The sequence below is a fragment of the Rhinoraja longicauda genome, chromosome 1, assembly GCF_053455715.1.
Source record: "Rhinoraja longicauda isolate Sanriku21f chromosome 1, sRhiLon1.1, whole genome shotgun sequence".
Lineage (NCBI taxonomy): Eukaryota > Metazoa > Chordata > Chondrichthyes > Rajiformes > Arhynchobatidae > Rhinoraja > Rhinoraja longicauda.
In genome coordinates, this window is record NC_135953.1 from 77,880,506 (window position 1) to 78,798,912 (window position 918,407).

Here is a 918,407-nt window from a genome sequence, read left to right on the forward strand (position 1 = left end):
TGTTTGCTGCAAGTATTGAACCGTTAGCAGAGTCAATAAGACAAAATAAAAACATTAAAGGAATAAAAGATGAAGGGGGCATAGAACACAAGACGTCATTATTTGCGGACGATTTATTAACATACATAGTGGAGCCCTCCACGTCTATACCAGCTCTACTAGATAACCTAAAAGAATATGGTGAAATATCAGGATATTTGACAAATGAAGCCAAATCAATAGCAATGATGCTCTCAGGAGATTGTCCAGTGGAACTTAAAGAAAAAGTCCATTTTAAATGGACCAAAAAAGGGTTTAGATACCTTGGTATAATTATCACTTCGAATACAGCACAGCTATTTGAAGCTAATTATGGGAAACTGATATCTGAGATAAAGGATGATTTGGCTGGATGGGAGATTTTACCGTTGACTCTGGTGGGAAGAGTAGAAACAGTCAGAATGAATATATTGCCAAGACTGTTGTTTTTGTTCCAATCGTTGCCTATTATGATCTCGGGAGCTTTTCTAAAAAAACTGGATAAAATTATATCGAAATTCTTATGGCAAAGTAAAAAAGCAAGAATTAAATACAAGACGCTTCTTAGCAAAAAAGAAAAGGGAGGGTTGAACTTGCCTAATTTAAGAAATTATTATTGGGCAACGCAACTCAGAGCCTTAATCATGTGGACCACTAAAGAGAAAGATTCAATGTGGGTGGAGATGGAGCAAAACGCTTGTAAAAATTTGCCTTTAGAATCACTCCCATTTTTAAACGAGAAGGCCCTGAAGAGGCTCAGGATGGGCAACGAGTGGATTAGGGTAACAATGAAAATCTGGTCAGCAGTAAGAAAGAAGCTGAAGCTGTCAAATTCTGTAAGCAGGGCTACTAGAATAGCAAAAAACCCAGACTTTGTACCATCTACCATGGACTCAGGATTTGACAGATGGGCTGACAAAGGGCTAATATACATAGATCAAATGTTTCAGGGACAAACAATGAAAATATTCACACAACTTCAAAAAGAATTCAATTTACCTGCTCATGACTCTTACAAATTCTTACAGCTAAGAGATTACCTACAGAAACATCAGGAATGGGAGAACATCTGCAAGACTCCATCTAAATTAGAGGAAGTGTTGTGGGGGTTCTCGGAAGACAAGTCAAAAAAAGGGATTATATCAAAAATTTATGAAGCACTACAACATGAATCCAAAGAGAACAACTTACATATCAAAGAAAAATGGGAACTGGAAGCGAATATCATAATATCAGAAGAAGGGTGGGAGGAATCATTTAAAGAGGGACATAAACTAACTAAGAGCCCAACATGGAGGGAATTTGACTGGAAAGTTAAAATGCGTTACTTTTATACTCCATTCATTACATCGAAATATAGTAATACAACTGATTTATGTTGGAGGGAGTGTGGAGAAGTTGGGGACTCCACTCATATATTCTGGGATTGCCCAAAAATACAGGATTTCTGGAAGAATATTCAAAAGGAAATTAAACAGATTATGGGCATTAACTTCCCTCTGGAACCAGCACTTTACATTTTGGGTATAATTCCTGACAGTATGACAGATAAGAGTTCGAAACATTTACTGACAATCCTGCTGCTGATAGCAAAGAAGACGATAACAACTTCGTGGTTGAAACCACAGCCTCCAAGCATAATGCAATGGAGAGATAGGGTAAAAAATGTGTATATAATGGAAAAAATCACAGCAAGGTTACAGTTGACAACAGACATGTTTGATAAAAGATGGTCATTATTAATACAGGCAATGCCGGGACTCGAGTCTCTTCCGTTTTTGGGAACTTAAAGTAAGGGTATTTACATTCAATATGCATCTCCTATGTTTGTTTAGTTTGTGTTTGTATGTATGTAAAAAAAAAAATAATAAAAATAAAGTAAAAAAAAAAAAAAACTGCATCTGCCATGCATCCGCCCACTCACACAACCTGTCCAAGTCACCCTGCAACCTCATAGCATCTTCCTCACAGTTCACACTGCCACCTAGCTTTGTATCATCGGCAAATTTGCTAATGGTACTTTTAATCCCTTCATCCAAGTCATTGATGTATATTGTAAATAACTGCAGTCCCAACACCGAGCCTTGCGGTACCCCACTAGTCACTGCCTGCCATTCTGAAAGGGACCCATTTATCCCCACTCTTTGCTTTCTGTCTGTCAACCAACTTTCTATCCATGTCAGTACCCTACCTCCAATACCATGTGCTCTAATTTTGCCCACCAATCTTCTATGTGGGACCTTGTCAAAGGCTTTCTGAAAGCCAAGGTACACCACATCCACCGGCTCTCCCCTGTCAATTTTCCTAGTTACATCCTCAAAAAATTCCAGTAGATTAATCAAGCACGATTTCCCCTTCGTAAATCCATGCTGACTCGGAACGATCCTGTTACTGCGATCCAAATGCTCCTACAATTTCGTCTTTTATAATTGACTCCAGCATCTTCCCCACCACTGATGTCAGACTAACTGGTCTATAATTTCCCATTTTCTCTCTCCCTCCTTTCTTGAAAAGTGGGATAACATTAGCTACCCTCCAATCCACAGGAACTGACCTGGAATCTATAGAACATTGGAAAATAATTACTAATGCGTCCACAATTTCTAGAGCCACCTCCTTAATACAGTGTGGAAACGGGCCCTTCGGCCCACCGAGTCCATGCTGACCAATGATCCCCGCACACTAATACTATCCTACACACACTAGGGACAATTTACATTTATACCAAGCCAATTAACCTACAAACCTGTACGTCTTTGGAGTGTGGGAGGAAACCGAAGATCTCGGAGAAAACCCACGCAGGTCACGTGGAGAACGTACAAACTCCTTACAGAGCACCCATAGTCAGGATCGAACCTGGGTTTCTGGTGCTGCAAGTGCTCTAAGGTAGTAACTCTACCGCTGCGCCACCATTCTATCACCGTGTACCATCTTTAAAGCAACACTCCGCGGACAATGTTTATGTCCTGAGATCTTTTCCAAGCAGAAAGTGCAATCATCTCTTTCAGTCAAAGACAAAGATTCAAAGAAGAACTATCAGTGCTCGAAGCTGGTAGAAATGGTGTCAAAAGAAGGTTTGCTCCAGCTGACATTGTTGTGATGGCTGATTCCACTGCACCATGAGGCTCCTGGCTAATGGGCAGAATATTGGAGATCATACCAGATGCACAAGGTCTTGTGCGCACAGTTCGACTTCAGACTAAGAGCAACACCTTGGAAAGACCGATAACGAAGATATGTCTGCTCCAAGAAGCTGAAACCTAGGTACAGCAAAGACTGGTGGCCCTAAGGATTGAAGAATCACTAAAATAGATTAGATGCCAACACATAGTACATAACTTTTTTTTTTTTTGATTATGTGTAAAGTTTTTATAGCTCTTTTGAATGTTTATTGGTAATTCTTTTGTTATATACGTAGAACAATAAGAGGCCAGTGTGTAGGAGCCAATTATGTTTAGGCTAGCTACTGTTGCCATATTATATTATTTTGCCTAGATATATCTTGCCATATTAATTTGGACACTTGGGGGCTGTCGTTAGATAAACAGGGTGGTGTATATATGTATGGGCATAAGGGACTGGGAGGAACCAGGTACAGGGAGGGAGAGTATACATTTCTTACCAGACCTGTGAACAGACTGGGGAACAAACCTGGAAAAGACCTGGAGACCTGGGACCAGACCAGGGTCAGAGCAACCAGCTACGACGCGTATGCGAAATAAGTACAGCCTGGTATGTTCATCTCCTTGTTTGTACAATTAGTTGTTTCAATAAACAACTAATTAAACTGGATAAACAACTGGAAGATCTGTTTTGTTGGGGTTTGCATAAGATCACTCCGACTCCTTGTGTAGTAATGGCAATTGGAAAAGAATTTATTGGAAAAGTCTGGAAGTTGCCATTACATGAAGAAATAATCATCTTTTAACACCAAAGATATTCTTCTTCATTTACTTGGAGAATTTAAAAACTCCTTAAAATATTTTTTAAAAGCTGTAATTTGTATAGGCTTGTGCTTTACATATTATTAATCTATAGACTCACAAAATATTCATATATTTTCTCTCTGCCTTTCCATGTGTACAATACCGACTTTCAAAATACCAATTTTGGCTTGCAGCCCACAGTAAAAACAAATGAGGGCTTATAACAAGCTTTTGGAATAAGATTTCCAAAGAAATACGGACAGAACTTCTATCCAGAAAAATGAAATTCTCATTTAACTTTGACAATAAAAGCTGATTGGTTATAAGGAGAAATTTGTAGCAGAGAGCCATAGAGAATTTTGGATATTGACACAGAAAATACACTGGTCAATAAGCATTCTTATGGTGGTGTTTATACAGCTACGTTTCATGTTTGTAGATGGTGCACAATGCAGTAAACTATTTTCCATTTTACCTTGCTTCTCCACATGCTTTGCTAATGCTCTAAATCATGAAGGGCTTCAGCTTTCAAACACATGAAGGACGAGATCATCTTGTGCATCATAAGAAGTGGAGGCAAAAGAAGGCAATGCAGTCTCTATCAACTATTGTGGCTCGACCATTTAATAACCCCAAGACTTTCTGAGCACAGGTATCTCAATGGAGATTTTACAATTGAGCGGTTAAAAAGGCTGTTGTTTGCTCTGTTTTAGAAATATAGAAAAATAGGTGCAGGAATAGGCCATTCAATATGATCATGGCTGATCATCTAAAATCATTACCCCATTTCTGCTTTTTTCCCCATATCCCTTGATCAGCCTGAAGAAGGGTCTCTACCCAAAACGTTACCCATTCCCTCTCTCCAGAAACCCTGCCTGTACCGTTGAGTTACTCCAGTATTTTGGGTCTCCCTTGATTCCTTTAGCCCTAAGAGCTAAATCGAACTCTCTCTTGAAAATATCCAGTGAATTGGCCTCCATTGTCTTCTATGGCAGAGAATTCTAGTTTCACAACTCTGGGTGAAGAAGTTTTTCTCATTTCAGTCCTAAATGGCCTACCCCTTATTCTTAAACTATGACCCCTGGTTCTGGACTCCTCCAACGAGGGGAACATTTTTCCTGCATCTAGCCTGTCCAATCCTTTAAGAATTTTATATGTTTCTATAAGATCCCCTTTCATCCTTCTAAATTCCAGTGAATACAAGCCCAGTCGAACCATTCTTTCATCATATGTCAGTCCCGCTATCTCGGGAATTAACCTGGTGAACCTATCCTGCACTCTCTCAATAGCAATAATGTCCTTCCTCAAATTAGGAGACCAAAATTGCACACAATACTCCAGGTCTGGTCTCACCAGGGCCCTGTACAATTGCTGTGGGCCGTTGTAGAGTACGGTAGAATCTACAATACTGACCTTACTCTCTTATCCCTTCAAGAACTTCCCTTCCCATTTATTCGAGAGTCCTTTGCAATTTCTCCTATATTCGCTTCCCCTTTAACTCCATCTTCATATTCCCAATTTGTCAACCCTTCCCCCCCACTACTTAGTTTAAAGCCACACTTGTAGCACTAGCAAACCTGCCTGCCAGAATGTTGGTCCCCCGGCTGTTAAGGTGTAAAAGACTTTTTCTGACAGACTCTTCCTTCTGTTTCTGATAATTCTTCCACACCTGCTTCTCGTGTGGTACTTGCTAGGTGTGCTAGTCTTCGGACAATTGGGCCTAGATCTCTAGCTGAATATGGTGGTTGTACTGCAATAGTTAAATGGGGGACTGCCATACCTTCCAGCGCACATACCCTCTGTTGTGTTGGCGTTAGGCCGACCGCTAGGGCTATGCCTTCTTTTCCAAAATATAGATGCGGGCATACAGTCAGACTATCTTCTTGCCCTAACAATTCTTTTATTTGTTCTTCATATTCTGGGTCAAGATTCCTCAGATACTTTGCAGTACAATGCAAGCGGGTTTTCCAGGGGAGGACTTCCAGCATTAAGTAAAGTGTTTGGGCTGCTGGAGACAACGGTTAATAATAATAATAATATATTCCTTTATTCGTCCTGCACCGGGGAAATTTATAGTGTAACAGCATCAAAGTGGACAGCAAGAGAGCAAGAGATCATTCATTATAATAAAAGATACATAGATTGTCATTTGTTTCCATGCATTCTTAGCTGTTATTGTTGACTCATCTGCTGGGAGTAGCGCTGGTTGTGCAGTCTCACAGCAGCGGGAAGGAAGGACCTCCGATATCTCTCCTTCACACACTTGGGGTGAGGGAGTCTGTCACTGAAGGAGCTACTCAGTGCAGTGACAGTGTCCTGCATGGGGTGGGAGTCGTTGTCCAGCAGCGATGTTAGCTTTGCCATCATCCTCCTCTCTCCCACCACCTGCACTGAGTCGAGGGTGCAACCCAGGACAGAGATGGCCTTCCTGACCAGCTTGTCGAGTCTCTTCCCTTCCGCCGCTGAGATGCTGCTGCTCCAGCAGACCACTCCTTAGAAGATGGCCGATGCAACCACCGTGTTGCAGAAGGTCCTTAGGAGTGCCCCGGCACTCCAAAGGACCTGAGTCTCCTTAGCACATAAAGTCTGCTCTGGCCCTTTCTGTATAGCGCATCGGTGTTTTCAGTCCAGTTCAGTTTATTGTTGAGTTAGACACCCAGGTACCAAGGGCGGCACGGTAGCGCAGCGGTAGAGTTGCTGCTTTACAGCGAATGCAGCGCCGGAGACTCAGGTTCGATCCTGACTACGGGTACTGCACTGTAAGGAGTTTGTACGTTCTCCCCGTGACCTGCGTGGGTTTTCTCCGAGATCTTCGGTTTCCTCCCACACTCCAAAGACGTGCAGGTATGTAGGTTAATTGGCTGGGTAAATGTAAAAATTGTCCCTAGTGGGTGTAGGATTGTGTTAATGTACGGGGATCGCTGGGCGGCACGGACTTGGTGGGCCGAAAAGGCCTGTTTCCGGCTGTATATATATGATATGATATGGTATGATGATACCGATTCTACAGCATCCAAGCTATTGTCTCTCCTTGCGATTGAATTAATCTCCTCTTTAACCACCAATGCCACCCCACCTCCTTTTCCTTTCTATCTATCCTTCCTGAATATCCTGCATGTTTAGCTCCCAGCCTTGGTCACCCTGGAGCCATATCTCTATAATTCCAACTATATCATATTCCTTAACTACTAACTGCACATTCAATTCATCCACCTTATTACGAATGCTCCTTGCATTAAGACACAAAGCTTTCAGGTTTGTTTTTCTTATCTCCCTTCTCCTTTTGTCCTCGTTTTATGCCCCTCTGTCTCCTTGTATTCGTTCCCTGTTAGTTTAAACAGGACCTTTCCTACACTCTCTTTCCCGTTAACTGCACGCATATGCTTCTATGTTGTTGACTGTTTAATTTAAACCCACCCGTGTAGCACTAGCAAACCTGCCTGCCAGTATGTCAGTCCCCCTTCAATTAAGGTGCAACCCATCCCATTTGTACAGGTTACCCCTGCCCCAGAAGAGATCCCAGTGATCTAGAAATCTAAATCCTTGCCCCCTGCACCAACTCCTCAGCCACACATTCAGATCCCCTATCTCCCTGTTCATACCCTAACTAGCACGAGGTACTGGAAGCAACCCAGAGATAACCACCCTAGAAGTCCTACTTTTCAGCCTCCTACCTAGTTCTCCATACTCACATTGCAGAACCTCCTTCCTCTTCTAACCCACGTCATTTGTGCCGACATGCACGACGTCCGGCTGTTCACCTGCCCTCTTGAGGGTGTTCTTTAGTCGGTCTGAGACATCTTGGGCCCTGGCACCAGGGATGTAACACACCTTCCTCGAGTCTCGCCTGTCGCCACAGAATCTCCTGTCCACACCTCGGATAATGGAGTCACCCACCACTATGGCTCTGCCTGACGTCAGTCTCGCCGGTCAAACCTCAGCGCTAGGATTCAAGTCACAGACCTGTCCATTGCTCAGACGGGAAGCATCGTCTGCCCCGACAGCTCCCAAGAGGGTGCACCTGTTTTCAAGAGGTACTTCCACCGAGGTCTCCTGCACTAGTTTCATCCCCTTCCTTACCGTCTCTAACCTTCGCACCTTTTGATCCCTTGGAGTGATGACCTGACTGTAGGTCCTGAAACAGGAAGCTTTCGTCATCCCAGATGGGCTGCAGGTGATCCAGTTGCTGCTCCAGTTCTCTAACTCGGTCCTTGAGGAGCTGCATCTGGACACAGTCCCACAGGCGTAGTGGTCAGTGACACCAGCAGTGCCCCTGACTTCCCACATCCTGCAGCAAACACACTACAGTAATATTCCTGCCATCACGTCAATAAGTTCAAATATTTAAAATAAATTAAACACACAGCCAAATAAATGTTGCCTCCTCGCCGAAGACTTACACTTTACCTCTCCAAGGCACTTCGCCCCAACAAGGCCGCTCTGCTACACCTGTACTTAATTTTATCTAATCAAGACAACTATCCACTCAACTAATTAGGATGTCTCAACCAATCCACTCACTCGCTGGTCTGGCTGCCGCTCCTCTTCGACCTTAAAGGTAATTCTCAGATGTCCACGATTCCTGTCACAATTTGAAATTAACCTTATAAGTATGAACCTTATAAGTTGTATGAATGGCTATAGAAAGAAGCACCATTCAGTTGCCACAGATGTATTAGATAAGTTCATGGACAAAAGATATGAACACAAAAGCATGCAACGGTACATAAAGTCATTGTGCCCAAATTCAGTAGAATTGGTTTGAGTTTGTCAATATTTTGTACTTTGTTTAAAACATTTAGGTATATTAAAGTTGGCACGCATGGGAGAGAAATATTTCTGTCACAGAGAAAGTTCTTATTAGCGTCTGTATTCCAATGAATTGTGCAAGTTCAATGTTAGCTCAAACAACATTGAATTGAATGCAGTTTTAAGATAAAACTAGACCAACTGGACCCGTTGAGCCCAAACCTCTCCTGCATTGGTGCAGCACCCTCTCCCCCCCCCCCTCCCTCCCTAGGAGATAGATTTAAACTTTAAAATGTGAATAACTAAAAATATAACACCGATTTCAATGAAATTTCTTCCATTAGCACCAACGCAAGGGACGACGGTGAGTAAGGTGGGCCTAAAACTGTCGCGCTATCATGTACCGTTTTGGCTGTAGTTCAGGAACAATCAAGGATTATAGGAGGTTAATTAAAACGAGGGACATAACAACAGAAGGGATATGAGCAGACGAATGAAAACAACTAAAAGCAGCTTTTTTTTTTCTGAGAATGTTTGTCGTTAGTTGTGAGTGAAAAAAGCATTTACTTCAGAAATAGGCTCAATAAGATAATAAGAAATGCTATCCAGCAATATTCTAAAACAGGCACGAATGCATAGTACGTTTCTGACGTACTGACACATAGACGTACAGTAAACTGGTTAAAAGGCATTATTAAAACTGTGGTATTTAAAGTGACTGAAATAATAATACTTTTAAGGCTAATAAAGAATGATGGTTATGAAGTGAAGTGGTGAAGGTTGCAAACCATCTCTTTTTTTTCCAGACTGTTTTTTTAAAAGTTCAAAATACAAAACCAAAGCCTGAATTTTAAAAAGTAACTTTTCCTCTATCCATCTCATTACATTGTGTATATGGTTGTGCACAAATACGCACTTGCAATTCTGTAGGGAAGTGGATTGACATCTCTATTAAATTATTCAGGTTATCAATTTCAAAAGGAAATTAAAGTAACAATTGGAACAAAAGCAATATTTTGCTTTTCTACCTAGTTTTTCTTGATCTTTTTACATTTTGATAATTGTAAAATGTATGGAACCTGAATGATTATTCATAAATGTTTAATTACAGTATCACATGGCTTGTCTTCTGCAAATGTAGAATAGATATGAATAGATATAAATTCGATTTTGGATTTTCAAATTTTACGCAAAATGATGAATGAACTAATTGTGTAGGAAAATAACTGCAGATGCTGGTACAAATCAAAGGTATCACAAAGTGCTGGAGTAACTCAGCGAGTCAGGCAGCATCTCTGGAGAGAAGGAATGGGTGACGTTTCGGGTCAAGACCCTTCTTCAATTAACTAATTGTGATCTTTTCAAACAATATATTCATTTCATGTGTTTATTATTTCTAATCCTATTTGGACAAAAGGTACATTGAAAATATTACGTTGTATTCCATTAAGATTTTGTAATTTGATGATTAGTACTTTGCTTTATTAAAAAAAGTAAAATGGAATGTAATATTTAAATAGGTTATTTTAAAATTACAACTTTTTAATCAGAATTGTCCTTTAAATTACCAGTTTTATGTTTCAGAATTAGTGGAAATGATTATTGTGATTTCATTGCACCAAGTCTTGCTATTGAGGGAGTGCAGCATGGGTTCTGGAGTAATTAATTCCCGGGATGGTGGGACTGACATATGATGAAAGGATGGATCAACATGGCGTATATTCACTGGACGTGAGAAAGATGAAAGGGGATCTTATAGAAACATATAAAATTCTTAAGGGATTAGACAGGCTAGATGCAGGAAAAATGTTCCCGATGTTGGAGGAGTCCAGAACCAGGGGTCATATTTTAAGAATAAGGGGTAGGCCATTTAGGACTGAGATGAGGAAAAACCTTTTCACCCAGAGAGTTGTTAATCTGTGGCATTCTCTGCCACAGAAGGCAGTGGAGGCTGATTCACTGGATGTTCTCAAGAGAGATTTAGGTATAGCTCTTAGGGCCGATGGAAACAAGGGATATGGGCAGAAAGCAGGAACGGGGTACTGATTTTGGATGATCAGCAATGATCACATTGAATGGCTCGAAGGGCCGAATGGCCTACTCCTGCACCTATTTTCTATGTTTCTATGTTAAGTCATCCTGAAAGATCACTCTTGCATACTGATTTTATGATATGTTGTTTAGAAATAAATGCTGAAACTGAATGCTCTTAGGAAAATCATAGAATGATTTCAGATTTGTGGAGCAGAAAAATGCATTAATTTCCAGGTTTTGCAGTTATTTCCTGAACTATATCTGTTGAACAATGAATAGGTTTTGGATTTTGCTTATACTTACCTGCATAATTGTGGAAGTGAGAAAGGGATGCAGGGAAGGGGACTTCGAAGTATCTTACAAAATCAATAAGATATGGCAATGCATAGATATATTGATCATATAGGATGACTGATTATGGATGCATTGTCCATTTTCCTGTTCAGAAAAAGCAGGCGAAAAACAAGCTAGCCAATTATCCAAAAATGGAAAGATGATAGAGGAAAGACCATGACAATAAGACATTTTGACCAAATGATGTCCATTATTTCAAATAAAAATTAAAACCAAAGAGATTCAAGAGAAATAATTCCACTGACTGGGATATCTAGCACAAATGAAAATGTTGATTGTTTGAGACCAATTATTTCATCCCAAGAAAGAGCTGCAGGGAAGGACACAAAGTGCTGGAGTAATTCAGCATGTCAGTCAGCATCCCTGGAGAACATGGATAGGTGATGTTTCAGGTCTAGATCCTTCTTTAGTCGATGAGTCAGACCACAGGAGGGAGTTCGATCGACTGACTGAATGGTGCCCGAACAAAACCTTGTCTCAATCTCAGTAAAACCAAGGAACCGATTGCTGACTTTGGAAGAGAAAAGTAGAGGATCCACAAATCTATCTTCATCAATGGGACAATGGTGGAGAGAGTCAAAAGCTTCAAATTCCTGGACGTGCACATCTCTGAAGATCTGTCCTGGACTCAGCACATTGATACAATCATAAAGAAAGCCCATCACTGCCTCTACTTCCTTAGAAGACTAAGGAGATTTGGTATATCAACAAATATTCTCTTGAACATCTGCAGGTGTACAATAGAAAACATATTGACTGGTTGCATCATAGCCTGGATCAGCAACCCAAATGCCCAGGGATAAAGTAAATTGCAAAAAGTAGTGAACACTGCTTAGTCCATCATGGGTTACTAACCCATTCACCATTGAAGGGATCTACAGGAGTCACTGCCTCAAAAAGGCAGCCAGCATCATCAGATACCCACCACATCATCACCACAATCTCATTTCATTCCTGTCATCTGGAAGAACGTATAGGATTCAATTTTTACTCATGACTTGACTTGACTCTTGACTTGGTGTCCCTTTATGTAATAACCAACATCTGCAGTTCCTTGACTCTACAATGAATTGTAGAAATTCCTTTTAGCAGTGTCCAAGCCAAACATCTGCAAATAATTTATTAATGGCATTCTTTCTATCATAAAGTCGGAAATTAGGATTTTTGCTGGTGTTTACTTCTATTTACAACTTTTCAATTAATGGAACAATCAATGTTCAACCAAGCTTCATAAATGCATGGGCTAGAAATTATTGAAGTTACATTTGTGCCTGATAAATATTGTCAAATGACCATATCCACTCTTAAATCTAACTACTTTTCCATGAAGTTCAATGGCAATTCCATTGCCAAATTTCCACACCAACAATATTCTGGAGATCATAAAGTCATAGAGTTACAGAGTCATGGAGCATGGAAACAGGCCCTTCACCCCAACTTGCCCATGCCAACCAACATGCCCCATCTACACTAGTCCCACCTGCTTGCATTTGGCCCACATCCCTCTAAACCTATTCTGTCCATGCACTTGTCTTAAATGCTTTTTAAACGCTGCAATAGTACCTGGCTCAACTATCTGATCTGGCAGCATGCTCCATACACCCACCACTCTTTGTGTAAAACCCTTACCCCTCAGGTTTCTATTAAATCTTTCCCCCTCACCTTAAACCTATATCCTCTGGTTCTCAATTCCCCTACTCTGGGCAAGAGACTGTGAATTTACCTGATCTTTTCCTCACATGATTCTGTGCACCTCTATAAGATCCCCCATCCCCTCATCCTCCTGCACTCCAAGGGGTAAAGTCCTTGCCTGCTCAACCTCTCCCTCAGACCCTCAAGTCCTGGCAACATCTTCATAAAACTTCCCTGACCATTTCCAGCTTGACAACATCCTTCCTATAACATGGTGACCAAATCTGACCACAATACTCTAAATGCGGCTTCGCCAACGTTTGCATAACCGCAGCATAATCTCCCAACTTCTATGCTCAATACCCTGACTGATGAAAGCCAATGTAGGATTGCAGTAGGATTGAAAGCCTTTTTAAACACCCTATCTACCTGCAACACCACCTTCAAGGAACTATATACCTGCACTCCTAGATCCCTCTGCTCAATAACAAGTGCTGTTCAGGGATATTGTGCAATTTGTGATTACCCACAACCTTTCTGGTCATCTACAAGGCACAAGTCAGAAGTGTGATGAAATGCTTTCTCTATACATCTAGATGATTACAGCTTCAAAAACACAAGAAGTTTAAGGCAACAAAGCAACCTACTTGATTTATATGCCATCTGATCTAATGTGTCTACATTACTAGACAAATTTATTCACTACAGTGTGTTCCATCCATAAAGTACCACAAAAACCCTAGTCAAGGCTTTTTCACCAGGACCCACCAAATCAGCAACGTCTGCTACCTCGAAAGTCAAGGGCAAGTGCTGAATAGGATCAAGCCCTCCGACAAATTTCCATTCAATTTCACACATCATTCTGGCTTGCAAATATGTTGCAATGTTTTCATCCACACTGAGGAAATGTTGGAACTCAGTCCTTGGAACACTTTGTTTTCATAGCAGGGACTGCAACAATTCAGAAAGATCACTGACTTCCACCACCTTGATAACAAATAGCTGTTGAAGACCATGCCAGCAATGCCCACTTTTCTGGTTGGTCAATACTTGTGTCTGCCTTCCACATTAGATAAAGCAAGAACAGACTAAAAATAGAAACTTGACATTTTTCCTTTGTAATTCACATAACGTGAGACACACAGCATATTGGATTTTACATAAAAACGAAAATATTACGCAATATATTGACAATCAAATCCCTTGCACGATTTATTAAATTCGGTCAAGTAGCCTGATCCTTAAAAATGATTTCATAGAATGAATTGTTGCGTTATAAATCTTTTAAATAACTTGTAAAGCGTGTGCACCAATTGTATATTGAACTATTGTTCAAAAAAACATTATTTAGCTGAACATTGTAATTTTGTATCTCCTCCGGTTCTTGGATTTTCAGAACACTTTCCCCTTTATATTGCACTTTACACGAACTGCATTTTTCTCCAGTGACAATATTGATCATATCATCCATCTACTCCTCCGCTTCAGTCACCAACACATTATTTCCTAACGTTTTATTAATATTGAAAAGGAAAGTCAACACAGCACCGGTTTTATTTTACTTAAATGGTCGTAAAATACCAATAAGGTTCCCAAACTGACAAGGGTCAGGCAAAAGACACCCGGAAACGAATGAGTTATTAAGTTGAAGCCAAAATTGAAATGTTGGGGTGCCAGTGAGTGATAAAGAGTTTCTTCCAGTACACGAAACAGGTTGTGCAATTTCAGGATAAAAAAAAAAAAAAAGTACAAGCCTGAAAATGCTGTAATGTTATAAAGACTCCAAAAACAAAACACGTAGCCCTATTTATTGAGGGAATAAACATAAATAGGGAATAAAAAGCGGAAACAACTTTTATCACCGATATCAAGCACGAACCACGAAACAACAAAGATTAACAATCAAAAGTTGTCCTTTTTGGAGGAAAAGGTGGGGGAATTGTATGGATTTAATTACACTTAAGTTTGGATTTATCCGTGCGTCCGACAGAAGCACTCAGCTCTGCTGTGCAACGCGATGCAGCGAATTACAGACAGCAAACGTTACATACCTGGCAGAAAGCCGAGGATTTTTTAAAAAAGTGATTGCATCAATCATAGTCCGCGTTAAGTGAATCAATCGTGTTTGTTCTCCGGGTTGGGCGTGCGTGCGTCCGAGTTCGCATAACTTGAAGATGCGAGTGAAGCGGCTGCCCGGGCACGCGCTCCCATCCATCGTGCACGCGCTCCCATCCATCGTGCACGCGCTCCCATCCATCGCGCACGCGCTCCCATCCATCGGGCACGCGCCTTCCGATACTCGTGCACGCACCCCACTCCCCACTCCCCGCCCAACGTGCACGCGGCTCAACATCCCCGGGCACGCGCCCCATTCCCCTTGTGCACGCGCCCCATTCCCCTCGGACACGCGCTGTCAGCCCGGGCACGCGCGCCGTGGCCGTGCACAGGTGTTCCCCATTGGCGCCGTTCACGCAACTCCCATCCACAATTCCTCCTCCCATGCAATTTGCTTTGAATTAAAACATACGTCTTAGTTACTTATTTTTCCTCCTCTCCTCCCCTCCCTGTCTGTCTGTTGCCATTATTCTCCTCCTGGATTTGTGCAGCGGATAAACCAGAAATTATAAAAATATATCATGGACATCAAGAAAGTGGGAAGCGTTTCGGCCAAACTGGAAGGCGGCTCGAGTGGCAGTGGCGGTAGGAGAGAGAGAGAGAGAGAGAGCATGTTGTTGTGAGTGCCACAGACTCATGGCCGGGCAATGAACCCCCATCTCTCTGATGGTTGCTTTTGCATGAAATTGTTTGAAAGAATTTGGCGAGTATGATTTCCAAAGCATGTTATGTTTCCTGCCCAAAATATTTTGATGGGTGTACTGCGCGCTTCGTGTACTTTTGCCTTCCCTGTTAAACAGATACAGTAGGGTTGAAGTGGGATTTTCAGTGTTCTTGATTATGTGTCTTGATTGTTGTTCCTGACTTGTTCGACAGAACATTTTTTAGTTAAGAATGTAAAACCACATTTAAAGTACTTACCTCAACGTTGAACATTCTCCTGAATCAAAATGTGAAATGTCATAGTTCAACAAAAATGCTAATTTACTCCGCCGGCTTGGTCACTAATTGCGGTTGTCTTAGGTTGTGGGCTTGACATTTCTTCTTCCATTTGTTTCAATTATTTTAAATATTTATGCGTTCTTATAAGTTTTTGGATTATTTTAATCGTTCCCATTTGAAATAATCAAATGTGTTATAACTGCGAAGATTCTGCTACTTCACCAAACATTAGTCACGAACTTTTACTATGTGCCTCGATACTCACGAAGTAATATGTATTATTTTAAGTACGGGGTCTAATAACAACGAAAGGTGAATGAAAACATTTTACAAATGAAATCCAAAGGGAACATCTCCTCTGCCCGTTATATCGGCTATAAAACTGAATTGAATGTTGCCCTCCTTTGTCGGTAGTCTGTTGATGGAAAGAGGAGTTAACTCATTCAGGATCACAGTTGTATGAAGTTAACTGCACACAACATACTGTGGGTGGGTGAGCCACGGGGTTTTGTTCTAAGAATGTATTCCAGAGTTTATTTTCTCCCTCCAAGCCAAGGAGCCAATTGACTCTTGTATTTCGTATTGTTCCTCAACATTATCCTGAACACTTGAGAGCAGTGTAATCCTAGCTGTCTGTTTATTAAGATATTATGTTGTTGATTATCAGTTCACTTTCTGGAATCATCAGAACGTTCCCGACAGGTATTGCCCTTGATGGTACAGTTTACTAAGCAATGGTGTAAATAATAGACTCAAGATAAAAGATTAAGTATCTTGATTATGTTTTATTGGTTTCTGTTTCAACAAAACATAATTTAGTGTGTACATATTAAAGATTTTCTATTATTGGTCCAGTTAAAATTAAAGTTTGGCGATATGAATTCAGGTCCTCTGGTGAGTTGTATTTTCAGTAAATATCTTCAGCACAGCTGCATTGTGCCTATTGTAGCCGTATATTTGGCTTAATGATCGCAGAGCAAACCCCTGCCTTAGCCCTTCACACTGATCGTTTTCTTGTGATAGCTAATCCAATTAACTGCCTGATTATCTATACCAAATACAGTAGCACCAGCTTGGCCAGGCTTGACAGCCCTCACTGTCAATTTTGGTGGAATAATAGATGTAGATGCCACATGTGCTGTAGGAAAATTTGTATGTACTTAGTATGAATCTGAATACTTTTTTTAAAAAAATCACTGCAAAGAGGAAAATGTTGTTTTTGATAAGCCGTTATTGCAATATCATATCATATCATATCATATATATACAGCCGGAAACAGGCCTTTTCAGCCCACCAAGTCCGTGCCGCCCAGCGATCCCCGTACATTAACACTATCCTACACCCACTAGGGACAATTTTTACATTTTACCCAGCCAATTAACCTACATACCTGTACGTCTTTGGAGTGGCACAAATATTTAACATCAACATAAAACATCAGTTAAATGAACATTTGGAAGGATTTTCAATTTGGAAAATTATTTGGTATTGGATCTGTGATGCTTTGGAACAACTTGGGGATGTTGAGAACCAGCAGAAGGTATCATAATTTAAAATCTTGAATATCTCCTGTATGCCCTGCCAAAGTATAGTCTGCACTCGTGCATTATGGAATCTGTTAAGCATTTCTTTGATCAATCAACATGCAAGTTCAAAAATCATATGGTAGTATTATTGCTGGTTCTAACATTCATTGCTTCTAACAAAATCTTATTCTCCAGAACTGCTTACATCAAAGATGTATGATTCCATCACTTTGAATTCGTTAAAAATGGTGACGATCAGTTTCTATTAATTTATTTTTGCTCCAATAAGCACATCAAGTCTAAATAGTGCTATTGATGTCTCCTGTTATTGTTGTAGTTGATAGCTGACTATCAACTAATATTTTTCTTCAAAAGTAATTTTTTCATGTTGTCTTTGTGCCGTTTTTATTTTTCAGTTAGTTTTTCCCCATTGTAATTTCACTCTGCTACTGTAACATAGAAGATTATAATTAGTAGGAAGGAACTGCAGATATTGGTTTAATCCGAAGATATACGCAAAATGCTGGTGTAACTCAGCGGGACAGGCAGCATCTCTGGAGAGAAGGAATGGGTGACGTTTCGGGTCGAAAAGGGTCTCGACCCGAAATGTCAACAATTCCTTCTCTCCAAAGATGCTGCCTGTCCCGCTGAGTTACTCCAGCATTTTGTATCTATCTTCAGTTATAATTAGTCTCATCCATGGTGCATTTCTGCTTCAGCGGCTTCTGGTTTCCTTCCATCTGTGTGAAACCATATGGTATCCTTTGGTCAGAAAAGAAGCCAGTGAATTTAATTGATTATGACAGGAAGACCAGTTGTTGGTCGGTCTAGTGAGATGGCTATTTTCCTGATTCTAGATAGTCATGTCACTGAACTGAAAAAGCTCTGCAGTAACTTAGACAGTCAGGTATTAGTGCTGAAAATATGTCAAAACATGCAAATAGACAGCTTTTATCAGCATCATGTTAAAGCAGTCCACCTCCACCCAAATAACCATTGTTCTCTGGTAACATTTTTGCCATTCGACATTTCTTCCTTTTTATGTATAAAAAAAAAAAGGAAATACTCCGCAGTAACATTTGGATGAATCTATTATTTATATCCATTTCAGCATTCCAAAGATATCTTGAAGTGCTGAGCTGTTGCTCAGAAACCACTTCTTTCACCTTATCTGTGAAAGCTTTAATCCTTTGTTGGCAAAAACATCCAGCACTGGTTGGAGTCATATTTTGATACTGCAAATATTTGCTTATGACAGTATATTTCCTTGAGTTGTAGCTGAAAAAGTAAGTAACGTATATTTTCATTAGGTATGAAGCGACAGTATTACAAAAAAAGTCTGAAAGCTCCACTTTCTGTTTATTATTACAACTGGTAATATTTTGTGATACAAATTGATGCCATTAAAATTTTGTCCATATATTTTTACATTTAGTAATGTGATTAAAATATGGATTAATAAGACAATAAATCAGTTTGGAACAGGAGAAAAGAGCATTTATTGAATTCAATCCATTCACTGTGTATCTGTATTATTTCCTCTGTCTCAACTGGAAGGATTTGTTGGGTTCCCTGGATGGACTCTAAGGAGGAGGTATAAGAGGTGTTACATGTCCTGTGGTTGCAGGGGAAGTACCTGGGGAGGGAATACATTGTATATTCTTTATTTGTACATTGGTGTAACACAGCGTGGGCTCGGTGATCATTTTAGTGAGCACTTATGCTTGATCCGCCAAGGTCTACTGGATCTTCCGGTTGCTAACCACCATCTCTCCTTTCCATACCGATCTCTTTGGTTCTGAGCCTCCTCCATTGCCAGTGAGGCCACACAATTGTTTTTTTTTAAAGTTAGCATTTGTTTTTTAAACTTATTAGTCAGAAATATCAGCAAAGCAAGATTGAATAGGCTGTTTTGGGAGTAAAGCATGTTCATATCCAGTAAGCTACACCGGCCAACATATCCCAGCTACACTTGTCCCTCCTGTCTGCATTTGGTCCATATCCCTCCAAATCTGTCCTATCCATGTACCTGTCTAATTGTTTCTTAAATGTTGGGATAGTCTCTGCCTCAACTACCTCCTCTGGCAGCTTGTTCCATACACCCACCACCCTTTGTGTGAAAAGTTACCCCTCAGATTCTCATTAAATCTTTTCCCCTGCACCTTAAACCTATGTCCTCTGGTTCTTGATTCACCTGCTCTGGGCAAGAGATTCTGTGCTACCTGATCTATTCCACTCGTGATCTTGTACACCTCTATAAGATCACCCCTCATCGTCCTGCGCTCCAAGGAATAGAGTCCCAGCCTACTCAACCTCTGCCTATAGCTCAGACCCTATAGTCCTGGCAACATCCTCGTAAATTTTCTCTGCACTCTTTCCAGTTTGACAACATCTTTCCTATAGCTTTTTATGAATTAAAATGGGTGTCAGGGGTAAAAGGAGGAAGGCAGGAGAATGGGGTTAGGAGGGAGAGATAGCTCAGCCATGATTAAATGGCAGAGTACACTTGATGGCCGAATGGCCTAATTCTGCTCCTATTACTTATGACCTTATGACCTTGTTTGATGTCCATTTTGTGACTTGCTTGCCTATTTCTTCTCAAATTATGATAAATCACTGGAAATAAATACCCGGAGAATGAAAAATGACAAGAAGATTCTTTTTAAGAGATTTATGGGGTTTATGGAAAAAATTATGAACATATGGTGGACATGGAAACATCATTTTTTAGATTTAAAGATACAGCGCGGAAACAGGCCCTTCGGCCCACCGAGTCCGCGCAGCCCAGCGATCCCTGCACATTTACACGATCCTACACACACTAGGGACAATTTTTACATTTACCCAGTCAATTAACCTACAAACCTGTACGTCTTTGGAGTGTAGGAGGAAACCGAAAATCTCGGAGAAAACCCACGCAGGTCAAGGGGAGGACGTACAAACTCCGTACAGACGGCGCCCGTAGTCAGGATCGAACCCGAGTCTCCGGCGCTGCATTCGCTGTAAGGCAGCAACTCTACCGCTGCGCCACCGTGCCGCACTATGATGAAAGGGTAAAATGAAGCCATGATTCAAAGAAATTGCACAAGGATATTTGTTTGTGAGCATTCGTGGATGGTTCCTAACTCCGCTGGAAAATGTAACAATATGCATTTGTTGGTAATGGGGGAAAAACCAAGCCTAGAGTAAAAATGCCCATTGGAAGTTGCTTATTTCGTTCAGGCCAAATTGCATTGACCAGGATCCATCTTCTGATTGAAGAGCCTGCAATGAGAGAAGGTTTTGCTTGGTAACTTGTATTCTAAATAAATTTGTTTCTATGTTGCATTTAATGGTCTTCATGGTACATTATCTTTCAATTGTATGCTTCATTTATAACTCATTTCGTGCACATCATATCGAAAATAAAACAATTATACTGGTATGGTGAGAAACTTATCTGCTGCAGGAAATAGTGTTAGAAATAATTATAGCCCAAGCTGTGTGCACATTGTTTTACAATCAAAAGAAATAGTGCTGTTTCTTGAAGACCAACAGACAACGCTAGCGCAGCGGTAGAGTTGCTGCTTTACAGCGAATGCAGCGCCGGAGACTCAGGTTCGATCCTGACTACGGGTGCTGCACTGTAAGGAGTTTGTACGTTCTCCCCGTGACCTGCGTGGGTTTTCTCCGAGATCTTCGGTTTCCTCCCACACTCCAAAGACGTACAGGTATGTAGATTAATTGGCTGGGTAAATGTAAAAATTGTCCCTAGTGGGTGTAGGATAGTGTTAATGTACGGGGATCGCTGGGCGGCACGGACTTGGTGGGCCGAAAAGGCCTGTTTCCGGCTGTAGATATATGACATATGACATGACATATGACATATATGACATATGACATAACGCTTTCAATATTGCTTTGCTAGCTGGTTAACAACTCTTATTTATGTAGCACTGTTAACCTATCAAAACATCTGTGTTTCACAGGAGCATTGTTCAACTAATTTTGATATTGGGCAACATGAGATATTATAGCAGATTAGTAATACCAATATTTTGGGTGAGGAGGTTTAATTCCTGAAGGCTCCCCAATGGTGAATATTACTCAATATCAGATAATACAGATACGAGAATAGGGGTGCTGCTAGAGACTGCTAGAGATGCCATGAGGCACAAGGGCCGTAGTGTGAACCGGGTTAATGCCTCCAGCGCCTTCAAGGTCGGCTGCAGGAGGCACCCTCGGGACACAAAGATGACCAGGAGAGGAATGTTGGTTCATGGGCTAATTCGATTGAAGGCGATGGAGGAAAGCCCATTAGGAACCTGGGGCTTGCGTGGATCGGGAACTGCTTCAGGAGACAGAGCATGTGGGCGTACTGGACTTTGGAAACAGCACCAAGACATGGTGGCACCTGCATGTGTAAATATGCAAAAATAATTTTGCTGTACAGTTGCACGTGGTAAATAAAGCATCAGTGAAACTAGAGAAAGTGCAGAAAAGGTTCCTAAGGGTGTTATCTGGATGAGGGAGGGAAGCGTGAGTGGTCCTGAGAAATTGGATAGGCTGGAGCAAATGGGATGAGTACAGATAGGCATTTTGGGTGGCATTGGCATGGTAGGCTGAGGGGCCTGTTTCTACAATATATATCTCTATGCTGGAGAGAGGTGCAGGATTGTAATGTGGTGTGTCATACTAATCATGATGCAGGAGACGTCAGAATGAAAAGTAACAGTAGATCAGTCTTATCAGCATCTTATTGGACACAAGAATATAAGTGCTCCATATCAAACATATTGTGTGACCTTGCCTTCCATAGTTCTTGCCACTATGATGGCATTCCTCCATTCATTTCATCGTGTAAACGTTCCTCAAGGCTGACACCTTTGTCTTAGTATTTTTCTCCAGTATTTAGGTGCAATGCTGTTTACCTATTCATCCCGAAGTGACAGAAATTGGTACATTAATGCCGGAAATTAGAGAATACAAATGAAGTGTTAGTGTGAGGTGCTATAGCACAAGAAGGGACTGGTGAATGGAACAGTAGAAGGCCATTTAGTTCCTCTTGCCTTCATTACCATTCATTGAGATATCGTCTTTCTCCAGCACCACTTTGTCTGTGTACAGGTATGCCAAATATTATTTGATTCCCTTAATATTCAAAAGTCTATTGATCTTGAATATACCTAGAGATGCCCCTATGTCTCCACAGTTCCTTTGGATAGAGATGTCCAATGTTTCATTAATTTTGGTGTAAAGAAGATTCTTCTCGTCTCTGTCCTGAATGTCTGAATCCTTATTTTGGGACTGTGAGCTGTTTCTGGACACCTCGTTCATGGGAACCATCAGTGCTGCATCCACCCTGTTAAAATAGGTAAGAATTTTCTGCTTCAATGAGATGATCTCTGTTTAAATCATCTAGGGTGAGGCTTTTCCAAAGTTCAGAGACAAACCACTGCTGAAGGAAATGTGTAGGAAAGAACTGCAGATGCTGCTTTAAATCGAAGGTAGACACAAAATGCTGGAGTAACTCAGTGGGACAGGCAGCATCTCTGGAGAGAAGGAATGGGTGACAGAGGGGGAGCAGTGAGAGAGGATGTTGCTGACAGGGGGAGCTAAGTCTGATCAGTCTGATCTTGATCGGTCTGAAGAAGGGTCTCGACCCGAAACGTCACCCATTCTTCTCTCCAGAGATACCGCCTGTCCCGCTGAGTTACTCCAACATTTTGTGTCTACCACTGCTGAAGGAAGTCGGGTTACTTGCTCCAGTTTACAGTCAGGATTAATGTAAGGAAATGAAGTGTTACAAATATCTTTTGAGATCGAAGAAAATGCTAACATTATGATTTAAATCATATGTTCGGATTTAATTATGTACCGGAGGATCATTTAAATTTACTGTTGATTAAATGATATTAATTCATAATTCATAACCCAAGTCATTTTATAGGGCGTTTATACTTCTATAACCTGAAATTGGCAGGGCAAATGCAATGCACTATCCAAGACTGGATCTGCACAGATTGTGCTTTTCTTTTCATTACATTTTTCTTATAAATGTAACAGTCCATAAAAATTTACAGTGGATCACAAATACATAAATCATATAACCAGACACAACCTCACATCATGGTCTCTTTAATTGTCTTCGTCACATTCAAGACAATTGTGACACTCAAACTCTTTAGAAAATTAGTTCCAATCTTTCAGATGATTTTCCACGGAAGACTAAATTTCTTTAAAAAAATAAATCTATAAAAGCTATTAATAAAAACAAATGTCAGCAAATGCATTACAAAAAATACTTCTTTAAAGTAGATTTTGAAGACAGCTTTACAATTATTGATCAGAGCTAAGAATTAATTGACTAAGATCTCCCAAATTGAAGGACCATTTCTTAATGGATGTTTATCTTGTCCATTTTGAGGCATGGAGATGTAAATTATTTGGTGTGAATATCAAAATCCCTGTGTGCCAACATTCCCCTGATTTTATGCGCAATTCATTAATGTTTAAATTAAATATTTGCTTTTCTGCTAATATATCATATTAGTTAGCTGTAAATTCAAATCTTAGCATAGAAACTTGTGAAATTGAATTCAATAAACCTGGGACTACATGAGCCAATACCAGAAAATGATCTTGAAAATTGCTAAACCATCACATCAACTTGGCCATCAAGCACCGTAATTATACAGCAGAAAATAAATTACTGGAGGAACTCACCAAGTCGGGCAGCATTTATGGAGGGAAATTCACACATAATGTTTAAGGCCGAGAAGGGTTAAATGCTGCTTGAGCTATGAAGTTCCTTTAGCAGTTTTTTTTAACTCCAGATTTCAGCATATGCAGGTTTTTTCCATCTCCGATATGCAATTGGCTCTCCATGGCACCTAAACTTCTGTAAAGGAATGCAACAGTTTAAAAACGTAACTCAATACCACCTTTAGCAAAGCAACATAGATGTAACAGCTTTTAATCAAATCAAGCTTCAGTGATCCTAGCCTCTGGTGCTATTTATGTGGAGTTTGCACATTCTGCCTGTGCCTGAATGAGGTTCCCTGGGTGTTCTAATTTCTTCTTGCACCCTCAAGATGTGCTGGTTGATAGCATTAACTCCCCACAGTCGTCAATTAATCTATGTGAGAGAATAGGTGGAAATATATGGAGCAATGGGAATGATGTGATTGCTCTTTGAGCAGGTGTGGATGCAATAGACCAAATGATATTGTATGTCAGAAAGAAATACAAAACTCCTCTTTGATCTGGTACTGGTTTATCATTGGTCACATATACATTATTTTTAAAAAAAATCATTTTGGGTAAGCTCATTATGATGGAGGCAAGATGAGCAAGGCTAAGATGGAGAAGGACTGCAGAAGGGAAGGACAGTGGTGCAGCTCGTAGAATGGCTGCTTTGCAGTGAGTAATGTAGGATTAGTATAAACAGTTGGTTAATGCTTGGCATGAACTCAGTAGGACAAAGATCTATGCTGCATATCTCTGTGACTCGGACCAGGGTTGTCTCTTCTTTTAACCGTGTCCCAGCTGACATGCTTGGTGTGTTTATTATATTTCCCCAGAAGGAATGTGGCCTGACTCGGCATGGTGCCTATGACACATACTATTGATTTTAGAGTTCAGCTAAAATCTGGCTGTTGAAGCTTTTAAGTTAATGAATGCCATCTCAGCATCTTTCTTTCCTTAAATGCTTTCCTCCCTTATTGCCTCACAGCAGCAGGAGTTCGGATTCAATCCTGCCTTCCACTGCTGTCTTGTGTTGAATTTGCACATTCACCCTGTGACTGCATGGGGTTTCCTCTGGGTGATCTGGTTTCCTCCCAAAATCCCACAGCTATACAGGTAACTTCACTGGTAAGTTGCCCCTATGGCACCTAGTTAGCACTAGGTTGCCCCTATGGCACCTAGTTGCCCCTATGGCACCTATTAGCTCCTGGGGGAGTTAATAGGAATGAGAGAATATGGGGAGGTGTGTGTGGGGGGGGGGGGGGGGGGGTGCTGGTGATTGGGGAATGGGATTGCTGTGAAAGCTGACATAAACTGTGTCAACTTTTCTTTGTGGTAAGAAAATATAAAACAATAGCTTTATCTGTGCTGTAAAAATATACAGTTCCTATTTTCCTGCAATGAAATCGTATAATTCTCTGTATTTTTTTTAAACAAATGCTTGCCTATATTTCTACATAACATTGTGTCCAGAACTCTGCTTTGTGCATTGTGCTCTATATCTTGGCACCTTTGCTTCGGCCTGGTGAAAATCATTCATGAAAATCTTCCTGTCGCAACGGAAAACCCAAATTCTGTTCTTCAAGTCAAATCAAGTCAAGTCAAGTTTATTTGTCACATACACGTATACGATGTGCAAAAAAAGAATTACAGCATATAAATTAAAGTTAATACAGAGAAGACAAAATTTAGTCCCTGGAATTATAATAGTTAACAGTCTCGATGGCCTGTGGGAAGAAACTCCGTCTCATCCTCTCCGTTTTCACAGCAAGACAGCGGAGGTGCTTGCCTGACCGTAGCAGCTGGAACAGTCCGTTGCTGGGGTGGCAGGGGTCCCTCATAATCTTGCTTGCTCTCGATCTATACCTCCTGATGTATAGGTCCTGCAGGGGGGCGAGTGTAGTTCCCATGGTGCGTTCTGCCGAACGCACTACTCTCTGCAGGGCCTTCCTGTCCTGGGCAGAGCTGTTCCCAAACCAGACTGTGATGTTGCCAGACAGGATGCTCTCTACAGCCCCAGAGTAGAAGCATTGAAGGATCCTCAGAGACACTCTGAATTCCCTTAGCTGTCTAAGGTGGTAAAGGCGCTGCTTTGCCTTACCCACCAGTGCGGCAAAGTGCGTTGTCCATGTCAGATCCTCTTTGATGTGGACTCCCAGGTATTTAAAACTGCTCACCCTATCCACAGTAGACCCATTTATTTCCAGTGGCGTGTAAGTCCTTGGATGTTGAGCCCTTCTAAAGTCCACTATCAGCTCTTTAGTTTTTTTGATGTTCAAGAGGAGGCTATTGTCCTGACACCAGAGTGCCAGATCCACCACCTCCTCCCAATAGGCCTTCTCATCGTTGTCAGAGATCCGGCCCACCACCACAGTGTCATCAGCAAACTTGATGATGGAGTTTGAGCTCCATCTTGCTCTGTGTGTTGAGTCAATGCATGCAATCTTAGTCCACTAGGTTGGGGACAGAGAGTGGACTTGCTGTCCATTCATTTCTTTTTAAATGGTATGGCTCTGAAAGCCATATCAGTGGGAAATTTGCACTCTTTGCCCATTTGAGCCATTAATGGTGCTTCATAGTTCCAGTGAACTAGATTCATTCCTGATCTCCAGTGGTATCCATTTGGACATCCAGTTTGCACATTTTCCATAGATCTATATGTGCTTCCACCGGGGCTTTGGATTCCATTTATTGCAAGGACGTATTGGTGCGTAAGTCAATTGAGGTGGGGTTGGCAGGTTTGCGAGAGAGAATAGATTTGGAAATAAGTACGGAATGGAATTAATTTAATGCTTTGAAAGCTGGTAGGCTAAATAACCAGAGTAATGAGGAAAAAAAATGAAGTGCCTGCTGTGTTTTTTTAAAATTCAACTATCAAAATTGCATTGTTGGATATCTCGGACCTGGACTTGGTTTATTGAGATTTATTGGTGATGTGCTGGTAAATGAGTCATAGCTGCGTATCTTGAAGGAACTGTCAATTCAGAGGTAAAAGTGGGTAATTACTGCACTTAAAATAACTGAAAGATATTTGTATCACAAAATGCTGGAGTAACTCAGCAGGTCAGGCAGCATCTAGGAGAGAGGGAATGGGTGATGTTTCGGGTCGAGACCCTTCAGACTGATGACAAAGAGGCTTTTGTTTTGAAAGATATATGTGATCATTATGTTAAAGCTTGCGTGTCAGTGTTTGTGGAAATAATCAAATATTGAATCTTCAAATAAACAATTTAAAACTTTTTTACTGCAACGATCAGCCCTGAATCAAAGGGACATGCTCTCCACATGACTGCACAAACAGTTTTGGTTCTTGCATTGTATCTCGCCTCTTTCAGTTATGTAAAACGATATGTTGATTCTCTGATAGTGGACAGTCGTTTTAGAAGGGAGATTGAGTGGAGCATCCATCAAGTCGGTCGTCCAAAAATAAACACTTAAAATTTGTACTACTTTACATGCTGTTCATACGGCCATCACTACATTGAGGGGAGCAAGGGCAAATTGAGAGATATCTATGTGGATTACCTCTACTAATTTAACAAGTGGGAATTGATATTCCAGTTGTCAGTTATTTAATTTTCCATTTTGTTTCTAATCTGACTTCCCTGGTCTTGGCCTCCTGCATCTTTCTAGTGAAAACAAGCCGGAAAAACAATATTCCCATCTCTTTCAACTGTATATACCACAGACTTACAGACTCTGTGAATTCAACATTTTTGAGTAATAATTCTGCCACTCCCACTTGCATCTTCTTGTGCACTAATTTGTCCCATGATTATGTCCTTCTACCATTCAATTTTTGCATTTCATGCCACTTAAAATATTTCTTTCTTTTTTTCTCTGGCCTCAACCCTTGCACTTTAAAAAAAATTACTTTTTTTGTCCTTGTCTCTTCCATTGATATGAAGGTTTACATTTTTTTTCTCTGTCCAGAAATACTGCCTGATTGTTGTGTTTCCAGCTTTTTTTAATGTCAGAATTTCAGTATCTGTGGAATATAAATTACAAATGGTGAATGCTGGAAATGCTCAGCATGTCAACCAGTATTCGTCAAGGACCTGTTATTTGAATTGGGGAATGTTATAACATTGAAGTTTGTGATAAAAGGGCTACATTATAAAACAGTTTTAATGCAATGTAGGCTGCTTCTTTAAATATCTGGTTCTCTGATTGCACTGTGGGAGCCAGTTTTGAGGTATTTACTTAAAATTGTTTTATTAAAATATGTACAATAATGATGTGGATTCTCAGAGTTGGAGACACTTCTGAGCCATGGAAATGATGTGTGTTGTTCAGTGTTGAACAAATTTTACTTTCTTGTTAAGCCCAGTGATTCTACCCAATGCAATATGACGATAGAAGCATTGAATGTTAATTTTTATTTTCTGCCTCTTCTTTTCTTCAAAGGCTGCCTTCTGCATGTGAAAGAGCAGTTGTACTTGCAGATTGCCACTGTACATAACTGAAATTATAAGCATCCATTCACCACTGGACTCTGCCTCGTGCCAGTGAGTTGGCTAGTAAAATTGTCTAGTGAAAGCCCATTTTCCCTTGAGATCCATGGTTTTATTAGACGATCAAAGTTCAGAAATGATGTTTTGAAGGAAGCATTATATAAGGTAAATATCCACTGCTTTGACCTTTTTTATTAACTCATCAAACAATTCAATCATGTTAGTTGGAACTATTTGCTTTCAGTAAGTTCCTGCTCTCTTTTTTAATCCAGGACTTCGAAATATATATTTTTTATTTGACCCAGTTTCAGTCGGACAAGCTGAATGCTGTTGCCGAAGAGTGGTCCTTTTGAAAGAGACCAGCCAAATACTGAGGCCCCACTGTTAATGAGCTCGGGTGAGTTTCAGTTGGACAAACTGAAAGTAGTTAGCATCCTGCATTAACTGCTCCTTCGTGGGGGTATAAAAGGAAGGTAGATACAAGTGAAGGGGCCATGAGAAGGCTGAGTGTGGTGTGGAGAGTAAGTGCAAGGCTTTGGATCAAAAAGCTGCAACGTATGAGGTATATCTTTTTTTCTCTTCCCTATATTCCATTATCCAGTGAAGATGATATTTAGGGCAGTGCTCCTCATGCAGGATATGGGAAGTTGGGGATATTTGCAGTAGACTCGTGGGAGAAGCATCCAGCTGCAGCTCCTTACAGACAGTTTTCAAGAGAGAGTTAGATTTAGCTCTTGGGGCTAAGGAAATCAAGGGATTTCCAGCACGGGGTATGGATGATTAGCCATGATCATATTATCATCATCATCATATCATATATATACAGCCGGAAACAGGCCTTTTCGGCCCACCAAGTCCGTGCCGCCCAGCGATCCCCGTACATTAACACTATCCTACACCCACTAGGGACAATTTTTACATTTACATTTACATATTGAATGGTGGTGCTGGCTTGAAGAGCCAAATGGCCCACTTCTGCACCTATTTTCTATGTTTCTAATAGGGAACTGGAGCAGCAGCTAGCTGACCAAAGCCTTTTTGTGGCCCCTTTTGGCCCCTCTATTGCCTGTTTGAGTTTTTTCTTTCTTTCTTTATATTCCTCAAAGGCTCTCTCTGATTCCATCCTCTTGAGCCTTGCATGTGCTTCCTTTTTCCTTTTGATCAAATTTACAGCCTCTTTGGTCATCTGAGGTTCTGTAACTTTGCCATCGTTATCCCTATTTACTGGAACATGTCAGTTCTGAACATCGATCAATTAGCCTTTAAACAACATCTACATGTCAGAAGTGGACTTGCTCAATCACAATTTATCCATACTGGCCAGGCTCATTTCCCAACACATGGTCCAATATGTTACCTTCTCATCTTGAAATATCCAGGTGCTACTTCAAGAAACCCTCCTGTAAATACCGCTCAAATTCTGCCCAGATTTTTTGGAACTGAACAAGACTCAGTCAATACTTGGGGAAGTTAAAGTTGCCTACGAAGACAAACCTGTTGCATTGGCATCTTTCAGTAATTTGTCTGTTCCTCTACTTCCCGCTTGCTGTTGGGGAGGCCTTTACTACCATCCCATCAAATTGCTTTCACCTTTTTTATTTCTAAGCTCCATCCATACTGTCTCTGTGGACAAACTCTCCAGTATGTCTTCTCTGAATGCTGCCATGGCGGTCTCTCTGATCAGTAGTGCAACTCCTCCACCTCTTACATCCTTGCGATCATGTCTGAAACATCAAAACTACAGAACTTTGTCAAGAACAGATGAATGCAGAGGACAGATGAATGCATGGCTCAGGAGGTGGTTGTTGGATTTGGATTTATAGACTGTAGTTTCTGTGTGGGAGCTGTCAAACTGGATTCACCACAAAGTCAAGTATTTCATATCCAGACTAAGCACCCTTTCAGAAATGTGATGAAGACTTACAATGTGGAGTTTTGTCTTCAAATTGTGATGGAGGTTTAAGCTTTTTTCTTTTTTGCTTTTTCCCTTTTCATATTTTAATCCAATAGTTTGTTCCCTTTATTAATGTTATAAGTTTTGAATCTGATTGATTAAAGATAAACATAACTGCCAACCCTGTTTGGTCAGATTGCAAATCCTGGCTTTCCTGAAGGATCAGACTTCCATCATTTCAACACACAGAAAACAGCAAGTGTAACAATGAATATGCTGTTGGATGTCCTTTGCACAGTTTGGCCTATAGCTTGACAGCTAAATGTAGATAATTATTATTTCCTGCTTCAGATTGAATCATTTTTAACTGTTCCAATCTAAAACTGCTAATACAGTTCTATCATTTTCTATGTTCAACGTCTGTTGGTAAATACAATGAATTGATCTTGACTAATTTTTGGCCATATTTGCTGGGAAAAGCAAATATATGGAGTTGGATTGAAGATTAAATAGCAAGACCCCAAGGAGAGTAATCTCTGGATTATTCTCACTGCCATGTGCTTGTGAGGGTAGAAATAGGATGATAGGACAGAGGAATGTGTCTCTGGACTTGGTGCAGTGATTCAGATTTTATGGACCACTGGGATTTCTTCTGTGGAAGAGGTGACCTGTACAAGAAGGACCGGCTACACTTGAACTGAAGGGTGACTAACATCCTTGTGGGGAGCTTCACTGGTTAGCATGCAACAAAAAACTTTTCACCGTAACTCGGTACATGTGACAATAAATTAAACTGTAACTAGTGCTACTCAGGAGGGTTAAACTAGAGAGGCAAAGGGGTGGGAAACACGGTAGTAGGTCAGAAATTGTAAGGAATGATGGGAAGATGGAGGTTAGGACCAGTAAGTCTCAAAGGGAGGACGGACAGGGAGAAGTGAAGGCATATGGTGATGCTGATGAATTGAGGTGTGTTTTATTTCAATTTCAGGAGTATTGTGGAGATAGCAGATGAAATTAGAGCCTGGATTGGTGCTTGGGACGATGATATAGCCATTGTGGAAATGTGATTGCACGGGGGCCATGATGAGTAAAGTTCAATGTTCTGGGATTTTGATGTTTCAAACGTGATCTGCAAGGCCAGCAGCATAATCAAGGATGAGTCACACCCTGGCCACTCCCTCTTCTCCCCTCTCCCAACAGGCAAAAGGTATAGAAGTGTGCAAACTCACACCTCCAGATTTGGGACAATTTCTTCCCAGCTATTATCAGGCAACTGAATCATCATACGACAACCAGAGAGTAGTGCTGAATTACTGTCTACCTCTTTGATGACCCTCGGACCTCCCTTGATCGGACTTTGCTGACTTTACCTTGCACTAAACATTATTCCTTTATCATGTATCGATACATTGTAAATGGCTCGATTGTAATCACGTATTGTCTTTCTGCTGACTGCATTGCATGCAACAAAAGCTTTTCACTGTACCTCGGTACACATGTGACAACTAAACCGAACTAAACTGATCTGTTCAAGTGGAGGCAAAAAGGGAGGAGTTGTCCAATAATTAGGGAGGCTGTCCGCCATAATATACTGGAAGGTTCATCCGCTGTAGCGTTTTGGGTAGAGCTTAGAAACAAGAAAGGCGCAATCATTAATGGCCACGGGGCCTTCCATCAACTGGCGCGGCTCGGCCGCGGGATTTTCCATCGCCCGGTGCGGCTCGACCGCGGGACTTAACAGCGCCCGGTGCGGCTCGGCCGCGGAGCCTTCCATCGTCCGGTGCGGCTCGGCTGCGGGACTTACCATCGCCCAGTACGGTTCGTCCACGAGGCCTTCCATCGCCCGGTACGGCTCGGCCACGGGGCTTTCCATCGCCCAGTACGGCTTGGCCACGGGGCCTTCCATCGCCCGGTATGGCTCGGCCACGGGGCCTTCCATCGCCCGGTACGGCTCGGCCACGGGGCCTTCCATCGCCCGGTATGGCTCGGCCACGGTGCCTTCCATTGCCCGGTACGACCACGGGACTTTCCAGTGCCCGGTGCGGCTCGGCCGCGGGACTTTCCATCTCCTTGCAGGGGCTGTGTGGGTCGGTCGCCTCGGTAGCTGTCTGTCCGTGGGAGGGGCATGGGGGAAGAGAGAGGAAGTTTTTTTTGCCTCCATCACAGTGAGGGGGTGTTTGGAGTCACTGTGATGGATGTTTGTGTTGGGGTTGTGTGTCTTGTGTTTTTTGTTTTTTTGCTCTGTGACTGCTGGCAAATTAATTTTGTTCGGTAAAACGAATGACAATAAAGCTATTCTGTATTCTGTATTGCACTATCGGCTTCTAATAGGAGCTCCAGCAACCAGAAGATTGAAGGACAGATACGTAGACAGATTACTGCAAGACGGGACCTGCTCAGTGCCAAAGTCTTAGACGGGGCACAATTTGCGAAGTGTGTCCAAGAATTTCTTGAAACAGTATGTAGATAGTCCAATCCGAGAAGGGAACACACTGGACCTTGTGTTGGGAAATGAGCCTGGCCAGGTGACTGATGTTACAGTGGAAGAACATTTTGGGGATATAGTGATTACAACTCGTAAGCTTTAAGGTTGTTTTGAATAGGGTGAAGGCTGAACCTTGCAAGATACTAAATTGGAGAAAGGCCAATTACAAAGTTATTAGGCAGGAGCTCAGGTTAGTGCACTGGGAGCTGTTCTGAGCACATCTGAGGTGTAGGAGTCATTTAAAGATCATTCAATGAAGTGCAGAAGTGGCATGTCCTAGAAAGGATGGGGGATCGGGATGGCAAAGAAAGGGATCCTTGAATGACCAACGAGATTGTAAATTTGGTCAAAAAATGAAGTGCATGCAAGGTTTAAGAGGGTAAAATCAGAAGGGCCTTTAAGGGCGGCACGGTAGCGCAGCGGTAGAGTTGCTGCTTTACAGCGAATGCAGCGCCGGAGACACAGGTTCGATCCTGACTACGGGTGCTGCACTGTAAGGAGTTTGTACGTTCTCCCCGTGACCTGCGTGGGTTTTCTCCGAGATCTTCGGTTTCCTCCCACACTCCAAAGACGTACAGGTATGTAGGTTAATTGGCTGGGTAAATGTAAAAATTGTCCCTAGTGGGTGTAGGATAGTGTTAATGTACGGGGATCACTGGGCGGCACGGACTTGGAGGGCCGAAAAGGCCTGTTTCCGGCTGTAGATATATGATATGATATGATATGAATATAAAGAAAGGAGGAAAGAACTCGTGAGCAATTAAAAGGGCCAAAAGAGGCCAGGAAATGGCTTGGACAAATCAAATAAAGGAAAATCTAAAAGATTTTTATACCTACATCAGTGTGCAGAGGTGGATTACCAAAAATATGCCTGGGTATTAGCTACAGGGAGTGGTTTGACAGACTTGGATTGTTTTCTCTAGAATGATGGAGGTTACGGGGAGACTGGATAAAAGTATATGAAATTAAGTGAGGCCAAGATAAGATAGATGGCCAGATCCTTTTTTTCCAGGATGGCAAAATCAAAAACTAGAAGGCATAGGTTTAAGGTGAGAAGAGCAATGTTTAATGGAAATCTGCGGGGCAATTTTTTATTTGTGCACAGAGGCAAATAATTGCCTGGGGTAGTGTTGGAAGCAAATATGAAAGTGGCATTTATGAGTCTTTTGAAAAGGCATATGGAACTGCAGGGAATGTATGGATATGGATTGTGTGCAGGCTATTAAGAATTGGGCTAGGCATTATGTTCAACGCAGACATTGGGCGGCACGGTAGCGCAGCGGTAGAGTTGCTGCTTTACAGCGAATGCAGCGCCGGAGACTCAGGTTCGATCCTGACTACGGGTGCTGCACTGTAAGGAGTTTGTACGTTCTCCCCGTGACCTGCGTGGGTTTTCTCCGAGATCTTCGGTTTCCTCCCACACTCCAAAGACGTACAGGTATGTAGGTTAATTGGCTGGGTAAATGTAAAAATTGTCCCTAGTGGGTGTAGGATAGTGTTAATGTACGGGGATCGCTGGGCGGCACGGACTTGGAGGGCCGAAAAGGCCTGTTTCCGGCTGTATATATATGATATGATATGATATGACATTGAGGGCTGAAAGATCCCAGTGATCTAAGAATCTAAATCCCTGCCCCCTGCACCATTTCCTCAGCCACACATTCAGGTCGTGTTTCTCCCTGTTCCTGCACGAGGAACTGGAAGCAAACCGGAGATAACCACCCTGGAGGTCCTGCTTTTCAGCATTTTTCCGAGCTCTCTAAAGTCACGTTGCAGAATATTCATCCCCTTCTTTGCGACATCGTTTGTGCCAACATGCACTACCACTTGCGGCTGTTCACCTTCGCCCTTGAGGATTTCCTGCACTCTGCCAGATCTGCCAGGAAGGCATCTCTGCACCTTTCATTCTTAGCTCACCCATCGGATGGATAACTCTTCTGAATTTACTTTTGTTCACGAGACACAAAACTGGCAGTTTGGATTACTTCTCCATTATATGATTGCTTATCAAGTGGAAAATGCTGGAGTGAAAGTAAGAATTTTGGTACTGTTTTTAGAACTCTGATAAAATGAGTGTTGTTTAAAGTTCATGTTCCCATATGCAGTCAATTCCATGTTACCTGGACTGGTAGAGTGAAGCAAATAGGAAAGACAGTTTAGAACTAAAACTTAAATGATAAAATCTAACTCGAGTGGCTAATATATTACAAGTCGCATCAATTCACTCAAATTATTCAGTGATTTTTCATGGAATTTTGCACACCGCAGGCAGAATCTAATCTTGCTCTTAATTATGAACTAGACGGGCGTGGTCCTGTTGGGTCCAAATCTCTCCTGCGGGCGCCCCTGCAGATGCGACAACCCCCGTTGGGTGCAAACCTCTCCTGCACGCCCAGCAGCCCTCCCCAACTGATCCAAAGGTCACCTGCGGGCCTGGCAACCCTCCGTGCGAACCTCTCCGGTGGGTGGACAACCCCCATTGGGTGCAAGCTTCTCCTGCGGGCAAGGCAACCCTCCCCCAACTCTCCGTGGACCCTTTGGCGGCTGGGGAGTGTACCCCGGGGCCGTGAGCAGGTGAGGGAGGACAGGAAAGGGGAGATGGAGCCACACACCTTGGCCCCGGGTGGCCATCATGTCGGCCAGAGCGAGCCGTGGACCCTTCGGGTGGAAACCTCCTGCAGTGGCAGCTCGGTGGCCGCGGCCATCTTGTTTGACCCTCTGCTGCTGAAAAGTGAATTTTAAAAAAACTATAAAAACCATTTGTAACAAGCCAATGGTGAGTAAGGTGGGCCTAAAATTGTTGCGCTATCGTTTAGCTTTTTGGCTGTACTTCGGGAACAAATATATATTAACAAGATGTGCGTTTTAGTAATATATATATACTAGACTGTGATGGACCCGTTGGGTCCAAATCTCTTCTGCGGGTCCCTCCTGGGGCAACCCTCCCCCCAACTGATGATCCTGCGGGCCTGGCAACCCTCTCCAACTGCCAAAGCCTGTTGCCGAGTGGGGAATGTCCCCCGGGGCTGTGGGCGGGTGAGGGGGGACAGGGAAAGGGAGTGGGAGCCACTCATCATGGCCCCTTGCCGCCAGCACTGCAGCCAGAGCGAGCCGTGGACCCGAAGCCTCACCGGCGGCGAAGGATGATGATGGCCATCTTGTTGGACCCTCTGCCACCTCGCTGCACCATGGGAAGAAGGTCAGGCGCAAGGCATGCCGGGACGGACACCGGTCCTCACGGGGGGAGGGGGGGGGAGCGCATCTATTAAAGTTAGTGGCAGCTTGTGGGCTCGGCCCCAAACCTCTCCTGCAGAGGACCAGCACCCTCTCCTCCCCCCTCCTTCTCACCCCCCCCCACCTTCTCACCCCCCCCACTCACCCACTCCATCCCCCCTCAACCCCCCTGATCCCCCCTCAACCCCCTGATCCCCCCCCTTATCCCACCTCCTCCTCTTCCCCCCTCCCCACTCACTCACTCGATCCCCCTGACCCCCCATTTGGCACGTATTATAGTTTTTCTCCATTTACTTTTATCAAAAACACACGTCATCTAAAACCACCAATAGGTCACTTTTGGTCTCTTTTATTTCAGGGAGAATAGGTTAACTTCTCCAGCCTCTCCTCTTGTAAGCCTTTGCATCTTTCTTGAAGTGTACAATATTCAGATGAGACCAAAACAGTTATTGATAAATTACAGCATAATACCCTTGGTTTTATACTTTATGCCTCTGCACAAACCCTGGAAAATGTTTTAATTGTAGCTTAAAATTAAGAGTGTAGTCAAATCCTATAACATGGGTAACTTATTTTCTACACATTGACTTTTATAAGCTGTGTTAAATATTAAAAAAGCTTTTGTAAATTTCTAAATTTAATTGCCGTAATTTAATTATTGAAATCTTTTATAAAGTGTTATTCAGAGAGTGGCTGTCTGGAACTTGGGCTATGAACTAATATATATTCTGGACAAAAGAGTCATCACCCAAGGGGAGTCAGTGACATTTGGTTTTGTAAGTGCATTTTAATTAAGTAACTGAAAATAAATTAAGGATACTGATTCAAAAGCAAGATACTGGAAATCTGAATCAAGATATAGAACGCTGGTTGTACAGGAAAGACAGCATTGGGGAGAGGAGGATAAATGTTTCAGGTTGAAAACCTTCCATAACAACAGACTGCTTCCTAGGCTATACGATTCTGTCAACTCCCATCATCTTCATTAGGTTTGGGATAGATTTGAAACATTTTGAAATTCTCTCTTGGAATATTGGATGCCATCAAAAATGCTGCCATTTAATACCCAACAATAATTGCTCTTGGTTCAGATGCTGGTCAGCAGCCATTTTGAATCATGCTGTTCTTTTAGTGAAGATTCCCCAGTAATGAAAGAACAAAAATAAGATGGTGGAGAACATGGAGATTGCTCTGTTTCCATTCATCAGCTGCCCCTTTTCTTCCAGTGATGTAGATTGTGGGTTTGAGAGATGCTGCTGAAGTAACTTCAATGAGTTGATACAGAATATGTTGTTGATGGTGCACACGATAGCTACAGTGCACTGGTAAAATGAGTGAATAACCATGGGTTGGTTGACAGGGTGCAAATCAAGTGGGCTGACTAGTCATGAATGATCTTGAGCTGATTTTGTGGGCAAATCCAATATTTTTCATGGACATCCACTTGCACCTCCTGGACGATGGAAAGGCTTGGACCAGGCATGATTTGAGCTTCTCTCCATCGGATGCTCCGTATCGAGACTATGGGTAAAAATCCTGTAACTTGTATGTTTAGCAGCAATGTGGAATTATAATCCTATGTCTGGCTTTTTGTTCTGGCTACAGAGTTTGGGTGGGGGCCAGCGGATGATTCCATTATGTTTTGGTAAATGAGACTTTACGAGTTTATTGACAGGAACATATATCGAGTAATACGATGGGGACAAGCCACTCTGTCTGCCAAGTCTGTGCTGACCATTAGGCTTCCACTGACACTAATCCTACCTTAATCCTATCTTTTTATTCCAGATCAACCATTCAGCTACACATTACTGTGGCCAAATTAGTACCAATCCTGCATGTCCTTGGGATGTAGGAGAAAACCAAAGCAAAGACATGGAAAATGTGTAAACTGCTTTCAGACAGCATCCAATGCCAAGAATGAATTTAATTCTCAGGCACTTGGGCCCCAGCTCTACTTGCTGTTTAAAGCAGAAAGGAAGATAGTTTGTTTCTCCTGTTGAAGGTGATTATTGCAAGGCAATTGCATGACATGAATGTTATCTGTCATGTTAGCTCATGATCGAATGCAGTTCACTTCTTGCTGAACATGTGAAGAGATTGCATTGGATTTGATTGAATTGCACATAGAATGAGAAAACATTCCTGATTTGGGCTTATGGAGGGAAGGTGATTGATCAAATAGCTAAGGATGGTTGAGTTTGAATTTCTGACCTAAGAAATTCCAGAAGTGATGTCCGAAGGATGAAATGATTTGACCATCTGCAGCAGTGATCTACCTTTGTGCTAGGTGTACATCCAGCCAATGATTGATTAGTAGGACTGGCTGTTATAATCCCTGAAGTTTTGCACTACAATTATTTATTACCTTGAATTCAAGAGCCAATTTTACTAATGTTATAAAATTGATCAGAAGTGATAAAAGGCTGTCATTCTTCCCTCTCATCAGGAGCTCTGCTATTGCATCCATGCCTGGAAGCTGAATGGTCTAACCCGAACCCTGACCCCCCCCCCCCCACCTTCCATCACCTTATAGCTATATCCTCTGGTTCTCTACTTCCCCATCTCTGGATAAAAGACTGTGTATATAATCTATTTATTCCTAACATCTTATACACTATAATATCACCTCACATCCTCCTGCGCTCCAAGGAATAAAGTTCTAGCCTGTGCAAACTCTCCCTGTAGCTCAGGCCCTGGAATCCTGGCGACATCCTTGTAAATCTTGTCTGCACCCTTTCCAGCTTAACAACATATTTCCTATAACGGTGATCAAAACTGAACACAATCTCTAATTGTTACCTCACTGATGTTTTGTGCAACTGTAACATGACTTCACAACTTCTAAATGGAATACTGTGACGAATGAAGGCCAATATGTTGAAATCTGCCTTGACCAACCTATCTACCTGTGACACCACTTTCAGGGAGCAATGTAACTGCATTTTTAAATCCCTCTGCTCTACAACACTCCCCAGAGCTCTGCCAATCACTGTGCAGTTCCTGCCCTGGTTTCACTTCCCAAAATGCAACATTTCTCACTTATCTGCAGTAAACTCTGTTAACCAATTCTCAGCCCACCTGCTCAACAGATCATGATTCTGCTGCAATTTTTGACAGCCATCTTCAGTACCATCCACCTTAGTGTCATCTGCAAGCTGACTAATCATGTCTTGTACATTCTCATCCAAATCATCGATATAGATGACACAGAAATGGGTCCTGGACCCATGAGGCACACTACTAGTCACAGGCTTCCAGTCTGAAAAACAACCTTTCACTATCGCCCTCTGCTTCTTTCCATGAAGCCATTTTTCTATCCAGTTGACTCATTCTCTTTGGGTCCCATGCGATCTAACCTTCCACAGCAGCCCATCATTTAGAACCTTGTCAAATGCCTTGCTGAAATCTGTGTGTACAAGTCTTTAGCTCTGCCCTCATCAACCTTTTTGGTCATGAGATTTTTGAAGATTGTGGAAATGAGGCATATATGGATCGTACCAGATAGTAGTAGACTATAAATCTTAGCTATGCTCTTATTAAAATGACATTGTAGCCACAAGGGGTTAAATGGCTTTGTCCTGTTTCAATTTCTTTGCAGGAGGTCACTGTTGAGTAAACGTTTGATTGTTAATGGTCTTTCCATCATTTTACAAGTGGATTGGTAAGGAGTCATTTGGGCAGAGAGCATTTGCCTTTTGTAAACCTGACATTGCTCAGCAATTTTCAGTATTGTTGTGTAAATAACTGCAGGAACACGCTGGCTAGCTGATGCAGGAGTTCAAATCAACATTTCAATGAGATTTTGTGTGACCTATGGATTTTGCCACACCAGAGCACTATTAATTGAATATTGAATGGCCAAAGCCTAATTTCTGATGATAAGATGGATAAAATAGATCGTCTATTCAGCACTTTTGCCCGATGTTGGTTGCCAAAATTTAATCCTGTTTTGTACGTTCACAAGCAATGGCTGTTGCATATGGCTATTTGAGTAGTGGAAATTCACCCATATTTCCACCCAAAAATCTGATATAATGAATAAAATACAGTACTTCAGAAATTGTGAAAAAAGTAAACAAATTTTGTTTTGGTTTACTTCTGCAGATCATGTGGTTTTTGCATTATGGAAAATCCTAATGCAGACTGTAATTTTGGTGTACAATTTTCCGTTACTCGAGGATCATTTGTATAATTGTGCCATTTAATTCAAGATCCAGAAAATTCCAGAAAACATACAGGGGAAAATTGCATTTTACAAATTTCCAAAGAAATGGAGCAAAATAGTTGGTGACCTGAAGAGGGGTCCAATTTCTAAATGTGGGGTTCCACTGAGTTTTTGGGGAAAATACTTCCCAATGCACTTTATTCACTGGCACCTTACTTGGGTTTAACAATGTGCTTCCCTTTCAAAGGTTTTGGGGCAATTTCCTCAGTCATCCTAAATTTGCAAACTGATTTTATAAAATAAATACAGGAAAGGTGTGGAAGGAGTTTGACCTCCCGGCTAATATTTGTTCCTCATTGATAATCAAATTACCTAATTGTTTTCACATTTCTGTTTGTGTTTGCTGTGTTCAAAATGTGTACTGCCTTTCCATTACAACAGAGTTTTGAGGTTGCGACAGCTGGTTTATCTGCACCACGTCCCTCGACTCTAAACAGCAACTATTGCTTTTTGAGAGAATAGGAAACTGGCAGCTGGAGCTGTCAAGCATCCTGCAATCTAATGAACAAATTCAATTAGCAGGCAAATGACCTGATTGACGTCTGCTTCAATTCTGCAATGGTGTGCATGATTGACATCTGTTTCTGCTTTGCACATATCCTGATGTGCCTATTTTAAATGATAATTAAAGTCAACTGCAGCTATTCTCAGGTCAGCCCATCGGGTCTACTCTGATATTCAATCATGACTGATCTATCTTTCCCTCTCAACTCCATTCTCCTGCCTTCTCCCTGTAATATTTGACTCCCTTATTATTCAAGTACCTGTCAATCTCCGCTTTAAAAATACCTAAAGATTTCACCTCCACAGCTCCCTGTGACAAAAAAATCCACAGATCACCACTCTCTGGCTGAAGAAATTCCTCATTTCCTTTTGGATCATTTTATTTTCTCCTCACCCCCCTTCCCTGGGTCCTATTCCTCCATCTCCTTATTTTTAAAAATAAATGTTGGATCGACTATCTTGTTCACTTGTTCAATTTTCGACAGGCAGTCCATGTAACCTGTGTTTGAAAGCAGCATGATACAAATAAAATGATGAAAACTGGGCGACGTGGTGCAGCGAAGGCGGTAGAATTGCTATCTTACAGCACCAGAGACCTGGGTTCAATCCTGACTACGGGTGCTGTCTGCATGGAGTTTGTACATTCTCCTGGTGACCTGCATGGGTTTTCTCCTGGATCTTTGGTTTTCTCCCACACTCTAAAAGCATACAGGTTTGTAGGCTAATTGGCTTTGGTTTAGTTTAGTTTAGAGATACAGCGCAGAAACACTCCCTTCAGCCCATTGGGTCAGCGCCGACCAGCGATCCCTGCATTTTAACACTATCCTACACCCACTAGGGACAATTTCTTTTTACATTTACCAAGCCAATTAACCTACAAACCTGTACGTCTTTGGAGTGTGGGAGGAAACCAAAGGTCTCGGAGAAAACCCACGCAGGTCACGGGGAGAATGTACAAACTTTGTACAGACAGCACCCGTAGTTGGGATGGAACCCAGGTCTCCGGCGCTGCTTTCGGTGTAAGGTAGCAACTCTACTGCTGCACCACTGTGACCGCCAATTGTAAATTATCCCCAGTACGTGTAGGATGGTGTTAATGTGCGGGGATCGCTGGTTGGCGCGGACTCGGTGGGCCGAAGGGCCCATTTCTGCGCTGTATTTCTAAATTAAAAAAATAAACAACCTTGATGGCTTTGATAGAAAGCAACGATGAGGCGTGGCTATGTCGTAAAGTCATCCATAGTATTCCATAGTATTTTTGTGGGCAGAGTTTATTTGGACCCTAATCTGCTGATTACATCTTCAGTGACTGACACTTTATTGGAAAAGGTATCTAGGTCAAAAGTTGGGACATATGTTGCAGATGTACAAGTCAATGGGAAGACCACCCTTGAGTATTGTGCAAGTTGGTTGTCGAGTTACAGGAAGGAGTTGGAAAGGTTGCAAAAGGGATGTACCTTGATTACTTGGGCTGTGAACCTGAGTTATGTGAAGAGGCTGGGACATTTTTATTTGAACCATAGGAGGCTGAGAGGTGACCTTATTGAGGTGTATCGTTCATAGGAGGCATGGATGAAATGAACACAAAGTAATTCTCTTTGGGTAGATGATTCAAAAACTAGAGAGTGTAGGCTCAAGGTGAGAGGATAGAGATTTAAAAGCCAACCCTTTCACTCAGTGCATATCTGGAATGAGCTGCCAGAGGAAGCTAAAGAAGGAAATACAATTAGGACATGAAAGTACATTTGGGCATATGGGTAGGAGGGTTTAGAGGAATATGAGGCAAATGTTGACAAATGGTATGACCACAATATGCCAACTTGGTCAACAAGAAGGGTTGAAGGACCTGTTTCCATGCTTTGCAACTCTGACTCAATGGCAGGAGATAAGCAACGTCCTCACCATAGGACATGGGAAAGGACCTCAAAAAAATATTTCTTCTGCTTTACCACTGAGAAAGACATGAAGACTCGGGAACTTGGAAAGGTTAATTGCAATTAAGTTTTGGAATATGGACTGTACGTATTACAGTCGAGGAGGCACTGAATGTCTGATGACTTATAGAGATAGATCTTCCAAGAGTGATCAGCTATATACAAGGATAACGTGGAAAGCTGGACAAGAAATTGTAAGACCCCTGGCTGAAATAAATGAACCATCGTTAGAAGGAATGAGGTGCCAGAAGAGTGAATGGTGGCCAATGTTACATCCTTATTTAATGAGAGTTACAAAGAATAAAACTGAGAACTATCAAACAGTAAGCCAGATATCTGTGAAAGAGAGGATACTGGAGAAGATTCTGAGGGGTTAAATATACATGCCTTTGGAAAGATGGGTTTATTAGGGACAATCGGTGTGGTTTTGTGAATACGAGATCATGTCTTACTAATTTGAGGGTTTTTTAAAGTAGAGGTCAGGGGCAGGCTGACTTTATTTGCTGGAGTGCAGGAGGCTGAAGGATGATCTCATAGCAGCGTTTAAAATCATGAGGAGAATCGATAATGTAAGAAAATAACTGCAGATTCTGGTACAAATTGAAGGTATTTATTCACAAAATGCTGGAGTAACTCAGCAGGTCAGGCAGCATCTCGGGAGAGAAGGAATGGGTGACGTTTCGGGTCAAGACCCTTCAGACTGATGTCGGGGGCGGGACAAAGGAAGGATATAGGTGGAGACAGGAAGATAGAGGGAGAACTGGGAAGGGGAGGGGAAGAGAGGGACAGAGGAACTATCTAAAGTGGGAGAAGTCGCATGAACAGCAAAGGTTTAGTGGGCTATGGGCCAGGCACGGGCAAATTGGATTAGCTTGGATGGGGCTTCTTGGTGGGCATGGAAGAGTTTGGATGAAGGGCCTGTTTCCATGCTGTATTATTCCGTGACACTATGCTGGAGTGCTGATCCTGAGGTACAGCCATTGAAAAGAGATGTAATTTAGTTCTTCTTGGACTACTGACCTTTGCTTTAACTCTTGTGCTTTTTATGTCCTCCTTTTAGACCTTTAACTGGGTTTAGGGTAATATCTAATGATAGTTTAAGTGCGGGTCTTGGATAAGCAAAGACTGGTGCGTTTGTACTATTGTATTTTATGTAATGCACGGAGTCATACAAATATCAGGGCATAACGCCTATCAACAAACTGCAATGCAGAAGTAAACTTGGAACTAGAGCTTAGCCCAAATGATTTTGATGAACTTTTCTTTAAATGGTTGTGATGAGCCTGTTCTTGAGTATTGTTTTGTATATGTGTTTTCTGATATTTTAGTGCATTGTAATCTAATCATTATTAAATTATTTAGATTCCTTCGTATTCAATTGTTGCCCAAAACAATCTTCATGCATGTAAGACATTTGCTACCATTTATTCTAGAAATTTCAGGGCATCTTGATTTTTGTTAAGTTCCAAACTGAAAATTAATTATCGTTAAATCAAACTTTGCTGTTGGAGAAACCAACTCATTAAAATGTACAACATTTCTCAAGGATCTTCCTTCCATTGAATTCTATTTTCAATTTTCTAATTCATTAATTCTGACCGATTTTCCAATTGTTAGTCATAAATCACGGAGATGGAATCCTGAGCCCTCCAAATCCGCATCGAATATTCAACATTCATTTAAACTAAACCTACACTAATCATGGTTTATTCGTCCACATTTCTATCATCTCTGATTCTAGCCCTCATCTACATATATATATGTTTTTTCTTACATTATATGTATGTTCCTGAAATACAGCCAAAACGGTACACGACAGCGCAACAATTTGAACAAAACTTGATGCTGCACACTGGGTGAGTGCAGGAGAGTGGGTGAGTGCAGGAGAGTGGGGGTGAGAGGGGTACCCCTAAGATTGTTGTGCTATTGTGTGCCATTTTGGCTGTATTTCGGGAACATACATACATATTATAGATATAGATGTGACCTGGGAAAATTGTGTTTTTTCTATAAAATAAATTGCTTTAAAAAAACAAACAAATCTCAATGAAATAAAGATCCTGTATAAAATAAAGAGGCCGAGATGGATCCGAGGTCTTTTCCGAAGATGGGCGGCTTGGTGGGGAGTGTCTCCTGGGGCCGCGGGCAAGGGGGGGGGGACGGGGAACGGTAAACGGTATCGGGCGTGGAGCCTGATATGTGGCGTCGGCCACTTGGATATCGGGCAGGAATTCGTAGCTAATCAATGGACCCCACATGGAGGTGAGCGGCAGGAACAAATCAGGATGCGCTGGCGACCAATCAGAGCAGGGTGTGCCAGGGCTCCCCCCTCGTGGGACCCGGACCAAATGGGCGTCGAGCCTGTGGTCGGAGCAGAACTCAAAATGGCAACCCACCCCCAACCGCACACACACCGGAGCTGAAGACAACATGGCAACCTTCCCCCAACTGAGCATGTGCCGGAGTCCACCCACTCCATCTCCCTCCCTCCCTTCCCCTCTCCCTCCTCACCTTCCCCCCTGACATTTTCGTCATCACCTCCCCCCTCGCACCCATTTCATCCATCTCCCCCACTCCATCCCCCTCCACCCCGCTCACCCCCTCCTACCCTCTCACCCCCTCCTCCCCCCTCCCCCCACTCTCCTGCACTCACCCACTCTCCTGCACTCACCCAAACCATCCCCCAGTCCATGCTCCCTCCCCTCCCCTCCCTCCCCCCCACTCACCTACATCCCCCCTCCTTCCCCCTCATCTACTCCACTCCCCTCCTCCTCCACCCCACCCCCCCTTCACGCACTCCGTCTCTTTAAAATGATTTGCTTTAAAAAAGAATCTAAATGAAATAAAGATCCTATGTAAAATAAAGAGGCCGCGATGGATCAGTGGTCTTTTCCAAAGTTGGGTGGCCATCTCCCGGGGCCGTGGGTGGGTGAGAGGGAAGGGGATCGGGCGTAAAACGGGAGGTCGGAGCCAATAATTCGACCCAACATGAGGATGTGGGCCAATTGGGCATCGAGCGGGAGGTCATAGCCAATCAATGAACCCTACATGGGGGTGAGCGGCAGGAGCAAATCAGGACATGCCGGTGACCAATCAGAGCAGGGAGTGCTGGCGCTGCTTCCACTTGCGACCCGGACCAAATGGACGTCGAGCGTGTGGTTGAAGCAGAAGACAAAATGTCAACCCTCCCCTAACCGCGCATGGTTTTTCTTCGGGTTTGTTAACTTTTTGTAACGTTTTTAAAAAATTTTCCCCCACTCACCCACCCCATCCCCTCTCAACAACTGTGGAGGCGCGGACCCATTGACGATCTGCTGGCTTGCGGGCTCGGGCCCATCAATCCTACTGATGCGTGCACCCGTTTGCGGGCGGTGAGCATCCTCCGGGTCCTGGCCCGTGCGTTGGGCGCTGTTCATTGGCGAGCTGCGGGCAGCGACAGAGAGCAGAGAGGTAGCGCTGTTTGGTGGCGGGCTACGGACATCTTGTTAGACCTTCTGCCGCCTCCTCTGGCCCTGCGCTGCACCACGGGAAGAAGGTCAGGCGCGAGGCATGCCAGGACGGGTTTGAGGTGTTGCTAAATTTGTGGCACTATCGTATACCGTTTTGGCTGTAGTTCCACAACCAAATCTCCGACATATATAGATACATATATATAAGTATGTAAATAAATAATGGTGATCCTTGATGTTCCACATTTTTCAGTAATTACTGCAGCAATATTGTCCAATTTGTGATCATTAGTTACTTTAACCTGTTAATTACACCAATTTATAATTGTAGCCTCTTATTTATTATTTTAATTATTGATGAGAAAACAGATTGAATGTGTGCTGTATGCAATAGCTATGCATTCATTTTGCTATTGCCACGTCTTTTGGTTTCAATCAGTACAAATATTTAGCCACTCTTTGAAGTCAAAGTGTAACACTCCAGAATTTTGCTAGATTTATCTAGCATTGTTACAAATGTCATTGTAACGGACTGTTCAAGATGCAGAAATACACAATGATTTAATGAAAGTGATTTGAACAGATAGCAAGCGTTTTTAATAGTGTACATAAATATCATTTGCAGCATATTTAGTGCCTTGAGTAAGTAAACGGCTGTGCATTTCTGAACAAACACTAATTTGTTTTTTAACGACTTGGAATTGATAAATTACCATTTAAAATGAGTGTGCTTTAATTGTGGTTGATTGTTTTGTTTATGTAGAATACCATGTGAAATAATATAATACTATTAAGAATCAGCATCATCAGTTGCAACTTAGCATTTCTTTCAACATAGCAGTCTCTAGTGGCTAATTTATCTTACTGCAGTTTGTATTCTGAGCATTGCACTAAATGGCTATGAATTTCCAAGGTTTCAATGAACCGCAGACATGGTCTTTATCATCTAGTAGACCTCTGGCATTCCATTATTTTTGCCATTATACAAGATTATCTCTGCAAAGTCAGAAACAATAAATGAGGCAGAACTGTGGATGAGGATCCTTGAAGAGTTATTAAGAGTTACCATTTCACCAGCTTGTCTGAAATCTCATGCATGATTGGAGGCTGACAATGTGAATGATGATAGCATCTACCACATATGGACAAATGGATTAAATGAAGACGATTGTCCAGGAATGGCCTGGATTCCGAAGATCTAGAAATAAATGTATTCTACTCATTTTACATTACGTTAGGCTATGGATAGAGGGACTGTTTCATAGGTCAACTAATATAAGTAGGTTGTAATTGATTAGTCTTTGTGTTCAAGACTGATGATGAGCTATTGGTTGAGTTGAACATGATTGGGCTTTGACACACAGACTACCACAGACTTATTTGACTTCAATACAATGTACAATATTGGTGAAAATCCAGTATGTGTATCAATGAAAGAGGCAATTGCTACTCATCAATAATCCATGTGAAAGTTTCAAGATTAACTGTTGCCATAGATGAAAATCAAAAATATAAATTCAAAAAAGATTTGGCCATGGCGACGAGTTTCGGTTCAATACCTTCATCAGAGACGAGAACTGAAAGAGAAACCACCGAGGGGAAATGGGGCAAAAGAGACGGACGTCCAGATGGAGAGCAGAGGTGAACCTTTTAATAGTTGGAATCCTGGAAGAGGGGCAGTGAATTAAATAAAAATCCAAGAAACCACAGATCTTCAATAAAGACCTGCCCTGCTTTTTAAGCAGGTTAAGTATGATCTGGAAGAGCCTTATGGGTAGACCAATAGTTAGGATGAAATTCATTGTATATTTATTCTTGTTAATGTTGTGCGTCAATGGCCATGGTCACGTGTTGTAGAGTAGAGGCATCTAGGAGTGCAGGTACATAGTTCCTTGAAGGTGGCATCATAGGTAGTTAGGGTGGTCAAAAAGATTTTTGGCACATTGACCTACATTAGTCAGAGTATTGAGTATAGAATTTGGGAGGTCATGTTGCAGTTATATAAGATGTTGGTGAGGCCACATTTAGAATATTGTGTTCAGTTCTTGGCCTCTTGTTACAGGAAAGATGTCAATTGGAAAGGGTACAGAGAAGATTTATGAGGATGTTGCCAAGACTTGAGGGTCTGAACTATATGGAGAGGTTGAGCAGACTGAGACACTATTCCTTGGAGCGCAGTAGAGGGGTGATTTTATAGATGCGTATAAAATCATGAGGAATAGATCGGGGAGACGCAAAGAGTCTCTTGCCCAGAGTAGGGAAATCGAGAACCAGAGGACATAGGTTTAAGGCAAAGGGGAAAAGATTGAATAGGAATTTAAATGGGTAACTTTTTCACACAAAGGGTGGTGGGTGTATGGAACGAGCTGCAAGAGGAGGTAGTTAAGACAAGGACAATTGCAATATTTAAACATTTATGGGCCAAACACAGGCAGGTGGCACTTGTGTAGATGGGACATGTTGGTCGGTGTGGGCAAGTTGGGCCAAAGGTCCTCTTTCCGCACTCTATGACTCCCTAGGTACAGTGAAAAGCATTTTGTTGCGTGCTATCCAGTCAGTGAAAAGACTATACATGATACAATCAAGCCATCCAGCAGTGTGCAGATAGCATAGTGGTTAGCAATCAGCTTGCTATTTTAACATTGCTATATCTGCTATTTATATGCAAGTCATTATCCAAACAAGCAGTAATGATATAAAAGCACAATGAAAAGTATTATTAATCACTATTAAATTTATTTTAAGCTATTTTTCATTTGCCTATGATTTTCATGTTTTGGTAACCTAGAAGATGCTTACAATTTGGTTTAATATTCATTAGTCTCTGAATTGTCTTTGAAATTTCTTTGGAATTATCCTAAGCAGATACAGTATGTTCATTGTAAAATCTGTTTAAGTGCCTATTTGGGATTTCACCTTGGGATTTTAACTTCCACCAATTTACAGTGATTGCTCAGGAAAGCTCTCAAGAGATAACATTTTATGATATTGTCTTATTTTCTTTTTTCATCAGCCAGGAATTAAATGGACCATCCATATTATATATCTTGTAGGAAAATAACTGCAGATGCTGGTACAAATCGAAAGTATTTATTTCACAAAATGCTGGAGTAACTCAGCAGGTCAGGCAGCATTTCAGGAGAGAAGGAATGGGTGACGATTCAGGCCCGAAACGTCACCCATTCCTTCTCTCCTGAGATGTTGCCTGACCTGCTGAGTTACTCCAGCATTTTGTGAAACAAATACCTTCAATATTATATATCTTGTTGAGTGCAATGCTTCTTTAGTTTTGTATTGTCTAATAAATGTAACTCTTTAGGCATTTCTAATATAGTTGATTAGTGGTTCATTACCTATAAAAAATATCATGACTCATTAATGTTGATTAAAATAGAATTTGTGCATAATTTAATTTGGTTTTGGATGGTTTATCCTCCCACTGGCTGTAATTGCAAGCTGCATTCAAGAGTGGAGACAGCAGCGCACTTGTATCTCGGTGGTAATTATCAACAGCAGTTGCACAAACTAACTTTGAAAATTGTGAAGGTTACTCCCCGGTAGCTTAAGCTACTCCCCGGTAAGTTGTCTCCACTTCACTAATGAATGGAAGATATTTTGCATTTCAATGTAATTCCTCACACACAACGGGCATGTTCTCACAAATTATTGCTGTTGTTTCTGATGGGATCTAATAGAATTTAAGAGGTCGCTGGCAGTGATCTGCTCCAGCTTTTAAATGTTACCCATGGGGCAGCCAAGAACAGCTGCAAGAAAAAGCCTTGGAACTATAGACCAGTGAGCCTAACATCTGTGGTAGGCAAGTTACTGAAGAGGATTGTGAGAGATAAGATGTATGCATTTGGGCTGATTAGTGATAGTCAGCATAGTTTTGTATGTGGGAAATGGTATATTACAAATTTGAATGAGTTTTTTGAAGAAGTAATGAGAGCAAGACCATAGACAATGAACCATTGTGGGCTACACATTTCATTGATTATCATTGCTTTCTGCATATCTTCCATTCATTTGTCCCAAGTACTATCTACATCTCTCTGACTGTCATTCTGAAGAAGGATCTTGACCCAAAACATCACATATTCCTTTTCTCCAGAGATACTGCCTGGCCCGCTGAGTTACTCCAGGTTTTTGCCTGTCTTCGGTATATACCAGTATCTGCATTTCCTCACTGCACAGACATTGTCTAATTACACTTCAACCAAGCCTTTAAGTTTCTGTATGATAAGACAATAGACAATAGGTGCAGGAGGAGGCCATTCGGCCCTTCGAGCCAGCACCGCCATTCAATGTGATCATGGCTGATCATTCTCAATCAGTACCCCGTTCCTGCCTTCTCCCCATACCCCCTGACTCCACTATCCTTAAGAGCTCTATCTAGCGCTCTCTTGAATGCATTCAGAGAATTGGCCTTCACTGCCTTCTGAGGCAGAGAATTCCACAGATTCACAACTCTCTGACTGAAAAAGTTTTTCCTCATCTCAGTTCTAAATGGCCTACCCCTTATTCTTAAACTGTGGCTCCTTGTTCTGGACTCCCCCAACATTGGTAACATGTTTCCTGCCTCTAACGTGTCCAACCCCTTAATAATCTTATACGTTTCGATAAGATCTCCTCTCATCCTTCTAAATTCCAGTGTATGCTGCTCAGGAAGGTTAAATTGCATGGGAGTCAGAGTGAGCAAGCTCACGGAATAGGGAATTGGTTATGGTAGGAAGGAGGGTGTGGTGGAGGGGTGTTTTTCAGACGGTGGGGGGGTTGGGGGGGGGGGAGAAGAAGGGAGAATGATTGGGACATGAGCAATCCTTGATTATGTTGCTTGCTCTCCTGAAGCAATGTGAAGTGTAGGTGAACTAATTGGAGAAGGGGGACGGGAAAGAGGCTGCTGTGCTTGATCAGAGGTAGACACAAAATGCTGGAGTAACTAAGCGGGTCAGGCAGCATCTCGGGAGAGAAGGAATGGGTGACGTTTTGGGTCGAGATTCTTCAGACTCAAGGTGCAAGCAAGTCCCGAGAAAACAAACGTGGCTGTGGTAGCGAGTCTGGGTTAAAACGAGGTCATGGACTCGGAGGGCAGGAGGGATCACAGAGGGGAGCAGTGAGAGAGGATGTTGCTAAACTCTCGTCAGAAGGAAGAGGAGAACTTCTTAATTGACATACCTTGAGGAGAATTCGCAGTGGAACAGCAAAATGTGTAGGAAAAAACTGCAGATGCTGGTCAAAATCGAAGGTAGACAAAAAATGCTGGAGTAACTCAGCGGGTCAGGCAGCATCTCGGGAGAGAAGGAATTGGTGACGTTTTGGGTTGAGGCCCTTCTTCAGACTTGATCAATTGGGCTGAGCTCTCAACCAAATCAATTTCAGTGGTGTTGATGCAAACTCCATTCCTCTCAGAGCAGTTTCCATACCAAGCTATAATGCATCTATGTGCTTTCTAGTGCATCTGTTGAAATTGGTAAGAGGCAATGGAGACATGCTGAATGTTCTTGTTCTTCTGAGGAAGTAGAGACATTAGTGTGCTTTCTTGACCATATCATCAATGTGGTTGGACTAGGCCACATTTTTGATGATATTTACTCCTGGCAACGTAGCTTTCAACCAAATCCACTTCAGCACTGTTGATGCAGACTCCACAATGCTGCCTGAAATTGATAACAAGTTCCTTCATTTGCTGACATTGAGGGAAAGATTGTATCTTGACACCTTGCTCCTAAGCTTTCTCTATCCTTCCTGTACTCTATAACACCATTGTTTGATATCCAGTCCACTACAGATTTGTCATCTGCAAACTTGTAATTTAAGTTATGGCATCTTTATAGGGCACCGGTGTTGAGAATTATTGTGGAGGGTGCTTAGTTGCCTATCCTTATTGATTGCGGATTATGGGTCAGGAAGTACTAGGATCCTGTATCAGATGGGGGTGATGAGTTCTAGATCCACGTGTTTGGAGATGTTTGGTTGGGATAATGGTGGTGAAGGAAGAATTATAGTCAATAAACAAGAATATGACCTAGCTGGCTTTGTTAATCAGATGGTCCAAGGATGAGTGTATGGCTAGGGGGATCATGTCTGCTATGGACCTGGTAGGGGGTGAATTGTAGTGGATCACGGCTATGTGGGGGACTGGAGTTGGTGCATGCCATGACCAGCCCCATAAAGAACTTCTTAATGGTGTTTGTCAAACCATCTGACAGTAGTCATTAATGCATTTACACTAATCCTCTGATATTTAGTGACAATTAATGTAACAACCTGCCCTGTCTTTGGGATGTGAGAGGAAACTGGAACACTGGAGGAGGGAGGGGGAGAGCGGTAAACCCATAGGATCGCAGGAAGGATGTCCACACTCTATGCAGACAGCATCAAAGTTCAGGATAGAGCCCTGTCACAGAAACTGTGAGACAGCAGCTCTACTAGTAACACAGCTGTGTCCCCATAATTTATGACACCTGTAACATTTGGGAAAGGCAGAAGTCACGAGTGTGATTAAGCTGCACATTCCGGGTATGCAGCTTCCCAAGGCAGTGCCATACCGCATCCTCTACTTCACTTTCCAAAAGGACTGCATGATCTGCCCACATTGATGAGGGTCTGTGATTGTTTATTTAAATTGCCTAATCCCAGAAACTCTGCAGATGTTTAAGCCCATTGCTGCACAGACAAAACATGCTTCTCTTGCCAGCAGTGCCCGTATCCCATTCATGACTAAAAACAAAAAAAGCTTAATTCAACATAAAATGCTGTATGTACCTTTTTAGAAACATAGACAATAGGTGCAGGAGTAGGCCTTTCAGCCCTTCGAGCCAGCACCACCATTCAATATGATCATGGCTGATCATCCAAAATCAGTACCCCATTCTGGCTTTTTCCCCATATTCCTTGATTCCCTTAGCCCTAAAAGCTAAATCTAACTCTCTCTTGAAAACATCCAGTGAATTGGTCTCCACTGCCTTCTGTGGCAGAGAATTCCACAGATGCACAACTCTCTGGGTGAAAAAGTTTTTCCTCATCTCAGTCCTAAATGGCCTACCCCTTATTCTTAAACTGTGACCCCTGGTTCTGGACTCTCCCAACATTGGGAACATTTTTCCTGCATCTACCCTGTCTGATCCTTTAAGAATTTTATATGTTTCTATGAGATTCCCTCTCGTCCTAAATTCCAGCGAATACAAGCCCTGTCGACCCATTCTTTCATCATACGCCTGTCCCGCCATCCCGGGAATTAACCTGGTGAATCAACGCTGAACTCCCTCAATAGCAATAATGTTCTTCCTCCAATTAGGAGACCAAAATTGCACACAATACTCCAGGTGTGGTCTCACCAGAGCCCTTGTACAACTGCAGTAGTATTTCCTTGCTCCTCAACTCAAATCCACTCGCAATGAAGGCCAACATGCCATTGGCTTTCTTCACTGCCTGCTGTACCTGCATGCTTATTTTCAGTGACTGATGTACAAACACACCCAGGTCTCGTTGTACCTTCCCTTCTCCTAATCTGACACCATTCAGATAATAATCTGCCTTGCTGTTCTTGCCATCAAAGTGGATAACCTCACATTTATCCATATCAGTACTGCATCTGCCATGCTTCTGCCCACTCACCCAACCTATCTAAGTCACCCTGCAGCCTCACAGCATCCTCCTCGCAGCTCACACTGCCACCTTGCATTGAGTCATCCGTAAACTTAGATGTTACATTTAATTCCCTCATCTAAATCGTTAATATAGATTGTAAATAACTGGGGTCCCAGCACCGAGCCTTGCGGCACCCCACTAGCCACTGCCTGCCATTCTGAAAAAGACCCGTTAATTCCTACTCTTCGCTTCCTGTCTGCCAACCAGTTCTCTACCATGTCAATACCCTACTCCCAATACCATGTGCTCTAATTTTGCACACTGATCTCTTGTGTGGGACCTTGTCAAAGGCTTTTTGAAAGTCCAGAAAATCTACTCGCTCTCCCTTATTGCATTAATCTCCTCTTTAACCAATGCCACCCCACCCCCTCTTCCTTTCTGTCTCTCCTTCCTGAATATCGAAAACCCCTGCATGTTTAGCTCCCAGCCATGTCTCTGTAATTCCAACTATATCATATCCCTTAACTACTCATCATATCCCTTAACTACTATTCATATCCCTTAATTACTAATCATATCCCTTAACTACTAATCATATCCCTTAACTGATGCTTTAATTTCAAGTATTTAATGCCGCAGTGGTTCAAAAATTCTCTACTGATGGGGCATTCATCTCTTAATGTTGACTTTATGGGATTTCCTGTTAGTTGATTGCAGAACAATCCACTTGCTCAAACTGTTAGTAAGGTTTACACCAACCTATTAGCAACTGATGTTCCCATTCTGAATAAAATGACAGAAAAGTTCAACCTGTCTCCATTTGACAAATTATTGCTTGTGGCAAAAATGCAGCCTTGCTGGGCAATGGAGAACTGCAGTACAACATTGCCCTGGATAATATTAATAGCATTTCTCTGGATGTGAGCCAAATGCTTTTTTTCTGACTTGTCAGTTTCTCTCTGACAAGACCATCCTGTGCACTTTTATTGTTTGTTTCCAAGGTGATTGCAGGATTGGAAGGAGCCCACAAATTCTGCTGTCATTTATTTGTGGATAATAGTCTTGATGTACTATATTCCTAAACTAGTTTCAGGAGAAGACTAATCTAAAGCAGCAGAGATAAAAAAATTGGTGTTGAGCACTATGCCTTGGCTTTTTGATTTTTTTTCTGGTTGTGAAGGGAAGTTACAGTACAATTGCTTAAATCCATTTCTCTTTTACCTCTAGCAGCCCATATGCTACATTTAAATTGATGTTGTCTGCATTTTGGAGGAAATGAGACATCCAGCAATTGTATATTTTGTTCAGCCAGTGATGTGAAAGTCTATATATTAACAACATTGCTTTATTGGATTGTACGTTGTCCTCGGAGTAATGTTTAAGCATCAGTTAATGCAAGTGTGATTGATTGCCAATTTCACTTGGTCACAGCATGCTACTTTTGGGACAATTGCATCCGCTATTTTCATGTCTCCCAAATTCAGCAAAATATCACCTAAGATTTTAGAAGGCTCATTATCAAGCAAAATTTAGCATTAAGCTACATGGGGGGGAATTCATAAGGTCACCAATAACGTAGTCAAAAGTTTTGAAGAGTATCTTTAAAGGAGCAAAGCTGCAAGAAGCTAAGGAAGGATTTAAAGAAGGATCCTCACAGCCAAGCTTATGAAGTTATGGAAAATCAAGAATGCTTGATGTTAAATTAATGGAGCATTCCTTGGATTACTAAAGGAATGAAGGGGATTTCAAACTTTGAGATATTTAAGACAATGTAAAACAGTGAGCAGAGGACTGATGTGAGAACTGGGCGCGGCCAGACATGGGGAGCACAGATTTTGATGACTTTAAATTTATGGAAGTTAGGAAATAATTGGTTGGCTGCAATTAGTCTAAATTGCCAAGTCTATAAGGAACATTGGATTTAATGTTTCAGCAGCAGATGAGACAGGAGAGGAGTTGGGGCACCATTGCAGATGGAAATAGATGATGCAGATTTGTGGTTGGAAACTCCATTCTGGGAACTGGTTTTAAGAATTTCAGAACTTACCAGGGAAATGGTGTAGTGAGTTTGTGGTGGGACTGCACATAATGAGGTTGGTCTTGGTAATAATTAGCTGGGGGAAAGTTATTGGCCATTATCATTATTGGATGTCAATGCAATAGTCTGACAATTTAAAGACACTGCAGAGACCCAAAGCATGGGTTTGGTGGTCTCAGCAGATATTCAAATTCTGACATTTTTGGATGATGTTGCCAAGGGTAGCATTTGGATGTGGAATAGGAAGGCTCAAAGGAAATTTTAGTGGTGCAAAACTGAGGCAAAAATAATCAAAAGAAATCCCACCTTTTTGTAGGTCTGATTGAGTGAAGCGGCTGATTCTATTTTACGAGGGGACATGATATAAATGCTATCACCAGTACTTTTAATGCAGGAATAAGAGCACATGCAGTTGCTAGGTTAGTCAAATAATATTTTGGCAGTCACCTTCCTGAATCTCTTTGTGATCCAGGAAGGTGATTACCTAAATATTGTGAGATGACTCAGTCAGGCAGACTATGCAGCAATGGAGCTGCTGTTTGTTAATGAACATGCAAGCTCTGCCACTGAGTATCAGTCACCTTCATTATTTTAACACTAGTGCAATTGGCTGAGGATGACTGATCAGCATGCTCTTGCCTGATAATGCAGATGCCAAAATGTTTGAAAGATCTGCGGAAGCTCCACTAAGTTGTCACATTTTATCTTGTAACCTGGAGCTGTACTGCACTTGCACAGCCTTGTCAAGGAGAGAGGCTTGCATTTGAGAGACTGAAGCTCAAATCAGATGAGAAATATCAGCTGACATATCAAGAAAGCAGCATAACAATGAGGATCAACTCCATAACACATGTCTCGGATCCATCCAAATTTCCAGGCCTGCAAACTACAACATAGGGCATGTTGTTTTTATTGTGTATTTATTTTTGTCAAGAACTTTGCAGCTACGCTGATATTTACAGACTATTATTGTTATGGCAAAGCATCTGCTAATGACCCTCAAGTAAGGTACATAGTTTCAATCCCTTGAATTTTGGCAGCTTTGCAGCATATGTCACCAGTGGATGAGATCCTTGTTTCAAAGCTGCAGCTGGTTTAAGAGTTGCACTTTTTTAATAATTATAATATTTCAGGCTAGCAAAATGGAGACTATTCAGAATCCTGATAACAGATGGGGATCTGCCCAAAAAGAGCAGGGAGAAGAAGGAATGACCAGGGTGAGACATGTCTCTGATTACGTTGGCTGCTTTTCCGAGGTTGCGTGAAGTGCACATGGAGTCAGAGGCGGAAAGCCTGGTTTGCGTGACGAACTGGGCTATATCCCCACCTCACTGCAATTTCTTGCAGACTTGGATAGTTCCCAAACCAGTAAAACCTTTTAATGACATTGCGAACATTAAATAGTGTAATAACAAGTAACTGCAGATGCTGATTTACCAAAGAAAGATTTTTTTTAAATGCTGAAGTAACCCAGTGAGTCAAGCATCTCAAGAGAATATGGATAGGTGACTTTTCAGATCAACACCCTCATGCAGTAAATAGTGTAGATAGAAACAGAAAATTGAGAAATGGCATTTGGGAGTGATGAAAACGATGACAATGGAGTTCAGCATTGAATGTGGAGTCATCCATTTTGGATTCTAATTACACCACAGATTTTTTTTTCCAAGAAGAAAAGAACTATGGACGAGCAAGAATCTAACTGAAGAACCCTTTGTGGAAAGGCAAAATATATAAAAAGGTCAAATGGATTTTTGCCATAACATCAAGGATACAACTCTAAAGTTAATGCGTGCACTCTCTTCTAGATTATTCTGTTCAGTGCTGGTAAATAAACCAGGAAGGAAATATGACCTTGGAGTGGCATTAAATGCTAATTAGCAACGATGATTTGGGACTATAGTGGGTAGTTGTTTCGGCTAGGCCTGTATTCCTGAAACTGTAGATATTATATATATTCAGCATTAAAACTGATTGAAGAACTAACAAAGAGAAGCTATCTGCTCTGTCATGGAAGAGCAAAGAATATTGGACGTATCTTTTGATAGCGTTTTATCTGTCTGTGGATGATGTCAGTAAGCACTTATTTCTCTTTATGACAGTGGAAATGTGTAGTTGTCTGCCTTGAGAACAACAGAGGTTTTGTCAGTTGTTTAGTCAGTGAAATTAAGATTTTTGTTAAAAGTAATGAATTTAAGAAATATAGAAAAGAGTTAAAGCACAAGGATAGGTGATAACAAGGGAAGGGGTAGAATGAAAAAAAGGAAATGCATAAAACCAGAAACATTTGAACAGACATTTATACTGAAAGTTAAAATTTGGTTTGCGTTTAATTTTGATTTTTAAAAAATATATTTAAATTATATTTTTTGCTAACTATTGAACTTTGAATAACTGAAAAGGTTTTTTAAAAGAATACCACTCTTATAAGATTACACTTATTATTGTTTATACTTTTAGTATTGTTATAAAGGTTTAATCTAATACCACCAAACCCTCCCAAAGCGTGGCAATTATCAGGTGGTGTCTCAAGGGAGCATTTTCATCAGTTTGTATCAGTTCTTTTTTAAACAAACCAAATCTCAGAACATTGCTCAATCCCAACAGAAATAATTTTGAAAAATTGCTCAATGTTACAAATGTATAGATGAACAGGTGCCCAAGAATGCAAATACATAATTTCTGCAAAGAACACATGTAGCACAAAAAAAACTAGCCAATCAGTCCTGATGAGGTGCCACGGATGCTGAATTCCTACAATAGTCTGTTTTTTTCTCTCTAAATTACATCACCCACAGTCTCTTGTGACTCCAACTGGCCACTACATTTTAAGTTTGTGAACAGAATTCAGCACTTGCAAAATTTTAACTTGGAGCAAATGAAACGATATAGGGTTAGTGAGGGCGAGTTGTAAAGAGATAATATCATGGCTGATCTATCATTGAATTGTAGAGTAGGCAGGAGATGCCAAATTATTATTTTTTAATTGCTCTGTACATACAAGAAGTGTTAGGGCCTCCAATGAGAACAAGATGCAATTTATCTTACATCCTCCGCACTCTCCTGCCTAAGTACAGCCAAGGTTAAAAGAAAAACAAAGAGAGAGACAAACACAGGGAACTGCAGATGTTGGAAATTTTGAGTTGAGCTTAAAAGTGCTGGACGAACTATGTGGTTTAGGCAGCATCTTTGGAGGGAATTCCTTCCCAACTTCCCACTGAGTTGCCCCAGCACTTTTGTGTTGTATTCAAGGTAAAACAAACGTCACCCTACCTTGAACTGGAATATGGCGTTTGCCCATGGAGAGGAGAGGAGAGGAGAGGAGAGGGCAAAGACGTCCCTGCTCACGCCATGCACTTAAACGTGAATGTCCCACTTTCCCCACCCACCCACAGCAAGGTCTCTACTCACCAACCCGCCATCAGTAAAGGAGTTCCGGTGGGGGGAAGGAAAGCAAGAGAGAGAGAGAGAGATATTGAGAAACGAAGGGGAGGAGGAAAAAGGCACCAAAGGCGTTACAAATGCGTGATGGAAACTTCGCTTTATTTTGTGTAGGAGGTTTTGGGGGGGGGGGGATTTATTATTTTTAAAGATAATGCCGACCAGTTGCATGGCCTATGGATGCATGGCCATGTACAACAAGTACACCAGCTTCCACAGGGAGGGGAGGGGATGGAGAGAGGGGAGGGGCGGGACGGCCTCAGGGGATGGGATCGGAAAGGGAGATGAGAGGAAAACTCCTCGGGTGAGTTAGTGTAAACCCGGAGCCTGCGGCTTACTGCGCCGTTGCCATGGGTGCCGCTGCGGCCTACAGCGCCGTTGCCATGGGTGTCGCTGCGGCCTACTGCGCTGTTGCCATGGGTGCCGCTGCGGCCTACAGCGCTGCTGCCATAGGTGCCACTGAGGCCGACGGCGCCGTTGCCATGGGTGCCGCTGCGGCCTACAGCGCCGTTGCCATGGGTGCCGTTGCGGCCCACAACGCCGTTGCCATGGATGCCGCTGCGGCCTACAGTGCCGTTGCCATGGGTGCCGCTGTTGCCGGCGGGTCCCTCCCCTCCCCTCCCCTCCCCTGTAAAAAGATGGTGATGATGTTCAATGGGGCAAAAAAAAAAGGGGCGGTGTAAGAAAAGAAGGCGAGGGAGTGTTATTTTGTGGATTGGAGGGATCAGGCTCCTCCCTCTCGGCGTGGGCGGTGGAGAGACGCCTACCTGCGGGCGAGTAATGGATGAAGAGAAGAACACCTGTGTGTGGGGAGAAGGGAGTGTTTTGAGGGCGGGGAGCATTTCGACTGGGGACTGGGAGCAGCAGCGGCAGCAGCAGCGGCAGCAGCAGCGGCAGCAAGTTGTTGGCGCCAACAACCCGCTGCTGCGTCAATTTTTGCTGCTGCGCAAAATTTTTCATTCTTTCCTAGTTTTCCATAGCCGTGGCACTCTCTATTTCTATAATCACCCCAGCTCCATTAAGCACCCAAGTTCTGGTGTGCATAGGGTTGATGAGTAAGGTAAATCAAGACACAAAATGAGTTAGTAACTCATCGGGTTAGACAGCATCTCTGGATAACATGGATAGATGATGTTTTGGATCAGGACCTTCAGACATATTGTTGGGGGGGAGGGTGACAAAAGCTGAAGAGAAAAGGGGCATTACAAAGTTTGACAGTTAATAGGTTGATACCAGCTTTGTTCACTGTCTGCCTATCACCCCCCCGCCCCCCACATCAACCTATAACTTAGCAGCTTTGTCATGCGCCTTCCCTCTTTCAGATTTCTCCCACAGCCCCCTCCTCCCATCAGTCTGAAGAAGTCTTGTGACCCAAAATGTTACCTATCTTTGTTCTCCAGAGAGGCTGCCTTAAGAGGCTTCCCCAACATCGGGAACAATCTTCCTGCATCTAGCCTGTCCAACCCCTTAAGAATTTTCTTATAGAAACTTACAAAATTCTTAAGGGGTTGGACCGGCTAGATGCAGGAAGATTGTTCCCGATGTTGGGGAAGTCCAGAACAAGGGGTCACAGTTTAAGGATAAGGGGGAAGTCTTGTAGGACCGAGATGAGAAAGTTTTTTTTCACACAGAGAGTGGTGAATCTGTGGAATTCTCTGCCACAGAAGGTAGTTGAGGCCAGTTCATTGGTTATATTTAAGAGGGAGTTAGATGTGGCCCTTGTGGCTAAAGGGATCAGGGGGTATGGAGGGAAGGCAGGTACGGGATACTGAGTTGGATGATCAGCCATGATCATATTGAATGGCGGTGTTAGCTCGAGGGGCCGAATGGCCTACTCCTGCACCTATTTTCTATGTTTCTATGTTTCTATCTGCTGAGTTACTCCAGCACTTTGTCTTTATTTGTAAACCACAATCTGCAGTTCCTTGTATCCACTTGATAAGTAAGGTGGTGGGAGTATGTCATGTGCATCACAATGCATCAATGATATTGCCTTTCCACACTGAATCCTGGAAAATTCCATGACACTCTGATCATCTTTTCCATCACAAATAATGTCTTTGTTTCATTGGTAACCACTTTCTTCCCTTGCTTTGGAAGAATGTCCTTCTCTTAGCAAATCACAGAACCAAATTGTCTGCATCTGGATTCCATGTGAGATTTCTTCTTCCAATCCATCTCCACTTTAGATTGTCCCTTTACATGGTTGAGTCAAGATTGTATCACCTGACCCACATCAAGCTTGCTACTGATAATCAGTTGGGAACCCCAGAAGTAAAATATTTAAGGTGCTCACATTATACTGTCACTTGCCATTTGGGTGAAAATAAGACAAGAAATACTGGAAGATTTCCAGATTAGGCAACTGAGGTAGCATTTCAGGTCAACCCCTGACGTCAGAATATAAAACTTTAATGTAATTCCTCACTGCACATTCTGCCCAATCTGTGTATTTCCAACATTCTTATTTTGTATTTCAGATGTAGAGCAACTACAGTATTTTAGTTTTTTTTAATTACTTTCAGCTTTCTCACATGAGTGTGAATCCTTTCTGCTCCATTGACCCTTTTAGTTAATTTCTAATGGTAAATGATTAAATTGTTTTTTTTTGCAATGTGTCATTTTCATTTCGAAGGTTTCATTCTGGCACATACATTTTAAGACTGACAGTATGCAAGTCGTGCGATGTTACATTTTAGTGCCAATTTGTACATAATTGATTCCCACTCATTTCCACAGTTCTGTCTCATCATCACAAGGTGCAGTTAAAAATGCTGGATATCAATATGAAACAGTATAAAGTAACCACCTGTAGACTGTTGAGGACTATTTTTACTTCACTTTTCAGGATCTGGGCCAGCATTTATTGCCTCCTCTAATTGCCCATGAAAAGATTGTGCTGAGCTATTGACTTGAATGCTGTGGTTCATCTAATGAGGGTACTCTTGTGCTTTTCAAGAGTGAATTTAAGGGTTTAGACATGAGATAATGAAGGACGAATGATATATTTTAAATTGAGATGAATTAAAGGGAAACCTATTGATGTGATGTTCCCATGCATGTGCAGCCCATATCCACGGTGATCGAGGCCATGGATTTGGGGGATGCTATCAGAAAATTTAAATCGAAGGGGATTTTCTTTTAGAAAAAAATGAAGTGCTTTGCAAAATGCTGCTCAGTGGCGATGATTCAAAGAAGAATTTATATTTATTATACAAATGAGTTGCACAGAAACTTGAATCAGAATTTCACTCTGGGGAAATTAGCACAATGTTGTGATTACACCCAAAGCTTGACCTTCTATAAATCAGCTTCTTTCAGTTTTTAAATATTTGTATCTTTCTATTTTTCTCCTGAGTGAACTTCTTTATTAAAGTAACTGAGGGGAATAGATCATCGAGGGCAGAGGAAATTATTTGATTCTATAAAGTATATCTTCTCATTCATCATGTAAGGGGAGTTCCTAGAGATCATGGGAGGCTGTTTGACAATTTACCTGCTGCTTTGCTGCTGTGTTTCTTTAGTTCTTTCTCTTTACCTTTTGGAAAATATGACAACTAAGTGGGTGTTTGCTATGTTCCAAGAACATGACAGAGTAAAATCTTGTGCATCTTTATAATATATTTCACACTAGCAATTCTGAAGTAATTACTGGGAAAAACAAAAATCATAGCAATCTAAAATGTTCAAATTACCATGTGAAATATGAGTCAGGCATCTGCTCACTTATGTCAAACAAGTTAGTAACTGGTACTCAGCCCCCTGCTCTTCTCTCTTCACACCAGTGACAGTGTGGCAAGGCAATGCTATCAACAAATCCTCCAACATCAACAGTGTTTTTGACTGATCTGTAGCTGGTGATGAGGCTTTGTTTATGAGAGAGTTAGAGAGCTGGTGATTTTTAAAAAAAACCCACCTGATTGAGTAGTTGTGCAACAACAACATATTGCTCTACAACAACAAAGCCAAGGAATTAATAATTTTCTGTAGAAAGGAAAAACCTGGAGACTACGTGCGGTTTCAGATTATTATCTGAATGGTGTCAAGTTAAGAGGAGGGGGAGTTCAACGAGATCTGGGTGTCCTAGTGCATCAGTCAATGAAAGGAAGCATGCAGGTTCAGCAGGCAGTGAAGAAAGCCAATGGAATGTTGGCCTTCGTAACAAGAGGAGTTGAGTATAGGAGCAAAGAGGTCCTTCTACAGTTGTACCGGGCCCTGGTGAGACCGCACCTGGAGTACTGTGTGCAGTTTTGGTCTCCAAATTTGAGGAAGGATATTCTTGCTATGGAGGGCGTGCAGCGTAGGTTCACTAGATTAATTCCCGGAATGGCGGGACTGTCGTATGTTGAAAGGCTGGAGCGATTGGGCTTGTATACACTGGAATTTAGAAGGATGAGGGGGGATCTTATTGAAACATATAAGATAATTAGGGGATTGGACACATTAGAGGCAGATAACATGTTCCCAATGTTGGGGGAGTCCAGAACAAGGGGCCACAGTTTGAGAATAAGGGGTAGGCCATTTAGAACGGAGATGAGGAAGAACTTTTTCAGTCAGAGGGTGGTGAAGGTGTGGAATTCTCTGCCTCAGAAGGCAGTGGAGGCCAGTTCGTTGGATGCTTTCAAGAGAGAGCTGGATAGAGCTCTTAAGGATAGCGGAGTGAGGGGGTATGGGGAGAAGGCAGGAACGGGGTACTGATTGATAGTGATCAGCCATGATCGCATTGAATGGCGGTGCTGGCTCGAAGGGCTGAATGGCCTACTCCTGCACCTATTGTCTATTGTCTATTGTCTATTGTTTTCATTGGTGGGCCGCCGATGGAAAGAGGTAGCAGCTTCAAGTTCCTGTGCAATAACATCTCTCACCTCTTCTGGTCCCAGCACATAGATGTAATCACAGAGAAGGCTGTACTTTCTTAGATGTTTAGAAAGATTTGGCATGCCACTGAATACTCCATCAAACTTCTTCAGATGCATTATCCTGACTGGTTGTAATATGGTGCAAGAGGCTGGAGAGAATGGTGGACTCGGCCTAGTCCATCATGGGCACAGTCCTGCCCACCATCACAGATGGTGCTTCTTGAAGGTGGCATCCATCATCACAGATCCTCGCCATTCAGCCATGCCCTCTTCTTGGTGCTACCATTGGGAAGGAGGTATAGAAGCGTTAAATACCACACTACTTTCCTACAACCATCAGGTTCTTGACTGCCCTGCACCACCTTCCTCAGCTAAGGAATACCACTGACCACCTCTTGCTCCACAATTTACTTGTTTTCTACTTGTGTATTTTGCATTGTCTTATTATTTAAGATTGTTTTTGTTGGAGATGGCAATTGTCCAGTTTAAGTGTGACATGTCTTGTTCTTTCACAGTCCTTCTTTTGCACTGCCTGGCATAATTTGTGTATAATTTATACATAAATTTATGTATTATATAAAAAATATTATGTATTATCTGAATCGATGTCATTATGATGCCCCTGCAGTCAACATTTTCATTGCTCCTGCACCTCACCTTAAACGTGCAAGATAATAAATTCAATTTAATGCTGGAAAATAGTGAAGTAAGGAATGGCAGACAAAGTTTTTTTCTGATTGTTTATTGTCTACTGCAAACAAAAGCACAGGCTGTGTACTGCATTGGATTGACAGGTTGAAAGGTTTATGGCCATCCTGACATTGATCTACTCTAATGTGACATTTGAACTCGAGTCATGGCCTTCATAGGGGGTCTGTAGCCGAAAATATAACAGTGGGTCCCATCAATTGGTCAAATTGTTGGACCTTAAATAAATGTACAGATTCTAAATAAGAAGTACAATGCAAGAAATAGGTTTCATTTGCATCCAGAAAGCAAAAGAAAATATTAAAGGATAGAACCCTCACTTTTTCCATTACATTTTCAAGGTTAATAGTTATTATTGCTTCTCATGCCATTCAGTGTTTACTCTGTTCTGAATGTGCCAGTTCTAGCTTTCTGGTGACTTTTGTGATGAACCAATGGGCAGCTTTTCAAAGTACAAACCATTTCATTGATTGCACTTCTGGGGATTGTTAAAACAGTATGGCAGGAAATTAACCTTGGTTCAAGGAGGAATGCAGAAGGGCATCCCAGAAGCAAACTGAATGTACGTAGAATGGGGCTCCAGCCTAAATAAACTGCAACACTGTACTGGATATGTGTTAAACAGCATGTTATGGCGAGTCTGAAGGCTTGTAACTTTGTCAAAGAAGTTTATTGCGGTAGCAATATTCAGTTACAAAGATAACAACCGAGATCGCAGACGACCATTAAACTCAAACTATTCACATCGAAGTTCTCTTCCCACTGACTGGTTTTGGGCGCCAAAACCACACGTGACCTTGCTGGCCCATCCGAGGGTTCGACTCTCAGGACCAATCCCTATGGTCGCTACAATGTAAAAGACGGAGCAAAATGATCTCTCAACCAACATATTAGAATTCCTCAGTCCCACCACATCTTGTCATGAATGATGATGGGCATTTAAACTGACCAGGATGAGGAGGCTTCAAGCATTTATCATCCTTAATTATGAAGTCCACAAGCGACATGGCAAGGAGTGAAAATCTTTGGGACCTTCAATTGTCATGGTTTATTTGGATTGTTAGAATCATAGTCACACAGCACGGAAATTGGCTCATCAGCCCATCAAATCTGCATTTACCATTATGCCTCCATTTTTACTCGAGCACTAGATAGATCTCATTGGATTCTCTTCACATTGGCATCATCTCCGCCTGGATTGCATCATTCACTCCAGACTAGGAATTGTTTACAATTAATTAACTACCGACAACATATCTTTGGGGTGTGAGAAGAACCCACAACACCCTAAGGAAACCTGCAAGATGTGCAAACGCTGCGCACGCTCACGAGCAGAGGTCAGGAATGAATGAGGGTCACGAGTTCTGTGAAGCAGCCACTATTAGTTGTGCATCTGTGCTGGTTCTGCTGCACAGTCACTCCAGGATGCTGTTAGACTTGCTAGTATTAAGATGAGTGATAGTCTGTTTTTTCTATTCTGGAATGTGGGATAATTGTAGTTTTGAGATGTTGTAGTCTCATTATTGTAACAAGGTGAGTTGTATTTAAATGGATGGCTCAGAGTAAAAGTCACATTCCAGAACTTTTAATGCTAATTCATCAGAAAATCATGACAGTAAACAACATGATCTGCTCTGTGGAGACTGTAAATGCTGGAATATTTAATAAAAGAGCAACAACTTACTGGAGGAATTCGGTGAGGCAGGCAGCATGTTGCATTTTGGGAAGTTAAACTAGAGCAGCACTTCACACAAGGGCCTGAGGGAGTGTTGGGGAGCAGAGGGATCTCAGAATACAAGTACAAGTACATATTCGCTTGACAGTGGTGTTGTATGTAGAGAGGCTGATAAAGAAGGCTTTTGGCACACTGGCCTTTCTTAGTCTGTGAATTGAGTACAGAAATTGGGATGTTATGTTATAGCTTTATAAGATGTTAGTGATACTGCATTTGGAGTAATATGTTCAGTTTTGATCAGCTTGCTATAGAAAAGATGCAGTTAAGCTGGAAAGAGTACAAAGAGAATTTACAAGGATATTGCTGGGACATGTGGGCTTGAGCTAGAGGGAGCGGTTGGGCAGGCTAGGACTTTATTCCTTGGAGGGCATGCTTCTGAGAGGTGATATTTTAAAGGTGTAAAAAATCATGAGAATAAGAGATCGGGTGAATGCAGTCTTTTTCCTAGGGTGGGGGAATGAAAAACTAGAGGACATGGGATTAAATTGAGAGGGGATAGATTTAATAAGAACTGGGGTGTCAACTTATTCATTCATATAGTGGTGAGTATATGGAACGAGCTGCCAGATGAAATGTTTGAGCAGAGACAATAACATTTAAAAGACATTTGGCCATGTGCATGGATAGGAAAAGTTGAGCGATCTGGGTCAAATGCAGGCAAATGAGACTAACTTAAATGGGGCATTCTGTTTCCGTGCTGTGTGACTCCATGCCTCTGAGTCGATAAATATAGAACCGGAGGGATAATGGGTGAAAAGGAACAAGTCAAGTCAAGTCAAGTCAACAGGTGGGAGTGAGTGGGTGGAGGTGTGGTGCTGGTGGAGGGTGATAGACATGTGGGGGGACCCAGAATAAGGTGGGATGAGATGTCCGTAGGGAAGAGAGAAAAGGAATGGGATGGACGGTGGTGATCAGAGTGGAAAGAAAGGTGTGCGCAGGTGACGGGGGAACAGATATATGGTAAGGGGGAAAGGATTCCTGGAATTCAATGTTCATGTAGGCTACCCAAATGAATTATTAGGAGCTTTCCTTCCTATTTGTGTTGGCCCTCTCTCTAACAGTGGAGAGAGCCATGGGTAATTAGGTCTGTATGGGAATGTGAAGGGGAATTAAAATAGCGAGCAATCGAGAACTCCAGCAGGCTTTGATGGACAGAAGCGAGTATTCGGCAAAGTGGTCATGGAAGGCTTGATGATATCGTAATCTGTTGAGTAGCTCATCAAACAGCTAATGGTCGGCATTTTCTTCAAATGTCCCAGTTGAGCATATTGTGGGGATTTGAGGAAGTTATTGCTGTGTGTTAAGGCATTAAGTGTCTCAACATTTAGAAAATCCACTTCACTTTTGTAAATGAAACGAAGCAGCCTGAACCATCAGGTGGCATTCAAGCAGCTTGAGGACATTGGAAAATGTGCTTTTGTTTTTTTTTGTCTCTCCCAAAATAGAAGGAGCAATGCCTCTTCGGGAGAGGTCAGCAATGACGTCAGAGATGACTTTGCTGATTGACTGACAGCACATGAATATTAATCGTGCCAGTTTAAATATTCTGTTGACACGGGAGATGATTATGAGATTCATTTTCATTTCTATTGAGAAAATTCTGGGACATTTGAATCATTTATTTTCTTGCAGTAACTACACAGCATTTAAAATTAAATGTATATCCAGGGCAAAGTATTTGCCTTATCAAACTATTAACCATATGCTGATTGTAGACCTTTTGGCCATGTGCTTATCACTGACACGTGCATCTTGCAATTGGGAGTGGCTGGGGAAATTTGTGAAATGACACCTAGCTGTAAATCCAGCTGTTTTCCTTTAACAATAGTTAAAGTTTAATGGTCAATCATAGTCAACCACCTGATTGCCAGCAAACTGTCCTCCTTCTTCTGCTGATGAATCAGTGCCCCTCCATATTGAACTTTTCCCTTGGAAAAGACACTGAAAGTAACCAGCACACAAAATATATTCTGGATGAGGAATTTCATTATCAATCACCAGAGAGCGATGGTAACGCCAACACCAACACTGACTGGTCCCGAAAAGTGAGGTCTGTTGCGAGTGAACCAGTAGATGGGATAAATCCATTTGACCTTGATGTCACTAATCTACCTGTGACTAATGCATCTATCTATGGCAGATTTAGAAGTGACCACTTGTGGAGTTAAAACAACCACCACACTCTTGCTTAGCACTACAAACATGCCAAAGGGGATAGATGCAGAACTCTGGCATTTCCAAACTGGACATTCATGGGTTGCTGTGGACCATCAATGGCAAGAGAAATGTACACTGTAAGTTGTAACCTTATTTCCTATATATTCCTCATCTACTATTATTACTTAGCCAGTAAATTAATCTGAGTCCAAGGAGGAATATGGAAGAGCATGTGAGAAACAAAACTGAATTTACTTAAAGCAGGTGCCAGCCTAAAGAAACTGCAATACAGGACTGGGTATGTGCTGAACAACATGTAATAGACTGAGTGAGGTAAGTGATCTCGCAACTAACTGGTCAGTCCTGCCTTCAATCCTGCTGCACGTGCTCATGAATGATGATGGACAATCAGATCAGCATTTGTGTAAAGCCGCCCTTAATGATGGTGAAGTTGGTGAAGTTCACTAGAGATCAGGCTAAAGTGTTCACAATCAGCTTCACCAGATGGGCTGAATAGATGATCCATCTTGGTTTCCTCTTGAGATTGTTACCATCACAAAAGGTATTTACCATTCAGCCATATTGACTCACCATGTAATATAATGAAATGGCTGAGGGAACTGGAAAGTGCAAAGGCTCTGGGGCCAGTCAAGAACCCAAGCAGCAGTACTGAGCCAAGCTGTTCCAGTGAAGTTAAAATAGCGGAATCTACCCAAACATATGGAAAATGGATCATGTCTTATTAATAAAAATGCAAGCAAAATTCAATATGACCAATTACCATACAATTAGTCTACCCTCCATAATGGGAAATCATTTTCGATACCACCAATACTCGGCAAATATTTTGCTTACTGATGCCCAGTTTATTTTTGTCCGGATCACTTGAATCTAGATTTCATCATAGCTTTATTGAAGAAGGATCAAATATGTGAATCACAAGAACAATGTGAGAGTGACTGCCCTGAATATCGAAGGATCACTGGTAAAATTGAAGATCATGGGCAGCAGGAGGAAAGCACGTCAAGGGTTGGAACCGGACCTCGTGCAAAGGGAGGTGGCAATGGGGTTGTTGGAGGTCAATCATCCCAATCATAGGAAGTTACTACAGACATTGACTTTGGCTCTGTCATTTTCAACTGCTTTATAAACCTTACTTCCTTCAAGGCATCAGAAATGGCAATGATATTGTCATTCGTGAATATTATCAATTCCCTTCATAACTCATCAGCAAATGAATAGTTTATGCCTGCATACATCAGAACCTAAACAATATTCAGGCACGGTCTTTTAGTGCCACGCAACTCTTGCTCCCCCAAGTACAAATAAACTTCCATTTGAATTTTAACCTTTCAGTCCTCCTAGTCAAATTCCTATCTACTGATGTGTTAATTGTGTAGATAGGATGTGGAAAAAGGAATATTCAGCAGCACAATGTGTTGGAAAACTCTTTAGCCATATGCAAAACCGCCGTTTGCAATCTCATTAGTCATTACGGAATCAGTCTGCCTTCTCTGGTGGAGCACAAACACTCCTTATCCTTGTTCAGGCATAACCTCTGAATTCTTACCCGATTAACATGCAATGCATGAAAGTTGTCTTTCTTGTAAGGAGGAGATGTTGATGTTCTTACAATCCACACTAATCACAGCAGTCATTTGGAAATTGTTGACCATTTGCAGGTTGTTAGTCCCTTTTTTGGTAGTCCTTGTCTTCCAACATTTCAATCAAAGAGAAGGAATCTTTTTTACTTGCCTTGTGCAATGATTTCAAAATATGTTCGGCAAAAACATCCAATTTGAAGAAGGGTCTTGACCTGAAAGGTCACCCATTCCTTCTCTCCGGAGACGCTGCCTGTCCCTCTGAGTTACTCCAGCTTTTTGTGTCTATCTTCAGTTTAAACCAACATCTGCAGTTCCTTCCTACACAAATAAAATTCTAGGATCCCATTGAGCAGGGGGTCCACATCTGGGACCATTAAACACCTTGCCAGTTGAAGGCTGTTGTCCGTTGAAAGTGATGCTTTCTTCTATGTCTTTTGAGTTGGGTTTATCAGTCCTAATTGTTATTTGCTGTTGACTGTTCATGCTCCACAGCAAGACTGCAAGTCTTCTCCAAGGAGTATGCTCGGGAACAATTTGTAGAGGATTTGTAGAGGTTGCAAAACAAGTCAGTTTCCCTCTTTCCCCAGCTTGAGGTCCCTTTGTAACATTCATGTAAACCATGACTCTGATCATTTTTAAAAATTTGTTGTATAACTAAATCAATACATCTGGAATATGAAACACAATAAACATACCAAATAACTCAATGTAATTGTGTTTTGCATGAAGAATGTTATAATTCCAAGCATAGTAAAGCATGTGGTAAAAGGAGTGGATTAAAATGTTATAACTTTGAAAATCTCCAATATTCCACTATCCAACTATTGAGAAATCCAGGCTCAGCAGGACAGATTATATGCTCCTCTTCATACACTGGGACCTCAGTTTCCACACTCCCTTTAAATATACTGGGGTTTTTTCTGTAAAAAAATTATTATTCTACCATTTAGCATCTTTTTTTACAAAAATGATTTCAGTGTGTTGAAGTTTTGTTTTGAATAATTGAATAGTTCAGAAAATCTGCTAGTGCTAGATCATCACAATTTAACAATACTGTGTGGAGATGCAATAATTGTTGAGCATCCTCCTGTACTGCTCTGTTATAGGCAGCTTGGGATTTCTGTACTTCAAATCCTCATCACTTCATTGAACATAGGCATTTAAATATGTTGGCTATTCACTAGCACTATTTTCGTCAACTGTAACGTGGGGAACGAGGAGGAAACTTGCTGTAGCAACTTATTGTGGTACATTTGACAAGTTAATAAAACTACTAAAGTTACAATATTGCAAATTTCTTGTATTCAATTTGTCAATATCCTTACTTTGACTGCATTTACTGCACTCCCTCATTCTTTTCAAGATAAGATCCCACACATACAAAAATGGCACGGTGGCGCAGTGGTAGAGTTGCTGCCTTGCAGTGCTTACAGCGAAAGAGACCCGGATTCGATTCTAGCTACCGGTGCTTGTCTGTACAGAGTTTGCATGTTCTCTCTGTGGGTTTTCTCCGGTTTCCTCCCACACTCCAAAGACATACAAATTTGCATGTTATTTAGCTTGGTATAAAATTGTAAAAATTGTCTCTAGTGTAGGATAGTGTTAATGTGCGGGGGTCGTTGGTCGGTGTGGGCTTGGTGGGCCGAAGGGCCTGTTACCATGCTGTAATCCCTGAACTAAACTAAATTAATGCATCTCCTTTCATCATTGAGTAATAAGTCATATTCACCAATGAAACAATGTTATTCATATGAATTTCTTGTGATTACAGTATAGTTGGCTGTAATTTTGATTTTCGTAGATATTTGTGAGTGATTTCATGTACAATATTGAACATAGTGTCGCTGTCTCCCTGCTCTACCCCCACACCCATCTGGACCACAGCCGTTGGCCCCTATTTGTAATTGGTTGTTGCTAAAAGATTGTCGGTTGCTGTGAAATAGCAGTCATTGTGATAAATGTGATCATAGAGTAATTTACCGGTTTGCGTGAGCAAATAGAAAGTGCAGTATTGGAATGATCCTGTTTTTTAAAACAAACTAACTAGCTCTGGTCTCATCTGTTCACTGGAACTACTGTAAAGCTCAAATAATCTATGATTCCTTCTCTTACTTTGGCAGCCTGGTTTTTCAATAACAACCACAGGGGTGAGCCCCTTTCTGTACAGCATAGAAAGCTTGAGTAGGCAGGATAATTGCTGCAGTCGCAGGAAGATTAATTTGTAGCTTTTCCTTGCTACAGATTAAGGTAAGAGAAATTTCCTTTGTGATGGCAACAAAGTTATTTCAATTTTAGTGGAAACTGTTTTAAATTTGAGTCAAATTATACAGTGTAATTTGTAATTTTATGGATTCTTCATTAATATTAGTGAAGTTGTGTTCTATTTAGTGCTTCCATATATGGTTAATTTCTGGCACATGAAATAAAGATGCTGTAACGGACTTAACTAATTGCATTTTGGAAACCATTCTACTTTTGGATAAAATGGTGATTCTGTCTTAACCAAATGTACATGAAAATATCTGTTATTTTTGTGTTAAAGGAAAAAATTATTAATATTAAAGATTACTCTTTATTCCTCTATTTCAGACCTACCATTTAAACAAATGACATAAATAACTGCAATACTCAGATTAAATACACAAGGAATATATTAGTAGAAATTGCAAGAAACAGTGGTAATTAACAACACTGATTTCCGATACTGGGTGAAATGTTGTATTTGCATTTGTTTAAATATTCCATTATTTTTGATTTATTTAATATTGTTCTAAAAGGTAAATTTGTCTGTCTTTAACCAGCTAAATTTTGAAAGGTGAATATAAAAAAATATTTGACATTACTATCAGTATTGTTAAGTACATGTTGTGTACTCCTGCAATATATATATATATATATTTTTGCTGGGTATTAGATACTTCAATATTAAATATGTATTAACAAATGAAGTTTACATCTCTGTATAAGGATTTTGGATCATTCACACGTTTTGGGGAACCTACACCTTAGTATTGCTTAACATGTTTAGTATTACTGATTGACCTTTGTCGGCAGTAGAAACATTCGAGTCATCTGAAATGTTACTCAAGTCTTGTTGCCTAATGACACTCTCTACTTACTAACTTTCTGAAGACTCCTCAGTACATGCAAAATCTATCAATTGAGTTTAGTACAACAGGTCAATTAAAATGCTGAAAATGCAATCACAGAGATAAGCCTCAATTGTTCACTGGCTTTTTCACAGGACAACAGTGCACACACAATGCATGAGACTGCCCATATCCCCTCGCCACCTTGACCAACCCCTCCAAGTAAAGACTCAAATCACTCAGATCATACCATACCTTGTGTAGGTTGATTTTCCTAGTGCTAATACCTTAAAAATTTTATTACATCATTGACAACATTACTTTTCTTCAAGTAACTAAAATAGAAACATATCCCCCACAAAAGGAAATATGGTATTGATCAGATTGTCTATGTGTGAAGCCATCCACAATCACAACATGATAATTCAGTACTTTGTGTTCAGTATTGGTGTGTTTGAATACAATGCCGCTTTCATAATTACCTAATTGAATTTGTCTTGAAGGCCTAGCAATGTCTCTTGTAAGTGATTCAGAACTAGCACCTTCAGAATAACTGTTCAAACATGCTTGAGTTGCTAGTTATTGCTGTGGTGTTTCTATTAATTCTTCTTGAAGTAGAAGTCCTAGATTAAACTAAACTAGAGATTATAAGGCTTTACTCCAGCAACCCGGTTTGTTAAAATTATCTGCAGGAAAGGAACTGCAGTGTGTATTTCTATCTCTGCCAATGTTTCATCCAGTGAGTTATTTTCTCCCCAAACTTCAGTTAAAATACAAGCATAATTTTCTTAATTTTACTAGGAAATATTTTACAATCAAATACTTTACAAATGGGGAAAAAAACACATTCCCTTTCAGAATAGAATAATGTTTTGCTCACACCAAGCAGATATAACTTGTCAAAATAATCAGTATAATCTTTATATCAAAGTCACTTTAACTCTTCTGTTGAATGGGGGGAATGGAAGGAAATCAAGCTCTCTACTCATCTTTGCAATGTCCCATGGTAAATAAGTATGCACATTTTAATGGCTTGAATTTCTCACTGGTTTACCAGCTCATTTATGTTTCCTACTAAATTGACGTTCATTTTATTCAAGTTGACTCACTGTTTTATTTCCACAACCTACTCAAGCTCTTGAATTCGAAACTCATTTTGTTCTGACTGTTCAGTTGGTGATCATAGAATAAAAGAACTGGTCCAACTTGAAGTCTCAATAAATAAATCTGTACCGGGTTTGTTGGAAGGTAAATTCAGTTAGTTCCACTTTCTAATTATTTCCCTACATCCCTGTCATTTTGCTCCAAATAATTTTGTTTAGTATCCTCTCATCTTCAACCTATTAAAAATTGGAAAAAGATAGTAAGTCACTGAACATCCCAAGGTTTATAGACTTTATGTGGCCCGGATTAGGCTATTTATTTGCGTATCTGCAATCCTGTCCTGCGAAATGTACCTGTTCTTCTGTACCTGTTCAATGTTTTAATGTCTTCCCTTGAATGTTACGCAGAGAATTGTTTCTATGTCTGATTATAAGCATTTTCATTGTAGAATCCAGGATAATATCCTAAATCTATTATTTTTTGTGCTTCCAGACTCAGGTCCAAAAAATTATGAACTTTTCCTGGAACTTTCAGACATTTGTTTAAAAAAAAGTCTGTCTTTATTTTGCAGCTCCCACTGTGTATTGTGATTGACTCTCAGTATTTTCTTACCAAAATGCACCTGCCTTTTCATCTGCTGGTTTCTATTGCCCACTATCTTGGCTGCACGCTCTTAAAGTCTATGACTATCTTCCTTACTGTTTATTTCACTTTTAATTTTCATGTTATCAGCACATTTTGTTTCACAGATTGTGAATTTGATTGTTAGCTTTTCTGTGCATGTAGAGCCTTTTTATTCTTAAAGTATGGCATTGATTCCAGTCCAATAATTGTATTTGAGATTAATTATCTCAATCCCACCAACCAGCCCTTTGGCAAATGATGGTGGACTTTAAGGTAGTCCAGATACCAGGGCCATTCTGCAAGTGCTGTTATTTGGGGCTCACAGGGTAATCCGTGAACTGCTGTTGAAGAAGCGCCACCTGTGTGGTGGCCTTGAACTTAAACACTGATATTCTTATTGTAGCACTCCTGTTGCTTTGGGGCCACACTGAGAAGAATTGTCAGAGATTAGGCCAATGGTCATCAATTGGTCACGCTGTGGCTTCTACTTGCTTATCTTTCTGATGAAATAACAAGTAATCAACAAATTCTGAGATTTAGTCTATAGTATATATAGTGTGTTATATATGTATTATATATAATGTTATGTGTATTATATGTATTGTGTTATATGTGTATTATATATATTGTGTGTTATGTTCGTATTCTATAATATTTATATTGGTGAGATAACAGAATGGATGTGTGAAAGTTTTTTTTTCTGGCAAATTGTCGTTTCTAAACTTGTGGACATGGACATTGCACTGCCAGGTTTGTTGTTTGGCCCTATTTTGAATGAGTAATGTTTTTGTTTCTGTATCCTTGGGTATGACTCCTGAATCCAAAAGGATTAAAACTTCCTGGTTAACATCTCCATAATGTTTTCCCAATTGAGAATGCATAATTTCCTGACTGGGTGACTTTTCCTACTGTAACCATTTATCATTCCTCCTCTTTGTTTTAATCTCATCCATTATTCCAGCAGACTCTTTGTTTACCATAGCTTTGGCAATGTTCCCTTTCTGAGTTATAGGTACAAATTATTCATAGAGTATCTCAGTCATATTCTTGCCTAGATCTTCATTTAACTTAATTGCTTTTCATCACCTTGACAACCCTATTTTCTTTATGAATATCTCTGCAGAAGACCTTTGCATCCCCCTTTCTATTTGCTGCCTGCACTCTTTGCCTCTGTTATTTTTTTTAATGGTACTTGTTAATCTTTATTTATGGTTCAGTTTTCTCTTTTTATTCCTGGATGTTATTAAGCTGGAAAGAATGCAAAGAAGGTTTAGAAGATTTTGCCAGGCCATAAGGGCCTGAATATAGGGAGAGATTGGGCAGGCTAGGACCTTATTTCTTGAAACACAAAAGGTTGAGGGATGATCTTATAGAGATGTCTATATTCATGTGGGGAATTGAAAGGGTGAATCGCAGTGTCTTTTGGCCAAGGTCGGAGAATCAAGAACCAGTGGAGGTTGGGGCAAAATTTATTAGGAACCTGAGGGGCAATTTTATCATTCAGAGGGTGGTGAGTATATGTAACAAGCTGTCAGATGAGTTAGTTGAGGCAGATACTATAACTGCATTTAAAAAAACACTTGGACGGGTACATGGATTGGAAAGGTTTAGAGCAGCGGTTCTTAACCTGGGGGTCATGACCCCAGGGGGGTCATTTGGGGTTTGGGGTTTTTCCAGGGGTCATGAACAGGTCATAAATGAAATTATCCCATCCCATTGACTGAGTATTGGCAGACATGTTTTCATAAATCGGGCTTTAAAAAAAAAAATTGTTTCGGGGGTCATGGTACTGACCAAGAATGTCTGATGGGGATGTGGGGTCAAAAAGGTTAAGAACCGCTAGTTTAGAGGGATATGGCCCAAACATAAGATAAATGGACTAGCTTGGATGAGTCTGCATGGATGAATCGGTTTGTCAGCATGGATGAGTTGGGCCAAAAGACCTGTTTCAATGATGCTTTTCTTTTTCTTGTCTTAATTATCTAGAGTGCTCTGACTTTGGTTGCCCTCCTTTGGCCCTAGTGGCTATGTATCTACACTGGTGAAGCAATCACCTTTGTAATTACTGGTCAATTACGTTGCTATTTGTTTCTCTCCAGCTTCAATTTATCCAGGACAGATCCCTCATTAAATTGCTGAAAATAAGTAACATCCAGTTGATTTGTTTCCTCTTGGATGTTCTTTGACCTTCTCCACAACTAACTTAAATTCACAAATCTTTAATTCCCAAAATTAACTTGTGTACTTTTACATTTCAAAGTGAAACTTTATTTCAGAGTTAATAGTTATGGTGTTGAAATTGTACATATTAAATTTTATTTACTTTTATTTGTTTTCAACTACCGACCAACATAATACAATAATTGGAGCATGTGTTTTTCAACACAGTCTTTGACATGCCATTAATTTTGCTATTAAGAATGAAAGCAGAAAATCTCACTACATTTTTAAGCTGTGATCTCCAGAGATGAAGCCACAGAAAAATATTGTACCTGAAATTTCAGTGAGCTCTTTACGCATGAAAATATAATCAATTCATTTAAAGTTTTGCTTTTCAATGGGAGTTTTTTAAATGTTGATTTATGTGAAAGCAGATATCAGGGACCATCCTGAATTAAATTGAATTGGAATATTTATCCCTTGATTTTCCTGCAGTTCCTAAATTAAGATCCTTCATCTTTCAAAGTTTTTCCACATCATTCCATTTGTAAAATGCTGCATAGTCAAAAAGAGAGGGAGAACATAAAACATAAGCCATTTTAAAAACTGTATTATTTTCCTATAAACACATGATATTCAGCATCTTTGAGCTGAGACAGACCTTTTGTTCCTTTATCCATAGCAAGATTAAGCTGGTTGGATAGTGCCACCTCAAGTTAATTTTCCTACACTAAGGATAACAGTGGGGTGCAAAATGACTAAGCCCTCTGAGAAAAGGACCAAGAAATGGAGAGAAGATATCTATGAGTTCCGAAAGAAGCATGGCCTCTCCAAAAGGGTACTACTCAATTGCTGTCTTGTGAAACGACTCATTGCCTGGGCAACACCAGCTCTGAAAGGTATCATCCACATTTTTGTTATGTTTCAGTTTTATAGTGATTGTTTGCAACAAGTGGCTTTGGAAATTGTGTTGTGTGATATTTTTATGACAAACACACCAACGTCAAACTTCTTTGTCCATAGTTTTAAACATCCAAGGACATTTGGGGAATTTAATGCAGCAATATGTGATTATCAAAAACAGTTCCTGGTTTATATTTTGTCTCAACTATATTAGAGATGTCATAAATGTTTGGAGAGCTAATTATTTTGTAAGTATGAAAAGTTACATTTGTAAAATATTCAATTGCAGATATTTATTTTGAATTATAATATTCAGAATGATCTATTATGCTATTGTGCTAATGTACAACCATTAAAGTTGTCGCTTAACTAAGTGTAATTGAAAATATGCAAGCTGAGGCTTTCTATTGCACAGAACTTGAGTTCACATCTTGCACAAAAAAAAGTAGATATATTTGTCTACAGGTCCCCATTTCATGAAAATACCCATTATCTGATGAATTGCATTTTGAGTTGGGTAGATGTCTTAACTATTTGAGTAATAAATATATTTTAACGCTTGCTAAAATGCATTATTCTGGCTTTGGCGGTAGACAGTAAAATGTCTTATCAAATGAAGTTTATTATTTTAAAAACTTTTTAAAAATTGCACATGCCCAGAGTGTTCAATTTTTACAACTTTTATGGTAAGTTGATAAAATGACTAAGCCCTCAAAGCAAAAATACAAAGCAAATGGGACAAATTGACTGACGCATTCTCGATTGCAATGCTTTCTTGGAGCTTTTCTTCATTGATAATTTTGAACTTAACATAGGAATAAATATCATATGATCAAGTTGTTTGTCAAGTATAAAGGACCAGGTTGTATAATCACCAATCTCATGAATTTAAATTGAAACCGAATTGTTCCAATCAAAGATTAAACTGTCCAGTGTTAGAAAAATGAAAGTACTACAGTTTAATTGGTCTATCTTTCCAAAGATTTGACAGCAAACTAATTTCCATAGAATACTTTATTTAACAATTGGTCAGTCATAGTAAACAAGTTGCATTGAGATAACACAATCTGAAACAAATATGCAATTACCTCCACAAGATCAGACCATAGCTGGCTAGCTAGTTGACAGTTCCAGATCGGTGTCTTGTTTGGCCCTACCTTGTTTTATGGTAAATTTTGACAGTAGTACTGGGCAGACATTCGTTCTCTTTGTGCTATCGTAACAATCTCAGAACCATTTACTTTCTCTGACAGATGCCATAAATTAAAGGTGTTCTGGGAAAGGAAGTTCCTTTATGCCCTCCATAAGTTTAAACAAATGTTGCCTTTGTATTCCAACAGCTCAGAAATAATTATCACAAAACCATCTTGAAACAGCAATTTACGAAGGAATTTCTTGAGTGTCTAAACAAACTCTCTTGATATATTTCATTGGTAGAAATCTACTCTTGATAGCAGTTTCCAGGTGACGTAACATATTTGACATAATTATAGCTCCATATCGATAATTTCTCAAAGTCTTCCTTTGTCCATGCCACTCAAGATAGGAGACATAATTCACAGGTTTTGGGTCATGGTATATCTTGTGAACATACAATTATATTCTTCCGACTGGTGATATGTATAGAATCTTTAAACTAAGACATGAACTTTGAAGCTTCCTGTTTTTGTCTAGTGAAACATGGATTTGGACAAACTCTTCACTTTCTATGATCTAAATGCAGATTTTTCAACCAACTGTTTGCTTTACTATTTTCCAGGCATTGTAACTTTTCTAACTCTCTATAGAAAGGCAATTCTAAATTTGGTGTTGTGTAGCGAACTGGATTTGATTAGGGAAAGGAAACCCGAGGAGGAAATGAACATAGCAGGTAAAATCCAACCTGCAGTTTCACAGAGGGAGGATCTGTATTACTATTGAGTAAAGGTAATTACAGAGGCTTGGGAGAAGAGCTAGCTAAAGTTGACTGGCAGGAATGACGCGGGTTTCAGCAAATGATTTGGAAGGCATAGGATCTTTTCATCCCAAAGAGGAAGAACGATTCTAAGGGGAGAACGAGGTGACCTTGGCTGACAATCAATGTCAAAGGCAGCAGAAAAGTAAAAGAGAAGTAATATAATATTTCAAAGATTAGCAGGAAGCTAGAGAATGGCAACTAAAAAAGGCAACAAGGGGAGAAAAGGTGAAATATGAAGTTACGTTAACCAATAATATATAGGAGGACAGCAAAGTTTCCTCAGATATATAAAGAGGCAAGAGTGGACATTAGACTGCTGGAAAATGACACTAGAGAAGTAGTAATGGGGAACAAAGAAATGGCGGATGAACTGAATACGTTTTTTTATCAGTCTTCACAGTGGAATACACCAACAATATGCCAGAAATTCAAAAGAGTCATGGCAGAAGTTAGTGGAGATGCTATTATTAAGGAGAAGGTACTTGGGAATCTGAAAGGGCTGAAGGTGGATATCACCTTGACCAGATGGATTACTGCCCAGCACTTTGAAAAAGGTAGCTTTAGAGATTGTGAAGGCATTCGTAGTGATTTTTCAAGAATCGCTAGTCAGGAGTGGTCCCAGAGGACTGGAACATTGCTTAGGTACTCTACTATTCAACAAGGGAGGGAGGCAAAAGAGGGGAAACTATAAGCGTGTTAGCCTGACTGCAATGGTTGGTAAGATTTTAGAATCCATTATTAAGGATGAGGTTTCTGACTACTTAGAAACGCATAATAAAATAGGCAGAAGTTCACATGGTTTTGTTAAAGGGAGATCTTGCCAGACTAATCTGTTGGAATTCATTGAGGAACAATGTAGCGGGATAAATAAAGGAGAATCAATGGACATTGTTTACTTGGATTTTCAGTAGGCCTTTGATATGACATCACATTAGGCTGCTAAACAGGGTGCGAACCCATGGTAGTAGAGGCAAGATACAAGCATCGTTAGAAGGTTGGCTGAATGGCAGAGGGCAAAGCGTGGGAATAAAGGGGACTTTCGCTGGTTGGGTGCCGGTGACGAGTGGTAATCTGCATGGGCTGGTGTTGGCTGCGCAAGTTTTTACTTTATATATTAATGTTTTGGAAGTTGGAATTGATGGGTTTATGGCCAGGTTTGTGGATGATACAAAGATAGGTGAAGTGGCAGGTGGTGTAGCGGAAGCAGGAAGTCTGCAGAAGGACTTGGGAGAGTGGGCAAAGACCTAATTCTGCTGCTATGACCTATGAACTTCATGGGCTAAGGCCCAAATGCAGGCAGGTTGGACCAACCCAGAGCGCCATCTTTGTTGGCACAGACAACATGGGCTGAAAGACCTGTTTTGCATGCTGTATAGCTCTATGACTCTCTATCTTCAGTAGAATGAATGTAAAATGAGATACATATCACTGTAATGGGCATGTATCATGCTACACGGTACAGTTCTGATGGTCACACGTAATTTGGTGGCATAGAATCCCTTCATGTCCATGCACACCATTAAAGCCTTGCATTTCGGAATCCAGACACGCAGAATTATATTGGTTTCTATTTGGTTTTTCTATTGGTTTCTCTAATCTTTTTTTAAAAAGTGGGAATATACTTAAGAAAGAAATGGGTACATTTCTGGATACAAAAGATATCACGGAGTTATGGGGGGAGATTGGGAATGTTGTATTGAGATGGATAATCTGCCATGAAAGTATTGAATTGCAGAGCAGTTCAAAGGACCAGATTGTCTTCTATTTTTCAATACACTTTTTCTATGAATCTGTATGCTCTGAGCAAGATCTGAGCTGAATTTTATTGTATGACTTTCTTAATGAAACCAAGAGTGTACAATTTCTTTCCACTCCAAGTAAAAAAGATTCTAAAATGAGGCGTTTAAAAAATGTTAGTTCAGGATTATTTTCGAGCTGGGAGTGTGAATGATTTGTTAGTTTTTTGTACTGCTGGATAACTTTTTCAAGCCACTTTTTCCAGATACCTTAAGTCATTGCATCATTATTTTAAATGGATTTATGATAGTATCAAAACTTCAAAATGTTCATACTTAGAGTCATAGAGTCAGAGAGTGATACAGTGTGGAAACAGCCTTCGGCCCAACTTGCCCATACCGGCTAACAATGTCCCAGCTACTCTAGTCCTAATTTCCTGCGCTTGGTCCATATCCCTCTAAACCTGTCCTATACATGTACCTGTCTAACTGTTTCTTAAACAATGGGATAGTCCCAGCCTCAACTACCTCCTCTGGCAGCTTGTTCCATACACCCACCACCCTTAGTGTGGAAAAAGTTACCCCTCGGATTCCCATTAAATGTTTTCCCTTTCACCTTGAACCTATGTCTTCTGGTCCTCGATTCCTCTGTTCTGGGCAAGGGACGATACATCTAGCTGATCTATTACTTTCATGGTAGATTATCCATCTCAATTTTGTACACCTCTATAAGATCCCCCCTCATCCTCCTGCGCTCCATGGAATAGTGACCCAACATACTCAACCTCTTCCTATAGCTCACAACCTCTAGTCCTGGCAACATCCTCGTAAATCTTTTCTGAACCCTTTCAAGATTGACAATATCTTTCCTATAACATGGTGCCCAAAACTGAACACATTATTCTAAATTCGGACTCACCAACATCTTATATAACTGGAACATGACCTCCCTACTTCTATACTCAATACTTAGACTGATGAAGGCCAAAGTGCCAAAAGCCTTTTTGACCACCTTATCCTGCGAGTCGACCTTCAAGGAAACTGCACCTGTACTCCTAGATCACTCCTCTACAACACTACCCAGAGACCTACCATTTACTGTATAGGTCCTGCCCTTGCTCGACTTCCTAAAATGCACCACGTCACACCTCTCTGTATTAAATTCCATCAACCATTCCCCCGCCCACCTGGCCAATCGATCCAGATCCTGCTACAATCTTTCACAACCATCTTCACTTTCTGCAAAACCACTCACTTTTGTACAGTGGCATAGAATGCAGCTGAATATTCATTCATAACAGTCACTTAATTATTTTGCTAATTTTGATACATTGCAACATTTTAAAAGGTAATGAAGCCTCTTTCTCTAAATAATTGATTCTGAATAACCTAATGGAATACAAATCCCCTTTGTAGTTCCTCTCCATAATAACATATGCTGAAATATAAAATTGGAAATGGAAATGCAGCACACAGGGCATTTTTTCAGTGGTTACCATGCCCAAATATTATAGTTGATGAGTGGTATACCATCAATCGTTATGCATGTACTCCAAATTTCAGTTTTGTTTGTATAGTGCCAACTTAACTCTTTGTGTCTATGCCAATACTTGCATAAAGTAATCAGTTATGATATGTATATGTTTATGATGTATATAAATGACTTGGACGTAAATGTAGATAGGTTAGTTAGTAAGTTTGCAGACAGCACCAAGATTGCATGAGTTGTGGACAGTGACGAAGACTATCAGTATTCAATGGGTGTAGATCAGCTACAGAAATGAGCAGAGATATGTCATACCGAGTTAATCCAAGCAAGTGTAAAGTGTTGCACTTTGGGAGGTCGAATGTAAGGGAAAGGAAGCCAGTTGATAGCAAGACTAAAAAAACCCACAAAACAACAATGATGTGCAGATGGATCTTGGGTCCAGGTCCATAGCTCCCTGAGAGTGACAACGCAAGTTGGTCAGGCATTAAGTATGAGTCGGAGTTCTGACGCAGCGCTATTAGACTTTGGTTATGCCGCATTTGGAATATTGCACGCAGTTCTCGTTGCCCCGTTACGGAAAGGATATGAAGGGTTTGTAGAGGGTGCATAAAGGTTTTGCCAGAATTATGTCTGGATTAGGGGGTATTTGCTTCAAGGAGAGGCTGGACAAACTTGAATTGTTTTCTCTAGAATGCCAAGACCTGATTAGAAATATATAAAATTATAAATGGAAGGGAGGTTTGACAGTCAACTTTTTTCCCAAGGTGGAAATGGCAAAGACTAGAAGCCATAGCTTTAATTTGAGAGGGGCAAAGTTTTAATCAGATGTGTGGGCGTATTTTTACACAGAGGGTGGTGGATGCCTGGAATGCGCTGCGGAGTTGGTGGTAGAAGCATACAATGGTGGATTTAAGAAGCTATTAGATAGGCATATGAATATGCAGGAAATGGAAGGTTGGGGTTATGTGCAGGCTGATAAGATTAGTTTCATTTGGCATTATGGTCAGCATAAGGGCGGCACGGTGGCGCAATGGTAGAGTTGCTGCCTTACAGCGCCAGAGACCCGGATTTGATCCTGACTATGGGTGCTGTCTGTACAGAGTTTGTACGTTCTCCCTGCATTGGTTTTCTCTAGGATCACCGGCTTCCTCCCACGACAGTGACGTACAAGTTTGTAGGTTAATTGGCTAAGGTATAGTTGTAAATTGTCTCAATTGTGTATAGGATAGTGTAGAGTGTGCAGAGATTGTTGGGCGGCGTGGACTTGATAGGCCGGAGGGTCTGTTTCTGCACTGTATCTGTATCTTTAAACTAAACGTAGACATTACGTGCTCCAGGGCCTGGTCCTCTGCTGTAGTTTCGTATGTTCTATGATTTGTATATTTTAAACAATGTAATTTGCAATGTTGGTGAAGAATATCTGTGTTTAATTTACAGTGCATGAAAGCAGAACCAATGAAAATGTAGTATCTGGCAGATCACAATTTGAGGAAGGACATTCAGTCTGAAGAAGGGTCTTGACCCGAAACATCACCCATTCCTTCTCCAGAGATGCTGCCTGACCCGCTGAGTTACTCCAGCATTTTGTGTCTACCTTCGATTTAAACCAACATCTGCAGTTTTCTTTCCTACACTTCTTGCTATTGAGGGAGTGCAGCATAGGTTCACCAGGTTAATTTCCGGGATGGTGGGACTGTCATATGATGAAAGAATGGAGCGACTGGGCTGATATTCACTGGAATTTAGAAGGATGAGAGGGGATCTTATAGAAACATATAAAATTATTAAGGGATTGGTCAGGCCAGATGCAGGAAACATGTTCCCGATGTTGGAGGAGTCCAGAACCAGGGGCCACAGTTTAAGAATAAGAGGTAGGCCATTTAGAACTGAGGTGAGGAAAAACTTTTTCACCTAGAGAGTTGTGAATTTGAGGAATTCTCTGCCTCAGAAGGCATTGGAGGCCGATTCACTGGATGCATTCAAAAGAGAGTTAGATAGAGCTCTTAGGGCTATCAGTATCAAGGGGTATGGGGAGAAGGCAGGAACAGGGTACTGATTATGGATGATCAGCCATGATCACATTGAATGGCGGTGCTGGCTCGAAGGGCCGAATGGCCTACTCCTGCAATTACTTTCTATGTATCTATGTAAAAGATATTTATACTAATCTTTTAAAATCTACTTATTTTAGTTGCTTAAAAACGCCAATATCATTTATTCAGAAAAATGGAAAACTAGACTATACAGCCTTGCTTTTTGATCAATTACTGTACGGCTGCTTGATCTGCTGAGTATTTCTAGCAGTTACTCAGCTTATGTTAGTGCCTGAGCAATTGTGAATTATATATAAACCAAGATGGTTAAAAACCTTGTGAAGATTTAATGCATGTATGAATTTTGATTCTCCATGACAGTTATTCCTTATTATGCTTGATGAATATTATATTTAGTTTTAATTTTAATAAATGCTTGAAGATGACATGCCACCCGATGTGAAATTATAATCAATGTCTGAGGATTTAATAAATGCCTTTGCAAAGTAAAACTCAACATTTTCTACTGCACATTTGACATGGTGAAACTGGTGAAAAACTGAACTCCACCTTTTTCAGTAGAGTAAATCAGCTGGAATCCTCATTAATTTGAAGTGTATTAACATCAGAGTATAACCCAACGATACTTTATTATTTATCATGATCCCACCACCAGCCAGATCTTCCCATCCCCACCTCTTTGCGCTTACTGTTGAAACCATCCCTCCCCAACTTCTTGGTTCAGTCATCACTTCCCACCCAAACCGTTCCTTCCCCAGGAACGTCCCCTGCAACTGCAGGAGATATCACCACTGTCCCTTCACATCTCTCTCACCCATTCACATGCACCACCTGGTTTTACGAAGGGGAAATCATGTTTGACTAATTTGCTTGAATTCTTTGAGGAAGTAACATCTCGTGTGGATTTAAGAAAGGATGTACTTGCTCTGGAGGCAGTGCAGAGAAGGTTTACACGGTTAATCTCAGGGATGAGGGGGTTGACATATGAGGAAAGGTTAAGTAGGTTGGGACTTTTCTCGTTGGAGTTCAGAAGAATGAGAGGCGATCTTATTGAAACGTATAAGATCGTGAGGGGCCTTGATCTGGTGGATGCGCTAAAGATGTTTCCGATGATCCGGGAGACCAGAACTAGGGGGCTTAGTCTTAGAATAAGAGGGGGCTCTTTTAAAACTGAGATGAGGAGAAACTTCTTCACTCAGAGGGTGGTTAGTCTGTGGAATTCGCTGCCTCAGGGAGCTGTGGAAGCAGGAACGTTAAATAAATTTAAAAAGGAAATAGATTGTTTTTTAATAGACAAGGGAATTAGGGGTTACGGGGAGCGGGCAGGGAAGTGGACATGAGCTATTGTTAGTATAGTAAGACCTGTGTAATCTCCTGGACAAGTTTCGATCGCCTAGCTTGGGGTCGGAGAGGAATTTCCCGGATTTTCTTCCCAAATTGGCCTGGGTTTTTATCCGGTTTTTCGCCTCTCCCAGGTGATCACACGGTTCTTTTGGGTGGGAAGAAGGGCGATAGTGGGAAGGGGGTTGGGGTGGAATCAGCCATGATCATATTGAATGGCGGAGCGGGCTCGAGGGGCCGGTTGGCCTACTCCTGCTCCTATTTTCTTGTGTTCTTGTGTTTTTCTTGTGTAACCGATCTTCTGTATTCAATGTGTAGGAAGGAACTGTAGATGCTGGTTTAAACTGAAGATAGACACAAAAAGCTGGAGTAACTCAGCGGGCCAGACAGCATCTCTGGAGAAAAGGAATAGGTGACGTTTCGAGTTGAGATACTTCTTCAAACTGAGTTAGTGGAAAGGGAAATGTGAGATATAGATGGTGATGTAGAGAGATATAGATGAATGAATGAAAGATATGCAAAAAAGTAACGATGATAAAGGAAACGGACCATTGTTCGCTGTTTGCTGGGTGAGAACGAGTACAGACAAATCGACTTTGAAGCTGGTACGACTTGGGTGGGGGAGGGATGGAGAGAGAGGCAATGCAGGAGTTACTTGAAGTTTGAGAAATCATGAATCATACCACAGGGTTGTAAGTCCCCAAGCAAAATATGAGATGCTGTTCCTCCAATTTGCATTTAGCCTCACTCTGACAATGAAGGAGGCCTAGGACAGAAAGGTCAGTATGGGAAGGGGAACTAAAGTATTTGGAAACCGGAAGATCGGATAGGTCCAGGCGGACTGAGTGAGGATGTTCAGTGAAACCTTCCTCCACCAGGAAGGTCCTAAAGCCCTCCATTTCTTCCTCGACTGCAGAACCAGCCAATTTCCCTCTACTAACACTCTATTCCGCCTAGCCGAGTTGATCATGGACCTTTATTCTTAATTGTTAATTGTATGTTTGTGTTGTCATTTGTGAATGGAGCACCAAGGCACATTCCTTGTATATGCACATACTTGGCCAATACACTTATTCATTCATTCATCCTCGCCCTTGACAACTTCTTCGACTCTTCCCACTTCCTCCAAATCAAAGGCATAGCTGTGGGCAGTCGCGTTGGCCCCGGCTATGCCTGCCTCTTCGTAGGGCACATTGAATAATCCCTGTTCCAGGCGTACACTGGCCCTATCCCCAAACTCTATCTCCATTAGATTGATGACTGTATCGGAGCTACCTCCTGCACCCATGCAGAACTCATGGACTTCATTAACTTAGTCACCAATTTCAATCCTGCAATCCGGCTGTGTGTTGAGCCCCATCCTTTACTCCCTCTACACTCACGACTGCGCCCCCACCCATCCCACCAACACCATCATCAAGTTCGCGGATGACACGACTGTGGTTGGACTCATCTCAGAAGGAGATGAGACAGCCTATAGGGATGAAATCCAAAGGCTGGCAGCATGGTGTTCAGTGAACAATCTGGTCCTGAACTCCTCCAAAACAAAGGAACTTATAATTGACTTTAGAAAAACCAGTGGAGATTACGACCCACTCTACATCAATGGGGTCTGTGTGGAAAGGGTACCAGCTTTCAGGTTCCTGGGTACGCACATCGCAGAGGATCTTACCTGGTCTACCAACACCATCACCACAGTAAAGAAGGCACAGCAGAGACTCCACTTCCTGAGGATCCTCAGGAAAACCAACCTGCAGGAGAAGCTCATGTTGTCCTTCTATCGCTGCTCCATCGAGAGTGTGCTGGCATACTGTATAACCACATGGTATGCCAGCTGCTCAGAAAAGGACAGGAAGGCCCTTCAGAGGGTCATCACGATGGCCCAGAAGATCATCGGCTGCTCACTGCCCTCCCTGGAGCACCTGTTCAGCCTACGCTGCCTCAGTAGAGCAGGCAAAATAATAAAAGATCCATCCCACCCCGGCCACCGTCTGTTTGTTCATCTGCCCTCTGGTCGACGTTTCAGGTCGATCAAATCCCGAACAAACAGACTTAAGAACAGTTTTTACCCCAGGGCCATACGAGAACTGAACACTACCTTTGCACTAGGCAACACCGTTAAAAAATCTTGTACTTAATATAATTGTATTTAATTGTATTTATGTATTTATTTGTTTTTGCATTTATTGCATATATGTTTGTACGCACCGTCAGGATTGGCTATTTTTTTAATTTCGTTGTACTCGTTGCAATGACAATAAATGAATATTATTATTATTATTATTATTATTAAATTCAATTGGACCATTTCCGACACCTCCCTCCCCTTTCTTGATCTCACTGTCTCCATCACAGGAGATAGACTATTGGCTGACATCTACGATAAACCAACTGACTCCCACAACTATCTAGATTACATTTCTTCCCACCCTGTTTCCTGCAAAGACTCAATCCCACTATTCCCTATTCCTCCTCCTTCGCCGCATCTGCACCCAAGATGAGGTGTTCCCTACCAGGACATCTGAGATGGCCTCATTATTTAGGGAAAGAGGGTTCCCCTCTTCCATTACAGATTAGGCCTTCACACATGTCTCCTCAGTACCCCGCAGCACCTCCCTTGCTCCCCCTTCCCCTAGTCGCAACAGGGACAGAGTCCCCCGAGTCCTTGCCTATCACGCCATCAGCCGTCGCATACAACACAATCATCCAACATTTTTGCCACCTCCAATGGGATCCCACCACTAGTCATATCTTCTCTTCTCCACCTCTTTTCTCCTTCCATAGAGACCATTCCCTCCACATCTCCCTGGTTAACTCATCCCTTCACACCCAAACCACCCCCTCCCCAGGTGCCTTCCTCTGCTACTGCAATACCTGTCCCTTTACCTCCTCCCTCGACTTTGTTCAGGAACCCTGACAGTCCTTTCAGGATAGGCAGAGGTTCATTTCCACCTCTCTTCTCCAACCTCATCTACTGTATCAGTTCTTCAAGATGGGGACTCTTATAGATCAGCGAGACCAAACGAAGACTTGCTGATCATTTCGCTGAACACCTTCACTCAGTCCACCTAAGCCTATCTGATCTTCCGATACTTTAATTCCCTTTCCCATTCTCACACTGACCTTTCTGTCTTTGGCCTCCTCCATTGTCAGAGTGAGGCTAAACGCAAATTGGAGGAACAGCATCTCATATTTTGCTTGGGCAGCTTATAACCAGCGGTATAAATATTGACTTCTCTAACTTCAAGTAACCCTGGCTTTCCCTTTCTCTCCATTTCTCCCCCTTCCCAGTTCTCTGACCAGTCTGACTGTCCCCCTGATTACATTGTATCTCCAGACTATGGCCAGTCCTGACTCGAACAGATCGAGCAAGTTCTCTGAAGTTGAAGAATTCGATATTGAGTGCTGTTGGTTGCAATGTGAAACAATTTTGGGGTGTTTTAATGATAATTTGCTCTTTAACATTACTGTATTGAAAACATTTTTAAAAATGTTAAACGCCAATCATTGCGACATCCCATTAAATGTATGCACTGAGGGCGGAAAAATATCCAAATGTTGGGTATGTTTCTTCCTCCAAATCAAATTGAAAGAAATATATATTTTACTGATTTCTGTTTTGGAACTTTATACTTATGATGGCATTTGATATAGAGAATTAAATAATGAAAATGAATGCTAACATGTACATATTAGTAAACTATAAAATAAAAGTGGTGGTTAAATGCTACTGCTTCCGCGTGACTAATAATTTTTAATATTTAATTTCAAATCGTTATTCTGATCTGTGTAAATATGACATTTCTAACAAATTAATTGAGGCTGCTCCCTTTAAGAATGAGAAGTTAATCGACTGTTCTCTTTTCTGAATGATAATTTAGCAAGACAAACCATAGGGAGGCAAATCTCTCTTCTCTGTTTCTCTTGAAATCAGCTTAGATTTTTATGCATGACGCTGAAATGCTACCAAAAGTAATCATATTCTCAATGGAAAAAAAAATCTATTGGAAAAAGAATTGCTAAAAATGGCTTCATAATAAATAGATTTGCAGCTGCAATTATTTGTGCTGATTTTTTATATTATTTTATTCAGGAGTAAAATTCAAATAGTTTAGCTAAATTACTATGTATGAGCTGACGCATGTTCATCTTCAAATGTCAGGCATTTTAAATTTAGAAAGGCTTGACATAAACGATTTTGCACAATTCTATCAATTCTGGCTGCATCCTGTTTTTATGTCAACTTGCAAATAAGAGAGCAAAATCTGCTGTCAGAGTTCTCTAGCTCAAAGTTTATTTTTAAACAAACATTACAAATTTACAAAAAGGCCATCTTGAAGGCAGAGGAGAGCAGATATTTGACTTGCAGGTATGCAAATTCCATGAGCCTGTGCAATTCAATGAAGCTTGAAGTACACTTTTCTCAGTCAATTAATGCAGATGGCAGATCTTTGATCTGGTTTAAGGAATGTATTAGGGTATACATATCCAACAATAGCTAGATTTCCAAAGTTAAGATTTAGTTAACCATGCATTATCTGTGCATATATCTGAATTGCTAACAAGCCAGATACCTGATTGTAAATTGGCCCGTGTAATTATAGTGTACCCCATGTTAAGGACGGTCACTTTTTCAGAAAACTGCCCACATCACAAATGTCTGTAATGTGAGCCTTTTTTTACATTGTACCCCGTGTTAAAAATAGAGCTGTGTTCCTGCGGAAAATCTTTCTCTCAACTGTGATGCTTTCGCAGTGCATGTAATATAGGCAAGATAATTCTGATTGTGTTGCAGCTAGCAGTGAAAGGGTTCCTTTAATTAAGTTGAAATAGATGCTGCATTGTTTGATAAAGTATTGTTGTACAAGTATCAATAGAAGAGATTTTTTTTACATTCTCATTTTTTTGTCTTTCATTTTTATTCGCCAATGGGCTGCCATTTCAATTCCTTTACCTGCTAGAAAAGGAGAATGATGCAATTGCACAACTGATAGAGACACAATCCAGGTTAAATCCAGACCTCGAGTGCTCTCTGTGTGAAGTTTGCACGTTCTTCCCGTGACTGTGTGGATTTTCTCTGGATGCTCTAGTTTCTTCCCATAACCTAAGGACGTGAGAGTCATTCGGTTAATTGGCCACTGTAAAATGTCCTTTGATCATGGTTTTCAATGGAAAAAAAATGGTGTCCCTTAAAGCAATGCCTGCAGATACAATAACTTAAATCAAGTGCAGCACAACCCACAATTTCCATTTCTCATAAAATCTTCATCTTCATCCCTTACCTTCAATAATGTTAGATTGAGGACTATGTCCTGCATTATCGTACATATCAATTTAAGCAATTTAAGAACATACAAAAAAGTGTTTCCATTTAAAGAAGTAACTTATCTTCAAGTTTATCTCCGAATTCAATGCCCTACAATCATCATTCAAAGTCATTAAGTTTCAGAGGCTCAGTCAGGCCTAACTCTGGAAAATCCAACGGCGGAATGAACTAATGCATTCTGCCACCATCCTACAAATTCAAGACTAGCTGTGCATCCACTAGAATCCAAAACTTACTTCAGGAGCACCAAGGCACATTCCTTGTATATGCACATACTTGGCCAATATACTTATTCATTCATTCATTCAATATTTTATTAAATGAGTGAGCACCCTTAAACCCTTTGTTGTACTTTCGGGAGAAATGGTAATCTCTAATAATGATGATGTAGATTGAGGTTATTTCACATGTTATCAAATTTGCAGGTTCTTAATCCTTAAAGTTTGATTTGATTTTGGATCTCACAAGGTGACAACAGTGATCAATGCATGAAGGAATAGCTAGGGATGAAATTGTTGGGTTTTGTAAACTCAAATGAACTTTGAATTAGTTTTGCGTTTTGGCTAACTTTGTATTGGTGGCTTTTAAGCTGTCTTGAATCATTCATGCACAATCAATCACATATGGTTTATTACATTTCCAGTTCCTTAATTCATAATTTAGAACCTTTTCTAAAGATTCTTCCGTGTAAGGGGAGCCTTTAGTGTCCTCCAAGACTAACTAGTAGCTCATTTACAGGCGAGAGAATGAGCAGGAACAGTGCAATGCCCTTCCGCAAGTGTCCTCGTTATCCAGCCATCGTGCTATGCTTGTCACATGAATATTGTGTTGTGACATAATAGCCATCAATGTTTAATTTTAAGGCCAATTATTCATGCAAAGCAGAACAGCGCAGGGTCGTTAATTTGCTAAAAAGTAAAGTGATCGTAGCAGCTCTTTCTTGATCTAAATGTATGCTTCTCTCACCTCATTGTGTGAAACCCTTAGCAACTGATACAAATAAATGTTTTTAACTAATTGAATAGCAAATCCATTAGAATTACAGTATGACACAGCAAAGGCTGGTGATCATTGGTTACACTACATCTGTGCTGGCTCTTTGGAAAAAGCTGTAAATCTAATTCCATTATTTTTCTCTCCCATGGCAATATCCTGAAAATATTTCACATCCACATTAAATGTCATTTTATTTATTTGCATTTGTTTTTATCAGTTCATTAAGTCACTTCATCTTTGTCTTATTCTTTTTTTTGACAATTAACAAATTTCTACCAACAGGATCATTCCCACGGTAAATAAGTTGTTTTTAATTATGCTGTCATAATTCCTCCAACAAATTTTCCCTTCGCCAACCCTTTTTCTTTAGTCACTCCACAAAACAATCACACATAGAATCCTTCCATGTGTGAAAGACATTAACCCCACCCCTTCTTCATTCATCTTTAATTACCTGATTTACCTGACCTCCCCCCTTCAAAGATTTGTAGACAGGGACCCACTATTCCTCTACATTTCTTAGTGTTCAACCATTAATAATATCATCTCTTGCTGCATTTGCCCTCCACAATTTCATTAGTTCACGTCGTTAGAATAAATACCATTTGCTAATTTGTGCCCATCTAACCAATTCAGTACCCTACAAAGAGGCAGGCATAGCTGAGACCCATGCAAGTGCCCAGGGCTATGCCTTGAATTTGGAAGAAGTGGGAGGAGTCAAAGGAGAAGTTAAGAGTAAGGAACCGCTCTGCTAGGCTGTGGAAAGTGTTAGCAGACGGGAAACTGGCTGGTCCTGCATTGAGGAAGAAACAGAAGGTTTTAAGATCTTCCTGGTGGGGGATGGAGGTGTCGAGTGACTGAACATCCACAGTAAAGATGAAGGAGTAAGGGCCTGGAAAACGGAAGTCATTGAAGAGATGAGGGCGTGTGAGGTGTCTAGGACATAGATAGGGAGGGATTGGACCAAGGGGATAGAATGGAATCAAGATATGTGGAAATTAATTCAGTGGGACAGGAGCAAACAGAAACAATGGGTCTGTTCTGTTTATGGATTTTAGGGAGAAGACAAAACCGGGCCGTGCGGGGCTGTGTCACGATAAGGTTAGAGGCTGTGGAGGGCAGACCGCCGGAAGTGATAAATCAGAAATGGTCTGTGAGATTATGGCCTGGTGCACATGCGTGGGGTCGTGGTCCTTAAATAAGTAGGAGGAGGTGTCTGAGATTTGGAGCCTGGCCTCGCCTCTCAGCTTGCCAGACTACCACGGCATCTCCCTTGTCAGTGGGTTTGATGATAATGTCGGGGTTGCTGCAGAGTGAGCGGAGGGCTGTATGTTCAGAGGGGAAGAGGTTGGAGTAGGTAAGGAAAGTGGAAAAGTTGAGACGGTTGATGTCACACCAGCAGTTAAAAATAAAAAGAGTCAATAGAAGGTAGAAGGCTGTCCTGGGGAGTCCAAGAGGAGGGGGACCGGTGGAGACGGGGGAAGGGGTTATCACTGGGTGGTGAGGACTCCACCCTGTAGAAAAGGGCGAGGAGGTGACAGAAGAAAGCTCTGCGTCATAGCGGACCCGGAGCTCGTTGAGGTGGAGGTCAGGGGTGATGGTGAAGTCATGACAAGGGTGAAGATTGCTGCCAGAGGGGGGCAGGTGAGTGGACTGGTTGGGGGAAAGGTGGGAGTTCAGAGTGGAGGGGGGCGTTCTGGTTGATTCCTGCGCAAACACCTCATAAGTGGTTATCTCGCACAGGTTGGAGTGTGGAGAGTAGTGATTAAATTTTGAAGTGGGCCTTTTTGACCAAGTTGAGGAGATCTAATTGCTCAATCACCTTTTTAAATGATAACATCGGGAGCAGCAATTGTGTTGGGTGGTAACATATTCCATTCCCTTATCATCCTTGGGTAAAGGGGATATTGGTAGCAAAGTTTATTGAAATTTAGCGAGTTGCTGATGTAGGGACCAGTATTTTGTCTTGTTTCATGGCAGTTGGTGCTCTGGGATGACGGAAGATTTGATGGCTTGATTTTGTGAATTTCCTTGTAAATTGCAATAAGTCTTAGCCTGATTTTGCTGAGCTCCAGGGTATCCCATCCGAGAGAAGTCAGCATATTATTCACGCTTGATTTGCGCATGTATCTAAATATTTAATTGATTTAGTGCGAGATGAACTTCTTAAATTTTGCTGATTGCCTTTGATAATCTTTTTAAGTGCTGGTTTAAACTGCGCTTTATAGCTAGTTTCAACAAATTGCATATTGCCGATATCAGAATAACAGCCCCATGGTAAATCGGTCCATCCTTTTCTCTTGCTTTAAACAACAGTGCTGCATGAACCAGTCTTCTGGCACAACATCTGCAGCAAATGTGCATTGGGAAATGTTCAAAGCCTGGACTATATACCAGAAAATATACCAGAAAAATTTGCAGATCATTTAACAACTTATTATTTTCAGAGGCTCATAATCTTCCTCCTACGCAACTTTATTTTGCAAATTTTACCATTTAGTGTATTATCTCTCAATTTTTCCGAACAAAATCAATCAATTCACACCTAACTACGAACTTTCATCTGGATGTGTAGGAAGGAACTGCAGAGACTGGTTTAGTATCAGTAATTCAGCAGGACAGGCAGCATCTCTGGAAAGAAGGAATGGGTGACGTTTTGGGTCAGGGGAGAGGGAGACACAGATGTGCATCTGCATGTGTTGACCATTTCATCAGTGTGTAACTGCCTGGAGTCTTTAACCATGGCTTTAATGCTGTGAAGAAGAGTCTGTATCCAAAGCGTCACCTGTCGAGTGTGAAGAAGGGTCCCTTGTCTTACAGCCACAAAGTTGTTCAGATTTGCTTGTCGTCATAAGAATCACTAATAATTGAACAAAAACAGTCATGTGGAGGAAGGAACTGCAGATGCTGATTCACACCAAAGATAGACACAAAATGCTGGAGTAACTGAGGGGGACAGGCAGCATCTCTGGAGACAAGGAATGGGAAATGTTTCAGGTCAAGACCCTTCTTCAGGTGGTTGAGTCAGGGGAGAGGGAAACTAAAGATATGGAAGGGTACAAAGAGAATGTAAGTTGGGAAAACGACAGATTGAAGCAGACGATGATCAAGGAATATAGACTGGTTCGTTGTTGGCTGAGGGGAAGGTGACAACGAGGCATACAAACAATAAAATTAATCAGAAGGACAGAGAAACTAGTCAGAAAAGTAGGGGGGGGGGTGAGAGGGAAAGCAAAGGAACCTCAGCAGAGGTTCACTTGCACCTCCGCCAACCTCACCTACTGTATCCTCTGTTTCAAGTGTGGACTCAGATATATTGGCGAGACCAACCACAGACTGGGCGATTGATTTGCTGAACATCTTCACTCGGTCTGCCTTGGCCTATGTGATCTCCTGGTTGCCAAACACTTTAACTCCCCCTCCCATTCCCGTACTGACGTTTCCATCCTGGACCTCCACTGTCAGAGTGAAGCCAAATGCAAATTGAAGGAACAGCACCTCATATATTGCTTGGGCAGCTTTTAATCCAGTGGTATGAATATTGATTTCTCTAAAGTAACCCTTGCTTTCCTGCTCTCTCCATCCCTCCCCCACTATAGTTCTTCAACTCATTTCACTGTCCTCCTGATTAAATTTTACTGAATGTATGCCTCGTTGTCATTTTCCCCTCTGCATTTTCCATTACTTCGTTGATCTCTTGTTTTCACACCTTACCTTTCCATATCTCTGTCTCCCTCTCCCCTGACTCTCAGTCTGAAGAAGGGTCTCGACCCGAAACAGCTCTCATTCCTTCTCTCTGGAGATGCTGCCTGTCCTGCAGAGTTACTCTAGCATTTTATGTCTATCTTTGCTGGAAACACTCTGTTAGTGAAGCAGTATCTGTGGAGGGAATAACAGGTAATATTTCAGGTCTGAGATCCTGTCAGTGTTAATTGCAACTTTTTTAGTTTTAGATTTCCACCATTTGCAAATTTTTGATATTCATTGACATGGAACATCCCATAAATATTGAATAAAGTTGGGGAAGAAACTTTGTAATGTAGTAATATCAACGTTACTAGAGAAATAAAATTAAACAAATTTCTGGAGCTATAGGCTAAAAAGTCCGCTAGACCTTAATAGAGATGCCAACGTCATTCTTTTGTCCATTCAATTATGTCCCCTCCCCAAAAATGGTCAGATAACATATAAGCTCCACTAATTAACAAGAATTGCATTCTTTTTCAACCTTGGTGGTATTAAGTAGTTTATTCACAAAATGCTGGAGTAACTCAGCAAGTCAGGCAGCATCTCAGGAGAGAAGGAATGGGTGACGTTTTGGGTCGAGACCCTTCTTCAGACTGATGTCGGGGGGGCGTGACAAAGGAAGGATATAGGTGGAGACAGGAAGATAGAGGGAGAACTGGGAAGGGGGAGGGGAAGAGAGGGACAGAGGAACTATCTAAAGTTGGAGAAGTCAATGTTCATACCGCTGGGCTGCAAGCTGCCCAAGCGGAATATGAGGTGCTGTTCCTCCAATTTCCGGTAGGCCTCACTATGGCACTGGAGGAGGCCCATGACAGAAAGGTCTGACTGGGAGTGGGAGGGGGAGTTGAAGTGCTCAGCCACTGGGAGATCAGGTTGGTTAAGGCGGACTGAGCGAAGCGATTGCCGAGCCTGTGTTTGGTTTCGCCGATGTAAAGAAGTTGACATCTAGAGCAGGGTTGTGCGTTACAATTTGAGCTAAGATAACTGCAACTGAAATAATAGAAGGAAAATTCTTAATTGTTCATTGTTTATTTCTGTAACATTGTTTATAAGTGATCTGGACATATAGCTGCAGGGTGACATCAATTAGATATTCAGAAAATTTAATGACTTCAACATCCAATACAACTAAATGCTGATGAAAGCATTTGACAGAGAATATTCACATTAACACAGGTAGGTCTTGGATTTATTTTTTGGTCCATTATTCTTCCCTAGTTTCATTTAAAATGCATATCTTAAAAATTGCATTCACTCAAAGATGTAATGAAATTACATATTTCATAATACCCAAATACATATGATGGGTAAAGGCTCGTTGCCTGTTGCTAGGGGATTTCTGATGTTTTTCCGTTATGGGGAAAGAGCAGAGTACCTACTGTATGGTGTCTTTACGCAAGCTATTCTATCCAAATGTGAGGAGAATTGACAACACTTTCAATATTTATTTAACCATTGTTGTGAGGTGCCCTTGAGTTCAGACCAAGCACATCTGGCTTGGGATTGAAGTAAACCTCCTTATTAGCAGTCGACCAGCCTGATAAGATCCCAGCTCACCAACTAGCATCTGTGGAGGAAAATGGACAGATGACATTTCTGACCCAAAATGTCTGCTTATTTTTCTCCACAGATGCTGCTAATCTGTTGAGATCCTTCAGCACTTTGTTTCCTGCTCAAGATTGTGGCATCTGTGGTTTCTTGCATTTCTCAGCTGAGTGGACAGTTTGCTGGGAACCTGCCTTGAGCAGGAATCTGCTGCTCTCTAGGAGGCCTCAACTCATCTTTCTGGCCCATTTGCAACTCCACCTCAGCTCATTTTATGATCCTTGCTATCTGCAACCATTCTACTCCTTCACCCCACATCACCTTCTTCCCAATACCAGCTATGAATTCAACCCCCCTTCTTCTACTTGTCATGCTCCTCAGTGGCCATCAATCTCACCCTGAAGACACTATCATTCATCATCCCCCCCCCCCCACCTCACATAATCACATCCACTAGTAACGTAGATCCAGACTTAATTGGTGTATGTGCCCAGAAGTAGCAACGGCTAGGAACGAAAGAACATTGCTTGTGTCAGGTTAGCTCGGTGTCACATGGCACCTTAGCTGCTCCGCATTGCTGAACTTTGCGATGGTAATGCAATACATCGGTCTGCCACACACCAGCTGTTTAGCACTATTTTAAAGCGGCAATCAAACTAATTGACTGCTATCTTTAAATCAAGAAGCCTTTGGATTTCCAATTTTGGAAAGTAGACAGAGGCATCACAGCCATTGACAATTACATTTACATGAGATTAAAAACAAACTGCAGTTCTGACTGTAGTGAAATGCCTCGGTGGAAGATGAGGTGATCTTTCCTTGAGTTTGCACTGGGCTTCATTGGGACAGTGTCAGAGGCCAAAGACACAGATTAGAGTTGCAGTGGGATGAAGAATTAAAGTGATGGTAAAGTGAGTCCACATTGCAACCTACATTCATAGTGGTCTGCAAAAAGTCCCCAATCTGGATAGGGCCACGTTGTGATGTTAATTCGTTAAATTGGAATAAAATTAAAATAATTTCTGTTGTTTCTTGATAAACTCTTTAGATCTGTGGATGGTGGAAAGGGAAGTGGCAAAAGGAAAGGTGATATATCTCCTGCATTTGGAAAAGTGTGGTGAAGGTCAGAATGCTTGATGGGGAAGAAAGTACACCAGGGATTCAGAGTGGAGGTTTGATAATTCAGAAGGTGGAGTAATGGGCAAAAAAAATCTGTTGGCAGCATCTCGTAAATTATAGAGGATAATACCAGAGCAAGGAATGGGATTCTCTTGTCCACACCTTCCACTGGGCTCGCATCTAAATTCAACAGATCATCCGCCATAATCCCTGTTGAGTTCAACAAGATATCACAGTTGAAATCCAGATTTTTTTAGTAAATGCAGGTCGATAATCTAAGTGCACTGTGAAAACTGACTCAATTCCGAGGTTTATGTTAGCAAAACTCGAGGTAGGATTTATTATATATGGTGGCACCATATGATTTAATTATCAAGATTTTCTCTGGTTGATATTTAAAGTAAAACTAAACGCATTAAAGGAAAGTTTAATAAATGAAAGCAGAAACCATTGGAAGTACTCAGCAGGTCAGGCACCATCTGTGGAAAGAGGATCTGTGTCCAGGGAAGAGGGAATGTGAACAAATGTGTGGGGATGGACCATTTGAAAATGAGAACAGAGTGGAAATTAGCAAAATAAATTTAATTTTGTGGTTCTGTAAAACGCAAGGTCAGGCATTCTGACCTTCACCGCAGTTTCCAAGGCGGTTGGCAATGTATAAAAAATTAGTTTCGGAAAGAAGTCAGATCAGGAATAAAGCAAAGATAGTTTCATATAGCCCACAAAAGCTCGGGCTAATTTAGGTCCATTCGACTCCCATAGGTTCTTCAGCTCCATAAACTTTAACCAAGTCAATGTAAGAATGAGTTGAGCCAAGTGAATGATTGTGTTGATAATGGGGAACTGGTAAAGAAAATTTGTATTTTGTAGCACATTGTATGTCAAACTTAAAGTACCTTTATTAATATATGATATTGCTGTGGTTAGTGATGAGAACCATTCTCCTTCCAATACAGTCGCAGGTTTATTGGTGTAATATATATCCGTCACGGGAGGTTTCCTATTTAGTGATGTGGAAAAATAAGGGCATTATCTTGCACCTTGCTCCAAATATGCCTCCAAAAATCAGGAACAAGACACCAGTTATCTTACATTACACATCGATACCTGCATGGATATCAAATTAGCTGGGTGGCAGAAGGCAAAGAGTGACAATAAAGGGAGCTTTTTTTTGCTTGTCTGCCAGTGACTAGTGGAGTTCCGTAGGGCACGATGCTGGGGCCACTGTTCTTCACGTTGTATATTAATGATTTGGATGAGGGGATTGAAGGCTTTGTAGCCAAGTTTGCAGATGATATGGAAATAAGTGGAGCGGCAGGTAGTATAGAGAAAGCTGGGACTCTGCAGAAGGACTTGGATAGGTTGGGAGAGTGAGCACAGAACTGGCAGGTGGAAGTGTGGAGTCATGAATATTGATAGTCGGAATAAAGGCATAGATTATTTTCAAATGGTGAGAGAATCCACAAATCAGAGGTGCAAAGGGACTTGGGAGTGCTGGTGTAGGATTCCCAAAAATTAATCTGCAAGTCAAATTGGTAGAAAGAAAGCTAGCATTTATTTTGAGAGGGCTTGCTTACAAAAACAGGGATGTAATGCTGAGGCTCTGCAAGTTGCTGGTCAGGTCATATTGGGAATATTGTGAGCATTTTTGGGCACCATATCTGAGGAAGGATGTGCTGGCTCTGGAGAGGGTCCAGTGGAGGTTTACAAGAATGATCTCGGGAATGAGTAGGTTAACATATGATGAGTGTTTGGTGGCACTGGGCCTGTACTCGCTGGAGTTTAGAAGAATGAGGGCAGACTTTATTAAAACATACAGAATAGTGAAAGGCTTGGATAGAGTGGATGTGGAGAGGATGTTTCCACGAATGGGCGAGTCTAGGACTAGAGATCATAGCCTCAGAAGTAAAGGATGTTCTTTTAGGAAGGAGATGAGGAGGAATTTCTTTAGTCAGAGGGTGGTGAATCTGTGGAATTCTTTGCCACAGAAGGTTTTGGAGGCAAAGTCAGTGGATATATTTAAGGCAGAGATAGATAGATTCTTGATTAGTACGGGTTATGGGGAGAAGGCAGGAGAATAGGTTAGAATGGAGAGATGTATCAGCCATGATGAATGGCGGAGTAGACTGGGCCAAATGGCCTAATTCTGCTCTTATCACTTATGATCTTATGATCTAACAGTATTTCATACAACCATATTGAAATAGTGGACTAGCAAGATTGAGCATTGCTTCAAGACCAAATTTATTCCTATGTCGACTGTGAGTTTATATCTTTTAGGTCTCTGTTTGTATGAGTGAGGAACAATGCCAGTGCCAGGGAACCGGATTTGATCCTGACTGCGGTTGCTGTCTGTACGGAGTTTGCACGTTCTCCACGTGACCGCATGGGTTTCCTTTGGGTGCTGCGGTTTCTTCACACGTTCCAAAGACTTGCGGGTTTGTGGTTTAATTGGCCTCTAAATTGTCCCTAGTGTGTAGGATAGAACGAGTATATGGGTGATCTTTGGTCATCATGGTCTCGGTGGGCAGAAGTGACTGTTTCCATGCTGTATCTGTTGTAATATATAAGACAAGGGGGATGTTGTGATATTGCTGGGACTACTTTGTGTATCCAAGGACTACTTTGTATGCCTGTGTATATAAGTGATTGCTGTGATTAGGTGGTCACTCTGGATCCAGGCGGCCTTGGAATAAACAGCCTGGAGTTAAGCTCCACCATGATAACATCTTAAACATGTGTACTCGTGGTCCTTCCAGAGTCACAACAAAGGTACAACAAGTACCGGACCACGAAGTACAACATGGTGGCAGCGGTTTGGTGTTTCGCCTAGGGAGGGAATGAAGCATGCCCGAGCAGAAAAGGTTACATTGCTGGAGCTCAACTGCAGGCTGTTTATTCCGTGGCCACCTGCATCCAGAGTGACCGCCTAATCACAGCAATCACTTATATACACAGGCATACAAAGTAGTCCTTGGATACACAAAGTAGTCCCAGCAATATCACAACATCCCCCTTGTCTTATATATTACAACAGTATCTCTTAACTAAATGAAACTAAACAAACACTGGGAATAGCCAAGCATCACGTGCATTATCTTCAGCTGAACCTGACAGCAGGGCCCAGTGCTGTGTTTGAGAAGCAAGGCATATTTGACTTGTCTACTCTCTTAACAATACTTAAGTCTGCATTATTAATTTTTTCCTCTACAATGTGTTTTGCTGTGAATAAGTGTACCATGTATATAACATATAACATATAACAACTACAGCATGGAAACAGGCCTGTCCGGCCCTGCCAGTCCACGCCGACCATTCTCCCTGACCTAGTCTCATCTACCTGCACTCAGACCATAACCCTCCAATCCCCTCCTATCCATATACCTATCCAATTTACTCTTAAATAATAAAATCGAGCCAGCCTCCACCACTTCCACCGGAAGCCCATTCCATACAGCCACAACCCTCTGAGTAAAGAAGTTCCCCCTCATGTTACCCCTAAACCTTTGTCCCTCAATTCTGAAGCTATGTCCCCTTGTTGGAATCTTCCCCACTCTCAAAGGGAAAAGCCTACCCACGTCAACTCTGTCCGTCCCTCTCAAAATTTAAAAAACCTCTATCAAGTCCCCCCTCAACCTTCTACGCTCCAAAGAATAAAGACCCAACCTGTTCAACCTCTCTCTGTAGCCTAAGTGCTGAAACCCAGGCAACATTCTAGTAAATCTCCTCTGTACCCTCTCCATTTTGTCGACATCCTTCCTATAATTTGGCGACCAGAACTGCACACCATACTCCAGATTCGGCCTCACCAATGCCCTGTACAATTTCAACATTACATCCCAACTTCTATACTCGATGCTCTGATTTATAAAGGCAAGCATACCAAACGCCTTCTTCACCACCCTATCCACATGAGATTCCACCTTCAGGGAACAATGCACAGTTATTCCCAGATCCCTCTGTTCCACTGCATTCCTCAATTCCCTACCATTTACCCTGTACGTCCTATTTTGATTTGTCCTGCCAAAATGCAGCACCTCACACTTGTCAGCATTAAACTCCATCTGCCATCTTTCAGCCCACCCTTCCAAAAGGCCCAAGTCTCTCTGTAGACTTTGAAAATCTACCTCACTATCAACTACTCCACCTATCTTAGTATCATCTGCATATTTACTAATCCAATTTGCCACACCATCATCCAGATCATTAATGTAAATGACAAACAACAGTGGACCCAACACAGATCCTTGGGGCACTCCACTAGACACTGGCCTCCAACCTGACATACAATTGTCAACCGTTACCCTCTGGTATCTCCCATTCAGCCATTGTTGAATCCATCTTGCAACCTCACTATTAATACCCAACGATTTAACCTTCTTAATCAACCTTCCATGTGGAACCTTGTCAAATGCCTTACTGAAGTCCATATAGACAACATCCACAGCCTTGCCCTTATCAATTTCCCTAGTAACCTCTTCAAAAAATTCAAGAAGATTAGTCAAACATGACCTTCCAGGCACAAATCCATGTTGACTGTTTCTAATCAGGCCTTGATTATCCAAATAATTATATATATTGTCCCTAAGTATCTTTTCCATTAATTTTCCCACCACAGACGTCAAACTAATAGGTCTATAATTGCTAGGTTTACTAGATATCATTATCTGTTTGAAATCTCTAGTTGCCATTTCTATGAAAGAACATCAATATTTCTGAGTTGTATGGCAGTCTTGAAGTGTTTTTTTTGTGACGGACTGCATTTAACTGTCATCACCTCAACTGGAGCTTAAAAACAAAATAATCGGGGTATCGTGATATTAGACAATTGTGTGCACTCCATTGATTTCAGACCGATTGTGCTTGTACCTGTCATATAAACTGCTTAATTTGGAATACTTCTCAGCTTCCTAGGCGTTATGCCATAAGTACTAAATAATATTAACCCTTTGCATATTAAACTTTCCCTTTAACATAAAAATCGAAGGCAGTTTTTATCATTTGACACAAAATAAACGACATGAAATCAGTTTAAATTAAAAATACAAAATGCTCAAGATAAGGTAGCCTGTGAAACCACTGCATCAAAACTGAGAGAAGCAAAAAAGAAGGTAGATGAAAGGAAGAGTCAGAGATGGATCATAAGAAGGTGAAATCAGAAGGGAGAAAAACAGCAGAAGTCATGACATTTTCATGATCTGTGTGACAATGTGGTCATTAATGTAGTGAAAAAATAGTGGAAGAGTGAGCCTGAGTGGAGCTGAAACAAAGGCCACTTGTCCTGAAGCTAGAGACAGTAGAAAGCCTGGGATTTAAGTTGTGGCCCCCAATGGCTGCAATAATTGTCTCAATTGACATGTAAATTATTAATGTGGAATGACTAATCTGCACATATATATAAGAGTGTTTCAGGTCCATGGTTCTATTGAGACCTTATGATAGCTGTGAACTTGATTTAAATTTTTTTACAGCTAAATAAAGACACTATATTTAACTTTTTTTTAGCCTCCTTCAATGATTGCCAGGAATCTGAATTGCCAGCCAGGTTTCCACATCGATGAAGTTGACTATTTTTTTGAGAAAAGAGGGTTTGAGCATATAGATCCAATGTTAATATTTGTTGATTTAGCCAATGATCGCATTTTCAAACATACCTGTTCAATTAGGGTTGACACTTGTCAATCAGAAGAGAACAGAGGCAGAATCGATGCAGAGTCTAAGTATTACCAGTTGCAATCTGTTCATTTTTGTTTGCCAGATATTCCTCCCCTACAGAACTAGCAATCTGAGAGAAATATTTTATTCTGCTCTCCGAGGTCATATTCTCCTTTGAGATCAGCAATTCTAGGAAACCGGCATGAAAGCACACAAATTAATTCAAATCATCTTATTGGTTGGCAACGACTTAATGTCAAAGTGGTCTTGCCACTGAATAATGTGTTGGTGTGTCAGCATCTCCTTCAGTTGTCTATATTTCAATGCAGTAATCTATTCTAGGATTAAATTTGTCCTATTGATTCTAGACGACAATATGTATTAATTTTACTAAAAAGCCCTGCTAAAGTGGTCTCTGGGGGAGGCTAATGGAGTACATGAAGTCTCAGAATCTCTGCTCCAGGGCCTTGTTTCAATAACCTCACACTAAATTGAGCCTGAGGCGAGTGGGAATGAAGTTGCGTTGTTCAGGTCAAAGAAACATAGTTGATTGATGAGATAATTGGTCGATTTGTTGTTGGAAATCCATGCATTTTTTATAACTGTTTAGTGAGGGGAAGGTCGTGCTGGAGTTGCATGTATTACAGTTGTTAAGCATGGAGTTTGCCAGAGACCATCTCCTGCCTCTGCTCCTGACTACCAATACATAATGATTACACACCTCTGGATCCATCGACTTGAATATCCGTGCCTTCACCTTGAATGTTCATTCACATATAAATTGATTCCAAGGATCCTTTTGATAAGAAATTTTAACCCCCGTTTCTTAATATTTTTACAATGTTTTAAGTACCACTGACCCGTTCGTCCCAAGGAGTAGCAATGAGTACTTGGAAGTGGTGACCAGATTGTTGCTGAGCAAATGGAAGCTAGTGATGGGAGAAACTGCTTGCTTGCGTGATTAATCCATTAGGTTTATAATTTTTCACTCATGCCATTTAACTCTACCCAAGTATTTTCTTTTCAATCCGATAACATCCTGCTCGTAGAAAACATTGAAACACTTGTTATTTCTGTGGACAAATATATATCTGAGCACCTTCCAGTAAGATGGAGTGAAATATGGCTGATAAGAAGGAGATATAAATGTGATCTGAAGAATCCTCTAAATTTTGAGGATCTTTTTGAAAGCAGCGGTGGCAATGATAGGATTGGGGAAATTGATTGTGGATGTTAAGAGAGCAGAATTCAGTGGGTAACAAGCAGACAGGCTGTAGTGGAAAAGCAAATGGTGTATGTGAGAATGTGCTATAAGAGCCTTTTTTTTTCTTTGTGACCTGGGAATAACATCTGTCACCATTATACTGTGATGCTTGAGATGGCTAATCTTGTTCATGCTGCAGTCAATCATCACAGATATAGTGAGTTAAAATACAGCAAAATAATGCCATGCTATACTTAATTTTCAGCCTGTATTTCAACGTTGAAATATAAAATCAAAGCACTGGAAATAATCATTTTCAGGTCAGTGACTATTTTGCTGCAATGGATTACAAAAAGTGGAGTCCTGACCCCCCCCCCCCCCCCCCCTCCCCCCCCCCCCTCCCCCCCAAAGGGATTTACAGCAGGAATTGTCTCAAAAAGGCAGCCAGATTCATTAAGGACCAACACCACCCTAGCCATGCTCTCATTTCACTCTCGCCATCAGAAGAAGGTCCATGAGTCAAAAACTGTAACATCCAGGTTCAGGAACAGCTTCTTCCCAACAACCATCAGGCTATTGAGCACCACATACTCCAACTAAACGGTAAACTGCCTAGGTTCCACTAGGGACTTGGGCTTTGTTTTGATTTTGTGTTATATTGGGTTTTTATTTATTGAACTTTGTTTGTTTATGATAGAATCTATTGAGTACTGTGTTTGCAAACTTGTGCTACTGCAAGGAAGTATTTCATTGTTGTGTTTTAGTACAGATGACAATAAAACACTCTTGAAACTTGGCTCTTTTATACTATCCAAAGGTGTGTAGGGATTTGACAGAAAAAGGTAACAGTTAGAACTCAGCGTCATCCAGAGGTCAGAGGTTGGATTCAAGGGGAGAAAGTTGAGTCATTGGCAGAGGACTGGGTTAATGGGTCAGTGAGTGGGAAGCTCTTGGATAATGTTGAAAATGCAGAAAAGAGCGAGTCTTAGAGAGTTGCAGTACAGAAATGGGTTCATCGTCCCACCGAGTCAGCTCTGACTGTCAAACATGTATTTTACACTAATCCTAACCTAAGCCATTTTATTCCCCCCTCATTCTCATGAATTTCCAACCCACTCTCCGTGCCTCCTCATATCCTACAACGTATGTACAGATTGCAGGAATTCTACAGTGGCAAACTAATGTCCCAACCTGCATGTTTGTCAGATGTGGGAGGAAAACTAGAGTATCCAGAGGAAACCCACATGGTTGCAGGGAGTACTTGCAAGCTGCATACAGGCAGTATTACAGATCAGGATTGAGCACTGATCACTGGAACAACGAGGTGCTCATTAGATTAGAATTGAGGTGACATAAAGGAGGAGGTGCATCTGCATCTACATCCAGGAGCTGCTGAATCTTGTCAATCTTGATACCTGAAATAAATAATTTTCAGTAACAGCATTCAAAACCATGCTAAAGGAAAGGGAATCGAGGTAGAGTTTCAAGCATGGGCTTTTTAATGATGGGATGGATGATAACATGCAAGCTGACGTGCCCCAAATGATGGTTGCATATTATGACCAGTAACGATATCTCATGAGTCACATTTATTCTTAATTTATTCTGTTTCCTTCCTTCTCAAACAATTTGCAATCCATGCCAGTACATGACCCATAGGATATTTACTGGTTCTTCAATGTCTATTCTACTAGATACATCCTAAGAAGACTCCAGGTCAAACATGACATCCCTTTCAGTGCTCTGCAGGTTCCTTGTTTAACATATTTTCTTGGTGTCCTCGTATCACATCCGTTATAGTAGATTGCATTTGTTTTTACCTAATATGCGTCAATGATTACTGGAAACGTGTTACATCTCATGAAAATATGTAATTAAAGGTAAGGTAAACAAGTGAATTAGAAGTAGGTTCAAGACATTAAGACTGTCGAGCTGCTCCCCATTCAATAAAACCTTTTAACTTAGAGGCACTTTTTTTGCACAAACCTCACGATTCCCTTAATATCTAAAACCCTCTCATGGCCTGTCTTAAATATCTCCAGTGATCCCCTGCAGCCATCTTGTATAGAACATTTCAAAATTTCACCATGTTCTGCAGAAAAACATTTTATTTTCATCTCTAATTTTGTGACTGTGATGCTAATTTCACGCACCCCAGTGAGGGGAAACATGAACTTTGCAACTTCTCTTCAAAAATGTTATGTTTCCAAGAGATCACCCGTCATTCTTCTAAACATGAGGTCATCGGCCCAGTCTCTTCTTGTCTGACATCCTCGCCTACCCAGTTAATCCGGTGAAGCTCCCCTGCACTACTTTTGGAAGTGCATATTTCCTGGGTCACAGAGATGAGAGGTGCGCATAATGTTCCAGATTTAGACTCTTGAGGGTCTGTATAATTACATTAAGATGTCTCTGATTTGTATTAAATTCCTCCTGCAGTAAACAGCAATGTACAGTCTGAGGAAGGGTCTCAACCTGAAACATCACTTGTCCATGTTTTCCTGGGATGCTGCCCGACCTGCTGAGTTACTCCAGCATTTTGTGTCCTTTACCGTTTACATCCCTGGTTGCTTATTACACCATTGTGTTAATTTTAATAGATTCCTGTAAAGGATGCCCAGGAGGTGCTGAACATCAGCAGTTTTCAAGCTCTTATTTTAAAACAAAACATAATTTATGTTATTTTTTTCTACAAAAGTAGATAACTTAATTTAACTAAATTAAAATTTCAGGTTAAATCGCACCTGATATTTCCTTGCACATCCTCTTGATATCCATCTGCATCCTCCTCACAACCCGCATTTCCACCTATCTTTGCATTATCAAAAAGTGCAAGTATATTACATTTGATTCTATTATCTAAATCGGCGATAAAGATTGTAGATCCATTACACATTCCATTATAGATGAGGCTCTCACTAGGGTCTCTTCTACATCCCGCAGCTCCGCTCTTGCTCCCCCTCCCCCCACTCGCAACAAGGACAGAATCCCCCTCGTTCTCACCTTCCACCCCACCAGCCAGCGGATCCAACATATCATCCACCAACATTTCCGTCACCTACTACGGGACCCCACCACTGGCCTTATCTTCCCATCCCCTCCCCTCTCTGCGTTCCGCAGAGACCGTTCCCTCCGTAACTCCCTGGTCCACTCGTCCCTTCCTACCCAAACCACCCCAACCCCGGGCACTTTCCCCTGCAACCGCACGAGATGCAACACCTGTCCCTTTACCTCCCCCCTCAACTCCATCCAAGGACCCAAACAGTCTTTCCAGGTGAGACAAAGGTTCACCTGCACCTCCTCCAACCTCATCTATTGCATCCGCTGCTCTAGATATCAACTTATTTACATCGGCGAAACCAAGTGCAGGCTCGGCGATCGCTTCGCTGAACACCTGCGCTCGGTCCGCATTAACAAAACTGATCTCCCGGTGGCCGAGCACTTTAACTCCCCCTCCCATTCGCAGTCTGACCTTTCTGTCATGGGCCTCCTGCAGTGCCATAGTGAGGCCCGCCGGAAATTGGAGGAGCAGCACCTCATATTTCGCCTGGGCAGTTTGCAGTCTGGTGGTATGAACGTCGACTTCTCCAACTTCAGATAGCTCCTCTGTCCCTCCCTTCCCCTCCTCCTTCCCAGATCTCCCTCTATCTTCCTGTCTCCACCTATATCCTTCCTTTGTCCCGCCCCCCTGACATCAGTCTGAAGAAGGGTCTCGACCCGAAACGTCACCCATTCCTTCTCTCCCGAGATGCTGCCTGACCTGCTGAGTTACTCCAGCACTTTGTGAATAAATATTGTAAATATCTACTACCCATCACCATTCCATTTACCCATCTACTAGCCTGCTAACCCTAACCCTATTTACCCATCTACTAACCCCAAGTGCGTGAAGGAGAGATATAGGAGGTCCTTCCTTCCCGCTGCTGTGAGACTGCACAACCAGCACTGCTCCCAGCAGACGAGTCAACAATAACAGCCAAGAACACATAGATGTATGTATCTTTTATTTATAATGAATGATCTCTTGCTCTCTTGCTATCCACTTTGCTGCTGTAACACTGTAAATTTCCCCGGTGTGGGACGAATAAAGGAATATATATATATATATATATATATATATATATATATATATATATAATTGTAGCCTTGCAATGAGAAAGTATCTGCTTATTTCTGCCTTTGTGTCTTTGTTAACAGATAGTAGAAGACGAATGTCAATCCACAGAAGTATATTACCTCCAACATTGTGCATTAAACTTTATTTAATATCTCTTCTTTTGTGCTTAAAGGCAGACCTTGTGAAAGTCCAAATACCAATCCACCTTGCTTGCCCTCATTTATTTTTCTAGTTATAACCTTTAAAGGATTATTAAACATGATATCCCTGTCATAAATCCACTTTGTCTTTGCCCTATCCTATTATTATTTTCTATGCAACATTCACACTTCCTTTATAATAGGTTCAATTTATTTCCCAACATTTGATGATATACTTCATATTGTGCTAGTGAGCTAAACAATGACAATGAGGTTACTGGCTATTTGGCTAAATGCATCATAGTTCTAGTTATTATCACCAGAAAGCAGTACATGCAACTCTTATGCTTAAGTTTGAGATTTTACCAAAGAAGTTAAAAATAGTGATGCAGTAATTTGCTCTCAATGCCAAATATGTCTGAGATGCTGCTTATGATTATCTAGGGAGATTGACGAACAAGACATAATTTGCTTTAAACTGAAAATTGTTATCTCAAGTCCCTGAAACATAATGGCCCAGATTATGCTACCAAAATAATGATGTGTTTAATGGTGCTCATAATTATTAATGTGTAGTTCATTCAACATCTTGTGCCAAACTGATTTATGACCTTATGAATCGGGAATCACTGCAAGTTATTCCCATGAGTTTTATACTGCTCTATTTGCACATTAGCCAATAAAGGCCTTAAGATTTTATCAGCTTTAGTAAATTTTTAATGAAAAGATGTACGTCATTGCAGTGCCAATCAAGCATAGCAGCCTAGAAAGGAAAGGATTTACATTTTTATAATTTAACTGTATAGGTTGAAACAGAAATGAGGAAACTAAATGACCACATAGCACTAATCTCAGTACTCAATTTTAGCATGGCATCATTTCTCTCAAATCAGTGACCCATGCGAAGTGCTCCTCAAACATCTAGGAATCTATTGTATATATATTGGAAAAGATGTCCCGCAGTGTGCCACACAATATCCTGAGTTGCCCTCACAGGTTTGTATCTTGTGACAACATATTAGACGACTCTAACACAAACCCTAAGCATATCCTGTAACCCCCCCCCCCCCCCCCGGGAGGTCAGACTGACCAAAGGGATGACACAATGGTTTACATTGGGGAGGAAGTAGCCAGGCATCCTCAATATTGATGTCACATTCGATGAAGCCTCCTGGCATCACCAAATATATGCAAGTAAACCTTCTCCTGATTACCTCCTACGGTCTTTCATCAGTAATTAATAAGAGCTCTTCCATATTCAACAACGTCTGGAATAAGTGTTGAAAGCATTCAAGATTCTCTTTATTGCCCATCACCAAGTGGCTAGCACTGACTAAACTCCCCAATCCCAACTGATATACTGCCTGCTACAAATCTAATCTGGCAATTGACTGAATCAACATTAGTAATGACCTTGAATCACTCTTTCCTTGCCAATCCACCTTGTCAGATGGATCTGTTGATAACTTTGGTAGAAATGGTCATCAGAGTCCTTGTGGAAAAAAAGTGTCATCTTCACATTGAAGACACTGTTCATCACACAAGCATGCTAAATGAGGTAGATACCAGAACAGATTTGTAGTTCACAACTAGCGTGCTGGGCTATCACCAACAAAAATGCATGGCATTGCTATTTTTAATGTAACATGATAGAATATTCCCTCACTGTACGGTTACAATTAAGCCAGCATATCAACCCTGGTTGAATGTCGAATGCCTAATGCCTGAGAACATGCTCGGCAAACATAAAACAGATGCCAACACGGGAACCTGCAACATAGAACAACATGCATGCTAAGTTTCAAAAAGGAGCATGCAATAGAAAAACCCTAAACGATCAATAGAAACACAAAGTGCTGGAGTAACACGGTGAGTCAGGCAGCATCTCTGAAGAGCAAGGATAGGTGACATTTTGGGTCAGGACCCACCTTCAGACTGATTTTAGGAGGAGAGAAAGCTGGAAGAGAGGAAGGGCAAGACAAAGCCTGGCAGGTAGGCTGATACCATAGGCTGATACAGGTGAGGATGTTTGACTGCTACATATCTGACAATCAATGGAATGGTCCAAAGCTTTACAGCCTTATGGCATTGAGTTATAGATGCTGGTGGGCAGTTAACCAGCCAATAAGAGGAGGATGTTCCAAGAATATCTCAATCCTCAATGATAGCGTGACCTTGCATGTAATTGCCAAGTGTAATGTGAGTCATCTGCATTTACATTCAGATAACACGTCAACAATCATGTAGGCTTCCTGCTGAGATCACCATCATCACAAAGCCAGTGCTGTTAAGAATGGCTGAGAATGTCTGATGCAGCAAGGGCATGGGAGAAGACAACATACCACATGTAGCAATGAAGATTGATACTCCAGAATCAGTTCTGCCTTTAGCTAGAGCGTTGCAAAATAATTGCAATGCTGGCATGAACTGAACGCCATGGACAAATGTGTGGGCAGGGATGAGGGATGTTGAGCCAATGTCAAGAGAGTATGGTTGGTCCAAGACTTTGGTATTAACTTCAACATTAAAATAATATTAATTGTATAAAAGTGAAGATTCCCTAAAGCTGTGTGGCGAATACATTGTAAAGACGATTAAATAAACAGATTGTTAATTGACCGCTTGGTAAATACTGATACACTAGGTACAATTTACAAATTTACCAAAGTCAATTAACCTACAAACCTGTACGTCTTTGGAGTGTGGGAGGAAGCAGGAGCACCCAGAAAAACCCACACATTCACGAGAAAAACGTACAAACTCCTCACAGACAGCACCTGTAGTCAGCATCGAACCCTGGTCTCTGGTGCTGTAAGACTGCTGCGCCCTGGTGTCATCAAATTTATAGATGGCATTGGAGCTGTGATTGGCCACACAGCAGTGGGTGTAAAGGGAGAAGAGCAGGGGCCTAAGCAGACAGTTGTGAGGTCCACCTGTGCTGATGATCAGTGAGGAAGAAATGTCCGTTGCTGATCCACACTGAGTGAGATCTGCTGATGAGAAAGACATGGATCCAATTGCAAAGGGAGGTACAGAAGCCCAGGTCTTGAAGGTTGGTGATGGGTTTGGAAGGGATGATGGTGTTGAGTGCTGAGCTGCGTCAATGAACCACAATGTGAGGTATGTGTCTTCTGTTATCTTGTTGGTTCAGACTTTAACAGAGAGCCAGTGAGATAGCATCCGCTATTGATTGGTTGTGGCAGTAGGTTATTTGAAGCCGATCTAGTTCATTACTGAGGCAGGAAATTAAATGTGCCATAACCAACATCTCTGGCTACTTCATTACGTGGATGTATTTGCCACTGGGTGGTAGTCCTGGGGGCAGATCACCATGTTCTTCTTGATGTCCTCTTGAACCAGGTGTGATCCTCAGACCGCAAAAGCAAAGGGTTGAGTTTTCCTTGAACACTCCAGCTAGTTGATCCACACAAATCATTAGCACTCGGCCAGTACAATATGTGGATTCACCTTCTTGAAGCTTGCTCTGACGTTGGCCTTAGAGACTGAGATAATGGGGTTGTTGGGGATTGTGGGGGCTTATGTTGGTATGTCCGTTCTCCCTTTCAAAATATGCATAAAAAGCATTGATCTCATCCAAAAGTGATGCTACTTATACTATGCAGTTCTGCCATGTAGGAGGCAACAGCATGCAAGCCCTGTCATAGCTTTAGACTTTACTTTAAACATGAGAGAGAGAGAGAGAGAGAGTGTGGAAACAAGCCCTTCGGCCCAACGAGTCTGTGCCGCCCAGCGATCACCTGTGCACTAGCACTATCCTACACACTAGGGGCAATTTACAATTTTACCAAAGCCAATTAACCTACAAATCTGTACATCTTTGGAGTGTGGGAGAAAACTGGAGCACCGGGAGAAAATCCACACGGTCACATGGAGAATATACGAACTCTGTAGACAGCACTCATGGTCAGGATCAAACCCTGGTCTCTAGCGCTGTAAGCGAGAAACTCTACCGCTGCACCACTGTGCTGCCTCCATATTGAGCATTCATCTGTAATTCTCGGTTAGCTTGAAATCATCTCTTGGTGGTCTTCATGACTTGTGTAATACTGGATCACTTGTCTTAAATCCCACAGATCAAGGCCTCAGCAGTTTATGTCTCCTGGTAAGTGGCTTAATGTGAGAGTAAATCATCCCATAAGAAACCATCTCTGCTAATAACATGGGATTCCATGGGGAAAAGGTGGTGTGTTACGGAAAATCATGATATGGGCGGTTTTCTAGAAATGTAACACATTCATTATGCAGGTGTCCCCTGTACTTTCCACTGGTCGGATATCCTGAAGAATTGAAAGGTGCAATGTAATGTGTTTTCTTCACCATATGTTGGGTCAGTTTCACCATTATTACATTATTAGTTTCCTTTCAGATCTTCTGATTTGGGGATAAGTATCAAATTTTGATTATATTTTTCTGAGAATCAATGTAAAACTCTTTTTCATGAGGAATAATGGTTTAAATATAATTATATTTAAGTTCCTGATCCATTCATATCAATTTGCACACATTGGATCCATACTTAAACAATTCAAATTCCATATATGATCAATTTAATCAAATTATGCTTGCAAATGTACCATCATAACAAAGGGTTTTAAGTTGCATTGTTTCTTGTTCCACAAATGTGCTGGACCTGCAGAGTGGTTCCAGTATTTCCTTCTTTCATTTCCTTCTGTGTATTCATCTTTTTTGTATCTCCATAATCTGGAAATTATGGAAATTAATCACAACAATGTCTAACCTAGAGAGTCTTTTTTTTTTTGCTGGTATTTTATATTTAAAATGTAGTACTTGGTATTTTCGGGTCCATGTACTTGCAATGAATTATTGTTTGAACTACACAAGTTTTGTTATTCTACAGTCAAGCCCTGCATATAAAACAATGGAAAGTGGAATTTCAAAAAATTGAATTGGGTAATTTGAATTGTGCAACGTAGAGTTAAGAGAAATAGATATTTAAATACTTAAGCAAAGTACTTGTTGTTCGAAGAGGCCTGCACCCATGATAAATGAATTAAGTCTGTCAAACGCATAATGTAATGTTACTACAGGCAAATACGCTAGCTAAGTCTGAATAACAGTGCGAGTTAGCCATACAGTGATTTCATCGACTAAAAATTGCATGTGTGTATTTGTTTTGGTAAATTTAAACAATATATAATCTATTCATAGCATTGAGGTAAATCATCAGATTCAATTAGCGTTCTTAGCTCTGAAATAAGTACTTTAATAATGAATGATGAACAATAGAGTTTGTGTGTCAATCAAACCTCTCGGGAAGATGGTAGTGCTTGAATTAATTTTTATGATGACATTTTGAACTTCAATGAAGATAATTTTTGCTATTAATTTAAAGGGTTTTTTTCTACTCTTTAACTGGCCTGAAGCTGGTAGAATGTGAGAGTGCAGCTTACAAGCAGTGATTTCTCCACAAAGCTAACTCAAGTCAATTTTCAAGTCTAGACACTGTGCCTAATATTTAACCACAGGGCATAGCTCATTCATTCTATTTTTGTGTGTGTTTGGTAGTAATTATGTTAAACTCCTCTTCATGGTTGACATCGTATTGGATCAAAATCACTTTTAGTAAATGTCAAGTTTAGGCTTGGTAACATGCAATACATTTTAAATGTAATTGCTCATTCAATAAATATTTATTAAACGAAACAAAGGGTTATTGTAACGTCAAAAGCTGACAGTGTTTTTCATTGTCACTACATGTCACACATCTATTGAAAATTGATTCCACCAAAGCCGTTACAGTGACTGCTTCCCTTATTCATGAAAAATACCTTGGTTGTGAGCGAAAAGATGCTGTCATGTACCTGCTTTTTAACCACTAAATAGCATTTTCAAAATTGCAAAAGAAAATCAGGGAAGTAACTTTAAAATTGATATCCTCGTTATAGCTGGCCAAGGTACGGGGAATGGTGTCCATCATTGTTGATTGTCTACTTTAAATGAGTAACGGGGGTAAATATTAACTAGTTTAAAGTTCAGCCCAAGGCTGGGTGGGAAGAAGCACTGAGCTGGGGGATGAGGGGGAAGGTGGGGGGGGGGAATGGGTGGGGGCAGGGAAACCAGAAGGATTTCACAAACTAGGGAGTTGAGTAGTACGCCAGGGACAGGCCCGGTACCCACGCTGCCTTCATGCTACCCACTCTCTCTGCTCACTCAAATGGAAGCACCCCACGTGGTGCCAGCTCATTGCATGACCTGGCGGATGTGGTGGGGGCGTCAGCACAACGGGAGCCTCGTGCCATTACCAGGCGACCGAGGCTCGCACTGCCAAGGAGTCGCAGATGCAGTGACGCGCGCTGCATCTGCATCCAATACCCCAGGACCTCGCTTTGTTGCAGCTGCTGCAAACCTGTGCCCCATGGAATGCTCTTCAAGAGTGTTTTACTGTCTGCTCTCTCCCTGTTGCCACTTTTGTGCTGCACAACACTACGCTGTGCTCCACCCGCCAACCACCACCACACATGGACGCCTAAGTCATTTACAAAGAGGTCCGTGATAATGAGAGTAGACTGTACTACTTTTTGTATAATCATCATTAAACTTTTAGTTTCATCACAAGTTGTCCATTGTGCAATTGTGATTAGGATCTCTAATGGCTCTTGTGGAATTTTGCAACAATCTACAACCTGCACTTCATATTGTTTTATAATTTGCTCGCCAAAGGGACTGGAAATAGTTTTGCCTTGTATGGTCCTTTCCACGCTGCTTTTAACTTTTAGTACTAACTAGACTGAGTGGACCCATTGGGCCCAAACCTCTCCTGCATTGGTGCAGCATGGAAAGAACCATACAGGTTTCTGCTGACAAGACTAATTACCGTTATGGTGCCTGTTTCTCACCTTAGCACTAATCAATTTAATTTTGTGCAATACATTAAGCAATGTAATGTATGACACTGGCTAGATAATCCAGTCTTACTCAATAGTTTACATTACCCCTTTGACCTCAATGGGATACATATTCATTTCATGCTGGAGTGTAAAATGGTTAACAACGAATCATGTTAAATGCAAACGATTGAAATTTATTTCCGTTAACATCAGTGGAAGAAAAAATTGAATAATGTAAACTAGGCTGTAATTTGCAATAACTTGCTAAATGCTATCTCAGAGTGAAAATCAGATTTGTGGCAAAACTGATTTACTTTTTTTGTTGCAGAGCCCCTTTAGTCAATCCTGATGAGAAACTGGATTAAGTTACAAATAATATTAAGAATACCTTATTTTGATTATTATTATGTGCCAAAATGGAAATGTATGGGGATCACTTGCATTACTTTGGGCTCCATGATAGAGGGGTCTACTGTGGTATCGATGCCAAGTAAGTTACATCTCGCTTGACATCCTCCTGCAATCCTCCAGGCACAGAACAATAGTCCTCAGAAATCCTTAGACGTTCAGAAGTTTACAAGATGCACTCAGGCAATAATTCTGAGTGTTATTTTAAATTGATATTTACAAAAGTCTTTAACTCCTATTGAAGGTAGGTAAGGAATATATTTACTTGCCCTCTATGGCAGGGACTATGACAGGATGGTATACACAGAATTTTCTGAGTTCTAAGCAGATGGAATCTAATAAATGCATTTAGAAGAGATGATTAATTCCTAATAAGCAGTTGCAAAAATTGCAGTTAAGTGAACAGATGAATTAACTATGTTTATTTATAAAATGGGTTAAAATAATTTCTGGGAAATAGCTTAACCCTTTGCCAAATACATACGGGTAGATTTTTCTTGCTCTATAATAATAATAGTCTTGAATTACTTCAAATATTAAGCAGAATTTTAATTGTTGATATCACAAAATACTTGTGGATTATTCATTTGTTCAGCTGTCTGATAATCCACTTGTTGGCATGGATATGTGTGGGGAGGTATGCTAACAGTGAATCTGCAAGATGTAATTTAGTTGCAGTCAAAGTAATGTTGACAATTAAAATGAAGTAGGAAAATATAAATTGCAGGGGCTCAAGATCAAGATCACTGACGGTCTTTGCCAAGTCTAACCTTAAATATGATAAACAAAAGAAATAAGTGTAAATTTATCCACACCAGAGGATATGGGCAAATTGTGGACATTGCCACCATCTGATACCTTATTTTAAGTGCTGTGTAAAATTGTTGCAACTCCATTTGTCAACTTTACTCTTAAAGAAAAGCATTCCAGCCTACATTAATTTATTTTAGTTTATTGTCACGTGTAGCGAGGAACAGTGAAAAGCTTTTGTTGTAAAGATACATGATAAGGGAATAACGTTTAGTGCAAGATAAAGCCAGTAAACCCCTATCAAAGATAGTCCGGGGGTCACCAATGAGGCAGATAGTTGTTCAGGACTGCTCTCTGGTTGTGGTAGGGTGATTCAGCTGCCTGATAACAGCTGAGAAGAAACTGTCCCTGAATCTGGATGTTTGTGTTTTCGCAATTCTATACCTTATACCTGATGGAAGAGGGGTGAAGAGGGAGTGGCCAGGGTGTGACTTGTTTTTGATTGTACTGCTGTTCTTGCTGAGACAGCGTGAGATATAAATGGAGTCAATGGATGGGAGGTTGGTTTGTGTGATGGTCTGGGCTGCGTCCACAATTCGCTGCAATTTCTTGCCATCTTGGGTGGAGCTGTTCCCAAATCAATCTGTAAAAATTCCCAAGAAAATGCTTTCTATGGTGTATCTGTAGATGTTGGTAAGAATTGTAGGGGACATGTCAAACTTCCTAAGCCTTCCAAGGAAGTAGAGGCATCGGTGTGCTTTCTTGGTTGCTGCTTCAATATGGGTGGTCCAGGAGAAATTGTTGGTGATATTGACTTCTAGGAATTTGAACTTGTCGACCATCTCTACTTCGGCGCCGTCGAAGCTAACTTGGGTATGTATAACGCTTCTCTTCCTGAAGTCGATCACTATCTCCTTTGTCTTGCTGATATTGAGAGAAAGGTTGTTGTCACAACACAAAGACACGAGATAAAGGCAATATCTCAGCTTTTTTTATTGCAGCCACTGGCTGTACTATTGTATGAAGCATACTACACACATATAGACTTGCAAGCCATGTCCTGGAACTGACTGAAAACATTTGACTACATGAATAGGTATGTAATCATGTTTGTACATTTTTTCTTAATAAACAGTACAATTTAAAATGAAATATAAATATTTAGCTCTTGTGAAGATCCATGTTCCATTGATTATTCACTCATATATATATCATATATTTGCACTGTTCGATCTGTATTTCTTTGCTGTGTATGAACATCTGTCTAAAGCTGAGAACTGATGATTTATGATATTAGTAATTTGTTGATGGAATCATTCATGTGAACCATTTTGCAACTTCCTCTAATTAAATTCATTTGTTCAATAAGGGGACCAAAGTGATTCAGAGTACTTTTGATGTGGTCTCACAAATGCAGTAAGAATTACCAACTTTTATCCATCCTAATAAATATTTTAAGTTCCCTGTGTTTACTGGGAATTAATCCTAAAATTGAATACGACTGTATCAAATATGACAAATAATATAACACCTCTTATCAAGTTGTCATCAAAAATGCAACATTTGTAAAAGGAGACAATTACATTGATTGAAAGATGTTATTGTTTTTATTATCCCTAAAGTAGCATTAGTAAGAAATTCACATTAATAACTTCTGAACTTTTATTTGTTTCATATTGTCCATTGAATATAAGGTAAATTATTCCTTATTTACCACATGCAAAGAAAATAAAACATGTTTGATGTATGAAATGTCAGAGACTAGTGAGTAATCAATCAAATTCTATGCATTGTATTTAAGTATAGTTGTAGTTCAACTGTAAATTTTCCATTGCTGGTGAATGTATTCTGCTTTGTAGTGATGTGACAGTGACCACAGGTCCATGATAGAACCATCAGAGAACAAGTCTGCAGTCTGACTCCATAATACATGAAGACTGGAAGACTGCAATTCCTCACTCTTTGGTTTTCAAATCCAAGTTCCAGTCATTCAGCTTGTATAACTCTTGCCATCTGGAGTTCCACTTGGAGTGTTTCAGGTGAATGTGCAATAAACACCTCAGAACCTTAGCAAAGCAAGCTAATTTATACTTATTGAACAGATTTTCATTTTCAACCTTTCATGTTATTTTGTAAAACTATCTTTTGTTCTGGTGCATGCATGTGTACGAGGTTTGTGTATGCAAAATCATTGTGCCTTATCATGCACAAATTTTGCGGTGCAACTGTTTTGGGAAATGGTGGACATTCCCTATAATGGCAGCTCTCGTCTAAATGGCTCTTGTGAATGCAACGGTGAACTTTTCTTCAAGTCTCTGCAATTTGCATTATTCATTTTAAAACCATTGTTAACAAAATAAGTTCATACTTGATTCTTATTTTAAATTTATGCACCACATTTATTTTCTTTTTATGCTGCTCTAAATTTATAGTGTCTCTCGCAATCCTCTAAGACAATTATTTTCTTTCAAAACAATTATTTTGTGAGGAAAATTAAAACCTATTATTTTGTGTAATTGATCATTCAGTATCGCGCGATGACTTTAGGCATCATGATAGTTCATTGTATTTTATTGTTTCTTTTTAAGACCCACTATGCTGCAGTAAATTATAATGCTGAAACCACTCATTTGCTCAGCAGCAGGCTTTTCTCATGCAGGTAAAATAAATCCAGTCTTTATCAGTAATTATCTCCACAACAGTTGGAATGAACACAGCCCAACTAAACAACAGAATAAATTTGTAGCTATTACCAATAAGTAATATTTTAAAATCTAAGTTTCAGTTCACGTATCAATATTTGAGCCTCAATATACTCTTCTCCTATTAATTGGGGGAAGAAAATTAAAAATAAATTAAAAGTTAGCTGTTTACATTATTCAGGATGCTGGTACAACTCTCAGCCTGAATTCAAAATAATAACTAGGAATTCCACTTAACTCTATCTTAACCATGCACACATAATTAGCTCCTATGCAGATGCTTACAATTGACTTGTCACTGGATAGGATGGTATCAACCCACTGCTTTTACCCATAGATAGGCACAAAAAGCTGGAGTAAATCCGGGTCAGGTCGCATCACTGGAGAAAAGTAATTGGTGGCATGTCACAGTGTTCAATTGCTCGATGGTTGTTGGGGAGTTCTTACTTGCAGCAGCACAACAGATATGGAAACATTGTACATGGTAGACACCATAATAACAACAAAAGGCACGGTGGCGCAGCGGTAGAGTTGCTGCCTTACAGCGAATGCAGCGCCGGAGACTCAGGTTCGATCCTGACGACGGGCGCCGTCTGTATGGAGTTTGTACGTTCTCCCCGTGACCTGCGTGGGTTTTCTCCGAGATCTTCGGTTTCCTCCCACACTCCAAAGACGTGCAGGTTTGTAGGTTAATTGACTGGGTAAATGTAAAAAAAATTAAAAATTGTCCCCGGTGTGTGTAGGATAGTGTTAATGTGCGGGCATCGCTGGGCGGCGCGGACTTGGTGGGCCGAAAGGGCCTGTTTCCGCGCTGTAGAATCTAAATCTAAAAAAAAAAAATTTTAAATCTAAAAAAATATTTATGAAAACAAACTAACAATATAGTGCCAGGCCAAAAACAATGCCTCCACGTCTCTAAGCAGTTCATAGTTCAGGGTTTAGTTGCAGTTCATAGTGTTTAATAGCTTGATGGTTGTTGGAAAGAAGCTGCTCCTGAATGTGGACATTAGTTTTCTGCCAGGAAATCCCGTGGCTGGGCCAGTTACATTTATTTCATCATGTGCTCTTTCAATTTAATCCAAAAGTTACATCAACTGGGAAAGATCATGCTCATCATCCAGCATTCAGTAGTCTTTCTCTTACAGATTGTTATATATATCGATGGCCTTTGTTTTTATCTTCCATAGGTGGTACTCATACCACTTATTGAGGTAGAGCCAGGTGCAGCTGAAAGGCCCAACATGTAGAAGGTTAATGGTCTGAGGGCATTAAGATGAGAATGAAGTTGAAATGTTGCTAATCTTCCCATCCCCTCCCCTTTCTGCGTTCCACAGAGACCGTTCCCTCCGTAACTCCCTGGTCCACTTGTCCCTTCCTACCCAAACCACCCCATCCCCGGGCACTTTCCCCTGCAACCGCAGGAGATGTAACACCTGTCCCTTTACCTCCCCCCTCAACTCCATCCAAGGACCCAAACAGTCTTTCCAGATGAGACAGAGGTTCACCTGCACCTCCTCCAACCTCATCTATTGTATCCACTGCTCTAGATGTCAACTCACAGGATTCTGTTTCTGAAGACCTTTGAAAGACGTGCTAGCCCAGCTGAAAAACATCACAAACCACCTGCTGGACCCCCTGCAGTTTGCATACAGGGCCAATAGATCGGTGGATGATGCAGTCAACCTGGGCCTGCACTTCATCCTCCAGCACCTAGACCGCAAGGGGACCTATGCCAGGATTCTGTTTGTGGACTTTAGCTCTGCTTTTAACATCATTGTGCCAGAGCTACTACACTCCAAACTCTCCCAGCTGACTGTGCCTGAACCTCTCTGTCAGTGGATCATCAACTTCCTGACAGACAGGAAGCAATTTGTGAGGCTGGGAAAGCACATCTCGGACCCGCAGACCCTCAGCATAGGAGCACCGCAAGGCTGCGTACTCTCCCCTCTCCTTTACTCTCTCTACACCAACGACTGCACCTCCACAGACTCCTCTGTCAAGCTCCTCAAGTTTGCGGATGACACTACCTGATTGGACTGATCCAGGATGGGGAGGAATCTGCCTACAGATGGGAAATGACACAGCTAGCATCCTGGTGCCATCGCAACAACCTGGAGCTCAATGCTCTCAAGACAGTGGAACTAATTGTAGACTTTTGTAGAGATCCCCCTCCCCTCCCCCCACTCACGATCAACAACACCATAGTCACACCATAGTCACATCCTTCCACACTCCAAAGACACATGTTTGTAGGTTAATTGATAGGTAAAAATTGTAAATTGTCCCAAGTGTGTAGCAGAGTGCTAGTGTCTGGGTTGACCACTGGTCAGTGTGGACTCAGTGTATCTCTAAAGTCCAAAGAGTCTGGCCTGTGGGAATAGCTATGATTTGGAACAAAGAAAACTGATATAGATAATCAAACTGCAGAGGTGTCCAAAAACCAGGCTTGAAATGTCAGGTGACTGTCAGAAAGAAGTGCTTGCATTTAAACAAAGCATTTCAGACGAAAGGCAGTGAGGGAAAAATAAGGTCGAAGTTGCCTCAAAATTATGAAAGTTACGGAAAGCAGTGCGAACAGCAGCTGAAAATGGCGACTCACTTCTATTTTACTTTGGTAAAAAGGAATAGTGATCACAGTGTAAACAGTTATATTGTACACTTTTTGGGAGTTAGGTGTTCGAGAGAATGCCCAATCACAAGTTCAGATAACATTTTCCCAAATTCACCATCTCAGAGATGCTGATCACAAATAATGGGCAATTATAAAATTCATAGCAAACAACTTTGTGAAGGCTGCCCAGAAACTACTGAAGAAGACTCAAACTCCTACTTTGGCATTGCTGTCTTCCACAGAATGACGAGCAGTCCTCCTCAGGAGATCAGCATGTACTTTACTCCTAACAATGGAAAGGCTATTAGAATCATATGTGTAAAAAGGCATAGGAAGCCAACTGAACAGAGCCAAAAGTACAGTAAGGTGTCCAAGATCTATCATGACTCAGGATGAAGCCTACAGCAGACGAGAACCAGTTGAGCCAGAAGGCAATAGTGCCTCAGCGTTCCTGTCCTGATTACACATGATGACAGAGTGCCACATATCAGAGCAGCTAATATCTTCAGGAGGTCACCAAGAGGATTGCTTGATGGAAGCGTTTGTGGAAATAGTGGAAGATGCACAACTAACCTTTCGGAAGGAGAACTGCAGTTCCCGGGAGAATCACAACTAAGTGAAACCAGATCTAGAGTGCCAGTGCCTTCCAAAGTCTCTGGAAAACTTTGAGCCCACGAAGCACAAGTAGACTGGATGTCATTTTGAATATTTCTTTGTCATCATTAGAGGAGGGTTATTGTGATGATATTGATTGTACGCCTTCTGGAGTCGTAAGCTTAATTCAAGACATTAAGCCCAATCTGTTTCACGTACCCTCACTTTAAGGAGATTATACCGTATCAACCTATGTTCCAAAAACTAATTTACTTCACTACATTAATCACTTAAGCGGCACAGTGGCGCAGCGGTAGATTTGCTTCCTTACAGCACTTACAGCGCCAGAGACCAGGGATCGTTCCTGACTACAGGTGCTTGTCTCTACAGAGTGTGTATGTTCTCCCTGTGACCATACATGAAAATCCCCGTGACCTGCGGGGATTTTCTCCGAGAACTTTGGTTTCCTCCCACACTCCAAAAGGCGTACATGTTTGTAGGTTAATTGGCTTGGCATAAAAGTAAAAATTAAAAAATGTAAAAATTGTCCCTAGTGTAGGATAGTGTCAATGTGCGGGGATCGTTGGTCGGTGCGGACTCGGTGGGCCACAGGGCCTGTTTCCGCACTGTATCTCTAAACTAAACTTTTCCAAAGGGGTTTGGCTGTCATTAATCTCTATTTAAAGTCATGGATCCTCCTATCAGCTGAGGAGGAGATAGTTTCAGCTGACGAAGCAGTTTAAACACAGTTATAATTTTTTTAAATTCTGAGAACTAACTTCTACACGGATTATAATTTACAATGGATTTCCAAATTTAAGTGCAATTCATATAATGCTCAAAAAAACATATCAATGACTAGATTCTTCTTGGACCTAGGTTAAGGAGAGGATTCTGATTTTTTCTCCATAACTCCTGACCACCCTTCCTGTCTTCTAACATCAATACTGTTTTTCTATGAGGGGATATCATCTGCAAATGCTCCTACCTAGTAAGTGAATAGTCTTTTTGGGTCAAGATAGTGAATATCTTTCACAATATAATGACTATCATATATTTGTTGTGGATAATAATAGATGTTTTGAGGATGTGCTACTTAAAGGCATATCATTTGATCAACTAATTTCTGTTGCACCAATGTTTAATGTGCAAAGTTCCTGACACTGTCTGCATCTGTGAAAGAAAGTCACAGTTAGCAATGCTGTTCCAGCATGCTAATTTTCTTTTTGATAATTTTACTGAATACTTTCCAATATCATACAATACGATAGAACTTTATTTATCCCAGGAGGGAAATTGGTCTGCCAACAGTCATAAAAACACAACAAGATACATGAAACATTAAATTAAAGTGACGAGTGGGAAGCTCAGGATTGGGGATGTGCAAAGGGGGAAGGGGAGTCAGGCTACCCCACAACAGAAGGGGGAGGTGTTGTACAGTTTGATAGTCACAGGGAAAAAGGATATCCTGTGGCGTTCTGTGCTGCATCTTGGTGGAACTAGTCCGTTGTTGAAGGTGCACCTCAGGTTGACCAATGTGTCAAGGAGGGGGTGAGCTGCATTGTTCAAGATACTCTGCAGTTTAAGAAGCAGCTTCCCCTCCAAGACTACCTCCAGTGAATCCAACTCCACCCCCAGGACGGTGCCGGCCTTCCTGATGAGCTTGTTGATTCTGTTGGTGTCCGCGGCCTTCGCCCTGCTACCTAGCACACAACAGCGAAGAAGATGGCACTGTCTACCACCCATTGGTAGATCATCCACAGCATCTTACTGCAGATGTTGAAAGAGCAGAGCCTCCTCAGACAGTACAGATGTCTCTGTCCCTTCTTGTATAGTGTGGGCCAGTTCAGTTTATGATCCAGGTAAACTCCAAGGTACTTGTACTCCTTGGTAAACTGCACATCCACACCCTTGATGGGGACAGGGGTGTTCCTCTCCTAAAGTCCACCACTAGCTTCTTAGTCTTGTCGGTGTTGAACTGCAGGTGATTCAGCCCACATCACTCAACAAAATTGTTGACTGCACCTCTGCATTCAGCTTCCCTCCCCTCACTGATGCAGCCCACAATTGTAAAGTCATCCGAAAATTCTGTAGGTGGCAGGAGGCATGTATATACTAAGATAGGTGTACCTTGTTTACTTTTCAAAACATTTCAGAATTTCAACTAATTTTTTGAGCTTTCTCTCTTCAAGGAAAAAATAAACACAATTTCTGTTCATCTTTTCTTGGTAGGTAAAGCCTCAGCGTTTGGCAGCGTCTCTTGAGCAGTGTTGCACAGGTAGCTTTGGCTCCATCTACTGGTACTCATTGCAATCGTTTCTATAAACTCATCTGGAAAATGTCTTGAATTTATCTCTGAAATTAATTTAAAATTTACTCGGATTAAATTAATCTGATAATTTAATTCTCAGTTATAATTAATAATTCCCCTCATCACGTAATTGGCTCATGCGCCTGTTTCTGCGAATCACCTGACAGATGCTTCTAACCACGTGAGTTTTCAAGCATTTGCTGGCTATTACTCCAGTTCTTGCTGGTTTCAAATGAGAATTGGTATGGCTCAAAATGCGATATTCTGTCCTGACCTACCAAGCCATATGGAAAATATACCACCAGACTCCTGGCTATAAGTGATGGAAAGAAGAACAAAATTACTTTGAGTTAGGAATTTGGAGATGAGAACAAGCGGTCAATTAAACAGTCAGCAAAAAATCCTGAAGATTTTGGAAAACTAAAATAAAAAACTGAAAATGTTGAAAATACTTGGCATCAGTTGAAAGAAAAAGGTTAACATTTCAGGACAATCTGTATTTCATCTGTATTTAAAAACGGAGAAAACAAGTGTGTTTTAGGTTGCAGAGAGGAATAGTGGTGGAGAGTGGTATGAAAGTGTGGAGACCAAGATTATCTGATGACAGAATTGGTGATTATCTGGTGACAGTTGCTAAGAGTTGTGCCTGTGCAGTGAAATTTTGGCCAACATCGCATCAATGTTGCATTAAACAACAAAAAAAACTATTGAAAGTGAGCAAGGTGAAAGAGACAGATAAAATTCCTGTTGGAGAGAGAAGCAGAGCTGTTTCAAGATGGGGCATTCCTGGAAGAGAAATAGCAGTGGATTAAAAAGCAATTAAAATGCAAAATATTGCAGAAGATGATGGAATCCTGAAACAAAAACGCCTGCGGACATTGGAAATTGACCCCATTTAATGGACAACAATATAAGGGTTGTCACATGGTTGTGGAAAAGGAGGCAGTAGATATTTAAGCTTGTACATTTTTTAAAAATATATTTAAATTACATCTTTAAGTTCAGATGCAATATCCTGATGTAATAATAGTTCCTGAAATAATTGCCAAATAATAATATAGTTTAGATTCTCCTTTGGCTGTTTTGGTATTTGACAGATTCTTCTGTTGTGTTTTTGAGAAATGTCAGTTATGAATAAGTTCATTGATAATAGGAAGCACATTCAACATCCATATATTTAGTTTTAGCTTTTAGCTTTTCCTTAAGGTGTCTCTGCACTATTCCACTGCTTAACATATTTCAGTCCGAGCTGGTTCAGTTTGTTGTCCCAACTCTTTCTTTGTTTTTTTTTTCTCTCTTGGCAATGGTGGAAATTAGTGGTTAATGGATTTTGGGAGACGTGTTGAACAGGTGGCCATTCCTCAGTTTCCAGTTATCCATTATGGTAAATTAAAAACGTATCATTACTCTGTTTTTTCTTTATTTGATTTTTCTAGATGTGGGCATCATTAACAAGGCCAGCTTTGGTTGTCCACCCTGATTCCCTCAAGAAAGTGGAAGTGTGCCATGGTCTTAAACTGCTTCAGTCATTCTGGTGAAGGTACTGTTGGGGAGGGAGTTGCACAATTCAAACTCAGCTATGATGAAGGAATGGTGATGGGTTTCCAAGTTAGGATGGTGTGCAACTAGAGAGGAAAAGTATATGTGGTGGTATCCCCTCGTGCAAGAATTGTTGTCCTTCAAGAGTCAAATGTGCTTTATTGTCTTATGTCCCAGATAGAACAATGAAATTCTTACTTGCTGCAGCACAACAGAATATGTAAACATAGTACACTGTAAATAATAATAGTAATAGTCTTAAGGGCCTGTCTCACTTCCGTGATTTTTAAGGCGATTGCCGGCATCTGTCAAAGTCGTAGCAGATCGCCAAAAAACCTTTGATTTTTTTTAACCCTACGACAATGTCTACGGCACCCCTACGACAATGCCTACGACAAGCTACGACAACCTACCATCTAGGCGACGGCAAGCTACTGACGACTGGCGACCCACTCGTCGCGACCTAGGATCTCCACCTAAGACAAGCTACGACAACCAAAGTCAACCTACCTCCACCCTCGACAAGCTACTAACCTGTCAGGTCACAACTGATGACAACGGTAGCCATTTCATGTAATTTTAATGCAAAAATGGGTTTGGGTAGGATCTCCGATCATTCAGCATCATGACTGCCAGGAAGCAACATATGATGGCATTGCTCTGACATCAAATGCAAGCCCTGCTGTTTGCAGCAGCCCTCATGCTTAAAATTCTGCAAGACAGAAGGACAAGAAGAATGGGGAAGAAGAAGCCCAAGAAGAGGTCTGTGTGGTTGAAGCCCTTGTCCCTGAAGAGACCCAATGCAGTGCAATGTCAAAATAAATGAAAAGAGTTCGCTCTTCAATGCAGTGCAATGTTTGTGTTTGTTTTATTGGTCAAAATAAATAAAATTAAAATGTTTGAAAGAGATGCCATGAGAAACTACTCTGAAATACAATAACTTCAAACATCAATCTTTGGTCAAAATGTCCAAAATTTACTTTATTCAAACAAACAAAATTCTTATAAAAGGTGGATCAGCACCGGCGACAACCTAAGTCACCTGGCGACAACCCGGCGACAACCTATGACAGCACCCACGACAGGATACAACAAGCTACGATCATTGGCGTCAAGCCAGCTGTCGCCGAACATTTTTGAGCAGGGAGAAATTTCCGCGGCGACCCAAAAAAAGCTACGACTCATTGGAGACCACTCACGACCATGCCCGCGACACCCCGCGACACACCGGCGACCTTGCGGCGACAGCCTAGTCGCCGGCAGTCACCTTAAAAATCGCCGAGTGGGACAGGCCCTTTAGTGGTTTGGACAGAGTTGTTGAACTAGTCTAAGTGAGCAACAACAGTGCAATTTTAATATGGTACAGCTACAGCCATTGAGTATAAGTGATGGAGATAATTGTTTAAGATGGTGGATATAATGTTAGCTAAACAGACTGCTTAATCCTAATTGGTATCAAGGGTTATTGAAGCTACAGTCATCCATGCAAATGGTGAATATTTTATCATGCTGGTGACCACTCTTGGTGGAAGGCCTCGGGATGTCAGTAGGTGTCAAAGGAAGGCACAGACTGAATTGCTGCCCCAATTTCTTAATCATGCCAGGAAACCTATTTATGCACAGATGTTCCTAAAAGGTTGGGGACCTGAGGCAGTGGAGTGTTGTAAATTAAAATGAAAATAGATTAAAGAGACTCAGCAGGGTAAAAAAAATACTCAAATGGGTTGTCATGCTGGCAATTGCTAATTGTGTCTCCCTTTCACTGTGGAAATACTACACACTGATTAGGTGACTTTTTGGTATAGCATTTCAATTAATTCAGTCTTCATGGTTAATTCTAACCTCCTCCCTAATCCCATTCTAACCTCTGTCCTTGGCTTCCAACACAATTCCCGTATAATGAAGCTCATCGTTGAAGATCAAGAGACACAATTGACTCCTTGTATACTTCTGAATCTTTTAGCAATTTCCAATCATAATGACTGATCCTGTGATTACAACTAGCAGCTCTTTGTTGTGATACTGCTGCTCCAATTTATACCCCACTTAGACGTACCTCGTGTTTCTTTACATTTACAGCCACATTCTTATTAAATGACAGAGGATGAGAAGCATATTTGTGTTACTTTGGATAGTCATTGTCATTCCCTTTTCATCATGCACTACGTCTGTCATGTTCATCCATTATTTTCCTGTCCCTGCCTCTGAACTTGCATAAAACTATAAATCTCTTTATGGACCCCATATCTGACATTGCAGAGGGTCCAGAGGAGGTTTACGAGAATGATCCTGGGGATGATGTATGAGGAGCATTTGAAAGCTCTGGGAGTGTACTCTTTGGGGTTTAAAAGGATAAGGGGGGGGAGGGGGGGGGGGATTTCATTGAAATCTATCGAACAAAGAAAGGCCTAGATAAAGTGGATGTGGAGAGGATGATTCCAGTAGTGGGAGAGTCTAGGACCAGAAGACACTGACTCAGAATAAAAGGGTGTACCTTTATAATGAAGATGAGGATTTTTTTTAGCCAGTGGGTGGTGAATATGTGGAATTCATTGCCACAGAAGGCTGTGGAGGCTAAGTATTTGGATATTTTTAAAATGGAAATTGATAGATTATTGATTAGAATGGGCTGCAAAGGTTATGGGGAGAAAGCAGGACAATAGGATTGAGAGCAAAAAAATAGATCAGCTTTAGTTGAATGGCGGAGCAGACTCGATGGGCCAAATGGCCTAGTTTTGTTCCTATGTCTTATGGTCTTTCCTTTTCAAAGTGGGAGCACTGGAACAGGCCATCGACATGGAAAAAATAGATTTTTCTTCTTTTTCCAATTATGATGCTTGTTCTATCATTTTTTGTTTGCAGTCTATGAACAACTACAATTTCATCTTTCAAGAGATGGGGAATGTGATTTTTGGCAGTATTGATTTAGCGCCTAACTTAAAGGATTTGTGAATGGTAAGGTGAAAGAAAACTGATGCAGCATTTCAATGTATTATTGGGATATGCAAGATGATATTTTTGAAATATCACAGAGAAGTATCAAACAGCGGAGGCAAACACAAAGTGTGTCGTTAGTTTTAATAGTTTGATCCTGGGATCAGATGAAATGGTGCTGAAATACCTACTGGGGTTTTTGGTATTTATCAAATACTCAATGCTTGTTGAGAGGTCGGATGATTTCCCTCTGTTAATCTCTCGGAGAAAAATAACTAAAATTTCTTTTATCACATCAAACATATTCTTTAAACTGCCAGATGTATGCTGTGTTCAGATTTTCTACAGTATCTGGAGATAGACAGAGATAATTTACTTAAATATTAGAAAACAGCGTTATCTAAACCATTGTAAACTACTTCAAATGTGTACATTTTGTCATGTTTGAAGTGTTTTGAGGACCTCTTGAGCTGAAACAAAATCCTCCTCCTTGATCAGTTGCATAAAAGCATCTTGTCCTGACTGTTGGTCAGGTGCTGTTTCTCCTACTATATAAACTGAATGACATGAGTGTGAAATTGGCTACAAATGGCAAATTTCAAGGCAAACCTTGAGTGGAGCTGCACTGTGAAGAATTTTGGATGGTTATTGCAGCCAATAATCATTCTAAATGAATTAGCCATAAATGATATTTTGCCCAATGGGTGTTCTCATTCAGTTGTGCTACCTGGTAGAGCCTGGGGAAGAATAAGAATGATGAGTAAGTGGTCTTCGATGTGAAAAACAAACCAGAGCAGAGTTGAATTCACACTAATTATCAAAAGCACATCTATAGATTGGGGGGGGGGGGAGGAGGGGGGATAAAGCTGGTGGAATGAGGGGAAGGAGGTGGGGACAAGGCAGATGATATTACAAAAGGCAGAAGTGAAAAGACAAAAGGTGTGAGATAGAAGAGTGGTGAATTATCAAGCCAGAGGAAGAAATATAGGTGGAAAGGGAGGGAGAAGGGGAGACCAGATGGGACATAGGGAAGAAAGGGGGAAGGGTGCTTGTTTGTACGTTAGTTACCTAAAATTGGAGAATTCAATGCTCATACCATTTGGGTTGTCAGCTACCCAAGCCAAATGCAAGGTGCTGTTCTTCCAATTTTTGTGTGGCCTCACTCTGCCAATGGAGGAGGGCCAGGACAGAAAGGTCAAAATGCAAAGAGGAGTTGAAATGGTTAGAAACTAGTAGACCCAGTAGGTCTTAGTGGACCGAGTGCAAGTGTTTGGTGAAAAGGTCGCTGAGTCTACGCTTGGTTTCGCTGATGTAATCAATATTTCTCTTCCTGAGCTCAAGTCTCGAGGTTCTGTTTCAAGTTGATATTGAGCTTTTTGGTTTCCATTCGCCATCAGCTCTCAGCTGGTGAATGTTGTCCTCGGACCCTATAAGACTAAATTAGGTGAATTTGCCTATAGGGTATATGAACAGCTCTGATCATTTTGAATGGCAGAACAGACTTGAAGTTGTATTTATACATTTCTCACCTTACTGCAAACATAGAATTCCAATGGACAAAATGAAACCTTGTGGTGATGGACATATGAAGTGCAAATGGAAAACAATGGAAATGTTAAGCAGGTCAGGTGGCATATGTGTAAAGTAGAATAGAGTTAATCAGTAATCTTTCATCAGAACCCTGATTTATTCTATTAGTTTGATATATAGATATAAACTTGGTTAGCTTTGATCAACAGCACGTTAAAATAAGCATAATGTCACACCTATCAACCTAGCTCATTTCCCGAGAACTGCAGATACTGGTTTAAATCGAAGATAGACACAAAATGCTGGAATAACTCAGTGGGATAGGCAGCATCTCTGGAGAGAAGGAATGGGTGACATTTCAGTTCGAGACCATTCTTCAGACTTCTTGTCTGAGTTACTCCAGCATTTTGTGTCTCTCTTCGGTTTAAACCAGCATCTGCAGTTTCTTCCTACGCATCCCTAGAACTAAAACTTGTTACACCCAAACACACAGATGGTTATTCATCAGGCTTGTATGCTCAGATGTCCTCTTTATGCTGTGATAGATAGGTCACCTCGTAGAAGCAGACAATAAACAACTTCCACCTGTGTTGCCTCAAAGTTATTGGTGCTGATGGAGACCATAGTTCCATCAATTGGATGATCTGTATGAGAGATCCAGCCCACAATTAATGCAGATTATAATGACCAGATGCAATTTCTTCTCATATAAATTTAGTCCCATGGATAAAGCATGGTTGAAAAAGAAGCAAAACATGCTTGAGCCTCTGTCTGGCCAGTGACCTTCAGCTATTGTAGATAGACTTGCAATTGCAGGAGCTCTTCTCACAACACTACCAAGCACTGTTGACTGACTGACTTTGTTATGTTCCCTTTCATCCGTCAAGATATCAGATCAAGATGTCTGAAGAGAGAACAGGAAATGTGACTTCTTAACATTTCTTTATTTTAAACAGATGGCAAATTGTGCCAGTAATTCCAGAACCATAAGCATTTAATAGAAAATGTTGGATAATTTGGTTTCTTGATTGAGATTGATAATGATAATGGTAAATATGTATGGCAATAATTGTCCTGCACCATTATCAACATAGATGTAGAGTCTCTGCTACATATTCATTCAATATTAAATGGAGTGGGTTGCATGGTCAGAGAAATATCTCTGAATAGTCTTAAAAGTTGGATATGGGAACGGATCTGCCAGCTCTGGCTGCAGGGGGCAAATTCGATCCACCGATCAGCCTCGGAAATCCCAATGAAGTCAAAATTTGGCGCCTCAGGCACCACATTTTCGGGAGACTTCCAGGGAGAGTTCCAAGGGGAATTTCAATTGTTAAAGGATACAGCAATATCTGGATCAGTTGGAAATTTAGGTGAAGAAATGTCAAATGGAGTGTAGTCCAAATAAATGTGGTGCATTTTGGGAATTAAATGCAGGAGGAAAGTATTCAGTAAACTGCAGGAACCCTAAATCCTAGGAGTATTGATGTACAGAGGTACCTTGGGTTGCAATTTCATTGCTCCTTGAAAGTGGTAGCATGTGGATACACCAGTGAATAAGATGTATAAATGCTTGCCTTCATATTGAAGCTGTATAAAACTTTCTTTAGGACATTTTTAGAGTATTACATCTAGTTCTTGTCTCAGATTACAGAAAGGATCTGAAGGCTTTGGAGAGGCTGCAGGATAGTTTCACCAGTATGTTGCCTGATTAGAAGAGTATAAGGTACAAGGAAAGGTTGGAAAACATGGATTGATTTTATTGGACCATAGAAGACTGAGGGGGCAACCTGATTGTACTCAGTAAAATAATGAGAGGCATAGATATGATAGACAATGTATTTTACCTTAGATGAAAATGTCAAATACTGGAGGGCATAGGTTTAAGAGGGAAAGTTTAAAGGAGATCGATGAGAAATTATTTTTACACAGACAGTGGTAAGTGCCAAGAACGCTCTACCAGATGAAGTAGAAACAGGTACAATAATAACTTTTAAGTATTTAGCTGGACACTTAAAGTTGCAAGGAATGGGGGGATATGGATTCTTTGCATGCAGATGGGATTAGTTTAGATTGGCATGATGATTGACACAGACATCGTGGGTCAAAGGGCCTGTTCTTGTGCAGTATGGTTCTATGTTCTATGTTGAGCTGCTATTTTGTCTTAACTGAAGTATTCAAAGACTGGTCCTTCATTATTTTTCTCCAAACATATTGAAATATAATTATTTTCCCCAGCCTACGGTGCTTTGCATTGAATTTTGGCAAGATAACTTCAGATTGTAAATCTCTGATTACAGAACACCAGTTGTGCTTCTCAATTTGAGCAATGAATGAAGAGCCCTGGACCTATTGCTCTGACAGAAAGAAAAAGTTGTACACATCTATAATTTATAAAGGGAAATATTTGGACCATTGATGCATATTTAGTTTGTATGTAAAATTCCAATTTTATTTGATATTATTCTGGGATTTGAACATATCTTTGTGGATTAAATTTCATGTCTGAATTGTTTATAGAACTGTGAGTAATAATGTATCTGTGACTAATATTTAGCAATGCTGAATTGGTAAAGATTAAAGTTCTACTTAATTCAAAGGAATCTAGAACCAAACCTAGAATATTAATGTGCTTAAGGAATTGATTTGCTAACAATGTATTCGGAAGCTTTGGTAAAATTACAGAAATTCTTTTCCCTAACATTGCTGTCAAAGGCAGCACTGGGGTTTGTCACGGTTGCAGATTTTAGCCTTTAGCTTGACTGTAGGGATGGAATATGGTTCAATGATAGATTACTCATGTCATCTGTGAGGATAGGTTATGGGTCTAACATCATTGAAAGTAAGGTATTCTATATCAGCAACGCTTGAGATTTGTCTAAATTTCTGTACTTGTGATTGATTCTCTTTCATTTCTTTAACTTAATGGTCATGCCCAGATATGGGATTACATTCATCATTCTGCAGCTACTTTGTCCAATTCACTTAAGGCAATTTCTACTCAATGCCATACAATGTAAAGAGGTTCTGTGGAACACTTGCCTAATTATATTTTGATTGTCTAATTAATAGGATCCTTGCAGCTCACAAAATAAATCACAAGTAACACTCGTTCTTTGCATTTGCTTCCCTACATATAAACACAATAGGCAACTGTCTTGAACTTTGTTTCTGACAGTGACCTTTCTGTCGTTTTTATCCTAATGTATGCCTTTGAACCCTGCACCCTCCATTCATCCTATGCTGTTGTCTTTCATTCTGGATTCCTTTATTGGATGTTACATAATTGTCTTTCAATGGAGTTGCCTGTTGCTTGAATGGTTCTATTACAAATTGTTTGCCCCAGTTACTTCAAGTCTGGTCTCTTTCAAGCTGGTTTCTCCAACATTTCATGCCAAATATTTCTTCAATATAAAGCTATATTATCCATTTATTTAATTTAAAGACAAGCTTTCCAAAGCACCATGGCAATGTAATAAAATAGATTTCATGAGTGCTAATGAATAAATTGTCAAAGAGAAGGTCATTAAAGTGAAGAGGAAGGTGGTAAAGTAGAGCTTGAAGCAAGGTGTCTTAAGGCTTTTGTATCAAATGCTGTGGAGAAAGGAGGAACATTTGTTTGTTCTGCGCTTGTCTGGCAATCTCAAAATTTAGCATATTTCTACTTGCTGTTAGAATAAGATTTGGAACACTACCTCGAACTACCATAATCCTTGTGAAAAAACTACTTCCTCACGTACATAACTAAAAGCAAGTGTAGGTTATATGTCACCTCATAGCTTCAATGCTAATCCATTACCTCATGGTCACTGTCCTGTAGTAACACAAAATCATTTCATATCAAAGAACTTGCTTGATTTTGGTCTTCAATATACTCTGCGAATGAGCCTCCACAGCCTCTTCACAAAGAATTCCAAAGGTTTACAGGGAGAATGGACAAACTCTGCACAGACAGTAACCAAGGTCAGGATCAAACCCGGGTCTCGGGCAGCTCTACCAGCTGTGCCACCATGCTGTCCAATAGTGTTATTGAGGTGTTTGTAGCGAGAAGTTAGAGAATGTTGTGGTCATTCAAGATGATCTTTAAAACATTTTGCAAAACAAGAAGATTCATACTTACATGACAAACATAATAGTAATCTGCTATGCCAGCAGTTATAGGTATGTTTGGATTGAACTGACAGCATGAGTACTGAACAGTAACAAAGAAATGCCAAAGATGGGAGTAAACGAGTTACTGTAAGGAGGAGGAAACTGAGCATGTGCAATGGAAGTAGAGTGGGTTCATGAGGAGGGAATAACATAATGATCAGGAGTTCATGCTCAACGCTTCTCACTTTCAGATAGTGGAGTTTCAGGAACCAGACACTGCCTACAGTGACACATGGTGGACAGAGCATGGCAGCACAGAGCATTGAATTAATTTGGAGAATCTTACTGGAATGTGATGAAAGAGAAAACAGCACATACAATCAAAACTAACTGAAAAATTAAAGAACTTTTGAAGTATGCAGCTTGTAACTTTAATGAACTGCATTATGGAATTGAAAATTATGTGGAGAAAATATACTTAGTGAAAGAAAATGAATGTTTATGCTGTGAATGATCTCACTTGCCCCATTCCCCCCCCCCCCCCACCTTTCAATTACAGATCACAAATTTAATGAGTAAATTTGCTATTGAACTGCTTCATCCATCAACTTTAAAGCAGCTTACCAAACCCATCCATTCCTTAAGGATAAATAAAACTCCTGGAAGCAGCAGTTTACCAGTTGAGTTCTACTGGTTGTGTAGCTGGCAGTATGACAGTGAGGTTATCATCAAAATCATCAGTAAACTGAAGTAGGAAAGGGAAGAGATCTGAAATTGCTGACACATCTCATCACTAAACATGAATTACAAAATCCTATCCAAGGTCATTGTCAATCGTGTCCAGTCTGTTTTAGAGCTGGTGATCCACCAGGATCAGAATTAGGTTTAAGTTTATTATTGTCATGTGTTCTGAGACACAGATAAAAGCTTTGGTTGACATGCTATCTAATCAAATCAGATAATATTACATATGAATACAAGCAAGTACTACATGTAGAGCGAAGAAAAAGGGAGTACAGAATCTAGTCCCTCAGCATTGTAGCATTACAGTTCCAGAAGAAAAAGTCCAATGTCTGAAATGAGGTAAGTTAGAAAATTGAAACTGTACCCTAGCTTATGAAAGGATCATATTTAGAAATTTGATAATAGAGTGGGACAACTGAGTCTGGTTTTATGTGTTTTCAAGCTTCTGTATCTCTGCCCAATGGGAGCGGGACAAGTTAAAATGATGTCCATGTAAGCCTTGCAGTACTCAGGGACACAATTACCCACAGATAAGAAAAGAGGGAGGAAATTTGTTTAATTCATGAAACGGATTCGTGAATCAAGAAAAGGTCTTTGACGGAATATTGGACATACAATTAAGTTTCCATGGAGAAATCAGTAAATTGCTGCATCTCTGCATGTAAACATTGGTGAGCAATAAAAATCATCGCTGCCTTCTCTGTATCTATAGGGAGTACAGAGAAGGTTCACCAGATTGATTCCTGGGATGGCAGGACTTTCATATGAAGAAAGACTGGATAGACTCGGCATGTACTCGCTGGAATTTAGAAGATTGAGGGGGGATCTTATAGAAACTTACAAAATTCTTAAGTGGTTGGACAGGCTAGATGCAGGAAGATTGTTCCATTGTTGGGGATGTCCAGAACAAGGGGTCACAGTTTAAGGATAAGGGGGAAGTCTTTTAGGACCGAGATGAGAAAGTTTTTTTTCACACAGAGAGTGGTGAATCTGTGGAATTCTCTGCCACAGAAGGTAGTTGAGGCCAATTCATTGGCTATATTTAAGAGGGAGTTAGATGTGGCCCTTGTGGCTAAAGGGATCAGGGGGTATGGAGAGAAGGCAGGTATGGGATACTGAGTTGGATGATCAGCCATGATCATATTGAATGGCGGTGCAGGCTCGAAGGGCCGAATGGCCTACTCCTGCACCTATTTTCTATGTTTCTATGTTTCTATCTAATTAGTTATACAATTGATGATTCTCTACCTCATCAACTTTAGTTTAGTTTATTGTCATGTGGAGTGAGGTACAGTGAAAAGCTTTTGTTGCCTGCTAGTCAGCAGAAAGACAAAACATGACTACAATCGAGCCATTTACAGTGTATAGACACATGATAAGGGAATAACGTTTAGTGCAAGGCAAAACCAGCAAAGTCCAATCAAGGGTAGTCTGAGGATCACCAATCATAATCATAATTGTAATTTAATAGCCAAGTATATTTTGCAACATACGAGGAATTTGATTTGCCATACAGTCATACCAAAAAAGCAACAAGACACACAACTACATATAATTTGACAAACATCCACCACAGCGGCTCCTCCACATTCCTCACTGTGATGGAAGGCAATAAAGTCTTATCTTCTTCCTCCTTTTTCTCCCATGGTCGGGGGAGTAGAACCATCCTCAGTCGGGACGATCGAAGCTCTCGTGTCCGGGTGATCAAAGCTCTCGCGTCGGGACGATTGATGCTCCTGCGGCTTGCAGCTCCCAAAGTCGGTCCCTAACCAAGAGACCGTGAGCTCCATGATGTTAAAGTCCGCAGGCTCCCGCAGTTGAAACTCCCGAAGTCGATCCCTGACAAAGGGAACACAAGCTCCACGATGGTAAGTCCGCAGGCTCCCACGTTTGGAGATCCCAAAGTCGGTCCCCAGCAAGAGGCCGGCAGCTCCTCGATGTTAGGCCGCAGTGTGGACGGAGATACGACATGGAAAAAGTCACATCTCTGTAGAGGAAAGAGATTAAAAAAGCTTCCCCCGCCACCCCCCACATAATACAAAACTAAATGTACACTAAAACATACATTTTACAACAAATGAAAACAACAAGAAGGAGAAAGACGAGACAGACCTTTGGCAAGGCAGCCATCGTTGGTGCCACCTGGTGGTCATAGTAGTACACTACTGAGGTAGATAGTAGTTCAGTAATGTTCTCCGATTGTGGTTGGATGATTCAGTTGCCTGTGAACAGCTGGGAAGTGGAGGTGTACATTTTCACAATTCTATACCTATTGCCTGATGAGAGAGGGAAGGAGGGAGTGGTCAGGCTGCAACTTGGCTTTGATTATGCTGCTGGATTGACCTCCAACAAGCCTCAGCTCAGTTGTTTTTATCCCTCTCACTTGACAGTAAACCACTTGTACGGTGACTGACTTTTGGACGCACCTCACACGTGTCCTCTGCCCTTGTAGTGCCTGAGCTAAAACATGCCTGTCTGAGGAACAGTATTACTGTGTGCAAATCTTCATCCTCTTCTTTCTCAGCATCCTTGTCTTTCTGATGCTGCTTTCATCTTGCTAGTTGGGTCGATGGGTGGCAGGCAGTGCAGTGATAAATAACAAAATAAAGAAATGGCTGAGCTGTGTGTATGTGTTGGGCAATGCACATGTAGATGCAGGTTGACAGGAAACAATACTTCAGTAAGGACCAGATTAATGCTGAAAGGACATAAAATATGTGCTTACCACTACTTCCTTGTATGTGTCCTCAGCATGAAATACAAAGAGTGATTATCAGAATTAGTGTTGATTCTCTTCAGAAAAACTGTCAAAGAAAAATGCAATCCTTGTACATTCAGCTAAATTGAGATAGATGCTCTGTGCTTCAAAATGCAGCCCAGAAATTTCGAGTTGATAATGTAACAATATATCGCAGCTGAAGTCGAGCAATTACCTGGAATTTTGAATACATTCTGATGCAGAATGCATTGCGATTCTATTTCATTTTTATCAAAAAGAAAAAAAAACCTCAAATAAAACTAGCAAAATTTAGACCACTTAAACCTTTTGTAGTTCAGCACATGGCCTTGGTACTAAATACATAATATACACACTTTGTTTCCTCCTCCTCCTTGGCCAATATTTATTTCATTGTCTTTATTTCTCTTTCTGTACTGAATCAATTTCACACATTTTAATTGACATAACTGCTTAGTTCTTCTGTTTATTTCACAATTCCTTAAACCGATAGGTGAAGGGACATGCAACTGTTCAAGTGCCAAATGCCTCATTTCCCACATTGCAAATTTTCATTGACAGTTTTCTTTCACAGGAAATTATGGTCCACCCAGATAGATGCTAGCTTTTAAAACTGGTGTGATTCTTTGATGAAAAGGAATACATGAAATCAACGAACATGAATAAACATGGAGATGCAAGGAACTGCAGATGCTGGTTTACAAAACAAAGACACTAATGCTCTCTCTCTGGAGAATGCTGCCTGATCCTCTGAGTTACTCCAGCACTTTATGTCTTTGTCAATAAACATGGATTAAGTGTAATCTGACTATATTTAATTGTGACTTTACTTTGCAAAATTTTGGATTGACATGGAAACAGAAAATTACTTTGGCAAAAAAAAGTTTTCAATAATTTTAATTGGTTTACCATCACTTTACCTGGATAATTATTCAGGTCTACTTGTCATAAATGAATCCTTCTGCAAATTTTCCTTGCATCGACTTTCAGTTTTTTGCTGTTTTACTTTGATCAAATGAAGCAGGTTGAGGAAATATGTCGGCAGCATAACTGTGGCTAACAGCAATGGATGAAATTAGTCTTAGTTGTATAGCAAATATATGTAAGTATTATAATTGGAAATGTACTGAGTAGGGAAATTGCATCATTCATTTTTTCATAGAAACATCACAATCAATGTTATAATCGATATGACGTTATTAATGAAAGACATGGGTACTGCTTACATTGAACCAGATGCAAAGCTAATCGTGTTAGTATGTAGTTATCCCAAAATAATGCAATCCAAATCTTAGATACCAAGTATTATTTAAATGTAGCAAAAGGACCACAATATTTCCAATATTTTGATTTGATGATTTATCTTAACCAGGGTAGATGTCAAGAGTGTGCATAAGGTTGCAACATATGGTTTTGGTGCAGTAGAAATGGAAAATCAATAGGATTCTCATTCCTGATCTCTGAGCTGAAATTCCTGTTAAAAAATAGTCTGTAGATGGAAAAATCTGCCATCACTCATTTAGCTGATTTTAATATCAGATGGGTTAAAGCCTCCCAATTCTCAATGTAGTCCATTTTACTGATCACTGTTGTGAAGTCATTGATGTGAGATTGAATAAAAAATAATTTTCTCTGGATAGATTTTTTCAATTCAACAGGTTCTGATATTCAATCATAGCAGAAATGTAATAAAGTTTAAAACAAAATGTAAAACCCAATTACAAATTAAGTGGCCTGCGGAAATCTCTTTAAGAATCATTGATTGGCCTATTTAATATCTTATTTTAATGAGAAGAGACAGGTTGTCATAACAGAATATTAATATGGAAGGGTAATTTGAGATTAAGGAGGTGGTGTTGGGTTCTTGAACAGCGTGGGGTGGATAAATCCCCAGGCCCTGATGGGATTTATCCCAGGTTATTAAGAGAGGAGATTGCAGGAGCATTGACAGGAGATCTTTGCATTTTCTTTAGCCACAGGCGTGGTCCTGGAGGACTGGTGAGTAACTAATGTTATTCCTTCTGTTTAAGAAAAGAGGTAGAGAAAATCCAGGGAATTATAGGTTGGATAGCCCCACGTCAGTGGGAGGGAACCTATTGAAGATAATGTTTTGGGATACTCCCATTTGGAAGAGAATGGGTTGATTAGGGATGGTCAGCATGGTTTTTGTATACGACAGGTCATTTCTTACTAACTTGAACGTTTTTTTGAGGGGGTGACAAAGGTCGTCGATAAGGATAGGATGGTGGATGTTGTCTGCATGATTTTTAGTAAGGCATTTGATAAAATCCCGATGGTAGGGTTATCCAACAGATTAAGATGCACAGGATTAACAGTAACTTGGTCAGATGAATTCACAACTGTCTTACTGAAGACAGAGGCTGTAGTGGAAGGACAATATTCAGGCTGGGACCAGTGGAGTTCCGCAGGGATTTATGCAGAGGCCTCCGTTTTATGTACATAAATGACCTGGTCATAAATGTAGATAGGTTGGTTAATGAGTTTGCAGATGACACCAGGATTGCTGGAGTCATACACTGTGAAGAATGCTATCAAAAGTATACAGTGGAACATAGATCAGAATGGCCAGAGGAGTTTAATTAGACCAAGTATGAGGTGCTTCACTCTGGGATGTCAATTGTAAGGGGAAAATGTGCAATTAATGGCAAGAACTTTAAGAGCATTGATGTACAGAAGGATCTTGTGTTCCAAATTCATAACTCTCTGAAAGTGGCAACACAAGTAAATGGAGTGGTAATGAAGGCATGTGGTATACTTAGTTTCAATAGACAATAGACAATAGGTGCAGGAGGAGGCCATTCAGCCCTTTGAGCCAGCACTGCCATTCAATATGATCATGGCTGATCATTCTCAATCAGTACCCCGTTCCTGCCTTCTCCCCATACCCCCTGACTCCGCTATCCTTAAGAGCTCTATCTAGCTCTCAGCTTTCATTGTTCGGGGAAATGAGTGTAAGAGTCAAGAAGTCATGATGCAACTTTACAGGACTTTAGTTAGGGCACATTTGCAATATGTCCTGGTCCCTCAATACTGGAAGGATATGGAGGTTTTAGAAAGGGTGCAGAAGAGGTTTACCAAAACGATGCCTTGATTAAACAGTAGTAGGTGTAAGGAGAGGTTGGACAGACTTAGATTGGTGTCACTGGAATGCTGGAGGTTGAGAGGAGACCTAAGCAGCTTTTAGATAGGCACATGAATAAGCAGGGAATGGATATGGATTATGTGTAGGAACATGAGATTAGTTTATCCTGACATCATGCTCAGCACAGACATTGTGGTCTGAAGGTGCTGTTCCAGTGCTGTATTGTTCCATGACTCACCAACCTGAAATAAGCAGGTGCCAAGCCTTTCATGAGGGCCACAGGACAATGGGCATGTGCATTAACAGGGTTGCAATGAGAACGTTGAGTTCAAACTGCTTGTGCCCTGTTTGCATCAGGTCTATTTCATTGATTGGATTCATATGAGGCATTTTATTAGGAGGTTCCTGTAATTTGTAAAATCCTTACATAACATTGATACCAACAGGAAGCACAATATTTTGAATACACACTTTCGTTTACCTGAATAAATATCTGTTAACATCCCAATTTAATTACTAGATCTGTTAATGAACACTGAAGATAAATATACTAAAACTATTTTTTTAAAGGTGCAGATGCTGGAATTCTGAAATAAATCAGAAAATACTGTGGCACGGTAGCACAGCAGTAGAGTTGCTGCCTTACAGCACCAGAGACCCGGGTTCAATACAGACTATGGGTACTTGTTTGTCCGGAATTTATATGTCCTTCTCGTGACCTGCGTGGCTTTTCACCTGTATCTCTGGTTTCTTCCGACACTCGAAAGATGTACGGGTTTGTTGGTTAATTTGTTTGCTAAAATTGTAAATCGTTCCTAGTGTGCAGGATAGTGTAAGTGTGTGGGGATCACTGGTCGGCACGGCACGGTGAGCTGAAGGGCCGATTGTTGCACTGCATCTCTAAACTAAACTAAACTGGAAACACTCAGGCAACATCTGTGGAAAAAGAGATGGTTTGCCAAAATACTGAAAAAGAGAAAATAAGAGGGTATTAAGCAGCAGAGCGAGCCAGGGAATGGATATGACGAAGGTACTATCTATAGTACACCAAGGCCTGGGTCCCTCTGTATCCTGTTTTTGCTCCAATGATGAGCCTTTTCACACCGGTATAATATTTCCTAAACCATGGCTTTCCCATTACTATAGTGGACAGAGCTCTTCACTACACCCCTCTCGCTTGTTCTTGACAGAAAGGGGCAGTGTTTCCCTGGTCTTCACCTTCCACCCCACCAGCTTCCACTGTTGTTTCCACTAGTGGGAGAGTCTAGCCTCAGAATTAAAGGACATTCCTTTAAGAAGATGAGGCGGAATTTCCTTCGTCAGAGGGTGGTGAATCTGTGGAATTTATTGCCACAGACGGCTGTGGAGGCCAAGTCAATGGATATTTTTAAGGCAGATATAGATTCTTGATTAGTACGGGTGCCAGCGGATATGGGGATAAGGCAGGAGAATGGGGTAAAGATGGAAAGATAGATCAACCATGATTGAATGGTATAGACTAGATGGGCCGAATGTCCTAATTCTGCTCCTATCACTTATGAACTTCCACATTCAATGAATCATCTTTCACAATTTCTGCCAGCTGACATAAGATTTCACCACCAGCAAAATTCCCCTCTCCTCCCTTATCAGCATTTCGAAGGGTCTGTTCCTGTCATGACTCCCTGGTCCACTGATCTGTCCGCACCAAACAGTCCCCATCCAACAGTCCAATTAGGAGGCGCAATAACTGTCCTTTCACCTTTTCTTTCCAACAAGTTGTCAGAGGAGGTAATTGAGGCTGGGACTATCCCAATGTTTAAGAAACAGCGAGACAGATTCATGGACGGGACAAGTTTGGAGGGATATGGACCAAATGCAGGCAGGTGGGACTCGTGTAGCTGGGACATGTTGGCCGGTGTGGGCAAGTTGGGCCGAAAGGCCTGTTTCCACATTATATCAATCTATGACCTCTATTCTTCGAATCTGGTGTCAACCATTCATTGCTTACAATGTCGCCTCCTCTACCACTAAATAAAAACAGATGCGTGACTGTTAGGCAGTTTCACGCATAATACAGGTGTGATTCCAATTTCTTATTGCTTGCCATTTTTATGTCTATCCCATTCTTATTGAAATTTCTGTTTGCAGCTTACTGCACTGTTACATAGCAGGAAACCCGGCATTTGGTCGAGGAAAATCACATCGTCTTCCAATGAGGATGTTGCAGTCTTCCGTGCTGAATGGTGAATCCCACCCTCTCTCTAGTTACCCTTACGCCCCTTATCTATATATATATAGATATGCATGTTCCCAAAATACAGCCAAAACGGTACACGATAGCGCAACAATTTTTGGGGCACCTTACCATTCGCCTGCGGTGTGCAGTATCAAGTTTTGTTATATTTTAAAAGTAATTCACTTTATAAACTTTAATAAACTTTATACTGTGAATGGGACAAGTTTCAACGGCCCGGTAGCTGCACCTGCGCAGTTGGGGGAGGGTTGTCGGGCCCGGTATCCGCGTGTGCGCAGTTGGGGGAGGGTTGCTGGGCCCGGCGGCAGCACGTCTGAGCAGCAGCGCCGGGAGGATCGGTGCCCGTCCCAGCGTGCCCCACGCCTGACCTTCCTCCTGTGGTGCAGGGCGGCGGCAGAGAGGAGGTCAAAGAAGATGGCCGCCGGCAGGATAAACATGGGGCAGCGCCATGCGGCTGCTCTCCTGCTGCTGGCTGCCGCGATGGCCACCCAGGGCCCGGGTGAGTGGCTGGCTCCCTCTCCCCTTTCCTCTCCCCCCTCGCCCGCCCCCGGGGGAGACTCCCAGGCCGCCACAACCTCGAATATACCCTGGGATATTGCTGTGTACTATTGGAGTGGGGTCCACTGTCACAACAGGAACCCAACGGGTCCACGGGTCATGTTTTGTTCAAATTGTTGCACTGTCATGTACCGACCGTTTTGGCTGTTTTCTGCCCAACCAATTGTTCAAGTGCTTTTGATTGCAACATGTGCCTTAATTTAGTTCAACAAAGAAACTGACAAGATACTAAAGAACCTTTAGTAACAATGGGAACCCAATGGGTCATCTAGTGTATTTATAAAATCTTTGGGGATTGTCCTTAATGCTACCTGCCAGAGATCTCCTGGAACTCTCCTTGCTTTTCTGCTCTCCTTTTTTCAGTTTACTTCTTAGATCCTGAAATTTCTCCAGGGATGCACTTGATCTCAGCTGCCTATACCTGTCCCATGCATCCTTCATGTTTTTGACCAATACCTCCATTTCCCTCGTCAGCCAAGCTTCCTTGTGTTTGCCTGCTTTGCCCTTCACTCGAATGGGGATGTACATATCCTGAGCTTTCATCAGCACACTTTAAAAAACACTAATTAAAAACATCTCACTTGGCCGATGTTCCTTTCCCCTTAAATAACCTGCTCCAGTGAACTTGAGCGAGGCCTCCTCTCATAACCTCAAAGTTGGCCTTACCCCAGTTGAGCATTTTAACACGTGGACCCTCTCCGTCCCTATCCATAACTATCTTAAACCTAATCGAACTGTGGTAACTGGTCCCAAAAGGCTCCTCCACAAACACTTCATAAACTTGTCCTTCCCAATTTCCCAATACTAGATTCAGTGTTGCTCTCTCACGCGTGGGGGCCTCTACATACTGCTTAAGAAAACGCTTCTGAACACTTTTGAGAAATTACACCCCATTTAAACCCTTTGCATTATGATTTTCCCAGTCTATATTGGGAAAGTTAAAATTCCCTACTACAACAACCTTATTTGACCTGCAGCTGTCTACAATCTCCTGGCACATTTGCTCTTCTAATTCCCGTTGACTATGCAGGGGTCTGTAGTACACCCCCACAAGGTGATCATCCCTTTTTTCTTCCTCAGCTCCAACCATATCGCCTCACTAGACCAACTGGCCGTAATGTCATCTCTGAACACTGCCGTGACATCCTCCTTAATTTGTTGAATGAAATAACATACAAAAGTTTATTTATTTAAGTTATTTCTTGCTGCAATTCCAGAAATATATAGACACTGATTCCAAAATATGTTTCTTTGGTATTTGAATAAAGTCATGTTTTAGGCATAACAGACAGCAGATGGCACTACAGTGACATATAAGAATGCTTTGAACTTTTGCACATTTAGGGAGATAAGGATTTGATTATAGAACTAAGCTAACTGGTCTGTCAAGAACAAGGCATTGTTATCCCACAATAAAGAGTCAGCTAATCAGAACTGAGATAAGAGCCATTTTCGTCTTTTACCCAAGAGGTTTGTCACTGGGGATATTCTAGACAAATATCAATCGGATTTTGGATATTCAAAGACTCAAAGGGCATGAGATCAGCACAGGAAGGTATTAATGAAGGAAATGGTCACCGGTGAGTTTATCAAATGGCAGAGCAGGTGTGAGTGGCTAACTGACCTATTTTTTCTTTTGTTCTTAACCGCCATTGGTTTCTATTGGGCATGCAATGTTTTGTTAAAATCATAAATCTTGGATGCACCCGAGCATAATTCTAATCCACTAGATCGGAAGATGCTGGAAGTTTCAACGAAACACAGAGCTAGAGGAACTCAGCAGGTCAGGCAGTATCTGGGGAGGGAATGGAGTATTTCGAAGAGTCCTGACCTGAAACATTCCCCCCCCCCCAGATGCTATACTCCCTGAGGAGTTCCTCCAGCTTTTTGTGCTTTGCTCATCTGGTCCATGGTCAGAGTGTTGTATTAATTCACAATGCAGTCTTGGTTTTTCAACAATCTACTGAAATTTACCATGATGAAAGTACTACTGGAGTTTTGCAAAGACCCCTGAACACCGAGATCCATTAGTGAGTATTTATCAGGGTTGTAAAATTGCTACAGACGTTCCTGGAGGTTTAACCAAATGACATTCTGACTACAAGATACCTGCAACGTGTATTACCTTTTGCCCACAAAGGTCTGGGCCTAGTACTGTGTTCCTTTAGTCTTCTACTGTGTTTTGATTTTGCTAGTTTCTGAGGACACAGAAGCCATTGTGTGCAGATAAAGAAGGAAAGTAGTCTGAAGCAAAGTAGGGAGAAATAGGGAGGTGGGAGTTTCCAACTGTTATAGTTGTACACTGAAACGGAACTATTAAATAATCATGTTGCCAATAATGTTCAAGTTACCTCAAAATTAACAACAATTAAATGATTTATTAATATGTAACTGACAAAGAATATGTATACAGATTTTCAGACTTCAGAACAGCTTTTCCCACTGCTATCAGACTTCTGAACATTTATTTCACACCCACTTCCCAAAGGTGCCACCACATACTTTTACTCAATTCTACCTCATACAGTTATTCCATAATTGGACTTTAAATTTATTTGCACGACCTATGATTGCACCAAAATCTGGCGCCATTCTGTTATTTTGCGCTTACCTTTGCATTTATAGCTGCATGTATACTAACTTTGTAAGGTTCATGAGAACAAGGAATTTCAATGTATCCTGGTCTATATGAAAGTAAACTAATCTGAATCTGAACGAGGAGTAATAGATGTAATAAACTTGATATCCTGCTGAGTAGCAGTGCCGTAATCTGTAGATATTGCCACTAAAATCAAAACATAATTAATTGCACATGCCGCCAATCTTCCCAATTATTGTCATGTTACCCATCATTACCCACGATGGATAAGCTGTACCCATCTCCTTTGGCTAGTTCTGTGTGAACAATGTAACTTTGTGTTGTGACCTTTAGTTACCTCAATTTTGCACATCCAATTGGCTGGCAGAGAATGATCTGAACTAAACTAGTGGGGCAGTGGGCTTTTAATACACACCAATTTAAAGCACCTTTATTTATTTCCACTTTTTTCTTCAGTCTGTAAAAGAAACAAATGCTGAAAACACTTAGCAGGTTGATCAGCAACTGTGGAGGCACAAAGAGGCTCGAGAGAGGAGAGGAAAGAGTGTTTGCCATACACTGACAATTTTTCCTTTTCAATCCCAATGCAAGATTTCGACCCTGTAGTGCCGATTTACACTTTTTTCCTCCACCGATGGTTATTGACCTGCTGAGTTCTTAATGTTCTGTTTATCTTCCAGATTTCAGTTTTTGGTGTTCTTTTTATGTTCTGGATTTCAGCATCTGAAGTTTCTTTCGTCTTGTTCTTCAGTCCATTGCCTTTGTTCGCCTCTTCTCTATCCTTCTCTATCCTTCTCTATCCTTCCCATGCTCCCCTTTCCCTAAACATCTGACACATATTCCCCACTATTCTCTTTTGAATTATTCTAAGATACGTAGCTGTTTAAAAAGCTATTTGCACCATTTAATTTGAGAAGCTTAAGGCACTTAAGCCACTCGTTCAAGTATAACATCTAAAATATTTTAAAACCAGGAGAGTTTCATTAATTCTGAAAAGGTAACAATATGATTATTTTGGATTCACAATTGTCAATTGAAAAGTTGGAAAATAGACAAAATATTGGTTAAGCTCCAAACAAGTTGCTCTCTAAGATCAATTTTTGTTTTAAAGTCACGCCTCTTTTGTGATCCAGTTTCTTGAATATGATGTTCTAATTATGGTTTGAGGGAAAGAACATGGAAGTTATATTGTTTGTTGCTAGAATATAGAAGCATAGATCTTAGGCTGAGATGTTAAAGGGAACAAAGATGTCCCTGGAGCTCTGTGTGAAAACATGGAGTCATAGAGGTGTGGACCCCAAAATTGTCCTTTGGCCCAACTAGTCCATGCTGACCATGATGCCCATCTACGTTAATCACATTTGCCTGCATTCGGCCATTATTCCTTTACTTCTTTCTTATCTAAGAACGTCTACAAATTCTTTTTAAATGCAATAATTGTATCTGCCTCTACACGTTCCTCTGACAGCGTGTTCCATACAATCACGTCCCTCTGGGTGGAAAAAAACTGCCCCTCAGATCTCTTGTATATTTCTCCCCTCACACCTTAGACCTATGCTCTCTATTTTTTTCTACTACCACACTTCAGGAAAATGACAGACTCTATCCTCTCTATAATAATAATAATAATAATAATAATAATACATTTATTTTATATAGCGCTTTTCAAGATACTCAAAGACACTTTACAGAGCAAACAAGACATAAAAACAAACAAACAAACAAAAGATTTGTCCTGATAATGCCCCTCATAATTTAATAAACCTTAATACGGTCACCCCTCAGCCTCATACATTCCAGTGAGAATATACAGTACCCAACTACCCGATCTCCCCATATAAGTAAAGACCTCCATTCCATGCAACAAATGATGAATACTTTTTCTCATGTGAACAAGGAATTGCATTGCACCCTACTGTAAATGATAAGAATCTAATGTGAATCATATGGTAGCTGTTTCCAAAGGATTTCTCCAAAGATGTTTCCACCACTTACCATCCTTGTCCCTTAAGATAAGGTCAAGTACAGTTCCTTCTCCAATAAGAATCTCTACCAAATGCTTTAAAAAAAAATTAGACCCCATCTAAGCCCGTTGCACTCAGGCAATCCCAGTCAAGTTAAACCCTCCATTACTACAACCCTATTGTTGTTACATCCTCCTGTACATTGCCCACATATCTGATCTTAGAATACCCGTGATTATACCCGTGATTATAGGAAAACCAATCCACACCATTGGAATAGGGATATAACTTGGTGCTTCTGAAAGAAAGCCATGCAGGAGTTATTTTAAGTAACTGCAAAGCTTGATTTCAAGACTATTAATTTAAACAGATGGTAAATCATGTGATACTGGCCTGAAAAGGTTTGATGTGCCTCAGCACCTGGCGAGTTCCTCAGTAAATTATCCACAGCTCTAACATAAACTATTAATCAGAAATTGATTTTGCTAAATTGTGGTCGAATCCTCTCCTAACACAGGCTAAAATAAATAGATTAATGATGCCATTATAGAGGTTTTCAACTTACAATACTGGCTCATACATGTAGACTTGAAATATTTGCATCGTTTAAGTCATTACATTGCCGTTCACCACGTTATTTAAAATATATTGAATACCTGTTTAAAAATATATTATGGTGACGGTAATACTCATTTAGTTCTATCCTGTGAAAATCAAAATGTGTGAATGAAAGTAAAGTTATTATGATACATTTTGTCGAAAGTAAAATGTTAAAGGCAGAGAGATGTTCAGGATAATATAGGGCATAGAGACCTACATATGCAGGAATCTTGCGTAAAACAAGACGTTACAAAGGCTGGGAATATATGCCTTTGGATTTTGACACCTGAAAGCACAGAAAATAAAACAGTCACAGATATCTTCCAAACCTCCAATCATTACCTCAAAGTTGAGAACTTGCCAAGCTTAAACATCTTTCTTCTTTCAGATATCTTCAGATATATTTCTTACAACTGGACAATAATTTAAATGAGTTATCTTGAAGGAAATGCATTAAAAATATACCATGTGCTAGAGTGTACTAAGTTTGAACATCATTTGACCAATATGCCACAAATGTTTACATCAATAACAATTGGCTTTCATTGTGCAATTTTCAGTGAAGGATTCCAAGGATCACTATCAAAGGGAATTTTACACCAAATCTCTTAAGATGATGCTGGGACAGATGACCAAAGACTTCGTCAAAAAGATAATTTTTAATAACACTGTTGGAGGAAAAAAAACTTTGAGACGAAGTAGTTTGGGGGAGGGAATCCTGCAGGGGGGGGGGCATTGACAGGTACAAGGTGGCATTGATGGTGGTGTGAGACTAGAGCTGGAGGAATGCAGTTACGTTGGGCTGCAAAATTCAAGAAAAATTAGAAAATTAGATAGAAAGATTAGACAATAGACAATAGGTGCAGGAGTAGGCCATTCGGCCCTTCGAGCCAGCACCGCCATTCAATGTGATCATCGCTGATCATTCTCAATCAGTACCCCGTTCCTGCTTTCTCCCCATACCCCCTCACTCCGCTATCCTTAAGAGCTCTATCTAGCTCTCTCTTGAATGTATTCAGAGAATTGGCCTCCACTGCCCTCTGAGGCAGAGAATTCCACAGATTCACACCTCTCTGACTAAAAAAGTTTTTCCTCATCTCTGTTCTAAATGGCCTACCCCTTATTCTTAAACTGTGGCCCCTGGTTCTGGACTCCCCCAACATTGGGAACATGTTTCCTGCCTCTAACATGTCCAACCCCTTAATAATGTTATACGTTTCGATAAGATCCCCTCTCATCCTTCTAAATTCCAGTGTATACAAACCTAGTCGCTCCTGCCTTTCAACATATGACAGTCCCGCCATTCCGGGAATTAACCTAGTAAACCTACGCTGCACGCCCTCAATAGCAAGAATATCCTTCCTCAAATTTGGAGACCAAAACTGCACACAGTACTCCAGGTGCAGTCTCACTAGGGCCCTGTACAACTGCAGAAGGACCTCTTTGCTCCTATACTCAACTCCTCTTGTTATGAAGGCCAACATTGCATTGGCTTTCCTCACTGCCTGCTGTACCTGCATGCTTCCTTTCAGTGACTGATGCACTAAGACACCCAGATCACGTTGTACGTCCCCTTTTCCTAACGACATCATTCAAATAATAATCTGCCTTCCTATTCTTACCACCAAAGTGGATAACTTCACACTTATCCACATTAAACTGCATCTGCCATGCATCCGCCCACTCACACAACCTGTCCAAGTCACCCTGCAACCTCATAGCATCTTCCTCACAGTTCACACTGCCACCTAGCTTTGTATCATCGGCAAATTTGCTAATGGTACTTTTAATCCCTTCATCCAAGTCATTGATGTATATTGTAAAAAGCTGCGGTCCCAACACCGAGCCTTGGGGTACCCCACTAGTCACTGCCTGCCATTCTGAAAGGGACCCATTTATCCCCACTCTTTGCTTTCTGTCTGTCAACCAACTTTCTATCCATGTCAGTACCCTACCTCCAATACCATGTGCTCTAATTTTGCCCACCAATCTCCTATGTGGGACCTTGTCGAAGGCTTTCTGAAAGTCGAGGTACACCACATCCACCGGCTCTCCCCTGTCAATTTTCCTAGTTACATCCTCAAAAAATTCCAGTAGATTAGTCAAGCACGATTTCCCCTTCGTAAATCCATGCTGACTCGGAACGATCCTGTTACTGCGATCCAAATGCTCCGCAATTTCGTCTTTTATAATTGACTCCAGCATCTTCCCCACCACTGATGTCAGACTAACTGGTCTATAATTTCCCGTTTTCTCTCTCCCTCCTTTCTTGAAAAGTGGGATAACATTAGCTACCCTCCAATCCACAGGAACTGACCCGGAATCTATAGAACATTGGAAAATAATTACTAATGCGTCCACAATTTCTAGAGCCACCTCCTTAAGCACCCTGGGATGCAGACCATCAGGCCCTGGAGATTTATCAGCCTTGAGTCCCATTAGTCTACCCAAAACTTTTTCCTGCCTAATGTGGATTTCCTCCAGTTCCTCTGTCACCCTAGGATCTCTGGCCACTAAAACATCTGGGAGATTGTTTGTATCCTCCTCAGTGAAGGCGGATCCAAAGTACCGGTTCAACTCTTCTGCCATTTCCTTGTTCCCCATAATAAATTCCCCTGCTTCTGTCTTCAAGGGACCCACATTTGCCTTGACTATTTTTTTCCTCTTCACATACCTAAAAAAGCTTATACTATCCTCCTTTATATTATTGGCTAGTTTACTCTCGTACCTCATCTTTTCTCCCCGTATTGCCTTTTTAGTTATCTTCTGTTGCTCTTTAAAAGAGTCCCAATCCTCTGGCTTCCCACTCTTCTTTGCTATGTTATACTTCTTCTCTTTTATTTTTATGCTGTCCTTAACTTCCCTTGTCAGCCACGGGTGCCTCTTACTCCCCTTAGAATCTTTCCTCCTCTTTGGGATAAATTGATCCTGCAACTTCTGCATTATTCCCAGGAATACCTGCCATTGCTGTTCCACAGTCTTCCCTGCTAGGGCCTCCTTCCAGTCAATTTTGGCCAACTCCTGCCTCATGCCTCCGTAATCCTCTTTGCTATACTGTAATACTGACACCTCCGATTTTCCCTTCTCCCTCTCCATTTGTAGAGTAAAACTTATCATATTGTGGTCACAGCCTCCTAATGGCTCATTTATCTCGAGTCCCCTTATCAGGTCAGGTTCATTACATAACACTAAATCCAGAATTGCCTTCTCCCTGGTAGGCTCCAGTACAAGCTGTTCTAAGAATCCATCTCAGAGGCACTCCACAAACTCTCTTTCCTGGGGTCCATTACCAACCTGATTTTCCCAGTCTACCTGCATGTTGAAATCTCCCATGATCACCGTAGCATTACATTTGTGACATGCCAATTTTAGCTCCTGATTCAACTTGCACCCTATGTCGAGGCTACTGTTTGGGGGCCTGTAGATGACTCCCATTAGGGTCTTTTTACCCTTACAATTCCTCATCTCTATCCATACTGATTCTAAAAGGGATATTAAAACAGAAATAATATTGTAGGTGGAAAACCCATTGTCAAACTGAAGAAGAAAAGTAGCGCTGAGGGTGTTGGAGAGATGTTGACAACAAAAGCTAGGAAAATAACTGCAGATGCTGGTACAAATCGAAGGTATCACAAAATGCTGGAGTAACTTGTATAGGCTTGTATACACTGGAATTTACAAGGATGAGAGGGGATCTTATCGAAACGTATAAGATTATTAAGGGGTTGGACACGTTAGAGGTAGGAAACATGTTCCCAATGTTGGGGGAGTCCAGAACAAGGGGCCACTGTTTAAGAATAAGGGGTAGGCCATTTAGAACGGAGATGAGGAAAAACTTTTTCAGTCAAAGAGTTGCGAATCTGTGGAATTTACTGCCTCAGAAGGCAGTGGGAGGCTAATTCTCTGAATGCATTCAAGAGAGAGCTAGATAGAGCTCTTAAGGATAGCGGAGTCAGGGGGTATGGGGAGAAGGCAGGAACGGGGTACTGATTGAGAATGATCAGCCATGATCACATTGCATGGCGGTGCTGGCTCGAAGGGCTGAATGGCCTACACTACACCTATTGTCTATTGTCTGTTGTCTAACTCAGAAGGTCAGGCAGCATCTAGGAGAGATGGAATGGGTGACCTTTCGGGTCGAGACCCTTCTTCAGATTGTGATACCCTGACAACAAAAGGAATATTTCTGGCAGAGTGGGGCTAGGTTTGCCATGGTTATTAATTGTTGATGAAGCCATCTGCTTAATTAGTTAATGAAGCAGTTAAAGAGAGAAAAAAATGGTGTGAAATGCAGACTAGAGATGTTAGAGAAGGCCTGCAAAGAGATTCCACCACCAGACTTACATTCCTGTCCCCTTTCAGCTCTGAAGGGATCATTCTTTTCATGACATGTGTAGAAAAGAACTGCAGATGTGTGTTTAATTCGAATGTAGACACAAAATGCTGGAATAACTCAACGGGTCAGGCAGCATCTATGGAGAGAAGGAACGGGTGATGTTTCAGGTCGAGTTCTTCAGACTAATGTCAGGGGAGGGTGCGGGACAGAGATAGAATATAGTCGGAGACAGTAAGACTAGTGGGAGAACTGGGAAGGGGGAGGGGATGGAGAGAGAATGCAAGGACTATCTGAAGTTAGAGAAATCAATGTTCATACCACTGGGTTGTAAACTACCCAAGCAAAATACGAGGTGCTGTTCCTTCGATTTGCTCTGGGCCTCACTCTGACAATGGAGGAGGCCCAGGACAGAAAGGTCAGATTGGGAATGGGAGGGGAAGTTGAAGTGCTCAGCCACCGGGAGATCAGGTAGGTGAAGACTGACTGAGCAGAGGTGTTCAGCGAAACGATCGCTGAGCCTGCGCTTGGTCTCGCCGATGTAGAGAAGTTGACCTAAATTCCCATAATCTTTTCCAGTACGTAAAGCTCTAGGGTTAACCATGTTACAAACTTGCCAAATTTTCTTACAATTTCCAGAAATTCCTACATCACAATCCACTTAGTTAATCAGCCGCCTTACTGAAGAAGGTTCTGCTGGAAAACTGAATAATTGCAACAGTTTGCAGTCAATAACACCTATATATTTCAAAATAATTTAGCAAATCACTTAAGCAATATACCCAATTCATATTTCTCAATCTATTGGTTTTGTTTTAAGGATTATTTTATGGGAATTAACTGATTGGTTTCACAGTCCTGATCAAATTACGATTAAACTTTTGCCTTTTAACCACTATTTAATTGTTGCTGAAATTAATTTAATCTCTTCACTGTTGTTTTAGTTCAATACTAGAACAAGTGGACCCGTTGGGCCCAAACCTTTCCTGCATTGGTGCAGCATCCTCTCCTCCCACACTCCCCCCTCCCTCCCTCCCCCTCCCCTCTCCCCCCTCCCTCCCTCCCCCTCCCCTCTCCCCCCTCCCTCCTCCTCCCCGTCCCTCCCCCTCCCCTTCCACCCCCCCTCCCTCCGCCCCCTCCCTCCCTTCCCCCCTCCTCCTCCTCCCCCTCCCTCCGTCCTCCCCCCTCCTCTCCTTCGCCTCCCCCTCCCCCCACTCCATCCCCTCAACCCCCCTTATCCTCACTCCTCCCCCCTTCCTCCCTGGGAAATAGATTTAAACGTTAAAATGAATAACTTGAAAAATATAACACCGATTTCAATAAAACTACTTGCATTATCACTAAAGTGACAATGCTGAGTAAGGTGGGCCTAAAATTGTTGCGCTATCGTGTACCGTTTTGGCTGTAGTTTGATCACAAACAAGCAAACAAACAAGAGTTTTAGGGTATGTAGGTTAATTGGCTGGGTAAATGTAAAAATTGTCCCTAGTGGGTGTAGGATAGTGTTAATGTACGGGGATCACTGGGCGGCACGGACTTGGAGGGCCGAAAAGGCCTGTTTCCAGCTGTATATATATGATATGATATGATATATAGATTTGATATGTCAGTCAAATTTAATCTTTTAGAACATGCCACTTTTTCAGACAACATTCACTTCTATTTCAACATACCTGAATTTGTCTAATTGTTTTAACAATTTCTATCAAATATGTTTAATTTTCCGAAATAATAATTTTTATATGTCATCACATATTGAACATTGTATTGAAATCCATACTATTCTGTTTTGGTTACACAAAGATCAAATTGTTTCTTTATACGAATGGCTGGGTGGACGTATCTGTGAGTTGATTTGAAATATACTCCCAGTGGATGGAATAAAAATCTACTGACTTGCAATTACCTACTGTATTTCTGGCAGGAGGCTTTGCTCACATTGTTATTGTGACAATGCCAAAAATGCTGCGTGCTTGTCCTAGCTTGCTTACTATCGATTTAAGTGTGATTTCCTCTGAGAGATCAAGTTGCATCTATTTTCCTTCTCATTAGCTCCATTATTAATCCCATCAGCTCTTTTCAATCAGCAAAAAAAAAATCACTGGCAGTCGCAGAAAGTGATGCTTAGTGTGTCTTTGAAATGCCTATCCCTCTGTAGTTTTGTGTGAATCCAGTAGAACTGTCTACTCCCAGTCATCACTGCTACACAAATGGTGCCTCTGCTCTCCTGCCAAATAAATGCATTATGGTGACAGCTTCTGGCAGCTGAAAGTGAAATGAGTTTGGGAAGGCTAAATTCAGTTATTAATGAATGCAAAAATACAGTTGAAACTGCCTGGAACTTGATACTCACCTGCTATGAATTGGCAGTTTGATGCAAAGTGGAAAACCTCTATAATCGGAAATAAAGACAAAGTGCTGGAGTAACTCAGCGGGTCAGGCAATAACTGGAGAATATGAATAGGCGATGTTTTGAGTCGGATATTCTTCAGACCGATTGCAGTGATGGGAGGTGGGGTGGTGGGGGGGGGGGGGGGGGGGATGGGGACGGGAGAAAACCTTTTTTTGTAAACCAGCATCTGCTTTGTGTCTCCACTCTACAAAAGGAATCTGCATAGAAGTTGAGTTTAGTGTAGACGTACAATATGGAACCAGGCCCTTCGGCCCATTGAGTCCATTGATCATCTGCTCATATTAATTCTATGTTATTCCACTTTTGCATCCACTCCCTACACGGGAAATTTACAGAGGCCAATTAACCTACAAACCTGCACATCTTTGGGAGGAAACCGATGCACCTGAAGGAAACCCACACAGTCACAGGGAGAACATGCAACTCCACACAGACAACGTCAAGTTCTGAATCAACCACGGTCTCTGGTGCTGTGATGCAGCAGTTTTACCAGCGGTACCACAGTGCCACGCAGAAGATAAAACGTGTGATCAGTTAGTATCTATCTCTTGGTGTACCTAGCCCTAAATTTATCAAATAAAAATAGGATATGGTATGTCATTAGGAGCAAAAATAATTCCGTAGCACAATCATATTTAACATAGAATCAGATGTAGTATATCAATATTTATCTAAAGCACTGACACAAAAACTGATCAAAAGCATTGAAACACAAAATATGCAGCATAAATGAATGGTTTTGATTCCTATTTTCACTCCTGCTGCACAAGGCTTTGATATGTCAATACTATAAATGTCCCTATTTGGTGCCTGAAATCACTGAGTAATTGAATTAAAAAATAATTTGAGAAATAATTCTTCAGCTGGATTATAGAATAATAAGTGTCAATCAGCAATAAAATGTATAATGCGATAAAAAATCCAATTACTGCTTTTTTCTGTGATTGAAAGTTTATCTGGCTAATTTTCACTCTGGCTCCTACCACTATTATGCCAAATGAATCTCTTTAACAAAATATCACATTCCATTCATGTGATATTCATCTTTGTGAAATTCTTCTAATGGAACATTTCTGATATGAAATTACCAGATCCTGACCCAACCAAACATTGTCACTTTGTTGGTATTCGGGAGTTGGCATTTGGGAAAACTGCCTTACACAGGAAGTTAACAGTTCTTCTAATGGAGCTGGTGTATTCTGGTTGATACCAGTTAGATAACTACAGAAAGACTAATCTCCAATTGCAGACTAATTTTCAATTGCAGCACTTCCTCCTCAATAAGCATCGGCACAGGAGCACTTCAAGGCTGTGCAGTCAGCCCCTGCTGTACTCGCTCCACACCCATGACTTTGTAGTTCCAACTCCATCTTTAAATTCACCGATGACACCAATGTTGTTGGGTGAATTACGGATAATGATGGCTCAGAGTGTAGAATGGAGATTGATCATCTCACTGAATGATGCCCGAAGCTCTCAATGTAAGTAAAACCAAAAAACTAATTGTTGACTTTTGAAGAGGAAGGCTGAAGATCCACAACTTGATTTTATTGATGGGTCAATGATGGAGGGAGTCAACAAATTCAAGTTTCTGGTCCTGCATGTCACTGAAGATCAGTCCTAGACCCAGCACATTGATGTAATTTTAAAGAAAGCACATCAATGCCTCTACTTCCTTGGAAGATTGATGAGTTTTGGTATATTGATTAGTACTCACTTGAACAGGTATACGGTGGAGAGCATTTGACTGGTTGCATCTCGGCCTGTTTCAACAGGTCGAATGCACAGGAACAAAGGAGATTACAAAAAGCAGTGGAAACTGCCCAGTTCATCACATATACTGACCTCCTCACCAATCTATAAGAGGTGCTTACATGGCAACCACCATCATCAAGAACTCGCATCTCCCTCACCACGCTCCCATTTCACTCCTGCTATCAGAAAGAAGGCATAGGAGTCCGAAATTATTAGCCTCCAGGCTCAGGAACAGCGTCTCAAGAACCATTAGGCTATTGAATAGCACAATCTCCAACAAAGCTCTGAACTGCAAATGGCCTTGTTCTGCACTGTAGGGCTTTTTTTGTGTTTTGTATTATATTGGGTTTTTTATTTATTGAACCTTTTGTTGATTATTATGTTATAATAATGCTGCAAGTAAGCATTTCATTGTTCCATTTTGGGACATATGATAATACAAATATAGAAACATGGAAACATAGAAAATAGGTGCAGGAGTAGGCCATTCGATCCTTTGAGCCAGCAGTGCCATTCAATATGATCATGGCTGATCATCCAAAATCAGTACCCCATTCCTGCTTTTTCCCCACATCCCTCAATTCCTTTAGCCCTAAGAGCTAAATCTCTTGAAAATATCCAGTGAATTGGCCTCCTGTGGCAGAGAATTCAACAGATTCACAACTCTCTGGGTGAAGACGTTTTACCTCATCTCAGTCCTAAATGGCCTACCTCTTATTCTTAAACTGTGATACATGGTTCTGGACACCCCCAACATCAGGAACATTTTTCCTGCATCTAGCCTGTCCAATCCCTTAAGAATTTTATATGTTTCTATAAGATCCCCTCTCATCCTTCTAAATTCCAGTGAATATAAGCCCAGTCGATCCATTCTTTCATCATATGTCAGTCCCGCCATCCCAGGAACTAACCTGGTGAACCACGCTGCACTCCCTCAATAGCAAGAATGCCCTTCCTCAAATTAGGAGACCAAAACTGCACACAATACTCCAGGTGCGGTCTCACCGGTGCCTTGTACAACTGCAGTAGGACCTCCTTGCTCCTAAACTCAAATCCTCTCGCTCTGAAGGCCAACATACCATTTGATTCAACTCCCTCAACTCCCTCGACAATAAACTCCCTCGATTCTCTCTAGACTCTGGAGCATTTTCGGGGACAGAGGAGCAAACTTAATAAGGAAATTGGGAAATGCCTCTGACAAATAAAATTAAGGAAAATTCAAAGATATTTTTTGTACATTAGGGAAAAGAAGAATAGGGCCTCTCAGAAACCAAAGCTGTCATCTATGTGGAGAGCTTCAAGAGATGGGCAAGGTCCTTTGATTATTTCTTCTGTTCAAAAACATGAAGGCTGGAAACTATTAATGGAGATGACTTCCGGACAGTCCATGTTATGGTCCAGGAGGTACTGGGCGTCCTAGGATGTACAAAAGTAAATAGATCTCCCAGGCCTGATCAGATATATCTGAAGATGCTGTGCGAAGCTAGAGAAGAAATTGTGGGAGCGCTGGTGAGGTATATGAATCTTTGTTAGAAATGGATGAGGTGCCGGGTGACTGGAGGGTGGCTAATGTTGTGCCTCTGTTTAAAAAGAGCTGCAAGAAAATCCCTGGGAACTATGGATCAGCGAGCCTAACATCTGTGGTCGCTAAGTTACTGGGCAGGGTTCTGAGGGAGCATTATTTCTGTGGAGCGAAAAAAATATAGAAAGGGATAGGGGTTTTAAATCCTATAGGTAGATTTTTAACCTTTGATATATGGAATGGAACTTTTGATGCCGAGTTCATTGTCAGTGTTGAGCCCTACGGCAATTTTAAAATCAGCTTAACCAAGAGGATAAATAGTTGCACTTAGAGCAGAGACAAGTATGAAAATGTCATTAAAATGGGACAATTTCCAACTCGCTTCCATTCCCATTAAGAAATCTTTGCAGAAGAATTCATCCATGGATCTTCTGCCCGTCCACCTCTCAGATGATGATCTAGGTTGCAGTTGATGGTCAAGAGATTCATGGACCGTGAACTGAAACCTCTAATAGCTTCTGTAAGACCCTCTAACCAGCGCCCATTATCACTAAAGAACATAAAGTGCTGAAATAACCTGGCAGGTCAGGCAACATCCCCAGAGAACATGGATGGATAATGTTTCGGGTGGAGACTTCTTCAGTCTAAAGAAGAAACGTCACCTATTCATGTTCTCCAGGGATGTTGCCTGACCTGTTGAGTTATTCCAGAACTTTGAGTCTTTCTGTGGATTAGCCAGCATCTGTAGTTCTTTGTTTTTACCAATTATCACTATTTCAAATCCAAAGAAACACCTTGGACTTTGCTTCCTGCTTCCATTTTCTATCACAAACATAAACCTTTGTTACAATTGCACGCCTAGACCTTTAGAGCAAGCTGAACAAAGATTTATTAATAGGCTCTGACCATGTCAAGAACATTTGGGAGTGCTATATCTGCCTTGATAGTGGTGAATGATGACCAATTATGACATGAGGATGTTCCTACTTATCAATTTTTTGAAGCAAAGTAGAGCATGCAAAATTTGTAACAAATGTTGAATATCAAATAATATTTTACTCTTGTGACTTGAAATTGGCATCCAATGTGTTCCGATCAGAACAATTGTATGATTTAGTTATTTCCTTGTTTTTTATCATAATTTTTAAAGTGAGTAAAGGCACATTTAAACAAAATGGATGATGAGTAAAAGGGAAGGGGAGATACTATGTAACAGAGGATAGGATGTGAATGGTGGAGTGGCTCCACCCTTGCAATGGAATGAGGGAGAGTAGTGTCGAGCTGAAGGTGAAATGAGTAACAATCAATCAATCGACCATGATGTTAGATTTGATGCATCTCCCTTTCGAATAGATGAAAATAATATCAGGAATGAGAAGATTAATGATAGAATGGTGAATATTTAATAGCCAGGATGGTTGTTCGAAAGCTGTGGAGCATCAATTGTTTAAAGCGCAGTGAAATGATTATTGAGAAGCAAATTTCCATTTTAAGTTTAACCTGATACCGAATGCAACCGTTGGTATCTCTCTTCTCGTTCCAACAATCTACTCCCAATTGAGAACAAAGAGAGAAATGAATGAAAGAGAAGCTGGCAAGGACAGAAAAAAAGGAGAGAGAAGAGACTGCTTAGAAGGGAACAAGATTAATAAAAGGCCAAACACATTTTTGAAATGATAGACACAAAATGCTGGAGTAACTCATCGGGTCAGGCAGCGTCTCAGGAAAGAAGGAATGGGTGACTTTCGGGTCGAGACCCTTCTTCAGACTGATGTCAGGGGAGGGGGCGGGACAAAGATAGGATGTAGTAGGAGACAGGAAGACAGTGGGAGAACTGGGAAGGGGGAGGGGATAGAGAGGGACAGTGGAACTATCTGAGGTTAGAGAAGTCAATGTTCATACTGCTGGGGTGTAAACTGCCCAAGCGAAATATGAGATGCTCTTCCTCTAATTTGCGCTGGGCCTCACTATGACAATGGAGGAGGCCCATGACAGAAAGGTCAGACTGGGAGTGGGAAGGGGAGTTGAAGTGCTGAGCCACCGGGAGATCAGGTTGTTTGAGTTGGACTGAGCAGAAGTTTTTGAAATGGAATGTTTTCGGTTACCAATTAGTAGCCATACCTTGTGTTGTGGAAGACGGGATATCCTTGGTGGTCAACATACTTGTCAAATTCAGCTGGTGAAAGCTGAGTAAAATATTATTTTAATTCAAACGTTATGTTTTCTAAGAAGTCCTTACAGCATGAAAGGCTGGATTGACTGGGCATGAAGAAAATCTCTATGTGAAATTTGTATGTAACGTTGGAAAATAAAGCACGAACCATTAATTTAAACTTCTAATTCTCAAGACTATACACAATAATGAGATAGGTGAAATAGGTAATAAAATAATAAGGTAGTAAAGGAGAAATATGCTGATTCCATACAAAATCATAATTTATATTATGTGTATTTCCATGGCAATGATATTTGGGGTCATTAGTCAAGTTAACCAACTCACTATGTCTTTTTGGAATATTTTCCCCTGCTGTTCATCCATAAATATTTAAAAAATTAGAATCCACAGTTGGATTGGATTTTTTTGTTGTATTTGTTCTGATTTAAGTAGCTCATAAAAACAAAGCAATATTTTCTTTTCCGATAGGTTGCTATTTTTGTTCCAGAGTCTGTGTCAAAATTGCATTAATCTCCAGTTAATGTTTCAAACTTACATGTTCACATGGTTTAATTAGCAGATAATTAAGTATGCAATAAAATGAGCACGACCCATGTTCATTTTTAAAAGGAAAATGAAACAGTTAATGCACAATGTTGCTGATCAAAATAACTGTACGTTGGCCCAGATTTCCACTATATTTGCTACTTTTTATGGTAATGCCTAATAAGGAAAATAAATATATTTTTGCAGCACAGTAGTGGGCATTATGTAAAAGTCAGGATTTTAGCACACTAGCAGTGCAGAGCAAACAAGGTTTGCGTCTCATATTTACGTCTACTCTACCTAATCTGTCAGTGTTTGAAGCCAGTAGCCTAGTTTTCTGGAGACATTCCAATGGGAAATCTGCATAACCTCCAAACTGTTGGCTGGATTTGCTGGAATGTGCCTTTTGGTGTCATGTATCATAGCAGACTTTTATCTGCATCCTTCAACTTCAAAATGTTTGTGTTGCTGTAAATTGCTAGAACAACCAGCTTAATTTTTAATGGTTTGTCAAGGACAATAGAGCTTGCTAGACCTCAGAGGATGATTGGACCTATAATACATCCCTTTCATGAATGTGGTATGAGGGCTGTGAGAAAAACAGAAATTATTATGATTTAGAGCCAAATGGTGAACAATAATAAAAGAGTGGAAATGAGAAGGAATTATATGAATATTTTTATTTTTAAGTTGCAACAATTGTTGGAATTATCAACTTGAGGTTTTAAAGCTGTTCCTCTCCATATAATGGTTGAGCAACTGAGAAATTTCTGACGTCATAATAATCATAGCAACAAAGGATCAAGAATAGATTATCCCCTCAAAACCCAACCACCATCCATTGCGATCATGGTTGATTGGTGATTTACTACCACACTACCTTTCTTCTCGCCTAGCAATAACTATTGTTTCCAAAAACATTTGTTTTGTATTTAAAATTAACAATTGACCGATCCTCAATTGCACTTTGCTGAAGAGTGTCCCAAATTCCTACATCTGCACGTAAAAGTATTTTTCCTCACTTCACTCCTGAAAGATCAGGCTCTAATTTTTGAAGGATAGCCTCAAGACTTTAACACTCCAACTCGTAGAAACTGCCTGTCAGTTTTTCTTTAACTCTTTGAATTAAGTCATCCCTTTACCTCTTTAATACAAGGGCTCTTATTTGTTGTCTTTTCTTCATTATCCAACATTTGGAGTCAAGCTCTCAGCAATTTGCTGCCTCACAGCGGCAGAGACCTGGGTTCGATTCTGAGTGCTGTCTGCATGGACTTTGCACATTGTTCCTTTGAGCAAATTATTCCTCTGGGTGCTCTGGTTTCCTCCCACGTCCCAAAGATGTGTGGGTTAATTGGCTTCTGTAAATTGCCCCCAATGTGTAAGGAGATAATGTGAAAGTGGAATAACATAGAACTAGTATGAAAGGGTGATCAGTGGTGGTTTCCATGCTGTAATTTCAATGTGCCAAGTGAATGGCGCAAAATCAAAAAATGACCAACAGTTTTTTTACATATCAATAATTTATGATTTAATCTGCTGATCTTGTTTGCTATTTGTGCATTAATGGGTATTGCTCTTTTTCGAACAAAACCCAATGATAACACAAAGCATGAAGACAGATTTTAGCAAAGTGAAACTGGAATGTGCCATTGATTTTCCAATAGAGAACTGTGATCTTCAATGCCAGGGTACTGAAATTGGGGATAGAGAACAACTCACTGCACTTGTATACTGCACTTAAAAGTGTGAATTTAAGATGACAAAATCTTTATTCATTTTTCTTTGTTACTACATTTCTTGGAGTTGGGTATTTGCAGACTGAAGAGGCATTCAGTTGAATTAGAAATGAGGCTGAAAATAAATCTTATTACAACACTTAGTTATAACTGATTTTGATTATAGAATTTTTGAAACTGGATTTTTTTAATGATTTCTAATTTTTCAAATTCCTTACTAATTTAAAAAATGGTCATGTATTATGATTGTATTAGGGTGTGCTATCATGTTCATGACTCTGGCTTTGAATTTGTTACCTACTGCTGAACCCTATACAATAAAAGACCTGCATCTTTCAAGACAAAAGATACATGCAGAGCAAAAGATTCATGAGAAATTGATGATGCTCAGCTTGAATGACCATTTTCCAGACAGCAGAATTACCTTTAGTATTTATTTTGAAGCATAATTGAATCTAAACTAAAACTTGCTATACATTTTGGCAAATTTCTTTGGCTGAAATATTAAATGTGCTCTTCTGATTTATGTCATCTTTTGTTATGTTATTCCAAAGGGTGACTTTTCACTCTTTACAAATTTGGTTCATTAGGTTATTGATAATAGAGGCATTGAAGAAGCAAGATACATTGACCATTTCAACAAAATTTGAACCTACTTGGGAAATAATTTTTCATGCTCCCAATTTGTCATCTCTATTATTTATTTAGATATTTGTTATTAAGGTCTAATTAAAGGTATTGTATTATACCTTTATGATTGTCAGTATTGAAGACTAATTCTATATTAACTTGTGCTTTTTGGAGCAGGGTTGGTGAGATAGACATGGAAAGTGTAGAGACACAAATAATGCCGTTTCTGCTGTATCACACTAATCCCCCGCTTGACTCTCCACTACATTTGATTTGTCTTGCCTGTCCAGTACTAGTGCATATTGCATCATTTAGCCTCTGAGTCATTTCTACTCCTTGGTTTCACCAGGAAGATCCCAGGTTGGGAAAAGGGGATCTAACAACCTGGGATCTAGCAATCTAACTTGGAGCAGCAAATCTAGTTCTCATGCTGAAAATTATCCCAAGATGATGAAAAGCATTGGTTCCACCAAAGTGTAGCGATGATCATCTAGAAAGGCAGTACAGTAATAAATGGTTGGCAATCCAATGGGCTGGACCATAGATTCAGAGATTGGTTCAACACAAATCCTTGCACATGGAGAATTTGAATTGAGTTGATTATACAGGCTCAAATTAAAAACCTAGTGTGGGTAATGATGACCACGGAACTGCCAGATTTTCATAAGGATCCACTTTGTGGAAGGACCTCTGTCCTGTTAAATCTGGTTAATGTGTGACTGCAAAGCCACAAAAAAACCTAGTTGATTTTCTACAACTTTCTATGATGGTCTAACCAGGCATTCTGTTAAAGGGCAGCTAGGAATGAGCATTAAATATTTGCCTTACTACTTCCTACTATTTAAATTATATGTTACATGTTGAGAAAAGTTAAGTAAATAACTTAGTTGAATTTTGTAACCATAAATGAGGCCAAAAAATATTTGAGTAAAAATTGTTGGCCTGAATTAAGATCAAAAAGCATAATTTTCCAGTCTGGGATAAGTTTATCAGAAAGTACAATGAACCGATACAAAATTTGAAACTTTTCCAATATTCCTTTGATGCAGAACATGTCTTCAGAGTGTGGCAGTTAAACTTATTCACTGACAGAAACTGACAAGCCATGAAAACGCCAACACAATTAGAATATCAAATTTCACATTATACAAGTTGTTATTTTATATTCAAATTAATTTAAAACATTTTCTTACTTTAAAAAAACGCAGTTCCACTGTCAAAATAAATTAAAGCTGTGGAACATGTGTTCTGTCAATGAGTTACTTGTTACCTGAAAGTACTCTAACAGCAATTAGAGTCCTCTAAATTATCTACAAAAGTGGTTAGAAGGTGCTGATGATAATGCCATTATGTTATACTTGCTCTTTGGTAATCTGTTAACCAGTGCCCAGTTTGGGTTTCACCAAAATCATTCACCTCAGGACCTCATCACCACCTTGGTCTAAATATTGACAAATTAACTGAATTCTAAAGGTGAAGTGAGCGTGTGCCTCACATCAAATCACAGTTTAATGGACGTGGCATCAAGGACCCCTGGTAAAACAAGTTAATGGTCAGTAAAGGGAAAATAATCCATTGGTTGGAACCATAAAAGCTTTTCACTGTACCTTGATACACATGCCAATAAACTAAACTAAACCTTGCACAAAAGGAGATGACTGTGAGTGTTGGAAGTGAATATTCTCAGACACGGACGATTATTGTGAGAATTTCTCACAGCAGGGTCCTGGCCAAACTATCTGTGGCTGTTTCATTGACCTTCTTACAACTGTAAGGTGAGAAGTAAAGATGTTGCTGTTTTATAAGTTCTCAGCAAATGAATGCTGAGAACTCCATATCTGCACGCAGCAAGGCCAAAGACTAAATTTGCTAATGGCCTGTTTAAAAAAAACATGCAGCATTCATTAGTAATAACCATCTCTAACAAGCAATAATCTAACCATCAAACTTTGATATTCTTTACCATTGCTTGCTCTGAATCCTGGGATTTCCTACGCAAGAGCTTTGTGGAAATGGCTTCCCAGAAACACTACAGCAGCTCAAGAAGGTGGCACAACACTACTTCCTCATGGCAGCTAGAATAGACATTCAATGCTTGCCTTCCCAGCAAGGCTCAATGAATGAAGAAGTCAAATAAAAAGAAAGTCAAATAAAAATTGAAATCGTTGCTTCTGTTATACTTAAATGGAAACCAACAAAGATTGCAACAAACTGTGGAAGTTTTAAACTCTTTCTTCAGTTTTAGAGAGGCATAATATTTGTAAATCATTTTGAAAAGTAGCCAACAACAACCATTGTCTTTTCTTCACTTTTTTTGTATCAATATTCTTGGCATTTGATATCTCTCTTGACCTTGTGCACTGCTCATATTAATAAATCTGCCTTGAAGAAGAATGACTTCTTATATTTACCTCTTAGTCATTCTTGACATTAATATAGGTTTCATGTCTGTAATATGAATGGCTGCATTATTTTTGATGCCAGGCCAAGCTCTGCCCACCACCACCACTCTTGGATATTATGAAAGAAATCCAATCAGTCATTCACATCATTTTCATTTATCCATCAACTTTCCTTTTAATTTCTTGTCTTTTTTATTGATTATGATTAGTTTCCAAAACAAAAAACAACATTCTCGTTGTAATTCTTTGTTTATTTTTTCTAAGGTTATGTTTTGCAGTCAGTCTGTTTCAGTTTCTGTAAAGTACTGTCATCCATCATAAAAAGCATGTTCTAAATCAACCTTGAATGACATCTTAAATAACAATATAAAATGCTCACAACACCCAATAAGTCAGGAAGTGTCTGTGGTGACCACAAAGTTACTGTTTTAAGTCAATGACCTTCCTTCAGTTCTGTTGAGGATTCATTGATCAGAACTGTTAAATCTGTTTCTTTCAAGGGATCAAGTGATATGGGGAGAAAGCAGGAATGGGGTACTGATTTTGGATGATCAGCCATGATCATATTGAATGGCGATGCTGGCTCAAAGGGCCGAATGGCCTTCTCCTGCACCAAATGTCTAAGCTTGTTTCTGTGTTTCTTCACAGAAGGTGTCTGATCTACTGAACATCTGCGATATTTTCTGTTTTCATTTCACTGGTCATCAAAACCATTTTGTTGTGAATATCGTCCAGTTGAACCCATAGACTTCTAATTTAGATGCACCAACTAAGGCATAGCAATCAGACCTATGCAAGCTTCTAAGAAAGTCCAAATAATATTTGCAAGGATAGCAGCAGTTCTAAATCATTAGCTTCCTTTAAAAAAAATAGATTTACAGTTCTTCAATAGTTTAAACCTGAAATATTTATCCTTAAAAAAACAATTTACTTTCAAATATTCCTTCTGAAGAACAAACTAATTTGAAATCTATGCATTAGTACTATGTATTTATTGTTCAAATATAAATTGCCTGAATGAAAAGTTTAACCACATTGATTTAATTATTTATGCAAAAAAATGCTTACTGTTATAAAGTGAGAGTAGGTGGAGAAAACGAAGAAACCATCATAGATTTATAATTTTAGCAGACTGAGCATGATCAGTGATCTATATCGGCACTTTATGTTGGGAGCTTTTCAAATCTCAAATGTGAACAATTCGTTCCAAGTTAAGCATGAATACTCGGAGGGCAATGCAATTAAACTATAGTTATGTCTGTATGTATAACAATTGCACAATTTAAACAAAAGTGCATGATTTTACTAATGCCCAGACAGATCAAGAAAAAGGAAGCACCATTTTTTGCCAATTCTGTGGCAGAATGATTGGAAATAATCATTGTGGGGTTGCATTCTGATTCCATAAATTGATTGTTATGGGAGCAGCTTTTCATTGATAAGATTGGGAGACAGGCACCTTTGATGTATTAAAGAAGACGAGAAAGACTATTGTCATCTATGACAATGATGATTGTTGTGAGCTCAGCATTTGGTTTTGATGGAAGATGAAGGAGCTGTATTACTGATCATTAGATAAGAATAACTTTGAGGACATGAATTAGGATGGAGAAGAGGCATGATCCATTAGATCAACTGCTATCAAGAATGATTAAAAACAAAAAATGTTCTCATCAGTCAGCAGGCCAGGTGACATCTGTGAAACAGAAAACAGGATTAACATTTCAGTAGAAAACCCTTCATCAAATAACTAAAATTGTTGCTTTGAATGTAAAATATGTTTTGTATACCGAAAGGGCAATCAACCCACCATCAACCCACATTTAAATAAGTACACATGTTCCTATCTAGATGTGTATTGATTGGATACCTTCAATTAAAATTGTCCACTGCTTCTATTCTATCTATGGCTGCTCATGCTATCTTTTGTGATATGAATAGATGATGAAAACCTATTTAACAGAACATCAAATTTTTACATTAGTTTTGTCTGTAGGTTCTGCCTTGCTACTTTATCAGAAAGATGGACACCCTATGAGGACTGCACAATGGCACAGCTGGTAGAGTTGCCACCTCACAGTTCTAGTGACTGGATTCAGCCGTCATCTTCAGTGCTGTCTGTGTGAAGTGTGCACGTTCTCCCTGTGACCATATGGGTTTCCTCCCATATTCCAAAGACGTGGACATTTGGAAGGCTGATTGGCCTTTATTATTTGCTGCTCATGTGTAAGTGAGTGTTAGATGTGGGAATGTGGAAAAAATAAGAAAATTGATTAGTGTAAATATGCACTTGATGATTGGTGCAGACTTGTTGGGTGAAAACGTTCTAAATCATCCTATTTGATGTCATAGAATACTCATTGTTCCTCTGGAAGAGATGATTTATTTGAGACAATATCATGGCCTCATCAAATATGATGCGCTATTTTAGTCACTGATGTAATTAAGTCAGCAGGTCTGCGCCAGAGAAATCTGTAAACTTGCCATTAACTATCTTCAATCTCTGATTTAAAAAAATATTCAAATACTAGCTGTGAGTGTCATTGCTGAGGCTCTACTTGCCTTGAAAAACCTTAAGGAAGCCTTCAGCCATTGTCTTGAACTCCTGCTGTCCATCTGGTTGTGGTGCTGCCGTTACGATGTGGCGCAGTGAATTCCAATATCTTGAACCAAGGATTGTGCATGATTTGGAGGAAGACGCATGATCCTGTTTGATCTTCTAAAGTTTTCTTCCCCAAAGGAGGGTGGCATGGTGGCGCAGAGTTAGAGTTGCCTGACAGCGGCTTGCAGCGCTGGAGACCCGGGTTTGATCCCGACTACGGGTGCTGTCTGTACAGAGTTAGTATGTTCTCTCCGTGAAGTGCCTGTTTCCGCGCTTGATCTCTAAACTAAAATGAAACTATAAAAAGACATGGGTGAACCGATAGATTTTCTAGCAGCAGGTTGGTGTCTGACCATCATTGTGACCAGGTCGTTTTTCTCACATTTCAAAGTTAGCTATTTGAATTTCCCTGAGTGCTGTAGGTTTTCTGATGTGACGTCTGCCATTCATCTCCAGGATGGTCCTATATAAACTGGATTACATGTGGTATTTCCCCTTTAGACCAGTCACTCCCCACTATATTTCATACATTCTCTTCATACGAGAGAAATTGGAGTGACTCTGGCAGAATTCTGGTTCCTCTTCTTGTACCTCCATGTTACATAAAGTTTAAAAAGAAGCAGTGCTCTGCTGTCTAACTTGATGCAGCATTTGTATTAGCTCAGTGGGTCAGAGTATTCCCTATGTACACACAAGGGACATATAAGCACAAAGAAGGTAATCAGTATATTCAACTGTTTTTATTGCACAGTTGCTTGCCATCCGCTTTCCGTCTCAGAGTCGCTCTTGGCACAACAGAGCAGACCCAGCAGAGAACTAATGTGACTGTTGCTTCGATTTTTGCATGTTTTCATGTGAGCTAAAAGAAGTAATAATTTAGTTCTGCAGGGGTATCCACCTCTTTAATCACAATCATTCACCGACTATCTCCTCCAGGTGCAATAACCTAAGTATTCGGCTATTATCTGCATGCATGATTTCCTAAATGTCCCCACTGGGCCTCATGTCATTCCTACTGGGTTTTGTACGTCAGATTTGGAAAGAAAGTCATGCGGATGAAATGGGCATACCAGCTCTTGCTCTTTGGCTCAACAGCTTTCTGTTCACTTCTTGAGCAGGTTAAGATCCAGTTTTGGACTGGGTTTGTAATGTCTGACCATGAAAGAATTCAGAATGTGGGAAAAAAATCAGTTAGCTTGTTTCATTTAGTTTAGAGGTGCAGCATGGCCCACCGAGTCCATGCCGACCATCGATCACCCGTTCATTCTAGTTCTAAGTTATCTCACCTTTTCATCCACTCCTTATAAATTAGGGACAATTTACAGAAGCCAATTAACCTACAAACCTGCAAGTCTTTAGGATGTGGGAGGAAACTGGAGCCACCCAGAGGACACCCACATGGTCACAGGGAGAGCGTGCAAACTCCACATCTACAGCACCCGAGGTCAGGATCCAACTCGGTTCTTTGATGCTGTGAGGCAGCAGATCTATGAGCTCCCCCACTGTGTCTCCATTAATTAGATAATCACTACAAACCTGGGTTCCAGTGTAACCCAATCCATTGGACATTCCAATACTTTTTTAAATCAGTTGGCTGTGGGGAAAATAACGTTTAGTTTAACTTGATTCTTGTTGGGCATGAGTCCACAGAATATAGTTGGCCCCAAACAGATGATGAGTTAGAATTTACTCAGAAGGACTTTGATAGTGAAAGATATGCATTGGAAGGATCTGAAATAATTATTTTGATATTGGTTGACAGAAATGGGGGAGACAAAGTTGCATTTCTTTGCTACTCTCATCTAGATAAACTCTCAAAAGGAAAATGGAGCTTGACTTTAAAGTGTAATATTAGAAATCATTTGGAAAATGGAATTTTAAAAGTTTTGTGCACATATTTGTCCTGCATTCATTCTGATAGTAATACAATGAATTGCAATTAAATAAAGACACACCTCGACTTACACAACAGGTGACTTGTGTAAACGTGCACTTACATAAACAATTCTGTACTCAATCCAGAGTGCAATTAAGGCAATTTGTAATTTCCACAACACTGTGCTATCACTCAAATCTACATCAGAAACAAGCTGGTGGTGCTTACCCAGAAGGCCGCACGCTGCAGAAAGTGCCCCGTACGTTGCTGAGACAATTAATAATCTCAGTGAGTTGTTACGGGCAGGGGGTGGTGATTCCGATTTACGTACAATCTGACGTACAAAAGGGTTCACGAAACATAACCCTTAAATAAATCGGGGAGCACCTGTACTCCAAGATAATTGAGCTTTTTAACATGTCAGAAAACATGGAGAATTGTTGATGCTTTTACTATTTAGTTTGATGGGGACAACTAATGAAATGAAAGCACATGTCATTCCCTACTGCCATGGGATTCTTAGATCTAAAACTTTATAAAATTACGACAAGTGAACAAATTTCTTGAAATTCTCTATCACTTATCATTTTTATTTGATAATTTATTGAGTTTTCTACCTGTAATAGGACTCTCCCATTACGTCTACATATCAGGTGATTTCTGCACAATTAGAGTTATAACAACATAGGAAGTAAGAGCAGAAAAAGACCATACAATCCCTCCAGCGTTCAGTAAGATCATGGCTGATCTGGACTTTGACCTTATCTCATATTTCCTGATCAGTTCCTGCACTCTAGATTTCCCTGTTCTCCAAACTTCTGATTCAGACTTGTACATGTGCAAGGATGTGCAGGGCATCAAGGTAGCGCAGCGGAAGAGTTATTGCCTTTTAGTGCCAGAGACCTGGCTTCAATCCTGACTATGGGTGCTGTCTGTACGGAGTTTGTACGTTCTCCCCGAGACCTGCAAGGGTTTTCTCCGGGATCTCTAGTTTCCCCCTACATTCCAAAGACATACAGGTTTGTAGGCTAATTGGCTTGCTAAAATTGTAAATTATTCCTAGTGTGTTTAGAGTTAGATAGAGCTCTGGGGGCTAGTGGAATCAAGGGATATAGGGAGAAGTTGGGCACAGGTTACTGATTGTGGATGAGCAGCCATGATCATAATGAATGGCGGTGCTGGCTCGAAGGGCCGAATGGCCTCCTCCTGCACCTATTTTCTATGTTTCTATGTGTGTTGGATAGTGTTAGTATGTGAGGATCACTAGTCTGCATGGACTCGGTGGGCCAAAGGGCCTGTTTCCGCGCTGTATCTCTAAAATAAACTAAAGTAACACGCGGCCATTAATGGTGAATAGTATTGGCTTTGTTTGAGCCCTTAGTCTGTTGTCTTCTGTTTCCCATTGCTTTCTTCAGTTTAAGGTCTGCAAGGTTCCACTTCTTTTTACAATTTGTTTCTTCTGATGTATTACTACATTTTCCTATTTTTCTTGTTCTTTGACTGAAATTAATTATATTGCGGCCAACTCTTCCAAAACATTACCCTATTTTCAGCTAATCTACTTGTTCTAGCTCATTACCCATAATCATGCCAAATGATGCTTCTAAAGTAGCTTGCAAAACAGGAAAAAATCATTTGGATCATTGTATACTTGCACGAGCAGTCCAAGACCAATACACTTTGTCTTAATTTGTCTCCATAGTCTTCCAACTTTGTCTTAAAATGTTTTGCCCTTTTCTTTACAAATGCACTGTTATTCATTCATTTATTTGAAATGGAATATTTATTCTTTCTGGGTGACATATTGAAGTGTGGAAGTGAAGTTTAAAGATTTAACCTTTTTCAGTACTATACGTTTCCCACAGGCCCTCAATTTAAGATACATTTTCACTCCTGCTATTCCCGCTATTCCCACAAGCACAGCACAAGGCTTTGAAGTCGCCTCCTTCACCCCCGCAGGTACTACCAACATGTTTGCTAGCATTTTGCTAGTGCCTATTAGCATGCCCTTTTGGATGCACTAGAATATCTAGGACTGAACTTTGTCTTCTGAGGCTATAATGTCTGTAAAAACCATAGCATGTTATTGTATTTGCACAGAGTCATAGTCATACAGCATGGTAACTGGCCCTTTGGCCCAACTTCCCCATGCCAACCAACATGCCCCAACTACACCAGTCCCACCTGCCTGCATTTGGCCCATATACCTGTCCTAGCCATGTAGCCACTAAATACTGTATTTCTTAAATGTTCTGATGGCACCTGCAAGTCATTCCATTTAAATTCTACTTTTATGATGGAGACTATACTGATGAAATGATGCATATGATTCTGAAAGCTGAAAACATATGAATGAACATGGGTGGATACAAATACCTGACATTTAGGATGGAGTTTTTATTAATTGAAAGATGCAGCATAGAAATAGAGCATCTATCCCATTGAGTCAATGCTGACCATTGATCACCTGCTCACACTAGTTCAATCCCACTTTTCCATCTACTCTCTGCACACTAGGAGCAATTTTCAGAAGTCAACAAATGCACGCATTTTTGGGAAGTGGGGGAAAACCAGAACACCCGGAGAACACAAGGAGAATGTGCAAACTCTACTCTGACAGCACCTGAGATTAGGATCGAACCCAGGCCTCTGGTGCCGAGAGGCAGTAACTCTACCACATGCACCACGGTGCTGCAAGTGTAATGTAAAATTCTGTGGAGAGCTATGGGTCTGTTGCCTCCTTTTGAACTGATGTCAGCTAAAGGAGCAAGATGGATAGAATGTTTCTCCCACTGGAAATCACAGCAGTTCCATCTTTACTACATTCTTTGTAAAATATGCCTGCATGGACAAGATATATTTACTGCATCAGTGTTGCAGTGAGAGTTAATGGCAGTTATCCAGCAACACTGTGATCCGCAGTTGTTTTAAGAACTCTAACAGAGCATTTTGAAGAGCATTGAAACAAAAACCTTCAGCTTCAATAACTAAATTCTGGCAAGGTCCTGATCTGACTCTCCTCGTTGACTTTGGACAAGAGCTCTTTGGTTCTTAGATCTTTTGTTTTTATGCATTTTTCATCAGCAATCTAACATTTTGCAACTTTCCTCGGTTGATGCACAAAGATTATAAAGCATTTCTTCCTATATTATTGCGCATTTTGAATTTTTCAATGTGTTTTTACTGGGACTGTAAATTTACACATACCTCTATTTCTATTTGATATCCTGGTTGCATGTGGAAAACTACTGAAAGCTGATGCTTTATGAAGCAGGTAATTCCCATGCGCTGATTTTTTCAAGCTAATAGGTCTTGTGTCATTTTGCTTGTCTGCTTGAGCAATTTACCTGAGCTCTGAAATAGCAGTGAGCATTGCAAGCTGTCAAGGTATATAGTGAGATCAGATACAGAAATGGTAGAGAAATGGAAGATGGAGTTTAATCTGATCAAGTGTGAGGTGTTGCTCTTTGGGAGGTCAAATTTAAGGGGAAAATATACAATTGATAGACAATAGACAATAGATAGACAATAGACAGGAGTAGGCCATTCGGCCCTTCGAGCCAGCACCGCCAATCACCATGATCATGGCTGATCATGCACAATCAGTACCCCGTTCCTGCCTTCTCCCCATATCCCCTGACTCCGCTATCATTAAGAGCTCTATCTAACTCTCTCTTAAAAACATCCAGAGAATTGGCCTCCACTGCCTTCTGAGGCAGAGCATTCCACAGCTTCACAACTCTCAGTGAAAAAGTTCTTCCTCATCTCCGTTTTATATGGCCTACCCCTTATTCCTAAACTGTGGCCCCTGGTTCGGGACTCCCCCACCATCGAGAACATGTCTCCTGCCTCTAGCGTGTCCAATCCCTTAATGATCTTATATGTTTCAATAAGATCCCCTCTCATCCTTCTAAATTCCAGAGTATACAAGCCCAGTCGCTCCAGTCTTTCAATGCAGGAAATGGAGGGATGTGGATCATGTGCAGGAAGATAAGAGATGGTCTTGGCATCATGTTCAGCACGGAAAGGCCTGTTCTTGTGCTGTCCTGTTCTATGTTCTAAATATAAAATTATGATCAATATAGCATTTGGTACAAGTTATTACCTTTGTGTTAGATTTTATGTGAACAATTTGGTGTTTTTGGGTGACACTGGAAAGGCACTATTTAAAGATATTCAATGGGAAGTACAAATTACAGAACCAGATGAGGAAACAGTGAAATGATCCATTTGAAATTATCAGTATCGAGCATGCATCCATCAGAGATGTTTGTGCAGTGATAGTGAAATGTCGCATATAAAAGATAAAAAGGAGACTCAGTAAACGTAATTGGTTGAATTATACTTAGTTGTATTATTTCATTTCTGTAAATAGCTAATTATAATATATAAAATAGAATGTATTTATCATTATAAATGGAATAGTGTATTTTTAGGTAATAGTTCTCATGCATGTTGTACCAAATACTGCCATCAGTAAAAAGATTTGAGTAAAGCGTGTTCTGCTGATGGCTCTATTTTTGTATTTTCCAACACAGGCAATAAAATCAAAGAGCCATCAGATATTACGTGAGTTTTGTTCATAATTGTTTAGAATTATGACAAATGATCCCTCAAATGAAAGACAACAGTAATTTATGCATTTTCAATGTAATTTCATTATTTAAATTTTGTGGTAAACATCAAAGTAGATGGCATCTGCTATTTTTATCGCAAGTTCAAGGACAACAAACAATAGTGAATAGTTATGGCATCATAAAGATAATCAAGTTGAATGACATAGGGAAAATTCTGGTTCTCTCTTTAAATATATGAGGCCCTCATCTAAAATTTAAAAAAATCAAAGTGCTGGAAACGGTTGGCAGATCAGAAAACATTTGTGGAAAGATATTGCCGTATTGTACTGACAGAACAGTTGATATGTGTTAGCAGTCCTGTGTTAAGTTTTATGAGAACACTTTGGTGACAGTTCTCTTTCCATAGAGACTGCATAGCCTGCATTTTCTGTTTTTATTTCTGTTTTCTAGAAACTGCTGTTCCTCGATTTTCATTCCTTTAACTCTTATTCTTTGTGGTGTGTACTTTAGTACTACTTTATGTTGACCCCCAGTTGAAGTTTCATTTCATTACCTTAGGTTGGAAAATATAATGGGTAGCAGGAATGGAAAAACTACAATAAACAATAACCTAGACATTTATTTCCTAATTTGTGAAGGCACAATAAGAAAATGCATATGAGTTACCGTCATTGGAATGACTTACACAGAATTAAAGAGAGGCACTATTTATGTCTACAGTTGAATATGCACGTTATTGCTCAAAGGATAGAAAAGGGTCCAGAATTTAAATTAGCTGTGACAAACAGATGAAACCTCCTTAATATTATTCTGACCATCCTTCGGTTATAACAGCCCAAAATATTTTCACAAGTAGGAGAGAGTGGGAGGATGGTGCTGAATCATTCAGGTGCATGAAAAAAATGACCCAATATAATCGTGCAGCAGCCCACATACAATAACACTCTGAGTAGAAAGACAATATAATTTTTCTCTTAGTTTTTGTGAGGACTTAAAAAAAATAGATGTAATATTCTTTTATTCCCAGATCATTCCCTGTCATTTTCCAGCCTATTTAAACTCCATGTGGGGTTTGTTGGTATAGCCAGCATTTATTTTCCCATCCAAAATTGCCCTTTGGAAAGAGCCGATGATTTGCCTTCTTAAATTGCTATAATACTGGGACGTCTCTCTAACAATGCATTAAGTTGATTAACTCTTCTGACTCAATAACCAAGCATTGAGTGTAAGATTTAGGACATTATGTTGCAGCTGAATAAAACATTGGTTAGGTTGCACTTGGAGTCTTGTGTACAGTTCTACTTGGCACTCTACAGGAAATATTATAAAGAACTAGACCAAGTGGACCCGTTGGGTCCAAATCTCTCCTGCGGGCTTCTCCTGGGGCAACCCTCCCCCAACTGACGATCCTGTGGGCCCGGCAACCGTCTACAACTGACAAAGCCCATTGCCGGGCGGGGAGTGTTCCCCGGGGCCGTGGACGGCGAGGGGGGGCAGGGAAGGGGAGAGGGAGCCACTCACCTCGGCCCCATGCCACCAGCGCTGCAGCCAGAGCGAGCCGTGGACCCAAAGCCTCTCGTGCATCAGTCGTGCACACTCCCCAACCCCACTCTCCCATTCACCCACTCCATCTCCCCTCAACCCCCCTTATCCCCCCCTCCTTAACCACTCACCCACTCCATCCCCTTTAGCCCCTCCTTATCCCCCCTCCCCTTCCCCTTCTGAACAAAATAGACAGGGTTGTTGGTCAGAGTCTATTTCCCAGGTTGGGGAGTCTAAAATAAGTGGGCATAAGCTTATGATGAGACGGGAGATGTGAGGGGTAGGTTTTTCACGTAGCAGATGATGGTTATATCAAAATGCTGTCAGAGGAGATGGTATACAGAGTTAGGTACAAAGCGTTTGACAGGTACTTGGATAGGAATAGAGTATATGGATGTGGGGTTAATGCAGCAGTGATTGGCGTCTTGGTCACTATGAAGTTGGGCTGAAGGACTGTTTTTTTTTGTGCATTCTTACTCAATGACTGACTTGAAGGGAATCTTGCAAGTGAAGATGTTCCCATGCATGCAGTGTTCTTGTCCCTCTGCCACGGGTATTTGGTAGTTGACACATGCTGCCATCCTGGTATTGTCCCTAATGATGCCAAACTTAAATATTATTGGAGACAAACATGAAATACTAGAGTAATTCAGCCGGTCAGGCAGCATCTCTGGAAAAAATGGATAGGTAATGTTCTAGGTTGGGACCATTCTTCAGACTGATTATCAGGGGCGGGAAACTGGAAGCAAGAAAAGGCCAGGACAAATCAGAGCCAGATAACCTCACCTTCCTGACCTTCCAGACCTTCCTCCCATGGTGCAGCGCGGCAGCAGAGAATTGGTCAAAGAAGATGGCCGCTGGCAGGATGAGCATGGGGCAGCGCCTTACGGCTGCTCTACTGCTGCTGGCTGCCGCGATGGCCGCCCGGGGCCGGTGTGAGTGGCTCCTCCCCTTTCCTCTCACCCCTCGCCCGCCCCTGGCCCCGGGACTGTCACAATGGGAACCCAACGGGTCCACGAGTTGTGTTTCATTTAAATTGTTGCACTATCGTGTACCATTTTGGCTGCTTTATGCCTAACCAATTGTTCAAGCGCTTTTCATTGTAACATGCTTCTTAATTTAAGGTATCACAAAGTGCTGGAGTAACTCAGCGGGTCAGGCAGCATCTCCGGAGAGAAGGAATGGGTGACGTTTTGGGTCGAGACCCTTCTTCAAAGAAACTGACAAGTTACTAAAGAACCTTTAGTAATAACGGGAACCCAACGGGTCCATGGGTTGTCTAGTATTAAATATTATTGGAGTTGCTCCACTGACGCAAGTCACAGCTCTCACTCCAAGTCAAACGTGTAGCCATGGGCATTCACATGGGCCCCAGCTATGCCTGCCGTTTTGTTAGTTACGCCGAACAGTCCTTCTTCCAGGTGTACCCTGGCCCTATCCCCCAACTCTTTCTCCATTACATCGATGACTGCACCGGGTCTATCTCCTGCACACGTGCAGAACTCATAGACGTCACAGGAGGACTTCCATCACAGGAGTCAGATGACCAACTAATGTCTACTACAAATCTACCGACTCCCACAGATATCTGGATAACACTTCTTCCAACCCTGCCTCTTGCAAAGATGCTATCCCTTAGTCTTGATTCCTCCGACTCCACCGCATCTGCTCTCAAGATGAGGTTTTCCATACTCCTCATAGCAGTCCTCATTCTTTAGGGAATATGGTTTCCCTCACATGTGGCTCCTCTGTGTCCTGTAGTTCTGCACATGCTCCCCCCACCCCCAGATGCAACAAGGACAGAGTTCCTCTGGTTCTCGCCTTTCACCCTACCACCTTTGCATTCAATACATCATCTTCCAACATCTTTGTCGCCTTCAACATAATCCCACCACTATTCACATCTTCCCATCTCCACCTCTGTCCACTTCCACACAGACCTCTCCCTCTGCAACTTGTTTCACTCATCTCTTCCCATTCTTTACCCAGGACATTCTCCTACAACTGCAGGGGATGCAATATCTGTCCTATACCACCTCCCTCGATTCCATCCAGGGACCCTAACAGTCCTTTCCGTTGAGACAGAGGTTAACATGCACCTCCTCTCACCTCATCCACTGCATCTGGTGTTCCTGATGTGGGCTCTTATACATTGACCGGTCCACTGAGGCCTATGGGATCTCCCAGTTGCCAGCCATTTTAACTCCCCTTTCCATTCAAGAGTGTTTTATTGTCATATGTCCCAGATAGAACAATGAAACTCTTACTTGCTGCAACACAACGGAATATGTAAACATAGTACACTGTAAACAATATAATAAACGAGAAAGAAAAAAAAGTTCAGTGTGTATATATACACATACACATACACACACACACACACACACACACACACACACACACACACACACACACACACAGATGCACACACACACACACACACACACAGATGCACACACACACATGTACACGCAAAAAACAAACAATAGTAGTGCAATAACAACAATAATAGCCTATTGTAGTTTCGAGCTTATTTGAGGTTGTAGTGTTTAATAGCCAAATGGCCGTTGGGAAGAAGATGTTACTGAACCTGGACGTTGCAGTTTTCAGGCTCCTGTACATTCTTCCCAGTGGCAGGAGTGAAATGAGTGTGCGGCCAGGGTGGTGTGGGTCTCTGATAATGCTGGCTGCCTTTTTGAGGCAGCGACTCCGTGAAATGCCTTTGATGGTGGGGAGGACTGGGCAGTGTTCACAACTTGTTGCAGTCTAGTAACCTTTCTACCTTGGGCCTCCTCCATTGCCAGAGTGAGACCAGATGCACATTGAAGGAACAGCACCTGATATTTTGCTTGGTAGCTTCCAACCTTGCTTCCCTTCCTCCCCTATAATGGTTTAACCAGTTCACACCTTCTCCCTGGCTATTAATTGGCCTACCAGAGAACCACCCTGCCTGAGATCATTTGTTGCCTGCTCTGTTTATACTAGTCTTTTCTTGCCTCCAATTCTCCCCCTATCCTCCCCTCAACTTTCAGTCTGAATAAGGATCCCGACCCGAAATGTCACCTTTCCATGTTCTCCAGAAATGTTGCCTGACCCACTAAGGTACTCCAGCACTCTGTGTCTATCTTAGCTGTACTAGGTTTGTATGGTTAAGTTTCTGGTCAATGCATCCTTACCAAACCATCAATCATCCTACCCCCCTCATTCCACTCCGATATTAATGCAAAGCCCATTCATGCAGGATAATGCTGTTGAATGCCATGAGTAAATGCTGAGTCACTGGCTGACACATACCCAGTTTAAATGTTATATACACTCTGGATCAGTTCCTGTGGACTGGAGGGTAGTTAATGTAACTCCACTTTTTAAGAAAAATGAAGGAGAGAGAAAACAGGGAATTATAGACCCGTTCGCCTGACATCGGTAGTGGGAAAGATGCTTGAGTCGATTATTAAGGATGTTATAGCAGCGCATTTGGAAGTCAGTGACTGGATTGATCAAACTAAGCATGGATTTATAAAGGGGAAATCATGCTTGACTAATATACCGGAATGTTTTGAGGATGGAACAAGTAGAATGGATAAGGGAGAGCCAGTGGATGTGGTGTATCTGGACTTTCAAAAACCCTTTGACAAGGTCCCACACAAGCGATTAGTGTGCAAAATTAGAGCACATGGTATTGGTGGTAGGGTATTGACATGGATAGAGAACTGGTTGGCAGACAGGAAGCAAAGAGTAGGAATTAACGAGTCCTTTTCAGAATGGCAGGCAGTGACAAGTGGGGTGCCGCAAGGCTCAGTGCTGGAACCGCAGTTATTTACAATACATATTAACAATTTAGACAAAGGAATTAAATGTAACATCTCAAAGTTTGCAGATGACACAAAGCTGGGGCGCAGAGTGAGCTGCGAGGAGGATGCTATGAGGCTGCAGGGTGACTTGGATAGGTTGGGTGAGTGGGCAGATGCATGGCAGGTGCAGTATAATGTGGATAAATGTGAGGTTATCTACTTTGGCGACAAGAACAAGGAAGCAGGTTATTACCTGAATGGTGTTAGATTAGGAAACGGGGAGGTGCAACGAGACCTGGGTGTCCTCGTACATCAGTCACCGAAAGTAAGCAGGCAGGTACAGCAGGCAGTGAAGAAAACAAATGGCATGTTGGCCTTCATAGCGAGAGGATTTGAATATAGAAGCAAGGAGATCCTACTGCAGTTGTACAGGGCGCACCTGGAGTATTGTGTGCAGTTTTGCTCTCCTAATTTGAGGAAGGGCATTCTTGTTATTGAGGAAGTGCAGCGTAGGTTCACTAGGTTAATTCCCGGGATGGCGGGACTGACATACGATGAAAGAATGGATCGACTGGGCTTACTGCATATTCACTGTAATTTAGAAGAATGAGAAGGGATCTTATATAAAAATTTTAAGGGACTGGACACGCTAGATGCAGGAAAACTGTTCCCGATGTTAGGGGCGTCCAGAACCAGGGGTCACAGTTTAAGAATAAGGGGTAGGCCATTTAGGACTGTGATGAGGAAAAACCTTTTCACCCAGAGAGTTGTGAATCTATGGAATTCTCTGCCACAAAAGGCAGTGGAGGCCAATTCACTGGATGTATTCAAGAGAGTTGGATATAGCTCTTAGGGCTAATGGAATCAAGGGATATGGGGAGAAAGCAGGAACGGGGTACTGATTCTGCTGATGTTGGCTAAAAGGGCCGAATGGCCTACTCCTGCACCTATTTTCTATATTATTTGCCACTCATGTTGGATGTTCCCCAGGTCTTCCTCTATCTGAACCAATGCTGATTTCTTTTTCATGAGGAGTTGCCAACATGGTCTAATCATCAGCAAATATACCTAACGTCTGGTTTTATGACGGAGTGGATGAGGATAGTTGGGACGGACTTTACTATGAGGAACAGTCGCAGTGAAATCCTGGTGTGGAGTTGCTTGGTTTCTAAAGTTACCTTTTCTTTATTTGCATAAGCATGCAGCATAAAGAGATTTTCCTCAGTTTTCCATTGATTTTAATTTTACCCATGTTCCTTGAGGCATCATTGGAGCAGAACCTGGCCTCCGATTATGGAAATGTACCAATCGGTCAATCTTGATAATATCAGCTAATCATTGAGGTTATCAGGATTGACAACACTGGGCCAAGGTAGATGATAATTTCCCTTGTTTAACCCTATTAAATCAGCAAATCTCATGATTTTACTTGCCTACTCCAGCACACAGTTCCCTTTCATATATCTTATATTCTTCTGTATGTTATTCTGTGCGACAGCGCTGAATCCACTTCTTCGTAAATGACATTCTCCAACTGTAAAATTACAGAAGGGTTCTGATCTGAAACATCACCTGTCCTTTTCCTTCCATAGATGTCACCTGACCTGCTGAGTTTCCCCAAAATTGCTTCTTTTTTTTCAGTTTAGGCATGTGTGACATTCATGACAGTCTAATTCGCTCTTGGGTTGCTTCATTTATCTTTATGTTGCTCCTTCAGCAATATCATTCACACACTTAATCAGCTTCCAAATGTGCACTGATGCCATCCTGCTTCTTTTGGTTTATTATTTTTCTCAACCCATCTCCATCATTACGCTGTCTGACTACTAGTGTAATATCAAGACACGAATAGAAAAGTTAGAGAAACACCCAAGGCTTGTTTTCTCACCCCTGCATGAAACTTAAATGTGAACCACTCAGTGAAGTATTGTCCCAGAATTTACAGTTGCTCACTCAATGATGCTACAAAAGAGATTGGACTTGCTTTGCTCTAATCGCTGAGTCAGAGCTTGCTGAAAGAGACTTGGTCCATCAGACCACTTGCATCAGTAGGATGTTTCTGAAACATAATTTTGAATGCATGTGTGTGTCAAGAGTGTTTAATTGTCATATGTACTGAAAACAGAACACGCAGCAGCATAATAGGTCTCTGGATACAGTACTTGTAGTTAACACAATAACTGCAGTTCAATATATTTTTTTTAAATGGCATATTAGTATAAAACAAAAGCCCAGCATCCTCAGTGCAACCAAGACAGATCCTAGTTCAGTTAGTTGTTTTGTTTTTTGTGGGTGTGGCGAGGCCAAGACACAGCAGGATTCGTGGTCGGCAGCTAAAACAAGCCATGCTCTTGGAACAGTGAAATAAATTGTTATCGCTATCCAAGCTATGTTTTGTTACTTTGCTGGCTGTCAGATCTCTCAAAAATTATGGATGCTTCTGTATGTCAGAAATATTTAAAGATTATTTAACACTGTTGAAACAATAATAAATAATTTACAATTTAAGGAAATAGTAACAGCAATGAAGGTAAAAATGTTTAAATGGATTTAATTAAATAATGTTTCAAAAGTTGATTGATTGATACTTTATTATTTATTACATGTGACACGTCACAGCAAAATTCACTATTTTGCATACCATGCACAAAGTACGCCAAGAGTTTATAAGGTCATAAGTGATAGGAGTAGAATTGGGTCATTCGGCCCATCAAATCTACTCCACCATTCAATCATGGCTGATCGACCCCTCCTAACCCCATTCTCCTGCCTTCTCCCCAAAACCTCTGACACCTGTTTTAATCAAAAGTCTTTCTATCTCTGTCTTAAAAATATTTGCTGACTTGGTCTCTACAGCCTTCCGTGGCAAAGAATTCCACAGATTCACCACCCTATGACTAAAGAAATTTCTCCTCATCTAGTTCCTAAAAGAACGTCCTTTAATTCTGAGACTATGACCTCTAGTCCTAGACTCTCCCACTAGTGGAAACGTCCTCTCCACATCCATTGTGTCAAAGCCTTTCACTATTCTATATGTTTCAATGAGGTCCCCCCTCATTCTTCTAAACTCCAGCAAGTACAGGCTCAATGCCGACAAATGCTCATCATAGGTTAACCTACTCATTCCTGGGATCATTCTTGTAAACCTCCTCTGGATTCTCTCCAGAGCCAGCACATTGTTCCTCAGATATGGTGCCCCAAATTGCTCACAATATTCCAAATGCGGCCTTACCAGCACCTTATAGAGCCTCAGCATTACATCCCTGTTTTGTATGCAAGCCCTCTTGAAATAAATGCAAGCATTGGGTTTGCTTTGAGTTGCCAAGTATAGGGCGCTGACAAAGTTGCAAAGTAGTCCCCAATGATCCCTCATTGTTCAGCGACAATGCTTCACAACTCCAGTGACACAGGTTTGATGCTGACCTCTTATCGGTGTGTTCACCATTTAACCTACATAGGTTTCCTTTGGATGTTCTGAATTACCTCCCACATTCAAAGACATACTGACAGGTTCCTCTTCGGATCATTCACCTTGTCGTGGTGAAAAGGCTTGCGTGCCCCCATGACTCCGAGAGCGATGCCTTCGGAAGCACTAGCTTCTGGTAGGGCCACCCATGGCGGTAAGGTCGAGGATGAGGGTCCAGACTAAGAACGATCCAACCTAATTCTACTCTATTTTTTATGATCTTACGATCTATGTTGTAAGAACATATGAATTCAAAATATCTCTTGCAATATGAAGATGAAACTCATTGAATGGAGAAATTGCCTCAGGGCATTTGTTGTTCTTGCAGATCCCTCACCTTAATTGATGGGAATTGGCTGCAACTTTGCTCTCCCACATTGGCCTGCGCACGGTTATGAAAACGTTTCAACAAATTGTCATAGCTTTACAATATCTGAGTTTACACGATAACCTGTTGTTGCTGTTAGCATGTGGGAACATGTGGGTAGCTAATTTCCTCAAAAGTATGCACGTGTTTCCTGTATCCCAGATGAATTTGTCATACGTTGCTCTATTACACCTTCTCACACCAATACAGCCAGTCCTGTGCAATCTCTTTCATCTAATGACTACTAATTTGAATTACTCAGTCATGTTGTATAGCAGTTCTTCCATTTTTATGGATGAAAATTCCATATATCTGTGTCTCATCCCATTATGTCCAATTGGCCAATTTCTGTGGAATTCTCTCTGGAATTCTGTGGAATCTGTAGCATTCTCTGCCTCAGAAGGCAGTGGAGCCAATTCTCTGGATGCTTTCAAGAGAGAGCTAGATAGAACTCTCAAAGATAGCAGAGTGAGGGGGTATGTGGTGCTGGGTCGAAGGGCCGAATGGCCTACTTCTGCACCTATTGTCTATTGTCTATTCTGTACTTAGCTCCTCTTTTGACTTGGATACCTTTTTTTTAATGTAATGTGGACTTTAAAATTGCACAGCTGTGGCAGGAACAAAAGTCAGTTTATTTTGGATTTGTTCCTATAAAGTATTCTTGGTTCTTTTTTTTTGTTTATGAATATCGTTCTCCCAATTGTTTATCTTCAGAGCTTCCAGATATTGACTTACTTAATATCTTAAAGAATCAATCTGTCTTAATTCCAGATCCCTTATCTGATCTATCTTTGACAATCTCACAATCAACTCATCATTCCCTCCCTGGCCATTTTACATGCAGCTTGCTTTTAAAGACCATTGAAGTAAAATTTAGCAGAATGTCAATTTTGTTCAACGCAGACATTGTGGGCCATCGACCATGTCCCCTTGCGATACTTTTCTAATGTAATAAAGCCACTGACCAAAAATCCCTTCTCTCACCAAGTGGATTTAGTTAAAATTACCCTCTTAATTTTGCAGTGGCAGCAGAAACTGTAGCTGTATCTTGAGGCACTTTGGCTAAGAGTGCCAGCTAATCCTTGCCAATTCTCTCACAGCCCAAGTTAGTCTGTGTTTCCTCTTCTCCATCCCTGGGTTTTGTTTTTACATTTGCTTTGGTGACACTATTGCACTTGCTCGCTTTTCCCTCTTTGATCTTTCAGCTATAATGGATTTGCAGACGCTGTTCCTGGAACCAGCTGCCACAGTAGTGTTTTAGAATATTTTTTTTCTGGCCATTTTTCAGTTACTATCTCATCCTCTGATATTCTGTGTTAATTTATTTTTGCCTGGTTTCCAACAATTGCAAATAAACAATGTTTATATAAAATGCTTAAAATTTGAATAAAATGAAACTTTCAAGTTTACTTACTGGGATGTAAGAATGTTAATCCCAACATCTGTGAATAGTTGAATTCTCTTTCATCTTGTCTTTATCCTCATTTTTAAATACTCCTCAAAAGCCACTTGTTCAAATACATCTTTGCTTGCTGCTTCAAGTATTTTCCAAACTCACTTTGCATCCAATCCCTTTCAAAGCTCAGTTTTGTTATTAAACATTTCAATATACATACAAGCCAAAATTATATCTAGGTCATATTGGTTCCCCACAGTATACTTTAGTGACCCAGATTTGGCATTCACGCCAAATTAAATAATTATTCAGATGGATAGAATTTCCTGATGAAGAAATAGACACTTTTAATAGGCACTTTTTTAATGTAGGCTCGTGTGCCTCATGATATTGTACGAGCACAGATATTTTCCAACAGATCATTTCACCACAATTCCCTCTCACCACGTGAGTTCACTCAGAGTATTCTGCACATTCTGTTTACAGAAAGACTTTACAACATCACCCTGTGGGAGAACATGCAGTTTTGCTGCTACTTTAGCTCACTGTGCAAGTCTACGCTACTTTTTCTAGAAAGCTGCAATTTTAATTTTGCCTTTCAATTTTCATTGAGGAGACTTTTAGAATTGTAAATTTAAAATTTCCTTTCGTGTGATCTTTACACATCTTGGTGTTTTGATTACAGTGAATATCTTAACTGTTTCGAACAAAAGCTATTGAAACACACTTGCCTGATTCAAGTCGTGTCGTTGTAAACCTAGCATCTGCAGTTCCTTCTCACACATCATTCTTGTTGTGTTTGTCTGTGTTTTGCTACATCATTCTGTACTAGAATTACATGTAAGGTCAGATGCTAATGTCACTTACTCTTGACGTCATGAGGCTCCTGGGTTTTGAATTTTTAATAGAGAGATAAGAGACTGGCCAGCAGGTTAGAATCCACTGAGCTCGCTGCAGCACACTCTTTTTTTTGGGCTGCTCTGTGAAAATGAATCCTTGGAGCTTGCTCAAGGACACTGACAGCAGATTACTGTCATAATTGTGACTCGATGCAAAATACAATCAGTTTTCATTTTGTGGAACAAATTGGCTTTATTATACAAGGTGACAATTCCTCATAAATCTTCATTATTAACATTCAGCCAGTAATGCCCGGAGGTATTGTGAATAAAAGGCTCCTTTTCACTTAGTCACAATCATGTTGTTTTATGAACTGCTGCAGCAAGCCAGCAATTGATGTTTTATTGGTAATGTGGCTCATTTAGGTGCTATGGGCAAAAATATTCCATTAAAATCACATTATGGGACGTTGTCATCCAAACTGCGTGTAATGCCAGTTTCACCCCTTTATTGCAGCAACCTGAAAGAATATGACTTTTGAAATATGTGATGTTTGCTTGTTTAATTTCCATCATCTTAGACTTTATTTTATTTGTAATCTTCCAGGTCATCTCCCTTTATATACATAGCAGTACTTCTAATCTGTGCACTTCTTAAATCATGACACACAGTGATCTGTTTGCTCTGCTGTGCAGTGTGTTAATTACCCACTCTTTTTATATAACGCGGTATGTTGCTTGACTGTCTCATCACCTGCTGCCTTGCCTATTCTTTGATAAGGACAGATTTCAGTAGCTCCACAGGAGAAACAGGCCCCACCCCCTTTTCAATGGTCTGTGAGGATAGAATATCTACAGACGCTGTGTGAGTCAGTAATATGTGAACTGCTACACTGGCAGCTCTTATCTACTTTGGACATTCAGCCTCAACTGGTCAATGCCTGCTTCCACAGCTGACCTAAGAAAAAGGGCCAATTGGACAGAGCAATTAATGTTTGCTACACTGGCTGAAAATTTATTTGACAGATATCTGAGGTGAATCAAAAGGATTTTATTTTCAAGACAAGTGGGACAGCAGCCTGCAGTCTGAACTGTGGAACAAGTTTTCTGTTGCAGACACCACTCCTAATCTCTTTATTTTTGCCAGAAGAATTTAATCCAGTCTAGCATGAGTGGCTGTAGGAAAAGGTGTAAGCGTGAAATTATGAAATTTGCTCAGTACCTGTTCAGGTTTATTACCGGCTCACTAAGCACAGGTAATTGTGTGTTTTTTTTCTTCATAAATCAGTCTTTCTTGTGAAATGCTATTTTAGCAGGATTGTGTGTGTGTGTGTGTGTGTGTGGTGGGAAAGGAGGGGGAGGGGGAGGGGGGGGGGAGTAATGATTTGGGGATTGTTTTACTTGTGTTTTGTTTTGGTGTGATGTTTATAAACCCCTGAAGGCTGACACATGGTTTTTGTTGATTGTATTCAAATGAAGTTTCTAAATGTAATAGTCAATGTCCAGGATTAATAGGCATTGTGTATTCCATGTCAATAGATGTAGGATGTGAAATGACTACATCACAGAGATGTAGTTACATTAGATAACTGTAGGCTTGTATTCGCCCATATGTTCATTGTGGATAAGGAGGCAGAATGCTTAAAAAGCTGCTGGAGACTTGGATCATACTTGTTGCATTAAGTGTCGGTTTAAGTATGTTATCAATAATTGCTATGCTGTGTGAATGATCCTGTTTGTTTAATCCAAACTCCATTGTTATTGAACTGGTCGTTTCTATTCTACTTGCTGCATTAATCAAACAGAGCAGACATGCTATACGTACAAGTTTTATATTGCAACCATAAGAAAACATTGGGATGTTTCTGTGATAACTTAATTCTCAGGAATAAATTGTTCAGAAAGCTCCCCCCATACTAAATATTTAATTAAAATGTATTCTCCTCTGTGGCCAGACAGCTCAAGCCAATGGGGTGCCACTCAACATTTAAAAAAATATATAACAAATCTGAAATAGTTTGCTTACATTCTCAGTTTGCATTAAGATTGTTATTGTTCATGATGTGCTGTTGTAGAGATTCTTAACATGTCAAAGCTTAGATGCTAGAAAACAGAAAGTAGTTCTGTTCACTGCATAACAGTTTTATATTTAGAATCTTATCAGAGGAGGAAAACTAATATAGATTGTTTGACGATTCATGATTTCAATGCATAACATTTTAACTGATTGTTCATTAAGGCACGTGCTTGGAAATCTTTTTAACAACCGCAAAATATTTCTTAGTACTTAAAAACATTGTTTTGAAGTTTGATAGTTGAACCTGTACTTGGTAATAATTCATTAGATGGATAATTTTATTCCTTTTTATTTTTTTGTTTTGTTTCCCCCTTAGAAATAACTGCTGTTGCAGTATAATCATATGACACAATTTCTAAATTGTGCTCAGGTATACAATGATATCACAGTTATGTTATAATGCAGTAAGGCAATAATTCTTATGTTGTGAAATAGTAATAGGGCATTTACGTAAATCTACAAACATATTTATACTAATGACTTCTCAGAAAACACCAATCTTTATTCATGTCTCGTCCAGTATACCAAGGAGTATAATTTAAAATGACATAAATCATTATCTATAACATCTGTCTGTCTTTCTATTTATTGCACATTATTTTGGGATAAAAGTTTTATATTTAAATCTAGATCATGCAAATAATAAGATAGGATTGGCTTTGTAAATGCACGAGGACACTATCTTTTCACATCTTCCGGAGTGCATATATTTTTCTCAGTAATCAAGACCCCAAGAGATGTTGATCTCTTCATTTTAATGGTCAAATTGTATAATGCAAATAAATAAACTCTGCATTGACTTGTTCAGTAAACAGAACATACCTTAAAACAAAACACCAACCATAAACTCTGCAACATTTTGAGCTTTGAGTATTATTACATCAGCTCTATTCACTGATGGGGTAGGAGTTAGACCTGCTCATTTTGCATGCACTACTTTATGTTGCCTAAGTTGTGGCCTGTTCAAGAATACTAATATCTTTATAATCCATTTCTGGAGGTGAGCTGTTATTTACATACTTTGTTTTGAATATTGTTGCACTTTTTAATTTATTCTGGTATCTTCTGGTATCTTTAATGTATTATTAGTCAGAACCTGGTTACGTAATTAAATCAAAGTACCCAAATTGCTGATGAAGAAGCGTGAAATGAGTTCCCCAGTTAACTATGGTAGTTTAGTGTTAAACCATTTATGGGAAATGCTTGCTTGGAAACTAAAACTCTACCATTCTCTATCTCATTACCCTGACAATCAGGATGATTTTTGTATCCGCTCTTTGCTATCTTGTAAAACAAAAATATCACAGTTTTGTATTTATAGTTGTGTGTAACCATAGCAACTCAATGAACTATTAACCCTTTGAGCCATCATCAGTCTTGCATGCATAGCTTTCATAAAATGGTACATTGCATGACTGTTATCATACCATCCTAGTACTCTTTAGTACAGGCTGCATCTGAGTAATTTAAAGATGTATTTAGAAAAGTTTCAGAGTTAACTCTCCATGATATATCTCTTCTTAGTTTCCTGGTGTTCTTCAAACTTTTGTATGTGGTAATATCTTTAAGCAATAGGTACAAGTTATGGTATTCTTGTTTTAATGGACTCTGGTGTATAGGAGTGGTCAACCTGATAAATGGTTGCCCACTTGAGATGTTAAATCTGTTTCCCACTCCATGGATGCTGCCCGGTCTGCTGAAGATTTTATTTTTGCTTTTATATTAGGATGAAAATGGCTTGGCATAACTGCAAATTTGTAGCCTCCATATGGTATTGCTTCATGGTAAATATTTACCAAATCTGCATAGATTTAAATAAGGGGTATTAATGTTAAAACAAAGCAAAAGTTAACTATAGTGAAAAACCCCAGAAAATACTCAGATTTATTAGAAGGCCAGGAAGCATACACAGAGAAAGCGACTGAGTTCAACATTTCAGGTTGATAGCTTTTCATCTCAACCGTTCAAAAGAATTAATCTGATATAAAATCATTGATCAAAATGTTAACTCAGTTTCTCCCTCCACAGTTGGGTATACCTGTAGGGTATTTCCAGCATTTCCTGGTGTTTCAGATTTTTATTTTTTTTAAGCTCTTTGAATATAGCTGATATAGAAACATAGAAACATAGAAACTAGGTGCAGGAGTAGGCCATTCGGCCCTTCGAGCCTGCACCGCCATTCAATATGATCATGGCTGATCATCCAGCTCAGTAACCTGTACCTGCCTTCTCTCCATACCCCCTGATCCCTTTAGCCACAAGAGCCACATCTAACTCCCTCTTAAATATAGCCAATGAACTGGCCTCAACTACCTTCTGTGGCAGAGAATTCCACAGATTCACCACTCTCTGTGTGAAGAAATGTTTTCTCATCTCGGTCCTAAAAGACTTCCCCCTTATCCTTAAGCTGTGACCCCTGGTTCTGGACTTCCCCAACTTCGGGAACAATCTTCCCGCATCTAGCCTCTCCAACCCCTTAAGAATTTTATATGTTTCAATAAAATCCCCCTTCAGTCTTCTAAATTCCAGCGAGTATAAGCCTAGTCTATCCAGTCTTTCTTTATATGAAAGTCCTGCCATCCCAGGGATCAATCTGGTGAACCTTCTCTGTACTCCCTCTAAGGCTAGAATGTCTTTCCTCAGATTAGGAGACCAAAACTGTACACAATACTCCAGGTGTGGTCTCACCAAGGCCCTGTACAACTGCAGCAGAACCTCCCTGCTCCTATACTCAAATCCTCTTGCTATGAATGCTAACATACCATTCGCTTTCTTCACTGCCTGCTGCACCTGCATGCCTACTTTCAATGACTGGTGCACCATGACACCCAGGTCACGTTGCATCTCCCCTTTTCCTAATTGGCCACCATTCAGGTAATACTCTGCTTTCCTGTTCTTGCCGCCAAAGATGGTTTACCTTCATGCTATCCATAACATTAGCCAAATGTGGGTTAATTGGGAATCAATGTGTAAATTGTATTTTTGAAAGTAAATAATATGCACAATTGTACATGTTTTTAATGAGTAAAATGATAAGATAAAATCAGAGTATTCAGGTATTTTGATCAGCAGTTAATTACTTAAATCTTTGTTCAATATGAATAAAAGTACAGAAACTTGGCCATGTAGAAACATTAGCAGCTTTATAAAGGGAGAAATAAAAACATCAGGATCAAATAATTGCTTGATGGAAGAAAGATCGATTGACAATGGACTGATAACCCTGAAAGCTTAGCAGAGGGTTATGAAGAAGTTTGAAGAAGGGTCTTGACCCGAAATGTCACCCTTTCCTTCTCTCCAGAGATGCTGCCTATCCAGCTGCGTTACTCCAGCTTTTTGTGTCTACGGTTTAAACCAGCATCTGAAGTTCCTTCCTGCACCCAATTATGTTTTGTTTGGAGACCAAGGAAAACATGCATTTATAGTATCCTATGGAATTCTTTGCCACAGAAGGCTGTGGAGGCAAAATCAATGGTTATTTTTAAGGCAGAGATCGATAGATTCTTGATTAGTATGGGTGCCAGGGTTATGGGGAAAAGGCAGGAGAATGGGGTTAGACATATCGGCCAAGGTTGAATGGCAGCATAGACTTGATGGGCCGAATGGCCTAATTCTGCTCCTGTCAGTTATGAACATGAATTTATCAATATTCTCAGAAATCATGTGCAAGAAGTAGAACTTCTCGTTGAAGTTATAGGACAGGAATCCTAGAAGCTTCCTTAGGAAATTCATGCAAGAAGTGTTGTTGAAAAAAGATTTACAGCAAATAAGTGGATATTTGTAAAGTAAGTATACACACAAAGTATAATTATCTGAATTTTGTACACATGGCAAGCATAGTATCACCAAGCTGAGCCTTTTTATGGCTAGATCAGCAAATTTACTTCCACTACTTGTTTGCACAATGCGAGTTTTAATTAGAATTTGTGGATGTGAGCAGCTTAACCCAGTTTTGAACAAAGACCCTCGAGAAATAGGTGAAGTTGCAAAACTATCAGCTGCGAGAATCTTTGTTTACTTTGAATCATAACAACTTTTGATTTGAGGATTCCAAGGCAACTTCAGTTGTAGTGTTACAGAACTAATGAGATGCAACAGACAACCTAATATTATGTGATAGCCCCCATCTTATCTCTCAGCAGTTTAATGGTAACTTTTCCTTCAGTTTACGTGATAATAATACGTGCACAGTAAAGAGGCTTCCCCTCTTCCATTATAGAGGAGGCTCTCACTAGGGTCTCTTCTACATCCCGCAGCTCCGCTCTTGCTCCCCCTCCCCCCATTCGTAACAAGGACAGAATCCCCCTCACCTTCCACCCCACCAGCCAGCGTATCACAACAAATTATCCGCCAACATTTTTGTCACCTGCAACGGGACCCCACCACTGGCCACATTTTCCCATCCCCTCCCCTTTCTGCGTTCTGCAGAGACCACTCCCTCCGTAACTCCCTGGTCCACTCGTCCCTTCCTACCCAAACCACACCATCCTCGGACACTTTCCCCTGCAACCGCAGGAGATGCAACATCTGTCCCTTTACCTCCCTCCTCAACTCCATCCAAGGACCCAAACAGTCTTTCCAGGTGAGACAGAGGTTCACCTGCGCCTCCTCCAACCTCATCTATTGCATCCGCTGCTCTAGATGTCAACTTCTTTACATCGGCGAAACCAAACGCAGGCTCGGCGATCGTTTCGCTCAACACCTTCGCTCAGTCCACCTTAACCAACCTGATCTCCCGGTGGCTGAGCACTTCAACTCCTCCTCCCACTCCCAATCTGACCTTTCTGTCATGGGCCTCCTCCAGTGCCATAGTGAGGCCCACCGGAAATTGGAGGAACAGCACCTCATATTTCGCTTGGGCCGCCTGCAGCCCAACGGTATGAACATTGACTTCTTCAACTTTAGATAGTTCCTCTGTCCCTCTCTTCCCCTCCCCCTTTCCAGTTCTCCCTCTATCTTCCTGTCTCCACCTATATCCTTCCTTTGTCCCGCCCCTCTGACATCAGTCTGAAGAAGGGTCTCGACCCGAAACGTCACCCATTACTTCTCTCCTGAGATGCTGCCTGACCTGCTGAGTTACTCCAGCATTTTGTGAGTAAATTGCACACTGTTGCCGCAAGAAATGGGATGTATTTGCACAAAACAGTGAGACATAGCAAATGCTATTAAATAGTTTCTACATGAATCAAGTAAGTACAAAAAATAGGTTGTTAGGCTCCCAAAATGCCACATCAGCTCTCTAATTAGCAACAGTGAATGCTCAATGTGCTTTTTTAATCCACAGTTAGTTAGTAGGCTCTTCCCCCTGGCTCTTCACTGAGAGGAAAGTGAGAAGTCCTGTTTTGCAGACCCTCTAAGGATCCATGTGCCTGACAAACAAGACATTTTTGGGGACAACATGGGACATAATTGGACATGGATATACTCATACCTATACCCGTCAATGAGCATAGAATTTCTATCGTTCATCTCCTTGAGTATTTATGGTATTTGTAATAATTTTCCATTTTACCCAACTGACTTTCATTACTTCCTATTATTCCTGCAAAATGGCGGCGCTGCCCTAGCAGCTGCGGCTACACCTGCGGTCCATTTGTCTTGTGTTTTTGTTGTTTTTTTTGTCTTAATTGTAGTTGTGATGTGGTGTTTTTGTGTTGTGTACTATGTGTGTATGTGGGGGGGAAGGGGGGGGAACTGTAACATTGTAAATATGTATCCCTTCCGAACGGAGACCCGACCTTTGTTTTCTGGGTGTTGTCTCCGTTCCTGCTGCGGCCTACCATCGGCCCAACTCCTGGAGCTGGCGGCCTCCAGGGCTCTGGTTCGCAGAGCCCGCGGATCGGACTTACCACCACCGGAGCCGGCCGTCTTCGGAGGCTGCGGGAGCGGCTGCGACTCGCCTTAGGCTCGGGCCGCGTGGATGCCGACATCGGGAGCTCCAGCAGCGGCAGCGGGTTCGCCCGCCCCGGATCGCGGGGCTTGGGTCGCGGACATTTCACCGTCCGGCGCGGCCTAAGATATGCCGCGGGATATTTCTCTGCTGGGCGGGGGCTTCAATGTCGGGAGCCACGACCGCTCCGACGTGCAGCAACAGCGGCAGCAGCGTGTTCGCCCGCCCCGGATCGGACTTATCATCGGCGGAGCCGGCCGTTTTCGGAGGCTGCGGGAGCGGCTGCGACGCGACGCGCCTTGGGCTTGGCCCGCTGTGGACCGTCCGGTGCGGCCTGCAACCACAACAACCTGACTGCGGGCGAGGACAGCAGGAGAAGGGAAAGACATTGTGGCCTTCCATCACAGTGAGGAGAGAGAGGACTGGAGGAGACTCACTGTGATGGATGTTTCTTTTTTTGTGTGTTTTTGGGGTTGGGTAATTTTAATGCCTATTTAATGCTTTTATTGTTGGACTGTGTTTTGGGGGTTTTGGGGTTGTGTAATTTGAATGCCTATTTAATGCTTTTATTGTTGGACTGTGGGTGACCGAATTTCGTCCAATATTGGATGACAAATAAAGCGATCTTGATCTTGATCTTGATCTTGATCTTGAGTAAAAAACTTAACCACATTCCCCTTGTCGCATTTATCAGGTGAAACCCTCCCACCCATCATAGAGAAAATGCTGGAGTAACTCAGCGAGCCAGGCAGCATCTCTGGAGACATTTCGGGTCGAGACCCTTCTTCAGACTGATGTCAGGGGAGTGGGCAGGACAGAGATAGAATGTAAGACTGGTGGGAGAACTGGGAAGTGGGAGGGGATGGAGAGAGAGGGAAAGCAAGGGCTATCTGAAGTTAGAGTAGTCAATGTTCATACCGCTGGGGTGTAAGCTACCCAAGCTAAATATGAGGTGCTGTTCCTCCAATTTGCGCTGGGCCCCACTCTGACAATGGAGGAGGCCCAGGACAGAAAGGTCAGATTGGGAATGGGAGGGGGTGTTGAAATGCTGAGCAACCGAGAGATCAGGTAGGTTAAGGTGGACTGAGCGGAGGTGTTCAGCCAAATGATCGCCAAGCCTTCACTTGATCTCGCCGATGTGAAGACACTGCCTCAGAAGGCAGTGGAGGCCAATTCTCCGCATGCTTTCAAGAGAGAGCTAGATAGAGCTCTTAAAGATAGCAGTCAGGGGGTATGAGGCGAAAGCAGGAACGGGGTACTGATTGTGAATGATCAGCTATGATCACATTGAATGGTGGTGCTGGCTCAAAGGGCCGAATGGCCTACTCCTGCACCTATTGTCTATTGTCTATTGATACAATAGATGACATTGGAGGAAGTGCAAGTGAACCTCTGCCACACCTGGAAAGGCTGCTGGGTCCTTGGATGGAGTCGAGGAGGGAGGTAAAGGGACAGGTGTTCCATCTCCTGTGGTTGCAGGGGAAAGTACCTGGGGAGGGGGTTGTTTGGGTGGGAAGGGACAAGTTGACCAGGGAGATGCGGAGGGAACGGTCTCTGCGGAAAGCAGAAAGGAGTGGAGATGGGAAGAGGTGGCCAGTAGTAGGATCCCATTGGAGGTGGCAAAAGTGTTGGAGGATTATATGTTGTATGCGACGGCTGATGGGGTGGAAGGTGAGGACAAGGAGGACTGTGCCCTTGTTGCGAATAGGGGTAGGGGAGCAAGAGCGGAGCTGCGGGATATAGAGGAGATCCCAGTGAGAGCCTCATCTATATATCCAAGATCAATGAATAAGATGCATTCTTTCCCAATGTACTCTTTGCTTTTCATACACTTTTCACATATGCGCCTCGATGAGCTAATTAGTGATAACGAAGGATTGCTTTTGGGGGCACTTCCATTTGTGTGAGTTCATTGTCGGTTGAGCAGAAGACTGTCTTCAGTCTTTACCAACTACATTTCAGATGTAAGGAAATGTTCAATTTAGTTTATTGTCACTTGTACAGTGAAAGAGAGAGGGGGAATGGGGTGTTAGTTAAAATCGAACAATTCAGTGTTCATACCATTGGGTTGCTAGCTACCCAAGCAGAATATGAGGTGCTGTTCCTCCAGTTTGCAAGTACCCTCACTCTGGCAATGGAAGAGGCCCAGGACAGATAGGTCAGTGTGAATGGGGAGTTAAAATGGTTGGCAACCAGGGGATCCAGCAGATCTTGAGAATTTTAAATGTTTGGCGAAACAAGTGCCCCCTCTCTGCTTGGCCTCAACGATATAAAGGAGGCCATATAGGGAACATCAAATGCAGTAGATGAGGTTTGGAGGTGCATGTGAACCACTCTTTCACCTGGAAGAACTGCTGGGGCCTCTAGATGGAGGTGAGGAGTGAGATGTAGGAACAGTTGCTACATCTCGTGCAGTTGGAGGGGAAAGTACCTTGGAGGGGGTAGTTTGTGAGGGAAGGTATTTGAACCGAGTTGTGGAGGGAGTGGTCTCTTCAGAAGGCACAAAGGAATGGGGATGGGAAGTTGTAACTGATGGCGGAATCACGTTGAAGGTGGCAGAAATGTTGGAGAATGATATGTTTGGTGCAGAGGATGGTGCGGTGAAAGATGAGGACCAGGGGAACTCTATCTTTATTTCATCTTGGTGGTAGGGGGGGAGAGAAATTAGATCAGAAGAAGACTCAGGTGAGGACTACATCTGCAACAGCAGGGTGGAAACCAATGAAAGATAAATTTCATTCCCAACCATTTGTCATATTTTGCATTCAAAATACACTATGGCCAAGCAAGTCTTTTTACTGTTAGTTTATATCCTGTCAAAATGACAACTTTCTTCAGATTATTGAGATTGCAGTAGATCCAATTGTTATCTGTTAATTTGTCACCATCACTTAGGGCTCTGTGCCTCATTGTCACGCTTTGTACCTATTTTTATTTGTTTTAGGATTTATTTTACGATTTTCCTCCATGGATGTCCTCAAAGATTCTGTGCTTTTCTCACTGTCAGCACTGTAAAGCTAGGGGTATGAAAAGATATTTGCACATGATTATTTTTATTCAAATAAGTGAATATTTTTGTTTGGAAGTTGTAAACTTGTGTTCATTGATTTGAGGTTTGTAAGGTTTGTAAGGAAGCCCAATTTACCGTGAATTAAGATAGAATGCAAATTACATAATTAATGACCTGTTTCAGTCCCACAAACAGTGCTTTAGAGTCACTTGAATTCTGTTCCTATTTTGTCTGATGCTTTCATTTGCCAAGGGCATATTATTGTTAAGTTGTACTTTATCTCCATTGTCAAGTTCCTGACTGAACAAGCGTTTTACAACCACCATCTCAATGTGTAATTTAATCATTGCATCCACGGAACAGCCGACAGTGATTGCTGAAAAGTGATCAACTGCCTACGGGTTATAAAATTTGTGGCGAATGTGTTGTCTTGAAAGTAGTGATAGTCCCATATTATTGGCTTCAGTTGCTGACTAATTGATCCCAATGGAATAAACAAGTACCAAATACTTGTAATCTTCACTCGAAGATAACTGCTCAGATGATGAGAGTGCGTCAATTTACTATGGATGAAGAGATTCATCAGATACTTAACTGCATGTGCTGGAGAATAATTAGTTGACTTCTTCCATGTTATCAATTTAAACAGAATTGCAAAGATAGACGGAGCAGTAGTTTATTTTGTTGAAGTTGCCAAATGAAAATGATTACTGGATAAAAGGAGAGGAGGGAAGCAAATTTTCTTTATCGAAGTTTGTTGCAATATGAAACAATTTTTGACAGAGATTAGTTGCAATGATTAGAGGCAAAGATTACTGGACATTTTAAAGCTGACTGGATAAATCTTTGACATAAAAGGAGATACAGTATCTGGAGAAAGTGTTGAGTTTTTGAAATTTCATATTTCGTCAGAGCATTGCTGAATATTTGAATTGGACATTAGACATACAGCACATATGCTTTGGCCCATTATGTTTATGCTGATTTTTTATTTTGCCCATGTACATTTGTCCACATCAAATCCATGCACTTTGATACATTGTCTATTGAAGTCTCTGTTTAAAAGTCTCTTAAACATAGTAATTGTATCTGCATCCACCATCTTCCCTGGCAGTGTTATCCATTGATCAACCACTCTTCTGAACTGCTTTAATACACCTTCCACTCACCATAAATCCATGTGCTTTTGATTTTGATGCTCCTGCAATGGGGGAAGAAAAGATATTGACTATCTGCCCCATCTTTGCCTCTCATAATCTTATGCACTTTTAACAATTCACCCAACATCGTCCTTTGTTCACGGGAATACTAAAGCTATGAGAGATTGAATGAGCCTCAAGGCTTCATTCAGTGGTGTAATCTTCTATGGTTCTACCCAAAACATAGCATCGCCAAAGTTAAAAGTATTATAACAATTTTGCCCATTGAAGCAAATGATCTGCTTCTGCAGTAGTGTGGAGAAACTAATTTAATGAGTGTATTTATTAACAATGCTGGCTGTTGGTTGTGCTGCAGGTCATAAGATTCACAGTAGTCTATCATGTGGACTACAAGAACAGAATTAGGTCATTCGGCCCCACGAGTCTGCTCCACCATTCAATCAAGGCTGGTCTATTTATCCCTCTCAACCTCATTCTCCTGCCTTCTCCCTGTAACCTTTGACATCCTTACTAATCAAGAACCTGTGATTCTCTGCTTTAAAAATACCCAATGACTTGACTTGGCAACAAATTCCACAGATTCACCACCCTCTGACTAAAGAAATTCCTCCTCATGTCCATTCTAAAAATAATCCTTTTATATTCTGAAGCTACGCCGTCTGGTCCGGGACTCTCCCACTACTGGAAATATCCTCTCCATATCATATCATATCATATATATACAGCCGGAAACAGGCCTTTTTCGGCCCACCAAGTCCGTGCCGCCCAGTGATCCCCGTACATTCACACTATCCTACACCCACTAGGGACAATTTTTACATTTACCCAGCCAATTAACCTACATACCTGTACGTCTTTGGAGTGTGGCAGGAAACCGAAGATCTCGGAGAAAACCCACGCAGGTCACGGGGAGAACGTACAAACTCCTTACAGTGCAGCACCCGTAGTCAGGATCGAACCTGAGTCTCCGGCGCTGCATTCGCTGTAAAGCAGCAACTCTACCGCTGCGCTATCCACTCTATCTAGGCATTTTATTATTTGATAAGTTGCAATGTGATTCCAATTGTCCTTCTAAACTCCGACGAGTGCAGTCCCAGGGCCATCAAACTCTCCTCACATGTTAACTAATCATCCCTGGGTCTGAAGAAGGGTCTCTACCTGAAACGTCACCCATTCCTTCTCTCCCGAGATGTTGCCTGATCTGCCGAGTTACTCCAGCATTTTGTGTCTACCTTCGAGTTAAACCAGCATCTGCAGTTTTTTTCCTACACATCCCTGGGATCATTCTCATATACCTCCTCTGGACCTTATAAAGCCTCAGCATTACATCATTACTTTTATTATCTAGTCCTCTTGTGTGGCAAACTAATTTCACGGATTAGTTTGCTACATGTGTGGACTTTTCACTATCTATTTATAGAGTGAAAAGCAAATAGAAGCTGCAGCAACTCATTACAATAAATGTAGGATAATCCACCCCCCCAAAAAATGTGTTGAAGGATAGTTACATGTAAATTGTATGTGTAATAAAATAATGAAACTAATCTGTGTCACTCACAGTCGTGGCTGTCATCAAGTTTAATTGATAAAAGACTGACCCAATTGTTTCCTTTTTAAATGAATGTAGTTGCCATTATATACTCCATCTGCTACCAGTGACATCTGTTTTGAGGTGAAAGTAAGTCAGTGTAAGCTGTTATGGTATACTGGTAAGAAAATGGCTAAAACAATCAATACAGATGGATAAAATCAACAATGTGAAAGGCAGAATAACCATTCACAAAGAAAATGTGGTTAAATTCACCTCTGCATCTTTCACTTTGAAGAGTACAGGGTACAAAATAGGTAGATTAATTTATTGCAGTGCAAGGCATTGAATTAGGATCGAGAATTGTTTTCACCAATTCAAGATAAATAGAAGATAATTCTTCAATGATAGCATGTTGACGATACTGGAAAAAAACACAAATAGGCATCTATTCAGGATAAAATTCCATGTGCAAGGTTCAAAGTTGTTTTTAATAGCCAATATTTGCACAGTTTACCATTACAATGGACGGACTTTTGATGATTGTACTAAGTTGGTGCTTTTGTTATAACAATGCAAATTGAATAACCCTGTGTGGTCTCCCTTCTTTACCTTGTATCTTGGTCAGATTCAAATGTTTATTCTGCCTGGGTCAGTCAACCTAGAGCGAGAATCAAGAGTGATCAATTGTCATGTGCACCAAGACCTGAACAATGAAATTCTTATTTGTGCAGCTTTACAGGTACATTAAATGCAACAACAAAACAAAGATTGGTGCATTGAACAATAATACAATAAATGATCAATTATACCAGTTAACCGGATCGTACTAGTGCAAGCTGAAGTATGCAGCGCAACCTTATACAAAGTCCAGAATGGTTCGGTGCTGACACAGGGCTGTGGTTAGGATCGCGCAGTGTGCTTCAGGATCTTGATGGTTAATGGGAATAAGCTATTCTTGACCTTGGAGGTAATGGTTCTCAGATGCCTGTACCACCTTCCTGATGGTGGCAGCACGATGAGCGAAGTAAGGGTAGTGTGGGTCTTTGATAGTTAGTGTGGGTCTGCCTTCATGAAGCAATACACGGTGGGGGGGGGATGAATACCAATGATGGAATGGACAATGTCCACCAGTTTCTGCAGCCACCTTTCTTCCTGGGCATTTGAGTTACTGAACCAGGCCCTGATGCAACCAGTTAGTATGCACTCCACTGTATACCTGTAGAGGTTTGATAGAGTATTTTCCCAAGACTTCTGCAGAAGTAGAGATGTTGCTGAGCTTTCTTTGTGATTGCAGCCTTGTGTTAGGCCCAGGATAGATCTTCAGAGACGTGTGTGCACAGGAACCTGAAGCTGTTGACTCTGTCCACCGCTAGGCTGCTGATGAAGACAGGAACATGAATCTTAGACTTTCATTAATTGTTCTCTGTTTCTTAATAAGTATATTAAATTCATGACCAATAGTTACTGGCTTATGATTCATTCTGTTAAATTCCTTTAAAAACACTGAATCGCCTAAATGTTTCTGCTGTAATGAAAATAGTTTTGGGGTGGGAATGTTAATCCAGTGCCTTAGCTCAGCAGTTTGTGCTTGACTGCCTGATCCAAATGCAAACTTGCCTAGTCTTTTTGCATCCTTGGTACATCCTTGTGAATCTTGTTTAGCAAAGCCAGCATTTATTGCCCTTAAGAAGTAAATGGTGATCCGTCTTTCCAAACCACTGTCGTACTGGTGATGAAGTTAAAGAAATATTATTCTGCTGATGTAATATTGCCCCATGGATACCCATTTGACTTGCCTGATCTGTTCTGAATACATCCCAGTTGGTATAATGGTACTAACAAAATATAATCAAGGGTATCCTGAGAGTAAAGACTGGAATGAATTACAGAGGTAGATTATAATGCATCGAACCATACAGCACCGCTGAGAGGGATGAATTTCTTGGCAGATATTTCTATTTAACCAATAATAATATGCAGACTTGATTTGATTGTTTAGCTTATGTATATTCTTTTATGAATGCTAACAAACAATACATTTGAAAAGATAAGGGGTTTTCAAAATTAATACCAATTAATTTCCATCCCACCAGCTATTTCTTAATGATTTTTAAACATTAGGTGACATGAGTTTACAAAACCATTGATGGTTGAATGCATCATTTTGTCCTTGATTAAATATTAATCATCTGATATAAGTATATCTGCATTGGTCCTTTGAATTTCCAGCCAGGAAAAGTTTAGCTTTGGGATATCAAATGAATGGGAGGAATTGTTGCAACTTAGTTTCCAACTTCCATGTGGTGATTTTTCCTTCTATTCGGAAATAGAAAAAATAATTCAGAGTGAAAAATAAAAAGCCAATGGTCCATATAATACTTGTAAGGTTGAATATTAGCCCAGTAATGTGCAACAGCCAGTTCACAAATATGGAGATTGTTTTTATTGCTATAATCAAATGTAATGAGGCGGAATAGATTGTTGTTAATCGAGCAAAATGAAGGATGATGACTTGGCATTTTTAGGGCAGTCCTGTTTATTCCCCAATATGTATCGGTTCGACTATTGAATGGCTCAGTGGCCCAATGAGGTGTACATTTTGGTTCCACTTTAATGTCACCTGAATCTTCCACATTATTTCACAGAATTAATCACCACGTCCTCCTTCATCGTTTCTCTGTGCAGTACCATCTCCTTACTTTGTTCCACTACTGCACATGCCAAGGAATGCAACAAATCCTGTATAATAATCTATTTTCTCGCCTTGCATAACCATATTGAGTGTGCAACGTTTTTCTTATTTGGTCATGACTATTCATGATATCTGTTTCTAACATATTTGTAAGTTACAAGGTTTTAAGTCAATACTAGACCATGGACCCATTCGGCCCAAACCTCTCCTGCATTGGTGCAGCACCCTCTCCCCCCCTCCCCCCTTCCCCCTCCCAACCTCCCCCCACCTCCTCCCCCTCCCAACCTCCCCCTCCTCCTCCCTCTGCCTCATTCTCGCTCCTTCACCCCCTCCCCCCTCCCTCCTACCCTCCCCCTCCACCACTTCCTCCACCCCCCTCCCCGTCCCCTCCCCCTTCCCCTCCCCTGACTCCATCCCCCACAACCCCCCTTATCCTCCATCCTCCCCCTTCCTCCCTCCCCCCTCCCTCCCTTCCCCCTCCCTCCCTAGGAGATAGATTTAAACTTTAAAATGTGAATAACTTAAAAAATATAACACCGATTTCAATGAAACTTCTTCCATTAGCACCAAAGGGACAACGGTGAGTAAGGTGGGCCTAAAATTGTCGCACTAACGTTTACCATTTTTGCTGTAGTTCAGGAACAAACAAACAAACAAACAAAGTATTCACTGGAGTTTAGAAGGATGAGAGGGAATCTTATAGAGACATATAAAATTATAAAAGGACTGGACAAGCTAGGTGCAGGAAAAATGTTCCCAATGTTGGGCGAGTCCAGAACCAGGGGCCACAGTCTTAGAATAAAGGGGAGACCATTTAAAAGTGAGGTGAGAATGAACTTTTTCATCCAGAGTTGTGAATTTGTGGAATTCTCTGCCACAGAGGGCAATGGAGGCCAAATCACTGGATGGATTTAAGAGAGAGTTAGATAGAGCTCTAGGGGCTAGAGGAATCAAGGGATATGGGGAGAAGGCAGGCACGGGTTATTGATTGTGGATGGTCAATGAATGGTGGTGCTGGCTCAAAGGGCCAAATGGTCTCCTCCTGCACCTATTTTCTATGTTTCTATGTTTTTAAACGAGAGTTTTAGTATACAGATGTTAGATTAATTAGATGAATAGGAATATTGTTCAAATGAACAATCGTGAAATTAAGATGAACTTCTTGTGTTCTGTTGCAACAAAAAAAGGCTGTAAGATAAAGAGAGAAGAGGAGTGAAATTTGAAGCCAGAGGAAGTGATATAGGTGGCAGGAGACAAGGGGGAGGGAAGGGGAAAGGGGGATAGGTTCATATGAGAAATGGGTGTGCATCTCGGCGGGGCTTAGGGAAGGGGGGCGGGAAGAAAGGGTTGGGGGGGGGGTGGGTCTTGCCTAAAATTATCTAAAATTGGAGAATCCATTATTCATACCATTGGGATGTAAGATGCCTAAACAGAATTTAAGGTGCTGTTTTTCTGGTTTGTATGTGGCCTAGCTCTGGCTATGGAGGTGGCCCAGGACAGAAAGGTCAGTATGGGAATGGAAAGTGGAGTTAATATGGTTGGCAGCCAGGAGATCTAGCAGGCTTAGGTGGACTGAGTGTTCGACAAAATGATCGCTTGGTCTCGGTGGTGTGAAGGAGGCCAATTTTGGAACACCAATGCAATAGATGACGTACAGGTATGTAGGTTGATTGGCTGGGTAAATGTAAAAATAGTCCCTAGTGGGTGTAGGATAGTGTTAATGTACGGGGATCGCTGGGCGGCACGGACTTGGAGGGCCGAAAAGGCCTGTTTCCGGCTGTATATATATGATATGATATGATATGAGGTTAGAGAATGTGCATGTGAACCTCCGCCTCACCTGGAAGGGCTGCTGGGGACCCTGGATAGATGCAAGGGAGGGTGTATGGACAGGTGTTACATCTCCTGCAGTTGCAGGGGAAAGTACCCAGACAAGGGGTTGTTTGGATGGGAAGGGAGGAGTGAATCAAAGAGTTATAGAGGGAGTGGTCTCTCCAGAGAGCAAAAAGGTGTGGGAATAGAAAGATGTGGCTGGTGGTGGCAGAAACGTGTTGGATACAGATTTTCTTGTGCAGGTATAGAGGACACTTCAAAAGGCAAATTAAATACTGAATTGGAATAGAAGAGGATAGAGGTTATGCTGAAGGTTGCAGATTAAGAATGATTTAATTGAATGGTTGAATAAATTCAATAGGTTAAATTGCCTGCTCCTTTTCATTTATTTGTCTTTACTGTACTGAATCCTTTATGGTTTTTCATGTCCATAGTTGAATGCTGACACTTTTTCACTCCTGGTTATTATGTGATCAATGTGGATGTGTCAATGCAGATTGAGATTCATTCAGACGGATTGGTTACTAGATGATTTACTGCATTTGATTTTTCAGGGATAATCACTGTAAGAGTAAGGTTTAAAATTAATGTTCTGTGGTATGTACTCTAGTATCAGGTAAGTAATTACTCAAGTGTACACTGAAACTAACATCAATACTTACATTTCCAAAATAAAATATACTATTCAATGCTACTGACTGAAAATATTTGTCTTGAATATATTCTCTTTGTGCTACCCATCAGTACCCAACCATTTAGCTTCCAAAAATTTACTTCAGTTGCAATGGTTAACAGCACTTTTTAGATAGATGCTTTATCTTCTTTAAATTTGTTATCATTAACCCGCATTTAAAAAAAAAATCTTTTGACCTCTCTGTCCTTGTAAACTACTGCTCCATCTATATGCTCACTCCCCTTCCGTCCTTGAAAGTGCTGTTGCCTTCTAAATTTGTGCTAATTATATCTGCAATTCCTTGCTTGAATCCCAATTAGGTTTCCATCACAATTCTGATCAGCACAATATCAATACAATTCTGATCGTGATTACTATTCACATTCGATGCCATTGTTAGTAAGTAATCAATCTCTTGTGATGCTTCCCAGCCCAGCTTCTTTTTTGACTTGGCTGACCAAACCACAGTTTGTCCAATCATCATCCATTGTTGACCGGTTGGGAAAAATCACATTCACATGCTATCGATCTTATCTATCCAACCTTAGCCAAAGGTTCAGCAGCAGTGAGGTTCCCAACCACTCCTGCATAGTTGCATTCAAGGATCTACACTTCAATACCTGAACTATTTGCTGCTCCCAAACAGCAAAGTACATGAAAAGAGAAAAGGTTAAAATTTCAGGTCTGGATCTCTTCATCAGAATTGAGTAAGTGGAAAAAAACAAATTTGTTTTCAGTCGGGGTGGAGGGGGGGGGGGGGGGGGAATGATTAGTACAAAGAAAACATCTCTGATACGGTGAATACAATTGGGATAATTGGGGCAGCTACATGAACATTAAGTTCATTTGTATGCATAATCAGTCTGAAGAATGATCCTAAACTGAAACGCTGTCCGTCTATTCCCACTGCAGACGCTGAGTAGTCCATCTGGTCCAGGTGACTTATGCACCTTCAGACCTTGCAGCTTCCCAATCACCTTCTCTTTAGTAATAACAACTCCACTAACTTCTGCCCCTGACTTTCTTGAATTTCTGGCACATTGCTGGTGTCTTTCAGTGTGAAGACCGGTAAAAAAGCATATTCAATTCATCCACCATTTCTTAATTCGCCATTACTACTTTTGTAAACCAGCATCTGCAGTTCCCTGTTTCAAGTTAATTCTTTGTCCTAATTTAAAATGTATCCTTAATCCACACTGCTTTCAATATTATCCAAATGAGAAGAATGTAGAAAAACTGAGATGTCCAAATTATTTTAGTGAATTTGTTTCAATTGGATTTCCAAACTACTTGGTCTCATTAAAAGCTGACAGGAAGCTTGCCCATCAGGGAAAGGACAAGGCAAATTAAAAGGCAAATTAAATACTGAATTGGAATAGAAGAGGATAGAGGTTATGCTGAAGGTTGCAGTTAAGAATGATTTAATTGAATGGTTGAATAAATTCAATAGAGGATATGCTCCTCCACTGCACCAATCACAAGCTGTGTGGACATGTGGCGAGGAGATGACATTTCAAGGATAGCAATATGAAGCAAACAACAGCAAACGTGAATATTTATTGCAGAGGTAGACTGAGCATTCTTGTGTGCAGTCCCATAAAAATCACTCACATGTCTCGATCTCCTGGACCATGAAGGCGAGGGCTTTTAAATCAGGCCATGTTCTCCAGATGCTCCTTCTAATCATACTTAAAAAATACATTCAGATCCTACAACCAGGAAAAAATCCGGGATTTAAATGTTCAGATAAAACGTTTTTTTTAAACCAGAAATAAGTGTTTATCTTGAGACCCACTTGGGTACGATATCGGCAGTTCTCCAAAATAGTTATTGGATGAGATACTGATATTCAGAAATTAGAGTGAGCGAAGCTAAATTTGCTGCCGTGTTTATCGAAAAATGCCTAAGAACAACATACTGTTAGGCTCATCACTACTTGGGCGTTTATTCAGGGAAGCTTTGCCATCAACTTTGCGTGACTTCAATCTATGTTTGTTTCTATTTTAAGACTTCTAGTCAGCAGGGTTGTGCGCTAATTAAATAAAAAAAATCTTTAATGCACTATATTCACAAGTTAACAAGTTGACTTCACTTTGATATTATGTTATCAAGTTTTCCTGAATGACTAAAAAAAAAATTGCCCAGATTTTGGCTCCATCGGTTTAAAAGTTAAACATAGAAACATAGAAAATAGGTGCAGGAGGAGGCCATTTCGCCCTTCTAGCCAACACCGCCATTCATTGTGATCATGGCTGATCATCCACAATTAGTAACCCGTGCCTGCCTTCTCCCCATATCCCTTGATTCCACTAGCCCCATAAGCTCTATCTAACTCTCTTAAATTCTTCCAGTGAATTAGCCTCTACTGCCTTCTGTGGCAGAGAATTCCACAAATTCACAACTCCCTGGGTGAAAAAGGTTTTTCTCATCTCAGTTTTAAATGGCCTCCCCTGTTCTTGGACTGGTGCCCCTGGTTCTGGACTCCCCCAACATTGGGAACATTTTTCCTTCATTTAGCTTGTCCAGTCCTTTAATAATTTAATACGTTTCTATAAGATCCCCTCTCATCCTTCTAAATTCCAGTGAATACAAGCCCAGTCTTTCCAATTTTTCCTCTTATGACAGTCCCGCCGTTCCTGGGATTAACCTCATGAACCTACACTGCACTTCCTCAATAGGAAGGATGTCTTTCCTCAAATTAGGAGACCAAAACTGCACACAATACTCCCGATGTGGTCCCACCAGGGCCTTGTACAACTGCAGAAGGACCTTTTTACTCCGATACTCAAATCCTCTCGTTATGAAGGTCAACATGCCATTTGTTTTCTTCACTGCCTGCTGTACCTGCATGTTTACTTTCAGTGACTGGTGTACACGGACACCCGGGTCTCGTTGCACTTCCCTTTTTCCTAATCTGACACCATTGAGATAATAATCTGCCTCCTTGTTTTTGCTGCCAAAGTGAATAACCTCACATGTATCTACATTATACTGCATCTGCAATGCATCTGCCCACTCACTCAACCTGTCCAAGTCACCCTGCAACCTCCTAACATCCTCTTCGCAGTTCGCACTGCCACCCAGCTTTGTGTTACTTCTAATTCCATCATCTAAATCATTAATATATATAGTAAATAGTTGCGGCCCCAGCACCGAGCCTTGCGGCACTCCACCCGCCACTGCCTGCCATTCTGAAGAGGACCCATTTATTCCTACTCTTTGCTTCCTGCCTGCCAACCAATTCTCTTATCTATGTCAATACCCTACTCCTAACACCATGTGCTCTAATTCTGTCCACTAATCTCCTGTGTGGGACCTTAATCAAAGGATTTCTGAAAGTCCAGGTACACTACATCCACTGGCTCTCCTTCATCCATTTTACTTGTCACATCATCAAAAAATTCCAGAAGATTAGTCAAGCATGATTTCTCTTTCATAAATCCATGCTGACTTGGACCAATCCTTTTACTGCCATCCAAATGTGCTAATGTGCTATTATTACTTCTTTAATAATTGACTCCAGCATCTTCCCCACCACCGATGTCAAGTTAACTGGTGTATAATTCCCCATTTTCTCTCTCTTTCCTTTCTTGAAAAGTGGGATAACATTAGCTACCCTCCAATCCACAGGAACTGATCCTGAATCTATCGAACATTGGAAAATGATCACCTGGAATGGAGGGGATTACAAAAAGTTATAGGCTTTGTCCACTGCATCATGGACACTGACCTTTCCAGCATTGAAAGGATGTATGCAGGTAATGCCTCAAAAAGGCAGCTAACATCATTAAAGACCCACACCACTAGCCACACTCTCAACCTGCAACTACTATTGAGAAGAAGGTTACAAGCACATAAGAACAGCTTCTAACCAGCAACCATCAGGCTCTTGAACCACACTGCACAACACTAACCACAACTCTCCCTCGGCAACTATGATCCACTATGGACGATGTTATGGTTGCACAATGTTGTTTGGTTTTGCATTATTACGGTCTACTTACTTAATATTACTGATTATTAATTTATTTTAGTATTAATGACTGTATGTTGAGTATTATCGCGTTAACGGATCTGTAAGGCTGCAGTAGGATTTCATTGTTCCTTCACTGATAAGTCGGACAATTAAACACTCTTGGCTCTTTACTCTCCCCTCTCAGCCTCCTATAATTCTTGGGACAATTCTTCAATTTCTTGCCCAAGTTGCAGCCAGGGATTTGGGAAGTTTCTGCATTGATTCATGATCTTTATTTCAGTCTGTTTGTAATGATATGGAATTCATTAAAAGCCACATATTAATAAAGTTAGGTCAGTACATACATCTTAAGATCTTCATAGAAACATATTCCTTATTTGCCTAGAATTCTGGCACACTTGGAGGTGGGAAATTCCATTAAATATTTCCAATAATCGTCTGTCAGAAAACTTATTGTAAACACAAATGTGAACTTAGTCTTAAAATTTGCAATGATGTTTCCAGATCCTGGGCCTGATGGTCTGCATCCCAGGGTCCTCAGGGAGGTGGCTCTAGAAATAGTGGACGCATTGGTGATCATTTTCCAATGTTCAATAGATTCAGGATCAGTTCCTGTGGATTGGAGGATCGTAATGTTATCCTACTTTTCAAGAAAGGAGTGAGAGAGAAAATGGGGAATTACAGACCAGTTAGCCTGACTTTGGTGGTGGGAAAGATGCTGGAGTCAATTATTAAAGAGGTAATAACAGTGCATTTGGATAGTGGTAAAAGGTTTGGTCCAAGTCAGCATGGATTTATGAAAGGGAAATCATGCTTGACTAATCTTTTATTGAATTTTTTGAGGACGTGACAAGTAAAATGGATGAAGGGGAGCCAGTGGATGTAGTGTATCTAGACTTTCAGAAAGTCTTTGATAAGGTCCCGCACGGGAGATTGGTGACTAAAATTAGAGCACATGGTATTGGGGGTAGGGTGTTGACATGGATAGAAAATTGGTTGACAGACAGGAAGCAAAGAGTAGGAGTAAATGGGTCCTTTTCAGAATGGCAGGCAATGGCGAGTGGAGTGCCGCAAGGCTCGATGTTGGGGCCGCAACTGTTTACCATGTAAATTAATGATATGGAAGGAGGAATTAGAAGCAACACTAGCAAGTTTGCAGATGACACAAAGCTGGGTGGCAGTGTAAACTGTGAAGAGGATGTTAGGAGGTTGCAGGGTGACCTGGACAGGTTGAGTGAGTGGGCAGATCCGCGGCAGATGCAGTATAATATAGATAAATGTAAGGTTATCCACTTTGGCGGCAGAAACAAGGAGGCAGATTACTATCTCAATGGAGTTAGGTTAGGTAAGGGGGAGGTGCAGCGAGACCTGGGTGTCCTTGTACACCAGTCACTGAAAGTTGGCGTGCAGGTACAGCAGGCAGTGAAGAAAGCTAATGGAATGTTGGCCTTCATAACAAGAGGATGTCAGTGTAGGAGTAAAGAGGTTCTTCTGCAGTTATATAGGGCCCTGGTAAGACCACATCTGGAGTATTGTGTACAGTTTTGGTCTCCTAATTTGAGGAAGGACATCCTTGTAATTGAGGCAGTGCAGCGTAGGTTCACGAGATTGATCCCTGGGATGGCGGGACTGACATATGAGGAAAGATTGAAAAGACTAGGCGTGTATTCACTGTAGTTTAGAAGGATGAGGGGGATCCTATAGAAACATATAAAATTATAAAAGGACTGGACAAGCTAGATGCAGGAAAAATGTTCCCAATGTTGGCCAAGTCCAGAACCAGGGGCCACAGTCTAAGAATAAAGGGGAGACCATTTAAAACTGAGGTGAGAAGAAACCTTTTCACCCAGAGAGTTGTGAATTTGTGGAATTCTCTGCCACAGAGGGCAGTGGAAGCCAAATCACTGGATGGATTTAAGAGAGAGTTAGATAGAGCTCTAGAGGCTAGTAGAATCAAGGGATATGGGGAGAAGGCAGGCACGGGGTATTGATTGGGGACGATCAGCCATGATCACAATGAATGGCGGTGCTGGCTCGAAGGGCCGAATGGCCTCCTCCTGCACCTATTTTCTATGTTTCTATGTTTATCCTCCTCACGCATGGAGATGCCTGGATTTCTGAATGCCACTTCAAGAAAATCCACTTGTGTACTCAAGGCCTGTAGATGCTATTCACACCAAAAACAGGTTTCTGCAATGAATGTTAGACCTTCTTTCATGAGACTTGACCAACCAGGAATCAACTCACGAGATCCAGGGCTGGGACAGCCTACAATTGGCTATTCCTCAAGATGGGTGGCACAGTGGTAGAGCTGGTACAGCTGCTGCCTCACAGTGCCAGAGACTCAGGTTTGATCCTGACCTCAGGATCTGTTTCTGTACAATTTGCATGTTCTCCCTGTGACTGTGTGGGTTTACTCCGGATGCTTTGATTTCTTCTCACATCCCAAAGACACGCAAGTCTGTAAATTGTCCCAGGTGACCACAATGACAGAGTGAATGAGGAAAAGCCTCTAGGAGTGCTAACTGTGTTAAATGGTTTCTGCTGCACAGAGTGCCTCAAGCATAGCCTGCCGAGGTAGTTTACATTTAACACTCCTTTCCTAGTGTTTAAAAAAAGCATCCAGGCCAAGATCTTTGAAAGCACCTTGGGCAATGTGTCTTTTAAAACACTTTTTTTTAAACTTCCGTTCTTCATGCATATGACAGATATCAGAATTTACCTTAGTAATTGCATTGCAAGCATTGAGGGATTATTTTTTTCACAGAAGCAGCTGCATCAATTTTCAGATCAGTTTTTTTTGCATATAAGGATAAAGATCAAAGAAAGGATATTCTGCTTTCCCAGAAATCTATGCAGCAGTAATGAGTGCAGGTAAATAATAATTCAGATTAGACGCCAAGGCTTTGTTCAAGAATTTATCTGCCAAGTTTTATACCACTGGCAGAGGATATTGCTCTAGTGCTTTGCATTTCTCCAGGTTGTTCAATTACTGCAAACACTTCATAATTGATATATTTGCTGCACACTTCTATAAACCCTATTAAATTGTACTGCATTTTAAATTGGAGCAGGCAAGCATATGTTAATAAGTTGGAACAAAACACTTGAAATGCTAGAAATGTGGAAAACAAAACAAAATGTTGGCAGTTCTCAGCACTGTCTGTGGGAAGAGCAACGTGACATTTTTGGATCAGGCACCCTTGATCAGATTTGGAGGAGATAAACATGTTTTAAGTTGCATAGAGCAGGAGGTGAAGGGACAAAGAGAAAGTGTGACGGGCTGCAGATCAAAGGCGTCAAGCTAGCAATTATTTCAAAAAACAGATATTGAGACAAAATAAGGCAAAGGTTAATAGAAGCAAAGGTACACCCACATCCTGAGAGTTGTGATGTTAGTAGTTTGCCTACGAGGTGCTATTGCTCAGACTTAGTCGAGTCTTCAGCTACCTATATTGCTCCAATGATGCCCAGTGTAAGTTTGGGATTCAGCACTTTTGCTGCCAGTTTTGAAGTGAATTGTGCCTTCGGCCTGCAGTCTTACACAGACTTTCCCTCTGCTCTTCCCACCCCTCCCCCTCACTGCAGCTAAAAATGTGCCTATCTTCTTACTTCCCTGCTACTGTTAAATGGCCCTTGAGCCAAGGCATCCATTCTATTTCTCTCCCCACTGATGACTCCTTTAATTGGTGCTGATAATAGCTGCCTGCCAATCTGCACCATTGGTAATTGGTAATCAGGTCAATGGAGTGATGGCAGTATTGACGTGAAAATTATTTCAAGGTCTAGACTACATTATTTAACTTAATTTCAATATTTTAATTAGACCCCATCTAATGGAGTGGAAGTGAAACTAAACATCATCCCATTTAAACAGAAAGTATTTATTAACTACCCTCACTAGAACTTTTCATCTCCAACTGCCGGCGTGACATTAACCGCCTCGAATTCTCCACTCCCCTGACTAACTCTAACCTCTCCCCTCCTGAACGTGCAGCCCTCCACTCACTTTGCAACAACCCGGACTTAATCATCAAACCCGCTGACAAGGGAGGTGCTGTCGTAGTCTGGCGTGCTGACTTCTACAGGACCGAGGCCAGAAGACAACTCAGACACCTCTTCCTACTTATCCCTGGACCATGACCCCACCGACAAACACCAGACCTTTATCATCAGCACCATCACGGACCTCACCATTTCCGGCGATCTGCCCTCCAATGCCTCCAAACTTATAGTTCCCCAGCCCTGCAAGGCCCGATTCTACCTCCTACCTAAAATCCATAAACAGAACTGTCCCGGCAGACCCATTGTCTCTGCCTGCTCATGTCCCACCGAACTTATTTCCACCTACCTCGACTCCATCCTATCCCCTCTGGTTAAATCCCTCCCCACCTACGTCCAAGACACCTCACACGCTCTCCATCTCCTAGATAACTTCCGGTTCCCAGGCCCCCACTCCCTCATCTTTACCATGGATGTCCAGTCACTCTACACTTCCATCCCCCACAAGGATGGTCTCGAAGCCCTCTTTTTCTTCCTCGTCTGTAGAACCAGCCAATCCCCATCTACTAACCCTCTCCTCCGCCGAGCAGAGCTGATTCTTACCCTTAACAACTTCTCCTTTGACTCCTCCCATTTCCTCCAAACCAGAGGCGTAGCTATGGGCACTCGCATGGGCCCTAGCTATGCCTGCCTCTTTGTCGGGTACGTCGAACAATCCCTTGAGCACTTCAACTCCCCCTCCCACTCCCAGTCTGACCTTTCTGTCATGGGCCTCCTCCAGTGCCATAGTGAGGCCCACCGGAAATTGGAGGAACAGCACCTCATATTTCGCCTGGGCATAGATAGTTCCTCTGTCCCTCTCTTCCCCTCCCCTTTCCCAGATCTCCCTCTGTCTTCCTGTCTCCACCTATATCCTTCCTTTGTCCCGCCTCCCGACATCAGTCCGAAGGGTCTCGACCCGAAACGTCACCCATTCCTTCTCTCCCGAGATGCTGCCTGACCTGCTGAGTTACTCCAGCATTTTGTGAATAAATACCTTCGATTTGTACCAGCATCTGCAGTTATTTCCTTATATTAATTATAGGAAATAGTCTCAGTACTGGTAAAGGTAACAAGACCTCCATCAAAGGGTCTGTAATTAACTCTCATTCTTATTTGGGATCTGTCCGTACTAATTGGATTTAACAAGTGTATCGCTTATCTTTTTTTAATATATTTTTTTATATCAAAAAATACTTTATTCAAGTAATAAATATCATTTACAAAACATCTTTTTTAAACAAACCCATCCGACATTTCCGGAGGTTACATATTCAATACAGGCATTTACTTAGACATTTACATACATTTACATACATTTACCCAGTATCCCTTATTTGGAGGGGCGTCTCTCTCCACCACACCCTGCCCCCCCCCCCCATGTCCAGCAGCGGAAGGACCCTAGACTGTGGTCCTCCCCCACAGGGCCTTGGCGTTGGCTGCACCAAGCTTCAGTGCATCCCTCAGCACGTACTCCTGCAGTCTGCAGTGGGCCAGTCGGCAACATTCCTTGACGGACAGCTCGCTCCGCTGGGAGGTCAACAAGCATCGGGCAGACCAAAGAGCGTCTTTCACCGAGTTGATGACCTTCCAGCAGCACTCGATGTCAGTCTCGGAATGCGTCCCTGGGAACAGTCCGTAGAGCACAGAGTCCTCTGTGACGGAGCTGCTCGGAATGAATCGTGACAGGGACCCCTGCAGACCTCTCCAGACTCTCCTGGCAAATCCACACTCTTTGAAGAGGTGGGCCACCGTTTCCTCTCCGTAGCAGCCGTCCCGAGGGCAGCGTGCGCTGGTAGTGAGGTTCCGGCGGTGCAGGAAGGATCTGACTGGGAGGGCTCCCCTCACCGCCAGCCAAGCCAGGTCTTGGTGCTTGTTGGTGAGTACTGGCGATGAGGCATTTTGCCAGACAAGCTGGGCTGTCTGTTCTGGGAACCACGCCACAGGATCCATGGAGTCATTCCCCTGCAGTGCCTGCAGGACGTTCCGTGCTGACCACTGCCCGATGGACTTGTGGTCAAAGGTGTTGGTCCGGAGGAACCTGTCCACAAACGACAGATGGTTCGGCAATGTCCAGCTGACTGGCACATTGCGTGGCATCTGCGCCAGGCCCATCCTTCGCAACACCGGGGCAGGTAGAACCTCAGCAGGTAGTGGCATTTGGTGCCCACGTGCCTTGGCTCTATGCTCCGCCTGATGCAGCCACACACGAAGGTGGCCATCAGAATGAGGGCGACGTTGGGCACGCTTTTACCCCCGTTGTCTGCCGACTTGTGCATTGTGGCTCGTCGCACCCGGTCCATCGCCGACCCCCAGACGAAACGGAAGACGGCCCGGGTGATCCCCTTGGCGTGGGAGGGAGGGACGGGCCACACTTGCGCCAAGTACAGCAGCCCCGAGAGCACCTCACACCTGATGACCAGGTTTTTCCCCGTGATGGAGAGGGAGCGCTGCTTCCACAGCTCCAGCTTCTTCCCCACCCTGACTATCCGCTCCAGCCAATTTTTGTTACATGCCTCAGCCTTCCCGAACCAGATCCCCAGCACCTTCAGGAAGTCAGGCTTGATGGTGAAGGGGATGGAAGATCGGTCGGGCCAGTTGCCAAAGAGCATGGCCTCGCTCTTCCTGCGGTTTACCCTGGCCCCCGTGGCCAACTCAAACTGGTCGCAGACACTGATCAGTCTGCGGACCGACCCTGGATCCGAGCAGAAGACGGCGACATCGTCCATGTACAGGGAGCCCTTGACCTGAGTGCCCCCACTGCCTGGCAATGTCACTCCTCTTATGCTCGCATCCTTCCTGATGGATTCGGCAAAGGGTTCAATGCAACAGACGAACAAGACAGGGGAAAGAGGGCAACCCTGCCTGACTCCAGACCTGACAGGGAAGCTGTCTGATTCCCACCCATTAATTTGGACTGCACTACAGATATCGGAGTAGAGCAGTTGTATCCACTTCCTGATTCCCTCCCCAAAGCCCATTTTGGAGAGCACGTCCCTCATGTACGTGTGCGATATCCTGTCGAAGGCCTTCTCCTGGTCCAAGCTGACCAGGCAGGCATCCACCCGTCTGTCCTGCACGTAGGCAATGGTATCTCTCAGCAGCACCAGGCTGTTTGAGATTTTCCTGCCAGGTACAGCACAGGTTTGGTCCGGGTGGATCACCTGTCCCAGAGCAGACTTGACCCGGTTGGCGATGGCCTTAGACAGGATCTTGTAGTCTACATTCAACAATGTGATGGGTCTTCAATTCCTTAAGTCATTCATCTCCCCCTTCTGCTTGTAGATCAGGGTGATGCTGCCCTTCCTCATTGAGTCTGACATGCTGCCGGCTAGAAGTATATCGTTGTACACTTCCAGCAGGTCCGGGCCCACCCAGTCCCACAGAGCCGAGTACAACTCTGCCGGTAAGCCATCGCCTCCGGGAGTTTTACTCGAGTCAAAGGAACGGATGGAGCCAGTCAGCTCCTCCAGGGTCAGTGGTTGGTCCAGACTCCCGCTTACTGTCGTCCAAGACCTCCGTGATGGAGGACAGGAAGTTCTGGGAGGCGGTGCTGTCTGTGGTCTTTACATCGTACAGATCCTTATAAAAGGATCTGCAGATCTTGAGCATGTCTGTCTGCGAGGATGTTACCGAGCCGTCCTCCTCCCTAAGGCTTTTGATCACAGAGCTCCCCCTGTGAACCTTATGGAAGAAGTAACGTGAGCACGTCTCATCCTGCTCAACATGGCGGACCCTGGACCGGAAGATGATCTTGGAGGATTCAGAGGTAAAGAGCCGAGCTTGCCGGCCCTTCAAATCTCTCAGTTCCTCCCTCACATCCACCCCTCTCCTCTGCAGAAGGAGTAGCTGCTGCAAATCTGTCTGGAGTTGACACAGTTCCCTCTTACCCTGTCTTGCTCTCTGAACACCTTTGGAGACGAAGAACTTCTTGATGTTCTCCTTTGTTGCCTCCCACCAGAGTGTCGGGGAGTCAAAGAGGGGCCTCACAGTTCTCCAACATGCGTAGTCCCTCTTTAGCTCCTCAACGTTCTCCGGGGTCAACAGCTCCACGTTTAGCTTCCACGTTCCTCTGCCCGCCTTCTGGTCCTCCTGTAGGTGACAGGTGGCCTGAAGGAGGCAGTGGTCAGAGAAGAACACTGGCGCGAGGTCGGTGTGTCTGACCGTGACGGCCCTCGATGTGAAGAGGAAGTCTATCCGGGACTGGGCTGAACCGTTCGGTCCTGACCAGGTGAACCGCGGCTGGACTCCGCCTGCAGGGTCGCTGAAGGCGTCGCGCAATTTTGCATCTTTGACCGTCTCCACCAGGAGTTTGGAGGTGCCGTCCAGTCTGTGGTTGGCACTGCCGGATCGTCCAGCCGCATCGATGATGCAGTTGAAGTCACCGGCCAGAACGAGCGGTCTAGACGTGGCCAGCAGCGGTGGGAGCTGCTGGAGGACGGCCAACCGCTCGCTCCGCCTGGGTGAGGCATACACATTAATCAGCCGGAGTGGAGAACCACGGTACATTACATCCACCACCAAGAGACGCCCCCCCACCACCTCCCTTACCTCAGTGATGGTGAAGCCCCCTCCCCGCAGCAAGATCCCCAGACCGGACGCACGACAATCATTTCCCCCCGACCATACCGACAGTCCGTGGGGCCACCATCGCGACCACCTCCGATAGCAGCGAAGGTGTGGCAGCCCGCACTCCTGTAAAAAAGTCACATCCGCCTTTACCTTGGCCAGGTACTGCAAGGCGGTTACACATCGCGCAGTGCTCTTCACACTGCGCACGTTTAAGGATGCCAGTTTCAGCTCCATTGTCCTTTAGTGTCCCAGGCGATCCTCCGGCATGCCAATCATCTGGCTGAGTTCCTGCACATTTTTGTCGCACAGGTAGTGGTACAGGTTGGTGGCTTCCTCAGCACAGGGTGTATTTTCTGGCGAGGCCACTGCGCTGCTCCCAGTTTCCTGGGGCTGGGGCCCATTGGCCACTGCACTGCTCCCGGTCTCCCGGAGCTGGGGCCCATTGGCCACTGCACTGCTCCCGGTCTCCCGGAGCTGGGGTCCATTGGCCGTTGTGCCGCTCCCGGTCTCCCGGAGCAGGGGCCCATTGGCCGTTGTGCCGCTCACGGTCTCCCGGAGCAGGGGCCCATTGGCCGTTGTGCCGCTCACGGTCTCCCGGAGCAGGGGCCCATTGGCCGTTGTGCCGCTCACGGTCTCCTGGGGCTGGGGCCCATTGGCACTGTTCCCCGTCTCCTGGGGCTGGGGGGCAACAGACACGTTCTTTCTCTTACCTTCCTCCTCCGCCGTTTTCTTCCTCTGCCTCTGCTTCCGTTGTCGGCTCCTCCCGGTCGCCTCATCCTCCGACGCGGAGAGGTTGCTGGCCTCGTCCTGGGAGAGGACTCTTTTTTGGGACTTGCTTGCCCCCACCGCCTTTTTCTCCGTGCGCACAGCCTTCAACGTTTTCCTCGATTTTACCAACTGCCATTCCTCCTCTTCCTGTTCCCCCTCTTCCATCGACTCACCCTCGTGGGCAGCGGCCTGGGGGGCTCTGTCCTGCGGTTGGGGGCTCCTGGTGGTCGCGTTGTCATCGCCCCTGCTCTCCTTTCCTTTTTGGGCTTTTGCCGTGGTAGGGGGCGTCTCGTCCTCCCTGGGTGTGCTGGCAGCGGCCCCTCTTATCGCCTGTGCGTACGTGCTTGCTCTTTTAGGGCAGGCCCTGTAAAGGTGGCCTGCCTCCCCACACAGGTTGCAGCTCTTGCTCTCTTTACATTCCCTTGTCTCGTGGCCTTCTAGTTTGCAGTTTCTGCAGACGACTGTCCTGCATTCTGCCACCACGTGCCCAGGTTTGTTGCATTTCCTGCACACCCTGGGCTGCCCCGCGTACGTCATGTAACCCCGGTTCCCTCCGATAGCGAACACCGAGGGAGGGTGGATGATGAATCCCTTCCCGTCCACCCTCAGCTTCACCTTCACTTGCCTCTTGCTTGTCCAGATCCCGAACAAGTCCTTTATGTCCACGCAGTTCCCGGCCCCTTCGACGTAGCGCGCAAGGAAGGTGAGGACATCCACGACGGGCACATGTGGGTTAAACATGTGCACCGTGATCATTCGTTCCCTCTGGGTGGGGAGGGTGAAGAGCGGCTGCACCTTCAGGAGCGACAGCGGTGCTTCATCCCCCTTCTCCCGGAAGTCCTGCAGCAACTTCTGCCATCCCGCCGGGTTTTGGAAGGTAACGTCGAAATATCCGTTACCTGGGAAGTCCTGGAGGCAGAAGATGTCCCCGGCCTTGAATCCACAGGCCTCCAGCAGCACCTTCTTGATGAAGAGATCCCTTGAGAAAGGGTTCCCCTCCCTGAGGTCCTTCACCGATACTCGCAGGGTATTCCGGATACCCTGCCCTCCAGCTCCACTTGCTGCTGCCATCCCACCTGGATAAGGGTGTTAGGTTGGTTACCCAACCAGCATGGATCCATCCCTAAACCAGACACGTGCTCCTGACCTCCGCTACTCGTCGATGATCCAATGCAAATACTGCTCTTATACTGTTCTTATAAGAACATTAGATTGTGCCAGAACAGATACTACACTTGATCTTAGCCAAAAGGCCGAGGGAAAACCTCCTGAGTGATCAAGGTATCACCCCTGCCAGGTAAGTATCGCTTATCTGTCACGCTCATTCAAAGATGATCCATGGGGCATTATTACTGATGCTGTGTTTTGCCGTCTTTATTCTCCGCTACACCTCCCAGGGCTGAGCTTATTTGAGATTCAGCATTAATAACTTATATGTCAATTGTGATTAGGGTGATTTGAAAATGTTACTCTGGTTCTGGCCAGATTGACTCTACACTCTGGACTGAAGATTGAAGTATCGTCTAACTTGTAATATGTTTTATGCAAAGTTGCAATTAACTTTCATTCGTTGCACAAATGAGGAACTTAGCTCAAATTGCAAGTGTAGACAATCTCCACACTGAATAACAATTGAAAACTAAACCACTCACATGTGATCCGAACAGAGAGTGACTGATTCTTAGCTGAAGAATCTTACTTTGTGAGTGAGAGGGAAAATGTCTAAAACCTGCCAGTTGTACAGTAAAAAAAGGTTTAAATCTTATTCCAAGACTCCCGCACAAGCAAAGTATAAGAAAATCTGAAGAAGGGTCTGAAGAAGGGTCTCGACCCGAAACATCACCCATTCCTTCTCTCCCGAGATGCTGCCTGACCTGCTGAGTTACTCCAGCATTTTGTGAAGAAAATCTAGCATTCTCCAGAATGATTCACATTGCTGGCATATATTTTAAAAAGGCCAAGGAATGTGTTACTAATTATATGGAATAAATTGTGACAAAAAGTCTCCAAGTGATAAATGACATGTGTTTGTAGATATTATTTGATCTGTAAAGAAACAAAATTCAGTCGAGTCATATTTTAATATATCATTTTAATTAAACGTCAAATTATAGCAAAAAAGGTACTTTGCACCTGAGATCCTACAAATGTGATTCATAAAATTGCAACCAAACCAAAATATTAAAATCAAAAGTCATCGTGAATGAGTATTAAATATGACAAAAGAAAAGGATTTAGGATGAAAACTACAGTCAATCCACTTGTTTGAGGTTGTTTGGATTGTTGAAAAAGAACAAAATTGTGAAATTTGGCTCTTCAGCAACCCTCGATTGGCTACTAGGTGTGTCTCAATACTATCTGACATTTACATATTTGAAGTACAATTCACATCATCCACCGCTTTGGTAATGAGAGTAGAATGTGTGAAGTTTGTGTATACTGAAAGGAAGCAGAATGGGGAGACTGATTGAAACCCAAAGCATTACATTGGACTTCAATAATGCCGGTGATGGAAAGCCAGTATTTAGCAGGGAAAAGGAACCCAACCCATACAATCCTCATCCTATGCTATTAAAGACGCTCAGGTTGATAATATATTTTGGAAGTTTACAGGCTTGGCACATGTGATCATCTATCCAGCTGCTCCCCATGCCATGATGGGATGTGCAAGAGTAGTTCTTGATATGACTGAGGAGGAAAGGCCAGTTAAGTTAGGTAGGGTGCCAGTATTATAGGCAGGTCATTGTCTGGGTACCTCTATCTTAAAACTCAGGACTAAGTTTGGATAATTTGGTCAGATTAGCCCTTCACCAAGCCTCGAGTTCCTCTACAACTCTATTACAAAAGCAAGGAAGGATATTCTTGCTATTGAGGGCGTGCAGCGTAGGTTCACTAGGTTAATTCCCGGAATGGCGGGACTGTCGTATGTTGAAAGGCTGGAGCAATTAGGCTTGTATACACTGGAATTTAGAAGGATGAGGGGGGATCTTATTGAAACATATAAGATAATTAGGGGATTGGACACATTAGAGGCAGGAAACATGTTCCCAATGTTGGGGGAGTCCAGAACAAGGGGCCACAGTTTAAGAATAAGGGGTAGGCCATTTAGAACGGAGATGAGGAAGAACTTTTTCAGTCAGAGAGTGGTGAAGGTGTGGAATTCTCTGCCTCAGAAGGCAGTGGAGGCCAGTTCGTTGGATGCTTTCAAGAGAGAGCTGGATAGAGCTCTTAAGGATAGCGGAGTGAGGGGGTATGGGGAGAAGGCAGGAACGGGGTACTGATTGAGAGTGATCAGCCATGATCGCATTGAATGGCGGTGCTGGCTCGAAGGGCTGAATGGCCTACTCCTGCACCTATTGTCTATTGTCTATTGACATGACAGGTACTGTCTCTTGGGTTGTTGCCATGTTACACCTTTTGTTGCTTTACTAACAGTGCTTTCATGCAGGAGATGGTTGTGTGTTATTTCAGTAGGGTCCTTTTCCCCAAAACTACCGCTCCACATATAGTTAAAATATCAGTGATTAGGCAGGTTGTGAAACTTGAAACTTATTTGGCGAATATCCTCTATCGGTTGATTTTCAGGAACTCCATCAGGATGCAGTCTTCCTTTGCCCTTTTCCCTCTGGCTCCAACACTGAACAACTTAAGGAAAACATTGGAGCAGCACAGGTTCTTCCAAAGTTATCCTCATCAGTTGTTCACAAGATCAATAGTATCCTGGGAAACAAGCCATTCAGCAAAAAGGATTATTGATCCTAATAAGGAATTTCAATTATTCTGGACTGTTATCATTTCAAAAGCAATCTTCTTTGCCTGCTCAAGCTATAACTGAATTTAATATCAGTATGCTTCTGATGAAGAAATAAACTTCAGATTCTTGATGCAACAGAAAAGGAACAAAAAGGACCACAAATCAATGCTGGCAAGGCACAGCTGGTTCCGTGGACCGCCTGTTACCTTGACTAATTTTTACAAAGCAATTGTATTGCACATTCTGTCCTCCCGTCAATTCCTTGATCTTCACCATAAGATGCTTGTATATCTCGCTCTTCTCCCTCCATGTTTTTTGGGTGATTGAGTGGAGTGGGTCCAGAGGAGGTTTACAAGAATGATCCCAGGAATGAGTAAGTTAACCTGTGATGAGCATTTGTCGGCACTGGGCCTATACTCGCTGGAGTTTAGAAGAATGAGGGGGGACCTCATTGAAATGTACAGAATAGTGAAAGGCATGTATAGAGTGGATGTGGAGATGATGTTTCCATTAGTGGGAGCGTTTAGGACTAGAGTTCATAGCCTCAGTATTAAAGGGCGTTCTTTTAGGAAGGAGATGAGGGGGAATTTCTTTAGTCAGACGGTGATGAATCTGTGGAATTATTTGCCACAGAAGGCTGTGGAGGCAAAGTTAGTGGATATATTTAAGGCAGATAGATAAATTCTTGATTAGTACAGGTGTCAGAGATTATGGGGAGAAGGCAGGGGAATGGGTTTAGGAAGGAGAGATAGATCAGCCATGATTGAATGGCGGAGCAGACTTGATGGACCGAATGGCCTAATTCTACTCCTATCACTTGTGATCTTATGATTGTTAGTTTCAATTCAGATCATGACATTCACCATTTGTACCTCTACCCTTGAAAAATATCAGGTTGGGTTTCCATAGAACTCCATCATCTGATCTCAGGTGTGGGTCGACTATTTTCTCCTATTAATATATGGTCACCACCTCCTTTAGGTTCTCTGTGATGATATTGTGCCTCTTGATTCTGCCATTCTAAACGTTCGGGCATTATCCTGAGATATGTGCCAGGGTTTCATGGGACACTTAATACCTTCTTCACATGTATGTATTTGTGTGATGATCTTTCATAAGGTCAATAAATCTTAGGAATCGCATAATTTTGAGTAATTCCATCAGTAATTTGTGTCCCAATGGCACTGAAGGCTTTGGCCTGGTCGACAAAGACTATTGCTGGTTCTTTTATTTCTTTTGGATACTTTCATGATTTTGTGGAGGTTCAGAATGTTCTTGTAATGTACTATTTAGTGAGAGGATCAATTACTTTCAAGGACATTGAAGCAGGTCCTTTGGCTCATCATGTCTGTGCCCGTCGTTAATTATCCATCTGCATTAATCCCATTTACCTGCACATGGTCTGCAGCCTTCAATTGTGTGGCAATTCAAGTGCTCATCATGATACTTCTCAACAGGTCTGAGGGTATCTGCTTCCATCATACACTCACGCAGGGCGTTCCAGATTCCAAACATACCCCAGGTGACATTTTTTTCCTCAGATCATCTCCAAACCTTTTTACCTTAACTGAAATCAATGTTCTATAATTAGTGACACAGCTGACATGGGGAAGTTTCCTACTACAAACACTGTCCTATGCCCCTCACCATTTTAAGGAAAACAAACCCATCCTATCTGGTCTCTTATCAGAACTAGAATGACTAGTATCCCTCCTTCGGGATAGCAGATGTGTGGGATATATGAACGATGTGAATATCAGATCGGAGTGGTGACTGACATTGATTTTTGAAAGTTAGGGAACAGGTTGCTCAATGCTGTAAGTCAAGTGCTGCAATTGGTGGGATACGGCATTTGAAGAAATTGGTTCATGAAAGGTTATTAAACTTCTTACTATCTTACCACTTTAGCATTCTGGTCTCCTGTGCACAGAGGATCTCTCTCTGCATTTTGTCTGCCAAGATTCCAATGGTGCATTAAAAAACCTGGATGGTTCCCTTTTTGACTCTATTCAATCATAGGCTTTTTACAAGCAGTAAAACTCAGAACTAACACTGATTGCTATTTAAATTAGGCCGGTACTAATGAGTTAAAACAAGCAGAAATACAATCCATCAGGCAGCATCTGTGGAGGGAAATTGATGGGCAACATTTTGGGTCAGGATCTTTGGAAGGGTCCCGAATTGAAATGTCATTTATCCATTTCCTCTGCCTGACCCACTGAGTTACTCCAGCACTTTGCATTTTGCTTAAGATTCTAGCATCTGCAGTGCCTTGTGTCCCTCGAAATACAATCACATTGCTTGATGATGATTAGTAATGATCATCATTAAATAATGATCAGGCAAAAATTTGAGTTGAATGGATGCAGGGTAATCACAATACTCGTACCCATTTTCTTGCAGTATCCAATTTAGCCTCCTCTTGTCTTCCACTCGAAAACACAGAACGTTATAATGGTAAAAGGTCATATTTTTTTATTGCACATAAATACAAACCCATTCGCACAAGGGAGATAACACATCACCTTTGATTTATTGAAGTTTCTTTTCACTTTCGAAGGAAGCCAATTTATGTTTCACTTTATAAGTACTAGCAGATGTACTAAGAGTGAGTTTATTAAGGTAATTAGGTCAAGGATATATTTGAGAAATGGGTTGCACATTGAAAGTGGCATCTTACTGAAAGTGACATCTGACTGAAAGTTGAAAGACGTATACATTTGGAATGCACGCAAGTTGCTTTATGCAGGGCGTCAAGCTGCACTAAGCATTTGGAAAAACATTGTAATACAGAGTGATCATTTTATCAAGGCCACCCTCAGAGAGCTATTATAAAATGTAAATCTTATTTAAATTTTAACAAAAACAAATGCCCATTTTAAAATCCCTCGCATCCCACTTTTCATAACACCTTCAAAACACCAAAAACCTGGCCTGTGGGTTGCGAGTTTGAAATCCATGAACTGTAAATCTGTTGATGGCCATAGGCAGGAGAGAGCTGTACCATAAGTAGCACAGTTATAGCTTGATTTGTGCAGCCTCGCATAATTGAGAAAGAGTCAGGATATCCAGTGTAAATCTCCAGCAAACGCAGAAGAGGTTTGCCATTCACTGGATGTTTTCAAGAGAGAGTTAGATTTCACTCTTGGGGCCAAAGGAATCAAAGGATATGGGGAAAAAGCCGGAACGGGGTATTGATTTTAGATGATCAGCCATGATCATACTGAATGGCTCAAAGAGTCGAATGGCCTACTCCTGCACCTATTTTTCGATGTTTCTATGTTTTTATGTTCAATGTCATGATGTTTCAGATTGATAACCTTTCATTAGAACTGTTCTGATGACAGGTCATAGTCCCGAAGCATTAACTCTTTCTTGATGCTGACATGATGGGTATTTTCAGTAGCTTTTGTTTATATCTAATGTCAAAGGTTGATATCATCTTGTGTAAACTCTCAGCTTTCAAGTAACCATAAAGATGATAGATGTAAATATTACGTGAACTAATGAAAGAAGCTTGCTTTATGGCTTCATAAATATATGTACTTAAAAAATTTGATTTCACCTTTTATTGGCACGTTAAACTGAGTTGGCATTTAGTGCTAATGCAAATTTAGGCCCCCAGTGTACAGGGCCCTGGAGCTGGAGTATTGTGTGCAATTTTGGTCTCCTACTTTGAGGAAGGACATTCTTGCTACTGAGGGAGTGCAATGTAGGTTCACCAGGCTAATTCCCGGGAGGACGGGACTGACATATGATGAAAGAATGGGTCAACTGGGCTTGTATTCACTGGAATTTAGAAGGTTGAGAGGGGATCTTGCAGAAACATATAAAATTCTTAAAGGTTTGGACAGGCTCGATGCAGGAAACATGTTCCCGATGTTGGGGGAGTCCAGAACCAGGGGTCACAGTTTAAGAATAAGGGGTTGGCCATTTAGGACTGAGATGAGGAAATACGCCTTCACCCAGAGATTTGTGAATCTGTGGAATTCTCTGCCACAGAAGGCAGTGGAGGCCAATTCACTGGATGTTTTCAAGAGCGTGTAAGATTTAGCTCTTAGGGCTTAAGGAATCAAGGGATATGGGGAAAAAGCAGTAACGGGGGGGGGGGGGGTACTGATTTTAGATGATCAGCCATGATTATATTGAATGGCGGTACTGACTCGAAGGGCCGAATAGCCTACTCCCACACCTAATTTTCAATGTTCTATGTTTGTATGGTGAGGAAGCTGAGAATCAACATGGCTTTCATCCCCTTTCTTTAAGCCCAATGCTTTATATCTGAGTTGTGCATCTCGGTAGGAGTGAGCTACTGGGCATGCAGCCGTTTCTGCAAGCCAGCTGTTCCCATGGAGGCTCCCATGTGGTCTCCATGTCGGAGCTCCCACGTGGTCTCCACATTGGAATTACCATGTTGTCTCTATGTTGGAGTTCCCACGTGGTCTCTGCTGCACAGCTCCCATGTAGTCTCCGCATTGAATAGTGAATTTGTGCGTATGTTGTAGCACCAACATTTCCGACTTCCTTAACATCTAACTTACGCAAGAATCCGCGGGATGTAAATCTTATGTAGGTCGGGGACATTGGTATCCTTTACCTTCTCTGAATACTGTGCATGGCCATGACAACATTTCTAGTTAGATTGCTGCCAGCAATATTACCCCTACGGCACACAAGGTTGAATAGAAACACCCCCTGATGATTTAGGTATGCTGTGATCAATGGAAAGTGTTAAGGTGGACTGCAGTTATTTCTGCAGTTATTTCAGATGTCTAGATGTCAGCAGGTTGTGGATAGAAAAGCAGCAGACTGGTGTGATGGGCTGCTAGTTCTATGGAGACTGTCCCAGGGCAATCATGGATTGCACTTTTAACCTCCAAATTATGTCAGGAAGGCCAACAATGAGTGCTGCACAAATGGTGGCATCATTACATGCACATCTGATGCCGAAAAAAATGCGGGATGCTATAGCGCAGGATTTGCACTGAAATGCCTGGTTCATGGGTGGCACAGTTGGAAGAGCTGCTGCCTCACAACGCCAGAGACCAAGGTTCAATTCAGAACTCGGGCTGTTTGTGTGAAGGTTGCATGTTCTCCCCATGGCTGCATAGGTTTCCTCCAGATGCTTCAGTTTCCTCCCACATCTCAAAGATGTGCAGGTCTGTATGCTAATTAGCCGATGTAAACATGCTCCTGTGTTGTAGGGAGTGAATGCGAGAGTGGGATAACAGAACTAATGTGAACAGTAGTTGTGAACTAATGTGGTCAGTGTGGACTCTGTTGGCTGAAGGGCCTGTTTCCAAGCTCTAAACTAAACATAACAAATCTTTATGTTGAGTACAATTTCATCCATAAATTCTTGCCAGATTTTTGGATGATTGGTGCTTAAAAAAATTGTGCCACTCATTAATTTCTAGGCTATAATATTATTAGTAACATGGTCTCATCTACAAAGCTAGCTTCTTGCTTGATACAATTTTTGGTAATGTAAGTATGAAAACAATCTGGGAAAACATCCAGTGTACCATGGTAACACATTATGAAAAATAGATTTATCCACAAAAATAGATTTTGAACAGGGAAATAAAGGTATAATTCTCTTTAAGGGGAAAATGTTGCACCAATCATAGTTTAGTTTAGATTATTGTCACATGTACTTTTTGTAGAGTGAAAAGCTTTTTTGTTGCATTCTACCCGATCAGCGGAAAGACTAGAAATGATTACAATCAAGCCACAGGATAGAGGGAATAATGTTTAGTGCAATGGAAAGTCCAGTAAAGTCCGGTTAAAGATAGTCCCAGGTTCTTCACTGCGGTAAATGATAGATAATAGAAATGTTGTCAATAGTGAAGCAGACCCAGCAGATTAACTGGAAGTGCTAACAGAGTATTTTGCATAGATGATAATTTTATGCAAACAAATCAGTTTCTGTTGCTAAATTTAGCAATTGGCCCACTGTTAATTTGTGATGACAGAAGAAACTGCAGATGCTGGAACTCTGAGCAAAAACTGATTCAGTCTGAAGATGTGGCCCGACCGAAACGTCATCTGTCCATGAGTTCCTCCAACAGTTTGTTTCTTGCTATTATTTTTTAAAATTATAGTTTATCTCACAAAGTTTAGTACAAAAACAGAACAAGCTGCAAAATGTCAGCAGATCAGGCAATCTCAGAGGAAGGAGAATCCACCTGCATTTCAGGTTTGCAACCCTTCATCAGGAGTAGGAAAGGGAGAAATGCAACATCATATTAGGTCAGTTTACTTTCCTTATACTACTCACATAAGTCTAGACTGCTAGGCAAGGCAAGGCCTACCACTCACCAGTCACAATTCATTACACAGTCAAAGAAATTGCCGTCGTTAAGGCGCTTTGACTCCCATTGTTATCTCAATTCCTCCTCCATCTTTTCTCCTCGTGAAAATTAACTGGCATTTCACATTTAGACAATAGACAATAGATAATAGATGCAGTAGTAGGCCATTTGGCCCTTCGTGCCAACACCGCTATTCACTGTGATCATGGCTGATCATCCACAATTAGTACCCCGTTCCTGCCTTCTCCCCGTATCCCTTGACTCCGCTATCTTTAAGAGCTCTATCTAACTCTCTCTTGAAAGCATCCAGAGAATTGACCTCCACTGCTTTCTGAGGTAGAGAATTCCAGATTCACAACTCTCTGGGTGAAAAAGTTCTTCCTCATCTCCATTCTAAATGGCCTATCCCTTATTCTTAAACTGTGGCCCTTGGTTCTGGACTCTCCCAACATCGGGAACATGTTTCCTGCCTGTACCGTGTCCAGTCCCTTAATAATCGTATATGTTTCAATAAGATTCCCTCTCATCCTTCTAAATTCCAGTGTATACAAGCCCAGCCGCTCCATTCTTTCAACATATGACAGTCCCGCCATCCCAGGAGTTAACCTTGTGAACCTACACTCGCTCAATAGCAAGAATATCCTTCCTCAAATTTGGAGACAAAAACTGCACACGGTACTCCAGGTGTGGTCTCACTAGGGCCCTGTACAACTGTAGGAGGACCTCTTTGCTCCTATACTCAACTCCTCTTGTTATGAAGGCCAACATTCCATTGGCTTTCTTCACTGCCTGCTGTACCTGCATGCTTCCTTTCAGTGACTGATGAACAAGGACACCCAGATCTCATTGAACTTCCCCTTTTCCTAACTTGACACCATTCAGATAATAATCTGCCTTCTTGTTCTTGCCACCAAAGTGGATAATCTCCTCACATTTATCCACATTAAACTGCATCTGCCAGGCATCTGCCCACTCACCCGACATGTCCAAGTCACCCTGCATCCTCATAGCAACTTCCTCACAGTTCACACTGCTACCCAGCTTTGTGTCATCTGCAAATTTGCTAATGTTACTTTTAATCCCTTCATCCAAGTCATTAATGTATATTGTAAATAGCTGCAGTCCCAGCACCGAGCCTTGCGGTATCACTGCCTGCCATACTGAAAGGGACCCATTAATCCCTATTCTTTGTTTCCTGTCTGCGAACCAATTTTCTATCCTTGTCGGTACCCTACCCCCAATACCATGTGCTCTAATTTTTCCCACTAATCTTCTATGTGGGACCTTATCAAAGGCTTTCTGAAAGTCCAGATACACTACATCCACTGGCTCTCCCTTGTCCATTTTCGTAGTTATATCCTCAAAAAATTCCAAAAGATTAGTCAAGCATGATTTCCCCTTCATAAATCCATGCTGACTCGAATCGATCCTGTTACTGCTATCCAAATGTGCTGCTATTTCATCCTTTACAATTGACTCCAGCATCTTCCCAACCACCAATATCAGGTTAACTTGTCTATAATTCCCCGTTTTCTCTCTCCCTCCTTTCTTAAAAAGTGGGATAACATTAGCTGCCCTCTAATCCACAGGAACTGATCCTGAATTTGTAGAACATTGGAAAATGGTCACCAATGCGTCCACAATTGCTAGAGCCATTTCCTTAAGTACCCTGGGATGCAGACCATCAGGCCCTGGGGATTTATCAGCCTTCAGTCCCATCAGTCTACCCAACACCATTTCCTGCCTAATGTGAATTTCCTTCAGTTCCTCCATCACCCTAGGTCCTCTGGCCACGAGTACATCTGAGAGATTGTTTGGGTCTTCCCTAGTGAAGACAGAACCAAAGTACCTGTTCAATTCATCTGTCATTTCCTTGTTCCCCATAATAAATTCACCTGTTTCTGTCTTCAAGGGACCCACATTTGTCTTAACTATTTTTTTTCCTCTTCACATACCTAAAGAAGCCTTTACTATCCTCCTTTATATTCTTCCTTTCATACCTCATCTTTTCTCCACGTGTTGCCTTTTTAGTTATCTTCTGTTGCTCTTTAAAAGTTTCCCAATTCTCTGGCTTCCCGCTCGTCTTTGCTATGTTATACTTCCCTTTTATTTTTATACTGTCCTTGACTTCCCTTGCCAGCCGCAGTTGCCTCTTACTCCCCTTAGAATATTTCTTCCTCTTTGGAACGAACTGATCCAGCACCTTCTGTATTATTCCCAGAAATACCTGCCATTGTTGTTCCATTGTCATCCCTGCTCGGGTCTCTTTCCAGTCAACTTTGGACAACTTTCATGCCTCCATAGTCCCCTTTGCTCAACTGTAATACTGCCACTTCCGATTTTCCCTTCTCCCTCTCAAGTTGTAGATTAAAATATCATATTATGTTCACTACCTCCTAATGGCTCCTTTACCTTGAGTTCCCATATCAAATCCAGTTCATTACACAACACTAAATCCAGAATTGCCTTCACGCTGGTAGGCTCCAGTGCAAGCTGCTCTAAAAATCCATCTCGGAGGCACTCCACAAACTCCCTTTCTTGGGGTCCAGTACCAACCTGATTTTCCCAATCTACCTGCATGTTGAAATCTCCCATAACCACCGTAGCATTACATTTGCGACATGACAATTTTAACTCTTGATTCAACTTGCACCCTATATCCAGGCTACTGTTTGGGGGCCAGTAGATAACTCCCATTAGGGTCTTTTTACCCTTACAATTCCTCAGTTCCTCAGGATTCTATGTCACCCCTCGCAAGGGACTGAATGTCATTCCTTACCAACAGAGCGACCCCACCCCCTCTGCCCACCTGTCTGTCTTTTCGTTAGGACGTATATCCCTGAATATTCAGTTCCTAGCCCTGGTCCTCTTGCAGCCCTGCCTCTGTAATTCCCACGACATCATACTTGCCAATATCTAACTGAGCCTCAGCTCATCCACTTTATTTTTTATACTTCGTGCATTCAAATACACCACTTTAACTAGTATTCACCTCCCCTCTCACACCATTGGCCCTGACCTGACTCTCTTATCCCTTCTCGAACCATTCTTCCCATTAATTCGGGAGACTTTTGCAACTTTTCCTGTACTCACTTCCCCTTTAACTTCATCTTTATACTCCCAATTTGTCAACCCCTCCCTCCCACTAATTAGTTTAAACCCACATGTGTGGCACTAGCAAACCTGCCTGCCAGAACATTGGTCCCCCTCCAGTTAAGGTGTTACCCGTCCCTTTTGTACAGGTCACCCCTACCTCAAAAGAGATCCCAGTGGTCTATAAATCTAAATCCCTACTCCCTGCACCAGCCTCCCAGCCACACAGTCAGGTCCCCTATCTCCGTGTTCCTGCCCTCACCAGCACGAGGTACAGGAAGCAATCCAGAGATAACCACCCTAGAAGTCCTGCTTTTCACCCTTCTTCCTAACTCTCTAAACTCACATTGCAGAACCTCCTTCCTCTTCTTCCCGACATCATTTGTGCCCTTTCCCTTTCCCTATTCCGATGAAGAGTTATAGGCCCAAAATATTGACTCTTTCTCTTTCCACAGATGCTCTCTGACCTACTGATTTTTTTCCAGCAGCTGCAGATCATTACTTTTTTTAATTTTCAGACATAGTACAATGGATGTTGGTTTTGCTCTGAATCCATGGAATATTTGCAATGAATTGGACAACACAATTGTGGGGGTTTCATTCAATTAAAGTGGTGGATGCTTCTTTAATAAAATTGTTGAATAATCATGTCACTTTCAAAGATGCACCTGCAAAGAATAAAGCTTGACATAAAATACGAAGAGCAAATGCTATTTATTATGATGACTTTAATTACATTTCTTTGGCATGAGATTTTCTTTCGTCCTTTCGTCTGTCTCTCCAAACTTTGCAGGATTAACAAGAAGAATAAGAGGCAGGAGTTTAAAATAATGGTGAACTCGATCTGAATGCTCCTCTTTGCATTCTCTTTACAGTGTGGCTGTAAGAGTGCCTGTTTCCTTCTTTGCTGGACTTTGAGTTTGGGTAAGCTGAAGAAGGATCTCCTCCCGAAACGTCACCCATTCCTTCTCTCCAGCGATGCTGCCTGTCCCGCTGAGTTACTCCAGTATTTTGTGTCTATCTTCTGTGTAAACCCAGCATCTGCAGTTCCTTCCGATACATTGATTACAGGATTGGTAGAAGTAATCAGTATATTATGGCGAGTCGTAGGCGAAGTAGGTTGAGGTAGACGTTTATTGTAATATTAACAACCGTGACAATCAACGCACCAAACGACAGACAACCATAAATCTTACTGTCTCTCTCGGAGGACTAAACCAGACTGCCCAGTTCCTTTACCTGCGCACCACCTCACCTCTTCTACCAATCAGAGGGTTCGATGGTCTGGACCAATCCCTGTGTCCCTACATGACCCCCCCCCCCCCCCCAGAACCCTCTGTGCGGAGAGGAGAGGGGGGCCCTGCCGGGGGTGGGGACGGGGAAACCGGCACCGCAGGAGGAGGGGAAACTGCCGGAGCCGGAGGCGGCAGTGGCAAGGAGACCGGGGGAAGCGGGGTCCCGAACGGGGGCAGCGAGGGGGAAAACTGCTGTACGGGAGCCGCGGCCGGAGGACGACCCCGGCGAGGAGGTTGAGCCGCTGTGACGGGCTGGTCTGGGTCCCAGTAGGCAGGCTTGAGGCGGGACACCGAGACGACCTCTTGTCGTGTACCCACTTCTAACGTGAAGGTGACTGTGCCTCTCTTCACTACCCTGAACGGACCCTGGTAAACTGGCCGGAACGGGGGGCGGTGGGCATCGATGCGCCGGAAAACGAACTCGCAGTCGCCCAAAGCCGGTGGGACGTGTGAAGGGGGATCCCCGTGACGAGAAGCAGGGACCGGGGCCAGGGACCCCACCCGCGCTCGGAGTGAAGCTAAGAGTGCTGGAATGGAGGGATGGGGGGTGGAACATTGGGGGAGAACGTCGCCTGGTACCCGCAGGGGCGAGCTATAGACCAGGTCTGCCGAGGAAGCTCCGAGATCGTGCTTCGGAGCCGTGCGGATACCCAGGAGAACCCATGGGAGCTGGTCGGCCCAGTAAATCTACTGCGGATAGTCCGAATTGGCATTTGGATGGGTGTAGGATCAGACCGTGGTCCTGCAACCTTTAGAATATGGAGCGTAAGTGGGACCAGTGTTCGTGAGCCGACCGACTTGCCACGAGAATATCGTCCAGATATATGAACACAAAAGGCATACCCCGACCCACATGATCCATGAGGCGTTGGAACGCTTGGGCGGCGTTTTTGAGGCCGAAAGGCATCCGCAGCCACTCAAAAAGCCCGAACGGGTTGATCATGGCGGTCTTAAGGATGTCTGCGGGGCGAACCGGGATCTGGTGATACCCTCGGACTAAGTCCAGTTTTGAGAAAACCGTGGCACCCTCTAGGCTGGCAGAAAAATCCTGAATATGCGGGATTGGGTATCGGTCAGCCGTGGTGATGGCGTTCAGACGTCGGTAATCGCCACATGGTCTCCACCCCCCAGATGCTTTTGGGACCATGTGTAACGGTGAGGCCCACGGGCTGTCTGACGGGCGTATGATCCCCAGCCGTTCCAAAGTGAGGAACTCTTCGCGAGCGACTGCCAGCTTATCAGGGGGTAGGCGTCGGGCTCGGGCGAAAACAGACGGTCCCTCCGTAGGGATGAAGTGCACGACTCCGTGCTTGGCGGCAGGTGTGTCGAAACGCTGGACTAGGAGCTCTGGGAATTCAGCGAGTATCGCAGCAAACGGGTCGGAGGTCGTGGTGACGGCCTGGACTGTCGGGCTGGATGACACGGAAACCGAAGGAGCGGGGGGGTCAACGCTACTGGACGACGGCTGCAGGCTCTTCCCGCGGACGTCAGGGATCAATGAAAAAGCCCAAAGGAAATCCGCTCCCAGGATTGCCTGGCCTACATCCGCGATGATGAAAGTCCAGTTGTAGGTCCTGGAACCAAAGGACAGGGACATGTCCCGTGTTCCGTAGGTACGGACAGGGCTGCCGTTGACCGCAATGAGTGGGGGGCCGGTCTTACCTGATCGCGCTTCCTGGCAGGATGGAGGCACAATGCTGACGATCGCCCCGGTGTCCACGAGGAAAACGGTACCCGTATGTTGCTCCGCAAGGTAGAGGCGATGGTTCTGGCCGATCGAGATTGCCTCTACATTTGATCGGCCGAGTCATTTCCCGAGAATGTGCAGGGGCTTCTACAGTTGCGTGCCGCTGCTCCCCACCGTCTATGAAAGAAACACCAGCCGCGCTGGTGTGTTTCTATGTCGCGGGCCTGTTTCAAAATGGCCGCCGTCGACGTAGCAGCTTGGCGGGTTTTTTGAAAAGTGGCGGGCGGATGGGCGCCATCTTGGCCGCGCGGTCGGTCACTCACCTGTGTCGAAATCCGATTTACTGAGCCATGGCTCCTCTCCTTTGCCGCGACCAGTGCGTCCGCCTTTTCTGTGAAATCCATCGGGTCCCCGAAAGTAACGTCTGCTAGGACTATGCGGACGTCCTCTGGCATCTTCTCGCGGAATGCCTCCTCGAACATGAGACATTTGGTGTGTTCTCCCGCTAGAGTCATCATCTCCGTCATGAGGACCGACGGCGGTCGGTCCCCGAGCTCAGGTAAGTGCAGGAGTGTGCTGGCCCGCTGTTGTTGGCTGCGCCCGAAGGTTTTCAGCAGCAGCGCCTTGAGGCCTGCATACTTGTCGGTTTCTGGCGGGTCGGTGACGTACTGTGCGACCCGTGCGGACGTCTCCGATGGCAGGACGCTCAGTAGATGGTAGAACCTGGTCGCGTCCTCCTGTATTCTCCGGAGGTGGAACTGTGCCTCCGCTTGGGCGAACCACAGGCGTGGTTGGTGGGCCCAGAACGGGGGCAGATGAACGCCGACTGCGTTTGGCGTCGATGCCTCCCGAAGGGACATCTTGGTGATCTGTGATCACGTCGGGGTCACCACTATGGCGAGTCGTAGGCGAAGTACATTGAGGTAGACGTTTATTGTAATATTAACAACCGTGACAATCAACGCACCAAACGACAGACAACCATAAATCTTACTGTCTCTCTCGGAGGACTAAACCAGACTGCCCAGTTCCTTTACCTGCGCACCACCTCACCTCTTCTACCAATCAGAGGGTTCGATGGTCTGGACCAATCCCTGTGTCCCTACAATATCATATTTATAGTGTGTGTCCCGTCTCCAAACTGAGGCCACTTTGTTGAATTGTATGGCACCACTGCCGTGCTAAATGGGAGAGAGTCAAAGCACTTTTCTCAGCTCAGAGCTCAGCATCCAGCTGTGCTTTGAACCGTCAGCAGCAGAAATGATTTCCACTGCAAAGGGTAATCTTACATCTCAAGAATATTTTCCACTCTGTCATTACTATCAGGTCAAGATGAGAGTGCGGCAGGATCACCATCTAGAAATCGACTGCAACTGGTTGGCATCAACATTTGTAAACTTACAGGCGATAACAGTCAGGTGCACGGGATACTTGACTTTATTTACGAATCCCTAAATGGTTGTGGCTCTAATCTCTCTTCAGGAAATAGCAGCTACGCTGGCACAGAGTAAGACCTCCCTGGTCTGTAGGATTTAGTTATCCGCTCAACAAACTCGTTGAAGCATGGGAGAAGTGAAGCTACTTTTCAATTGAACATAACTAAAGAAAGTTGCATTGAAACGTTAGCATGTATGCGTCATTGTGAAGCATATGGGAAGTATAAAAACCCTTTGATGGTTTCCAACAATTCACCAGGCTGAAGCAAATGCAACTAAATGAAACGACACCGGACAGTGACATCCAGTCTTCTAAATTTGGAAATCTTGTGCTCCGGGCAGGGTTGATAAATAAGCTGACATTAACTGGAGGAGCGGTGCTTTAATTTTGAATGATTAGTGTCATAAAATGAGACAACACAAATCACAGGATGCTATTCCCCACAAGCCAATTTATTATGATATTTTTTCCTGCAACTGTTGAGATGACATGTCAGGCAAGGTGTTTGTCACAAAAGGAATGAGCATTAACCTTGGATCTGTCCTGCCTGTTTTCAAGGTTGCAGGCACAGTATCAGCACTAAAAGGGGCCTAGGAATACTGGTTGAAAACCTTGAAATTAAACATTTGAAACACAGCAGGTGCTGGAAATGTGAATCCAAAAAAAAGCATATGCTGCATCTGGAGGGATAGAGAAAACAAGTAGGCTAATTTTAAGGTAATTACCATCTATATATGAAATGTTAGGGCAAAAAAAGTTATCCCCAGACAGCAAAGTGTTTACATGGCTCACTCCAACAGTCTGAAATACATTCAGGATGAGTAAGAAGGCTGAAATCTCATTTCACCAATGGTCATTTCATAAATTTCTAGTGGGGAATAGAAGAAGTTAGTCATTGTCACAGAGCTAAAAGTACAGAACAGGCCCTTTGGCCCAACTTGGCCACGGTGATCATATTGGCATTCTGGGCTAGTTCCATTTGGTCCATTGCCCTCTAAAACCTGCCTATCCATCTATCAATTCAAAACATTTTTTGTTGTTGTTATTATTGTATCTGTTTCTTCAACTTCCTCTGGCAGCTCATTATCGCTCCTTCTTAAATTCCTTACCTTAAACCTCTGCCCTCCCGATTTAGAATCCTTTGCCTTGAAGAAGAGACTCACCCCACAGCCTCCTACACTCCAAAGAAAAAAGTCCCACCCTTTCCAACCTCTCCCTTTTACTCAACCCTACAAGTTCCTGGTGAATCCCTGATCAAAAAGAGCACACCTCGTCTCTTACTATCATGCCTATAGCATCTATGCCCAGGAAAATTCAGCTGCTAGTCCTGATTTATCAGCCACTTTTCTGTTAGCGCTATAATATCCCTGTTTTCTGATCCAATCCACACCCTGAGATCAGCCACCTTACCTACCAAGTCTCTTGCACAGAAGTAAATACAGTTTAAACCACTGATCTTTCCTCTCTCTTTGCTGTGTACCTGCCTGACCTCCCTGCTAATCTTGCTCTCTTGGACTACAGTATTTGCCCCCAACTTCTCCTTTCTGCTCTGGGAGCCCCCTCAGCTATCCACAACATTTGGCCTTCAGGGGAGGTGTGGATGCTGTGCAGGTGAACCCCTCTATTGCAGGAAGATTTTTGTTTTAAATCGCCTTTTATGCCGCTTTTGCTGCTGAAGTGGACTGTGAAGCTCTCCGCAGTGTTGTGGCATGATTGCTATGCTCGAATATGAATTCTCTTATCTCTGAGCTGCATTTTTCTGTTCTGCATAACTGTGTTAGCTCTTGTCTTGCATTTGCAGCAACTCCACTTGCAATGCTCTCCAGCATGCATACGTTAACATTTTGATAATGTGGTATTGAGTTGTTTTGAAATCTTCAAGATTTGGCATTTGGCCAACTCAGTAGTGTGTAGTGCGAGCTGCAGGTCCAGAGTGTGAGCATGGAGTGAAACCAGAGCCGAGAGTCAGGAAGTGTGGCTGGCATTTTGATGCGGACGGTGACCTGAGTGTGTGGTTGAGGTTAGTGCCCATGCGTGGGTTTGAAGCTGGAGCCATGGTCTAGAATGGTCCCTCTTCCTGTGAACTCACTGGGCTCACTAAATAAGGTCTTCTGCTACTGCATGACATACAAAAAAAATGTTGCATGAAAGCAAGTTAGGGTATTATTTTGAATAACATCCAAATGTCTAGAAAATCTGTTGGCCCCGAGGGTAGTATCATAGATTCATACAGCACGGGAGCAGGCCCTTTGGTGACTATCTATGCTGACCAGTTCTGCTGCATTTGTGGCGCCAATCTTTGAGCTTGTTTCTGGAAGTGTAATGTGAAGTCATGGGCCCTGTGCTCACCATTTTCTTCTGTTTTCTGAGTTCTGAATAGAACTTCCATTGTTGGAAACAACAAGGTGCAAGAACTTAGTGTCTTCTAAGTGAGCAAAGATGGGTGGTTGGCTTTTGGAAGCTGCAGAGGTTTCTGAAATTTCAATTTTACGTGTGGGTTTTATGCATCAGGATGAGATAGTGAGATCATTTAAAATATGGTGAACTCTCCTTACAGCCTTGCTGGAACCATACCCCCGAAACAGCCACTGCCCAGCTGTACTCATCACAAAGTATTTAGATAAATCATAGCCTTACTTCTCGCTCTTCCTCGCTCTCACAAAATAATGATAGGACACGCATGTGAAGGTTAAAATGTATTATAGGAGGCAGTCTTCAAAGATGTAATGGAGGTAGTGAGAAGAGAGGTACATTTAACATGATGGAGATGAGATAGATTAAGGGTGCTACAGTGTTTAGGGGAATGAAGACAATTGAAACAAGGACGGACTTGTGAATGCAGGGCCATCAGATGGAGAGAGGTTTTCAGCTAGGAGGAATGGCTGCGTCTTCTGAGACTTGCCTTTCCTTAAGATCATTGCAGCATGTCCTGGAGACAATATCTCTTACACTAATGCGTTCATTTCCTGTATTTGTGGAAATCCTCAGAGGATCTAAGTGGAATAAACTTCCTCTACTTGTGAATGAGAAATCAAAGTCTAAACAAATGCCTGAGAAAGTGCAATCATATAGACAAAGAAGAGATTAACAGATTATGAATCATTGGACTTTTGAATATTTCAGTCTGAAGAAGGGTCTTGACCCGAAACGTCACCCATTCCTTCTCTCCCGAGATGCTGCCTGACCTGCTGAGTTACTCCAGCATTTTGTGAATAAATCGATTTGTAGCTCAGTCTGAAGAAAGGTCTCGACCCGAAACGTCACCCATTCCTTCTCTCCCGAGATGCTGCCTGACCTGCTGAGTTACTCCAGCATTTTGTGAATAAACTAATTTATGTATATGTATTTGACCTTTGCACCAGATAAAGGTTTTGAGATTGTCTTAGTGATTGTTTTAATACCCTCAAAATGTTTGATTATATGGTTCATGAATGTTTGATTGAACAGCCTGAAAATTAGCACTATCAGGTCTCGAACAAATCAAGGGCAAAGAAAATGATTTTTTATCACTGGCTGCTTCTTATCCAGTATGAACACTTGGTAATTTATCTAATTTTTCCACTTACTATTTTTAGCTCATTGTATCTGTTGCACAGTGACTTTTTCAGTTTTTGAAATTTCTCAGAGGATTGAATATCATTGTTCATTTGCATTCAAACTCTGAGATATGCACTAACTTGATTTTTTTTTCTCCCTGGCAATCTTTCCATTTGGAATCACAATTTCTATTCTTTCATGTTACATACTGTGGAGTTTTTACTGAGCTTTAGGCGGGTATGTAATTATGTTAGGGTGCACAGACATACTTAAATTACTATTTTAAAGTCAGGCATTTGTGTATATTTTTATGTTTTTATAAATTTCTAAATCACATAACAGCCACCATCTGCGTAAGCTTCCTGCTCTAAAATGACACCAGGTCAACTGGCCACTGTGAAACTCAACAGTAAAAATTCAAGAGCCTTTAATTGTCACATGTCCCGGCAACAGAACATTTAAATTTTTGCTTGCTTCAGCCGTGTAGACCATTAATGCAATAAAACATTGATAAATAGACAATGAGCATTAATGTGATAAATTAATAATCAGTTATACTAGATAACCAGACCATAGTAGTGCATAACCAAAGTATGTAATGCAACCAACACAAAGTCCATAGTAGATCACAGTTGCTGAGAAAGGGTTGTGGTTTGTGTTGAGCAATCTTTAAGAGCTTGATGGGTTCTGGGAAGAAGTTGTTCTTGAAGCTGGATGTCACAGCAATGGGATTATGATGGTAAAACAGATGTAATACTTTTAATGTTTTACTGGTAGATGTATGTTTTTTTATATTGCAAGAGCTTTATATTTTTATATTTATGTCTCGGTATTGAAATAGAAACAGCCCAGATAAATACAATGATATTTATGTAAGTGAACATGTCACAGTGATTGAAACAATTGAATTACAATTTTGTTAAGAAGAACATCATCGACTAATATTTTACTTGTTAAGTAAAGTTGTAATTTACACTTAAAGAGTGAATAAATTAAATAGCAGGACAGAAATGGATTTCAATTAATATGTTTAAATGTGACCATTTGTTCCCTTCATATTATTTAAATAAATGACCTGGTGAAAATAATTATTCTATATTTATGTAAAATATAAATTAAGCTGTTAAGTTTAAATGTAAATTACGGGCGGTGCAGAGATAGAGTTGCTGCCTTACAACGCTGGAGACCCGGGTTCGATCCTGACTACGGGTGCTGGCTGTATGGAGTTTGTACGTTCTCTCTACGACCTGTGTGGGTTTTCTCTGGTGCTCGAGTTTCTTCCCACATTCCAAAAATGTAAAGGTTTGTAGGTTAATTTGGTAAAAAATTGGAAATTGCCCCTAGGGTACATAGGGGTGCGGGGATCGCTGGTCGGTGCTGACTTGGTGGGCGCTGTTTTTGCGCTGTTAAACTAAACTAATCTAAGTGAGAGAGGGAGGTCATTGATACTGGCGATCATTGAAACCTCATTCACAGATCTGGATGAGGAAAAGTGAATGTAGTCTGATTACACTGGGGACAAAAGGCCCATTCATCAAAGCAAGCCACTCTTGGATTTGATGAAAACAGCAGATTTAACTTTAATTTTTGAGATGGTCCCCTGCAAATTACATCAACACCTCGAGTTCTGTGTTCATGTTTCAGTGCAGGCTATTGCCAGTGGTTGCATCTGTGTCCAAGAGAGCATCCAGGAATTTCTAAAATAAATTAACTGGTTACATGTGGATGAGGACAATTTGCTGTTCTTGAAAGTAAAGCTCATGCACATTCTGCCAATGTCATTTGTTACTGGCTAGAGTGTGGAGTGAACTATGGTTCCACATGAGATTTTATTTGTAAATTACTTGTAGGTAAACTTCAACTATTATTTAGCTTCAGGCAAATTCCAGAGGATCCAAAGGCATTTGACACATTACTGTGTCTAATGCGAACAAAGTAATAATCATTGCAAAGTGAAAAATAAATTGTAGTCCAAAAGCAATATTAAAAAAATACAAGTGAATCTCGTTTGGCCTCTTGAGCCTGCTTCACTGTGCAAAATGTAATGAATGATATTCTTATTTAACTTCGACTCATCCTTGGGGATCACGAAAAGAGAAACAAATGTAATTGATTAGTACTAGTTTATGTAATTTAAAAAAATCTCTTTAATTCCATCCCATTTTCAATACAGAATTATATCTCTATAAACAGAGTATATGGGAATTAGGTAGCAATGTACTATGAGACACATTATTAGTCATGATGCTGCTGAACGTGGGAGAGTTTCCAGGCAACATATGGGTATGTTTATTCTTATGTAACAAAAGGTCCACCGTACTTATCCTCTGTTCACACAGTGCTTTACACTTCGAAGTTTCAAACCCTGAAGATTCATGGGCAGTGCTCCCAAAGGTTGCTGAAAGGTCACGATCAACAGTGCCTTCCAACATCTGTTTAGTTTAGTTTAGAAATACATCGTGAAAACAGGCTTTTTGGCCCACCGGGTCCGCGTTGACCTGCGATCCCTGCATATTAACACTACCCCACACAAACTCAGGACAATTTTTACATTTACCAAGCCAATTTGCTTACATACCTGTACGTCTTTGGAATGTGGGAGGAAACCAAAGATCTCGGAGAAAACCCACGCAAGACACAGGGAGAAAGTACAAACTCCGTACAGACAGCACCCGCAGTCGGGATCGAACCCGGGTCTCTGGTGCTGCAAGCGCTGTAAGGCAGCAACTCTACCACTGCGCCACTGTGGCCACCCATAGGGCGGCCCATCTGTTTCAATTCAAATTTGTGAGAACATTCACAGAACACCTCATTGCACCAGGAGCCAGGTTGCTGAATAGTCGCTTAGAGTCCTTCATTTGGGCTAGCATACATTCCATTAGGTGGCCACCTACCCTTCAACGTTCCCTATCGCTCACCCATTCCTCAGCTTCCCAAACTAGGCATTCCCAATTTAGGGTTTTACACTTTTACCAGAGCAAGCATACTCATTTTAATTATCTTAAAATGATAGCTGTTAGCAACTTACACATAAATTTAAAATTCTCACTATCTCTGTTATTTCTTATTCTCCTCTATACTTGATGTGATTTGCAATTCTGTCCCTGAACAAAGATGACAAATTGGGTAAATATGCACCCTCAGAAGTATTCCTAGTTTGTAAATTGCATCTGCCTTGTTTATATGAGCAGGGCCATTAGGCTAACCAACAAATGGGCTCTATTTCATCAGATATGGCTGCAGTCAGATTGTTTCAAATGTATGTTTTGCATTCCAGGACGTATCAAACCCATCATTTGTGTTAAAGTAAATTGAATTCACTAACTAAGTTTGAATCACTTATCTACAAAAGATAAAGATAAAGGTAGATAAAGGCAGATACAAATGGGGAAAGAATATAAATCAAAACAGTGATTTGCCAAAGAAGGATGATTCATTCAATCTTAAAAGGTGTAAGGGGTTTCTGCGCCGAGCTTTCGCCCGACCTAAGGTCCCCGTGCCTTGCTCTGATCCCTTGACCAGGCCGTGCACACTGGTTCCCCGTGAGTGGTTCGACCCACTCACCCCTTACGGTTCTAGACACTGGGCTTAGATGCAGGAGCTCTTATAGTGCAGAAAAAATTCAACCAGACCAGATTTCAAAACCAGGGTTTAAATGAAAAGGCTTTTATTCAGCACTTGGGACTATTGTCCATGAATATTTATACAGTTCTATAAGACATATCTATAATACACATACCGAATACATGAATACCTTTGATTTATTAATCACAAAACGCACAGTTCACAAGACATATACCCGAATACCCTTTTCGCTGAAAACTTAAAAACACACAGTTCCACGAGACATATATCCGAATACCTTCTTCGCTGAATTCTTGAAACACACAGTTCCACAAAACATATACACGAATACACTTTTACTTATGAATTCTTAAACACAGTTCTGCAAGACACATACACGACTGTAAGATGGGGAACGTACGACGCATCGCAACCTTGACCAACACATATTTTAATACACACCCAACGTTTATTCACAACAACCCTCCCCTCTACACTAAATTATGTCCAGGATATGTAGGATTTGGAGTACATGCTCACCATGGGGCTATTACTGGGGTTACTGGCTGTTCGTGCTGCAGTATTTCTTCTCGAGTTGCGTGCCTGTTCCTCTCTCTTGCATCCGTTCTTCTTTCCGACTTTCCTCTTGACTTCAGTTGACTTCGAACCCGGTTTTCTCTGCGCTTCTTGACTGTGTCCGTCTTAACTGCTTGCGTTCCCTGCAGGTTTTCTTCTCGAGTTGACTTGCCTTTTTCACCCAAAATTAGTGGCCAGTTATACTGTTTCTGACCCGTCCTATCTCCCGCCAGATCTTGGAATCTCTTTGTTCAAAAAGATATGTATGAGGTTTTCTTCTGATCTGCGCTTATGTTCTGGGATACCGGGGATGGCCAGACGGTGTTAATTGGGATTTCGTTGTGAGGTGATGGGTGTTAACTGGTTTCCCATCACCTACCAGGTAGTTTTCTATGGGCTATTGTGCCCCCTCACTGAGATGAACTGTTTAGGTCGGCTTGGGGCATTGTGAGTATGCTGATGTCAGCGCCCCAGTGTCTGGACTCCGACCTGGTTTCGTAGGTTTCTGCATGGCCAATACCCATCCTTTGTTCTGGCCATGGCTTTGCAGAAAACCTAGAGACTGGGATGTAAGGTTTTTACCTTTTGTGGCTGGTCACGAGGTCCTGCGGCCATTTTAGGACCCACGGATTGTGACATCCTTTGTTAATCTGACCGCAGCCTTTCTCCGCTATCAGCCCCAGTCTCTCGTTTAAAATGTCCAAACTGCAGCTCTTTGGTATTGTGTTGCTTTCCAAATGAGGGAAAACTTCTCAAATCTTACAAAGGACATTGTTTTTTTTTGCCATTTCAATGTTATGTTTTGTGCATTTATTGACTATTTATCTCACCATATAAGTGTTGATTAGTTATATAGTCTGATTATAATGCATTGTAATGTATATTAGCAATATTACAATATATTTAATGTAATTGTATTTCCTGTGGGAATCTGGACTTTGACTACATCTTGTTTCTATAAATTTTGACCATGTCATACACAGCTCGCTGCGATCTGCCCCTTAGTTTGAGCATAACTCCACTGTCAGAAAAAATACTATGGAGATCAACGGTCCATGCATACAATCCTCTCAGTGACTACCTTTGACATTAAATCCATCCTCTTTCTGATCTTAGTCTTTGTAGCCCAGTCAGTCTGTCTGAAGAAGGGTCCAACTCGAAACATCACCTATCTATGTTCTCCAGGGATGTTGCCTGACCTGCTGAGTTACTCCATCACTCTGTGTCTTTGTTTGTAAATCAGCATCTGCAGTTCCTTGTTTCTCCAGCTTATTTAATTGTTCTGCAACATCAGGCATTCTATTTTAGGGGGATGAGTTCTTGAAATCTGTCTATATTGCGATTTTCCACAACACAAAGCCAAATCATCCGCGCATGCATTAGGAAATAGCAGTTGGATATATAAATTCTATGAGAGGATAACTCAGATCTTTTGATAGCAATTTGTGAATTCTGTAGGTGTGAATTGCTTGAATTACTGTGACGCAAATGTCATCTGCAGATGCAATGACTTTAATTGAAACATGCAAGAATTTGAATATAGTGTAAAACCAATTACCAGTGAGACAAGTGTAAAACCAGTAGTATATAGTTAAAACTGGTCCATTGTATAAAATGAGTTTAAAGTTTGCAAAGTGCATTGCGGATGAAATAACCCCATTTTTCTTCCGGTGAAATATGACTTTGTCGCATGCATTGCAATCTCTTTTTTTTGGTCTGCCCTGTGCTTTCTTCTTAATCCTTAATTGGAATACAACATACTAGAATTATAAATGCAGGAGTAAAAGGTTCTTCATGGCATGTCCTCGCTGATGAGATGGTGAATTCTACTGCTTGGTATTCCTCCTTGTGTCTGCAACAATTGGGTGCTGATAATGGCTCGAAACTGAACTCCTGCATCAGTTTCAGTTTGTTCATAGCAGCTTAATTCATGTAAGCAGTTCAGAAAGTCAGACAGTACAGACACAGGCTGTTCCACTCAACGTCCATGCCAACCAATATGCCCCATCTATGCAAATCCCATTTTCCCACATTTGTCCCATATTCCTCTAAACCTTTCCTATTCATGTATCTGTCCAAATGTTTTTTTTAACTGCTATTACATTACCCACCTCAATCACCTCCTCTGGCAGCTCGTTCCATTACCCATCACCGACTGATTGAAAACAAAAGCCCCTCGGATTCCTGTTAAAATCTTTCCATTCTCACCTTAAACCTCTGTCCTTTGGTTCTTGATTTCTCTACGCTGTGTAAAAGACTGGGTGCATTCACCCAATCTATCCCTGTCAAGATTTTATACAGTTCTGTAAGATCACTCATCAGCCTCCCATGTTCCAAGGAATAAAGTCTTAGCCTGCCTACCTTCCCCCTCTTGCTCAGGCTCGTGAGTTCTGGCAACACCCTCGTAATTCTATGATGCACTCCATCCAGCTTAATAACTACCTTCCTCTAGCAGGATGACCAAAACTGAACACAATGCTCTAAATGAAGCCTCACCAATGTCTTGTATAACTGTAACCAACTTTTATTCTCAGTATCCTTGCTAATGAAGACCGATGTAGCAAAAACCTTCTTTACACCACTTTTAAGGAACTATGAATCTGTAATTCCAGATCCCTCTGCTCCTCAACAGTCAGTAGGATCTTCACAGTAAACTACCAATTACTGTAAAGATCCTGCCCTGATTTGACTTCCCAAAATGCAATGCCTTGCACTTGTGTACATTAATCTCCATTCCTTTGCCCCAAGGTCCAGTTGATCAGAATCCTGTTGTAATTATGATACCCATCTTCACTGTCGATAAAACCATCTATTTTAATGTCAGCTATAAATTTACTAATCATGCCTTATATATTTTCATTCAAAACTCTACATAATTACTACGAGATATCCTTGTCCTTATTCTCCAGTTCCATAGCAACATCAGCTAACTTCAATAGTCAATAGTCGTTTATTTGTTACATACACATAAATGTGTAGTAAAATGAAACATTACCCGCAGTTGAACAATAAGACCAATAAGATTAATCAATAAAAATGCAATAACACATACAATCACAACTAACACCAAACAAAAAGAAACATCCATCACAGTGAGTCTCCTCCAGTCCCTCCTCACTGTGATGGAAGGCCAGAATGTCTTTTTCTCTTCCCTGCCGTCTTGTCCCGCGGTCAGGCTGTTGGAGTTGCCACGTCGGGGCTCCCGATATTGAAGCCCCCGCTGGGCGGTGAAAAAAAATCCCGCGGCCTATTTCAGGCCGCGCCGGATGGTGAAAGGTCCGTGGCGGGCCGACCCAAGCCCCGCGATTCGGGGCGGGCGGACACGTTGCCTCTGCCGCTGCCGGAGCTCCCGATGTCGGCCCCCATCCAGGGGCCTGCGGGCTTCCGACGTCCACGCGGCCCGCGCCGGAGCCTCCGGACACGAGTCGCAGCCGTTCCCGCAGCATTCGCAGGCAGCCAGCGCCGCAGGTGGTGAGTCCGGACCGCGGGCTCTGCGAACCAGAGACCCAGGTGGTCCCAGGTGCATGGCCGGTGGTAGGCCGCAACGGGAACGGAGACACGATACAGAACAAAGGTCGCGTCTCCGTTCTGGAGAGAGAATGTTACAGTTACAGTTCCCGTTCCCTCCCACCCCCCCCAAAACATAACATACAACACTACATCATATTAACACTACAATTGAGACAAAAACAACAAAAAACACAAAAGACAGACGGACTGCAGGCAAGCCGCAGCTGCGACGGCAGCGCTGGCTCCTCCCTGGCTCCTCATTTGTCTCTCTAATTGGTTCCTTTATCTGCATCTTAATTTTCTGTTTTATGTTTAGGTTTAAGTACATCATTGCCATGTGTATGGAAGTACAGTGAAAACCTATGCTTTGCATGAGGTCCAATCAAATCAGATATTGCTACACATAAATACTATCAAGACAAACTTTCATACACTAGGTAGAACAAAGACACAGTGTTGAATATAGTTCTCAGCATTGTGGCGTAACAGTTCCATAGACAAAGCCTATTGTCTGCAATGGGGTGAATTGGACAGTACTCTAGCGTATGGGGAAACCATTCAGAAGTCTGATAACAGAGGAGAAGACACTGTTCCTGAGGCTGGTGGTGCACGCTTTCAAGCTTCTGTATCGTCTGGCCGACGGGAGCTGGGAGAAGAAGGAATGATTGGGGTAGGCCAAGTCTTTAATTATGTTGGCTGCTTTGCTGAGGCAGCATTAAGTGTAGATGGGAGTCAATGATGGGGAGTCTGGGCTGTGTGATGGATGGGGCTACATTCTCAACTCTCTACAATTTCTGTGTAGGACGGAACTTCAGATATGGTTTACACTGAAGATAGATCCAAAATGCTGGAATAACTCAGCCGGACAGGCAGCCTCTCCGGATAGAAGGAATGGGTGACGTTTTGGGTTGAGACCCTTCAGACTGAAGGGTTACTCCAGCATTTTGTGTCTATCTTCTCTACAATTTCTTGCAATCTTGGGCAGAACAGTTCCCAAACCAAGCTGTGAAGCAACCTGACAGTAGACTTTCAATAGTGCATCTGTCGATGCTTGGAAGAGTTATTGGAGACATAATAAATGTCCTCAGTCTTCTGTGCAAGGATTCCCAAATCCCTCTGAATATCTATATTTTATGGTTTCTTGCTCTCTTGCACTGATGGATTATTTCTTCAAAAGAGCCATGTAGACTTGAAGGCAACAGTGAACAAACACTTCACTTTAATCATTGACTTGAAATGTTAACTTTATTTCCCTCTCTCAGAAGCTGCATGGCCTGCTGGGTATTCCCAACATTTTCTGTTTTTTGTTGTTGTTTAAGTCATTTAAATATATTTAGATTGTAAAAAATAAAGACATATTGGAAATGTTTAGCAGGATGGACAGCATCTGTGGAGAGAGAAGTGGTTCAAAGTGGCAATAACCTGCTTGAGTTTCTTCCCTAATATTGTTTAACTATAATAAAGATCCTGCACTTCGTGGCAGTGAACAGGGAGGACTCCTCAGACTTCTCCATCCATTCCCCTTTCTACAGCCAAAAGGGAAAATCTCTTCTTTCGTGGTTATTGCTTTAAGTTGCTGCCATTCTGCTTTTTCCATCATCTGTTTCATAATGTTCCTCAACAGTTTTTCAGTAAGAACCTCTTGTGATAGCTTAACAAGCTCGTTTGAAATTCTCATTCCGTTGTTATTATGCATAACACGATTGAGATGCAGTAATAAGTTGCACAAATAGGCTGAAGATTAATTTAAATTGAGCATCAGATTTTCGAATTGGGAAGAGTGCATAAAAGATGCAAAAAGAGTGATGGTGTAGTGGAAGGGGACGGGAGATTAATCATTGCCCTTTCTAGTAAATAATATCGTTAAGTAAAGCTACTTTAATTTTTACATAAATTGCTTTCATTCTTGCAAGGTTTCTCGTGCTTTGTGCATCAATTATGGTGAAAGTTAAATGATACATATCAATAGAAATTATATACATTTTGATCAGAATATAAAGCTATTAAATATCACTTTTGAAATTCTTGGTAAATAACATAAATGGGAAAGTTTGAAAATAATTGTAAATTTCATTAGTTTCAACTCAAGCCTCATCTGTGCAGAATGACAAGTGGCTGCTTTGCTCCCTTTTTGTTTACAAATAGTATTCTAAACATTCCAACACAACATATGGTTTCAGTTCTCTTTATTTTGTTAACCCCTTTCTTGGATTTAAAAAAATGAAATATAGTAACCTGGCAGAAAACCATTATGGATGTTTGTCTGAATGGATATCAACTGATAAAGCTACTTGATCAAAATACAACTGGCATTTTTCCACTTTTACTCAAATCTTTATGAAAATGTCAAATTCACTGTTTATAGTTTTCAGGGCGTGCAGCGTAGGTTTACTAGGTTAATTCCCGGAATGGCGGGACTGTCATATGTTGAAAGACTGGAGCGACTAGGCTTGTATACACTGGAGTTTAGAAGGATGAGAGGGGATCTTATCGAAACGTATATGATTATTAAGGGGTTGGACACATTAGAGGCAGGAAACATGTTCCCAATGTTGGGGGAGTCCAGAACAAGGGGCACAGTTTGAGAATAAGGGGTAGGCCATTTAGAACAGAGATGAGGAAAAACTTTTTCAGTCAGAGAGTTGTGAATCTGTGGAATTCTCTGCCTCAGAAGGCAGTGGAGGCCAATTCTCTGAATACCTTCAAGAGAGAGCTAGATAGAGCTCTTAAGGATAGCGGAGTCAGGGGGTATGGGGAGAAAGCAGGAACGGGGTACTGATTGAGAATGATCAGCCACGATCACATTGAATGGCGGTGCTGGCTCGAAGGGCCGAATGGCCTACTCCTGCACCTATTGTCTATTGTCTATTGTCTTTAATAAATTCTTGACTGAGAAAAATGTACTCCCCCCCCCCCCCCCTCCACCGACCACCTAATGAAATTGTGCATTGGTAAGGACATCCCTCAATGGACATTTCTTACAGTTTGGGAAAATCAAACTGCTTGAGTTTTCCTTTGCTGGAAACTCAGGGATGTATTCATGATTGTTAGGTTGCACTACTAGAATGGCCATCTTCAAGCAAGGAGACAAATCTTCTTGCAGTAATCACCCAAGCGAAGTCTCCCTGCTATTTGCAACAAGAAAAACCATCACATGGTCCTTCTGAGCCACTTCTCCCTGAAATCACTTAACACCTTCACCTTCACCACTTCACACCTGCTCACAGACTGACTCCAGGCTGTGCCTGAATCCCTCTGTCACAGCCATGCTTCCCATGTAATCTTGGTCACCACATGGGCTGGCAGTTTGCAAGTTTGCAGTAAACTGCTTACATCATGAAACACTCCTTTCACTGTGCTTGGGATGGTGCAGGATCCAAAACCCCTGCTAGCTCTGGGAGGATTGGTGTCCCTTATTAAAATCAAACAGAACCGATTGTTCCCCTTAGATTGGGAAATCCCTTAACACTGTAATTACAGAACTTTTGGCAAAAGTCTATTTACAGATATTATCCATAGCTCAGTGATAGCTGACTTTACCTTCTGAGGAGGTAACTTTTGGATAGTAAAGTACTTTTAATGGACAGTTGAGGGAAGCAGCAGTCTGGAGATAACCCTCTTTGGATGTGACGTTAAAACACCACAGTAACAGTCTCTCAGCCCATCGTGTCCATACCGATTAGGTTAGCATTCTGATCTTGGCCCATTTACCTGCATTTGCGCCTAGGCCCTTCAAACTCTTCCTTTCCATACATCTGTCCAAATGTCGATTAAAAGTAGTAATTGTATCTAATTCTATGGCTTCCTCTGGCAACTCATTCCAGATGCATACCACCCTTTGATAGAGAAAAAAAATACCCCTGAGGTTCCTCCTAAATCACTCTCCTCACACCTTTACTTTGGAATCTTTCACCCTGGGATAAAGACTGTGAGGGTTCACTTTATCCGTGCCATTCGTCCTTATAAATGCCACTCACACCTCACAAAGAGCACCCCTCAGCCTCCTACCCTCCAAAGAGAAAGATCTTAGCCTAACCAACCTCTCCCTGTAACTCAAGCCCGCGAGTCCAGGTAGCAGCCTGGTGAATCTCTTTTTGCACACTTTGCATCTTAATTGCACCCTTCCTAGAGTTGGGCACCGAGAACTACACACAGTACTCCAAGTGTGGTCTATCATGAGACAGTTGTAGAATTATGTCACAATGTTTGTACTCTGTGCCCTGTCCAATGAAGGCAAGCATGCCAAACACCTTCTTTACCAAACTGTCCACCTGCCTCACTTTCAAATATCTATGCAGCTCCACTCCTAGATCTTTCTGTTCTGCAATGCACTCAAGGGCTCTACCCTTTCTTGTGCAAGTCCTGCCCTGGTTTGACTGACCAAATTGCAACACCTCACACTTGTTGGAGTTAAATTTCATTTGCCATTCTTTGGCCTACCTTCCCAACTGATCTAGATCCAGTTGTAAGCATAGATATACTTCCTCAATATCCACTATACCACCAAATTTGGTGTCATCTGCAAATTTACTAAATGCTAACTACATTGTCATCCAAATCATTAATGTAGATCTCAAACAGAGGTCCAAGCACTGATCCCTGCAACACACCTTATCACAGGCCTTCAATCAGAAAAATTGAAAACCCTTCCACAACTACCGCAACAAGGGCGGCACGGTAGCGCAGCGGTAGAGTTGCTGCTTTACAGCGAATGCAGCGCCGGAGACTCAGGTTCGATCCTGACTACGGGTGCTGCACTGTAAGGAGTTTGTACGTTCTCCCCGTGACCTGCGTGGGTTTTCTCCGAGATCTTCGGTTTCCTCCCACACTCCAAAGACATACAGGTATGTAGGTTAATTGGCTGGGTAAATGTAAAAATTGTCCCTAGTGGGTGTAGGATAGTGTTAATGTACGGGGATCGCTGGGCGGCACGGACTTGGAGGGCCGAAAAGGCCTGTTTCCGGCTGTATATATATGATATGATATGATGATATGATACCCTTCCACTCGTTCCCCCAAACCAATTTTGAATCCATTTAACTAGCTCGCCTTGGATTCCATTCAATCTAACCTTCCAGACTAACCTAACTGGCAGGACCTTATCAGAGGCCTAGAAAAATCCATTTACAATGCCCACTGCCCTACCCTCATCAATACTCCTGGTAACCTAAAGTTGTTGCAAGTATCTCTGCATGTGATGTGGTGGGAGATGGTGTTTGCATCTTGGCATCAGGTGCTTCTGCATCACTCCCACAGTCAGGAATGGGCATGTAGAGCGGGTATAATCGTGACCCAAGAGTCCAGGAAATGAGCACATTATAAAATTGGTAGAATCGCCAATACATATTCTCCAGCAATAGCTGGAATAGTTCAGGTAGAAAATTGTAAGAGTGAGTCAGTCATATGTAAAACAGAAAATGTTGGAGTGAGTCAGGCAGCATCTGCATAGGGAATGGAGATATTTGGGGCTGGGATCCTTCTTCAGACTAATTGCAGTAAGGGGAAGAAAGCTGAAAAAGAGGTGAGGGAAGGACAAAGGCTGGTAAGTGATAGGAGGATGCAGGTGAGGGGGTATAATTGGCCGATGGGTGGACAAAGACAAAAGATGAAAAGGAGACAAAAGAGTGGCAGGTAAGGAGAGAAGAGGAGTGAAACATAAAGTCAGAGGGAGGAATGAAGGTGGAAGAGGATGGGGGGGGGGAAGAGGGTGGAATAGTGAAAGGGCTGCACAACGGTGGGGGGGGGGGGGGGGGAGGAAGAGGGGGGAATGTGCCAAAAATTCAATGTTCATACCATTGGGCTGTAAGATACCTAAGCAGAATATGAGGTGCTGTTTTTCCAACTTGTTTGTGGCCTCACAATTTGGCAATGGAAGAGGCCAAAACAGGAAGGCCAATAAGGGAAGAATGGGAAGACTCAAGAATCCAGCATTTGCAGTTCCTTGTGTCTCTCTGAATCAGTCATATATTGCACCATAATTGACACCAACTTCTTGCAACCTTAATACAAAAACCTGTTTACAGATATAGCGTGGAAACAGGCCCATGGGCCCACCGCGTCCGCAATAACCAGCGATCCCCGAACATTAACACTATCCTACACACAATGGACAATTTACACTTATACCAAGCCAATTCACCTACATACTTGTACGCCTTTGGAGTGTGGGAGGAAACTGAAGATCTCAGAGAAAACCCACGCAGGTCACGGGGAGAACGTGCAAACTCTGTAGGCGGGATCGAACCCGGGGTCTCCGGTGCTGTAAGCGCTGTAAGGCAGCAACTCTACCGCTGCGCCACCGTGCCGCATGGCAGATATAGGTCTGACCCGCTGGGTTACTCCAGCACTTTGTGCCTGTCTTTGGCATCTGCCTGGTCCCAAAATATGTTCAGAATAGAAGAAAACATATATTGGTAAACCTGTGATAGTGCTTTCACAGCAGGTACAGTGGACTTGCAGAAAATACAGGACAATAGAGAGGACCAAAGTCCAGATTCACTTTAGTTTACTTTAGGAAGAATTCTGAAAGTTTCTTAATTCTTCTAAGTTTCTAAGAATACTTTAAGTCAAATTCTTAAAGTAAATTTACATGTGGGCAGAGTTCCTCATTTAGGAGAAGATAAATTACAGAGAGTTGAAGATAGAAACAAAATGCTGGAGTAACTCAGCGGGACAGGCAGCATCTCTGGAGAGAAGGCGGAAGGCAGCATGATGTAACATTGGTAATTTAGTAATTAGGGAGTTGCTGGATAAATTGGAGTAATTTGTCTGCGATTCTCCCAGAAAATCTAATGTTATTTCTGATACACAAAAGAAAAAAGAGCCAAAGTGTTGTGTGTCTGTTACTACTTGTAGGGGCACTTATGTTCGAGTCATTAAAGCTTATCATTTCACCCAATCTATGCAAGTGGCAGCTTGGGAGCTAATTGATAGACGAGAAGCTGGCCGCTACACTACTTTTTATATTTTTGTATAGAATATTTTTTACAATATTTTTTTACAAGAAATACATTCAATAGGTTTCTGTATAGTTTCCCAGTACTTTTTTTCTTCCATTTGTTGGATGAGCCCGACTAGATATTCTTTTAGTAATCAATGAGATTGTAATGATATTGTAAGTGGTGGTATTGTAGTCCAGCATCTCTCCTCTCACCCCTTCTCCACCCCCTCCCACCCCTTCTCCACCCCCTCCCACCCCCACCCCCAACCCCCACCACCCCACCTGGCCACCAATGTCCATACTAAGGGTCACATTTATTTTCACAGCCTATGTGCTAATGATGGCAACATGGATTATCCACCCCATTATTGACAATGCCTGACTTTTATTTTATTGTTACAAAAGAATGAAAGCTAGACGCATTCTACAAGAGGTGGGTAGCGCACTACAGGAAAATTACTCTTCACGTGGGGACAACAAAGATTTACCTGGTTTTTATTCCTCAAACAAAGGATATTGACAGCAACGAGGAGCGTATTGGGTTGGCTTTCTTATCATTCTCAAGCTGAATTTAGCAGATCAGTTCCACACATTTTAAAAATAAATATCTTCAGGCATCAGATGCCAAACATTTAAATGCAAACAGAAGTAGATCGTGTTTCTTTTGAGTTGTGAAGATTTTAAATAAAATACAGCAAAACCCATGGCAGCTGTTCTGGAGGGCTCCTGTGAAAGTTTAAAAAAAACTTTACAAACACTGACAATAGGAGAGCATACTTAAAATAGTTTTTTTTCTGGAAGAAATATGTTGAGAGGATCACAATCCAACAGCTGTGAATTTTACTCAGTGTATAAATAATTAGATTGTAATGGGATTGTGCTGTTCCAAGAAAACTCCCACGACCCTATCACGAAAGTAACAGTTTCAACATTAACAGGTAATTTTTAGGCAATGAATGCAATTTCACAGAAGCTCCATTAAACACAATGTTTTTGCTCTCAGGAGAAACAGGTTGATTAACTTTTGGTCCTGCCTTTACACAAGGAAATCTAAATTAATACAGCCTGGGGGAAGTATAAAGTAAAACAAAGTTTGCAAGGTGAGTAAATATTAAACAAAAGTACCATAAAAAAGTAACATTAAAAAAAATAAAAAATTTAAAGCATTAAGTTGAAAGAAGATAATTTGTGAAATACAAGAGGAAACAGTCACTGCCAAACATTTCATAATTCTGATGGTTTGCATAATGAGGCCCAGAAAGGTTGTTTAATTTTCTCTCTGTGATTCGGGAATAAATAAGATATCTATGGATAACAGGGAGGTAAAAAGTAAAAACATCTGTAAGTAAGTAACATTTTGGAGAATTTGAAAACAAGGTTAGGATATTCACTTGTCTGTGCACGTAAATGGTTCTTTAAGAGTAGATAGAAAGGATTGGATTCACTAAATGAACAATTTATTTTTGTTATCCAGTTGACATAACTATTCTGACCATACAAACATTGTGAAGAGGATTCTGTGCTAGGGAGCATAAGTTTGCCTCACTTTATTTTGAAACAATCGAAACATTAAGGTGGATTTTAATGTACTATTCATGCCGTGAATGTTTTTTTTGGGAGAAGTTAAACCAATTCAGGTCCTCTCACAAATCTGCACTTTGGTCCTTTTCAACTTCATTAGAGATTTAACTGTAGGTTAGGGGCCTACCTTAAACATGCTCCCAACAATCATTACAACTTTCAAAAGTGCCAAAAATAATGGGATCCACATACTTTAAACTTGCATTGACTAAAAAAACAGGCCTTGCCGGACGGTGAAAGGTCCGCGGCGGGCCGACCCAAGCCCCGCGATTCGGGGCGGGCGAAGACGCTGCCGCTGCCGCTGCCGCTGCCGCTGCCGCTGCCGCTGCCGCTGCCGGAGCTCCAGATGTCGGCCCCCACCCAGTGGCCTGCGGGCTTCCGACGTCCACGCGGCTCGCGCCGAAGCCTCCGGAGACGAGTCACAGCCACTCCCGCAGCCTCCGCAGGCAGCCAGCGCCGCAGGTGGTGAGTCCGTGCCGCGGGCTCTGCGAACCAGAGCCCAGGTGGTCCTAGCCGGAGCCCGCTAGCTCCGGGTGCATGGCTGGTGGTAGGCCGCAGCGGGAACGGAGACACGACACAGAAAACAAAGGTCGCGTCTCCGCTCGGGAGAGACAATGTTACAGTTCCCCCCCCCCCCCCCCACATAACACACAACCGCAAACACTACATCATATTTAAACTACAATTAAGACAAAAACAACATAAAACACAAAAGACAACGGACTGCAGGCAAGCCGCAGCTGCGAGGACAGCGCTGGCTCGTTTAGTTGCTTGGACGGCTACAGCTCTAATCACATTCAAGAAGCCTGGCAATCTCACTTGGCACTCAACTCATCTAACACTCCACCAATGTACCATGGTTACAATGTGTTCCATCTGCAACAACGCTCGGCATAAAAGGTTAATTAGAAAGCATTTCCAAAAGCTGTGATCTCTAATACTGGAAGGACTGAGAGCTATAGAATGCTGCAACCATCAAATTTTCTTCCAATTCGGCTTTGATATATGGAAAGATATTTCCATTCCTCCATTGGTTCCAGATCAAAATCCTGGAGTATGCTATGCAATAATATTGAATCATACAGAAATAGTTTCATGGAAGGAAACAGAGGATGGTGGTGGAAGGTTGTTTCTCGGACTTGAGGCCTATGATTGGTGCTGGGCTCATTGATGTTTGCGGTTTATATCAACGATTTAGATGGTGTAGGCAATGAAAATGGTTATCAAAAACTACTCAGGATCAGCTGGGTAAGTTGGCTCAAGAATGGCTAAATGAGTTTATTGCAGATAAGTGTGATGTGTTGCATTTTGTGAAGTCAACCCAGGGAAGGACCTTCATAGTAGATGGTAGTATTGGGGAGTGATAAAGAGCAGATTAATCTTGGAGGACAGGTACACAGCTCCCTGAAAGTGGCATCACAGGACAATGGGGTGGTAAAAAAAGGCTTTTGGCAATCAGGGTATTAAATATAGAAGTTGGGACATTATGTTACTGTTGTACAAGATATTGGTGAGGCCACATTTGGAGCATTGCATCCAGTTTCGGTCACCCTATTATACTCAAAAGAGTGCAGAGAAGATTTACAAGGATGTTGCCAGGACTCTAGGGCCTGAGCTATAGGGAGAGTTTGGGCAAGCGAGAACTTTATTTTTTGCAGCACAGGAGGCTAAGTTGTGATCTTATAGAGGCTTATAAAATCTTGAGGGAAATTAATGCACAAAATCCTTTACTTCCTTTGGGAGCTTCAAGAACCGGAGGAAATAGGTTTAAGGTGAGAACAAAAACATTTAATATGAACCCGAGGGGTAACTTTTTTTACAAAGGATGGTGGGTATAAGGAATGAACTGCCAGAGGAGGTAGTTGAGATTGGTACAATAACAATGTTTAAAAATACATTTGGACATGTGAATGGATAGGAAAGGTTCAGAGGGATGTGGACCGAATGTGGGCAAATGGGACTTGCCTAGATGAGGTCAGAATGGATCCATTGGGCTGCAGGCCTGTTTCCATGTTGTATCATTTTATCACTCGAATTTATGCAAAATGTATGTTTTTGTGCATTGAGCATGCCGCTGCAAGTAAGATTTTCATTGTACCTGTACCTCACTGTACTTGTGCATATGACAATAAACTCAACTCAACATGACATGAGATGTTGAGATGTTCTCAAGAGGAGAAAATAGTTATAAAATATCGAAAAACTGAAATACACTAAAAAATATAAACTTTCAGAGGGTAGTGAATGTCTGGTGGGTCAGTGAGCCCAGATCATTGGAACATTTTTAAGTGGAGAACTTTAACTATAAAGGAATTGAAATGACGCAGATGAGGAGTTGAGGTCAGCATGGATCAGTCGTGATCATATTAGATGGCAGGGCAGGCTTAAGAGGCCAAGTGGCCTACTCGTTCTCCTAGGTTTTTGTGTTAAAAAGGTTCAAATGGCATGGATCAAGTTCACAATTCTGTTATCTTTGGATGAGGGACTTCAGCTATGAGAAGAGCTTGGTGCAGAGAAGGTTAAGAAGTGACCTAATAGTAATTTTCAAGATAATAGGACATTTTGATAGAGTTGATAAGAAGTGAGCCAAAAGTTTGGAAAATGTAGATTTAACATTATTGACTCACAATCTTGAGGACAGATAAGCAGATTAAGGAAGAATTTCCCGAATTTAAGGCCTGGCTGCCAGAAAGTACAACAATCAATGGTGGAATATAATGAGAGAGACAGAGGAATTTTGTGATAACGTTATATTGACAGGTCTGTGTCGTGAATGTCCCAAGATTTCTTCATTTATTCTAATTAAGCTCCTCATAATTAAAAATACATTTATTAATTCTTCACATGTCCTTCTTTGCACATTTTGTGTCTAAACTCTACTCATGCTAATCTATTTAATAAAATAGTGGTTGATCTATTTTACCATCTTAGCGCCACATTGTTAAACCTACACTCATTACAACCTTATAGTATTTGTCCTATGGTACGGACTAACTGTGTCAAAATTAGTATTTTATTTAGGTTCACCATTGCTTTATTAATTTTGGACTCAACACCCTGATTTAGTATGCTGAGATTTGGCTCTTTTTTTAATCTTCGCTCATATTTTAGGAAACTACACATTTGTATCTCTGGGTCGCAGAGTTCATTCACTGCATTCACCTCCTTTCATTAAGTGCCTCTCCATCTTTCCTGTTTACTTTTACATAATGTATAAACTCTCAGATAGCTAGGTGAAACTGCACCCGGTTAATGCTTTTGCATTTTTCAAAAATAATCATGACAAAAGGGCTGCACAGCAGTATAGTTGCTACCTTACAATGCCAGAAACCTGGGTTCAATCCTGACTACATAGAGTTTGTACATTCTCTCTTTGACCATGTAGGTTTTCTCTGGGTGCTCTGGTTTCCTCCCACACTACAAAGTTTGTAGGTTAATTGGCTTTGTTTAAATTGTAAATTGTCCCTAGTGTGTAGGATAGTGCTAGCATAAGGGGGATCGCTGTTCGCTGTGCAGACTCGGTGGCTGAAGGGCTTGTTTCTGCGTTGCGTCTCCAAAATATAAGGTCTAAAACAATTAGTACACTGGTTTCTTAAAATGAACATGCATCACCCTCTCAGAATATTATGACACCTAATTAAAATGTACCCTGTACATGTACATGACAATGAAATAGTTATGCCATGCAAGCACCAGCAAATGTTTACAACTTTAAACGTTTCTTCAAGAGGAATTCACAAGTTGAATCTGTTTGGATTTAGTTCATTAGGAAATGGCACTTTTTTCTTTCCATTATGAGAAAAATGTTTAAAAAACGTATTAAAATTAAATATTCACATTAAGCAATAAAATTACATATTCCAACTAAGTAATACGGAAGTTATTTTTACTATTGTGTAAATTTGTGCTATTGTTACCTTATTATGCCAGATATAATTTATGATTATACAGGATTTTATTTCTGATACTAACAGAAGCTTAGTTAAAAAAAGTCAAATTTCTTGGTATTAAAGCTTTAGCAAATGTCAATGATATTAAACAAAGTTGGGGCCAACTCGATTCACTGATTAAGCTGACAGAAATTATACAATTTTAGGCTTGTCAGTTCAGTCCCAATGGACTTGTATCTGCAGCACAATGTTGTCTTTCAGTTTTATATTGAGGAGGTAGAAAAGCTATTCAGAAGACAAAAAAGCCAGAAATCTCCATGACTGGACAATGTTTCCCCCTCTAGCCTCAAAGTCTGTGCCGAACAACGGGCACCAGTCTACATTTTTTAATCAGTCCCTGCAAACCTGCACTGTCCCTGCCTGCATCGAAGTCTTCACTATAGTTCCTGTACCCAAAAAGCCAAGGATTACTGGTCTTAATGAATGAATAAGTTTATTGGCCAAGTATGTACACATACAAGGAATGTGCCTTGGTGCTCCGCTTGCAAGTAACAATACGAACATACAGTAAACAATTAAGAATAAAGCACAAAACATTAAAACATTAAGAATACAACATTACGGTTTAAACATGTGAGTGAAATAAACCAGAGCAAAACGTGACCACAGATTTTTGGTTATTGAGTAGAGCTACTACTCGCGGAAAAAAAGCTGGTTTTTATGTCTGGTCGTGGCTGCTTTGACAGTCCGGAATCACCTTCCAGAGGGAAGTGCTTTAAAGAGTTTGTGGCCAGGGTGAGAGAGGTCAGAGATGATCTTAACCCGCTCGCTTACTGGCTCTTGCAGTGTGTACAATTCGTCAATGGGGGGAAAGTTGCAGCCAACAACCTTCTCAGATGATCGAACGATTTGTTGTAGCCTCCGGATGTCATGTTTGGTGGCATAAAAACAGCTTTTTTTCCAAGAGCAGTTGCTCTACTTAACAGGCAAAAGTCTGTAGCCTCCTTTTGCTCTGGTATTTTATTTTATTCTTCACATGTTTAAATTATAATGTTTTATTTTTAATTGTCTACTGTATGTCGTGTTGTTATCCTTGCGAGCAAAGCACCAAGACAAATTCCTTGTATGTATACATACTTGGCTAATAAAATTTATTCAAAACATTTTTTAAAAATTCAATTCAATATTAATTGCTACTGTGTTTTCAGACGTATCTTGATTTTTAAGACTATCAGCACTGGATGAGGTCAGCATGAACTATTTTTATTTTAAATGATTACTCGCTTAGAAATTGTTTTGTGATATTCATCAAGGTAAGGGAATAGTTTTCAATTGTTTTTGTGTGTAGCATGAAGCTTTGTGCTATTTTACCCACTTCATTGACTATCTACTTCTCTTCTTCACACTAATAAGGGCAGCATAAAGTAAGGTTAAAGATCATAAACCTAATCAACTCCATACAGCCATTCCCTGCACACTGTAATCACTATTGATCTGGCATGGATTCAGTATGTAGCAATGCTTAATATTGCAGTGAGGAGCATAATGAAATGCTGAGGGCAACTAGTGCACTGAGTTATGTGTCAGTGACGTTTGATGCAAGTTATGATATTTTGCAAATTATGAAAGAACTGAGAACTTCCCTTAAAGCTCCAAATGTGACAGAACATAACAACATAATCTTAACATATTTTGGGCAATGATCATTTTTCATTTTTGTCATATAAAAATTTTGCTGGAGGCAATGAGTAGTTTACATCTATTTTCTCCACTTACTTTTAAAACATGTGCGAGGCGTAGGAAGAAGGTGAAGGAAGGGTGTCTGATATGTCAGATAGCAGCTCAAGCACATTTATCTATTTTCAATTACCCTCAAAGCCACGTATAGCAATTCAGTCAATCACACATCAATTTATTTGAGGGACAGTGCCTCAGGGTATTATGTCAAGTAAAATGTTCTATGGCAGAACTTCACACATCGGACTCTCACAGGGAAATTGATTGGGGAACAGTTATTAAGCAGGACATGAGGGGTAACTTCTCTCTTCTTCCATTTAAATCGTGCCATGGGAATTCAACCCATAGAAAAGACAGGTTTTGGATTAACATCCCATTGGAAAGACAGAATCTCTGGCAATAGAGCCACTTTCACAGTGCTGCAAGGGAATAATGTAATGCATCCAAACACAATATTGTTACCAGTTGAAAAAAAAGCAGATGAAGTTATCTGAGGTGATGCTGCTGAATTGTGAAAACAGACAAAGCGTGATTTTACTCCATTAGCCTTGATTGTGCTCATTGATGAATGATTGAGCAAACAAATGAGTGAACATTAAGGGAATACCACCCATCAGTTTGGAGGGCCTCCATTCTCTCCATTCTCTTTTGCTGTTACAGCAGCCTTGTCGAGTAGTCTGAGTGCTATCGATTGAAAATAACTGAGGAAGTGACCATTCTCATGTACACCTGTAAAATGCTTCATCTCAGTGACCATCATCAAAACTGGAAAAAAAGATGTTTCAAATTTTCACTAAATTCAAAGTCAGTGAAATGGACAAGGAATGAGTAGAAGCAAAGACCTATGAATAATTAGAATACATGTAACCTTCAATGACAAAACAAATGTGTGCACGAAAAAAGGATGATGGCTATTGACATAATAAGGAAAGAAAAAATAATTATTGAGAGGAGATGTAAATCGGAACAGCAAAGTTATTTGCTAAATTGCAATCAGCGTAATCAAAAGACATTGAACTGTTCCTTCGGCTCATACTGAACTTCATTGGAGCACAAAGGATGGGAAGGTCAGGGAAGGACAAGAGGTTATGCAAGAGGCACCCAAACGTTAGGGGTCGTGCTTCAATCTGTTTCGCAAAGTCACCTCCCACCTTGTAGAGAATGAATGAATGAATAAGTTTATAGGCCAAGTATGCAGATACAAGGAATGTGCCGGTGCTCTGCTCACAAATGACAACACAAACATACAGTTAACAATTAAGAATAAAGCATAACCACATCAAAACAATAAGGATACAACATTACGGTCTAAACATGTGGGTGAAAATAAACCAGAGCAAAAAAGAGACTACAGACTTTGGTTATTGAGTAGAACTATCACTCGTGGAAAAAAAGCTGTTTTTATGTCTGGCTGTGGCTGCTTTGACAGTCTGGAGTCGCCTTCCAGAGGGAGGTGCTTCGAAGAGTTTGTGGCCAGGGTGAGAGGGGTCAGAGATGATCTTGCCCGCTCGCTTCCTGGCCCTTGCAGTGTACAGTTTGTCAATGGGGGGAAGGTTGCAGCCAACAACCTTCTCAGCTGTGCGAACGATCCATTGCAGCCTTCGGATGTTGTGCTTGGTGGCTGAGCCAAACCAGACCACGATGGAGAAGGCGAGGAAGGACTCAATGATAGCAGAATAGAATTGGACCATCATTGCCTGTGGCAGATTGTGTTTCTTCAGTTGCTGCAGGAAGTACATCCTCTGTTGGGCCTTTTTGACTCCAGAGTCGATGGTGGCCCCCCATTAGCACAGAATATCACTTTAAGTGAAAAGAATTTAGATGAATTTCTATTTCACCTGATGGGCGTGTTTGGGTCTTGAATGGTGGGACAGAAGTGGGTAGAAATGTTGTCATTGTATCTCTTGCATCTTCACTGACAGAGGAAGGAGGAGGGGGAGAGTAGGAGGGAGATGACTGAGAGATTGGAGTGGACAAGGCTCCCACAAAAGAAATCTTTCCAGTTTCTTTCCAGTTCAAGTACAGGCATTAGCCCCTTTCCCCAAGCCCCATTAAAATTTGAAACTTTCATGGAGTTTAATTCCGGAGAAAAAAAAAAATCCACTTTAGGAATTTAATGCCATCTCTTTGGCAGTTAAATGGAAAGACCACGTCCAAAAACAAAATATCTAGATTTTTCTAATTTTGTCGAAAAATTATAGACTATAGAACAATAGAAAATAGGTGCAGGAGAAGGCCATTCGGCCCTTCGAGCCAGCACCGCCATTCAATGTGATCATGGCTGATCATTCTCAATCAGTACCCCGTTCCTGCCTTCTCCCCATACCCACTGACTCCGCTATCCTTAAGAGCTCTATCTAGCTCTCTCTTGAATGTATTCAGAGAATTGGCCTCCACTGCCCTCTGAGGCAGAGAATTCCACAGATTCACAACTCTCTGACTAAAAAAGTTTTTCCTCATCTCTGTTCTAAATGGCCTACCCCTTATTCTTAAACTGTGGCCCCTGGTTCTGGACTCCCCCAACATTGGGAACATGTTTCCTGCCTCTAACGTGTCCAACCCCTTAATAATTTTATACGTTTCGATAAGATCCCCTCTCATCCTTCTAAATTCCAGTGTATACAAACCTAGTCGCTCCAGTCTTTCAACATATGACAGTCCCGCCATTCCGGGAATTAACATAGTAAACCTACGCGGCACGCCCTCAATAGCAAGAATATCCTTCCTCAAGGGCGGCACGGTAGCGCAGCGATAGAGTTGCTGCTTTACAGCGAATGCAGCGCCGGAGACTCAGGTTCGATCCTGACTACGGGTGCTGCACTGTAAGGAGTTTGTACGTTCTCCCCGTGACCTGCGTGGGTTTTCTCCGAGATCTTCGGTTTCCTCCCACACTCCAAAGACGTACAGGTATGTAGGTAAATTGGCTGGGTAAATGTAAATGTAAAAATTGTCCCTAGTGGGTGTAGGATAGTGTTAATGTATGGGGATCACTGGGCGGCACGGACTTGGAGGGCCGAAAAGGCCTGTTTCCGGCTCTATATATATGAAATGAAAAATAAATTGAATTTTTCACATTAACTGTCACTCTTCCAGTTGTGCTAGAGATGTAGAAAATCCATTATAGTAATACAACATGTGAGGGGGGATATTCATGTCAATGCTATCTCCTTGAAACAGAGGGCAATGTACTTGATCGTTCAGTTCTATTCCCAACCATTCGTACTTTTATTATTTTCTAGTGCACATGAAACTTAATTGAGAATATTGCCTTTGACTCTGCTTCCATTACCACTTTAGCTGGTTCATTATATTCATAACAACTTCCTGCATAATATAATTTTATTTTTGGCCGAACTTTTTATTAGGCCAATTACATTAAGCCTGTGTCCTTGGGTAACCAACCTCCTGTCCATGCAAACTATTTCTCACTACCAAAAGCACACGGAAATTCGAATTTTTGTTTAATTCCTGAATTAACAAAGTCAAAATAAACTTAACATTCTTCCTGAGGCATGCTGTTATTAGTTAAATACCATACTGTAGTTGAGGGTTTAACAGTGTTGTGTCAATTTTAAATATTACTTCCTTGCTTTCTTACAGTCTGGGGCTTAAGAGTCAAAAGTATTTAATTGTCAAATGTTCCAAAAATTGAATTCTTACTTGCAGCAGCTTGACAGATCCATAAATGTAATACACACAGATAAAATATAGTCATCAAAAAAATTCAATTAATTACCATAATCATAATAGTGCAAAAACTGATGTCCCTCGTGCAACGAAAGACAAAGTTCATATTTGCTGAAGTAAGTATTGTGTAGTATTCAAGAGCCTGAGGGTTGCTGGAAAGAAGCAGTTTTTACTTGCCGGTCAACATTTTGAGGCTTCTACGCTTTGTTCCCACTGTTAGGAATGAAATGAGAGCATGGCCAGGGTGGCATGTGTCTTTGATGATGTTGGTTGTTTTTTTTAAGATAATGCCTCTTATATATCCATTTGATGATAGGGAGGTTAGTACTTGTTATGGACTAGCTGATGTCTACCACTTTCTGTAATCTCCTTCATTCCTGGTTGAATGAATTTCTGAACCAGGTCAAGATGCAACCAGTCAATGTGCTCGCTGCTATCTACCTGTGGAGATTCAATAAAGTATTCATTGACACGCCAGATCTTCCCAATCTTTAAATGAGTTAATGAGCATTTTTTGTGATTGCATCAATGTGCTGGGTCTAGAACAGATCTTCAGAGATATGCACACCCAGGAACTCAAAGCTGTTTGACTCTCTCCAACACTGTTGTGTGAATGAAGACAGGTTCATTGATCCTCAGCTTTCCCTGCCTAAAGTTGCTTGCTGATATTGATAAGAAGATTGTTTCACTGACACCCTGCATTCCTGTACCCTGACATCAATAACAGTTCTTCAATTACAGTGGTATCATTGGAGAATTTAAAGATGGCATTTGAACTGTATCTGTCTACATGGTCCTGGGCATAGAGGGAGTCAAGCAGAGGACTGAGCACACAGCCTTGCGATGCTCCTGTGTTGTTGGTTAACATGGAGGAAGCGTTGTTGCCAATTCATATGGATTGTAATCTGCCGATGAAGAAGGCGAGGATTCCGTTACAGAGGGATGAGCAGAGACTCTCTTGGTCTGGCACTTGATGCCAACACATTGGATGGCACAGTGGGGCAGTGGTCGAGCTGCTGCCTTACAGCGCCAGAGACCCATGTTTGATCCTGATTAGGGATCTGTATGCAGTTTGTACGTTGTCCATGTGACTGTGTAGGTCTTCCCTGGGTGCTCCAGTTTCTTCCCACATTCCAAAGATGTGCAGGTTTGTAAGTTAATTGACTTTTGTAAATTAGTGTGTAGGATGGAATTAGTGATTGCTGGTCGCCATGAACTCTGTGAATCAAAGGGCTTGACCACTCAAAACTAAACAACACTAAGCAAATAAAAGCTGGTTTACACCCCTACTTTGAAGTTTGATGTGATTCGGTATGTTCCAGAATACTCTATCAAACTTAGTCAGGTGTATGGTAGATAGCACGTTGGCTGGATGCATCATGGCTTGATTTGGTAACTCAAATAGCCAAAAATGAGAGGTTGCAGAAAGTGGTGCACATTGCCTCGTCCATCATGGCTATTGACTGTGGACTAGTGAGGTTGCACTACATACTTTGGCTTGCAGAATTATGGTCTGGTTACCTATCAAATCTGGTAGTTTATTATATTATTGTTTATTGTATATTTATTTGTTGTGTTGTTGCATTTCATATCATATCATATATATACAGCGCGGAAACAGGCCTTTTCGGCCCACCAAGTCCGCGCCGCCCAGCGATCCCCGTACATTAACACTATCCTACACCCACTAGGGACAATTTTCACATTTACCCAGTCAATTAACCTACATACCTGTACGTCTTTGGAGTATGGGAGTAAAAAAATGCTTGTAAAGCTACAACAAGTAAAAATTCCGTTGTTCCTTACAATTAAACACTTTTGACTTGACACTTTTCAGGCATCTGTACTGGGAAGGCCAATTGAGAAATTAAGACATTAAAGAATATCAATGATAGACCTGCTGAAATAGCCATCATCAAAACATGGGTTTCATGAAGGGTGCATGCAGCCTTCAATTAAAAGTGTAATGCTGGACTACACTCACTATCTCCCACTGCAGTCTTCCAGTGCACTGTTGCCTCAATCACCTGTAACCTCCCAGGGGGTGGACCAAAATTACATTTTTTGTATTCGGTGAGTTGCATACATAACATTATGAAAGGCATTGGCAAGTTATCCCAAAGTCAATCTCAAGAGTTTGTGCCTCTTTGCTCCAGCTTCTATTTGCAACACAGGGCTGCATCTCATGCAGAGAATGAACCCGGGCAAATCTCTACCAGGCCACCACCCTTCACTTTAATCTGCCAGAATATAAGGCTGACTTGTTGCAACCCAAACCTTTGCTAAATGCAATGTACTACATAATTATATGCCAGAAGTGTGATTGATTTACATTTTCCTGGTTTCTGATGGCAATGGCAGTATTTCCACAGAATCAACGGTTTTAATAATGCAGTAGATCTCCAGCTCTGAATGTGATGCTGCCAGGCATGGCTTTCTGCATTCTAAAATTCAGCATGCTCCAGTGGATAGAAAGTTCAGTGTATTTCTAACTGGGGGAAAAAAACTAAACTTGTTCTGAATTATCAATGCAGATTCAAAAATAGATTTAGTAAGTATTGTTATTTACATCAAGGTTTTATTTTGGGTTTGGGAGCTTGTTATCCTTCTGTTAATATGAGAATATTTTATTAGAAATGTTTTAAAAGCCTGGAGAACATCAATTTCTATTCACTCCTTGTCCAAGTTCCAATTCTACATTGTACTTGTGCATGTTCCCATGGATTGTGCAGATTTTTCTTTACTCTCAGTATGGTCATGGCCTGCTTCTTGAAAGGCTTCACAAGAGCATTACCAATGCCTGGGATTACTTTGTTACAACTTTTGCTTTGCCAAAGTAATTTTGTTCTAACAATTCTCATCAGGTCAGTATTTTGCAGAGGTGAGTAGGCACTGTGGAATATCATCTGATTACTGAGTGGAAACTTTGGTCTCCAAGAATATAGAATTTTGAACTAAAATTCTAAGAATGCTTCATAAATACATAAAACGTAGAACAGCAGCACAGACTTCGGTCTACAATCTCCACTCTGAACATAATGCCAGGTTCCACTAATCTCCTCTGCCTCTTCGCGAACTATAACACTCCATTACTTGCATATCCATGTGTCTATCTAAAAGCCTTTTAAATGGCACTGTCATGTCTGCACCCACCACCGCCACTAGCAACGTGTTTCAGGCACAGACCATTCTCTGTGTAAAAAAGCTTGCCGCACACATTTCATTTAAACTCTGAAAGATATTCAAGCAGAGATATTTGCATTATCCTTGTGTGTGAAAAATCATGTTCCACATATTTCATTCATTTTTTTAAAAAGGTGACAAAGATGATGAACAAGGGCAGGGTGGTCGATGTTGTCCACATGGGCTTCTGTAAAGCCTTTGGCAAGATCCTGCGTGGTAGTCTATTTTGAAAATCAGATCACCTGTAATCCAGGGTAAGCTGGCCAATTAGATACAAAATTGGCTTGGTGAATGGTAATAGAGGGTAATCAGTGGTGTCTTGCAGTAATGTCCTCTGACTGGAATTGCTAACCATTTTAACTCCTATTCCTATTCAATACTGAAGAAGGGTCTGACCCGAAATGTCACTTATCCATGTTCTCCAGAGATGCTGCTGACCTATTGAGTTACTCCAACACTTTGCGTCTTTTCTTGCAGAAATCAGTGTCTTGTCCTCTGTTATTTGTCATCTATATAAACAAATTGGTGGCAATTTTGGTAATCTGGTTTAGTAAATTTGCAGATGATACTAATGTTGGTTGTATCGTGGACAGGATTACAGTAGGATCTAGATGAAGTGGGGAAATGGGCCAAGAAATGATATTTAACATGAACATGAGCAAGACTGCATTTTGGTAAATTCATCCAGTACCCTGGGGAACTTTGATGAACACAGAGACTAGGGCAACAAGTGGCAACACAAGTAGACAGGTTGGTGAAGAAGACCTTTAAAATGCTTGCTTTTGTTGATCAGGACATTGTGTTGGAACGTAATATTCCAACTGTGCAAGTTATTGGGGAGATCTTAGCTGGTGTATTTGAACAGTTCTGCCATCTTGCTAAAGGAAGGATGCCATTAAGCTGGAAAGACTGCAGAAAAGATTCACTGGGACTGGAGGGCTTGAGTTATTAGGAGTGGCTGAGTCTCTGTTTCCTAAAACATACGAGACTGAAGAGGACCTGATAGAGTTATATAAAATCATGAGGGATGTAGAAAATGTGGATGGTCATGGTCTTTCTTTCAGGGTAGACGTGTCCAAATCTAGAGGGCATAGGTTGAAGGCAAGAGTGAAAAGATTTAAATAGGACCTCGGCGGGCCATCCTTTTCCACACAGAATGTGTTGGACGATGTAAAGGGCGATCCAATTCCAACGTATAAAAGACATTTGGACAGGTACATGGCTAGAAAAGGTGTCAAGGGACATGGCCACATGCAGGCAAATGTGACTACCTCAGACAGACATCTTACATTGCTGCGGATGTGTTGGACTACTGAATTACTGGATTGAATATCATCAAGACAGCACCTAACTGAGTGTGGCATAAAGGAGACCTTGAAAAATTGAAGTCAATGGCAATCATTGGAAACATTATCATATCATATATATACAGCCGGAAACAGGCCTTTTCGGCCCTCCAAGTCCGTGCCGCCCAGTGATCCCCGTACATTAACACTATCCTACACCCACCAGGGACAATTTTTACATTTACCCAGCCAATTAACCTACATACCTGTATGTCTTTGGAGTGTGGGAGGAAACCGAAGATCTCGGAGAAAACCCACGCAGGTCACGGGGAGAACGTACAAACTCCTTACAGTGCAGCACCCGTAGTCAGGATCGAACCTGAGTCTCCGGCGCTGCATTCGCTGTAAAGCAGCAACTCTACCGCTGCGCTACCGTGCCGTACCATACCATTCTATACCATACCGTACCATTCTACTGGTTAGAGTTATACAAAGAAAATGGTGACGTGGATTCCAATTATTTTAGACCAAGATGTCACTAATAATGCTCCTTAAGGATAGACACAAAATGCTGGAGTAACTCAGCAGGATAGGCAGCATCTCTGGAGAGAAGGAATGGGTGACGTTTCAGGTCAAAACCCTTCTTCAGACTCAAGTGTCCAAGCACAAACAACTTCAACTGGTTCATTAATGGTCATTCTTCTATCTGATGGTCAGAAGTAGGGATATTCATAATTGCAAAATTATTCCAGATGCACTTGTTCAGAAAACGAGGCTGTCTCGGCTTACAAGCTGCAAGACGTGCCAGCAACTAAGCCTGGTAAGAGGCGTTCAGTCCATACGATTGCCATCTCCAGCAAAGAAGAATCTATGCATTTTTCCCAAGAGAATCAATGGATCACTATTATTTAGTCCCCGCAATGATATCAGGGGTTCACAGTAAATCAGAACCTTAACTGAACAAGCCACACAAAAACTTTGATTCTAAAACATGGTGTGAAGTTGGATTGTCTTTGACAAATGGACCTCTCTCTACTATCTACAAAGAACAAATCTGGTATTTATTGAAACACTCCTAGTTTGTCGGGAATAGTACAGCACCGCTCAAGAGCAAAATAGCCTGTTTGATTTGCTTGTCACCAGACATCTAAAATGTTTACTTTCTCCACCTCGGATGTTGTGGCTGCAGTTTGTACCATCTATAGGATGCATTGCAACAATGGCTCAAGGTCTGTTTGATATCATCATCTCTTAGTTTCTAAACATCACCAGATACAAGCTCGAGTTGTTCACTTTACTAATAAGACAACTCATAAAAATCAGGTATCAGTCTGGTAAACCTTCCCTCAACTGCTTTCAATATATTACCATGCTCTGTTAAATGAAGAGATAAATACTGCATACAGTAAATCTGATGTAGTCTCACCAATGCTTTTAATGAATGGTAACCTGGCCTTACCAGTGAAAGCTTCCAAGCCCCTGAATGAAGACATAACATCCATATCTATTGACAAATATTCTGGATTATGGTTGCATTATTCATTTCTCAAACAAAATAAGAATGTAATTGATGCATAGCGAGATCAAGGCACTTATTCCATGGTTCTTAATTGACAAATGTAATTGATAAACTATATCTCATTTCAATAGAAGCTCTCAAAAACTCGCTTTGCTCAGCTAAAGAGGTATTTACAGTTTTATTGCTATTGTTTTTGACTGCTTCCCAGAAGGACAAGCTCCTGTAGTGGAAATAATTTAGTTGCTGATTTTATTTCTGGTTCATTAGTCATAGCAACTTGATGTGTGCTCTGAACTAACAATCAAGGCATTAGTAATTGAGCTGAAATGAACTACAACTTGTATCTCAAGGTTCCAATAAAGTTTATTGTGCTCTCTTACTTTACGATAATTGAAGTTCCTGAGACTACGACTCCATTCAAATGCACTTAAAATTAATTCTTCCTTTGTCATGTAGAGCAATACTTTTTTTTAAATTAATTTTATTTAAATTTTAACTAAACAAATACATGTATGAACTCATAGTACGCGATGGTACCTACATTATAAATTTGATTATACATTTTAAATTTGATTATACTTGTATTGTTCTGTATTATCTCCCCACCCACAACCCCCTCCCCCCCACCCCCAGTTAGAAAAAAGAGGAAAAAGGAGAAGAAGAAAAATTAAAAAAAAAATTATAATAAAATTTTAAAAAAAGTAAAGAAAGAAAGAAAGAAGAAAGAAGGAAACCTGGAGACAAGAAGGAAACACTTCCGGCTAATTTCTTATTAAATTCTTTTTAGGGGTATCAAAACAATCCTGAAATTAAATATTTCCAATTCTTAATCCTAGTTTTAAAGTTAATGGGTTCCAAAGTTTCAAAAAGAAATCATATTTATTTCTCAGATTATAAGTAGCTTTTTCTAATGGGATACAACTACGCATTTCTGCATACCATCTTGCAATTCTTATTTCATTGTGATCTTTCCAAGTGACCGCCACACATTTTTTTGCTATTGCTATTGCTATTTTGAGAAATCTTTCCTGATATTTATCTAAAATTAATCTTGGTAATATTCCTTTAGTATCTCCCAATAAATGTAATTGATGCATAGCGAGATCAAGGCACTTATTCCATGGTTCTTAATTGACAAATTTAATTGATAAACTATATCTCATTTCAATAGAGGCTCTCAAAAACTCGCTTTGCTCAGCTAAAGAGGTATTTACAGTTTTATTGCTATTGTTTTTGACTGCTTACCAGAAGGACAAGCTCCTGTAGTGGAAATAATTTAGTTGCTGATTTTATTTCTGGTTCATTAGTCATAGCAACTTTGATGTGTGCTATGAACTAACAATCAAGGCATTAGTAATTGAGCTGAAATGAACTACAACTTGTATCTCAAGGTTCCAATAAAGTTTATTGTGCTCTCTTGCTTTACGATAATTGAAGTTCCTGAGACTACGACTCCATTCAAATGCACTTAAAATTAATTCTTCCTTTGTCATGTAGAGCAATACTGAGAAAGGAGCTCTTCAACTGTTTAACAGCTTACTTCATTTGCAGCACACTCTTAAATTATCATGGTCAATTCTTACCCTAATTCCCTTGTTGCTAGAAACAATCTTACTTTAAATTTGGTGCTTTAAATATTGAAATCTCAGTAGTAATGCAATGGTGGACTACATCAATGTTATGTTGAGACCTAGATGAACAAACATATTTACCCAGTTGATGGTAAGTTTAGCTTTGAGTACAAACTATCACTCAGTCTGAAGATTTTTTCAAATGAGTATCTCTCAGCTTTTACATGTCTGCATGAGGTTGATGCATGACTTCAATAGATATTTGTTACACATTTGATTAACAGGTATATTAAAGTCACATCTATAGAAATAAAAAATGCTTCATTTCTACATCCTGGAAGGTGATACATTCCACCCAATACTTAAACTGAACTTCTGAATGCTTTCAACCAATGGCCGTTTATATAACCTGCCAGGGGATATAGACGATGATGTGTAGCTTGAACATCCGCTTTGTCCATCTGGGAAATTATTCAAAAATGTGCTCCAAACATTTTTAAAATAATGCAAATTCTTCTGACCTTTGATACACAAAGTGGAAAAAGAGCACATGGGATATTATTAAGGACATTAGATCCATGTGCTGGGAGCAGACATAGGCCTTGTGTGCATGGGAGAAAGAATGCACATTTCACAAACTGCATAGAGAGTCGCGGTGGAGGGAGCCTCTGGTGATGATGGACATGAGGAGTGGGCCAGTAGGAGAGGGACGAGGGTATTGCCCTCAGGAAGTGACCCAGGACGCAGAGGCAGAGGCAGTGCTGGCCGAGTTGGTCGAGGGCGATGGAGGAGGCCTTGCAGCAACCTGGAGCTTACCTGGATCGGGAACTGTTCCAGTACATCGAGCGTATGGACTTTTTCATCGACTTTCATCCATCGATAAGGACATATAGTCTTTTCATCGACATTCAACTTTTTTTTGTAAATGGTGCCAAAATGTAGCATCTCATGTTTGTGTGATCTATACAAAAAGAATTTCACCATGTAGTGCGCACATGACAACAAAGCACCATTGAACATACTAACTTGCCAGGCACCAAATGTCATACCTTTGGAGAGTCTGTGATTCCCTGAATGGCCTACAGCTACCTCAGAACCCACAAAACCAGAGTGGAAGTAAGTCAGCCTTGATTCTGAGGGGCTGCCTTAGAAGAGGTAACACATAACTCTGAGGTGTAGAGAAAGGCAGGGTGCATATTTCCATGAGCTTTGGTCTTCAAAAGCTTTTTGCTCATGGCTGGTGTGAAGTTGTGGTGCCATTTAGAAAATCCATGTGACTCCTTGAATGGCAAGCTGAAGTCCATTCCTGCACTCAGTGCTGACGCCACAGTTTCTGACATTCATTTAGATTTTTAGATTTTTTTAGATTTAGATTTAGAGATACAGCGCGGAAACAGGCCCTTCGGCCCACCGAGTCCGCGCCGCCCAGTGATCCCGCAACATTAACATTATCCTACACACACTAGGGACAATTTTTACATTTACCCAGTCAATTAACCTACACACCTGTACGTCTTTGCCTGTACACCTGTACGAGTGTGGGAGGAAACCAAAGATCTCGGAGAAAACCCACGCAGGTCACGGGGAGAACGTACAAACTCCATACAGACGGCGCCCGTAGTCAGGATCGAACCTGAGTCTCCGGCGCTGCATTCGCTGTAAGGCAACAACTCTACCGCTGCGCCACCGTGCCGCCGTGAAGGGGCGCTCGCCAGTGTGGACCCGCCGATGCTCCAGCAGGTGGTCCAGAATTGCAGACTTGAAAGTGCCCAATGCAGTTAACTGGCCATGCTCTGTGGAGCTGTTAGTGGTAGCTTAGTACAATCCATGCCAATGGGCTAATTGCCGACAACCATGCCAAAAACCTGTTTGAACATACAGATTGTTTAACTTAAGCTTATCCTTGTTATTTTAGTGGGGTGGTCCCAAAGACCACTGCTACATGCATGGATCTGCCTCCGTATTCTGTAATAGTCATGTGGGACAAAATGGGCACGAGGAAATATCTCACCTTTGGGTTACCACAGCTGAAGTAAAGAAGGCAAAATAATCAACGCCATTTCCACCTCTCCAAGAAATTCCTGTGAGAATTGAGCTAAAGTGAATCATTACTTTTCAAGAGGTGGCTGTTGGAACACAGCCTTGGCAGTGGCATTATTGGAAAATCCATCAGTTATTTTGATGAGTCATTGGAGGTGTTGCTGTGAGGAGGAATACTGGGTGTTAGGCTGACCTATCTCTGATTGGATAGTGGTGCAGACTGCCAGGAAAATAGATTCAGAAGCAATAAGTACAATCTCTATCACTCCAACAAATACACTTGAGTGCAGTTGTCTCAAATATTAAACGGTGCATCCAAGATAAATTAATGCCAAAGATAGACACAAAAATCTGGAGTAACTCAGGGGTACAGGCAGCATGTCTGGAGAGAAAGAATGGGTGACGTTTTGTGTTGAGACCCTTCTTCAGACTCAACCCGAAACATCACCCATTCCTTCTCTCCAGAGACGCTGCCTGTCCCGCTAAGTTACTCCAGCTTTCTGTGTCTATCTTCGGTTTAAACCAACATCTGCAGTTCCTTCTTACATAAATTAATGCCATTTAGCCAAGGAAAATTGTCGAGCAGCTTTGACGTTGTGCTTTCCTGTGATCTGAATTGTGCTCAAGTTATGGATGCAGCATAAAGATTGAATTCTAAACCAGGATCTTTCAGAGGTTCTACAATGTATTTCCACTGTTTGAAATCTTCATATGTTGGAAATAGATAAAATTATGGACTTTTGATTTTGATGCATGCCCAAAAAAGACAGAGATTGTGGCAGAGACTAAAGGTATTACAGGAATTGAGGTTTACAAAAAATATATATTTTTCCATAAAAATAAATTGTATCAGAAACTATTACTGCATTGTGTGCCCATGCAATTACCTATCAACATCGCTTGGAAAGGAAATAGCTAGAAATAAGAGACCTTTGCAATCAACATGATCATTCTTTTCTATTGCATTCCATTTGCAGATTTGATTATACTTTGTTTAATTGCATTGGATAAGACACAATGACAGGAGCTCAGTCCCTCATGACTGTTCTGCAATCCAATTTACATCACAGCTGATCTGTAGCTTGAACCGTTTACCTGCTTTGGTTGCACAATCCTCAAAATGCTTTCCTACAAAATCTATCAATCTCAGTATTGACATTGTCAATTAACCAAGCAGAAACAGCCTTTGCAGGGACAGAGCTGCAGATTTCCAAGATCATTTGTTTGGAATAAACTCTGAATGAAATTATTCTCGTATATCCTTTCTTAAATTTTAAGCTTATGTTTCCTTGTTTGGATACTTTGTGAGGGGAAATAGTTTCTCTCTGTCCATGCTGTCAACAAATTTAATCTTCCTAAAATTTCAGTTAGAACCCTCTGATTTATCTTTATTCACGGGAGTAAAAAATGTTATCTTGTCAATTTGCACTTATAATTTACCCCCTTCACAGCTCATCAATTTGGCAAATCAATTATTCCTGCATTTCAAGGCCAATGTATCCTCCTGAGATCAGGGCCCAGAATTCAATGTGGTATTTCAGCCAGAACTCTGCACAACTGTAGCTTGACCTCAACACTTTATGTTCCAGTCCTCATCTGTAAATATCTTTTACTTGTCCAATACATATTTAGGCTTTTCACCTGGGAAAAGAGACTGATATAGAAGACTAGATTTATAATATTACTGGATTTGTGTCCAATTATTTCCCCTCAGCTATCAATCTAATTCCATTTTGAAAGTCATGCTTAAAATATGCTATTGACCAAAAATCTGCTTTCTCCTTATAATAAATGTAGGATTAGAAAGTACTTTAGCTGATTAAAACTATATCTGCTTAAAAGGGATCGCACTGCTGGAAAAACTTAACTAGAAAATATTGAACAATTCCATAAGTAGAACTTACTAAACTTCTGGTTCCCCTGACTAGCCTTGTCTGTTTTGGCTTGATAGCTACTACCTTCACCTTGCTTTGAAGCACATTTTTTTTTCTAGGTTGCAGTTGCTGTAGAAAGAACTGCCTGTATCACAGAACTCTTGTGCAGCTCTGGTCAGGGTTCACTTTGTAATAAATCTGACTGCATCCTGTAAGGATAAAACATGGCAAGGGTATGTCCTTCATCTTTATTCCCTGTGTACTTAGAAATAAAATGGCTACAATAAAATGAGTGAAAATTAATTGGAACAGAAAGTACTTTACTTTCAAGAAAAAAACCCTTTAAATACAATATTGACCAAAAAACAGCTTTCTCCTATTAATAAATGCAGGATTAGAAAGTACTGGGCATAATTTATAATCAGCTGTCCAGGTGAAAATGAGCAAATGTATAATTAAAATTGCCCAAGTTCCTTCTCCACTGTGCAGCTTTCAGGAACTCAAACATTCTTAATTTCCGGCTCCTGTACTGACAAGGGGCAAAGACACTCATGCAAGGCGAACACTATTATTTGTGTGTACTTATTAAGTTGCAATGACAAAAATAGACTCTATGTGCAATGATAACTGGAGGACATGACTAAAAACAGCTGTAGCTTTCCCATTGGATTACCTCAACAGGAGCGGGACCAGCATTCTGGCAGGCAGGTTTGCCACTGCTACATGGGTGGTTTTAAACTAAATAGTGGGGGAGGGGGGGGGGGGGGGGGTTCAAATGGGATATTCAAGGATGGAGTTAGAGTATAGGAAAAGTTTAGAAAGACCCCAGAATTAACAGGACAGAAAGCTCACGAAGAAATAGGAGAGAATGGACAAGTGTAATATGAATCGATGTGAAAGGTGAGATGAGCAAAGGATTAAATGTATTCTATATGAATGCACATAGTATAAGAAGTATAGTGGATGAACTTGAGGCTCAGCTAGAGATTGGTAGATATGACATTGTGGGGATTACAGAGACGTGGCAGCAGAGGGATCAGGACTGGGAACTGAATATTCAGGATTATACATCCTATAGAAAGGACAGGCAGGTGGGCAGAGGAAGTGGGGTAACTCTGTTGGTGAGGGGTGGAATTCAGTCCCTTGCGAGGGGTGACATTGGGACTGATGATGTAGAGTTACTATGGATAGAGTTGAGGAATTGTAACGGTAAGAAGACACTAATAGGAGTTATCTACAGACCCCCAAACAGTAGCCCGGATATAGGGTGTTAGTTGCAGCAGGAGTTAAAATTGGCATGTAACAAAGGTAATGCCACTGTGGTTATGGGGGATTTCAATATGCAGGTAGACTGGGAAAATCAGGTTGGTTCTGGACCCCGGTAAAGGGAGTTTGTAGAGTGCCTCCGAGATGGATTTCTTGAGCAGCTTTTAGTAGAGCCTACCAGAGAGAGGGCAATTCTGGATTTAGTGTTGTCCAATGAACCAGATTTAATAAGGGAACTCAAGGTAAAGGAACAGCTTGGATGTAATGACCATAATATGATTAGTTTTAATCTGCAATTTGAGAGGGAGAAGGTTAAACCAGCAATGTCAACATTGCAGTTGAACAAAGGGGACTATGAAGGCATGAGAGCGGAGCTGACCAAGGTCGAATGGAAAAGGATCCAAGCAGGAATGATGGTGGAACAGCAATGGCAGGTATTTCTGGGTATAATCCAAAAGATGCAGGATCATTTCATTCCAAAGAGGAAGAAAGATTCTCAGGGGAGTAAGAGGCAACCGTGGCTGACAAGGGAAGTTAGAGTTGGAATAAAACGAAAAGAAAAGATATATAACATAGCAAAGAGTAGTGGGAAACCAGAGGATTGGGCAACTTTCAAATGACAACAGAAGGTAGCAAAAAGGGCAATAAGGGTTGAAAAGATGAGGTACGAAGTGAAGCTGGCCAAGAATATAAAGAAGGACAGTAAAAGCTTCTTTAGGTATGTTAAGAGAAAAAGATTAGTAAAGACAAATGTGGGTCCCATGAAGGCAGAAATGGGTGAAATTATTATGGGTAACAAGAAAATGGCAGAAGAGTTGAACAAGTACTTTGAATCTGTCATCACTAAGGAAGACACAAACAATCTCCCAGATGTACTAGAGGACAGAGGATCTAGGGAGACAGAGGAACATAGAAATTAGCATTAGATGAGAAATAGTATTGGATAGACTGATGGGACTGAAGGTTGATAAATCCCCAGGGCCTGATGTTCTGCATCCCAGGGTTCTCAAGGAGGTGACTCTAGAAATCGTTGATGCATTGGTGATCATTTTCCAATGTTCAATAGACTCAGGATCAATTCCTGTGGATTGGAGGGTAGCTAATGTTATCCGCCTTTTCAAGAAAGGAGCAAGAGAGAAAACGGGGAATTATAGACCAGTTAGCGTGACATCGGTGGTGGGGAAGATGCTGGAGTCAATTATTAAAGAGGTAATAATGGCGCATTGGGGTAGCAGTAAAAGGATTGGTCCAAGACAGCATGGATTTATGAAGGGGAAATCCTGCTTGACTTATCTTCTGGAATTCTTTGAGGATGTGACAAGTAAAATGGATGAAGGAGAGCCAGTGGATGTAGTGTATCCAGACTTTCAGAAGGACTTTGATAAGGTCCCACACGGGAGGTTGGTGAGCAAAATTAGAGCACATGGCATTGGGGGTTGGGTATTGGCATGGATAGAGAATTGGTTGGCAGACAGGAAGCAAAGTGTAGGAATAAACGGGTCCTTTTCAGAATGGCAGGCATTGACGAGTGGAGTGCCGCAAGGTTTGGTGCTGGGGCCGCAACTATTTACGATATATATTAATGATTTGGATAATGGAATTAGAAGTAACACTAGCAAGTTTGCAGATGACACAAAGCTGGGTGGCAGTGTGAACTGCGAAGAGGATGTTAGGAGGTTGCAGGGTGACATGGACAGGTTGAGTGAGTGGGCAGATGCATGGCAGATGCAATATAATGTAGATAAATGTGAGGTTATCCACTTTGGCGGCAAAAACAAAGAGGCAGATTATTATCTCAATGGTGTCAGATTAGGTAAAGGGGAAGTGCAACGAAACCTCCATGTCCTTGTACACCAGTCACTGAAAGTGAGTGTGCAAGTACAGCAGGCAGTGAAGAAAGCTAATGGCATGTTGGCCTTCACAACGTGTGGATTTGAGTATAGGAGCAAGGAGGTCCTTCTGCAGTTGTATAGGGCCCTGGAGAGACCACATCTGGAGTATTGTGTACGGTTTTGGTCTCCTAATTTGAGGAAGGACGTCCTTGCTATTGAGGCAGTGCAGCGTAGGTTCACAAGGTTAATCCCTGGATAGAGGGACTGTCATATGAGGAAAGATTGGAAAGACTGGGCTTGTATTCACTGGAGTTTAGAAGGATGAGAGGGAATCTTATAGAGACGTATAAAATTATAATAGAACTGGTCAAGCTAGATGCAGGAAAAATGTTCCCAATATTGGGAGAGTCCAGAACCAGGGGACACGGTCTAAGAATAAAGGGGAAGCCATTTAAAACTGAGGTGAGAAGAAACTTTTTCACCCAGAGAGTTGTGAATTTGTGGAATTATCTGCCACAGAAGGCAGTGGAAGCCAATTCATTGGATGAATTTAAAAGAGAATTAGATAGAGCTCTATGAGCTAGTGGAATCGAGGGATATGGGGAGAAGTCAGGCACAGGTTACTGATTGTGGATGATCAGCCATGATCACAATGAATGGCAGTGCTGGCTCGAAGGGCCAATTGGCCTCCTCCTGCACCTATTTTCTATGTTTCTATGAGGAGGGCAGAAGAGCCAGAACCAGATGTGGCACAAACACAAAGCTTCAAATGTTCTTGTTATGTGGGGAAATGCAGGCCCTTCCCCTACAAAAGAACAGCATAGACTCCCTTTTCATTAATATTCTTGATAATGGGGCACAAAGCAAGATGACATCCAACAGTAATTGTTTACTGAATGTTTCTTTGGGCACTAACCTGGTTTTGATGAACAGATGAGCATCAGTTTTAAAAGGGAACATACAAAACCACCCAGCTGCATTCATTCAGTCTAAAGTCCAAATATTCAAAAATGATAGAAGAGAAAGATGAGAAATTGGATTAAAGACAGCGTAGTGGTTCTAATTAGATGGATAAACCAGATGGTTCTAGGATTGAACAGTTTCATTCGAGTCCAGTAATAAAGGTACTGATATACTGATTTTATGAGGATGTTGCCAGGATTAGAGGGTGTGAGCTTTCGGGAGAAGTTGTGTAGACTGGGTCTCTATTCAATGGAGCATAGGAAGCTGAGGGGGGATCTTATAGAAGTGTACAAAATCATGAGAGGAATAGATTGGGTAGAGGCACAGAGTCTCTTGCCCAGAGTAGGGAAATCGAAGACCAGAGGACATAGGTTCAAGGTGAAAGGGAAAAGACAATAGGAATCCAAGGGGTAACTTTTTCACACAGAGGGTGGTGGGTGTATGGAACAAGCTGCCAGAGGAGGTAGTTGAGGCTGGTACTATCCCATCATTTAAGAGACAGTTACATGGATAGGACAGGTTTGGAGGGATATGGATCAAGCGCAGGCAAGTGGGGCTAGTGTAGCTGGGATATTGTTGGCCGGTGTGGGCAAGTTGGGCTGAAGGGCCATACTGAATTACTCTATCATTCTATGACTCTATATGACATTAATGCCACAATAGAAGTATAAACAATAAAATGAGATAGAAAATAAAATGAGATAGACATTAATAGAAGTATAAACAATAAAATGAGATAGAAAATAACACATTTTGGGAAATTTCAAAATATTTAAACAAAAATAAGGATTAGTATTTGGAGTGTTTGATGACTCCCATGCACACAGGGAACATGAAATGAATTGTGGAATGGAGTGGATTGTCTGATGCAGTACAACCAACCTCTTTTGGCCAATATGTTTCCAATTCAATTTGATAGTCAGCAATGTGGGATCTGGTTCTGAACAATGAATAAGGACAACTCTATTGCTATACTTCTGACATTGACTGGCAGATAATTCGGCTGAACATGTTTATCAACAGGGAGTTAAAGTTAACAAGCTAACAATGGTCAACTGATGAAGAGCAGATTTCACTAATAGGGACCACAAGCCCAGGTAGATTCGGGACCAAGCTCAGGAAGACTGGAAATTATTATTATAGTGGAAAATTGGTCCAAAGAGCTGTTCCAAACAAAAATATTATTTTGAAAGGAAATGATAAAGTATGCAAAACTAATACATTTGGTGTCAAAAGAAATAGAATGCAGAAAAAGTGGAAACATGTCAGGAATACGATTCAGTAATAGGGAAATTATTTAATGGTGGCAGAAAATCACAAAACATTAAAATAACTCCTGAACCATTTTATTAACATACTGGCCAAGAAATCACTCTTCACACTAATGCGATGTGAATAATTATTCAGTTGTCTCCAGGTGTAACACTGAAGCACTATTGAGGTGGTGATGTTGCATTATAAAATGTTAAAAATCTGGAAAACTGAGCACATTCTATCAAACTCCCCTGTCACTAGAAAACTTTGAGTATACATATCTTTCAGAGGAAATACTATAGCAACTCAACAAAAGTTTCTTTACCACTTAGGACAAGCATAGCAGATGCACTAAACAACATCACCTGCAAGTTCACTTCCACCTATGCACCATCTTAATCTTTCTTAGGTGAAAATAATATCACAACAAGACTTGCAGAGGAGTAAATGATCAGCACCATATTCACTCAAAAGGCCGTTAACGATCGGGAAGATAAGCTATGCTTGCAATTTTACTATTTCCCTGTAGGAATTTAATGAAAACACATCGCTCAACTTTGAAGATATTTACCGTGGCCTTGATCACAGTAAGAAGTAAGATCCTTCGTAGAAATAATTAAGTGTTGCCCATGTTCTTCCTACCTGCTGATTAGTTATTGAAATCAGCAAGCGTAATGAAAACTCTAGGTCATAGTAATGAGTTGAAATGAACAGTAATGTATCTCAGGGTTCCAATAAAGTTTATCATGCTCTCATAGTTTATGATAATTGAACCACCTGACAGTGTGACAGCATTCTCATGCACTTAAAACACTTTGTTCTTTCAATACTTAAAACAAGAATTAAAGAAAGTTGCTTTTAAACTCTGAAGAACTTACTCAATTTATAGCATTCACTTAAATGATCTTTACCAATTATTGCCCTCGTTTATAAATGTAGAATTCTAAATGATAATAAATTGTGTATCTGGTTCTCAGCACATCAAATAGAATTTTCAGTTGGTGGCAAGTTTTGCTTTGAGTCTGTTGCCACTATAGCATGGGGTGATTGGAGAACATTCAACAGATTACCACTCAGATAGCCTTACTTCTCTAATACAGAAAATTATAAGATCTCTTTTGACTGGACCATGTGAGAGAAAATAACATAGCAGCTTCATAAAATATTATCAAATTTTGATTAGGCCGCAGTGTCAGTATAGTATTGTGTGCAATCCTGGCTGTCCCTTTACAGTGAGGATGTAGAGGCTTTGGAGGGGGTGTTGAAGAGGTTTACCAGGACGCTGTCTAGATGAGAAGGGTATTAGTCAATAGTCAATAGTCAATAGTCAATAGTCGTTTATTTGTCACATACACATAAATGTGTAGTGAAATGAAACATTACCCGCAGTTGAAACACTAAGACCAATAAGAATAATCAATAAAAATGCAATAACACATACAATCATACACTAACACCAAACAAAAGAAACATCCATCACTGTGAGTCTCCTCCAGTCCCTTCTCACTGTGATGGAAGGCCAAAATGTCTTTTCTCTTCCCTGCCGTCTTCTCCCGAGGTCAGGCTGTTGGAGTTGCCACATCGGGACGGTCGGGGCTCCCGACATTGGAGCGCCGCGCCGGACGGTGAAAGGTCTACGGCCTATTCCAGGGCGCGTCGGACGGTGAAAGGTTCGCTGCGGGCCGACCCAAGCCCCGCGATTCGTGGCGGGCGAAGACGCTGCCGCTGCCGGAGCTCCCGATGTCGGCCCCCACCCAGGGGCCTGCGGGCTTCCGACGTCCACGCGGCCCGCGCCGGAGCCTCCGGAGACGAGTCGCAGCCGCTCCCGCAGCATCCGCAGGCAGCCAGCGCCGCAGTTGGTGAGTCCGGGCCGTGGGCTCTGCGAACCAGAGCCCCAGGTGGTCCCAGGTGCATGGCCGGTGGTAGGCCGCAGCGGGAACGGAGACACGACACAGAAACAAAGGTCGCGTCTCCGTTCGGGAGAGAGAATTTTTTACAGTTCCCGTTTCCACCCCCTCCCCCCCCACATAACATACAAACACTACACCATATTAAAACTACAATTCATACAAAAACAACAAAAAACACAAAAGACAGACGGACTGCAGGCAAGCCGCAGCTGCGACGGCAGCGCTGGCTCCTCCTAGCTGTAGGAATAGGTTGGGCAAACATGAATGTCCCCCTGAAGCAGCAGACGGTTGGAGATATCTGTAAGACGTTTGTAAAATTATGAGGGGCTTGGAGAGGAAAGAACTGTCAGAACCTTTTTGCCCATGGTGGAAATCTCAAATACTTGAGTGCAGAGTATTAAGGTGAGTGGGGGAAAGAGATGTTTGGGTGAGATTTATACACAGTGAGTGGTCGTTACTTGGAACAGCTGTCATGGTTGGTGGTGGAAGCAGATACGGTGGTAGCTTTTAAGAGGCTTTTAGACAGGCAGATTAATATGCAGGGAATGGAGGGATGGAGATCATATGCAGGCGGAAGGTATTTGTTTAATTTGACATCATGCTCTGCACAGTCTTCATGGATGGAAGTACCTGTTCCTATGGTGTACTATTCTGTGTCATAAAAAAGGTATCTAAAAGTATTTTTGGGGGAAAGATTACTAATAAATTAAATGCAAAATACCGCCATGTCTTACAATTTTGTGACACCATTTGGAATAAATATGTCAAGATATAATTGCTTCAAAAATTTATCTGGTCAGATTTTAGATAAACCAAGTTGGAATCAGAGCACGAGTGGCAAATGATGTGGTTACTCTCAGACTTTTACCAGTTATAATGGGCAGGCACATTAATTTGCATACAGGGTAAACAGATCCACAGAGGACGCCATCTCTCTGTCTCTTCACATTGTCCTAACTCGCCTGGAGATACAGGGCACGTACGTGAGGATGCTATTCATTGACTATAGCTCTGCCTTCAACACGGTCATCCCACCAAGCTCATCACCAAACTCCATTAGCTAGGCCTCAGCTTGTCGTTATGCGACTGGATCCTGGACTTCTTCATGGAGCGACCGCAGGCAGTGAGAATGGGCCCGCACCTGTCCTCCACTATCACCCTGAGTACTGGCACACCACAGGGCTGTGTTTTGAGCCCCATGCTCTACTCCGATCTTTATCAACGGGGACAGTGTGGAGAGAGTGTCCAGCTTCAAGTTTCTGGGCACTCACATTTCGGAGGACCTCACATGGTCCACTAACACTGCTGCGCTGGTCAAGAAGGGGCAGCAACAACTGTTCTACCTGAGAACACTGGAAAAAGTCTGGTCTGCCCCAACAGCTGCTGACGACCTTCTACCGCTGCACCATAGAGAGCATCCTAACACATGGCATCCCTGTGTGGTACCTCAGCTGCACAGAGGCAGAGAGGAGAGCTCTTCAGCGGGTAGTCCACAGAGCTCAGAAGACTATTGGAACACAGCTACCAGCCTTGGAGGACATTTACAACACACAATGCCTCGGAAAAGCCACCAGCATTCACAAGACTCCTCATACCCCTGCAATAGTCTGTTCGAAATTCTACCATCGGGCAGACGCTACAAGGCCTTCTACGCCCGCACCTCCAGACTCAGGAACAGCTTCATCCCCAGGACCATAGCTGCTATGAACCGGTCCTATTGAGCCGGATGGTCACATCACACAGTGAACCTACTTGAACTTTACACTGTTTTAAACTGTTTCTAATTTGTTTCACTGGGTTGTATAAATTTATACTGATTAGCTAATTAATTTATTGCATCGTATGGAAGGCGCATTCCCAATCTCGTTGCACCCCTGTACAATGACAATAAAGATATATTGTATTGTATTGTATTGTTTTGTATGTATCTTTTTGGCCAATCATATAATTAACCCTTTACATGCATCTTGATTTATCGGTATTTTCTTCTTTTTTGGTATGTTTTGAGGATTCCTTGAAGCATGGTCCCAACCTTAAATGTTATCTGTCCAAATCATTCCATATTTGTCCAAATTATTGCATGTTTTTACTGCATCGTTTAAAAAATTGCAGCTAGAAAAAGCACAGAAGACGAGTAATCTTAAGGGGTGGGCTGGTGTGTGCACTGGGGATGACATATGTGAGAATGTGATGGGCTATTCTCAGCTGTGGACAGACACATTCATCAGACAGTGGAGGTCCTGCTGGAAGGAGGGGTTTTCTTTTGCCTCATAAGCATTTTAAGAAACAATATTAGAGAGCGGTCCAGTCTGTCTGGTTGGAGGAGGTAGAGACATCATTGCAATTTCAATAGCTGTAAGAGCTGCAATGTCTAACCACAACATTTCAATATTTAAACAAACAAACAGTGGGTGGCACAGTGGAGCACCGTTAGAGGTGCTGCCTTACAGCATCAGAGACCTGGGTTTGAACTTGACTACAGTTGCTGTCTGTATGGAGTTTGTACATTCTCCCTATGACTCCATGGATTTTCTCCGGGTTCCCCCGTTTTCCTCCCATGTTTCAGAGACGTGCAGGTCAGAATTGGCTTCTGTAAATTGCCTCTAGTGAATAGGCTGCAAAACTGGATAACCGTTAATCGTTGGTCGGCGTGGACTCGGTGGGCCTGTTTCCATGCTGTATCACTAGACTAAACTAAACTAAAAAGTAACTTCACTGTGGAAATTGAAGCTGATCTTTCCCCTGTTGCATCCTGAGTTATACCCTGATTATGGGAGCAATTCAGAAGATAAAATTTGGATTCTACAAATTCTTGATTTTCTTTTTATTTATTCATCTTTTGGGATGCACAGTCCCCGGTAATTTATTTCTCATTCTTAATTGCCCTTGAGAAAGAGGTGGTGAGACACTTTTTTGCAATGCTTGCAAATATCTATTAGATGCAGAAATGACAGTGACCTTCTGAGAAGCACACAGAAGAAGATGGTAATATAGGAGACATTGTAGGATGTAGTATTATGTAAACATTTATTAAAAAAATAATTTTCTATTAAATGATACAAATCAAAAGCCATTGTTGTATCTAGAGAACACCTATATATACATCTGCTTTTGCTGCTTGCAATACTGAAAATTGTCCCCATCAAGGTGTTTTTTACAATAGTTTTACAGAGGTGTTTATAGTTTGGTTGATAACATAAAAAATAAAACATAAAGAGGAATTCAGCCCCTCAAGATCCTTCCGTGATCCAGTTATGATGGGACTAATCTCCATCATAACTCCATTACCTATTTTGTTTCTATAATTATTCATGCATTTACCTACCAAGAATATGTTAATCTCATCATTGAAATTTTCAATTGACAATTGACAATTTTCAATTTTTAATGTTAATTTTAGTGATTTTAGAACTTTGGAAATGTTATTAGGGTTCAAACCATTAGGTTCCAAGGAGATATTACAGGGACTATCTTTGTGTTCCCTGCTCAGAATACGACTTGGAATGCTCAGTAATTCTGGGCATGATTTATGCAGGAAATATTTGTTTTCTATTAAACCAAGGTGAGTGTAATGAGGTGAGGAGCAGGAGGAGGAGGAGAATAAGGGTGGGATGGTAGAGTGGGGAGGAGGGTGAGAGTGGGGAGGTGACAAGGAGGAGGAGGGTGGGGTGGTGGAGTGGGGAAGAGGGTGAGAGTGGGGAGGTGAGAGGGAAGAGGAGGAAAGGGTGGTGCAGAGTGGAGGAGGCTGAAGTTAGGAGGTGACAGAAAAGAGTGGGATGTTTTTCCAGTATAGGTTTCTCAGAACACTGCCTGAATTCCAGTGTAAATAGTAAGGAGAGATTACATAAATAATGGCGTAGTCTGTAAGATTTAAAAAGCTAGAAGTTGTTATGCACTAAATATTAAGACTAGTGAAAAGAAGATAGAGAGAAATAATTTATATTTATTGAGGAGCCTAGGACTTGGAGGCCATGGTCTAAAAGTCAGCTCTCATGGAGTGCTGTTAGAATATGCTATTGCATACTAATTGTGGTATTTGGTCAATTGTTAATTTTCTATCTGTGATTAATACATGTTGTTATCGAAGAGTGTAGGACAAATAGGGTACATAGGGTCAGCTCAAAAATAACCATTACTTAATTGAATTGAAGGACAGGATTAAATGTCCTTCAGCACTTGCACATGTCTCTTCATTTTTGAAACTTCAAATAAGATTCAAAAGTTAAGAGTGTTTAATTGTCATTTGCACCAGGAGGGGAACAATGAAAATCTTATTTGCTGCAGCTTTACATGCACAATAATGTAAATATTTCAATAAACAAATTATCAGTAATACTAGGTAATCAAACCATAATGGTGCAAGCCAAAGTCATAGTGCCACCTTATACACAAAGTCCATAGTGGTATAGTGTTGGAATAAGGTTGTGGTTAGGGTCGTACTGTGTGATTCAAGAACCTGATCGTTCAACAACCAACCGTCATAGAAACCCCCAAGGCATACAATCTTTGCACAACTGAAGCATCCAATCAATTAACTACCTTATTGATGATTTCTTTAAATAGTGCAGATAGGAAGTTCTTCCAAATGCTAATGTTCAATTGAGAGTGTTAAATGGAACACTCAATCTAAAATAGCTGTACCAGCATCACATCCATATTTCACAATCATTCATTGGTCTGTCTGCTGTACATATATTGGGTGGATGTTTGTTGAATATGCTAAATTCTTCATGCATATAGTGTGTTGGCATGAATTTCCCCACGATGTTAGAAAAATTCCATTGTGTCATTTAACTGTTTTGGGGCACTTTGTGAGGTTTAAAAAATTGTGGTAATGGTCCCAGTTTTTCAATATTGACAATTAACACATGTAGTTATTGATAAAGTTCATCTTTGGTTTTCTCCTTTCAGAATTGTATTCATTACTCGTTAGAATTTTAGATATGTGTAAATGTTTCTCAGTAGCTAGTCAAAGCATCTGATATTGATTGATTGCTTAATGGAACAGAATGTTAAATGGTTATACTAAATGGCAGTTCAAAGCACTTAGGGTGTATTTTCTTTGCTTGGCTAATCAATAGAGCAGACGCAGCCATGAATAGTGGCACCTCACTGTTGAGTCCAATACACAGTTAATGAAGGGAATAATTTATCTTGTGTCTTCTATTTCTTGCAAGTTTCAGTACATCGTTTCTGTGCATTTGGATTCCATATTTATGCAGGGAAGTGAAGAAAGCATGAATTCCTCATTTTACGTGAATTAATGCATACACTGATGATCAATAATAGCTCTTAAGTGCCTCGCTGGCATAATATCATTAGCAAATTGTTCCTTGAGATCTTCAGTTCAGGGTTCTGTCTCTTATGGTGGCAAGATTGTATTAGCAAGGCAAAATCTGCAATTGAGAAGCATAAATAGGACACAATTCAGGAGAGATTATCTAATTTGTTGTCTGTATTCACAGGGTTTGTGTCCATATAAAAATCCTCATCACTTAAATTTCAAGTCTTTAACTACAAACTCTACCTTCAGCACAATCCCATTCCCAGAACTCCTCCTCACAGCCTGTACCCCACTCATCTCCCCTTGCAACTTAAAACTAAACTAGACCTTTCCAAATGTCTTAGGTGCTTTTAAAACAGACAACGCGGAAGGTGACCATTCCCATATTTCCTTATCAAATAAATGGAGGGCATTCAGTTCATCAATTATCAGCTAGATCTCAGAAGTTTCAAAATATTCCCATTGTTTGCATTCCCCCACTTATTATTCTGTAACCTATTAACTTTCAAATGCCTATCAAGTGGCACAGTGGCACAAATGGCAGAGCCGCTGCCTCACAGCGCCAGAGACCCAGGTTCGATCCTGACCTCAGGTGCTATCTGCGTTTAATTTGCACGATCTCTCTGTGACCACATGGGTTTTCTTTGGGTACTCCGGTTTGCTCCCACATCCTAAAGACGTGCGGGTTTGTAGATTAATTGGTCCTCTATAAAATTGGCTCCTGGTGTGTAAGGAGTGGATGAGAAAGTGGGATAACATAGAGCTAGTGTGAATGGGTGATCGATGGTCAGCGTGGACTTAGTGGGCCGAAGGGCCTGATTCCATGCTGTCTCTCTAAACTAAACTAAACTAAACTATACTTCCCCTTCCCTTATCTACACTATAGATAAGATACAGCAGCCATTCAACCCGTTAATCAGCAAGTCATAGAAATGTGGGAGGATACTGGGGGACCTGCAAAATACCTATGCAGTCATGCAGAGCTAAAGCATGCTCCACTTAGACAGCACAGGATGTCAGGATCAAATTCAGATCACTTAAGTTGTGAGGCAACTACATTAGTATGAAGAAGGGTCTCGTCCCAAAACGTCTCCTATTCCTTTTCTCCAGAGATGCTGTCTGACACGCTGAGTTACTCCAACTTTTTGTGTCTATCATATATCATATCATATATCTACAGCCGGATAATATGGCTCTATATATGACTCCACTGCTCTATCTTTGGTTTAGAGCAGCATCTGCACTTCCTTCCCACACATCACAGCAAACTATCCCTCATGTTTTTAAGCTGGTCAAAAAAAATGCATCTGGCCTATTCTCAAATTCCAGCACAATTATCATAGCCCAGTCAATCATGACCCGAAACGTCGCCCATTCCTTCTTTCCTGAGATGCTGCCTGACTTGCTGAGTTACTCCAGCATTTTGTGAATAAATACATTTCAGATACATATCTAAGCACTTCTTAAATGCGTTGATGGTCTCAGCTTCGACCATTCTTTCACACAATGAGTTCCTGATCCTTACCACCCTCTGTGTGGTATTTTCTATCCCTCAATCCCCTCTCTGATCCATCTACTATATCATTTAAATCTACGTTCTCAGGTTTTTGATCCCTCTGCCAAGGAAAATGGGTCCATGTTATTTTCTTTAGAACCCCCCATCTCCAACCCCGTAATTTTACACATGTCAATTATGTTACCCCTCAGCATCCCACCTTTCCTCCAGTCCGAGCAGCATCCTTGTAAATCTCATTTGCCCCTCTTCAGTGGGGTCATATAATTCCTGTAATATGGTGCTCACATACAGTGCATTCAGAAAGTATTGAGACCTCTTCACTTTTTCCACATTTTGTTATGTTTCAGCCTTATTTTTAAAGGGATTAAATTCTTTTTTTTAAATCATCAATCTACACACAATACCCCAGAATGAAGAACCGAAAACAGGTGTTGGAAATTTTTGCAAAGTAATTAAAAAGAAATAACTGAAATATCACATTTACATAAGTATTCAGACCCTTTGCTACGACATTCAACATTGAGAATAGGTTCATCCTGTTTCCATTGATTATCCTTGAGATTGGAGTCCACCAGTGGAAAATTAAATTGATTGGACATGATTAGGAAAGGCACACACCTGTCTATATAAGGTCCCACAGTTGACAGTGCATGTCAGATCAAAAACCAATCCATGAAGACAAAGGAATTGTCCGTAGACCTCCGAGACAGGATTGTGTTGAGACACATATCTGGGGAAGGGTATAATTTTTTTGCAGCATTGCAGGTCCAGAAGAGCACAATGGCCTCCATCATTCTTAAATGGAATAATTTTGGAACCACCAGGACTCTTCATAGAGCTGGCTGCCAGGCCAAACTGAGCAATCGGGGGAGAAGGGCCTTGGTCAAGGAGGTGACCAAGAACCCGATGGTCACTCTGACAGAGCTCCAGAGTTCCTCTGTGAAGATGGGAGAGCCTTCCAGAAGGACAACTATGTCTGCAGCACTCCACCAATTAGGCCTTTATGGTAGAGTGGCCAGATGGAAGCCACTCCTCGGTAAAAGGCACATGACAGCCCGTTTGGAGTTTGCCAAAAGGCACTTAAAGGACTTTCAGACCATGAGAAACAAGATTCTCTGGTCTGATGAAATCAAGATTGAACTCTTTGGCCTGAATGCCAAGTATCACGTCTGGAGGTTCCAGGCACCACTCATCACCTGGCCAATACCATACGTACGGTGAAGCATGCTGTGGGGATGTTTTTCAGCGCCAGGAACTGGGAGACTAGTCAGGATTGAGGGAAAGATAAATGGAGCAAAGAACAGAGAGATCCTTGATGTAAACCTGCTCCAGAGCGTTCTGGACCTCAGACTGGAGTGGAGGTTCACCTTCCAACAGGACAATGGCCCGAAGCACACAGCCAAGACAACACAGGAGTGGCTTCATGTCAAGTATGTGAATGTCCTTGAGTAGCCCAACCAGAGCCTGGACTTGAACCCGATCCAACATCTCTGGAGGGACCTGAAAATAGCTGTGCATTGACACTCCCCATCCAATCTGATAGAGCTTGAGAGTAGGAGAAATTACCCAAATACAGGTGTGCCAAGCTAGTAGCGTCACACCTAAGAAGACTTGAGGCTGTAATCGCTGCCAAAGGTGCCTCAACAAAGTACTGGGTAAAGGGTCTGAATACTTATGTAAATGTGATACTTCAGTTATTTCTTTTTAATCACTTTGCAAGAATTTCTAAACACCTGTTTTGGCTTTGGGCATTGTGTGTAGATTGATGATGAAAAAAATAATTTAATCCATTTTAAAATAGGCGGTAACATTACAAAATGTGGAAAAATTAAAGGGGTCTGAATGCACTGTATGCATAGAATACTCCAGCTAGTCTGTTTACTGTTGCATGCAGTTTCTGTGGTTTTTGTTTCGCCATGGAGAGTAAAGGACAGCATCCCACATGTGTTTATTAAAAACCGTATCGGTGTCCTGTTACTTTTAAGCATTTTTAGATGTACACACCAGGGTCCCTTTGGCCTGTCCAGACTGTCCACATTTTCTTGCAATCTGATTTACTTCCTCTCGGCCCCTGGCCAAAACCACCGGCTGGCGCCGCGATGGCAGCCTTGCCTACAGTCTGTCTGTCCTTTTCGTCCTTTTTTTGTTATTTTTGGTGCTTTTTAAAAGTATGTGTTAATGTTCTCTGGTTTGTTTTATGTAGGGGGGTGGGGGAGGGGATCAGGGGAAACCTTTTTCAATCTCTTACCTTGCTGGAGATGTGATTGTTTTCTGGATCGTATCTCCGGTCGCACTGCGGCCTAACATTGTGGAGCTGGTGGCCTTGCCTGGGACTGACTTTGAGCCCCCGCGGGGGGGGGGGGGGGGGGGGGGGGGGGGGGGGACTTACTGTCTGAGCATGCAACTCTTTGCCTGGATCTACACACCAACCGCAGCCTGCGGACTTTAACATCAAGGAGCTCGCAGTCTCGGGTTGAGACCAAAGGCAGGCGCTTCAAGCTGCACGAAGTTCGACAAGCCCCGACCCATAGAAACATAGAAACATAGAAAATAGGTGCAGGAGTAGGCCATTCGGCCCTTCGAGCCTGCACCGCCATTCAATATGATCATGGCTGATCATTCAGCTCAGTAGCCTGTACCTGCCTTCTCTCCATACCCCCTGATCCCTTTAGCAAAAAGGGCCACATCTAACTCCCTCTTAAATATAGCCAATGAACTGGCCTCAACTACCTTCTGTGGCAGAGAATTCCACTGACTCACCACTCTCTGTGTGAAGAAATGTTTTCTCATCTCGGTCCTAAAAGACTTCCCCCTTATCCTTAAGCTGTGACCCCTGGTTCTGGACTCCCCCAACATCGGGAACAATCTTCCCGCATCTAGCCTCTCCAACCCCTTAAGAATTTTATATGTTTCTATAAGACCCGGGGTAGTTCGCCCAGTGTGGGGGAGCTGAGATCCCCCCCTCCCCCGATGCAGGAGCTTGATCGCCCCGAGGAGGAAGGCCCTCCGCCAGCTACAGGAGTCAAGATCGTCCCGTCAACGGAAGGTTAGAGGTTCCCGGCCGTTGGAGGACAAAGAAGGGAGAGATTGAACATTTTTTTGCCTTCCATCACAGTGAGGAATGCGGGGAAGTCGCTATGGTAAATGTTCATGTTAAAACATATTTTGTGCGTCCTGTTGCTTTTTATTGTTATGACTGTATGGCAAATGAAATTCCTCGTATGTAGCAAAAACATACTTGGTTAATAAAGAATGATTGTGAATTTCCTTTTTAATCATTTGTAAACTTCTTGTCCTTTATCCAAACCATTATTACAAATTACAAAATCCAAGCAATTGTTTACAGGAACCTGCGGAATGGGAAGGGGAGCACCCCATCAGTCCTTCTAGGTGAGACAGAGATTCAGGTGGACCTCTTCCAACATTGTCTGCTGCATTCAGTGCTCCCGATGTGGTCTCCTCTAAAATCGATGAGACCAAACATAGACTAGGCATCCTCCAGTGCCAGAGTGAGGCCACATCTCATATTCTGCTTGAGTAGCTTGCACCCAATGGTACGAACATTGAATTCTCCAATTGCAAGTAATACCCCCACTACCCCTCTCACTTTTCTTTCTCCCCACCCCAGTGGCAAAGCATTTTAGCCACCACCTCAGTCACCCTGCTCCTTTCTGCTCCTCCATGCACTCATCTCCATTTCCCGAATCCCACACTTCTCTTTTATCTCCCTTCAGCCCCCTCCCCCGTCCTCTTCCATCCATATCCCTTCCTCTGGCTTTACATTTCACTCTTCCTCCTCCTTTTCTATCTGACCCTTTTTAGTCTAATTTTCCCTTCCTGTCTTCCATCAGCCACCCACCCCCTCCTCATTATCATTGCCTTACTTTGTCCCACCCGAACTTTTCTTTTCCAGCTCCCCCCCCCCCACTCTGATCAGTCTAAAGAAGGGTCCCAGTCTGAAATGCAGTGTCTATTCCCTCCACAGAAGCTGTCTGATCAACTGAGTTTTCCAGCATTTTGTCGTTTATACATTTAACACAATGCCTTTTCAAGAACAGAGAGGCGTGCACATGAGCTCACTAATCTTCTCTTGTTTCTAAACTTTATTGATCCTTCATTTCCAACAAGATTTGACAAGAGAGCTAATATTATTAGTGAATAACAGAAGGTTGGAAAGTAGAAAGATTAGTCTAAATATAGCTTTGTTCTCCATTATGTATTAGCAGTTAGGTTTCCTGAGTGTCATGTATATTTAATTAATAACAACAGACAGGAAACCTGTAGCACATTTACTGATATTTTTTCCAAATTTGACTTCATTCTTAGGAATCTAATGTGCTTCATTGTAGTTTGGCACATAAAATACACCAAACTACAATGAAACACATTAGATCCCTAAGCATGAAGTCACATTTGGAAAAAATATCAGGAAATGTCCGAAACATAATGTAGATTATTCAGCATCTGACAGTTGACAATATTTCAGGTGCAGAACACCTCTCTCAAAGCTTGCTTCAAAAAATGAAAATATTCATCCTGATGTGGACTTTGACTAATTTTGAGTTCATAAAATGTCTGCATTGCTGCTCTGGTAATTTACAACATGCAAGAACTTTTGGCAACTCGAACATTACATGTTATTGTGAAGTAATCAGTTCTTTCAATGCTGTGGGCACAGATTTCATTCCATTCCATCCTCAAAGCCTGCAAGCTCGACAAAGACAACAGCTGGGTAGCCACCTGCTCCTGCCACCAAGTGAAGGCATTCACTCAAACACAAAAACTGGAATTGACAGCTGAGTGAAGGGTGTATCCTCTGGCACGACCTCTCTGACAGACACAGCAACTGAGTCATGTTCTACAACAAAAAAAAAGTTTGCTAAAAATGTAGGCCAAATAAATTCATGTGCCGAAACTAGAGGGGAGTCAATATTAAGTACTGCTTGCCATTGCCATAGAGACACAGAGCCATACAGTCATATAGCATGGAAACAGGCCCTTCAGCCCACCTGATGACCAAAATGCCCCATCTATGCTAGTTCCATATGCCCTCTTACTGCTTGCCATTGTCAATGAAGAAAAAAAACGTGTTGAATTAAATATGTGAAATTAAATCAATGTGTTGTTTGTAATTGTCTCAAACTACAGCTAAATTTGGTGCTTAGACTTTATTTTAAATGAAATACCACCTCCAGCAATTTTCTGAAGTATTTTGGAGTACATCATCATTTTAAGTGCTGCTGGAAATCAGAAAAAAAAAATACTGATGTCACATATAGTATCAAAGACCAATATTACATTTGAAAATTGATGGACATAGATAAAAGATTTCATTAACCAAAGGAAAACAGCACTGCTTGATTTTCTCATTGTGAGCTATTGAAGTTTGTTTAATGATGTTTCTTGATCTTGATCAGTTGTAATTATTATTGATATTCCAAATTGTTCCTGCAATGACACTGACAAGAAATCCAGGAATCTGTTTAGAACAATTTCTAGGGAAAAAATAAACAAAACCTTGAGTGGTTTCAAACCATAACACAAAACTTGAATGCAAAAGAAATGCAATGCACGGGAACTTAGAAAAAGGCATAGAAACAAAATAAATGCTTGGAAAATCCAGGACACTGTTAAGAAAAAGTTCCAGAAAAGATAATAAATTAAAAAGGTGAGAATGTACAAGGCATGATTAGCAAGTTGCAGATAACATGAAGGTGAATGGCATTGTAAATAGCGAAAATGGTTATCAAAAAGTGCAACAGGATCTTGATCAGTTGGGCAGGTGAGCTGAGGTTGGTTAATGGAGTTTAATTCAGATAAGTGGAAATGTTGCATTTTGCAAAATCAAACGAGGGCAGGATCTTCACAGTGAATGGCAGCATTCTGGGGAGTGTTGTAGAGCAGAGAGATCCAGGAGTGGATAGTTCCTAGAAAGTGTATTCGCAGCAGGATGGTTGACAAACTCTATCTGTCCAAAAATATGCCAGCAAGATGACAGTACATATTTAGAAGAATAGGTTGAATGGCTTCACTACTTTACCCCAGTCCTCTAACAGTGAAAGGATAAAACATCCACAGCCCATTAATTGAAAGCACCTAGACAGTTCTGTGTCTGCTGAGAAGCAAGGACAACAACATAGAACCTCAGCTCTATTCCCAGCATTCACTTGCAATGAAACTCCGCACATCTGCAAAGCCTCACAATGACTGCTTTTGTGATGTAAATTTAAAGTAGAACAAGAGTTATGCATCAAAAGCAATTTAATTAACTATAGGTGGCTTTTTCTGAAACAGTTGAATTTTTGAGTGAAATTAAATTGAAAAATGTTTTTGTACTAAATATATAAAACCTGAAAGATCATATCTCTATGGTATCTGAAAGCCTATTATGCTTATGATAATGCAAATGGAGTAGCATATTTATGTTTTTAACAAAATTGTAATTAGATTATTGGATGTTTTGTAAGCCATCTACAATTAGTCATAGATAAGTTACATCAAAGCACATTTTAATAGACAATTCGGTTTCCATTCATTTGGAGGCAGGTACATTCTAAAATGTATATAAATCCATTTAATGGGAGAAACATCAAAATGGATTTGTGACAATAAGAACATATAATCATAGCTCCTGCTTTAATTTGCACTAGGATGTTAAAAAAATGTTTAATTTAAGGCCCTGAAATTCCTTAGCCTTCCTGTCACTCCTCAGCCATGACTCACAAGTTTGTCTTAGGAGTAAAAAAAGTAAATATATCTTTTGAATTCTCTGTGTACTGAAAGCATTTATTTGAAATCTCACTCTTCACAAAAGCTTTAACTTGGACCTTTACATTCTATCCTCATAGCATCAAAGAGTCTTCGAGTCACACAGCATGGAAGCATGCCCTTCAGCCCATCATGTCTGTGCTGACCATCAAACACCCATCTGCACAAATTCTATTAAACATTACTATTGTTTTGTTAGTGTGTTTCCTTTCTTTAACCTGTTCCATTACAGCTACTCAACTAATTATCAGAGGCTTTACACTCGAGTCTTGGGTTCAGCCATTTTAATTCAGGATCTCCTTGGCTACAGCCTCATGGGTAATATATCCCCGGTACTGCTCCACCGAGCGCGCTATTCCCATAACATCCCCCTTTATTTACAAAACAGATATGTACAGGAACTTTACATGTATAACCATAAATTAAGTTCTTCCATGGCATCTTATTTCACTGAGTCCAACATGTCTCCAACAGTCCATTTTCCAACATGCCTTTGACAATCCATTTCCGTGGTAGCTTCCAAATTTTCCTCCCTTGGATCTGCGACAGTTCAGTGCTCGGAATTATCTAAACTTTGAACAACACATGTCTGGTTCCTCATTCCCTTTCCCCTTTTTATTTATTCATTTGTTTGTTTATTTATTTAGTTTAAAAATGGCCATTACCACCACTTCTACATAAAACTATGCATATCAAACTATAACCGAAAATATAACATTAACTTTTTAAACATAACCTAATAGCCTTTACAAATATAACTAATTAACAGAGGCTTTACACTCGAGTCTTGGGTTCAGCCATTTTAATTCAGGATCTCCTTGGCTACTGCCTCATGGGTAATATATCCCCGGTACTGCGCCACAGAGCACGCTATTTCCATAACAACTATTACTAATTCCCCACATTTTACCTTAACTCTCACCAGATTCTATTGCACATCTACATGCTTGAGCTAATTTAAATAGATAATTAATCCCCATTTCATTGTAATGTGGTGGAAAACCAGAGCACCCAGAGGAAACCCACATGGTCACAAGGAAAATGTGCAGACTCCATACAGGCAGCACCTGGATTGAACCTGAGTCACAGTTCTACCATTTGCATCATTGTGCTGCGGTGAGTAAAGGGTTGATCCTGTGGTTTTCCAGTGCACATCACTGTTATTTAGCGAGCCAACAGAAACATTTCTTCTCAAAATTATGGCAAAACTGTGGCATTCAACAAGGTTCCACATTGTAGGTTGCTCTGGAAGGTTAGATTGCATGGGATCCAAGGAGAGATGGCTGAATGGATAGAAAATTAACTTCATGGAAGAAAGCAAAGGGTGATGGTGGAAGGTTGCTTCTTGGTCTGGAGGCCTGTGACTTGTGGTGTGCCTCAGGGTTGGGTGCTGGGCACGTTACTGTTTTTCATCTATATCAATGAATTGGATGAGAACATACATGGCAAGATTAGCAAGTTTGCAGATACACAATGAATGGTAGGAATCTGGGGAGTATAGTAGAGCAGAAGGATCTAGGAGTGCAAGTACATATTTCTTTGAAAATGGCGTCACCGGTAGATGGGGTGGTCAAAAAGGTTTTCGGCACATTGGCCTTCATCAGTCAGAGTATTGAGTACAGAAGTTGCAGTTGCATAAGACTTTGGTGAGGCCGAATTTAGAATATTGTGTTCAGTTCTGGGCACCATGATATAGGAAAGATGTTATCAAGCTAGAAAGGATACAGAGAAGATTTACAAGGATGTTGCCAGGCCTCGAGGGCCTGAGCTATAGCGAGAGGTTAGCAGGCTAGGACTTTATTCCTCGGAGTGCAGGAGGATGATGGTTGATCTTATGGAGGTGTATAAAATCATGAGAGGAATAGATCGGGTAAACGCATAGAGTCTCTTGCCCAGAGTAGGGGAATCGAGAACCAGAGGACATGGGTTTATGGTGAAGGGGAAAAGATTTAATAGAAACCCGGGGGGCAACCTTTTTATACAAAGGGTAGTAGATGTATGGAACGAGCTGTCCGATGTGGTAGTTTTGAGGCAGGTACTATCGCAATGTTTAAGAAGCATTTAGGCAGGTACATAGATAGGATAGCTTTAGCGGGATACGGGTCAAACACAGGCAGGTGGGACTCGTGTAGATGGGTCATGTTGGTTGGCGTGGGCATTCTGGGCCAAGGGGCCTGTTTGCATGGCCTTTGACTCTATGATTAGATCTTAGGTTTTGAGGCAAATCTGTGCCTGTGTGCTGAGAGCAAAGTGACCAGATACATATTTATCTCCTTTCTAATTTTCCACTCCTTTCTAAAACAAGGTAATGCTTTAAGTCCACATGATAATGTGAAAAATTCTATCCCTCTCTCCCAATATCAAAATCTATTTGTTTGTTAATACAAATAAAGTTTGCAAAAAATCTATGGAATATGTTTCAACATACTATGAGTAAAGTTTAACTCAGTGTTTTTAGAAAGAGAGATATGCCTTACAAAGGATCGATTACAGTTTTATAGATTTTTGTTGTCCGATTTATCGTGGGATTCCTTTGTTACATAGCAGAACAGTTCACGTATATATGTGAGAAAACCAATGAAGAAGTTCTGATGCCTCTATAATTACTGGAAAATTTATTCAGCAATTATTGAGTTAGAACCTTTATGGCGAAGGTGGAAATTTATTCTTGTAAGATCTTTAAAAAGATTATTTATCTGAGATCACATACACGCACAGACACACACACACGCGTGTGCGCGCGCGAGTATATACTTTGTTTTGTATTGTAATTGAATGAAATTTAGTAATAATTTAGAGCTGATAGCTTTTAACGTTCATCTGCTTCCATCATCCTTTGGACTCTAAATATGTCTGACCACAGTATGCATTTTTGTTCACTTGTGGTGAAAAAAAAATGTGCTGATAGAATTATAAGGCCCCTCTGTTAGACAGTGATGATCATCTGTTTAAATGATTGATAATAGTTTTTCAGTTTAAAACACCATGTCATTCATCAGAGTAGAGAAGGTCAAATGGTGCCAAATTCTCTTACGAAAAATAAAACTCATTCTGAGATTTACAGAACCTGAAGTGTTACATGTTTGTTGTTCAGCATAGTTGATATCAGGTGCCTTGAGGGTCAGAAGAAGGACATATAAATCTTTAAGCAGATTGGGAAGCATTGAGTTGTTGCGTGTCAACAGAAATTATAATAAAAGGATGAAGATCCATTTACATAGGAATGTGTGTACAATAAAAGCCTCCTCTGCAAAATGGAAGCTGTACTTATGTGTGCCAGCCTATATGGCTTCATGCAGGCTCCATCAGAGTTCTTGGAGGTCATAGATTTTGTAGATGTAAAATATTATATATCATATGTTTTATATCAAAGAAAATATATATTTCTCTACATATTACTTTGGCTTCATCCTGAAAAGACTTGGTAAAAAGAAGTGAGGCATTTATTATTTTAAAGAATTACATTTAGGGGATGAAAGGTTATTTTCATGCACAAAGGATATTCCCAAAGGAAAAGAAAAATGATGAATGTATCTGACAATGTAATAACCGAGTCCTGAGTATTTTATTTTTGGTGAGACCCATGGGTTGTACCGAGAGTATAGAGCTAAAATTATCGGCCAACTGCAGATTCCATCATTGGATTCAACCTCTGCATTCTTTGAATGTCACTGACGCTTGTGAGCATCCAGCACTGGAATCAGTCGAACTATTGGCACTGCCAATTGGCCATTTCAATCAGAAATAGTCCCTTCCTCTGATGTTCATAAGTATGTTGTGAAGTATTTGATTGCAGTAAAATGTTAAGTAAATAATTTGACAAAGTCAGCAAATGGATTGCAGACAGCTCTTCATCCTGAATCAAAAGCTGAAACTGAAACTGCATTCAAATCAGATATGTGTATTTCTTTCATTCAAATAAAGAAAGTAAAATCCAACTTGACATTGTACTTTTGAATCACATTATGTTTATAGTGAGTGTGAGCCCCCTAATGTAACCACACCTCGTTTGCCCTTCTGGATTTCATTAAGCATGTCTCAGGGAAATAGGTTAGCAAACAACAAGCATTGCAAGTTCTCAGACCTCACAAGTCCTTCAGCACCTCCATGGCCTGCTCTCCCATTTCCACCAGTTTCTCCTTGTCATAAGGTTTTTACCCATCCCATTGCAGCAAGTGCATCCCTTGCTTATTTATTTCCTACCTTCTAGGCACTAATAGGCTTTTCAGGTGAAACTTCAATTCACTTGCACTTTTTTCAATCTGGTGCATTGTATTTGGTGCTCACTTTATGGTCTTCCCTCTCCTGTAGAAACTAAACATAAATTGAACAATAGAGATGCAAGGAACTGCAGATGCTGGAATCTTGAGCAAAATCAAAGTTCTGAGGTAACTCAATGGGCCAGGCAGCATCTGTGGAGGAATGGACAAGCGATGTTTTGGTTTAGGACCCTTCTTCATAGCTGATTGTAGTGAGGTGGAGAAAGCTGGGAGAGGCGGGGGTGGAACAAAGCCTGACAAACTGGATAACATATGCAGCCTGACGTGCTGAGTGTCTCCAGTATTTTCTATTTTTATTACACACTTACGTTCTTTCATGGCCATCAAAAGTAGGCTTGCTTGTTATTGCAAACGCAAAGGGCTGTAGATGCTGGAATACAGAGCAAAAAAATACAAAATGCTGGAGGAATTTAATAGGTCAGGCATCATTGGTGAAGGGAAATGGACAGTCAACATTTTGGGTTGAGACCATTTATCTAAAGTGTAATGGCAGAAGGAAGGTAGTCAGTAAAAGGTGAGGGGGAAGGGTGGAGTAAGAGCTGGCAATCAATAGTTGGATCCAGAAGAGAGGTTCGCAGGTCTCTTCTGCGAAGAGAGGAGGTCCTTATGTTCGAAGAGAGGTTTAATCGATGAGGTGCTCAGTGGAGGGAAGTGTGAAGATAGCGACAGAGGCGGGGAGGTGATAATTGGAGGCAAGATTATTGAATCGGATAAAATAGGAAGTTGAAGAGTGATGAAGAGATCATGTAATTTAGTGGGCAGATGGGGGGGGGGGGGGAGGAGGAGTGTATGGATGGTGGGCAGATTGGATAGCTGGGGAAGGTGAAATAAATTGGGTGGTAGGAAGGTGACAGAGTGGTGGGGTTGGAAAGAAGGCATGGTGAGAGAGCATAGGGTAGAGGGGGAGCAGGGGAGCAGTAACAATGTTCAATGAAAGTGAGGATTTAATGTTGATGCTCTTGGGTTACAGACTACCCAGGCGGAACATGAAGTGCTGTTCTTCTAGTTTGTGTTTGCCCTCACCCTGTTATTGCGCACAGTTTCCAGCTCCCCAACAGGCCTTTTAAAATCACGTTTTGATTGTTGGTAAATAATATGTGCTTCAGATCAATTAGGGTTTGAATGTTGTTGGTCAGAAGACTGTGGAGGATGAAGACATTTAAATCACAATTGATTTTTAAGTTATATATCCAAATCTAGAATAAGATTGTCTGAATGTGCAGATGTTACTAGTGAGAAAAGATTGATGAATACATCAATATTCCAAATCCAATAGAAGGTGAAACCACAAAAAGCTCACTGGCCAAGATTATACAGTGAAAAATAATGACAAGGCTACTAAGGCTTATAACTATATTTGGACATCAGGCAGCAACATTCTAATGTACAACGTACACATCTTTAAATACTAAAATCCTTCATAGGATGTGCTGTTTTCAACCTTCCCCAGGATAGTTTCCAGAAATCAATAAACTGAGCAGAACTTCAGATATTTAAAACGGTATTTAAGTATATAATTACAGCGCCAGAGATCCGGGTTCGATCGTGAATACGGAGGCTTGTCTGTATGGAGCTTGTAAGTTCTCCCCGTGACCGCGTGTGTTTTCTCCAAGATTTTCGGTTTCCTCCCACACTCCAAAGACATACATACAGATTTGTCGGCTGACTGGCTTGGTGTAATTATAAATTGTCCCTGTGTGTGCAGGATAGAGTTATAGTGTGGGGATCGCTGATCGGCGCGGACTCGGTGGACCGAATGGTCTGTTTCCACACTGTATCTCTAAACTAAACTAAACTATTCTCACAGTCTCATAAATAAAAACACAGGAAATGTTCTGCTTTGTTGCCCAAAATCTAGGGGCATTTTTCATTACATTCGAAGTAAGTCAGATTCAGATTCAATTTCATTTCAACTCAATCTTTATGTTCATTGATGATACCAGTGTTGTCACCTGAATGAACAAGAAGATGAGGTAAAGTACAGGAAAAATATTGTAAACTTTGTGTCATAGTGTCAGGATGACAATTCCCCTGTAACATTAGGAGGAAAAAAGAGTTGGTTGTTGACCTAAGGAAGCTAAGGGATAAATATAACCCTGTCCTCATCGGCGCAGCTCATGACCGACAGTTTTAAGTAGTTTGGCACCCATATGACCAGCAACCTAACCTAGTCCCTTCACACTATCCATGGAAGCTCAGGGAAGTTATATTCAGGGGAAAAAACCAATAGGTATTTAAAAAAATCGAAGATAGACACAAAATGTTGGAGTAACTCAGTAACTGGAATAACCTCCCCGGGCCCACAGCTCACCTGCAGCATCACCTTTGCCCTTCCCACCATCCAGGGATCCAAACAGTGCTTCAAGGTGAACCAGTGATTCTTTAATTCATCTACCAATTCAGCATATTGCCTTCAGTGCCTACGGTGTACTCCCTTGTACATTGGAGAAACCAAATCCAGACTGTGCGACTGTTCTCAGTACATCCGCATTCAGTCCCTAAGTGTTACTCCCTGCTTTTAGTACTTGTCACTTGAATTCCCTATTCAACTCCTTCTCTCACCTCCTTGGACTAAAATAAAATTCTAAAAAATTCATGGAAGCAGTACAACTCTGTGTTATACAAAACAGATGTAAAACAGCAAACATCAAGAGACTTACTACTGTTACACAGCTGCCTCTCAAGCTCCATCCCTGGGGTCAGTGATAATTAGGGTTGCCAAATCTGGTTTGTTATACTCCAAAGTGTTACATAACTTAAGTATGTGCCTTGCTCCGATCTCTTGTGTGCATTCCATATATTCCGTTAAACAAAACTCTTCAAAGAAAATGAAACATGAAATAAAAATATTCCTGGTGTCATTTCAGAAGATTGCCTTTCAATTCCTGGAGACTCCAGGACAATAATAGCAGCTTCATGAGGCAAATAAATTGAATAGATTTTCCGTCTCTCTCTCTTTCTCCCTCTTCATGGGTATTCTATATATCAGGAGGCGAAGGAATAAATGCTTGATTTCCCTCCTTGAGCAACTGAGGAGAATCAAGGACAGCATTAGTAGAGACAGGGATGAGATGGTCAAACTCCCGACATGCCTCACTGCAATTTTCAATCACTCTTATCTCCTCGGCAATTCTGCATTTGTAATTCCCTGGTCAATCATTTACATAATGTTGCTTATTTCAGCATAATACACACAAAAAATCGATTTTCTTTCTTCCCATAGTGAAACACAATATCGACCATTTTCTGTGGTTGTTTCACATTCTTCAAAAAAAAATTCAATCAGGCACCTCCAGTTATGAATATCCTCTGAGACCGTGCTGTTTATTCCATGTTAAGGATGCAAAGGACATTGGCATTCCCCATGCAACACGTATTTTGGAGTATAGCAACACACCTGGGAGCACTCTTGGGAGAAATAAGGCTTTAAAGTCAAAGTACCACTCTGGGAGGTATGTAAAGTCAGTACGTTGCTCGTATTTATCCTTCAACCTTGAACTATTGAATAATGATTTGCCCACTCACCAAAACCACTTGATTTCTTGGCACCACCCCTCATCTTGCAAGTTCCCTTTTCTTCAGTCTTGTCCCAGCTGAGCAATCTCCAGTCATGACCCTACTTCCTACCACTCATATTCTCCCCCTCTACATCATCCTGATGTCCTCAGTTCCCAATCTCACCCAGCCACCACATGCTGACTGTATTTCAGCAAATCTTACAAATAAAATCTTACGACTTATCCAACCCCCCCTCCCCCCCCCCCCCAAATAAGTATTTCTCTAACTTTACTAGCAAATCTTACAAATTAAAAAAATATCAATGTGCCCATCTAGTGTTTTAATTAAAAGGTAAGTTAATACGCTGTGGCCATGCATGTGTGGGATCAGTACCGAGTGGGATTTTGAAATGGCACTGGAGTAGAGGGCAGAGTATAATCTGATCTTGGTGTGGAGATATGGGTTAGCTCCTTTATTATAATTGTTGGGGAATTGAGGACCAGTGGACATAGGTTCAAGGTGAAGAGGAAAAGACTTAATAGGAATCCGAGGGGTAACTTTTTCACACAAAGGGTGGTGGGTGTATAGAACAAGCTGCCAGAGGAGGTAGTTGAGGCTAGGACTATCCCATCGTTTAAGAAACAGTCAGACAGGTACATGGATAGGACAGGTTGGGAAGGATAGGAACCAAGCGCAGGCAAGTGGATCTAGTGTAGCTGGGACATTGTTGGCCGGTGTGGGCGAGTTGGGCCGAAGGGCCTGTTTCCACACTGTATCACTCTATGACTCTAAGACCTTTATCTTTTCTCTCAGGCAATAGAGTGAGAGGGGCAGAAGGAGGAACTATTTAAACCGAGCAACATAAACTGTTTCGTTAAATTTCTGCTTCATTAAAATGTAACATTGCTGCAGAGTCAGCAGCTCCCATAGTGATGGTAGTCAATAAAGCAACGAGCAATGGTATATGTGCTTTGGATAAAGGGGAGTCAGTGGATGTACTCTACATAGAGTTTTAAAAGCCATTTGAAAAGTTGCTGTGTCAAATAGTATTGTGGAAAATAATAGCTTGTGTAGGAGATCCAGTCAGCATGTGGTAGCTGGGTGAGATTGGGAACTGAGGACATCAGGATGATGTGCAGATGGAAGATTGGCTGGGATAAGTGGGATTTTACTGGACGCAATGAATAATATGTCAAAGGGATTAGTCTTGAATCCACACATTTTATGATTTATATAAACCACTTGCAGACACTGAATGCATGGGTGGGAAAGTAAAATATGGAGGAAGAGAAATGCTAAATCCATGTTCGGCTTATCTCATAGATTCGGGCAACCGATAATGAGCTGTCCTTCAATCCAGCACCTCTTACTCAGCTCTGATTCTTCAGGGCAGTACACTGGTGCAGCAGTAGATTTGCTGCCTTACCACACCAGAGAACCATGTTCCATCCTGACTAGAGTATGGAGTTTGTACCTTCTTCCTGTGACTGCGTGAGTTTTCTCCGGGTGCTCTAGTTTCCTCCCACACTCCAAAGACGTACAGGTTTGTAGCTTAATTGGCTTCAGTAAAATTGTAAATTGTCCCTCGTGTGTAGGATAGTGCCTGTGTCTAGCTGATTGCTGGTCATCGTGGACTCAGTGGGTCGAACGGCCTGTTTCCACGCTGTATCTCTAACGTCCAAAGTCTAAATTTCAACTCGTAGCTTTGCTGTGCAAATTTTCTCAATCTCATCGTGGCCTCTCCAGGTGCCTCTGTAATCAATACCCTCTGCAGTACCTGCTTCACTTTCTGACCTGCTGCCAAGTAGACATCTGTCCAGCCTTTACTGGCTGACATCCAAATGCTCACCACAGTTTCAAGGAATAGTCAGCACATTCTCATCATGTCACACAAGGTATATTCTCCATTCGTACTGAATTCTCACGTTACAACCACACCCTCTGGGGACATCATCTTTCCATTCACCGCCATTCAGATTCACTACAGCCCGTGACTCTATATCACTCTGTCTATTCTTGATCTCTTTACCACATAACCTTTTTGCAATATTTGGTCAAGCTGCTAACGTACCTCCTGCCACTAAAGGCAGGAGTTTAACAATTAAGATCTTCTTTCACATTATTATCAGATGGACGATCATCATCTTCCATCTCATTGGTGCCTGTGCCTTGCTGCCTCACCGAGTGATATTCACTACACTCTCACTCCGATCACACTTCTCCCACAGTATGCTGGTCACTAATCTCATTTTCCATAATTATTTCATTGGATCTTCCCTCTCGAATCCTAGTCTCCAACTGCCTGACAGCTGGAGTCTTCGTACCTGCCAGACCAATGTTCTGCTTGGTCTTGGCCAATGTGTGGCTAATTCCTGGGTCTCTTTGTTGCCCAGTGATATAATCCTTACATCAAGCTGTTGTTTAATCTGTGACCTAATTCAGTCCATGACCATGATTGCTGGTATATGTTATAACCCATAACTACAATCGACAATTGGATCCATCCACCCCTCTGGCAGCACAATAGTTCACCTCCCTCATAACAGAGGGCTCTTCCTCTGTACATGCCTAACATAATTTTGTCTCTGTGGAAAATGGTTGAGATGCAGATCCTGTCTGATGACAAATTAATTATTGTGATACATGCTTCTGGTTGCCTTCTCATCAATACAGTAGCTTTGAATGTGCAGTTTTCATCATTCTCCATGCATGTGCGATAAATGCCGTTCAGCGTTCCAGTTTCCTCATAACAATAAAACTTCACAGATCTAACTCACTCAGGACTTTAATGGTGCTGGAATAGCAGATTTTCCCAACTTTTGGATGCTATTTCAATTCATACTTCGACAGTCCTTTAATTTGTTTTTAAAAAATCTTCTAGATCATTTAAATAAATGTTCCAATGGACCATATAAGTTGGAAGGGAATGTGGGAACCATAGTTCCAGTCAGTTGAAAGAGTGTGTGGAAATGGGGGATGGGGTGAGTGAAAGGGAGCATTGGATCAAGAACTCAGTGGGTTGAAATTGAGTATGAGAACCAGTGTCTAGTGCTGTAGAAGGAGCAGGGAACCAGGGGTAGCTTGAATGGAAGGGAGCTTGGCAAACATTCCCTTGGGGTGATCCGAACTATTGGGATTTCTGAATGGTTGGATGATGGATAACTGGAGTTTTACAGTACCTCGTTATCATGTGTGCATTATCTCAACATGACTGTTCCATAGCCTTGCCCCTTGTGTCCAAGGTAAACAGAGATCAGCATATTTACCGGCCATTTTCTTCAGGGACTGGAAGCGCAATGCAATGCGCCCAACTCTGACACAACTGTAGCCGGGGCTACTTTCAATAGGTGATCCCATTGTATCTGTAACAAGGACTCCCGCCTTTGACCTACTGACCCATTTAACCCATTTGTAGCAGGCATGTAATTTCACGATCAATCAGTCATGGTTCCCTCACCATTTTTGTGGGCTTGCCTCCAGTTTGCACCTCAGCATCTTGCCCTGAGTGAAATTGCCTCCCATTTGTAAGTGTGTTGTCCATTTTGCTGGCTGCACTCTTCCTTGAAAGCTAAGTTTGGTATTTCAAATTGTTCAAACCATATTGCCTGAATTCTCTAACTCGCCAATCTGCACTCTGAATAATCTTGCACTGTTCAAATATTATATATTTTTTGTAAGCATTTTTAGCCTGACATATATTTGCTAATCATTTCCTCTGGACCCTAGTTGAATGTGCAGGCTTGTACCATTCAAAGATCTCTGGCAGCATTGGCTTAAACCATCCAGTCAACGCTTTCATTGATGTTCTCATATAAACCTCGTCTGCGTTGTGCCACTGTACATAATACACTGAGTTCACTTGCACATTACATTTGTGCTGCCAGGAAGGGGCTTGCTGCTGATGACATCATTAATAATGCTGGATAAATTCAGGAAGTGAGGGTAAGGCACAGATTTCTAGACATCAAATGTTTTAAAATGTGAGCTCCAGATACAAAATTGGAGCTCCTATTTGTATTGTGGATAGATCACCGTATCGTATATCTCTGGCCATTGTAACAGCAAGAGTATCATCTTCCTCTTTTGCAAATGGCAGTGTTGCTCAGTCCGTGACTTTCCATTGGAACACAATGATACCATTCTCCCTCCGGATCACTTACACTCATATGGGGCAAGTGTCTCATACCACACATATGATGAAAGTGGGTGGCAAGGTGGCAATGCGGTAGAGTTACTGTCTTACAGTGCCAGAGGCCCAGGTTCGATCGTGACCATGGGTGCTTTCTGTACGGAGTTTGTACATTTTCCCTGTGAGCTGCATGGGTTTTCTCAGGGTCCTCGGTTTCCTGCCACACTCCAAAGACGCACAAGTTTGTAGGCTACTTGGCTTGGCATAATTGTAAATTGTCACTGGTGTGTGTAGGATATTGTCCGTGTATGGTCGGCGTGGGCTCGGTGGACCAAAGGGCCTGTTTCTGCGCTGCATCTCTAAACTAAACTAAGCTCGATCAACAAATTTGCACATACATTGCCTGCCATAGTTACTGCTCTACATTTACATTAAAAATATAGAGGGAGAGCAAGCAATAAGACATCCTTTATTGAAGGCAATCAACCCACAACTAAAGGCAGTGTATGGTGCAAAATATATGCAAACCCATACGATACTCAGTTCCTCAAGGTACAAGATGGAAAACCCCTACGTAGAAAGGCGAGGGCTAAACCTCAGCAATTTGAACACTCATCGTCAAACAGGAGGATCATGATTTCATCCTACTCCTCAACCATTCGTGCACATAACAGCTCCATCCAAGACCACAAGAAATTGCAGAGAATTGCAGACGCAGCCCAGACTATCTCACAAACCATACTCCCTTCCTTTGACTCCATTTACACCTCACGCTGCCTCGGCAAAGCCATTAGCATAATCAAGGACATGTCGCACCCCGGCCACTCCCTCTTCTCCTCTCTCCCATCAGGCAAGTGGTATAGAAGTGTGAAAATGCACACCACCAGATTCAGGGACAGTTTCTTCTCAGTTGTTTGATAACAGCCTACCAACAACTAGAGATCAGACTTGAGCTACTATCTACCTCTTTGGAGACCCTCAGGCCATTCTTGATCAGATTTTATTGGACTTTATCTTGCACTAAATGTTATTCATGTAATTCCCTTTATCATGTATTTGTACACCGTGGATGGTAATCATGTATTTTCTTTCCGCTGGTTAGCACGCAACAAAAGCTTTTCACTGTACCTCGGTACAGGTGACAATAAACTAAACTCAAACTAAATGCACACGTGCACCCTCGTATACTTTCATTCGATTGTACTCTCACATATTCGCACATTCTCGTACTCTCGCATACATGATGTGTACGCTCAAATGCACGATTTTGCATTTACCCAGTCGACAGTAAGTGGTGTGCTGCCCACACCATCACTAACCTCCAGAGAAAGGTCAGACTTGTTTCATGGAGTTTTCCTGGCATATTCTTTTGATCCTCAGCAGGCATCCATATCTAATGCCTCATTACTCATACAGTTCTTTGTATTGGGAATGAAATTCATGAGTGGTTCAGTCAAATGGAAAATGCATAGGAAAATTTGTTTTTTCTGGTGCTTGATTTTTCTCCAGTATTTCTCACTCTTATGCGTGAGGGACAAATGGATATTTGGTTGAACGAATCTCTGATGTATGTCAAAGATAAAAATGGGAAAGTAATCTATCATCAGTCAACACATTTTCTGTATCTTTTGCTTCCTTTCAAATCAAATGACCCAAAACCTTCATATTCAGGATGCATTTTTACAAATAATTGTACTCCATTCTCATACTTGGCAAATTATTTGAAATAGTTTCGAAAAATTAAGAGAAAAGGTACCATTAATAATATTGAACATCAATTTGCAATAAAAATAATGGTAGGTTTATTGGCATGCAATGTTACCTTGGATTAAAATTGACAGTAGATTCTCTCCCCTTCCTCCCTCCGCTCTCCCCTGCCCCCATTGGACCTGGACTTTAACACCCCACACACACGCACATCCAGCACCAGACACTTTTTTTTAACACTGCTATGGACAGGCTTTGCACTACTGTTCATTATTTTTGATTGATATATATTCATCTTCATCTTTTTTTCATTGAAGTGACTAAATTTTATTAAACTGTATATATGACTGTTGTTTGCTGTGCCTTTTTAATTTTAACTTAATTTAATGCACTTTATTCCTCGGGATTGTGGGAAACGGTATTTCGATTTTCTGTCTGTGTAAACTAACTGAAAATTGACAATAAAGTTGACTTTGACTTTGACTTTGACTTTGAGTGCACACGTGAATAGTTGAAGGGTGGAATCCAGAAACGGCTGTCAAAGATAGCCTACTTCTTCACAGAATGCATTGTTCTCATCCCCTTCAAAAGACTGGATATTGACATGAACGCAGTGAAAAAAAAATGCTCTTCCATTGGTTCTGCATTAATGTAGATGCAAGGAACTGGAGATGCTGACATCTTGAGCGAAATACACAAAGTTCTGGAGGAACTCAGCAGGTCAGCAAACCGCACTGAGCAATATAGATAGGTGACATTTCAGGTCGGGATCGTTCTTCAGTCTGAAGAAGGGTCTCAACTTAAAACGTCACCTATCCAAGTCCTCTAGAGATGCTGTCTGATCCGTTGAGTTCCTCCAGCACTTTGTCTTTCATGTTCTGCATTAATGGTGAGTAAAAACAGACATCATTAATGCAGAACAAAGGAGGGTGGTGATTTTTTTTCAGAAGCTGTCATATATGATAATTACAAACATACAAACAAGAAGTAGGAACAGGCCAGATGGTCGCTCAAGTCTGTGCTGCCATTTAATGCGATCATGTGTAATTAATTTAAACAATCTCTTGAGAAAATTAGTGTTAGTGATATCAAACACATATATTTTAGCTTTCAGGTGTCCTTTATATATTGTTTTATCTACTTTGTTCATATCCCAAAATATATCTTCTACAATTTATATTTTGTCTTTATTTAAATTTTTGTGCATGCTTCAGTTTTAGAGTTGATGTTGCTCTGTGGAGATTCTTCAATCTCATTGATTCGAGAAACTCACTGTTACCTGGAGTGTTATTGCTCTTTAATGTGCTCACAGTAGCCATAGTTCCTTGTAGAGAGTGTGGGAACTGATGCTGGCTTTGAAGAGATGGCGCGGTCCAGTCCAGTGGCCATCGTGATAGCTCTGCGGGAACTGTGTGTTTTTTTAACTGGTATGTTTATTTGTAAAATTATCTATAAGTGCTAACACACCAGCACTAGCACTAAACAATGTATGACCGGGAAACGCTCGTAAAATTAAACTCTAGCGCAACCGGAGGACTATTAAACACTATACTCACCGATTCAACGTGGCCGATAGAGATCATCAAAGGAGCGCACCGCAGGAGCAGCAGTGGGAGCGCGGCTCCGTGGGAAAGTCGGAAAAAACATCGAGGGAAGCGAGGGGGGATTCGGAACAGGTTGAGAGCCCAAGCCTTACGTCCACCTCTGCCCAGCATCCTGGCCAACGTCCAGTCCCTGGAGAACAAGCTGGATGACCTCAGGGCAAGGATCAGATTCCAGAGGGACATAAGGAACTGCAACATCTTTTGTCTGACCGAGACATGGCTGACCCCGCTGGTGCCTGACCAGGTGATCTGCCCATCCGAGTCCTTCACTGTTTTCCGGGCGGACAGAACAGTAGAATCCGAGAAATCCAAGGGCGGAGGAGTCTGCTTCATGACCAACAATAACTGGTGCAACCCTGGAAATATTAAGACGCTTTCCTGTTCCTGCTCGCCGACCTGGAGCATCTGACTATCCAATGCCGACCATTTTAACTTCCCCGGTAGTTCAGCTCGGTGATCATCACAGCCGTCTATATCCCACCACATGCGGACACCGACGTGGCACTGTTGACCCTGCACGATGTGTTGTGTCAACACCAAAACAAGAACCCTGATGCGGCTGTGCTGGTGGCTGGAGACTTCAATAGGGGAAATCTCAAAAATGTCATGCCCAACTTCTACCAACACATCACGTGTGTCACCAGGGGGGATAGAACTTTGGACCACTGCTACACGCCATTCAGGAAAGGCTAAAAGGCCGTTTCTCTCCCTCCTTTTGGAAAATCTGACCACGCTGCCATTTTCCTGCTGCCGGATTATAAACAAAGGATAGTACGGGAAACGACAGTGACAAGGGACGTAAAGCGGTGGGCTGACCATTCAGAGGCCATGCTGCAGGATGCACTGAGCGAAGTCGACTGGAACATATTCCAAGCAAGTTCCAGAGACGTCAGTGAGTTTGCTGAAGCGGTTACGGACTTCATTGCCACAATAGCCGATACCATCATCCCCACGGTAAGGGTCGGTATCTTCCCTAACCAAAAACCCTGGGTGGACAGGTCGATTCGCGTTGCTTTGAATGCTTGCACCGCTGCTTACAACTCTGGCCTGGCATCCGGCAATATGGACGACTACAAAGTAGAGTCCTACCGACTGCGAAGGGCGGTGAAGGATGCAAAAAGGAGGTACCGGGACAGGATGGAGACGCAGATGGAGCAGCAGGACACCAGACGCCTTTGGCAGGGGACTATAACTACGGACTATAACTAGCTACAGGTGCAGCCCCCCCCCTCAACCGGAAGTGCCGGCACCTCCTTAGCTGATGACCTGAACTCTTTTTATGCACGGTTTGAGACGGGTAACATCATCCCTAGCTCGCCGTCTAAAAACAACACCGACAGGGCGCTGGCTAGCGAGGCTGGAGGGGGATCCACCGCCGGGGATGTGCACACATTCTCGGTGTCCGAGCATGACGTGAGGTGGGCTCTGACGCATGTGAACACGAGGAAAGCTGGAGGCCCAGATGGTATATCTGGGCGAGTACTAAAGTCTTGTGCTACTCAGCTTACTCTAGTGCTCACCACAATATTTAACCTCTCCTTGGCAAAGTCCGTGGTCCCTGCATGCTTCAAAAGATCCATTATTGTATCGGTGCCAAAGAATGCCTCTGCAGCGTGTTTAAATGACTACCAACCGGTGGCCCTCACCTCGGTTGTCATGAAATGCTTCGAGAGACTAATCAAGAAGCACATCTGTGCCCTCCTTCCTCGCAACATGGACCCACTACAGTTTGCATACCGTCCGAACAGGTCCACGGATGATGCGGTCTCCCAGGTTCTGCACACCGCTCTCTCTCATCTGGACAGCCAGGGGGGCTATGTGAGGATGCTGTTCATTGACTTTAATTCAGCATTCAACACAATAGTCCCCAGCAGACTGGCTGAGAAGCTGCTGGAACTGGGGCTTAGCACCCCTCTGTGTGCCTGGGTCCTGGACCTTCTCACCGCCAGGCCCCAAGTGGTCAGGGTGGGGGAACATACATCTAGCCCCCTCACCCTGAACATAGGATCCCCCCAGGGCTGCGTCCTTAGCCCCCTACTGTATTCCCTGTACACACATGACTGTGGGGCCAGGTTCAGCTCAAACTCCATCATCAAGTTTGCTGATGACACTGTGGTGGTGGGCCGGATCTCCAACAACGATGAGAAGGCCTACCGGGAGGAGGTGGCTGATCTGGCACTCTGGTGTCAGGACAATAGCCTCCTCTTGAATGTCAAAAAAACTAAGGAGCTGATTGTGACCTTTAGAAGGGCTCAACATCCAAGGACGTACACGCCACTGGAAATAAATGGGTCTATTGTGGATAGGGTGAGCAGTTTTAAATACCTGGGAGTTCACATCAAAGAGGATCTGACATGGGCAACGCACATTGCCGCACTGGTGGGTAAGGCAAAGCAGCGCCTTTACCACCTTAGACAGCTGAGGAAATTCAGAGTGTCTCTGAGGATCCTTCATTGCTTCTACTCTGGGGCTGTAGAGAACATCCTGTCCGGCAACATTACAGTCTGGTTTGGGAACAGCTCTGCCCAGGACAGGATGGCCCTGCAGGAGTAGTGCGTTCGGCAGAACGCACCATGGGAACTACACTCGCCCCCCTGCAGGACCTATACATCAGGAGGTGCAGATCAAGAGCAAGCAAGATTATGAGGGACCCCTGCCAGCCCAGCAACAAACTGTTCCAGATGCTACGGTCAGGCAAACGCCTCCGCTGTCACGCTGTGAAAACGGAGAGGATGAGACAGAGTTTCTTCCCACAGGCCATCAGGACTGTTAACTTTAATAACTCCAGGAACTAAATTTTGTCTTCTCTGTGTTAACTTTGGTTTATATGCTGTAACTGTAATTCTTTTTTTTTGCAGGCATTGCCACTCTCATTTCACTGCACATCGTGTATGTGCATGTGACAAATAAACTTGACTTGACTTGATCTCTGCTAATAAGCATGTCATAAAACTGTGAACTTTATTCAGTGAGGTGTCTCAAGTCGATGTTTCTGCCCTGACTTTCAGTTTCTTTCAAAACCCCATGTGAACTTACAGACTAAAGCCTAGAGTATCTCATGTATGAAATAACAAGTGCTGGAAGTTCCGGCAGCATCGGTGGGGGGTAAAAAAATAATAATTTGGGGCCGATGATTTAGGGCCAGCACAGTGGCACAACTGTTGCTTCACACCACCAGTGACCCAGATTCGATTCTGACCTCAGGTACCATCTATGTGCAGTTTGCATGTTCTCCCTGTAACTATGTGGGTTTCCTCTACGTTTTGTTTCCTCCCACATCCCAAAGATGTGGTGTTTGTAGGTTAACTCACCTCAGTAAGTTGCCCTTAATGTATAGGGAGTTGATGAGAAAATGGAATAACTTCAAACTAGTGTTTGTGGGTGATAGTTGGCTGGTGTGGGCTAAAGGGCCTGTTTCCATGCTGTATGTCTAAACTCTAAACTTCCATCAGAACCTTTGATTGATTTTAATGGAAGGTCATCAATTTTTATGTTGACCTGTACATTATTTAAATTTTTCTCCATGCTTCAGTTTTAGAGTTAAAGGTCATCAATCAAATGTTATCACTCTTTCTCTTTCCGTAGATCCTGCCTTACTTGTTGAGTATTTCCAATATGTTTGTTTTTTTATTTCAGAATAATGCCTCTGTAACTTCTTGATATTCAGCAGGGTACTGTCTATGAGAATTCCAATTAGCTTAAACAAGAGAGCCACCAGGGACAAGTTTGCCATGGAAGACTGTGTCCAATAGTTACAATCTCACTAAGTTATTCGTAAAGGCAAACCTTCCAGAGATCTGAAATTAAAACGGAACATGCTAGAAATATTCAACATGTCAGGCTGCACCAGTGCTGAATAAAACTGAGACAGTGCTTCAGGTTTGATAGGACTTCATGACTGAACTAAAACATGCTTGCTTTCTCACTTTTTCTGATGATAGATCATTGTCCTGTATCTCTTTACACAGATGCTGCCTGATTTGTTTAACACTTAAACCATAAACCTAATTTATTGCGTAAGTCAAGGGTGTTTAAAAAAACCCAAGACAGGTAGATTGAGTTAAGATAAAGATTAACTGCTAACTAATTGAATGGGGATCAGGATCTAGAGAGTGAAGGACTAATCATGTACTTATGATACTAATTTGGTGAATTTCTGCTGTATGTGAGAATCCAGGTCCAAGAGGCTAATTCAATTGTTGAAATATTTCAGCTGTCACATTTGCTTTATCATTTTTATTATCCAAAATGACAGTGTCTAGGTTAGAAACACAGGAGAGTAACCAAAATCTTTTATGACTGTAGCTGTGGAATTTTTGTTATTTCTTTGGTTATTAAATTATTAAACTGAAGTGCCAGTTTGACTCATTATCAACATTTGCTATTATTGCTTTCAACAACAGAACATTTTTATTACATTCAATAATGAAGCTCATAAGGTAGATAAGATAGATTGTGACAAATTCTTGCTCATAAGACATTTGGTGTTAAAATATATGCTGCAAAACGTTACAATTAACCTCTTGCTTCCACCGCACTACTGTCATAGCTTATGGTTTCAGTAGCTTTGTGGGGAAAATATTTAATCTGAAGGAGAAATGGAGCTAATTGCAATTATCATTAAATCAAGTCCATTATATTAAACGTTGTCTGCATGGAGTCCACGCCAAAAAGTGATCACCCATATACTAATACTATCCTACACACCAGGGACGGTTTTTACAACTTACAATGTCAATTGACCTACAAACCTATACATCTTTGGAGTGTGGGAGAAAAGTGGAGCACATCTTATATGAAAGGGAATAGCTCATTGATGTCCAATAGAGACAGCAACACTATTTCCATTGCTAATTCAATTTTGTCATGTTGGAGGAGAAGCTTTAATTCCTTAAATAGCCAAAGGGCAGTGCTGGGGCAGTAATGGAATCATCAACAATGTCTGCCTAGGCTGATCAGTTCAGGTTTAAGTTTAGACTTGAGTTTGCACTGACCAGCAATCACCCCTATCACTACACTACCACTATCCTACATACTAGGGACAATTTACAATTTTTTACCAAAGCCAATTAACCTACAAACCTGTATGTTTTTGAAGGGTGGGTGGAGACCGGAGCACCCAGAGAAAACCCACACGGTCACAGGGGGAACGTCAAAACCCCGTACAGACAGCACCCATAGTCAGGATCAAACCTGGGTCTCTGGCACTGTAACGCAGCAGCACTTCCGCTGTGCCACCCAATCGTATATCATTGTCTCCAATAATGAGGTTCAGTGAAAAGGATTTGTTTGCATGCTATCCATCAATTCAGATAATATTATAAATGAATACAATCAAGCCAAGCTCAAATGCAAGCAGTAGAACGAAGAGAAAGATACAGAGTGCAGAATATAGTTCTTAGAATTTGCAGGTAGCTCCCAAGATATAGGAAGTGTTCCATCTTTTCCAGTGTTTTTCTGTGGTTCCTTATAGGTGGAGGGCAGTGCTGTACAGCAGGGCAGGTTCATAGAAGCCCTTTGTTCTGCCGGCTTAAGTATATGTTCCATCCTCCTACATATTTCAGTGCATGAATAGGTGATAACAGGGATCTCAGCTTCTGAACATGCTGGTGTGAAATGACCTTCGATCTGGAATGAAGGTAGCACAGGCACCACTCCAGCAGCAAACCTGTTGGACGTGAGGTGCAGCATTGATTCAAGGTGATTGAAAAACTGTCTGGATATTGACACAGCTTTACAATACCCTTTCTGCTTTGGGTACATTGTTTAAGATCGCTGCTTGCACATTATGATGAGTATACCTAAGATACAGCCAAATTCCAGAAGGATGTTCCATTGTCCCTTTGCATTAATTAAATGGAAGATCTTTCTGAGCGTGTTTGGCATGAACTGAGTCATTCGGAGACTGAATGTGATGCATATAAAAAGCATTTGTTAATCGCAACAAGCACATGCTCTCTTGGAGACCCTCTTAGTACAATCTCCACAACCTTAAAGTACATTGAGTTTGTGTACACTTAAGAATAAATATAACAACAGGTGATTTAATAAAATTTCAATAGCTACAATAACATTGTTCATTGCAATATTTGGAGTCTGATAAATAATTCCATATACTTTTATATTTACAATGGGAGCACTATGTAACTGACAAGACAGCTCTAAGTGTTCAAACACCTTTGGTGGGACAAAGTAATTCTCATGGATGGACTGAAAGCTTCAAATGACAGAGAACTCGACACCCAAAATTATAGTGTTGAAGGATGGCTCTCTGGATACACAAAAAAAGAATATTAAGTGACAAATCAGACACGTCCTGAATTGTGGAAGGGATATGCTTCTAATGATGTGTTAATACAGGAGATGGCAACTTAATGCTTTCCCTGGTCTCATTATGAAGATATCAATGAGAGCCAATTATTAAAATACATCTAATGACATCACCTGTGTAGTTACATAGGTACATAGGTACGGAACCAGACTGCCTCACACCCGATGATTGGTTTAATTGGCCTTAAAGCATCAGTGGAAGAACAAATTGTGGGCAGGGTCTTTTTTTAGATATTTAATTCTTGTTTCAATAAATGCCTCCCACACACATTATGCTACAAACTGCTAAATATTCTCTAACAACATTTTTTTAAAAACTTGTGTCTGGTCCATTTATTTCTCTTGGAGTTGCCGAAAAATAAATTCCATATCTATTTATCTTTAAATCAATAGAGATGGCATTGTGATTCGGAGATCAGCTCTATGGCCAATAGGTAAAGGTGGGTTGAGGAGGATCATGATGGATAATTTTTCTTGTAGCAGGCAGTAGGCAGATATCTCTGTAATTACAACAATTGGCTCCTTCCTTGAATGTAATTATGATGACAGTGTCTCTGTGGTTCCTGCCCTGTATCCTATGACCCAGCCTCTGGTGAAGTTCCAGAAGACTGGAGGGTAGCTCCAGCATTTATGTACCAATATTTTAAAAGGGCAGTAAGGTGCTCAGGCCAATGAACCTGACATCAATGGTGGTAAAGTTGTTGGAGAGGGTTCTTAGTGATAGAATTTACTATGTTTTGGAAAGGCTCGGACTGGTTAGTAATAGTTGGCAATGCTTTGTGCTTGAGAAATAGTTTCTAATAAGCCTACTAGAGTTTTTTGAAGAGGCTACTAAGCAGATTGATGAGGGCAGGACAGTGGACGTGATCTGGAGCGACTTTATCAAGGTCTTTGACAAGGTTGTGCATCATAGGCTAGTCAGGAAGGTTAGATTATGGGGAATCCCTGGTGAGCTGGCCAATTGGATTCAAAATTGGTTTGGAGGAAGGAGTCAAAGGGTTGTTGTGGAGGTTGTTTTTCTGCTTGGAGGCCTGTGATCAGTGGAATGCTGCAGGACTTGGTGCTGAGTCCCTTGCTGTTTGTTGAGGTATATATACCTTAATAATTTGGAAGACAATGTAATTAACATTGTGAGTAAATTTGCAGATGATATCAAATTGGTAGTATAGTGGACAGTGAGGATATCTACCTTATAGAAGACTTTTGAAATATCTTTAATTGGACTTTATTGGACTTCCATGTTATATCTTTGCACTAAATGCTGCACCCTTTATCCTTTATATGTGCACTGTGGACAGCTTGATCGCATTCATGTAACGTCTTTTCTTTGACTGGGTAGCACGCAAACAAAAGCTTTTCACTGTTCCTCAGTACAGGTGACAATAATAAACTAAAGTAACATAAACTAAACAAGATAGCAAATAGAATTTAACTCTGACAGGTGTGAGGTTTTGCACATTAGTATGTTAAACCAGGGCATTTACATGATAAATGGTAGGGGCCTGGAGAGTGTTGCAGAACAGAGAGATCTGGGTGCACATGTGCATGGTTCTCTGAAAGTGGCAAGTCAGGTGGACAGAGTGTTGTCATTGGGAAGGGCATTGAGTCCAAACGTTGGGAAACCTTATACAACTGGGCAAGTGGATGGTGAGACCACACTTGGAGTACTGTTTGCAGTTCAGTTCACCCAGCAGTTGGAAGGATGTCACTAAGTTGGACTAGGTGCAATAGAGATTTTCCCAAATATTACCTGGGCTGGATGTTCAAGGGAGAGGTTGGAAAGGCTGGGATGTTTTTCTTTTGAGCTTGGGAGACTGAGTGGTGAGCTTATTGAGGTATACAAGATCATGAGGGGCATGGATAAAATGAGTGCGCACAGTCTTTTTTTCCCAGAGTAGAGGATTCTGAAACTCGGACAATCTTTGATCGGAATTTACTGGCTTTATCTTGCACTAAGCGTTATTCCCATATCATGTCTCTGTACACTGTGAATGGCTCGATTGTAATCAGATTTTGTCTTTCCACTGACTGGTTAGCATGCAACAAAAGCTTTTTACTGTGCAGGAGACAAGAAGCTGAAACTAAAACTAAAAAAAAAATAGGCTTAAGGTGAGAGGGGAGAGATTTAAGAGGGATCTCAGGGGATAGTCCGTATCTGGAATCAGCTGCCAGCGGAAGCTATAGAAGCGGATACAATTATGACCTTTAAAAGAATTTTGGACAGATATATAGATAGGATAGATTTTGAGGGATATGGGCCAAATACAGGCAAAGGGGACCAGCCCCGTAAGGCAACTTAGTCAGCATGAAGAAGATGATCAAAAGGTCCTGTTTCTGTTCTGTACAGTTGTATGTTTCTATGACTCAGGAAAGGAGGCTATGAATTTGTGACTGAAGTTATGTGTTGGAACTTCAGTGGGGTTACCAATGCCTTGATGTTTCTCTGTTGACATATGGCCTTTTTTGACTTCATGTCGATTAGAGGTGAAGTGCAAGCAAATAAACTTTCAGTCAGGATACCGTGGTTGAGGAGGTCTTCGAAGTGTCCCTTCCTGTAGACCCTGACTGCCACTCAATCTTTTGTAAGTTGACCTCATTCTTGGCTCTGAGTGCCTGTGGGTGCTTAAGCTGCAGATGACCTTGACAGTGCTGAAGCTCCCATGCACGTCATTATTATGAATCAAATCTCTTGGATCTTCTGTGTTCTTTCAACCCGTCTGTTCTTTGGTTCACAGGTTTTCTGTAGAATCAGCCCTAAGGTGCCTGTGGAACTGTTTCTTTTCTCTTGAAGTGTCTTGGAGTAACATATCAAGAACAGCTTGTGTTTGTGATTAATTCACTTCAGGATCTCTTGGGTCATCTTCATCCAACCAACCCAGGCACCTGATGAAAGAGAAGCCAAGTGTCAATTCAGAAAATGTTCAATGCAGCAAAGAAAAAAATCAGATCAGCTTATTTTAGAGAATGGGGAGTTTTTTTGTTGTATTGTCAACACCGATTTATTTTACAAATCAATGTGAATAATATTTTTGAACTAATAATAATATTAAGAATAACATTTTAAGGCAATCAAAACACCTGTATTGAACTCATATTGAGTCTGTACAAATGGCACTTCAAATCTCATAGATACAAACCAATAGTCCTGAATGTGCTATATGTTGGCATTCATAGCAAGAGGATTTGAGTTTAGGCGCAGGGAGGTTCTGCTGCAGTTGTACAGGGCGTTGGTGAGACCGCACCTGGAGTATTGTGTGCAGTTTTGGTCTTTTAACCTGAGGAAAGACGTTCTTGCCTTAGAGGGAGTACAGAAAAGGTTCACCAGATTGATCCCTGGGATGGCGGGACTTTCATATGAGGAAAGACTGGATAGACTGGGCTTGTACTCGTTGGAATTTAGAAGACTAAGGGGGGATCTTATAGAAACATATAAAATTCTTAAGGGGTTGGAGAGGCTAGATGCAGGAAGATTGTTCCCGATGTTGGGGGAGTCCAGAACCAGGGGTCACAGCTTAAGGATAAGGGGGAAGTCTTTTAGGACCGAGATGAGAAAACATTTCTTCACACAGAGAGTGGTGAGTCTGTGGAATTCTCTGCCACAGAAGGTAGTTGAGGCCAGTTCATTGGCTATATTTAAGAGAGAGTTAGATGTGGCCCTTTTTGCTAAAGGGATCAGGGGGTATGGAGAGAAGGCAGGTACAGGCTACTGAGCTGGATGATCAGCCATGATCATATTTGTTATGTTCAGCACGGCAGAAAGATAAAGTACACTCACACGTTTGTTGCCTGAATCACACCGGCCTTTATTTACCCAGCATTCCCGGCTCCAGGAACACCCACTCATTAACATGGCACATGAATATGCATGAATAAATTACACTGCTCTCCCTTTTTTTAAGTATTAAATCCAAGTACTCAGTTACAATTTTGGTGTTGTGATACTTGATTTAAATCAATACTTTTAACCATATTTACAAATTTAACCTAATTACTGGTTTGCGGTTCCTGCCTAATCGTTTAACAGTAACAGGTGCAACAGGCGTAACAGATGTACGTGTAGACTCAACTGTTAGCTTGTTTGGCTCTATGTTAGTACACTGACCTTGACTAGAGAAGTCTGTTTCTTTATCTGTACTCACTGAATTTTGTGTATCAACCACAATAGTCTTTTCTAACTCACTTTCAGATGAATACTCAGGGATTAGGAATTCATGCTCAGTTTTTGGTTCATCTTTGGCTGGAATCATTTGATCCACATGAACACTTTTGATCTTGTCTCCAACATCCACTACGTATCTTTTTGTTCCACACACTTCCACTATTTTCCCAACATCCCATTTGTCTCGACTGGACTTGTTGGGAGGACTGAGAACACGAACTTGCTCATCTGGCTTGAAGTTCCTCTCCTTTTTGTGGAAGTCAAAGTGGTGTTTTTGACTTAACTGTTTTTGCTCAACTCTCGAGGCCAAATTGGGTTGAACTAGACTTAGGCATATTCTTAGCCTTCTCGTCATCAACAGTTCTGCAGGTGAATAACCCGTAGTTGTGTGTGGTGTAGTTCTATACTTCAGCAAGAAACTAGCCAAACGATGTTTCATGCTGAGCTTTGAACTACCCTGCAAAACCTGTTTCTTGATAGCCTCTTTGACTACTCTAACAGACCTTTCCGCCGCCCCATTGGAGGCTGGATGGTATGGAGGAACAAGTGTGTGTTTTACCCCGTTACGTTGCATGAACTCTTTGAACTGTTCTGAACGAAACTGAGGTCCATTATCAGAAACAAGTTCTTCTGGTAAACCATGACATGCAAAAATCGATCTCAACTCGTCTATGGTACGCTCAGCAGTAGTGCTTGATCCCATATGCTTAGCCTCAATCCATTTGGAATGACTATCTACTAGTACCAGAAAATTATCATTACCCTTTTCACAAAAGTCTACATGAACTCTCTGAAACGGTCTACTTGGCCATGACCAGGGTTGCAGTGGTGTTTTTGGTGGTTTACTCCGGCAATCTTGACACACGCTACATTTGCTCACCAGTGACTCAATGTCACTGTCTATACCAGGCCAATACACAAAACTTCTAGCAATTGACTTCATGCTAACTATGCCAGGATGTTCGGCATGAAGTTCGTACATAATCTTGTTTCTTAAAAACTCTGGTACAACCACTCTGTAACCCCACTTTATGCATCCCTGCTCGCATGATAATTCATGGCGTCGATTATAGAAAGGCTTCAGTTCCGAGTTTGATCCACTCTCGATTTCAGTCCAACCATTCAATGTCTGTTCATAGACACTCTTCAGCACAGTGTCCTTCTCTGTTTCAGCTGCAATTTCTGTTGCAGTCACTGGAAAGTCTTCATCTACGACTTGCAGTGTGTAGATTGAGTTCTCGCTTCCCACATCAGAGTTCTCATGGGGCAATCGGGACAACGCATCTGCCACTGCATTGCATTTGGAGCTTCTGTACTCCACCTTGTAGTCATACTGGGACAATAGAATTGCCCAGCGCTGCATCCTTGATGCCGCCATGGAAGGTATAGCTGACTTGGGACCCAGTATCGTGAGTAGTGGTTTGTGATCAGTCACAAGGGTGAATGGTCTGCCAAGAAGAAACTGGTGGAATTTCTTGATTCCGAACACAATGCTGAGTGCTTCCTTCTCTATCTGTGCATAGTTGCGCTCACTTGGTGATAGGGTGTGGGAGGCAAAAGCAATAGGCTTTTCCTGTCCGTCATCCATTACGTGGCAAATCACTGCACCTACACCATAACTTGAAGCATCACAAGCAAGTTTCAATTCGCGCGTCGTGTCGTAGTGAACAAGGAGTTTGTCACTTGTCAGGTTTTTCTTGCAGATGTCGTATGCATGTTGTTGTTCCTTTCCCCACATCCAATTCTCATCCTTTTGTAACAGATGATGTAGTGGCTTTAGCACAGTTGCTAAATCTGGAAGGAATCGTGCATAGAACTGCACCATCCCAAGGAATGATCGTAGCTCTGACACATTGTTGGGCGTTGGAGCATTCACAATTGCTTCAATTTTTGCCTTCACAGGGTGCAGTCCGTTGGAATCTACTTTGAGTCCAAGGTAGACCACCTCTGATTGCGCAAATGCACATTTGCTCTTTCGTAGTTTGACGTTGTGGCCGTTCAATCGTGTGAGAACTTGCTCGAGTATCTCCAGATGTTCTTCCATGCCCACTGTGAATATCAGTAGATCATCCTGGTTGCACACACAGTGTGGAATGCCTTGCAACATTTTGTCCATGATGGACTGAAAGATTTTCGGGGAAGATTTCACACCATAGGGCAGCTTTGTGTATGAATACAAGCCCTTATGTGTGTTGATGGTCAAGCACTGCTGACTTTCTTTGTCAACATTGAGTTGGGCATAAGCATGAGACAAATCCAGCTTAGTGAAGACTCTTGCTCCGCTAAGTTCTGCATACAGATCCTGCGAGGTTGGCAAAGGATACTGTTCGTCGTCAACAGCTTGGTTGATTGTGACATTGTAGTCACCGCATAGTCGAACAGTTTTGTCAGCCTTGAGCACAGCCACAACTGACGTTGCCCAGTTGCTCTGGTCTGTCTTCACGAGTACTCCATTCCGCTCCAACCTGTTGAGTTCTTCCTCCACTTGTTGCTTTAGCGCATATGGTACCGGTCTTGGTCGACAATACACAGGTGTCACATCTTGCTGCAGTCGAATGTGTGCAGAGTATCCTGTTATTCCCGTGTAACTGTCAGCAAATATTTCAGCGTGTTTGCTTACGACATTTTCAAGACGTGATTTGGACACATCAATGCTGAAAATGTTCTTCCAGTCTAATTTTATTTTACGCAGCCAATCCTTTCCAAGGGGGTTGGTTTATTTCTGTAGCTGGCCACTATGATGGGCAGTGTTACTGACTGTCCATTACACTGAACTTTGCAATTCATTTGTCTGCACGTCTCCAAGGCTTCGCCGGAGTAGGTTCTCAGCTTGACCTTACTCTCGGACAATGGACCTGAGAACTTTGTTTCGTACAGGTCTTTGCTCATGACCGAACAGTCTGCTGCCGTGTCAATGCACATATCAATTAACTGTTCATTAACCAATAGTTTAATTCAAAAGTCCTTGTCTTGGCTGGTTGTAGGCTTATTGACATCAGTTGCATGAATGATGTACAACCCAGGTTCATTGTCATCCGGGTTCATCTCTAAGTTGTGAACTCCTTTCTGGTGTTGTCGTGTGTTTCCCACTGTAAGCTTGGCCCGACATGCTGAGGCGATATGGCCTTTCTTCTGGCAGTTATAGCACTTAGCTGTTTTGAACTGACAGGATTGGGATGGGTGAGTACCGTTACAACGATAACAACTGGCTGCACTCGGCTCCCCGCCATACTTCGGTTTCAGTTTAGCCCCTTTTGGTTTGGCCATAGGCGCTGCTTTGTGAGTATACACGGCCACTGCAGTAGGTGGTGAACGAAACTCGCGAGCATTCTTTGATGCCATCTCCATTGTAGTAGCAATCTTGCATGCTATCTCAAATGTAAGATCAGGAGTGCTCATTAGTCTGGACTGAATTCGTTCGTCTACCAGACCACAAACAAATCTGTCGCGTAGTGCGCGTTCAAGAACGGTTCCAAAGTTACAGTGCAACGTTAAGTTTTTCAAGGCAACAATGTACTCACTAATTGTCTCGTTTTGCTTCTGGTTTCTCGTGCCGAATTTGTAGCTTTCTGCAATTTCCAGAGGCTCTGGGTTGAAGTGCTCCTCCAACTTCTTTATAATGTCACTGAAAGGCATATCTTTTGCCTTTATGGGCGCAAGGATATTCACGAGTGTGCCATACACTTCAGGTCCGATCTCCATGAGCAGAATCGCTTTCATGCGTTCACGAACGGCCTTGTTTGTTGCAGCCACTACCTCTCCTTCACCACTGGTCTCCGTGATGTTGTTTGCCATGAAGAACATGTTTGCTCTCTCCATATAGGAGCTGAACGGCTCTCTACTTTTGTCAAAGGTGCCCAGGCTTCCGATGTAGCCCGTGGACGCCGCCATTTTGTCCCTCTCTCTTTTTTTTAAACAAAGGAATGAGGAGAGTTTTTTTTCTTGCACAAGCTCAGATTTCCTGCCTGTTCTGGTGTAGCAAAGCACCTAAAACTTAGCAGTACAAAAGCTATGCAAAACAAACTCAGTCTCCTCCACAATCCCGTCCTCGTCGCCAATTTTGTTATGTTCAGCACGGCATAACGATAAAGTACACTCACACGTTTGTTGCCTGAATCACACCGGCCTTTATTTACCCAGCATTCCCAGCTCCAGGAACACCCACTCATTAACATGGCACATGAATATGCATGAATACATTACAATATTGAATGGCGGTGCAGGCTCGAAGGGCTGAATGGCCTACTCCTGCACCTATTTTCTATGTTTCTATGTTTCTATAACAATTAGAATTCATTACTGTGAGCTGTGTTGATATATGCACTGGTGGGGTGTCAGGGACAGTAATCAGGGAAATGGTATGCCAGTGAGAGTAATGGGTCATCAGAGTGCCAGAGGCAACCATAGGGATTGTGGGGACTTTCGCTGTGTCAGGCATGTGTAGTCCACCTGAATGCAGTGAGTGAATTTTGGGGAAATCACCTCTTCAGGGGGCGTTAATCAACTTTGCACTATCGTTTGGCCAGTTGCTAACCATACAACAACCTCATAAACATTGTGTTTTTGCATTATCTAATTTCAGGCTCAAGTCGACTTTATAATTGTATGTACAAGTACAGTGAAGTACAGGCGCAATAAAAGACCTTGCAACAGTATCACAGATACATAATTTGTACATAAATTATACATGTATTCTAGAAGATAGTGACAAGGAAAATAACTGTGGAAAAATAACATTAGTGCAAAAATACACAATTAGAAAACAGATCTATCACAGTGCATGAGGTGGTCCCAGTTGTTCTGTTCCCGAGGTAGAATTAGGGTCAGACAAAATGTGTACGAAGGAACTGCAGATGCTGGTTTACATGGCATTTTTTGTCTAAAATGCTGGAGTAACGCACATTGCCACACTGGTGGGTAAGGCAAAGCAGCGCCTTTACCACCTTAGACAGCTGAGGAAATTCAGAGTGTCTCTGAGGATCCTTCATTGCTTCTACTCTGGGGCTGTAGAGAGCATCCTGTCCGGCAACATTACAGTCTGGTTTGGGAACAGCTCTGCCCAGGACAGGAAGGCCCTGCAGAGAGTAGTGCGTTCGGCAGAACGCACCATGGGAACTACACTCGCCCGCCTGCAGGACCTATACATCAGGAGGTGCAGATCCAGAGCAAGAAAGATTATGAGGGACCCCTGCCACCCCAGCAACGGACTGTTCCAGATGCTACGGTCAGGCAAACGCCTCCGCTGTCACGCTGTGAAAACGGAGAGGATGAGACGGACTTTCTTCCCACAGGCCATCAGGACTGTTAACTTTTATAACTCCAGGGACTAAATTTTGTCTTCTCTGTATTAACTTTTATTTATATGCTGTAACTGTAATTCTTTTTTTTGCACAATCCGCAGGCATGGCCACTTTCATTTCACTGCACATCGTGTATGTGCATGTGTCAAATAAACTTGACTTGGCTTGACTTAACTCAGTGGGTCAGGCAGCATCTCTGGAGAAGATGAATAGGTAACGTTTTGGGTGGAGACTCTTCTTCAGACTGAAGGTCAAGGGAGAGGGAAATAGAGGTATGAAAAGGTAGGGGTTCTATACCTTTTCATACGGCTAGGTTCCCTCTCCCCTGACTTTGCATGCTTTGTGGTCTCCTGTCGTGTTAAATGTGAGGACCATAATAATCCTCAATAATAAGTTGGCTCCGTTATACCATTATTTTCTTGAATGACATATCTTGCATTTTGATTTTGAAAGGATTGTTGCTTTACAAGGAACAACCTGAGCATATCTGTTCATTGGGCAATGTGAGTAGATTTCTACTAACTGGCAGTGACTTCTTGGTATTAGCATTTGATCATGGAGTGTAATTGTAAATTAATTTGTTAACTACCCATGATTTTCCACCCATTATCCAGAATGTAATATAACTGCAAATCATTCCAAGGGCGAAACACTCAGCAATAGTCATAAGAACACAGATAGTATGTGCATTAACTTCTGTTTAAAAGAAATTTATTTATTCTTCTTAGGCTATTGATGGCTATAAAAAATATTTGTGCCTTTATGTTCTAAATTTGAATTATAGGTCTTGAGGTTACATAGTAATATTGGACTACAAATGTTTAATACGCGCCACAAATTTTCCTTGCCATTTTAAATATTAAAAACCAAGACATTTCAGCACCCACTATGTTCAAATATTAAGAAGCACAAAAACTGAACACATAGTAATGATTGTGGTATCACTGACAATATACATATATCTTTGGTTACTGAGGATAATTATTTGTGGAACACCATTGATTATAGAAAAGTCATTAGGTGTTTCGATATGCTCTCCCATGATTATAAAACCTCTCATATCTAGCAGAGGAGTTGTGTTTGGTTACTTTACATGTTGTAGTTTCATGTCATTCCAAAGACTTTGTAAAATCAGAATCTTTTATAGAATTTGCATGTTAACAATGGCAACATTGCACATTGTGTATTTCGGGAACTGAACAGGCCATCCAGGAAAGTGCCATTGAAAGTTACAAAGGCGTGAAATTAGTTTGTCAACTACTTTGCAAAGTATTGCTTATTAATCTAAATTTAGATCTTACAATGGCTTGTCTAGGTTGCATAAGTAGACATTATAATCTCATTACTTCTCAAAGATAATTGCATTAAAATGCACTCATCTGTTCAATTGAATCTATTAGAATAAATTGCATTTGAATTAAGCTGCCAAGTCAGAATATATCAGCTCATTTCCCTATGAACTCAAGCTCTGATAACACATGGCAGTCAGATGTAGTTCTTGAGCCCAATGTCTCCATTTACCACATTTGTCAGCTAAGTGCCCATTTGTATGGTTATTGATTATTTATTTTCAAATACTATAATGGAATTCTATGGAGATGTTTTCAGTATAATCACAATAATTCAATTTCCTGACAAAACAAAGTGAGGTTTCTTTTTCTTGCTCTGTGTGTGTTTCATCACTCTAACAGTCTACTTCTCTAACTGGTCTAAATGGTCTGTGATGGTCCATCAGTGGCACAGTTCTTCCAGGATTTCAATCTCTGATGAGAACTGGGACCATTTGTAAACACAAATTGCCAAAAATAAACTAATCTCATTTGTCTGCATGTGATTCATATCCTTCCATTCTGTCATATCCATGTGCCTGTCTAAAAGCCTCTTAAATGTCATTGTGGTTTCTACCTCCACCACCACCCCTGGCAGAATGTTTGAGGCACCCACCACCTTCTGTGTAAAAAGTAAATGCCCCACACATCTCCTTAAAATTTTTGTATAGGAAGGAACTGCAGATGCTGGTTTAAACTGAAAATAGACACAAAAAGTTGGAGTAAATCAGAGGGACAGGCAGCATCTCTGAAGAGAAGGAATGGGTGACATTTCGGGTCGAGACCCTTCTTCAGACTGAAGCTTTTTGTGTCTATCTTCCTTTAAATTTTGCCCCTTTCACCTTAAAGCTATGCCCTCTAGTCATTATGTTGCTTCACTTTTCATGAATCCTACATTTTGAATATGAGTGAAAAGCAATTTCAACTGTTCCATTTATCTCTTAATGCCCAAACGTAACCATTGCAATACGAAGAAATGGTATGCCCATTCAAATGTAAGATGCTGGGTTCCCAATTAGATTATGATTCATGGACAAGATGCCTGCATCCATTCTCATAACTATCTGACCGATGTTGTAAAAGCAGAACTGCAGAATATACATAGAAATAAATGAAAGTTTATTGAAAATGCATGGGAAAATACTGCACTCAAATATTTGCAATCAATAGAAAAGAAAATGGTGTTACACAGGCCAAAGTATAGCACTGTTCAATTGGTGGGCTCTGTGCTGCTTCTTTCCTGAAGAAACCGCAGATGGAGAAAATAGAAACATTGATTGCAACATTTAGTTTTTCGATAGTGCTTTGAGAGATCTTGAAGATTATAAATGGTACAACATTCAACCCAATAACTACAGCCTAAGCAGTCCAACATCAATAGAATCCACACCGCTGTTGGCATTTAGCATAACAAATGCAAGAGTTACTTCTAATATGGTAGAATTCACACAAAATCCTTTTGGGCCTTTACGTGTTAACGGCAGTGATGATATTTCCCGCGGCTACTCAGAATTTAGGATTGGCATTTATGACAGAGATACAAAGAAATGTATTAACTGAGAAAGGCAGTGAATCGTTGTCATTCTCCACCTTCTCGGGTTGTTACAGCTCAGTTGCTGAGCATATTCAAGATATTTATTACAATAAGAAGGACATATGATGAGTGCACTAAAGTGGTGATGAGACCACTTGGCCAAATGGCGTATTCGTGCTTCTATTTCTTATGGTCTCATAAAATATGGACTAATCGAAGACCACCTGGGCCTAGTTGTTATTAACAAAGCACATCTGACTAACATAATGTTTTTTTTAAAATAATGTAAGAGGAGTGCTTAATGAAGAAAGTGCAAAGAATGTCTAAATGATGGTGCCTTGGATACTTGATTGGCTGAAGGATAGGAGGCTGTGAGTAAACAGAGACTTCCTTGTATTCAGTGAGGCCACAAAGGGGATCAGCATTAAGATCTTTGGTTTTGTTGTTATGTGGAAATAATCTGAATTCGAGTGCGGAGAACATATTCTTGAGGTTTACGGACATTTAAGGTTGAATGGTGAACAAGTTAGCATTAGACTTTAGGATGATATCAATACACTGGTGGAATAGGGGGAAAGATTGTAGATGTAATTTCATGTAGTAAGAGTGAAATTATGTCACTTAAAGAGGTACTTCTACCTTAATTTGCTCTTTTAAGAAGGGGTGCTAGAACAGAGGGTCCAGTAGCTACATGCTGATACATTTCCGAAGGTGCTGGTGCAAGCTGATAAAATGGTTAAAAGTAGAGATAAGATGCTTCAGAATGTAAGTACAACAATAAGGAAATAAAACAAATCTTTTACAAATCACTGTTCAAGCTTCAGCCGAAGTAATGTGTACATTTTTGGACATTACCCTTTAGGAAGGATTTAGGAAGGGCTTTGGAAGATACGAAAAAGTGTTACCAGGATGAGGAAGGTGGAGAGATTGCTATTTTTTTTATCCTTAGAGACTTTTAAGATAAACCTTGTGGAAGTATTCAAAATTATTAAAGAGTTTTGTAAATCAAGGAATGATGAGTCAGTTTTCACTCTGGTCATCGATTTAAAATAATTTTTAAAAGTACATCAACATGAGGAAAATTGTTTTCCTGCGAAGGATTGCATTGATCTGAAAGGCACAGTTTAAAAGGATAATGGAATCACTTTCTGGTTAAACTGTTAAAGGCAGTTGGGCATGCGCAGAGAGGACTACTTTGCATGGTAACAGGTACAAAGCTGCAGTGTGGACTGAACTGGGCAGCACTTGTAAAAATATAGCAATACAATGGCCCCCTCCAGTGTAATAAGATCTGGTGATTCCAAAATGTATTGGAGCAAAGAATTTCCAGGGACCAATCATTCTGTTTTTGTTCATGATTTTGCCTATCATGTTAGCAATAGACTTTAGGATGATATCAATACGCAGGTGAAATAGGGAGAAAGATTGAAGATGTCCTTGTAATTGAGGCAGTGCAGCATAGGTTCACGAGATTGATTCCTGGGATGGCGGGACTGTCACATGAGGAAAGATTGAAAAGTCTAAGCTTGTATTCACTGTAGTTTAGAAGGATGAGAGGGAATCTTATAGAGCTGGGGCCTCCAAACCTTTCAGCATGAGGGCCACATTTGGCACATTTTTGTGGGCCGTAGGAAAAAATAAAGTGAGTTTTATAAATTTAATGAACTCAAAAAAGTTTAGAGTGGGTTACGTTCGATTAGATTAGGAAAGAATAAACTAAGTTAGGTTGATTAGATTAGTTTACATTAGTTTATATGGCAACAAATAAATAATATTCAATTTTTAAAAGAGCATGAAATATTGGAATATATATCTGCCGTAGGTATACAATTATTTCTAAAACAGAAAAAATACAGTGACCACTGGGGGGGAGAGAGAGGAGATAGAGAGAGGGGTAGAGAGGGGGGGGGGGGAGAGAGAGTGGGGGTAGAGGGAGCAGCGGGAGAGAGCGGGAGCCCGGGGAGGGGGAAGGTGTCAGAGGGTCCGGTGAAGGAGTGCCGCCACTTGCGGGGGCTGCTCTCTCTCTCTCTCTCTCTCTCTCTCTCTCTCTCTCTCTCTCTCTCTCTCTCTCTCTCTCCCTCTCTCTCTCTCTCTCTCTCTCTCTCTCCTCTCTCTCTCTCCTCTCTCTCTCTCTCTCTCTCTCTCTCTCTCTCTCTCTCCCTCTCCCTCCCCCTCCCTCTCTCTCTCTCTCTCTCTCTCTCTCTCTCTCTCTCTCTCTCTCTCTCTCTCCCTCCCTCCCTCCCTCTCTCTCTCTCTCTCTCTCTCTCTCTCTCTCTCCCTCCCTCTCTCTCTCTCTCTCTCTCTCTCTCTCTCTCTCTCTCTCTCTCTCTCTCTCTCTCTCTCTCCTCTCTCCCTCTCCTCTCTCTCTCTCTCCTCTCTCTCTCTCTCTCTCTCTCTCTCTCTCTCTCTCTCTCTCTCTCTCTCTCTCTCTCTCTCTCTCTCTCTCTCTCTCTCTCTCTCTCTCTCTCTCTCTCTCTCTCTCTCTCTCTCTCTCTCTCTCCAAGATCTGCGCCGCTCCTCCACTCTCTTCCCTGGCCCCGTCTCCCTCTAACGCAGCGGAATAAGAACAAACACAAGTGTAGTTGTTGTCAGAAGCCCCACATCCCCGGGGTGAGCAGCGGCGGCGAGGAGGGAAGTTTCACTTGTGTTTGTTCTTATTTTGCTGCGTTAGAGGGAGACGTGGCTGGGGAAGAAGCATGCAAGGAAGCATGCAGGTACAGCAGGCAGTGAAGAAAGCCAATGGAATGTTGGCCTTCATAACAAGAGGAGTTGAGTATAGGAGCAAAGAGGTCCTTCTGCAGTTGTACAGGGCCCAAGTGAGACCGCACCTGGAGTACTGTGTGCAGTTTTGGTCTCCAAATTTGAGGAAGGATATTCTTGCTATTGAGGGCGTGCAGCGTAGGTTTACTAGGTTAATTCCGGAATGGCGGGACTGTCATATGTTGAAAGACTGGAGCGATTAGGTTTGTATACACTGGAATTTAGAAGGATGAGAGGGGATCTTATCGAAACGTATAAGATTATTAAGGGGTTGGACACGTTAGAGGCAGGAAACATGTTCCCAATGTTGGGGGAGTCCAGAACACGGGGCCACAGTTTAAGAATAAGGGGTAGGCCATTTAGAACAGAGATGAGGAAAAACTTTTTTAGTCAGAGAGTTGTGAATCTGTGGAATTCTCTGCCTCAGAGGGCAGTGGAGGCCAATTCTCTGAATACATTCAAGAGAGAGCTAGATAGAGCTCTTAAGGATAGCGGAGTCAGGGGGTATGGGGAGAAAGCAGGAACGGGGTACTGATTGAGAATGATCAGCCATGATCACATTGAATGGTGGTGCTGGCTCGAAGGGCCGAATGGCCTACTCCTGAACCTATTGTCTATTGTCTATTGGCTCTGGGTCGGTGACGATCCGCTCTCCGGTCAACCTTCGCCGGCAGCTTCCACCTCCAGTCCCTGCCGCCGAAGAGCTTGCTGCGGGCCGGATAAAATCTCGTGGCGGGCCGGATGTGGCCCACGGTCCATAGTTTGGAGATCTCTGTTATAGAGACATATAAAATTATAAAAGGACTGGACCAGCTAAATGCAGGAAAAATGTTCCCAAGTTGGGGAGACCAGAACCAGGGGCCACAGTCTTAGAATAAGGGGGAGGCCATTTAAAACTGAGGTGAGAAGGAACTTTTTACCCAGAGAGTTGTGAATTTGTGGAATTCTCTGCCACAGAGTGCAGTGGAGGCCAAATCACTGGATGAATTAAAGAGAAGTTTAGATAGAGTTCTAGGGACTAGTGATTGATTAGTAGGACTAGATGTTACAATTCCTAAGGTTTGCACTACAATTGACTGGTGTTGTTCTTGGGGGTGACCACGAGGTAATGTTGCTACCATTCAGACACATCTTCAATTGTGTACCTCAACGTCACTGGGTGTTTCGGCCTTTTATCACAAGACACCCTCAGTTAAGGCAGGCCCACCGCAGGGCGATCAGACCTGGGTGTGTGTCTTATGGTTAGCCTCAAGATGGTCACGTGGCAGCCCAGACAGTATCTTTTCTTTTCAGCCACAGCCAGTGACTGCTCCGTTCGGCGGCATTTGCAAGTTCTTTGATTGCCCTCCTTTGGGCCTGCCCTCTGACTCCAACTTCCCTCAGGAGCCTTGCAGTGGAACTGGCCACAAAGCCCCTGCACCCCACCTCCACTGGACGCACTCTTACACTCCAACCTCGCTCCTCTGCCTCTACTGCAAGGTTGGAATATCTCAGCCTTTTCCTTTCAAATGCCTCGTCCACAGCCTCCTCCCAGGGCACCGTCAGCTCAATGATGTAAACACGGCGACAGGAGCTGGACCAGAGGACGTGGTCTGGTCGCAGGTTGGTAGCTGCAATTTCAACTGGGAAGGAAAGCCTCTGGCCTAGGTCAACCCGCATTTCCCAGTCTCTGGCTGCGCTCAGTGGGCATGAGTTGAGAGGCGAGGTGGTAGTCTTCCGTTTCTCTCCTTCCCGGATGAACGATTGGATTTGCGGGAATGTTATCTGGGCATTGATAGGCATGGCGTTGGTGGTAACTCTCTTGCACTCGAGTGCAGCTGCCAAACACCTCAGCACCTGGTTGGTTCGCCAGGTGTATGTGCCTTGTGTTAGGCTGGTCTTACAACCGACCAGGATGTGCTTGAGGTTTGCTGGAACTGCACACAGGGGGCAGGCTGGATCCTCTCCCAGCCAAAGATTTAAGTTTATGTGGCTCTGATAATAAAGCTCAACATACTTGACTCCATGTTCCACAGCTCACTCCATGTGATCTTCCTCCTCTCAATGCTATCCCACCTCATCCAGCGGCCTTGCTTGGCTTGAGATATGGCTTTGGCACACCTGGCTGCTTCTTCTTGGCGGCGCACCTCCTCCACCACCAGGTGCCGACATTCAGCTGGAGTAGCCTTTTGCCAGGTAGGTTTCATTGCTCCCAGGCCAAGCCCCCTCGGCCTTGTTGGACATGGCCCACTATGTCCCGGTGTCGGAGTGCAGATTTTGTGTCCTGTACCACTGCTGCTGGAGTCCATTTCTTCCCTGTTGCTAGAGTTGGAGCGACACCTCTAACTATTGGGTCCCGGGATTCTGTTAGTGTCATGTCCAGCCTTGCTTTGGCGCATTTGAATTCCTCCACCAGGCTTGAGACTGGCAGTGAGAGGGCTCCATTCCCATAGAGTCCTATACTGCTGAGGCATCTCGGTAGCCCAAGCCACTTCCTCACTTGTGAGTTCACAAGTCTCTCCAGCTGGTTGACATGGGATAGAGTGACCTCATAGATGGTAATTGGCCACATGAGTCGGGGCAGCAGACCGAATTGAAGGCACCAAAGCTTCAGCTTCCCTGGGAGAGCAGTGTTGTTGATTTGCTTGAGGCCACTGATTGTATCCTGCCTGAGTTGTTCCACCTGCTCTGCGTCCTTGAGGTGTGCGGTGTACCATCGCCCAAGGCTTTTGACAGGCTTCTCCAGGACAGTTGGTATTGTCTCGTTGTTGATGCGGAACCTTTCATCAGTGAGCCGGCCTTTGACGATGGAAATACTGCAGGACTTGCTGGGTTTAATCTCCATTCGTGCCCATTTGATGTTTTCCTGGAGTTTATCCAGCAGGCGTTTGGTGCATGCTTTTGTTGTTGTTATAGTGGTCATGTCGTCCATGTACGCCCTGATTGGAGGAAGACGCAGCCCACTCTTCAAGCGTTCCCCTCCAACTACCCATCGTGATGCTCGAATGATTAGCTCCATTGCCATGGTAAACATAGGAGGAGAGATGGTACAGCCTGCCATTATGCCTATCTCAAGGTGCTGCCTCAAGGTGGTGTTGTCCTATGTTGTGATGCAGAACTGGAGGTCCTGGAAGTAAGCTTTTACCAGCTTTGTGGTAACCTCTGGGACCTGGAAGAAGTTAAAAGCTGCCCAAAGAGTCTCATGGGGCACCAAACCAAAGGCATTGGCAAGATCTAAGAAAACCACGTGCAGATCTCTCTTTTCTTTCTTGGCAGTTTGTATCTGGTGCCAGATGACATTTGCATGTTCCAGACATCCTGAGAAACCACGTACCCCTGCTTTCTGCACTGACGTGTCAATGAAGTTGTTGCTCTGCAAAAACGCTGAGAGTCTTTGGGCCACAATACCAAAGAAGATCTTTCCTTCCACATTCAGAAGGCTGATCTGACGGAATTGGCTAATGGTTGAGGAGTTCTTATCTTTGGGAATTAGGATCCCTCCTGCCCTTCGCCATGCCTTAGGTATGATTCCTTTCCCCCACGCCACTTTCATTAACTTCCAGAGGTATTTCAGGACACCAGGAGTGTTCTTATAGAGCCTGTATGGACTGCCATTGGGCCCTGGGGCTGATGCTGATCTTGCTCGTTAACTGTGTTCTCCACCTCTTTCCATGTAGGAGGTCTTGTGTCCATCTGGTGCTCAGGTGGGTGAATAGGTGGCATGTCGTCTGGAATGGTGACTGGCTCATGCCTCAGGTTGTCGGAGTACGTCTTCCTCAGGTGCTCCTCCAGTTCCCTTACAGGTACTTTCAGGATCTCGCTCTTCTCCTTGACAAAGAGGCTTTTGACAAACTTATATGGATCTCTATAAAAGCCTGTCCTCGCCCGTTCTTTCTTCTTGTGTTGCTTTCTCAGGCATTCTGCTCTTCGCAGGATTGCCAGGCGCTGCTTTACTTCTGCCTGCAGTGCCTCGAGTCCTTCCCTTTCTGCCTCTGTGGCCTTCCTCCACTGTTTTCTCAGCTGCCTCCTTTCCTTCACCAGTCTTTTTATCTCCTGCTGCCTCCTGGAATTGTACTGGAGTGATAGTTCCTTCTGTGTCCTCTGTTTCTTGACTTTCACCCCAAATCTCTCCATCCCATAGTTGTATACGATGTCTCCCATCTTCTCCAGTTTTCTTTCTACACATCCCTTCAATCCTTCCAGGAGATGGACGAGGTCAATGTTAATGGTCTCCCATTCCTTCCTCTGGCAGGTTTTAGGCCACAAGATTTGAGGCTTTTTTCCCTCCATCTTCCTCTCTACCGCTGACTGTGGCTGGCTCATGTCCGTTGGTGGGACTGTACTTGGTTGAGCTTCGCCTGGGGTGCTGATACCCTGTGGACTGTGGTGATTATCCTGCCACTGGGCTTCACTCGACTGATTTGACCTACCTCTTAGAAAGTAATGGTCAATGCGAGGAATCTGATCTCGTAAAATGGCCAAGAGAAGGACATGTGCATATTAACAACCGGGAATATTTCTCAGAAGGGTTAAAAGGCAAATCCACAAAATTCCTAACAATAATAATGGTTTGATACAGCTGTCAGTGAATGCTTTATTAGCTGTGTAAATAATAGATAACACATTGCCAGAGACTAAAACTGATAATCAATCCACTCTAACAAATTCAATATATACAGTACTTAACCTATGGATAAATTTAAGTAGGTGACCCAGCCAACTGACAGGTTTGAATACTTTCAGTCACTGACACTCAGGAGATTATATGCTATGATAATAAATATTTCAAGCTTCACTGCAGATAATTTAATACCCAAGATAGGCAAATAAATTAGGTGATATTTGTTTATGGTACAGTCATCAAGTTATCATTTGCTAAAGCAATCAGAAATAAATATAAGGGATATTCTCCTCAATGATCCAGACGAAATGTGACCAGATTTCCTGAAGCAGATTTCAGACCCTAACCATTTTAAGTCTTTTGGTTCTTTGGACATTGATTTTTATTCTATATCCCCTAGTTCTTAGAGTCACAGTCATACAGCATGGAAACATCCCATCGGCCCAACTTGACCATGCCAACTAAGATGCTCTATCTACAATAGTCCCACCTGCCCCAATTTGCCCCTTATCCCTCTAAACATTTCCTATCCACGTACCTGCCCAAATGTCTTTTTAATGCTGTTGTTGTACCTGCCTCAACTACCTCCTCTGGCAGCTCATTCCATGTACCCACCACCAGTTACATTTGTATGAAAAAATGCCCCTCAGTTTCATATTCCATCTTTCCCCTCTCCGGCTCCAAGGAGAATACTTGCAATTCTTCCCAAATGCTTTCATTACTTTAATGCAAAGGAAAGGGGGGAGGATGACATTCTGTCCAATGACTCTCTGTTAGAGTTATACTGCATCATCCTTCCTTCTTTATATTCAACAGCATTGTGGGAGTGTCTTCACCACCACCACCTCCACGTCCTTCCCAAGGGCAATTAGAGATCAGCAGTAAATACCGATTTTGTAAAAATACCCATATGCTGCATATTTTGATGGTTTATGATGGTTTTCCTCACAAACACTGTGCTTATTATTCAAACAGTTCTGCAAATATTTTCTTATATGAAAGTACAAATTATGCTGCCTGTTTCATTTGGGTGATTTAAAAGCAGGCTGGGAATGTCCAGGGGGAAAAAATGGTGTGATTTAATTGAGTGTTATACTGTATTGATGAATATAAACAGGAACATTGCAAGGTCAACTCAAAAATCTTTCTTCTTCACTCAGATATATTATTGCAAATAACCTTTCATAGATTGTTTAAATTTTTAATGATGTAATCACTTTGCTCTTATTTCAAGATAACTGAGAATGTCTGGGTTGTAACATCATCTTATCATCAATTGCAGCACAGTGCATTGTAAAGGTTAGGCTTCACATTCCCCATGAATACAGTAACATTTATTTTATATAATGGTTTGACAATTTGCAAACTATCTTGCTTTATTTACAAGCAATGAATTCATATTTCGAGATTTTTTGCAATTGCCACATTCCTGGGACTTCTAAATTTCAATTATTTGACAATTACTGAGCAATGTCACTGGACAATTTTTGTTCAGATTTTAACCTTGTGTGTTCTTTTCTCTCCTGATGTAGATAGTGTGATGCTCTTGATTGTATATGCCTCACGGCTTGTGAATTAAAGCTGTTTGATTTCTACTTAAATGTATAACTCTTGGTGATAAGGTTAACTTCTTATACTGGTGTTTCAGTTGTTAAAATTGTGTTTTAAATAGAAGCAATGACATGGTCAGATTTTAAGTCCTCCCCACTTCCTAAAACAATGAGGATCATTGCATTCCCACTGGACCAATACCTGCCATAGGTTGATAACTATCTGCAATCTCATTTAATTGTTGAAGAAACTTGCTGTTGATACCCATCAGGGGCATTGGTTTGCAAATCCACTAATTGAATTAACTGACACATTTGCTGAAATGGGAATCTGAGAATAAATTATTAAAAAGGATCTTCTGACTGCTCATTAGAATGTGTATTTGGACTGATTAGTAAACTTAACTTGGATGTCATTAGTTCAGTCCTACGACCAAGGTAACAATCACTCATTAGGAAAGAGTTTAGATCTTTTTCAATAATATTAGTCAGACGCACCGTGCATCTTTACCTTTCAATGTGGATGACAGATCAGAGTATATACTGCTGTCAGTGGCAATAAAATTATTATTTGCTTTTGGAATTTATTTTTTGTGTTCAGATATGATAGAGAGAATTTTGTACTTCACCCGTACTCTATATCTGACTTTACTCAGATAGGCACAGACATAAAATAAAACAACTCATAGATCGATCAGTGGTGAGTCTATCGAACAAGTCGGTTTAATAAAGGCCTTAGCGATGTACATCGGGAAGCAGTGTGGGCAAGCTCAAACTACTTCAAAATCCTACAGTAACTGTAGGATTGTTATACCCTCATGACACAATGGTTACTTGTGGAGTTGAAATAAACAATCATTAATCAATGTCTCCCCAAAGTTAACTTAAATCTTGCATTTCTTGTTGTTTGGAAATCTCCCACCCACATATCTCGCATGTAGATACCATAAATGTCCAGATTCCCCACCCAAATGGAATCGTCTCATAAAAGAGGTCATTTGTTAAACTTTGGGAGACTTGCCTGCTTATCACATTGACCAAGAACAGCTGTAAAGCAAGATTGCAACAGATAAGAACCTAGACAGAACTGTGAAGGACTATCCTCTCCCCTACCGATAAAGAAGCCTGCTTCTCAGCAGAATGTTTCAGTTTTGCTATTCTGACTACATTCTTGGCCATTTTCCCACCATGCTCCTCAGTAGGTGAACTCAAGAGTTAACCATACTATAACCTACTCATCTTCCTTACAATTTTCAGAATTCCCTACAACAAGACAGTCAACATGATATGCATCTTGGATCAATTTTGCTATGGCTGCTCCTGTTAGTCACCAAGGTGAAATTATTGGTTTTTTTTGTAAGAAGTATCAGATTGCTTGAGGAAAATTTTATTTTCCTGACCCATTGTTAACCTGTTATCATCCACTAAGAGTCACTGATGGGTTGTTATAGGCTGAGATTCTGAGTGTCATTCCTCTACTGCTTTGAGGAGCAGATTGCAATGCAGTTGTTGCAGGAGGCTGAATCATGCAGAACTCAGGCCACTGCCCAGAATCACAGCCCATGGACGTTGTCCACCTGCAATTGCTTCATCAGTCAGGGTGAACAGACTTCACTGATCCTTTGAAGCTGGCATCAGGCGATGAGACACAGAGCAAAGATACAGTGGCTGCCTGACCTCAGTCAGCTCGTGCTGAGGTCCTAACACCAAAACCCTCTGAAGATGGACACAAAATGCTGGAGTAGCTCAGTGGGTCAAGCAGCATCTCTGGACAAACGGAATAGGTGATGTTCCGGCTCACAACCCTTCTTTAGACTGAAAGATGGAGGTGGGGGAGGGGGGAGCCAGGGGTGAGAAAAGGCCAGAACAAAACCAGAAAAAGAACAGAACAAAACACTCTGAAAACCTTTGACAGAAAATGAGGCTGAAGGTGTATCAATGCCTGGTGTCAGACCCTGTGTTACATTTTTATAACTTATACCTGTTTCTGATAATCAGAACTTAAAAACTATTCGCAGTGATGTCTATAATAAGATTTGTAAAAGTAATGATATTTAAAACACGTACAAATTGACTAACAATGTAAATGTGAAGTAATAATGGAAAGCTCTTACCTTCCCCATGTTCCACGCACAGCTCAGTAAACCAGCCTTGTGACAAATGCAGTGATGTGTGTCACTCTGTGAGTCCTGAACTTACAGTCAATCTATATAAGACCTTCGTGGCAGGCAGCATCTCTGGCGAAAAGGAATAGGTGAGATTTCGGGTCGAGACCCTTCTTCAGTCTGAAGAAGGGTCTCGACCCGAAATGTCACCTATTCCTTTTCTCTAGAGATGCTGCCCGACCCACTGAGTTACTCCAGCTTTTTGTGTCTATCTTTGGTTTAAACCAGCATCTGCAGTTCCTTCCTACACCATATAAATCCTTGGCGTTCTTGTGTAGAACAGCTGAATGTCAGCCACAACCTGCACAAGTTGGCCAATGGATTTGTTTTCTGCTTTCCTACTGACAGGTCAAATCGTGCACTTCTGATATCCATTACCATATTCTGAGATTCAAGGAAGACTGGAAGTTTCATGATCAGAATGAAGGACATTTTAAAATTTATTGAAATTTACAAATATCATTGCAGCACATTTTATTTTAGGATGACAAAATGTTTCTGTTCTTTTAAAATATTGGAATATTTTGAAATAAAATTATTTCAATGGAAACAATATAACAATGGTAGTATATATTATAAGAATATATATTAAAGCAGCACTACTTCTTGGATCAATTGCATTCAGAGGATGTTTGATATTGATCATGGAAAAACTTTGTTTTGCAAGCTATCCAGGCTAAATCATAACTTACAAGTGTACAACAGGCACAACAGAGAAAATAAACAGATTACCGAACGTAGTTTAGAATTTAGTTTGGAGACTCAGTGTGGAAACAGGCCCTTCAGCCCGCCGCATCCACATTGACCATTGATTACCCGTTCAAATTAGCTCCACACCCTATCCACTTGGATTAATACACCAGAGGCCAATTAACCAACACATCCACACATCTTTGTGATGTGGGAGGAAACTGGAAAGAAACCCACATGTGTTACAGCTGCAGAGTAGCTAATAAAACGGCTCAATAACAGTCCTTTCATAAGCAAGGGTACTGTCAAACTCACTTCGTTTAGTTTATTTTGTCACATGTACTGAGGTACAGTGAAAAGCTTTTATTTGTGTGCTATCCAGTCAAAGAGAAGACTATCCATGATTACAGCCAAGCTGTCCACAATGTACAGACAAAGGGTACAACATTTAGTGCAAGATAATGTCCAATTAAATGTAGTTCAAAAGTCTCCAATGAGGTAGATGGGAGGTCAGGGCTTCTACCCGATTGTGGACATTGGACTTGATGGAACTGATATGATGCAATGCCGAGAACTATATTCTGCATTCTGTACCCTCCCCTTTGCTCTACCTATTGATTTTGACTTGGTTGTATTTATGTATTGTACTATCTGGTCTGATTGGATAACATGCAAAACAAAGTTTTGTCACTGTACCTCAGTACACATGACAAGAGTAAACCTAAACCTAGACTGGAACATTAAGAATTCATCCTTTGCATATGAGAGGTCGATTCAAGAGTCTGACAAATGAATTTGGCCACACAGCTGTGAGTGTATGGCAATATAACAAAAACCTGAGAAAGCAGCCATGTGGGGCACCAACATTGAGAATCAGCATGGAGGATGTTTTATCACCTATTCTTACTGATTGCAGTTTATGGGTCAGAAAGTCAAGGATGCAGATGGGGTGGGGGTGGGGGGGGGGGGGGGGGGGGGGGGTTGCTGATTTCTGGTTCAGAGTGATGAGTTTGGTTGGAATTGTGGTGCTGAAGACAGATCTATTTATGGATTCTTCACGAATGGATCAGTGTCAGTAAATGGCAAGTACTATGGATAATGGAGTTCTGATTTCCCTATCCGCCTCTCATTAGTACATTTTTATGAGAGTTTAGGCTTGCTATGAACATGTACATCAATTGCTTATTTCATGTAGACATACAATTATATCTCTAGATTGACAGAATATTTCCTCAAAGTAGAATAATAACAAACCATATAACAAACAATGCTTAAGCATTAAAATATATTTGAAGAAAATTATCTGCTTAGATGGCAGATTTAGTAGAATTCTTATCTGTTATTATCATGCCAAGTAGATTTTTTGCTGAAAGTATTTTAGTGGGTTAATGCCCTAAATATTTTCTTACATGAACGTTAATGTCATGTCTTGTTAAACCACTCATCCGTAAGGCTCATCACCAAACAAGGCTGAGGTTATACTCACAAACACTCACACAGGTAGTCATGGAATAATTAATGAGATTTGGAAACATGGGCGATTTATATTTTCGTTCCTCTCCACTCCAGAGTACTGCAGTATTGCAATTGCTATCCTGACTCACATCCCCCGATCCTGCAGTCTTGCAGGAATTAAGTGATGATGCAGTTAAAGTTCCCACTCATCAGCCAGTTTTTCAACCTTGCCAGTCAGCACTTGGGTTAATTTTAGCCTTTGTGTGAAAATCTTGATGCAATGACGGAAACAACTGGATGGAAGGCCCTAAATGGAGAGAAAAACATATTACAACTTCGCTGCTGGATTTGTGGTTAAGTTTATATTTAGTCCTTTAAAAAAATTGGATTTAATCAGTGAAAACAATTACTGTTACATCTATTATGACAGACACATTCTTCCTGTGTCCACCTGTGTCTCCTCAGGTTGCTACGGTTTCCACCCACATTCCAAAGGTGTATAGGATTGTAGGTCTCTGTAACTTGCCCATAGTTTGCATGGACCGTACACCAAAGTAGGATAACATAGAACTAGCTTGAACAGGTGATCAATGTTTGGCGTGGACTTGGTGGGGAGATGAGCCTGTTTCTTTCAATCAGTAGGGCCTTTAATTAGCATCATCACTTTCTGCTGATGTAAATGCACCTATTGCAAGAAAAAAATATTCCTGATGAACACCATTGCTAAGGAAACTCCATCAAGTATTTTAACCATAGATATGCATATTCATCATTGCCACTGATAAACAAAAACAGATGGAACCAGGTCTCAAGGAACATACTTATAATTTGAAAATCAAAAAGAAAACTAAAAATTGGGGAAGTCAGAAATAAAAACAGGGAACACAGGAAAAATCTTATTGGGCAAACAACATCGCTGGAAAGAAAAACAGTTAATATTTCAGCAGCATTGAGCAAAAGAGTCAGAAAGTCATGCTGCAGCTTTAGAGGAGATTGGTTAGGGCACATTTTAAGTATTGTGTGCAGTTCTGGTTGCCTGATTACAGGAAGGATGTAGAAGCTATGGACATGATGCAGAAGAGATTTGCCAAAATGATGCTTGGATTAGTTTAGTTCAGTTTAGTTTAGAGATACAGTGTGGAAACAGGCCCTTCAGCCGACTGAGTCCTTGTGGACCATCGATCAACCATACACTGGTTCCATGTTATCCCATTTTCACATCCTACACACTAGGGGCAATCTACAGAAGCTAATTATAAACCAGCACAATTATGGAATATGGAGGAAATCAGAGCACCTGGAGAAAACCCATGTGGTCACAGGGAGAATGTACAAACTCTGCGCAGACAGCACCTATAGTTAGGATCGAACCTTGATCTCCAGCACTGTGAGGCAACAGCACTACCACTGCGCCACTGTGCCCTTTTAGCGAAAAGAAGGGTTGGACAAACTTGGATTGTTTTCATAGAAACATAGAAACATGGAAAATAGGTGCAGGAGTGGGCCATTCGGCCCTTTGAGCCAGCACCGCCATTCAATATGATCATGGCTGATCATCCAAAATCAGTACCCCATTGCTGCTTTCTCCCCATTTCCCTTGATTCCATTAGACCTAAGAGATAAATCTAACTCTCTCTTGAAAACATCCAGTGAATTGGCCTCCACTGAGAATTCCACAAATTCACAACTCTCTGGGTGAAAAAGTTTTTCCTCATCTCAGTCCTAAATAGCCTCCCCCTTATTCTTAAACTGTGACCCCTGGTTCTGGACTCCCCCAACATCGGGAACATTATTCCTGCTTCTAGCCTGTCTGATCCCTTAAGAATTTTATATGTTTCTATATTTTTCTCTGAAGCATTAAAGATTGAATTGAGTCCTGATACAGGTATATAAAATTTATGTGAGGCATAGATTGAGAAGACAGTCAGAACTATTTTCCCAGAGTGGAGAGTACAGCTTTCAGGTGAGAGTGGCAAAGTTTAAAGGAGTTGTGCGGGATACGTTTTTTACACAGAAAGTGGTGGATGCCTGGGAAGTACCACCGTGGGTGGTGGCAGAAACATAGAGAATAGTGGCATTCAAGAGGCTTTTGGATAGGTATATAGAAATGTGGGTAAAGGAGGGATATGGATCATGTGCAGGCAGGCAAGAGTTTTAACTAGGCATCATGTTCGGCACAGAGATTTCAGGCTGATGGTCCTGATCTTCAGTTGAACTGTTCTATGTTTTATTTAAGGTCAAGGACAATTCATCAGAACTGAGAAAGAGGGAGACAAGATATCCACATAGCAGTGGGGTCAGTGGCATTAAAGGAAGGCTCTGTCTCTGTTCTACGTTCTATGTAAGGTGCAGGACCATTCCAATTATGCAGTTCCCAAATAGTTCAGTTCAGCCTGAACTTTATTGTCCACTTCTCATTCCGCACAAGGGCTGCCTCGTCATCCACCCCAGGTTGATGACTGATGGTGGTCTGTTTGTTATGCACCACCATGATAGATTTAATTAGCCAAGATGGCCATCCATGAGTCCAAGTCAAGTCAAGTCAAGTCAATTTATTTGTATAGCACATTTAAAAACAACCCACGTTGACCAAAGTGCTGTACATCTGACCAGGAAAAAAAAGAAACATACAGTGGCAGGCAGCCAAACACAACGGCGCGGCCATCTTGAACAAAATGTTAATTCAATCACCCACAGTCCAACAATAAAAGCACTAAACAGGCACCCAAAATTACCCAACCCCAAAAACCCCCCAAAACACAGTCCAACAATAAAAGCATTAAATAGGCATTCAAATCACACACCCCAAAACCCCCAAAAACACAGTCCAACAATAAAAGCATCAAACAGGCACTCAAACCACCCAACCCCAAAAACACACAAAAAAGAAACATCCATCAGGCAGCGGGCAGTCGAGGATTCTGCCTGAGTCCATTGCCTGCCACTCTTCCGGGCTTACATCAATGCATGCATGTCCCTGGAGAGGGAGCACACAGTATTCACGGGGACTCTGGAGGCCTTACGCGAATGCTCATTGCCACAGGGGTCGTGCATTGTAGATAATGATGATAAATGTTGTCATTTGATGACTGATTAATTGATGTTTGCAAACTGTTAATTGGCAGTTCGGATCATTTTAGTTCTTTGCAACTGTGATTAACTGAATAAAATCTTGTTGAGGTGAAAAAAAAAGATAGATTTTCTTGTATCCATAACCTATCCTTTCTTGTATCCATAACCTTATCCAAAACAACTTGCACCAAAAATTGTACCTGCCTCTGCAAATGTTCCCTAATATTTACATCCTGCATCCCACCATTTGTGGTCATCCATTCAGCCATCTACAACCCAGGCTCTTGGCCCTTCTCTTAAACATGCAACCTCAAAACTTCCTGATCTGTCATCATAAAATATTTTTCTTTGAGCACAAAATATAAAAATGTATATTTTTGCCTTGATGTCCAATTATTCTTTGTGGTTCTATGAAGTGACTCATACATTATCTTCTGTGAAATATGCTCTATAAATGGAAGTTGTTCTATTTTGATGTGAAAAACAAATATATGATGCTTGCATCCAGCATTCTGCTTGCATGACTAATGAGAAATAACTTTCAGCATAAATCTGCCTTCTGCAGAGTTGAAATGTGTCAGGCTTCTTCGCTCCTGCCTTCACTCCAGAGGGAGTTTAGTTTAGTTTAGTTTAGTTTAGTTTAGTTTAGTTTAGTTTAGCTTAGTTTAGTTTAGTTTAGAGATACAGTGCGAAAACAGGCCCTGCGGCTCACCGGGTCCGCGCCGACCAGCAATCCCCACACATTAACACTATCCTACACCCACTAGGGACAATGTTTACATTTACCAAGCCAATTAACCTACATACCTGTACGTCTTTGGAGTGTGAGAGGAAACCGAAGATCTCGGAGAAAACCGACGCAGGAGAACGTACAAACTCCGTACGGACAGCACCCGTAGGTGGGACTCCGGCGCTGCATTCGCTGATGGACAGCAACTCTACCGCTGTGCCACCATGCCGCCCTCCTGACATTAATGGAGACAGGTGGCTCAGCAGTTTAGATGCAATAATCAATACATTCTGTTGGAGTTTTGCCAGATCCCCACCGATAAATTCCATAACTTTGCTGAGAAATTTTTAGATCGTCGTGCTGCTTTTAAGAATTCACCATTCTAAGAGGTACAGCCTAATTAACATTTCTCCACATGACACGATTCAGAATGAACAATTCATCTAATTCCTTCATCTCAGTTTACAAATATCACTGTCCAGGATTAAGTGTATTTTAGGTTTGAATCAAACTGAGTATCCAGGAGTTCTCCTTCAAACATTAATTAGGAGATATGGCACATTTTATATTTGAAAATGTACTGTCATTAAGAAGCTGAATGAAGATTAAACCTCTTCGATGATTTAGGTTGTTATATTTCCAGATGAGGCAATCTTCTTGAAATGCACACAAAGTGCTGGAGTAGATTCTACCTTGTCTACTCGATCTTTGCCTCTCATCATTTTATATAGTTCTATCAGCTCTCTCCTCAGTGTCTGACGCTCGACAGAAAAGAATCCAAGTTTGCCCAACCTCTCCTGGGAAAGTTTATGCAGCATCTTTTCCAAATGATTCACCCGAGTGCTAGGAGTGTTCTGGATGGTGAATGAGTTGTCAATCTGTCAGGTTGCTTTGTACTAGATAGTATTAACGCACCCGAGTGCTGTTAGAGCCACACCCCTATATGAATGGTCATATTAGATTAGATCCTAATTTATGCCTTCTAAGGAGTGGCAAGACTTTGGAGCAAGGTTGTGCAGAGGCCGAGCATGTCATCACCAGTCAATGAACATTAACCACAATGAGGACAGGCGTATGTGCATGTGTGTGTAATATGTAAGCATATTAGGTGTCAGAGATTATCGGAGATGGCAGGAGAATGGGGTTAGGAGGGAGAGATAGATCAGTCATGATTGAATGGGCCGACTTGATGGGCCAAATGGCCTAATTCTACTCCTATCAATTATGACCTTCTGATCTGATGATTTACACTTCCCTTCAAAGTAAATTCCTGCACACATTCCTCATCAGGGGAGAAGTGAAAGTGTGAATCATATGTGAAAGGGAGAAGTGAAAGTGTGAATCATATCTCCTTACATTGCTAAGGCCTGGTGTCTTAAATCTAAATGAAGCTAATTACAGAGGCAATAGGTGTGAGAAGCCAATGGTAAATTGGGAACTTGCTTTGAAAGTTATGACAGTAAACCAGCAGCAGCTAACTTTCAAAGAGTTAATACGAAGTTTTCAAGTAATTGAGGTGTATTGAGGCGCAAGGGGATGGCAGTGAAATTAAGCAAATATCTTCATGGAAGAGGATACAAAAGGTAACCTTGAAATGGTGGAAAGCTGAAGATCTAGTATAAATGGGGAGATTGAAGACATTAGTATTCACAAAGAACTACTGGTGTGGATTAAGGTTTGATAAGCAGGTAGAAAACAGAGCAGAAATAAACAGATTATTTTAAGGTGGGAAAACTGAGGGGAAACCGTGAACACTGTAGTACTACATTGATTGAACTGAAGCCGCTGTTGTTCACGATCTCTATTCACAAGATGGACAATAGGATCAAGTGTAATACATCGAGGTTTGTTGATGAGATGGGATGGGAGGAGGCTACAGAAAATCTGGGCAATATGGTTATGCTACGTGAATGGGCATGGTATGGCAAATAGATTATAACGAGGTCAACTATTTTGATTTTAAAAAATTGAAATGTGGAAAAAATGAGAGATTGAAAGGTGATATATAAATCACTGGACATTAACAGATAAACTTGGCAAACAACTGATATGTTGGCCTTTATCTCAAGGGTATTTGAATACAAGATTAGAGGCTTCTTGCTCTGATTGTGTAGAGTCCGATTGATCTGAAATATTATGTTCAGGTTTGCTCTTCCTATCTAAGGAAGGATATATTTATCATCCAGGGCATGCAACAAACGGTCACCAGATTGATCATGTAACGACAGGTTTGTTAGATGAGGAGAAACTATACAGATCAAACCTGTACCTTCTGTTGAAGGGGAATCAAGTGTAATATGTGTAAAATGTAGACTGGTCAACTGCCTTGCAGAACATCTCCAATCAGACTTTAAGGCAGCTTTACTCTTCCAGTTACCTGTCACTTTAATTCTCTGTCCCACTCCCAATTGGCTTCTCTGGTTTTGTCATTCGACGCTGCTCCATGCCCATGTATTTATGAGGAACAACATATCATTATCCATTTGAGGATATAGTGATCCATAGGGGTTAATCTTGAATTTAACAATTCCTGGTAACCACCCCTTCGTTACTTCTCTTTCTAGACAAGAGTTAGGTATTGCACTTTGATATGTCAAACCAGGACTGAACTTACTCAGTAACTGGTAGGGCCTTGGAGAGTGTTGCAGAACAGGGAGATGTGGGAGCATGATTCCCTGAAAGTGGCGAGTCAAGTGGACAGTGTGGTGACAAAGACCTTTAGGACACTTGCCTTCATTGGGAAGGGTAGTACAAAAGTTGGGACATCATGATGCAGATGTACAAGCCATTGGTGAGACCATCCTTGGAGAATTATGTGCAATTGTGGGCACCCAGCTATAGGTAGAATGTCATTAACCTGGAAAAGGTGCAGAAGAGATTCACCAGGATATCACCTGGGCTTGCAGAGAGGTTGGGTAGGCTGGGATTATTTATTTGGAGCATCGGAGGCTGAGTGGTGACTTTATTGAGATATACAGTATAAGGTCATTAGAGTGCATGGATAAAGTGAATGCTCACAATCTTTTTCCTAGGGTGGAGGATTCTAAAGCTAGTCTTAAGGTGTCAGAGGAGAGATTTAAGATGGATCCCGGGGCAACCTTTTTATTCAGAGGGCAGTCTGTATCTGAACAAGCTGTCAGAGGAAGCTAAAGAAGCAGGTACAATTACCTATTGAAATACATTTGTACAACTATATCAGCAGAACAGTTTTGAAAGATATGGGCCAACTGCAGAAGAATGGGACTAGCCCAGTATGCCATCATGGTCAGCATGAACAAGTTGGGCTGAAGGACCTGTTTCCATGCTGTACAGCCCTATGACTCTCTGCCCCCCCCTCTCTCTCTCTCCTTCTTTTTCCCTCTCATCCCTCTTTCCCCCTTCACAGTTATGGCTGTACCTCCACTTCAATTTGTTCCTGTTGTTTTCCCTTTATCTCTAACTATCTACAACTCCATCTTAAGAATAGTGAATCTTTGGAATTCTCTAGCTCAGAAGTCTGTGGAGGCCCAGTTGCTGGGTATATTCAAGATCGTAAAAAAAGGTTTTTGGCTTTAGTTGAAAATAGTGATGAGGTAAAAGATTGTCCATGATCCTTTTAATGGGAGAGCAGGCATGAAATGCCACACAGCTCGATGGAGCATGAATCTAACATCTTTTTTTCATTGTGATGACCTTGTAGTGTCACTATAGCTTTGCACCATAGAAACATAGAGAATATGTGCAGGAGGAGGCCATTCGGCCCTTCGAGCCAGTACCGCCATTCATTGTGATCATGGCTGATCGTCCCCAATCAATACCCCCCCGCCTGTCTTCTCCCCATATCCCTTGATTCCACTAGCCCCAGTGCATACATTTTGATTTGCAACCAGCTGATCCAGGCTGCAGGATAACATGGTGAGATTATGAAGGCTGGAGGTGTGAAGATTATCCTGCAAACCCATTTGAAGTCTGCTATGTTGAAAATACCCACCCTGCGCTCGTCATGATGCTTCTAATAGGATAACACTGCAACATTCTAGGACATGCAAAGCCAAGTTTATTGGTGCCACTAAGAAATTGCACGGCTGATTAATCGATTGTTGTGTGGAATTAATTATAATTTGATATATCTTGCAGTGTTTATTTTAAAATCACAAGGTTTTTGGTGTTCATATTGTGGCCAAATAAATGCTGACATGGTTAGTAACAGTGGGTGTGGAGAAATCTCTTTCCCCAGAAGGTAATGGATCTTTGGGATTCCTTACATAAGAGGATCGATTCCTGAGTATATTAAAGACAACAATCAATAGATATTTAGAAACTAAAGGAGTCAAAGGATATGTGGTATGGAGGAAAGTTGTGCTGAGGTGGAAGATCAGCTATGATCTTAATGAATGGCTGAGCAGATAGAGAGTTATTACTATACTCTTCACAATTAACTGTGCGTAAGTAGGGGATATTCTCTGAGGAGCTATTTGACCTACCCGAACCTCCCTTTGCTCACCCTTATATTATACCCATAGCCATACTTATTTTGTGCTCTGCTGCAAGTCCAATTAATCTGGAGGCCTTGGTGCCACAGCCAACTTTAAAGTGTCTCTGTGTAGGAAGGAACTGCACATAGAGTCATAGAGTGATACAGTGTGGAAACAGGCCCTTCGGCCCAACTTGCCCACACCGACCAACATGTCCCAGCTGCACTAGTCCCACCTGCCTGCGCTTGGTCCATAGCCCTCCAAACCTGTCCTATCCATGTACCTGTCTAACTGTTTCTTAAACGTTGGGCTGATCCCAGCCTCAACTACCTCCTGTGGCAGCTTGTTCTATACACACACCACCCTTTGTGTGAAAAAGTTACCCCAGATTCCGATTAAATCATTTCCCCTTCACCTTGAACCTATGTCCACTGATCCTAGATTCCCCTACTCTGGGTAAGAGACTCTGTGCATCTACCCAATCTATTCCTCTCATTTGGTTTACACCGAAGATAGACATAATGTTCTGGAGTAACTCAGCGGGACAGGCAGAATCTCTGGAGAGAAGGAATGGGTGGCGTTTCAGGTCGAGACCCTTCGTCAGAAACGCCACCCATTCCTCGTAAGTGTCTCTAATACGCAACAACATTTTGCAATGGTTTAAGTAATTTTCAAACATTCATTGTGTAATAAATGTTCCCAATTGCAGACATGTTCAGGTTAAAGGTTTAGTTGAGTTTAGTTTAATTTAGAGAATCAGCACTGAAACAGCCCCTTTGGTCCACCGTGTCCACAGCGACCAGCGGTTCCTGCACACTATCACTATCCTACACACACTAGGGACAATTTACATTTATATCAAGCCAATTAGCCAACAAACCTGTACATATTTGGAGTGTGGGAGGAAACCGGAGCTTCCCGGAGAAAAGCTATGCAGGTCACGGGAAGAATGTTCAAACTCTGTACAGACAGCATCTGTAGTCAGGCTTGAACCTGGGACTCTGGCGCTGTAAGGCAGTAACTCTACCACTGCACCACCGTGCCACCCTGAGGGCAGAAAGTTCTGAGAGGATCAGAGGAACTATCTCTGATAATCAAAGGCATTAAAAATATATTTTGAAAGGATTTAAGTAATTTTAAAACATAAGAAATAAAGTTAAGTGATGTAATTTATTAAAAAATCATTAATTTTGACAAAAAAATGACTATTACACATCAATCCAGGGTGGCATTCTCTTTTAAAGAAATGAGACCACACTACATGCAGAAGCACAGCTGATGTAATGCTGATGTGTCGGAACCAAAGGGCTCGCAGCTCCTGAGCTCAACATATCGGTGTCGAGTCCAACAGTGAACAGGAATTGAGATGCATTGGCAACTGACCTCCCGCTTGTCTTTGACCTCCTTCCTGCAAGATGTAGGAGAGTTAAGTCAGAGCTGACAGCAATGGGTCTGTACTCTCCGGGCAATTGTAAGTTAATTGTTCTTTTTCTCATAATGATGTCTTCACTGCAGCCTTCGGAAATCATGTGATTTATTGTAAAAACTACCTGCTTCGGGAACAATATAAATAAAGGCATGGAAGCACAGAAATAGTCCCTCTTCAGCCTACCATGTCCATATTGGTCATCAGGTAGTCATCAATACTCATCCATTTTCTAGCACTTGGCCCATAGCCTTTTATGCCTTTGCATTCAAATGCTCAACCAGATGTGTGTTAAATGTAGTGAGAGTCTATGGTTCCAACCTCCCCAGACATAATGTTCCAAATTTAAACCAGCCTCTGGGTAAAAATAAATATTCCTCTGGTCACCTCTAAAGCTCCTTCCCTCTTCCGTTAACCTAGACATGTCTTGTATAGGGAAATTTGCCTTTTGAAGGCCAAGAAATTCTGGCCTAGTTAGTGACACCATGAACAAGTATTTATTGGTGCTGCTGATGTGTCCTCAGCCCCCTGTGATTAAGAAAGACTATTGAATGGAGCGTTGAGCTCCAAACAAAGTGACCGTGATCAGATGTTATATTGATGTCATGCTCTACTTAATCTACAATTTTCTAAAAAATGTCCTCACGGCTTTTGCCACAAGTATGCGATTTTGGAATTCCAGGTCTTCCTCAAAGTCTAACTTGCATCAAATTTTATCCCATACTCAGCATTAAAAATATTTTGCGGATTGCAAATGGTGAAGTCCCTTTAATGAACACACCTCTGTGCCTGTATATTCTCAGTGATTACTGCTACTCCTGCTTGATTAGCAAATCCAAACTTGAATTGGTTTAAAATAACGTACTAAAAGTTTATTAACAAAATCAGGGCAAGTGAAATTACAGTTCATTCAATCCATAATTCACATTATTAAAAATGCTGTATGGAAGAAGGCCATTCAGCCCATTGCCCAAGACCTGAATGTTTTCTCAATCAAGAGTTAAAATATCAATGTCCTAGCCTTTCAATTTGAACTTAAATCATCATATATTGATGGCTGGAATATCCTTGAGGATGTGTTTGACAATATATCCATGCTGTGCAAATATTTGCATTTAGAGATATAACACATTATAGAAACATAGAAAATACATGCAGGAGGAGGCCATTTGGCCCTTCGAGCCACCACTGCCATTCATACAATACAATACAATACAATACAATACAATACAATATATCTTTATTGTCATTGTACATGGGTACAACAAGATTGGGAATGCGCCTTCCATACGATGCAATACATTAATTAGCTAATCAGTATAAATCCAGTGACCTGTGTCTACCTTCTCCCCATATCCCTTGATTCTGCTTGCCGCTAGAGCTCTATCCGACTCTCTTTTACATTCTAGTGAATTGGCCTCTACTGCCTTCTGTAGCAGAGAATTCCACAAATTCACAACTCTCTGGGTGAAAAAGTTTTTTCTCATCTCAGTTTTAAATGGCCTCCCCTTTATTCTTCGACTGTGGCCCCTGGTTCTGGAATCCCCAAACTTTTGGAACATTTTTCCTGCATCTAGCTTGTCCAGTCCTTTTATAATTTTATACGTTTCTATAAGTTCCCTCTCATCCTTCTAAATTCCAGTGAATACAAGCCCAGTCTTTCCAATCTTTCCGAATATGACAGTCCCGCCATTCCGGGGATTAACCTCGTGAACCTACTCTGCACTGCCTCAATAGCAAATATGTCCTTCCTCAAATTAGGAGACCAAAATTGCACACAAAACTCCAGATGTGGTCTCATCAGGGCCCTGTACAATGGCAGAAGGACCTCTTTACTCCTATACTCAAATCCTCTTCTGGATTATTATGGAATTTCTTTGTCAGTGGATATCTGACAGAATGCCAAACTCTTTGTAGATAAATGCTGAAAGCGTTTCAAAGGTTAATATTTGTTCACTCTAATTTGCTTGTATGTTTCGCTGTGTTGCCTGATAAATTCATTGCCATCCCTGAAAAATAAAGGCTCGGGATTAACACTTTGAGAGTGGCATAGTTGGCAGACTGCAAACAGACCATGTGTCTGAATGCACAAGCTGAGGAGAGGGAAGGAACAATTACTTAATACTCTTTGGTGCATTACCTTCCTGTAGCACTGGCCAAGCTAGCTGGTAAATAGACTGAAAAGGATCTTACAGCTCTTTACTTATGTAAAGGGGTCTGAAGAAGGGTTCCGAACAGAAACGTCATCCATCCTTTTTCTCCAGAGATACTTTCTGACTCGCTGAGTTACTGCAACACTTTGTGTCTATCTTCCTTATAAACCAGGATCTGTAGTTCCTTCCTTCATATTTTGTCTGCTCTACTGCAAAATCTCCTCAAGGTATGCCTATTTGAAGAAGTTCTCCTCTTCTCTCCAGGCAGCCTGAAGAAGGGTTCTGAAAGGTCACCCATCATTTTTCTCCAGAGATGCTGCCTGACCCGCTGAGTTACTCCAGTGTCTATCGTCTTTACTTATGTAAGTCAGGTTCTCTATCCATTATATGATGATAAATATGAATCCTCATGTTTTGTGCTGTAGTGACCCCCTGCTTATTATAACAAGCTTTGAGTCACCTAAGAAAAAGTGAAAAGAAAAAATTCGGACATTTTGAATTTCATGTTTTCTGGATCAGCGTCAAGAAAGTGAATGCCACCTACTTTCATCCTTTCTGAGGTCCCCTGCCTTGAGATGACCTCCCTGTGTTTTCCCCCTCCCCATCTCAGTGTTGATACAACTGTTATACCAGCACTTCCAGCGTGAATAAAGGGACCATCTAAGGATTCTGTAAGTTCAGAGATCCAGAAAATGCTCATCTCCCGATCATCACATGGATCTCAAAACGCACAATATTTTCCAGTGCAAATGAGCCTTTGAGATGGATCAAAATGGGTTGTTAAACTAAGATACAAGATTAGTCTCAGTTTCAGACAAACTACCACCAAAGGAGATGATGTTTGTGGTTCGTGACAGATTAAACAGTGGAGTGTTACTTAAATTGCCTGTCTGTGTTCTTTAAAGAAATAGGATGGTATTTCAGTGGGTGACATGCAATGTGAAACCCTTTCCTGACAGTAAGCTGCTAATTGGTGATGAACTAGATCAATTTAACCTCTAGCTGAAATGCTATTTCATTTGTTCACTTGCTGCTCAAGGGTTGCAGATGGGCTTTGAAGCACATCATAAGTTCTTCTGGGACAGTGTGACATAATGCCTGCTTCATTCTTATCAATATTTATTTTAAATGTTACTGGAGGGCTGAACCTGACCACGATACAGCCTTGTAATTGGAGTGTGTCTTATTTGTTCTTCTATTTCAGCTGGAGTCAATAGTGTCTTTGATCATTTCTAAGTGAAATTATCCCTGTGGGGAGGTTGGAGCTGAAAAGTTCACACAACGATTGTGGGAACAGTCTCTAGAGAACTGGGAGCAAAGCGCACAACATTCTTCTTTAATTCATATTGCAATTCTTCATGATGGCATAGGAGGCCATTCAGCCTACCGTCCATGTTAGCTCCCAAAACAATGACATAAATCCTATCCCTCCTCCTAATTCCCGGCAATCTATTCTCCCACAAGCTTTGCACCAGTTTACGTCAAGAATAATTTAACCTAAATTCTAGTTTTTTCTTTTCATGCGAGATTTGGGAAGAAACAAATCTGCCAGTTGAACCCCAACGTTATTCGTTATCATGTTATTCCCTTATCATGTAACTATGGCGGGTCACGTGGCGGCGCCTAACGGCAGCGGCTGACTAGCAGTCTGTCCGTCTTTTTTTTGTTGAGTGTCGGTGTTGGGATGGTTTTTGTATATTTTTTTGGTTGTGTATGTGTGGGAGGGGGTGGTGGGGGTGGGGGTGGGGCTTTTCTCTTCCTCACGGCGCGGGCTGCGGCTCGGCTGCGGGGCCTAACATCACCCGCTGCGGCTCGGCCGCTGGACTTTACACCCCGGTGCGGCTCGGCCGCTGGACTTTACACCCCGGTGCGGCTCGGCCGCTGGACTTTACATCCCGCTGCGGCTTGGCCGCTGGACTCAACAGTGCCCGGTGCAGCTCGGCTACGGGGCTTAACATCCCGGTGCAGCTCGGCTGCGGGGCTTTTCATCGCTGGTGCGGCTCGACTGCGGACTTAACAGTGCCCGGTGCAGCTCGGCTACGGAGCTGAACACCGCCCGGTGCAGCTCGACTGCGGGGCTTTTCATCGCTGGACTGCGGACTTAACAGTGCCCGGTGCGGCTCGACCACGGGACTTAGCTGCGCAAGGCTTGGTCGCGGGCCTTTCATCGCCCGGTTCGGCCGCGGGACGTTTCAGCGCCCGGTGCGGGGACTGTGCGGGTTGGTCGGGGACGAGCTGTCTGTCCGTGGGCGTGGGGAAGAGAGGGGAAGTTTTGTTGCCTCCATCACAGTGAGGGGGTGTTTGGAGTCACTGTGATGGACGTTTGTGTTGGGGTTATGTGTCTTGTGTTCTTTTTTTTTTCTATGACTGCTATGTAGTTTCGTTCGGTACTTCGGTACCGAACGACAAATAAAGCTCTGTTATACACTGTTGAATGGCTCGATTGTTATCGTCTTTTCGCTGGCTGGTTAGCACGCAACAAAAGCTTTTAACTGCACCTCGGTAAACATAACAATAAACTAAACTGAACTGACAATAAACTAAATTGAACTGAACACTGTCACAGGGAACTATCTACAAACTGCACACATATAGCACCAGGGTTCAGATTTGAACCTGGTTTACTAGAGCTATGAATAAGCCACACAGCCACACTGTGCTCATGTCTGGGAAAACAAACAATTGATTTTAGAAGGATCAAACATGTTTCAGTCCTTGCAATGTGTTGAAACTAGCAGCCAGTGCTCATTGTAGCATTCATCTGATAACACAGTTGCAATGCACTGGCAGCACCATTGCTGGAGACTTTGGGAAAGGCATGCTAGCTGCTCAAGGCAGGAGACAATGAAACAAAGGGTAAATGGAACAAGCTGCCAGAGGATGTAGTTGAGGCAGGTGCTGTAACAACTTTTAAAAGTCGATTTATTCACAAAATGCTGGAGTAACTCAGCAGGTCAGGCAGCATCTCATGAGAGAAGGAATGGGTGACGTTTCGGGTCGAGACCCTTCTTCAGACTGATGTCAGGGGGGCGGGACAAAGGAAGGATATAGGTGGAGACAGGAAGATAGAGGGAGATCTGGGAAGGAGGAGGGGAAGGGAGGGACAGAGGAGCTATCTGAAGTTGGAGAAGTCGACGTTCATACCACCGGGCTGCAAACTGCCCAGGCGAAATATGAGGTGCTGCTCCTCCAATTTCCGGCGGGCCTCACTATGGCACTGGAGGAAGCAGATGTGGCTGTGGTAGCGAGTCTGGGTCAAGATGTGGTCGTAGAGTAGGAGGGCAGGAGAAATCATAGAGGGGGAGCAGCGAGAGAGCATGTTGCTAAACTCTCGTCGAAGAGAGGAGGAGAACTTCTTCAAAGTGGACATACCTCGAAGAGAAATCGCAGTGGAGCGATTAAAAGTCATTTGGACAGGTACATGCATTGGGAAGGTTTAGAGGGATATAGGCCAAACATGGGTAGGTGGGACTTGTGCAGAAGGAGCATCTCGGTCAGCATGGGCAAGTTGGACCGAAGAGCCTGTTTCTGTGGTGTCTCACTCTATGTGACTATCTGTGAAACAACTATTTGAATAGTGTCTTTGGAGACACTATTTAATTCCTGGACCTGACTGCTAAGCAACTTGCTCACAAGCTCTGGTTTTCAAAGTCTGTAGTGAGAAGATGTACACGATACTGCAGATGAGGGCACCTTGAGCAAAAATTAGTGTTAGAGAAACTCATCGGCTCAAGCAGCATTTGCAGAGGGAAATGGACAGACAGCATTTTTTAATGACCCTTTTTTTGATACTGCCTGCCCCGCTATGTTCCAACAGCACTTTGTATAGTTGCTGTAATCAGAGGGAAATATAAGAGATTGTGAGAAAATCTTCTACTAATCTTTCATGACTGGACTGCTCGCTCTGTGGGGCCCATGGTCGGGTGACTTTATATTTCATTGCTACTCGATCATTCGACTTAGCTTCAAAGCAACCATTGTATGTTCCTTAATACACTGCATTACTAATGGCATCAGAGGGGCTAACAAAGATGTCAGCTTTATTTATGATAGTGAGAAAACTCACTGGCATTTTAGGCACTGGGCCCATTTTAGGCACTGGGCATTTTAGACACTGGGCCCACTTTAGGAACTGGGCCAATTTTAGGCACTGGGCCCACTTTAGGCACTGGGCCCACTTTAGGCACTGTGCCCATTTTAGGCACTGGGCCCACTTTAGGCACTGTGCCCATTTTAGGCACTGGGCCCACTTTAGGCACTGGGCACTCAGTATTGTGAATGTAAAATCTCCAAGTTTGCAGATGACACAAAGCTGAGTGGCAATGTGAGCTGCAAGGAGGATGCTATTAGGCTGGACGGTGACTTGGATAGGCTGGTGAGTAGGCAGATTCATGGCAGATACAGTATAATATGGATAAATGTGAGGTTATCCACTTTGGTGGCAAGAACAAGAAAGCAGATTAATTGTGTCAGATTAGGAAAAGGAGAGGTGCAACGAGACCTGGGTGACCTTGGACACCAGTCACTGAAAGTAAGCATGTAGGTACAGCAAGCTGCGAAGAAAGTAAATGGCATGTTGGCCATAGCGAGATGATTTGAGTATAGGAGCAAGGAGGTCCTGCTGCAGTTGTACAGGGCCCTGGTGAGACCACACCTGGAGTATTGTGTGCAGTTTTGGTCTCTTAATTTGAGGAAGGACATTCTTGCTATTGAGGCTGTGCAGCGTAGGTTCACCAGATTAATTCCTGGGATGGCGGGACTGACATATGATGAAAGAATGGATCGACTGGGTTTATATACACTGTAATTTAGAAGGATGAGAGGGGATCTTATAGAAACATAAAATTCTTAAGGGATTGGACAAGCTAGATGCAGGAAAAATGTTACTGATCTTGGGGGAGTCCAGAACCTGGGATCACAGTTTAAGAATAAGGGGTAGGCCATTTTGGACTGAGATGAGGAAAAACGTTTTCACCCAGAGAGTTGTACATCTGTGGAATTCTCTGCCACAGAAGGCAGTGGAGGCCAATTCGCTGGATGTATTCAAGAGAGAGTTAGATATAGCTCTCAGGGCTAACGGAATCAAGGGATATGGGGAGAAAGCATGAACGAGTACTGATTTTGGATGATCAGCCATAATCCTATTGACTGGCGGTGCTGGCTCGAAGGGCTGAATGGCCTACACCTGCACCTATTTTCTATGTTGCTATGCTTAAATTGACAGCTGCCCATGAATGCAGTATGCCGTTGACTGCACCTGGTGAAGGCTCCAATTAAAGACTTGGACCTATCCATCAACGGAAATGATTTCCACTCCCTAAAAGGTTCCGATGTTTATGGACGAGTAAAGAATTCCATGATGGTGAATACCATGTATAATGGATGTTCCTGTTACAATATCATTTGGAGGGAATCTCTCATGCCAGACTTGCACTGCTGCTCATGTGTTGCATCCAAGTCTACTGATGGCAGCAACTGTGTAAGGCAGCAAATTAGTTCAGCTGGTAGGGCCCACGTTTGATCCTGACCTCGGATGCTGTCTGTTTGAAGTTTGCATGTTCTTCCTTTGACTGCATGAGTTTCCTTCGGGTGCTCAGGTTTCTTCTCACATTCCAATGGTGTGTAGGTTGTAGGTTGATTAGCCACTGTAAAGTGGCCCTGTTGTATATGGAGTGAATGCGAAAGTGGGCCAACACCAAATTAAGATGAATGGATAATCGATGGGCAGCATGGTCTCAGTGGACCAAAGGGCCTGTTTTCATGTGGTGTCTTTCAATCAATCTATCATGAGTGGCACCTCTCTGCTCAATGAAGACATCAGGCCTCTTCCAAGTGACGTATGAAGAACTTAGTGACGTCCTGAAGAACTTAGGCCCCAGCAGGCACTATGTGATAGGACTGCAGTCGATCCCTTGCAAAGAAGTGTGCTTGACCTCCTGACTGAACGTCATGGTCTCCTTACTCTGCTCAACCTCATACGAGAGCATAGAGATGGTCTGCCCCTTTGACTTCTCTACATTTGACCAGCTGGGCTGACAACATGCAAGCCATTTTTCCGTACATTTGTACATACTTGTCAAGAGAGCATCCAAATCGTATTCATTTTCCGAATTCCCTCAAGCAGAATGGAGGCATGAACCATCCCTTCCCGGGAAACCTGCACACCGGGTTCTCCACAGTCTGCTAGACTGCTACTTAGCAGTGTTTGGTGTATTTCCCCATGACAAAAGACAAAGTGCTCAAGTAGCTCAACGGGTCAGGCAGTATCTGTGAAGGACGTGAATAGGTGACATTTCGGATCGGGATTTCTTCAGACTGATTGTATTAGGAGAGAAAGCTGGAAAATAGATGGGGGAAGGACAGAACCTGGCAAGTGATAGGTGGATACAGGTGAGGAGGGGTTTTGAGTTGACATTGACTGCAGAACGGGATGAGGGGAAGGCAAGTGGGGGCTGGATAGTGAAAGAGAAGGGTTCTCACTTGGGTGAGACACAGGGAAGATAGGGGGGGAAAGGGCAAGGGAGTATGTTACCTAAAATTGGAGAATTCAATGTTTGTACCATTGGATTGAAAGTTATCCATGCAGAATATGAGTTGCTGTTACTCCAATGTGCGTATGACCTCACTCTGGCAATGGAGGAATCCCAGGACAGAAATGCCATTTTGGGAATAGGAAAGAGAGATAAAATGGTTAGCAACTGGCAGATCCAAGTGGTCCAGGTGGACTGAGTGCAAGTGTTCGCGATTCGATCGCTTAGTCTATGCTTGGTCTTGTCGATGTAAAGGAAGCCACATCTGGAGCAGCTAATGTAGTAGATGTGATTGAAGGAGGTACACGTGAACCTCTCGAGAGCAGTATTTGTAGTAGCATATTTGTACCTTTTTATATCCAAAGTGTCATCAAAATTTGCTTCCTTTTCACACCTGAAGACCTTTGAGGCCACCATCTGTTCTCCTGGTCATGTCTAGCAGGTCTCCTGAGCTCTCTATAGCATAGGACCCCCCCCCATCCTGTTTGGACCTCATTTGCCTGCATCAATTTCTCCTTCTATGACACTGGGAGGCCTCTCCAACTCTTTCTATCTCATCCCCTCTCCCTCTTCTGTCTCCATCCCTCTCCCTTTCCTCCACCCTATCCCTTACCTTTTCTCCTATAACCTACTTATTATCACTTCTATGCTTTTGATTGGATGGATGCTTTGTTTCGGGATCAATCCTCAAATTTGTCTGTACTTTTTGGCTGTACATTCTCAGTGTAACTGCTCATAGTCTTGTGAAGTAAATCTCAGCAATCAAAGTGATCTGGGTTTCCAGAGTTGTGGCTTGTTCTGCAGGCCTGCAAAGCTTGCACTTTTATACCTGTGGTGTTCAATAGATCAGCAAGATTCTTTTCAGTCTAAACTGCTAATGGATTTCTCAGCTGTGTTGAGATTTCCTGTGATTAGTGCATGCTTTCATTCATTCCAATACAATGTTCACAATGCAATGATAAAGTATAATACAGACTGACATTAAGCTGTGGCCCTTGATTATATTTAATATATATTCTGTAAAATAATGTTAATAATCTGTTAATAGTGCTATTAAGCAGAAAAGGTATGTGTTATAATGTATTATGCAGTAATTAGACATTTCAGTTTTGGACTATTAAGATTTGAGAAATCTGTTGTAGGAGAACCAGCACTTAGCGTTTTTGCTTTCAATGCTTTCAATATTTACAGATCATGAGCCATAAACAGATACATTTTGGTCTACACTTAATAGGTAAAACAACATAAAATCCAGAAGCAGCTTATAGATTTATAATCCTAGAAGCTAAATCAAATGTTGAATAATCGAACTGGTTCCATGATAGGATTTAAATGTAGCAAGGCTTTCATGATATACTCAAACTTATGCAAAGTTGTTTTGATCCTGCATTAATCATTGACTCAAAAGCACACCATAGTACATCACAGAATAATGAAAAGCTTGGATGGAATGAATGCGAAGAGGATGTTCCCACCAGTGGGAGATTTGAGGACCAGAGGCCATAGCCTCAGAATAAAAGGATGTACCTTTGGAAAGGAGATGAAGAGCAATTTCTTTAATCAGTGTGTGATGATTCTGTGGAATTCATTGTCACAGAAGGCTGTGGAAGCCAAGTCAATGGACATTTTTAAGGTAGAGATAGATAGGTTCTTGATTAGTACGGGTGTCAGGGGTTATGGGAAGGAGAATGAGGTTGAGAGGGAAAGATAGATCAGCCATGATTGAATAGCGGAGTAGACTTGATGGGCCGAATGGCCTAGTTCTGCTCCTAGAACTTATGAGCTTGTGCATTTATGAACAAAGTAGTTTTGACCTTGCATTCATTAATGATTGACTCAAAAGTACATTGCAATCAAATATCAGGGTAATTTCAACTTCTCACTTAAGTGGACAAAATAGACAATAGACAATAGACAATAGGTGCAGGAGGAGGCCATTCGGCCCTTCGAGCCAGCACCGCCATTCAATGCGATCATGGCTGATCACTCTCAATCAGTACCCCGTTCCTGCCTTCTCCCCATACCCCCTGACTCTGCTATCCTTAAGAGCTCTACCTAGCTCTCTCTTGAATGCAGTCAGAGAATTGGCCTCCACTGCCTTCTGAGGCAGAGAATTCCACAGATTCACAACTCTCTGACTGAAAAGGGTTTTCCTCATCTCAGTTCTAAATGGCCTACCCCTTATTCTTAAACTGTGGCCCCTTATTCTGGACTCCCCCAACATTGGGAACATGTTTCCTGCCTCTAACGTGTCCAACCCCTTAATAATCTTATACGTTTCAATAAGATCTCCTCTCATCCTTCTAAATTCCAGTGTGTACAAGCCTAGTCGCTCCAGTCTTTCAACATATGATAGTCCCGCCATTCCGGGAATTAACCTAGTAAACCTACGCTGCATGCCCTCAATAGCAAGAATATCCTTCCTCAAATTTGGAGACCAAAACTGCACACAGTACTCCAGGTGCGGTCTCACTAGGGCCCTGTACAACTGCAGAAGGACCTCTTTGCTCCTATACTCAACTCCTCTTGTTATGAAGGCCAACATTCCATTGGCTTTCTTCACTGCCTGCTGTACCTGCATGCTTCCTTTCAGTGACTGATGCACTAGGACACCCAGATCCCGTTGTACATCCACTGTTCCTAACTTGACACCATTCAGATAATACTCTGCCTTCCTATTCTTACCACCAAAGTGGATAACCTCACACTTATCCGCATTAAACTGCATCTGCCATGCATCCGCCCACTCACACAACCTGTCCAAGTCACCCTGCAACCTCATAGCATCTTCCTCACAGTTCACACTACCACCCAGCTTTGTATCATCTGCAAATTTGCTAATGGTACTTTTAATCCCTTCATCCAAGTCATTAATGTATATTGTAACTAGCTGCGGTCCCAGCACCGAGCCTTGCGGTACCCCACTAGTTACTGCCTGCCATTCTGAAAGGGACCCATTTATCCCCACTCTTTGCTTTCTGTCTGTCAACCAATTTTCTATCCATGTCAGTACCCTACCTCCAATACCATGTGCTCTAATTTTGCCCACTAATCTCCTATGTGGAACCTTGTCACAGGCTTTCTGAAAGTCAAGGTACACCACATCCACCGGCTCTCCCCTGTCAATTTTCCTAGTTACATCCTCAAAGAATTCCAGAAGATTAGTCAAGCATGATTTCCCCTTCGTAAATCCATGCTGACTCGGAACAATCCTGTTACTACTATCCAAATGCTCCGCAATTTCGTCTTTTATAATTGACTCCAGCATCTTCCCCACCACTGATGTAAGACTAACTGGTCTATAATTTCCCGTTTTCTCTCTCCCTCCTTTCTTAAAAAGTGGGACAACATTAGCTACCCTCCAATCCACAGGAACTGATCCTGAATCTATAGAACATTGGAAAATGATCACCAATGCGTCCACAATTTCTAACGCCACCTCCTTAAGTACTCTGGGATGCAGACCATCAGGCCCTGGGGATTTATGTTCCCACATATGTGTATTTGATTCAATTACCCGTTGACCATTAGTTATATTGAACAACCTCACCAACGTCTTGTTCAATTGTAACAGTAAGTCCCAATTTCTATACTCAATATCCTTACTGAAGAAGCCCAATGTACCAAAAGCATTTTTTACCACCTTATCTACTTGTGATGACACTTTCAGGGAACTATGTGCTCATAGATCCCTCTGTTCCACAACACTTCCCAGGAACCTCCCTTTGACTGTGAATGTCCTGCCCTAGTTTGACTTCCCAAAATGCAACACCAGACACTTATCTGCAATAATATCCATTAACCATTCCTCAGCCCACTTGACCAACTGATCAAGATCCTGCTGTAATTTTTGATAACTCTCTTCACTGTCTTCAATTCCACCAACTTCATTGTCATCTGCAAACTTACAAATCATGCCTGGTACATTCTCATCCAAATCATTGATATAAACTACAAACACCAATGCGCCCAGCATCAATTTCTGAGGCACGCCACTCGTTACAGGCCTCCAGTCTGAAAAACAACCTTCCACCACCACCACTGTCTGAAGAAGGGTCTCGACCCGGAAGGACACCCATTCCTTCTCTCCTAGATGCTGCCTGACCTGCTGAGTTACTCCAGCATTTTGTGATACCTTCCACCACCACCACCCTCTGCTTCCTTTCATAATGTACTTGAAGTTTGTCACTGAAAGTCTGAATAAATTCAGCAAGGCACTATTACTATTATAGTAGAAATGCTGTCAATTCCTTCCAAGGTGACAGAAGACGATAGAACTGAAGAATCCATCTGGAATCCTATGGATGGGAATAGTAGGGTTGGATGCAAATGCACAATGGAAATGTTCTGTCATTGACTGGCCAAGCATTGAAATGTATCTGACCTAAAGTACTGATGCCCGAAACAGGATTAAAATAATGACCCATTACGAGAAATTGCTCTTCGATTCTTTATGATTTCCTAAAATGTGGGAGGGGTGAATCTCCTCTGATCTAAATTGTTCTAAGTACTGGAACATGATTATAAATAGTAATCACGTGCAAGAACTATTCAGAAGTGTGATTTTCATTTTATTAAGCTTCATTTAAAATCTCTGTTTGGTAAAGTTCTAGAAGTTAATTCTGGTAATCACATGCTCTCCCAGGACACCCAACACAGCATTGGGTCAAATAGTTAAAGCATGGTATTTCCACCCATATTGCTGTGGCTCTCTGCTGGCAGAGCAGGATTACTGCATTCAGCCTGAAGATGTCTGTGACTCGTGTTACCTCTGCCTACACTGGCACCGTGTGGTGTTCAGTGAACACTACAGGTTGTGTAAAATTGCTTGAGTCCCTTTTTCAACAGTTTCATGTTCTTCCAAAGATACTTCGGCTATTATTTGTTGGTTTCTTTTTTTTACATTCTGACTCAAAGGAGCCAAGGCACCAAACATGTAATTTTCCTCTTGCATTAAATTGGGGCCACCATGCTAAGCTGACACCACACATCTCCAGTCAGTGTTAACTGCTGGGGCAGTATCTGGCCACTCTGATTTTACTTTACTCTAGAGAAAAGCACGGATACAGGCCTTTGGCCCACCAAGTTCGACCTGACTAGCCATTTCTCCGTACACTAACACTATCTACACACTGGGGACAATTTACAATTTTTACCTAAGCCTGCAAACCTATACGACTTTGGAATGTGGGAGGAAACTGGAGCACCCAGGGAAACCCCATGTGGTCACAGGGAGAATTTACAACCTCAGTACAGACAGCACCCGTAGTCAGGATCGAACCCGGGTCCCCGGCACTGTAAGGCAGCAACTCTATCACTGTGCTACAGTGCCGATAGTGTTGCATTGAGCTGCTCTGCCCTAATAACTGCTATAAATTGAAACAGAGTCGAGCAGCTGTCCAGAGCCGCTGCCTAACAGCACCAGAGACCTGGTTTGATCCTGATCTTGGGTGATATCTGTATAATTAGCATGCCAGGTCATGTTCTGCAAGTTCTCCCTGTGATCGCATGGATTTTCCCCAGGTGGTCTGATTCCCTCACGCATCTCAATGGCATGCGATAGAAATGATGTTGTTAAACAGGAAAGCGTGCAGCAAAAGATTTTGGAGGATTTAACTTGGTGTGGAGCATTTGAATTACAAGGTGAAGCTGGGAAGAATGAGAAAGCACAGAAGCAAGCCCTTCAGGCAAACTCGTCCATGCTGATGAGTGAATGTCCACAGTCATGCCCTCATCAGCCTTCTTGGCTAACTTCCGGTGAGCAGCGGGCTGGGACACTCGCAGTAGGCCGGGACACTCCTGGCAAGCAGTGGGCCAGGACACTCGCAGTGGGCCGGGACACGCGCAGCGGGCTGGGACACTCCCGGTGAGCAGCAGCAGGGACACTACCGGCAAGCCTTGGGCCGGGACACCCCCGGTGAGCAGCGGGTCGGGACACTCCTGGCAAGCAGTGGGCCGGGACACACCTGGTGAGCAGCAGCAGGGACACTACCGGCAAGCCGTGGGCCGGGACACTCCCGGTGAGCAGCAGCAGGGACACTACCAGTGAGCAGGCCCGACGCCCACCGCAGACCGCCTGGTAGGCCCAGCTCACCCATCGCGGACTCTGAATCAGCCCCGAGCCACCAGCATCGATGGAACCGCGCCACAGAGAGCGAGGTGGACCGGCGGAGGACCGCCGGGAACTAAGGCATGGGGGACCACCGGAACTAAGAGGACCCTGGTTGGGGGGGAGGGTTGCCGAGAACAGGGAGGAACCTGGTGTGTGGAGGCCGCCGAGAACAAAGAGGGAACTGGCGGGGGAGGCCTGCTGCCAGGTGCGTTGGCAGGCAGTCGATAGGACTGTTCGATACTTTTGTAACTTTGTTGGCGCCAACAGTACCTAGAGTACCTGTGACAATAAAGTAAAATATCTAGTAGTAGTACTTCACAAATCTCAAACAAATTCGTGAGACAAAATCCCTACACACAAAGCCATGCTGACTGTCGTTAATCAATGCATAACCTTCCAAATGCATGTATGTCTTAACTCTCAGAACCCTCTCCAGTAACTTTCCCACCATTTAGAACACCAAGTGCTGGAATAACAATGGGTCAGGCTGGAAACATCTGGAAACAAGCCTGACCACACAACTGGTCTTGTTCAGTGGAACAGTGATAACATCGCCATAAGTTTTAAGATAGTTATGGATAGGGATAAGTTTATTCCCGGTGGTGGGGGGAGAGTACTAAATTTGGATAAAGCAGATTACAACATAATTAGGCAGGAGCTATAGAGAGTTAATTAGGAGCAGCTGTTCACTGTGATTTACTGAGCAGCTGCATGCAACTGGCATCATTCAGCTAGGCGGAGGGAGAAGAATGGTAAGATCAGGGAAACTTGGATGACTGGTGAGGTTGTAAATTTGGTCAAAAAGAAAAAGGAAGCAGTTTAGGAAGATAAAATTGGACAGGGCCTTTGAAGGATATAAAGTAGGCAGGAAAGAGCTCAAACAGGAAATTAGAATGATCAAATGGAAATATCATTGACATGTTGAATTTTTAAAAGATCCCCAGGATTTTTATACATGTGTGAAAAGCAAGAGGGTAACTGGGGAAAAGGCAGATCTACTCCAGGATAAAGGAGGGAATTTATATTTGGAGTCAGAGGATGTAGGCAAGATACTAGAAGTACTTTGCATCTGAGTTCACAAGGGGAAAGATATGGGGAGGATAATCAGATCAGTGTGGGGAACACTAATATGCTAGGGCAGTTTAAAATCAAGAAGGAGGTGGTCTTGAGTTTGAAAAACAATCCGGTGGATAAATTGCCATGGCTTTATGTGCTATATCCCATGTTATTGAGAGAGGCAAGAAAGGAAATTGCAGGAGGCTTGATGCAGATCTTGTATCCTCTCTAGCCACAAGCATGGTCCCTGAAGACAAAAGTGTAGCCAATATTGTTTCTATGTTTAAGAAGGGAAATGGAGAGAATCCAGGAAATTATAGGCTAGTGAGCCTCATGTTAGTGGTAGGAAATTCTTAGGGAAAGGATTAAAGGGCCTGTCCCACTTAAGCAATTTTAAGGCGACTGCCGGCGACTGGGCTGTCGCCGACAGTTCGCCGGGGTGTCGCGGGCATGATCGTGAGGAGTCTTCCAAAAATCGTAGTGGATCTCAGCGCGTCGCTGACAAATCATCCGGTTTGAAATTTCTCGGCGACAGCTGGCTTGTCGCCAGGTATCATTGCTTATTGTGGGTGCTGTCGCATGCTGTCCCCATGTTTGATAGGTTCTCTTAGATGCATTTAGAAGCACATAATATTAAAATAAGTAAAGTCATTTAAAAATACCATAAAATGCTTGTGTTTAACTAATTTATTTACCGTCAGGACATTTGACAGGTAGATTGGAGGCGACAGTCTGACGGTCAAGTAAGCATGGGAATTTTTGCGATGTTTATGGCCATCAGCCATTACATTTAGAGTGGGCTCCCAACCCAGATATGCAACCCAGAAACCAAATATGCATCTCCCGTACATTTTCAAAGAATGCCCACACACTTTTCATAGTAACCCATACAAGATGTAATAGTTCAAAACCCTCAAGTACTTACCGACTTGTCAGTGATTTCAGCAAAAATTAGGATGCTGGAGAAGCACTGACAGCATGGGAATTCTGCGATGTTTCTGAAGACGGTGTAATCTCGACCTGACTCGGCATTGTCGTGGGGTAAAAGAAAATTTTGGCGATCTGCTACGACTTTGACAGTCGCCGGCAGTTGCCAAAAAAATCGCCTAAGTGGGACAGGCCCTTTACTCACAATTGGACGAGAATGGGTTAATTGGGGACAGTGAGCATGGGTTTGTCTGCTGCAGGTTGTGTCTTACTAACTTGATTGTGTTTTTTGAGGTGGTTATAAAGATGATTGATGAGGATAGGACAGTGCATAGGGTGTATATAGATTTTTAATTTTTTTAAAAATTGTTTTTATTTTTATTTATCTTTTTTTTTATTTTCCACACCCGAAAATACAAAGTTTAGGACATAGTGGAAGCTTCTCTTTTGTGGCAATAGATAATATTGTTATTATATCCTTCCAGTACTCTCGGATGGTGGGGCATTCCCAAAGGCAATGAAACAAGCTACCCTCATGTACATCACATTTGATACACAGATCAGGTGTATTAGGGTTAATGCGAGGCAGTAAAACAGGAGTAATATGTAGTCTCATTATCCATTGGGGACAGTGAGCATGGGTTTGTCTGCTGCAGGTTGTGTCTTACTAACTTGATCATGTTTTTTGAGGTGGTTATAAAGATGATGAGGATAGGACAGTGCATATTGTCTATACAGATTTTAATAAGGATTTTAAATGCTTATGATCGGCTAATCCAGAAGATTAAGTTATATGGAATCCACGGTGACTTGGTAATTTGGATTCAGAATTGTCTTGTCCATAGGCAGCTGAAGGCAGTGTGGAAAACTATTCTTCCAGCTGGAGGTCTGTGACCAGTGGTGTTTCACAAGGATCTGTACTGGGACACGTGTTGTTTGTGATATATAAACCATTTGGATGTAAATCAACATGAGCTAGTTATTCAGCTTGCAAACAACACCTAAATTGGTAGAGTTGCGGACAGTGACGATGTCAAAGGACACAGTGAGATTTACATCGTTTACAGATATGGGTGGAATAATAGCAGACGGAGTTTAATCTGAGCAAGTGTGACATGTTGCATTTGGAAGGTTGAATATAAGGGGAAGGAGTACAGTTAATGCATGACCCTTAACAGCACTGATGTGCAGTGTGCTCTTGAGGTCTATAGCTCCCTGAAAGTGGCAACATAAGTCGATAGAGTTGTAATGAAGGCATATCATAAGATTATAAGTGATAGGAGCAGAATTGGGCCAATTGGTGCATCAGGTCTACTCCGCCATTCAATAATGGCTGAGCTTTATCTCCCTCCTAACCCCATTCTCCTGCCTTCTCCCCATAACCTCTGACATCTGTATATGGGTATATGGTGCTTGCATTCATCGGTCAGGGTATTAAGTCTAAGAAGTCATGTTTCATCTTTATCAGCTTTGAGTGAAACACAAAGTGCTGGAGTAACTGAGCATGTCAGGCAGCATATGTGGAAGGAATGGAGAGGCGATGTTTTGGGTCGGGAGCCCTCTTCAGACTGATTGTAGTATGGGAAAGAATGGTGGAAAAGAGATGGGGCATAGCAAACTCTGGCAAGTGATGGGTGGATACAGGTGAGGGGGTTTTCATTGTCAGATGGGTGGACCAAGGCCGGAGAAATGAAGGAGACAATAGGGTGTCAGATAAAGAATGCAGAGGAGTGAAATGTAATGCCAGTAAGAGGGATATAGGTGAAAGGGGAAGGAGGTCTGGGAAAGTGAGGCAGGATATTGGGAGAAATGTGTGCACATCAGCACAGAGGGGAGGCACAGGAAAGAGAGGGAAGGGAGGTATTGTTATTTGTAATTGGAGAATTCAATGTTCATACATTGGGTTGGTTTGGCTGTTTTTGGTTGGTTCCTGTGTTTTACTGTTCTGTCTTCGATGTTCTATATTCCATCTCAACTAGAAAGCAAAGAAATAAAGATCTAATTGTGTCAGTAAACCTGTCAAAATGGAACTGGTTACCAATGCAGGGTCATAATTTGTTGCTGTTGAGGTTTGGTTGCCTCTATAATAGTGCTAGCTAGAGAATTTCATGATGTCAATCCTAATACCTGTTGTTATCAGCAGTTGGCCTTTATTGACATTCCCATGATCACATTTCTAGAGTCAATGATTAAGAATGGTTATTTTCCACAATAATGGCAGACTTGTATGAACTCCAGCTCAGCAAACTACAACAAATTCTGGTGAAAAAAAAACTTTTGACCTGAACAGCATTTCTCTCTCAACAGATGCAAGTGGTTTGTTGAATATTTAGACCAGTTTTTATTTTCACCTTTTTACTGCAGCTGCAGCTGCAGTGTCCTGCTCTTGGGATGCAATATCAAAAGCTCTATTTAAATATGCTGAATGTAGAATTAAAAATATTTTAGTACGGAATATGTTAAACAAAATCAAGCCGTGAGCAACTGGATATGTACGGATTTAATATGGATTCAAATCGCCTTCATGACTTCTTTAGTTAAATTAATTATGGATGATCAGCCATGATCAAAATGAATGGCGGTGCTGGCTTGAAGGGCCAAATGGCCTCCTCCTGCACCTATTTTCTATGTTTCTATGTTTTTATGTTTCTAAAAACAGTTTATGTTATGGGATACTAAACACCAAATTTTTACTATATAAAGAATGATTATTTATATTATATCTGATAGATACTGTCTACAAAAACATGGTGTGGAGAGGTTTACTTTCACTTGATCACATTATTCCTCTAAATCTTTAGATCTGTGCAATCTGAACATTACTCAATGATGCATAATTAATATCAAGCAATTTTATTTTTGTATAATAAACTTTTTCTATTGTACGGCTGTACATGCACCAAGGTTAAGTTCTTGAATACTAGAAATATCAATTGTTCAGTAAGTCTATTAATTTCACTTTATTCACTCCTAGTTATTACTTGGCATAGTATGGGAAGAATGTATATTTATATAATAACATCCTGTAATTTATTATTTGTCTTTGACAAACAATATTTCTGATTCACTTTTGTATGCGTTTCTGCAGAATTTTAAAACCTACTTGGAGATTATTGTTCACCGGCAAGTTGCCATCATAACCCATTCAGATCAATTTTTTGCATTAATGAATAATCAGCATTCACACCTTATTAAGATAGTTTGAATTTATGCCCAACATGCATTGTCAGACCTCGATACCATTTATACGAATCGATATGTGCAGCATCAATTTGCCAGTAGATATTAGGCATGAAGCAATAAGAGTTGCTTAGAGAACAGTCCCCAACCATTCTGCAACAATCTTAAGAGGTACAAAAGATGCATGAATGAATTCAATCCCTTTTCTATACAAGACGTTATGAGTTGTGTTTGATAGTGTATGATATTTTACTCTAAACAATTTCACTGTGCTTATTCTGACATGTTTACGAACTGTATTTTTGTAGATGTGATCCCATTCACGATAAATAATATAGCTGTAATTAGCAGAGCTATTTTGTGGACTATGCTGCAGTGATATTTGTGATGTTCTCAATGTGTCTTTAAAAACCAGATCTTTCCTGCAAATGAAACAATTGAGTAACCTTGGCCTTTAACCTTGAAAGCTAAACAACTTAAGTAGTTATGCTGCATCATGAAAGATCATTTTTCCCAAAGCCACTGTGAGATTGTCCTTCATTGACGTAAACGAGGTAATTACTATTTACTCTGCCAAGAATATCTCGAGTGCTTCCTGGAGTCATAGTTTTTCAGCATGAGAATTCATTCCCTTGATGTGAAGATCCAGAAAAGTTCTTGGTGTCAACACCATAGCAATAAACTCATACTACACACCCAGAGGTTTACCTATTAATGAATACATGGGTACATGTATATTTATATCTTTAAGTGTAACATGATGATGGAACTACATATTTTACTGAGCTTAGGGTAGTGCTGGAAAGTTCAATCATTCCATAATTATGTATGTGTTTTTTGTTATGAGACAATGTACACACTCAGTCCTAACCTTTTAATCAAGAGAATTGTTTTGGGGCTTTTATCTTTGAAACAGACCTTTTCCTGTATTTGCAATTACACCCGACAAAGGAGAGGATGCCTAGCCACCCTCTAGTTCTCTGGGGAGAGTACCATCACTTCAATGTATTATAGATATAATGAAGGACTGTGGTTAAGGTAGGACAATCCTGAATTTTTGCCCTGCATCGTCAATATGTATTCAAGAACTATAATTGCCCTAGAATGAACCCTTCAGAATAGAATTTGACGATGGAGACACTGAAGAGGGTCCTGACCCAAAATGTTGCCTGTCCATTCCCTCCAGATATGCTACCTAACCAGCTGAGTTACTCCAGCTTGGGATCCAATACACACACCCTCCTTACCGCAAGCTGAGCCCGAGTCTACTCAACAGCCGAGTTTTGCTCAACAACTTGGGCTAATAGCTGCCACACCAAATGAGCTGACACTGGCCTTAACTCTGCAATGCGGGTCATCACAGGGACGCTTAAATCAACACCTTTGCAGTGGCTCCCTGTCCTCTCTCACATCGCTCCTCCCAGCATACGCAGAAGGGAGAGGATGTTGAAAGATTGGTGCACCGTCGAGGCTAACCTTGACCTTCCCATCCATGCTGACTTGAACAATCTGCCCAACATGCGCCTGAAGTCCCAAAATTTAAAATAAAAAAAAATCCAAAATAGCTTTATTTGTCATTCCTTACGGAACGAGATTACTTAGCCAGCAGTACAAAAACACAAGACACAACCCACAAACCCTTCTGGTCTTCAGCCAAATCCCTGGAAGACTTTGACTGAGTGGTGCAGGGCCTGGAAAGATGCCAACACCAACAACGGAGAGGTCATCACAGACCCCATAGTGAAACTACCGCAAGCAGTGGCTAACCCTGAACAGGATCCGCACCCTCCATGCAAGAACAGCCCATCACCTGCACAAGTGGGGGATGACAGACAGCCCTGCTTGCGACTGTGGATATCCAGACCAGACCATCCCACACATTGTGAATGACTGCTCACTGAGGGTTTTCCCTGGCGGCATCAAGGCCATCCACCCAGCAACTGATGCTGCCCTGGCCTGGATGTCTACCCTTGACCTACAACTTTAGGCTGTGCATGCCATGCGCAAGAAGACTCCAGCACTTTGTGTTCTACTTTGAATTTAATGATGTTTGATTTTATTTGCATAATCTCTTTGCTTCTAGTAGCAATATGTGTTGATTAGAACTGTGTCAGTTTGGTATTTGACCATGGCATTGATTTTCATCAGACCACGATGGGTTGATTTTTTTTTAAGGTTATCTTTATCTTTAAAATAGCTATTAAACTCCGATTGTTTCACTTGCATTATTTCTAATAACGCAGCTGAATATTTATTATGAGGAGTGAGTGGACAATGGCTTGGAAACTAATATATCTGGTGATTGTTTTATTCAAGATTTCAAATGGCTGTTAAGTGATTTTTGAAGTTAGATGCTGAAAATTACCAAATGAGAATACTTCAGTAGAATCATGAAATCCAGCATAGATTTCACATTGAGAATCATGGAGAATCTATCTGCACTGACTGTTGTTTCTGAAGTGAATATGTGAATACATCTGGAATCTGCTTATGAACAGTTAAATGGGGAAATCTAGAAATTGCCCACTAATTATCCTAAATGTTCACAGAGAAACAGCCCTGAAATCCATCTAAGAACATAATGTATTTACTATATGTAAACCATATGGTTACCCACCAAGCACTGGTACAAAAGACTGGTGCAATCGAGTGTGTGAATTAGCATGAAGGGTTTTAATTACAACCAAACAACCTTCCTGCCATGCAACATTCAATTTCACGAAACTGAGTTTCTTTCTTCAGATATGAACAAGGATTAGAATTTTTTTAAATGTTTTTTTTAAACTTTGTCTATTCATCTCTCAATCCCAATTTGCCTTTCTTATTTTGATTTATAGGCATGATTTTGATCTATTGTATTGGTTTTCAACCCTTCATTTGTACACTATGTATGCTCTTTAAACAGATTGACTGCAGAAGCATTTTCCGGCCTCAAAGATCACGGTTCAGAATGTTAGACTGAATGTTGCATCTAACAACAACACGTGGCTGCTTGAGAGTCGAGGAAGTCTGTAAACAGCCGCAAGCATGATGTGTTCCTTCATCCTAGGGATCAGGTGGCTAGCATTCTGATGCAGCAGTGGGTGCTGCTGTCTCACAGTTACAGGGACCATGGTTCAGTCCTGATCTTGGATGCTGGCTGTCTGCGTGGAGTTTGCACATTCTCACTTTAGCATTTCACGTCCTCTGAGTTGCTCCAGCATTTCACGTGCTATGCAATATTCAGCATCTGCTGTTTCCTGGGTCTACCTCTCCCTCTATCTGTCTCAATTTCCATCAGGTGTCCCAGTTTCACCTTGCATCTCTAGGCTGGTTAGTTAAATTGCTGTTGTAAATTATGTAACTTTCCTGGTGCAGACAGCTTGCAGAAGGATCAAAAAAGAAGTAGATGGGCCTCTGTGTGTTTACATTGATGTGTAAGACAGGGCAACATGAGAGTGATGGGATTGTTGTGCTACAGTCATAGAGTGATACAGTGTGGAAACAGGGCCTTCAGCCCAACTTGCTCACACTAGTCCCACCTGCCTGCATTTGGTCCATATCCCTCCAAACCTGTCCTATCCATGTCGCTGTCTAACTGCTTCTTAAACGTTCGGATCATCCCAGCCTCAACAACCTCCTCTGGCGGCTTGTTCCATAAACCACCCCCTTTGTGTGAAAAAGTTACCCCTCTGATTCCTATTAAATCTTTTCCCCTTCACCTTAAAACCGATGTCCTCTGGTCCTCTGCTCAGGGCAAGAGACTCTGCTCATCTAGCCTATCTTGATTTTATACACTTCTATAAGATCACCCCTCATCCTCCTGCGCTCCAGGGAACAGAGTCCCAGCCTACTCAACCTCTCCCTATAGCTCAGACCGCTAGTCCTGGCAACATCCTTGTAAATCTTCTCCGTACTCTTTCCAGCTTGACAACATCTTTCCTATAACAAAGAAAGATGTTACAGGAATGCTATCGTAGGTCTGATAGACTGATTGGACTCGTTTTGTGTTCTGATGAATAAGTACAACATCTAGACCAATCCTGCAACATAATTTGGAAATGAAGGAAGAAATAATCTGTTTCGTACAGCAACAACATAAAATAGTATCTTTCGTATAGTGATATTATCAAAAACCCTGCACAAAGTGGGAGACCAGCAGATACTGAGCAGGAGCTGAGGAAAATAATCAAGGCATGTGACTGAAAATGAGTGAGAATTGTGAAGGTGATCAATCAAGTTACAATGACTTGGATGGAGCACTCTAGGGCAGGTTCCAAGTATAAGGCAGAAAACCTGAAGATAAACCTGCCTGTAAATGGATGATACCTTCCAACACTGAATGGTTTGACAGTGAAGATTAACTTTTTACATATATTTGACATTTTTCTCTTTTTTCGGATTCCTGGAAATGTTGAAAGTTTAATTTAATTCAATAATCTGCGACCAAATCACATGCATAAATAATGTCTTTTACCAGGGTCTAATACATCAAACATTAGACAATTACAACAGTCTCTCAATAAGAGAAAGCCACAAAGAATCAATATTAAGTCATTATTTCATTACCTAGATGTCTATGTGCTAACAACATTGTCAGAATAAATCTTTCCTGAAAGAATGATGGTTGTCACCTTCAAAATACAATTGCATTTACAAATGCGCTTTAATGCAGATCAAGCAAGCAAACAAGGCAATGGAGAAACAAATGATATATTAAGTTTTATTCCAAAATGACCCCAGTGCAAGTGTAAGGAAGTCATATTGCAATTAGAAAGTACTTTGAGTACTTTGCATTGTTCATTCTGCTCACCCTAGGAAAGACATAATCACCTTTGGCTTACGCCAAGTTTCTTTGGATGATCCAGGGGTCAGAAAGATGTTCTTTCAAGAGAGTGTAAACTCAAGAAACTGCTGATGCTGGAATCTTGTGTAGAACACAAAGTGCAGTCTTAAGTAGGAATTGACCTGAAATGTTGTCTATCCATGTCCTCCAGGGATGCTGCTTGATCTGCATAGTTACTCCAGCACTGTGTTCTTTCAAGCATGGTTGAGTTGAATTTCTCTGTATTCTCCGGCAATTCAAAAATAAAAATAAATAATTTAATTGAAAGTTTATAAAATGCTTGACAGTGTAGAGGTTGGGAAGACAGACCTTTGGCTGTGGAGTTTCGAACTCAAGATTATAGCCTCAGAATAAGAAGATCAACCATTTAGAATAGAGATGAAAAGAGAATCCTTTACTCAGAGACTTAGGAATATTTGGAGGAAGATATTATTGAATGGCGGAGCCCGCTGATACTGGCTATGCCAATATGCAGCAGAACCGAGATGACATTCAGTCATGTGCTGAAAATCAAGAGCCATTTGTTTCACAGAAGAGCCAGACCATGACAAAAAAGTTAAACTGTTCACCCTTGAATGTAAATGTTATTACCATCACCGAATCATCCACTGTTTGCGCTCTGGGGATCACCATTGAAGATCGCCAGATCAGCCACATAAGAACCCTAACTAGCAGTAAGTTGGAAGGAAACCTACAAGTCTATGTTGCCAAGTTAAACTAATTTCATCTGCAGGCATTTGAACAATATCCACCCATTCTCTGCATATCCATGAGCCTGTCTAAAATCCTCCTAAACACCAATATTGTGCCTCCACCACCAAGTCTGGCAGCACATTCCAGACACTCACCATTTTCAATGTTTAAAAATAACATGCCTGTAAATCTCCTTTAAATTTCCCCCATTGACTTTAAACCTATGCTCTCTAGTCTTTGGCATTTTCACCCGGGAAAAGGATTGGATTGTCTATCATATCTATGCCTTTCATAATTTTCTATGCTTCTATCACTTCTCCCATCGACTTCCGGTGCTCTGGAGAAAACAATCCAAGTTTGCCATCCTGACTGGAAACACAAGAAGCTGCAATCTTGACCAACATCGAAAGTGTTGGAGGAACTCGGCAATTAAGGATGATGTTTCGGATCAGGACCATTTTTCAGACATTGGAGTAGGAGGGAGAAAGCTGGAAAAGAGAGGTGATGGGAGGGGGAGTGATAGGTGCATACAAGTGAGGGGGATTTGTTTGGCAGATAGGTGGGGTTAGTGACAAAGGAAAGAGGTGCAAAGGAGATGAAAAGGTGACAAATAAGGAGAGAAGAGGAAGAGTGAAATGGAAATCCAGAGGGAAAGAGATAGGTGGAAGGGAATGGGGAAAGGGTGGGGATAAAAAGGAGATAGGAACTCGGGGGAGGGAGATGTGTAAGAAGAGCAGAAAGGAGCAATGTGACTGGGAGTGTGGGAGATGGAGAGGAAAGTATTTGAGCATTTGGAAAAGCGCTATAAAAAATAAATGTTTATTATTATTATTATTAAGTACCAGGGTGGTGGAGTACAGGAAAGAGAGGGGGTAAGGGAGGTTGAATCCCCTGCAGCTCAACACCCAAAAGACTAAGGAGTTAATAGTGGACGTTAGGAGGAGACAAACACCTCTGTCCCCTGTCTCCATCAATGGTGTGGATGTGCAGTTTACCAGAGAGTACAAATACCTTGGAGTGTACCTGGACAGTAAACTGGACTGGTCCAGGAACGCTGAGGCCCTGTACAAGAAGTGACAGAGACAGCTGTACGTTTTGAAAAGGGTCCACTCCTTCAACGTCTGCAGTAGGATGCTGCAGATGTTCTACTAATCGGTGGTAGCCAGTGCCATCTTCTTCGCTGCTGTGTGCTGGGGCAGCAGGGCGAAGGCCGCGGACGCCAACAGGACTAACAAACTCATCAGGAAGGCTGGCTCTGTCCTGCGGGCGGAGTTGGATTTATGGGAGGTCGTCTTGGAGGTGAAGATGCTCCTCAAACGGCAGAGCATTCTGGACAATACAGCTCACCCCTTCCATGACACACTTGTCAACCTGAGGAGTACCTTCAGATACAGACTGTGGCTCCACCAAGATGCAGGGCAGAACGTTACAACAGATCCTCCTTCCCTGTGGCTATCAAACTGTACAACTCCTCCCCTTTGTGTTGTGGGGTAGACTGAGACTAGGGGAGGGGAGAGAGTCGGGGTAGAGGGAGCAACAGGTGAGAGTGGGAGCGCGGGGAGGGGGAGGGTGTCAGCGGGGGTTGCTCCCTCCCTCTCTCCCTCTCTCTCCCCTCTCTCTCCCAGCGCCAGCGAGATCTGCGCCACTGCTCCACTCTGTTCCCTGCCCCGTGTCTCTCTAACGCAGCGAAATAAGAACAAACACAAGTGAAACTTCCCTCCTTGCCACCGCCGCTGCTTACCCCAGGGATGCGGGGCTTCTAAACAACAACTACACTTGTGTTTGTCCTTATTTCGCTGTGTTAGAGGTCACTGTATTTTTTCTGTTTCATAAATAATTGTATACCTACGGTGTATAGATATTCCAATATTTCAAGCTCTTTTTAAAAATTGAATATTATTTGTTTGTTGCCATATAAACCTAATGTAAACTAACCTAATCTAACCTAACCTAGTTTAACCTTTCCTAATCTAATCTAGCATAACATAATCTAAACTTTTTTGAGTTCATTAAATTTATGAAACTCACACTTCTTTATTTTTTCCTACGGCCCACAAAAACGTGCCAAATATATAATGTGGCCCTCATGCTGAAAAGTTTGGAGGCCCCTGAACTAAACTAAAAATAACCATAACTTAAATGATACTTTGAATATAGGCACAAAATTCTGGAGTAATTCAGGCAGCATCTCTGGAGAGAGGGAATGGGTGCAGTTTCGGGTCGAGACCCTTCAGATTTCAGAGAGTCAGGGGATAGGGGAACTGGAGATATTGAAGGATGCAAAGAGAATGTGAGGTGCGAAAAGGACAGATCAAAGCAGACAATAATCAAAGAAATGTACAATGGTTCATTGATGGCTGAGGGGAAAGTGACAATGACGCATACAAACAATAAAATTAATTAGGAGGACAGTGAAACTAGTCTTAGAACTAGGGTGGGGGAGAGTTGGGGAGAGAGGGAAAGCAAGGTTTACAAAGAAGTTGGAAAAATCAATATTCATACTATTGGGTTACCTGATGCTTCTCTGTTGGAAACGTAAGTTCTGTGAGATACTGTGCATGATATGGAAATACTTGCACAAGCTACAGTGATGTTGCAAGAAAATAAGAGATGACATGACACGATAATAGAACTGTGTGGGAAGGAACTGCAGATGCTGATTTAAACCGAAGGTAGACACAAGATGCTGGAGTAACTCAGCGGGACAGGCAGCATCTCTGGAGAGAAGGAATGGGTGACATTTCGTGTCGAGACCCTTCTTCAGACTGATAATAGAATGTATAATATTCGATAAAAGAACTGTTGACTTACCAATCAGATGTGGCAAGACTTTTTTGGCTATGATTTAAGAGAATTGCCATTGAATTTAGTGTCAGAAAAGCAGCAAATTTGTGGTTTGTTCCAGAAAAATAACCTTGCAAAACCTCTAGCTTATGGGAAATACTAACTATTCCTCTGATGTTACCAAAAGCAAGTACGCCTCTCCTATTGAGTTTGCTCAATGACTATGGCCATGGACTAGTTAGTTGATTCTTGATGCTCTATCAAGTTATATTTTAAGGAATGCAGCTCAACTATTCCTTATGTTGCTTAAGAAAGGATGTACTTGCTCTGGAGGCAGTGCAGAGAAGGTTTACACGGTTAATTCCAGGGATGAGGGTGTTGACATATGAGGAAAGGTTAAGTAGGTTGGGACTTTTCTCATTGGAGTTCAGAAGAATGAGAGGCGATCTTATTGAAACGTATAAGATCGTGAGGGGCCTTGATCGGGTGGATGCGCTAAAGATGTTTCCGATGATCGGGGAGACCAGAACTAGGGGGCATAGTCTTAGAATAAGAGGGGGCTCATTTAAAACTGAGATGAGGAGAAACTTCTTCACTCAGAGGGTGGTTAGTCTGGGGAATTCGCTGCCTCAGGGAGCTGTGGAAGCAGGAACGTTAAATAAATTTAAAACGGAAATAGATTGTTTTTTAATAGACAAGGGAATTAGGCTTTACAGGGGGCGGGCAGGGAAGTGGACATGAGCTATTGTTAGTATAGTAAGACCTGAGTAATCTCCTGGACAAGTTTCGATCACCTAGCTTGGGGTCGGAGAGGAATTTCCCGGATTTTTTTCCCAAATTGGCCTGGGTTTTTAATCCGGTTTTTCGCCTCTCCCAGGAGATCACACGGTTCTTTTGGGTGGGAAGAAGGGCGATAGTGGGAAGGGGGTTGGGGTAGGATCAGCCATGATCGTATTGAATGGCGGAGCGGGCTCGAGGGGCCGGTTGGCCTACTCCTGCTCCTATTTTCTTGTGTTCTTGTGTTCTTGTGTTATAATATTCAAAGATAATCAGAAACAGCAACAGTCTGGACATCACATTGAAAAAGCGCTAGCAATGTGAGTGTTTATTTTTTTAAAAATTGTTATTATCTGGGGATCAGCTTTAATTATCTACGAAAATAACTGCAGGTGTTGGTATAAATCGAAGGTATCACAAAATGCTGGAGTAACTCAGCGGGTCAGGCAGCATCTCAGGAGAGAAGGAATGGGTGACTTTAATTATCTCATCATTTTGTTATTTCTCCTTCCCAGCAGGATGTGCCTTTAGGGATCAGCAGAAACAACACAATGGCACATGGTCAGTTTAGTGTGGTGAAAAGTCCAATACTCCCAGGATCTCCAGTTATGATTCTGGCCATTCCAAATCCCCTACTCCAAAGATAATTCCATAACCCTCTCTTCCAGAACCCATCCAATCAAGTGTCTGCCTCTCATACCTCCTCCTATTATTGCTTCCACCAATGATTCTCAATCCCTAATCTTCTTGACCTTCTGCCTCTCCTCCACAAAATCCAGTCTGGTTCTCTCTTTGAAACTTGCTTCTGCAAGCCTTCCTATTTTTTTGCACTCATCCCCTGCCAGCAGTAGATCCTGCAGAGCTACAATTTCTATTGGGACTTGAGCATCGCAGTGTAGCGACCATAGAGAATGGTCCAGGTCGTCGAACCCTCGGATTGGCCAGCGAGGTCACGTGGGAACGCGACCGTGGGGATTGGTCCAGGGAACGACATCGCTGATTGGCCAGTGATGTCAGGTGCGCGTTTGGCGCCCGTTTTAGCCAGTTCGGCGAAGTCTTCAAGGAAGACAGTAAGTTTATATTGGTTGTCCTGTAACTTGTTGTTTTGACTCTGTATTCGTGTATTGCGGCTGCAATAAACTTCGTCTACAACTAACAAGTTTCGGACTCGCCATATTGGTGACCCCGAACGTGATCTGGACGATCACCAACTGAGCAGGAACCCGACGCCTCGTGGACGATGACCGAGCAGGGCACACCGGAGTCAAGCGCGGCAGACGTTCATCTTCCGTTATTTTGGACGTACGCACCGCAAGCTTGGTTTATCCACGCCGAGGCCCAATTCCATATAAAGAAGGTGTCGGACGATTCCACGAAGTACTTCTACCTCGTCAGCGCTCTATCGCCGGACACAACCAAGCGCGTGATGCGGTTTATCGTAAATTCACCTGCGGAAGACAAGTATGAAACCATGAAGAAGGTATTACTGCGAACCTTCGGGTTAAATAAGCATGGTGGGGCGGCAAAACTTCTGCACCTACCGGAGCTTGGAGACCAACTGCCTTCCGTCCGCATGGCCGAAATGATGGTGCTAGCCGGTGAGCATACGGATTGCCCGATGTTTGAACAGGCATTCCGCGAGAAACTTCCCGAGGATGTCCGACTGCTGCTTACGGATTGTTCTTTTAAGGACCCCGAAGCATATGCAGCGAAAGCGGACGCGCTCATAGCGGGAAAAAACAAGGCAAGTGGTTCAATCAACAAAGTCTCGACATCGGTGACCACGCCACAGCGACGGCAAGATGGCGCCACGTCTCCCGCCAATTCTCCGAAAGCCCGCCAAAAAGATCCGCACAAGCGCGGCTGGTGCTATTATCACCTACGATGGGGTAACAAATCCCGCAACTGTCGTTTGCCTTGTACCTTCGCGGGAAATGCCTCGGCCGATCGTACATAGGGGCAGTTACGATTGGCCAGAACCGGCGCCTCTATGTCCATGATCGATTCACGGACACAGAATTTTTGGTAGACACGGGAGCCATCGTCAGCATAGTGCCGCCGACCGACCTCGAAACCAGATCGGGTAAGACAGGTCCCACCCTCATCGCGGTTAATGGCAGCCCAATTCGCACTTTCGGTACACGGAAGATGTCCCTTGTGTTAGGCCTCCGCACGTACGAATGGCCATTCATCATAGCCGACGTCAAACAAGCGATCCTGGGCGCAGATTTTCTCTGGGCTTTTTCACTGGTTCCTGATGTCCGCGGTAACGACCTCCGACCCGCTGCTGAAGACGAGCACGTCGCTCCGGCAATCGCCTCCTCGCCCAGCCCTACTGTCCAGGCCGTCGTCGCGGCCCCCGACTCGTATGCTGCGATTCTGGCAGAGTTCCCAGAGCTGCTCGTCCAACGTTTTGACGCACCTTCAGCTAAGCACGGTGTGGTCCATCACATCCGCACCGAAGGCCCTCCCGTTTTCGCTCAGGCCAGGAGACTACCGCCAGACAAACTGGTTGTGGCGAGGGCGGAGTTCAGGAAGATGGAGGAAATGGGAATTGTCCGTCAGTCTGACAGCCCGTGGGCCTCGCCGTTACACATGGTCTCCAAGGCATCTGGGGGGTGGAGGCCATGTGGCGATTATCGGCGTCTCAATGCTGTCACCACGGCTGATCGCTACCCCATACCGCACCTACAGGACTTTTCATCTGGACTGGAAGGAGCGGTAGTGTTTTCCAAAATCGATTTGGTGCGAGGATACCATCAGATTCCGGTGCGACCGGAGGACATACAAAAAACTGCAACTATTACTCCGTTCGGGTTGTTTGAATGGTTGCGTATGCCTTTCGGTTTAAAGAACGCGGCACAGGCTTTCCAGCGACTGATGGACCGCGTGGGCAGGGGTTTACCCTTTGTGTTTATTTATTTAGACGACATCCTGGTAGCCAGCCCCTCAGTGCAGGAACACCAGGCCCATTTGCAGACCGTGTTCCAGCGGCTCCAAGACCACGGGCTCATTATCCAACCCTCCAAATGTCAATTCGGCCTGCCTGCTCTCGATTTTCTAGGGCACAGAATTACCCCTGCCGGCGCTGCCCCTTTGCCAGAGAAGGTGGAGGCTATCCGGGCTTTCCCCAGGCCCACCACAGTAAAAGGGCTGCAGGAGTTCGTAGGCATGGTTAATTTCTACCATAGATTCGTTCCGGCAGCGGCGCGAGTCCTGTGCCCGCTTTTCCAATGCCTTGCAGGTAATCCGGTAGAGTTGTTGTGGTCCCCGACCGCAGAGTCGGCTTTTACGGCAGCTAAGGCAGCCTTGGCAGACGCCACCATGTTGGTCCATCCGAGCCCCTCCGCCCCCACGGCCCTGACGGTTGACGCCTCTGACGTGGCGGTGGGTGGGGTTCTGGAGCAGCAGGTCGGTGGCCGTTGGCAGCCTTTAGCGTTTTTCAGCCGGCAACTAAATTCGGCCGAGCTGAAATATAGCGCATTTGACCGAGAGCTTCTAGCTCTCTATTTAGCTGTCCGTCATTTCAGGTATTTCCTCGAGGGCCGCCCATTTGTGGCATTTACGGACCACAAGCCATTAACATTTGCTTTTTTGAAATTGTCTGACCCATGGTCGGCCCGCCAGCAGCGGCACCTGACTGCTATCTCTGAATTTACCACAGATGTCCGTCATATCGCGGGTAAGCTTAATGCCGTTGCTGACGCCCTGTCTAGACCTGCTTTTCCCCCTATTTCGGCGGTGGACTGCGAAGTGGATCCCCAGGAGCTCGCGGAGGCACAGCTCCTGGCGGATACCGTTTCGGCTTACCAGTCCACCACTTCGGGATTGAAGTTGGCCCAGGTAGCTTGTGGGTCGGAGGGCACGAAAGTCTGGTGCGATGTTTTTCTTCCTCGTCCCAGGCCGGTAGTACCGCCCTCCCTTCAGCGCCGGGTTTTCGATGCCATTCATGGGCTGGCGCACCCGTCCATCCGCTCCACCTCTGCCTTGGTGGCAGCGAGGTTTGTCTGGCATGGCCTGCGGAAACAGGTAGCGGGGTGGGCACGTTCCTGCGTGCCCTGTCAGACCGCTAAAGTCCAGCGCCACGTCCAGCCCCCCGTACAGGAGTTCGAAGTCCCGGCTTTTCGTTTTTTCCACATCCACGTGGATTTGGTCGGGCCTTTGCCTTCCTCCCGGGGCTACACCCACCTCCTCACGGTGGTGGATCGGTTCACCCGGTGGCCAGAGGCTTTCCCATTGTTTGATATCTCGTCAGCGTCTTGCGCTAGGACTTTGGCCCTTCATTGGGTAGCTCGTTTCGGGGTCCCGGCAGTTATTACAACTGACAGAGGGCCACAGTTTACTTCGTCCCTCTGGGCCGCGCTGGCGGAACTGTACGGGTCCAAATTACAACCCACAACTGCATATCACCCCCAGGCAAATGGACTCGTAGAAAGGTTCCACCGCCAACTTAAGGCGTCCCTCAGTGCAAGGCTTGAAGGCCCGGACTGGGTAGACCAACTCCCTTGGGTTCTTTTGGGCATCCGGACTGCTCCTAAGCCAGATCTCGGTGCGTCGTCCGCAGAGCTGGTATATGGCTCGACCCTTCGAGTACCCGGTGATCTGTTTCCGGACCCTTCAGCCCTGCTCCCTACAGTTCCATCAGCGTTAGCATCTCTCCGGGAACGGGTGGGCTCCCTGGCTCCAGTGCCGACTTCACGTCATGGGTGTCCCATGGTACATGAACCGTCTTCCCTGAAGGACTGTGAGTTTGTTTTTTTGCGTAAAGATGCCCATCGCGCCCCGTTGCAGAGGGTCTATCAAGGGCCGTTCCGGGTTTTGCGTAAGGGAACGGCTACTTTCACCTTAGACATGGGCGGCAAGAGTGAACTCGTCTCGGTGTCCCGGCTCAAACCTGCCCATTTGGACCCGGATCAACCAGTCCTGGTCGGTCAAACCCCTAGAAGAGGCCGACCTCCGTTAGTTCCGCCCAGTCCACAAACCCCCGTTCCGACAGTTCCTCCAGGACCCCCCGTTTCGGCAGTTCCCCTAGGACCCCCCGTTTCGGCAGTTCCTCTAGGACCCCCCGTGCCGGTAGTTCCTCCAGAACCTCTCGTGCCGGCTGTTCCACCAAGTCCGGAACCTCCGGCTCCTGTGGTTCAGGCTGTCCCTCTCCGTACTCGTTATGGTCGCGAAATCCGGCTCCCTGCTAGGTTCCGCACCTCGGGTTCTGGGGGGGGTCATGTAGCGACCATAGAGAATGGTCCAGGTCGTCGAACCCTCGGATTGGCCAGCGAGGTCACGTGGGAACGCGACCGTGGGGATTGGTCCAGGGAACGACATCGCTGATTGGCCAGCGATGTCAGGTGCGCGTTTGGCGCCCGTTTTAGCCAGTTCGGCGAAGTCTTCAAGGAAGACAGTAAGTTTATATTGGTTGTCCTGTAACTTGTTGTTTTGACTCTGTATTCGTGTATTGCGGCTGCAATAAACTTCGTCTACAACTAACAAGTTTCGGACTCGCCATAGCAGAATGTTTTCTTCTTTAGGGCTTTGCAATGGCTGGAACTCCCTCCTATTGCCACTAGAGGGCAGTGCGTACTAATGCAGAGAAGTTTCAAGTGCAATAAATTTCACTGAGACTGATGCAGCAATGTACATTGATGATGTATTCTTTTGCTCTACAAAATCATCAGAGATGGCACCCTCTGCAATACCTTTCACTAACAGCAGTGCAGTGCAATGCCTCCTTCGGTTTTTGTGCTAGAATCTCGGAGTATGATATAAATCCACAGCATTTTGATCTGGAGGAGACTGCTACCCATTGAGCCATTATTGACACCTGTCACAATAGCATATGAGACATTGGCCCACTGACACTATATTCATCTATTTTTCATCCCTGACCTTTTCCCAACTGTCTGCCTAACAAAAAACCCTCTCGCCTGTGTCCTGCCCCACCTCTCTCGCTTGCTTCCCCGCTCTCCCCATGATCAATCTGAAAAAGGGTCTTGACCCAAAACGTCACTTAGAAACATAGAAACATAGAAAATAGGTGCAGGAGTAGGCCATTCGGCCCTTCGAGCCTGCACCGCCATTCAATTTTTTCATGGCTGATCATTCATGTTCTCCAGGGATGCTGTGTGACCCGCTGAGTTACTCCAGTGCTTTGTGCCTATTTTTTTTGTAAACTAGCATCTGCAGTTGCTCGTTTCAACACTATATTATAGTTGGAGTCGCGAGTCCAGCTTTCGAGTTAGACACAGTATTTTGTAGGAAAGGTTGGATTCCAAACTGTTTGCAAAGCAATGGCAAGAAGTGTGCTAGACTCCTCCAAGCTTCTAGGCATTGCATGCATACCCTAGCAGGCTTGCTAAAGCACCAAGTATTTCATTGTAAATACACTTAAGCCTCTACTGTACCGTGTTGGTCCTTTGCATGTGTGAACACTGCCTTAATAAGGAGTTTTATTTATTACCTTAGCTGGAAACTTCTCATGTCTTGTGAGTCACCATGCACAGTATTTGTCTCCATCCTAATGTTTAAATTCTGCAGTTGTAGTTCCAAGGTTGTGGGTGCAAGTGTTTCTGTTGAGTAACAATAGACAATAGGTGCAGGCGTAGGCCATTTGGCCCTTCACCCAGCACCACCATTCAATGTGATCATGGCTGATCATTCTCAATCAGTACCCCGTTCCTGCCTTTTCCCCAGTGCATCGTCACTACTTTTACACCTCGTCTATTGCTGGTCAGCTTGCAATTTTTGACCACCTGAAAGGACAAAAACAGAGCAATATTGAGAAGGGGAGAGCTTTGTTGTCTGCTTAAACCGCCTTCAAGAAGAAGATGCGGGAGGAAGAATGAGGTATGAGAATACTCTCATTTATTTTTTGAGGTATTGCCTCAGTCACAACCATTGCAGTTAATTTAGTTTAGTTTCGAGATACAGCATGGAAACTGTCCTTTTGTCTGACCTGGTCCGCGCTGACCAATGATTACCAGCTTACTAGTTCTACCCTACACATTAGTGACACTTTACAGAAGCTGCACATTTATTAAATGTGTGAGGAAACTGGAACACCTGCAGAAAACCCATGCAGTCACAGGGAGAATGTGCAAACTCAGTGCAGACAGCATCCATAGTCAGGATCGAACCCGGGTGTCTGGTGCTATAAGGCAGCAATGTGGTGTCCTTTGTACAAGCACTGTCTCCCTTGATTGTTAGGAGATTCAGCCGCATCATTTCAGTGCCTGATAACTGCTGCTGACACTGAACTGCATGCAAATATTAATGTTCAGGCACCTGCTCTTTGATACCTTCATCAACAGCAATGATGTTGCTCATCCTAATTCCTCCTCGCATTGCACAATCTAGTCCACACAATAATTTTTAAAAATGGTATTGTATGCAAGATAATACTGGGAAATTCTACCTTGTTTATGATTGCTTGATGTAGTAATGGAAGTAAAGTGCACCACAAAACATTTAAGTGTTTATGGTCCCTTGAAGACAGAAGCAGGGGAATTTATTATGGGGAACAAAGAAATGGCAGACGAGTTAAACCGTTACTTTGGATCTGTCTTCACTGAGGAAGATACACACAATCTCCCAAATGTTCTAGGGGCCGGAAAACCTAGAGAACTGAAGGAAATCCACATTAGGCAGGAAATGGTTTTGGGTAGACTGATGGGACTGAAGGCTGATAAATCCCCAGGGCCTGATGGTCTGCATCCCAGGGTACTTAAGGAGGTGGCTCTAGAAATAGTGGAAGCATTGGAGATCATTTTTCAATGTTCTATAGATTCAGGATCAGTTCCTGTGGATTGGAGGATAGCAAATGTTATCCCACTTTTTAAGAAAGGAGGGAGAGAGAAAACGGGTAATTATAAACCAGTTAGTCTGACATCAGTGGTGGGGAAGATGCTGGAGTCAATTATAAAAGACGAAATTGCTGAGCATTTGGATAGCAGTAACAGGATCATTCCGAGTCAGCATGGATTTACGAAGGGGAAATCATGCTTGACAAATCTACTGGAATACTTTGAGGATGTAACTAGGAAAATTGACAGGGGAGAGTCAGTGGATGTTGTGTACCTCGACTTTCAGAAAGCCTTCGACAAGGTCCCACATAGGAGATTAGTGGGCAAAATTAGAGCACATGATATTGGGGCTAGGGTACTGACTTGGATAGAAAATTGGTTGACGGACAGAAAGCAAAGAGTGGGGATAAATGGGTCCCTTTCGGAATGGCAGGCAGTGACCAGTGGGGTACTGCAAGGTTCGGTGCTGGGACCCCAGCTATTTATGATGTACATTAATGACTTAGATGAAGGGATTAAAAGTACCATTAGCAAATTTGCAGATGATACTAAGCTGGGGGGTAGTGTGAATTGTGAGGAAGATGCAATAAGGCTGCAGGGTGACTTGGACAGGTTGTGTGAGTGGGCGGATACATGGCAGATGCAGTTTAATGTAGATAAGTGTGAGGTTATTCACTTTGGAAGTAAGAATAGAAAGGCAGATTATTATCTGAATGGTGTCAAGTTAGGAAGCGGGGATGTTCAACGAGATCTGGGTGTCCTAGTGCATCAGTCACTGAAAGGAAGCATGCAGGTACAGCAGGCAGTGAAGAAAGCCAATGGAATGTTGGCCTTCATAACAAGAGGAGTTGAGTATAGGAGCAAAGAGGTCCTTCTACAGTTGTACTGGGCCCTGGTGAGACCGCACCTGGAGTACTGTGTGCAGTTTTGGTCTCCAAATTTGAGGAAGGATATTCTTGCTATTGAGGGCGTGCAGCGTAGGTTCACTAGGTTAATTCCCGGAATGGCGGGACTGTCGTATGTTGAAAGGCTGGAGCAATTAGGCTTGTATACACTGGAATTTAGAAGGATGAGGGGGGATCTTATTGAAACATATAAGATAATTAGGGGATTGGACACATTAGAGGCAGGAAACATGTTCCCAATGTTGGGGGAGTCCAGAACAAGGGGCCACAGTTTAAGAATAAGGGATAGGCCATTTAGAACGGAGATGAGGAAGAACTTTTTCAGTCAGAGAGTGGTGAAGGTGTGGAATTCTCTGCCTCAGAAGGCAGTGGAGGCCAGTTCGTTGGATGCTTTCAAGAGAGAGCTGGATAAAGCTCTTAAGGATAGCGGAGTGATGGGGTATGGGGAGAAGGCAGGAACGGGGTACTGATTGAGAGTGATCAGCCATGATCGCATTGAATGGAGGTGCTGGCTCGAAGGGCTGAATGGCCTCCTCCTGCACCTATTGTCTATTGTCTATTGCCCTTTGGAGAAATGTACACAAATATGTTTCAATTGGCAATCAGTTGTTCCCACATCATACACAGGGTGGTGCTGTTCAGAAGCACAGGAGTTCGGTAGTCAGAGTTGTCCGCAGACATTAGTGTAAGAAACTCAATTAGCAAAACATATGCATTTCGAAAGAAAGCCTAAATTTTTTGGAAATGCAAAATGCAAAAATACACCTCACTGTTATCATTTATTGGGAGCAATATGGAGACACTTTGCATTCTGAGCTGAATTTGAGGACGCATCAATAAACGTGTAAAATCCAGTAATGTCTCGAGAGGATAAATTTAGAAATAATTTTATTCTTTCTGAAGAATAAAAATGTTTTATGCTTTTTATTGTGAGAGAACCAAGAACTGGAGCCAACTGTTAAAAAAATGAGTTTTCTATTTAAGACAGAGATGAATTGATGCTTTGTCCCTCCGAAGGGTTGTGCCTTTGGAATTCATTCTCAAGGGGTTGTGAAAACAAGTCCTTGAATATTTGTAAGAGGTAGATAGATTCTTGGTAAACAGAAGGATGAAAGATTACTGCAATAGATGGGACCGTAGAGTTAGGGTGTTAATAATTCAACCATGATCATGTTAAAAGACCGTAGTCTCAAATGGCTGAGTTGCCAACACCTGGTCTCGATTCGTATAGGGGGATTGCACGTAAGGTCGTATGGTCAAAAGGAGAGACGCATGGAGTCACTCAAGCCATCTGGAGGACATAGCAGCTTCCGGCCTACACTAGGAACACATGCAACACGTACATTCTTACCTTGGAAAAAACGGCAAAATGGTCAATATTTGTGCTGTAAAATAAGAGGAAGAAGCTGGAGGATCTGGCGGAGGAGGAGGAACCAGGAGAAGGGTTGCAAAGCCCACGGACGCAATAAGCAGCTGGGAAGACGTCTGGCCAGCCGGCAGGAGAAGGGGAAACGTGGCCGGGAAGGGAGGTTGGAGAGCAAAGCCGAGAAGCAGAGGGCCGCCGACCGGCTGGCAGGGGGAGATGAAGACGAGGGGGAGGAGGAGGAGGAGGAGGAGGAGGAAAGGACGGGGTTGAGCGAGCTGGGAGAAGAGCAGGGGGAAGAACCCGAGCCGAGGGGCCTGGAGGTCTGCAGGGGCAGAAGCAGCGAGCGCTGGAGGTCGGCGAACCACCGGGACCTGAGGGCGAAGGGCCAAGTGAGCCATGCTCGACGGGCTTGCAGGAGGAGGCGGTGGAAGAGGAGGAGGAGCAGAGTGTTGAGCCCGAAGAGGAGGAGGAAGAGGACCAGGGAGAGGCCGATCGGCAGCGGCGACCGAGCAGCAGCGAGAGCTGGGCTGGGAGCCGAGGCGGAGGACCAGGCCATGGCTCTGCTCGGCGGCCCCAGCCACAAGGTGTTGAGCGCCGGTCAAGTGGAAGTGGAGCCCGGCTGACACAAATGGCAAGCGGGGGGAAGGGTTGGAGGGCCAGCAGGAGCGGCGAGGGGCCTAAAAACCACAGGAAGCGTGGCGCGGAGCAGGAGAGCCGAGCCTCGAGAAATGGAGGAATGGGGAGAGGTGTCAGGATGGGGTGGGTGAAGACAGGTGAAGCCATTCTGCAGCAAAGTGCAGCCTCAGCATTCAACTGCAACTCTCTCAAATTAGGACTGATGAATTGTTCCACAACCGAAGTCGTTCCAAACATAAAATAGAAGAAAAAGACCAAGCAAAGAGGCCCGTTGCACTGAAAGCCATAGTAAGTGATTGCCTGCAGTAGACGGCGTGCCCCCCAGAAGGCGTTGCATGGCAACAGTACGGGTCAGGGGTACTGACCTCGCCTGCCATGCAATCCCCCTATATTTGTATGTATGTAAGCATGCTCAGGGCATAAAATGTTGTTCCTACTGTCAGTGAAACAATCCTTTTTAGATGCTTACATTTTCACAGCTGCTGCAGATACAAAATATACGTAGGTACGCACCAATTTAAGGAATCGGATCAGACATTATCGATGTGCATATTTGATTATTTCACGTCATTTTCCATTTCCCCACTCTAAAACTCTGATATCCTATTGTCTTCCTATTTACCGACCCTTATACTTCCATCCTAAAGGGTCCTTTTGTGGCTTCACTGATCTAGTGGAGAAAATGTCTGATAATGGAAAGGAAATGTGCTTCAGGTATCACACTCCTGAGAGATAAGTACACAGTTGCAAATGTAGATGGACATGCCCTCAATATGAATGTGATGGTGTTTTGCAAGCATAGACTGAAACATAGAAGGACTCAAACTTTTCTTATTAAGAATAGCACCTTTTAGAAGATCTCTTCAAGTTTTGGAGGTGAGTTTTGCAAACTCTGGACTTTTCTGGAGACATTGCTGGCTGTCCCTGTATCTCATCGAGCAACTGTTTCTACATTCACTGAAAAGTGCAGCAAACAGCCTGGATAGGCAGAGCCCTGACCTTGCTCCAGAATTTTTCATTGACAAGTTTAAAAACTAGTCTCTGCTCCACTCAATCATGAGCATCATGACCAGAGGTGCAGAGACTGCCAGCACAGCATTTCATGAGGCAAGGCTGGATTTCTTTACTTCTCTGACATGCTCTCTTCTGATGCAAATATTTGAACACTGCATTAAGTGTACAGAAGATCGAAATGCTTTTGCTTCCCCTGAATGAAAATTACCAGAAAAAAAGTAATTTCAATTGCTTTTCTTCATTGCACACTGTGTTAGGAATTATTATGCTGACAATGCATGAATAATCTCCAAGCTTCTTTAAGGTCATTTTTAAAAGTACGTTTGTGCAAAGTGATGCCAAAAGAGCAATGCCAGTTTTTGATGCAATTACTTTCTATTGCACTTAATAAATTAATATCCAGCTAAAAATTATCATACTGGACTTTAGTTCAATGCAATATTTCCCAACAATTTTAATTGAGCTCCAGGGTAGTGATCTCAGGATTGCTTCCAGTACCTCATGCTGGTGAAGGTAAGAACAGGAAGATAGAGGAAATGAACGTGTGGTTGAGGAGTTCATGCAGGGGGCAGGGATTAAGATTTCTGGATCATTGAGTTCTCTTCTGGGGCAGAGGTGACGTACAAAAGGGACGGGTTGCACCTTAACTGGAGGGGGACCAACATCCTAGCGGGCACGTTTGCTAATGCAACACGGGAGGGTTTAAACTAGGTTAGCAGGGGGGTGGGATCTCGTACAGGACAGAGCATGTGAGAGGCTAGAAATTGGTATGGAGGGTGATGTGGGAAAGATTAATGGACAGAATAGGCAGGTGAAAGGCAGAGAGCGAGGAAGGAGGGTTGGTTTAAACTGCACGTATTATAATGTAAGGGGCCTGATGGGTAAGGCAGATGAGCTTAGGGCACGGATAGGTATGAGCGACTGGGACTTTGTAGTTATGACTGAAACCTGGTTAAGGGAGGGGCAGGATTGGAAGTGTCTTGAGAGCAGTCAGCGTTACCGTCGAAGAAGAACTGAAGGTTACTGTCGTGTATGAAGATACACAAATCTCCAGGGTCTGATCAGATATATCCAAGGACATTGCGGGAAACTTGAGAGGAAATTACGGGAGCCCTGGATGAAATTTACGAGTCATCCTTAAATACAGAAGAGGTACCGGAAGACAGGAGGGTGGCAAATGTTGTATCTCTTTTCAAGAAGGGCTGCAGGAAAAATACTGGGAACTATAGGCCGGTGAGCTTAACATCTGTCGTTGGAAATTTACTACTGAGTATTCTGAGGGATAGAATATACAGGCATTTGGATGGGCTAGGCTGATCAGGGATAGTCAGCATGGTTTTGTACTGGGGGGGCAGAGCTGTAGATGTTGTGTACATGGATTTCAGTAAGGCATTCAACAAGGTTCCGCATGGTAGGTTGCTCTGGAAGGTTAGATCGCATGGGATCCAAGGAGAGATAGCTGAATGGATAGCAAATTGGCTCCATTGAAGGAAGCAGAGGGTGATGATGGAGGTTGCTTCTCAGACTGGATGCCTGTGACTCGTGGTGTGTCTCATGGTTCGGTGCTGGGCCCACCACTGTTTGTCATCTATATCAATGATGTGGATGAGAACATACAGGCCAAGATTAGAAAGTTTGCTGATGATACAAAAGTGAGTGTTTTGCAGATAGTGAAGATGGTTGTGAAAGATTGTATCAGGATCTGGATCAATTGGTCAGTTGGGCTGAGGAATGGTTGATGGAATTTAATACAGAGAAGTGTGAGGTGTTGCATTTTGGGACATTGACCTACATAGTAAATGGTAGGCCTCAGGGTAGTGTTGTAGAGCAGACGGATCAAGGAGTACAGGTGCATGGTTCTTTGAAGGTCGAGTCGCAGGTTGATAAGGTGGTCAAAAAGGCTTTTGGCACTTTGGCCTTCATCAGTCAGAGTATTGAGGTTGGGAGGTCATGCTACAGTTGTATAAGACATTGGTAAGACCGCATTTAGAATATTGTGTTCAATTCTGGGCACCATGTTATAGGAAAGATATTGTCAAGCTTGAAAGGGTTCAGAAAAGATTTACGAGGATGTTGCCAGGACTAGAGGGTGTGAGCTCTTGGGAGGGGTTGAGTAGGCTGGGTCTCTATTCCTTGGAGCACAGGAGGATGAGGGGGGATCTGACCAGAGTAGGGGAATCGGTGAAGGGGAAAAGATTTAATAGAAATCGGAGGAGTAACTTTTTCACACAAAGGATGGTGGGTGTTTGGAATTAGCTGCCAGAGGAAATGATTGAGGTTGGGACTATCCCATTGTTTAAAAAAAGTTAGGACAAGTTTGGAGGGATATTCTTCCTGGTACTGTCTATCTAGACACATTTCCCCAAAGGTTTTGGGTTCCAAGACAACATCCAAGACAACACGTGCCACTTACTCCAGAAAAATCACCTTATGTCCTCCAAAGATGCTACCTGGATCCACTGAGTTACCCCAGGACTCTGTTTTATGCAAGATTCCAGCATCTGCAGTTTCTGTGTCACCATTCACTCCAGATTTGTTATTTATCTGAAATGGATTCTTATTCAAATTCTTATTTGCAGCAGCACAACAGCTTTGTAAACACAGTACTCAATGGAAAATATAGTAAACATAAAACATAAGTTCAATAACTATAAAACCCAATGTAACACAAAGAAAGAAATGAAGCCCAAAGTCCCTAGTGAAGTCAATACAGTGTGTAGTTTAGAGACAGTTCATTGTGTTCAATTGTCTGATGGTTGTTGGGGAAAAAACTGTTCCTGAACCTGGACGTTATAGTTTTCAGACTCCTGTACCTTCTTCCCGATGGCAAGAGTGAAATGAGATAGTTGTCTTTGTGCTAACTCAGGTTGCCAATGTCATTGTACTTGCTACAAAGACAATAGACAATAGGTGCAGGAGTGGGCCATTCGGCCCTTTGAGCCAGCACCACCATTCAATGTGTTCATGGCTGAGCATTAACTATCAGTACCCTGTTCCTGCCCTCTCCCCATACCCCCTGACTCTGCTATCATTAAGAGCTCTATCTAACTCTCCAAGAAGACTGCTACAAGTCTGTGTCCCCCACATCGTCCTGCGCTCCATGGAATAGAGACCCAGCCTACTCAACCTCTCCCTATAGTTCATACCGTCTAGTCCTGGCAACATCCTCGTAAATCTTTTCTGAACCCTTTCAAGCTTGACAATATCTTTCCTATAATATAGTGCCCAGAACTGAACACAATATTCTAAATACGGTCTTACCAACGTCTTATACAGAAATGTACTTCTGCTCCATAAAAGTTGGAATGGATGCTCAGCTGTAAAAAAAGAAATAAATAGTCTATTAGAATATTCTTTTGAATATTCTTTTAAACTTAAATGCCACTTACTGTGGCCTGATATCTCCTTCAGTAAACCAAATTAACAATCTTGGTAACTTGTATCTTCAATAGCTAGGTGGTATTATGATGGAACAGGTTCTTTCTGCATCGAGAACAAGACTAATTACATTCCTGTTGATGTTAATAGAATGAAAATGGTTCTGGTTCTGTTTCAAATAGAGAATCTACTCTGATAGTTGAGATCATAGCTGAGCAAATGGGAAATACTACAGAATCCAAGCATTTTATACAACGAGTGGTTTTTCAGTGTGGAATGAGTAATACATTTTGTTTCCATTTCTTTCCATATGAAGAATTATGCTTTCATTGCATGTCTGGTGAGAACGTCTGCAGCTTTTGTAGTGCTTTTTAATTTCTACACTTTTGTTTGACGGAGGAATTACAGACAAACTTGTTTTTCTCTGAGATTACTCAGATGACTTTTACATGAAAAATTAACATTCAGAGAATGTCGTGGTATTTCGTAACTGTGGTAACTCATGTTGAATTATAGATCAGATGATTTGGCTCTGTAGGGTAGAAAGGACCTTAAACTAAGTTATGCCTTTCGGTCATATGAATACTGACATACCTGGGGATATGTAAACCTTTCTCAGTGTGAAATTGACAGGAATAGATCAAATATTTATTTTACACAGTCTAACTTTATTCCCCTACCACTGGGTTAGATTAAGATTATTCGGATTGTTTTTATTAAATAGCATTTTGCTATTTCATGTTACTTTATATTAGTCTGCATTCATTATCATTGTAGATTATTCTTAATGTCTTATTTTATAGCCTGAGAAATCCTCAATCCAAATGATAATAAATCCTGTCATTGAATTGTTTAATGATGCATGCAACAAAGGTGATTACCAAGAGTTGTTGGGATTATTAAACAGCAATTTGGTTATGCATGCATAATTTTCAATGAGACAGGGTAAAGAGGCAGAGACATAAACCACAGAGTAAACTTTCTGCCAACCATTTATTCAGTGGTCCCCACACCTTGAATAGAAAAGATTGATCTTTGTTGTGTGTTGCTATGAAAATATTTAAATAGTTTTTACTTTATCATAACATTACAATCCTTAATAAACAAATTACTCCTCATCTTTTCCCAAATTGCCAGTAGGCGGAGGATGTAAAGTTGTATTGAAATAATTTTGCTCATAGCACAACAAACTACCAAAGTGTAACGAAACAATGGCTGGGAAACCCTGCCTTGGGAAAATTATGTGATTGTTCCCATTCACATTACACAAGCTGTAAAACATTAAACTATTAAGCCCCTGGTAATATTCCCTTTTAGGAAGATTATCACTGACCTGTAAACTAATCACCCACTTTCCACTTCCCTTGGCTGGATATTTCCTATTTCCCCTGATTTGAAACTGTCTATTGATTTTTAGATAATAATTTAAAAAATGAGTGGTTCTTTTTATGAAAACAAAGTTTAGGATTTCTTGCATCCTTTGAAAAGATGTATCCCAACCTGTTCTCATTATGGCATTTGTGTTTTACCTTCATTTATACAAGGTTCCATCACAAGTGGGAAAGTTGACTTCTATCTACTTTATCAATCCCTGTCTTCTCTTTATTCATCTTTCAGGATCTGGATGTTGCCAGCAAAAGCAGTACTGCTGCCCATCACTAATAGCCCTTGAGAAAGTGGTGGTGAGCCATCTATTTGATTCATCATAGTCTTCTACTGAAAAAATTACCACTACACTGTTACACTGTAGGGTAAGAAGTTCTACGATTTGTATCCAGAGGTGATGAAGAACCAGCAATATAGTTCTAACTCAAAATGATGTACAACCTGGAGCATGACATGTGGATGATTTTGTCTTCATGCACTTGCTTCCCTTGGCCTGCTTAGTTGTCGTGATCATGGGTCTGGGGACTACTATTGGATTGTCGTGATGATTAACTGCAGTGCAATTTATAGATACGCTGTGCCCTGCAAATGAGGAGAATGGTGTTGAGCTGAATAAGTACGTTTGGAGCTGTACTCATCCCAGCAAGTGGAGAGTATTCTCCCACAGCTTAGACTTGTGCTTTGTTGATAGTGGAAGGAGATGATCAATTTATTGTAGGAGACCCAGCTGCTGACCCACTCTAGCATTATTCATGTGTTTGATCCAGTTTATGATCTGATAACCCACAAACATTTGAACCCTAGAAATGTGATATGATTAAACATCAAAAATAAGTGCTTCATTATTCTCTTGGTGGAGATGCTATTTGTTTGGGACTTCAAATGTTTCTTGTCACTTATTAACCCTGCCTGAGTATTATCTAAGTGTTGCTGTCTGCATGCATGGTTTGCTTTGGAATTGCAAATAGAAATGCGCAGTCACTATCAAAGATATCTAATTCTGGTTTCATGCTGAAATTAAGGTCGAGACCCAAAACGTCACCCATTCCTTCTCTCCAGAGATGCTGTCTGTCCCGAAACATCACCCATTCCTTCTCTCCAGAGTTGCTGTCTGTCCCGATGAGTTACTCCAGCATTTTGTGTCTACCTTCCAATTAGTCCATGTTTGAACCTGAATGAGTCAGATAGAACCCAAAATGGACATTGGTGAATTGCTTATTGGTGAGTGAGAGCTGCTTGACCTTGCCGTTGTTGTTAACCTATTGTGTGTCATTTTGCTGATTGAGTCTCGACAGATTATGGTAATATACCTTTCTACTGCTGATGACAGTGAAAACCCTTGACCAATTTGGATATACTCAGCTGAATTGGATTTGTCCTTCAATTTGGGAATCAAGACTTGGCCAATTGTTACATAAATGTAATGGTTCGATGTCTACTGAATAGCTTGGCTAGAGGCATAGATAGGATGAAGCGTGTCCTCAGTATTACAGCTGGGTTGATGTCTGATGCCATAATCATTGCTGAGAACACTGAGTGCTGAAGTAACTCAGTGGGTCAGGCAGATACTCTGGAGATCATGGATAGATGCTGAAGTGACTCAGTGGGTCAGGCAGCCACTCTGGAGATCATGGATAGGTGCTGAAGTAACTCAGTGGGTCAGGCAGCTACTCTGGAGATCATGGATAGATGCTGATGTGACTCAGTGGGTCAGGCAGCTACTCTGGAGATCATGGATAGATGCTGAAGTAACTCAGTGGGTCAGGCAGCTACTCTGGAGATCATGGATAGGTGCTGTTGTCGGTCTGGACCATGAAGATAGTGAAGTCTGAAGAAGGATCCCAATCTAAAACATCACCTCTCCATGTTCTCCAGAGGTACTGCCTGACCTATTGATTTATGTCCTTTAGAATAAGCCAGCATCTGCCTTTTGAGTAAGCCAGCATCTGCAGTTCCTTGTTTCTATGTATCTTAGTTTGTCATTAAGCACAGTTGTGCATACAAAATACTGAAAGCCTTAGTCATTAAGCCAAGTATTTCATGCTTATTTTTTAACCTATCATCATTCTCTGATCCTTGGAGCCGTGGTGACATCCTACTGAATCAGCAATGCATTTATTCTAGGATCCAGTGCTCAGAACTGTATTGTGCTGTGGGATCAGTACAAACCAGTGCTTTAAACAATTGTACTCCTCCGTCATGTCTTTATTTCAGCCCTATAGTGCTATCATTCATTAGTTTCTTTAATTAATTTTGTTCTGTCTGTTGCATTTGTGATCAATGTTCCAGGATTCCTAATTCTCTTCAGATTTCAACTATTCCTTCCTTTCCATTTTCTTAAAAATAGATCTATCAACCTTTTTATGGCCATAAATGGAAAACTCCAGAATTCTAAAAAAATGTTGCAAGGGTTTTGCCCACACTCTTAATCAATCAATGACTACTTAATTCTATTCTCATGTCTACTTTAGATGGCTATGTCATCAATATTTCTGTCATTGGCACAGTTGGATGTACATTTCACTATTGTGGTATTGAATATAATTGAGTAGTTGAAGATCCAGCATAGATCCAGCATAGATCATTTGTACACTATTTTCTCCTGCCTAACCAATCTCATAACCAGGTCAATATTATGTCTTCAATTCCACAACTCTAATTTTAGCTCACTGGTTTCCCTTTCTCATGCAATAGTGCTACACTTATAATGGCACAATTGCTAAACTGTGAAAAATTTAGGAAAATAAATTTCTGTGATTTAATTTCCATTAAAATCATATTGTTAAAGTTATCAGATCCAGGAATTTGTCAGATTTTAGCAATCTTAAGATTTCTAATATTGCTTTCTTGCACATGTTAACTTCAGTGAGTTCTTGTATTTGTTCAATATCCATTCCTTCGTGGGGCTTTTAATGCAAAACAAACATATATGTTCTGCAGCAGAACAGCAACTACTTATAACTAGAAATCTTTTGCCTGGTCCTTAAAAAAACATCAAAACTGACTTTCTGATAAAATAGTGTTTCGTAACACATTTTCATGAGCTTATAAACCTATGTATAAGTATATGTAGTACAATCATTTCCAACACTTGAACTCTACTGCATCTCCAGATCCCAGGCAACAGTGAAACAAGCATGCTGGGAAACATGTTGGTATAAAATTAAAGCTTTTGATTTCTGTGAATCATCTCCATACAGCACACTAAGGAACATCTCCAAGATCAGACGGATGCTACTTCTCATTCTTTTCTCCCTCCTACTGATTGATTCAAAGACTATAAGTATATTTAACCCACCTCAGATTACCCCAATCATATTCTCCTATTGAAAGGACAGAATAAAAAGCACCAGACAACGGACATAAGAAATCAAAATAAAAATAGAAAATGCTGAATATATTCAGCAGGTCATGCGAGAAGAGAGAAATGATTAACTTTTCAAGACAAAGTTCTTGGAAGAGTTTAAGATAAGCCAATTTTGCTCTCTCTCCACTCCTTCCTACTGCACCTTACTGCACCTTAAAACATTTAAAAAAAAAACCATTTTCAGTTCTGATGAAAGATAATTTTGCTTTTAATTTCAAATATAAACCCAGCATTGAGGTGTCATTGAGGTGACACAGACTTAATTTGTTTTGTTTAATTATGGTCACGTGTTCCAAGGTACAGTGAAAAGCTTTTAATCGTGTGCTATCCAGTCATCAAAAAGACTATACATGATTACATTTGAGCCATTCACAGTGTCCGGCTACAGGATAAAGGGAATAACATTTAGCACAAGGTAAAGTCTGATTAAAGATAGTTCAAGGGTCTCCGATGAGTAGATGATAGCTCACGGCCACACTCTAGTTGGTGATAGGATGGTTCAGTTACCTGATAACAGCTGGGAAGAAGCTGTCCCTGAATCTGGATGATGAGGAAAGAAGAGATAAGGGTGAGATTTGTCCTTGATGATGCTGGTGACCTTGCTGAGGGAAAATGAAGTGTAGATGGTTAATGGAAGGTTGACTTGTAACTTCTCTTTGAGAGCATAGGATCATCTATATCTACACAATCATCTCAGCAAAACATAAGTAGGGTTTGCAAATTGGCAATATCCTGATGCATATTTCTCTTGCTTCTCTAAAGGTCTTCCCAAGAAGGAGTCTCTGCAAACAGTCACTACTCAAGCTAATACTTCTTAAAGTGTTATATCACTCACTCCACATACCACAGATCAACATAATAGTGAAGTACTGTACATCCACTATGTAATAAGTGAATTGGCCATACTGCGTTGGAAGCACGTACGTGGAGTAGGTGAGCAGGATTAGGTGGTGGCAATTGTCGGGGATCAAAAACACGCATGCTGCAGGATCGGCCTGTAATGTTGCTCCCTGTTTAATTTAAACTCCGCGCAGTTTTTCTTTTAAAAGAATGGTGTCACATGAGACCCAACATTTGCACTCAAAGCCGAAGGAATCCTCATTTACTGGAAGGAACACTGTCAAATCCTTCTGCTCAAAAATATGTCCCTTTGGCTTTTACTGCCTTGAAACAGACTTTAAAATATTTCCAACATTTCTACATTCAATGTAAAAGAGAATTAAATCACATTTTCCTGCCCGCTTGTTTGATATTATTTATTCCATAGTGATAGCAGATTTTTCATAAACAGTGTAAAAAGGTAAATAAATGGAATCCGAAAGTAAACGCACACTATATATTCATTATACAAAAAGTAATGCTTCAGCTGCTGTGCTATACCAACCCTCTGGGCAGTTGGCAAACTAATATCATGCATGCCATTGCTCATTTGTCAAAATCTTTAAAGCAATCCATCATTAAAAATTAATCGCCCCTTTTGCACAAAACTCTTGTAGGTGTAATTTTTTTCTGCATTTATGGAAATATTTAATTGAAGTTTCTAAAATTTGTTTTAATAGCCCTGCAATTTTGAATCAAATACTATACTACAATAATCTAAGGATCTATAAAGTTTAGATATCAGACTTTTATCTGTAATAACTGTCCAGCGAACTGCCCTGTGCGTGCTTAAACTCAATAGAAATACAACGAACAAGGAAACATTTGCAATAGTTCAGTTTAATGGTTTATGGAGACTAAAACAAATGGCAGAAATATTTCTAGTTGGCTTAATTTTATGATATTACTAAATAATCCACAGAGGCAATTGAATTATTCTTAACATCCCTTCCAGGCATTAACTCATTGGACTCTCCAATATCGTACAACACGCTACTCATAAATTGTGAAGAGCTATCAATAAATGAACTTTTTTTTAAAACTGCGAATGCTGGAAATTTGAAATAAATGCTGGAAACACTCATCTGGTCAGGCAGCCTCTGTGGAAAGTGAAAAAGAGTCAGTGTTTCAGCTTAGAAACATAGAAACATAGAAAATAGGTGCAGGAGGAGGCCATTTGGCCCTTCGAGCCAGCACCGCCATTCATTGTGATTATGGCTGATCATCTGCAATCAATAACCTGTGCCTGCCTTCTCCCCATATCCCTTGATTCCACTAGCCCCATGAGCTCTATCTGACTCTACACTGCCTTCTGTGGCAGAGTATTCCACAAATTCACAACTCTCTGGGTGAAAAGGTTTCTTCTCACCTCAGTTATAAATGGCCTCCCCTTTATTCTTAGACTGTGTCCCCTGGTTCTGGACTCCCCCAACATTGGGAACATTTTTTCTGCATCTAGCTTGTCTACTCCTCATAATTTTATACGTCTCTATAAAATCCCCTCTCATCCTTCTAAACTCCAGTGAATACAAGCCTAGTTTTTCCAATCTTTCCTCATATGACAGTCCCTCCATCCCAGGGATTAACCTCGTGAACCTACGCTGCACTGCCTCAATAGCAAGGACGTCCTTCCTCAAATTAGGAGCCTAAAACTGCACACAATACACCAGGGCCCTATACAACTGCAGAAGGACTTATTTGCTCCTGTACTCAAATCCTCAAGTTATGAAGGCCAACATGCCATTAGCTTTCTTCACTGCCTGCCGTACCTGCACGCTTACTTTCAGTGACTGGTGTACAGGGACACCAAGGTCTCGCTGCACTTCCCCTTTACCTAATCTGACACCATTGAGATAATAATCTGCCTCCCTATTTTTGCCGCCAAAGTGGATAACCTCACATTTATCTACATTATACTGCATCTGCCACGCATCTGCCCACTCACTCAACCTGTCCAAGTCACCCTGCAACCTCCGAACATCCTCTTCGCAGTTCACACTGCAACCCAGCTCTGTGTCATCCGCAAACTTGCTAGTGTTACTTCTAATTCCATCATCCAAATCATTAATATATATTGTAAATAGTTGCGGCCCCAGCACCGAACCTTGTGGCACTCCATTCTGCATTGCCTACCATTCTGAAAAGGACCCGTTTATTCCAACTCTTTGCTCCCTGTCTGCCACCCAATTCTCTAGCCATGTCAATACCCTACGCCCAATACCATGTGCTCTAATTTTGCTCACCAACCTCCCATTATCTTATCAAAAGCTTTCTGAAAGTCTAGATACACTACATCCACTGGCTCTCTTTCATCCATTTTACTTGTCACATCCTCAAAAAATTCTGATGGAGGATCCTGGATCTGAAATATTATTTTAATCTCTCTTATCACAGATGTTGTTTCACCAGCTGTGTGTTTTATAGCATTTGCTGCTCTTATTATGAAGAACCAGCATCTTTAGTTTTAACAAGTAATGAGCACATTGTCACATATCATCATTTTTGTTTGGAGAACTCCACACATTGCTACATTATTCTCTCTCCAGCTGCCTCTGCTTCCTCTAGTTTAGTTGTTTAAATTGTGTGTAATACACCATTCCATCAAGACTTTGTACAAATGTAGTTTGGCTTGGATCATAGATTCTACAGAGAAACTAATGTAAAGGAGTAGGAAAAAACTGCAGATGCTGGTTTAAATCGAAGGTAGACCCATAATGGTGGAGTAACTCAGTGGGACAGGCAGCATCTCTGAAGAGAAGGAATGGGTGACGTTTCGGGTCGAGACACTTCTTCAGACTGATGTCAGAGGAGTGGGCAGGACAGAAATAGAATGTAGTCGGAGACAGTAAGACTGGTGGGAGAATTGGGGAGGGGATGGAGAGAGAGGGAAAGCAAGGGCTATTTGAAGTTAGAGAAGTCAATGTTCATACCGCTGGTGTGTAAGCTACCCAAGCAAAATATGAGGTGCTGTTCCTTCAATTTGTGCTGGGCCTCAGTCTGTCAATGAAGGAGGCCCAGGACAGAGAGGTCAGATTGGGAATGGGAGGGGGAGTTAAAGTGCTGAGCAACTGGGAGATCAGTTAGGTTAAGGTGGATTGAGCGGAGGTGTTCAGCGAAACGATCGCCAAGCCTGCGCTTGGTCTCACCGATGTACAGGAGTTGTCACCTGGAACAGCAGATACCATGGATGAGGTTGGAGAAGGTGCAAGTGAACCTCTGCCTCACCTGAAAAGACTGTTAGGGTCCTTGGATGTAGTCGAGGGGGGAGGTAAAGAAACAAGTGTTGCATCTCCAGCAGTTGCAGGGGAAATTACCTGGGGAGGGGATGGTTTGAGTGGGAAGGGATGAGTTGACCAGGAAGTTATGGAGGGAACGATCTCTGTGGAAAGCAGAAAGGGGTGGAGATGGAAAGATGTGGCCAGTAGTGGGATCCCGTTGGAGGAGGCAAAAATGTTGGAGGATTATATGCTGTTTGTGACGGCTGATGGGGTGGAAGGTGAGGACAAGGGGGACTCAGTCATTGTTACAAATGTGGGGAGGGGGAGCATGAGCGGAGCTGAGGGATATCGAGGTGACACTAGTGAGAGCCTCATCTATAATGAAAGAGGCGAACCACCATTTCCTAAAGAATGAGGACATCTCTGATGACCTGATACCTAAAGAATGAGGGTTTTTCCGATGAAACGACAGTTAAAACTATGCTTTTTTTTTGGTGCCTAGCTTTATTTATCACTTCAACAACTGCACCAAGATTATGGCAATGCAAAAAAGGAATGATGTTATTTAAATGCATGGACACGGCAGTTTAAAACGTACGCAGGGAATGAAAAAGCACCATTTGTACTTGCAGTTGTTTTTCAGGGCCAGAAAATGGTATTTTGGTGCTTTGTCACTAAGTGAAACAGAGCAATTAATTTTATTCTGCCTGGCAGAGACCAAATAGTGTGGTAGTGCTGGGAAAACTTATATGGAATTAGACTGAGAATTTCCCACATCTGACCAACTACATTTTCAAATTACAAACAGTAAGGTTATTTTCCCCAAGGACAACAGCTTCCTCTTTAACTGTGCAGATAGCGTTCTGTTACAGTGATTCTGATTTGAGGTGTAACTGATCATCCAGGGGAACCAGAAACTCATAAATTCATAGGTTCTAGGTGCAGAATTAGGCCATTTGACCCATTAAGTCTACTCCGCCATTCAATCATGACTGATCTATCCTTCCCTCTCAACCCCATTCTCTTGCCTTCTCCCCATAATCCCTGACTCCCTTATTAATCAAGATTGTGTCGGTCTCCGCCTTAAAAATATCCATTTACTTGGCCTCTGGAGCCATCAGTGGCAATGAATTCCACAGATTCACCACCCTCTGCCGAAAGAAATTCCTCCTCATCTCCTTTCTAAACGTAAATCCTTTTATTCTGAGGCTTTGGCCTCTAGTCCGAGACTCTCCCACTAATGGAAACATCCTCTCCACATTCACTCTATCCAGGCCTTTCACTGTTCAATAAGTTTCAATGAGGTCACCCCTCATCCTTCTAGACTCCAGTGAGTACAGGCCCAGTGCCTTCAAACGCTCACCACTCCCAAGAAAGCCCTCCTATGCACTGGGTCTTCTCTCCTTTCCCATTCGTATTTCCCATACAGAACATCACGCTTGTAGCAGGCACCTTACACAAGCAGCCTGACCATTTTCCTGGGAAGTCAGCAACCGTTATGCTCGTATGATTCAATGACACTTTATTGTCACATGTACCTAGGTAGAATGAAATGCTTTGTTTTGCATACAACCAGGTAAAATCATACAGCAGACCTCATGTCGGCAGTGGGGCTCGCCTACTGAAGTAGGAAGGTACTAAAGTAGTATGTGCTTCTGATTCAGATGGTACGCTATTCACTTTACCACGTTCCCATCCTTGAATATTAAAATCAACCCACAAGTTTCGCTCCCATATCCAGGCTCATTTACATTTAAATTACATTATTTTTCCCTGTAAGTGCTCTCACATGAGTGTCGAATTTAAGGATGTAAGCATCCTTTTTGTAGACAATTTATTTACTCCTTAAGATTTCCTAATAATCAGCATGGATATTACTTTTCTATGCCACAATAAATAATTGCTACACGTGTGTTTATCTGTGCAAACCACTGTATGTCTCAATTTATGAGGTTATTTTGGCAATGCTTATAAAATAAGATGCAAGTTCATATTTTGTTATCAATGGTTCACTTAATGCTTCTGTCAGAATCGGCTGTGGTTGTTGCAGCAATACATCTCAAGGATTTATCTGACGAAAGCTGTCAAAATCAAATGTATCTGAAGGTTACAATTTGACCCTGAACCGGTTATAAAAGCTATTTTCAGTTGATAATAAACAATGGGAAAGTAAATGTGTGTTTGTAGTCATGAAGATGTAGGCAAATGACAATTTATTATTTCATTTCCATGCTGAAGTACACGGCTCTATTTTTTTAGATATGGTAATGCAATTATTTTCAAGTTGTTCATGAATTATTGTTTCGTAGCCCTTTTGCTTCTGCTTTGCATGTAGACAATTAAAAAATATCTCCCTGACGCAGATTTTCTAAATATCACTTCTCCATCTTCTTGCTGTTTTCCATTGTAGCCTCCAGAGATTTTTCTTGCATGTCTTTCTTGCTGTGCTTTCTATTCTTTTTTCTTCCTGCCTTTTAGATTCTCCAACTCACATTCCCAACTTTCATTTCCAAACTATGAAAGCCTGAAAAATTTGGAGAATCTTTACCAACGTTTTTGCAGTCTGAATACCAACCCTCGGGGTCATGAATTATTCAGCACCCTTTGTATTAGAAATGGGAATCTCCAAAGAAACGGTTTGTTGAAGCAGTTTTATAGTATTTGCATTCAAGAGCTGAAAATTAATGGGATGTATTGCAGCATATTGTTCACCAATTGATTGGTACATGTGTCAGAGGTTATGGGGAGAAGGCAGGAGAATGGGGTTAGTTGGGAGAGATAGATCAGCCATGATTGAATGGCAGAGTATACGATGGGCCAAATGGCCTAATTCTACTCCTACCACTTATGATCTTATGATATATAAGGTGAAACATTTTTTAACATTTAAAAATCATTTTATATCCAGGTAAGATGCCTTGGATCTACAGGTGGACACTACTTCCCATTTTAATTTAAATCACCTGGTTCTGTAAGCTGACTGCCAGCCTTCCTCCTGTTTGCTGATTGACCTAACAAGTGAGACTTGCTGTTGGGGGAAGTCTGTATCACTGGTCCCTGGAGTTGGTTGGCCTGAAGAGGAAGAGAACAAGTGACATCAGTTGGCTGGCTCTCTCTACTTTCTCCACACTGTTTTTTTGGATTAGAAATACAATAACATTGCTCAAGCTAAATTGACCCTAAAGTCTCGGAGAATAATGTAATCATGTTACTGCAATGAAAGTACTGTAATATATATATATATTTTTGCATGATGGAATACCATGATGGAAAAAAAGTTGAGGATCCAGTTGCAGAGATGAGTGCTGATACCAAATCCCGCGAGTTTAGTGGTAAGCTTGGACGGTATAATGGTACTAAAGGCAGAGCTATAGTCTATGAATAGGTGTCTGATGTAGGTGTGTCTCTTATCCAGGTGTTTTAGGGATGTGTGTGGGGCTAGGGCATTGGCATCATCTGTGGACCTGTTGTGGTGGTAGGCGAATTGCAATGGGTCACGATCGCTGGGTAGAATGGATTTAATGCGTTCCATAACTAGCCACTCAAAACATTTCATGTTAGTCATGTTAGCCACTGGATGGTAATTGTTTTGGGCATGAGATCTTGCTTTTCATTGACACTGGCATGATGGTGGTCTCCCTCAGAACGGAGAGGGAGAGATTAAAGATGTTCGCGAATACTCCCACTAGCTGGGCCATGCAGTTCCTAAGGACACGTCCAGAACTCCATCTGGGCCAGTTGCTTTTCGTGGGTATACCCTCAAGAAAGCTGATCTAACCTCTGCTACAGACACCCTGGGGAGAGGCACACTGGATTCTGAAGGGCCCTGTTGGCCTTCTGCTTGAAGCGAGCGTAGAAAGCATTTAGTTCATCAGGTAGGGTCGCACTATCACCAATGATGTTGCCTGACCTTGCTTTGCAGCCAGTTATCTTATTCAGTCCTTGTCACATTCTCCACGTGTCCGAGTGATTACACTGGGACAAGTTTGTCCCGGTATTGTCTCTTGGCATCCTTGATGGCTTTGCAGGGATCACAGCGAGCCTTCTTGTACTGTTCGGGATCGTTTGTCTCGAATGCAGCGAACCAGGCGTCAACCTGTGAATGTACCTCACGGTTCATCCATGATTTGCGGTTGGGAAACACTCGGATTGACTTTGACGGCACATAGTCTTCCACACTCTTGCTGATGAATTCGGTCACAACAGTGGCGTACTCATTCAGGTTAGCTGCGGAATCCCTGAATATGAAGCAGTCCACTCAAAGCTGTCACGTAAGCTGTCTTCCATGTCCGTTGACAAGCATTTCACAACTCTCAGTACCGGATCCTCCTACATCAATTTTTGTTGATAGGCAGGGAGCAGAAGCACAGCTGGGTGATCAGATTTCCAGAAATGTGGTAGAGGGCCAGAGCGGTAGGCATTTTTTTAATTGATGTGTAGCAGTGGTCGAGGGTGTTCTGGCCCCTGGTGGGACAAGAGGCATGCTGGTAGTACTTTGGTGGTATCCCCCTGAGGTTGGCTTGATTGAAGTCTCCAGCTACAACAACCAGGACTTTGGGGTGTTTTGTCTCGAGGCTATTGATAATGGAGTACAATTCGTTCAGAGGTTCCAAAAGGTTAATTTGTGGGTTGAGATGGGAATAAGGAAGGCAAATGCAATGTTTGCATTCGTTTCAAGATGACTAGAATATAAAAATAAGGATGTAGTGCTGAGACATGATAAGGTGCTGGGTCGACTACAACAGACCACAGTCCTGTGCCCCATATCTGGGAATGATCCTGGGGATGATTGGGTTATGGTACGAGGAGCATTTGAAAGGATCTGGGCCTGTACTCGTTGGAGTTTAGACGGATGAGGGGGGATCTCATTGAAACCTACCGAATAATGAAAGGCCTAAATAGAGTGGATGTGAAGAGGAGGTTTCCAGTAGTGGGAGAGTCCTCAGAATAAAAGGAAGTACCTTTCGAATGAAGATGAGGAGGAATTTCTTTAGCGATGCATCTGTAGAATTTATTGCTACAGATGACTTTGGAGGCCAAGTCATTGGGTATTGTTAAAGCAGAGATTCACAGGTTGTTGATTACTAAGGAGGTCGAAGGTTTTTGGAAAAGGCAGGAGAATGAGCTTGAGGGGGAAAATAGATCAGCCATGATCGAATGGTGCAGCTGACTTGATGGGCCTAATTCAGTTCCTATGGCTTATAATCTTATGGTTGGTAAATTTGCGGATAACAGCAAAATTGGTGATGGAGTGGATAATGAAAGGGGTTATCTAAGATTACAACAGAATCTCCATGAGCTGGGGAAGTGAGCCAAGAAATGACACATGGAATTTAACTCAGACAATTGCTGGCGGTTGTGTTTTGGTAAGCTGGACTTGCATAGTAAATATTAGGGCCCTGGAGAGTGTTGCTGAACACAGCAGCCTGGGAATATGGATACATATTTCCATGAAAATGGCAACTCGGGTAGAGAGGATGGTGAAGAGGACATTTAGCCTGCTTGCCTTCAGTGGTCAGGAACTTGAGTACAGGAGGTGGGATGTTATGTCGCTACTGTCAGTTGTTGGTGAGATCAATACACTTGGAGGTTTATGCCTACTTCTGTTCCCCCGGCTACAGGAAGTATACATTAAGCTGGAAAATGAACAGAAAAGATTCACATGGATGTGACTGGGACTGAAGGGATTGAGTTATAAGGAGAGACAAGATAAGCTGGTATTCTTTTCCCTGGAGTTTAGGAGGTGAGGGATGACTTTGTAGAGATCTATAAAATTATGAGGGGCATCAATAAGGTGAATGGTATGTAATGATACAAACAGGGGTTTCGAGGATTGGGAGGATGTTACTGAGACTGGAGGAGTTGAGTTAATCGGAGAGGTTGATTAGGCTGGGATTTCTTTTTCCCTGGGACATAGGAGGCTGAGATTAACCTTGTAGACGTAAACAAGGTCAGGAGGACTGTAGATCAGGTGAATGGTCAGAACTGTTTTCCCAGGGCAGTGGAGTCTATAATGAGAGGGTGTAGATTTAGGGTGAGAGAGGAACGATTTAAAAGTGAACTAATATGCAATTTTATCACACAAGGGGTGGTAGATATTTGGAACAAGCTGCCAGAGGAAGATTCAGAGGAAGGTACAATTAATGTATAATTATAATGTTCAAATGCTATTTAGACAGGTACATGGATTTAAAAAGAGGTTTAGAGAGGTATGGGCCAAATGCAGGAGCTGGGACTAGTTCAGATAGACAGCGTGTTTGGGCTGAAGGTCCTGTTTCCATACTACACAACTCTGACTAATTTCTTGTTGAAAAGAAGTATTTTATATGCACTGGCGAAATGCCTAAGGCCAATACATTCATTACAACTTGCTGAAAGGCCTGAATGATTTTTCTTTTCTCTTCTTTGAGCAAAAAATCAATTTTATAGTCAAGAATTTATGTATCTTCCTTAACGCAGGAAAATATCCTCGGGCATTTTGGAATAATAAAAATAAAAGATTGGATTCCATGGACAGTTGTGAAAGTTAGAAAAGGGACCACAGCCTGCTCAATAAATAGGTTTTGAATAGGTTTTTAACAAAAGGAAATTAAATATTGCACCATTCAGAATTGCAGAACGTAAGAGCAGTGCATTGAAGAGTGCTCTATATAATGCAATTGAATTCTAAGAGAATTGAATGCCTGAGGTAGATAAATTGATTAAGGGCTGTCATTCGTACAGAACATAACAGCATAACATGCAAACAGGCTGTACGTTCCTGCTCTGTCACGTCAAGTCCGTTCTGAATCATTCAAGGACAACCCAATTTGTCAAAATCCGCTCTTATTCAATGTCTTGAAGATTTATTTCTTCCAAGTATATATCCCATTCCTTTCTATAGGAATCTGTGTTCACAATCTAACTTAACTTCTTCATTCTACCCATTTAATAGGTAAAGTGTATTTTTTCCTCACATTTCCTCTTTATCTTCTGGGAAAATCCATCGTCTTCTTTTTTTAATCATTCAGGGAACAACCTTCTCTTATTTTATATAAATATAAATGAACTTCAACATCTGATTCAACTCTTCAGTTTATTTGTTCAAGGCATAACCGCAATTATTTAATTTTATCCAAACATTTCACTCCTCAACTTGGGAACAACTTCAGAAACTCTAATTTGTATCTTCTCCAGTCTTTCAATCTTTTGTGGTGCAGCCCAGACTTAGACACAGTAGTCCAGCTGCCAAATTAATATTCCATACAAGCTTTTTACAACTTCTTGGCACAGGCTGAATTTATGGGATCCTGAATGCAATTGCTCTATTAATTGCTTTGTTAATCTGTTATCTCATTTTGAAACATTTTGCATAAGCATCTCCAGGTCTCTCCTTTGCATTCCCTTTAAATTTGCACCCTTTTAGTTTAATTTGTCTTTCCTCTTTATTCCTACCAAATGTATTATTTAACATTTTCTGTATTTGAATATCGTGTATCCACTTATTCCTCCTGCCTGCTCATTACTCTTGAAGTCGATTACTATCTTTGTCACTGTTTATGGCACTTTTAAGATTTGTGTCATCTGCAAAATGTTTAAATTATACCCTGTATGACAAGCCCAATTCATTAAGTAGAGCAAAATCAGCAGTAGTCAAAGACATTGAACACAAGGAACACTACAGCTTAACTCTCTCGAGTCCAAAAAAGATCTAGCTGTTCACCACAATGCTCCATATTTTATGCCATGCTCCATTTTGAGTCTATGCTATTCCTCGCATATTTATTCAATAGACTTCATTTTTGCCAATAAATCTTGTGTGGAAATTTATCAAACACAGTTTGAAAGTCCTTGTGCATTTTAACCATGCCATGCCCTTGAAGTTCATCAATCTGCCCTTAAGTTAATGTTTGCTCTCCATTATCAGCCTATGCTTCACAAAGTACCTGTTAATTTTCTTCCCTCACAGTGGAATAATGCGGAATTGGAGGTTTATCTTTCTCCCCTTTAGTGGACAATATTTTAACATCAACACCCTTCTATTCTTTGGCACAATGTCTTGCCTCACAAAGAATGACAAGTTGTGATCAGCTTCCCTGCAATTTCTATCCTTACTCTCCACCCTTCAGGGATTTTCCTTAATTGCCCCAGTTGTTTGCAACATGGTTTCTATACATCAGCCTCTAATAGCATTAGCATCATGCGGCACAGCGATAAAATTATTGCCTTACAGCGCCAGATACCCAGTTCGATCCTGTACTAGTGCTGTCTGTATGGAGTCTGCACGCTCTCCCCATGACAGTGGGGTTTTCTCTGGGTGCACCGGTTTCCTCCCTCACTCCAAAGATATACAGGTTTGTGGGTTAAGGGGCTTCGGTAAAAAAATTGTAATTTGTCCCGAGAGTGTAGGATTATGCGAGTGTATGAGTATCGATGGTCGGCATGGACTCGATAGGCCAAGGGACCTATTTCTGTGTACTATTTCTAAACTAAACTAAAACTAAACATTTTTATTGTTTCTCACAACAAATAGGGAGCCTTTGATTTGGCACTGTAATATTTTCCCAAATCAGGATGACTGATCTTTTTTTTAACTTCCTTCCCTGTTCTCAATATTTATATCTGAGTGTTAAGTACACTGTCACGCTAGAACATACTTTGTTAATACCACCATTTCCTATTCTGATGTGGCTATTTCTGCCTGTTTAAATAACAATGCTTTATACCTTTGCACATTTGCACTCCACACATTACTTAAGACCTTTATATGTGTATTTTCTATGATCCCATTAATCACATCCTATTCAAATTCTGTCTTTTCCATTTCTCTTTGCATCTTGCCTCTAAAATTTAACACTTCATCTTGTCATTCAGCATGGAGATTTGGTATGAAACCTCCCTTCCCTTTGCTAGTTAATTAGCCCTCAGTGATATTGTACTGTTCAGGTGGAGCTGTTCTAACTTGAATAAGTTCCTCCTATCACAGAACTATTCCCTATTTCCGGGATTTCCGAAACCCTCCCTCTGTAACCCACACCATTTCTCAGCAAAATTCCTGCCATATCCTCGCATTGCTTTTCTCTCAAACATTCAGCATTGGAAGTAATCTAACGGTTTGCCGACAAACTGTTTACTGTCTCCTCTTTGCAATGCTAATTATAAAATATATGGAAAAACAGCTTGAGTATATTCTTTCTATCCACTTCATTAAATGATTGCATCTAAACCACCATATTCAGCATTCACTGAAGGGGAATTTCATGCATTATGATGGCATTCCCAAAGGAAAGTCCTTTCTTTGGAATACTGATAGACAATGACACTGTAAGGGGATGTTTATTTATGACACTTTCTGGGTATTGTTTAAACAGTAGCCTCGGCCTGATATGCCACTTTAAACAATCTACATTCAGAAAATGGGACATTAAGAAAGCTAATGGCATGTTGGCCTTCATAACAAGAGGAATTCAGTATAGGAGTAAAGAGGTTCTTCTGCAATTGTATAGGGCCCTGGTAAGACCACATCTGGAGTATTGTGTACAGTTTTGGTCTCCTAATTTGAGGAAGGACATCCTTGTAATTGAGGCAGTGCAGCGTAGGTTCACGAGATTGATCCCTGGGATGGCGGGACTGTCATATGAGGAAAGATTGAAAAGACTAGGCTTGTATTCACTGGAGTTTAGAAGGATGAGAGGGAATTTTATAGAAACATATAAAATTATAGAAGGACTGGACAAGCTAGATGCAGGAAACATTTTCCCAATGTTGGGCGAGTCCAGAACCAGGGGCCACAGTCTTAGAATAAACAGGAGGCCATTTGAAACTGAGGTGAGAAGAAACTTTTTCACCCAGAGAGCTGTGAGGGCAGTGGAAGCTAAATCACTGGATGGATTTAAGAGAGAGTTAGATAGAGCTCTCGGGGCTAGTGGAATCAAGGGATATGGGGAGAAGACGGGTATGGGTTATTGATTGTGGACGATCAGCCATGATCACAATGAATGGCGGTGCTGGCTCGAAGAGCCAAATGGCCTCCTCCTGCACCTATTTGCTATGTTTCTATGTTTCTATGGGACAAGATGGGAAGAAACTTTTTCACCCAGAGAGTTGTAAATTTGTGGAATTCTCTGCCACAGAAGGCAGTGGAGGCCAATTCACTGGATAAATTTAAAAGAAAGTTAGAGAGAGCTCCAGGGGCTCGTGGAATCATGGGATCTGGGGAGAAGGCAGGCACAGGTTACTGATTGTGGATGATCAGCCATGATCACAATGAATGGTGGTGCTGGCTTGAAGGGCCAAATGGCTTCCTCCTGCACCGATTTTCTATACTTCTGTTTCTAAAATATAATGCTAATAGATTCATGCATAAATATAAGAAGGATGTAAAACCACTTTAACAGAAAATAAGTCTTATATTCTTGTTAATAAAAGACAATTGTGTTGAAATACCTCTATTGTATGACTGAAAATTGACTTCCCTGAGAGTGAGATTTCAGAATAATGATGGCCTTTTCGGACTTATTCTAATTCACTCGAGAAACGCATCATGGCATTTCCTGGCAGGATTTTATCTAGGTGTGACGAGCATGAGTCATGTGTGGGGTGATATCAATCCCCCAGCAAAGTTCATTTTTAGAGTACTTTGAAGGAATTTATAACTCCTTGGACAACCATTGTTGGTCACTGCTGGCCAATTACAGTTTATTACTTCTAACTCTTTCATTTGCTTTCCTTAACTTGCTTCTCGCCTTGTGTCTTGTATTTACCTTTTCAGTACGACATTTTGGTGTCTTAATTTGGAGAATTAATTTAATCTTTCCTCCCTCATGTAGATTTCCATCCCTGCCCTTGGTCACTTACCTGATTGTCACAAATGACACTATGCCCTAAGATACCCCTGATAATCTCCACTCTTCTACCCATCCCTACAACTGGCCAATTGTCTCGCTCCCTTACCCACTGACTCGCCCCCTTCCCATTTTTCCTTCTTCTCCATCATCTCTCTGATCCCAGTGCAGGTGAGCATGATTTTCATCCTGGGGAGGTACCATGGCCTTTCATTAACTGTAGAATCATAAAGCACAAAACTGCCCTTTGGCACAGTGCAACCGTGCCAACTATAGAGTACCTATCCAAGCGAAGCCTTTCTTATGAGTTAAATTTGCAATACAGAGTCCATTGCCAAGAAGACCATCAACAGCCAGATGCAACTAACACATCCATTTGGTGCACCAGATTTTCTATTTCACGTATAAGGAGTTTATGGGAAACCTTGTAAAATGGTTCCATCAACAGTAAACCAGATAGTATTTGGAGTGTGTAGGAAGGAACGACAGATGCTGGTTTATACCGAAGATAGACACAAAATGCTGGAGTAACTCAGCAGGACAGGCAGCATCGCTAGGAATGGTGTCAATTTGGGTCGAGAGCCTTCTTCAGACCCATTTGGAGCCCAGGTTTTGCATTTGATATTATATCGGCATTGTTACATTGTTACAGCAGCTTCAAGGTTTTTGCAGGTGTGCAATTTAACCTTTAAGGTGCTGTCTGTTCAGAACTACTTCACAGGCTGCAGTGTTTTGAAATTAAGGGAAGATCATAAGGTTATACGTGATAGTAGAATTTGGCCATTTGGCTCTTCAAGTCTATTCCGATAGTTGAATTGATGGAACATTTTGCTATTTTTGCATGAGAATTTTATGATTTGTTAAATAAAGTCTGTTGGGAATTAATGATATATGGTCAAAGATTTTTTAAATAGTTGAAACATTCAAAAGTAGTTGAAACATAACAGCATAGTCACCCAAAAAATGACAGTGAGACAGAGTGATTTAGTGCCCAGAAGGTTGAAAGAGTATCAGTACTCTAGCTAAACATGGAGAGGGACAGTGGGAGAAGGGTGCATTCAATTAGATTTCATCTTGCACTTTAAAATGCTTTAGAAATGCAAAATAATACAGCTGTTGTGTCAATCCATTTTGAACTAAGGTTGTTCTAGTATTTGTTTCTAATAATTGCACAGCATTTTTAATAAGCCAACAAACTATGATATCAAGTATCATTTCACTTAGGGTACTGATAGACTTGTATTGTCTAACTCTGCCATTGTTCATCACTCTGAGGTTCTCCTGTTCCCTTAATGTCCTCATTCCAACAGGAGAATTGATGGAAACTATGCCAATGAATCTGACATCCCTCAACCTTCCTCTGGATTAGTCAGCTGACCTAGAAAGCCCAGGAGCGAGTTTCCGGTGGCTGCTGTTAGTGGCTAACAGTAATGGCTACCAGTGGCTACCACACTGCTCCTTTCATTGATGCAGGTCAAGCCCTTCCTGCTTCCAAGATGGCGCCCAACCCAGGCAACTATTTGCATGCTTGCCACAGAAGCAGATCTACTATCGTGTATTACAATTGCACCATACTCTTAAATCTCTACTCCTACAGTAACATCTCTTTCTTTAACTATGATCAATAAACGTTATTCCCTTTGCATGTAGCTATACACTGTAATGGCTCGATTGTAATCGTGTATTGTCTTTCTGCTGACTGAATAGCACGCAACAAAAGCTTTTCACTGTACCTCGGTACACATGCCAATAAACTAAACTGAACCGATCTATGAAGACATGGTGGTTTTGGGGTAATATCCTTGTTCCATGGAACAGTTTGACCTAACTATCCATGCAAATTTACCAGTGATTTGCAGAAAATATTAATATCCTCTGCATGACTGATGAAGAAATCATTTCATCTACTCATTCTGATTTGAGACTGTCAAGTGCCAAATTATATTTCCAGAGTGGTGCGATTTTATCAGAAGCAGTTTCCATTGAAGTAAGCAATTTTCTGATATATTGCAGTGTACAAAAAGAACAATGCCTCTTGTCTGAATTTCTAGACAAATGTGCCTGGCAGAGGAAAGCACCTTCTTTGAGGACAAGTCAGATAACTGCCTTCAAAGTTTGAAGCGGAAAGATATTTTGCAGTGACCGTAGAAGTAATTCCCTAACTTCCAATTGTTTCAGGTCTTTTGAACGTTTGAATTCTTGCATTTTGAAACAGATGTAGCCTAGTTGTAATGCACAAGATTCTCTAACGTGGAAGCACAAAGGAACTACAGATGCTGGAATCTGTAGGAAAAAAAGGAAAGGAGCTGAACAACACACCAGAACAAGCAACATCTGTGGAAAGAAATGAACAGCTGCCATTTTGAATTGAGGCCCTTCAATATAGACTGAAAGAGGGGACGTTGCCAGTGTTACGAGGTGTTGGACAAGATCTTGCTAGTCATGGGTGGAGATAAAAGACACTGGAGATGCTGAAATCTTGAGTAAAATACAAAAATGGCTGAAGGTACTCAGCAGGTCAGGCAGCATCTGTAGAGGAAATGGATTGGCGAAGTTTTGGGTCAGGACCCTTCAGATTGGAATCTCTAAATTCTGGAATCAGATAGGAAAGAATAGTAAAGAATGGAACTGAATGATGGGAATTTGGAACAACAGATGTATGTGGGGAATGAGCAGTGGAGGTATGTGTGGATGTGGGGCGGGGGGACGAAACAGGCTGATAGGCAACTGGGGTATGATGGGATGGGGAGGATGTGGGAGAGGACCAAGAGAGGATGTGGGAGAGGTCCAAGGTGGATAGGAGGAGAGGGAATGGGCTGGGGGGATGCAGGTTACTTGAAATTGGAGATTGCAATGTTTATGCCATTGGGTTGTAGCCTACCCAGGTGGAATACGAGGTGCTATTTACTCACATTTACATTTGGCCTCACCTTGGCAGTGGAGAACACCCAGGATAGACATGTTGGTGTGGGGGAGAATGGGATGGCAAATTAAAATGGCTGGCAACCAGGATATCCAGATGGTCACAGTGATATATCGGATGCAGAGGCTGGTGGGGTGAAAGGTAAGGGCAGTTATGGAAGTCAGTGGGTTTCTAGTAGATATCAATGTCTAGATTGACTCCAATAAGGGAGATAGAGAGATTAAGAAAGGGAAGAGAAGTGTTGGAAATGGATCAAGTGAATTTGAGAGCAGGGTCGAGTTTAGTGGTGAAGTTGGTGAAATTGAGATAAATGCAATCTAAATGTAGCGGAGAAAGAGTTTGGGAATGGTACCAAAGTAGGCTTGGAACAAGGATGGCTCCACACAGCCAATGAAAATTCAGGCATGGAGACAAAATTGACTGTAGATGTTGTAATCTTGAACAAAAGGCAAACTGCTGAAGGAACTCAACAGGCCAGCAGCATCTGTGGAGGGAAATGGACAAACAACCTTTTGGGTCAGGACCCTTCTTCAGACTGATGAGTAACATCCTGACATACAATAGCTAAGGCCCATGCAAGTGCCTATTGTTATGCCATTAATTAGCGGTAAGGGGGAGAAATTGAAAGAGGAGTTGTTTGGGGTGAGGTGAGTTTTGTTGGGATCCCTAATATCCTTGGTCACAGGTCATTCAAATGCCAAGTTACCACTCATGCATCTTATTCAGATTCAAAAGTCTCGATTGTTAATGTCAGTTTGCCCTCATGGTAAGACATGAAAAAGAGCACGATGGTACTTTTGTCTTTACGTTTCTCTCTTTTTGCTTTGAATTTCTTTGAACTGAACTTATAACTGCAGTAATGCCACAGAAAGAGCAGTGTCACATTGATCACTTATTTTAAATACTTCCAACTTACACTTGCAAATACTACTTGCACAGTAAATAATCTTGTGGATAATGGTAGTAACATAGCATTGATATAATCAGCAGATATTGAACTATGCAAGCTTGTGCATAATGGAAAAATATTTTGTACAATTCTACTATGCAAAGACAATAATTACCTTCCTGCACAACTGTGTTTGGCTTATTTTTCTTTGAGGTTCCAGTAAAATTCATTGATTTGAAAAGGGCAGAGTCAGAAATAGACTGGCAACTGTTACAGGAGCCAATAAATAAGAGAAATGTTTACAAATTAAAAACCTTGCAGATAAAGAAACTTCTCTTTTTCTAACCACCATGGACTTGTTTGTGTAGTTGTGTTTTGCATTAATGTCTTGTCTTTGCAGTCTATTTATTTTCACTGTATTAATTACAGGTAACTTGTGCATAATATAGGCGTAGCGTGTTATCTATGGTTCAATGGAACATTAGTCACGTGCACCTAAATACACTAAAATTCTTTTACATACTGTATAGTTCAGCGACAATCCTGCAATACATTAGGCACAATCATAAAAAGTGTAAGATAGTAGACCACATTGAATCCGTACACAAAGGTAGCCATGTTTTACACACCACTTGTACACTTCAAGCTCTAATGTTTTTTTTACAATTTTAGAGTCTTAACTTGGCCATAAAAGCATGTTGTCTTGATGGCGGCACAGGTAGTAGTTGCAGGAGTCGGTCTGGCCAGATAATTGTCCTCTACCACTGCTCTGCCACTCCATGCCGATGCAGGCCACATTCATTCCTCGCACTCGACCATTTGGAGCAGCGTTCAGTCTATTTGAGCTGCGGGCTGCTTTGGGGCCTCCAGCAGCCCACTCTGCCATTGCAACCACTATGATGCCTCCTTGACGTCAGCCCATGAATGTATCCTCCTTGGCCTCCTGCATCATTTGGCCTCCATGCCCTGGGGTGCCTCCCGCAGCCAGCTCAAAGTGCCTCCGAACACTTTCAAGTGCACAGGAGGTAAACCCCAGCCCGCATTGATCTTTTCTTCTGTCCAATGCCGCCCCCATCTTTGTGTCCTCCTGTGTGCCTTTGATGCTGCTACAAGTAAGATTTTCATTGTAGCTGTATCTCACCATACATGTGCATCTGACAATAACCTTGATTTGCCAATGTATATTAGTAAATCACACAGAGCAGTGTCTATTTGTATATGTCAGTATTTGTTTTCTTGGAGCTTTCTGTGCTTTCCATCAATGGGAGATTACCTGCCTGCACAATGTTGCCTAAACTACAGTTAAAATTACTAACACAAAGAAGGCTATGTAAAAAATGAAGACATTAGTGCTAAAACATAGTTAGAAAAAACCACAAATCCACACAGTGCAAGTTTTGGACCATAGTATTCCACTGTTGAGTTAGGATTAGGGTTGTGCGGGATGGTTCAACCTAATAGATTAACCTGATAGTTGTAGGAAAGTAGCTGTTCCTGAACCTGATGGTGTGGGACTTCACGCTTCTGTACCTCCTACCTAATGGTAGCAACGACATAGCTCGCATAGCAGGGATCCTTGATGATCGATGTTGTGTCTTGAGGCAACACTTCATGTAGACACTCTCAATGGTGGGGAGGACTGTGCCTATGATGAACCGGGCTGAGTCCATCACTCTCTCCAGCCTCTTGCATTCTTGGGCATTGGAATGCCTTACCAGGCCATGATGCAACTAGTCAGGATACTGCAGTGGATCTGTAGATGTTTATGAGCCCTCAGAAGCACAGTGAATCTCTTTAAACTTCTGAGAAAGTAGCGGCACCTCTTGGTACCATCGACCTACGACCTGCATGTGGTCTCCTAACATTCCCTCTCTGAAGTCAACGATGTTACTAGAATTTAGCATTATGTAAATTGGACATTTCACAGAGGTTAATTTGAATGCAGTCACAGACAAGGATAACATGGAAATGACAAGGAACATGGAACTGATAAGGGAAGCCTTGATTTTTAGAACAATGTGGGAAAATACAGATTTTTTAATATGTGGATTTGTTTATGTATTGTGGTAGCTGAATTCAAAATATCAATTTGAGGGGCAATATATTACACTTCTGGTTAACTGAAGCATCAGTTTTTGAGGATTTTATGTCTGAGAGGTATAGAATAACATCTACTAATCAAAGGTTAAAAAATCGTACAAAGGATTTTAACTTGATGGGATTGAAATACATTCACAGAAACAGTTGTACGGTCGAGGAACTGACAAGAAAGGTGAGGATGTATGGGGAAAAAAGGGGATAAAAGGATTATGGGAATCAAAGTAATTGTGATATGCTTGCATAGAATGTAACTGCTTACAAAGAAGAACTTAAATGCTGAAATAGGAAATTGCAGATCCTGCTTTACAAAAACGACATAAAGTGTTGGAGTAACTCAGTGGATCAGGCAGCATCTCTGACCATGGATAAGTGATGTTTCAGGTTGGAACCCTTCTTCAGACTGATTGTGGTGTTAGGGGGTAGAAAGTTAGGGCAGGACAAAGCTTGTGAGTGATAGTTGGGTACAGATGAGGGGGTTTATGTTCGGCAGATAGTTGGACTAATGCCAGAGATGAAAAGGCAAAAGGTGTGAGATAAGGATTGAAAAGTTGCAAATTGTAAAGCTAGAGGAAACAATGTTGGTGAGTGGGGAGGGGGGAGGAGAGAGGAGAGAAATAAATGAGAGTCAAGATGTAGCAGGGAGGAGGAGGGGCAGAGGAATTTGTAGGTTAGTTACCTAAAATTGAAGAATTCATTGTTTGAACCATTGGATTGTAAGAGGATTATGAGGTGCTGTTCTTTCAGATTGCACGTAGTCTCACTCTGGCAAAGGAGGAGGCTCAGAACAGAAAATTTAGTATGGGAGTTAGTGATTTGCAACCTGGAGATCCAGTAGGCCTTGATGAACCAAACACGAGTGTTTGACAAAACGGTCACTGAGTCTTCATTTGGTCTAGCCACTGTACAGGAGGCCACATTGGGAACACCAGATACATTTGGATGAGGTTAGAGGAGGTGCACATGAACCTCTCTGACCGGGAAGGATCATTAAGGTCCCTGAATGGATGTGAGTGAGGTGGTAAAGGGACAGATGTCGCATCTCCCACTATTCCTGTTTTGTGTAAAACATACCCTTGCAACGATTTTCTCCAAATGTTGAGCTATTGTAAACTACGAGAGGGACTAACTCTACATTGCTCAATAAACAATACTGCTGCTCTGAATAAACGGATTAATTCAGGTCACAAACAAAACAATATGGATTTTTCGGGGAAAAAAACTGCTTGAAACTGCTTGAAAAAAGTTACTAATATCAAACTGTGAAATGCTGATCAACAGAAGATGTGAATCGGTAGAATTTCCAGTTGAATTTGCAGAGTTCTGCCATTTATTTGACACACATGGCTTCTCACCCTTAACCATCTTATTGTTGTTCTACTCAAAAATGACTTTGTAATAAAACTGCCCATAAAGGACTAGTGACACGCATAACATCAGCTTAACAAATAAGTCATATTTAGAAATATTTATCTTAAAGTTATGATCTTTATAACTATATTTACTTTTAGGCCAGAAATATATTTTGCAGTTATTATATCTTGAGGATACAATAATTTATATTGGAGGATAAGATTTTCAGCATGTCTTGCAGCAAGAATTGTTTACAAACTCCTGTAACTTTTGTCAAAACAGTGATTACCGTTAATTAATATAAGAAAATAACTGCAGATGCTGGTACATATCGATTTATTCACAAAATGCTGGAGTAACTCAGCAGGTCAGGCAGCATCTCGGGAGAGAAGGAATGGGTGACCTTCTCTCCCGAGATACTGCCTGACCTGCTGAGTTACTCCAGCATTTTGTGAATAAATAAATTACCGTTAATTATACTGGGGAAGGGTCCAAATAGAGCAGCCCATGGAGTAGCACTGACTCATGGAGGAAATTTATGATTTTCTTGTTAAGTGAAATTTAATATGAAAATCTTGCAGGAAATTCTGAGTTTCATCACCGTTGCAACTGTATAATGTAGCCATTGATCAACTACATTTCCAGATTATTTTCCATTCAAGCCACCTCAGAGAGTAAAATTAATGAATTTGATTTTTAACATATTGGATTTATGGGCCGTGTCTCCGTTCCTGCTGCGGCCTACCATCGGCCCAACTCCTGGAGCTGGCGGCCTCCAGGGCTCCGGTTCGCAGAGCCCGCGGACCGGACTTACCATCAGCGGAGCCGGCCGTCTTCGGAGGCTGCGGGAGCGGCTGCGACTCGCCTTACGCTCGGGCCGCGTGGATGCCGACATCGGGAGCTCCGGCAGCGGCAGCGTGTTCGCCCGCCCCGGATCGCGGGGCTTGGGGCGCGGACATTTCAACGTCCGGCGCGGCCTAAAATATGCCGCGGGATATTTCTCTGCTGGGCGGGGGCTTCAATGTCGGGACCCACGACCGCCCCGACGTGCAGCAACAGCAACAGCAGCAGCGTGTTCGCCAGCCCCGGATCGGACTTATCATCGGCGGATCCGGCCGTCTTCGGAGGCTGCGGGAGCAGCTGCGACTCGCCTTGGGCTTGGCCCGCTGCGGACCGTCCGGCGCGGCCTGCAACCACAACAACCTGACCGCGGGAGAGGACGGCAGGAGAAGGGAAATACATTGTGGCCTTCCATCACAGTGAGGAGAGGACTGGAGGAGACTCATTGTGATGGATGTTTCTTTGATGGATGTTTCTTTTTTTGTGTGTTTTTGGGGTTGTGTAATTTTAATGCCTATTTAATGCTTTTATTGTTGGACTGTGGGTGACTGAATTTCGTCCAATATTGGATGACAAATAAAGCTATCTTGAATATTGAATCTTGATTCTTCAGATGGACAATTTCTCTATCAGAATTCAAAAACAACATTTTCTCAGATTTCCTTTCTGTGTCCCAATGTCTCACTCATAGTCAATCTTAATCTGTCTCTGTTTCTCATTATATTTCTGTTTTCACTTGAATATAGTCCCATGAATACAATCTCCTCTCAGGTTCATTTTTTGTTTCTTTCACAAAATCTAATTTAATTTGTTGATGAGATGTAAGGTTAGTGCCACAGTTTAGGGCCTAATTACTTTCCGAGTTCCACGTCCTTCCGTCATCAGGTCACACTTCCAACAAATTAAATAATTGTTTCCTCGATGGAGGATGCATGAGGAAAGATGGTGCATGATGCAAATATTCTACTCCGGTGAGATCAAGTTCACTTTAAAATCACATTAGCAGCAGGTGAGGTTCAATAATTCAGACATGAGTTTTTGCAAGAGTTGATATTAACAAATGTTTGCTATTTAGGTACACATACTTCCAATATTTGAAGACCTGAAAATGGCTGTGTTTTGCAATCATTCTAGTGTGGCTCAAATGGCACAAATGTTTTTTTTTCCTGTTTATTGATTTTCCTTCCCAATACATCTCTTTTATATATTCTGTTCTCACACAACATCATTCCACTGCATGTCGACACACACGCACTCTAAATATTATTACATCTATATTGTAGATACAGTTATGTGTTGCTGTGGTAACGGAGCTAATAGAGTACACCTATTCCCAATGATTTTCAAATGAATTTCTGTTATTTCTACAGCTGCCCTCATCTTAATTATTTTCCTTTACAGAAAATAAATTGCATTTTTTTGTTAATATACTTTCATTCTATGCAAACTGTGTCTTAATATACCTTTTGTATTTTTAGCCCGTCCACTTAGTCACTACAAAGAACCTATCCTGTTCATATAGAGTTAGAATCGGAAAACCATTGTAAGGTGCACAATTTACTGTAGTAACCTAGTAACACACTGTTAATGCAGGCAGATTATGCACTTACATGAACCATGTGATTCTTATTTTTCACTCATGGTTCTGCCCTTCCCATGACCTGAATCAGCATATTTATATCTATTGAATAGTAATATAACATATTAGTTGCTGTGAGTGGAAGTTTAGCAAAGCTTACAAAGCAAAATAGGATAAAAACATAAAACAAAAACCTTGCTACTCCCTCTGAAACCCTTGTCTAAATTACAATCTTATAAACTCACTCACCAGCATCTCTAATTTAATATCCAAGTCTGCAGGTAAATAGATTTTGTTGAAATATATATATATTAGTTTTTCAATCCATATTTATTCTGAAAATCATTTATAATGAAGCAAAAGCTTCAAAATAATTGAATAATCAGAAAGGCAAAAGTATTTAAAATCTTTCAATCACCTCTTCTGTTCCACATTCACACGAAGATAAGATTATTTATATTAAACAGTGCCCAGTGTCAAGCTTAAATATTTTTATTCTTGATATGACTAAAATTTAAGCAAATAATTGTGTAAAAAGGCAGACTCATCATGTGGTACAATCCTGTATAATGAAATATCTGTTCATATTGTTTCCATAAAAATAATATAAACACATTTTTTTCATAACTGAACATCATACCTCCAACAAAAGTTGCTGTGGATGCTCCTGTAGAAGCTTTAGCACCTCGTTCTGTGACTAGTTACTGCAGATACAGTTGGTACAATTAATCAAAGTGCTGCGATACAATGGCAGTAAGCTGGAATATTTCAGTGACCCAGCTCCCACTCAAACATGTCTTTGAGCTTTGAATGAACACGTCCAAATTAAAATTCCGATGAGCAGCAGAGTTGAATAATAACATCACAGCAACCACCCCGCAGAGTGTTGACAAAAGAAGTCTCTGTTTTCAAATTGTGCTTTGATTTTTTTTCTCTTATTCACCGTATCACAAGCCGACATAAACATTAGCCACACTCTCCTTGTCTGTGAAGAGCTCTGGCTGCAAGTTTTCAGATTTTAAAAAAACCACTGAAGATGGGGGCTCTGATGGGCACTTTGTCATTCCAGACGAAAGAAAGGAGTCGACGTAAAGGTAGGCAAAATGATGTGTTTATCATGTATTTGCTGATGATAGTAAACTTTCATTGAGCAGCGTAGCTCCTGCTGTCAAGTGCAAGGTATCCCCGGTGCTCCCGATCCCTAAAAAGGTTGTCTGTTAAAATAATTACAAGATTTAATTCTGATTGATAATTTTAATGCAGCGATCAATACTGTAACTTTTTTTCCCAACAAATACACAATGTTAGCTTTTGAGCATTTGCAGTAATTGTGTAGAAAGAGCACAGTGTATAATAATCTATTCCGCGACTCAACGTTATTCTGCAGTTGTGTTGGCAATTCATTTTTTTTAGTATTTTGCTGTGCTTGAAAAAGTCATCCATTTGTGTGACTCAATTGATGTGGTTGCTTTAAATATATTCTACCCCAGGCAAAGGGATCAAGGTCCAAATCAAAGTACATGTAATTATTAGATCAGTTAATTAACTATCTGATAGAGTCCAGGATTTATTTATATTTTTCATTAAAATTTGTGCGACTTATTCAATCCAAATCACTACATTGTGGAGGTGTGGCCATCATTTTCAGCATTCAAACACATTGATGAAAACGTGTGTTCACATGAACGCTCCGCACAATCCATGGTTGGTTTCTGATCATGTCTTGCTCATCAAAAGTTTTGCTCATCAAAAGACTTGCTCATCAAAAGTCTTGCACATTCAAAAGCCATTGGGGAAGTGATGTTGCCAAAGTGGTCTGCTGAATCCCTGCATTTACTTACAGAGCACACAGAACAGATCTGAGGAAATATAATGGACCTTCCATTCTTTCTTCCCTGTTTGGATCCCAGAGTAACACTTCGGTCTTCTGCATGGTATTGATTGGGTCAAACCAATTTGGTGTTTTGTCAAACATAGCAGGTCTCCCATATACCCAAGTGTTTGAAGTTGTCACTAATGCTAAATGAGTTATTAAATTCTTAATGATTTTTGGTAGGTATTATTGTTGAAGCGAGACCTCAAATCACTCAAAATATCATAAATCCCAAGATTTATTTTTCAAGCAAAGGAGCCAAAGAATGAAACTTTTTAAAAACCTTTCTACCTCTTCATTCAATTTTATTCTTTTACCAATAATGATTAAATTAATGTTTACTGAAAGGCTATACAAAGAATAATACAAATATTTTATGTTTTGTTTAGGTTGATAGGGGAAAGAAAAGATTACCTAATTGGCATCTTAGGGATCATTGATTGTCAACAGAAACACATACCTGGATGATTAATAAACCAATAGAGGAGAAAAAAGGGGGAAAAAATCAGACTAATGTGTAAATGTAGTATTTCATGATCATGCTATCATATATTAGCAGCTAGCATAATATGCCTCCATGCGAATCATGTACCGGTCAAAAGTTTAATGTGTGGTTTCTTATCCCCTCTAATGAATCTGTTTCCCCTTTAATTAATCTATACCCCCACCCTAATGAATTTGAATACCCCCACCCTAATGAATCTATACCCCCATCCTATGAAATGGAGAGAGGAATCCAAAGCAAATCCATGTTTTATTAGCAGTCATGAATATGGCAATAATACTTCTCTCATCATTACCTGTTGAATTTACCAGTCCTATGGATGGAGATAGCAAATCTTTGGTCAGTGAATCAAATGTCAACAACTGAGTCCTTCAGCCCATTGGGTCCACGCCAATCAGTGATTACCCCACACACAAACACTATCCTACACACTAGGGACAATTGCAATTTTACCAAAGCCAAGTAATCTACAAACCTCTACGCCTTTGGAATGTGGGAGAAAATCGGAGCATCTGGAGAAAACCCACGCGGTTACAAGGAAAATGTACAAACTCGGAACAGACAGCACCTGTAGGCAGGTTCGAATAAGGGTCTCTGGCACTGTAAGGTAGCAGCCCTACCGCTGCACCACTGTGTTGCCCTGAATCTATGCAGTTCTGAAAGAGGTAGCTTTAAAGATTGCGGGGGCATTAATAGTGATCTTTCAAGAATCACTAGAGTCAGGAATAGTTCCAGTGGACTGCAAAATTGCAAATGTTATTCCACTGTACAAGAAGGGAGCAAGGCAAAAAAGAGGAAGCTGTAGGCTGGTTAACCTGACTTCAGTGGTTGTAAGATTTTAGAGTCATTAAGGATGAGGCTTCCGAGTACTTAGAAGCACATGTTAAGATAGGCCAAAGTCAACATAGTTTTGTGAAGGGGAAATCTTGCCTGACAAATCTGTTGGAATTTTTTGAGGAAGTAAATAGAGTCATATAGAGATATAGTGGAAACAGGCCCTTCGGCCCAACTTGCCCACACCGGCCAACATGTCCCAGCTACTCTAATCTCACCTGCCTGCGCTAGGTCCATATCCCTCCAAACCTGTCCTATCCATGTACCTGTCTAACTGTTTCTTAAATGTTGCGATAGTCCCAGCCTCAACTACCTCATCCGGCAGCTTGTTCCATACACCCACCACCCTTTGTGTGAAAAAGTTATCCCTCAGATTCCTATTAAATCTTTTTCCCCTTCACCTTGAACCGATGTTCCTCTGGTCCTCAATTCCCCTACTTTGGGCAAGAGACACTGTGCATCTACTCGATCTATTCTAAATAGCAGAACAGAGAAGGGAGAGCCAGTGGAGCCACTTGTATTTTCAGAAGGCCTTTGATAAGGTGCCATATGAGGCTGCTAAATAAAATGAGAGTGAATGGCATTAGAGGGAAGATTCTAGCATGGATAGGAGATTGGCTGAATGGCAGAAGTGGGAATAAAGGGGTCTTTCTCTGGATGGCTACAGATGACCAATGACCACGGGTCAGTGTTGGGTCTGATACTTTTAACAGTGTATATTAATGAGTTGGATGATGGAATCGATGGCTTTGTGGCCAGGTTTGCAGATGTTACAAGGCTAAGTGGAGGGGCTGGCAGTGTCGAGGAAGCAGGGACTCTGCAGAAGGACCTGGACAGGTTGGAAGAATGTGCAAAGAAGTGACAGATGGATCACAGTGCAGCAAAGTGAGCAGCCATTTTGGTAGTAAGAATTCAAGTGTAGGCTATTTTCTAAATGGGGAGAGGATTCAGAAATCGGAAGTGCAAAGGCACTTGGGGGTGCTGATGCAGGATTTCCAAAAGGTTAATTTGCAAGTTGGATCAGTAGTGAGGAAGCAAAATGCAATGTTGGCATTCACTTCGAGAGGACCGGACTATAAAAGTAAGGATATAAAGCTGAGGGTTTTATTGGGCATTGGTCAGACTGCATTTGGAATATTGTGAGCAGTTTGGGGCCCCATATCTCAGGAGTATATGCTGGCGTTGGAGACGTTTACAAGAATGTTCCTGGGGATGATTGGGTTAACATACAGTATGACACGTGTTTGATGGCTCTGGGCCTGTACTCGCTGGGGTTTAGAAGGATGGGGGGGCCGGGGGGAGGGGAGGGGGGAGGGAGGGGGTGGAGATCTCATTGAACTTACCAAATAATGAATGGCCTGGATAGAGTGGATGTGGAGAGAATGGTTACATGAATGGGAGATTCTAGGTCAAGAGGGCACAGCCTCAGAATAAAAGTATGTACCATCAGAAAGGAGATGAGGATTTTCATTAGTCAGAGGGTGGTGAATCTGTGGAATTCATTGTCACAGATGGCTGTAGAGGCCAAGTCTTTGGATATTTTTAAAACTGAGGTTGATTAGTAAGGGTGCCAAAGGTTACAGAGAGAATCAAGGATAGAACAGCCATGATAAGTATAGCAGAGAAGACTCAATGGGCCAAATAGCCTAATTCTACTCTTTTGAACTTATGAGTTGGGACCCTTCTTCAGACAACGGAGTAAAGTTGCCAATGTCTTTTTGGTCCATGGCATTCTGCACTGCTGCATCTTTTTATCTCATTTTTCAGAATCTGATGGTGTTGAAGTAGCCAAGCAAATAATTGTGATATGCTTTTTTTTTAAACTGGCATTATTATTAATTTACTGGGGAAATGTGGTGAAACATTTTTCTTATTTACAATGAGAAGATGTATTCTATTCAAATGAGGCCATAATGATCTGGAACAGAAATGGAATATGGAGCAAAAGACAATATGGGTCCTTAGTTCATGGGGCATGTGCAGAAGAAGCATCAGAGACTGTTTCCCCAATTGTCATTAATCAATTTCAGGCCATATCCATATGCATGTGCATGCTTATTGTGCATTTGTTTGAAGTCCCAAAACTGGCAAAATTAAATTCCTGAACAATTCCCCAATGTGGAAAGCAACCTACATCTCCAACCTATTTACCGTGAAAAATATGTATACCACTCAGTTCACTGCCTTAAAAATCTGTGGTCTTGTATAAGTTGAGCTTCGCACCTGTTTAAAGATCCCTAAGGGAACATGATCATAGAATCATACAGCACAGAAATAGGCCCTTCAGCCCAACTTGATGTCGATCAAGATGCCCCAACTAAGCTAGTTACATTTACCCAACCTTGTTAGGCCATATATCCATTGGCCCATATGCCTCTAAACCTTCCCTATTCATGTGCCTGTCCAAATGTCTTTTAAATGTTATAATTGTACTTTGTTATAATTGTCCAAATGTCTTTTAAATGTTATAATTGTACTTTACTCAACTACTCCCTCTGGTAGCATGTTCCATATACTCGCCATCCTTCTGTCTCCTTTCTCTGTTCGTTTATTTATTTACTTATTTATCTATTTATTAATTTCCCTATGTTCTCTAAATCTCTGTAAAGCGTCTTTGAGTATATGAAAAGCGCTATATAAATAAAATACATTATTATTATTATCCTCTGTGTGAAAGATTTGCCACTCAAGTTCCTATTTAATCTTTCCTCACTTTAAATTGATGTACTCTAATTCTTGATTCCCATACTATGGGGCGAAAAATGCACCTCTATAAGATCACCCTTCAGCCTCTGGTGCTTCAGGGAATACAGTCCTAGCCGGTACAATATCTCCCGATAGCTTAGTAACAAGTCCTGGCAACATCTTTGTAAATCATCTCTGCACCCTTTCCAGCTTAATGGTATCCTTCCGAAAACAGGATGATCAAAACTGAATACAATACTTCAAGTCTGATCTCGCCAACGTCTTGTACAACTGTAACATAATGTCCCAACTTTGTTTCTCAATATAGAAGAAAAGAACTGCAGATGCTGGTTTAGAAAAAAAGAAACAAAGATAAGAGACATGATTCTGAAGCACGATCCCGACCTGAAACATTACCTAACCATACTCTCCAGAGATGCTGCCTCACCCACTGAGTTACTCCAGCACTGTCTTTTTTCCTATTCTCAATACCCTGGCTGATGAAGGCCAATGTACTCAAGTTCCTATTTAATCTTTCCTCACTTTAAATTGATGTCCTCTAATTCTTGATTCCCATACTATGGGGGGAAAAATGCACCTCTATAAGATCACCCTTCAGTCTCTGGTGCTTCAGGGAATACAGTCCTAGCCAGTCCAATATCTCCCGATAGCTTAGTAACTATAGCTTAGGAGGCCCTGGCAGGGAAGACGGTGGAACACCAATGGCAGGTATTCCTGGAAATAATGCAGAAGTTGCAGGATCAATTTATCCCAAAGAGGAGGAAAGATTCCAAGGGGAGTGGCTGACAAGGGAAGTCAAGGACAGCATAAAAATAAAAGAGAAGTACAACAAAGTAAAGAAGAGAAGTACAACAAAGCCAGAGGATTAGGACTCTTTTAAAGAGCAACAGAAGATGACTAAGGTGGCAATACAGGGAGAAAAGATGAGGTACGAGGGTAAACTGGCCAATAATATAAAGGAGGATAGTAAAAGCTTTTTTCGGTATGTAAAGAGGAAAGAAATAGTCAAGGCAAATGTGGGTACCTTGAAGACAGAAGCGGGGGAATTTATTATGGGGAACAAGGAAATGGCAGACGAGTTGAACCGGTACTTTGGATCTGTTTTCACAGATACAAGCAATCTCGCAGATGTTCTAGTGGCCAGAGATCTTAGGGTGACGGAGGAACTGAAGGAAATCCACATTAGGTAGGAAATGGTGTTGGGTAGACTGAAGGCTGATAAATCCCCAGGGCCTGATGGTCTGCATCCCAGAGCACTTAAGGAGGTGGCGCTAGAAATTGTGGACGCATTGGTGATCATTTTCCAATGTTCTATAGATTCAGGATCAGTTCCTGTGGATTGGAGGGTAGCTAATGTTGTCCCACTTTTTAAGAAAGGAGGTGAGAGAGAAAACGGGAAATTATAGACCAGTTAGTCTGACATCAGTGGTGGGGAAGATGCTGGGGTCAATTATAAAAGACAAAATTGCGGAGCATTTGGATAGTAGTAATAGGATCGTTCCGAGTCAGCATGGATTTACGAAGGGGAAATCATGCTTGACTAATCTTCTGGAATTCTTTGAGGATGTAACTTGGAAAATTGACAGGGGAGAGCCGGTGGTGTACCTTGACTTTCAGAAAGCCTTCGACAAGGTTCCACATAGGAGATTAGTGGGCAAAATTAGAGCACATGGTATTGGAGGTAGGGTACTGACATGGATAGAAAATTGGTTGACAGACAGAAAGCAAAGAGTGGGCATAAATGGGTCCCTTTCAGAATGGCAGGCAGTAACTAGTGGGGTACCGCAAGTCTCGGTGCTGGGACCGCAGCTATTTACAATATACATTAATGACTTGGATGAAGGGATTAAAAGTACCATTAGCAAATTTGCAGATGATACAAAGCTGGGTGGTAGTGTGAACTGTGAGGAAGATGCTATGAGGTTGCAGGGTGGCTTGGACAGGTTGTGTGAGTGGGCGGATGCATGGCAGATGCAGTTTAATGTGGATAAGTGTGAGGTTGTCCACTTTGGTGGTAAGAATAGGAAGGCAGAGTATTATCTGAATGGTGTCAAGTTAGGAACAGGGGACGTACAACGAGATCTGGGTGTCCTAGTGCATCAGTCACTGAAAGGATGCAAGCAGGTACAGCAGGCAGTGAAGAAAGCCAATGGAATGTTGGCCTTCATAACAAGAGGAGTTGAGTATAGGAGAAAAGAAGTCCTTCTGCAGTTGTACAGGGCGCTGGTGAGACCGCACCTGGAGTACTGTGTGCAGTTTTGGTCTCCAAATTTGAGGAAGGATATTCTTGCTATTGAGGGCGTGCAGCGTAGGTTTACTAGGTTAATTCCCGGAATGGCGGGACTGTCATATGTTGAAAGACTGGAGCGACTAGGCTTGTATACACTGGAATTTAGAAAGATGAGAGGAGATCTTATCGAAACGTATAAGATTATTAACGGGTAGGACACGTTAGAGGTAGGAAACATGTTCCCAATGTTGGGGGAGTCTAGAACAAGGGGCCACAGTTTAAGAATAAGGGGTAGGCCATTTAGAACTGAGATGAGGAAAAACTTTTTCAGTCAGAGAGTTGTGAATCTGTGGAATTCTCTGCCTCAGAAGGCAGTGGAGGCCAATTCTCTGAATGCATTCAAGAGAGAGCTAGATAGAGCTCTTAAGGATAGCGGAGTCAGGGGGTATGGGGAGAAGGCAGGAACGGGGTACTGATTGAGAATGATCAGCCATGATCACATTGAATGGCGGTGCTGGCTCGAAGGGCCGAATGGCCTCCTCCTGCACCTATTGTCTATTGTCTATTATCTATTGTACCAAAACCGCCTTCTCCACCCTATTTACCTAATGTCATAGAGTTACAGACTGGCGGCGCTGCCATAGCAGCTGCGGCTTACCTGCGGTCCATTTGTCTTTGTGTTTTTGTTGTTTTTTTGTCTTAATTGTAGTTGTGATGTGGTGTTTTTGTGTTTGTGTACCATGTGTGTATGTGGGGGGGAGGGGGGGAACTGTAAAAATTGTAAATATGTGTCCCTTCCGAACGGAGACCCGACCTTTGTTTTCTGGGTGGTGTCTCCGTTCCTGCTGCGGCCTACCATCGGCCCAACTCCTGGAGCTGGCGGCCTCCAGGGCTCTGGTTCGCAGAGCCTGCGGATCGGACTTACCATCACCGGAGCCGGCCGTCCTCGGAGGCTGCGGGAGCGGCTGCGACTCGCCTTAGGCTCGGGCCACGTGGATGCCGACATCGGGAGCTCCGGCAGCGGCAGCGGGTTCGCCCGACCCGGATCGCGGGGCTTGGGTCGCGGACATTTTACCGTCCGGCGCGGCCTAAAATATGCCGCGGGATGTTTCTCTGCTGGGCAGGGGCTTCAATGTCGGGAGCCACGACCGCCCCGACGTGCAGCAACAGCGGCAGCAGCAGCGTGTTCGCCCGCCCCGGATCGGACTTATCATCGGCGGAGCCAGCCGTCTTCGGAGGCTGCGGGAGCGGCTGCGACTCGCCTTAGGCTCGGCCCGCTGCGGACCGTCCGGCGCGGCCTGCAACCACAACAACCTGACCGCGGGAGAGGACAGCAGGAGAAGGGAAAAGACATTGTGGCCTTCCATCACAGTGAGGAGAGGACTGGAGGAGACTCATTGTGATGGATGTTTCTTTGATGGATGTTTCTTTTTTGTGTGTTTTGGGGGTTGTGTAATTTTAATGCCTATTTAATGCTTTTATTGTTGGACTGTGGGTGACTGAATTTCGTCCAATATTGGATGACAAATAAAGCTATCTTGAATCTTGAATCTTGAAACAGGCCCTTCAGCACAACTTGCCCACACCGGCCAAAATGTCCCTGATACACTAGTCTTGGTCCATATCCCTCAATCTGTCCTGTCCACCTTTGATACTGTGTTGTTCTCTGATAAGCACAGGGTGTGCATAGTAAATAGGTGTACGAGTAGGTCATTTGTCCCTTGGAGCAACACCTCATACCATTCAATATGATCATGGCTGATCATCCAAAATCAGTACCACATTCTTGCTTTTTCCCCTTGATTACGTTCGCCCTAAGAGCTAAATCTAACTCTCTCCTGAAAACATCCAGTGAATTGGCCTCCACTGCCTTCTGTGGCAGAGAATTCCACAGATTCACAACTCTGTGGGTGAAAAGGTTTTTCCTTATCTCAGTCCTAAATGGCCTACCCCTTATTCTTAAACTGTGACCCCTGGTTCCGGACTCCTCCAACATCGGAACATTTTTCCTGCATCTAGTTTGTCCAACCCCTTAAGAATTATATATGTTTCTATGAGATCCCCTCTCATCCTTCTAAATTCCAGCGAATTTTGCCCAGTCGACCAAAACTGCACACAATATTCCAGTGTGGTCTCACCAGGGCCCTGTACAACTGCAGTCAGATCTCCTTGATTCTGAAGAAGGGTCTGAAGAAGGGTCTCGACCCGAAACGTCTCCCATTCCTTCTCTTCTGAGATATTGCCTGACCTACTGAGTTACTCCAGCATTTTGAGATACCTTCGATTTGTACTAGCATCTGCAGTTATTTTCCTACACAACCTACTGGGGGCAGTTTCTGCTTTGTTGTTCTTTTATTGAATTTAAGTTGAACACTTTTGGAGGCTCTCCGTCCCTCCCCCACCCTAGTCGTCTTGCTAGTTTTATTGTTCTTTTCCCTTTGTTTCCACCCTCTTCTCAGCCAACAATGGACCATTGTGGACTCTTTGGCCATCAGAGCTGTCTCTGCTTTGTTCTGTACCTTTCCATACCTATAGTTTCCCTTTCCCCTGACACTCATTCTGAAGAAAAGTCTCGACCCGAAACCTCACCTATTCTTTTTCACCAGAGACACTGTCCAACATGCTGAGTTACTCCAGCATTTTATGTCTATCTTCTATCTAAACAGATGTGTTTGGTGCACATGCATTCATACATAAGTGCTCTGAATATGTTTAATGAATTTTAGAAGTCATTAGGGACGTTTCACATTTTCAAGGATTCTTTGCGAACACCCTTGAAGTGTTTCTTCAGTTCTCCAGGTAATCTCTTGCAATGTCAAAGCTTGGAGTATAATATAGATACAAAGAAGTGCAGATGTTGGTTTACAAAAAGGATGCAAAGTGCCGGAATAACTCAGTGGGTCAAGCAGCTTTGTTGGAAAACATGAATAGGCAATGTTTCGGATCGGGGCCCTTATTCAGCTACCCCACTGACAAGGAAGGTACTGTTGTAGTCTGGCATGAGCTGAGGCCAGGCACCAGCGCCCAGACACCTCCTTATACTTATCTCTTGATCATGACCCCACAGACCAGGCCACCTTCTTCCAGATCGTTACCAATCTCATCACCTCTGGTGCTCTTTCTTACGCAGTCTCCAACCTTATCATTCCCCAACCCCCAACTGCCCGTTTCTATCTTTTTCCAAAAATCTACAAACAGGACTACAATGACAAACCCATTGTTTCTGCCTTCTCCTACCGCACAGAACTCCCCTCCACATACCTTGACTTCATCTTACTCCCCTTGTCCAGTCCCTTCTGACCTACATCCGAGACACCTTGCACATCCTTCGACTCTTCAATAACTTTCTATTTCTAGGCCTCCATTGCCTTCTCTTTACCATGATCCATTTACATCTCTATTCCCACCAGGGAGGTCTTAAGGCCCTAACGTTCTTTCCTGAACAGAGACCCATTCAGTATCCTTCTTTTAACACCAGACCGAACAAGTCCTTGCCCTCAACAGCTTCTCTTATGTCTCCTCTCACTTTCTCCAAGGCAAAGGTGCAGTACTGGACACTTGCACAGGACCCAGCTATGTATGACTTTGTGTTGGTTACGTCAAACAGTCCTTGTTCCAAACATATACTGACACCATCTCCCAACTCTTTCTCCACTACATCGATGACTGCATTGGAGCTGGTTGAAAAGGGGTTATTTTCTTCAGAGATGCTGCCTGACCCCATTGAGTTAGCTTGGAGGAGAGTATCAGTTTCAGGAATCTCATATCAGGCATGTAAACAATGTGGCCATTCCATTAAAGGTGACTCGGTCTAAGTTGTGCCTTTGTGCTGGAGATGTTAGGCCTGGGAGAGGATGGGAGGTACAGAAAACAGCTCATGAAGGTGGTCATAATGATGGCAACTCTGTAGTCTATGTTGTATCATTTTCCAAAAGATAAGTCTGAATTTATTGCTGAGGTTACTTTAGAGGTTCAGCAAGGATACTATCATCTCACAAGACCTGCCAAGATGGCACCCATGCCAACAAGATGACGCTTTTGCCAGCAAGGTGGCGTCCAAGCCAGGTAACTCGCTGTGTGCTGGTCCCAGAGGTCGATCTGCAATCATTCATTACAATTGCACCACTTTTTTAAACCTCTACTCCAACAGAAGCACTAACATTTTAGTCCCTTTATCCAGTACCTGTTAACACTGTGGATGGCTTGATTGTAAATATGTATTGTGTACTCTTTCCTCTGATTGAATAGCAAAAAGGCTTTTCACTGTGCTTCGGTACATTTGACAATAAACTAACTAGACTCTTGCTTAGTTAGTAGAAAAACATCCATTTTTTTCTCAGTCTTGCATGGCAGTGCAGCAGGTTTCCACAGCTTGTTTTAAGATGGTCAAAAACACTTTTTGTCAAGAACAATGTCATTGTTGTAGAGTTCTTTGAGTTTTCCTGCATTTTTGTCTTTACTTCTTTGAAATGCACCTTCCAGAGAATACTGACTGCCTCTTTGTCCCCCAAAAGCTCTCCTCCATTTCTGGCAATCACTAGGGAGTGCCCTTGGGTGTTTAAGTCATAGGTGGAAAATTTCCATGCACTAGAAAATTGCATGTGTCAATCATCCCTGTCATTCTTTCCACCCACCACTTGTTCTTCAGGTTACAAGTGTTCTGTTAGATTCAATTCTTAATGTGTCTGCAAACCTCTTCCCAGCTGTGTTCATGCTTAGTTAGCATCTGGACATCTTTATCATTCTCAGATGTTTTCTGGTAGCGGAACCTCTGTGAGAAAAGGTCACCCTCTGATAAAAGAAGTCATGCACTGATCACCCGCTCTTCTCAATGTGAAGATTAGAACCTTAGGATCCTCATGATCAATCCCAGCAGTGAGAGGTGCTGGTGAGAAGAAATGCCTTCCATCTTAATATTAGAAACATAAAATAGGTGCAGGAGTAGGCCATTCAGTCCTCCAAGCCATTCAATGTGATCATGGCTGATCATTGGAGAGGTGAAAGTCACACTCCCCATACAAACACAGTCTTTAAAAGCTAGAATAGAAAACATAGCTTTCTATTCTATCCTTTGTCCAAGAGACGGTCTGAAACTGAACCTGATAGTTTGGCATCATACCAAGAGAGGGCAAATAGACTTTAATCTATGACCACCTATTTTCCACCCAATGATACCCCACATTTGCTGCTGAAATTTTCATTTATGTCTTTGTTACATTTCTGTTTTTTTTCTCCTCTTTTAATACACTCATTAAAATGTTCTTCTTTGGCATCTAACTGGACTGGTTTTGTGACTCGCTATTACTTTTTTGTTCAATAATTCTGTGAAGTATTTTGGTGCAAATTGGGAGATTTTTTTGTCAACCTAAAAGCTGTCCTTTACTATTTATGAAACCACATTGCAAAGAATATGAAAATAAATGGACCTGCATACCTATGTGATTTGATTTCGTCTGTATATAAAGGCAGCCAATCAAATGAGTAAGTGCCAGTTTCACCCAACATGGATTTTTCAATAGCATAACATAAAATAATGCCAAAGTGATGTGCCTGTCACAATGCTTATTGGCATATAACTTGCAAAAATTGTGAATATCTGTTAAATCGGGTTGTGTTAGCAATCAGTCAAAGTATGGATGACAGTCGAGCTCAAATGTGTTTGTCAAGTCAGGTGAGGTATTAGAAGCATTATTGTTGATCCAACAAATTCTTTCATCTGACTATTTTCTGTTAAAACAAGCATTCTGGAAATTAAGCTTATGTCGAATATTTGTATATTCTCTTTTCCGTTCTCTCCCCACCAACCCCCTCGCCCCACCTCTCATACACACACACACACACTTATTAACAGGTGCTGAACACAGCTTTTCAATTTTAACCACTGGTCCAGAACAGATGTTTGCATGTTTGTTCATGTGTGCCTTTTCATTATGGCTTATTCTCTGAAATTGTACAGATTAATAAATTGGTGAACGTGCATAAAATATTTTTTAAATTATATGGAGCACAACATGAAATGGCTTAAATAATGGTAAGAATCTACCTTAAACCTGGATCATGCTTCACTGGGGACAATGATAAATGCTTCAAGCAGAAAAAAGTTATTTCTCCAGAGGGAAGGGTAGAACACGAGAGGATCCACCCAGGCAGATTTTTCTTGATTCCCTTCTCTAGCTTGAAGCTAGTTCTCCGTTCACCGAGGATGTTGCAGAGAATCCTAAATGTGAACAAATAGACAGGGTGAAAAACTTTTTTTTAATTTGAATTTTGTGAGCTGACCAACCATGCCAGTGAGTTATAGTTCAGTCTTGAATTATACAAACTTGTTCTTTAGCAAATAGAGAAATGAAAGCACTCTGGAATGGCTCGTATGTAACTGAAATAATTAAAGGCAATTTATTGCCTTTTATTGCAATTTATAATTCAGTGACCACTGAAGGTCACCTCACCTTCTGTCTCCTCTCTCTGTTCATTTATTTATTTACTTATTTATCTATTTATTCATTTCCCTATGTTCTCAAAATCTCTGTAAAGCGTCTTTGAGTATATGAAAAGCGCTATATAAATAAAATGCATTATTATTATTATTATTATTATTATTATAGCAAAAAGAGGATTGGGAAGCTTTTAAAAATCAACAGAAGATAACTAAAAAAGCAACAAGGGGAGAATAGATGAAATATGAAGGTAGGCTACCCAATAATATAAAAGAGGATAGCAAAAGCATCTTCAGATATATTAAGAGTAAAAGAGAGGCACAAGGGGACATCTGGACCCTGGACAATGACTGACTACTAGAAGTGATAATGCCAAATGAAGAAAAGGCAGATGAATTGATTATGTCTTTTGCCTCAGCCTTCACAGCGTAAGAAACCACCAACGTGCCTGAAATTTGTGAGAGTCATGGGGCAGAAGTTAGTGGAGTTGCTATTACTAAGGAGAAGATGCTTGCGAAGCTGAAAGTGGATGTCACCCGAACTAGATGGACTAAACCCCAGGGTTCTGAACGAGGTAGTTTTAGAAACTGGAGGTTTCGAGATAGAGATACAGCGCTTAGAAACAGGCCCTTTCGGCCTGCCGGGTCCGCGCCGACCAGCGATCCCCGCACATTAACACTATCCTATCCCCACTAGGGACAATTTCTTTTACATTTACCAAGCCAATTAACCTACATACCTGTACGTCTTTGGAGTGTGGGAGGAAACCAAAGAACTCGGTGAAAACCCACGCAGGTCACGGGGAGTATGTACAAACTCCGTACAGACAGCGCCATAGTCGGGTCTCTGGCGCTGCATTCGCTGTAAGGCAGCAACTCCACTGCTGCACCACCGCGCCGCCCGAGGTATTTGTAACGATCTTTCAAGAATCACTAGAATCAGGATTGGTCCCAGAGGTCTGAAAATTATGAATGTTACTCTGCTGTTCAAGAAGGGAGTGAGACAAAAGAGGGGGAACTGTAGGCTGGTTAGCCTGAAGTCAGTGGTTAGTAAGATTTTAAAGTCTAATATTAAGGGGGAGGTTTCTGAGTACTTAAAATAAGCTGTAGTCTGGTTTTGTAAATGGGAGATCTTGCCTGGAATTTGTTGGAATTCTTTTAGGAAGTAAATAGCAGGACAGACAAAGGAAAATCAGTGGATGTTCTTACCTGGATTTTCGTGATAAGGTGCTGCACGTGAGGCTGCTAAACGAGATGAGAGCCTATGGTATTAGAGGGAAGATACTGGCATGGAGAGAAAGTTGGCTGTATTTACAGAAGGCAGAGTGGGAATGAAGAGGGCTTTTCCTGGTTGGCTGCCAGTGACTGGTGGTGCTCTGCAGGGGTCAGTGCTGGGGCCACTACTCTTCATTTTGTATATCAATGAATTGAATGATAGAATTGATGGCTTTGTGGCCAGGTTTGTTGATGATACAAAGATAGGTGGAGAGGCAGGTAATGTTGAGGAAAAGGACACTAAAGAAGGACTTGTATAGGTTGGGAGAGTGGGCAAGGAAGTGGCAGTTGGAATTCAATAGAGCAAAGTGTGCAGTCATGGAATAAAATCCTTTGACTTATGAACTTATGAAGAGCAAGGCTGGGGATACTTGGCAGGTCGGACACCATCTGTGGAACAAGAAACGGTAAACATCAAATTTAATAACCAGTCATCAGAATTGCTTGACCTGCTGATTTTTTTTTTGGATAAATTTCTGTATGGCTTTAAGATTTACTATTAAATGCTACTAAGATATCTGTCTTAACCAACAACCCCAGCAGGTCATTCCAGGCACGCATGGACACCCTCTGTGTAAAAGTAAAACTTGCCCCATATCTCCTTTAAACGTTGCCCCTCTTACCTTAGAGTTATTATGTACTGATAATGTAAATATGTTCTTACCTTGCCCTTATTGAAGCTAACCAATTTAATTGCTTCAATTATGTGTATAAAATGATTACTTTACAACAAGTTTCATGAAACTTGGCTTTTTTGTTTGCTCCTCAGACCCCTCACTGCCCCTGATTCTTTATTTTCCTGCATGAATGTTTGCAAGATAAGTTAAAAATCGCAACAATCATTGAGACCCAGCAGGTCAGAATTGACACAAATTTCCTTAGGTTTTCACAGACCTCCCATTTGTGTTACATCATAACCCTCGGTGTTTGTCTATTGGATCTGTAGCAACATCGGTATTGCTGATTAATCAAAGTTATGTTGCTATTCAGCAATGTCGGAAGATTTACAAGGTATTAAACATAAACATAGAACATGGAATAGTACAGTACAAGAACTGGTCCTTGGGCCCACAATGTCTGAGCCGAACATGATGCCAAGGTGAACTCATTTGCCTGCACATACTCTATATTCCTTCACTCTCTGTATATCCGTTCCTATCCAAAAGCTTTTTAAATGCCACTATCGTATCTCCACCACCAAACCTGACCGCGTTCCAGGCACACATATCTGCATATCTCCTTTAAACTTTGCCCCTCTTGCTTAAAAGCTATTACTTGCTGATAATATAGAAATGTTCTTCCTTTGCCCATCTTATTGAAGCTAAGCAATCAAATTGCTGCAAATAGTCACTTTGATCACTGAAAGGAAGCATGCAGGTACAGCAGGCAGTGAAGAAAGCCAATGGAATGTTGGCCTTCATAACAGGAGGAGTTGAGTATAGGAGCAAAGAGGTCCTTCTGCAGTTGTACAGGGCCCTAGTGAGTCCGCACCTGGAGTACTGTGTGCAGTTTTGGTCTCCAAATTTGAGGAAGGATATTCTTGCTATTGAGGGCATGCAGCGTAGGTTTACTAGGTTAATTCCCGACATGGCAGGACTGTCATATGTTGAAAGACTGGAGCGACTAGGCTTGTATACACTGGAATTTAGAAGGATGAGAGGAGATCGTATCGAAACGTATAAGATTATTAAGGGGTTGGACATGTTAGAGGCAGGAAACATGTTCCCAATGTTGGGGGAGTCCAGAACAAAGGGCCACAGTTTAAGAATAAGGGGTAGGCCATTTAGAATTGAGATGAGGAAAAACTTTTTCAGTCAGAGAGTTGTGAATCTGTGGAATTCTCTGCCTCAGAATGCAGTGGGGGGCAATTCTCTGAATGCATTCAAGAGAGAGCTAGATAGAGCTCTTAAGGATAGCGGAGTGAGGGGGTATGGGGAGAAGGCAGGAACGGGGTACTGATTGAGAATGATCAGCCATGATCACATTGAATGGCGGTGCTGGCTCGAAGGGCCGAATGGCCTCCTCCTGCACCTATTGTCTATTATCTATTGATCATTTAGAGGTTAATTTGCTGATACTGTGGACAGATAAATTAAAGGTAATTTGTTGGTGAGCAGTTCTTTCTAAATCAGGCTAAAATTGCCAGCAGAACCTTTCTTGGTATATGATCTAACCAGTTTGTAGGAGTGAAAGCAGACTTTATGCATGCAACTTTTGCACCTGGAATGATGGCAAGATGTTAATCAGATGGATAATTATACATCACATGAATACATTAAACAATTCCGGTTTTAATCTGCTAGAGGAATTCAGAGTCGAGCAGCATCTGTGGGGAAAAGAAATGTTGACGATTTGGACTGGGACCATACAAATGTCCTGATGCAAAGTCTCCACTGAAAACCTGACAATTTCTTTCCCCCATACATGCTGTTCGACCTGCTGAGTTCCTTTAGCAGTTTGCATTTTTGCTCCAAATTCCAGCATCCGGTGGCTTTTGTGGCTCCAGGTTTTAATCTTCCTAAAGTGCAATAATATCAACACAATTTCAAAGTTTGAAAGCGCAAAGAAAAAGCAATTTGCTGATGAATTGTATAATTAATCTTGATTGTTTGATTAAACAGCAGTTTGTTTAAAATTTCAAATGCATAGCTGCTCTCCTTCAATTTATGCACATTTTCCAATTTACAAAATTTGGCCAGTTCTTTGGCGGGTATGACAGAATCTATGAATCGATGCGCCAGGAACGCAATTTAGAAACTTGCCTTGATATTTATAGTCCTCTTATAAGTTGACAGACCTTTGATCCAAAATGATGAATTGTAGTTTTTATATGAAAGTTTTGTTGATGTAAAATCAAACTGAAATAAATGGGAACCTAATTTGTGTGCTTCAGCAATGCATCATCAGTGGACAGTTTGTCACTTCATAAGCTGAACCACAATCTTTGTAGTTTATCTTAAAAAATACCTTGTCTGGAATTTATGTTTGCAATATAACTTGAGGATCTCAACCATGGGTCAACATGAAATCTAACCATAATGGGGCTTTTTGAGAAATCTGGACCAGTATTAATCCAAACACTGTAAGCAGAACGCTTTTGTTATGGTTAATTTCCAATGGCACTCTGATTACTTTCCTCACTTTCTAATAGTTTTGCAGTCAACTCTTGTTCTCAACTAATCCACATCCCGTGTTCCTTTCTGGTAACACACAACATGAGAGGGGACGACCTAAAGCTAATTAAGGCTATTGGTTGGATGGTCAAGTTTTTTTTTTAGATCTTCAGAAAATGATTTTGAGTGCTTGCCTTAACATTAGAAGCACAGCCATAGTCAAACTCTTATTGCAATGTAACAAATTCTGAAACCCACATGGATCTGGAGAGCACTCATACTTGCCTACTGTGGCTAAATGCTTCCGGTAGCAGAAGCTGTGACTAACTCTGGCAATATCCACATTCACCGCGTTCCGCCTTGCAAACTGCAGGGCACTGCAAGACTTGATAGACAATAGACGATAGACAATAGGTGCAGGCGTAGGCCATTCGGCCCTTCGAGCCAGCACCACCATTCAATGTGATCATGGCTGATCATTCTCAATCAGTACCCCGTTCCTGCCTCCCCATACCCCCTGACTCTGCTATCCTTAAGAGCTCTATCTAGCTCTCTCTTGAATGCATTCAGAGACTTGGCCTCCACTGCCTTCTGAGGCAGTGAATTCCACGGATTTACAACTCTCTGACTGAAAAAGTTTTTCCTCATCTCCGTTCTAAATGGTCTTCCCCTTATTCTTAAACTGTGGCCCCTGGTTCTGGATTCCCCTAACATTGGGAACATGTTTCCTACCTCTAACGTGTCCAACCCCTTAATAATCTTATATGTTTCGATAAGATCCCCTCTCATTCTTCTAAATTCCAGTGTATACAAGCCTAGCCGCTCCAGTCTTTCAACATACGACAGTCCCGCCATTCCGGGAATTAACCTAGTAAACCTACGCTGCACGCCCTCAATAGCAGATGTTGATGTTGTATTTTATGGAGAGTAACCCCATCATGTTCCAACAGCTTCATGGATTGGACACCTTCGACAGCTCACTGACCTTATAAGATCATACATGGAAGGCTGAAAATAAAACTAAAACATGGATTAACATGATCTGCAAACTCACAGACACAACCTGGGAAATTGATAGAGGGGCATTTCAGAGACTTCAAACTTGCTTATGCTCTATCACCAGGTACTGTACCAGGTTGGTCATCCATTCTCCTGCCTTCCTCCTATAACCTCTGACACCTGTACTAATCAAGAATCTATCCATCTCTGCCTTAAAAATATCCATTGTCTTGGCTTCCACAACCTTCTGTAGTAATGAATTCCACAGCGAGCAAACTTATGGATGTGGGGGGACTGTCAAATTCTATGACAGACTTAATTTAAAAGAACACTGTAGAACTCCACACAACTACCCAGGTTTCAGCTTGACTCATATTCAGTGCGTAAATATAGCTGTTGTTGGGGAATGAATCTCGGCAGGAAGAATGATTTTCAGAAATTATGCCTGAAAATCAAAGCTGATTTTATTATTAGTGAAAATGTCTGGTTTAGGAGTTTCCCTGAAGATCATAAGTGGTTGGAATGTAGATTCACGAAGATGTGCATAGAATCTGGCAGAATTACGGGCCAAGTAGTAGAGTTGCTGCCTTACAGCACCAGAGACCCGGGTTCGATCCTGATTACGGGTGCTGTCTGTATGGAGTTTGTACGTTCTCCCTGTGACCTGTGTGGGATTTCTCTGGGTTCTCTGTTTTCCTCCCACGCTCCAAAGACGTACAGGTTTGTAGGCTAATTGGCTTGGTAAAATTGTAAATTGCCCCTGGTCTGTGTCGGATAGTGTTAGTGTGCGGGGATCCCTGGTTGGCACAGCCTCGGTGGGCCGAAAGGCCTGTTTCCGCACTGCATCTCTAAACTAAACTAGACTATTTACCTTGTCATCCATTGGAGTTGATCTTCCTCGAAACTAAACAAGACAAATTTCCTTGTTATCGCTTGGAGTTCAGAGATGCAGCGCGGAAACGGGCCCTTTGGACCCACCGAGCCTGTGCTAACGAGGGATCCCCGCACACTAACACTATCGTACACATTCTAGGGACAAACCACTTTTCAAACCACTTCCTTTTCTGGCAATTAGCTCCACCATTGAGCTGCACACAGCACTGAACTCTCTTACTTGGATGCTAGTTTTTCACTATGTAATTGATTAAATCATCGAGCAACTCCTATAACCTCAACAGGTCCTGACTTGTTTTTAGCGATAGCATTGACTGGCTCCTGAATCAATATTGTCAATAAAATGCCAGTCAGGAATACGGTGTCTTGGAAATAAGATTTCGATTTTTTTGGATTAATACTGTTTATCAAATCCTTTTTTGCCTATAGGCTTGAGCATTAAAGTCAAGGTTAAAATAAAAGCGTTAGATGGTATATTTCTGTGATCTTAGTAAATGTTAGAGTTAGCTAAAAATTCTCATTGACCCTGCTCCTGCACCTATTTCTTTTCATTTAATACTGTTGTAGAAAGTTATAGGCTTGGCAAGAAAAACAGCCTCCATGCTATACTGCAAAAAAAAATCTGATACATCTCACAGGCCTGAGATTTCACCCACCACAAGGATGTATCCCAGGTATCAGCTGACCTTCCCACCTCCAGTGATTTGAATGCTGGAGGTTAGATAACTACCACACGGCTCGAGGCTAGAATTTTTAACAACATACAGAAAGTTTAGTTTCAGAATGCTGATAAGTTTTGCTTTTGCCTCAGGGAATTTCAATAAGACAACTTCCATTCTCACTATGCAAAGGTGACCAATTAATCCTGAAATTATTCTCTATACCACCTGGACCTGTGCACCGTTATTGCTTTGAGAATGGTTACACACACTAAATCAAATTTAAATTGAATTCTGTATATCATGAAAGCCTGAAGTCCTTGGATATTTGGGCTTGAAAGATGCCCCGTGCATTCCACACTCAAACTACACCAATTGACATAAATCAATTGAAGGCATGTTTCTTTTACTTGCCTTACATTTATTCAGCTGTAGGTTTATATAATGGACAACATTGGCTGGGGGAGCAGAAGATGAAAGAAATACACGAGGAGGCAGGAAAGCACTGGACTGTTGCTAAGCAATTCTTCGTCCTTCTGCTGGGTATGCTAATTAATCGGCAGGGCGTGGGTGGGAAATCTAGGCCACCAAATTTCTTTTTTTTAGCTATTACTTTAGAACTCTAGGCAAGGATGCAATAAACTATCTTCACTCATGTACAAAACAATTTCTGACCAATTCATATCTTACAAAAAAAAAATCGAGTCTCCCCCCTCCATACTGAATTTGCAATATGTGATTGGTCAAATGTGTTATCTCTCTTATTTCAAAATCAGGTATGGATTCTTAGCAGCTTATTTTTAAAAAGGAGAGATGCCTGCATTTTGATGGAAGTTCTTTGGCTGTAAAGGTTAAAAATTACACACTATACTGTTTGTGCTGAGCTGCTGCTAAAATTATGGCAGGAGGTTGGAAGAGTTAAGTAAATTCACAGCCTGGAGAGGAATAATCAAGAAGCAATTTGCTCCTTGTGAAGATTTGCTTCTTTGGTTAAAAGTTGAATTGATTGGTGAGCCATTTGGAACAATAATATTTCCATGTTAAAAAAGTGAATTAGAAAAGGCAGTGATTAGAACTCGAGGATTCAGGAAAACAATTCCTAACTGTGTTATCAGACTGCATTTATAATCTGCCTGCAATGCTAGGATACTATCTGCTCGCTAATATTCACAGCAGTGAATCCAATCTTCTAAATAAAAATTATAATTTAGAAATATTTCTTGATAAATGTCATTTCTAAATGTTTAAAGCTATTCACTTATTAGATTAATAAATTGCACTTTTATTGCTTGAGGCAAACGAGCAAATGCTAGAAAGATGAAAATGTGAGCAGTTAATTCAGAAACTTCTAAGCACGCTTTTATCTGTGATGGTTTCTATTTGAAATTAGTTTAATGAAACATTCCCACATATTATCTTTGCAGGGAGATATTCAGAAATGTTTTCATGACCTAATTAAGCAACCATTCCCATAACCAGTTCAATTAGTGTATTCTCCACAGAGGAAGTAATTATAAAGGAATATAATTCGTTTCCAGGATCTGCTATTGCCATTTTACTGCAGTGTATTAATTATATTTATCTGATTTAATATTTATGATCTAACTCAATTATTTTACATAGTTATTGAGTGATTGTAGAAAATGGATTTTGCAATCAGCTAAATTAACTTTTCCTCTGCAAAATGTTATTGCTTCACATCCGCTTGAAATGTAACTAATCCTAAATTATTTAATAATGAAGTAACACTGGTACAGACAGAGAAACTGATATTTGTGATGAAGGAAATATGATAAATCCTGAAAGAATAAGATGCGAGAAGAAACCAGAGCAAAATAACAATGAACTTAAGATCCAATGATAGAGTTGCTGACCCTGAAATCTCTGGAGACAAGGTGGATTTCTCAGTAATGTTTTTATATGAGACGACAGGAAGTTGCATGTGTCATGAAGCGTTGTCTACCTAAGCCTGAAACTATAGAACCAAAGAGATTAAACACCACTAACTTGCTGAAGTAATCATAATGGAATCCTTCTGTCTAACCTTCTGCCCATAGCCTTTTATCTTCCATCACTTTCTTGATTTCATTTTTGTTTCAAATGGTATCTTTATTTCCTTGAAGTTTATGGTTGCCTCCAATCAGTCCCAATGTTGGAACATTCTTCATTTCCAAAAAAACATGTCCATGCCAACCAAGATGTCCTGTCTACACTAATCCCACCTGTCCGCGTTTGGTCCATATCCTCAACTTTTGCTATCTATGCACCTGCTTAAACATATTTTAACTGTTGTTATCATACCTGCTTCAACAACTGCCTATGGCAGCTCGTTCTATTTACCCAACACCCTCTGTGTGAAAAAGTTGTCCTCCAGGTTCCTATTAAATCTTTCCCTTTTCACCTGGAACTTATATCCTCTGGTTCTTGATTCCCCTATTTTCTGGGTAAAAAAACTATGCATTGACCCAATAGACAATAGACAATCGTCAATAAGTGCAGGAGTAGGCCATTCGGCCCTTCGAGCCAGCACCGCCATTCAATGTGATCATGGCTGATCATTCACAATCAGTACCCCGTACCTGCCTTCTCCCCATACCCCCTGACTCCACTATCTTTAAGATCTCTATCTAGCTCTCTCTTGAAAGCTTCCAGAGAATTGGCCTCCACTGCCTTCTGAGGCAGAGAATTCCACAGATTTACAACTCTCTGACTGAAAAAGTTTTTCCTCATCTCCCGTTCTATTGCCCTCATGATTTTATATATTTCTATAAGATCATCGCTCAGCCACCTGAATTCCAAGAACTAATGTCCTAGGTTGCCCAACCGCTGCTCGGCGGGGGCTTCAATGTCGGGACCCACGACCGCCCCGACGTACAGCAGCAGCGGCAGCTGCAGCGTCTTCGCCCACCCCGTATCGCGGGGCTGGGGTCGGCCCGCTGCGGACCTTTCACCGTCCGGCGCGGCCTGGAACGTGGCAACTTCAACAGCCTGACCGCTGGAGAAGACGGCAGGGGAAGAGAAATTACATTCTGGCCTTCCATCACAGTGAGGAGGGGACTGGGGGATACTCACTGTGATGGATGTTTCTTTTTTTTTTGTCTTGTGTTGGTTGTGGTTGTGTAATTGCTTATTTTATTGCTCTTATTGTTGGATTGTGGGTGATGAAATCTCGTCCAAAAGACTTGTTTTTTGGATGACAAATAAAGGTAATTCTGATTCTGATTCTGAATTCTATATATCTTATTCCTCAATACTCTCCTGTAACATATCAACCATAAATGTTAGGTTTATTGGTCTATGGTTTACAGGCTTTTCCTTGGAGTCCTTCTTTAATAGTGGCACAAGGCACCCTCGAGTCTTCCGGCACCTCATCTCTGTCTAATTATGAATCATATATCTCAGCCAAGGCTCCTGCAATTTCCTCTCTAGCTTCCCGCAGTGTTCTTGGATATTGATCAGGCCTGGGAGATTTATCTACCTTCATGTGCCTTAGGTAATGTGCCTCATGTGTCTAGCACCACCTCGACAATAAAATTGACTCTCCCAAGTTTCCCAGTCTTCATGTCTTTCTCCATGATAAGAGCAAAGGAGAAATACGCATTGAGGACCTTGCCCATCTCCTGTGGCTCTTTTGGTTTCTGAGGGGCTCTATTCTCTCTCTAGTTACCCTTGTTCCCTTCATGTACTTACAAAATCTCTTTGTATTTTTCTTAATATTATCTGCCAGAGCTATCTCCTGCCCCCTCTTTGTCCTCCTGATTTCCTTCTTAAGTATGCTCCTCAATCCGCAAAGCACCTCATTTTCTCATAATTTATAGTAATAGTCTTAAAGCCGTAAATGGTATTGAATGTGAATCATGAGGAAAACTTTTCGATAACAGCAGTCTACCCAGAAAAGGGAATAGATAAGGTTGCTATGGTTGGCACAAAATGCTGGAGTGACTCAGTGTGACAGGCAGCATCTCTGAATAGAAGGAATTGGGTCGAGACCCTTCTTCAGAACTCAGTCTACTCTGCTGAGTTAATCCAGCATTATGTGTATGTACCTTGGGTGTAAACCAGCATCTGCAGTTCCTTCCAACACAGGTTGCTAAGGTTGATGGGCAGTAATTATCTCTGCCCCAGCAGAAAACAAAAGGACCATGGTCATTGGCCTGCCCATTTTCGACTACTTCAGCAATGATTTTGGATTTCCCCATCAATTCTGAAGTAGGAATGGTATATAGTAGTATGTAAAAATCTTGAACAGCATAGATAAGGTAGACAGTCAGAACTGTTTCCCCAGACAGGAAATGTCAAAGACTAAATGGCATAGGTTTAAGGTGGATGGAGGACATTTTTAAAGGAGACTAGCACGAGTGTGCCCGTTGGGCCCGTCCTCGTAGGGTTTCCATTGTAACCGGGAGGGGAGTGGGGGGGAGGGAAGGGAGGGAGGAGGGAGGTGTGGAGGGGGGAGGGGAGGGGGGGATGGGAGGGGGGAGGGGAGGGGGAAGGGGGGGAGAGGGGAGGGAGCGGGGTAGGGGGGAGGGGGAGGGAGGGGGAGGGGAGGGGGGAAGGGGAGGCAGAGGGGAGGGAGGGGGGGAGGGGAAGGGAGGGGAGAGGGAAGGGGGGAGGGAGGGGGACCTCCCCTTTTCCCAGTACCCCTCTTTCCCCGTTGGGCCCGTCCTCGTAGGGTTTCCATTGTAACCGGGAGGAGGGGAGGGAGGGAAGTGGGAGGGAGGGAGGAGGGAGGAGGGGAGGGGGAGGGGAGAGGGGGGAGGGAGGGGGGTAGTGGGGAGGGAGGGGGGAGGGGAGGGGGAAGGGGGAGGGAGGGGGACCTCCCCTTTTCCCAGTACCCCTCTTTCCCCGTTGGGCCCGTCCTTGTAGGGTTTCCATTGTAACCGGGAGGGGAGTGGGGGGAGGGAGGGGGTAGGGGGAGGGAGGGGGAGGGAGGGGGGAAGGAGGGGGACCTCCCCTTTTCCCAGTACCCCTCTTTCCCCGTTGGGCCCGTCCTTGTAGGGTTTCCATTGTAACCGGGAGGGGAGTGGGGGGGAGGGAAGGGAGGAGGGAGGTGTGGATGGGGGAGGGGATGGAGGGGGGGAGGGGGGAGGGGGGAGGGGGGAAGGGGGAGGGAGAGGGGAGGGAGGGGGTAGGGGGGAGGGGGAGGGAGGGGGGAAGGGGGGAGGGAGGGGGACCACCCGTTTTCCCAGTACCCCTCTTTCCCCGTTGAGCCCGTCCTCGTAGGGTTTCCATTGTAACCGGGAGGTGGGGAGGGAGGGGGGAGGGAGGGAGGAGGGAGGTGTGGAGGGAGGAGGGGAGGGAAGGGGGTGGAGGGGAGGGAAGGGGGGGAGGGGGGAAGGGGGGAGGTGGAGGGAGGGGGGAGGGAGGGGGACCTCCCCTTTTCCCAGTACCCCTCTTTCACCATTGGGCCCGTCCTCGTAGGGTTTCCATTTTAACCGGGAGGCGGGGAGGAAGGGGGGGAGGGAGGGAGGAGGGGAGGGGGATGGAGGGGGGAGGGGAGGGGGGAAGGGGTGGGAGGGGAGGGGGGAAGGGGGGGAAGGGGGAGAGGTGGAGGGAGGGGGGAGGGAGGGGACCTCCCCTTTTCCCAGTACCCCTCTTTCCCCGTTGGGCCCGTCCCCGAGAGGTGAGGGAGGTGGGGAGGGATGGGGAAGGAGTTGGGGTGGAGGGGGGGAGGGAGTGGGGATGGAGGTGGGAAGGAGTGGGGAGGAAGGGGTTGAGGGGGGAAGGGGGACCTCCCCTTTCTTTTTTCGAAACACTTGCCCCGGTGGCCCAAGAGCATAGGGGCCCCATGCTGATCTGTGTATGTTAAGCGACTTGCAATAAAAAACACAACTTTAAAAAACAATCAGCTGCTTTTCGCAACAATGTAGAACCCATCTCACACAAGCATTGTGACGTCACAAGCTGCAGACCTTGGAAAAAATGGTTAAAAATAAAAAGATGTAAATTTGTAAAGAGTAGACACCCAATAGCAGCTGCTTGTCCATTGTGACATCACACGCTGAAGGGGGGGGGAGGGGGGGCAGCTCGAGCTCATCTCACAGGGGCATTGTGACATCACAAGCTGAAGACTAAATCCGCACCGCAGCGCCCCCCTGAAAAGGGGGGGGGGGGGGGCAGCGCTTTAAAACCTCTGTAACTTAAAAAACATGCGACTAAATCAAATGAAAATATCACGGCCGGTCGTTTGGGAGGTTGGCGATTAAGTCGGTGCAAAAACCGTCGCGCTACTGTTCACCGTTTTGCCGCAATCGCTGATACGAACAAATAAATATATCAAATAATTCAGGTCAAACCCCAAAAAAATATATATACAAGATCTGAGTTTTAGTAGTATATAGATGTGCAGGGCATATTTTTTTACATGGAGAATGGTGAGTGTTTTACATAGAAAATGGTGAGCACCTGGAATGCGCTGCTAGGGGTGGTGACGGAGTCAGATAGAATCGTGGCATTTGAGTGGCTCTCAGCTAGGCACGTGGATATGCAGGGAACAGAGGGATAAGGATCATGTGCAGGCACATGAGATTAGTTTATCTTGGAAGAGGCTGAGGGCAGAACTGCAGGAAATAGATTGGATGCAGTCAAGGGGTCCCTTCACTGCAGTCGAGAGAAATCTATAGTTCAATAAGAGGCACAACAAGATTTCATCAGGCTTCTGTCAAAGTCAGACTCTACTAATATCATATTTTCAAAACTTCTCATTTTGATTCTTCTAAATATTAAAATCTTCAATGCCCAGCACTAAATTTTCAGGTTTATCTCTTCCAAAGATTCTCTCTTCCAAGTAACACTGATTCCTCTAGAACTTTTAGTTCATATTCATCAGTGAAATTAACTCTCCTGGTCTTTTAACTTCTTTTACCAATATCATCTTTACTTTAGACTTCACTCTAGACTCTAGATACAGTGCGGAAGCAAGTCCTTTGGCCCATTGAGTCCGTGTCGACCAGTCAGATGCAGCATGGAAACAGGCACTTCGGCCCACTGAGTCCTCGCCTACCAACGTTCCCCGTCCACTAGCACTATCCTACATGCTAGGGACAATTTACAATTTTACCGAAACTAATTAACCTAGCAACCTGTGTGTCTTTGAGAGGAAACCAAAGATCTCAGAGAAAACCCACACAGATCACGGGGAGAACATACAAACTCCGTACAGACAACACTGGTAGTCAGGATCGAACCTGGGTCTCTGGCCCTGCATTCGCTGTAAGGCAACATCTCTACCGCTGCGCCACCGTGACCATTGTTCAATGATTTGGGAAGTCTTTTATTATTGCTGATATCTCCAGTTGCATCATTACTAAATTGCTAGATCCATAAAGAGCAATCATTCTTCTTTAGTGCAATTGATAAAATATTAATTTACATGTATTATATTTTACAAAACCGTTCCACATAATTGTCTTATATTTTATAAAACATATAATTATTGTGATTGTAGCTTAGTGATTTTAACTTAAATTCTTAATTAATTGCAGAAAGCAATTATTGCCAATTGTTAAGGTTTGTATGGTTATTGTTATGCACAGGCCCAGACATTGATTAAAAACTCATTTATTTCAAATCATTTAACTAGTGCTGATATGATACTCAATGTTTGTCACTGTTAGTGCTGCTGCTAATGAGCCCAAAGTGTTTCAACTGGAAAAGTTGTTTGCCCATTTCCCTCCACAGATGATACCTGACCCGCTGAGTTCCTCCAGCTGTTTGTTTTTTCGCTAAAGGTTCCTGCATTAGCAGTCTCTTATGTCTCCATTCAATTAGCTTAATGTTTTCTCCATTCCCTATTAACAGATGAAATAAAAGTTGTGAATGTGCAGAATTTCTCCCACTTTTTGTAAAATGAAATACAATTAAACTATGCCATCTCATGAGAATGTTGCTGCTTTCCTGACAGACAAAATATGCATTTTGCTGCAGATGGAATATTATTTTGCACGGGAACATATTTAATTTTCCTATTTATTCTCAGAATAGCACCGCTTTTAAGCAAGACATTGCTCCCTAACCACCTGTATCAATGGAGTGACTTACACCTTTGAAAGCCCTTTTTAATAAATACAAAGTGGAGCCATTCAGCATTTGAATCTGTTCTGCTATTGTACTTGTTTGTGGTTAAATTGCCACCCAGCTAGCATTATCTATCTTTGTTCTGAATCGCATGTAAACTTATAAATTCAGATAAGTGGCTTCAGATTTAGTTTTTCATTGCAAGTTGTTTTTCTGGTGGAATGTGCTTGTGACTATTTCTGTGCTAAATCACACCATTCTGGAAATTTAGCATGCGACTCAGTTAAGGTTCACCCTTGTGTCACCAGTGAGTTTTGTTCATCAATTATCATTAATACCAACATTCTCAGTGGAATGCATCTTTTACACAATTGCCAAGCAAAATTGGCCACATTTTAGTGGGCAAGTTTAGAGCGCATGGTATTGGGGGTAGCCTACTGACATGGATAGAAAATTAGTTAGCAGACAGGAAACAACGAGTAGGGTGTAGCAGTGTGGATGGGTCCCTTTCAAAATGGCAGGCAGTGACAAGTGGAGTACAGCAAGGCTTGGTGCTGGGACCGCAGCTATTTACAATATACATTAATGACTTAGATGAAGGGATTAAAAGTAATATTAGCAAATTTGCAGATGACACAAAGCTGGGTGGCAATGTGAAGTGTGAGGAGGATGCTATAAGGATGCAGGGTGACTTGGACAGGTCATGTGAGTGGGCAGATGCATGGCAGATGCGGTTTAATGTGGATAAATGTGAGGTTATCCAGTTTGGTGGTAAGAACAGGAAGGCAGATTATTATCTGAATGGTGTCAAGTTAGGAAAAGGGGAAGTACAATGAGATCTGGGTGTCCTAGTTCATTAGTCACTGAAAGGAAGCATGCAGGTACAGCAGGCAGTGAAGAAAGCTAATGGAATGTTGGCCTTCATAACAAGAGGAGTTGAGTATAGGAGCAAAGAGGTTCTTCTGCAGTTGTACAGGGCCCTAGTGAGACCACACCTGGAGTATTGTGTGCAGTTTTGGTCTCCAAATTTGAGGAAGGACATTCTTGCTATTGAGGACGTGCAGAGTAGGTTCATGAGGAAAAACTTTTTCACTCAGAGAGTTGTGAAGCTGTGGAACTCACTGCCTCAGAAGGCAGTTGAGGCCAATTCCCTGGATGCTTTCAAGAGAGAGTTAGATAGAGCTCTTCATGATAGTGGAGTCAAGGGATATGGGGAGAAGGCAGGGACGGGGTACTGATTGTGGATGATTAGCCATGATCACGGTGAATGGCAGTGCTGGCTCGAAGGCCCAAACGGCCTAATCCTGTACCTATTGTCTATTGTCTATTTTTTTGGGAGCGCCTTACTTACCTTCACACTCTTAATGGCATAAGAACAAAAATGTAATATACGATTGAAAATTCTGGCACGGTGGCCACAATTGTGGTAGAGTTGCTGCCTGACAGCACCAGAGACTCAGGTTTGATCCTGATGCTGGTTCCTGATGCCCGGGTGCTGTTTTATGGAGTTTGTACGTTCTCCCTGTGACCTTGTGGGTTTACTCCGGGTGCTCTGGTTTCCTCCCACACTCCAAAGATGTATAGATTTGTAGGTTAATTGGCTTCTGTAAATTGTTCCGAGTGTGTAGGATAGTACTAACGTATGGGGTGATCGCTGGTTGGCGCGGACCTGGTGGACCGAGGGGCCTGTTTCCTCGCTCTAACTGTAAAGCTCTAAAACATCCGCTGTGACCATCAGCCATTATCAACAACCCTTTCACAGCTTGTAATTTCTGGCTCCACCAAAATGTCCCAAGCTCATTATATTCTGGCAATTAAGCCAAAAACCCTACCCCACGACCACTCCCATATTGATTTCAATGGATCTTCTCCCGAGTTGTGTTTTATCTGCTTTGAATGTGGCTGGGATCTCAGCCAGGCTGGTTGTCTGTTCTGTTCAGTACTTTCCCAGAGAGAGGCTGAGTGGTCCTGCCAACCAAAATGTATCGATATTCACATCTGGATTACTGCTTTGAATTTTTTTTTGACTCTCCTTCATCCTGCACCACATTTTTAAATTAAAATAGGAAACCATTCATAAAGGAAAATTATGCATAGAATCCTCTGTCATTGTTACAATTTATGGAAGGAGAGATATTGAATACCACCCGAAACAATCTCTGAGGTACTGTAAACCCTGGCAGTTTTATGGATCTGGCAGTGTTTAAAAAAGAAACAATATCACAAACTCACCTATTTCATGTTTTTGTAATAGTTGTTGCTGAGATTATGACAACCAAATTACATCTTTGTCATTAATGTAATTTAATGTTTCGATTGTAAATGTAGCTTCATGGTGTAGTAATGCTGCCTTAATAATTTTGCCTTCATGATTCAGAAATGTGTTTGCAGTCCATGGCTTTACATTTAATTTTTAACTGGTTAAAAAAAATTGCATTCTGAGGACAGGCAAACTCAATTTAATATTCTTTCAATGTTCATGTTTGCCTGCATGGAAAAACATAGTGCACGTGAACAAAATGGCAATCATAAAGCTCCACCTCCCGAAAAAAAGCATAAGTGATAGAAATTTAATAGCAAATAATGAAGTGAGTGAAAAGTTTTTACATTGTATTCCTCTTTCTGAAAGCTGAAATATTCAGCTGTTAGATCATATTTGCTTCAATTTAAAAATTTCTTAATGATTTAGAAACATAGAAACATAGACATAGAAAATAGGTGCAGGAGTAGGCCATTCGGCCATTTGAGCCTGCACCACCATTCAATATGATCATGGCTGATCATTCAGCTCAGTAGCCTGTACCTGCCTTCTCTCCATACCCCCTGATCCCTTTAGCAAAAAGGGCCACATCTAACTCCCTCTTAAATATAGCCAATGAACTGGCCTCAACTACCTTCTGTGGCAGAGAATTCCACAGACTCACCACTCTCTGTGTGAAGAAATGTTTTCTCATCTCGGTCCTAAAAGACTTCCCCCTTATCCTTAAGCTGTGACCCCTGGTTCTGGACTTCCCCAACATCGGGAACAATCTTCCCGCATCTAGCCTCTCCAACCCCTTAAGAATTTTATATGTTTCTATAAGATCCCTAAAGTCTTCTAAATTCCAGTGAGTATAAGCCTAATCTATCCAGTCTTTCTTCATATGAAAGTCCTGCCATCCTAGGGATCAATCTGGTGAACCTTCTCTGTACTCCCTCTAAGGCTAGAATGTCTTTCCTTAGATTAGGAGACCAAAACTGTACACAATACTCCAGGTGCAGTCTCACCAAGGCCCTGTACAACTGCAGCAGAACCTCCCTGCTCCTTACCCTTACCAAGAAAATTGAATGTGCAAAATGTTTCTCATAAGTTCATAAGTTATAGGAGCAGAACTAGGCCATTTGGTCCATCAAGTCCACTCCGCCATTCAACCATGGCTGTTCTATCTTTCACTCTCAAACCCCAATCTCCTGCCTTCTCCCCATAACCCCTGGCACATGTACTAATCAAGAATTTATCTATCTCCATCTTTAAAATATCCACTGATACGGTTGGAATTCGAACTTCTGATGCAAGTCACTCGCTTCCTGCTGCTTAACAATTCTATGCTATGGTCTTTTCTGCTGGTCCCTCTCATTGGTTGAGATATTTAGTTTTAGTTTAGTTTAGAGATACAACATCCTAACAGGCTCTTCTGCCCACCAAGTCCACATCGATCATCAATCATGCATTCACACTAGTTCTATGTTACTCCACTTTCGCATCCACTCCCTACACACTAGGGGCAATTTACAATGTAATTTGGGCACATTCATCAGTGGGCCAATTAACCTACATGCCCACATGTTTTAGTATGTGTGAGGAAACTGGAGCACCCAGAGGAAATATACATGGTCAGGATCAAATCCGAGTCACTGGCGCTGTGAGCTAACAGCTCCACCGGCTGCGCCACTGTGTCCTAATTGATAAGATGTCAATTTACTTGCCTGCTGGATGTGATTGAGCCTGAAAGTTCCAAAACTGCAAGTCCAACCCTTGCTGGGATTTTGCCATGTTGTCCTACTCATAAACGCCAGCATCTATAGTTTTAAAATAGTTCGTCAACAGCAACAAAATAAAAAAATATATTAAAAGAGCTTTGGGTGTGGAGCAGGTCCTTGCTGGCTACTATCTGGAAAGGAATCCTTGAGGTTTAGCCATTGAAATGAAAGCAAGTCTGGGGTTTCTGTGCATACACTGTTGAACGAGGAAATGCCAGAATTCCTTTCCACGGGCCATTAAATTGATCAGTTCTTCTCATTAATGAACAGAATGTAAACTCCAATGCCTAAATTCAATCTTGGTAAATTCCCCCCACAAGTAATCTAAGATCCTGTAGGGGGCTTGTATGGTTTTGGTTTAGAATGCTAAAACTATTTTGCTTTAATTTATTGTTTTTGCTTATTTGTGAGATTCGGGTGTTTCAATTAACTTAACTGTTTTTATATTTTGAATAAAAGCACTTTAATTAGTAATATTTTTTCTACATTCATGAATACAGAGGTTTTGGTGCAGTTTGGTGGCCAGCTCCACCTCATTGCACCATTAGGGTTGGCAGACACCCAGAATGATTTGGGACTCAAGATAAACCATCAGTGGGGATATTTAAACATGAAGAAACTGGGGGAGGAGGGGGTGGGGGTTGTGGGCTGGGCCTGCAATTTAGGCCGAAGGGTTTCTCTGGAAAAGAAGAGTCTTTGAGATATTTGAAATATTTAAAATCATGTCGGGCATAGACAATGTAATTTGGGCACATTCATCAGTGGGCCAAAAGGCTTAAATACCATTGCACGTGGCTTTTATATTTCAATGAAGGAAATGCAACTGGACTATTTTTGACCTGAAATATGATATACCAGGTAGGGTTCATTAAAATGTGAAGTATAGGCTGAGATTTCTAGTCAGTGGAAAGATGGAATAAAGATATGATGAAGGGTTAGGCTGATTTCACTCCATTTGTCTTTTTTATTATTCCCTTAAGCAACTGGCTCCACAAGTGCATTGATAAGTAAAAGTTAGATATTCTGGGACGGGATCAGTAGTACTCTTTAGTCATTGAGAGCTTGAAAGAGCCGGTGACCGGAATTTATTTGACTTGTGTCTGAAATTTATGTGTGGCCTGAACCTGCAGATTGTCTGTTTCCTGGCTCCAATCCAGCTTCCTCAATGTCTCTGATTATTCAGCAAAAAATACCCTGCTGCTCATTAAGTACCACATTTGTCACCTTCGTCCTCTGTGTGAAATCCAGTTCTAATGGTGAGTGTACCTCATCTGACTCATTGCACCACCCTCCACTCATATGTTAGATCTCTCCTTAGCCTTATCATATCATATCATATATATACAGCCGGAAACAGGCCTTTTCGGCCCACCAAGTCCGTGCCGCCCAGCGATCCCCGTACATTAACACTATCCTACACCCACTAGGGACAATTTTTACATTTACCCAGCCAATTAACCTACATACCTGTACGTCTTTAGAGTGGGAAATCTCAGAAAATAGAGAGCTTCCATCTCATGCTCCCCACAGTATTATTGACCTTATAGGAAGCCAACAAAGGCTGAATCACTTTCAAAGCAGACTCGGAACTTGCAAAGTCAACAGGATTCCAATATAATTGTGTCTGATGATCTTTGCTGGTGAGTCCTGCTGGAATCAAGGAGGAACTTTATAGCTGTTGAGTTCTCTTCATTTTGTACAAAAAAATGTGTCCATTTATGATGCAAAAGTATTATATGCAGAAAGTCAGCATGTTTAAAAATGGGACCTTCAGCTGGTGGCCGATTTTATTTCACTCATTGGTAATTTGAGTGCAGCTTTCAGTATTTAGCACTTCAGCTTCCAATGGCCTTGGTGACCTTTCCAGAAATGTCTTCACATTCCTCATCCCATATTCTGCACTCTAATTACCAAACTGTGGAATACACCTTCAATATTAAAACAGAACTGTTCCTTACTGCGAGGTATACACAGATGTCAGCAAAGGGCTGATAAATGTTAATGAGGAGTACGTGGTAATAGCGGTACGTGGAAATACCAAGCAGTGTGAAGGTGTAAGTCCAATTACTAAAATAAAGGCAGGGCAACATGAACTAAAATAAAACAACTAATAAGATGCATCTTGCCCTGAGAATAATAGGTCATTGTTTTTCTTTGAACAGCTCATTAAAGGCTGTGGAGGCAAAGGCAGTGGATATATTTAAGGCAGAGATAGATAGATTCTTGATTAAAAACGGGTGTCAGAGGTCATGGGGAGGAGGCGGGTGAATGGGATTAGGAAAGAGATATAGATCAGCCATGATTGAATAACGGAGTAGACTTGATGAGCCGAATGGCCTAATTCTGCTCCTAAATCTAAGCTGATGGATTGCAGATTGTAAGCTCCGAACAGTACATGCACTGGCAAAACTTCAGGTATGCATGAACAATTTTCCAGGCTGGCTACATGGCAGCAAGAGTAGGGGAATCAAGAACCAGAGGACATAGGTTTAAGGTGAGAGGACAAGGATTTAATAGGAACCTGAGAAACAACTTTTTCAAAACGAGGTTGGTAGGTATATGGAACGAGCTGCCAGAGGATGTAATTGATGCAGGTACTATAACAACGTTTAAAAGACACTTGGACAGGTATAAGAAAAAAACTGCAGATGCTGGTACAAATCGACAGGTACATGGATAGGAAAGGTTTAGAGAGATTTGGGCCAATTTCAGGCAGGGACTAGTGTAGATGAGGCATATTGACCAGCATGGGCAAGTTGGACCAAAGGGCCAGTTTCCATGCTGTATAACTCTATGACTGTAATTGTGTGCTGGATATGTTGGCTCGAAGGCTTAGTTGAATGTGCTCATCCACAGGATGTCAGGTGCAGGTTTGAATGAAGCTGCCCCAGGATGATGGCCAGTTCCCAATAGATCTGGTCATTTCCATGTGAACAATATTGTTGTGGGCGGCATGGTGGTGGCACAGCGATAGAGTTGCTGCCTTTCAGCGCTTGCAGCACCAGGGACCCGGGTTCGATTCTGACTATGGGTGCTGTCAGTACGTTCTCCCCGTGACCGCATGGATTTTCTCTGTGATCTTCGGGTTCCTCCCACACTCCAAAGACGTGCAGGTTATTTGGCTTGGTGTATGCGTAAATTGTCCTGAGTGTGTGTAGGATAGTGTTAATGTGGGGGGATCGCTGGTCGGTGCGGACTCGGTGGGCCGATGGGCCTGTTTCCGTGCTGTATTTCTAAACTAAACTAAACTAAAATATGTTTTAACAGTCTGTTAAAAAGCCATTACCACTAAATAGCTACTCTGCCTCTAAAATATTAAGTCCACACATCTGTAAAATTAATGCGTTAAGAAAATCAATGAAGCAGATCTTGAAAAAATTTTTTTTTTTCACGGCTTTCTGTTTGTTTCTTGAATCTTTTTAATCTGATGAATTCTAAATAAAAAAGAATCATATATCTAAATGGTGAGCAATTTCAGGTTCTGAGATATAAATCTGGGTGTCCTGGTACATGATTGGCAGAAGGCGAGTATGTGGATAAAGCGAGCAATCAGAAACGCTACCAGGATGTTGTTGCTTTTTGAAGGCAACTTGAATATCAAATCCTGAGCAAACTGTGTACAATATTGGTCTCCTTATTTAAGAAAGGATGTTATTACATTGGAAGTAGTTTAGAGAAGGTTTACTAGGCTAACACTTGGAATGAGCAGGTTATCTTAACAGGAAAGGTTGGGCCAACTAGGCTTATATCTACTGAAGTCTAAAATAGTGAGAATGGACTACTCCTGCTCGGAAATTTTTATTTTGTGATCTTTTTCAACATAATTAAGACCTAATTCATATTTCTAGTCCAGGTTCTGGATGGCAGGTCTAAACATGAAATATTAATGTTAGGCCTGCAGCACCATCTGGAACTTGGACTAGATATTTCCAGGGTAGCAGTATATAGATTTTGCAGTGAAAAAAATGATAATATTGGGACATCTTTGCTTGAGTTTCGTAGATGCTGCAGCATTCTCAATAGACAACAGCCTGAGCTATTGTGGGAATGGGGGTGATCATTGGGTTCAAACAGTGTATCTTTGAAAATTAGGAGGAGAGACAGAAAATGTGTGGGAGTGGGATAATAGATGCATGGACCTCCTGAAAGATCCCCATTCAAGCAAGCAGATTGTACCCAATGATTTTTAGTTGTCTCTTGTTTCCAAAATCAGTGTTTAATTTAGTTTGGAGACACAGCGTGGAAACAGGCCCTTCGGCCCACCGAGTCCGCGCCGACCATCGATTACCTGTTCACACTAGTTCTGTGTTATCGCAATTTCTCATCAGTGACCACATCAGACCCAGTAGTGGGAATCTCTGTGTTGCAGGAAGCAATCTTTGCAGTGGAATGCCAGTGCATTAGAATAAGTGAATGAAGAAAATACACAGGGATGCTTTTCTAAAAATAATGTCATGGGGTGGGTGGTGGGTTGTCATTTTAATTCTCTACTTTTTCCATGGTGTTTTCTGTTGGTGTTAATTATGGAGATCTTAAGGTGCAGCCTTTGATTAAGGTTCTGTTATTAAGTAATTAAAATGGGCCGTGCCAGTTTGTGCGGTTGTCACATATGCAAAATAGAATTGAGAACTGACACCCAAGCTGAGGTGAATTGTGATAGGAAATGCCCAGTCTGATTCGTGATTGATAGTACTTCAAAAGCAAATGGGCGCAGACCCTTCAAAGCAGGTGCAACATTTAAAATGTGATTTTATGCACAGATAACCAAGCGCAGATGGGTGCAGTTACCAAGCATGCATTTGTCAATGAGGGTTCTTCAAACCTGTTGAAGTGCCTCATCTGTGTGAGAAAATGTGCAATCACTATGCTTATTATAAAAATTGTGGGTTATTTAGTGCTTTCAAACTTGAATCATGTGTGAACCATTTCAATTATCAGTGATTCAACATGGTACTTTCAGAATCATTTATATTGTTAAAATGATCAGGTTTTTTTGAGATTGCTTGAATTTCTCAATCTTTGCATCTAAAATAATGTCTCGTGTAATGCAGTAATATGCAGAACAATGGATTTGGAATTATTTTTTGCATTAATCTGTGCTAAATTTAAAGCAAGGTTGAAGTGATAATGAAAATTCAAGTGCAAGATATAAAATGAGCTTCAGATTTCACAGTGATTATTTTTTTTTTTCCATAGTTCACTCCTGATGTATCAGGATGGGTGGAGCGAGAGGATAATTGTGTTTATATCTGACCTCCATTTCACTCAATGCCTATACTCTGAAGCGCATAGGTGCAAAAGGCCAAAATACACTAAAGTACACACACTGCTGCTAGCTGGCAGTTCTCTATGGATAAAAATGGGTAGATGTCACTGTGATCCTGCTCAATATTATGGAGATTGAGAGAATACAGCATGGAAACAGGCCCTTTCGGCCCACCGGGTCCATGCCAACCAGCAATCCCCGCACATTAACACTATCCTATACCCACTAGGGACAATCTTTTTACATTTACCAAGTCATTTAACCTACAAACCTGTATGTCTTTGGAGTGTGGGATGAAACCGAAGATCTCGGAGAAAACCCACGCAGGTCCTAGGGAGAACGTACAAACTCCGTACAGACAGCACCCATAGTTAGGATCGAACCTGTAAGGCAACAACTCTACTGCTGCGCCACCATACCACCCAAGATTAACATTGCCATTATTCCAGGTAACCCTGACAAATTGTCTCATAACACACTGACTAATAACTTGAGTCTGAAGAAGGGCCTCGACCCGAAACATCACCCATTCCTTCTCTCCTGAGATGCTGCCTGCCCTGCTGAGTTACTCCAGCATTTTGTGAGACTACTAACTTGATGTACAGAAAGTAAAAGATTAGTTCAATTCAAAGCTGTTAGAAGTGGCTGAAAACTTTGTGGCATGGATCCAGAAGCACGGTGAATATGTTGCTTCAGTAAAGAACTTGTCCTTGCATTGTAAGGAGTAGTAAATTGCATATGATGAATTCAAGGACAGATTAGGTAGTGGGGCTCCTCTTGTTCATTACAATACCAAATTTAAACCAAGGTTGGCAATACGATACATCAAGGTAATGGTGAAGGCACAGCATTAAGTCACATGATGAATGCAAAAGCACTTACCCTTCTCACACACGCAGAAGGAATAAACTAAATTAAGTGTATCAAGAAGGCAGTACTTGGAACAATCTGCGGAATTAAAGAAATTCAATTTTTACTTAGCAGATCCATTACTGCAGTAGCAGACAATTAATCACCACAAGCCATTGAAGACTTCAAAATATTGATTTCCTATATGGCTGTATTCCCCATATTGAAAATGTAAGATGGGTAATCCTATTATCACAGTGTCCCCATACAAACAAATCTAGGAGCTCTGAGCAGAATACCTTTCTGATTTTCTGTCATCGATCACTAACAGTGTCCATGAAGTCTCAGTATTGAAAGGGATTAATGAATGGACATTGAAATGATGGAGGGAATCTTCCTGGTGTGCAAACAAGGAACTGAAATAGGTTCATCGTTGTTGCAGTGAGTCGTCATGTGAGTAGAGGTGCATTAGCTGACAACCGGTCTGGTCACATCCTCATTTCTGAGAGCAGTAATTCATTACAAAGATAGTTGTTTTTTACTTTTCCTGTTTTGAAGAAGCATCTTTGATCTGGAACATTAACAAGTTTCTCTTTCCATGGATGCTACCTTAACTCCTGAGTCTTTTCAGCATTTTTTAAGATCTCCAGCATTTCCAGCTTTTTTTTTTACATTGTGGATTGTTTTTTTCCCCAACTTTGAAGATCTTAGAATAGGTTTTACTCCTGAATTTGTGAAATCTCTCAAAGGAGAAAATATTAAAGTCTGAATGGTTCTGAACATCTTGCAAAATTTTCCAGATGCCAACATTGTTTAAAATAATAGAAGGATACTCAACTGCTAATGTGTGAATTTATTGAATTGATTATAATTTGTCTACAAAAGTTGCAACTGAATATTTGAGAATCATGATGAAAATGTAGAGCAAAACTTTCCACCTTAAGAACTTCTATCGAAACACAAAGCATTTCAGTAGCACTTAGTATTAATTTTTATGCACATCTCATGGTTTCATACATCATTTCAAAAAATAATTGCCAATCTTGGACCTTTAATTTAAAAAAAATTGACAAAACCCATTTTTTTCTTAATATTTTCATATGGGTATTGAATTAAGAAAATACACATGCACAAACTGGGGCAATGGTGAAAACAACTTTTTTTTTCATTTTAGTCTGACCTTTGAGATCATTTATGATGTAGTTTTACCCAGCAAACTGCAACTGTCCAGACATAAGAGTTAAACAGCACAGAAACTGATCCTTCAGCCCGCCTTATTGTACTAAGGGGTGGCACAGTAGCATAGAGGTGGAGCTGCTGCCTTTACAGCAGCTGAGCCCCGGGTTCAATCCCGAATATGGATGCTGACTGTATGGAGTTTGCATGTTCCCGCTGTGGCCACGTGGGGTTTCTCCAGGTGTTTCAGTTTCCCCCCACACTCCAAAGACTTACTGCTTTGTAGGTTAATTGGCTTTGGTAAAATTGTAAAATTGTAAAAAACTTGTTCCTAGTGTGTAGGATAGTGAAAGAGTATGGGATGATCCGGTGGGCCAAAGGGCCTGATTCCGCGCTGTATCTCTAAACTGTTTTACTTTTTTTTTAGAGAAATACAGTATGGAAATAGTCCCTTTGGCCCACCAAGTTACACTGACCATCAACCACCCATTTTACATCAATCCAATTTCCTTTATTCTCTCCATATTATTATCAATTCCCCCCTGATTCTACCACTCACTCAAGGGGCAATGTTCGGCAGCCAATTATCTTACCAACCCACACCTCTTTGGGATGTTGGCAGAAAACGAAACATCCAGAGGAAATCCATGCGATCACAGGAAAAACTTGCAAATTCTTCTACTTAGCATCTGAGGTCAAAGCCGCAAATGGAGCCAGTGTCTGGCACTGGGAGGAGCCAGTGTCTGGCACTGGAAGGTGCCTCTCTGCCACCCTTATCTGTATGAATCCAAATTGCTGGTATTGGATTAGTAGCCTTTTATGCTTTGTTAATTTGGTTGCTTGGTAAAATGCTTTTTAAATGTGGTGATTGTATCTGCCTTCACTATCTCCTCTGGCAGCTTGTTCCAGATATCAGTCACTCTCTGTTGTGAAAAACGTTACCCTCTGATGTCCATTAAAGTTTCCTCCTCTCATCTTAAATGTATATTCTGTTGTTTGCTTTCTGCTAACTTGATAGCATGCAACAAAAGCTTTTCACTGTACCTTGGTACTGAACTGAACTGAACTTTTAGATAGTCCCATCATGGGGGAAAAAAGATTCTTATTATCTCAATGTCAGTGATATATGATGAGACTAGTATGAATCCTAAAAGCAGACAGCTAATACAGAAGATGAAATAATAAGGATGTTAATACAGTTTTTACCCATTCCCAACAGCATTAGCTATATCCAAAACTGCAATTTGAACCGCCTAAGATTCACTAGGAAGGCTAAGCTCTAATTTTCTTGAAACAATTTTGATGTAGATGTACTTCGTTATGAAAGCATTTAACCAGAGAAAAGAAGTTTCTGTGCTGAGATCCATCTGAGCTCCTGAGAATGTCTCAAACCCCAACAAGATCCCCATATATTCTCAAAACAGGTTATCCACTTCACTTTTGACAAAGTTACAATGATGCAACTGCATGAATTCCAAAAACGGTGAATTTCAAAAGTATTGTGCGTGGGATATGGCCATTGCTCGTAGACTCAGAATTGATGCCCTAGATAATTGCTCTTGTAAAGGTGGTAGTGAGTCATCTGGCTGAACTGTTGCAGTCATCACCATGAAAGTGCTCCCTTGTGCTGCTGAGGCCTGCTAAAATATTAGTGATGCCATTTATTTTTATGTTTGTGACAGTTAAATGTTCGTATTTTGGAGCTTTTAACTAGCTTTTACCTAAGTAGGAAAACATAGAACTAGTGTGAATAGGTGAGGGATGGTCAACATGGACTTGATGGGCTGAAGGGCTTGTTTTCAAACTATCAGTTTATCACTGCTGATTCTGGAACTGTCAATCCCATGTTATTTTCCTTTTTATATCGTTTGGAGCAAGAAAGGAAAGTAAGCTAGGTGGAACAGAAGACTTACATCCCCAACTAGGTTTATCTATATAACTATGTTTCTGGATCCAGCTGTTCCAATTCCAGGAGCCACAGGCCTTTAGCAGGCTGGAAAGTGAATTTCGATTTTTTTTCCCCCCAGATAGAAATTACTGTTGAGAATGTGATTGATCAATTCTTCTATCTGCGGACCATTCCAAGCAGAAAGAGACCTCTTTAAATAGTGACTGCAGTGCAGATTTCAACAGTGGCATCATCATGATTTTTCAATTTCAAATTATCAACACAACAGATGAAGGATGCTCACTGTGCTGGACAAATTAAAAAATAACACTTCACTGGGAAGCTGTACATATGCATCCCATTACTAATGGCTGCTTAAGATGAGTGGCTTCCTGATTTTTTTCAAGAAGCACCTAAGAGTCAGTGCCATTGATGTTAGTCTGGAGTTGCGTGTTTGCGCTGGTAAAGATGAAAACTCCACATTCCCTGAGGAAATTTGTCTGACAAATTCCTGTAACGTCAGCAGATTTGGTAAACAGAATCGGGTGTCTCAGAGCTGGAACAAATATCATTTTGTAGGATAAATATGACCAATCTTCATTTTATCCATCCAAGAAGCCTTCTCCAGGAATAACTCTATGCCTTTAATTTTATCTTCTATTGCCACGACAATTGGTTACAAAAAATATCAAACCCAAACCATAGTTGTTGAATGAGTATGAAAGCAGCAGTGAGAAATGGTGTACTATATTGTTCACCAACATCTGTAACAACTGTAACATTTAGATGTCAATAGCATATCTGAACATTAAATTAAAAGCTAATTCTGTTCTACCCAGACATACTACTAAACACAACAAAAAAAAATGGACTTGTACACTGGTCCATTGGTTGAATAATAATCACACAATGTGGAAAACTAATCTAATGATGGCTACCCTTGCCACTGCCAATAATCTAACACGTTTTGCTTGCAGGCATTGTATGCAGTGAATTTATATTGTGAGATGAATGTAATTATAAACAGTTATGCTCTTGATGTCCCTGCAAGTTATTAGATTGCACTAAAGGGAAAATATATCTTTGAGCCATTTTATCAAGTAAATGGCAATAAATAATTTAGTACCTAATTGAGTTTTCTTGATACAGTGCGCCAGTTGATTTGCAGAGCTTCTCAGGCTGGCTCTGGTATACATATTTGAGAGCATAGGCCTCAGGCTGTTCAGCCTTACACCAACTAGGGAACATCGTTACACTTGGGGGAACTCGTATAAGTTTTAAAAAAAAGTAAACAACTTCTGTGCTTTGGAAAGAAGGGAATGGAAAAAGAATAGAGTCATGCAGACGAGAAACAAGCCCTTCTGTCTGTCATGTTCACATCAACCATTGTCTCCATCTATACTAACTTCTGGATGCCAGTCTCTTATAAAGCATTGAATCATTCTGACTTATTGTGTAAGAAGGAACTGCAGATGCTGGTTTAAACCAAAGATAGACACATAAAGCTGGAATTACTCAGCGAGACAGGCAGCATCTCTGGAGAGAAGGAATGGATGACGTTTTGGGTCGAGACCCTTCTTCAGACTGGTTAGGAATAGGGGAAATGAGAGATATGAACGGTGATGTGGAGAGATACAGAACAATAAATGAAAGATATGCAAAAAAGTAATGATGATAAAGGAAACAGGCCATTGTTTGCTATTTGCAGGGTGAAAATTAAAAGCTAGTGTGATGGATGGGGAAGGGTTAGAGAGAGGGAGAGGGAATACTGGGGCAACTTGAAGTGAGAGAAATTAATATTCATACCACTGGGCTGTAAGCTGCCCAAGCAAAGTAGGAGATGTTATTCCTCCAATTTGCATTTAGCCTCACTCTGACAATGGAGAAGACCTGGGACAGAAAGGTCTGGCAATTAAAGTGTCCAGCAACCAGGAGATCAGGTAGGTTCAGGCGGGCTGAGCGAAGGTGTTCCGCAAAACGATCGTCCAGTCTGCGTTTGGTCTCGCTGATGTATAAGAGTCCATATCTTGAACAACAGATACAGTAGATGAGGTTGGAGGAGGTGCAAGTGAACCTCTGCCAAACCTGAAAGGACTGTCGGGTTCCCTGGACAGAGTCGAGGGAGGAGGTATAGCAACAGATGTTGCATCTTCTGTGGTTGCAGGGAAACCCAGGGTATCTTCCCTGACAAGGACCAGGGACCCCAACAGTTCTTTTAGGTTAGGCAGAGGTTCACTTGCACCTCCACCAACCACATTTACTGTATCCGTTGTTCAAGATGTGAACTCTTATACATCGGCGAGACCAAACGCGGACTGGACGATCGTTTCGCAGAACACCTTCACTCAGCCCTCTTGAACCAACCTCATCTCCTGGTTGCTGGACATTTTAATTCTCCTTCCCATTCCTACACAGACCTTTCTGTTCTGGCTCTCCTCCATTGTCAGAGTGAGGCTAAACGCAAATTGGAGGAACAGCATCTTATATTTCGCTAGGGCAGGTTACAGCCCAGTGAGAATATTGATTTTTCTCACTTCAAGTAGCCCTGGCATTCCCTTTTTCTCTATCCCTGACCCACCCAAGTCGCACTAGCTTCTCATTTTCACCCTACAAATAGCTAACAATGGCCTGTTTCCTTTATTATCTTTACATTTTTGCATATCTTTCATTCATTATTCTTTATCTTTCCACATCGCCATCTATATCTCTGTATTCCCTTATCCCTAACCAGTCTGAAGAAGGGTCTCGACTCAAAACGTCACCCATTCCTTCTCTCCAGAGATGCTGCCTGTCCCGCTGAGTTACTCCAGCTTTTTGAGTCATTCTGACTTACTGTTGAGCCTAATAACAGCAGGAAATTAGTTCACTGTGTTTCAACTTCATTGGGTTGCATCTTGCGGTCGATGGCAAAAGCAAAACAGCATTTTGCCTTTTTCAGGGTAATAACTTCAAAAGAGAGAATATCTTAAAATTCTCTATTTCTATCACTAAAATAAGAATCAGAGAAAGATGATGTGTGGTCATAATTATAACAAACGTGAATGAACAAGTCCTGGAGAACCAAAGCACTTAGGGCATCAAAATTCTTGACCTGACATCGGCACACATTTCTGTTGATTTCTGTGATTAAATGTATCCCCAGAGGAGAGTATGTGAACTGAGGTGCATACCTAAGAAGAAAATCAGGAGCGCAAAAAGGGGGCAGAAGATAGCTTTAGCAGATAATATTAAGGAAAATCCAAAGAGATTTTATGTGCATTTAGGGATGGAGGGTGGCTAGAGAGAGAATAGAGCCCCTCAGAAACCAAGCAGTCAACTCTGTATGGAGCCGCAGGAGATGAGCAAAGTCCTCAATGAGTATTTCTCCATAACAAAGACTTAAAGAATGGGCAACTAGGCATAGTTAAAGGAAGTGTCTTGAAGACATTCAGTACTACAGTCAAGGAGGTTCTGAAAATCCTCAGGCATATGAAGGTGGACAATTCTTTCGAGCCTGATCAGGTGTATCCGAAGAATCGCTGAGAAGCTAGAGAAGATATTTTAGGTGCCCTGGCTGAGATATATGAATCATCATTAGATACCATTGAGGTGCCGGAAGACTGGAGGGTGGCTAATGTTGTGCCTCTATGTAAGAAGAGTTGCAAGAAAAACCCTGGAAACTCTGGGATCAGTAAGCCTGACACCTGTTTACAGGCAAGTTACTGGAGGGTATTCTGAGGGATAAGATATGTATGCATTTGGATAGACTGGGGTTAATTTGGGATATTCAGCATGGGATAGTCAGACAGAGCATGTCTTACTGATTGTGTTTGATCTGATTGAGTTTTTTGAAGATGTAACCAAAAAGATTGATAAGGACAGAGCTGGAGCTTGTCTATATAGATTTCAGCAAGGCATTTAATAAGAGTCTGCATGGTAGGCTGCTCTGGAAGGGATCCAGGGACAACCAGCCGACTGGACAGTAAACGGTACGGTAGCGCAGCGGTAGAGTTGCTGCTTTACAGCGAATGCAGCGCCGGAGACTCAGGTTCGATCCTGACTACGGGTGCTGCACTGTAAGGAGTTTGTACATTCTCCCCGTGACCTGCGTGGGTTTTCTCCGAGATCTTCGGTTTCCTCCCACACTCCAAAGACGTACAGGTATGTAGGTTAATTGGCTGGGTAAATGTAAAAATTGTCCCTAGTGGGTGTAGGATAGTGTTAATGTACGGGGATCGTTGGGCGGCACGGACTTGGTGGGCCGAAAAGGCCTGTTTCCGGCTGTATATATATGATATGATATGATGATAAACTGGCTTCATGGATGGAAGCTGAAAATGATTGTTTCTCGGAATGGAAGCCTGTGACCAATGATGTGTCTCAAAGATTGATGTTGGGCTCATTGGTGTTTCTAATTTATATCAACGATTTGGAAGAAAATGTACAAAGCATGATTAGTAAGTTTGCAGATAACACTAAAGTGGGTGGTATTGTAGATAGCGATGATGGTTATCAAAAAGTACAGCCAGATCTTGATCAGTTGGGCAAGTGGGTGTAGGAATGGTTAATGGAATTTATCGTAGATAAGTACGATGTGTTGCATTCTGGGAAGTCTAACTACAGCAGGACCTACACAGTGAATGGCAGGGTTCTGGGGAGTGTTGTGGAGCAGCGGGATCTTGGTGTGTTTCATATTTCCTTGAAAATGGTGTTACAGGTGGATAGGGTGGTCAAGGAAGTTTTTCACACATTGGTCTTTATCAGTCAAGGTATTGAGTATAGAAGTTGGGACATTATGAACATTGTATGAACATTGACTTCTCCAACTTTAGATAGTTCCTCTGTCACTCTCTTCCCCTCCCCCTTCCCAGATCTCCCTCTATCTTCCTGTCTCCACCTATATCCTTCCTTTGTCCCGCCCCCTGACATCAGTCTGAAGAAGGGTCTCAACCCGAAACGTCACCCATTCCTTCTCTCCTGAGATGCTGCCTGACCTGCTGAGTTACTCCAGCATTTTGTGAAATAAATACCTTCGATTTGTACCAGCATCTGCAGTTATTTTCTTACAATAGAAGTTGGGATGTTATGTTTCAGTTGCACAAGGTGTCGTTCAAGCCACCTTTGGATAATTATGTTCAGTTTTGGTCGCCCTGCTACAGGAAAGATGTTGTTAACCTTGAGAGGGTGCAGAGAAGATTTACGAGGATGTTGCCAGGACAAGGGCCTGAGCTATCGGGAGACGTTGGGCAGGCTAGGACTTTTTTCTTAGGAGTGCAGGAGGATGAGGGGTGATCTTAGAGAGGTATGTAAGATCATGAGGGGACTAGCTGGGGTGGATGCACAGTATTTTACCCAGAGTAGAGGAATTATGAACCAGAGGACATAGGTTTAAGGCGCGGGGGGAAAGATTTAATAGGAACCTGAGGGACAACCTTTTCAGTCAGTGGGTGATGGAGCCCATGTGTGCTGGGATAGCAGGGCAAAGGTCACGGACGCCAACAGGATTAACAAGCTCATCAGGAAGGCTGGCTCCATGCTGGGGGTGGAGTTGGATTCATTGGTGGTGGTCTTGGAGGGGTGGATGCTCCTCAAACTGCAGAGCATATTGGACAATAAATCATACTCCCTCCATGACACCCTGGTTAACCTGAGGAGCACCTTCAGCAACAGACTGGTTCCACCAAGATGCCGCACAGATCACCACAGGAGATCCTTTTTCCCTGTATCTATCAAACTGTACAACTCCTTCCCCTTCTGTCATGGGGTAGACTGATTCCCCTTCCCTCCATCTTTGCACATCCCCAATCCTGGACTTTCCACTCGTCGCTATAATCTCATGTTTCGCGTTTCTTGTTGAGTTTTATGACTGTTGGCAGACCAATTTCCCACCTGGGATAAATAAGGTTCTCTCGTGTTGTATGACTGAACTCTGATAGACGAGCCTTAACGAATATGAATTGAAGTGATATTTGTTCGCAATTTTTGTAGTTAGCAAAACTGGAGATTAACTAAACTCATTGGAATGTCTAGTCATGTATGAATGAAATATGTAATCAGATTGTGGAATGACTGGACTGGAGAACCAGAGCAGCTTATTATGCAGCATCTGTTACTTGGTGTTTGAGAGAAGCCTGATTGGAAAGTAGCTGATCTGAATTGATGTGTGTGTTTTTTTAAACAGTACATTCTTGGACCACTTTTCACGAGATCGGGAATGTGGCAATGTTGTTGGAGCAGCTTGGTTCAAAGCACGATTCATTCTCTAGTGTATGTCCTCAGTGTGGATAATGTTAGACCAGTAACCTTTGCAATGTCCTCTGCATTCAGCCATTACTTGCGATCGTGTATGGTGATTTGGATTGATTGAAGAATGGCTTTTTTGGTCGTGGGGAAGTTAAGATTTTGTCAACTTGGACCATCACAGTTCTACTGACCAAATTCTTAACTTAGACCGACCCTATGAAAGGTCTTCAGCTTATCATGTGCTCTTATCCCATCTCTCAAGGCTCCAGCTCACCCAATTCCATAACTTGTAATGTCTCCACATATTAGGATCACTTTATACATTTTTGCACTTTTAAACTTTTTTTCAAGTGGAGCATTAGAGGAACCATGCAAAGTTTTCCCTTCAAGGCCAATGACACTCTCGTGATATATCCTCCAGCAATCATTTGGTCCAGCTGATGTACTACCGTAAGAGGTATGCCAATGACCCCTGGAAGTACATACCAATGTCTTCTTTCAGGATGACTGTCTCTGTGCTCTAGAAGTGTTACAATCTAAGTACCTTTCCAGTTGCCACCACCCTTCTGGCCAAGACTGTCATGGCTCAGGGCAGGCAGTCCATACCTGGCTATTTAGGCTACCATTGCATATCATCCCCTACCAGTGCTATTTCACTCCAGGAGAGATCTGTCCTCACTAAGGAAGACACAAACAATCTCCCAGATGTTCTGGAGGACAGAGGATCTAGGGGGGTAGAGGAACTGAAATAATTTTTCATTAGGCGAGAAATATTATTGGGTAGGCTAATGGGACTGAAGGATGATAAATCCCCTGGGCCTGATGGTCTGCATCCCAGGGTCCTCAGGGAGGTGGCTCTAGAAATAGTGGACGCATTGGTGATCATTTTCCAATGTTCAATAGATTTGGGATTAGTTCCTATGGATTGGAGGATAGCTAATGTTATCCCACTTTTCAAGAAAGGAGCGAGATAGAAAATGGGGAATTACAGACCAGTTAGCCTGACTTCGGTGGTGGGAAAGATGCTGGAGTCAATTATTAAAGAGGTAATAAAGGTGCATTTGGATAGCAGTAAAGGGATAAGTCCAAGTCAGCATGGATTTATGAAAGGGAAATCATGCTTGACTAATCTTCTGGAATTTTTTGAGGACGTGACAAGTAAAATGGATGAAGGGGAGCCAGTGGATGTAGTGTATCTAGACTTTCAGAAAGCCTTTGATAAGGTCCCGCACGGGAGATTGGTGACTAAAATTAGGGCACATGGTATTGGGGATAGGGTGTTGACATGGATAGAAAATTGGTTGGCAGACAGGAAGCAAAGAGTAGAAGTAAACGGGTCCTTTTTAGAATGGCAGGCAATGGCAAGTGGAGTGCCACAAGGCTCGGTTTTGGGGCCACAACTGTTTAACATATATACTAATGATTTGGAAGAGGGAATTAGAAGCAACACTAGCAAGTTTGCGGATGACACAAAGCTGGGTGGCAGTGTAAACTGTGAAGAGGATGTTAGGAGGTTGCAGGGTGACCTGGACAGGTTGAGTGAGTGGGCAGATGCGTGGCAGATGCAGTATAATATAGATAAATGTGAGGTTATCCACTTTGGCGGCAGAAACATGGAGGCAGATTATTATCTCAATGGAGTTAGGCTAGGTAAGGGGGAGGTCCAGCGAGACCTGGGTGTCCTTGTACACCAGTCACTGAAAGTTGGCGTGCAGGTACAGCAGGCAGTGAAGAAAGCTAATGGAATTTTGGCCTTCATAACAAGAGGATTTCAGTATAGGTTCTTCTGCAGTTGTATAGGGCCCTGGTAAGACCACATCTGGAGTATTGTGTACAGTTTTGGTCTCCTAATTTGAGGAAGGACAGCCTTGTAATTGAAGCAGTGCAGCGTAGGTTCATGAGATTGATCCCTGGGATGGCGGGACTGACATATGAGGAAAGATTGAAAAGACTAGGTTTGTATTCACTGGAGTTTAGAAGGATGAGAGGGGATCTTATAGAAACATATAAAATTATAAAAGGACTGGACAAGCTAGATGCAGGAAAAATGTTCCCAATGTTGGGCGAATCCAGAACCAGAGGCCACAGTCTTAGAATAAAGGGAAGGCCATTTAAAACTGAGGTGAGAAAAAAACTTTTTCACCTAAAGAGTTGTGAATTTGTAGAATTCTCTGCCGCAGAGGGCAGTGGAAGCCAAATCACTGGATGGGTTGAAGAGAGAGTTAGATTTAGCTTTAGGGGCTAGTGGAATCAAGGGATATGGGGAGAAGGCAGGCACGGGGTATTGATTGGAGACGATCAGCCATGATCACAATGAATGGCGGTGCTGGCTCAAAGGGCCAAATGGCCTCCTACTGCACCTATTTTCTATGTTTCTATGTTTCTATGAGAGTATCCAACTTTCAGCCTGGATGCAGATACAGCAGGAGCTTTGTGGCAGGGAAAGACAAATAGGAGGCAGACATTGAATTAATGCCCAGGCATGATTAGCCAATTACTGTGTTTGTTCATTTTAGCCTTTAGAGGTACAACATTGAAACATGTCCTTTGGCCCATCAAGTCCACACTGGTGTGTAGGAAATAACTGCAGATGCTGGTTTAAATCGAAGATAGACACAAAATGCTGGAGTAACTCAGGCAGAAGAAGGGTCTTGACTCGAAATGTCACCCACTCCTTCTCGACAGTGATGCTGAGTTACTCCAGCATTTTGTGTCTAAGTCCACACTGATGATCAATCACCCATTCACACTAGTTCTATGTTATCCCACTTTCTCATTCATTCCTTACATATTGGTGAAAACCTTTTTTAGAGGCAAATTAACTGACAAACCCACACATCATTGGGATGTGGCATGAAACCAGAGCCCCCGGAGTAAACCAACACAGTCACGGGGATTTTCATTTGGATGTGTGAAGATGTTTGCAATGTTGAAATTCAGGCTTTCAGGATCATGCAGGACGGGCTAATAGGAAGATCAATAACAAAGGATGACAACTTAATGGTTCCATCATTGTGCGGATTTGGATTTCTCTTTAGTTGTTAATCTTTGTTGGTGTTCGGCATTGCTGTGAGATCAGCATTTATTGCTCAGCTCGTTTGTTATTGAGGAAAGTGGAAGCCAGCTTCCCAATTGCTGCAGTGCTTGTGGTGAGATCATTTTTACAATGTTGCTTTGGAGGGGGTTGCAGCATTGTTCATATGTGAGTACCCACCAAGGCAACCTCTAGGTATTGGAGGTTGAAGCTTCTCTCGGTAGTGGAAGAAGTATTGAACATGTTTCTTGAATTCCATTGGGAAATAACAGACATTGTAGGCATTGCTTTAATCCTGGTCTTTGGATCAAAATCAGGGTAGCTCATGGGCTTGCAAGTTCCATGGGCTGCTTCATGCTTGTTCAATGTCTTTAGAACTGTGCTCATGCACAAGGCATTATAGACCTGAAACATTGACTGTTTCTCTTGGCCCAGATGTTGCCAGACTTGATCAAGTTTTTTCAGCATTTTCTGTTTTTTGGGTCAGAATGCCAGCATCTTCATTTTTTAAACCATTTTCGCGAAGAGCAAAGATCTTTGGGCTGTTCATGAAAGCATATTGTTTAATTTAGTTTAGTTTATTGTCACGTGTACCGAGGGTACCGTGAAATGCTTTTGTTGTGTGCTAACCAGTCAGCGGAATGACAGTACATGACTACAATCGAGCCATCCACAGAGTGCAGATACATGATAAAGGGAATAATGTTTAGTGCAAGGTGAAGTCCAAATAAAGATAGTATGAGGGTCTCCAGTAAGGTAGACAGATAGCTCAGGACCACTCTCTAGTTGTTGATAGGATAGCTCTGTTGTCTGATAACAGCTGGGAAGAAACTGTATCACAGGCTCGGCAATCGTTTCGCTGAACACCTCCATTCAGTCTGCCTAAACCTACCTGATCTCCCGGTTGCTAAACACTTTAAATCCCCCTCCCATTCCCACATTGACCTTTCTGTCCTGCATTTCCTCCTCCTTTATCAGAGTGAGGCCCAGCGCAAAGTGGAGGAACATCACCTCATATTTCGCTTGGGCAGCTTACACCCCTGCGGTATGAATGTTGTCTTCTCTAACTTCAAGTAACCCTTGCTTTCCCTCACTCTCCATCCCTCCCTCTTCCCAGTTCTCAGACCAGTCGGACTGTCTCCCTGATTACATTTTATCTCTGTTTGCTTTGTTGTTATCTTGTCCTAGTTAACAATGATCTATTCTACATTTTCCTTGAGCTTCATTTCTTGTGATGTCACCTTTTGATACCTTCTCCTTCCTCATCACCGTGTCTCCCTCTCCCCTGACTTTCAGTCTAAAGAAGGGTCTCGACCCGAAACATCACCCATTCCTTCTATCCAGAGATGCTGCTTGTCCTGATGAGTTACTCCAGCATTTTGTGTCCACCTTTGCTGTAAACCAGCATCTACAGTTCCTTCCTACACATTTTGTCTGCATCTGGAGGTGTGTGTTTTCATCTTTCCCGGTGGGAGAGGAGTGAAGAGGGAGTGACTGGGGTAAGACTCTTCCTTGATTATTCTGGTGGCCTTGTGGAAGCATCGTGAAGTGTCAATGGAGTCAATGGAGGGGAGGTAGACCCAAAATGCTGGAATAACTCAATGGGACAGGCAGCATCTCTGGAGAGAAAGAATGGGTAACGTTTTGGGTCGAGACCCTTCTTCAGAATGGAGGGGAGGTTGGTTTGGTGATGGTTTGGGCTGCATCCATAATTCTCTGCAATTTCTTGCAGTCTTGGTCGGAGCTGTTCTCAAACCATGCTGTGATCCATCCCGATAAAATGCTTTTTACGGCGCATCTGTAGAAGTTGGTGAGAGTTGTTGAGGAAACACCAGATTTCCTAAGCCTTCTAAGGAAGTAAGGCGTTGGTGTGCTTACTTGGTCATTGATCGATATGGGTGGTCCATGACATGTTGCTGATGATATTTACTCTCAGGGACTTAAAGCTTTGAACCATCTCTACTTCAGTGCCGTCAATGTAAACTGGGGTACCACTTTGCTTCCTGAAGTTGATCACTATCTCCCTTGTCTTGCTGACATTGACAGAGAGCTTGTTGTCTTGACACCAGGTCAACATTGAGAGCATTGTTCTGTGCCTTCAGAGGATAATAGCTACAAATCATGCTTGTGATATCCGAACCTGGAAAAATGTATGAAAAATAACTTTCACTGCTTCTCGAGAATATGGAGCTGAAAAGGGGCATCATGGCTTTCAAAATTAGGATTCAGAAATAAACTGGAAAAAAATCACCAGTAATCTAAATTATCGGTTCATAAGGTATTGCACACTAAATTAACTAAATTAATACACACAAGTTGTAAACTCTGAATTATCAGAAGATATTTGATCAAATTCATCATATTAAGCTTCATTTATTGTCCTTATAGAGTTAATATAAACTTAAGATAGACACAAAATGCTGGAGTTACTCAGCAGGACAGGCAGCATCTCAGGAGAGAAGGAATGGGTGACATTTCGGGTCGAGACCTTTCTTCAGACTTAATCATCCTTGATTATGCTGATGACCTTATCGAGGCAGCGTGAAGTGTAAATGAAGTCAATGGAGGGGTGGTTGGTTTGCATGAGACTTAAGATTGCCAGCAGAGGGCACTGTTCTCAACCGCAGTGATTTTTTTAAACACTTGCCGACAGCATTTTTAAATGGTTACACAGTGAAATATGCATTTCAAGTAAATAAAAAATAATATAATACTATTTTAGTTATGACCCAGAATCTGCTGAAATGGGATAGATCAATCTACTTCTCCAAAACATTGGAATGTAAGCAATGTAAACATTGTAAGCAAAGCTAACAAAATGCTTTATTAAACAACATGAGAGAGCATTTCCTACTGCATGTACAACCATTCAAGCAGCTAATTCAATACTAACAAAGTAATTAAAAAAATTCTTAAAGAGGTATATGTCCATTATTACATAAACTTAAAGAAGTACATTACATTATTCCTTTTTAAAAAAATAATGTAAGATCAACAAGTCAAGTTGAGTTTATTGTGATCAATAGCATTCAAAATAACATTACAATCACTAGGTACTTTGGGACAAAACCCCCGATACACAGGTCAAAGGATTACTCTTTCAGACAGTCCTGCTGAGATCCTTCCACATGGGATTATTTATTCTGCTATGATCTCATACTATTTAGTGTTTGTGTGGGACTGTACTTGTACAGCTTGTACTGGGAGAAGGCAATTCTGGATCTGTGGCAATGGGTTTCACAGATTAACTACCCTCTGTCTAAAGAAGTTCCTCATCACCTCCTTTTTAAAAGAGAGCCCTTTAAGGGCCTGTCCCACTTTAGGTGATTTTAAGGCGACTGCCAGCGACTAGGCTGTCGCCGACAGTTCGCCGGGTGTCACGGGCATGATCATGAGGAGTCTTCCAAGAATCGTAGTGGATCTCAGCGTGTCGCTGAGAAATCATCCGGTTTGAAATTTCTTGGCAACAGCTGGCTTGTCGCCAGGTATCGTTGCTTATTGCGGGCAGTGTCGCCTGCTGTCCCCAGGTTTGCTAGGTTATCTTAGATGCATTTAGAAGCACATTGTATTAAAATAAGTAAAGTCATTTCAAAATACCATAAAATGCTTGTGTTTAACCAATTTATTTACCGTCAGGACATTTGACAGGTAGATTAGAGGCGACAGTTTGACAGTCAGGTAAGCGTGGGAATTTTGCGATGTTTATGGCCATCAGCAATTACATTTAAAGTGGGCTCCAAACCCAGATATGCAACCCAGAAACCAGATATGCATCTCCTGTACATTTTCAAAGAATGCCCACACACTTTTCACAAAAATCCACTTAACCACTTAAAAAAAAAAAAAATGTAATACTGCTATTAGTAAACTGGAAGTAAATCCAGTTTATGCCTTATTACAGTGATGCTTGTTTTTTAAGTAACCCAAATAAGATGTTATAGTTCAAAACTCTCAAGTACTTACCGACTTGTCAGTGATTTCAGCGAAAATTAGGACACTGGAGAAGCATTGACAGAGTGGGAATTTCGCGATGTTTCCAAAGACGGTGTAATCTCGACCTGACTCGACATTGTCGTGGTCATTGTCATAAAAGAAAAGTTTGGCGATCTGCTACGACTTTGACAGTCGCCGGCAGTCGCCTTAAAATCGCCTAAAGTGGGATAGGCCCTTTAGGTTCTTCGGCTATGACCTCTGGTCCAAGACTCTTCCACCAGTGGAAACATCCTTTCCACATCCACTCCTCTATCTGTGCCTTTCATTATTCTGTACGTTTCAATGAGGTCCCACCTCAACCTTCTAAACTCCAGCGAGTTAAAGAGGCCCAGGGCTATCACACACTTATCATATGCTAACCCAGTCATTCCTGGAATCATTCTTGGAATTAAAGTTAAAGAATCCTTGGCAAGTTTAAATCCTGGTGCAATCTTCACCTTTTTGGAAATGTGTGTTCTTTGTGGCATACTTTTCCAATAAAGCTGTATCTCATCAACATTAAAGTTTTATTTTAGTTCGTAGCTACATCCTTTGATAATCTTCAAACAGGCAGGAACATTCCTAATCACTTCAGCATGGCAGATAGCTGAATCATCCTTCACTTTGATGCTATACAATCTGGAATCATTAAAAGTAAATCATTAAAATTAATCACAAGGTCTTAAACATCACCTCGAGAAGTTCTCACTTTTTACAAATTTTAAGGAGCCGTATAAGCAAACACTAAGAAGTACAGTGCTTTGGTTTTGAACTTCGACAGACAACCATCAGCCTTTCCATATCTTCCATGATGCCGCTTCCAATATGAGTTATCCTTGCAGCACTTGCATGTGTAATCCTTTGATCATGGAGGCGCGGTGGCGCAGCGGTAGAGTTGCTGCCTTACAGCCCCAGGTTCGATCCTGACTATGGGTGCTGTCTGTATGGAATTTGTACATTTTCTCTGTTACCTGTGTGGGTTTTCTCCGGGAACTTCGGTTTCACCCAACATGCCAAAGATGTACACGTTTGTAGGTTAATTGGTTTGGTAAAATTGTAAATTGTGTGTAGCATAGTGTTAGTGTGTGCAGATCATTGGTCAGCGTGGACTCGGTTGACTGAAGGGCCTGTTTCTGCGCTGTATATCTAAGCCAAACTAAACGAAGCACTTTGTTTAATTCTTCTCAGCGTGTCCAGGACTTGGTCTGACTCCAAGGGCAGTAACCCAACCAGTCTTCCAATATAAACATAGAAACATAGAAAATAGGTGCAGGAGTAGGCCATTCGGCCCTTCGAGCCTGCATCGCCATTCAATATGATCATGGCTGATCATCCAGCTCAGTAACCTGTACCTGCCTTCTCTCCATACCCCCTGATCCCTTTAGCCACAAGGGCCACATCTAACTCCCTCTTAAATATAGCCAATGAACTGGCCTCAACTACCTTCTGTGGCAGAGAATTCCACAGACTCACCACTCTCTGTGTGAAGAAATGTTGAAAAACATCTTGTTCTTCAGTGTTAAGGTATTTTAGAACTTCCAATTTAATCCCCAAAGTAAAAGTTTCTCCTGTTTACTTACTATCAAACACATTATTGTCACTTATTGGACATGTTTCCTTATGTTCCATAAGTGATTCAACACAAAGAAGCTGTCTTATGGGGTTGAGTGGCTTACTGCTACAACTAATTCATACTAATGCATGATCTTCAGCGCATAGTCTTAAATTATCAAGCCCCAGAGCCTTGAATTATGCAATAAAATTATTTTTATATCTAATAAAATTAATTCATTCCTAAAACTCACATGTTTTCAGTTGCTCAGTGTTGGGCATGTCCCCTTTCCTGGGGGCAGCACACCATCATTGCTAATGAAACACATTATATGATCATTTCCATGGTGTTAATGGAGGACAAAATAAGTTTAAATTGTCACCATCTAAGTGCAAAATTCTCAAGCTGATGGCAGAGGTGATTATGTCAGCAAATTAAACTGCAATCCGGATATTTATTTTGTCACAATACTGTTTTCACTACATTTGGGCCTCATCTTGTTCACAACAAACATTTTCTATTGCTATAATTGGTGATGCTTGAAATTGAAAAGGCACAGTGCTGGACAGAGTGGAGGAAACCTTATTGTAAGCATTATTACGTCAGAATGAAAATAATTTGCAGGTAGCAGTTAGATGCACTCAAAGAGAAATATATCCAAGTTTTCAGCATAATGCATAATAAAATTGTAATGAATGTAGATATTTTGTGTAAAGATGCCACAATATTGTACCACATCTATTAACTTCACTTGCTATTGTTGTAAACATTCAACTATGTTTGTGATGTGACATCTGCAGGTTGCTTTTAAAGTTGCAGTTCTAGCACAGGTGGTAAATAACATTGAAAGTGATTATGTACAATAAGCTTTTTTTTAATCAATTTCTCTTCCAAGGTTAATTTCAGTGTAGTCACAAGAAACTGCCAATGCTGGAATCTTATTCAAAACACAAATTGCTGAGAAGAACAGCGGATCGGGCAGGATCTGGCGGGAGAATGTGTAAGAAGGAATTGTAGATGCTGGTTTAAACCAAAGACAGATACAAAAAGCTGGAGTAACTCAGGGGGTCAGACGGCATCTCTGGAGAAGAGGGATGGGTGACGTTTCGGGTCGAGGCCCTTCTTCAGACTCAGAAGGTTCTCAACCCGAAAGGTCACCTAATCCTTTTCTCCAGAGATGCTGTCTGACCCCCTGAGTTACTCCAGCTTTTTGTGTCTATCTGTAGGGAGAATGCACAGGCGATGCTTTGGATAGGGACTAATCAGTCTGACGAAGGGTCCTGACCCGGAACCCACTGAGTTCCACCAGCATGTTGTGCTTTGCTTTTATTTCAATGTAGAATGGCCACAGTGTGGCACCAAAGCTTGCATTATTTCAGGACATTGAGATTTCCTTGGTTTAAATGAGAGAAACCATTTTTAATGAGTAGTTTACGATGTGAATCAGAATATATAATGAGGTTGGATTTTCATTTTGCAGCTAATGAATTTTATTACACTTTTCATGCTAATAGGATTGTGTGTTATTTCCGTGTGCCTCCTGGGACCATGTCAAATAATCTTGCTTCTTCAGAGCGGACGAATTCAATGAAAGTATTGAAATAATGAGAAGTTTTTTCAGTGATTTGGCACAAACCAATTTCCCTGTAGTGAAATAAATTCTAATATCACTCTTTCAAGGTCCATGTTTCTGAAGTGAGGTACTTATAATGAACTGTCCACTTATAATGAACTAAATCCAATTTACTTCAGTGAATGGAAGTTGTTAGCACACAGAGTGGTTAAAGCATTTTTAAAAGGAAACCAGCCAGGTACATGAGAGGATGGGAAAAGAAAGATATGGGGGAGACCAAGAGGGGACAAATGGAATGGGAAGTATTGGCAGGGACAGAATGAGACAAATGGGAGTGCATTTGTCCCATCTTGTCCCTGCCGATATTAACATTCCAGACAAGGGTGGTCCCCCCCTCTTCCGTGCAGTATATTTGATTCCACAGAATTAGATTTATTTTTAACAAGTGCTATAATAGAGATATCAAAATTATTCAAGATTTGCACGTGCTAATTAGGGGAAGACAATTTTCACTGGTTAAACTTGTCAGGTCAGGCAGCATCTGTGGAAAGAAGAACAGAGTTCATATCTCACGTTAACTCAACCCTGGTGAAGGATTTTAAACTTGAAATATTAACCCTGTATCTCTTTCCAGAGATGTTGCCTGAACTGCTGCATATTTCAGGAATGTTCCGTTTTGTTCCAGATTCCCTGGATTCAGATTATTTCAATTTTCACTGCTCCATGGGTGTGCATGCATTTTAGAAGATAATTATTTTTTTACACATCAATGAAAGAGTCTAAATTAATAATAAAACCAAAACTGTAATAACTTTAAAACCAAGCATTTAGGAGAAGAATAGACAGTCAATTTGCATCTGTGAATAGCTCTTTTAGAGAGCATTAAGCAATCTGCTGGAGGAATTCAGTGGGTCAAGCAGAATCTGTGGAGGGAAATAGACTTGGCAATTCGGGCTGTGACCCTGTATCTGGACTGAAGGAGTAGAGGGGACAAAGCGAGCACAAAGAGGTTAAAGGTGAGTGGGGCACGAGGTAGGTTGAGCCAGTGGAGGAGGGGTTGATTAGTGGATGCAGTCTGATGGGGAAGGGAGGGGTGGAAATTGCAACAAAGGCTGGGATGAGAGGTGGACACAAAAAAGGATCGCAGATGATACAATGCATGAAGCATGGAACCAAATAAGGAAATCAGGGTGGGAAGATGGGAAGAGTAGGGGAGGTGATTCAGTGGGAGGGTGGGTGTGGGTGATGAATAGTTAAAGTAGGTGAGAGGGGTAAGAAACTCAATGATCGGAGCTGGGCTGGGGTGGGGTTGAAAAATGGGGTGTGTGGGAGAGGACCTGGATTAGTCAGTATGAGCGAAAAAAGAATTGAGGGGAGGAGGAAGGTTACGTAAAATTGGAGAATTCAGTGGTCATGCCATTTGGTCATATATTGTCTAGGCAGAATATGAGGTGTTGTTCTTCTAGTTTGCATTTGGCCTTGTTGTGGTGGGGAGAAGACTGAGGACAACAGGTCGATGTGGGAACAGGGGAGTGGAATTAAAATGGCTGGTGACTGGGCCATTGGCTACGTAGATGGCTACAACAGGCAGAGTGCAAGTGTTTGGCAAAGTGGTTGCTTAGTCTGTGTTTGTTCTCTACGATGTAGAAGAGGTCACATAGAGAGCACTGGGTTCAATGGACAAGATTAGAGGAGGTATAAGGCAGAGAGGTGGTAGTTCGATTTCTCTGAGGATAAAGACTTCATCTGCTGCTCCCATGTGGCTATTCCTGGCTATTGCATACCCACAACCACATGTAATTTGAAGGAGTGGGAACTATCTCTATTACAGTGCAGCGCACAGCACAAAGCCCTGGAGACTCCCATGCTGCCAGCACTGCTGGTATCCCACGTAGGCAGGCAACCGATCATTGCATCATTGGTCCCGAGGGGCTCCCAGTAAGGACAATGTGGGCCAAAGGGCATATTTACATTCTGTGAAGCTCTCTGACAGTAGCATGAACGGTGCCTAGAATTCCCTAGTCCAATCCCTTCTCACAAGCAGCTTCAGTCTAAAATTATTGTTGACACAGTTTTGGCCAAATCAATTTTCTGTGTATTCTGAATGTAAAACCAGGTGCTGATCAATCCAATTTCCAGCCTTTTTCCGCTTATTTAGTTCACTTAGTTTATTGTTGCGTATACTGAGGTACAGTGAAAACCTTTTGTTACATGCTAATCAGTCAGTGGAAAGATGATACATGAATACAATCTAGCTAATCACTGTACAGATACACGATAAAGGGAATGACGTTTAGTGCAAGAAAAAGTCCAATCAAAGATAGTCCGAGGGTCTCCAATGAGGTAGATAGTAGCTCATGACTGCTCTCTAGTTGGTGGTAGGATGGTTCAGTTGCCAGTGTGTTATTTGACAGTGTGTCAATTCATAAGAGTGTGAACAAGGATTTTTTTTCTTTGAATAGTGGGATTGTTCTCAGGATCTTTTATTTCTGGCCGTAAAGGTTACCTGTCAAGGTCAATATTTTCTGACCGTCTATGGTATAGAAAATTTGTAAATAATCAATATACTAAATTCCACCCAATTTCTGAAATCGATTATTAAGAAAATACAAAGAAATTTTCTTACAAAGAAAATATATATTTTTTAATGTAAATATCAGATCTACTTCTATAAATTTTAATGACTGTATTTTGACTTGGAAGTAGTAGTCTTCTGAAAACAAGATTCAGTGATGCATGTGTCACCTGGCAGCAAATGTCCAGCAGGTGGCAGACTTGATCACTGTGCACTTCATGCTGCACATTCTATACAACCCAAGACACAGCCTGTGGCTGAAGGAAAGGCAGCCCACAAACCTGGGACCTGGGGAACATGTGGCTTTGTTGAACAACAGAACAAGCAATGACAAAGGCTACAAGGAGATTTCCCACCAGGATGCCCTGTCCTAGAGCAGAGTAGAGAATCAGTCTGAAGAAGGGTCCTAACCCAAAACGTCACCTGTCCATGTTCTACAGAGATGCTGCTTCCAAATTTTCGAATCCATTCTTATCATGTAATTGTCCAAATGTGTTTTAAAAATTTGTAATTGTATCCACCTCTACTAATTCTTCTGGCACTCTTGCACATACCCACCACCATCTGTGTGAAAATGTTGCCTCTCAGGTCCCCTTTAAATCTTTCTTCTCTCACCTTCTAACCCCCCTCTCTAACTCCAGGTCCCTCAGGTCGGCCGACTTGAGGCTGCTCACTATCCCGCGGTCTAGGCTTAAGCTCAGGGGTGACCGCGCTTTTGCGGTTGCAGCTCCTAGACTGTGGAACAGCATCCCTCTCCCCATCAGAACTGCCCCCTCCATCGACTCCTTTAAGTCCAGGCTCAAAACCTATTTCTACTCCCTAGCGTTTGAGGCTCATTGAGGAGGCGCTGTGAACTGTTTGCGTGCTACTGTAGGTTTCATTTTTTTTTCTCCTTAGTACCTAATTAGATGTACAGCACTTTGGTCAACGTGGGTTGTTTTTAAATGTGCTATACAAATAAAATTGACTTGACTTGACTTGACTTGACCTTAAATTTATGTCCACTAGTTTTAGACTCTGGCCTCCCTGGAAAACAAAGATTGTGACTATTCACCTTATCTTAGCCTCTCATGATTTTATAAATCTCCATAAGGTTCCCCCCTCAGCATTAATTACTCCAATGGAAAATGCTCCACCAGCTTATCCAGTCTCTCCTCATAACTCAAGCCCTCCAGTCCTGATAACATCTCTATAACATTCTAATAGCTCATGTTAAAGATAAAAGTTTATTCTAACTTCCCTATTTAAAATCTGGGTGATTGTTTTACAGTGAAAGTCTCTGGTTTCGTTTTTTTCCCCATATGGAGATAAATGATATTTTTTCTCTATCAGGAATTTAAAATGAGGTAATTTCAACTCTATTCAACAAAAGAGACATGTTTATCATTTTGTTCGGGTGCCATCCTCATAAATCTATTTCATACCTTTTCCATTGCTCCCATAACCTTCCTATTTATAGTGGCCAGAATTGCATATAACACCAGAAATATGGTTCCTGTAATAAAGTGCTTAAGTACACGCTAAGATACAATGCATCATTTTATTGAAGCACTTACAGCATAGGACCTGCAGTACATTACAGCTCCGGTTTTGGTTGACTCTTACTCGGGCTGGTTCGAGATAGACCTTCTGCAAACCATTTCCTCGGAGGCTGTGATCGAGAAGCTGCAACGGCACCTCTCCGTACAGTTCCAAAAGAACCTTGATACAAATATATTAGTAGCTTTGTTTTTACTTGTCAGAGTTATCCCTCTGGAACCAAAATCCTTGACCAGCATTGTTTTAGTGATTTACATATTTCTATTCTATGGTCCTGTTTTTCCCAATATACAAACCTATTTTTCTTACCAAAATGGAAAACCTTACACTTACCTATATTGAAGCTCATTTACTGAAGCGTGCCATGAGAATGTGGGGGTCTTTGTAAGGGGAATTTCCTCATAGTGGAATTGCACATGTTAAGTTCAACAAATTGTTTGTTGACAAATGGTGAGTGTAGGCAATCGTTTATCAGTTCTGGGTCATCACCTTTACATTTAGCAGAACATTAACTTTTCATCAAAAGTATCATGCATGAAATAAATTGATTTCAAGGAAATGTGTTTCTGAGGAATTTTATGATTATAATTTAATGACGTGGATGTTAAATTTACACAGTGGTGTGAAGTGGCAGCAGTGAGGTAGCCAGTTTTACATAGCTATCAAAGGTAGACACAAAATGCTGGAGTAACTCAGCGGCTCAGGCAGCATCTCGGGAGAGAAGGAATGGGTCAAGCTATTGCATAGCTATATGTGATACATCGCATACATTTTACATTGCTATCACATCCATTGACTCAAATGGGTACCTTGGACCTACTTGAGGGACTTTGACGACAAATATAGGAACCAGCCTGCACTTCCCTTATGGCATTTATGGTAGACCTTCCATGCCCTCACTCCACAGATGCTGCCCGACCTGCTGAGCATTTCCTGCATTTTCTGTTTTAATTTTATACTTCCAGCATCCACAATATTTTGATTTTCTAAACAAATAGACAGGTGAAACCAATAGTATATGCCATATTGGGGAATTACAAGATCAGAGGATTGTTAAAATGCAGTTGGGATATTTTCAACTGATTGAGCCTGAGGTGGATCTTTGTCAGGCAATCGAGTAAGCCCACAGCACTCTTACTTGATCCTGATCCTTCTTGAAGATCAGGATTAAATCTGCATCCATCATTAATTTTGACAGTCCATTCTGAATAATACCTATGCACAGGATAAGAGTTTACCTCATTTCAACTCTGGATTTTCTGTTAGGCACTGCTTTAAATATGACCAAGACTGAGATAGATTGGTAGATAGACACAAAAAGCTGGAGTAACTCAGCGGGTCAGACAGCATCTCTGGAGAAAAGGAATAGCTGACGTTTATTTTAGTTTAGGGCAGAAGCAGGGCAGAAGCAGGCCCTTCTGTCCATGGAGTCCACGCCGACTAGCAATTCCCACACACTTACACTATCCTACACACACTCGGAACAATTTACAATGATACCAAAGTCGATTAACCTTCAAACCAGTACGCCTTTGGAATGTGGGAGAAAACCGGAGATCCTGGAGAAAATCCAAGCAGGTCAAGGGGAGAACATGCAAACTCCATACAGACAAGCACCCGTGGTCAGGATTGAGCCAGGGTCTCTGGCGCTGTAAGGCTGCAACTCGACCATCGCGCCACCGCGCTGCCCCTTCTTCCGACAGATAGATATATTGTTGGTCTATAGAAGTGTCGTGTGTTATCGGTCAGTGCAGGAAAGTAGAGCAGATGAAATGATCAGATTATTCATGGTTTTAGTGAACAGCAGACCAGCATTAGGGATGCATATGACCTGCTTCTTGTAGTCCTCACATAACCTATGACATCTACTGTACACTTTCATTCTCTTCAAAGGTGTTTGTTATCATTCCATTTAATATAATCAAGTCAATTCAAAGGTCTTTAAGTAACTTAAAATCATTTAAAAAGTTACAATATCCCAAATTGCATTGTTTTTTTTCCAGAAGATGAATTTAGCTAATCCTATTTACACTCACATTTTAAAAGTTGAATTTTCAAGTCAGTGCAGGAGCCAAGTCCACGATAGACATCACAAATTATCTGGGGAATAGTCTGCTTTTGTTTTAAATCTTCTCAGCTGTGAACCATCTACGTGTCCATTTTTTCCAGGTGAGCCTGAAAATGTTGCTGCGTTGTAAAAAATATATACCCTCCTCTTTCCATTGAAACATCTCACTATCCAAAACGGAAAAGTGATGTGAACTTGGTGCCACTACTCACAGGGACAATCAACTCTGCACAAATGAATGTTTGTATAATGTTCAAAGACCAAGACCATTTTGATTTTGTGCCTTTCCAATATCAATTAAGTATTTATAGTTGTATATCAGACATTCAGATCAGATTACCCTTCCCTATACAACACAAGTAAATAGACTTTTCCAACTAATAATTGGACACTGCTTTGGACTGACTAAAAAAATCGGACAAAATAGCTTCACTCAGTAACAAATTGTTAATGAACATAATTAAGCTCTGAATTTGTATTCACTGTAATTTTGGAAGATTTGCAGAATCTTTAGAGGAAACTATTAAATAATATTGAAGCTCTTCTCTGAGATTTCATCTGATGAAGTTACTTAATAGAAACCTTAAAATTCCACCCAAGGATAATTTTGATGAACGTAGCTGTATCACAATTATTGTTTTGTTGAGCACAAGAGGGCAGTAGAAAGATACAAGAGAAATCAATTCCATTTTTTAGAAATGTTCAGATTAAATTACTAAGAAATTTAAACATTTTTTAGTCTTCTTATCAGAGAGTCATACAGCATGGAAAAAGGCCCTTTGGCCTAACTTACCAAGATGCCTCATCTGTGCAAAGCATCTGTTCGCATTTGGCCCATATCCCTCTAAACCTTTCCTATACATGTCCACATGTACCTGTCCAATTTTTTTTAAAAATGTTGTTATAGTACCTGCCTCAACTACCTTCTCTGGCAATTCATTCCATATATACACTACCGTCTGTGTGAAAAAGTTGCCTCTCAGGTTCCTATTAGATTTTTCCCCCATCACCTAGAGACTCTGTTCTCTGGTTCTTTATTCCTCTACTCTGCGTTAAGGACTTTGCATTTACGCGTTCTTTCCCCTCATGATCTTATACACGTTTATAAGATCACCCTTCAGTCACCTGCTCTCCAAGAAATAAAGTCTCCTTTAGCTCAGGCACTCAAATCCTTGCAACACACTGTTAAATCTTCTCTGCACTCTTTCCACTTACAATACTCCAAATGTGGCTTCACCAATGTATTCTACATCTGTAACATAACCTCCAACTTCTTTATTCAATACCCTGGCTGATGAAAGCTGATGTGACAAAAGCTTTCTTGACCTCTCAATCTACCTGCACGGCACTTACAAGGAGCTATGTACCTGCACTCCTAGGTCCCTCTGCTCTCCAACACTGCCCAGATCCCTACCAATCACTGTGAAGGTTCGGCTTTGTTTATACTTGTCAAAATGCAACACTTCACATTTAACTGCATTAAACTTCATTAACCATTCCCTTGGCCAAATGCCCAACCGATCAAGAGCCTGCTGTAATCTTTGATGACCGTGTTCACTACCTACAATACAGTGTCATCTCCAAATTTACTAATCATGCCTTGCACGTTCCCATTCAAAATCTCTAATGTAAACCACGAACAGCAAAGGGCGCAGCACCAAACCCTAGAAGCACACCACTAGTAACAGTGCCCACCGTCAGAAAAGTAACCTTCCACCATCACTCTCTGCTTCCTTCCATGAAACTAATTCTCTATCCAGCCGGCTAGCTCTCTCTGCATCCCATGCAATCGAACCTATTGGCCTGGGGGGGGGGGGGGGGGGGGGTGCTCTTTCCCCACTATTCCCAGCTCTACCCCTCCCCTCACTTGTTTTAATTCAGCACATTTATAGCCAATTTAACACATGAATACTAGGAGAGTGCAAGACAGATCTTTTACCAGATGATATACCCGTGTGGTAATCTAAACTGGAAGGTTAGCTTGCATGGAATCCAAAGTGAGCTAGCTTATTAGATTCAAAATTGGCTTGGAGGAAGAAGTCAAAGGGTAATTGTGGAGTGTTGTTTTTCTGATTGGAGACGTGACTGGTGGAGTGCTACAGGGATTGGTGCTGGGTTCAATGATGTTTGTTATATACGTTAACGATTTGGCTGATAATGTAGCTAACGTGGTTGGTCAACTGACAGATGACACCAAAATTGGTGGTACAGTGGACAATGAGGAAGAATATCCAAGTTTACAAGTCATTTGGAAAGGAGGGCCACGGAAAGGCAAATGGAATTTAACGCTTGGAATTATAAGGTGTTGTACTTTGGTATGTGAAACCAGGGCAGGGCTTAGACAATAAGTAGTAGAGCCCTGGAGAGTGTTATAGAATAGCATGATGTAGGAGTGCAGGTGCGCAGTTCCCTGAAATTGGCAAGCCTGGGGGACAGGGTGGGGAAGACATGCTTGCCTTCCTTGGGAAGGGTATTGAGTACAAAAATGGAACATCATAATAGATCTGTACAAGTTATTGGTGAGACCACACTCAACTGCAGGCTGGTTGGTCGCCCAACTAGAGGATGTCATTAAGTTGGAAAGGGTGCAGAAGAGATTCACCAGGATGTAACCCGATTTGCAAACTTTAGTTAAATGAGTTGCCTGGATAGGCTTGGAATTTTTTCTTTGGCATATAGGAAGCTGAGTTGTGACCTTATTGAGGTCTACACAATGGATACAGTGAATACTCACAGTCTTTACCTCTGAGGAGAGGATTTTAAAACCAGTGGGCACAGGCTTAAGTTGAGAGGTAGAGATTTAAGAAAAACCTATGGAGTAACTTTTTCACTCAGAGGGTAGTTTGTATCTGGAACAAGCTGCCAAACAAAAATATTGAAGCAGATATAATTACAACTTTCAAAAGACATTTGGATAGATAGCTGGATGGGAAGGGTTCAGAGTGATATTGGTCAAATGCAGGCAAATGGGACCAGCCCAGACTGCCAACTTCATCAGCATGGATACGTTGGGTCAAAGGGCCTGTCTTCATGCTGTTTAGCTCTATGACTTTATACCTCTATGAATGGTACTGAATCACAAAATTTAAAAAAAGATGGAAGAGTCACCCTCGGTCTTTGCCAGAACAAATTCCAATGGTTCCTTATCTCTGATCTCTGCCTCGCCAACAGTCTGTCTGTCCCTTACTTCTCTGTTGTTTCTTTAGTATGTGTTGAATGTATGTTTTAGTGTTCTTTAGCTTATTTTATGTGCAGTGAGAGGGGGTTTGGGGCAAACGTTTTTTTAATCTCTTACCTCGACAGAGATGCGATTTTTCTTTTGTGTCGTATCTCCGTCCGCTCTGCGGCCTAATATCGAGGAGCTGGAGGCCTCTGCTGAAGACCGACTTCGGGAACTCCAACCACGGGAGCCTGCGGACTTACCGTCGTGGAGCTGGCGATGCCTTTGCCAGGGATCGACCTCGGAGCTCAACCGCGGGAGCCTGCGGACTGTAACATCATGGAGCTCGCAGTCCCTGGTATGAGACCGACTTCAGGAGCTCCAAGCCGCACGAGCTTCGACCTCCCCAACATGGGAGCTTCGATCGCCAGCTGCGGGAGCTTCGATCGCCCCGACAAATGGTTCGACTGCCCCGATCATGGGAGAAAAATGAGGGAAGAAGATTAGACTTCATTGCCTTCCATCACAGTGAGTAATGTGGGGAATCCGCTGTGGTGGATGTTTATGTTAACTTTTATGTAGTTCTGTGCCTTGTTGCCTTTTTTTAGTATGGCTGTATGGTAATCTTAAAGATAGCGGAGTCAGGGGGTATGGGGAGAAGGCAGGAACGGGGTACTGATTGAGAATGATCAGCCATGATCACATTGAATGGTGGTGCTGGCTCGAAGGGCCGATAGGCCTACTCCTGCACCTATTGTCTATTGTCTATTGTAATACAAATATCACTGTACCTTCATTGGTACACATGACAATAAAAGACCTTTGAAACCTTAGTTCTCCATTTGCTTTTATTAACATACTTATCCTGATCCATTTTGACTATGGATAGGACAGGTTTATAGGGGGTATGCGTCAAATGCTGGCAGGCGGGATTAATGTAGATGGGACATGTTGGCTGGTGTGGGCAAGGTGGGCCAAAGGGCCTGTTTCCATGCTGTAAGACTTTGTAACTGAGGCATAACATTAATTGTTCATCAGACAATAGATGAGCACAAAAGAGGAATCATGACTGGGCAGAGGACAGAAACTAGCAGCACTGTCTCGGCAGTTTAACTGAGCATACATGAAAATAAGAGCTAAAGGCAGGAGTAGATCCTGCAGACATCAAACCTTCTCTAATGTGTAATAAACTGATGATTCTGTGCCTCTATTTCACTACCCTGCTTAATCCCCAGTTCATCTGATTCTCTGAGTATGCAAAAATCCACGATTTCTGCCCTGACAGTAACCCAGATTTCTCCACAATCCGCAATAGAATATATGTCCTACATATATATTTAGGATGAGAGTGTGCCTCTTATTTTTAGACTTTTCAAATGGAGAAAACAACCATCCATCGTGTTGTCTTCATGTTTTTCTAACTCCCTGAATATAAGCCAATCTTGTTTTCAGTATGCTGTTTTTTTCCTAATTGGATTCCCTAGAAATGGATTCCCTAGAAATGGATTCCCTGGACTGCACAGCTGTTATTTATTTAGGTGTTACTTGGACCAATCTTGATATTACATGGAAGAAATCACACTGGAGCTCATTTCTCAGTGAAATCAACCCAAGTGAGAAATTGGACTGGGTAACTTCTGCATGCACTCCACAGTAGTGTACCCGACCTCTCTCAGGCAAAACCAAATAATGCGGCTGTTTATTCAATTCTATTTCTGACCTTCTGAGCAGCCTCAATTGAACTAGAATCATATTGGGCCAATTTGTTGCTTTTCTTGCTCTTTAAAGTGACACTAGTGTAATGGAGAGACCTGATGAGGCACTTCAACAGTCAACAACAGAGCTTTATTTGTCATTCGGTACCAAGGTACCGAACGAAACTACATAGCAGTCACACAAAAAAGAAAAAGAACACAAGACACATGACCCCAACACAAACATCCATCACAGTGACTCCAAACACCCCCTCACTGTGATGGAGGCAACAAAACTTCCACTCTCTTCCCCACGCCCACGGACAGACAGCTCGTCCCCGACCGACCCGCACAGTCCCCGCAAGGGGATGGCCCGCGGCCGAGCCGCACCGGGCGCTGAAACGTCTCGCAGCCGAGCCGGGTGATGGAAGGCCCCGCGGCCGAGCCGTGCGCAGCTAAGTCCCGCGGCCGAGCCGCGCCGGGCGATGGAAGGCCCCGCGGCCGAGCCGCACCGGGCGATGTTAAGTCCCGCGGCCGAGCCGCACCAGGCACTGTTAAGTCCAGCGGCCGAGCCGCACCGGGCGATGTTAGGTCCCGCGGCCGAGCCGCACCGGGCGATGGAAGGCCCCGTGGCCAAGCCGCACCGGGCACTGTTAAGTCCAGCGGCCGAGCCGCACCGGGCGATGTTAGGTCCCGCGGCCGAGCCGCGCCGGGCGATGGAAGGCCCCGCGGCCGAGCCGCACCCCGCGCCGTGAGGAAGAGACCTAAAAGAGAAAGGTTTCCCCCATCCCCCCACCCACACCACCACCCCCCACCCACACCACCACCCCCCACACATACACAACCAAAAAAAAACAAAAACCATCCCAACACCGACACACAACAAAAAAAAAAGGAAAAAAGACGAACAGACTGCTAGCGAGCCGCAGCCGTTAGGCGCCGCCACTTCCGCTTCCACTTTCCACTGCCTCGACCTCCATGCCTAATTCCCTCATCCCCTCTCCCTCCCTCTCCTCCCCCCTCTCCCCCTCCCCCTCAAGATTTAAACCTGCAGACTGAAGTTGATCGAGGAGAGTGATTTATCTTTTAACAAATAAGTATATGATTTGCTGCAAACGAGGAAACATTTCAACAGTGCAAGTCTTGAGAATGTGTAATGATGCCAAATCAAGTGATAAATCAATGGAAAATCATAAAGTTTCTCAGTAAAATTGTGCACCCGTCAGTGCTGTTCCCATCTAACAGCCTTTTAATGCATTTCAAAGTCCTACCACTAAATCACATCGCTCGCTGTAAGGCTGCAATATGACTCCTGGTATCTCTCTCCCTTTCATGTTGAGTCAGAACAAATAGGTTTGATGACCCAGTAGAACCTAGTTGCCCCACGTGGGCTGAGAGCTGACTGCAGGCTCCAGCCAACAGTATGGCGTAGTTGGCAGTGGGGCATGGGTATGTGTGCTTCCCTAGAGACTAATTGTAATTAGTACATCAATATGCTGAACCTGCACAATCTCTAAGCAGACTTCTGCAATAATCTTCTGGGACCCTGACTACACTGCCATTTGCTTCAATCTCCAAGCTGGAGTCAGTTGGCAGAAGCTGAATCACAAATGTCTGTTCCATATTTGCTTCCCTCTATGTAGTGCCCGAGGATTGTGTTCATAATGGAATGGCTCGTGGTGGAGGGGGTATGTCTCTGGTCCTGGAGAAGAGAGATTCTATTTATTCGTTCCATATCTCTACTCATGTACCAGTTCCATCTGCGCAAATGTGATTGGTAATATCCTCCCACGCTTGCAAGAGATAAATCTACTGACATGTAGAATCTCTGTTCCTACCGAAAAATGGGCATCCAATGAGGACAACAATCTGTTCGTAAGTGGCATCTTTCTGATCCATGAGTTCATCACACTGTTCCCCAGAAGAACATCACAGCTGCTGCAGACCTTCAAGCTGCCCCTGTAGGTCAGAGAGCCAATAGATGTGCATTTTTGGTGGAGCAGAGGATGCTGAGGGGACAGTTAACTGATGAGAGGCCTGGACAAAGTAACAAGGAAGAACCTATTTCTCTCATTGGATGGGTCAAAAGACATGGAGCAGAAGCTTAAAGTCATTGGTGGCAGGATCTTATGAGGGATGAAGAAGTTTCTTTTCAACCAGAAAATGGGTGGAGTCCAGAACTCACTACCTGAAAGGGTAGAAGAGGCAAAACCTCTGATAAAACTTAGTTATGCATTTGAAGAGCTTTGAACCATGGGCCTTTGATTAAGAACTGGAATGTGGATCTACACTGGGATGCTCTTTCTTGTCTGGCATGGAAATGATAGGCGGAAATGTGTCTATAATTCTACAATTCCCAATCTCCAAAATTGCCTGGAAATGTACTGGTTTCCAAACTGGAAAGTGGTTGGTTCCAGATGAATTATTTTGTTGGCTGAAATAGCTTGCAGAATGGGGTTTTAATACTACTTGTAGTTCCCTGATTTAAAATCACTAGAACTGAATGAAGGTTTCATCCATCTTATTTTAGGACTTTGGAATCCCAACAAGAAAACATGGGAATATTTCCATTCATTAATATCCTTGTATTTGGAAAGAACTTTGGGGCTCCCCACTTAATTAATCTGGGCACAATCATCCCAGGCTATTGATCCCCTGTCCTATCATAAATTAATTCAATGCAATCTACAGACTTATCTGGACTTTGCCTTTACACTGAATCTGACTGACATCCGTGATACGTCTAAAGGTGTGCTGCGTTGGGATACCAGATTGGTGTCCACAGCTCACAAACTTTATGCCGTTTTAGGTCAAAGACGTAAGATCACAAATCTGCCTCATTGTCAATAGTCGTTTATTTGTCACATACACATAAATGTGTAGTGAAATGAAACATTACCCGCAGTTCAACAATAAGACCAATAAGAATAATCAATAAAAATGCAATAACACATACAATCATAAACTAACACCAAACAAAAGAACCATCCATCACAGTGAGTCTCCTCCAGTCACCTCCTCACTGTGATGGAAGGCCACAATGTATTTTCTCTTCCCTGCCGTCTTCTCCCGCGGTCAGAAGTTGCCAGTCGGGGCGGTCGGGGCGGTCGACATTGAAGCCCCCGCCGGCGGAAAATCCCGCGGCCTATTTCAGACCGTGCCGGACGGTGAAAGGTTCGCGGCAGGCCGACCCAAGCCCCGCGATTCGGGGGTGGGCGAAGACCGTATTTTACGAGTGTTGCAGTCAGCAGTGCCAACATTTAGTTGGGAATTAAACACAGACCTTGTCTTCTCTGACAGCTAGCCCCTGAGAGATCCTCTGCCACTATTTTGAAGGAAGATCAGTTATCCTCAGTATTTTTGAAATTATTTATTCCTCTTTTGACATGTGTAAAATAGATTATCTGGTCATTATTAGATTACTGTTTGTGAGAGTTTGTTATGTACAAACTGGCTGCCACATAAAAACATAGAAAATAGGTGCAGGAGGAGGCCATTCGGCCCTTCGAGCCAGCACCACCATTCATTGTGATCATGGCTGATCGTCCACAATCAATAACCCTTGCCTGCCTTCTCCCCATATCCCTTGAATCCATTAGCCCCCAGAGCTCTATCTAACTCTCTATTAAATCCATCCAGTGATTTGGCCTCCACTGCCCTCTGTGGCAGAATTCCATAAATTCACAACTCTCTGGGTGAAAAAGTTCCTTCTCACCTCAGTTTTAAATGGCCTCCCCTTTATTCTAAGACTGTGGCCCCTAGTTCTGGACTCACACAACATTGGGAACATTTTTCCTGCATCTAGCTTGTCCAGTCCTTTTATAATTGTATACGTCTCTATAAGATCCCCTCTCATCTTTCTAAACTCCAGTGAATACAAGCCTAGTCTTTTCAACCTTGTTTTACATGTTCTACCTCATACATGTTCTACCTCATACATGTTCTACATCTTCAACATGTTCTACCTCATAAATTTGAATACATTTTAAAAGTACTTAATTGACTGCAGAGTACTCAGGGATGTCCTGAAAGACCCATCCAAGTTTTTATATAGATGTAAGTCTTTAAAGCTTGTGTCCCAGCACATGACCCATTTCATGTTGGAAACCTTTGCTGTCTGAATTTCTAGGGTCTTTACATATTATATAGTGATAATAATAAGAACCATTGATTTGTTAACAAGAACACATATCTTATTATTTTCAAAATCTCTGCTTATAATTCAAATGGTACTGACAATAGTTTCTAAAGTCAAACTAATTCCTGTTGCATCATTGCTGGTTTATCAATAGGTCTCTCTCTCAAGTATACGCAACTTATTTTGGTTTTTCTACACAATTCAGTGCTAATGTTTAAAGCACTTACAGCTAACTGTACTGAAATCAGTCAGGCCAAATAATGCATTGCCTTTTTAGAGTTAATGATTTTTTCACATTATAGCTTCTGCAAAAGGAGGAAAAAGCACAATGCACTTCAATTAAGTTAAGGAGATAGAAACTCTTCTGATGAATGCCGGGTGTGCATGATTCCTTCCATTCATTGGGCGTTGTGTTTGGACTGAGTTATTGTGGCTACTGGGCTATTTCATTTCCCTTAGCTTATCCAATACATTGTACTTCTAGCTTTGAATATGCTACATAATAATTTTTCCCATATGTGGGTGATTGCGTTCAGTTGCATGATCATTTTATGTGTTTCTACTGGTTGGTGGCATGAGCAATAATTTAAAAGATCTCCACTTTCAATGGAATTTCAATATATCTCAGAAGAAGCTGGGGAAGTGTGAATTATCCTGTCACCGGCCATTTTGTCAGCATTTACTTTATGACATTGTGTCATTTAGCTGTAGCAAACAAAAGGAAATTTGCAAGTGCTGCCTTTTGGATCATTTGCACCACCTTCAGACAGGCAGAATCTTTTTCTCAGTTTAATTCTCGTACGTAGCTGTGTGGGGGCTGTTCTATGTGTGTTAAAAGCTCGCCTGTAAATATTGAATGTGAGATTAAAACTTGACATGTTTGTCCAACTCCTGCAATTTACCCTTTTCATTCAGGGGTTTGGATCAGTTGAGTAATGTTGTAGGACAATCTTTCTTGTAATTATTAGAACCTGGTGTCAGATTATTCTAAACATAGCAGAAATGAAATAAACATAAAATAGGCACAATTACATTAGAAGATAGAAAGATGCAGCAGAAGAGCGGGCCCTTCGGCCCACAATATCAATGCTGAACATGATACCGCAACCATTTCCTATCTATATGCACATAATCCATGTCTTGCATGCCCTGCATATCCATGTACCTATTAAAAACTTCTTAAATGCCACGATTGTGTCTACCTTAACCACCAACCCCTAGCAGCACATTTCAGAAACTCACCTCCCTCTGTGTAAAAAACATTATTCCACATTATTCCTTTAAACTTTGCCCCTCTCACCTTAAAGCTATGCCCACTAATATTTGGTTTTTCAACCCTGGGAAAAAGGCTCTGTTGATCTGCCCCATTGATGCCTCTCATAATTTTATATACTCCTATTAGGTTTAGTTTAGTTTAGAGATACAACGCGGAAACAGACCCTTTGGCTCACTGGGCCCACGCTGACCAGCGATGCCCGCATAGTAACACTATCCTCCACACACTAGGGACAAAGATCTCACTCGAAGATCTTGGAGAAAACCCACACAGGTCACGGGGAGAATGTACAAACTCCGTACAGACAGCACCCGTTGTCAGGATTGAACCCGGGCTTCCTGTGCTGCAAGGCAGCAACTTTACTGCTGTGCCACCATGCTGCCACAGGTCTGCCCGCAACCTCCGCATTCCAAAGAAAACAATCTAAGTCTGTCCAACCTCTCCCTGTAGTAAATATTCCCCAATGCAGGTAACATTTTGGTAAACCTCCTCTGCACCATTTCTGTAGCTTCCATATCCTTCCTGCAATGGGGTGACCAGAACTGCACATAGTACTCCAAGTGTAGCATAGCCAAAATCCTATAAAGCTGCATCGTGACATCCTGGCTCGTATACTCAATGCTACAACCTATGAAGGCAAGCATACCATAAGCCTTCTCTACCACTCTATCTACATGTGTTGCTATTTTCAGGGAGCTGTTCTTTGACCCCAAGGTCCCTCTATACATCAATGCTGTTGTAGGTAATGCCATTAATTGTATATTTTCCCCTCACTTTTTACCTCCCAAAGTGCAACGCCTCGCACTTGCTCTGATTAAACTCCATCGGCTATTTCTCCACCTAATTCTGCAGCTGATCTATACCCACTGTTTACATTGATACCCTTCCTCACAGTCCGCGACCCCAGCAATCTTGGAGTAATCTGCAAATTTACTAATGAATTCTTGTACATTTATGTCCAAGTCATTTATATGTATCACAAGCAGCAGAGGTCCCAGCACTGATCCATGTGGATTCCACTGGCCACTGGCCTCCAGACTGAAATATTGTCCTTCCACCACAGCCCTCTGTCTTCTACCAGTAAGCCAGATATCAACAGTTTTCAGCTTTATTGTTTTCAGAGCCACGGGCCAAAGAACCTGTTTCTGTGCTGCATGACTCTTACTTGGTAGTCCTGTTCCAAAAGTTGTAAGTACCTTAAGGATGATTATTCTCGGAATAAAGCACCTTGACCTGATTGAGGAAGCGGAGGGAAAGGTAGAAGTGTACATTAAGCATCCCCAGTGTATGAACTTAAAGTTTGCCTTGCATCTCATGTGCCAGCTTTACTTGAAAGGCCTGGATTTCTATCAACTGGGATTGAATAGTTCCAACATCACAACAATCAGCCTATTTGCAACATGGAACTGAAAACTGTCAGGGAGAAACTAAAGAGGAGTACTGGATTCTGAAAACATCATTTAGAAATATCTGTAATTTATTTTTCTTCAAAAGTCTTATCTACTATTTGCAAATAACAGTTTAGTTTCATCAAAAGGAACTTCCAGGTCACATTCATCTGTTCTGTAAAAGCTTCATTTCTATCCTGCCATATTTATTTTCAGATATGATTATTTTACTGTGCATGCTCTTACTGCAATGGTAAAATTATCTGAGTTTGAAAATAAGGGATGAAATGTGGTGACCATAACATTATTTAAAAATGTAGGCATGCCATTTGCAATCAAAAATGGCCCCATTCAAAATTTCTGTGACATTCATGAATGGGGAAGATGCTGGGGAAAGGGGTGGTTTACACCTAATCGCCAGAGTTTTGATAGTGTCAGTCACTTCCAGTGTAGCATGGCCCAAATTTTCATTCTGGTGAAGACTAGCAACACATTGCATTTGTTTACTCCAATGATGCTGATGAAAATTACCCATCCCAACTCAGATGCTGATAAGTAACATCTTCCGGGAGTTGGGGAAGAAGAGGCAACCTGGACATTCCAGCAGAATACTACGCTGTGCATGTTTAGTATTCTCATCCTATACTAAGTTCATCTGCTCCAGTGTTCCCTTTGGTGTGCAGTGATCAGTCACAAGGATACACCTGCGCCCCACTGCACTTCTGAGCTCGCTCTTTGCTGACGGCTAAATGTAGTTCATGGTCACAGTTGTTTTTGACCCGTTCTGCTTAAGGGATTTTGAACAAATTATGAGCCATTTGTTATTTTACAGATGTACAACAGTCTGTGAAAAAGTTAGACAACTGCTTCCCTTCTCTCAGTTACCTTCCTAACACTGTGAACCTGGGAGTGGGAAGATTCTTCCCTACAACCTTTAGGCAATTAAACGCTACAACCTCAAAGACGCTCTAAACTACATACACCACTATTGTTATTATTGCACTACTATTGTTTGTTTGTTTTAATATGTATGTATGTATGTGTGTGTGTGTGTATCTATATATTTAAATATGATCTCTATATATGTCTATACACCGATCAGCCAAAACATTATGACCACCTGCCTAATATGCTGTTGGTCCTCCGTATGCCATCAAAACAGCGCAGATCTGCCGAGGCATGGACTCTAGAAGATCCCTGAAGATGTCCTGCGGTATCTGGCACCAAAACATTAGCATGGCGAGGTGGAGCCGCCATGTATCAGACTTGTCGATCCAGCACATCCCACAGATGCTCAATCGCATTGAGATCTGGAGAATTTGGAGGCCAGGGCAACAGCGTGAACACTTCATCATGTTCCTCAAACCATTCCCGAACAATGTGTGCAGTGTGGCAGGGCGCATTATCCTGCTGAAAGAGGCCACTGCCATCAGGGAATTCCATTGCCTTGAAGGGGTGTACCTGGTCTGCAACGATGTTTAGGTAGGTGACACGTGTCAAATTGACGTCCACATGAATGGCTGGATCCAGGGTTTCCCAGCAGAACATTGCCTAGAGCATCATACTCCCTCCACCGGCTTGTCGTCTTCCCACAGTCGGTTCGGAACATCGATTGCCGTTGTGCAGCAATGAGCCTTGGGCTCCCAACACCCTGTTTGTGGTTTGTCCCTCCTCGGACCACTGTCGGTAGGTACTCACCAATGCTGACCGGAAGCACCCCACAAGCCTTGCCGTTTCAGAGATGCTCTGACCCAGTCGTCTGGCCATAACAATTTGGCCCTGTCAAAGTCGCTCAGGTCATTACTCCTAACTATTTCTCCTGCATCCAACACATCAACTTCAAGAACTGACTGTTCACTTGCTGCCTAATATATCCCACCCCTTGACAGGTGCCATTGCAACAAGATAACCAATGTAATTCACTTCACCTGTCAGTGGTCATAATGTTTTGGCTGATTGGTGTATATGAGTAGGTATATATATATACATCTCATTTATTATATTATTTACAGTATACTATGTTTACATATTCGGTTGTGCTGCTGCAAGTAAGAATATCATTGTTCTATCTGGGAGATATGACAATAAAACACTTGACTCTCTTGAAAATCACGGGGGAGAAGATGCTGGCATTCTGCCTGAGGTCACAATGCGTCACACAGCTATGACTCCCCCTGGAAACAGGAATACGTTTAAATTACATATTTGTGCAGGCATTAGTGGGTGTCAGGACTCACCAGGCTACTCTCTAGTCAACACATGCCACCAACTCTGCCGGTTCTACTCAGCCATTAGTCATAGTTGGTACATGTGAAGCCATTATTTAGAGGGTGCCAAAGGCTGAGTTTTAACTTTAAACTAGACCAAGTGGACCCGTTGGGCCCAAACCACTCCTGCATTGGTGCAGCACCCTCTCCTCCCCCACTCCCCTCTCCTCCCCCACTCCCCTCTCCTCCCCCACTCCCCTCTCCTCCCCCACTCCCCTCTCCCCCCTCCCCCTCCCCTCTCCCCTCCCCTCCCCCTCTCCCTCCCTCCTCCCCCTCTCCCCTCCCCTCCCCTCCCCTCCCCCTCTCCCTCCCTCCTCCCCCTCTCTCCTCCCCTCCCTCCCCCCTACCTCCACCCCCCTTCACCCTCCCCTCCCCCTCCACCTTCCCTGCCCCCTTCCCCTCCCCCCACTCTATCCCTCTCAAACCCGCTTATCCTCCCTCCCTGCCTCCCCCCTCCCTAGGAGATAGATTTAAACTTTAAAATGTGAATAACTTGAAAAATATAACACCGATTTCAATGAGACTTGTTCCATTAGCACCAAAGGGACAATGCTGAGTAAGGTGAGCCTAAAATTGTTGCACTATCGGGTACTGTTTTGGCTGTAGTTCAGGAACAAACAAACAAACAAATGAGAGTTTTAGTATATAGATTCCTGGCCTTTCTGTGGTGGATCATGATAACATTTTCCTTTCCTTGAAATCTGTTGATCCATGTAACCACCCAGTGTTTCCAGGCATCTGGTGCGCATTGCTAATACAAACCCACTGTGGGCATCTACATCTCCATACTTTCACTCCCCACTGAGTAATGCCATCAAAAGTAAAGCAATTGCCTGTGACAGCCCGTTTGTTCTATCTAAATGTTCTATCACAATCTGTCTCTCTCCAGCTGACAATGTCAGGCAGGCTGAGAGGTCCGTCCCACTTTGAAAATCATAAAAATAAACCCAATTATTTGATGATAGAAAACATACAGAGATGTACACACCAAATTGGTCCTCAGCATAGCAGTGGTGATGTGCTCCAGTGTCACTGTTTGTTGATAGTTGAAGGTTACTTACAGCTTGTGCTAATGGTGACACATTCATCTGCAGCTGAGCTGCGGTAAAATGAATGTTTTCAAAGGTGTAGCTCTGATCATTTTAAATTATGAACTAACCTGAGGGAACCAAGCGCCATAGAAAATGTGTCACTTATGTTCATTTCTCAATAGTGTGTCTGCAATTCGACGTGAGCGTAGTGAACATGTGAGTTATCTCTACTCCCTTGAGACTCCTAACAGAATTATTTTCTATCAATACAGGACACATGTCAGTGTTTTAATACTGTGGAAAATTACTAAGCAGCCGTTTTCGAAAAGCAAGGTAATTAGCAGCAGACTTTCTTTACTTCTCCAGGGAAAGGATTCTGTATATTAAATCAACTGATAAAAGCTGGCATGACTGGCTTGGGAATTGTCTGAAATAAAGTTGGCTGAATAGTTTCTCACCCCAAGAAACACACAATGATTTTTGGTAAGTGTATACTTAGGATACAAGATTCTTATGTGATGCACCTGCCAGGAACACAGATTTTGTCTGCATTCTCTTATTGCGGCATTACCTGCATGATCTTTTAGTGGTGTATACTCATGAGAGGAATCGATCGGGTAGATGCAGAGTCTCTTGCCCAGAGTGGGTGAATCGAGGACCAGAGGTCATAAGTTTAAGGTGAAGGGGAATAGATTTAATAGGAATCTGAGCAGTAACCTTTTCACACAAAGGGTGGTGGGTGTATGCAACAAGCTGCCAAAGGAGGTAGTTGAGGCAGGGACTATCCCAACATTTAAAAAACTGTTAGATAGGTACATGGATAGGACAGATTTAGAGGGATATGGACCAAATGCTGGCAGATGGGACTAGTGTAGCAGGGACATGTTGGCCTGCATGGGCAAGTTAGGCTGAAGGGCCTGTTTCCACAATGTATCACGCTATGACTATGACGCTATTCAGTTTCTTGCTGAGAAAATCATGGTGTGCATTTTATTTTAGAGATTTTAGCACATGTATAATTAATTCAATGGCAGTGCCTAATGATCAATAGCCATGCTCTAATTATGTGTATGGATTGATTTCCCTGCAGTCAGCAGTCAGCTGATCGTGAATGAAATGGGGCAAGTAAGTTATGATGGGCCTTTTTTTAATAAATTCTCTCCTCGACCTACAAGGCTTCCGGTTGGAAATATGATTTGAAGCACAAAGCTATATATAAGCCAGAGAGACTGAACAACACAAATGTATGCGTAGAATCAAACTAATTCATAAGAGTATTTTAATTTTTAACCTTTTCATTGGATGTTGCAAAATTAGACTAATGCAGCTCAGATAATGTAAAAAAAAAAGTTTTATATATTTGCAGGTAAATAATTTATTTTGTAGTTAATTTTAATCCAGGACAATTCTGATCTCTTTGTATCTTTGTGTGTGATCCTATTGCACAAGAAAGTGATTTGCTGTGCCTACTTTGTAGCAAAGAGACTGTGTCACAAACATTGGCTGCAATAATGACTTCATGAATCAACATACAAATAGGTTAAAGGGCCTGTCCCAGTTTGGCGATTTTTAAGGCGACTGCCAGCGATTAGACTGTCGCCGCACGGTGGCCGGTGTGTCGCGGGGGATTGCGGACATGGTCGTGAGTAGTCTCCAATGAGTCATAGCAGTTCTCGGGTCGTTGCGGAAATTTCACTCTGTTTGAAAATTTTCAGCGACAGCTGGCTTGACGCCAATGATCGTAGCTTGTCATGGGCCCTGTCGCAGGTTGTCACCAGTTGAGGTATGTTGTCGCCGGTACAGACGACGGATGAATTTCATTGGCGGCTACCTATGTCAACCGGCGACAGGATCAGGAGAAGACAAGTTGCGTTGTATAACCGGCTACATTAAAAATGATTACCTATAAGAATCTGTTTAATGTTAAAAATCTCTCTTTTGGTAGTTTGTGTAATTGGTTCATATTTTTTCACTTTTTTTGCATGTAGTTATCCACCTTTTATAGGATTTTAGTTTGTTTGAATAAAGTTGATCTTGGACATTTTGACAAAAAAATTATGTCTGAAAATATTGCATTTTTAAGTACTTTCTCATGGCATCTCTTTCAAATATTTTAGTTTCATTTATTTTGACCAATGAAATAAACATAGACACAGGCATTGCACTGCATTTAAAAGCAAACGCTTTTTATTTATTTAGATCAATGAAGCAAACACAAACACAAGCAATTCACTGCATTGAAAGGCGAAACCATATGATTTCTTTCTATCAATGAAACAAAACAAACACAAGCAATTCGCTGCATTGAAAGGTGAACCCTTATCATTTATTTCTATCAATGAAACAAAACTAACACAACCATTGCAATGCATTGAAAGGCAAACTTTTATAATTTACTTCTATCAATGAAACAAACACAGGCACAAGCATTTCATTGCATTGAAAGGCAAAAACGTATTTAAAAGAAACACTAACACAAGCATCTCACTGCATTGAAAGGCACACACTTATCATTTCTTTCGATCATTGAAACAAAACCAACACAACCAATGCACTGCATTGAAAAAGAAATTCCTTTGGGAGGGTGTGGGTGGCCCTGAAAAGGGGCTTGGGTTGTGATCTTTTGGGGACTCTCTTCCTGGAGTGGTGGACCTCTGCTTGTGGAGTGGGCTGTTTGCTGCTGGTCTTCAGATCATGTCATTCTGCCATGGTACGCTGCCTAGTTCGGAGTTGTAGTAAGTGCAGAGATGGTGACCTGTAACAGTTGTGACCTGACAGGGTCGTAGCTTGTCAAGGGTGGAGGTCAGGTTGATGTCAGTGGTCGTAGCTTGTCGTAGTCCCTGTCATAGGTGGACGTCCTAGGTCGCGACGACTGGGTCGCGACAACTGGGTCGACAGCTTGCCGTCGCCTAGGTGGTAGGTTGTCGTAGCTTGTCGTAGGCATTGTCGTAGGGGGAGTTGTAGACATTGTCGTAAGGTTAAAAAATTCTAGGTTTTTCGGCGATCTGCTATAACTTTGACAGTGCCGGCAGTCGCCTTAAAAATCACCGAACTGGGACAGGCCCTTAGGTCAAGTCAAGTCAAGTCAATTTTATTTGTATAGCACATTTAAAAACAACCCACGTTGACCAAAGTGCTGCACATCTGATTAGGAAAAAAAAGAAACATACAGTGGCAGGCAGCCAAACACATGTACTGTCTTGTTAAAAAAAGCCATTATCTTTTTGTATATATGTATATGGTCTGTCTTCAAAATCTTTGTGAAGTCATTACAAAACATAACAATAAATAGGTATTTCTTAATTATAAGTGTGTGTTAGGCAAGCATGCATATGCATGAACATGGAGCAATTAGAATCGACACAAGGAACTGCTGGTTTACAAATAAAATACATAAAGTGCTGCAGTAACTCCGTGGGTCAGGCAACATCTTTGGATAACATGGATAGGTGACATTTTGGATCATGACCCTTCTTCAGAGTAATCATGCGAGCTGTACAATGTCCTTACCCAGTTTAAACAATTTCCTATCATTTTTATCTGCAACTTCTGTATGAGTTATGAAATTTAAAATAACGCTGATTAAATGCTGCCCATTATTGTCAAAAAGCTGCACCAGTGTGCGCCAGTTATAGGCATGTGATGTGATCCAAATTTGCATAAGTAAACAAAACCACGATAGATTCAAAAAACCAATAAAGCAGGTTGTGAATGAACAGGACAGAATGTCCAACATTAAATTTTTGCTTCTGCACAACAAAAATTGTGAGTTTTGACTTGCAAAGGATATTTATTTTTTAAATGAAAGCAACAGTGTCTTTCAAGGATGAAATAAAAATGTATTGTTCCTTTATGTTTTTGTTTTGCTGTGTTGGGCAGGACTATAATTGAGTTTCAATTATGGTTTAAAAATAAAAGCAATCTATTTACAATTGCTAATTTGCTGGCAGCAGAATTGCAAACTTGGTGCTTTTTACTATCAATTCTAATCTGATTAATTGTACTTCTCTGACCTTCCTTTATGGGAGCTGTTTCATTCAGATGGATTTATGAAGGTGACCAGACACATTGTGAAACAATTTATCATTTCCACATCATAATTATAAGAAAATAATTATAGATCTGATAAGATAGATTGTGGTTAGAAAAGCGGGCATAAAGGTGTTAAAACAGCCGATTTAGTGATTAATGTCACTGAAAAGTTCACGATTTTTCTGAAAATTTATGTTACTGAAAACATTACTGAAAGTTTCACGTGACCCACATAGATCTGTTCGGCCAAAGATATAGAGGTATAAATGATTAATACCGATTACTTAGTATTAATTATTAAACGTCTTTCTTTGGGAAAATAAGAAATGAATTACTGCGTTTGCAGTGATGAAATTTGAGGACAGAATTCCCTAGATGTGCACTGTGGTGCAGTGAATATCTAAAGCAACATTGGTACCTATCAGAGTAACTGGCCCTATCCTCATTTGTTCTTCATGGAAGATCCAGGAAAAATGGGTACAGACCCAGAGTTGCCTCATCTGTAGTCTTGTTCTGCCCCTGATACCTTGGAGAATCCTGTAGAATCTCCATTTTCAATTGTCTTCTCACCGATGGAAGGTAGTAGAGAGAGCAGTGCTGAACTGCTATCTACCTCTGATGACCCTCGGACTATCCTTGATCAGACCTTGCTGGCTTTACCTTGCACTAAACATTATTCCCTTATATCTATACACTGTTAATGGATGGATTGTAATCATGTATTGTTTTTCTGCTGACTGGTTAGCACGCAACAAAAGCTTTTCACTGTACATGTGATAATAAAATAAAATAAAGTAAACAATTTGGTCATCCCTGCTGGATGGTATTGGAATATACTTCTGTTATCTTGAGTGGGTTGAAATCTTTAGAGTCTGGACTAACTGCTTCAAGCAGAATAAATCCTAAACACAAATTTATCATAGTCTGCAGACTGCTCAAATGGAATGTTTGAGTGCAGTCTGGAAATCACTTTACCGGCACTGTAAAATCTAGGTATATTTGTCCTGTATGAATCCTTTGATTAGGAACAACTGAAACATCAATCTCTTCCTTTAACTGGATTAGATATGATCTCCAAAACAAACATTTTATTCCGAATTTGCTTTCGGATTTTTGTTCTGGTTTTATTTTCACGGGTGTCATACAGCAGAGAAACAAGCCCTTCGGCTTGTTCAACTGACCATCAAGCAACAATCTCTACTAATCCCATTACCTGAAGGACTTCCATCTGAACTCTGTCTCCCCTGGAAAGATTGCTGGAGTCGCTGGATGGAGACGAGGAAGGAGGTATGGGGACAGGTGTTAAATTTCCTGCAATTGTAGGGGAAAGTACCCGGAGAATAAGTGGTTTGGATGGAAGGGATGAGTGAACCAAGGAGTTGCAGAAGGAGCAGTCTCTGCAGAGAGTGGAAAGGGGTGGAGATGGGAACATGTGATGAGTGGTGGGGTCACTTTGGTGGTGATGGTTCAATTATTCTTCCAGTTCAATCATGTTCCATTTATAGTGTCAACCAAACCTCCACACTCTACCCCAGCATTGGCCTAACATGGTAAGATGTGGTGCCATAATTTCCATGCCTTCTTCACCGTGCTTATCTTCCTGTACTGTGACATTCAGGGATCCTTGATCTTGTGAACCAAGCTCCTTCTGTTCCCCAATTCTTCCCAAGAACTACCATTCATTGTATATCTCCTAGCTTTATTAGTCATTTCAAATTGCATTACCTCAAACCTATCATGATTAAATTCCACCTGTTATCAATGTGCTCATCTTACCAACTCATTGATATTATCTTGTACCATAAGACTACCCACCTCATCATCAACCACTAATTTTCATGTCAAATCACAAAAAATAAATCCTTGACCATTATCCTCTGCCTCCAATTAACAAGCTGTTAATTTTATAGTCTTACAGTACAGGATCATGTCCATTCCAAGTCTCCGGCCAAACTATTCCAATTTACCACCACTTAACTGATGTTAAGTTCTATTCAATTGCTTGTCCAAATGCTTCCTATAAGTGGTGAGAGTATTTGTTAGATAGTGCATTTCAGATTGCAACCGTTCTCTCGGTGAGATGATTCTTCCTTAGATCCCCTCTAAACCTCTTACACCAAACCATCAGTCTAAACCTATAGTGTTTGACATCTCTGCCATGTGAAGACGCTTCTCACTAATTACCCTGTCTGCGCCTCCAGTAACTGCATTCTGGATAATTTTGGATTCAGTTTTGGGCATTGTCCCAATTTGGACCTTATTAAAGGCCTCACTGAAGTAAGTACTTAACCTGCACTGGCATTAGAGAGCCTTGTACTCAGTTAAGCTCAACCAGGACATTTTATCTGTCAAACCTTTTTTGTGTTTGCAGGTAATGTTTGATCTAATGTACATTTTCAGATATTTTTGACAGGAATATTCTTCATAGCTTTTGCTCTTGTATCACATTCATGCTTGTTCACAGATGCTGGAAGATTTTTGCCATATTTCGGAGGAAGTTAAAGGGGTGTGGAAAGGAAGCTGCCCTGGTTATAGTTCCCATTTGTAACTAAATGAATGGTAAAATATAAAATGAAATAAATTTATGACCACCTTAATTTATGCTTGGAGTCAGAGAATGTAGGCGAGGTACTAAACAAATACTTTGCAACTGTATTCGCCAAGGAGAAGCATGGAGGGCAGTGATATCAGTGAGGGGAATACTAAAGTACAAGGGCAGTTTGAGAACATATAGGACGTGAAGAACATTAAGACGGATAAATCCCCAGGGCCTGATAGGATCTGCTGTATCTATTAGGAGAGGCAAGAAAGGAGATTTCAGGGGACTTGACAAAGTATCTTCTCTAGCCAGAGGAAAGGTCCCAGAGGACTGAAGAGTAGCCAATGTTGTTCCTTAATCAAAAGAATTGTGCTGCTGAGCCTCAAGTCAGTTATAGAGAATCTATTAAAGAGAATTCTTTTGGAAAGGATTTACTCCCATTTGTACGAGCTGGCTGGCATTGACGAACCAGCTCAAAGACGTGATCGGGCAGCTGCATTAGAACGCTTCAATGTGGACACAGACCCTCGTCACTCCTTGCACAATCACCAACATGCCGAGAAACCTTGCAGAGTCGGAACAGCTTCATGGAACTAGAGCCAATCGTGCCAAAACCAAACAACAAATGGCACCATGCCACCACCTGCCTTATACTACCTGGAAAGCCTTAAACCGCCTCCGCACTGGAGTGGGATGTTGCGGACTCAACCTGAAGAAGTGGGATGTCTCGGACTCTGACAAATGCAACTGTGGAGAGGTACAGATAATGGCCCACCTACTGACTTGTGGCAGAGAGGCATGAACTGCGGACGATCTCCGCAGAGGCACAGATGTGGCACTGGCTGTGGCAAAGCGATGGCAGAACGTCGTCTAACACACGAGCAAAAAAACAAACAAACTCCCATTTGTAAGAGAATGGGCTAATTAGGGACAGTCAGCATGGCTTTGTATGTACCAGGTTATGTGCAACAAACTTGATCGAGTTTTTTGAAGAAGTGACAAAGGTGATTGATAAGGGTGGGGTTATGGATGTTGTCTACATGGATTTAAAGAAGGCATTTGATAACATCCCCATGATAGACTGATCCAAAAGATTAAGATGCATGGGATTAACAGTGACTTGGTCATATGGATTCTGAACTGGCTTACCAATAGAAGACTGAGGGCTGTGGTGGAAGGATAATATTCAGGCTAGAACGCTGTGAGCACTGAGTTCCACAAGGATCTGTGCTGGGACCTCGGTTGTTTGTGATATATGTAAATGGACATAAATGTAGATGGGTCAGTTAGTAAGTTTGTGGACAACACCAAGATTGCTGGAGTTGGGGCAGTGATGAAGGTTGGCAAAGTGTACAGCAGGATATACCGTAGATCAGCTACAGAAGTGGGCAGACAAAGGGCAGATGGAGTTTAATGTGTAGGAAGGTGCTGCAGATGCTGATTTACACTGAAGATTGATACAAAATGCTGGAGTAACTCAGCCGAACAGGCAGCATCACTGGAGAGAAGGAATAGATGATGTTTCAGGTTGAGACCCTTCTTCAGACTGAGAGTTAGGGGAAAGGGAAACCTGAGGTATGACAACCAATGATCAAGGAAATGTGGAGCCCACAATGGTCCATTGTTGGCTGTGGGTGATAACAAAGGGATATATGGATGCAAACATTGGAAACAGCACGATGACCAGGGTGGGGAGGGATGGAGAGAGAGGGAATGCAATTGTTAATAGGAATATGAGGGGTAATTTTTTCACATAAAGGGTGGGGGGTGTATGGATAAGACAGGTTTGGAGGGATATGGTCCAAATGCAGGTAGGTGGGACCAGTGTAGCTGGGACATGTTGGCCGGTGTGAGAATGTTGGGTCAAAGGGCCTGTTTCCACACTGTATCATTCTATGACTCCACATTCTCTCTCACACCCTTCTTCAGCCACTGCACCATAATCTCATTTGATGTTACCTGGTCCTTTACATTACAGGTAATGACAAAATGAAACTCCTTAAAAAGGAAACAACTATTTATCACTTTAGCCTCAAACGGATTTGCCATAAAATGCATTTTCCGTAAATGGTATAACAAACCCTGATAATATCACAGAAGAACTGAGATATTTTAGTTCAAAGATGTCTTAATTTCTATGGCCAGAACAAAATAAATGAATGGAAATGTTTTTCCATTCATCAGATGAATTGTATGGAAAAGCTTTCATGTCAGTTTCTATGTCAGTGTTGTCATGACAACCCAATTAGTTGGCTAATTCATTTCTCTCACATGCCAGAGAGACACTACCAAGCATTTCAGTAGACAAAAGTCAAATCATGTCTTTAGATCCACAGGTTATAATTTTCTGTGAATTCTGAAGCATGCCCAATGTGGATGTAGCAAAGGTTCTAAAATTTCCAGCTGAGTTACTCCAGCATTTTGTGTCTAAAAATTCAATGGCCTTTGCTTAGACCCATATTTCTCTGTGATTGCTTGAAATATGCCATTTGACAAATGTATTTTCATGAAAACACTGGCTTCATTTAACAGCCTGCAAAGTTTCACTGCTGGGAAAATAATATTCCAATCAAACCATTTGGAATGTATGTCACATTTAAAAAAATCAATGGGGTTTTTTTGCAAAATAAATGTACCATTTATTTGTGGAACCATTTTGAAAATAGATTTTTAGCCAGACAAACTGGTGGTCCATCATAAAGCTAACTGGCATGACTTTGAATAGAACAGGTTCTAGTTGTCTTCAGTTGATAAAATCAGTTTGATTTAACAACATGGAATAATGAATTCCTTTCATGCAAACATTTTCAGTGGATTAAGGTCGAGACTTTAGTTGTGCCTTGAGTCATAGATAAAGTCATGGAGTCATACAGTGTAGAAACAGGCCCTTCGACCCAACTTGCCCACATCGACCAGCATGTCCCATCTACACTAGTCCCACTTACCTGCGTTTAGCCCATATCCCTCTAAACCTGTCCTATCCATGTACCTGTTCTTAAACGTTGTGATTGACCCTGCCTCAACTACCTTCTTTGGCAGCTTGTTCCATACACCCACCATCCTTTGTGTGGAAATGTTACCTCTCAGATTCCAAACAAATCTTCCCCCCTTCACCTTAAACTGGTGATTGCCTTCCGGTTCTCGAGTCCCCTGCTCTGGGCAAGAGATTTGGTGTATCTTGCCAAAGCTTACGAGACACCACCTCTAAAATACAACCTCAACATTATCAAAGAACAAGGAATGCAGGTCCCATTCTCCCTCTTGCATTCCCTTCAACCCCCCACTTCCCTGATTCACCTGCCACCCACCCATATTAGGAACATGTTACAGTAAGCAATTATCCTATGAATCATCATGCCTTTGGTGCGCAGGAATAAACCTGAATACCTGGGAAAGACTCATGTGTCCGCAGGGAGAATGTGTAAACGACACGCAGACACAGTGGCACAGCTGTAGAGTTGCTGCTGTAATAGCATCAGAGACTCGGGTTTGATCCTGACCACGGGCGCTGTCTGTATGGATTTTGTACAATCTCCCTGTGACCGGGTAGTTTTCGCTGGATACTCCGGTTTCTTCCCACCTTCCAAAGACGTGCTGGTTCATAGGTTAATTGGATTCTGTAAATTGCCCCGAGTGTGTAGGATAGAATATGGGTATGGGCGTTTGCTGCTCGGCGCGGACTCAGTGGGCCAGTTTCCACACCATATCTCCAAACTAAAGACAGCAACAAGGTTGGGAGTAAACCCAAATCACTGCAGCTCTGAGGTAGAAACATTAACTATGGCATCTGTGTGCCACCCTCACAAGTTAAAAAAAAAATTTGGTAAGGGTTTGTAGCCACAAGCCACCACATCCAAAAGGAATATTTTGTCAATCTTCATTTAATGGCTGGGAGGAGTATCCTTAAGAATTTGTGGTTAACATTATATTTTATACACAATTTGTTTTTTTTATAAGGTATATCAGTGAAGCTATTGCAATTTACGGAACTGGCATGATTTCAAAGAGCTCTGCTGATATATAGCTTGAAAAGTAGATTTACTTTTAGCCTATAGAACAAAGACATACAAATCTTTATCTTCTACTCATTGCACAACACTTCTAAAATTAGTCATTTGAAGCATATTGAATTCAATTCAGTTAATATTAAGTACACTTGGAATGCAGCATGACGGTCAGACAGAAAGAACAAAAAGCAATTATTTCTTTCACACTGTAACATCTTTTAAATTAAGCTATATCCATCACTACTACACTTTGTACTGAGCAGAATAATGACAAATTATAAGGTGGCAAGGGATAGAAGATGAACATATTACACACTTGCTTTCTTATGAAATTTTTTGAAGGTGCATAAGCATTTTTAAAATATTATGAGATTGATATCTATATGAATGTATGTTAATCTTATTTCAGTAGTTATATCTTTTGTGTACCTTTTACAATGTCAAGACGCCTCAAAACATAATTTCATGTTACACATAAAGTCACATTTATCTATATACTACAACTCTCATTTGATTGTTTGTTTGTTTGTTCCTGAACTACAGCCAAAACGGTACACGATAGCGCAACAATTTTAGGCCCACCTTACTCACCGTCATCCCTTTGGTGCTAATGGAAGAAGTTTCATTGACAATAGTTTCCTCTTCATTTAGTTTTCTGTAAGTCCCTCAATCCCAATGAGTGGTACAAGTTGAGAAGAGGTCATGGGACAAAGTTATTGAAGGGAGTCACCTCATGTAATCTTCTCATTGTAACAGAGAGATATATTTTCCCATTAGATGTTAGGGTTTTTTTTTGCTTGTTGATTTCAAAGAATGTGTCATGATGGCTATAAAATGTCTTAGGAATTTTGGGCAATGTGATTTTGTTTTCCATAGAGTCCTTATTGCCAATTCCAATCAGATTAGACGTCAAAAAGCAGTGGCAGCAAATGTAGGAAGGAAACTGTTCACAGAGAACAAATATGAGGAGGGTAAACTCATGGGAATGCTTATCCTCTTCAAAGTGCAAAGCCTGAGACAGTATACCTATAATCATCTCTGGGAAGTAGTGCAGACAAAAACGGATTCTAGTTCTCAAGGGTCAAAACTGAAACCTGTTGCGATTGTAAACACAGCCTTGAGTTTTGCTAGCAACTCCCGAGAGCCCTTAATATTTTTTGGGTCACCATAGATTTCAATTGAAATGTTAGCAGAGTATTTGAAGGCAGCAGGGGAACCCTTTCTTGCCAGCAGTTTTCCTCTTGATAATCTGAGGTAGTGATGGTGATGGAGACTTGCACCACACCTAAGAAGTATCTAGATGAGCACTTGAATTGCAAGGCATTAAAACGACAGGCCAAGTGCCGGAATATTGAATAAATATGGATGGGTTCTTGAAGGTCTGCTTGGGCATGGTGGGCTGAACGGTCTACTTCTGTGTTCTGCCATTCCATGATTCAGTCAATGGGCGGCCACGGTGGCGCAGCAGTAAAGTTGCTTTCCCCCTTCACCTTAAACCTATGTCCTCTGGTCCTCGATTCACTTACTCTGGGCAAGAGACTGTGCATCTACCCAATCTATTCCTCTCATTATTTTATACACCTCTATAAGATCGCTCCTCAACCTCCTGCGCTCCAAGGAACAGTGTCCCAGCCTACTCAACCTCCCCCTATAGTTCAGACCCTCTAGTCTTGGCCACATCCTCGTAAATCTGCTCTTTACCCTTTCCAGTTACAAAAAACGTGTTGTGTTGTTGTATTGTAGCACCAAGCAAAATAGGTATGGGATATCTTGCCGTAGATGGGGACAAGGGGTGAAAGAAGGCAAACAAAGATATGGGAGCTGTGAAAGTAAGCAGATTTGGAGAATTCACATTTGAAGAATTCACAGGAAGGGAGGTGGTGCGAATAGGAGGTGTACTAACATGTGATATTTTAAATGGTTAATTTATTGTGGGCCGAAGGACTTGTTCCTGTGCTGTACCTTTCATGTATGACGTAAGATAGAAGACCCACAGCCTACTATGGATCAGTGGGCCGAAGGAGTTGCTTCTGTTTTGTAGGCTCAATATAGCTCAAAGTGATAAGATATAAATAGATATGTCACAAGCAATATCATGCATAATATTTCTCTAAGAAAAGCTATTATCTCTATTTTCTTGGAAGCCTGTGAAGTGATATGAAAATCAATGGCAGTATCATTCTTCGAGGTTTAAAGTGTGATTTATGACATTATTTACACCATTTTTTTGTTTAATCAATTACATTTGGCTTTGAGACTCGAGCCAAATGTGAAATGGAAAATACTAAGCTGCGTTTCACTTCATGATTTGACTACCTCGGCAATTGTGCTTCTTCATATCTTTAATTAGTTGGAGCCCTTTAAAATGTGTGGTAATGTAAATGAAATAGTAGTGACAGATTTGCCATAGAGTTTCACTTATCACAGTTTAACTGGAAGCAGGCTGCATTTTTTGTGTGAAGGTACGGTTGAAGTGACACACATCAGATAATGATATTAGAAGCTCCGAATGAACATCGCTCTGTGAAACAATCACTGCTGCTAATTGCTTCAATTTGTTAGAATGATGCAATTTTAGACTAATTGCAATGTGCTAATCTGTAAACGTCTCGCATTCAAGCAAGAAGTGGAATGTTTAACTCATTACTTATTTGTGTCAATGGTGGGTATGCGGCATAGAGTAAATGTCAGATCAAAAGATATACTACCTTATATCAGAGTGCTATCAGTAATTTCTGATGACCAATGTAAGGATTGACCGAGAATTGTCTAACTATATATAAATGTTATCAGTAGTTCAATTCACACTTGAAGAGTTATGATGGTAAAACAATATTCATTCTTCTTCCACATTGCGCCCAGATCACTTTGGCTTCTGTGTAAAATAACGACTGGAATGAACTGTAGTCTCATGTAGGCTTAATGATCAAAAGGCAAGACATGTTCAATGTCACATAAGCATCAGCTATTGAATCAAGTGAAAATTAGAATTAGGTCATTGCTACATATCCTAGTTTCAGGAGGCAAACTGACCAAAGAATTACCAGCGAAGGTGATGATGAAACAATTGAACTGAAGAATGTAGAACATGGGAAATAGAAGCAGGAGCAAGCTATTCAACATAAAAAGATACAAAGTGCTGGTGTAAAGCGGGGCCTTCCATCGCCCGGCGCGGCTCGGCCGCTGGACTTAACATCGCCGGCGCGGCTCGGCCGCGGGACGTTTCAGTGCCCGGTGCGGCTCGGCCGCGGGGCCTTCCATCCCCTTGCGGTGGCTGGGCGTGTCGGTCGCCTCGGTAGGGGTCGAGCTGCCTGTCCGTGGGCGCGGGGGGAAGAGAGTGGAAGTTTTGTTGCCCTCCATCACAGTGAGGGGGTGTTTGAAGTCACTGTGATGGATGTTTGTGTTGGGATCGTGTGTCTTGTGTTCTTTTCTTTTTTGCTGTGTTTTGTGACTGCTGAAATTTCGTTCGGTATTTATACCGAATGACAATAAAGTTCTGTTCTGTTCTGTCAAGCAGCATCTCTGGAGGTTATGTGACACTCTCTGCTCTCGCACTCCTTCCCTCCAGACACAAGGACAGAATTCCCCTGGTCCTCATCTTTCACCCATCAGCCTCCGCATCCAACATATCACCCTCCAACATTTCCTTCACCACCAATGTGTTCCCACCATCTGTCATATCTTCCAATCCCCACCCCTTTCCGCCTTCGCAGAGACTGCCCCTCCACAACTTGGTTCACTCATCCCTTCCCATCCAAATCATCCTCTCCCAGGACAGCTCCAACCATGACTGCAAGAAATTGTAGCGAGTTTAACAGGGGGATGGTTCTCCAGGCAATAGATCTGCATGTTGCATGTTAGCACAGGAAACTGCAGGTGACTTTCCAATGTATTTAAAGAATTCTCCCTGCCTGCTTCAATTGTCTTGCATTGAATACGTTCAGGTAGCCATATGCGATTTAAATAATTAAAACATTGTAATTGAGAAAGCACCATCCATTTTATACTCAACTTAGTTTAGTTCAGTCTAATTAGTTTAGTTTAGTGTCACGTGTACCGAGCGAGGTGCAGTGAAAAGCTTTTGTTGCATGCTAACCAGTCAGCGGAAAGACAATACATGATTACTATCGATCCATTCACAGTGCACAGATACATGATGAAGAAATAACGTTTGGTGCAAGGTAAAGCCAGGATAGTCCGATCAAAGAGAGCCCGAGGGTCACCTATGAGGTAGATAGTAGTTCAGCACTGCTCTCTAGTTTTGGTAGGATGGTTCAGTTGCCTGACAACAGCTGGGAAGAATCTGGAGGTGTACTTTTTCATACTTCTCTGTCTTTTGCCTGATGGGAGAGGGGAGTAGATGGCCAGGGTGTGACTCATCCTTGATTATGCTGCTGGCCTTGCCGAGGCAGTGTGAGGTATAAATGGAGTCACTCGAAGGGAGGTAGGTTTGTGAGATGGTCTGGGCTGCATCCACAATACGCTGCAATCTTTCTTGCCGTCTTGGATGGAGCTGTTCCCAAATCAAACTGTGATGCATTCTGATAAAATGCTTTCTATGGCGCAGCTGTAGAAGTTGGTGAGAGGTGTTCGGGAAATGCCGAACTTCTAAAGCCTACTAACTAAACTCAACTATCAAAAACGTATACTTCTGTCGGTGGGGAGAGTAGGCAAAAACACAATATTTCAGTTGTAGTCTCACCAGGGCTCCATTAATTCCCCTTCACCTGTCCACTGATTACCTGCCACATTTTGTCCTTCCCCTCCTCTCACCCAGCTTTCCCCCCATCCCCACCACACATAGTCTGAAGAATGATGCCAACCTGAAATGTCACAAATTAACGTTCTCCAGAGATCTTGCCTAACCCGCTGAGTTACTCCAGCACTTATGTGTTCTGCTGTAAACTCAGAACGCTCTCATTTCCCTTTCATGCTGATTCCGTCCAATCCTTTTGTTATTTTCTATGTGCCCTGCTTCCACTTTCTTAACAATAAATTCCTCGCCACTGCTGTCTCACTAATTGCTTTATAGCTTCCTGTTTTCTTTCTCCTTATGCTCAACGGTGAGACTATATTTGCTAACTCTGAACCTGTGGGAACCTTTGCAGAATTTATGGAGTTGGAAGGTGACAATCAGAGCACCGATTATCCCCATTGCCACCACCTACAAAATCTGAGAAACCAGTGCATTGGGCCATTATTGCCTTTCAGTGCCCTTGATTTTTACTAATGCTGATTTATTTGACTTCCTAATTTATTCAGAACTGGTACCGAATCAGGAAGGAATGCAGTGGCAGATGTACAGCTCAGGAACAGATGCTTTTAGTGCTGGGGCTGAGCTCATGAAGACGAGGTACAATTTGGCGGCAAGAACAGGAAAGCAGAGTATTACCTGAATGGTGACCGATTGGGAGAAGGGGAGATGCAACGGGACCTGGGTGTCATGGTGCACCAGTCATTGAAAGCAAGCATGCAGGTGCAGCAGGCAGTGAAGGCAGTGAAGAAAGCGAATGGTATGTTGGCATTCATAGCAAGAGGATTTGAGTTTAGGAGGTTCTGCTGCAGTTGTACAGGGCCTTGGTGAGACCGCACCTGGAGTATTGTGTGCAGTTTTGGTCTCCTAACCTGAGGAAAGACGTTCTTGCCTTAGAGGGAATACAGAGAAGGTTCACCAGATTGATCCCTGGGATGGCGGGACTTACATATGAGGAAAGACTGGATAGACTGGGCTTGTACTCGCTGGAATTTAGAAGACTGAGGGGGGATCTTTTAGAAACATATAAAATTCTTAAGGGGTTGGAGAGGCTAGATGCGGGAAGATTGTTCCCGATGTTGGGGGAGTCCAGAACCAGGGGTCACAGCTTAAGGATAAGGGGGAAGTCTTTTAGGACCGAGATGAGAAAACATTTCTTCACACAGAGAGTGGTGAGTCTGTGGAATTCTCTGCCACAGAAGGTAGTTGAGGCCAGTTCATTGGCTATATTTAAGAGGGAGTTAGATGTGGCCCTTTTTGCTAAAGGGATCAGGGGGTATGGAGAGAAGGCAGGTACAGGCTACTGAGCTGAATGATCAGCCATAATCATATTGAATGGCGGTGCAGGCTCGAAGGGCCGAATGGCCTACTCCTGCACCTATTTTCTATGTTTCTATGTTTCTATGTTGGGAGGTGATGGCTGAGCTGGGAGAATTGTTGTCACAGAGGACAGAGTTGGGAAGCTGCAGCTTTGGTGTGAGTGGAGGCTTCAGTAGTAGGATACAGAGAATCGGTCAGTGACATTGAGGTGTTAGGCTTCCAGTCCAGTAATGATGGGAGATTAGATCACAGCAAGGGAGATCCTTGGGTGGTCATTAATATCAGGAATTTAAAGTAAGGCATTTATTTCTCCATGTGAATCGCAGTTTTGTAGTAGAGATATGTTAGGTTATTATTTTGCCACCATTTTGTAAGCGTTCACTTAACATCTGCAGCTTTTCATTCTTTCTTCAAATTCTTTGTTAATCTCAAATATATGTTAAAACAACATATTTGCATTAAAAGTTATTTTAATGCAGCATCGTCTAATTATGTTTTATTTACTTCTCTGTTGTTATGAATAGCTTGGTACAAGCCATTAACTGATATAAACTCATGATTGATTTACTGCAGGGCAGCATCAATAACAGAAGACATATCTACAATTCAATAAATTGTTAGTCAGCAAGCGTCAAACATTAATAATATTTGTGAGACCGATGCCTTATGATAAACGGGGTGTTGTGAACAGGAATATGATAATGAAAGCAAATGAATTAATTAATTTTATTAAAAGCTATTAAGATATTACCTCACCATATAAATGCAGAGACCTATTTTTTAATGTCAACTTTCATATATATTGTGAAGGAAAGATTTGAAATTATGTTGCTCATAGCAGAACATTGGAGTCAAAGATTTGAACAAATATTGTTTATTTAAGAGGCAAATAAATGCATACATTGTGGGGCCGGGTTCAGCTCAAACTCCATCATCAAGTTTGCTGATGACACTGTGGTGGTGGGCCGGATCTCCAACAACGATGAGAAGGCCTACCGGGAGGAGGTGGCTGATCTGGCACTCTGGTGTCAGGACAATAGCCTCCTCTTGAATGTCACTAAAACAAAGGAGCTGATTGTGGACTTCAGAAGGGCTAAACATCCAAGGACGTACACGCCACTGGAGATAGATGGGTCTACTGTGGGTAGGGTGAGCAGTTTTAAATACTTGGGAGTCCGCATCACAGAGGATCTGACGTGGGCAACGCACATTGCCGCACTGGTGGGTAAGGCAAAGCAGCGCCTTTACCACCTTAGACAACTGAGGAAATTCAGAATGTCTCTGAGGATCCTTCATTGCTTTTACTCTGGGGCTGTAGAGAGCATCCTTTCCGGCAACATTACAGTCTGGTTTGGGAACAGCTCTGCCCAGGACAGGATGGCCCTGCAGAGAGTAGTGCGTTCGGCAGAACGCACCATGGGAACTACACTCATCCCCCTGCAGGACCTATACATCAGGAGGTGCAGATCCAGAGCAAGCAAGATCATGAGGGACCCCTGCCACCCCAGTAACGGACTGTTCCAGATGCTACGATCAGGCAAACGCCTCCGCTGTCACGCTGCGAAAACGGAGAGGATGAGACGGAGCTTCTTCCCACAGGCCATAAGGACTGTCAACTTTTATAACCCCAGAGACTAAATTTTTGTCGACACTAATAGTAACTTATTAACTTTATTTATATGCTGTAACTGTAATTCTTTTTTGTGCACAACCCGCAGGCATTGCCTCTTTCATTTCACTGCACATCGTGTATGTGTATGTGACAAATAAATTTGACTTGACTTGAGAGTAAATAAATGCATACATTTACAGGGGCAGCACAGCGGTAAAGTTATTGCCTTACAGCGCCAGAGATCCAGGTTTGATCCTTACTACGGGTGCTGTCTGTACAGAGTTTGTGCGTTCTCCCCTTGACTGTGTGGGCTTTCCCCAGGTGGTCCGGCTTCTTCCCACATTCCAAGGACGTGCAGGTTTGTAATTGGGTTCGGTAAAAATTGTAAATTGTCCCTCTTGTGTGTAGGAAAGTGCTAGTATACAAGGATCGCTGCTCAGCACGGACTCGGTGGGCCGAAGGGCCTGTTTCCGCGCTGCATCTCAAAACTAAACTAAACTGAACTATACTAAAGATTTACAAGCAATTGTCATTAAAAAAGAAAAAAAGGTTTTTTTCTTGCACTTACACAAGGGCAAAGTCATGGTTATGAATCTCTAAATGGGATTATATATGAGGAGTCTCAGATATGTATAATTATGAGGAATTAGATATGCAATTGGAACGGCAACAGTTCAGTGATGTTATGCGTACTTCAATAACACTTACACTAAGCATCCCAGAGTGGAATCCAGTGACAAATGATGGGGTTTCAGAACAGCATTAATACTTGTTGGTCCTGCAGCAATTGAAGCTATGCCATATGTAAGCAGGTGCTGCCTGACATTTGACTCCCCAAGAGTTGACCCAGTGCTGCTGTTTGCAATCACACTGGAAAGAGTAGACTTCATGCACCGTACAAAGCTATTCACAGGTTGGAACCGGATCCCTCAGCCCCAAACTTGAAACAGTCTTTCAAGAAGATTGTAAAATGTCCCAACAAATTTATGTTCATGCTCATCAGCTCATTTTCAAAATGTATCAGCAATACTATGCCGAATGCAAAGGGTGCCCCTTTCCTATGCTCATGTGAGATTGTAACTAACTCACCACTGCCACTGATTTGCAAGGTTGCGATCGTAATAGATGGGAGAAGTAGCCACCAAATTGTTAAAGATGGAGACACAAGGAATTGCAGATACTGGTTTGCAAAGATAAACAGAGTGCTGGAGTAACTCAGCATGTCAGGCAGCATCTCTGGAGGACATGGACAGATGGCCTTCGGGGTCAGGACTCCAAAGCTGGAAGAGAGTGGGGAGTGGGACAAAGCCTGGCAAATGATAGGTGGATGCAGATGGGAGCAGTTTGATTGTCAGATGTTTGAACAAAGGCTAGGGATGAAAAGACAAAAGGCTGTGAGATAAGGTCAGGAGAGAAGAAGCTTGAAATGTGAGGCATGATGTCCCGCTACAATCAGTCTGAAGAGTCTCGACCCCAACGGAGTTAATCCAGCACTTTGTGTCAAAGACGGATCTCGTTTTCAAAATATGTCAGCAATATTGTGCCTTCGTGTTTTGGCTCTCGGGATTTCAAGCTTTAATGTATTCTACTTCTTTTCAATGCTGTTCTTTCATATCGTAGGCTTATAAATAGGTCTTTCTTGAAATTTTGCTTTTCTCCTATATGGACCAACTATGCATTTCATAAGGTTCCATAGGCTTCTCTGGAAGGCTAGATCCCGTGGGATCTAAGGTGAGCGAGGAGACCGACTAGAAGATTGGCTTCTTAGAATGAAGCAGAAGGTGATGGTGCAAGATTATTTTTCGTACTGGAGGCCGAAAGCTAGTGCGGCGTGTCAAAGATCAGTGCTGCCCCAATTGCTGTTTGTGGTTTATATCAATGAATTGGATGAGAATGTAGAAGGCATAATTAGTAAGTCTGCAGATGAGGCTAAAGTGGGTGGTATCATAGATAGCAAGGATGGTTATCAAAAGTTATAGAAGGAACTGAATCACTTGGACAAGTGGGCTGAAGACTGCTTAATGGAGTTTTATATAGGTAAGAGATATTGCATTTTGGGAATTCAAATCAGGGCAGGACCTTCGCAGTGGGTAGCAGGGATCTGAGGAGTATCGTAGAGCAGAGGGATCTGGCGGAGCAGGTGCATGGTTCCTTGAAAGTGGCATCACAGGTAGCTAGGGTGTCAAGAAGGGTTTTGGTCCTTTGGTCCATCAGTCAGGGTACTGAGTACAGTTGTGCAAGACATTGGTGAGGCCACCTTAGAGAATTGTGTTCAGTTCTGGTCCCCCTGTTATAGGAAAGATGTTGTTAAGCAGGAAAGGGTGCAGAAAGGATTTATGAGGACGTTGCTAGGACTTGAGGATTTGAGCTACAGGGAGAGGCAGAGCAGGCTGGGAGGGCAGGAGGCTGAGGGATGAACTAATAGAGATGTTTCAGATCATGAGGGGAATAGATAGCGAGAATGCACCTTTATCCAGGGTGGGGGAATCAAGAACCAACGGACATAGGTTTATGGTGAGAGGAGAAAGATTTATTAGGACCCCGAGGGCAACTTTTTCACAAAAGAGAATCGGTACGTGGAGAGGATGGCAAAAGTGGGCAAATGGGACTAGTGTAGTTGGGGCAGCTTGGCTGGCATAGACAAGTTGGGCCGAACGGCCGGTTTTCAGGCTGTATGATTCTATGACTATGACTATGATAACTTCTATTGAAATTGTTTGTTATCATGTGCTGGTTGTCTTGTGTTGCTTTTCCATGTTGGCATATATGAGGGTACTCATTAGCAAGGAAATATCCAAATCTGTATTGGAGAATCTTCTGGAAATGAACTAAGACACTTGGCATTTAGTTTTGACATTTTCCAATTATTTAAAAGTGACCACCAGAGTAAATTAACGAGAGCACAGTTCAAAAAGTGATTAGAACCCTGGTTCATGATTACAGGAAATGCATGAAGGCATATTTAACCTGTACAGCTATTTACAAAACTGTGTGAAGTGCAAATGATTAGTTCATTTTCACTTTAAAAGAAAATAAGGGGGGCTTAATTGTTTTTTGGCTTCTTTATTTGTTTCATTTCAGACAGTTTTCAGTTTGCACTAATGTTTAAATTAGATATTTTTGATTATTAAAAAGAAACTTTACTCAAATGCATGAAATTTCCCTTTCCATCTTAAATTGAAATTAAATGGGTAGTGACACATCCACACATTCAAAGTTGCCAGATGTTGCCAACATTTTTACTAATTTGGCTTTTCCCCAGATGAACATATGACACTTATTCCAGTAGACATCTATAAATAAATGTGACAGGTTCATAGTTCAAGCAGAGTATTTGCTTTTTAAAAACCACAATTCTGAAGAGATTTTGATGTAAAATTGCTAAGGTTGGATTTTATCAGTGTAAAAACCATATTTTTCAGTTAGGTTTCATAATTATATTTTCAGTCATGAATGATGGAAAACAAAACAGTGGTCTTCTTAAAGACTATTTAGACAATCTCACAGAATTGAGTAGAAAGGAACTGCAGATGCTGGGTTATACCAAAGATAGACACAAGTTGCTGGAGTAACTCAGTGGGTCAGGCAGCATCTATGGAAAAAAAGGATGGGTAATGATTTGGGTCAGGAACGGGTCCCAACCCGAAACATCATCCATCCTTTTACTCCAGACATGCTGCCTGACCCGCTGAGTTACTCCAGCACCTTGTGTCTATCTCGTAGAATTGAGGTTGACTTGCTTCCACTCTGGTTTTGTGGCTAATGAGGTGACTGACAAGGCCAAGTTGGGAACATTAGACTTTTCCACAAACGGGGCAGGAGATGCCAAATGGGGTATCAGGATGGGGTTAATGAGATGTCAAACACCTTCACACTGTCACACAGGCTCCCTGAATGATCCCGATTAATGGATTGGATGTTCTCAATAAATCTCCTAATGTTCATTAACCAGCTACAGGCCAAGGAATCCCAGAATTCAATGTGGTTACTGAATTTCTTTCCAAGCAGTCACTGAGTGCTTCCTTAAATATATCCCTCTGTCCACCTGTCTTCTTTTGACATAATTCAGAACACAATGTCTCTTTTGGGAATTCTCTCTTAGGCATGTGAAGAACATATCATATCATATATCATATCATATATATACAGCCGGAAACAGGCCTTTTCGGTCCTCCAAGTCCGTGCCGCCCAGTGATCCCCGCACATTAACACTATCCTACACCCACTAGGGACAATTTTTTTTATTTTTAAACATTTTACCCAGTCAATTAACCTACATACCTGTACGTCTTTGGAGTGTGGGAGGAAACCGAAGATCTCGGAGAAAACCCACGCAGGTCACGGGGAGAACGTACAAACTCCATACAGTGCAGCACCCGTAGTCAGGATCGAACCTGAGTCTCCGGTGCTGCATTCGCTGTAAAGCAGCAACTCTACCACTGCGCTACCGCTAGGATACACTGACATTGGTTTGCTTATCTCCCAGTTAATTTGGAGGGCTTATAGGCATTCTTATTCTTGTGCCTTAAGATACCATAAGTAGTCTAGGTCTCAAAAAGATTTAAGAGGTCATGGATCACTACTGCCCAGTACATCACATGTTTTGTGCTAGTTTTGAGATTTTGTTTTATAAATACCATTTTCCTAAATTAATCAAAGCCTGTGCTGGTGTATCAAAGGCCATGGTTTATTTTACCTTTGCAGCAAGGTTATTCACAAAATGTTAGAAGTGATCTGTGTTTTTCAATGTCTTGGCATGAGGTATTATTATCAGAGAGCGACATAATGCATCAGAGACAGATTGGTGGTGGGCCTTTGTCTTGGAGATATTTAATATAAGGCCTTTCTGTTGTTTTAGCGTACAAGTCATCAATGGCATGAAGCCCAACCTCCAAATGGATGCACGAGCATCCAAGGGCTGCATAATGCAGTCTAACCATTGAAATTGCGGCGACTTTAATTCTGCATTGTCGTCACCAGTTGAACAATTTCCCATTAGTTCTGAAGATCAGCACCAGTCCTGTGAGAATGTTTGTGGAAGGTAGGGTGCAATAGTGGCGCAGCGGTAGAGTTGCTGCCTTACAGCGAATGCAGCGCCGGAGACTCAGGTTCGATCCTGACTACGGGCACAGTCTGTACGGAGTTTGTACGTTCTCCCCATGGGTTTTCTCCGAGATCTTCGGTTTCTGAATAGGTTGCACTCATATCATATCATATCATATATATACAGCCGGAAACAGGCCTTTTCGGCCCTCCAAGTCCGTGCCGCCCAGCGATCCCCGTACATTAACACTATCCTACACCCACTAGGGACAATTATTTTTTACATTTACCCAGCCATTTAGCCTACATACCTGTACGTCTTTGGAGTGTGGGAGGAAACCGAAGATCTCGGAGAAAACCCACGCAGGTCACGGGGAGAACGTACAAACTCCTTACAGTACAGCACCCGTAGTCAGGATCGAACCTGAGTCTCCGGCGCTGCATTCGCTGTAAAGCAGCAACTCTACCGCTGCGCTACCGTGACACTCCAAAGATGTACAGGTATGTAGGTTAATTGGCTGGGCAAATGTAAAAATTTTAAAAAATTGTCCTAGTGTGTGTAGAATAGTGTTAATGTGCGGGGATCGCTGGGCGGCGCGGACCCGGTGGGCCGAAGAGCCTGTTTCCGCGCTATATCTCTAAATCTAAATCTAAAAAAAATAAAAAATTTAAATATTACATCAAGAATAATTGAGAAATATATTGCAGCGGGCAACCAGAAAACAAAGGATATTCTTTGGAACCTCTACCATTTTCTTTTTAGATAATAAACAGAGGAAGTTAGCACATCAAAATGAGTATGGACAGTAAATAAACAAAAACGTTTTCCTGTCCCAGCTACTGAAACCCTTCAGCTTTTCTCCCTGCCAGCCTTACATGTTGTACCTTGCATAAACTTATCATCCTAAACTTGCTGGCCATATCCTATCACACGTCACTTTTCGTATGGTGTTGCTCCTGAGAAGTGCGGACATATGCTTTCCAATATCGGCAGCAATACTTCTAGGTTGTTGTCATTTTATGAACTGAAGTGGTGCACATTATTGATATTTTTGTTGACAGTAAGCTATTCTGCATGGGAGAAAGATTGGAGGTCCCCAAAAGTCAATAGCATCACAATATGAAAGCAAAGCAATGAAAGCTGAAATTTATCCTGGCGGGTAAAATAACATATGGCTCTACCAGTGGAAAATAATTTTAAAAAATCTATTTTTGAATGCAAGTCTTCATGAATGTTTTCCAGTGACAAATAGTAAAAGAAAACAAAAAGAAAACAAGCTCTAAATATAAACATTACCAGTACCAGCTGCAGGGAATGCTTCTTTTCCTGTTAATAAAACTAAATAAAAATGATTGATGGTTCATTGAAAATCAATGTTCCACATTGCTTCTGATATTTTTTATTGTTGTTATTTTGACCAAAGAAATTTCCTTAGTATTCATATTCATACCCACATTTTAGTTTGCAATGATGTCAGAAATAATATTCAACTCATCAGTTTGGGACTTGAGTGTTGTGATCTACACTAGAACTAATAAATATCTTGAGGGAAGAAATGCTGAGGATGAGAAAATTATGTTAATGGACAAGACAGCTTTGGTTAGTGTTCACCTCTGATGATTTTTTTAATTTCCTTCTTTTTGACTAACAATTCTATTAACATAACTTTAGTTTACATGTCATTCTTAATTTAGGCAAATGTGATACCTCTGAATTAAATATGATTTAGGGTGGTATTATAGATGTCACTTTGTTTATAGTTTAGACTGTGCATTGTCCTATTCTCTGAACAACTATAGTTGAAAGCTTTAATGGTATTAACTAATCTGAGCCAAACCACTGCTTGAAGAATTAATGGTGATAATGTTCTTTAAAATAGAGTTCATTGTGATTATAATTCAGTTAAATGATTGATTAATTCTGAATTATTAATATATTTCTTATAACATTATTCCTGGGTATTAAATAGAAATAAATCCTCTTTTTTTTCTGCTTTGCCTTCTGATGTAATACTTTCAATGTTATACCTGACTTTGGGAAGTTTCACCTCAATTTTGCTGCCAGTCTTAACCAAAAAAAATCTTTAACCTTTGGCCCATTGAGTCCACGCCCTCCATCAAACACGCATTTACATGAATCCTATACTGATCCTGTTTTATTCTTCCCACATTCCTACCAGTATCTTCCAGATTCTACCACTCACCGACACATTAGGATAAATTTACAGTGGCCAGTTAAGCCATGTGCCTTTAGGATGTGGGAGAAATCAAGAGGCCCCCGAACAAACATATACAGTCAGAGGGAGAACATGCAAACTCCTCACAGTTAGCACCTGAGGTTAGAATAGGATAGGAAATAGGTTACTGGAATGGTGAAGCAGCAGCTCTACCCAGCTCTAAGTCACACTTAGCTCTTTAATCACAAACTTATCTACTTGCATGGGATGTCTCTGATTCTCATGGAACTCCACTGGAACTCGATCCATTGTAGATCTTCAGCTTCTCTGGCAGAGAACTGTGGGTTCAATTCCAGCTAGCACATTCTCTTAGCTGACATTGCAAAGTCTAAATGAGCGATTGGTGGAAACATGCCTTTCAGCTGAAATGCTACTTTAAGTTTTTACCTACATCCCTGTTAATCATAAAAAGATTCCAGAATACTAATTAAATTTTGGGCTTTTCTTAGCTTGGGTTATTTTCCTGTAACTAAATCCTCAGAACAAATTATCAAGCTGCTACGGTATTGTCCTCATAAAGCTCTGAAGCATGGAATCACACCAATAGGCCGTTGACCTTTCACCGCCCAGCGGGGGCTTCAATATCGGGAGCCCCGACCGCCCCGACGTGGCAACTCCAACAGCCTGACCGCGGGACAAGACGGCAGGGAAGAGAAAAAGACATTTTGGCCTTCCATCACAGTGAGGAGGGACTGGAGGAGACTCACTGTGATGGATGTTTCTTTTTGTTTGGTGTTAGTTGTGATTGTATGTGTTATTGCATTTTTATTGATTAATCTTATTGGTCTTATTGTTCAACTGCGGGTAATGTTTCATTTTACTACACATTTATGTGTATGTAACAAATAAACGACTATTGACTATTGACTATTGACTATTGAACTTGTCCGTGGCCAAGTTAGAATTCAGGGCAGACCAAAATGCTGGAGTAACTCAGTGGGCCAGGCAGCATCTCGGGACAGAAGGAATGGGTGATGTTTCGGGTCAAGACCCTTCTTCGGACTGGAATTCAACTTGGAATTCAGAGCATTGAGCTACTGCTCATTCTATTTTATATTGAATATAAATGTGACTTCCTGTGTAACATAAAATTATGTTTTGAGGTGTCTTGACATTGTAAAAGGTACACAATGAATCTAAGTGATCCATTTCAATCTGTATTTGAGAGCAAGTCCCCCATGTTTTAATTGTCATTATGTCATTATGGAACGGGGTACTGATTGAGAATGTTCAGCCATGATCACATTGAATGGTGGTGCTGGCTCGAAGGGCCGAATGACCTACTCCTGCACCTATTGTCTATTGTCTACTGTCAAGGTACAATTTCAAGGTTTACCTGCAATCCTTTAGTAGAAAAACAAACCTGTCAATGTGTGATGCAAATTTACCATCATGTTTTATGGAAGCATTCCAAAAATCTTTGATTAGACAAATATCAAATGTTGGAAACTGCAGAATGACCAGGCATTATGCGAAAGATATCAATTTGAAAACTATCTAGCACGATAATATTTCCCTAATGATATGCTCTGCTATTTCTGAGATGCTGTCAACAATAATTACTGGGGTCATAATTTGTTATGAGGGCATGTGGCAGCAGAACTGAAGGTAAAAACAATTCTACTGCCTGAGATGGGAATATGTTGTTATCTATCACAGAATTTGTGTGTGGCTGTGTTCCATTATTTACAGAATTTTGTTTCCCCTTCAACATTTTTGTTGAGTAAATGCTACTGCAAAGAAAATATTTTAATTTTCATTTGAAGAGATCGGAGAACCCTGTTCACACCCTTTATTCTTTTGGATTCTGTATACAATAGGGTAAAATGATTCTGGAATATCCTGATAACTGAAGTAGCCCATTCTGGGATGGGAACACTCACAGATAAAATACTGCCAAGGGAACTCCGCCTCAGAATTCTATTGCAGATTTTTTGATGCAATAAAAAAGGCTGCTTTGAACATCCATTCGCCTCAACAAATTTCAGAATTGGCTAAAACACGGGAGGAAATAGAGTTGTAAAGTTTACAGTTAGAAAGAAGCAGAGTTAGAATGGAGCAGAGCAGAGGGATCGAGGAGTGAATGTACATAGTCCCGGAAAGTGGCGTCACAGGTAAAGAGGACGGTAACAAAGACTTTTGAAACATTGTCCTTCATCATTCAGAGTATCGAGTATAGACGTTGGGATGACATGAAACAATTGTACAGGATGTTGGTGAGTCCGCGATTGGAATATTGTGTTCAGTTTTGGTCATAGGACATTGCAAAGACTCAAGAGCCTGAATTAGAAGGAAAGGTTGGGCAGGTTAGGACTATATTTCTTAGAGCACAGGAGGCTGAGGGGTGACCTTATTAAGTATATAAAATCATATACTTACATTTTTAATCCAACATAGAAGAATCAAGAACCAGAGGACATAGGTTTAAGGTGAGAGGGGAAAGATCTAATAGGAACCTGAAGAGAAACATTTTCACGTAGAGAGTGGTGGGTACATGGAACAATCTGTCAGAGGAGATAGTTGAGGCAAGTACAATAACAGCATTAAAAAAAGACTTGGACAAGTACATGGATAAGCAAAGTTTAGAGAGATACTAGACCAAGTGGAACCGTTGGGCCCAAACCTCCCCTGCATTGGTGCAGCACCCTTCCCTTTCCCTCCCCCTCCCCCTCCCTCTCTCCTCCCCTCCCTACACCCTCCCCGCTCCCCTCTCCCCTCCCCTTCCCCTGCCCCCCCCACTCCATCCCCCTCAACCCCCCCTTATCCTGCTAACCCCTGCTCTAAATTTCTCCATCGCCGTCGAGACAGTTCCCGATTAGGTTTTCTATACGAGGACATGCGAGATATCCGAGACGTTTTAATGAGTGTGGTTTCCTCCCTTCTGTCATGTATGGGGCCCTCACACATGTATCCTCTGTGTCCTGTTGTTCTGCTCTCGCTTCCCCTTCTCCAGACGCAACAGGTTTCTGGGATCCCCCAGTCCTTGCCTTTCACCACACCTGCCTCCGCATCCAACACATCATCCCTCGATATTTCTGTCACCTTCAATGTGGCCCCATGACTAATCACATCTTCCCACCTTCACCCATTTCCACCTTTGACCGAGACTGCTCCCTCTGCAACCCTTTGGTTCACTCATCCCTTTCCACCCAATCACCCGCTCCCCAGGTACTTTCCCCTGCAACCGCAGGAGATGTAATATCTGTCTTTATACCTCCTCCATCTACTCCATTCAAGGACCCAACAGTCTTTCCAAGTGAGACAGAGGTTCACATGCACCTCCTCTAACCTTACCTCCTTCATTCGGTGTTCCTGATGTGGGCTCCTGTACATCAGTGAGATCAAGCAGAGACTCGTCAACCATTTTACTGAACACACGCACAACCCACCTTGGCCTACATGATCTCCCGGTTGTTAACCATTTTAACTAACCTTGCCATTTCCATTCTTTCTGACCTTTCTGCTCTAGGCCTCCTCCATTGCCAGAGAGAGGCCACACACAAATTGGAGAAACAGCGCCTCATATTTGGGTAGCTTACAACCCAGCAGTATGAACATTGAATTCTCTAATTGTGGGTAATTTATTAAAAAACCACTCTCCCCCCTTCCTCCATTAAAGGTCTGTTAACCAGTTAACAATTAACCAGTTATCCTCGCCAACAATCTGCCTATCGGAACTACCCAGCCTGATGTCATCTCTTGCCGGCCCTGATTTGTTCTGGTCTTTTCTTGCTTCCAGTTCCTCCCCCCTACAATCAGTCTGATGATATCTTGATTACTATGGGTGTCAGAGGTTATGGGGAGAAGGTAAGAGAATGGGGTTAGGAAGGAGAGATAGATCAGCAGAGGAGTGGCAGAGGAGACTTGATGGGCTGAATGGCCTAATTCTACTCCTACCACTTCTGATCTTATGATCTGCAAAGGGTCCAGACCAGAAATGTCACCGAACCATTTTCTCCAGAGATGCTGCCTGACCCGTTGAGTTACTCCAGCATTTTATGTCAATCGTTGATATAAAGCAGCATTGCATTTAATCTTTATTACAAACAACATTTCTTGATTTCACAAAATATGTCAAATTGATCTGCATGCTACAGTTTGCTTGCAGAGTGGGAATCCTAAAGGAAAATGCATTTTCTTATGGTTGTAAGCTCTTTAAGAGAGGTGTCACTCAACCAGAAATACAGAGGTCTAGCAGCAATCCATTAAAATAATTGGAGGAAGGATTATCATTATTAAATTATTCCATCCAGTGCAGGATAAGAGGGGATTTAATGCACCATCTGGCTTCTTCTACATGATTATTGGTATGTTGTTGCTTAGGTTACAGATTCTGTTCTCGAGGGTCTTTTTGTTATCTGCAAAGAAAAGTATTTTGCAGGACCTTCTGAAAATTGTTCGTAGACCAGGGAGTACCTTACACTGGTTATACTCTCATTCCACTCCACTGAAAGATGAGATGGCAGATGTTGATCAACAGGCTAATTGATTCATTAAGAATCAGCAGTTTTCACTAAAATCTATTCTGAGTACTGGCTGAACTCATTGCTGGGGTAAAAGGAGTCATAATTCACAGAGCAGCACAATCACTCTTCCAAAAATCACTTAATATTATATAATTATTACATAAGTATTATATAATATAATACAGAGTGCTGCAAATAATATAATGTACATATTTCAAGAATCAACGAAAGGATTATGTGATATGAAATGTTACAAAAAATACTTGGCACTGACAAAGCTGCTGTACTCTAATCATCTGAAGAAGGGTCGCGACCCAAAACTGAATGGTGTCAGAATAGGAAAAGAGGAAGTGCAACAAGACCTGGGTGTCCTTGTACATCAGTCACTGAAAGTAAGCATGCAGGTACAGCAGGCAGTGAAGAAAGCAAATGGCATGTTGGCCTTCATAGCAAGAGGATTTGAGTATAATAATAATAATAATAATAATGCATTATATTTATATAGCGCTTTTCATATACTCAAAGACGCTTTACAGAGATTTAGAGAACATAGGGAAATGAATAAATAGATAAATAAGTAAATAAGTAAACGAACAGAGAAAGGAGACAGAAGGTGAGGTGACCTTCAGTGGTTGAAGGCAGTACTGAACAGGTGAGACTTCAGCAATGTTTTGAATGTGGTGAGTGTGGAGGAGTCTCTAACGGTTTGGGGTAGTGAGTTCCATAGGGTGGGAGCAGCGATGGAGAAAGCCCTGTCCCCCCAGGATCTGAGTTTGGTCCGGATGTGGGGGGATAGGAGATTGGCAGCAGCAGAGCGGAGGGTGCAGGTGGGAGTGTGCCTGTGGAGGAGGTCGGTCAGGTAGGATGGGGCCAGGTTATGGAGGGCTTTGTAGGTTATGAGGAGGATTTTGTACTGGATTCTCTGGGGGATGGGGAGCCAGTGGAGTTTGTAAAGGACGGGGGTGATATGGTCACGGATCGGGGTGTGGGTGAGTAGACGGGCAGCGGAGTTTTGAATGTATTGAAGTTTACTGATGATTTTTGAGGGTGCGCCATAGAGGAGGCTGTTGCAGTAGTCCAGACGGGAGGTGATGAAGGCGTGGATGAGGGTTTCTGCAGCTGTGGAGGAGAGGGATGGACGGAGACGGGCAATGTTTTTGAGGTGGAAGAAGGCTGTCTTTGTGATGTGTTTGATGTGTTTGTCGAAGGAGAGGGTTTGATCAAAGATGATTCCAAGATTCCGGATGTGAGGTGAGGTGGATACTGGGAGACCATCAATGTTGAGGATGAAGTTTTGGGTGGATTTGGTGAGCGTTTTTGGACCAATGATGATGATTTCAGATTTGTTGCAATTGAGTTTGAGGAAATTTGATTGAAGCCAAGATTTTATTTCAGTGATGCAGTTTGTCAGTGTAGAGTGTGTGGTGGGGGAGATTGACTTGGTGGAGATGAGGAGCTGGATATCATCGGCGAAGCAGTGGAAGTATAGGAGCAAGGAGGTCCTACTGCAGTTGTGCAGGGCCCTGGTGAGACCGCACCTGGAGTAATGTGTACAATTTTGGTCTCCTAATTTGAGAAAGGACATTATTGCTATTGAGGGAGTGCAGCGTAGGTTCACCATGTTAGTTCCCGGAATGGCAGGACTGACATATGATGAAAGAATGGGTCCATTGGGCTTGTATTCACTGGAATTTAGGATGAGAGGGGATCTTATAGAAACATATAAAATTCTTAAAGGATTGGACAGGCTAGATTCCGGAAAAATGTTCCCCATGTTGGGGGAATCCAGAACCAGGGGTCATGGTTTAAGAGTAAGGGGGAGGCCATTTGGAACTGAGATGAGGAAAAACCCTTTCACCCAGCGAGTTGTAAATCTGTGGAATTCTCTGCCACAGAAGGCAGTGGAGGTCAATTCATTGGATGTATTCAAGAGAGAGTTAGATTTAGCTTTTAGGACTAAAGGAATCATGGGGCAAAAGCAGGAATGAGGTACTGATTTTGAATCAGCCATGATCATATTGAATGACGGTGCAGGCTCGAAGGGCCTACTCCTGCACCTATTTTCTATGTTTCTATGAAATGCTGCCTGTCCTGCTGAGTTACTCCAGCATTTTGTGTCTATCTTCTAATTATCTTTAACTATGACTTGTAACTCAATTTGTTTACTTCTCGGTGACTCAGAATGTAACCTATCCCAGCGACTACTCGCTCCCATATCTACACATGATCAGTCCTGTCCATCGACACTTGTGTATCACTGAAGGATTGTGGCACTGAAGAGAAGCTCCTGGTGGCCGAGGCTGCGGCGCAGAAGGGAAGCTCCCAGCGGCTGCCATGGAGCCGTGCAGGAGCGGACCCAGCTGGTGGCCGAGGCTGAGGGGCAGAAGGGAAGCTCCCAGCATCTGCCATGGAGCCGTGGGTAACACCACCAGCTCGCCGTCTAAAAACAGCACCGAAGGGGCACTGGCTAGCGAGGCTGGAGGGGGATCCACCGCCGGGGATGTGCACACATTCTCGGTGTCCGAGCATGAGGTGAGGTGGGCTCTGACGCGTGTGAACACGAGGAAAGCTGGAGGCCCAGATGGTATATCTGGGCGAGTACTAAAGTCTTGTGCTACTCAGCTTGCTCCAGTGCTCACCACAATATTCAACCTCTCCTTGGCAAAGTCCGTGGTCCCTGCATGCTTCAAAAGATCCATCATTGTACCGGTGCCAAAGAATGCCTCTCCAGCGTGTTTAAATGACTACCGACCGGTGGCCCTCACCTCGGTTGTCATGAAATGCTTTGAGAGGCTAGTTAAGAAGCACATCTGCGCCCTCCTTCCTCGCAACATGGACCCACTACAGTTCGCATACCGTCCGAACAGGTCCACGGATGATGCGGTCTCCCAGGTTCTACACACCGCTCTCTCTCATCTGGACAGCCAGGGGGGCTATGTGAGGATGCTGTTCATTGACTTTAGTTCAGCATTTAACACAATAGTCCCCAGCAGACTGGTTGAGAAGCTGCTGGAACTGGGGCTTAGCACCCCTCTGTGTGCCTGGGTCCTGGACTTTCTCACTGCCAGGCCCCAAGTGGTCAGGATGGGGGAACACACATCTAGCTCCCTCACCCTGAACATAGGATCCCCCCAGGGCTGCGTCCTTAGCCCCCTACTGTACTCCCTGTACACATATGACTGTGGGGCCAGGTTCAGCTCAAACTCCATCATCAAGTTTGCTGATGACACTGTGGTGGTGGGCCGGATCTCCAACAACGATGAGAAGGCCTACCGGGAGGAGGTGGCTGATCTGGCACTCTGGTGTCAGGACAATAGCCTCCTCTTGAATGTCACTAAAACAAAGGAGCTGATTGTGGACTTCAGAAGGGCTAAACATCCAAGGACGTACACGCCACTCGAGATAAATGGGTCTATTGTGGATAGGGTGAGCAGTTTCAAATACTTGGGAGTCCGCATCGCAGAGGATCTGACGTGGGCAACGCACATTGCCGCACTGGTGGGTAAGGCTAAGCAGCGCCTTTACCACCTTAGACAACTGAGGAAATTCAGAGTGTCGCTGAGGATCCTTCATTGCTTCTACTCTGGGGCTGTAGAGAGCATCCTGTCCGGCAACATTACAGTCTGGTTTGGGAACAGCTCTGCCCAGGACAGGATGGCCCTGCAGAGAGTAGTGCGTTCGGCAGAACGCACCATGGGAACTACACTCGTCCCCCTGCAGGACCTATACATCAGGAGGTGCAGATCCAGAGCAAGCAAGATCATGAGGGACCCCTGCCACCCCAGTAACGGACTGTTCCAGATGCTACGATCAGGCAAACGTCCCCGCTGTCACGCTGTGAAAACAGAGAGGATGAGACGGAGCTTCTTCCCACAGGCCATCAGGACTGTCAATTTTTATAACCCCAGAGACTAAATTTTTGTCGACACTTTTTGTGCTATGTTTAGTAACTTATTAACTTTATTTATATGCTGTAATTCTTTTTGTGCACAACCCGCAGGCATTGCCACTTTCATTTCACTGCACATCGAGTATGTGTATGTGACAAATAAATTTGACTTGAATAAATTTGACTTGACTTGTGCAGGAGTGGACCCAGCTGGTGGCCGAGGCTGCGGGGCAGAAGGGAAGCTCCCAGCGGCTGCCATGGAGCCGTGCAGGAGCGGACCCAGCTGCTGACAGCAACACGGACGGACCTGACAGCCGACGAGAGCAAAGACCCAGCAGCCGCTCTGAATAAAGACTCAGTGGGGCTCCCGCGGCCACGTGCACCTGCAGGCCTAGCTCACCGCTGCAAACAAAAGCTTGGCAGGGGAAGGTCAGAAGTCTCAAAGACTGGAGAGTCGAGGAGGGAGCTGCCGGCGACTATGGAAGCGAGGAATGGACCGAAATGAGAGGGACCGGGGTACTGCCCCCAGCACCTTCAAGGTTGGCTGCAGGAGACTTACTCCCACCCCCCACCCACTCACATCAGGACACAGGATGAGCAGAGGGGCATTGGGTCATGGGCCTGCAGCAGCCTGGGGGTTAACTGGATCGGGTGCACTCCAGTACTTCCAACATGAGGACCACACATTGTAATATTTGTTTTTCTTTGCAAATGGCACAAAATGATGGCAAATGTGCATTTGTGGTTTGTGCAAAAATGTCACTGTGCTGTGCATACATGACAATAATGTCAATAATGACTAATGTGGCAGGGGGATGGGAGCAGGAGCAGAGAGACAGAGGGGTGTAAAATGAGGGTAGAAGCAACAGGTAGCAAGGTGAAAAGTAAAAGTGGTAGGCAGCCAAATCCAGGGCAAAAATCAAAAAGGGCCACTTTTCAACATAATTGTATAAGGGGTAAGAGAGTTGTAAAAACAAGCCTGAAGGCTTTGTGTCTCAATGCAAGGAGTATACGTAATAAGGTGGATGAATTAAATGTGGAGATAGTTATTAATGATTATGATATAGTTGGGATTACGGAGACATGGCTCCAGAGTGACCAAGGCTGGGAGCTCAACATCCAGGGATATTCTATATTCAGGCGGGATAGACAGAAAGGAAAAGGAGGTGGGGTAGCGTTACTGGTTAGAGAGGAGATTAAAGCAGTGGAAAGGAAGGACATTAGCTTGGAGGAAGTGGAATCGATATGGGTAGAGCTACGAAACACTAAGGGGCAGAAAACGCTAGTGGGAGTTGTGTACAGGCCACCTAACAGCAGTAGTGAGGTTGGGGATGGCATCAAGCAGGAAATTAGAAATGCATGCACTAAAGGTGCAGCAGTTATAATGGGTGACTTCAATCTACATATAGATTGGGTGAACCAAACTGGCAGGGGTGCTGAGGAAGAGGATTTCTTGGAATGTTTGAGAGATGGTTTTCTAAACCAACATGTCGAGGAACCAACGAGAGAACAGGCCATTCTAGACTGGGTATTGAGTAATGAGGAAGGGTTAGTTAGCAGTCTTGTTGTGCGAGGCCCCTTGGGCAAGAGTGATCATAATATGGTAGAGTTCTTCATTAGGATGGAGAGTGACAAAGTCGATACAGAAACAAGTGTTCTGAAGTTAAAGAAAGGTAACTTTGAGGGTATGAGGCGTGAATTGTCCAAGATAGACTGGCGATTGATGCTGAAAGGGTTGACGGTGGACATGCAATGGAAGGCATTTAAAGGTCGCATGGATGAACTACAACAAGTGTTCATCCCAGTTTGGCAAAAGAACAAACCAGGAAAGATAGTGCATCCGTGGCTAACAAGGGAAATCAAGGATAGTATTAAAACAAAAGATGAAGCATACAGATTAGCCAGAAAAAGTAGCATACCAGAGGATTGGGAGCAATTCAGAGTCCAGCAGAGGAGGACAAAGGGCTGTCTGCAACAGTCTGTTCGAACTCCTTCCATCGGGCAGACGATACAAGGCCTTCTACGCCCGCACCTCCAGACTCAGGAACAGCTTCATCCCCAGGGCCATAGCTGCTATGAACCGGTCCTGCTGAGCCGGATGGTCACAACGCATAGATCAACTTGCACTTTACCCTGTCTAAAACTGTTACATTTGTTTCGTTGGGTTGCTGTTGTCTAAATTACTTAAATTATTGCATCGTATGGGAGGCGCATTCCCAATCTCGTTGTATCCCTGGGTACAATGACAATAAAGATATATTGTATTGTGTTGTATTGTATTGTATTGTATTAGGAAAGGGAAAATAGACTATGAGGGAAAACTGGCAAGGAACATAAAAACAGACCGCAAAAGCTTTTATAGATATGTCAAGAGAAAAAGATTAGTTAAGGCAAATGTAGGTCCCTTACAGTCGGAAACAGGTGAATTGATCATAGGGAACAAGGAGATGGCAGACCAATTGAACAAATACTTTGGTTCTGTCTTCACTAAGGAAGATATAAACCGTCTGCCGGAAATAGCGGGGGACCGGGGATCTAATGAGATGGAGGAACTGAGGGAAATCCAGGTTAGTCGGGAAGTGGTGTTAGGTAAATTAAATGGATTAAAGGCAGATAAATCCCCAGGGCCAGATAGGCTGCATCCCAGAGTGCTTAAGGAAGTAGCCTCAGAAATAGTGGATGCATTAGGAATAATTTTTCAAAACTCTTTAGATTCTGGAGTAGTTCCTGAGGACTGGAGGGTAGCTAATGTAACCCCACTTTTTAAAAAGGGAGGGAGAGAGAAAACGGGGAATTATAGACCAGTTAGCCTAACATCGGTAGTGGGGAAAATGCTAGAGTCAGTTATTAAAGATGTGATAGCATCACATTTGGAAAGTGGTGAAATCATCGGACAAAGTCAGCATGGATTTTCCAAAGGCAAATCATGTCTGACGAATCTTATAGAATTTTTCGAGGATGTAACTAGTAGAGTGGATAAGGGAGAACCAGTCGATGTGTTATATCTGGACTTTCAGAAGGCCTTCGACAAGGTCCCACATAGGAGATTGGTGTACAAACTTAAAGCACACGGTATTGAGGGTTCAGTTTTGAGGTGGATAGAAAATTGGTTGGCGGACAGGAAGCAAAGAGTAGGAAAAAACGGGTCCTTTTCGGAATGGCAGGCAGTGACTAGTGGGGTACCGCAAGGCTCAGTGCTGGGACCCCAGTTATTTACAGTGTATATTAATGATTTGGACGAGGGAATTGAATGCAACATCTCTAAGTTTGCGGATGACACGAAGCTGGGTGGCAGTGTTAGCTGCGAGGTGGATGCTAGGAGGCTGCAGAGTGACTTGGATAGATTAGGCGAGTGGGCAAATGCATGGCAGATGCAATATAATGTGGATAAATGTGAGGTTATCCACTTTGGCGGCAAGAACAGGAAAGCAGAGTATTACCTGAATGGTGACCGATTGGGAGAAGGGGAGATGCAACGTGACCTGGGTGTCATGGTGCACCAGTCATTGAAAGCAAGCATGCAGGTGCAGCAGGCAGTGAAGAAAGCGAATGGTATGTTGGCATTCATAGCAAGAGGATTTGAGTTTAGGAGCAGGGAGGTTCTGCTGCAGTTGTACAGGGCCTTGGTGAAACCGCACCTGGAGTATTGTGTGCAGTTTTGGTCTCCTAACCTGAGGAAAGACGTTCTTGCCTTAGAGGGAGTACAGAGAAGGTTCACCAGATTAATCCCTGGGATGGCGGGACTTGCATATGAGGAAAGACTGGATAGACTGGGCTTGTACTCGCTGGAATTTAGAAGACTGAGGGGGGATCTTATAGAAACATATAAAATTCTTAAGGGGTTGGAGAGGCTAGATGCGGGAAGATTGTTCCCAATGTTGGGGGAGTCCAGAACCAGGGGTCACAGCTTAAGGATAAGGGGGAAGTCTTTTAGGACCGAGATGAGAAAACATTTCTTCACACAGAGAGTGGTGATTCTGTGGAATTCTCTGCCACAGAAGGTAGTTGAGGCCAGTTCATTGGCTATATTTAAGAGGGAGTTAGATGTGGCCCTTTTTGCTAAAGGGATCAGGGGGTATGGAGAGAAGGCAGGTACAGGCTACTGAGCTGGATGATCAGCCATGATCATATTGAATGGCGGTGCAGGCTCGAAGGGCCGAATGGCCTACTCCTGCACCTATTTTCTATGTTTCTGTTTCTAATAAAGAACTATTGAACTGCAAGCATTGTCCATTATTCAAAGGGACTAAGAAAATGTGCAAAATGTTTAGTCAGCGATGTTTGCATTTAAAAATTAATAATGTTTTAATTATTAATTTAAAAAATAATATTTAAATTATTATTTAAATATGATATTTTTAAAATAATTATATTCTATCTCAATGTCATTACACTATTAGACATTAATGCTATGTTATAGTCCATGCAAAAAAAGTATTCTTATTTATTTGAAATATGTACTTTCATAAAAAAATAGAATTGTGTATTTCAGTTTTAAATCTATTCAAATCGTGCAAGTATTTTGTTTAGTGTTAGCTTTTAAATTGCTTCCTACAATTTGATGGGAACTGAGCAATTAAGGATTGCCTTGTGCGTTCAGAAATGTTGTTTTACAGTCACTTCTGCTGTGAGTTAGACAGAAATTCCCTTGGAATATAAAGGTCAGGGTGAGGGAGGCTGATGGGCTGAATGCAATCTGCTGATGCGATATCACTTGCAAGTTGGATTTGCAGCAGCTGAGTGCATGGCTAAAAATAGCAGCGGCCTTTGATCGACGATGCCTGCTGCATGTTGGCACGGGCTCCAGACATAACAAATGCACTGATGCGCATTCATTGTGATATACACGCTGAGTTTGATCAGGCACTGCCGGGGAGGGGAGCAATGCTGCTGCTCTCCCTTATTTCCACTAATTAACCAGGAATTAGTTGCAGTCAATCATTTGCATTGCCTGACATTCAATGAATCTGAAGCAAATTGCCACCTGCTACCTTAAAGTCCCTACTTTCCCAGTATTTGCTCGCTCGGTACATTCTGATAAAAATCAAGGGAATAAGAGACTTGCACTATAAAGGGTGTATTAACATAAAATAACATTTTGTTTGTTTCACCTTTTGTTTAAAGCAATCTGTAATATAAAATTAATTTTTATATTCAAATTTACATTCAGCAACATAAATAGTCAAGTACTGTTTGAAATTGCCAGGTAAGGGAATCCTAGACCTACTCTGTGCAGTGCAGGCAGCATAATAAATGAGTGGCGCCTTTCCTCAAAATTATTTGCTCTCCATGCTTCTGCAAGTGACCCTATACTGCAAATGATGGATGCTATTTAAAGCTAGGTGGCACCTTTCAAAGGATAAGTATTTTGTGACTGTTAGAAGCAATGGGAGTTTCCTCAGGTCAGTCTGGTTTGTGAAATTATATGGCATGTCTGAATGAGCCAGAAAGCGAGAACAATATGTATTTCAAACAATGCATCAAAGGTGACAGTAGACTTGGTGGAACGGATGGCATCCTTTCTCTGCAGGGATGGGGCAGAGGAGAGACATCTGATCCAGGAGTCAGAAGAAGCAGGTAATGCCAGGAGCCTTGTTCCCAGAATATGAACAAAATACAAGACACAGTGTCACAAAGTCATACAGCATTGAAACAGGCCCTTCAGCGTGATGAATCCGTGCCAACCATCAAGTATCCCTTTACACTAAACCAATCTTATTAGAACATAGAACAGTACAGCACAAGAACAGGCCCTTCAGCCCACAATGCCTTTGCTGAACATGATGCCAAGATCATCACATATCTACCTGCACATATGACAACTATCACCACATAGGTGTTCGCCCGCCCCGGATCGCGGGGCTTGGGTCAGCCCGATGCGGACCTTTCACCGTCCGGCGCGGCCTGGAACGTGGCAACGACACCAGCCTGACCGCGGGAGAAGACGGCAGGGGAAGGGAAAAGACATTCTGGCCTTCCATCACAGTGAGGAGGGGGCTGGAGGAGACTCACTGTGATGGATGTTTCTTTTTTTGTGTGTTGGTTGGGGTTGTGTAATTTGCTTGTTTTATTGCTTTTATTATTGGACTGTAGGTGACTAAATTTCGTGACTAGATATCTTGATTCTTGAATCTTGAATCTTGAATTATCTACATTTTGGTAGATTATCAAACTTTGGGGCAGCACTGTGGCGCAGCAGTAGTGTTACTGCTTTACAGCACCAGAGATTGGTTCTGATCCTAACAATGGGTGCTGTCTATATGTTCTCCCCATGACCTGCATGTGTTTTCTCTTGGAGCTCCGGTTTCCTCCCACACTCTAACGACATATAGGTTTGCATGTTAATTGGCATGGTAACATTGTAAATTGTTACTAGTTTGTGGAGGATAGTGTTAACGTGAGGGGATTGCTGGTCAGTGCGGACTCAGTGGGCCTCTAAACTAAACTAAACTAAACTAAACCAAATCTACTTGCATGTTCTCCTCACATTCCCAGCAACACCACACTATCTGGGATTCTACATTCAACCTGCATCTCTTTTACAAACCTACTGACTCCCACAACTATCTCAACTACGCTTCTTCCCACCCTGCTTCCGGCAAAGACTCTATCCCCTACTCCCAATTCCTCCGTCTACGCCGCATCTGCGCCCAAGATGAGGTGTTCCATACTAGAACATCCATGATGTCCTCGTTCTTTAGGGAATGAGGGGGGGTGTTCATGTTGTCGATGTCCCCATGGTGAGCCCTGTCAACTGACCTCTGTCAGACGAACGACAATAGAGACAGCAGAAGCAGAAGCAGCTTCATAACTTCTGCTGCCTCAAACACAAGAAGAAGAAGGGAACGGGGGCTTCCCCTCTCCCATCATAAATGAGGCCCTCACTCGTGTCTCCTTGGTACCCCACAAGTCTGCCCTTGCTCCCCTCCCCCTAGTTGCAACAGAGACAGAGTTCCCCCCCATCAGCCGTCACATAAAACACATAATCCTCTGAAATTTCCGCCACCTCCAACGGGATCCCACCACAAGCCACATTTTACCATCTCTGCCTCTTTCCGCCTTCCACAGAGACCGTTCCCTCCACAGCTCCCTGGTTAACTCATTCCTTCCCACCCAAACCATCCCCTCCCCAGGTACCTTCCCCTACAACTGCAGAAGATGCAACACCTGTTGCTATACCTCCTCCCTCAACTCTATTCAGGGACCCCTCCAACTTGCAGAGACTTGCACCTCCTCCAACCTCATCTACTGTATCCATTGTTCAAGATGTGGACACATACATCGGCGAGACCAAACGCAGACTGGGCAATCGTTTCACAGAACACCTTCGCTCAGCCCACGTGAACCAACCTGATCTCCCGGTTGCTGGACACTTTAATTCTCCTTCCCATTCCTACACAGACCTTTCTGTTCTCAGCCTCCTCCTTTGTCAGAGTGAGGCTAAACGCAAATTTGAGGAACAGCATCTTATATTTTGTTTGAGCAGCTTACAGCCCAGTGGTATGAATATTGATTTCTCTCATTTCAGGTAGCCCCGGCATTCCCTCTCTCTCTAACCCTCCCCCACCCAAGTCACACTAGCTTCTCATTTTTACCCTACAAACAGCTACAAACACCTGTTTCCTTTATCATCGTTATTTGTGTATATCTTTCATTCATTGTTCTTTATCTCTCCACATCACCGTCTATATCTCTCTTTTCCCTTATCCCCAACCAGTCTGAAGAAGGGTCTCGACCCGAAACGTCACCCATTCCTTCTCTCCAGAGATGCTGCCCATTCCGCTGAGTTACTCCAGCATTTTGTGTCTATCTTCTGCATCTCTTTGAGTTGTGTTTCCTATAGGGAATCCCACAGGATCCCAGGGAGAACCCGTACATTCCTCACAGACAGCAATGGAGGGCAGGATTAAATCTGGATGATTGGAGCTCTGAGGTAACAGCTCTTCTCCTGTGACACTCAGATAACCATTGTTTTATTCACAAAATGCTGGAGTAACTCAGCAGGTCAGGCAGCATCTCGGGAGAGAAGGAATGGGTGACGTTTCGGGTCGAGACCCTTCTTCAGACTGATAACCATTGTTGCTGGTTATCTCGACGCATGAACTTATTTTCAAATGGAACTTCGGACAACTTCATTGCTCTCGTCTTCTCAGGCTTAGTCCACTAAATACACCTATCGGCCAACAATCTATCAACCAGTATTCAATGCAATACTCAGGTGCTTTTCTGCACTCTCACACACTTGCAGATGGTAGAAGTCTCACCCTCACTAACCGCTTATCCTCTGGTACAGTTGCATTACTAAGAGATATTGCAGGATTACAATTCCTCTCCTCCATTCCCTCCAGGATTAGCATTTCCCTCCTCCATATGGGAGAGTGGCGAAGAGGAAACAGCATGCAAGGAGCTGGACTCCCCCCTCTTGCCCAAAACAACAGATGCTTCCCCAGGGGCTGTGACATTGAGACACTATTACTGAAGAAACCTGTAGCTCCCATGAGTTGTGTTTAGTTTAGTTTAGAAATACCGCGTGGAAACAGGCCCTTTGGCCCACCGAATCTGCACCGACTAGCGATCCCCGCACATTAACACTACCCTACACACACACTGGGGACAATATTACATTTATATTTACACCAAGCCAATTAACCTTCAAACTTGTATGTCTTTGAGAAGAAACCAGAGATCTCAGAGAAAACCTACGCAGGTCCGGGCAGAACATACAAACTCCTTACAGATAAGCAGCCGTAGTCAGGATCGAACCCAGGCCTCTGGCGCTGTAAGGCAGTACCTCTATCACTACACCAACATGCTGGCCGAAACCATTTAGTGCCACAAAATCATTTGGACTTGTGGGCAGGATATCAATAAAGAAAATATTTTAACAAACCATTTGAACAAAACAATTAAAAAAAACAAAATGTGGTTCATATTCCTGATTGTTTTCTAATCCCTAAACCTATGATGTAGTCACAAATTTGCCAAAACATACCGCAGATATTTATTTTATATATTATTGCCTCTAATTCCCTCTGGAAAAGCACTGATTCATTTTGTCTATAAATAAAAAGGCACTTATAGAAATCACAAACATTAATTTGTGAATCTTGATGAGCATCATCGGATCAAGGGTGGATAATAACTGGACAATAGCTTGCTTCTGTGCTCATTCAGTACCACTTGAATACATTTTCAGCACAGTCATTGTTAAATATTTTGGAGTTTTTTTTATCCCTCTCTCTGTCACAACATCCTTGTGACCAGACAGAGTAACACTACACACATTTTGGCTAAAATCAGTATAGATTTTGGTATCAGTCTTGATTTACTATTGTCACATGTACCGAGATACAGTGAATACCATTGTTCTGTGTGCTATCCAGATAGGGCATCCCATACAAAAGTGCAATCATTCAATACATGAGGACAACAGGTAGTGCAAAAGAGTAAATAAACAGAGCACAGAATATAGTATTGCAGCTATAGAGAATGTGTAAACAAAAAAGTACAAGGGCCACATTAAAGTCGACTGGAGCATCAAGAGTCTGATAACAGTTAGTTTTAGTGTAGTTTATTATTGTCACGTGTACTGAGGTAGAGTGAAAAGCTTTTGTTGCCTGCTAACCAGTCAGCGGAAGACAAAACATGATTACCATCGAGCTATACGCCATGTACAGATAGATGATAAGGGAATAACATTTAGTGCAAGGTAAAGCCAGTAAAGTCCAATCAAAGAGAGGATGAGGGTCACCAATGAGGTAGATAGTAGTTCAGGACTGCTCTCTGGTTCCAGTAGGATGGTTTAGTTGCCTGATAACAGCTGGGAAAAAACTGTTCCTGAATTTGAAGGTGTGCATTTTCACACTTCAATACCATTTACTGATAGGAGAGGGGAAAAGAGAGAGAGTGGCCAGGGTGCGACTCATCCTTGATTATGCTGCTGGCCTTGCTGAGGCAGCATGAGGTATAAATGGAATCAATGGAAGCGGAGGTTGGTTTGTGATGGTTAGTTGGTGATGGTCTGGGCTGCGTCTACAATTAGCTGCAATTTCTTGTTGTCTCAGGTGGAGCTGTTTCCAAACCAAGCTGTTATGCATCCCGAGTTGGAAGAAGTTGTCCTTGAATCTGGTGCTTTCATGTTTTTGTATCTTCTGCCCAACAGGAGAGGGGCGATGAGACAATGATTGGGGTATAAATGGTCCTTGATTTTGTTGGCTGGTTTCCTGAGGTACTGTGAAATGTACATGGAATTTAAGGGGGAGGGGAAGGTTATAATGAATGACGGTCTGGGTTACGTCCACAGTTCTTTGCAGTTTCTTATAATCTTAAGCAGAGCAGTTGCTATACTAAGCAGTGATGCATCCACATAGAACATTTTCTCGGGAGTATCTGTATAAAATTGGTGAGGCATTGGGAGCATGCTGAATTTCCTGCGTCTTAGAAGGAAGTAGAGTTGTTGGTGTGTTTTCTTGATCGTATCATCAATGTTATTGGACCAGGTCAAACTGGTGGTGATACACCTAGGAACTTGGAGCTCTCCATTTCAGCACCATTGTTGCAGTCTGCAACATGTACTCCAATAATCAACGAAATGACTAAAATCTGATGCAATAATGTATTTTAGCAAAGCAGTTTTGCATTTTTTAAGAAGAGGCTGTGCTGTTGATGCACATTATGGAACAAACTTTTTTTTTCAAACGCAGGTGTTATTCAGAGCTGGTTAACATGTGCACTTCAGTGACTACTGATTTTCAAGTTGGCGTGACATGAATATTTTGCAACATTTTATACATGAGTTAGCATTACTGCACCTGGCATATCAGATAGACAATCCTTTAAATTATATAAGGCATGCACTGCCACAGTACGTTTCTAAGCAGATCTGCAGAAGGACAACCTATTATCTTCTCTAGCAACAAACCGGTAAAAACAGAATTGTGCTTATTTTGTATTTGACAAAGGTAAAAAAAATAAGAGATGGGATAATTTAAGTATTATGTACCATCACTTTATTTAGTTGTCCTTTATTTGCTTTTACTTAAACCCAAATGCTATTTTTAACCACCCAAAATGTGTATCAGCCTAGTTTCTCCACTACCCAGATGACTTAGTGCTTGGAGTTTATGTGGGGAAATGATTCTTCAAGGTTGATAGTATGGTAATGAAAATGCCCTGTAGTTGGATTAATAACAAAGAGGCCCAGACTGTGATCCAGGGAAGTGAGTCACAGCCAACCATGTCAGGAAAATCTGGAATCAAATGGCAGTATCATTGTCAAGAAATTATCAGATTGCTGGAAAAGAACATTTTATTCTGTCACCTGTCCATGTTCTACAGGGATGCTGCCTGACTTGCTGAGTTACTCCAGCACTTTATGTCTTTCCTTTTATTCTGTCATGTTCTGTGGGAGATAAATCTACTGTCTTTACCCAAGCAGGTCGATTTCAGATGGGTAATAATTATTAACTTTTCTGGTGATGGCCATAATCATGAATGAATATAAGAAACTCCATTGGCCTTGATTTTTCTTGCAATACCTGTTTGTATCCAGCAACCAATCGTTCCTGCCACAGAATGAAATAGATCAAACTAAGACGATGACCAATATTTTCATCAATCTGCATGGTCCATTATCCTTTTTAGACATCAGCACCTATGATGCTCACAGCCTGATGGGACTGGAGTTTAAACAGTAAAATAACATTTAGCAATGCCATAACAGACTAATGTTTATCCCATTTGCAGACTACATAGAAAATACATCAAATCTTAATTTGTGCATTTTATCAATGGTCATTTTGATGCCTTTTTCAACAAGTAAACTAACAATTGCAGTTATTAATTTGCCAAGATTATTTCTGAGAAATATTTCCTCCAATAACATGTTTTATTATATCATGGTTTACAGGTTTCAGTACAGTTCAATCATTGTCAGTTACCAATTGTTTAAATTTAAATTAATCTGAATTATCAAGAACTTTTGGCATACTGGCTTTCATCAGTCAGGTAACTGAGCAGAGAAGTTGGGACATTGTGGTACAATTATACAAGACATTGATGAGGCCGCACTTGGAATGTTGTTTCCAGTTTTGAATACCCTGCTGTAGGAAAGATGCCATAAAGCTGGAAAAGTTGCACAGAAGATTTCTGAGGATGGTGCTAGGATGAGTCATGAGTCATAGGCAGAGGTTGGAGGGGCGAGGACTTTATTCCTTGTTCACATGAGGGGTGGTCTTACAGATGTGTATAAAATAACAAGGGGAACAGATAGGGTGAACACAGTCCTTTTTCCCAGGGTATGGGACTCAAGAACTAGCAGCAATAGTATAAGGTGGGAGGGGAAAGATTTAATAGGAATCTGAAGGGCATCTTTTTCACGCGGAAGATGGTGGGAATATGGAATGAGCAGCCAGAGGAGGTACATGAGGCAGTTACTATAACAGCATTTAAAAAATATTTGGGCAAGTTCATGAATAGGAAAGGTTTAGAGGGACATGGGCCAAATATGGGCAAATGGAGCTCGCATGGATGGGGCATCATGGTCATCATAGATGAATTGGGCTGAAGCGCCTATTTATGTGCTGTATGACTCTCTGACTTTTTATGTCATTATTATGTATGTAAAGCTAGCTGCAAAGTTTTGAAAATTGTCTCACAATTTGTGGTGATTCACATATATTTTAAACCTTGTGATACTAGCATTTATTTGCCTCAGAGCAGAATGGCTTATTCAACCATTTACGAGTCTACCACACAGCTGCATGTCTGGAGTTCCACATAGGTCAGGCCAAGTCCTGATGGCAGATTTTCTGCCTTGAAGAGCAGTGGTGAAAAAGAAGGGTTTTTAAGACAATCAGTAATGCCGTGATCATGATTATCACAACCAGCTAGTTCCAGATTTTTAATCTGTAGTTAAATTCCACAACTCCTGTGGTGGGATCTGAACTTGCATTTCCAGTCCAGGTGTTTATTCACAAAATGCTGGAGTAACTCAGCAGGTCAGGCAGCATCTCAGGAGAGAAGGAATGGGTGACGTTTTGGGTCGAGACCCTTCTTCAGACTGAAGTCTGACCCGAAACGTCACCCATTCCTTCTCTCCTGAGATGCTGCCTGACCTGCTGAGTTACTCCAGCATTTTGTGAATAAATACCTTCGATTTGTACCAGCATCCGCAGTTATTTTCTGACATTTCCAGTCCAGGCCTGCAGTATTATGTGTCTGGTAATTTAACTGCTGTGTAAGGCTCATACCCACAGTATAGTTTTTGCTCACCACAAATCACAGGATCACTTTTTTATGGTGCGCACATTAAACCACCTCATTTTACCAGCATTTTTAGGACCCAAGTATATTATTAACACCCAAATCCTTTGAGTTAAATCAGTGTTAAATTTGTTATCTAATTCCAATTCCAATTCCTATGTGTAATTACCATTTATATCCAGCTGATACATTTTGAATCCATTTTAGTTACATTATACTCTGTTTTAAGATATTCCAATTGAAACACCGTGCTAGAAAATATATATGAGATTATTTTAAAACAGAGATAGCAGCAAGAGCAACGACCAAAATTAATTATTCAGTGGAATTTAGATTTGCTTCTTAAATAGCTTAAAAATATATTCTTCTTTGGAATATCTGTTCCACTTTCTGGATTACATTTACTTACACAAATTATACTAGGAAATTTTAAAGTGTCATAATTGGCATAATCATTGCCATTATCAGGCAACTCAATGGTCGTCTCATCGGTCATAGTAGGGTCTTGACCTCCTATCTACCTCATTGGAGACCTTTGAACTATCTTTAATCGGTCTTTGATGTTATATCTTGCACAGAATGCTGTACCTGTTATCCTTTACCTGTGCTCTGTGGATGACTTAATGTCTAGTCTTTTCTTTGACTGGATAGCATGCAAACAAAAGCTTTTCACTGTACCTCAGTACACATGACAATAAACTAAACTAAACTAAATCACAGGTTAGATGCACTGCCTGGCAGAAACATTGGAAAATGACCTACTCAGAATGCTTATTGAAAATCAAATAAAACTGAAGATGCTCAAATCGGAAATGAAACAAAAATCAGCATATTAGGTGGTGATGTTTCAATTCCAAGAGACAGTTTAGTTTCATTTCAGATTCAATGGTCATCGTAATAATGCTCACCAAAATGCTCATCGGGGCTCACTGCTGGACAGTTTCATACTAGATAGACCCAACGAAAGTGGAAATCATTGATACCACTTTTGGACTGAACTTTGAGCAATTAATGCACTGGGACCAGTACGGGATGGTAATCCAGCCTAATACAATAGTGGAATTATCCTTCCTTAATTTGTGACTTCCAGAGGGAAAAAGTAAGTTTTCCAAACTTTGTAAAAGCAGCTTGGTCCCCAGCTCCTATCCTTACAGGCCACATAATGAGAGATTGTATATAAATACTTATTTTTGACAAATAAAACTGAACAATGGGCATAAATGAAAGTGGTACTTAGATGGAAGGGGAAAATCTGCAAAAATGACTGAGCTACAACTCATCTGGAAGTGCTGGATGTTAGAATGGAAAATTAGTTCATTTCCCCTGATAAAGAACCTCCTATTTTATTGCTTTGACCACCAAAAGAAAGAAAGAAAGCACTAATGAAAGAAAAAAAACCACCATAATTATTCGATGGAGCATTCTCCCTCCCTCTGATGTCATGGGGCAGGCTGACTCCCCCCACCCCCCCCCCCCCCCCCCCACCCCCCCACCCTCCCCAATCTTTCACATCCCCAAAACTTTCCACCCGTCACATTAATTTTGTGTTTCATGTATCTTGTATTTTATGACTGTTGGCAGACCTATTTCCCTCCTGGGATAAATAAAGTTCCATCATACCATACCGTGCCGGATTTCTAACATTACAGAAACTTAAATTGCTCTGTTACTGGTTCTGCACAATTGCGATAAATTGAAGAGCACCTAGCAGAATAAGCACAAGCAGTTAAATGCAGAAAATATGTGGTTTCCCTGCTGGTCCATAGCTGGTTCCATGGCAGGAGCTCACTGATAAGCTTGGGAATGAAATACATGAAAGTAAATAATATTAGATAACGCTAACCCACTGGGCATGCCTAAAACATTTGAGCTCACATTTTCAGAAATAAGTGAGTGTTTAAAGACATAAGACCTGTATTTTCTACGCCTTATGTTTTCATTTTATGCATAGAGTTAAGTTCCTTCAGAAGTTAGTATTTGATATTGAAACAAAGCTACTTAGGTTTTTCTTGTTGTCTCTTTTATAGTGCATTCAGAAAGTATTCAGGCCCTTTCACTTCTTTCACATTTTGTTACGTTACAGCCTTATTTCAAAATGGATTAAATTCTTTTTTTTTTATCATCAATCTACACACAATACCATAATAAAAAAGTGAAAACAGGTGTTTAGAAAATTTTGCAAAGTAATTAAAAGGAAATAACTGAAATATCACATTTACGTAAGTATTCCGACCGTTTACTCAGTACTTTGTTGAGGCACCTTTAGCAGCGATTACAGCCTCTCGTCTTCTTGGGTATGACGCCTCAAGCTTGGCACACCAGTATTTGGGTAATTTCTGCCATTCTTCTCTGCAGATCCTCTCAAGCTCTGTCAGGATGGATGGGGAGCGTCGATGCACAGCTACTTTCAGGTCCCTCCAGAGGTGTTCGATTGGGTTCAAGCCCGGGCTCTGGCTGGGCCACTGAAGGACATTCAGAGACTTGTCACAAAACCACTCCTGCGTTGTCTTGGCTGTGTGCTTAGGGTCATTGTCCTGTTGGAAGGTGAACCTCAGCCGCAGTCTGAGGTCCAGAACGCTCTGGAGCAGGTTTTCAACAAGGTTCTCTCTGTACTTTGCTCCTTTTATCTTTCCCTCAATCCTGACTAGTCTCACAGTTCCTGCCGCTGACAAACATCCCCCCAGCATGATGCTGCCACCACCATGCTTCACCGTAGGTATGGTATTGGCCATTTGATGTGACGTGGCGCTTGGCATTCAGGCCAAAGAGTTCAATCTTGGTTTCATCAGACCAGAGAATCTTGTTTCTCATGGTCTGAGAGTCCTTTAGGTGCCTTTCGGCAAACTCCAAGAGGGCTGTCATGTGCCTTTTACTGAGGAGTGAGTAGTGGCTTCCATCTGGTCACTCTACCATAAAGGCCTGATTGGTGGAGTGCTGCAGATATAGTTTTCCTTCTGGAAGGTTCTCCCATCTTCACGGAGGAACTCTGGAGCTCTGTCAGAGTGACCATCGGGTTCTTGGTCACCTCCCCGACCAAGGCCCTTCTCCCCGATTGCTCAGTTTGGCCGGGTGGCCAGATCTATGAAGAGTCCTGATGGTTCCAAAGTTCCTCCATTTAAGATCTCCAGATCTGTGTCTCAACACAATCCTGTCTCAGAGGTTCACAGACAATTCCTTCGTCTTCAGGAAACGGGGCTTCCCCTCCTCCATTATAGATGAGGCTCTCACTAGGGTCTCTTCTACATCCCGCAGCTCCGCTCTTGCTCCCCCCACTCGCAACAAGGACAGAATCCCCCTTGTTCTCACCTTCCACCCCACCTGCCAGCGGATCCAACAAATCATCCACCAACATTTCCGTCACCTACAACGGGACCCCACCACTGGTCATATCTTCCCATCCCCTCCCCTCTCTGCGTTCTGCAGAGACCGTTCCCTCCGCAACTCCCTGGTCCACTCGTCCCTTCATACCCAAACCACCCCAACCCCGGGCACTTTCCCCTGCAACCGCACGAGATGCAACACCTGTCCCTTTATCTCCCCCCTCAACTCCATCCAAGGACTCAAACAGTCTTTCCAGGTGAGACAAAGGTTCATCTGCACCTCCTCCAACCTCATCTATTGCATCCGCTGCTCTAGATGTCAACTTATTTACATCGGCGAAACCAAGCACAGGCTCGGCGATCGCTTCGCTGAACATCTGCGCTCGGTCCGCATTGACCAAACTGATCTCCCGGTGGCCGAGCACTTCAACTCCCCCTCCCATTCCCAGTCTGACCTTTCTGTCATGGGCTTCCTCCAGTGCCATAGTGAGGCCCACCGGAAATTGGAGGAAAGCGCCTCATATTTCGCCTGGGCAGTTTGCAGCCCAGTGGTATGAATATCGACTTCTCCATCTTTAGATAGTTCCTCTGTCCCTCTCTTCCCCTCCTCCTTCCCAGATCTCCCTCTATCTTCCTGTCTCCACCTATATCCTTCCTTTGTCCCGCCCCCCTGACATCAGTCTGAAGAAGGGTCTCGACCCAAAACGTCACCCATTCCTTCTCTCCCGAGATGCTGCCTGACCTGCTGAGTTACTCCAGCATTTTGTGAATAAATACCTTCGATTTGTACCAGCATCTGCAGTTATTTTCTTATATCCTTCGTCTTCAAGGTTTACATTTTGCTCTGACATGCAACATCAACTGTGGGACCTTATATAGACAGGTGTGTGCCTTTCCAAATCATGTCCAATCAATTTCATTTACCACTGGTGGACTCCAATCAAGTTGTAGAAACATTTCAAGGATAATCAATGGAAACAGGGTGAACCTAAGCTCAATTTTGAGTGTCATAGCAAAGGGTCTAACTACTTATGTAAATGTGATATTTCAGTTATTTCTTTTCAATTACTTTGCAAAAATGTCTAAACACCTGTTTTTGCTTTTTTATTATGGAGTATTGTGTGTCGATTGATGATAAAAAAAATTTTTTTATTCCATTTTAAAATAAGGCTGTAACATAACAAAATGTGGAAAAAGTGAAGGGGTTTGAATACTTTCTGAATGCACTGTATCTATCCCTGCCTGTCCCATCAATAAATGTTTTGCTTTTAAGCTGAACCATGCATTACATGTCTTGGTTTAAATTCAATTGAATCTCAATTCAATACATGGAAAAGTGGGAGCATCGATCGGGATGTTTGATTAACCCACTTTCATCAACAACATTATAGAGAGCAGGGCACGTTTGTGTTTTATTCACACTGTAAATGATTTCAATATCCAATCTGTGCTATTCACACAGTTGAATGGTCAATATTTCACTGGGGTCTAAAACAGAAGATAGATCAGTACAGTGCAGGAACAGACTCTTCAGCCCACCATGACCATGCCTAACAAGATACCGATATAATCGAATCCCATCTACCTGAGCATGGTCGATCTCCCTGCATCCCTCCTTGCCTGTTTATGTGTCTGCCTAAATACCTCAGAAACTTTACTGTTGCGTTTGCTTCCATCACCATCACTGGCAAAGCGTTACAGACACCTACCACTTTTGGTATAAAAAAACTTGGCTTACACATCACAAGGTGGCACAGTGGCATAGTGGTAGAGCTACTGCCCTACAGTGCCAGAAACCCAGGATCGATCCAGCCTACGGGAGCATGTTTGTACAGAGTTTGTACGTTCTCCCCGTGATCTGCATGGGTTTTCTCTGAGATCTTTGTTTTCTTCCCACACTCCAAAGACGTTCAGGTGTGTAGGTTAATTGGCTTGTTATAAATGTAAAATTGTTCCTGGTATGTGTAGGGTAGTATTAATATGCGGGGATCGCTGGTCGATGCGGACTTGGTGGATTGAAGGGCCTGTTTCCATGCTGCATCTCTAAATGCGAGAAAGTGGGCCTCCACCTTCCTATAGTGTGGGGACCATGACTGCACATAATACTCCAAATGTGGCCAAACTAAAGTTACAATATGACTTGCCAACCATTTTACTCAATGCTCTGACTAATGAAGGCAAGCATGCCTTTTCCTTTCTTTGCCACCATATCTACTTGTGTTGCCACTTTTAGAAAGGTGTACACTTGTACCCTAAGATCCCTCTGTACATCAATGCACCTCAGGATCCTAGTATTTATTGTATACTTTACACTTGCATTTGACCTTCCAAAATACATCACCTTACATTTGTCCAGATTGACCTCCATCTACCATTCTCCACCCACATTTTCTACTGATTGAAATCCAGCTGTATACTTTGACAATTATCTTTCCATTTCCATAATTCCAACAATTTTTGTGTCATCTGCAAAACTTCCTATTTTCCTAAAACTTCAAAAATTCCTACCTACATTTTCATCCAAATCATTAATATGTATTGCACACAACAGAGGTCCCAGCACTGACCCTCGTGGAAAACCAACCAGGCTTCCAGTCAGAGAATCGCCCTTCGACCACTACTCTCTATGACTAAACCAATTTTGGATCCAATTTACCAACTCACCGTCGATCTATATTACTTCATCTTCTGGACCATCCTACCATGAGACTCCATGTAAAATGCTTTACTAAAGTCCATGCAGACATCATTCACACTCTGAGCATCGTTAATCATTGTTACTCCCTCAAAAAACTCATTCAAATTTGTGAAATATTACTTCCCCTGTACGGGGCCAGGCTTACTATCCCTAATAAGTCCATGTTTGCAAATGTCAGTAAATCCAATAAAAATTTAATTGGAGATTTATTGTTAAATCTCCAATAATGTTCCTAATTATTTTTGAATTAATAATAATTTATCCTTAATATAATTATTAATTGTTGTTAATTCTTCAATAATTTCCCTACTGCTCATTAGCCTATAATGCCCTCTCCTTTGTCCCTGAGTGGTTCTACCCTTTCCCTCACTACTGTCCTGCTCCTAAAATACATAAAATGCCTTGAGATTCTCATTAATCATACTTGCCAATGACGTTTCATGGATCTCTAGCTTTAGGGTCATTGAAATAGGTCCTTCAGCCCACCAAGTGTTTTCCAACCACCATGCCTGTCAGTACTAATCACATTTGCTAGTGTGTAGGAAGGAACTGCAGATTCTGGTTTAAATCGAAGATGGACACAAAAGACTGGAGTAACTCAGTTCATCACATCACTCATTCCTTCTCTCCAGAGATGCTTCCTGTCCTGCTGAGTCACTCCAGCTTTTTGTGTCTACATTTGCTAGTCTTAGTCCCTTACCCCTCTAATCCCTACTCATTCATAACCTTAAATTTTAAATAAATAATAAAAAAAAGCTTAAATGTCATTACTGTTCATGCCTCCATCCCCACCTCTGGGAGATACCAACTATCATTGTGTGAAAGGTTTACTCTTTATTCCCTTAACATCCCCTTCCTCTCATCTTAAACGATGTCCTCTAGTTTTAGAAACTCCTCCATGGGAAACTCCTACATGGCCGTCTAGCCTTTCTATGCAAACACAAACACAACTTCTGGTGTTGGAATTTGGTGTAGAACACAAAATGCTGGCATAATTCAATCTGAAGAGTCCCAACACGAAATATCGCTTTATCCATGTCCTCTGGAGAGGCTGACCAGCTGAGTTAGTCTAGTACTTTGTGTCCTCTACCCTGTCTATGCCTCCCATTATGTTACCCCTCTATCATGTCACCTCTCTGCTCCCTTTTCTACATGAAAAACAAACCTAGATTAGCCAATCTCTTCTTGTGACTCAAGATCTCCAAATCGTGTGATTAATTTCTGCACCCACTCTACCTTAATCATATCTTTCTTGTAGTATTGCCTGTATAACTTATTTTCTGCTTCCTTTATATTCCTCATGGACTGTGACTCACTTATGTGCTTCCCTTCCCTTTTCTTGATTAAACAACAATATATCTTGTTGTCAAAGGTTCCTGAACCTTACCATCCTCACATGAAAGTGCTGGATCTGAAATCTAATCAATTAGTATTTAAAAGACTCCAACATGTTAGATGTGGATTTACCCTCAAATATATGGATAGGACAGCTTGGAGGGATATGGGCCAAACGCAGGCAGATGGGACAAATGTAGATGGGACGTGTTGGCCGGTGTGGGCAAGTTGGGCCAAAGGCCCTGTTTCCACGATGTAAGACTCAATTACTCTAGCCACTCCCAATCTACTCATGCCTGTTCCTGACTAAATCTGTTGTAATTAGCCTCCCCCCCCAATTTAGCACTTTTGCCCAAGGATCATTCTTATCCTTCTCCATAACTACCCTAGAATTTATAGAACTAAGGTCTCAAAACGCATTCCACTGAAACATCTTGCACTGTCAGTGCCTAGCTTTAGTTAAAGCCAGCTTGCTCTGCCTTAGGATGGACTAGTTTATGTAACAGTACATTATAGGAGAGTAATGTGCGGGAATTCATGCAGAAAATAAATTTGATCTGGGAAGAGTGGAAAATAAAAAAAATTGAAGAGAGTGTGCTTCAAAGTGTAAACTTAGAAAGTAGGAGAAATGTATTGTTTTAACTTTCCAGAAGACATTAGGAGAAGATACCCTGGAGCTCCACAAACTTGAATGCAATACCAGAAGATGTTCCAATATCTCAGGGAGTGTTAAAGATCCGTGACTGTGATTTCAAATACTGAATCGTATCAACTATAGCAATCATCTCAGGCACTGATCAATCATCCTTGCCAACCAGCAGCCTCCATCAGGCAGGACTCCTGTCAAATGTTGACTTGCTGCTCTACCCCCTCAGACAATTAACATTGCTGCAAGCTTCACTCCCACATTTCACAGCTTTCGCGCACTGCCAACTATTCAATTGTGACAGCCGCATCATTCAAATAGACACACTGAGACACTTACTGCCCTTTTGCAGCATAAAGTGACTCATAACTAGAGGCAGCACAATCTAACTGGAAAGAATAGCTCTGAATGCCTGTCATATCCTGTACAAAGAAGTCAGGGCTGTTTATCGTGAGGACTAACATTGCTCAGGGTCATGGCTAGCAATGGCACTGGGGCAGTCAATGGTGATGCCCTCGAGAGAAACAATTATACAGAGTACTGGAATGGGACTGGGAAGAGGTGTAACAAGTGTAGACTCAGCGACTCACCGTAAACTTGTACTTGGTTTGCCAAGGCCTACCGTTTCTCCCATTTTAACTCCTCATCCCATTTCCATACTGACATTTTCATTGCTAGGGAGAGTAATGGAGGAACACACAAACTGGAGGAACAACTTATATTTCACTTGGGTGGTTTACAACCCAATGGTATGAACATCGAATTCTCCAATTTTAGGTAACTATAAAGCCAACTCCCTATCTCTTCATCCCCCACCCCAACTCCCCCCCCCCCCTCCTGTCCCCCAACTGTACTTGCATCTATTTCTCCTCTCTCCTCCCTCCCCTTCCACCTACATTCTTTCTTCTAGCTTCACAATTCTCAACTCTTCAATCCTTTTGTCTCACACCTATCTCTTCATCTCTGTCCTTTGTCCACTATCTGCGTATCAATCCTCCCTCCCCCTCACCTGTTTTACCTAGAATGTAGGAAAGAACTGCAGATGCTGGTTTTAATCGAAGGCGGACACAAAATGCTGGAGTAAGTCAGCAGGTCAGGCAGCATCTCTGGAGGGATAGAATGGGTTGGAGAGATGCTACCTGACCCGCTGAGTTACTCCAGCATTTTGTGTCTACCTTCAACCTATTACCTATCTGGCTTTTTCCTGCCCCTCCTCTCTAACAGCTTCCATCCCCCTCCTACACTCAGTCTGAACATGGGTTCCAACTTGAACACCCAGAGATGCTGCCTGATCCATTGAGTTACTCTAGTTACTATCTCCTCCTCCAGCTTGTTCCATATATCCACCAACCTCTGAGTGAAAAGGCTGCCCCTCAGGTTCCTATTGAATTGGCACTGTGGTACAGCACCAGAGACCCAGGTTCAATCCTGACAATGAGTGCTCTCCATACACATTCTCCCTGTGACTGCGTGGGTTTTCTGTGGGTGCTCCCATTTCCTCCCACATTCCAGAGACGTGCAGGCTTGTTGGCTAATTGGCTGCTGTAAATTGTCCCCAGTATGTAGGATTGAACTAGTTTACAGATGATCACTGGTCGATGTGGACTCGGTGAGCTAAAGGGCCTGTCTCCAAGCTGTATCTCTAATCAAAATTGTCATTTTGGAGTTCAATATAAGGTCCAATTAATGAATGTAACAGTGCAGCACAAGTTTGCAGACTTCAATGACTAGTAGTCAATAAGGATTTTTATCTATTAAAGTACAAATTACACTGTTACTTAATTTTATTATCTGCACTTGAAATCATGTCGCCTATCTCATTCACTTTGTTTAATATTGTAAAATAATGAATAGATTTGTTTCAGCAAGATTTAATAATATGTAATGTGATACATTGAAACTTCAGAAACATGATATTCATATCTTTAAATGATATTAGGTCAGAACTTCACAAAACATCATGAACCATATTTTCCTTGTGATGCAGTGGCCCATTATATCAGAAAATAACAGGCATAGATATGAATGGCACGTCAGGCAATTTTGTGTTTTCATGGAAAACAGATTTTGAAATTTATTTATTACGAAAGAGGTTGGAGAATGTACCTGGGGTTGAAAATTCTGCTGTGCCAAGAAAGAATGTTTTCTTTAATAATTTTATTGTAATTGTACTCATTACTTATTAGTATCCTTGGGTCACCGCTATGTTTTCTTGCAGTCATATTCTTCAGGCTTACGAAATGACTGCAACATAGATAAGCCAATAAGTAGCTTGTGTGGAATGGTTTAAAGGGTGGAATATTTCAAAAGCAGGCAGACTACTGAATGATACATGGGACTAACGTGGGGGAAACCCAGAAAAACAACTAAGTCAATTCAACAAAAAAAAAGACCATTCCACATCATCTAATACATCTGGAGAAATTCACATCACAAAATTAATTAGAAACAAAAGCCTGTACAATAGTGCTTCTCTTCAACTAAGTAAAAGAAGTACAAGATGTAATATGTGTTCCTCTGCAAAGACTCAAGGACATTTACAATTGCAATCGTCTGTTTGGGGCATCCGGTTCAACTTATAATATATATAATTCCAAATCCATAAACCAACCTGAAATAATTTGAAGTTCTCATTTCAAGGCATATCATCCTTCCAAATATCCCTCCTAATGCCATTTACTCTGACCCTGAGCACCAGCTAAATCAGGCTTAACAATTACTTATGCTAGTTGTTTCCTACATCACTCCATGGTTGGACAGTTAGCTTTCTGTTCTTTTTTCCAAAGCTTGCCTGAACTATTTACATCCACTAACTGTTTACATTGCTGGAGGGCTATTGAACTCAAACTGTGCTCTGCTATTTCACAATTTCAGGCCTCCCTTTTCATTGTTGATCTATTTATGATCAGGCCCAACTAGCTTCAAGAAACTTCAGAACAAAAATATCATTTATGTGTACATATATATAAATATTTTTTTGAAATATATAAAATTGCCAGACAAAATCAGAACTAAACTTCTTAGTAGCACAAAATATTTATTGTTCTCAATTAATCCAATCAGTCCTTTTCCTTTAGCCATGACACAAATTTCTGAATATAATTAAAATAATTCTTAGCTTGAGCAGAAATGTGGGTTTTATCTCATTGTCATAAATCATGGGTAATAATCATCATAGAAATGCTAATTAAGCGTATAAAGAATAATGTTAAATCAAACTTTATTTGAAGCAGACATTGTGTAAGAGTAGTTAAGAAAATGATAAGTTGAGTGAGAGGATTGCGACAAACATCAGCCTTCTCTCCAGAGATGCTGCCTGCCCGCTGTGTTACTCCAGCATTTTGTGTCTATCTTCCTAATGGGAAAGTCAGTTTGTCAGTGATCTTTCTCCACAGTAGCCAAGGTCAGATCAAATCCTGCCTTTCATTTCCTTGATATGATCTAATCACAGTGACGACAGGGGGTACAAAAAGTTGGAATACATTTGCTGGAATAACATTTGAGATTGTATCATCTGATCAAACCTGATCAGCATGCTGAGATTATTTGTGATGATTAAAGTAGTTTGCCACTTTAGGTGCAATGTAGAACTTGTTTTTGTCAGAACTTTGATTTATTTTTCTCCTCATACATATTGCCATGAAATTGACAAAGGCTAGATTCTCTAAGAATACTGATAAGATTGTTTGGTCTTCAAGGAACTACCTTTAATAAATTTGGAGAGAGGAACAAGTGTAATAGAGCTTGAATTAGTGTAATGTAAGGACTGTTGAAGGACTGTTTGAAGGTGCTGTTAGTCATGGCAGTGCTCATTCATTTTCCTGTTGAGTATACATGGAGGGGGCACAGTGACGCAGTGGTAGAGTGGCTGCCTTACCACACTCGCAGCGCCGGAGACCCTGGTTTGTCAACAGGTGCTGTCTGCATGTAGTTTGTACGTTCTCTCCGTGACCGCCTGGGTTTTATTCGTAAAAGACATACAGGTTTGTAGGCTAATTGGCTTGGTATAATAATAAATTGTCCCTAGTGAGTGTAGGATAATGTTAGTGTGGGGGGATCACTAGTCGGTGTAGTCTCGGTGGGCCGAAGGGCCTGTTTCCGCACTGTATCGCTAAATCTAAATCTAAAAATCCAAGTATTAGCAAGCTCCTCATCAGTACCATTACTGAATCCAACACTGCTTCACCTGCTTACTTAGCGCTAACTTACTTAATGGTAGGGCAAAGACTCTTGGAACAAGGCTCAAGGTCAATTGCAATATTTCCATTTCATATCCCATTTATGATCATTTAATTCAAAGAAGAAACATAAAACTTTTCTGGTACATACATTTCAATTACATTTCCATCTTGGAAGCAAAGGTTCAGATGCTGTCCAATTCAGCAAGCATCTAGGATTCCAGATTCATAAGTAAACCTTCATTCACCTGGAACTCCATCTGCTGCATCCCACATAATACCAGATTCCTCGCCAAACCGTCAGCAGATTTATTGTACCTCTCCTTTCCTTAGCTTGAAACTTTAACCCACATCAACCCTTATGTAAATGCATCAAACGCACAGATGTTACAAATCTGAAATGAAACAGAAAATGCTGAAAACACTCAGCTGCTTTTGTCAGATGAAAGGTCACTGACCTGAGATGTTGTGACTGTTTCTGTCACCACAGTTGCTGCTTTATTTGTTGAGTATTTACAGCATTTTCTCTTTTTTTAATTTCTACACGGTTGTTGTTCTTGGTCATTGCCTTTTGCCTTCTGCTCTTTCTGCTGTGCATTTCAGTAAAAGAGGAATTTGGTCTCAGGCCACTGTGTATTGTGTTTTACAGAGCAGCAGCTCTCATGATTTTCACTGCAGGTTTTCCTACTTCACATTGCGGAAGCACTTTACTTCCACCCGTCCTTTATTTTGAAATAGAAAAAGGTAATACAAATTCCAGACTGGAGTCCTGACATACTTTAGAGTCAAATAGAGAGGTGATTTTAAGAGAGACTTAGACTTATTTTTCAATTGCACCCAATTTTCTATGGTTAGGACAGCTTCAAATATAGATGTTGATGAGATGTAGAGTATGCGTGACAGGAGTGGATTAGAATTTTAGCAGTGAGACTGATGTATAAGTCACATTTATTTTATTCACTTAACAACTCTTCCCTCTAAAAGTGTGCTGAAAAATCATTACTGACAGCCATAAGAAATTTCCATTCATGAGAATCCATGCAGATGCCCTATTATAGTATAGAGTCAAGTGAGCAACTACACTACCCTCCCTGACCTTGATCATGGGTAATGTCAATCTTAACTTAAAATATACCATTTTAACCCTCCTGTAATAGACAATTTAATTTTTATTTTTATTATTCATTAGGTTTTATGATAATCTGCGTGTGAGGCACCATCTCTGCTATTGGGTCTCGGAAATATTTGCCCAAGTTTCCAATGGTAGCCTACTCGAGAGCTGAATACATACAATAGTACTTTGCTTCCATTCTTTTGCTCTTCTTGAAAATATTCTTCATAAATTCATGTCAAAGGAGCAGAATTAGGCCATTCGGCCCATCGTGTCTACTCCGCCATTCAATCATGGCTGATCTATCTTTCCCTCTCAACACCCTTCTCCTGCCTTCTCCCCATAACCTTTGACACTCTTACTAATCAAGAACCTGTCAATCTCCGCTTTAAAATTACCCAATGACATGGCCTCCACAGATGTCTGTGGCAAAACAATCCACAGATTCACTGCTGTCTGGCTAAGGAAATTCCTCCTTAGCTTTCTGTAGGTATTCTAGATCTGATTATTGTATATCAGTCCAACCTATCCTCCTATGGTGTGTAGAAGAAAAATGAACAAAATAATCCCTACCATGTATTTAATTGAATACAAGCATGGCAAAGATGGTTGAATTTGGTAGCGTGATTTACCAGATTAATATAATGCAAACATTGCTTGAGAGAGCATTATGAAGTGTTGTGAAAAACACTGAAGGGGTACCAAGATTAGCTATGTTGATTGATATTCTATCCCCCTGCTTTTGATCAGAAAATTCCGTGTAGGTTGAAGCTCCCAGTAAAACTCACTGGGGTAGTGAAACATTCCAAAACTCAAGCTTTTGCTTTCATTACGGTGAAATTATCTCACTGCAGACACTGTGACTTTTTGATTGCCTGTCATATTGCCCAGATTGCAAAAGCCCCACCTGCTCACTTAAACATTAATTTCAGAATTTAGTTCCGTTGTTCACAGTGTGACTAATTGGTTTTAGTTTAAATATAACTTGGCAACCATGGAACTCTGCAGCGAGGGATTTTATTTTGAAGTGGAATCTGATTTTTACTTGTACATCAGCAATGTCCTAACAACAATAATGGCAATTTGGAAAATATGTTTTATTATTGATTTTATTACAGTGGCTCTATATTAAATTATGCTTTATGAGACAATGTATCTCAATGAGATATTGTTACATTGTTATGAAACAAGTGTACATGCCTCTTGTTTCTAAATGGTCATTCAAATTATGGGAAGGATAAAGACAATGTGGTTTCTGGATTTTGATGATAAAATCTTTGATGTTCAAGAATGTTCATTTATTCTTGATCCTTTTACCTTTTTACATCAAAAACTTTGTTCTGAAGCCAGTAGATTAACTCTCAATGTCATGAAAATTGTGAACCAGAAAACCTCAAAGTAGTAACAAGGCAATTAAGGATAAGGGTTTACTCAGATTTTAGTTTTCTTCAGATTGCTAAAATATTCTCACCAAAGTGGCCTCCAACCTCCCCACAATTGCTTGTGCAATCTCTCCATGTCTGTATTACCTGCCAGTCACGTGGAAGATAAGAACATTAGAAAAAGCTGCATGAAGTGGCGCAGCAGCAAAGTTGCTGCCTCACAGCACCAGAGACCCGTGTTCGATCCTGACTATGAGTGCTGTCTGTACAGAGTTTGCACGTTCTCCCTGTAACCATATGGGCTTTCTCCAAGTGCTCTTGTTTCCTGCCACATTCCAAAGATGTGCAGGTTTGTAGGTTAATCGACTTCTGTAGTTTGTCCCTGGTCTGTAGGGTAGAACTAGCGTGTGGGTGATTGCTGGTTGGTGAAGGCTCAAGGGCCAGTTTCCACGCTGTATCTCTAAAACTGAAACTAAAATTAAGTAGTCAAATGACCACTCAAGCCTGCTCTCTGTTCAATAAAGTCATCGAATGACTTTAATTTGATGTTGGCTTCTACTTCTTGATTCCCCTATGGTCCATCCATCTATATACCGTAGACTAAAATAGATACAATCTTTAAGCTATATTCAATTTACGTCCATAACTCTATGGGATATAAATTCCAGAGATTCGGGACTTCCCCAATGTTAATTGGGTGACTCCTTATTCTGAAACTAGACCACAACACTCCTAAAGAGGGAAATATCCTCTTTAGTAGGAGAACTAGGAAGGGGGAGGGATGGAGAGAGAGGGAAAGCAAGGGTTACGGTGTAAAGCTGTTTCTCATCTGCTGTAACAGGAGATACAATGTGGAAACAGGCCATTCGGCCCACTGAGTCCACGCTGACCAGCGATCACCCAGTACACTCTCACTATCCTACACCCTAGGAACAATTTACAATTTTACCAAAGCCGCTTAACCTACAAACCTGTATGTCTTTAGAGTGGGTCAAAGACTTTTAATGAATAGTAACAGGCCCTTTCACTCTGCTGCATACAAGCCAATCATCATGTGTGTGTATTCGAATCCCACTTGCCTGCATTAACTCCACATCCCTCTGTGCCTTATTCATGCAAATACCTATCCAGATGTCTCTTAAATGCTGTTGTTGTTCGTGCCCCCACTATCTTCTCTGGCAATTCCCTTCATAAGGTCATAAGGTCATAAGTAATAGGAGCAGAATTAGCCCATTCAGCCCATCAAGTCTACTACACCATTCAATCATGGCTGATCTATCTCTCCCTCCTAACCCCATTGTCTTGCCTTCTCCCCATAACCCCTGACATCTGTACTAATCAAGAATCTATCTATCTCTGCCTTAAAAATATCCATTGACTTTGCCTCCACAGCCTTCTGTGGCAAAGAATTCCGCAGATTCATCACCGTCTGACTAAAGAAATTCCTTCTCATATCCTTCCTAAAGGAATGTCCTTTAATTCTGCGGTTATATCCTCCAGTCCTAGAATCTGCCACTCGTGGAAACATCCTCTCCACGTCCACCCTATCCAAGCATTTCACTGTTCGGTACATTTCAATGAGGTCCCCTCTCATTCTTCTAAACTCCAGCGAGTACAGCCCCAGAGCCATCAAATGCTCATCATGTTAACCCAGATACCAACTACTCTTTGTGTGAAATATTTACCCCTTGGATCTCATTTATACTTCCTCCCGCTCACCTTAAACCGTGCCCACCTGATTTAGACAACTCAACCATAACATTTGCCTGTACCTCCTGATAAACTAACTCTTTCCTCCATCTTCTTTCATAAATTTTGTAACAAATTGTCACTGTCTTCTATGCCTCTGATAATTTTATATTCTTCTGTCATATCATCTCTCAGCCTTTTTTGCTCTTGAGAAAATAGACCAATGCCTTCAATATATACTTCGAATTCAGGCCCTCCAATGCAGGTAAATTCCTTGCAAATCTTTTCTACACCCTCTCTAGCTTAATCACATGTTTTCTGCCTGGCAATTTGTATTTCCCTTGTCTAGTCTTCCTTTATTGAGATTGTCAATTAAGTGCCACAGATGAATAATTATAATAATAATAATAATAATTCATTTTATTTATATAGCGCTTTTCATATACTCAAAGACGCTTTACAGAGATTTTGAGAACATAGGGAAATTAATAAATAGATAAATAAGTAAATAAATAAATGAACAGAGAAAGGAGACAGTAGGTGAGGTGACCTTCAGTGGTTGAAGGCAGTACTGAACAGGTGAGACTTCAGCGATGTTTTGAATGTGGTGAGTGTGGGGGAGTCTCTAACGGTTTGGGGTAGTGAGTTCCATAGGGTGGGAGCAGCGATGGAGAAAGCCCTGTCCCCCCATGATCTGAGTTTAGTCCGGATGTGGGGGGATAGGAGATTGGCAGCGGCAGAGCGGAGGGTGCAGGTGGGAGTGTGCCTGTGGAGGAGGTCGGTCAGGTAGGATGGGGCCAGGTTATGGAGGGCTTTGTAGGTTATGAGGAGGATTTTGTACTGGATTCTCTGGGGGATGGGGAGCCAGTGGAGTTTATAAAGGACGGGGGTGATATGGTCACGGATCGAGGTGTGTGTGAGTAGACGGGCAGCGGAGTTTTGAATGTATTGAAGTTTATTGATGATTTTTGAGGGTGCGCCATAGAGGAGGCTGTTGCAGTAGTCCAGACGGGAGGTGATGAAGGCGTGGATGAGGGTTTCTGCAGCTGTGGAGGAGAGGGATGGACGGAGACGGGCAATATTTTTGAGGTGGAAGAAGGCTGTTTTTGTGATGTGTTTGATGTGTTTGTCGAAGGAGAGGGTTTGATCAAGGATGATTCCAAGATTCCGGATGTGAGGTGAGGTGGATACTGGGAGACCATCAATGTTGAGGATGAAGTTTTGGGTGGATTATGGGATTAAATTTACAAGGGCTACGATACCAATAATGCTTGCTGATTCCTTCCATTCAAGATATTTAGAAAGCTCTTGAAAGAGAAGCCAGTTAGAGAGAAATAGCAATTTAAATCAACTTTTTTTTAACATTGGCCAGCTTAAGCTGAAGAATTTATGTTTCTGCATATGCTTAGTGCATCAATTAGTATTTCAAAGCTTGTTCCAAATGTTATTTTTGAAATGTGATCACTACTTTGTCGTGAGAGATAAACACAATGCAATGCCAATCTGCGGATGTGTTACTCCATCTATATAAAAAAATATTTTTATAACCAAAGTGTTGTGAGGAGATTTTTTTAGATTCCTTTGCTGCAGAAGGTAACTGCTGAAGTTTCCAAGGCCTACCTTGCCTCTACTGAATTACTTCACATCAATAACACTAAATTTGGCTATCTGGGCAAATCAATATCCCTTATAAGCCTTTGCCTTCTCTAATAAATTCTTCCCAGCCTCCTTTCCTGTATTCTCCTCTTTGCTATTTCCTAGTTTTTTCATCTAGAGCACATGATAAACATGTGATCTGAATTGAAGAATTGAGGAAACAATGTTTAAATGTGACATTGGCAAAGAATTCAAGAATCAAGAATGTTTTATTGTCATATGTTCTGAAATGGAGCAATGACATTCTTTGCTGCTAAAGGTAACTGTTGATGTTTTGCAAGACCTATCTTGTCTCTACTTAATTACTTCAAATCAACAACAACAAAGCTGCCATCTGGGCAAACCTTCAAATCTTCAAAGTGGTGGTGACAAGTTAAAGCCAATTCACGTCAAAGATCATGAAAGTATTCAGGAGGATATAGTTAGTTTATCAGGTGCTTATCAAAACAAATCACAGAAGTCATTATTATGTTTTGATGCAGAAATAAAACATAATCTTGAACATCATTGGCAAGATTTCAAATGGCATTAATGGTCATCTTTCAAGATTCACGCGAGTCGGGAGTGGTCCCAGAGGACTGGAAAATTGCAAATGTTACTCTGCTGTTCAAGAAGGGAGCAACGCAAAAGAGGGGAAACTATAGGTCGGTTAGCCTGACTTCAGAGGTTGGTAAAATTTTAGAGTCCATTAATAAGGATGAGGTTTCTCAGTACTTAGAAGCATATGATAAAATAGGCTGAAGCCAGCATGGTGTTTTGAAGGGGAGATCTTGCCTGACAAATCTGTTTGAATTCTTTGTGGAAGTAAATAGCAGGGTAGACAAATGAGTGTTGATGTTTTTTACCTGGATTTTCAAAAGACCTTTGATAAGGTGCCGCATGTGAAACTGCTAAAGAAGATGAATGCCCATGGTATTAGAAGGAAGATACTAGCATGGATAGAAGGCTGGTTGAATGGCAGAAGGCAAAGAGTGGGAATAAAGGGGGCCTTTTCTGGTTGGCTGCCAGTGACTAGTGGTGTTCTGCAGGAGTCAGTGTTGGGGCCACTATCTTCACGTTGTTTATCAATGTTTAGGAGGAGGGAATTGAAGGCTTTGTGGCCAAGTTTGCGGATGATACGAAGATAGGTAGAGGGGCATGTAGTGTAGAGGAAGTAGGGTCTCTGCAGAAGGACTTGGACAGATTAGGAGGGTGGGCAAAGAAGTGGCAGATGGAACACAGCGTAGCAAAGTGTGCAGTCATGCACTTTGTAATAGGAATAAAGCCACAGACTATCTTCTAAATTGGGACAGTCAAGAGTGTTTTATTGTCATCTGTTCCAAATAGAACAATAAAAATCTTACATGCAGCAGCACAACAGAATATGTAAACACAACAGAATATGTAAACAGATTCAGAAACTGGAAGCAAAAAGGGACTTGGGAGTGCTGGTGCTGGATTCCCCGAAGGTTAATTTGCAAGTTTAATCTGTAATTAGGAAGGCAAATGCAATATTAGCATTTATTTCGAGAGATATAGAATATAAAAACAGACATGTATTGCTGAGGCTTTATAATGCACTGGTCAGACTGCATATGAAGCATTGTGAGCAGTTTGGGACCCTATGTCTGAGGAGTTGGGTGCTGGATTTGAGAGGATCCGGAGGAGATTTATGAGAATAATCCCGGGAATGATTGGGTTAACGTATGATGAGCGTTTGGTGGCCAGTACTTGCTGGAGTGTGGAAGGATGAGGGGGAACCTCATTGAAACTTACCAAATAGTGAAAGCCTGGATAGAGTGGCTGTAGAAAGAATGCTTCGACTAGTGGGAGAGTCTAGGACCAATGGACACAGCCTCAGAATAAAAGCACGTGCCTTTAGACAGTAGACGAGGAGTCAGAGTGGGGTGAATCTGTGGAATTCATTGCCATAGACAGCTGTGGTGGCCAAGTCATTAGGTATCTTTAAAGCAAAGATTGACAGATTCTTGATTAGTAAGAGTGTCAACGGTTATGGGGAGAAAGAGGTGAATGGGGTTAAGTAGAAAAAATGGATCAGTCATGATTGAATGGTGGAGACGACCCGATGGGTAGAATAGCCTCATTCTGCTCCTATGACTTATGAACTTATGGGTATTGAAACAAAGGGATTGCGGTACAGTGTAGAAGATTAAAAAAATCACAGTAAAGAGAAATGGGCAGTTTGTTCAGCTTTAACAGACATTTGGAGGTTGTCCCATACAAGGATGATTAATGGTCTGTGATGTTCTCTGTGAATGTTAAGAAAATACAGAGGAGCTTGATAATGAGTTATATTACATAACAACCACAAGGGGTCTAATCGTTCTAAAAAGCTCCAACCAATTAACATATTTTGCATCATTGCAAGTAGAGCCACTGCCTCACTGCACTCGACACCTGGGTTCAATCCTGACCTTGGATGCAAACCTGTCCTCGGATATTATCTGTGTGGAGTTTACATGTTATCCTAGTGAATGCATGAGTTTCTTCCAGGTGCTCTGGTTTCTCTTCTACACCCCAGATATGCTGGTTGGTAGCTTAATTGGCCCGGGTGTGCATCTGATTGGTAGAATCTCGGAAGGATTGATAGAATGTAGGGGGAAAAGATGGAATTAATATAGGATTAATGCAAATGAGTGATTGGCAGCTGGTGCAGACTTGGTGGGCTGAAGGGTTTGTTTCCCTATTTAGATTTCAATGACTATAAACTTTCTATTCTTACTGTGACTTTGACACTGGTGGGTTGAAATCCAGCCAGGACTCAGATATTCTGAGGCTCAACCTGATGTTAGAATTCTTGTAAAAGCTGTAAGAAGCAAGGCCTCTGCTCATCTTTAACAAGCACAGAAACATATAAGGAAATGGTGCCAAGGCCAAGTGCTGGGATTTCCAGCAGCAGTTACTGCTGGCTATTATAGCTGTAGTACTCAACCCCCATGAGGGGGGCAAGTGCAGCAGAACCACTTCTATTGTACAAGGTCTTGCCTTTTCGCTTTAAATTAAAGAGCCTCCACCACAGTCAACCCTGCCCATGTTACACTCTCATTTGCAGACCGTCAGATAAATTGTTTTGCAGAAATTTATTTTTACAATACTTTTTTTGTAGTTTGACATTTATTTTTGTACATATTTCCACAAAACAATAACGTCCATTTATAGCATTGATTTAATGTGGCATAACTTATACAGTATTCATACTTAATCACACAATGCTAGAACTAAACTAATTTCACTTAATATTCATGGATTGCATTGATTTATTGGAATTGCATGCAAACCGTATAAGAAAGATTACCATAAAAGTTGTGTGATTATGTTTACAGAATTATCTGCAAATAGGCACAATCAGAATCAAATGTATTTTAAATATAGTCCAAAAATAGTTGATCATATTACCGTGCCGTAGAATAAATATGCCATGAAGTGAATTTCAATGATATAAAAGGCTTCATATCACATAGTTTTCATAAAATAATTGAAATCAAATGTGTCTATGCACCTAAACTCTTGAACCTTGGAATCATTTTGAGTAATCTTATCACTTCAAAGAAATACCATCTGTTTTCAGGTATTCTTGACCTGATTTGTGGAAATGGAAATATTATTCATTTTTCTAGTAAAATATTTTAATTGTATTCAGCATTGTAATCATAATATATACATCTATTAACTGTTGATCAATGAACTGCACAACACTAATAATTGTGTTTGCTATGCGTAATTAAAGTTCTCTATCTGTTGTATGGTTTCTGACACTTCAGCTTTTGACCTGCTGTTTCTCCTTGTTTTAGCACATTGCAGTAATTTGACTTCAACCACTCATACAGTGAAGGATTTCAAATGCACTGATGGCATTCTAAATATTCTGCTTCCTGGAGATAAAGTGTGCAATTACCATTAATAATTTCTGACTCTGCATAACATCTGTCTGACGCTCATGCAGTTAGTTTCACACGATAAACACAGAAAACACTTTTTTTCTGGCACCAAATTTATTAAGTATCAGTATGTAGTGGCCTGGCGGAGGCCAGAGAAAAGGCAAGGCGCCAGGCAGTGTTTAGTAAGATTCTTTTATTAGGCTGTGAGCTCCTGCCCACAGCGTAGTTCTCCTAGGGATAAGATACGCCTTCCCTTGGTCTGGCTTTTAACCCCTTTCGCCTGTCCGTCACGTAACGAGGGGGCTGACCCAAGGAGTGGCCTGATCCGCCACAGGACCCCCCCCAAGAACTGGAGGTACAAAACGGACAGGAGGGCGCACGAGGCGACCAGCCCGGGTGCGCACCATGACCGGCGCAGGGACCGGCGACTGACCGACAGGTGGAGGGGTCGTAGCAGACACTGGAGGGGGTAGCTTGGACGGGGGGCGACCGCGCGGGCGGGGCTGTGCAACCGGCACTGGCCGATCAATGTCCACGTGTGCCGGCTTCAGCCGTGCGACCGAAACAGTCTCTCTGCGACCCCCCATGTCCAGAACGAATGTGGCCGAGCCGTGTTGCAGGACCCGGAAGGGGCCCTCGTACGGCCGCTGGAGAAGTGATCGGTGTGCGTCCCTGCGCAGGAACACAAACTGGCAGTCCTCCAGAGCGGCAGGGACGTGTGGCTGGAATGTCCCATGACGTGACGTGGGCACAGGTGCCAGCCTGCCCACCGTCTGCCGAAGACGTTGCAGGGCGTCAGAAGGCTGCTCCACTCGACCCTGCGCTGGTGGGATGAACTCCCCGGGAACCGTCAAGGGGGCCCCGTACACCAACTCGGCGGAGGAGGAGGCCAAGTCCTCCTTGGGTGCGGTGCGGATCCCCAGCAAAACCCACGGCAGGGCGTCCACCCAGTCTGGGCCCGTGAGCCGAGCCTTCAGGGCAGCTTTCAGCTGGCGGTGAAAGCGTTCCACCAACCCGTTCGACTGTGGATGGTACGCCGTAGTGTGGTGTAGGCTGACACCCAAGAGTCTTGCCATGGCCGACCACAGTTCCGAAGTGAACTGTGGCCCCCGGTCGGATGTAATGTCCAGTGGCACCCCGAACCGGGCGATCCAGTGCGCCGCCAAGGCCCGCGCGCAGGTGGCCGTCGAGGTGTCTGCCAGCGGAATGGCCTCCGGCCACCGCGTGAAGCGATCTACCACAGTGAAGAGGTGGGTCATGCCCCGGGACGGCGGCAGCGGCCCCACGATGTCCACATGAATGTGGTCGAAGCGCTGCCGAGGGACACGAAACTCTTGCAGAGGCGCACGCACGTGTCGCTGGATTTTTGAAGTTTGGCACGGGATGCAGGTGCGTGCCCAGTGTGCGACCTGCTTACGCAGCCCGTGCCACATGAAACGGGAGGATACAAGGGCCACCGTCGCCTGAATGGAGGGGTGAGACAGCCCATGGAGCACCTCGAATACCCTGCGACGCCAGACGACAGGGACGATGGGCCGCGGCAGGCCAGTGGAGGTGTCGCACAACAGTGTTGTATCCCCGGGGCCACAGACAATGTCCTCCAGCTGCAGGCCGGACACGGCTGTACGATAGGCGGCCATCTCCTCGTCCCCCAGCTGTGCGGCTGCTAGGGCGGAATAGTCGATCCCCCCGGCCATTTGTAGGACGGCGTGGATCGCGGGTCTAGACAGGGCGTCGGCCACCCTGTTGTTTTTTCCCTCCACGAACCGAATTGAGGTGGTGTATTCCGACACATAAGCCAATTGTCTCTGTTGCCGCGCAGACCACGGATCCGAAACCTTGGCGAACGCAAAGGTGAGTGGCTTGTGGTCTGTGAACGCGGTGAAGGGTCTCCCCTCTAGGAAGTACCGAAAGTGGCGTACCGCGAGGTAGAGGGCGAGGAGCTCCCGGTCGAACGCGCTGTAATGCCGTTGGGCCCCGCTGAGGTGCCTGCTAAAGAAGGCGAGTGGCCGCCAACACCCATCGATGTGCTGCTCTAGCACCGCGCCGACCGCCACCTCAGAAGCGTCCACGGTCAGGGCGGTTGGGGCATCCTCCTTAGGATGGACGAGCATCGTGGCCCTGGCAAGGGCCTCCTTAGCCTGCTCAAACGCTGCTCCTGCTTCGTCGTCCCACTCGACCTCCTTGCGGCGACCAGCCATGAGGTGGAAGAGTGGGCGCATAGTTCTGGCCACCGACGGCAGGAAGCGGTGATAGAACGAGACCATCCCAACGAATTCCTGCAGGCCCTTGACAGTGGTCGGTCGGGGGAAACGGCGGACAGCTTCGACCCTGTCCGGAAGAGGTACCACCCCTTGTGGGGTCACCCGATGGCCGAGGAAATTGATGGCCGTCACCCCAAAACGGCACTTGGAAGTATTGATTGACAACCCGTACTCGCTGAGGCGTTTACACAGCTGGCGGAGGTGGGTGCAGTGCTCCTGCCTCGAGCGGCTGGCCACGAGTACGTCGTCCAAGTACACAAAGACGAATTCCAGGCCACGGCACACACAGTCCATAAGCCGTTGGAAGGCCTGTGCGGCGTTCTTCAACCCGAACGGCATCCGTAGGAACTCGAATAGGCTGAAAGGGGTGATGATGGCAGTCTTGGGGATGTCATCGGGGTGGACCGGGATTTGATTATATCCACGCACAAGGTCCACCTTGGAGAACACGGATGCTCCGGCCAGGTGGGCATTAAAGTCCTGGATGTGCGTCATTTAAGCGCCGATAGTCCCCGCACGGTCGCCAACCCCCGTCCGCCTTGGGGACCAAGTGGAGTGGTGACGCCCACGGGCTATCGGAAGGGCGCACGATGCCCATTGACTCCATCTGACGAAACTCCTCTCGAGCTAGACGGAGCTTGTCTGGAGCGAGACGCCGCGCTCGGGCATGCACGGGTGGCCCGGTGGTGGGGATGTGATGTTGCACCCCGTGCTTGAGAGCGGAGGAGAAGTGAGTTTCCACAATGTCCGGGAAGTCCGCCAGGATGCGCGCGTACGTCGCATCCACGGACGATAGGTGTTCGACGTTGGGGGAGACCGGCCTCAGCGTGCTGGAGTGCACCAGGCGCTGCCGCCTGACATCCACGAGCATGGAATGCGCCCGCAGGAAGTCGGCGCCCAGCAGCGGCTGGGAAACATCGGCAATGATGAACCGCCACGTGAACCAGCTGTCGCCGAAGTTAAGGGCGAGCTGGCAGACCCCGTAAGTGTTGATGGGGCTACCGTTCGCCGCAGTGAGGAGGGGGCCGCGTTTGCCCGTATGGATATCGGCGGTGGAAGGAGGTAGGACGCTCACCTCTGCTCCAGTGTCGACGAGGAACCGACCCCCGGTGCGGCGATCCCGGGCGAACACACGATGGATCTGGCCGGCCGCCGAAGGGATCACTGACGGCCGGCCCTTGCGTTTCCCGGAAAGGCACAGGGTAGGCGACATTGCTTGGCGTTCGGTCCCCAACGACGGTGATAATAGCACCAGCCGCCTTTGCTGGTGTCCGGTGGTGGTGCAGACTGGGATGCCCACCAGCGACCTCCGGTGGTCTCCAGCGGTATTGGAGGTGGTGCTGCTTGGGCCGACCACCAGCGACCTCTGGTGGCGTCTGGCTGAATTGTCGGCGGGCCGTGCGAGAAGGGCGTGCCGGCACCGGGGTGCCCGATGGCGGCCGGATTTCGCCGCGGGGGTCGCCCTGAAACGGGGTCGACGGCGGCCCCAGCTTGCTGTTGGCCTTCCGACGCCGCGGAAAAGACGGCTAGGGCTGCCAGGTCCTCCCGACGGGACATCCAGATTTGATCAGTGCGCTCGCCCAGCCGCTGCGTGTCGGTGAAGGGGTCCTCAGCGAACTGAGAACGGAGGTCGACCGGGAGCTGCCGCAGGTAGGCCTGCTTGAATAAGAAACAGGGCGGGTGGTTGCCCATAAGGGCAAGCATGTCCTCCAGAAGGGCCGACGGCCGTCGGTCCCCGAGCCCCCCCTGGCTCATAATGCGAGTTGCCCTCTCGGCGTCGCTGAGGCCGAACCTCCTGATAAGGAGTTCTTTAAGGCCCTTATATTTGTCATCCGCGGGGGGGTCATTAAGGTAAGGCTTTACTCGCCTTGCTGTCGCCTGGTCCAGGGCGCCGACGACATAAAAGTACTTCGTCAAGTCGACGGTTACCCCTCGCACAGCAAACTGTGCCTCTGCCTGCTGAAACCAGACCTCAGGCTCTTCGGTCCACAGGGTCGGGAGTTTGAGGGAGACGGCCTCGAGGTCGGCAGGACCGAGGGTGGCAGGACCGGGTTGCACGAGGTCGGCAGGACCGGGTTGCACATTATCGTTTGACATCACTACGTGTGATGTCCGTCGAGGTCACCAATGTAGTGGCCTGGCGGAGGCCAGAGAAAAGGCAAGACGCCAGGCAGTGTTTAGTAAGATTCTTTTATTAGGCTGTGAGCTCCTGCCCACAGCGTAGTTCTCCTAGGGATAAGATACGCCTTCCCTTGGTCTGGCTTTTAACCCCTTTCGCCTGTCCGTCACGTAACGAGGGGGCTGACCCAAGGAGTGGCCTGATCCGCCACAAGTACATATATAATTTACAATTAATGAATTAATTGACATTGCTCCGCGATGCATTTACCTTTCAAAATCTGGATGCAGTAACATTCAACAGGCGTTCACATGGAAGGAAACAAATGATAGGTGGATATTCCAGAAAAGTAAGCTTCAGCTGTTTAAAAAAAAGCCTCTTTAAAGATTGTGAGCAGTAATGCAATGCTCACAATCAATGGGAAATGAATGCATTGAAAGCTGCTTCATCGTGCCACTCTGTTTCAGCATACTTCTCTTTGGATACTCAGTTTTATTTTTATCGGCATCCAATGTGAATCCACACTCAATTGCTCTTTCCTGTTTCCAAGGCAACTGATCATCCACAACAATGCCACCCAGCAGCATTGGCATAAAAAAGATGAGAAACCTCAGAAGTCTAGCTATCACAGCTGCTCCACAATCATTCCAGGGCGTTTTAGTGGATGACCTCCTAAATCTTTAGGTGATCCATGCGCTTATTCATGCACAGTTGTTTTTCTGTGTTACAGAGATAACGAGAGAGTAGATAATCCTGGCAGGCCTGACTTATCTGTCTGCCACTCCTGCTCTGCCTTGGTATATACAGGATGTGTTCACTCTCTGAACTGTGGCTTTAACATAGTTTGATGGTCACACAAACAGAACCCAGCTGGAAAAAAAAATCCTAGCAGTACCAGTGAGACAATGACCTGATCACCATGAACTTCGAAGGGCTTGAGATGATAGCAGTTTTAGTGGTGATTGTGCTATTTGTTAAAGTATTGGAACGGTTTGGTCTGCTGGAAGCAACTGTTGAAGGTAAGAGACATATTGTCTTGGAATTGCTACGTTTATTTGAGAAGATGCCGCAGCAAACTTTGCAGTGAATGTGTGGCTGTTGTATGAGAGCATTTAATTTCTCTGAATCCCAGTGTTAGATCACTGAGTTTTGTCGTGATAATTAATGCAGTGAAAATTTAACTGGGACAACTTTTTTTCCCTTAGTGATTTTGTAATACTTTGCTTTGTGCACTTTCTTCCTTTCGTTCCTGAGAAAGTAAAGTAAAAATAAAATCATTGTATTTTATGAATCATTTTTGTTGAAACTGTGTTGTAGGTAACAAAACAGTCAAAACAGTGTAACAAAACCAGCCTTTCTGTCACCTGTAGGTTACCTGCTTCATGCTTATTTAAAAGCAAATAGCAAATGTTGCAAAGACAAAGACTAGTTTACATGGCATGCTTTCTCCTGGACATGATCATGCAAAACCTATTTTCAGGCTAATACTAGCCTTTGACACTGTCTTCAAGTTCTTTCTTGTGCTCCATTACCATGGGCTTTGAATCATTAAAGTCAAACAATTAAAAATATTACTCACAGTTTATATTAAACACAGTTTTTTTTATAACATTTAAAATTTCCATGCTATTCATAAGAAAACTGAATTTTTATTTTTGTTTTCTACAAAGAAGGGCTATTATTATGGCAATTATACATACTCCAGTGTAATAAGATGATAGTGTTATTTGTGTGGAAAGTGTTTTGTTCAGATGTCTGTTCAGACAGATACGTATTGAATGTTATGAGGATGTATTGTGTGGAAACCTTTACATGGTCTGTACTGTGAATTTTGACATCTGGTTATTATTAATCAAGCAAAGTGAGCTACAAAATCCGTCAGTGGATAAATAGCGCCCAGCTGCGTGTATGTATCACTTATTTGTTATCACAGGATTTTCATTGTTCATCGTAGCTCTTCTAAAGTGCTCTCAGAACTTCAGCTAATTCAGGGGAAAAAAATCTAGGCAAAACAAATACGCACAAAGCTAGTACAATTTATGTAAATTCTAATAAATATTTACAGAATTTTATTTCAATAGGTTATGCTGTAATATATTATCTAGTTTAACCTTTATGATATTATTCATTAGTCAATTACTGGCATAGAACTGATTTCATAGTTTGTTGTTGTCCACGGTCACCCAAAAAGGGAAAGGTGTATCTCCATCTGAACATTGCTGGACTAGGAGGTTGTTCGGCTGAACCATGTGACTTCATTCCGATTGTGTTTGCCACACTTTGTTATGTTTCACTGGAATTATGATAACTTCATTTTCCGTCCTTGGGTGTTTGCCTGCTGGAAAACAGAGCTAAGATTAGTATAGGTCTGCTCAGACATCACAATGGTGGGTTGGAAATTCATAATCATTACTGCACATCATGCCAGCAGCAGTCTGGAACAATCATGTTGCCTGGTCACAAAAACTTCCTCACAATGTGAATTGAATCACAGATGATAAGCTGAAGGGCAACCCTGAGACATTACAAACGATACTTCTACTTTGAAATAGTTAGTTACATATCTCTAGATTTAACAAACAAAATGTATTCACCAACAATTGTTAAGCAATGCCTCTTTGACAACACTCCGCAAATTAATGTAGGAAAATAACTGCAGATACGGGTACAAATCGAAGGTATCACAAAATGCTGGAGTAACTCAGCAGGTCAGGCAGCATCTAGGAGAGAGCGAATGGGTGGCGTTTTGGGTCGAGACCTTTCTTCAGACTCATAGTACTCGATTTGGAATACCTAATATAGAATGGTAATAAGCAGTGTAATTTTATTTCAATTCTTGTATAATTCAATATTGCTTTTTAGTAACTGTATTTGTAGACTGAATGGCAGTGAAATCCTTCCAGAAAAAATATTTCCATGAAGAAACACAGTGGCAGTCCAAACTTTCATGTGTGCTTACATTAAAGTGAGTTCCTTTATAAACTGCAGATCACTTTTGAGTGAATATATTGTGAGAACGCTGTTGGAAATGTGAAATGTAAAATGTTATTCTGTGCAGCACAGCTGCAATCTTTTTGACTTTGTGAAATACGTCACCTCGACAGAGCTGAAACATTGAATTGATAATTACAATTTCTTTAGACCATTTGTGAAACCTGAGGCCAATCGATGGTACAAATTGTCAAAAATAACTTGTGTTGGAAAATACCTAACTGAAATTGTATTAAGAACACGTTTCAACAAATAACATTGCTGTCATTTAATAATGAATGGGATTGGCAACATTTTTGAGAGGTTCATGCTGTACCTAATGGAACAAATCTATATTTATAAAAGACATATTTAGTACTTTTATAGTTCTAGAATATACATTCTAGTACTTTTATAATACACATATTTTGTTACAATGATATGTAACCAATCGCAGTCATATACTAGAACATGAAAAATGTTCATCGTGTTCAGGTATTCAGCACATATTTGATTCTTTGTCACTCAACTTTCAAGGCAATTGTAACAAGCTAACATTTCACATTGATAATTAATTTTCTGGTCAATAATTAAGAAAGTGTCATTGTTTTTTTAGAATCATTGTTTAATGAAAAAGTGCTTGGAAGGGTTGCTTTACATGCACACAAAATTATAACTTAAAGTCAGAACATAGCTAACTTTAGACATTCAGTTCTATTGTCTGATTTTGCACTTCTGACACAACAAAGGAAATCATTTTTCAACAAGTCCATGCCCCTTTAACAGCAGTTCAGGTACAAATGGTATAATTTTGTTTAATCATAAATCAAAATCATTTGCCAAGCTCCAAAATGTTCCCCAGTAGATTCTACACAGTTTCTATGATACAATACGATAAAACTTTATTCATCCCCAGAGGGTAATTGGTCTGCCAACGGTCACAACACACAAGATACACAAAAACTTGAAATTAAAAGTGAAAACAAAAAGAGAAAGTCAAGCGACTGTTGTCTGGTTGCCGTGTGCACAGCGCCTTCACCGGAAGAAATGAACAAACAAACAAACACAGACTTATCCCCTGGGCAGAGGATCCTAAACTAAAGTGTCCCCCCCCTCCTCCCCTACACCGGATCCCCCTTTGTTTTCCCACCATCCCTCACGATGGCCCCCCCACGACGGGTCCCCAGTGGTCCCCTCCCTCCTCACGCTCATCGACCGCGACGCCCCACCACCACCGAGGCTCCCGTTGCCGCCAAGGCCCACGTTCCCGCCGAGGCTCCCGCACCTGCTGCCGCTGCCGAGCCTCCCGCTGCTGCCGCCGGCCGAGGCTCCCATCGCCGCAACCGCTGAGGCTCCTTTGGCCCAGACAGGCCTTGCCGTCCGGCTTTACGGCAGTCCCCTGGGGCTGTGGGGTGAGCTGGGCCTTCCGGTCATCAATCGTCGGCACCATTCTATTATGTTTCTTTAATAATAAAACATGAATTCCTGTGTTAAGCCTCTGTAAGCTTCTGATTTTCCTATTGAAGCATGTGGGAGTGATCTCTAAACTTACAAGCCGTTTCTGACAGGAGACTTTTAATCAAAAAAAATTACACCAGATTAGAGTGTTCCAGTTCTGCGTGTGTGATTAGATAATTGAATATTTAGTCAAATTAATTCTTAACCTTCCAGCAGATTTTCAAGCACCTTTTTCCTTGCTAGGAAATGAAAGGTGGGACAATTTGAGCTATATTGTTATAGGCACCAGTTGGAATTTTTCAGGTCCATCAGTAATTGATTGAGTAGGTGGTTTAAAATTGCAAGTCATGAACTAAAGTTAGTTGCAGGTCGCAGGTTGCAATTTTCAGGTCCATTTATACCTGATAATGAAGAGTCGATTGAAGATCCACTGGGGAATACAGAAATTTGTGCACAAAAATGCTCAGGCTACTGTGATTCAGTCCCATTGGCGGAGTAGAAGGGCAGAACAAATTAAAACCCTCTGACCTGCTGCCTAGCTGTCTCACCGGCAGGCCAGAGCCAGTCTACTTCCTGCATGCAGGCAAATGTTGGGATGCAACTGGGCATTAACTCCTGCACCATCCTGGAAAAGTCTACTCCTAAACCCAGCCTCAAACACAATACTCGGCCGAACATGAATAATCCCCAAAACCTGCAATACCAATTCAGTTGTGCGCCACCACCATGACCTTCCAGCGTACCGTTTGGTGGACTGAAATTTCCAAGGCATAACCTCTTGACTCTCAATGTATTGCTGCACATGCAGGTGGCACGTTTTCATTCTTCTAATTACTACTTTGTATATGGTTTGTGTCTCGTTTGCCAATAGTTGCATTGACATGTTGTTAGGATTTTATACATCTCCACGTTTGCGGATGACACAAAGCTGGATGGCAGTGTGAGGTGCAAGGAGGATGCTACGAGACTACAGGGTGACTTGGATAGGTTGGGTGAGTGGGCAGATGCATGGCATGGATTTACGAAGATGGATTTACGAAGGGAAAATCTTACTTGACTAATCTTCTTTTGAGGCTGTAAAAAGCAAAATGGACAAGGGAGAACCAGTGGATGTCATGTACCTGGACTTTTTGAAAGTCTTTGATAAGATCCCACACAGGAGATTAGTGGGCAAAATAAAAGCACATGGTATTTGGGGTAGGGTATTGACATGAATAGAAAATTGGTTGGCAGACAGGAAACAAAGAGTAAGGTTTAACGGGTCTCTTTCAGAATGTCAGGCAATGACTAGTGGGATGCTGCAAGGCTCGGTGCTTGGACCGCAGCTATTTATAATGTACATTAATGATTTAGATGAAGGAATTAAAAGTAACATTAGCAAATTTCCAGATGACACAAAGCTGGGTGACAATGTGAACTGTGAAGAGGCAGATGCCATATAATGTGGATAAATGTGATGTTATCCACTTTGGTGGCAAGAACAGGAAGGCAGATTATTATCTGAATGGTCTCAGGTTAGGAAAAGGGAAAGTACAACAAGACCTGGGTGTCCTTGTATATCAGTCACTGAAAGTAAGCCTGCAGGTATAGCAGGCAGAAAGCTAATGGCATGTTGTCCTTTGTTGCAAGAGGATTTGAGTACAGGAGCAAAGAGGTCTTTCTGCAGTCGTACAGGCCCTGGTGAGACCACAACTGGAGTATTGTGTGCAGTTTTGGTCTCCTAATTTGAGGAAGGACATCCTTGCTATTGAGGGAGTTGACTGGGCTTGTATTCATTGGAAGGATGTGAGGGGATCTTATAGAAACATATTAAATTTCTTAAAGGATTGGACAGGCTGGATGCAGGAAAAAAATTCCTGATGTTGCAGGAGTCCAGAACCAGAGGTCACAGTTTAAGAATAAGGAGTGGGCCATTTAGGACTGAGATGAGGAAAAACGTTTTCACCCCGAGAGTTGTGAATCTGTGGAATTCTCTGCCACAGAAGGCAGTGGATTTAGCACTTGGTGCTAAAGGAATCAAGGGATACGGGGAAAAGGCAGGAATAGGGTACAGATTTTAGATGATCAGCCATGATCATATTGAATGGCGGTGCTGTCTCGAAGGGTCGAATGGCCTACTCCTGCATCTATTTTTCTGTTTCTATACCTGCATTTCATAGCTGACCCACTGTATTTTCTGCACAATTGATTTATAACCGTATGGCCGAGAACTGGACGTCTCATGGGGAACTGCTCTCCCCTGTTACATCCCCCCCCCCCCCCCCCCCCCCCGCTCCCTCTCACCCCCAGTCTCACCACAGTTTGTGTAAATCACTTAAATGTAGCCTTGCTCTGGAGTTTTGTGCATTATCTAACTGTCAGCCTTAGGTCATTGATTGCACTTCAGTCTCTGAGTCGGAAGGTCATGTCCAATTCAGGCAACCTGGAGCACAAAATCAAGTTTGAGGAATAACTGCACTGATGGAAGTGATGCCGACCAATAGGGAGTTTAAACCAATGCCCCACTCACTCTCAGATGGATTGAAACGATCCACCTGTCCTACTCAAAGAGGAGTACAGGAGTTCTTATTGTGACATTGTAAATGCATACTGACAGCCACTGTCTGTCAGTAAATGCATACTGACAGCTACTGACTGTAAATGCATACTGACAGCCACATCGTCAGAACCGATTGAGCCCATTATCTGCTTATTACTTATTGGGATGTGCAATATGCATATGAATTACATTTGAAAAGGACTTCATTGACTATAAAGATTTGGTAGTTGGTCATTTTATGTGACACATGACAGCAATATTTGTTATCTGCCTTTTCTCTGTAGCAGTAATTGCCATAATGCTATATTCTACACTCTGGTAATGTTCTCCTTGCACTACCTGTTGTGCTTGAGTATAACTTGATCGTACTCGTTCATATATGGTGTATATATGGACAGCACGCAAACAAAAATTGTCACTGTATCTCGATACTTGTGATGGTAATAAACCAATACCAAGTATATTTTCTTTAGAACCCATTTTTAAAATTTCCTCCATTATGCATAATATTGTGAATACAAATGTTATTTACAAAGGTAGTATTTGCACTGTCTTTTATAGGATTTCATAGAATCATAGAGTCATATAAGTGTACAGTGCAGAAACTACTATATCTTCGCTATCTCCAATTAGGGTTAGCCATCCGCTGAATCTAAAACAGAGAGAGAGAGAGAGAGAGAGAGAGAGAGAGAGAGAGAGAGAGAGAGAGAGAGAGAGAGAGAGAGGGAGAGAGGGAGAGAGGGAGAGAGGGAGGGAGGGAGGGAGGGAGGGGGGGAGAGGGGGAGAGGGGGAGAGGGGGAGAGGGGGAGAGGGGGAGAGGGGGAGAGGGGGAGAGAGAGAGAGAGAGAGAGAGAGAGATCGGGACTGAAGCTGCCTCATTCTTCCGTGACCAGTGGCCGCGTCGACAGCCTCTCACCGGGGGCAGTCTCTCCTCACACCACCCTGCTTGCTGCTCTTGCTTCCAGCCGACGCCTCCAGGCGAGCCTCAGGCTTCCAGCCGACGCCTCCAGGCGAGCCCCAGGCTTCCAGCCGATGCCTCCAGGCGAGCCCCAGGCTTCCAGCCGCGCCTCCAGGCGAGCCCCAGGCCTCCAGTCGACACCTCCAGGCGAGCCCCAGGCTTCCAGCCGACGCCTCTAGGTGATGCCCAAGAACGGACAACTCGGCCCGAGGCCCCGACACGAGCGGGCGTTGGACTCCGGATACCAGTCTACGGCTTTTCAAGGCCGTCTTTTCGAGGCCGTCTTTTCGAGGCCGAGTCTTTTCAAGGCACGCGGCAGCAGCCTCGCCTGGCCTTCCCACCCTTTCCCTTTTTTCCCTTAAAAATATTTGCTGTTTTTACCTGTTTTTAGCTGTTTTTAGCAGTATTTAGCTGTATTTATCTGCATTTACCTGTTTTTAGCTGTATTTAACTGTATTTAGCTGTCTTCAACACATGTCAAGGCAAGGAAACGAACCGGTGGTGGCGGTTGTTTCTCTTCTGAGTCTTATTTAGTTTCATCTTTTATCGGGACTTTTTAACCTTGAAAATTTTCCCAAACCTCAGTGCCCAGAAAACATACATAAATGTGTTTCGTGGAAATGGGTTGCAAAACTATCAGCAATAAATATGGTATCAAAATCGCTGTTATAAATTGCCGTAGTATAAAAGGAAAATCTGCTGCTATAAATTCATTCATTGAAATTGAAAAAACAGATATCCTTATCGGGTCCGAATCTTGGCTAGACCCAACAATCAAATCTGCTGAGATTTTCCCTCCTCATTTCCAAATTTTTAGAAAGGACAGAAACTCGCACGGAGGTGATGTATTCATCGAAGTAAACAATACCATTTCTTGTTTTGAAAGAACTGACTTAGACAGCGACTCTGAGCAAATCTGGTGTCAAACTACGCTCCAGGGTCAGTCGTTACAGATCGGAAGCTTTTACCGACTGCCTGACACGAAATCTGTGTCTCTTTTACATCGTAAATCAAACATCTCCAAAATTAGCGCCTCGTTACGCTCTCCACTTATCATCCGGGGGGGGGGGGGGGATTTCAATGTCCCCGGTGTAGATTGGTCTAACGGCACACAAAGCAAACCAAAGGGAACTCTTCAGGAAGCCCTGGCTGACCTTATTCTGGAAAATCACCTGTCCCAAAAAGTTACTTTCCCTACCAGACGAGATGATGCAAGTGGCACTGAAAATACTTTAGATTTATTGTTGACTTCGCATCCAGACTTAATTTCGGAGGTTTCATCGTGTGCTGGAATCAGCGATCACTTTATTATTCAAGCAAAACTACACACAAAGATTAAAGTTCCTTCAAAACCACCGCGTAAAATTTCCCTCTGGAGAAAAGTGAACAGTGAAGAATTTAAAGACTTGGCAGAAAAACTGACAAAAGATTTCTTTAACCTGCATCCAGATAAAAGAACCATAAAGGACAACTGGGTGTGGCTGAAAGACTCTTTAAATGACATTGTTGTTAATCATGTTCCTCAAAAACTCATTACGGGCCGTATGTGCCCTCCTTGGTTTTCGGCAAAACTGAAACGTCTCTGCAGTAAGAAAGAGAAGTTTTATATCCATGCCCAAAAAAGGGGTACAAAACTGGATTGGGACAATTTTACTAGAGTATGAAAGCAAGTTGATCGCGCTATTAGGAGCACTCATAGACAACATGTTTCTTCCATTCTTGAGGGGGAGCAACCCAAGGCGTTTTGGAGATATGTGAAATCTAGACGGACAGACAACACTGGTGTCCAGATGCTTAAAGTGAACAACTGTCTGATCACTGGGGACCAGTCGAAGGCAGAAGCTCTTGCAAACCAATTTCAACACGTTTTCATCCGGGCAGATACGGAGCCTTCATCATTCCCAGATCTACCGCCCAGCCCATATGCTGATATGCCTGCTTTTAAAATTGAGCTTGAAGGTGTAAAGAAGTTACTGCTCAACATCAATACAACAAAAGTTATTGGACCTGACCAAATACAGAATCAAGCTCTTAAGATCGCGGCTGAAGAACTGGCTCCTGATTTGCAGTTCATTTTCCAACAGTCACTTGACTCAGGTGATGTTCCGCTGGATTGGAGGAAGGCTAACATCACTCCTCTCTTTAAGAAGGGTTCAACCACCAACCTGGCTAATTATCGTCCTGTTTCATTAACAAGCACTTGCTGCAAACTACTGGAGCATATAATCGATAGTAATCTGATGAGACACCTTAGCAAACATAGCATACTTGCTGACAACCAACATGCATTTTGGAGGCATAGATCATGCAAGTCTCAGCTTATCCTGACAACAAATGACCTGGCCAAGAACCTTGACAGCTATGTCGTCACAGATTTAGTAGTCCTAGACTTTTCTAAAGCATTTGATGTCATCCTACACCAGCGACTGCTTCGGAAGCTTGACTTCTACGGTGTTCGTTCCAACACGAAACAATGGATTTCCAGTTTTCTGACAAAACGTCTTCAGCGTGTGTGTGTGTGTGAATGGAAAAAACTCTGATTGGCATCCAGTGTTAAGTGGCACACCTCAGGACACAGTACAAGGCCCTCATCTGTTTTTGCTTTACATTAATGACATCCATGAAAAAGTCACAAGCACGACCAGACTATTCGCTGATGATTGTTTGCTGTACTGTCCAATTAAGTCAGCTGATGATAAAGATGCTCTCCAAAAAGATCTCGATACTATGGTTGAGTGGTAACAACAATGGGGGATGCAGTTCAATCCTTCCAAATGTGAAACCATGTGTGTCACCAGGAGGAGGAAACCAGGCGAAACATCATATAATATCATTGGTGCCACCATTGAAGAATCCAAACAGACCAAGTATCTTGGCATCAAATTACAGAACGATCTATGTTGGAATGGTCAGACTCATCATGCAACGGTGAAAGCAACAGGTGTCCTAAATTTTCTGAGACGCAACTTTTATCATTGTTCAACTTCTATCAAGGAGAAGTTATACTTCACCCTTGTTTGACCACATTTAGACTCTGCAGTTGCAGCATGGGATCCATACACAATTACAAACATTTCTTCCATCGAACGTGTCCAAAGACAGGCAGCTCATTTTGTTACAAATACTATGAGAGAGAAGCGAGTGTTACCGAACTTCTAAATTCATTGGGGTGGAACACTCTCCAAGACAGATGTAAAGCCCACCGTTTGACCTGTTTTTGCAAAATGTTAAATGGTCAGCTCGACATAGATGACCACATCTACACCAAACCCAAACCTATCAGGGGCAGACGAGGGCATTCGATTCAATTTGAGATACCAGCTACCAAGACAGATGTGTATAGCAATTCATTCTTCCCTCGCACAATTAAAGCATGGAATCGTCTTCACCCTACTATAGTTATTCAACCAGACGCAACTAAATTTAAGGCAGATCTTCTCCAAGAAGCCCTTCTTGCTTAAGTCCATACTCTGCCACCTCCAGTTTAAATTCCATTTGGAATATTTTGGAGGACAAAGAGCCAAGAACCTAGAACCAAGAACCAAGAGAGCTACAGAATATTGCAAAAAAATGTGAAAAGGAAAAGTGATCTTCCTTTTACTTTGACCGAAGTTGGTCTGTGAATTGGATGTCAGTGGTATTGACAAGATAGTTTGCATTGTTAGTTGCCTGAGAAGCCTTCAGTTCATTATGGTGGTGTGGAACTGCAGTCACATTCAGGCCAGATCAGATTAAACTACAGGGCATTAGGGACTAACTGTGGTTGCTTTGTCTATGAACAATTTGGTAGAGTCTGCAGACATCTCTTTTGCTTCAAAACCCTTCATAAAACTTGCCTCTTTATCCAAACATTTGATCAATTACCCTAATAGCTGCTTTTTTGAAGTTATATTTTGCCTGATTACCCTCCTGTAAAGTACCATGATATATTTTGTTTTCTAATGTAACATTTTAAATAAAAGGTTTTGTTGATGCAGGTTGCCAGAAATCTATTTGACTTTAATAGTATAATATAAATAAGTAAAACATGGTTAAGAAAAAGGAACTTTTATATAAATACAGCGATCAGCCGTTCAGGTTTGTGTAAATGAAGCCGCAAATGTCTAACATTAAAATTAATTATTGATATGTAATTGTGAATTCTGATACTATTACAAATTATAGCATCTGAGGTAAGTGTCATCAATTATGCATCGGTATTTGATGCTCTATGTGATTTATGATGCGGCAGGAAAATCTTTGCCCCCTAAATTATTTGCTGGCTCTCAGAGCATTCCAGTTCCCCCCAATTATTTCCATCTCACCCATTCTCTTTCGAATGCCCATTAACTCCATCCTAATTTTCCTGCTGATTCACAACAAGGGAGGCGCAGTGGCTCAGCTTGTGGAGCTGCTGCCTCAGAGTGCCAGAGACCTGGGTTCGATCCTAACTTAGGTACTGTCTGTTTGGAGTTTGCACGTTCTCCCTGTGACCATGTGGGTTTCCTTCAAGGGCTCCAGTTTCCTCCCAAAGGTTTGTAGGTTAATTGGCTCTTAGTCTGTAGGAAGTTGAAGCAAAAGCAGGAAGACATGGGCCGTAGGGCCTGTTCCCATGCTGTATCACTAAACTAAACTACTAAACTTTCCCTTGCAATCGCAGGAGATGCACACCACCTCCCCAGGTATTTCCCCTGCAACCGCAGGAGGCATCATCTGTCCCTATGACGATACGATACGATAAAACTTTATTCATCCCCGGAGGGAAATTGGTCTGCCAACAGTCACAACACACAAGGTACACGAAAACTTGAAATTAAAAGTGAAAACAAAAAGATAAAGACAAGCGACTGTTGTCTGGCTGCCGTGTACACGGCGCTTCCACCGGAACAAATGAATAAATATACAAACACAGACTTATCCCCTGGGCAGAGGATTCTAAACTAGTGCCTCCCTCTCCCCCACATCGGGTCCCCCTTTGTTTTCCCACCTTCCCTTGCGACGGTCCCCCCACTCCGGGTCCATTGTTCTTCACGGCAGTCCCCCCATGCCGAGTCCCCATTTTCTTCCCCTCCCCCCCCCTCCCCCCTCACGCTCATCGACCATTGATTGCGGGTCGATTGATAGTCGTCGTCCCCCCCCCTCACCCCGCCGCCAAGGCTCCCGTTGCCGCTGAGGTCCCACTGCCGTCGAGGCTCACGCTCCTGCCGCGGCACTCTCTGCCGCCACCGAGAGTACCACCGCCGCCACTGAGACTCCCATCGCCGCAACCGAGGCTCTCCTCGCTGTCATCGCACCTTCGGCCCAGACAGTCCTCGCCGGCCGGCTTCTCCGGTGAGTCGGTCGGTGGCAGCGCGGTTGTTCGGCGGGTAGACCGGCCCCACGCGGCTCCCCGGGACAGTCCCGCCGCGCCTCCTCGACTCCGTCCAAGGACTCCAACAGTCTTTTCCAATGAGGCAGAAGTTTACTTGCACTTTCTCCAACCTCATCTACTTTATCTGCTGTTCCAGTTGTGGACTCCTATATATCGGCGAGACCAAACGCAGGCTCGGCGATCGTTTCGCTGAACACCTCTGCCCAATCTGCCTAAACCTACCTGATTTCCCGGTTGCTAAACACTTTAACTCCCCCTCCCATTCCTACACTGACCTTTCTCTCCTGAGCCTCCTCCAATGTCAGTGAGGCCCAGCGAAAATTGGAGGAACAGCAACTCATATTTTGCTTGGGCAGCTTACACACTAGCAGTGTGAATATTGACTTCTCTAACTTCAAGTAACCCTTGCTACCGTCTCTCCACATCCCTCCCCCTCCCCAGTTCTCCAACCAGTCTGACTGTCCCTGATTACATTTTATCTCTGTTTGCTTTGTTGTTACCTTCTCCTAGCTAACAATGATCTATTCTATTCTACATTTTCCTTGATCTCCGCCCCCTTTGATGTCTCATTCTTACACCTTATACTTCCTTATCTCTGCATCTCCCCCTTCCCCTCCCCTGACTCGCAGTCTGAAGAAGGGTCTCGACTTGAATCGTCACCCATTTCTTCTCTCCAGAGCTAATGAAGATCTGTTCTACATTTTCCTTGATCCCCATTCCCTTTGCCCTGTGTTCACACCTTACACTTCCTTATGTATGTATCTCCTTCTCCCCTGACATCAGTCTGAAGAAGGGTCTCGCAAAGGACTGAATTTAATTCCTTACCAACCGAGCTTACCCCCCCCCCCCCCCTTTGCCCACCCGTCTGTCTTTTCAATAGGACGTATAACCCTGAATATTCAGTTCCTAGCTCTGATCCTCTTGTAGCCATGTCTCTGTAATTCCCACAACATCATGCCTGCCAATCTCTAACTGAGCCCTAAGCTCAAACACAGATCTGCTGTATGATTTTACTGGGGTGTATGCAAAACAAAGGATTTCACAGTACTTAAGTGCATGTGACAATAAAATGTCATTGAATCAATGAATCAATGAATCATTGAAGTTTATTGTGGAACTTTGCATGCCACTAAAGATAGGTGCTGGTCTCTGTAAGGTGTCACTCGTTTGCTATGCAACATGCAAAGCAACAGATGTCCATGCTGCTCGATGAGTTATGTGTCATTGTTAAATAGCCCATAATTACAGCCCCAATATAACTTTAATGTAATTTGATAACACAAGGCAATGGGTACACAGGCTCATATTGTCGTCTCCAGTTCTCTAAATTTATGAGATAACTAAAGGAAGTTATTCTTGTATCACAAAGCAAGGGAAGAATCTATTTACGCTTCGTGTTCTACTTTGATTCAGATCCAACTTGATTTTTGCACTGCTCTGATGAATAGCAACAGGCACTGGAGGTTTGTTTCTTTTAATTAGCAAGTCATTAGGTTGCCCATCTGTTTATTACATCTTAGCAGTAATTGATAGCACTTTGAAGTTTCATAAGTTCCACTGTTTTAATCCAACGACTCAGTTGCAATCACTGTCATGATCACATTACTGTTGTGCATTTTTTAAATGAAAATTCAGTTCACAAAAACTTCCCACAGATTGCAAACATGGCATTGTATTTAATCAATATTAAGATTAGTACCTCTACAAAAAAAAGCAGCTCCAGTTTGAATTCCACAGAGCAGCATTGCTCATCATGTTGGTGCTCAATTCTTCATAGCTCTTTGTTATGCCATTGACAAATTATCGATGTGAATGGAATACAAGCTATATACCAAGTGGCATCAATGATGGCTGCCTCGCCAATGCTCTGTCTCATCTTTTTCCTTCTTTGTTGTTTTTAGTTTGTTGTAAAAAGTATGTTTTAGTTTACTTTTAGTTTTTTATTATGTAGTGGGGGGGGGGAGTGGGGGAAACTCTTTTTGTCTCTTTCCTCGATGGAGATGTGATGTTTTCCGTGTCATTATCTCCATCCGTACTGTGGCCTAACATCGTGGAGTTGGCGGCCTCTTGCTGGGGACCGACTTAGGGAGCTCCAACCCTGGGAGCCTGCAGGACTTAACATCATGGAGCTGGCGATCCCTTTGCCAGGGATCGACCTCGGAGTTCCAACCGCGGGGGCCTGCGGATTTAAACATCGTGGAGCTTTCAGTCCCTGGTTAGGGAACGACTTTGGGAGCTCCAAGCCGCAGGAGCTTCGACCGTCCCGACGCGGGAGCTTCGATCGCCCTGATGAGGGAGCGTCGATCGCCCTGACAAGGGGGCTTTGATTGTCGGCTGCGGGAGCTTCGATCACCCCTACTGCAGATGGTTCGACTGCAAAGACCACGGGAGTAAAAGGAGGAAAGACTTTATTGCCTTCCATCACAGTGAGGAATGTGGGGAATCCACTGTGGTGGATGTTTATGTCAAATTTTATGTAGTTGTGTGTCTTTTTGCTTTTTTGGTATAACTATCTGGCAAATCAAATTCCTCTTAAGTTGCAAAACATACTGGGTTAATAAATTACGATTATGATTATAATTATGATGATGATACTGTAAGCAGCAGTTAGATAATGACAACCCAAAGTCACTGGGTAAGGAAACATCTGTGGAAGGAATGGACAAGAGACGTTTCTATTCCCTCCATAGATGCTGCCTGATCCATTGAGTTCATCCAGCACTTTGTGTTTTGCTCAAGATTCCAGCATCTGCAATTCCTTGTATCTCCACTGAAGAGGAGAATTCAGGAGAATCCATAACTGGAGGATGACATCTGGTGTTGTCTATTTTATACCCGCATCCAAGTGAATTTCTCCACCATTCTGAAACTGTTTGAAACCTTTCAAGTTTTCAGTCGTGACCAGTGAGTTGCCAATGATAAAAGTTACGATATAAGACACCATCTCATGGCATGGCAGCGAAGAAATGGATTAAGATTTCTACAACTGACAACATAACAAGGTTATAGGGAGAAGGCAGGAGGATGGGGTTAGGAGGGAGAGATAGATCAGCCACAGAATGGCCTAATTCCTCTCCTATCACTTATAATCTTATGAACTATGCAGGTCCTTGAAGATGTCCCCCTGCAAAAGAACAAGCTCAGCTGTGGTAACCACATGAAGGATTCTTCAACTAGAGACAAATTACATCTACAGAACCAGGCCTTCCAGCTCACTGAGTTCACAGCAACAATCAGGCACCCATTCACATAGATGCTAGTTTTAATCTTCCCCACATTCCAACCAACCCCCAACACATGCACGCACGCACAACTTCCTCCAAATGCTATCATTTAGCCAGGCTCTAGGAACAACTTACAGTGGTCAGTTAACCTACAAACCTGCAATCTTTTGGGATTTGAGAAGAAACTGGTACACCTGGAGGAAACCTATGAGATCACAGGAAGAATGTGTAAACTCCACGTCGATAGCTCCGGAAGTCATAATTGATCCTAGGTTGCTGCAGCTGTGAGGCAGTACCTCTGTATCAGCTGTATCACTGTGTCACCCTGTTCATATTCATGTCAGAAAATGAAGTCTAGATGCTGACAAGTACATAGACTGGATAAAGAAAGGTAACTGGGTGGAAATGTTGACAGAGCACTGGAAGGTTCCACATCCCTGTATTTATGGAGAAAGGTACTTCAGGATTTTTGCTCCAAGATACCTCATCAATGAAGCAGGTCCATTTGACACAGACAAATCAGTAAAAAACGACGATAGGCATGTTCAAGGATAATAACAGGAATCATTTCTTCACACAATTTATTCTTGTGTAGATGGCAGGATCAAATTCCTCTGGAACTATTCAAATGAGATTGGGGCTTGGGGTTTATTAATTTTGGGTTAAGTTCAACAGGTTTAGCTTGACAGGCTAAGCTAATTTATCTTTGAAATGCATTTGCACCCACTGACAAAGTGAGAAGAAATTGCAGGAATGGAATAACTAAATATAGTCATTACCTATAAAATACAAATAATAAAAGTAAAATCAAAAATCAAACGTCACTAGATTGATCATCGGCAGGAGGTAAAAATGTAGACAGCTCAAGCCAGGATTATTGGGTTAATGCTGTTATTAATGCATTGCTATATTTCTCTGTCCAGACATCATCCTTTTGATTATTTTAGAGTATATAGGGTGCACAGAAACAGGGTGCTCGACCCATCGAGTCCATGCCAAACATCAATCACTTATTTACACTGATCCCATTTTATTCTTCCCACATTCCCATTAACTCCCATCCGCTTAGCTCTTAGGGCTAAAGGAATCAAGTAACATGGGGAAAAAGCCAGAATGGGGTACTCATTTTGGATGATCAGCCATGATCATATTGAATGGCGGTGCTGGCTCGAAAGGCTAAGTGGCCTACTCCTGCACCTATTTTCTATGTTTCTATGCCATCCTAAGACTCTACCATTCCCCTATGCACCAGGGCCAATTAACCTACAACCCTGCATCTCTTTGGAATGTGGGAGGAGACTGAAACAGCTAGAGGAAAACCATGTGTTTACAAGAAGATCATGCAAACTCCACACTGACACCACTGGTGGTCAAAAATAAACCCCGGCCACTTGAGCCATGAAACAGCAACTGCACTACCTATGCCAGTGTGCCATTCCACTAAATTGTATGTATTTCTCAAATTTTCCTATCTTTTTCTGAAATACCAAAAGACAAGAAAAATAAATAAACCTGAAAGCTAGAAATGTGAGTCACAAGGCTGGAATGAAACTAAGTTAGAAGAGTGGAGCAGATAAACTGGAGAGAATACTCTCTTTGCAATACTGAAAGGGAAAGCGGAGGCATATCTGTTAATAAAATTAACTTTGAAAGTGATGACAATTACGAAGACTTATCTATTGATTTTAGAGACTGTTAAAATGGAAGATGGGGACAAGGAGAAATCGCAGTTTAAGTTGTTATTTCTCAGAGCCTGGAAATTGAAAATAGCCAGGTTTTGTTATGAAGTGACCAATAATTTCCACCACTGCAACAGTACAGAAATTTATCAACTTCGATAGAAATGAGAATATCCAGTTCTCAATCTGATCTTGCCTGCTGACAAGTATGTTCAGATCATGTTATATTGGTTCCTATAAATGAGACAAAATAGCAGATAATCCCAAAGTGATTTTTTTTCAATACAAGAACACAATCACTCTGCACATATGCATTGTAGCTTTTACAACTGGCAGATATTGTTTTGTCAACAGAAATACAGAACATTACATGAATCACATAACAGTAATGATACATAACTGTGACCACATAGAAGAGGCAAGTTTGCCTTCCTGAGGAGTACATGCAAGCAACTTGGTCGTCTCAAATTGTAAAAGGATTCTCATCTGCAAGTTTATTTTTACAACTAACATATTTTCAAACTTTATTTCTGGTTTCTGCTTTGAAACCAATTAACACAATGATAATGGCAATTTAGAAACAGTGCTACAAAAAAAAAAGATTTTGCGCCTTTTATATGTGTGAATCACCAATAAGAAGCGAAGAACATTTTAGTTTGGCCTCAGCTGTAACGGTTTTCCATTTTAGATGCTTCTGAATGAGGTGCTAACTTGTGCCAACATCTGGGCAAACCAGATAGGAATTAATGACTTTATAATGAAAGTATAAATCTATTCCTGTGGATTATTCTTACATGGATTTTGATCAGGAAGTGATGTTCCTGTAAAACACTCTGCATGATTTAAATGAAAAGAAGGGTCAATGTGGGACCTGCCAACTGCAATGTGGCAGGGTGGTAAGTGACTTGAACTTGCTGCCAGTGGTAGTGGTTGAAACAAATAAAATAGTGGCATTTAAAAGACTTTAGGATAGGCATATGGATATGCAGGCAATGGAGGGATATGGGTTATGTGGAGGTTGATATGTAATGGCCTTGGCATCACATTCAGCACAAACACTGTGGGCCATAGGGCCTGTTCTTGTGCTATACTGTTCTATAAAGTTCATTACATTTTTGTATATTTTTCATTCATCTGTTTTAGATCTCTCTACATCACTGTCTCTATCTCTCATTTCCCTTTCCCCAGACTAGTCTGAAGAAGGGTCTCGACCCAAAATATCACCCATTCCTTCTCTCCAGAAATGATCCAGAACCAGGGGTCACAGCTTAAGGTATAAGGGGGAAGTCTTTTAGGACCGAGATGAGAAAACATTTCTTCACACAGAGTGGTGAGTCTGTGGAATTCTCTGCCACAGAAGGTAGTTGAGGCCAGTTCATTGGCTATATTTAAGAGGGAGTTAGATGTGGCCCTTGTGGCTAAAGGGATCAGGGGGTATGGAGAGAAGGCAGGTACAGGTTAATGAGCTGGATGATCAGCCATGATCATATTGAATGGCGGTGCAGGCTCGAAGGGCCGAATGGCCTACTCCTGCACCTATTTTCTATGTTTCTATGTTTCTATGCTTGTCCCACTGAGTTACTCCAGCATCTTGTGTCTATCTAAAGCACATGGTCCAGAAATCATGAGACAGCTTCATAGGACTTCAGCTAGGCCGCATTTGGAGTATTATGTGCAGTCTGATCACCCCATTACAGGAGGGATGTGCTGGCTTTTGAAAGGATGTACAGGAGATTTTCCAGAATGATGCCTGGATTAGGGGATATTAGCTGAAGATTGGACAGGATTAGATTATATTCTCTGGAACACCGGAGGTTGTGGGGAGACCTGATAGAAATATATTAAATTATAAGAGGTATTGATAGGGTAGACAGTCTGAACCTTTTTCCCATGATGGAAAAAAATCAAATACTTGAGGGCATAAAGTGGCGTGGGCAAAGTGTGAAAATGGGGTATGGATTATGTGCAAGCAGATAAAAGTTGGTCTTGCAATCATGTTCGACGCAGACATTGTTTGCTGAAGAGCCCGTTCTTGTGTTGTAATGTTTTATTTTCTCTGTTCTATTTCCACTTTGGCATCATTGATGCTGTTTGGGGCATGTAATCGCCTATGCTTCCCAAAGTCGATAACTAGCTCCTTGATCTTACTGACAATGAGGGAGAGATTGTTTTCCTGACACAATGTTACGAAGTTTCCTTCCTGTATCTCCTCCCTGTACCCAATGTGAAGAGCAAAGAGTATGACAAATAATAAAGAAGAGAAAGGAGGGTAAACTGACATTTATTGAAAGGGTTTTAAAAAGGTGAAATTTTACAGCACATTCTCATTTGATTGAGAAAATATGAAAATGTTCAGGAAAGTTTATCTTGTTCACAAGTTAAAATGTCCAAATAGTGATATGACCAACGTTTTGGAAGGCCTGTTTAAGACAAAATGTAATAGACCATGATTAGTAAGAAGTTAGAATAAATTTAAAGCAATCGAAAGTTATCCGACATTGCTGTGGAGAGGGTATCTCTAGGGTACCTAGTGAAGGCTGTTTTGGATCAATAGATTAAAAAAATTGTCTAGAGAGCAATATATCATGAGCTGAGTATTGTGCAATGTCAAAGGAATAATTAACAATCCTGCTCATCATTGTCCTCTTACTGAAGTTATGTTAGAGCAGGGGTTCCCAACCTTTTTTGTCCCATTTACCCCTTTGCAACTTTTCAAAAGTAAATTTACCCCCACCCTGTATTTTTTAGTAATTTGAGTTTACACTTCTACCATAATAAAGCAACCGACAACAAATATCGGTATACCAGAATGAAACATAGTCAGTCAATATGTCAAATCCACAATCAACAAATTTACCAGATTGTGAATCCTTGTGTTAGAATATATTTCAATATGTTAGAATAGTATGTTAGAATTCTTCAATGAAGTGGAGAATGAAGTAGTACAATCAGAAACTAAATATGAACAACAGAAACTATGAGGGAATGAGGCACCAATGTGCTTTGAAGGATTGGGGAATTATGTACTAGACGGGCTGACAATTCATGGATACTAATCACGAAGGTAGTAGATACATGCATTTCCTAATGCCAAAAGTACCAAGAGACATAGGAAAAGGCAGGAACGGGGTTATGAAGTAGATGATCAACCATGAACATGTTAAATGATGGAGCAGGTGGAAAACTCTTATTCTGTATGTTTCATTTGTCTAAGAGTTTATGAAAACCTAAACATTTTTTTTATTGAAGTGTTGTAATAAGTGCCATGAAATTCACCTTCTGCCCTTTTCCGTTTCTGGGACAAAATTCAAGTTGAAAGTGGCACTTCTCTTTGCCAGCCACCCTTCATCCTACTAGTATATTTTGGGAATCAATATCCAAAATTCTAATGGAAATTTTTATGGTTATAACCTGCAGTCGGTGTGGGTCAGTAAAGCAGCACTTTTGCAATGCTAAGTCGTATAAAGGTGTTGTATTATTATCCTGAAATCAGAGATTGCCTGGGGACACAAGAAACAGCAAATGCTAGAATCTTCAGCAAAGCACAAAGTGCTGGAGGATCTCAGTGGGTCAGGTAGCATCTTTGGAGGCGATGAACAGACAACATTTCAGATCAGGGGTCTGAAAAAGTGTCCCTACCCAAAACGCCACCTTCCCATTTTCTTCAGAGATGCTGCCTGACCCACTGACTTACTCAAGCATTTTATGTCTATCTTTGGTATAAACCAGCACCGGCAGTTCCTTTTATTACTTTTTAAATTTCAACTCAGATTCGAAACTTCAGATCCAGTTTGAAGACGGATCCCAGCCTGAAAGATGCCTGTCCATTCCCTCCATCGAAGCTGCCTGGCCCGCTGAATCCCTCCAGTACTTTGTTTTTCGATCAGAGAGTATCAATCATTTAAATATTGGGCCCACAAATGAAGAAGCAACCTAAGAATACATTAGTATGCCTTTGAGATATTTGGTCAAACTAATTGCACTCCACTTCACCTTTGCTTTGCAACAAATGGGTGGCAAGCTGGTGATGCAGATGCCACCATTAATTGAGCCTGCTTTCTGGACCTGGGACAAAGATAAATTGTGAGGTTATCCACTTTGGTGGCAAGAACAGGAAGGCAGATTATAATCTGAATGGTGACAGATTAGAAGGGAGGTGCAACGAGACCTGGGTGTGCTTGTACATCAGTCACTGAAAGTAAGCATGCAGGTATAGCTGGCAGTGAAGAAAGCCAATGACATGTTGGCCTTCATTGCAAGAGGATTTGAGTTTAGGAGCAAGGAGGTCCTACTGCAGTTGTACAGGGCCATGGTGAGACCACACCTAGAGTATTGTGTGCAATTTTGGTCTCCTAATTTGAGGAAGGACATTCTTGCTATTGAGGGAGTGCAGCATAGGTTCACCAGGTTAATTCCCGGGATGGCGGGACTGACGTATGATGAAAGAATGGGTTGACTGGGCTTGTATTCGCTGGAATTTAGGATGAGAGGGGGTCTTATAGAAACATATAAAATTCTTAGAGGATTGGACAGGGTAGATGCAGGAAAAATGTTGGGGGAGGCCAGAACCAGGGGTCACAGTTTAAGAATGAGGGGTAGGCCATTTAGGAATGAGATGAGGAAAATAAAATTCACCCAGAGAGTTGTGAATCTGCAATTCTCTGCCACAGAAGGCAGTAGAGGCCCATTCACTGGATGTTTTCAAAAGGGAGTTAGATTTAGCTCGTAGGGCTAAGGAAATCAAGGGATATGGGGAAAAAGCCGGAACAGGGTACTGATTTTGGATGATCAACCATGATCATATTGAATGGCGTGCTGGTTCAAAGGGCAGAACAGCCCACTCCTGCACCTGTAAGTTGAGACCTGATGACAGATCTTCAACAGCTATTCACCAATGGCTCTTGTGGCAGTCTAAATCTTGTGCTGAGATTTCTAGACTAATGTGTTTACATCGTTTGTGATTAAACTATAGAATATTCTGCTATATGATATGATTTGATTGAAAGATTTAAAGGGATGTTTGAAACTAGGTGCAGCACGGTGATGCAGCAAGTAGAACCACTGTACCACAGAGCCAGAGACTGGGCTTCAATCTTAACCTTGGATGCTGCTTGTGTGGAGTTGACCAGGTGGTTTCCTGTGAGTGCTCCGGTTTCCTCCCACATCCCACATGTGCAGGCCAGTCGGATAATTGGCCGCTGTTCATTCCCTCCAGTGTGCAGTTGCGTGTTTGAATCTAGTGGAGTGGATGAGAATGTCGGAAGAATGTAACTGGGTGGTTGGCAGATGAAGTGGACTCGGTAGGCTGCTTCTGTGCTGTATCTCTCTCCATGGCTCTGTGACTAAGAAGAGGATTATTAATAATTGTGAGGAATAGGTTTAGACATGGGCATTGATGTGAGTAGTTGTATAGACTTTTCTAGCCTGGAAGATAGCGAAGCTTCAGTGCTCTAATGTTCTCACCAGCCTTTTCTGACATTTGAGCCGAGGTGACACCAGCAGGTTATTTTATTCTAGGGGTTTATTTTTAGAAAATAATGCGAAATCTAAATGATTTACAGCTGGCAGCCCTAGTTTTGAGCAAATGCCTTTCTAATCCTAGGGACTGGCAGCTACAATATTTTATATCAGACAAAAAGGTTAGTTGCTGTCTTAAGTTAGGGTGTTTAAGCCAGGATGTATACCCCCATGAGAGATCAAAACAGTGAGACATTGAAATAATTTTCTGAGCATACAATTTCCTATTGTTTATATTCTTAAGAAAACAATATTTATATGTGTCACATATTATTTTAATTTTGAAACCTGGCCAGCTCAGTAAATCTGTTGAATTCTAATCATTTATTTTTATCAAAGAATAAACATGGTAAATTTACACAAAATAAATATTTTGTCCTTTTTGTGTGAATCATTTCTGTACAAGCTCATTTTGCATATCCTTTGACACCTTGTGAAATATTGAAGTATTTTTTCGAATCTAGCCTATATTGAAATCAATATTTAATGCAAATGTTGATGGGCTCAAATAATTGTAACACAATCAGTAAGCTATTTTTTTTTAGCATAAGATGAGTGGCATTGGAGGCCAATTCTCTGAATCCATTCAAGAGAGAGCTGGATAGAGCTCTTAAGGATAGCGGAGTCAGGGGGTATGGGGAGAAGGCAGGAACGGGGTACTGATTGAGAATAATCAGCCATGATCATATTGAATGGCGGTGCTGGCTCGAAGGGCCGAATGGCCTCCTCCTGCACCTATTGTCTATTGGCTATTGTCTATTGAAATATTTGGTTTCTCTCAGGTTATTGTGCATTGTAGCTTTGATAATACCCAAGATGTTGTTATTCATTTGTATTATGGATTTATTGTGCATTTATTTTTGAATAATATTGTTCACTGCATACTAGCAACTAAATTTCCCCATCACCATGGTGGTGGGGTATTTGAAGGCAATGGACCATTTTCAATGCAACAATTATAAATGCAAACAAAGCTACTGCAGAGTCATAGTCATACAGCATGGAAACAGGCCCTTTGGCCCAACTTGGTATGCCAACCAAAGTACCCCATCTACGTCCCTTATGCTGGCGTTTGGCCCATATCCCTTTAAACCTTTCCTATCTAAATACCCCTAAATACCTGTCCAAATGTCTTTTAAATGGTGATATTGTACCTGCCTCAAGTATTTCTCTGGCAGTTCGTTCCACATACCCACCCTCTGTGTGGAAAAATTTGCACCTCAGGTTCCTATTAAATGTTTCTCCTTAAACCTATATCTAGTTCTTGATTACCCTACTCTGGTGAAAAGGTTCTGTGTATTCGCCCTATATATTCCCCTCATAAACATACAATTCTATAAGATAACCCCCACCCCCTTAACTCCTCCATTCAAATGAATGAAGTCCCAGTCTGCCCAAACTCTCCCCATAGCTCAAGCCCTCAGGCTCCTGAAGTCCTCATAAAAATCTTCTTTACACTTTTTCCAGCTTAACACCATCCTTCCTATAAGAGGATGACCAAAACTGAACACAGTACTCTAAATGCATCCTCACCAACATCTTGCACATGTTTTATATCTCTATATTACTTCAAGACAGCGACAATGTTTGCAGACCAGTTGAACTTCCTTCTTGCAGCTGGGCATTAACTGGGAATCTCAAGGTTAGCTCAATATTTACCTCACTCTATTCTGACTGTTGCTTTATCTGTTAATGGTGCTGAAATTACTGTCTTTGTTCATATTTTGTCGATATTATGCATCTCAAGTTGATGGATGCTAACTGAAGTGAAATAACTATTTTATTTCATCACATTTACCATAGTATGCAAACTCTTGGCTCCTTATCCCAATTGGTCCTAGAATTCCTGTTACTTTGAAACATTGAAAATAGGAGCAGGAGTAGTTGATTTGCCACCCCAAGCCTCTGTTCAATATCAGAATGATTGATCGTTTATCTCAATACCAATATTCACTTTTTGACAACTTTTGTGCTTCGAAATCTATCTACATCTTTATCAAATGTATTCAGTTGCTTGGCCTCCACAGCCTTATGTAGTAGAAAATTCTCCAGGTTCACCATTCTCCGAGTAAAAAAAATTCTCCCCATCACAATCCTTAATATTTGATCCCACATCCTGAATCTGTGACCTCTCATTCAAGTCACTCCCACGCAACCCCCACCCAAGGAAAACATCCTCCCTGTGTCCATGATGTCAGAATTTTGTATGTTTCAATGAGAACCCCTGGCATTCTTCTAAACTCTAGATCGAATCAACTCAATCTCTCCTCATACAACCACCCTGCAATCCGAGGAATTAGTCCGGTGAACCTTTGGTACACATCCTTTCTTTTGAAATTGCACACAAACTCCAAATATGGTTGCTCTAAAGACCTATATAACAATAGTAAGATGTCTTTTTTCTTGTATGTAAATCACTTTGAATATAGACGCGTATAACATTCGCATTCTTACTTTTTGAAAAAACTGTACGTTTGCTTTTGGTGACTGGTGTACAATCATACTCGGCTCCCCTTTGTCCACCAATATCTCCTGATCTGTTATAATTTAAATAAAACTTTACACTTTACTTAAGATTTTAGAAATGCAGCATTGAAACAGGCCCTTTGGCCTACCAGGTCCACACCGACCAGCAATCACCCCATACACTTACACTATCCCACACACGAGGGACAATTTACTATTTTATTCAAACCAATTAACCTATGAACCGAACCTACTTGCTTTGTTGCTATTCCTACCATTCTATGGAAGATGGAAAATCTAATGTTATCATGTTATATGCTACATTGGCAGTCATTTTCCCACTCATTCAACCTGTCAAAATTAAGTTTAGCAAAAAGTAATTTTGCTAACAGTTCTGTGAGACCTAGTGTTAGAAAATCAGGGAATATCAACTTGTTGGCTACTGCCGGTACAACAGCACTTAAAGGAGTGCTTAATCCACTTAACCAATGCTGAACATCACCAGATGTAAAATAATTTTACTAAGCTTGCATTGTTTCTGATATAATTTCCTCTATTTATTTGAAAGGAGACCTGCCTCTTTTAAAAATAAACTAGTTGCGAATTGCAGAAGGAAGAAGTTATTAATTGCTTCGGGATTTGTTTTGGATATTTTGGATATATTTTCATCCAGACTGTGTATACCAGGATTGTTAGCATTGCTGCATCCAGCATCAAAGGTTTACACTGGCACTTTGAATTTCCCTTTGTGGTCACATTATCTAAGTCAGAGACATGGAGCAATGGCTCAATTATCCCTTTACTGATCTACTCACAGATCTGATGATTTTTTTTGTTATTCAGGTTAATGTTCAGGATATACATCTCTCAGGAGATCTTCAACATGCACTTGGTACAAGTTGAGGAATGTCAGTGATTTATAAGTGTCACCCAATAACACGTCTCATGTGTAGCTGCTTAATTTAAATTACGCTCCATTTATCAATAGGACCAGGATTAAATCCGACAGCTCCACTTTGGATTTATAAAACTAAATTATGTTATTTGACATTTTGGAATAAATGTAATTTACCATTTGTGAAACAGCTGTGTTATAGGACTGCTTTGGTGTTAGTCACACGTAAAGTAAGCTGATTATATTTTTGATGCACTATTCAGCACATCAGAAATTGCTGAATTAAAACAGATTGATTTTTTTTACTTAAATGAAATATATATTACAAAGTTATGCAAAATAGAACTGTTCCTCAAGAACCTTAGTCGCATTCAGTAATAAGTCAAAATGTATCCATTAGTCATAGAAACAAAATAAAATTTTCTCTAAAAGTAATTTTGATTTCCTGTGATTTTCTACTTAGAGAAAGGCATTACATAGTTCATGTTGGGAATTATATGTCCCACAGGGATGTCGGCAATTCTGTTACTCAGAATAAACAAGAGATTATATTCTGCTCTATCCAATGAACCGAGACCATCAGGAATGGCTGCTGTTTGCGTTTTGAACGTGAGACATTCTAGTCTCACACTGAGCACATTAACAAGGTTTGTATTCAGCCAGCTGAGATGCCAAGAAACAAACAAGTCACACATATGTATGCTACATCATTTTAGTTCCCATTAAAAAAAAAACATTTTGGAATTGAACAGAAAATTACAATGCACACAACCCTATTAATTAGATGTTCTTGTCTTTTTCTTTCCAAAATCCAAATAATTTATATCTCAGTGTGAATTTTAAAAAAATTGCAAAATTCTGCATTGCGTGCTTCACAGTCTTAAACATTTGACAACAATAAACAAACCAAAAGCAACAGTGTGCCTGTTGATGCTGATCCAGAATATATCTCTTTCAAGGAATTGAAGCTGATAGCAACTCCACCATTTAAAACATAACAACTAAAAATTCCTTCAGGTGAAGAAATGTACCAGATGTGTTCTCTGCATGGAATGTCTGAAGATGAGACAAAATAATTATTTGTACTAGTAGTGTATTGGCATTTAATGTGATGAATTAACAGCCGAGACTGAGTGGATTTAAACAGCCTTTCTACAGAGTAGGTTCAGGAAATAGATTGAAGTCAAGGAAATATATAATGATAAGATCCATTTTTAATTCTATACAGAACTTCACACACATATGTATACTTTATGGTGCATATACAGCATATAGTGATAGGTATGTGTATGCATTGCCTTTCTTGCCCTGCTCATAAGCTGGTAATAACACTGGCAGTTATTTGTTATGCTCCGACCATGGCCAGTAATGGGAAAGAAACCAGAGCAGAATAAGTTATTGTCATGTTAATCCACCTTCTCACATCACTTCCTTATTCAGCAACTCTCTTCTGCTTTCTTTTCACTTTTCTGGCTCATAATCTGACCAGGCAGTGAAGGAATGGCAAGAAGGTGCTGATGGTGAAGATACTCAAATTCACACCACAACTACCTCCATAGCTAAAGGTCTCCAGTTATGTCCTGCTTTATTTCCTTAAAGAGAGGCAAGCGAGGCAATGAGTTTTGAAGGATATGATTGGGTGAGATGACTGTCATGGTTGAATCAATGGTAGTTTTTGTGAATTACAGGTATGACGTTTGCAAAAGCACTAATTGAGTGGGTGCTGGCTATTGGGCAGAAGTCCTGGTTAATAGTGATCGTGGAGAGCTGAGTGATGGTGTCTGATGAACTGAGTAGCACTTAAGGCAAGCAGTGCAGATGGAATGATAGACCCTTTGATGCAGCCACTGAATTTTACCAAATGTCTAAGGTGATTGAACCTTTTGTGATGCATCATCCGTTATCAGGTCAAATGACCTTGAGGATTAGAGATTGTAAGATTATCATTACTTTCTGAATATGAGTCTACATGACCCTGATGAAATGAGGTATTATCTCTAATATATGCCTACTTCACCAAGTCCTGCGGCACAATGCAATGTGCAAAGAAATCCAGGCTCCCTAATTCTCACTGTTGCTTACTCATGTTCACATTTTGTGCAACTGGCCTTGTCTGCTGTAGTCTCAGTATTCCTCCCCATCAAGTGATTTAGAATGGATTTTGGCAAGGCTAACAAAATTTGACTGGACCAATCCATTCACATAATTCAACCCCTGTTGATACTAAATCATCCTACCACAACCAGAGAGCAGTGCAGAACTACTATCTATCTCTTTGTGACTCTCAGATTATACTTGATCAGACATTGCTGGCTTTACCTTGCATTAAACGTTATTCCCTTATCATGTATCTATACACTGTAAATGGCTTGATTGCAGTCATGTATTGCATTTCTGCTGACTGGTTAGCACACAATAAAAGCTTTTCACTGTACCTTGCGACAATAAACTAAACTATCCAACTCATCAATAACACCATTAATGTAAACTGGGCAGTGAAGCAATTGAAATGAGCAGCTAAATAAGGCTGGCCTGCTGTTTGCTTTCCACATAAGGGGTAGAGGTTAATTGCTCATCGTGATCCATACATCCATTTGTGAAATGAACTATCCAATTGGGTCCCCTTAACCATTTTGACCTAAGCTGAAAGGTTATGCAGGTCGTCATTGTACAAGTAAAGGAAACGATAGGATGGCTTTTTAGAAGTCACAAAGTCCCAGTTCGACGATTTTTTTAGGCGACTACAAGCGACTAGGCTGTCACCACGCGGTCGCCGGGGTGTCGCAGGCATGGTTGTGAGTAGTCTCCAAAGAGTCGTAGCGTTTTTCTGGTCGCCGCTGGATTTTGTGAAGGTTTGAAAATTTTTGCCGACTGTTGGTTTGATGCCAATGAGCGTAGCTTGACGTCTCCTGATGTGGGCGCTGTCATAGGTTGTTGCAAGGTTGTCGCCAGGTGACGTAGGTTGTCGCCGGTGCTGACTTCGGCAAATTCCAAGTGTGGACTTGATCTGATCATCCATCAGTGCAATGTGTCCATAAATGATGTTAGGTTTTGTATGTTTTTGCACTTGTATTCTGTTTAAAGTTTGAATTTTAAAGATTGAAGTTTGAAGTTTATTGAAATTTATTGATGTTTATTACAATATTTTTGTATGCACTGTTGTATGTTCTAATCAACCTTTAAAAAAAATTTGTTTGAATATTAATAAAGGAAATTCTTGACATTTTGATGGAAAATTGATGTATGAAGTTATTGTATTTCAGAGTAGTTTCTCATCACTTTCAAATAGTCATGATGCAGAATGATTGGAAACCCTACCTTTTATAGGGAAAGTGGGTGAAACGTGAATTGTCTTCAGTTGTCCTCAGCCTTCAGGGTCATAGCTTGTTGTAGCTTGTCGCGGGTGGACGTAGGTTGATGCCTCTGTGGTGATAGGTTGTCGTAGGTGCGGTCGTAGGTGGCCGTTCTACTTGCGACGATTGGGTTGCCGGTTTTCGGTAGCTTGCTGTAGCTTGAGGTCGACTAGGTGGTAGGTTGTTGTAGCTTGTCGTAGACATTGTCATGGGGGGGGGGGGTCCAGTCGCCGGTTTTTCGGTGACCTGCTACGACTATGACAGTCGCCGGCAGTCGCCTTAAAAAATGCCTCACTGGGACAGGGCTTTTTCTTCTTCGTCAAACTGCTATCTGGAATGGGATTGATGTACATAACTTCTTTCTGTCTTCTAACAGTATATCAAACATTTAATAATAAATCTAGAAGAAACCCAGTAATATTTTGCTAAAATATGTAAATGTTCAGGTGAGAATAAACTTTAAAAAAGTACACTTAATTTCTTTGTCTAAATGAAAAGTACCGATGCCTAACTTCCTTGTAGGTCAGCAGTAGTGCACTTCTAACAGAACTGTTTTGATATACTGCTGATGTCTTGCAACTCCATTTAATTGCTCATAAGGGGAAACTAGATCTTCAAAATTAATAGCTATTTCAACATAATTAACATTATATACACATAATAAGCATTTACATAATACAACAAAATGAGAATATATGCAAATTAAAATAAACTAATGCGCTTATATATTATGTTGCTGAATAGGTTTGTCAAACATTTGCAGTTTTTCTAAAGTAAACATAGTTCTTGAGAATCATCTACAGAATTTTAATGTGGGATTAAAGACTAATCTTCAATTCGGTCACAGAACATCTGTTCTATTTGAATGGCTAATCGTGATTCACAAACTGTTGCTTTTAAAGATCAGTTGGTGAAAAGATGAATATCAAAGCTGAGGAACTTCAAGTGAACTGAACATAAGTGGAAGACATTGAAGGAAATGTCAGTAATTGTCGCAAAGACTAGCGTTGGTATTTACTGGTGATAGTCCAGGTAGCAAAACTTTGGCCACAATGTTTATGTAGCAAATTCATGGTTATTCTACAATCTATGAATATAATAAGAAACCATAGTGAGAACCATATTAACATTTAATTGAAGTTATAAAATATATCAATTTCAGAAATCAAACAGCAAGCCAGATGGCTTGTGATTCAGCATTATCCATTTATCCATTTATGATAAGCTGTGATAGATCTAGAGTCTAGATTCTTTAAGAAAAAGTGCAATTAAGATGGTGCAATAAAAAGGAAATTGAGTAACTGGTCTCACCAACCAAAGGACTTTTTGGTTTGTTTGTAATCTATTAATTCTATTTCAGGAATCTCTAACCCGAGAGCCGGGTGATGAAAAGAAATCTAATGAATGAAATGAATAACCATCTTGGATAAGATGCACTAATCAGTTTTTCCAGAAAATTAGGTTGTAAATGTAAGGCTCCGGAAAATATTTAGGAAGTATAGCTGTCCATGATGACTGGTGCAAAGCCCATCATTTAAAAAAAAAGGATGTGGTGTGACCCCGTAGTGGAGATTATTATAATGCATGATACCATAAGTGATCACTGCGCATCCCAAAATATAGAACTCCTCCAAAAAAGTACTGTCAAGTTGTGATCTGGGTCTGGAAATACTTTAGTGCCTTGAAAGTCCAGTTTAAGTTAGTGATGATGAACAGACTAATATGTGTTTCTTTTGTGAACTTCTGGCGGTAAAGTTCTGTGGCACATCAGGCCCAAGACCTAGTATGCAACAGGTCATTTTTGTAATTAAAGTGCTGAACATGAAAAGGAAAATGAGTAAGTAAGGAAGTAAATGGTCAAGCAGAGAGAGAGGCTGGTGGAAAAGAGGAGTTGGAGCGTAAATTGAGATGAGATTAGGCCAACAAAACCAGACGAATTATTAGGATGTTAATGAGTAACTACCTGAAGCCCATTTCTGTACTTACTCCTCAGCCTGGGACCTGCTCAGATGGGTTCTCTTCAACGTGCACTGGAGTGGCCTGTGTGTTATGAAGGATTGACTCTCCACATGTGATCCATGTTGTCCCATGGGCAGGCATATGCAAATGAAATATGTATGTCAGGTAAACAGAAGCCACAGAAGAGAAATAACCCACTTTGTGATTCTTCCAAGAAGCTGAATTTTAAAAGTTCAATCTCTTAGCACATGTAATTTTTTGCTGCACAACAGAATTCCTTAGCCATGGAGTAATAACTGAATATTCTGATTTTCTCCAGTGAGTTAGTGGATGTATAGAATTGAGTGCTGAAAATGACTTGGATATTTCCATCCATTAACTTCTAAATCTTCTTTTGATGTTGTTTCTAGCGTTTCAGTTTTGAAGAGAGTATCCTTCAATGGTTTCACGCATCTTTGCTTCATTGAATTTTATGTGCACAGCTTACAATGCTCCAAACTGGAACACATGGCTGACAACTGTTTAAATTAATGTAAATAACAAATGGTTAAACATAGAAAAATAGAAAGTAGGAGTAGGCCATTAGGCCCGTTGCACCAGCACCGACATTCAATATGATCATGGCTGATCATCCAAAATCAGTACCCCCTTCCTGCTTTCTCCCCATATTCCTTAATTCGATTAGCCCTAAGAGCTGTATCTAACTCTCTCTTGATCTTCAGATCTAAAGCAACAGTACAGATGCTTCCATGGGAAGTTGTCAGGGGTTGGGGCTACACTTCTAGTCACTGACTTCCAAATCACGTTCATACCAAAGTATCGAGTATAGAAGTTGGGAGGTCATGTTACAATTATGTAAGACATTGGTAAGGCCACAATTAGAGTATTGTGTTCTGTTCTGGGCACCTTGTTATAGAAAATATGTTGTCAAGCTGGTACGGGTTCAGAGAAGATTTACAAGGATGTTGCCAGGACTCGAGGGTCTGAGCTCTAGGGAGAGGTTGAGCTGGCTGGGAATCTATTCCTTGGAGCGCAGGAGGATGAGGTGTGATCCTACAGAGATGTATAAAATCATGAGAGGAATAGATCAGGTCAACACAGAGAGCCTCCTGCCCAGAGTAGGGGAATAGAGAATTCGAGGACATAGGTTTAAGATGAAGGGGGAAAGATTTAATAGGAATCTGAGGCGTACCTTTTTCATAAAAAGGATAGTGGGTGTATGGAACGAGCTGCCAGAAGAGGTAATTGAGGCAAGGGCTATTGCAATGTTTAAGAAACAATCAGACAGGTACAGGAATAAGACAGGTTCGGAGGGATATGGGCCAAATGCAGGCATGTGGGACCAATGTAGATGGGACATATTGGTTGGTGTGGGCAAGTTGGGCCGAAGTGCCTGTTTCCACACTATGATTCTGTGACTTTATGACTCTATAATGGTATGAGTGCTGGAAATCTAAAATATGTAAATGCTAATAGGTCAGGCAGCAAACTAATGTCAAAGGTATCAGAGAGAGAAACTATTTCTCATTTTCTGCTCATATTGACATTCAATTTTGTAACTAATTCAATGTTTTACTTTCTATATCCTGAGTTATAATTAAAGTAAAGTATAAATTTTAGTAAATAGTTTCCTATGTGGATACTTATCACGTGGCCTTGCCAGTCCATATAATATTAACATGGACATTCCCACAACAATCACTTAAGGGCCTGTCCCACTGAGGCAATTTCAAGGTGACTGCCGGCGACGAGGCTGCCGTACACAGTTCGCCGGGGTGTCGCGGGCATGATCATGAGGAGTCTTCCAAAAATCATAGTGGATCTCGGCGCATCGCTGAGAAATCATCCAGTTTGAAATTTCTCGGCGACAACTGGCTTGTCGCCAGGTATCGTTGCTTATTGCGGGCGCTGTCGCATGCTGTCCCCAGGTTTGATAGGTTCTCTTAGATGCATTTAGAAGCACATAATATTAAAATAAGTAAAGTCATTTCAAAATACCATAAAATGCTTGTGGTTAACCAATTTATTTACCGTCAGGACATTTGACAGGGAGATTGGAGGGGACAGTTTGACAGTCAGGTAAGCGTGGGAATTTTCACGATGTTTATGATCATCAGCCATTACATTTAAAGTGGGCTCCAAACCCAGATATGCAACCCAGAAACCAAATATGCATCTCCCTTACATTTTCAAAGAATGCCCACACACTTTTCACAAAAATCCACTTAACCACTTTAAAAATATTTTTTTAAATACAGCTATTAGTAAACTAGAAGTAAATCCAATTTATTCCTTGTTACAGTGAAGCTTGGTTTTTAAGTAACCCGGGCAAGTTTTTTTTATATCAAAACTCTCAAGAACTTACTGACTTGCCGGTGATTTCAGCGAAAATTAGGACGCCGGAGAAGCATTGACAGCGTGGGAATTTTCGCAATGTTTCCGAAAACGGCTTAATCTCGACCTGACTCGGCTTTGTCGTGGTCATTGTCATCGGGTAAAAGAAAATTTTGCCGATCTGCTACGACTTTGACAGTGGCCGGCAGTCGCCAAAAAAATCGCCTAAGTGGGACAGGCCCTTTAAGTTGTGGAAACAAGGAACTGCAGATGATGGTTTAGAAAAAAGTTACAAAGTGCTGGAGTAACTCAACAGGTCGGGTAGCATTTGGAGAGCATGGATGTGTGATGTTTCAGATCGCGAACCAATATGATCTCCCACCCTCAAAGCCATGCTTAATCAACCACTGGATTTCCAAATGCACCGATATCTCCTCCCTTAAAATCCCTTTCAGTAAGTTTCCAATCACAGACATTAAGCTTACTGGCCAATAATTTGTATATTTTTCTTTGCAGGCACAACATTAATCCCCCTCCAGTCCATTGGCACATTATCTGTGTCTCACAATGATTCATATATCTCAGCCAGTACACCAGGAATTTCTTCTCTTGCTTCTCTAGTTTCCCACGGTGGCCTTGAATATGCCTGATCTTAGGGCATTGTTGTATCTTCATACATTTCAGGACATCAGCATTTCCTCAACTCAATATCTCCTGGATTATCTACAAGGCATCACCATTAACTTTCCCAAGTTCCCTAGCCTTTAAGTCTTTCTCCATGCTAAAAAATACAGAAAAAATATTAATTAAGAACCTTGCCAATTTCTTGTACTTCCACACTTTGGTTTCTGAGGGCACTATTTGTTCTCTGGTTACCCTATTTCCCTTAATGTATTTATAAAATATCTGTATTCTCTTTAATTTTATTTGCCAGAGCTATTATGTGATATACATCTTATGTGTCCTCCTCTATCTGCTATACTTCTACAGGTATACACACCTATGCCACTCTTTGCATATCTTTCTCTTTTATTTTAGTTATCTCATATCATAAGATCATAAATGATAGTGGAATTAGGCCATTTGACCCATCAAGTCTACTCTGCCATTCAATCATGGCTGATCTATCTCTCCCTCCGAACCCCATTCTCCTTCTTTCTCCCCATAACCACTGACACCTGTACTAATCAAGAATCTATCTATCGCTGCCTTAAATATAATCACTGACTTTGCCTCCACAGCCTTCTGTGGCAGAATTCCACAGATTCACCATATGGTTCATATGTGCAGAAAACAAATGGTTATTTGAGGTGTACATGTCCTGCAATAGAATTAATTAACACCTCACCATCTTTCACCGTTCATCTGTAGTTTACATAGGGACACTATTGACTAGCCTCTTCTCATCCTATTTGGCTTTAAAAAAATCAGTGATTTTGGTGACAGCATTTGTTTGTGCTCGAAACCTAGTTTAATAAATGACCCTGTGTGTAGGAAGGAACTGCAGATGCTGGTTTAAATCGAAGATAGACACAAAATGTTAGAGTAGCTCAGCGGGACAGGCAGCATCTCTGGAGAGAAGGAATGGGTGACGCTTCAGGTCGAGACCCTTCTTCAGACTGATCAGCAATAATAAAAGACCCTGTTTGATTGGAACTTCATCCCTCACTTTAAACATCTGCTCCCACTATCATTAGTGTACTATGGCTGTAGTGTATACCATCCATGAAATGCACCACAATTACTCACCAAAAGGAGAACACTTTTGCTGAAGGCACACTCTGGGTCTCAGCAGGAGGCGGAGGAGTAGATTGTCAGAGAAATTGCAGTGAGGAACGCAAGAGTAATAGAATTAGAGTAGTGGGTGATTTCAACTTTCCTAATAATAGATAGAATTGCTTAAGTGTGAAAAGAGTTGAGGAAGAGGAATTTGTAAACTGTGTCCAGTACATCTACCGTATGTTGATGATTCTAGGGACAGGACTGCATCTAATCTGAGGGAATTTTTGTAACGGACTGCAGGTAGACCCAAATGCAGCACACAGAACCAAGGAAGTAGTTTAGAATAAGCTTTATTTCTACCTGCTCGTGGTCGGGGACAGAAGACTGAGGCATTCACCAGAGCTACGACGAGGCATGAAGGTTGGGTGCAGGCAGGGTCAGCAACGGGAAATCAGTCCAAGAGAGAATGCTGGAGAGTCTTGCATGAGGGCTAAGAACAAACTGGCAAAGAGTGTGTGTGCAGGAAGGGTTTATATGCCGGCTTGATTGGTGATCTGGAGCAGGTGAGTGAACAGGTGAGGGGAGTTGGCTTAACGTGGTAGGCATGGCTGGCAGGTGAGTGAACAGGACAGACTGTGACAATTTTGTTCCCTGAACAAATAATTGAAGATACAGCTGTGAGAGTAGTTTAGAGATAGAGACCATAACCCTGTAAATTCTGAGGTGGTCATGGAAAGAGATAAGGATAGTATGGAAATTAAGGTTGAATTTGGGAAAGGCCAATTTCAATATCGTAAGACGGGACTTGGCTAAAGTAGACTGGGATCGCCGCCTGCAAGTAGGTCTACATCTGACGTGAGGGAGCCATTCAAAAGTGAAGCAATGAAAGTTCAGGGCTGATGTGCTCTCTGTAAGCGACAGATACAGACAAAAAATCCAAGGAATCCTGGATGTCAAGGAAATGAGGATTTGTTCAGGAAAAGAGGGAAATGCATGGCAGGTATAAAGAATTGATTTTTTTTCATTCAGATGGTGTTTGGTATCTTAGTGGGTGCTGGAGGCAAGTATTTTCACATCATTTAAAAGGCATCTCTACAAGCACTTAAATCACCAATGCATGGAAGACTGATAAATGGGAATTGTATAAATGGCTACTTGATGGTTGACATGGACTTGATAGGCCAATTGGTCTTTTTAGTGCAATATGATCCTATGGCACCCTGGTGATTATTGGAAACATTACAGATAGCACTAGAGTATTTGTTAGATTATGTCACAGTCCCAAATCAGTCACACCTGCATTAATGGTAACAGTGACCAACCAAAGTAAACATTAATCAAACATATGTAACACGGAAAAAATATGAATCAACTGAATATGAAAAAAAATGCATAGATTAATGGGTCAAAGAGATCTGTGGTGTGGCACTAATCCACCCAGAGCACGAATACCAATGATTTCTGAGTTGCCTTCTCCAGAACAAAATGTAACTGCTGCAGTTTTGTTCAGCAGGTTGCACTGGGGACCAGAAAACACACTAAATACTTTGTTGTTTACACGCTGTGCAGTCACATTATGAAATAATGAAAAAAAATTGTTGCCTTAATATTGTTCATTAATTCTTGTTAGAAATAAACATTAGGTGCAAGGTATTTGCACTGAATAGAATAAGTTTGGTTCACAAATTCATTCTTGATTCCCTCCATTTTATCCCAGGTTATTAGACATGAGCCCAAACTGAACCAATCAGGCAGAGTGCTGAGTTAAAATTATTAAACCAAAGTAAAAACTGGGCTTAGTTCCAAATGGATCATCTGTCATGGGTTTGGATTCTTGCTGAGTAATCTATGTTTGAACAAAATACTTTTCTCTCGTTTATTAAAAATAATTGCATTTTGACCTCAGGAAAGTGGAAAAGGATGTGATATTTTTTTAATGCAACTCACTTTTATTATATTTCCTATGACCTCATAAAATATTCTGAGAAAATGAAATGCAGAACTTGGGAGTCCTGGCATCAAATCAATTCTTTAAAACGTAGGTTGAAGATAATAAATTAATAATATTAATGGGCTTGGTAATAATTAGACAAAGTGCTAGGTTCCTGGTTTCAACATTTTTCAGGAATAGAGGCAAGCCTATCATTAACTTTTCATCTTCAGTTTCCCCTGAGAAGGTGTAGGTGACCTACCTTTGAGAACTGTAATTCAAGCTCTGAAGATGCTTCCATGTTGCTATTTGGAAGAACATGTTGGTCAGAATGGTACTTACAAACTAGGGAAATTGTTTCCAAGGACATTTGGCGCACTCTTAAAAGTAAGGTTAGTCAGGGCCTTTTGCATGGAACCATTGATTACATCATTATCTGAGGAATTTTCAATTTAAGTTTTTGTTTTATATTTCCCACAGGCTTGTGACAGAGTTTTCACATGCAAACTGCCCCTCTACCTTCTCAATGGTGAAAGCTGCAACTTAGAATCTAAACTGCAAAAGAAACACATGTGAGTTGTAGCATTTCATCATTGCAGCCACAGGTTTGCTGAGTTTGTGAGGGTGGATATTTAACATGAGGATGGCTATTTTATTCCAGATCATATTGAAATTGAGTGAACTTATTGTATCACCCATCCGCCCAAGTACAGAATATTCCATGACATGCTTGTTCTTTAAAGTGGTTAAGGGGCTTTGCGGTATCAGGAGGTGAATCAATATTACTGAATACATGTAGAAGCAAGGAACTGCAGATGCTGGTTTACAAAAAAAAAGACACAAACTTTTGAAATAACTTAGCAGGACAGGCAGCATCATGGGAGCACTTGGATAGGTGACATTTTGGGTCAAGACACTTCTTCAGACTCCAATCTAGTCTGAAGAAGGATCCTAACCTGAAACATCACCTATCCATGTTCTCCAGAGAGGCAGCCAGACCCAGTTAATTACTCCAGCACTTGTGTTTTGTTTTTTTACTAGATGCATATTATTTAACCTGGTCCTGCAGGTAGCACATGTATGTGGCTGATCTGGTTGAGTTTCTTATCAATTTACTATGGCCTCATAAAACAATCTGAGAATGTGAAATGCAGAACTTGGGTGAGCTCACATCTTTAGCTTAAGGATGAAGTTGATGGGGAGTGTAATAATGCTAATACAGAATACAGAATACAGAATACAGAGCCTTTATTTGTCATTCGGTACCGAGGTACCGAATGAAATTATGTTACCAGCAGTCACACAAAAAAAAGAAACACAAGCAACATAACCCCAACACAAACATCCATCACAGTGACTCCAAACACCCCCTCACTGTGATGGAGGTAACAAAACTTCTGCTCTCTTCCCCACGCCCAAGTCCCCGCGGCCGAGCCGCACCGGGCGCTGAAACATCCCGCGGCCGAGCCGGGCGATGGAAGGCCACGCGGCCGTACCGTGCGCAGCTAAGTCCCGCGGCCGAGCCGCGCCGGGCGATGGAAGGCCCCGCGGCCGAGCCGCACCAGCGATGTAAGGTCCCGCGGCCGAGCCGCACCAGCGATGTAAAGTCCCGCGGCCGAGTCGCGCCGGGCGATGGAAGGCCCCGTGGCCGAGCCGCGCCGGGCAATGGAAGGCCCCGCGGCCGAGCCGCACCAGTGATGTAAAGTCCCGCGGCCGAGCCGCGCCGGGCGATGGAAGGCCCCGCGGCCGAGCCGCACCTGGCGCTGAACCGTCCCGTGGCCGTTCTGGGCGATGGAAGGCCTCGTGGCCGAACCGCACCGGGCACTGTTAAGTCCAGCGGCCGAGCCGCACCGGGCGATGGAAGGCCCCGTGGGCGATGGAAGGCCCCGCGGGCGATGGAAGGCCCCGCGTTTTAATTTTTAAATTTTTAAATTTTTTTTTTAGCGCAAACGGAGATACGACTCGGAAAGGGTCGCATCTCCGTTTAGGAAGAGATTTTTTTAAAGGTCTCCTCCACCCCCCCCACCACCCCCCACATATACACAGCTAAAGATAGGCTATTTCATACATCTAACACTAACAAATAGACAAAGAAAGCAGAAAGACAAACAGACTGCCGGCGAGCCGCAGCTGCAGGGCAGCGCCTCCACTTCCGGTCACATAATACCACTGAATGTCAAGTTAAAGAAGGTAAATACTCTTTACAAAATTGTTGCCAGGGACATTTGGGGCAATCTTAAAGACAAGTGTTGTCCAGGCATTATCTGCATAATTTTCAATTTAAGTTTTTGTCATGTATTTCCCACACACTTGTGGTAGTTTTGCTGCTTCTACCAATAAGCAGAATAAAACCAATTAAGAATATGAACCAAAATATTGAATTTGTCCCAATCGTTATCAAATAGCAAAGGAATGGTCCTGAATAGTTGCCCAGAAATTCATGCAAAGACACTCATGCTCTGGTTCCAGATTAGCCTCCCATACATGATGTGTGAAGTGGTGTATGTATCAGCATTGCAGGTCATAGAGTCATAGAGTGATACAGTGTGGAAACTGGTCCTTCAGCCCAACTTGCCCACACTGGCCAACATGTCCCAGCTACAATAATCCCACCTGCCTGCGCTTGGTCCATTTCCCTCCAAATCTGTCCTATCCATGCACCTGTTCTTAAACAATGGGATAGTCCCAGCCTCAACTACCTCCTCTGGCAGCTTGTTCCATACCCTTTGTTCCCACCACCCTTTGTGTGAAAAGGTTACCCCTCAGATTCCTATTAAATCTTTTCCCCCTCACCTTGAACCTATGTCCTCTGGTCCTCGATTCCCCTACTCTGGGCAAGAGACTGTGCATCTACCCGATCTATTCCTCTCATGATTTTGTACACCTCTATAAGATCACCCCTCATTCTCCTGCGCTCCAAGGAATAGAGACCCAGCATACTTAACCTCTCCCTTTCGCTCACTTCCTCTAGTCCTGGCAACATCCTCGTAAATCTTTTCTGAACCCTTTCAAGCTTGACAATATCTTTCCTATAACATGGTGCCCAGAATTGAACACAATATTCTAAATGCGTCTCACCAACATCTCATACAATTGCAACATGACCTCCCAACTTTTATACTCAATACTCTGACTGATGAAGGCCAATGTGGCATAAGCATTTTTGACCACCTTATCTACGTGTGACTTGACCTTTAAGGAACCATGCACCTGCACTCCTAGATCCCTCTGCTCTACAACACTCCCCAAACACCTACCATTTACTGTGTAGGTTCTGCCCTTGATAGACATCCCAAAATGCAACATCTCACACTTCTCTGTATTAAATGCCATCAATGATTCCTCAGCCCACCTGGCCAATCGATCCAGATCTTGCTGCAATCGTTCACAACCATCTTCACTATATGCAAAACCATTAACTTTTGTATTATCAGCAAACTTGCTAATCTTGCCCTGTATGTTCTCATCCAAATCATTGATGTAGATGACAAACAATAACGGGCCCAGCACCGAACCCTGAGGCACACCACTAGTCACAGGCTTCCAGTCTGAGAAGCAACCTTCCACCATCACCCTCTGCTTCCTTCCATGGAGCCAATTTGCTATCTATTCAGCTATCGCTCCTTGGATCCCATGCGATCTAAGCTTCCAGTGCATCCTACCATGCGGATGCTTGTCGAATGTCTTATTGAAATCCATGTACACAACAACTACAACTCTGCTCTCATTGACCATTTTGGTCATGTCTTCAAAAAATCAATCAGGTTTGTGAGAAACAACCTCCCACATACAAAACCATGCTGACTATCTCTAATCAGCCTGTGCCCATCCAAATGTCTGTATAACCTATCCCTCAGAATACTCTCTAGTAACTTTCCAATTACAGATGTTAAGCTTACCGACCTATAATTCCCAGCATTTTCCCTGCACCCTTCTTGAAAAGAGGTACAACATTTGCCACCCTCCAGTCTTCCGGCACCTCTCTCATCATATTTTAGGGCGACTCGTAAGTTTCAACCTGGGCACCCGCAATTTCCCCTCTCGTTTCCCACAATGTTAAAGTGAAAAGGAATAATTTAATAAAGTATCTAATGCTTTTGGTTCCTAATCTTTTGTGTTGTTGTCCTTATTGAAACCAGTGTGGTCTTGGATTTGCTCCAGGACTAATTCAGTGTAATGCTGGGGAATCTCATCACAATCGGCTTCCCTGCAGGATTCCATGGGAGTCGAGAGCAGAGACGGGTTAGGTCTTCTCAATCCATCGTCAAGTTTGTATGTTGTCAGTGCTCTGGGACTTATTGCAGTTTAAAGGGAAGAACAGGAACTGATTGGAACCATCAGCATTAGTAAGAAAAATCCAGTCAATTGAAAGTCAGCCAGGTTGGAGAAGTAAATAGGGAGAGTTATAGAATTGATAGAGAACCCAATGCAGGTCCATCCCCATCTGGGCTTGCTTTTGTCATTCTGTCCAGATGCTTTCTCAATATAGTGATGAGTATTAGTGGGGAAAGTACCATATTTCAAAATGTTTCTTTTTTTACATCCCTTTTAGCAAATTATTTTTAAAAAACCACTTTATAAAGTATTTCCCTCACCTTTCAGTGAGTGTGACCATCGTCTTGGTGTCATTCCCAGGTAGTGAAACATGACAGTCCCCAATAGTTCTTGTTGCTAATTATATTTGCAAATTCATAAGATTGTTGCCAAGTGAATTACCGCTCTGCTTAGTTCTTCTACTTGGGAATGGTGCTCCTGAAACGTAGCCATCGTGCAGTGGATTGCAAGAAACTATTTACTCATAAAGGTTGGGTACTTGAGTTTGATGTCAGGAGATTTCCTCACAGTTACATGAAAATAATTTGAAAATGTTAATATGGAGAGCATATATGTTCCATCATATTTCTGGTAATAGCTTCAACTTGTTGTTATCAATTGCGTCCCCTGACACCTTTTAGCAATGTATGTGTTCAATTATTTCAATCAGTGCATAGCCTAAATGAGGTTCTATTTCCAAGGAGTTATATTGACCCATTTGAAAGGGTATTCCTAATAACTATATCTGGTTTTCAAGACTCAATTGTTCAAATAAAATTAATATCCCATGATTCAGTTGCTTGAGAAAAAATATTTGAATTGGATTGTCATTTATCTCTACAGGAGGCAGCTTCGCTTATTATAAAGAGTTATTAATAGAAGCTGCAGTGACTCCTGCATTGTTCATTCTACATGCTGTCATCTGTTTGGATGAGACTGATAAAAATGTGAAGATTACCCCCTTCAGGATATCTTCATTTGACAGTTGTTAAAATGAAATTGTACCGGCACAACTTAGATTGGCATTCATGGATTATTATATTACAAAAAAACATTAAAACACCTCACTATCTATTACCTGTCATTTGTATGAATTGGTTCCTCACAGATGCAAAAAATACAAAGAGGAATCCAACTTGGGACCTTCTTATAGACGATAGGTGCAGGAGGAGGCCATTCGGCCCTTCGAGCCAGCACCGCCATTCAGTGTGATCATGGCTGATCATTCTCAATCAGTACCCCGTTCCTGCCTTCTCCCCATACCCCCTGACTCCGCTATCCTTAAGAGCTCTATCTAGCTCTCTCTTGAATGCATTCAGAGTATTGGCCTCCACTGCCTTCTGAGACAGAGAATTCCACAGATTCACAACTCTCTGACTGAAAAAGTTTTTCCTCATCTCAGTTCTAAATGGCCTACCCCTTATTCTTAAACTGTGGCCCCTTGTTCTGGACTCCCCCAACATTGGGAACATGTTTCCTGCCTCTAACGTGTCCAACCCCTTAATAATCTTATACGTTTCGATAAGGTCTCCTCTCATCCTTCTAAATTCCAGTGTATACAAGCCTAGTCGCTCCAGTCTTTCAACATATGACACTCCCGCCATTCCGGGAATTGTAAACCTACGCTGCACGCCCTCAATAGCAAGAATATGCTATTTCTTCAAGTTCTTCAAGTTTGATAATCCCGAACCCAAACTATCTCATTGTCAACACTGCAATTTTTAAAAATCTGTACTCTATAACTGTAATGCCATAATGCTGTCACTTTATATTCTGCATTCAGGTAGTAATTCTTCTCTTTGCACTACCTGTTGTACTTGATTGTGCTCAAACATTGTATGATTGGACTACATAGCACACAAAGTTTTCACTGCAGGTACACGTGACAATAATAAACCAATACAAATACCATTTCCACATTAATCTGCAGTACTTCCTTTTGTTATCACGATCACAACCACAATAATACTTTATTAGCCAAATATGTTTTGCAACATACGAGGAACTTCATTTGCCATACAGTCATAACAATAAAAAGCAACAGGACACACAAAATACATTTTAACATGAGCATCCACCACAGTGACTCCTCCACATTCCTCACTGTGATGGAAGGCGAAAAAAAAGTTCAATCTCTCCTTTTTTTGTCCTCCAGCGATCGGGGGCCTCTAATCTTCTGTTTACGGGACGATCTTGACTCCCGTAGCCGGCGGCGGGCCTTCCTCGTCGGAGCCATCCAGCTCCTGCATCGGGGGGGAGGGGATTTTAGCTCCCCTGTGCCAGGCGATCGGACCCCGGGTCGGGCCAATCGATCCTCGTGCGGCTTTTGGAGCTTCCAGATGGTGAGTCCACGGTCGCGGGTGCTCAAAGTCAGTCCCAGGCAAGGCCTCCAGCTCCATGATGTTCTGCTGCAGAGTGATCGGAGATGCGATCCGGAAAGCAGTCGCATCTCCGGCAAGGCAAGAGATTGAAAAAAAGTTTCCCCTGACCCCCTCCCCCACCCCCAACATAAAACAAACCAGAGAACATTTACACAACTTTTAAAACTTACCAAAAATAACAAAAAGAGTTTGTAAAAGACAGACAGTCTGTAGGCGAGGCAGCCATCGTGCGGCGCCCCCTGGTAGTTTTGAAGTCCTATTTCAAAAATCATGGTATTTGGGAAAATTGTTTATGGAAATGTTGTTGTATATCAATGAAGAATGGAACTCAGAAGTTTCAGAATGTTTTCTTTGTGTGATATCTTCTATCTCTATTGTGAACAAAATGATGCAATTTTTATATATTTGCGCATTTTGGTAGGAATCTGATCTTCACTCCCTCGCTCAACACTGTGGTGAAGGGAATGAGGGAATTAATTTTAACACTCAGAAATGAGAGAATTGTGCAAAAATGTTGGAGTATGTTTCCTAGGAGGCCTCCAACCAGAAAATGCTGCTGTGATTGGTGTTGGGTCTACTGTTTGCAATCTACATTAATGATTTGGATGACAAAGTAGTTAACATTGTTAGTAAATTTGCAGATGACACCAAAATTGATGCGATGGTGGATTGTGAGGAAGGATATTGAAGTTTAAAACAGGCCCTAGATCTGTTAGGAACTCAATGAAATTTAATTCTGACAAGTGTGAGGTGTCACACTTTGGTATGTCAAACCAAGGCAGGACTTGTACTGTAAATGGTAAATCTCAGGAGACAGTTGCTGAACAGAGAGCTCTGGGAGTACAGGTAAGTGGCATGTCAGGTGGGCATTATGGGGAAGAAGACCCCATGGATGTTTCCATTAGTGGGAGAGTCCAGAACTAGAGGTCATAACCTCAGAATTAAAGGACGTTCTTTTAGGAAGGAGATGAGGAGAAATTTATTTAGTGAGAGGGTGGTGAATCTATGCAATTCTTTGCCACAGAAGGCTGCAGACGCCAAGTCAGTGGATATTTTTAAGGCAGCGATAGATAGATTCTTAATTAGCACAGGTGTCAGAGGTTATGAGGAGAAGGCAGGAGAACTGGGTTGGGAGGGAGAGATAGATCAGCCATGATTGAATGCCGGAGTAGACTTGATGGGACGAATGGCCTAATTCTACTATTCCTTATGACCTTATGATCTTAAACCCTTTGGCGTGCTTGCTTTCATTGGGAAGGTTATTCAGTACGAATGTTGGCGTATGAGTGCAAGTCATTGGTGAGATCACACTTCGAGTACTGTCTGCCATTCACATCGACCAGCTATAGGAAGCATGACATTAAATGGAAAAAGATGGAACAAGAAGATGACATTAAATTGGAAAGGGTGCAGAAAGGATTCACCATGATGTTACCTGGGCTTGTGAGCTTGAATTACAGGGAGAGGTTGGACAGGCTGGAATTTTTTACTTTGCAACATAGAAGGCTTAAGGGTGACCTTAATGAAGTGTTCAAGATCATGAGGGTCATGGATAAAGTGAATGCACATAATCTATTTTCCAGGATGGAGGATTCTAAAACGAAAGGGCATGGGCATTAGATGAGGTTTAAGGACCACAGGGGCTCCAATCGCCAAGGTAAAGAAGGCTATGGATAAATGAAATTGATGTAGATAGGTAGATACAAAATGTGTAGGAATGAACTGTAGATGCTGATTTAAACCGAAGATAGACACAAAAAGCTGGAGTAATTCAGCAGGACAGGCAGCATTTCTGGAAAGAAGGAATAGGTGTCGTTTCAGGTTGAGATCCTTCTTCAGAGTCTCGACCCAAAATGTCACCCATTCATTTTCTCCAGAGATGGTGTCTGTCGCGCTGAGTTACTCCAGCTTTTTGTGTCGATCCTAGATACAAATTAATGGAGTAACTCAGCGGGCCAGGCAACATCTCTGGAGAAAAGGAATAGGTGGTTTACTCTAACTTCGGTATAAACCAGCATCTGCAGTTCCTTCCTACACACTTGATGTAGATAGGTACTCGATTGTCAGCATTGATGTGGTGGCTAAAGGATATTCTATGCCATATAACTATGACACACCAAAATACCATAAATGCCCTAATATTATTTCCACATCAGCACCAATTCAATCTTAGCGTGAAACCCGGTATGAAATTGTCTTTCAATCACTCATCAAGTCATTGTATATCTCCCCTATGTGTCCCATCATTAATTCAGCATACTCTTGCTATATTCACATTTCTTGTTTACCTTGTTGATTTTATATTCGCTGGAGTTTAGAAGAATGAGGGGGGACCTCATTGAAATGTACAGAATAGTGAAAGGCTTGGATAGAGTGGATGTGGAGAGGATGTTTCCACTAGTGGGAGAGTCTAGCACTGGAGGTCATAGCCTCAGAATTAAAGAACATTCTTTTAGGAAGGAGATGAGGAGGAATTTCTTTAATCAGAGGGTGGTGAATCTGTGGAATTCTTTGCCACATAAGGCTGTGGAGGCAAAGTCAGTGAATATATTTAAGGCAGAGATAGATTATTGATTAATACGGGTGTCAGAGGTTATGGGGAGAAGGCAAGAGAATGGTGTTAAACATAGAAACATAGAAAATAGTTCCATTCGGCCCTTTGAACCATTCAATATGATCATGGCTAATCACCCAAAATCAGTACCCCGCTCCTGCTTTCTCCCTATATCTCCTGATTCCATTATCCCTAAGAGCTAAATCTAACTCTCTCTTGAAAACATCCAGTGAATTGGCCTCCAGAGGGAGGAAGAGATAGATCAGCCATGATTGAATGGCGGAGTAGACTTGATGGATCGAATTGCCTAATTCTAATCCTATCACTTATGATCTTATGATCTATACTGAGATGGATTTGGATTGAGCATTCTGACTCCTACAGTATCTGAGTGCCTTGTCAAATACTGCTGTGGCTGCATTTTTGCAGATACCCCACTTGGCTACAAAGGCCACATGTAGGATTTTGACCGAGGCAGTGGGAGAATGACCAATGGGTGAGAAATAGGAGAAACTAGACCGATTGGATCCGTTGGGCCCAAACCTCTCCCATATTGGTACAGCACCCTTTCCTCCCCCACTCTCCCCTCCCCTTTGAACCAGCTGATGTGCCACCCACCTTGCCACCCTCAATTCTGGTCAGCAAGGCAGTGCAATTGTTCGTACTGCTTTCTCACAGCTCAACAATTCAGGTTTGATCCTGACCTGGGGTGCTGTCTGTGTGGAGTTTGCACATTCTCCCTGTGATTGCATGGGATTCCACTTGGTGCTCTGGTTTCCTCCCATGTCCCAAAGAGGAGAAGAAGGGCATGTGAGAGAGAATACATTGCAAACATTTAGGACAATTAGGAGACAAAGAATGGGACTTGGTTCTTCTTGGTTCTTGGTCCTCCAAAATATTCCAAATGGAATTTAAACTGGAGGTGGCGGAGTGTGGACTTAAGCAAGAGGGGCTTCTTGGAGAAGAGCTGCCTTAAAGTTGGTTGCGTCTGGTTGAATAACTGTAGTAGGGTGAAGACTATTCTATGCTTTAATTGTGCAAGGGAAGAATTAGTTGCTATACACATCTGTCTTGATAGCTGGTATCTCAAATTGAATCGAATGCCCTCGTCTGCCCCTGATAGGTTTGGGTTTGGTGTAGATGTGGTAATCTATGTCAAGCTGACCATTTAACATTTTGTAAAAACAGGTCAAATGGTGGGCTTTACGTCTGTCTTGGAGAGTGTTCCACCCCAATGAATTTAGAAGTTCGGTAACACTCGCTTCTCTCTCATAGATATTTGTAACAAAACGAGCTGCCTGTCTTTGGACACGTTCGATGGAAGAAATGTTCTTCCATCACCAAGAAAAGACTGATAGAATTGTTCTTTTGGGTGATGACATGAACCTAATGGGCCGAATGGCTGCCTTCTATCTTGTGATAAATAATAAGCCCTCCCTGTGCCACCAATCACTGGTGACAGTTATACTCTTAAACATAAACGCGGCACGGTAGCGCAGCGGTAGAGTTGCTGCTTTACAGCGAATGCAGCGCCGGAGACTCAGGTTCGATCCTGACTACGGGTGCTGCACTGTAAGGAGTTTGTACGTTCTCCCCGTGACCTGCGTGGGTTTTCTCCGAGATCTTCGGTTTCCTCCCACACTCCAAAGACGTACAGGTATGTAGGTTAATTGGCTGGGTAAATGTAAAAATTGTCCCTAGTGGGTGTAGGATAGTGTTAATGTGCGGGGATCGCAGGGCGGCACGGACTTGGTGGGCCGAAAAGGTCTGTTTCCAGCTGTATATATATGATATGATATGATATGATAAATGATGAGCAAGCATGTGGTATGACTGCACACCTGACATAGCATCTGATACACCTCTAGCATTCTCGTTCCCAACCATACCCCCCCAAAGTGTTCAGCATCCGTGTCCAACTGTGCAAAGTTTAAGATAATTGTTTCGCCTGATGCGAACTCCCCACAGCTGTCCCTGCCATCAGTGTCAGCTCCTGCTCATTTGTGCATTGTAAATCATCAGGTAAAAAAACAATCTGGCTCTTTAACTCAACCCACTGATGTGCGCTGGTGCATAGCTGTACATCCTGTGACAGTGCACCCTGAGAAGCAATGAAATCCTCAGAGGAATCATCCTCTCTCTCATGCTGAGCTACACTTGCTCTGTGCCTGAAGGCACTGGAAGCTAACCGGAAAAAAAATCTGATTTACAGTCGCAGTCAGAATTCTGACAATCACCACACGTAGTGCTCTCTTCATTTGTTCTTTCTGAAGTGTTGACAGTAATATTTGCACGTCTGTGACCTGCAACCAGCACCTTCCATTTATTCCTTAACTATGGCCCATTGGGTTGCAGATGTGCCTGATATCTCTCAGACGTTCTTATCTGATCAGTGAACTGCGATATTTGTTGCAGCCCACCTTCCACCTTCCCCTCGGCCATGCATTTTGCGCTCTCTTCTTCCAGAGTGAGTGATGTTGAATTACTCACCGAACAGATCCAGTAAATTTGATGTCGGTGATCAAGAGCTAGAAACATCTCATAATGAAGCCTTGATGCTGCTGAAATTTCACTGAAGTGGGAAATTATTTTTAAAACAGGTGAAGATAAGCTTTGGTTACTAGCTGTAGCCAGGGCAGCAATGTATCAATTCCCCACTATTTTTTTCACATTCATATTAAAAATAGTCTGGTCATTACAGCTTGTGAGTAGATACTGTAAATTTGCAACTGCAATTTTCTACTTAACAGCAATAAATATTCTTGAAAAAAACTTCAAAGCGGTTGTCATGCAGGTTTGGATATGCAATGGAAATAATTCTGTATATTGAGCATCCTGACACAACTTAGGTGAGAAGTAGTAACTCAGGCATCCCCTTTATCTCAGGAGGTTGTAACCGAACTACATTAGCTACTGCAGGTCCAATTTCAACTTATCCACATTGCTCAGACACCACACTCCTCCTGCTCACCTCCTCAGCATCTGCCGCCAATGTCAGGTGGTGGGAGCAGCAAGTTTTCTCACGTTCCTGGGGAACACATGTCTCCCTAACCCTTCCGCTACCCCACCCTTCTTTACCAACTCTTGATCATCCACACCTGTACAAGAATAACATCAGTGTCTTATTAAGTCAGGAAACTGCCCTTACTCTATGTCCAACACTCACCCTAAGCACTTCAAATTCAACAGGCAATAAAAATAAACATAAACACAAAAACAGAAGATACTGTATCACTGGAATATAAGTCGGTTGAGGCAGTATATGTGAAAAGTGACACGGGGTTAATGTTTCAGATCCAAGACTGCATTCTTATTTGAAATATTAACTTTATTTCTATTTTACACGGATGTCAGCAATGTTTCCCACATTTTCTGGTTTAATCTCCAAATTCTAATTGCACACTGTCCCTTTAAGTATAGTTGAAATGACATCATACTCTTGTCCATTACAATTGTTATGTAGCTTGGAGACATGAAACCCAGAAGCCTAAATTAACTGGTCCATTTCAACTGAGATTTCAGATTGCGATGCACTCTGGTGATTTCCAGGATTTCCCAGATGGTTCGATCTCATTGTAGTGGAAGATATATTCATACATATCAGGCAAATGCACATCTGTCCCATCAATATATGATAGCACACACCTATACGTGAAATATGGAATACATTAAAATTGACATTCATAGTCTTTGATGGGTTTTCCTTCAAACCACACAAAAACTGCCATTTTAACGTCAATGAATGCAATTCCCATCCCATTCACAAATTTGGCATCAATAATTTTTATTATGAAAATATACTATTCTATATGTTGATATGTGATTGATCAAAGCACAAGTGATTCTACACACAGAAATAACTGCACCTTTTGAAAAACAATGTTATGTTTTTATGTTTTCTTATGATGCACAAGGTCACCATCAGGCCACTCACTCTATGCCAGCTCTCAGAGCATTCCCATCAATCCCATTCCTGCACTTTTACCCTGTACCCCATTCTCTCATACATGCCCATCAAGTTCCCCTCACCCCCAATTTTCCTTAAACTACAGCAGGTATAATTTACAGAAGTCAATCAGTCATTCAATCAGCGCATATTATTTAACATGTGGGAGAAAACCAGAGCACCAAGGCGTAAACCACACAGTCACTGAGAGAATGTGGAAACTCCACACAGAGAGCACCAGAACTCGATATTGAACCTGGAACTCCAGAGTTGTGATGTACCAGCAATACCTGCTGTGTAAAAATGTCCAAAACATACAATGTGACAATATATGCATTAATATAGCAGTTTGATTAAATCAAAATATAATTGTGCAATTGATTAACGTTTAAAAAAATCAAAACTACGACAACATGTTGTTCATCTCTAGCAGTGACTGCAGAAATGTGCATCCAGACTCCTACTTTCCAAAGTAGTGGACAGCAAGTGAGTGCATTCTTCTTACCAGCTGTACATGCCTGCTCTCTTGGATGAGGGTAAACACAAAAACCTTTATTTACCCATGCCTGAAGTAGGCATTAGGCTCTTTGCATCAAAAAGTAAGAGACTAGAAATGCGCTTCCATATTAGTTTGCACTGGTATAGCCCAGCTTAAAGATTGCCTGCAGGTAAAGAAGAACTTGGTATTAGTTTTGGTTCATTAGTCAAGTCAAGTCAAGTCAAATTTATTTGTCACATACACATACTCGATGTGCAGTGAAATGAAAGTGGCAATGCCTGCGGGTTGTGCACAAAAATAATTACAGTTACAGCATATAAATAAAGTTAATAAGTTACTAAACATAGCACAAAAAGTGTCGACAAAAATTTAGTCTCTGGGGTTATCAAAGTTGACAGTCCTGATGGCCTGTGGGAAGAAGCTCCGTCTCATCCTCTCCGTTTTCACAGCGTGACAGCGGAGGCGTTTGCCTGACCGTAGCATCTGGAACAGTCCGTTACTGGGGTGGCAGGGGTCCCTCATGATCTTGCTTGCTCTGGATCTGCACCTCCTGATGTATAGGTCCTGCAGGGGGACGAGTGTAGTTCCCATGGTGCGTTCTGCCGAACGCACTATTCTCTGCAGGGCCATCCTGTCCTGGGCATTATTGTCATGTGTACCGCGATACAGTGAAAGAATGTGATGTACCATCCAGTTAAATCATACTATGCACAAGTATAATCAAGCCATACACAAGCACAACAGGTAGTGCAAAGAGAAAAATACCAAATGCTAAATATAGTGTTGCAGCATTATAGTATTACATTTGCAGAGAATGTGCAGATAAAAGAAATAACAAAGAGGTAGAAAGGGAGATCAGGCCTACACCCTAGCTTACGGGAGGACCATTCAGAAGTCTGCTAACAGCAGGGAAGGCACTATTCCTGAATCTGGTGGTACGTGTTCTCAAGCTTTTGTATTTATCTGCCTGATGGAAATGGAGAGAAGAGAGAATGACTGGGTTGAAATTGGTCCTTGATTATGTTAACAGCTTTCCTGAAACTGGTTTGTATGATGGACTGGGCTATATCCACAACTCTGCAATTTCTTGTAATCTCGGCCAGAGCTGTTGCCAAATCAAGCTGAGATGCACCTTGACAGGATACTTTCAATAGTGCATTTTTACTTGCTTATTGTAAACCTGCAATCTAATAGTGGCCATCACATCCCAATCAACCACAAAGCCTGAGCCCACTTTCCTAGACCTAACTTCCATTTTCTCCACGTTGGGCCACTGTTCACTCCACTTTCAAACTGCTAACCTACACGCCCCTGCACTTCTTCCCGTCCTGGTCTGCAATCACACCGTGAATCATGACCCCATGGTCACATCCTCAGCTACATAGGTTCCTGATTACATCTGATGAATACCACAGGGGATATGCCAATATATGTTTATAATTGGAAGGCTTGTTCACAAAAGATTCCATAAAAGATTAGACCAAACCCTTCTTGCTCATTGTAGTGAAGTTATATAGCTTACCAAAGGAATTCAATTCATTTTCAACATGACAGTTCAAAAGGTTTAAATTCTACCTTCCGAGTATCTATTTGAGTGAGGCGGGTGACTTGGCAATGATCTGTTCAGGCTGTCATTTCCCAAATTGAAGCTCAACAAGATGTCTGGTGAAGCATTAATATCGACAGCTGCAGGAGATTAAGTACCAGAGTGCTGGTAATAAATAAAGTACAAACAGTGGAAAGATGAAGCACTCACAAGATTAACATGTCGAAGGCATACACAATTTGCAGACAGAAACTGTTGTGCATCCTTTGAACGATTATGGTCCCCGTTATTTAAAAATATCTAATTTAGATGATAATGATATGTACATTGTAGCAGCTTGATTAAGTAAGAAAGATTGCACAAACTGATGATTGAGATCCAACTGTTCTTTGGATGGTCCTTAACTCACAGCCATTGCAGGGGGTTGTCAAGATAGTTGTCATGGTAGATCTTGGCTACATAGGTACATTTTGGTGGCATTCATTAGACTATGAAGATTTACGAGTCTGTCATTTTGCATTCTGAAGCTATTGCCATAATCCTTATGTAACAAAATGACAATAAGTTAAAGAAGGTGTTATTTTAATATACAACATACTTTATAATAAACATTTCAACCTACAAAGTTCAAGGTTATCAGTTTCATAATTTGAACACTGCTGTAGGAAAGCTTGTTTATGCAACCGTGTTCTGTTAATATTTAGGAAATGTTATAATGGTAATTATAAAACAGTTCGGTGGCAATCTTCACTTGCCCCACTGCCACCCTCACAGAAAGTTAGTCACCTCAAACGTGTATTTCAACTGCTTATTATGATCTCAAATTTTAAAGTCTTCTTTTAAATTATTCCTTGAACTTTTACTAAGTCCTGGTTGAATTAAATATTACTACAATCACAGTTTTAGAACTAGTGGTAAATATACATTGCACCTAAAGTGACCTTGTGTAGCATCTCAGTAACATTTCCCAATTATTCTTTTCATTCTAATCCAATGTGACATTCCACATGAACCCTCCTAAACAACTGTCTCCACTGACTATGATGCAGTATGTTTGTCAGTAAGCTGGCAAGTTAGTTCAGTTCAGCTCTTCTTGCTTCACCATAAAACATGATATCACAATCCAATAATCAATTGATTAAATGAGCTATAATTAACCTCTGTAGTTTGTCTATGATAGTTTCCAACTTCAAAGATGTTTTTCCTATTTTCTTATTGTCCCCTCCTTCTCCATCCCTTCTGGCTCTACTGTCTGAAAGATCAGACATAAGTCGGATAAATGTCATTGAGCACACGACATATGTGATTATTGAGTTGGAAATCATTTGTTTTATTTTGAGTGGGGATAACAATTTTAGACCTACTGTCTAAAAATTTTTAAATATAAATTAACTATCAAATGGTCTTTTTTAAACATTGATGCCAATAGACATTGTTCGTTCTCCAGTATAGCTCTAATTGTTTCAGCTAACGTGTGACGTACAGTAGACAGTTATTGAGAGTAGCTTTATTTTCATCATAAAATGGTAGTGCAGCGGTCGAGTTGCTGCCTTACAGCAAATGCATTGTTCCGAGTGGGTATAGGATAGTGTTTATGTGCGGGGATCACTGGTCAGCACGGACCCGGTGGCGGAAAGGGCCTGTTTCTGTGCAGTATCTCTAAACTAAGCTAAACTAAACTAAACTAAAACTAAAAATATTACAAAAGTCCTTTCAAATATTATCATTTGGGAAAGAACGGTGTTGACCAGATCCATTCCACACCAGGAATACTCCCTCCCCTGCCCAGATACCATCAGTCATTTACACTTTGGAGAATTGTTGCCAACCCATTGCTCACACTGAATAGGGTTGCATTATTTGGTTTCCAATTTTATGATATCCTTAAAATTGGCATATCTGGATATTTATTTTCTTGCCTTATATTTCATCCTAGTTTTAATGTGGTTATACTCAATCCATTTTATTTTGTTGACTAAATCACACTTTGAGTATTTAATTAAATTTGATTAATTCTTATAAAAGATTAAAATTACTTCTTGAGATTGGCACATAATTACTACCTGATTATCTGTAAGGTTTAATTGAAGGTTTAATGGAACTTAGATTCAATGTTTGTCATTAAAAAACACATTAATTATGTCTAATATTCATATTTTACGGATCGTAAATGACTAGAGAATTATCTTTCCTGACCTGAAACCTAACCTTATAAACTTAAGCAGCAATGCTTGTTCTTGAATTTTTTCTAATATATAATCCTTTTCCACTTAGATATTTGGGAAGCTTTAAAAAAATTGAGAAAATGACAAATTATAACAGATAAGATTAACTCGGAAACCCCTGATGTTGACATGGTTATTTCCTACAATTATTATATCCATTGAAGAGAGGTCAAATGTGTTAATTCTGTTCATTGGTAGCCTGAACTTTGTGAAACTGGACCAATAATTCTGCTGTTCCTAATTTATAAAACGTTGGTTAAAATCTGTTTTATAATTTCAGCCCCATTTTTATTAGTAGCTATATAATTGAATGGGAAAAAATTTAAGGGTGTGAGTCCATTTTTTAAACCAATAATGAACCAACTGAATGAATACCTTGAAATTTAGCAGATAAGACAAGATAACATTCTTGCATTATTGGTGTTATAATTCCATTCATTTTAATGAGGAATCTAATAGAAATAAGAGGGAATAAAAGAGGCAAGAGGGAGTCAGCCAAAACAATTCTGTCAGAACTGTCAGGGCTTGCTGGAACGTATCATTTTAATATACTGTGCACCTTTAATAATTTTAAAATGTGACACAATGCAGCTTTGTGAGGCGACTGACTGAACTGTAAATTGAACTTCATTGTTTTTTGTGGAACTTCTCAGTTTTCTTTGCACTGACCATCTGAGGCTGAAGAGAACAAATTTGTTTTGAGATACAAAGATCATCAAATTCTAGTTGCAGCTTTGTTTCTTTTAAGAACAAGAGTTACCAAGAAATTTCTTTCAAGTGGTTTTTTGAAGATGACAACCCATAAATATTAGATGACCAAAAAACCATGGGATTCTAAAGTTTTCATGAGGAATTTGTAGATTAAGTTCCAGTTTTACTTTTGACTACAGAGCAACCAAAAACTCAGGGAATATGTATATACATTATGTTCCTTTCCTTGCTGGAGTTTTAATAATTGTTACATGAAGAAGTTATAGGTGTGATATTCTTGGGTTTTATTTGGGATAATTAGCCAAACAGCAGTGACCTGAGGAGGCCCAGTCAAGTTGAGGACTTTCATGGATTGGTAGATTACAACATGTTCAAGACCTCATCAGCTTTTCTATCTATGTCATTTGTATCAATGAGCACAATGACTTCAGGCTGCTTGTCCATCCCCTTGAGAATGGTAAGCAGCTGCTCAGAGACATACTGGACCCTGGCACCCTGGGGTCTCGTTTGTTGCTGCATAATTTCCTGTCTGTGCCCCCTAATTGATGAGTCTCCTGTCACTATGGGTCTGTCTGCCTTTTTCCTTCTCTAATGTGCCTCAGAGCCGGTCTGGCACTGCAGACCAGACCATTACTGCTGCTGCCCTCACCTGATCGGTCACTGCCCCCCAATAGAACCCAACACGGCATACCTGTTGTCAAGAGGAATGGCCACAGCGGACACCAGCACTCTGTGCTTAGTCACTTTTGTGCTAGTCACCAATCCACTTTCTGCACATAACATAGGCCTTGACAATTTCAATCTTAGCAAGGTCTGAGAGTACCATAAGAATAGTGAACTAAATTGTCTCAAACAGGTAAAGTTATTAAAAACTGCACTATTTGTATTTATATGCAGATAGTTCTTTTCTCAGGCTCAGGGCATCTTGGTGTGCAACAGAAGACAGATTGATGGCAAGCAGCACTGTGCATATTTACAACATTAACATGGTGAACATGATGCCAGCTGCCTGAATAGATTCTCACATCGTGCTGAAAGCGCACTACTATAAAGCTGTTGAGCTTTTGAGAATTAGCACAATGGCGTTTACAAGTTGGCTAGGTGTGAGAACATATGCTCATTGATTCAGAGCTCGCTTACATGATTGTCTTGCAGAGAACCAAACATCTGCTGCTGAGGAACTTCATTTTCAACTGTTTGATTTGGAAAAGTGGATGTTCATGTTGTGGTGAGAGGAATGTGTCTACTTGCCTTATGATTGATTTGTGCTTTGTTTAATATAAATTCCAATGAGCTCCTTATAGTTGCAATCTTTTTTGTGAGATTCCTGTCAGAGATTTTTAGTCTTTCTTGATTGATATACTCGGAGATTACTATTATCTGCAGACAATTTGTAGCCCCCCCCTCAACTCCATCCAAGGACCCAAACAGTCTTTCCAGGTGAGACAGAGGTTCACCTGCACCTCCTCCAACCTCATCTATTGCATCCGCTGCTCTAGATGTCAACTTCTTTACATCGGCGAAACCAAACGCAGGCTCGGCGATCACTTCGCTCAACACCTTCGCTCAGTCCGCCTTAACCAACCTGATCTCCCGGTGGCTGAGCACTTTAACTCCCCCTCCCACTCCCAGTCTGACCTTTCTGTCTTGGGCCTCCTCCAGTGCCATAGTGAGGCCCACCGGAAATTGGAGGAACAGCACCTCATATTTCGCCTGGGCAGCTTGCAGCCCAGCGGTATGAACATTGACTTCTCCAACTTTAGATAGTTCCTCTGTCTCTCTCTTCCCCTCCCCCTTCCCAGATCTCCCACTGTCTTCCTGTCTCCACCTATATCCTTCCTTTGTCCCGCCCCCCTGACATCAGTCTGAAGAAGGGTCTCGACCCGAAACGTCACCCATTCCTTCTCTCCTGAGATGCTGCCTGACCTGCTGAGTTACTCCAGCATTTTGTGAATATGTAGCTTATAGATTGTTTTGGGGCCTGGAATGTGCTTTGGGTTTCTGTAAAAGTTCGTCAATCAGTGGGAAGACAAGTGAGGATATTCCACTATGAGTCACTTTAGTTAATATTAACTTATTAATAAGCTTCACCTATCCTGATCAAAAGACCGGGGAGGACAGAATTTGGTGACTTTCAAAAGCAACAAACCGTTCTTACTATAGATCAACAGTCTGAATGTCTCTGTTGGGTTTGGGCCTCATTTTCCAGTGAGGTATATATTTTTATTTTATGAAATTTAGGAAATCAATAGACCAAATGGACCCATTGGGCCCAAACCTCTCCTGCATTGGTGCAACACCCTCTCCTCTCCCCTCCCCTACCCCCCTTATCCCCCCTCCTCCCCTCCCCTCCTCCCTCCCCTCCCTCCCCCCTCCTCCCCCCCTGCTCTCCCCCTCCCCTCCGCCCACCCCTGCTCCCCTCCCCTTCCCCCTCCCCTCCCCCTCCCTCCCCTCCCCTCAATTCCCCCTTCACTCCATCCCCCTCAACCCCCTTATACTCCCCCCTCCCTCCCTCCCTCCCTCCACCCTCCCTAGGAGATAGATTTAAATTTTAAAATGTGAATAACTTAAAAAATATAACACCAATTTCAATGAAACATCTTCCATTAGCACCAAAGGGACGACAGTGAGTAAGGTGGGTTTAAAATTGATGGGCTATCGTGTACCGTTTTGGCTGTAGTCCAGGAACAAACAAACAAACAATGAGAGTTTTCATTTATAGATGCAGAACTGTCAATGTCAAGGAAATAACAATTTAATTTATGATCAAAAGGGCTAACCCATCTTTTTATTTGCAGTCTATTTATATATGAAGTGCCTTTGAGCTTTCAGTTGAGATACATCAAGTTAAAATTTGCAGCTAAAATGAGCTGAGAACTGTCAGGCATTTCATAATTGTGTTTTTTACTGAACACATTCAGAATGACAAAGCGGATGCTAAGTTCCACCGGGTTAAACCTGTGTAATTACTATTCCTTTACAATTTTAGATTCCAGCTTTTTTTCTTTTTGTATGTGTTTTTTCTGTACTTTGCCTGACATCAACTGTTCCAGGTCTGTCCACCCCAAGAGAAGAAGGACAACATCTGAACAATTCATTTATTTTTAGATACAGCTGTCAGGTGGAGAATTGAAAATGTCACCTAAACAGCTCAGGCTGCATGAAAGGAAACTACTATTTCTAATGTGCACAATGTAATGTGCAAATTGACAAGAATTGTTTTTATTTAGAAGAAAGGTCGGCCACCATTTAACGGGTCAAATTCAATCATATTTAAGTATAAGTTTATTCAAGTATAAATCCCACCAGAATACATGGGAAATGTTAATTCTGTCCACCGAATTATCTATTTATTTTTAAATTATATTATTTGGATTATTTATTGGTGAATAAATTGATGTACAAACACATTTTATTCCAAAATGGTCTGTACAAAAGGAAATTACCTGGTCAGACCTGCACTTGACTCCAGATCCATCAAGATGATGATAAGCAATTAGGCACAGAAAATAAAATTGGTACTTGTTAGTAATGACCAGATCCTGTGAATTAATTAATTTAAAAAAGAAAGTCTCTGCTGATGGTTCCTACCCCACTTTATCCATATATTTGGAACAGCTTTCTATTTATGGCTGCCAGCTTTGTTCAACCCCCTTGAGGTTAACTGCCCCACATAACAACATGTTCATAGAACCATAGAACATTTACAATCCAGACAACATTCAATCCAACAAGTCTGCACCAGTGGGAAAAAGAGCAACTCAGCTTAATCCCACATTCCATCGCTTGTTCAAGATAATTCAGTAAGATTCCGAACACTCCTGAAACATTGCAGTAAGATCACTGCTTCTCACAGTAAGCTTATAATCTCCCAGTCAATACTGGGGAAAACTGCCCCTGAATTACATGCCTTGATGATGTCACCGGCTGTCTGGGAAGCATTGTTCACATTATTCGGCCTTGGAGAGTGCGATCTATCTTTAGTCCAGCCAAAGCAAAATGTTTTGAAGCTGTTAACAGCAGGAGTGCATTTTTGTGTCATTAGAAATTGCACAGCATTTAGGGGCAAACTTTGGAAAATCCAGGCAGCTCGGGAGATATTATTAAGGAATTTGATAGAGGCACTAGTGAAAGCGTTGATTTTGCTGCTAAACACGAACATGGAGACAAGCTGGAATGTTCAGATTTATAATGTGATTTTCTGGCTAGCAGAAAATAATTTGGTTAATATTTCATCTTTTCAATCCTGATGTCCTCAAGGAACACATTTAATATGTCCTTAGAGATTCAGTAAAAGGATTTTGGAAAAGCCATTAAGAAAAGGCATTATTCTTATTTGGAAGGGATTAGCAGTTGTACGTTGAGCATGGTTTAGTCAATTCCTCAGTTCTTTTGTTTACGAGTAATTCTTTGCAAGTAAATTCAACATAGGCACATTTTCTACATTAAGGAGAAGAGGGTAGAGAACCAATGGAGTCTCAAGGATGAATTATGGTAAAGAAGACAGTTTTCAAGTCACATGTTTCACTCCCGAAGGAATATGGATTGGCTTATGGAAATGATTTTTGTTGATGTTGTTCAGAGAGATCCCGTATTGCAATAATCAGAATTACACACTATGAAATTTGTAATTGTATAGACATTTAGGAGCAACACTATCATTTGAACTCACTTCAAACTGTTGACAGCATATTTTCTTGAAAGTATAATGAGCATTGTGGTGGTCACAGTGGTGTAACCCTAAATATTTTGTTTCTTGCAAGGTTGGTTTTTTCACCCAGAGAGTTGTGAATTTGTGGAATTCTCTGCCACAGAAGGCAGTGGAGGTCAATTCACTGGATGAATTTAAGAGAGAGTTAGATAGAGCTCTAGGGGCTAGTGGAATCAAGGGATATATGGGGAAGGCGGGCACAGGTTACTGATTGTAAATGATCAACCATGATCACAATGAATGACGGTGCTGGCTCGAAGAGCCAAATGACCCCCTCCTGCACCTATTTTCTTTGTTTCTATGTTTCTATGTTAATTCAGCAATGTCAGAAGTAGTATTCTTCAGAGAGTTTTGGCGATCTCCTGCCATTAACATGGTGTGATATTGGCACATTCCTTGCAAAACTCTGCAAGATTTGGAATGTACTGAGGATTTAGTTGTATAGGACAGAACATCCTGTCGACCCTTCTGCGGTTAACAGCACCAACCTTACAAAATAAATAGTATCAAAAGAGTGGAGGCAGAAGAATCTGCCTGAGTCTAACTGTGCTGCCCTCACCATTGGTTTTATCTCGGAGAATGGACTCAAAACCATGAGTTTTGAACCATGGTGACACATTTTTTTTTAAATGACTAGCCACTTTTAAGAGTATAGCAGATGAACCCATGGTTAGTAGTGGAGATAGACACAAAATGCCGGAGTAACTCAGCAGGACAGGCAGCATCTCTGGAGAGAAGGATTGGGTGACGTTTCGGGTCAAGTCAAGTCAAGTCTATTTGTCACATACATATACAAGATGTACAGTGAAATGAAAGTGGCAACGCCTGCGGATTGTGCTAAACTACAAAACAGAATAGAAAAAAAAAGATTAACACAAAAAATAAATTAATACAGTAAATTAAATTAGTCCCTGGTGATATGAGAGTTAACAGTCCTGATGGCCTGTGGGAAGACACTCCGTCTCATCCTCTCTGTTTTCACAGCGTGACAGTGGAAGCATTTGCCTGACCATAGCAGCTGGAACAGTCCGTTGCTGGGGTGGCAGGGGTTCCCCATAATGTTGCTGGCTCTGGATCTGCACCTCTTGATGTATAGGTCCTGCTGGGGGGCGAGTGTAGTTCCCATGGTGCGTTCAGCTCAATGCACCACTCTCTGCAGAGCCTTCCTGTCCTGGGCAGAGCTGTTCCCAAACCAGATTGTGACGTTCCCGGACAAGATGCTTTCTACAGCCCCAGAGTAGAAGCACTGAAGGATCCTCAGAGAGACTCTGAATTTCCTCAGCTGTCTGAGGTGGTAAAGGCACTGCCTTGCCTTATTCACCAGTACGGCAATGTGTGTTGTCCATGTCAGATCCTCTGTTATGTGGACTCCCAGGTATTTAAAGCTGCTCACCCTATCCACAGTAATCCCATTTAACTCCAGTGGCGTGTACGTCCTCGGATGTTGAGCCCTTCTAAAGTCTACAATCAGCTCCTTAGTTTTTGTGACATTCAAGAGGAGGCTGCTATCCTGACACCAGAGTGCCAGATCAGCCACCTCCTCCCGGTAGGCCTTCTCATCGTTATCAGAGATCAGGCCCTTCTTCAGACTTAGCAGTGGAAAGATGAATAAGAAACACTTTTCCCGCATGGCAGGCAGGTGTCCAAGTAGTCTCTCGTATCTATCGTGTTCCATTGGACCAGACATCTACAACACAGTTGGCAAAAGTGGTCCAGGGAATTTGTGACATCGTAAGATACTTGATTCCACATGGAAAGCACAGAAATTCTAAATACTCGTGTTTTTTTAATGCATCAATAATAACTATTAATCAAATTTGTGACTGGCTTAAAATTGTAACTGGAAAAGGTGGAATTAAGTTGGATTGGCTAGACATGAGCAAGCCTCTATTCAATGCCTTTATATCCTATTTTCTACAATTTGAAAATTAGATCAGTATTCAAAATGTGGTCTGGCCAAGTTTGAAACTGTAAGCTAATTACCATTTCAGGTCTCTACCTAATAAAACACATAATAAAACACCTAATATCCAAATAACATATAACCACATGGGCTTTCACTGGATGCTCTGGTTTCTTCCCAAACCTCAAAGATGAGATGGTTGGTTAATTGGCTGCTGTAAAGTACACCAAATCTAATGGGTGGAAAAAGCTATTGGGATTATAGGAGAGAAATAAATAAATATAAGGAGAGATGGAATGGAAACTAATGTTTCTCCTCTGAGGTTGGACCTAATTAGTTGAATGTCCTCATTCTATCTTGTATCTTCTTAAGTAAATAATTACTTTAATTTGTTTTTTTGTTGTGAAGAGAAAGGTCCCAGGGAGTAGTTGATTGAGTCCAATGTGAATTATATAATATGGGCTTTAAAAACATTTGCAATGTAATATTTTTTGGAAAATAAAAAAAAGAGATACCAGAACATCATAAATCCCAGCAACCTAAAAGCAAGTAACAAAATAAATGCAGGAATCAAGGATTCGGATCAATGAATAAAGAAAGTACATCCTGAAGAGCACGGATAACTACTTATTAAAGCAAATTACAAAATACAGAAAAACTATCAATAAAGTAACAATACAAAATAACAGTATATTCAAGTCTCTTTTCTGCACTGGTTGACACTGGCACACACCACAGGTTCTCCCTCTCCCTCTCCCTCTCCCTCTCCCTCTCCCTCTCCCTCTCCCTCTCCCTCTCCCTCTCCCTCTCCCTCTCCCTCTCCCTCTCCCTCAGCTAGGGGCTGTGGCAGGCTAGGGGCTGTGGCAGGCATGGGGCTGTGGCAGACTAGGGGCTGTGGCAGGCTTGGGGCTGTGGCAAGCTAGGGGCTTGTTATTTAGGGCCTCGTTCAAAATAAGCTTTCTTTCGAGTAAGGGTTGTAACAGGGATGTCAAATGGGGTACCTGACGCCTCCAGTAGCCGAGTAGTTTAACATCAGATGGTAGATTAACATCTGGCCAGATCTCTGGCCACTCTACCGTGACACAGTGTGGACTGTGCACGTACTCCTGTGGTAAAAGATAAAAGATGCACTGCCTCCCTTCCCAAGTGAAGGCAAACTGGTCTTGTGATTCTTCAGGAATGGGAATTGAGAAAAAGGTCAATTACAACATATCACGAGAGTCCCAGATGAAAGGCTCTTGAATAATGTCACAACAGACCATTGAAGGAGAAAGTCACAATTTAGGACTGAAAATCAAAAATAAACCCAGAAAATGTTGAACATACTCAGCAAGTGAGCTGGCATCTCTAAGGAAAGAAACAATGTAATATGTTTTATAAACAAACCATTAAAAGTGAAGTGAGAAAACAAGTATATTTTACATTGCAAGGTTTGATTAGAGGTTGAGGAAAGGAGTGGAGGAAGAAAAGGCTGTATCTTTATAGAGTGAAGACCAAGGTTGCCCAGGTGATAATGATTGCAGAACTGCTAAGTAAATACGTTAGTAATACGTGAGAAACTAAAGAAAACACTAAAGATGTGCTGGACCTGAACTTGTAGGAAATACCCAGCAGATCAGGCAACATCAGTGGAGAAAAAAAAGCTGAGTTAGGGTAAGTGATTTCACATTACAAAATGTCAGTTCTGACAAAAACAGGAGTAACTGGTGATTACAAAATGATTGAAATCAATACTGATAACTGAAGGGTGCAACAAGTCTAAAAAAAAGACGTTGCTGTGTTAACATTGGAGCAATGAAGCTAGCTGTAGACTGAAAGAACAGAATTAAAGTGACAGAAGCCATGACACTCATGGCCACTCCAGCCGACTTAACGGTGGTATCAGTTTCTCAGTGTAGAGGAGGTCACAATACGGATACTGAAAGCAGTACACTAGAGTCATAGAGTGGTACAGTGTGGAAACAGGTCCTTTGGCCCAACTTGCCCACACCGGCCAACATGTCCTATCTACACTAGTCCTACCCGCCCGCGTTTTGTCCATATCCCTCCTATCCATGTACATGTCTGTTTCTAAAACGTTGGGATAGTCCCAGCCTCAACTACCTCCTCTGGCAGCTTGTTCCATACACCCACCACCCTTAGTGTGAAAAACCTCCTCCGATTCCCATTAAAACTTTTCCCTTTCAGCTTAAACCGATGTCCTCTGGTCCACGATTCACCAACTCTGGGCAAGAGACTCCGCGCATCTAGATTGAAAGTGAATGACTACTACACCTGGATGGACTCTTATAGTCTAATAGATGGTTGGAAAAAGAAAGGTAAAAGGTCAGGAATTGCTGAATCCCATAGTTTTATAACAAAGTGTAATGTGAAGGGGAGTGACAGTGGAGATGGAAAACGAATCCATGGATCCATAAAGCAAATAGTTGCACAGGAATGCTGAAAGTGAGTGGAGTGAGTTTAGGTGGACACTCATTGAAGGTGGCAGAAATTGGAGATGATGTTCCTTTGAATATGGAAAAAGCAAAGGACAAGTTGAAACTTCCACCTTGTTCTGGCTGTGAGGAGAGGGGTGATCATAAACGTAGAAATAAAGGAAATGGGTGAGAACTCTGACTGCTATTGCTGAGGCATAGCCACAGTTCTGGTGAAAGGAAAAATCTCAGAAACACAGATGTGGGAAGTATCATCTTCAGGGTAGAGAAAGATAATTGAGAAGAGATTGAATTCCATTGAAGAAGCAGGGTGCAAGAAGTATAATCAAGATCGCTGTGGGAGACAGTGGATGTACAATGAATATTGGTCACAAGCCTATTGCCTGAGATCAAGAAGGAGGTCAAGCAAGAAAGGTTAAGAGCCAGGCAAGGACCATATGAGAGTGATAGCTGGATGGCAATTAGCAGCAAAAGTAATGATGTGAATGCAGGAAGTAGCACAAATCAAGTAATCTCCAACACACTGGGAATAGACCAGTGGGAGGGAAGGAGATTGGAAGATTGAATAAAATGAAGCATTTATTTGGAAGAAGTCCTTTGTAACATTATAAATTATGTATAATGCCTAATAACCTGCATCCAGGGACACATGAAGGGTGGAGAAGCCATGCAAGGCATTGACCCCATCAATAATAATGAACCACATTGTGGCTTTAAATGGTTGTATATAAGAGCGTATAAGGCTTATATTCACAGGAATTTAGAAGGATGAAAGGGGATCATATAGAAACATAAAATTCTTAACGGATTGGGCAGGCTACATGCGGGAAAAATGTTCCCCATGTTGGGGGAGTCCGGAACCAGGGGTCAGTTTAAGATAAGGGGTAGGTCATTTAGGACTGAGATGAAGAAAAACGTTTTCACCCAGAAAGTTGTGAATCTGTGGAATTCTCTGCCACAGAAGGCAGTGGAGGCCAATTCACTGGATGTATTCAAGAGACAGTTTGATATAGTTCTTAGGGCTAATGGAATCAAGGGATATGGGGAGAAAGCATGAACGGGGTACTGATTCTGGATGATCAGCCGTGATCATTTTGAATGGCGATACTAGCTCGAGGGCCAAATCGCCTACTCCTGCACCTATTTTCTATGTTTATATGTATATAAATTGTGTGCTTAAGTGAGAGAAGGGTGGAGATTGACAGTCCATTTGGTTCTTCATTTCCCTTTCTTGTCCTTTTTATCACCATCTCAGATTGGTCAACAAATATCCACTACAAGCCCATCAATCAAAGATGGCAAAAAATAGTTCTGACATAATGTTTTAAAGTTTGAAATTGTTACAATATTCATTCTATAAAGCAATCTTTCATTTTAAAACTACATCAACAAATACATATTTAAAAAATCAGAAACACATTTGGAAATAGAATTCAACATGACAGAAACAACATAAAACTGCTGGTAGAACATTAATATAAATAGAAAATATTGTATAAACAGTAGAAGCACGAATTGCGGATGCTGTTTACCAAGGGAAGGAACAAAGTGCTGGAGTAACTCAGCTGGTCAGTCAGCAGACCTGGAAAACATGGAGTGATGATGTTTCGGGTTGGGACCCTTCTTCAGACTGATTGCAGGGGTGGGGGAAAGAAAGCTAGAAGAGTAGAGAAAGGTAGAAAACCTATTGTATTCTGGATATTGTATACTATTTCCATGCTGTACCTTAAAACTAAACTAAACTGGAAATACTCAGAAGGTCAGTTTGTATGCATAGATAGATGTGACTTGATCTGCTGAATATTTCCAGCACGGTAGCGCAGCGGTAGAGTTGCTGCTTTACAGCGAATGCAGCGCCGGAGACTCAGGTTCGATCCTGACTACGGGTGCTGCACTGTAAGGAGTTTGTACGTTCTCCCCGTGACCTGCGTGGGTTTTCTCCGAGATCTTCGGTTTCCTCCCACACTCCAAAGACGTACAGGTATGTAGGTTAATTGGCTGGGTAAATGTAAAAATTGTCCCTAGTGGGTGTAGGATAGTGTTAGTGTACGGGGATCGCTGGGCGGCACGGACTTGGAGGGCCGAAAAGGCCTGTTTCCGGCTGTATATATATGATGATATGATATGATGATGATATGATGAGATGCTGGAAATCTAGAATTTAAATGTTCAATTACTGGCAGAACATCAGTTGGACGGTACATTTTACATCCTGCCCACCCTTCCTTTAAAGAAGAATTAGGCATTGTGTATAATGGCTAAACAATGCTTCAATGTCCATTTTGTACCTTCCTTCAGAGATGAGAATTACACCTGATGATCGTACGTTGATATACCACATTGGGCTTCACACTGTTAAAATCAGTGTTAGCACCATCCTTGAGTTCTTATACTATTGACGTGAAAGTACATGTGAATATGAGAATTTAGCAACAGCAGTGACATTTTATATTTTGAAGATGTTGCTGGTATCAGGATTTTATCAAAACAAAATATTCCACAGAATCCCTTTTCAAGGAGATAGTGACAAAAGATACATTCTGCAGGATCATATGGCTGAGCACATAGGAATATAAACCTGACTGGCTTTGCAGAGCAACGTTAAACACACACATTACTTGCATACATGTGTCTGAGTTAACAATTTGCTTATTGAAATTTGCCTCTGCTTGCTCTCTCCAACTTTCCACACACTTCTGAATGTCAGCTGTTTGGAACAAAATGTATAAAAATGCAAATTTCCTTGAATAACTGCTCAATTTTACCCCCATGACATTTTATTTAAATCAACAAAGTTTATGTCTGTTCAGAGACTATGCTGAACTGCATTTTGCATGTCTCAAATTGTGCCTCTTAGATACGCTCATTTTTTCAGGAGTATTTTTCCTGGTGTTGGTTTGAAAGTGAGCTATTGAGTCCAGTCTATTGAAGTGAGTATAAAGAGGTAATGCCAAAGCCAAAATTGCCAGAAGCCATTGAAAGAGATAGGCTGAGTTTGCTGAGTCTCAACAGAGGAATGAGGGGGATTATATTGGATCAAAAGTAGGCAAGAATATAGGAAGGGAAAAAGGAATGGATTGCTTAGGAATTCAAGATCAATGTGAGAAGACAAGAGATGCCTTTAGATGAAGGTAAAGAAGTAAGGATCAATGTTAGTAATAGAAAGGAACTACACATGCTGGTTTATACAGTATCAAAGACAGACACAAAAAGTTTCATGTGGCTCATTTTGCCAAAGGAGGAGGTCCAGGACAGAAAGGTGAGGATGAATAGATCAATTTTAACTCCGTCTAGACCCAAACAGTGTTCGGTTTAAGTTTAGGATTAGGTTGTTATTGTCACTAATGCTAAGGTACAGTGTAAAGCTTTGTTTTGCATACTATCCGATCAAGTCAGATAATACTATACATAAATACAATCAAGTCAAACTCAATTATAATAGGTAGAGCAAAGATACAGAGTGCAGAATATAGTTCTCAACATTGTAGCATTCCAGTTCCAGAGACAAAGACCATTGTATGCAATGAAGTCGAGGAGAATCAGACAGTACCCTAGCTCATGGAAGGAGTGTTTAGAAGTTCGATAACAGAGGGGAAGAAGCTATTTTTGAGTCTGATGGTGCATGTTTTCAAGCTTCTGTATCTTCTGCCTGACAAGACCAGGTAGTAGAAGGCATCACCAGCGTGGGAAAGGTCTTAGATTATGATGGTTGCTTTCCTGAGGCAGTATGAAATGTAGAAGGGATCAATGGTGGGGAGTCTGGTTTGTGCAATGGATGACTACATCCACAACTCTGTGAATGTTTGCGATTTTTGGGCAGCTTCAAGCTGTGATGCAGTTTGACAGTATGCTTTCTATGGTGCTTCTATAGATGTTTGTGAGAGTCATTGCAGGCATGCTGAATTTTCTCAGTTTCCTGAGGAAATAAAGGCATTTATATGCCTTCTTGGGTATTAGTTTAACGTGGTTGGTCCACTAAAGATTGTTGGTAATATTTACTCCAAGGAAATTGAAGCTCTCAACCATTTTCACTGTGGCACCATTGATGCTGCTTGGGGCATGTACTCCATGATGTTTCCTGAAGTTGATAACTATCTCCTTCACCTTGCTGACAATGAGGGAGAGGCTATTGTCCTGACACAATTCACTAAGTTCTCTATTAGTTTAGTTTAGACATACAATGTGGAGCAGGCTCGTCAGCCCACCGAGTCTACGCTGATAAATGATCCCCGCATACTAACACTATCCTATACACACTAGGGACAATTTTACTGAAGCCAATTAACCTACAAACCTGTACGTCTTTGGAGTTTTGGGAGGAACCTAATCCGAAGCTTAAACCTAACTCTGCAGCTTGCATACCGGCCCAATAGATTGGTGGATGACACAGTCAGACTTGGCCTGCACTTCATCCTCCAGCACCTAGACCGCCAGGGGACCTATGCAAGAATTTTGTTTGTGGATTTTAGCTCTGCATTTAACACCATTGTGCCAGAGCTACTACACTACAAACTCTCCCAGCTGACTGTGCCTGAACCTTTCTGTCAGTGGATCATCAACTTCCTGACAGACAGGAAGCAGTATGTGAGGCTGGGAAAGCACATCTCGGACCCGCAGACCCTCAGCATAGGAGCACCGCAAGGCTGCGTACTCTCCCCTCTCCTTTACTCTCTCTACACCAACGACTGCACCTCCACAGACTCCTTTGTCAAGCTTCTCAAGTTTGCGAACAACACAACTCTGATTGGGACTGATCCAGGATGGGGAGGAATTTGCCTACTGATAGGAAGGGACACAGTTGGCGTCCTGTTGCTTTTGTAACAACCTGGAGCTCAATGCCCTTAAGACAGTGGAATTGATAGTAGACTTTAGGAGAGCTCCCCCTCCCCTCCCCCCACTCACCATCAACAACACCACAGTCTCATCTGTGGAGTTTAAGTTCCTTGGAACCATTATCTCCAAAGACTTTAAATGGGAGGCCACCATCGACTCCACAGTCAAAAAGGCCCAACAGAGGATGTACTTCCTGCGGCAGCTGAGGAAACACAATCTGCCACAGGCAATGATGGTCCAATACTATACTGCCATCATAGAGTCCGTCCTCACCTTCTCCATCTTGATCTAGTTTGGCTCAGCCACCAAGCACGACATCCGGATGCTGCAACGGATCGTTCACACAGCTGAGAAGGTTGTTGGCTGCAACCTTCTCCCCGTTGACGAACTGTACACTGCAAGGGCCAGGAAGCGAGCGGGCAAGATCATCTCTGACCCCTCTCACTCTGGCCACCATCTCTGAAGCACTTCCCTCTGGAAGGCGACCCGGATTTGTCAAAGCAGCCACAGCCAGACATAAAAACAGTTTTTTTTCACAAGTAATCGCTCTACTCAATAACCAAAAGTCTATAGCAACCTTTTGCTCTGGTATTTTATTTCATTCACTTGTTTAAACTATCATGTTTTATTCTTAATGTTTTAATGTTTTATGCTTTATTCTTAATTGTTTACTGTATGTTTGTGTTGTTATTTGCGCGTGGAGCACCAAGGCACATTCCTGGATATATACTTGGCCAATGAAGTTATTCAATTCAATTCAAACCGGAGCACCTGGCGAAAACCCATGCAGGTCATGAGGAGAATGTACAAACTCCGTTCAGACAGTACCAGTAGTCAGGATCAAACCCATGTCTCTGGCACTGTAAGGCAGCAACTCTACCGCTGCACCACTGTGCCGCCCCCCCACAGTGTCGTCATCTGTGAACTCAATGTCATCTGCAAACCAGGATGTTAAAATAGTGACAGCATCCTGTTATATAGGTTAGCACCACACTACCCCTGCTGCTACTTTAACTATCCATTTTTGAGCTACTTTGCAGTTTATTTCGGGCAGATGAGATTCAAAGCTCAGGGACACAAATCTGATTTGTGGGGCACAAATGTGGCACAAATCAGAAGCATCAGGTAATGATGGAGTTCCCTTGGATGGATTTTTATTCTCGACAACAGCCACCTCCAGAGTCTGCTTCAACATGTATTTGTGTTGTGCATCCTCAGTTCCCCGTTAAAGTCACACACATGCTCAGAGGGTGGCAGGGTGGCACAACAGTAGAGTTGCTGCCATACAATGGCAGAGACCCGGTTTCAATCCTGACTACGGATGCTGTCTGTACCGAGTCTATACATTCTCCCCGTGACTGAGTGGGTTTTCTCTTGGTGCTCTGGTTTCTTCCCACATTTCAAAGATGTAGATGTTTCTATGCTAATTTGGCGTCTATGAATTGTAAATTGTTCCTGGTGTGTCAGATAGTGTTAGTGTATAGGGGTCGCTAGTCAGCACGGACTCAGTGGGCCAAAGAGCCTGTTTTCGTGTCTCTAAACTTAATCTATACACTGGAATTTAGAAGGATGAGGGGGGATCTTATTGAAACATATAAGATAATTAGGGGATTGGACACATTAGAGGCAGGAAACATGTTCCCAATGTTGGGGGAGTCCAGAACAAGGGGCCACAGTTTAAGAATAAGGGGTAGACCATTTAGAACGGAGATGAGGAAGAACTTTTTCAGTCAGAGAGTGGTGAAGGTGTGGAATTCTCTGCCTCAGAAGGCAGTGGAGGCCAGTTCTTTGGATGCTTTCAAGAGAGAGCTGGATAGAGCTCTTAAGGATAGCGGAGTGAGGGGGTATGGGGAGAAGGCAGGAACGGGGTACTGATTGAGAGTGATCAGCCATGATCGCATTGAATGGCGGTGCTGGCTCGAAAGGCTGAATGGCCTACTCCTGCACCTATTGTCTATTGTCTATTGTCTATTAATTATGCAACATTTTCTTTGTGCCCATCAGTCAGTTTTATATTCATGCCATGATAAGGTGATAAGCTATCTGCCAAATGGAAATGGAGTGATGGAGTTACATTTTTTACAAGCTGTAAGTGGGTAACTTACACTGTAACTTACACTTTAACATTTCAGTTTTAAGCAATCACTGTGACTGAATTTGATTGTTGCCATTTACATCCCACACCAAACTCAGACAAGTTAAGATTAGGACTGAAAGGTCCTCTGCGAGGCATCAGCGGTTGTAAAGGTAAGGGAGAAAACCTAATGTCACGTCAAGGAGAATAAGAAAAGAAGCCAATTCAGGATAAGAAGTTGTGAACAATAGCAGGAAAATGCAAGATGGACAAGTTGGTAATTGAGACTGGTGATTGCCTGGAGGCAGCAAGAAGATACAGATCATAACATGCTGGGAAAGGGTAAAATAATACAGGTTCATTGATGTTAGACAAGGGGACGACGAGCAGCAAAGGGATAAAGACTGAAGAGAATTAGATAGTGACTGTGACACATAATGACAGGAACTTGCCAGGGTCGGTGACATGAAACACAAGAAATGTCAGTTGGCAAATGGGTAGAAAATTAGCTCCTTTTCTTAAACCTTTGTTATTATTTATAGATAGAGTCAAAGAGTCATAGAGTGATACAGCGTGGCAATAGATCCTTCAGCCCAACTTTCCCACACGTCACACACGTTCCAACATGTCCCAGCTACATTAGTCCCACCTGCCCACATTTAGTCCATATCCCTCCAAACCTGTCCTATCCATGTACTAAATAGAAGCTAAATATAGAGGTAGCAGCTGAAGATATGGCCCATGAGCAGCAATATTTTGTGACTGCCGTGAATACCCTTTATGTCTGTGCAAAGCGATCGTGCTTTTGAATGTTCAACCATTCTGAATTTAAGTGGGCAATCAATAAAAAGCAAAATTATTTCATATGGCAAAATATCTTTAATTCCATGTGCCTCATGCACTAATATAAACATGACTTTAACATTTCAGTTTTAAGCAATCAAAAATTGAAGCATGAGAGTGTCTCAGATAAACCAATATCCAGTTTTATTTGTCAGTGGTGTGAGTAGTCTCTGGGTGAGTGAAAGCACCCATGCCACTAACAGAAGCTACACTATAATGAAGAAAAACCACAGGGAAATTGGGGTGTCACTCATGAAAATGTCATAGAATTATAGTCATAGAGTCACAGAGATATTGTATACAGTGTGGAAACAGGCCATTGGATCCAACTTGCCCACGCTGACCAACATGTCCCATTTACATTAGTCCCACCTGCCTGTGTTTGGCCCATATCCTTCTAAACCTGTCCGATCCCTGTACCTGTCTAATTGTTTCTTAAACGTTGCAACTGTCCCTACCTCAACTACCTCCTCCGGCAACTCGTTCCATGCACTCACCATCCTTTGTGTGAAATTGTTACCCCTCAGAATCCTATTAAATCTTTCCCTCTTCATCTTAAAGCTATGTCCTCAGGCTCTCGATTCTCCTACTGTGGGCAATAAACTCTATACGTCTACCAGATCTATTCCTCCCATGATTTTATGCACTTTTGGGCAATGATATGTTCAAGGACAATGTTGACTCCAAAAATGTCTCCCGTAGTGAGCTATTCCAAAGTAAAGGTATTTTTAAATTATCGCAGAAATATATGATGATTGACATTGTTACAGAGGCAAGAATGCGCTTAATGTACAAAATCATTCGCTGGTGCACTATATGTTATGTAGAATGCACACATTGCATCCCTCAACAGCACAGGGTTGTTGGCAGTCGCACAGAGCCATTTGTCCACTGATCTCCCAGGAACCCCAAGTGATATACCGATCAAATTGAAGAGAAAATCTGAAATGGAATTGTAAGAGATGGAGTAGACGTGGATTGTAGCCAAAGAAACTAAATCTGGGCAACCCTCCATGTAATGAAAGAGATGCCTGGAGGACACATAACATGCCCAGATCTCAAAGACTTGAAAGACCAAAACAAAATCACAGGTGCTGGAAATTTGAAATAATAAAACAGAAAATGCTGAGGTTACTCAGCAGGTCACGCAGCATCTGAGAAGAGAGAAACAGTTAATATTTCAGTTTGATGATCTTGCATCAAAACTGGTGTTTTCTGTCAAAACTCGTAAATCAACTGAAATACCAGCCAGACCAATGAATACCATGCAATCTTGTTAATCAACAGCCAGAAATCACAGGTGAAAACTGCAACTACAAGTTTCTATTCATCAGAAGAATGAATGACTTGAGTTGCAATAATTACTGCAGCAACTAGAAATCAGTTTGCAGAACCAGGAACTCCCAAACAACCATGGCAATTTTACGTATGTTTGTCCAGCTCTTAAAATTCAGAATTCCCTCATTGAACCTTGCAGCCTCTCCCTTCTTCAAATCTACCTCAGTGGCTACACTTTCTTTGTAACCTGCCGCAGGTCCTGATGTGTCTTTAAGTCATGTGCATCTAATTTTGTCTGCTAATACTCTTACGAAGCACCATGGGATGTTTGGCAAACTGTAGAGAAAGGAACTGCAGGTGCTGGTATATACCAAAGATAGACAGAAACTTTGACGAAGAAAGGTCCCAACTCAAAACATCACCAATCTTTTTTTTCTCCAGAGATGCTGCCTGACCCACTGAGTTACTCCAGCTTCCGCACAACATACAATGCATCAGTGAATGACTTTGTGTTTATTGCTGCATGCTTGAGCCTGCTATCTATTTGCAGCAATATGTAGCCAATATACTCAAGTTACACTGTCAGTTTGGATTGTGCTGTGCCAGGAAAGATAGTGAATCATGTGCACACGTGGAATTCAACCCAGTGGCAATCAGAAGCGTATCAAGGAGAGAATACTTATTTGGCAGGATTATACAAACTAGTTTTTGTTTAATGTTTTAGTCACCCAGGTTATGGAGAAATTATATATGTGGGAAGGAACTGCAGATGCTGGTTTAAACCGAAGATAGACACAAAATGCTGGAATGGGACAGGCAGCATCTCTGCAGAGAAGGAATGGTGATGTTTTGGGTCAAGACCCTTCTTCAGACTGAGAGTCAGGGGAGGGAAAGAGGGAGATACAGAGATAAGGAAGTGTGGACTCCTGTATATCAGCGAGACCAAGCGCAGGCTCGCCAATCATTCAGCTCAGTCCGCCTAAACCTAACTGGGGATCTCTTGGTTGCTAAACACTTTAACTCCCCCTCCTATTGCCTCACTGACCTTTCTGTCCTGGGCCTCCTCCAATGTCAGAGTGAGGCCCAGCGCAAATTGGAGGAACAGCACCTCATATTTTGCTTTGGCAGTTTCCACCCCAGCGGTATGAATATTGACTTCTCTAACTTCAAGTAACCTTTGCTACCGTCTCTCCACATCCCTCCCCCTTCCCAGTTCTCCAACCAGTCTGACTGTCCCTGATTACATTTTATCTCTGTTTGCTTTGTTGTTACCTTTTCCTAGCTAACAATGATCTATTCTATTCTACACTTTCCTTGAACTGCACCTCCTTTGATGTCTCATTCTTACACCTTACACTTCCTTATCTCTGTTTCTCCCCTTCCCCCACCACTGACTTTCAGTCTGAAGAAGTCTTGACCCAAAATATCACCCATTTCTTCCCTCCAGAGATGCTGCCTGTCCCGCAGAGTTACTCCAGCATTTTCTGTCTATATTCAGAGAAATTATATAATTAGCTTTGTACCTGTTGCAGTTATTCTGTAGATAGTGTAAAAAAATCATTGCTCACCAAAATTCAAGCTGCAAATTGGAAAACTAACAGCTATATTGTAATTGCAGAGAATCTAGTAATATCATGTAAAGATTTTATAAATCTTTATGTATTATTTATTATATATTAACTATAATATGAAGTTTCATAACATAGAAGAGATGAGAATTACTGGGCTTTTTTTCCATTAATATCACCCATTAACAAAAATAAATACACTGTTTGAATTTTTGATACAATAGCGTATAACAATTTGATTCAATTTACTTAAAAATTGCATTTGTACTACCATTTACCAAGACATATTTTGCTTCAGACAAAATCCCAAATGGGTCGAGGGTGGATATTCTTTGAAGTATAGATGTAGACGTGATCATGGGCTGCTGTGATCTATTGGTGAAGTATTTAATTAGGATTTTCAGTTCAATCATCAGCCAGCTTTGAGCCATGATGATCCTTGTGCCTGAAGCAGCCCAGTTGTTATTACAATATACAATGGCATGTCAGATAGCCAAAGGTCAGCATGTTATACTGAATCCAGATTAACGCTGGGGATCTCTGATGCATAATGTCTTGCCCAGAAGACCTTGAGATATATTCTTAATGTGCTGTTCCACAAAACCTTTGAGATGTAAATCATTTTGTGCTTCATCCATTCTTTTGCAATAATTTATTTGTAATATCATGGAGATTGATAGGCTTATAATGTACCTTTTGGAAAGTAATTTTCAAATAACTTGAACTTTACATAAAATATTTGCATCTCATTCATGTATGTATCAGGGGCCATTTTGCAATCTTGGGATATGCTAAGCAGGCAGAAAATTAATTATTTTCCATTTTCCAAACATGAATTTAATGTTAACCTTCAAAGCATATTAATTTTAAAATAACATAGCTGTAGCTGTCGCTTTGTTTTGATGTTCTTCCTGTCTTATTAATAAACTCAGGAATTTAAAACTGAAAAATAATTTTTCTTAAGCTTTTATTTAAATGTTCAAAATGACAAGATATACTGTATGCATTAAAACATTTAACACAGAGCCCACTCACTCGTTTTGTGAACTACTAAAGATTATAACTTAATATAATATTGGTTCAGGGATATATCAATTGGGATGTTGAAGGAAACCGGAGCACTCAGAAGGAACCATGCAGTCACAGGGAGAACGTGCTAATTCCACACAGTCACCACCAAAGATTAGGATCAAACCCAAGTCTCTGCATCATGAGGCAGCAGCTCTATCAGCTGTACCACTGTGCCACCCTTTGAAAGAATGGTTGAGGATGGAATGCGTATCCAGACAGCAGTTTCATCATGTATCGTGTGGCTTCTTGAGTGTTGCTGAATTTGCATTTTTCCAGGCAAGTGCAGAATATTCTATCACAATCAATAGACAATAGACAATAGGTGCAGGGGTAGGCCATTCGGCCCTTCGAGCCAGCACCACCATTCAATGTGATCATGGCTGATCATTCTCAATCAGTACCCCATTCCTGCCTTCTTCCCATACCCCCTGACTCCGCTATCCTTAAGAGCTCTATCTGGCTCTCTCTTGAATGCATTCAGAGAATTGGCCTCCACTGCCTTCTGAGGCAGAGAATTCCACAGATTTACAACTCTCTGACTGAAAACGTTTTTCCTCATCACCTTTCTAAATGGCATACCCCTTACTCTTAAACTGTGGCCCCTGGTTCTGGACTCCCCCAACATTGGGAACATGTTTCCTGGCTCTAAAGTGTCCAACCCCTTAATAATCTTATCCACAGACCCCCCTACCCTCTAACCTGCTCTTGGAGCCACATTGTGTATATGGTTACTATATCTGAAGACGGGTCTGGACCAGAAACATCACCCTTTCTTGCTCTCCAGAGATGCTGCCTGTCCCGCTGTTACTCCAGCATTTTGTGTCTATCTACTGTATTTGCTTATTGTGTATACTGATTCAGATCTTTCATACCCCATCTTTAATTCTTCCCAATTATATCACTGACAAGTTGGTAAGTACTTGAGAGTTTTGAACTATAACATCTTGTATGGGTTACTTAAAAACCAAGCTTCACTGTAACAAGGCATAAACTGGATTTACTTCCAGTTTACTAATAGCTGTATTAAATTTTTTTTTTTTTAAAGTGGTTCAGTGGATTTTTGTGAAAAATGTGTGGGCATTCTTTGAAAATGTACGGGAGATGCATATCTGGTTTCTGAGTTGCATATCTGGGTTGGGAGCCCACTTTAAATGTAATCGCTGATGGTCATAAACACCGCAAAATGTTCAGTTCAGGGACATTGCGGGTGCCTCTGGCTGCAACAAATGTGGAAAGTGTGTCCAGGTTCAGCTCCTGAAGGACCGTGTTGGAGAACTGGAGAGCCAACTGGATGACCTCAGGATCATCCGAGAAAATGAGACATTCCTGGACAAGACCTTCAGCGAGCTTGTTACACCGAAGGTACCGGAAGAGAGAAAGTGGGTGATGGTGAGGAAGGGAAGGACGCTTGGAGTACAAGAGACCCCGGGGGTTGAATCTCTTGAAAACAGGTTCACCAGCTTGGAAGCCATTGGACAGAAGACACTGCCAGTCTGAGTGGCAGACAAGTCTGTGTGGCAAAACGTGGCGCTGAGGCAAAGCCGAAGCTACCGATGTCAGGCAGAGCCATGGTAGTTGGGAACTCCATCATGAGAGGTACAGACAGGGGTTTCTGCAGCAACAAGCAGGATTTAAGGAAGTGTGTTGCCTCCCTGGTGCCAGGATCCAGGATGTCATGGACCAAGTGCAGAGCATCCTCAAGGGTGAATGGTGTCAAATGGGATAGACAAGGATGGAGTTAAAGGGAAAGAGAGTAAAGGAAAAATTAAGAAAGACCCCAGAATTAACGGGACAGAAAGCTCATGAAGGGATAGAAGAGTATGGCCAAGTGTAATAGGAATCGATGTGAAAAGTGAGATGAGTAATGGATTAAAAGTATTATATATGAATGCTCGTAGTATAATAATAAAGTGGATGAGCTTGAGGCTCAGTTAGAGATTGGTAGATATGACATTGTGGGGATTACAGAGACGTTGCTGCGGGAGGATCAGGACTGGGAACTGAAAATTCAGGGTTATACATCCTATAGAAAGGACAGGCAGGTGGGCAGAGGAGGTGGGGTAGCTCTGTTGGTGAGGGATGAAATTCAGTCCCTTGCGAGGGGTGACATTGGGACTGATTATGTAGAGTCACTGTGGATAGAGTTGAGGAATTGTAAAGGTAAGAAGACACTAATGGGAGTTATCTAGTGACTCCCAAACAGTAGCCCGGATATAGGGTGTAAATTGCAGCAGGAGTTAATACTGGCATGTAACAAAGGTAATGCAACTGTGGTTATGGGGGATTTAAATATGCTGGTAGACTGGGAAAATCAGGTTGGTTCTGGAACCCAAGAAATGGAGTTTGTAGAGTGCCTCCGAGATGGATTCTTAGAGCAGCTTGTACTAAAGCCTACCAGAGAGAAGGCAATTCTGGATTTAGTTTTGTCCAATGAACCAGATTTAAAGGAACCGCTTGGAGGTAGTGACCATAATATGATTAGTTTTAATCTGCAATTTAAGAGAGAGAAGGTTAAACCAAGAATGTCAGTGTTAGTTGAACAAAGGAAACTATGAAGGCATGAGAGAGGAGCTGTCCAAGGTCGAATGGAAAAGGATCCTCACAGGAATGACGGTGGAACAGCAATGGCAGGAATTTCTGGGCATAATCCAGAAGATGCAGGATCATTTCATTCCAAAGAGGAAGAAAGATTCTAAAGGGAGTAAGAGGCAACCGTGGCTGACAAGGGAAGTTAGGGTTGGAATAAAACTAAAAGAAAAGATATATAACATAGCAAAGAGTAGCGAAAAGCTAGACAATTGGGCAACTTTCAAAGGACAACAGGAGGTAGCAAAATGGGCAATACGGGCTGAAAAGATGAAGTACGAAGTGAAGCTGGCCAAGAATATAAAGAACGACAGTAAAAGCTTCTTTAGGTATATAAAGCCAAATGTGGGTCACTTGAAGGCAGAAACAGGTGATGTTATTATGGGTAACAAGGAAATGGCAGAAGAGTTGGTACTTCGGATCTGTCTTCATTAAGGAAAACACAAACAATATCCCAGATGTACTAGAGGACAGAGGATCGAGGGAGACAGAGGAACTGAAATAAATTTGCATTAGGCGAGAAATAGTATTGGGTAGACTGATGGGACTGAAGGCTGATAAATCCCCAGGGCCTGATGGTCTGCATCTCAGGGTACTCAATGAGGTGGCTCTAGAAATCATGGACGCATGTTCAATAGATTCAGAATCAGTTCCTGTGGATTGGAGGGTAGCTAATGTTATCCCACTTTTCAAGAAAGGAGCGAGAGAGAAAACAGGGAATTATAGACCAGTTAGCCTGACATCGGTGGTGAGGAAGATGCTGGAGTCAATTATTAAAGAGGTAATAACGGCGCATTTGGATAGCAGTAAAAGGATTGGTCCAAATCAGCATCGATTTATGAAGGTGAAATCCTGCTTGACTAATCTTCTGGAATTTTTTGTGGGTGTGACAAGTAAAATGGATGAAGGGGAGCCAGTGGATGTAATATATCTGGACTTTCAGAAAACCTTTGACAAAGTCCCACACGGGAGGTTGGTGAGCAAAATTAGAGCACATGGTATTGCTGTTAGTGTATTGACATGGATCGAGAATTGGTTGGCAGACAGGAAACAAAGAGTAGGAATAAATGGGTCCTTTTCAGAATTGCAGGCAGTGGCAAGTGGAGTGCCGCAAGGCTTGGTTCTGGGGTCGCAACTATTTACAATATATATTAATGATTTGGATGAAGGAATTAGAAGTAACACTAGCAAGTTTGCAGATGACACAAAGCTGTGTGGCAGTGTGAACTGCGAAGAGGATGGTTGCAGGATGACTTGGACAGGTTGAGTGAGTGGGCAGATGCATGGCAGATGCAGTATAATGTAGAAAAATGTGAGATTATCCACTTTGGCAGCAAAAACAAGAAGGCATTTTATTATCTCAATGGTGTCAGATTAGTAAAGGGGAATTGCAACAAGACCTGGGTGTCCTTGTATACCAGTCACTGAAAGTAAGCGTGCAGGTACAATAGACAATAGACAATAGACAATAGACAATAGACAATAGACAATAGACAATAGACAATAGGTGCAGGAGTAGGCCATTCAGCCCTTCGAGCCAGCACCGCCATTCAATGCGATCATGGCTGATCACTCTCAATCAGTACCCCGTTCCTGCCTTCTCCCCATACCCCCTCACTCCGCTATCCTTAAGAGCTCTATCCAGCAGGCAGTGAAGAAAGCTAATGGCATGTTGGCCTTCATAACGAGAGGATTTGAGTATAGGCCCTTCTGCAGCTGTGTAGGGCCCTATTGAGACCACATCTGGAGTATTGTGTGCAGTTTTGATTTGAGGAAGGACGTCCTTGCTATTGAGGCAGTACAGCATAGGTTCACAAGGTTAATGCCTGGGATGGCAGGACTATCATATGAGGAAAGATTGGAAAGACTGGGCTTGTATTCACTGGGGTTTAGGATGAGAGGGGATCTTATAGAGACGTATAAAATTATAAAAGGACTGGACAAGCTAGATGCAGAAAAATGTTGGGGGAGTCCAGAACCAGGGGCCACAGTCTAAGAATAAAGGGGAGGCCATTTAAAACTGAGGTGAAAAGAAACTTTTTCACCCAGAGGGTTGTGAATTTGTGGAATTCTCTGCCACAGATGGCAATGGAGGCCAATTCACTGGATGAATTTAAAAGAGAGTTAGATAGAGCTCTAGGGGCCAGTGGAATCAAGGGATATGGGGAGAAGGCAGGCACAGGTTACTGTTTGTGGATGATCAGCCATGATCACAATGAATGGCAGTGCTGGCTCGAAGGGCCAAATGGCCTCCTCCTGCACCTATTTTCTATGTTTCTCTGTTTCACCGGGGAATGGCCTAGCTGAATGCACTGCTTAGCATCACGCAGGTCTTGCTGTAATATGATGTGTAACCCTATCAACCTTGCACACTCCATTTCTAACCTATCTCAACATTCAGTAGTTCATTTGTGCAATTTGTATTTGCATGCACTCTGAGAAGAAGGTAAATAGAGGTGAGTATTTTGTATCTTATTCTAAATTCCCAACTATTATTGGTTTGCTTTATGGAATTTTCCAATGTAAAGCTGCCAGCTTGTGACAGCAAAAATTCAGAAGGGGGTGATGTGTACATTGGTAGTGAAAAAGAGTAGGAAGGAGCCGCAGATGCTGGTTTATACCGAAGGTAGGCACAAAATGCCAGAGTAACTTAGCCGGTCAGGCAGCATCTCTGGTGAAAAAGAATAGATGACCTTTTGGGTCGGAAAAATGGTTCCGATTCGTAACGTCACCTATTTGTTTTCTCTAGAGATGCAGCCTGACCCACTGAGTTACTCCAGCATTTTTACGTCTATCTTGAGCAGTGAAAAGGATTTTTTTTGCAGGACTTTGAATACCTGTTTGAAGTGTGTAATCAGATTTTGATGCTAATGGAAATTAAGGCTAATGTGTAAATAGAACTCAGTATCAGAGAAAGAAAATTATATTGTAATGGAGAGCAAAATGCTGCAATCTACACTATTGTACATCCTTAGTCTCTCTCGGGAAAACAAAGTACCACAGATTGATAAAATAAATAAATAAATGCAGAAATTGTATTGCACAGCACAATGCTTTTGTGTGTTACTTGATACATCAAATCCTATGCAAAACTCAATCTGGGACTCATCACCATGCTCCAAATACTGTAACTTTATCTTTGTATATGACTTGTGTCTGAGATAGTAATGCAAATAGGTGCCTGGACATATGCAGTCCTGTCCCACAAATGGCTGTTTGCCACATGTGATTTTTCTGATTTTTCTGAAATATTTCAGTGAGTGATTAGTGAATCACTAACACAGAAGAAAATCTTCATTGCACATGAAACCTGCTTCATTGTAACTTTGACTAGGTGGAGACGCAAGGAACTGCAGATGCTGGAGCCTTGAGTAAAAGTACTGAAATAATGGACAGGTGATGTTTTGCATCAGGACTCTTCAGACTCGTGACTAGGTTTGCTAAGATCTGTAACAATAAGAAAAAATAGAAAATATTAAATGTAGCTCCTTTCTTCAAAAACGACAATGAACTTATTAAATATCTATCTACCAATCTAAGCTATATGGTCTGTAGTTTCCAGCTTGAAAGCTTTAGGCCGTAAAAAGCTGGAAACTACAGGCCATGTAGCTTGGATTGGTAGATAGATAGTTCATAATCAATTGCAATACACAAAGTGCTGGAGGACGAGGCAGCATCTGGGCAGAGAATGAACGTTTTGAGTCGGGCCACTTCTTCAGACTGACTGGATCATTAATTAATGGAAAGTTTCCTGGGGATAATTGGGGAAACAGAGATGATATTACAGTTGGATCACCATGTTCTCATAAAATGTAGAGCACACTTGAGGAGCTGAGTGATTTACTCCAGTTCATATGTTTACCAATCTAAACTTAAAATCATGTGTGAAATTGGTTTTGGATCAGAGAGATTCTTTGGAAGTAATTAAAAGTATTCACACCTGAAAGCATTATCATTCCATTTCATTTGGTGGGTAAGAATTTAGTGTTAGATTTCTCAGTGAAGTCCTGGTACATTGAAGGTTATGGAGAAGCAGGCCAACAAACATAGGAACTTCTGATCGCAGCATTTCTGGGCAATGGTGGCATAATGGTTATGTCAATTGAATGAAATCCAATGGACTGAGCCATTGATTAGGAGACTTGATTTTAAATCTCACTGCAGCAGATGGGAAATTTAATTCAGGTACTTGGAAAGCTATTTTCAGTAATGTGACCGTGAAGCATCCACATTATCATAAGAAAAACAATCTGGCTTACTGACGTCCTTGCTTGGTTTGTCCAAGGTATAACCCAGATCCACTAATATGTTTGGTTCTTAATTCCCTTCTCCATTCAAGGCCAATTTGTAACGGATGAGAAATGCTGGCATTGTCATTGACATCCAGAGGTCATGACCTAACGCAATTTAAAAATACAGCAAATGTGATCCTTGACAGTTGCTATCGGATTTAATCTAAGTAACAGTGAGTTCAGAAACCTTATTGCCATCTGGCTGACAAAAGTTGAATTAATTGTACATGAAGATGCAGAAATTCTAGGCTCGAGTTTGGAAAAGTGCACAAAGGTTTGAAAAGTGTTGGGAAAGATTTAAAATAAGTTGTATGAAAATACTCTAATAGGGGGAAGTCGAACTGACTTATTTTGAAAGACCTTTGGAGAAGAGACAAGGAATGACATAAATGCAAAAACAAAATGCTGGTGTTTGGGCAAGACTGATGTCAATTCCCCATGATAATACTAACCTATTGCTCACCTGGCCATTTATAAGATGGCAGGTTATGTGACAGGCATTGATAATATTTAAACTTGCACAGCTGGTAGTTTGGTTTGGACATAATTTAAAGTGGGAGATCCAACTGTGAAAGGAGGAAGAAAGATCAGCCTCCAATATAGAACTTTTCAACGTATTCCTTGTCAGTGAGCAGCAGCATTGACTTCCCACCCACTCTGCAGCTGTTCTGCCAGCTGCTGTTGCTCCTCCATTCTATGATCGGCCAACCCTCCCCTCCAATCTCAAAGTCAAGCCAGAGCCACATTCTACCCGTAATCCCTTGAGCCTCCAATCTTTGTACCTCCCAGCTGCCAAACCTTCACCTGATCACAACCACCCTTCCCCAATCCTCTCCACCAGGCTAATAAGATCTCTCTGCTGACTATTCAGCATCCAGTGGGAAAAGTACTTTATAAAATTAAAAATATATTCTGCTATTAAGCTTATCGGGAATGTTATTTCAAAATAAATCATGAGTTTTCTTCCTGTTGCTGGTCTCATGTCTGAAATATTCATAAATATTGGAGCAACTTTCTCGAACCAAGTGATATCAGATTTGGGGATAGAGAAGAACATTGGTATTTACATTGGAATCCACTGCCTTTTGTGTTGCAGACTGAAAGTTCCATTGGAATATGTACCCAGAAGTTAGTTAGAGGACACAATTTTACAAAACTACTTGCATGATTGACACCGAGTCTCTGGAAAGCATGAATCTGCAAATGCTGTAATGTGTGTTCTAATTCCACGTCAATCAGCACACATTATGAACAGCTGAAATTCATAGAACATATGTAGAACAGTAAAGCACCAGAAACAGACCCTTCAGCTTACAATGTTTGTGCTGAACATGATTGCAAGATAAATTAATCTCATCTGCTTTCAAATGGTCCATACCCCTCCATTCCTTTGACATCCCTCCATTCCCTGCATATCCATGCGTCTTCTTAAAAACTTATTAAAGGTCAATATCGTATCTGTCACCACCACTACCCCTGGCAGCACATGCAGACACCTATCAAAACAACTTGCCTGTATGTCTTCTTTAAACATTGCTCCTTAGGCTTTAAAGCTATGCCCTGTCGTATCTGACATTTCCACCCTGGGAAGAAGGTCTGACTGTCAACCCTGTCTACACCTCTCATAGTTTTATACATGTCTCTCTGGGTTTCCCTCAACCTCTGGCATTGTAGAGAAATCAACCCAAGTTGGTCCAATCTATCCTTGTAGCTAATACCCCCTAATCTGGCATTATTCTAGTAAACCTCTTCTGCACCCTCCCCAAATTCCCCACTCCCTTCCTCTCACGGGGAAACCAAAATTGCATGCAATATTCCAAAGGAGTCTAACCAAATTATTATATTTGCTATCTCCTGACTCTTATTCCTGACATTCTCAATCCACAACCAATCACGACTGGCATACCACATGCTTTCTACCACTCTTATCTACTTGTGTTGCCACTTTCAGGGCTATCCATTTATTTGAGAAATCCTTTCTGTGCAATATTAACTGCAATTTGTCATAATTGCACTGTTCAGGTAAATGGAAGAATGAATATTGATGAATATGTTTATGCTTGAATCTGGAAGTTCATTTTGTTTTGCCATTGTTATCAGTGTAAGGAGTGCTGAACCAAACCAACAACCATGTTGCTTAATCTTGATATTAATTCTATAGTTATAAGAATTACAGCACTCCAGGCTGACTGATGACCAGTAGAGAGCAGCAGTGCTGTGTTTAATACAAACCCATTCTCATTACTGTGAGAAGTGTTGTTGTCCCAAGGAAGCATCTTTCAGCAAAATGTCTCAGACTGCCAATATAGTTACATCAAAAGATGCAATTATGTATAGCACAACTGTATTCATGTAGCTTTTCAAGATATCATTGAAAGGTTTCAAAATACTGAGGAAGATATCCTCATAAAGCTTAGAGGATACAAAGTGCAGTGATTGTAGTGGCATATTTCCATTTTTAAGCTAGTTTAATAGTAGCCAAGCAGACAATGGCATGATAATTGGTCTAGAGCTTCCAATGACCGTGCTCATCAGAAGATCCAGTAGTTCACCAGTGTGGACCTCAGGCCAGTCTTCCATTAGCAGTCCACCTTCCAATTGACCAGCAAGACCTTGTACAGTGTAAAAAGGAATTGCAGATGCTGGTTTAAACCTTAGATAGACACAAAAAGCTGGAGTAACTCAGCGGGACAGGCAGCATCTCTGGAGAGAAGGAATGGATGACCTTTCGGGTCGAGACCCTTCTTCAGACTGGTTAGGAATAAGAGAAACGTGAGATATAGATGGTGATGTGTAGAGATAAAGAACAATGAATGAAAGATATGCAAAAAAGTAACGATGATAAAGGAAACAGGCCATTGTAAGCTGTTTGTAGGGTGGAAATGAGAAGCTAGTGCGACTTGGGTGGGGGAGGGTTAGAGAGAGAGGGAATTCCAGGGTTACCTGAAGTGAGAGAAATCAATATTCATACCACTGGGCTGTAAGCTGCCCAAGCAAAATATGAGATGCTGTTCCTCCAATTTGCATTTAGCCTCACTCTGACAATGGAGGAGACTGAGGACAGAGGGGTCTGTGTGGGAATGGGAAGGAGAATGAAAGTGTCCAGCAACTGGGAGATCAGGTTGGTTCATGTGGGCTGAGTGAAGCTGTTCCGCGAAACAATCGCCCAGTCTGCGTTTGGTCTCGCTGATGTATAAGAATCCATATCTTGAACAACTGATACAGTAGGTGAGGTTGGAGAAGGTGCAAGTGAACCTCTGCCTAACCTGAAAGGACTGTCGGGATCCCTGGACAGAGTTGAGGGAGGGGGCATAGCCACACGTGTTGCATCTTCTGCAGTTGCAGGGGAAGGTACCTGGGGAGGGGTATGGGGAGGAGGCAAGCATGGGTTAGTGATTGTGGATGATCAGCCATGATCACAATGAATGGCGATGCTGGCTTGAAGGGCCGAATGGCCTCCTCCTGCATCTATTTTGGGTGGGAAGGGATGAGTTAATCAGGGAGTTGTAGATGGAACAGTCTCTGCGAAAGGCAGAAAGGGGTTGAGATGGGAAAATGTGGCTAGTGGTGGGATCCCGTTGGAGGCTGCGGAAAGTCTGGTGGATTATGTGTTGTATGCAATGGCTGATGGGGTGGAAGGTACGGACTAGAGGGACTCCGTCTCTGTTGCGACAAGGGGGAGGGGGAGCAAGGGCAGAGCTGCGGGGTACCGAGGAGACACGAGTAAGGGCCTCATTTATGATGGGAGAGGGGAACCCCCATTCCCTAAAGAATGAGGACATCTCAGATGTTCTAGTATGGAACACCTCATCTTGAGCCCAGATACGCCGTAGACAGAGGAATTGGAGTAGGGGGATAGAGTCTTTGCAGGAAGCAGGGTAGGAAGAAGTGTTGTCGAGATAGTTGTAGGAGTCAGTGGGTTTGTAATAGACATCAGTCAATAGTCTATTTCTTGTGATGGAGACTGTGAGAACAAAAATGATCTTGTATAGTGCAGATCCTTTCTTGCAATACAAGTTCAGCTCTGCCCCTGAATGACTTTGACTGCCACTGAGGCCTACTCCCAGGTTCACTGGCAGTCAAAAGCTGGTACTGTCGAAATCTCTCATTTCCCTAATGGGGTAACACTTTCATCAAATTTTAGCTGGAATTGGTCTAGATCTGCACTCTGTAAGTTTTGATCAGCTTCAAGGATAAGTTGTGCTCCGAGGATAAGCTTTGAATTATTTTTGTGAATGTACAGGGACCAAAACAAAATTTGGATCACCTTGTGATCCCCACCCTCTGCAGAAATAATCAACATCAAAGCTTATATGATGAAGGACATCCTTACTATTGAGGCAGTGCAGCGTAGGTTCACGAGGTTAATCCCTGGGATGGCGGTACTGTCATATGAGGAAAGATTGGAAAGACTGGGCTTGTATTCACTGGAATTTAAAAGGATGAGAGGGGATCTTATAGAAACGTATAAAATTGCAAAAGGACTGGACAAGCTAGATGCAGGAAAAATGTTCTCAATTTTGGGGGAGTCCAGAACCAGGGGCCACAGTCTAAGAATAAAGGGGACCCCATTTAAAACTGAGATGAGAAAAAACATTCTCAAAGTTGTGAATTTGAGGAATTCTCTGCCACAGAAGGCAGTAGAGACCAATTCACTGGATGAATTTAAAAGAGAGTTAGATAGAGCTCTAGGGACTAGTGGAATCAAGGGATATGGGGAGGAGGCAAGCATGGGTTAGTGATTGTGGATGATCAGCCATGATCACAATGAATGGCGATGCTGGCTTGAAGGGCCGAATGGCCTCCTCCTGCATCTATTTTCGATGTTTCTATGTTTCTTACTGGTGCCAGCTCCAGCCTAGCCTTCAAACATTAACTTGGTGCACTGCGTCTGGATGTCTGTTTGATGTTCAGCAGCTTGCCTGGTGAATATAAATTAAGCTGGAGCCTCAAACCAGATCCTGCAATCCATCTCTGTCATTTAGGCTTCCTAAAACCCTTCTTGTGATGCTGCAGCCTTTCCTGTGATGGTTCTCCCCCAATGCAGTTTGGCAAAGAATCTCAGGGTTTAGTTGTAAGATGGTGTGTGACTTGAAGAGGAATCTGCAGGTGGAGATGCTCCTATATGCTTGCTGCCCTTGTCTTTGTTGGCTTTAGAGTCTACAGGTTTGCTGTCGGATGAGCCCACATGATAATTACAGTGCATTTTGCAGATGGTGCATACTGCACTCACTGTGCATCAGAGGAGGAGAGAAAGCCTGTTTCCATATGAGGTGCAAATCAAGTGGGCTGCTTTATCCTGGAAGATATCAAGAATTCTAAGAGTGGTTGCCATTGCACTAATTTGGGTAATTGAAGAGTATTGCATCACATTCCAGATGTATGTCTTGTTGAGAGTGGAAACACCTTGGGGTTTCAAGAGATGAGTCTCTCGCTGAAGAATACCCAGCCATTGACCTGTATTTGTACCACAGTATGTGACTGGCCCAGATGTCTATCCAATCAAGATAACTCCTGGATAGACATAAAATTCTGGAGTAACTCAGTGATCAGGCAGCATCTCTGGAGAAAAGGAATAGGTGACGTTTCGGATCGAGACCCTCCTTCAGAATCTGACCCAAAACGTCACCTATTCGTTTTCTTCAGAGATGCTGCCTGACCCGCTGATTTAATCCAGCATTTTGTGTCTATCTTTGGTGTAAACCAGCATCTGCAGTTCCTTCCTACCTTAGGATGTTCTAGGTGGGAAACTCTACATTGGTAATGTTATTGAATGGCAAGGATAAGTGATCAAATTCTGGCTTTTTGGAGCTGGTCACTGTGTGACACAGTTGTGGTATACACACTACCAGCCAACTATCTGATTGTATGGCTGAATGTTGTCTAATTCTTGCTGCATTCAGCAGTGAGTGGCTACATTTTTCTGAGGATTTGAGATGATGGAATTGTACATGATGCAAACATTAGAGCACCACTTCTAAGACCTCAGCTAAAGATGGTTGGTCCTTGGGCACAGCCCTCAGGAACTTCTGCAGGATTGAATGATCGACGGTCCACAACCTCAACCATCTCCTGTATGTGAAATATGCATCCGATCTCTGAAGTGCTTTCTCTTTAATGTACATTGATGAGTTTTACTGGTGTATCTTGATGGAACATTCAGTCAAATGCTACCTCAATCGAGAGCAATTGTTCATCCTAGCATTCAACTGCAACCATTGCTCTCAACAGTTTCTTGATATCACAAGGAGCATACCAAATTAGCTGAAGGCTAAATGCTGGCTTCTGCAATGATCGGGATGTGGACCATGTATTCGGCACATCAGGATGAACATGGTTGCAAAGCCTTGCCTGCACCACACATATGCTGGGTCTACCATCACTGAGGACGGGGATATTCCTGCATTCCTGTCTCAACGAGGGTTGATTCCTTGGTTTGATTGTAATATAATGGCTTGCAAACGCAGCATGATATCTTTAACATTGTTCTAACGGTGAGGCAATTTTAAGAAATAATTGCTATGTGATCCAGGTACAAAATGGACAATTTAATGGTGTTTTGGAAAGAACTGAAATTGAGATGGCAAGTGGTTTCCCCATTGAATATTAAAATAAGAACCGGAGTCTGCAAATTATGAGCAGGTTCTTTGCACAATGTAAGGGACACAATGTTAAAATGATTGCTATCTCGATGGGCAATTGGATATTTTATTTGTGTATTTCAAACCGCACCGATCAGACTTATGGAGGGTGAAATTCATTTTAGGCTGCAATTCAAAACTGGCAATTGCAAATTGACAGATAGTTTTACTCTCTGTTTAATCTTCTTTTCCATTTTTCTTTCCATTTTGCACTATCACCCAAGACAAAATTTATAATTCAGTATTGATTTTGATTGCTCTGAAGCTTTGAGGTGTACAATTTTACAGACAATACTTTATACTTAAATGAACCAACCAAGGTTAGGGTGTTTGAGAGAGTTTTGTGATTGGATGAAGATTTAGTTCAAAATCGTTGTTGCATAAGGTATCTGAAAATCACACACAGTGATGGACTTACTAATAAATAATGTGACATCATCCATCATTGTGGTTTTGAACTTGTGAGATTCAAAGTTATTTCTTCAAAAGTTTCTGGTCTGTAGTATAAGCATTGCAGATCTTCATGCTTAGATCAGGTTATCTGCTGGAAGTTCCGCTTATTCTGCAAATCAATATCATGAATTCATTATATATTCAGAAATAGGCACATGAACTTCATGATTCTGTGCAGAAATAATATGGTCGATAAGCCTCTATATCTAAAATGCTAAATGCGTAATAAATTGCTTAATGAATATGTTCCGGAAACATTTTAACCTACTACTTTTCTATGTTGCATCAATCTGCTTCTGTGCCATTACTTTTCTTATTAGTGTGCCTTGGATATGCTTTGATTGCTCTACCACATCAACAGGGTATGATGGGTCAAAAACTGTGGCCTATGACCCTTCCCCTGGCACTGCTACTTACATTTATTGCAAGGTGGAAATTGAGCTTGGTGAGAAGAGAAAAGGGAAATTAGGTGTTGTTCTTTCATATTACTTTGGTCCACGCGGCCCGCGCTGAAGCCTCCGAAGGCGAGTCGCAGTCGCTTCCGCAGCCTCCAATGGCAGCCAGCTCCGCAAATGGTAAGTCCGGTCCGCGGGCTCAGCGAACCAGAGCCCAGGATGTTCTTGGAGCACATCCATCAATCTCTTTCAGAATCAGAATCAGAATCAGAATAATCTTTATTGCATCCAAAAAACAAGTCTTTTGGACGCGATTTCGTCACCCACAGTCCAACAATAAGAGCAATAAAAATAAACAATTACACACACAATCACAAACCAACACAAAACCAAAAAAAAAGAAACATCCATCACAGTGAATCTCCTCCAGTCACCTCCTCACTGTGATGGAAGGCCAGAATGTCTTTTCTCTTCCCCTGCCATCTTCTCCCGCGGTCAGGCTGTTGGAGTTGCCACGTTCCAGGCCGTGCCGGACGGTGAAAGGTCCGCAGCGGGCCCACCCAAGCCCCACGATTCAGGGCGGGTGAAGACGTTGCCACTGCAAGTCGAGGCAGTCGGGGCTCCCGACATTGAAGCCCCCGCCGGGCGGAGAAAATCCAGGCCGCGCCGGACGGTGAAAGGTCCGTGGCGGGCCGACCCAAGCCCAGGGATTCGGGGCGGGCGAAGACGCTGCCGCTGCCGGAGCTCCCGATATCGGCCCCCACCAAGGGGGCTGCAAGCTTCCGACGTCCACGCGGCCCGCGCTGAAGCCTCCGAAGGCGAGTCGCAGTCGCTCCCGCAGCCTCCGAAGGCAGCCAGCTCCGCAAATGGTAAGTCCGGTCCGCGGGCTCAGCGAACCAGAGCCCAGGTGGTCCCAGGTGGAGGCCGCCAGCTCCAGCTGTTTGGCCGATGCTATGCTGCAGCATGAACGGAGACACGACCCAGAAGATAAAAGGTCGCGTCTCCGCTGGGAAAAGACCATTTTACAGTTTCCCCCGGCCCCCACACATAGCACACAACCACAAAAAAAAACCCACTACATATCTAAACACTACAATTAAGACAAAAACCAACAAAAAACGCACAAAGACAAATGGACCGCAGGTAAGCCGCAGCTGCTAGGGCAGCGCTGCCATTTCGCCATCAACCACCTATCTCCCTATAAATCTATTCTCTCTCATGTAGTGTCACACAGCATGAAAACAGGCCCTTTGGCCCAACTTGCCCATGCCCTAAAACATTGCCCATCTACACTAGTCCCACCTGCCGATGTTTGGCCCATATCCTTCTAAATCTGTCTTATCCATGTACCTGTCTAAATCTTTCTTAAATGTTGTGATAGTACCTGCCTCAGCAACCTCCACTGGCAGCTCGTTCCATACATGTACCACACCTTGTGTAAAGAAGTTCCCCTCAGGTTCCTATTAAATCTTTCACTCCTCACCATAAACTTATGCCCTCTAGTTCTCGATTCCCCTAATCTGGGTAAAAGACTCTATGCATTCTGTCTGTTCCTCTCTTGATCTTGCACATCTGTATAAGATCACCCTCATCCTCCTGCCCTCTAAGAATTAAAGTTCTAGCTTGCTCAATCTCTCCCAAGTCCTGGCAACATCCTCGTAATTTTGTTCTGCACCCTTTTCAGCTTAATAACATTTTTCTGATAACAGGGTGACCAAAACTGAACACAATACTCTAAATGTGGCCTCGCCCATATCTTATGCAACTACAACGATCACCCAAACTCTATACTCAATACGCTGACTGATGAAGGACAATTTGCCGAAAGTCTTCTCGAACATCATATCTACCTGTGAAATAATTTTCAAGGAAAAACACACCTATCAACTACCCCAAATCTTCCCCAAATCACTTGCCAGGTGCAATTTACTGTGGTCATTTAACCTACCAGCATATCTTTAGGGTGTGGGAGGATATCAGAGTATTCGGGACTTGAACACGGCCACATACAAAGCTATGCTGACCGTCCCCAATTAACCAAATCTCTTCCAAACGGGAGTAAAGCCTATCCCAAATAATCTCTTCAATACTTTATCAATGAAGAGAGGCTCACCAGACTATAATTCCCTGGAAACTTTCTACTACCCTTCTTAAACAAAGGAACAACATTAGCTACTCTCCATTCCCCCAGTATCTACAAGCTAATGGAAGGCTTTTCTGCATTGACAAATCCCAATCGTTAACGTTAGAGATACAGTGTGAAAACAGGCCCTTCGGCCCACAGAGTCCCAGCCGACCAGCGATCACCCTGTACACTATCACTATGGTACACAATTGGGGCAATTTACAATTTCTAGAAACCAATTAACCAACAAAACTGCACATCTTTTGAGTATGGGAGGAAACTGGAGCACCCGGAGAAAACCCATGTGGTAACAGGGAGAACATGCAAAAACTCCATCCAGAGAGCATCTGTAATCAGGATCGAACCCGGGTCCCTGGCACTGTAAGGCAGAAATTCCGCCATTATGTCGCCCTGGCACAATGGTAGAGTTGCTGCCTTACAGCGCCAGGGAATCGGGTTCGATCCTGACTATAGGTTCTCCCTGTGACCGCGTGGTGCTCCAGTTTCCTCCCACACTCCAAAGATGGACAGGTTTGCAGGTTAATTAGCATTTGTAAATTGCCCCTCGCGTGTAGGATGGGAAAGTGGGATAATGTAGAACTAGAGTGCAGGTAATCAGTGGTCGGCATGGACTCGGTGGGCCGAAGGGCCTGTTTCCAAGCTGCATCTCTAAACTAAACAATCTTTGGACATCATCCCAAACAATTATCACACCTCCAAAATATCTGAATAGAGAGGAATGGGTAGAAAGAAAGATAGCATGAGTGCCTTTCACAAATTCTGAAAAGGAATTACTTCCTTTAGGCTCTCGTGAGGTGTGTTACTTATGTAGAATAGGAAACACGGCACCAGTTGTCATGCAGCAAGATTCCATACAGTGAGTTTACGATCCTTTTAATCCCACTTCTCACATTCTTAAGATCCTCTCTCCTCTCCCCACAGTCCTCAGTCATAGTCCCTTCCTGATCTCCCATCCCCATAATCCACTCTCCACTCACCACCAACCCTCCCAATTGCAAGTCTTTTGTGATCTGCTTTCTTTTAAGTGGTGGGGTGTTTGTGTCTAGAAAGTCCGCTGTGTGTAATGTTCCTGTGTTAGATTTATCCTACCATGTACAGCTGCTATCAGTGAATGTTGGACTGCTCCATTGAATGTTGGAACTTGGAGACTTTGAACAAAATGTATTTTACCCTCCTGCATCGTTCCACTTTTAAACATGGTTTTATGTGCAGAATTTCCTGGGCCAGTTCCTGTATGACTCAAAGTATTGAGATGTGCAACCAAAAAGAAACCTTTCTAGACTAAAATATTAAATTTCATTAGGTCAGGTCATGTCATCAGTGATAGGAGCAGAATTATGCCAATCGGCCTATCAAGTCTACTCCGCCATTCAATCATAGCTGATCTAGCTCTCCCTCCTAACCCCATTCTCCTCCCTTCTTCCCATAACCCTTGACAGCCGTACAAATCAACAATCCAGCTATCTCTGCCTTAGAAATATCCATTGACTTTCCTTCACAACCTTATTTGACAAAGAATTCCACAGATTCACCACCCTCTGACTAAAGAAATTTGTCCTCAATAGCATATTTGCTCTATTGATTACATCAAATCTGTAGCAAGAATTGCTTAGTTAAACTGCCTTATCTGGAGTAATTCATGTTCAGGAAATGTAGTTGGAGGTTTTTCTTTTTTCAGCTATTCAAGAAGTCCTCTACTTTCGGATCCTGCTTAAGGCTTCTCTCACTGCATAACATTGTAAATGGATGTTCAGTGATTGTATGAGGAAGGGAAAAGCAATTGTTTGAGTTAATATCCCTTTGGTGATTGGTATTTATCACATTGAGTAAACTTTGCTTGCTTGTTCTAAGCATTATTTGATTTTAGAGCATCTTAAATGATTTGTTCTGTATAATCTAATCAGGGTATTGGACATACAGCCTTGAAAGAATAATGGCATTGCTCTGCTTGTCACAATTATGTCAGCATCGATAGATTTGCAAGTAAGACAGTATTTAATTAAACTGAAGAATAACTGCTCCTTTAAACAAATCTTATTTGTACAGGTTTGTAACTCATGTTTCTCGATAACAAACTTTTGTATAAGCTCTTTCAATCTTGCCTGACACTTATTGTCCAAAGATTTGATTTGACCTTTTATTGAATTATTTGTACTTTAAGATCTAAGAATTGCTTAGAGAGTTTTTCTTTTATGGATTGAAGCATACAGTTCCCAGTGAAGATTCACATATAAAGTGAAGATAGACACAAAAAGCCTGAGTAACTCAGCGCGACAGGCAGCATCTCTGGAGGCATGACCCGAAACATCATCCATTCCTCTCCAGAGATGCTGCCTGTCCCGCTGAGTTACTCCAGCTTTTTGTGTCTATCTTTGGTTTAAACCAGCATCTGCAGTTCCTTCCTACCCATATAAAGTGATATAGGAAATTCTGAAAATAACAGAAAGATGAGTAGTTTGTAATATATTTAACCCAAGAGCTTACATACTGGGGAAGCTTCATGGGAAAGGAGGTCAACATAGTGAAGGGAACTTAAAGATATCAGCAGGACCAACAAATAGATTTATCATGATATTTAGATTTCACAGCATAGTTAACACAGCCTAAGTTAAAATAAACTTTGGGGTCTGTAAACTAAGCTGGGGGCAATACAACTGATTAGGAAAAGTCTATTTTATTGCATCCATTTGTTATACAAATGGGACAGTGGTTTTCTAAATAACAGGGATCATAAGGATAAAGATAACCCTGGGGAAAAACAAAGATGAAAGGCTGCAGAGACATTAATCAATGATGAATTATTTGAAAATGTTAAATCCACATGTAACCATGTGAGAATATAAATCACAGTGGATGCTGTGAATCTTTGCAGAACTTTGTGTTCTCTGAGAGTTTCTCTGCGCATACTGTGAAGGGCTTGAATAATCCAACTTGTTTAAGAAAGTCACCACTGCTCTATGACCTGTTCTGCACCTGTTCTTTGTGTCTGAGCTGTAATAAAGAGGGCAACTGTCCTCACATTAAAGCCAGATTCAGCCTGTTGCCAGCTTTATTCTGTCACTCTGATCACTATCACTGGCTGACAGGCCAGGAAAGGCCAATCCCCAGCATCATTGGTAACAGCCAGGTCAAGTTAGCTGATATTGCTTTGGACACCAGAAAACTGTCTGCCAATTCCCTGTAAAACCTAGGCATTCCACCCAGAGCAGCGAAAGACGAGGGTGAGAAAAGAAGCAGGAGAGGAAGAAAGGAAGAGAGGAAGGAAGAAAGGAGAGTGGAAGGTAGAGAAAGTGGGGTGTCTCCTTGCTAGCTGTGTTCCCCCACAGTTCGAGGAAAACTGAGCCGCTGGGACAAACCCAAGACTACCAGCGCCACCATGTGGTCAAGACTTGACCGCCGTGAAGAAGCCCAAGACAGCCAGTGCCCCTACCCGAGGCTAAGACTCAGTGGCTGAGATGAGCTTGAGATGGCAGACATCTTCCTGCCCATGGACAACAAAGGACTGTGCGCCCAGAGAGGCAAAGACTGAGCCACTAGAATAACCCACAGACCGCCTGCCTGTGTATGCAAGCCAAAATCTGAGCCGCCAGGATAAAGAATTCTGAGATTGTCCTGCCTCTTCCTTCGAAGACCATGACTAAGCAGCTGGGATAGGACCGAAATCGCCAGCGCCACCACACATACGTCCTGACGGCATGGGATAGCACCCCCCATGTGGTCCTTTCTTATTACTGTACATAAAATATATACGTGTGTTCACCTTACTGTGAATGTCGCTGTGGTCACTGCAGAACCAGGCATCATCCTCAATGCCACAACCATCCCCGAAAAATTATGACATAAAGTACCTTATTTGAGTGTTCAGACGATCTAAAACTTCTCCAAGTTACTGATCCAAATGGCTCATTTAATGGCTGAGCTACTCCCTGTATTGGACACTTTGGCACTCATTGTACAGCTGTAAAGCATAAACTAATCAAGAAATACATATCTTTTGGTTTCAGAATTAGGAAGGTTATACATTCTCTAACTTTGATGGTACTTTACTTGGCAAATGGTTGGAACATCATGATGAAGACAATTTGGAAAAAAGTCCCAGGAAATTTACAGAACAGTTTAATTGAGGTTGTGGCACCATAAATATTAGGTTCAAGCTATGAACAATTTGAATCTTTTATCGGCTTTCAAATTGAAATTACTCAAAGTTAACTACTGCTAAAGTACCCAAAGATATTTTACAGAGCAGTTTGATTCTGTTTCAATTTTATTCATGTATTAATTATTGCAAATGTTAACTGTCAGTGTTTATACATCCAGCATAAATTATTTAGCCTGATATGGACTATCTGTAAAACATAATTATGCCGAACATTGGAAGGGGCACTTCTTATTTAATCTGCAAATTTGCAGATTATTTAGCATCATTAAGAGCTAAATTGACCACCAATTTATTGCATCATAAGCTTGTAATGGCTTGAAAAGATATGCCACCAGATATCTTTATGGTCCCTTTCACCTATCTTTATGGTCCCTTCTAGATCACGTTGCTTCTGGAATTATATGACAGGTGTGCATTTATAAACAAGCCTTCAAACTTGAACTTAATATTTTAAAGAAAAGGAATCTTTGAGGATGATTATTTCTAAAATAATCTGGTGCTATCACAAAACTACAATGATGAATAGTGTTAAGTGGAGTACTGTGAGTATCTTTCTGAATACAGTGTACTCATTGTCCTGCAGTCATCACAGAGTTACAGTATTCAATAAAATTCTCAAAGGCATTCAAAAAGTTTACCATTCAGCTGAATGTTGCCATTGTAGAGAGCAGTGTTGAACTATAATCTGAGAAATCAATTGTCTGATGCAAAGTCTATGGTTAACAGTGCAGTGGTGACACTTGCCCTCCTTTATAATCTAAGACATGGGCTGGGACCTCAGAGCACTGAGGATAATAATCAGATCAACACCAATGTGCTCTCTCTCTCTCAGCAATTTCAAATTAATCAGAATAGCAATTTCTGAATATACTCTACAGATTCAATGGGTGGGCTACGTTGTCCATGTGCCTGACACCGCGCTGTCAAAACGAAAGTTCAACACGTTTATAGTTTTGTCATGGCAAAAAACTTACCAGGTGGACAAAGGAAATATTTCAAAGGAATCTCTGGCCCATCATTGTTCAAACTGGGGAAGGAACATTTGGGATGATATAGAGAAACTGTCCCATGCATCAGGAGCACACAGAAAGCCTGTGTGAATGGTGGAAGGAGCAAGGTATCTGCCACGCTACACATTCACTCTCTCAGTCAAGCACCTCCAAACCCACACTCTACCAATGGCAGAGGATGCGGATTCCATATTGGTTTCATCAGCTATCTCTAAACCTGCAAGTTATCTTTAACCTCAAGGGAATACCCAAGAACAATGTCACAGAGCTCCCAGGTCCCATCTGGCTATTTAACACTAAAACAGGTACAATTTTTTGTTTAAATTGTAATTTGATGCATGCCCAGGCTTCCGAAGAACTCAAACAGGCTTAGCACCTATTTCACTGAATGTCAGTTAAAAAGATATTAGGTCTCTTGTTTACATCGCAATAAACCGTCCACCTGCCTTAACAGCAAGCAGAACACACCTTGAAGCTGTCTGTGGCGAAGCAGAAAGCAGGCACTAATTGGATGCTGGAATTCTCTCTTGAAATTGATTCCTTTTAAATGCATTTCCACCAGGAGAGCAGGCGTAACAAGTTTAGGTATGATTGAATGGCAAACATCCTAACCTAACAACCTAAAAATAAAATGTATTTCACTCAAAGGAATACAGTCGGAAAACCTGCATTCCAATGTACAGAGTATGGTAGGACATGAGAAACTGAAATGTATTAGGTTTCAAGGTGATAATGGAGAAGTGCAAAGTATGTCAAAATACAGTTTAATACCGTGGAGAGAAAATTGATGTTGAGGAGCTGAGAACATAACCTGAGAACATAACGTGATGATGAAGTGAGGAACAGTTATGAAAAAAGATGTGGAAATAAAATGGAATTTAAAAAAAAGTAAAGTTTAACAGAGTGCATGAAAATGTATGTTGTGCTAAAATGAATGAACAAATTAAACACTCGGGAAACTCTTCATGTAAGTATGCAAGTGGATAATTGAGATTAAAGAGGGAAGTACGCATTAAATACAAGGACAGTTGAGGACTATATTATTAGAGAAGACATGAAGGGATTAGGGGAGAAGTTGCCAAAAACAAACTGGAAGGCAAAGAGGAACTAAATTTGAACGATTGAGCACAGCAATTTGAACAGTAGAGCACAGGAATTTTTGAGGCAGGTTTAGAGGTTAACTGTGCCAAATTAACCTGATCTAATCTGCCTGTACATGATCCATATCCCTCTATTCCTTGCACTTCCATGTGTCAATCAGAGGCTATGTGGCCTCTTAAATTCCAATGTCTGCCTCCACCACCACCTCTGCCAATGCTTTACAGGCCCCCACCACTCTCTGTGTAAAACAATTGCCCCACACATCTCCAGTAAACTTTTCCCCTCTCAGGTCATAGCTGTGCTCTCCAGTGGTGAACATTTCCATCCTGGGGAAAAGGGTCTGACTGTACCCTATCTATCCTCTATAATTGTATATACTTCGATCAAGTCTCCCCTCAACCTCTGTCGTCCCAGAGAAAACATAAAGTGAACATAAAAGGAAATAACAAAATATTTCACAGGTAAAAATAAAAGAGGTAATAAACAGGACAAATACCATAGGTAATGAAAGCAAGATGACAGAAGTATTAAATTATTGCTTCACTATGATATTTACAAACAAGGTGGTGAAAATATTGGATGAAGAATTCAGTAAAGGGATAAATTCATTTAAAATAGTGAAAGAGGATGTTTTACATAAACTAATTAGAACTCAGAAAATATAACTCCTGGTCGGGATTGATTGCTACCATCATATTAAAATAAGTGGTTCAGTCCAGGGGTTTAGTTTAATTTATTGTCACATGTACTGAGGTACAGTGTAAAGCTTTTTGTTGGGTGCTAACCAGTCAGCAGAAAGACAATACATGATTACAATCGATCCATTTACAGTGTACAGATCCAGGATAAAGGAATAACATTTAGTGCAAGGTAAAGCCAGAAAAAGTCACAGTCAAGGAAAGTCTGAGGGACATCAGAGGTAGATAGTAGTTCGGCACTGTGCTCTGGTTGTGGTAGGATGATTCAGTTGCCTGATAACAGCTGGAAAGAAACTGTCCCTGAATCTGGTGGTGTGTGTTTTCACACTTCTATACCTTTTGCCTGATTGGGAGAGGGGAAAAGAGGGAGTGGGCAGGGTGCGACTCGTCCTTGATTATGCTGCTGGCCTTGCCGAGGCAGCATGAGGTATAAATGGAATTAATAAATAGTTGGTTTGTGTGATGGCCTGGGCTGCGTTAACAATTCACTGCAATTTCTTATGGTCCTGGATGGAACTGTTCCCGTACCAAGCTGTGAAGCATCCTGATAAAATGCTTTCTATGGTGCATCTGTAGAAGTTGGTGAGAGTTGTAGGAGACATGCCAAACTTCCTGAGCCTTCTAAGGAAGTAGGGGTATTGGTGTGCCTTCTTGGTCATTGCTTCAATGTGGGTGGTCCAGGAGAAGTTGTTGGTGATATTGACTCCGAGGAATTTGAAGATTTCGACCATCTCTAGATGGTCTTTAGAGAGGGAAAATACAGCACATGCATTAGAAAACAAACAGAGAGTTAATATTATATTCAAGCTGAGAAAATGCCCAAGGTTGTTATGGACTAGTTAGCTTATCAATGGTAGGAAAAATAAAGAAATTCTTACTAAAGGAGGGAATAGAAGCATACCTGGAACAAAAATGTATCATGATGATTGGGAGCATCGATTTCACAAGTGAAAATCTTGCTTGCCTGATTAATTTTTAAAGAGGTTACAGAGAGAATAGTTAATGGTGATGACAAGATGTCATTTGCTTACTTTCAAAAGACCTCTCAGAAGATTGCCTATAATAGAGAACAGTATAAGGTCATAAAATGGAGAGATGTTGGACAAGTAAGAAAATAGATTGCTCTCTGCCTTGAAGATAGAATGTCAAGAGTGGGAATAAAGGGATAGTACAGAGCTGAGTGGTGTGGAAAGCCACAAGGATCAGTGCTGGTACTGTTGCTGATCATAGTTTACATTTACAAGTTACATTTTGGAATGAAAACTCATTTCCATGGTTTGCAGATGAGACCAACTGGGCTGGCAGTCAGTATGGATGAGGCCTGCTACAAAATACAGGAGGAATGGAAGTAACTTTCAACACTGATAAGTGCAAGGTAGTACATATTGGTAAGAAGAATAAAGAGGCTATTTATTACTTGGAAGCAGTGAATAGACTTAAAGTAGAACCAAGGGGACCTCTGAGTGCACAGACAGCATTCACCACAGTTTAGTGGCATCAAAGAAAACAAGCACGAGCACAAGGGAGGCTAAAATAACTATTTGAAGAGGAATAGAACTGAAATGTACTTTGTCATGTTAATTCTGTATGGGGTTTGGTTAGACCATGTTGAGATTACTGTATATGGTTATTCTTTGCATTATGAAAAGAATAAAGAGGCACTCGAGAAGATGTGGGGAAGATCTACTTGAAAGACCGGTGTGCACGTCTGGAAAGAATGAACAGACCGGGTGCCTCTTGAGAAAAAGACCTAAAGGGCAATGCAGTGCAGGTCTTTAAAATAATGCAGCATTTTGATAGAGTGGATATAAGCAGAAAGTTTTCACTTATGGGATAGGTAAAAGTGAAGGCCCTCATTATAAGCCAATTACCAGGAATCCAATGGGGAATTCAAAAGAAACATTGTGTGAATGTGGGACACGCTACCTCACCAACTGATTGAAGTGTAAAGGAGTAGAAACAAAGAACTGCTGATACTGGTTTACATCAAAAGAGCAAAGAAGGGTCCCGAACCGAAACATCACCTATCCATATTCTTCAGAGATTCTGTCTGACCCACTGAGTTACTCTGGCACTATGTGTCTTCTTTTGTTTGAAGTGTAAGATGTGGATACATATATCCACATGTGTGGATACATCTCCAAAGACGTACAGGTATGTAGGTTAATTGACTGGGTAAATGTAAAAATTGTCCCTAGTGTGTGTAGGTTAGTGTTAATAGTGCTAGTGTGCGGGGATCGCTGGGCGGCGCGGACTTGGTGGGCCGAAAAGGCCTGTTTCCGCGCTGTATATATGAAAGGGGAGGCTGGACAAGCATGTGTGGGAGAAAGAGGAAAGGGATACACTGAAGATAGACACAAAAGCTGGAGTAACTTAGCGGGCCAGGCAGCTTCTCTGAAGAGAAGGAATGGGTGAAGTTTCGGGTCGAGACCCCACTTCAGACTGAAGCTTTTTGTGTCTATCTTCGGTTTAAACCAGCATCTGCAGTTCCTTTGTACACAAAGGGATACACTGATTGAGTTGAATGAGCTAGGCTGGAGGTTTATTTGGTGCATAAACACTGGCAAGTCCTTGATGGGCTGAATGGCATATTTCTGTGCAGACAATCCTATGGAAGACAATATAATGTTTTTTTAGCTTCAGCTAATATTTGTTCTTAGCGTAGTCGTTGTCCATTCGCAAAGTAAACAGATATTCCATAACTGAAATTCTTATCCTGGAGCTCAAAAATAGTAATGACTGATTTACTTTTTATTATTCAGGAAAGGTAATCTTACAAATGTGCACGTCCCTCATGGAATCATTGCCTGTGGGTGGTGCACATCAATAATTCGCCAGTGTGCTTTCTGAGATCTCTGTTGCATTGTGAGTGAAGCTCTGTGCTCGAAGCATGAATTCATGAAAATATTCCTTCAAATTTCCATTCTGTTATTTGCAATAATTTGAAAGAGCAAGCTAGCATGTCCAAAATACATAGTAAACTTCTTTAGCTCAAAAGATCATTAAATCCAAATCCAGTTGAATTGAAAATTGTTTTCAGATTAAATAGAGATTAATTAAATTCACAGACCAGACAGGGCAGTGTTTTGAAATAAGACTTTTTGATATTTGTGCATTGCTCTTTACAAACTAATTAGATTTTGCAGAAGTTCAATGTTGCAGAATTTCTCCATTGCTTTGAAACATAAGTGCTGGAAGTTTCTGGAAGAGCAATGAAAAGACAGAGTGGAAAACCATTTTGAATGTTATACTTCTATCCCCATATCAAAACAAGATGAACAGCCGACTGCCACAGGGACGTTGTTTCAGCAAGTGCACCTGCTCTAACACCTGTTGTGGAAGGCTTCTTATAGTGAAAGAATACTGCAGCGTATTTTTTATTCAAGACTCCAGTCCTCTCAGCATTAAAGAACCACAAGACAGTTCCTGATGTTATTCAAGGGGCTGAAGCCAGTTTTGATAGAGATAAGAGAAGCAAATGGAAGAGAGATACTCAAGAAGCTAATGTCTTCTTTCATACCATTATTTGGCTCATAGTGGTTAAGGTACGGGAAACCTTTTATAAGAGCAAGATGGTTTGGAGAGCATGATTGAACAGTGACAATGTTATGAGCAGGAAGCAACTGCAGATGCCGGTTCATATCGAAGATAGACAGAAAATGCTGGAGTAACTCAGCGGGTCAGGCAGCATCTCTGGAGAAAAAGGATGGGTGAAGTTCTGGGTCGGAACCCTTCTTGTGATTCAAGAAGGGTTCTTCAGTCTGAAGAATGATTCTGACCTGAAACAGCACCTATCCTTTTTCTCCAGAGATGCTGGCTGACCCACCGACTTACTCCAGCACTTTGTGTCTATCTTCAGTGACTAAATTATTACAGATTTGAAAACTTGAGTTGAGTTTTACCATGGAAGCTTGGAAATTTAAATTTAGGTAATTGAATTAATGTGAATATAAGTGTGTAACGGCAACCATGAATCTATTAGAGTTTAATGTGGTTGGATTGTAAGTCGGCTCCCCAAATGTCATTCAGTTCAGGGACAATCAGCTGAGATCTGGAGTAATGAGAAATAACATTAAATTTTGGCGTATCCAGAATTTGCCTACACCTCTTGAAGGAGTAAATATATAGGGCAAATGTAATAAGATGTAAGTAGGAACCGAGGATTCAGATCAATGCAGAACATGCAATGGAGGCAGAACATGCATGGAAGAAAAATAATGTATATTTATTTAAATAACAACAGCAGTACAATCAAATGAATACTCAACCCCTGCTAATACATTAGCGATGCAACAAATAATCATTAAATAGTTAAGACAGGCACAAAGCTTCGCACATTCCTTAGCTCCTATGAAGGCTTAAACTGGAGATACGGTTCTGAGGCCTTGGTCCCAGGTTCAGCTTCTGTTTGAGCTCAATCTCGAACCCCTCCACGACAGGGTCAATCTGCTGGGGTCTTGCTCTGCACCTGGCTGTTCCACCGCTTCTCTCCAATGCTTCTCTCTCTCCAGGATTGCTGCATAGCCCCTGTCTACATTTTCACACTCCCTATAACCAATCTCGCTGCACTCGCTGCACACTATGAGGCGGGTTTATCAGAGATCACGTCTTCTAGATGACCTCTGATAAACCCGCCTCATAGTTTGTTTTCCCATGCTTCCCATGGGCCCGTGACACACCCTCTGGTCACGTGTCCCACATGACCCATGAAAGCCCATGTTGTCCACATAAAGGGACCCTGGCCATTCAAGGTTCTATATGGTTGTCAACGCCACTGTTTTTTAGAGTCTCTCATTACAGTAGGAGGCGAATGTGGTGGACAGGCTTGTTGAGTTGAGGTGAGATGGTCGAGACACATTACAGTGCAGACTAATGTACTGTGAGCCACTTTAGTATACGGTTCCCTTATTATACCATCATACTGAAAAGCAATCATTGAAGACTCAGTGGCCCAACAGGCTTCTCATTTGACTTTTTAGCTACTGTGTTATTTCAGCACATAATCACACAGAAGGCTTGGGATTCAAGAGACTTGCATGAACAATACATCACACATCACACATCACACATAGTGCACATGAAACAATTGCTCCCCTGCAGTTTGCATAACCCTCCCTGGGTTGCTTGTGTGCTGCTGCCTTAGTGGTTTTACTCACAGAAATGTTTCCAAGCTCATATCTTCTGCAAACTGAAATTTTCTTTACTATGAATAATGTGAATGGGAATATTATATATCTCAACTGAGAAATACTACTTGTATTTATTTTTTCATTGAGAATATGTAACTCTCAACATTTTTTCCAGACTTTATGCCAGGCAGTAAATGACAATGAAAAGAAAATGCAGATGCAGAAAATTTGAAACAGAAATAGAAAATTTCTGGAAACACTCAGGAAGAGAAACAATTATCATTTCTGATCCGGGACTCTTCATCAGAACTGTGAGAATGAGAAAACAAGTTAGTCTAGGCACCAGAGAAATCAGGGATGGGGAGCAGGGGCCGAGGTAGGGGATACGTGCAATGAAGAGAACATCTCTGATCGAGAGAGTGGTTAACTGGACATGGCTGACTAAGCTTCTTATATGTGTTGGTAATAGGGAGGCAGTGCCCAGGAGGCCAGATTATACAAACAAAAAGAGCAAAATGAAATGTGAATCTGAGTTAAAAACACAGCACCTAGCAAAAATGGTAATTTCCAGGATGAACAATATGAGAGAGTAATTTATCAAAAGTGTTTAGAATTTAATATTGAACTCTGCAGGTAGTAATCTTAGATTCCTTTTAAATCTTTTCCCCTTCACCTTAAACCTATGTTCTCTGGTCCTCGATTCACCTACTCTGGATAAGAGATTGTGTATCTGCTCGATCTATTCCACTCATGATTTGATACACATCTATAAGATCACATCTCATCCTCCTGCGCTCTAGGGAAGAGAGTCCCAGCCTACTCAACCTCTCCCTATAGCTCACCTCTGGCAACATCCTCGTAACTCTTCTCTGTACCCTTTCCAGCTTGACAACATCTTTCCTAATAACATGTTGCCCAGAACTTAACCCAATACTCTAAATGCGGTCTCATCAACGTCATTTAAACTACAACATGATCTCCCAACTTCTATATTCACTACTCTGACTGCTGAAGGCCAATGTACCAAAGGCGTTTTTGATCACCTTACCTACTTGCGACTCAACCGTCAAGGAACCACCCACCTGCACTCCCTCTATGGTACAACACTCCCCAGAGCCCGACCATTCACTGTGTAGGTCCTGCCCATGTTAGACTTCCCAAAATGCAAGACCTCACATTTTTTTTCTGCATTAAATTCCATCAACCATTCTTCAGATCACTTGGCCAATCGATCAAGATCCTGCTGCAATTCTTCGTAACCATCTTCACTATCTGCAAAACCACCCACATTTGTACCATCAGCAAACTTGTGTAATCTTGCCATGTATATTCTCATCCAAATCATTGATGACAAACAGTAGATGACAAACAGTAACGGCCCAGCACTGAGCCTTGAGGCACATCACTAGTCACAGGCCTCCAGTCCGAGAAGCAACCTTCCACTATCACCCTCTGCTTCCTTCCATGAAGCCAATTTTCTATCCATTCAGCTATCTCTCCTTGGATCCCATGCAATTTAAGCTTCCAGAGGAGCCTACCATATGGAACCTTGTCGAATGCCTTACTGAAATCCATGTATACAACATTTACAGCTCTGAAGACGCGACCTTTTTGGTCATGTCTTCAAAATACTCAGATTTGTGAGACACATCCACCCACATACAAACTCATGCTAACTATCCCCAATCAGCCCTTGCCCATCCAAATGCCTGTATATCCTATCCCTCAAAATACCCTCTAGTAATTTTCCAGCTATGGATGTTAAGCTCACTGGCCTATAGTTCCCAGCATTTTTCCCTGCGTCCTTCTTGAATAGAGGCACATTATTTGTCATCCTCCAGTCTTCAGTGGTCACAAAGCAGTAGTTTCTCTCCCCACTCTTTGGCAGAGGCTACATGAAGTCAGTTGTCTTGGCAGGTTCAGTAGCCACACTTTTATGACATAGCCCTGGGTCTTTTGAACACATATGATGCACTGCTGACAATTTTTCTCTACATCCCTATCCATCGCTGGCCACCACCAGACTTGAGGAGGGTTGCAATCATGTTGTGCCTTCCTAATTACATCACCCTATGATATAGCTTCAGCAGTATCTGCCTAATGCACATACTGCTGCAGCTACGTTTGCCTCCCCTTGAGTCCAGCTACCATCTTGTTGCTCTTTTCAGCAAGTCTCCTTTTCCTCTGCATCCACATCATAATTTAAGGTTATTAAATTGGCTTTTGTTTTTCTTTCACCACTATAGCAATTTCAATCATTTTCTTCTGCAGGTCTTTTTTTGCATTGAGATCTGCCCACTTATTCCCTTTCTGCTCATTACCTTCCTCTTTCAAGTGTGCCTTTACTTTAATCAACGCTACATCAGCACGCAGCTGGAGTTTTCCTGACATACACTCTACACACACTCTCCTGACTCCAGCCCCTGATTGATTACATTTCCATGAGAGGCTTGCATGCTGAACCATTCCAGTTTAGTTTTGCACACAAGTACAAAATAGCATGCAGAAAAATGCGGCATTCCCTTTGAGAGGGAAATCAAATGAAAATGCTGTAATCACATTAATAATCTGATTGTACACTTAATTGCTGCAGTTTGCAGAATACTGCCAAACAAGAGATAATCGTGCCAAGAACTCTGTGCTATAAGCATTTGAAAACTGGGAATTCTAGATTTACCATTTACGACAACACAAGTTATTCCCTGTGATTTGACATCTGTGTAAATGGTTTTCTTCTCTTACGAATATGGTAATTTAATTACATCATTAAGCTATCATCTAAGCATCTCAGTTTAAAGAATCACTCCTCGGACAATTACTTTTTAAATTCACTTTGTTCCTGATCTCACTGCATTGAATTTCCTAACTTTAAAATCTTCTGAGGTACTTTCAAAATATGACTGAATTTAGGCAGCTCCTTCATTCACTAATGAACTTTTGTTTTAAATCATGTTAAAAAACATGGACTTTATCTCTATTGATATTGGATTTAAAATCGGTTGAATGCCAACTTTCCATTGACTTGTATTCAGGATTCTTCTTTATTAAACAATTGCCTGTTCCATAAACTCACGATTACCGAGAGACTAAAATAATACATTTTTTAAAAATTTACACCAGTAAAGGCAGCCCACTGCAGAAATGACAGGTAGCAAGTAACCTTTGTGCCACAAATATGCAAGGTAATGATTGTATCCAAGACTACCCTTGGCATTCAATGGCATTACCATTTCCAAATCTCATCCTCATGGTCAGCATTGACAAAAAGCTCAACTGGACCTGTCACATAATACAAAGGCTACAAGAGCAGTTCAGAGCTGGATACCGTGGAGTGTGACTCACCACCTGATACTCTAAAGAGTTTTGACCATCTGTAAGGCACAGTCAGGAATGTGGTGGAACCCCGACTGCAATTATTCACCGAGGCTAGTCCGACAGCACCTTTCAAACCCAGGATCTTTATCAAAAGAAGGACAAGGGTAGCAAATGCATGGGAGCACCACCACCAGCAGGCTTTCACCAGGTTGGGCACAGGCTAGCACAACTGGTAGAGCTGCTGCGTCACAATGCCAGATACCCGGGTTTGATCCTGACCGCGGGTGTCGTCTGTGTGGAATTTGCACATTCTCTCTGTTTGCACATTTTCCGGTGCAAGGGTATCCTTCGGGTGCTCCGGATTCCTCCCACATCCTGAAGCCATGCAGGTTTGTAGGTTAATTGGCCTCTGTAAATTGCTCCCAATGTGTGTAGGGAGTGTATGCAAAAGTGGGCTAACATAGAACTAGTGTGAATGGATGATTGGTAGTCGGCATGGACTCAGTAAGCCAAAGGGCCAGTTTCCATGCTGTATCTTTCAATCAATAAGACACCAAGCATGACCTAACTACACTGCTGTAATTACCAATGGAACATCAATACTGAGCACCTTCATCAGAAGAACTCCAGTGGTTCAATAAGATGATTCACCACTACCTCCAGGACGATAAGGTATGAGCGTGTTGCCGTCCTTGCCACTGGCATCCAGATGGTGAGAATGAATAAACAATAAAAAGAATATTAGTGTTGTAACTTTGGTTACAAATTCAAAATTTCTATGCATAATAATATTCTCATGACACATTCCAGGTTCCTGGTCTTTGGAAACTTTCCTGTTTTCCTCCATCTCCACTTTACTTTGCAACATCCAGTGCAATATATCTGATCCACCTCAGTAACATGATTGAGTGCAAACCTTTTAGATATCTTTAATTTTTTCTTGGGATCCTTGCGCATCCAATGCACCCGCTGCACTTCAGCTGCCTTTCAGACTTTACTCCTGTGCTGTCTGTGCTCCAATATTAACTCATATTAATTGTCTTTGTCTATCCTATTATTGTAACGCTATTCCCCATTGTGTTGCCTTTGAAACTATGCCAGGCAAAACCTTGTCCCTTCTTTGTTTCTGGAGAGTTTACCCATTTCCTTTGCAAAACTTCAAAGTCTATTTTTCCATGCTTGACAGCTTGTGACTTGGAGGCCGGTCTCCCACTGACATAATTATGAATAACATTACCAAGCCTATGTTTTGCTTCACACTCCTTCATGCTCAGTGTTCTTAGCCTGCAGTTCCCTGAGCTGCACTGATCAGTTGTGCGTGACATTTCGAAGGTATTTATTCACAAAATACTGGGGAACTCAGCAGGTCAGGCAGCATCTCAGGAGAGAAGGAATGGGTGATGTTTCAGGTTGAGACCCTTCTTCAGACTGATGTCAGGGGGGCGGGACAAAGGAAGGATATAGTTGGAGACAGGAAGACAGTGGGAGATCTGGGAAGGGGGAGCGGAAGAGAGGGACAGAGGAACTATCTAAAGTTGGAGAAGTCAATGTTCATACCGCTGGGCTGCAAGCTGCCCAGGCGAAATATGAGGTGCTGTTCCTCCAATTTCCGGTGGGCCTCACTATGGCACTGGAGGAGGCCCATGACAGAAAGGTCAGACTGGGAGTGGGAGGTGGAGTTGAAGTGCTCAGCCACCGGGAGATCAGGTTGGTTAAGGCGGACTGAGCGAAGGTGTTGAGCGAATCGATCGCCGAGCCTGCGTTTGGTTTTGCCGATGTAAAGAAGTTGACATCTAGAGCAGCGGATGCAATAGATGAGGTTGGTGGAGGTGCAGGTGAACCTCTGTCTCACCTGGAAAAACTGTTTGGGTCCTTGGATGGAGTTGAGGGGGGAGGTAAAGGGACAGGTGTTGCATCTCCTGCGGTTGCAGGGGAAAGTGCCCGGGGATGGTTGTGCGTGACAAATAATCTTAATCAATCACAGTCCATGTTTCCATTAGTGTTCCCTTCTTCTCTTGCTGATGTTATTTTGATTGATCTATGCTATCACTGACATCTGCTTGGCTCTGGTTCTAAGGTGTTGACCTCTGTCTGGTCCAGAATCCATGGTACTGCTTCCGGCACAGCTTCCACCACACAGTCCATGTTAGTTTTTGACTAGTCTGATTCATGACCTGAGATTTCTCTACTCTGTTTCCCAGTGCTATTAATGGTTTTGTAGTAGCCTTTACTTTGGCTGTGTCACTTCTATTGGGTTTCCATCTTCCTGTCCACATTGGGAGTCCATGGCACTCTTGAACTTTTCCAAGTCACTATGAGGTGTGGCTTTGTCTATTTGCCTTTAGCTTTCACCAGTACTGTTCACTTTCCAGTTTCAATACCACTGTTTCAACATTCTTCCTGGCTTGTGTCACCTCCACAGTTGCTTCATGATTACTCTCAAGCATCGGGTCTGTGTCACAACTTGCTGCCATATCTACAATAGACATCTTCAACTCTTGCTGCCTGTTCCTGTCCTTTATGTAAAGGAAACCGATAATGTCCGCAAAATAGACACCCATGGATCAATTCTCAACTTCAGTTCACTGAGTCATAAAGGTCATAAGGTCATAAGGAATAGGAGTAGAATTGGGTCATTCAGCCCATCAAGTCTACTCTGCCATTCAATAATGGCTGATCTATCTCTCCTAACATTTCAGGTAGATAACTTTTCAATAGAATTGGGAAAAGTTAGAAAGACAGCAAATTAAATGGAATCATCCATTTAAAAGGACTGTGTTACTGAGGTTTTGTTAGGCAGTATATTCAGAATACTGATGAATAAAATTTGGGACCGAGGGAATCAAAGAATATGTGCTTTGTGCAAGAAAGTTTGTTGAGATAAAAGATCAATCAACATCTTATTGAATGGTAGAGCAGGTATAAGGAAGTGATTGGCATACTCTTGTTTCTATTTCTGTTTCTATTTCCATTAATTTACCAACTGCTGAGACTTGTTATGATGCTAAGCTCTGAGGCATTGACTTGCTCCTTTACAAACAACATTTGTGGAATCTCTGGTGTAAGCCATTTGGATTTCTCATGATTCAGCTGATGGTGGCTCCTGCAATGCTTGAAAGTCAGCCACTTGTGAAATATTGCACCTCAAGTGGTGGCCTGTTGATGTTTATCTAAGCCCATTAATAATAATAATAATAATAATAATAAATTTTATTAAGCAGACTCATGGTCCATTAGAATACACATACAGTACACAGTATATACATATAAAATTAAATTAAATTAGAAAAGGCAACAATACCAATGTTTCCACATAGAACATAAGAACTGAATGTTTTTTTTTCTTTCCAAGGCTATTAACTAATTGCTTTTTCTGAAATGCATTTTTCACTTGCTGACATACAACTCTGCTCCAGGAATTCACCATCTGCAAGATGGGGCTGATGTCTGTGGTTCCTAGTGATACAGATGAGTTCCCTCACTTTCTCCAACTCCCAGAGTGTGTGTCCTCTCGGCACATTATTTCCTTGTTTGGCTTTTTCATGATCTTGGATTGGTTTGATTGGATTGTCCCACGCTTCACTTGGCATTCTATTTTACTTCATCTGGGAGCCTAAGTCTGCCTGGTAACTTGCTGTCCCACTAGAATTGGAGGAATCAAACATAAGGTCAGAAATTGCCCACATGATGTTGATCTGTCTGCTTTCATGCTGTATCTCTAAATTAAATGTAACTAAACTAAACTAAATGGAAGCTGCAGGGTTTCCCCAATATCAACAACATGACCTCCACCTTTTTTCGCCACAGTTTTCGCACTAACCACCCACATGACCAGATGCTTATCAAGAAATGCTGTCATTACTGTATTTGTTGTTTTGCTAAATAAACTCATGTCTTCAACTTGAGCTGACTGAAGCTCCCTCACCTTTACCCATGCCGTTTCCATTGAAACTGTAATTCTTGCTTTTTTTTTCAAAAGTAAGATCTTAAGTGTTAAAGAGATTGGCTTGTATTCTTCTGTCACAGCTGCACAATAATGTACCCTCAACTCCCCGTCGAAGAATAATCCAAAAGTATATCATTTTCCTTGGACCCAAATGCCTCCTTTGCCATCTGGTTACAAATGCAAATCTGGCAATTCTGAAATATCTTACATAGTGCAGGGTTGAGGTGTGCTTTTAGCTTTTCAATAATCTCATTAAATGGGACGTCTGGTCCACTCAATGGTGCCAACAGGTTTGCCAGAGTCACATTAATTTAGAGCCTCCCTCTAGTCAGTATATGTCTTTTCCAGTTAACAGATCAGTGTATTTCATTCTTATTTGGGAGAAGGCACGAACGGGGTACTGATTGTGAATGATCAGCCATGATCACATTGAATGGTGGTGCTGGTCTATTGTCTATTGTCTATTGTCTATTGTCAATTTATTGTTGTCCAGAGCATGTATAATATTATTAACAAAAAAAAATCCAAATATTCAGATATATGCTAAATGTCTCTTGCACTTTGTCATATTTCCCGTGATTCCTGATATAAATTTATATCATTTATGCCAGCTGAAGCTTCCAGTGTTATTTTTAATCTTGGATTTCAGGTTAATTAAGTTTGCAGGGAATGTCTTCTATTCCACACACTTTTGTATTCTCACTTTGTCTTGTCTACTAAAACCTGCCATCTACCAAGCATCCCATCATAATCACCATTGATATATATTATTGATTATTTTTATGTTGTACTGTTGATTCTTACATGACTGAGAGCACTAAATGGATAGAATGCTATTTGTTCAGTTCAACTAATAACATATAACCATCAAGCTCAAGGTCGCACTTCCTTACAGCCTAGGAGGGCTGTGATCCAATGACATTGGGCAACAGCATTTATGTGTGTGGAGGTTCTTCCTAAGTATTCTCGGTGAGGATTCGTGTGTCTATTCCCAACTGTGAGCTTCAGTCAGTTGCAGCTTACCAACATGGTAGGGGGCGATCTCAGAGCAGCCTTCAAAAGGATAGCAGGTGGCAGTCAGAGAAGTGGCCTTTCTCTGGAGAAATGCAATGTCCAGCATTTGGACGGCTGGAGGGAACCAGGTGGGGCGGGGAAATGGAGATAGTAGAGGATTGAGAGGTGAAAGGGGTTAAGAGGGAAGGAGATATAAGAGAGACCAGGGCAGAAGTGGAAAGCCTCAAAGGTATAATTGTGGGATTTATTTGAGTAATGGTGCTATGGGATGTGGTGAGGATTGTGGGGGTGTTGTGTGGGGGTAGTATAATAGGTGTACAAATAAATTCCTGCCCAGTTTTGCTCCTAATCTGCAGCCCTAGAAATCCATTGAAAACAATTAGGTTGCAGATCCATCTTGCATCTCCCTGGTCGAGGGACCAATAAGTGATTAATTTGGTGTTATATTGAGCAAACCAATTAGACTTCCAATTGGACAGCAATTCCCTTTGGAAATATTACCCACATCAATTAAGATCCCACGCAATCTCTGATTGATAGTGCCATTCATAAAGATAGGAATTTTAGTTGGTGGCCATTGAAAATTCAGAAACAAGTCATTCATTGATGGATGATTTTCTGGAAAAAGTCAAATATTTCCCATAGCCTTTCTCCTACAATCTTAATGAGCTGGTGAGACATCAAACCTGACCTGCCAGAACAGCCTTCAGCAAAGTTTGTTCACCATATCTATATTGACAGTGATCTGAGGATGAAAACAAAATCCTATAGAAGATTAGAGGGTCATATAACTTTCATCCTGCAACATTAACTTCAATGAATGAAAAAAAGGATCAAACGGACACAAATCAGCGAGTGATGGTTCTTTGCTCAATGCAGAATATATAATTAAGGTGCAGTACCGAACAAAGAGAATAGCCCAAGTTGCAGCCCTATCTCTGATCTACACTCCTTGTCAATCAGATTTGGCATAGAACAAACTCTTTGGTCCCTGCGGTGTAAAGTAGCAGAAAGTTATCGATTTTTTAAAAAGGTTGTAATGAAATTCAAATTTAAATGAAACTTTTAATTCTTTTGCAGGTTGATTTGATTTTTAATATCAGACTGTAATAAGAATGGGTGGGTTGCAAGATGGTACAATTCAATTGATAGGCATAATTCAGCTGGTCACAATATGTGGAATGTTTCTTACTCATAAGCATTGAAAGCAGTATGGGATTGTCGTATGTTGAAAGGCTGGAGCGATTGGGCTTGGATACACTGGAATTTAGAAGGATGAGGGGGGATCTTATTGAAACATATAAGATAATTAGGGGATTGGACACATTAGAGGCAGATAACATGTTCCCAATGTTGGGGGAGTCCAGAACAAGGAGCCACAGTTTAAGAATAAGGGGTAGGCCATTTAGAACGGAGATGAGGAAGAACTTTTTCAGTCAGAGAGTGGTGAAGGTGTGGAATTCTCTGCCTCAGAAGGCAGTGGAGGCCAGTTCGTTGGATGCTTTCAAGAGAGAGCTGGATAGAGCTCTTAAGGATAGCGGAGTGAGGGGGTATGGGGAGAAGGCAGGAACGGGGTACTGATTGAGAGTGATCAGCCATGATCGCATTGAATGGCGGTGCTGGCTCGAAGGGCTGAATGGCCTACTCCTGCACCTATTGTCTATTGTCTATTGTCTATTGTCATAACACGAGGAAGCCATTTGGCCCCTTGAGCATATTCCTTTCTCTAGTAATAAAATGGCAAATCTAGATCTTGGCACCGTACACCTGCTTTGTCTGTATCCCACGTATGTCCATACATTTCTTTACTATATGTAACTGGGAGAATTATTCATAAAGATTGCGACTGTTGTGACTTGATGTTCATTTTTTTTGAGAAGGCACATTTCCTAAAAGAAACTCAATCCAGCTTTAACAATCTGTGAAAAATATCAGTTCACGAGGATGCCACTCAAGCAGATTTCTCAGACAAGATTATTATTTTTTTGAACACAGTTGTACTGAGGTACTAACAATGCAGGATCTGTCATACTTTGATCATTACCTTTTGGATAACTTAAGATTTAAGAGCTTCAAATTGATGACAGATTTGAATCTTTTACAGGCAGTTGATGCCAAGCCACAAAAACAGTAGCAGGCCTACTTTGAATCTATTTCCTATCTATCGTGCCTTCAACCTAGCAGGGAATATTTTTGTATGTTATCTTTGCTAAATAGTGGGAGCAGTTTACCCCCCTGGTGAATGTATGCAAAAACATCAAGGGAAACATGTAAATTATTTAATTAAACATTTATTTATGTTATTTTGAAACTTTGATGATCATAATGCTGAAATGGACCTTGGAAAACAGTAACAAAGAAAGTTATCATGCTCAAAAGAATGTTGGTAAATAAAATGACCGATTTTGATAACAAATGCATCTCACCTTTGTTGATGTTGCGTTTTCAGCTGTGATCAAAATTTTATGTTTTTGTAGAATTAGCTTCATCGTTAACTATACTGATGTTTCACAAACTGAACTGTGGGAATCCGTGACAACTTAACAAAGCATTTTCAGGAAGAGGATTTCTAATGGTTACTAATTTTGAAGAGGCATTGTCAGTGTTTATGAAGGAATGGATATGTGCAGAAATAGGACACAGTCCATGTAACTGTCAAAATTACAATTTATATCCTGTGATATTTTTCCTGTGAATTAATTCAGCGCAGTGCAAATGCTGTTTGAAAAACAGGAAAGCTTTGTCAATGTAGCCTTAGGATCTCAATGTATTTTGGAATATTGTTTAATCCCAGCTCATACATAAATCTAGGCTTATAAAGCAGCCACTATAGCCGCAGACCCTGCTTATGAGATGATAGGGCTAAACTAGCCTGCCGAGTAAACTACCCTGTTTACATAGTGTAATTTAAACTCAAACTTTATCACTAAAGCTTGATTTTTTGGTCATTGGCTGGTTGAAGCAGAGCATGAATAGTGTTGGGTTTCTCACTTCTATTGTTTTTCTCTTGTAATGGATAAAATCGGCCAAGATGCCTATTTCAGGCAAAGCATTGTAATCACCATGCAGACTGAGGCTCCATGTTGGTGGTACAATTTCTCATAAGTACTAGCTTTTAATCTCCTAACCAGTGTTTCTTTATCTGGTCTTTTGACTTTAGACTTTAGAGATACAGCATGGAAAAAGACCGTTTAGCCCATCGAGTCCATGCTGACCAATGATCACCCCGAACTCTAGCACTATCCGACACACTAGGGACAGTTTACAATGTTACAAGGTCACAGGGAGAAGGTACAAACTCGGAGATGGCCAAGTATGATAGGACAGGTGAATCAGTAAGAATTTTCCTCTTTCTGGTCCTCGAATAGTGCTCTGTGAATGAAAAAAATGTTGCTTTGACTTTTCTGGCCATTCTGCTGGCAACGGGTTAAAAATATATTGCTTGTCATTGAAAATTGATGAATGCAACTGGTCACTATTATGTTAGTATATTTTGGAGTTTTAATTTTTTTTCTTTTTTGAATAAAGAAATCGAGTAAAGCTGGACTTGTATGTTTTTATATTAATCATCCCTGTTGTTGGTTCACTGTGAAATTAAGTTCAATGACAAATAAATAAGGAAAGCAGACAACTTTTTCATTTAATTATTTTTCTTTCAGCTAGGCAGTGAATTTAACTTTGTGAACATCTGTGTTCATTTCATGGTAATTGTAGTTTGGTGCTTCCAGCTTATTTAGAATCCTTCAATTTTCAACATAGAAATCATTAGAAATTTAATAGTTTGCGTTCCTTCAGTGTCTCATTTTACTTATTACAAATCAGCTCACTCTAAATGGTTTTTTTAATACAGGGTATACAACAATCCAAGCAACTTGCACAAAAATAAAATTGAAATGTGCTTTGAGACTATGTACTGATCTGTTGCTGATAAACTCATGTGAATAAATAATTATTTGTCAGTGCTGTTGACAGCATATGCTGCTCTTATGTTGGTTTACATAGATTCTAAACGACTTAATGGACTTTTGGCAATTTACACATTTTGAATCCTATTGTACCTCGGTGCCGTTTTAAGGTTTTCAATGTTATTGATGTAAAACAAAGCAAGTTGCAGCAGGAACAATTAAATGATGAAGGAAAAGATGCCCACGCATGTAATGTTCCACAAAAGGCAGATTCTTGAAATTGCTTTTCTCGTGGATGAAACCAACCTGCTGTCTTTCAAACTGTCAAAAATCACCCAGGAAAGCTTGTCAAATGTGATGACGTTTCAAGGGTAAAAAATATGTTTTCCTTTGTTTAAACTAGTTTTGATTTTAAAGGAAGTTGCCGCATGTTCCTCGGTGTAATTTTATTATTTATTTGCCTCTGCTCCCAAATTGACACGCCAACGTCTCTTGCGAATTCCACTTAACAGAAGTCTCCAATAGCAGGGAGGTAGGAAACTTTTGGATGTAATGTCGTGTAATGGGGTTACTTGTCACAGGAGCATTCTTGGAGAACTCAATGCTAATAAAATCGGCTGCTGATGAAAGCATGATATGCATGGTTCTGATGACATTTCAGAGCAAACATTGTGGTTAATTATTTTTGGTACAGCTATGGAGAGGTAGTTTCCACTTCGCAGTCGTTCTGTTTTAACTACTTTCACCAGCAGCATTGGATTACTCGGGTCTTGTAGAAGCATCAGTGGCATGATTTGTTTAGTTGAAAAATGTTGAGTGTGGAATGGGAGTCAGAAGGTCTACAAACTGTTGGGATTGTTGTGATTATCTGCGCATCTCTGAAATTGCTCCATTTCCTGGGTCTGATCGATTTTTCCAAAGGTAAGGAAGTTGTTGTTTGTTTCCATCTATAAAATTTAGTGCAAAGGTTTAAACTGCCAGTCTTTAACCAAATCTCTGTATTTACTCTGGCTATCATCTTTAACTCCTTGCCTCCTGCATGATATCTTTATTTTAACAATACATAATTAGTGTCATGCGGTCTGCAATAATAGTTTTATGTTATGATGTTGTTGGATGAAATGGAGTTAAATTTGGTTCCTGATCTAGGAATAGTTTTTTCCTTTGGACGCATATAGTCACTGATGTGGGCACTGTCAGTGGGGTCAATATCCCACTTCCTCCTTCGATGCTCATTACTTTAATAGCACAGGGAGAGTTGTGAACGCAATACATAAATATCATGATTTTACCTTTTGCTCCTTGACATCTTGCTCTTAATTATTTGTTGAACATGCTAAAATATATTCTGAATCTAAGAGTGTGATGTCAGTCCTAAAAAATGTATTTTCAGATCTTTAATCTTTCTGTGTATAATCAGGAGATTTGAATTATTATACCTGTCTTAGCATTGCTCCTCTTATTTATCTTTTGCCGTTCTGTTAACAGCTTTACATAGTGGTTTCCAGATATTGTTCAAAAATGCTTTGTAATACAGAGGAAATCAAAATAATAGGAATGGATGAAAAATAATCATTTATTAAAGAAAAAAATTCTTGTGTTAGCATCATTGGTTGTATATTGTACCAGAGAAAAGTTGCAAGTAATTTTTGATTTGGTTATTTGTAAATCAATCCTTTTCTCCTCTCAATCATTTTAAATCTTCCTTTGTATCTCATCTTCTTCAATTTCCACTGGAAATATTTCCAGTGGAAATTGAAGAAGATGAGATACAAAGGAAGATTTAAAATTAACTTCACTCAGGCATGATGCTATTTGCATTACTTGAAGAGAAAAGGATTGATTTATTGTTGAGCTGATGTAACCATCCAAATATTGTTAAATAATGAGCATTTGAGTTCTGTATCTGATGATGGGCCATCACCATTTATGTGACTGCATATTTACAGTTTGACAACAATCTAGTTTACTTTCAAATGAGTCTACCCAGTTACTAGTACATCCCAAATCACAATGAACTGATCAGCCATGATCGCATTGAATGGCGGTGCTGGCTCGAAGGGCTGAATGGCCTACTCCTGCACCTATTGTCTATTGTCTAGTGAAAGCCTTTGTCATGATCAGAAGTAACAACAGCTACTAGAACTTACTATAGTTGACACTATTGTGTAAATTATCAAGACTTGCCTATCAAATTCTTCCCACATATTATTAACTCTTTTAAAATGTGTGAGGTAAAACTTTAAATATATATTTTAAACATGAATTAATTAAATTCAGCAATTCTTCATGTTATATTATTTTCCACAATACTTAAAGGGACCACGATTATAAGTAACAATTAAGAACTTGTACACCCATTTACATGGGAATGTGTAGATTATTGGTAATATTGTTGACAGGATGGATTTTACCTGTAAAGTGTATGCTACTTTGAAGATAACATCATAAATATACAATCAGTAAAAAGCCAGGAAAGTAAAAGTGTAGGTTTCTAAGCAAATTAGACAGTGAATCAGGAATACGAACACTCCATCTTAGTAGGACGGATACTATCCATTGAACAGCAAGAAAAATTGGAACTTGATACAAAGACATCAACAGTGTTATTGGGTAAAGGAGCAATAGTTATATCAGGCAAAAATTATTAAAACTTGAGATCATAAATTGAATCAAAATGTGTGGGAAATGAAATATGCTCAAAACATTTTGTTTCATGAAGGAAGATCTTGCTTTGGACAAATGGTTTTGTATTCTTTGTGCAATACTGGTTGCGAATGACTTCTAACTAGAATTGGAAAATAAGTTTGAATATAATAGTGTATGTTCTACATTCATTTCAGAATAGATTGGCACCTAAAACAGTAACAGGTTGGGTTGAATATCTTGTATATTAATTTTTTGATATATATCATTAATTACAGGTTACTCACTTTTTGTAGTCTGGAATTTCTCTACAATGTAGGCTGAGGATCAGAGAGATGAAAAGCCTCCTGGCAGGAGTTTGTAATTACAGTGTAATGTTTAGAAAGAGTGTCTCCATGTGTGGGTGTAGATATTTATAATGGGAAAAGCTGACACAAAAATTTGAACAATAAGCAAACTTTGGCATTGAAGAAGTAAGTGTGGATATAAATTGTTAAGGTATTACCATTCTGTTGCTTCCAGGGCGTGCAGTCTAAATGCAATCTTCAAGTGAAACAGGATTACAGAGAAGGAGAATAATTGTTCACTGAATTACTGAAAAAAAGCAGATGGAAGTCTTTGTAATAATATAGACATGTATTGTTATGTTTTACAGTCACCGGGCTCATGGAACAATAAATGTAAAGCATGGCTTCCTGCATGCTCAATTGGGCCTTATATTGGAGGCTTGTTCACCAGCTGCATGAGTAGATTAACCTTATGATTTTGTACAGCCAGTCCTTATCCCACTTGGAGGATGTTGTTTGATCGTCATAGTCATAGAATCATACAGTATAGAAACAGGTTCTTTGGCTCAACTAGCCGACACGACCAACATGCCCTATTTATGTTAGTCCCACCTGCGTTTGGCCCATATCCCTCTAAACCTATCCTATCCATGTAACTGTCTAAATGTTTCTTAAGCATTACAATAGTACCTGCCTCAACTACCTCCATTGGCAGTTCATTCCATACACCCACCACCCTTCTTGTGAAAAATGTACCCCTCAGATTCCTGTTAAATCTTTCCCTATCTCCTTGAACCTATGTCCTGTTGTTCTTGATTCCCCTACATTGAACAAGAGACTCGATATGTTTACCTGACCTATTCCTCTCATGATTTTGTACAGCTCTATAAGATCGCCCCTCGTCCACCTGCACTTCAAAGAATAGATTCCGAACCTGCTCAATCTCTCCTTATTGATCACGCCCTCGAGTTCTGGCCACATACTCGTAAATCTTCTCTGCATTCTTTCTGGCTTGAAAGCAAAGTTCCTATGACATGGTGCCCAGAAATGAACACAGTACCCTAAATGTGGCCTCACCAACATCCTATATAACTGTAAACTGTATTCCCAACTTCTCTACTCAATACGCTGACTGACGAAGGCCAACGTGCTAAAAGCCTTTTTGACCAACCTATCTACCTGCGATGCCACTTTCAAGGAACTATGTGCTTGCACTCCTAGATCCCTCTGCTCTCCAACACTCCCCTGAGGCCTACCATTCACTGTGTAGGTCCTGCCCATGTTAGACTTCCCAAAATGCAACATCTCACATTTCTCTGTATTAAAATCCAGCAATAATTTCTCAGCCCACCTGGCCAATTGATCAAGATCGTGCTGTCATTTTTGACAACATCCTCACTATCTACAATATCACCCACTTTTGTGTCATCTGCAAATTTGCTAATCATTCTCACTAAATCATTGCCAGCACAGCCATGATCACATTGAATGGTGGTGCTGGCTCGAAGGGCCGAATGGCCTCCTCCTGCACCTATTGTCTATTGTCTATTGTCTATCATTGATATAGATAACAAACAGCAACGGGCCCAGCACCAAACCCTGAGACACCACTATTCACAGGCCTCCAATCTGAAAAGCAACCTTCCACGATTACCCTTTCTATCCATTCAGCTATCTCTCCTTGGATCCAATGCAATCTAACTTCCCAGAACAGTCTAACATGTGCAACATTGTTGAATGCCTTACTGAAATCCATATATACAACGTCTACACCTCTGCCCTCATTAACTTGCCTGATGGGTATTAATTGTTCCTGAATGAAAGAAACTGCTGAAATTACCCAGCAGGTCATTTAGTGTAGAGAATGGTCATTGAGATGAAATATTAACTCTGTTTCTCCCTTGGCAAATATTGCCTGATCTGCTCAGTATTTTCAGTATTTTTTACTGTTAGTTTAGATTTCCAACATCAGCAGTTTTTGGCTTTCCTATTGATTCTTATACTTTTATATTTTCTACAGCTGATGTTGATTAAGCTTTGACCTGGAGGATGAATAATATCCAATGATTAATAAATTATGGCACATTTAAGAAAAAAAAACAGATTTATAAATATTTTTTTTGCAATTAATTAAACAAGGTATTTTTAAAAGTGACCGATTACTGAATTTAAAGTCTTCATAATATAAAATAGATCTAAATATTAATTAAATATAATAAAATGATTATTTTATATATATACTGAAGTTAGATATTTTATATAATGTTCCTTTGAAGGCTTTCAGTCAAGAATCCGCATCTTCATTTCAGTTTCATTTTCCAACCTGTTCATTCTCTCCTTTAATCTGGGATGTTTGGAATCTCAACACTTTGTCCAATCCAACCCCTTCTATGCTTCATGACAGTAACTGGTGACTCTTACTTCCATAAATTCTTTCTCTGCTGCTGTCTCAACTCAACTGTAAATAAACCATTTATTGAAGAATTTGTTACCTCTGGGCACAAACACTCCAATGATTTTCAGGCCAAACTCTTGTCCACCATGTACGCTCTGCAACAACAAATTGCATGTAGTGCCTTTGGCAAAAGTAAATTGTCCCAAACCACATTACATAATCATTATCAGCCAAAATTTGATATGTGGAAAGCAAGAAATATGAGAATGGATGTCCAATTCACTTTAAAATGTGAATAACTTTTAAAATATAACACCGATTTCAATTAAACATCTTCCATTAGCACCAAAGGGACGATGGTGAGTAAGGTGGGCCTAAAATTGCCGTGCTATCGTGTGCCGTTTTGGCTGTAGTTCCGGAACAAACAAACAAACAAACAAGAGTTTTAGTATATAGATAATCAGTTGGCGAGGCAGCATGTATATTTCAGGCAAAAACCTTTCACCTGAACAAAAATACTAGGGCAACAAGACTTCAGACTTCTGAATGGTTCTCCCGTAGGCTAGGGTGTAGTTTTTACAACCTATCTCATTGCAGACAATGGACTTTTATTCTGGAACTTTACCATTTCATTGCTGATAACTATTCTTTCCACTCTTATATTTTTTCTCTTTGTTCTGCCTGTTGTGCATGGGTTGATCACATTCACGTATAGTATTATCTGATTTAATTGGATATCATGCAAGCTAAAGCTTTTCACTGTATCTCAGTACATGTGACAATAATAAACCAATACTGGTTTACAGAGCATCTGGTTTTCTCCAGCTGCTCTGTTTCCTCCCACACTCCAAAGACGTACAGGTTTGTAGGTTAATTGACCGGTAAAAATTGTAAATTGCCCCTAGTGTGTAGGATAGTGCTAGTGTAGGGGGTGATGGCTGATCAGTGTGTACTTGGTGGGCCGATGGGCCTGTTTCCACACTGTATCTCCAAAGCTTGAAGTCTAAAGAAAGAAACAATGCCGGAACTGTGAGATGCAGAATACAGCAGTTGCTGAAAATCTGCAATAAAAGAGAAAGCATGAAACACTCTGCAGGTCACATCACATCAAAGGAGAGAAAAAATGAATTAATGTGCAAGTGGATAACTTGTATAAGTGATGGCATTCTACCAATCTGGAAAACTCTGTGAATTAACCATTCCCATTTATTAAAGGAAGTCACAATTCTAAAGTTAATCATGGCACAAGGATTGATCGGGTTGGAAGCAGCATAGACGAAAACATTAAAAGTATGAAATATTAATAAACTAAGTTAATGGGCAAAACTATGGTAAATGGATTTCAGTGAAGCAATATTGAATCATCCATTTCAAACTTTAATAGCAGAGACATTAAACTTTCTACGCTGAACATCAGGAGGTAGTAGAGCCCTAGGATGTGGTGGTTACATATAATGAAGTCATTAATAAGTCATGGACTAGTACAGAATATAATTAAAAGTGGAACAAAATATTGACCTATCAATCCAGAGGAATAAAATACAAAGGGTTAGAAATTATACTGCAACTACACTAATGCTCTTGTTAGAACATATCTAGTGGACAGAGCGACGGTGTTCAACAAAACAATCCCTTATACATCGACGGGACCAAGCATTGATTGGGCGATCATTTCGCTGAACACCTTCGCACAGTCCGACTGGACCTACCTGATCTCCCGGTTGCTAAACACTTTAATTCCCCTTCCCATTCCCACACTGACCTTTTTCAATCAATAGTCGTTTATTTGTTACATACACATAAATGTGTAGTAAAATGAAACATTACCCGCAGTTGAACAATAAGACCAATAAGATTAATCAATAAAAATGCAATAACACATACAATCACAACTAACACCAAACAAAAAGAAACATCCATCACAGTGAGTCTCCTCCAGTCCCTCCTCACTGTGATGGAAGGCCAGAATGTCTTTTTCTCTTCCCTGCCGTCTTGTCCCGCGGTCAGGCTGTTGGAGTTGCCACGTCGGGGCGGTCGGGGCTCCCGATATTGAAGCCCCCGCTGGGCGGTGAAAAAAAATCCCGCGGCCTATTTCAGGCCGCGCCGGATGGTGAAAGGTCCGTGGCGGGCCGACCCAAGCCCCGCGATTCGGGGCGGGCGGACACGTTGCCTCTGCCGCTGCCGGAGCTCCCGATGTCGGCCCCCATCCAGGGGCCTGCGGGCTTCCGACGTCCACGCGGCCCGCGCCGGAGCCTCCGGAGACGAGTCGCAGCCGTTCCCGCAGCATTCGCAGGCAGCCAGCGCCGCAGGTGGTGAGTCCGGACCGCGGGCTCTGCGAACCAGAGACCCAGGTGGTCCCAGGTGCATGGCCGGTGGTAGGCCGCAACGGGAACGGAGACACGATACAGAACAAAGGTCGCGTCTCCGTTCTGGAGAGAGAATGTTACAGTTACAGTTCCCGTTCCCTCCCACCCCCCCCCCCCCCCCCCCCCCAAAACATAACATACAACACTACATCATATTAACACTACAATTGAGACAAAAACAACAAAAAACACAAAAGACAGACGGACTGCAGGCAAGCCGCAGCTGCGACGGCAGCGCTGGCTCCTCCCTAGGCCTCCTCCATTGTCAGAGTGAGGCTAAATGCAAATTGGAGGAACAGCATCTCATATTTTGCTTGGGCAGCTTACAGCCCAGGGGTATGAATAATGATTTCTGTAACTTCAAGGATTCTCTGCCAACCCATTTTCTCCATCCCTCCCCCACCCTAGTCACACCAGCTTTTCATTCTCACCTGACAAACAGCTAACAATGCCCTGTTTCCTTTATCATTGTCACTTTTTTGCATATCTTTCATTAATTTGTTCTATATCTATATTATCGTCTATATCTCTCATTTTTTTTCCCCGTCCAAAACATCACCCATTCCTTCTCTCTAGAGATGCTGCCTGTCCCGCTGAGTTACTCCATCATTTTGTGTCTATCTTCGGTTTAAACCAGCATCTGTAGTTCCTTCCTACACACTAGTCAGAGAGGTCCTACACAGCCCATTCCTTCCAGCTGGAGTTGCTTTAAGGGGTTATGTCTGAAAATCCCCAGTGCACTGAAGTGTTTTGGCAGCTTGGAAACGGCAGAAAGTCGGTGCTCCACACTGGACTCCATGATGCAGAGAGGAAATCGCCTGCTGTCATTTGTAAGGAAGTTTGTGGCTTCCATGTTCCTGCATATCTGCATGGAGTCTTGAGTTTCCTGACAGTTACAGGATATCGAGAGGAACATATAGAAATAAACAATTTGTGTTAGCTAAATGGTCTAGGATTGGAATTAGAATTTACAGTTAGTCCTTTGTGAAGTGATGTTATGAAATACTGTGATAAAGGGTCATAGAATCACATTGTCACTGAAACAGGCCCTTCATCTCAGTGCGTCCATCCCAACCAAGATGCCCCATCTAAGCTAGTCTGATTTGCCTATGTTTGGCCGAAACCCCACTAAACCTTTCCTATCCAAATGTCTTTTAATTGTTGTTATGGCTAAACTACTTCCTCTGGCTTAGTCCATATACCCACCACCCTCTTGTGAAAAGGTTACCCCCCTGCCCCCTTGACATTGTCCCCACTCCCCCCCTGAAGGATGTCTGACTTAGCCGATCCCAGCATCCTCTCTATTATCAGCAGCTCTCTGGCCACTGGCACCGTTCCAACCTGCTTCAAGCACACAGTGGACCAGCCCCTCCTGAAAAAACCTAATTTAGACCCCAACTTGCCTAGCAACTACAGACCAATTTCTAAACTTCCATTCCTGTCAAAGGTTCTCTAAAAGGTAATTCTACATAGAAACATAGAAACATAGATTCTCATTCAATTACTGCCTTACCTACACCAAAATAACATCTTGGAAAGTTCCCAGTCAGGTTTTAGGGCTCACCATAGCACAGAGTCTGCCTTGTTAAAAGTGTACAATGACCTGCTCCTCTCTATTGACTCCGGTGTCTGTGCCATCCTGTTTCTTGTTGACCTCAGCGCGGCGTTCGATACAGTGGATCATAACATCTTAATTGACCGCCTCCAGTATGGGGTTGGTGTAGATGGCACTGCCTTGAACTGGTTCACATCCTACCTCAAAAATAGGAGCTTCTCCATCAACATAAACAACTTTTCCTCTTCCCCAGCTAGCCTCTCCTGTGGGGTTCCACAAGGCTCCATCCTAGGCCCCATTCTCTTCTCTATGTACATGCTTCCCCTTGGCCAAATCGTTCAAAATCATGACATTTCCTTCCACTGCTATGCTGATGACACACAGCTTTATCTCCCCCTGAAACCAAACAACCGGTCCAATCTAATCAGTTTCATGAACTGCCTTGAGGACATAAAATGTTGGATGGTACAGAACTTCCTACAGCTGAATGAGAGCAAGTCTGAAGTCATCCTATTTGGCCCCCTTGACTCCATCAAAGTGATAACCAACAGCCTTGGTAACCTATCCGCCCTCGTTAAACCTCATGTCAAAAACCTTGGCGTGATATCGCCTTTAAGTTTGACAAGCAAGTAAATTCAGTGGTAAAAGGCAGTTTCTTCCAGCTTCACACCATATCTAAAATCAAGCCATATCTAAAATCAAGCATTGGACTACTGCAGCTCCCTGTATACTAGTCAGTCATCCTTGTCCTGCCTGCAATTGGTCCAGAACACCGCAGCGGCTCCTTACAGGTACCTGAAAGAGGGACCATATTACCCCTATTCCGGCCTCTCTCCACTGGCTGCCAGTACGGTTCAGAATCGATTTCAAGATTCTCATGTTTGTATGTGAAGCCCTAAACGGGCTTGCCCCCCCCTCCCCCATATCAAAAACCTTCTAACCCCTTACTCTACTTCCGGGTCCCTCAGGTCGACTGACCTGGGGCTATCCCGCGGTGTAGGCTTAAGCTCAGGGGTGACTGCACTTTTGCGGTTGCAGCTCCTAGACTGTGGAACAGCATCCCACTCCCCATCAGAACTGCCCCCTTCATGGGCTCTTTTAAGTCCAGGCTCAAAACATAGTTCTATTTAGCATTTTGAAGCCTTCTGATGGGGCTGATTTTTGTTTTGTGCTGCTCTCTTTGAACTGTTTTGTTTGTGCCTGTGTGCTGTGATGTCTGTTTCTTATTGTGTTTTTAATACCTGCTCTGATGTACAGCACTTTGGTCAATGTGGGTTGTTTTTAAATGTGCTTTTATAAATAAATTTGACTTGACTTGACTCTGGTCCCTATTAAAGATTGCCCCTCTCACCTTAAATATATATCCTCTTGATTTTTATTCTACAGGTAAAAGACTGTATTCACCCTATCTATTCTCCTTGTGATTTTATACGCCTCTCTAAGATCACCCCCTCAGACTCCTGCGGTTCATGAAATAAAGTCCTAGCCTACCCAACCTCTCCCTGGTCATGGTGGCTGAAGAGCTTGTTTTGTGTTATCTGACTCCATGTTTCTAAAGAATCTGCACATGTTTTGAGACTCTGTTACCATGCGTTTTCTTGATATAGCACTCACCAGATCTATATGATGGTGCATGCATTGCCTAGTTTTTTGAGATACCGCTCGGAAACAGACCCGTCAGCCCACTGCGTCCGCACCGACCAGTGATCCCCGCACACTAACACTATCCTACACACACTGGGGACAATTTAAACATACACCAAGCCAATTAACCTGCACATCTGTACGTCTTTGGAGTGAGGGAGGAAACCGGAAATTTGGAGAAAACCCACACGGTCACAGGGAGAACGTACAAACTCCATATAGACAAGCATCCGTGGTCAGGATAGAATCCGGGTCTCCGGCGCTGTAAGCGTTGTAAGGCAGCAACTCTACCGCTGCACCACCGTGCCACCTGTAATCTATCTATCTACCTATCAATCTAGCACAAGGTTGAGGGATCGTTGATAACCAAAGGTATGTATTGATCAGTTCAAAGTGTTAATTAAACCTCTTCATTTTTTGTGTTCCAAAATTCTCTTATTATTGGGGAATGAAACAAATGCAAAACACCAGTTCATCTAAAACCCAACCAGCCAGCACTATGCCATTTTTATCTATGAGATATGTTCTGGCTGATTCACTTTGGCTCGTAGGTTTAGGTTTATTATTATCGCATGTTTTGCATGCTATCAAATCTGATTAGATAATACAAAATATAAATACAATCAAGTCGAACTCAAGTACAATATAGAGAGCAAAGTGAAAGACACAGAGTGGACAATATAGTTCTCAGCATTGTAGTGCATAAAGTCCAATGTCCACCATGGGGTAGAGGTGAATCGGACAGTACCCTAGCTTATGGAAGGACCGTTCAGAAGCCTGACAACAGAGGGGAACTAGTCTGGTGGTTCGCTTTCAAGCTTCTGTCCCTTCTGCCCGATGGCAGCAGGAAAAGGAAAGAATCACTTTTACTTAAGAAAACTTAAGATTTCTAATTCTCAGCTCCATATTTCAATTTCTTGATGCCCTTCCCCATTTCTGTTGGTTTTTTTTTATTTACGGTTTTATTTTCCTTTGATTTGGACTTGTTTTGAAACGTTACCTTCATTTCTTTCTTGGAAGCCATTCATTCAACCAATCCCAACCATTTGAACTTTTGTCTTTGGAAATCTGTTTTGTCACCTCTCTTCTTGATGGGTTGCTGGCTATTGTTCTATTAACTCTCTAGAAATATGCGGCAGCAAAAACAGGCTCTTCGCCCCATCAAGTCCACGCTGACCACCGATCACCCCGTACACTAGCACTATCCTGCACACTAGAGAATTTGCAATTTTACCGAAGCCAATTAACCTACAATCCTCCAAGACTTTGGAGTGTGGAAGGAAACCAAAGCACCCAGAGAAGATCTATGTTGTCTCAGGGAGAATGTACAATCTCTGTATAGTCAACAGCCATTCTCAGGATCGAACCTGGTTCTCTGGCGCTGTAATGCAGCAATGCTTTCACTATGCTGCCCCTTATAAACTGCAGAGCTGCTGAAAGTGGTTGAATTTTAGGATAACATCATTAAGAATACAATCGTTAAAAAAATCAGTTAAATAAAAAGTCAAATATTCACATTGCCATTAATTTAATAGAAGGATATAAAATGAAATATTGTAGCAGAATCATCTTCCGTAACTGTCATTTTAATGCCAATCCATGAGTAATGTTGTTCTGCCATTTCGTGTTTCAGTGGTATTTTCTCTTTCCCAGTACTTGTATTTTTCTCAAATTTAATAATAATTTTATCTCATTTTCCCATAAAATCAAAAGGATAATGACAATTTTCAATTGAAATGAAACATGTTTTAATTACACCAACATGGTTTTTTATAGAAAAGTGATAGTTTGTCTTTTGAGCTTTTTATTATGCAGGACAATTTTTCATTTCCTCTATCTTGTGGAGAATAATAAACAGTTTGACTGTTATCTTAGCAGTCCACAGGTTTTGAATGACAATAGCAGTCTAGCAGAAGACTCCAAATACAATCCGACAATAATTTCCATTCCCACTTACTGCAACCTGGAAAGATGCATACATTTCTTAATTAAGCCCTAATATCAGCTAATATTTTCTAAGCTACTGAATGGCATTCACAGGGAACACTTGGCAGAAACAGAAGAGAAACTGAACAGCAAAGAGGAAGGAATATGAGGGGGGAAATTGAAAATCCAGTTTAAAGTACAGGGTACCTTTGATCTCATGTGAATGAAACACAAGTGAGTCCAGGAGAACAGCCTGTTCTAATCGGCGCAATTGACTCCAATCTGTTCAATAGACAATAGACAATAGACAATAGGTGCAGGAGGAGGCCATTCGGCCCTTCGAGCCAGCACCGCCATTCAATGTGATCATGGCTGATCATTCTCAATCAGTACCCCGTTCCTGCCTTCTCCCCATACCCCCTGACTCCGCTATCCTTAAGAGCTCTATCTAGCTCTCTCTTGAATGCATTCAGAGAATTGGCCTCCATTGCCTTCTGAGGCAGAGAATTCCACAGATTCACAACTCTCTGACTGAAAAGTTTTTCCTCATCTCAGTTCTAAATGGCCTACCCCTTATTCTTAAATTGTGGCCCCTTGTTCTGGACTCTCCCAACATTGGGAACATGTTTCCTGCCTCTAACATGTCCAACCCCTTAATAATCTTATACGTTTCGATAAGATCTCCTCTCATCCTTCTAAATTCCAGTGTATACAAGCCTAGTCGCTCCAGTCTTTCAACATACGACAGTCCCGCCATTCCGGGAATTAACCTAGTAAACCTACGCTGCATGCCCTCAATTCGACCCATTGAATCCATGCCAGCCATCTCTCACCCATTCACACTAGTTTTATGTTATCCCACTTTTGCATCCACTCCCTACACAGTAGGAGCAATTTCTGCAGTGGATAATGAATCTACGGACACGCACGCCTTATTGATTGTGAGAGAAAAGCAAAGCACCCAGAAGAAACCCACCAGTCATAGGGAGGACAAGCAAACTTCTCACAGACAGCACCCGAGGTCAGGATTGAACCGGGGACCCTAACGCTGTGAGGCAGCAGCTCTACCAGTTGCGCCACAGAGCTGGCCTTGCAATTCTTCCCTCCACGGACGTGAATGTAAATCTAATTCAGGAAGGAGTTAAAAGAGGTAGCCAATTCATTACCACTTAGATGTACATTGGGTAAATACAAAATTTACACCTATCTATTTTTCAGGAAACATTTGAAGTAAAAGAGCAACAAGCAGGTAACCATTTGGGAAGGGCATTGAAAAGAGCAAGGTTGAGAAATGAACTTTGATAATGAAACAAGGAGAGCAGTGGAATTGTAATCCAGGATTAGCAAGTACAGTATGAGTTGGAGCATCTGGTGTTGTGGTATTGAGAGCTGAAATAAACAGCACAAAGGTTTGAAAACAAGCAGGTCAGGTTGCTCAGCTTGGTAACGAGTGCGAGAGAGGATAGATATTAACAGCTGAGAGATTCGCATGAGTCCAGGTGCATCATATTACAAGGATAAAAATTGTGACCCTGCTGATGAGGTACCAGGCAGAATTATCAAGGCACTGGCGCTATTTAGCAACTGATTCATGCTCCTCAATGAGATCCAAGCATGTGCGCTTTGCAGAAGTGATCAATTGACAGAAAAACAACTAAGACTAAATTCTTTTTTGAGATACTGAAACTGAATGTCATTTCTTCAGCTTTAAAGATAATACATGTGAAGTTGATATCTTCCATTGAACCATCTTTCCTGATGGCATTAGTTTTGTTTTAAAAGAGCAGTACTTTAATTGATTCATCAAGCAGTGAGAATCATACTGTTATAACACTTTGCAAAAGTACAATAGAAATCCAATTTCAAAGAAAGACTGGTCCCGGTCAGTTATGAGCATTAGCTAGACAAAAGAAACTGCAGTTGCTGAGATCTTATTTTTGCATTGTGAGTAATAAAGAGGGTTCTGCAGGAATGTATGGGCAATAGACAATAGACAATAGACAATAGGTGCAGGAGTAGGCCATTCAGCCCTTCGAGCCAGCACCGCCATTCAATGCGATCATGGCTGATCACTATCAATCAGTACCCCATTCCTGCCTTCTCCCCATACCCCCTCACTCCACTATCCTTAAGAGCTCTATCCAGCTCTCTCTTGAAAGCATCCAACGAATTGGCCTCCACTGCCTTCTGAGGCAGAGAATTCCACACCTTCACCACCCTCTGACTGAAAGGCCTTTTCTCATGTGAAAGAGCTCTCAGAAGAAGACATGCCATGAATCATCAAATAGTGTGCTAGAGAGAGGTCTACCGTGTGCGTGAGTCAGGAGAGATAAAGGGTGGGAGAATGAGATCAAAGTGTGTAGAGGCGGTTTGATAGGAGGATGTCAGGAACTTTGTGGGATGAGTCATTGTGGTCAGTAAATGATCAGACAATGGAAGGAAGCATATTTTGGAGCAACAGTTGGATGTTGGGAGGTGCTGAGTTACTGCAGCACTTTGTGTCCATCCCCAACTTTCTGTCTTGGTCTTGGCTCAATTGCATCACTGAATCGGCCAACCTGAATAACTCAGCGGGTCAGGCAGCATCTTTCAAAAAAAAGGATAGGTGATGTTTGATGAAGGCCAGAACCCTTCTTCAGAGTTGGATTTTGCCTTAACATTAAACCGCTTTCATCTCTTTTGAAAATAAAACATAATCATTGTCTTTAACACTCAGCAGGCCAGGCAAGACCTGTGCAAAAGAAATCACTGAGGTGATTGACATTCTTTGTGCATTTCCTGTGGCGTCTCATGATGCCACCTGACTGCAGTCATCATCTTGTCACCTCACAGACTGGCCTAGTTCATTTTCTGATTGAATAATCTTCTCCATTGTCTTTCTCTTCAATCTGGTTAATTGTCATGGATTTTTATATCAATCTTTCAGCATTCAGCCCACTCCCATTTACCATGTTAGGATCTTTTGCCTAATTTTATAAATCAGATTTACATATTTTTCAGCCTCTACTGCTCACTGATGATCACAACGTTTCACTAATTATTCTGACTAGATATCTCTCTCTTCATGGGTCTTCAATGCAAGACCTTGGAAATTAACACATCTGGCCATTGGTTAAAAAAATCAAATTTGAGGTGTTTAATACATAAGTTCAAATTGTAGGAGCAGAATTAGGCTATTAGGCCCATCAAGTTTACTCTGTCATTCAATCATATGCTGATCCATCTTTCTCGCTCAAAACCAATTCTCCTGCCTTAACCCCATAATCTCTGACACCCGTACTAATCAAGTATCTAACAATCTCCGTCTTAAAAATATCCTTGACTTGGTCTTCACAGCCTTTTGTGGCAATGAATTGCACAGATTCTCCACCCTTTGACTACAGAAATTCCTCCTCATCTCCTTTCTAAAAGAACGTCCATTTATTCTGAGGCTATGACCTCTGCTCTCAGTAGTGGAAATATCCTCTCTACATCCACTCTATCCAAGCCTTTCACTATCCAATAAATTTCAATGAGGTCCCCCCTCATCTTTCTAAGCTCTAGCGAGTGCCATCAAATGGTCATCATATATTAACCCAATCTTCTCTGGGATCATTCTCATAAACCTTCTCTGGACCCGCTCCAGTGCCAGCACATCCTTCCTCAGCTATATGGCCCAAAACTGCTCACAATACTCCAAATGCGGCCTGACTGGTGCCTTATCAAGCCTCAGCATTACATCTCTGCTTTTGTATTATAACCCACGTGAAATAAATGCTAGTATTGCATTCACTTTCATTACATCCGTATCCCTTTCAATATCCATCCTCACCAAAACAAACTTGGATAATATGATCATTGTTACTTTATAGTTTGTGAGAGGTTGCTATTTGTAAATTGAATGCTACATTTCCCATACCAAAGTAGTGACCCTACTGCAAAAGTTCTAAATTTTCTGTGAGATATTTGTGGCCATCATGAAGACATTGGTATCATGCCTATCCCCCTGGCAGTAGGCCTGGCTTGCCCACCGCAGAGATGGGAAACCCGTCCCCATGAGGCAAGCCGCCGAGAAGAGGATGAAGAGATTCAGGATGGCAGCGGCAGCGGTGACAGATGCAAGTAACTGAGGGCTGGTAAGCAGAGCAACTGTGGGAGGCAGTGCAGGGCATCTTGACAGTAGAGTGGGCCACTGGAGGCCCTGCAACAGCCTGGGGCTTGGCTGCAAGGAACGCTACTCCAAGAGGCCGAGTGCGTGGACTGGACGTGACCTTCAGCATCACAAAGTGGTGGGGCATTAGTGACCGATACCAACGGCCATGCTTAGCCAAGCCGACACTGCAACATCGCAAGGACAACAGGCTTTTATGGCCAGGTTAAGAACTCTGCACTTATAACAATTTGACAATAGACAATAGACAATAGGTGCAGGAGAAGGCCATTCTGCCCTTTGAGCTAGCATCACCATTCAATGTGATCATGGCTGATCATTCACAATCAGTACCCCGTTCCTGCCTTCTCCCCATACCCCCTGACTCCGCTATCCTTAAGTGCTCTATCTAGCTCTCTCTTGAATGCATTCAGAGAATTGGCCTCCACTGCCTTCTGAGGCAGAGAATTCCACAGATTTACAACTCTCTGGCTGAAAAAGTTTTCTCTGGCTGAAAAAGTTTTTCCTCATCTCCGTTCTAAATGGCCTACCCCTTATTCTTAAACTGTGGCCCCTCGTTCTGGACTCCCATTACATTGGGAACATGTTTCCTGCCTCTAACGTGTCCAACCCCTTAATAATCTTATGTTTCAATAAGATCCCCTCTCATCCTTCTAAATTCCAGTGTATACAAGCCTAGTCGCTCCAGTCTTTCAACATATGACAGTCCCGCCATTCCGGGAATCAACCTAGTAAACCTACCCTGCACGCCCTCAATAGCAAGAATAGGCCATGGACTTTCAATTTGGGCTTGAAAATGGTGCCAAATCTGACAACTCTCGTATACTGTTCCTATGCACTTGTACTTAATCTAAGATGTGGTTATATATACTTTTACTGAACTGGATGCAAAAAAAAACCATTTCACTGTATCTCTGTACATGTGACACAAAAGTACCATGGAACCATTTAACCATGAAGGATGGTAGATAAATGCAAATCTTTCTTATTTTTTATTTTAATTTCATAGACTGATAGATGGATATCTTAATATAGAAACTTGTGAGAAAAGCCAAGTATTGCAGATACTGGAAATCAAAAGTAAGAAATAAATCATTGCCTGGTTAGGCAACGTGTGTAGGAAGGAACTGCTGATACTGGTTTATACCAATGATAGACACAAAATGCTGGAGTAACTCAGTGGATCAGGAAAAGGAAAAGGTGTGGGAGAGAGGAAGAAAAATAGATGAAGGATGACCTAACTATACTTAGATTGCATTCCTCCTTTACTAATAGTCCTTGGAGTATAAAACAACAGTTTGACTCTTGCACCCACTCTGCTAGTCATTTTGATCATGATATTCATTTAACCCAGAATCATTTGTCTGTTTTTGGCCCATGTCCCTCAATACTTTATAAAACCCTATTACATAATTCTTGAAGCCTCCCCAGTTTTGATATCACTGCATAACTTCCATTTATTTGCATGTACAGAGCACAAGTGGCATGCCTCATCCCTGCAGACGCAGGAGAGGATGTCTTAGGATTGCAGGATATCTCCGTGCATGTTGAAAGAGAACCCATCAGGCTCTGGAGTTAAGTGTTGGAGACAGCTTCAGGTAGATCCGCTGAATAAAAACAGACGTAGCTCTCTCTTACTCATCATCTCTCACCATCACCCCCCCCCCCTCCCATTTTCCAATCCCCAACAGCGTCGTGGATAATTTATGAGCCTACCTGTCATTTCCCACCAAGACCCAACTGGAACCTCGAGGCCCTAATTCCTTCCTCTGACTCACACTTCAAACTTACTATCCTTCTAAAAAAATAAATAATCCCGTAGTCAGGATCGAACCCTGGTCTCTGGCGCTGTCAGTGAGCAACTGTACTGTGGTGCCACCTGCTGTTGTCCTTCTGGTGGAGGAGCTCCCCGCAAAACCTTTGGATATGAAACGTAAAGAGTTTGTCCTAATGAGGGATCACGGATGACAACATACTTCCAGAGCAGGATGATGCATGACTTAGAGGGGAACTTTTAAGTGAGGATATTAGGTGCAAGCCTTTGGTTTACTCTTCCTTCTACATGATTGAAGCGACAAGTAGATGGGATTAATTTAAATTGGCATTATTATGTAGTTTAGATTGGCATTACTGTTCTATGTTCTATTAACATGTGCTGTGTGATCAGGAGTTGGCTTGTTGGGAGCCAAGGACCAGTGAAATAGTAGAATAGTGAAAGGCTTGGACAGAGTGGATCCGGAGAGGATGTTTCCACTAGTGGGAGAGTCTAGGACTAGAGATCATAGCCTCAGAATTAAAAGCCGTTCTTTTAGGAAGGAGATGAGGAGAAATTTCTTTAGTCAGAGGGTGGTGAATCTGTGGAATTCTTTGCCACAGAAGGCTGTTGAGGCCAAGTCAGTAGATATTTTTAAGACAGAGATAGACAGATTCCTGACTAGTACGGGTGTCAGAGGTTATGGGGAGAGAGCAGGAGAATGGGATTAGGAGGGATAGATAGATCAGCCATGATTGAATGGTGGAGTAGACTTGATGGGCCGAATGGCCTCATTCTACTCCTATTCCTTGTGACTTATTACCTTCTGACCAGAAGCTAAAGGGCGTGGGGAGGGTGTCAGTTCCATGTGAGATTCAGTCACAAAAAATGGATGAGTAGTAGGAATGATCTAATTAGACAATCCTTTCCACCATGTTGTTAATAAAATATGGTTGTATTGGGAGTAATCACTGTATGTTGATTAACATTTCAACCTGAATAATGTGATTAAATTTTGATCAGATTAATATCTGCAAGATTTTTGTTCATACACTCTTTTGCAAGTTCTGGCCATATTATTACCAAACATTTATATCTCTTTAGAGACTTTGAGTAATGCTTTAATAAAGGCCTTGGAGTCATAAAATATACTGATGGCCTGATTGCAAGTTGGGTGACACATGATTTAATCTGCTGTAATCTGAGAAAATAAATTGAGAACCCTTCAGTCTCCTATTGGGTTTTTTTTGTTTGGGGTTATTGGTGAGGTTCAGAAATGCTTATAATAACTTTGCTGCCTGCTCAGAGATAAATGAAACCAGCAACAGGCTTTATCACATTTCACTGAATTGTAATTATGAGCATAAATCAAACCAACAGTTCAATTCTTCAGTCAAAAAATTTAAATGATTTATACTGTTTAGATTAACTTGTGAATAATGAAAAGTATGTAATGCACAAATGAAGATTGGTTTTACAAAGTATTTAATTTTCTACATTCCAAATCATGTTTTATTGAGGGTGACATTTATTTACTTCTGTTAAGTCATTTGATACATTCCCTCCTTTCTTCAATCCTGGTCATTGCAGCTTTGCCAGGGCCCCTTTCACCAAGCTTTTATCGTATATTTTCCGTCTTTGGAAGTGCTGTGCATGTTATTTCATCACAGAGGCAGTCTTGTCAAACCTAACCTGGTTCTCAACCATGGTCTTAAAACAAGGAATCAAGGCAATATGGTTACCCAGAGAGATGTTCATGCCAAAATCTGGAACATTATAACTTAAAATTGATGTGATCATCACTGTGACCCTTCCCAAGTTCAGCAAACCCTGAAAAGGAAGGTGGCTTAGAGTCTTTCATTGCTTGCCTCAGTTGTTCGATCATACATTAACCTGCTGAATCTCCATGGGACTGTGGTGTTTTGTATTGTTACACTTTCAAAATGTTTTTGCACATTAAATGCAAGCTTTGATAAATAAAGGCTTTTGTCTCTGTGAGGTGTGGGGTATGTGCAGCAAACAAACAACATGGAATTGACAGCGACCCTACCCACCACAAGCCAGAGCATGTCCAGCCCATCCACCACAACACAAACCACCACTGACCCAACCACTAAAACCTGAACCACTATATTCCTCTGCCATGATCTCTCTTTCTCGCACTTTCCTGCTCTTGTTGGATTTGACCATTTGAACCTGCCAGTAGGAAGAATCGCTCCCTACAGAGCTCTGCGGCTAAATTTTGGAGTTTTTTCGGAACCAAATAATTCAATTGTCATCCCTATTCCCAGTTCACAGCTGGCCCACTTCAAAAGTTCAAGTTTTCCATTGTCTTTTGGAATGGGTGCGATAACAGCTGATTTGGCAAGCATTTTGAAATGGCTTTGGCCTGATGTGTCACCGTTGGCTAATTTGCCCATTGTCCAACTCAACTTCAGTCAACAAAGATGTGGATAATGCAGCCAGATGTTTCCATTCAACTGCTTGTCATTTTCAAATACTCATTCGTGTTGCAACTTAAAAAGTGTAGGAAAATAACTGCAGATGCTGGTACAAATCGAAGGTATCACAAAATGCTGGAGTAACTCAGCAGGTCAGGCAGCATCTCAGGAGAGAAGGAATGGGTGACATTTCGGGTCGAGACCCTCGACCTGAAACGTCACCCATTCCTTCTCTCCTGAGATGCTGCCTGACCTGCTGAGTTACTCCAGCATTTTGCAATTTAAAAAGATCACTACTTGAAGTGCCTTAACGTCATTCAGCACAGAAGCTGTCCTTCTGCCCACCATGTCCATATCTGCCATCAAGTACTTATCTCTGCTACTCCCATCTATCAGCACTCGGTCTATTGCCTTGGGTGGCTTTTCCATTCAAGTGCCTACCTTTGTTAAATCCCAATATAATTTAAGAAATATATGATCAGTTGCTTTTCAAGTCTTGACTCAATTAATTAATTAATTTATCAGGCTTTTCAACCTGTGATGGTAATGTCGTGTTCACTCCACTGAACCAGAATTTAACAATGTGTTTGGTTTACCTAATAATACTGTCAGTCCGGAACTAATTTATCAACATTGAGCTAGGTAACTATTTATTATCAGGTCTCATGAAAGATTTCCACTCTATTTTGGAACTGGAACAATCAATATGAAGACATTATGTCAGCCTATTTCTAAATATATTCTTTGGTATAATCAGAGAGTTGCTTAAGTTTGTGAGTTAGTGAATTTACATTCTTTTATCAATGTACACTGCAAAGTGGAGCAAAATATTGACCTTCTGTGTTAATGGCTTCCACATATTATAGTGTGCTATTTAACTCAAGAGGTGATTGTTTATTAATGTTGGTGCACTCTGAAGAAACACATTATTGTCCCTGATGGTATCGAGTGGTCTTAGACTGACCCCATACAAGATAAAACTCAGCTTGCAAGTAATTATAAAATAAATGGATCTTAAATGAAATAAATGAATTTAAACATGTTCACAACTAACGATTGCTTAGAATGAGAGCTCTTGAACTCAGCTATATCTCACAAGAGGAATTACATCTTATTAAGAATAACCTTGTTAAAAACATGAGCTCAAATAAATACCTGGGAGTCAATGGCATAAGGTTGTATTATTGCACATTTTACAATTGTAAATGTGATTTCTCCTGGATGCTGGGCAATTACCATAATTTTCAGGTAAATTTGCATCATTCTGACAATTATGCGTTGTGATTCTTGTGATTCAACATGAGTTCTGCATCAGGGCACAAAGGGGGACCACAAAGGACATACAGACCTTTTTTTTGAGTTTTGGATCACGTTGTTGTGGAGTGCCTTGTGACCGATAAGAGTAAGCTACATTGCTCACAGTTGCACCACTGATATAACTGCTGCCTCACAACACCAGAGACCCAGGTTTGATCCTGATCTCGGGTGTTGTCTGCGTGGAGTTTGCACCGTTCTACCTGTGACCGTGTGGGTTTTCTCCGGGTCCTCTGGTTTCCTCTCACCTCCCAAAGAAGTGTGGGTTTGTAGGTTAATTCCCCCTGGTGTGCAGGCAGAGGATGTGAAAGTGGCATAACATGGAACGAGAATGAACAAGTGATCAATGGTTTGCGTGGACCCGGTGGGCCGAAAGGCTTGTTTCCATGCTGTATCTCTCTAAACTAAACTAATTTATTTTCCCAAATGTCAAGAACAGATGATAATTTAATTGGCAGGGATGAAAGTAACTTCAATGGCAATTTACCACCGGCTAAAGTTAGTGCAAAACCAAGCATTAGGCCATGAAAAAAACAGATTGTGTTGTATTACAAACAATGCTAACATAAATCATTTATATTGATGATGTCAGCGACTTTCTTACTCGCTACCTCGTGCTGCTTTAATTTCACTTTTAACTTTTAAGGGGTGGCACGGTGGCGCAGCGGTAGTTGCTGCCTTCCAGCGCTTGCAGGACCAGAGACCCAGGTTTGATCCTGAATGCGGGTGCTGTCTGTACGGAGTTTGTATATTCTCCTCGTGACCGCATGGGTTTTCTCTGAGATCTTCCTTTTCTTCCCACAGTCCCAAGACGTGCAGGTTTGTAGGTTAATTGGCTTTGTATAAAAATGTAAATTATCCCTAGTCTGTGTGTAGGATAGTGTTAATGTGGGGGGATCCCTGGTCGGCGCAGACTTGGTGGGTCGTAGGGCCAGTTTCCGGGCTGTATCGCTAAACTAAACTAAATTAAACTAAACTAAACTATTGCCTCATATTGACATGTAATGGCCATTTCCTGCAAATGATTTTTAACAAATGGCTAATAGTACCATTAGTAGTACTTTACATTCCTCATTTATTTCATTAATTAGTGTTAAACGGTGGCGCAGCGGTAGAGTTGCTGCCTTACAGCGAATGCAGCGCTGGAGACTCAGGTTCGATCCTGACTACGGGCGCTGTCTGTACGGAGTTTGTACGTTCTCCCCCTGACCTGCGTGGGTTTTCTCCGAGATCTTCGGTTTCCTCCCACACTGCAAAGACGTACAGGTTTGTAGGTTAATTGGCTGGGCAAAATGTTTTTAAAAAATTGTCCCTAGTGCGTGTAGGATAGTGTTAATGTGCAGGGATCACTGGGCGGCGCGGACCCGCTGTATCTCTAAATCTAAAAAAAAAATCTATAAATCTAAATCTAAATTCCAATGCTGCCATGTGATGGGATTTGAACACATGTATTTGGATTACCAGTCCAGGATTATTTGTCCAGTTGCCACAATTTTACAGAAGGTAGGCACAAAATGCTACAGTAACTCAACGTTCAGGCAGCATCTCTGGACAGAAGGAATGGGTGACGTTTGGGTCGAGCCCTTTTTCAGACTAAAGACGTTACGCCAGTATTTTGTGCCTACCTCCAATTTAAACCAGCATCTGCAGTTCGTTCCTACTATTTTACAGATCTGGTCTCCATCACAAGTGTAGAAACAAGGATCTGCAAATGCTGGTTTACCAAAGAAAGACACAAACAGCTGGAGTAATTCAGCGGGTCAGGCAGCAGCCCTGGAGAACATGGATAGGTTTGCACAATCAGTCTAAAGAAGGCTCATGACCCAAAACGTCACCTATCCATCTTTTCCAGGGCTGCTCCACGACCCACTGAGTTATTCCAGCACTTTGAATATATCTTTAGTATTTTAAGATGTTCCTCAGTTTTTGTTTTATTTACGACTATTTGGATAATTTTTACTTGTCTCTGACTATCAGAGAAGTTTAGAAATGAGTGGTCTGCTGGCTGAGACACCACTCCAGCATGCTGTGTCTTTCCTTGGTACCCAACACAATTCAGTTTCTCATGGCCGAATGCTTGTTTTGGGCAAGAGCTTTAGCCAGTCACCAGTAGATTTCTGCAAATTGCACAAAGATTTGATGACCAAAATAAGATTTCGGTTTAGGTTTATTATTGCCACATGTACCCACTCTCCACAAGAGCAAATGATTCCTGAACTCTCCCTCCCAGTGCAAACTGATTATCTCTTTTGGATGGCAGACTTATGAAAGTCGTTTGTATCTTCTTTGATGTACATTTCATGTTTCCACTTCACACTTAATTTGAACCCAAGCACCAGTGCCTAAAGGGATGCAGGTGACATTTTGCTGTGAAGGAACAGGAAAATCTAATGGTTTCTGAATTTATGTATTTCTGCAAGATTACCGCCTCCTCAGTGTGATTATATGCCCTGCACACCTCACTCACGATGATTTCCAACTACCTGGAGTGGTGGAAATTATAAAGCAATTAGGATCAAGACGTAAAAGCAAAATGTCTGTCAAGGGATTGCTTAACACGACAGGGGAGGTGGTTGACTGCAGATCTTTAAGTACTCTTGCTTAATGTTACAGGTTCATTTCCCACGAGAATATTTATTTATTTAAACACTAATAATACTGCGTCAAAAAATCATGATCGGCTTCACTAAGCTTGCACCTGCAAAGCAAATGTTGCAAAAGTAAAAATAATAATGTCTACAGCTTTGATCTACCCAACCAAGTAGATTAGGTTTAGATTGAGAAAAATATACTGCAAATGGTGAAAAAAATTATCAAGATTAAGACGTTTCAGAAATGTACAGCGTACAGAAGATTTAAATAGGACTCAACAAGAATTTTTTTTCCATTATAAACCTTATGATTACAGAAAATCTTATGCTTTTAATGTACTTTATTTTAAGGTATTTTTAATTACAATGTAGCAGTCTGAAGAAAAATCCCAATTCGAAACGTCACCCATCTTTTTTCTCCAGAGATGCTACCTGACCCGTTGAGCTACTCCAGCACTTTGTGTCTATCTTGAGTATTTTAAGATGTTATTCAGTTTTTGTTTTATTTACCACTATTTTTACTTGTCTCTGATACCTTTAGAAATCAGTTATCTGCTGGCTGAGACTGAGGTACCACTCAAAGCTTGGGTTCTGACCCACGGCAGACATCTCAGGTGAGAAGGGTTAGTCCATCCAGTCCGACACATCTGGGAAACCAGACATCTAGGTAGATAGAGTTCACATATGCTGACTCCAGTGTGTGCAGCAGCTCCACAACAACCCATTATTCCAATCTTGGAGGTGACATTTACCTGGTTTAAAGATAAATATAAATTGACATGGCACAGATTCCAGCGACTGCATCTCCATTCCTCTGGCTAATAGAACGTGGAACATAGAATTAGTTATTTTCTATTGTGCAATTAGTAACCTTAATATTTTCCAAATTATTGTTCAGTTGTTATCCTAAATAAACAAATGATCAATATAAAATCTAAAGAAAACACAGAAATCATATGTGAAGTAGACAACTTTTCAATGACACAATGGACATAAATGATAGCAAATGCTACCATAATGAAATGCTATTGTAAGCTTTATTTGTGAAGTGCTTTGTTCATTATTATGTTGACATTGAGATGCTAGAACTTCTCTAAAGCCCTTGATAGAGCATTTAATCTTTTTCCTTGTTTCATTTGAATGGGGAAAGCAAATATTCCAGTCTCTAGAGTCTGGGACTGTTACATTTCGCAGTGACTCGACTGTCACAAGTGACTAGTTTAAGTTCTTACTGATAAAACTGATTCTTTAAAATATCGTCTTGTGTTTGCTTTCTGTTGGATCATTACAATGTTGTAACTTGCACTTTCCATTCTTTTCCTTGGGGGAATTGTACTTGTATCTGAAGTCTACATGACAATAAATGCAGATAATAGAACATCCGATCAAGACTACTCCACTGATCAGTAAGATCAGAGCTGAATTTGTACACCTTTCAGACCAATCTCTTATCTCACAATTCCCCCTTTGTCCAAATGTTAATGTCAGCCTTAATAATAATCCTTAACTATGCATTTACAGTCCTCTAGAGTAGATAACTCCAAAGATTCTCAGTTCAGTGAGTTGCAAGTGAATTCTTAATTCAGTGAGCGTCTCCTCATTTTTTTTTCTTACATTTTACTCAATATCCTGTGTATGGTCATTAACTCATCAGGCAGTTTTAATAGTCTCTTGGCATTTGCAATCTTAATTTTGAAATAATTCCAAAGTCAGTAAAGAATTTATTGAACTCAAGAAATAAAAATGTATTACAGAACACCAACTGTGATGTACTTTGCAGGCACCAAATCTGTGTGTGAGGATATTTCTCCAAAGAGAGAAATAAACTCAGATCAAATAAATGCTTCTGTGCACATCATCATTTACAAGCAGCCATCCTAATTGATCACAGAATTTAGGTTCTGTTCAACCTGTTGTGGCATGGAAACTTGTCTCATAGAGAGTTATAAAACATAAGTGCCTAGAAATCCAAATGCACATTTTTTTCAACAAATGCATCTGAAAACTGTTGTTATTCCAGAGTGAAATGTGATAACCTCAATTTCTAATTATATATCCATTAGTCTTAAGATTCAATTGGGTACTGGCTGCAGTGAGTCCACCTAGTGATCCTGATACAATTTCTGCCTCGGAGACACACACGACAAAACAGTTGCATGCAAAGCAATGGTTCTGTGAGAGCATTGCCAGGGAAGAGGTTGCATCGTGTTTCATCTTTGGCTATCAGCCAGCAATGTAGTTATGGCAGCAGAGCACCAGTTAAGTAAATTGCCTTAAGTAAATTCATCCTAAGGTTTCATCACTGCACAAGCCTCCACCCGTTGCTCCAGTGTAGAACTGATGCTCCAATTGATGCATCAACTCCTCCAACATTTCCTTGATCTCCAGCCCACCACACTACACATATCTCTGCAAACTACTTCATTGAAAATTTCAATCTTGATCCTATCAGACTCAATTTCCACCTCACCTTCATGCAACCTCAAGGAGTTTTAATCCCGTGCTCATCCCCCCCTCCCCTTTTTCAATAATCCTAGTTCTGATTTCCCACACGCTTCAAACAAACCAAGATGGTTCCAATATAAGCCAACCAACCACCCTCAACCTGCCCGATATAAACCAACCATCAACCTGCCGGATATAAGCCAACCAACCATCAACCTGCCTTTAAACAAAGCTGATTCCCAACAAGCCACAACTATCTCCCAATCCCCAATCCCTGTAGTATCCAACCTCAGAGAAGAGTACAAACCAGCACATCTTCTGGATGGAAGTAATATTTTCAGTGAAATTGGTTACCAGTGTCTTGCTGCAGTACCCAAGTGAGTGCTCCTGAATATCTAGGCATATATCTATCTGGAGCCCAGAATGACTCATTCCCTCGGCCCTACCATTATGGGTCCAAATAGATGAATACATTCCAATTATATATTTCATTCAAGTAGTTTTATCCTCTTGCATCCTGAAATTTAGATAATTTAAACAGTCCCAGGCATCCTTCTTCTTGTGGCTCGTGCCTGGCAGGTCCTACTGCTAGGAATTGGAGAAGATCCAGATCTGGGCTCTGATGCCAAGACAGTTCTGTTGCAGTACAAGAGATCAACTTCAACTTTATAGAAGTGTACCACTGATGTAATGTAGAGAGTCAAACGGCCTGTTTGCATGCATAAATATCTTCATAATTGTAACATGACACGTCAGTGTTTGGCAGCCCCTTCAGTGGGAGTTGACTGAAATGACATATGACAATGTAGTTGGGTTAGTTGCAAACTGATTTAATATAATCACGTCCGTTGTTACTGCTCACCTGATTATTGTGGATGGGTGTATTAAGGGGCACATGATGCACTGTGAAGTTGCATGTGTGGTGATTTGTTCAGAGGAAACATTATACTTGTAAAAATGGAATTTACTTGGCAAAATGATGAATTGTGGGAGGAAGTTATAAAGATTAGTTAAAATAAATAATTTCAACTTTTTGCGATAAAGCTAAAAACAAAAATTGGCACCTTGTCTAATTTTCACCTCACATCCTTCCTCAAGTCAATTATACTGTAAAAGTTACAATTATTCTCAATAACTGACTTTTGAAATGATGCTGTGTTGTTTTTCAGAGCATTGCAGAGTTTTGTTCATAGTTAGTGTATCTGCTCTTGGTCGACAGTATGTCCCAGCTGACATGGTGCCCTTAGCCATTCCTTGCTGAAAGGTTTTGGGCCAGACCAGACCACAACTCACTTAAAAATATGTTCATATTGCTTATGACCTTAAAGCATTAGTACTATCCTTTACACAGCAGGCATAATAACCATGAACCATTAATTAAGTGAACTTTAACCAGAAGACAGATCCATTTAGGACTTTTCTAGAGATGTACAATTATGTAATTTTAGCTCTCATCACAACTTAGAATAATTGTTCATATTAATAAATAGATATTAAACCTGACATTAAAGAAGGTTAGCTTAATATTAACGCTTTTTGATGTGCGATGTTAGCTTTATATCCTTCCAGTCAACTGTAATGAATGGTAGGTTATATAAAGGTGATCTTATCAATGTATTTGTGGGACTACCAAGGTACAAACAGTAGTTTCCTTTATACCGATTATCAGGCTCCCTCTGGGCAGAAAGCTACATGGAGCCCAATTAAGTTGAATGCAGATTCTGTTAACACCGATGTCACGAGAAGGAAAGTTTTTTTACCCAAGGTTATTTAAATAGCTAACTACAAATAGAAACATAACTTCATACCGGATCTAAATATTCTAAAGTATTAGTATGAACTCTTATATTAGGCAATCGTATTTTCAATAATCTGGGAAAGAGTTGTATCTGAGAGAATATTTTTGTTCCTCTAACAAAAGCACAGAGAGCTGCTGTCTCGCATCACCAGAAGCTCGGGTTTGATCCTGACCTCGGGTGCAGTCTGTGCGGAGTTTGCATGTTCTCCATGTGACCACATGCGTTTCCTCCAGTGCTACAGTTTCCTCCCATATCCCAAAGACGTGTAGGTTTGTAGGTTAATTTGCCTCTGTAAATTGCCCCTAACATGTAGGATAGGGAAAGTGGGGTGGCATAAATTAGTGTGAAAGTGTCAGCATGGTGGGCCAAAGGGCCTGTTTCCATGCTGTATTTCTAAAATAAACTAATGTGCAATTTGGCTGAAACTTTTGACAAGTCCCTGTTGGATCTATTGTCTATTCGCCAATCAGATGACATAATTCTTTGTTCTGTCAATTCAGAATGCACAGAATGGTGTGACTGTATTGCCCACCAATGAATGTTTGAGAGAAATGCGTCCATTCCTGGGCTACAGTAAACTATTTACCAATCAAATAATGAGATCATTGTACTTCTTAACTCCCCAAAGTATCATAATTTGATTTGACTGAGTGTCTTTTTACTTATTTGTATATTCTTTCATCAAGTTTTATGAGGTAATCCATTTGCCATGATGTAGCTCAAACAATCTTGAAAGGATATCCATGGTGATTTAATCTATCAGAGGAGCTCTTCCTGTGCCAACAAGGGGAGATTGAGGTGCAGAAGATCCTTTGCATTGACGAGTAAACAAAGGTGTGGCAGTCCAAATGTAGCCTCACCAAAGTCTTCTTCAACTGCAACTTAACTTCCCAACTTCCATACTCAAATACTCTAGTCTGAAAAACAACCTTCCTCCGTCACCCTCTGCTTCCTTCCATGAAGCCAATTTTCTTCTCGTCGGACCCAGGTGCCATAATCCTTCCCACACAACATGAACCACATTTCCTTGGCTCCCTTCATCTCCCTCTGAGACGCAGGGAGGTGTGTGCTGTACGGGCTCCTCCTCCACACCCTGCACTTCCTTGCCCTGGTCCACCATCCAGACACTAAGTGGCCGTCGGTGTTGCCTTCCGGTCGCGAGGGGGGCCCTGGTGGAGGTCCCACTACGCAGAGATTCTGCCCCTCTCCATCGGGGACATGGGGTGGAGGGTACTGCATTGAGGAGTCCCCTGCAACCTGTTTCTCTCACAGTTCAGACTCGCCAGCCGCCTGCCACTTTTGCAGGCTGAAAGTGTCTGTGTACCACGTGTATATGGAGCGCGTGAGGTTGCAGCCCCTGTTTCAAAATCTAAAGGGACTGCTCTTTGCCTTCTGGCTGCACTTCTCAGTCACCTTCCTCATCGTTGGACACCCTGTGCATAGGGGAGAGGGTCGAGCCAAAGAGGTCCTGGTTGAGTTGCTCCTGGCCTGGCCAAGCTGGCCATTCGCATGTCACAGCGCCAGGCAGAAGAGGACTCTGCCCGAGCCAGCTGCCTGCCCCTTTTCCGGGGTTACATCCGCACCTGGGTGGTGTTGGAAAGGGACTATGTGCTTTCCACGGGTACCCTTGGGGATTTCCAGGACCGTTGGGCACCGCAGGGAGTTGGATGCATCCTGGATAGGGATTGCAATATAATTGTATAATAGTTTCATTTGGTATATTTGTTTGTATTGTATTCTGGTGGTGGGTTCTGTTTTGTTTAATGGCATTGTAAATATTATTTTTAAATAATTGAATAATTAGTCAGACAGCTTCTCTGGAGAAAAGGAATAGGTGACATTTTGGGTCGAGACCGTTCTTCAGACAGAGTCAGGGGAAGGGAAATGAGAGATATAGACGATGATGTAAAGAGAGAGAACAAATGAATGAAAGATATGCAAAAAAAGTAACGATGATAAAGGAAATACGTCTTTGTTAGCTGTGTTGCAGGTGAAAATGAGTTACAGATAATAAGACTCAACAAGACGACTTTGAAACTGGTATGCTGGGTGGGGGAGGGATGGAGAGAGAGGGGATGCAAGGGTTACGAAGTTAGAGAAATCAATTATCATACCGATGAGTTAGATGCTGCCCAAGCAAAATATGAGGTGCTGCTCCTCCAATTTGCGTTTGGCTTCACTCTGACAACAGAGGAGGCCTAGGACAGAAAGGTCAGTGTGGGAATGGAAAGGGGAATTAAAGTGTTTGGCAACCGGGAGAACAGGTACGTCCAGGCAGACTGAGCGAAGGTGTTCAGCTAAATGATCGGCCAATCTATGTTTGGTCTCGCCGATGTATAACAGTCCACGTCTTGAGCAACGGATACAGTAGACGAGGTTGGCGGAGGTACAAGTGAACTTCTGCCTAACCTGAAAGGACTGTCGGGGTCGCTGTCGAGGGAGGAGGTATCACGACAGGTGTTGCATTTCCTGCAGTTGCAGGGGTAGGAACCTGGGAAGGGGATCGTTTGCTTGGGGAAAAAAGAGTTAACCATGGGGTTGCAGAGGGAACAGTCTCTGCGGAAGGCGGAAAGGGGCGGAGGTGGGAAGATGCGACCAGTGGTGGGATCCCATAGGAGGTGGCGAAAATGTTGGAGGATGTGTTGTATGCAATGGCTGATGGGGTGAAAGGCAAGGTCTAGGGGGCGGTGTCCCTGTTGCGACTAGTAGGAGCTGCAGGGTATCGAGGAGACATGCGTGAGGGCCTCATCTATGATGGAAGAGGGGAACCCCCGTCTCTAAAAATGGGGACATCTCGGATGTCCTGGTATGAAACACCTAATCTCAGAAAGGTTATAGAAACATAGAAAATATGTGCAGGAGGAGGCCATTTGGCCCTTCGAGCCAGCACCGTCATTCATTGTGATCATGGCTGATCATCTACAATCAGTAACATGTGCCTGCCATCTCCCTATATCCCTTGATTCCACTAGCCCCTAGAGCTCTATCTAACTCTTTTAAATTTATCCAGTGAATTGGCCTCCACTGCCTTCTGTGGCAGAGAATTCCACAAATTCACAACTCAATGGGTGAAAAAAAATCTTCTCACCTCAGTTTTAAATGGCCTTCCCTTTATTCTTAGACTGCGGCCCCTGGTTCTGGACTCCCCCAACGTTGGGAACATTTTTCCTGCATCTAGCTTGTCTAGTGCTTTTATAGTTTTATGTCTCTATAAGATCCCCTCTTATCCTTCTAAACTCCAGTGAATACAAGCCCAGTCTTTCCAATCTTTCCTCATATGACAGTCCCTCCATCCCAGGGATTAACCTCGTGAACCTACGCTGCACTGCTTCAATAGCAAGGATGTCCTTCCTCAAATCAGGAAACCAAAACTGCACACAATACACCAGATGTGGTCTCACCAGGGCCCTGTACAACTGCAGAAGGATTTCTTTGCTGTGTACTCAAATCCTCTCGTTATGAAGGCCAACGTGCCATTAGCTGTCTTCACTGCCTGCTGTACCTGCACACTTATTTTCAGTGACTGGTGTACAAGGACACCAAGGTCTCTTTGCATTTCCCCTTTATCTAATCTGACAACATTGAGATAATAATCTGCCTCCTTGTTTTTGCCACCATCGTGGATAACCTTGTATTTATCTACATTATATTGCAGATGCATCTGTCATGCATCTGCCCACTCATTCAACCTGTCCAGGTCACGCTGCAACCTCCTAACATCCTCTCGGCAGTTCACACTGCCACCCAGCTTTGTGTCTTCTGCAAACTTGCTAGTATTACATCTAATTCCATTATCCAAATCATTAATATATATTGTAAATAGTTGCAGCCCCAGTGCCGAGCCTTGCGGCACTCCACTCGCCACTGCCTGCAATTCTGAAAAGGACCCGTTTATTCCTACTCTTTGCTTCCTGTCTGCCAACCAATTCTCTATCCATATCAATACCCTACCCCCAATACCATGTGCTCTAATTTTGCACGCCAACCTCCCGTGTGGGACCTTAAAGGCTTTATGAAAGTCTAGATACACTACATCCACTGGCTCTCCTTCGTCAGTCCAATTGTCGCCCCTCACAACAGACTGAATTTCATCCCTCACCATCAGAGCTACCCCACCTCCTCTGCCCTCCTGCCTGTCCTTTCTATAGGATGTATAACCCTAAATATTCAGTTCCCAGTCCTGATCCTTCTGCAGAGATTGGTAGTTATGACTCTGTAATCCCCACAATGTTAAAACTACCAATCTCTAACTGAACCTCAAGCTCATTCACTTTACTTCTTATACTTCGTGCATTCATGTAGAGTACTTTTAATCCTTTGCTCATCTCAGCTTTCACATAGATTCCTATTACACCTGGCCATTTTCTCTCATTCCTTCGTGAGCTTTCTGTCCCATTAATTCTGGGGTGTTTCTTAATTTTTCCTATACTCTTTCTCTTTAACTCCATCCTTGTCTATCCCATTTGAAACACCCCTCCCCCCCCCCGACTATTTAGTTTAAAACCACCCATGTAACAGTGATAAACCTGGCTGTCAGAATGCTGGTCTCCCCACCTGTTGAGGTGCAACCCGTCTCTTTTGCACACTTCACCCTTACCCCAAAAGAGATCCTAATGGTCTAAGAATCTAAATCCCTTCCCCAGCTTCTCAGCCACACATTCAGGTCCTGTATCTCCCTGTTCCTGACCTCACCAGCACGAGGAACTGGAAGCAAACTGGAGATAAACACACTGGATGTCCTGCTTTTCAGCCTTCTTCCAAACTCTCTAAAGTCACGCTGCAGAATCTCTTTCTGCTTCTTCCCGACATCATTTGTGCCAACATGCACTACCACTTCTGGCTGCTCACCTTCACCCTTGAGGATGCTCTGCATTTGGTCTGTGACGTCCTGGATCCTTGCACCAGGGAGGCAACACACCATCCTTGAATCCCGCTTGTTGCCGCAGAAATCCGTGTCTGTACCTCTCACGATGGAGTCCCCTACTACCATGGCTCTGCCTGATGTTGATCTCTTTGGCTTTGGCTCAGCGCCACTTTTTGCCTCATAGACTTGTTCTCCGCTCAGACTTCTGTCTTCTGTCCCAACAGGTTCCAAGAGGGTGAACCTGTTTTCAAGAGGTACAACCCCTGGGGTCTCTTATACTCCAAGCTTCCTTCCCTTTCTCACCATCTCTCTTCCGGTACCTTTGGTGTAACAGTCTCGCTGAAGGCCTTCCAGGAACATCTCCTTTTCTCAGATGATCCTGAGGTCATCGAGTTGGCTCTCCAGTTCCCCAACACGGTCCTTCAGGAGCTGAACCTGGACACACTTACCACATTCATAGCAGCCAGAGGCACCAACAGTGTCCCTGATCACCCACATCCTGCAAACGTCACACTGACTCAGCTTACCTGTCATTTCCTTATATCGTCTCACCCTCGCCAACTATTGGTGTGGCCGCCACCACCACAGACTCACATTTCCCACAACAAGGTTGCTCCCCTGGAGCAAGCCTTGCTTATATTAGCTGTTAAAATGACTAATTGATTAATTAGCTAATTTACCAATTTGCTACATTTAATTGCTCAGCCAATCCCTGCACTCCTTCAGTTGTCCTCCTCTGACCAACTTGCAGGAAGGTGTTGGAAAATAGCCCTCTGGAGAAAACGAAACTTCTAAACCTTCTAAATGCTATCCTATCTATAGATGGTACAGGTGGTTAAGAACAACAAAAAATAGAATTCAGTCCAGAGATGTGTGAGGTAATGCATTTGATGAGATGCAACAAAACAAGGGAATTTCCAATAAGTAAGTAGATATTGAATACTGTGTAGGAAGGAACTGCAGATGTTACTTTAAACCTAAGATAGACACAAAATGCTGGAGTAACTCAGCGGGTCAGGCAGCATTTCTGGAGCAAAGGAAACTTCTAAAAACCTTCTAAATGCTATCCTATCTACTGCCTTATGTCCTGGTGAATCTCCATTTTGCCTTCTCTCTCTATTATCTATTATCATGGGTTTTAGCCCAAAACTGTACAGCCCAGAACAGCTCACTGTTCTTCAGCAATTGGATAGGGAATAACCTTACATGGAGCTTAGCTTCTATTGGAAACATCCAAACAGTTCAAATGTCATTACATCTGAAAATAACATCATAACTCACCAATATACCTCGCCATTGCCTCTTGCTAAACCAGCTGCCAAATAATATAATGGTCGCAATCTCTAAAATATTCAAAAATAATTCAGAATTAATTAAGGTATTAAAATATTTAAAAATTACAAAAAATTAAACTCTTCAATTTAGGTTAATACAATTATTTGGAAAAGGTAAATTACCTGAGCTCTACTGCTGTTTCAGTGTTGAAATAAATGGGATCTCTGCAGACAACTTTTTCAATGCAACACCTGTAACATTTCAAGAAATTTGCACTCATCTGCTGGACCCCAACTCCTATCTCAGAGAACAGTAAAAGAATTGCCAATAACTATCTATCAGAAAGTGCTGGACGTCTATCCATGACACCAAAATTGGCGGTGTAGTGGACAGTAAAGAAGCTTATCCAAGCTTACAACAGGATCTAGTAATCTAGATTTACTGTAACTTGGACAAGTGTGCGAAGTTGCATTTCGGTATATTAAACCAGGGCAAGCCTTACACAATAAATGATAGGACTCTGGATGGAGTAATAAAACAGAGAGTCCTTGAGGTGCAGGTACATAATTCCCTGAAAGTGGCAGCACAGGTAGACAGGGTTGTGAATAAGGCATTTGGCTTGTTTGCCTTCATTAGTGAGAGCATTGTCATGTTACAAATGTACATTGTATTGTACCCAACAATAGTCATAGAGAATGTGTAAGAAATAACTGCACTTGCTGGTTTAAACCAAAGCTGGACACAAAAAGCTGGAGTAACTCAACAGGACAGGCAGCATCTCTGAAGAGAAGGAATGGGTGTTTCAGGTCTTGACTCCAGCTTTTTGTGTCTGTCTTATAGTCATAGAGAGATTGCACTTGGGATATTGTATACAATTCTGATCACCAAGCAAAAGGAGGGACATCATTAAACCGAAAAAGGTGCAGAAGAGTTCATGTGGGTGTAACCGTGACCGGAGGGCTTGAGTTGCAAGGAGATACAAGTTAGGCTGGGACTCTTTTCCCTGGGGCATTGGAGGTTGAGGGGTCATTTTATAAATAAAAGTCTATAATATTATGTGGGACACAGATAACCTAGTCTCAGTTATATCAGAGAAAGAAACATTTATCTTATCTTATTATTAGGTGTTCTTATACCTGAATGACCCAAGGCCTCATGATTTATTTGTTTTTTTACAAAGTAAACCTGTTTGTTTTACTAAGCAAATCCACCTGCTTGAGATAAAGGACTAAACATTAGCTGAGATTAGCTCATATGCTGACATTACAGGGTTACAATCTTTTTTCCCAGGGAAGGAGTATCTAAAACTATAGGGCATAGATTCAAGGTGAAAACATAAAAACAACCTAGGGAACAACTTTTTCATACCTTCACCTCATGGTGGAGGGTAGATGGAATAAGTTGTCAGAGGAACATGTAGAGTTCGGTACAATACAACGTTCAGAAGACATTTAGACAGGTGTGTGGATAGAGGAATATGGCTCAAAGGCAGATAAATGGGACGAGTTTAGGCAGACATTTTGGTTGGCATGGACAAGTCAGGCCAAAAGGCCTGTTTCTGTTCTGTATATGTTTTATGATTCAATAATATATACTCACTTGCACAGGAATTTTCATCTTCCTGAAAATTACAAAGGGAAATGCTACCAGTTTCATAAGGAGCTTATGGTGTTCCTTAGGAAAGTTTCGGCCAATATTTCAGCATTAGACTCGTTGAAGTTTTATATGGATTCATTAATGTCATACAGTTTTCTTTTATTCTTTAGTCCTTGCCAACAACCCAATATGTAAATTGCCTTTTTACGATCTTTTACACTTCAGTTGCTATTTTTAATATCTGTTGAAAATGAATTCCTAAATCCCACTATTCTCTAACCATTCATTTTTATATTTTTTTGTTAATCAAAACCTTTTAACTCACAGCTAATAACATTATGTTCCATCTGCCACTTTCCAGACATTCAATTTTTAATCATGTCTCCCAGCAGTCTCCACTCATTAAAAAGATATAATATGCTCTTCTATTCTAAAATCTTACCACAACTCACTCTATCCTGAAGCAAATCATTGATATCACAATGAACAGAACAGAATGAACAATGAACAGAATGCCATGGGCGGCACAGTAGCGCAGCGGTAGAGTTGCTGCTTTACAGCGAATGCAGCGCCGGAGACTCAGGTTCGATCCTGACAACGGGTGCTGCACTGTAAGGAGTTTGTACGTTCTCCCCGTGACCTGCGTGGGTTTTCTCCGAGATCTTCGGTTTCCTCCCACACTCCAAAGACGTACAGGTATGTAGGTTAATTGGCTGGGTAAATGTAAAAATTGTCCCTAGTGGGTGTAGGATAGTGTTAATGTGCGGGGATCGCTGGGCGGCACGGACTTGGTGGGCCTAAAAGGCCTGTTTCCGGCTGTATATATATGATATGATATGATAACTGCCTTATTCTATCACTCTGGGAAACTGCTCAAAACTCATAATGTTTACTTTCCTCCATTTAACTTTTATTTACTATCAGTCAACTAAATCCATATATTTGTTATCTTCCTCAATCTTGTCTGGTACCTTTTCAAAAACAACCTGAAGGTCTGTGTTTGCCATACTGACTGCAGTTTCCCCATCTACTAGTTTTGTTATCTTCTCAATAATTTATGTATTATATTCTTATGGTATAATTTTCCCTTATGAGCATCTGTAAGTATTTTGCATTTATTCAAATATATAATCATTGTGGCAGTTTTCTCCTCGTCTTAACCAGGAATCAGATGGAATATTGGCAGAAATGCTGGAGAAATCACTCTTTATGCCCATATTCCTGGATCGTCAGCATCTTCTGCCATCAATATGGTGGGTGGAGTATTAGTGAACCCATCATGTTCTGTCCAACGTTTGGAAAATATTCTACCCCGACCCCTTAATCTTTACAAAGATTGAAAACCACCTTCCCCTGATTTGTATTACTGCTATCACAATTACAAATCACTTTGCCACTTTAAAAATCAATTAAATTATTCCACTTCCAAATCTTTAACTTGGTTGACAGCTGCTATGCATGAATGTTGCTCAGTTATCCAGTCTTATCTCACTGCCTGGCTTGATGACTTTGGCTGTAACTTGCGTCACTCTGACTACGATATGATACGATACGATAAAACTTTATTCATCCCCGAGGGAAATTCTGATTGCTGCAGTTCTGCCTGCTGTTGTCCACAGCAGTGCCAACCCCTTATCTCCATTCTCCACAGCATAAATTGCATGATCCGTTTCTGATTCACCACATGACACTACTCTGGTGGAATATTTATTTCTGCATGTGGCACCCTGCCATTCATATCTGCCTTCATATCCTGTCTCCTCGGCCCATATTGTTAGCTTGTACAAAAACGTTGATCTCTGGTGGATATGGGCCGTTTTATCTGTTTTTTAATCCCCTTTATAAAATCAGAGATGTTTCTTGACGTAACACAGGAACACAGAATTCAAGGCTCTTTCTAACCAATTATCCACAGCTGCAGAAACACACCCACTTCATCATTTCTCAATTTAACCATTTGTATCCACAAGGATGGCTGAATTAATTTGCTTCATTAATATTCAAATCAAGTCATTTGAAAGATTGACAGGTCGCATATTTTCTGACATTTTCCCACACAGTGGATACTGAATTTAATGAAGCCAGTGTTAGCTGATAGCCACTTTCCTTGAAGATAGCAGGTAAAAAGCCATGCGATTACAACCAATTTCAGTCTAATTGCTTTTAAAATAACCCCTTTTGCATGCTATAGGGAAAGAAAATCTGAACTTTTCATGCTGCTAATAGAGTTTCAGTGGATTGTTCACAGGTAACAAATCCAAGGAGGTCCCAGTAGGCAGTGATAACGATTTTGTCGACATTATTAGGGCACGTGTGTAATGGAGGAGACATTACTGCTCACCTTTGCTAGCAGACAATTAGCGACAAACTATGACTGCACAAATCTTATGAAAATATATGTTTTTCCTAGTTTCCCAGCATAAAAAGAACATAATCAAGAAGTTCTTAACTGGAGTAATCTATTACCACTCCAATAATAGTTCTTGAGTTAGCACTTATTTTAAGGGCTTCATGTTAAATGTAATTGCATCCATCCTGCAACCTAAAGATTCACAAGTCACATCAATACCAATCATATCACCTTTAGTTTAGTTTTAGTTTAATTTAGAGATACAGTGTGGAAACAAGCCATTCGGCCCATCGAGTCCGTGCCAACCAGTGATCCCCACACACTAACACTCCCTCCTACACAGACAAGGGACAATTTATATTTACACCAAGCCAATTAACCTACAAACCTGTACGTCTTTGGAGTGTGGAAGGAAACCAAAGATCTCAGAGAAAACCCATGCAGGTCATGGGGAGAACATACAAACTCCATACAGACAGCACCTGTAGTCAGGATCGAAACTGGGTCTCCGGCGCTGCAAGCGCTGTAAGGCAGCAGCTCTACCGCTGCACCACTGTGCCGTCCTGGAACAATATAGAAACATAGAAACATAGAAAAATAGTTGCAGAAGGCCATTTGGCCCTTTGAGTCAGCACCGCCATTCAATATGATCATGGCTGATCATCTAAAATCAGTACCCCGTTTCTGCTTTTTCCCCATATCTCTTGATGCCTTTAGCCTAAAGAGCTAAATCTAACTCGCTCTTGAAAACATCCGTGAAATAACCTCCACTGCCTTCAGTGGCAGAGAATTCCACAGGTTCACAACTCTCTGGGTGAAGAAGTTTTTCCTCATCTCAGTCCTAAATGGCCTACCCCTTATTCTTAAACCATGACCCCTGATTCTGGACTCCCCCAAAATTGGGAACATTTTTCCTGCATCTAGCTTGTCCAATCATTTAAGAATTTTATATGTTTCTATAAGATCCCCTCTCATCCTTCTGTTCCAATGAATACAAGCCCAATCGACCAATCCTTTCATCATATATCAGTCCCGCCATCCCGAGAATTAAGCTGGTGAACCTACGCTGCATTCCCTTAATAGCAATAACGTCCTTCCTCAAATTAGGAGACCAAAATTGCACACAATACCCCAGGTGTGGTCTCATCAGGGCCCTGTACAATGCAGTAGGACCTCCTTGCTCCTAAACTCAAATCCTCACGCACAGAAGGCCAACATGCCATTAGCTTTCTTCACTGCCTGCTGTACCTGCATGCTTACTTTCAGTGACTGATGTACAAGGACACCCATGTCTCGTTGCACCTCCCCTTTTCTTAATCTGACACCATTCAGATAATAATCTGCCTCCGTGTTCTTGCCACAAAAGTGGATAACCTCACATTTATCCACATTATACTGCATCTGCCATGCATCTGTCCAACCTATCCAAGTCACCCTGCAGCCTCATAGCATCCTCATCGCAGCTCACACGACCACCCAGCTTGGTGTCATCCGCAAACTTGGAGATGTCACATTTTATTCCCATGTCCAAATTGTTAATATATATTGTAAATAACTGGGGTCCCTGCACCGAGCCTTGCTGCACCCCACTAGTCAATGCCTGCCATTCTGAAAAGGACCTGTCAATTCCTACTCTTTGCTTCCTGTCTGCCAACCAGTTTTCTATCCATGTCAATATCCTACCCCCAATACCATGTGCTTTAATTTTGCACACTAATCTCTTGTGTGGGACCTAGTCAAATGCTTTCTGAAAGTCCAGATGCACCACACCCACTGGCTCTCCCTTATCCATTCTACTTGTTACATCAAAAAAATTTCAGAAGATAAATCCATGCTGACTTTCACTAATCCTGTCACTGCTTCACAATTGCGCTGCTATAACATCTTTAACCATCGACTCAAGCATCTTCCCCACTAACGATGTAAGTCTAACTGGTCTTTCATTCCCTGTTTTCTCACTCCCTCCTTTCTTAAAAAGTGGAGTTACATTGGCTACCCTCCAGTCCACAGGAGCTGATCCAGAGTAGAGAGAACATTGGAAAATGATCACGAATGCATCAACGATTTCTAGGGCCACCTCCTTGAGTACACCATCATGCCCTGGGGATTTATCTGCCTTCAGACCCAACAGTTTACCTAACACCATCTCCTGACTAATGTGGATTCCCTACAGTCCCTCCCTCCCACTAGATCCATGGTCCCCTAGTATTTCTGGGAGATTATTTATGTCTTCCTTAGTGAAGACAGAACCAAAGTACTTGTTTAACTGTTCTGCCATTTCTTTGTTTCCCATTATAAATTCACCTGTCTCTGATTGTTCATTTATCCCGCATTGTTCATTTATCTCACACAATATTGCTTATTGCAACTTTGATTTTTTCGTTAACATAAACTGAAAGAACAAAGCAAATTAAGTGGTTAATAGAATACATCAACAAGACATGATTAATGTGGTAACAAATGCCCTGATGTAACAATGGCATCTGAAAAGTGCATGCTAATGTAGATAGAGATCGTAATTGGGGTCAATTATACTTTATGCTTTGGTAGATTGATTAGAGTGCCAACTTAGCTCAGCATGCCATCTCGGGCTACAATCTGGATGTCATTGAGCCTCTCTGAATGAAATAAACTTTATCTTGCTTTTTTTCCCTTCTTTATTACAAATCCTGCCTACCATGTCAACAAGTTGCCCAAGAGTCAATGAAAATAATAATAATAATAATATATTCCTTTATTCGTCCCACACCGGGGAAATTTACAATATCTTCTTGGAATAACATTATAAATTACTCCTTATTTGCAGATAGATGGCAATTCCTTACTCAATTGCAGATTAATCTAGAGCAATCTTCTGAAGAGACACTTTTTAGTATTAAGATTTCAGATTAATTTTATGCTTTAAATCCTCTTCAACAAGACAGATTTCTTTGAGAATGGGACGAAGCAAAGAATTTTTTTCTAATTCATTGTTTCAGCAGAAAATGCTGAGACTGTTGGTCCAATAAGTCCATGCTGCTTTTCATTGCTGGTGGGAATTGCCTTTGGTGGAAATGAAGGACCTGTGCATTAGCATGCTGCGATTACATCAGTGTGAATAGATAGGTTTCTAATTACATTTATGCACCTTGACTACAATGCATCAATGGGCCTCCAATGGAGCCTGCAATTTATTGCACAATATCAGTGTGACTGTCACATTTCATCTCCTCGATGTTTTTTTAATCTATTTCTTCCAGTTTGAAAACCTTTTCCTAATAAAATTAAATTAATGTCTGATCCTGTCTTGTTATGTCTTTTTTTTCAATTGGTTTTCAATAGGTAGAGCAGCCAGGATCACTCTCTTTCACATAATGCAGTCTCAGCCACCTTTCAAACCAAGCAAACTTGCATGGTCAGCTGCAATGTTCTGCCCAATGTGCCTCACAGGTAAATTGTAGTCAGTTGGTTGAAAAGGCTGATCCAGTGACCGCTGTTTCTGGTTGAGACAAAATGCTAATGGAGTCCTCCTTTACTGGGATTGAAGGAGTTTTGATGCTTGAATTACTGCTCAAAGGTGCATCCCCAGTCAATGCAACATTTCAAAATCATTTAAATTGATGGTTCAACAAAGATGTTAGCTGAAGTCTGGAAACACAAGAGACTCAAAATGTTGGAAGCTGGAGTAACAAACAATCTGCTGGAGGAGCCAGCGGGTTGAGCAGCTTTTGTGGGGTGGGAGAGGGGTGGAATTTTCAACATTTTGGGTCAAAACCAAGCATCAGGACACAAAAAAGTCTGATAGCATTTCTTTGAACATTTTGCTTTATGCATTTCCCCATTTGGGCTGACAATGGACATGTCATGAAAACATTGTTCCTAAGTCATGTAACTCACTCAATTTGCATCTCATTTTCCTATACACTAATCAAAATTAAATTATTATTGATACTATGAAACTTTCTGATATGTTTCAAAGGCAATTTTGCCAAGCTGGAAGAAGACCCAGTTTGAAGGGACAATCGCACCAATTCTTTACTGTCTGCTCAGAAAATGTTATCATATTTTAAACAGTCCCAATCGCACCCCATTTTCTCATGTGCACAGGATGTGCTCTAAAAATGCACAAGATCCACTTTTGCTTTGGTGGGAAAACTTGCTATGGAAAGCCATTCTTTTTTCTTACCCTTTCTTGTTATTCTTTTGCCAGCCAATTAAACTGAGTGAGGTGTTCACTGTGGAGCAGAGAAAAGGAAAGGGAGAGAGTGATTCAATGATACTTTATTGTCAGGTACAATGAAATAATTTGTTTTTGCATACAATCCAGTAAAATCATACAGCAGATTTCACCTAGGCAGTACGCAAAGAGTTGCCATGTTTCTGACGCCGACAAAGTGTCAAAAGTTCTTAGTACAATCTTATCCTGACCGTAGTTGACGCTTTGCTGCAAATTTTGCCAAATTCTGTAGAACTACCCAGGGTGGACGACGAGGATATAAAGCAGCTCCCACCCCAAGACAGTGTCATCAATATTTCCCCTTAGAAATAAACTGGCGAACTACCGTCTTAAGGTGCAGCTAGACTCAGTCAACCTTCTCAACTTTGACCCAAACCCCACATAACGGTGTCAAACTAGATTGCAGCCTCATCTACAAAAGCCATCTGATGCAGCTGAAGAGCAAAGTTTGTGCTAGAGTATCCTTAGTCAGGCGCCAGGCTAGCACAAACTGGGGTGCATCCTTCAGCATCCTGAAAACTTCGGTAATGGTCCTAGCGTATACACCTGCAGAATACTGTGCACCGACCGGTATGGAGACAAAGTACTCACTCTCACAGACTGGATGTGCCCCTACATGAAGCAATGAGGATCATCTCAGGCTGCATCCGCTGCACCCCACTGAGTCATTTACCATTTCTTTCTGGGATTCAACCACCCCAAGCCCATCATGATAACATCTGTGGACGACTGCGTCAGAAAGCTGCCCAGCCCAACCACCTTCTGCATGGCATCCTTTATGAGAAGGAGGCCCCATGCCGGTTGTGCTGATGGAAGCCTCTGCGCCCAAACATGGAGAGTCTGGATGCAGTAAGCACTGCAGCACGAGCCGTCACAGCAGGACTCCAGCCATACTTTGAGACCTGGTCACCACACCCTCCAGGCAACAACCTCCGCAGGAAGGCCTGGGTTCATTGGAACATGCTACGATCTGGTGCTGGTCGTTTTGCAGCCAACATGATTTCAGACACCGACCTCTGTCCTTGCGGTCAAGTACAGTCCAACAAACATGTCCTAAAGGAATGTGCTGTGACAGGACCTCCCTGCCCACTATCCCAACTTGATAACCCCCAATTAGAGACTTACCTCACCAATTGCCACTTTTGATTGTTGTAGTTGACATATGAAAGAAGAATCTTATCCCCTCGCAGTGGCGAAGCAGTCTTGCCGCGGCATGTGGCCGCAGGTGGCCCGCCAGGTCCTTCTTAGTTCTCTGCGGCCCCCCATTTGGGCCTTATTCTGAGTGGTCGCCCGCCAGGTCCCTCTTCATACCTCCCCCCTCACCCCCCCACCAGATCCCTCTTTGCTCTCAGCGGCCCATCCGCCAGGAATACTATCTGCACCACCCCGCTGGGAACCAATATTTGCAAAGCCAGAGAGTTCAAATGATGTTGCAGGTGGATAGGGTGGTGACAATGGCCTTTGGCATGTAATAAGGCCACTCAGTAAAGAAATTGCGATATTGCATTGCAGTTGTACAAGTTGTTGATGAGGCTGTACTTCAAGTATTGTGTTCAGTTTTGTAACCCAATTACTGTTTTGGAAAGATGCCATTAAAAGAGTACAGAAAAGAGTAGAGAAAAAAATTATGAGCATGGTGCCAGAACTCGAGGGACTGAGCTATTGTGAGAGGTTGAGCAGATTGTGACTTTATTCCTTCTAATGCAAGAGATTGAGTTGTGATCCTATCAGGTGTATAAAATCATGAGGAGAATAAATAGGGTGAATGACAGAATCTTTTTCCCACAGTACGGGAATCAAAAACTAGAGACCATTGGTTTAAGATGGGAGTGGAAAGATTTAATCGAACCAGAGGATCCACATTTTCGACACAGAAGGTGGTGGGTATATGGCATGAAATGCCAATGAAAAGAGTTGTCCAGGTACAATAACATTTAAAAGATATTCGGACATGTACATAGATAGAAAAGATTTAGAAAGATATGGGCTAAATGCAGGTAAATGGAACTGATATATATGGGCACCTTGGTCAGCATGGATGAGTTGGGCCAAAAGGCCTGTGCACATGTTGCAGAACTGTGAGTGGATCCCTGGTACACAGTAGTTAGAAAGCAGCTATGACATTGCTAAGTGGAGGGGGATACAATTTGATGCTGAACGGCAAGTGTCAGTTGCCAGGTTTTGCAAGATTGTGCAATCCAGAAAATAGTGACTTCATTTGGTGCAGTATAGGTATAGTTTTTGGCAGAATCTAGGTTAATTATGCCACCTAAAGTACCATTAGCAGTACATAGGTAACTAGTGCATGCTTAGGTCTTGCTCCTTCTTCAACTGTAGATAGCTCTATCTGGAAGTGGAGGCGCTGCCCTGCAGCTGCGGCTCGCCGGCAGTCTGTTTGTCTTTCTTCTTTTCTTGTCTATTTGTTAGTGTTAGATGTATGAAATAGTCTATCTTTAGCTGTGTATATGTGGGGGGTGGTGGGGGGGTGGGGGAAACCTTTAAAAATCTCTTCCTCAACGGAGATGCGACCCTTTCCGAGTCGTATCTCCGTTTGCGCTGGAAGAAAAAGGCCGCGGGGCCTTCCATCGCCCGGTACGGCCGCGGGACGGTTCATCGCCAGGTGCGGCTCGGCCGCGGGGCCTTTCATTGCCCGGCGCGGCTCGGCCGCGGGACCTAACATCGCCCCGCGCGGCTCGGCCGCGGGACCTAACATCGCCCGGCGCGGCTCGGCCGCGGGACCTTACATCGCTGGTGCGGCTCGGCCGCGGGGCCTTCCATCACCCGGCGCGGCTCGGCCGCGGGACTTAGCTGCGCACGGTACGGCCGTGGGGCCTTCCATCGCCCGGCTCGGCCGTGGGATGTTTCAGCGCCCGGTGTGGCTCGGCCGCGGGGACTTGGGCGTGGGGAAGAGAGCGGAAGTTTTGTTGCCTCCATCACAGTGAGGGGGTGTTTGGAGTCACTGTGATGGATGTTTGTGTTGGGGTTATGTGTCTTGTGTTTCTTTTTTTGTGTGACTGCTGGTAACGTAATTTCGTTCGGTACCTCGGTACCGAATGATAAATAAAGGCTCTGTATTCTCTGTATTCTGTATTCTGTATACTGTAAATGAAGTTCTCCCAACCTTGCAAATTTCTAGTATCTGAGCTAATGGATGTGTTTGTCAGATTCAGTGAGGAATCTTTGTCTGATTCTTGTCAGCTAGGACCTCTTCTATTGGTGTAACGTGTCTCCATGAAATAAGAAAAGCAGAAGAATATTGTCACAGTGAGAAGAATGGTTAAATAGTGGGGGGTTGTGTCAATCACCTAAATTGTATCAGGTAAGTATGAGGGCTGATGGATCATATTGTCCTCAGTGGGTGGTGACTCTATTTTGGCCATGGCTGCATGGTTATGGATCAGTACTCAGACCTCAATGCACCTTAATGCAAGCAAATGGGCCACCCACCAATCTGCTGCTGTATTCTACAACGGTGTACTACCTCTCCTGCCAGAAGTGAAAGACAACTGTTGGTAAGTGAGTTGCAATGTGCAGGATAAAGAGTCTTTCTCTGATAAATAAGTGGAAGTGTAGGTAGGATTCAAGATTTAGCTGTATGAGTGTTGGAATAGAGGTGAGCAGTTCTTGGATGGTCAGAAATGTGCGCTGAGTGTTAGAGACTGTTGTTAGCCGAGGGATAGTAATGTACTTCAAGGAGACGAGTTTGAGAACAGTTCTGCAGTTGCTGATGAATTGCTTCTGTTACAGAATTTCACTGTCTCACAACCACATCTGCGTGCGTGTTAAACTATGTGATACAACTGACATAGCTACATTTGCAGTAACTTTTTTGGTCATCTCCTTTCACCTCTAGACTTTTTTCCCCTCGAGTGCTCTCTGAGCAGAAGTCCACCTCTCTCCAATTACTCACTCTTTCAGCATTAGAGAAGCTGAGGGCTTTCTCCATTCTTTCCCTTGCCATTCTTCAGAACAATTCACCCCAACCTGTACTAAAAAATTACAACACTGATCATGACCATTTAGGAGATGCAGGCTCAACCTTCATTGCTCCAAACTAGTTTCTAGTGCACAGATTTCTTCAATCACTCATTATTACAGTGTGCTGATTTGAGAAGGTTTGCCATTGGGATTGCTTAAGTGTGCAGTCTTTGCTTAAAAATCTTAAGTGGACTGGACAAATCTGCACTGGATTTGCAATAGACGAATCTGCCTTGATCTATCGTGTAGCAACATCTAAATGCATATTTTCATTGAGATTGATCTTCGCTCTCTTGGAAATCAAACCATTTAATTGTCCAAAGATATAAAATATTATGTTAAAGGGAAATAGCTTAGTGTTCACGCTCTGAACTGAATTGAGCAAAATGTGTTGTAGAAAAACATGTTGACAATTTATTCTAATCCAAGTATGTTTTGTTTGTCTTTGTATCTTTGCCCTTAATGTAATTTGCTGGATTTAGTACTTTACCATCCACAGTAAACCAGGTGAGCAACTATTTTTTTTTAGCAGAGGGAAATTAAATCTATATAACACCAACGATGAAATATTCCCCAATGAAGACTGCAGTTAGAAATTGCCTTGCTCCTCTAAACAAGGCATAAAAATCATGCAACTTTAAACAGTGCTGCAATACAATGATGAAAGTAAGCCCTGCCTACCAAACCAGCAAACTGCATCGGATTCCTCAGATATAACTAGGTTATGCCCCAGAATTATTATTCATGCAAATGCGGCAGCCTTTTTGCACATAGTAAGGCAGCAATTAGATGGTGCATTGCTCATTCTTCATGGCGATAGAAAGTAATCTGGAGTAGCAGTGATGTGTCTGCATCTCTGGAAGTGGCAGATAAGGGTTCACCTTGATTACATTTTATTATGTTTAGCTTCTGCCAACACATATCCTAACATGTGTGTGAACTGCTCTGATATTCTAAATTAATTGAAAGCTTAAGCAGACCCCTAATACCTGACAGGGACAAGGATCATGACCATTCAAATGCCTCTAGTGATGATATAAAAAAAGATAAAAGACAGAGATTTCATAGATAAGTTTACTTTCTTTTTTAACAAAAGAACATTTATTTCACATAAGTTTAATTTCATTTATAACAAAGACATAAGTTGCTGCTCTATAGATAACTTTAATTTCTTTTTCAACAAAGGATGCTGTTTATTTTAAAGTAAAATAGGCCCCTCTCCTCTCTCCCCCCTCTCCTCTCCTCTCCCCCCTCTCCTCTCCCCCTCTCCTCTCCCCCCTCTCCTCTCCTCTCCCCCCTCTCCTCTCCCCTCTCCTCTCCCCCCTCTCCTCTCCCCACACTCCCATCTCCTCTCCCCCCTCTCCTCCTCCCCTCTCTCCTCTCCCCTCTCCTCTCCCCCCTCTCCCCTCCCCCCTCTCCTCTCCCCCCTCTCCTCTCCCCTCCCTCCCCCTCCCCCACCTACCCCCCCTTCCCTCTCCCCCTCCCTCCCCCCTCCCTCCCCCTCACCCCTACCCCCTCACTCCCCCCTCCCCCCCTCCCCTCCCCCCCTCCCTCCCCCTCCCCTCCTCCCTCCACACCTCCCTCCTCCCTCCCTCTCCCTCCCCTCCTCCCGGTTACAATGGAAACCCTACGAGGACGGGCCCAACGGGGAAAGAGGGGTACTGGGAAAAGGGGAGGTCCCCCTCCCTCCCTCCCCCCTACCCACCTCCCTCCCCTCTCCCTCCCCCCCTTCCCTCCTCCCTTCCCCCCTCCCCTCCCCCCTCCCATCCCCCCCTCTCCCCCCTCCCTCCCCCCTACCCCCCTCCCTCCCCTCTCCCTCCCCTCCTCCCTCCCCCTTCCCTCCCCCAACCCTCCCCCTTTCCTCCCCTCCCGGTTACAATGGAAACCCTACGAGGACGGGCCCAACGGGCCCACTTGGTCTAGTATTTAATAAAAACAGAAAATGCTGGAAGCACTTGGGTTTTGTGGAAAAAAGAACCAAGAGCTATTATTTTCCTTTGAAGCTGCCGGATCTGCTGTGTGTTTCTTATATTTTGTGTTTTTGTCTCAGATTTCCTTTTTGCTTTCATGTTTATTAAATAATCATGCCTCCTTCTTTGGATCATATTTTACAACAGTAAAGTATTAAATATTGAAATATATATATTTCCAGCATTTATAAGCATCAATAAGCCTGCGCTGCTAAGAAAATGGAATTTTAAATAAAGTTATTAATACATGTGTCTAGAAATTCAGTCAAGTAACACTAATCTTTTCTATCCTATGATCAAAAGCTGAATTGAGCTGGAGGGAAGTGTAGTAGTGATCTTTCCAAGTATTTTATGTCATTCTGAAGATTCAAACAGCTCCTCTTCATGCAAGTCACCTGCACATTTCTATATCCATTGTGGAAAATTCTGTCAAGTTATCTCGAGAATGAGCATTGTTTACAACACATGGATGCATTAAGCTTTATTGCCGCATTTTTGATTTGAGACAGCACATACTTCCCCAGTCTCATACACATGAAGCCAAGTCCCTCAATTGCCCCAATCCTTTGATTCCCTGATTCCCTCTACCTCCCATTGAACATAATCCCCTTCACTAAACATTCTACCCTCAACTTACTTAAATCCCGAGGCCATTAACAAAGGTCCAGCTCACAAACCCATCTGCCAACCTCGTAAATAATTGTCTGGTCAGTTCCCAGACATCAATTGTTTTCGAAGATCCCATTTTCCTTCCTCATCCCTGAGGAAGACACCCTTCAAGTTCACGTCAACAGTGGTATCCAACTCCTGGCCGTGATCCTCACTGATTATGTTTCCAGCCTGATCCTCAGAGAAGAGCCCATTCCCAGTTCTAATTCTCACTGAAGATTCCATTCTCGGTCCAGATTCTCAGTGAAGGTCTTATTTTTGGTCCAGATTCTATGTGAAGGTGCAATCCTTGGTCCTGATGCTCAGTGAAGGTTCTATTCTTGGCCCTATTCTCAATGAATATCTCATTCTTGGCCCTGAATTTAAGTGAGGAAGAGGCAACACAAAGATGCAGTTGGTAGAGCAATGCTGCTCACAGCTCCAGTGACCTGGGTTCAATCATGATGTCTATCTTCAGTTTGCATGTTCTCCCTGTGATTCTGTGGATTTCCTCCAGGAACTCAGGTTTCCTCCCACACCACAAAAAAGTGCAGTTTGGTAAATTAATTGGCCACTATAAATTACCGTTAGTGTGTTGATGATGGTAGAATCTTGGTGAACTGATTAGAGTGTGAGGGGATTTAAAAAGCATGCGTGTTGGATGAGTGTGAAAATGGGTACTTAGACCATCTGGGGCGGACTCAGTGGGCCAACGGGCCTGCTACCACCCTGTATCTCTCTATGACTGAAGATTCCATTCCAGGCTCTTCTCAGTGAGGATCCTTTTCCAGGTCCTGATCACAGTGAAGATCACACACCAAGATCCAATTTTCAGTGAGTTTCCCTCTCCCAGCTCCCACACCCCAACCCTTCCTGAAGGCACACTCAGACTGCCCTGCCCCAACTATTCAATTTCTCTATTGACTTAAAACAATTCACTGACCGTCAAGCTATGACCTCCAGCCTTCCGCCAGCTCTAGCCTCCAACCACGTTGCACATTTTCTGTTGGAAGTGCAATGTCTCTCTTAACTTCAGGTGCCAGTGAAACTTTCACCACGAACCCCTTCCCAATGTTGGCCTCAACATCCACAGCAGTAAGGGTTCAGTTCAGTTTAATTTATTGTCACGTGTACCGAGGTAGAGTGAAAACCAGGTTGTTGCACGCTAACCAGGGTTATACAAAACCGTGGATTAAACATACCTGCACTGCAGTGAGCAATTCAAAACACTAATCCTTGAATAGGCCTTGGCAGGAATGCAACATAGCTTGACCAGAATGTTACCTGGACTCCAGGATAAACACAAAATGCTGGAATAACTCAGCGGGACAGGCAGCATCTCTGGAGAGAAGGAATGGAGGACGTTTCTGGTCGAGACCCTTCTTCAGACTCCAAGAGTTAGATTATGAGGAGAGAGTAAACTATGGTGTAATTCCTTTGACTTCAGATGTTATGAAGGTAATTTGACTGAAGCTTTCAAGAAATCATAGAAAGTAAAAATTGTGGATAGGAATTATTTCGACTGACTGGGGAGTCTGGGATTGTATGGCACAATCCAGAAATTGGAGCCAGGTCTTTCCAGAGTGAAGTCAGGAACCACTTCTGAAAATTGAGTTTGACAGTAATTTGGAATTTTCTTTCACATACAGCAATTGATCTTGAGCCAGTTGGTAATTTAAAATTGGAAATTGATAGATTCTTGTTAAAGGATGTAAGGAAAATGCAGGTGTGTGGAGATGGGTCACAGATCAGCCTTGATCTCAGTGAATGGGGGAATAAAGTTAATGAAAACAAATAACCTCCTCCTGTCCCTTTCCCTGTCTTCCTATCTTTCAATGGCGATGAAGTGAACCAAATCCCCAGCAATGTCCTCACAGAACAAGAAACTGATTGATACAAACAGACTCCAATTGCTGTCACTGACCCGAATCTATCAATCATTGTATGAGGGACCATTTGAAGAAATCCATTTACAACATGAAATTGAGATGAGCAGTAAGGGAGCAAACAATCAGCCATGTCGGCGAAGCATTCTGTAGGAGCAGGTGGCTCAAATATTCAAAGGATATGAGCTGGAAATAGTCTACAGGCAAATCATTACACTCTCAGTTCGAAGACATGCAAATTGAACAGAGTAGCTCCAGCTTCATTATACTAAAGCATAAACTCTGTTTGTTGATGAGGTTATCCTGACCAGCTTACCACACTGTCAAAGCAGCCACTGCTGACAGAATGGGTTGGTGAAATAAACACATGGGAAGTGGAGAATTGGCTTCAGGTGCTATTTTTAGCAGATCAGAACAGGCTACTGATAAATCGTTACATTTGAACCAAATACAAAGCTTGTATATTTCAAGGAAAACAACATACTTAACTTGAAATGCAAATAGTATTGAATTATTAGATCGAAGAAAATAATTGGAGTTTGTCAGAGACAACAACTATATTTTAAAAGTTTTTGTCACACATTCTGAAATGGTTGAGATTCATGTTTGCTCCCTCTCTCGTTGATTTCCAATAATCATTCCCATAAAACACAAAGGATGATTATTTTAACAAGAGTTGGTTAATACAATTTTGCAGTTAAAAATATCTGGTGTCAGTAGCTTTTATTTATGCTATCTATTTTCTGTAAAATTAGATTCCACAAGGTAAGGTAGATGCCAACTTTACAATATTATGACTCGCCTCCTGGGAAAAATATTGGGTAATATTTTACAAAATGTTTCTTTCAAAATTCCCAAGCCCTGTTGCAATGTGAAATAAATTCCATGGAGGATTTTTATTAAGACATCTACAGGTTGAGCGCAATTGGTGAATTAATTGAAAGTGCTTCTAAATGAGAAGAATATCATTTAAAACAAAACTATCAGTATATTGAATGCTGTGCACTTTATATATCTGTCGGTGACTTCTGATATTCCAACATAACATTGTGGATGCCTCCTTGAGGTGACAGGATAGCGAAACACGATTACGTCCGAATTGAATATTCCAGTTTTCGTAAAGGAGAATTTGGATTTCGGATAAAGGGACCATAGTACCATTTATAATTTTTCTAGCAGATTTTTGTACATTATTTTCAGTGTGTTTAAATGCAAAATGAAGAACCTAAAAGCTGCTTTTCAGGTGCTGGTATAAGATTTCATTTTAAAATAATGACAGAAGGGTTTGGAGATACTCAACAGGTTGAGAGTCAAAAGTGGAGAGAGAAAAATAGTTATTTTTTTTAGTTTAGCGATTCAGCCCACTGGGTCCACGCTGAGCAGCGATCCCCACATTTAACATTATCCTCTCCCCACAAGGGACAATGTTTACATTTACCAAGCCAATTAACCTACATACCTATACATCTTTAGAGTGTGTGAGGAAATTGAAGATCTCGGAGAAAACCCACGCAGGTAACGGTGAGAACATACAAATTCCGTACAGACGGCACCCGTAATCGGGATTGAACCCAGGTCTCCGGCACTGCATTCGCTGTAAGGCAGCAACTCTACCGCTGCGTCTACAAGTGCCGCCTGCAAATGTTTCAGGTTAGGTGAACTGAGAAAAGTTCAAGAACAAAGTTAGAAATCAAATATATTTTACATGGCAGAGAAGGGGAGGAATGGAATGAACAACAGTCTATGTTCAGGTAGAGGCCAAGAGAGATGAAGTGATGGTGATGCCACATGGGAGATGGTCATGAGGCTTGTTAAAATTGCACATGATCTGGTTGGAAGAGATGTGGATACAAATTAAGGCAAATGAGAGAAAGGAAAAGGAAGAAAAAAAATCTGCAACTCTAAGAGGAGGAGATGCTGGAAATCTGAAATAAAACAGCCAACAGCACAGCAGACCAGACAGCACTAGTGGAGAGATAAACAGAGTTTATCGACCAGGAACTGGTCAGTTTTGATACAAACTATAAAGCTTGGCCGCTTCAATGGTTGAAATTAATGTTGAGTACTGAGAACACTAACATGCCAAAGTCAGATGTTCAGATACTGTTCCTGAGCTTACACTGGGTGTTGTCCGATCAATGTAAGAGACCAATGGGAGTAGGATGAAAAATTAAGGTGCAGAGTAATTGGAAACTCAAGGCCACATTTACAGATTGAACAGATGTTTGGTTTAATTTAATTTAATTTAGTTCAGTTTAGTTTAGTTCAGTTTGGTTTAGTTTAGTTTAATTTAGTTTAATTTAGTAATATGGCATGGAAACAGGCACTTCAGTCCACTGAGTACATGCTGACCATTGATCACCCATTCACACTAGTTATGTTATGCCACTTTCTCATCGCCTTAGGGGCATTTTTTTTTACACAAAAGCCAACTAACCTACTAACCCATAAATCTTTTGGATGTGGTGGAAACCGGAGTACCTGAAGGAAACCCACACGGTCACAGGGAGAAAGTGCAAACAGCCACTCAGAGAGTACCCGAGGTCAGGATCGAACTGAGGTCTCTTACATTGTGAGGCAGCAGCTCTGCCAGCTGTGCCACTGTGCCGCCCGACATGTTCTGCATTTTTTTGTTCAATGTTGAGCAGGCCACATCTTGGCAAGCAAATGTAATATATTAAATTGAAAGCTAAGTTCCACCTAGACGAGGTGTTTCGGTCTCTGAATGGTGGGATCAAAGAACGAAATGTAACGTGTAGTGTTGCACTTCCTACCATCTCATGGGACGGTGCCATAAGAAGACTGGATGTTGAGACAGAATGTGAACCAGGGAATTGTGGAGTGAACAGTCCCTTCAGCACACTGAAAGGAGAGAAGAAGGGAAGATGTCCCTGAAGTGGCAACTCATTGAAGGTGGTGGAAATTCCAAAGGGTGGTTCTATGAATGTGGAGGCTGGTTGGATTGGACCACTATCCCCGCTTTAGGTGGGAAAGAATTGGTGCGATCAGAAATGCGGAATGTGGAATAGATAAAATTGAGCGCTCTGTCAACGATTCTAGAAAAACGACAATATCTCAAAAGCAACAATGTGAAAAGTGCCACCATCAGAACAGGAGACAAACTTTCTATAGTTGTCAGGGCCCACAACTGGTAAATTCAAGAGTCAATTCATTGCTGGAACGTGAAGTTATGAATCATGAAAGAATATTCCTAACTTTATCTTTTCACCTTCCCCTTCCTCCTTCTCCATTTCCCCTTCCATCTGTGCATGTTCCCCACCTTTCTCCCTTCCATTTCCCACCCTCGTTATCTTAATGTAAAAAAAGTAGATGATGATGATTACTCCTAAACAGAAGAGGATGATAGGATGATTTTTCTCCAGAGATGTTGCCCGATCAGCTGTTACTCCAGCACTTTGTGTCCATCTTCAGTATAAACCAGCATCTGCTGTTCCTTTCTACACATAGGATGACTAGATAAAAGTTCAACCCCCCACAGCCCCCCTCCCCACCACCACCACCCAGCTGCAATTCTGTTGTGCACATTGTTTGCTGTCAGGAGCTTGTTGCTATTTAACATCATGAAAGATGTTTAAATGCAAAATGTAAATAGAATTTTCAACAGTTGCAACATTGCTTTCGGCTTCCATCACTGATCGGCTATCCTTAAACTGATAGTTTCATTTTGCAGAAAATTCATTAAATGTAAGCAAGTCGACAGTATACCCCTTCTGAAAGTGACAGTCTCTGTGGAACATTACCTCAGTGTAAGCAATGCTGTTCAGTACTGAGAATAATGAACATTAAATCAAAAATGAAAGGGTTAATTTTGTTCAAATTACTTTCTCGGGTGCCATAGATTAAAAATCGGCATTACACTGAAGAAGAAGAAGAAGTAGAATATTAGAAACATCAAAGCTCCCTTATGTTATGGTTTTATTATGGGGACATAGGATCGAAGTAACAATAGTAAAGAATAATGTTGTAGCCAGCCTCCGAGGTGGTTCATCATTGTAACTTAGCTTCAATCAACTGCATTGAAGAAATAAATAGAAAATATCTCACTATAAGCACAGTATATATTGTAACTCCACCCTAGGTATCAGAAAATGCTGGAGTAACTCAGCGGGTCAGGCAGCATCTCAGGAGAGAAGGAATGGGTGATGTTTCGGGTCGAGACCCTTCTTCAGACCTGAGTCTGAAGAAGTGTCTCGACCTGAAATGTCACCCATTCCTTCTCTCCTGAGATGCTGCCTGACCCCTGAGTTACTCCAGCATTTTGTGATACCTTCGATTTACACCAGCATCTGCAATTATTTTCCTACACAACTTGTAAATCCACCCTAATGAAATGTTGTCATTTATTGTGCCTTTGTGTGAATAATTGGATTTTTTTGTAGCAAAGAGTTGAAAAACATCCAATAATGATTAGGTAATTTGACGAATTGCTGATGTTTACCTTTTAGAAATTTTGAGCTGTGATGTTACAATGTGCATGCACTGATTGGTGGTTTGGCTATTGTTTTTAAAACTGTAGTGGAGACCTGGAAGGCAAAAGTACAGGAACGAAGCCCAAAGGCCAGTGCTATATTAGTGTGGAGAATGTGTACAGTATATGGATTCCTAATGAACGTGGATCACATATACATTACAGTATGTCTCAAGACATGTGACTTGGAGTGGCAAAAATTATGAGATCATAATCTAATATTCCCAAATGTCTGACCACATCCACGTTTTTTCCTGGACAAAAGGAGCATTGGAAAATTTAAGACCACAAAATGGGTGGGAGAAGTGCAAACCAGTTCAAGTTTCTAAACGTTTACTCACATCCATCTCCAACCAACCCTGTACCTGTTTAGGTGGGTAGTTAAATGGGCAACAATGTGTCTATGTTGGCATATGTTTAATTTAACAAAATGTAAGGAAGTTGTGTGTTTTTTAACAACCTTTCAGATTTAACATAATAATAAAGAGCAAAGGAAGGAAATAAGAAATACATTAGGCCATTTGATCCCTCAGGAGTCCTCCTTCATGAAATCAGATCATGGCTGATCCAATCATGACACTGTTGCTTTCCGTAACCCTGTGGGGTTTTTTTCGTGGTTTGCCATTGGCAAATCTAACCTACGGAGGGTAGTGATAATGGCCAGCATTGACAGTCAAGTACTTTTGTCATTATGCTCTTGGTCGAAGAGAAAGTGCGCTTTACCCCTCTCTCGTCCACACCACAAACCGGCTACTCTGCCCCAAGTTAAACTGCTTCACTAAAATCTTCGCATTTCTTCCCCAATGCACCATCTTCCCCAGTCCAGCTTCCCGCCTCTTGACTTCTATGATATCTTCCCCAGTCTTGGGGAATAGAGAAAAAATATTAAATGGAACCATGACCTTCAGTAGGACCTTCTAGTTACCTGCTTTTCCATGCCTCATCCACTGCGACCGAAAAACCCATTTCATCCTCTCCTTCCCACAAGCAGGACTGCCCTCTCTACCATTTATCAAAGGTGAATGTAAAACTTACTCCTTTGAAACCTCTTTCTTCAACAAATTAAAACAAATCACAATTTTCCAATATCACCAAATATATAAATAATGCAAATACAGTTCCCAATTGTTATTTACTTCTTAAATATGAAATATGATATCAGAACGTGACAGAAATATTTATCTTTGTTGGTAAAATATTAGCACATCTGTGCTTAACATTTTACATTGTTTCAAGGTGCTGATATTACAGATTGATGTACTTGACAAGGAGAGATTTCTATAATAAATATTGTTGCGTAACAACATGTTTATTGCAATATTTAATATTTGAATATTGAGCACAGCTTTATAAATGGAATATGAATCAGAAACTGAATTGTCCCAAAATCATTATAATGTTCTCAACTTTCAAATTACTCACGAAAACCCAAATCTTTAATTATTATGTTAATCACAATCTATTACACTGGTTGCTAAACACTTTAACTCCCCCTCCTGACCACACTGATCTTTCTGTCTTGGGCCTCCTCCATTATCAGAGTGAGGCCCAGCGCAAATTGGAGGAACAGCACCTCATATTTCGATTGGGCAGCTTATACCCCAGCGGTATGAACATTGACTTCTCCAAGTTGTAACCCTTGCTTTCCCTCTCTCTCCATCCCTCCCCCTTCCAGTTGTCCAAACAGTCTTACTGTCTCCAACTGCATTTTATCTCTGTTTGCTTTGTTGTTACCTTCTCCCAGCTATCAATGATCCTACATTTTCCTTGATCATCATTCTCTTTGTCCTATTTTCACACCTTACACCTCCATATCTATGTATCTCCCTCTCCCCGACATCAGTCTGAAGAAGGGTCTCAACCCGAAAGGTCACTAATTTCTCTCCAAAGATGCTGCCTGTCCCACTGAGTTACTCCAGCATTTTGTGTCTATCTTCGGTTTAAACCAGCATCTGCAGTTCCTTCTTACACTATTACACTTTGCTGTCGCCAAAGTAGAATTTTAGAATATGTTACATTTTATATTAGAAAACAAGTTCCAGGGAGGTTTCAGGACTTTCTTGACATTTTGTCAGATGAGGTCTGATAGCCAGACGCAAACATTACCTCAATTGGAAATAAAAATTGATCTGCGTTCCCACATTTTCTGCTATTATCAGACTTGTTGGCATGCTTTTCCTACCTGTATATTTCATATATAAATAAATAAACAAATAAATTAATTAATTAATAGATAAAATAATTAATAAATAAATAAAGTGCATTATTTAGAAGTGTTGAGTCTCAAAGGTTTTGTGCTCTTGCAAGTGGATTTAGAATACTTCAAGACATCCTGCTCTCCAAAACTGGCACCTTCAACCTAAAATGATTTCTGCTTGTTGCATGCTTAGCACTTCAAACCAGTGACTCTGCCACACTGCATGAAGCATGCGCAATGGTATGTTTGGGGTCCAGGGAATTAACAAATGCTGATGATGTATCTTCTAGGTCTCATCTACACCCAGAATAGTACCAGGCGCAGCATAAAAGAGCGTCTCAGGAAGCTCTTCCCCTGCTCTGTTGCCAAAAAGCCATCTTCCATTGTTCAAAGCAAGTCCTTGTATTTTGTTCTTATGATGCTGTTTATGAATGCTTTACTAGTCTGGGAGTTTCCTGATGTTCAACATTTCATTGCTGAGTAATATAGATTTGAGTGTGTGCTTTCTCAGATATTACCTTTAATCATACTTTAACCATTGTTGGTGGAAATAAAGGCAGTATCCTCACTTGAAAGGGGAAACATTGAGTTTATGTAATCTGGAAGCCAAAAGTAACCTATTCACCCACATACCCACCCCTCTACAAAGGTATTGTGGCACATACTGACCCGATTTCAAGGCTTTGAAGATTGCATCAGAGGCTGCTGCCAAATCCAGAGACTGTTACCTCTCTGTGACAGGTGGAAATGAATCCCTTCAATTTATTGCTTCATCCAGAAAATGCCATTGTAGTCTCTCTCCCTTAATGTGCTCATTCGTCTCACAGCAGCTCTATGCTCCAACAAAACCAGAAAATGCCAGAGACACTCTGCAATTCAAGCAGCAACTGGTGGTAGAACAACAGAGTCAACATTTCAGGTCAATGGCCCTTCATCCAAATTGGTTTTCTGTCTGTCTCTTTTACCTTGTCTTTCCTCAGTGAATTTTTGTTTTCCTTCTGGTTTTTAGAAAAAGTTCAATAACCTTGTCCAACCAATATTGTTAGTTCCAAATTAGAGATTGTTTTACTTTTTTTTCCTCTGGATAATTAATGCATATATCTCCACTACCAAATGACCAGACAAACAACCAATTTATTGGATGAAATATGGCCACGTAAATGTGCTCAAGGTGCCATGTGATGGACAAGCTCAGGGATAGACAAACTCAATAGCCTACCAGGGATTGTCCCAATTTAGAGGATTGTTTGGGATTGGACACATTTGTAGGATTGCCAGGAATTGGACAAGTTCACTAGACTTTCAGGGATTGGACAACTCTGCAGGAACACCAATGATGGATGAGGTTACTGAAACAGCAAGGATTGAACGAGCTCTCTGGGATGCAGAGAGAAAGAAAGCAAATGACCTCAACAATAAGCTCTGCATTTTCCAACTGTCAAATTGACACAGGTTATTATATCATGTATTAGCACATGCAACCGGGAAATAAATTCTACCCTATTTATTTAACTGATCTTTTATCTTTGAATAGGCTCCACAGTTTGGAATGAAAATTAAATTGCATTCTTTTATTCCTTGTTTTCCTTCTGTGTCATTAAGCAATTAGAAGGTAGTAACCTGGTAATATGCCAAACACTTTTTCAATGGTACAGCTGTTCTCTTTACTATTTCTGCTATCTCGTCTCTCGGGTTTGCCTAGTCAGCTGGATTTCATATGTTACGTTGTTGGGGTGCTTAGATACATGAAATACATAAGAAAAGTTGAACATTTGCTGGAATACATATTAGTCAACCCTTTCTCATCACTGTGGATGAATATCAGACCGGGTATAAACTCAGCACAATCATTGCAGCTGATTCACTCTATTCAAATTGAAAATGTTCTATGGAGAACTGGGCAAACTTGGATCATTTTCTTTGGAGCATCAGAGGTTGAGGGGAAAGCTAATAGAAGTATATAACATTATGAGAGGCATAAATAGGATAGACAGTCAAAACTTATCCAAGATGAAAATGTTAGAAGCTTAAAGATCAGAGGGGCAAAGTTTAAAGGAGATGTGTGGTGGCAGGTTTTGTGATACAGAGAGTAGTGGGTGCCAAGGTTAGTGGTGGAAGCAGATATGATAGTGATGTTTAAGAAGCTTTTAGATAGACACATGGATATGCAGGAAATGGACAAATATGGATTACATGCAGGCAAAGATTAGTGTAATCTGGCATCTTGTATGGCACAGACATTATGGGTCAAATGGTCTGTTACTGTACTGTACTTTGTTCTAAATAAGATGACAATATTAATCTCCAAATAAATATCAGAAATACAGAAGGAAATCATTTTTCTATATGAAGAAAATCCATTTCTGTTTTCACTATCACATCCAACTTAGAGTCACAGAGTCATAGAATGATACAGTGTGGAAACAGGTCCTTCAGCCCAACTTTCCCACACCGGCCAACATGTCCCAGCTACACTAATCCCATCTGCCAACATTTGGTCCATATCCCTCCCAACCTGTCCTATCCATGTACCTGTCTAACTGTTTATTAAATGTTGGGATAGTCCTGGCCCCAGCTACTTCTGGCAGCTTGTTCCATATACCCACCACCCATTGTGTGAAAAAGTTACCCCTCAAATTCCTATTAAATCTTTTCCCCTTCACCTTTAACCTATGTCCTCTGGTCAAGAGTCTCTGTGCATCGATCCGATCTATTCCTCTCCTGATCTTGTACACCACTATAATATCATCCCTCATTTTCCTGCGCTCCATGGAATAGAGTCCCAATCTACTCAACCTTTCCCTGTATCTCACATCCTCTAGTCCTGGCAATATTCTCGTAAATCTTATCTGTACCCTTTCCAGGTTTTTCCCATAACATGGTGCCAAGAACTGATCACAATATTCTAAATGTGGACTCCAACGTCGTTTTCAACTGCAACATGACCTCCCAACTTTTATACTCAATACTCTGACTGATGAAGGCCAATGTGCCAAAAGCTTTTTTGACCACCTGATCTACCTGCGACTCCACCTTCAAGGAACTATGCACCTGCACTCCTAGATCCCTCTGCTCTGCAACACTCCCCAGAACCCTTGTCACCCATTCTAATCAAGAATCTGTCTATCTCTGCCTTAAAAATATCCACAGACTTGGCCTCCACAGCCCTCTGTGGCAATGAGTTCCACAGATTAACTACCTTCTGACTAAAGAAGTTCCTCCTCACCTCCTTTCTAAAAGAGCACCCTTTACTTCAGAGGCTATGACCTCTGGTCCTAGACTCTCCCACCAGTGGAAACATCCTTTCCACATCCACTCTATCTATGTCTTTCATTATTCTGACCCGACTGGGCAGTGCCCTCAGTCTCCGATACCCATACTTGAATTACTAGCCTCCAATTTGGCCCTGTCCCTGCTGCTGGTCCAATATGTAATGATGGTTGCCTGCTCTGCATTCTAACAAGGAGCATGTAATGGGTAGCGTATATGGTGGATGGTGGATGGTGAAGATGGCTGCTGGAGGTTGAGGAAACTATGCCCCACTACATGACAAAAGCTCCTGGGAGGCAATGAGTTAATCGATCTCTTGTCACCACAGACATTATATAAGATTATATTGAAAGAGAATGAAAAATATAATAAAGATTTGCCAGTTACACGTTATAATATAACCAACATTCCAATTCCCCTACTCCAGTCTAAACTTCATTACTCAACTGCAAATTCAGTGCCTAGCTATTGAAACGGATCATTTATATTTACAATCCTGCTTTCAGCGCATTACAATTATTCCATGGATTAATATTAAACTTGATGCTTAAATGGAACTGAGATGAAAATGGCCTAAAATTCTCCATCTGTTGCATCAAGTTGTCATTAGCAAAAGTACATTACGAAGAAGCTGATGGATACTTTATTTATTTTAAAAAACATTTAAACCAATGTAATTCCTGAGTCATGCAGTATAGAAACAGGCTCACAATGGTATAGAAACAGGCTCACAATTCCTGCATCAACCTTCAAACCTGGATGCTTTCAAAAGAGAGTTAGATAGAGCTCTTAATGTTAGCAGAGTCAAGGGATATGGGGAGAAGGCAGGAATGGGGATGATCAGCCATGGCCTACTCCTGCACCTATTGTCTATAGTCTATTGTGATGGACTGGACTGTGTCCACCATGTAACACTGTTTCATAAGATAGTTGCAGCTCATCAGCCTCGAATAACAATTTCCTGAAAGGTTAATATCATAAATAACAGATCTGAGCGTCTTTCACATCTTTTCACAATTATGGAGACGAGGCCAAAAGGTTTAAACTGTGACAAGCATTTAGCCTTTGTCCTTGTGTGCATGTTATTAAATCATTTCTGATCTTAAAATAGCTCTCCTCAAAAATGTTATTTCTCTCATAATTTGGAAATAAGAAGAAAATTTGAAACACAAGTGTTGGTCACCAATCAGCCTGTACACCTTGCTGATGAGACTTGTTCTAAATGGGCATTTGTTGTGGATGTGTTGCTTCAAACGATCAGACTGAAGCATCCTTATTAAGAATGCAGAGTACAAAGTACAAATCAGAAACTACAAATTAAATTTTAAGGTTTCAAGGTTTCAAGGTCAGTTTATTCTCACAGGTACCAATAAAGGTACAGTGAAATTTGAATTAACATGCACTAAATGGAAATAAATATTAAGGATAAAGAATAGAATAGAATTAACAGAAAGTTTTCTTAAAACAATGGATCTCCAACATTTGTTTTTAAAATGAAAAGAAAGTCTATATTTACAAAGTTTATTTATTTTATTTAACAAATATAATTTAAACATTTATTTTTCTCTTTTCCAAATCTCACTGATCATCAGAGATTCCCCATGGAGGGAGGGAAAGCTTCTGAAAATAAAAGAACAGTCATTGTTGCTTCACCTAACCCCTATATGTAAAGCTGTGTCACCACTGCAATGATTCAAAGAGGCAATCCATTACTGTAATCTCAATGGCAAATTGAGATGAACAATACATGTTGGCCTTGCCAATGATACCCAAATCCCACATATGCCTAATTTAGAAAAAAAAATCTCTTCAAAGTTTTCGATTTTTTTTTTTCAACCATTGTTTTTTTCATACAGTCCTGAACTTTCTAATGATCAGAACAAAAAAGAATCAAATGCATTTCAGATTTTATCATTTACATTTATCCATGACGTTCTCTTCTCTTTACAGTCTTCAATAGAATTTCCCCATGAGAATGTCTTTCTCTGCAGATGTCCAGATGGTTTTTGGTTTGAATTATGATGCAAATTTGGATTATGCCATTGAGCATATACAGTGATATCCTAGGTTACATCAGTAAACATTAGTCATGTTTTCTTTCCTTGAAGGATATCTTTGAAGGATATCTTCTTTGAAGGATATCTTCAAATCATTTTGAAAATAAGACTAGAAATATCAAATATATTGAGGTAAATTTAGTGTTATTCCTCTGCCTGAAAGATCACAAATGACAAATTAACATCACCAATTGAAGGTCGATCAAAAGTACTGAGGTTCAATGTACAAATCTGGAAAAGTATATTCATCTGAAAGAGGCAGAGAGAGTGAAAAGTGGAGGTGAGACTTTGTAGGTAGAACCTTTTGATTTAGAGGATACTAGACCAAGTGGACCCATTGGGCCCAAACCTCTCCTGCATTGGTGTAGCACCATCTCCTCCCCCCTCCCCCTCCTCTCTCCCCCTCCCCCTCTCCTCTCCCCCCTCCCCTCTCCCCCCTCCTCTCCCCTTCCCCTCCCCTCCCCTTCCCCTCCCCTCTTCCCCCTCCCCCACCACCTCCCCCCCTGCCCCCCTCTCCTCCTCCTCCCCTTCCCTCCACCCCCTACCCTCCCCCTCTTCCCCTCCCCATTCCCCTCCCCCCACTCCATCCCCCTCAACATCCCTTATCTTCCCTCCTCCCGCTTCCTCCCTCCCCCCATCCCTCCCACCCCTCCCTCCCTAGGAGATACATTTAAACTTTAAAAATATAACCGATTTCAATGAAACTTCTTCCATTAGCACCAAAGGGACAACAATGAGTAAGGTGGGCCTAAAATTGTTGTGCTGTCGTGTACCGTTTTGGCTGTAGTTCAGGAACAAACAACAAACAAACAAGAGTTTTAGTATATAGATTATTCCTTCATTGCACCAATGAATGTATTAGGAATTTAAATGATACTCAAGCAATCAAAGGTTTGTCACATCCTTTGTAAAATTAAATGATGTGGGGAATAAAGATAAGCGGGCTAAATTTACACATTCAGCACTTGAATCACTCATTGCCAAGATGCTGAAGAGGAATGGTTTTACAACCGAGATGATCAAAGTTAGGGAATATGAAAGTGCCTTGTGGAAAAGCTGCCAAGTGAAGAAACTCATAAGGTGGTAAAAAATGTTTTAATGGTGTGAACAAACACTCTGATACTCTGATCAAAATGAAACATGGATTGTATAGCAGATGGCAAGAATTGTCAAAGATAGTATTTCTACCGAAGTGGAGCAGAGCAGAATATCTCTGCTCTTTGGTGCTTATTGTTGAAGCTTGTGAAACTGGGGATGGACAGCTGTAGTCAACTGAGCATTGGAGAATGCCATGATTTCAACAATTTTCCAAAAGAGTAAAAATCCATAATTATATATGATTATGTCATTGAAATGTACCGAATAATGAAAGGTTTGGATAGAGTGGCTGTCGAGTGGATGTATCCACTCGTGGGAGAGTCTGGGATCATAGTCTCAGAATTAAAGAACGTTCCTTTAGGAAAGAGATGAGGGGGAATTTCTTTAGTCAGAGAGTGTACCTGTGCAATTCATTGCCACAGAAGGCTGTGGAGGCCAAGTCGATGGATATTTTTACAGCAGAGATATAGATTCTTGATTAGTATGGGAGTCAGGGGTTATGGGGAGAAGGCAGGAGAATGGGGTTGAGGGAAAAATACATCAGCCATGAATGGCAGAGGAGACTTGATGGGCCGAATGAATTTATGGAACTTGATGGAACTCATGAATTTATAAACTTATATCCAACTTGCTTTGTAATTATCAGTGCACATGTACATATTGAAGCATTATCAGACATTAGATAATTCCAGATTTTCTTTACTTATTTAATTTTATAAAATCACGATGTTACATGTTAGCACACAAAATTTGAAAAGATAAGGCAGATGCAGAAATCTAAAATGGTAAAACTCAACACAAAAATGTAACCAAAGTAAGCCACTGAGGTGCAGAATTTTATTTAGACCTACAACATGAGTAGAATTAATAGATTGGAATAAATATTCAGGCAGTTTTCCAAATTACTACATTTACACAGTTTCCTAAATCTCTGCACCTGATGATTGCTACTGTGGAACTTGAGTCTATTATATTTTCAGGCCAGGATTATGACTTGGAAACTCTTCAGAAATAGCAGCATTTAGACTTGAAATCAAATTTATCTGAAGCTAACTCCACTTGCTGAACTCCCACTTGAACTTGTTAACATGTATATAGCTGTTTATTGCATATGGAGTTAATTATTGTCCTTGGCTTAAGTTGGTATATTCAGTTAGATAGTACTTTGGCTTTGGGCTTGGTTTTCTTAGTTGAGAGCTTACCCTGGTGTTGTAGCACGTACCTTGTGTTTTGATTGTAATTTGGTATCCTGGTGGTGTATATTCCTCTCTTTAATTCCTGCTGAATTTAGTTAAAATAAACAACGCAGAAGAATCCTCTGGAAAGCTCAAAACGGACCACTGAGTGGAATTACTATTGATCGTTCTTTGCACTTTTTTGTCATTTGTCATTTGTCATTAGCATGGCTACATATCTCTTTGATCCAAAAGCCGATTGTTAGTCTCATAAAATCTGTACTGCGTTCTCTTTCATTCCCATAACTCCTGTCATTTTCCAGTTTATTATAGCTGTCTAATATATGCACCTAATTAAGGAAACTCCCAAATGACAAGAAAATGTCATGTAATGCATTTACTGTAACTTGAGGTCTGGTGATAGTGAGTTGAAGGTTGCTCGTTTTCCCCTGGTGTCCTGTGATGCTATAGGTCTTGAAGCATAGGAGGGATTTAAATTCTTCCAAAGATAGATACAAAATGCTGGAGTTACTCAGTGGGACAGGCAGCATCTCTGGAGAGAAGGAATGGGTGAGAATCAAGAAGGGTCTCGACCCAAAATGTCATCCATTCCTTCTCTCCAGAGATGCTGCCAGTCCCGCTGAGTTACCACAGCATTTTGTGTCTATCTTTGGTTTAAACCAGCATCTGCAGTTCCTTCATAGGCATTTAAATTCTTCTACCTTGCCAAAAAGAATTGAATTAATGGCAGGGGTGTCATGTGAGTTCCCAGTTTCACAATTTAAAAATGGTTTTGAAAATGTTCTAATCCTTCTTGGATGCCCTAATGCTCTGTGGCAACAGTGCCACGGCTTCCAACAGGAAGCCCAAAGCCATCAAACCCACTTTAAAGACATTTTAATCTGAAGAAATGGCTGAGATCTTTCCTTGCTTCCTGGCTTTGTATCTGAACATCAGATTTAAGCCTTTCCTTTCCCTGTTAACATTTAAATAACAATTCTATTTTTTTTGTTTGTGTATTTGTTCAACAAATTGGGAGGTCACCCGTATCAATCCATAATTGCATCAGAACTAAGACAATTAAGAGTCACCCACATTGGGGGTGGGTTGATGAGGAAACTTTCAGCTTGACCAGGTAATGATGTCATGTAATGTAATGGATTTTATTAGCCAAGTATGAAAACAAAACAAGAATGTAAATCATACGAGGAATTTGATTTGTCATACAGTCATACCAAAAAGTACAGTCATAAGAAAACACACAGCCACTTAAAAAATTAACATAAACATCCATCACAGCGGTTCCTCCACATTCCCCATTGTGATGTAAGGCAACAAAGTCTTATAGAAACATAGAAACATAGAAAATAGGTGCAGGAGGAGGCCATTCGGCCCTTCGAGCCAGCACCGCCATTCATTGTGATCATGGCTGATCGTCTCCAATCAATACCCCGTGCCTGCCTTCTCCCCATATCCCTTGATTCCACTATCCCCTAGAGCTCTATCTAACTCTCTCTTAAATCCATCCAGGATTTGGTTTCCACTGCCCTCTGTGGCAGAGAATTCCACAAATTCACAACTCTCTGGGTGAAAAAGTTTTTTCTCACCTCAGTTTTAAATGGCCTCCCCTTTATTCTAAGACTGTGGCCCCTGGTTCTGGACTCTCCCAACATTGGGAACATATTTCCTGCATCTAGCTTGTCCCGTCCTCTTCTTTCCTCCTTTTTCTCCCGTGGTCAGGGGAATTGAACCATCCACAGTCAGGGCGATTGAAGCTGCCACAGCCAGCAATCAAAGCTCCCACATCGGAGTGATCAAAGCTCCCGTCATCGGGACAGTCAAAGCTCCTGTGGCTTGGAGATCCCAAAGCCGGTCCCTAACCAGGTACTGCGAGCTCCATGATGTTAAAGATGGTATTCTCTTCCCATAAACTACAATTGCATATGGCCTTTAATTACATTCCAGCAGTTTCATAGTTTACAGGGGTTTTTTAAAATTTCAGATTTATTTAATCACAAACTTTTCTTCTCCCACTGTCAGAATCATTATGCAATGTGCTGCTGTGTAACATCACTGAAAACTAACCTGCACCACAATGCTCACAATGATACTGAAGTTTCACACTGGATTGGAGAACAATTTGGCACACAGAAGTAATGATATTCCTCTTTTTTTTGCATGAAAGAGAAGGAAGTTATTTGACCTATCAAATCTGTGTTGGCTCTGGAGGCAATCCTCCCATTCTCCCACTTATTTTCCTGCAATTTGTTCTCCCTCGCATGCATTTTAAATCTCCTCTGTTTATCTTGCCGCCTAACTATACATGGACAATTGACAAATGCCAACTAACCTACCAGGTTGTTTTGTGGGCATGGGAGTGCCCACACTGTCATAGACAGAATGTGCAACTCCACACTGACAGCTCCAGAGGTCAGGATGAAGCCCAGGTTGCTGGAGTCATGTAGCAGCAATAGTAATTACTGCACCAAAATGCTGCTTTCCAACAGGAGAACTTCTTATTGAAATGACAGATCTTATCCTGCAACAACTTGATATCACTGCTTAATTATTCAGAATTGTTAACAATTAAACACATCTATTGGGTTGTTTCATATATGGGGCATAAAGCACTAATGAATTATCAACACTGCATTACACTCATTTACAGGTTCTGCTCCAGGCCCATGATGTGGCTAGAATGCCAGTTGGGGCCCTTATAATGGGCAAGAAATGAATGGGCAAACAATTAGTTTCAAGAAATGATGAAACTAATGGTTAGACCATCAGCAGTCATCATTGTAATACAGGAAATTAGTCAATAACGTGTGTGGTCATTTGTAAAAGCCCAGAACCTGGAGAGCTTGACTCTCTGCTCCTCAGCAGGGGGCTCCATCCTAGTCTTCTCCAGTGTAATCAAAATAATTAGTAAAATGACCCAAGCTTCCACTAGTTGTGCCTTATTGTGACTAAACAAAACCCTCAAGAAATTATACCTTCTTAAATAAACAGTGAATCTATTAGAGTGAACCACCCCATAATTATCGCTTAACAAATCACTGGCCTTGTGTGTGATGTCTCATGTACTCCGACAATTATTTTTAAATCCCATCATTTCTGAAATAGGTTGTGACGTTTTTTAAGGCTTGTCGGGTTTCTGCTTTAATTTCCTGCTTGTGTCACAATATTTTTCTTGCCCTTTATACCATTTTTATCAGAACAGAAATTAGAATGGTCCCGAAAATACTCCACACTCAAAAGTTGTGTTAAGTGACGCAGTTAAGAGATCCAAAGCTCTTCTTCTGCACAAGTTTCCACAATAATATTCTAAAACACCCACGGAGTGATATGCCCCAGGCAAGCCAACAAGGCAAATACAAACAAAGTAATTTCCTCCATTAGCTCACTTCTGGAAATCAGGTAGGTCACAGACTGTACTTAATGGAAGCTGTTGGGGGTGGGGGGTTGGGGGGGGGGGGGGGGGTTGGGGGGGGGGGGAGGTGATAGGGTTGTGGGAAAGGTCATACTCTCAGTTGGTAAATGGGACTTCAAGAGCCTTGTTGCTACAGTGGTAGATGGAAGGAAGGGTGATCATGATCTTGGTTGGAATGAAACCAACGATAGATACTAAGATCTATTGGTGGGGGATCTAGTGAACTAATACAGTGAACTAATACAGTGATGTGATGGGTGGAAGCAGTGTGTAAGTAAAAATCTTAATGGAAACCGACCTGCTTGATGGATTGTGACTGTACCAGGTAAGACTGGACCCTTTAATGGGCAGAAAAGCACCCCTTACTTTTCAAGTGAAGAATTGCCTTGATATGAGGAGCCCATGTTTATGGATGTGAATTTTGCACGGGTGACATCAAATAATATGTTGCATCCCATTTGACATCACTGCGGAAACCTTCTTATACATGTGCATCATTTGCACAGCAGACCCGAACAAACTCAGCTTCTTACAAGCCCCTCACAGTAAACATGAACAGATTTCTGGTTGGGCACCTTTGTGTGCAAATATATTTCTGTAATGTGGCTGACTGATGCTTGACTGCTTGAGGTCATCATCAAAGATCTGCCAAGACTGCAAATTATGTTGAAAAGTGGAAAAGTTAAGCCTGAGGATTCATGACATCTTCGTCTGCACCTCACTTGAAGTCAACAACAGCTGCCATCACTCTGTTGGTGTCTGCAAATGTGGGCTATTATATTTTACATGGAATCAATATCATAGAAACAAGTCATTCAGTCCACACCACTTTCACGACAGGCATTGAAAGCTGCCCCCATCTATCATTTTATCTGAGAGCATCTAGTGCCCTGCTAGATTTGAACTTGCTGATAGTACTGTTTGTATATTTTTACACTTATTATTTTATTCTGTTTTGCCTTTCAAGCCTTGTGGCCATTTTGCACAAAGAAGTTGTTATTGACACAGAGATTACAGTCAGTTTCTTAAAGCTTTGCTCTGTCTGCGTGCATGGCTTTAACGTGATATTTCATTAAGTATCACCGCTATGTAGACCCAAGGTCTACATATCATCCATTCACACTGAGAACTGAGACTGTAGACTTTTTAGACATAGATTTTTTATATATCTACAAGCCATAAAGTGAGAAGCTGGAGTACAAACAAAAAACACAATTCAACATTAAGCCAGCCATGTCATACAGCCTGAACACGTAATCTAATGAATCTCGTGGTAAAGTTGACAAATCAACTATCCTTAAAGGGACCAATTCACCTACTACAAAAATATAAAACCTCGAGAACTTCTCCTGATCAATAGATTATAAGCAGGGCACGTTAACTGTTAGTGGAAACTAAGCATGTGAAGACTAACAATAAAAATACTCTTGTTTTTTTCAGTGGGAGGGGCAGGGAACCAAGTAAGGTCAAAGGAGTAGAAATTAGATTAAATGGCAAAGGTATAAATGAGAAATATTTATAAAAGCTCATAACTAAATTGAGAAAACTATCAACATTGACAAAAGAGGTCAATTTTTCATACATCCATGTTAAATGAATAAGTTTAGTGAGTTTCTGGTAGATATTGTCACTTGGGAGAATGATGTGATTGCATAGCAAATACATTGCTCAAACAAGGCCAGAAATGGAGGCTTAATAATCATGGTCACCGAGTTTTCAAGAGTAATAGAGAAAGATGAAGAGAACAAGAAGATTGTAGTGTGTATGAAGGAACTGCAGATGCTGGTTTAAACTGAAGATAGACACAAAATGCTGGAGTAACTCAGCGGGACAGGCAGCATCTCTGGAGAGAAGGGATGGGTGACGTTAAGGGTATCGACCCGAAACATCACCCATTCTTTCTCTCCAAAGAAGATTGTAGTATTGGTTAATAATGTGGTTAAACCTAATTAGAAAAGATTTCGACACGGCTTCACATAGGAAGAAAATTACATTTGTATAGAGAGTTTCATTTAATTGCAGTGCTTTATAGCAATTGGAGTACTTTTAAAGTGTGCTCACAATGTAATTAACCGGCAGTCAGAAAACAGCCAGCTCCTACAAATTATATTATAAGAATGACCATTTTTTTTTTGAGATGACAAAAATATGGTGCCATAGGAGTTTCTCTATCCACCTGAAAGGGTGAACAGTGTCTTTGTTTTACTGCTTTCACGGCTCTTAAAGAACCTTTACTATTAAGATGCAATTTGAAATCTAATCATTGTAATACAACACAACAGCAGATAGTTTGAACACAGCAAGGTTCCACGAACAACAATAAGATAAGTAACTGATCCAACTGAGCTGGTTGGCGGTCAAATGTTAGTCGGGACAAACCCTGACTGCAACCTTTGCTACAGGGGCACTTTGATTACCATTCTTACATTAATAATTCATGTGCCTTTGCTAACTAAGTTGATGACAACGTTTGATTGCAAATATTAATTCCGCATTAAACTGTGACAACAAAATTAGCATCCATATGGTACAGAGTTCAAACATTTGGCAGTATTTCCTGTTTCTGGATTTCCAGTTCACATTGGAACCTTCGGATGCAAAAGGAAATTAAGTGGGAAAGTTTGCAAACTAATCACAGAGCCTTCCTGATTTTGAATAATAGAAAATGTAGCAGGCTGCTTCTGGGGTCTGACTATATGATGAGGACATGCAATTATGTTCCATAAATTTCTTCACTCAGCATGGCCTGGTGCAGAAATGGAAGAGGTTGCCACACTGAAAGTCCTGAGACTTTAAAGAACAGTCCTTGGTGCTAGTCCCTAATGGGATACAAATCTAGCAATAACAGGATATGGGTATTTTTATTTTGCCATTTTCTTGAATGGGAGGTTCCAACCACTATTGCTAATGCCTTCACCAGTTTTCTGTTGAGCTCAGCCTATTGATGGTTATGGTGGATTATGATAGTAAAAACACACATTGATGAAATAAAACAGAAAACGCTAGAAACATTCAGGCAGTATCTTAAGGCTTAAACATGAAACATTAAATCTATTACTCTTTTCAACAATGCCATCCAACTTCCTGACGTTTTCAGTATTTTCTGTTTTATTTCAGATTTCCAGCAACCGCAGATTTTTTTTAATTGCCACATATTGCCCAACCCCAGTTACACTGAAGAGGTAACGATGGGTCTCTGTGAACTTGGCCATCCTTCTGGTGACATTATTGCACAATGGCATTTGATTGGAGACTTCCTGACGCATGCGGATAAGGGAAATGATGGCCCATGTGCAATTCCTCATTGTGCGAGTCTTGGAGAGACTTGGAAACGATGATGAGTCCAAAATATTTCTAACTCCTGTCCTTCTTGGAGTTTAGAGGCAGGGAGTAGGGTGAGACAACAATCAAGCAAGTTGTCCTCTTCAGAATTAGGTTATGCTTCTTGAGTGGCAATAACTACAAAGGCTATCCATTGATTTGATGCAACCGAATGCCACAAGCCATATTGTAGCCAATATGACCCTGGCCTTTTCAAAATTCAACCCTTCCATCATTTGATATGTTTTCTTTTGCTTACAGACAGTGTTGAGGATGAGTTGGAAATGGCCACCGTCTGCCATCGTCCCGAGGGGCTGGAGCAGCTTGAGGCACAAACTAAATTCACAAAAAAAGAACTTCAGATTCTCTATAGGGGTTTTAAAAATGTAAGTAAATACAATAACTGGAATTTAATTCAGAATAATTAAGCTAACTCCCTTGAGATTTTAGTTAGAAAGTTTGCTTGGTTGATTCTGGATGAACTGGAAAATTGATTTCTTGATCCTTAAAGTGGGAAAAACACTATGAGTGCTGCATTGCAAAGCACTTCCCTTGACTGTCAAGCTAGTTTTCATGGCAATTTGTTGCTCTTTCTGTAGTGTACTGTATGTATTTTAATCATATTCATTTATTAATTAGCTTCTGAGAATGGAAAAAGAAAACTTTGTTGGAAGGATGGTAGAAACCATGTTTAATTACAGCACCACATTGAGAGTTTTGATTCACTTTTGGACCAGTATTTGATGTGGGCACTTCAGTGTGGACAAGGTCTTGACCCCTTCCTCAATTTAAGCTCAGTACCCTTTTCTCCCACCAGAAATAGTGTACAAAAAGGATATGGTGGATTAGTGCTCTCAATATATATGTTGTTTCTCTATTGCAAGGTGAATATGTCGCCAATATAAAGTTAATCTTGTAATAATTGGAAATCTGTTTCACTGTTGACCATCGGAATGGAATGGAATAGAATGGAATACTTTATTAGAATAGGAATTCTTTATTGTCACATGTGGCCAAGCACAGTGAGATTCTTTGCTTGTATACCCAATGCATACAAATAGAAGCCACCTACGGTGCTGACAAAGTCACAATGCACACCGGCACCTCCTTTTGTTCCCCCCACAGCGGTTCCCCCTCGTCGGGTTCCCATTGCCCTTTGTTCTCGCCCCCTCTCCCATTGTCCATTGTTCTTCCCTCCCTCTCCATGGTGGTTTCCCCACGCCGGGTTCTCCATTGTTCTTCCCCTCTCCCCTCATGGTGGTCCTCCACGCTCTCATCAGCCTTCGATCATGGGTCGACCCATGAGGCATCACCGCCACCGCGAGGCTTCACCACCACCGCGAGGCTTCACCACCGCCGAGGCCCCATTGTCGCGAGGCTTCACCGCTGTCGACGCCCCACTTCAAGCCTCTGTGGTGCCGACCCGGGCCCCAGCCACGGGCTCCAGTGGCCGACCCTGACTCCAACCTGCGAGCCCCCGACCGGGCCCTGACTCGGGCTTCTGAGGTCTTGCAATTCAAAACTTTTGAATTATATTTTGTATTCAAATGTCTGATTTGCCAAAGATTAACCTGAACTCAAGTCGTGGCTATCCCTCGGGGTCGAAGATGATGGTCTACGTACCATTGTTTTTAAGTACTCTCAGGTGGCTTATGAGTACAATCCTGGCTTTGAAAGTTCTTTGGCATTCAGGGCAGGTCATTCCAGATGTCAGATCGGGCTTTGGTTATTGCTGCCTCTCTTTCCATTTACTTCTCTTTTCTTCCAATTCTGCGCATCTGTTAGCTTCGAAGGTCGCTTGAACTCAATGCCAAAGATTAACCTGAACTCAAGTAGTACATTACAGAAAAGCTTTCTTACTGTAATCTCTGTACATTCTGCTATGGCACTGTAGAACAGTGAGCAGAACTGCTGCTTCACTGCTTAGGTTAATTTCAGATCTCCGGTGCTGTCTGTATGGAGTTTGCACATTCTCGCAGTGAATGCATGGGGTTATGATTTCCTCCCACCTCATAAAGACGTATAGGTCGGTAGGATAATTGATCTGTGAATTACCTTTAGTTTATACAGGGGGAAAGGAAATATGGAAAGAATGAATGGGATGAGTGTAAGATTAGAGCAATTGGGTAATTGATGGTCGGTGTGGACGCAGTGGGCCAAAGGATCCCATTTGTGTGCTATTTGAATATTCAGCTCAATTGTATGGCAACATAATCGTCAAGCAAGGAAAATGATCAAAATAGATTAAAAATAGCCCAGAATGTAGTCTTTAGGGCATAAAGGAAGAGCGAGAAGACAATGCCCACTAGCATTGCATATGTGAGAATATTATCTGTCAGCAGTACTAACATCAGTCCTCTGTGCTCCACTGCCAACAGGGTAGCTGAATGTACTGACGTGAGCGCTATGTGCAGCCAGTCAATTCACAAGTGTTTAGGTTCAACAACCAAAGACCATGAAGCTGGACTGAAAGCACAAGCTTTGCTTAAGTGTAGATATAATTAGAAAATAAAAAGTTCACCGAGTTAAAACGTGCAATAATGATAGATTTAGAAATTACATAAAGGGGTGTTTATGCAAAAGTCTAAGCTCTATTTGCCAGATTTATTTCTTCAAACTATTTAGACTTTTGACATTCTATTTAGTGCACTTTTTAGAACTTTGAGCTTTCTGTAATTCTATCTTCCAGCACAAAAAATTCTCCTGAAGAGATTACGGATACTTTGAGATTGTCATGCATTGTAAGCATGAATACAATTTCCACAGTATCCAAGTTCTTTCATTGTGAATCTAATCCCAAATGCATCATGATAAGTTGTGAATTGACAACCCTGTCAGAAGACCTATAATGAACACAGCTGGCAGAACGTTCAATATCCACAGACATAACATAACATAACATAACATAACATAACAAAACTTTATTGTCACTCGGCACAACACCGAACGAAATTTCAGCAGTCACAGCAAAAAAAGAAAAGAACACAGGACACACGACCCCAACACAAACATCCATCACAGTGACTCCAAACACCCCCTCACTGTGATGGAGGCAACAAAACTTCCCCTCTCCTCCCCCCGCACCCACGGACAGACAGACAGCTCGACCCCTACCGAGGCAACCGACACGCACAGCCCCCGCAAGGGGATGGAAGGCCCCCCGGTCGAGCCGCCCCGGGCACCGAGACGTCCCGCGGCCGCACCGGGCGATGTTAAGTCCAGCGGCCGAGCCGCACCGGGCACCGAAACGTCCCACGGCCGAGCCGCATCGGGCACCGAAACGTCCCGCGGCCGAGCCGCACCGGGCACCGAAACGTCCCGCGGCCGAGCCGCACTGGGCACTGAAACGTCCTGCAGCCGAGCCGCGCCGGCGATGTTAAGTCCCGCGGCTGAGCCGCACCGGGCACTGAAACGTCCCGCGGCCGAGCCGCGCCGGCGATGTTAAGTCCCGCAGCCGAGCCGCGCCGGGCACTGAAACGTCCCGCAGCCGAGCCGCACCGGGCACTGAAACGTCCCGCAGCCGAGCCGCGCCGGCGATGTTAAGTCCCGAAGCCGAGCCGCACCGGGCACTGAAACGTCCCGCAGCCGAGCCGCGCCGGCGATGTTAAGTCCCGAAGCCGAGCCGCACCGGGCACTGAAACGTCCCGCAGCCGAGCCGCGCCGGCGATGTTAAGTCCAGCGGCCGAGCCGCGCCGGGCGATGGAAGACCCCGCGGGCGAGCTGCGCCCCGGGGAAGAGACCTAATAAAAGAAAGGTTTCCCCCGCCCCACCCCACCCCCAACACACCCACCCCCCCCCCCCCCCCCACACATACAGCCAAAAACAGAAACAAAAACCATCCCAACACCGACACAAACAAAAAAAAAGAAAAAAAGACAAACAGACTGCCAGAGAGCCGCAGCCGTTAGACAATAGTGTTGCTATTATTTGTGCCTGTGCTACGTTCAACGACAATGCATATGGAGCTAGAGATATTGATTTTTTGTGCTGAAGTGTGAGCCTTTAGTTAGACTGGTTTTCTGCAGCTTTATAATATGTCAACATTGTAACTTACTGGAGGTTCGGGGTGATAATGGCATGATGTGTGTAACATGGCAACTGGGATTAAATTAATCCCTGACAAACAAATGAGAAAATTAGGGAATGAGGGTCATATCAGGACCACCTGGATAGAGAGAAGATGGGATAAAGGTAGAATGAAAACTAGAAAAAAAGGAAAGATTTAAAAAAAAATCATTTCATGTAATTTCGTTCGGTACCGAATGACAAATAAAGCTCTGTATTCTGTATTTTCATTTCTAAAATAATTGCTTTATGCAGGAATATGACTGTGTATTTTAAACAGTTTGCAATGTTGAGCAGCAAAGTGGATAAGCATTGCTTTAACAATGAACTTACCAAAATAATTAGCGCAGCACTGCTTTGCCAGATTAAACTTCTAACAGTCATGTGCAGGTAGATACAGTGAAATGGGCAGGCTGCATCCTATGTGGCATAAAACAGACATTTAAATTACGTGGAAATCCAGCAGTCTTGGAGAGAAAGTGGGAATGTTGCACTGAGTCCAGGTTTCGCTTTGCCAAGATTTTGATGAATGCTGAAACAGGCTTCAGGGGGGGATCTTGTCTATTCCTGGTCCTGTTTCTTATGTTCTTATGTTCTTATATTCCACCAACAAATTCTGGAGACTCACAACTCATGACTAATTTTAAATTCCCTGAATTTGTCAATCTTTTTATATATTGATAACAAAGTTTATCATTAATGCACCATTATTATTTCCACCAAGATTCAGGCCGTTTACTTTTTTTAATGTTGAGTGACTCAGTATCAAAACAAAACTTTAAACAAAACTCAGCTGAAGATTCACACCCAACTATAGTCTTGCCTTTACCTCTGTGAAGTGCCAATCAGCCTACACTTCAGATACTTTCTGATTTGAAACATCACAATATAAGACTAGAAACAATCGTCGGTATCTAGGAATGGAATACACAAGATGGCGGAGCCGCGCGCACAAGATGGCGGAGCGCGAGGAGGAGGAGGCCGCCATCTTTCTGAAGTCGCGACGGGGCCGTCGGTGACAGCGGCCCTGTTGGACGCCGCCATCGGTGGAAGCGGCCGCTGGAGGAGGAGGATAAGCTGCCTGCTGCGCTGCGGCTTGTGTGCGGTAACTAACGGTGCGGGGCGCTGGGCCCGGGCGGGAGGGAGGACTCGAGGATGCCGTGGGTTGAAGGGAAGGATGCGTGGACCATCAGTCCGACCACCTGCCTCCTGGTCGGAGTGTCCCCCCGAGTGTGGGGAGGGAGGAGAGAAGAGAGGGGAGCCCCTGATTGCGGGCGGGTGGGCGGCCCCGTTAACAGCGTCCATCTTGTTTGTGTGAATGAGTAGAGGCCGTGCTCGCGCTATGGTGACGTCACACCCACAGCACTTTGAAAATGCGTTTAGAAATGAAAGTTTTAAACTTTAAAATCTCTCGAACTTAAAAACTATACGACCAACTTAAATAAAACTTCTTGTAAACAGTCGCCAGGAGAGCGGTGATTAAGGTGGCGCTATGGTTTACCGTTTTGGTTGCAGGTCCATTACATAGAGGATGTAACTAGGAAAATTGACAGGGGAGAGCCGGGGGATGTGGTGTACCTCGACTTTCAGAAAGCCTTCGACAAGGTCCCACATAGGAGATTGGTCGGCAAAATTAGAGCACATGGTATTGGAGGTAGGGTACTGACATGGATAGAAAGTTGGTTGACAGACAGAAAGCAAAGAGTGGGGATAAATGGGTCCCTTTCAGAATGGCAGGCAGTGACTAGTGGGGTACCGCAAGGCTCGGTGTTGGGACCGCAACTATTTACAATATACATCAATGACTTGGATGAAGGGATTAAAAATACCATTAGCAAATTTGCCGATGATACAAAGCTAGGTGGCAGTGTGAACTGTGAGGAAGATGCTATGAGGTTGCAGGGTGACTTGGACAGGTTGTGTGAGTGGGCGGATGCATGGCAGATGCAGTTTAATGTAGATAAGTGTGAGGTTATCCACTTTGGTGGTAAGAATAGGAAGGCAAATTATTATCTGAATTGTGTCAAGTTAGGAAAAGGGGATGTACAACGTGATCTGGCTGGCTTAGTGCATCAGTCACTGAAAGGAAGCATGCAGGTACAGCAGGCAGTGAAGAAAGCCAATGGAATGTTGGCCGTCATAACAAGAGGAGTTGAGTATAGGAGCAAAGAGGTCCTCTGCAGTTGTACAGGGCCCTAGTCAAGTCAATTTTATTTGTATAGCACATTTAAAAACAACCCACGTTGACCAAAGTGCTGTACATCTGATTAGGTACTAAGGAATAAAGTACTAGTGAGACCGCATCTGGAGTACTGTGTGCAGTTTTGGTCTCCAAATTTGAGGAAGGATATTCTTGCTATTGAGGGCGTGCAGCGTAGGTTGACTAGGTTAATTCCCGGAATGGCGGGACTGTCATATGTTGAAAGACTGGAGCGACTAGGTTTGTATACACTGGGATTTAGAAGGATGAGAGGGGATCTGATCGAAACGTATAAAATCATTAAGGGGTTGGACACGTTAGAGGCAGGAAACATGTTCCCAATGTTGGGGGAGTCCAGAACCAGGGGCCACAGTTTAAGAATAAGGGGTAGGCCATTTAGAACAGAGATGAGGAAAAACCTTTTTAGTCAGAGAGTTGTGAATCTGTGGAATTCTCTGCCTCAGAGGGCAGTGGAGGCCAATTCTCTGAATACATTCAAGAGAGAGCTGGATAGAGCTTTTAAGGATAGCGGAGTCAGGAGGTATGGGGAGAAGGCAGGAACGGGGTACTGATTGAGAATGATCAGACATGATCACATTGAATGGCGGTACTGGCTCGAAGGGCCGAATGGCCTTCTCCTGCACCTATTTTCTATTGTCTACCACAATGACAGGTCAATAGACAAGAGGTGCAGGAGTAGGATAGTGTTAATGTACGGGGATCGCTGGGCGGCACGGACTTGGAGGGCCGAAAAGGCCTGTTTCCGGCTGTATATATATGATATGATATGATAAAAGGTTTATTTGACATTCCCAAATCCATTACTTTAACAGAAGGATTAACATACATAAATAAACTGGTTAATCTCTCCAACAGACAGGGGAATATTATACAATCACAATGTGCATTAGGGGCTATTATTGCTGACAGTAATTTCTCATGTGTATTGTTCTTTTGTAAATAAATATAGTTTGTTTCCCTGCATATTTCAATCACTAAATTAAGATGTAATGTATAGGAACAGGCTCAATTTGCTACCCTCAGATCAGCCTTTGAACTTCCAGACACAAAAAGCTGGAGTAACTCAGCAGGAGAGGCAGCATCTTTGGAGAGAAGGAATGGGCGATATTTCGGGTCAAGACCCTTCTTCAAACTTCTCCAGTATGGGGTTCATGGTTGATTATTCCTATTTAGATGATTATTTTGGATGGCTTCTTCAGATAGAAGGAGCTACTTAGGTGGGCAAAATGGGATCTTTTGCACAAACACTAGTTTAGACCATGTCTGGGGCAAAATACCATCTTAGTAAAGGTTTAAAATTAATGCTGGATTGTGCCCTTCCAAATGAGCAATTAAAGTCACTGAAATTGCCAGTTAGTGTTGATTAAAGTTTGTGCTTGAAAATTATCTGCCACAATGCCAACGGAGCCCCAGACTGAACATTAAAAAACATGATTTATAGATTTTATGGGGTAACAATGAACATTGGGTTAATGCTGAAAAGTGGTGATAAGGTAAAACATCAGCCATGAATTTGCTGAATGAAGAAGGCAGTGTTCTACCACTCCTATTTCTCATGTTCTTACATTCAAATGTATTTTTTGTGCAAATCTTATAATCACAAATATTTGATTAGAGAATTTTGAATGTTTTCTCAGTTTTTACCTTCTGGAGGTTTGAAGGTAACCTTTGAAATATGTAGACAGACATTTTGCGAAATGTTGATAGAACAGTGGTAAAGTCTTGATATCATAGCATTGTTTCAGGACTTTTTACTGAAATAATCTAACAAGAAATTTGTACAACACAGATTTTCTGTTGTTACAACTACATTCGTATTCTCCCAAAGCAATTTTAAATGGGTTAATTAAACAGAAGCAATCATGAGCACCAACTTCAGAATAGTAATAAAGGCTCTCTCATGTACCTCGTCTGTTTTAGGAACGGCAGGCATTAAGGGTCAAAATCCCCAATCGGAAGAAAAACCACAAGCAGAAATATCACCTGCCCATTTCCCTCCACAGATGCTACCTGACTCATTGAGTTCCTCTAGCAGTTTGTTTTTAGCTCAAGATTCCAACATCTGCAGTCTCTTCCGTTTCTCTTGGTGGAAAATCCTAACTGGAATTGAATAATGAGTACTATGAATGACATCATTTGAGGGAAATGGCCACCAGGAAAAAAAATAATGCTAGGATAGGGTTTACAAAAATCTTGCACTGAAAAAAAACGTGCTATCAATGAACACTGTTGACTGTACCACAAACATGATCAAAATTGGTTGATGTCACTTATGTGATTTTTGTTTGCACATTGAGTACATGCCAAAAGCCATCAAGAGAAGATCTTAATCATAGTTATCTTCCTAGATGCCCCACCTGGTCTAAAGGAGGAATGGAAGGGGAACATGAAGACAGATAGAGTAACTCCAACTTTCTGCTGGAGGTAGGGACAAGATGATGTGGGAACATCTACCCCTGTATGTGGGCCCTGGCTGTCCCTTCCCCTGGAGATCTCCTCCTCTAGGGTCATGTGTCCTATATTTAAGGTATCCAACTTGAACACTGAACCATCCTGAAGCTTACAGCATCTGCAGCCTCCATCCCTTCAGGGAAATCGGGTCCAAGAAACTCATATTAATACATTAAATTGTCTAATCTTTGTTAAACCAGCCAAGAAATGCAAAATATGGGAATCAGTAATTGGCAGCAGATTTTTATATTAATATATCAAACATTTGAAGAGGCAAACCTTGAATCACAGATTCACATTCAATATCTCTTTCACTCCTGTTGAAAGATAAACATCTTTGGCATTTTGTACCCATTTCAAATTTTGATATTCAAGAGGGATTTTCATCATGAAGACAAACATAAATTGTTTCCTTTGGAAATCAGGAATCTAGGGATCAAATTTAAGGACACCTCAGAGTTCAACAACGTATTTCTGGAATATGGTGGTTGAAAGGAAAAATGTTCCCAATGTTGGGGGAGTCCAGAACCAGGGGCCACAGTCTAAGAATAAAGGGGAGGCCATTTAAAACTGAGGTGAGAAGAAACCTTTTCACCCAGAGAGTTGTGAATTTGTGGAATTCTCTGCCACAGAAGGCAGTGGAGGCCAATTTACTGGATGAATTTAAAAGAGAGTTAGATAGAGCTCTCGGGGCTAGTGGAATCAAGGGATATGGGGAGAGGGTAGGCACAGGTTACTGATTGTGGATGATCAGCCATGATCACAATGAATGGCGGTGCTGGCTCGAAGGGCCAAATGGCCTCCTCCTGCACCAATTTTCAATGTTTCTATGTTTCTATGAAACAGGTAAGGAGATTACATGGTAACATTTAGAAGGGAGTTAGATAACTACTTAGAGGGATAGGCCAGGTGTAGGACCTCCCTTCAATTCTAGGTTGATTGCGTATTTTTTTCAAAGACCCAGGGAAAGCATAATGAACAAAATAGTTCATGTGATATGTTTCTATATTACCCACCATAATGTGATATTGGATCTCCATACACTTTCTGCACTGGGGCATTCAGGTAAATAAATTGCAATCCGTTACCAAGATTAAAGAATGTAACTGAATATTTCGCTGATAAAAATGTCCATTAATCTGCATCAATTATCACAGCAGCATAATACACTCACATAATCAGTAATGGAATTTCAGTATCTTTTTTTTAGTTTCATAACATTCCTCATGGTTTCAGCCTCGCCTCTCATTTAATTTCCAAATCCTGGCAAGTCGAGCAGCCTGCTGCCAAGAATGCTGATATAAAACCATTTAAATGCGTTACTACGAGGGAACATCCTACTTATCTCAAAAGAGCAGCTGCAACTAGCATTGAAAAATATTCACTAAGTTGGCCTCAAAATAGCCCTCTGAGGAAAATGAAAAATATTTAAAAACTGAATTTTTGTTGCTCACTTGTTTTCTATAATGACTTTGGAGACAAATACTGAGTAAACTTACCTGTAACTCAAACTCTGAAGCTGATCTTAAGTTTTCTTCCCAAACTACATTGGGCAACAGGTAATGAAAGCAGAATAATTCCTTTTTGGCTGGTTCTAACCAAATTCATTACAACCTGTCACAAATCAGCTAAATTTTCTTCTCAGAAAATATCGGCCTTTTTTTGTGTAATCCATCCTGTACAAATTACAAAGCCTTGATCTAAATATTTAGCTGCACAATTTTTCAGGGTAAAAGTGTTGTTAGCATCTAACTAATATTCTTAAAAAGCTCAAAAAAACTTAAATCCATTAACACCAGTGTCTTCTCTTGTATGGCATACATTGTTGGCATTAGAATTAAACTTCTTAGTAGCACTTTTTCTACAACAAGAGGTAACACATTAAATCTTATCACAACAGCTCCCAGGAATTGTGGGCACCAAATTAATGCATGCAACTATGAGTCCTCCACAGGGTCAGAGAAGAAATAGTGCATGCAGGTGACAACTTCCTTGTTCAAAGGGTAGTTATGGCAGGAAGTTACCTCGCAGGTAAATTTCAGTGCATGAATGATGCACTTTTGGGAGCTTTGTGATACTACATTTGAAAACTCTTCCCATTCATGAATGGAACAGATGCATTCACTAAAAATTGAAAGCTCCCCTCTTTACTGGTGGATCTTTTTGTCTGAACTGCAAGAGTGAGCTTATTTACTGCTTGAGGTTTGTTGGTGACTTCTTAAAAATATAAAGAAGTCACCAAGGAAACAAGGAACTGCAGATGCTGGCTTGCACAAAAGGACACAAAGTGCTGGAGTAACTCAATAGCCCAGGCATCACTGAAGATAGGTGATGTTTCAGGTTGGGACCCTTCTTCAGACTCGAATAATGGTTCACTTCACAAGAGTGAAGTGCCTGCTCTCAAGGTTAAATTCAGGATCACCCTCACTTTCAGAGCCCTTGCCTCAGGATCCTTTTAGGCTGCTTCTGCTGAGATGAGCTGACCGCTGCATTGCGTTGCATCAAAACTAGCTCAATCAGCAAAGCAGAAGACCATTGATTTTTGTTGAATGCATTTGGCTGCAGGCACCTAATAATGCACCCATTCATCGAGGGCAGTCGTGCCCTTACAGGCACTTTGCTGGCAACCTCCAGCTTTCAATGTCTTCTGCATGTGTAAGATGCTTCCAGTGCCCACTGTGCTTGGATCTCTAAGAGTTTCTCTGCTCGTGAGCAGACTCTGCCACCTGCCTCCCATCTTTATATTACATTCTCTCTTTACGAGCTTCCTTGTGCTGGGTTGTGCTGGGCGTATTGTGATGGGGCCCTTGAAGGGCTACTTCCTGTGATCAGAGCAGTGAGGAAAGATGGAGCAGCTTTGGGAGTCCTCTTTTGGTAGATGTTTGTCTCCTCTTTAAAAAAACTCATTTCTGTTCAATTTAATTGGGACTATTTTTTTAATCTTTAGGGTTTATTTTCATATTTGATGGTGAATGGGCTTAAAATCAACCTGGAAGTTTTACGACAGGAGTCCCAACTTGATTCAGGCTGCTCATGGCTGTAAGGGAGAGGTGGCTGACCCTTTATTTATTCAGTCAATATCCAGTTTGAGCCTTTAATATTCGGAAACCCTGGTCCTTCTGTGAGTAAACAGCAACAGTCATGAATCAGCCCAATGTGGTTGCACATCTTACTGGAGATAAATTTTGGGCCTTGCAGTACCTTAGATGATATTTCAATGAGGCACTCGAGGTATTAGGGTTTACAATATCTCACACCACAGAGATCAAGTGGTATCAATGACTAGTGTTAACTCTCTCCAAAGCTTACAAAAAATTGGGAAAGAAGGAGTTCTTCCTAATAGTCTTAAAAAATTGGAATGTGCAAGTAAATTTCAGTAGCACCAGCTTTCATAGGCATTTCCTGGCATTGAGCATACCAAGTTGTAGGCTGCGTTATTGAATTATGGCCATTCTTTGTCATTTGAAAGGAAAGTATCTTTACCAATGACTATATACCGTTCACTTTTGATTTTCTACACAGCGGAACTAAGAAGTTGAGAAACCAATGTTATGGCAGTTTTCAATATATCCTGGTGCTTCAAAAGTAATAAAACCATAGCTTACCAAAAAAAAGAGTTATGTCAGTTTTGCTAACATTGCAATCCCCAGAACTAGTTCATTACAAGTATCCTCTTTTAGTAATACTGAGAATCTTAAACAATCCCAATGTTATCTTTGATGAATCAGAAATAACTTAAGTGTGATAATTGAAGGTCATTTCATTCACAGACAATCCAAGATAAGATGCAGGTCTTTATGATTGATATCTAAGTTTAAATGATTTCAAATGTAATCTCTTTTCTTCAATCTTGTCTCCTAGAACACTGTTTCAAATTACACAATTTTACTGATCACATTATTAAAGAGTTATTTTCCTCAATCTCATTTTGTGCATTTCAACTGTTGAGGTGCTGCTGACGCATGCACTGTCAAACATTATCTCGACCCGAAATGTCCCCCATTCCTTCTCTCCAGAGATACTGCCTGTCCCGTTGAGTTACTCTAGCTTTTTGTGTCTATCTTTCATTATCGTCTACTATTCAGCTGATAATGCTCAGCCAGGATACATGCTCCATGTTTCACCTTTTCTATCACCTGTTTCATGAAGTCAATGTTTCACAAATGAAACCTTCTAATAGTTTTGACAGGGATAGAAACATAAAAACATAGAAACATAGAAAATAGGTGCAGGAGTAGGCCATTCTGCCCTTCGAGCCAGCACCAATACGCCATTCAATACGATCATGGCTGATCATCCAGAATCAGTACCCTGCCAAAGCACTGCTGTGATATCCTCCCTGACAAGCAATGCAACACCCCCACCTCTTGCCCCTCCGATTCTATCACATCTGAAACAATGAAATCCTGGAATATTTAATTGCCAATCGCAACCCTCCTGCAACCATGTTTCACTGATCGCCACAACATCATACTTCCAGATGTCAATCCAGGCTCTAAGCTCATCCACCTTTCTTACAATGCTCCTAGCATTAAAATATACACATTTAAGGGACCCATCATTTCTTATTCTCAGTATATTTCTTTTCCCTTCTTTCTCTCCTACATATTGGGTCTGAGTGTTTCCCTTTTCTGCCTCCTGCCTCACACACTGCCTATTAGCTATCTGTGTTTGAGTCCCTCCCCCCAACCGTACTAGTTTAAAGTCTCCGCAGTTATTTTAGCAAATCTCCCCGCCAGGATATTGGTTCCCCTCGGGTTCAGATGCAACCCGTCCTTTTTGTACAGGTCATACTTCCCCCAGAAGAGGTCCCAATGATCCAGAAACTTGAAACCCTGCTCCCTGCACCAGTTCCTCAGCCACGTATTTATCCTCCACCTCACTCCATTCCTATTCTCACTATCGCGTGGCACAGGCAGTAAGCCTGAGATTATTACTTTGGAAGTCCTTTTTTTTAACTCTCTTCCTAGCCCCCTGAATTCTCCTTTCAGGACCTCTTCCCTTATCCTACCTATATTGTTGGTACCTATATGTACCACGACCTCTGGCTCCTCTCCCTCCCCTTTCAGGATATCCTGGACACGCTCAGACACATCCCGGACACCGGCACCAGGGAGGCAAACCACCATCCGGGTCTCCCGACTGCGTCCACAGAAACGCCTATCTGACCCCCTCACTATAGAGTCCCCTATTACTACTGCTCTCCTCTTCCTTTCCCTACCCTTCTGAGCAACAGGGCCGGACTCCTTGCCAGAGGCCCGGGCACCGTCGCTGCCCCCAGGTAGGCTGTCCCTCCCAACAGTACTTAAACAGGAGTACTTATTTCCAAGGGGTACAGCCACCGGGGTACTCCCTAGTCCCTGCCTTTGTTCCTTGCCCCCCCTAACAGTGACCCACTTGTCTACCTCCCGTGGTCTAGGAGTGACCACCTCCCTGTAACTCCTATCTATAACCTCCTCACTCTCCCTGATCAGACGGAGGTCATCAATCTGCCGCTCCAGGTTCCTAATACGGTCCCTTAGGAGCCCCATCTCGTCACACCTGGCGCAGATGTGGATGTCTGGAAGACTATCAGACACTTCTCCATATATATCCCTTGATTCCGTTAGCTTCAAGAGCTATATCTAACTCTCTTGAATACATGCAGTGAATTGGCCTCCACTGCCTCTGTGGCAGAGAATTCCACAGGTTCACAACTCTCTGGCTGAAAAAGGTTTTCCTCATCTCAGTCCTAAATGGCCGACCCCTTATTCTTAAACTGTGGTCCCTGGTTCTGGACTCCCCCAACATGGGGAACATTTTTCCTGCATCTAGCCTGTCCAATCCCTTAATTTTTAGTTTTATTTTTTTAACTTGAGTTTGTTTAATGTTTAATGTTTGTGGAATCTTAATTGTTTTTAATATTTAATAAAATGTAAAACATCCAAGTTTGCTAATGACACAGAAATTAGCGGGAGGACATGCTGTGATGAGGATATTTGGACTGCATCAGGAGATAGATTAGCTGGGAAAATTCTTGTCGAATGGGTTTTAATGTAGCAAAGTGGAGATCATTCTCTTCACTGGAAGGAAATAAAAGGCAGACTTAGCTAATTGAGAGAGATTGTAAATGGCATACAGAGGGATCTTGGTGTTCTTGTGCATGAAATCAAAACATTAGGAAGCAGGTGCAACAAGTGATTAGAAAGGCAAATGGCATATTGGACTTTATTGCAGAGGCTTGGAGAAATGACATTTAATTCTCATCGCAGAAATTAGATCTGTATTCTTTGGGGTTTAGAAGAATGAACATGATCTTATTCAAACATGTAAGGCCATGGGGGATTGATGGAATAGATTATGAGATGTTTCCATGAGCGGAAGAGATTTGAACAAGGGAAGCAGTTGTAAAATGAAAGAGGGGTGGAATGAGTAGGTGCATTCAATTAAAACTGAAGTGCTTAAGAATTTCTTCTTGCAGAGGGTGGTGAATCTCTGGAATTTTCTTCCCCAAATGGTTTTAGAAGTTTAATCATTGGAGGTTTTCAGAGAGGAAGTAGATAATGTTACAAAGATTGGGGAAAGGAGCGCCGTGTGGATCTGCAACAGATATGCCAGAAGGACAGACCTTACACACTCAGGCGAGGTATGTTCGGACATAAGATAATTGCTGGTTGCAATTGCAACCAGTGGACTTTGCAAGCCATATCAGATCCAATATCACAGGAGGTTTATAAGCAACTAAATTAATGGATGGAATGGTGCCATGATGAAACATCTTAGAAAAGATGGTACTTCAGCTAATGTATCAATATTCCACCATCAGTAGAAATTATGATCTCAATTTCCTACTGAAAAAAAGAAAAAGCCAAATGATCAGATGATAGTTTTCATTCGACCAAGTATAATTATATTTGTTCCTTTTCAATTTATGACTGGTGACAATCCATATACGGTACTGAAGATAGATATCTACCAGCTGTAAATCTTTTCATGAACAACAAAAGAGCTGAGGAACAAATTTAAAATGGACATTAAAGGGTAACATAAATGCATAATTCCCATTTCCCTGGCACAAAAAGACATTGATTATAGAACTTTGTGATCTTACTCAGCAGTTGTACAATACATAGGTGAGACCTCACGGAGTATTGTGTTCAGTTTTCAGACACCCCGCTACAGAAAAGATGTCATTAAGTTTGAAAGAGTGCAGAGAAGACTTTTGAGACTGTTGCCAGTACTCAACAGCCAGAGCTATAGGGAGAGGTTGAGCAGGTTAGGACTTTATTCCTTGGGGCTCAGGAGGCTGAAGGGTGATCCAATCGAGCGGTATCAAGTCACGAGAGGAAAAGATAGGATGAATGCACAGTCTTTTAGAACAATCAAGAACTAGTAGGATTAGGTTTAAATTGAAGGGGGAAAGATTTAATAGGAACCTGAGGGACAACATTTTCCATTGAGAATAGTGGGGAAATGGAAAGAGCAGCCAAAGGAAGTAGCTGAGGCAGGTACAACAACAATATGTTAAAAACATTTGAATAGGTACATGGATGGGAAAGGTTCATTGAGATCTGGACAAATTAGGACAGTTTAGATGCGGCATCTTGGTTGGCATGGACAAGTTGGGTCAAAAAGCCTGTTTCTGACTCGGTAACTATAATGGACTAAGCCTCAAATATGGGGGATGGGAGATTCTAACTGTTATGAATTGGTGAAAGCCAAATGGCATAAGGCTGCCTGGAATTAAAGGACATGTTGTGATACGGGTGAATGGTTGGGACCTGCTGTGCCTGGGAATAACAGCCTCGGCAGATTCTGTTCTGCTGCAATGTTCTTGGCATTCAACCCACCCCCATCCTTACTTGTGTAAGAAAGAACTGCACATACTGGTTTAAATCGAAGGTGGACATAAAATGCTGGAGTAACTCAGCGGGACAGACAGCATCTCTGGAGAGAAGGAACGGGTGACGTTTCAGGTCGAGACCCTTCTTCAGACCCATCCTTACTTGCCTACTTCACTCCATTTTCCACAACAGAAAATCCAGTACACCTAACTGGAATAAGTAATGCTTCACTTGAAAAGAATATGCAGTTGTCTGGAAAGTGGAAGGGAAGAGGTAAAAGGAGCTACATCTCCGGTGGTTTCAAGGACAGCTACTCTGTGAAAGGAAGTGGGATTAGGTAGTGATGGAAGGGAGAACCATTTATCCCTTCAAAAACTATTGGAAAATACAGTTTATTACTTGGATTTGGATGATTTGGATTCAGAGCCCCCTCGACTCAGTGCAGGTGGTGGGAGAGAGGAGGATGATGGCAAAGTTAACATCGCTGCCGGACAACGACCCCATGCAGGACACTGTCACTGCACTGAGTAGCTCCTTCAGTGACAGACTCCTTCACCCCAAGTGCGTGAAGGAGAGATATAGGAGGTCCTTCCTTCCTGCTGCTGTGAGACTGCACAACCAGCACTGCTCTCAGCAGATGAGTCAACAGTAACAGTTAAGAATACACAGAAAACTGAAGCCAATTTATCCTTGTCTTTACTTTTATTTATAATGAATGATCTCTTGCTATCCACTTTGCTGTTGTAACATTGTAAATTTCCCCGGTGTGGAACGAATAAAGGAATATAATATTATTATTATCAGTAGTATTTGGATTTGGATTATTTGGATATATTTTGTACTCTAATCTCAGGTAAATCATGTATTGGGCCTGTGCCTCTGAAAAAAGTTACCACAGTTTGAGAACGAAATGGGGAGCAGAATGTGCACAAATAATTGTTGGGTAGGGAGGTGGTTGATGATGGTGGTAATCCAAGTCAAGTCAAAATTATTTTATTGTCAAATACATAAACAGGGCGAGGATAGGTACAATAAAAACTTTGCCTGCAGCAGTATTACAGGCACATAGACTCAAAGAACACACATAAATATAAATTATACATTAATGACACAAATTACATAGAAATTCTCTAAGACAGTGAAAGAAAGACTGCAAAAATAAGCCATTTGTGCAAAACACAATTAGTAAACAAATCCATGATAGTGCAGAAGGTAGTCCGTAATGTTCTGTTGCTGAGGTAGGATTAGAGACTGAAGTAATGTACCAATTCAACAAGTCCTGTAACGTCTTTGGAGCAGGAAATAGGGTTAAAATTGTGGGTCAATGACCTTTGATTATCAATTGATCAATGAGAACTATTAGAACACTGAAGATTATTGAAGACTCCTCTTTAATGAAATGACATTTCCAGTAGTTAAAAAAGAAGATTTTTTTTTAAATGCCTTAGTCTAAATGTTCCCACCACAATCTATATGTCATGTTTCTTCCTTGAAACATAAACCGTTTAGTAGTGCAGCGAAGGAACATCCATTCGAGTTAATAATCAATTAATTGAAGATCTTACTTTCAACACAGTTTACAATGCACATAGTATATTTCTGTACATTGTGTGGTTTCACGATTATCAGGTCACAAACCATTTGTTGTTGTTAATTTGTAGATCATGAGCCTGAAAGTTACTTTATTCCAGGAACCTAATCAATATTTAGATGGATTTTGGAACCACAACCATATTAAATGATTTCTAATACAGTTCAATGCAACAATTATTTTTATGTGAGCAACTACATTGACGTGCATGTATCTGATTTACAGTGACTATTTTTGTTAATACAGAGATCAATTTAACTTTATACTTGGTTTCAGCATATCGGACTTATTTATTTTTTGTTTGCTCACTTACAGGAATGTCCCAGTGGGATCGTCAATGAAGAGACATTCAAAGAGATTTATGCCCAGTTTTTTCCCCAAGGTGGTGAGTATTTATAGAAATGACACCAGTAACTATATTAAGATAATCTTCCCATGTTGTCCCAACACATGGCCATACCAATGAGAATATCTTGGAAATGTAATCATTGCTGGAATGTGGATAACAAATAGCTACCACATCTTGCATATGGCAAGCTGTCATAAATAATGATGACAATTCCAGGTCATCCATTTTAGTAATATTGGTAGACATGGGCAGAAACATAACACTATTATTATGTGCACGTCTCTAAAATGGATCTTGAACTCCATTACCTTCTGATGCCATTGCAAGAGTGAAACCAAGATTAGGTGACAGCCATGGGTGTAATTGTTTTTTGCCAGGAATGGACAATAGTCACTGGAATATTTAACGGTTTTATTTTCAGTGAATTCACTGGTAACTCAAGATTTCAAGAGGGTGCTGGATAGAGCTCTTAAGGATAGTGGAGTCAGGGGGTATGGGGAGAAGGCAGGTACGGGGTACTGATTGAGAATGATCAACCATGATCACATTGAATGGCGGTGCTAGCTCGAAGGGCCGAATGGCCTCCTCCTGCACCTATTGTCTATTGTCTATTGTCTATTTACAGAATCGATAGTACCATACCCATCTAAAATCAAATTTAACAATGTGTAAAAGTTATGACAGATTTAACTTAAAACAAAGTTAAATTGCTGCTGGAAAATTTACACTGGATTTAAACAGCAAGACACTGAGTTTAAGAAATTAAAAAAAAAATTTCTAACTTAGAATCTAAATTAACTACGATATAAAATAATAGATGTATTCAATCCACAAACAAATACGTCTTACAAACTTGCAAAACCAACAAATGTTTCTTCTTGCATTTAAAGTACAAGTAAAATAGTTTAAATCACTTACATCATTGACTTTCACCTAATCTTGGTTACTCTATTGCAGAAGGTTGTGTAGTTCAAGAACCAGTTCATAGACCTGTGCATGTAATGTAAAATTACGCTTCATGAAGACAAAACAGACAATACATCAAAGAAAGGGCAATTAAAATCTTCATCGAAAATGAGTATTGAGCAGAATCTTAATTGAGGAAGCAGATACAAAGAAGATTGGAGGAACAAATTCTGAAGAGTTGCACCTCAGAAGGAAACTGTATAGTTGCTGTTAATGGAGTAATATGCTACTTGCCAGTATGGTTTGGGGAACGTACAAAATACAAATTTACAATGGGTGGTCTGGCAGATTGTATGGCTGGAAGAGGTTGCAGAGATGAGGAAATGGAAACAATGAAGAAAGTTAGATACGAGGATGAGAATTTTAAAGAATGCATTGGGCCAAGAGGTGCCAGTGTATGTTAACAAAGTCAGGAGGGATAGACATCAAGAGTTGGTGCAGCATACAATATGGACAACAGATTTTTGGACAAGTTGGGATTTATACAAAAGTGAGGGTACTAAATTGCCCATGATGCATTTGAATGAATGACTCTGAAGTGACAAACCTATCCAGTAAACCCTCATTTTTATGGACCTCGTTATAACAGATTTTGGTTATAGCGGACAGACCTACCGACTTTCACTACTAGGCAAGGCTGTCGATGCCACCCCCAGCGCACACTGCCTCCTCAGTTGCTTCCAGGCTGGGTTCCCGACGCCACCCCTGCCACTTCCATGCCGGGTTTGCCAACTTAACTGCTAGGCTTGGTTGCTTGTGCCAACCTGCACTGCCTCCCCGGCTGCCTCCAGGCCACAGTTCCCGTCACCACCGCCATTGCAGACCCCTACCTGCACTCCGGCTGCCCACAGACTGCCACCAATGACTCCGCCAAACCTTACCTCAACTCATCTGGATTCCAGATCCACTTCCAGACAGAGTCTGAAGAAGAGTCTTGACTCAAAACATTTCCTATCCATGTTCTCCAGAGATACTGCCTGACCAGTGGAGTTACACCAGCACTTTGTGTCTTTTTATGTATTAATCTGCATCTGCATTATTTTATTTCTACTACTTAAGTAAAGATTATTCCTTATGGGGTTATAGCAGATAATTGTCAATAATGAATACCATTCCCTCCCATTTGAAAGTTGTAAATGTTCTGAAGAAGGGAAGATGGTGCCTTTATCATGGAGAGGAAATGAGACAGAAGCCAACCTTAACATTGAAAAGTCTAAGGTTACAAATAGATTGTCTGCATCTGAGACACTGGCCAGGAAGGGGGATGAGTGAATGTTAATGATGCAGAGACTAATGGTTTTAGGATTCCTGATATTTTACTACTCTGGAACTGAATAGTAGACAACCAGTCAGAAAGCATAAAGAATGAATGGATATCATAAGCATAAAAACAGAACACTCTCCAATGCCTATGGTATTGTCTCCAATGAATAACATGGACAACAGCTGTCCTGAGTCCTTCCTTGGCCTTGGTCCTTTATATCATGGTTAAGGTGATGAGGGAGAGGGTGCTTTGGAGAAGGATGATATAAAAGACCAAGGTCACAGAAATATTGATGAGGACGTGGGGGAAACAAAATTATGTGCAGTATGTTGAGAAGGCCATTTTAGCGATTGAAAAGCTGTGCAAGGCAGATACCAATAAAACATTACATGATGGCCTTTAAGTTTAAATATAACATTAAAAGTTAAAATAAAATTTCTAAAGTGAAAACTAAACGAAACTAAACTAAATCAAACTAAATGTGTTCTGGGATGTAAGAGAGGATCTTGCAGCTATAGACAATAGACAATAGGAGTAGGCCATTCAGCCCTTCGAGCCAGCACCACCATTCAATGCGATCATGGCTGATCACTATCAATCAGTACCCCGTTCCTGCCTTCTCCCCATACCCCCTCACTCCGCTATCCTTAAGAGCTCTATCCAGCTCTCTCTTGAAAGCATCCAACGAACTGGCCTCCACTGCCTTCTGAGGCAGAGAATTCCACACCTTCACCACCCTCTGACTGAAAAAGTTCTTCCTCATCTCCGTTCTAAATGGCCTACCCCTTATTCTCAAACTGTGGCCCCTTGTTCTGGACTCCCCCAACATTGGGAACATGTTATCTGCCTCTAATGTGTCCAATCCCCTAATTATCTTATATGTTTCAATAAGATCCCCCCTCATCCTTCTAAATTCCAGTGTATACAAGCCCAATCGCTCCAGTCTTTCAACATACGACAGTCCCGCCATTCCGGGAATTAATCTAGTGAACCTACGCTGCACGCCCTCCATAGCAAGAATATCCTTCCTCAAATTTGGAGACCAAAACTGCACACAGTACTCCAGGTGCGGTCTCACCAGGGCCCGGTACAACTGTAGAAGGACCTCTTTGCTCCTATACTCAACTCCTCTTGTTACGAAGGCCAACATTCCATTGGCTTTCTTCACTGCCTGCTGAACCTGCATGCTTCCTTTCATTGACTGATGCACTAGGACACCCAGATCTCGTTGAACTCCCCCTCCTCCTAACTTGACACCATTCAGATAATAATCTGCCTTTCTATTCTTACTTCCAAAGTGAATAACCTCACACTTATCTACATTAAACTGCATCTGCCATGTATCCGCCCACTCACACAACCTGTCCAGGTCACCCTGCAGCCTTATTGCATCTTCCTCACAATTCACACTACCCCCCAACTTAGTATCATCTGCAAATTTGCTAATGGTACTTTTAATCCCTTCGTCTAAGTCATTAATGTATATCGTAAATAGCTGGGGTCCCAGCACCGAACCTTGCGGTACCCCACTGGTCACTGCCTGCCATTCCGAAAGGGACCCATTTATCCCCACTCTTTGCTTTCTGTCTGTTAACCAATTTTCTATCCATGTCAGTACCCTACCCCCAATACCATGTGCCCTAATTTTGCCCACTAATCTCCTATGTGGGACCTTGTCGAAGGCTTTCTGAAAGTCGAGGTACACCACATCCACTGACTCTCCCTTGTCAATTTTCCTAGTTACATCCTCAAAAAATTCCAGTAGATTTGTCAAGCATGATTTCCCCTTCGTAAATCCATGCTGACTCGGAACGATCCCGTTACTGCTATCCAAATGCTCAGCAATTTCGTCTTTTATAATTGACTCCAGCATTTTCCCCACCACTGATGTCAGACTAACTGGTCTATAATTACCCGTTTTCTCTCTCCCTCCTTTCTTAAAAAGTGGGATAACATTTGCTATTCTCCAATCCACAGGAACTGATCCTGAATCTATAGAACATTGAAAAATGATCTCCAATGCTTCCACTATTTCTAGAGCCACCTCCTTAAGTACTCTGGGATGCAGACCATCAGGCCCTGGGGATTTATCAGCCTTCAGTCCCATCAGTCTACCCAAAACCATTTCCTGCCTAATGTGGATTTCCTTCAGTTCCTCCATCACCCTAGGTTCTCCAGCCCCTAGAACATTTGGGAGATTGTGTGTATCTTCCTCAGTGAAGACAGATCCAAAGTAACGGTTTAACTCGTCTGCCATTTCTTTGTTCCCCATAATAAATTCCCCTGCTTCTGTCTAGGGACCCACATTTGCCTTGACTATTTTTTTCCTCTTCACGTACCTAAAAAAACTTTTGCTATCCTCCTTTATATTATTGGCTAGTTTACCCTCGTACCTCATCTTTTCTCCTCGTATTGCCTTTTTAGTTAACTTTTGTTGCTCTTTAAAAGAGTCCCAATCCTCTGTCTTCCCACTCTTCTTTGCTATGTTATACTTCCTCTCCTTAATTTTTATGCTGTCCCTGACTTCCCTTGTCAGCCACAGGTGTCTCTTACTCCCCTTAGAGTCTTTCCACCTCTTTGGAATAAATTGATCCTGCAACCTCTGCATTATTCCCAGGAATACCTGCCATTGCTGTTCTACCGTCTTCCCTGCTAGGGCCTCCTTCCAATCAATTTTGGCCAGCTCCCGCCTCATGCCTCTGTAATCCCCTTTGCTATACTGTAATACCGACACTTCCGATTTTCCCTTCTGCCTTTCCATTTGCAGAGTAAAACTTATCATGTTGTGATCACTGCCTCCTAATGGCTCTTTTACCTCTAGTCCCCTTATCAGATCAGGATCATTACACAACACTAAATCCAGAATTGCTTTCTCCCTGGTAGGCTCCAGTACAAGCTGTTCTAAGAATCCATCTCGAAGGCACTCTACAAACTCTCTTTCCTGGGGTCCATTTCCAACCTGATTTTCCCAGTCTACCTGCATGTTGAAATCTCCCATAACCACCGTAGCATTACATTTTTGACACGCCAATTTTATCTCCTGATTTAACTTGCACCCTAAGTCGAGGCTACTGTTTGGGGGCCTATAGATAACTCCCATTAGGGTCTTTTTACCCTTACAATTTCTCATTTCTATCCATACTGATTCAACATCTCCTGATTCTATGTCACCCCTTGCAAGGGAATGAATATCATTCCTTACCATCAGAGCAACCCCACCCCCTCTGCCCACCTGTCTGTCTTTTCTATATGTTGTGTACCCCTGAATATTCAGTTCCCAGCCCTGGTCCTCTTGTAGCCATGTCTCAGTGATCCCTACAACATCATACTTGCCCATGACTAACTGAGCCTCAAGCTCATCCACTTTATTTTTTATACTACGCGCATTTAAGTACAACACTTTAACTTCTGTATTTACCTCCCCTCTCACATCGTTCACAATTGGCCCTGCCCTTAATTTCTTTTCCGCTCTAGAACTTCTGTTCCCATTCTTCCTAACTAGAGATAATATCATAAATCCTTTGCAACACAAATCACATCCTAAAAAAAAAGATAGACACAAGGTGCTGGAGTAACTCAGCGGATGAGGCAGCATCTCCGGAGAAAAAGGAAGAGTGCCAAAGGATGAAGAAGAGTGCCAACCCGAAACGTCACTCTTTCTATTTCTCCAGAGATGCTGCCTCATCCGCTGAGTTACTCCAGCACCTTGTGTCCATCTTTGGTATAAACCAGCATCTGCAGTTCCTTGTTTCTACATGTTTTTACATCCTATAAAAATTTACTTCATGTAGATGCTTGCGTAGAACACAAAGTGCTGGAGTAACGTAGCGGGTCAGACAGCATGTCTGGAGGATATGGAATGGTGGCGTATCAGGTTGGGACCCTTCTTCAGACTGATTGTAATACGGGAGTGAAAGTTGGAAAAGAAGTGTGATCACTTCTATGTTTAGATGACCCTCCATTCACCATTAGTCTAATGAAGCGTCCTGAACCAAAACATTACTTATTCATGTCCTCCAGAGATGCTGCCTGGCCCACTGAGTTACTCCAGCACTTTGCATTTCAACCCTTGCAGAATATTGTATATCCCAAAGGGATTGGCCTCTCATTTTTCTGAATGTTAGTGAGTGTAGGCAAATCTTTCTCACTCTCAGAGGACAATCCCCTCATCCCTGGATCCAGACTAGTGACAATCCTTGTAGCCCTTTGTATCCACTTATCACCTCCCAGCCTCAGTTACTATCTCCTTCCTTCCCTCACCACTTTACTCCATCTGCCCTGGATACACTGATTGTTTACCAGCTCCTATCTTCCCCTCCCCTCACCTCTTTATGCTGTCCGTATGCCCTTTAGTCTTTCAGTCCAGATGAAGAATCTTGACCCAGCACAGCAGCTGGACATTTCCCTCCATAGATACTGCCTGCTGTTTCTCCTCACTATGAAGAGTACTGTGGGAATCAGATGATCCTCTATTCACAGTTGTAAATGAGTCTGTGACCATTTCCTTGTCTGGGGCAGTATTGTACAAGGGCAACACAGTGCTGCAGTAGTACAGTTCCTACCTTACAGAGACCCGAGTTTGATTCTGACTATAGGTGCTGTCTGTACAGATTTGCACATTCCCCCTGTTACCAAAGAGTTTTCTCTGGGTGCTCTGGTTTCCTCCCATGTTCCAAAGACGTGCAGCTTTGTAGGTTAATTGGTTAATTGGCTTTGGTAAAATTGTAAATCATAATCATAATCATACTTTATTAGCCAAGTGTGTTTTGCAACACACGAGGAATTTGATTTGCCATACAGTCATACGAATAAATTTTAAAAAACGCACAATATACATTTTAACATAAACATCCACCACAGTGACTCCTCCACATTCCTTACTGTGATGGAAGGCGGAAAAAAAGTTCAATCTCTTCCCTTCTTTGTTCTCCCGCGGTCAGGGACCTCGAGCCTTCCGTTGATGGGACGATCTTGGATCCCGTAGCCGGCGTTTGAGCCCTCCGCGTCGGGGTGATCAAGCTCCCGCAATGGGGGATCTCAGCTCCCCCGCGCTAGTCGAACCTCTTACGACTTTGGAGCTTCCTGACATCAGTCTCTACCCGAGACTGCGAGCTCCTCGATGTTGAAATCCGCAGGCCGCAGTTGGAGCATCGATCCCAGGCAAGGGATCACAGGCTCCGATGGTAAGTCCACGGCCCCGCAGTGGGGCTCAAAGTCAGTCTCGAGCAAGGCCGCCAACTCCATGATGTTAGGCTGCAGAGCGACCGGAGATACGATCCACAAAACAATCGCATCTCCGGAAAGCTAAGAGATTGAAAAAAAGTTTCCCCTGACCCCCTCCCCCACCCCCCACGTAAAACAAACCAGAGAACATTAACATAAATTTTTTAAAACACACTAAAAATAACAAAAAAGACGAAAAGACAGACAGATCATTGGCAAGGCTGCCATCGCTGACACTGCTTAGTGTGTAAGATAGTGCCAGTGAATGGGGATTGCTGGTCGGCGCAGACACAGTGGGCCGAAGAGCCTATTTTCACGCTGTATCTCTAAAGTAAAATAAGTCACATGGGATCCATTGCTCCAATTTTCTTGTCTCAAAAGAATTTACACCACAAGTAAGGAAGCATTATCATGATGTATACTCAAACTGAATTGGCCACTCAAGTCATAAGGTCATAATTGTCAGAATAGTAGAATGTATATTCAGCCCGCCATTCAATCTCCCTCTCATTGTCCTGCCTTCTCCCCATAACCTCTGACACCTGTACTAATCAAGAATCTATCTATCTCTGTCAGTTAGTCTGACATCAGTGGTGGGGAAGATGCTGGAGTCAATTATAAAAGACGAAATTGCTGAGCATTTGGATAGCAGTAACAGGATCATTCCGAGTCAGCATGGATTTACGAAGGGAAAATCATGCTTGACAAATCTACTGGAATTTTTTGAGGATGTAACTAGGAAAATTGATAGGGGAGAGTCAGTGGATGTGGTGTACCTCGACTTTCAGAAAGCCTTCGACAAGGTCCCACATAGGAGATTAGTGGGCAAAATTAGAGCACATGGTATTGGGGGTAGGGTACTGACATGGATAGAAAATTGGTTGACAGACAGAAAGCAAAGAGTGGGGATAAATGGGTCCCTTTCGGAATGGCAGGCAGTGACCAGTGGGGTACCGCAAGGTTCGGTGCTGGGACCCCAGCTATTTACGATATACATTAATGACTTAGACAGCGAATGCAGCGCCGGAGACTCAGGTTCGATCCTGACTACGGGTGCTGCACTGTAAGGAGTTTGTACGTCCTCCCCGTGACCTGCGTGGGTTTTCTCTGAGATCTTCGGTTTCCTCCCACACTCAAAAGACGTACAGGTATGTAGGTTAATTGACTGGGTAAATGTAAAAAATTGTCCCTAGTGGGTGTAGGATAGTGTTAATGTGCGGGGATCGCTGGGCGGCGCGGACTTGGTGGGCCGAAAAGGCCTGTTTCCGCGCTGTATATATATGATATGATATGATATGATATGATATGATATGATAGATGAAAGGATTAAAAGTACCATTAGCAAATTTGCAGATGATACTAAGCTGGGGGGTAGTGTGAATTGTGTGGAAGATGCAATAAGGCTGCAGGGTGACTTGGACAGGTTGTGTGAGTGGGCGGATACATGGCAGATGCAGTTTAATGTAGATAAGTGTGAGGTTATTCACTTTGGAAGTAAGAATAGAAAGGCAGATTATTATCTGAATGGTGTCAAGTTAGGAAGAGGGGATGTTCAACGAGATCTGGGTGTCCTAGTGCATCAGTCACTGGAAAGGAAGCATGCAGGTACAGCAGACAGTGAAGAAAGCCAATGGAATGTTGGCCTTCATAACAAGAGGAGTTGAGTATAGGAGCAAAGAGGTCCTTCTACAGTTGTACCGGGCCCTGGTGAGACCGCACCTGGAGTACTGTGTGCAGTTTTGGTCTCCAAATTTGAGGAAGGATAATCTTGCTATTGAGGGCGTGCAGCGTAGGTTCACTAGGTTAATTCCCAGAATGGCGGGACTGTCGTATGTTGAAAGGCTGGAGCAATTAGGCTTGTATACACTGGAATTTAGAAGGATGAGGGGGGATCTTATTGAAACATATAGGATAATTAGGGGATTGGACACATTAGAGGCAGGAAACATGTTCCCAATGTTGGGGGAGTCCAGAACGAGGGGCCACAGTTTAAGAATAAGGGGTAGGCCATTTAGAACGGAGATGAGGAAGAACTTTTTCAGTCAGAGAGTGGTGAAGGTGTGGAATTCTCTGCCTCAGAAGGCAGTGGAGGCCAGTTCGTTGGATGCTTTCAAGAGAGAGCTGGATAGAGCTCTTAAGGATAGCGGAGTGAGGGGGTATGGGGAGAAGGCAGGAACGGGGTACTGATTGAGAGTGATCAGCCATGATCGCATTGAATGGCAGTGCTGGCTCGAAGGGCTGAATGGCCTACTCCTGCACCTATTGTCTATTGTCTATAAAAAATATCCACTGACTTAGCCTTCACAGCCTTCTGTGGCAAAGAATTCCACAGATTCACCACCCTATGACTAAAGAAATTCCTCCTCATCTCCTTCCTAAAAGAACGTCATTTAATTCTGAGGTTCTGACCTTTAGTACTAGATTCTCCCACTAGTGGAAACCTCCTCTCCACATCCACACTATCCTATCCTTTCATTATTCTGTACGTTTCAATGAGATTCCCCTTCATTCTTCTAAAGTCCAGTCATGAGGTTTTCCGTTTTAGCAATGTTCCCTCCTCAGCCCATACACTCAAAAACGGATATGGAAGAGTTGCATTCCCTTCCATATCCTAAATTCCCAAACAAATGCATGATCTTAATACCTCATTACCAAAAGGGTATTTAAAATTATAAATGGGCTACTGTTAAAATTCACAATTGTGAGACTGTTTTTCTTGAAACAGCAACGCAAGTAAATCACACCAATGTGGCGATCTTTAATTGAGAAGCAATTCCTTATTTTGTCAGCTGCAGAGGCACAATGTCTCAGCAAGGAAAGAATTCTGCCTCTCTAAAAGCTGTTGATAAAATTTAACAGGATGATAATGAAAATGTCAGCGACTAAAAGTGTGACGAATTGGAAGGGCTATTTACTTTGTAAGGCAAAATTGAATACAGTATATGCATTTTACCAGACAGTCAGGGCTTGTTTGAATTTCTGATTTCTTTCAAGGGTCTAATGCTGTGTCACTTCACTCTGATGTCAAATCTGATAAAAATAAACTTCATCATAACTGAGAGTTTTGCACATATATTTCAACTATACTGTAGACTAATACAATGTTATCCATTCCAGATGCATCCACATATGCACACTTTCTGTTTAATGCCTTTGACACAGACCATAATGGTTCAGTAAGTTTTGAGGTGAGTGCTGCTTTTTTGTACAATTCACTGACTCTGAGAATTGGCACCGTTTTGGTCAACCTGAAGATTTAAAACCTTGCTAAAGTGACCTGACATGATTTTTGTTTCTTTTCACAATATGTTTGATCATCCATCGGTCCCTTCACAGTCTTTCATGCAATTGCCCCAAAAAACGTCCAACTAACAGTATCAGGTTGCAACCGCAGCCCTGTTCACAGTAACAAGCATATTTACAGCAGATGAGAACCAGCCAGAGCAAATGCAGGAAAGATATGAGACAATGGTCTAACAAAATATCTCCCAAATCTGCTGCACAGTGAACTCAAAGTATCTTGTTAAATCAACGGTGCAGTGTGTAATAGGTGCATCAATCTTCACTTTGGCCAACCAATGCTAAGTGCTTTAAGATAGACACAAAAAGCTGGAGTAACTCAACGGGTCAGGCTGCATCTCTGAGATCAGTCTCAACCCTTCTTCAGTCTCGAACTAAAACGTCATCTATTCCTTTTCTCCAGAGATGCTGCCTGACCCGTTGAGGTACTCCAGCTTTTGGTGTCTATCTTCAGTTTAAATCAGCATCTGCAGTTCCTTCTTACAGATACTAAGATGGACAATAATGATGGACAATATGGACAAGATTGGACCATAAAATGTGAAGTGAGTCACGTGGGTGGACAAAGTGATCTATAGTTGTGGCAGGGATTAGTGTCATTGAGTGGAAATTTTTAGATTTAGAGATACAGCGCGGAAACAGGCCCTTTGACCCATCGGGTCCGCGCCGCCCAGCGATCCCCGCACATCAACACTATCCTACACACACTAGGGACAATTTTTACATTTTGCCCAGCCAATTAACTTACATACCTGTACGTCTTTGGAGTGTGGGAGGAAACCGAAGATCTCAGAGAAAACCCACGCAGGTCACGGGGAGAACGTACAAACTCCGTACAGACAGCCCCCCCTAGTCAGGATCGAACCTGAGTCTCCGGTGCTGCATTCGCTGTAAGGCAGCAACTCTACCGCTGCGCCACCGTGCCGCTCCAGAATTGTTTTCTGTTGACCAGTTGTCGTCAACCTTGGGTTGGTCCCAAAGTTAAGAACATCACCTGGAAAAGAACTTGGAGAAGGATGACAGATCCTTGATAAGAAAGAGCTCCGAGCTGATCAGCACTTGGAGAAATCTTGACAGTGTAAACCTCACAGACATTCAGAGTGCAGGGTCACTGTTGGGGAGACACATCAGATAAATTGGGTCATTGGAATACTCCTGTTTGTGGAAGAAAACAACTTTTCTTGTAAATTCTTCAGATTACAGACTTTTACTTAAATTTGCTTTGCAAAAGAACTATGGTTTTACATCAGTTTAATGTAAAATTAAGTGAAGAGAATACAAAATAGTAAAAATTGGTGATAGCTTTGCTAAAGGGATGTGGGAGAGGGGGAGAGGAGGAGAGGGGTATTTTTGAGAACTCCATGACAGGACAGATACATTATCTGTGAAAGGGACATGAGTCAAGTGGCACCAGTTTTCTTGAACCATGCAACACCATGTCACATCTCTGCGAATGTCTCAAATGATTCTGAGGTGCAAAGACGACGGTCATGTAAGTCTGATAGATCAGTGTGCATGTTGACCAACCCAAACCAGAATCAACATAAGCACAGATAAGCAGCCATCAGGAATAGGTAAAGTGGTCCAGTACCCGCAGACGTAACCCAATAACTCTGAGAGAATTAAGGGACAGCAGAGGTTGCAACCATTGAAGAGGGGGTTGGGGGGTAGGAGGTTAGTGTGATGGGTTGGGGTTGTCTGGGGAGGCTTTGAAGAATTCATTTAACTTTTCAGGATACAGGGAACTACAGATGCTGGTATGCAAATAAAAGACACAATGTGCTGGGGTAACTCAGCGGGTCAGATGTTGCCTCATTGAGTTACTCTAGCATTTTGTGCCTTTTTTTCCTTTTACTTTTCAATATTTTCCATTCTTCAGAAATCCTCTGCTACAATGCCACCCTGTGGTGATATTTAAGTGCTACGTTTGGTTCAACTTCAAGCTGTTGTCGGTTTCCTAACACATCTTGTAGTGCAATTTGCTATCCCAGAGCCACCTCCTAATGCAGAATGTTGAAATACTAGACTGAGCATTTCCTTATCATTTTTCTGTATCATTTCAGGATTTTGTCCTGGGTCTTTCTGGTTTACTTCGTGGAACAATACAGGATAAACTAAAATGGGCATTCAATTTATATGATATAAATAAGGATGGATTTGTAACTAAGGAGGTAAGGTTCTGCATACATCTGCATTACAGCGTTGAAAACGAGTTTCTTGGCACACTGGATGAAACATGCTGCGAACTGTATTCCAATTCCCCTTGTTTATTAAAATGTGGAGATGCTGCAGGATGTTTTGACTCTGTGTCTTGAATTGTTTTCTTCTTTTGACTAAAATCCAATGACTGTTGGATTCCATTCACCACCAAAATATCTCCTATTATGTAGCATTAATTGTTGTATCTACAACAATGTGCATGATGAATAAATAGATGACCTTGTCATGATGTGATGTTGGCAACATTTGTAGAGGCAGATACACAAACATAACAATTTCAACAGATTACATTCATTTATTCTAAATTACAAAGAAGATTTGTTTTGTTCTGTTACCATGGTTGTTAATTTGACTTTTGTGCAGTGTTTCTATAATGGCCTCAGTGATTCCCTGCCCCTCCACTGATGTGGCAATGTACCCTTTTGGTCAGTATCTGTAACTGCCTTTAATTAAAATGAATTCCACTCAAATGGTAAAAAAAACCATTGGAGACAATTTTTAGTTACTGCACATCAGTTTGCCAAGAATATATTTGCCTAAATTCGGTGTTTGGATCAGAATATCTGTAATCTGCTGATCAAATGTAGAGCTCCAGAATGGTCATATCACATTAATGTAACTAAAATATGGTAGAAGAAACAAAAAAAGACACAAAGTGCTGGAGTAACTCAACAGGTCAGGTCAGGCAGCATTTCTGGAGAACACATTTCAGTTCAGGACCCTTTTGCATACTGAGTGTGGTGGTGGGGGGGGTTAAGAAAGCTGGAAAAGAGATGGGAGCAGGACAATGTTAGGTAGATACAGTTGAGAGGGGGAGATTGGGAGATTGGGAGATAGTTCGACAAAGGCCAGAGAAGAAAAGACAAAGAGTGTAAAATAAGGAGATACGGATAGAAGAAGTGAGAATTGTGAATTGAGGAATATAAGTGGAAAGGTGAGGGGGAGGGGAGGAAAGGGTGTGAGGGAAAGGGGGAGAGGAAGAAAGGGAAGAAAGAGGGAAACCAAGTTGCCTGTACATATTAGACTCAAAACTCAATTGCGCTTAGGTTAATCTCATTTTGAGGAAAAAGAGAAAGAGGAAGGTACGTTGTTGAGGAAAAAGTGAAATCATAATTCAAGTCAGGCAAAGATGCAGCATAGGAGACATGATATCATTTGTGTGTTAACACTACTGATTGAATCTGATATTCGATAATGAGATGTGGGAGGATTGACTCAAATGTTCCAAATGAAAACTGGAGATAAAATCAGAAATATACAACTAAATCATAATTCTTGCAAGAAATATACAAAAATATTGAAGAATTATGTGATGATGACTACATGCCAGAAGCTGACCCAGTGGAGAATGTGCAAGTAGCTACATAGAATTCTATTGAATTGAATTAAAAATGGATACAAGGACCATGAATAAATCAAAGGGACTCAGAAAGTCTGCAGAAAGTTATTAAAATTATAATAATGTAAATATGCAATATTCTTTCAGAAAGGGTAAGTCATAGACTCATAGAGTGATACAGTGTGGAAACAGTCCCTTCAGCCCAACTTGCCCACACCGGCCAACATGTTCCCCACCTGCACTAGTCCCACCTGCCCACATTTGGTTCATATCCTTCCAAACCTGTCCTATCCATGTACTGTATCCATGTCTAACTGTTTCTTAAATATTGGAATAGTCCCTGCGTCAACTACCTCCTCAGGCAGTTTGTTCCATACTTCCATCACCCTTTGTGTGAAAACGTTACCCCTCAGTTTTGTATTAAATCTTTTCCCCTTCACCTTAAACCTATGTCCTCTGATCCTCGATTCACCCACTCTGGGCAAGAGACTCTATGCATCTACCCAATCTATTCCTCTCATGATCTTATACATTATACAATCACCCCTCATCCTCCTGCACTCCATGGAATAGAGTCCCAGCCTACTCAACCTCTCCCTATAGCTCAGACCCTCTATTCCTGGCAACATCCTCTTAAATCTTCTCTGTACCCTTTCCAGCTTGACAACATCTTTCCTATAACACGGTGCCCAGAACAGAACACAATAATCTAAATTGGCGTCACCAATGTCTTATACAACTGCAACATGACCTGCCAACTTCTATACTCAATAGACTGATGAAGGCCAATGTGCCAAAAGCCTTTTTGACCACCCAATCTACCTGCGACTCCATCTTCAAGGCTCCTGCACTGCTAGACCCCTCTGCTCTACAACACCACCCAGAACCCTACCATTCACTGTGTATGTCCTGCCCATGTTAGACTTCCCAAAATGCAACACCTCACATTTCACTGCATTAAATTCCAATGATGTGATATTTGTAAATGAATGTGTGAAAAACGTAGTGATGTGTATGTACATATGCATGTAGAGAGGAGTTGGGTGAATAAATTAGTTTCACACCATTGTTAATTCTCATGCGTCTTCAAATTCTTGAACATTCCTACACTACTTGCATAAACAAAACAATGCCGCAGGAACTCAGCGAGTCAGGCAGCATGTGTGGAAGCAAGGAGGTGGTTGACATTTCAGGTCAAGACCTTGCATCATGACTCCAATTTACTTGCATTTAGTGTATCAAGATGCAAAAATAGCACACACGTAATCCATCTTTATCTTCAATGACCAGAAAACCAGAACAATTTCCAAGTACTTCTAGTATTAATCTAAATTCTGCACAAATTTAACTTATTTATTTTTCATTCCAATTCCACTAGAAGTGAACTTCAGTTCATTTATTTGCTGTTTTTTAAAATTATTCTGTGCCATTACATTTGTTGTTTATGCATCTTCCAGATCCTCCTACTCACTTTTCAAGGAATATACAGATTTAGTTTTCCTTATAAAATGTACCATTCTACCATTAATATATCAAAATTAATTTGTCAATTCTATGCATATTTAGCTATTTTTTTGTTGTGATTTTCCTCCCTGGTATTAAATATATGACCTTATGTTGTTTGGATAATTTAATTACTAAGCTCAAAGTGCTAATATTTAACTGTTTCCTCAGACCCTGGATGTTGTAAGAAATTGTGGCTTTGGTTTTCTTTTGCTTTTATTCATACAGGGACCAGCACAATTCTCACTGCTGAACTGAGAATGAGCACAACTGCAAGTAATGATTCACTGGCCATTTAAGCGCTCATTCAAGTTATCAGCCACACTTTATGACTCCTGCACCGTTTAAAGCTGTTTGGAGCTCTTCGGTCTTGACACATTCCTTCGCCCAAAGTAACACTCTGTCTGCTCTCCTCTTCAGTTATGAGAATGTTGCTCATGTTTGGAGAAGAAGCATGGAACAGTCAGATTATATACAGTTTGATCAGGGAGGAGTGTCTGATATCTAATTTAACCATAATCACATTTTGCTCAGCTTGGGAAGAAACACAAAGTTTATGGGAGTCAGATGGGAAAGTTGTATCCCCACGCTAAATATGCATTTTCATCCTAGTACTGTGGTGAAGATTGTATCTTTAGCGCTCTGCTGCAAGTGCACAACAGTGAAGGCCTCAGCCCTGACACACCTCAGCCCTGACACACCTTTTTTTTCCCTCTTACACAGTCATGTGATCCATGTTGCTGACTCACATCCCACCAGTAGTTAAACATGCATTTGAATAAGTTCCAACCTCGGAGAAAGGATCGGCATCAAGGGCAGGATCATTGCAGACCTACCACTAAAGAAAATATATGGTTTCTGGAAAGGGCATCTTCGAAGGTTCCAACCTGAAAGATTTGCAATCATATCTATGTTGAATGTAATCAAGCTGGAAGAGATATTTTTGCACATAAACTTTATTTAACATATGACTTCTAATCATGTTTGCAGGAAATGCTGGATATTATGAAATCTATTTATGACATGATGGGAAAATACACTTATCCTGTTCTTAGAGAAGAAACGCCCAGGCAGCATGTTGAAATATTTTTTCAGGTATGTTGTCTGTGCTCTAATGAACACAAAACATAATCCAATTAACTTAAGAAATTTTATTTGCATTTCTAAATTATTGTTACCAATTGATGTAGAAATAATTATGTCCGCTAATGAATTATGATATTTTGAATTAATAATTAGGAGAGTATAAGTGCAATAAGCAGAGATCATAGAAATGAAGGCATTTGGCCTAGAAAAGAAACATGAAAGAGATGGGTTAGAACTTACTGGGACAAGGCAGTTGTTCCATTGTCAGTATTTATTCACGAACTTCTACCAAAGTTAGAATGTTTACGTGAGTCCCAAATTTGTCAGCATCTCTTCTGGTGTTCTGTTATCTGTGCTCCTATGTTGATTGTTATTGAGGTAAACAAGATCATGAGGACATGGATAAAGTGAATGCTCGCGGTTGTTGTCAGAGGGTAGAGGTTTCTAAAACTAGACAGGATAGGCTTTAGGTGAGAGGGGAGAGATTTAAGAGGAACCTCAGGTGCAAAGTTTTCACTCAGAGGGTATTTCATATCTGGAATGAGCTGCCAGAAGAAGCTATAGAAGTAGATACTAGTCAAGTCAAGTCAAGTTTATTTGTCACATACACATACATGATGTGCGGTGAAATGAAAGAGGCAATGCCTGCGGATTGTGCAATTTTAAAAAAAAATTACAGTTACAGCATATAAATAAAAGTTAATACAGAGAAGACAAAATTTGGCCCCAGAGTTATAAAAGTTAACAGTCCTGATGGCCTGTGGGAAGAAACTCTGTCTCATCCTCTCCATTTTCACAGCGTGACAGCGGAGGCGCTTGCCTGACCGTAGCATCTGGAAGTCTGTTGCTGGGGTGACAATTGCAATGTTTAAAAGATTTTTGGACAGATTTATGGATAGGATGGGCGCAGATAGTTTTCTGAGCCAAATGCAGGTAAATGGAACTAGCCTAAAAATGCCAACATGGTCAGCAAGGACAAAGTTGGCCAAGTGGTTTGTTTCCATGCTGTATATCCCTATGACTATGCCAGCTTTGAAAGGCAACTAAGCGAGGGGATGGGGCTTGGTCAGTTATCAAAGTTTCTTCAGTATTTCTACAAGATTATGAATGGAAAGAACTGCCACAGCACAGGATTCACTGCTGAGCTGGGAGCTAATTTGGCTCAGCTGATCCTCACAAAGTAATTTTTTGTGGATCATGGAAAACATTTTCATTACTTTTGTAGTTACAATGGGTTACATCTTGCTGCTCAAAATTATATTACCTCATATTTTATCTTTCTTCTATGTCACAATAGAATTAAATTATTTTGTTTTATTTTTTATTTTCTATTTATAACAGAAAATGGATAAAAATAAAGATGGGGTAGTGACCATTGATGAATTCATTGATACCTGCCAAAAAGTAAGTGATCTATCTTGTCCTTGTACTGCTAGTTAGAAGTTTATAACCAACTTTGCATTTATTGAAAATGCTAAATAAAGTGGCTAGTTGGTTATTAACTAAAGTAGCCATTAAAAAAGCAGACTGCACGTTGAGGTTAAAGTATTGTACTGTGTACTGACTCTAAGTATCATACGATAACAGACTAATTGTTCACAAACTTTTTTTGGACAGAAAATATTTCTTTAATTTTTTGTTTGATGTTAAAAGATTTGGTGAAGAACAACAAAATAACAGGCTGAATTAGATCAGATTTGAATTACATTGACAATTAGTGTGCTCATTGTGAACATTTGTGAGCAGGAATGATTCAGACTCCATAAGTAAAAAGTCGATTGCTGTATTTCTCCCCTCCTCTGAACATTTCTACATGTGAGAATTTGTATAATTAAAGCTTATACTCTTAGATCCAAAGCCTCGAAGCAAGTTTACATTCTACCTTTCAAAGTTTCAAAGGTTCAGACATTACATTTTATTCAATAAAATATGACAAATGCAAATAAGATGCACAATACAGCATATACACACATTCAAAGTTTTCATCTTTATCTTTAAAATCCTCTGTGGCTTCAACCCTCCCTTATCTCTGCAATTCTCCAATTTTTACCCCTCCTTCCAGGCCATCTTCCACCATTCTTACAATTTTCCTCGACCTGGGGAGGGGGTGGTTTGGGTGGGAAGGGACGAGTGGACCAGGGAGTTTTCCTACACATATTGAGGCAGTAGACCAGCAATGATCTTGTTGAATGGGACATCGGGTGCAAGGGAACAAATGACCTATTCCAGCTCCCATTCTTGGCCTTAAGTTCTGCACCTCGGAATAGATCACACGGATTCAATCAGGATTTGACACAGGCCAAGTGACTAAGTGGTCAACATCTCCATGGTTTCCAAGATTCTTTGATTCCCCTTCTTTAAATGGGAGTGGGTAGGCAATGTGGAAAGCCATGATATTTCAACCTTTAGTTGAAATTAACCCTATCTTTGTTAATTTGTACATGATGCTTAAAAATTAATATTTAATTGGATCTTTTTGAAATTTACCAGTCATATAGAAATGGAACTTTGGAACACCTGAAACAAATCAAACTTCCATCTTGTAACCTACTAGTTTATTGCATTATGTAATGGTCTGATTGAAATCATTATTGTCCCTTATGAAGTTATGGTGATGAACATCAGAATCCCAGGCATTATCCACTTCCAATGGTTGTTAATCATGACTGCATATCATTCTTGTACATCACATGCAATGTACTTCTTGTACGCAATGCTATTTTCTCAGTTTCTAAATGTCACAAATGTATGGAGCTATAATCAATCATTCCTATTATCTTTCAAAGTGAAAAAAAAATCCAGGACTGAGGCAGCAGGTCATGTAACACAGTACAAGATTTATATGCCTTGGCTTCCATAATTATTTGTCTCAAGTTACTTTATTTTTAATTTATCTGTCTTGTCTTGCAGAGTTTCATTTCCCCCAGCTGTGATCAGATTTACTGTACAATATATCAAGATTCACAGTCTTCTGCTTTCTTTTGCATAGGATGAGAATATCATGAAATCCATGCAACTCTTTGAAAATATTATTTAATGTCAGCAACAATCAAGCACTTTAAAGGACAGCTTCAAAGATTCTAAACAAAAGGAGTGACTGTGATCAGTGGAGAAACTACTACCACTATAATAGAATTCAGCAACTTGCTGAGATGATGTATTATGCAAGTCAGCTTTGTTCAGATGTAAAGCCTTCAAATAGTAAATATTTTTTAGAGTTATGAACATAGCCAATGTCATAACAGTAAAAATTGAATATTTTATTTAAACAAAACCTCTTGTGTTAGTTGCACATGTAAAATGCATGCTTTCATATTCAGGCAAAAGACCCTTCCTAAAGGCGATAATGATTATGGTTATGTTAGTACTTTTAAATAAATGGATGAGAGATGGATTCCATGCATACATATGTGTGTGCGTGTGCATGTGTGGGTGTGTGTGCGTGTGTGTGATTGATGTGTGTAGCTTCATAGCACAGCACTCCTAATTTGCTGCAGGCTGTTTGGCAAATTGAAATAAGCAGCACCTGAACCAAACGTGATTCAAGAGCCCACTTAAGTATAATTTTAATAAAATACAGGGCAATGTAGAAAATAAAAGACGAATGCAATGTAACATACTATCCATTTGTACATCACATTTTCTTAACTAGAATTATCACAGTACCTTTTATGGCAAGATCAAAGTCACGCAACTATTTCAGATATATGGATGGAATGCTAAAAACACCTACCAATTATCTGCTCCGATGTATTTATTATGTACTAATGGAGGAGCAGTGTGATCCCATTACATCTTCAATTTATGGTAGTGTCTTTGTGTATTAATGTGTACATTTTGTAACAAAATGGCCCATGAAAATAAAGAGAGTAGGTTTATCAAAGTGTTGATATTCTGGTGTTGGTTTGTTTCAACCTACAAAAGACTTACCTGATCATTCAGCAGCAAAGTAAAAGGTTCTTCCAAAAGCTGAACAAAGCATTATTTTCACGGCACTGTAAAAATAGTATTGAGCTACTTTAATTTAGTAGGAATGATTGATGGATAATGTTTTCCTGAGGGTCTCCAATGGACTATATAGCTGGAGCAAGCATAAATCTCTAACCGTTAACACTTCATTTTTGGGGGGAAAAACATGAAGTTTATAAGACACAAAGTGCTGGAGTAACTCAGCAGGTCAGGCAGGGGCAAGGATGCTGTCTGACCTGCTGAGTTACTCCAGCACTTTGTGATGCTCTCTGACTCGCTGAGTTACTCCACCACTTTACGATACTCTCTGACCCGTTGAGTTACTCCAGCATTTAGTGATGTGGCCTGCCCCATTGAATTACTCCAGCACATTATGTATTTTTCTTAAACCAGCATCTGCATTTCCTTGTTTCTAATACTGGCAGTTGTGCTATAACATGATAGTTGTGTTCTAAAGAAGCCACATGTTATCAGAAGAGTTGCATCAGAAATGTTTGTCAGTGAGCAAGAGAATCTCAGACTCGCAATAACAAAATTACTTTTCCAGCAAGATTTTCAAAATGAAAGGACATGAATAGCAATAAGTTTATTTTTGTTACTGCTTGTTAAAAATACTGAAAGCCATTTGTAACATTATTTAATCATGTATCTATGCACACGTCTCAATAGAACCGATTGCCTGTCAATTTCAATGGCGACCAACAATTAAAGAAGCAAATGTGTTCTTAAGGGACAATGATAACTGATTACTGCAGGGAGGTTGTAAGGAAACATTTATTTTTTGCCCTCAATACTGTGTAAATCCGGAACAACTATTTTTCTGCTTGTCATTGTCCAATGTAACTTTTAAGTGGTTCTCTTGTTCCTGTTTGAAATTGCATAATAAGCAATTAGGCCTGCATATTACAAATAGTGTTCCCAATTCATTAATCACGTCATATCCCATTTGTGTTATGGATACACTCATTATAGCAGAACTATTTGTACTTGTTGCAGTACTCATCTTTTAATATAGATTGTTCAAATCTCTATTTTGTTATTTTTTGTCATAAATTTAAACAATTAAAGAAGCCATTCAGCCTAAGTGGAGAAGCCTGCATTCAGCTGGTGAAATTGAAATAAGCATTAATTCATTGAAGATGGAAGTTCAGGAGTTTCTCTCAGGTTTGTAAAATTGACAATCCAGTGGCTTCACTGCTACACACTGAATGCGATCCAGGGCAGAGGCAGATTATTTAAGAAAATTATCTTTGATCCTGCACCAGGTCAGACCTAGTGCAATTTCCAAGTTCCAATTAATTTCATTGCCTCCTAAAGCTTTGCTTTGCGCTCTGCAAAGGACAGACCAAAGGTTCTTTATTATCACATCTACTGAGTGACAGTGAAATTCTTTTTTTGCATGCAGTTCAGTAAATTATCACTAAACATAAACACAATCCCAGATTAAGTACAAAGCGTAAATAATTAGTCCACTGAAACCATATACAATAGTCGCCAGGTTTTGGTGCCATTTCCAAAGTCCACGTTGCCTGTAAGTGCAGCTGGCTGTGAAGGTCCATAGTCCTGGCGGCTTTGCAGGGTCGGCCTGGTGAAGCAAAGCCGTAGGTATCAATCACCACTGTTCCGCCACAGGCCGCGTCCAAGTTCGAGTCTCTTGGAGCGGCGCGCGATCCAGTCGAGCCCCAGGCTGCTGCAGGTCCTCCAGCTATCAGCTCGATACAGATTGTCCAGCAAACCATCATCACTCTCCTCGCCTGGTCATCATTCTCCTGTGTGCTTGGTGGGGCGCTTCCCACAGCTGACCTTGAGGGCGCTAAAGGTAAGACCCTGGTTCCTCTTACTGGCTCTTTGTTCTTGTGTCCACACTCTTCTCCGGTTCTCTGGTCCTTGAGGATGAGCATGGGCCGGCCTCGGCAGCTTCCCTCTTCAGGCCAGTTTTCCCGGTTCCATGGTGGGCACGCCTGCTGCTGGGTTATAGCCGCAGCATCATAGACTGCCCCGTGGCTTTAGTGCAGCACAGTGCCACCGCGGTAGATTTGCTGTCTTACAGCGCCAGAGACTCGCATTCGATCCAAAATGGCGGCGCTGCCATAGCAGCTGCGGCTTACCTGCGGTCCATTTGTCTTTGTGTTTTTGTTGTTTTTTTGGGGGGTTTTTGTTGTTGTTTTTTTTGTGGTTTTTTTTGGTCTTAATTGTAGTTGTGATGTCGTGTTTTTGTGTTTGTGTACTATGTGTGTATGTGGGGGGGAGGGAGGGAACTGTAAAATTGTAAATATGTGTCCCTTCCGAACGGAGACCCGACCTTTGTTTTCTGGGTGTTGTCTCCGTTCCTGCTGCGGCCTACCATCGGCCCAACTCCTGGAGCTGTCGGCCTCCAGGGCTTCGGTTCGCTGAGCCCACGGACCGGACTTACCATCACCGGAGCCGGCCGTCTTCGGAGGCTGCGGGAGCGGCTGCGACTCGCCTTAGGCTTGGGCCGCGTGGATGCCGACATCGGGAGCTCCGGCAGCGGCAGCGGGTTCGCCCGCCCCGGATCGCGGGGCTTGGGTCGCAGACATTTCACTGTCCGGCGCGGCCTAAGATATGCCGCGGGATATTTCTCTGCTGGGCGGGGGCTTCAATGTCGGGAGCCACGACCGCCCCGACGTGCAGCAACAGCAGCAGCGTGTTCGCCCGCCCCGGATCGGACTTATAATCGGTGGAGCCGGCCGTCTTCGGAGGCTGCGGGAGCAGCTGTGACTCGCCTTAGGCTCGGGCCGCTGCGGACCGTCCGGCGCGGCCTGCAACCACAACAACCTGACTGCGGGAGAAGACGGCAGGAGAAGGGAAAGACATTGTGGCCTTCCATCGCAGTGAGGAGAGGACTGGAGGAGACTCACTGTGATGGATGTTTCTTTGATGGATGTTTCTTTTTTTTTGTGTGTTTTTGGGGTTGTGTAATTTTAATGCCTATTTAATGCTTTTATTGTTGGACTGTGTTTTTGGGGTTGTGTAATTTTAATGCCTATTTAATGCTTTTATTGTTGGACTGTGGGTGACTTAATTTCGTCCAATATTGGATGACAAATAAAGCTATCTTGAATCTTGAATCTTGAACTATGGGTGCTGTCTGTATGGAGTTTGTACATTTTCCCCGTGACCTGGGTGGATTTTCTCTGGGAGCTCTAGATTCAGTCCACACTCCAAAGACATACAGATGTGTAGATTAATTGGCTTCGGTAAAGCTATAAAATTGTTCCAAATGTGTGTAGGATAGTGCTACTGTGCGAGGATTGCTGGTCGCCGTGGACTCAATAGGCTGAAGGGGCAGTTTTCGTACTGTATCTCTAAAAACCTTTTTTAAAAAGTGAGGTTTTATAAATATAGTCTAAAAAAATAGGCAAAATATTTTTTTGCTGGGGTTTGTGTTTTAATTACCTTTCTAAGATCAATGACAACTTTCATGGGCAGCAATCCCCAAGTTTGCAGTTGGGCATTTTGCAGCAGAGCCTCCTGGCTGCATAGCCCAAGGTCAAACTCCCACTGCAGCTCCCGGCGTATGGGTGGCCTGTGCTTAGACAAGAGCTGGCCACTGGGACAACAGCTGGCTACTGATCCTGGGATTGAGGTTCATGGGAAGAACAAGTCAGCACAAACCACCCAAGTTATTTATGATGTATTTATGCACTGATAGAGCATAAGCAGAAATAGACCTTGTCTGTTCACAGTTTGGAAATTTAGATGTGCATTCTCCATGGGTTTTTCATATATTGAACCCGACTGATTCTCCAGATTGCTCCCTAAGTCCCCCCAATGGATGCATAAGTCATCCGTAAACCTGAAAGCTGGTCTCAACCCAACAGCAGAATGAAGCTGTGTAGATGCTGGCTTACACCAAAGATATTCAAGAGAGAGCTAGATGCATTCAAGAGAGAGCTAGACGCATTCAAGAGAGAGCTAGATAGAGCTCTTAAGGATAGTGGGGTCAGGGGGTATGGGGAGAAGGCAGAAACAGGGTACTGATTGAGAATGATCAGCCATGATCACATTGAATGGCGGTGCTGGCTCGAAGGGCCGAATGGCCTCCTCCTGCACCTATTGTCTATTGTCTATTGTCTATAGGCACAAAATGCTGGAGTAATTCAGTAAATGCTGGAGTAACTCTGGCAACATCTCTGGATAGAAGGAATGGGTGACATTTCGGGTCGAGACCCTTCTTCAGATTGAGAGTCAGGGGAGAGGCAGACACAGAGATATGGAAGGGTAGGGTGTGAAAATGAAAGATCAAAGGGAACAAAGGTCAAGGAAAATGTGGAGTAGATCATTATTAGCTAGGGGGTGACAATGTGGCATACAAAGATAAAATTTAATCAGGAGGACAGTCAAACTGGTCAGAAAACTAGGATGGGGAGGGTTGGAGAGAGTAACCCTTTAAATAACCCTTGCTTTCCCTCTCTCTCCATCCCTCCCCCATCCTAGTTCTCTGACCAGTTTGACTGTCCAAGTTGCACAACATACTTTGGCTTGCACTATCATGGTCTGGTTTTCTTAGAATAACTGACAATTTATTATATATTTATTTTTTGTGTTACTGCATTTAATGTGCCTGTAAAGCTATAGCAAGCAAGAATTTCATTGTCCTGATGCATATAACAATTAAACGCTGTTGACTTGGTCTTGTCAGGATAATTCTGTAAGTCCCCATCCCTTTTTATTACAAATGCATTGTGAGCAAAATGGTGTTTCCTCTGAAACGTTAATACTTCCTGGAATGTCAGGGACATTTAAAATCTGGTCAAATAAACCATAGGACAGTACAGCACAGGAACAGAACCGTTGGCCCACAATGTCCGTGCCGAATATGATGCCAGGTTAAACTAATCACCTCTGCCTGACCATGGTCCATATCCCTCCATTACCTGCATACATGTGTCTATCTAAAAGCCTCCTGAATGCCACTATTATATTCGTCCCCACCATCCCCCTGGCAGGGGGTTCCAGGCCCCCACTTGCTCCACACATCTCTTTTAACATTTTGTCTTTCTCACCTTAAAACTATGTACTTTAGTCTTTGATATTTCCACCTTGGGAGAAATGTTCTCACTGTCTATCCTATCTGTACATCTCACGATTTTATATACTTCTATCAGGTCTCCCTCAGCATCCAATGCGCCAGAGAAAACAATCCAGGTTTGGTCAATTTCTAAGTATAGCTAATACACTCTAATCCAGAGAGCATTCTGGTAAATCTCTTGTGCACCATCTCCAAAGACCCCCACATCATTTCCTGTGGGACAGGCAGAATCTCTGGACAGAAGGAATGGGTGACGTTTCGGGTCAAGACCCTTATTCAGACTGATGTCAGGGAAGTGGATGGGACAGAGATAGAATGTAGTCGGAGACAGTAAGACTGGTGGGAGAACTGGGAAGGGGGAGGGGATGGAGAGAGAGGGAAAGCAAGAGCTATTTGAAGTTAGAGAAGTCAATTTTCATATCGCTGGGGTGTAAGCTACCCAAGCGAAATATGAGGTGCTGTTCCTGCAATTTGCGCTGGGCCTCAATCTGACAATGGAGGAGTCCCAGGACAGAAAGGTCAGATTGGGAATGGGAGGGGAGGGGACGGATTGTGTCTACATTCTATTTTTCTTTCCTACACAGCAGTTCTTTCCTACACATCATTTCCTGTAATGGGGCGACCAGAACTGTAACAATACTCCAAATGGAGCTTAATCAAAGCCCTAAAAACAGGCTACAACATAGGTTCCTGACACTCATATTCCATACCCTGACCTTTTAAGGGAGGCTCACCATATGTCTTCTTCACCAGTCTATCTACTTGTGTTGTCACTTTCAGGGAGCTATGGTCTTGGACCACAAGTTCCCTCAGTGCAGCAATGCTGTTAAGCATCCTGTCATTAACTGAATGCTTTCTTCCTACATTAACCCCCCCCCCCCAAGTGCAACATCTCATACTTGCTTGGAATAAGCTCCATCTGCCATTTCTCCACCCATTTCTGTAGCTAATCCCTACCCACCTGTATACTTTAACAGCCTCAATAGTCAATAGTCAATAGTCATTTATTTGTCACATACACATAAATGTGCAGTGAAATGAAAAATTACCCGCAGTTCAACAATAAGACCAATAAGAATAATCAATAAAAATGCAATAACACATACAATCATAAACTAACACCAAACAAAAGAAACATCCATCACAGTGAGTCTCCTCCAGTCCCTCCTCACTGTGATGGAAGGCCACAATGTCTTTTTCTCTTCCCTGCCGTCTTCTCCCGCGGTCAGGCTATTGGAGTTGCCACGTCAGGGCGGTCGCGGCTCCCAACATTGAAGCCCCCACTGGGCGGAGAAAATCCCACAGCCTATTCTAGGCCGCGCCGGACGGTGAAAGGTCCGCGGCGGGCTGACCCTAGCCCCGCGATTCCGGGCGGGCGAAGACGCTGCCACTGCAGCTGCCGGAGCTCCCGATGTCGGCCCCCATCTAGGGGCCTGGGGGCTTCCGACGTCCAGGCAGCCCGCGCCGGAGCCTCCGGAGACGAGTCGCCAGCGCCGCAGGTGGTGAGTCCGGGCCGTGGGCTCTAGGAATCAGAGACAGGGTGGTCCCAGCCGGAGCCCGCCAGCTCCGGGTACATGGCCGGTGGTAGGCCGCAGCGAGAACGGAGACACGACACAGAATCAAAGGTCGGGTATCCGCTCGGGAGAGACAATGTTACAGTTCCCACCCCCCCCCCCCCCCCCCCACATAACACACAACCGCAAACACTACATCATATTTAAACTACAATGAAGACAAAAACAACAAAAAACACAAAAGACAAACGGGCTGCAGGCAAGCCGCAGCTGCGAGGGCAGCGCTGGCTCCTCCTCCTGTGACAGCCTCTGCCACTGTCTGCAATTTCACCAATTTTGGTGTTGTCTGCAAACTTACTAACCAACCTATCGACATTTATGCCTGATAGCCACAATATGCTGGAGTAACAGCGGTAGAGGCAGAACCTCTGGAGAGAAGGAATGGGTGACGTTTCAGGTCGAGACCCTTCTTCAGACTGATGGGGTGATGTTTCGGGATGAGACCTTCTTCATTTATATCTGAGTCATTTATATTATCACAAACAATAGAGGTCCCAGCACTGATCCCTATGGAACTCCACTAGTTACAGATCACCAGCCAGAATAACACCTTTCACCACAACCTTCTGCCTCCTATGAGTAAGCCAGTTATGAATCCAAATGACCAAGTCACAGTGGACCCAATGTAATCTTCTGGTTCAGCCTGCCATGAGGTAGGCCTTTATCAGATGCCATGTAGACAACATCTAATGCCCTATTCTAATCGATCATTTACATCACCTCCTGAAAAACTCAATCAAGTCAAGTCAACTTTATTTGTCACATACATATATACAAGATGTGCAGTGAAATAAAAGTGGTAATGCCTGCGGATTGTGCTAAAACTACAAAACAGAATAGAAAAAAATGTTTAACACAAAAAATAAATTAATACAGTAAATTACATTAGTCCCTGGTGATATGAGAGTTAACAGTCCTGATGGCCTGTGGGAAGAAACTCCGTCTCATCCTCTCTGTTTTCACAGTGTGACAGCGGAGGCATTTGCCTGACCGTAGCAGCTGGAACAGTCCATTGCTGGGGTGGTAGGGGTCCCTCATAATGTTGCTGGCTCTGGATCTACACCTCCTGATGTATAGGTCCTGCTGGGGGGCGAGTGTAGTTTCCATAGTGCATTCAGCCGAACGCATTACTCTCCGCAGAGCCTTCCTGTCCTGGGCAGAGCAATTCCCAAACCAGATTGTGATGTTTCCGGACAAGATGCTTTCTACAGCCTACAATCAGTTCCACTGTCTTAAGAGCATTGAGCTCCAGGTTGTTGCGATGGCACCAGGACGCCAGCTGTGTAATTTCCTGTCTGTAGGCAGATTCCTCCCCATCCTGGATCAGTCCAATCAAGGTTGTGTTGTCCGCAAACGTGAGGAGCTTGACAGAGGTGCCTGTGGAGGTGCAGTCGTTGGTGTAGAGAGAGTAAAGGAGAGGGGAGAGTACGCAGCCTTGCGGTGCTCCTATACTGAGGGTCTGCGGGTCCGAGATGTGCTTTCCCAGCCTCACATGCTGCTTCCTGTCTGTCAGGAAGTTGATGATCCACTGACAGAGGGGTTCAGGCACAGTCAGCTGGGAGAGTTTGGAGTGTAGTCGCTCTGGCACAATGGTGTTAAATGCAGAGCTAAAGTTCACAAACAGAATCCTTGCATAGGTCCCCTTGCGGTCTAGGTGCTGGAGGATGAAGTGCAGGCCTAGGTTGACTGCGTCATCCACCGATCTATTGGCCCGGTATGTAAACCGCAGAGTGTCCAGCAGGGGGTTTGTGATGTTTTGCAGCTGGGCCAGCACTTCTTTCAAAGGTCTTCATGACTACAGAGGTCAGTGCGACAGACCTGTGTCATTTTGGGTATATGACAAATAAAGATATCTTGAATCTTGAATCTTGAAGAACAGTGATCCTTGTCTTTTTGGGTACAGGGACAATAGTGGTGACTTTGAAGCAGCCAGGGACAGTACAGGTTTTGCAGGGACTGGTTGAAAATATCTGTGTAGACCGGTGCCAGTTGTTTGGCACAGAGTTTGAGGGTAGAGGGGGAAACATTATCCGGTCCTGGAGATTTCCGGCTTTTCTATCTCCTGAATAGCCTCTCCACCTCCTCAATTTCTATTGTTGGAGATGGAGAAGTGGCCTGACTGATGTTGGGCAGCAAGGAGGGGGTGGGTACTGGACGAGGGCCCAGTCTTGATTGTAATCATGTATTATCTTGATTGTAATCATGTACTCTCTTTCTCCTGACTGGATAGCATCCAACAAAAGCTTTTCACTGTACCTCAGTACATGTGACAATAAACCAAACTGAACTGAACTAAACTCTTTGTAGTCTCAGTCCCACTTGCATTAATGAAGATGTTTGGAGGACAAAATTTAAAGGACAACAAGGAACAAAGTGACTTATTTTACAAGAAAATTATGTATTTTGCTTTAGGTTAATTTAAATATATATTTATGTGTTTTAACATATTTTTAGATTTGTTTAATATTTTGTTAAATTATTGATTCAACTTAATTCATTGAAATGTCTATACATGTCAAGACATGATAAAACTGCTAAGATTAATAGCAATTTTCATAGTCAATGACTATGACCAAAAAGTCATAGTCATAAAATTAAAGTTTAAAGGGAATGGAATAAATAAAACCCAGTGAATTTAAAGGAAGCTTTGGAATTTTACCTCATCTCAGTCCTAAATGGCTTACCCCTTATTCTTAAACTGTGACCCCTGGTTCTGGACTTTCCCAACATCGGGAACATTTTTCCTGCATCTTGCCTGTCCAATCCCTTAAGAATTTTATATAAGTTTTCTATGTGTTTCTATAAGATCCCCACTCATCCTTCTAAAATCCAATATAAGCCCAGTCGATCCATTCTTTCATCATATGTCATCATATGTTTAGAGGGATATGGGTTAAATGCAGGTAAATAGGATTAGCTTGGAGGGGGCATCTTCGTCATCACGGACGAGGTGGGCTTGAAGGGTCTGTTTCCGTTCTGTATGACTATGACTCTATAACTCTAATCTGTTGACATAGATAAATGTATTTAGCAATTTCATCAAAATTGTTTACTGCCATTAGCACTGCCAATACTTTGCCCAGTATGTCAGTGTTGATAGAGTTTGCAGTTTTCTTCAGGAAAGCAAGTGATAATAAAATCTAAAAGCTACCATTAATCGTGGTCCTGAATCTCTCATATCATATCATATCATATCATATATATACAGCCGGAAACAGGCCTTTTCGGCCCTCCAAGTCCGTGCCGCCCAGTGATCCCCGCACATTAACACTATCCTACACCCACTAGGGACAATTTTCACATTTACCCAGCCAATTAACCTACATACCTGTACGTCTTTGGAGTGTGGGAGGAAACCGAAGCTCTCGGAGAAAACCCACGCAGGTCACGGGGAGAACGTACAAACTCCTTACAGTGCAGCACCCGTAGTCAGGATCGAACCTGAGTCTCCGGCGCTGCATTCGCTGTAAAGCAGCAACTCTACCGCTGCGCTACCGTGCCGCCCTATCAGTCCTCCCAAGCATCATATTTACTTTCTCATGTAATCTTTTTAGCACCACGTTACATTGCATAGTTTATTGCTATTTCAACCACCTCCTTCTTCATCCTCCACATTATTTCTACCCCAGTATCATTTTACCCGTTTGAAAGATTTATTTTTTCTCTGCAGTTCCTTCAAGATTACAGCAACATTGGGTTTTTTTTTCTTGTGCTCTATATTACTCCTGTTAATTGTCCTGTTGGGCTTGAGTGGGAGAGGGCTGCAATCCAATGGTTCCAAAAACATAACAAACATTGGCAAGTAAGCTCAAGGAAAGCAAAGACACAAAGAAAAAGAATTGCAAAGGAAAGCAACAGGTACAACAGGTACAGTATATTGGAAACCAAAAAAAATAGTGGAATCTTAGGCATAGGATTTATTCTAAGGGAATAATTTATGTCTCTTGCACAAAAAGTGTGGATGGGTACAGCCATAGTTGGTAGAGACAGTGAACAACAAAATGAAAAGAAATTGAGTAAAAGGCATCTTTGAAATAGATGAATTAAGGCATTGGAGGTTGAGAAGCAAGGGAGAAATTACCAGTGGGCCATTATTTTATTAATTCACTTTGGCCACAGGCGAAGAAGGCCGCTATGATGAGAAAGAGATAATTACACACCAGTCAGTCGCTCTGTGACAAATTACTGAAAAATAAATCTCGAGAGGCAATATAAATCACAATTTGGAAAGGCATAGATTATCAAGAATAGTCAGTATAAGTCAGGCTAAGGTTAGCTCTAACTGAATTGTGCATTGTAAAAAGGCAGCAATGGTATCAGTGCCATGAGAAACTTAAAAAGGATCCAGCAAACCCTCCTCCAGCTGCAATACAATGTTTCAAACATGAAATGTTAACTGTTTCTCTTTTCACAAATGCTGCGTGGCCTGGTGAATGTTTCCAGCAATTTTGTGTTTTTACTTCAGATTTCCAGTATTTGCAAATATTTTTTATATTTTCAACTCCTGTCACTCACCTCGTCATGCGGCTGTAGCAAGCACCACTTGAGAAACATCTACAATCCTGTCAAATTCCCAATTGAGTTCAGCAGACTGATCTTATGGCGAATTCTGTGCAGCACTGGTAACATCAGCATATTAGAGAGCTGATACCTTACGCATGCTAACATTGCAACTTCATTTCAGTGGGAGAGTCTAGGGCTAGAGGTCATAGCCTCAGAATTAAAGGACGTTCCTTTAGGAAGGAGATGAGGAGGAGTTTCTTTAGCAGGAGGGTGGTGAATCTGTGGAATCCTTTGCCACAGAAGGCTGTGGAAGCCACGTCAATGGATACTTTTAAGGCAGAGATAGAATGATGGAGTAGACTTAATGAGCTCCTATCACTTATAACCTTATTTCATGTGTTACTGTCATGAAAATTCTTGGTAATGTTTCTTGGCTCTGTCTCTTTTTAGGGATAAGAGAGGCCTTATAGCCACCTCCCACCCCAAAATGAACTCGCTGGAGAAATGTCAACAGAGTTTCAAAGTCAATTATCTGGGAATAAATGGGAACTGAAAATTGCTTTTATAGTAGCACTAGGGCTAATTTCTGCCTTCATTCAATTGCTTGTCCAAAATACCTATTTTTGGCTGGTATTTTCAGCAATTGCACGGGCACTCGATGCTCATAAAAATTCCCAATCTCCCCTCCCAATGTGCTGCCTGCTAATTACCATGATTACAGTGTGTGAAGCCAGCCATTACTGACCAGTTGAGTAGCTTCACATCTCAGCAGGGGAGAGTCACTCACAACACATATGTCTAACCCACAGTATTTAAAATCAACCAACCTCTCTTAAAGTATTGAGGATGCAACAGGTCCTGGCACTCAGATGACTGGACCGTTACACCAGAGTCAAATTTAGTTTAGCAGTGAATTTAAAATTCAAGAACCTAATTAGTACGTAAATAAAATAGTATGATTATCAGCAATCATCAAGCTGCCAGACTGTTGTAAAATTCCATGTGGTCCATTGCCCTTCCACTGGTCTGACCTCATCTACTCTCTGGGCTTCTCCAAATCCACCAATATGACCTGCGCTCCAAAATGGAGTAAAAAAACAGTCCCAGACGTAGTTAGGGACAATGAATGTGCAAATCTTTCCAAGAATCCCCATGTTCAGGGGATGAATAAATAAGATGCAAAGAATTGCGCAGGACTCAGTTGGGAATTGACAAATGGCACAACCTGTAAAAGGATATATATAATGTTTGATGAGAGGCCTGTTTGGAGGAGGTTGATAGAAGGAGAGATACAGTATGTTCTATCCATATAGACCCTCAAAAGCATTGCTCAGAAGGCAATGGGAGCAGGCACCTTTGGCAGACTATGCCAGGAGTCACAAGTCAAGGACCTGCATGAGGTGCTATATTGAAAAATATAGTGAATGCTTCTTCAAGTGCAGTTTCAGACCCCAAATCTCTGTCATTTACCGAGCAATGTTGTCCATCTATCACTACTTGTTGCTATTGCTCATAGGTGCATCTTGTCCTCATTATACTGCCGGAAGGCACACATCCACATCGTATAGCTTATACCCACTATGTCACTCAATATTCACTGACTGACTTACCTCTCTGTTGCAGGTCTGGATCTAACCAATGAAGAAAATGTTACATGTGATCAAACTGCTCTTTCTAAGGCAATAGCAGGTCATCAAGTCAAAATACCTTTACATGAAATACCACTTCAATGTCCCACCTTGCAGTCATCCCATAGATCCAGCAGAAGCTAAAATCATGCAGGTGGCTAATGCCAACCCTCACCCCATCACCAGAACCATACATTTGTTCTTTTGTCCTACTGACATTCATCTTGCAAAGGGATAGTGGAAGGAGAGAGAAATTAGACCCGCTGAGTTAATCTAGCTTTTTGTGTTTATCTTTGCTTTAATCCAGCATCTGTCATTCCTTCCTACACAGTGATGAACAAACATTTGATTTCACATCTGCAGCCACCATCCCAGATATGGGCAGTGTGTGAAATTAAAGGAAAACTGAAGATGGGATCTGGACAATTGTGGCCTGGTTGGAGTAGCAGGGATACAAGCTTCTCACAGCACATGCTCACATGCTAGTTCCACTGCAGATAGCGCCACAAGCCCATTCTGCTGTAAAGAGCATATCTGAACACTTAAAGGGGTATAGACATAGAAACATAGCAAAAACATGGAAAATAGGTTGCAGGAGTAGGCCATTCGGGCCTACAAGCCAGCACCGGCATTCAATTTTATGATGGTTGATCATCCAGAATCAGTACCCTGTTCCTGCTTTTTCCCCATATCCCTTGATTCCATTAGCCCTAAGAGCTATATCTAACTCTCTCTTGAATACATGCAGTGAATTGGCCTCCACTGCCTTCTGTGGCAGAGAATTCCACAGATTCACAAATCTCTGTCTGAAAAAGTTAATCCTCATCTCAGTCCTAAATAATAATAATAATAATAATGCATTACATTTATATAGCGCTTTTCATATACTCAAAGACGCTTTACAGGGATTTAGAGAACATAGGGAAGAATAATGGCCTACCCCTTATTCCTAAACTGTGACCGCTGGTTCTGGACTCCCCCAACATCGGGAACATTTTTTCCTGCATCTAGTCTGTCCAATCCCTTAAGAATTTTATATATTTCTATAAGATCCCCTCTCATCCTTCTAAATTCCAGTGAAAATTAGCCCAGTCGGTCCATTCTTTCATCATATGTCAGTCCCGCCATCCTAGGAATTAACCTGATGAACCTACGCTGCACTCCTTCAATAGCAAGAATGTCCTTCCTCTAATTAGGAGACCAAAATTGCACAAATACTCCAGGTGCTGTCTCACCAGGGCCCTGTACAGCTGCAGAAGGACCTCTTTGCTCCTATACTCAAATCCTCTCACTAAGAAGGCCAACATGCCATTTGCTTTCTTCACTGCCTGCTGTACCTACATGCTTACTTTCAGTGACTGATGTACAAGGGCATCCAGGTCTCGCCCTAATCTGACACCATTCAGATAATAATCTGCCTTCTTGTTCTTGCCACCAAAGTGGATAACCACACATTTATCCACATTATACTGCATCTGCCATGCATCTGCCCACTCACCCAACCTATCCATGTAACCCTGCAGCATCATACCATTCTCCTCGCAGCTCACACTGCCGCACAGCTTAGTGTCATCCGCAAACTTGGAGATGTTTGAGATTGGTATGCTACAGGAAGGCTGGTATGTGTGTACATAATGAAATCTTTGATGCATCAGTAGGCTTGCAAAGAAGTCTGAAAGATTGATGAAGGAATATGGATGACTTTCAGAATCTGCTTTGTATCAGAGCTTGGTCACAACTTATAGTTGTTAGACTGGATTGTACTATCAGCCAGCCAGCAGTTTCATGGAGAAACTGCAATGCCAACCTCAGAGCATTCCAAGCTTCCACACGGACTGCAGCTTAATGAACTCGGGCTGGATGCATTTCAACTTTACACCAACACATCTTTATTTGACAGGGAAATGAGAATAAACATTTTGACCAGGTAAAAAATCCATTTACTATCCATATTTCCTTACAACATACAAGGACATTTTGACCCACTGAGTCTATGTCAGGTCACAGAACAATCACACTCCTTACTAATTAATCCTTGTAATCTATTATTTTAAAGTTAAATCTAATTTACATGTTAAATATTGAAATGTTTCATTTTTAAAATGTCATTAATAATTTTAATATTCAAAATCATTTAAATTTTTCTACAACTATTTCTAAATGTCTCTGATCATCAGAGATATTTGGAAACAGTGCAAGGGCTTTCTAAGAGCACAACCTGTCAGAGATCATCAGGTAAGTCTGAGGACAGGGCCTTGCTTATCACCGAGTACAGCCTAGTCACACCCCATAGCTCATCTGCCTCGCAAAATGAACAAGTCTGCACAGTGTGAGTTTAGTGCAGTTGCTGGGCTGCACTGTAGGGAAGTGAGGTACGGGCTGGATCAAGTGTGATCCCATCCATCATCTCCAGCATTGAAACACTGAACAGATCGGTAAAAAAAACATGTATGAACACATCCACAAACCAATATTCCCTTTTTCATGTAAAGAAAGGAACCGCAAATGCTGGTACAGTATGTACCGAGGATAGGCACAAGTGCTGGAGTAACTCAGCAGGTCAGGCAGGATCTCTGGAGAAAATGATGAGTGACGTTTCAGGTCGGGATCCTTCTTCAGACTCAAGAGTCTGTCTTCCCTTTACCAAGCGCAGGCTCGGCGATCGCTTCGCTGAACACCTGCGCTCGGTCTGCATTAACCAAACTGATCTCCCGGTGGCCGAGCACTTCAATTCCCCCTCCCATTCCCAGTCTGACCTTTCTGTCATGGGCCTCCTCCAGTGCCATAGTGAGGCCCACCGGAAATTGGAGGAACAGCACCTCATATTTCGCCTGGGCAGTTTGCAGCCCAGTGGTATGAACATCGACTTCTCCAACTTTAGATAGTTCCTCTGTCCCTCCCTTCCCCTCCTCCTTCCCAGATCTCCCTCTATCTTCCTGTCTCCACCTATATCCTTCCTTTGTCCCGCCCCCCTGACATCAGTCTGAAGAAGGGTCTCGACCCGAAACATCACCCATTCCTTCTCTCCCGAGATGCTGCCTGACCTGCTGAGTTACTCCAGCATTTTGTGAATAAATCGATTTGACCCAGCATCTGCAGTTATTTTCTTATATTCCCTTTATCCTGTATCTGTACACTGTGGATGGTTTGATTGTAATCATGTATAGTCTTTCGGCTGACTGGTTAACACGCAACCTCAGTACACGTGACAATAAACTAAACTAAACTAGCTGATGTCCAAGCAGTTTGGCAACCTGTCTTCAACAGGTTACTGAGAAGGCAAAGCAGGATTAGTGGTCATCATTTCTGTGTAATGTGGTTTAATTTTATTTACACATTTAGATTGTAATGTTTATTTGATGTAGGCTGTTATTTGTGCATTGTGGTCACACTAACACTGTCATGGGCGGTAATAAAATTATCTTAAGGCAATATAAGGATGGAAGGTTATGATTGACATTACATTCAAATGGTTTGTTACCAGATGACCCCGTCAGATATATGCAAGATTGGGTCATCTGGTAACAAATCAGATATATGCATGATAGACACAAATTGCTGGAGTAACTCAGCGGGACAGGCAGCATCTCTGAATAGAAGAAATATCGGGTCGAGACCCTTCTACAGACGAGTCAGGGGAAAGGGAGATACAGAGATAAGGAACTGTAAGGTGTGAAAATGAGACAAAGGGGATTGAGATCAAGGAAAGTGCAGAATAGATCATTGTTAGCGAGAAGAAGGTAACTACAAATCAAACAGAGATAAAATGTAAATGAGGACAGTCTGACTGGTCAGAGAACTGGGAAGAGGGGAAGGATGGAGAGAGAGGGAAAGCAAGGGTTACTTGAAGTTAGAGAAGTTAATATTCATACCACTGGTATGTAGGAAAGAACTGCAGATGATGGTTTAAATCGAAGGTAGACATAAAATGCTGGAGTAACTCATTGGGACAGGCAGCATCTCTGGAGAGAAGAAATGGCTGACATTTTGGGTCGAGACCCTCCTTCAGACTATAATATTTATACCATTGGGGTGGGGCCTCTCTCCATCCCTCCCCATTCCCAATTCTCCGACCAGTCAGACTGCCCTCGTTTCTACAAGTGACCGACTCAGTCTGAAGAAAGGTCTCAAGCCGAAATTTCACCCATTCCTTCCAGAGATCCTGCCTGTCCCACTGAGTTACTCCAGTATTTTGTGTCTATCTTCAGTTTAAACTAGCATCTGCAGTTCCTTCCTACACAGATATGTTTTTTCCCTTTCCTGCTGCTCTGCTCTCCACAGCTCGTGGTAAGTGTTTTCTTCTTTAATATGCTGGGATTGTTCTGCTGCATTTTGCACCTCGTGAATCATAAAATAATTTACTGAGCACGGCAGGATTCCTTCAGAATTATCCATGTAGCAGCAATATTGCTCCACCATACACAAGTATATTGATGCATGTAACTTTCATTGTATGTACATTATTATCATCATAGGCATGAGTCACAAAGGAAACTAGCCTATGTTTTATAATTAGGTATTTTTCAGCATCCCCTTTTCTATCAAGGATGTTCTTGAAAACCTTCCTCAAAAATATGTATGACCAACTCATTTGAAATAACTGGTCTGTGATTAATCGAAATGGAGAAAAAACACCTAGGATATATATCACTGAACTTCAAGTCTGGGAGTACATGAAGCCTAGTGAAAATGGCAGGTGCAAGTGCACCACCCACCTGCTACCCTCACACCTGACCAAGTAAACACCTACTGCCCCATCAGTGGCAATGTCCACAAACCTCACATATGCTTTACCAATCAACAAAGATGATTTGATCCTAGGGACTGTCGAAGAAGATGCAAGCTCAAAGGAGGAGGCACAAAGTAGCACAAAATAATATATTATTTATACTCAGGCAGCAATAATCAAAAAGGTCAAAAGAAAACGTGTGAATCTGAAGAAGGGTTCCGACCTGAAACGTCACCATCCATGTTATCCAGAGATGCTGCCTGACCCGCCGAGTTACTCCAGCACTTTCCTTTTAAGTAAACCAGTATGTGTAATTTCCTTGTTTCTATTCTAAAAAAGAAAACGTGTTGTATCGTTTTTGCCCAGATCCCTTTTCCTGATTTTGTATTTTACAACTTACTTTTTCTTGTTACTATTGAATATCAAGGGAAATATCTGTTTTCTCTCCAAAGCCACTGCCCAACCTGCTCAGTATTTCCAAAAATATTAATAAAGATGGATAACCAAGCCACAATAAAGGATTAAAAGATTTTTGGGGATAAGTATCAAGAAACCATTGAAAAATGTTGTAGCAAATTAAAAGATGACAAAATGTTTGTTGCAGCCTTCCATCATTCTCGGAATCTTGCTATTTTTCCAAATATATATTGAGTGTCTGTGTAACTTAGTTAATTGAAGGCCAAGAACTATAATGGTCCAGAGAACATTTTAAGGGGGCAACACAGTGGAGCAGCAGTAGAGTTGCTGCCTTACAAGGCCTGCCAGAGACCCAGGTTCGATCCTGATTACAGGTGCTGTCTGTATGGAGCAAAGATACTAGAGGAGCAAGATGAACCACTCCATCAAAATCACCTATACTGAAGTGTAGTACGTAAAGGAGCGTCACATCCACCATTTTGGTAAGCAAAACCCGCCGTCCGTTATGCCTCTCGCAGTGTAATCAGTGTTTTGGGGGAACAGTATGTGTGATGACACCATAAAAATGCACAATATATTTCATCTATCAATTCACAGATTTTTGTTATTTTTCTTTTAAAATGTTTCTGCAAGTTTCTGCCTACTAAAATGGCGCTATGACATACTAGGGTTTTTAGGGTTGAATGATCTATCTTGCTCTGCTCGATTATCTTTGATATGGAGTTTGTATGCTCTCCTTGTGGCCGCATGGGTTTTCGGCAGGTGCTCGTTTCCTTCCACACTCCAAAGATCTACAGGTTTGTAGGTTAATTGGCTTCTGTAAATTGTCCCTAGTGTGTAGGATAGTGCTAGTGTGTGGGGTGATCGCTGGTCGACATGGACTCAGTGGGTCCTCAAAAGGCCTGTTTCCATGCTGTATCGCTAAACTCTAAAATCAAGATTATAGTTTGAGCAATTTCTTGAACTGGATTTGCCAGCTTTTAACTTGCTACAACATTTTTCAATGATTTCTTGATACTTAAGAAAATCTATTAATCCTTCATCGTGGCTTGGTTATCCTCCATTATTAATATTTCACCCATGTACAATATGTACAAAGATTCTTCTTAATCTTCCATATCAATTTTAAACTTTGTAAAGTATTCCAAGAGTTGTGTCATGTGTTCAGCTTTTTGTCACTGGCAAACTCATAACAACTGATATCCCCCTATTCATAGCAGTTATGGGGAAAATAAGTAGGTAGTCACTACCTAACAGTCTGTGCTGGAACTGGTGCATGCATGTATCGAGTAGGGCGTGGCTTCATTTGAGCTCTTCACTTCTGCTATCAAATTGAATGTGGACGTTCAATAATCTAGAGTTACTAATGAGGAATGGTCTCATTGACGGCACTGTCTGCAAGGCAGATAACATGGATTCAAATCCCTATCAGTCAACAAATTCAGGGAAATAAATTGATAACATGAAAACAATAGATTAATGAACACTATAATGAATGCAACGTCAAAGATCATGTTACAATAGATACAAGATTACAGTTGGGGTGGCACAGTGGCGCAGCAGTAGAATTGCTACCCCTGTTCGATCCAGACTACAGGTGCTATCTCTACAAAGTTTGCACATTCTCCCTGTGACCACATGGGTTTTCTCCAGGGTGTTCCTTCCACACTCCAAAGACGTACAGGTTTGTTGGTTAATTGGCTTTGGTAAAAATTGCAAAAAAGTCCCTGGTGTGTAGGATAGTGTTAGTGTACAGGGTGATCGCTGGTTGGGGCAGACTCGGTGGGCCGAAGGGCTTGTTTCCATGTTGTATCACCAAAGTCTAAAGTAAAGTTCATGATCTTTCAAAATTATTTAGACTGATTTATTTGGCCAGTGTAGAATAACTTGACTTGCCTTCGTATCATTTATGGTTTCATATATTTATTTGATTTTGTACGCAAAAGTGCAGAAAATAAACAGAATTTCACGTGATCAGACAAAACTCCTGCAAGATGCTCTTGCCATCTGTGGTTTCCAGCTGGATGCTGAATATATTGACCAAATGTAGACATCGTCTTTTTCAATTGTAAACAGAGCAATAGGTAGGAATTTTGGATTTAATAACGACCAGGCAATCCTGCAACAAAAATGGAAAAATAATTATGCTATTTCATTTCACAAGGCTCTCAAGCCACAGCCAATGCCACTTAGTAATTAGAGGTTTCAAAGGTCTTTTATTGTCACGTGTACCAGTTAAGGTACAATGATATGCAAATTACCATACAGCCATACTAAAAAAGCAACAAGTCACACAACTACGTAAAAGTTAACATAAACATCTACCACAGCAGATTCCCCACATTCTTCATTGTGATGGAAGGCAATAAGGTATAATCTTTTCCCCTCATTTTTCTGCCGCGGTCGGGGCAGTCGAACCATCCTTTGGGGCGGTCGAAGTTCTCGGCGTCGGGGCGATCGAAGCCCCTGCGTCGGGGCGGTCGAAGCTCCTGTGGCTTGGAGTTCCCGAAGTCGGTCTCTGACCATAGACTTCAAGCTCCGCGATGTTAAAGTCTGCAGGCTCCCGCGGTGGAGCTCAGAGATCGATCCCTGGCAAACGGATCGAGAGCTCCGCAATGTTAAAGTCCCGCAGGCATCCGTGGTGGGGCTCTTGAAGTCGGTCTCCAGCAAAGGCTGCCAACTCCTCGATGTTAGGCTGCAGTGCAGACGGAGATACGATACAGAAAAAAAAAATCGCATCTCCGTCGAGGTAGGAGATTAGAAAACATTTCCCCCAACTCCCTCGCCCACCTCCCACATAAAAAACAAGCTAAAGAACACTAAAAACATACATTTAACACATACTAAAAAAACAACAAAGAAGAAATGGACAGACAGACTGTTGGTGAGACAGCCATTGCTGGCGAATATGAGGGGATCTTATAGAAACATATACAAATCTTAAGGGATTGGTCAGACGAGATGTAGGAAAAATGTTCCCAATGTCAGGGGAGTCCAGTTTAGGAGTAAGGGGTAGGCAATTTAGGACTGAGATGAGGAATAACTTTTTCAGACAGAGAGTTGTGAATCTGTGGAATTCTCTGCCACAGAAGGCAGTGGAGGCCAATTCACTAGATATATTCAAGAGAGAGTTAGATATATGTCTTAGTGCTAACTGAATCAAAGGACATGGGGAAAAAGCAGGAACAGGGTACTGATTGAAGCAATGGCTGCCTCAAAGACAGATTGTTGGTGAGGCAGCCATTGCTGGCGCCACCCAGTGATTTAGGAAAATTGCAGGGTTATCACATTTTCAGATCAGGAAGGTAGAATTCTGAAAGCCCCAGAAAATTCATTGGAAAACATATTATTTTTGGAGCGATATCCATAAATCCTTTAAAAAATGATTAGTTTGTCTATACAGTGCTCAGTTTTACTCACACTTGAAACTTGGCACAGTGGAAGGGTAAAAATCTATATGGCGATTCAAAACACTTATCCATACTCCAACTTAATGCTTCCCACATCTGAGGTATAAATGCTGGAAGCCTCAATAAATGTTATTTTTATAATTTTATTAGCCAAGCTTCTGGTTCTTTTTAAAGATAAAATCAACGTTAAAACATTTCTCAATCTAGAAATATGCAGAATTTAAATTAGAATAGATGAGCTCAATTAAAATTCACACACATTGTAACTATTTTTTAGCAAGAAAAGTGAACAGGTATTCCTTTATGCAATTGTGACAGAATCTCTCAACACTGCTGCCAATGATCCAAGCGGAAAGATTGCAACACAAATAATACACCAGAAGATGGGAGACATAAGTATTGTATTTCAGCATGTTGTAAACATCAGTAACAAATAATGACTATTTACCTAGATTTTACTGTTAGAATTTGGAATGCTGCTAAACAGAACTATTCAATATATTAAAATCTTTTTCTCGCTTCCCAAGTCTCACTTTTCTGCCTTGTTTATATGTCAACTCCCGTCCTCTCTTTGCAAATGCCGCACAAGCCTAAAATTAATTATTTCACAGATCTTAAAGGTAGCAAATTAAATGAGGCTGTGCAAATAGGAATTATTTTAATGGGTGCTAGACATAGATAGGGAGAATCTATATCCCATATCTAACTGCACATGAATACAAACAAGAACAAAAACAATGCCTATAATGGGCACAGGTATAGTGGCACAGGTATAGTGGCACAGGTTTCCATTATATCGCATTTTGAAAGGTGCATTTTAATCCAATTTTCAGATTGATTCAGATTGATTCAAGTTCCAAAATTTGGTGAAATACAATATTCTTGGCTGAATTACAATAGTTTTAAAATACGTGTAGGTTGCATTAACATGATCATTTTGTACCTGTGCAATTGTCTGTGAATTCCAGGGTGAAAACTATAAAGCAAGGTAAAATAAGATGATTTAGCTATTAGTTTGAAACTATTCATGTACACACATACCTTTCCACCATGTAGTTCAAGTCCCTGCAGGGCATCTGTGATCAACTGCTTAAGGTTTTTATCCATCAGTCTTTTTGACAGCTTGTGCAGGAAAAAAAATATATTAGAATTGTAAAAGTCAGAATGCAAAAAGGATTCTTCAGGAAAATAAACACTCATGTGTAAATAAAAACTTCTAAAACACAAGAAAGTCACTGCCACTTTATAGTGACAGCATCTCTCAAATTGTCAACAGTCTCAACAATTTAGAAGACTTGAATGGAAATCTGGAAACACTGTTGGAACAAAGAAATACACAAATACTACAGTAAAATAATAGCTCAAAATACATTCCAAGGCAGAGAATTGAAGGTGATTGTGCAAAATCCTGCTAGATTGGTGAGAAGTCTGTATTTCCAAATGGAAATATTAAGTAATTGCAGGTATTATCAAACAGCATTTAAAAAAAATTCAAACAACATTTAAAAAACATTTATTCACAAAATGCTGGAGTAACTCAGCAGGTCAGGCAGCATCTCGGGAGAGAAGGAATGGGTGACGTTTCGGGTCGAGACCCTTCCTCAGACATTTGAAAAAACATTTGCCGGGTACTTCGATAGGATAGGTTTGGAGGGATTATGGGCCAAATGCAGGCAGGTGGGACTAGTGTAGATGAGGCATCTTGGTCCGCAAAAGCTAGTTAGGCCGAAGGGTGTTTCCATGCTGTATGGCTCTATAACTCTAAGAGAATGAAGGTGTGAAGATCACTTGTTACAAAACTAGATGGATTAGAATTTGGAACTATTATCCAAACACATTAATTTCACAAACATGTGGTAGTTCATTTAATGGCAATATTGTGTGCCGTTCAATAACCACACTTAAATTATGTGAAAGATTGTCTCATGTGCTCTCTTTAGCAGGCAGATGTCAAAAGGTTTGTTTGTGAACCATGAGCCAATCTTACTTGCAGGCACTAATCCAGGCATATGGACAGATCACACAACAAGTACACATTAATATAGACACAGCATGGAAACAAAGGAGAGACAGCAGTGATGACAATTGATAAGGACTCATCAAATAATATGAGGTCAAGCTTTCATGAGATACATGAAGATATGCCTTAGCCAACTTGCTCTAAATTTTCACTACTGCAACTTCTGAAGTTGGAGCGGTGATGTCACTTTGTGTGAAGTGCGTTTTTGTTCGCCATTCTCCTCTGATTGGCATCTTGTGGACTGACACATCTATTGGCAAGAACTAATGCCCATGAAATGTATTTTTTTGAATTTTGGAATTACTTGCAAAAATCTCATAAGCTTCAAGCTGTTTATTCTGTCATGTACAATTCATAAGAAGAATTAACAATATTGAACCAAAATAGAAGGCCATGCCAGCAGCCACTCCCTTAAAATGCAGCTCCAGATACTTACACTAGTCAACAAATGTTTAAGATGGTCATTCACAGCAGGGCCAACAACTGCACTCAGCTGGACCAAACCATGTAATCCCCTCTCAAATACTTCAACATCTGAATGTGCCTTTAGGGAGAAAAGTAGCAATCTTAGAAACACTGACCAACTAAAAAATGATTATTATTTAAGAAGCTACTGTGCGATCTCATTGTCATCTGCATTCCCCTGAACATTATCTAAACTGCAATACCATGTAATAATGCAGAAACACTGAAAATCCTCATTTTTACCAAACCTAAGCCAGTAAGTGAGCACTGCACTTCTTCAAATAAAGGAATGATGCATTACCATAAATCCATTCAGCATTAATTACTGTTACAACCAGTCCAGATATATGTATAGGAAGGAACTGCAGATGTTGATTTACACCGAAGGCACAAAATGCTGGAGTAATTCAGCAGGTCAGGCAACATCTCTGGAGAAATCTCCAGATATATGGTCAGAAGATCTTTAACAATGGCAATTACCACGCAATTGAAACAGGGAGAGCTACAGAGACGACAGCAATAAACTGACTTTATGGGTTTCTTTGAAGCATTTGTGTCGTTGGTCTTACCTAATCTTTAAGAGTAATTTTCTGCACAGATATCAGATGACACAGGACTAGGAAATGACTAAATGGCCTTGACGAGGCCAATTTGGAAGTCATCGGTGTAAGTATGGAATTTTACATGTTTTGCGATGATGTTGCCATAGTGCAGCGTATGGACAAGAAAAAGACGCAAAATAGATTTTTGGACACGTTAGGGAGTATCCCAGACAGCACCACCTGACAGAGTGCCAGTTTGTTTATAGCACATTAGATCCTTGAGTACTTTCACAGGTAAGTACCGACCTGTACTTCAGGGAGAAAACATAATTCACTCAGGCTACCATGATGGGAGCCAAGTGCAAACCATTGCCCTTCTCTCCTGCTGGAAAGCTCAAAGACAGTCATTGGCCCTTGAGCTGGTAACCCAGGAGAGAATCTAATGTTTTCCCTTGATTCGTAGGAGTGCTGAGCACCAAAGATGTACCACAAACTGAGAATAGAGATATTTACATTTTCTTTAGGTTATAAGAATCATAAAATCACTAAAAAGGATAAAAGGGGTTGGTTGATTCGGGTTGGTTTGACTTACTGCTGTCACATGTATGGAAGTACAGTGAAAAGCTTTTTTTCCCATGCTATTCAATCAAATCAGATAACAATATAGCTAAATACAATCAAGTCAAACTCAAGTACAATAGAGCAAAGTGCAAAATGCAGAGTGCTGAATATAATTTTCAGCATTGTAGCGCATTAGTTCCATAAATAAAATCCAACGTCTGCAATGAGGTAGAGATGAATTGGATAGTGCCTTAGCCTAAGGGTACCATGGCTTAAGGGCCTGTCCCACTTAGGCCATTTTAAGGCGACTAGGCTGTCGCCGACAGTTCGCCGGGGTGTCGCGGGCATGATCATGAGGAGTCTTTAAAGAATCGTAGTGGATCTCAGCGCATCACTGAGACATCATCCGGTTTGAAATTTCTCGGCGACAGCTGGCTTGTCGCCAGGTATCGTTGCTTATTGCGGGCGCTGTCGCATGCTGTCCCCAGGTTTGATAGGTTCTCTTAGATGCATTTAGAAGCACATAATATTAAAATAAGTAAAGTTATTTCAAAATACCATAAAATGCTTGTGTTTAACCAATTTATTTACCGTCAGGATATTTGACAGGTAGATTGGAGGCGACAGTTTGACGGTCAGGTAAGCGTGGGAATTTTTGCAATGTTTATGGCCATCAGCCATTACATTTAAAGTGGGCTCCAAACCCAGATATGCAACCCAGAAACCAGATATGCATCTCCCCTACATTTTCAAAGAATGCCCACACACTTTTCACAAAAAAACACTTAATCACTTAAAAAAAATAAAAATTAATACAGCTATTAGTAAACTGGAAGTAAATCCAGTTTATGCCTTGTTACAGTGATGCTTGGTTTTTAAGTAACCCATACAAGGTGTTATAGTTCAAAACTCTCAAGTACTTACCAACTTACCGTCAGTGATTTCAGCGAAAATCAGGACGCAAGAGAAGCATTGACAGCGTGGGAATTTTCGCGATGTTTCTGAAGACGGTGTAATCTCGTCCTGACTCGGCAATGTCGTGGTCATTGTCGTCAGGTAAAAGAAAATTTTGGCGATCTGCTATGATTTTGACAGTCGGCAGCAGTCGCCAAAAAAAATGCCTAAGTGGGACAGGCCGTTTATTTGAATTTACTGCAGCGTTTATTTTGTGGCTGTGAATATTGTAAGAGTTTTACATAATACTTTGCAATAAAGCCCAAACCATTATGTTATGTTCATATTCTCTTGGAAAACTGAAATGAAGAATATCCATTATTGCAGCAAGACCAAATTATCAGTTGTAGATCTACTGATAACTTACCAACGCAGCTTTTAACTTTGGAATCACCTTTGGAACTAATGGAATCGCTTTTTCAGCAGCATCTTCAACCTCCAGCAACTCCTTGAAGCCTTCTTTGGCTACAAACGTATAAGGGTGCTTGGTTTCTCTTAATCCCTATGTAAGGAAACAGGCAAACATTTACATAAAGCCGGACGCTGGCATTTCCCAACACAATCTGCCTCTGAATTTGAATAGGCACTGTCTTTACAGTACAACAACCCCACCCAGTGGTCAAAACAATTTCATAACTTTGTTGGTTAGGTAGCATCTCTAGAAAACATCGATAGGTGACGTTTCGAGTCGGGATAGTTCATCAGACTAATTGCGATGGGAGGAGAAAGCTGGAAGAAATGAGGGGCAGGACAAAGCCTGACAAGTGATAGGTGGAAGATATACAGAAAAAGCTGGAGTAACTCAGCGGGACAGGCAGCATCTCTGGAGAGAAGGAATGGGTGACGTTTCAGGTCAAGATCCTTCAGACTGGTTAGTGGTAAGGGAAACAACAGATATTAACGATCATGTGGGGAGATAAAGAACAATGAATAAAAGATATGCAAAAAGGTAACGATGATAAAAGGAAACAGGCCATTGTTAGCTGTTTGTAGGGTAAAAACAAAAAGCTAGTGTGACTTGGGTGGGGGAAGGATAGAGAGAGAGGGAATGCCAGGGCTACCTGAAGAGAGAGAAATCAATATTCATGCTATGTAGGAAAGAACTGCTGATGCTGGTTTAAATCAAAGGTAGACATAAAATGTTGGATGTAACTCATCGGGACAGGCAGCATCTCTGGAGAGAAGGAATGCATGACATTTCGGGTCGAGACCCTTCTTCAGACTGATGTCAGGGAAGGGGGCGGGACAAAGATAGGATTTAGTCGGAGACAGGAAGACTAGTGGGAGAACTGGGAAGGGGAGGGGATAGAGAGGGAAAGCAGGGAATATCTGAAGTTAGAGAAGTCAATGTTCATACTGCTGGGGTGTAAACTACCCAAGTGAAATATGAGGTGCTGTTCCTCCAATTTGCGCTGGGCCTCACTCTGACAATGGAGGAGGCCCAGGACAGAAAGGTCAGATTGGGAATGGGAGAGGGGTTTGAAGTGCTGAGCCCCCGGGAAAAGGACTGAGCGGCGGTGTTGAGTGAACCAATCCCCGAGCCTGCGCTTGGTCTTGCTGATGTAGAGAAGTTGACATCTGGAACAGTGGATACAATAGATGAGGTTTGAGAAGGTGCAGGTGCCACCGGGAGATCAGACCCACACCAGCTTTTTGTGTCTATCTTCAGTTTAAACCAGCATCTGCAGTTCCTTCCAACACAATTGATAGGTGGATACAGGTGAGGGCATTTTTTGATAGGCAGATGGTTGGACAAAGAGTTATAGTTATAGAGTTTTACAGCATGGAAACACACCCTTTTGCCCAACCTGCCTACACCGCCCAACAAGTTCCATATACACTAGTCCCACCTGCCTGTGTTTGGACCATATCCCTCACCTTAAACCTATGTCCTCTGGTTTTCGATTCCCCAATAGTGGGCAAGAGACTCTGAGCTAGAGACTCTGTGCATCTAAAGACCAAAGATGAAAACACAAAAGGTGTGAGACAAAGATAGAAGAGGTGAAAATTCTAAATCCAGAGGAAGGAATATAGGTGGAAGGGGAGAAATGGGTGAAGGGGAGGGAGGGGGGAAATGTAAAAAGAAAAATGGGTGCAAGTCCAGGTGGGGCACAGGAAAGTGCAGTGGATAATGGGGGGGGGGGGGGGGGCAGTGATTGGAAGGGGGAGAGTTGGGGGTGGGGCTGTTTGCAGATTAGTTAACTAAAATTTAAGAATTCAATGTTCACATGATCAGGTCGTAAGCTACAGAAGCGGAATATGAGGTGTCATTCCTCCTGTTTGTATGTGGCCTCACTCTGGCAACGGAAGAGGCTCAGAACAGAAAGGTCAGTATGGGGTAGCGACACCTCTCTAAAAAAAACATGAATATAGGTAGAAGGGGAGTGGGTAGGGGAGAAATGTTTGCGAGTCCAGGTGGGGCACAGAAAAAAGGGGAGGAAGGAAAAAAATCTCTGGCTTCACAATTCATACCTCTTCTCTCCTTATTTCACATAGAAACATAGAAAATAGGTGCAGGAGTAGGCCATTCGGCCCTTCGAGCCTGCACCGCCATTCAATATGATCATGGCTGATCATCCAGCTCAGTAACCTGTACCTGCCTTCTCTCCATACCCCCTGATCCCTTTAGCAAAAAGGGCCAAATCTAACTCTCTCTTAAATATAGCCAATGAACTGGCCTCAACTACCTTCTGTGGCAGAGCATTCCACAGACTCACCACTCTCTGTGTGAAGAAATGTTTTCTCATCTCGGTCCTAAAAGACTTCCCCCTTATCCTTAAGCTGTGACCCCTGGTTCTGGACTCCCCCAACATCGGGAACAATCTTCCCGCATCTAGCCTCTCCAGCCCCTTAAGAATTTTATATGTTTCTATAAGATCCCCCCTCAGTCTTCTAAATTCCAGCGAGTACAAGCCTAGTCTATCCAGTCTTTCTTCATATGAAAGTCCCGCCATCCCAGGGATCAATCTAGTGAACCTTCTCTGTATTCCCTCTAAGGCAAGAACGTCTTTCCTCAGATTAGGAGCCCAAAACTGCACACAATACTCCAGGTGCGGTCTCACCAAGGCCCTGTACAACTGCAGCAGAACCTCCCTGCTCTTTTTGCTTTTCATCTCTGGCTTTGTCCAACCTTCTGCCGACCAAACCCCTCTCACTAGTGGTGTGCCTCAGGTGCACCTGTGACTAGTGGTGTGTCTCAGAGTTCAGTGCTGGGCGGTTAATGTTTTTCATCTACATTAATGATTTGGATGAGAACATACAGGGCAAGATTAGCAAGTTTGGTGATGATACAAATCTGAGTGGTTTTGCTGATAGTGAAGATGGTTGTGAAAGATTGCAGCATGATCTGGATCGATTGGCCAGGTGGGCAGAAGAATGGTTGCTGGAATTTAATACAGAAGTGTGAGGTGTTGCATTTTGGGACTCGAACAAGGGCAGGACCCACACAGTAAATGGTAGGCCTCTGGGTAGTGTTGTAGAGCAGAAGGATCTAGGAGTACAGGTTCAGGGTCCCTTGAAGGTCGAGTTGCAGGTTGATAAGGTGGTCAAAAAGGCTTTTGGCACTTTGGCCTTCATCAGTCAGAGTATGGAGTATTGAACTTGGGAGGTCATGTTGCAGTTGTATAAGATATTGGTGAGACCGCATTTAGAATATTGTGTTCAGTTCTGGGCACCTTGTGAAGGGAAGATATTGTCAAGCTTGAAAGGGTTCAGAAAAGGTTTACGAGGATATTGCCAGAACTAGAGGGTGTGAGCTATAGGGAGAGTGAGTAGGCTGGGTCTCTATTCCATGGAGCGCAGGAGGATGAGGGGGGATCTGATAGAGGTGTACAAAATCATGAGAGGAATAGATCGGGTAGATGCACAGAGTCTCTTGCCCAGAGTATGCAAATCGAGGACCAGACAACATAGGTTTAAGTTAAACGGGAAAAGATTTAATAGGAATCAGAGGAGTGACTTTTTCATACAAAGGGTCGTGGGTGTATGGAACAAGCTGCCAGGGGGGGGGGCGTGTCCAATGCTTGGCTGAGTAGACATAACTTTTCAGCACTCCCGAAAACAAAGCCCTAAACTGCTAAAAAAAAGACGAACTAAAGGAATCAAGTACTTTAAATTAAATCAGAAAGAATACAGAACGTACAGATGCCTTCCAAGAAAGTAAAAGGAGTACAACTGCCACAGAAGCAAGCAAAAGAATCAAGGAAAAAAATCGAAGGAAGGCCCACAGCTCTGATGGAACAGGGGACTAGATTTGGTGACCCCTCGGCAGGCGGTGAGTCTGGGGAGGGTTCCGGTCTGAAGCTGGAATCTACTACTCCCAGCAAGCGCTCTTTGACTCGGGTCAAAATACGAGGGAGTCGCCGTGAGTTATCAAAAAAGCCCACTGTTTGCCGAGAGGCTGCTGATGTTTTGTCTGTTTTGTCTGGAGTTTCGGACTCGAGTGACGATGAGGTTAAGGGAGACTCCACTAGCAGTGGAAGTGGAAATGAAGAAGAGGAAGAAAAGCAAGAAGATACAGAGACTAATATGAAAACGATGCTTCAAGAAATTATTAACAGGCTCAAGAAAATTGAAGGAGATAACAAATTAATGAGGAGAGATAACAAGAAATTTCGTAAGGCTTTGAAAAAAATGGAGGAGAAATTTCAAACAGTGACAAATAAAGTGGATAATATGCAAATGGAAAATGAAATGTTAAAATCTAGAGTGGAAAAAAATGAAGACAGTATTACTGCAGCAGCAATTGAAAGCAAAAAGACGGCGGAGAAGTTGGATGCCTTGGAAAACTATAGCAGGAGAAATAATGTTAAAATTGTCGGTTTGCCAGAGGGAGTGGAGGGGGAAGACCCAATTAACTTTTTTCAAGATTGGATAGGGACCACTCTGGGAATAGATAAACAAGGTCCGATGGAAATAGAAAGAGCACATAGGGCTCTAAGACCGAAACCCTCGGCTAATCAAAAGCCAAGATCTGTGTTGATTAAATTTTTAAGATACCAAGATCGAGAATTGGTTTTCAAAACAGTCGGGAATAATATAAGAGAGGGAAAACCAATAGAATATGAAGATACTAAAATAATCTTTTACCCAGACATCAGTAATGCCTTGTTGAGCAGAAAAAAAGAATTTAATAAGGCAAAAAATATTCTATGGAAGAAAGGCTATAGGTTTATTTTACTGCATCCGGCTACTTTGAAGATTATGATCAACACTGGAGAAAATAAATTTTTTAAAGACTTTGTCAAAGCAGAAGAGTATGCGGAAGAATTGCCATCGAGAAATGCTTAAGAAGATTCATGAATGATTGATTATTAATAATATCTGTATACTATAGAGGGGATTAACTGTATTAAGGATTGTTAATTTTTAGAAGTACTTGATATATCGGGGGGGTTGGAGAATGTGGATGCTCCACCATAATCATGGGCACAAGTGTGGTGCGGACCACACCTCGTATAATAGAGGGGGGTAATGTTGCTAATCTATTTATTAACAACATTAGAGGGAGGGTCTATTTCTCTATCTTTCTTATTTATTTTCTGTTTTTATACCTGGACTATGGAGGGGAGCACACTGAAATACGGCACAATGTAAATACCGGAAGAGGTATCAAGGTAAGGAAACAAAAAAAAAAAAGGAATGAATGGATAACACATTAAATTTTTTAAGCTATAATGTGAATGGGTTAAATGGACCGATAAAAAGGAAGAGAATTTTAACACAGATGAAAAAATTGGAAGTAGATATAGCTTTCTTGCAAGAAACACATCTAACGGAAAAAGAGCATCAAAAATTAAAGAGAGATTGGGTAGGAAGTATGGTCGCATCTTCTTTTAACTCAAAAGCAAGAGGGGTTGCTATCCTATTTAAGAAAACGCTACCAATTAAGATACAAAATATTGTAAGTGACCCAGTAGGTAGATTTATAATTGTACATTGTCAAATTTTCTCAGAATTGTGGACTTTAATGAATATATATGCACCAAATACAGATGATGAGAAGTTTGTGCAGGATACTTTTCTAAATCTAGCGGAAGCACATGAAAATATATTGATAGGAGGAGATTTCAATTTTTGTTTAAATCCAGTAATGGATAGATCATCAAGGACAACGACAAGGACAAGAGCAGCAAAGACAACCTTGAATTTAATGGAAAGTTAAAATTTAATAGATGTTTGGAGGAAAAGCCATCCCAAGGAAAGAGATTACTCTTTTTATTCCAATAGACATGATACATATTCTAGAATAGATCTATTTTTGATTTCAGCTCAATTAAGCGGTAGAATAATACAAATAGATTACAAGGCTAGATTGTTATCGGATCACTCACCATTATTAATGAAAATTACGATGCCAGATAAAGAACAGTCAGTGTATAGATGGAGACTCAACTCTTTACTATTGAAAAGACAAGACTTCTGTGATTTTATTCGAGGACAAATTGAATTATATTTGGAGACAAATTTAAATTCAGTGGATGATAAATTTATTGTATGGGATGCAATGAAGGCTTATTTGAGAGGCCAAATTATAAACTACTCATCTAAGATAAAGAAAGACTATAGGAAGGAATCTGAAAGATTAGAAAAAGAAATCACCGTATTAGAAAAAGACCTACAGAAAACTTCTTCAGATACAAAAAAAACACAACTTGCAAATAAAAAATTTCAATACAATACTTTACATACTCACAGAACAGAAAAACTAATATTACGAACTAACCAAAGATATTATGAATTAGGAGAAAGAGCGCACAAGGTATTGGCATGGCAACTGAAAGAAGAACAAATATCAAGAACAATAAATTCAATTAGAACAGATCAGAACATTATTACTTATAAACCTAGAGAAATCAATGAGGTATTTAAGCAATTTTACACTAATCTGTACCATTCTGAATCTGAAAAGGATGAAATTAAGATAAATAATTTTTTATCCAAGATACAATTACCAACAATCTCTAATGAGGAGCAGATGGGACTAAATGCCTCCTTTACTTTGAGAGAGGTGGAGGAAGTATTATATTCTTTACCAAGTAATAAATCTCCAGGGGAAGATGGTTTTCCGCCTGAGTTCTATAAAAAATTTAAAGATTTGTTGTTACCACTATTTATGGAAGTGATACATCAAGCGGAAAAAACTTCTACATTACCAGACTCCTTCTCATTGGCAATTATAACTAATTTTAAAAAAAGGGAAAGACCCTTTAAATACATCTTCTTATAGACCAATATCATTGTTGAATGCAGATTATAAAATAGTTGCTAAACTTTTAGCAAGGAGATTTGCAGAATATTTACCGAAGCTGGTTAAAGAGGACCAAACTGGTTTTGTCAAAAAAAGGAAAATATCTGATAATGTAGCAAGATTTATAAGTATTTTACATTTAGCACAGAAAAGAAAGGAATTGAGCGTAGCAGTTGCTTTAGATGCTGAAAAGGCGTTTGACAGGTTAGAATGGGATTTTTTATTTAAAGTATTAGAGAAGTACCGATTAGGAAATGGTTTTATTAACTGGGTAAAAGCTCTTTATAAACAACCTAAAGCCAAAGTGGTGACAAATGGCCAATCTTCTCAATCATTTAATTTGGAAAGATCTAGTAGACAGGGATGTCCCTTGACACCGGCTTTATTTGTATTGGCCATTGAACCTCTGGCAGAGCTAATAAGAGCAGATTTAGATATTAAAGGATTTAAAGTTAATCAGGAAGATCACAAAATTACTTTATTGGCTGATGATGTCTTAATTTGTCTTACTAGACCATTGGAATCCTTAAGAAAATTATATTTCAGACTGGAAGAATATGGGAAAGTATCAGGATATAAAATTAATAAAGATAAAACTGAAATAATGCCTCTTGTTGAAGGCAATTATGATCAATGTAAAAGAGAAAGTCAGTTTAAATGGCAAAAAGAAGGCATTAAGTTTTTAGGAGTTAATGTAGATAATAAGTTAAATAATTTGTATAAATTAAATTATAAACCACTAATAAAAAAAATAGATGAGGACCTGAAGAAATGGATGAATCTTCCAATTACATTGATAGGGAGAGTGAATTGTATTAAGATGAATATTTTTCCGAGGATACAGTATTTATTTTCAACACTGCCTATACCTTTGCCAAATAAATTTTTTCAAGAATTGAGAAAAACTGTGAGGAATTTTCTTTGGAAAGGTAAAATGCCAAGAGTGTCTCTGGAAAAATTAACATGGAAATTTGAATTAGGTGGATTGCAATTACCAAATTTTAAAAATTACTATCTGGCAGCACAAATGAGTTTTATTTCATCCTTTTATCAAGAGGGTGGAAAAACAGCATGGGTTAAAATTGAAATGGATAAAATAAAAGAATCTTGTCCAGAAAAATTTATATATAAATGGGAAGCGAAGCTATTAGTTAAGGATAAAGAGTCACCTTTGCTAAAACATTTAATTAATACATTGTTGAAAACAGTTAAAGTTAAGGATAAAAGATTTTTCTTAACAGCTAAAACTTCATTAGTAAAAAATGGATTATTGCCGTTTGCTTGGAATAATCAAATACTACAACTCTGGGAACGGAAGGGTATTAAAAATATAGGAGACTGCTATGAAGGGAATATCTTTTTGACATTTCAATTGAGAAATAAATATCAAATTCCAGGGAATAGTATTTTTTTCTATTATCAATTACAATCTTTTTTAAGGGAAAAGTTAGGTAATTCAATGTCTCTATTTCAGATTAAAGGAATCGAATCCTTGATTCAGGGCAAGGGAATGAAAAAAATTATATCATCAATGTATAAACTACTACAGATATCTAGTCCAAAGATAGGAATTCATAAAGCAAGACAAAGATGGGAAACAGATCTTAATATTATTATTGATGAACCAAGTTGGGAAAGACTGTGTTTAGATAGTATGAAAAATACTATTAATGTGAGATACAGCTTAGTACAGTATAATTTTTTGCAGCAACTATATTTAACCCCGGAAAAATTAAATAAATTTAAACCAAACTCATCTGAAAGGTGTTTTAGATGCAACCAAGACGTGGGCACTTTTATGCACTCTATATGGGCATGTCAGAAGGTAATTCCTTTTTGGCAAGACCTAAAAAAGTTTTTAGATCAATTGATGAATAAGATCATACCAATGGATTCAAGGTTGTTTTTGCTAGGAGATACAAAAGGAATAATACCAAAGCTAAGTTTGGATAAACATCAGGAAAGATTTCTCAAAATATCATTAGCAGTAGCAAAAAAATGTGTTGCGGTCACATGGAAAGAACAAAATGAAATAAGATTTGAAAGATGGCATGCAGAAATGCGGAGTTGTATCCCATTAGAAAAAGCAACGTATAATCTGAGAAATGGATATGACTTCTTTTTGAAGGTGTGGAACCCATTCATGGCAAAGCTAGGATTAAGAATAGGAAGTAGTTAAATTCAGGATTGCTTTGATACCTAACAAGAATTTAAAAAGAAATAACTCGGAAGTGACTCCCTCAGGACTCCAGGTTTCTCTTTTTCTTTCTTTCTTCTGCTTTTTCTTTTTCCTTCTTTTGAACTGGGGGGTGGGGGGGTGGGGGGAGGGGTGGGGGGGAGGGGTGGGGGGGAGGGGAGAAAATACAGAACAATACGTGTATAATCGAAGTTATAGGTCAGTGACTATTGTTTACTAAGGAATGTAAAATGTATAACGTATGGGTTCTGTTAAAACTTAAATAAAATATATATTTTTAAAAATTAAAAAAAGCTGCCAGAGGAGGTAGTTGAGGCTGGGACTTATCTCATTGTTTAAGAAACAGTTAGAAAGGTACATGGATAGGACAGGTTTGGAGGGATATGGACCAAGCTCAGACAAGTGGGACTAGTGTAGCTTGGACATTGTTGGCCGGTGTGGGCAAGTTGGGCCGAAGGATCTGTTTCCACACAGTATCACTCTGTGACCGGTACCTGCCTATCACTTGCCAGGCTTTGTCCTGCCCCTCCACTCTTCCAGCTTTCTCCCCCACCCACCACAATCACTCTGAAGAAGGGTTCTGACTCGAAATGTCACATATCCATGTTCCACAGAGATGCAGCTTGACTCGCTGAGTTACTCCAGCATTCTTGTCTTTTTTTAAAATAAACCAGCATCTGGAGTTCTTTGTATCTTCATAACTTTGCTAGCTAGCATTTAAGGAAGCTGATACCTCTCGATAATTTCAGATTATCCAATAGCAAGTAATTGTTTGGGGAGTGGATAAAGATAATACTTTAGAACATACCAGAAACTTTATCCAAAGTTTTGAAATATATGGTGAAGGTTTATTAATGGCAATTGATCTGCCTAGAGGAAATTTAATTAGGATGATTGAAGGCACGAGAGAGGAATAGAAAGACAGTCTGTAATTTTACGAGAATTAAATAGTAAATGGCAATAATCCAAAATATAAGGAAATGCTGAAAATATCCAGCAGGTCAGCCAGCAGCTTTAGAAAAAGAGAACAATTGAGTTAAAGTTACATCAGAATTGACCATGCTATTATCTGAAAGTGTTGAATCTTGGGGGCTCCAATGCACCTGATTGGAAGATGAATTGTTGTTTCTCAAGCTTACATTGAGATTCATTGGAATAGTGTCAGAGGCCAGAGACAGAAGTCAAAGTGGAAACAGAATGAACAATTAAAATGACAGGCAACAATAGGCTCAAAGTCACGTGAAAGGAGATGCAACAAACATCATTGTACGGCACCACAGTAACCTTACCTGCATGTGGTTTCTCCAATGCAATGAGGCAATCTCACTGTTCACATCGAATGCAGCACATACATTGAAAACAATGCAAGTAGATTGCAATGTAATACATGTTTGGGGCCCTGTCAGTCGGCCTTTCCTACTGTTATATCTACAGCTGCAAACTCATGCCTCATTCTTTCATTATTTGCTTAGACTTAAAACTGTTTTCTTGTGTCCTACTTTCATCAACATTGTCATTTTCTTAGTCTTTAGTGAATTCCAAAATTTCCAATTCTTCGACATACTATTCTTTTGACAATTATATAAATCTTTTCTTTTGATCTAACACTACTGTAACTTCTTTGCTGGATGACCTTTGCTGTTGGGTATTTGTGCCTTTGAAGACCAATGCTTCAAGTGAAGGCCACAGCTCTTGTGAGTTGCAGGATATATTTTTTAAAGTGTCACTATCTCTAGCATTACTTTAAACAAAATACCGAACCATAAACCTTGTTCTTATTGAAAATATTTTTTAAAAAGCTGCTGATGCTGGAAATTGACTGAAGGATATAGCAAGGAAACAGGCCCTTCTTCCACTGTCACCCTGACCAACCAACAATAACTTGTTCACACTATGTTATCCACTTTCGCATCCACTCCATACACAGTGAGCAATTTACAGAGGCCAATTAACATACAAAGCTGCATATATTTGGGATATAGGCGGAAACCACAGCACCCGTATGAAACCCACACGGTCACAGGGAGAATGTGCAAACTCCACACAGGCAGCACCTGAAATCTTGATTGAACCCGGGTTGCTGGAACTGGCAGCATTTCTACCAGCTGCGCCACCATGCTATTCCAGTGGCACAGGAAATTTAAAATTAAAACAAAAATTGATGGAACAAGAACACAGTTAACATATCAGAAATTGGTTTGCATGGGTGAGTTATTTGGTTAAAAAAGACCACCTGAAAAAAGTTTAAGAAACACATCCTTGTTGTAAATATGCATTATGTCATTAAATGGTTGCCATTCCTTCCTACTTTTATATCTAAAACAGGCCTCGTTCTTTCATTTATTCACAAAATGCTGGAGTAACTCAGCAGGTCAGGCAGCATCTCGGGAGAGAAGGAATGGGTGACGTTTCGGGTCGAGACCCTTCTTCAGACTGATGTCGGGGGTGGGACAAAGGAAGGATATAGGTGGAGACAGGAAGATAGAGGGAGATCTGGGAAGGAGGAGGGGAAGGGAGGGACAGAGGAGCTATCTGAAGTTGGAGAAGTCAACGTTCATACCACCGGGCCGCAAACTGCCCAGGCGAAATATGAGGTGCTGCTCCTCCAATTTCCGGCGGGCCTCACTATGGCACTGGAGGAGGCCCATGACAGAGAGGTCAGACTGGGAATGGGAGGGGGAGTTGAAGTGCTGGGCCACCGGGAGATCAGTGGCGTTAATGCGGACCGAGCGCAGGTGTTCAGCGAAGCGATCGCCGAGCCTGCGCTTGGTTTCGCCGATATAGATGAGTTGACATCTAGAGCAGCAGATGCAATAGATGAGGTTGGAGGAGGTGCAGGTGAACCTCTGTCTCACCTGGAAAGAATGTTTGGGTCCTTTGATGGAGTTGAGGGGGGAGGTAAAGGGACAGGTGTTGCATCTCGTGCGGTTGCAAGGGAAAGTGCCCGGGGTTAGGGTGGTTTGGGTAGGAAGGGACGAGTGGACCAGGGAGTTGCGGAGGGAACGGTCTCTGCGGAATGCAGAGAGGGGAGGGGATGGGAAGATATGGCCAGTGGTGGGGTCCTGTTGTAGGTGACGGAAATGTTGGTGGATGATATGTTGTGATCCGCTGGCTGGTGGGGTGGAAGGTGAGAACGAGGGGGATCCTGTCCTTGTTGCGAGTGGGGGGATGGGGAGCAAGAGCGGAGCTGCGGGATGTAGAAGAGACTCTAGTGAGAGCCTCATCTATAATGGAGTTTTTGATCCGCTGGCTGGTGGTTTGTACCAGCATCTGCAGTTATTTTCTTATACTACTCGTTCTTTCATTATTTGGTGAGATTTAAAACTGTTCTTGAATTAAATTAAATCACTTATCTTGCTTGAACCCAGGTTGCTGGAACTGGGAGGCAGCATTTCTACCAGCTGCGCCACCATGCTACTCCAGTGGCACAGGAAACAAGATTAAATCATGACATAAAATCCTACAATGTAATCACTCATCCCTATAAAATTATTAATCCTTTCTCATTGCAATACGCTAGATTTAAAATATCCTAGTTAATCCCTCTATGTACTGATCTAGAAAACCATCTTGTGCATACTCCACAGTTTTATCCTTTTCATGCTTTTATGGATAATTTGACATGTACAATCAATATATAGATTAAATTCCCCCATCATTATATATCTTTCGCATGGACCTCCAACTTCCTGATTTATACTCCAGCCTATATTACCTCCACCTTTTCGGGAGCCTATAGTTAACATTCCCAGTTCTGTTCCATAGCTCAATCAAAATCAATTAGATTCATTGAATCATACAGCACCAAAGCAAACCTTTAGCACAGAAGCAACCTTCAGCACCACTCGTCCATGTCATTCAAGATGCCCATCTTAGTCCCTTTAGACCATGTTGGGCCACATCCCCCTAAAGTCTCTATTATCCATGCATCTGTCCAAATGTTTATTAAATATTGTCATTGCACATGCCTCAATCACTTTCTTTGGCAGCTCGATCTATATATGCATCACTATCTGTGAGGAGAAGTTGCCCCTCACTTCCATTTTATATCTTTCTCCTATCAATTTAATTCTACTTCTTGAATTTCCTAGCCTAAATGTTTCCCTCCACTGCCTTTATCCCATCATTTATTGTAAAGGCAACTCAATTTCCATTTTGCTTATCTCTTTTAAATGTTAAGTTTCCGTGATATTTAATTTCCTTAGTCACTTGGCATCCACAAAATCCAAAATAGCTATTAATCACTACACATTATTTCTGTTCACTCTTCCCTAACCATATAAATTGATGTTTTTAAACTCTTCAAAACCTTAGAGGAATATTACACCAAACTTTGAATAGTTCACTTTCAGAACCAGGAAGTCTGAGTGACCATGATTCTCACTTACCGTGTTGTTAGAAAGGTATTAAAATAATTTATTCCTAATTGTAAAACTCTCCAGCGAGTTTTATGGGCAATACAAGAAATTAACTAATGGCTTCAAAGGGTTTAGAAAAGATTTACGATGATGTTGCCAGGAATAGAGGGTGTGAGCAAAAGGGAGAGGTTGAGTAGGCTGGGTCTCTACTCCTTGGCGCACACGAGGATGAGGGGTGATCTTATAGAGGTGTACAAAATCATGAGAGGAATAGATCGGGTAGATGCACAGAGTCTCTTGCCCAGAGTAGGGGAATCGAGGACCATAGGTTCAAGGTGAAGGGGAAAAGATTTAACAGGAATCCGAGGGGTAATTTTTTCACACAGATGTTGGTGGGTGTATGGAACAAGAGGAGATAGTTGAGGCTGGGACTATACCATCATTTAAGAAACAGTTCGACAGGTACATGGATAGGGGAGGTTTGGAGGGATATGCTCCAAGCGCAGGCAGGTGGGACTAGTGTAGCTGGGACAATGTTGGCCGGTGTGGGCAAGTTGGACCGAAGGGCCTGTTTTCACATTGTATCACTCTATAACTATGGCTTATGAACATGATGGTATTTTTACAAGGCTAACCAAAAAATGACAAAAAGCATCAAGTGTGTTAATCTAATTCACGGAGTCACTCTTCCTTACCATGTTATGATGATTTGTATACCAATAATAATGTGCATAAATCAGACAAATATATATAAATAAAATGAAGATAGACACAAAATGCTGGAGTAACTCAGCGGGACAGGTTGCATCTCTGGATAAAAGGAATGGGTGACGTTTCGGGTCGAGAAGGGTCTCGACCTAAAACGTCACCCATTCCTTCTATCCAGAGATGCTGCCTGTCCCACTGAATTACTCCAGCATTTTGTGTCTATCTTCAGTGTAGACCACCATCTGCAGTTCCTTCCTGTACATAAAATGACTTGGGCATAAATGTAGACAGGTTGGTCGGTATGTTTGCAGATGACACTACGATTGCCAGGGTTGTAGACTGTGAGGAAGGCTGTCAAAGAAAATAGCGAAATATAGATCAGCTACAGAAATAGGCAGAGAAATGGCAGGTGGAGTTTAATCCGAACACATATGAGATGCTGAATTTTGGAAGGTAGAAGGTAGAATGTAAGTGGAAACTATACAACTAATGGCAAGACCCATAACAGCATTGTACAGAGGGGTCTTGGGGTCAAAGTTCATAACTCCCTGAAAGTGGCAAGACAAGTAAACAGAGCGGTAAAAAAGGCATTTGATATGCTTGCGTTCATGGTCACGACATCGAGTAGAAAGGCCAGGAAGTTATGCTACAGCTTTATAAGACTTTAGTTAGGCAACATTTGGAGTGTAGTTCCTGCCCCAATGCAGGAAGATGTGGAGGCTTTGGAGAGGTTTACTAGAATGATGCCTGGATTAAGGGGTATTAGCTACAGGGAGAGGTTTGACAGACTTGGATTGTTTTCTTAGAAACAGCAGAGGTTGAGGGGAGGTCTGATACAAGGCCATGATAGAGTAGACAGTCAGAACTTTTTCCCAGGGCAGAAAGAGCACATACTAGAGACCATGGTTTTAAGCTGAAAGGGGCAAAGTTTAAAGGGGATGTACGGGGTAAGTTTTTATTTTCATACTGAGTGTCATTAATGCCTGGAATGTGCTGCCGGTGGTGGTGGTTGAGGAAGGTACAATCGTGGCATTTTGAGACTTTGAGATTAGCACAATGATATGCAGGAAATGGAGGGATGTTTGATGATGTGCAGGTAAATAGTTGCACATCTTGACACCTTGACATGATGTTCAGCACAAACATTGTGGCTTGTAGGCTCTGCTTCTGTGCTGTACTGTTCTGTGTTTGTTGATCTAAATTTTGGCCAATCTCCTGTGCGAAGGCTGAAATCCAAAGCAACAAATATTGAAGTTTTGATGTGTTTTGAGAAATGGTTGAAATAGAGAAGGTAGCTGCTACTAATTGTAGAAATGATGCAAGGTTTGGTATGTATACTGATTGAAATCTTCAAGACATGGATACCAGAGCCTTATGGTTTAGTGAAACATAGTTTAATACATTTTTACCAATCTTACCTCAGCTAAGATGATAAGGATAGGGTCAAAGGAAATGGTCTCTGGTGGCTGCTCCCATTGCAGTTTATGACTGACTGAACCATGACACAACCTGATGGGAAAAAAAAATGTATTAAACAACAACATTCAAAAGTATTTGGATTTTAATACCACTGCTCTCAACAAGCCTTCTCATTTATAAACCACTATCTCTTCAGATTGTTTCAAAGCATATTATATGTAACATTTGCAACCATTTGGACCAAAGTAGTTTTATGTTCAGCAAATATAAAATGAACTAGACCAAGTGGACCCGTTGGGCCTAAACCTCTCCTGCATTGGTGCAGCACCCTCTCCTCTCCCACTCCCCCTTCCCCTCCCTCCTCCCTCCCCCTCTCCATCCCCCTCAACTCCCCTTATCCTCCCTCCCTCCACCCCTCCCTCCACCCCCTCCCTCCCTAGGAGATAGATTTAAACTTTAAAATGTGAATAACTTTTAAAAATATAATACTGATTTCAATAAAACTTCTTCCATTAGCACCAAAGGGACGACGGTGAGTAACCTGGGCCTAAAATGGATGTGCTATTGTGTACCGTTTTGGCTGTAGTTCAAGAACAAACAAACAAACAAACAAACAAGAGTTTTAGTATATAGATGATTTGGGTGTAACCTCTGATTATATGTGAACACAATTTAAAACTTCTGAGCCTTTGTAAAAGTGGAGAGAAAATAAATAATCACCTTCTTTTAACAGCTGAAAGAAACCTAAAATATAGTAATTGATGAAACTATCCCTGTCAAGAGTCAAGAATGTTTTGTTGTCATATGTCCCGAAATGGAACAATGACATTCTTACTTGCAGCAGGACAACAGATATGTAAACACAGTACTCTGTAAAATCCATAATAAACACCAAAAGAAAGATCAGTATATATATTTTTAATAAAAACAAATAGTCACCAATACTACTGCAAAGACAAAAATAATGCTCCCAGGTCTATATAGTTCACGGCTTATTTGAATGCTATAGTGTTTAATAGCCTGATGATGATAGACAAGAAGCTGGTCCTGAACCCGTTTGTTAGTTTTCAGGCTTATATGACGTACAGACGTACAGGTATGTAGGTTAATTGGCTGGGTAAATGTAAAAATTGTCCCTAGTGGGTGTAGGATAGTGTTAATGTACGGGGATCGCTGGGTGGCGCGGACTTGGTGGGCCGAAAAGGCCTGTTTCCGCGCTGTATATATATGATATGATATGATATGATATGATATGTCTTCTTCCAGATGGCAGGAGCGAAATGAGAGCGTGGTCAGGATGATGTGGGTCTCTGATGATTCTGGCTGCCTTTCTGAGGCAATGATTCGTGTAGATACCTTTAATGCTGATCGCCAATACCTGTGATGGACTGGGCAGTGTTTACCACTTTTTGCAATCTTCTTCATTCCTGGACATTTGAGTTGATGAACCAGGCCATGATGCAACCAGTCAATATGCTATCCACTGTACACTTGTAGAAGTTCAAGTGAGTATTCAGGCATTGACATACCAATCCCTGCAATCTTCTCAGGAAGTAGAGGCATTGACAGGCTCTCTTTGTGATTGCATCAATGTGCTGGGTCCAGGACAGACCTTCAGAGATATGCACGCCCAGGAATTTGAACTTCCCTTTGATGAATACAGGTCTGTGGATCCTCAGCCTTCCTCTTCTAAAGTCTAAAATCAGATCCTGTTGTGTATTCCATTACCGAGTCCTTGAATATCATTCAGTCTACCAACTCCAAGCAGTCCCGGAGTTGTTCTGTTGCCTCCCCTAACAGCTCTGTGCAGTCCTCACCGCAAAGGGTGCGCTCTTCAGTCGCTGCCTATATGCAGGAAGAAGCAGCACAGCTGAGTGGTTGGATTTCCCAAAGTGAGGGCGAGGGATGGAGATAGGCAGCTCTGATGGTGGGAGAGCAATAGTCGCGGCCGTCTGATCCTCTGGTGCTGCAGGACACGTGCTAGTTAGGAAGCAATTTTATCAGGTCGGCTATTTTGAAGTCCCCGGCTATGATGGTAAAGGTGTCGGGGTTTACCAACTGGTGTTTGTTGACCACGATGTGAAGCTCCTCCAGTGCTAGATAAACATCTGCCTGGAATGGGAAGTAGACCACAGTCATGATGATGGAGGTGAATTCTCTCGGGAGGTAAAAGGGGCAGCTTCACCACTAGATGTTCAGGTGCAGAGACCAGGGGTTGGACAGGGCTGCTACATCTGAGGCCACAAAGAGTTTACTATGAGGCAGACGCCACCAGCTGGATGGCCGAGTCTGGGGATCCATGTCTCTGGGAAACAGTGCACACAGCATTCCCTCATCTCCCTTTCATAAAGTAGCCTTGCCCTTAAGTCCTCCACTTTATTTTCAAGTGACTGAACATTGGCCAGTAGAATGGTCGGGGGGGGGGGGACGACGACCGCGGGGGCGGGGGTCATTGGCCATATTGGTTATATCTTTATTTTATTCTTTTTATAAATTACGTTTAATTATCTAATTACATGTACTTATCAACACATTTGTCATTTTAATCACTTAATGATAACATGACAGAATAACAGTTCTTCCATATTCTCCGGAGATGCTACCTGACTGCTGAGTTACTCTAGCACTTTGTGTCTTTTTTTGTAAACCAGCACCTGTAGTTCTTTTGTGTCCATGCCAGGTAATCTGCTTCTGTTATCAAAACGTAAGTCTTTAGATCATGGTGCAGTATGTCTGTATGCCAATTATCCTTTTTAATTCAAATTAAGAATATAAATCCAGTGCCAATTACCACAAACCATTTACTTAGTCTGAAGAAGGGTCTCGACCCGAAACATCACCCATTCCTTCTCTCCAGAGATGCTGCCTGTCCCGATGAGTTACTCCAGCTTTTTGTGTCTATCTTCGGTTTACACCAGCATCAGCAGTTCCTTCTTACACATATTCAGTTTAGTTTTGCTTCCATTATTGGCCATCTTCATGCCGGTTTGGGAATGATCCAATGAGAGATGGAAGATCAGTATTCTATCCAGTTCCTCAATTTTAATCTCAGCATCAGTAATTAAGATGTATTTTTGGCAACACTTAGATATCATTGAGGAAGATACACACAATCTCCCAAATGTTCTAGGGGCCGGAGAACCTAGGGTGATGGAGGAACTGAAGGAAATCCACATTAGGCAGGAAATGGTTTTGGGTAGACTGATGGGACTGAAGGCTGATAAATCCCCAGGGCCTGATGGTCTGCATCCCAGGGTACTTAAGGAGGTGGCTCTAGAAATAGTGGAAGCATTGGAGATCATTTTTCAATGTTCTATAGATTCAGGATCAGTTCCTGTGGATTGGAGGATAGCAAATGTTATCCCACTTTTTAAGAAAGGAGGGAGAGAGAAAACGGGTAATTATAGACCAGTTAGTCTGACATCAGTGGTGGGGAAGATGCTGGAGTCAATTATAAAAGACGAAATTGCTGAGCATTTGGATAGCAGTAACAGGATCATTCCGAGTCAGCATGGATTTACGAAGGGGAAATCATGCTTGACAAATCTACTGGAATTTTTTGAGGATGTAACTAGGAAAATTGACAGGGGAGAGTCGGTGGATGTGGTGTACCTCGACTTTCAGAAAGCCTTTGACAAGGTCCCACATAGGAGATTAGTGGGCAAAATTAGAGCACATGGTATTGGGGGTAGGGTACTGACATGGATAGAAAATTGGTTGACAGACAGAAAGCAAAGAGTGGGGATAAATGGGTCCCTTTCGGAATGGCAGGCAGTGACCAGTGGGGTACCGCAAGGTTCGGTGCTGGGACCCCAGCTATTTACGATATACATTAATGACTTAGATGAAGGGATTAAAAGTACCATTAGCAAATTTGCAGATGATACTAAGCTGGGGGGTAGTGTGAATTGTGAGGAAGATGCAATAAGGCTGCAGGGTGACTTGGACAGGTTGTGTGAGTGGGCGGATACATGGCAGATGCAGTTTAATGTAGATAAGTGTGAGGTTATTCATTTTGGAAGTAAGAATAGAAAGGCAGATTATTATCTGAATGGTGTCAAGTTAGGAAGAGGGGATGTTCAAGTTAGGAAGAGGGGATCTGGGTGTCCTAGTGCATCAGTCACTGAAAGGAAGCATGCAGGTACAGCAGGCAGTGAAGAAAGCCAATGGAATGTTGGCCTTCGTAACAAGAGGAGTTGAGTATAGGAGCAAAGAGGTCCTTCTACAATTGTACCGGGCCCTGGTGAGACCGCACCTGGAGTACTGTGTGCAGTTTTGGTCTCCAAATTTGAGGAAGGATATTCTTGCTATTGAGGGCGTGCAGCGTAGGTTCACTAGGTTAATTCCCGGAATGGCGGGACTGTCGTATGTTGAAAGGCTGGAGCAATTAGGCTTGTATACACTGGAATTTAGAAGGATGAGGGGGGATCTTATTGAAACATATAAGATAATTAGGGGATTGGACACATTAGAGGCAGGAAACATGTTCCCAATGTTGGGGGAGTCCAGAACAAGGGGCCACAGTTTAAGAATAAGGGGTAGGCCATTTAGAACGGAGATGAGGAAGAACTTTTTCAGTCAGAGAGTGGTGAAGGTGTGGAATTCTCTGCCTCAGAAGGCAATGGAGGCCAGTTCGTTGGATGCTTTCAAGAGAGAGCTGGATAGAGCTCTTAAGGATAGCAGAGTGAGGGGGTATGGGGAGAAGGCAGGAACGGGGTACTGATTGAGAGTGATCAGCCATGGTCGCATTGAATGGCGGTGCTGGCTCGAAGGGCTGAATGGCCTACTCCTGCACCTATTGTCTATTGTCTATTGTCACTCTTCATAACACCAGGCAACACAAGATGAATTACAATTGTTAACTACAAAGTGTATATTGGAGAGAAACAAGGAGCTGCAGGTGCTGGAATCTTGAGCAAAACATAAAGTGCTGAGTAACACAGTGGATCAAGCAGCATCTTTGGAGGGAATGGAAAGGCGATGTTTTGGGTGAGGACCCTTCTTTGGTCAAGACCCTGTAACGTCACCTATCCATTCGCTCCACAGATGCTGCCTGACACCTTTATTTATCACAGCGTTCGGTGTTTTGGACATATATTACAAATTAAGATTAATATGCAGTTAATCCTACAAGTGAATCTTCCTATCACAAATATGACTCTTGCTTCCCTCAATAACATCCAAAATTGAGCCTGTACAAGTAGCTTTACAAACAGAAACGATAAATAATCCTAACTGTGCATGACAAGTTTGATATCCTCATCAACAAAATAATAAATGTTATTTGATTGTTTGCAAATTTACTGTTCATAATTGAGTAAAGGAAGAAACCATGACGAGACTGACATATGATGAAAGAATGGATTGACTGGGCTTGTATTCACTGGAATTTAGAAGGATGAGAGGGGATCTTATAGAAACATAAAATTCTCAAAGGATTGGACAGGCTAGATGCAGGAAAAATGTTCCCGATGTTCGGGGAGTCCAGAACCAGGGATCACAGTTTAAGAAAAAAGGGTAGGCCATTTAGGACTGAGGTGAGGAAAAACTTTTTCACCCAGAGAATTGTAAATCTGTGGAATTCTCCGCCACAGAAGGCAGTGGAGGTCAATTCACTGGATGTTTTCAAGAGAGAGTTAGATTTCGCTCTTAGGGCTAAAGGAATCAGGGGATAGGGGGGGAAAAGCAGGAAAGGGGTACTGATTTTAGATGATCAGCCATGATCATATTGAATGGTGCTGCTGGCTCGAAGGGCCGAATGGCCTACTCCTGCACCTATTTTCTATGTTTCTAAATCTAGCCATAGAGTTAATGAAATTATACTCCTAACAGAAAAGCTTTCTGCTGGGATAAACCATTAAATTATACTGACTTGTAATACATGTCAACTAGTTATTGATTGTAATTCAGTCACAGTGAAATAAAATCAATTCAGATTGAAACAAATTCATAAGATAGGATAAAAATAATGACAAGATTCCTTGTGGCATTAGTAGCAATGTATACTAAATAGAAAACCTTCATTCTTTAAATTTGTGCATAAACTGCAAAGCATTGGAATTTGGGTGTGGATAAACACTAAATTCCTGCAGCTCTTTATGTTGCTCTGTGTGTGTAACAGAATTGTATCTGAATGTTGAAGAAAAAAACAGTTATTTTGTCAAAGAGGTTAAAAATGAGGAACGAGGTGCCCTCCAATCTTTTATTAGATCAATTCCTAACAAAACCTAATGCTTAAATCTCAGTTCAATTTTATAGGTCACATTAATAGCATGATAAAGAAATTTATGTTTCCATGTGTAAATCTCAGATTTTACTTGGGCATTAATTTCTTGGTACAGTTCTATTAATTTTCATGGTAATGCAAAATAACAATGAAACTACAAAATTACCAGGATGCAAAATACAAACTAATAAAAACTTGAGGTGCAGTGTCAGTCACTCAAGGATTTTTGGTCTTATCTGAACATCTATTAGATGATTGTGCAAATACAACCTCTTTTCACTAATTACCTGCAAGGAATCTCTCTTTTTGCATATGCTGTGGCAAATGCAGATTTTTGACATAATGGATTGCCGAACTGAAAAATAAATGTTGACATGTTAAATCAGAGTAATTACAGTAAAACTCATGATCAACATGACACAATATAGTATAGTATATAAAATAGTTATTTAAATCTTCCTCACACAATGTGATAAAATACATTTAGCCCTTCTGCTGATCACAATACATGAGATGTTGCCATGTGTGCCCATAACAGATGGAATTTTCAGCATTAAAATTTGGAGAAAATATAAGAATCTTTGCCTTATTAAGCAGATCTCTTAGTATATTAAGTTTTATATCAGCAGCAATACAACATATACAGGCTTAGATTTTGCTGCAGTAGAGAATTCTGTGATAGCACAAGATGAACAGAGGTGAGCAATCTTACTATTCGATTTATTCACAAATGCTGGAGTAACTCAGCAGGTCAGGCAGCATCTCGGCTTCCTTTGTCCCGCCCCCCTGACATCAGTCTGAAGAAGGGTCTCGACCCTGAACGTCACCCATTCCTTCTCTCCCGAGATGCTGCCTGACCTGCTGAGTTACTCCAGCATTTTGTGAATAAATCGATTTGTACCAACATCTGCAGTTATTTTCTTACACTGAGCAATCTTACTAACGGTTTATCTCCTTAACCAAGATTTAAAGATTGAGAAGGAACTAGACACAGAAAACAGTCAAATCAGGTACAGTGAGAAATATAACGGGGGCCACATCGAATAATTTCTGAAACTAGTGCAGGAATCACAACGTGTGATTAACGTTAATCCATTGCTCTCAATATAAACTGTGTGCCAAATTCATACTGCTCTCTGGTTTTCACAGTTGCTGTATGCAACCATTAATAACCATGTTATTTGTTGGCTCATTGCCTCCACAAGAAACTACATTTTTCTTGTAGCTCACAATGTATAACACAAAGGATGTGTTACTTAAAAGTATGCATTGCAGCTGTCGCCGAAGCTTGCCCAAGTATTCTGGAGCTAATCACCCGTCAAACAAAAACAAACTTATTCAGCTTGTATTTTTGTATTGATGTTTAAAAAGAAAAGCATTTGATGGTAATAACCAGAAGCTAGCTTAGGGGTAGGCCATTTAGAACGGAGATGAGGAAGAACTTTTTCAGTCAGAGAGTGGTGAAGGTGTGGAATTCTCTGCCTCAGAAGGCAGTGGAGGCCAGTTCGTTGGATGCTTTCAAGAGAGAGCTGGATAGAGCTCTTAAGGATAGCGGAGTGAGGGGGTATGGGGAGAAGGCAGGAACGGGGTACTGATTGAGAGTGATCAGCCATGATCGCATTGAATGGCGGTGCTGGCTCGAAGGGCTGAATGGCCTACTCCTGCACCTATTGTCTATTGTCTATTGTTTTCAATCCTTAAGTCTGAATTAGGGTGACCACTACCAATGCGGCAGTGAGAAGTGAGCTGTGGGACAGAAAATGGATCATGTGTCACAACCTGGAATGATCCACAGGCCAAGAAGCTGAGAGACTGTGACCATGACCTTCAAGAACAAAGTAGTCCAGGCTTACACATCAGTGTGCATTTTAGCTCACAATCTAGTGTGGACAAATGATACAGTTTCAGCACTGAACATTAAAACACCAGAATTTCGTTGAAAATTGAATTCGTAAAACCTGATTAACTTGCAAATAAATAACTTATTTTCCTAACCTGTGAGGTTGAAAATATCACTACAGACTAAATCCTTAAACCACCACATGCTCACAGGGGCTGGAGTAGAGACGTCTAGGTGACCCCATTTGAGGGTGAAGGGAGTTTAGCAAGTGGGGACACTACTGTTGACATTATTTGTGTGTGTTTTAACTGGAATAACGGTGTTGGGGCAGACAGGAATTCCACAGAAAGCTAGAAAACAAACTTCTCGTTTGACATTAAAACATCCAAAATCACTCCATTCCAGGTTAAGCCAATTGTATAACACGGTTTTGATTTTGGTCAAGAGATATGTAAAAGGATTTCTACGCCTGAAATCTCAGGCCCTTTAGACCCCAATATTCTGGATTGGAATTGTTACTAGGATCTCAAAGATACCATGATAGTGACCAAAATCTTCTTTCCAGTCTCTAGCACTGCATTTGCAGACTGAAATATCATTCATTGCAGGAAGTTACATCCAAACTTAAGTAAGAGCTAATGGAAATTTATGGAAACTTACTGGATTGATGGTTTTTGGATTCAATCGATCACTGGGCCTAGGATATGGTTTAACTGTGGGCACTGCAGGGCTACTTGTTGCAGTTGCTGATGCCTTCTTCATCTTTACTTCAATTTTAGCTTTCTCATGAGACAAGGACGACATTATTTCCACATAACTTCCAACTGCAAGAAAAAATAATAAGCATTCCCCTCTTAATAGATGCTGAGACTTCTGGTGAGGGATGACAAGATGGTCAATTGCTTTACATAGTTCAAGAGGTACAATAAACGTTACCTCGATGTCCGTAACCTAACATTCACTAATTTTGTACTGTATTCTATAACAGTATAGTAAATAACTCCTCAAATCAATCGGTCTTTGGGAGATTTTTTTTGTCTTTTTAATAATTCAACAGCCAACAATGATCAACATAAAACTGCTACAAAAGACTGACACAAACATTATGAAAAATGCTTTTACTGAAGTAGCCTGACCATCAAATCCTTATGAAGACGTCATCAATCATTCCCCAATCGTTCCCCAATCATTCAGATTAAGCCATGGAGAAATATTCATTAGTGTCCCATGACTTTATCATTGCCATGAGACGAAAAATTGGAGTAGTGTCTTTACTTCTGACCTTAAATGTATTCCTATTTTTGGTAATCTTTGAGATAGTGGCATTTCATACACACCACTGAAAATTCCACCATTAATTTTCCATGAGGGTTATTGCATTTTCCGTTGTAAGTCATATAACAGCTTGAATTACATCACAGAGCCTTCTCTATTACTGATCATCTTGCAGCACGGTTTACGTGTCCAAAATTTACTGTTCACAATTCTGCTTTCCCTGCTAACAGACATGTGTGTTATTTTAATGATTTAAAGCATTTCTAATTTCTGAATTCTTCTCAGTGACAATGATGATTAAAAAAAAAGTAACTCACCACAATTTTGATGCAAATCCATCCCATATGCAACATAATTTCTAAAATAATTTGAATGATATAACAGCAACTTCATTTGAAAGGGCCACCAACTAGCCAATCTAATCCAATCTAAGGTGACACTCGAATTACTGGAACATTTACCTTCTCAGTTCAGTTTCGTTTATTGTCACGTGTACCGAGGTAAGTGAAAAGCTTTAGGTTCAGTGAAAAGCTTTAGGTTCAGTGAAAAGCTTTCCACTCTACTTGATGCTGTTTTCTCTGAAGGAAAATTGTACCAAAGTGTGGTGACTGTTGTATTGCTGGGCAAGTGTAGAAAATAATTGAAACTAGACCAAACCTCTCCTGCATTGGTGCAGCACCCTCTCCTCCTCCCCTTCCCCTCCCCTCTCCTCTCCCCCCTTCCCCCTCCCCTCTCCTCTCCCCCCTTCCCCCTCCCCTCTCCTCTCTCCCCTCCCCTCCCCCCCTGCCCTCCCCCCTTCCCTCCCCTGCCCTCCCCCTTCCCCCCTCCCCCCCTCCCCTCCCCCTTTCCCCCTCCCCCCTTCTCCTCCCTCCTCCCACTTCCTCCTCCCCCCTTCCTCCCTTCCTCCACCCCCTTCCCCCTCCCCTCCCACTTCCCCTCCCCCCACTCCATCCCCAATGCCCCTTATCCTCCCTCCTCCCCCTCCTTCCCTCTACCCCCCTCCCTCCCTCCACCCTCCCTCCCTAGGAGATAGATTTAAACTTTAAAATGTGAATAACTTTAAAAATATAACACTGATTTCAATGAAACTTCTTCCATTAGCACCGAAGGGATGACGGTGAGTAAGGTGGGCCTAAAATTGTCACGCTATCATGTACCGTTTTGGCTGTAGTTCAGGAACAAACAAACAAACAAGAGTTTTAGTATATAGAAGTTCATTACCTCCAGCTTACTAACCCAAGTATCTTCTGCAGCCACCCAAAAAGGTTAAACCACAAAAACATGCAAATCTACACTTCTTGAAAATGTAATTTGCTCTTGTCAGTTATCACTGACCATGCCACCTAAATATAGTAAAGATCCAATCATATAAGGAACATTGTGAGGCTTTTCCAGCCTATTTAAATTCTATTAATACATTTAATTTTTTTTTTTAGATATTACACTGTGGTATAATAAATGAATGTGAAGGGAGTATGGAACTCGGAGGGCTGGTGAGTAGAAAGAGTGACTGGCACACAGAACCTGGTAAGCCAAGTGGCAAACATTTGGATCTCTGAATATATGTAGAAAGGAATTGCAGAAGCTGGTTTATTCAGAAGATAGACACAAAATGCTGGAGTAACTCAGTGGGTCAGGCAGCATCTCTGGGATATAAGGATGGCTGATGTATTGGGTCAGGAATGTCACCCATCCTTTTTTTCCAGAGATGCTGCCTGACCCGCTAAGTTACCCCAGCACTTTGTGTTTATCTTCGGGATCTCTGAATAGTCGGATAGCACATCAGTGGAGTTTTACAGACAATGCTAATTTCAGAACCTTGAGAACTTAATTAACCCAGTTACTGACCACTTAACAAACCATGCCTGAGTATTGTCTCGGTCTAGATTCTGTATGCTGCTTCATTTGCTGAGGAGTTATAAATGGAAATAGACATCAGCAATATGCACCCTCCTTATGATATGATAGGTCAACGGTTTATTGCCCCTAGGACACTGGCCTGAGGGACTCCTGCAGTGATGTCTAGGGTGTGATGTTTAACTGTCGGCAACTACATCGACTTTAATGCAACTTGGGATTCAACCAATGAAGTGTTTTCCTCATGATGCCCATTAACTTAGGTTTTATTAAGTCTCGCTGATGCCAGAAAATCACTGCCATTAGGGCAAGATCAAGGGCAATCACTCTCATTTCACCCTTGGAATTCAGCATGAAACGGCCTGCAGAGAGATTCTGGCAAACTCCCAAATGGGCATCAATGAGCAGATTATTGGTAAGTGCCCTGTTTATTGTTTACTGTTTATTGACAACCGCCATAATTTTGCTGATGATTCAGAGACTTTATTTAGGTTGTATTTGTAAATCTCTTTGTGATCAGGACATACCTGGAGATCTATTTGCACTGTTGGATAAGATGCTAGTGTTTATAACTATATTTTAATAGTTTGGCTTGAGGCTCACCAACATCTACAGTGAAGATTTTCTGTACCACAACCTCTTTTGTCTCTACCTATCACCCAACAGCTATTACATCATCCTTTGCCAAATCAACCATCTCCCCCCCCCCCCCCCCCCCATCCCTTTCTGCAGGGATCACTCCTCCGTTACTCTCCAGTTCACTCATCCTTCCCCACTACTCGTCCCTGACCCCTGGTACTTTCACTGCAACCATAAGAGGTACACCACTTGGCCCCTATACCCTCAAATCCCTTGTAGGTCGGGCAATGATTTTCATGCAACTCCTCCAACCTCATCCACTATATTAAGTGTTCCCAATGTGGCCTCTTCTAAATCAGCAATATCGAAGGTTCACTATGCAGCCATTTTGCAAGGTTCTAGTGATCTGTCGACAATGGTTTTCTAGACCTCCCAAATGCATGCCATTACAACTCCCCTTCCCATTTCTACACATCTGTCCCCTGTCTTATCCACTGCCAGAGTCAGCTCATTGTAAATTAGAAGACCATCTCATATTTTGCCTGTGCTATGAACATTGAATTTTCAAATTTCAGGTAATGCAGACATGCCGTGTTCCTTTCCGTCTCCTTCTAACCCAGTCAGGTTCTCTCAACCCGCATTTCTCAACCTCTTCCCACCCCACAGCTCACAGTTACACTCCTCCACTTTGTTCTATTGCCCATCATCTCTCTTATGTTTCCATTTATCACCTTCCTTACTCATCAGATTTCAGCTTCTTCTGCCTCCTTCGTCTCCGCTTCTCACCTTTCAGACACCGTCTCTCCCCCCACCTGCCTTCATCTGCACCATTTTTCTTTCTCCTCCATTTCTACCCATCAGCCACAAGCCACCATCTTGCAACTCCACCACTCCTATATCTGTCTCCATCTGCCCACCATTCCTCTCTTCACCTGGTTCTATCTATCTTCTACAAGCCCCCTCCTCACCGCTACCTCTCACCTCGTTATAATTGATATCTCCCCTCTGCATTCAGTCCTGATGCAGTTCGCAATCCAAAATATCGACCATCCCTCAGCCTCCTCAGATGCTGCCTGGCCCACTGAGTTAGTCATAGAGGGTGGAAAAGGCCCATCGGCCCAACCTACCGACACCAACCAACATATCCCATCTACACTAGTCCCACCTGCCTGAATGTGGCTGACATCCCTCTAAACCTATCCTATCTCAATGTTTCCAAACGTTGCCATAGTACCTGCCTCAACAACCTCCTCTGGCAGCTCATCCCATATATCTGTCACCACCCTTTGTGTCAAAAAAAGTTACCCCTCAAGTTCCTATTAAATCTTTCCCCTATTACCTTCAACCCAAGTCCACTGATTCTTGATTCTCCAACTCTGGGCAAGAGACTGTGCATTTACCCAACCTATTCCTGTCACGATTTTCTACACTTCTATAAAATCACCCCTCATCCTCCTGTGCTCCAAGGAATAGAGTCCGTGCCTGCTCAACCGCTCCGTATAGCTCAGGTCCTTGAATCCTGGCAACATTCTTGTAAATTTTCTCTGCACCCTTTCCAGCTTGACAACATCTTTCCTATAACATGGTGCACAAAAATGAACACAATACTCTAAATGGAGCCTCGCCAACATCTTATATAACTGCAACATGACTGCACATATAACTGCATCTTATTTTACTGCAACACAGTTCCTGTACCCTTTTTCCTCCAGATTCCTGCAATCTCTTTTGTTTCCACAGATATGATATTAAAAATCAAAACATGCTAGAAACTTAATTATCTAGTCCTATACCATTCACTATATCCAATGCTCTCAACTATTTCCATATATCATGTTGAGTGAATTGAATTAGCTGAAGACTAGGTTTATGATAGTGCGGATCACAGGTGGAAGCCGAGATGGAATCATCCACTCAGCATGTCTGTCAAATGTGGTACCAATGTTTCAGCCTTATCATTAGCTGCTTGAAGATTGGAACCTTCTCTTCCAATTAGTTGCTTAGTTGACCACCACCATTTATGACTACATGTAGTAGGACTATAGAGCTTTGAACGAGTTCAAATGCTGTGTTGAAAGCACATAGACCTTCACTGCTGTTGCACCTCATTTTTAGGTGCACTCAGCTTTGCTCTTGGCATGTGCTCTTGCACTCCTCAATGAACAAGAATTGATCGTAAGCAGATTCTGAAACAAATGTATTTTTATTGCAGATTAGAAAGACAACTTTGATGGCTTTGGCTGCATTGACTCTGCCTGAAATGTTTTACAACAATGATCAAATATCAAATTTAGATTGGCATAATATTCAAAATGATCTCGAGAGAAAGGAAGGTGTTATAACTTTGATATCTGAAATTAATGGCACGTACAAAAAAAATTATTAAACACTGTTGACATTAGAAAGATTCACTACGGTCTGGTCAGGGCCATTGTTTTCATTGATGTAAATATTGCATGGTGTGCTCTTTCATATACACTTAGCTTAAGAAGGAAATTGAAAGGCATCACAGAGTAGCTACAGCTGCTAATAAACAAAAGATATATATTCCAAATGTCATCACATGAATAATTGTCTTTTTTCAAATCAATCCTTTTCTGTAAGTACGTTCAGATTACCACAACAAGATATTTGACTACCAAATCAAAGCTAGGTTTAAAGCACAGAAGTACGAGCTTTGACCATTTCAAATTAAAACAGAAAGCGAAACATTAAAAAAGATGACTGGCATGAAATAAAAATGACCATTTTGATTAAGCCTTTTGAAATTGAATTCACTAAACTTCTGGCTGTCTGAATTAAATGAACTAAAATAGGTATTTGAACAAGGTAACTGAAATATGTACAATTGCTTCCAAATATTCAAATAAACCAGGCCTATAGTCCATAAAATAGACAAATTGCCATAAGGTTAAAAAGGCGAACTTCCTTTTTAACATAACTGACTTTGGGAAACATTGAAAGTGCAGGTAATGTATAATTTTTTTATTTAAAAAGACACCAAGTGATTCTTTCCCAAACCTAAATTCTCTCAGGTAAAAAAAAGGCAAAAAGATTTTTAAGTTGCTAAAGGGATAGATACAATATATCTAGGTATCAAGTTGGTTACACTTTGGCGCCATCACATGGAAGAACAATGTATTGATCTTTAACAATCAACAGAACTTCCGCAAAATAGGAAAATGATACAACGTCATTTGCAGTATTATATTCAAAACAATTATCAACACTGTGAAACTTGTTATTACATGACAAAGCACCTAGGTAAAGAGCAAATGAGAGTCTCAAAGGATGACAAAAGCTGGGGGAAATGTGGAGGAAAAGGGATGAGGGCCAAGAGAATTAAAGCCAAGACCAAAAAGAAAATAGCAGAAAGATTGGCGAAGGTTGTGATGATGGGGAGAAGCCTGGCGTCATCAGTGTGTGAAATGTATCTTACGGGGGCATTGAAATGAAAAGCCAATGTCCAAATGAGAAGGGAGGGGAAACATGAATTATTGAGGAACTCCAGAAATAACAGAGTAGACGAGGAGAAAAACCATTCATGAACACAGAGAAAAGTGCATTGTGATAGCTCACCAAAGAAAAGAGGCATGGCACAAGAAGTGACAAGTGACTATGCATGTTAAAACACATAGAGGAGGATGAATAATAGCCCCAAAATATTTAGGGAAATATTTAATTACTTCCATTAAATCTTCAGAAACATGAGATTACAGTTCCAAAAATGGAGTTGTAGGAAGATCCAGAGATTCCAGGTAATTTCTGGAATAGCAAACAGTTTGAGAGGCAAAAAGACAGTCCATGGATTCATGATGTTCAACCAGATTTTGCAATAAAATAAAATCAAGAAATAAATTCAAGAATTCAATAAATTCAAACACAAAATAAATTCAAATTCATATTCATAGCAATTAATAGATAAAAGAGTAAGCAGCAACAGGGCCAATATTTTATCATACAGTATGGCACCTTATCATTTGATAACTACCAAGAGTCTGATGATCTACATCTCAGAATTCTGAAAGAGATGACAATGGACATAATGGAGAGTGGTTACCACCTTCCAAAAATCTATAGATCCTGGAATGGTTTCTGCATATCAAAGGATAGCGACCTTGACCCTACAATCTAGTAGGGAAGGTGAGAAATCAGGGAACTATTGCCACATTAGGCTGACTAGAAATTTCAAAGACCAGTTAGTCTGACATCAGTGGTGGGGAAGATGCTGGAGTCAATTATAAAAGACGAAATTGCGGAGCATTTGGATAGTAGTAACAGGATCGTTCCGAGTCAGCATGGATTTACGAAGGGGAAATCATGCTTGGCTAAACTTCTGGAATTCTTTGAGGATGTAACTAGGAAAATTGACAGGGGAGAACCGGTGGATTTGGTGTACCTTGACTTTCAGAAAGCCTTCGACAAGGTTCCACATAGGAGATTAGTGGGCAAAATTAGAGCACATGGTATTGGAGGTAGGGTACTGACATGGATAGAAAATTGGTTGACAGACAGAAAGCAAAGAGTGGGGATAAATGGGTCCATTTCAGAATGGCAGACAGTGACTAGCAAGGCTCGGTGCTGGGACCGCAGCTATTTACAATATACATTAATGACTTGGATGAAGGGATTAAAAGTACTATTAGCAAATTTGCAGATGATACAAAGCTGGGTGGTAGTGTGAACTGTGAGGAAGATGCTATAAGGTTGCAGGGTGACTTGGACAGGTTGTGTGAGTGGGCGGATGCATGGCAGATGCAGTTTAATGTGGATAAGTGTGAGGTTATCCACTTTGGTGGTAAGAATAGGAAGGCAGAGTATTATCTATATGGTGTTAAGTTAGGAAAAGGGGAGGTACAACGAGATCTGGGTGTCCTAGTGCATCAGTCACTGAAAGGAAGCATGCAGGTACAGCAGGCAGTGAAGAAAGCCAATGGAATGTTGGCCTTCATAACAAGAGGAGTTGAGTAAAGGAGCAAAGAGGTCCTTCTGCAGTTGTACAGGGCCCTAGTGAGACCGCACCTGGAGTACTGTGTGCAGTTTTGGTCTCCAAATTTGAGGAAGGATATTCTTGCTATTGAGGGCGTGTAGCGTAGGTTTACTAGGTTAATTCCCGGAATGGTGGGACTGTCATATGTTGAAAGACTGGAGCGACTAGGCTTGTATACAGTGGAATTTAGAAGGATGAGAGGGGATCTTATCGAAACGTATAAGATTATTAAGGGGTTGGACACGTTAGAGGCAGGAAACATGTTCCCAATGTTGGGGCAGTCCAGAACAAGGGGCCAAAGTTTAAGAATAAGGGGTAGGCCATTTAGAACGGAGATGAGGAAAATCTTTTTCAGTCAGAGAGTTGTGAATCTGTGGAATTCTCTGCCTCAGAATGCAGTGGAGGCCAATTCTCTGAATGCTTTCAAGAGAAAGCTAGATAGAGCTCTTAAGGATAGCGGAGTCAGGGGGTATGGGGAGAAGGCAGGAACGGGGTACTGATTGAGAATGATCAGCCATGATCACATTGAATGGTGGTGCTGGCTCGAAGGGCTGAATGGCCTACTCCTGCACCTATTGTCTATTGTCTATTGAAAATATCCTTCTCAGATTAACAGGCTGCAACTTGTGGGGGACCACAAAAATCAGTGATAGGGATCCAACTATTCACAATAATTTGGCTGAGTGGTAAGTAAGATATCCGTGTTTCATGATGATGCAATGTTAATTAGGAATGTGAGGAGTAATATAAAAAAGTTTTCAAGGGGATATAAACAATCTAAGTGTGTAGTTACAAAATAGGAGATGGTGTATGTAGAAAAATGTTCCTAGGTACAAAAATCACCAAAAGTGTGTTTTGGTCCAGTTACATTGATGCTGATGCTGATGCTGCAGCCTTCCACTGCAGCAGCCATCCACTTGTGTCCTACGTGTGGGCGTGCCTTCCGGGCCCGGATTGGCCTCACCAGTCACTTCCGGACCCACAGTCACCAATCCTCCAACTGAAAGTGAAGTCATGGTCATCTTCGAACCCGAAGGACGAACAACAACAACATTGATGCTATGGCCAAGCAAGCACATCAACTACACTATTTCCTCAAGACTAAGGAAATTTGACGTGTCACCAAAGACTCTTCCCAATTTCTACATAGGCGCCAAAGCTTGGTTTGGCATCTGCTCTCCCCAAGACTGAAATAAACTGCAGTAAACTGCCCAATCCCTCACCCAAACCACCCTGCTTCCCATCGACGCCATCTAACCACACTGCCTTGGGAAAGCAGATAACACAATAAAGGTGTAAGAAGGAACCGAAGACAGACACAAAATGCTGAAGTAACTCAGCGAGTCAGGCAGCATCTCTGGAGAAAAGGAATAGGTGACGTTTCGGGTCGAAACCCAACGGGTCTGATGAAGGGTGCCAAACCGAAACATTACCTATTCCTTTTCTCCAGAGATGCTGCCTGACCTGCTGAGTTACTCCAGCATTTTGTGTCGATCTTCAAACACAATAAAGGACCACTCACACCCGTCATCCTCTCTTATCCCCTCTCCCATCATGCAGAAGGTACAAACGCTTTAAAAGTATATACCACCAGTTTTAGGAACAGCTTCTACTCCACTATTAGCAGACTCTTGAATTGACATCTAATAAAGCAAGCATTAATTGCTGATCTCCCAACTTACCTCCGTGTGGCCCTTGCACCTTCTCTGCAGCTGCAACACTATATTCTGCATTCTGTTTATTTTACCTTCTCTACCACCTGCTGTAGTCATGTATGATATTATTGTACTCATGTATAGTATAATTTACCTGAATAGTACACAAATGTTTTTCACTGCTTCTCAGTACATGTGACAATAATAATAAACCATTCCAAATGTGCCCATCAGTAGAAAAAACTGAAATGTTGAGTACTTTTTAAATTGATGAGAGCTTGCAAAATATAGATGTTCAAGAGGGTCTGGAAGTCCTTGCACACAAATCACCGAAAGCAAACATGCCAGCAGAGCAGGTAATTTGGATGGCAAATAGGGTTGATTTTATTGTAAATGATTTGCATAAGTTTCCAAACATGTAAAAATGAGTTCAAAGATCAGCGATTTCTGAACAGTTTTCACATTAAGTAAAATGAAGCATTTTGGAGGCACAAAGAGAGGTTGAGACTGAAATAAAAATGCAGCATTTCTCTGAGAAGCTTTGGGAACTGATTTTGACTGGAATTAGCAGATTAAAGAGACATATCAAACGATAACTAAAAATACAAGTAACATAATCAGGTGTAAAAATATGGAGCATAAAACATGATATCTTCCAAATGATTTCCCCCTCTCCGCAACATCTTTTGCTCCTTTCTTTCTCTCTCCTGTATCAATAACTTTCATCCCACTGCCTGACATTGCTCCCACTTATATTCCCCTCCGTTTTCCCAATATACCAGCTTCTTTCCTCCTTTCCACACACACTTCCTCTCCACACTGGCATTTCCAATTGACCCCCATCAACAATCTTCCTTGTTCCTCTCTTGCTTCTTACCTCTTCCTCTCTTACCTCTCCTTCACCACCATTACCCCTCCTCTGAACCTTCCCTTCCACATCTCTTTTTTGCACTCCTTTTTCCTGCACCATCTCCATCTGATTTCCCCTCTCGTAACTTCTCTACCTTTTCTCTCCATCTTCACATCCCTCCCCTTCCTCCTTTACTTTCCTTTGTACCTTCCTCTCAGGCATCTTCACCTGAATTGCCCTCCCTATCATCTTTCTCTTCACCTTCCTCCATTCCTTTCACCTTCCCTCCTGCACTTTCATATTCCCTTTTCACCATCCCTGCCTACACTGTCCCACCCCTTCATTCCCCGCCTCCTTCCCCTCCCGTCCCGTCCCACTGTTCCTGACCCTCCCTCCTGCCCACTTCGTTTCCATCCCCTTTGTCGCACAGCTCCCTTCCCTCCCTTTCTTCCATCCCCATCTCCCCTTCCCTCCTCCCATCCCTCCTCCTCCTCCCTCTCTCCTTCTCTCCCATCTCCCCCCTCTAACCTTGTAGACCGCACCTCCTCACCCACCCCTTCCCTTCACCCCCTCTCTCCCTCCTCTCCTCCCTCCCCCTCTCTATCTTTCTCCTCTTTCCCCCCTCCATCTCTCTCCTCCCTCTCCCCTCACCTCTCCTCCCCCATCTCCCCCCCTCTCCCCTCTCCATCTCTCTCCTCCTCCATCTCCCCCCCCCCTTCACCGCCTCTCCTCTCTCTTCCCTCACCTCTCCTCCCCTCCTCCTCTCCCCCTCCATCCCCACCCCCCCCCTTCTCTACCCCCTCTCCCTCTCCCTCTCCTCCTCTCCCTCTCCTCCTCTCCCTCTCCTCCTCTCCCTCTCCCTCTCCTCCTCTCCCTCTCCTCCTCTCCCTCTCCTCCTCTCCCTCTCCTCCTCCCCTTCTCTCCTCTCCTCCTCCTCTTCTCCTCACCTCTCCTCCTCCTCTTCTCCTCACCTCTCCTCACCTCTCCTCCTCTCCCTCTCCTCCTCTCCCTCTCCTCCTCTCCTCCTCTCCTCCTCTCCTCTCCTCCTCTCCCTCTCCTCCTCTCCCTCTCCTCCTCTCCTCCTCTCCTCCTCTCCTCCTCTCCTCTCCTCCTCCTCTTCTCCTCACCTCTCCTCCTCTCCCTCTCCTCCTCTCCCTCTCCTCCTCTCCTCCTCTCCTCCTCTCCCTCTCCTCCTCTCCCTCTCCTCCTCTCCTCCTCTCCTCTCCTCCTCCTCTTCTCCTCACCTCTCCTCCTCTCCCTCTCCTCCTCTCCCTCTCCTCCTCTCCTCCTCTCCCTCTCCTCCTCTCCCTCTCCTCCTCTCCTCCTCTCCTCTCCTCCTCCTCTTCTCCTCACCTCTCCTCCTCTCCCTCTCCTCCTCTCCCTCTCCTCCTCTCCCTCTCCTCCTCTCCTCCTCTCCTCCTCTCCCTCTCCTCCTCTCCTCCTCTCCTCCTCTCCTCCTCTCCTCTCCTCCTCCTCTTCTCCTCACCTCTCCTCCTCTCCCTCTCCTCCTCTCCCTCTCCTCCTCTCCTCCTCTCCTCCTCTCCCTCTCCTCCTCTCCCTCTCCTCCTCTCCTCCTCTCCTCCTCTCCCTCTCCTCCTCTCCCTCTCCTCCTCTCCTCCTCTCCTCTCCTCCTCCTCTTCTCCTCACCTCTCCTCCTCTCCCTCTCCTCCTCTCCCTCTCCTCCTCTCCTCCTCTCCCTCTCCTCCTCTCCCTCTCCTCCTCTCCTCCTCTCCTCTCCTCCTCCTCTTCTCCTCTCCTCTCCTCCTCTCCCTCTCCTCCTCTCCTCTCCTCCTCCTCTTCTCCTCTCCTCTCCTCCTCTCCCTCTCCTCCTCTCCCTCTCCTCCTCTCCTCCTCTCCTCCTCTCCTCCTCTCCTCCTCTCCTCTCCTCCTCCTCTTCTCCTCACCTCTCCTCCTCTCCCTCTCCTCCTCTCCCTCTCCTCCTCCCCTTCTCTCCTCTCCTCCTCTTCTCCTCACCTCTCCTCCTCTTCTCCTCCTTCTCCCCTCGGTCGCCGTCGCTTCCCCGTTGCTCGGCAGCGGTTCCCTGTCCCTACGGAATCCGCCCGGGTTTCGGCTCCGAGCGCGATTCTCGAAACCGTCCCCTCATCCTGATCACAGCAGCGCTCTGCACACTCGCGTTTACCTCCGGGTAAAATCATTGCTCCATCTGTGCTCAAGTCGCTGGATACATTTAATTCCTTTCAACTCATTTATTTTAAATGTGTTTTCATCGGCTCTCTATCGACATCTCCTGCTCCATAATGTTGGCAACTCATTCCTGCAAATCTAAGGTATTTATTCACAAAATGCTGGAGTAACTCAGCAGGTCAGGCAGCATCTCAGGAGATTCCTGCAAATGTAAAACTCATTGCACTCCGAAGTTGGTCCCCACAGCATGCGTTTTGCGCCCAAAACCCAAGACCAATTTTCCTCCCAGGTTCTTAAGTCAATCTTTCTCACAACAAGAGTAGTTGATGTCTGGAACTCACTGCCAGATGAAGTGGTAGAATCAGATACAATCACTCTGTTTATGAGGCATTGAGACAGATATTTAAATAGATAAGGCACAGAAAGATACCGTCTTATTGCAGGACAAATGGGATTAGTGGGTTAAAAGATTGACATGGATAAGGTGGGTTGAAGGGCCCATTTCTGCTGTTCTCTGCAAGTTTATGTTTTACATAAATATGCTTTTTTTAAATATCAGAACATTGAAAGTAATTAGAAGTTGCTCACAACCATCATAGTTGTGGTTAGATTTTGTCAGATGTCAATATCGTTTGAGGACAGGGCCTTTTGCTGTTTAGTTCAGAGATACTGCATGGGACCAAGCCCTTCAGCCCAACAAGTCAATACCGTTCACATTAGTTCTATGTCATCCCATTTTCTCATTCATTCCATACACATTAGGGATATTTTACAGAGGCCATTTAACCTACAAACCCGCACACCTTTGGGATTTGGGGGGAAACCAGAGCATCTGGAAGAAACCCACACTGTAACAGGGAGAATGGACAAACTACATGCAGATACCCAGGGTCTGGATTGAACCTGGGTCTTGGGCGCAGTGAGGCAGGACCTCTACAGCTGTGCCACTGTGCTGCCTCTGCACCCAGAGGCCCTACCCTAGTTGTTTCCAGGCTGCTGGTGTGCACAGTGTGTCCATGCAGTAAGATCCACCCTGACATCTGTACTGATTAACCATTAGGATTTTCTGACCATGGGCAGTGAATCCTGCCAATGTCAGCAACCTATTAAACTAATGATTCACTATCCCTATTTACATCTGTACCAAAAGCAGCTATCACTGCTCTGGCTATACCCATCCACTTCTGACTTGCACCTTCATTACACATGACTTCTACTTTCTTGCATTTTCCTGCTTTTGCCTGACTGCTGTAAACTTGCTTAAAAATATTGCTGGCCAAGCCTTTCAGATTGCTAATGAAAGAATATTAAACTGAAACACCTACTTTCTCTAAAGTTACAGTTGGACTAATACATCAAATGTTCACATCTTCTGGTGTTAAATCAATAACAACTTTAATGTTTGAGAAATAACTTTTGCTGCTCAATACTTAGGAATCTTTTACCGTGAGTAGACTTTAGAGATACAGCACAGAAACTAGCCCTTCAGCCCACCATGTCAATGCCGACCAACAATCACCCAGTACACTAACACTATCCTACACACTAGGGACAATTTACAATTTTTACCGAATCCAATTAACCTACAAACCTGTATATCTTTGAATGTGGGAGGAAACCAGAGCACTCAGAGAAAACCCACGGGGTCACGAGGAGAACATATAAACAATGTACAAACACGTCCAAAATCAGGACCAAACCTAGGTCTCTGTCGCTGTAAGGCAGCAACTCTGCCGCCACGTCACTGTGCCGTCCCAAAGTAAGATGCACAAAAATCAAATTACCATCTCTCCTCTCCAACTAAAAGAAAAATACTCTTTCTTGAGCAAATTGCAAAATTTAGTATTAGCAGAGTTTTAATAACGAGTCAACAGGCAGCTCAAATTTACTTGCAATTCTATTTTTAAATGGAAATAAAACTACAATCTTAGTTATAAAAAAGATGGTAATGTGTGAAATAGAAAGATTATTGGTGGAACCATTCATCATATTAGATGGTCTGTAAAAGTCTGCTTCTGTGGACAATAGATTTTTTGGTCATTTGTTGTATCATGTTACCTCTGAGTTTATAACATTATCTAATTCTGAAGAATACACTGTAGGCTTGTACATACAACAATATCAGAGTCCATAGGTACTAGGGTGAAATAAAATGTAACACTCAAATTATCTTCAGAATGAATTTGTAGTCATTAGGTTTATTCCATTCTAAACAAATGTGAGTTTTGGTATATTGGTTGGAAGACTAAGGAAAATATAAAGTTACCTACTATTGGAAAATAAGTCTAAATGTGGAAGTGGAGCAAAGAGATTTAGGTCCAGAAATCACTAAAAAGAGCATCATGATTAAAGATAATGTAATGCAATATCTCCTGAAGGGTAGAATTAAAAAGTAATTATCATAAATTTGTATTGATTTCTGGTTATTCCATGCATGGTTTATGTGGGTTGTTAAATTTAGAGAGATGCTAGAAAGGATGCAAAGAAGATTTATCAGGATGATACCAAAACCTTGAGATTATCCATTATTTGAAGGGATAAACAAACTTGGCTCTTCTCTCATGGAAAATAGAAGTCAGAGAAATGACCTAGCAAAGGTTTTCAAAATAATGAGACATTTTGATTTTTTAGATGTCTAAGTTCTGGGGAAGGGGTCTAGGATCCATTAATGCAAGTTAGTTACTAGAAAATCAAACAGTGAAGTTAAATGAAATCTCATCATTCAGTGAGTGTTGAGAAAGTGGAGCTCACTATCAAAGGTAATGGTTAAAGTGAATAGAATAGATACATTTTAGATAGGTGCAAATATGTGGGAGCACAAATGTACAATGTATATGAGGAATGATGGAGAGTGGTTTGAGCGGAGTGTGGTTATGACATGCGCTCGATGTAAAACTAGAGGCTATTAAAATATCCAGTTCATCGATAAAATAAAATGTCAGGTGAAATTTCTTTACCAAGATAAATGGTTAAAATATGTCATTTATGTACCTCAGCATAATGGACAGCTGCGCAAAATTTCTATGTTTTGCATCCTGTGCAATTCCATATCAGACATTAACTCTTCTCCGTTGAGAAAACAGAAAGCTAACATTGCAGTTTTGTTAGCTTTCCAGCCTTAAGAAGTACTAGGAAACGTGATGGTTCCCATCGGTAAATTGCAGATCAAAGGGACCTAGGTTTTTAATCCTGACTTTGGTGCTGTCTCTGCAAAGTCTTCACATTTTCCCTGTGACTGCATGAGTTTCTGCTGCAGGGCCTGGCATTCTCCCACATCCCAAAGATTAAAAAGGTTAAGAATAAGGGGTAGGCGTTGTGAGAGTTGTGAATCTGTGGAGTTCTCTGCCACAGAAGGCAGTGGAGGCCAATTCACAAGATGTTTTTAAGAGAGAGTTATATATAGCTCTTAGGGCTAACGGAATCAAGGGATATGGGGAGAAAGCAGGAACGGGGTATTGATTTAGGATGATCAGCAATGATCATATTGAATGGCGGTGCTAGCTCGAAGGGCCGGATGGTCTACTCCTGCAACTATTTTCTATGTTTCTATGTGCTGGAGTGGGTCAAATGGCTAGTGCTTATAATGCCTACTGTAATTAAGTGGCAAATTAATCAAAGGACATTTGAGAAGTAAGCAAAGCAATAAAGAATGGGTTGTAGCACTACAGAGAAATTACAAACTGAGGACATGGGACAATATGATTGCTCTATTGGGAGTTGGCATGAAGCTGATGGGCCAAATGATCCCTTTCAGTGTTGTAATAAATAAGTAAATGGTTCCACTGCTTCGGCTATATCTAGTGACAGGGAACACGTACTTTTTATCGAGCCGACCTGACTTTCTTCCCTTTGAATCAATACCCTTGAACTACAAAGGTTTTCTAATAATGATAATCCATTCTTCCAGATAACTATTTGAACTAACATAGGGTCTGCACAGAAATTTACCTATCACCGTTTATGGAGGAGCATATTAATTCCACCAGTAATTCAAGCTTAAATTTCTATCTTTGAATGGTAAAATAAACCCAAAGATCAGTGTAGTAAAATTGCTTATTATTGTATAATGGTGTTATTCTGGATCAGTATTATATTTTAAAAATCTGTCCATCATTTTTCTCTAAAAATGTGGCATTTAAAATGCAAACAATATGTAGAATATTGATTAATCAAATTTGTTGCCGGGTTCTAGATATACAAATCGGTGCAATGACCAGATAACGCTGAAAAATGGCCTCGATTTTGGGGAGCAATGAACAACTTTCAATATGCAGATTTTTTTATTGCATTGGAGACACAAGGAACTGCAGATGCTGGAATCTTGAGTAAAACATAAAGTGCTGGAGTAACTCAGCGGTCAGGCTTGACCTAATGAGTTACTCCAGCACTTTATCTTTTATTATGATTGCATTACCAATTTAGTTGTGATTCATTATAAAAACCAAAAGGTGATATATTTGACTAGACTTTCATATAACTAGAAAAGTTCAAACTTTGCAAAACAATAGTAATATATAAAAAGAAAAACCTGAAATAAATCAAAAATAGAGATGGAATAATTCAACTCCTTCCCATACAGTGCAAATGCAGCATGCATGCTTATGGTGTTTATTGGTTAATGGGGGAACATATTCCTGCATGCAAAGCCACTGCAGTGCCAATATAAACAGTGAAAAGGAGCAAAGAATATTGTCTATATATTTGTACGACCTAAAGTGTTCTTCCCTAGTTTGTTCCTAAATGCTGAAAGGCATTTTTTTCGCACAGTGGTGGGTGTTTGGAACAATCTGCCATAGTTGATGCAGGTACTGTAACAACATTTAAAAGACATTTGGACCGGTACATGGGTAGGAAAAGTTTAGAGGGATGTGGTTCAAAGCCGGGCACTTGGGAGTAGCGTAGATGGGTCATATTGATTGGCTTAGGCAAGTTGGGCTGAAGTGTCTGTTTCTGTGCTGTATGACTCTATGACTTCACTACATTAGTATATTACCATTTCTAATTATATCTTGGATTTTGTTTTTAAAAGAGCTAGATAACTATAACATTTTTATTAGAATTGTATTCATTGTTGAACATTTACAACAATGCAGGAGACAACTTAGCCCATTGCATCCCTGCTGGTTTTCAGAAGTACAGTTTTCCCTAAAATTTGCATTTAATTTCATACATCACCATTTACAGCAAAGGTTGTAACTCTCTCGTTCACCATCTTTGGGATCTGACAGGTGCTGCAGCACAGAATATCCAGACCATTAGATATTGCTCCCGATAATCTTCCTCTGAGCAGGGGAAATGTCCATGTGAGGTATTGACTTACCGGGTTACGTAAAGGTTCCGAGAAATGTCCGTAACCTGAACCTTCCATGGGTTGGAAACATCGTTCTCAGATTGTTGTTGGCTAAAATCGCACATGTCGCCCTGATAGATTAATTGGCTGCAGATTAGTACAGATGGTAATTCCTTTTAGATCTTTGTTAGAGTTAGTTAATTGGTATAGATCTGTTGTACAGATTCAAGATTCAAGATTCAAGATTCAAGATAGCTTTATTTGTCATCCAATATTGGACGAAATTCAGTCACCCACAGTCCAACAATAAAAGCATTAAATAGGCATTAAAATTACACAACCCCAAAAACACACAAAAAAAGAAACATCCATCAAAGAAACATCCATCACAGTGAGTCTCCTCCAGTCCTCTCCTCACTGTGATGGAAGGCCACAATGTCTTTCCCTTCTCCTGCCGTCTTCTCCCGCAGTCAGGTTGTTGTGGTTGCAGGCCGCGCCGGACGGTCCGCAGCGGCCCGAGCCTAAGGCGAGTCCCAGCCGCTCCCGCAGCCTCCGAAGATGGCCGGCTCCGCTGATGATAAGTCCGATCCGGGGCGGGCGAACACGCTGCTGCTGTTGCTGCACGTCGGGGTGGTCGTGGCTTCCGACATTGAAGCCCCCGCCCAGCAGAGAAATATCCCGCGGCATATCTTAGGCCGCGCCGGACGGTGAAATATCCGCGACCCAAGCCCTGCGACCCCGGGGCGGGCGAACACGCTGCCGCTGCCGGAGCTCCCGATGTCGGCATCCACGCAGCCCGAGCCTAAGGCGAGTCGCATCCGCTCCCGCAGCCTCCGAGGACGGCCGGCTCCGCTGATGGTTAGTCCGGTCCGCGGGCTCAGCGAACCAGAGCCCTGGGGGCCGCCAGCTCCAGGAGTTGGGCCGATGGTAGGCCGCAGCAGGAACGGAGACAACACCCAGAAAACAAAGGTCGGGTCTCCGTTCGGAAGGGACACATATTTACAATTTTACAGTTCCCCCCCTCCCCCCCACATACACACATAGTACACAAACACAAAAACACGACATCACAACTACAATTAAGACAAAAAAACAACAAAAACACAAAGACAAATGGACCGCAGGTAAGCCGCAGCTGCTATGGCAGCGCCGCCATTCAAAGTGTGCTGAAACTACATCCCTTTCCAGACCTTCTTGGCAATGCACATTCCAGAAGAACTTGGATGATGGTCTCATCGACCTGGCAGCCTCCCTGCAGTGGGATTGAGATTCCGACTGTCCTTGAAGGAGCTGATCACCAGACAAACATCTTTCGGCACTTCGCTGGGTCAATTTTTGATCAGCTACAAAATTCTTTGTCATGGCCTCTCCAACTTCTAAAGAAGTAACTTGTGCAACAGATAGGAATGGGCAGAGGAATGAATCCTATGGCACCCAACGTACATTAGCCTTCAAGTCACAAAAATCCGCATGTCACTGATTTTGAATCCAGTTTACCATTCTCCCTTGGACATGCGCATGCACATGCACATGCACTCTTTCAATGAATCTGCAAAGCAGCACCTTGTCAAAAGCGTTCATGAAATATATGTAGAATGCAACAAATCCATGACACTCCATGTTACCTCTTCAAAAAAAAGAATTTGCTGGTCAGAACTTCTTTTAAATAATTACTCAGGAAAACTGTTTTTGTGTGCATTGAGTAGATACACTGATACACAGAAGCCTTCACTAAGTTTGTAAAACCATTTCAGCTGCAAGGAAACACGCTAGATGGTAAACTAAACTTAATGAAGCTTCACAAATATTCAGGCATCCACTGAGTTATTGGCTTTAAATATTAAGTAGTAAATTAGTTCGTAGCTAACAAGCCATCACCATTCCATAATTCTGTTTTACCATGATATTTAACTAAATTTATACCTTTGTCCAAGCCTTTTTTAAGATAGGAAATAACTACTGACTGAGACAGATCACAAAAAACTTAACGTGACTGGTTATTGTATGGTACTCAATTCATCTTTGCCTGCACAAATTCTTTGAGTACAATGCGGTGCACAAATTCACACTGGTCATTACCCTACACACCAGGTTTTACCAGGTAATGGTAAAAGTTGGAAAATAATTACTTATGTGAAAACAAATAAGTGCAATTTTTTCCTCTGGTTTTCTGATGTTATCCCATGGTTTTATGGGGTTGCACCAAATCGTTTGCAGATCTGAGGGAAACACCTGGTCATCCATCAGTGAGGGAGACGCCTCAGTATAAAATGTACTCGTCACAAGTACATCTCAACTTCATCAAAAATCATACAATAAAATATTTCACCATTATTAGTAATATCTACCTGTAGAAATCCACTTTCTCTGCTTTTAATATTTGCGACATCCAAAAGAGGGAGCTGTTATACCGCAGAATACATGTTATCAATGTATATGTTCTAATGGATATTCTATTCTCATCACCTGCATTCATAAAAATCTAAAATTGCCTTTTAAATCTTTGGTTTTGGAATGCTTCCCAAAATGTACATATGGTGCCGGAAATAAATACCAGGTAAAATGTCATTTGGCTGTCTCATCTAATAAAAATATACTAAGCATGTGCTCCTTGTGAAGGGGTACAATGAAAAAAAGGACCAGCCAAAGAGCCAACTATCTTAACCAGGTGATGACACGAAAGCTAATGATCAAACTGCTTTCGGTAATCATTTTGATTTTCTACTTAATGGTGATATGTATACCAAAAAGAAAATCCATACAAACTTCATTAATTTTGTTTGGGTGAAGCGATTTGAAGACAGCCAGTTTCATGATTTTGGACCAAAGTCAGGGTTTAATCTAGAAGCCCAAGATTGGTCACTCCAAAAATCATACACCTGATGCACCCAACATTTCTATTCTTGCACATTATTCAGATCATGCGCCATTTACTATTGTGTAGGAATGAACTGCAGATGCAGGTTATGTACCATAGAGAGGGGGGAAAAAATGGAGTAACTCAGCAGGCCAGGCAACATCTCTAGAGAGAAGGAATGGGTAACCTTTCAGGCCGAGACCCTTCTTCAGACTTGAAGAAGGGTCTCGAACTGAAACATCACCCATTCCTTCTCTCCAGAGATGCTGCCTGTCCCATTGAGTTACTCCAGCTTTTTGTGTCTATCATCGGTTGAAACCAGTATCTGCAGCTCCTTCATACACATTTCAACATTACCTCGCACCCTTATATTCTATGTGAATGTTGATGAAGCTCAGGATCCTTTATATTTTCAAGGATTTAGCCACATGGATTGTCGCACAATGGTGCAGATGGTACAGCACCAGAGACCAGGGTTCTATCCTGTGTGGAGTTTGCACCTTCTCTCAGTGACCATCTGGGTCTCCTCTGGGTGCTCTGGTTCACGACCATGTCCCAAAGACTTGCAGGTTTGTAGATTAGTTATCCTCTGTAAATTTCCACCTATTGTGTAGAGATTGAATGTGAAATAGGATGACATAAAAACTAGTGTGAACGAGTGATTGATGGCTGCTGTGGGCTCAGTGGGTTGAGGGGCCTGTTTGCACATTGCATCCTTCAATGAATTAATGCACATCCAGGACGTTCTATTCTTGCACATTATTCAGATTATGTGCCATTTACTATTGTGTAGGAAGGAACTGCAGATGCAGGTTATATACCATAGAGAGGGAAAAAAACTGGAGTAACTCAGCAGGCCAGGCAGCATCTCTAGAGAGAAGGAATGGATAAAGTTTCGGGTTGAGACCCTTCTTCAGGGATGCTGCCTGTCCTGCTGAGGTACTCCAGCATTTTGTGCCATTTACTATTTCTGTTTTCCTTCTCATTCTTTTGTACTGTATCTGTTCTACTTTCTATTAAATCGCACTCACCCATTCTGTTAGCTCTCCAAGGTCCAGTTCATTGCAATCTTCCTCACAGTCTACCATTCACTGGTTTGAAGACAACTGTTTATTCTGGCTCTATGTTTTCAGTCCATAGGGCAATTTCGTATCCACTGATCATTTTGTTCCATTTGTCTCAATTTTGCTTACCAGCATGTTTTCCATAACTTTTTGTTAAATGTATTGTGAAAACAGTGTGGTTGATGTCCATTACATTCCCTTCATTAACATTCTGTACTATCATCATAAAATACAAATCAAGTTTGTCCCTGGAAATACTGGGGCAATTTGCACACAAAAAAAATGCCTATGTCACTCCTGCCCCATTCATTAGCTTAGAGTATTTTCTTGCACAAAAGTTATTTTACTGTGAATGCTGCTCATGCTGATCATTTCTAGAAAAAAAAGACACTCAGTCTAGATGAAGAACCCTAATGCAAAACCCTATCTGTCCAGTTACCTCTACTGATGCTATGTTCCTCCAGCAATTAGTTTTTTTGCTCAAGATTCTAGCATCTGCAGTCTCTTGTTTCTCTATGTTATTGCAAATTTTAACGGGATTTCTCAATCTACAGCCTTGGTTTCTTTTTACCCTCTTCCAACTTAGATTGTTTTTGAAGGGCTAGGTGGCCCCCTAATTTACCATCTCAAAGAGTATCACTTCACACTAATTTATAGTAAAATTGATTTGTCTTTTTCACACCCACTCTGCAAATTTGTTCATGTTTTCTGGTCCCTGTATTCTTCGGTATCTTTTGTGAATCATAAACACATAGAGGTTGATGGGTCAAATGGCCTTTCTGTGCTGAATATTTTTTTTTATATGTTTGGCTGTGACTCCCCCTTCCCACCATTCCAGAAGCTCCATAAATGAAAATCAGTTTGTCAGTCAAAGAGCCAAATTTGATTTTTACGTTTCCTTAATAATTGAATTAAATTGAATTAATTTTATTAATCAATAATATGTATACATACAAGGGATTTGCCTTGGTGCTTTGCTCGCAAGTAACAACATGATATACAGTAGACAATTAAAAATAAAACATTATAATTTAAACATGTGAAGTATGAAATAAAATACCAGAGCAAAAGGAGGCTCCAGACTTCCCATGTTGATATACATTTCCTCAGGGAATTTTCTCTCTATGAGCTTAATATTTACTTCTTAGTGCATTTTGGCTCCAATATTAGCTCCTGAATATGATTGCTCTCTGAAGTTGAAGTTGAGAAAATGCACGTTCCCTCAAGTGCTTGTGAATGTAATGGCTGGACCTAATTATTTGTTGACTCCACTTCTAGGCCGCAGGCAGAAGGGATGAGCAGTAAGCAGGCAGCTGGAGAGCTAACCTCCTGTATCCAACCATAGGAGAGGTCTTTAGGGTGGCTGCAGTTATTGCCCAGAAATGTGAGTGTTGGCAACGTCACCCACAAATTTGAGTGTTGGCATCTTTAGGTGTGCTAAATACATGGTGTATATATAACTACTTTAGAGATACTTTAGAAATACAGCGCAGGAACAGGCCCTTTGGCCCACCGAGTTCACGCCAACCAACGATCACCCCGTACACTAATACCACTAATACCATCTTAAACAACTAGGGAACATTTATATTTTTACTGAAGCCAATTAACCTACAAACCTGTAAGTCTTTGTAGTGTGGTTGAAACCGGAACACACAGAGAAAACCCATATGGTCACACCGAGAATGTATAAACTCTGTTCAGACAGCATCTATAGTCAGGATCGAACCCTGGTCTCTGGCGCTGGAAGGCACCGACCGGCTCTACCACTACACCACTGTGCTGCCCTAACGAACAGCTACTTAAATCTCTTGGAATAAAATGTGAAACTGGGCATAAATCCCTGAAAAGAAATACTGTGGCATTTTGCAGGCAGACAGAGCCTGTGACCGTACCATGCAGCTCAGATTTGGTTTGCTTAAAGATGCTGCAATCGATGAATCACTTTCCATAAAACTGACCTTTGAAATGCGAGGCAGGCAGGTGCTGTGTGCAAGGCAATAATATCACAATACAGACCCTGCCATTGCTGACTCACTGCTACATCCAAGCAATGTTCTCCTCTTTATAGAAAATAAAAGTTTTAGGCATTCACATAAACACTCCAATTTCTGCTGTTAGTGGATGAACTGTGTGTGCGAATAGTGCAACTGCAGGGTAGCACAGTGGCGCAGCAATAGAGTTTGCTGCCCTTCAGTGCCAGAGACTCGGGTTCGATCTTGACAATGGGTTTTATCTGTATGGAGTTTGTACGTTCTGTCTGTGACTGCGTGGATTTTCTCTGGGTGCTCCGGTTCCCTCCCACACTCTAAAGATATGCAAGTGTGTAGGTTAATTGGCTAAGGTAAAATTGTAAATTGTCCCTGGTGCGTAGGATAGTATTGGTGTATGAGGTGTTCGCTGGTTGGCTCGGACTCAGTGGGCTGAAGAGTCTCTTTCCACACTGTATCTATAAGGTAAATAAAAATAAACTGACCATAGGCAAATGACAAACACTCTAAGATGAGTCACATGTATGAAGTGAACAGACTAATTTCACAGTAGGTGTGGGCACAAGAGACAGCAGATGTCAGAGTCTGTAACAATGTAGGAGAGCTGCTGGAGGAACTCAGAGGGTCATACGGCATCTGTGGAGGAAAATGATCCTCTGAACTATCTTTTATCGGACTTCAATGTCACATCTTGCACTAAATGTTGTACCCTTTATCCTTTATCTGTGCACTGTGGACAACATATTCATGTACAATCCTTTCTTTGACTGGAGGGAGAAGGGAAAATCAGAAGTGTCAGTATTACAGTATAGCAAAGGGGATTACAGAGGCATGGGGCAGGAGCTGACCAGATTTGACTGGAAGGAGGCCCTAGCAGCGAAGACAGTGGAACAGCAATGGCAGGTATTCCTGGGAACAATGCAGAAGTTGCAGGATTAATTTATCCCAAAGAGGAGGAAAGATTCTAAGGGGAGTAAGAAACACCCGTGGCTGACAAGGGCAGTCAAGGACAGCATAAAAATAAAAGAGAAGAAATATATCATAGAAAAGGAAGCCAGAGGATTGGGAATCTTTTAAAGAGCAACAGAAGATAACTAAAAAGGCAATACGGGGAGAAAAGATGAGGTACGAGGGTAAACTAGCCAATAATATAAAGGAAGATAGTAAAAGCTGTTTTAGGTATGTGAAGAGGAAAGAAATAGTCAAGGAAAATGTGGGTCCCTTGAAGTCAGAAGCCGGGGAATTTATTATGGGGAACAAGGAAATGGCAGACGAGTTGAACCGTTACTTTGGATCTGTCTTCACTAAGGAAGATACAAACAATCTCCCAGATGTTCTAACGGCCAGAGATCCTAGGGTGACGGAGGAACTGAAGGAGATTCACATTAGGCAGGAAATGGTGTTGGGTAGACTGATGGGACTGAAGGCTGATAAATCCCCAGGGCCTGATGGTTTGCATCCCAGGGTACTTAAGGAGGTGGCTCTAGATATTGTGGACACATTGGTGATCATTTTCCAATGTTCTATAGATTCAGGATCAGTTCCTGTGGATTGGAGGGTAGCTAATGTTATCCCACTTTTTAAGAAAGGAGGGAGAGAGAAAATGGGAAATGATAGACGTTAGTCTGACATCAATGGTGGGGAAGATGCTGGAGTCAATTATAAATAGTGGGGGGGAGGGGTTGACAAATTGGTAATATGAAGATGGAGCTAAAGGGGAAGTGAATACAGGAGAAACTGTAAAGGACTCTCGAATGAATGGGAAGGGAAGTTCTAGAAGGGATATGAGAGTAAGGTCAAGGCCAATTGTAACCGGTGTGAGAGGGGAGGTAAATACCGAAGTTAAAGTATTGTATTTAAATGCGCGAAGTATAAAAAATAAAGTGGATGAGCTTGAGGCTCAGTTAGACATTGGCAAGTATGATGTTGTGGGAATCACTGAGACATGGCTACAAGAAGACCAGGGCTGGGAGCTGAATATTCAGGGGTACACAACGTACAGAAAAAACAGGCAGGTGGGGAGAGGGGATGGGGTAGCTCTGTTGGTAAGGAATGATATTCACTCCCTTGCAAGGAGTGACATAGAATCAGGAGATGTAGATTCAGTATGGATAGAGATGAGGAATTATAAGGGTTAAATAACCCCAATGGGAGTCATCTACAGGCCCCCAAACAGTAGCCTCGACATAGGGTGCAAGTTGAATCAGGAGCTAAAATTGGCATGTCACAAATGTAATGCTACGGTGGTCATGGGAGATTTCAACATGCAGGTAGACTGGGAAAATCAGGTTGTTAATGGACCCCAGGAAAGAGAGTTTGTGGAGTGCCTCCGAGATGGATTCTTAGAACAGCTTGTACTGGAGCCTACCAGGGAGAAGGCAATTCTGGATTTAGTGTTATGTAATGAACCTGACCTGATAAGGGGACTCGAGGTAAATGAGCCATTAGGAGGCAGTGACCACAATATAATAAGTTTTACTCTACAAATTGAGAGGGAGAAGGGAAAATCGGAGGTGTCAGTATTACAGTATAGCAAAGGGGATTACAGAGGCATGAGGCAGGAGCTGGCCAAAATTGACTGGAAGGAGGCCCTAGCAGGGAAGACGGTGGAACAGCAATGGCAGGTATTCCTGTGAATAATGCAGAAGTTGCAGGATCAATTTATCCCAAAGAGGAGGAAAGATTCTAAGGGGAGTAAGAGGCACCCGTGGCTGACAAGGGAAGTCAAGGACAGCATAAAAATAAAAGGGAAGAAGTATAACATAGCAAAGAAGAGTGGGAAGCCAGAGGACTGGGACTCTTTTAAAGAGCAACAGAAGATAACTAAAAAGGCAATACGGGGAGAAAAGATGAGGTACGAGGGTAAACTAGCCAATAATATAAAGGAGGATAGTAAAAGCTTTTTTAGGTATGTGAAGAGGAACAAAATAGTCAAGGCAAATGTGGGTCCCTTGAAGACAGAAGCAGGGGAATTTATGGACAATAGACAATAGGTGCAGGAGTAGGCCATTCGGCCCTTCGAGCCAGCACCGCCATTCAATGTGATCATGGCTGATCATTCTCAATCAGTACCCCGTTCCTGCTTTCTTCCCATACCCCCTGACTCCGCTATCCTTAAGAGCTCTATCTAGCTCTCTCTTGAATGTATTCAGAGAATTGGCCTCCACTGCCCTCTGAGGCAGAGAATTCCACAGATTCACAACTCTCTGACTGAAAAAGTTTTTCCTCATCTGTGTTCTAAATGGCCTACGCCTTATTCTTAAACTGTGGCCCCTGGTTCTGGACTCCCCCAACATTGGGAACATGTTTCCTGCCTCTAATGTGTCCAACCCCTTAATAATCTTATACGTTTCGATAAGATCCCCTCTGATCCTTCTAAATTCCAGTGTATACAAGCCTAGTCGCTCCAGTCTTTCAACATATGACAGTCCCGCCATTCCGGGAATTAACCTAGTAAACCTACGCTGCACGCCCTCAATAGCAAGAATATCCTTCCTCAAATTTGGAGACCAAAACTGCACACAGTACTCCAGGTGCGGTCTCACTAGGGCCCTGTACAACTGCAGAAGGACCTCTTTGCTCCTATACTCAACTCCTCTTGTTATGAAGGCCAACATTCCATTGGCTGTCTTCACTGCCTGCTGTACCTGCATGCTTCCTTTCAATGACTGATGCACTAGGACACCCAGATCATGTTGTACGTCCCCTTTTCCTAACTTGAAACCATTCAGATAATAATCTGCCTTCCTATTCTTACCACCAAAGTGGATAACCTCACACTTATCCACATTAAACTACATCTGCCAAGCATCTGCCCACTGACACAACCTGTCCAAGTCACCCTGCAACCTCAGAGCATCTTCCTCACAGTTCACACTGCCACCCAGCTTTGTATCATCTGCAAATTTGCTAATGGTACTTTTAATCCCTTCATCCAAGTCATTGATGTATATTGTAAATAGCTGCGGTCCCAACACCGAGCCTTGCGGTACCCCACTAGTCACTGCCTGCCATTCTGAAAGGGACCCATTTATCCCCACTCTTTGCTTTCTGTCTGTCAACCAACTTTCTATCCATGTCAGTACCCTACCTCCAATACCATGTGCTCTAATTTTGCCCACCAATCTCCTATGTAGGACCTTGTCGAAAGCTTTCTGAAAGTCGAGGTGGCTCTAGAAATTGTGGATGCATTAGTGATTATTTTCCAATGTTCTATAGATTCCGGGTCAGCTCCTGTGGATTGGAGGGTAGCTAATGTTATCCCACTTTTCAAGAAAGGAGGGAGAGAGAAAACGGGAAATTATAGACCAGTTAGTCTGACATCAGTGGTGGGGAAGATGCTGGAGTCAATTATAAAAGACGAAATTGCGGAGCATTTGGATAGCAGTAACAGGATCGTTCCGAGTCAGCATGGATTTACGAAGGGGAAATCGTGCTTGACTAATCTACTGGAATTTTTTGAGGATGTAACTAGGAAAATTGACAGGGGAGAGCCGGTGGATGTGCTGTACCTCGACTTTCAGAAAGCCTTCGACAAGGTCCCACATAGGAGATTGGTGGGCAAAATTAGAGCACATGGTATTGGAGGTAGGGTACTGACGGATAGAAAATTGGTTGGCAGACAGAAAGCAAAGAGTGGGGATAAATGGGTCCCTTTCAGAATGGCAGGCAGTGGCTAGTGGGGTACCGCAAGGCTCGGTGTTGGGACCGCAGCTATTTATAATATACATCAATGACTTGGATGAAGGGATTAAAAGTACCATTAGCAAATTTGCAGATGATACAAAGCTGGGTGGCAGTGTGAACTGTGAGGAGGATGCTATGAGGTTGCAGGGTGACTTGGACAGGTTGTGTGAGTGGGTGGATGCATGGCAGATGCAGTTTAATGTGGATAAGTGTGAGGTTATCCACATTGGTGGTAAGAATAGGAAGGCAGATTATTATCTGAATGGTGTCAAGTTAGGAAAAGGGGACGTACAACGTGATCTGCGTGTCCTAGTGCATCAGTCACTGAAAGGAAGCATGCAGGTACAGCAGGCAGTGAAGAAAGCCAATGGAATGTTGGCCTTCATAACAAGAGGAGTTGAGTATAGGAGCAAAGAGGTCCTTCTGCAGTTGTACAGGGCCCTAGTGAGACCGCACCTGGAGTACTGTGTGCAGTTTTGGTCTCCAAATTTGAGGAAGGATATTCTTGCTATTGAGGGCGTGCAGCGTAGGTTTATTAGGTTAATTCCCGGAATGGCGGGACTGTCATATGTTGAAAGACAGGAGCGACTAGGCTTGTATACACTGGAATTTAGAAGGATGAGAGGGGATCTTATCGAAACATATAATTATTAAGGGGTTGGACATGTTAGAGGCAGGAAACATGTTCCCAATGTTGGGGGAGTCCAGAACCAGGGGCCACAGTTTAAGAATAAGGAGTAGGCCATTTAGAACGGAGATGAGGAAAAACTTTTTCAGTCAGAGAGTTGTAAATCTGTGGAATTCACTGCCTCAGAAGGCAGTGGAGGCTAATTCTCTGAATGCATTCAAGAAAGAGCTGGATAGAGCTCTTAAGGATAGTGGAGTCAGGGGGTATGGAAAGAAGGCAGGAACAGGGTACTGATTAAGAATGATCAGCCATGATCACATGAATGGTGGTGCTGGCTCGAAGGGCCGAATGGTCTACTCCTGCACCTATTGTCTATTGTCTATTGGATAGAGCATAAGCAAATGCTCTTCACTGTACCTCAGTACACATGACAATAGTAATAAACTAAACTAAACTAAACTAAACTAAACTGAACTAAACTAAACTAAACAGTAAATAGTTAACAGTTAACGCATCGAGTTTTACCTAGACTGGGGGTAGTATTTCTCCCAGAAGTTATCAGCAGGATGATCTATCCCCAGAGTAAAATTGCTCCTATGCAAGATTTATATGTAAAATTTCTAAGCTCCTTTGCTATGTGAATTGGGGCAGGTATCGCGCAAACATGTTAATTTGCTAAATTTCCACTATTTGCAACCTTCATGCTAATAAGAAAGCTTTATTCTTGGCAAGAATATCTTCGTTTATATGGCTATTAATTGAGCTGTCTCACACTGCCAGCTCAGGAACTATTCCAAGGCAATTACTTCAGAGATGTCATTAACATTTTTCTCCAACAAGAACCTCTGCAAAGCCAAAGATTCTTAAAAGTGAGAGTTAATCCGATTTCTTTCAATTGTTAAACATAATCCCAGTAAATGCATTCAAATTCTTATCAGTGAATTAAACAGTATGTACAAAATGTCAATTCTGCAATCCATTTTATTTCTTTACCTAATCCCTTCTCGTAGAAGTAATTGTAATTTTCGGTGAATCATTGGGATTATTCATCTCGTTGTAGGTTATCACAGAACACTCTATTTCACATGGTCGCAATGGTAAGCCATTATCTGGCAATTCCAGCTGCATATCACATATTCCAGATACTATCAAACAGAATCAATTTGGAAGCAACCTGTCTGTTCAGGCAGATTCCCAGACAGCAGAGATGAATTAATATTTTGTGTGAATATAGGATATTCTCAGTTTATTAACAGTAGCTAGAGATCATTTTGGCGAGCCATATATTACAACTCAGTGAAAACAGTGTTTTGCTGTCTATTTACCAAGCTGATATTTACATACAGAAATAACCGAATACCCAGTTGGGTCACAGGATACTTTGCAAATATGCAGACTTCACAGTTGTGGTGCAAAATATGAATGTGCAAGAGAGACAGCAGCAGAAATAGAAGTAGGTCATTTGGCCTCACTTGCCTCCTGCGCTGTTGAATAAGATCACAGCCTTTTCAACTTCTCTCATCGATTTTATTACCTCTCCCCAACGCCTTTGACGCCCTTACTTATTAAAAAATTCTTTAAATATATGCATGCTGAACTTCACAGCTTTCTGGGGAAGAAATTGCAAAGACTTTTCGAAAGACCTTTCGAAAGCAGAAATTCTTCACCTCATTTTAAATGGCCTTCTTCATATATTGAATCTATGCCATCTCGGTCTATACTCTCACAAGTTCACAATTTAAAAGTTAAAGGAGTAGAATTAGGCCATTCGGCCCATTGAGTCTACACCACCATTCAATCATGGCTGATCTCTGCCTCCTAATCCCATTTTCCTGCCCTCTCCATAACCCTTGACACCCATTCTAATCAAGAATTTGTCTATCTCTGCCTTAAAAGTATCCACTGACTTGGCCTCCACAGCCCTCTGTGGCAATGAGTTCCACAGATTAACTACCCTCTGACTAAATAAGTTCCTCCTCACCTCCTTTCCAAAAGAGTGCCCTTTAATTCTGAGGCTATCCTCATCTCTAATGAGGAAAAACATCAGCTCTGCATTTATCCTCTCAATGCCCCGAAGAATCATACGTTTCAATACGATTGTTTTTCATTCATTGAACTCCAATGAGTACAGGCCTAAGTTGTTCACCTTTTCTCATAACACAGTCCGTCCATACTCAGGATCATCTGAGTTAATCTTCTCTGAACTGTCTGCAATGGTGATACATATTTCCTCAACTACATGTTTCCTTAAATAATGGACAAAAGCAGTAATGAGCTGTGACCTCATTACTGCCTTGTACAACTGTCATAAGTCTTCGCTAAATTGATACTCCAACCACCTAAAAATAAAACCCGATCTTCCATTCGCTACCTATGTACCTGCTGCACCTATTCCTGTGTTTCACCTACCCCTTTGTACAGCAGCTTTCTGCAATTTTTCTCTATGAAATAATTATTTTTGCTTCCCCCTGCAGGACCTATACATCAGGAGGTGTAGATCGAGAGCAAGCAAGATTATGAGGGACCCCTGCCACCCCAGCAACGGACTGTTCTTGATGCTTCGGTCAGGCAAACGCCTCCGCTGTCACGCTGTGAAAATGGAGAGGATGAGACGGAGTTTCTTCCCACAGGCCATTAGAACTGTTAACTTTTATAACTCCAGGGACTCATTTTTGTCTTCTCTGTATTAACTGTATTAACTTTATTTATATGCAGTAACTGTAATTCTTTTTTGTGCACAATCTGCAGCCATTGCCACTTTCATTTCACTGCACATCGTGTATGTGCATGTGACAAATAAACTTGACTTGACTTGACTTGATCAATGGAGCAAATCACCAGCATGAATAATCGCAGGAGGAACTAGCCTGGCACGAGATAAAGGACAATTAGGATGTTGGCTTTCTGCTTGTCATGACAAAAGAAACAACGGGTTCAGTCTAACACATCTTTTTTGGCATTCAAGGCCTCAGTGGCAGCAGAAGTTATCCTGGCAATAAGCAATAACTAGAGGCTGAGGTCAATTCACAAAAATACCTATGTACGGCTGCCTTCTGCATCCGTGGAAAACTCGTTAATTTTATTAATTACAAACCGATCGACTCCCACAGCAAACTGGAAGAACAAAAGCTCATATCCCGCTTGGGTAGCTTACAATCTAACAATATAATAATAATAATAATAATAATGTATTTTATTTATATAGCGCTTTTCATATACTCAAAGACGCTTTACAGAGATTTAGAGAACATAGGGAAATTAATAAATAGATAAATAAGTAAATAAATAAACGAACAGAGAAAGGAGACAGAAGGTGAGGTGACCTTCAGTGGTTGAAGGCAGTACTGAACAGGTGAGACTTCAGCGATGTTTTCAATGTGGTGAGTGTGGAGGAGTCTCTAACGTTTTGGGGTAGTGAGTTCCATAGGGTGGGAGCAGCGGTGGAGAAAGCCCTGTCCCCCCAGGATCTGAGTTTGGTCCGGATGTGGGGGGATAGGAGATTGGCAGCAGCAGAGCGGAGGGTGCAGGTGGGAGTGTGCCTGTGGAGGAGGTCGGTCAGGTAGGATGGGGCCAGGTTATGGAGGGCTTTGTAGGTTATGAGGAGAATTTTGTACTGGATTCTCTGGGGGATGGGGAGCCAGTGGAGTTTATAAAGGACGGGGGTGATATGGTCATGGATCGGGGTGTGGGTGAGTAGACGGGCAGCGGAGTTTTGAATGTATTGAAGTTTACTGATGATTTTTGAGGGTGCGCCATAGAGGAGGCTGTTGCAGTAGTCCAGACGGGAGGTGATGAAGGCGTGGATGAGGGTTTCTGCAGCTGTGGAGGAGAGGGATGGACGGAGACGGGCAATGTTTTTGAGGTGGAAGAAGGCTGTCTTTGTGATGTGTTTGATGTGTTTGTCGAAGGAGAGGGCTTGATCAAAGATGATTCCAAGATTCCGGATGTGAGGTGAGGTGGATACTGGGAGACCATCAATGTTGAGGATGAAGTTTTGGGTGGATTTGGTGAGCGTTTTTGGACCAATGATGATGATTTCAGATTTGTTGCAAATGAGTTTGAGGAAATTTGATTGAAGCCAAGATTTTATTTCAGTGAAATAAATATGAACAGTTAATTCTTTGCCACAGAATTCTTTGTGGAATTCTTTGCCACAGATGGCTCTGGAGGCCAAGTCAATGGATATTTTTAAGGCAGAGATAGATTTTTGATTAGTACGGGTGTCAGGGGTTATGGGGAGAAGGCAGGAGAATTGGGTTTCGGAGGGAGAGATAGATCAGCCATGATTGAATGGCTGAGCAGACTTGATGAGCAGAATGGCCTAATACTGCTCCTATCACTTGACCTTATGATGTTATGACCTTAATTCTCCAATTTTAGGTAACTACAAAACCCTCCCCCTTTCCTCCCCCCCTCCTTCCCTGTGTCCAACCTGGACTCGTACCTATTTCACCCCTCCTTCTCCCCTTCCACCTACATTCCTTCCTCTAGCCTTACAACCTCTGCCAACCTTCTAACAACCCCCCTCTCTCACCTGTATCAATCTATTACCTGCCAGACTTTGTCCTGCCCCTCCTCTCTTCCAATTTTCCATCCCCCTCCCAACAATCAGTCTGAAGAAGGGTCCCAACCCGAAAAGTCACTTATCCACGTTCACCAGAGATACTGCCTGCACACTGAGTTACTCCAGAACCTTGTGTCTTTTAAAAAATAAATCAGCGTTTGTAGTTCCTTGTATCCACCTATGCAGGAAATCCTGGTCATGAGATTCACTTGGGTAAACTCAGGAGCAATCATTTCTACCCTCCTCTGCATCTGATTGTCTCAGTTGTGACTTGCAGAGCTCCAACATTTGGAAAGATGTGTGTAGAAACATATAATGGACAAACATTGAGTATTTTGAGCAATAACTCTATAGATAAACAGTTGATGAGGAAGTAATGGAACCTTGGGTCTGTGTTACGTCAGTCAGTCAGTCCTCTTGAATGTTATGTAATTAGATGAATTCTGAATTTATCCCAATTGTCAAACCCACAACCAATTTTTGCCACCACATATACTTATTCTTTCAATTTAATGTCTTCCTTAACTCCCTGGATGAGCCACGTCTGGTTCATTTCCTCCCATCTCCTATCCACTTAGAATCTCTCCTCATTGGAATGCATTTTTGTGAAGAGTCATAAATTATATTTTTAAATCTCAACCTTTGCTTTTTTATTATCCCAATCTCAGTCCACTTTAGCCAACTTCATTCCTTTGTGATTGCCTTTATTTCAGTTAAATACAGCTGTTTCAGATCCACATTTTTCACTCTTAAACTGAATGTTAAATTCACCCATTTACTACTTTCAATAAGATCTTTAACTCTGAAGTCACTGAATTAAATCTGTCCTTTTTACAGTTTACTAGACCCAAAAGAGACTGTTCACTGGTTGGGTCCATAAGATATTACTTGAAGAAACTTTTCAAAATGCACTCTATGAATTCATTCATGTCTCTCCCTTTGCAATTTGATTAATCCAATCTATGTGAAGATTTAGGTCACATGATTAATGGACGACTCTTTTTATAGCTCTCATTATTTCTTAATTTATGCTCTTTCCTACAATATGGCTATTGCTTGGTGACCTATGCAGGACTCCTATCACCATCTTCCCTTGCATTTCTTTACCCTCTACCCAAATGAACTCTGCATTTCCTAACCTGCAACATCCTTCACAGCTGTCATTATTTCATCTATTAGGAAAGCTTCTCCATCACTCTTTACTTCCTTCCTGTCCTTTCTTAAATATCTCTGAATATTACATTATCAGCTTTGATCTCCTTTTAACCATATCTCTGCAATGACTATTACATCATACCTGATTATTTTTAAGGTCCAGTACAGAAAGTTGTTCAGTGCTGGTCTGTGGACACGGATGACATCCGACATGACTGCTTTGAGTCAGTGGATTGGTTCATATTCAGGGAATCTGTGGCCTACCTGAATGAGTATTTCATATTTTGCTTGGGCAGGGGTATGAATGTTGATTTCTCTAATTTCAAGCAACTCCAGCATTACTTTCCCCTCCCTCCCCCCCCCCCCCCCCCCCCCCCCCCACCATATGGGGGGGAGATAAATTTTATACCGATAGATTTGGGTCGGGACCCTTCTTCAGAAGATCTCCTGACCCAAAATGCTATCTATCCATTTTCTCCAGAGATGCTACCTGACCCAATGAGTTACTCCAGCACTTTGTGTTTATCTTTGATATAGTCAATAGTCGTTTATTTGTCACATACACATAAATGTGTAGTGAAATGAAACATTACCCGCAGTTGAAACACTAAGACCAATAAGAATAATCAATAAAAGTGCAATAATACATACAATCATACACTAACACCAAACAAAAGAAACATCCATCACAGTGAGTCTCCTCCAGTCCCTTCTCACTGTGATGGAAGGCCAAAATGTCTTTTCTCTTCCCTGCCGTCTTCTCCCGAGGTCAGGCTGTTGAACTTGCCACGTCGGGGCTCCCGACATTGGAGCGCCGCGCCTGACGGTGAAAGGTCCACGGCCTATTCCAGGCCGGGTCGGACGGTGAAAGGTCCGCGGCGGGCAGACCCAAGCCCCGCGATTCGGGGCGGGCGAACACGCTGCCTCTGCCGCTGCCGGAGCTCCCAGCATCTGCAGTTCCTTCCTACACTGAAAGAGAACGTCACTGCCGTGACTAACTTCATCAGCAAGTGCATAGAGGAGTACGTGCCGAAGAAGATAATCCAGGTGTTCCCAACCGGAAACCATGAATGAACCATAAGGTACATTTCCAGGTGAAGGCTAAGATCGCTGTGTACAAACAAACAATCACGAGCAGTACAATAAAGTTTGCTATGATCTTCGCAAAGCCATCAAGAATGCTGAGATACTAGCAGACAAACATGAGTCCCAGTATAATCATTCAGACACCTGTAGACTGTGGCAAGGCCAGAATACTAAATACTATAACTGGCTGCAAAGTGAAGTCAAGCATCATTGCTGGTGTGGACCTCCTAGTGAACTTCATGCATTCTATGCTCGCTTTGTGCGGAAGGCCAATAGGGCGATGTCATTTGTCCTGTCAGACTCAAGTGTGTCTTTTCTCAGGGTCACTGTTGCAGAGGTTAGATTGGCCTTCCTGAGAATGAACCCACAGAGAGCAACTGGCCTGGACGGATTCCCTGGCCGCTTCCTTGGGAATGGCACTTCACCTAGCAAGAGTGTTCACGGACTATTTAATCTCTCCCAACTCCATTCTCAGGTACCGATCTGCTTCAAGAAGATCACTGTCATCTGGGCTTCAAAGAAAAGCAAGATCTCATGTCTTAATGCTCATCGTCCAGTGGCCTCGTCATCCACTATCATGAAGTGCTTTGAGAGGTTGGTTTTGGAATGCATTAAATCCAGTCTACCAAGCAACCTTGATCCACTGGAGTTCACCTTCTGTCACAACAGATCCACGGCTGATGCCACCACCCTGGTCCTACACTCATCTTAGGAACACCTGGATAAGAGAGACATCTATGTGAGACTTCTGCTCATTGACTACAACTCTGCTTTTAATACCATTATCCCATCCAAGCTCATCTCAAACTCATGGAACTTGGAGTCAGCACTCACCTCTGCAACTGGATCCTCGATTTCCTGACCAACAGACTATGTTCAGTGAGGATGGGTGACAAATCATCCTCTACGATAATCCTCAACACTGGTGCCCCGCAAGAATGCGTTCTCAGCCCCCTTCTTTACTCCATATACGCTCATGACGGTGCAGCCAAATACCAATCCAACTAAATTTACAAATTTGCAGACAAAACCACAAGTTTGGGCTGGATATCAAATTATGACAAAACGGAGTACAGGAAGGAGATTGAGAACCTCGTAACCTGGTGCCAAGATACCACACCTTTCCTTCAATGCCAGCAAGACAAAGGAGATCTATTTCAGGAAGCAAAGCGGTACACATACCCTGGAAAATACTGATGGTGCCGAATTAGAGATGGTTGAAAGTTTCAAGCTCCTTGAAGTAAATATCACCAGCAATTTGTCCTGGAAAAGCCATAACGAGGCTTTGGCCAAGAAAGCACACCAACGCCTCTACTTCCTTAGAAGGCTCAGGAAGTTCGGCATGTCCCCAATAACACTCACCAACTTCTACAAGTGCACTGTAGAAAGCATTTTATTGGGTGCATCACAGCATGGTTTGTGAACAGCTCCATCCAAGACCATAAGAAATTGCAGAGCAATGTGGACATAGACCAGACCATCACACAAACCAACCTCCCTTCTATTGACTCCATTATCTCACGTGGCCTTGGCAAGACCACCAGCATAATCAAAGACCAGTCTCACCCTCAATCACTCTTGTTCCCTCTCCCATCATGCAAGAGGTACACAAGTATGAAAACATGTACGTCCAGATTCAGGGATAGTTTCTTCCCAGCTTTTATCAGGCAACTGGACCATCCTTTCACCGATTAGAGAGCGGTCCTGACATCACATCTACCTCATTAGAAACCTTCAAACTATCTTTAATTGGATTTTACTGGACTTCATCTTGCTCCAAACCTATACCCTTTATCCTGCACCTGTACTCATGTAATCATGTTTAGTCTTTTCACTGACTGGATAGCATGCAACAAAAAAAGCTTTTTCATTGTACTAGGTACATGTGACAATAATAAACTAAACTAATTTCTGAAGAAGGGTCTCGACCCGAAACGACACCTATTCCTTATCTCCAGAGATGCTGACTGACCCGCTGAATTACTCCAGCTTTTTGGGTCTATCTTCAATTTCATGATGCTTCTTTCAAATATTACTTGCATTTGGATATCATGCTCTTAATTATACCATTTTACTCCCTTTCCTTGCACTAAAACTATCTGTTGAGTCAATTATAGCTTTATTTGTTTCTCACCATCCTTTCCCCTGCCTTCCTCCTTTGCTTTATATATTTTTGTCTCTCATTTCTATGCTTGCTTAACTCCCCGCCAAACCCCCTGTGCATGCATCCATTCTCCTGCATACCAGGTTAAACCCACCAGCAAACAACCCCATGAAGATATTGATCCTGCTTCTGTCAGCATGTACTGTAACTCATCCAACTTGTACTGGTTTCATCTTTCCCAGAGTCATTGCCAATGTCTCAGGAATGTAAATCCCAACTTCTTACATCATCCCTCCAACAACATGCAGGAGCAAAGAGGTCCTTCTACAGTTGTACCGGGCCCTGGTGAGACCGCACCTGGAGTACTGTGTGCAGTTTTGGTCTCCAAATTTGAGGAAGGATATTCTTGCTATGGAGGGCATGCAGCGTAGGTTCACTAGGTTAATTCCCGGAATGGCGGGACTGTCGTATGTTGAAAGGCTGGAGCGATTGGGCTTGTATACACTGGAATTTAGAAGGATGAGGGGGGATCTTATTGAAACATATAAGATAATTAGGGGATTGGACACATTAGAGGCAGGAAACATGTTCCCAATGTTGGGGGAGTCCAGAACAAGGGGCCACAGTTTAAGAATAAGGGGTAGGCCATTTAGAACAGAGATGAGGAAGAACTTTTTCAGTCAGAGAGTGGTGAAGGTGTGGAATTCTCTGCCTCAGAAGGCAGTGGAGGCCAGTTCGTTGGATGCTTTCAAGAGAGAGCTGGATAGAGCTCTTAAGGATAGCGGAGTGAGGGGGTATGGGGAGAAGGCAGGAACGGGGTACTGATTGAGAGTGATCAGCCATGATCGCATTGAATGGCGGTGCTGGCTCGAAGGGCTGAATGGCCTACTCCTGCACCTATTGTCTATTGTCTAATGTCTATCCTCTTGCTAGCAAGTAGCGCTGGCAATTAATTCTACAGTTACTATCTTTGAGATCTTTCCTGCTCTGTGGGTCTGTTAGATGCTACTTTACACTTGTAAAAATGGTGCCTTGCCAATTCATTTCTCAGCTCATACATTTAGAATCTATTGATAAACCTTTATTACAACTCATTGCTCTGATATCAAAATCAACATTGCTTTGATCACAACAGTAGCTACCAACCTCATACAATCAAATATTTTGAACAAAATATTTTTAAAACCTTGTTTACAATCTAATCTAATCAAACTATACAATTACAATTACTTACAATTAATGCTCTTTTATTCTCAAAATTGCTTGAATATTTTAGTTCAAGGTAATGGTAATTGTGGTGCGGTAAAGATGTCATTTTTCCGAATTCATTTTTTTTCTAAAATATGGGCAATAACAACATCTTATATCGATGAAATGAATGTAGTGAAATGTGCTAAGAAAGACATTACCACAGGGATTCAGAAATAAGGTTCCCGATTGTTGGGGCATTGCTTTTGAAGTCTGCACCTCTGATGCTATGAAAGTTGAGAGCTGATACTGTTTGCACAGCAGATATTACCTGACCTGCTGAGTATTTTCAGCATTTTCTGTTTTTTTGTTTCAGAATTCAGGTGGGGAGAAGAGGAAAAAAAACAATTTGTACTTGAAATTGAACATGTGAAATTGAAGGCAATGTCCCTGCCTCAGATCTGCTCTATATGTTTATGTGGGTGGTCCAGTTGTTTCTAGTCAATAGTAAGCTCCAGAATGATAGAGATTTGGCAGTGGCAATGCCATTGATTGCCAATGGTTAGATTGTCTCTGGTTGGAGATAAGATATTAAATTGAATTAAATGAAAGCATTTTTATAATTCTCGGAGCATGTGTTCTTAATCAGGCATACAATTGCATTACACTGGAGATGCATGAAGACACACAAAGTACGAGGTCATCAAATTGCTTTGTTATTAGTATGCAGGCTGCAAAAGATCAAAGGCTTGGTGCAGGCATATCATTGAGCTGTAAAATCCTTATAGAATTCAATTGTGCTTACAGTTAGGTGTTATTTGAAATGGAGTAAAGCAAATCACTTTGGAAAAAAACAATGTTAAATAATTATAGAGAGAACCAGCTCACGATTTGGGAAAACGTTTCTCAACATTTTAAATAGGGGTGGCGTGGTGGTGCAGTGGTAGAGCTGCTGCCTTACAGCGCCAGAGACCCAGGTGTGATTCTGACCATGGATGCTGTCTGTACACAGTTTGTTCTCCCCGTGACCATGTGGGTTTTCCAAAGGTGTTCCAGTTCCCTCCCGACCTCCAAAGATGTACAGGTTTGTAGGTTAATTGGCCTCGGTAAAAATTGTAAATTGACCTGAGTGTGTAGAACGGTGTTAGTGTACAAGGTGATCATTGATCAGCGCGGGCTCGGTGGGCCGAACGGCCTGTCCCAAACTAAACGCAATGCAATGCAAAGAAGAAGGATCAAATAGCCTCCTCTGTTATTACAATGTTTTATTTTGTTTCTTTTTCTACATTACATAAGATTATGCATACTCAAAGATAGTGCAAAAATGTAGAAAAAGCAGGTAATCATTTCTGAGTTGTTGCAGAGGCTAAACATAATACTCCATCAAATTCTGACAAATCCAATTATGATATCTTTAATGTATGAAAACATTTTTGTGCGATTTTATGCTTGGTTAGGAAAACAATCTAATACTTTACAAATAAAATATGCCTTCCTTTAATCCAGTTTGGTATTAAAAATAAATCTAACCTTCTTGGTAATGGTTCCAATATTGCCTCTTAACTAAGGAACTATTGCATTTTATTAAGTATAATTACAATCACTTTGTTAAACTTAAGTAGCTGCTTATTGAATTATCTTCTAATGATGGATAAGAAACTGAAATTAAACAATGAAACAAAATCTGATTATTATATAATGTAGTTATGGTGATAATCTCTTCCATAAACTGCACAGTGGCACAGTGGAGGCGGCACAGTGGTTGCCATACAGTTGCTGGCTTACAGCCCCAGAGACCCCGGTTCGATCCTGACCACGGATGCTGTTTGCACGATCTCCTAGTGACTGAGCGGGTTTTCACTGAGTGCGCCAGTTTCCTCGCACATTCCCAAGCCGTGTAGGTTTGTAAGTTAATTGGCTTCTGTAAATAGTTCCAAGTTTGTAGGGTAGAACTAGTGTATGGGTGATCATCAGTCAGCACAGACTCGATGGGCCAAAGGGCCTGTTTCCATGCTGTATCTCTAAACTAAACTAAATTTGAAATGTCAAACAACTCTGGGCTCTCAGTTAATTTACAAGTTCTCAATGGAATTGTTCCCAAAAGATCGGGTCAAAAGTTTGGTGATATATCTCATCTAGATTTGCATCAGGTGACAGCTGATCATTTTTTCCAATTTCTGACAGGTGGACTTGGATAATCCACTCATCAACTATTATCCTGAAAACCAAAGAAGGATTTGTCAGAAATCAGGAGTCAAGGGCCACGAGTTTAATTGTCATAGAACAGTGAAATTCATACTTGCAGCAGCTTCACAGGCCCATAAACACATAGATAACATTTAATTCCTTTTCTAAATCAATAAATTAATAACATAAATGGGATTCCTGAGTCATTGATTGGAGATAATGGACCACAGCATATAACTTTACAAGAAACTCAGAGGATTGGCAGTTCGATCACTGGAGAACATTATCTTGCTCTCCTTGGGGTAATGTGCAAGAAAGTGACAGCTGTGAAAGTGGGCTTGGAACTGTTGAATAATGAACCTTCACACTCAGACTCCTACTTGAGCATCTTCATCTTTTCCATTCACCCAACCCAAGCAATGAAGAGCAGTCCACCGCAAAATCTTACTAATAGCTTAAACATTTCTTCTAACAACAGAAAGTTTGGTGGAACCAAAGATGCTGACAAGTGTAGAAAGCCAATTAGAGGTAGCCAAAAGAAGATAAGCATAATCATAACAGTCCACTACCACACAGGTTGAAGCACTGTGGGTTTGAAGCCAACATCAGTCCACATTGGGGTGGGAGCTGCTTTACGTCCTCATCGTCCACCCTGGGTAGTTCTGCAAAACTAGCAAAATTTGCGGCAAAGCGTCAACTACGGTACTCATAAACACCAATTGCCACTTTTGATTGTCATAGTTGATATACGAAAGAAGAAGTCCACATCATAAATGGCAGAAGGCAGTGTGACTAGTCACATCCCACACCTCATAATCATGAGGCTAAGATGAAAGGTGTGCTATACTGGAGGAAATGAAGCCACTGCAGAAGATCACCAAGGAGATTTGCTTGACTGAAGCAGATATGAAAATAATGGAGGGTGCATCATTAAACCTGCAGAGCAAGGACATCAGCAACAGGCCCCAGGGAAACTACAATCAATAAACTCAGGATTGGGATGGACAACCCATCGACTCAAGAATCTTGAATAGTTTGTGCCAGAGACACGGCAGCTGTGTGAATGTTCGACTTTTTGGGATTTGCTTTCTTTCTCCTTTCATTATTAATAGTAGGGTGTAAAGTATGTGCCATTAGTATTAGTATTAGAAGGATAGTTCTGGATCTATCAGTATGATGATGCCTTGAATCAAGATGCTTAGAACTGATATCTCATGGTACAAGTGCATTGGGCAGGAACCAGGTTTGATGCCTCAGAGCATCCCACCTGTGAAACAAAGAAGACAATGCCAGGCTGTCCACCATGGTCAAACTGTAATGTTTCACTTCCATCAATCGAGTAGCCAAGTACCTCGTGTGTCTCATTTCAGACTACATCTCAGAAAATAAAGTCATATTTATACATCCTTGGAAAGCAATGTCAGGAATTAAAGATTGGTCTCTATTCACCTTTGATATGATATTAAAAAGGAACATGTGCACATTATATTGTTTTTCATTGTCATTAAAGTCATTTTGGACAAAGTGAAGTTTTTGTTTTGAATATGTGGTCAACGAGACAAAGATTAGGGGCTGTTGGAAGACCTAATGGATTAAACTCTGGAATAGGTACACAGTCACAGACATAAGGACTCAGACCACACCCCAAAACATTAATTATCTACAAATTACACAAAATTCTAAAAGAGAGTCAAAAGAAAAAGCCTGTGCAAAAAAAAGATTAATGTAAAAGTACACAATTAGAAAATATTTCCATGGTATTGCATTAGGTAAACCGTAGTATACCCTTGCCAAGGTCAGATTAGCACTGTGCAATTCAGTTCAAACCTGATAGTTGTGGGAAAGAAGCTGTTCCTGAACCAGGTAGTGTTGGGTTCCAAACTTCTTTACATCCTGCATGTTAATAGCAGTGAGAAGAGGGCATGGCCTGGACGGTGGGAATCCTTGATGCCACCATCTTGAGGCAGACCATCATGTAGAGGCTCTTGATGGTGATAGGGCTTTGCCTGTGATGGTCTAGGCTAAAGGTAGAGTACCACAAATCATCAACAATTAATGGGGAATTGGAAATCACCCTGCGTCTTTTTTTTGTAAAACAAACTGTTCTCCTTTGTAAACTAATTGTGACACTATGGTGAATATGCTATTATTTTAAGCTCTAAACTTTTAACTTGATATTTTATATAAAACACAGAGAAGATTTCTATAAAACAAATTGAAAACTGATAAACTTTGTTAATTTAACAATCTATTGATAGAAATGATAATTTTCAGATCAGGCAGAAACATGCCTCCTGGAGCAACTGAATATTGTCTTTGGTTCCATTGAGATGACTAATTTAGCCCAAATGAAGCTCTCTAATCGATTCAAATTATTTATCAACTTTTGACATCTAACACAAATGGAAACAAAAATGACTTATTTGTTAAAATAATTTAACTGTGAAGAACATTTTTCATCAAGCAGCTAGCCTCTGAGGTAATCTACAGATTACCCATATTTTGTAATAAACCTTGTCAGGTTCTAACAACAGTTTGCTTTTGGAAAATTACCTCTCAAAAGGAGATGAAAACAAACGGCTTTAAATAAACTACCAAATCTCGAAAACATTTTATAAGGTTGTTCCATAATTACGCTATCGTGCATTGTCTTTTCAAAATAATTAATAGATGTGATAATTTGTCTAAATGTCACATTCTATCAAATTGATGGCATTAAGCTATTTTCTACAACATCTAATACTTTCTGGCTCAAAAGCAATGGGAAAATTCAAACACAATTATTTTTCCCCGATCTACGGAGGTGTAACTGAAACTCTCCCTCTTGTCCAGTCTCACAATGGGTATTGTTTACATTATTCCCAAGCTATGATGATACATTTTTTTTTACTGAACAATTATAACCATTGAGTGATATTCCACTTTTGTACACCTTGACTATTATTCTCCAAAGCCTTTCTATTCTTGTTTCTTCTACCAAACAGATGCATCAATCACTCTGATGACATTTCATACTGAGTATAATATTACATAACATGTTCTGATAATCAACAGATTTATATATAGCTTTCTATTGTAAATTCCCAACATCCTAAAAAATAAGCAAAGCATTATTATTCTGCTTTCTCGAACCCGTTTTGAGCATAGTTCAGACAGATAGAATGATAGCTGCTTTCCTCTCTTGCCCAGTAGGATCTTTTTTTATCAGTATCAACAGTTCAGAATCAGTGCTTGCTTGCAGCATTCAGCTGTCTAGACATCCAGTGCCAAGTGGTGGCAAATTGCCCATCTCATTTGTGTGGTTAGATTGGGAAATGGAAATGTCACATTGGTTCAATGGTTACACATTTGTAGCTGAGTATGTTCTGGGGGTATTGTAAAACAAGTTATAAATTACACCCTAAGTGCACAGTACCAAATATTATGCACTGCAACAAAAACAACTTCTATCTAACATTATGGCACATGTTAAATGGCACCAAAAGGGACACCCTCTCCCCTCCCCAAAGACAAATATTGGCTCTCATTTACTATTCTACAACAAAATGCTTTAGTTATGTTGCATATAGAGTCATAGTCATACAGCGTGGAAACAGGCTCTTCTGTCTAACTTGCCCACACAGATCAACATGTCCCATCTACAAAAGACCCACCTGCTTGTGTTTGGCCCACATCCCTGTCTCTAAGCCTATCCTATCCATGTAGCTGTCTAAATGTTTCTTAAACATTGTGATAGTAGCTGCCTCAACTACCTCCTCCGGCAGCTCGTTCCATACATGACAGTCGATCTATTTAGCATTAAAAAATTCTTGCCAGCTTATTTTCATTGGGACATTTGTACAAAATCTAGAACAGAGAATTTCAAGCTTCAGGATCTGTTTAAGTGCAGAGGTGCAGTTTGGCTGCACTAACCGAATTACAATGGAAATATAAATATTGTAAATGGCAGATAGAGGTGATGCAAGGAAAGCCTCAGTGATTCCCAGATGTCTGGAGGTATTATAGACAATAGACAATAGACAATAGGTGCAGGAGTAGGCCATTCAGCCCTTCGAGCCAGCACCGCCATTCAATGCGATCATGGCTGATCACTCTCAATCAGTACCCCGTTCCTGCCTTCTCCCCATACCCCCTCACTCAGCTATCCTTAAGAGCTCTATCCAGCTCTCTCTTGAAAGCATCCAACGAACTGGCCTCCACTGCCTTCTGAGGCAGAGAATTCCACACCTTCACCACTCTCTGACTGAAAAAGTTCTTCCTCATCTCCGTTCTAAATGGCCTACCCCTTATTCTTAAACTGTGGCCCCTTGTTCTGGACTCCCCCAACATTGGGAACATGTTTCCTGCCTCTAATGTGTCCAATCCCCTAATTATCTTATATGTTTCAATAAGATCCCCCCTCATCCTTCTAAATTCCAGTGTATACAAGCCTAATTGCTCCAGCCTTTCAACATACGACAGTCCCGCCATTCCGGGAATTAACCTAGTGAACCTACGCTGCACGCCCTCAATAGCAAGAATGTCCTTCCTCAAATTTGGAGACCAAAACTGCACACAGTACTCCAGGTGCGGTCTCACCAGGGCTCGGTACAACTGTAGAAGGACCTCTTTGCTCCTATACTCAACTCCTCTTGTTATGAAGGCCAACATTCCATTGGCTTTCTTCACTGCCTGCTGTACCTGCATGCTTCCTTTCAGTGACTGATGCACTAGGACACCCAGATCTCGTTGAATATCCCCTCTTCCTAACTTATTGGTGAAAGGGAGCACCTGGAAGAAAGGATTCCTCCCCCAGACAATTTACCCCAAATCACAGAGAGAAGCAGCATTGTTGGTGAATGTTCAACAGATAGTAAAGAGGATGAGACTTGTCAAAACATTGACAAACAATGTCAAAATAACTCCAAATATTTGACCAGAACCACTAAGACAAGATTTGTAATCAGATCGCTTGTGATTCATGCACCATCTGTACTCCAACATTATCATACCTTCTTCCCAGCAATTCCAATCACTCTCCATAAATCAAAGCCAAATGCTCAATGGAATTTTCTTCTGATGCTAGTTATATGTGTTCTGAACCTATCACTTGCCTCACATTTACAGTGCTCACCTAATCACATTGGTGGCATCTTCATGTTCAGCCCATGCTGTTTTGTTCTTGACATTAACATCATCACTAATTTCACTATGAACACATTCTATTTGGAGGCCAAAAATAAATAAAGTTCCCCGAGTAACTTAGCAGGTCAGGCAGCATCTCTGGAGAACATAGATAGGTGATGTTGCTTGTCAGGACCCTTCTACAGACAGTTTCTATTTAGAGGTCACATTGGTACACAACTCAACAGGCAAGCATCCATTTCAAGAGGTGGGCAAGAAAATTGGAGCAGGGGGAGGGGTGTTTATAACTGGCGAGACAAGGTAGATGATCGGCTCGAAGGGCCGAATGGCCTACTCCTGCACCTATTTTCTATGTTTCTATGTTTCTTACCGTCTGAATGAATTGTCTCCCTCATAAAAAACTGTAGGAGATAGCGAATAGAGAAACGAACAGTGAATAGACACTGGGTGTTGGGATGTTTAGAAATTTGGCTTTGATCATGAAGGCACATGAGAGTATTGACAGTTGATTAGAGTCCTGGAGTCATAGAATCATACAATGAGAAAATAGGCCCTTCAGCCCAACTTACCCATGCTGACCAACATACCCCATCTTCACTAGTCCCACTTGCCCACATTTTGTCTATATCCCTCTAAACCTATCCCATCCATGTACCTGTCTAAATGTTTCTGATAATACCTGCCTCAACCACCTCCTCCAGCAGCTCATTCATTATGCCTACTATGTGTAAAAAAGCTACCCCTCAGGTTCCTATTAAATCATTCAGCTTCACCTTAAACTTGTGCCCTCTGGTTCTTGTGCATTTACCCAATCTATTCCTCTCACAATCTTTTACACCTCTATAAAATCACCCCTCATCCTGCACTCCAAGGAATAAAGTCGTAGCCTGCTAAGTCGTAGCCTCCCTATAGCACAGGCCCTCCAGTCCTGGCAACATCCTCGTAAATCCTCATGGGCCCAACCTATAGCTATCCATAACTAACAAACCTAATAGAACAGTGGTCTCTGGTCCCAAAAGGCTCGTCCATTAACCCTTCATCCACTTACCCCTCTCAATTTCCTAAGACTAGATCAAGCATTGCCCTCTCCCTTGCAGGGTCCTCTACATATTGCCTGGGGAAACTTTCTTGATTGTTTTTGTTCACCTTACAACATCCAGAAACACTGAAGTAAACATATTATACTGAATGATGCTGGCAACTGAGACTGCCGCATGCAGCTAGCTTTAACTGTTAAAGATGAATTCCTCCCTCTTGCATGTGGGCAATCATTAGTTTCTGAACTTAATTGCATCTGCAGTTGATTAATCAATTTGTTGCAGGATGGTTTTGTTAATAGTCAGTACAATATGGTATAAAGTCTATCATTAGAGGAAGGTAGGAGCACTGGGTGTGGTGACGGAATAGTTATTATATTTGGGGTGCTGTGGATGTAATTTAAAAACTTGTTCTTACTATTGGTGTCTTGCAGCTCTGGAAACTGGTCTCATCTGATCCAACTACCTGGGTAGCCACATGATCTTCTGCCTTTCCTCAGGTGATTCTTGCGTTGGTCCCTTTGCAGAGTGACTTTGAGATCAGTTGAGTGGAATTTTCTGTAGCTAGGGGCAACACAGTGGTGTAACAGTAGAGTTGCTGCCTTACAGCCCCAGGGACCCGGGATCGATACTGATTACGGGTGCTGTCTGTACGGAGTTTGTACGTTCATCCTGTAATCACATGGGTTTCCTCCGGGCGCTCCAGTTTCCTCCCACACTCCAAAGATGTATAGGTTTATGGGTAATTGGCTTTGGTAAATTGTAAAATTGTCCCTAGTGTGTACAAGTTAGTGTATTCGGTGATCGCTGGTTGGCACGGACTTGGTGGCCGTGGAGCCAGTTTCTATGTTGTATGTCTAAAGTCTAAATCCGATAGAGAAAGTTAGAGTGCTGGTCTGGGAAATGGATGAGCTGCTCTGTGACTGCTTTGAGTTGATGAACTGTGCACATTCAAGGACTCAATGACCATCCTAGATGTGTACACCTCTGCCATCACAGACCTCATCAGTAAAGGTGGGGAGGACAATATGCCAAAGAACTCAACATGAGTATTTCCCAATTGGAAATCATGAACTGTGTGATATTCTCTTCAGTGAAGATCAAGTCTGAGGCTGATCCTGACCTATACACAAAATTAAGGTATGACTTTTGCAAAGCTGTCGGGGATGCCAAGAGATTATTCCAGATGATATTAGAGTCCCAGACTAACCACGTGGATACCTATCGATTGTGGAAGGCTTAGCATGCTAATAAAGGGCTCCAGAATGAATTTGGGTAGAATACACACACCCTCTCCCCCCCCCCCCCCCCTCCCAATGAACTCAATGTTTGTTTTAAACAGAAGGTCAGTGGAATGACATAAACTGTTCTGACAACCTCAAGTGCACCTGTATCCATAGTCTCTGTTACAAATGTTAGATTTGCCTTCCTTAGAGTGAACCTGTAGAAAATTATTGGCCCAGATGGAGTTCCTGCCAATATCCTCGGAAGCTGCACAAACCAGCTGGTAGGAGTATTCCCAGACACTTTTAACATCTCCCTGATTCGTTCTGAGTTTCTCAACTGTTTTAAGACCACAACAGTTTCAGCACCAGAGAAAAAAGATAGTGTGTCTTAAAGATGGCCGTCCAGTGGCTCTAACATTTACTATCATGAGTGATTTGAGAAGTTGATCATGGAGCCCATAAGTTCCAGCATCCCAGGCAGGCTTGATCCCCTGCAAATCACCTACCACACCAGGTACATGGTTGATGCCATCTCCTTGGCCCTTCATTCATCCCTGGGACAAGAACACATACATCATACTATTAATTATTGTCTATACCTCCGCCCCCAACACCATAAGTCCAACCAAACTCATCTCCAAATTCCTGGGCTTGGTGTCAGTTGTTTCCTTGACTTCCTGACAACACTGGAGTCGCAGTCGCCTGCGTTCTCAATGCCTTACACACTCACAACTGTGCGGACAAATTCTGTTCGAACCCCATTTGTAATTTTGGAGATAACACCACCCTAATGCGCCGGATCTCAACAATGATGAATGAGATGGTGTGTAGGAAGGAGATATAGATCTTAGTTCAAACAAGAAGCTCCAGCTCAATGTTAGCAAAATATAAGAGCTGGCCATCGACTTCAAAAGGTGGGGTGGATTATATGCCCCAGTCTATCAATGATACTGAAGTGGAGAGGGTTGAGAAACATGACTTCCAAGGTGTAAATATCACCAAATATTTGGCGTGGTCCAACTACGTTGACACTGCACCCAAGAAAACACATCAATGTATTTATAACCTCAGCAGGCTAAGGAAACTTGTAAGGAAAATCTACAAGGTGATCACTTTACACCTGCTGTAAGGCAGCAACTCTTATCACTGCACCATTATGCAACCCGGTAGACTAGTGTTTGTACGGTCTCCCTACGACCGCGTAGGTTTTCTCCCGAGTGCTCCGGTTTTCTACCACACTCCAAAGATGGCACAGTGGTCAAACTGCTGCCGTACAGTGCCAAGGACCCTGGTTCGACCATGACTATGGGTGCTGTCTATACAGAGTTTGTACATATTCTGTGACCGCGTGAGTTTTCTCTGGGTGCTCCGATTTCCTCCCACACTCCAAAGGTAGTACAGGTTTATAGGTCAATAGGTTTTGATTTTTTTAATTTGTAAATTGTACCTAGTACGCAGGATAGTTCTAATGTACTGGTCAGCTAAGGACTAAATGGGCCGAAGGGCCTGTTTCCACACTGTATCTCTAAAGTCTAAAAGTTTGTTGGTTAACTGGTTGATTGGCTTCTGTAAATTGTCCCTTGTGTTTTGGGTAGTGTTAATGTACAGGGTGATTGTTGGTTGGCGCAGACTCAGTGGGCCGACAGGCCTGTTTGCACGCTGCATCTCTAAAGTCTAAAGGCACATCCCATGTTTTAGTTGTCTTTAATGGGATTGAAGACAGCACCAGTTGCAGCGCTGGACTAATGCCCTGATGACTTTGATGTCAATAGGTTCAACTTGGAATTATTCAACGGTTGAGCGATTCAGTGAAGAAGACTACAGCCTCAGAAGTCCAGCACCATGGAATAAGAATGCATTTATGTTGAGTCAAAATTGGTACTTGTAGCAGCTTATGTAGTTCAGTTTCAACCTCCCCAGCTCAAGGAGATACCTGAGCTACTGTTTCTCAGCTAAGTTGCGTCAGGATGCTCAATATAAGGAATTATTCCCATTTTATACCCAAACCTTCATGACACTGCTTATTCCACAACTTTGAAGTTTTCTTTCAAGAATATTCATCGTTGCAATGTAGAGAATATTGAAGTTATAACTTTACTTTAGAGTATGTACTCACACGTTATAATGACCAGACTATCTTAGATGTAGTCTGAGGTTTAGATATCACCCTAAACATAGGCTGTAACAGACTGCACATTGTGTAGGAAAGAACAGCAGATGCCGGTTCAAATCAAAGGTAGACACAAAATGCTGGAGTAACTCAGCGGGACAGGCAGCATCTCTGGAGAGAAGGAATGGGTGACGTTTCGGGTCGAGACCCTTCTTCAGACTGATGTCAGGCAAGTGGGCGGTACAGAGATAAAATGTAGTCGGAGACAGTAAGACTGGTAGGAGAACTGGGAAGGGGAGGGGATGGAGATGGAGGGGAAACACGGGCTACTTGAAATTAGAGAAGTCAATGTTCATAACGCTGCGGTGTAAGCTACCCAAGTGAAATATGAGGTGTTGTTCCTCCAATTTCCGCTGGGCCTCACTCTGCCTCCAATTTGCGCTGGGCCTCATGCTGGACTGCACTGTCAGTAACTGCACACCAGCTTCAACCAGAAAATGAAAATAAAGCTGCAGATACTAGAAGAAACTATTGTCCTTTGTTAGGTGAACTTCCATCCGTCTCTTCTGCCCTGTTCACCCTCAGCGGTTTCATTTTCCTTCACAATCCTCTACAAGGTTTTAATGAGTTCTGACAAAATGTCTTTTGACCCAAATGTTAGGTCTGCAGCTCTTTTGGCTTCAACCCTACACCAAGGCACACCAAACATTGCCAATGCTCGCAGAATAACTGCAGAGCTCTGCAGTGACTGCAGCTTTGAGATTCTCATATCAATGATTTATTCTGGGCTGCAGCAGCAGGCTTCAAGAAAAGATAGCAGGGAGTAAAGCGTCATTTTCCCCCCTAACACCCTCTTGTTCCGGCAGTTGGAACTCTCTGCCCTCTTTCTTCCTCCTCCAGCCTAATTGCCAGATATAGGAAAAGGCACCACATTTGAAGCTTCCAGTCAGGTTAAATGCTGCACTGCGAAAAAACAATCTCCCTTGCAAAACCTCTGCCCTCAGCTGCAGCAACCATCCCATCCAATATTAGCACTAGAACCCCAATCACAGCTAACGACTAGTCAAATAAAGGACTAGTTCAACACTTATCATGAATGGAGCCAAGGAGCACCTTAAAAAATACCAAATCAGTTTGTTTTGTAACTGTTAATTACCAAGAAATACCAAATAGACATAAGAACCTGCAAATCCTGCAAGCCAACTGTGCAATGAGGGAGAAAGGATTTTAACTTTCAGGGTTAGAACCTAACTATAATAACTTAATTAAAAAAAACTTTGTAGGTAGTCATCCAAGACAACAAAAATCCAATTTGCGCTGGGCCTCACTCTGGACTGCACTGTCAGTTACTGCACACCAGCTTCAACCAGAATCCAGTTTGCTGGTTGGGTCCTCCCCAGGAAGATCAGGTGAAGAAAATAATTTTCTACACTCCGATTGATGCCCAAAAGATGAACAGATTAGATTGAATTTATCCGATGCTTTTTCCTTTGAGCTCTTTGAACTTACAGCCTTTTTCCCCAGGGTGGAAATGTTAAAGACTAGAGGGCATAGCTTTGAGGTGAGAGGGGCAAAGTTTTAAGGAGATGTGTGGGGCAAGTTTTTTTAACGGAGAAGGTGACGGGTGTCTGGAATGCATTGCCAGGAGTGGCGGAAACAGATACGATAGTGGTGTTTAAGGGATTTTAGTTAGGTACACAGACTTGCAGGAAATGGAAGGATTCAGATCATGTACAGGCAGATGAAATTTGTTTATCTTAGTATCATGTGCAGTATTGTGGAATGAAAGGCATGTTCCAGTGCTTTATTGTTCTTAAACTGGTCATCTAACCAGTGCAGGAAGGTATCTTTCCTTTCACCAATCGAGTAGGACACTACCAGCC

At 41.9% G+C, this 918,407-nt stretch overlaps 2 protein-coding genes and 1 pseudogene across 12 annotated transcripts; 1 reads left to right on the forward strand and 2 right to left on the reverse strand.

Annotated features, from left to right (window-relative positions):
- Positions 1 to 72,511: 72,511 nt before the first annotated feature.
- Positions 72,512 to 814,922, forward strand: kcnip4a (potassium voltage-gated channel interacting protein 4a). 11 transcript variants are annotated; one of them, XM_078400665.1, is made up of 9 exons: positions 72,512 to 72,584; positions 77,997 to 78,213; positions 775,915 to 776,039; positions 794,120 to 794,189; positions 804,724 to 804,794; positions 806,970 to 807,077; positions 810,959 to 811,063; positions 812,396 to 812,458; positions 814,044 to 814,922. In XM_078400665.1, exons 2-9 carry the CDS (start codon positions 78,069 to 78,071, stop codon positions 814,089 to 814,091), a joined length of 735 nt encoding a protein of 244 aa, XP_078256791.1. In that variant the 5' UTR covers positions 72,512 to 72,584; positions 77,997 to 78,068; the 3' UTR covers positions 814,092 to 814,922. The 11 variants fall into 11 exon arrangements, with proteins under 11 accessions (XP_078256791.1, XP_078256818.1, XP_078256837.1 ...); XM_078400711.1 differs by lacking the exons at positions 72,512 to 72,584; positions 77,997 to 78,213 and adding exons at positions 190,713 to 190,728; positions 431,775 to 431,914; XM_078400736.1 differs by lacking the exons at positions 72,512 to 72,584; positions 77,997 to 78,213 and adding exons at positions 431,870 to 431,914; positions 623,320 to 623,411.
- LOC144601218 (U2 spliceosomal RNA) lies at positions 222,870 to 222,957 on the reverse strand (annotated as a pseudogene).
- A 19,923-nt stretch (positions 814,923 to 834,845) lies between the features above and the next one.
- On the reverse strand, positions 834,846 to 878,118 carry LOC144599666 (PACRG-like protein). The gene is made up of 8 exons (XM_078410841.1): positions 878,057 to 878,118; positions 865,537 to 865,700; positions 863,324 to 863,391; positions 856,810 to 856,900; positions 841,247 to 841,381; positions 838,794 to 838,901; positions 837,379 to 837,459; positions 834,846 to 835,046 (listed from the first exon to the last, which is right to left on the reverse strand). The coding sequence occupies exons 2-8, from the start codon at positions 865,678 to 865,680 to the stop codon at positions 834,990 to 834,992; spliced, it is 684 nt and encodes a 227-aa protein (XP_078266967.1). The 5' UTR covers positions 865,681 to 865,700; positions 878,057 to 878,118; the 3' UTR covers positions 834,846 to 834,989.
- Positions 878,119 to 918,407: the final 40,289 nt, after the last annotated feature.

What these genes read in the sequence shown, in the direction of transcription:
- kcnip4a (XM_078400665.1), top strand. Translation starts at nt 78,069, where the DNA reads ATGACTAAGCCCTCTGAGAAAAGGACCAAGAAATGGAGAGAAGATATC. An exon ending in TCTATAGGGGTTTTAAAAAT is followed by an intron (nt 776,040 to 794,119) that starts GTAAGTAAATAC and finishes GCTCACTTACAG; the next exon opens with GAATGTCCCAGTGGGATCGT. An exon ending in ATGTTGAAATATTTTTTCAG is followed by an intron (nt 811,064 to 812,395) that starts GTATGTTGTCTG and finishes TATTTATAACAG; the next exon opens with AAAATGGATAAAAATAAAGA.
- LOC144599666 (XM_078410841.1), bottom strand. Translation starts at nt 865,680, where the DNA reads ATGTCGTCCTTGTCTCATGAGAAAGCTAAAATTGAAGTAAAGATGAAG. An exon ending in TCCTTATCATCTTAGCTGAG is followed by an intron (nt 841,382 to 856,809) that starts GTAAGATTGGTA and finishes TTCCTTACATAG; the next exon opens with GGATTAAGAGAAACCAAGCA. An exon ending in TTGAACTACATGGTGGAAAG is followed by an intron (nt 835,047 to 837,378) that starts GTATGTGTGTAC and finishes TTTTTGTTGCAG; the next exon opens with GATTGCCTGGTCGTTATTAA.